Genomic DNA, 947,500 nt, shown 5'->3' with positions numbered 1-947,500 from the left:
ATAGGGGAAGACTATGGCTGCAGAGACATCAGAAAAGTGTCAGTCATGCCCACTATAACACCAAATGCAAACAGCTACAGCAGTTAACCAAGATGGGTGTTCGCCAATTTCCAACTAGCCCCTTCCTTGACCAGTAACTAAAGCAATTCATTCACACAAGTATTGAGCAAACTGTTATTTAAAACATACTTTGAAAAAAGTCTGAAGTTCAGAGTTTCTAAATCTTTACCAAGGTATCTAATGGGAAGAGCTGTTTCACTGCAAAACTATCCAAATAAGAGGCAGTGTAAACTTTTTTTTTTGTATGTAATGTTACACGTCTAGGGAAACTAATTAAATGGCCTTGTATCCCCTTGAGGGCATGAAACAGTGCTGCATTGTATGGAGGTGATTAACAGACACCTGAAGGGAAAAGATAATTTGCACTCTGTGGCTAGTACCTAATGAATCTATTAATAGAATAGCCCTGTTGTATAGCTCAACTCAGTAGGGAGTAGAGGGTGATGAGGATGGATCTGGCCCTGGGGTGTAAGGTTAATTTCATTAAATCTGCAGCGCCTACTCTAAAAGTTTATTAAGAATAATACAATCACTGCGGGTTAAATACTGTATGTACTGTACAGTGCATGCTTTTATGGTGTCTCTTTTAACACACATCCTTGCTATTGACCTAGCTTCTATTGCTGAAGTACATACAAACTAAGCATAGCGTATAAATGTAAAATAATAATAGTCGCTTGTGTTTTTTCAATAGATTTTTAAAAATGTTTTAAACATAGTTGCAAGTTGTAATTGTTGTAATATGTTGAATTTGTGCTTGACTGTGTCTAAGCTGCCTTGCCAAACTAATTGAAAACAGGGCTCACTGGTTATATAAAATACATTTTAAAATTGTTTAGCAGTGCTATATAAAACAAATATAATTTACCTGCCCTAAAATGGAATTCCCTTGAACCTAATGAACACATAATGAAGTCATGTTTGACTTCCGTCCACTGCTGAGACGGTTGGGCAATCTCCTTAAAACAGAGGAACAGTTTAATTCTGACATGTTTGTTCTGCAGTTATTGCTCTCAGTCTTTAATGCCAGGATTAAAACGGTCCTGTTAACTTGGGTCAGTTAGCTTTTACACAGAGCATCAGCAGAGGTGTGCCAACTGCCCTTGGACTGCAATAGCTCTTGGAATTCTAGAATGTAATTGCTAATTTTTAACAGCTTTATATTCCTTTCACAAAAAAATGGTGCAAATTGCGTTTTGGCACACAGACCTTGATAAATCTGGTTCTTAGTACATTAAAAGTTAAAAAACAGAACAATGAACTAATTCTAGAATTCTTGGCAATCCAGGAGAATCCAGTCATAGAAGTAAAACCGTAACCATGGCAAACTGTATAAACAGGATATGCAGATATTGCCTCATTGCCATTCTTTCAGCATTGTAAAACTGCTTTGTTTTTATTGCAAATCCTATTACAATCTAGTATTATTAAGACAGTATGGAATACATCCTAATAAATGGTAACTAACAGGTTCAAGTGTTCACTTTCAGTGAGACACATTTACAGCTACTAGAATTACTTATTCCCTGTCCACACTACATAACCGATCTCGAGAACCGTACTCGGAACCGTTCTAATTAATCCAGCTCAAAGCGTCCACACTGAAGTATCGTTTCATGTTTAGTCAGGCTTAATGCGTCCACACACTATTAGAATAGTTCAGTTACAGTTCCCAGCAGCGCAATGAACAGTGGAAATGAATACGATAGTATCCCACCATGCACTGTATTTTATTTTAAAATAATGTGTTATGCCCCATATTAATAGAGGTCCATATTTGGAAAAAGTAAATGCCAACAAACACACACACACACACACACATACACACCCACCCACACAGGCACACACACACACACACACACACACACGTAGGGCTCGTAAGTTTTCAGGTTTTATTTTTAATCAGGTGATGTCCCTTTAAAAAAACTGAGCTGATTCTATTTCATAATTAAACTCAGAAAAAGCTGTTAATTACAAAACAATCTTTGTTTTTACCTTCATATCTTGCCTGAGCCTAATTCTGGCCCCCTTAATTTTATTTCAAACAGAGCTGACAAATGACATGAATTGTTCAGAGTGTACACTGATAGCAAGTCCTTCAGGCGCATGCTCTGAGTATTTTGCCAAACATATCACAAAGCATTTGGGGATATTGGAATATACACAAAAAATGTTGTTTGGTATTACAGCGTCCACATTTCTGACAAACCTGTTGCGATGTAATTAGAACCAGACTCGAGACTACCCCCCCGAGGTGGTCTCGAGTACGGTATTAAACACTGCGTAGTGTGGAAGCAAACCTTATTTTGCACTTTTAAGCCGGTTTAAAACCAACTAATATGGCAACAACTCTCACCACTCTTTAATAGCTTATTTATTACAGGGAAAATTTGGTGTAAGTAACTACATTTTAACAAGCTAATAACAAGCATGCTGTTAAATAGGTTGTGCCTCATTACATAATATAAATGTACCTTTGAATGTCATGAGTGATTGCATTCTGCTTCAAACAAGCTAGATGTGAGCCAGGGTCAACTGGGTTAAGTTAAAGCAGATTAGATCCAGGTTTGTGCAGGGCTATAAACATTTAAATGTATGCTATAATTTGATGCAAAGGCTTTTTTTCCCCCCAGGTTTGAGAATGTGATTAGTATGAATAATAGAAACTGACTTTAGTGGATATAAAAATCACTTAAGTAAGAAATACCACATAGAGCAAATGTGATATTTCTTACATTTGCTGGACATTTAAGGCCACATGGGTGATGACTGAAGCAGAAAAAAATACACAAAGTGCATCTAAACAAGAACACTACTTTAGTTAAGATATTTAAATCAGTACCAAGTTGTGATTTAAGTGCTCCATTGCATTATCTTTTCAGACGGTGTTTGAGAGGAACTGCCTATCAGACGACTGTGCTGCAGATCTGAGGCTCCGTGGACGGTTATTGCTGCCTGGGTAAGTTCATTTTATAGCAGATGGATGTCACCACATTGTGCCACATATGCATTACAGCAGGGATGTCCAAAGTCAGTCCTTCCATTCCTGGTCTTTGTTCCAACCCTGTTCTAAATTGTTTAATTGAACCAATTAAACCTCCATCCAGACCTTAAAGCAGTTCATTATTACATTAAACCTGGAGTGGAATGGCCCTCCCGGACCACAACTTCCCACCCCTACAACACACAGCTTTATTTACAATAACCCTTGGTTTACGTTACTTCACTATTCTGTCAAAGAATGTGTCTGAAATACTGATTGAATAGTTTCATAAAGCAGTGAACCTGGAAGCTTAAATCATTATACAATGAAAGTCTTATCTGTTACCATGTCCAAATTCCTCCTCCTTTGCTTATCAGTGTAACACATACTGTTGCCACCTAGTGGTGAGTCCAAGGTATGAACAGCCGTCTGTTAGGGGCCGTTTTGTTTACCGTTGTCTGGTGCTAACAATTACAGTCAGTTTGGCACCTTCTTAAGTCTGGGCCAAATCCAAACTGAAAACATGAGCTAATACAAATAATTAAATTCTAAATAAGGATAAAAAACATATTATTTTCAGAGAATGTAAACTGAGGCAGATATCTGTTACAAGAAAAAAGAAACTCTGATTTGCTTTTGTATGTTTAATTATAATAAAGTTAGAATGTTAATCACTAGAAAAAATTAATTACATCCTGTATGTTTAACAACCAGTATAATTCACCTAAATGCATAATATTATCCACAGCGTGGGATGTGTATCCCCTGGTGATGGGGCTATATAGGAAACTTGCCTTTATCACACTACAACAGGTGGGAGAATTCTCTGAGCAGCAGATTTTGAAGCATCAGACTTAAATCAAAAGTCTGACATCAGAAACCCAGTCCAAAATACAGTTTGTTTGTCAGTATTATAAAGCACAGCAAAGCAAACCTTCACAAACAGCGTTTTTCTCCTCTGTATCCCTCTCACCCAACAATACATCGAACTGCCCTTTTATCCCTTCCCGAGTTAAAAGTAATTGGCTTCATCTGCACTCTATAGTCTGGCTGATTGGCAGCCATCTTGGTAGCCCAGTGGGTACCTTTTCCGGTCAGGATCTCCAGGATTCAGTCTCTTGAGTGAGGGTCCCGGTGTCGGCTGGTCAATGTCTCACAGTGGAAAGAATCAGCCATCTCAATCACATCGTCAAGGGTGTATTTGTGATGCTGACGAATCCAGGTTTGCATATGTCGAGGCACACCATTAATGAAGTGCTCTATGAACACTAACTCTGCAACTTCTGCATTTCTCCGGCTGCAGCCATCTCCAACAGATACCGGAGCTGATAGTATAGTGCATGCTGGGTCTCGCCCTTTTGGAGCTTCCTCATTGATGCCCAGTCTCTCCATGATAGCCCACGACACCTCAGGAAGGCTTGACAGTGATGCTAGCACCACTCCCCCTCCATCCCCCACCCAACCCAGTCCAGCCCAGTTTACTTACCTTAGCCATCCATTCTTTTTGATTGATGTTAACCTTCTCCATCACTTGCCTTAGCGATCCATTCCTTTTCATTGATGTTAACTGCATCCATTCCCCTATTGGCCTAATTTCTCCTCAAACAAAGCCATTTGCTACTCTCTGCCTTCTCGGATAGAGCCCACTGAATCTAATATCTCTGTGAAGCCATGTCATGGAGTGCGCAACGAATCCCTGATAACCCACCTTCACTTGATAAACCCAGACTCTCCACCCCTGCTGTTCCACCACAACGGCTATCTCAGTATACCAGAGTTTCTTCCTCTCGTATGCCTCATCCATGGAATCCTCCAATGACACTGTTAGCTCCACGAAGAGAACAAGGCATGCTAAGACTGACCACAGGAGAATGTCAGGTCGAAGGGTAGTTGTCGCAATCTTAGTTGGGAAAATAAGGCAGATCTCACTTCTAATAACCTTTCCTGTTGGATGCTCCTGGACAGAGGAGTGTCGCTGTGTGCCAGGTATTGCTGATATTGTCGGTGAGCTGTTGATATTATTACACTGTTCTTCCAGTGCTAATGCCAAGCATCGCATCACATGGTCATGACTAAGTGAATCAGAGACACCTTGAATCCTGTAACAATGTGCTTCAGGGTAGCCAGTGATGAACACAAAGGACATGCAGAGTTCTCTCCTACCCTCACATTCAGGTTCTGCGGTGATGGAACGTCATATGTGGACCTGATTAGGAAGCTGATCCTCTTCTGTTCCATTGTCCACAGGTCTCGCCAGCCAATCCTACGCTGTTCCACATTCTCCCATCTCATTCTTTCTCCCTGCTTAGCGTGGGATACAGCCTGACACACCTCATCCTCTCCTCCTGCTTTTGTACTTCAGTGACTACCAACTTTCTCTTTCAGCTGGAGCTGCTTTGTGCCATCTCCTCCTTTTCCCTGTTGTACTTGCCCCATGAGATCACTGATACGAAGGGCAGCCTTTGCATTTTCCACTGTGTCCTTTGCTGCCCACTTTCTCCCAGATCTCACTACAGGTGCTACCTCACTTACACACTCATCACAAGACCTTACCTTTAATTTCCTGAGGTCACCACCCTGCAGAACAATCGATAGAGTAGACTAAACAATTTGGTTGGCTCATGATCCCAGCATCAAGGAAATCAGAACAATAAACGAAAAACTTCTCTATCAACAAATACAGTACTGGTTGCAATGGGTTTGTATTATATTATAAATTGACCATTTTGTTCAAAGACAAAAATTAAATGCGATAGGGAGATTATGTATTCACATGCTAATAGTAAAACACACGTCTTATTCATTCCTGAAACATTTGGTGAACTACAGTGAGCTACAGTATGTTGTGCCTTTGGTCTATATATATATATACACACATATATATTTGTATAGTGTAATATTTCTATACATATACATTAGAATTTTTGATACAATTCTATGTTTAATTACATTTCCATTTAAAAGCATATTTTATGACATACCTGTGCTGAATTTAAAATGATGCCAAAACCTACAGACTGGGGAAAACTAACATGAAATATTATGGAGAGATTGAAGATATTCTTCCGAGAGGTTTTGGAAGATTTGTTTTCCTTTAGAAATGACCGTTACCTTCTGAAAGGAGGCCTTGTGGTTTCTTTTTAAACCTTCATTCAATTTCAACCAGATTTTGACCCGGTGCCCAGAATCAAGCAGTGGAGCATAATGCTTGAATAAATAACATCTCTGCATGGGTAAAAGGATTTTCCTGGTCATGGTCGATGTAGTTTGTCTCTATAACCCAGAAAAACAGAGGGTACAACTTCAGATGCTGTTTTCATTATTCTGTAAGATTTATTTTCACTCGGTCTTCATAATGCATTTTTTCTTTGGATGCAGTATGTCTGGACAAGTCCCTCACTGAATTCAGTATGTTTTCCATACCAAGTGAATGAAAGCAGTAGGCAGTGCAGAAAAATACAGTAAAGTTAAGGTGCAGTTTTTTGTGGAAGTTGTGTTTTTTCGGTGTTGGACCAGTCAGTCAAAGCCAAACTCAATTCTAGTATGCACATTTTCATTGACTGTAAAAGTAGACTTCCGCTTGTTCCAATATCGTCGGGTTCCAACTGCAGTCTCTTAAACTTTTTTTATGCATTATTTAGATGTTGTCACAGGTTGCTTTTTTTAACACAGCAGACTCAACGAAAACCAGTTTCTGTCCACCCACAATTGCAATAATGGGACTGAAAGAATCTTGTTTGAAATATGTTTGGGTAACTGCACACTCAGCTCTACCCATACCAATTTTTTTTTTTTTAATAAGACCGAGGCAGATGGGGACATCTTTCAATCCTTTTGTTTCTTGTTTCCCGCCTTCCTCCCAACAGCATGGACCCCAAGCCTTACCTGGCACTAGGGTCCGTGAAGAACATCTCTCTCAATGTATCCATCTCCAACGCTGGGGACGATGCCTATGACACCAACGTCTACTTCAACTTCTCCAGAGAGCTCTACTTCATCAAGATGTGGCAGAAGGTAGGGGAAAAGAAGAACTGGCTCGCTTAGTTCATATATGCATCTAGCACTGAATTTTGGAACTCTACCAAAACAACTTACTGAGCCACTAACACCACTTACTAAACACTTTTCCAAGTACTTACCCTGCTTCTCTTTGAGAACTGACAAGATCAGTTCCCAGTCACAGTTGATTCACAGGCTTATGCACGTAACAACTGTTGATAACAGCTCAGTCCCAATATTGGTAAGCCCTTGGCAGTAATAAAGAATAAATTGGCGTGGAAACACAATAAGGTTTTTCTAGATAATTTCCTCTGTTTATTATGGAACTATCTCTATTCAGTCATGTAAGAAGATATGCTGATAAATATGGGCTTGGCCAGCCAATATCTACCATGGTTAACTTTTCTTAGAAATGTGGTATGTAATTATAACAGTGTGGATATTTTGGTACCTGCTCTACCTTCTGGCTCATGGAGAGTACTGTATAGGCGATCTTTCTACTGTAACCAGTTCTGTAATTCAGACTGGAATACATATTTGAACACTATAACAAAAAAGATGTGTCAAAAGCTTTTCAGGCTGCTTTGTAGGGCTGCCGTTTGCCCTAATCATATGTATATTGATAGACCAATGTCAAAAGTCATCTTCATCTTGAAGCCTTCATCCCTGCAGGGTCAATACTCAGGCAAGACATTGCTATTAAAACTGGGTGATGTCCACGGAGATACCAAATCCAATACTGTCCTACACAGCATCTGTTGGCTTCTAGATATAGTAGTCCATATTAGATGTTCAGTGTATTGTAGTCTTTCATAAAAGGGCTAACCCACCCTGTTGGAAAGAACTGGAGCTAGGTTTAACATACCCAGTAAGGCAGAGGAGAAGGGTAACTTGATTTGAAGCCATATTCTAAAGGATGAAATAGAAGGGTAAACATACAGAGGACAAAGGTGAATAGACTCCTGTTAGCCTTGTCGGGTTAAAGCTTATGTACAATATGTGTGAAACTGGAAGTTCGGAAGAGCTAATACATTTGAATGTTTGTATAAGTCTACATCCACAATATAGTATCAAAACCTTATACCTTTGAACTTACAATGCACAGATAGGGAGTCCAAACCAAATAGTAGCTGAAAACCTGTCGGATGCGAAATATCTTAATCCAAGCATGGTGTTTATTGGGGTATTGACTGTTATCGGCAGCTCTATTGTATTGTCTTGTATTGTATTAATATATGGGTACTCAGATTATGCCTGAGCGTATTTTTCATGCAACTCTGTATAGATTGGCCTTTGCTGTGGGGTCTTTAATTAGATATCTGCACACTAAAGACCAGCTAATACGAAGGCTCCCTAATCTACTGATCTGAATCCAGCCCCATAGTCACAACAATGTAGGGTTCTTAGATATATGGTTTGACCTTTTCCTTTTGAAACAAAGGCCAACTATAAGGTCACCTTGGGGCCCACTGTATTGCCCATTTAAGTATTAGATGACATCTACTGCTTTCAACTCCTTGTGCTTTATAGCAGGGAGATAGTGTTATCGCACATTGTTCCAAGTTTGTTTTCCTTGTAACCTAAAGCGGCAAAAACTGTCAGGATCTGGATTCATTTCCGGGAAATTAGAAATGCAACTGCAACCATCAGTACTTGTACTACAGGACACAAGCAAGTGTTTGGGCAGTAATACAAGTGACTTTGCTTAACTCACAAAGCAGGGCAATATGCTGTATCCAGCATCCAACCCTGCTAATACAAATATAACTGCTGATTTCTGTGCAATACTTGGGTAACTTACAGATGCAGCGTTCTTCAATTCTGTATGGTTTTAATGCTGAAATACTGGTCTTGATTACCCGTTGTGTGTTAAAAACAAAGCTTTAAAATCAGTTTTCATGTCTTGTATGACTTGGTACTGTAATATGTAAACCATTTGTTTAGAAATATGTGAAAGTTTCTGCTTTGATATTATACAACGTTCACAACTGTTTTCTTGCAGCAGTTGAGTTAAGAGGATATGACTGTACATGTAAACTTCAAAAGCCACTTGCAAATGTACAGATTCTCAATATAATCGAAAAGAGCTCTATTGCATTCTTTTGACCTTCTGTAGTTTATTAATGTCACTTGGCTCAATGTTTATGAGGAATCACTATCTCGTTTTACACTAGGTTTTGAAAATAGATAACACTTGCATTGCTAGGAATTGCAGCAGCTGTTGACTTATAGTGGTTTTGAATTACTGGTATCTACTGATTTCTTGCTGGTTATTAAAACCTAGCACATGTTTACAGCAGCGTGAATCAATACAGCAATGAAGAGAATGGCAATCGTGTAACTGTAGTGGCTTAAACCCTCAAATGACATTGAGATGATATCTAATTTTTTTCTGATGTTTAAAGCTAACCTTCTACAGAAAGTTATCTGGAAAGAAAGACAAGGGCTTATTTTGGTTGATATCATAACATTTTAAATTCGCTGTTTTTTATTTTTTAAATCTTGTAAAGCAGCATGAATTAACGTGAAAACATGACACAACAAGTAGATCTTGCTGAAAATTTACTCTTAAATGAATGTGTTGTGTGTAGGGAGATCTCATGGAGTTTGAGCAAGAGGGCTGTAAAGAGAAGCATACTTAAAGAAGTCTTATTATCTTTCAATTAGTTCATTTCTAAATTGTACTGAGAAGTGATTTGAGGAAGCTCTGGCAAAGAAAGAGTTAAAATTAAGCCAACATTGAAGTCAACCCAGAATTATCCATCATATGCAGATGTATATGTCTTAATGGCAAGGAAAAGGTACCAACATGCACATATTGTATTCTATCACTCTCATTTCACAATCCCCCCCCTGCACATGTAAATAGTGTGGGGTTTGTGTTACATAAATAAAGATGTATTGTTTTGAATTAAAGTTTGGCAGGGATGGGGCTAATCCCTAATTAGGTAATTGAGTGCTAATTGAGGAATGGCCACATGTATATAAAGGTGAGACGGTCCTGTGAAGGCCCGGCTCAGCCTGGACAAATAGAAACATTTATTGCAACACAAGTATTGTATTGTTTTGTTCAAATTGTTATTTCGAATAAACGTGAGTCTCCTTCCTGATGCTGTCCTGTTACATGTGGTATGTGTGTGAGATAACGCACCCTAGATACTCAGCGCAGAACTGTAGTGGGAAAAAAGAGGAGTTGGGTTGCAGAGCCTGTGGAGAGGATGGGCACCTCCGAGACGTTTGCCTGTACGAAGACCCTACATTTATGGAGGCCTTCGTGAGAGACGAGGTGGAGTCAACCGATGTATGACTCTGAAGGTCATGTTGGTGCCTCGGCTGCGGGGAGTTTGGGCACTCGGTGGTATGCTGCCCCTTCCTATATTAGGAGGAGGAGCTATATGCTTGAACACCCGAGAAGGAGGACCGACCTGCCTGCAAGTCCCAAGGGTCCAGCGTCAGCATGTCAAGAAGGTCCGATGTCGCAGTTGCCAGCGTCAATCCTGGCCAGTGCCTCGCGCCATGGCCAGTGCAGCCACCCCCTGAGTGCCCGGCACAACCACCACTGTCTGAGTGCCCAGCGCAGCCACCACTGACGGAGTGCCCAGTGTATTGTTTTGTTTAACCTTTTATTTTGGCCCTGTGCCTTTTGTTTCTTTGTAAATAAACATGCACAACAGTGCTTTCTGCAGCTTCCTGACTCTAAGTCTCCTTCCTGATGCTATCCTGTTACACCATTACTTAGAGTTGTGACAATGGGTAACGGCTATCACTTTAGTAAAGTGGATAGTCTTACGCCAGTAAGAACAGTATTGGTTTAGGCTGAGGGAAGCGAGGTTCCTGAGAAGAGGTCACCTTTCATTTCCTTTACAACCCAGTCAGTAAATGGCTTAGATTGTGTGCAACCAAAACTACAGGCAACCAAAATTACAGTCAATCAATCTGTGCCACAGGCTCACGCTAGAGTAGCAGTGTAGCTCAACCCTGATCAGTGACAGAAAAGGGTTCTATGATCTCCCTCCAACATCTGCTTTTTGTTAGAAGAATGTGCTCTGTTACTGCCTTTTGGTTTTAGATTGCTGTTCTATGCATCCTTGTATGTTTTTCATTGCCTGTAATTTGCAAATTGTGTGGCCAAACTGAAGAGAGATTTTTGTTAATTCATACTACAGTAGGATCAGTGGTGGCTGGTGGCCAAAAAAATTGGGGAGGCAGAAAAAAGGGTTTAGGGTCCCCTTAAGCTCCCAGCAGCAGTAGCATCTTATTGTTGAATTCGGACTGACAACACTTTCCATATTATTATTATTATTATTATTATTATTATTATTATTATTATTATTATTATTATTATTCAAGGCGACTTACAGGTGTTACAGGGCAGTACAGGGTTATATCTACAATGACATAATACTAGTGTAATAGTGCAAGGATAGTGCATTAGCTGAGGATTCAGTAACATGATGTGTAGATCAGGGAATTCCAGTGCATAGTAGGAGGGGTAGATCAAGAGATCTACAAGTGCAGTCTAAACAGGGTTTACCCCAATTCGGCTGTTAAACGCATTTTTTCCACTAGCCAAAAGAGAAAAGAAAACAGTAGTCCATCATAGTTTATTCTAATATACCTAATTGTTACACACTGCCAGCATATGTTTAAAAATGCACTACATACAGCATTGATATAGCATTTCGATGTCAAGACCGTCACTAACATACCTTGCATAAAATATTTTCTAAACAAAGTTGTTATGGCAGGAGAAAGGTAGACAAAAATCAAGCACATCATACAGGCTTAATCTGCTCAACTTAAATAAATGACCAACAAAATAATTATATACTGTACAAGTTGGAAAATAAACAAACACTGCTGGGGAAGGGCAAAGATAATATAAATACAACTTCCAACAAACACTAACAGAGAAAAAATCAACAATAACAACTAGATTTGTTCCTAGAGACAGGAAGTGGTATGATAATGTGAAACTTTGAACTTTTCGGGTCACTTTTAAAAATCTTCACAGAATTGAATACGAAGTAGAATTATGCAATTTCCATTATTCAACACTTCACTTATAGTCGAGCACACAGTAGCAGTGCTTCGGCAGGGGGTGGGAGGGTATGAGTTGCTCCTCCAATTAAAACCAGGGCTCAGACTACATCATCTGCCATTGCTAGTACTGTGGTTATAGAGATAGGAGTTTATAACGGAGGCTTGTCTCCTCTGATGAAAAAACTCTGGACCCCTCCAATTAAAACCCATGCTCAGATCACGTGATCTGCTACTGCTCGTACTGTGGTTAATAGCAGATAGGAGTTTATAATGGAGACTTGCCTCCTCTGAGGAGCCAGTACTGCTGTTAATATAGGAATGTTGAATTGGTTAAAATGTAATTTTTCTTGCATTTTAGACAATATTTAGTTTTTTGTTTTATTGAACATTATTATATTATAATACTAAACAATAATATATCATCATCATCATCATCATCATCCTCTTCAGCCTTTTTCAATCCACTGCTGGATGAAGGCCTCCCCAAGATTCTTCCACAAAAGCCTGTCTGCTGTGTCCCTCGTCCATGTTGCTCCAGCGTGTTTCCTAATTTCATCTTGCCATCTTCCTGGAGGTCGTCTTCTTGGTCGCTTTATATCTCTTGGGATCCAGTCTAGTATCTCCTTGGTCCAGCGATGGTCTTTTCTTCTTGCTACATGTCAGGCCCACTGCCATTTCAGTTTTTTCGTTCTTATAATAACATCACATACTTGTGTGTGTGCTCTTATCCATTGCTTCTCTTGTTATTCCCAGCATGCATCTTTCCATACTCCATTGAGTTGTTTGTAATGTTTGAGTCATTTTTGCATTGAGGGTCCAGGTCTTGCATCCGTAAGTTAGCACTGGCAGCACGCATTGGTCGAAGACTTTCCTCTTGAGGCATAAGGGTAGTCTGCTTTTCAGAAACATGCTTAATCTTCAAAAAGGCATTCCAACCCATTTTTGCTCTTCTGTTGATTTCACACATTTGGTTCTCCGTTTCTGAAACGAACTGTCCTAAGTGTCCGTAGTTATTGACTTCTTCAAGCTTGATCCCATTGACTGCAATTGCCTGTGGAGTGGTATATTTATTGAACATGACTTGAGTCTTCTTCGTGTTCATTTTCAAACCCGCTTTGATGCTAGTCTTGTGATGTTCTTATATTCTTGTTTGTAATTCTTCTGGGCACGTTGTAAATGTGAAGATGTTGTCAGCAAGTCATAGGTGATTCAAGTGGGCTCCATTGATCTTCAGCCCCTTATTTTCCCAATTCAGTCTTTTGAAAATGTCTTCTAGGGTGGCCGTGAAGAGCTTTGGGGAAATTGTATCTCCTTGATGAACTCCTTTATTTAATCTAAGGTAATAAGTCTGTAGTTCTTGATGTCTTCTTTATCTCTTTTCTTGCGTAGAAGTATCACAGTGCGTTGTTCCAGTTGTTTGGCACTTTCTTTTGCTTAATACAATCTGTAAAAATATGCAACAGTATTTTTTTCACTTCTTCACTGTCTTCTTTCACAAAGTCAATCATTATGCCGTCTTCTCCGGGTGCCTTACCTGTCTTCATATGTTTGACAGCATGTTTCACTTCTTCCGGTAGAACATCTGGAACTTCTTCCTTGGGTTGCATTTTTTCCGTCTCGTCTTCATCATCTGCTACGTTGCTCTTTTCATCTTGATATAATTTTCTGTAAAAGTCTTCGACTCTCTTCAAAATCAATTTGCGTTTCTTGATGACAGTACCGTCCTCTTGTTTGATTGCTAAAGCCTGTTTTTTCCCCAACGTCTTTGTTTTGCTTGCTTCATGTTTCGGTTGTTTTCAATAGTTTTCGCTACCAACCTGCAGTTGAACGACCGTGTATCCTAAATAATGTGCTTTCTTACTGTCTTGCAGAGCTCAATGTATTCAGTCTTTGACTTAAGAGCTGCTGTTTGTTTCCCTTCTTTTCTTCATGAGGTCTTTTGTCTCTTGCGTGATCTTATAGTCGCATTTTGTACTCTGTGCCAGCAATGTTTTTTGCTGTTTCTGCAACTACTTGCGTCACTTTCTCATAGATTTTGTTTACCTCGATTGTTTCATCTTTTTGCAGATGTTCCAGTTGAAACAGCAGGCTTTGCTTCTGAAGCATTTCTACGTTGATTGTGTTGGGTTTCGTCATTGAGTTTCGTGCTCTCCAGTGCTGTGTTTAGGTGTATTTTGCATCTTACAAGTCTGTGGTCACTTCCTGTGTTAAAATTGTTTAGTACTGAGACATCTTGTATGTAGTCAATTTCATTCTTCACTTCGTTGGGTCGTCTCTATGTCCATTTCATTCCTCTCGCCATGTCCAAATTTGCCGACCGAATACTCATCTTCTTGCTGGGCTCCTATTTTGGCGTTGAAGTCACCGATGATGAACTTATAGTGGCTCTTCCCATTTTTGTGTAGTTCTTGTACTTCTTCATAAAAATCTTCCCCTTCTTCATCCGAATAGCTTGTTGTTGGTGCATATACTTGGATGACCTGAAGTTCATACTTCCTTAAAACTTTCACTATCAGTCTTGCAGACCTCTCTGACACGCTGTCAATCTCTACTATGTTATTCTTGATTCTCTTGTGGACAATGAACCCAACGCCTCCTGTTCGTCCATCTGTAGTGCCTCGTAGAAGAGAAGATGTCCACTCATGAGTTCTAGTAGTCCTTCATCTTTTTGCCGTACTTCGCTTAGACCTACGATGTCCCACTTGATTCTTCCAAGTTCTCCTTCCAACATTTGAAGTCTTGCTTCACCTGAAAGAACTGCAGTTGTAAGTGGCCAGGGTCACTGTTTTTTGGCAGCTAAAATCATAACCCGGTGATTCTTAGCAGACCTCTGCCTTCATGCCAAACCAGCCGCTGCTTTGGTCGGCAGCAATCCAGCCTCCAGGGATTGAGGGCCAATATTTTTGTCTGTGCTTTCATCATGGGGGGGTTGGCCATAACTCACCACGCTGGCCAGGCGGGTTGGTAAGTGCCCCTTCCACAGCATGGTTGAACCTGTCAGAGTCAGAGGACCCCACTGTACTTCATCTTGAGAACCCATTGTTACCCTCCTGCCACTCTGAGGCAGTGGAAGTTGGACTTTAGGAGGGATACAATTGTGGCAGATTAGGGGAAGGAGAGGTAGTGGGGACACGAGAGAGAGAGAGAGAGAGAGAGAGAGAGAGAGAGAGAGAGAGAGAGAGAGAGAGAGAGAGAGAGAGAGAGAGAGAGTAAAAATACCTGTGTGGTATCCAGACCAAAGGTAGTGTGTAAAACATTTTTGTGTTGTGTGTGATTGAAAATGGTTTTGTTCTAATCGGTACACGGCTTAGCAGTCTGATTTTAGTTAGGGACCGAAAGAAAAAAGTTTAGTAAGTACTCCATGTGTGAGTTTAGAGTACTGGTCCCTGGAGGACAAGGGCCAGCCATGCAGGTCACTGCCTTAGGTCTTAGGTCACTGGGCATCTGACCAGTAGGGGGCGTTGTAGCGCAGTTAGGTGACTCATGCCTTGTTTCCACTGCCTGTTGCTACAGGCTTTGGCTGCCCATTGCTAGCCACCAAAATGAAAGAGCTTTTTTCCAAATTTTTCAAACCTTGGAAAATCTTGCCATCGTCAAAGGTTACTAGGAGATTGTGCAATCGTATTGTGTTTTGTTTTAAAAGAAACCACTGGTAACAAATATATTTAAGCATAGGTTTATATCAAATAAAAATAAACCTAGTTAAGAAGGAGAGCACAACCAAACAAGCTGCCAGGTTTTGTCGTTGTGTTTGTCATGAATTTTAAAAAAAAAAGCAATGCGAATTCGGACTTTTTTTCTTGTGTGCCGAAGCAGGAGTATGAGACAAAAAGCCTGACCAGATAGCCTCGCTCAGCCGCTGGGGCGGGCAGCGGAAACATCCTGTTTTATTGCAACGGGCAGCTGTAGCCGGGAGGGCCAGGCAGTGGAAATGGGGCACCAGGTTTGTCATCCCTGACCATATAACTCAACCGATAGTTTTACATAAACACATCTAAAAAACAGGAAAAACAGCCCAGCTGTTTCCTGCACACCTATATCAGTATTACAATAATAGTATTTTGTATGAAAATCTGGGGCTGTGATTAAGACCAACTATTAGTAACACACAGGGCAAATGATTTCAGGGCTTGTGTTACTGATGGTGAGTTTAAAATGAAAAATCCAACATGAAAGATGACTCCCTGTAAAAGTCCTGGTAAGTCTGTCATCAATTCTTGGGTAATTCACAATGGATTGGAGATGATTATTTGAGAGATGTTCAAAGACACAAATCAAGGCATTGCTGGGAGGTATGAGTTTCCTGTTCAGGCCAGAGCCAATGATGTCAGTCCCTATAAATAGAGAAGCTAATGGAGAATGCATTGAGGGAATAAACATAGAAAACTGATTTATAATAAAAGTCAGACTCACAGACACGGAGAGAGGCTTGTTGCTGTTTCTGGGTGGGATGAGAATCATGCTGCTAGCATGCAGGATGGCAGGAAATATACATCCAGTCTAAATACTCTTTATTGTTTAGTTGGTAGTGTAATGAAGGCAGTAATGCAGGCACTTGACAAAGTACTTATGGCAGTTCGATGCATAAAATGTTTCTTCCTCGTCACAGCCAAGCCTAGATATAAGTTATGACCAAGATTTTAGTTGAATTTTAGAAAAACCTACCTTTTTTCTGTGTTATATGTTACCTTGTTTAACTGCTCTTTTGTTATTTTGATACTGTGAATTACATCACAAGCACATTAATAGATTTATATATATATATATATATATATATATATATATATATATATATATATATATAGTGGCAAAGTAGGGGGAGGATACTTCCTATGCAGTTGATCACATGGTTTGATTGTAGCTAGATCATTAGAGTGAAACTGCAGTATAGCACAGGAAGTGATTTCATATCAAAGTATAAATTACAAGCAAAGAACCAAAAGATCATCAACACAAAAAAGAGGTAATGCTGCTAATGTTTATAAGATGTAAGAAAATTGATTTAAAAGTTAAACTCCCTTATAAATAATTTACGTAGGACTATAATACACTGTTTATGTTAATGGTTGTTCAAGGCTTCATTTTATTTAGGTTTTTTTTGTGTGCTATTTTCAGAACGTGATGTTACAACAGTCGTAAAATGGAATTACATTTTATTCAACACACTTATAGAGATGGTATTTCCAGCACAAGCGTGTAACAAAACAACTTTCTAAATATTTGTTTACAAATATAATGGCACTACAGTACTTTAAATATGAGTATATTTACTTTACCATTTACCAGGAATAGCTATTTGTAACAGCTTGTGTACTTGAGAGGTACACTGAGCCATTAGTTCATAAGGACATCACATCATATTATTGTGACAGAAGAGGACAGAGGGAAAGTAAACAGGAAAATGGAGATAAGAAAAACAAAGAAAAGGGAGAGACTGGCTTGCTGAAATTCTAGTGATTCATTCCTGTTCCTGTGACCCATGGCAGTTGTGAAGATAAAAGTGTAGTGACTGACCTCTACGCTAAGATGAGGTGATGGCTGACTCGCTGTGCATTGATTAAATCGCTCGCTTGGGGAACGGAGGGATGCCTTGTGTGCAAACAATCAACAAAACAGTCCTCTTTTTTTAAGAGTGGTTGGATCAGATATAGCCCTTCTTTTCTTTTATAAAAGTATAAATAAATTATTATAATTAATATAATCATGTGCAGATTTAGTTGAATTAAAACAGAATTCAACGTGCCATGGTTTTGCTCGTTATGGGTAAACACCATAGACCAAGTAGTTGTGAAGAGCTTTGCATGCCAAAGATATAAGTTTGACCCGCATCAGAGCTAAGGCTGTTCTCTTGCTTAAATAAAAGAAGACTGTAAGAAAGTTGCACAATATAAGTAGTCTAGTGTATCCCTCGGAATGTCTGATAATCCCAGAATGATCTGTTTTGTGTAAATAGCAGACAGATGAGTAAACATACCGTTTTCCTTTGCTGCACAGAGAACAGGGGATTGTAAAGCGCTACAGTTACGCCGTTGGACAGCGGATGATATTATCTAATGCAGAGTTTGATAACGTTTCTCCAAGGGCTTTTTAATCAGAATCACCCTTGTGCCCGTTGGCTCGCTGTCATTGTTTATTGTTTGTTTAATGAGACAAGATAGCTCTTGATGGAAAAGTGCAATGTACAAGACAAAGTGCTGAACCAGGCATACAAATTTTAGGATTATACATATCGAACACTTCAGGTTACTGATATTAAAAGAATGCGGTTTTCGAGCAGAAGGTTACTACATGACCCAATTACCTTCTTTTTATCATTTAATTAACGGCATTAAGAAATAAAGGCGTGATCATTTTTTGTGTACAGAAAATTCTGATAAAAAAATCGCTATTAAAAAAAAACACTGACAATATTTGGTGGTATAGTTTATTATGCAGAAGTTAATTTGCAATTGAATGCCTAATAATATTGGACATCCTTATGAATAGTATTGTCACTATATGTGTTTTGGTTCTATTTTAGCTACTAATTATTATACTGTTTTTCTGAAATATGCATGTTACACACATCATGTGGGTAACTTTTCTGACACTGTACAGCTATGGCCAAAAGTTTTGCATCATCCATCCTATAGAATTAACTAATTTTGCTTCATAAAGTCAAATGAAACCTGCTGAATAATGTTACGTTATAACATATTGAATTACATAGCGCTTTGTAGTTGTCCATATATTTAATGAAAAACTGACAACAATTGAAAAATTTCGACATTTCGAAATCTAACATGAAATACAGAACTACTATTGTGGCTTCTGGTAGACGTTTGCGATATAATTTGGTAGTTTCTTGGATTACATGATGTTAAATAAATTATCTAATTTATGGTCATATAGATTTGTTTTAATCAATCCTAAAATTCTAAAGCTTTTGGCCATAGCTGTACAACACACCAGGAGTTGATTGACAGCATTGTGACTAAATGATCGGTCCTTCAACAGCACATGGGACATGCCATTTAAAATAGATTTTATTAGGTTAACACAGGGCAGATATGCTGTTCCAGTTACATCCTACTAGTAGTTCAGGTGGAAGTAAAAATAATTGACCATAGTTTACCCTGGTTTGTCTTGTTTTTTTAATATGATGTACCATACCTTTCTGTGCTTTGCAATGCTTACCTGTGCTTTCATTGTGCTTTAATATGAGAACATTCTATAATGGTAGTAACAGGCTTGTCTAATTATACTCACAGTGAAAGCTTGGAATGGATCAAACTGATATGAAAATGTAGTCTTGCTCTGTCACTGCAGTGGCACACAAGGATGCAGTGGTCTCCCTTAACATAACATTTCATGTTAAAGTCAAGGCCCAGTTGTTTGGATAGCCCAGCTGGTGAGCCAGGCAGTGCTTGGACAAGTCACCACATGGGCATAAATCTCGGGATTTCTTATTCCGCTGCTTTCGAGTTTGAATGGTTGCGCCGAAAGACAAGGAAAAGCCAAGCCCCAATTCCTTGGGAGATATTGTCTTTGTCAGCTTCTCTTTTGATAAGAAGATACATTTTCTGTGCTACATTTCTTCTTTTTTTACACAGGAAGAAAAGGGCATTTCCTGTGAACTCTTGGAGTTGGACTTCCTGAAGTGTAGCGTGGGATTTCCTTTCATGAGAGCACAGTCCAAGGTAGGACACACAAACACACACATTTCTATACAGACACACACACACACGCACACACACACACACACACCCAAATGGTCAAAGAGAAGGAGAAAATCCAGTTTGTGTCTGAGGGGTCTTTCTTTTAATCTACCAATGCTTAGGCACACTGCTGGTTGTTATATTTATGAAGTATTGAAAGTGATTCACACAGCCAGCGTCACAGCTGTAACATATGGTTCACATTATTGTCGTCCGTTCTTTATTAATGTGACCCAGCTGTATGCTGGTCCCTTGAGACACTGGCATTGGGTGGGAGGAGGGGAGAGGTTATTGATAACTCATTTACCAAAGATTATCTTGACCCCAAGACTAGTTTCCATTATAGTTCTTGAAGAAGCCATTCTTTGTTTCCAGGCTTCTCGGATTGTGTTTTTTGCGTTTCCCTAAGGTGACCAGTGGAGTCCTACATAGTATCCCCATTATTCCCAAGCACAAGATCATTTGAGAAACCGAAACACAGGCTGCCTCATCTGATAATGTGTCATTCTTTTACCGAGTTCAACAGAAACTCATGAACAAGTTTAGAGTGGCATTTGATTTGCTAAAAAAAAAAAACAACACATTCCCCAAATACACATTCATTGTGCTGTTCTTCTGAAAGGATGACATGAACTCCATGATTGTTTATTTAAATTTCCATACCTTGTGCTGACATACTAAAATAAGTGACCATGGCAAAGTTATAACACAGCATAAATGGAGGACACTTTCTTCAACTCCAAGGTATACGCGTGTTTGACCTGTCCTTCATGACATATGCCTGCTACAGTAGCAGTACTGACAATGCTACTGAAAGTTAGTTACTAAAATGCCATAACGAATTCAGTTTCCCATCGAAAATCTTTGTTTTGTTGTTGCAGTACCACCTTGGAGTTATTTTTGACACCAGTCATCTATCCGGAGATGAGGAGAATCTGAAATTCCTTGTCAGCACACAAAGGTAAAGAACACTTCAGGTTGCTGATATTAAAAGCATGCGGTTTTCAAGCAGAAGGTTACTTACATTCACCCAATGACCTTGGCTGCAAACTGATTTTTAGCATTTAATTAACGGCATTAAGAAATGAAGGCATGGTAGTTTTTTTGTGTGCAGAAAATTCAGATGTAAGTTTTCACAGTTACAATCTTACCAAGTCTTTGGCACTGTTTGCTAAGTTAAAATCCCTATAAAAAAAATAAAATAAACGTAGTTACCAAAAGTCAAAATCTATTTTAGTTGAGAATCTTCTATCACAAGCTACTCATTTTTATTTATTTTAATATTTATCATTAATATACATGCCTAAACCACACGTCATTTTCAGAAGTCGTAACACTAAGCACAATTCCGGAGTAGATATCCAAAGCTGGCGTACTGAGAAATGTATATAATAGTGCTGCCTGCTGTCCGTGGGGAGGTAGGCCATGATGGCTTTTTACAACAAAATTCCAATTACGCCAAAAGCATGTGTTACTGAAACCACTTCAAGCACATACAATGTTGTTTAAATGTATTTTATCATGTTCTGACTTATTTTGTGGCTGAGCTGAAAAAGGCGAAACACATCTCGAGGATCAAGCTAAAAACTACCAAACGTGTCAATATTATTAATTCATATACATCACTATTGATTTGCGTAAAGACCACTGATTTTCATTTTATTTAAGTTTTTTTAGCCCTGTGGAATCATAAATTAACATTATATGCGTCTAATACGTGTACATACTACTACTACTATGGTCTAAGAGCTTCAGTTTCACTTAAGTTGATCGGTCCATGCTGATGGATACTAAGCGAGTTTGTGGACCAGAGGAATCCCAGTCGCCCTGGCTGTTCATGCAGCAGAGCCTGGGGCAACCGACCCGGGTCCCCCAGACAACTGAGTTGGAAAGACGGGCGGACGGTAGGCGGCGGGGCCAGGTGGATGCAAGGCCGATGTTTGCTCGCTGCCAAGGGCTCTGCCTATATCAAGGCTGGGAACACGAAGCTGATCTACTCAGTGTACGGACCCCGCGAGACGGAGAGGAAAGACGAGCTGGACATGAAGGCGGGCAGGCTGGTGTACGCTTTCCGACTCGCTCCCTTCTCTTGCGCGAAACGGAGCCCATGGATCCAGGGCAGTCAGGAGAAAGACCTAACCCTGAGCCTGCAGCCTGTGGTTTGCCTGCACAAGTACCCGCAGTCCCAGATCGAGGTGAACGTGCTGGTTTTGGAGAATGACGGCTCTGATGCACAACTTGGTCCTCGGATGCTCGCTAAGACAAGACGGTGCTGTGTATTTGCTCGACCCGACCTGCTGCGAGGAAAACGGGGACGAGTCGACTGAGAACCAAGGGAGCTTGACAGTGGCGCTGCTACCCACCCTAAACCAGATCTCAGGGCTGCTCTCCACCGGGGAGATGAAGGAGGAGACCATGGTGGGAGCTGTCAGAGCCTGCGCCGAGGGCTGCCAGCAACTGTACCCTGCAGTCGAGCAGTGCTTGCTGAAATCGGTGCTGTGGAAGGTTCCTGCCCCACAGAACTGATGCGGTCCAGGGGGCGCTGAAAGGCACGACGATGACTGAAAAACTATCTGGCAGCAGAAATCCACAGTCCGCAGTGAATTCATGTACTTTTGTTTTTGTCATTGTCAAAAAATCTAATCTTTGTGCATTTGTTATTAAAAGTGCTTTTGTTTTTTTATAAAGATAATTCTAACAGCAAAACTTTCAAGAATACGGCCCCAGGTCCCCTTACCACCTAAACATAACAAATATGTATTGCTTCTAAAGCCTGGTGTTAAATATATCTATATGTACATATTGTCTTTCTTTTGTTTTCTTTTTCTTAACTTTAAAAGAAAGGCTTTACAGAGAGCGACTCTGAAGTTTAAAAGAGTCCCATTGGATGAAACATAATTGCTCTACTTGACTACTTGACCTTTTCAAGTTAAATTTCCCATCTGGAGAAATAGGATATTTGCTTCCTAAACATTTTGGGAAACACTTTTGGAAAGGCGTTTTATTCTTTGCTCATTCTTTTGACAGCTTTAAATGTGATGAAAATGGACATTTGACGCCCCTACATTGGTGCAGTCCTCTCTGTCTGCTCCCATGTGCTATACCATCTTCATCTGGAGCTATGAGGTTGCAGCATTTTAGAAAGGTGGCTTACATGCCCCCAAACTCTCAATTTAAACATGCAGCTATGGTCAGAAATTTTGCATCACTTAGAATATTTGGGATTGAGACATCATTAAAAAAAAAGCTATATGAACATAATTTAAATATTTTATTTAACATCGTGTAATCAAATAAAGTACAAAATGATATTGCAAAAGTCTACTGGAAGCCATAATAATATTTCATGTCAGATTTCAATTTGTCAGTTTTTCATTAAGTATATGGAAAACTACAACGCAGTATGTAATTTAATATGTTAAAGTAACATTATTCAGCAGGTTTCATTCGACTTTATGAAGCAAAATTAATTAATTCTATAGGGTGATGGACTACTTTTGGCCACAGCTGTACACTAGGGTCAAATGAGATTACCTTTGTTCTTATAACTTTTGCCATAGGCACTGGAGATTTACATATCAACCCAAAAAAACTATCAATATCAGTATTTCACTGCTTATAGTTGATCCAGCAGGGAATCAATATACTTACTGTACCAGGTCTGACCAGCTGAAATGCAGTTCTGGCTTTTGCAGGGACACTTATAAAAATGGCCTCCGTAGGGATGTTCAGTGAGTAATGTTATTCTGTATGAGTTTTAGTGATTTTCTTTCAGTAGAAGACAAAAACATAAACCTAATTTTTGTTTGTATTTAATTATGTAATATTTGTGTGTTTATTTATTTATTTATTTACTGCTTCTAGTGCCAACCCAGAACACGAGGACACATTATCAGACAACACCCTTCACCTGTCTGTCCCTCTGATCCATGAAGTGGACACAACAATCACAGGGTATGTGGAGCACAGTCCGTTCATTTCTTTACATACATGCTGAATATGAAAGAGGTAGCTATTTATATTGAGCTCCCAAGTTCAATTCTTTACAAATGTTGCTCAGCCTTTTCCCATTGACAGTCTCTTCCAATATGGATTTTATTTTTTGTTTATTTCATTTTCTTTTTCACTTTTGAAGCCAGAAGACGTGACATCAGTAAGCTGTTTGAGTGTTTACTGTATATTGTTTTAAATTTGTGGAATTGAAATCCATTCCCTAGTCTGTTTCTGACCCCAAGATTGAAATCCTGCATTTTTTCCAATGCAATCTCATACTTCATTGTGCACAAATGGTCTTTTTTTTAACTTTGACGAGAACCGTGAAGGATCCCCATAGGATTCTGGTTATAAACTTCATCTAATCCCTTGGGATGCAGATCAAAGTTCCTTTCAATACAAAATTCTTTAGATATGTATCTGACTTCATGTTTGATGTTTATACTCTTAAAAAAATGACTGTTTTTATTCTTAAATAAACTCCTCCAGGGACACATAGGGTTGTATTCATAAAAAAAATAGTTCAGTCACATGTTTTGCAACTATTTGTATAAACTGCTGAATCAAAGAGAAAGAACCCTGCAAAAAATCTGAACATCGCTATAAAACACTTAGCTGTAAACAAATGTATGTTTTAATGTTACAAAACAAGTAACAAAATACTCAGAAGGTTCATTTAGGGACTAGGTTGTGTTTGTTGCTTGTTATGTAACATTAAAACTTATTTTTTTTCTCAAAAAATGTATTGATTCATTTTTCTCACCGTATATGAATTACTTGAATGTTTACTTCTAATGCCTATTTATTTCTTATTATTTAAAGAGACAGCTGCCCTATTCAATACACCGTAGCATATTAGTATATTTTTCCATATATATATATATATATATATATATATATATATATATATATATATATATATATATATATATACACACACACTGCTGTACAAAAGTCTTAGACTTGTTGTATTTTTCTACTCTGATGCATTATGAGCATCAGCAATTTACTCAAAGCCTCCGCTAGTGTTTTTTACTATTATAACAACCTTGACTTGCATACAGAAGGAAAAACATTGAGTGAAATAGCTCGCATCACTCCGTTTTTAAGGTGTGGTATCCGAAGCATAATCAACAAGTACAGAGAAACACCATCTGTAATTGACAAACCCAGGACTGGAAAACCCACAAAGTTGTCTAACAAGGATGAGCAATACTTGAAGATAATATCCTTAAGGAAGATAAAGAAGACAAGGGTTGAATTGAACTGGCAGAAGGCACAGGTGTCGTTGTCCATCAAATCAAAAGTACGAGAGTCAGTCTTGAAATCAGGACTTAAAGGATGTTTTGCAGTAAGAATACCTCTGTTAAGAAAGGGGAACAAGACTAAAAGGCTAAAATATGCACAAGAACACAGAAATTGGACTATAGAACAATGGCCAAAGGTGCTTTGTACTGTTGATGGATGGACAACGACACCTGTGCCTTCTGCCAGTTCTGTTGTCAATTCAACACTTTTCAATATATATACACAAGCAGCAACGTGAATTACTACTAAGAAAAGACAAACCAAAACATTACTGCCCAATCCCGAATCATCCATGACATACAGGCAGCCATTTTCAAAGAAGAGTCATTAGCTTCCTGATGAATGTAAAGAGAAGCTTTTACAATTTCAGTGTTTCTAAAAAACAGTACCAGCTTGGACAAATTGGAAATGCTGATCAGACCCTCGTAATTTTTGACATGCCAAGCAATACCACAGTTTACAAATTGGGAAAAAAACAGGTGTGAGTAATCTCCATGTGCCTATGTTATGTTATGTTGGTATTATTCATACCGTTCTGACTTTTGTGGTTGCTGGGTTAGATGTTGCCTGATGTAGTGGAGTGTTGTGTTGTGCTTGCTGTTGCCAGAATGCGTGATACCTTAAGTGAGTGAGGGGTGTGTGTACGACAGAGACTCCATCTTAAGTCCTATAGTACGCAGCACAATAAAAGAGCTTTCAGGTCAGTTTTGTACGATACAATAGCATAATTGAGGTTGTGTCTTTGTAAATGCATACTTATTTGATGTTTAATTTTTTTTCTCAAATTGAGAGTGATAAATTTGGGCTGCATCGAGGGTGTCTTAAATTCGAAAGAATACGATACTGTACAAACAATATTTCCCCCCACATTTCCTGGTGATATCAATGGCCTCAGGATGTCATGACAAATGGTGTTATGTATGATTAGCTATTGTTTCTGCTTATATAATTATTTGCCATACTAACACTGCTTCTGAAAAGAATCCTTAGGGCACTGCACACTGAAGCTCATAGGTGAAGCAGTGTGTGCTTCCTCGTCTTACTTCCCCAGACCTGAGGAATCTTGTTGGAACCTTTATTTGCTAGAGCAGTCAGTAATCATAGCAAATAATTATTTATTGAGAGACTCATGCAGCACACACATAATAGGATATTAAACAGGTATAACATAGAAATTTACGAAAATGTAGATAAAGTATACTAGAGGCCAGTTTTTACAGTGATGGATGAGCACTTGTATTCTTAACAGAGCCACGGGTGTCTGGAGTGTGTTTGAGGTCTGCCCTTAACGGCGTATAGCATCCAAGCTCTGAGTCAATGCGGGCAGGGTTCCTAGAGGGGGGAAGGCCACTGATTCATTACCTTTATCCTTGAAAGTGCAAGAGCGAGAGACAGGTTTCAGTTTGCCAAGTAGCTTATCCATTTAGAAATGTTCCAAATTGTACAGAGTTGCCATATTTCTGTTGACTGCTACAGCCACCGCAAACAGATCTTGAAGATGACGTTTTTTGAAAAAAAAAAGTACTTTGAAGTACTTTGTTGCACATTTCATTGCGCCACGCAAGTGGTGCAAGTCCTATTTTAACTTTTGTGATTAAGCTGGTGCTACAGTGTGTTAGTCAAGTTGTCCTGTTTTAGTAAGACAATGCTATTTTCCTGAAAGGAAGTGACATCTATTCCATAACCGTAACCCTCAGATGCTGCAGAAATAAGATTCTCCTAGTAAAACAGTCAATCCAATAGGTTCAGTAGTTGAGGACAATTTGAACCTATTTGACTACAGACATGAGCACAATCACGTCCTTTTCTTTTTTAAACACTGCTAATAAGAACGAACTTTGTACCCTTAAAGGAGCATTTTAATTATGTTACACTTTGCAGAACTCTAAACATCAGGTCAGTTGTTTGTTGTCCAGAGGTTCACCAGGACAATTCTTTTTCCTCCCTTAACTATGAAACACGCAATGGTGGTACATGTAGTAATATTTCCTGTCTTTCTCAGGGTGGTTTCCCCTACCTCCTTTGTGTATGGAGACTCAGTGGATGCTGCCCGATTCGTTCAGATGGACAACATGCAGTGTTTCTTCCAGCCTCTCAACTACACCTTCCAGGTAAAAGTGCTTCTGGTATTCTCAAGTCCACATTTCTCATGCTGGGTCTGTTCTTGCACAGATATGATTAGCATTTTATTCTTGCATTCATTGATTCTACTCCCATGTATCCCCATTGAAACAATACAGCCATTAATATGTAACTAAACAACAGCACTAATCCAACCTAAACCATATAAATATGCCTTCATGCAGTTATGTTGCTAAACATGTAATTATAGCCATACAGTAATACAACAGCACCAAATGAATCATATTTGAATTAGACGCAATATAGCACCACCGTGCAATACTGGTGATGGTATGGTGTGCTAGTTATAATGGTAATACAATGGTTATTTTCAGACTCGCTTGTAAGGGGTTCAGTACTATGAAAGACATTGAGAAAGACATCTAGTTGAATTTTTTGTCATATAAGTTTTCTTTTATGAGTGTATTATGCTGTAGTTATGCATTTACCAGTGTGCTCTTTCTTTATGAATACGACTCATGATCCAGACATGGAGGGAACCTCTTTATGTCTTTCAGTTAGCGTAAGCAATTTCAAGATTATCTTTTACATTGTGCATTGAGGTTTTGATGGATGCATGCATTAACGCTGGGTGTGTGAGTGAGTACATTTATAGTGACTGAACTGATGGCGACCATCCAGACACACAGCTCACTGAATGCTCTTCAGACCCACTTGATGTGCATTTGAATGAATCTCATATCCAAGTTGTTACCGTTAATTGCTCAGCAAATGTTTCCAGACATCTCATTAATAATGTACTGAGTGTTTGAACAGAGTTGTAGAATGTATTATAAAGGAGTAGAACAGAACAGCATTAGGTTTGTGGAAAACAGAACCTTGCTTTTAATTTTCTTTGGCAGCGTACACACTGTCCCCTCCTGTATTCCAAGGCTGCTGGCATGTCTCGCCTTTGTGCAGAAATCTGTATTGGTTGTGGATTCCTTAAAGGTACAGCCTTCTGAGGTTCTGCTCAGGTCCTAATTAAACTTTATACAGTGGTGGCTGTTACCTCACCACAGGGAGGAGGAGCAGGCACTAATTAATTCTTGTCTAAAGGAATTAAGTGTAAATGTGGTTGTGCAATGTACTTTGAAGGACTTTGATACCATATACTGTATAGTGCCATTGATTTAACTGATTTAACTTAATACAAACCTGTATTTTGTTTTCTGATGTGGGTTATATTTAAGCAATTGAACCCGGATAAGAGGGCATTACCGACAACAGCATTCTGTACAGTACAGACAAGGTCTTACACACCAAGCTTAACAGTTTTCTCAGTCTTTTAACTATTCATTCTCTAGACTGTTTTTCTTTTGCTTTAACTCTGATGCAGTTCATTTAACCAGTCAAAACACTATACCTGACTCTACATGCAAGTCTTTGTGCAGCACAGCCAGTCAGTGTGAAAGGGTCGCTCGCCTGGTAAAGACAACGCGTCACCTTGGCTCTGTCGCTCACGCAAGTTAGGGAGACAAAACCATCAGGGACTGCTTCTCCTCACCACACTACAGCAGACTCTACTGGCCAGATGCCCAGTGAGCTCAAGTGGACACCTGCAGGGCTAGCCTTTGTCTTCCAGAGAACAGTTTCCTGCCGACATCTACTTTAGAACTCCTGGATGTAAAGAGGCAATTGACTTGGTCATTGGATCAGAGGACGCTCACTGACCCTGAGTTATCCTGAACTATTGCTGCAGCGAGGGAACGTAATTGGACATTCTAAACTGGGGATAAAAACAAGAACAAATGTGCACCCTAAATTAAGTAAGAGGCTCAGGTGGGGTCTTCAACTCTGCTGCAGAGGACGTGAACGAATGGGTGTTGTGGATAAATTAGCTTCTCTCAAGTCAAAGTTAAAAAATAAACCAACTAAGAAAAATGAAAAAGAACTCATGAGAAAGCTGTGGTTTGCTAATAACAAGACAATTGTATACCTATACAGTACGTGGCAATTTTTAAAACCTGCAATTGATTATTTTCCCCTTCGTGTGCCTCAGTGTGTTTAGTGCCAATAATGTGTGGTTTCTGTGATCTAACTTTCTGTACCAGGAATAATGGGCCTTTTTCTCTCCAGGTTATTAACAATGGGCCAAGCCGTTTGCCCGGCTCAACAGTACACATTCTGCTTCCGAATCGACTCGGAAGCAGCGGAGCAGAGATGCTGCATGTTCAAGAGACAGTGGTACGTGTTATTTATTTACCATGTTCCAGTTAAAGATCCCTTATACAAGTTATCTGTAGTAATATTGCCCAGTAATTCTGCAGCGTACCATGCTTATACTGTCCTTTGTATATATGACTGTCCCCTTTTCATGATGTTTGCAGTCATTCCGAGTGGCTTCTATTGCAGTTATTTGAATATTATGGTTTACCAGACTTTTCTGTGCATTACCATACTTGCCCGTGATTTAGTTTGGTGTTGTTTTTACTATAATTTACTAACATGTACTATGATTTTACTATTGTATGTCACAGTAAACATATATCCTACACACATTTAGTTTAGCATACAATTAAAGAACTTGTAGTATTCAAGAGATTCCATCCATTTTACCATATATGTAAATAATATACCAACATGTGCCCTGTGGGTAGTCAGTCTGGGGAAAACAAACATTTATGTCTGTGTCTGTCTGTCTGTCTACATTCATATCCTCCAGGATAGTCCTGTCCTATTGAAAAGTGCACATGCAAACATTTCAGGAAAGGGAGACAGAAGTTATAAAACAAGGGGCACTGATACCCAGTGAAGAAAGGATTTCCTTTTCTCAGAAGACAAACAGTTATCTGTTGTGTATTTTGGCAATTCGTGTAACTTGAAATGCTTTGGATCAGCATTTGCAGTTTCATTTTAACTATTGGTAGGCAGAGGTCTGAACTCAAATTCTAATGTGGTTTAAGCATTCCTCTGGATATCTGGTTTAATTTCAATAATACCCATTTTATGGACCCCCAATTGCTTTATTTATATGAAATTAGAGCCTCCAGGACCCCTGCAGACTAACATTTGTCTATGTGACTTGACTATGTTTTACCTCAGAATTTATTAATGACTGTTTGAAGACATGTAGGTATCTCAGTAATGTTAGTTACATGAAATATAAATACTATCAACATGACAATAGTTAAAGCAACCGTGATTATGGTATTACCAGTTACATGGCAGCAGTTAGTCCTCAAAAGTTTACCTGTCTCAGAAGCTTAAAGCACCCCTGTGGCCTCAAAATGGCTCTCAAAATTTGCTCCACAGCTGGTACAGTGGCTGTAAGAAATACAGCATAGAACAAATGTGTTTTTTTCATACTCCCACTTGGGGCAGAGTGTTGCAGGGAGACAGGTGAATGGTTATACTCAGGTGTACCAGCTGTACATGGAGAGAATATATATATCTGAGAACCCTTTTGAGAAGGTCTCTGTTCTGCCTTTTTCTGAAGACAGCTCTCTGTTCTACTTTTAAATACTCTGTATAAACTGCACTCCTATTCCCCGCGTTTTAAAAACCCTAGAGTCACTTTCTTGTGTATGCAATGGCCTGCAAATGCAATGTAACAAATACATCCTACTAACCAAAGTGCAGAGTCTAAAACAAAAAAAAAAAAAACAGACTGGTTGCTAAGCAACTCAACCTTTAGACCCAAATCTAACCACCCATATTTACTTGGAGATTTTTTATTTAAAACTGAGTAGTACACTGGCTTGCCATGCACTTGTAGTTTAAAAATACGTTCTCCACCCAATACTTTCTTTGCTAGAAAGAGAGTCCCATTCTATTGATATCTCTATTTATCTCTCTATCTATTGATATATCTATACTGTACGTGTGCCCTCTTTGTGCTGCTGTTACATGTTGCCTCAGAGAGGGACACTTTCAAGCACAGAGACCATTTGGAGATTCTAATACCTGTAGACCAACATGGTGGACTGCTCTATAGTGATGTTTCAGAAAACTTTAAGAAGTATTATTTATGTAGTATTGTGGGCTATGGAAATAGTTTGGAAGGGTTAAATTACATTTCCACATGTTCAAAGCTCTCTTACTTTTGTTTTCAATCATTCCGAGTGATTCTTATTGTGATTACTTGAATACTGTTTTATTATTATTATTATTATTATTATTATTATTATTATGACTGTTTTATAGTTTGTGGTAAGGTGCATTGATCTGAGTTCAGAAGTTGCTCTTCTTGTTGCCAGCCAGTAGATAAACCAAAGTGTATTTAAAGTAATAGGAGCTAGCACCATCTATTGAACACCTACTGCAACTCAACAGGAAACGTGATCCACAGTTTGTGTCATTAGATGGTGCTCTTTGGCTGATGTTACATATGTCTGTGGGGGGCAACTGGAATTAAAGAGCAGCATGTGAACTCAGGCCAATAACATCTAAGCACAGACTAATGTTAAAAAAACACATGGGTACCAGCAATGGTAATCTGGGAGGCCCTCAGGGATGCTACCAGCAATAATAATCCATAATCCATAATCAAATAAGAAATCAAAACAGAAAAAAAACACTGTAAGCAGGGTCTCACCACCTCCGCTAATCTGCAAAGCACGAGATTAATTGACGGTCTCCTATTCCCGCATCCCTTGAATGGGGTTGCCAGGCACAGGTAGCCTTTTCTTTTAGTCAGTCCGTACACTTTCGTTCTCTCTGATTATTCCAGGTCTCTGGCCAGAGCTTCTGCTCTGTTGTATCTTGCAAGGGCTATCCCAAGGAATAGGAGAGCGTAATTTGTATGGGATCACACATCTCAAGAGTAAGCCATTTAAAGAAGCACTACACATGCAAGCATTGCATCTACTATGAGCCCATTTCTGAAAACTATCCTGTAATGAAAGTGAAATTTTTTTTTTTTTTAATTTATTTGTTTATTTATTTATTTTTTATAAATTTAGTCATCACCAATGGTTTTTACCCCCGTTTTCTCCCCAATTTGGAATGCCCAATTATTATTTTTATCCCGGTTCACCCCCCAGCGATTTGGGAAACGGAGACTGAAACACGTGTGCTCCGAAACATGTTCCTGCCAATCCGTCATTTTTTGCACTGCAGATCCACAGCAAAGCCACCAGACCTATAGTGCTGGAGGACAACACAGATCTGAATGGCTCCACTGCAGACCCACAGGCTCCATGTCAGCCACAGGGGTCGCTGGTGCGCGGTGAACCGTGGATTGCCCTGCCGACCTAAGCCCTCCCAACCCGGGCGGCGCTCGGCCAATTGTGCGCCACCCCCTAGGAACCCCCAATCACGGTCGGCAATGACATAGCCTGGATTCGAACCTGCGATCTCCAGGCTATAGTGTACATCCTGCACTCCATGTGGAGCGCCTTTACTGGATGTGCCACTTAGGAGCGCCTTGAAAATGAGTTCTTGATACAGGCTGGAGCAGCTGCACGAAAAACATGACACCCGGGAGGGCCAGCATAAATTCTTATCGTTGGATCGGATGAGATACAGGGACCTTGTTGGGAGTGTGCAGACAGTCCCAATTTCAAACCTATAGCAATAGAATGTCTTATTTTTCACTATTAGTTATCTGTATCACCAAAAAGTGGTTCATATTGTGCCAAATGTTCACGTTACAGAAATTCCTAGTTATTAATGTTTGACAGTTATTTCAATTTCTTATAAAAGACACATATAAAGAAATCACAGAATAGTTTCATAGCATGCGATGCAACAGTAGTTTTATACGCATCTTAATATGGGGGTTAAAAAGACAGATCCCGTAGTTCTAGGTACAGATGTATGTCCGGTAGTTCGTGTTAAATATGCGATTAAAACCAAGATTTTTTTTTTTTTTTAATTGCTTGACAGCCTAGTAATAATTTATAAAAATGTTTCTGCAAGTAAAAATTAACAACACCCCAAACCTGCAACGAACCGTCATGTTTCACCTCATAATCACATTTAGAAACACTACTATGTGTCACAGGCAGTAATATATATATATATATATATATATATATATATATATATATATATATATATATAGTGACAGATTGCCTTCTGTTCACAGGTTTTCCTTCTTCAAATAAACACACGACAACCAGGATGCGAGAAAGTACTGTAGCATGTATTTATTATTTACAATATCAAAAGAAATAAAGAAAACAAAACCTAACCCCATCTCGGGTCCTAGCTAAACAGATGCTTTCCCTAACTAATAACGAGGCAGGCTAAGCCTGTTACCTCATCTCCAAAACCAAATCACAGTCCAAATCGTAGTCCAAATACCTTTTCCAATAATAGTCCTTTGTCCCGTTTCACAGTAATAATCCTTTCGCTCGCTTTCTCACCACCTCTCCAACCAAACTCCTACCATCACCCTCAACCAAACACTCACAAACACAGACTTTTTAAATGCTAACCAATTACATCATTAAACAATTGACAAATCATTAAATTAAATAATTAATTTGAACTGGAGCCAACCCTGACTCCAGTAGCTTCCACATGGTCCTAATGCCCCTATGTGTTGTCTCTGCACAATAGTAAATACGGTATTTATTTTAAACCAAACTTTTTACTTTCCCTTATTTAACACAGTTAATAAACCCAACTTCATTTCTGATCCCAAACTCTTTACATTAAACTATTTGTTAATCATTTAAACATTTAGTGGATGTGCAAAAAAAACTTTTTTTCAATATATATATATATATATATATATATATATATATATATATATATATATATATATATATACACACTAATAAAAAAAAAAAAAACTACAAGATCATAAGACATTTTATGACGGGAATAAGCTACTCATCCAATCAGAGCTGACAATTTTCCTGTAAACTAACTAATGAGGCTAGCAGTTAGAAATATCACAAGATATTATCTCTAATTTATTCAACGCATTGATATTAAATAATGGTAGCTAAGTGTTGCTAGTTTTCTGGGATTTCAAACAAAAAATACAATTGTATTCTAAATAAGCCTGCTGTGTAATTTAAACTTGATTTGAACAAAATACGTACCAGCAGAATTATTTTTTTGTAACAGCTTTTTTAAACAATTCACTGCTGCAAGTCGTTCTTTTGAACCTTGACAAAGTCCATAATATTATTTTGTTTCAGTGAGGCAAAATATGTTTGCTTGGCTTCACTAAGTAACTGCCTCAGGATAACTAATTTTACAGAATCCTTCTGCTGTTCGTACCAAGACATGAATTCTGGCATCTGTAGCGCTGCTGTCTTGGTGTCGACTCCACGGGTTACACTGACGCATGTGTCGTTGTGTGTGTGTGTGTGTGTGCACGCCGCGGGCATTAAGTCTACATTGACAGTAATGTACTGTATTTCACAGATAAAGTTCATCATTATATGAAAAATGAACTTAAACATACTTACTCTTTAAATTTGACCATTGGTGGCCCCATAATTGTTTGTCAGTACCTCGGCATATAGTTATTTAATAGCACCAGACAGGACAGGCAACAGCCCAAGTGTTGTGCTTTGCTGCTGTAAAGAAAGCCTGACTCAGCCAGGCTTGACCTTTTCCCAGCAGATATTTTGAATTATGAGAAACTACTTTGGGGGGGCCTGATTACAGCCTGAGGGGGTGCTTAGTCTTCCCGCACGACACTACTAGCATGCAGAGGAAGTCTGTTATCAGTAAAGAAAAATAAATTTAAAAAGCATATTCACATGACCTGCAGTTAAGCCTGGTAATAAAAACATGCTGAAAATGCAGACCTCCGGACAGATATATAGGCTCGAGTAATTATCCTGAAATTCCTGAGTTTCCACCCAAAGGGACCATGAAATAAGCCACTGGAAAGGTGGAGGCAGAAAGGGAAAAAAAGCAAGTGCGCTCCAGAGACCCGCACTCAAAACGCTAGTATGAGAACCGACATAATGAATCATTCTTCCAGAGTCTGCTGTGAAAGACGTTGCTGCTTTCCCCCCCTTTTTTAATGCTGAGTTGGATTGTAAATAAACCTGGTTATTTACACTGTAGATCCCATTGAATGCAACTTCCTTTAACCCTTTCCTTTTGACAAAGACCTTGACGTCAACACGCAGTAAAGCGATAAATAAGTACATAATGGCTCGCCTGGGGCCAGTAGGCCTTGGGTGGTCGCACGCCCAAGGTGTGCAGTTATGAGAGCAATAATGAAGTTGTTGCCATTTCTCATTGTTTTTATACAAATATTTGAAAAACAGACTAATAATTCAACTTAAGACAGCTATGTACTGTAATGCAGCTGATGTTTGTATTATGTTCTGAAGCATTAGCAAGTTTGAAGAGATGCTGGACCATTTTTGAAGCATTGAGGGTGAAGGCAAAACATTACAGTATACCATGTTTCCATCTGCACCATGAAACCAGTCTGTAAAACTGGTTAAGCATGGGAAATGGTGGTCTTAGCTAAAACAATTATACGGAACACACACAGTTAGATGTTGAACAGGTAAGAAATTCATTATAAGGAAAATGTACAAGATATTAAGTCCCTTTAACTGGTTCGTTTAGCTGAGTTTCAGTGTTTAATTCTGGTTATATTCTGGTATTGCAGGTTATCTACACACTGAACTGATGTGGGAATTACCCTGTTTTTTTCAGGTGGGTCAGGAAAAAGGGAACTGCACATACCACAGAAACCCTACACCATGCACAATTCCCCAGGATCAGGAGAGCATCTTCCATACCATCTTCGCATTCTTCACTAAGTCGGGCAGGAAAGTCGTGGTAAGCAAGTTTAGAAGTTAGGTACAGCCCTAAAAAATAAAAAAAAGATTCAGTAGAAATTTGCATTTATCAACTCCATCTGGCATCCCTTGAAGTAATTCACCTATTACATAAACTTTTTGAGATGCCAAATCTTATTTCAGCATTGATTTTACTAAAAAGTAAGACTGACTTTTTGTTTTTCTATTATTTTCAGGACTGCGAGAGGCCAGGCAGGTCCTGTCTAATCATCACCTGCCTCCTGTCTTCGTTGGCAAAAGAAGAATCGAGAAGTATAGATGTGAGGATTTTGCTCAATACGGAGATACTAAAGAAGGTGAGGACTCACTGACCCACATTTTTTGTTTATTTAAGTATTTATTGTTTATTTAAGTAAATAGCTTCAGTGTTTTTTTTTTTTGTTTTGTTTTTTTTTTGGATCCAACATTATGATTTTTCTCTAAACCTTTGAGGTGAAAGGAAGGCTGTTTAGTCTCGGCACTTAGGGTTGTCCAGACAAGCTCAAAACAGCTCAAGGAGAAGGATTGCACCACAATGTTAAATGCATTGCAGGCACAGCTCCATATGTGCAATGAATGTCACAAAGGCTGGCTGGTGTTATTGCTTCTGCACTGCCTAGAGTAAGTAAAATGTACATTTAAATCCTCGCCGTGGGTTTCTATACCTACCCCAGTCAGGAATGATGCTCCTGGGTTATACATGTCATTTAATTCACTCCCTCTGGCTCGTTCACAGGACACCTCGTCAGTAATACAGTTTGTGACGAGGGGCAGTGTGATGGTGGATACCAATCTCCGGGCGGTGGAGGTCTCCAATGGGCTCTCTGAACATACCACTGTAAGTGTGCCTTCCTGGCCGGTTTCCTGTGCTTAACCAATAGATATTATGCACTGTTGTTGTGTGGGATGAACTACAGATCAGTCCTGTTTGATTCTCCCTTTAAAGTATCAAGTGTTCAATAGGATCAAGAGATCCATGTTTTGTACATTTTGCTGCATTAAGTATTTGTAAAGTATGGATCAGTATGATATAATTTCAGAGAGGTTAAAGATTGTTGAGTACTGTGTTTTCATGTTTTCTATACCAGTTGTAGACATGATGGAAAATATGGTGGTCATATTGTAATTTAATACTTAAATTGTTTGCCTGCAAAAAAAAAAAAAAAAAAAATCATTACATTTACAGTAAGAAAGTTTTTTTACTTTATGGAAATATTACATTAATTACTGATGGCCTGTAAACTAAAAACACAAAAGACAAGCAAGTCCTGATTGGTTATCTCTGGAAGCCATCTGCCTCACTACCATTGGCTTCCTTGTGTTAAGGGTTGATGGGATTTGAACAATTCTCTCATAACACCGGTTCACTTAAGAGATGAATGACCGCAATTATCCTAATGTTAACTGTGTGTGTGTAGTCCTCTGTGTTTAGATGCTAGGGTTGATCCTGTTTGATCCTACTTTCCCCAGTGGATTAAACTGGGTATTAGATTATGGGACTCAGGCTCACGCAAGTGTGACCTTGCCTCTAACCCCTCTTTTCAGAAAGGGTGCTGCTAATGCAGGGTCCTGCGTTTCTCCTTTTATAACTAGGTTTGTTCATTCCCTTAATTCTCTCTGCTTCTGCTAGTCCCGTAACACATTGACACATGAGGTTTGCTGTCCTTCATGTCCTTCAACTTCCATCCCTTTTTTGTAATAAGCAAGCTCAGCGCTTGGATAAGAAAGAAAAGCACAGCCTCAGTGAATGAGAATAGGATCGTAATCTGTTTCCATGGTGAGAATGATAAAATACCCACTAATGGGGGCTCCAAAGTGGCACCCCCAGGCTCTCAGTGTGGAGTGCAGGATGCGTCCTATAGTCTGGACATCGCCGGTTCGAGTCCAGGCTATTCCTTTGCCGACCAAGGACAGGAGCTCCCTGGGGGGGCGCTCAATTGGCTGATGTGGCTAGGTTGGCCAGGGTGTCCTCGGCTCACCGGGCACCAGCGACCCCTGTGGTCTGGCCGGGCACCTGGGGACTTGCCTGTAAGCTGCCCAGGGCTGCGTTGTTCTCCAACGCTGTAGCTCTGGGTGGCTGCATGGTGGGTCTGCAGTGTGTAAAGAAGCGGGTGGCTGATGGCGTGTGTTCATCTTCGCCCCTCCCAAGTCAGGGCAGGGGTGGTAGCGGTGGGCTGAGTCTAAAAAATTATTGGACATTACTAAATTGGGGAGAAAACAATAAAAATAATTGAAGACCACTAAATTTTAAAAATAAATAAAAAATACCCACTAATGAATAAAAAGTCATGCCATATACTTACTGTAACAAAGTTATGAGCGCTCCTTGATAATCTTTCAGAAGCTGTCATTAATAGGCTGGCATTCTATGTTATCATCTTTATTGTTACTCGGACAATGTGGATTCATCTGAATCACCTGCACAGAAAGGAATAAGACACCAGTGGAAATTTCAGAGAAACTCATATATATTCTTCAAGTAATAGGATTCTTCTTTGTCAGCATCAGATTACCAGTAGAAGGAAATCTTCTGTTTGATTTTCTACTTGAATTTACTGCACTAAAATGCCCAGTATTCACAGGCCTGCACTATCCAGTTGAAAATCTGTTGATTATTGCACCAAAGTAATTAAGTAACCAAGAGATTTCCATGCAGGGCAACAAACAAAAGAAGCACTTTTCATTGGCCAATATGGAACTGGAGATTTTGGTATAAGGTCGAAGTACATCACCAGGACAAATGAATAAAATATGTAATCTGTGGTGGCTTCTTAATAAACAAATGTACCACTTCAGAGTTTGTAGTAGGTTGCTTACACATTATGACGCATCATCCAGTTACTGTGCTTCGCATATTAGTTCAACTTCTTATTTCGTATAGAATAATTCCAGGCATATAGACTTTTCAGACTTCAGAAATAAGAAGTTTTATTTACATCCATGGCAGTCAAACAGGTGGATAATCCTTCCATTGTTGTACAGCAATATGTTCAGCAACAATACAGCTGCATACAAACAGTCTTCAGTTTAACTACGACTTATATCGTCTTAAAGTCTTATGCAGTTACAACTCTCCTATTTCTTATGTTTGTCTGTATTTCTTACTTTATGTATGATTTTAAAGCATATCTGTATGGTATATATGGTCGAAAAACTGTACTTGCTCTAGCTACAAACTAACTGCGTCATCTGTCCCTCTGTCCTTTTTTTTACCGTTTTCTTTACCTGAACCAGTATTGTTAAATACCAGAATGCCATATTACAAAAAATATATATTCTGTAGGCATTACTAAAATAATGGTGGAGAATGAGCCCTCATTGTATATGCATACTTTTTCTTTCGTGTGCCTTGGAATATCGTTCCATCTTTTCTTAATCTCCTCCACCTTTTAATAATGCCTACTCTCTAAGAAGTAAAGGCTCTCATTAGAACCTTGCTTTGCCACTGTGGGGAGACCTTTTTAGGTGCTTCTAAGAACCTTTTTTCTATATTTTCTATTTGCAGACTTTTTGTTTTGTCATATAAGCTATGAAACATGTATTGAAAATTGGAGTTTGCAAAACAATACGTTACCGGTATTATAAACCGTAATTTACAAACTGGCTTGATCAGAAGGGTTAAAAAATGAGCTCTTTGCAAAATGTTATTAAATGTTTCTTTGTCCTTGAAAACTATGTCTCCTTCTTGCTGCAGACAAGTTTCCCACATCACCTTGCCTTTTATATAGCCTACTGTCTGACTGCGGCAAATTAACACCTGCTTTTCAGAGTTCTTAAAATAATCACGCAAATACGAGGCCCGCAATTACCGGCAGCTTTAATAAATTAGACTGAATATTTAATATTTAATATTTAATTTTGCAAAATCCCCTCCCAATTTTAGCGGTTTTGTTCAAAAACTCCCCAGAATTACATATGCATCAAGGGCTAAAGCACACAGAGACATTGCCCCAGCAAATCACATCTTAATTGTGTGTTTATGCCATTGTGTGAGTTTTACAAATCCCATCCAAGAGTTCAGAACACTCAGCGCCCGTTTTACGGTCATAAAACATGCGCAATCCTTTTATAAATCTGGGCCTCAGTGTTGTAGAGCTGTAGACAAGCGTATAATTATGACTTTCTATAAAGGGCAATTGTCAACTCATATTTAAAATTCAATTTAATTCATTGATGTTATTTTCAAACCAGCCCCATTTGAGGCAAATAGAAGTGCCATATTGACACTCATTGCCTTTTAATATCACAGGGCTTTACATGTGCATGGAAACTTTGGGGAGTTCTTTGTGGACACAAATTTCCCTCTGCAACTGTGAAGTCAGAATTCTTTAAACTACAGAAACTTGAAGGTGCAGATTTTCTGTACAGGACAGTTAATCTGGGGGTCCCAAGACTGCTGGAGTTAGCACTGGCCTTTTGATCTAGGAGCACAGAGAATGTGAGTGATTTTGGCCCTTGACACTGTTGCGTTTGTCACTGCCTTTATTGGTGACCCCAGCCCCATAACCTCCAGGTCCCACAGAGACTGCATTGTTCAACTGTGGTGCATGTGCACCTGTTCCAAATATAATGTTTTTCAAATTTCTCTGCTTCATTACCGGATGTATTATTTTATTTTCCATACTTCTAAATTTGATGACGCTCTCCTCTGTGATTGTAAGGCATTGGAAATGTGTTAGGCGCATGTTATACGATCCCTGTCGGTGAGTACAGAGGGAGTGTTGGGCTTATTGTGTTACAGTAGGAGACGGCATGTTCTCTTTCATCTACTAAGATTGGAACATGTGTCGGAAAAGGACGCCAGTAAGGCCTGAAGTGACCGGCTCTTGTGTCACACGTGTGAACATGTATCTTACTCACTGCTTTGCATGATCTTTCTTATACAATCGCAGATAAAGAACCACAAAGTGAATTCTATTATTTCTAATTGTTCTATTGAAGGATATAATTTAAAGTCGAGATTCAGCTTTATAATAAAACAACACGTGTATAAAATTAAAAATAACATGCAAAAAAACAAATTTTGTGTGCCCACCTTTTGCTTCCTTTACAGCCTGCAGTCTTCTTTTGTATTTTGAAACCAGTTCCTGGCATCTTTCTGGAGATATTTTTGCCCATTCTTCAACAAATACAGCTTTGAGTTGCAATCAATTTTGGTTTCCTTTTTGCAACAGCAGCCTTCAAGTCAATCCACAACATCTTGATGGGATTCAGGTCTGGGGACAGAGATGGCCAATCCATAACTGTAATCTTCCTTTTTTTTCAGAAAATTCTTTGTAGACTTCGCAGAATGCTTAGGGTCATTATCCTGCTGGAATACAAACTTCCGTCCAATAAGTGTTCTAGCACTGGGTAACAAATGAGAGTGCAAAATTTCTTGATATTTTGCAGCATTCATTGATCCTTCTACAATACAAAGGTCGCCAATGCCTGAGGAAGAAAAACAAGCCCATACCATCACTCAACCTCCACCATGTTTAAAACTGGGCATGATTAACTTTTCTTTAAATTCTTCTCCTCTCTTCCTCCAAACATATTGTTGCTTTCTTGGTGAAAAAAGTTATAATTTGGTTGAAGAAATCATCAGGCTTCTTTAAGTATTCAATGGAAAACTCCAATCGCTTTCTTTTGTGATTGTTTTTAATAAAGGTTTGCATCTTGGTTTTCGCCCATGGACATTCATATTGTTAAGGTACCGTTGAATTGTTCCCTCGTGAATTTCTTGACCATCTTCTCTCATTTCTTGTGTCAAATCTTTTGCAGTAATCCAAGGATTTTGCCAGGCTGCTCGCACGATTCTTCCAGATTTTGCAGAAATCTTTCTTGGTCTTCCACAGCTGGAGATAGTTGCAGTAGTTCCTGTTCTCCTGTGTTTGTCAATAAAAGTCTTTCTGCTATTTTTCTGATAGTTTCTCTTTTTTCATTTAGTTGTATCACTGCCATTTTGAGATTGTTGCGGTACTCTTTAGTTTTAACCATTTTTGTTGCTTGTTTGTTTTATTTTATTTTTCTGATTTTCTCCCCAATTTGAAATGCCCAATTATTTTTATTTCAACCCGGCCCACAGATACCACCCCCGCGCTGACTCGGGAGAGATGAAGACGGACACTGCGTCCTCCGAAACGTGTGCCGTCAGCCGTCCGCTTCTTTTCAGTCTGCAGGCTCGCCCTGCAGCCACCTCAGAGCTACAGCGTCGGAGGACCATGTAGCTCTGGGCAGCTTACAGGCAGGCCTGCAGACGCCGGGCCAGTCGCTGGTGCGCGGTGAGCCGAGGACACCCTGGCCAACCTAATCCCTCCCCCACCCGGGCGGTGCTCGGCCAATTGTGCACCGCCACCTGGGAACTCCCATCCATGGTCGGCAGTGGAATAGCCTGGACTCGAACCGGGGACCTCCAGGCTATTGGGGCGCATCCTGCACTCCACGCGGAGTGCCTTTACCGGATGCGCCACTCAGGGGCCCCTTTGTTGCTATTTTGAATCACAAATTTCCAATTTATTTTTCAGAACTTGATGATTATCTATTTATGTATTCTATAATTATCATCAGGTGTTGGTTTTCAATCATGATAATTGTCAATAATTAGCAACGTATGGGTTTCATGTGAAATATGTTGATTGCCCAAATACAGAAAAGATTTTGCATGTTATTTTTCATTTTATGCATGTTATGTAACGACTGTATATATTGAGGCTCACAATAGCTGTCTTTCAATAACTTCTCTGTGTTTGATTCCATTTTCTGATTTGTTTGTACAAGTCATGCTCAAAGATGTTCAGTAGAATGGATGCAGTTCTTTTTTTTTCAACCTTATCCTTCTTCAAAGAGTCCTAACCAAGGCTTTAAAATGTCAGCTTTTTTACTTCTTACTGGTCCTTTTTTGTACTGAAAATCTTTTGGCTGACATATTGTGGTCATAAAGACCTAACTCTTCAAGTTATTGGCTTCATTCTCTGTACACATCTGTATTCCATGACTGTAGGTCAAGGTCGATTGTGGGTGTTGTACAAGAGAAAATTGTGTAATTTTACAAAGCTACCACCGCCACAGTGTCTAAGCCTCACTTCACAGACCCCATTTGAGGTCATGACTTCATATCTCTGTCAAATTCCATTGCCAGGGTTGTCCTGTAAAAATGAACTGTTTCAATGCTGCATTCTTTTAATCCCATATCCATTTTACTGTTTAAAAACTATTCCATCAAGATGCCATTCCCTTACATTAAGCACCTTTTAAAATTAAGCATAGCACAAAATGTTTTGACCAGTCATGTTTAAAAATCAAATATAATTTATATTTGAACTATAAGCCATTTACAAGATTCCTTCACAAGTTTTTGTTTTCAACTCCATGAGAAAGCGTTCCAAAGTGACACTTAAGAGATGTATCAACTTTTCTTTTTCAGCCTAAACTGGCTTTCATGCTACATTTGGATCAAATGTTAATGGAGAGGTTGTATGCTCTGGGAACGTGATCCCAGTTCAGATTGGGTTACATAAAAGGGTCAGACTGTACAAACCTACTAGTGGTTGTTTTGCTAATTTGAAAATGATTGCAGCCTGTTTTTAAACCTCTAAACCTGATGTGGAATGGCCCTTCATTGAGTTGCCAACAACTGCTGTAAACACTGTGCTTGACTGTAACCTGTCAACAAACTGTAGTGCCAGCTCCTCTAGAAGAACCTGTCTGTATATGTGCTTTAATGGCTGCTGTGTCTCATGTCTGTTTCAGGTGGTGTTTGAAGCCCTGCACAATATGGAGCCTCGTGGCTACGTGGTCGGTTGGATCATCGCCATCAGCCTCTTAGTGGGGATTCTCATTTTCCTGCTGCTTGCAGTTCTGCTCTGGAAGGTAAGCGTGTGTAGAGGACCGAGATGAAACGGAAAGTCTGCAGTGGACTGTGGAATCTGTAACGCTTCAAAGTGTTGCTAACCTGTGTCAGCTGCTTTTAATAGCCAATAATTCCGATTCACAAAGGGAAAACTTGAAACACAAATTTTACAGGGCTTTTGCCACTTGGGCTTAGGCTGTTTTTTTAAAAATACAAGTAAACAACTCAAGACATTGTATTCAGGGTTAGAATTAACCATGGTACCGTTGTTAAACAGGATTGCTTCATGGTTGCTCTGTAAATGTAATGCAGATATCTGGTAAGTTTTTTTTTCTGCTGTACTTTTAACCCTTCAAGGTACAAGGGACATATGTGTCACACAAATAAAATGATTCTAACTTTTTTATTTTGCAATGAGGTGCACGGAACAGGGTTTAAAATGTACTGACGGGTTGGATCTGGTCATCCAAATTGTCAGTTTCCTCGCGATACTCGAGTCACTCTTAAATGTACAACCGCTCAATTCTTGTGTACCTTAAAGGATTAACAACTATACTATACAGATTCTAAATCTGTAATGACATGAAATGCAATAATACCAGATTACTTGCAAAGAAATATCATCTCAGCTGCAACAATAAAGGTACCAGACTACTTCAGACTAATATTGAAATATTGGCATTAGGTAAAGGTTTTATTTATTTATTTATTTTTTTTACCTTTTTCTGATTATGCAAGAGTACATTTTCTTACTTTTAATTACAAGCTACAGTATTTACATTAGCTATCTTAACTGTTTGGGAAATCAGATAAATGAACTCTCCCATGTTTAACTTGCAATTAAAAACACACATGCTAGTACTTTTTGTTTGCTTTTAGGACTTGCACTAATTGCCACATTACATCTAATGAAAGACCATTTGTTCGAATGTATATGTTACGGGCAAACCTCAAAATGCGGGCAATTTGAGGATTGCCCAGGTGATTCACGATTTGCTTGCTTACTTTGGTCAAAGCTCAAAATTAAAATTAAAATAACTTATTTCGGGCTTTGACCGTGCAAACCACGGTCTGCCCACTGCTTCTCGGACAGAGTCCAAATCACTCTCTGTTCTTTCATTCCTGTTCTGCGTGACAGGCAGACCTTCCCTCTATTCTTGCTGATGGTACTGCGCAAGTGTCATTGGGGTTTCTCAATTTTTTTTCCGATGTACCCACATAGATTGCACAATTTCGTGCTGTGTGAATAGGCATTTTTAAAGAATCTTTGAAACGGCTCTGAAACAGCTCATTAGGGCCATTTGTGTGTGAAAGTGGCTTTAGTTTTGAAGTTATGGATCTTTCTGGTGGACAGCTTTCCATCCGCTTAACTATCAGCTGTACTTTCTAATGTCACGCTTAGGTAAACCAGTAGCTCCAGATGTTAGAATGCAATGCTATTCAGAGGCCCTGTCCCTGTACCCACGTATACACATTTAGTGAGGCCAGCTAATAACAAGCATATAAGTGTCACAAACAGAGCTGGTGGTAATTTACACTTTATCCACAGCGATTAAAACAACATGCCTATACCCACCTCAAAGGGGACTTTGAAATAGGAAGCACACTGATGTCTGTGACTCTAAAGACCCTTTGCAAAATCCATTCTTTTTTGTGGGCTCTGCCAAAATAACTCTGTTTAGCAAAAGTATATTCTTGTAACATGTTTGTGCGTGTGTCCCCTTACAGTACACTTACATTTTTATTATGTTTGCAATCATGCTGAGTGGTTCTTATTGCAATTACTCAAATACATTTTACAAAAAACTTTTTTTCTTTGGATAGTTTTAAGGTGCAGCTGGTAGTACTAAAGGGAGTTCATAGAAACTCTTCTCTTTTAGTTGCCTGTAATAGATACATGCAGGTGCTGACTCTTACTGGAATAAAGACACTTTTGCTGATCTAACCTATCCAGCTGGTCTGTATAATACCTATCTGGTTCTCGAGCTTTTTCTGATAATTTGGAATCATAGTTTAGGACCATCAAACATTCAAACCTGACCCCTGACCTCTCAGCTGGACCCCTGTCAATCGACTTCCAGGGCATACCTTATTTATAAATCCTATCTTCCGTTTGGTCCAGTTACATCATCTACTATCTTATTACCAGTGGTTTGAAACTCAAGAGTGGCCCATAAATTTGGACTCAAAATATATAATATATAAGCTTATTAAAGGCAAAGTGCTGTCTCTAGAACGTGCATCAACCAGATGGTTCACTGTAGTCCTTTCTACCATCTATGTGCTGTTTTTATATTATACACAATATTATACATGTATATAATACAGTAATGTACAGTAACCCTAAAGATGACATAACTGTTTTATATTCACAATAAGAATAAAACAAATGTATATTGATACAGCTGCTTGTGATTATAGGCCTAAACTACTACTGTAAATACAATTACAGTTGGTCATATTCATCCACTCCAAAAATATGTTGTATCAGCATTACCTATTCGTAATTTCACAATGCAGAGTGGGAACGGAATACTGTGACTTGAACTTCAGAAGGAAAATCAGCACTTTACTCAACATTATGTGTGTTAGGAGACTTTCCTTGTTTCCCTTGTTGGCTTAAGCACTTAGGCCTGGTCCTCCAGCACTTCCCTGAAATGAAAGGTACAGCTCATTAAAGAGGCTTTGTTTATTTACACAAGCAGCCACAGCACAGTCTCCAATCCATAGCTACATTTGACTACGTTGATGTTTTGGTGTTGTAATACCATACAGTTTTGTTTTTTTAAGTGATTGTCAACTGGCCAAAATAAAACTGGATACGGATGTTTTAAGAGGCTGGCATGGCAATCCCAGTCTCTGGATCTCTTTCTCATCCTCTCTTCTCTCACTCTTTCTCTGTCAACAGATAGGCTTCTTTCGTCGGAGGTACAAAGAGATTATCGAGGCAGAGAAGAACAGGAAGGACAGTGATGAGAGCTGGGACTGGGTCCAGAAGAGTCAATGAACGGACACTCGTGTCACGTGACACCTATATGTCGTCCTATTGGTTCTCAATCATGAATCTTCCATATGTGGAAGAAAAGAATCTTCTCCAGATTTTTCGGAGACTTGATAATTATAATTTTTTTGTTTTAAATCTGCGTGGAGTTGACAGTTGGGAACTATTCCTGCGGCAATCATGTGACCCAATTGGAGGAATTTGTACTTCCTGTTGGAGTTTAACTTTGAACTCTGAAAAGAGAAGAACTGCTAAGGGGGTGGATGGTATGAAGACATATGCGGTAAAAACCCTCAGGGTATTGAACTCTTGTTAGCAAAAGATTTTTTTATACAGATATGTCTTTTTTTTTACTGAATGTGTCTGTCAGGAAAATATATCAACAATGTATTTTTTTTCTGTTGGACATATCTATATATATATATTTCTTTCAAAGCACTGAAGACTGGTTAGAGCCTTGGTAACGTAAAAAAAAATATTTACTATTTTAGACTAGAGAAATAGAAACGAGAGGACATGTTTTTAAAACAAAAATTGAAATATCTACTGGTATCTTGTTGGTATTTCAACAAAATAAGCATAAACAAAATAAGCATCATGTTACAAAATATTTGGACAAACTTTATAATAAATACCTCCTCTCTGTCAAGATTAAGGATCAAACTTTAAAATAAGTGGTTAAAACTGTAAGAAACAATAAGCCAAAAGACAAAAGCTTCGGCTAAGACCTTCGTTGGTGTAATCACATATTACATGACTTTGGACTGTATTCTAATTTTGTTTTAAAGGAACATTTTGTTAATGAGTGTTTTTAAAGCCTATTTTGGTTAATGAAATCAAGTTTGCAGTTCACAAAATCAACTGACTTAGAAGTTTATTCTCAGCTTTCAAAGAACTGTTTAAACTAAGAGAATGTTTATAAACACATCACTTCAAAAATGTTTTGTGAATAGAAACCTTGTTTCTTATAGTTCAAAATTATGGAGTGTTTCAATTGATAAATTATATAAAAAGATAAAAGTGCCTGTTCCTGACTAATTCATAATAGGGTTACAATGTAGTATATTGACCAAATGTGGGGAATGTAATAAGAATGTATGTTTACAGCATTCAATAAGACTTTAATGCTAGTTCATACAGTACATACTTCCATCATTATAGTAGGCTTAAAGTTTTCTATATCGGGAAAACCTCTTAGGATATGCAGCCTGTAAAGGTGTTTAGGATATAGTATTGTCAAGTATTTTGTCCCCCACTCCCTCCATCTGTTTTCTTTTAGCTCACAGGAAATAGCTACTGTGCTCTACAGTGACCCCAACTGGGTGAGTTTGAAGCAGACTGGCAACCAGACTCTCTTCTGGTTACAGCTTACCAGTGCCATCTACTGATCAATGACAGTGGTACATTAGCAGAGGCAAATCTGAGATTGATTGTCCTACCCTAAAGGCAACAGATGACCCATTACGACACAATACAAATAGGATAGGGATGTGTATAATTTTAAGCTCACATCTGGTGGCCTAATGTTAAGTGACTTGAATTAGAAATACACATACCTTGCTCTTGTGGGTGTTTTTCTCATTTCCCAGCCTTGTATAGTATTGGAAACTTTGAGAAAACTAATTTTAACCAACTCGCTACTGGAATTTAAAAGCAGAGAGATGACAAGTAACAGTTAAAAATGAATAACTGTGAGAAAAGGTCTGGTTACAGTGGCTGTGTATATGAGCTTTTGGGTACTTGTGCCCACCTTCTTAAATTGTAAGAAGAATTGTATTGAGCAGAATTTCTGCTGCCCACTCAGGAGATAAATGTTGAAGATTTTTTTTCTGGCAACAACAATGTGTTGGAATGTTTATTAATGGAGCATTTTGATTTGCTTTGTGAGGGCTTGATGGTTTATAATTTAACGTCAGTGTGACATGTAGGATTTTTAGAAACATAGAATCGGATATATTATTTTCGGGTAACATATTTCCACAGCGGGTTGCAGGTTGGTTTTCAGTGGACCTCCTTCGTCTCCATTTGGACCTATTGGACTGATCTGCAAACTGAAATCTCACTTAATTAACCACTAACTGGTGTCTAGACAGACTTCGTAACGTGTAGCAACACAATCAGTTGAGTTCTTTGTCAAGCACTTTATCATTCAACGAACTGGTATATGGAAAACAGTCAAGCAGCAGTGATAGAAATGAATCAAAGAGACTGAAGAAGAATTTTGCTGACACCTGCCTGAACTAATTGGCATTTAATTTGATTGCAAATCAACTTGCCAAGTCTTGTGGTCTGAGGGATTTTCACCATTGTGTATGAAAAGCATTCAGATAACAGGGAGTTGGATTTAAAAGTGATGTTTTTATGAGCTTGTGTACAGAATGTGGGGGCAGGGATATTTTATCATTCAGAAAAAAAGGTGGATACATGGTTAATTGCGAACACTAGTTGAAGGCCTTACAGATTGAACCAATTGTATTAAGATTTTTTGTGTCACACCAGCTACAGTACTGATATATATGTTTTTTTTAAAGATTTTTAAAAGAAAAATAAATACCTATCATTAGCTACCTTCTCAAGCATCTCTTTTTGTTTTACTGTAGATCTGTGTTTTCCAGACTGTATTTTAACCTCAGATAAAGACCCATTTTCCCTGTCTCAATAATGTTTGTTTGGATTTTATTGCTTTCACCAGTCACTTCTTGTGTGGCACACAGGTTCCTATTCCCTGTAACACAGGAAAAGGAACTATAGTATTGTGGCGATAAAAATAAAGCGAAAGTGAAAATAAATCCTGGAAAACAAAATTAACAATAGCAGCAACAACAAATCAAAAAGGGGCTTGTGAAAAAGATGTTCTGCCAATGTGCTAAGAAATAGTTTTAAAGCACTGGCTATGACACATTAAGGAGTTGATAGCTGTATTTCTACAAAAACAGTCTTGAGGTTTAGATGTGCAGCGTTTTAGTGTGCCAGAGAAGGTTTCTCCTTTTTTTTCCTGATAGTCAATGTCAGTTTATCAAAGAAATACTGTTCCTGTATGACATTCATCCTTCCGTCTTTAATAAGATCTTTGTAAAACTACGGTGCTGTAAGCAAGATGTATATGTTTTCTTGAAAAATAAAGTATATGAATAGGTAAAGCTAGCTCATTGGAAAGTAACTATGCTAATAATTTACCACAAATGTGTTATGAAGATATTTCTGTTTGTGGTGTAGGTCACTTTGTAAAATTTAAACAGAGAAGAAGATTAAGTTTTCATGTTTACAGAATTTCTCATGAATTGTTTTTTTTTTTTTTTTTTTTTTTAAACAAATTGGTATACATATTTTCTGATGTTATCCAGGAGTGGCTTCTCACACTTCCTGCAGTTTTCTTTATGGATGATAAGTATTTCACAGTGTTGCGTTTTACACAAGGCTTTTCCAGTATTACTTTAACAGTGATCTAGTTTCCTAGTATTTACTGACACCATCTCCTTTACTAAAATGCCAAACCCACACAGAGTACAGTGCATGAAGGGAAAAACAAACAAAACAAAAAAACCTTACATGATGTACAAATAATAAAATCCTGTTTGCATCATAATTATGTTTATACAGTTGTTTATAGTTTTATCAGCCTGCCTTGTTCTGTATGTTTTCATTTTAAGGTATAGATGGGATGAGCCTTGATGGGCCAAAAGGCTTCTTTTCTTTTTTCTAGTAAGTTTTCTTCATTTTTCTGTAATCCAAGTTTAAAATCTGTCGAACATGTGTTTCGATCTTTTTGTATTGAACAAACTTAAAAGGCAAACAAAACCACAAAATAAATTAAAAAAAAAAAAAAAACTTGTTAACAGGTTCTAGTCTGAATGGATAAATGAATCCAGCATGTATAGGGTGTCTTTTTTTATAAAGAGATGTTTTCTTGTGCAGTTTTGGGTTTTGGGTTATGGCTTCTAAAACTGTGCAAAGTGATTTATGTTATAATACCAGACATCCTATAATAACATCACAAAAACAAAGATTGTACTTAGGAACTACTGTTAAACATATTTTTTTAAATATTTTTTTAAAACTTTACCCATCTACTGTGTTTTGTGGGATGGGATGACATCAGTACACAGGATAAGATAAAATACAGCTCATTTTTATCCTTTGACACTTGAAACTGCAATTCAACGGCATATAATTTAAGCCACATTCTTCCGAGGGAAGATAACCCAAAATAACATGTACTTGAGGACAGTGAGTTTACTAATTGTCTAATACCGTTATAAATATTATTGTTAAAACTGATTCCATTACTTTGTATGCACAGAGCCTTATAGACCAGCACCAGAAAAAGCAAAGTTCATGGAAGGTTCAGGGGGTTTATTTAAATAATCTAATCATTGGTAGATCTATAGATGTACCTTTTAAATCACTAAATAGGATCATCTCTGCCATTTTACACATACACTTACAGACTGAGATGCATTAAAGGAGACCCACACCCTCTGTTTTAATAACATACGTACATTTTCTTTGTTTTGTTTTTTAACCCTGTTGCTGTTTAGATCAATTGAATAGACTCCCACATATTTTATAAAAATGTAAATACAGCAAAAAAAACCTAGGGGGAACACTGCATACTTGTATTTTACTAAGCATTGTTTTGTTTTTTTAAATATATATTTTAAAGCATCTGTATTATTTTTGGAAACAATCCAATGTAGATACTTGCTGGCATGGGATTGCATTTACAGTTATTACTATCTATCAATATGCATTACAAAATGCTTTAATGAAGGCTTTTTTGAATGAAGGCAGTGGCTTTAAAGAACATGGTTACAGGGGTCCTATGGTGATCCAATAAACCAGGTTTTTTTTTTTTTTTTTTTTTTTTTAACCAAAATCACTAATTCTAAGAAACATTTAGCTTATGCAGGAAGAAATGAGACAGCTTACTTTTGAAGACATTGGTTTTGTAGTAAGTATTACATAATCAGGTTTTAAATGCAGGCTTTACCTATTATTAGTGGCTTCATAGCATAGCTTTGGAGCTTTTAAGTAATTTGGAACTCTTGTGAGAACTATTGGTTACGCATTCCCGAACGCAAGCCATTTTGTGAGTTCTTGGAGTATGTCGGGGAAGGGAAGAACATGTTCAATTATTTCAGTCAGTCCACAATCAGGTCATCTGAGGTAAAAAGATCGACTGGTCTGTGCTAAAAGCAATCCACACTGTCATTATATTGGGACTGTTCTCTTCTTTTTGTAATTTGTTAGCATTTTCATAACAGTGTTACTCATAATGCTGTAAGATAAAGCTTTCATTAATGTTCTGTTCAGCTTCTGAATGTATTGAAAGTAAAACTTGACCTTTAAGACATGAAGACACACCACTGAATGGAAAACGCTGCCAGGATTTACAGTATTATCTTCTATCACGTGACATTCACCTGAATTTGCACGGCATCAAACACCGCCTCGGATTTGTAAAATAAATAAATAAATAAATAAAACTACTGTTACTAAATAATTATCCTTTTATATAAGAGTATCTATATATGATGATGTACAAGCTAAAGTTCAAGCTGTATTTATAATTATTGAAGTTGTCATTTTCAAATAAAGCAATAGTTTCACACTGTTTCAGGTGACGATGTTTCTTGCTTCTGGGTTTTTATATGCACTGTTAGCATTTAATAATTTAACTTGCATAGCTGGTTTTCAAATACCCCGGTTAGCACTAATCTTGGACTACTGAATGTTACCTGAATGTTAGATTGCTGTTAATAGGAAAAAAAATACTGCTTCACTAGATGGCAGTGTCTCCTACTTCTGTAAAGACACTTTGGTGATCAAGCTGTGGGTTACACAGGGGCATGGTAGGCAGCTTGAACAGAAGGAAAGCTCCTGGACAAATGTCAAAGCACCTTATGGCATAACATATAAATATCAAAAAACACAATATAATCAGAATTATTGCAAACATCAAAAGCAAAGGGATAGTAAAAAAATAAATAAATTCTAAAAAGTCATTTGAAGCTACTTGCTCTTCAATTTCTAACCTTTTTTTGTATATTTCTTAATTGCTGTTTCTGCTTAGATCATTGTTTCCCAGCCTTTACAACCCCGGCAACTGCTTCTGAAAAGACTCCTAAAAGCTGTATTTTTATTTATTTTATTTTTTTTTAATCAAGCGGTTTTAAAAATAATTATTAAGGTGAGGGTAAGCTATTGTAATTTCTGCAATTGTGAAATAAAACCTCAATTCAGAAATTCGAGTTTTTGAAAAAGTGAAAGAAAACTCAATGGTGTGTTCAGGTAAGCTTGCATGGTCCCCTCTCCTTTAATGCCCCGTTGTCACATGAAATTTCATAGATCAGCCTATGGGGGAACAATTTTTCATAGGATAGTCTGTGAAAAATAGTCGGGGCGGGGCCTTAGCATATTTTTTGGGGGACCAAATTTCGTGCAATATGAAATTTAGTCCTGGGGGACCATATTTCATAGCTCATCTATTACATTTAGTCTGGGGGGACCATATTTCGCGTGACACTACATTTGACAAATGACATACATATAAATCCCAATTGAGGACATCTTGCTGTATTGTGTTTAAGGATACACAAAAGCAATACTGCCCCATTGAGGCAAAACAACTGTCCACTGATATGAAAATTTAGGGGAAGCAAATAATTGAATATAAAAAATGTAATTAAGATCCTCTTTACATCTTGAAGCTGGAGATACAATTTATTTCATAACAGAAGCCCTTATCCAGGGTGACTTACAATTGTTACAAGATATCACATTATTTTTACATACAATTACCCATTTATGCAGTTGAGTTTTTACTGGAGCAATCTAGGTAAAATACCTTGCTCAAGGGTATAGCAGCAGTGTCCTCCACCTGGGATTGAACCCACAACCCTCTGGTCAAGAGTCCAGAGCCTTAACCACTACTCTACGCTACTGCCTCCTACTCCATAATATACTGCCATACCTAATTGCAGCTGATTCTATTTCTGGAATTAAAAAATGTGTTTACTTCCATCTCATTGTGTAGCATTAACCATGTGTTTTATTTCTTTAATAAAAACAGGAGTACATTTCTGATTGAAGTAAACACTTTGAAAAGCTGGCCTTCAGGTTTACAGTGATTCCAGTACCGCTCCCAAACTGATTAAATTCCTGCTTGGGGGATACACCAGGAACACAGATGAGGCCGGAAATATTCCTTTACACATTTCAGTGCTTGTTTATTATCTAAAGGGGCCTTTGACTGTCCTGCCCGAAGATAGTATTCCTTACATGCAGAGGAGCAGGAAATATGTTGAAGAGGTATTCACAAGTGGGGCAACTCTCAGAAGAGTAACATACTTTTAGAGATCACCCTTACAACAAGTTTCATACAATAAAAGCATAGACGTGTGTAATTAAGCATATAAGTAGTGAAAGCATGGTAAACCAAAGGTAAGCATTGTAAAAGCACAGACAGTTATGGAAAAGGCATTGGAAAACTGGAACATTACTGTGCAAATATATCATGGTAAACTGTATTAATGGTGCTTGTGATATATAGGGCCTCATTCACTAAACAGCGGTAACGTGCTTTGCACGGAGTAAGCCCCTTTACTGTGTGTTTTGTACAGCTGCTGTATTCACTAACCTTTTATGTAGGGCGCCGCAAAATTCACGATATCACGAATTTCACAGAAATCATGTATTTGACTGCCTACGGTGAAAAATAGGCATTTCATTTTACAGTATTTTACATTACGCTTCACCTCCCCTGTTCATTTCATACTTTTATCAAGTAGAAGCAGCGCTACAGTAGCTGTACACGGTCCGGCGTTAATGCCGTGCATTTGGTTACTACGGCAACGGGGTCAAACAAATACCGGCTTCATGATTGGTGAATTCCTCATACTGTACAATGAGTAACATGCGGGTCAGAGGAGGGAAGTATAAAATGGTTGTTTAGATAGTGTTGATTTATTAGCTTACAGTGTATGATTAAAAATGCAGACAGCTGACACATCAGAAAAAAGCTTAATTAATTTCAACAGAAGATCATGTTCAGAGCTAACAAAAGGTGACGTTGCATGCAGATGGTGGAATTCTGTTTTGCTCAACTTGTAATGTGTCTTTGGATCATCTAAGAAAAGGTACTATTGACAAGCATCTTGACAGCGCAGTACACAAAAACAAGAAAATCAAACTTCAGAATTTCAGGCTAAACAATTACCGAACAAGCAGGTCACAATCACAGGACTGTTTAAAAATAACACAGAACGTGGAGAAACACGCAATATCAATATCATTCTAATTAGCGGAAGCCTTCAGTGAGGAGTAGTGGTTAGGGCTCTGGACTCTTGACCAGAGGGTCGTGGGTTCAATCCCAGGTGGGGGACACTGCTGCTGTACCCTTGTGCAAGGTACTTTACCTAGAATGCTTAAGTAAAAACCCAACTGTATAAATAGGTAATTGTATGTAAAAATAATAATACTATTTTAAAACACAGTCCTTTCAGATATGTATTTTTGATATTTTTTTTTTGTTCCCTGAAAAACGTACAAGGGTTGAACGGCCAAAATGAAATAATCAGATATGCGTCACACGCTTACAACCTTCACTAAAGTCAAAAAGTTAAAGGGTCGGATATGTGAGTGCTGGCGGTAACTGCAGTATAAATTATTTTTTTTTATTTTTTTTTTTTAAACACAATTATTTATTTAATGACATGTCAACCAAAGGTATGTGGGTGAAAAACAACAGTGACTGAGGCAAGGTCAAGTTGTAAAAATAAAAACGGTTCATTTATGAAATACAATAATATACCAAATGCACGATTTATTCAGTATGATAGTAGCATTATTTGGCAGATTGCCTTGCAGCAATTATTACGTGAATATTAATAATAATAATAATAATAATAATAATAATAATAATAATAATAATAATAATAATAATAATAATAATAATACAAACACAATTCAATTTGTACAATAAATAATTTAAACACACAAACGTGATACAAATGAATAAAATGGACCAAACTCAAGTGACAAAAAAAGAAAAACAGACAAGCGCCTCCTTCTCACTAGATAAAAACTATCTAAAAGAAACCCGCCAGGGCCCTGTTTCAGAAAGCAGGTTTAACAAACTCTGAGTTTAAACCTGAACTCTGGGTTGACTAACTCTGAGTTGTCAAACTCAGAGTTTTTGGTTTCAGAACAGGTGATAACAATGAGTTCAATCAACTCTGAGTTAAGTTAACCCTGAGTAAAGCACGTGCATGAGGAGATAAGCCCTCATCAAAGGAACGCAGATAACCTGATTCGTCATGGCAACAGGAGAAAAAAGGGCTTGAACCTCCTACTTCTCCCCAGAGAAGATAGAAATATTAATGAATGCGTATGCAGAATAAGAGTATATAATTAAGAAAAAAAGCAATACCGTAGCAGCAGCAAAAGAACGTGAGCCGGCGTGGCAGGAAATTGCTGATCGAGTTATTGCGTGAGTATTAATTGAAAAAAAAGAAAAGTTTTATCTCGAGTGTTCCACTTATTCAACATTATATATATATATATATATATATATATATATATATATATATATATATATATATATATATATATGTGTGTGTGCGTGTGTGTGTGTGTGTGCGTGCGCGTGTGTTTAATATTTATGCAGGTGCATCCCAACCGGCACAAAACGTACTTGGCAGCAACTGAAGATGAATCATAAAAATATATTTCAAACAGGTAAGGTATAACTTAATTACAAGCAATTGTTATGCTACCCTATCTAATTAAACCGCATTCAGTGGCTACATTCAACATGTGATATATTTAAGTAGTGAAATTTTCTAAGCAAAAAAAAAAGTACATTTTTCAGCCATCCCAACACTGCCAGTATTTAATATTGTCTATTTGAAAGTAACACCTAAATGCCTTTATACATACAAGTCTCCAAATTTGTGCTTACTGGACATGTTCAAATTTGACCTCCATAGCCAATAGAAAAAAGGCTGAGGGCTGAAAAACAGGTGGGGGGTCCACCACCACCACCACTCAAGAGGCTGAAGAGGTGGCCCTCAGTCAAAACAGTGGGCGACCTATTGCTGAAGGCATCTCTGGAGGAAGCTCATCTGACCCAACCACCCCCCAGGACACAAGGGCCTACATAAGAGGTTAGATATTCAAATTAATGATATGTACATTCATCCTTTTGCTAGTGTTAGCTCAGTGACACCCACCCATCCATTTTAGACAACTTGGCACACTGATTTTCTTGTAGTGGTACAATTCTTTGCAATTGACTGCTGTTACTCCTTCAGACATCATAATCTATTTTAAGGTGACTCGAGAGTTATATATTTGAAAAATTGTGATGTGGCCTGCACACTGTTGTAAAAACAAAATTCAAATTAGGTGGGGCACTTTTCTGGGTAAAGTTATAATTTAACTGTCTAATCTTCTTCATCATCTACCAGTTACTGATGGTGTAATCTGTCTGGTGGAGCCTTCTGCCATAACAGACCTCCATACAGTTGTAAGTACTCTTAATACTCCACAGATGTTTCATAATGGGTTAAAGTAGAACACAAAAATTGTTAATTCATTACAGGAGGATGATGATGATGATGATGAAGACACCTTGTCAGCTGCCACAGAGAGGGAAGATACAGAGAGACCTATTGAGGTTCACACCTTAAAAGTAACATCTAACAGTTGATAGTGTTGTACCATAATAAAACGTGCACATTCTTTTTCTCTAAGAGCTTAAAAGATGCTGGAAATTACAATGAGGAAGTGTCCATCCACCTCCACAGCACAACTTACCTCAGTAAGATGTTGTTCAGCATTGGGCCATGACTTACAATGAAACTAAGCAGACCTGGCACTGTGAAATTCAATGTCATTTTTTTGTGTTCCTATAGCTCCCTGTGAAACAGCTGTACAAGGTGTACTTAAATAAAAAAATTGAAAAATGTAATTTAGAAATGGACCACATAAGGCTGCAGATGCGAAAGGCAAAACTAGAAATACAAGTGCTGGAACATCAGTTAAAGGTGGGTGAGGTGCCCACAGGTAGATGATGTTACTTGTTTGAACAACATAAAAAATATCAACTACTGTACTGCATTTGTACTTGCAGGAAATAAAGAAAACTTAATAAAAAGAAAGGCATATTGTCTTTATTTGACACTGGGGAGGTGATGGGTCAATCAGAAATGATGGTAGCATATTGTGTCTCTGACTGCTCTTCCATCTCGTGCGTCAGCGGGGTGGTCAGGATCGTTCACTGGCTGAGTAGGACATTGTTGTTCTCTAATTTTGGCAATGTTGCGGAGAATCATACATGCCACAATAATGTCACATGCCCTTTCTGGGGTGACCCTGAGCCTACGAAGGCACTGGAACCGGGCCTTGAGCATCCCAATGGTCATCTCTGCCCTGGCTCGTGTCCTGCAGTGAGCCAAGTTATAACGTTGCTGCGGGCCGGGCTCAGGATCAGAGTAAGGGGGCAGCAAATAGGGCTGGCAGGGGTACCCTGTCACCAAGCAGGTAACCATCGAACTCTCCTATGATAATATGAGGATACAGTTTAAATTTTCAGTTGCAATAGGAGGAAACAAAATATTGATTATAATAGGATATAGCTATATATATATAAACTCACCACAGGCAAATCTAGCGCTCATTGTACACTCACGAAACATTCGCGATTCCTGCACAGACCCAGGCCACTTTGCTTCCACGTTGCTGATGATGTGGGCTGCATCACATATGATCTTCATAGTGCAGAACAGTAATGAGCTGCAGTAGATGTATTGTGAAGTATCTTTCATTTGGAATGCTAAAGGCTACTATTTACGCCTACCTGCACATTAAAGGGTCTGATCACCCTCTCCCGACGGAGATTTCTGCGGAGTATTTGTGCTTCAATATCAACTGGCTCTTCAAGAAAAGGACACGCCATGTCTGACACCTCCTTCAGTCTGCAGGCTTCAGCTAAAGAGGAGGAGAAACTCAGGGTTAGTTGAAGAAAACCTGCTAGCGAGCAGGTTAGCTTCACGGAGTATGTTGTCTTAGTAACTGACTCAGAGTTAAGCTGAACTGGCTTCGTGAAACTGAAAACCCAGAGTTTCCTTCAACTCTGAGTCAACTAACTCTGAGTTTTCACTAAACCCGCTTTCTGAAACAGGGCCCAGATCCCCAAATCACGGAAACAAATCACAGCAATACAAAGCCATCGCCTACCTGCCCACATGTTTAAATAATGAGGCTAAACGCAGCTTTAACACGTTTCAACTTCCCATTTTATAGAGTTGCAGTACAGAGTGTCTGATATTATTGACAGGCTTTAGTTTTAGCTGTGTTTGGATTCGGATTCTAGTTTTATGAAAGCGGGAGAAGGCAGATGAAAAAGTCAAAACCCCATTCAATTTCCCAAAGTAATTAACTACAGACCTAAATAACTCACCTGGAATGTCCATCCCCAAAGCGATGAGTCTCCAAACATTTTCACTGTTTTTTGTATCCTTGCAGCTGGCACAGGATGGGTTGTATAATACAGGACATTTTTGTACTTCAGTAATTAATATTTCCAACATTCTTCTTTTTGGCAGTTTTTCATTTCTGGTGACGTCACTCACTAGTTGACTGCTACTGGTCGAGTGCAGACGTGCTGGTGTGTCCATTCCTTTCGGCGGACAGCAAAGCAAACAGCTCACGGGTCAGAGCTTATTTGGGATGGGGGTTTACAGTGTCGCAGGGTGGTGACATTATTTTTCTCTTTCTTTCTTTTCTTTTATTTTCTTTTCTCTCTCTCTCTCTCTCTCTCTCTCTCTCTCTCTCTCTCTCTCTAAATGGTATAGTTAACTTGAAATGTGCATCTGTTAAGAGCTGTAAACAATTAAAAAGGTCTATTCAGCAAATCATCAATTCAATTAAGGGTCTAGTTAAGTAATTGAGAGCTCAGTTGGAATGAAAACCAGCAGACTCAGTGGGTCTCCAGGATCGGTTTGAGAACCACTGGTAAGAGGTTGTGAGGAAATAACGTCTTCCAGGGGAGCACACTATCTCTGGGACTATGTGTTTTATCGACTTGAAACTTGAAAGGTATAACAGCCGATGTTTTTTCTCGATGTGAGAACTGGCTGAATGAATTATTTTCAATTTTTGAGTAAAGACTCTTCATATAAATCTGTGCTGGTTACATTTTTGGAGATGATCTGAAAGGCGATTGACTGGTGGCTATCCTTGGTTTAATCATTTTTTACATTACAGTATGTATTACATTTATTTTTCTCCTTACGTTCGAAAATAGCCACAATAGAATAAAGGGATCAGTTATTGTTAGGTTATAAGTTATTGCAACAGCAACTACTATCAAGATATTTTAAACACGCCTTAATGCAATATTTAACATTCGGGATGAAAAAATAAAGCATGGTCTGCCTAAAGTTTAAGGTGATCGACAGCTATCTGTAAACTAGTACAGTGTCTCAATGAAAATTGCTTGCTTTTGTATTTACCTGTTCCACCGATAGGGAGAGCAGTAGTTTTCAAGTAGTAAAAATGCATTTTTCTACATTAAACTGGAGGAGTAGCAGTCGAAAAGGGTTAATAAAATAAGCAGCTGGAACGTATATCAAATGTGGATTTCTATAGTTTAGGTCCATGATATATAGTTTATTGTTCAATGTGTGGAATTATATATATATATATATATATATATATATATATATATATATATATATATATAATTCCAATGGTTTCTTAAGGCTTTCTATGTCTACCACTGAGAGTCGCTGTTGCACTGTTTTTAAGTTACACATAGTCTCCTCCTCCTTGTTTGGTTTGCGCGCACAGTGAGTGGTACAGCCGGCGGGAGCTTTGTGTACGGTAAGGAAACTCAGAGTAACTAAACGTATAAAGTAGCTCTCATTTTATATATTGTTGTTTTAAAAATGGAAAAGTTCATATTACAGGTGTTATGCGAATAAGCCAACAACATTCTGTGATTGCTGTGACCGTGAGGAAGTGTGAGAATGGTTGGTTTTCAGATTGAACTTAAAAGTACAACTAGTCGAAAAGTCCCGAATAGTACTGTACAGATACAACTAGCAGCAGTTCATTAGGGTACTGACAACAATAATAATCTACTCTCATTCGAGCTACACTACAGGCAGAAGTGTGCCAGTTGTACCTACGTGGTTTTTAACACAGCTGGTGTCTGTGTAATTTTCGACAGTGGCAAAAGTAGCACACTATACTATAGAAAATAATGTGTATTTTTTTTTACAGAATACTGGTTGGACAATCATTTAGAATAACTTCACTGTATTCATTCAGTGTATACAAATTGAGTTACTCGAACAAGTAAAAAAAAAAAAAATCTTCTAGAACTGTACCAGCGGCTTTTTGGTGTTAAATATAGTACCGTACACATTATACTGTCAGTAACCCCCAAAATACTGCGGCATAGTTTAACATCAGCGCTAAAGTCACGATAAATATTAGTTTATTGGCTTTACCCTACGTTTAGAGTAAGGACAATTGGCAGTTATATTACAAATTATTTGTTAAGCTGTATGCAGTAGCGGCTGCTTTACAGTCGATGCCAGTAAAAATCATACTGGTAGACATCAGCCTCAAAATAAACACCCTTTTTTTTTTTTTTAAATATAATTTTTCTGTTTTTACAAGTGAAATGTTTAACTTATTTTAGGTAGTGTGTAAGATACATTTCTGTTTTTGGCGCGCAGTTAACATAAATGTAAATTCGTGACTGAATTACAAACAAAGAAAATAATGAAACGCACGTGTAGGCTTTGGGTACTCTCAGAAACTCAACGTGATGTGGTGCAATATGTATACAGTGCAGTAAATTACATTACAGGGCGTAGGATTGGAAATTATTATTATTCATATTTTTTAAATACATTTTTAAAAAATCTTTACAATAAAAATAGGCTTCCCAATTTTATTTATTTATTTATTTATTTATTTATGTGTTTATTATTAGGCTTCTAAGCTGTCTTGGGAAGCCTATTGTTATTGTAAGTATTATTATTATTATTATTATTATTATTATTATTATTATTATTATTAGGCTTCCAAACACCATCTGCTTCTGTTTGCAAACCGTTTTCTTCAGTTGAACAGGGTTTAGTTGATTAACTCCAAAGTTGACAAGCATTATCCCTGTGTCAATACAATTGACTTTTTCAAAAATGGTGTTTGTGCATGAACCAATATGGCCAGCTGTTGCATTTCTTTAAAAACCTTTCCAAATCTTCAGTCAAATGTAAAACTAGCTTATAACTACTTACAAAGTGCAGATAGGGTAATGGTTACTATGTACCACATACAGGAAACCATATGTGCTCTATCCAATGACCTTTGACCTGTCCTTAAGTTAAAATGTAAAACTAGCTTGTAACTCCTTAGAGTGTATATAGGTTTATGGTTACTATAGAACACAGATAGGAACCCATATGTTCTCTATCCAAAAATCACCTTGCCTCAGTTGCCTGTGACCTTTGACCTCTCTAAGGTCAAATGTAAAACTAGCTTACAACTCTTTACAGTGCACATAGTTATGGTTACTATACAACACATTTAGGAACCCATATATGCTCATTCAAAAATTACCTTGATTGTGACCGCTGACCTCTCCTTAAGGTTAAATGTAAAATTAGCTTATAACTCCTTACAGTGTGTAGATAGGGTCATGGTTGCTCTGGTGTTTAAAGTTCTAAAGCATCCTGAGATAATGAACTAATGCAGTATTTTGAATTGAAACTTCTCCATAAAACTGATCTGTTGCTGACACTTGTGCTGCAATGCTACAGCTTGCCAAAATCTCCAACTGGTACTGAGCTTGGAAGCCGTAAAACTGCCTGGCAGTTCTAGTTGTTGTTGTTGTTGTGGTTGTTTTTATTATTGTACAGTAATAATCTATTTCTTTAGTAAAGCGAACAGTCTCAACATCATTCCCAGCATCAAAAAAATAGTTGCAACAGTAATCGTTCGTTTAAAAGAAAACCGTCTTTTACTTTCCATTTCTTAAAGAATTAATAGTCGATCAAGGGAGGGTACCAACAACATTATTGACCATATAAATCCTCAGGATGAAGCTGACCGATTGGTTTAATAATTATTGCCACCAAAGCTGCTAAATAACTTCTCATGATCTTGTTGCCAAGAACTAAGGTAATTAAATCCTCCCTTTCCATTGGCTCATTTTAGGGGTGCACTGATAAGATTTTCTTGGCCGATACCGATAGCCGATGGTTATCTACCCATATTGACCAATACCATAGGATACCGTTAATAACAGATAGTGCAGGTAAGCTATTGTAAACTACTAGAACAAGACATAGGACCTATATTTAAACTGTTTTATAATTATGAATGTTAAAAATTAACAGGTACGGTTTACTTGTATTTACTTCAGAAAATGAATACAAAGAATAACGTAGTAGTATATTGTGTGCTTGACAGCAATTTATACATTTGTCATACAAAAATAACATTTTGCATTTGTACTAGTAAAAACACTTCTGTAGGAAAAAATATATAATGTGACATTAACTTTTATAGCTACTTCCTGTCAAACATTATAACTTCAACCTATATTGTAATAGAAAATAAATGTAGCCTACGCAATGTCAACAACGTTAGTTCAATTCTTATTTTAAGCATACGCTGCTTAAAAATGCAGCACAACTTAAAATGTTCACTTAATCAAAAACAAAGATGTCATGAAAATATACTGTTACAAAATTCAGTCAAACTTGAATTTGTTACAAAACAAGACAGCACAGTAAAAAATTCCAGCTTCAAAATGCAGCCGAATACATCCATAACCAATGTAGATTAAGCAAGATAAACAAACATTACAAAAGGTAATTTTGAAGTACATTGTGTAATACTACTACTACCACTACTACTACTAATAATAATAATAATAATAATAATAATAATAATAATAATAATAATAATAATAATAATAATAAATAATAAATAATAGTAGTAGTAATAATAATAACTTAATCCATCAATGTTATTTAGGATTCAGCCTTTTTTTTTTTTTTTAAAGCATCATAATAATATTCTACTCGTTCATTGTTGGATTTAATGTAGCATCAAGTCTGTTCTGTTGCACACAGAACAGACTTCACGTTATACAGCACTGGGAAAATTACTGTTTTAATGTTCTTGCGTCATTAGTAAGACTGATTTCCCACATCGGAGCGATGATTCACGGAACAGCCACTGCACTGGCACTTGGAGCCGATGTTGAGGGAGGAGCTTCTGAATGTGAGGCTGTGGATGGAAGAACCGTCTTTGCGTAAGAGACGGTGACCAATAATTCAAAGGCTGTTTTCACACAGATGAACAGTAACCAACATGATTTCCCTGGACTGTAAACCTGCACTGAGCAGTATGTGGACAGCAGTGCTGCAGATCGAGTGGTTTGTGTATTGTACTGAAAGTCCAGCTTGGTCTGAAATGCGAGACATCAAGTTTCCGAATTAACACCAACAGGTTAATGGGAATATCAAATTGAACTACAGCTATTGCCAAACGTTTAGCATCGCCCTGTAGAGGTAACTAATTTTGCTTCATAAAGTCAAATGAAACCTGCTGAATAATGATACATTAATATATTGATTGACATACCGTTTTGTAGTTTTCCATCTACTTAACGAAAAATTGACAAATTGAAAAAATGATATTTCAAAACCTAAAATGAAATATTGTACTACTGTTATGGCTTTTGGTAGACTTTTGCAATATCAATTTGTAGTTTCTTGGATTACATTATGTTGAATAAAATACCTAAATTATGATCATATACTGTTTATTTATTTATTTATTTATTTATTCATTTATTCTAGGTGATGCAAAACTTTTGGCCATAGCTGTATATATGTGGCTCATAGGGTCAGGAAGTTTGCACCCTATAAAAAGGCTCTTGGGGCATGCGTGGTTTATTGGGAATCTCAGGTTTACAGTTGTCTGTGTCCCCGGGACTCGTGTCCGTCTGTCTGACAAGTGCAGCCCCCACCGCTGATTTAGTATTATTATTAATTTTTAATCATGCAGGTAATGCAGCTACACCGTGTGAGGCTGCTGACCAGAAATAAATGGCTCACAAGTTACTGTATTCCTTCGAATTTAAGACGCCCTTGAATTTAAGATGCAGTCCAAATTTACCTCCCTCAATTTGAGGAAAAAATAAAACATCAAATAAATATGCATTTACAAAGGTACAACTTCAGTTACGCTATTGTATCGTACAAAACAGTGTTGTTGTAGATTAACCACAGAGCTTGTTTATTGTGCTGCGTACTGTAGTACTTAAGATGATCAGCATTTTCCGATCTATGTAAGCTGGTGGATACATTGAAATTGTAAAAGCTTCTCATGGAATTCCTCAGGAAGCTAATGACGTTTCTTTGAAAATGGCTGCCTGTGTCATGAATGATTCGAGATTGGGCTGTAACGTTTTCTCAACAGTATGTCACGTTGCTGCTTGTGTATTCGGGCAGGCGTCTTTGTTTGGCTTTTCTCTTTAGTCAGTCACGTTGCAACTCAGGTGCAACTCCAAAGAGTGCAGCAATTGGTGAGGGATCAATGGGTGTGTCCAACACTTGAGAAAAAGTTTAAAAAATGGAAGACCAGAAAGGTGTCCGCTCGGGACAGGATCAAAACATATGGAATAGAGAGGCAGGTTCTTGTTTGTATCCGTCACAGGTCGGGTCCAATCCAGGGTAGATTCTGTCTAAATTAGTTTTAGAAAAGTGAAGACAGTGTAAAACTTTAAATTGGATTAGCCCATGACGTGCACAGAATGAAGAAGAATGCCCTCTGGACAGAATAGATTTCGAGATGCCGTCCGAGATGTCAGACCCAATGTCCGGTTCCCATGAGGATTTTAATATATTTAGTGAAGGACAACTTGGTATTAAAATATGGCTGTAGATAGTAGAAATAATGCCTTTAGATGAAGGATTTAGTGCTAGAATAGAATCAACAGGGGATGAAGGGGTCAGAGAGGGAAACTGCACAACTATATTACATACGTAAATACGAATTTCCAAGTATCGAAAGAAATGTATTCGAGGTAATCCGAATTTTTCTGACAGCTGTTCAAATAAGGCAAAATTGTCATCAATATATGTCTTTAAGATTCGAAATGCCATTATTGCGTCAAATACGGAAAGCAGAGATAGGGTGAAATATTGAATAAGCAAGTTAGTTAATTTTGGGAACTCGGTAAAACAGTGTAGACAGTCTTTAGTGAGACTGTCACCCAGATGGCTTGTGGGTGACATCAGACAAGGAAATGGACACACACAAGACAGCAAGGTGAAGCACGCACATTGGCCAAAACAAACAGACAGGAGTAGCAATTGTTATTTATATATTTTTAGTTCTCTTTCACGTTCCATCTCTGAATACCCAACCATGATGAGCGGCTGATCCGCTGTTTTGTACATCTGTGCCTGAGCGCGATTGCTTGTTTATAATTCAATCAAGCTCAGACACAATCTGCACATGAAGTGATTTAGCAGGGAAGGTACTTAACCCTTCCCTGCCGACCTAAAACAACATTGCCCAAATACATACATTTTAAATAATAACAATACGCTACAAATACAAAATAATATATGTAAATGCAGGGGTGGGGTTTACAGGGTACAAAAAATGTGTTATGAGTTATTAATTTAAAAACCTGATAGGCTCTGAACTTCTGGAGCATTTGGTCTCCTTTTAAGCGCAGTGGAGGATGCCTGGTTGAGTAGAATGGTTGGGTGTCCTTTGAGCTTTATGGAATTTTGCTTTTGTGGATTCTATTGCTATGCCTTCATTGTTTTGGACAGAAAATCTGTTTGTGTCTTTTAGTGTTTCTTATTGCTAAATTGTCAAAACTTTAATAAATGAAGAAAAAAAGGATTTTGTTTTACCATAACATTAAGACACTGTACTTTATTGGGACCACCAACATTTTCACTGGGACCCGCAAAATTTCCTCTGGGACCTTCAGTCCTGGACCCTCAAATGAGAAAAAAGTTTTAGAGCCCTGCTTTGTCATTTTAAATGCCATTGATTCATATAAAGTCTTTTGGTAGACCCTGATAAGCACGAGGTAAGGAAGGTCATGAAACCAGGTGTTTATATCAAATGGTTTCTGAGAAGAAAAAATTGTTTTTTTTTATGTTTACCAGAGCCTACATGTGACGGGGTACGCCCGCCCTTGTATTATTTGTGTATTATGATTTAAATGTATTGTTTTGTGTTTATTTAAAGAAAGTTAAAAATATTGGTTCAAATTCCCCCATCCAGCTAAACCTGTGCATAATGTGGCCCTCTCCAAATTAATTAAGTGATTACCAATTTGTGTGTTGATGTCTCAGAGGGGGTGGTGGAAGGAAGGAGAAAGAACGAGAGAGAAAAGGAGGTAAGGATTTAAAACAACTGCTACTCGTGCTCGATTTGGACCAGCATGGTATTTGTTTTGTGTAGTGTTTTGATTCTGTTTAAATATTTTGTTTGTTTAAATAAATAAGAGCGCATTGGCGACTCACCCTGCAGTCGATGTGAGAGTCTGTGTATTTCCTGGTCTGATGACGTGACCCACCCAGCCACTCGCACTTCATAATCTATATAAAGCAGAAATTTATATTGTGTACAAATGTCAACATTTAGCCTGAATTTTGTGAAATTATTCTGCTTTATGTAGCTGTTCGTACAAAATGCAAGTAACCAACATTTGCCATTTTCAAATACAGTTAGTTCTGATTTTTCTGTGTTGATGTCTTTGTATTTATTTATTTATTTATTATTATTATTATTGATTATTATTTATTATTAGTAGTAGTCATAGTAGTTAGTATTATACTGAATAACCTTAATTCCCAGATGTGTATATACTGCACATATTTAATCATTCTCAAATGTTTTAGTTTGAGTTTTAAAAAAAAAATTGTCAAGTTTGCCGAATTTCATATTTTAGTAAATGTAAATTCTGAGTTTATAAAAGCATGCAACTCCAAAAAGCCTATGAGTTTTCAGGGCTAATTTATGCAGTGTACTTTTTTTTTTTTTAATATGATTTTGTTAAACTAGATTTTGTTTGTGTATCACTGAAACTTTGTTTTTAAAATACAGTATGTATAAATAATTTGTTCCGTATAAACTTTACTCTTTTTTTTTTTCTTTTTTTCCCCCATATTCCATTTAGGCGCTACAGGCAAGTTCAGCTAACATGAGTTCAGTACACCTGAATGAATGGCAAAAACGGTCCTTTGACATTACATCTGGCACCTGCACACCTGAACAGAAGGCTGATGCCTACCGCGCACATATTCTAGACATTCAGTATGCATGGGCGAACTCTGACCTCTCCGAGGCCTGCACTGGGAGCTTGTTCAGGAAGTACACAGAGAAATACTCTGCCATTATTGACTCTGACAGTGCTGAGACCGGGTTGAATAACTACGCAGATAGCATCTTACATCTGGCCAGGTGTCAGAGGAATGACAGCGACAAGTGGGAGTCGTCCCTTACAGCAGAGAGCGTATTAAAGTTAAAATGCGTTCAAGGGATGATTGAAGCTGGTACAAAAAGTAGGAATGCTCTGGTTGCCCCGGCTGACATGAATGTAGTAGTCGGTGATGAAGTCTGTGGTAATGCAGATGATGGTCATCCTAAATTTGCTGGCTCCTCGTCAACCAATAGGCCATCTACAATTACTAGTGCAATACCATTAGGTACTCGCACTGGTATTGCCAATATGTCCTCCTTGTTTAATGACGGACCACCAAAGACTGGGGTTTCTGCAACTTCAGTGTTTGGAAACCTGGAAATGCCTGGTATGAGTTCTGCCAAGCCGACAATTGGTCCCCTTCTAGCAGTGAGTCATTGTGGTGCAGGATCAAGTAATCTCTATGCGGCCAACCAGCCCACCTTTTTCTCATATTCCAACTCCACGAAAAGAAATGCTTTCTATGGCATCGCCAATGAGGAAGACATTGACTCATTTCAAACCCACGGGCAACGACCGCAAGGATGCTCTGCCCCTCCTGACGCAAGAAGCTACTCTGGGAATGGGAGACGAGCAGAGGAAAGTAGCCTCACCAGCTTTAAAACTGCCAAGGAGCAAATGCTTGTGGAACAGCAAAAAAAGTATGGCAACCAGCCTCAGCGGACACCCGCCATGTCATCCTATGGTGGAGCAAAAAAGTCATTGGGAGCCAGCAGGTCTCGAGGTGCGTTTGGAAAATTTGTCCCACCTGTGGCAAAACAAGATGAGGACGAATATGGGAGGATGTTGACAAGAGCCTCAGGAGGTCCTTCGTCTGAACCCAAGCTGCCCGTAGACGAGCGCTTGAAAAACTTTGAGCCCAAAATTATTGAGCTGATCATGAGTGAGATCATGGACCACGGCTCCCCTGTTAGCTGGGATGATATTGCTGGGCTAGAGTTTGCCAAGGCCACCATCAAGGAAATTGTGGTCTGGCCAATGCTGAGGCCAGACATCTTCACTGGACTGAGAGGACCTCCTAAGGGGATCCTCCTTTTTGGACCCCCAGGTACTGGGAAGACTCTTATCGGTAAGTGCATTGCGTGCCAGTCGGGGGCGACCTTCTTCAGCATCAGCGCCTCCTCTCTTACCTCCAAATGGGTAGGGGAGGGGGAGAAGATGGTACGCGCTCTGTTCGCTATAGCGCGCTGCCACCAGCCTGCAGTGATCTTCATTGATGAGATTGACTCCCTCTTGTCTCAGAGGGTGGATGGGGAGCATGACTCCTCCCGCAGGATTAAGACTGAATTTCTGGTGCAGCTGGATGGGGCCACCACCTCTGCTGATGACCGGATTCTTGTTGTTGGGGCCACCAATCGCCCCCAAGAGATTGACGAGGCTGCACGCAGGAGGCTGGCCAAAAGGCTCTACATCCCCCTGCCTGAAGCTTTGGCAAGGAAGCAGATAGTTGTGAATCTGATGTCTCAGGAGAACTGTCGGCTTGGGGATGAGGAATTCGATCTGATCATCCAGCAGTCGGAGGGTTTCTCCGGGGCGGACATGACGCAGCTGTGCCGGGAGGCTGCCCTGGGCCCCATCCGTAGCATCCAGATCACCGACATCTCCACCATCGCTCCGGACCAAGTGCGGGCCATTGTCTACACGGACTTCAAGGACGCTCTCCAGACCGTGCGCCCCAGCGTGTCTTCCAAGGACTTGAAGTTGTACGAGGACTGGAACAAAACATTTGGCTGCAGCCGTTAAGAGAAACAAACCTGAAATCAACATTTTTTCTTCCATATATACCATATGTTTCTAGATTATTGTTTTGCAGTCAGTTTTTTTGAGATTTTTCAAATTGACCTTCCGGAAGTTTAAGCTTTTTTAGAGTATGACTACAGTAGTACACTAGTAGTTCCTTGTTTTTATCTGCAGTTTAGTTCATGCTGTCCCAACCCAAAGCTGAAATATCCAGCACCATATTAACCCGTGGCAGAGTCTGCTCCTTGATGCTTGAATCACTTGTATGCTAAAAAGTATTCTGTACTGTTTAATTCAAGTTGTGGAATACTGTAAATAGAAACATAGGAGAAACCAGAAACATACTTATTTTTTTTTATAGAACTAGCACAATATATCTGGACCTACATTTCAGTTCTTAATATAACAAGCTATTGGTTGTTTATCTGATGTATGAGTAAATAAATGTAATAAAGACATTTTAAATGTGTATTTCCAGAAATATGAGGACCATGCAGCCTTACTTTTTGGTTGTGCACTGTTTGTTTTGTTTTGCACAGAAAATAAACGTCTGTGTGTTGTTTGCAACTGTGCTCGATTCACTTCTGTTCTTCAAGGCTTTTGGGAGGAAAATGATTTCTTTGTCTCCGATTCTGGGTGGATTGTATTGTGGTGAAGGGCAGTGCCTCTGCGATGCTGAGGGTGAGAGAGTAAGACTCACCATGTGCTGGTTAACTGCTGCCTATTGCTGCTGAACCAAGAACAGTCATGCCTTCCACGACTGTCTACTGTAGTTTGGTGCATGTGAAGCTAAACATTTTTAATTGGTGCCATATTAGAGAAATCTCTCAAGTAAAATAAGCACTGCTCTCCTGTACATCAAATAAAATTACTTTTGGCTATGTTCATTAAACACGAGCATGTTGTTCAATGCATAGAACACCTATAGGTATAGCAGAACTCAACAGACTAGATGCCACCTATGTCAGCAAACAATTGTATTACAAAATTGGCACATATAAGTACTCGGTGTAGACAATTAACCAGAATTAAAAACTGGCTTTTCACTATGCTAAGTTCAAACATATAATACCACCAAATAGATTTGAAACATTTACATTTTCACTACAAGTTCAGGTCTTTTTTTCAGTATTTCCTAAACAGTAGGTTTGCTACTTTTCTAATTATGTTTTAGTATATTGTATTTGTGCAGTCCTGATGATGGAAGCACCTGCCATCCAAGCACATACTATAAATCCTCTAGCAAAATGTCAGCTCTGCTGTCTTGATCTTACAAATAATTCTAAAGAGGGATATGCTGTTTTTTTTTTTTATTTTGCAGAAAACATATCTAGGCTGTGCATAACAAATGAACCATTCAAATACATCATGTTTTTGAACAGCCTAATGGGTGCATGCTCCCCAGTTTTCATGTGGTATTCACTGTTTTGTTTCCTGTTTGGCAGTTTGGAAGCGATTGCTTGTCTCGTGGTGTGTTCACACAAACCACAAGGTGGAGTTATTTACTCATTCAGCTTCATCTTAATTGCTACTAATGCCCCTCCTTAGAAATGTGGGTTTCCGTTCCAACAGATAGTCGAAAGTTGATGGTTATCAGTAAGGAGCCCATATTGTTTTCAGTAATGAATCTGCAAGCTGGTCCCCATCCATATTCCATAAAAATGGAGGTAAAACATACCGTCAGTTAATTTGCAGAAAAGGTAACGGCGCTTTGTGTTAGGTAACAATTTTCTCAGAACAGTTATTTTGAAATATTTTATCTGAGATTACCATTAAACAGAAGTTCAGTTGCTTTTCTAAAGGAACCCCACATTTGCCATATTAGTTCAGTAGTACAACTAATATATAGACAAATTTAATCATCCACAATATATAAAAGAAATATACACAAGTTGTAATTTATTAAGATCATATTGCACCCTGAGTGACTGACTGCCACCAACCGTGAATGTGTTAACCTGGCTTTCAGGACACAATTAATTCATGTGGTTGTGCTTCTTTAAAATGCCATATGGGAGGTGCTGGGTTTTTATTTGGAGTAGAACATATAATAAATAACAAGATGTGACCAAAACCACCAGTAAAAGCTATTTTTTTTTTTTTTTTAAATGTACTTATTATATTAGGGTTAATCCAATAAGATTTTTCAGTTTATGGAGAAGGCGAAATCAGGTTTAAGTAACAGCTGTGATCATAACCATAAATTACGAGCCAGAACTGGAAATTGGTTATTTTTCTTTTTTTTTTTTTTGTGTGTCCTCGGTGTGGGCAGCAGAGGCTAAACTTATGGTATCTACATTTAATTGAAAAACATGTTCACCTTCTTTCATGTCAGGAACATCTGAATGCAATGGTTATTCATTTGAGGTCATACCGAGTGCTAGGGAACAATTTGCATTGTTTATTTTAAAATCAGAGTGTAAAGTGGTATCATTTTTACCCCTCTTCATGCCTTTAAAAATAATGCATTGCCAATACTAATTAAAGAATGAGTTTCTCAACATTATAACAAGGGTGACAATTTGCTGAGCATGAAACTCAATGAGTTGTATTAGAGTATGTTGGGGAGGAATTATTTGAATGCCCATGGGAAAATGTTACTAGAAGCTTCAGCTGTGTGCATTTGCTTAGAACAGATGAGTGGGGTATTCTACCGATACCTGGGTCTTGTTTCTGAAATAAGAAATTCTCAAGAATATGATGCCGAGTAATTTTAAATTTAACTACAATTGCTTTCCACACCACAACACAACATACGTTTAATATGGTGGGAAAGCTGCATAAAGAGACCTTTGCTGTAGGGAAATCAATCATTATAAAATGGCTTGGATAACTTATTGGCTGAACCAGATCCTACGGCCATGCATTAAAAAAAAACAAAAAACTGGCAGTTAAGGACTCCTGGCCACTTAAATATTCAGTATTTGTATCCTTTTTATAGTCATACACTAACAGAAATTAAATAGAATTGTATGAAATTAAAATGATTAATTTGATTAATTTCCTTGGATTTTTTTAAATATAAAAACTCACCATCTCTTTGGCCATGGCAATAGTTCCTGTAAAGCCCCGGGCTGAAGTACAAAATTCGGCCGATCTGCAGGATCTGAAATCTGGGTGGAGACCGCATATGACACAAAATAGGTTCTTATTTTCAAGAATATGGTATGAAGAGTTAAATATATTACTGTAATTGTAGGCAGCAGTGTGTATTATAATACAGTGAGCAGTTTTGTTCAGGTTTACCGATATGAGTGACATTTTGCATGACTGCCTCACTGAACAGTTGCGTTAAATGCTGAATATTGGCAGTATTTGCCATTACAACATAAAACAGTATGTATGATACAGAATGGTATATGTGCAAGTGGTTATAGTATATATTTCTGATACATCTCAAATATACTCAAAATATGGCATGCCATGTACATACTAGCATTATATTTCTAGTATAACAATGTATGCATGCATACCCGTATAAAATATTTCGCCACAATTTGCATTTCTGTTTTAAATCCTCTGAAACAGTAATACAGCTTTAAATCCCCCAAACAAGCCTCCATTCCTAACTGTAATCTTGTTTTAAATCTTGCAAGCGGAGTCTCCAATAGAAATGTAGGGATTTGCTGCCCCTCAGTAGTTGGGGTGGGTTTAAAGTATTCAAAACAATTCAATGATACAAGTCAGGAAGGACAACATTACCCAATTGCACTGGCAAAGGTTTTATTTTTAAATGGGAAAGGGGTTAAGTCAACGTGAATTGAGTAACTATATCCAGTGTTATTCCAGTGTTTATTGGTTATACACCAATTTTTATTTTATTTTATTTATTTATTTATTTATTTATTTATTTGATTTTGTTTTTTATCGGTTAAAATAAAAAATCAGAAGCCCTAATTATAATGCAATATACCAATTTTCCAGTAATTTGTAAATAGGGAATATATTGCAAAATATATTGATACATGGAAAATATAATGCAATGCATTTTGAGAATGTAATTTTATATAAGGCAATATATTTTTTGAAAATATCTGTATGTATGTGTGTGTGTGTATATATATATATATATATATATATATATATATATATATATATATATATGTATAATTTATTTATTTATTTATATGCACAAGGTGTTGTATGTAAAATTACAGGTTTTAGGTTTTAAATAGTCTTAGGAGGAATTGTATTGCTCCATTCACAACTAAATAGTGCAGGTTTGGATTTTACATTCATTTGAAAAGTTTTTGCCAAAAAAACAAAACAAAACAAACTGGGTAATGTTGCAACTTTATATCCCTCTCGACTATGCTTCGCTGCAGATTGGCCATGTAATGCATTTACTATAGAGGGGGCAGTTTGCCTATAGTTCCTAAATCTTCTCTAGTGGGTTTTAGCTGTAACTGGAAGAAGAAATGTGGAAAGTTGTTTGTGTGGGACTCTCGCCCTGTCATGAGACCTGGGTACAGCAGCTGTATTAAGTAACTTCCCTTGTAAAAAGAACAGCAGCTAATCCTGAATCCTTGCAACACATCCTTGTAAATTAACAACAGAAAAACAAACAGCAAAGTTATGCAGTGTTAACTGCTACACATGACATTGGAGGCTGATTTTAAAACATTGTTGCTGTCTTAAGATAAAGTTGTTTTTGGTAAGGTGTAGACTCAAATTCCAGCTAAAGCACAGATGAACTGGGCCTCATTTAACAAGCTGCTACACTATGCAAGCTGAAAAACCACAATACATAACAAAACCGATAACACCGAATAAGCAAAATTAAACAAATAAACACCAGACCAAAAATGAAAAGGTACTAGCCCTGTTAAGCAAAACGAGTTTTGCAAACGTCACCCAAATCGCTAGCTAGCTCGGTGACAAAACAAATGCAGACATGCACTCTCCTTTATCCTCCTAGATTAGGACTAGTCTTGGACTACCTTACCAAAGTTTACATTTACATTAAGTAGTATTACATTGGTTTTATTCAAGGACTGTGGACCCAGATTTTAAATTGTAGAAGTAACCCTATAGGTCAATATTTTTGCTTAAATACGGAAACACCTTTCCAGAATTTGTTTCACTGATGCTGGAATAACCGAAATAGATGTTTCCGATCAGATTGCTCCGGTAAACCTATTAATTTTTTTTGCAATATCTCATATTTAAATACATAGGCAGGAGAAGGGAAAATCCAAAAATAGGGAAGGACCTGTTGCACCCCTGCTGTCATTCTTTTTCTGGATTGATTGTGTTTTTCTGGGGAAAAAAGGGAAGAAAACAGCAGACCATTTTCCTTTTATGCTTCTGCTTCTCCTTATTAAAAAAAAGCTTGCCTAATTTCCTCTGCAAATAAAGCAAAATAAGCCATTCTGAGAACAAGCATGCTTCCCAAAGTGCTCACTTATATGGCAGCACTGACAACATAGGAGGACAGGAGGTCTTCTAGAAACCCAGATACTCAATTGCCACACCAAGTATACAATATGTCAGTACACATACACACACATATATATATATATATATATATATATATATATATATATATATAAATTTAATAAATCTTTATAATTCTATAGATACTAGCCAGTATTACCACAAATGACATTTTAAAGCCACCCTCATATTTCTTGGGAATTAAAATTTATCATTTAGTGAATTTCCAAGTAACCTGCATTATCAGAGCTGTTGCAAAACTTCCCGGTTCCACAAGTGACTCAAAGTTGAATACATTCCAACAATAGTTTATTGTGTCTTTTATAGTTCAACCACTTAAGTATGGAGTGTGATATGTTCCAACCACATTCATACCACAGTATTGTCTATACTGCCTATAGGGGAATGCAAACTTTTGTGACAGTTTTGTAACTGTATGTTCGACTGTCACTGTCACAACTGTTCTGGATTCTCACTCTGCACAGAAAGTATTGCTTTTAAATGAGATTCATGAATAATATCTAAACCTATTTTAATTTGGAAGCAGGAGAACAGAAGTCTTAACAAAAATCTAGTAAACTGTATCAGACCCATTCGCTAGCTTTACAAATCCATGTTTAATATCATATCAATAACTGCAGTACAGTACAGCATATCAATCAGGACCAGATGAGATTTGTTTTGCCATTTCCACTGGATTGTTCACACAAAATAAACAATGGAAACCAAACAATTGAAATGTTAGATGTATTATCCCCTTCAGTCACATTTTTTGACTTTTAATTTTTAGAATATTAAAATAGTTTATGTGAACTCCATGGGGTACAACGAGTTACCCTGCATTATAAACTATAGAATAAGATACAGGTACAATCATACTTGCAGTGACCGAAGGGGATAGTGAGTGTAATACATTGAACTAAATAGTGTTGCTCTGCTGTTATTGAATCTAATAACCTAGTGACTCGCAGTCAACAAAGAATATGTTAATTGCAGCTTTATTCAAATGTATTACAGTAACTAGTGTTTTGCTCACCTTACAGTGCACACATGTTATATTATACATACTAATAGATGGTCTGTGTCGTTCTCTTCTTATATAAATAATATGTATCTGTTATTTATTTCGATTTTTTTTTAGAGCAGTAATGATGTTTAAGAGGACCCTAAGGAGGTTAACATTTGCTTTATTTACTGGGCCGACGAAACAAGAAGTGAAATCAGAAGCTTTGCCCAGATCCAAGCCAAGATTTTTAACAGGGACAGTTTGTATACTAGATTATCCCTGCTATGCAAATTTCCTCGCTCACTGGCTGTCTCCCAGTGATGCATGAGGGAGAAGCAGCGACCACATCTGCTTCCCGTTTTTGCAGAATCAGAGATCAACCATCTGCTTGCCCTCATCCCGACTACCCTGCTCAGTGCTGATTTTCCTCAGCCGCAACCACTCTAGCCTTGTGTCCAACAGCCTGTGAACCATAACCTTCCAAGCACACCCCAAAAGAGCACAGAAATGAGTTTGACAGGCAGAGACCAGCAGCCTACTGATGCCTTGGACTGGTCTAACATATTTCATGTGTGGTTTTCATGCATTTGGTTTGCACCATCGTGCTAGTCATTATGATGAAAGGATTGGGTTATTACGCAGTTTACCTTGTTTTTCTTTCTTTATATATCTTGATGAGTTGACATATCTTGATTACACCACAGTTTAGACGCCATAAAATGAAATGCTGTTGGCTTAAATGTAATTTTACCGTCTCCCTAACCAGTTTTCTTGCTCCAATATTGCATGGTAATCATTATATCCACCTGGCATTATCTGCACAGACAGAATCCCAGTTGCTGGCTCATTTATTTCTGGTTCCAAATTAATCACATCATGCCGTAATCTTTCACCTCCACTGGTCCCACCTTCATGCTATGACTATGGGGCCAGCAGAGTTGAAATGTCACCCTATCGTGTGTATGTATATAAAAGTTGAAATAAATAAATAAAACTGACTTTTACAGTTAAATGCAGTAAAAGTTGGGAATTTTTATTACTATTTAATATATTCCATCTTTCATCAACCTTTAATTTGCTTAACTTCCTATTTGTTACTGAGGAGGAATAATGCTGCCAGTCATTTTTTCTGACAGCCCTCTCACTTGCCAGTGCAATAGGTGATCTTTTTGACAGATTGACTGGCCTTATTTTTTGCCCAAACATTAGTCATGGCAACATGGTTCTATGCAGCAGGACATGCTTATTATGTATTTGGAGATTTACAGTATACAAGATGTACTATACCATTACGTTTAGTGAATTTATGACTTTTGAATTAAATTAGCAAGAGCATTATTTTTTTATATACATTATTGAAATTCAGCACCCAAAGAGGCCCTTCATTTAAACCAAAAAAAAAAAAAAAACTTAAGGGGCTCCCGAGTGGCGCATCCAGTAAAGGCGCTCCACGTGGAGTGCAGGATGCGCCCTATAGTCTGGACATCGTGAGTTCGAGTCCAGGCTATTCCTTTGCCGACCGAGGACGGGAGCTCCCAGGGGGCGGCGCTCAATTGGCCGAGCGCCGCCTGGGGGGAGGGAGGGCTAGGTCGGCCAGGGTGTCCTCGGCTCACCGCGCACCAGCGACCCCTGTAGTCTGGCCGGGCGCCTGCGGGCTTGCCTGTAAGCTGCCCGAGAGCTGCGTTGTCCTCCGACGCTGTAGCTCTTGGGTGGCTGCATGGTGAGTCCGCAGTGTGAAAAAAAGCGGTCGGCTGACGGCACACGCTTCGGAGGACAGCGTGTGTTCGTCTTCGCCCTCCTGAGTCAGCGCAGGGGTGGTAGCGGTGAGCTGAGCATAATAAAATAATTGGCCATTCCAAATTGGGAGAAAATAATAAAAAAATAATTGGCAATGACTAAATTTATATATATAAAAAAAACACTTAATAGTGTAATAAAATGTAAACATGAAAGACCTTTTTAATATGTTTAGTTTTCTAAAACTGAAAAGCTGACTAAATAGGAGCAAAGAATTTTTAAAAAGGATTTTTAAAAATTCCAAAAGATTCTAAGCTGGCAAAAAAGATCCTGAGAACTAAGAATAGATTGAGACTGTAGAGAAGGTTTCCAGCATGCTAAGCCAGGGAATGGGATAGGGATTTCAGCTGCTTTCCTTTGCTGTAACTGGGACACACAAGAAGAAAGTTCAGCCTTCCTGACCATGGTTGAAATATTTGGGAAGAACCCTGACACCACAAAATATCTTGTTTTTGAAAATCCACCCAATGTTTTTTTTTTTTTTTTCTTGGGCTGAGGATTCACACAACCTTTATTATAAGGGTTCAGAAGAAACCTTTTATTAAACCTTACACAGTAGTTGCAGTCTTTTCTGTTAATTATACCATAGAGCAGGGATGTAAAACTCGGTTCCTACAAGGCTGCAGTATCTTCTGTTTTCCGTTCCACCCAAGCTCTCAATTACTTAATTGGTCTAATGATTTGATTAATTGGACACATTTAATACTTCTCTTTAGGTCTCAAAATGTTTCATAGGTCATGTACCTTGAATCAAGTGCATTTTTAAAATCATCAAACCTACAAGTAACCAGAGGAGCACATACAATTGATACCACAAATATATCCATAGGGTGTCACAGAACCTATGGTCCCCCTCAGACAGTGTGACACATAAAGAGAGTGTAGCTTGTATTTGCCGATAATATTTGGTTGACGGTTTTGAGTCATTCCTGATGAATTTGCAGCTGAATTTCATTTCAGTTTTCATTTCCTCTAATGTGGCACTTCCTTTTTTCAGGATCTGTGCCTGTTTTCTGTTAAAAAAAAAACAACAAAAAAAAAACAACAAGTAGACAAGATGTACAATATTGACTCACTTTTAGGTGTGACTTATAGATGGAACTGCTAGGTCAAAGCCACACAGTTACTTTCATAGTGCTGTTTAGAAATAACTCCACCCAATGGCAGCTCTTGGGAAGCAAGGCAAGAACTGAGATTGTTCTTTGACCTAAAGTTTAACCAACTGTCATGTTTGCTTACTTTCTTTCAAAACTGCACATTTGAAACCTACATAGTGAATAAAAATGCAAGATAGGTAAGATTCATGAAATTATTGTGTTAGCTACCACCACTTTAGCCCTTATAGGACTACCTGACTGATTTTAGGGATAACCAGTCACACTAGTACCTGTTATTCAGGCACACCTGGTCTGCAGAGAGAAAGAAAGTTGGAAAGGTTCTCAGAACTTGTATAATTGTGGAAGAAGGGGAGCTTGCTAAATGTATCCCTGTGGTTTGCATTGAATTGAGTCACTCGCCTGTTGGCACATGTGGGGAGAGATTTAAGGGCTGCATGCCATTGGTGGCTGGGCCATGATGCAAGAAAGCATAAATTATGAAGCCATATGAGACTGATTGGAGTGGGCAATGGTGACGGCACAAAGACTAATCTATCTCTGGTCTAGGGATGGTCATAATGGGGTATAGGGATCTTGGCTTGTGCTCCAGTGTGTGTAACCTTTTTCCTGTCTCCGTGCAGCCGTGTCCTGGGCGGCTAATTGTTTTGAGCAGACTAGAACAACATTCTACAATCTTATTTCCAAAGGAATTTCCGTGAACTCATGATGAATTGTATTGATATTCATATGACTAGCATTGCAATCATATTGCAGTTTCAGAGAAAGATTTACGTACTATACATTTCTCTGTGTGTGTGTGGTGCAGCATTTTGGCTTTAGGGGTGTGATATGACTGTCCCATTTTGTACCATAATGTGTTTCCAAAATGACTATTAATAAAGACTGGAGCCAAAAGGAGGTGAGGCTCTGAACGGTGTGGGAGATGTGTGAAATTAAGAAATTAAGTTTTCTAGAGTCAGAGGTGTGGGATTCACTGCAACGTAGTGAATTAGGACCTTTGAGCGTACCCCTGCATTGCTTTTCAAATCCATCTTCCCAATGCAGAATTGCAATGCAGGTCTTTACCACCTGATCTATAAAGCGCTGAACAGCGTAATTCAAATATAACAATTTGTAGGGTTAAGAAGGCTTCACACCACCCTACAATAGTCCCTACAGGCCAGGCACCCTGTTGGCTCAAACTGATACCCACAGGGCTGTTTCTAAAGGGGCGGTTTGCTTGTTAACCTTCACTGTCAAGCTTCTGGGTGTGAAGAGGTGATTGGATTGGTGGTGAGATCAGAGGGTGCACACTGACCTTCAGTTCTTCTGATCTGTTGTGTGAAGTTGCCTGGTGAGGGAACATAATTGAACTTTCTAAATTGGGAAAAAATGGGGGTTAAATGATTTGTCACTATATTTATAAAATGATATTTTTTATTAGACTTTTTGCAGGCATATTTTTTCAACATCCTATAAGGCAAAAACACAACATAAAATCATTTCCTGAACATAAACAAACAAAAAAAAATAACAAACTAGTGCCCTAAGTCATTATACAACAGCAGATTGAGATGTCTTCAGTAAGGAGGCTGTGTGGTCCAGTGGTTAAAGAAAAGGGCTTGTAACCAGGAGGTCCCCGGTTCAAATCCCACCTCAGCCACTGACTCATTGTGTGACCCTGAGCAAGTCACTTAACCTCCTTGTGCTCTGTCTTTTGGGTGAGACGTAATTGTAAGTGACTCTACATCTGATGCACACCCTAGTCTCTGTAAGTCGCCTTGGATAAAGGCGTCTGCTAAATAAACAAATAATAATAATAATTCACCATGAATGCTGAAAGAAAAAAAAAAAACAACAACTTTTGAACATTCACACATTTTTTTTTGCTGTAAACAAAACTCAGACTGTACAGAAGAAATACAGTATGTATGAATGTACTCATAAAATGTATGCAAGTGGAAAGCATCTTATCATAAATAAAAAAAAAAAAACATGAAATACATTATGCAAAATAGCATAAATACTTTACATAAAAATAATGTCACTGATGGTTCTGCATTATAGAACCACGCATACAATGATTGCCTTAATTCTTCATTTCGATACTAAATATTGTACAACTTGAACCCTTTTATTACAAACTAACAGTACCCTAATGAATTCAAAAGTTGAAACAGCTACTTTATATGCCACCACACATTTAATACAGACTTAATTACGCACAGATTTGTAAATTAATCTCAAACATTGACTGCAAAATAAAAATGTCAATATACAAGTGTCTCACTTGAGATCTAGTTTGCATAATCACTTCTGTAATGAGTGCACTTCTGTATGTACTGTGCTGTTTCATCTGTTGCATTTTTGCTCCACGTAACTGTAACATGCATAATTATAATCCTGTCTATATGGAAATTTGAATTGGAAACGTAGAAATAAAAACAGCTATTTTTCTATTGTAATACTAAGTATCAGGGTTTTAATCAATTAAAATATTAATTTATTAGTTGCACAGTAAAAAAAAAAAAAAAAGTAAGATAGAGCTTCATTCACTGTAATGTAAAATGTGTTTTGGCAGGCAGACTAACGTTTATTATCATAACCCTGGTTCCCTGAAATAGAAATGAACCATTAACCCACTCTGTAATGGTTACATTTCATACTTGAAAGGGAACTACTAGTCACTGAATGTCACCTTGGTGTCACCTGGATAGAACACTGCTTGTAGATTTAAACTACATGGAACTGTAACCATGAAGAGTAGCCCAAAATGTGTATTTCAAGTACGGTCACCAAGGGTGGTGCAGTGAAATTTTGGAATAAAATGTTTCAGCTGTAGAAAGAAAGCAAGCTCTTGTTTACTCTTTCAAAGCTTTTGTATTACAAAGCTGACGCACAGTTTTACAACCATATATCATCATCAAATACTTGTAAGAACCCTTCTGTTGTTGTGTATGTAGGATAATACCAGTTTAGTTATTTGTCCAAATATGGAATACTTTGAACAAACAACCCAACCACGACATTTTAAAATACATATTATAAATGTTTCATTTTGGCAAATACAGTAGTTTTTTCTTTAATTTATTAGTATTTTCAGGATTTCCACATATGCTACATCAAATGTCACCTTTCTGTAGTTTGCACTTTTGCACTTTTTCTTATCTGAAACAGAAAAAAAGCAGTTCAAGCTAAATAGCAAGTTCTATTGCATTCTTTATATTCTCTTCACAAGATGTGTCCGTGTATAAAACAGTAAGCCTCTCAACTAAACCCTCTTCTGTTTTCTAAAAGGATGTTGGCACAAACACATGGGGAAAATAGTGGGCATGATTCCTTTTAAGCATGTGAATTAATTTGTTTAATGAAAATAAAACCAAAAAAGTTAATTTGCTGTTCCATTTTGCTTTTTAGCATTATAAAATGTTGTCTAAAACGTGCTGGGTTTTTTTTTGTTTTTTTTTCACCCATGCAGTATGGAAATATTATATATACATAAATCCACATCAATGGTCCCTCAGATTTTCCCAGTGTGTGTGCATTAAAAGCGGTGCTCCCCTCGGGTCATGTGGGAGGAGAACTCATACCTGTCCTGGCTGCGGTAGCCACACAAGTTGCACTCAAAGGGGTCTCGGAAACCGTGGCAACCCATGTGGATAGTATACATGACGTGGTCCAGGAAGAGAACTCTGCAGTGTTCGCAGTAATACGCCTTGACCTGCTCGCCCTCGTTAGTGACCACCCTGAATTCCGCTACGGCCCTCAGGAGATCGTACTGCCTGCCATGCTCCTCCTTGACGGCGGATATGCCATTCCGAGCCTGCGGCGCGATGTGATTGGTCAGGTAGATGAGACCGCCGGCCCCAGCCCGCTCCTCGTTGTTGCTCTCAGTGTCGGTGGAATCTTGACAGCTGTTGCTAGGTGACACATCCCTCTCTGTGGAAACTGACTTGGCCTTGGAGAGCAGAAGCAGATTCTCGGCGGCACTGTCATGGACTGAGTGGCTGTGGTTGTTGCCATTGTTTGGTTTATGAAGAGGATATATGGGGCTGATAACCACATCAGAGGAGGCAGGGGGAGTCTGGACCAGGGGACGCAGGGACTCGGCCCCCAGGTAACTGATGGCACTGTTTATGGCCTGGTCCATGACATGAGGCTGCATTATCTCGCTGTCCTTGTCGTAGCTGTTCGAGTTGCCATCATAGGAGAGGTCCGACAGCCTCTTCTCTCCTGTTTTCACAAAAAGACAATGGTTAGCCAAACAGAATAAAAAAAACACATTATAAAAATCTTAATGTACATTGTTAAAGAATACACTGCAATATAAGTATATTTCTTTTTCATTTTCATAGAGGGGGTTTTATTTCTAAACACTGCATTGTATAAGGGGTAGCATAGCAGTCCAAATCTGCAGAAAACGAAATTCCTCGGAAATCGCGGAAATTCAGTCTTCCACAGATTCACCAAATTCTGCAGCTACATAATCATAATTATAATTATCATAAACAGACTGCTAAAGTGACCTGAAATATAGAACTTAAGTTGTTTGTTTCTAGTTTTGTTAAATGAACAGATGTTTTGTCTCCTTCAAAAACTAGGAGGTAATTAAAGACTGGAGTTAAAGCTTTGAAAAGGTGTCCCAATAAGAAGTCTCATGTGATGTGATGCTATTGTTTGACAGTTTCTAAAGATTTTACTGACAAAAATGCTTGATGTATTAAATTGGAAGTTGCTACAACTGTTTAAATGACATATCTGTCATTTTTCTTTTCATTGTTAACATCCTGACAACTTTTTACACTTATAACTTTAAAGTCTGTTTCAAAGCTTTTTTAAAAAAAAATGGCCGCTCTAGTGCACTGGGTTTTGAGATCTGTCCTCTAAATCAGTGGTTTCCCAATCCTGGTCCTGGGGACCCACTGTGTCTGCTGGTTTTCTTTCTGGGTTCTCAGTTACTTAATTAAACCTTTAATTGAATTGATAATTTGCTTAATTAGACCTTTTACCTGTTTTCAGCTCACAGTTGCAGATTTCAAGTTGTAATATTTTATAAGTAACTTGAACTCTGCAACTGTTTAAGAGCTGAAAACACTTAAAAAGGTCCTATTAAGCAAATTGCCAGTTCAAGTAAGGGTCTAGGATTGGAAAACCCTGCTCCAAATCACTGCAGGAAGAGCGATACAATAGAAAAAAACACAGTGCTCTGGCTTTTCTGTTCCGTACCACATCATGGATCGTTATTGCTGTGTTACCTGTTTGATAATGTGGGCAGTAATCCTGAAACTATCAGTGCAGTAGAGCGGGCATTTTAAAAAGAGCTTTGAAGTTGTCAGGATGTTAACAATGAAAATACAAATTACAGGTACGTTATTTAAACAGTTGTAGCAACATGTGGGGGCGTGTAACGCTATTTTTTCAGAACCCTGCTACTTACTCTTTAACACTTAAATTGTTTGATCTGATTGTTTACTTGTTAACAATGTTTATAAGCCATTATTAATACAAATACTAATAATGACTGCCTCTAGCAATGGGTTTGATCCCTGGTTGCATAGTCTACAACAAGTATAAAATCAATACTGGCTGCCATTTACATTACCCTCCAACTCAAAGGGCTTGATTCTCAAAGTTATTTACTCCAAATCGTTATTAGCACACTTTCTTTTGAAATGCTCACAATAAAGTTATCAAACCATAAATAAACAACACATTATTGTAATATATATATATATATATATATAGGGCAGCTGGCTCTTTGAGCTTATATATATATATATATATATATATATATTTTTTTTTTTTTTTTTTTTTAAATAGCGTATACCACAGCCATTGTTCTGTCCCTAGAATATTGCAGACTATTTTTGTATTGGTATGTTAAAGACTGGATTGTTTTCTGAGCTGTTGCAATTATAAAAAACCCTGGCAGACAAATGGTTTTAAATATAAGTGATGATAAAGACTCTGAAATGTCTTGCTGACCACTACAGACAGGACCTTTTTTAGTTTAAAATACATTCAAAGATGCTTTGCACTGTGTGGGTGTGTTAGGAGTTGATTGAAAATTGGCATAATTCACATTGCCTAGTTTTTATCCAGAGGGGAAAGACATACTGTAAACGCATTTGTCCATTTTCACATCCCAGTGTCCTACACTTGAATCCCTATGATTCTTACTGCTACAGATACAATTACTTTCTAGATCAGTGACACTACTCAACTAAAGGTATATACAAAAACACATACAATGGTTTCCATTGTCCTGGTTGATGTTGATGAATAAGTTAAGTTGAAATAAATCCATTACAAACTAAACAAGTACTATAATACAACGGAAATACTGTTCTTCTGTACTAGCTAATTAAAGATGGCTGTTGTGGATTGAGAGACTGAACCTCTCATCTCCTCACACATTATACACCAGTGTTTCCTCAGTTGGAGTTTGGCCTAGTCGTAATGGTTCTTTTGTGGTGGTGATAACCCTACAGTATTTGTGAAGGAAATCCAGAAAGCAAAACTATACTTCCACAGACTGGGACACCCACTTGACTGGACTTTCAACAAAAAAAAAAAAGATGTAACCCTTACGGAACTTCCTGAAGTACTCGTTTGGTTGTCTGCAAATGCATAGTCTCGCACCATTTCATTTAAGTATGGGGTTCTTCAATAAGCTAGTTTCAAAATTATTCGTGGTAGGACAGTGATGTTTGGGCTTGATGTTTTTATTTATTTTTTCATTTATTTATTTATTTATTTATTTATTTATTTATTTACTCCACATTTTTTATTTGGAGTAAAGAGCTTTAAGAGTCACTGGTGTAGGAAGCAAACACTAAAAGTAACTAATGGGGTGTTGATAATACATCACAGGTTTTAAGATACCATGCAGTAGGAACTCCAACTGTAGCCACTCCTTATTTGCCTCCCATTATGTCCTGGTTCAGCACACCAAATGTCACTGTCCGGCCAAGTACCAATACGTTCAATACTACAGTTTGCAGAACTGCTTTGTTTTTTAGTTGACTTGTACTTCTAGTTTTTAAAATGTTAAAAGGAATGAGACAAATACAAACTCCTATGATTTAATGTAGATATACTAAAAAAAGCAGACTTTTAACCCTTACCCACAAACTTCTGAGGCATAGAACTCTTACGCTTAGCTACGTTACTAGCTAGTCTGTCTAGCACCAGGGCTCTTTTTGATCCCATCTTGCTTAAGTCTTCACTCATCTCATTGTGGTTGCTTTCTTCCTTTACTACTGGAAAGCAAAATAGAAATGTGCAGTTTAGAATTAAAATAATAAGAAAACTTCACAAATTGCTTAGCTGTGCTCCCTCTCCATGAACTGCTAACACAATTCTCCACAAAGATCTAATAGTTCTCAGTTGCAAAACAGCAAAATAGCCATCAGAAGTCTGTTTGATAAACTAATAAAAAATAGATGTGCTTGCCAGGAACCAGGTGCTTCACATTCTGGGAGTACATTACCTACAAATCTAGTAGTTGCAATGGTTCTGCTCTGTAAAAGAAGACGCTGGTGTTGCAAAATCTTTATCCATATCTCTGTAAGTGCTTATTCTCTAATCAAAGATTATTTCAACAAATGCAAATTGAATTAAATAAATCTTGGAACTCTATTCATCCAATTTATAAAATATAATGTTACTCACATGTATCTAGTTCACGCACGCAATAACTCAATTGTACCGAGATATACAGGGGCAGCAGTGTGGAGTAGTGGTTAGGGCTCTGGACTCTTGACTAGAGGGTCGTGGGTTCAATCCCAGGTGGGGGACACTGCTGCTGTACCCTTGAGCAAGGTACTTTACCTAGATTGCTCCAGTAAAAACCCAACTGTATAAATGGGTAACTGTGTGTAAAAAAATAATGTGATATCTGTATAATGTGAAATAATGTTATAATGTAAAATAATATCTTGTAACAATTGTAAGTCGCCCTAGATAAGGGCATCTGCTAAGAAATAAATAATACTACAGTTCAGAGGCTTCAACCAGCCACAATGGAGTGTGTTGTTTTGCTTATAAAATTGCTTTTCATTTAGGATTTAAAAAAACATATATACCAGAACATGTATATTTGTACTATGAGTTAATACATTTTTTTATAAGAAATGTAGTTCTGGGGAGCAAAATTATTTCTGTTCTAATAAGACACCATACACACAACTTAAATATATTATACAGAAAATATACTGCAGCCAATAATGATTGATCTTAATTATCACAGTCTTATAGTGTCACTTTTTGTAATACTGATGTTTTTCTTTTTAATGCAGTTTTCTTTTAAAATGTACATGAGCTCATTGAAATCTTAAAACATCTTGCAAATAGGGACAACCAGAGTTTGCAAGAAGGACATTCAACCTAGAAACAGACTAATAATACAACTTCAAAGGGAAAAACAAAACAAACCAAGCCTAAATAAAGACATGCAACATGTGAACACAGGCTGGCAACAGCTGCAAGACAACCGTTGACTGCTCATGCGTCTCCTTTTCCAACAACCTCGGCTGCGAGTTACTGTGTTATGTTAGAAGCTGCTGTGTGTAGAGTGTTTTATTGTTATAAGAGATGTCATCTTTTGCGTTTAGGGCTCTTATTGGTTGCTCAAACTGAACAAAATTATTTCTGTTATAATATAGACACCCTACAAACAGCGTATTAACTTATTTTTAATCACAAAAGACGAAGACTGTACACATTAAACATAAAAAGTGTTGTTTTTTAACTTCATAACTTCCTATGTTCTATGCACAGGATGACATTTATACACGAGATAGGATTTTGACAAATCCATAACGATTGAATTCTCATACGTGATTAATAATGAACAGTGTTAGAAACCTTGTACAATAGGAAAGGCGTTTAAACAAAGAAAAACTGTCCAATCAGAAACTCACAATTTTCGAGCAGGTATTTAGCGCTGCACGATTCCCTTCTGTGAATTTTAAGCCGTATTTAAAATGCTCAGCCTGATGCATTGACAGTAATCTGTCCATCACATTCTATATTGTGAACAAGATATCTCCCTAAAATTTGAATCTCCTGACATCATACTTCAGCTGCAGTTGGATTTTTTTTGAGCATTTCAAAGCACCAGGGAATCATCCTGGATTTAATTAACAACCTATCCTCTGTGTCCCAGGATAACCCATTAAAAAAGGTGTTTGATGCAATCCTGGGTGATTGGCCAGTGCTGTAAAATGCACCCCTGTCATCCTATAGATCTTCGTTCAGCTACAGAAAGGCACAAGTAAACCGCATGTCTCATGGCCACTGTTTACTGTGAAGAAACAGCAATGGCAAGGATTAAAAAAAAAAAGTAAACAAAATAAACATAATTCGGGAGAGGTCGCGCTAGCCTTTAAAAATGTGCATTTGTAAAAAGTCATCTCCAATACCATCTCAAAATCTGCATTTTCAAACAAACCCCTGCGTTTTTACATATTGCATCAACATAGTTATTATTTTCCAGTGTAACTATTTTAGATTAGATTAACAAAGTAAACATGCAAAACAGTACACAGTATAAATAACGGTAGTAGAAATAGACAAAGACAAGATTACCATGAAACATTTTCTTTTGAAAATCCCCCATTCAACATAGAAATCAGTGTTGTAGAACATGCACCAATGTCTCTGCTGCTAGCTGTCAACATCATAACTATTTAGTTTTGCGGTTTAAAAATTCTTTACATTTTCCTTTTAGCACCCAAGTCAAAAAAAGACTTGTGCTCTTTCCAAATCAAAGTCTTAATAATTCTCAGGAGCTTCCATTGAAATTGACATGTTTTAGATGATCCTCACATCAACGAGAGTGTTTGCTGGTCTGCACTCTGTTCTGACAGCTAAAACCCTGTTCTGCTGGTACACAACATACAGGTATCGTAATTGCAATTGCTGCAAGTTTTGTGAAAGCAGGAAAGATGTTGGAATAGTTCTCAATAAAAACCCTGCAGGCCTCATCCATGGTCTTAAAACCATGATTTTTGAGCATGTGTTTTACTTGTCCAAATTCTTGGCTGAGGTAAAAGGTAAGGTGCTCTGATACAGATTACTGAGTCGCTCTAAGGGACGTGCAAGTCCGCTTATAATAAGCAGAACTGGGCCTGTTGTTTAAAAAAGTCACTTTCAATTTTTGACAGTCGCAGGTTGCATGGGAATGTACGTTAGGCCAGTTTACATGTTGGTTTGTTTAATGTGAATGGGCAATGCACGTGAAACTTGGCAGGGAAAACTCATGAAAACATCCCAAGAAATGGTCTCAGTATTTTACAGTGAAAGTCTCATTTCCTTGTGAGATTCCAGGAAATGCTCGTGAAATCAATGCCCACTTACATATATAAACACGAGTTTCTCGTGAAAATGTTGATTAGCTCGTTCAAGTCCTTTCCTAAAGCTGCTATAAAAGTCACATGGGAATACGTAAGTTACCATGGTCCAAAGATGGCAGCAGAGAAATTAATGTTTTGTTTGCAGTATTTCCTTTTGTCAGATTGATGTTGAAGATAACCCCACTTTTTTCTCTGTCTTCCCTAGAACTTTGCATAATGCTAATCAAACACGGATCTAAATGTGTTTGTAAAGTATCATAAAGATTGTATTTACCAAGTTTCTGTTTAAAACTATTACTAGAAATGTTTGATAAACTGCATTGTGGGTTTGTGAATTCAGGTGGTTACAGCTACTGTACAGTACTTCAGAATACACTTGCAAATAGCTTCCCAAACAACTGTCAAAACAACTTTATTGTAAAGTACTATGTTTAAATGTGTATAATTATACTCCAGTGCAGTTTCTCCTAGTTACTTATGTCTGAGCAAAACCCGTGTCCATCCTCCACTTACGTCCGTTGGAGTGAAGAAGAGACTCGGGTGTAAATATCCATAAGGGAAGAGGATATGATGAGGCAATTATGAGTGAATATCCAAACATGAAAATGCTGTGTTCATCCCAGATTCAATATATCTTATTAACAGCAGCCATTTATTCAACTAGCCCGTCAGAGCACAGTTGTCTGCAGGGGTTCTTGCACAGGTGTTGAAGGTGAGACTATCAATTAAATTAGACTGACTCTATCTTCCTTAAGACCACTAGAAATACTTGGCCGAGCGCCGCCTGGGTGGGTAGGGCTCAGGTTGGCAGGGTAATCTGCGGTTCACCGCATACCAGTGACTCCTGTGGAGAAGCTGTAGAAGCCACTCAGATCTGTGCTTCCTACAGTGTGAAAAAACACGGCTTGGCGGGACACGTTTTAGAGGACACATGTGTCTGCTGCCGTTTCCCGAGTCGGTGTGGGAGTTGCAGCGGTGAGCCGGAATAAAAATAATAATTGGGCATTCCAAATTGGGGAGAAAACTGGGGTAAAGATCATTGGCGATGATTAAATACAAATTTTAAAAAATAATAATAGATGGGCTTCAGTGAGTTACAGGAAAATAATTCCATCTAGGGTTTATGTGACATCATAAACTACAAGACCGTTAGGTCCAGTAGTTTATAAACTGTCACAGAAACCTGAGGAGTCAAATATGGGTCTATATATTCTTCTAGAGGAATATGCCATTTTGACATCACAACTGCGGTATTATGCCTTTTTTTTCGAATGACTCAGGATGCAAATATATCCATTATCCTATATATTTACAGTGTATCTACAGCTCTGGCCAAAGGTTTTGCATCACCCTGTAGAATTAACACATTTTGCTTCATAAAGTGGAATGAAACCTGCTGAATAATGTTACGTTAACTTGTTGAATTACATACCACTTTGTAGTTTTCCATATACTTAACAAAAAACTGACAAACTGACTTGTGCATGATGTTAAATAAAATATCTAAATTATGTTCATATAGTTGTTTAATTATGTCTTAATTCTAAAATTCTAGGTGATGCAAAACTTTTGGCCATAGCTGTATATATTGAAAATGTGGAGTAACTGATAAACACATTTGTTTAATAACTAGCTACCGCATTTTGGCTTTCGCCTTCTTCACATAGTATGGATGGAAATCTATAATACACACAGTATTACAGTCAAGTAAAAAAAGAGCATCTAATAAACTAATGAGAGGTAGGACTACTGTTATTATAGTACATTGTATACTACTGTATACAATAATACCAAACAAGAATTACAGAGTCATAATCAGCATGGTGATTACCTGCCATTTTCTGTTTCGAATCTGTTTAGAATGGGAAAGGGTACATTTATTATTGAACGTTCACATGACCAATTCATTATTAAAATACGTGGTACCCCATTTAATTTAAAAAAAAAAATATTTGTTTTACATATTGGAGAAGGTTACTTGATAAGTTCATGTTAACAGCATTTAGCGCTGTATGTGTCTCTCCCTGTAAAATCAACATAGCACCTTTTAGAAAAAAAGGTGACCGCATTTCTAATGCAGACATGCCTGTGGGATTCTGCAGCATGCCCTGGCCTGCTACATCTCCGACCCCTTATAATTTCCTAGCAACACTCTTACCTGAGTAGACTGTGTTTGGCAGCCCCATGCTTTGCAAGTAGTTGTGACAGCGCTCTTTGTGTTCTTCTAATGAGCTGCGCTGTTTGTAGCTCCGGCCACAGTATCCACATTTGTGAGGTTTCCCAACTGCCGAGAATAGAAATGAGCATTAAAGTAATTAAAAGGGCATACTTTTTTTTTTTTTTTTACGGCTCAACTTTCTGGGTCCTCTTGAAAGTTCCAAACTCAGTGGTGCCCTGCTCATGTCTGTTCCTTGCCATTCTTTGTGATATCTGTGTGTGTGAATAATTAAGATATACAGTATAAGTGCAAACTGTATTTTGTTTGCCTGAAATATATCTTCTCATTTTCCCAAATCCCCATTTTCCAGTGAACACAAACAAATGTGTACACAAATGATTGTAAATTAAGTTCTTTGTGTCTACTCAGTTAACTTGGAAGTAGTTTAAATGAACTGCTGTCAGTCTTTATATGATGAAAGAATTGTTTAAATAGGGTTCATTCTGGAAATCACTCTGTTACTGCAATGTTGAAATCTATTCATTTGTCATGAAACTCTGTCACCTGTCAACAACTGTATCGTATAGAGTTGATAGAGTTCAAAGGTCTAAGCATCACGACAATATCATAATGGGGATTTGAAAGACTGGCCGATCAAATACAGTCCACAGCCAGCTGTGATTTTAGATCAAAGTATAGTGGAGCCGCTCAAACATCAAAAAATTACTATGGGGATTTTAGGTGAATCGAGATCAAGTGTAACAAAAGCAAAAACCCAAATAATTGTTTAAAGTCAAATATTGGTAAAATGTAGAAAAGTTCTAACTTCTAGGACACTGCTGCCAGGATCACTGCATTGTCTTACTTGAAAATAAAATTCATCAGTTTCACTGCTTCAGCAAAGCAGTTTTGAACCTAGGTAAGTTTTTATTTTATTTTTTAATCCACATATGGTAATTTAAAACAATTGAGAAGGGTTCTACTTAAATACACATAGCCTTACTCTGTTCAGACAGAGTAAAACCACAGACAAACTACATCACTGACCAGCATGTAAAGCACAACTTCTGATGTTGCAAACTTGTGACTAAAAATAACTCTAGCCTTTACAACATTAAAAATACCACACAAAGAAGAGGCATTTTTCAGCAGCTTCAATTGAAACTTAATTCCGGATCAATTTCCACTGCTACCACTGAGGTACTATTATAATACATGTGTATTCACATTGAAGAAAGCCAAGCAGAACCATTAACAGGCGACCGCATCGTCAGCAATGCCTACACAATACTGGGCAGAGGTACTGTACGGTAGAACCCAGGTACTGACAATTTAACATATTCTACTCCATGTCCAGTGTGTATTGGTTCTACCTCTGGAGCTAACTATTGGACTGCCACCTTCATACAGAACCATTGCACTGCCAGTGTGTGTGCATTTTCAATAAAAATAACTTCGGAGATACTGCTTGAAATACTGTACTCTGAATTAGAAACAGGTCGTAAACACTAATAAATTGTGGACTACATCTTTGCTTGTTTTGTTTGCTTACTTTTGTGTAATCATTTTTTGTTTTGTTATATCTTTGAAATGTTATGTTTGTATTTGACCTACCGGAGTGAGTGCGCAAGTGACCCGTGAGGGCGTCTCTACGGCGACAGGCATAGTTACATAGGTGGCACTTGAACGGCTTTTCACCCGAGTGCAGCTTTATGTGGCGTAGTAGGTTGCCCTTCTGTGTGAAGGAGGCGCCGCACTGATTACACTGAAATGGCCGTTCACCTGTGAAAAACAAAGAACACATCCGAGCTTCATTAGCAAAGGGGGTGTTGGGGGTGGGGGTGAAAAGTTCAGGCAGTGACTGACGCCTTTCGCCTCAGGAGGCCTACAGTGAGTTTGTACTGGGCTCTGGTCACAAGTAAGTTTGGTGGTCTCAGCTTCTCCTTCACAAAACCACAACTTAGTTGTTGACAGTCTCTATTTGAGAGGTTCATGACTGAATTGCAGGGCTGTTCCTCTGGTTATTGAGCTCTTTGTTATCTTAGATCTGCATTAGAGACTTGTAACTATGCTTATGGACAGATCTAACGAGGGGCCTGCTTTTGAAATCCCTATATTGTTTTGTTGTACAGATGTTTAACCTGTACAGTAGTTTATTGAGTCATTTGTTTGTTTCTTTGATTGTATATGTGTACGTAATTTTCTGCATGTTTCAAGGCTTTGTATCTTGGTTAAATAAATTTGAATTTGACATTTGTGTGGAAGCTCCTGTAGGTTCTGACTGAACTGTGCCAGAAGCCATTGTCCCTTACCTTTCATGAGAAATCACTAGCCCCGAAATTAGAAAAAAAGAAGCTTAATTAAACCTAATAACCATGAAGATTTCAGCAAGAAAAGTTCACTTCCCTATTGTAGTGTGTGACTTGTGGAAGCAGGCTGGTGTGATAGAACAAGAGGCTTTCAGACTAAACCTGCCAGTTTCTTAATGCTTCACTGCCTTGGGTCAATTTGATCTGAAAATCTAATTTTTTTCTCTAAAATCAGAATGGCACATCACAATGCAAATTCAAACTCATTTAAATAAAGTGAGAGCAACATTTTGTGTTGAAAAGCCACTCTTCCTGATCAGCAGTTTTGGAATAAACCAATATCCACTTCTGTGTGTTGTGGCATTTTGGGGGAAGATTTAAATGTGTCTTTTTTTTTTTCTTTTTTCAAAGGCTCTATAAAATAAGAACCGCCAGTGAAGCAGTAAAATAATATATATATATATAGTAGAAACTCATTAAAAATGCATTTCAGGATCATAGTTTCACCTCACCACATTTTTATATTTAAATGAGAGCCACTTCATTATAGATGTTATAATAACTTCTTTACATTTACATTTTCATGTTTTTTTTTTGGTTCTATTAGCTTCTGACCTACCAACAGTCAAACTCCAATACATGAGTAAAAAAAAAACACCTTTATCATTAGTTACAAACCTTTACAAATTAAAAAATACATACTATATACATCACTACATTATAAAACAGTGGATTACCCAAACAATTCTAAAGGTGAACATACAGTACATGCATATTCAATACAGTCTCGATTATCTGCACAGGAGTTTGTGCTTAGAGTTTATTTTGAAAGGTTTTTGAACTCTTCATAGAAACACCGAGCTATCTGTATTTTGTACTATCAAAATTACCCATGAATAGTAATTAATACCTATCTGATAACACTTGATTGTATTTAATATACATATCCTCATTCTTCCAAGTGAAACACGGTACAAAGCGGGAGTGGATCAATCTGAAACAGGACTGCTGTTATACAAGAAGGCAAACCAGATCAAGAGCTTAAATCAAAAAGCCATTCAAGTCTTATTGGCATGATGTGGTTTATAGATACTCAGTTAACTGTTTAACAATAAGTTATACTCAAATATAAAAATGTGTAGATACCCGCACATCCAATATAGTCATTTTCAACAAAATCTGCCATTTTGACAAGTTTTATCCCCATTAATAGATAATGACGTTCTCTGCTTGAAACCAAACCGATTTCTATTTTCAGAGGATAACCTTACTTATTCCAGGCAGCGAGACACCAGTGTAAAATACAGCATCAAATGCAGACTTGGACAAAAATTATTCAGTTTGACCCCATGTGTCTATGACAAGTCACCTACATTTTTTGGAAATATGTTTCCATTGATACATGACCTCCTCTAGATATGTGTGACAGCGTTTTGAAGATGTGTGGGAACTGTATATCTGTGTGTGTTTTTTCCCCTTTATCTCAGATAATATCACAGTCAGCACATTTTGCATATAGTGTTCATATAACCCTGAAAATAAGTTTGAGTATGGTGGCGAAAGATATGCAATTTTACTGCCACAAAAGGGTACATTCTTCTTGTATGATGCCCATGACTAAACTAGACAGAGAATCGTAAAATACAGTTGTGTACCGAGTATGTATTCCCTTGACCACACTTTGTTAGCCATCTTAGTTCACAGGTCAAAGTGAAGGGTGCCATTATATTGTACCCAAGGAGCTTCCATAACATTGCAAAATAAGGAGCTGGCATTTCAATGGTTTATGAAATTTTAGCAGTTGACATTGCAGTGGCCATGGGGGTCAGGAAGATGCTTTATTACATAATACAAACTCACTGACTAAGGAATATATGAATGTGCCCTGCAGTTGGAAGGCTTACCAATTCAATAATACCAATTATAATTATAAGTACCCTGACAAATTAGAAAGTAGAAATGTACAGTATTAAACTAAAGCAGAACTGTATTGGTCATAAACAAATGACACAAGGGCATAGACAGCAATAGATAAAGAAATAGAGATAGGGCTTCTCAAATTACAGACAAATTCAGCTGTTAACCACTCATCCCAGCAGAACACATGACTACCCTGAGCTTCTTTACCAATTCCATGTATGTACCTGGGTGAGAATGACCACTGGAAATCCTGTATCCTTAAGATTCAGCCAGTAAGCACACTATTATTTATTGGCATAGGTTTAAGATACTTAAAAAGTGCTAAATAGTACAGGATACAGAGTTTACAACAATATTAAAACATCTATTTTACATATGCATTTAAATGTGGGGACCATACATGGGCAATCGTTATTGAGGCATTTTATATTTAGCTGATTTTCTACTAAATAAGTAGACAAACTAGGTATATAATATAGAAAAACCATAGATGTTATACAACCCCCAATCCCAAAACAATGGTAATAAATGTAGCCAGGTCTTACCGGTGTGGCTTCGTTTGTGTACCATGAGAACATTTGGACCGATGCAAACGATTCCACAGATATCACACTTTAGCTTCCCATTGGGGAGACGAATGCCACCGACTGAAGAGTAGGCTTTGCTGCCTTGGCCTGCGTGGGAGCCATTCAATTTCACTCCCGAAGCATCAAGCACTCGCAAATCCTCTGCACATTCTTCCCCATTCACCTCACAGGCACGCCCATTCTCTTCATCATTCTGATTCTCTACTTTAATATTACTGGCTGAAAGAAATCGCAGTAGTATACCGTTTAGTATTAGCATGTCCTTCTACAGCTTGCTCTCATTTTACATGAAGTGACCATACCTTTAAGAATATACTGCCTTACAAATTACTCATTTTCAGTTTAAAGGTTTTATTTCTTGTAGTGTCCAAATAAAGTTGCCGAACAAAAAACAATGTCACTATATTGGTCTCAACTGTGCAGTTTTGAATAAACACATGTTATAACAAACATGATATTAGGTACTGAACTAGACAAAGAAATCTCTGTTTGCAAGCCATGCTTGGTTATTTCACTTGGACAGTGAAATTGACCCCATCTCTTTCTTGTCATAAACCACTCAAAATTTAAATACACAATTATTACAACATAGATGCCTTTGAAAAACTGTAGGATACTATGAGGAGTTAATAGGGATATATATATAGGGCTGTGTCTTTTTCTTTTCATTTCAAAATAGCAGAGAGAAGATGGAGTTACAGGTTCTGAATTATAATCTATTTACACACTAGTCCACAGACTGCCCAAACAAAAATGACGAATTACATCCTTTTTGTTTTTAAATATGGATTAAAGTATGTTTAAAAACTCGAAGTAGCTGTTTTAATTCAAATATCAGCATTCATCTTAGTCTTAAAAATATTATTATTAATGAAGCAATAACAAACAATGCAATCATAGTTCTGATATAATGTCATTTGTGAGATGCAATGAATCCTTGGCCAATGTGAGGTAGAATAGGAAAAGATAAGTGAATGACAATGGAAGTGAAGAAGCTTTTGCAGCACCATATTAACAAAACATGCTTTAGCATGCAGTGCTGTACCAAGGGTGCTCCGGGCCCAGATTGGAGACTCAAGTCCCGCCCCCTGCCCCCAAAAAATAAAAAAAATCAACACTAATCACTTTTAAATAGGGAGCTTACAAGCCTTTTCTTAAGCAATGTCCTCAATTAGCTAATCCCAGTCTAACCACCTTGCTACAGAGTTAGCCAGAAGGCATATACATACAGATACAACATTATCTGTCTGTATTCATTATTTGGCAAAAGGGATATCTGTTACAGATACAAATAGCTGTAGCCTAGGGCCACACAACAGAAGAAAAGAGCGAGAAGTATTTTTTTTTTTTTAAAAGCCAGCCCGGTTTCACTGGAACCGTTGGAACCCCAGTTGCAAAAGCCATGGGTGGCTTGGAGTCCACTTTAAGATAGGAAAAGATAGCAAGGGCTTGTCATAACTCATGAGAGCAGGTCTTAAGCAATTTATAGTCGTTCAAAAACCCAGAGCTGTCTTTTACCAGCTTAAAAAGAGAAGCTGTATTTTCATATTTAAAATATATTCTGTAACTATATCAACCAAAAATTTTAAAATGTATTTTAAAACTGAAAGTTGATTGCCGTGAGAATGCAGGTGTTTTAAAAGTGTTTCATCCTGTCTGCTGTCCCAGAAGAGGCTCTTGTTCATTTACAGAAGCAGTAAATGTTTTGGTCTTTTTGAATTTTGAAAAGATGGTTATAGGATTGTTTTCAATGTGCAGGTGAGGACTTTATGTACTAAGTATTCTAGACTAGCATCATTATCGATAATTAGATATAAATTATATATTACAAGGGCATTATACAAGAAAACCATGTGCCAATATCATAATAATAATAATAATAATAATAATAATAATAATAATAATTCCTACATATTGTCCATGTGGCAAATTCCATCTTATGTGACGAACAACACTTCCTTATTTTCATTAGGTCTTTTGTCTTTTATTTATTTTTTATTATTTTTTTTGCACTTTCTTGGCAATACAACACATTGCAGGAGTGTCTCAATGCCTAGGAGAGTAGGCCTACACCAGTTACTTGTATTACGTGTTTCTTGTGTTAAAAAAACTAAAAACTAAACTACTTACCACAAAGTAAACACTACTGAGAGCAATATCTACTTCTCTGGCTTCATAGAGAATAGAAGAAAATATCTAACAATTGCTGGTATGCTGGTGAGCAGCAAGACAGAGAATGGTATACATACTGGGTTATTACTGTATATTGAGCAGATATCTAAAATTGGTACACAAGTAGGTGTATCTATGAATGTGACCAACAATTAATTGACTAATTTTCAGTATATAAACCAGCTTAATCGCTATATAGGACTCTTTAAGCAGCATGGCCAGCTGGAAACCAGTAACTCACCAGCCCATACCAGGATATACCAGTGTGGGCCATTGCTGGGATTACAGGGAGCCAAATATAGCGTGTGCGGTGTGTGGGGCAGAGCTCAAATGAAGATGCAGTGTTTTTTTTTTGTAACAAGTGCCATTAAATCTATAGCGTCCATGTGGCAGAGCAGACTTCCATCTCATGTAACGGACGACACTTCCTTTTTTTCATTAGGTCTTTGTTTTGTTTTGTTTTATAAATTCAGGAATAGGGAATTTCCAATGAACTGTAAAGAGTCTGCCCACCTCACATTTGTGTAGAACACAAAGATAAACAGGAAACAAACTGAAACTGAAGAGGATGTACTGTAAATAAAACCAAACAGAAAAAACAAGCCCAGCTTTAACATCAGTTAACAGCAAGCTCACTAATCTGCTTTCTCCAAAAGTAAGCAAGGAAGGTAAATATATGACACATTCTCCTGCTTTTTCATTCTCATTTAGCAGAAAAAAACACTTCCTATAACACTATCAGTAAAGGATTTTGTATTATATTTTAGTACATACATTCTTGTTACACCTGTTTTAGATAATATGAACTTGATTTAATGAGCTTTTACCCCACTACAAATCAACATGTTTGTTAAAATAGCTATATATGTTAATTAGTTCTACATATATTGTATTTGAGATGGTGTTCTGAACTGTACAGTAATTACAAGATGCAGCCACCAGGTGGCACAGTGCACAATCATATAATGAATGGCTTGTTAAAGAAGAATAAAAGTAATTTCTTAGATAGGAAATCTGGGTTTTTTGTCTCCGAGCTAGCCATTCCTCTGAATTACTGCACAGTGTAACCAACGCCCCAGTAGAACATTAAACAAGAAGTGCTGTTCTTCAAATGAGACCCTTTCTCCTCTGTGTACACTAAACATCCCAGGCACAGCATGGATGTACAACTGAGTAAACAAGATGCTGTGTCTCAGTGGAACTCTCCAACATGAACAATTCTGTCACTGTGCTGCTTTCAGACCTGTCAGAACAAGGTAGCTGGAAGGATTCACATTGGTGTCACAAGGCATGACATGATTCCTGCAGCTTAAACGGTGGAGAACGTACAGCAGAGTGCACGGAAAGCTAAACTATGTAATAACATAGTAAACAGATTCCAAGATTTGCAAATGATTGTGGAACATATTCCTAGTGTCTTGCTTTAGGTGTATCCTTAGTGTTTGAATGTTAAAGCACTCTGGTCAGTCCAATGGAATTTTCCTTGGTGCAAGGCCTGCCTGTTAATGCTCGCATCTGCTTATCTACACTCCTCAGGTACAGAACTGCACAAACATCCCAGCAATGATGACACTGTGGTTTACTTGTCATAGTGTAAGCAGGTTTCCACATCGCCATACAGGCTCACGAAGAGGAACAAGAAGAAATATTGAAATATAGGAATCCAAGGAAAAAAGAGGAAGCTTCAACAAGCAGGTCAGCTCAACTGACACACTAAGAATTTAGGAGAAGTGACAGAAAGGGAAGCGCTGACAAGGAATTATACAAATCAGCAGCTGAAGCAAGCCTTTTGTAGTCCTGTAGTTTTTCTGATTACAGAAACAGGGATAATAACAGTATCTTTAACCCTGTTACTCTTGGTTTTAAAGCCTAAACTCAGTCTACTGGCAGAGTTTATAACAATTGCTATTTTAGCTTTTTATAACAGCAGTTAACTCTGGTGCATTTTAAGGTTAGAGATGATTCTGAGAGCTGTCACCAGGAGTTTTTATTGTATTTAGTCCATTACAGTCACTGTCCTTTTTGCATAATCTTTGTTCGTGCTCTTTACAATGATGTGATTGGTTGGGGTGTGATGTGATGATGTATTGTAGGTAACTGTATTGTGATTGTCAAAGGGCTGTAATTAAAAAAAAAAAAAAACCAATTTGGTTGAAAGAGAAACAGCACCCACATAGCTAACTTTCCTTAAAGGACACTAAGGAACAAATACAAACTGTGTGCAGCATTTTATTTTCTGCTAACTTTGTCTGATTCACATCAAGGCTGGCGATCTGAGAATACAGCAAAACCACAGAACATTTTGTGCAAATGCAAACAACTGTCTGGATTGGGTCAATTCCTTGCAGGTATAGGTCAAAGGAAAAAAATGCTCTGCTGCCTGTGAGGTCTGTATGGTTCTGCATTGCATTATGAGTATATGATTGCTTTTGTTTTTTTGAGATAGAAAGACATACAACAGGAAACTGCTCTTCATACCCTCGACCCTACCGCTGCTGAGTTTCTGAAGAGCTAATTCACTCTCCCCCTATACCCTAACCACACTATCATGCTTCCATTCGCTCGCCTGACTGAGAATTGCATTTCTGACATATTTAGCTCAAACACTAATTAAACACATGTGCATAAGAAAAAGCTATGAAACGCATTTTGCACCAAGTGTCACAAATGATGGCATCTGATCCATTTCCTGAAATAAGCAATGCTTGCAATATCATACAATTATAATAATTTGTATTTGTAAAGCACCTTTCATGCAAAGATCCAAAGGTGCTGTGCAATTACCTACATTCAGGCAGATCATATGATATCAGATATACTGTACTTTGGAATATCAGAGGGGACCCTTGGTGCGGCTCCTGTGAATGAAGTTGTCTTGAAGGCAGTGCTGATTTTAATTGATTTTAGTTGCAAATATAACATTGCAATTTCTCAATGTATTCATGCAAGCATATATAGGGTATGTTTTAAATCTTCTAAAAACAACTTGTTTCCAGAAGAACACTTTATACTGTAACTATGGGTCAACACTGTAAATCATGTGTTTAATAATTAAACATAAATGTTAGTATGTTCCATAAGATTTAACTTGAATTACATTTGTAAAGTTACATTATTCAGGTGATTTTATAAATCATTTAGAAAAAAGCAATAAAAAAACAAACTATAGTCCAGCTGTATACACTACTACTTCAACCTGCTGAGTCCCATGGGTGAATTGGATTTCTGTTGTTCAGGTGCATTACTGGTAGTTAAAGAGTTAATATGCGTTATTAAAAAAAGGACAATAAAAAGTTTAACAGAATTTTGCTGACTCTGTTTTATAATCTCCTAATCATCTATAGTCAGTTAACTTTGAATGCTTTAACATTACTGGGTTAGCTCAATATTATTATTTATTTCTTAGCAGACGCCCTTATCCAGGGCAACAATTGTTTTTTTTTACTGGAGCAATCTAGGTAAAGTACCTTGCTCAAGGGTACAGGAGCAGTGACCCCCACCTGGGATTGAACCCACAACCCTCTGGTCAAGAGTCCATAGCCCTAACCACTACTCCACACTGCTGCCAATATCATAATCCTGGATTTTTCATACTGTATTAGATAGCAATGTTCTCAGAACAAGATCTCTCAGCCACAAGGGTACCAGCAGGGTTGTGGATCCTGCTGCACCCAGATATTGGGACTTGGTGATCCCAATGTTTCCCCAGATAAGATCACCTTAAGCCAGAGAAGGGATGCAATAATTAGGCCAGCACCAGGGGTGTAGTGCTGCGGGGTGGGCAGGGAGCACCGACCCCTCACCTCTTGGGCAGGGAGAGCACCACTTTGTACTTAACGTGTAGAATATTTAACTGTTTTTCTCCTACTACACAAAACTTTTTTTGCAAACGGATGCACTTCCGTTTCAAAACCTCAGTCTCATTTGCTCTTAAGCAGCTGCAATAGGACAGTGAGACAAGCTGATTCTGGACCAAACCATTCAATATACGGGGGGGGGGGGGGGGGGGGGGGTGTTACGCATAATAATAATAATAATAATAATAATAATAATAATAATTTCAAGATTGAACCCTTTTTTATGTTTAAGTTAATAAGTTGCATGAAGGTCGTGTATAATTGTATAAGTGATGTTATTTCGCTTTGTAGTGCCCAACACAAACAGCGTGTTGGGCACTACAAATTTAGCTAAAGTTAGAGATAGAACCCATTTACATTCACCGTTATGTAACTACTGTAGCGTGATAAACTGCAGTTCTGTTGAGTGTATGGGGAAACAGGGACGGCAGGGGGCGTGGTAGATAATAGCGACCCCTCACTTCTAAATATAGCACTACACCCCTGGCCAGCACTTAGGAGTCTGTCTTTTAGTAAAATGGCAAAAGAGAGAACCAAAGATTAATTCTGACTATGAAGAAGACTACAGCAGTGGTTCCCAACCTGGTCCTCAAGTTATTTCCAGGTGATCCGCAAACAACTCACAAAATTTGGTTAAGCAGTTCTTTCAAAAACCCATTCTACACAATCACATACTGTACTAATACAATATATGTTGTCTGCATTTTACCCCTTTATCTGTTTTCTTTTATTACTTATTAAAACTGCATTAGTAAGACCTCATCTAGAATATTGTGTTCAGTTCTGGTCAAAAAAGGATATTGCTGCTCTAGAAAGAGTGCAAAGAAGAGCAACCAGAATTATTCCGGGTTTAAAAGGCATGTCATATGCAGACAGGCTTAAAGAATTTAATCTATTCAGTCTTGAACAAAGAAGACTATGCGGCGATCTGATTCAAACATTCAAATTTCTAAAAGGTATTGACAATGTCGACCCAAGTGTCTTTTTCGACCTGAAAAAAGAAACAAGGACCAGGGGTCATAAATGGAGATTACATAAAGGGGCATTCAGAACAGAAAATAGGAGGCACTTTTTTACACAGAGAATTGTGAGGTTCTGGAACCAACTCCCCAGTAATGTTGTTAAAGCTGACACCCTGGGATCCTTCAAGAAGCTGCTTGATGAGATTCTGGGATCAATAAGCTGCTAACAACCAAACGAGCAAGATGAGCCGAATGGCCTCCTCTCGTTTGTAAACTTTTTTATGTTCTTATGACCCAGCCCTTTCGCTCTGCATAAAACTAAGTATCGCACTGCATTCAATATTCTTAACTCATTGGAATGACTAAGTTAAAACACATTAAAACAACAGTTTTAGTACTTTTCATTTTCAACAATATAAAACGTGTGCTCCAGTGTTGCCAGGGACATAGGAATATCCCTATTATTTCCATTATTATACGTTTTTGGAGAGGTTAGCTGCATATAGTAACAGAAGTTAATGTGAAACAAAAAGAGGCTATATTTGTAGCTTCACTTGTGAACTCCACCATAGTCTGAATGATCGATTTCAGCTCCCTGTTATTATATGGGTTTATCAGCCAGGTTTAATATCTCACAAGACTATATGCCACAGTAGAGGCACTGGAACAATTTTTGTAGTGGGGGTGCTGAAAGCCATTGAACAAAACTGTAACCCCTGTATATGATGGAAGCCATGCACTCCTAGTTCCAGCACCCCTGCATCACAGCCCACCAGAAGAAGTGGTATGTAACATCCTGTACACTCGCCAATCATTCTTTAATTTTTCAAATTGCTTTGCACCCACCTCATTGCAAGTTGCATTAGAAATTGATAGATTTGCTACAGGAGGTAACGGCTGCAGGTACCAGCACTGGGATTTACATCCAGACCCCAGTGCATTATTTGTCAGGAGGTTTTGCCAAACTAAACTCTTAAGCCTGCAAAATTGAGATGCCATTTATCTACAAAGCATTCAGAATGTGAAAAAAATAACTTTTTTCAAACAAAAGGCAACTTTGCCATCAGCAACTTTCAATGTGTAAAATGACAACACTGCTTGATGAACTGGTAGCAAAGCCCAAGAATCTCATTAAGTTAGGGTGATATAAATACTTTACTTTATTTTTTTTTTTTATTTAGTCGTCGCGAATTGTTTTTTACCCCGGTTTTCTCCCTAATTTGGAATGCCCAATTATTATTTTTATCCCGCTTCACCACTGCAACCCCCCGGTGACTCGGGGAACGGAGGCTGAAACACACGTCCTCCGAAACGTGTTCCTGCCAAGCCGTAATTTTTCGCACTGTGGATCAACAGCAAAGGCACCAGACCTTGAATGGCTCCACTGCAGACCCGCAGGCGCCCTATCAGCCACAGTGGTCGTTGGTGTGCAGTGAAACCGTGGATTGCCCTGCCAACCTAAGCCCTCACTACCTGGGCGGCGCTCGGCTAATTGTGCGCTGCCCCCTAGGAACCCCCGGTCACGGTCGGCAATGACATAGCCTGGATTTGAACCTGCGATCTCCAGGCTATAGGGCGCATCCTGCACTCCACGAGGCGCGCCTTTAAGGGATGCACCACTTGGGAGCCCCCAATACTCTACTTTCTATATGTACTTACATATCATATACACATAAACATTTGTTTCAAAATGCTACTGTGAAAAATGCATGGCAAGTGGTCTACGGGAAAAATCCAAACACCAAGGTGGTCCCTAAAAAAGGTTGGGAACCACTGCAGTATATGGTATCAAAGTCACTGCTCTAAAGCTTTGCATATGTTTACACAGACTGAAAACACAAGCGCTCTAAAAAAAGTGCCAAGTTAACCAGGGCAGCAGAATTCCCCTTTAAAGAAGTGTAATCCTTGAATATCCTCATCTACCAGTGGAAGGAATGCAGTGAGAAAAACATCCAGTATAACTGTAAGGCCTAAATGATGGGGACCTTTGCAGACCCAATATTAGTAGCTGAAACACAATGTACCAGTGGACACCTCTGCAGCTTTTAAGACAACTGCCATCAGTGATATCATCCACAGCCTTCAGTGCAGAAACACTGTGCTTGTGCAACGCAATGGCTTTCGGTTGCCTCTTGTTGCTATGGAAATATTTTAAAGAGATAATAGCTAGTGAAAGTCAAAACATAATTTGACTTGTCCTGATAAGAGATCTTCAGTTTCAGTCAGGCTGCCAGTGATCATGTTGTGCTACTAAGAGGTAAGGGAATGGCTTAATAAGCCTTGGCTAGTATTGTTTATTATGGTATACCTCAGTAAAATCAGTTCAATATTTAATTCTTCAAACTTTCTTTTCAATTTGAATCGAGTGAAGCCTGTTATAGATTCACTCCCTGTCAAACAGCTGTTGGGATCCCCTACTCTGGAGAGTAAACCATCAACAGAATAATGCTAATTGCCAGTAAGCTGATATGCTGTACTAATGAGAGGTAAGAAGCAAGTTTAACTGTTGGTCAATATCCCTTTAAGCGGTATTGAGAACTGCACCTTGTTTTTATGCATTTTGGGATCATATCCTTGGTGGGTTAAGAAAGATAGTGACGATTTTGCACACCTAACACTGAGTTATTATAGTTTTTCTCTACATCTTCCTTTACCTGGCTTTGATCTTGCCAGAAATGAACCTCTTTCATTATTCCATTCAAATCACGTGACAATGTGAGATTTCAACTCTGAGCCCCACTTGCTGTCTGTCTATATATATATATATATATATATATATATATATATATATATATATATATATATATATATATATATATATAAATACAAGTAGGTGGGACTTGCAAAGTTGCTCATATTGTTACATGATTTGAATTAAATGTGGAAGGCTGTTCAGACCTCGCACTTAGGGTTCTCTAGACAAGCTAAAATTTAGAGAAAAATGATGATAACTCAACACCAGAGCAAAAGAATCCAAAGCTACTTGAAACAGAAAGTGAAATGCAAAAAGCAATACAAATGACATACTGTATGAAGCTGTAATTACATGATTGGTAAGTTTGTCTTCAGCTTGAATAATTTAGGCACTGAGTATATCTTTTGCAGCAATGGAATAAAAAGTCAGAAATAAAAGCATTGACAGTTCCTGTTTGCGTGCACATCACATGTACTAAATATACCCCAGCAAAGCTTGCTTGCAGAGCTGAGCCCAGCAGTGCAGTTCAAAGCTAGTAGATGTGACAGTTATCTCTGGTTTTCTGAAAAGAGCAACGCTGCGATAAGGAATGTTCAGATTAGGACTTGGGGTTACAAACCACACGAAGGCAGGAACTTCCACGCTTTCTTTTTCTTTCTACATTTGGCAGTTTTGGAAACTTAAGTTCAAATCGCTCCCTAATAATACCTGAAAATAGGGGCTTTATCACAGTAATCACAATAACTTTTGACATGGAATTCACATCAAATATGAGGTACATTAAGCCTATTAGGCATTATTTTCTTCAGTGTCACGTAAGGTATGGATGTTAAATCATAGAAAATTGCTGAAATTCTCATTCAATTATGATTCGGCTTATAGATATACAGTCTTCTTAAAAAATAAAAGTTAAAGTTTGATGATATGTATTATGAATACAAGAACAGTGATTAGGGCCAGTCCAGGAACCAACCAATACAATGGCCTTAAATAAAAAGGTATTAGTTTAGTTAATCTATGAAATTGGTTATCTCTTCATGCTATGGTGTAATCATTCTTCATTTATTTCAGAAGTTTTTTTTTCTAAATAAAAAGTCACTTCATGTTGTATCCAAGAGGTTTTTCTTTTTCCTTTTGGTAGTTTACAGCATGACTTTAGGGACAGAAGATGGTGGCCTTAATAAGTTAGTGCAGTTTATTTTTCTCTTAAAGCAAAACAAGCCTGCCATTATTCTCATAACTACTCCATGGGAATTTGAACGTTGTACCCGATGGTTTGTGAATTGTAGTTACTCACATTTTCCTGTTGTTGATTAGATTACAAAATAACAACACAATTTTACAGCAATTAGATATATTTCACAGTAAATCACAAACCAGCAAAAATGACCATAAATGTTTTTTTTTATTTTTTTTTATAGATGTATATTATCCCTTAAACCATAATTAAAATCCTTTGTATCAGCATGTCCAGAAACAGCACAAGCAGTTCAAACTCTAGAACTAGCGTGGACCATTGAGTAGTCCAGTGGTTCCAATTGATATAGCCGTTTAAAAAAAAAAAAACTGCTCCATACTGATTACTTGAATAGCACCAATAAACACATGTTCAGTCTAGTTAATAATATCCAATGTCCACATCTCCAAGTTATAATTATGTTTTCTCATACATAGCCCTTTATGTAAGCGTTAACAAAATACTGCTTTTAGCCTGTACGTGCATGATCTATTTGCTGATTCAAGGACTAAAGCGAACCTCTCACACTTAAAAAGTCACACAGACACACGCAAAATGAATACAAATACTGTACAAACACCCTGAGGCTGAGCATTTGCCACTACTGAGCCTTGCGCATGCCCCACATACAAGAAAAAAGAATCTAGAGCCCCAGCCATGTACATATGATCCATTTCTGCAGCCATGGCTAGATCCTGTGAGATAACTATAATTCCCCCTGATACATTTGGGGTTTATCAGAGCACAGGAGATGCAGCTCACAGATAAAACAGCAACTTCCTCAAGGCTGCCGATTAAATCAGCAGGCTCAGAAACTGCTAAAACAACACAAACACACACATGCACTACACACAGACAGACACACACATACTGAGCTCCTCCATACCCGTTTTCCTGCATGCCAGTAGAGTTCTACCAGCTGACACCTGCATAGCCAAAAGCAATGCTCCATTGAGCTCAATAAAAACAAATTTGGTTCTGTCAATAACAGGAGAACTTAGAAAAATTTACTGCAGGTGTGTAGTGATGCAAGGGGAAAGCATGGTAAAGCAATGGAAAAAAATGCAGTGTATAGTAACTACTGTGACTGCATAGTACTGTACATCCATGGAAGTGAATGGTCAAATGTATCTTCAAATGAAGCATATGCATATGCTTTTAGATTATACAGCCCTCTTCAAACACACGTTGCTGCTTCCTTATAGAACACCTAGGGGCAGCTAGTTACACATTTGTACTTTGTTGATCTATTGTAGTTTGTATAGTGAGCTCCAGGAAAGATGGACCGCCTGACTGCAACTTCTGGCTTTGCCTACAAGTTTACAATACTGCTGAATTCCTATGCTTTCCTGTACATGCTAGACATATTTTAGTTAATGGTGAAGAAAACCTATTTCTATGGTTTTAATTATTAAACCTCATTAAAACTAACATTAAACTTTATTAAAACTAGTGCTATCTTACAGAACCATTTTAACAGCTAACAGCTGTTTAAGTTGCAATTTCTAAAAAGTTCCACATTTAAAGATAAACAATACACCATTGTGCAAACCTGGCTCCCCTAGCTTCATTCATAAATCCAAAACTGGCAGCTCTTCGAAATCTGTAGGTGAGCTCCTCTCCACCAAAAACACAGAGCCAAGTTATCCCGAATGTTCATCTTTTCTTATGTAACTTTACAGATGTACGACAATGATCTGTGTTCTTATGAAGGCATTAGCTGTAGCGTTTGTTTCTTCAAAGTTCTATCACTGTATATGGCTTTTACATCAGAGTGCGTGGTGTTAGTATAAGGTTTAAGGCTGTCGTAAGGGTTAGTTCTTTCACATAAGACGGTAGAGGTGTTAGGCTAGGTTCTTCCTATTAAAACCACCAGGTGCGTGGGTAGGTATCGCCCTTTAAATTATATAGTTCCATATAAGTTTGAAAATGTGTCTTTCATCCATTCCTGAGCCATGTACTCTTGGTCTAACATTTACAATTTAAAAGTGTGGTAAAACACTGAGATGTATAGTATTCTCAAAGTTGTGATTCAGTTAATTTGCAGTACCTCCTCCTTTCCTTTATAACTGGGAACTAGAACACACTTGACAGCACATGTAAATTAAGGCTGTTAGTTTCAGTTCAGTTTCATCAGTGTTTAAGCCAGCATAAGCAGCCCTCTGTCACTTTTTATAAATTACTGCAATATGTATTTGTGTATAACACTGTATAAATTTATATAGAAAAAAATACATTGACAAGTTATAAACTCTGAACTATTACCATTGATCTGCATGAATACAGATATAAATCACAGTAAAATGTTCCCCAGCCTTGATGATATTACGCCCCGAATTGAACCTAGAATTCGTTATTGTAGCCTGCTACAAAGTTAAAAGATTACTTTCACTATGTATATGCTATAGCACAGATGGCTTATACCAGGGGTGTCAAACTCCAGACCTCGAGGGCCGCAGGGTCTTCTGGTTTTCATTCCAACTTAAGCTCTCAATGAAGTTAAATGATCGAATTATTTGTTCAATTGGACATATTTCATATTTTTCAAAGTCTTTTAGAGTTGATGATTTTAAAAATGCACTTGATTCAAGGTACACAACCTATAAAACATTTTGAGACCTGGAGAGAAGTGTTAAATGTGTCCAATTAATCAAATCATTAGACCAATTAAGTAACTGAGAGCTCGGGTGGAACAAAAGCCAGAAGACACTGCGGCCCTCCAGGAAGTGTGTTTGACACCCCTGGCTTATACAGTAAGTATGTGATACAAAGTCAATGAAGTATGTTCATTTAGTATAATTCATACCTGAAAACTGTTACAAAAAAACCTAGGATAGCAGTACACAAGTTGTCTTAAGGTAGTATGGTGTACTTCTACAGCTAAATTCACTTCCTATTAACATTTTAATGGCACGAATACTCCCCCTGGTGATTAAATATTATAATTGTGTTGTGTCGCCCCCCCCCCCCCCCCCCAGCTAACAATGATATTGAGAAAAGCAGGTTTGTAAAATGTATTTAAATAATGATCTAATTCTGTATTGCCTGTGCATTGCGTGTCAGGTTTGGGAATGTTCTGATAAATCTTCACCCTTCAAACCAAGGCGCAACGATTATGACTGAGCCCAGCTGCCCTATTATAAAACTCACTTAACGGAATTACACCACTGTCTCTATGTACAGTCATAGGGAAAGTAAGTTTTCAGTTTATTCGCTCCAGTGGTTTATGACTTAACTCATAGCCATACCATGCAACTGCAACTTTTCTAGATGAGTAGTTCTCATAAAGGGGCAGAAATAAGGAATAAGAATTCTTGATAACCGACATGACAAGAAGATACTGTAGAGGTGTAACAGAGGAAACTGTGTGATGTGCAGCAATTTCCTAACTAAAAACCCTGTCATATGAAGGGTTTCAACAATCCAGTGAACAAGAACTGCCTTTTAAAAGAGCACTTCAGAAATGTTGTGAGTTGAGCCCATTTCGTTTCATTTTTGTTTGTGCCACATGAAATCAATTTTAAATTCCAGAACCTGGATTGGGACAGTTTCAACAATTCTACCCAGACTGGACCTTACACATACACAATCTGCTAGCTGAACCCAAACACTGCTTTATTAGCAGGCAGGCAAGCCCTGGCACGCATTGTAGCTCCTGTCTATTATACAGTAAGATAGAACGACAATGGAACATTATTAGCTATTGTTTATTGGTTGAAAATGAACACGATCATCACACTTGTCTAAATCATATTGGTGACATGAACATGATGAATCCCAGAGAGCCCCCTCCCCTAGTTGGGAGTATAAAACAATGACCCCTTATTCAGAAAAGAATAAGGGAGATCAATCTGGTTTGTGTAGGATACTAACAAGCTTAGTAAGTACCATACATGCCTGCTAGGCCAAATATAGAATTTGCTTATTCGCGTACAAATTTCGCAGTCGCTTATTGTAAATTACTTCTTACAATACAAACTCATCACAAAGTTCCTGTTTGTGCAAATTATTTTGGAGCCTCGCCAGGGAAGAAAAATTTGAAAAAAACATTCTGAAAAACCAGAATGCAATAATTCAGGCCTATGAACAGCAAAACTGTGGGTGCAAGTCGTCAGCTTTTACGATTTGCTCAATACCCTGATGTTGAGGACGCCGTACAATACGTTTCAATGTACTGCAATTGAAATTTGATTTGTGTAATTGTACCCTCAATAAAAACTGACAGTATGCATTTGACTTAGACTCCTGATAATAAGAATAACAGAAAGACTTTTTTTCCGCCTGGTTCCTTGAAATTCGTATTAACTCGTATAAAAGTAGCTTTCCAGTTAGGGAGAGTAAAAGCAGTAGCTATAGAATTGTGAATAATTGGGATATGCAAATTTCAGCATTACAAGAGCCAATCGAATCCGTAAAACAACAACATCTACAGTATGTGCGAAATTATAAACTAGAAAAGAAAGTGCTATGCAGATATAATTTAATTTGTGTTAAAAACAGTACAGCGTACAAATGTTTTTTGCTATTAGTGGTGCACTGAGTGTTGTTTATATGGTAAGATGTGAGGCAGTGGTGACAGTGGTGTCGTTGAGTTCATCCTTTGGTATAAAACATATATGGTTTGATGACACTGATAAGACTTCAAGTTGAGTTCTGCTGTAAACCTGCCCAGATACTCACCTAACACTTTCTCATTCTTGGGGGTCTGTTGCTGTCCAGAGGTCGCAGAGAGGTCTTCAGGGACAGGCATTGGCTCATCTGTCTCTTCAGGGACATCGTTTGCAGTGGGGCTTTCCTGTCCTGCAGACACAGGGAGTGATAATGGCACAGGGCTACGGGCAGTGTGCTATTATTAGTCTAATCTCCCTGCTATTCACTTTCACTGGGATTCCAAACCATGATGTCCTTTGATCACATGACACGGTACAGTTTGAATAAACAAACATCACAAAGGTTCCCACTGACAGAATAGTGACACTTGACAAATAACTGCCTCAGTTGAAGTAAAAATCAAAGTGGAACAGAAAAAAAAGGATCTTAATAAAGGAAAGACCAAAGTCAACAAAACTGTTATTAGAAGAGGACGCATTGAGTGTACTTGATGACAACTGTCCCCCTTGCTAGTATAAAAACCTCCATGAGAATACATGTTAATTTTATTTCCCTATGTATGACGTGAATATGGATTTGAATACCACACTTAGCCATGTTAAATTAAGGAATTGACCAGGCACTTAGGTTTAGTGTGACTGAATATTTGTAACAAATGAAACCAAACATTACTCATACAGAAGTCAAGGTCATGTTACCAGTACTCAAGGAGAACAGCCATGGTTTCAAGTTAGCTAATGCTCACAGAAGAAGCTCCTTAATTTCAGTATTTAAGGGAAACCTAACAATATAATACAGTAGCAGTTAACATTTTAAGTCAAAACACATGGAACCGAAGCCTGAATGTGTAATGCACATTCATTAAACATTCAATAAAAAACAACATATTTCTTTAAAGTTTCTGTATGTGTTGAAGGAATATCATGTATATGTCCCTAATATTGTGTCTGTTTAGATCAAGACTAGAATGTTTACCATTTATTGCTTTTTCAACAACCGGTCTGTTTCTAGAAATTTGGTTTGGTGGTATTAAAAATGACCACCATAAGTATGCAGCTGTAATTCCTGCCCCCTCTATGATTTTGTATAGAGAGATTTCCATTTACTAACTCACAATTGCCATTGTTCAATCTATTTTAGGAGTCACTTCAGAAACAGTCCACATGGTTGCAAAAGGAGATTAGTCAGTAAGCCTAGCGAAAACAATAATTAAGAAGAAACATCAGTAAAGAATAATATAAATCTAATAGGTTATTAAACAGGTAAGGCATTAAATATTCAAAAGATGTAGGTAGCACAATGGCGGTCTGCTGAGATCGCCCCATATACCATTACCTGTTAAAACCGAATGTATTATCAGTTTTAGATTAAAAAGATATTCATTATGATTGGTAATTATAATACTAGAACTAACAGAAGAAACATTTCCTTTAACATTACTTTCAAACTTCTGCTAAAGGCATCTTGATTTTTTTGCATTGGAGGTCTCGCTCATGTTTTTTTTTTTTTAAGTGCAAATTTGAGCTGAAAGCTCCATGTTAGACAGGAAGACGTCTGCCAGTTAGCAGTACAGATAAGAATCTCTAGTTTAACATACTTTTGTACCGGATATTGTTTGACTGAACATGTGTCAGTTCTTTTATGGTTTTTCACAGCTACATAAATGCAGCGCTAAAATAAAAAAACGAGCTTTGAACCTGGCTCTGCAAGGTTCTGTGGTTAACAGTGCATGCTATTCCCAAAAAGAAGAAAAATAAGACAGGGTTCCAGTAACTGCATGTATCTCACACAGGAAGAGGCAGAAGCACAATTTGAGGGACACTTATAAAGTCAGTAGTCTTGTGATTCACTTTCTTTCGAACTCGGGAAACTACAATTTTACCATCACACCAAAGTCATTACTTTTGACGAGCATTCTAGGTTAAAAGGCAAAGAAGCAATTACTCTACAGTTGGGGTTAAAAAACAAAACAGAAAACTGAACTGTCAGATTTAAGGCAAAGAATCGTATTTTGTTTTTTAAATGGAGTCTTGTCATTTGACTGTTTTTTGGTTAGCAACTCAATTATTATGAACTGTACAATGTCGTACAGATGGTTTACAGGCCTCACTTGCACTGCTGTTGTAAAAAAAGTAAAAAAAAACAAAACAGATAAAGTGCTACCCTTCAACTCTCAGCACACTGACAATTAGGGATGTCACGCTATTAACTTTTACATTGTCGCGATATTAGTCCAGAAATTATCCAGATATACTGTGTATCGCGATATTACATGTCCAATTATGAAGTAATTGCAAAGTTTCCCCCCATTTTCTTCTGAAAGGAAAAAACATCAGTATAATGCGACTATCAAGAAACAAATTTGTTGCTGGTTGGAGCAATCAGATCTTTCTTCTGACTTGTTTCTCACTAGTTTTACAATCTTAAAACGGTTTTATTCTTTTCAGAAAAAGGCCTGCCTCAAATAAAAGCAAGCAGTTCTAATGATATTAGGCATACACAAATAAGAAACAGAATCATCAATCTGGGTCTGTTTAATTGTTTCAAAAATATACCCACAATTTTATTTTTCATGTTTATGCTACTAAAATACCCAACCTAATGTCTTATTCAGCTATTCACACTCAAGCATCATTCTTACAGTAGCTACATAGGACTTAATACCCTTGAAAAATTCACATTTTCACTAACAATCTGGACACTTAAAAAGGCATATTTAAAGTTATTGCATTTAAAAAAGACCTTAAAAAATATGTATTAACCCCCAAAAATGAATGAAACAAACACGATATCCAGATTTCTACCGTATTGCTCAAATGTGCATTATCTGATCCTTGTGCTCCTGAATATTTAAACATAGCAAATTAACGTATCCAGTATTATGAAATCCTAATATTTTGTAGTACTAGCAGTCTGACACGTTGCTTTGCAAAGCCGTATAAGGCTTTAAAATAAAATAAATAAATAAATAAATAAATAAAAACTCTTAGTAGACTTTCACTTCATTGGCAGATGCAGTTCCCACTGTCTCTCTGTAAAATACATCCAATCATGTTGGATGTATTTTGATTTTTTGCAGTAATTTTTCTCTTGCAGGTCCGGCACACTGGAAAGCAATCCTCGATTACCACGCCGTCTGCATTCTTTTTGAAGCCAAAAAACATCCACACTGATGTAAATAACACCAGTGAGTCTCATCATCTAAATCTGATTAGTTTGCGCTGCTTGCCCGATTGCCAAAGCTACAGGCTTTATTTTTTAATTCTCTTTTTTTTTTTTTTACGTGGTATGTTGATTGTATTTATTTTGCAGCACTTCTTTGACGTTGCTTTTTCAGGTATGCTTTTACATGTGCATCATGTTTCATATCTACAGTACGCAGGCGCACATGCTTCCACAATGTTTAAATCATGGCCAACAAATATGCATTAATGAGTTTAGTAAACTATTGGTAAGGAAAAGTTAAATATTAGCTGTTAAATCCAAAAATGTATATTTGATTCAAATTTCAAACATTTAGTTTCAAAGTTTTCTTTTTTTTTTTTTTTTTTCGTTTTTTACAGCTGGCCCTGTAGTTAAATTATTATTTTTATAATCGTCCAAGCAGTGGTGAGCTTCTGATATTTTAGTGAATTACATTATTTCACTTGAATCTAGCGACTGAATTAAGGGCTATTTGTAGCTTTTCTATCTATTTTTAGACCCAGTTTAGACTATTCCATGGATATTATACTTGCTTAATGATGCATTTGATCCGAACCTGTACAATGAAGCAGTGGTTTTAAGCAGTGTAAATCCATACTACAAGTTAGAACACTGCCTCAGTTATAAAATTCAACAGAGCATAACACATACCGGTGGAGTGGAGACGCTGCAGACTACTTTAAATCGGTATACTGACCAGCCAAAGCCACGAAGCGAACGTCTAATTTAAAAAAGGACTTGTTTTGTTTAACTTTTAAACAGTTGTATCTTTTTTAATTGAACTACGTTCTAAAGATTGTTTCTTTCCCTTATTACTAGTCAAGCCATCTAGCAGTGCAATACCAGTGAATTCTGTATTAAAGCTTCCAGACTCCTGACTTATTTATAATACCGTGATCCCACGATTATCGCGATAATATTTTTTGCTACGGTATTAATACTGTGATGAGTTAATATCGCGGTACCCTGTCATACCGTCATACCATGACACATCTTATCATAATGCTGTTCCACGTCATGCTTCTCTTCGTTTTCTAGATTTATTTTTGAAGGGGAGCCTATGAAATATTTCTCAATTGTCTGGATATCCTCCATTGAATATTGGTTTCTCTGAAGAAATTCAATGACAAGCCTAGGATGCCCCACCATCCACAACATGAAAATCCATCTGGATAAATGATGCTATGATCTAGTTTGAGAGTTAATTGATGACAGAACTATGAAGGGTATTATAAAGTAGACCATTATGAATAACACCAACAGGCAACAGCAATGCTTTCTTATAAGAATGTGTGACTCAGGCATTTTAAAGAAAATTACAGCTTTATATTGGTAATGTGTCATTTATATGGTCAGTTATTGAAATTTACCAAAAAGACCATAACATTTGTGGAAGTATGTTAGTAACACATATGCCCCTTAAAGCCTTTAGTGTCACAAAATGAAATCCCCTGTAACCTAACTTCCCAGTTACGTTTGGCTTGTATGTAAGAATGTAAGTGTGATACTGTGTACGTACGGATGAACAGACGTGTATCTTCCTTATTACATTCCCATGTTCAGATACTCTTCACATCTTGTGGTAAATACTGTGATATTTTTGTTGTTTGGTCTTGTTTGGGGTTTTTTTTTTGGTCTTTTTCAGCTGCCCAGCTCACAGTGCACAGAGCTTTAGTGGTAGCAGTGTGCATATTGTATTCTTCATCCTGCTTTTTGAAAACCATTCAAAAACATCCTGTTGCATGCTTTACTGTTAATTTAGCTAAACTAGGACACAAAGGGGTAACTCTGTTTGAGACGTGAACCAACCCTTATGTTTTTATATTTTTAAAGTATTGTACAGACTACTGAGGATCTTTCCGATATTCCCTCAAACACTGACCTTTGCCATCTTTCCTCCCTATAATTAGTTAAAAATGTGGACACATCCACGACTCACTCACTTGGCAATATGGGTATATCAATTACTTTTCCTTTAAAATGTTACTGAATCTTTCAAGTCCCTTGAATCAAAATGAATCTGTCCCTAAGTATGACACCATATACTGCACAGTAAAATTATATTATTAGTTTATAGTTTAGTTTAGGTGTTCATAAAATGGAATTGTTTGAATAACCAGATTATTACTGTAAAATTGTTCATATGACTTTCTCAATCAGGAAACCTCCCGTTCCTTTATTTACTGTACTGTAAATACCAGGGATGGCTAGCTCATTTTCTGTGACAAGAGGGTAGAAAATTGTTGCACACAACTGGAGAGACTACCAGGGGGCTGTTTGGAAAATCTAAATTGGGATCATTTAATCTCTACTGGAACCTTGATTTTATAGGATGGAGATGCTTTAGAAAAAAAATAAAACATGTGATACATTTTCTTCACTTTATTTTTAAGTAAGTATTTTGAACCTTTAGCTAGGACAGGAGCCAGATTGAAACAACATCTGAACAAATTGATTCCTGGTGCATCAGCACAAAGCTGGCTTGTGCTTCCATCTCCCAGCGCTGTCCAGAGACAGGAAACTGTCAGCTCTCTTGCCGCAATCAATCTGATGGACCAGGAGCCTCCCACTAGATGTGAAAATGGATCTCACCTGAACCCTGGGACATGTCCTGGGCCTCCTCTGTCTCCATTCTTTGCAGGTATTCTAGTGGAAAGAAAGTGGTTTAATTAAATTGAGATTGAAATGCAATAATGTAAAGACGACTGTTTATTAAGTGGGGTGGCCTTTTCCTTTACAGTTTTCTAACCTCCATAATATGATTGGCAGAGACCATGATCCTTAAAACATGCTTTACAATGGGGATGAGGAGTTGAGTCAGTGTTGGAGGGGAGGTTATTAACTCTTCTGATTATATATATTTTAAATAAATAAAGAAATGTATATAACCACATTTGTTATTTATTGTTAATTTCCCACCGCATAATAATCCAAAAAATGCAAACTGACTGCCGAAGATTAAGCAGAAAATTAAATGGCCCTGGGTCGCCTCAGACACTGAAATTCATTCCCCTAGCTGATCCATAGTTATGTTCTTTCTAATTTACTGAACATGCTTCGATGAACTTTGGAGTTGTAACAATGCATTACAATCGTGGCAATCAAAAAAAAAAAAAAACGAGAGAGGTAAGAAAAGAAGCAGAAGAAGCAATTTACTAAAGAATGTCTCATTAAGCCAAGCAGGACTGCATATATGAGTAGCCACCAGTGAGTTCTGGTTCCATTAATAATGGATACACCTTTATCGTATGACAGATGGGCACAACAGCAGCTCCAAGCTTTAGACCTTCACTTTAAGAAGCCCTGGTACAGAACTTGTCCAGCTCTCCGTGCCACGCAGAGAGAAATGAAGCTCCCTAAAATAACATAAACAAGCCCAGGAGAGAAAGGGAACCTAGGCCTTCCTGTTTTGCTGACAGATGGCTCCACAGATTTGGAACAAATAGTGGGAAGCGGCTAGCCCTTCTGTTGCAACACATAGTGCTCTAAAGGGTATCTTTAGAAGTTAAACCACAAACGCCCGGGAGTCGAGCGGGAGGTTAGTGGTGCACAATTATAGAAAATAAAAGTTGTGTGCTGTATGTATCAGTTGTGTGTGTTTTCTCTAGCGAGGAATTACAGTAGGAGGCAAAAGACAAAGTCTCAGGTGACCCTTGCCGTGCAGCCGGCAAATCATTTTAAAAGGGGGAGTGGGGGTTGCATAAGGGGGGAGAAAATAGACAAAGATTTAAAAAAGGCTGAGGGTGAGTCACCTAACACAGAATGGGACTCTCTCTCTCTCTCTCTCTCTCTCTCTCTCTCTCTCTCTCTCTCTCTCTCTCTCTCTCTCTACCTGTTGTATCCCAGGTATAACACCAACCTCATTGTTTGTGGACCCACCAAGGGGAATTGGAAACAAAAGGTGATGCCAAAACTATGAACAGATTCTTATCTCAGATAACCCCAGAAACAGTGGTATCCAGGGTAAAAAAAATGAAATTCAATAAATCATGTGGAATTATATTTGTATTCCTATTGTAAAGTGTTACCAAGACCTGTACTATTCTAAAGGCTGGAGTTTAAAATGAGTGGCTTCCTTACACTAATGGAGGTGAGGTGATAAAGGGCAGAAAAAGCAGGTTGTGAGAAAGAGAGACACGAAACTGTAGGTTAACTTGCAGTTGCACCAGTCCCACCACTGGCGTCGCTGTTGTTGCAAGGCAAAAAGCCTGAGGAATCAATGCAGAACAGGGAGTAAGACAGAGTGGTGAGGACATTTCTCAAACAGTGTAAAACAATATACTGTATACTACAGCAAGTGGAAATCTGTGGCTAATTTGGCTTAAACTAAAAACAAAGTATGATGTAGCGTTTGTAGACTGATGTATAAAGTGCAGTATCTGTCTGGCAAGATGTTGTTTTTTAAGTAAAACACAAGACTGGGTGGTGCTATGGAACAACATAGCATTGACGGGCTTTCTACAACCCAGCCGATCTGAACAGAATGAACCGACTGAAGGGAACGCTATCAAGGATCTTATGGGCCGAAAGGTCTCTATCAAGGATATTTAAAAAAGATCAGTACTACAGGTTTTGTCGATGTGCATACATGTCGATGTGCAAACTTACAAGCACATAATTAATAAGGATAACATCAGTATTTAAAGTGTGTAAAAAGATAAATGTTGTTTTCATACAGCTTCAAATGAATCGTTATCAATAATATTGACATGCAATTAACGTTATAAGGTCCTTACTGGTATATACAGCTGGACCAAGTGGAAACAGTACCAAACATTTTTTTTATTATTATTATTATTGTTATTATTATTATTAATACTGTGCAGACTCAACATTCCAACAAGTAATAGAATATTTGTTGGATAGTATTGGGTATTTGGATAGTAGGCTATTAATAATATGGTCCCAATTTCATAATGATTACCACATACATTAACAGCTCTTACTTTGTATTATACAGTACTGCAGCAGTGTTTTATTTGGGTATGTTATAAATGGGAATGTTAAATACAAGCATAAAGATATTTTGCTGGATAAAAAACATGAGTGCATCTGTATGGGACAGTGTAATCTAATAATGACACACATACAGTACGTTTACAGCAGTAAAATAGGTCTGAGCTCCTGTTGTTGCAATGTAATGTTGCATCCCACCTATCTGTACTTATGCTCATTTTGATATATCACCAGCAGCTGATGGGTTTGTGTGAGGCAGTATTACATACTATAGTATACAATTGTTGTTATTATTATTATTATTATTATTATTATTATTATTATTATTATTATTATTATTATTGTCATATATAATCGCTATTAATAATGTTTGTATAGGGGAAACGTGTGATTCTGACATCTTCATTATACAGTACTTTTAGACATGTGGTAAATACTGGCCAAAATACTGTACACTGCAAATGCACGCAGGTCTGTTTATATATGTCTCTCTATATATCTATTGATAGATATATTTAAAGATAGCTTGCGAGAAGAAACTGACTCGTTTTGCTGACAAGTTACTATCAGATTGTTCAGACCTTACAAAGAAAGTTATTATTTACATTTAATGTGCAATGCAAAATAAAAGTTAAAAGCATAACTTTACACAGACAAGTTTGCATGTATGATGAACAACTTAGGGGATGTGCAGTGAGAGCTAATTCTATAAAAAAGTGTTTAAGTACCCTACACACCAGCACCCAACCATCAGGTTTCAACATTATTAAAACGATTGTATAGTTTAGTCATTCAGGACTTAGAAAAGATGTTGGTGTTTTAAGCATATAGCCTACACCAGATCCTAAAATTAGTCTTTGTGAATAACACGCTTGTTTGTGGATGGCCTGCGTACTTAACTAGTCAGTAAGTCCCTTCCCTTCACGACCACTGACTCAAAACGTGCAAGCAATGCCCCCGCCGCAGATAGCAAATGTTATAAATCGTTTTTGAATGTGTTTACTGAAACTTACAAAAAGGGAAATGCGCTTGTTTAAGTTAGTGTAGAAAAAACGAAACAAAAAAAAAAGCTTTTTCAAAGTTTTACTTATTTTAAAAAGTAATATTCCTGAAAAGAAGATGCAATATCGGTACCTGCAGTAAAGACGTAAGTGAAAAATAAATACAAAAATAGTAATCTATCTCTCTGTGTAGCTATCTAAACTCTATATTGATGCAATTTACAAATTATTTGTAAATGCTAAAATGATGGCCAAAATTTGCTTTAAAAAAAGTTTAGAGGTATTAAAATAAATTAAAAAAAGCTTAAAGTGTGTCGAAGTTATGTAATGAGCCAAATCGTTAATGCAGTAGAAACAGTCCGTATTATTAGTTAAGCGTGGTATGTGGTTCCTTATCAAGTCTATATTAGAACATCCATAGGCCTACATCATTTTTGTTTTCATTATTGAGGCATTTATCTAATTAACATGTATTTATTATACGTAAACTGATCAACCAATGTTTAAACTTGTGTTTTTTTTTTTTTTTTTAAGTACTTCCCTATCTGTTGTTCCGTTTTCAAACTACAACGGTAACTCCTGTCGCATTTCTAAAATATACAATTCAGGAGGCTTCTACTCATTTTTTTTTTAATTACCTTATGCATTTTCGAATATTCTGAGATATCTTTTGTAGTCCAAAAATTTATTCAAAGAAATGTTCCTGAAAAAAACATAATTATTTTCATTTCTAAAAAAAATAAAAATAGTAAAGTAAAAGTAGTTTATGCCAAAATATGTCACGAAAACATATTCTTAAATTATAAATTCTATCAACTGCTCACAGAAAATAAATTAAACCTATCCAAGGTTACGCGGCAGTATACACTTGTGACACGGGCTCAACAGGTGTCTTCCTAGTTAAAAGAGAAACTAATGCAATCCTTGCTTTAACTTTCTGTAATTTACAGTAATGGTAATTAGATGTTTTTCTCTTGTTTTTGTTTATGCATAGCACCTTGATCAATTAAAAAACTAACAAATAGGCAAAAGATGGAAAATCTACCGAATTCCAAACGAAGTCCATTTGGAAAAAAAAAAAAAAAAAAAAACTAGGACAGTATTCCTGTAATTTTCAACAATACCCTTCTAATGAAATATTTATATTTATTGATAACGTAACTAATTCCCTTTAACTAGTAACCCATTTAAACACGACAGTTAACATTTATGGATAACTAATACAAGACGAAGTAGCGGTCCCGGCTTACACTTCTCGTCACGCCTGGATATATTAGAAGTCCTGTCTTAAATTCCGCGACCCTCAGCCTTGCAATGGAACTCTGAACATATTGTTTCAATAGTTTTGCTAGTGAACCTGTTTAGAAGTTAATGAAAGTCGCTGTGTACTTAAAAAGTGCGTGAATGTTACTCTACCTGCTATTCCCTGAGTTTGCAATATGAAGGTCTTCCAGCTCTCCCCAGCTCCATGTGCTGCTGTTCTCAGCGCCGCGGCTGCAGGATGGAGCTCAGCCCTCAGTCCCTCCCCTCTCCTCTCCACTTCCTCGTTCCAGCCTAACATTGCTTAGTTTTCTGCACTGACACAAGGCATTTTGCAACCTTTTTATCCAGCGCCCGACTTTATTGCAGACAGTGGCACATGTTTCGTGCCGTGCCAATAGATGATGCGCTGCAGACCATCACTGCCAGTAGCCAGCCATGGGGATTCGAGGACGCTGGACTTTTAATTGATTCGGGGTGGTCTCTTAGTGTTGCACACTGCAGGTGCTTACTTCTGTATTGGAAAGCCCTTTTACTAGAATAAAGTAAAATGCAAATGCCTGGTCTGTCTGGTTTACAAGGCACATTCAGCAACATTTACAATCTTCTGTACTGCTTATGAAATTCCATTGACAGCCGTGTTTTCTATATCATTTATCCGTATCCATTTGCCATTATTCCTGACCCTACATTTTTTTAAACATCATTTTAAATAAGTTTTGCCATCCCCTTATCTACAGTAATTCTGTAACAAACTGCACCTTCAGATATATTCTTTATCCCTGAATTCAAGTTTTGGACATATCAGATGTTAACAAAGCAATCATTTGTAATCCAAGAGTACACTTGCTTGGTAATCAAGCACCACTACTGCTTTATAGGAAACCTGTTAATACTTATGTCTGTTTTATTTACCCTAACTCTAACCCGAACCTTTACCCTACAAAAACCCACTTCATAGCTGACTTGTAAATCCTTATTACAATAACATTTACCATTATACGGTATAGTGTATACTACAAGTGTGTGTAAATCTCTGTTTTGGGAAATAGGAGAACAAAATATATTTCATTTTTAATTTCAATATTCTGCTTCTCTATTTATATTAAGCATCCACAGTTATATGGTTCAAATTGCGTAGACCACAATTCATTCATCCCTAACTTTAAATCTTAGGACACTTTTCCTTCGTGCTGTACAGCAGACGAGCTGCTTTTCATTGTATTGTTTTATCATTTCAAAGTTCTGTGGTTTTGAAAGGTTCTGATGCATGACAGCAAAACTCTGGTATTATTCAGAAGTTATACAGAAGCCTTGGAGGAATCTAAAAGCTCAATTTCTGAATGACTGTCTGGAAATATTCTAACCCTCCAACTTACCTCACTGGAGCTTTCTCAGGTCCAATGTCAGAATATCATATACTGTCAGATTCTAGCAAGTGCCAAAACTTGACGTGTATAAACATCAGAATTTGCTTTGTGTCATATTTTAACCTATACACTAAATGCAACAATGTGCAGCAATGTACAACCATGTACCAAATCTTAAAGTGTACCAGGATTGGACACGGCAATGATAGACACATCCCCTAAGACAAGTCTGTTTCTCTGATATAGTGACTTTCTTCTATTGTATAACCTGATGGATTTGATGGCGCAAAATGATCTGGGGTTAAATTCTCAGCTCATCTCAGCCACTCACACACATAGTGTGTGGATACATCACTTGACCTAAATGTGGGTAAGCTCCATGCAGATATAATGTAGGTCCAGGGCCGACGTAACCATATATGCTGAACAGGCGGCCGCCTAGGGCGGCAAATTGAAGGGGGCGGCAAAAACGGTACATAATTACATTTTACACTTCACATTTCTTTAGTCATAAAATGTTCAACATCTTAGATCACTGTTTCTTGTTCTGCAAAACCTATTGCTGATGTTACGGAACCATATCATGAGCAGTGGTGTAGTCCTAAATCTGGAAGTACGGGAACGCTGGAGGGGCGGGGTGATCACGCCGGCGCGGTGTCAAGCGAAATCTGGTCTCCCCGTGGAACAGGCTCATGGTTGTTGAGCCCGTTGCTAAGCAAAGGATGCATTGAAGTTCCTTGCATATTCAAATGAGATGGGGCATTATTGGATTTCATTTAATTACCCTGACAATGATTCTTATAAAAGGACGTTGCTAATACAGGATAATCGAAACGTTTTACCGATTTTATAGCTCTGAAATTATCTGATGACTGTCCTGGAAATCTCTAGATTTGTAGCTAGTTGCTTTTGACCACAAATCTCGCCAAGTCAGCCTTTAAAGTCACTAGATTTGACGAGAAATTTGCTAAATTGGCAACACTGCTTGAAGGTGCAGAAAAAAATATTTGATTTCTGCACTGGCCCATTATTGTCTTTACACAACAAGGAAAAGAGATCGCATCATTGGTGCCCAGGCACTGAAATTAAAGTGGTTGTTGCCATTTAAGCATTTTCATAACACATCGGTAAAGATTCTTTAATTCTTTAAAATTAATTCTAAAGTCAAGGATCTGCCTATAGAAAAAAGTACCAGAGGATTTGCTGTGCAAGATTATATGATCACTAACCTACACGTTAGCTACTAGTTTTATAGTAGTTAAGGAACGCAATACAGTACTGTACAAATAAGGTACAATGAAAATACAATGTGTTTGAAGTAACCTGCCTATCCTATATCAATTGCTATTTAAAACTCTAAGATCATGCATGGTGGTAGAATCCATTGATCATAAATATTGTCATTGTAGTGCTGACAGTAGATGTCACTACCATTTGTAACCAGAGTGATGATTGTATATAGCTGTATATAGTTTGTGATGATGTAAAAAAAAAAAGAAAACATAATCTGGTGTACAATAATTTGTTTATACGTTGATTATATATACTGTATATAAATTTAAAAAGGGAGGGCGACAAAATTTTGTTTGCCTAGGGTGGCAAAAATCCTTGCGCTGGCCCTGTGTAGATCATAAGACATCCCATTGATAACAGGACAATGCATCTGAATTGGTGTCTTCTTGGAAATCTGTATTGATAAGGGGCTGAACATCATGGTTATTTTATGCATTCTTTTCCTTGTTCTAGTTTTATATACAATGTGAATATAAACAATAATGTAACATAACTGTGAGACAGTATTTTAAACTCATACAAATTGCTCTTTATTAAAGTTTACAGTTTTGTTTGGCTAGTGCCTATCCATGGTTATTCCAGGATTACCCCTGGAGCAATAATCAATTATCATAATATTATCTATAATTTGTTTAGTCATGATTACTGAAAAAAATAGCAATAATCCTATTATAGGTGCTAATTGTTTTCTGATAGTAATCTAAATGATCACCACCACTGCTACCAAAATGTTTTGTTTCTCTCTTTTTTTTCCTGTAGACAACCAATTGTTCATAAAGATATGCTGGGGTGCAGGGACATCAGAACATGCATTCAGTCTTCCTCTATTTAGGGAAATTTTAGCTGAAATATTGAGTGTCAATGAGGCCAGACCACAATGCTTGTCTATAGCTCTATCATGTAGCATTGTTCTTGAAACTTATTAATAAGATGACTATTGGTTTTATAGGGAAAATCAGTAGGCCTCCTTGAGTAATACATATTATTTTGTGTGTGCAGAAGTCTGTTAGAACAGGAACAGTTCACAATGAAGGGCAACTGCTAAACTTATGTCATTGTCCCATAGACAAATAATCCGGATTGCCAAGCCTAGTTTGTTATGTGACAGAACAGTGAAAAAATTAACTTTATTCCCTGAGCTGTTTGAGTTTTTACATTGTGTTGGGGAATTGGACTTGGACTATAAGCACAGGCATTAACAATAAAACATTAAGAACTTTAAAGACCTACAGTATTCAAATAAAACACCCGTGTTAATTACTGGTGCACTTTGTAACAATGTCATGATGCAGTCTGGAGTGGTTACTGAATATTGCTTCTGCCTTACCTTGGCTTTGAACAAGTTCTACTGAGAGTTAAACTCAGTCTTGAGTCCTGAGCACTTAAGACTTGCATCTCTGATTCAGTGTAGAAATGACACAAGAGAACTGAACAGTTAAAATATTTTTTGCTTACTTCTTTAAAAGTACAGTAAGTACAGGTGTCAAAACTTGACATGTATAAACATCAGAATTTGGCATGCGTCATATTTTTTAACCCTCTAAATTAGCCCAATGGAACAATGTGCAGCAATGTACAGCAGTGTAACATGGGTGCTCAACTTTATTGTAAAGGATTTTTAAATCTTGAAAACCAGGAAATTAAGTGGAGATTGATGTTGATGATAAATTGTGGGATCCTTCACCACAAAGTCTTGAGAATGACCATGTCATATGTTTTCTTATGATCTTATGATGATAGATACAATTTGTTTGTGTTTTCATGTTTTTTGCACTTTCAAAAAGCATTTTTTCACTGGGCTTCACTGGGGTTCAGTCATTTTTCATTCAAAATAGCTCTAAAATTGTAAAAAACAAACAGTAAAACTATTATGTGGTTCTGATTGGGAAGTTTAATCTGTGGGATTTATCATACAGCCATAGCTACCTATAGACCTTTATACTGCCTTTGGGTACATATTTACTACAGCTGACTGTGAGGATCCTTGGTAATTTTACCTTTAGAAAAGAAAATACACAAACTTAGTACATTTGTAATACACAGGGGCTGACACAAAAATAAAATAGCTGACTTGTGCCACCCTCGATAGTTTCACAATGAATTACTGGTTAACTTGACTAGTGTTTTTCACACCCTGTCTTGTGCAGCTGTGTTCTCAGCCCTCCCCCTGTTTGTGTGCCATTGCACTTGCTTTTTCTCCAGACACTCAATAACCCAGTCAGAGTCCTATTAACATATTCCTTTTACACCCTGTCTGCGAATGTAAAACAAAACCTGGAAAATTAAACTTGCTAATAGAATATTCTAGTATTGCCTAAAATGGGCCTTGTGTTGAACCAAGACTAAGAGCAAAAGAAAGACACATTTTATTTAAAATAATGTACACAATAATGATTTGAATACAAGTATATTTAGAGGGAATTAACCCACCCAAAGGTGCCCATATGGAAAAATAATGTATTGCAGTATATGTCAAAGCAATAGAAATATATTTAATATACATGGTGATATATTATCATCTCTTTCCTAAGTATATGCTGTATAGTGCAATATATTTTTAATATATTCTCATACATTTCAGAAAACATTCAAAATATATTGCAGTACATCCCTACAAGAATACAAAATATATTTTGTAGATAGCAGAATTCTAAAATATGTTTTGGATTTCATCAAAATATATTGCAATACATTCTAAAAAAAAAAGGCTACTTTGCATGCGGTGGCATGCCCACACTGTTTCTGTAACATTCAATTTTTCTTTAGAGCATTTGAACAACTCTTAAAATTAAAATGTTATCCCAGGTCTAAATTTAATTCCTTACCAGACATTATATTTTACTAATATAGGAAAGCAAAGGAACACTCGTATATTACAGTTTTCATTCATTATTAATTTGTATTTATCCTTTCCTGAAGAAGTTTAACACTTTATATTATCACACACAAGTCATTATTGTCTTGACACAAAATAACTTTATAAATGACATTAACTCACACTACAAGGAATCAGGGACCTAATTAGCATACGGGTGGGACAGAGCGATTGGACTTTCTATTGGCTCCGAAGGACAAGTGGACTGTTCTGTTCCCCTGTTTGGACGTTAACCCTTGTGTTATTGTTTCCCCTTGTGTGTACCACTGTCCTGTCCTGTCTGGGTTAAGAGTGATGTGTTACCATATAGTGTGTGTGAGTCATTTGTTATGACCCCCCTGTCTCTCCCTACTCTGTGTTGAATTCCCGAACCTGTGTTATGCCCTGCAGATGTATGAGTTGGATGAATAAAACGTGGTTGAGTTAACTCTGTTGAATGTGTCATCAATTCTGGGTAGAAAGGATGTGTAACAGTAATGTTATGATATGTTAGAAAATATTAAAATAGTCAAAATGTTGTAAAAATAGATGGAAGCATGCTTTGAAATATATTCCCTTATATTTTGTTTTATGGACATTTTATGTATTTTAATATATTTTTGACATATATTCCCAACATGTTTCAAAGTATATGGAAGCATATGTCCCCTTATATTTCATGCTATATGTTAGGATATATTTTAAAAATTATGTCAATATATGTCTAAAATAGATTTAAATATATACAATTATATATTTTTACAATTTATTTCAATATATTTTGCAGCCATGTTTTAATATTTCACTATATATATATATTTCACTATATATATATATATATATATATATATATATATATATATATATATATATATATATATATATAGGTCCTATTGTAATTTTCATAGGACTTGGAATTGAAGTACTTGTAACTCCATTTTAATAAAAAAAAAAAAAACTATAGGCCTAACCAATGTTTTTGAACACATGACACATTTTAAAATATATATTGTAGTGTATGAGTTGAACATTTGAATTATAGTAGACAGTAATAGTGCTGTGAATATAAGTAAAAGTTATCATGTTTTTTGTGAGTTTAACCTTTTTTAGTGTCCTTGTTCAAAATGTGGACCCTTATACACTGCTCCTGTGTCGGTCTGTCTGTCTGTCACCCTACATGTGTGAACAGCATGATAACTGCCTTGAATTTTCACAAATCTTCTCTAGATTTTTATTATAGACTATGTCAGATTTCAACTGTTTATTTCATTCCAATATCAAGCTATAGATTAATGTAGACCAAGAATATGATGACCCTCCATATGGGTTTGCACTGGTGGGTAACTGCAGTTGAAAAGCAAACCAATAGCTTGCAAGGCAAGCTGCTATGAAGAAATACAAGTATTTAAAATATGTAGTTCTTTAAAAGAAATACATTTGCACCATATCACTGTATGGTTATTTTGACTAATGGTAAAACAAAAAAAAAATGTTTTTGATGTAGCAGAAAGCTGAGTGATTCATTGCACATCCACTTATGGGAAAATTAGTCAAATAGAGAGACATTTCAGCTAATGCCTTCATCAGTTGCATTAGGCCATACTGTAGATGGTTACTGGAACGCAGAGCTTGTCCATTCCACTGTGACAGTGGAGGATGGGTGTAAAACCTACAACCACACAACCTTACAATCCCTACTCGTTTGCACAATTATCACAATTCAGTCATCAGTTACATTTTAAAATACGTTGTTTTGGCCGTGTGCGACGCCCAACTAAGTGTAGTCTGGCTGGTTTCTTTCTTCCTAATTTAGTCCCGCTTCTCACCGGCTCTCCTTGGCTGTTCTCTCCATTTCAATCTCTTGTCTCTGCAGCTCTTTTACTCAGCATGCACGGCTTACCGCTTTTGGCCTCTAGTTTCCCACTCTCAATCACTTTTTTGTAACAATTTACCCCTGGTTTGTGACAACAATGTTGCAACTGGATCCCACTCTCACTGCAAACCGAGCTCCGAGCTCCGATTTTGGAAATGAGTTTTTGGTGGGAACGTTTTTCTTTACATAGATTTGTTTAGAGATACATTATTCCAGATGATTAGAAAGCCGACTTTGTTGCTGTCCCAGCTTTTGTACATTCACTGACAGCTGAGCTGTATGCTTAAAATCATATGATACAGTGGGATATGTGGAAAAGGTTTATGTTTGTTAATAGTTACTGATTCATTTAACCAGAAGTCAACGAAAACATACATGCTCTTAATTTAATATTCTTGGTTTGTAAAAATGATTTCAATACTAACATGTACGCTACTTACATTTGACACGTACATTTTTATCAGTATATAACAAGCATATGGAAAAAAATGTTTTTTTGCTTCACAATGAACTTTACAACAAAGTTTGCAGATGGCATTCATAAGCACCTGTTTGACCTGTTTAGCTTGAATGACTGTTAAAAAGAATTGTTTTTATATATCTGCAGCTTAATTTATTGTAAGTGTACCCAAACTCGAACGGCAACATTGTTTTGTATACAATTGAGCGTTTTGCTGCTTTAATTTAAAGACGTGATTAGCCTTCATATCAAACATTTGTATTGCTTTACCACAATCTCTTCTTAGGGATCAAGTGTTTTTTGTGTATTAATGCAAACAAATAAATAAGCAAGTCCGCTCTCCCTTGATATTACTTCTTAAAACGAGTACAGTCTGTGCAAGCCTCGATCAATATGTTAAAGAAGGTGGCTTGTAATATAGTTTTCAGCACCACTGCCTCCAAATGCAAAAAAAAAAAAAAAATGTATTCTTTGCCTAAAATTACGCGGTCTATAAACTCTCCCTTCTCCTTGGATTTTCTTGTGTTTCCTCAATGATAATAGCAGCTGTTACTAACACAGGATCCACCATGAGTCAGGGTGACTGGCGGATCGTAGCGGAGTGTCCCGCCCCTTTCTTTATTATTTATTATTTATTTATATTATGATTTTTATATGTTTATATGACGGCGAAAGCCGATATTATTTGTTACTGTTTTTTTTTTTAATATATATATATATATATATATATATATATATATATATATATATATATATATATATATAAAAATATAAATATAACATAAGAACATAACAACATAAGAAAGTTTACAAATGAGAGGAGGCCATTCAGCCCATCTTGCTCGTTTGGTTGTTAGTAGCTTATTGATCCCAGAATCTCATCAAGCAGCTTCTTGAAGGATCCCAGGGTGTCAGCTTCAACAACATAACAAATCATATCGGCTTTCGCCGTCATATAAACATATAAAAATCATAATATAAATAAATAATAAGCAAAGGGGCGGGACCCATACACGGATATACTTATTAACCATTCTAAGCAGGCGAAAAGCAAACTGGTGAAAGTTTTTAAAGTATCCACCACTTTGGTCTTTGGAAGATAGATACGGATTCTTAGATCATTATATATTCTGCCAAAAAGAAAGCTTTTGAATAACGAATGAACCAAATTAGTGGATATATTCCCGCTGTGTTTTCGCAGCTTTAGAAAATACTCAATCGGTGGGAAAAGCAGAGGTGCAGAAAAAACGGGCGAAATAATAGCGTATAGTATTATCCTCCATCAGATCTCCTTTGAAAAATAACCACCTATTTGCGTAAACTGTATTTTGGGCGAGTAAAATGCAACATTCCCTCGAAGTCACGAGTTCTTCCAATAAATACAGTACATAGGCTACTTCAATGCTAACTTATGGGGTATGCATTCACTGCAGCCTTACATTTTAACTGTAATGTCAATTTGAACTGCTGTACAAAAATGTGGTCTTATTTAGTTCTCATTTAGTGGTGCCTTAATCATGTTAATAATATTATAGTCCAAGAAGTTGCTACTCTCAATGACATTAGCTATTGCATTCACAGAGTCTCCTTTACAGTTTTTTTTTGTTTTCTGCAAATCTTCCTTTCTCAATCTTCGCTTGTGTGTTCTCCCTTTCTAATTCGTCAGAATAATATTGTAAAGGATAATATTGTATTCCTTACTGATGGCCTTGCTATAGCAATATAAAGCATCCCGACTCTCTCCAAACACAGAATATTATATAGATTTACCTTCCAAAAATTTGGTTGACAGACAGGTAAATTGGTAGGTTAGGTTGAGGGGGCTAAGACGGTGCTGTGAAATTGTATCAAGAATCCGGCACACTCCACTGAAACTGCTCTTCTCTCCGTCACTAACTCTCTATTCTCTGCCCCTGCCTCCTCCCTCTCATCTGTTTTAATTCTCCTCGACCTCTCTGCTGCCTTTGACACAGTTGACCACTCTATTCTTCTGTCCTCCCTCATTGACCAGGAACTCTGGTACTTCTCTTGCCTGGTTCTCCTCCTACCTCTCCGACCGCACGTACCGGGTGTCCTGGTGTGGCTCACCCTCTGCCTCTTATTCTCTTTCGACAGATGTCCCTCAAGGCTCGGGACCTCGGCTCTTGGGACCCCTCCTGTTTTCTCTCTACACCTGCTCCCTGGGTCCCCTCATCTCCTCCCATGGCTTCTCGTATAATTTCTATGCTGACGTTGCCCAGGTCTTCCTCTTCTCCCTCCCCTCTTACTCCAACATTTCATCCCGTATCTCTACCTGCCTCGCAGCCATCTCCTCCTGGATGCACTCACATCATCTCATACTCAACCTCTCCAAGTCAGACCTCCTTTTCTTCCCCCCTTCCTCCCCCACCACTGACCTCTCTATCTCTGTTCCTCTTGAGTCCACTGACCCATCTCCCTCCTCATCCACCAAGAACCTTGTGTCACCCTCGACCCCTCTCTCCTATTCTCAGGCACGCTCGTTGCTTCTTCCTCAGCAACATACGCATAATTTGCCCCTTCCTCATCGACTACTCCAAACAGCTCCTAGTTCAGGCCCTGGTACTGTCCCGCCTTGACTACTACAACTCCCTCCTCGCTGGCCTCCTGTCTCTGCTATCTGTTTGCTCCAGCTCATCCAAAACTCTGCTGCTCGCCTTGTCTTTTCCCTTCCTCATTTCTCCCACTCTGCACCGCTACTCTGCTCCCCCTCTGCTTCTCCACCACGGGCAGATTAGCTGTACCCCCACTCTGCTCCTCTGCTTCCAGAGCCCGCTCCTTCTCCACCCTTGCCCCTCAGTGGTGGAACGACCTACCCACGGATATCAGGACTGCTCAGTCCCTGAACACCTTTCGGCACCTCCTCAATACACACCTGTTCAGACAGAATCTGTAAACCTCACAACTCTCGACTATACTGGACTATATGGCACCCAGTTGTTCCAGTACTTGCATCAGCTTGTACTTGTACTGCTCCATACCTTGCCATATACGACTGCTCTTAATTATAAGTACTTCCTATATCTGGTACTTGATTTTACTCTTATAGGTATCCGTATTCACGTTTTTTGTAATTGCTCTTATTTGAAATTGTTCTCATCCATCTATCGTACTTACTACGTGCTCTTACTGGACTTTACTCGTATAAGCAAATATTTTTACTATAAATTAACTGCTCTTAGTTGAACTCACTCTTAACTGTAATTAATTACTGTATTCTTTACTTTGCTCTTATTTGAATTTGATCTTATGTTCTACTGATTTTTGCTTTACCTTATAACTGCTCTTATCTGTAATGTGATATTTTATAATGTTGTATTTTGTAATGTGATACTTTGTACTGTGATATTGTGTAACAATTGTAAGTCAGCCTGGATAAGGACATCTGCGAAGAAATAAATAATAAATAATAATAATAATAATACAGTCCTTTATTCACCAGTTACAAAGACGCATTGCAAGTGTGTGGATTTAACCAACGTTTTATTTTATTTTATTGAAAACCTGGACTTATTGGTCACATGTTTCTGCCCATTCCCAGGCAGGCTACAATTAGCTCCCCAGGTATTTCTGTGATCCAGTCAATTAACCACTGAGATGCCAGGAACCAACAAAGTACCAGAAGTTTGATAACGTGCAAACTCATTGTTTGCAGCAAAATTGCTATGCATGTTCTTTACGCATTAAATGTACATTTTATACGTCATTCATATTTTTTCAATGCGTAAAACAACCAGCACACAACTTATCTGGAGCGCTGATGTCATCTCCATTTTTCAGAATATTTAATTAATTTCCTATTATGTGTGTCATTGTTTACCAGACTTCTTACCTAATGTCCTTTTTTAAACCACATGGACTGCTTCTGGATAGACTCCTTAAAGGTAATCTTCTGAAGAGATGTGCTTTTTAGGAATGACCACTAGGGGTGTAATTTCTGCCCCCTCAACTGTGGCAAATCCCTATACAAAATCATCACAGAAAATACATCTGTACACCGCTATTGGTCATTACTCAAACCACCTCACTTAAGTAATTCTTTAAAGAGTCTTTTCAGAAGCAGATACACTAAAGAATAGAGAATGCATTCCAAAGAATTATATATTAACCAGATAAGAAATGAAATGTGAAAATGTAGATGACGTAAAGAATCTCTTGAACCTTATCTCACCTGCAGCGGTCCGAATCTGTAACAAGAGTGCATCACACAGCACTGCCTGTTTGACCAGTTCACTTGGCTCCCTGCTCTTCCAGCCCTACTCAGTTCACTAGCCTTTCCCTATCAGTCATTCTTAATCTTCCATACCCAGATCCACGCCTTTGATGATCCACTGCTGGGTTGGTCCTATCAGTATCATCAAATACCTGCTCAAACAAACAGACTGCCTTCTTTACACTAGACTACCTGTTACACTAAACCTAGGTTTGGGAGGATAGCCTGCCCCCTTAACCCAGTGCATAATCAGCCCCTCTGCATTTGATTCATTAGCATCAAACCCCCATCTCCCCTTTGTCAATGTCATGTTTTTATGGCGGGGTCTTCTGCCTCGTCCAACCTGGCAGGTAAATAATGTTCTTTCTGTCATGTCACATAATCATCAATACAAAATAATTATATTTCAGATGCCTGTATTGTGAGGGTTTGAACTACTGAATATATTTCCAGAACATAATTTACCGGGTAGGTATTCCAGTCAGTTTTATACCCAGGAGCGATGCTAGAAATCATATGACTTACAGTGAGCTTCCTACAAAGAACAATTCACCCACCAAATGACTTGCTTTACCCAGAAACTGGAACAGATTGTGTCATTCTTATAGCAGGTGGCAAAAGAGTGGAAATACCTTACTGATAGCATACACTTTTTGATAGCTGTTTTAGTTCAATATTTTTCAAACAGTTATAAATCATGTGTTCAAAGAAGAGACCCATCCATCCATATACATTCCCAAAGCATTTGTTGTTCCATACAATTACTACAACAATGGTGGCATTGATTGTGAGGTCACTGCATGCTGCATATACCCTGTTTTATTTGAACAAACTTAAAGAGTTAAACTGTTTACTGTACTGTACATAGCCTTAGTTGGTTGCTTACTATGCATTGTTTAAAGTAGAACCCCAAAGTAACTCCATAACTATTACATTCAATAGTGCGGAATTTAGATATTATAATTTCATAATATTAAAAAATAATAATAGCAATATTTAACAAATGATGAAACCAATCTCGATATTACAGGCAACTAACTACCCAAATCATTTTTTCCATTTGTTTTAGTATTTTGTCGTTGTTGTTTTTCATGCATATAATTTCCAGTCACCTGGCTGCTGCTCTCACTATTAATGACTTTATTAGTAATAAAGGTACTGACTACTAATGTTTTTCCCTGCTCCCTTTTGAAGCTGGGTGATGCAATATTATCTCGGGATGCTGTGTGCGCTGGATTGCTGAGTCATGGTTGACGCCTGTAAGGAGAACACTGTCTTATCTCTTTACGCCCTTTGAGTCAGAATATTGGAGCTTGTGGAAAATATGTCTATGGTTTCTTTATAACACTGCAGACCTCCGCTCATTATCCTTCTGCCTAAAGAGTTAATTTACCATAAATAAGTGAGGCTGCAAAGCGAAGGTTATGATTACACATACAACATATAGGTGACTTTAGAGGTGCAATTTAAATGAGAAGAATGAACACTTCAGTAATGCCATGCAGGGGGGAATGCTGGAGTTAAAAGGTGACTCAGCAATGTGTTGAGCCAAATCATGTTGTGCAGGGTTTAGTACGCCTCCCTGGAGCTGTGATACAGCTCCATCTCCTAACAGTGACTTAGCATATGCTACATTCAATACTGTCATATTTCATTACAGCAGTAAAGCTCTCCGAAGTAGGGATGTTAGATTCCACTAATTTCCTTAGTGTTTAAACTTTTGGATAAAACGTGTTTAACCTTTTGGATAAAACTAGTTTAAACTTTAGAATATTGCAAAATTATTGTAACCAATCAAAAAGGCATCATGATATACCCATGTGCACAACACTTGAATTAATCACACATCCTACTGTATCAACAATGCAGCTGAACTCTATTTTTGCAAATGCACTAACAAAAAAATTCTTAACGTTTACCACTTGGAAAGCATTTAAATGTTTAAACATTAAAGTATTAACACCCTGTCATGGATGGCTAGAGTGATGCGTGTGGGTGGTGATGACCAGGAAATGAAACATAAACATAGGATGGTACGGGCTAAACGGCGCTGCTGTGCTCGTCTTTAATAAATAAACAAAATACATATTTAAACAAAAGACTTTACATGAAACAAAAAGTGCATGAGGGCCAAAACAAAATGAACCCAAACAATAATGATACATTTACAAAAACAAGTACCTTTGTTCGCTGGCTTGGTAGCATTCGCTCTTAGTATCCTTCACTCTCCTCACAACTCTCAACTCTCTGAGCCCGGAGTGGGTCTTTTATAATGTGGCTGGAGTCTTAATCACCTTATTAAGGCTCCAGCCATATTCCCACGAGCTCCTTAGGATGGGGGATTCAACCCCATCCATGCCAACCACATTGTACGAGATCGGCTTTTTGCCGTTCTCAAATAATAAATAATACTGTCGGGCTTTCGTCCGTCCGCACACAAACATAATATATAATAATGATGATGATAATTTTAATAATAATACAACACACATAATAATCATACATAAATAAAAAGGGGCGGGCACCTTGCCACACATACTTAATTCAAAGACCCACACTGTGATCCAAAGTAGGACACACCGCCAGCGCTCTAAGCCTTTATGACTCAACCAGGAAACCCGTTTGGATGATTATTCCTCTTTTATTGAGTAATTATAGTAATGTATGAGACAACAAAAAGAATCAGGGGGAATATAATGGAGTTTAATACCAATACAATGGGGGGCATAACAGATTTGATCTTAACCAATGTGGCTTTCGAAATGAGATGCAGTGACTGTTAATGTAGTAAAACATGTGGGCTCCACCATGGTACTGCTTTTTAAAACTGCTGGAACGATGACTGGGATGAAGGACTGATGAAGCTATTGCTTTAGCTGTAACCATTGAGAAGACGTAATGATGTATAAGATTCCCAGTTCCCATTCTTACAGTATGTTGATTGCTTGACTCAGATTCTCATGGCTGATCGCAGGTTGAAGAAGTGTTGATGTTCCTAGAGCAATTGAACCAAGACAAATTGACAACGTCCAATCTGATCGCCAAGGTGTCAAAAGTATGAAGAATACACAAACCCTTCTGTTACAGATAACGGTAAGCCCCGCTGGTAACATGAGGTAATATGGTATGAACTAGTGGTAAAAATGCTGTCTTAACCACTACAGCAATAACTGCCAGTATTAGACCTTCTCCGGACTTTCTATCCAGGGCTACTATGGGTATTTTTTATGATCTTTTACAGAAACTGTGAAAATGACTTCCAATTTACTACAGGGTGCTTCTTAGGTTAGTTTTAGGATTGTCATTTAAACTCCCAGAAGCCTCAGGTTTTGGCTTTCCTTCTCAGTAACTAATAACTGTTTTCCCAAGCCTCACGTGTGCGGCTGAATTGCAGCATTAAAATTGGATGGAGCTATCAGTAAATTTTGTTCATTAGTAGCTTGAAACAAAAAATACATGGCTACTGTATATGCTTGTCTTTTATGTAGGACAATTCCTTAAAATATGAGTATGACATACAGACATCAGCCTTCATATTCCCAAGATTATGATACACTTAATAATTGTGCTAAAGAATATCCTTAGGAAGTTTCAACACATTTGGACAAGCTGTTTTCCAGCAACATCCACACATTAAAAATGACATGAAGAATAACAATCAAACAGACAAACAGCCTCCATATAACCTGAGAAGATGATACATTATATAACTTGTGATGAGATTCTTAACACATTTCATGACAATCGGACAAGTGGTTCTCTAGGTAGGCAAACTCTAAAAAACAATACCCACAGACTGACTAATCTGGGACTTTAAATAGTATGGAACTATAGCTAGAAATACCTTTACAGTCAGTGAAAATGCAGTCTCCACATTCAGGATGTCTGCTGCCCCAGCAGCCACTGAGACATGCAGTTTGGCTTTGGGACAAGAGAAAGTACAGAATTTACTGTAAAACCTGTCTGCTGTTCCTGAAGGTCAGAGCTATAACAAAGAATGATCTTTCCAGCTCTGCTGGATCCTCACAGAAAAGTGTTCCTGGTAGCGGGAATAAAAACAAGAAAATACCCTCCATTGCAATTTTTTAGGGGTAGTAGATTGTCGATTACAATGCTTGCATTTCAAAGGACAACATGGACATTTTGCCTACAAGTGATGACCAAAAATGAAATGTTTGCTATGGAAGTTGTTCCACCTTTAATGGAAATACCAGAAGGCATATTTGGAGAAATTAACTTGTCTATTGCCACACTTATATTTTCCATGTGTATCAAATTTTTAAACAACTTCAGTGTTCAGTATGTAAAGTAAATGAGTGCATGTACAGATTAAAAATATTCATATAAAATTGAAAGCAACTTCGATGAGGACTCAAGTCAGTTCAGTTATTGTGTTTATCATAACAGATGGCAAGACAGACAGACAGATGGACAAACATGATCAGCATATAAGGGCCCCATTTCTAGAAAAAGAAATGTGAAGTAAAAAAAAGAATTCAAGGTGGGAAAAATACACTTGTGGGCATACTTATGATTTGACACAACAAACATTATGAAAAAAATAAGAATTAGTAATAAACAAGTTCATTTCTGGAAATATACCCCATGGTAAAGGTGAAACAACTTCCATAGTAAACATTTCATTTTTTCATTTGTGACCCCTCTTCTTTTTTCTCCTATGTGATTGATATGTTTGTCAGCATTCTATTTTAGTCTTACTTTGTGTTCTATTTTATAGGTCAGATATTCAGTAATATTCATGGTGGTATATTCAGTCAGGACAATCTTGCGTTAAATAATTACCTTTATTATAATACAAAATCTTACAGATTTCCAAAACATTGAACCCAAACAATGGTTGAAGAAAACAAAAAAAACGTAGAATAAAAATACTGGAGTTGGAGCACAGCCTCATCCTTCGGAGCATTACGGTGCCACCTGCTAAAAAGAACAAAGAATAACATAAAAAAATCTATGCGACTTGTTCATCTCGGTGAACAAGAAATATTAAGCATAGGAGCATCATATACCTCCCCCTGGCAGGACTGTGTTTGCGATGTAGGTTTATATACTTAATAGGTGGATGGCAACTTGCCGGTAATTGGCTTGTAGATTGACCAATGAATAAATGCGATGTACTAGGAACTGTATTAATGATACTATAGATTTGTGCCTGAAAACCTTGCAAGCTTTATATTAATGGAAAATAAAACTCCTAAATGCATGTATTGAGATAACCAAAAGTACCAAGAATTATTCATCATAACATATATAATATATTTTAATGTTGTATATAGTATAGGTGAGCCATAAAAGTACTTACAATTTTAAGCCTTAAAAACAGGTTTAAAACAGGTAAAGATTTTCTGTACATCTGCAGAAACCCACTCCTTGCTGAATACCGTGCTAGAGAACTGTATGACTAGATAGATACAAATTAAATGCATTTCCACATCACAGCACTAAGAGTTGCAGAAGGGAGTCTGGGAGTTTCCAAATCTCCACCACATATTGCAGGTAACTTCCTTTCCCTGGCAGTGGGCTGAACATCTGCTGTGGTGGTATGGGTGAGCAGGGAAGAGAATAGCCTGCCCCTCAGAAAGAAAGGAACTGGATTTTCAATTTAGAGGACAAACAATTGCACAGGAGCCATTCTAGATCTATATTCTAGATTTCCAGAGTGAAAATCGGGATATATATATATATTGTGAGACAGCAGCGAGGGGGTTAAAACCTCCCTGCGCAGAAAACAGGTGAAAATGCACACTGGTTTTAGTTTAATTGTATTTGTTTATTGATAATTTAAATTGGTTAATTGTTTTATTGTTTAATTATCCCCTGCACCTGGTGGTTGTTATTAAATTAGGACCAGGTGCAGGGTATTTAAGGAGTGAAGCCAGAATGCTCCGGGCTGCTGAGTAGAAGGAAGCAGGAGAGGTGCTCTGCTTCTGAGCAGTCAGGAGAAAAAGGTACAGTTTAAACCTGTGAAGGTTTGGGGCAGGTAAACGGATTAGCCGTCCTGCGAGTGAGTCAGGTTCCAGTGTGTATAGTAAGCGCTCCAAAAACGGAGTTAGGTTTTGTTTTGTGTTTATTTTGTTTCTGTTTAATAAAAATAGCGCAACCGCGCTTTGAAAATCCATTTCTGTATGCTGGGTCTCAGTTTAATAAAAATAGCGCAACCGCGCTTTGAAAATCCATTTCTGTATGCTGGGTCTCAGTTCTTAAAGGGGCACGAACCTGAGTGAGTGGCAAGCTTGCTCACAAGTGGTACCAGAAGTGGGGTAGCGCCCCAAGAGACTCAGAGCAGAAGTGCAGGTTTAAAAAAAAAAAAAAAAATGGACAAGAAGAGCAAGCAGAAGCTGCAACAGCAACTGCTGGAGGACCCAGCCAGCTTGTTCCCGTGGTGCTCCTGGTGCGGGAACGAGGACCATCGCTGGCGGGCATGCCCAGAGGGGCTACCGGATGACTGGTGTGGTCGCTGCGAGGAGTATGGGCACAACTGGGCCGGATGTCCCTATGCGCCGGCCCAAACGTCAGCAGCAACACCGGTAGCTCCAGTGCCACTGGGTTCACCTACATCCAGGGAGATGGGGTTGGCTCCATTGAAAAGAAGGGAGCCAACAGAATTGGAGCTGCTGCTCCAAGAAGGGGAGCAGGCTAGCGGAGCGCAGTCGCCTCCCGAGGGTCCGCTGCCGCCGCCTCCCGAGGGTCCGCTGCCGCCGCCTCCCGAGGGTCCGCTGCCGCCGCCTCCCGAGGGTCCGCTGCCGCCGCCTCCCGAGGGTCCGCTGCCGCCGCCTCCCGAGGGTCCGCTGCCGCCGCCTCCCGAGGGTCCGCTGCCGTTGCCTCCCGAGGGTCCGCTGCCGTCGCCCAGAGGGGAGGAGCCGTCGCCCAGAGGGGAGGAGCCGCCGCTGCCGTCGCCCAGAGGGGAGGAGCCGCCGCTGCCGTCGCCCAGAGGGGAGGAGCCGCCGCTGCCGTCGCCCAGAGGGGAGGAGCCGCCGCTTCCGAAGCCCAGAGGGGAGGAGGTGAAAAGCATACCTCCACCACAGCCCCGACCACCACCCATACAGTCCAGTTCGGCGCCGCTGCGTCCAGTCCCTCAACCCTTGCTCCTGGAAACCCTGCCGGTTTTCCTGGACCTCCCTGTGCTGGGCCTAGAGCCCAGGAGTCTGCAACACTGGCCACAGCTCTGCCCCTGGTTCCCTGCTCTGCTCTCCCCAAGCACCCAGACGTCGCTGGGCTGCTGCCAGACGTCGCTGTCGCTCCCCCTGTTCGCTGCTTCGCTTCCCCTGGGTGATCGGACATCGCTGCGCCGGTTCCCAGGGGAAGATCTCTGTCCACTGCTGCGTCCTCCAGTGCCCTGGCCTACGCTCTGGTCGCCCCTGTCGAACCGTTGGGTCCCCTTGTCGCCGGTGCGCGGTCCTTACCTGGCGGGGCCAGGATGTGGACAGATCCACCCTCAAGTCTGCCCGTGGAAAAGGGAGGAAAAGGACTTTGATGGACTTGAGGTTGGGTGGTTGGGTTTTAAGGGAGGAGGTGGCCGTCTCGTGGCCTGTGTCTTGAAAAGACAAGAGGAGGGGTATGTGAGACAGCAGCGAGGGGGTTAAAACCTCCCTGCGCAGAAAACAGGTGAAAATGCACACTGGTTTTAGTTTAATTGTATTTGTTTATTGATAATTTAAATTGGTTAATTGTTTTATTGTTTAATTATCCCCTGCACCTGGTGGTTGTTATTAAATTAGGACCAGGTGCAGGGTATTTAAGGAGTGAAGCCAGAATGCTCCGGGCTGCTGAGTAGAAGGAAGCAGGAGAGGTGCTCTGCTTCTGAGCAGTCAGGAGAAAAAGGTACAGTTTAAACCTGTGAAGGTTTGGGGCAGGTAAACGGATTAGCCGTCCTGCGAGTGAGTCAGGTTCCAGTGTGTATAGTAAGCGCTCCAAAAACGGAGTTAGGTTTTGTTTTGTGTTTATTTTGTTTCTGTTTAATAAAAATAGCGCAACCGCGCTTTGAAAATCCATTTCTGTATGCTGGGTCTCAGTTCTTAAAGGGGCACGAACCTGAGTGAGTGGCAAGCTTGCTCACAATATATATATATATATATATATATATATATATATATATATATATATATATATATATATATTTCAATTCAGTGACTCTGTGGCAGCTCTGAAGCAGTTAAAATTACTGTATATAACCTAATCGTAATTTAAAAGTTAAACATTGGGGTGTAATTATTGCAGATCATAACAATTCATTGTTTTCTTTCTGTTGTCATCTGACCAAAACATGTTAAATCTACAAAAAACAGGCTGGAAAATGTGGATCAGTTATTATTACCATTCATATATGTCAGTATTAATCAAGTCACAAACTAGGACTAACTTAAAAGGCTAACTTGGCTGGTGGTGTTATGCCGAATTTTGCACCCTGTTGAATTGTGCATTACTTTGATATATGTGCATGCATGAGTGTTTCATTGCATTTTGTCTGTGTGATTACTTATGCTATTCATTTATTCATCACCGTGGTTTAACTGTGAACTTTCTGTATTACAAATTAAATGTACATTTTAGACATTAAAACAGTACAAAAACATCAAACCACAAAATAGCTTGTGATTGGCCATTTCCTCACATTATGTTTCTTTGAAACTGATCATATGAAATTGTTATTTTAATATTTTACACTAAATCGTTGAATAGTTTTATATATATATTCTTCAAAAAAAGAAATGCATAGGTGTTTTGAATGTACTTTTTATAGCATTATTATGGCAGTTTGCATAGTAAAATAGACAGTTCCAAATAACCTTAACCTGTAGAGAAATCATTAAGACATTCAATAAAGTCACTTTCAAAGGTCAAACAAAGTTCAAGGTCAACAGAAATCAGTAACGGGTATGCCCACCATTGGCATCGATGACGGCCTGACATCTCCTGCCCATGGATCGAATCAGAGCCTGGATAACATGCCGGGGAATGGCAACCCACTCTTGCTCAAGTGCCTGGAAAAGTGCTTGTAACATCTGTGGCTCGGGGTGACGTCATCGCACACGTCGATCAAGCTCGTCCCACAAATGCTCAATGGGGTTCCGATCTGGTGATCAAGATGGCCAGGGAAGCACTTGAACATTGTTCTGAGTGAAGAACGCTGTGGTGGCCCGGGCAGTGTGCGGTCGTGCATTGTCATGCTGGAAAATGACATTACAATGGTTCATGAATGGGATCACATGAGGCCGTATGTTCTCATGACAATAGCGCTGAGCTGTCAGGTTGCCTTGAACATGAACAAGGTTGGTTCTGCCACTGTCTGGGATTGCCACCCACACCATGACACTCCCACCACCAAATCTGTCAACCTGTCGCACACAGTTGGCTGCAAAATGATCATGACGTCGCCTGTATACCCGGGCTCTTCCATCTGCACGTCGAAGCAGAAATCTGGATTCATCACTGAACACGTTTCTCCATCTTTGTATGGGCCATACTCTGTGATTATGACACCACTGAAGTCGTAGTCGACGATGTTGAGGCATAAGAATCACTCCTCTAACTGGCCTTCTTGCTCGGATACCTGCCTCCTTTAGGCGGTTTCTGACAGTCTGGTTGGAAATTCTACGCATTCCTGGTACTGCAGATGTTGTAGAGGTTGCAGTGGTGAACCTGTCACGTAAATGACGTAGGCGTATAAATCTGTTCTGGATTGCCGTTGTCACATGTGGTCTACCGGATCTTGGGCGGTCAAGTGTTCCATGTTGCTGGTATCAATGCCAAAGTCGTCCTATAGTGCTCTGGGAAACATTCAGACGCCGTGTCACGGTGGACTGAGATTCACCAGCTTCCAAATTCCCAATAGCATTATTCCGTTGAGCCTTGGTAAGTCTAGGCATAATTTCAAATGTGTCTATAGTGAACACCAATAAGACATGCAAGCTGAGAACCCTCCACTTTTACAGCCACATCCCGGCATGTTGCACGTGCAGTGAAAGCATGTGAATATTGCAAGTCTGAAGCAAATGGTGTTCATTTTGGTAATATTCATGTGTTTTGTCGTTTTGGTGACAATGTGACACTTTTTCAATCCTGACAATGTGACACTGTCAGCAAAATGTGTTTAAATAAAATACAATTCTTTTGATCAAGTTTTGTTGCAATTTTTAAGAGATTGAAGAAAAAATAGCTGTAATGCGTTTCTTTTTTTGAAGGGTATATATATATATATATATATATATAGACTCCCCTTGAATTACGATGCTTCGACCTACGACTCACGGCACTTACTTTTGCATTAGTACCCTGCTTCGACTTTACGATATCGATACGGCATTTACGACACGGCGATACGAGCCATGCGTCATGTGTGCATGCTCGGTGTCTTGCAAACTCTGCCAAGGAAATATTTCATTCAAAGGAAGAAGCACACTTATTTATTTTTAAATACAGGCTACTTACTTTTTGTTAGGAAACTGTATCTGTGCAATAACTGTAGATAAAGCATTGGAAGCCACACGGTTATTATTAATGGATCACAGATTTATCACTGACTGTGACAGAGAAAGAATGAATCTTGGTTATAAATCTCCCTCCCGACCTGTGAGGGTGCTGTATAAAGGGAACAGAGTGCCCCGGACTAGATGGCCTGACAATTCATTCCCAGGGTTAGGTGGAAGTCAGCCATCAAGAAAGGGGGTGGAACTACAGTACACCAAGTCATGGACTTGGAAGGGAAGTGATGTGGCAACCTCGGATTGGAGGAGAAGCGGTTGCACTTGCTAACCAAGGGGGCATGACTCGCAGTACTTAAGGGGATGTAGCGAGGTGATCTGCTCCTTTTGTTATGGTTATGGACGAACCGCTGAAGGACCGTGTATGTACTGTGAGTGTTTCATGTTTGTTTTGTTTGCTGTGTTAATTGTACTGTTTGTCATTTATAGACGGCTAACACATCTGGGAGCTGTCGCTTAAGGCCAGCACTCAACCCAGACTTCACTGCATTCGTACTCACTGAATAACTTGTATTTCACCACTTGCACTGCAGCACCCACTCTGGACTTGTGATCGTGTTTGTGTTCTGTGTGTGTTTAAAATACTGTGTCTATTATTTCGGGACTGAACCCTGTGTTTATTTAACTGTGCAATACACATGTATTGCCAGTCCTCCGTTTATTTACTGTTGTCAAGTGACATTGGAATTATAAATAAAGCACCATTTCACCAGTACTTGTTTGTCATTGTCTTGAGCACTGCATTACCTCTACGCCTGTGCACTGCAAACCACTTTGCCACACTGACATAAACCAACAGGATGTTGTTATGTTGTTTTCTTTCCGATTTAGTTCTTGAGATGAATAGTCGCCACAGTTATTATTATTGAGGTGTACTTGCCGCTCGCTGTGTGTTATTGTTTTCTGTAAAACATTGATATCCTGAAAAGGCTTAATGCAAAGCTTGTTTTTGACATTGTCTTTATTACACTGGACAGATACCCTCGCTTACAACTGTAACTTCATATATTCTACATTTTCTTTAAATTCTCAAATTAATAAATCGATATCCGGGTAGTAAAAAGAGACCCTGGTAATGCCGGGTAATTTAAAACCAGACGGGTATCCGGGTACCCATGCCGACCTCATATACATACACACAAGCTCTAAGAAGTGCATTTAAATTGTAATACCGAAAGTTCACAGTATACCATGGTGATGAATACATCAATAGCGTAAGTAATCGTACAAACAAAACAAACACCGACGCATGCATATATCTCAAAATAATGTAAAATTCAGCAGGGTGCAAAATTCGGGACAGTGGCACAGCACTACAAAGATAAAAAAAAAAGTAAAAAAAAATTAAAAAATAGATATGATCCAGGAAATTAAACATATTGTGAAACACATAATCCATTGTTTTTTTCTTTCTTTTTTTTATTTTTAAATTTTTTAATGACTTAAAAAATGACAACCTAAGAAATGACTCTGCTGTTAACTTGCTGATCACACTTCTATAGTTTTGTATGGTACTTTAAAAAAAATGTGAGTACAATAGCAACACTGGGAAAATTGAACAATTTTAATGTTTCTGACTAGGACAAAAAATCTGGGCTGAAAACTGACAATCCTAGTTTTCATGAGACACCTGGTAACCCTAGATCGACAGCACTCAGCAAATCTATATTTGCACCATAGAAGAACATCTTTTGCTGGCATACTTTTTTTTTAAAGTATGTTATCCCAAAGGTGATTGGCTAGGTACTACCAAGAGTATATCGCTGCAGAACGCAGACTCGCACAGCGTAGCTCTATGAACTCACATAGGGTAGTGCTGCGTGCACAACTCGTAATTTATGTCATCCTCCTGCAGCCAAACTGTACAAGAGTGTGCTTCATTCGCAGCACAAAGGAATATCCGCTACAAACTGTCCTCAGGGCATCAGATGATTCTTAATGGTTAGGTTTTGCAAAATTATTAGCAATGCACAAACATGGAAACAAAAAAAAAAAACACTCCAAGTTTTAAAACTACATCGACTGTTTATTATTGTTAGTCAGGATAAATGCACTATGCTGCCTTTTGCCACAGCATTCGCTACACTCTGGTTACAATAATGTACATGATAAGCTTTAAAGACACATGCTTGGCAGTCATTTAAATCATCGTAACTAAACATTCCAGTTTCAAATACACATATCAGTAGCACAATATCAGCAATCCTTGCACAAAACAAGACAATAATTATGATTTATTTATCTTTAACCCTTTTTATACGAGCTTAAAACCAGTGCCATACCATAACCTGGTCTCCAGCAGAGAGGACAAGCTTTCAATCAGTACTTCCCTAAATAGAAGTACGCATTTTCTCTCTCTACCCAGAATGCACTGTCTTAAAGGCACAGTCTGGTAACACTAGTCATGCCAACGTAATTATACAGTAGTAACGAGAGGGGTATTGCTGCAGAACGCAGGCTCGCACAGCGTAGCTCTCACAGGCAGCTCACACAGGGTAGTGCTGCGTGCACAACTCGTAATACACTACAAGGGTGAATGAAGCACAGCGGAAAGGAATATCCACTGAAACTGTCCTCAGGGCATCTGATGATTCTAGGGCATTTGCCAAGCACTCCCACCTTTCACTTCCCGAGCTCATCACCTCTCCGACATCAACGCACCCTGACCCTAACCCAACCCTAACCTTAAGCAACCCCAGCCCTAAAACCTAACCCTAACCCAATGCCTAACCCTAAACCTAAGATAACACTAGGTACTACTGTAAAATGACCAGCCTCTACGTAGAAAATACATACAGTAGTTGAATTACATTTATTTAGAACACGTTCTATTTAATGTATTCTGATTGGTCCAAATCAATATGTGTACTAAATATTTGAAACATGTACTAAATAACAAGTTTTTTGACCCAGGTGGCCTTCCATACCACCCTGCTACAGTTTAAAAATCTCAACTATGGCTCGCAGTTTTACCCACAAAGTAGCAGTTTGTCAAAACCCTTGCACTCTTCCAAACCTTCTACTGCCACTGTTACTTCTCAGCCCGGCATCCATGCTCACAGGAGCAGCTTGTTATCTTGAACGTCCTCCCATGCTCACTCTCATTCTTCTTAATCAAGCTTTATAAAGTATCCTACTACACACAATTGGACTAATTGGTTAATTACACTACAATTTCCTTCTACAAATTCACACGTGCTTTCAAAACATACCAATATAAAATATTCAAAGTGCAGTGAAAAAAATGGAAAATCTTAAATTATTTTAAATAGAATAAATAAATAAAAGTGCAAAAAAACTTTACCTGATTTTGGGTTGGGCCACCGTTTGTCCTGATCACAGCCTTGACACAAACTTGCATAGACTCTATAAGATGCTGGGAGTTACAGTATCTTGATGGATGTTAATCCATTCACTATTTAATATTTCATGCAAGTAGTACATAGAGTTAGGCAGAGGATTGTGATCACAAATAAGTCCTTCAAGTTCATTCCATGCTCAATTAGCTTGAGATCCAGGCATCTGGTAGCAATGGGGGATGTCTGAAGTCTCTCATCTTCATCAAGACATTCATACAGAATTCTAGCCCAGAGGATGAGTGCATTATCACATTAAAAACAGCCATTGCCACCAGTGCATGCAGAATTCTTGGATGGACAACATAGGTAAGAGCGGCAGGCAGGCAGAGACTTGTTTAAACTCGATTTTGAGCGGTATGTTTCCTTAGCCGTTTCAAAATCGGTACGGTATTTCATATGCTTCGTGTCCGTGTGACAGATAATTTTTCTGTCCAAGTTTCATGAAAATCCGTGCGGTAGTTTTTAAGTTAAAAAATTAGTGTTGACAAATTTTTTTGTGCAAAAATAACCCAAAAATGGCTGCGTGTTTGAACACCATATCTGGCAGGCGGATAGTACTCATTGACTAGTAGTGCCTTTTTTTGGACAAGAAAAAATTGATACAGTATTCAGTGAGTTATTTCAATTTTTCTTCGTGCATGCTCGGTTTATTTTTGTAAAATACAAAATACAGGAAGTAGTTACAATTAAGAGCAGTAGTAGAATACGGCAAGGTATGGAGGTTCACTGCAAGTACTGGTGCAATTAGGTGCCAAGACAGTGCTAGGAGAGTACAAGTTTTGAATTGGATGTGAGCAGCGATAGGGAGCCAGTGCAGAGAGCGGAGCAGCGGTGGAGCGTGGGAGAAACGAGGAAGGGAAAAGACAAGGTATGCAGCAGAGTTTTGGATGAGCTGAAATGGACGGATAGCAGAGGCAGGGAGGCCAGCCAGGAGGGAGCTGCAGTAGTCAAGACTGGACAGTACCAGGGCCTGAACTAGGAGCTGTGTGGAGTAGTCAGTGAGGAAGGGGCGAAATCAATGTATGTTTCCTGAGGAAGAAGCGACAGGAGCATGCCAGAGTAGAGATGTGCTGAGAGTAGGAGAGGGAGACAAGGTTCTTGGTGGATGAGGAGGGAGAGAGGGTGGTGGATTCAAGAGGAAAAGAGATAGAGAGATCAGCGGTGGGGAGGAAGAGGAGGTTTGATTTGGAGAGGTTGAGTTTGAGATGATGCGAGTGCATCCAGGGGGAGATGGCCGTGAGGCAGATAGAGATACAGGAGGAAATGTCGGAGTCAGAGGGGGGAAAGGAGAGGAATATCTGGGCAATGTCAGCATAGAAATTATACGAGAAGCCATGGGAGTAGATAAGGGGACCTAGGGAGCGGGTGTAGAGAGAAAACAGGAGGGGTCCCAAGACTGAGCCTTGAGGGACATCTGTCGAAAGAGAGCAAGAGGCAGAGGGTGAGCCACACCAGGACACCCGGTACGTGCGGTCGGAGTGGTAGGAGGAGAACCAGGCAAGAGAAGTACTGGAGAGTTCCTGGTCAATGAGGGAGGACAGGAGAATAGAGTGGTCAACTGTGTCAAAGGCAGCAGGGAGGTCGAGGAGAATTAGGGCAGAGGAGAGAGTTAGTGATAGAGAGAAGAGCAGTTTCAGTGGAGTATGCCGGGTGAAAACCAGATTGGAGGGAGTTGAGCAGAGAATGTGTTGACAGGAAAGCAGAGATCTGGCGATGTACTGCTCGCTCGAGGGTTTTAGAGAGGAATGGGAGAAGGGAGACAGGACGGTAGTTCTGTAGGGTTAAGATGGGGGTGATGCAGGCCTGTTTGAAGGCAGAGGGGAAGGGGGGGCGAGAGACAGAAGGTGAAGTAGTGAAGAAGGGAAAGAAATCCAGCAGATTAGGGTTAGAGTTGGAGGTGGATGTTGAAGTCACCTAATAGAACAACAGGGGTGGAGGGAGAGGGGAGCGTGAAACTGAATGGTGCTAACAGAGAGAGGAGGGGGGACAGAAAAGAGCAGGGAGGGAGAGAGCAGAAGTCCTGTTCCTCCACCCCATCCAGAGGGGCAAGGAGAGTGGGAGAGGACATAGAGAGAGTAAAGGGTGGCCGGAGTGGTAGTGTTATCAGGGGAGATCCAGGTTTCAGTGAGAGCTAAGAACTCAATTTTCCGATTGCAAGGAAATGTGCCGTTCTCCTCCTAATGGCGCCATTTGAATCCAAGTACATTTTTAAACAAGGTATACATATAAATATAAATACATTAATGAATATATTCATGTTAGTAATAATAAATCAGATAGCTAGCCTAATATAAACATAACTAAAGTATTCATGTTTTTAAAAAATGTCATAGCCAAATAATAAAGCTTGTTTTATGTATGAGAAGTCTATGTAATATGTGTATAAGGTATATGAAATGTGGTCCTACTTGGGAATGTTTGTTATAATAGCAAACCAAAAACTTCCTTTAAGATATATAGCGAGGACTACAATCTAAATGCAAGGATCTACTTTCCATTGCTTATAAATATCATGTTTTAAAATCAGCCTTCCAGTGAAAAAAGAATGGATATAAAACACAAATAACTTTGTTTTACTTGACAGTAAGAGCTGACAAATCCGAAAGAGATGTGAAATTGTCAGGTAAGGCCGCCACTGCGAGATGTACGAGATATTATAGTATGTTGTGCGGACAAGATAGTAGCCTCCCATTTAAATTTTTACACCATGTATCTTTAAGGGTTCCGTACATTACTATGCCACACATACATCAAATTTGTTTTTCAGCGTATCAAACACGTGTTTTTGTGTCCTTCATAAACCAAAATAAAATCCAAAAAAAGAAAGAAAAAAAGAAATGGTTATGACAGTTGTAAGTACACAATAAATAATGGTCTCACTCCAGATGTGTATTCTAATTAGCTTTTCCAATTCACATATAACGGGCTTGTAACCAGGAGGTCCCCGGTTCAAATCCCAGCTCAGCCACTGACTCATTGTGTGACCCTGAGCAAGTCACTTAACCTAGGGTTACCATATGGCACCGGGCTTTCAAAATTCCCCCTAAACTGAAAGTAATTCACGTATAAATGAGCTCCACCTTTGCTGAGATTAATCCTGCTGTGGTGGAATTGGTTGGGTGCAGCAAACAAGTCACACTGATCAGCTGCTTCTGATCAGATCTTAATGAACGGATAGCTAATCTATCAATAGAGCAACGAGATGATGATGCTTTGATTGTATTTGCAGAATAATACGGGCGATTGAATTTTAACAAACAGAAAAAAATAGCGACTGGCTGCAATTCATTCTTAGTATAATACAATTATTTGACATGCATGTGGGTATTTAAGCACCATTATTAATTGTAGCTAAGGATGGTTCATTTACACATTCATTTATTTCAATTTAGGGGCAAGTTTGAAATCCCGTTCTGTCTCACAGCGTCCGGTTAATCGGAGCCACATGGTAACCCTACTTAACCTCCTTGTGCTCCGTCTTTCGGGTCAGACGTTGTTGTAAGTGACTCTGCAGCTGATGCATAGTTCACACACTCTAGTCTCGTATCTTGTAAAGCTCTTTGTGATGGTGGTCCACTACGAAAGGCGCTATATAAAATAAAGATTATTATAATTCTATGACAACATAAAAACAACCACAGTTGTTCTGGTTTTAGACCTGAACTCATCTTCCCACTGGTGACTACACATGTTGTCTGAAGTGAACCCACCTACTGTATCTGTTAAGCAGTGTGTGCTGGAAAGCCTTGTCAGAACATGGGTCAGGTAGGGCACAGAGGTGGCCTTAACTGACCATTTCCTATCTTTTTCAGAATTGTCAACTCTTACCGTCAAGTACAATGTCGTTTTTTGTGTTTATTTTTATATAACTCTGTGGTACAACTATAATGTAGAAAACAATTCACAGATAATGAATGAATTAATGTAATGAAGACAAACACTACCTGACAGGCATTTATTATTGGGTTTATTAAGGATTATGGTATGTATTGAACATTCTTCAATTACTACTACGTCATGTGGCAATGTCATTTTAAAAAGCTGAATTATGAAAAACACTTAGAACAATAGCCTTTCAGTTTTTAGTTTAAAAATCAGAGCCCTTAGGGGTCTTCACATTTAACACAGGCTGCAGTCTACATTGAAGACGGGTACTGTAATTAAAAGCTCTTGGTAAATTGGCTTTATTCATATCAGTACTGAGCAAAAGAATATAGGCAGATGAACAAAGGGCCCTGCCTGTTTCCTATTTCATGCATCTTTAAGCAGCATTCAAATATGACTTAGGAGCTTAAACAACACGTAGGCCATAATTAGATTAAACACTTAAATAAGCTGAAGTCGTTCAACACTGGTAATCACGTTAAATAGTAAAAAAAATTCTGAGAATCCAAATCCCACTTTCTTTTGGAATGCATTATTATGCGGAATGTCAGAGTAAATTACATTTTCCCTTGCACACTAAAGCATCAATTTCCTTATGGTAATTATCTGCTGGAATGGAAGTGTCACTAGCTGGAAGTCAGGCATGCCTGACATTTACCCTCATTATAGAAAAGTTATGACAAAAAATTAAGACGAGTGAGTAAAATTAAACCTAAGCCTGGTACGCTGTATTGAAAAGCACACAAAGATCTTTTGCACATACATCATTGTGTTAGATCACCAGCCTTTAAATAGAGATGGTCCAGTTACGAGATGCAGCCCATTACAGAGAATAGAGATCCATGTGGAGAACGGTATGACTTTTTTTGTTCATTTTAAAGTCATTAATCGTACACAAAAAAAAAAACTAATTAAAATGAAATAAACGATGATACCTTTTTGACATTTTTGAAGACGGAGCGGCATTAAAATGTAATAAAATGTTCAGTTAACTTAATTTTCAGGGGAAATAAGGCATTATTGGTAATAGTGGAAATGTTTATTTAGTTACATCCAAAAACCATAGAAATATATTTAAAGATAAGTAGCCTGAATATTTTGACACACAGTATGAACTTAAATATCAATTAAGAAGAAAGGATAATAATGTCCATATTTCAGTTCAAATGAACAGGAGCAAGGTGTGCAAGGAATAAGCTCTGGGACTTGGAAATAGGAACTATGTGTTTGTGACTTTAGGGAGATAATGTGCTTTCCCCTTGGGACGTGGAGAGACGCCCTCGTTGAGGTGAGGCCGAAATCGATCGGCCTCCAAGGCTGGGAAGCCAGCTTTGCTTTCCCCCCCAAGAAGAGAAGGATATATTTGGATATATTTGAAAAGACTAGACTAATATTGACTAATAAGGAATGCCTACGCGGGGTGACAGGAATTCTTAAAGAGAAAATGAAAAGTATGTACGGTGTTTTGATATTTTAAAAGTACATCTAATTTATAATACCGAAAGTTCACATTTTTAAAATACATTAATAATAGCTTAAGTAATGAACTGCTGACACATGTGCATATCTCAAAATAATGCTAAATGGATGGCCAATGGTGCTTATGCAGCATGCAAATAGCATTTGGTCGCTAAATGCCAATCAATGCTATAAAATGGTTAAATAGTGGTGTTTGCCTACTAGACTGACAATGATTGGTAAGTATAGGGTTTGTTGTATATTAATAAAAAAAAATTTAATCACACGATATCGCAATATGGAAATTATTATCGCTATCTAACGATATAGATGTCATATCAAAATATTGATATTGCCCATCCCTAGTATAAAGACACTTTGGCTGATCTAGCCTATGTAACAAATGTATGTGACAGACAATTACAATTTAATTCGTGTCCAGGCTGTACAAAGAGATCAAACTTTGCTGGGGACCCCGAGGGGGCCGTCACATAGGCTCCGATGATCCCGGGGGGGGGGGGATGGGAAACCGGCAGGGATTGCTTCTCATCGCGCAAGAGCGAACCCTACTGGCCAGACACCAAACATAACATAACTGGACATTCCAAATTGGGGGAAAATAAATAAAAATATAAATTGGTCACTCAAAAAAAAAGTTTTTTTTAAAAGCGCTTTTAACTCAGGTAAAATTAGTTAACAGACTATACAAAAAAGTATAAAAACAAACTCAATATTTGAGTATTTGCAATTAGAACCACTTACAATGGTTGCAAATAATAATTATGCAAGGGTGACAAATTATGAAAATCTATTTAGAAGCTATTTACTCTTTAACATATTTATTTAACATTCACTAAAGCGTGTTTATACATTTATTGGAGGCTGATGAGGCATACAAGGAGTTTGCTTTTAAAGCATCCTTTTAATTAACCACAGTTTCATGAACTGTAGTCCAGTTTTGTTTGAGTAGCACTTCCAGGTAAGTCAGCAAGATGCCATCACCGCGACTGTAAAACATGCTATTTTGCATTTTGATTCATGTTTCTGTTCGAGTGGATTTTTCTCCTGTATTCCATCGTATTCTTCAAATAAACCTTAATATCCACTAACACTGCATGATGCCACAGGCCAGTGGCTTTGCAATTTTCATCAACATGCCTTCAGCTATTTTAAATCAAGAATCTCTTTTGCTATTAGTTACTGGTGGGGTATTTAAATGAAATTAATTCAAACACTGTGACCGGCAATACAATAGGTGCTGACTGGAAATTTAAACTTTAAGGAAATTAAACTCGGAGCAGCCAATGCAGAGAGAAAAGCGGTTATGTTTGGCGACTCTGCAGCATCAATCCAGAGCTTTTTTTAAATGCAGCCATCTTTGAAAGCAATCTGTTTTCACTGCAAGGCTTTTTGGATATGCACAACCAAATGATCGCAGTATTGCCAATGAGTTCATAACAGTGTGCATTCCTTTAAAACGTTTTTTTAAGGGCCAATTTGCCACAATGGGATTTTCACACTTCAGGCTTCAGTGTGTTTATTTCTAAATAATTAAAAAGTCAGCCAAATGCACGCTGAAACTTTTGTGCATGACTCCTGACATGGTGTAGCGGAGTACAACGAAAACCAATTAAGATCATCTCAGTTACTGTAATATCAAATCCCAGTCACTTTGGTATTAGTGTTTCCCTGTTTAGATAAACAGAAACCCAGTTAAGATCTGTATGTTATTCTGCATTGTTGTATTCTATTTCAGTCACTTGTTGTGAACTTGCATTACCTTAGTACATTACAGTACTAAAATTCACATCAAGCATTACAAGAGGGCGCTATAAAATTTACAACTGATAGTTACACAATCTTTACTGTGTAACTACTTTAAAAGTTCCACTTTTTAAAGATCCAACTAGGAGGTCAAAATGACTTCTCAGCAAGGAAGTGTACCATAATGATTGACACATGAAACTTCAGTTTAGTGCCTACCATTTTAAAGTATGTACAGATAAAAAAAACTTATTCTGGTAAATCTTCTTCAGTACATCATACATAGGTCTCACATTTTCCTATATTGAGTCCCTGCTTTCTACAGGAGGACACTTTAAGGAACACAGAGAGACTGAAAACATGTGAGTCATTTGAAAAGCAGCCATTGGTAACTAAGAGGGAGAGCCAAAGTGTGAGACCTCAAGAAGAGTGACTTCTTGTAAAACCAGGCTCTTCCGGTACAAATAGTTGCTCTTTCAGTAACTTGAAACAGTTAAAAGGAATGATCTGTAAATGTAGTTCAGTAGTAGCACAATAAAAAAGACTATTAAAAAACAAATACATTATGTGTGTGTCTTTTACACAGGAACATGAGAAGTACACAATTATTGTAATTCATATTAGGTAGGATTTACCGGAGTTACTTTGCTATCTCTATGTACTTTAAGACACTTACTTGCAAGATTTAGACAATTATGGGTTTGGACTAGTATACATGTATTTTACATGGTTAATACAGTACTAATATGGCATATAATCTTTTTTTCACATTTTGATTTTTCTGTAGATAATCTTGATTGTGTATATTTCAATCTTACAAGGACTATCGCTATAAAATATATACAGTTTAAATCAAGCAATGATCTTGTTCTGCATGCATAGCTGTAGTAATGATACTGTATGTACCCCATCAAATACAATGCTAGTTCATCCATGCCACCCATCATCAAAAGATCTGCCTAGCTTATGCTGCAGGTAACATATTAGTGACATGCTAAACATTGTAACCCTGCTCTGCTGCAGCCCTACATAGGAATCACCATTGAAGGAAAGACAAGTGGGGTTAATACAGGACTAAAGGCAGCAGTATTAAGATCCCACTCTTTTACTGATTGGTCGTCGTCTCTGACATGCTGTGTCTTGCTTTACCATGGATTTTTCAATCCTTTACCACGATCACCTGTGTTACCATGTTTTCCATGCTGCTTTTATACTACACTGTGCTTTTCTACAGTATGTTACACTTTCATAAGGCTTGTAATGTTAACAGTGATTAAACTGTTTTTAAAGGTCCAGGGTTAATAAACAATACTAAACTGAAAACAAAAAAACAAAACAAAACAAACAAACAAACAAAAAAACACATATTTGTGGAACTACAATTAGTGATTAGTTTGCTATTATTTTCTGTTTAATTGCAAAGTGCAGGTTGTATTTGAGTACTTTTTTCTTTTGAGACCCCTTGCTACACCCCTTGGTGTTTTGATCGTTACTGCCGTTGAAATTTCCTTTCACAAATTACTCAGCGAGCTTGGGCTGCTTCCTCTTTGCTTTTCAGATGTCTTAAGAAATTCAGTAAAATTCATGCTGGAAAACTCTCTCCTTGGTTGCAGTCCGTGGTCTGTGGATTCTTATCAGATGCCTGTATCTCTGCTGAAAGAAGAACAGTGGTCTGGCTGAGTTCAGTTTTTAATTAAAAGGGCACAGAAATGACTCATAACATCTGCAATGTTAGAAAAATAAACAAACCATTAACACATTAAAGTGCTGTAGCTTCCACAATCATTTCTTAAACCTATCATGAACTTGTATTCACTATGTAGATTTCAAATGTGTAGTTTTAAATGAAGTGTTACAGCAAACAGCCTTCCAGGAAGTCTGTTGCTGCTTTACTTCCTAGGCCATTCAACCCAGCATCTTACTGGCTGCTAGGCATTTCAGTTAGGGGAAGGTCCTGAAAGGTGGAGACAAGTTCACTGTCCAGGTAAAATAACCCAAGAAGTACATCTTAAAGTAGGTATTGTAAACAGATATTTCTTTAACCTAATGTAGTACCAGATACGTTTTTCAAGCTGATATATACATTTACTATAAATCACCAAAAAGAAGATTGTACTCATGAACTGTTAACAGTTTTATTGATTAACTTCTCGTAATTTAAATTTAAAGATGTTCTAAATTTATGCTGTAGAACAGCTGCTGCTGGGATTCCAAATAGAAAAAAAGTTTGACTTTCCCCTATAAAATGTAATTATTATTGGAACAACTCATGTGAGTTGCAGAATCTCAGTATATAAAATACACCACCTTGCATCTTCTTTGGAGACACAGCGCTGCAGCTGGGGATCAACATTCCATGATTTTGTCAATATTTACATTCTTTATCAGTTCTATTATTATTATTATTATTATTATTATTATTATTATTATTATTATTATTATTATTATTATTATTTATTTATTTATTTATTTATTTATTTATTTATTTATTTATTTATTTATTTCTTAGCAGACACCCTTATCCAGGGCGACTTACAGTCTAAACAAAAAAAAAAGTTACTCTTTATATCTACTCCCCATCCCACCAAATCTTTTTTTTTTTTTTTTAATATTCTAACACATATGGGCGGGTGGGAGGGAACATTGGAGCCCAGCCAGCCGCAATCAACCACCAGACAGCTAACTGGCTCCAATGTTAATCATCACAATTATAACTATACTTTATCATTCACTATTATTTACCATTATCATTTAACAATATTCCCATCACCATAAGTATTACTTTAATGTCACCATAATCATCCTTATTATCATTACCATCACCACACACATCACTAGTTTACTATTATCATTCACCATTAAAAAAAAAATCCTTTTGAAAGTATAAATCATATCAATCATCTGATTTCAATATACTGTACAGTGATTGGCAAAACTCACTATTGTTAAAATGTATAAACCCTTGTATAAAAATATTCATTAACAATGATTTAAGAATCCCTCCCCCACCATCACCAATACAGCAGAATAACCACTAAACTGTAACAACATGTAGGTAGAATAAAAATGACTGCTTGGGATATATCAGCATGTCAATTTTGCCATACAATCCTGGCACAATTTGTGCTGTTTAGCATGGCATTGAAATGCATTTCATGAATTAAATTGCAACAATGTTTTGCAATTTGTACTTAAATAGACTATTGTGGGTTAATCTACATCAATATTTGTTAAAAGTTACAATAAGAAACGGAAGATCTGTCATCTTTGGTGTTGCTTTGAGCTGACATTACACTTTTTTAAAATCAATGTAAAACAACACCGGTTCTTGATTTGTTTAACAGTTCCACCGCAAGTTTATTGCCTAAAGAATAAGTAAACTTTAGCATTCCATTACAGCAAGTGTTAGGAAACACTTTCTGCCAGAATGTGGATGGGACTGTAGTGCAGGCCCTGCTTTACACCAGTTCTCTGATTTACCAGTGCACATGAAGAGGATATGGTTTTCTGCTGACATTTCTAATCTTCGTATTAAAGTAAAGTAGGTACGTGTTTATAATTTTTTAATTGTTGTCTATAATTTCAAGCTATTCTAAAATATATAAGCAGCACCCTGGTCAGATACAATTGTTGACCCCAGTGCTATTTATACATTTGGCAAACCTTTACATTTGGCAAACCTCTACTAACCTTGGCATACAGCAGTAAACTCTTATAATGGGCATAAAGTAAAATACTGTGCTAGATCAATGACGGCGTGCAAACATGGAACCGTAATAATAAGCTCACAGCTGGAGCCTCAGGCCACACTTCAACGCAGCAGAAGGAAATTTGCTCTCAGTGTTGCTCCTGTTCAGTGTTACAGCATGCATAATTACTGGGAACTAAGAATGGCACTGGTGTCACACAGCCTTGTGGAAGCACAGAATTAAACACAAACACCGACTCGGGGAAATTATGCTAATGCAGCAACTCATTATTCACAAGCATTCAGAAATCAACCATTTACATCACACTGTTTATATATATATATAGACAAACACACACACACACACACACACACACACACACACACACACACACACACACACACACACAGCGGTAACCGTTGTGGAGTGCTTCCACAGATTGGTATGTACCTGCAAAAAAAAAAAAGATAAAGAGATTAAAGTGTATGAAATAAAAAGTGATCCAGGTTTCACATTTCTATTTCCAGATTACTACTGATATGATAAATAGCTGCAGTTTAACTGTACTGTAAACAACTGCTTAGGCTTTACTATAATAGCGCTGAACATGGTCATTTTGATCAGGTGGAATTGTAGACTATTTATACAGAACAGATCCACTGAGCTACAACATCTTATTTTCAGTTATGTCCTGTCTTTGCATGCTGTAGGTGTTTTCTAATTAAATACCTCCATTAAATCATACAGGACTTGGAATGTGTCCTTGACACTGTGGTTAACACAAACTTGGGCAATGAAATCTTCCACATTGTTGACAGGACATAAGTTACAATGTCTGTGGAATTACCTAAGATAGATCTACCATCTAGATATTGACCAGGCCCAACCTTGCTGCATTCAAAATCCTAAAAGGTATAGACAATGTCGACCCAGGGGACTTCTTTGACCTGAAAAAAGAAACAAGGACCAGGGGTCCCAAATGAAGATTAGATAAAGGGGCATTCAGAACAGAAAATAGGAGGCACTTTTTTACACAGAGAATTGTGAGGGTCTGGAACCAACTCCCCAGTAATGTTGTTGAAGCTGACACCCTGGGATCCTTCAAGAAGCTGCTTGATGAGACTCTGGGAACAATAAGCTACTAACAACCAAACGAGCAAGATGGGCTGAATGGCCTCCTCTCGTTTGTAAACGTTCTTTTGTTCTTATGTTCTTATGTAAGAATCAAGAGCGCTCTAAGCAACTGTGCATAATGTTACATTACTAACATGCAAACAGTGTGGGGCAGCAGTGTGGAGTAGTGGTTAGGGGCTCAGGGCTCTGGACTCTTGACCAGAGGGTTGTGGGTTCAATCCCCAGTGGGGGGACACTGCTGTTGTATCCTTGAGCAAGGTGGCCTAGATTGCTCCAGTAAAAACCCAACTGTATAAATGGGTAATTGTATTTAAAAATAATATGATATCTGTATAATGTGAAATAATGTATAATGTGGTATTTGTAACAATTGTAAGTCACCCTGGATAAGGGCGTCTGCTAAGAAATAAATAATAATGCAAACATACTAACAGCTAACCTAAATTGAAGTTCATTTAGATTGCTGGTATGTTTTCCTTTATTAAAACAATGCACTCTAGACTAAATTCAAAGGCCCAAACCTTACCACCCAAAACAAGAAAAATTACTTATTTTAAGTCCAGAATGTACCAGCAGTAACTTTGTAGTAACAGTTAATGAATTTTAAATATGCATGCTTCTCTTTTATCCATGCTTATCCTTTTTTTTTTTAGTGTCCCAGAATAAACTCTAGCACCTCTGCTGCAATGCATTTAGTGATAATTCCCTAGGTTGTTTTCTTTTTCCATCATAGAAGAAGTTAACTCTTTACAATTTGTGGCAGTTCATATGAGCAGTATCTGAAAGCAGCTGTTATTATGAATTTGTATGGAATTATTATCATTAATTGATGGTTACTTAATTGGAATTCAATAGAAGAAAAATATTCTCGACACTTTCTGTTATCTGTAAGAGACAAATTTCTATTAATAACTTCAAAGTTTTTAGAGTTATTATATTATTTTCACTATGTCCCATAGGTTAATGCCATGTTTAATTCATGTAAATTAATACTTATTTCAGTATAATGCCCACCTGTAAGGGTGAGAGGTGTGTTAAGTGGTATTAAGAATCAAAGGTAAACCTGGACAGTGAATATTGAACGAGTAATATTCAAAAGTCTACATCAAAATGTGTTTCTGGCTTGCAATGTGGTCTTTTCTGCATTGTGTACAATCCAATTTAAGGTGCAACAGAAACATCATAAAATCATTTGAAAACAACACAACGTTTTGACAAAACACACAAAAAAGTTTGGACAGATGTTGAATTGAATCTAATGATTTATAATACATGTTTTTTTTTTTAGTCCCTAAATAAATGAAGAGGAAACACATTTAATAGCTGTGGGTACCAGGCTCCAGGAAAATGGAACACGGTAAAGAAAACCACTTTTACCACGATTAGTACAAACACAATAAACAGGAGACCATCTGGAATGCTTCAGAGGCTGTGCATTTCGAAACTGCCTGTTACATGACATTCTATGGAGAAATCTTTATAAAAGTTTACCATGGTATATTTGCATAGTACTCTGCATTTAACCATGTTATGTTTTTTCCCCATGCTTATACTGTGCATTTACTGTGCTTTCAATAAGCTTTACTACACTTTGCTATGCTTTTACCACTGTTTACCTCAGTAAACTTTTAGAAGGGCATTTACATCAAAATGAGCGGATATTTTTCATTTACCTAAACATATACATAGTTCAATAGAAAAATACAAATATATTTCCTACAAGAACAAAATTTAGTTTCAATAAATAGAAAAGATGCACCATATGCAGATGAGCTTCTTTATGAATCCTGAATTATGAATTTTGTGTCACAATCCTTTTAGATAAAATCTATCCATTATACTGATTAGGGAAAAGTCTGGTTTAATAGCACATGTAGGGGGTTGCAATGTATATATGAAATTGAAAAGCAGGAAAATGAGAAGAAAAACGAGTGGACCATAGAAATGAAGGCTACTTCTGTTATTATTTTGTGGTTTAAGTTCTGCTTCCTTAAAGTATTTTTTTTTTCACACAGCTGGGGCAGCTCAGCAGTGTGTACTTACTGCTAGTGTATAGTGTATCAGTGAAACAATACAGGTCAAGTTTCAAACTTAGCACTCCATATATTACTTGTACCTCCTGATGCAACAGACTTCAATGGCAGATTAAAAGATTTAGATTTATCAAAGCCTTTTTTTATATATATATATATATATATATATATATATATATATATATATATATATATATATATATATATATATATATATATGGTATAAACCACGATGGGCCGTGCAGTTCCCATGATATACACCACCCCAGAAGTGGTATATATCATCGGAACCGCACGGCCCGAAGTGTTTTATATCGCTTATAACACGGCTAACTGTCATTTGTGGGATGAAAAATAATTAAAATAATTAAAACACATTTTAAATTAAGACAAAACCAGAAACTTTTATTGTGTATACATCCACAGTGTAACATTGTCCCAAATTTAATTACATTTATTGATCTCTTATTAAAAATAAATCGCACATGTCCGTTTATTGTGAATTTCTGCACCGAATGTGGCATCGCACTGAATAATTAAACAATTAAAAACAATTAGTATCAATTCAAAAAGGTATCAGGTCAAAAAAATATCAGTTAAAAAAAGTATCAATTAAAAATAATTACAATTCAGAACAAGTTAATGGAGCCAATTAAAGGAAAGGGGCAAAGGATAATTCCTCATTCAATCCCCCAGAGGCTTCAGTACGCAACCTATGGATCCATGAAGCCTCTCTTTGTAAGAGAAACCGATCTCTATCCCCTCCTTTCCTAGAGGTATGTACAATTTCTATGCCCCCAAAACACAGAGAACAAACATCATGGTTGAAGTCATTAAAATGTCTAACAAAAGAAGATTTCATATCTTTGTTGTGTATAGCGCTTTTATGTTCATGTATTCTCAATCTAAGTTCTCTTATTGTTTTCCCTACATAACACAAACTACACAGATATTTCAACAAATACACAACATATCTGGTTCTATAGGTGATTATGCCTTTTACAAAAATGTGTTTTCCCGTGTGCGGATGTGTAAAGTATTTCCCTTTAATTTGAACAATTCTGACAAGGATAATTGCCAGATTTGGCAGTTGTTAAAAAATGACCTGCAGGGGGCATATATATATATATATATATATATATATATATATATATATATATATATATAGTTGTATTATTATTGTTATTGTTATTGTTATTGTAATGATTTATTATGTTTAAACATTAAAATGATATGTTACTACCCACCAGCACAGTGTCTCCAGCTCAGTAAATGAATACTAAGTTGTGGTACATACTGCATTTTCTACTTCTGACGTAACTTTTGTTTGACAGTCTCCGACAGCGCCCCACTCTATAGAGTGTCACAATGGAAATTGCTTGTCACAGAGCTGGACTTAAATTGAATATTAAACTGATAATTAGAGCAGTGCTGTCTGGAATACAGCCACCCCCCACACACTGACTCAGTAATCAGCAGTATTAGATTTCAGCTCAATTTATGTATTTTCCAATTTTCCAATAAAGATGCTAGATATCAATGACATTTTCAAATTGTTATCAGCTGGAATATCACTGTTCTTTGAGGAATTAAGATGACAGTGTGAAATCACAGGCTACACTATTTCTTAACTAAAAGACTTGCCTAACACTTCCTGGGAACTGGTTTGCCAACTAAAAGATAAAATGAAATGGTCACACAGAATAGTGTAATAAACTAATAACTCTCTAACAGTGAACGTGAGCTTCTTTTGTGAATTATTGTTGTTTTATAATACATACTTCAGAGTAGCTTTTTTTTTTGATGTTGCTTAGAATGGCAGTGCTATTAAGATGTACCATTGTTAAGACAATTTTATAGACCCCTACCAGTTACCAATTTAGCTTAGGTGTAAAATGGGGGGCACAAGTAAACTGAAGTGTTAAGTAAATTTCTTGAATAAAATTATAGATCCTGACAGTACTGTAAGCATGTCACTGGTTAACCCCAAAATACTGTAATAAGCACTGAATACTTCTGTGGTGGTGTGTGTTTAGAATCTATATGGACTGCCCAGTCATTTTCCAATATAAAAAGTACTATACATACCAAAAATAACCAATGTAGACCGAAAATAAAGAATTTAAAAAAGGCCCTCTTGAAATGTTTAATATGAAGCAATTGTTTTTAGGTTGTAGTTTTTCCACCGCCTACTTCCCCATTTCTTAACGCTCCTCTTCTTTTCCCTTCCACACCATACTCTCACCCTCAAACTATAAATGACAAACTTTCAAATTCACAGGCCAGGCCCCAGTGTTTATACCAGGTCAATTTAGCTGGGTCACTAAAGACAAGCATGAACACACTGATACAAAACAATTATACCTAACTTTATAAAGTGACAAAAAGTGACAAAGTTATACAAGCTCTGTATTGACTTTGGTTCCATTTGTGTAGGATGAATGTTTGCATACAATGAGTAATCTATTCTTTACCAAGAAATAAAGAAAACTACTTACAGTATGCAATTCAGCATTATATTTTTAAAAAAACTGATACGTTATTGCTCAAAAGAGCCAACTTCCAAATGTTTTGGCACGTAAAAAAAAACAACTGAGAGTTACCAACAAAAGTTACTTGCAGGACATTTCTCCTCTAGGTCTTGGGGTCCTGATTAATATGAATCGTTATTTGAGACTGCGAGTACAGAGATAAAAAAGCTGCAAAATACAAAATTGTAGTTCAGCAACCAATAGATTACCCTAGGTTTATTTTACCTTGTTTCCATCTTCCACTGGGTGTCAGCTGAACAACTAAATAACGGGATGTCAACTCAGTCAGTGTTCATATTCAGACAACCATTGTTTCTACTGGGACGGTAGTATACAATCTGGCACGGGTATCAGCAAAGGTATTATGAAGGATCTTGAGTAGGTCTTGCAATATTGTACTAGGACCTCCAGATGTCTGTATAACCAAGTAAGCGCTCAACTGATAATTACATTATTAACACATCAAATGTTGGCTAATGAGTAATTATGGACAATGAATTGGAGGAGATAAAATTATACATCGTGAAATCAAGGCTTCTGGGTCTCGATTTCCGGTCTCAAGCTCACAATTTATATGTTCAATTTCATGATTTAAGTTACGTATGCTGACGGTAATACCACATTTTGCATAATCAGCTATTTATTCTCCTATCATGCCAGAAAGGATTCAGTAGATAGACACAATTCCAAACCATGACACAGCTGTTATTTCAAAGAAGACATAATAAACGGAATGGTTCTGTTTAATTTAGAAACAGAAGCACATACTGCACACACCAATGGAAACAAATGGTACTGATTGCATGGCATTTGACATGTGAGTTCTGCTGTCCACCTTATTCAGAACTGCCGCTAGGTACCTCCATTGAAATTTTCTATGGGGAGACCAAGCAGTTCATCAAGGTTTCCGATTTGCTCTCTAATTTGCTCAAAGAAAAACTGTGCCTGACTTTGTACTTAGTTGCCAGTTCTTGAATTTTCAATTGCTGTTTTCAACATATTCTTCATTAGACTGTTTTTTAATATAATGGTCTAACTGTTGGCAGTTTTGCGTATGTGACACGCCTGGGGATCCCAAACGTATTTTATTGTGATGTTATAAGCTTTGTATTGTACAGTGCTTTGAGATACTTTTGTATGAAAGGCGCTATATAAATACAATTTTATTTTATTTTATTTTCAGCTATATCAGCATTTAATTCATATTGTTTTATACCTCACTGCTCTGTGATACTGAAACATGCTTACCTATGCACTTGAACTGTAGTAGGAGGTGTTTAATGGATGGATGGCTGTAAAGTGTACGCTGCCTTTGTAACCAGGAATATTTGGACAGCTAAAATAAAAAATAAACAGTATCATGGTTGAAAAACAGGAAGAAAACATTTTGCATAAGGAAAACCACACTTAGTTATTTTTCACTTTTCATTGTGTTTATATTCAGATATCATTAAGATTAAGGCCTTGACTGAAATATTTCAATGGAGATACATGTTGCTTATTTTGTGTGAAAGTAGTATTCATGTCAGTTTAACTAGAAATTGAGGTTATAACCTACATGAAGAACATGAACTTGTTGCTGTATTGGCAGCTTTAGATAATACCTTCAAAATTTTTACTTTCTACTGCCTTCCTGTAAGTGTCACTTTTTCTAAACTGGTTGTCAAATGACATCTCCTGGCCACTATGAGTATAAACATTTTCTCAGGTAAAAAGGAAGATTGCATGCTATCATTAACAAGGTACAATGCAGAATACATACTAAGCTGTTTCTGTGTATTGGGGCTGTGGAGTTCTGAGCACTGTAAAGCGCACAAACTGTTTGGAATTATCCATGTTTTCTAAATTCTCAGCACCAATAGAACCACTTGTCAAAGGAAAAATAGGGGGGGGGGGGGGGGTTACGACATTAAACATGTGATGCCAGCACAAAAACAAAAATAGATTTAAGTTCTGTACAAGAAAACTGGAATTTACCTGTACAGCGGGATGTGGTGAATTCTTGACAAAGGGTTTGTGCTCTGAATGACAACATAAGTAAGACTAACTTATTTTAAAATGAAAAAGTTGTGTATTCACTTTTTACATCGCAGCATATTTATCACTGAATAAGGTAGTTTACTATATCATTTTTAGGTGTCCAAGAATATTTCAGAATAGAGTATTCATTTAAAACTAGCATAAAACAGATCTAATTTTGTGTGCAAATTATTACCCATTTGATGTCATTTCAATGCTACTACACTACACTATTACACTATAGTACACTAATGAAGTCACAAAAACTAAAAGTTTTATACTACAGGCACCATGTATTATAAAAATGTGATTTTCTTTTTAAATTAAGGTTAATACAGAAGGTACAAGTTATGCATTTTTTAACAGTGTGTGTACTGAAAAACATGAGTACAAGTTAACAGTACAACAAAACCCTACAATGTTTTATGAATACTGTGTTATCATGAAATCAGAATTAATTGTCAGAAAGTTTATCCATTCAATTTCTCTAAATGTTGTCATTCAAGTAAAAAATAAGGCACTGGTGTTTCATAAACTCTAAACTACAAACTATATATACATGTAGGTCCTAATAATGTATTATTTCTTTTAGACGAAATGGTAGAAGCTTAATAATTTGTCCTATTGTTTCAGATGCTGTATAATTACAAAAGTACTGGTGCATTTACAGACCCTCCAGGTTCTCACAACATGATTGGTTGTCTTACTTCATTAGGTGTTCTCATTTGGAATCTGTCCCAAAGTCCACCAAACACCTAGGGAGGTGATTTAAAAAATAAAAAAGACAGGTATGGAAAACAATCTACAAAAAAGCACAGCACCGAGTTAACTAACAAACCCAACTGTGTCTGGTAGAATAAGTGTGAGGCTTTGTAAATACAAACACAGCTCAGTATCCTTCATTGTATGTCTGGTTTTCAATCCAGTGTTTATGAATGGCAAGTGACTGCCCTCTTCTGGCATGAGGAAGTATTTTTATTGATTCAATTCAAACACAGCTTTAAGATAACTTATGGCTATTTTTTAACTTCAGTTTGGGAGGAAGGACCGCACACACACACACACATTTTGTTAATTTTTACTCAGTTGTAAATAATATAAATGGATCTGTCAGTTACTGCTCTTTTCGTTCAATCGATTCATACCCCTCCACCTCCCCTGAATCCCACATTTTTTTTCAATCACCCCATGGTCAACCACAGAGGGTCTATCGTCTCTGTGAAGTGGCCAGGGGATGGACCCTTAACTAAGTGAGTTTGAGGACAAATGTTTAATCTTTTTAAGCATAAAAAAATACCATTCATTACAAATACTGTGTCATGGGGGAGTTGTCCTGAGCTACTGAAAAGAAACCTTCTCATAGTTTTAATGACACTGTAATGGGGTACTCCCCATCCTATGTGTATTTGTATTGTTTTTGTATTATTATTATTATTTAAATGTATTGTTTTGCGTTTGTTAAATACAGTGCTTTATTTTTGTTTTGCAGTGTGGATGGGGTTAAATCCCCACCCATCTAAACTTGTGCGTAATGTGGCCATCTCCAAATTGATTAATTGAGAGAGAGTGAGAGAGACACACACATCAAAAGATCACGCAAACATACATTTTTGTGTGACAAACTAATATTTTATATATATATATATATACAGGTTTTAGGCAGGTGTGAAAAAATGCTGTAAAGTAAGAATGCTTTCAAAAATAGACATGTTAATAGATTATATTTATCAATTAACTAAATGCAAAGTGAGTGAACAGAAGAAAAATCTAAATCAAATCCATATTTGGTGTGACCACCCTTTGCCTTCAAAACAGCATCAATCCTTCTAGGTACACTTACACAAAGTCAGGGATTTTGTAGGCATATAGTCAGGTGTATGATTAAACAATTATACCAAACAGGTGCTAATGATCATCAATTCAATATGTAGGTTGAAACACAATCATTAACTGAAACAGAAACAGCTGTGTAGGAGGAATAAAACTTTAGTAACCCTGGCGGTAAGCAATGCCGACGAAAAACTCTCCGTCATTACAAGTTTTTAACCTTATTAAAAATCAAGGGTTCCTCTAAAAACCAATACCAATTAAAATACTCCTCTCCACGCTCCACTTTGACCATTCCATACCTCAAAAATACTCTTATAAAAAGCAGGCAAACATGACAGATCCAAGTGCTCACTATTCAGTAAAAATGTTTATCATATTGCAACCTATTAACCTGACTAAAAAATGCTAAACATATCCAAGGTGCTGGCTGATCAGAGTACAGTATCCTCTGCAGAGATCGCAGCCGAAATGCTGCCACTCTGCTGACCATATCAATAAGACCCTGTCCCCCTTCCTCTAACGGCAGATAAAGCACCCCCTGCCGTACCCAATGTAGCCCATCCCAAAAAAACTAGCAATACAGAACCTCCCTCAGCAGTGACACAGGAGGGTCTAAACACACCATCCTGTGCCACAACATTGATGCCACCAAGTTATTTATAACTAGCACTCTGCCTCTATAGAAAAGCTAATGTCGCAGCCAAAACAACTTCTTTAGCCTACACTTTACTTTTTCTAACAGACCTTCCCATTTTTTATTTTCCTCTTTGTCGTCCCCTAAAAACACTCACAAAATCTTAACCCCTCCCCTACTTCATCTTAATCCAGCTGGTAATACAGGAGGCTTAACATTCCCCCAGTCTCCTATTAATAAGGCCTGACTCTTTGCCCAATTTATCTTTGCAGAAGACACTCGTTCAAAAACTTGTTGGCAATCGACAATTGTATCCACATCTTGAGCATTCAAAATGAAAACTGATCATCTGCAGAGACCTTGACAGACAGAGAAGCATAGAGAGAGAGAGAGAGATCACAAAATTAAACAATTGCTACTTGTGCTGGGGATAGACTGGCACGATACTTGTTTGTATATTTGTTTTGGCTATCATGTCTTGTTTTGTGTAAAGTGTTTTTGCTTCTGTTTATTTTATTTAATAAACACATGCACAGTGCTTCACCCTGCAGTACTGTGCTTCTGTTTACTCCCTGGTCTGTGATGTCACCACTCAGCCATCCTGTCCAGACACTAACAAATATTATCTATTTAGTAAAATATTGCATGATTAAGCGTTTCAAATTAGGACATGGATGAACAACATATGCTGAAGCATATGGTTTAACTTTATTTTATTGCTTATGACATTGAATATAACATGTTCTACTTGCATTCATTATAAAATGTACTTAGATGACAATTGATATTTGCTTGTGTTGTCTTGCCAGAATTCCCTTTCATCAATTCATTTTTAAGAGCTTTTGCAAACTTTTTAAAAAGTTATAGAGAAGTCATGGGAATAGACTCTCAAAAAAAAAGAAGTATACTAGATAGTACTTATATGTGGTCCATGGTCTTCAGATTAATGTATTTAACTCAGCTTGGATCGTTTACTGCACGTCTAAGGCCCCTTTCACACTGACATGCTCTAGCCAGGTCAGGACCCGGTGTCATGCGGGTCAGCTACGTGATTTTTTCACACTGCTTTTGATAAAGCAGGGTTGACCTGGGTGACAGACACAAATACACAATGCACGTATCAATGCCCTGGAAGCAGCTTGTTATGGACGCTTCCATCCAAGCTTCTCTGGATTGAACCGTCAGCCCAAATGTTGATTAGAGCAAATTTCTACATCCCTGCTTCAATCTGGCTAATGCTGTGTCTCAACCAATAAAAATATAGCTAAACAGAATAAACAGAAATGTTCCTTGCGGAAGTGAAACCTTCATGCAGGCGTGGCTGTTTGTTATTGCATAGGCTCACGAACGGCCGTCATGCATTTTGTCTCGCTCAACCGGGGTCAAAGCGTGTCGACCCACATCCTGAGGTGGGTAGCTGGGACCCGGGTACGACCCAGGTACGTGGTTTCACACTACGCAGGATTGTGACCCAGGTAGCCAGGACCAGGTAGGAGTGCCAGTGTGAAAGGGGCTTAAGAGTTTTTAAATTTTAAACTATTTTCCATAAATTGATAACCACCAGGTGAAGAAAAAATCCCCTCACAATCTAGTTTCTGAATAGGCAAATCAAATCAGAACAGTACAGTTTGTCAGCTAGTGCCATTGACATGTATTGATTAAAACAGGCAAATAATGTACTGATGTATTGAGTAGATTAAACATTTGCTCCTTTGCTCTTTAGGTATTATGTTGGCATTAGCCACTTAAAACCATTATGTAACCTCTATGTCTAGTTTACAATATGAACGGCGGTTGTTTACACACACTGTCCAACATCTGACAATATACCTGTTTTGTTAATTATTCCCACTGTCCGCTAGGAACTTACCAAAATGATAACTAGTGCTTGAAATGGGGTGGTACTCACCAGTACGGAGTACTGCCACTTTTCAATTTCAAATATTTGAGTCCCACCACTTCTTAATTTAAAACATTTGAGCAGCACTTTGGAAGTTAAGTGTAAAGTGTACAGTCTGTTGACAGAAAAACTAACACGTGCCAATTGCAAGTGTCACTGGATATGTCATCGAACAAAACAATTATGTTTCCAAATAATCGGAATACAGTCAGCACTCGGATATACGATACCCAGATACAAGTCAGTCGCGTTTTCGTCCTTGTATTAAGAATAAGATAAATTCCCATTATACATGTAATAAATGAATGCACTTACCCCGTTACACGCGATTTCCGACTCAAAGCCCATGTGCTCCAGGGCTGCAAAGATTCTCTGTTTGTTACACAGAGATTCTGTGAGTTTTACCTGACAAAAATGCAGCAACAAATAAACAAACGAGAACAGCAATTCCAGCTACAGTAATGTGAAACAGATAATCATTAAATAGTTTTTGATACTCTGAATCAAAATAGCTTTAGTGCATTATCTTGACGTAAAGTTATTTGTTGTAGCTGAATCTTATTATTATTATTATTATTATTATTATTATTATTATTATTATTATTATTATTATTATTATGTTTATGGTATACATCTATAGCCTAATACTTGGCACCCCCTGTCTTTAAGGGTTAACATTCAATGAGACTCTAATTCAACTTTTCACTGAAATTTTTTTTTGTGCATAGTGATATTTACTGTTATTGGAAAGATTGTTTTAAATTTGCTGTGTTAATTAAAAAAAAAGTAAATAAATATAATCTTTGTATAATTGTTTTATAATAGCATTAAGGCACGACAGGGGATGGGTTGACATGATGTAACCGCACACTTAAGGGTTAAAGGCACTCAGCTTTGCGCCTTATAATGCCTTAAGTGTGCGGTTATATCATGTCAACCCATCCCCTGTCGTGCCTTAATGCTTCATGGTCCTATTGTAAGTGACTATGCATATAATGCACAGTTCACAGCCTACCTCTGTAAAGCGCTTTGTGATGGTGGTCCACTGTGAAAGGCGCTATATAAAAATAAACATATTATTATTATTATTATTATTATTATTATTATTATTATTATTATTATTAATAACCAACTTTATTAAGATTGTAACCATAGTATTATGTTTTTAATGAATTGATTATGTATTTCTTTCTTTTTTTAATTTGTTTTTGTTTTGTACTGAACAAGTTATACAATAAACGTGTTTTCATTTTTTTTGTTGTTGTGGGGTTTGTTATCAATAAATTATTGTTTGACTTTACTGTGCTCTATTAATTTACACTATAACCTGTTGGAAATTCAAGCAGAAAGTTTAGCTGTTGAAACAGCATGACAGAGTGAGAGATCAAGTGGTAGAATTAGAAAATACATTGCAGATTTCCTGTAACCTGATTGGTCAATATGGGGTCCCTAATCTCTGGTAGAGGTCCTCTGTGACAGGATAGCCAGGTCTCTAAGGTCCAAGGAGACTCAGAGCTGTAACTGCAAATCTTTATTTCTCAAATAAAAATGACAGACAAAAGGACAGCTCACAGAGCCAAAAATAAAAAGGTTAAACAAAACAGTCATGCACCACAAATAATGAAACAGAAAATCCCACCCAAGTTCCCTCTCCCCATCCAGGAAATATCGAGAACAGTTGTTTGCTGTCAATGGCTAGTCTCCGATTTGAACTACAAGTTGTAGAAATCTAACAACTGGATGCAGACTGATTAATTTCAGCAACTTTATTTAGCATATCATAACAACACAGACACAGTGCTCTCTTCTCTAACAAAGCCAGGAGGCTTTGATAAGCCTGATGAACACACTGAACAAGTTACTGAACAAAGAGCATGATCAACATTAACACATGTAAGCTACAATATATTTTTAATCATTCAAATTTTAATTTTGCTAATAACATTTTAGGACGTAACGATGACTTAAATACTGAAACTTACAGAAATATATGAACGTGCACTCAAATCCTAATCAAAAAAATTGAAAGTTACTGGTACTTTTATTGTTTTACGTAGATAAAAACTAACAATTCACAAGCCATGGAATATGAAGGAAAACGTTTGTCTTTATTAGCAACAAAAACTAGTGTGACATAAAATCACGACAAAAACAGAAAAACTTTTTTTTTTTTTTTTTTTTTTTTTTTTAAACACAGCCATTTTCCAAATATCAATAGAACCCTCCAAAGAGGGCTTTACCATCCGTCTTTGACTTGGGCCTAACCAGACAGTAAAGCCCTCTTTGGGTTCTATTGCTTAATTAAGACTACCTTCAAATACTTTAACTGACAATAAATGTAAATCCAAAAACAAAATAAGCAAGCAAAAAATGCACATGTAAGCATACATTTATAAATATATTATTACAACACTGCGTTCAGCAATATTTTCTTCAGAACTGCAGGTTCACAAGTTCACTTCAGCTTTTCTTCTTAGTTCTCTTTTGGCAGGGAACTTATCTGCTCCTAACAGTACAGTGTGTATCTGTTGATGGAAATATAATAAAATATAAAATGTCCTCTACCAAAAGATGGTGCTCTTGTGATGCTCCAAAAAATGTGAAACGAAGGCATGTTCATGAAAACTGTATGACCCTGCACAACACGACAGTACCTCTTTGACACAATCTAAACGCGGTGTGCAGTAGGCAGCTTTTGTTTTTGTTGAACTTGAAGCTAAAACCCATCCTTCCATCTATAGCGCCTGACAATTCTGTAAAGAACTTACATCCTAACAACTTTTTACACTTATTTTAAAGTCTGTTTCGAAGCTCTTTTTGAAATATCCGCTCCAGTGCACTGATATTGTAACGATTATTGCCCACATTGTCAAAAAAGTAAAACAGCACTAACGATCCATGATGTGGTACGGAACAGAAAAACCAGAGCACTTGTTTGTTTTCGTTTTCTTTACATCACTCTTTCTGCAGTGATTTAGAGGACAGATCTCAAACCCCAGTGCACTAAAGCAGACATTTTTGAAAAACGCTTTGAAACAGAATTTTGCCAAGACTCCCAATAACATATTTGAAGAAGCTGGTGGCAAGTGGTGCATTTTAGAACCATTTTCTAAAATCTGCAGCAAGACAAGCATAGGGATTTACTAACTGAAACTCAGAAAGTTTTTCAACTTTCAACTGATAGTCAGCTTTTCTCCAGCTGATTGCATCCACTTCAGAAGGCTGTCCTTGTCTTCTAGATTCCAGTTATTAGAATATTGGCATTTATATCCCATCCCTGAATTTTTTTTGCAAATAAGGCTTTTCAGGGCCCGACACACAAAACAGCTGTTTTAGTGAGGGTTAATTAGTTATCATTTTTTTAAAACATTGTTTATAAACACTATTTAAAAACATTCCTTAAAACTTTATTCCATAAAGTTTGTGATACTTCAGTCTAGATTCTCCAAGCTCTATACTCCAAATTGACATTAGAATAAGACAGGAAAATACACCTAATAAAGTTACCAAACCAGAGAAAAAACAACTAATCTAATTTAACCTATTTGTATTTTATCCCTTCTAACTCCTGTTCTGTAAGGATTACAAGCATGTAACACACGTCAAATGAAAGGCCACACAATTCTCTTTCTTCACTGACAAACACACAGTTATTGATATATATTATAAAACTACCCCCAAAACAAAAATGCATAACAAAAAATTATCATTTATTTTGTTACTCACTGAGAACAAAGACCTCAAGGACAAAATTATAGTGCAAAATGAAACTTTTATTGCTTCTGCACATAAGTGCCAAATTTAGTAAGAAACAGACAAACAATAACAAAGTTATGGCATTGGGAACCTTGACACATATTTTCATTTTCGTTTCCAAACAAAAACAACAATTTATAAAAAAATAAACAGAACTATGTACATTTTAGTAAAAAAAGTGTCCCACAAGTAAAAAGGACCTCAGTTATTGTCATGCCAATATTGTCATCAGTTGAGGGTTTGTTTGGAGAATGGTGATCCATACATGTCAGACTGAGTTGACCAATAGTCTTGTAGATTTGGCATGTTAACCAGCCCCATGCAAATGACCACTGCCACAAAAGCATAAAACTCTCCCAATCCAACAGGCTTCCATGGATATTTTTTTCCTTTAGGTTTTTGCTTTTCTCCCTGCTTGTTTGTGTGCTCACATAGCCCCTTCACTGTGTTTTTGGAAAATTACAGTTTGAAGAGATCTGACACACTGTAGTTATCTGCTGGCTCAATCTGAATTCCTGGCCTTCTAACAGGTGAAAACATAGGGTGAGGGGGGACTAGGGTGTGTGTTTCAGTTTCATCTTTCCAGGCCACATCACTGCTGCAGGTGTTGTTTGTAGGAGACTGGGAGGCGTTTCTCTGCTTTCTGCCTGTCTGCCTTCTACCTCTCTCATTACTCCTGTTGTGCTGTGAGACAGCGTGCTGTGGCATCTCTGTGTCTGATTCAGAGTCACCAAAACACATAGAATTATAGAATTAGAAACTATCAAAACACACACAGCTAAAAATAAAAAGGACAAACATAATTATAATTGTGTTTATTATTTTACACATACATTGTACACACCATGCTAGCAGCAGAACGCAATCGTACTATGTGAAGTCAACGGCACAGATTTTTTTTTTTGTAAAACTACTAACTAAAGTAAAAATATAAAACAACGAAATAAAAATAAATAACTAAAATAACAAAATACAAATAAATAATACTTACCGATCCAAAACTGGATCAATCCCCTTTGTGATCGGCAATTCTTCATCCGAAGGAAGAAATTCTTCACCTGAACTTTCTCCCTCTGAACTTTCCAATAAAATGTCATGGAGCTCCTGGGCAGTAAGTTTCTTTTCCTCTCCTCTCGGTCACTCTATGATGCACTGTTTTCTGGGTACTGTACTTATTGACACTAAGAAGGCTAGATGTAATTTGAAATGCGAGACAAACAGGTGCCGGTGCCAGTCAAGGTAGTTCACATTACATTGGTAAAGAGACTTCAGTACTTACTTACCTCTGATGGCTCCACTGCAGAACTGTGGGCACCCTATCGGCCACAGGGGTTGATGGTGTGCAGTGAACCGTGGATTCCCCTGCCAACCTAAGCCCTCCCTACCTGGGCGGCGCTCCGCCAATTGTGAGCCGCCCCCTAGGAACCCCCGGTCATGGTCAGCAGTGACACAGTGAATCAAACCTGCAATCTCCAGGCTATAGGGCGCATCCTGCACTCCACGTGGAGGGCCTTTACTGGATGCGCCACTCGGGAGCCCTAGTACTTAACTTTCTGAAGTACTTCTGGTCCTCCAGCAATTGCATCGCCAAGTTAGCCTGCAGAGTTCTCATTGCTGAAATAGCCTAACAAACACTTGTCCATGTCTCATTTTTTTTGTAATCCTTACTTTGTGCCTTTCCTTTACTTTTGGAAATTGTATTATAATGTTATTTATGCTAAGCAAAATGAACAAGACGCACTGTCACCAATGCACACTGCTGTCTCCTGACAAGTGAATGCGTCACTGTATTCTAGACCTTGTAGTTTATTCTAGGAACAACTGATCCTGGTATATGAGGTATCATTGGAAAGCCCAAAGCCTCTGCTTTCTTATGGTATATTGAATGTGTTTCCACCTATTTTTAGTTAGAGGCACTTGAACACACCTACCGATTTGATGTGCAATACAGCATTGCACTATTGAATGTACTGGATGGTGAGTTTCTGTAACTACATATCTGGGCATGTGTGATGTCTTTGGAAAGCCCAAAGCCTACACTTTCGAATGACGTTGGAATCAGAATGCCATCTCTTGAAGCCACCGAGTAATAGGCAAGAAACAAAACTTAGGGATCTGACAGGTCACATGACTCAAGCCTGAGTTGCGCTTTGCTGTAGTTTAATTTTAGAACGTCTGATACGGACATGTTATACATCATCGGAAAGCTCTAAAGCTGCACTTTCCAGCAAGCCTTGAGGTAGGTATCTATTATGGTTCCAGAGATATTCTCTCGAGAATGTCGGCCCGCGGGCAGGCGAGTTTAAGGGGCTATGGGCTTGTAGCTTGTAGTCACTTCACAAGGCAAAAGGGACTGCGTAAAGGGACTACTAGAATAAAGTATTTCTGACTTTAGCAACAGAATAGGGGTTTCCCCTTGACTAGGGGAAACTAAGGATAGAGGACGAACTAAGGTCTCCCTGGCTTACTGAGACATGTAACTGAGAGAGGTCAGACTCGGCTAACGCTCCGAGGCCACATGGAGAGCCTCGCAATCTGTGCAGGGAGAACAAAAGCGCTGGAAAAGAGAATAAAATAAATAAACAGATAAAGAGGGCCAGGGGTCTAAAGTTTTGCTTTGCTCTCTGAAAGGGGAGACTGGCACGGGTGCAAATGAATAGATTTAAGAAGGAGAATGGAAAACTAAATGTAGTTTAAGTTTTTGGCCGGCGGTCCCCATGACCTACCTTCATCACGTTGTCGGCCTCTAAGGTGGGGAAGTGAGCTTCACAAAGTGGAGAAGGAAGAAAGGATGGAGGAACCTGAAAAGCAAGACGAGAATTAGGAAGCTGGCTAGAGTTTAAATAGGGTGACTGACAGGTAATTAAAGGGTGAGTGACAGATATTTTAGCGGGATGACACGAGGGAGGAGCCCCAGCTCCAGCCCCCCGAAATACACAAAGGTTCTACAAGTTGATTCATATTCATTTTAGAATTGTGGTTGTGCTAATGATGGTTTTATAGCAAATACCTTTGGGAATCTAGTCTGATGTCTCAGAACAACATTTTAGTTGATATTTTCTATATAAAATATTGTTAAATATCTATTGAATGCTAAAAATTGTAATGCAATTTAGCAAAACATGATTGTCCTAATGTAGTGTTTATTGAGAACAGAGACCATTTGTTCCACCCACTCAGAATATGTGGTTGTTGTTGATCAGAGAGGTCCAGTTGTTTTATCCCCTTTAGGGACTACTGTAGAATTCTAAGGGATCGTTATGACTATTTTCTAATATTACAAATGTATTTCAAATGAATTACATTGTGCCCGTGTAAACTCAGGTCCAAGACCTAATTTTGGCTCATTTGAAAAAAAGATCCAACCCCTTTGAAGTTCCTTCCCAACACCAAGGTGATGCTCTATATAACACTTTGATTTACATATACATGTAGGTGGGTTTCCTAAATGCTAATTTCTGCAAGAGGTCTAATATTTTATTTCTGGATACAAAGTGTTAACATGGTATTTTCCTGTTTCCAATTTCTATCATTGCTTTTTGTAACGTGTACAGGTAAATAATGCAGGGATGATCTTTATCTCTCTGCCTTCTTTCTACTATAGTTCCTAGTCACAGAAGAAACTAGTAAACCAAAAGGTTAGGGCAATGTACAAAATACATATTCTACCTGATGAGATAAAGCACTACGAAGGTTTTAAACAATTCACTGGTGGAAAACCATACAGACAAGGGAAGCCCCCTTAATCCTCCATCAGATGGGCTCACTTTTCCAAACAAACAGACAAGGAATCAACCTGAATTCTAAGTGCAGGACCAGACTTGTTGCAGGAAACCATTTCATTATATATTTTTGTTCTTTGTCAGGAATCAACACTTTCATATGTAGCATAGATCCAAACCTGTGGATTAACAATATATGTAATTCAGTACGGAGAATCCACAACGTGGATGATTTAAATTGCAGTTGAACAGACGATTTAATGATGATAATGAATTTGGCTGGAGACTTTGTCCGTGGGTGCTGACAGCTATCAAATAATAAATTCAAATAATGAAATTGCACATCTGAACTTTTAAAGTGTTTTTTAAAATGCTTACAGTATACATATTAAATGCTGAAGAAAGGTAAACACGCATGCACCAATCAGCAGCTACACTCACATCTGTTTCATCCAATGGAAGCACTGACAGTTTTTTTGCTCTTGTTTGATTGGGTGATTCAGACGACTCCGTCCAACCCCTCACTCTACCAGAAAAAAAAAACAAAACTTGAGGAGGACTGATGCCTGACGATTGACTTGAGGAGGGTTGACGACTGACTTGAGGAGGGGTGAGGATTGACTTGAGGGGTGACGACTGTGAAAATGTATTGCAGGGGTAATTTACCGACCCACTCAGGTTCTTTATATTTGGCACTGGAGTATGATTTCCATTACATGAGAGTAGATGTTAAAACGTCATGCTGTTCTTGCAGAGACAGGACACAAAGAGTAGGCTCAAGTTAACCATTTTTAACGTAGGGTACAGAAGATCAGCAGAGGTGGGGAAGGCACAAACACACCAAGGGAGCAAAGAATATAAAAAAGCTAAAAAAACAATACAAATAAAACAGACACAGAAAACACACTCAAAGAGATAAGACATGCTCTCCCCTCCCCCTCTAAACTCTGATAAGAGAATCAAATAAAATATTTAATTTCAACAAAAGAAAACAAGAAACAGGCATTTAACTTCTGTCACATTCCCAAAAGTCCATGCATTGACTATAGAGTCTATTTACAAGTCCCAGTACACAGATATGAGCGAGCTTCAGAAAGATCGGTGCAGACAATCAAGGGGAGTCAAGCTGTAAGCTTGCACGAGAGTCAAGTCTCTCGTGCAAGCTTACAATACTCAAATCAATCGGCCCTTAAAAACAAAGCGACAGCCGCATCAGATCCGCAACACAAAGCAGTCTGCTCGCTAGCTGTATCGTGAGCCTTTTAAACCTACTTGGAGATTAATATCAATTGATATTCATTAAAAGCATGTGAAATCAATTACTGACTGATTAGATGAAGGGTGTTTTAGCAGTGACAATCAGTGCAAAAGACAACCAATTTATATTAACAAACAAAGCACACAACAAAAGGAACATGATAAATAACATTTGAATAATACAATTAAGTGAAATTAACATATAACTACAATAACACATAAACTAAGTTAATAATAAATGTGCAAATTACATCTAAAGAAATAAACAATCACCAGGGTAAAGTGCCGCTTTACATCTCCCTTGAAGAGATTTTAATCTCAATGGGACTTTCCTGGTTAAATAAAGGTTACATTTAAATAAATAACTATGTATAAGGGATAATAAACACCCTTGACATCCCTGTGGGTAAATGTTTAATCAATATCATTTACAGCAGGCTAGTCAGGTTAATGATATCCCAAATGGAAGAACCATATATTTAAAATATATGTGTAAGCTATTTTAAATGGTCTGTTTAAATATGGTAAAACATATAAAATATATTTTAAATACAACAAAATTGGCTCTTTTATACTGAAATATATATTAAAAATGGATGGCCATATGAAAATTAATATAACAAATATACGTAATTATTCACAGTGTGTATTTTGTGCATGAAAAAATATATGTACATAATGAACACAGTAGAAGGAATTAGTCCTGTTTTAGGTACCTGCAGTACAATATTAAAAACTGCTCACCATAAGAAGCCACCCAGGACAAGCTAAAATCAGAAAAAAACAGCACAATTGTGCTGGAGATTAAATAAAATAAACATTGCATGGCACCACCCCCCAACCAAATGACTCTCTCGTCAGCATACCGACCCCCTTCTGCCACATGATCAAGTAAGTGCAAGACTATAAAAAAAACATGGATTAAACAGAGATTTCTTTAACCTAGTGTTGTACCGATATGTTTTAAAATAAAAATCAATGTTTGATAAATGTTAGTTTCTTTCAAAACTAAACAGTTGAGGGCTATATAACAAATGGGTGTGCATCACATCAATCATTTATTTGGTGGTAGGACTTGTCCCTAAGGTGCCACCAATAGTGAATTCATAAATAAACCTGTGAAGGAAAGTTGAGGCGGAAGAATATGAAAACAAGTAACTTGTGGTAGATTCCATTGGTCTGAAACCTCTGTACATTGAGCCTTGCATTTTGACTTGCTTGGTTTTGATGCTTACCTTTTGGGTGCTGCTTTGAAATCTTCATTGTCATCTCCCAACCAGCGCTGAGAGATAGGCAGGGAGGCAGTTTGACCACCAATACCTCCCCAGTAATGTTGTTGAAGCTGACACCCTGGGATCCTTCAAGAAGCTGCTTGATGAGATTCTGGGATCAATAAGCTACTAACAACCAAACGAGCAAGATGGGCCGAATGGCCTCCTCTCGTTTGTAAACTTTCTTATGTTCTTATGGTAATGTGGAAGATCTGATTTAGGTTGGGGAGCAGGAGGTAAACTCACAGCAGACCGGAAAGAGCGGTAGGCTTAAATGTACAATAAGTAGCTGCCACTATTTGTAGGTTGACAAGGATGTGGGAGTTATCTCATGAATCCAATGTCTGCTTGACTTTTGATACGAATCAAATGATCATTTTTGCAGGAGTATTTAGAGTTTTCCTGCCTGAAACTTTTCTTAGCTTTACATTCTTATTTTAGGGGGAATGAGTAGAAGGGATGTAAGGTATCAGTGAATCAATTAAAAGTAAATAAAAACAGCAATGTAAAAATGTTTAATAGTCAAACATATGTTCTTACACACTATAAGGTTTATCAAGAAAAGTTATTGCTGTTCCTTTGTATACAATCAGAGCTGCTGGCCCCAACGCAGTTAGTGATGGAGCTGGTAATAGTACTGTGCTGCTGAGCTTTGCTGCCCTGTGTGCTGGAGGAGACCAGTGACTATTCAGAATCCCTAGAGACCGAAGGAAATATTACAGTCCCTAATTGGATTGAGTAGTTTGAACTTGGAAAGCATTTTGTCCTATATTCTCCAAATGTACAACAAATTGTGATTAGCGCATACTTTTCAGAAAGGAAAATCACACCCAATACATTTTCCAAACCAGAAAGAAACAGCTCAGACATTGGGGTTTGCAAGTAGTCTGAATGTTTTTAATATTTATTTTTGAATTTTATTCAGTGTTTTTTACTTCATAAAAATACAATTTGTATTACACAGCTTTGAGAATCTAACCCTTTTCACATAACCTTGAATTCATGTTGATTAAATTTATTTGAACAATAAATATAGATTTGTGGCAGAGCGAAAGCTCTGCAGATGTAAATAGTGTGTGTGGGAATGTAAGGTTGGCAGGGATGGGGTTAAATCTGTGCCTGGCAACAATTGGGTGCTAATTGGGGGATGGCCACATGTAGAAAAAGGGGAGACAGCCTGGGTCAATTGGAGCATACCAAATTTAGTCCACTTGATGGGTCTAATAGTGGATTAAGCAGGTTTAGTCCACTTGATTGGACTTAATTTAGTACACCTGCTAATCCTGATTGCAGCATACCAGAAGTTAATCATCACAGGTGGATCATCTGCTAAATCAAACTAAATAAGATCCTGATTGCAGCGTACCAAATCAGATTCATGATGATCCTGTTCAAGTGGATTCATGTAGTACTGTGAAGGATAAGACTAACTTAGTATGCTTGCTCATCTTAAGCATTTACTGCTTAAAATGTTTTGCAGAGACAGCTGCATTTTTCCCCCGAAATGACTAGTACATCTGAAACTTTATTCCGTACATTTCTTATGCCGGTCACTTTCAGGCAGTCAGATCCATGAGAATACAGTATTGCACAATAAGGTAATATATTTTCAGTTTAACGCAATACAATTTCAGTTAATATGCTTTAACTATAAACAACTAATGGTCCATTATCACGCAAGTAAACATTTCTGTGTCTATGCAGTAATGTCGGCAGCTTAAAATGCAAGTGATCTGCCAGTTTGAAATGTGTACAAAAATACATGACATTTATTTTTGCTTTAATATGTTTGATGTAATAAAATGTGTCTTTCTTTTTGTACAGGGATCCCTTTATATATTTATCTTTTTTTTTTTTTTTATTTAGTCGTTGCCAATCAGTTTTTATTATTTTCTCCCCAATTTGAAATGCCCAATTATTTTTAGGCTCAGCTCACCGCTACCACCCCTGCGCTGACTCGGGAGGGGCGAAGATGAACACACGCTGTCCTCCGAAGCGTGTGCCGTCAGCCACCCGCTTCTTTACACTCTGCAGACTCACTGTGCAGCCGCCTCAGAGCTACAGCGTCGGAGGACAACGCAGCTCTGGGCAGCTTGCAGGCAAGCCCGCAGGCGCCGGGCCAGACTACAGGGGTCGCTGGTACGCGGTGAGCCGAGGACACCCTGGCCGACCTAACCCTCCCTCCCCCCGGACGACGCTCGGCCAATTGAGCGCCGCCCCCTCAGAGCTCCCGTCCACGGTCGGCTGTGGAATAGCCTGGACTCGAACCGGCGACGTCCAGGCTATAGAGCGCATCCTGCACTCTAGCGAGTGCTTTTACTGGATGCGCCACTCGGGAGCCCCTCTTTATATATTTATCTGACACTCAATTCCACATATCAGATTAGTAAAGAAGGGTTTATACAGCTATGGGCAAAAGTATTGCATCACCTTAGAATTTTAGGATTGAGACATCATTAAAAAAAACTATATGAACATTTATTTAACATCATGTAATCAAAGAAACTACAAAAGGATATCACAAAAGTCTACCGGAAGCCATAATAGTAGTACAGTATTTCATATTGGATTTTAAAATGCCACATTTTTTGATTTGTCAGTTTTTCCTTAAGCATATGGAAAATTACAAAGCGGTATGTAATTTAATATATTAGCATAACATAATTCAGTAGGTTTCAATCGGCTTTATGAAGCAAAATGTGTTAATTCTATAGGGTGATGCAAAACATTTGGCCATAGCTGTAGGTTAGTCCCCATTATCGGTTTAACATATTCCGCTTGTTCCGATTAGGTAATTCAATTACCGGGATCACCTGTTTGGTACGCTGCAATCAGGATGAAGTTAGTACAGATTTACAGGATTTACCGGGATCACCTGTTTGGTACGCTGCAATCAGGATGAAGTTAGTACAGATTTACAGGATTTACCGGGATCACCTGTTTGGTACGCTGCAATCAGGATGAAGTTAGTACAGATTTACAGGATTTACCGGGATCACCTGTTTGGTACGCTGCAATCAGGATTAAGTTAGTACAGATTTACAGGATTTACCGGGATCACCTGTTTGGTACGCTGCAATCAGGATGAAGTTAGTACAGATTTACAGGATTTACCGGGATCACCTGTTTGGTACGCTGCAATCAGGATTAAGTTAGTACAGATTTACAGGATTTACCGGGATCACCTGTTTGGTACGCTGCAATCAGGATGAAGTTAGTACAGATTTACAGGATTTACCGGGATCACCTGTTTGGTACGCTGCAATCAGGATTAAGTTAGTACAGATTTACAGGATTTTCTAGTCCACATTTTAAATCACTGGTATGCTACTATTAACCCCCTTTGTTTGGGGGAGGGAGTGTAGGTAGGCGAGTTTGTAAACTGTGTTTTGGGGGAACTTCGTAGTTTGGCCCTTGTTTCTTTGTGTCTTTTGTATAAAAGACATCCACAACAGTGCTTAAACGGCAGCTTCTGTCTCTGAGTCTTTCATTCCTGGGCCGTGACGCTATCCTGCCACAAGATTAAAATGGACAATATACATTTCTGGCAGATTTATAGTGGCCAGAAATACTTGATTAAACACTTTTGATTAAAGCATTTGTTAAGGTCCACCCATTGAAGAAAAAAAAAAAACAATACGCACTTCCATTTATAAAACATTGCCTTGTGATGCATTTTTAGACCAGAAGAGTAGCAAACTGTAAGATAACATGTGAACATTTTTAATTTACAGTAATGAGGGTAAACAATTCCTTAACCTGAGTAAATAATGTGCCGTACAGCAATCTGTGTCGGCATGACTCTCTTAGTCTGTTTACTCCAGACCCTGTTTTTTTTTTTTTTTAAACTTTGAGAACTGTACAGTTATTAAACAGAGCAGCCCTTCATTTTTCAGTAGCTGAAATTATATCTTTTGTTGCATACTGATAAGAAATGACTACGACGGAATTGTTGATGGCTGTTAACACAGAGCATGTTATGGATTTGTAATTCATAAGTATGTTGTTTATATAGTTTCCCTTCAGGTTATTTTTTTGTTATGTTTGATTAATTAATTAGATAGCAGACTGGGGACTGTTACTGAAATAACCACTGCCTAAGGATTAATACAAAAAACGTCCATAATCAAATAACACAGATTTTATTTGTGACAAAACAGAGTGCACATGTTTTATTGTTGAGTTTAATTAAAATAATCCAGATAGCTACATTTAGCATTATGTACAAAATAGCGTTTGTTTTGTTTTTTACTTATTAATATGTAGCATCAAATAAGCAACAGAGAAACAGTTCTGCCAATTAAACCAACACCAAGAAAGCAATCTGTTCCACCACTTGATTTCTCACTAGGAGCAGGACAATACATCAAACAAGACATATACCAATGATTACCTCTCCGTCTCAAGTATGGAAAATATTCAATTTCAGTAGCACATTTAATATTCTAATGACATCTAATGTTGGCCGTGTGCAGGTACAGCAAACTTGGTTTGCATCTATGCTATGGTGGAACACAATATAATTGTACCCCCTCTTTCACTGAATTTGAATTTAATACAGGGTTCTTTTTTCCTTTTCATATCATTTTGCAAAATGTAATGAGTTATTAATATGCTAATGTTGTACCAGGAAATCAAACAAGAGGATATTGGATTTTTGTAGCACAATAAATGTTAGCTTGCGAGGTTCGGGGGGCGTGAAGCTGGGGGGGCTGCTAATCTCTAATCTTTCAATTTTCTAATCTCCAGTTAATTAGTTCTATTTACTATTTAAGACCTGATCACCTGCACCTTTTCTGTCTAGTGTTTCGTTTTTAGCAAACGCTCAGACGCCGTCGTTTCGTGCTTCACCTCTAATATCTAAACTTCGTTGCCTCGCTCACGCAGGTCGTTTCTCTGCACATCGCTGCCAAGATATTATCAATCATTTTTTTTACCTGCTCAGGTGATCTTTCTTTTCAGTCAGCTTCTCTTTTCGGCTCCAAGAGCTCCAACGTTACTCTTTCCTGTTCCATCCGGTCTCCACCTCGGCTTCATAGCCGTCCAAACCGCAGCTTCAATACTCAACTTGTCTGCAACTTTATCAGAAAGTCTGGTCCTCCGTTAAACTTCCAAGCTCCTTCGACATGACATCGACATTCCCGTTGTCTGCGATTGCCTTACCTTAGCTCTATTTAATTCTACCACGAAGTTTTGTCGGCTTAATCCTTCTTTACTCCTCGCTTGCAATCCGACGCCCCTCCCCCCGCTCCCACTGAGCCAGCACAATTACCGTTTCATCAGAAGATCCTGCCCTGGACCTCCATCAGCTACGTTCAACATTTTAAAGACGTATCCAGCCCATTCTAAACTCAATTTGTAACTAGTGGCGGCTCGTGACTCGACTGGTCACAACATTCTCCAACTACACTATTGTACTGTAACTTTTCCACCGGCGCCTCACAGACTATGGTTACCACGGCAACGCCCTTATTGAGTGACTGCGGGGAGTGGTAAGTTGTCATGGTGACCAGGCAGCTTCATCAGGCTCTGCGTGCTCTGCGCCTCAGCACCGCAATCTTCCGGCTTCCTGTTGCTGCACTTTCACAACTGGCAGAGACGAATTCAACGCGCCGAACCATAACATCTAAATATTGCGTTAACTTATTTCCATTCATGACTATCTGTCCTAAACATGTCTAGAATATTTATTATACAAATCTAAAGGAATAAGCAAATGTTGTTCTTCATAGACAAGGATTTTAATCGTAATAACTTCTTGGATTATACCCTGATTCACTCAGGTCAATGATGTAATTCCAATCATAACCTCTGGATGGCAGTATAATACCACAAGCTCTCTCTCTATACATTAAACCAGTTTGGTTTCGCTGCGAAGCTCGGACACTACAGCTTTTCTATCTATTCCCGCAGTTCTCACTCGGATGGATTCTCGGGAGTTCCCCTCCTGCCTCATCCTCTGTCTATCTATATCAAATGACATTCTTCAATTTCAACTCTTACCCCCCTCCCCTTTTGAGGCGGACTGCTCCTGACCAAATCTATAGATATTTCAACAGCCTCAGAGCAGTGGATTCTTCATCCTCTTAGGTTCTACAGCAGCCTCAGCTCTATGTATTCTCCATCTCTGGCTTCATCTAAATCAGTTTAACTCACAGTCCAATATCCACCGCATTCAGCAGATGTCTGTGCTCTACAGCAGATCATCACACTACCGATGGCAATCCACCATTCACTATTACAGATCCCTGCTTCAGCAGATATCGGCGTTCTGCAGCAGACCACCACGCTCTACCAATGGCAGTCCACCATTCACAATAACAGATCACTGCTTCAGCAGATCTCTCTCTACAGCAGACCACCGCTCATTATTGACAGCACTTCTTTGTTTACTTCCTCAGATCTCTGCACCATCCAGCAGATCCCATCCTCTACTGTTAATTGCTCCTCCCTGCAGCAGATCTCTGCTCCCTCTTCAGATCTACTCACTGTTCTAGCATGCAAGTTGCTTTAGTTAAGTTTAAATCTGGACCTGCACTACTCCAGATCTTCCAACGCTTCCGCTTTCCTCCAATACGCAGATCGTGGAAGCATTCCGCAGTCAAGGCTAATGCTAATCCCCATCTAATCAAAAATACGAGGTGCTTGTCTTTCTTAGCAATCTATTCATATGTCCACACATCCTCTCAAATATTACAGCATTAATACATGGTGAGAGACGTGGTGAGACTGGAAATCTGTCTTGTTTATGAGTTAAGGAGTTCCACTCTAGGAGAATAACTGGAGTTGTGAAACCCAGTCTCTCAATGTGAGTTCACCTTTTCCATTTCAAGCAGACATGATAGTAGCAGACCACAGATTGATCCCGTATTCACTGACACATAGGATAGTCAACATCTCATCTCTGCCCTCCATTCCAGTAAATGGAGCACAAAGCGTGCTGAGCTTCCCCAGCAGTTGATTTACACACGTTCGTTCAGATCCAGCTGCTACCTCAACTGTCAGTTCCAGCTCCCCTTCGGCCTCCACTTTTAGTGTTCAAGTTCCGTCGACTGGTCCCGTCTGCTGCGTGCCCCCCCCCCCCCCCCCGATTCACCAGCTGTCATTTGACTGAATCATCCTCTCAGTAACCTCCTTCAATCTGCTCAGCATTTCGTATCTGCAGCTCTCTCCCTCCTTCGACAGCTTCATATTGTACAGCCTGGTCAGTGTTTTAAACATTCTGTGCCAGAATCTGATTCATCCTATTCCTTCAAATCAAACCAGATCATGGCTTTCATCGTCCAGCTAGGGATTTTTCTTCCCACCATTCTCTCCATACCAGTAGTTTGTCTGACTCTTTCCGGAATCTTCAAAGTTTCCCCCCCCCCCCGCTGCACCTTCCAGCCTGCCTATATCAACAGACATTCTCCATTCATTTATCTCTACTCCTTGGAAAGTTTGCTTGTCCCCTTACGAAGATCTCCTCATGGAGACCATCTGCCTAACAGCTGATTCTTAAGAGCCTTCCCTTCTGCCTCACCTTCCCGCTGTCCGCATCAATGACCATTCTCAGTTTGCTCATTCTACTCTTCTGAAACGCCGCTTCTCCCCATACAAGGATCTACCTATGGAGATCATCTGCATCTGAGCCCTCTTCGGTCTCCTTAGGAGCTCAGAATTCACAGTTCTAATTTACGCCATCATTCAGTTGTGTACCTCCAGACGGATCAATTTCAGCGCCGTCAGTTAATTCAGCTGTCAAGCAGATTCCCCTATCTGCCCCTTATTTTCAACGTCAAGGTATCTCATCTGCTTCTCGGCCGCCTTCGGCTTCCTCAGAAGCTCAGACTTCACAGTTCCCTCAGCTTCAAGCTTCCCTGCAGCGACGAAGATCTCCTAATCAGCCAACCTCTCCACCCTCCTTTCTAGAGCAGGCCTCCTTCCTCAGCTGTATTCTCCCCATTCATTTCGTATAGGTGCAGCTACCTCCGCTGCGAGAGCCAACATCAACCACAGTCTGATCAAGACCATGGGCCGCTGGTCCTCTTCCGCAGTAGATTTTTACGTTCAGAACTCGCAGTTTCTTCTGCTTCTGATTTACTTCACCATTCGGTCATACCCCCAAGAGGGATCAATTTCAACGTGGTTAGTCCATTCAGCTGTCAAGTAGAGTCCCCTATCTGCCCCTTTTCATCATCAAGGTATCTCCCCAGCAAGAACCCCCCCCCCCCCCCCCCAGGACCCTCGGTTCATTGATTCCTCTCGCTCCTATCATCACTCATCGCCCCTCCTTCCACCCTCCAGAGCAAGCCTCCCTCCTCTACTTCACCCCCTCATTGATTTCTCTCACTCCTAGGATCACTCATCACTGGATTCCAACCTACCTTGCCTCCAGAGCGGGCCTCCAGAGCGGGCCTCCAGAGCGGGCCTCCCCCCCCCCCCCCCCAATCATTCCGTAGGCACAGCCCCCTCTGCTGCGAGGGCCAACATCACTCACAGCCTTCTTCGGCTTCCTCGGAAGCTCAGAATACACAGTTTCTTCAGCTTCAAGCTTCCCTGCAGCGACGAAAATCTCCTAATCAGCCCAGCTCTCCTCCCTCCTTTCTAGAACAGGCCTCCCTTCTCAGCTGTATTCTCCCCATTCATTTCATATAGGTGCAGCTACCTCCGCTGCAAGAGCCAGCATCAATCACAGTCTGATCAAGACCATGGGCCGCTGGTCCTCTTCCGCAGTAGACTATTACGTCCATTCATCTCCCTTCGTTATAGCAGCAGCCCATTTTAAAATTGCTAGCATGCCCGGAGTGGGGGCTACCTGTTCGCCGGGGCCACCTGAGGTTTTCCCCTAAATTCGCTTAGAGGGGTTTTTTCCTCTCCACTGAGCGGCAGGTATACACATAGTCAAGTATACACAGTCACATCCCATTAACAAATTTACTAATCCCCCTTTGTTCGTCCTTCTGGTCTTTTGTTTGTTTGTTTATGTTATGCGTTGGCATGTTCTGTCTTGTTTGTCTCACGGTGTGGGAATTTTCGTAGGTGCCGGGGGTCCATCCTTTGGGGGGCAAGTGAGGCTCACTTCCCCGACCTCAGGGCTAGGCAGCCGCCTCCCTTACCTTCAGGGGTTCTCACCGCGTGAGTCAGAGCGGACCCCCGGCCAAACTCTGTCCTGTCGCAGCTCCTGCGCTCATCTCACTCGAGGCTCTCTTCTATTCTGCCTCTCTTCAGGACGTGGTCACTCGTGCCGAGTCCTATACTAACCTCAATGCTCTGTCCTTATTTTCAGGTCCCAGGCAGCGTGATGTCTCGGCCAATCAGGGGTTTTACGAGCGCCCCTTACATAAGCCTCAAATGCTGGGTACCTCTCTCATCTCCTCCCGAGGGGTGGCTTTTCAAGTCTAACCCTCATATGTGTTTTCAGGTTGCCGGGTCTTCCGCCCCTGGGATGTCGACAGCGTCGGCCCCAGTCGACGACCTCTTTTCTATCCCGTTTCCGGTTGCCGGGTCCTCCGCCCCTGGGATGTCGACAGCGTCGGCCCCAGTCGACGACCTCTTTTCTATCCTTTCCGGTTGCCGGGTCCTCCGCCCCTGGGATGTCGACAGCGTCGGCCCCAGTCGGTGACCACATTCTGTCCTACTAACTGCTCCTTGCTGCTTCTTCTGCCTTATCTTTCCCCCCCAGCTCACGCCCAGTGAAATGTTAGCTTGCGAGGTTCGGGGGGCGTGAAGCTGGGGGGGCTGCTAATCTCTAATCTTTCAATTTTCTAATCTCCAGTTAATTAGTTCTATTTACTATTTAAGACCTGATCACCTGCACCTTTTCTGTCTAGTGTTTCGTTTTTCCTCCTCCTCCCCTCCTCCACCTTCTACATGCCTTCGCATCGGTCATCTCTGGGGGGCAAGTGAGGCTCACTTCCCCGACCTCAGGGCTAGGCAGCCGCCTCCCTTACCTTCAGGGGTTCTCACCGCGTGAGTCAGAGCGGACCCCCGGCCAAACTCTGTCCTGTCGCAGCTCCTGCGCTCATCTCACTCGAGGCTCTCTTCTATTCTGCCTCTCTTCAGGACGTGGTCACTCGTGCCGAGTCCTATACTAACCTCAATGCTCTGTCCTTATTTTCAGGTCCCAGGCAGCGTGATGTCTCGGCCAATCAGGGGTTTTACGAGCGCCCCTTACATAAGCCTCAAATGCTGGGTACCTCTCTCATCTCCTCCCGAGGGGTGGCTTTTCAAGTCTAACCCTCATATGTGTTTTCAGGTTGCCGGGTCTTCCGCCCCTGGGATGTCGACAGCGTCGGCCCCAGTCGACGACCTCTTTTCTATCCCGTTTCCGGTGGCCGGGTCCTCCGCCCCTGGGATGTCGACAGCGTCGGCCCCAGTCGACGACCTCTTTTCTATCCTTTCCGGTTGCCGGGTCCTCCGCCCCTGGGATGTCGACAGCGTCGGCCCCAGTCGGTGACCACATTCTGTCCTACTAACTGCTCCTTGCTGCTGCTTCTGCCTTATCTTTCCCCCCCAGCTCACGCCCAGTGAAATAAATAAATAAATAAATAAATAAATAAATAAATAAATAAATAAATAAAAGCATGTATGCAAAATTGTTGGCACTTAATGGATTCTGTTGCGGCATTACCATTGGAGCCCATCACTTCATGCCACAATAAAGCAGGCTTAGTTCAGATCACAGTGATTTGAATGCATTTGAAACCCTTGGTTGTCATTCTTATATACTCATAATAAAAAGCTAGTAAAAAGAAACCCTATGATTCTCAAAGTTAAATAAACTGAGAGGGGGTGGAATTCACAAAGGAATTTACTACAATGTCATTATCACCATTTCTGAAAGGCAGAAAAACACTGGCATTACCAAACTTCAAATAAACAACCCAGTTATTTCATTCAATGACAAGCATTTGCTTACGTTGTGACAAAAAAATATGCTTAAAACACATTAGTGACAAGCTTAGTGAATTCCCCCCATTGAGAAAGACTTTTAGTCGAAACTTGTCATTGAATTTTTTAAACATCAACTACTATTCAGTGTTTTATAGTTCTCAAAGTAATCAATAGACTTATACACAACCGTTAATGTACGTGTAAAACTATTCTCAACGTTTCCATTCCAAATAGGAAATTAACATTGTTATTACTGAAAACATATTTACATTCTTTTAACATTATTTAATTTTATTGAGTCCCAAAAGTCAAGAGGCTCAAGCTCAAATGGTTTTCCAAACCTTTGAAAGATGATCATTTTTTGTCTGTATCTGAATGAGTTACATTTAGCCATTAGTTATTTTGCAGCACTGTACCAAGTGTGTGTTTTGTAACAACCATTTGTATACAATTTTTTCACATTCAATAAAAAAGGGAATCTACATTGCTGATTATAGAGCCCTATTTACAAAGCTTTAATTCATGAATTATTAAAAGAATTTGGACTTGATTATTTTTCTTCTGCCATAGTGCCAATTACAATTCTAAAATGAGTATATAAAATAAAAATAAAATTTTTATTATTATCTTGATGATTTGGAATAAATGGCATTGAAAAGGTAGAGCCTTGTTTCCAACATCTGTTTTTTTTTATTAATAAAATACAGCTTGATAGTCACAAATCTATTGTTATTTTTAAATGAAGCCAACAACAGCCTTTATATCAGGCTTTATTTTATTCATAAGAAACACACTGAAAAAAGCCCATGAAAAAAGACAGTGAGTCCAATGATAATAAAATAAATATTGATAAACAAAAACTTTACAACATACAACTAAAATGCACACCCTTGCTTATTCAATAATATCACATACATGTACAGGTAACAACAATGACACAGCTAATTGTTATACAGACACCACATACTTTGGCACAACTGTCCTTAACCAAAATATTTAAAAAAACATTTCTTAAACGAAATATTCTTTAAAACGATCCTAAAGTTTTGTGAATAGGGACCTTGTTTGTCTATTTTAGAAAAGGTTTATTAGTCTGTTTTCTTTATTCCCAGCACTGTTTAAGGTTCAAAAACAGTCATAAAAAACATTCCTTAAAATAGTCCATTAAGTTTTGTGAACAAGGCTCATGTACTCTTAAATATTTGTTTTAACAAATTTCTTTCAACACTGTAGTGACGCGTATTCTGATGGAACCGAGGTATCAAGTTTGTTTCCAAGCAAACTGAACTTGATTCATTTGGAAAAGAACAATGCAAAAAGCATTAGGGGTGTGCAGATAATGCAGACTAGACTTTCCCTTGACTCCTTATCTGTCTTGTGTGGCGTCTATAAGGTAAAGCTTACTACACACAGACCTTTCATCTTTTGTGCAAAATAATTTCTACATTCCATCAAAATCTTGAGAAATCTGAACAGCATCCTGGAATGTAGTGAAAAATAAACAGCACCACCACATGGATACATTAACTTATAGTTAATACAGATACTGCAGGAATGATCTGGCTCAAAGGCAAAGCTTACTGTACCATTCACCCAAACAACTCAGCATAGCAGGCTATTAAGAAATGAAAAAAACAAAACAAAATAAAACAAAAAAACAATGCAGTTGTCTTTAAAACGATTCATGTAATTACAAGATTGAAAAGTCAAAATCAATTAGGACAAGGTAAGCCATACAACCTTAAAGGTGAAGTGATGTAGGACAAACTACTGTATTTTTCCTGCACATCCCAAATAGTCAAGCAGAACTTTTTTGTGTGTACTTGTACTAAATACTTATGGTTACTGAAATTCAGTCTGGCAGCTTTCACAAGCTTTCTCCAAATCATCATAAGTACATTTATTTTTCTGAAGGAAAAACACCAATTACAATGCTAAAGCAAGTAAGAAACAACTTAAGACTACTTACCCCTACATTAAATGTCTGAGTTATCTATTTCTGTTTTTTTCTTTATGAAAAAGTAATGCAAACAATGATAAGGAGTAAATAGCATTAAGAATCTAGCTCACTGATTATAAATATAAGTGGTGCTAATTCAAATACAGGGCCCGGTTTGGTAATTTCGTAAAAGTAATTCATTCCTAACATTCTAAAGGGTGTTTTTGGAACTTTCCCTAACATCACAGTGTATTAAAATAGTTTCTGATCCTATAAAAAAAAAGGTTTTGGTTCTATACCAGCTCTACTAACAGTCCATTAAAATCCCTTACATGGGATTTAAAAATTCATAGAAAGTTTAGGTGATTACAATTTTAAGATAAACATTATTAGATCACTAGGCATTGCTGTTGCTACTTAGTATGCAGAGTGATTCAGGCCATCAAACTCCTGCAGAGCATTTGGAATGGGTCAGACCATGGCTGGGAATACATTTGAATAATGGCGTCACTACCCCTGCAGTGTTACGTATCTGAAGATGATATCTAGCTTAGCTTGCATTCGTGTTTGCTGCAAGTGGCTTGTCGTTCAATCCTCCAAGTGCCTTCTTCATACGTGCAGTAGCATATTGTGCAATCATCGATCTTCACTTCCCGGCCAGCTGGTATTACTGCGTTATCAGCAAAGCAGTTTGGCCCTAATAAAAAACAAAAAGCCAAACATCACTGATAAATACAATTACCTACACCACACTTATATATACTGTAACATAGACACCTTGAGGTATATAAAACAAAAGTGAAAGTGAACTATATTGATGAGTAACCTTATTCAGGTCTGAAGTATCATGCTTATCTTAACCAATATATTATTATTTTTTTGCCCCACATTTGTTCTATGCGGTATTTGTTACATCCACTGGGTGCAGCATGTTGCAGAGGGCCTGCTTAATGGCTACAGTCTAGTGTACATTGTTGTTGTTTAAATTCACCAGAATTTAAACAACAACAATAACCCATACCAAGCTGTGATACTTCATATCGAGTTGCACTGTAATCAGTAAATACTTTCTTTAGGCCCACTGGTTTGTAGTTTAAAGCACTGAAAATATCCCCATGGCACACATTCTTAAATGTCTTAACAGGGTTCATTTTGGAAACTTTCCAGGCAAATTCAAATTACCAGCTGTTGGCACTGATCTGTGGTTTGTAATTTGTACTTATTTTTCCACCATTTTGTTAGGTATTTACAAGTCAATTTGCACAAAGGACATTCATTCGTTAACTTGGTCAATTTTTCAAATTCATGCAATTACCTCTTGGTGCAAAGATGGGGAATTAAAAAACATGCAAACTGGTACATGTATATTGTAAATACAGCAGACCCTCAACTAAAATGGTGTCACACATTTTTCCATGTGCAATGTATCTATTTGGTTACCATGCATGTGCTCTCCTTTCATTTATTGCCTCTTGTTTATTATTTTATTGCTCACATTCATACAGTAAAAATAATCCACAGATTATGTTTTCAATAAAACATGCCCCACCACTCTTGTTGCATATGTACTAATGATTTTGATCTGGGGTGACACAAGGATAGATGCTGATTTACAGGTTCAGAAACAAATGATAAAACATCAGTGTTGTTTGTTATCCAGTTGTGGTCCGCTATCTGGTAATTACGGAAATGGTCTACAGGTTGTATTTTTCTTCGGAAATTATACAATTATTTGACATTACTTTATTGTATGCTCCTTAATCTCGCCTATTGAAAACTGAGGAGAATATTAAATTACACAAAAAATAGGTTCCAGCATGCACTGCAGGACTTACACCCAACCTGTTGACCAGCTTCCCCCAAACAAGTCTGCTGATCTGAAAAATTTATCTAAAATATAGAACTTACTGACAAAACTGGGTCACTTATACTTATAGTACATATGGAATAAGTTGTAGCGGCTGATTACCAAAGAAACATTTACACAGAGCTGGCCAAGGGTAATCACTCCCAAGCAAACCAGGTTATGCTGCTCGATTATTGAATTTATGCAACTTTGGAAATTAAAGTTTACACTTTCTACTGGTAGGGAACTTGTGCTGTGTTTGAACGAACCAGTGTCTAATTCAGTATAACCTGTAGTATAACCACATGGTTATAACTAAAGGTTTAAGTAGAATAAGTGCATGGTTAGGGCATACTTACATTGATTGAATTGTGCTGTTGATTTGAGACTTTGAGCATTGCATAAACAGGTTCAACTAACAATTTCCAGGTGAGATTCATTAACTGGGGAGTAAACCAAGGTGTTTTTGGACCGTTTAAACCAGCATAGCTAAAAGACCTAGTTTTTTTCATACAAACTACAAGCAGAAGGTTAAAAATGATTACAAAAAAACATTCACAATCACTAATAATGCACAGAACCCAATAATGGCCACCCTGTACATATTTCAACTGCTTGATCCGTTTTTCAGGGGAGAGAGACAGGTTTCAATGTTTACCTTTCCTCAGGAATTGCTTTTCTGAGAAAATAAAAAAAGAAATAAAAGTCGCTGTATTTAATGCAAGCTGGCAGGGGTGGCTTAACAGCTTGTAAAATAGGAAGTGATTTGTAACTGACTCATTACAGCTCGAGCACTATATCAATTAGTTTTGGCTTGGTCTTGCAACTAAATCATTAATGACAATAGACAACTCAGGAGATGGAATTGCGAGAGTGTTGTGTTCTCCATGCTTTGTTACATGTGTACTGCCATCAAAGTGAAAGGTCTCTTCAAGTTCAAAAAGAATATGACTGTTCACCTCATTTACTATTCTGAATTGGATTTTAATTTGAAAATAGTTGTATACTTGATCTTCCGACAAAATCATTCAAAATAGTACTTCAACTAAAAGCGTCACCTTTATCACCCTTGGGTAAAACGTTTTTATAATCTGCTGGTTTCTTATGAATTATTTTAGAAAGTAAGATACATAGGGCTAGATTCTCAGAGCTCCATACGCATTTTATTAGCATTATTTCTTCAGAAAGGAACAACGCACCCAATACATTTACCAAGCCAGAAATAAAGAATCCAGGAGCTTGTAAGTAGTCTAAAGGTATGTCTATTTCGTGTTACAAAAAATAAAATTGTCCTAACAACGATATGGAGACAATAGCTTTGAGAATCTAGCCGATAGTTAGCAACTGATTTTAATTCCTATTCATTATTATTGTTGCATGCATGTCTTCTAAAATTTTAAACAAGTCATGATAATAAAACCCTTCTTGTGATTGACAAATTTTGCAGGTACAGTCCATGACACAGTACAGTTATGTGGACACAAGGAACTGTTGCACACGGACACTTGTGTTTCTATTTACAGTAAATGTATGTCAATCTTTTCCGCCAGTGTTATCATAAAGTATCACTGCACTGTAATACACTGTTTCACAGTAAACTCTTATATCCACTCACTGTTATCACATAATGTCACAATTTCACTACAACAGCAACGACTGGAAAGTAAAAGCAAACAATGATCATGGTGATACCTAGTGACATCATTTCATAAATCAGACCTGTTCTTCACTTACATTAGCTACAGTAGGTCTCAGTTTTGGAAGAAGCATGTGTTATAGCCAACATATATTTAAATTAAAAAATGACACCTAGTGGTATTATATTATTTAGAATGAAGCTCTTTTTGATGTCTTACTTTTAGGTAGTCTTGGACTTCCTAGGTCATTTCACCTGAAGAGTGATTGACCCCACCCCAATGCTTTTTTTGTTGTCATAAATTAACCTGATTCTTCCCCTATTGTCTGTCATGCAAGCGCCATTGCTGACGTGAAAGGAAATACAAAGCAGTGACAGCATACTTGAAAGTAAGGTTTTCTTCAACCAAGCATAGTACCAGATATCAAAAAAAAAAGTTTGCTGTAACACATGCTTCTTTCAAAACTACACGTATCTACTTATCAAACAGAAGTCCACAACTAATAGCCAGCCTCCATAAACCCCAAAATCTGTGACTTCCATTCCTATCCAGGCCATTTAAACTGCACATGCCTTCCACTGCTTTGCCTGTGCAGGTACAATATTATTTATTATTTAGTCATTCAGCAGACGCTTTTATCCAAAGTGACTTACAGAGACCTGGGGGTGAACTATGCGTCACAACTGCTGCAGCAGAGTCACTTACAATAGGACCTCGGTTTTACATCTCATCCGAAGGACCATATGCATTTACTGTTCCAATAGCTACAATTTACCTTTTTGTGGAGCTTAAATAAACTTTATTGCATATTATCCAGTCTTCTATTCATACTAAAAGGGCAAAATATTCATTGGTTCCACTACATAATCTGCTTAGACCCGAGGCTTCTGAGGCTCAATGGCTTTATATTAGATCTGATGACGGGCAAGACATTGCTCTGGGGAAATGGCAGTGGCAACTCTAATGCAGTTTGAAAGATGCATCTCATTCCCTCTGGTTATACTACTGTTGCAGTACCTCGCAAATGTAAAATCACACTAGAAATGCACATTGATTTCTTTTGTGCGTGTATACTTTTCTGATGCCAGTGACGACGACACTGATTTCTAATCATAGGAAGTATATAAATAGCTGCAAATGGCAAGAAAAATGATTTGATAGAATGTTCACTGATGAAGGACAGAAGCCTCCGATGGGAGCCCTGGTTTTCATATTCTTTAGAGCCTTTCTTTACAGTGCACTGCTAATCAAGATTTCCATTCAGAATGGTGTAGCTTAAAATCAGATCATTTGTCATGCAGAATTAATTCATTCAATTAACTTTCTTATCATCAGGGACAAGCCTTTCTTGGTTACATATTTATAAGAACTAATTGTGTTTTTTAGGATTTGCATAATGTCTGCCAGTGCTCTTTGTATTTTCTTTCTTTCTTTATGTATTTCTTTATTTAAAGGGAGTTCTAATAGAGCCATACTAAAACGTTTAGCTTACTGAAAAGCAAACTAAATAGTATGTTTCTGCTCCATGGTGTTGCCTTTGATGTTAATGCTGTGGCCTGCTATTGGTTCTGTTAAGATTGCTGGTAATATAATGCTTGTCAAGGCTTGTCAATACACTGATATAGAAGGGTTACTGATATAGAGATGCCAGTTATTGTAACTAATGTATTTTTTTTAATCAATTTTGGGGACATTTAGGCCTAAGTTCTGAGTTTTAAAAAGTTCCCATGATGACTGAAACTGAAAATGATATACAAGTGATCCTAAACAGGAAGAATAAAACATTAGTTAAAAATAACACTGATATTTCAGGCCCTGTCCAGGCTGCTTTTCAAAGTTTTCTGTCTGATGCACTGTGGCATCAAACATCTTGAAAAACGTGAGTTATACATTAGTCTGTATGAGTTTTTAGTTATTGATATGCAATAATACTCAGTCAGTAGTCTGCAAATATCTCAAGTCCCTTGCTGCCTATTGCTCCATCTTACAGTTTCTTCTTTAATTAGAATCTGCCTCTGAGCAGTTCTCGTCTCCCTGGTATTCTGTTCCATTACGCTGCTTGCATACTCTATATTGAATCTCCTAATGTGCTTCTGGCTCAGTCAGCCTGTTTATCACAAATTATTCCTCAGAAGATAATTTTCAAAACTCATGTTTGGAGCCAATTCTCCTACAGTACTGCTGCTGCTAAAAACAAAATAAAACATGCTGGGCTTGGTTTGGGAGCTGTCAAGAGATCTGAAGAGTTTCTGCACTTGTAACAGAATTTGCCTTCTTTCCGATTATAAAGATTTTCCATGGTAAATTTGCACAGCTAATTTTGCAGTTTTCCCATGCTTTTCAGTACAAAGAATCTGCAATGTGATGATTTATTGATTTGCAATTGACTGGTGATTTAATGATTTAATGTGATGACTGTGATGGGCGCTCAGGGCCCAAGTGAATGATAAATTTGGCTGGAGGCCTCGTCCGTGGGTGCTCGACAGCTACCTGCGGAGGCCGGCTAGGAAAAACATGAACGATATCATGTATCCCAGTGCCGCAGATTGGAAGTAGCTATGGGCCACCTGCCCCCAAAATACGAGGCCATCAAACCATGAATGGAAAAATAATAATAAATGAATAACGCACCCCACAATGGCGAACTGCCACCTACCTCCAAAAATATGGAAACATTTATGAAAATGAGCAGCTGAGACACGGCCTGTCGCCCAGAGCATGACTGCGCTGAGGGAAAGAGCAAACACAAACCCTGCAGAACTAAATACGAATCGCTTAGCACTCAGGTAAGGAAAAAAACCCTACTCACATATTTCTAATTTTCAATTTAGGGGGAAACCTCAGGGAATCCATGGCTGAGGGTAGCCCTTCCTCTAGGCTCTAAGATGGTCATTTCCCGTTTCAGCCTCTCCGTGTGTGACTGAGAGGCCGAAACAAAAGAAACGACATGGGTGAATAACACACACAAAGCCTTTAAGTGAGTGCTGATGACGTATCGGTTGGGGGGCGGATTCTCCTTCCAGAAAAGCAACTGAGTTTACAATTCCTAGGTTTATACTATACAATTACCTTAGTTTACCATGGTTTGCCATGTTTTTTTATGTGCTTTTCCAGATCTCTCTGGGCTGCTGCGTTTTTACTTTAGTAAACTTGTATAAGGGTCATACCAGCTACTTGCTTTAGCATTTATTCTCTCCTCAAACCATCAAAATTCTAGCACAGTGGCTGGTTGCATTATCCTTTTGAAAGTACCCATTGACATTTGGATACAAGTAGATGCCACTGAAAACCTGTCACCAAGGTGTTTTCTGCTTTTCAAAGGAGGACAAGGCAGCATTTAACCATACGGTTCTAGTTTGGGCAGAAATAGATTTTCTCTGCATGATTGCATTGAGGAAGGAGGGCCAATAATGACTCTTCTTTTTTAATAGCCCCGGGTGAAATTCAATTGTTGGGGTTATTAACAATAAATGGTACATTAACCTTGTTACACATGCAGAGCACAACCAAGCTCGCAGTGCAGTTTGTCCTCCTAACAGTTCCTGTAAAGCTTTTTCTCAACAGCAATGCAACACTGACTAAAAATATTAACATCAGCTGCCACAATGACCTGCTGCATTCATACCATCAGCAGGGCCGGTATAACCATATAGGCTGAACAGGCGGCCGCCTAGGACGGCAAATTGAAGGGGGCGGAAAAAACGGTACATAATTACATTTTATACTTCACATTTCTTTAGTAGTAAAATCTTCACATCTTAGATCACTGCTTCTTGTTCTGCAAAACTTATTGCTGATGTTACGGAACCCTATCATGAGCAGTGGTGTAGTCCTAAATCTGGAAGCACGGGAACGCTGGGGGGGCGGGGTGATCACACCGACGCGGTGTCAAGCGAAATCTGGTCTCCCCGTGGAACAGGCTCGTGGTTGTTGAGCCCGTTGCTAAGCAAAGGATGCATTGAAGTTCCTTGCATATTCAAATGAGATGGGGCATTATTGGATTTCATTTAATTATCCTGACAATGATTCTTATAAAAGGACGTTGCTAATACAGGATAATCGAAACGTTTTACCGATTTTATAGCTCTGAAATTATCTGATGACTGTCCTGGAAATCTCTAGATTTGTAGCTAGTTGCTTTTGACAACAAATCTCACCAAGTCAGCCCTTAAAGTCACTAGATTTGGCGAGAAATTTGCTAAATTGGCAACACTGCTTGAAGGTGCAGAAAAAAATATTTGATTTCTGCATGGCCCATTATTGTCTTTACACAACAAGGAAAAGAGATCGCTTCATCGGTGCCAGGCACTGAAATTAAAGTGGTTGTTGCCATTTAAGCATTTTCATAACACATCGGTAAAGATTCTTTAATTCTTTAAAATTAATTCTAAAGTCAAGGATCTGCCTATAGAAAAAAGTACCAGAGGATTTGCTGTGCAAGATTATATGATCACTAACCTACACGTTAGCTACTAGTTTTATAGTAGTTAAGGAACGCAATACAGTACTGTACAAATAAGGTACAATGAAAATACAATGTGTTTGAAGTAACCTGCGTATCCTGATCATAAATATTGTCATTGTAGAGCTGACAGTAGATGTCACTGCATTTGTAACCAGAGTGATGATTGTATATAGTTTTGTGATGATGTAAAAAAAAAAAAAAAGAAAACATAATCTGGTGTACAATAATTTGTTTATACATTGATTACACTATGTAACACAATTTTTGTTCCTGGGTAGTACGTGTTATTTCCTAATTGCTTATGCCTCAAAAGTATAGAAAATGGCTATTATTCCCCACAAACTTTGCTTTTGTGACCAGGACAGTGATATTTTGAAATTTACCTATTTCCAATGAGAAAACGGGCGAATTTGTGTCTTTTCGTTCACATAAAGTCAGAAAAAAACAACATGAATCCAAATTAACATGTATTTATACTAAAGTAATACAAAAATGACTACAAAAGATTTAGAAGCGAGTAGTTTTTCGAGATTTACGATTATACTGTAAATCACTTTCACGAATCAGCCCCCAAATGTAGTCTCCCATCATGTTCTCGTTATACTGTCCTTGGTAGCGGCGTTCAAAGTCCAGTATATCCTGGTGGAAGCGCTCGCCTTGCTCCTCCGAGTACGCTCCCATGTTCTCCTTGAATTTATCAAGATGAGCATCAAGGATATGGACTTTGAGGGACATCCTACAGCCCATTGTGCCGTAGTTCTTCACCAGAGTCTCAACCAGCTCCACATAGTTTTCGGCCTTGTGATTGCCCAGGAAGCCCCGAACCACTGCGACAAAGCTGTTCCAAGCCGCTTTCTCCTTACTAGTGAGCTTCTTGGGGAATTCATTGCACTCCAGGATCTTCTTTATCTGTGGTCCGACGAAGACACTGGCTTTGACCTTTGCCTCAGACAGCTTAGGGAAGAAGTCTTGAAGGTACTTGAAGGCTGCCGACTCCTTATCTAGAGCTCTGACAAATTGTTTCATAAGGCCCAATTTGATGTGCAGTGGTGGCATCAGCACCTTCCGGGGGTCCACCAGTGGCTCCCACTTGACGTTGTTCCTTCCCACAGAGAACTCGGTCCGCTGTGGCCAGTCCCGCCTGTGGTAGTGCACCTTGGTGTCCCTGCTGTCCCAAAGGCAAAGATAGCAGGGAAACTTAGTAAAACCGCCTTGGAGACCCATCAGGAATGCCACCATTTTGAAGTCTCCTATGACCTTGATGCCATCTCAGAAAAATGCAGATATTTATCCACTTAGGCAGCTGGAACTAAACTGAACTGGTGGGCTTAAGGCCCCTGTATTTATACTACTATATATATTACTGGAAAGTTCTAGAAAGTTCTAGAAGTTACTCCAAGTTTACTCAGCCATTTTCTATACTTTTGAGGCATAGGCAATCAGGAAATAACACTTACTACCCAGGAACCAAAAAATATATATATTATATATATATATATATATATATATATATATATATATATATATAAATAAATGTTGAAAAAGAGTGAAAAGGGAGGGCAGCAAAATTTTGTTTGCCTAGGGCGGAAAAAATCCTTGCGCCAGCCTTGACCATCAGCTGCTTCTGCTCAGGGCTGCTGAAGATTTATCCCTCCGTCCTGGCACAAGTTTTTTGACTTTCGGGATCTGAAGGAGATTTGATTCAGTTATATTTACTTTAGATCCCCTGTGGCAAAGTGACTGATTGTGTACAGGTGCAGGAGTGATGCAGTGCGCAATGAACAGACAGAGAATTGTAATCCAGCGGGAAACAGGTTTTTAATGATTATAATCCTGGTCTGGGGACCAAACAATAACTCCAGGCGATACACAACAACGTGTACTGCACTGGAATAAATCAACGGGTTACAGTCCCAAATAATAAATACACGTATCTCTCCCACAATGTACAAAACACGGTCACCAGTCCTGGGTGCGTGCTGTAGTGCTTGTGGTGGGTGATACAGTTTATTTCATGACAGTGGTGAAGTGCTGTTCCGGCTTTGTGCTGCCCCAAGGCGGCAGCTCCGGAATCGTGTTAGCTGTCTGGTGATTTACAAACAAGACAATTACTAACAGACAGAACAAACAAACAAAAAAAACACTCACAATACCGTTGCAATCTTTTGGGGTATCTCACCGTCCTTCTAGGTTTAAAAACCACAAACCAAGCGAAGGAACAGATTGCGATTCTCCGCCCCCTTTTATGTTGTCAGACATGACCCCTTGGTAAAAGAGTGCAACCGCCTCACCAACCTGCGGCTGCCATGTCGTTTCCTTTCCGGGTCAATCCGTTCAATCCGTCTCGCCTTCATCCAGACTGGCCGACTTCCCGACCCGAGGAAAGAATTGTCAGACCAGCCCGCCCAAAGAAATCTGTTCTCGCTGGTTAGCGCCCTCACAGGTCGGGAGGGAGATTTACAACCAAAACTCATTGTATTTCTGCCACACCCCCATTACTGTTTTGTTTTTGTTTTTGTTTTTTTAAGCTAAAGGTTGTTACCACTCAGAATAACAGTCAACGGCATTGTTTCAAAAGTATTGTCTATTGTATCATTCAGATTTTCTGTGTTTAATCCTGACTTTTATTCTCTCCTTTAGCAATTCAATTGATACCTGTTAAGCCATTTGTCTATCTCAATCACATTTATGTTTCTTTCTGTGAAAAAGGTTGCAGTTAAAAAAAGTGTGATTGCACTCTGTCCAAAATCTATTCTCAGGTGTCATTTACACAGCACATTTAAATTCACCCCCTCCCAGCACACACTTGTGTGTGCTCCAGTACCCAATTCGACTGTGTGTGTGTGTGTATTCTACAGTTGATTTGTTTTGGTAAATTACATTACTAATGCTAACTAAGATATTAAAAAAACAAACAAAACAAAAAAACAACAACATTATGAAACAAACAAAAAAAGCATCACTCAGAACGAGAGGCATATTTTACATTTTTCCAATAATCAAAAGAGAAATAAGTGTTTGTTTTAAAACAGTGCTGTGTCTAAGATATCCTCTTTACAACCCATAATAATGCTCACAAAGTGAAACCAGCTTGGGACAAAAAAAAAAGGCTTCAAATGCCTTTTAATTTAATGATGTATTCCACCTCAGGGATGGAAATAAGACTCTATTGCATAGCAGCATTCCCAACATAGGAGGCTTGTTGCTAGGGAAGTGACATCACTGCCCTGTGCTGCATTGCTGCATTGCTGCCTGCTACAACTGAACAACTAGATGGCTAAAATAAAAAACGCTTCAGCAAGTAGATATTTAATTTGCTTTGTGTTATTGTGCAATGCATGTGTATATGATTGTGCAATGCATGTGTATATGATTGTGCAATGCGTGTGTATATGATTGTGCAATGCGTGTGTATGCAATGCGTGTGTATATGGTATGACAGTACGATGTTAATGCTTTGTTTTTAATTGTTTTTGTATATTTCTGGTTGTGTTGTGTATCGTGCAGTACGAAACCAAATTAACAGTAATTCTAAGGTAAATTGCCTATATGTATATGCTTATGTATATTGCAGCTAAGGGTTAAACTCTGATTATTCTTTAGTAATATAGGGCCCGCTATACACACTAGGTTAAACTAGTTTTCTGGATATGCGGCCCGTGATAAAAGTTTGATTGCGCACCTTTGATGTACAGTATTCTTGTGTCTCATACTTTATAAGAGATCTTGTGCAGTTTCGGCAAAAGGTTCAAAGTGTACAAAATGATGTCTCTTATAAAAAGAGACATCTTACACCAAACAGATTCACTTATTATAAACCACAAAAAATCAGAACTACTGTACTATCAAACAAACAAAAAAGGGGTGCTGTTTTTTTTTTTGTTTTTTTTTAAACTTCGGAATTGTACCCATGCATGATAACATTTGTACACAGGAAAAGACGTACTGGGATATTTACAAATCCATAACAGTGATTTCTTAAAGTTTGTCATTTCTTTCCCCCAACAGTTATGTAACATACATGGTATTTTTTATTGTAAGTTTTTAGAAAGAGTGAGTTCTAGTGAGACTATTATTATTATTTGTTTATTTAGCAGACGCCTTTATCCAAGGCGACTTACAGAGGCTAGGGTGTGTGAGCTATGCATCAGCTGCAGAGTCACTTACAATTACGTCTCACCCGAAAGACAGAGCACAAGGAGGTTAAGTGACTTGCTCAGGTTCACACAATGAGTCAGTGGCTGAGGTGGGATTTGAACAGGGTACCTCCTGGTTACAAGCCCTTTTCTTTAACCACTGGACCTCACAGCCTCCTTATTAAATGGTATATAAACAGTACTTTTCTGGTGTAAGTGGCTTTGAGCTTATCTAGAGAATCCTAAATTCCAGTACTGAACGCTCTTCCTAATTCCATACAAATCATGTTAAAATAAGACCTTTCAACTCTGCCAGCCCCACGGATGTCCAGACAAGCTCAAAGCCAGGTAAAGGCAGATTTGGAGAAAAATTATAATAAATCAATCCTGAAGCAACAGAACCCAGAACCATTCAGAATAATTGCAAACACCATAAAATAGCAAAGGAAATGCAAAACCATTTAAAATGACATTTGAAGCTGCTTACTCTTTATAGTTATTGTGTCAAGCATACATAGGAAACAAATGTTTTCTGCTCTGTGCATCAAACAGTGCCACACTAATGAGAAGCAGCACTGAAGAGAAATAGCCTCCAGGGCCTCCCACCTCCTTCAGAAGAGAAAGGGAGCACTGTCCTTTTCTTTGTAGAACATTAGCACATTACTTACCTGAGCGCAGAAACAAAACAGGCCCAAAACATATCTTAAAAAAAAGATCTTCAATTGAACAGTCACGTCAGTTTTACTGTCTTCTACTTTTTGTGGCATTTTCAATCGGTAACATTCTGCTTCTTTAGCTGCAGCCGAAAATAAACAATTTAAGTATAAACCAGCAACAACACACACTGCAGATTTGATCCGAGTTTTCCTTTTATGTTAATAAAAACATTCAAATTGCTTCTCCACAGTAAATCTGACTTACACCTCCTAAACCATCATCTGTGAAAGAAAGGCCTTTATTAACAAGTGATGCATAAAAACCAAAAAACAAACAAAAACCTAACTGCAGTTACAAAGTACCCATTCAAGAAGACAGGAGCTGTCTTACTACTAACTATTATGTACGAATACTATACAGTAACTGTTAAGGTTTATACTAGTAAATAATATGACACACTTACGCAGTGGCTGCATGTTCAAATTTTCTTTGAGCGCTGGATGCAGAAGCAGCTATCTTGTTTGTTTATGTCCATGTTATGTCTGTGGAAAAGGGACTATTATTATGTGTTTATTTAGCAGATGCCTTTATCCAAGGCGACTTACAGAGACTAGGGTGTGTGAACTATGCATCAGCTGCAGGGTCACTTACAATTACATCTCACCTGAAGGACAGAGCACAAGGAGGGTAAGTAACTTGCTCAGAATGAGTCCATGGCTGAGCTGGGATTTGAACCGGGGACCTCCTGGTTACAAGCCCTTTTCTTTAACCACTGGACCACACAGCCACACAGACTATGCGGGACTATTGCACCTCCATTTGTTTTCCGGCTTCTCTCGGCCATTGAAAGCTTTTCTTGACTTTTTCCGGAGAAAAATGGGACCTGTGATTGACGCCTTTTTGATGATGTTGGACAGGGTCCGACATCGGACCGTAAAGGGTTAACTACCGAATGTCCTATGAATTTAAGCAGTCAGGAAGTTTCGGGATTCGGGATGGATAGCGTCTCTCTGTAGCAACAGTTGGCATGGTACCTCTCTTTGGGGCATCAGGCAGTGGTTGTACAGTCTCATCAATGCTCTTTTCCACCACCTCTTCAGTCATAGTAGTACGTCCATGAGCTACTGAGGATGGAATTGAAGCGTCCATCGACTGCGATGTTTCCAGATGTTCTCCATTGAAGATTTCCCAGTTAGTATGTTTCAGACAATCCAATAGCTGGTCAACATGATGTTTCCATTTCTCTTCCGCTCCCACATCACCTGTATATGAAACTGGACCTGTATGGATATCACAACTCCAGGAGTACACTTCTCCCCCTTCCGGTAATCTTGAGCAAGTACAGCTTGACCAACCACAAACTGCCTGTCCTTTGACTGTGCTTGTCTGCGTAGCATCTGAGATTCCTGATTCTTCAAAACCATAGATGCCACATCTGGCTTCAGCAAATCAAGGCGGGAGCGAAGCTTGTGGTTGAGAAACAACAAAGCTGGGGATTCCTTCGTTGTTGCATGGGGGGTGTTCCAGTAGGTCAGCAGGAAGCTGTCCAACCTCTGATGTAGAGTAGCATGTCCCAAAGCAGATTTCAGAGCATGTTTCATGGTTTGCACAAAGCGCTCCGCCAGACCATTAGTGGTGGGGTGGTACAGAGCACTACAGATATGCCTTATGCCATTGGACTTCAAAAATGCTGCAAAGTCAATGGAAATGAACTGCGGTCCATAATCACTGACAAGCTGCTTAGGAATCTCGTAACGGCTGAACAGTCCTCGCAGCACTTGAATGGTTTTTCTGGCAGTGTAGTGTCTATTACTTGGATTTCTGGCCACTGAGTGGGCATCGACAATAACCAAGTACATGTGTCCCTCAAATGGTCCTGCAAAATCAACATGGATGCGCTGCTATGGACTGCTACGCCACATCCAGGGATGAAGAGGTGAAAGACATGGTGATTTCTGAACACGCTGACAGGAAGTGCATGTCTTTGCCTGTTGTTCAATTTGGGAATCAATTCCTGGCCAGCAAATATAGCTTCTAGCCACAGCTTTCATTCTTACAATGCCAGAATGTCCCACATGTAACTCTTCCAAGACACGGCTGCACAGTTTTGAAGGGACTATCACACGGATGCCCCACATCAAGCAACCTTGTTGTACAGAAAGTTCACTTCTGGCATAGAATGGTGATAACTCACTCTTGATATCCTCTTTTGCAGCAGGACTTCCCATCAGTTTGATCTCCAAGACTTGAGACAATATGGGATCAACTTTGGTTTCCCTTTTTATTTCAGTACTGTTGACGGGCAATTTCTCAATCTGGCTAATGTAGAAGACATCAACTGTGTCAGCTTTTTCATTGTGAGCTACTTGTAGAGGCAATCTTGAGAGCCCATCTGCATTACCATGAAGAGCCACCTTCTTGTACTCGATGTGATAGTTGTGAGCTGACAGCAAACGTGCCCACCATTGCATTCTGGCTGCTGCTAGTGAAGGAAAACCTTTATGAGGTTTCAAGATTGTGGTGAGAGGACGGTGGTCAGCAAGGAGGGTAGAACTTGCGAACCCCAAACACCCACCCCAAGGCTTCCCTCTCAATTTGGGCATAGTTTTGTTCAACTTTGCTGAGAGTCCTGAATGCATAGGCAATTGGCTTTTCATCACCATTTGGTAAAACATGGGAAATGACTGCACCCACACCATAGGGTGATGCATCACAAGCCAGTCTGATGCATAGCTGTGGATTGTAGTGGGTGAGCACGTCCTGTGAAACAAGCTGCTCTTTGGCCTTTTTGAATGCCGTCTCACAGTCCTTTGTCCAAGACCATGACTTACCTTTACACAGCAAAGCATTGAAGGGGTTCAGAATTGTAGCAAGATTGGGTTTAAATCTGCCATAATAATTTAACAGGCCTAAGAATGAGCGTAACAGACTCACGTTTTCCGGAGCTGGGGCGTCCACAATTGCTTTTACTTTCTCTGGCGATTTGTGCAAACCTGCAGCATCAATGGTGTGACCCAGGTACTCCAAATAAAAAAAATCACACTTCCCCTTCTGTACATGCAAGCCGAAATCTTCCAGGCACTGTAGAACCGCATCCAGGTTCTTGAGGTGCTCTGCATCGTTGCTTTCAGTCACCAGTATATCATCCAGGTAACAGTGCACATTGGGAAGGCCCTGTAAAACCTGGTCCATTGCCTTCTGGAACATGGCTGGGGCTGAGGCAATGCCAAAAGGTAAGCGATTGTAGCAGAAGAGGCCCTTTTACGTGGTGATTGTGAGGTACTTCCTTGAATTTGCTTTTACTTTCATTTGTAGGTAAACATGTGACAAGTCCAGCTTGCTGAAGAGCTGACCTTGCACTAAGGAAGCAAACAGATCTTCAATGCATGGAATTGGATAATGTTCCACACAGAGAACAGGATTAATAGTCAATTTAAAGTCCCCACATATTCTCACATAGCCGTCTTTCTTCACTACTGCTACCACTGGCATGGCCCAATCGCTACACTTTACGTACAAGGGGAACAATGCTGTTTGTTCATTCATTTTTATCTTCACTTTGATGACACCCTCAGGTGAAACTGCCTCCTCAGTGTAAGTCTGCAGCACAATGTCATTGGTTTGCAAAGGTAAGTCTTTTAACATTGCTTCATACATTTCTGTTGAAATCAATGAAACCGCAGCCTGTGTCCAATTCCATTTTCAGTGTTTTTCCCTCTATTTCAGGTGTTACACAAAGAGTTGCCATTTCTTCTTTAAGACTGAGCACATGTAATGCTAATTCAGAGTATGTGTCATCACTGGACATTCCCTGTGCTTCTATGTGATGCACTACTCTCTTTTTGTTTCCCTTACGTGCTGTTCCGTCTTCTTTCTTTTACCCTCTGCAAACGTGCCCGATACGGCCTTTCTTGCCACAGTTGTGACAGGTCTGTCTAAACCAGCAATCATTATCACTGTGATTAGCCTTCCCACAACATCCACATTTACTAGGCTTTTCAGCAGATAAGACAGATAAAGCATTTACCTTCAGAGAACCGATGAGGTGCTGAAGACTTATTTTTTTGTATTCTGCTCCAGCTCTTCCAAGAATGCCCTCTTTTTAAACCAGATTTCAATGCGATACTCCAGATCAAAGGTCTTTTAAAACTAATAATGAGACCTGATCTGCTATTCACTTAAATTAGTGGCACAGGTTGAATACATTCCTAAAAATAAGTGGTTATATTCCAGATGTTTCACTGCCAATAATAATGCATTGATTATTGAAACATACCTATCCAATCCTTCTTTTTTTTTTAGACTGTCTGCTGAGAGGAGCTAAACTTGGTGGAGATTTTTATGATCCTGCTAGTGCAAACGGCTAGTGCTAAAACTAGCGCAACACAAATCTTGTTTGATACACTGACATTTTAGTTATAATGAGTCTTCGACACAAAACCTCCTGTTACTCAATATTCTTATCAATTCAACAATACAACTCTTCATTAAATAGTAATAAACCACTGATGGATAACACTCACAGCCATACATAATACATGGGAGAAAGCACTACGTTTATAGCAACTGTTACCCATTTCAGCTTACTGAAAAATGGATAAGGGAGCTCTTCCTCTTTAAGGAAATAGGACTTACAATATTTTCCATTTAGCTATAATCACTCAGGCCCCGAAGCTTGTCATTTCATATTATTTAGGGTTTTCATTTCAATCAATCTGTTCAAAGGAATGATTTGAAATGAAGATCAGATGTCTCTGCTTTTAGAAGAAAAAAAATCTAATTCAGTGTGAAGAACTGATCAGTCATATTCCCACGAGGCATTCACAAAGAGCCAGAGAAGAGTAAAACATGCTGACAGAATGGATTGCAGAGAAATAATGTTGGTTAGATCTGCATCTGTGTGATGCTCACATTGGGCAATATATGAAACCAAAAGAGTAGCCATATCTATTAGGGGTGTGCCAGAGTCTGAGCAGAAATGAATATTTGTAACAAGTATGGCCATTTTTTCCATGTACGAGTAATACACAAGTCATTTTGCTATTACTCGTTATTCAGAGTAAAAAAGTTATACCTACAAATGTATTGAATTTGCTCCTGGCTCCAACAGGGCAATGACATGATTGTCAATCAAGTTTAGAGCTAGAGCACCAATCCAGTGGGGACGGAGGCGGGACCAGTGTAACAAAGTGGAGCGAAGCATCATTCTCTGTTGTGCGAGTGAGGAGATCAGGCAGATGGGACGTTCAGTTCAGAATCAAACTCTTCTCAGGGATATATTACTTTCACGTTGAAAAAGGGATTTCCTTAACAACTTTTCTAAAAGAATACAATTTATTTAAATGTACTGTTTTTTGGGATCTTTGTCTCACAAGAACATCCAATTTTGTGTGTCTTTGTGTGTTTTTCTTCTTCCTGTGCTGCAGTGTCTTTCAATTTAGTCTTCTTGTCCAAAGTAATCTAATCCTTTTTTAGTCCTTCTTCGTGGGGGTGTTTTTTTTTTTTTAATTTTCCTTGGTGATTTAATTTTGTTCTACAGTAAAACCTGTACAGTCTGGGGTCGTTACTGTAAAAAATCTAAAACTACTATATTTTCATGTATTTCAATTTAGTTTTTGATCAAGCTAGGTACTACTCCCAGCACTTGCCACAATAATCGGACTGATTGACCACTGGCCAACAGAATCAGGTGATAATGTGTTTGAAAAGCAGCAGAGAGCCAATCACGTGTGACGTTTGAACGTTATTTTATCCTCTGACGTCTAAATATACCTGCTGTACCCTAGGTCAGTGTAGGGTTGCTTATTACAATGTTGGAGTCAAAATAAAACAGCATTTTTTTATCCAAATATTGTGTATTTCCTAGAAAACAGTACCAGGAAAATACTGAATAGTAGACTAAAAATCGTGTATAAATCAGTAAAAACCGAGGTTCAATTAAAAAAAATAAAAAAACTGTAATTGTTCAGTAAGATTCTGAATAAAATGGAAATGCAGAACACTACATATATATAGCCTACCACAACCAGCTCCTGTTTACTAGCAGAATAGAGTTCTGAGAGTTACAGGGGAGCTGGGGCAGATGTAGAAAAGATTTACCGCTTCTAAAATTATTGATTTGGCCCTAGAGATAATCTTTTTTTTTGTTTTTTCACCGTATGTCAATTTCCTATCTTAGAATGAGAGTCTCTGTGTATCACATACGTTTCTAGCACTGTATTTGGTTACTGCATTCTTTACAGTAGCCTGATTATGACCTCCTACAGTACATTATTGAAAATATATATGATTTTATCTTGCAAGTTTCATATACTAGGCCAGCACTATTGTGCAGCCTGTTGACTTGTAGAATTGATGCCTGAGTGAGACGACAGGCAATTTGGAGTAAACGTGCCTCCATTTACACGACTTTGAAACTCTAATAACGTCGCTATTTGGATTCTCTTCTTTATTTTTTTCGAGGGATGGAGCCTATCTTTCTTTTTTAGCTCTCTTTGTGAACAGTTTTTTTTTTCAACAAAATTTTTTTTTAGTGCAATGCAACTTCATATTGAAGCACAGGTATTGGTTGACAAAATGTTTATTTTTTTACAAGATTTTGTACATGTTAAATATCCAAGTATAACATAATATAATACTTATTTTTGTTGTTTATACTTGTTTGTAGCATTTTAAAGGCATTTACTGTTGATCGCAATTCTTTTAAAATAAATAAATAAAGTATTAAAGGTGGTGTGCAATGACATGGTTTGTTGTAGTCTGTCGATGGTAGAGTAGCACTTGAGAGGTTTTTTTTGTGTGCCAGAGTTTCAGGTTTTTAAATTTGTTTTTTGGCAGTATTTTCACGCCTCCTTTTAGTGAAAAGCTTGTGCCAAGCATCCTTATTCAGATGGTGAATTTATTTTGAAGAATATCGCTTGATTGTGACATCTATGCATCCTTGCTGTAGCGTGTTACTGGAATTTAGTTATCAATCAAACAAGAGGTTAAATTATCAATTGTATGTTTCGACTACGCCACTCTCAATAAAGGTGAGGGGCCTCTAATTATCTCCCGCACAGGTATTTAACTGGGCAGAACATCAGTGACTGATAGAAAGTATACAAAACAACAAGGAGGCAGATTGCAAAAAAATGAGTGTTTATTATTCAGGTTCACAGTAAAAACAAGACACAGACCCTGAAGTATTATGAAAGTTTTAGTTATTGTTACATTCTTTTTTTATAATAAGATGTTCAATAGTGATAGGATTTACTTGAGGTAACACCAGTCTTTACATAATAGTATAGTCAATCACACAGCGTCAGACACGCACAACCTGATAATCTTCACTGTCTATGTAGGCTATGTCTCACTGCAAAGGTTCTTAGTCACTCGGTCGACTGACACCCTTTAAACATAAACAAATAAGCAAAAAATAATACAGACTCTACCGTCTTTGTTTCAAGACACAAAGAACAAAAAAAGGTGCGTTCTCCCAGCTCAGGAACTCCGTACAAAATAGCCAGTCTCTCGTTTCTTCACTGTAGGGTTTTTAGAAGCCGAGCAATAGACACAGAGTGCGTTGGATCTCCGTGGCAACAGATAGGCCGCAATTTAACATGCAAAACAAGCACAGTAATACCTGTCAACTTATGAAAACACAAGAACCAGAGGTCTCCTTTTTCAGACTTACTGCACAACTTTCTCTGAACAAATCAATATAATAATTCTTACATATACAGTAAATAATACTTCATTCTTAACTTGTAGCCTATTAGAATCTGATATAGCCTATAGCGAGAGGGTTTGGCGAGTGGTAATGCAGGTTTTGCTGTGCACCAGAGCACACTTAAAACCAAGTCATCTTTGCAATGTGACCAAAGGCTTTATAGCAAGAAAAGGGATTTTTTCCACACAATTACCTTTATTTTTTGTTTCAACAACATTTTTTTCCTTTTTGCTTGAACAACTGGTGAAGTGACATTGAAGTGATTAACTTGTTTTCCTATAATTGTCATATTAAGAAAATAAGAACAGAAAATCTAAGGCAGAAATAAAAAATGTGACAAGGATTATTTTTGTATTTATTTATATATTTATTTTAAATGATCTATTATGACCCATCACAACTTTTACAATAGACTTCCTAAATGGCCATGAGTCTTGGACTACACAATATAAGCACACACAATACTGTAACTATCTGCAGGGCAAAGAACAGCTTAATATTTATATAATCTCCATTTGTGACCCCTGGTCCGTGTTTCTTTATTCAGGTCAAAAAGGTCCCCTGGGTCGACATTTGTCTATACCTTTTAGGATTTTGAATGCTTGAATCAGATCACCGCGTAGTCTTCTTTGTTCAAGACTGAATAGATTCAATTCTTTTAGCCTGTCTGCATACGACATGCCTTTTAAACCCGGGATAATTCTGGTTACTCTTCTTTGCACTCTTTCTAGAGCAGCAATATCCTTTTTGTAACGAGGTGACCAGAACTGAACACAATATTCTAGGTGAGGTCTTACTAATGCATTGTAAAGTTTAAACATTACTTCCCTTGATTTAAATTCAACACTTTTCACAATATAGCTGAGCATCTTGTTGGCCTTTTTATAGCTTCCCCACATTGTCTAGATGAAGACATTTCTGAGTCAGCATAAACTCCTAGGTCTTTTTCATAGATTCCTTCTTCAATTTCAGTATCTCCCTTGTGATATTTATAATGCACATTTTTATTGCCTGCGTGCAATACTTTACACTTTCCTCTACTAAATGTAATTTCCCTGCAAATGTCTGTGATGTTCTTTGAGCGCTGAATGCGGGTCTATCAGTATTCATGAGATACACCCTTTTTTTCGGCTTCTCTCGGCTCCTCTCGGTCTCACTCGGCCATTGAATGGTTTTCTCGGCTAGAGACCTGTTTTTTGCGTCTTTTTGATGATGTCGGACAGCGTACGACATTGGACCGGAAAGGGAAAATTGCGATGTCGGACCAGGTCCGACATAGGACCGCAGAGGGTTAATGTAGATTAGGAATAGCAGAGGACCTAATACTGATCTCTGTGGTACACCACTGGTTACGTTGCTCCATTTTGAGGTTTCTCCTCTAATCATTACTTTCTGTTTTCTACTTGTTAACCACTCCCTAATCCATGTGCATGCATTTCCTTGAATCCCTACTGCGTTCAGTTTGAGAATTAATCTTTTTGTTTTGGTAGCTCATTGCTAGCTTCTCAACTTCTATATATGTTTATTAGGGGAGTGAGTGTTTGAAATAAAATATTGGTTATATGGTTTCTGATGCTATGACAAATATATGCAGTTGTGCGATATCATACGTTTTTTAATTTTTTTTTTATTATGTATTACGTAACAACATTATTATAGATCAAGTAGAAATTAGGAAACGTTTTAACTCCCATCTTAGTGCACTAAAGAATATAAAGTGGTTTATGATCAGCATTTGCTGATCATTAAGTTTATACTACATTTAACATTTTTTTTGTGTTCAAAGTTATGTAAGAATTAACAACAGAATTGTATTTATTTCAGTACAGAGAATCTGCAATGTGATGATGTATTAATTTGCAATTGACAGATGATTTAATGATTTAATGTGATGGACGCTCAGGGCCCAATGACTGTGATGGGCGCTCAGGGCCCGACTGAATGATAAATTTGGCCGGAGGCCTCGTCTGTGGGTGCTCAACACCTACCTGCGCGAGGCAGGCTAGGAAAAACATGAACGATATCATGCATCCCAGTGCTGCAGATTGGAAGTGGCTATGTGCCACCTCCCCCCTGGGACGAGGCACGCTGCAAGGTGGTGGCTGGGGAGGAGGAGGCCAAAACAAAAGAAACGATATGGAAGAATAACACATGGAGCCATTACCATAGATGAAGTACCCTCTAATATTTATTTGTTCTCTCTGCCCAACTTTCCCATTAAAGCTGGAATGTGTAAATTCTTCCAAGAGTGCTGGTCTGAATGGATAACCCTTAGTAACAGCCTAACAAGTAACCTGCTGAATACTGGAATGCTATATATTGTTATTATTTTATTATTATTTGTTTATTTAGCAGACGACTTTATCCAAGGCGACTTACAGAGACTAGGGTGTGTGAACTATGCATCAGCTGCAGAGTCACTTACAATTATGTCTCACCCGAATGACGGAGCACAAGGAGGTTAAGTGACTTGCTCAGGGTCACACAATGAGTCGGTGGCTGAGGTGGGATTTGAACGGGGGACCTCCGGTTACAAGCCTTTTTCTTCAACCACTGGACCACACAGCCTCCTCCTTGTTGCTATCTAGGAAGAATTGACTATTGAACCAAAGCACTGACTAGTGTTTAAAAAAGCTCTGCGCTGCTTGTATGCTACATATATCTATTTTTAAGTAGCAAATTTCACAGTTTCTAGGCAAGCTTTCTATTCAGAGCACTGAATTCATCCCAGTTTCAACTGCTGTCAAATATTAATCCCTTCATTAATGTTTTATTAAGTCTAGAGCTGTCGGAGAGCAAATCAATGCTCATAGTAAGTTTGGCCTTGGCTGCTGTTGCTCCATTGTTAAGATGATTCTCTGATTGGTAATGTTTTTTTAACCAGATAGAAATTATTTACCAGAGATGCATGTAGCATCTAATAATGTGAAATCTTGTTTGTTTTTTTTATACCACCAGCACACAGGTTTCACAAAAGCTAATGGGACAAAGAGATGAAGAAATAACTTCACTGAAAGACAGGTAACTGGGTACATAGCAATTCAAGTTTTATCCCATGCCATAATGGGGATAGAAGGAGGTGCTGTCTGTATGTACTAAATATGACAAACTTGCCTATGTATGTGCATCTAGAGAACCACTTGTCCAATGGAGATTACACATTCTTTTGCACAAGTTATTGAGAGTACCAGCATTTTAAATGTACATATTGTGCATGTAGGTCAAAGGGATATATACCTTTTCATGGGCTTTTTTGCATTCATGGTTTTAGAGCTTTTAACCTCATCTCATCTGTGGTAAGGATGATGTCACAGCCCAGGCTGGTGAATATCAGGAAGAGTCTCAGGAGGCAGAGAATGCAGGTTTGTACGTGCAAAACAAAACTGAACAAACACTAGCAGAAAACACTAAATGAAACAAGTATTGTGCTGGTTCAAATCCAGCATGAGTAGCAATTGTTCACTTTCAGTATTGGTTCTTACTTGTCTCTTTTCTCCTCTGAACAACCCACCCCGATCAGCCAAAGCTGCGGGTTTATATACATGTGACTGTCTCCAAATTAATAATAAATTAGTCAATCAATCAATCTGGAGACGGTCACATTCTGCACGGGTTTAGCATGGATGGGGAAGTTTAACCCCATCCATGTTGCAAAAATAACAATAACAAAATTGCGTGCTTTATACAAATTAAACAATACGTTTGAAATAATAATAACAAATATAAAATAACACGAATACGCACAGGGGCGGGTGTACCCCGTCACATCATCTCACCTATATGTGACCGAATCTGTAACGGCAGTGTATTTCACAACAATGACTGTTACACTAGCCATGTTGTTGATACTGAAACATTGTGATTCTTTAAGACCCGACTTGACACATTTTGATGCCAACCTGCCACTAGGAACCGGACGAGCATTGGTGGACAGAATGGTCTTCTCTCATTCATTCATTTTCTAATGTTCTTATACAGAAAATCCCAAGATTCAGGTATATGTACATACAAAACTGAATTTTTTCTTTTTTTAAAGTAACATTAAAAAAGAAAATAACTCAATTCCCATTATGTAACGTGAAGTGAATGTGTTTTCAGGGTAACAGACATCAAAGTAGCACCTGAAGTAGCACAATCCACACAGATGTAACGCTTCTCAACTTTTCCTGTGCATTTAACACACACTGCTCTTTCACATTGGGCACAGATATCAGAAGTTTTATTTTTATTGCATTTAGCTACCTGGCATTGTTTTCTCTTGCGTGTGTCACTGGGTGCAGCACTGAATCCAGGTTGAGCTGCATTTGCCTGCTGCTTTGCAGTTTTCTGATCGAAATGTTTCTGCTGAACCTCTGTGGCTAGCTTCAAGATGAACTCTCTCCTACTGATATTTTCCCTGGTGCATTCCTTGTACAAAACGAAGGAATTGATGGCTGCCAGGTCCAGTACATTGTAAAATACAGCAACTGGCCACCGGCGAGAACCGGCTTTCACTGAGTACTGACGTGACATCTGGTCTAAAATGTCCACTCCGTACTTTGTGTCAATGTAGAAATCCAGTCTCCAGTTTTCTTGTCAACAGTTCCGATGGCAACTGAAGTAGAATAATTACATTCATTCTCGGCTTGCACTTGTAAACAGTTAGCGTTTCAAAACTGTACTGGAGTACAGCTGTGGTTGCAAGTTTTTCGCAGATGGTAGAAGCACTCTTCTTGGTTTAACTGTTCCAACCAGGCTGTTTTTTTTTCTTCAACTCTTTTGCCAATCATCATTTTGTATCCAATTGCCTTTCCTATAGTACAGCGATCAACAAATGAAAAGCACTGAGAGTGCTATCGATGTTGCGATAATTTCACAAATAGTACCATCCTTCCCATTCTCCTGAATGCCTGTTCGTGCTGGCGATGCAGTTGGAGTCGCTGTCCTTGGTACTGCTGTGGGTGAAGCGGTTGGCATGGCTGGCACGCCTGCAGCTGCTGCATGAGACGATACAGGCAAAGCGGCTGGCACTGCAGAGGTAAGCTCAGTGGGGGTAGAGATAACAACAGGCTTGTATATAAAAAAATGGAATATTGTAGGTTATATTCAAAATAAAAATGTGTATTGTAAAAGGCAGTCTAGGTGGGCGGGATTATAACATCCTTATTTTCACGATCCTGCCTTTCAAACACTGTCAGGGTATTTAATATTTGTATTTAGGAAAAGTCATAAACGTACAACCACAACTTTCACACACACAGAGTAATTTAAATTTGAAAACCTCAAACTGTCAAAATGCCGTGGCGGTTCTAGTGTAGCGTAAGCGTAGGTAGCAGGGTTCCGAAAAATGTAGCGTTATATGTCTCCACGTGTTGCTACAACTGTTCAAATAAAGTACCTGTAATTTTTCTTTTCCGCTGTAGTGCACTGTGGTTTGAGATCTGTCCTCTAAATCCCTGCAGGAAGAGCGATTGAAAAACATAAGAAGTGCTCTGGCTTTTCTGTTCCGTACCACAGATGATAAGCATGGGCGCTTATCAACCTTGTGCCAGTAAAACTGGCCACTTATATGAATGAGGGTGTACAGTTGAGACTGGGCACTAATCCGAGCATATACTGAATTTTTTGCTATATATTAAATTAATGTAACCTATTTTGTTTAAGGCTACATAGTAAAAACACAATAACAGAGCTCAAGGTAGACTTATGGTATGTAAATTAAGTGCTTTGAAATGTTTACCATCTTTGATTTTTAGTTACCAGTAGCGCTAGTGTATTAATTCAATTAAATGAAATCATTCACCACATAAATACAGCATATTTCCAAATGGTCTCTTTCCCAGATAAAAGGTAATTAAATCAAGCTGTGAAAATCACTCAAACGTGACCATGAATAGTTAATTTTGAAAAATGTTTTTTTTTTTTATATCGAAAAATAAATGAATAAATAAATCAATGAATAAAACATACCGCTTTTACACATAGGGCAGCACTGGTCAGGTTCGTATTCTGGGTCAACACATTCAGTCTGTGGACACGCTGCGAGTGTGCACAGCACCTCCCCGCTCGACTCACAATGGCACTGTTCACACGGGGAAACCTGAAACACACAAACCCACATTACAATACCAATAAAATATTAATATTTCAAGTTCTTCAGACCTAATGTTAATTGGTAAAACCCCAGCTACAAAATATGAAAAAAAAATCATAATCTTAAACTTTTTTCTCAATAAGAATTAATATAAAAGAGCAAACTAAAAATCATTAAGGAGGCCACCACATGAATTGTTGATTAAGCTTGGACTGAAATACTTTCACTTTACTATTATTTTCAAAAGAGGGTATTTGCAACTACTTTAACTGTGGGAATCTGACAGAAAACAAAGGGCTGTAAGTCTGTTTGTGGTAATAACGAGTTACATTTAGATTAAACAGATGTATCAGTAAGGTTTACTGTTTCATAGTTGTATCATTCATTTTACACTAAGAGCATGTTGTAGGTTTTTATAATTGTATGGGGTGACTTGGTGTTTGAGCTAAGAAGACTATAAAACAAAAATGTATGTATTGTACCCTGTGGCAACCCTGTAAACAAATCACAAAAAGAATGTCTCCCCTATTTTCATTTTCTTTTCTTCTTCATCACCTTTAACTACTATATAGCTTATATAGCTAAGCTACACTGACTGTCAAAAACATTTGACCTGTAAAGTATGCACATTTACATATCAAAATGATGTATCATGTGATCCCTTTAATACCATTATTAATGGAATTTTTTTTCTTATTTACTTAAAAGTAGTTTTTTTGCAAATAAAGCCCAGAATGTACTACAGTGGAGAACTAAACATGCTGCTGTTAGACAGAATCGTGAGATGTATTTTAAAAACACCTGAAGGTCCAGGGGATCTCTGTATCTCGGCAACAGTGTGGAGTAGTGGTTAGGGCTCTGGACTCTTGACCGGAGGGTTGTGGGTTCAATCCCCAGTGGAGGACACTGCTGTTGTACCCTTGAGCAAGGTACTTTACCTAGATTGCTCCAGTAAAAACCCAACTGTATAAATGGGTAATTGTATGTAAAAATAATGTGATATCTGTATAATGTGAAATAATGTATAATGTGATATCTTGTAACAATTGTAAGTCGCCCTGGATAAGGGCGTCTGCTAAGAAATAAATAATAATAATAAAAATAATAGCTCGTGGATCCCAGTGGAACCAACTAAAACAGCTGCTAGTGCTCCGGTTATGTATTATTGAAGCTTCCTCACTGCAGTATTCAAGGGATCCTTCTGGTACCTGCTAATTTAGTTTGTAGTACAGAACATAGTGCTTGTTTAATGGACTTATTGAAACACAAGATAAATATTTCTTTAAAATAAGCATTGTAATTAACTTAACCCTGCACATCAGCAGCTTCAGTCTAAAGTGTTAAATTTATTAAGGATTCAAGCAATCTAGAAGCAAAATGAAAAAAGCTCAGTTCTCATCCCATTAATAATACATACAGGTTTCCAATCTCAACATGTCTGTGGTTATTTTTTAATGCAATTTTTAAAAATTGTATGATTTACTAAAAAGACCAAACTGAGAGTTGCTGAGCACAACATGACAAAAAATATGAAGGAACTTTTTACTTTCTGATAAAGCTTTTAAAAAAAAAAAAAAAAAAAAAAAATTATATATATATCTATATATATATATATATATATATATATATATATATATATATATATAATTTGGGTTATATAACTAGCATGTGAGTAACATTATTAATGCACTGCCTGGCCGCTTTATTAGGACCTGTCTACGTGACTGGATTTCTCATCTCCCTGAATGTGATGTGATGTGAAGTTCTCACCTTAAACTCCTCGAGAGACTTGTAGGTCTTGCCCCTGAATTCACAGTAGTTTTTCCTTTCCTTACACTGCGGGCAGCACTGACTGGTATCCACGCGGCTGCAGCGAGGGTGGACCTTCGGGCACTCTGGTTTGTTACAGAGGGGTCCTTCCTCAGTACAAAGACAAGGGCAGGTAGAAGGCCCCGGAGTGAACTTCTCCCCAATGGCAAACACAAAGCCACTCTCATCCACACAGCCCTTCCCACGGTAGTCTGGGTAGGCATATTCATCCAGGGTGTCAGGAGTGAAACTGGCCCCGGGGGTGGGCCCCTCATCTATCTGCTCTGGTGCCTCTTCATCTCGTTGCACCTGGTCCCCTGGGGGCCTCTCGCTCTTGCCCCCCAGGTCCTGACTCCAGCCTGGCCTCTGTTTACCCCAGCTGGGTTTGTTCCCCTTATTTTTCCCATCCTTTGCCACCTCCTCTCTGCTAATTCTGGTGATCTCTTTGAGTTGATCCTGCATGGCCTGGCTCAGGCCACTCTTAGACGCTTGGTCATCTTTGCTCTGGGTCAAGGCACGCTCCAGCCTCTCCTGGCTCATCGGAAGGGGGATTGTCGGGTTGCAGAAGATGCCCATCAGGCAGCAGGCAATGAGAAGAGATCTTGAGAGAACTCCAATCGTCATGGCAAGAGAGTGCCGCATGACTCACTGACACACCCAAGGGGTGCGAGATTTTAAACTCCCATCACAATCACAACCTGCCTGCAAGGAAAATACATACAAATAAAACCTGAAGATTACTTATCTTATATGATGATTACTGTCAGTAGCCACAACAAGAACATTGAAAAACCATAAAAGAGAAACAAATAGTTCTGGTTAGTGCCTGTGTGCACCGAAAAGAAACAGCTGGGTTATTTTTACTGTTGTTTGTATTATTTACACTACAGCTATATAAACCAGACAATCAACACAGTATACTAGAATACATTATACTGAACAGAGACATTGTGGCTGTTCATAGGATTACATGAAGATCTAGTCTCCATGTATTACAGTGGCTATTTAACCAGTGCTTAATTTGCCATAACAGGATCCGACACCTCTCAGATTTGACTTTTTTCATTCCGGCACCTAATTTGCTCAGATCCGGTACCTCTTGTGGCATGATTTATTATTTTTTCCACTGTTTGCACTGTAAACATTCTAATAAAAGCGATCAGTTAAAGTTGCCTCTGCCTCCTCGTTATTTCTCCCGCCCCCCCGTAAAAGCGCATCCTATCCTGCCACACCGATTCCAGACCTGCGCTCTTATTTGTACATAGAGGTTATGGGGCGGGCCGGCAAGGTAAGTAACTGATCTTGAAACAGTGGTGGTCAGCTAGCAAGAAGTCCCTACGTAATCACATCACGTAGCCTAGGCTAGTCATCGCTACTGAATTTGAAACGTGTCGAGGGAAAGGAAAGCCAAATCAAAAATGAGGGGCAAGCTGCTCCTGATGGCGATGCCTTAGATAGCAGCGCTGCTAATCCCGCCAGTTCAGCATCACCACCGGCACGTCCTCCACTAGCTAGTAGGCCACTAGTGAGTCAGACTCAGCGGGAGAAGGGGGCGGGGTCGGGGAGGACAAGTGATGGGCAGTTCGATTCTTTTTAGGTGACTCGATTCATTTGATTCAGTTCAGTTTGGTGAATCAATTCATTTTGTTCATTTGATTCACTGATTCAAGGACACAAAACCAATCAATGTAGACCGCATTAAGACTGTTTACATATGTTTATTTGAACCGGAAATAACGAGTCGTTCACAAACTGCACATCACAAAAGCTAGGGAGAATCTATATTTGGTTGACTGGGTTCATAAACATTAAATTAAATATAGTTTGACAAAAAATAATATAAATTTAGAATCCTGGGGATAACATAACAGTTTGAACCATTGGCATTGTTTAGCCATCAGTATCAATCTAATTTAATTTAATCTTTAAAAAAAAATAGTCAATTGCATTTCTTACGTGTTTTTTTTCTATACATTTGGAGTCACCCATTGTTTTTTACAACAACAAAAAAGAGAGGCTCGACTGAGTGGTATTTGTGGAACTAATCCGTGGTATTTATTCAACACATAGCAAAACACTGTTTCGCCAATTCCTCTTCTATCCAGTAAACCTTTGAGATTAGTCATGTGATCAATCACACGTTGAAGCACACCCATAACCGCAACATGTACATTTTATATAAACAAAGTTTAAATGTGTATATATTTAGTATTTTTTAGTGTTTAACACAGTAGAATAACATTTAGAAAATGTACTGTATATTTAATGTGCGTATAAAATATAATAGACGTTTAAGAACGTCATCCGTTAGAATGTGCAATATCCTCCTAAAAGGTTGTTGTATCGTAGCTGATACTACGTTTCACCTTGTGAACTAGGTGAATCGCCGTCATTATTAAATTATAAAATATTTAACCGTAGTTGTAAATTGTCATGTATAAAATACATTCATTCCTCAAGGTCAAATATGTAATCACAAGTTATATAATTAAGCCTTGGGTACAATAATGTGACAATACCAGTAGATGTTTGTATTTATTTATTTTGGAAATGAGGTGTATATCTCAATTATTGTTAATATTATTTAGTAATTTGGCTGACTTTACTTAAGATGATTTAGAAGTATTAAACATAATTTGTGCAAAATAGTTAACAATAGACATGATTAATTTTGTATGTGTATAAAAAATAACAAACACACATAGGCTACAACTAGTAGTGATTAATTTTATTATTTATTTGTTTGGCAGACTTACACAAGGTTACGTACATAGTAAACTAAGAAGAACTGTAAGAAAAATAATAATTCTGGTGCACAAACTTATAATCTGAGTTTCTGACAGCATGAAGCAGCACTCTAGAAAGTACACACCGTCTGGATCATAGATATATAGCTATGGTCTGGAGGATGTAACTGACGCCATTTTGGCTCACAGAGTTCTTATCATGCATTAAGTAAGCGGGAATTTGGATCCAACATGGCACATACGTAAAAAAAACAACAAAGAGCCCTCAGAAAAAAAGGTTTTTGAACATGCCCGAACCAAGGCCCATTTAGTGGCAGCAAGCATTGTAGCCAAGGCTAAAGTTGACACCTTAACACAGGTTATAGTTACATTGTCTGGCTACATTGTGTTTGTCACTTTTTTTCTCATGCGTTCCGGTACCTCAGAGCCCCCCGGAACACCCCCCCCCCCCTCGCGCTCACTATGTGTTCCGGGACCTCCCGATTTACAAATTAAGCACTGCATTTAACATGCTATAAATACCGCTATACTGAAATAAAAAGGGTACCCGACTGACTTATCTTATTGACAGAGGACTGATGTTTAAATTTATTATTATTTGTGTATTTTAGCATGCTTATTATAATGTACATGTACCTTTAATAATTACACAGGGGAAAAGGGTTGGGCAAGCAGCATAGAACTGGGAGAAACCTGGAGGGAGGGGGCAGTCTGCTTTGTGTGAGATCGGAGCAGGACGAGATCACTAACTATGTAAATGATAAGGGGGTTTAAGAGAAGGTACTAATCCTGTGCTATTGATGTTACCAGCTTGGAAAATCTCTTTGATATCTTTTTCTAAGAACACTGCAAAAAAAAAGATTGCACTAAAAGTTGGCTGATTATTTCATGAAGTTAATAAAACTGTATTCTTAATTACCACTACAAAGTTGTTTCCCATTTTACTACGTGTCACGAGGGACCTATAATCGCTTGGAGAAATAAATGAAATCAATAACCACGTCTCTTTGTGCATTACACTGTTGAATAATGAACAGGCTACACAGTTTCACAGTTTAATCACGGGTTCAAAAGGAAAGTTGCTGGATAGAACTACAAAAGAAAGTTACTTTATTGTAGTTGTGTGTCAGCAGTGTGTTACTGCTGTGCTGTAAGACAGACCTACCTCGGTGCAGTAAACAAACATTTGCACCCCAAATCTTTACAAAATAAGAGAAATGGCAACATCGTAGGCACAAGGACCTATTTTCCAATAAATATACAGTATATATATTTGTTTTTCTTGTTTATGGATCAGATGGACGAAACAAGAGCTGTTTAGGGTTATGTTGCCATGGTCATCACCGTGCTGGCCATTCAAGCCACTGTGAACAGCCCCATCTTGCCACATGATCAGGGTCCCTGGGATGAATAATTTGAATGCATTTTTTTCTTTGTTTTCTTTTGCACATTTTCAATTAATCCGTTTTTTGGGGTGCATTTGGTCACTTTTGTATATATGGCCATAATTCCTTTATTTATTATCCAATTTGTTTAAAAAAAAAAAAAATTGCTCCCTACATGTTGAAGTTTCATTGTACGCTGTCAAATTTGAGCTGGACATTTTTTACTTTTTCTTCAAAAAGGCATCTCTCTTTTTCTGTGTTTTTTGGTATCTGTATTGAACAGGGTGAGTTTCAGACTATTTCACTCTTTTTTTTTATGGAAGCCTAGTGTGTGCACATTGATTTCATGTATGACATGTACCTGTAACCTTTAAAAGAGTCATAGCCACAAATCTAACAACAGTAAAAAAAAAGAGACGAAAATAGCTTGGACCCTGTATCCTGCAGATTTTTTCAATTAAAATTAAAATTTCAATTCTTGAATTGAATTGGAGTTTACCAACACATTCGGAATTGACCCCAACCCTGATAGATTTAATTTTATATTCATTACATTGGAACAAATAGAGTGGTTAAATAAAACACTGGACAAAATAAGGAATTATGATTTAAAACAACCTCCTCCACTAGAATTTCTAATTCCTCTGCAGTTTTTGTTTGCGTTTTCTGTTATTAATAAATTTTGATTTATGGTGCACGCTCACTACTTAATGTGCACGTTACATTTAGTGCCCTTTCGTAAAGTAGTGAGCCTAACGTGCTGCCCATTTACTAACAGAGAATGCATTCATTATATGCACACTATCTGGCTCATTTACATGCCATAGCATGCACTAAATTTAGTGCGCGCAATAATTTAATGCGCACGATAATGTCCGAGACTACACGTGACCACCTTCATATTAAAAGCCCCAGCAGTCCAGGCGTATACCTTGGTCAGTAGCTTATTGTGAAAGGTGGAGGTAGCGTACATTGACCGAAAATGAGCGATCAACAGACACAGCACTCAGCAGCAGGACAGGAGCACGTAAAGTAAAACTGCACTGCTTACCTTTGAATTTTAACATGTATTGCTTGCCTGATGTAAAAAAAAAAACAAAAAAAAAAAACTTTCCTTTCTCCTGTTATTTATTTATTTATTTACTTAATAATTAAATTTAGTAGTCGCCAATTAGTTTTTTGTTTTAAAATGTAGTATTTTTTATTTTTATTTCACAACTACCTAGAGTAAATACGGCAATCATGAACGTTCACATTAATTGCAATTATTCCACACCATAAAGTTTAGCGTCCTTTAGTAAATGAGGCCCTTAGTAGGTTACTTAAATTAATTAGAAAAAGTAATTGGAGATGTAAAGTGAAGCTGCACTGCTTACCTTTTAATTTTAACATGTATTCCTTGACTGATATAAAAAAATAAAAAAAAAACTTTTTCCTTTCTCCATTAACGCATATACAATAAAAGTCATGTTGTGCAATGGCATATTTTTCTTTTTGTTCCGCTTACTCGAGGAATACTGATTGATGAGACATCGCCTCAATTCTCTTCCTTGTCGGCATTGCCGCCCTGCAGAGCATGACCTTTGAAGTTACTGCTGCATAGAGACAGTACAGTTTATGTTTGGTACACATCTGTATTTTCTTAGTTCCATTACCAGTACTGTCCACACAAACTTAACCCATTCACTGCTCCATGCCTTAATCTAGTTGGTGCACAACTGTATTAATTGATTCTCTCATTAGTTTCATTATAAGTGGTGTCCAGTTAACATTAAACTTTTCAGTGCCACATTCTTTTAACTATATTATCGATACATACCATTGGCTTTATCTTTACGAGGCGTATTACACGATTCTCTCAATAAAGTTTTAGTACAGGTGGTGTCTAGTAGAAGTTACCCTTTTCACCACTGCATTGTCTTTAACCTCTGGGCATATCAATGATACAATTTTTTTTCACATTTACATATTGCTTATGTCATGGATATTCTCCACCATTGGGAGAAAGTTGACCCAGACCACACTTCATGACCTGGCAGGTTTAGGGCTGGTCATAAACAGGGTCATTTTTACTTTGAAAGCAACCACTCTTTAATCAACAAACTATTGTGGTATCTATTTATGATAAAGTTATTGTAAGCACAACTCATTAAGCTATCACTGTCTTCATTACTGGACAGCAGGACGTGCAGAATCTGCACCACTGTCAAAAGGCCTCTGAGAGAGCATCTTTGGCCAGATCAACTAGGCCAAGAGCAGCGCCACTCTGGTGGGCCGCTGGCAGGGATGGGAGCCTCCTGTAATGCCGGGGGGACTGCAGTGGTGGCGTGGGGCAGTGAAGTGTCTGGGTGTGTTCGTGGGGACAGAGAGAGCAACATCCCTGATGAACTGGGAGGGGGTAGTGGAGCAGGTGGCGCTGGTTGCTCCCCCAACTCTCCGACACAGGTAGAACATTCATTAATAACACCCTGGTGGCCTCCGTGCTGTGGCACGGTATGGCCTGTGTAGAGCCAACAGCGGCGCTGCTCAGGGAGTTACACAGTGAGTTGGTGTGGTTCTTTTGGGATGGGCTGCACTGGCTCCAGCAGGGTGTACTGTACTGTAGGAGGGGGGGCAGGGCCTGATTGATCTGGCCAGCATGGTGGCAGTTTTCCGGCTGCAGGCCCTGCAGAAGTTACTGTACTCCACAGAGTCGCTGAGTTGGAGGCCCTCGGCCTTTGCTTTTTTGAGACAAGTGGGGGGGCTGGGGTATGACAGACACATGTTCCTGCTGAACACTGCAAAACTGGATTACTCCCAGCTCCCACAGTTCTACTGTGGCTTGCTGCGTGCCTGGATCCTGTTTAAGGTGGAGGTGGACAGTGTGTATTGGTGCTTGGAAGAACCCCTGGTTAATATCCTTGTCCTTTTTGTGGGGTGAGGGAGACGGTGTTCTATGCCTATATGGCCTTTATTTCAAAGACTTTCCCTGAATTTCAGTGAAGCAATTTTTATTATGGGAGTGCAGTACAGGCAGAGCAGGAGAGGTGCATGTCAGCTTGCAAATTTTATTTTGGGACAGGCCAAATTGTCAAGTTTAAAGAGCAGAAAAAGGATAGTGACTGGCAATGATAACATCAATCTGCTCAGTAGTTTTAGATTATCGCTGGCCAATAGGATTAGGCTGGAACACAGTTTCTTTAAAATGATGAACAATACAGACACATTTGAATGTGTGTGGTGTGTCGACAATGCTCTGTGTGAGCTGCAAAATAATGAGCTAGTCCTGCTTTTTAATGGTTTTAAATTGCAGTTTTGCATTTTCTTGTGGTTTAGAACATAAGAACATAAGAAAGCTTACAAATGAGAGGAGGCCATTCAGCCCATCTTGCTCGTTTGGTTGTTAGCAGCTTATTGATCCCAGAATCTCATCAAGCAGCTTCTTGAAGGATCCCAGTCAGCTTCAACAACATTACTGGGGAGTTGGTTCCAGACCCTCATAATTCTCTGTGTAAAAAAGTGCTTGCTATTTTCTGTTCTGAATGCCCCTTTATCTAATCTCCATTTGTGACCCCTGGTCCTTGTTTCTGGGAAAATGAATGGAGCAAAGTACAGAGAAGTCCTTGAGGAAAACCTGCTGCCCTCTGCAAGAAAGCTGAAACTGGGTCGGAAGTTCACCTTTCAGCATGACAACGACCCAAAGCACACAGCCAAAGCTACACTGGAGTGGCTAAGGAACAAAAAGGTAAATGTCCTTGAGTGGCCCAGTCAGAGCCCCGACCTAAATCCAATCGAAAATTTGTGGCATGACTTGAAGATTGCTGTCCATCAATGCTCCCCAAGGAATTTGACAGAGCTTGAACAATTTTGTCAAGAACAATGGTCAAATATTGCCAAATCTAGGTGTGCAAAGTTGGTAGAGACCTATCCCAACAGACTCACAGCTGTAATTGCTGCCAAAGGTGCTTCCACCAAGTATTAACTCAGTGGGGGTGGGGGGTGTGGGGGGAGGGGGGGGGGGTGTGGAGACTTATCCAATTATGATCTTTCAGTTTTGTATTTTTAATATATAATTTTTTTCTCAATAAAAACTTTTTTCCCCTTAACAGTGTGGAGTATGGTGTGTAGATAAGTGGAAAAAAATCCTCATTTAAATGCATGAAACTCTGAGGCACTGACACAACAAAATGTGAACAAAGTTCAAGGGGATGTAGACTTTCTATAGGCATGGTATATCGTGTCAAGTGCAAGGGCAGTCGCAGCATATTGAAACTAAATGCAGAGTGTTCCGTACTGCGTACAAACAGGCTAAACAAAATCAGAACCTCCACTGTTTATTTGATTCGTCTGGGACGCCCTGCCTCCAGTGTGTTTATTTGATTCGTCGGGGACGCTCTGACTCCAGTATGTTTATTTGATTCGTCGGGGACGCCCTGCCTCCAGTGTGTTTATTTGATTCGTCGGGGATGCTCTGCCTCCAGTGTGTTTATTTGATTCTTGGGGGACGCTCTGCCTCCAGTATGTTTATTTGATTCGTCTGGGACGCCCTGCCTCCAGTATGTTTATTTGATTCGTCGGGGACGCTCTGCCTCCAGTATGTTTATTTGATTCGTTGGGACGCCCTGCCTCCAGTATATTTATTTGATTCGTCGGGGACGCCCTGCCTACAGTATGTTTATTTGATTCTTGGGGGACGCTCTGCCTCCAGTGTGTTTATTTGATTCGTCGGGGACGCCCTGCCTCCAGTATGTTTATTTGATTCTTGGGGGACGCTCTGCCTCCAGTGTGTTTATTTGATTCTTGGGGGACGCTCTGCCTCCAGTATATTTATTTGATTCGTCGGGGACGCCCTGCCTCCAGTATGTTTATTTGATTCTTGGGGGACGCCCTGCCTCCAGTGTGTTTATTTGATTCTTGGGGGACGCTCTGCCTCCAGTATGTTTATTTGATTCGTCTGGGACGCCCTGCCTCCAGTATGTTTATTTGATTCGTCGGGGACGCTCTGCCTCCAGTGTGTTTATTTGATTTGTCGGGGACGCTCTGCCTCCAGTATGTTTATTTGATTCTTGGGGGACGCTCTGCCTCCAGTGTGTTTATTTGATTCGTCGGGGATGCCCTGCCTCCAGTATGTTTATTTGATTCTTGGGGGACGCTCTGCCTCCAGTATATTTATTTGATTCGTCTGGGACGCCCTGCCTCCAGTATGTTTATTTGATTCTTGGGGGACGCTCTGCCTCCAGTATGTTTACTTGATTCATCTGGGACGCCCTGCCTCCAGTATGTTTATTTGATTCGTCTGGGACGCCCTGCCTCCAGTATGTTTATTTGATTTTTGGGGGACGCCCTGCCTCCAGTGTGTTTATTTGATTCGTCGGGGACACTCTGCCTCCAGTGTGTTTATTTGATTTGTTGGGGACGCCCTGCCTCCAGTATGTTTATTTGATTCTTGGGGGACGCACTGCCTCCAGTGTGTTTATTTGATTCGTCTGGGACGCCCTGCCTCCAGTATGTTTATTTGATTCTTGGGGGACGCCCTGCCTCCAGTATGTTTATTTGATTCGTCGGGGACGCTCTGCCTCCAGTGTGTTTATTTGATTCGTCTGGGACGCCCTGCCTCCAGTATGTTTATTTGATTTTTGGGGGACGCCCTGCCTCCAGTGTGTTTATTTGATTCGTCTGGGACGCCCTGCCTCCAGTATGTTTATTTGATTTTTGGGGGACGCCCTGCCTCCAGTATGTTTATTTGATTCTTGGGGGACGCTCTGCCTCCAGTGTGTTTATTTGATTTGTCTGGGACGCCCTGCCTCCAGTATGTTTATTTGATTTTTGGGGGACGCCCTGCCTCCAGTATGTTTATTTGATTCTTGGGGGACGCTCTGCCTCCAGTGTGTTTATTTGATTCGTCGGGGATGCCCTGCCTCCAGTATGTTTATTTGATTCTTGGGGGACGCTCTGCCTCCAGTATATTTATTTCATTCGTCGGGGACGCCCTGCCTCCAGTGTGTTTATTTGATTCGTCTGGGACGCCCTGCCTCCAGTATGTTTATTTGATTCTTGGGGGACGCTCTGCCTCCAGTATGTTTACTTGATTCATCTGGGACGCCCTGCCTCCAGTATGTTTATTTGATTCGTCTGGGACGCCCTGCCTCCAGTATGTTTATTTGATTTTTGGGGGACGCCCTGCCTCCAGTGTGTTTATTTGATTCGTCGGGGACACTCTGCCTCCAGTGTGTTTATTTGATTTGTTGGGGACGCCCTGCCTCCAGTATGTTTATTTGATTCGTCGGGGACACTCTGCCTCCAGTGTGTTTATTTGATTTGTTGGGGACGCCCTGCCTCCAGTATGTTTATTTGATTCTTGGGGGACGCACTGCCTCCAGTGTGTTTATTTGATTCGTCTGGGACGCCCTGCCTCCAGTATGTTTATTTGATTCTTGGGGGACGCCCTGCCTCCAGTATGTTTATTTGATTCGTCGGGGACGCTCTGCCTCCAGTGTGTTTATTTGATTCGTCTGGGACGCCCTGCCTCCAGTATGTTTATTTGATTTTTGGGGGACGCCCTGCCTCCAGTGTGTTTATTTGATTCGTCTGGGACGCCCTGCCTCCAGTATGTTTATTTGATTTTTGGGGGACGCCCTGCCTCCAGTATGTTTATTTGATTCTTGGGGGACGCTCTGCCTCCAGTGTGTTTATTTGATTTGTCTGGGACGCCCTGCCTCCAGTATGTTTATTTGATTCTTGGGGGACGCCCTGCCTCCAGTATGTTTATTTGATTTGTCGGGGACGCTCTGCCTCCAGTACGTTTATTTGATTCGTCGGGGACGCCCTGCCTCCAGTGTGTTTATTTGATTCGTCGGGGACGCTCTGCCTCCAGTGTGTTTATTTGATTCTTGGGGGACGCCCTGCCTCCAGTGTGTTTATTTGATTCTTGGGGGACGCTCTGACTCCAGTATGTTTATTTGATTCTTGGGGGACGCCCTGCCTCCAGTATGTTTATTTGATTTGTCGGGGACGCTCTGCCTCCAGTACGTTTATTTGATTCGTCGGGGACGCTCTGCCTCCAGTGTGTTTATTTGATTTGTCGGGGACGCTCTGCCTCCAGTGTGTTTATTTGATTCGTCGGGGACGCCCTGCCTCCAGTGTGTTTATTTGATTAATTTAATAATCACATTACTGAGGCCTGTATTGAATTCTAGATAATGCACTATATAGAAAAATAGACAGATAAAACACACACACATGCACACGCACACACAAAGATAGAAGTGGAATCTTGGAAGAAGGTTTTATGTCCCGCTTCACAGAACAGCTTAAGTAACTTGTATAACGCTTCACAAGACATTTCACTTAACTAGTGCATTAACTGGAGTCTATTAAGTTGTTTTTGCAACTTAAGAAGCAATTAAGGAGAGCATTAAATGGAAATTTAACTAAAGGTGCTTTTTGCAACTGGCCACTGGGTTGTATATTCTATGCTAAAGGTCAGTAATTGTATAACTTCGTTTCTACAGTAACCAAATCAAATTCAGCTTGGCACTACATCTGAAATTAAATGTCTAGTCATAAACTACGAATGTGGAAATTGTTATGCTTCTAGGATAAAGCGCACAGTTTTTGGATTTACCTGCTCCACTACAGTATGTTTGACCAACTCTATTTTATGATCATTAAAAATATGCAGAATAACTGACTGATATATGTAATCTTTTTGTTTTAACTTTTGTTTACTTCAGTGAAACCTCAACAAAATGTGGCCCTAATACAGGTGTGGCCTTAATACTGAAGGTCTATTAAGATTGAAGTCAGTGTAATTCGGACTATAAAAATATGGCCTTATTTGCCGGATGGCCTTTACTGAGGTGACCATTAAGCCAGGTTTCACTGCATTTTAAAATAACATAAAATACGACAAGGATTATACAAAAAAAAGATAGGAAGCATCAGAGATGCAGTGCCTGTTGAGTCTTTCTAGAGCAGTTAACCTGATTTTCTTGTATGTATGTTACTTCTCTTCAACACTGATGAAAAGTGACATGGGTTATTCATAGTCACAGCACTCTGACGTAATAACAAACTGAAGGTCAATCTGATGACTCAGCCTGTTCGCACAAGCAAAATGTTACTAATTTTTCTAGAAGTGTCTTTTTTTTTTGTTTACTTCACCAGCTAGAAGTTAAGCCTGCTTACAATTAACCCCTACTGGTCTTGAAGTTAATAAACCTGAAGGGGCAAAACCTTCAACCCAACAATCTGATGTCGTATATAAAATTAGGTAACTTTTTTTTTTTTTTTAATAAAATTAGACTCCGATTATTTTACCCCCGATTTTCCCCCAATTTGGAATGCCCAGTTATTATTATTATTATTATTATTATTATTATTATTATTATTATTATTATTATTATTACTTCACCACAGCGATTCCCCACACAGCTCAGGGACCCGAGGCTCAGTGGGCGTTCTCCGATCCCATGGGCCAATCGGCGTCTTTTTACACCCAGGAACTCGGGAATGGATGTCTGCAGCCTACCGGCCTCTGGAGGACAAAGACCAGCCCAGCAAATCTCCACCCCCAAGCCCACTCAGCACCTGGCCTGTAGGGGTTGCTGCAGAGCGGTGAAGAGAAACCGTCTAAGCCGGATCCCACCTCCCCAACCCTGGGAGCGCCAAAGCCAATGCGGCGCCCCCACTGAATCCCCAGCGAAGTCCGGCTGCATTGCACAACCAGGATTTGAACTTACGATCTCTGGTTGTATTACTCACCCTGCATGCCACACGGCAGTGCTTTTATGGGGTGAGCCATTCGGGGACCCCCTAAAATCAGGTAACTTTAAAAGACACTTTGGTAAAATTGTAGTAACATTTTGCAAGTGACAGCACACTGGATAAGGAAATAGAATGGCCAGGTAAAATTATATCTTCTAACTTCAGAACAAAATACTTTTTTATTTCTTCAAAATGTAGGTATTTGACTTGGGGATCTTAAACAGACTAAATGAATAGTACACCTAAAATGAATTAGAAAAGGAAGTTATATAGGTAGATCAGCCTCTTTATTTATATATTTATTTCTGTAGTTTATAGGCTTCACATCATCATTTGTCTTTTACATGTGAACATATTTTTAAAAAGGAATACTACCCTTTTAAATGAGGATTTTAACTAAATGCATACAATTTTACTCCCATTCTAAGTTTGACTATACATGAATCAAGATCTCAAGACCAAATCACACAAACCATAAATGTAATTCTACACACATATTGAGTTTCCATATCCAAAGGTTCAAATAAATACAGTAGACTTTCACTAGTCCAAAACAGTAGGGACAACCATCTGTTTTAATGAGAGATCTGTTCCAGATTTGTGATCTGTGATCTGTCCAATACTGAAATGCATGGTCTTTGTTTTGTATCTTGGCCCTTACATTTGATCAAAAATCAGTAATAACCATTTAAAAATACAGAGTAACCTATGAATGTTTATACATTCATCTCGGAACTGTGATATTTTAAAGTTTGGTGTTTACGGCTATGCGCATGCATCTCATTATGATAGCATGGTTTAGATAAAACTTAAATTCAGACTACCGGCCAAGAGTTTACTGTAATCCCCACATTAATTGGTACTGGGGCTTAATTGTAAACGTGATGTCTATTGTTCTACCTGTAGAAAAGTGTTTTTATTATACTGTGTATATTCACGGAAGTCAATGCAATAACAATTTAGCATTTTGGGACATTTCAGCTATTGCAATACTTAATCTAATATGAATCTAATATTTAATAAACACATCTAACGTAATAAATAGATCTGATATTTAATCTAGTAGTTAATCAGTAACTAATATTTTGGTTATGTGTGACAAAGTAGGCTATTTCACTTGTTTTGAACATTGGATTACCTTTAAAAAAAAAGGCGCTGTGCTGCCTTGAGGGATTATATAACCGTTTGTTACTAATTTGATGGAGAAATTCCTTTCTCATATAGGGTAAAGGCTTTGAAGTGAGAAAGAGCCAAAGAGTTTTTAAAAAATGTGACTGTGAAAAGGCTGAACACTATTTTAGAAGCAACCAGAAGCCTATTTTTGCTTAAATGCCAGGATATATAATACATATTCAGAGAACTCATTCTATTAAGTCTATAACCGTTTTCTGGTTTGCCAAATGAATATAGCAAGAGAATGTGATTAATCACTGTTTTAGCATCAAAATGTAAGACTTTGTGATGTCAGAGCACTGAATTATTGCTTTTTTATTGCACTGATCATTTACAGTTACAGTTCAGGTTTTATACTGCTTACTAATCCTATTCTGCACTAAATATAGCTTAGTGGTATTTCACATTGAACTGGTCAGAAGGAGGGTGTCTCAATTATACAAATTATACAAATAACGGATTTCTGTATACTGTATATGTTTAGTTAGCGCTGCACAGTCTCTATTGCTAAATTGTGAAAATGACTTAATTTGACCCCCAGGTATTAAGCTAATATTTTTTGTTTCTACTCCCAAGCTGCACAATTGCAATGATAATATCAAACCAAAAGCATCAGCTGCTTAATTGCAATGGACCCTACAAAAGTGACACTTCTTACATTTAACTGAACCAGGGACCAGTTAGTATTAAAATAACTTCAATTAAAAAGTATGTTAAGATGCAAAGCCACATTCTCAAAGCAATAACCACAAAGGAAAAGCAAATGTTGATGTTAAAAAGCTTCAAATAAATTACCCAGGAGATTGATTTACGAGAGCCAACGTTTACCTTTTAGTTTATTGCTAGTTCTGCAACATTGCCAGTGCCAATGTTTTTCCTTTCACAAGAAATGGTTCAAACACGTCACTAGGCTAAATGATTTGTGAATACCAGTATTTTAACTGTAAGACTTAGACCAAGAAAACAGTTTATCAAATATGTACTACTGCCATGGGATCTCAATAATAAACATTATAATAATAAGCATTATTAGTAAAACCTAAAATATAGTACAGTATATATATATATATATATATATATATATATATATATATATATATATATATATATATATATATATATATATATATACAGCAAAATGCCATAAAGCAAGTTGTTAAACTCGCTTGGCACTTTGTTAAACAAGTTGTGCTCAATTATATGTGCTTGTTTACTATCCTTTCATAGTTCAGCCTTGACATTCTTACGGAGAAAACAAGACAGTCCAATTTGTTGACTGTCCAGCTTGTTCGCACAGGGCATGACAGTCAAGCTCCTAACAGTCTCATAAGAAACTGTGTAAGGTGGCTAACAGCTATAGATTAATAGTCAAAGAAGCAAACTGAAGTTAACATAAGGCCTTTGAAATACTGCTAATATTTAACAAACATACAACAAAAATAAAATAATGAATAAATGAAAAAATCGTTTTGGGACGCTAATAAACAAAGAAATGTAATTCCTGAAACAAATAACTACTGCATCTATTAACTTGTTGAATCATGCTTTACTTTAGAAACATTATTTAGTATTTTCTAAGTCATTAAAAAAAATGATAGTAAATGAACAATACGCTTATTTTTTTAATTTATAAAATGTTTAAACCCATCGCTTTTCAAACAAACAAACATTCAAGTTAAAAAAAAAAAAAGTTACCTGCACTGTAGTCGTTTTTGGGTCGCAATCCACTTTAATAAATTGTTCGCAGCCAGCAATATTAAACTTAGTTCCGCGTGCGATTGTAATCAAAACACACTGAATTCCGCAAAAACCCTGCAGTCACTGGCAGATCTCCCCTCTGTTGCTGCCACCTCTCAGTTTCACTTGGCTGTCTAGTTTATCTCATTGATTCCAAAGCCTGGCGACCTGAAGCGCAACTCCTTTTCGAGTGCGGCTGGAACGAACTGGATACAGACAAGCAAGGTGTTCAACCAACTGGGGTAGAGACACGGGCCACTACGTTCGGAGGAGGAGCTCTCGACTCTATGCAAGGAGGCACACTTCATGAATCCATGAATTATACAGAAAAATAGGAATTACTGTAAGCATGCAATAAACTCCACGTTCCATTAGAGGCGCTACATATATTGAAATAAATCATGAAATGTGCCGTTTTATAAAGAGGACGCTCACGTTGGGCAGTATTAGCTACTAGTACTGTTATTGTAGGCTACATAAATCGGCAATTCTGGTAATTAAACAAAAAAGAATAAAACAATGCAGAACAAAATGGTCCGTTTTTTCAGCTAGATACACAGCAGATGTATAACAAAGGTGTATAAAAATTTAGAAAACTATAGACTTTAGAAGGGACTTTTCTTTAAACTACACATATAAAAAAATTGAAAAAAAAAAACAACATTTTTAAGCACTACGTTTACTTTGTAGTGTTCAGATGCAGCTACCCCAGTGTATTCACAACTATACTGTATGTATTGTGTGTCAGTCCACACGGAAGGAGGGTTCTGAATATAAATGATCAGTCAAATGCTGCAAATCCATAATTGTTTGTGAGCAATTTTTACGTGATTGTTGTGTTCGGAAACGAACATTTGGTAATCATGCACATTATATATTATATTGTTTGTAATACGTTATCATACACAATATATTAGTCTTTTATGCTCATGTTTTAAAGTGTATAAATGCATATAAAATAAATACATACTGACTAATCTCTTGGCTGTAAATATTTAAAAGGGGTACAATTTCATTTGTTGCTACTGTAGAAATGTCTTTCTGCATAAGATATTGATTATGTAATTGATTGGTTATAAGTTTTTCTTTCCATTATAAAGTTATATATGTTTTGTAGTTTTATATTTTTATACGAAGCTAAAGCACGTGCGTAGCAGGATAAGTAAACTCTGAGGTCTCTCTCTCTCTCTCTCTCTCTCTCTCTCTCTCTCTCTCTCTCTCTCCAGAACTAGACATATGGGGTAGATTTTCAAAGGCGACTGAGGACTTTAGACGGATGTAACTCAGCTTTTTAGACGTTTGGACGGGGGTCTAGTGTAAGAGCGATTTTCTAAAGCGTCTAAATTCCCACGTTCATGTCCTTAGACGCCCTGCCCCGTCTATCGGCATCTATTACCATATTTACGTGTGATTTTCAAACATTTAGACTCTGTCTAAACAGTCATTTAGGCGTCTAAAGTTAGACCTGGTCCAATGGCGTGTAGAGCACGTCTACAAAAAGGTGCCTGTTGCTGTCACTTGCAAGAACACAGTGGAAAGAGATGAGAGTGGAAAGAGATGAGAGTTGACGAGAGGGAGACAGGTGTGTTGTAATGGTTGTGAACATTATTTACATTTATCTTAAACAAATATCGAGTCAGAATCATGTATTGATTGCTGAAAAATAATTAGGTTCGTGTATATATAGTTCATCCCTTACGAAAAAAATCTGTAGTATTACAGTAAAGTCTGAGCAATAACAGACATTCAAAAGGTTTTAAGTAAATTATCAAGCAGTATTTCTGTATTGCTACGGGGTACAGCATGCCAAAAGGTTTTCATTCAAATTAAGTTGCACTATAACACAAATGTATTTTCTCTGTCCCTTTTGCATGGGGGAAAAAAATACTGTACTTTAAAAATTCAATAGTGTTCCAGTGCAAGGTTTGATGAATACATGGAGAGCATCATAAATGAAAAGGTGCGATATTTATGTAATAAAAAAGTCGTCTCAATTAAGAGAGTCATTACTAAATGAAAAACAAATGCCATATTTATTTTGTTTTTCTGAGCATCTGGCTACCTTTTGAGCAGAGCATTTGCCTTTCTCATCGGACGCTTTTATTTCGACTGTAGTGGGCTTGTCCGCTCCCTTTCCTTCTGCAGCAGGAGAGGTGGACACTGCACTTTGAGTTGCAACGTCTAAAACCTAGACGGAACGTATCACTTCCCGTTGATCTGCATACATTGTAATATGCAAAAGTAATGCACATAGACGGCTAGCTGACTAATGTCTAAATATTTGAAAATCACTCCCTTCTCTTGACGTCTAACTCCGATGCTAACCTATGAGAGAGGCTGGGAGTCGATGCCACGAATAGTAAACTTAGATGTCGACAAAAATGTAGTTGTCTAAGAAGACGTGTAACTTTGGATGTTTGACTAAAATTTAGTCACCTTTGAAAATCTACCCCATGCAGTTTGTCACAGACTTAAAGTCACAAACGGTGTCTGGGCAGACAGCCAAAGCAACAGGTGTTTAGCAAATATGTGCAGAGAGAAGGAAACAGGGCTGGGTGTGGGTATAGAATGTAAGAGAGATAACCACAACGAGAAAACTAGTTTAAACTAGGTTTTTCAGCAAGAATAAGTTCATAAGTGTATAACTGTGATGTGCTTTAGAATGTTCTAGAAGTTTTGGGCAGATTACACCCCCGAAATGGAGGTGTGTGTTAACAGGATGGAAACCCCATTCATTGGACAGGAGCCAAGGAAATGGGAGGGGGGAACATCGGTTGCTTGCAGACATAAAATATGGAAGTTTTGTCACTTTGAATTGATTCCACTGATAGCATATGCATTGAGCCAGACAGAGAATTGTGTCAAAGTCAGGTTGTAACCAATGCTTACATAATTGTATTGGGGTGTGAACTGGGTGGCTGCAGCGGGTGACGTCAGACCAGGGAAATGAAACCACAACAAGGCAGTATTACGGGGCAAAACTGAGACGCTACGGCGCTCAGTGCTTTTATTAAACAAACAATACAAAAGACTTAAACAAACAAAACCGTTTTATAAAGCAAAAGGGCACGTTGGCCAAACAAATAGACATACAAAATAACAACTATAACAAGTATCGTGCTGGGTTTTGGAGCCAGCACATCTAGCAATTGTTATTATTTTTCCTACTTTCTCTCTCGTTTACGTACCTCTTTCCAAATACTCTCCACCCACTATTGGCAAACTTTTATATTATGGCCAAGGGGTTAACTAGCTAGTAATTATTACCCCTCGGCTATAGTCTGCACGAGTTTAATTAAGTCTGCGTGACTGTCAGCTAGTTAAAAAATCAGTAGCTGACAGTCACACATTCTCACGAGGAATTTAAAACAATAAATAATACAAAACAATACTATGGCGGATGACATCTCGCTCGTCCAGCCAAACAATAAAACACAAACACAGCTTTTCGCCATCATATATATTTACACAAATCATAACACAATAAAAACGTCGCACAAATATACATCAGGGTGGGACACTCTGCCATACCTTTTCTTAATATAAAAGTGTTTTTTTCCTGCACTACATCAACTTGTGGAGACCCCACTGGAGATAGCGCTGTCAATCATGGTACTGTATTGGGTGTTTAGCTTCACAGACTTAGTTAAGGTCGGAAGCATTTAAAAAAAAAAAAAAGTTGTAAAAAATTAAATGGATAAAGTCATGATCCACAAGAACCACAAGACGTAAGTGACCTAAATTAAATTACCCACAGAGAATTATTAAAGTGACGAATACCCACTAACTTACTGTTGGTGGTGGAGCCTGACTGTGCAAGCGTAACTTTTGAGTTAACAAAAAATAAACGTGCATGCACGAAGAAAAATTTTAATAACTTGCTAAATACTTCTAAAAAAAGGCACGCAATGAATACTATCCGCCTGCTAGATATGGTGTTTAAACATGTAGCCATTTTTTCAGTTATTTTAGCGCAAAAAACCTAATTTTTTATCGTATCTGTAACTTGAAAACTACTGCACGGATTTTCACGAACCTTGGACAAAAAACTTCCATTTTCAAATGGTTGAGAAAACATACCCCTCAAAATTAAGTTTAAAACAAGCCTCTGCCAGCCGCTCTTACCTGTGTGTGTGTCTCTGTATATATATATATATATAGTAACATGGCTGCTCTCACTTGCGTTCGTTTGCCCGTATAAAAACATAGGCCCGACACAAAATTTGAGGTTTTAAGTGCTTACTCGCACTTTTAATAATACAAAAATAAACTAAACGAAAACAAAACCTAACTCCTTCGGAGCGCTTACTAAACATACAGGAACTTCCTAGCTAACAACCGGACAGCTAGGCTGTTTACAAGCATAAAACAAAACACACAGGTTATATTTTAAACAGAACAGGTTTCACACTCTACCTTTTTCAATATGGCTGTATTATTATTATTATCATCATTTCTTAGCAGATGCCCTTATCCAGGGCGACTTACAATTGTTACAAGTTATCGCATTATTTTTACATATAATTACACATTTACACAGTTTGGTTTTTACTGGAGCAATCTGGGTAAAGTACCTTGCTCAAGGGTACAGCAGCAGTGTCCCCCCACCTGGAATTGAACCAACGACCCTCCGGTCAGGAGTCCAGAGCCCTAACCACTACTCCACACTGCTGCCCTGTACACACACTGCTGGGCTGTACACACACACATGCACACCCACAGTCGGGCTTCTTCACTCTGCAGTCCCGAGCAGACTGACTGCTGTCCTTAAATATTGGCAGTTGACTCTAATTTACAATGACGAGCCAACTGCCAAAACAATAAAACAATTAACAAATTAAATAAGCATGCATATGCAAGTGTATTTTGGCAGGGAGGATTTTCACCCCTCTCCCTGTTCCGTTGCTAAATATATATATATACACATTCAATGGCAAAAACTTTGTTAAAGTAACGTTAAGGTTTGTTTGCAAATGTCCAAAAGGTTAGGAAATTGCAAGTTAAGGTGGCCACGCAACCTTAACGCTGCACCCTTATGTGTATGTTTCCTGTCACACTTGACATCACATATGACATCATAAATGACATGGGCAATGACATCACTAAGCACATGACAAATTCTCCACAAAGACTGGCCATACAAATTACATTTAATAGAGCAAAGTGTAAGGTACTGCACGCAGGCAGTAAACAATACACCAATGGGGTATACTTTCGGCTGCCATTCCATTCTGGGGAGGGGGGGGGGGGGGGGGGGGGGGGGCAGCTACATTATCCCTTTCATCCTCTAAAATAGCAGCAATCCCTAGCAGCACATTGGGCACCATCACCATTAGTACAGTCAAAGAGCCACCACCCACAGCAGACCTTTTTTTATTTTAGCACTTGAAGTTGTGTGAAAATTAAACCACCACAGTTATCATCACTAAATCCCCCAAAACCTGCCACCACACTGGTTGCGGTTGCATTTCTTACTGAGGAGTGGCCACTGTTACAGCCCATAAATTGCTCCTGTTTGCAATGTTCCAGGAGTTTGGATATGGACAAAAAAAAAGCATTTTAATTTCAGATTAACAGAAATCATCTACATTTTTTTCAAAATGAGCAGGTCACTTCAGACAGTGACCACATTTAGATATTGCTTCTTCAACTGTTTTAGTATCCTCTGAATCAAGATGTGTTGTTTTGCAGGGATCCTGGGTTGTTTTTAGTTATTTTTAGAAGATTCTATACTCAACTCAAGAGAAAAAAAAGACTAGATTTTTATAAAAAAAGAAAAAAACTGAACCATCCGAACCAATCCTTTAAAAAAAAAAAAGAAAAAAAGAAAATACACCTCAACTGTAAGCTTTTCTAAAACTTCTGCCCTTTCTGACACTCCTGTCTCCAGCTGCTGAAACCCTTTGTTTTGCAGTGTCTGTCTAACCCTGCAGCAGTCAGGATTCCCATCAACTCTGCGCTTTGAATAATAGAGGTGGGAAATCAAAAGCGCACTTTATTCAGGGATGCACAAAGGTGTCAGCTGAAACAACATAGCATATATAATGTGCATAACAATACAGACAGGATGTGTGAGGACTCTCATTCCCAATTAGTTCTTGGATGTCATTTGCCTTTTTTCTTTTGCAGTTCTTTTTTGCACAGCCAGTCACATTCAATTAGTTAACGCTGAGACTCCCACTTCTACTCCGCAGCTGTAAAAAAAAAAAAAAAAAAAAAAGTAAAGCTATGCACCGTTTCAGGCAGGAAACTCTAAACCTGCAAAGTTGATAATTTTATTGACAGCAAAATCCCTGAAACCATCACTAAAAGTGAAGCAACTCTCACATGTCAACCTTCATTCAGTGGCAGTTGCCAATAGATTCCATGGCAGGTAAATGTAAAACACATCTCTCTTTGCAGTCTGTGCCATGCCATTGAGGTTACCTCAAACTCCTTTTAGGCCTTGCCAAGTGTTTGGCAGTCTTGACTGCCTCCCTGCCTATCTCTCTTTTAAATATTGCAGAGTACATGTCAGGAATTACCTTCTGAATAACACAAGAATCAGACAGTCGAGTGTATAAAAGAAGTGTGAGCTATGGAGTATTTGTAATTTTAAGTCCAATGCCACCAGATTGATCACCAGCTGAGATTTTACTTTTTATTCCTCTGACTCACCGTCTCAACCTGTTTTGCTTTATATTTAATCTATTTTGTTTAGTGCTGTTTTCCCTTTTTCTTTGGGGTTTTTAAATTAAAAATAAATTATTCATAAGTTGCTCCTGCTAACTCAGTAACAAAACAGCAGCACATTTGATGGGGAAAGTGTTTTCAGTTCCACATCCAAGGAAAGGACTGTGGTTTGTCCAGGCTCAGCTTGCTATCCAATATTGAGTTACAGACAAAAGTACTTTTTGAGTCCTTGGATGCAAACATCTTTAACCCTTTATGGACCAAGAAATTGTCATATTTTAGGCATACACTGATTAAAAAAATATATTTCTGAAAGATGAAACCCTATATTCATGACAAGGGTTACAGAAAACCCTGCAGGATTTACAAGATTTCCGTTATTTTACCTTTGCAGTGCTACGGCAATATATTTTTCAATATAATCTTGATTGTATTTAAAAATCATCAACATTGGCAGATGTCAGTTTCCAGTTTATATATGTACTATCATTCCTTTGACAACAGAATGTAGCTCTCAGTGGGAAGAAGTCTGTACTAAACAACTGATAAGGAAGACCAGCACAGCATGAGAGAATCATTACAAGTATGGTGTTTGACAGACAAAGATACAATGACCAAGCCAGAACAGTTTACCGAAATAGATTTAACAGAACAAAATGTACTACCAAAAGGGGGTGTTACTTTACCAGTATGTCAAGAGTAATTAACTTCAAATTACACTTTCATTTTTTTTAATCTTGTGGTTCTAATTTCAATTACTCAAATAATGTTTTTTTTTTTTTTTTGATGTGTGTTTAAGCATTTTTGGTTCAGTTCAGAAGCTGCTCTTTAGTTTGTGACAAATACTAGATTACCCGAAGTGTCTTTAGATTACAGTGTCACAGACATCTAGTAAACATCTACTCTGCATTGCCAGTTGACTGTACACATTTGTATCCGCCCTCTCACAGTTGCTTTGCCTCACCAGTTTTGTTCTGGCCATTTTTGCATTCTCCATAATGTACAGTATAAATTACAAAGAGACAACATCAAATCCCATTGACCCTGACCACATCATAAACCTCTTTAGCTCCATACAAAAAAACAATGTTTACATTAATGAAACACCTTGATTTCTTAGAAGTTACTCTCTCTCTCTGACATACAAGTTTGTTCTAGGGATTCAAAACACATAATCTGTTTTATTTTTCTTTATCTTTGCGTTAACATGCTTGGAATAGAGTATTACCAATCTGTTTATTTGAACTACTTCCAACAGCCACTACTAAGAAAAATAGATACATTTTCATAACACTATATAATGTGTTTCTTTCATGCTTGATCAAAACTACAGTAATAAACATATTAGAAAAACTCTTGCATTCACTTCTGTTTGCTATGCCCATGTACTGTGAAAGGTAAAATGTATAGTATTTAGGCAGCTAAAGGGTTGGGGTTTACTCAGTACATTTGTGAAGTAGCCAGTTGAAACATACAGAGAAGAGTATTTTATTTATTTTCTACTCGTGTCTGCTTCACCTGGTGAGCGAATAGAATTTGCATAATATCTCTTTTGAAACACCTTGTGCAATGGGAGATAAGAGCTATTTAGGGAAGCGTCTCAGAACACATCTTTTATTTATGTAGAATGTTTCTCCAGGAAAAAACAATTTCAGAGCTAATAGTCTTAGATGCAAAAAATAATAATATAATGAAATGGCCAGTAGTACACAATCTACAAAAACATTTTAACATTTCTAATACAAAAAGCCCCTTTAGTTGAGAATCTAGCTCATTGCTGTTGTCCAGTCCCCGAAGTGCTTGATGTTTGTGCTCGGCTGAATCAAAAAAATAAATAGCAGCACAATGTGAAAGACTAAGTAGCTCAAAATGTCATTGTGACAGAGAAATTAATCTTTGTTATAAATCTCCCTCCCGAGATGAGGAAGGCTGGGACTGAACAGCCTTCCTCATCTCATTCAAATCATGTGACAATCAATTTGCCAGCCCTAGATAGCACAAAACAATATGACCTTTCAACTCCTTTAGTTTCACAACTGTCTGAATACAAATGAAGACTGGGCTGGCAGAGCTGAAAGTTCACATTGACAAACACTTCTTCAGACAAGTTCAAAGCCAGGTAAAGGCAGAGAGACCAAAAAAAAATCCCAATCCTATAGCAACAGGACTCAGAACCACTCATAATGATTGCAAACACTATAAAATAGTAGAGACATGTAAAAAACAAAACAATATATTAAATTGAGCAACATACAACTCAGCCTGGCAGTTATTCCTCAGATTCTGTTCTGTATCTCATTCATGTGTTTCCTCTCTTTCTGAATATTCCATTATCGAATTTATCACTTTCTGTTTCATCAAACAAAACCTGTCCCTCCCTACCATACGAGGCTACTTATCAGGATTGCAATTTTACTTTCTTTAATCAGAGTTTCATTTCACCCTCTAACTTCCTTCCCATGGGTCTTTGCATACTGCAGGTTCATCCAAGACTGACTAGGAAAAAAAGGGTACATATATTTATTTAAAACAAATGATGTAATCTGTCCTTTCTCTGCTCTTTCCAGCTACCTGTCGATGGGCCCAGCCGCCAGCTCATCTGAAACCCTCTTCCTTACCCCCAGAAGGATCAGTTGTTTCCAGGAATTGGTTCTGTGACCATCTACGCATATCTCTCCTACGCGCTGGATTTCCTCTCGATAATTACTCCGGACATTCCTTCAGAATCGACGCTGCCACTTCAGCTGCTTCGAGGAACATTTCTCCACACCTGATCAAAACATTGGGGCGATGGACTTCTGGGGCATATGAACTTTACAGCCATAAAATTTACTCTATATATATGTATTTCCTGTTCTGAACCCGGAGGAAGGGGTAACCCTCGGCCATGGATTCCCTAAGGTTCCTCCTGTCGCCTTTCGGTGAGTAGGGTTTTTTTTCTTTACCTGAGTGCTGGGCAGTTTAAGTGGGCCTGTCCTGGGGAAAGTGGTCTTGGTCTGCTTGTCCTGCCCACTTGCAAGATATGTTTTAATTTTTATTAGCTTTTTTTTTTTTTTTTTAGGTAGTTTGGCCAGAAAAAAGGGGTGGCCTTTTCCTTTTGGGGGAAGGTGGCCTGGAGTGCCACTTGTCCTGCCTGCTGGCACTAAGCTATCATCAAACAATATACATTGCATGATGATTCGGCCAGTTCACTATGGGCGGCTGTCGAGCTTCAATGGAAGGGCCACAGGCCAAATTATATTATGTTTCATATGGACATGGCCATCTGTCAAATCCAATAAAGAATTGTTAATTTCAATGTTGTGGATGTCTCCTTTCTGAATTGGAAACTATGTTGTATTAAAAAATGTTGAAGCTTACTCTTCCAGGGATAGGCTTTCTAAACAATTTAATTTATCTAGTAATGATAAAGCAATTCTGATAATCTAATAATAAGACAAACAGCTCAGGCATCAATATTGTTTGATACAATTGTTGCTAGTTTAATGTTTTTTCGTGTTCTATAGCAAGAACTCTTTCTCCTGTTACAGTAGCATGTCTTGCAATAGATGATGACAGCTTGCCGTTAGGCAGTCAAATTGGCCATTTAGAATGTAGTGTTAACAATTCTGGACAAGCGATGCTCTGTATGTTCAGTTTACCATTTTTCACAGGGATGTATTCCATATATCTGGAAAACAGTGAATACAATTTCAATATGATGAAATTGTATGTGTGCTACTAGTTTTATTTGTGTGGTTGTGTACTGTGTTTGAGAATCTCTCTCTCTCTCTCTCTCTCTCTCTCTCTCTCTCTCTCTGGTCTATTTCTGTTTATTCTGAATATTTCCATAACTTTATTTTTTAAATCAATATAATTCTAATGCAACACTATAGAAATCAATATTTGCTGAATATTTTAATATTGTTCTGTAGGTTTTTAACTTTGTTGAACATAGTGTGGCAAGGTGAGGGAATGTAGAGGTAAAAACGAATGTGTGTGTGCACTCGTTAGAGTTTTTGGTTAGCAGGGATTAACAGGTCCTTGCCTGGAATGTGGCTGGCATAATTTGGTAAATTGTCAATCAATTAAGCCTCAGCCACTTGGCATAAAAGATGGGCTTTGTTCTCAATGTGGGGAATGTGTGGGAGTTGGATGGCTGATCCTGTGTGGACGCTTTGAAGAATATTTACAACTGTGTATTGTATTGTGAGCAATGAACAACTGTGTGTTGTAAGTTTATCAACTGTATTGAAACTGGTAAACCGCTTAGCGGTCCCGTGCTAGTTCAGTTTTAGGTAAAAGTTAGTGCACCAAGTAGGAGCTAGGTTCTTGTGTTTTGTGTTGTGTATATTAAAAGTGTGCAAAAAGCACTTAACTACAGTTCTGTGTCTGGATCTAGCACCCAGGAAGGGCACTCGTTCTTTTAGATATGTAAGGCAACAAACATCATTTATTAAATACAGGTGGTTACCTATATTTAACATATGGGACAAGTCTAGAATGCAGTCACGGCATGGGGTTTGCACTATTCAATAAATAGTTAATTATAATTAAAGAACAAAGTGCAGTACTGTTCAATACGATCATGGAGATGGGGCTTACTAAAAACAACAATAAAACCAATACTTTAACGCTCCCCTTCTCCAGCACTCCTCCAAAATCCCCAGTTCCTTTTAAAAATACTAAATCTAAAACAGTTAAAAACACACACAACGGAGGGAGACAGGAAGCACAGCAGGAGCCTCACTCTAAATGTCAGCGGCTGTTTCATTAATTTTTTTCCCAACACACCGCCAAACACAAACAAGTCTAATTCCTTCTCTGCTCCTGTTGGCTGTGCATCCAACCTCCACTCCAGACAAACCTGGGATCACATCAATGACAAAATCCAATTTCTTGAATGGATGAAATCAGGAACGTTTATACCAGATGCTCAGAATCTTCAAAGTATCCAATTGACACTTATGGGAGCTGAGAACAGCAAAGCATCAATGTGCCAGTGGGATCTGTGCTTAAACTACAAAAGCAATGTGCACTGCAAAATAAACATGCTTTAAAACAAGGTGGTAAAGTCTAAAAGTTAAAAAAAAAGAAAATTCCCAAAATAAAACTGGGCACCCATGCATTGTTTCAAATAAAACCTTCTGTCTCCTGTGTGTGTCAGTGAATTGTCCACCACCCTTCCACATGTACGTACGCAGAATTCAAATAGGCTACAGTTGCATTGATAATTTCTTGGAAGTAATATTACACTGGGTGCAAATAACGGTATATCATTTTAGCAATACAACAAACGATCCGTAAGGTTACAGTCTCCCAAAGATGTTATGTAGATCAGCAGGAGGGAGACTCAGAAACAGAAAGCTGTAGTTAAAGCACCAAGGTGTGTCTTTATTTACAAATAAATGAAATAAACACAGGAACAAAGAAACAGGGTACAGGGACCAAAATAAAACAGCAAAACAAAACAAAACATCCTTATTCTGTAATTTCCAGGCTGGGCAGTGCCTTCATTGGACTCTCCTCAAACTCCTCCTTCAAACAAAGAATATGGCTCCCTTTATATACCATGTGACTGGGGCTTGATTGACCATCAATTAGTCAATAAAGACCCAGCCACGTTCCACACGTGAACCTTGCAGGGATGGAATTAACCCCATGTCTGCCAAATTTAAATTCAAAATAATAAAGCTTCTGCCCTGCCACATTACCACATACAAATATATTTGTACATCAATGTAAAGGACAGTATTATATATTTTTCATTTTTAAGTAAATAACAAAAACAAAACAATCACAAGTTTTTTTCTTTTCATAGATGATTTGTTTAACAATGCCCCACTCCCCTTATGCAATGGACTTAGTGGCAACCTCCAGGATTCTGGAAGAGGGGATTGGTTAATGTTTTGTTGGGTGGGTTTCTCTTGTGTATGGTTTTTCCTGGTAACTGAAGACATGGTATTCAGGGAGAAGTAGTTTTTAGTGAAGAATTTTGGGGAGGCAGTGGTTTTTTCGATGTTTTAAAATACAGCAGTTTAAATGTAGCTATCTAATTAAATAGTGAGGCTGTGACAGGCTACTCCCTGCCCCTCTGCTTATTATGTTTTGTGGTATTTTGTATCCATTGTATTATTATTTAAATGTACTGTTTTGTATAATTAAAACACACCGTTTTATTGTTATTGTTTGACAGCCTGGGTGGGGTTAGAATGCCCCATCGTGAGAATGCATGGTCAACAGCGAGTGCTTGTTGGTAAACTGGCTGTTGACCACGCATATGATAAAACCTGTGACGAACGTGGTTGAGGGGTAAATTAGGGCCGTTGACTCACTTGCAGCTTGCTTCCTTGTCTTGGGTCTGTTTTCAGGCAGAGTCCCGTCTTGATTCCGTTTTTAGGTCCTGGAGTTGCAGCTTTGCTTAGCAGAGTGACAGCACCTTGTTTAGCATTCGATGTGGAGCGCAAAATGTTCAGTTTTGCTTGGATATTTATAGTCTTTTTACTCTGCTGAGTAGCCACTTTCATGAGATCATTTGTGTATCTTGCCTTTTTGACTCACAAATCTTTGCGATTTGTCCTTTGTCTGCTTCCTTTCGTCCAGCAGCTTGTTGCAGTTGTGACTTGTTGATATCTATATTTTATGTCTTCCTTGCACCAAACTTCTTGTGGTTGCAGATGCAGTCTCTTCACTTTCTTTTCAGCCTCACCCAGTCCAGATGCCCCCCTCCTAGCCCTGGTCATCTTCAGTTCAGTATTCCTGCCAGGAACCAAGGGGCCCTTTTTCTTAAGACACAGCAATTTGCTTTTTTCCTAAGACACAGCAGTTTCATTAATTAGTCCAGTGATATCATCAATACACATTCAGGTATTACTATCATATTCAGGGAATATGTCCCTGTGACAGGATGACAGAGGTTTGAGGCTCAGAGACAGTGAAAAGGGCAAAATAACGATCTTTATTAAACAAAAATAATCAAATAAACAGGCACGAGGGCCAAACAAAAAGGTTTCAAACATAAAATAAACACAAAACAAAAAGCAAAACTTACAAAAATAAAGGTTTCCAGGCTGGGCGATGCCTTCACTGGATGAGAATTCACAAAAATACCAACACCAACACCAACACCAACACCAACACCAACACCAACACCAACACCAACACCAACACCAACACCAACACCAACTTGCTTCCTCAGCTCCCTCTTCCTAATGGGAAGCTGAGGCCTCCTTTTATGTCAGGTGGCTGGGTGCTGATTGATCGTTAATTACTCTAATTAACTAATCAACCCCAGCCACCTGAACACAATAAACCCAGGCAGGTAGGGGAATTTAACCCCATAACTGCCAATTTCTAAAGGGCAGAGCTCTGCTCTGCCACAGTCCCACAATTCATATCCCAGCACTGTTGTCTGTCTGCTTCCTTCCTGGACTGACATCACCACACGAGCCATCGTGTGACAAGGGCTTTTGTTGGAGGCCAATACAGTACTTGGTGGCAGTAGATGCAGAGGAAACATTTCATACGAAAGGCTTTTCAAATTGGAAAAACACAACTGAAAAATGTAGTGATCACCAAAAAAGCAGCTTTGAACCCAACCCTGCCCATGACAGGTTATTTAAGGGCCTATGTTACTACACTCCAGTGCTGCAGCTTGTTCTCATACCTCTTGCCAGATATCACATTCTCCCAATTTTTATCCCCAATTGGGTCTTAATTTAACTAGTATTTTTGTTGCTTTTATTTTGTGCTCTTTTGTAGATATAATGTTGTTATACAGTAAGGCTGGTATTCTTTCTAACTTAGCTGGTTTATTACATGTACAATATTTTGGTTAGAGGAAACACTAAAGGAAAACAGAACCAGAGCTGATTGCAGAATGAACAGCAATATCAAAAAGATTCATTTGCACAATGGTCCTAATACAGTAGCACTCTGTCAAGTACTGTCTAGTATGGATTACCAATGTGTATATACTAGGGGTTTTAATCTTTGCATTTTCTTTGAATTGATTAATCAACCCATCTGGACTATTAATTAATCGATTCATCACACCTGTTTGTTGTAATATGCAATTGTAGTGAAAGACAACTAAAAGTAACATCTGGTATTAATACCATTTTTTTGCAAGCATTTGCAAAAAACCTAACAGTTAACAGGCAACTTTAATTAAACAATTTGACAATAAATAAAAATGTTTACTTGCATGTAATCTGAAGATAGCCAAACCAAGTCTTTTTATATAATACATAAAATACTGTGCCATGCGTTACTGTAAATTAGCAGCGGTACTACGTACAACCAATACTGTGTTGAATATGTTGGCCTGTTTTTCATATAAACTTGGAACTAACAGGTAATTTATTTTAGTTTAATTTAGTTAGCTGAGTATGTCATAATTAAGACTTAGACTTAGGCTATAGCTATAAATGTACTGCCCTGGTACAGATTTAAACTAATGGAATACATTGTTTAAAAGAAAAATCAACTTACTTGCAACACAGATGAGAAGATAATACTGCCACGAAAGGAAAGCACCGAAGGGCAAATCTTGCAACTTGTTACAATCACTATTTGTAATTGTATTAACTCCATTACAAAAAACTAGTCACTTAAATGCTGCGCTCTCGTTTTCTCGTTCTTCATTCCACTTTTAAATGAGAAAGTAAGGACATGGATGATTTAAAAGCCCATTTAATTGTTTCACAGCAAAGCCCTGTAAATGAAACAGATTTTACTATTATTATTATTACAGTGTTGTTATTACAGTATACCTGTGACTAGTCTTTAAATAATGTTAATGCAATTACGAATAGTAATTGTAATGTTTGTCCAGCTTATTTTTTTTATTATAACTTTATTTAAGATTGTATTAAAGATTTGTTTAATAAAATGTTGCACCCGTTTGCTCGTTTTCTACATTCTGCATGCAGCAAATCCTGTTAATTTAAATTAAAAGCTAACCCCCCTCCCTATTTATAAACGGAAACTATATCTAAATCTAGACTTGTATTCTATTTTATTTGTGAACAAAATGTATCTGATATTAAAACAAGTTGCCACTACACTTTCAAATGAAGGAGGGCTGGGCGACAGAGGCGCCGAGCTACGATAGGTCTGGGGTTGGTCAGATTTAACAGGGGGTTGGTCAGATTAAACGTGATCCCTGCCTGGCTGGATAGTTGATCAAGTCAATCGTCCTGGAGACCCACCGAGTCTGCCATTTACTGTTGGGCTTTTACAATCACAAGGTAGTCAGAAAAAAAGTATTTTCCAGTCAGGTCTTGGCGCCCCCTTAATAACCTGAAAAACACTGTTCTGAGCTATGTCAAAATGTTGGGTATATCTCCCTGTAACCCGTTTGCCATCGTCAAGTACTCTCCGCCATCTTTCTAGATTTTTTTCTCACGCACTGCTTTTTGCTACAGCACTTGGGTAGACTAGATTAATCGATCAATGATTTTTTTAATCGATCAACACCCACAGGCATGATTAATCGATTAATCTATTAAAACCCCTAGTATATACCATGTGATAGTACTGTTGTAACTTTCTGCCAGTGTTTAATACCATTGTAACTGCCCTAGTGCTCTCATTGCTCTATACAGATCCATTGGATTGCCTTTTTATTGTCACTACATTGCTATTGAATGCTATTTGTAAAGAGTCAAGAATTGAGTTTCTCCAATGCCCAGGACCACTTGAAGTTTCTCTTGGCTTGTCCAGTGCGAGCCCTCTAGGTACCTAATGGTGCACACATCATTATAACAGCTTTTAAAAAGTACCAAATAACAAAGCAAATTAAATATTGTGATGAAACAATAATTTAAATAATCACCCAAAGCTATCATAGTTGTTATTATCTGGAACATTTTCTAGAAGCTAAGAGCTTCAATTGTAATTCTGATATATTTGTTTCACTTTTCCCTTGCCTTTTTATGATGTTTGCAATTTGTTTTTGTAGTTCTAGGTTCTGTTGATCCAATATTGAGAGCTTGTCATTTTATCTACACTTGTGTTAACCTGTCTGTGAGGTAACTGCCCAGGACTGAACAGACCTCCTCATTTTTGCTCATGAGATCAAAGCTTCCAGTATTGCTCCTTTTGAAGTATGCTAATTTACAGAAAAGATATACAAAATTTCAAAGGGTATCTCTCAAGTGTTTGCCAATCTAGTGGACATGTCTCTGAAGTCAACATCTCACCATTATTTTCTCTTGCTTCTCAAGACCAAAATAGGAATTGTGCATCTGACAGAAAACATTTTGCAACAAAGGTTTACGGGACATGTTGCTGCAAAGTGAAAGCAGATTGTTTTGCATTGGTACAGTGAGCAATGAAATGATAAACACATTTGCAGCCAGTGCTCGAATTATGGGGGGCCAAGAGAGGCCTGGCACCCTTACCTCTTTTAAGGGCCCCCTCACTTTTGTATATTCGAAGGTGCTGGGGGGGGGGGGCATGTTTTGGCCCCCTTCCTTCTAACCATTGATGTTAGAAATCTGTTGGCTGCGGGAGGATTTTCTATCTTGCTGGATGTTTTTTGTTTTTATATTTTGTGGGGAAAGTCCATTATAGAAGTGAACGCTGCTTTCTGCTGTGTACATGACAGCATACACATCCTCTTAATACCAACCAAATTACTGTTTCAACCGCACGCAGTATGAATGATTGGAAATGCTACCAATCAAACTGCTGCTTAGGCTCGCATTATGAGTGATTGGAGATGCTGGGATTGGCTCCCTTTTCAGCCTTTAATTTTTTTGTCCCGGTCGGAAACAGTAAAACTGTTAAATCGTTCCGGTTTTGCTACTGTATTCACTTTTTTTTTTTTAAAGTACAAAACTGTAGCAGTGTGCTCAGCAATGTAACAGCAGAATCATTGATCACATTGTGTTCGCCTCATTCAGAAATAAAATAAACAATCTTATGGATTATTTGTTTAATAATGTTGATTATGTGTTTATTAATAAATAATAATAATAACTATATGGAAAATTACAAAGCGGTATGTAATTCAATATGTTAATGTAAGATTATTCAGCAGGTTTCATTTGACTTTATGAAGCAAAATTATTAGTTCATTCTCTAGGGTGCTGCAAAACTTTCGGGGATTGGGGATGTGTAATGTAAATAGTTGTAATTGTGTGTGTGTGCAGGGGTTGCATGGTGCATGGTGTGTGTGTGCAGGGGTTGCATGGTGCATGGTGTGTGTGTGCAGGGGTTGCATGGTGCATGGTGTGTGTGTGCAGGGGTTGCATGGTGCATGGTGTGTGTGTAGTGGTTGCATGGTGCATGGTGTGTGTGTGCAGGGGTTGCATGGTGCATGGTGTGTGTGTGTAGGGGTTGCATGGTGCATGGTGTGTGTGTGCAGGGGTTGCATGGTGCATGGTGTGTGTGTGCAGGGGTTGCATGGTGCATGGTGTGTGTGTGCAGGGGTTGCATGGTGCATGGTGTGTGTGTGCAGGGGTTGCATGGTGCATGGTGTGTGTGTGCAGGGGTTGCATGGTGCATGGTGTGTGTGTGCAGGGGTTGCATGGTGCATGGTGTGTGTGTGCAGGGGTTGCATGGTGCATGGTGTGTGTGTGCAGGGGTTGCATGGTGCATGGTGTGTGTGTAGGGGAATGGGTTGCAGGGGTGGTATGAAAGACATGGGGAGTGGGGGTCTAGCGTAAGGGGCTGGGATCAAGGGGCTATAAGGGGGTGGTTGAAAATGACCGGGAGAGTGGGAGACAAGAGTGAGTAGAGAGAGAGACAGAGAGAACTAATTGTTTAGAGAAATTAACAAAAATAATCACTTTATTTTTTTTTTGTTTTTGACTCCCAGTTCCCTTCCCTTACTTTATGCTTTTATTTTTCTCGATTATTGTGTAAAAGTAAACAGCTTGAGCCTTTCGATTCAATCCAGCTTCATTCTAATGTACTGCCAGCAACTAGAGATGTAAAGTTTTATGTTTGTATGTTTTTTTTCTAATTTCTAAACCTTTCTCTCAATTGGGGTACACACACACACACACACACACACACACACTTTACTTTTATTTTTGTGAGTGTGCATTGAGAAACCTGGACTTTTCTTTTCCTCCATGTTTAATGTAGCTCACTCAGACCATGCACCAACACCGGCTGACATTTTTAACTATTTTACAATTCTCTTGTTATAGTATAAAGGAATAAATCTTTAATTTTTCTCCCCTGTAATCTCACATACTGCCAAAGGCCCTGTCTGTCTGGGGAAACAGGATAAGATCTGGTTACTATGAAGTTCAAAGTACCCTTTGAACTCTGGGAGAAGATCCTGGTTTTCAAGGTGCTATTTCCCCTATATAGAGCGGATTTGGGCATAGGTGTTAAAAACACGGTTACACCCGACAGAGTCAGGTTCCCACAGACAATGTGTTGGGGTTCAGCTGGGGGAAGGAGGGGGGCTGGTTTTGTTGGCTACTTTTCCTCTGTATTTTTCACTACTCTTTACTCTTTCATCAAGCGCACCTGACAGTGCTGAAGGGTCCTGTAGGGTTAAACCTACAGTACTGTTTTGTATGAAGATTTGTCCGTGCAGTTCGTATATGGTTACGAATTGTACTGTGTTTCATTGGTTTTTCCTCTTCCACAAACACAACAAAAAGGTTTCACACAGTACCTTTTGTATTTTACAGTTGAAAACACCATCAACCGGGCCCTCCACACAGCAGCAGCCCTGAAGGGACTGGCTGCTCTCTTTATATACCCTGCACCTGGCTCTGATCTACAATAATAGCCAGGTGTAGGGGATAATTAACTAATAAAACAATTAAATTAGGGCTTTTCAGCCCGTGTCCTTCTGGGAGGTGTAGTTCTGTGTTCTCCCCGGACTACACTTTCTTACTATATATATATATATACACTTCCTGATTTGTGTCCCTTGATTTAGCAACCACTGTGGTTTGTTCTCATGAACCTGGGGTCTTATTTATCCCCAGTCAGATAAATCAGGGTTTGCAAAGACAAGTCATGAAGTATGCTTTACAAAATAGGTTAGGATACTAGAGCTATTTCTGTAAATCTTTTAGTTTGATAATTTATGCATAGTTGAGGTTGCTTGTGTAACAAGTAATATAGTGTGATGCTCTGCCAGAGATATGGTTATAAGCTCTATAACCACACCTCATTTTTTATTCCATTACAATCATTTTGGATTTAAAGAACAATATCATTGTATACGATGAATTGCCTTGCAATATGACAATGCTCTTGTGCCAAGAGCAAGCTGATAAACTGTGAGAAATCCACATCTCATTGTGATGCAGTTATACTAAATAAAGCCATGGTTACAAAGAAGAAAATGCATACTGCTGAATCATCGGTAGAATGATCATGTTTAATGAAGCCCAGAAACAAACAGTGAGAAATAATAGACTCTAGATTATAACATTATGCAAAATATTCTGGCTCACTATAATGCTTAGAAAGTTGCATAAAAAGGATATAGGGAAGATGTGAAAATAAAATAAATAGTTCAGGCAGTTTTCTATGAGAAACTAAACTTGTTGAAAGAACTTGATGAACTTAATGAAAAGACAGCATTAAAGAGGGCACTAATAATAAGTACGAAGTAATAATAATATCATATGGTATGTGGCTCAGTAGAATCTTCACTATATAAATATCTGAATTTATAAAACTGTTGTCAACAAATATCATTGTATTCTAGGTAATGCTTTACTAAGAACTTCTATAAGCCCCTTAAATGATCTGGGTTGCAACACATGCCATACTAGATGCACTGTGTCAAAGTGATGGAAATTAGGAATTGTTACTGGAACAAACACAAAACCTGCAGCAGACTGACCTTCAGATTCATACCCAGCCTAATTGCAGCTCTCTGTAGCTGCTGTGCTGTGCCTGAAGCTCTCTCAAACACACTGTCTCTGACACCCTGTGGCAGGGCAAAAGCCCTTAATGTAAATAGTGTGTATGTGCGAATATAAGGTTGGGTATCACAGGTGTGGGCATTTCCCTATCAGGTAATTGGGGAGTGGACACATGTATACAAGGAAGGAGAAATCCTTTGTCTGGTGGAGGGAGTAGGTGAGTATTTTGGTGTGCTGGCAGGTATTACTATCAATGTGTGGACAAAATTTGATAAAATGTGCCCACAAAGATAGTAACTCCTTGTGGAAGGGTGGTGGGCAATTCACTGACACACAAGGGAGACAGAAGGTTTATTAGTAACACCGCACTGGTGCCCAGTTTTATTATTTTCTTTTATTTGGCTTTATTTTCTCTTTAGCCCACAGAAGGCATTGTTGTCTGTGGCATGAATACCGACAACGGTAGTCGGGTCCATAGTAATACCAATACAGGTACAGTCCACTATTTCGCACTCACAGGTGCTGAAAAGAATAATGAAAACAAAAAGCGAAAGAAAAAGGGAAAACAAAACAGTAATAAAACTACAAAATAAAAGGTGCTGCACTCGGCATTGTTACTCCGACCGTCGCGATTCCTTTTCTTTTTTTAATTCATTTGTTGTTGTGCTCATTCTTCTCCGGCCGTGCTTGGTCCAGCAGCAGAGCTTCCACCAGCTGGCTCGTATGGAGCGCCATTTGTGCCAAAATTATCCAGCCATTAATTTGTCAATTTGTTTGTCAATTCGTTTGTCAATTCATGAATTGGTCAATTTGTCCAGCAATTCATCCATAAATTCATCAATTCATACAGTAATTTGTTAATTCATTAATATGAAAGGTTGTACGGACCTGCAAATTTCTAATCAACCAGACGAACTTCCCTGCAAACTTCCCACCAAACAGACAAACTTCCAACTGTCAATCTCTCACTGTGCTGAAAACACTGCAACCTTTCTAGCCAATGGGAGCACACACTAATGTTTTAACCAATAAAATCCAGCCTCACTCAAAATTGCTTCCGCCAATATTAGATGGGCGTTTCAAAAGACGTTCTATTGAACAAGATACTCGACTCCACTGATTTTCAATGAAGACTTCCGTCTCACTGTGCGCAAAGCATTGTGGTATATATAGAGTTCGGCAAAAATAATTCTATGGAGAGTCAATGGAGGCGTAAGAAATGTTGTTGGTTTTCGCCATGTTAAAAAAAAAAGCATCAAACTTTTGAAGTATGTTTTCATATTTGCCGAAGGCATTTTGAAGAAAACAACAAAATTAGCAAATTATGACAATATGTAATTATTATGAAAAATGCTATTTTCTGAGCACACTTTGTAAATATTTTTTGTCACATTTTTTGTAATTAAGATGTTTATCCATACCAGATGTGCCTAATCTCAGCTTTAGTTTTTTAGACTTTTGCTGTCTCTGGATGTTTTTCTACTAAGTACTTTACTGCATATAATATAACCTTTTTGTCTACAGAACAAAGTAAAAAAAAGTATTTGGACAAAAGTACTACAGTATATAAAAGAAATCTCGCAAGCCATTCTTTCAGATAGTTTTGCCCTTCTTTGGTTACTTCACCTAGAACAGGGGTGCCCAATCCTGGTCCTGGAGGGCTGGTGCCCCTCCTGGCTTTTGTTCCAACTATCCCCTAAATTACTTAATTGGATCAATCAAGCACTCATTAGAAGCTTAATTTGTCCAATTAAGCAATTTAATATACCCCTGACCTAGAGAGTGAAATTGGTCCCATCCCTTCAACGCCGTATTTTCTGTCATTAACCAACCAACTGCTTTCTCTATTGACTGGCGTGGTTTTAGCCAATAACACACTTGTTCCCAGAAGACACTCTGAAATAAAATGAACTAGGTAATGCAAGTGTAACAGACTTCCCAGCGAGTAAGGCATGACAATGGAAAACTTTCTTTAACCTAATATTGTAGCAGATATCACGTTTGCTAAAATGAAAACACATGTTTCCTTTAACTTTCAAAACTGCACATTTGAGACCTATATAGCTAGTGAAAGTGTAAAACAGATAAGATTTATGTAATTATTGTATTACTTCAAGATTAAGATACGGTACATCATCAGAAACCATAGCCACATTGTAACAATCTCATTTCAGCACTTTAATACTCTCAAATCCATTTCGTCAGGTAAGTTCCAGAAAAAATGGTATCGCCTATTAGACATGCTGGTTTTTAATACAGGTTCCATAATTTGATAAGCTTGGCATCTAGTCTTTAGTTTATTTATTTGTCTTTGCAAACTTGAAAGAAGTGAAGCAAAAAATTAAAAAGATAAATGATTATTTGTGATAAATGATGTTGATTTGATCTTGTTTTAAAATTGTGAATAACACAGAATGAATAACCATTTTTTAATGTATTTAGTTTAAAAAATGTATTGTGATTTTCAACTGAACCTGTAATGTATTTGTATTGCAATTTACACCAGATGACCGATGTGTTTATAACATTGAAATACAGAATTATTGGGTACGTGAAATTATATTCTATAGCTTTCATTAATCTCCAATAAATAGGGTTACCATGTGGCTCCTGATTAACCGGACGCTGTGAGACAGAACGGGATTTCAAACTTGCCCCTAAATTGAAATAAATGAAGGTGTAAATGAACCATCCTTAGCTACAATTAATAATGGTGCTTAAATACCCGCATGCACGTCAAATAATTGTATTATACTAAGAATAAATTGCAGCCAGTCGCTATTTTTTTTATGTTTGTTAAAATTCAATCGCCCATATTATTCTGCAAATACAATCAAAGCATCATCATCTCGTTGCTCTATCGATAGATTAGCTATCCGTTCATTAAGATCTGATCAGAAGCAGCTGATCAGTGTGACTTGTTTGCTGCGCCCAAGCCATTCCACCACAGAAGGATTAATCTCAGCAAAGGTGGAGCTCATTTATACGTGAATTACTTTCAGTTTAGGGGGGATTTTGAAATCCCGGTCTGTCTCAAAGCGTCCGCTTAATCTGAAGCCATATGGTAACCCTACCAATAAATAATATCTACACAACAACTTTGGCAGTGTTGGATTAACTCTAATAGAGTTAAAATCCAACTAATAGAGTTACTAAAAAAGCTTGTTCCTCTGATTATGATATTGATGATTTTTTTTAAAAGCTGGCATATCAAAGCTGGTGCCACAACACACAAACCGACCTTTGTTATACTCTGTTCCATAACACTTCACTCACTTTGTTGTGAAAATATCAGAATATATCCTACATAAGCCTGATGTTTCTTTGCTGATGTTTTTGTGATGTTTTTGAAATTCTTGACTGTGTTTAAATATATATATATATATATATATATATATATATATATATATATATATATATATATATATATGTTTGGCTTCAAATCGCATACACCCCACATATGTAGCAATGGTCCTATCTTCTGAATGCACTGTGGACAGGGAATCATAATATGGTGTTTGGGTAGTAAGTTCCTATCTGGAAACAAATTAAATGCTTTAAATAATATGTCATACCATCAGTTATAATTGGGGAGAAAACAACATTAAAAACATCAAAAAAACGTCTGTTTTAATTCTCCAGGCTAGATATCCTGATCCACTATCTGCATCACAGTAATATTCCTAAGAAATTAAAAAAATGTTTTTTTAATTCTGATACCAAAATATTTAAAAATCAACAAAGATTTGATTAATTCTTACCAATAAGAAAAACAGGATGTCAATTTACACAAAATATGTCAGTTTTCATTCAAACAACAATTCCTGGGCTGAAGCTAACATTGCAGTGTTTAAGTATATTAGCTTTACTTGATCATTTTTTCTTTTATGACTACTTTTATCAAAGACAGCAAAGCAAATTTTACAATACATTACTTACTTATCCATTTTTTGAATATCAAGTATGGGAACAAGGTCACAATTCCTAAAGCATACATGACCGGTACATCTTGTGGTGGAATTCTCCTGTTAAAGGACGCATAAATGATGAGATGTCATACAAAAAGTAACTCCATGTGTTAAGGTATCCATCTGAGAAAAAAGATGATGTTGAGCCTTGGTTTTCCTCCAAAATGAGTGGCATCAGATGCAGCAGATGAAAATGATGAATGTAAAACTGGAGCACTGATAGCGAATTGTGACTGAAAGTTAAAACATATGATTACTATTTTAATTCAAAAGTGTACCTTTATTATTATTTATTTCTTAGCAGACGCCCTTATCCAGGGCGACTTACAATTGTTACAAGATATCACATTATTTTTACATACAATTACCCATTTATACAGTTGGGTTTTTACTGGAGCAATCTAGGTAAAGTACCTTGCTCAAGGGTACTGCAGCAGTGTTCTCCACCTGGGATTGAACCCACAACCCTCCGAAGCCCTAACCACTACTCCACACATAATTTGGTGAAGATATTCTGCACTTTTACAGACAGTAAAACATGTGTCTGAATTAGACTGTACAACTTCTGAAAAACTTCTGTGCTAGGCCCATCAAGTAGTATGACTTTTGTGGACAAAGGTAGGCTACATTTATGAAAAAAAAACAAAAACAAAAATAAGACTGGACATTAATATAATATTGCATGTAATTTAAATCTACAGTGGAATGTACAATGTGTAAACATTTGAGTATTATTATACAAGGATTGAAATATGACTCCCATTGCATAACAGTTAGAGCCATTTTAGATTTTATGAGCTGCAACCTGTTTTCTGCACCATTTGTACAATTAATACAAGTGCCTGCAGGTTGGAAAACCTAAAGTGGATCAAACTGCTAAGTAATAGAAGTCTTATTTCCATCTGATTGTTATAATTAGGCTTGCTACTTTTTGATTGTAATCGGTGAAGCTCGTTAAACATAAAATCTCCTAAAAATATGAGTTAGACTGAAATAAATTTTTATATGATGAATGTCGGTAAAACCACTCGCTATTTTTTTAATTTCTTACCAAAAATAATAATAGTCTGTGTAGTTTTTATACTTACTTGCTGTCTGTCCCGTCTCTGTTCTGCTCTGAATGGCTTAGGGCAGGGGTAGTCAATAGGCGGCCCGCAGGCCAAATCCGGACCGCCAGACGCTTTTGAACGGACCACGGAATCTTTTTATTTACTTATTATTATCATTATTGTAATTTTTTTAATTATTATTTTTACCCTCTCATCCCCTCACAATGCGATCTCTGATACAGTGTACTGTTAATTTGAACTATTGTAAGTATCCACGAATAAAAAAAACGAACGAGAGTTCCTTTTTTATTACACTTTCCACTGTATGCTCGTGCGCACTGTTGAACAATGTAGTCCCGCCTCCAGTGCTTTCGATGTCATTTAAAGAAGAGTGGACTGATGCTTGTTGTTTTGTTTTGCCACAGCGACCACATGCTCGACCGGTATGTTTAATATGTACAGAGGCTGGTGCTGTTATTAAAAGTGGGAACATCAAATGGCACTATGAAACGAAGCACATGGATTTTGACCACAAATATCCACTGGGCTCACGTTTAAGATCCGACAAGATCACTTCATTAAAAGATGGATATTCTCATAGCACAAATATTATTTCAAAGGCTACTTGTGCTCAGGAAAAGGGAACTGAAGCTTCACTGAGACGTGTGTGGGTTATGGCAAAACACAGGAAACTTTTTACAGATGCGGACATGGTTAAGCAATGTATGGTTACTACAGCTGAAACCCTTTTCGCGGAGAAGAAAGACGTTGTTGAAGCCTTCAGACAACAACCACTCTCAGATACAACAGCTATTAGGTGCGCTGAGATAATGGCACAAGACGTTTTTAAGCAGTTAAGTGAGAAACTGAAAACGGGAAAATTTTCCATGGCCATGGACGAATCCTGTGATATCAGGGACACAGCTCAGCTAGCACAGTATGTCCTTTTTTTGATGGAGAGAAATTTGTGGAGGATTTGTTGTCGCTTATACCGCATAAAAATCGCACGACAGGTGAGGATTTGTTTAATTCTGTTCAAACTTTTTTGTCTAATGAAGGTTTTGACGTGAATCAGATTGTGTCAATTACAACAGATGTCGCTCCTGCCATGATCGGTACTCACCGAGGGCTTGTGAAATGTCTGCAAGACCTGAACCCGAATTTGATTTCCTATAACTGTGCAATCCACCAAACCGCACTTTGTGCAAAGCTCAGCGATGAGTATTCTAATGTAATGTCAATGGTGATAAAACTTGTCAACTTCCTTTGGTCCAAGTCAGCACTGCAACTCAGGCAGTTCAAAAGCTTTCTTTCAGAAGTATCTGCCGATTACGATGACCTCTTGGTCCATAATGACATCCGCTGGCTGAGCAGAGGGCAAGTACTAAGGAGGCTGTGGGAAGTTCGAGTTCATGTGGAAGAATATCTACATACAATTCCAGGGAAAAGGAAGAACTATGCACATTTTTGAGAGATGCTGCAAGCATGAGCATCCTGGCATTCCTTGTTGATTTGACTGGCCACTTAAATGATTTCAACTTAAAGCTACAGGGGCGAAATCGCAGTGTAGTAGATCTCCATAGCAGTGTCGCTTCATTTAAAAACAAACTGAGTCTCTTCAAAAGTGATTTGGAAACTGGGGGGATCCTGCATTTCCCAACGCTGATAAGCTGCCGGGACGTTTTGGGCCCCCCCGCGGATCCTTAATAGGGGGTGAATTGTTTTCCTTGATTTCTGGAAGAGGGGAAAGGACAATTGATTGCCAAGTTCTATGCTAATTGTTTTTTCTGTATTGCTTACCTGTACTGGATGGCCCCATGCACCCCAGTTAGAGTGTGCTTGAGGCCTCCAGTGGTTTACCTACCTTGCTTTAGGTCTGCAGTCCAGCTTCCAGGTTGGATCCAGTGGCGGCAGACGGAATCGGGACGAGGTCCAATAATTGTCAGGGGTCTGAACACTTTTGCAAGGCACTGTATATATATATATATATATATATATATATATATATATATATATATATATATTATTCCAGGCACAAACTTTTCATTGTATGGATTTAAATGTGGCACAGCATGCTCCATTAAGGAAGTTCATAAAGCAGCCTGTCAGTTAGTATTGAATTGCTGTCTCCTGAGGGCTCTGGAGTGTGTAATGCCTTCTGATGGGCAGATTGATGTATTATTCCATAATACATTGTCATAATATGTATAACTAGGACATCTGGGTCAATACTTCATTGTGTTTGCTGAAGGGCCCATTCATCGTGTTTCTGATTACCCAGAACTAATAGCATGAGTCATATCCTTTTATTATTGGACCATCTCTTTATCCTCCCTCTAATATGTCCTTAAATAAACTTTTGTGTTTGTGGTACAGTGTAACCTTGAAATAAAAACTTAATTTGCATGTTTAAATGAGAAATAACTATATGTGTTAAGCATCGGAAATTCAAAAGTCGAATCAGTGGGCAAGAGGGTTTGTATGTTTAAAGCATTCGGTCCTGCTCCTTTCTACCCGCATTCACGTGATATCAACAGGATTTAGACTGAACTACCTACTCAGTCGATCTGATGGAGGAACTTACCTAAATGGCATCCGACACGATGGACAGCAGGCAGATTCAAAACCTTGAACTGCATGAAAAAGCAATGTTGGTAGAGTGGAGGGCTCGGAATGAATGATACTTTCAGGGAGATTTATAAAAATGTATACAAATGCATGACACTTGTACCATCTTTTGTAGACTGGATTGTAGACTACAGATGGAACCGTTGGAAGAAGACCCAATTTGATATTGCACGTTTTTACTGACTGGTTTCATGGTAAACTAAAAGGAAATCTGGCATTACACAGTTTGCCCCAGAATCTCCTTGTATTGAGTAGCCACCACTGCTGGGTAATTCAACAAGACGAAGTAAAGGAGGTGGTGGGCAGTGATATATAGATGCAGACTGTGGCTGAAGGTGCCCTGGGTTGCCTTACGTCTCGGTTTTGAATTTGAATGCTCGTTCGTACCACAACACTGTCTTGCACATGCTGGCCCATATTAGTGGATGCTACTGCTTTAAAATTTATAACCACAGGACTCCCAAGTGGCACATCCAGTAAAGGTGTTCCGAGTGGAGTGCAGGATGCGCCCTATAGCCTGGAGATCGCAGGTTCGAATCCAGGCTATGTCATTGCCGACCATGACCGGGGGTTCCTTGGGGAAGGCGCACAATTGGCCGTGTATTTAGCATGTGTATGCTTTGTTCATGGTGCATTAAATTTTAAAGCAGTAGCATCCACTAATATGGGCCAACATGTGCAAGACAGTGTTGTGGTACGAACGAACATTCAAATTCAAAACCGAGACGTAAAGCAACGCAGGGCACCTTCAGCCACGGGGCCCTATGCCGTTGCATAAGCTTTATAGGTTTAAGGCTGGCCCTGATCCCTCCAGACATTCCAACTGTGGTCTGAAAGGAACCAGAGGCTAAGTAGTGCAGAGAACACAGCACTTTCACATGTGCAGGGATAGCGGTCCCTAGATTGACGCTGGGGTCTAGCTCATCCCTCAATTCAACTATTAGGTCTAGGATGACCTGCGGAGTGAGACGATAACACTTTAGCACCGCATCCTCCGGAATCCCAAACAAAGTGACCCTGGGATTGAATATGCAGGGTTTTCTTCGTCTTGCCCTTCTCCTCCGAACGTGTTCCTGCCTCTCCTCAACAAGAGCCAAGTGTCGCCGCATCAGGAAGTGTACCACAGCAGCCATCCTGAAGCCAATGACAGGTCTCTGCAGGTGTGTGCTTTTATACAGCTTTAATTACTCGCTTCTACAATGGCTTGCACCTTGTAAGAAGAGGTGTGGCAGTCAAAAGAGGTTACCATGCAAGTTAGTCAGCAAGAGGGCGCTGCAGGCAGTACAAGAAGTAGCACATACAACCTCCACGCGGGGAAGAGGTAAATGGCAACATTCTAATGCAGAGAAACCAGAATATACTAAAAGAAAATGCGGTAGATGTGGCAAAAGGGAGCACAGAAAGCAAAAAATCTGCCCAGCAAGTAAATTAGGGGAAGTGTGCGCTGAGACAAAAAGAACTTCACTTTCTGGGACACCTGATACATGAGAAGGGTTTTAAACCTGATCCAGAGAAAGTAAAGGCAATAGAAGAATTACCTTCACCAGTGAATGTCCTGGAGCTGAAACGAGTCCTGGGCATGATTAACTACTTGGGCAAGTATATACCCAACCTCTCTACCATTGGTCAGCCACTCTATGAACTCTTGAAATCAGACACGGCATGGATGTGGGACCATGAACAAGAACAGGCCTTTAAATACCTGAAAATAAACTACTAAGCACCTCACCAGTGCTAACAGTCTATGATGTGTTAAAGCCCACGGCTGTCTCTGTAGATGCCAGCAGTTATGGGATTTGTGGAATATTACTTCAGCTGTCGGGAGAGGACTGGAAACCAGTAGCATATTGTTCCAGACAGCTCACAGACAAATTGAGAAATAGTGCCTTGCAAGCGTGTGGGCATGTGAGAGGTTCAATAAATACCTGCATGGTTTAGACAATTTCAAGCTAGTAACTGATCAATACCAGAGATATGGACAACGTTCCGCTGAGATGTAAAAGACTGCTCATACGTTTAATGCGCTTCAAACCTACAGCTGAGTTTGCACCGGGGAAGACACTGTTCGTTGCAGATGCTCTATCCAGCTGACCGTGTTGACACCCATGAAGATGTGGAAGCGCACAAAGAAATCATAGAAAGAGTACATGGCCATCAAGGTTTGAACAAATGCAGAAAGAGAGCCAAAATGTCTTTGGTGGCCGAACATAGCAACTGACATAAAAAACAAAGTAGGGGTGGAGTCCAAAGTTCATGTTCAAACAGCAAATGGTTTAGCTGAGAATATTTACAAAATTTACAATATGTACAAAACAAGGTTTTAGAGAGACAAGGGAGCGACATACGTCTGTCAGGGAAGTTAGCTGTACGATTGGTCAGCTTAGACGGCATAGAAAACAGAAACAAAAAAAAAACATACATTTTGTTTTTGCAGTCGAAGATCGTAGCTAGACTTTGGGGGTGAGGCGTGAGAGAGAAGCTAAGACTTGAGGCCTGCATGAAGGGACAGCTTAGAGGCGTTTCAAAATATAAGTTTAGTTTCAATTTTAGAAATAAAATCTGCTATAAATTGCATTGGGTTCTTTTTTTAAAAATAAATCCAATTTTGTGTTGCTTACCTATCTTTTTTGGAGTTAAAACAAAAGCAAATATGACAGTAAATGAGAAATAATGAAATATGTTACATTGCCTGGAATGTTAAATAGTTATCTTCCCTGGCATTTGATTAATATAGTTCTATTTCCTGGCATTTTATGTATATAGTTCCTTGTTATTTTATGCATGTACTTATGCATACAGCAAATTAATATAGTTCCCTGGTGTTTAATACCTATAGTTCTCTAGAATTGTATGTATTTAGTTCCCTGGTACATCAATTGTATATAATTCCCCTCCCACAATTTAAAGTTAATAAAAATGATGTATGTGTTATTTATTGCATGCAGAAATGTAGATTTAAAATTATATCTCTCTCCTCCGTATAAATCCCTGAACTTTTTGGTAAGTGCATTCCCAATTTAGCAACTGTCTATATGATGTTTAGAAGATTTTAATGTACCTGTTGTGTAGATGCAAGCAACATAGAATGAGTATCCAGAAGGAAAGTTAAATACATTTCAGAGCAAGGACTGTGATCTTCAGTGTTGATTATTTCGTCATCACATTTAACTCAGAACAAATGAACTGACTCAAATATAAGATGCACAGGTGACATGGCAATAACTCGATCACAGAACCATAACTGATTTGTTGTGACATCTCTTGTTCCTATTTTGGATGGTCATCATCTTGTAAGGAAGGCCTACAGCTATGGCTCTTTTAGAACATAGTCTTTGTGTATTAGAATATACAAATTAAAAGCTTTAAAAAAACATCTTGGCCTCTCTTATTGCTGAGATGCCCTTTTCCCTCTGTGCTGTGGGCTCTGTTGGGCGAATATGTGTTCTTTAACTGTTTTTCACATGACTTGGCATACAGCTAGTAAGAAGCGACTATTCCCCAGAGCACTGACCAACCTCATCTCATCATATTACATAATAAGACTATTTCAGATAGTCTGTCTTTCACAGTGTGCATCTTTTACCTTAGACGAGAGTTTTCATTCAGCTTTACTAAAATTGCTCTCCATCCCCGTACCTTCTTAAACTTTTATCTGAGCTTTATAAAATTTGCCAGCAATGCCAGATTATCCTTTAAACAAATCTTTTACTGAGTTCATATTTGTTTTGTTACCCTTAACCCTTTAAGGACGGTTATTGTTTATACACGATCATACAGAAATGTCTTTCTGGCCCTGAGATCGGGTAAACATGATAAAAAGCGCACTTCAATTTATTGACTTACTGGGCCACCATACTTTGCCATACATCATTGGATACGGGAGGGATTGAATTTCACTCTGATGGTTTATTTTTCATGTGACATCACTGAGACGATGTGAACAAGTGGGTTGCAGTGCGCAGGTGTATTGATGATGCAGTGCTCCGGAATAGACACACAGAAGACAGTTCACAATGAAAAACAGCTCTTTATTGAGGCTGGATTGCATGTCAATAACACTTGAAATAATACGCACGGGCTCTACGCACCATTGTGTATTGCGCCATGCAAAACAAGAGTTACAGTCCCGAAATAATAAGACACTTTTATAATTTACACGCAGCAGACACGGCCACGTCTCCGGACAGCGGGTGGTCTAGTGCGGGTGTATGGTGAAAAAACACAGTCAAGACAGTGCTGCAGTGTAATCCGGGGTTTGGTGCTGGTGTGCAGCCGTCTAGTGAGAACAAACAACGATAGTTAGACTGACAAACAAACAAAACACACACAGTATTTTTAGTTTCACTTTACGCTCCTTGCAGTTTAACCATAAACCAAGGAACAGATCGCCGGGGCCACTTCCACTAAATACCTTCCGTCATGCCCTCTTTCGATGGCGTGGCCAATCACGTATCCTCCAGTTCATGACTGACACATCACCTACCGCATTAAGACGATGACTTCTGGTATCGTGGTATAATTTTAAAGGCCGGAGAAAGTTTACAGCAGCACGCAGAAACAAAACATCACAGGAACTTGTTTAAAGATAAGAAAGAAACGTGAAAACATGTAAATGTAGGGTCCGTCAGGTAACAGAATAAAATGTTTTTGTACCTTTTATCTCTTTGAAATCTAAACCTAAATCTACTGAATAATAATGTATAAAAAATGTACATTTTTGACAAATATCTGATTTAATTTTCTTTTTACTTACTGGAGTGGAACATTTGTAAATTTACTTTTTATAATTCCTACAGTGTCCTGAAACAAAAAAAATACAATTTTCAAGTCTATACTACTAAAAATAGATTTTTTTATGAATGTCAAAAATAGAAAGGCAAAGTCAGCTCCAAATATGCACTCAGCTTAATTTGCCCAAACATCAATATTTTTCAACATAACATTCAGGAAGTATCGAAAGGTCTACCAGGCATGCCCAGGGGAAGGCCTAGGCAAACTAGGCAGCCACCTAGGGCGGCAAAAAAACAAAAAAGCATCCACACTAAAGTGCCGTTTCATGTTTAGTCAGTCTTGTGTAAAATTAAAATAGTTCAGTTACAGTTCCTAGCAGTGCAATGGACTGTGGGACTTAATACAACAGTATCCTACCATGCACTGTCTGTTTACAACCTTGCAAATATGGAGGCCTTGCCCACAGAAGACATAACGCTGCTTAGCATGAACATTATGGGTTTGTTTCTTAAAAACACAAGGTATCAGTGATGGAGAAGGCAGCAACAGTCTCGCCATAGACAAGCTTTGCATAGGCTCCGTATGCCATAAATATGACCACGTCGCTCCACGATCCACTATTTTACAACATAAGCCTAAAAATGGTACAGCAGTATTGATAGTCGTTCTCAACTCTTTCAGGCACCTGTTCTGAGTATTGTATTTGTAATGTCCACGCGCCAAAACTATCAGAATATCAGAAAGCATTTTGGGATATTGGAGGATACACAACAAATGTAGTGTGGTATTACAACATCCACACTTATGACAAACTGCACTACCTGAGGCGATCTAATTTAGAACAGGACTTGAGACTACCCCCTGAGGTGGTCTTGAGTCCAGTTCTCGAGTACAGTATTAAACGCTGTGTAGTGTAGATGCTAACCGTATTTAGCACTTTTAAGCTGGTTTAAAGGCAACTAATATGGTTTAAAGGCATAGTGTGGACAGGGCCTTTAATTACAGTGCTTTGTGTAATTCGACTGACAGCATTGGGGAAGGTAGTAGTTGGTGTGACAACGTCTGTGTTGCTTTTTCTGCTAAGTTTTTGTAGAAGTTTGTGTTTTCAAAATGTACAGCACATTGGGAGTGTGTTTTTTCTTTTTTTTAAAAATTTTTTTTTTTATAAATTTAGTTTTTATTATTTTCTCCCCAATTTGAAATGCCCAATTATTTTCAGGCTCAGCTCACTGCTACCACCCCTGCGCTGACTCGGGAGGGGCGAAGATGAACACACGCTGTCCTCCGAAGCGTGTGCTGTCAGCCGCCCGCTTCTTTACACTCTGCAGACTCACCGTGCAGTCGCCTCAGAGCTACAGCGTCGGAGGACAACGCAGCTCTGGGCAGCTTACAGGCAAGCCCGCAGGCGCCCAACCAGACTACAGGGGTCGCTGGTGCGTGGTGAGCCGAGGACACCATGGCCGACCTAACCCTCCCTCCCCCCGGGCTACGCTAGGCCAATTGAGCGCCGCCCCCTGGGAGCTCCCGTCCACGGTCGTCTGTGGAATAGCCTGGACTCAAACTCACGACGTCCAGGCTATAGAGCGCATCCTGCACTCTAGCGAGTGCTTTTACTGGATGCGCCACTCGGGAGACCCTAGGGAGTGTTTTTTTTATACTATTGTCATATAAATAGTTCTGTTTTCATCTTAGATAAACGTTTGTTTCCCAACGCATTACTAGATCATTTGATGGCATAGATTAATGTTAAATTGTGATCCATACTGTGTTCTACATAAAATTAAAAAGCTAAATCTGTTCGATCTGCTTAGCTTATTCTAACATTAGTATCTGCCCCACAACCTACCGTTTTAAAATGGTTGGATATTTCCCTAATGTTCTGTTCTTCTGTAGAATAATTGTTAAGCAAGAAGAAGCTAATTTGCAATATCATAGCAACGTTACTGCTTTTGACAAAACATTTTCAACCAGTAGATTTTGTTTCATATTACAGTATAAAATTATGAACTTATTGAAGTTATGAAACAGTCATTTCAAAATCCCATATACTGTGGGAAACCCAAATTTAAATCTGTACATGGTCTGTACAATTTTTCAAACAGAAACCGGTTATATAGGAACACACAAAGCGATTGCACAATACAAGCAGAATAAAAAACCTGTTGATTTTAAAAATCAATAAAATAATCATTACCAGACTGATATAAGAGTACCAGGTGGGCTTTGCCTAGAGCGGCATGTTGCCTAGCATCAGCCCTGCCCTCAGGTCATAGAGTAACACATTTTTATACATGTATCTATTTGAAAACACTAAGAAGAATACATAATAATAAAAAATACTTAAAAAAAACAAAAAAAAAAAAAAACATACTAAATATAGCGTGGGGAAAAAAAGACATGTTTTTATGGTTTATGAAGTACTTTATAATGTTCCCCAGTGTTCTGAAAAAAGGACACCAATTCCAATATGCTACTGTAAATAATAGACTTTTTGTGAATTTTTATATGAAGAGTCAAATGCAGCCAAAAAAAACCCCTGGTCCTTAAAGGGTTAAGTTACTGCAGCTGATTATTTTGAAGCTACTGCCACATGAGTGAATCTGGCTTGGGTTGTGCAAAGTGAAACTAATAGACATTGAGCATGCAGAGGCATGAAGCAATAACACCAATATTTCCTCTTCAAAATATCTGTGCCAGGCATAAATGATGTTCCCTCTCTGTACCGATTTCCAGGATATCAAACCAAAACAAGCAAGAGCCTATTGAATTCCCACCTACTATCCATATATTACATGGAGAATAGAGTAGCTATAGTAGCTATATTTACACTGTGGTCCATACAACAAAAAGTCATATTGCACTTTTGTGACCTCAACTAGATTAGCTCAAGCAAAAAAAAGTACAAAAAAAGCACAAAACTCAACATGATGTCCTGTTTTCAACATCCAGCCCACACAAGAAAATGTAAACATATCCAAGAAAACCTAATTTGACTTGGCTCTGATAAAATCTTACCTAACTGAGGTCAGAGAGCTCAGAAATCCAGAAGAAATACCTGTGTCCTTGCTTGACACACACTTGGCAGAGTTAATTTTCTGCATAACGAATAAAGACAACAGTGAGTATGAACCTGGCACAATATGGTCTGTTCAAGCACCAGCAACTTTGCTTCCCCTGAGACAACCAAACAGCATTAGCAAGCAAACAAACCTTCAGCTGCAACGAGAAAATAGGAGACAGTACCACCAGCTGGCTGGGATACTAATATGTAAACTGCATGCAAACCATCTTTGGTTCCAATTGTACTTTGAAGGTCTCCACACACCAGATGCAATGCGACAAGTGAATGTGTCGTGCGACACACCGCACCACGATAAAAACACATATTTTTGATACCAGACGTTCACACTGCCGACGGGCGACACTGAAGCGACACAAAAGCAATGTGAAAAAATTAAGATTGGTGTCTAAAGGTCCTTTCACACTGAGCGCGTCGTGTCAAGGCGTCAAAGTCTGGCATAATTTTTATTTTTTTTAGAATACAATACATCCTGTGGAGGCATTCACACTGGACGCGTCGAGTAAAACTATTTTTCTGTGTGCGTCAGGTGTAAATTTGTCTCTCTAAACAATCACACTCCAGCTCTCGCCCCCTCGTCAGCATGAGGTTGTAAAACTACAAAATGTGGAAAAGTCCAAGGGGGGTGAACACTTATGCAAGGCACTGTACCCCTTTCGTCTACACCCCCTTATCATTTTGTTTTGTTTGGTTCATAACCCTGCATTATGGGGTCGTGTCGTGCCTGTCTCTTACCTTTGCATTATGGATTTGTTAGACCCAGCTTGGCAGTCTGGCATCAGAGATCATCTAACACGAAATCCATTTTACAAGCGCTGCAATCCTTCATTCTACACGTTCTGGTTTAGACAGGAATGGAAGCTCGTTTGATCCAAGCACTTGACCTCTTCACGGCATTCTGCAACAGCGATTATCAATCCCAGTTGCTCTGTTGACTGTCCTTGACTGTCCGACTCTCAAATTCGGGAAGGCAGGAATGTAAATGTAGTAATTGTTCCTACTTTCTTCCTCGAAGTATATGACATCGAGTTTTGAACTGCGGTGAAGTTTCTACCATTTTGAATCCATGAGTCGTCAGGAATTAAACACCTGTCTCAGGTTCGTTACAGATTTGTCAATGAGATACGGAGGTACAACTTTCTGACTATCAAAGGTCATTTTCTACTAAAGGCTAACCAGACTGAGTTTCAATTCAAAAGACATTTATTGAACATGCACATGGTTGGCAGTTACAGTACATATATACTCCTGCTGTGCTGCGCTGGGCTGTGCGTGCTGTCACTACTGTGTAAATCGAACAGCAACAGTCATTTTCAATGCTTCATTTCACATTACACTGGCAAACTTCCTGTTTCTTTTCCAGAACAAACACTGTATTCTCTTATGTTTATTTTAGTATTAGTCAAATCCTCTATTCCAAGAAGTTGTGAAACCTTTCAGTATCTGAACTTAATCAAAAAGTTAATAAAAGTTAAAGCTGTTAAATAGGTAGTGTTTGCTGGTACAGCGTTCAATGCATATCTAATTCATCATTCTCTGTATGCTACAAAATGTGTTTAAGTTTTACACTAGAATGACCTTGCAAATAACTTTACTAGAAAAGCTATTCTGTGCCTTATGTCAGAATCATATTGCACTATATTCTTAGATGTACACCCGGATTGCACTGGGATTCAAAGTGCTGAACATGTTTAATTTAAATTTTAAAATATTAATTTTTTTTTGAGAATACATTGTAGACCCGCTTCAACGGGTCTTTGATGCTCTCCCTCTCCTCAGATCACATGCATATTATCGAAGCAGCAAGGTTAACTCCAACCAATACATATTCATCAAGCAAACCGTGCCATTTTCTTCACATATGCAGCTATTGCAGTGACAGTCATCCCCAAAAATCTAGCCTGACCAGTTTTCCCTTCATTATGCTAGAATTGTTGATGTCATCATTTCAATAAAACAGTGAGATATGGTGTGGCTTCTAAGGTTGATATCACAGATGCTTTAAAATCATGCCACTCACCCTCCCCAGTGGCACTTTTACAGGTTCAATATAAACTATATTCTGTTTCATAGTACGCCTTGCATACTGATGTAGGAGCTACACTCATATTTCCAACTCTCTCTGGAGCTTTGTGCTGGTTTTTGTCAAGCTATCTAATGTGACAATAATTAATGACGCTTCAGCCCGTCAGTACAGCTGAGCCTGCCCCAGCTAGAGACCCAATGTCTTAGGACCTCATCATGTACTGAAGCAACCACCTATTCCAGAAACACACATTTGTGATTCAGCATCCAGTCTAATGGCTAATTAGGTTTCTCAAAGCAGAGGAGCATCCTATAATACAGGGTGGCAACTGGTATCAGTTTCAGTACTCATCATGCTTCGTTCATGTCGCCTATTAAAAATTCTGCTATAGAATGTATTACTTTCGCTTTACTCAATGCAATTCACGTCTCTCTCTCTACAATACATCATTACTTATCAGGTTTACAATATCACCTTTGCTACTCACAGTTAATGTTCCCCCTTTATCCTCACTACCTTGGATACAAATGTTGCTGCAGGGCATTCAAAGGCTATAGGGCGCATCCTGCACTCCATGCGGTGTGCCTTTACTGGATGCGCCATTCGGGAGCCCGTATTCTTTACATTTAAAGTGTTTTAAAAACTGATCGGAAAAAATAAATAAAAAGCGGCTCCATGTTTATTTATATCGTACTAATCATATGTTGCTCTTTCTAGCTACCCATTGATGCACCCTGCTGCAAGTCCATACAAACCCTGTTTCTTCACCCCAGAGGGAACAAAACTCTCCAGGACCTGATTAATTAATTATCTTTGCCTGACTCTTCTCCATGCTGGATTCCTCCGGGAAACTACTCTGGACATCCATAAAGAATCGGCGCTGCTACTTCTGCAGAAATGGTTCTCCACATTTAATCAATGGACCTTGAGCTTACGAGTTTAAAAGACTGTAAGAAATAAAATCCTTCTCCAAAAATAATAATTCAGTCTTCTTCAGTTTGTAAAAGTAAAAAGTTAACTTTTATTGCTGCGATGTCTTACAGGCGTCAGTGGTAGTATTCTGAGCTCTCATCAGCGTAGATGTTATTTACTTTTGAGTTGAGCTGAGCTGAGCTTTCATGGCATCAGAGATGTTGGCTTTTTTGAGCCGGAATTGGCACAGAGATGTTAGTTTCTGAGCTGGCATCAGTGTAGATGTTATTGAGATGAGCAAAGAAATTACTTCATACAGTAAAGATATACAGCTAGCATAGGTTGTGGCTGTGTGGTCCAGTGGTTAAAGAAACAGGGTTATAACCAGGAGGTCCCTGGTTCAAATCCCATCTCAGCCACTGACTCATTGTGTGACCCTGAGCAAGTCACTTAACCTCCTTCTGCTCTGTCTTTCGGGTGAGACATATTTGTAAGTGACTCTGCAGCTGATGCATAGTTCACACACCCTAGTCTCTGTAAGTCGCCTTGGATAAAGGCGTCTGCTAAATAAACAAATAATAGGTAATTTCCTTGACCAAATTCGGCCTTATTTCCCTAGCATGATGCATAGTGTGAGACAAAGCACATTAATAGTTAACATCTGCGTTTCTTCTTCACTTCACCAATGTCAGCAGAAACCCAGATAACAAGAAGTTACATTTAAGAACAATGATATGAGTTTTGCTCAATTCTCACAGGCAGCAAAATGTTATACCCACGCATCACAAGGTCGAACCACAAGGCTGGTGATTGCAAACTGCTGAGCTGCACCAGCTATGTACAGCTTAATTTTAAGAGTGTTTTAACCCTTCTTTGATTCAGAGCTTACGTTAAACACAGGAAAATCACACAATGTTTAGACAGTTTCAATGATTTCTCACTTTTTGCACCATTTAAATGGGAAGCATAAGTAACGGGTTTATAATGAAAAGGAACAAAAGCTGATGAAACAATAAGAGCTTGTGCCATTTAACTGGCACAATGTGTACACTGCCCCACACAAGGTGTGTGTGTTTATCAGAAAAAGCCTACGTATTCCAAAAGTTATAGCATGTCACTTTTAATAAAAGTAAGTGATTTTAAACCAGTTTTAATTATGGTTTGTATATAGTCTCAAAACAGCTTTCTAAGCAGAAACAACTTATGCGAAAATAAAAATGTTTTCATCCGTCCAAGGTCTCTCCAAGGTCTCTCTGGCGGGACAACCAGAGGGGGCGGGGCGGGGGTGGGGTTCCTCTCCATTGATTAGTCTTTAATCCAGATTAGTCTTTAATTCCCAGGGAGCTTTTCATTCGGCTCTTTGGCTACCAGGGAGGAGTTGTTTTTCTCCCTCTCTGCGGTCCGGGAACATCAAAGTTCCAATCGCTCCCGCAATGACATCACCTCTAATCACAGTACTCTCGCACCGCTACTATCCTGTCCCTGATTCTCTCAAACTTTCAATTTTGTTGTGGGTGTCCAGCGGCTCCCGCAGTTTACACTGCTCAATCTCTCAATTCTGCTGCAGGTGTCCAGCAGACCCCTACAGATTCTACTGCTTCTTCTCTATCCCTCCACCTTTCCCTTTCCTATCATGCTGTTCTGTCTGTCAGACCATTCCGATCTGTCCTCTACGTTGTACAAAATGCATCCACGTAGCAGTACTCCTTTGGGGGTAAAATTTTTTTTTTTTACATCACTTAATAATTAAATTCGATGTTTCAGATTGATGCCAACATGGAGCTGGGGAACTATCCAAAATCCTTGATAATTTAGTTACACTGCTCTAGTTTTGGTGTCCAAGTATACAGGTGCACTCCACTTAACGGACTCCAAGGGACAATGGAAATCAGTACTTTATAAACAAAGTACGTAATAAACACAATTTAAAATGCTGTATGTAACTGCGAACATAAGCATTAACTGCCAAAGAATGGGGGTTTACTATTTATACAAAACACACCCCTGTGGGCCGTGTAATAACTAGTACCATTTTACGAATTTATGTTTTCGCTAAATGTAATTGAAAGTATATGGTATACATTTTAAACTGTACAATGGCTGTGCCAACAAAAACATAGAATACAAGTAAACTGATTTGTTTTTTTCTGCCCGATGTCACAAATGCCACCGTAACTGTCATTTACTGTTCCAGATTAAACTTATTTGAGCAAAATATCTACCTGTGGAACAGGAAAACGACCTAATAAAATGGTACTGTGTGTATTAAACTGTACTTATTAAACGCAAAACATCTGCCTGTGGAACAGGAAAACTGTACCCAGTAAAAAACTGTACTTTATATATTAAACTGCATATACAGTATTAGACGCAAAAGACAAACAAACAAACCTCTTACCGTACTTTTCTTTTTTTAACATTTACTGTGGTTTATAAAAGTCACTTATTTGAGACTGCGTCAAGCCTTTTTCAATTTAAACAAATCAACCCGTTCCATCAAGTTAAGCCATTTGTTTTTATCCATTAGAATGTCTCCAATTGTCCTTCGATTTTAACAGTATATGCCTCACTTAGGCGAGAAAACTTCTTCTGCTCTGGTGTTAAATGTAGGGTCGACTCGCCATTTTGTACTTTCTGTTTTGCTTTGGGAGCGGCAGTATTGATGATATTGGTATGAACGTTTAGTTAACAATGAATTAGGAAAGCAAATCAAAGGTTAACTGCATAACTTTGTTGTTTTAATTGACCATGATTATTTCGCTGGCGCTACAATGAGGGAAACTACAGTGCTTATATTTATGTTTGCTTGGCTTGGGAAGTTGGCGAGTAGCGGGGTGGTGATTTAACTGGCACAAATAGCACTGTTTTTATATTGGTGACATTTGTTCAAAGAGAATAGCTGGCGGTATGCGAGGGTGGCGTTATAAAGGGGGGCGGTATAACGCGGGACAACTGTAGTACTGGTGCAGCAAAGAGAAAACCTGGATTGGAATTTGCTTTCTACTAAAATACAGATCATTAGTCAGTAGTTCGAGACAAACCCCACAACACGAAAACTTTTATTGATGATTTAAACTTCCTGCTCTACTTGGTTGTGGTTTTTCTTTGCTCAGTATATTTATAATTGTTTCAAGTATGTTGATAAAGCACAATTTATGAGTGCTTTTTTCAACTTTTATTACAAAAGTTTATTACACGTTCCTTGTGTGGTTAAAATAATTATATAGATGTGGAGACAGCAGCTAATGTGTATTCTTAAATTGCCCTTACTGTGCAGCACAGTCTGTGCTCTTAAATTAAATAAAGGTAGACAAGTGGAAACGCAACCTGAAAACGATAAGGATCTCTGCTGCCATCCGGACCTATGCCGGTTTAACTCTGAGTTGTAAATGGAAATGAGGCTTAGAAGTGTAATAATTATTATGCAATACAAAACCACATTACCCCGACTGTTATTAAACACCTTGCCCCCCCTCCCCCCCGAGAATTAATTCTGCAGACGCCCACGGTTGTGTCTGGTCCTTTTATTCAAGTACAATGTTGTTGTTGAAATGTTTGTCTTTAGAGCATTATAGAAAGCCCAAACTAATAAGAGACCTGACAAGAATCCAGATAAAACATCAGAAGAGAAATAAATAAATAAATACATTAGCAACCGCTTGTCCTTTTTTCAGAATCCATGCACAAAGATGGCATTCTTGACATGGAAATAGGATTTTGAAGTGAGGTACAGATTAAACTGGCATGATTGATTTGGGCTGAATTAAGACCTCATGCATTTTAATGAGAGTGTGCCTTCATACACAAGTGCTTTTAAAAAAAAAGCAGGCAGAACATCTGAATGGTAAAGGAAGAGTTTTTCAAACAAATTGAAATTGTGTCTTGATTTTTTAAGGAGGCAAAGTAGTCTGGCTTGCGCACACATCAAGGTAATTACAGGGGTTTAAATTACAGCCGCTTGCAACTTTTCACTGCCTTTGGACATTGTGTGCATTGTTCTAAATTATAAAACAAAAAAACGTATACCTTTCTATGCCAAAAAAATAAATAAATAAATAAAATATTGGCACACCGGAAGTGTAAATTTCAAGTGTAATGTGCTCCGGTTGTATTTTTGTACTGGTCAAAAAAAAAGTGGTTGAAAGAGCAAATTTCCAGTAAACTCTTCCAGCTGTCAGTAAGCACCCTTATACAAGTTTACCATAGTAAAAGCACAGGTAAGGGTAATAAAGCATAGTGAAAGCCTGGTAAAGCACAGAGCGGTATAGTAAAGCATACGAAACGCATGACAAACCATGGTAAACTGTCCCCATTTTCCCACAATTTAGATGGCCAGGTGCCATTCTTACCACCAAGCAAATCGCTTATATACCTAGTAGCTTGACAATGGATGTCGGCGCATAGAGGACAAGAGCCAGCCCTGCAGCTGTCCACTGTAGCTGCTCGAGTCAGTCTAACCAATATGACAGAGCCAATGCAATGCACCCTTAACTAGAACCTTTGACATTTCTATGGGAGCACTTTGAGAGGAAGACTTTGCATGTCCTGATACTCAACTGGAAAATCTACAAAGCTACCAAACTATTTATGCAGATCTTCCATGGATGCTGAAAAAAAAAACATTTACAAAAGGAATAATTGTTTCCCACTGTGTACTATATGGTCTTGGTGGGATTGCACTCCAATGTTAACAAGTTCACACAATCATACGAGTTTTATTTTATATTTGCTCACCTTTCAGTGCGCCCTAATAATGTATTTATTTGGTTGAATAACCCTTAAACTTTGATTTGGTTAAATATGTTACTTTTTTTAAAGAAATGTGTTAATACTGATGTAAATTACTTATTTAGTACTAATTGTATCATTCATTTTAAACTAATAATTAAAATTATTTCTAACCACATTTTAAAACAGCACAGTGTAGAATAGTATACAAAATAAAATAATACATGCAACCTAATAATAATAATAATAATAATAATAATAATAATAATAATAATAATAATAATAATAATAATCTATTCAGTTAAAGTTAAGTATGATGCAAGCAAAAACGGTGATGTACTTTTAAAAATATTGAAATTGCTCTTGATTAGACATCACAACTTAATGCTGAAAAACTTCTTATCTAGATTTTTGTAAAGAAACACATGAACAAAGTTTGTACTTAAACACATTGCTGAGTATTTTTTTCCTTTCTCAGAAATTTGGTAATGAGATTTGGTTAATTCAGCTAAAATGGATATCCCAGGACCTCTAGCTGACTTACTGCTTTGTCTTTAAATTCAAACTAGTGGTTTACTACTTTGTGGGAAATAAATATAATTGATTTTGAACTGAATCTGTGTCTATAGAATTAAACATGTAATTATTTTCAAGTCCGTCAAGTAGAGATGAGTTTTTCATTTGTATCGTGATACGTATCGTATCGTGGCTTGTGTGTTGTGATTAATAGGGGCAGAGGCAGAGAGAACACCAGGCGGGCAACAGAGTTCTGGATGAGCTTGAGCGGACGGGTGGCGGACGCAGGGAGGCCAGCCAGGAGGGAGTTGCAGTAGTCTAGGCGGGAGAGTACCAGGGCCTGGACCAGGAGCTGGGAAGCGTAGTTGGTGAGGAAGGGTCAGATTCTTCGGATGTTGCTCAGGAAGAATCGGCAAGTGCGTGCCAGAGTGGAGATGTGCTGGGAATAAGAGAGGCAGGGGTCCAGGGTGACTCCAAGGTTCTTAGCGGAGGAAGAGGGAGAGAGTGTGGTAGATTCCAGAGGAACAGAGATAGAGAGATTAGAGGAGAGGGAGGAGGAGAGAAAGAAAAGGAGGTCAGATTTAGAGAGGTTGAGTTTGAGGTGATGCGAGTGCATCCAGGAGGAAATAGCAGACAGACAGGTAGAGATACGGGAGGAGATGGTGGAGTCAGAGGTGGGGAAGGAGAGGAAAATCTGAGCATCATCAGCATAGAAATGGTATGAGAAACCATAGGATGCGATGAGGGGGCCCAGGGAGCGGGTGTAGAGAGAGAACAGGAGAGGACCCAAGACTGACCCTTGGGGGACTCCTGTTAAGAGAGGGTGAGGTGTGGAGGTTGCTCCACGCCAGGTTACCTGGTAAGTGCGGTTGGAGAGGTAGGAGGAGAACCAGGCCAGAGCAGTGCCAGAGATCCCCAGGTCAGCGAGAGATGATAGTAGAATACAGTGATCAACAGTGTCAAAGGCAGCAGAGAGGTCGAGGAGAATTAGGACAGAGGAGAGAGAGGCAGCTCGGGCACATTTAAGTGAGTTGGTGACAGACAGGAGGGCGGTTTCAGTGGAGTGAGCAGAGCGGAAGCCAGATTGGAGAGGATCGAGCAGAGAGCGGTTGGACAGGAAAGCAGAGAGCTGGCGGTGTACAGTCCGCTCGAGGGTTTTGGAGAGGAAGGGTAGGAGGGAGACAGGACGACGGTAGCTCTGGAGGGAGGTGGGGTCGAGGGTAGGTTTTTTGAGGAGGGGAGTGATAGAGGCTTTTTTGAAGGCAGAGGGAAATAGACCAGAAAGTAGAGAGGTGTTGAGAAGGGAGGAGATGAAGGGGAGTAGAGCAGGAGCAGCAGCTTGAAAGAGGTGAGTGGGGAGGGGGTCCAAGGCACACATGGTGGGTTTGTGACCCTGGAGCAGGGAGGAGAGGTCAGAGTCTGAGAGGGGCAAGAAGGTGGAGAAGGAGGGCGAGTTAGTAGGGGATGCAGTGGGTATAGGGGTTGGAGCAGGAGGGGGTGCGGGGGAGGGAGAGGTGTTAAAGGGTTTGTGGATAACTGAGATTTTAGAAGAGAAGAAGGAGGCAAAGTCATCAGGGGAGATGGAGGAGGGGGGAGGGTTTAGGAGGGAGGAGAAGGTAGAGAATAGTTTACGTGGGTTGTTAGTGGAGGCTTGGATTACAGATTGGAAATAAGTACATTTAGCAGAGGAGAGTAGAGGAGAAGGAGGAGAGGAGAGTGCGGTAAAGGTCTAGGGCAGCAGGGAGTTTGGTTCTCTTCCATTTCTTTTCAGCAGATCGCAGTGTGATTCTTGCTGAGCGATGATACATATCGTATCGTGGTTGTGTATCGTAATACGTATCGTATCGTGGCTTGTGTATCGTGATACGTATCGTATCGTGGCTTGTGTATCGTGATACGTATCGTATCGTGGCTTGTGTATCGTGATACGTATCTTATCAAGGCTTGTGTATCGTGATACCTATCGTATCGTGGCTTGTGTATCGTGATACATATCTTATCAAGGCTTGTGTATCGTGATACCTATCGTATCGTGGCTTGTGTATCGTGATACATATCTTATCAAGGCTTGTGTATCGTGATACGTATCATATCGTGGCTTGTGTATCGTGATACATATCTTATCAAGGCTTGTGTATCGTGATACCTATCGTATCGTGGCTTGTGTATCGTGATATGTATCGTATCGTGGTTGTGTATCGTGATACGTATCTTATCGTGGCTTGTGTATCGTGATACGTACTGTATCGTGACCTTGGTGTATCGTCTCACCCCTAGTAGTAGACTAAGCGTAAATTTCAATTGTGATCTAGGCTTTATCGAACCCAGGACTCCTGAGTGAAATTAAAGGCTAGTGAATTAGCCTCTGTAATGCTAACAAAGTCGTCATAGTAACCTATTTACTAACTAATAAAATAGGCTTGCTAAATTATTTTGCAAACATTGGAGTCCAAATCAATATATAGTATGATTGTATCATTGAAATGGCACTTTTAAAGATTGTAGTAATGTTTTGCAAATTAGACCAGGGGCTCGTTTCTACATTAGAATAGCATACATTTACTAGGTCCAAAAAAAAAGAAACTTTGTAATTTCTATTGCTTCATAACAAGCAGGTCAGCACCAAAAGCGTCTTTCTGTAGAAATGATGCTCATACAGAGGTGATGAGTTTTCTAGATTGGTTAACCAGTGGTTTTCAAGCATGAATTTTAAAGAGCCACATTTGCAGCCCTGAAACATGACATGGGGCAGCAATGCAAGAATTTATAGAATGGCATCCCCTTCCAAGTTCTTTTCAGTTCACACAGCGCTCTGTGTATTTTTATATTACTTACTCAATGCATCATTTAAGATTGGGTAAAACACTGCACAGCTATAGATGGATGTTGTTAGTAATAAATGTACAATCTCAATAAAAAATGTACAATTACCTTGACTGATGACTCATGTGAACTTGCATGTCTCTAACCAGGGCCATAAAGTCTGCTTCCATATCTGTTACAGCATATGTCAGTTCAACTTCCAAATGTTCCTCTGTCAATTTTGAATGTTATTTGGATTAGATGTAGCCCATAGTGGTGTAGGTAGCCTCACACACATAGGAAAGGATCTATAGTCTCATAAGTAGCTTGATAGGTGAAAGTTATACCGGGCCGCGGTTTGGGAACCCCTGCTCTAAACCATAATCTTGTTGGCTTATTGAATTGTAAAATACTTCCTATGATTTACAGAGGGTCCCCAATTGCAAACTCACAATCTTGTTTTAAACAGACTCTTAAGCTTTTGGCAGTAAATCTGAGTCACCCACTAGCACAACCTCTGTGGAGTAACCTCAGTTTAAATGAAAAGGTAAGACATTGCACTGGGATATTTGGCATAGCTATGGTATAAATCTCTGAAACATATTGCCTCTGAACAAGTTTTTTTTTCTATTTTAAATTACTCCGGGCATACTATTCTCTTCCAATTTCAGAAACCTGTCATTTTAAACTTAAAAGAACAATAAAAACTCTCTGGGACATTTCCCCTTACAAAAAATTTGCGAAATGGTGGTTTGCTGCGGCTCCAGTGCTACCCTTTTTCAAGCTTCACTTTGTCTAAGCTTTCTCACTATATAGGCCCTTGATTGCAGGACATATAGAAAGGTGAATAAAACTTATTTATTTCCTTTACTCTGAGATTTGAAAATCTATACCAAGCAGGGCTGAAGTAAGATTTACGCCATTTGCTGTTTAAGGTGTCTATAATGTATCGCCATTTAAATCAAGAGGCTATCATAGTTGGCATTCTAGATATGTGGATGCAAATAGGATACGCACTTGGAGAATCTGCAAGTGTGTCATTTTACAACAGTGATTTAGAGTGGGGCGGAGCAAGCTTCACTCACTGTTGCCTGTATGAAACAGGGTTTTTTTTTTAACCTCAAAAATATATTTAAAAAAGGCTTTGATAATTGTGTTTTGATATATAGTAAACAAAACCCATGCTTTTAAAAGTGACACATAAGCATATATCTGCAGTAAGGTCTAAGTGCACTGGCAGAACTGCTATGCCCATGCCATCCCGTTCTTGCCAGTCTGCCAACAGTGAGAGGTGTGTTTTTGGGATGCTTGCTTGTGCACTAACTTCAAACTTTCAATTTAACGCTACCTTAGAAGAATTTTTTTATTGGTAAAGTGTTTATCTTTTTCTATACATGTTTTATTTTTTTTAATTATGAAGGCTCAAAGTCAATAGAGGGCAAATCCGAGATGGCCGCTGGGCAGAAAAAGTAGCTGAATTTGGTGTGTCAAAACACATTTTTACCTGATTAAAACACATGTTTTGGGCATTTTGATTACAGATATGTTTAAGTTAGTTACAATCAAAATGTAATAATCTATTTTGGATTAGTGCCGCTGCCAAATAGATAGACCTATAATAGACCTAAGATATATGAATGTTGAGATACTCAGAAACAGGTTCTTATACAAGAATTAAGGATGTGCTGAATACGTTCGGAGCAAAACAAATGAAATGCCACACTTTTTGGCAGACAAGATTCCAAGATGGCGGAAAAATTTAACTGAATTACTACAAACACTGCAACACTTTTCTTTCGATGACACTATTTGGCATAACACCGGCCCTGATGTTAATCTTATTAACTGTTAATTAAGGACATTTGTCTCAGTTAATAACAATAACCTATGTAATACATTATTGTATGTCATATTTCATGCTGTATGTTTTTCCATATATATTTCGTGAACTACATATATATTTTCATACATATGTTTTAAGAACATATCCTGATAATTAGGTGAGGATAACAAAACCTCAAAATTATTTTGTTACATCAGTCTGTTCAAAGACCTATACAAGTAAGCTTTTGTCCAGTTAGAGAAGCATATCTTAATTTGCTATACAGTTAGGTAACACAAATACCAGTTACATTATACCTTAGCAAAACTAAATAAGAACATTTGCTCTAATTGAAGTAACAGCTGTGCACGTAACACGCTTGTTATGACATTTTTATTCACCATTTCTTTCTTTTCTGTCAACAGCCCATTTTTTATTTGGGAGTTTTCAGAACACTAATTAAAATGAGTGCAAAGTAAGAGAAGCTTGAATAAGCAGATGTCCACATGTCACAGTTTTTTATGGCATTGATAAATTCTTAATATGTTTCAATATAGGGGAGTTGAAATTATCCATGAAGCTGTCTTGAAGGCATACAGCATACCATGGCTGATTGATGTAAGGAATATAGGTATAGCGGGTATATTATATTAAAAACTAGAATTATTTATAAATCATAAGCAGACTATTCTTTATAGTCGCTCAAGTATGTAGAAACACAGATGATCAAATCAAAATCATAACAATTTCCAAATGGTTATATAATCACTGTAGAGGGAGGCAGACATCAGAGGCATCATTATTTATGGATGTCATCACAGACATCATTATTCTTTTTTTGGTAAATCTAGACTAATTATTAATGCAATTCTACTGATTAACTTCTTCATCCTGTTTGTGATGTTGTTAGCTCTCATCCAGCAGAAGAGCCCATCTAAACAAAAGCCAGAGACTGTTGCATTTTACAATGCAACGAAGTACGGTGTGGATATACTGGATCAAATGGCACGGCTGTATTCTGTCAGAGGTGGTACTCGCAGGTGGCCTGTGGCTGTTTTTTTATAATGTTTTGGACCTGGCAGCTATCAAAGCTTTGGTTTTGTACAAGGAGTGCACCGGCAACACAATCACTCGGAGGGACATCATTTTGCAGCTAGCCCTGGAGCTACGGCAGAAACATTTTGATGAGAGACACTAAAGCCGGCTGGCAAATGCCCCTCAACCTTCAGCCAGCACTGCACCCACTGGCACACAGAATAAAAGACAATGCCAGGTTGCTAAATGCAATAAAAACAGAACTTTTGATGTCTGCACCTGTTGTGAAAAGGCAGTCTGTGGCAAAAGCACTGGTACAGTTGAAAAGTGTGTTTTCTGCATAGATTGTACTTAGAAAGCTGTAATAGAACTCTGAACAGACAGACAACCTTTGAACTCTGTTTCACTCAAAGCGCTTTCATGTTGCATAAGTTATTACAGTATTTCATATTTATGTATATGTGCTCTTTTTGAAAAAAATAAGAAAAAAATTTTAATTTTCAAAGTAAATACGGTGTTTCTGCTCTGAAAATGTTATGTATGATGTTAAATGATCAATAAAAATATTAAGTTGTATCTGATTGTTTGTTTTTCATTTTCATATCAAAGGCGTTTTAAAATGGAGCCGCACATTTTGAGGGGGCAGCGGTTGTATGTAGTCCGAAATCTTGACGGTTCTAGTGTTAAACCATAATAATCATATGATAACGTGCACACAAACTCAGTTTAAAGTGAATTTATTACGATTGATAGTGCAGTCAGAGGAACAGAGTTCCAACAACCAGAGTAAAACAATCTTCGGTAGCTTTGGTAAGGGTTAAGTCAGGCATTAAGCTAGGCATCGTAAGACCGTACACTAGTAAAAGAGCAAAAAAAGAAGAAATAAACAGACTGTCAAAAGAAGCAGTATACAATAAATACAGTTCAACAATGAAATAAAATACAAAACAACGGTAAGAGAAACAGTGGCTGTGTCAAGTTGGATGGGGACCGTTGGTGAACAGCAATTTTCAAGTCTTGCCACAGATTCTCAATCGGATTGAGGTCTGGGCTTTGACTGGGCCATTCTAAGGCATTCAGGTTCTTGTTTTCAAACCACTCCAGTGTAGCTTTGGCTGTGTGTTTAGGGTCATTGTCCTGCTGGAAGGTGAACCTCCGCCCCAGTCCCAGGTCTCTTGCAGACTGAAACAGGTTTTCCTCTAGAATTTCCCTGTATTTGACTCCATCCATCTTGCCCTCAATCCTGACCAGTTTTCCAGTCCCTGTCGATGAAAAACATCCCCATAACATGATGCTGCCACCACCATGCTTCACCGTGGGGATGGTGTTCTCAGGGTGATGAGCAGTGTTTGCTTTGCGCCACACATAGCGTTGTGCGCTAAGGCCAAAAAGTTCAATTTTGGTCTCATCAGACCAGAGAACCTTTTTCCACATGTTTGCTGTGTCTCCCACATGCCTTTTGTCAAAATCCAAACGGGATTTGATATGGTTTTTTTTCAGCAATGGCTTTCTTCTTGCCACTCTTCCATAAAGCCCAGCTTTGTGGAGTGTCCAGGTTATAGTTGTCCCATGGACGGTTTCTCCCATCTCAGCTGTGGATCTCTCCAGCTCCTTCAGAGTTACCATTGGCCTCTTGGTTGCTTCTCTGACTAATGCCCTCCTTACCTGGTCACTGAGTTTTGGTGGATGGCCTTCTCTAGGCAGAGTCGCGGTTGTGCCATATCCTTTCAAATTTTTTAATAATGGATTTAACGGTGTTCAAAGTTTGGGATATTTTTTTATAACCCAACCCTGATTGGTGCTTCTCCAGAACTTTATCCCGGACTTGTTTTGATAGCTCCTTGGTCTTCATGATGCTGTTTGTTTAGATATGCTCTCTAACAAACTCTGGGGCCTTCCAGAAACAGGTGTATTTAATCTGAGATCATGTGACACTTTAATTGCACACAGGTGGACTCCATTCAACTAATTATGTGACTTCTGAAGGCAATTGCTTGCACCAGAGTTTATTTAGGGGTGTGTGGCAATGTGCCCCGTCCCTGTGTGCATTTGTGTGTATGCGTGCGTGTGTAAATGTTGGTGTATAGATTGGTACACGGGATATAAACGGGTCTGTGTTTCACGTGTATTTAAAAAGTGTAGATTTGTATTTAGGCACGGGATTGCACATCACGCACGTGCATTTAAAATATAACATGTGAACACGGGGTTTCACGTAATGAATTCACGTGCTGGGATTCAAGTGAGTAATTAATTAGTAATTGAATCCCAGCACAACAGTATATATAGATGCACGTTTTAGTCACTTGTGGTTAGGTGTTCGGTGAGTGGAGAACGGGTTTGGAGACGGAGGTGAAGTAAAGTAATAATAATAGTAATAGTTAAATCTGCTCACCGTGTTTGTTCGTCTGTCCTGCACCGTCTGTTTCGTGTTTAGTCGTTTTGTATGTCTGTTTATTTTGGCGCAAGTGCCGTGTCCAGTGTTTTTGTCTGTTCCAACCTTTTATTTTCTGTTCTGTTTATTAAATGCTGAACGCGATCACGCGTTCAGCCTCACCAAAACCCCATCTCTCTGTCGTTTGTGTTCCTGTTTCTGGTCTGACGCCACCCACTCCGGCCGTCTTTGTGACAGGGTGTCACAGCAAAGGAGGTGAATACTTATGCAATCAAGACATTTCAGTATTTTATTTGTAACTAATTTTGAAAAATAAGTAGATTTTTTTCCCCACTTCGACATTATGGACTATTTTGTGTAGATCAGTGACAAAAAATCCTAATTAAATCAATTTTAATTCCAGGTTGTAACACTACAAAATGTGGAAGTGTCCAAGGGGGGTGAATACTTATGCAAGGCACTATATATATATATATATATATATATATATATATATATATATATATATATATATATATATATATATATATATATATCAGTGCCTATAGAAAGTCTACACCCCTTTTCAAAATGTTCACCTTTTGTTGCCTTATAGCCTGGAATAAAAAAGCATTACAATAGTTCTTTTTTTCATTTATCTACACATCCTACCCCACAACTTCCAAGTGAAAAAAAATGTTCTAGAAATTTGTAGAACATTAATTAAAAATAAAAACTGAAATAGCTTGGTTGGATAAGTGTCTTTGGTAGTGCATTTCAAAGCAGAGACTCAACCATGAGCATCCATTATTGTATAATTTTACAATATACTGTATGTCTCCATTACAGTACTAATTTATATTACACTAAAAGCAGAGCAGCCTAGGATTTACAATGCAATGAGAATAGATGGTGTTCTTATACAAATACAAATATTATTATTATTATTATTGTTGTTGTTGTTATTAGCTATGCTAATTGCAATTTGCAATGTATTTGTGCGGGTACATTTCCATGTTTAGCAGTTTCGAGGTCTTGAAACCTTGGTACTGTAAAGCAGAAACATATATATGTTTTACATTTTGCAGTTATTCAGAACATTGGTGGGCAAGTTGCTCCAGTATAGAGTTTTGTCAGAATAATTCAGTGCCAGGACTGAACAGACTAGAATTGCAGCAGTTTCTTTCTTTCTTTCTTTCTTTCTTTCTTTCTTTCTTTCTTTCTATATTTAATTTTGGTGACTACATCAGTTAACAAACTGGATGGAGTGGGTAATGTGTGTTTTTTGGTTGCTTTGAAAAAGCACCACAAGTAGTTACTATATCCCTTTGTCATATTGATGGAATATATCCATTGTCCTGTAGTTATTCTACTGGACCTGTTTTGTCTGTTTAATGCTCTTGCTCTGTTCTGTCGGTTTAAAGCATTACAAATGTTTTATTTTTTTATTTACACAAAAGCAAAGCAATCGCAGTAATTAATCCCACTGAGAGTTATTTACAAGGATCTGAGAAAAAATAAATAATAATAATAATAATAAACCTCAATATTGGACATATGTTGGTAGAGAACTGAAATGTACCTGGGGAGAGATAGATGCTGGAGGCATCTGTTAAGGACTGGAGAGGCTCTGCAAAACAAATACACTGACAAGATCATAAAAGTGAAAACAAAGAATAGAGAAACCTCAAGTCATAAAACATTTAAGTTGTTTATAATTCATATGCCTGTGAGATGGGACAGCTTAGAGTTCCTTTGTATAAAAAGCACCTTTTCTATACTACCCTAGCATAAACACCATAGTATAAAATACATTATAACTCGAGCCCCTTGAAATTCATTTTATATTTTATTATTTTGTTTTATTCTTCACATATATCATTTTACTACAGATACACATTAATAAAGTAACTCAAATGTATGTATATCAATAATAGCATAGTATGCATCATGTTTTAACTACATACATATTTTTTATTAAACATGATCCACTTTTTTAAAACATTCTGACATAAAAAGACCTTGTATAGAAAATTATTTAATTTCCATAACTTTTCATGAGCGGCAGTAACAATAATGTACAATCCCCCACTCTTTTGAATTAACTGCCTATTTACAGTAAATACCGCCCATGCCCTCTATAAAAATACAAGATAAAATAATTTATATATATATATATATATATATATATATATATATATATATATATATATATATATATATATTGGCTGGGTATTTTGAACTCCCAGGAGGCTGTGTGGTCCAGTGGTTAAAGAAAAGGGCTTGTAACTAGGACGTCTCCGATTCAAATCCCAGCTCAGCCACTGACTCATTGTGTGACCCTGAGCATGTCACTTAACCTCCTTGTGCTCTGTCTTTCGGATGAGATGTAATTGTAAGTGACTCTGCAGCTGATGCATAGCTCACACACCCTAGTCTCTGTAAGTCGCCTTGGATAAAGGCGTCTGCTAAATAAACAAATAATAAACAAATAACAATGCATACACACCAAAAACAATGCACCACATAAAGCATAAAATACTCACAGGGGCGGGGTGCCCCGCCACAAGCAGCAAGTACCGAAATCGGGTTTGAATCATACCTCAGAAATCGCATTAATACTACTATTTATAGCTACCCATAATCCCCATCCTGACCCTCATTTGAACCAATGCTGGCATGTTACAATAGCATACAGGGTGACAGGCAGTTAATTGTGCAATGTGTTTGCTCACTAGACGTCATGGAGCAGTATGAAGCCCTGTGTGCCAGACTTGCTATAATGGTTAATGGACAATTGCAGTGTTTTGGTTCTCCTCAGCACATCAAGAACAGGTAGGAGCATCTCATTGCAGTAAAGAGTGACATTTCATTAAGCATGGTTCAGGCTGCTTCAGGGGTTTCTGATATGAATCTGTTCATTATTCAGATTTTTCAATGACTCATTATAATAACTTCATGTTAAATTAAATATCACAGACTTTACTAATACACGATGATGTGCAACATGACTTCCGGTATGATGGCTGCATTGTACTCTATGGAGGAGCGTACGCGTCTGCCACCTGACTGTACCTGCATCCAGGAGGTGTGTTGTAAACACAGAAGCAGTTCCATTGAACACTATTGTGTAAACACGTGTAAACTGGTAAACGTGTAAAACCAAAATGTTTTTTTTTTCTAAAAGTAATATAAAAAAGAATATATAACATACGTTTCATATTAGGCACATAAGTTGTTATCCTACCTTGTCATTTCAGTTTGCTGTGTGCATCTGAGTGCAGCTTGCCGTATTCCAATAAAAAATGACTACTTTAAATATTTCCTTCTGATATATTCCCAGTTGCATTTCTGGAACAAATCGAAGGGTTGTTGTCTCCCAGGTACATTAAAAATAAGCAACTAGGCTTTCACTGAGTTGGCATCTTGACAAATCCACAATCATAGCAATCTCTGTCAGTCTATAAACAAAGAAAGGCTTGAAATAAAAAAAAACACATGTGCTAGGAAGAGGAGGCATGTCTTGTTTGCTGCATTTAATAATAATAATAATTTCTTTCTTAGCAGACGCCCTTATCCAGGGCGACTTACAAGATATCACATTATTTTTACATACAATTACCCATTTATACAGTTGGGTTTTTACTGGAGTAATCTAGGTAAAGTACCTTGCTCAAGGGTACAGCAGCAGTGTCCCCACCGGGGATTGAACCCACAACCCTCCGGTCAAGAGTCCAGAGCCCTAACCACTACTCCACACTGCTGCCCATTTACAAAAGAAAACAGAATATCAGGGGCTCCCGAGTGGCGCATCCAGTAAAGGCGCTCTGCGCGGAGTGCAGGATGTGCCCTATAGCCTGGAGATCGCAGGTTCGAATCCAGGCTATGTCACAGCTGACTGTGACCGGGAGTTCCTAGGGGGCGGCGCACAATTGGCTGAGCGCTGCCCGGGTAGGGAGGGCTTAGGTCGGCAGGGGAATCCATGGCTCACCGCACATCAGCGACCCCTGTGGTCGATAGGGCGCCTGTGGTTCTGCAGTGGAGCCGCCAGATCTGTGTTGTCCTCCGGCACTATAGGTCTGGTGGCATTGCTGTGGAACTGCAGTGCGAAAAATGACGGCTTGGTAGGAGCACGTTTCGGAGGACACGTGTTCCAGCCTCCATTTACCGAGTCGGCGGGGGGGGGGGGGTTGCGAGCGGTGAGCCGAGGATACAGATAATAATTGGGCATACTAAATTGGGGAGAAAACTGGGGTAAAAAAAATTGGCGACGACTAAATTTAAAAAAAAAAAAAAAAAAAGAAAAAAGAAAACAGAATATCTTGCGTTATATTAAAAAAAAGGCATGTATTGTAATGCATGGGTCACATTGACCCACGTGGCAGTTCTAGGTAAAACTGTTTATAACTTTATCATTTTTGCGATTCTGGCTATCAAACGCCGTCAGGATATTTAATTCATATATTTAGGAAAATTCAAAAACAGACACACATAAGATTTACAACAGGAGAGTAATTAACATTTTAAATGCAAAATGGGTCAAGCTGACCCACATGGTGGTTCTAGTGTTAAAATAATTTGTTAAACGTGCCTAAAAACCACGAATTGTGGGTGTTATCGAGTGACTTAAAACGAGACTGTAACAGGGCGAGGAGCCCTGTACATGATTATTTATTTATTTTCAGAACGGGGTACCCCTCCGTCCCTGTGCAATTTATTATTTTGTATTTGTTTTGTTGTATTATTATTATGATTTATTATTTGTATATATGACGGCATAGCCGTGTCATTTTGTTATTGTTTTATTAAATGTGACGGCAAAGAGCCGTATGTTTTGTATTGTTTTGTATTGTTTTGCAGCGTGGATGGGATGCACCATCCACATTAAAAACCTTGTGCAGAAGGTGACCATCTCCTGAGTTAATTGATTGTTTAATTGTTTAAATAAACGGCTCCGCAGCGCCTTTGCCCGGCAGTATATGCTTCTTTGTTTTCTTCCTGCATCTGGCCTGACGTCACCACATCACAACACGTCACCACATCACAACACGTGGTGGTTAGAAGTGGGATCACCAGTGCCTCCAGGACTCAGGCCAGAAAAGGTACTGCAGGTTTTTTTTTTTTTTACTTTGTGGAGGATGGGAGGAAAGAAGAGGATGGGAAGGAGACAGCTGCAGCAACAACAGCAGCAGCACAGGAGATGGTGGTCACGTGAACCCATCCGATTGGGACCCCCATACTGGGACACCGAACAGGAGCAGTGGAGGGCTGAAGGGGACCCCCTGTGCATCATGTGCAGAGAGTTTGGGCATGACCGGGAGGACTGCCCCTATGAAGACCCCTGCTTCACCTCCACAGCCCAAGAAGGGGGAGTCGGTGCGTCCACAACCCAAGAGGGAGGAGCCAGAACATCCTGCGCCTGAGTGGGAGGAGCCCGAACGTCCTGCGCCTGAGTGGGAGGCGCCTGAACGTCCACAGACCAAGAGGGGGGAGTCGGTGCGTCCACAGCCCAAGAGGGGAGAGCCGATGAGTCCACAGCCCAAGAGGGGGAAGTCGGTGTGTCCACAACCCAAGAGGGGGAAGGCCGAATGTCCACAGCCCAGGTACCCACCAGCAGAGGGAGAATACCTGATGGTTCCGCCTCCACCGCACTCCCACCTCCACCAGCAGAGAGTGAATACCTGCTGGTTCCGCCTCCATGGTGTCCGGAGCATCCGGATGGTATTGGCTGCTGGCTGATGTTGAATTAAGCGTAGATAGTGTTCTCTCAGATGTAATTTCTTAAAGATGACAGTTGAAATAGAATGAGACTAAAACTGCTGTCAAATACTGTGACAGAGATTGAATGATTCTTGGTGTTAAATCACCCTCCCGACCTGCGAGGCAGCTGCATAAAGGGAACAGAATACCCTGGACTAAATGGCACAACAGTTTATTCCCAAAGTTAGGTGGAAGTCGGCCATCTAGAAAGGGGGCAAAGGTAGAGTATACGAACTCAATGACCTGGACAGGAAACGGCGTAGCATCTGCGGATTGGAGGATCGGATGTGCTCGTTGACCAAGGGGTCATGGGTGACGTTATAAAAAGGGGACGTAGTGATGTGATCTGTTCCTTTGTGAATGGTTACGTTAAATGACCAGACGGAGAACCTGTGCTGTGAAACGTGAGTGTTTTGTTTGTTTTTGTTTGTTGTTAATAATACTGTTTGTAATTATTTGGACGGCTAACACTATCCAGAGCTGTCGCCAGAGGCCAGCAGTAAAGCCGGATCAACAACACTGCACTTTGTATCACTAAAGAACTGTATTCACCACGAGCACTAGAGCACGCACTGTGGACTGGTGTTTGTGTTTCTGTATGCGTTAAGTGTGGGTGAACTAAAAACGGGACTGTTATTATTTTGGGGCCAACCTGCGGATTACAAATAAGCGATACACGCCACTGTATTGTACATACATACACTAGCTTTCACGTGAGAAGTGGAAATTGAAGGCAAATACAATTCCTCTCACAGACAATTTTCTATTTTCACGTCTCATCGGTGATCTGATTCAAGCATTCAAAATCCTAAAAGGTACAGACAATGTCAACCCAGAGGACTTTTTTGACCTGAAAAAAGAAACAAGGACCAGGGGTCACAAATGGAGATTAGATAAAGGGGCATTCAGAACAGAAAATAGGAGGCACTTTTTTTACACAGAGAATTGTGAGGGTATGGAACCAACTCCCCAGTAATGTTGTTGAAGCTGACACCCTGGGATCCTTCAAGAAGCTGCTTGATGAGATTCTGGGATCAATAAGCTACTAACAACCAAACGAGCAAGATGGGCTGAATGGCCTCCTCTCGTTTGTAAACTTTCTTATGTTCTTAAGAGACTATTGTATTCTCGAAAGCAGGGGTGTGCAATTTTTGAAAAAAAAAAACATATTGTCCAAAGGACAAAATGCTAGAAAAATCTACTTAAAAATCTTACACGTTCCAGTATGAGACCTCAGACCCAGGCGAGGAGACAGATCAGTAATTCCGGGCAGCAGTGTGGAGTAGTGGTTAGGGCTCTGGACTCTTGACCGGAGGGTCGTGGGTTCAATCCCAGGTGGGGACACTACTGCTGTATCCTTGAGCAAGGTACTTTACCTAGATTGCTCCAGTAAAAACCCAACTGTATAAATGGGCAATTGTATGTAAAATAAATGTGTAAAAAATAATGTAATTGTATGTAAAAATAATGTGATATCTTGTAAAAATGTAAGTCGCCCTGGATAAGGGCTTCTGCTAAGAAATAAATAATTATAATAAGCAATAACTGGGAGTTATTCAAATATACAAATAGCTTCTGTCTGTTTTTTTCCCACTCTTTCTCTATAAGCTGAATCCAACTCCTGATGTACAGGTGTTTCAGTTTGTTGCATCACAGATACAAAATAATCACTAACTATTACTGCTGCTTTGTGGAATTTTGATTTTTCTTGACGTTCTTTTAGTTTTGTAAATGCTGAATCCCAGATTTTTAAAGGACTGTCAGGTTTTTCTGTATTTTGTACTGTTTTTCTACCAAAATCCGCACACTATTTACAATAGGCTCTATCAAATTCTGCAATGTCACAGATAAAAATAGGTTGATGTAGCACATATACAATACAATAATGGATTTGGCCACTGTTTGCCCTGATCACAACCCAAAATGTTGCATAGACTCCACAAAGTGCTAGAAGGTATCTCGCGGGATGCTAATCTGTTAACTCTATAAAATGTCATGCAAGAAACATGCTCAATGGGATTGAGATTCAGGCATTGTGGTGACCATGGAAGATACAATTGTGGCATGGTGGATGGGTACATCATCTTGAAAGTACTGTAGGTTGCAGGGTATACCAGGAGGGCATGCCCAAACCAGCTCATGTGACAGAATGATTGTGAAGCCAGAAACATATTGGGGGCATTACCATGGAATAACAGAACGTTTTTTTAATCCAAACTGGAACTTTATTTTGTAAACAGAAAAAATGAAAGAGGACGAAAACCAGGATCTGTGTTTTATCAAATATCTTAAAATGTACAATAACAGTCTCCCAAACATTACTCAAAATTTGACTACTTTGAAAACATACTGTATGTACTGTTCAGAAGATGAGCTGCTATTTGCCATTGCATGAGGTGGCAATATGAGTATTTATCACAAGTGATCTCAGTTAAACACATTTCTGTAATAAATACTGTTGCATATTCAATACAACTTCAAATAAAAATAGAGAGGATGTAGATTTTTAATGAAAGACAAATTAGCTGAACCTGTGCCTTTGTAATTGAAATATTCTCAATTCATAATGTACCTTAAAATGTCATCCAGTGTAGAGTTCTAACAGGGTTAAGAAAAAATCTCCACTGATTTTCAGAACATGAAAATGCTTTTATCCAAACATTTCCACTTAAAGGTCTATTTTAGTAAAGCTGTGTGTACAGTAGATTGAAATTGGTCCGAAACTGCCAACCTGGGATTCCAGCCAGCCTTTAATGGGGTATACTTTCCTGTCACAAAGACGGCCAGAGTGGGTGGCGTCAGACCAGAAAAGGAATACACAGAGAGATGTGGTTTGGTATAAGCTGGGCGCGTGATCGCGCTCAGCATTTAATAAACAGAAAATAAAAGGTTTTAAACACAACAAAAACACAGGACACGGCACTACACGCCAAAATAAAAAGACAAACGAAACGACTAAACGCTAAACAGACGGTGCAGGACAGACAGACGAACAAAACACGGTGAGTAAAGCAGTATTTACGTTCTTTCTTTCACTTTTTAGTTTCTCCTCTCTCTCCCGTTCTCCACTCACCGAACACCTAACCACGAGTGACTAAACGTGCATCTATTTATACTGTTTGTGCTGGGATTCAATTACTAATTAATTATTCACTTGAATCCCAGCACGTGAATTCATTACGTGAAACCCCGTGTTCACATATTATATTTTAAATGCACGTGCGTGATGTGCAATCCCGTGCCTAAATACAAATCTACACTTTAAACACACGTGAAACACAGACCCGTTTATATCCCGTGTACCAATGACTATACACCAACATTAACATACGCACGCATACATACATACACATAACACAAATGCACACAGGGGCGGGGCGCTTTGCCACATATACCCCCCCTTGTGCGCAGCACACATGGCCTCAACGGCCACCTCCCCCCTTAAAAACCCAGCAGTCCAGGACAAAGTCTCGGGCTGGGAAGGGAGGCTTCAGTGGGCCCATGGCTGGCCATGCTGTCAGCACCCCTGCCGGTAGTGGCACGGCTGACAGCCTGTTGGTCCCGTCCTGCAGCGAAAAAGCTGCGGGGGCAGGTGGTCCCCCGACCTCCCCCTTCTTCGTAGCCGGCAGCTCCCTCCTGTGGGGCTCCGGCCACAAGAACTCCTGCAGCGAAACTGCTGCTGGGGAAAGTGGTCTCCAGACCTCCTCCCCCTTCTTCGTGGCCGGCAGCTCCCCTTTCTGGGGCTCCGGCCACCGTACTCCCTGCGGAGGTACGGGCAGCAGAGGCAGCTCCTGCTCCTCTGCTCTGGGCGGTGGTGGAGGCAGAGGCAGCTCCAGCTCCTCTGCTCCTGGCGGTGGTGGAGGCAGAGGCAGCTCCAGCTCCTCTGCTCCTGGCGGTGGTGGAGGCAGAGGCAGCTCCTGCTCCTCTGCTCCTGGAGGGGGTGGAGGCAGAGGCAGCTCCTGCTCCTCTGCTCCTGGAAGTGGTGGAGGCAGAGGCAGCTCCTGCTCCTCTGCTCCTGGCGGTGGTGGAGGCAGAGGCAGCTCCTGCTCCTCTGCTCCTAGTGGAGGAAGCGGTGGAGGTGGCGGAGGCAGAGGCAGCTCCTGCTCCTCTGCTCCTGGTGGTGGTGGAGGCAGAGGCAGCTCCTGCTCCTCTGCTCCTAGTGGAGGAAGCGGTGGAGGTGGCGGAGGCAGAGACAGCTCCTCTGCTCCTGGCGGCGCTGGCTCCCTCCGCTGTGGCGGCTGGGCTGGTGCGCGCCGTGCTGCCTTCAGCAGCATGAATAGAGGCTGCTGGGGGACACCAGCCTCCTGCCCCTCTCCCCCCCAAAAATTTCCAGGGGGTTGGGCCTGTAACTCCTCCCCTTCCGGCCCTTGGGGCTGAACCAGCAGGCATTTTCCCTCTGCTGGTGGCTTGGGTCCCAGGGCTGTGGAAGCCCCGACTTGCCTCCCTTTGGGCTGTGGACGCACCGACTCCTCCCTTTTGGGCTGTGGACGCACCGACTCCTCCCTTTTGGGCTGTGGACGCACCGACTCCTCCCTTTTGGGCTGTGGACGCACCGACTCCCCCCTCTTGGGCTGTGGACGTTCGGGCTCCCCCCACTCAGGCGTAGGACGTTCGGGCTCCTCCCACTCAGGCGTAGGACGTTCGGGCTCCTCCCACTCAGGCGTAGGACGTTCGGGCTCCTCCCACTCAGGCGTAGGACGTTCGGGCTCCTCCCACTCAGGCGTAGGACGTTCAGGCTCCTCCCATTTGGGCTGTGGACGCTCAGGCTCCTCCCGCTTGGTCTGTGGACGCTCAGGCTCCTCCCATTTGGGCTGTGGACGCTCAGGCTCCTCCCGCTTGGGCTGTGGACGCTCAGGCTCCTCCCACTTGGGCTGTGGAGGCAAAACCAGCAGGCATTCACCCTCTACTGGTGGAGATGGGGACAGCAGGTACTCACCCTCTGCTGGTGGTCCTGCTACCTGGGCTGCTGTTCCGTTGATGGTTGCCTCCAGGTAGCTGAGGACAAACTCCACACCTTCCTCCAAGGTGTTTGGGGTGTGTTCCTCCTGAAAGGCCTCCCATCTCTCACTGTCCATCATCCACAGGGCCCGGACGACCATGGGCAGAGACTGGGCCTCCAGCCCAGCATTCTCCAGGAACCAGCCCCGCAGTTTGATGGCGTCTTCTGCCATTGATTTTTTGTTTTGTTTTGTTTTTTTCCCCCAAAACAATATTTGTAATTTTTTTTTTTTTTTTTTTTTTTTTTTTTTAATCCATACCCCTCCTGGTCTGACGCTTGGAGGCGCGGCTATCCTACTTCTGACACCACGTGTCACAAAGACGGCCAGAGTGGGTGGCGTCAGACCAGAAAAGGAATACACAGAGAGATGTGGTTTGGTATAAGCTGGGCGCGTGATCGCGCTCAGCATTTAATAAACAGAAAATAAAAGGTTTTAAACACAACAAAAACACAGGACACGGCACTACACGCCAAAATAAAAAGACAAACGAAACGACTAAACGCTAAACAGACGGTGCAGGACAGACAGACGAACAAAACACGGTGAGTAAAGCAGTATTTACGTTCTTTCTTTCACTTTTTAGTTTCTCCTCTCTCTCCCGTTCTCCACTCACCGAACACCTAACCACGAGTGACTAAACGTGCATCTATTTATACTGTTTGTGCTGGGATTCAATTACTAATTAATTATTCACTTGAATCCCAGCACGTGAATTCATTACGTGAAACCCCGTGTTCACATATTATATTTTAAATGCACGTGCGTGATGTGCAATCCCGTGCCTAAATACAAATCTACACTTTAAACACACGTGAAACACAGACCCGTTTATATCCCGTGTACCAATGACTATACACCAACATTAACATACGCACGCATACATACATACACATAACACAAATGCACACAGGGGCGGGGCGCTTTGCCACATTTCCCCAAACATGTGCTAGCGCAGCACGAAGTATAAATACTCGGACGCAACCCAATTATTGTCTGTGTATTTCTCTGCCTAGGAGAAGGGCTAATTATGTTATGCTGAAGTGTATGAGCAATAGCAGGGCTTTGTTAATACACTATTTGCATTTTTTCTACTTTTTTGTGGCCCTCTGAATCCTTAGAAACATTTAGGCCTGATACTTCATCTTTGATACATGATACTTCTTTTCTTTGGAAGGTTTTTATTAACTTTGTCCTTCAACAGAATGATGCCTCAGAACAAGAACATGAATCTACAAAGGAACACCAGGACACGCAGGAGGTCTGTTAGAGTCTGTTTAGCAACAACCAATCCCAACATCCTGGCATGAATGTCACAAGGCTTCTAAAGAAAGCTGATATTCATACAGAACCTCTGTGCATTCTTCATAGATTGTTCACTTTATGAAGTCTTGAAGTTGCTGTTGTGGTTATTATATTTTTACAAACAGCTGAGAACAATGTCATATTAATATGTTCTTGTTTAAATATAGGTTGCACAATACTTACACGTTTATAAATGAATCTTTATATGAGTGTGCCCCACCCCTGTGCATATCTTTGTGTTTCATGTTGTCTGTTATATGTGGATATAGTGGTACACGGGATATGAATGGGTCTGTGTAGCATGAGTGATTTAATATATATAGTTGTATTTAGGCACAGGGATTGCACAGTCACTTCACGTGCAGATAAAATGTTTATTAGTATGTGGGCACGGGGATTGCACAAATTAGTTTACGTGCTGGGATTCAAGCGAATAACTAATTAATAATTGAATCCCGGGACAGCTGTATATATAGATGCACGAGTCGCTCACTCAGGGTTGGGTATACAGTGAGGAGGTACGGGAGATAAGTTTAAGAATTAACAATCGCTACCGTGCTGGAGGGCCCGCACAATACTTGTTGTGTGTTTAGTGTTCGTCCCGTTTGTTTGTCTGTTCGATTGCTAATTGTGCTCTTGATGTCTGGATTTTTAAATTACAATTAATCTTGAACCAGGGGCATTGCTTATTAAAGAAAAGCTCCTAGGCTCAGACCCAAAAAGCCATCAATGGGTTACCTTTTGGATTTTAGGTGATTAAGGAACAAGGAAACACCTTTTTATAGTATTTTACTGCAATTGCTGTATGTTCATATCTAATTGCATAACATACTACAATGAAAAACAGAATATTTTTAACTTTTCAATACCCTTTCCCCTCTTATTGTACATGCAAGAAACAGCCTCCTCATTTTGAGTGTTTTGGTCTTTACAGTTGACACTTAACCTCACGCTAAAACATTTATTTACTTTCTCTTTTCAATCAGATGTTTTTTTTCCTTTATTTCTATTCAGTCTAATAATGTACAGTATCTAACTGATTCTTACTCTTTTGTTTTCAATACCCCCTGTGGTTTCCTTTCAGACCAGCACTACTGTTTTTGAACTTACTCACTCTTTGTGCTGTCCCAGACACTCCCCTTTTGTACGATAAAGCCCACCCTTTCTCCCTCTTGCAACACTGACTGGCTAAAGCAGCGTGTGGGATTGCTTCCTTTTCATATTTCTATAAACATGCAACCCATGCCATTCAGTAAGTGAAGTCATTTGAAAAAAGGACAAACCAACACAACACAACAGAAGGGCTAAGCAAAATAAATGGTGTGTTATGGTCTTGCTTTGTGCTCAAGTTTTTTGTTCAGGGCTCTATAGAAAGCCCCATGATGCCCCTGGCTTGAACATAGGTTATTGTGATAGGGGAGACCTGTGCTGGCTATCAGGCGCATGCATGACCCTGCAGGGGCTGGCTGGGAGCCCTGTGGAATCTGCCTGCAAATCATGGCAATGAAACAGAGGTTGGGTTAGGGTGTGTTGTGAGTGGTCGGGAGGCAGGTCTGGGGGGGGGGGGGGGGTCGACCAATAAAAATGACTCTTTGTTGGTCATTCACTCTTGCCCTTCTTGGAGAAACGACAGTGGGAGTTGGGTTCGTAAACCTGGAGTACACAAAATAAAACAAGATCACCAGTGTCTGGAACAAAAAAAAGAGGGCAAGCAAGCCCGACTGAGGATGACAGCCGCTTCAAAATCTTTAATAATTTATTACGTACCCGAGTGGGACATTGACAGTTTGGTTACTTAACCAAGAAGAACATCAGTGACTACATTTATACCATAATTGAGAAATTCCAAAATAAAAAAGTTGCATGTATCTTGCCATCTTATTAATAAAATACCAGAAAAAACTTTGGATTAATACTGAATTTTGACCATCTAGAAAAAGCCAGAGAATTTCTAAAAAAAATAAACACAGACCATCTGAAGCCCTAATTATATAATGTCATCAAACCTGGACATTTCTTACACTTACATATGCAGGGCACATATTACACAGTAATTACTGAATTAGGACACAACAAAGTATTCGTTAGGTAATTATAGTATTACTTGGTAACTAAATAACTAAGTACGTATTATTAAATCTGATATTCACCTTTAGGTATGGACTACTACTGCTAAATGGTAATGTATGCTGACAGTTTATATATTGCTGTACATTAATTAACACTAGAGTCACCAATTATTTACCTAGCAATGGCTATGTCCTAATGAAATGATGCCGGTGGTTTTTAAACCTGCTTTAAACTGGCTACACTTAAAAGTGTCAGAACTTCCAACGTAGTTATTTATGAACAAACTGTTTTTAATTCAAAGTAAAAGTAAACATACATGTTGGATGTTTCTATGCTTACTTGTATTAAATATGTGCTTATTCATGTTTAATTAATTTTATATTAATAAATGTGTTAGGGTTCAGTATGAATTGGTGTTATCTTAATTTGAATACAATAGTAAATCATGGGCAGCAGTGTGGAGTAGTGGTTAGGGCTCTGGACTCTTGACCAGAGGGTTGTGGGTTCAATCCCCAGTGGGGGACACTGCTGTTGTACCCTTGAGCAAGGTACTTTACCTAGATTGCTCCAATAAAAACCCAACTGTATAAATGGGTAATTGTATGTAAAAAAATAATGTGATATCTGTATAATGTGAAATAATGTATAATGTGATATCTTGTAACAATTGTAAGTCACCCTGGATAAGGGCGTCTGCTAAGAAATAAATAATAATAATATGCAATTAGTTGCATATTAGACACTTATTACAAAGGGTTACTTTTAAATACACCATTATGCCGATGCCTGAAATTTGTTGTGGTTTTTGGTATAGCCTTACTAAATAATACGCAAATGCCTTCTAAACGTGAATGACTTTGTGGAGCTTGAATACATTTCAATACATTTCTGTTGCATCATTGGCAGCTGAGCCACAATAGAGGTAAGATAAGGAGAGATTGCTTGAAGACAGTCACTGTTATGTTGACAGACTTATATTTTCAATACAAATCTAACACAACATGTGTCAAAGAGACACATTTCATGATTGATCATTGTGACAGAGAAGGAATCTGAGATGCAAGTCTCCCTTCCGACCAGACAGGGGTGCTGTGTAAGGTTGCTTGTATGCTTTCCCATAGACGGGGCAACTCAATGGTAGGTGGGAACTGGAAGTCATCCATTTTGGAGAAAGCGAGTAGTTGCGAGTTTGCTAAAAAAAACCCCATTGTGATCAGCTGTGGGGCATGCAGTGATTGGATAGACCGTGGCGCTGGGTTGATCACAGGGAGGAGTTTGGTGGTACAAAGAGGACTCAGCTATGTGAGTACGGCCCCTTATGCTGAATGAGTAACAAGCTGGAGCACTGTTTGTGTTTTTGTTATGCCGTGTTTTTGCAGATGGGTAGGAGCCAGAGAGTCAGCACTACCACCCCAAGCACCAACTGCACTGCACAGGACAGCACAGCGAGTACCACAGGGAGAGCACTTTGCCATGCACCAACATGGATTATTGTACTTGTTTATTATTATTATTTAGGGACTGCAATCCTGCCATATACTCCCTGATACCATTGCTGGTAGAAGGGCAGATTTATTATTTAATTAAATAAATAAGGACAGTTTTGAGAACTGAACTATTGTCTGGATATTGTATTTTCACCCACACCACTCACCTCCTGACAATCATACAAAATATTTGAATTGTATGATCTGGCTTTTCTGTTCTGTGCCACATCATGGATTGTTATTGCTGTGTTACCTTTTTGACAATGTGGTCAATAATCCTTACGCTATCAGTGCACCTGAGCGGCCATTTTGAAAAAAAAAAAAAAGCTTTGAAACAGACATTAAAGTTATACATCTAAAAAGCTGTCAGGATGTTAACAATTAAAAGAAAAAACACAGGTACATTATTTAAACAGTTGTAGCAACACCTGGGGACACAGCAGAGTGGAGATCGACACCCAGGCTGGCTGCACATCAATTATTATTATTATTATTTATTTCATAGCAGACGCCCTTATCCAGGGCGATTTACAATCGTAAGCAAATACATTTCAAGTGTTACAAGTAATACAATAAGAGCAAGATAAATACAATGACTTTTGTTCAAGCAAAGTACAAGTGTGACAAAATACAATTCAATAATACAGCAGATAACAGTGATAGTTACATCAGGATATGATTAAATACAAAATACTACAGATTAAACACTTGGCAGATTACAGTATTCTGAAGTACAGGATTAAATGCAGTAAAATAGGGGGCAGATAAGAGCAAAATAAAGCACATTTAAATGAAGGGTGATAGTGTCCCAGGATACAAACAGAGGAGTTCTACAGGTGCTGTTTGAAGAGGTGAGTCTTAAGGAGGCGCCAGAATGTGGTCAGGGACTGGGCAGTCCTGACATCTGTAGGAAGGTCATTCCACCACTGCGGAGCAAGGGTGGAGAAGGAGCGGGCTCTGGAGGCAGGGGAGCGTAGCGGAGGTAGAGCCAGTCTTCTAGTGCAGAGAGGTCGAGTGGGGGTGTAGGGAGAGATGAGGGTCTGGAGGTAGCTGGGTGCAGTCTGGTCAAGGCATCTGTAGGCTAGTACAAGAGTCTTGAACTGGATGCGAGCGGTGATCAGGAGCCAGTGGAGCGAGCGGAGTAGTGGAGTAGCGTGGGCGAAGCGAGGCAGAGAGAACACCAGGCGGGCAGCAGAGTTCTGGATGAGCTTGAGCGGACGGGTGGCGGACGCAGGGAGGCCAGCCAGGAGGGAGTTGCAGTAGTCTAGGCGGGAGAGTACCAGGGCCTGGACCAGGAGCTGGGTAGCGTAGTTGGTGAGGAAGGGTCGGATTCTTCGGATGTTGCTCAGGAAGAATCGGCAAGTGCGTGCCAGAGTGGAGATGTGCTGGGAATAAGAGAGGCAGGGGTCCAGGGTGACTCCAAGGTTCTTAGCGGAGGAAGAGGGAGAGAGTGTGGTAGATTCCAGAGGAACAGAGATAGAGAGATTAGAGGAGAGGGAGGAGGAGAGAAAGAAAAGGAGGTCAGATTTAGAGAGGTTGAGTTTGAGGTGATGCGAGTGCATCCAGGAGGAAATAGCAGACAGACAGGTAGAGATACGGGAGGAGATGGTGGAGTCAGAGGTGGGGAAGGAGAGGAAAATCTGAGCATCATCAGCATAGAAATGGTATGAGAAACCATAGGATGCGATGAGGGGGCCCAGGGAGCGGGTGTAGAGAGAGAACAGGAGAGGACCCAAGACTGACCCTTGGGGGACTCCTGTTAAGAGAGGGTGAGGTGTGGAGGTTGCTCCGCGCCAGGTTACCTGGTAAGTGCGGTTGGAGAGGTAGGAGGAGAACCAGGCCAGAGCAGTGCCAGAGATCCCCAGGTCAGAGAGAGATGATAGTAGAATACAGTGATCAACAGTGTCAAAGGCAGCAGAGAGGTCGAGGAGAATTAGGACAGAGGAGAGAGAGGCAGCTCGGGCACATTTAAGTGAGTTGGTGACAGACAGGAGGGCGGTTTCAGTGGAGTGAGCAGAGCGGAAGCCAGATTGGAGAGGATCGAGCAGAGAGCGGTTGGACAGGAAAGCAGAGAGCTGGCGGTGTACAGTCCGCTCTAGGGTTTTGGAGAGGAAGGGTAGGAGGGAGACAGGACGACGGTAGCTCTGGAGGGAGGTGGGGTCGAGGGTAGGTTTTTTGAGGAGGGGAGTGATAGAGGCTTTTTTGAAGGCAGAGGGAAAGAGACCAGAAAGTAGAGAGGTGTTGAGAAGGGAGGAGATGAAGGGGAGTAGAGCAGGAGCAGCAGCTTGAAAGAGGTGAGTGGGAAGGGGGTCCAAGGCACACATGGTGGGTTTGTGACCCTGGAGCAGGGAGGAGAGGTCAGAGTCTGAGAGGGGCAAGAAGGTGGAGAAGGAGGGCGAGTTAGTAGGGGATGCAGTGGGTATAGGGGTTGGAGCAGGAGGGGATGCGGGGGAGGGAGAGGTGTTAAAGAGTTTGTGGATAACTGAGATTTTAGAAGAGAAGAAGGAGGCAAAGTCATCAGGGGAGATGGAGGAGGGGGGAGGGTTTAGGAGGGAGGAGAAGGTAGAGAATAGTTTACGTGGGTTGTTAGTGGAGGCTTGGATTACAGATTGGAAATAAGTACATTTAGCAGAGGAGAGTAGAGGAGAAGGAGGAGAGGAGAGTGCGGTAAAGGTCTAGGGCAGCAGGGAGTTTGGTTGTCTTCCATTTCTTTTCAGCAGATCGCAGTGTGATACTTGCCGAGCGGAGCACAGAGGAGAGCCAGGGATGGGGAGTGGAGGGGCGAGCAGGTCGGGAGGTGAGGGGACAGAGGGAGTCGAGGGAGGAGGTGAGGGAGGAGAAGAGGGTGGAGGTAGCAGAGTCTACGGAGAGTTGTGAAAAGGAGTCGATAGGAGGGAGGTGAGAGAGAGCAGTGGAGGCAAGGACAGAGGGGGAGAGAGAGCAGAGGTTATGGCGAGAGGTGACAGTGGGGGTAGGAGGAGCAGGGAGATGGGGGAGAGACAGAGAAAAAGAGATGAAATAGTGATCAGAGAGCTCCAGGGGGGTGACAGAGAGGGTGGAGGGGCAGCAGGCCCTGGAGAAGGTGAGGTCCAGTTGACGGCCAGCTTTGTGGGTAGGAGGGGATGGAGAGAGACAGAAGTCAAAGGAGTGAAAGAGAGGGAGGAATCCAGCAGAGTGGCTGGGGTTGGAGAGATGGATGTTGAAGTCACCCAACAGGACAGTCGGGGTAGACAGAGAGGGGAGGGAGGAGAGTAGATAGTCGAGTTCATCCAGAAAGTGAGCGAGAGGCCCAGGGGGGTGGTACAGAACAATGAGCAGGAGTTGACAGGGAGAGGTTAGTTGGACTACATGAAATTCAAAGGTATTAACAGAGAGTGAGGAGAGATCGGAGGGGACAGAAAAGAGTAAGGAGGGAGAGAGGAGAAGACCAGTCCCACCTCCCCGTCCAGTGAGACGCGGGGTATGGGACAGGACGTAGAGAGAGGACAGGGCAGCAGGAGTAACAGTGTTATCAGGGGACAGCCAGGTTTCAGTGAGAGCAAGGAAATCGAGAGAGAGGTGGGAGGCAAAGGCAGAGATGAAATCAGCTTTGTTAGCAGAAGAGTGACAATTCCAGAGTGCACCAGAGAGTGTGCGGGAGGGGGGGAGAGGCAGAGAAATGAGGTTAGAGAGGTTGGAGGAGCAGCAGCGGAGGGAGGGCAGAGGACGAGGACGGGAGGACAGAACAGGGATGTGAGAGACAGTCATAGCAGGACAGGCAAGACAAAAGGCACAGTAGGAGCAGTGGGGTGGAGGGTACAGACCTGACTAGTAGATGGCTTCTTCCAGAGCGCCGTTAGGTTCGGATCTAATCGAACAGCGTCTCAGTGCAGGCCTCCCCTGGCTGGACTCCCACAGCTAGACTCCCGGCTCTTTTGTTGAGGCTCTTCAGTTTGCTGGCGCTTCTTGCTGGCGCCGAAATAAGCTGCTTGATTAAATGTTACAACTGCTTGGCAAAAGAACCAACTAAACTGTGTGGAAACCAATCAAATAGCAAAATCAACTTCTAATCAATTTAGCCACTCACCTGGTACTAATCACACACTAACTAAGATAATTCAAACACCACCTTACAATGTCACCAAATGTAGTTAGTTTAAAATTACTTGAAGCAGGAACTTACCTATCTGCCTCGGTCCCTGGTTGCCTGTAGACTGAACTAATTACTAGATGCCCACCCTTAAATAAGTTCCACCTCACTTTGCAAGGGAACTGGCACAGCTGCTAACTGCTCTGGAGACAATAGTTTCACATACTTCAATGGGATCACACAACTACAGGAGCTGTGTGGAGACCAATCCAAATGCAAACTACTCTATTCAAGTTAATTAAACCACCCTCCCTATTAATTAAGGAAAGTTATAGTTAACTTATAGTTTTGTTTTTCTTTTTATCACATTGTGGGTATTGGGCTACAGGACTGTGAACTACCTATTGCTGTTTTTGTACTCACAAAATCCCCATAATCGGAAAGTAGGACTGAGAGACTCAGTGTTTTTTTTTGTGTGTGTGAAGAATATTATGACTATAAAACTGTGTATAAAAAAAGAAGCGAGGATCGTTTGCAACTGCGGCTGCAGTATAGCTGCAATTAGTAAACTGCATTTTGTTGAAGTTCTCCCTCACTATTTTAATAATTAGCTTCTTATGTAATATAATTAACTATTCATTAAATTGAGAGTTCACTGTTCATCAGTATATATTCATACATGCAAGGGTGTGTGTTGTCAAAAAGATTTTAAAAGTTTTTAAGGGTTATCGTTGTCATGCTGCCTTCCATAAATTCTCCTTATTTGACTAATGTTCCTCCACAAAGATTAGAGTACACCTGACTGGATTTCAATGCAGTTGGCATGTGCACACCAGAGAAAGTCAATTTCTGCCTTTTAAAACTCAGGTGCCGGTGTATCTCGAATGCTAGGCGAGGTATGATAAGCAGTCTCATACAGTGTATACAAACGTCAGACATCACCGGAGTGCTGCAGAGTGGAATATGGGCATGGATGTTGTTTTTGCAGGCAGACTGCTTGGGTGTATTTGAATCAGGATGGCTAATGATGCAGGTAACCATGACATTTTGCTTTGAACCCTAATAGGATGTACCAGGCACACAGCCAGACTGCCTCTGAGTGCTTTCTTTACTCAAGCACAGTCTGAGTCACCCACAGATGACAAATTAACTGATGCCCTGCAAGTTCTAAGACAACAATTGTAAGCACTTTGGCGTTGTGTTGCCATTTAGTAAGGTCTGTATGGCTACACTAGTCCCTCTCTAAATCGGACGTGTCAGCAGAGAGACAGGTTCTCCATAACATCGAGGTGTCAGATTTAAAAAATAAATAAATAAATCGCACACACACATTTATAGTGCTATTTTGTATCAATTTAATAAATATGATGCTTAATCGTGAAATATCTTGAAATGCCTATTTTTAGACTGCGCAATGCTGTGAAATGAGCCGTTTTTTTACAGTGGAAAAAAATACAGCCCTAATAATGAAATAATGGATCTGTACAATATACTTATTATGCCGCTCCATTAGCCCTGGAATATAAATAGTTGTCTATGACTCAACATCTTATTAGGACTCTCAAGGCTTAAGAGCTGTCAGTGTTGTATCTTTTCAATTCTAATTAGTAACATCATCTGCTGGTGTTGTTGTGCCTATTCTATGGAAGGATGTTGCCATATGGAACACTATAGTAGCTTTATGACAGCTCAATAAAGTGATGTTTTTTTGGGGGGCAGGGGCTTGATAATGGATGGCTGTGAACAAAAGCACTTAACAGTTTCAAATATTTGTTCATGACAAAAGTATTGGCACCTTTTCATTAAAAGTCTGTAAAAAATGTATATCCATTGATTGAAACCCATTATACAGTAACTACGCTGCATTATAAAGTCAATAGCCAGAAAAAGAGCTAATTATTTCCAACATCTGTTGAAGAAGAACGTTTTGGCAACACAGGATTCACATTTCAGAAAGACACTTGTAGCAAACTACAACAAAGTAAATGGCTACAGAACAGTATAAATATGGAATACCAAAATCCACAATCAGAGCAATAATCAAAAATATCAGAACAAATTCATCTGAAACGCTCAAAAGAAGTGGACGTCCAAAGACAATTACGGGTACAGCAGGTTGGAGAATCGTCAAAAGAAGCTAAAAAAAATCCAAGATTAACAGACAAGGACTTAAAGAAAGATTAGGAAGCATCAGGCATAATAGAGCACGAAAGAACAGTGAAAAAAAAAACTATAGTCTTCTGCAATCAGAAAATCTGTGGTGAGCCACACTGACTGCGACATGTGTCCGACTTCCTGGTAAGTCACGCTTTTGTGAACTTCGCAGTCTTATGGGAATTGTAGTTCAGCGCGGTGATGTCGTAGCGCTGTTACGTACAGTCGCTGTAATGGTCTGCGCTGTAATGTCCGTTGCGGTAATGTCAGCGTGGTTTTGGACTCACTGTTATGTCATGTAACCAGTAAATCCTCTATCTTGTAACGTGTCAATTAAATATTGTTCTTACAGTTTGCTTGTTATCTTTCTTTCTAAGATGTTACTTAATAGCTGGCCGTTATCATAACACAGCTGCGTTTGGAAAATAAACTTGCTTGAATTGTATGCACTGAGCAACAAAAAAAACATCCACATTCTCTAAAAAGGGGAACAAAATAATTTGAAAACTATTTTTTGCGTGACAAATATTTAATTGAAATTAATTTACCTACATATGTTCATTCAGTAACATGTTCATAAGTAGGGGTCTACCTAAATCATGGTAAATTTATGTATTTTCTGGGGGTAGGTTATGGAATAAAATTAGGATTTTGTGGACCTGTTTAAACATTAAATAAACCTAAGTAGACAATATTTCAGAGCACTATAAAATCCTAAAAAATAGTGGTACTTGCTTCCTTGCTAGAACAGAGTGCTGTCATTTGATAAAGGCAAGCATGCAACATCCCCCAGCAGTTGCTGCCGAAATTTTCTGTCTGGTGTGGACTTGCCCATACATTGAGACTGCACGTTTGCATCCACTGAATTGGTTGGAAGTGTAAGGAAAAGCTTTGTCAAGTTATACAGATGTGGAAATCGATTAGAAACAGTCCCAAAACTCAGTTACCCAAGGGCATCTGGCATTCTTTAATAAAGGCAATATATTCAGCACGTTCGTTGTCATGTTATTTGTCCAATCAAATAATTAATTTTATTAGTACTGAGTCAAAACAAAGAAAACTTTTATTCTGGTCTAATATTCTAACTGCATTTAAAAAGTAAGCAGCAGATTGTTTGAAGTGAGGTGGCTGTGCTAGATCGTACCTGTAGTACTGATTTAACTTGGCTACAACTTACAAGAATACTTTTTGTCTGTGCTGACATACCAGTTTGTTTTCTGAAAGCTGTTTATTTTACATTCTGCTCAGCAGCCTCTGTAGTAGCCTTTCGTTTAATGTTTGATTCTGAAGCTAAATAGCAATCGATCATATTTTCTCCAAAGACACATTACAAGATGTGCATAACAATTACCTCCATCTGCATGTAGATTTTCTTTGGGAAATATCTTGACATGATCATCAGCCGAAATATACTTTGCTTTTTTTGCTTTGTCGTCCATTTCTGGTATTTTACCTCTAATGCTGCACTGACTTTGTCCCACCCCCTGACAGGCTGATTAAAACATCATTGTCATTTGAACAGTAAATAAGAACGTCAACTGCTTTGGAGTATTTTTTTGTAAATGTTATTTGTCTAAGGAGGTTTTTTTCTTTGGCGAAGGATTAAAAAAAAGCCTATCTACAGAAGGAAGACACGTAGTTTGCGTCGCTTGTGTTGTGCAGTAGTTCATGTAAACAAGGTTTCTTTTTTTTCTCTCCGTACTTGTCCGGTATGCATTGGCCCCTAAAAGAGAGGAATTTCACGGTGACCCCTCAATTTCCCAATTTCCACGAAATCTGCGAAATCGCGATTTAGGTAGACCCCTATTCATAAGCAATCAAAAGACAGGCAATAGGGGTGCTTGACTGCTAGGACATATTCCATATCAGAGCTTGTGAATGGAGTGGAGCATGAGCATGAGCACAGCAGGGAGTGGAGCAGGACCAATTTGCTCGAAGCTGGAGCTGAGTGGATAAAGTGGTGAGCAGAGTGGGAATGAGAAAAACTCTGGCCCTGCTCCAGCTCCCACCCCGTTCCAACTTTTCAATCAGCGAGTGAGTGATGTAAAGGCTGTCTCTCCTTTCCTCTTTATGCTGCATGTAGCGCGAGTGCTGAGACCTTGCAAAAGACGAGGATGTGAACTCCTGGTCTCCATGTTGCTTGGTTAGGAGGATTAAACTGATCTCTTACCCAGAGATCATTGATATAATCTTTTTCGGCACCAAAGCCCATGTCACTTCCTCTATAAAAGCCTACGTCACTACCAATTTTGAAAATAAGAACAGTAAAGAGGGGAAAATAGGGTGTTCATCATCCTATGAAGAAAGCATACTACAAGTAATCTTTGTCTTCTTACCTCGTCTGATGAACTCCACACAGTGTGAACCTATACCAAAGCATTTTGCAGTAGGGTGGTTGGTAGAAGTAAGTAGAGGCTGAAAATAAGACTTATTAAAGTTGTAACACTAAAAAAAAGGTCTCAGAGGCCCAGGTAGCAGCGTGGCAGATGTCCTGAATTGGGCATATTTTAGTTTTGCTAAATTATTAAGTTTTGCAATAATTAATATATTAACCCTACCTTATCCTGTGGGTTTTAATGGATACTGAAAATGGTTTCCTTCCAATGCTGCAACAGAACTTGATGCTGGATGAAATGCACATTAAATGTGTCTGTTTGGAGACAGATGTGTCCTGGTTTTGTGATCCCACTACTGAGATCACAGTCACTAGAAATGCAGTGCCATTTTCCTTCCTGTGCCAGGATCTGAACTGTGGTAACCTGAATAGTTAAATGCAGGCTGAGGCTCCCCTGAGGCACAATGTGTTTCTTTGTGATCTTAGATGGTAGCCCCACCAAACACTCTAGCCACCCTAGGGTGGGACCAACAGAGTGACATTCCAAGCTATGTAGCGTTCTGGAGATTGCAGCAATGTGAACATTGATGGAGGGTAGGTACAGCCCCTCTGAAACAGATAACTGAGGTATTATAACAAATGTAGATAAAAAGACTCCAAGTCATGCAATGATTTTGAATCAAAGTTGAATATTGTCTAAACCTTAAATCATATGCCAAATGAATCAATCATATTTATAGCCAGAATTCTATGATTTACTGTGAAATAAATATTCATATGTTTAAGTAACTTTTGATTGCACTTGGATATAAATGTAGTTTTGATTGTGATATAGAAGGGTATAGTGGTAAAACCCTAGATCATTATAGTAAGGTATTGCTTATACCTAGATAAAAGTGTCTTAAGAAGGTATCCAAATACATGTTTAGGATTTATCTTACAATTACTTTATCATAACTTTTATCACCACACCCTCCCACAGCGGCAGCCCTGGTACATACACAATTGTCTTTTTCAACGTGTTGTCTTCAAGGGAGGAGTCAGTGATGTCATCCAAACCATCCACTGCAGGCAGAGAGTACCACTGATCGCCTGTGTTTACTGCGGTCCACCATCTCCAAGTTACATGCTCCAGACCACCTCGTAAAAGGGGAACCCTTCAGAGGTTTGCTTATCCTCTGCAGCAGTATATGCTACAGGAATAGTCCCCTCAGGACTCTTTGACGTTCAGGAGAGGGTGAAACCCTCCCACAGCATCAGCATGGTACAGCACAGTGTCTTAGAGCGCGGCCTTGTCCGGACAGGAGTCAGTGACGTCATCCAGACCGACCGCTGCATGCAAGTACAGCTGATCGTCTGTTACTGTGTTTTCTACCGGTTACCATACCTGTGAATAGATAAAACCTTCATACCTTAACACACTGCAAGCAGCCGCTGAACAGTGTAGGCAGGAAATCCTTTTATTTATTTATTTATTTATTTATTTATTTATTTATTTATTTTTCCACTGTGTAGGGAAGCTTACTGAACCACTCCCCCAGGGATAGATGGCAGCGCCCTTGTCAGCGCATTGAAATAGTCGGTCAACTATTTGCCATCTAGTGTTTCAGTTCTGTTCTTGTGTTATTGAGGATGACTGTCCTTGTATGGTCATGCCGGACCATGGAGCCCTCATCTTCTGTGTAGATGATCTTGATTTTTTTTATTTAATTGTATCACACAAACACAAATTCCTGCTACAAAGAGCAAGGCGACACACTAACCACTGGAGTAGAGGGGGCTGTTACACAAAAGAAGCATAACTAACTGAAAGCTAGAAGGGCAAATCTATCTATCTATCTATCTACTGTATATATATACACACACAGTCAGCACTTGGTTATCTGTTACCCAGATACACGTCAGTCGCGTTTTACTGCCCTTGTATTAAGAATAAAATCACTCCCCATTATTATTATTATTATTATTATTATTTATTTCTTAGCAGACGCCCTTATCCAGGGCGACTTACAATTGTTACAAGATATCACATTATACATTATTTCACATTATACAGATATATGTAACAAATTATATATATATGTAACAAATTAATGCACTTATCCATTACACGCAATTTCTGACTCTGTCACCAGTTTTCTGATACAAAGCCCATCTCTTCAATATCACAATTTATCTGAATATCCATCACAGCCCATGTTTTAAAAAAAAAAAACATCTCTAATGCCAAATCACTCTGTCTTATATTGTGCAGCTACACAGCGTTTCCTTCAGTTTCACCTGACAAAAATGCAGCCAAAACAAAGCAAACGAGACAAGCTAGGTTAATGTAACAGTTAATCATTAACAGTCCTAGATACTGTGATGTATTTTTTTGTTTTTAGCTGTGATATTTAGTTGTTTTTGTGAATCTTTATTTGCAAGTGAACTGTGATATTAGGGCCTTATCGAGCATTATATTCTGCAATTTTGAATATTGACTTTGGACACTGTTTTAATTCAGGAAACTGTGTTGTTTTTATTTTTTTTAATCTTTTGGTTTTGCTAAATTGCGTTGCCTTTTACGTTTTACGCAGCTCTGTGCATGGATAACATTTAGATTCCATTTTGCTGTTAGGTCATTAATGGGAAATTTTACATACTGCTACAATACTGTGATAAAGAGAGAAAGAATCGATGCTGTAAATCTCCCTCCCGATTGGAAAGGGCGCTGGGTAAGGTTGGTAATACACTTCCCCCTTGACGGGTTGACTTGACGGTGGGCGGAAACCAGAAGTCGGCCATCTTGGGGAAAGTGCGTAACTGCAAGTACTCTAAACAACTCCATTGCGATCAGATACGGGTCAGGCAGCGATTGGATAAACCATGGCAACGGGCTGATTGCAGGGAGGAGTTTGGTGGTACAAAGGGGATGCAGCTGCGTGAGTACGGCCTCTTGTGCTGAAATGTAACATACTGTGTCTCGCAGAGAAGGATGGAGCCAGCGGCTGCAGCCATGGAGCCAGCGCAACCAATTGAGCACTACCCTCACCTCACGACACAAGCACCCTCACCTCACGACACAAGCACCCTCACCTCACGACACAAGCACCCTCACGACACAAGCACCCTCACCTCACGACACAAGCACCCTCACCTCACGATACAAGCACGCACCACCACCCCGAGGACCAGATTTTCGTGTATGCGACTGCATTGTTGTTATTGTTATTGTTTTGTTTTGGCCTGCAAGCCAGCCGTGTTCCCCTCGATACCATTGCTGGTAGAGGGGTGGTTCTTTTTGTTTGTATTAAATAAACTCAGACGTTTTGGGAGTTTACTACTGTTTGGACCTTACCTTTGTCACCACACCACACTCACCTGATGACAAATATGTACCGGATTTAAAAGTATGTACTGTATTGCATTTAACGTGTGAGCTCTTTAGTTTTGGCAAGGGATATTTTACTTCTGAATTAAAATACTTATTCCATTGAAAATATAGTACTGTACCAACAAAACCAATGCAGTACATCTAAACAGAAGCCTACTTATTTTAAAACAGTCTTTTCAGCTATGTATTTTTGATATTGTATTTTTTATGTTTCCTGAAAAACGGACAAGGGTTGGAACAGGCCAAAATTAAATAATCAGATATGTGTCACACGCGTTTAACCGTCACTGAAGTCAAAATTTTATAGGGTCGTATATGTGAGTGCTGGCTGTATATATATATATATATATATATATATATATATATATATATATATATATATATATATATATATTTAAAATACTTTGATAAAACAAAATAATGAACAAAAACACACGTGCCTATACTGCCTCCATACCCAAGCAAATGCAGGAGAATTTGGGCAATGATTGGTAAGGACGTAGGCTTTCATAGAGGAAGTGACATGGGCTTTGGCGCCGAAAAATATCAATCATCTCTGGGTAAGACATCAGTTTATTCCTCCTGATTAAGCAACATGGAGACCAGGAATTCACACTGTTTTGCGTTAAGAAACTGTTTTTTTTCTAAGGGTTAACCCAGATTTAATTACATTTCATTTTGCGTTTTTTGTGGTTTGGTTTCATATAAAGCAGAGATTAATAAAGATAGTTAAGCTTTTCTTTAATCTTGTCTTTAATTACAGTATTGCTTTTAAATTTTAGATAATACATAAGTAAAGGGAGTCGCTCTCTGTGTGTGACACTGTGTCAGCGTCACAGAGAGCGAGTGAGTCCCTCCCTTTACTGATTACTGAAATTTACTGACATTGACTCCCCCCCTCAGTGACACACAATAAAACGTGTAATAGTCCAGGTTAAAAAAATAAACAGAAACAGGAAAGGAAGAGAGAAAAGTGTGAGAGACTCCACAATCAATTGAGAGCGAGATATAATTTTTGGAAGGTCACCCAAGCCAGGTAAATTGATATTAGCATCTGAGACGGAGTAGGAGATGAGCGGGCCACAAAATTATAAACAGTGGACTGGGTATTTAAAAAGTAGCGGAGTGGAGCAAACTGCGGAATTAAAAGTTGTGACTAGTTTCTAGTAGGTCTACAACATAAATTAAAGACAGCAATGTAAAACATTGGTGTGACAGGCTTAAGACCCTGTCCATGGGAAATTATGTGTAGATAAATTATTACTGTGATTGGGCAGTTTTGGCAGAAAAAGGGTTAAAACCTGTGGCTCAGTTCTCCTTCAATCAGACAGACCAGCCAGCCATGTGCATGTGTAGCTGTATTAGGCTGGGCCTGATCTGATTGGAGGGAAAACTTAAACATGTGAATATTTGATCAAGCTAAATTGCCTAATTGGATTGGCAATTTAGCCTGGCCCAGCTGTATTTAAGCAAAACCCTTTTTGCTGGCAGTTCGTTCTGCTTCAGGGAGAGGCTACTGAGCAGCCTGTTAAGCAACTTTTCTTTTGTATTTTTAAGAACAGTTTGTATTGATTTAATTCGTTAAAGTGTGCAGCCTGTGCTTGAGCCTCATACCCTGACTCCTGCTCATGCAGCTTTTGACCAGCCTGTCACCCTTCCACAATTGGTTATGCTTTGGAATTATAATGATATTTTCAATACATATCTTGCACATTTTTTTTTTACTTTGCATTAATATATAACTAAACCTCAATAAATTGATTATATATCAATTAATGAACTATTTATGGCTCACTAAACAAAAAAAATCCTAACTGTTTTAACAATATAAAACTAACAAAATACCCCTAAGAAAGTTTTTAAACTTTTTTTTTTTTTTTTCCATTTTAGTTTTCAACCATTAGAATTTTTTCTGGGTTCCCTGAATTGCTCACCTGGTAGAAGCACAGCCACATGGTGCGCAGGGTGAATCATACAGCACAGGCGGACACCTGCAGGGTCCTCCAGAGGTCGGTAGCATGCTGATATCTGCTCTCAAGTTTTTGGGTGAAAAAGGAAGCTGGTTTGGTTGTGGGATCGGGGCATGCCCACTGAACCTTAGGGTCTTCTGAGTAGGGGGGATTGCTGCATGAAGGGAAAAGTAATTGGGGGAAAAATAATAATTGGACACACTTAATAAAAAGAAAAGTGTATACATAGTTGTCATAATACTGGAGTCGATGTATTACTATAACCCTGTTCTATTCGCTGTGTCACACAGACATTATTTATTTATTATTTATAAAAAAAAACAAAATGGATGTAACTCTCAGTGAAAACTGTATACTAATTACAGCAATTATCAGTCATGTACAGTTTAAAAAACATTTGTCTTGCTGTTTACTATGGCATAATTACACTGACATTGCTTTAATCAGTTACCAGTTTATCTTTTTGTCAGCCCATCAAAAGACAACTATGATTGGGAGAAACATGGAGATAGAGCCCTCTGAGGATAAAAATGTGATAGCTTATTCTCCCATCTGATAGGAAAAAACTCAATAATCAAATGAAAGAACAGGATCAACTTTGAAGAAATGATTCATGAAATACCACAAGAGGAACGCCATAGGGGATTCACAGGATGACTCAGAAATACAAACATTAAAATTTAAGTAAAAGAAGTAATGATCTTGAATTGATTTTTTTTTTTAACGGTATTATATATTAACACTAAACCACTTTGCATAAATAAAACCCCACGACTTAATATAGACGTTTGCTGTTTTGTTTTGTTAGGGTTAATAAAAAAAAAAAATCTTATATATATATATATATATATATATATATACAGTGCCTATAGAAAGTCTACACCCCCTTTCACAATTTTCACCTTTTGTTGCCTTATAGCCTGGAATTAAAATGCATTAAAATAGTTTTTTTCATTTATCTACACATCCTACAGCACAACTTCCAAGTGAAAAAAATATTATAGAAATTTGTAGAAAATTAATTACAAATAAAAACTGAAACAGCTTGGTTGGATAAGTGTCCACCCCCTTGTAATAGCAATTCTAAATTAGCTCAGGTGTAACCAATCGCCTTCAAAATCACACACCAAGTTAAGTGGCCTCCACCTGTGTTAAATTGTAGTGATTCACATGATTTCAGGATAAATTCAGCAGTTACTGTAGGTTCCCTGTGCTGGGTAGTGCATTTCAAAGCAAAGACTCAACCATGAGCACCAAGGCACTTTCAAAAGAACTCTGCGACAAAGTTGTTGAAAGGCACAGATCAGGAGATGGGTATAAAACAAATATCAAAGGCCTTGAATATCCCTTGGAGCACGGTCAAGACGATTATTAAGAAGTGGACGGTGTATGGCACCTCCAAGACCCTGCCTAGATCAGGCCGTCCCTCCAAACTGGATGACTGAGCAAGAAGGAGACTGATCAGAGAGGCTACCAAGAGGCCAATGGCAACTTTACAAGAGCTACAGGCTTTTATGGCCAAGACTGGTCAAAGTGTGCATGTGACAACAATATCCCAAGCACTCCACAGATCTGGCCCGTATGGTAGGGTGGCAAGAAGGAAGCCATTACTGAAGAAAGCCCACCTTGAATCCCGTTTGAAGTATTCAAAAAACCACTCAGGGGATTCTGTAGCCATGTGGCAAAATAGTTTTGTGGTCTGACAAAACTGAAATGGAACTTTTTGACCTAAATGTAAAGCGTTATGTTTTGCGCAAACCCAACACAGCGCATCACCCAAAGAACACCATCCTTACTGTGAAGCTTGGTGGTGGTAGGATCATGTTATGGGGATGTTTCTCATTGGCAGGGACTGGGGCACTTGTCAGGATAGAAGGGAAAATGAATGGAGCAAAGTACAGAGAAGTCCTTGAGGAAAACCTGCTGCCCTCTGCAAGAAAGCTGAAACTGGGACAGAAGTTCACCTTTTATTATTATTATTATTATTATTTATTTCTTAGCAGAAGCCCTTATCCAGGGCGACTTACAATTGTTACAAGATATCACATTATACATTATTTCACATTATACAGATATCACATTATTTTTACATACAATTACCCATTTATACAGTTGGGTTTTTACTGGAGCAATCTAGGTAAAGTACCTTGCTCAAGGGTACAACAGCAGTGTCCCCCAAATCTAGGTGTGGAAAGTTGGTAGAGACCTATCCCAGCAGACTCACAGCTGTAATTGCTGCCAAAGGTGCTTCCACCAAGTATTAACTCAGGGGGGTGGAGACTTATCCAATTATGATCTTTCAGTTTTGTATTTTTAATATATAATTTTTTTCTCAATAAAAACTTTTTTTCCCCTTAAGTCTCCTTAAAATCCTCATTTAAATGCATGAAACTCTGAGGCACTGACACAACAAAATGTGAAAAAAGTTCAAGGGGGTGTAGACTTTCTATAGGCACTGTCTATATATATATATATATATATATATATATATATATATATATATATATATATATATATATTAATTATTATTATTATTATTATTATTATTATTATTATTATTATTTATTTCTTAGCAGATGCCCTTATCCAGGGCGACTTACAATCGCAAGCAAATACATTCAAGTGTTATATATGATAGATAGATAGATAGATATCTATATCTATATATAGATATACTTTCCTTCCTCCTTCTAACTATCGGCTAGTTATCACTTTTTTCCCTGTTACGTTGCTGTCCTCCCCATGCCTTCTGTGTGTTCTCAGTGTGGTTCCTCACTTTCACCGTCCTGTAATAAGAATTTATGTTTAATGTGTGTTGACATGTCAGGCACACCGACACAAAGGGGGACGGGGGGCTCCTTCGCCCCCACAGCAATCTGTCAAGACCCGCTCTACATCCTCATCAAGATCAACAAATAAAAGACCGAGCAGCCCCAAGGAAGCAGTCTAGTAAATCAAGACATTCCCGTGGCAGCAGGGAGAAAGACGCGCCTGCAAAAACAGCTGCCACCATTGCATGAATTACAGCCTGTGCTGCTCAGCCGACTCCTGCACCGGTAGTGATGCCCCAGATAACCAAAGACATTTTCTTTCAGTAGCTAAAGGAGTCGGAGCACTCAAAACAGGTTCTGCCCCTCAGCCTGTAGCCCCTGTGGCGGTTTCTGGTATGGTAACACCCTTGAGTGCACAGGAGCAATAATACTCAGTGGAGGCACCAGGCCTGGGAGATTATTAAGTAATTAACTCCACCCATGATGATGATGCTACAGTAAGTGTAGAAGGTCCTCCACGTTTTTATACTCAAATGCAGATGCTGTTCTGAATAGGATTTCATCCTCTCTCAATGTTAACACCCAGACCTGTACCAAGAAGGTCAATTTCCTGAGCATCATACAGGCAAAGGATATAAATCTGCTTTCTCTGCACAAAATCTCCGGGGTAGATCAATTCTACAGGGTGCCAGCACGCCACACAGATAATCTTTTTAAACAGCCCAAGATGGATACCATCATGGCGACACCAGCTGCGTGTGCAACCTACAAATCATCCACACTGGAGCAGGCAGATAAGAAGATTGATACCTTCCTGAAGAAGGACTACTCCGCCTGCAGCATGGACATCAGCAATTATCAGGTATGGACATGCAGCTTGCAAAAGAGGGCAAGAATCCTTCAAAGATCCAGCGGCGTGCGATACCATTGACACCAATGCTAGGTCTGTGGCAAATGTTGTCTCCAGGCCATATAGATCCTCCCATGGCTATAATAAAGAAAGATGTGTGCCCACTACTTCTTCCTGACATTTCATGTTAACAATTTCTGTCTTCCCCCCTCTGCTAGTGTTTCTCATTTCCTAGCAAGCTGGCAGACGATAACATCAGATCACTGGTTCCTGGGGCTCAAAGTATGGCTACAAGATAACAATCAACCACCATCAAAAGGCTTATCCGGACACTGTTGGACTGGTCAAACTGAGTTAATTAATAACAATAATTACTAACAACTGCCTTTCATTGCATGTGACGTCAGTAGCACGCCTAGGCTCTGCAGTGGAAAACAACCCAGGCTCTCCTTAATTTCAATGGGACCCAAACATTATGAATTAAACAGTACATTTGTATTTGTATTTCTGTTTTTATTTTTAACTGACCAGCTAAGCTACTGTCACATTTCAAATATTCCTACTTTATAAGTTGCTCTTACTTGGGTGACTAGGGTGACCAGGCGGTTCTGTGTTCACTGGGCAGGCTGAAACAGTTCAGGTTTACAGACTCCCATCATCACCAATGCATTTAACAGACAGTTGTGTAGGGTTTCTGGTTTTTGGTGTTTCCCTACGATGAGAAATGTATTCATAATAAAATTGGTTTAATGTATGGGTTTTGCTGAGTAACAACTAAATTGTCTTTTTAAAATTGGCCAAGACTCACTTAACAACTTCAACTCCACATGTAAAAATGAAACCCCTTCCCTATAATAACTATAATAATAATAATAATAATAATAATAATAATAATAATAATAATAATAAATAATAATAATGTTTTCAAACCTGTAATCGCTGCTAATAACAATAATAATTAGTAAACAGTAATTATCAAATAAAAATCAAACAACATCAAAACGTGTGCCATTATCGACTTGCTCTGTGCCATTTATTGAAATGTTCAATACAACAGAACCCGGGGTTGCCTTCGCAACCACTGCACATTTTTCTTGTGTCTTTTGTTTTCATTTTCGTAACAGACCATGCACCTTTGTTGCGGTCTCTGCTTCCCTTGTGTTGGAGGGATAGTCACAAATGCATGTACACAGCTACTTTGCACAGGCATTGTGATGGATCTGGCTGCCGCATTGCCTGTACCCAATGTTGTGTTTTGATACTGCCATTTCAAACCAACCAGCTTCCTGTTTGCAGCTGGCTTACCTGTAAAGTAGCTGCAAGCTCTTTTGTTTGTACAGTTTGTACTGTTCTTGGCTCCACATCCTCTTCATCATCATCGCTGAATGATAAGACATCGATGCAATGGAACTCTGTAATGAGCTACAAGTACTTTATCGAAGTCAATAGAAAAACAGTGCCAGCTGTGAAAAAATTGGGAGTTGCAGTTTCAGCGAGCGTGCTGAAACCAAGGATAGAGGAGAACCAACCGAGTCGTGACGATAATGTAAACACAGAGCACTGCGGGAGTGGCAGACGCTGTTGTGGCAGATGTGTGTGTGAGGGGACAGATTCTAAGCGAGAATTCCTGGTTTCGAAACGTGTTCAGGCAGTTGAAGGCTGAAGAAACGGCGGGTGCGCAGTACATGGAGGATAATAATAGCTTCAGAAGCCTGAAGCCAGTTAAAAAACAACAAAAAAATAATTCAGGACCATGAAACAGGTAAACATCAGTTAAAACAACTCTCCTACCCATGTTCCACAATACAAACTAGTAAAAATTGGTATACATATACAACTTGAACATTAATGTAATATTAACAGTGCTAACAACAATAAAACAAAACATTATAGTCGCAGTTTGTAACACTAGTAAAAGACATTTACTCGTCTGAAACCATGCCAAGCCAAATGAAGGAATCACAAAAAATAAATGCTGCACTGCACTGTCAACTCCATTGAAATGAACTTTGTACATCCAACTTAAACATACAAACTCCCTTTTCACCAACACAGTTTTAAAATTAATAAAGTCTGCTTGTGTGTGTGTGTGTGTGTGGCAACAACAAACCAGATCTGAACTGACACGGGAAGCCTTCTTGTGCACATTCTTTCTCAGCAGGGGATGTTGGGAAATTATTATTATTATTATTATTCTTCGTTCATTTAGCAGACGCCTTTATCCAAGGTGACTTACAGAGACTAGGGTGTGTGAACAATGCATCAGCTGCAGAGTCACTTACAATTACGTCTCACCCGAAAGACGGAGCACAAGGAGGTTAAGTGACTTGCTCGGGGTCACACAATGAGTCAGTGGCTGAGGTGGGATTTGAATCGGAGACGTCCTAGTTACAAGCCCTTTTCTTTAACCACTGGACCACACAGCCTCCTATAGTTTCCATTAAAGTGTTATGAGGCACATGCACGATGGTCCTGTTGGGGTACATATTGGTGTGGAACAGACCCTGTCTTGTGTATAGACCCGATACTACTGGTACAAGATGCATGAAGACATCACATATGGTGTCAGACCTGTGCCAGCTGTGCAGTCAGAGCTAGGCCTCCTAAAACTCCACAAGCACCAGTGGGGGCTATTTGAGTTGGAGCTCCAGTGGACTTAATGGGCCCACTTAATGAGACAGATAGATACAACTGCTACATATTAGTGGTGGAGGTACAAAGTTGGTGGAGGCATATCCCCTTCCCGATGTCAGAGCTGTAACTGTAGCTGACACTCTGGCCTATGAGTGGGTCAGCAGGTATGGCACACCTTATACACGGCACAGTGACCAAGGATCCAATTTCGAGTCCGATGTTTTACAGAGGATGTGTGAACTACTGGGAAATGAGAAGATGTGGATCACACCCTTTGACCGCAATCCAACGGCCAAATGGAAAGATTTAATGGCACCCTGTAGAAGATCCTGGCCACTACAGCTGAACGCTGCCACTCGGACTGGGATATCATGATTCCTTTTGCCTATTGGCCACCAAACACAGCTCTACGGGCATGACACCTAACATGATGTTCCCAGGACGTGAAATCACAGAGCCCATTGATTTGGTGGCAGACCGCCCACCAGATGATGAGTCTTCCATGACTGAACCTGAGTATGTTATACAGCTATGGGAGCAAATGGAACAAGCACACCGGACTGGAGAGGAGGGCTATAGTAGAAAATGATTGACCCGAGGGATGACTATTGTTACAGACAGGGGGCTATAATGCCTGAAGCCACACCCTGGAGGTAACAATAGTCTTCCCGAGGGGCATTTAGCCCTTTTCTTTTCTTTAACCACTGGACCACACAGCCTCCATTGGTGCACAGGATATAATTTGGGTTGTGTAGCACGGATGATTTGAAATGTGTATTGTTTGGCATAGGTGTTTCACAATTAGTTCATGTGCAGACTGTGCCGGGATTCAAGTGAATGATTAATTAGTAATCGAGTCCTGGCACAGCTGTAGATAAAAGCAGTCACGAATCACTCACTGGGGGTAGTGTGTTCACAGCCTGACACCTCATTGAGTGGATGTCACACCAAAGACATTAAAAAATCTTCTAAAACATATCAGCAATGAACACTTCAACACTGCAGCAGTCGTGAATGGGGTGAAATTAGAATGGAAGGGTAATCTATTTTTCAAATACTGTCTAGTATAGTAAACCCTTGGAATCACTTCACTGCTAACACTAACAGGGATGCATGTTTTGAACTGGTTTGTGGTTTTCATTAGGGTGAATGTTTTCTGAGGCTTAATTGGAAATGTCTTGCTGCACTCAGGGATTACTACTGTGTGGGTGTGTGTGTGTAATTATATATATTCTTTGATGGACCCAAATTCAGTTAAAATGTGTTTGCCCACTGAGGTTGGGAATGGGAAAGTAGAGATGGGAGCCCAGCTAACAAGAGAGAGAGAGAGCAAAGTTTAGACACAAAACATACAACAAACTGACTCTCGCTCCCGACGGGTCAGGCAGCATCCTCTGGCTGCTGGGCGTTTAGTGGAGCAAGAGACAGGAAGGGGACGAACAGGACAAAAGGACAGATCCTTCACAACTCAGTGCAGCATCCTCAGGCAGCTAAGCTGGCAGCTGGGCGGCGTGGAGAGCTTAGGAAAAAGTGTCTCGGGTCCGTTTAGGAGAGACGAAAACAGAGAACCTCCTCCTCCCCTCGGTCGGGGCCCGCTCGGCAGGTGGAGGCACGGCCTACTGCATGAGGGGGCTGAAATGGTCATGGACCTGAAATGGAAGAGAGGAGATGGGACAGCAAGGTTGAGGCCTGGAAGGCTTAGCACATAAGCAGCAGAAGAATAGGATGTGGCTGGGGGTCGCCTCAGGCAGGCGAGGAACAGCCGGGCGGCAGTGGTTGAGACGAGAGGCCGACCCGGGCAGCCGGGGGAGTGAGACTCACTTCCCCCCAAAAGAGGACCCCCGGCTCCCCGCAAGAACCACACCATGGGATAGAAAAGAGATCGCAGAGCCGCACACATAGACAAAAGCTAGAAGAAAAGAGAAAAGACAAGAGATGTTAGTAGACAACCTATGCCTATAAGCCGTCCGCACTGTGGAGAGGAACCCCCCCTGCAGGGAGGAAACCTCTGGTGGGCCTGGCGGAGAGGGCACCCCCCCACCCCTGGCAAGCTAACGAGTGCTTGGTGAGCTGTGGCTATGTCTGCAGAGGATGATCTAATATAAAGTTCAACAGCTGAAGAGATCCAGCGCCCCATAGACTTAATCAAGTGTTAATTGATTCCCGCCCTGCCCGCGGAGGCAGCTGCTCCGATCCAGAATGAATGGGGGGAGAAATAGTTTGAAGAAAGCCCGATCCGTGACAAGAGGGTGCATAAACGGGATGAGAACCAGTGTCTCGTAAGTATAGATCTGGAGCTGTCGATGAAGAGGGGATCCGACGGAAGACACTGAATCCTTGGCTTAATTGGACCGTTTTTGAAGATCTGATGTGGAGGATAAAGTGGTTTCTGGGGATTTGAGAGAGATCGAAGCGCTTGAGGCCTAGAGCTGGGAAGCTGGAAGTTGATGGACTTGAGAATTCTGCACAGCGGAGAAATCCAAAGGCGGCGGTCAGGCACAGGGTTTCCATGACGATGTCGTTGAATAGGTTGAAGCATCCTTGCCGGAGAGCAGTGATGAGACAAAGGAGAAGGTCTGTAGAGATTGGTTAACTTGATGGAGAGGAGGGGAGCAGGCTTTTCTCCATACCTCTGAGAGTTCTCTCTAGAGATCCGCCATCTCTAGAACGGATGAGAGGAGAATAAGAAGAGCGAGTGGAAGGGGCGAAGGCAATTCTCCCTGAAGCTGCAGGCCGACTGGGGGAGGCTGGAGAGTGTGGAGTTTAGTGGAACACCAGCTGATTGAAAGGAGGAACTTGTCGCGGGTTGGGGTCTGCTTCTGGGACCGGGCTGTGAAACTTGCGGACCATCACACAACCTCCACCATGTTTAACACTGGGCATGGTTAACTTTTTTTTTTTTACTGCAAGGTGTAGTATTTTGTAGTAAAATTACTACAGCTGGCCAAAGTCCAGTATCTGGATGCACGGAATGGTTCACAAGACCTCATGGTTGAAATGGCATAACGCTCCGAGTCTATCCATTGTATTCCCCTTGATGTCCTGGTAACTCTTGCTTTTTTTTTAAAAAAAAACAGTAAATCACTGGTGTTGTCACGCTAAGTTCACAGGGTGCACTCTGTTCCTTCAGGAATCCTGCAGAGGAAGTGCTTCACAAGAGCAGTTAGACATATTACTTCCAAGGTCAGGTCATTGAATAGACAGAGCAGCTTATTCTGAGGGTAGAGATTAAAGAGTGAAGGATGTCTATTGATATAAGGAGCCAGGAGGGAGCAGCGGGGGGTGGGGGGTGGGGGGGGGCTCTTGAGGATCTCTCCGAGTGTCAAGCAAACTGATGGGATGGATAGGAGTGTTGGAGAAGGGATGGAGATGAGGCGGCAGAAATACTGAATTCCAGAGATGTAGGCTTTAACGGTAGTGGGGGCTAAGCGAAGAGAATCCCTTGCATGGGCGATGGAAGCTAGAATCCGTTGCTCATTAAATCGGAATGGGATGTATTTTGTTTTGAGTGCAGAAAGTTGTAAATGTTTTCCATCCAGTGCTAAATGAAGATTTGGTCGCTGGGGCTAAGAGTGTGGCCATGTAGTGATGAGCAGATTGCAGAAGGTTGGAGAGTGTTGTATTTAGTTGAACGGCAGATGTTGGTGTTGCAGAGTTTGATGAGGGCTGAAGTGGCAGCTGGACCTGAACAAATATATGAAATCGAATGCTGAGTTGTTTCTAAAAACGAAGGCAGAGAGATGAGATGCCGACCATCCTGTGTTAGTTAATACGGGATTGATCAGCGGTTTGCTACCATGTCTGTTTGGAATGGAAAAGGTGAACTCATAAATCAGAGATTTGGGTTTCACAACTCCAGTCATTCTCCAAATAGTGGAACTCCTTAATTCATAAATCAAACAGATTTCCAGTCTTGTACCATATATTAAAGCTTGTAGTATCTGAGAGGATGAGTGGACATATGACTAAATTGTCGAAGTCAAAGGAGTGAAAGAGAGGGAGGAATCCAGCAGAGTGGCTGGGGTTGGAGAGATGGATGTTGAAGTCACCCAACAGGACAGTCGGGGTAGACAGAGAGGGGAGGGAGGAGAGTAGATAGTCTAGTTCATCCAGAAAGTGAGTGAGAGGCCCAGGGGGCGGTACAGAACAATGAGCAGGAGTTGACAGGGAGAGGTTAGTTGGACTGCATGAAATTCAAAGGTATTGACAGAGAGTGAGGTGAGATCGGAGGGGACAGAAAAGAGTAAGGAGGGAGAGAGAAGAAGACCCGTCCCACCTCCCCGTCCAGTGAGATGCGGGGTATGGGACAGGACGTAGAGAGAGGACAGGGCAGCAGGAGTAACAGTGTTATCAGGGGACAGCCAGGTTTCAGTGAGAGCAAGGAAATCGAGCGAGAGGTGGGAGGCAAAGGCAGATATGAAATCAGCTTTGTTAGCAGAAGAGTGACAGTTCCAGAGTGCACCAGAGAGTGTGCGGGAGGGGGGGAGAGGCAGAGAAATGAGGTTAGAGGGGTTGGAGGAGCAGCAGCGGATGGAGAGCAGAGGAAGAGGACGGGAGGACAGAACAGGGATGTGAGAGACAGTCATAGCAGGACAAGCAAGACAAAAGGCACAGTAGGAGCAGTAGGGTGGAGGGTACAGACCTGACTAGTAGATAGCTTCTTCTAGAGGCCCGTTAGGTTCGGATCTAGTCGAACAGCGTCTCAGCGCAGGCCTCCCCTCGCTGGACTCCCACAGCTAGACTCCCGGCTCTTTTGTTGAGGCTCTTCTGTTTGCTGGTGCCGAAATAAGCTATCTTGCTTCAGACGCTGGTTACCTGTAGACTCCCACAGCTAGACCCCGGCTCTTTTGTTGAGGCTCTTCTGTTTGCTGGCGCTTCGTGCTGGCGCCGAAATAAGCTGCTTGATTAAATGTTACACCTGCTTGGCAAAAGAACCAACTAAACTGTGTGGAAACCAGTCAAATAGCAAAATCAACTGCTAATCAATTTAGCCACTCACCTGGTACTACTCACACACTAACTCAGCCAATTCAAACACCACCTTACTATTGGCTTCAGTGGCTTCAGTGAAGCAGGATAGCATATATTTGGTTAATGTGATTAAAATCCTCGTCTATGTATAAAACATTTGCTTTAGAACAGTTAGTGATGATATTAGTAAGTTATCATAGGTATAGAAGAGGAGCCTGCAGTATTTAGATGTCACAATTTGGCGAGTTGAAGCTCTCATGTTGCAAAAGCGCAGCAGCAGGAACCAGAAGATTGCAGTAGTGAGGCACAGGCTCGCATTGCCTGTTAAAGCTGCCTGGTCGCCATGGCAACTTACCACTCCCAGCAGTCACTCGATGAGGCGTTGCCGTGGTAACCATGGTCTGTGAGGCGCCGGTGGGAAAGAGTTGCAGTACAGCAGTGATAATGGAACAGTCTTTCTGATGAAAACGCAGACCAAGTTGAGAATGTCACTGTGCTTTTAACGGCGCAGACTGAAGAAAAATAGTAGATACTATCTTGCGAGCGCTGAGCAGAGAAATGGCCTGCAGTGAAAGGAGCGAACAACAAAAAACAAACACAGACAAGGAAGCAGAAATAGTGCTGGGTTAAAGTAGAAAAAGAGAGAGAGATAGACAGGAGGGTCAGCCAATAACATACGTGGAGCAGCGCTGGCCATGCCCTAATAATTGACGAGGCGAGCGTTGCATTGTGTGATTGGCTGGAAATACTAAATGAGGCTGAACTGGGATCAGCTTCCACCCGGAAGAGATTGCGGACGCTACCGGGCAGGACAACATGGAGGGAAGGTAAGACAGGCTCTACGTCATCCCCCGAATTACGCATAAAGGCTAACATTTGGGGGGGGGGTCTGGCCTTGTCTTTACCTGCTTTTCTAAGTTTTTCTAAGTTTTCCTGACTGACAGGAATACATTATTGCTGGTTTTAAACTTGCTGTCAGCAGAGATGTTAAAACTTCTACTGTTAAACTATGTATTTAGTCCAGCTCAGCTTTATAAAACTGGAGACCGAATACTGGTTCCCAGCTGAACTTCTTGCACTGGCATAAAATTCCCCTAATGTTGTTGAGTTTTTTTTTACTTATTTCCATAAAATTAATGTCCATATTTTTTTCTTTAAGAACATTAACCCGCCCATGTTGTATTTTTTTGTGTATTTTTCAATCTTTGTTTTCTTCTATTTCATTTAGCTGTTCCTCATCTACTGTTATGTGTCTACTCTTGCTGGTGCACTTATTTTATTTATTTAGTTTTTTCAGATGGACTGCTGTCTTCACTCAGTAAGCTGGTGTTGTACCAGTTATGTGGAGTTTCATCCCCAAATATATTAAAGGAAATAGGTCAAATGCCACTCATTTTTGGCTGTTGTTGTAACTAATAATAACAAATAGAATGGCAGTTTGTCATGGAAATTAGAATGCGGTGGTGCATAGTGATTTATTCAGTGTGAAGCAGCTCATTAGTGTGCAAGCCATGCTATACGCTATATATACGCACGGTCATGTGATGCTGTTTAACCAGTCAGAGGTTGTTATTTTTCCAAGCCCAGATTGCTTATTACTTGGGATTTACGGTGGTCTGCGCAACCAACCAATCCACTTTTTAAAGCATTTAACAAACCGAAAGGGCACTACTACTGCTCTGATTCATTAAAACTTCAAATTAAATGAGTCTGTGTGATTTTCTTGATTATTAAAAAGTTGTCTGGACATATAGCATGCCCAGTGCACAAACAAAACCACTTACAGGAGTTTAAAACATCTCTATCCTTCTTAAACATCTCCCCTGAGTTTAAGAGTGTGCTCAGAGCATAAATAGAAAAAAGAAAATTCTGCAATAATCTGACTTAATATATATATATATATATATATATATATATATATATATATATATATATATATATATAAACACATACCGCTGCATATGTACAAGACCATAGATCAAACAACCAGAAAGAACTAATAACCAATACTGTAACCGGCCTTCCTGCATTAGGTCCCCTTGTCTTGGAAACCCTTTCAGCTCATTATCCTTTCACTTTGAAGTAACTAAGACAATTTGTAAAATAAAAAAATAAAAAATGTAGTTATTTCTGGTTCAATGAATACATCATAAATGGAAAGTAACAGACCATGCCTCCTTGGTCTCTTGGCTTTTGTTGGAGTGTCTCATTAGAGGGGACCCCTTTCAAAAATATATATATACTGTAATAGGTTTGGACAGAAAAATCACAAACACAAGCACTATGTAGCACAGACTTATGTTTAAAGGGGCCATCTACTGCATTCTCTTGCATGACTGATCCATTTGTTTTGTACATTTACATTTGTTTTGTAACATATATAAGTGGCATTTCCCTGTTGTAAGTCAGTTTCAATCACAGTGGGTGAGACAGCTGATCTGACCAATGATAATGGTGAGTAGAATGTGTTTGGTTGGCAGGTACTTTGGTATCCAAGACTGCACAAGTGTGACCCATTTTTCCATGCTCAGGTGTGTGCTAAGATACATTATTGGTTCTTGTGAGGCACAGACTGGTAATTAATTAGAAACTTGTGCTGGGAATTGGAAATTACATGTGATACTGATGGGTCAGTGTTCATTTCATTTACCTGTGTCAGATGATTCATTAAAAAGAAAATATATCTTTAATCCTTAGTGCCTGTGATGTTTTTTCCTGTTTTGAGCCATGTGTGCGCACTCAACCTGAGAATGCTTTAACTATTCTCCACAACGAGACCTGAATAAACCTGCTGGCAGAGGGAGAATTATTGGAACAGCATACTCATTGAGTCTTGACGATTTCAACAACTGACTTTATTAAGGAGTGAGTCCATATCTTCAAATATATATATATATACATGTTAGGTTATATATCATAACTTTGGTTCCCTGAAATAGAAATGTTATCCATTACCAATTGGGATATACCTCCCTGTGTAGCCCGTTTTATCTGAGCATGTATGTCAAAGCTGCTCCAGAGAGCCCCCTTTGCATCAGGCACTGAGACCCCGACCCCAAGGGAATAAAAGTACCGCGAGCAGATGGGATCAGCACATGACATATGATCTACAGGACCTAAAAAAGGTGTGGGGAGATCCTGCACCTTAGTGTGTGTGCTGTAAACCCAAGGATTTGGGAGAATCTATGACATCTAGTGTATAGAAACTAGATAAAAAAAAAAGTGTAGGGTAAACCCACACTGGTATATGTGTGTCAAAGAGTATCTAGACCAGTGATTCAATGGAAGCCTCAACAGGCGGGAAGTGGTCAAGGCCCAACTTCTCTGCATCATGCACCCCATAAAGGTTGTCAATCGCCTGGCAGACAGGCGCGGTTGCCGAGTGGCCCCAGGAGGACTGATCCTCCTGCAAAAAGTCTGTCAGTACCAGGGGGAGCGAGCACTGTGGCATTGCAGTGTGACCCTATCAAAGAGGGAACATCCGAAACCCATGCCTCTTTTCGATATACTGGTACCGGCTTGGAACCCGATGCAATCAATCAATGTCCATGCAGGACTGGTTCGGTGGCGATTGGTACATAACGGTGACTGGTCTCGGTACCGAACAGGGTTTCTCAGTACCGATTGGTGACTGGACTTGGTACCGACCGGGGTGCTCTTGGTACCAAGCGTAAAAACACTGGTTCCAAGAGCTTGGTGCTCAACATGGACTGGGGCAGACCGAGGGGCTCAGAGCCGATCGGTACGGGCTCGGTATCAAGCCGTGCAGGTGGCGGTGTGCAGAAAAGTGAATATTCTGAGGACTTGGCAAGGATGCATAGCTTGCACCAGCTATTTGATGCAGGGGCCGGGATTTGACAGCTGTTCCTTACTAGTTGCCTTCGCTAAAGTAATGCTGATCAGCTGGTCACTAAGACACTCAGGGGGGATGTCGGGGAAACCCGCCGGCTTCGAGCTGTGCACAAGACCGCGGTGTGAAGTAACCAGAACCAAGTGCTAAAGGTCCAGAAAATACGCAAAAGTATGATATATACTAGGATGAAGAGAAAATGACGCTGATCCCTTCTGCTCACGGCACTTTATTTCCTCGGGGGTGGGGTCTCTTGCCTGACGCAAAAGGGGCTCTTCGAGCAGCTTTGACATATGTACTCAGGTAAAAACGGGCTGCACAGAGGTATATTCCATTCGGTATTGGGATAACATTTCATACTTGAAAGGGAAACAATTTTATTGAGCAATGCATCTCACATGTACCCTCAAAATTATGAATTTACTACTAACGACTTACTGGAACTTCTTTTCTACATTTTACCCCAAATAATGGATTTCTGTAATAGTGACTGACATGACTGGAGCCAAGAGTGATAGATTGCTCATTAAAGTGTTCTGCATGTATTTGAAGATGGAATGGTAATATATTCAGGGATACCAAATTATTTAGTGAGCAAGAGGGCCTGTGTAGGGTAAAACTGTCATTAAATGTCACCAGTCTTTTTAAGAAAGCTATTCTGCCAAAAAGCTTTCTCTTAACCCATTCTTTATTTTCAGGTTTTCAACGTGCAATATAAACTGGTTGTCTTTGCATTTTACATGCTTAAACATGTCAAATGTCATTATTACAGCTGAATATCAGGACAACCGGCCCTTTCTGTTACTATGATAACCTAAATCTTTGATAGCTTTATAGAAAGTGAACTAATTTCATATTTGGACATGCAGCATTGTCTCCTTTTTTGTTAAAGATCCTTTGGTTCATATTGTTTTTATATTTTCATTCAGTACATCTACAGTACAGTACAATGGAGTAGATACATAAAAACTTGTTTCTTCATGGTGTATTATCACTTCATTTGTGGAAAGTCACATGACCTGCTTGTAGCTGGACTACTGGAATGAACCAGATCTACAGCATTGGAAGGGATTTTGTAAGAAGTAGCATTGTCTATGAAGTAACAGCACATTTCAAATAGAAGGGAACAAAATCAAACAAAGAACAAAAAGGATCAGAAGAAAAGGAGGGGTCAGTAATAATGCTGCCAGTGCTTATAAGAGGTAAGAAAATAGATTTTAAAATCTTGGTTCGCACTCCTTTAAAGGGTTGTACTCAGGGAAAGCGGATTGAACTGCAATACCTGTGTGAAGTCAATACCGCTGTACATCCATCCTGCACTTCCCTCATTATCGTCTTCCAAAGACACCGTTTTGATACAGGATCCATGCCTGAGCTGGGCTCATCCTACAAGGAACAAATTGTAAAGCTTATCTATCTTTTTTATTTAAAAATGCGCACCTATGCATTTTCATCACTAGCTCGCTTACCCCTGCAAACAAAACTGTAAACCGAAAACCACAAGCACTGATGAGCATTGCCCTTTAGTTTCAAATTCCCAGTGCATGCATTGGCAAGAGCTTTGCCTGCAGGAGTTGCTGCAGGTTGAAGCCATCTCTGAAAACAAAGGGGAACGATTAAGGATACATTTAGCAATTACATGTTGTAGCCTGTCAGATTTTTACAGTTGTGTGTGGGCTGCCCATACTAAAAAAATATATATTTTAAATATATTTTTGTAAACATATTATTCATATAAAACTCATAGTCTTTGGGAATGATAAAATATATGGAAAAATATATGTATTATGTATGTAACGTTATATAAAATATATTTAACATATTACAAAATTGGCCCGTTTTCATCATATGGAAAATATATTTACAATGTATTTGCTTAAACATATTTTAAATATATTTAAAATATAATTTCAGGTAACAATATATCAATTATATTGTCCATGTATTTTTAGAAATGTATTATTCAATATATTTACTAAACATGTGTTATATAATGTATTCACAATATATTACATAATGTAAAGTGCCTGGACACACACCATATTTTGCATGTGTTCCACCAAACAGATATGAAGCAAATAAATAAGAAAGGAATGGAATTCCGCAATTTCACTTAAAAATAACTATTATCTTTAAACATAACGGAATATATCAACATTTTGTAAAAATTCAGTGTATATAAAACTCTCAAGTACAAAAATGAAAAGCTTTCAACATATGCTAAAAGGCTGTTTGCATTACAACAGGTGTTTGGGCTGCTTCTCTGTAGACCTGCTAACATTGTTCTTCTGAAACTATGAGACGTTACAAAAAACTGCTGCTTCCAATTAAAAATTCATTAATAGCTATGGAATTGTTGCTGTAAATAGAGCTATGAAAGTAAAAAAAAGAAAAATCCACTAATAAACTGGAAATACATTTTTACAATTTCATTCTTTTTTTCATATTGGTGGGCATACAGTTTAAATATAAGGTGACTTAAAATATGAACAGCCTATTGTGTCCTTGATTGTTATTGACCTCTCTTTTTTTTCTCTTCTAAATACTAGGCTTAGCCCAGTTATTTTTTATGAGGTATCTGCAGAAAGATTGATTAACGACCATATTTGTTCCGTCAAGAATAAACTTATTTACCGAATTAAAATCACAGTGTCTGTGTTTTTATCTGCTGTACATGGATAAACTCATGAAGCCTTGCTGTTTTAAATTTAGCGCTGCCTGACCGTCGCATTGTTTGAATTATTAATTAATGTGAATATATTTATTTACAACATATTTTACAATATATTTTGAATATAATTTAGAAAAATAAAATGTATAAATGTGAATATGTTGATTTACAAAATACATTTATAGTATATTATAAATATATTTAAGCAACATGTCATGTTTAAGAAAATATATTATAAATACATTTCAGGTTTAAAAATATGTAATTCCATATATTAAAAATACATTTATTTTCCGTATGGGTGCGTGGCTGTTGAAGAGTCTCAGTGGGGAACTAGAGTTACGCCAGCCAGAATGGAACCTCATCACCATGTTAGTAATAATTGTGATGGGCTGCCATGCTTAGTTAGTCACTGTTTTTATGGGGTTGTTTTGCTGTCACTTTGGTTGGTTGTTATGACAGGTGGCTCAGGGGTTTGGGTTGGCATCCCGTCTGTGAAGCAGGCAATAGTGGTAGGTAGGCTTAGGCAGAGTTAGTTGTAGAGGAGATTCGAGTGTGAAGCAAGCAGACGAAGATTTAGCCTTTAGCTAAAAGTACAGTACCTTAGATATTGTGAACACTATCTGGTTTCTAATATAAGTTTATGTGTGCATTATTTGACTAGAACACAAATAAATAAATGATACTAATATATCAGGACCAGGATAAAAAATAAATGTAATATCATCCACTGCAGTTAACCCAAAATGATCTATCAGTGTGGTTTATTCCAGGTGATTGAAGTCTCACAAGCACATGCTATAAAGTCAACTGTGCACAAAATTGTCTAATTTTGGAGATGAACATTATTTTGGAGATGAACATTATTTACAACTAAGAACTAGAAACAGTCCAACTTGTTGTTTTTTTTTTTGTTTTTTTTTTCAAAATGTGTTTGAAATTACAAAACTTTATTTATTTTTTAACATTGAGCCAACTTTGAAATTTGGTGCATCACAACATGTCTGATTAACACATTTTGGCATCTGGACTCTGGAGCACATGATGCTGCTGCCTTAAGAAAAGAATATGTGGTGCTCAAAATCTCTGAGCTGGTGAGGAGTGATGGTCTAGGATGATGTTTAACTGCTACCCCTTCCTGATAAGGGTGAGGAACAGCAAACTCAAACAGACTACAGAGATTCAACCATGAAAAAGTGATCTTTGGTCTTGATTATTCCTGAGTGATTTTTGAACTGTTGTGGATTGACAGATGTGCATAGCTTAGTTCAGTATATTGTTATGCATTATTTGTGTAGTGGCCTGTCAGTTGTGCTTTACCTCAAACATTCAACAGTATGATGATTACCTGACCTTTATTATATGTGTTGTTTATATTTTGTTACCGTTATTTATTCTGTAAAAAAAAAAGAAGATAGCTTGCTCTTTTTGCAAGGATGACTTGCCCAAATATATTGCACATAAAGAAGTAAATAACTGTATGTACACTAGTAAATAGTATTTACTTTTTTTATTTGTTTGGCAGGGATGGGGTTAATTGTATCGCTACCGAATACACCTGTGGAATGTGGCTGAGTCTTCATTCATTGATTGAATGACTGACCATCACTCAAGTCTCAGCCACATGGTATAAAAGCAAGGAGGAATCCTTTGTTGGGTAGTAGGGTGTAAGTAGCAGGGTGTGGTCACAGCTAAAGCACTGATATACCAAGGTAGCTTGGGTGCACGTTCCTTTTGTTTGTATAGTTGTTTTGGTTGTTCAAACCTTTTGTTTTTGTTATGCGCTCTTGTGCTTATATTGCACAATTCCTGTTTCTGAGTCTGCTTCCTGAGGGTAACCAGCCTGGGCCGTGATGCTACCCTTTCACACAATATAATAAAGAACACAGTATACACCCCAGTGCGATCCTAACAGCAGCATATCCAGAGGAAGGGGCAAGGTCTCTGGTGAGTATCCGAAAGTTGTTTTCTTTCCAGCCCCATTGACACCCAACAGCCCAAAGCACCAGACAGGAAAGATGAGATGACAAGTATACATTGAGAAGGCTATTTACAAAGGAACTAACGAGAAGCACCTTTATTCTCACCATTTACCCAAGCATTCCCCTATTGACTAGCATTCTTTGCAGCCAGTAGCATGCATTGACCCTGGAGACAAAGTTGAAATGACCTTGGAAGTGAAACAGTAACAGACTTCCTGTAAGTAAGGCAGATAAACTGATAGCTTCCTGCTGTACCAGATACCATAGTTTAAAATTGTAAGATTATTTTCTAATCTTTATTAAATCTTATACTACACAATAAACGGTTTATATAAAAACCCTTAAGAGTGTAGGATTTTTGTATCAATTTCTGTATTTTTTTATTCTTGTGTGTCCGGGGTAAGTGCTGTTTTGACAATGTCTATTCTGAGCTTACTGTCGGGGGCATAAGATAAGCATAGACAGAATTCCACAGAATCTCACAGAAACCTATAACACCAGCGAAAACAACTGGAGTCATGCCTCCTGTCTTCCATTCCCACGTTATATTATCTGCTTAATAATAACATATTTCTGAGAGCTACACATGTAGAAATTATCAACAGCCATATATGGAAATTAGTGACAAGCACACACACAGCCATATATGGAAATTGTTTGTATTTCAAATGCTGCACATGTCTTGTGCTTGAGAATTAAACTCTTTTAATTATAAAGGATGAAGCTACCCAGCGTCGGGAGCTCAGGTGTAGTTCCTACTGAGACCAGAACTAGCTACTTTGTATGTATTCTATTACTACAATAAACTATACCTTATTTTTACTACCTTTACACATTAGTAGTGTGTGATGTTTTTTTTTGTTTTGTTTTTTGACAAAATCAAAATAAATGTTTGCTAAATGTTTTTCAAACCAGCACATCTGAGACCTATGTACGAATAGAAGTGCATGACAGGTATGATTTTTGGAATTATTTAGAAAACAGAGGTTAATTAAAACTGGAGTGTTTAAAAATTAAACAAGTAAACAAACATATGTACATATATACTAATAGCAGACCAGGCTGGTTTACTGCAAATCCACATCCTGTGAAGAGCAGCGGATGAAGGGCATTTTTCCATTTTGATTCTCTAACAGAAATGTGATTGATCAGATGTACCGCGGAGGGGGTGGGGGAGAAGGGGTGTAGCCATGGTAACTGCAGTACTGAAGCATCCAATGTGATGCACTTCTGAGGGTTGATTGCAAGCAATGTGATTGAAGCATGTCAAAAACTAGCAGAGGGTCACATTAGTCTTCATTATACTTTTTTTCTTTACATGACCCCATTTTGATTCTGATCATGTAAACCTAGCTTGACCTAAGGCTTTTCAGAGCTGTCTCCAAACACCTTTAAATGTTTGGCTTTGTGGAGATATACCTCCAGGCTAATGCCGTTGCTTACAGCAGTGATTCTGTTGATGCATTGCTGGTAATATTTTCGCAGGTTGTGGAGCACGAGAACATCATTACCAGTCTTTCCACTGAGGACCCTCTTTCTGTCAGCTTCAACATCCTAACCTACACTCCTGGTATAAGATCAGCCAAAGTGATTATATTAGTACAGCAGAAAAATGTTAGAGGACTGTAAAAACACTGAACATTTTTTTATTTGGTGGTGACGTCACAGACCAGGAAATACAGGCACACACAAGGACTGAGTCGCTTATGCTCTCGTATTGATAAATTAGCATTACCCTTTCATAAACATTTAATAAACATGAACTATTTATCCTGTATATTATGCAAGGGAGTGTTTTCCATCCAAAATAGGAAAAGATGATATTTTATCTTTGCTGAAATGCCAAAACACCAAAATGACCAAAATGCCATGAATTCTAATAAATACGGTAAAGATTCAAGAAAATAATAATAATGCAAATGACACAAATGGCAGCACTTGGCTTATGGCAAAAATAGGTGAGTTTAGCATATCACCCACACACTGTCAGCTGTAACTACCTGCCCCATGCGGCCCAACAAAATACTATTGTTGTTGCCTTACTGCTTGATAATCAGTGTCTGCAGTGACATTCTGAGTTGGACTATGAATTCTGCATACTGCCTTCTTCCTTTGCATGCTGACATACCGTGCAGGACACTGTTTGAAACTACATGCCAGCCTGCAGTAGTAACCAACTTATATTTGATGTCAGAGTAAGTGATATGTCTGACACAGGTAATGGTGATCGGTACAAGATAGCACTTCTTATTTTTGTTCGGTCGTATCATCTTCTAATGTTGTTGATTGTTGCACATAAACAAATCCCAACTGGAGGCATGGAGTTAGTGGCCTCGTTTTACCACCCACTTAATCAGCTGTCAGAAGGTGAGTGCATGACAAACGTGTCTCAGGGGCATGGGAAAATACAGTCTACAGTGAGGTAATAGAGTGGAGCGCACTGGTCAATAAAGAGAGTGTCTCAGCTTGATTGAAGGCAATCACATCTACAGGAGATGTGGCAAAGCAGGCATAGCAAAAGCAATGCTTTCTAATGAATATGTTAAGGACAAATGAGTTACAGTGCTGTTTAACTAGCAACAGGAGAAGCCAGGACAGCTCTGATGGACAGAAACCAGAAGCTCACAGTTTCTGAAAATTCAAAGATGTCACAGGCCTACCTTTCCATATTCTTTGAGAAGATGAGTTACAAATCTTCTGATTTCCTGAAATCCAAACTGAACCACAGAGGTATTTTTTGCTGTTGTGCTTTTCTTAAATGTAGTTTATACTTACTGTATAAACTAAATGATTAGTTTAAATAGGATATAAAACTGAGTTGCAAAAAACATTAGCATAACAATCATGGGAAAGAACTCCAGTTGCAAGAGGCTCATGACGAATCAAGCCCGCAGACAGGTACAACCTACTGTTAAGACATACCTGTTTCTACTTAAACTATACACAGAGAGCAATGCATTGTAGACTATTTGTGTTGGCCAATGACTGTACTTTTAGGTCTAACAATTAAAATGATTAGCAGTTATAGTCAAATATTTATTTAGTTTTGTTTAAGTGAAACATTATTATTGTTAATAATAGTGGTAGTGAGTGGTAGTGGTAGTAATCATCCAGGGCTTTGTTGTATCCAGCTTGTCATCACCTAGGGCTTTGTTGTATCCAGCAGCAGCAGTTGCACTGCCGGAAATTCTGGGGCCATAGCACAAGAGAAGGGAGCTGCCGGCTATAGAAAAGGGGGGAGAGGTGAGGAGACCATCTCCGTCCACAGTAGTTGCACTGCTTGAGTATGCAGCACCACCGCCACGGCCGGTTTCCTGCACTGAGGGCAGCATTACCACTGCCAGCGCTACAACCACTGCCGGAGTGCACCACAACGCTGTCAGCCTTTCCGCTGCCAGTAGTGCTATGTGAGGACCTCGCTCCACTGTCAGCATTTGTGCTTACAGCATTGCTGCTGTCAGCGTTGCCAGGAGCAGCATTTCCGCTGCCAGGATTGCCCTGGCTGGAGGAGCCAGCCTTGCCTCTGTCAGCATTGCCGCTGACAGCATTGCCACTGGCAACATTGCCAGCCGTGGGCCCATTGATGCCTCCGCTCCTGGCCCAGGACTATGACCAAGACTGTTGGGCTTTTAAGGGGGGAGGAGACTATGTATGCTATGCACAAGGGGGGGGGAAGTGTGACGGGCTACACCCTGCCCCTGTGTGTATTGTATGGTTTTGTATTATTGTTATTTGAATGTATTGTTTATGTATGTAAAAACACATTATTTTATTAATTGTTTTACAGCATGGATGGGGTTAAACTTCCCCATCCATGCTAAACACGTGCAGAATGTGAGTCTCCAGATTGCTTAATTTATTACTAATTTGGAGATGGTCACATGTATAAAAACCCACAGCTTTGGCTGATCGAGGTTAGTGTGTTCAGAGGTGCAATGAGAGAGAGAAATGAGTCGTGAGAGAAATCAAAGTGAAACTAAAAGAGGCAATTGCTACTCGTGCTAGTTGTAGACTAGCATGATACTTATTTGGTTCTGTGTCTGTTTGTATTGGCCACTGTGCCATTTGTGTTGTACCAGTGTTTTGTATTTTGTTCAAACGTTTTATTTGTTTACTTATTATTAAACGCGCAGCAGTACTGACTGCGTGTCCATTCTCTTCAGGGTCTGACGTCACCACATAAGCCATCCTGGTGACAAGAACACACCCTTGATTTCATGAAATCGAGGTCAAATCCCTCAATCTAAATCCCCCTATATAAGACGTCTCTTAAAAGCTTTAAGGTTAACACCCTGGATTTCCAGCACCTACCCAAAGTAGAGCAGCTGCGTTCAGGTTCTCTCTGAATGTAAAGACTGTCAGCTGGAAGGCTGCACATACTCCAGTACACAGGCTGAATGGGACGAGGTAGAACACCTAGACGAAACCCAAGCTACACAATTCTAGTTTACAGGAAAATGGTACATAGCTTTTGAGTTGTTCTTTTTTTTAATCATTATTAGCACTTTTTATTAAAAGGAAGAAACAACAAACGCAATTCTAAAACTTAAAAGAAACCACTTAAGACTAATGACAAGCCCCTAAATGGTTTATTTCTGGTTTTGTAAATACTGAGTGTACTGGTGCTAATGACAGTTTGTGGTACACAGCTTTGAGAATATAGCCCATTGTGCTTTTTCATCATTGCTTTTATATGAGACATGATACATACACTTATCTCCATTTTGATCTATGTGATTGTTCTGACTAGGGTTGCCAACTTTCAATTTTTTCAAAACCTTACAACATCTTAAAATAATTGAATGGCAGCAATTATGTACCTATCAAAAACTGCAATTGTGCTGTTCATCGGGGTGACGTCAGTCTATCCAGCTCTTGTTGTTTTAGCAACAGCAATTGATAATTAAAGGCACAGCAGTCTGTCACAAATTTGCACTACTGGCACAGAGCTGGAGGTCGCCTTTCAGCAACATTGGCACTGAAGGTTGTTAACAGGCAATGAGTGTCCGGTTTTCAGTGTACTAGAAAACCGGACTGTCCGGTCTAAAACCAGACAGTTGGTAACCCTAGTTGTGACAGATCTTTATTAGGTAATTACCGTGAAACCAAGACATTTACATATAATAATTACACTATAATCTTTGTGAATTTATGCCTGGTTAATATAAAGCATGACCAACAATATATGTCAGCTTACTTTTTTAACTGATATTTTGTAACTGCGAGTTCATCAGTTGGTTGTCAGAAGTATTCTTTATTAAACAGTGTTTGCAGTTTAACAATAATGGGAAAGAGTTTAAGACTTTATTAAAATGTATTTTTAAATTTCAATTGAACATCCTTAACAATCTCAGTTACTTCAGTGTCATTAAAGTGGCTAACCAAGAGATCTTTCTGTAAAAAACAGTGGAATGTGTGGCTCACCAGGTCAGAGGAAATTAGCAAACCAGTAGGTTGTGTAGGAGAGCCCCGAGATGTGCTGCAGCCACTTCCCCCCCGGACACCCTGTCCTTTACCACTGAGTTGTCAATGCACACACCCTAGTCTCTGTAAAATAAAGATAAAGGCGTCTGCTAAATAAACAAATAATAATAATAATAATAATAGAGAAAGAGAGAGAGATAATAATAATAATATATATATATATATATATATATATATATATATATATATATATATATATAGAGAGAGAGAGAGAGAGAGAGAGAGAGAGAGAGAGAGAGAGAGAGAGAGAGAGAGAGAGAGAGAGATAACTATATATAGAGATAGATATAGAAATATATATAAAACAAGTAGCTTTTGTGTTAAGGGGAATGAAGCAATGAATAAAGAACAATGGGTAATCGGGAAATATGCACATTTCAGCATTACAAGAGCCAATCAAAACGTGTGAAAGTCGCCTAAAGCCTTCTACATTCATAGCATTTTAAAAGTCAAAGCACAGTATCTGCAGACATGTTTCGCCCTGTTTGGGGCTCATCCAGTACAGTGCAACTGTACGGTTGTATATGTATTTGTCAGGGATAGCGTACAATTTGTGACATTTATGACATGTCATAACATGCATTGCACCCAAAGTAATATTTACAGAAGGGAATATGATCGAGCATCAGATAAATGTATAAGAAAAGCAAATATAAATAAATAAATAAATAAATAAAGATACAGAGAGAGAGAAATGACAGATGAAAAGACACAGACTAACTAATAAAACAGCACCAACACAGAAACACCCCAGAACAGCCCCAAAACAGCCAGTGTCCTTTCCCAATGTCCTTACACAATTGCTGCACACGCTGGCGCACACACTGCCGGGGAAGATGAATGTGTAGCAATCCTTAATTAGAGGCAGCAGAAACAGGTGTGTGATGGACACAGGTGAAAACAACAAAGTCCAGTGATGAGCTATGACGCGCAGAGAACACTTGCAATGATGAGCACTTGCAAAAAGTGACACTGGCATATACATCTATTCTGTGCACAATCAATATGTTGCTTATGTTATTGTACTTACCAAGAATCTTGTATCCAATGCTCAACTTACCAAGAACAGTAAACAACCGCAGTGCAACCAAAGTTCCAGAGCAAAAATCAATTTGAAGAACACAAATATTCAAAACATTCTCTTTCAGTCAGTTGCCATTGGTCATCGTGTAGCTCAAGGGTTCGAACATCTGCCTGTTTCGCTGACTTAAACCACGGGAGACTCCAGCTCCTTCAAGAGTTTAACATGGTTTACACAAGTGTGAACTGGATAGCTAGTGGGTACAGACCAAGTGCAGAGACACAGTACTGTGGTTGAATGAGCTGGTGCGCAGGTTTAATTATAAATAAAAGATTTAAACAAAACACTGAACAAACAAAATGGCACAGTGGCCATAATAAACAGACACAACAGACACGGAACAAACAGCTATCGTGCTGGTGTGAAACCAACACGTGTAGCAATTGTTTTCTCTCTTTCAGTTCTCTTTACTCACGACTCACGTCACTCATTCCACCTCTGAACACACTCACTCTGTTTAGCTGACAGTGCACTGGCGGGCTCCTCCAGCCGTGGCAATCCTGGCAGCGGAAATGCTGCCATTTGCAATGCTGGCAGCTGCAATGCTGACAGCGTTAAGGCTGGCTCCTCCAGCACAGGCGGTTCTGGCAGCAGGAATGTAATGCAGAGTTATATCAGCTGCTTACATTAGGAGTGCAGGATGCTAAGGAGTCACCATAGAGTTTTCTTAGCCGTGCCCTAGACCTGCGGCAAAATATTTTGTTTGCTTCCCAGGAGTCAGACTCAGGACTCAAATACGATCCATTGCTAGTTCAGAGCATGTTTTTGCATTCTGTTCTAACCGGACTGCAAAACGACAATATAAACAGCAACTTGCAGTCTTATCTGCAAGACACCAGCATAGCAGATAAAATCTTACTGAAAAAATTGAATGTTGCATCCTATAATGAAGTGGAGCGCCAGAGTAAGAGAAAGCCTATCACCCAGCCACGACCAGTTAAAGTTAATACAGTGCAGCCAGAAGAAACTTAGGACAGTGATTTTTCAAAACAGAGAAAACAGACTGCTCTACCAAATCTGTTATCTGAAATTAAAGAGCGCATAATAAAAGGCACAGCGCCGCAGATCATGATTGATGTGGAAAATGTGACCGAACACAACATTTAAACAGATTTAAAGGCAAGAACCATGCTTGGCATATTATAGTCAAATACAGCAGTTCTCCCACCTGGTTTGGTGGATGATAACAACGATACAAATTTTGCTTTACATCTTGGTGTTAATGTAAAAAGTATCCAAAGGAATGGTCTTGACAGAGGTGGATCAAATGGAAGGACTGAGCAAGACAATGACCCGTGGGATCCACTGGTTGATCTGAGCCACTTGAGCGAACAGCAACAGGAAGTCGTCCGTCAAATCCTGAGAGAAGAAACAAGCATCTTTTCCTAACTGAAATCGGGTGCATTGACCAATTAGAATTAAGCCTTTGCTTACAGGACAAAGAGCGTTGCATGAATACTTGCATGATATAATTGCCTGTGGCCAAGTCTCCATACTCATCGCCCATTGTATGTGTAAGGAAAAAAGACCTTAAAAAAAGACCCTAACAGAAAGACCACTCCTGATCACCAACCAATCCCTAGAGTGCAAGACATTCTTGATAATTTGGGCAGAAATACCTAGTTTTCTGCTATTAGATCAGGGTAAAGCATTTGTGATGCTGTGGGGATTATACCATTGTTTACAGCCAGAGTTTCAAACAGCATATTGAAGAAATCAAGAAAATAAAGCCTGCATAGTGTAACCTGTTAAAGCCAGAAGTCAGATATTTGGGAAGTATTGAAGGACAAAAAGCCAGGTACAGTAGGAGACCTTCGTAGAGTGTTAGGTTTGCTCAGTTATTATACATTAACGTATTTCATTTATTGCAAAATCATTGTACAATCTCTTGAAAGCCATACCTGATACAACTGCCACCACAACAGTTAGTCATGGAAAACCATGGGACACAGCCACCAGAAAGGGGAAAAAGCAAAAAATCACTGTGTCTCCTCTTCAAAGCCTATTAACACTAGAACTGCCATGGCAGTCATTTTGACGGTTTTCACTTTTAAAATTTTAATTACTTTGCGTGTGTGAAAGATACAAGGTTGTCAATTCTTGACTTTTCCTAACTACATGTATTAAATACCCTGATGGTGTTTGAAAGGCAGGATTGCAAAAATAAAAAATGTTTAAGCCTTCAATTCTTTTGTTTTGTACAAGGAATGCACCAGGGAAAATATCAGTAGGAGAGATTTCATCTTGAAGCTAGCCACAGCGCTTCGGCAGAAACATTTTGATCAGAAAACGTTAGGTTACTTACCGTAACCCTGGTTCCCTGAAAGAGAAGATGACCAACAACATACTTATGGGATATGCCTGCCTATTGGTAGGTATTACTAAGCTCTTTATATCAGAGCTGCCGATAGGCCCCTTCCTGGGGTGACGTCCTCGGTCCCGCCTACCGAGGGATCAAAACAGTCAACCCACGGAAGCTATTCCTCTTTTTGCATCGAACCTGTGAGGACGACTGTGACAGGATTGAAAGGAGTCCCTGTTGTAATTCGCCCTCCCGACCACCGGCAGCGCTGTGTAGGGTTGACCGTGATTGGGTCAGGAGGCTGAACTCTGACCATACAGGAAGTTCAGGGTCAGGCGGCCATCTTGGCCCAAGGTGGGACCATGCGGCCGTCAGGTCCCATCATTGCAATCAGCTGTGCTGTTCTCATCGATTGGCTGACGTGAGGCAGCGTGCTGATTGCAGGGGTGGGACTTGGCAGTATTTAAGCAGTATGGTTTTGCCATTCGGCCCCCTGTCCTGAACTGAAAACACGTGCTGTGCTTTGTTGTTGTTTTGTTTTATCAAACTGCTGTAATTCGCAGAAGCTTGAAACTTAAGGGACTTTGGTGGATTGCCGCAGTGGAAGAAACCCAGGACAAGCCAGTAATCCGTGGAAGGGGGCCAGGAGGCGGTGAGAGGAAACCCACTGCAGGAGCACAGAGAAACCCAGTGCTTCCTTTATTGTTGTGTGTAACGGGACGTTTTTGTTTATTCTTTTTATTTGAAACCTGAGTTTACCATCGCTGGTATTCCAGGTGGTTTTCTTGTTTATTTTCTGGAATACTGGACTGTTCTATTTTTGTTTGTTAAAATAAAATCCTGCCTGTACCATTGAAGGTACAGGGCTCCAAGGACTAAACGACACTTCCGGCTCCTGTGTGCTGTCATTTCTGGTCCTTCCCTAAAGCTCCACCCACTACCCTCCCACAACGACCGATGAGACCTTGCAAGGTTTGTTGGTCGTCTTCTCTTTCAGGGAACCAGGGTTACAGTAAGTAACCTAACGTTCCCTTTTAATTCATAGACGACCAACAACATACTTATGAAAAAGTATACCAGAGCAGTTGCGAGGGAGACAGAATGGCAGCATATGAGGGACGTGTTAGAACAGCATAACCCAACGTTAGCGACGCAAGCGTGCAAACTCAAGGAGCCCTGTGCCTAATGAAGGCAAGGAAAGACCAATCACATTAAGGTGATAGAACCTGGAGAAACTATGCGATGTAGCCCAGCTAGCCATGGTACAGATATCGGACAGTGAGGCCACTCTGAAGAGGGCCCTAGGTATAGCCAACCCTCTGATAAAATGGGGGCAAGCCGGCACTATCATACGCAGTCGAGACTGTGTCCACAATCCACTGCGACAGTCGCTGCTTCGCTAGGGTCTGTATACCTGGTCAGAATGACACAGAGCTCTTGTCCTATCCATGTAACACATCAATGCCCGCACCGGGCAGAGGAAGTTCAATCTCCTGTTCTCCTCCGAAGAAAACGGAGACGGATGGAAAGACTCCAATTCCACAGACTAATTCATGTGGAAGGCTGTGATCACCTTAGGGAGGGAAGCAGGGCTTGTACATAGTGACACCCTGCTGCCATCTTCCCAAATACACATGCGGGAGCTGTGTACCGACAGTGCCTGTAGCTCACTGACCCACTTTGCGGAGGTGATAGCCAAGAGGAAGGCTGTCTTCATAGACAGATGCTTCAACTCTGGAGTGTATGGGCTCAAACAGGGTCTTCGTGAGAGCTGCCAGTACAGTATCAAGGCTCCATTCAGGGAGAACGACGCGTCTATTTTTAATTATATACATTTTATTATTTTTTTATTTGTTTTTGCAAACTTTTCTCCTCAGGAGATAGAGGCCGGCAATATCCCCTGCAACTGATGCCTCAACAGCTGTTGAGTCATTTTTATTATTAGCTATGTCATTTATTATTACTTGTTTACTTTTTCTATGTTTTCATATTTTCTGTGTGTGTGTAAAAGGGTGGATGGTCATTATTATAATTATTATTATTATTATTATTATTATTATTATTATTATTGCATGCTTTCTCTTTCACCGTTCTACCCTACTGACATCACACTAAAAAGACCAACTATAAAATAAAACAACTATAAAATGTTCAGAAAATATAGCACCTCAGCAAACCAAAACATCTCTTGGTGCTTGTGACAGAAATACAATGATTCTTGGTTGTAAATCTCCCTCCCGACCTGTGAGGGCGCTAAGCAGTGAGAACAGTGAGTTCTTTGGACGGGCTGGTCTGACAGTTCTTTCCCAGGGTCGGGAAGATGGCCAGTCTGGATGAAGGTGAGACTGCTGCAAGAACGCATTGACCCGGAAGGTAAACGATGTGGCAGCCGCAGATTGGAGAGGCGGTTGCATTCGTTTACCAAGGGGTCATGTGTGACAGCATAAAAGGAGATGGAGAATTGCAATCTGTTCCTTCGCTTTGGTTTGTATTTGAAACCTGAAAGGAAACGAGAAGAGAGCAGTGAATATACGTTTTGTGAGTGTTTTGTTTGTTTGGCTATAATTGTCTTGTTTGTTATTATTAGACAGCTAACACGTTCCGGAGCTGTCGCCAAGGGCCAGCACAAAAACCGGAACAGCACTGCACTATTGTCACTGTTATAAACTTGTATCACCCACCACGAGCACTACTGCATGCACCCAGGACTGGTGACCATGTTAGTATATTGTGGGATGGATATTTGTGTTTATTATTTGGGAACACCGTTGTTATATACTCCATGCTCTACACATTGTTGTGTATTGCCGGGGATTATTATTTGGTCACCAGACCTGGATATAAAAATAAAAACTGTTTCCAAACCGGATTTAAAACCTCTGTCTGCTAAATTACACACTGCATCACTCCTGTACCTGTACCCAATCAACCACTTTGCCACAGTGCTTCACTAAGAAAAATCAGAATGATTCAATTATACAACATGCTTTACAGCAGTGTTAGCAAAATGTTTTCTCTGTGGTTCACATGTAGCGAATTTGCATTCTGAAACTGTGTTGGTATTAGGAATGTAATAGGCTGCTTAGTTATAGTTTAAATGGTAAAAGAAAAGTAGCAAAAAAGTGTTTCATTAAAAGGCATCCTTCTGCTTTAAATACCGTGTTGTTTATTAAAAAAAATAACCAGGTTTACAATTGGATATGATAAATAAACTAGTTAAGGCAGGCTTGCTGTTCAGAGAGTTTGGTCTTACTTCCTTAAATGATAACTCCAGGGAATTTGTCTATTATCAGGAAACAAAATGCTAACTACCTCATTTGAAAACCACTTGCCAGCAGCAAGAACACAAATACGATATTCATGGCTTCAGTGAATAACACTTCACTCTTTAAAGCACCACATTTATTCTACACTAAAATCAACCGTAAATTGCATAATAATAAAACAAATATGCTTGCATGCATTTGCTTTAAGAACAAATCTTTTAATTTGCTTTAAAAAAACATAATGTTAATTAAGACTGTAAACAACCTGCAGTAAACTGAATGGCAACATTTAAACGATAGACAGAAAAATATGAAATTAAAAGAATAAACCATGATCTTACAACTGTATAATAAACAGTACCAATGTATTGTCTATCATGGGTTGCATTGCTTACACCAGTAATCCTCGTTCAAAGACAGTGCAATATATATATATATATATATATATATATATATATATATATATATATATATCATTTCTACCCAACACAAAGTCAAATAGAATAATGTTTGTTCCATACAAAAGTATTTTACTACCAGGGTGCTGCAATAACATACTTCATGCAAGAGGTTACAGTTTAAAGGGATGACTCCTTCTACTGCTCTTTGATACATGCTGGTAGGTATAATGGTGTGTTGTGAAATTAATGGCTTTACTGACCAGGTACTTATTAGATGAAAAAAGAAGTTTTTCTGAAGGAAGGATTGTGTGGGAGAAGTTAGACAACAAGCAGTGGAAGGGTTGAAGAGCATAGACAGCAGCGCTTTACCAGGCAAACTAAAACTCTGGTGCTTTCAGTTTGGTCTACTGCCGTGGCTGCTGTGGCCACTGACTGTGTACGAGGTTTCTTTGACAACAGTAGAGAAGCTGGAAGCTTTAATCAGTTCATACATCAGGAAATGGTTGGGAGTTCCACGCTGCCTCAGCAGAGTGGGACTTTATGGTAAAGGAATACTGCAGCTACCAGCCTCCGCTCTAACCGAGGAGTTTAAGTGTGCCAAGGTCCAACTGGAAATTACATTAGTAGAGTCACGAGACAAATGCGTAAGGGAGGCAGCACCTGTGTTGAAAACTGGAAGAAAGTGGGTGGCAAAGAAAGCCGTGGAAGATGCAAAGGCTGCCCTTCGAATCGGTGATATCATGGGGCAAGTTCAGCTCCTCCTACATGGCACAAGGCAGCCCCAGCTCAATGAAGGAAACTGGTAGTCAACGAGGTGCTGCGATGTTTGGCCTTAGCATTGGAAGACAAGCGTAACATGACCAACAACTTGCCACCAGTTCCATCAAAACATTACACACATTACACACAAAAGACAACATCTCCTCCGTCCAGGAGAGCAACCGCCAAGAAAAGGTGTTAAATCCAAGCCTTGCCCAGGACAACTGGAAGCTGCTAGATACTGGAAGATGCTGGCAGATGTTGGTCAACGGCTTATTTTTCCACCTGAGATTGCCACCAGTAACCTTCGACCAGATATTGTCTTGTGGTCTGGATCAACATGCCTTGTTCACCTGGTAGAGTTAACAGTGCCATGGGAGGATGCTGTAGATGAGGCATTTGATAGGAAGAAACTGCGGAATGCTCAACTAGCTGCTGAAGCGGAATAGCGAGGATGGAGAGTCCGGGTTTACCCAGTGGAGGTGGGTTGTCGAGGATTTGTGGCACACTCTACAGCCCGGTTTCTCAGAGACGTCGGACTCAGTGGCCAAGAGTTGCGTCGCACAGTGAAGAACTTATCTGAAGCAGCAGAGAGGAGCAGCAACTGGCTTCAGTTGAAACGGAAAGATTCTGGTTGGGGATCTCAAGCACAATAGAAAGAAAGAAACGCTGATGTATGGGTAAGTAAACTGAGCTGAGTTGAGTGGGGGGCGGAGGGGGGTGATGCTGGGACGCCAGATTCACCATCGAGCCTTCTTGAGGTGTTGTGGGCTAGTTGATGAAACACCAAGGATGGAAGGTGCCCACTTGAAGACCCCAGAGATGTACCCTACTTAGCTCAATCCAGATGGTTGTCATGCTGATGCACTGGTGAGACCGCACTGTGATTGATCCCCGAAGCCAGCATCACAGCCGTTGTGTGTGCTGATGCGCTAGGGAGGCAAATAAGCTGATCCCTGGAGCCAGCATTACACTTCAGCCATCAACACCAGGCAGAAGGATATCTACATCATCATATGGAAGGAAACACAAATGGATGGAGGCGCAGATGGATCACATTAGTTTACTATAAAGCTACATCTTAGTTGGTGCTTATCTTGGCGAGAGCCGAGTTCAAATCAGCATGAAGTTTTAACATCTAATCTCATGTAATGGAAATCATCTTAATTACTAGAAATATAAATTCTTTATTATTCAATAAAAATGTAGCCCTGCCGAGACTCAAAAATGAAGATTAGATCTTGATAACCTCACATACACTCTGCTCAAAGTTTGTTTTTTCTCTCTCTCACTTTTTAAAGGGTTTTTTTTTTTTCGTGAGTTAAGTCAGTGATGATAGGCACAGTGTAACAAGGGGGCCGGCACGAAGCGGAGCCCGTCCTGCTACCAAAAGATGACACACATACTACCTAACAGCAGGTAATAATTGTAGTCCTGACTATGTCACTCTGTTTAGTTTTTATATAGAGGTAAGAGATCCTCTAGAATGTTTTAATTAATCCCCCCCCAACCAACTATAATAAAGTAGTTCCACGCAAAAATGTTATTTTATTTGGAAGAGCAGATGGACGCTCACCACACCCGTAGAAAGGAGTTCACCACACCCAAAGGTTTGTTTAAAATGAAACAATTTATTGTTGCCACAGTACCACCATATTTAAAAAAGTAAGCTAGTTCTAATGGTCAATGTTTCTGAGTAATTATACACAGAAAGGGGGGTATATGAACAGGTCATGATTAGCAGTCTTAAATAATACTTCAACAGGTATCAGCAATTAACAAATAGTATTTCAAGAGATATCAATAATCATTAATAACATTTCAATAGATATCAGTAACACTATGTAACACAATTTTTGTTCCTGGGTAGTAAGTGTTATTTCCAAATTGCTTATGCCTCAAAAGTATAGAAAATGGCTATTATTCCCCACAAACTTTGCTTTTGTGACCAGGACAGTGATATTTTGAAATTTACCTATTTCCAATGAGAAAACGGGCGAATTTGTGTCTTTTCGTTCACATAAAGTCAGAAAAAAACAACATATGAATCCAAATTAACATGTATTTATACTAAAGTAATACAAAAATGACTACAAAAGATTTAGAAGCGAGTTGTTTTTCGAGATTTATGATTATACTGTAAATCACTTTCACGAATCAGCCCCCAAATGTAGTCTCCCATCATGTTCTCGTTATACTGTCCTTGGTAGCGGCGTTCAAAGTCCAAACATCTCAAAGGTCCGTCCCTACCTTTCCCTCCCAGATGCAGAGATACTCTGTCATGCATTCATCTACTGTCTACTCGACTACTGCAACTCTCTCTACGCCATAAACCGATTGCAGCTGGTTCAAAATACTGCTGCTAGGATCCTTACCAGATGTAAAAAACATGATCACATTACCCCCTGTCTTGCCCAGCTGCACTGGCTACCTTTAAAGTTCAGGATTAGTTTCAAAATTATTTTGCTTGCCTACAAGGCCCTTCATCACACAGATCCAGAGTATCTCTCTAACCTGCTGACCTGCTATGTCCCTGCACGCAAGCTGAGGTCCTCTGACTCTGGCTTGCTTGTTATACCCAAGCAAAAGTGCACCACACTCAGAGAGTGCTCTTTTAGCTTCAACACCCTGACTCTCTGGAACTCTCTCCCAGCTTTAGTGCGTATTTAATGTAATATGCCTGTATTTAATGTATTTGCATTGTTTTTTACTTTGTATTTAATGTACTATGCTCTGTATTTCCACTGCAGAACCACAGGCGCCCTATCGGCCACGGGGGTCGCTGATGCGCGGTGAGCCGTGGATTCCCCTGCCGACCTAAGCCCTCCCCACCCGGGCAGCGCTCAGCCAATTGTGCGCCGCCCCCCAGGAACTCCCGGTCACGGTCAGCTGTGACATAGCCTGGATTCGAACCTGCGATCTCCAGGCTATAGGGCACATCCTGCACTCTGCGCGGAGCGCCTTTACTGGATGCGCCACTCGGGAGCCCCCTGGAAAAAAAATACTTTTAAACAGCGCGTCTAAAATTAACTGTGCGTGTGAAAATAAATTGGACCGGACGTGCCTGACACGCACTTAATAAATGGACTGCAAAGGGTTAAGGCTCCAGCCACATTCCCACAAGGGTACTAGGGAAGGGGTTTTAACCCCATCCCCACCGACTACACATTATTTTTTTCTGCCGGTCTCAAACAGTAAATAAGACGGATGGCTTCGTCCGGCTGCACACAAATACAGTATAATAATAATAATAATAATAATAATAATAATAATAATAATAATAATAATAATAATAATAATACAAAACATACATAAATAAATACAAATGGGTGGGACATACGCCCCCCACTTGTGCGCAGCACACATGGCCTCAACAGTCCCAAAAGTCTTCCCCATGCTCCAGGGGTGGGGACGGAGGCTTCCATTGGCCCACAACGGGCAAGGCAGTCAGCCCTCCTGCTGGCAGTGGCAAGGCTCCACCGACCAAGGCAATCTTGCGGCTGCCCGGTTGCCTGTGGGAGTGGTCTCCTGACCTTCCCTCCCTTCTTTATAGCCGGCATTTCCCTCTTCCGGGGCTCTGGCCACAGTATCTCCAGCAGTGAAAGTGCTGCAGGGGGAGGTGGTCTCCTGACCTCCTCCCCCCTCTTCGCAACCAGCGGCTCCCTAGCTGACAGCAGAAAGGCTGTCAGCTTACTGACTGGCAGCAGAGCCATTAATGGCTTCTGGGCTGGCTCCTCCAGCCCCAGCACATCCCTAGAGGTCAGCAACAAACCACCTCCAGGCAACAGCGAGGCAGATCTGGCGGCGACCCCTGGCGAAGCAGAGCTGGCGGCGACCCCCGGCGAAGCAGAGCCGGCGACCCCAGGCAACGGCAGCAGCAGACCCTCGGGAGGCGACAGCAGCAGCGGATCCTCGGAAGGCGAGCCCCTGGCCATAGAGGCAGCAGCGGGAGCTCCACTTCTCCCTCGTACCCTGTAACTGGTGGCTCCACAGGCGATGCGGAGCAGCAAGCAACCCCAGGTGATGCAGAGCAGCAGGCAACCCTAGCCTAGCCTAGCACTACTGCCTGAGAAGAGTCACCAGAAAGCTCCGCTCCACAACCGCTGTCTGAGAGAGAGTGTCCTGCGCTGCCCAGGAGAGAGTGTCTAGCGCCACCCAGGAGAAAGTGTCCTGTGCTACCAGACAGAGAGTACCCTGCGCCGCCAGAGCCCCAGAGAGAGAACCCAGAATCGCCAGAACCCCAAGGAGAGAGTCCAGCGGCACCGCCCGAAGAGACAAAGTGCCCCACGCCGTGGCTGCAGCACCCAGCCCTTGCCAAACAACAGCTGGGTTTCGAGATTCCTGTTGGGGCTGTGCTAGCTAGCCTCTACCCTGCTGTGTGGAGGGGGGCAGCGGTCCAAGGAAGCCCAGACCCAGGAGGGACTGTCGTCCAGTACTGGCACGGGGGTCTGGGATTGGTGGCCGCCCTGGAGCCCTGTGATGCAGCCCAGCCCCTGAAGTGGTCATCACATTGCGTTGCCCTCAAACGTGCCGCCAGGACCCGTCCATTGTTGTCCTCCACCCCAGCAACCACACAGGCTGCCACACTGGGACCAGGAGTGGAGGGCAGTGTAACGGCAGGTCAATTTGAGACTGCTTGGGACTGGAAGCTGGGGGGGGGGGTGCTGGCGCGCTGCCTGGGGTGTCACGTGCACAGTGCAGCTGTATGTAGATGGGGTCTGTGTTGGCTGCACTGTGATTTGTGTTCGGTTCCACCAGTCAGCTGTTTGTGCAGGACCGAGGGTCTGAGCGATTGGACCGTGTGTATGTAAATGTACCCCTGTATGTGTGAGCCAATAAGGTTTGGGGGGAAATCACTATTTAGGAGCTGCCTGCGTGCAGCTCGGGGTCGTGTTGCGGAGTGTTCCTGTTGTTGTTGCTGGGGAGTGTAAAGGAGCTAAATCCATTTTCTGAATGAGCAAATATTAAAATGGCACTTTTAAGAGCCAAAAAGAATTCCTAGTAGCGTACACGTCGCCACCACAATATGTATATATTATTATTTATTTCTTAGCAGACACCTTATCCAGGGCGACTTACAATTGATACAAGATATCACATTATTTTTATATACAATTACTATTTTTTTTTTTTACACATTATTATTTTATTTACATACAATTACCCATTTATACAGTTGGGTTTTTACTGGAGCAATCTAGGTAAAGTACCTTGCTCAAGAGTACAGCAGCAGTGCCCCCCATCTGGTATTGAACCCACAACCCTCCAGTCAAGAGTCCAGAGCCCTAACCACTACTCCACACTGCTGCCCATATATATATATATATATATATATATATATATATATATATATATATATATATATATATATATATATATATATATATAATAAAATAACATGGTAAAGACACCCACACATAGACAGACACTTAGGCCACAGGTAATGGAGATCTGTTAAATTGGAACACCTGAAAAACAATCCCTTGGTGTCGTTGTATAACTGGAGAGTCAGCTTGAGTGATGGATAATCAATGACCAGCAGTTTTCAGTGAAAAGAGCCATCGCCATGGTGACAAAAAGAACTGGCAGAATTCATTTAGCTAAGGCTCCTTTCCATTTTCTTCTGCAGCGGTGGAAACGCTTGATCAGCAGTGCAATGATCTGTTGGAGAAGCAGGCTGGCTCCAGTCTCCCTCCGGAGTCCTGTCAGTGCTGCATCTAACACATTCGACATCAGGGAATAAAGGGAGACTAATGATAAATTATATCTCATTCATATTCAGAGGAAGCCACCCCACCATAGGCATCTTTGTCTGCCATTTAAAATTAAATAACTCAATAACTTCATTACTGTTAAACATTGTGTATAAGGCGTTATTCAAATATGTTTTTATATAGCATTGCAGCTAACTATTGCTTATATGTTGATTTGCCTTAGAGTTCGACAGAATGCTGTGACGGCAGCAAGTTTCCATCAAATGTTTTTTTTTTATGATTATTTTAAATGAACTTGCTGGAATTAAACTTATTTTACTATAGCATGAATGAAGAAGAATCTACAACAGATCCACATTTATAACATAGAAATATGTATATTTCAAAATTTACCCAAACCCAAAAGTGATTGATTGGGCTATTTTTATGGTAGTTTTTAGGTATTTTTTATTCTTCAAAGCTTCACACAGAGATAGTTTAGAGGGTTGCCCCCAGTAAAGAGCTGTGAAAAGCTGCTATACAGTCCTGAATTCACGAAAGGGATATAACAAGCAATGTCTTCTCACACTTTTAAACTGTATTTAAAGATTCAGCACAAGACTGAAGTAGGTACCTGTACTTTCTGTCCAAGTGATAGCTTTCAGCTTGGGTGACTGTTGCAAACGCCTGACTCCGCTTAGTTTATTTTTGAAGCAGTACTCTTAATTATATGTTTTTCTGTAATTTTATGTCCTTCTAAACCTTGCTTCGTTCCCTTCACTCTCGTCAGTACTAGCATCCAACGTCATCAATGTGGGAGCTAAAGCATCATAACTACAGAGACAAGAGCACGTCTGTCTCCTCCGACCGTAGAGCAGTGACTGTGGATGGCTGCTTCCACGTAAAGTATGACTTCACAAGCTAACATTGGGTTGCAGATGGGATTGGAAACTGCAGATGGAACTGGTGGCATCCCCAGTTTGATACTGGTTTCAGACGAGACAGAGGGGTTTGGTCTGGGTAATTTAAATGGTGTACAGCTTTGATAGGATTACATTTTTAAAAGCAATTACATTGTTCTTACATTTTCAAATAGCAGAACATTTTTTGCATTTTGGATCTTTTTGTGCATCAAAAAAAAGAACTGAAAATATCAAAAGGTTTATAAAAACAGCATACAGTAATTAATAACTTTTTAAATAATTCATATGAAAAAAGGATATCTTCTGGGTAATACACTGACCCCCTGGTGGGCGCATGGTACGAAGATCTTGCAATAAAAAAAAATATGTTGTGGCTAAGGATTAGCATACTGGAAATAATATATTAGCTTTGTAGAAGAACATTCATTTAAATCACACTTAAAATGCATGTTTTTTTTATAAGAACAGTTGGGGTTTTCAGCTGCCTAGTAATCTGATAAATGACTGTGTAATGCAGGCAGTATATCTCCTTGTTCTTCTGGATAAACAAATAGGATTGGGAAAGTAGTCCAATGCATACAGAAACACGCTGCAAAGACTATCATTGGTTTCCCCCATTCTTTCCAGGGAACGGGCCACTGCCTGGCCCACTGGGAACTTTATTTCTAGAGGTGCAGCAATTAAATCGATTAATTGATTATTGATTGGTATGGCTTATATTTTCTAAACCTCAATTAAACATTCAATAATTGATACCCCAAAATATACGCGTTCCAAGCACATTACACTACAGCTCTTACATTTGTATTTGTGATGAGAAATAGCAGAATATAAAGACAACATGTGATGTACACACAAGTTATTTTTTTTCTATTTGGTAAAAAATGTGGATTTGACCACAAACACCTTATAAAACAAGAAATGGGTTCTCTCACATCTAACTTAATTATCCAAGTAACATGTACCGTATGTAATCATTACTTATGCAACTGGCACATGGTGGGGAAGTGATATATCTTTATGATATATGGATATCCTGAAAGGTGACGTGTATGATAGGGACATGGCCTACAGACAGAAGGCAAGATCTGTTATTTTAACAAAATGCCTGGGCCTTTCAGCATCATTTCAGTAAATGTCTAGCCGTTTTGGCAAATGCCATTTGCCTGCTACATACAGTTTGTCCAAACGTATTGGGACACAGCTGCTGGTTTATGTTGCTTGGTGGAAGGACATGTGTTGCCTGTTTTACCCCACTCAGACAACGTGCATCCGCTCTTTAAATAACTTGCTAATGATTGTATTGAGCAACCCCAGTGGTAACCCAGAATGGCTCGGGGGTGGGAAATCCATTGCCTATTAACACCACTCACACCACTTGTTTACTAAATATCTTGGTATCCCATGAATATATAATTGTATCAATCACCTATGAGCTCTGTACTTGAGCAGAATGTCCCAGATGCTTCTCCATGCACAGGGGTCCACCCCGCTGGTGCGCTCGTCCAGGATGATGATGTTGGAGTTGCCAATGAAAGCAACGGCAATGGACAGCTTTCTCCTGGTTTCTAAAGACATAGCCCCCACTTTTCTGTGGCGGTATCTCTTCAGTCCAATGCCATCCAGAGCTCTGCCAAAAAAAGTTAATATATGCTGGTTTGCAAAGCACACACCTGCAGGTACTGTCCACCATTCTGCAAATGTTGTCATTCCAGGAACGCCAGGGAGACTGTGCTGATGGACACACTGGTCAGAGCAGCCACTGCGTTGAAGGATGAGCATCCCACAGCTATCATTCTCAGTATGATGTCACTGAGATCCTTCTGCTTTCCCATTATTGTTGCAGAATAGTTGTATACAACCAGGGGTTAATTTGTAAACAAAAATGTACCAGATCTTATAATTAAGGAAGAGGGATAGCATTTGAGTTTCTAGACCTAATGCACTGAACTTTATTTGCAGTAGCTTCCATATATGTTTCAAATTATCATCTGCTTGTTGGTTTCATGCCTTATTATGGGTGTTGGTAGCTGTATGCTGATAATTGCCCAGCTATGTTTTAACATAATCTTCAGGTTTGAACAATACCAGTGACAATAGTACTTTTCTTACTCATAGATGTCGCATACTAAAATGTATCATTACAGAACAGGAAAGTGTTTTTTTTATTATTATTTTTTTTTATTGTACATGTTATGTACATAGAGTTATTTTTTGCAACAAAAAAATAAGCCCCCCCGCTCCCCCCCCCCATACGGTTCATCATATGCAAACTGTTTAATTAATTCATTAATCTGTCAGACAAAAAGGTACTCGATCTGGGATCCAGTGTGATCCATCACAAATTAACCCCTATATACCACTGCTAACACAGCTTATATACAGAAGATCACATGTCACAACCACCAGCCACATACATTTGAATAGGAAATTTTCTTGTTTTTTCTGTATATTGTTTGCCAGTGTATTAACAAAGAATGGCATATACACCACATATATCAGTCTTTGGATCTCACAAGCCAGAGATCAGTGAAGCATTACTTGTTCACTTCTTGACACAGTTGGCCTCTTCTCCACTGAGGTGCTTTGATAGATCAGTACAGTGGGAGATGCTCTCTAACAGCTAGACCCTGGAACTGCACATCATACTGCAGACACACTCCCGTCATTTCTGACAGCAGAGAGGTCTGTGTACATGTTCCTCCCATTCACATACACTGCGCCTGTTCTGGGCTGGAGCTGAAATTGTCAGGTAATTAAAATATTTTTTTACTTACTTTACTTTCCCTGTTGTTCTGCATGCTGTCAGCCCTTGTTAAGGCTATAAAATAATGTACCCGATCCGAAGTGCAAAACTTGCCCCAAAATTTAAAGTAAACAAGATAACTATTTTAAAACTAGCAAGAGATGACTAGCAGGAGTTACATTATTGTTTTAAGTTATTTTATTATGGGTAAACTTTGCCCTTTAACTCAATGGACCATATTTAGAAGCAAGCACAAAGGCAAAGACACCATTTCTTAGAGGAATAAGACAATTTTAATGGTATAAAACAACTCGTGACTGGTCCTTCCTGAAATTAAAAGGTGTAATTAAGAACAATTAAAAGGTGTAATTAAGCAAATTATTAGTTAATTTAAGAGTCTAGTTAAGTAATTGAAAGCTCAGTTGGAATGAAAACCAAAAGGGTTGGGAAGCCCTGGTATAGGGGCAACACTGGAGCCTACCTCTTGGAACTTTAGGATATCCTGCAATTCCAGGCTTTTCAAAGAACCCAGCAGCTCCAGAAGGCAGCAAATGATTGGCCGAGCTATAAATGTAAACTCAGTGATACTGGAAAACACATCATCTGTTTGACCTCTTGTGGCATTACTATATTTTTCTGTATTGCTTCTACTGTAGGAAGCTGTGTAAAATTTTTGGTATGGGTAATGCTGACCTCTGCTGGTACAATGAGGTAAAATAAACTACAAGTTTTAAACACTTAATTGTGATGGCGTTACTCAGTGTTCCTGTGATTGCGTTACACTATTATTGTAAAGTAACTGTATTTTAAGAGTGGTCCACACTACTAGAGTTATTACCATTTTTTCGTAACCATTACTGCTGTACCTGATAGATGATGGTCCTTATATTAACATATTGACTGACTTAAAAAAAAGCTCATATAGGTTCTCTGGAGACAGAGAACAGATCTCTTCATCTGCCTCCGAGATGTCTCTGTCTTGCGGGAAAGATATCTACAGTTTGAGAGATTCTTCATGACAGGTAATCTGAAATTGGACAAGAGATACATGGATACAACAGAGCTCGCTTTTCATTCCAAAGCTGGTGATTCAATCCTAACAACCCATGCATCTGGCCTACCAACTGATTTCCAGCGAAAAACAAAACTGTACATCCCAAACTGCCTAAAGGCCACATTCAAACATTTGCAAGGCAGGTTGCACTGTGATTTTCCTATGGTTATACTCTGTATCATTCTCTTTAAAAATAGTAAAGGGATGTAGGTTATGAAACCATTTAGATCAATTTATCCAAAACGAAATTTCTGGGCAGCCAAGGAGCTTCGAGTTTTTGAATTACAATGAACTGTATTAAATCAACACTCTGGATTCACGGTTAAGAGTATGTGTTCAGTTTATTTATTTATTTATTTATTTATTTTATTGTGTGCAAGTGATATGATAAAATTGAAGTAAATTCCTCGATACCTCTTACCTCTACCCAAGCCTGTAGTATAAGGACAATATTCCAATTACAATTTGTTGTACAACTGTGCAATTTGAAGGTGCCTCTTCCAATCTGTGATCTGTAACACTTTTGGTACACAAGAGAAAACTATTAAGAACAATTTGTTAGTTTTTGTAGGCAAAGTCTAAGAGATAAGAGACATAGACACAGGCTAAACTGTGGATTTGAACTAGGAAACTAAAATGAGGCTATTATAAAATGTTACATTTTCTTCAATATGCTAATGCTGGTGTATACGTTTCTATGGAAGAAGCTGTGCTTTGGAATACCTTTGGATTAACTGCAGGAACCTGGAGACGTGCCAGTATCAATTTAACTTTATACATTGAAGTCACTTTCTGTGCCAGGCTTGTTAATCTGTTATGTGGCTGGTTGTCCAAACTTTCTGCTGATTCTTTTCCAAAGATTAAATCAATGGGAAGATGAAATCAACTCTTATTTAGATCAATGTCCTCTTACAAAACCATGTCATCCTCAATTTATTTAAATTCAGTCTTGGCTAGTGTTTTTCTATTCGGGTTGAAACCCTGTGGCAGATTTGGTTGTTGACCAGTTCATGGTGTGAGGAGAGTGGGAAAGAGGTCTTGACACTAGAAAATCATGTCACCAGTTTTACACATAGCAAGCTACTGGTACATTAAAAGCACAGTGCATTTGTGCACTTGCTTGCTACATTCTATGCTAGCATAGAAAAACAATGTTATATTTAAAAACGCTATCCTTGTATTCTGCATGCTCATAGACAGGAACATGAAACTGCAGCCATTTGTATCTCTCACTTCAAGCATCGTACAGCAGAGAAAAACATGTATATTGAAAGTGTTATGCCAAACAAGGACTTTAAATCTAAAACAACGAGGTTCTGGCCAATCACAGAATAATTTAAGGAAACTGATTTGAACCTCACAAATTTGCATTCAGTGGGAGCAACAAAAGAAGTTTTCCAGATACACGGAAATGATTTAAACACCTTTGTTTTTTTTTTTTTTTTTTTGTGGTGTGTTTTTTTATCGTTTTCATCAATGACGTGTCCATTGTATTTCTTAATGATTTGTTTTGGTGCCCATCACCCTGGAGTTTTAAACAGGAACTGGTTAGAGTATAGAAGGGGGGCATTGCCCCACCTCCTGCACTTCACAAATGTTATGTCAGTATACAATACATAGAGACAGGGGGGTTGCCTTACAACAGTACGTTTTTGCACTGTACATTTGAAGTTATTTTACATACGCATACTGTTATTATCAAATCCCCTCCAAAAAGGAGATATAGGGGAGGCGTTCGTCACACTTCATTCATATATTTCTATACATCTGGAAACCGCTTATCCAACTGTCATTACATGTGGTATTAACTATTATTTATTGAGAGTATCAGATTCCGGGATATTTGGTGTCTGTCTGTTCCTTCATCCATCCTGCTGTATTGTATTTTTTGCAAACATCTGGAGAATTGCTTTTCAAATTCTGATACAACATTTCATTGCAAATTCTAATTCCATAATATATCATGGTCATCGACTTTTTTTATCTTACCAATGTATGTTGCTGGCATACTTGTTATGTTAGCAGATTACTTCATTTGTTAAGCAGACTCAAAACATATATTGCTATATATTTCCATTACTCTACTGCAATATTCCTAAAGGAAAGAACTGAACCTGGAAACCCCAAAGAATGGAAAAAAATTACAACACAGACCCTTTACTAATCAATATTATATCACATGGCACATCACTGTTTTATGTAATATATAATATTAATATTAGTAAAAATAAATGGTAACAGCTGTATATACAGTATGCCCATTTGTCAGGTTTAACAAAATAAAATAAAATTCTATTTTATAAAGAGCAATTTAATTAGTTCCATAATATAACTTAACAGAATCACATAACTCTACTTAATATAATGTATTTTAGATAAAGTATTATACTAGAGAATGTCATATTATTCATAGCATCTATTAATATTGATTTAAACTATTTTTTTTAAATATAAACCAAAGTTTGAGATTCAATTTCAGACTATTTTGATAAAAAAAATAATAATAAAAACAAAAAATAGTTAAATGACTATCAAAGTTCGGTTAATTAATAAAAATAGACTTTAAACAAAACATTGGTAAATAAGGCACTATAATTATGGTGCATAGGGAGGATAAAACCATTACTTTTGTATGTGGAGTTCTATGCACATGGTCAGGCTACTAAAGTGGAGTACAAGCTACTCCAGGGCTCTTGTAAAGTGCATAGTGGTGTTAACCAGGCTTTCACAATGTACATTCACAGAACCAGACCACTGTCAATGCCTAGAGAAACAGGGAACTAAGAAGGAATAGTTTATAATTTTTTCTCAGAAATAAGTTAATTGAATCAGATTACATTCAAGCAAACTGCTCATAATGGTTTCACATGCCTGTTCATCCCAGGAAAGGGCCTATCAGCAGCTCTGGTATAGAGAGCTCAGAAAATACCTACCAATAGGCAGGCATATACCATACGTTGTTGGTGGTCGTCTTCAAATTGAAAAGGAACATGTCATTACTGTATCAACCTTGTAAATGTCAACTGCTTGATCAATACATTCAAAGACTGAGTAGATAAGATGGCTTGCAAAAGCTTCAGCACAGTTTACAGTTGTACCCAAAATGGCCTCAATCACAAAGTAACAAAGAAGAAAACAAATTATTTTGTAGAACATGAATACTAGTGTCATTATTTCTGAGAATCAAAGAAAGATGTGTAATAAACCTCTTACATGGTCTACAGCTTGGCTTTGAAAAAAAAGAAATTATTGGCAGTTCAAATTTGTCCTTTTTAGTGTATCTTATATTATAGTATTTTAGTGTATTTTATAATGTATGGAACTTATTTTGTGCAGTTTCAGCTTCCCAGCTCAACACAATAGCCTCTGCACAAACTGTCCCAGCACTTACAGTGGCTCAATACTTCACTAAAGTGCCTTAGCTCTTTTATCCCAGTTTCGTAATTCTCAACTGTGTCTATGATACAGTTAAAGCATACCTGTTAAAGTACTAATGTGCAAAATAATCATCTGGATTTTCTGCCAGTGTTCATCTTCTATTGGCTTTATGTCATTCAAAATTTTCTGACACATCATTGCACTTGAAAAATAACAACTTTTAAAAAGGACAATTTCAAAATCAGGATGTAAAATATTATATTATATTTGAATTGAAATTGAATTGAAACCATTATTGAAATCAAATTTTCAGAAGTTCAATATGTTCTTCAACTGTACTAACTTCAAATAGACAATCACTTTACTCTGCTGTGATATCATATCCTAAAGTGGACATGGTCTGTGCAATAGTAGACAGGACCGAAATCTGAACACGTGCTATTGGTCAAAAAAGCATTTTGTCACAAGATCTGTCCATTTCTGACTTACATGTCCACTTCTGGTTGCCTCCACTTACTTCATATTTGCCCTTGGCCAACATAATCTCAATCCTCAACTGTATTTGCAGTTTTATTTCCTGCAAGGAAAAAATAATATGCTAAAGACATCTTGGAGTAGCTTTGAGAATCTGGCCCATTGTTTTAAATGTCAGTGGTTATATACTGCTGATTGTAAACCACTTTGAGAGTAAACTGATGACTATGATGACATTTTCAACAAGCACGCAACTCAGTAAAACTCATAACAGTAAAACAGTAAATCAACAAGACTCATAGCATGTATGCAAAAAAACAGAAATAAACATTTACCTTGTAGTGCTGGATATCTCTTCTAATGGCTCTTGATTCAAGAGCAAAAGCTGCATCACCAGTACAAAAATACAGACGCATTCTTTACCAGAGGCAGAGCCACTAGTAATGCCATAAAACATTTCAAACTTTTATAAGTGTATTGTTCTTCAACTGACTGATGTTTTCATACTAATATTCTCAATCTGAGCAGCTTCATTCAATAAATCCACAAGGGACTGCATGGAATTGATTGCCTGGGTACTGTTAGTTTCAAACACTTCATCAACTGATGTACTGTTTTCCAGGGCAGCAGTGTGTATTATTTCTTGCAATATAAAGGTAAGTGTTGGATGCTTTTCATTGCCATATACTGCGGTGATAAGTGATGGGATGTCTTCGAGTGCCTCTGACATGTTGCACATCAATTCAACTAACTCAACAGCGCTTGCAGGCAATTCAGCAAAGTAACCGGTATCACAAACATTAGGCAATGAATGTATTAAGTTTGACATTTCCATTAGGTCTTTGATAAGGTCATCATGTAACAATTGTATGTTTACTTTAGAGACGTTTCCTAGATCCTCAATAACTGTGGTCTCCTTTCTTGACAGTTCCTCCTTCCCTGTGTTAAACAAACTGTATTTAGTCACAGAGTCCAGAGTAAACTCCTGGGTGATCCTAGTCATTTCTTTCATGACTACATTCAGGGTTTCCTTCACACCATTCTCATTTCTTAGTACTTTTGATAAAGTCGTACTTTTTCCAAGAGCTTGATTCCAATCCCTTAACTTCCAAGTCAGTGGCTTTAAAGAAGATACAAATGAAGATAGACTAAATAAAGACTCAGAGGTTAAATAAGAAATAAAATATTGGAAGTGGTCTTTAGCACTGTTTGTAATTATCATATCAATGTCATTACACAATTTAATAAGAGAATTAAGGTCAGAAAACAAGTGTTCCAAATCTTCCTCAGATGTCAAATTGCTTACAGAGCCCAACAACCTGTAATTGATGACATATTTTCAAATGAAAGCTTATATTGATTGATAGCTGATAAAACAACTGAACATGTATTTAATATTCCCTGTGAGTTTGATATTCGTGCAATTAGGGTTTGCAATTTTACTGATGACAAAGAATAATTGTATCAACACCTCATTAGTTGTCAAATTGCTTACTATTTCAAGCATCCTGTAGTTTCTGGAATATTTATGAATGGCATATAGCAAATTGATTGCACTATTAGTCATTTCTTGGCTTTAAAAAAAAAAAGATCAATTCAATTCTCAGCCAAAGAGACTGCTTGACTGGCTTTTAAATAACGTTCAGCTAACAGAGGATCTTTAAAAAAAGGTTTCATAGCTTTGTTGTAAATATTTTGACATTTCCTATGATCTAATGCACTCTCACATTCATGCAACAAAGACTATAAAGGTTCAAGTTGATCTACTGAATTAATAGTTTTATTTAACTGGTCTAATAACACCTTAAATGTTGCATTTCAGTCACCTGATTCAGGTATTACGTGCATTTCCCGTATCATATTTCTCAAGTAAAGAATATGTTTTGTAACATGGTCCAGTGCTGTAACATTATTACAGAAAAGATATATAATATTGCTGATATTAGTAAATTGATGCATTAACTCTTTTGTACACAAAGCCTTTAGAGACACCACATTGTTGGAAAGATATTTAAAAACTTGAAGACATTGCACAACCTCACCAAAGTCAGCAAATTATGAAGTTGCATTAAATTACCAGCATCTGTTCCAAAAGAATTGGAAATTTTTAACAGTAATAAACTGCCTTCGACTAGCTGCTGAACAAAACATGCACACTGTTATGGACGATATCTCTGTGGACACTAATGCAGCCTGTCTCCACTAGGTGTGCACCACTAAGAGGCTGCTTTAGGCACTGTTCTTTGACAATAAAATTTCTCCAATCCTGATTGAGATCGGACTCTACCTCTGAGATGATCTCACACAACACTCCAGAGATGCACCCTGAAATGTTCTCTGTGATGCTAAAATGGCATTTTAAGAGATTGTAAGCCACCTCCAGTATCTTTCAAATCTTTTCTTCAAACCCATCAAGGTAGTTCCTAGTTTTAAAATGAAAACCATACATAGGATGCGGCAATGAGAACATAAGAACATAAGAACATAAGAACATTTACAAACGAGAGGAGGCCATTCGGCCCATCTTGCTTGTTTGGTTGTTAGTAGCTTATTGATTCCAGAATCTCATCAAGCAGCTTCTTGAAGGATCCCAGGGTGTCAGCTTCAACAACATTACTGGGGAGTTGGTTCCAGACCCTCACAATTCTCTGTGTAAAAAAGTGCCTCCTATTTTCTGTTATGAATGCCACTTTATCTAATCTCCATTTGTGACCCCTGGTCCTTGTTTCGTTTTTCAGGTCGAAAAAGTCCCCTGGTTGACATTGTCAATACCTTTTAGAATTTTGAATGCTTGAATCAGATCACTGCGTAGTCTTCTTTGTTCAGGACTGAACAGATTCAATTATTTTAGCCTGTCTGCATACAACATGACTGAAGTTTTCATTGGTACCAAGGTTTTGTGTTTTTTGGTCACCTGACCAGACAATACAGCTATTATTGTAAATAAAATGCTACTTTTTCATAAAATATATACCATTTAGGGCTGTATTCTGATCACAGCGCAAATGCGATTTCAAGCACGAGCACTGCGTTAAGACCTGCTGAATCTAGGTTCATTTAGTACTGCAATCTGGCAATTATTACAAATGAAAATATTTACGTACTGTATATGGAGAGCAGCATAACAGGAGCACCAGTTTTAGACAAAAGAATGGGTAGTGTGAAATTATGTGTTTACCTGCCGCACAGTCATTACTTTTGGGGTTTTAAAAATCACTTCAAATAAGACCATTTATATCGGTAAATACTTTGATTGGAATGCTTTCTGTGTCTTTCAGACTACGTGTCTGTTGTTTCTATAAAAAGTGGTCTCATAGATGTACATGGAGCCAAACAAGCTATAGATTTCCCAATCATGGATATTTTCACACATGATTCACCCCAATATCCACAATTTAAAAGATAAATCGAAAGAGAAACTGATAAATCCATGATTTCCCCACTCTCTGTCCTCAACGGTTCACTATTGCATTTCTGGCACAATCAAATTGCTGATCCCAGGATGATCCTTGTCAGTATATGTATAGTGAAATTGTTTGTTCGTGTTTTTAAATTAAGTAAATTAATCCTAAATTAGTGAAACTAAAAACAGTACAAATCTTCGATACATTTTTCATTGTAAGGTTGTTGGAAGTAAAATGTAATCGAGGTATAGCAAATTAAACTGTAAACCTAATCTGGGATTATGATGGCAGTGACCCTGACCTAAATACAGCCAATGTAAATAGTCAACCTGCCAGCCAACCAAACACTTGAAATCTGAGTCTGCATGCACAACACTTATGATTGGACCTGCTTTGAACTGCCATTTTTTCCTGCATAATAAATGGGAATTAGTAACATACATTTGAAAATGTAATTTTTTATTGAGTATGTATTTAGCAAAGAAATATATTGTGCATGTACGTAACAAACAAATGCTTTGCAAAGGTAATTCCATACCATCTGTCCACAACTGTGTGTAGCTGTTATTTGTCCTCAAACTTTTAATATATATTTTATTTTCAGTTATGGAGCAGTACTGTTACATATAAAATATTGTACTGGCATGACCCAAAAGACTTAAATCCGAAAAGGCTTTCTTTTGTCAAAACCTCTGGTGTGTGATTTTGGGAACAGCAATATAGTGGAGGTGCCTGTATGTATCCTTACATTTCAGTTTAAGAACTGTCTAATTGTCATGAAAATTGGAATGGATATTTGGTTGGGGTAATGAAGGCTATAATATCTACAAATTTGCAATTTACCATTTGCCCAATTGTTATGAAACTAGGCATAGAATTTCTTATGAGATACAATTCTACAGTACATTTTATGTATGTAGGTCATGGAGATGGTCACTGACAACTGTAATGTAACTGTGTCTCCTGTTTGTATGTTCCTCACATACCTTGTTCTGATTTGTATTGTAGATTTTTTTGATGGCAGAATTCGACCTGCTCCTGCAGTGTCTCATTCTGGATCTATTCAAAAAGCTGATGAGCCAGAAACGCCAGTGGAAAGGTAAGGCTTGGGACTGAACCTTTTGTAATCTATACAGCAGGTATTCAGAGCAGCCAAAAACCAAATTCTAACACTAATGTGTATTTAAATTTAGTCATAATGTTATCTGTTGAGCAGTTTACTGTTTCATCCATTCACAAATACATTATTGTTTATCTGTATTTTCAAAGCTAGAATGCTGCTATATTACAGCATTGTTTTAAAGAATGTTATAATAAAAAAAATTATAAGTAAATATTGATGTGAGCGTATGTATGTTGTTTTCATAGCCTGTTACACACAACCTTATTTAAAAAATAAATATATTAGCATATGTGTATTTGTCTGCATTGAGAATTTTCATATTTAATTCTGGATTTAATCAATAGTTAATTAAATATCATTTAATTTGCAATAGCTCTTATTCCTATTATGTGTGAATGTGTAATGATTCTGTTCAAAATACAGAACATAAGGAGCTAGAATATCAAAACGTTTAACTGCAAATTGAAATAAACAACCCATTTAGCAGCTGTCTTAACTTGTTTTGTTTTTAGAATTGTAATTGGTATTTTCTGCCCCTAATAACTAATGATAGTACTAATAAGAAATTGGTTTTGACAGTTGAAGTGCCTTTCATTTGCAGGAAAGATAACACAGCAGAAGCTCTGCCAGAGGGATTTTTTGATGATCCAGTAAAAGATGCCAAGGCAAATGATGCACATTTTTGTAATAATCGTGTTCTGATTATTATTATTATTATTTTTTTTTTTATTACGACAGAACAAAATGCATATATTCAGTGTTATATCAGCTCCCCTTGCTTCACTCTCTGCTGCCAGGATTCAAGTGCTTTGAACTGGTAAAATTCTAATGGCATGAACTAGTAAAATCCATTTCTACATGTATAGTTCGTATTACTTATTTATTATTTTTGTTCAATGTTTTTAAAAGTAGCATGACCGTGTTGGTAATATTTTAATATGAAAATCAGATTCCACGAAAGAAGATTTAATCAGTTTTCAAGGAATCATTAACTTTAATTTATAATTAAAGTCATTGATATAATAACACTTGTAATCCCCCACTGAGATGCATGCCACTGGGAGACCAGATTATAGTAGAGGCGCTTGTACTAATGCATTAGTATTCATTTGCGATTATGTAACTCCCCTTTACACTTCTAGGTGCTAAAAGCAGATGCACCAAGAGACCAAACTGACAAAGAGTGGGGCAAATTCCAGGAAATGTGACATCTCTTAAAGCTCAGACATCTCCCTGGCCGGTTCCATTATATACAGTCGCAGACAAAAGTAATCAAATCATCTTTATCAAAAAGCAAACAAACTTATTTCATTTAAAGTATTTGTTCATGCTTCGGTGTTTCGTGTGTCCTCCTTTTGCTTTTATTACGGCTTTCATGAGAAATTCTTAACCAGTATGTTACATCTTGTTGCAGAAATCTGACCCCATTTTTTTCCTTCAGCTCAGACAGATTGGATATACAATGCTTGGCTACAGCTTTTTGCAGTTTAGTCCAAAGCATTTCTATTGGATTGAGATCTGGCGATCACAAAGGCCATTCCAGAAGTATCTTCTTTTTCTTCAAGAACTCCAGAGTTAGCTGTGTGCTTTGGGTCATTGTCATATTCGAAGTTGCCAATAAGCCTACTAGGAGATGGTATCATTGTACTTTGTAGAATGTTTTGATACATGGCGGCATTCTTCAATCATTAATCACATGAATGTCTCCAGTCTCTGAACTGCTAAAACACCCCAATATCATGATCAAACCACCTCCATATTTAACTGTAGGTACAAAGTTTTCATTGAAGTCTTTCCGCTTTTTTTCTCCAAGCATACTGTATTCCATTTCTGGGGTTATGTTTCAGTTTCATCTGAGAATTTTGTTGAAGAATGCTTCAGATTCCTGTTCATGTTTCATGGCTTATTTAAGACGGTTTGTTTTATGATTTTTTTTTGCAGTAATATCTACATGCATACAACTCTTCTGTGTTCAGGTGCCTTTGTACAGTTCTGTCGTGCACTAGTATGTCTGATACTTCTAAATCTGTATTTAATCCTTAGCTGTTAATCTTGGATTTTTGTCAGCTGCTCGGACGATTCTCCTACCTACTATATGAGTAATTTTCTTTGGACGTCCACTTCTTTCAAGCGTTTCTGTTGAATGTTTTCTGTGGAACTTCTTGATTATTCCTGTGATTGTGCATTTTGATATTCCATATATCTTTGATACTACTCTGTAGTAGAGGTCTTCACAGGTCCAAATTAATCAACCCGATCCGACCACGAACCGACAATTATTTACTCGACACGATGTAAAATTCTTGTTATTAGATCCAGATTCGACCCGGCCCTGAAAAAACAGTGGAACGCTTTTCCTTTCCCCAGCTTGGTATTTGCACTGACTAGATACAGTATTAAAGCATTTCTTTCCCAGTCAACCTGGAAATCGGGCTGAACTACAGACAGTGTTTATTCCATCATGAACCTACACAGAGGACTGTAAAATTAAATATATAATATGTTTGTGTAAAAGATAAAAAGATAAATACATGATCTGAAAATCAAATGAACTGAAGCATGATCTCGTAAATGCGTGATTTTATTACAAACTTAACACAAGAGCAAATGCAATTGAGATGTAAACATTTGTGTTCTGCAAAACAAATAACAAGAATACTAAATGTATTATTTAAGAACATGATTTCCATTACACGAGAGTAGATGTTAAAACTTCATGCTGATTTGAACTCGGCTCTCGCCAAGATAAGCACCAACTAAGACGTAGCTTTACAGTAAACTAATGTGATCCATATGCGTCTCCATCCATTTACGTTTCCTTCCATATGATGATGTAGATATCCTTCTGTCTGGTGTTAATGGCTGAAGTGTAATGCTGGCTCCAGGGATCAGCTTAATTTGCCTCCCTGGCGCATCAGCACACACAACGGCTGCGATGCTGGCTCCGGGGATCAACCAAAGTGCGGCCTCCCCAGCGCATCAGCATGACAACCGTCTGGATTGAGCTAAGTAGGGTACATCTCTGGGGTTTTCAAGTGGGCACCTTCCATCCTCAGTGTTTCGTCGACTAGCCCACGACACCTCAAGAGGGCTCGACGGTGATTCTGGCGTCCCAGCATCACCCCCCTCCGTCCCCCACTCAACTCAGCCCAGCTTACTTACCTGTCCCCAGCCAGAATCTTTCCGTCTCAACCACAGCCAGTTGCTGCTCCTCTCTGCTGCTTCAGATAAGTTCTTCACTGTGCGACGCAACTCTTGGCCACTGAATCCGACGTCTCTGAGAAACCGGGTTGTAGAGTGTGCCACAAATCCTCGACAACCCACTTCCACTGGGTAAACCCGAACTCTCCATCCTCGCTGTTCCGCTTCAGTGGCTAGTTGAGCATACCGCAGTTTCTTCCTCTCATACGCCTCATCTACAGCATCCTCCCATGGCACTGTTAACTCTACCAGGTGAACAAGGCGTGCTGATCCAGACCACAAGACAATATCTGGTCGAAGGTTAGTGGTGGCAATCTCAGGTGGAAAAATAAGCCGTTGACCAACATCTGCCAGCATATTCCAGTCTCTAGCAGCTTCCAGTTGTCCTGGGCGAGGATTGGTTTTAACACCTTTTCTTGGTGGTTGCTCTCCTGGGCGGAGGAATGTTGTCTTTTGTGTGTAATGTTTTGATGGAACAGGTGGCAACTTATTGGTCATGTTACGCTTGTCTTCCAATGCTAAGGCCAAACATCGCAGCACCTGGTCCTATATACAGTCCACAAAGGGGCAAATGCAATTCAAGTAAAATGTAACATTTCTGTTTTGAAAAAACAAACAACAAAAAATACTAAATGTACACAACACGTCTTCAGTTCCAGCAATGTCTACTCTAAAAGCTTAATTTTACTTTTTCAAACTTACATTGATAGACTGTGGCAAACTTGTGAGTTTTTGTCAAGGGGTGTTTAAAAGCAATGTAACCTATGACTGAAAATGAAGTTTACAAACCTCAGAACTTTCAACCAACAATCATGAGGCTCCAATCCAGGGCACTACCACATGACAGAAGGCCATGGAACATTCAAATAGAATATCTAGTTTACAAAATAAAATGAAACAGAAGGAAAGTATAACATTGAAAATGCAAATAAATCTGTAATTCTAAAGGTTTTTAATAAAAAAATAAAGCCACTGTTTTATGGGTTTTTTAATCACAATAAATCCCTCTTGCCTTCCCACTGGGATCAACTACCAGATGTTGATGCCACCAGAGTTCTACACAGCTTTGATCAAAATGAAAGACTGACTTACTGGGCCATATGTGGATATCTGGTTATTTGTGGGAAATTAAATGTCTACTCAAGCTTGAATAGCTTGCTACAAGGATTAAAGTGTCACTGCTTTGCAATGTCATATAACAAAAACAATTAAAAGACACTTGTCTTGGCTACAGTCACTGACTGGAATGATAAGCACTTAATTTAAAGCCCCATTATTTGAATCGTTTGGATAAAGAACCATATATGTGCACTCCAAGTAGCTTTGAGCTATTCAATCTTTTATATTTAAAGTGCTAAAGACAATGTCCTGAGATGCATTACCTGAATCATATTTATCCTTCTGTAGGCCTATTTCCTTAAATTATTTTTTCAGTGGGATTTATTATTTAGGTTTTACAGACTTTTTTTTAAAAATGTAATGCGGAAGAACGGTATATCTCCAGCTATTTATGATTTTGTGGAAGAACAGTATATATCACATGACAAGGAATGTTTAATTAAAAAGTTCAATATTTTTCCAGAATACATTCCAATTTTAATTAAATTCATTAGGGCAACATTAAGTATAGTTTTACAAAATATTTTACAATAAAACAAAATAAGTACCACCATCCATTAATCCACTGTCAAATGTAAGATGGGCCACCATGAACAGTGATAGAGATCAGCTTGTACTGTTTAGTGGTCTGATTTTAATCCCTCATAGAATACACGGGCAGATGTGGGCAAAAAAATCCAGCATTCTGAGAAGATCCTGCATCTTCTCTTTCTTTACTGGGATGGGACCTTCATATGCTCTAGGGTATTATTATTATTTATTTCTTAGCAGATGCCCTTATCCAGGTCGACTTACAATTGTTACAAGATATCACATTATTTTTACATACAATTACATTATTTATGCCTGTATGCCTGGAGAAACATAGGGGCTTGCAATCTGGATGTAGATCCTCGTTTCCATCCCATGACCCATTTCTGCCAGGTCTCTAACTGGCTATGGCTCTTTCTGGCATAAAGGTGCCATGGATCCTCAGCTGAAGATAAAAATCAATGAACAGAGAAGAAACATAAAACACCAAAACATTTTTTTCTGTACTTTTATTTATTTAAGATGTTTAAAATGTGGTAACTTGAACTCGTTTTCATGGAGTAACATGATAGCAAACTATCTGGATTACTTTCTATCTGAGATACTAAACCACATGATGTCTACCTCTGGAGTATTTTATGCATACCTGAGACTCTGAGCCACATGATGGTAGTGATGTGCAGAGTTGGAGGGGGCTTTAGAAAAGAGTCAGGAAGCTTCCTGAAGTCTTCAGTCTTCATGTCTTGAAGCTTGAATGGATCATCAGGAAGATGTAGCATGGCAACCTTGCATCGCTTTTCTATTAGAGCAAATGAACGATCAGTAGAAAGGAATGTCCAGATACCATAAACTTATGTTCAACTTGTGTGAATTAATGCATAAAAACAAGAAGAGAAATTTAGCAACCTCCAGTTGTTGTTCTGCCCACCACATCGGTCACTGTAAATTATGAGTTTTCACTCCATTGCTTTGGCCAAGGGATTTAATTTTGCCTGGACCCATTTTAAGATGCAGCTTGCCACTTCCATGCTAGACACACATTGTTGCAGGTTCATCAGTACCAAGCTCCTGAATGTACACATTGCAGTTTGACAGCTGGCGTTGATAGTACACATTAGAATGTGTAAGATTGGGAGTATAGATTACAGACTGCAGATCAACACATATAACATGGCCATCCTGATTGGCTCTAGCCCACTCTGCATCATCATGTAGCTGTGTGTAGGCCTTTTCAGCTTTCCTGTAGGGCAGTTCACTCTCTGTGGAGTTTTCTTTCTGCTTCAGAAGAAGCCGTAATTAATTGATTGTACAGTTTGTAACACTTTGAGCATGTTATTATTATTATTATTATTATTTATTTCTTAGCAGACGCCCTTATCCAGGGCGACTTACAATTGTTACAAGATATCACATTATACATTATTTCACATTATACAGATATCATATTATTTTACATACAATTACCCATTTATACAGTTGGGTTTTTACTGGGTAAAGTAGGTAAAGTACCTTGCTTAAGGGTACAACAGCAGTGTCCCCCACTGGGGATTGAACCCACAACCCTTCGGTCAAGAGTCCAGAGCCCTAACCACTACTCCACACTGCTGCCCAGTCACTTCGGTCACACTGCATGTGTCACTTCGGGGTTGTCCGAAGCGAAGGTTTAACTGCTGAAATGTGTCTCTGTAAATCCCAAATTTTGCAGTTGAGTACGGAAACTATTCCTTATACAGCCTACATCCTTAGCAAGTTTAAATCTGGGTTGAGGTAAGACCTGTCAGCATTACCTTTTGCTCTTGAATAGTGATTAGGCTGCTGAGGAAAAGAAAGAATATGTTCTTTGATACTGTTCTTTGTTGAGTCTGGAATCCAAAGAGGTCTGAAAATAAACTTGAAAGGGAAATATCATTCTACCAATAGAATGATATGTTTCAGAGACAGTAAGATTTTTTTCCTGAATTTAATACCATTTATATGTGCAAACTATATATTAAACCAGTAAACTCTTACTAAACACTCCAGATAGTGTGTTATAGGACTGTGCTAGCTTTAAGCTAACTTAAGTGAATAGAATGTATAGAAATCTATAACAGTCTTCATGAATGTCACCTATGAAACATACCTGGCTACTAATATTCAAATACCTATTACTATGCTTTCCTCTTCCATCCTCTAATGGTGACTTAGCCTGAGCACTGCCTGAAGACCCTGTTTCCTTCAACTCAGCCTGAGCGCTTAGCTTTTCCTGAAGAACCTATTAGAAGAAGCTATTAACTAAACAGAGAATAGCATGTCCATGTTTTAAAGAGAATACCTTTATCTGATATTTTTAACATTACAGGGGATTCCTATAAAGTATTACCAGTAAATAAAAGCACCTTTTGAAAAAAAAAGGTTATCCTCTTTTTAATTTGTTTTACTCCTGAGTTACAAGACAATTTAGAGATTAAATTAATAACTCCCTGCAGCTGAAAGCAGAAGTTATTATACCTGGACCAGACAAACAGCCACCAACATGATTCTGGGAAGCTGCAGCTTTAAGTAACTACAGGCTCATGTGTTTTTTCATCTAGATTAGATGGTAGAGAATGTTAACCTTTATGAGAAATAATATACTTTAAACCTAAAATATTTTACATAGAAAAACAACTCACCTGTTTGTCAACTGGTATATGTTCATATAACTGACTTTGCAGATGTTTAATGTATGGCCTGCCATCTGGATATGATACTTATAAGTGTACGTCCTTTTTGGCTTTGAAGGAATTACACTGGACGACCGGCCTTCTTTTCACACTATACTGTTGGAAATGAAAAAGCACAGTAGAACTACATAAAAATAAGTAATTATGCACTAAAAGTTGGATGTTTTCCTGTACTATGTAAAAGTAAAAAACCTGTTCGATTCCAGACAAAAGAATAGCCTGTTGTTTGTCATATGGAATGTCAATATAGAATGTGCGAAAAAATTCCATTTTACAGGCTTCTGTAATTTTTTCACAATCTCTATTGCAGGTGTCATGGCATACCTTTCCCTTAAGAATAAAAATAATGGAGACCATAATCAATGTCGTAATCAATTTATTTATATACACATGTAATAAAATATGAATGTCAAAAAATAAAATAAGCCTGTGCAGATCACAGTAATAATCAAAACAGAGCCGCTTGTGTACGTTATATTAGGTGTGTTTACACTGTTGTTCCGGAACCCTTCCGATATGATTCCGGTACAAAATACTCCGAAACAGCGCATTTACACTTGCATAAAACAGGAAGGGTCACTTCTCTCAGGACAGAAGTGTGAGCATGCGTACTTTGGAAGCTGAAGAGGCGGTGACGTTGTGCCGTAATGACCAAATCATCGAGCGCCATATTTTGAATATCATCAATGAAAGCCACGGACGGTGGGTGACCTCCTGGTTACAAGCCCTTTTCTTTAACCACTGGACCACACTGCCTCCTTGAGATATCTTGAAATGGCTTCCTGTTCATTTGAAGATATCTTCAAATGATTTAGAGATATCTTTAAATGAACAGGACTTTATTTAGAGATATCTCTAAATGGTAATGTTGAGATATCTCTAAATGTATTTTAGATATCTTAAAATGATTTAGAGATATCTTTAAATATTTAAAGATATCTTCAAATATTTAGAGATATCTATAAATGAATTTGAGATATCTATAAATGAATTTGAGATATCTCTAAATGATAATTTGGCTTGCCATAGTCGTGAGAGTAAAAATAACGTGTCCGTCCGCCATCTTCATTCTTGCATATATACGGTTATCCCAGCTAACACAAAACGTTCTGGGCACTTAAAATTGTTAGCTGGGATTCCACTACACAGATATTTTGTTGCTATGTAGGAAGCTGCAATTGCACCAGAAAACTACAAGATGACATATATGGGTAAAGAGACTCCCTGACAATCAGAATATATCCCTAACTGATTTTTTTTTAAAACTGGAGATGTACTTTTTTTCGTCGCAACGATTCATTTGTCCTTTAACACATTGTACAATTATTCATTCTTTTAAGGATTTTGTTTGAGAACAGTTACTTAACTTAATGTTGTACAGGTTTTGGAAGCAATAGTAGCAATAGAACAGGTTCTTTTTTCGTTTTTCAGCTTTTGAATAACGAAAAACGACGTGGTTTTTTTTTTCATTTTTCAGATCTTTAATGAGGAAACATGAACACGGTGCCAGTTTGTTGTTATTCAGCTTTTGGGGCTCTGGCGGTGCGGGAAGTCCCTCCTCTGGCAGCGTGGGCCACTCTCTCGCTGGCGACTGGGGAGTGGAGACATCTGCCGGTAGCTGTGAGCTCTCTGGTGGGGCACAGGACACTCTCTCGCTGGTTGCTGAGGAGCGGAGATCTCTGCACAGCGCCTGCAGAGGGAAGAGTACTCCACACTGCTGACAGAGAACCCGCAGCTGCCGCCAGATATCTCCACCCCTCAGCAGCCAGCGAGAGTGTCCTGCGCCGCCCCAGAGAGCTTTTGAATGAGGAGACATGAACAAGGTGCCAATTTGTTATTCAGCTTTTTTATTCATGCTTCCTCATTCAAAAGCTGAAAAAACAAAAACAGAACCAGTTTGTTTTTTGTTTTTCAAAAGCTGAATAACAAACTGGCACCTTGTTCATGTCTCCTCATTCAAAAGCTGAAAAAACAAAAACAGAACCAGTTATTGCAGATATTAAAACCTTTATACCATGTCAAATACCTTTATATAAGTAAGCATTTGATATTGAAGTCTCTGCATGTTGCCTGTTTTTCCCCACTGGCGTTTTGTCTGAATAATGAACATTATGTTAGAACATTTTACAAATTATTTTGACAGCGAAAATCAATGATGTGTTAAGAATTCAGTGTTGATTATACCCCTAGCCTTGCACTCATCTGCACTGTGTAGTGTGATAAAAACAAAATAGAAACCATGTATTTTGTAAAACCACTGTGGAGGGCTTGGCAACATGATTAATTTCGAAGGTACTTTTTGTTTGACCATATAAGCCTAAATGCTGAAATATTTTGACCCCTGTTTGGATTTTCAGTATAAATCATAAACTAGGTTTTTAGGTGCTGGAACCTGATTCAAATGGATATCTTGACCCCAAAAAAGTGAATGTAGAAATTTAGTGACACTCATCTTTCAACTCTCCTACATGTTAAGGTCAAGGAAATAGCACTTATTGCAAAAAACTAATAAATAAATAATGGGACCCTCTGGTCTGGGGATAGATGTAGAGTAGGTGGAACTGGTAGAGTTGAAAGGTCACATTGTTGAATGGTTTGAATGAAATGGGGAAACATGAATGAGATGCACCTATTTTATGATGCTACTAACTTTGAAATACCTACAAATCATTTTGCCCAAAATATTTTGTATTTACGGATAGTACTGTGCTTCAAGTGTCCTAGCTTTTGCTCAACCAGCTCTATCATTGCTAAATTGGTAGATCTAACTATTATCATTGTTAAATCATTAAAATGAAGGGAAATCTCAGTGTAAAAACAAAAAAACAGTGTAGTTGGGTCTCTTAAATGTATTTTTGTCTTTTAAAAGAAAGTAAAATGAATTATTTGATATGTAAATGGTATTTTGATCCTCCACTGTTTAGATTAATTAAATAGACCTTCTCGTACTTAATTATTTAAATGATGCTGTGGCAGTTCAATACCCAGTGGGCTGTTTGGATCATGGTCCTAGGCTGGAGACCCCTGTTATATTTGGCCTAACTATAATGGACTTAACAGTCACAGTGCTTAAGAAGGTATGATTTAATTTGATTCCGCACACTATACACTGATGCAAAATGAAGAAAAGCCCTGTGGTGCTAAAGGAATGAGAGGAGTGGTGCTGTTGTTTCCAGCTGTCTCTCGTCTACTTCAGAAGCCATGTACTGCACATGCTGGTCTCTGCATGGGCTGACTGTTATTCGGTGCTGTTTTTTTTTTTTTTTTTGGTAAACGGGAATGAAACCACTGAGTTGAAACAAGATGGCTTTAATGAAACCCACCTCGGTCATAGCTAGGCAGTAACCTTGCTCTGCATAATTCATAAGCATCAAATTCAATAAAGATATTGTTAGTTATTTAATTAATATCATCCTCAGTCTGTGTTCATTTAAAGTGATGTTTTCTTTTTTGTTTATTGTTTCATTTACATAGTATTTAATAACAACAACAACTTACACTTATATAGTCCCCACAAAAAAAAGAATAAAACAATGTGATGATAGAACCTATCAAAATGCTTTACAATGAAATGGAATTTATTACGTCTTGCTGCAGTGAGCCTTACCTTGGTTGGGTTCCCATTCTACTGTAAACTAGATGTCAAATGTATGCAGTTGAGTTGAAACAAGTCTAAGGTAATCTGCCTCCCAGTTTAGAGAGATTCATACAGAAGAACGTTTTCTTGTGATAGAATACAATGATCATATTTCCAAAGCATTTACTCACTTATTTGTTTGAAAGAAAAAAAACCTGTAGTTTAAATATGTCTCAGTTCCAAACAGACAAATTATATAGATTATCACAGCTTTCAAGTTTGATTTGAACTTTTGTTGTAGAGGCCACCATAATTTACATGCCAGCTACCTTTACACACATGTGATTGCCACATGTGAAAGTCATGCCATTTGTCCTGTCAGAAACAACATAAAAATATGTCAAATGTAGTGTAACCCTAATTGAAGATACTATTAATAGGGGTCTACTTAAATCGCAATTTCGCGGAAATCGGGAAATTGAGGGGTCACCACGAAATTCAACTCTTTTAGGGGCCATTGCATACCGGACAAGTACGGAGAGAACAAAAAGACATCTTGCAGACAAGCCCAGTTCTTCTGCATTGTGGTGAAGATGCCCACTAAAAGCCTGATTTAATTTGCTAAACATTACTACAGTAACAATTTGAACAACTTTAAAATATATTATCGACTGGGAATTGATAATCCACGGGGCTCTGATGCAGCTGGCATATTATATTGCAGCGAAAATCAAGTCGCTACGAAGTTTTAACATACCTGTGCTTACCAGGGTTATTATTATTATTATTATTATTATTATTATTATTATTATTATCATTATTATTATTATCATTATTATTATTATTATTATTTATTTCTTAGCAGACGCACTTACCCAGAGCAACTTAGTTGTATACAAAAAATACATATCAAGAATTACAGTACAATTAAGAGCAAGATACAAAATACAATGACTTCAGTCCTAATAAGAGCAAATACAAAACACAGTACAATTTGATATCGTGGCAGTTCAAGAGCAGATAATAGTGTTGATAGTTACATCAGGATTAGATATGAGTGCAGGTGAAACATACAGTACTACAGATTGGGTTAAGTGCAGGATTAAATACAGTAAAATATGGAGCAGATAAGTGCAAGTTAAAGTGCATTAAAGGCAGCGTGCTATATTGACCAGAAGGGGAGAGTTGAGTTTTACAGGTTTTGTCTGAAGAGGTGTGTCTTGAGGAGGTGCCGGAAGGTGGTCAGGGACTGGGCAGTCCTGACATCTGTAGGAAGGTCATTCCACCACTGCGGGGCGAGGAGGAGGAAGATGAGGAAGGGAAGAAAAGGAGGTCAGATTTAGAGAGGTTGAGTTTGAGGTGATGCAAGTGCATCCAGGAGGAGATAGCAGACAGACAGGTAGAGATACTGGAGGGGATGGTGGGTTCAGAGGGGGGAAGGAGAGGAAAAGCTGAGCATCAGCATAGACATGGTAATAGAAACCATAGGATGTGATGAGGGGGGCCAGGGAGCGGGTGTAGAGAGAGAACAGATGAGGACCCAAGACTGATCCTTGGGGGACGGCTGTTGAGAGAGGGGAACCAGGGTTGCGGAGGGGAAGGGCGAGAAGGGAAGGTCGGGAAGTGAGGGGACAGAGGAAGTCGAGGGAAGAGGTGAAGGAGGAGAAGAGGGTGGAGGTCGCAGAGTCTACAGAGAGTTGGGAGAAGGTGTCGATAGGAGGGAGGTCAGAGAGCTGTGGAGGCAAGGACAGAAGGGGAGAGAGAGTGGAGGTTACGGCGGGAGGTGACAGTGGGGGTAGGTGGAGTAGGGAGAGAGGGGAGAGACAGAGAAAAAGAGATGAAATAGTGATCAGACAGGTCCAGAGGGGCGACAGAGAGAGTGGAGGGGCAGCAGGCCCTGGAGAAGGTGAGGTCCAGTTGACGGACAGCTCTGTGGGTAGGAGGGGATGGAGAGAGAGAGAGAGAAGTTAAAGGAGTAGAGGAAGGAATCTGGCAGAGTGGGTGGGGTTGGAGAGATGGATATTGAAATCACCTAACAGGATAGTTGGGGTAGACAGAGAGGGGAGGGAGGAGAGGAGATAGTCGAGTTCATCGAGAAAGTGAGTGAGAGGTCCAAGGGGACGGTACAGTACAATTAGCAGGAGTTGACAGGGAGAGGTTAGTTGGACAGCGTGAAATTCAAAGGTGTTAACAGAGAGTGAGGAGAGGTCAGAGGGGAAAGAAAAGAGTAAGGAGGGAGAGAGGAGAAGACCAGTCCCACCTCCCCATCCAGTGAGATGTGGAGTATGGGACAGGGCAGCAGGAGGCGAGAGGTGGGAGGCAAAGGCAGAGATGAAATCAGCTTTGTTAGCAGGAGTGACAGTTCCAGGGGGCACCAGAAAGAGTGCAGGAGGAGAAAGTGTGGGAGTGTGGGAGAGGCAGAGGGATGAGGTCAGAGGAGTTAGGGGAGCGGCAGAGGAGAGAGGACAGAGGACAGGAGTAAGAGGACAGAATAACAGGTATGTGAGAGACAGTCATAACAGGACAGGTGAGACAAATAGGTACAGTAGTAGTGGGAGCAGGAGCGGTGGGGGGAGGGTACAGACCTGTCTAGTAGTTGGCATCTTCCAGAGCATTGCTAGGTTCGGATTTTCTCCAACAGCCTCTCCTCGCAGGTCTCTCCTCGCTTGACTCCCACAGCTAGACTATTAGATTAACACCACAAACAGGGTTGCGCATGAGGAGATGGTTTTTATTATTTTTTAAATTTGCTAACATTCAAGAGAGCACGGTTGGACTGGGAGAGAGGCGGTTGAAGCAGGGAAAGAACTCTGGGTGAGCTTGTCAGGTCGGCAATATTATTGTTTAAAATAGCAGCTAAAACTGAGTCAGCTGGTTGTCAATATAAATTGTAACAGGGTACAGTAACTAGCAGCGGTAGTAGTGGTCTGCTGAACTGGTTTGATAAGGATTGGAAGTCGATTGTCCCCTTTCCAGTCCGTGTACTAGTTTAGAAATCCTCTCCTATCGTTACAAAACCGGGACTAAAGTTCCTGATACCTTTTTCTTTTCTTTTTCTTTTCGTTTTCTTTTCGGTTGTCTATTCCGGGGAGGGCCTTCTACACTGACGGTAGCAACGAGCACCCCTAGAGTACCAAGACTCAACGCTGGAGGACTGATGTCATTGGGTCTGTTTCTCTCCTGTGATCCTCTGGGGCCATAGGGACTACGTGGGATAGAAGCAGGACAATGAACGCCTTCCCAAACTGGAGCTAACGGTACTGTTTCCACACTCACCATCTGTTAAACCATCAATATTTCTGGAACTGTACGCGGCAGCGCAAGTAAAACCGTCTGGGCCATCCTTGGAGGACTGTGAGATGTGTGACAGCGGCAAGGGCAGTATAATGTGCACCTAGATGTGTGTGTGGAGTGTGCTACCACCTGCTGGCTAAAGCAAGAACCTTCCTTTTAGGGACAAAAAGAAAGACTGCTTGTATAATTGTAAATAATTGAGATCAGGTCACTTTTCGATAATTTCATAGTTTAAGAGTTTATTTAGTGGGTAGAATATTTAGGTTTATTTAAAGGCTAGGGATATACATTTTCTATTTTCTAGAAAACAATTATTCTTTCCTTTTCTATTGTTAATTTATAGATGTTTCTTTCTACAGGTAGTATAGGTGTGTGTGTGTGTGTTTGAGTAAGTGGTTTTTCTCCATATTACTCTGTCGTTATTCTAGATAAGGACCCCAACCTGGTGCCCCCCCTTTTTCCTACTCCCTTCATTTTATTTATTTTATTTCCCCTCCCCAGAATAAGTCTTGGTGACTGGCATTAATAATTTAGGTTTTGATTCCCCCCCCCCCCTCATTTTTATATAACAATCTATCCTGCTCTATTCATTCCTTTGTCTCTTCATAAGTTTTATTTATTTTCAATCCGTTCCAAGAAGAAGGGGTGCAGCCTATTTTGTGGTGGTTTTGTGTTTTTTGTATTCTTTAAAGTGGATTTGAGTGAGTTTGGGGTGTGGTTCAGTGAGTGAGTTTGTGTGAGGAATGTGTGGAATGTGCCTGGGCTAATGAGGTGCGAATTGCCCAATTAGCCCAGGCACCTGTATAAAACGGAGTGGTTGGGTATGTTGAGAGTGAGTAGATCTGTGTGAGAGAGTGAGTGGTTCTTTTTGGTATAGTTTGTTTAAAGCCTGTTTTTGTGTTTGTCTTTTTGGTTGGCCATCGTGCCTTTTGTTTTGTGTATTTTGTTTAATTAAAAGTCTTTTATTTTCCCTGCACATCCTGACTCTGAGTCTCCTTACCCCGGTCAGCCTGTCACAGTTGGTGTCAGAGAAGTGGGATAGCGCCTCTGGAGACTCGGAGCAGGAGTGCAGAATTTTTTTGTTTGTTTTGTTTAAAAAAAGAAAAAAAAAAAAAAAAGAAAATGGAGCTGGCCCAGGAGGAGGCAGATGACAACTGGGAGCTGTTTTTAAAAGGGCTCGTCGCAGAGTTGTGCCCCGGCTGTGGGGCATAGGGGCACACGGTGGCCATCTGTCCCACCCAGTATGAGGAGGAGGAGCTGCCGCTGCAAGAGCCGGAAGGGGAGGAGCCAGTGTGTCCTGTGTCCGGAGGGGAGGAGCCAGTGTGTCCTGTGTCTGGAGGGGAGGAGCCAGTGCGTCCTGTGTCCGGAGGGGAGGAGCCAGTGCGTCCTGTGTCCGGAGGGGAGGAGCCAGTGCGTCCTGTGTCCAGAGGGGAGGAGCCAGTGCGTCCTGTGTCTGGAGGGGAGGAGCCAGTGCGTCCTGTGTCCAGAGGGGAGGAGCCAGTGCGTCCTGTGTCCGGAGGGGAGAAGCTGAAGGCCCAAACCCCAATTTTTTTTTGGGGGGGGGGGGGCGTGAAGCTCAGGCTCCACAGCAGCCGCTGTTTTTGCTGCTGAAGGGAGCCCAGCGGAGACGCCCGCCACCAGCTCTAACCCCTCTGTCGGAGGAGCCGGCAGCGCCACCAGCTCTAACCCCGCTGTCGGAGGAGCCGGCAGCACCACCAGCTCTAAGCCCGCTGTCGGAGGAGCCGGCAGCGCCACCAGAGGGAGACTGACTGCTGTTCCCGCCTCCGCCACCAGAGGGAGACAAGCTGCTGTTCTCACCTCCGCCACCAGAGGGAGACGAGCTGCTGTTTCCGCCTCCGCCACCAGAGAGAGACAAGCTGCTGTTCCCGCTTCCGCCATCAGAGGAGCTGGAGCGGGCTCTACCTCCTGTTGCCAACAGGGAAGAGGAACTCTGGCCGCTGCCACCCTGGCCGGAGGTTCCTGCACTGTTGGCCAAGGATGCCTGCCTCGCACCGCCCAAGGATGCCTGCCTCACACCACCCAAGGATGCCTGCCTCGCACCGCCCAAGGATGCCACAGCCACTCCGCTCAGGGATACCACGTCTGGATCGCCTGGGGTTGCCTGCTGCTCCGCATCGCCTAGGGTTGCCTGCTGCACTGCTTTTGTTTCTCCTAGGGTTGCTGCCTGTCCTGCTTCGCCTGGGGATGCCGAGGGTCCTGCTTCGCCTGGGGAGCCAACAGTTACAAAGTACAAGGGAGAAGTGGAGCTCCCGCTGCCGCCTTCATGGCCAGGGGCTCCCCTCCCGAGGGTCCTCTGCCGCCGTCGCCTCCCGGGGGTCTGCTGTTATGGCCCTGGGCTGCCGGACTATCTTTGCTTGGGACCACCAGACTGCTTGTGGGCCAGGGGAAGCCTCTGCCCTCTCCCCAGCACCAGAAGAGACGATTTTGGGACTTTAAGGGGGGAGGTGGCCATTTAGGCCACGTTGTTGGTATAGTTTGTTTAAAGCCTGTTTTTGTGTTTGTCTTTTTGGTTGGCCATTGTGCCTTTTGTTTTGTGTATTTTGTTTAATTAAAAGTCTTTTATTTTCCCTGCACATCCTAACTCTGAGTCTCCTTACCCCGGTCAGCCTGTCACACTGAGTTATTTCAATATTCTCATTTTAATTTATAATTTGTGTTGTTAATAAATACACTGTTCTTTTATACTCCCTATCTTACCCTTTCCCCATACTTCTACATTTTGTTAAATAAATCATTGTTCTGCCCCCATACTTTGTGGTCTGTGTGAAGTCCATCTTCATTTAGTCAGTACTCATCTAGGCTACCGGGTGCAGGTGCATCCAGCATTATAATATATTAAGTAACAATTAACAGGAAAATAAATAAAGCATATCAACATGTTTATTATCGGGTTGTTAATAGTTGGTAGGTGACCTTTAAAATAAAGGATGACCCAGGTAACTTTTCTTCAAAAACATTAAAAGGTAAAATCCAAGTATACTTTTACACATTTCTGTGTCATTTCCTCTCTTTATCAATGCTTCTATTATGATTACCACAATTATCGCTGTCTCCCCTTTCTTTTGTTGAATCACTTCCTGTGCAAACAGGTCATTTACTACTCCTGAAGTGATTAGATACCAAGAAGAAACAATTTCATTTCAATAGGTTTTTAACACAAGAAATTCACGGGACCAGTGCTGATGCTACTAATGCTCACATCATGCTCACAAATACTTTCTTTTTTTCCTGTACTGTATATCATGTTGTACCCAGACTTTATTTTGCCCACCATTATCATGGTAGCAGTTTGTGGTTTCCTCCCCACATTCACTTCCTGTGTTACAGGTAAAAGGACCCCAACAGACCGTGCATAGATTTATATATGCAGAACGCTTCACGGGTCAGCTGGAGCCCACATATTTTTAACACAGGAAATACAACATTCAAGCTTAAATTGTTGTGGCAAGAAACAATGTTTTTTCACCCCAGACAAAGGGAAATAAATAGTGTATGGAAAACAAAACAGATGAGCAACAAAACAATAAAGGGCTTGTGTAAGTGATGTTATGTTAATGAGAGGTAAGGACATTTTTAAAAAGCTTGGTTATTACCAATTTAATGAGGCGCCCTTGACTTGAATTGCATACAAGAACTAAATCTCATAGGATGGATTCTTTGAAGTTCAAGGCTCTTCTCTTTAATTATAATTAGCCCCAACAAAGAAAGCATGATACCCACTGAAATGCCTTATATAACGAGAGAAGCTAATAAAACCAAAGGTTTCTCAACTAGCAAAACATGCCATTTTATCCCAGACTCTCAACCTTTATTGAAGTACAGAAAAGATTTTGCTGCTCCATGGTGTTACGGAAGCAAAAAATTGTTAGGGACAGCTCACTATGCTACAGCGCCCCCTCCTGATAGACACCTGCAAGGGATAGGCTTTGTCTTTGGCATCCCCATGTTTCTGGTTTGAAAAAAATCACATTAACAATAGAGGGTCATCATATTACAGTACTGCACTTTTGTGTTTCTTCATCATAATGGTTTCCATCACAGACATTTTGTAATATCTTTTTTAGCTCAGTTTGTTACCTGAACCTTTTGTCGGCTGACAAGTTTTAGTTTCCTGCCTGCTTGACTCTTTAGAAGAAGCCCTTCAGGTGATATACTTGTACTTCTGAGGTCCATTCACCTCAACAATGCCTTCCCAGGATAATCTGGATAATGTACTCCAGCTCTGTTGGGAGAAGGACCTCAAAGATCTAAAAGAAACAATTAGAGGAGGAAGTGCCCTCTTTTCTGTCAGAAAACAACCAGCTTCTTCCCCTAATGACTGACATGCTTTGCAGCCACTGACGCTGCTTTCTCTCTAACCTAGGAACTGTGTGACAGACTACCTGGAAGGCCTGCAAATTGAGAGCATCCTGTTAAAAAGAATGGCACCAAAGATATTTATATTCAAAATACATACAATGCCTAGCCACATTTTTAGGACCTATCAACCAGACTGGCTCTGGCATGCCCTGGTGTGGGGTGTGTTCTTCTGGTATAGCCTGGATCCCTTGGTTACTCAGGAAGGCTTGATGAATTTATTTGACTTAATTGCAGATTAAGTCTCCCCCACAATGCTGCACTTGTTCCCTGATGGTGATGGTTACTTTCAAGATGGTAATGCACCCATCCATGTGTCTGAATTGCGTGCAAAAACAGGTCTAAGGAACATGACAGAGACAAGGCTCATCTTTCGCGGCCACCAAATCTCTGGATCTCAAGCCAGTTGAGCATGTTTGATATTACCGTAAACAAATAATGTGTCATAATGATCCTCTGACTAACTCTCTGCACCAATTCCATGAAATGATTGAATCCATCAAGACACCTTCCAGCACCTTATGGAATCTGTGCCATGTCATATAAAGTCTATAGTTAAGGCAAACAGTGGCCCAGCCCAATATTAGGTACAGGTGAGGGCCTAATAAGGTGGACAGCAGTGTATTTACCAAAACAAATGCCTCTTCAAGACTGAACCTGTAAGACCTCAGAAAAATAGTAAGGTTTATGGAATAATTTATTATAATTTGTTGCAAATGTTGCACTACAGTAAATATGGCCTTTTTTCCATTGGTTTTAACACCGGTTGTACTGCATTTTTTTATACATGTTCAAATTTAAAATATGTTTTGATGCAACTGGGAGAAACAAAAATGACTAACACCTTCAAAGTGAGGTACATAACACTGGTTTATGATTTATTAGGCTCATCAATTTTTACAGCACAGCTGTACGAGTACCTGAAAGATCCCTGAAACTTATTAAATTACAAATAACAATACAGATTAGATACAAAGTTGTGTTGGTATTCCTCCATAGCGTCAACTGCAGCTCAAGGAGTTTTCCTGGGTGTACATGTCTATATAAATGTAACATAATAAATAAGACTTTAATGTTGACATTAACAAAAACAAAGAAAGGAAGGAGACTGCAAACATTTCATCAGTAATCCTTTACTTATAAAAAGCTATCATTATTTAATTTACCTCAGTAAAGTAGATATATTTGAATACAATGAATTGAAACACTGAGAGCTCATGCCTTTACATAGACAAGCCTGAGCATGAACATCAACTAAACAGAAGAAACGAAAATTAAACAAGAATCTTTGTTTAACCAGGTCTGAGCCACAAACAATGTTAAAATGGTACAGTAATGAGAGCAACACATGAGTTAGGAAGCACAATGGTTAAATTATTAGAGTATTTTTTTTTTCTAGTATTATAGAAAGATTTCTTTAAAATATAAATGGCAGGAGTTCCTCTGTAGTTTACAGTCCATAAGAATCATTGTCACAAAAGGCCTTTGGAAATGTCCTGTCAGGTGACTAATGCATTACTGCATGATGGGAAGCATTACAGTGCCCCCAGGCCAGTGACTTCTGAAGAGAGCCTAAATGTAGGAACAAATCAGGAAGAAAGAAAAAAAGCAGAACACTTCTTACCATTAAAAATATCACTTAAATAACTACAAAGTACATCATTTTTGCAGACAAATTAGTTACAATAATATTAATTTAAAATGATTTAAAATGATAGTTAACAACGTTCCAGGAATAATTCTTAAGCTGTTTATATATTATTTCCAGTTTCATTTATGTGCCTTCCATTATATACAAACAAAACACTTCTATAAGTGCAATACTGTATGAATGGCAGTTCTACAAACATGTTAACAGTGGCAAATTTTGTACAAATTCACTAAAGTAGTCATGGTGGATAAATCCTTATAGAACATAGAGCAAGGGCGACTAGAATACTGAACTGGTACTTAGCCCTATACATTGTAACATACTTTAAAATTGTCTTTAATTTATTGTATTTTTTTTTTTAGAAAGTATTGCATTTGCATTCTGTGTTTTAGTTAAAAACCTTTCAAAAAATGTACTGGATACTAACCACAGTTCATTAAGTTAAAGCCTTTGTGTCCAAGGAGTGCAAAGTGAATGGAGATGTATGGGGGAGCTTTGCATTCAAATGGAGTGAGTAAACCAATATCACATATGCAAAATATATATTTTTAAAGTGAATGAAAATAATAATAAAAAAGAAAAACAGAAAAATGTACTTTAAAACTACTTCCAACAGCCAGTGACCCAAGTTTGTTTGTGTTTTATCAGAATTAGAGGTCAGTTATTTTGAAGGTTGAAGTTAATTACCCCTATTTAATAACTTTGAAAGTTCATGAGTGCAAACAATATGAAGGTCCCCATACTGTATTATGCAAATATTGACTGGAGTTCAGACTTGTGGAAAAACTGTTGTGTAGAGGGTTCAAAAAGTTCACCACAGTATTTTAATGAATCCTTGCAGAAATTATACACAGTGTTTCCCCTTTATAAGGCGGCCCTTTATACTGCGGAACAGGATATAAGGCGGTAAGGTCATGGCTCCCATTTGCCCCATAATGCCATTACACTAACACTGTCTCTTAACTATGGCTCCTGACTACAGCGTTATAAAGGGGGAGCACTGTATTTGTTTGTAACCATAAACTTCAAATCTTGAGGGTACTTCTAGCATTACTGCAAGCAAAAATGACAACAAAATGAATTAATAGTGATGATAGTCCAGGGCATTTACCGGATTTGCTTACAGGGGAAGTTACCTTTCAAATGGGGGAAGTTCACTTTTTCAACCCAAAGGGAACAGTTAGTATGTGTTTTATTAAACTGTTCTTAAAAATTCTTCATCCAGAGACATCTGTGATGCTGTGGATGGTGCACAATTTCTTTATTTTGGGTGGCATCAGAGGGTACTGTTTACTGCTCAACTACACTTTTTTGCACAACAGCAAACCATAGTCATGTGACTCAGCATTAGCCAACTGAGATGCAAATTTCAATTTCAGGGTTTAATTATATTTACTTTACACATAAAAAAACAAAACAAAAACAAAACAAATCAAAATATAAAACAGTACAATAGTAATGCTTTGGTTTTAATTGTTTTGTATATATATATATATATATATATATATATATATATATATATATATATATATATATATATATATACAAAACAATTAAAAACAAAGCATTACTATTGTACTGTTATACAATATACACACGCATTGCACAATAATACAAAGCAAATTAAATATCTACTTGATGAAGCAGTTTTTATTTTAGCAGACGAGTTGTTCAGTTGTAGCAGGCAGCAATGTAGCAAAAGTCACAGGGCAGTGACGTCACTTCCCTAGCAACAAGCATCCTTATGTTGGTTTGCGGGTTTGTGCATTTATGAAAGGAGAGGAAGACTCATAAAAATAGTTGGAGACAAGCTGATGAGAAACAATTACCCTCCGCAGTACGAATTAAAATGGTGTGCTGCTTTTTATGCGAAAAATTTGAAAAAGCAAGTCAACAAAGTTAAAAAAAATCTTTACGATATATTCATAAGGGAAATGGAATTGATACACTGGGCCGCACTCAGACGATAAACGGGCCGCGGGTTGCGGGTCCCTGCCCTAGACTATCATCATTATTCATTCATTTTAACACAAAAACATTGTTGTAATTTTTGCTTGCAGTAATGCTAGAAGTAGCCTCAAGGTTTGAAGTTTATGGTTACAAATATATAATTTCACTCTCTGCAAGGATTCATTAAAATACTGTGGCCTGTTTTTAAACAGGGGAAGTTACTTTTAACTTTAATTATAATAATTATTATAAAAAATATATTTTAAAAAAATGTATGTAGCTGATAACCTATGTGTCAATTGTTATACTTTCTAACAAGATACATTTACAATATGTTCAAATTTTATCCATAATCGCTATTTTCTGATTTAAAAAAAATAGCTGTACTTCAGCCAGGACCTAAAACAATTCAGTGAAAAACCTGAGGATTTTGAGTACTGGAGTGCAAAAAAATAAAATAAAAAACAACTCAGAAACACTGAACTAGACCAATGGTCCAATCACAAAATAGCTCTCTAACATGTCTTCTTTCTAAGTTCAGCTTGGCAACAGCTGAATTTAGAGATACAAAGTGTTTGAGAGCTCTTCTGAGGCCACAGGGGGCTTTAAACTTTTTAAAAAGTCTTCAGGATGTGATGATCAAAACAAGAAGAATACATTTGTTAAAATAAGTGTGATATTTCAGAGCCATACTAAGTTGTTGTTTAAGTTTAAATTTCTAATTCACAAGTTATGACAATGATAAGTGTGAGCCATGTTCTCAACTCAGATCATTACTAAGATTAAGTAAAGGAGCAAACATGAGGAGGAAACTGAGATTTGGCTAGGCTTGACAATGCACATATTAGCCAAGGGAGTTTATTAACACTGGAATAGTATTGATTTTGATGTGCAATACTATTTGTTTTCAAGCTTGTGTAATTATAAGAAATACACAAATGAATATGTAAATAAATGCATCAATAAGGATTTTGAATTTGTGAATCCATGATTCCTAATCCACCATTGATTGGCATAACACCAAGTAAATGTATCCTGCAGTTAAAAAAGTACCAAATAGGGTGCATACCACCACTGTCTTACATTGGAGTGGGGGATATGTCACCTTCCTCAAATGGGTCTATTTAAATAAACGCCACCCTGACATGTATAAATCCGTGAACCTCATTTCACTGTATTTATGTTAATAGTTGGGTCAATAAATCAACCCGAGGGGAAAACACCAGCAGGATTAATATAAAATCTAGAGCACTCAAATAGACCCCAAAGAGTGTTATGGGTCTTTTAAGACATTTGATAGTCAGACAAGTGTTTCGGCTAGTTGAATGAATTGATTTGATGATTGATTGATATGACCAGTAAAATACTTCGCTTAGTATTATATAGGGGACTTTTTTTAAATCTATATATCAAAGAATTGTATTTCAGACTACTTAACAAAACACCAAAAATTAACTTTTTTTTTCATTGTATGTGGTGCTTTATAGAAAAACCCATGTCAAATATGATGTTTTATAATATCAAATCTGTCATTTATGCTGTTGGAAGTAGCTGTTTGAGATTTTGTTCAGGTCACAATGAAGAATGGAAGACAATTTGAGGTGCTAACATTTAGAAACTAGCATGATATGCCTCTTTTGGTCTTGTTTGTTTTTTTGTAAAAAAAAAAGAAAAACTATATTTGTTTGTTTTCTTGGTTACTGTAATACTGTATAATCTACCATAGAATCTTGGTTGAAAGCATGAGGGGGAGTGGGGGGACTTGCATTCTCTCATCCCTTCTCAATACGGAGCAAACTTCTGTCGGTCGGATTTCTTAACCCCGCTGGTGGATGGGATTTTAGTGGTATAAGCAGATAAACTCCCCGTGGCCCCCACTGCGGCCGCGGCGTTTAGCGCCAGGAATGGGACAGTTTTCATGCCAAGCAGACTGGAGACAGGAACAGCATAGTGGGTGGTTGGTAAGGGAGGAGGGGAATTGACGTTGACCGCGGCGGAAGCAGCGGCCGCCGCTGCCAGAACAGCCATTGAGGTGGGAGTGGAGGTAGGGGTGGCAGACTGAGAGAGGTTCATGTTGAGGTCAACAGGGTTCGTGACCGAAGCAGTCTGGGTGCTGATTTTAGCCATCTCTAAGCTGCGAACGAAGAGAGGAACAGGAACAGAAGATTGGGTTTAGGGGTACAGCCAGGGAGAGAGGGAGGGAGGGAGGCAGGGAGAAAAAGGAGGCAGGATAAAGGAGTGAACACAGGGATTATATTGGTCAACACGAGGGTCACACAAGCAGAGGGAGAGAGAAAAAGAGAAAGAGAAAAAAGGGAAAAATGAGGGTCAAGGGGGAACATGTTATGTGTTAAAGAAGATAAATAACAAAAGGGAATTTCATGATTTGATGAAGAAAACATTAACATCATACTACATAGTTGTTTTAAAAATAAAAATGATTTTTTTTTTAAATTCATGAAAGAAAGAAATCTAAGGAATGCAGATCATGGCAAGATGAAGGGCAAGCAAACTGAAAATAGGAACTTAGAAAGAAATAATGATGTTAACTCCCCAGCACTAATCAACATCTTCAGCAGGCTTGTTTTTTGTTTGTTTTTTGGCTGGTCTGTTTTTCTTCTCCTGGCTTTAGTACAACCAAACTCAAATGCAAACCAAATGTTCACTGGAATTCTTTCTTTTATTCAAGAATAATCATCAGAGCATACAAAGCATCATATATTGTGAAATGATAAGAGCAGTTAGTGGTGTGTTATGTTACATTTTTGTCATCGTGTAGCTTGTATGTGTAATGATACATTGGCCTCCACAGCTGACCCTGGGACTTACAGTATTTTTGGACCTACCTGTATAACTGTTTTGATAATTTAAAAAAATGTAAATGTCAAGTAGTAGTAGAAGTTGAACAAAAATAAAATCAACATTTTTTGTGAAACATGTTTTGTTGTATGTGCAAACCAGTTCAAAACAGTATGATGTATATAACCAAACACCAACACACCACAGCAAAAGGCAGACCTCAGCATACAGAAGAATCATGTTGGTTTAGTCAGACTGTCAGTACTTTGGTTGAACCATGGATTTTCAACCTGTTCACTATAATCAGCCACATACAGTATGTCATGTGGGCCCCAGACTGCCCCGGTGCCCATCTAACCGCCTAATTTTATAAAGAACCCTTCATGACAGGATCAGCACAATACATTACAGAAATGCAAATTGAATAACTCTTCATATTTTTACCCCATGACATACATTTGGGGCTGATTTTTCTCAAAAAAAGTGAAATCTTAAATTTGGGGCTGATTTTTCTCAAAAAAAGTGGAATCTTTTTTTGTGTGAAGAAGAACAAACCATTACAGTTATAAAACTGGTAAAATAAAATCATTTTTCTATCGCAGAAATGATGCACAATTCAGCATTAGGAGAGGGGTACTGTTTTAACAGGCTCTCTGAGTATTGTTTTTTTTATTTATTAATTTATTTTTATGCCCCAAAAGTCAAAAAATCTGTCTGTTTAATGCAGTACTTGGTGTTCCAGGAATACACATCACACTTTGTACTGATTTCCCTAATGCTTCACTCATTACCATATTAATGTCTTTGGGTATGAAGTTTGATTTCTTTCCTAGGCACTGGGTTGTCTATACTGTCTATAGTTTAGTTGTGAATCTCACTCAGTTTTGAATCCAACACCAAAATCAAAATATGTACAATACTATTTTCACCTCAAGAAGAAAAGGCAAAAATGGCACTAGTATGTGTGTCCTTAACATACCAGTTATTTGGCCTCTTATACTCCCATTGAAAACATGTACAACCTATAAAAAAAGAAATGGTGTCACATCTAATTTTGAAACTGAAACACAAAATTATTGCAGTTTTGGTGTTAAACCTATAGGAGCTTCTAGAGACTGTGTTCCTGTTAAATAAAATTAGCATTAGATCATTTTCTATGTTTAAAACCTTTTTGTTTGTTGCTTGATTTTTACACTTTATTTGGGATATACAGATATTTCAAAACAATGCTATAGAAGTAATAGTGGTTGCTACTTTCTAGTAAGAAATCATAGAGGGCTAGATTGTCAAAGCTAATGCAAGGTAAAGAAATTGATTTTAAATGTGCGGTTAGCACTCCTTTAGAGTGATTGTAGCTGATAAAATAATACCATACATTTCATCTGTTGAGCACTTTCATTCTTAATATATGCCTCAAATATCCAGTTTTGAAAAAAGCATGTTATTGTAAATATGTTTTTTTTATTTTATTTTTTTTATTTAAAACACAATATCTGTACTACACTTTCAGACAGTGATGCACTTGCTTGGCCATTGTACCTGGAGTGTGGAATTGTCCCCACCCCTTCAAAGGCTTCTTTCCTCTCAATAACCAATCAGCTGTTTCCCCTTACTAACTGACATGTTTTCCGTCACATGCTATAACCCAGAAGACACTGCTGAAGTGAAATGATCCATGAAGTGCAAGTATAACATATTTCCAGCGAAAAAGGAATAGAGGAATAGAACATTCTAGTAGTAGTAGTAGTCGTAGTAACAGATATGTTGTATTAAAATGAAAATACATGTTTGCTATGAGATGTGTTTCATTAAAAACTGCACATTTGAGACCTACAGGTATCCAGAAAATGAGCTAGGATTTATGTAATTGTTTAGTTAGCTACAATTACTTTAATACAGGGGTTCCCAACCTTTTTTTAATCACATGCCACCTCAGCATTTTTTGAGAATTATAAATCACATATCAGAAATCAACAAATCACAGTGAAGTATTTGCCACAATTCCAGTACTTATCCTGTGTACAGATGCTATCCTATGAATAGAACACCTAATTCAATGTTAAAAATGAAAAAAAATAATAATAAAAAAAATGTACCTGGTACCTTTTGTAAACTGGGTCATCCTACTAACTTAATTCTTTCTTTAAATTTGAGTGAACTTGACACTAGTTTCTCTGAAGAATTTATTACCGACAGTTAGACTTTTAAAAACACACATTTCTCCGGCTGCACTTTTCTTAACTAGCCTGTCGTTAGCTAGTACATCACTACAGATGACACACTGAGGACAAGGTTTATCTGCCTTGTCAACAAAGGTAAATCCAATTTCTAAGCAACTTTCTTCATATTTCTGAACTCTGTTTTTTAAATGATGACGCACCTGCACAATCGCACTCTTTATCATGCGTCACAAACTGATCCATGTTATGTACTGAGCAAGGGTACAATGCAGAGGAAACAGAACTGTCACTGATTTCTTAAACATAAAATGTGCCTGTGATTGGGTCTCTGCTTTAATAACAGCGGTTTTCCAGACTGAATATTGTTGAAGTTGCAGTAAAATTCACATTTAGACTTATGTGCAAAACTGTATTTTTCATTTTTGTATTACTATTATAATTACCGTTTTATTAGAATTCTCACCGTGCTCCCTAAGGAGGTGCGGCTCACTGGTTGAGAGTTGCTGCCTTAACAGATGTAATTAACTACCATTTGAGGCAGAAAGGAAGTGGGCAAATTAGGAAAGAACTGCATAGGCTGTGATATATATAGCGTATGAATGATGTCTTCCTGTTATAACTGTTATATTACTGTAAATTAAAAGGTTAATACTTTGGATAACGGATTAGACCTGAGTTAATATCTATCAATTTTTAATGAGTAACTTACACAGTGTATGACCAGTTGCTTATTAAAAAGGTATTTCATTTAGCATTTGAGCACCTGTTTATCACAGGTGCTTTACCTTATGGTGTGACTCCAATCACTGTTTGTGACAGAATAACACTACTAAGATGTAATGTTATAATAATTGCCTCAGGTTAACTTCTGAGTTGCTATTTCCTTGTTTTGTAACTCTGGGTTTGATAGTAAGAGTAAAACCCACTGATGTCTTCATTACTGTATTTTAGTCAAATAGCTGTGGTTTTAACATTTATTTTTCCCCAAAAGATGCTGAGTGATTTAAAAATGTACGTCATCTAATTTTGGAATGTATCCTTTTTTATTATTCAATCAAATCCAGTGAAAGAATGACCTGATGAATCGCACTGTTCCAAATCACTCTTGAGCTAAGGAAAGTAAAGCTCTCAAGTCAGCTGTTTAATTCAGGTTTAACTTACGTCCTTTTCATTCGTTATACTTATTATATAAACAGAATGCTCCAGGAACGTCAGTGGAGTGCTGTGGTTATTTCAACGTCTGTTTTGTACTGTGGTTATTTCACTCCTGAGAATTCTTGGAATAACTACAGCACTGCATAAACATGTATAGTGTATTTTGACATGACATGACAGCTAATTTGGCAATGGGAGAAAGCATTAGGGAAATGGTTTAGGCATGACTAGGACATTTTATTTCAGCGTTTTCATCCATTGTGTCCATCATTTTATTGTGGCCTTTGATTTTAATTGTGTGAATTAAACATGAATGCATTTTCTTAATTGCTAAATACCGGCATATTACAGGTTTCATAAAAAAAAAAAAATAATAATTATCATCCTAATGTGAAACTGTTGATTTTACAGACTTGCAAAATAGCCCTTTACTGCAAAGACTGCAAGATGCTGCATGGATTTCTATGTAGCAATAGGTATAATCTACCATACTTGAGATTACTGTGGGGGTTATCAAGTGTCTACAGCATTAATCCTAGCTATACGCCGCACTAGTACAAAAGTGGGAAACTTACCTTGCATTGATGAGGTACTGTGCTAAACTGATGTTTGCAGGGGATCCTGTGATTGTGACCTGTCGCTCTGCTGAACCTTCTATGGCATTGGCGATCTTGATCTGTGCCCCTGACATCTGCCTGATTTCATTGATCTTGCTTCCTTGTCTGCCAATAATGCAGCCTATTAACTGGAGTGAGGAAGAACAGGCTTTCAGATGCCACAGTGGAGTGAGAGCAGTAACAACGTCAGTGGCTTCATTTGACTTTATTACAAAAGTAGACACCAGTTGACAAAAAAAAAAGTAATTTGTGGTAAATAGTTCAGTAACGTCAGTAGTCTGACATATTCAGTCAGATTCCCAACTTTGACCTATAGGATGGTGTTAGAGTATTTTAATAAAGATCTTCAGCACCACAGTGATGGGGCAAAGGAGCTAGTGGATTTTAAAGCACTCAAATATTACATAACATTTTGACATTACTCGTATGGTTTAATCTAACCCATGTTTACTTGATTGATTGTAAGGTTTCTTAGTGTATTGCTGCATTGCTGTGACTGTTATTGTGGATAACTCTACTGGAGGGCAGAGTTATAGATGCATTATTGAGTGTTCATAACTGGTCCTTAAATGGAAGTGTCAGTTTTCAAGTGATGCACAAATCCAGTCCTCAAGTTTTTTTTTTTTTTCGTTTTATTAAATAATTAACTCATTAAGACCAGGAAGAAGGTTACATTGATTCAGTAATTTAGGAGGACCAGAATTGTACACCATGGCATGTGCTTCTGAACAGGGGAAGAAACTATTATGTATTTGGTTTAGTATTAAGATTAGTTGGCTACTGCCACCTACTGGTAAGATTTGCATAGCTCACGGAGTGTGCTCAGTTTTACAGTCTTATTCTGAAGAGCTCAATAAAGAAGCTAGTTGTTAGTTCTCAGCACAGTGTCCATTTATGTTTTATTAACTGCTTAGTCACGGTAAATGTTATCAAGATATAACATAAACAATAAGGTATACTTACATCATTTGGAATTGAGAGCTCGTGGGAACTGGTAGGAGTTGTGGCATCAAGACCTGAGGCAGGAAAACGGACGGAGAACTGTTAGCAACCACTGATTTAGTCTTCAAGAGGCACACAAAAGACGCTAGGCCTCATTTTAAAGCACAAAGGCACATTTTATGAAAGGGATAAAGTAATTACAATGGTAGAAAATTAGCAAGAAATAACACTAAGAAATTGGTAGTTTCAAGCAAGTTTTGTATTGCTCCTCTTTCAAAATGTGCCTTTTGCCTTTTAAACTTGCTTCAAAATGTTGTTCATTATATTACACATTTGAGAGGTGAGAGATATGGCAGGGAGGAGTGGGGGTGGATGGGTGTATAGAAGAATGTTAAGAGAGAGTTCAGGGGCTAGAGAATGGGGGAGGACAGGATATTCTATGGAACAAAATCAAAGCGTGGGTATATTTAATGGTGAGGTATTGGAAATTAAGGAAATGAAGGAAGGTGAGTGGGTTGATTAAGGATATGTTAGTTAAGTTTAAAACAAAAATAAAAGTACATTCTAGAAACATAAGGAATAATTTCAGTTATAGAACTGTTTGCAGAGAATGAAAGGACTGGCCATGTCAAATCTGACAGTATTTTACCAAAGGAACAGTTAAATGTATCGCTATGCAAACAAAGATGTAGCATAGCAATAGGTAAGACAAGGAGAATTCAACATAAATCTTGATATATACAGAAGACCACACATCACAGGAAAATGATGCTACAGATGCAACATTATTTATTTAACCCTTAACTCCTGGCCACAGATGGATAATGTGACCAATGAGTTCCAAGGCCAGGTAGCTGCAGTGTAAAGTTTATGCCACTTTTTCTTTCAATAAGAAATGTAATGTGGGCCCTATTCTCAAAGCTTTATTTCCTGAGTTGGACCATGATATTCATGAAACTGTTCTAGACTGTTGCAAACAAGTTTAATGACTATCAAACTTAATTTTATTTAAACAACTAATTAAATAATGTGTTAAAGCTTTTTAAATATGCCTCAATGTTACATAACTAGGAATAAACTACTCAAATATAAAAAGATGTGCTAGCTACTGGTTTATAATCAATTGTCTTACCTCTTGTTAGCTAGCCCACCACCACCACTTTATTATAAGGTTTTCTTTATTCAGTATATGCAAATATTCAATACAAAACTATAGATGTTGCCTCCTGATACATTTGCTGCAGGTCACTTAGTCTGGTTGCATCTAGACCTTTGGACCCAGTTTGAATTACAACCTTTCACCTATAGCGTTACATTTCAAATATCTGCATATCCTAAATGAAAATGTTGCTGAGAAAATGTATTTATAATATGTAGCACTCCATAAAGGTTGCTATGTGCAAGTAGTTTCTTACTAGTTTTGTACCATTAAAATGTAACAACTATGGCTTTAAAAACAGCTCAGACCACTCATTAGCACAACAACTTATTCTTATCAATTGCTGTAGATTGCTAAGTTTTACAGACTTGACTTTCACATTGGTGAAGCCTATGTATACTGCCACCACACTAGCGACATAGGAAACAAAACTATAGTGTGGTGTCAGGAGAAATGGACATCACCAGAGTCATTTAAAAGAAAGTTAAACTATAAGTCTAGGAAACTGAATCTACAAAAAAAATACAAGGCATGTGAAAAAAAAAGTTGTTATAGGAATGTGAGATGAGAAAATGTTTTATACATGCTTGGTAATTACCGCTTGTTTTATATTCCAGTTTTTAAAAATCATGGGGTCTATCCACAAAGGGTTAACCCAATGGAGTAATTTTGAGACGTACATCTGTTTAATTGAATTACATAAGTGTGATATTCATAACACTTTTCTAAACGGTTCATAAAGAAATCAACATCAGTTTAGAACAGTTTCATGAATACCAAATTTAATAGAAGTCACGAAAACAGATTGTGTATAGGGCCCAATTGAGAAAAACTCACCACTGGAGACCCTTGGGTTAAATGATTAGGATGGCAGTGAGATTTAGCAAAGCGTTACCAGGATAAATACAAACACACATACAAACAAAAATAAAGGAAAACAAAAAACGTAAGTCTTGTTAAGTTTTGAAAGAAAAGGAATCTTGGTCATTGAGTACATTTAATAAAATGAAGTAATGACCACGGGAAACAAAAGGAGTTAAGAAGGACATCCCCAGGGAGTCATGGGTACGTACCAGGGAAACCAGGGTTGGTCTGCCCAAGGGGAGTAAAGGGGGAATGCTGCATAGCCAACTGGTGAAGCTTGGTCAACTGCAGGGCAGGATGGGAAATTAGAACTAACTAACCAAATGGAATTATTTCAGAATACAGAAAACCATAGTTTTTTTTTTCAAGAGCAAAAATCAACAATTCAAAAAATTTAAAAAAAAAAAGAAACCAAGTTGTTAGAGTTTTGTGTTATTCGGTCTGTTTTTTTTTTCTTTGTTTACAATTATTACAATATTATTATAAGTATTTATTAAACAGACATAAAAAATCTGGGCTGCTGTAGAGTATTTTCTAGTTGCATCAAGTACAGATTACAGTCCACATTCTTTTTTTTATGATTATTGTTTTTATGATGTTGCTATTTAAAGTCTAAAAGATAAGGCAGATAGTAAATTCTGCCAAGATGGAATATGGAGGAATAGGAATGTGATGTACATGCACGTGACTCACGTCTGGATGAATGGCATACTGTCCCTGGATTGCAAAGGTCTGTAAAACACAAAGGAAAGTCAGGTTAGTCATATCATCTCTGAATTATAGATCATTAAACCTTCTATTAGACAATCAAAACCTCAGACCCACAGACATTCAAGTAAGCTTATGTTGGCCCTTAAGTTTTGTTGCGTGTAAATTCGATGATAGGTGAAAAATATTTTTTAAATACAGGGGTGACAGCAGTGGTGTTGTCATATTTTTCAGTAAGGGTTATACCAAAATGACCAAAAATAATTTGGTGTGGGAAAACAAACAAAGGGTTACACTTTACATTAAGTGTCTAACTACACTGTCATAACACATATGGTTGTGTAAATAAAATGCAATTGCAAAATGAAAAATATTGCCAGTTGCTCTTTTGTATTTACACAGTATCCACACTTGCGTATGTGTATTTTCAGTCTAATTACTATGTCACCACATGTGCAACTGCAGTATAATTTTCCAGTAAAGTTTTGTAATACTTTTACTATTCTCACAACAAACGGGAGGGTGTGTAGATAATGGTAATACAAAGAAAAAATGTCATGACGGAGACACACACTGTTCAATAATGTTAACATTTAAGTAGAACTGAAAACAATGCAAATCAACAATGTTGTGCAAATTATACATCACCCTGTCTGTATAGCACCAATGGTCAGAGAGAATTCATCATTGCATAGACCTGAATGAGTGTTGTGCAAAACAGATGTGGCATACACAGTACAAAATATATAGTATGTAACAAAAAAAACAAACAAAAAAAATACCCTAAACATTTACCCTAGGATTTACTCTAGATTACCCTGGGATTTTAGGATTTCAATCACGGCACATTTTTCCTTGTAGTAGCTTTTTAAAAAGAACCTAATAACAACAACTTTGATAACACTGTGCTGAATTGTTTGATGCTAACACACTGCATAACATGGCAATTCTAGTCTAATTCATTTGTATGTTACAGCCTCAGAATTTTGTCCTTAAATTCCCTACTTTGTATTTTATTTATTTTGCACAAATTCCCTATATTTACCAGCAGAGGGCATTCTAATAATGTTTTGTTATACAAACAGCTACTTACATGGATTAGCAGTTAGCATTAGTCTGTGTTAAAAATTGCTTAACCTGAGGCATACTGATTCTATACCACGGTCAGCTGCAGTGGTGACTCTGTCTATACATATCACACTGAATGCTCCCTTTAGTTTGTATCAAAAAATCCCACATTCATGAAGACATGAATTTCTCCACCTGTGGTCCAGGGGCCACTTGCAAGTACAGATGGAACCAGAAAATCTATTTCCATACACCCATATATATATATTTTTCAACTACACTAAAAATACATGTACAGTAAAACAGAATATCATTAAAACAAACAAACAAACAAACAAACAAACAAACAAACAAAAAACCTCTGTGCCAGCTTAAAGATGCCTAACAGCCACAGCTACCTAGTTGTCCATTTACCAAATATTTCTCATGCTGTCAATCACTGCTAATACATAATCCTATTTTCCTGTAACCATTAACAACATGCAGTGCAGTACTGGGTCTGCCCTCATACCAAATCATCTGCCTGGGTTAGCCCTTGAAGAGGTAACCTCTAGCTCCACTCTCTTGCTTATTCAAAGCAGTTGACCATGAATGTCTAATATGAGAAGGTCATGCAAGTGAAACTAGATACCGCAGTGGAATCTGAATACAATAAGAACTAACACAGCAACACAGTGTAAAATAAACTATACACCTCAAATACATGCTCTCACAACACAGACTGAAGGGAATGTCACAAACAAGCCAGCAACTCAAAAAGGTACGGTGCTGTATAAAAAAAGGTACGGTGCTGTATAAAAAAAGGTACGGTGCTGTATAAAGCCTTTTTTGTATTTGTTAAAAAACTGTGGGTTTTTAAACAAAGGCTTTACACATTACCCCCTTTTTTATTTTTATTTTTATTTTTATTTACTTTTCTTTCTACGATTGAGCACACCTTCAATCGGGCTCCTACACACACCAGCAGCCTCTCTATAAATACCCTGCAGCTGGCTCTAATTTACAATGGTAACCAGGTGCAGGTGATAATGAAACAATAAATCATAATTAAACAATTAAACAAATACGTTTCTGGCAGGGAGGATATTAACCCCCTACCTGTCTTGTTACTATATATATATATATATATATATATATATATATATATATATATATATATATATATATATATTAAAACACACTGGAAAAAGATGAAAGAGCAGGGCTACAGACTTTAAGGCGCAATGATCTGCCACTGTTTAGATTATTAAAACAGACTCCAGCCACTTTAAAACATCAGCTTGCAATACCACCTTAAAACTCCTTCATGTCTACATCGGATGCCATGGTGCGTAATGCTGTGATTATAAATCTAAAATGAGTACCTTGGGGCAGGCTGACCAGAGGACAGGTATATCCTGGTGGTTTAAAAGAAAATACAAATTAGAAAATACATTCTTCTATATCAGTATCTTTAATAGTATTACCATGGGAAAGCCTATTAGCCAAATCATTAACTTTTTTATTACCGTATTTCCAAGGTTTATTTCTCCAAAATATGTGGCTTATGCTAACTGCAACTCGGTTTCTTTTGCCAGTAGCAAGCTTTAACTGGGCTCAAAATCAATAAACTATTAAGTTTAGTAAAAATTCACCAAAAAAATCACCTGTTTCAGCAGGCATTTCAAATCTCATGCACTGAGCATGAGACTCACATATTTGCATATTATCTCACGCATAAAAAATAATTTAAAACAAAACATAATACATTTTATTTACAAGGAAAATGTGTCATACTTATCTCACTGTACAATATGAAGATAACTGAGTGATCCTAACACAAAGATGAATAAGTACTGTACTAACACAAAAGGCAAGTACTGTACTTGTATATATGTGTTTTATACGAAATCCAATTTTGGCGTGCATGAGTATTCAAAAACCTGTGTAACTGAACACAATACGATAAAAATCAAATTGCCTTGGGTAGCAGCAAGTGCTACTTCTGCTGGCGTTGCCCAGTGTCACTTCATAAAAAACAACTTGTGGAGCTTATTATTAGTTTAGCAGTGCTTCCAAGAATAAATTCTAATTCAACTCGGAGCCCAGAGTGAACCCTGTGTATTAATGTCTGAGCTGTACCGTTCCTGGTAACTGTGTACATGACACATCTGTGTCACCACAACTTTAGTTACCTCTTTACTAGTTTTGGGCTTCGTTACTGATAAGGTATGTGAACTGAATTTGAGTTTGTTTTTTATGCTTTCTATGATGATTATTAGTGACGCATGTTACATTGGCAATACAGGGCTGATATGTCTGCAGCCAAATATCAACAAAACCCTGCTGCTTCCATTGTTCCAAATCACCCAAGAAAGCTTTAGAAACTGAGAATTAAGAATGGATATGTTAATACATTTACTAAATAAATGTGTACAAAACAGACTGAAACTTGCACATACAGATATGTGCTTCCTTCTCTCCATCCACAAGCTGAATTAGTTTGACTTGCCTCCGTAATCCTTGCATTTAGGGTTTTCCAGGCAAGCTCTCAACAAGCTCAAAGCCAGATAAAGGCAGCTTTAGAGAAACATTACATTGGAGAAACAGAACCCAGAACCATGATAGCAAACACCATGAAATATTATGGGGGGGGGGGGGGGCGTAAAAAAGCAATTAAAAAGACAATTGAAGCTACTTTCTACCTATTAATCTGTATACGCTCCAAAATAAATACCACAGCATTAAATATTGTTAATAGTGCCCTTTTATCAGGTATTGTTCCTAACTCTTTCAAGACTGCAATAATAAAACCACTGCTCAAGAAATCTACCCTAGATCACAATGTTCTTAATAACTACAGGCCTATTTCAAATCTTCTGTTTCTGTCTAAAGTTTTAGAAAATGTAGTTGCCGAGCAACTTAACACATTTCGATTTGTTAAAATAGAGGAGGAGACCTCTTTTCTGTCAAAGGTTACATGCAGGGTCCCACAGGGCTCAATTATTGGCCACACTCTGTTTTCTTTGTATATGCTGCCTATGGGCAATATTATGCATAGCTATGGGGTTAATTTTCACCACAGCTGTAAATAGTTTGATCACCTGTCTTGCTGACATAAAAAAATAGATGCTTGAAAATTGTTTAATGCTAAACTCAGATAAATCAGAAGTGATGATTTTGGGATCTCAGAAGAAACAACGTAATATGTCTGATTTACTCCTTGGTGGCTTCTCTTATGAACATGCAGACAAAATGAGAAATTTGGCTGTGATCTTCAACCCAAATCTTTCTTTTGAGTAATAGCAGAAAAATTACTAAAATGTATTTTTATCATCTAAAAATGTATTTTTATCAGCTAAACTGAGAAGTATTTTTTCACACTCAGATACTGAGACACTGATGCATGCTTTTGTATCTTCTAGAATTTTAACCGGGACTAGGAGACAAGATCACATTACTCCTATGCTAGCATCTTTGCACTGGCTTCCGATCATAGATTTTAAGGTGTTGCTTTTAACTTATAAAGCATTAAATGGCCTTGCACCATCAAATTTAAATGATCTTTTAATACCATATATTTCTAGATGCCCACTCAGATCACAGAATACCAGGTTGCTTATTGTCCCACAAATTTAAAAAAAAAGGTTTTCTGTGACACAGAGTGGACTGTGTTACGTGATTTTAGTTTTAGTCCGATGCAAATTAAGCTGTATTGTCTTGCTGTCAGTTACTTTATACCTAGTTTATAGGAACATGATGTCATATGTAATTCTATGCAATGATGATTCCAATTATTAATACTTTTACTCTGTGTAATTCCGCACTTGAGATTTCTCCATAAGTACTGACAAATATTAAATAAGTCATCAAATGTAAAATAGCTCATTATTAGTTAAAAATAGCTCATATTATTTTTTTTTTATCATACCAGCATATCACTGGTCTGTCACTCAGTTTTCAGTTGAAGTCACCTTTTTTTTTAGGTAAAAGTAACCCTTTTCACCCATCCTCGTAGAAGTTAAATACAGTGCCTTGCGAAAGTATTCGGCCCCCTTGAACTTTGCGACCTTTTGCCACATTTCAGGCTTCAAACATAAAGATATGAAACTGTAATTTTTTGTGAAGAATCAACAACAAGTGGGACACAATCATAAAGTGGAACGAAATTTATTGGATATTTAAAACTTTTTTAACAAATAAAAAACTGAAAAATTGGGCGTGCAAAATTATTCAGCCCCTTTACTTTCAGTGCAGCAAACTCTCTCCAGAAGTTCAGTGAGGATCTCTGAATGATCCAATGTTGACCTAAATGACTAATGATGATAAATAGAATCCACCTGTGTGTAATCAAGTCTCCGTATAAATGCACCTGCACTGTGATAGTCTCAGAGGTCCGTTTAAAGCGCAGAGAGCATCATGAAGAACAAGGAACACACCAGGCAGGTCCGAGATACTGTTGTGGAAAAGTTTAAAGCCGGATTTGGATTCAAAAAGATTTCCCAAGCTTTAAACATCCCAAGGAGCACTGTGCAAGCGATAATATTGAAATGGAAGGAGTATCAGACCACTGCAAATCTACCAAGACCTGGCCGTCCCTCTAAACTTTCAGCTCATACAAGGAGAAGACTGATCAGAGATGCAGCCAAGAGGCCCATGATCACTCTGGATGAACTGCAGAGATCTACAGCTGAGGTGGGAGACTCTGTCCATAGGACAACAATCAGTCGTATACTGCACAAATCTGGCCTTTATGGAAGAGTGGCAAGAAGAAAGCCATTTCTTAAAGATATCCATAAAAAGTGTCGTTTACAGTTTGCCACAAGCCACCTGGGAGACACACCAAACATGTGGAAGAAGGTGCTCTGGTCAGATGAAACCAAAATCGAACTTTTTGGCAACAATGCAAAACGTTATGTTTGGCGTAAAAGCAATACAGCTCATCACCCTGAACACACCATCCCCACTGTCAAACATGGTGGTGGCAGCATCATGGTTTGGGCCTGCTTTTCTTCAGCAGGGACAGGGAAGATGGTTAAAATTGATGGGAAGATGGATGGAGCCAAATACAGGACCATTCTGGAAGAAAACCTGATGGAGTCTGCAAAAGACCTGAGACTGGGACGGAGATTTGTCTTCCAACAAGACAATGATCCAAAACATAAAGCACAATCTACAATGGAATGGTTCACAAATAAACATATCCAGGTGTTAGAATGGCCAAGTCAAAGTCCAGACCTGAATCCAATCGAGAATCTGTGGAAAGAACTGAAAACTGCTGTTCACAAATGCTCTCCATCCAACCTCACTGAGCTCGAGCTGTTTTGCAAGGAGGAATGGGCAAAAATTGCAGTCTCTCGATGTGCAAAACTGATAGAGACATACCCCAAGCGACTTACAGCTGTAATCGCAGCAAAAGGTGGCGCTACAAACTATTAACTTAAGGGGGCTGAATAATTTTGCACGCCCAATTTTTCAGTTTTTTATTTGTTAAAAAAGTTTGAAATATCCAATAAATTTCGTTCCACTTCATGATTGTGTCCCACTTGTTGTTGATTCTTCACAAAAAATTACAGTTTCATATCTTTATGTTTGAAGCCTGAAATGTGGCAAAAGGTCGCAAAGTTCAAGGGGGCCGAATACTTTCGCAAGGCACTGTAGAGGCTCCTATACTAATAATTGAAACAAAAGGTCAAATTTATAGAAGACAGTGAGGTCAATCCAATAGATCTAAATGGTGATGAAACTAAATTATGTTACTGTTTTGTATTAAGAACGAAATACTATAAATAAACTGAAGAGACCCACAGAAACTGAAGAAGTGGGTTTTTGAACAACCATTATCTGCAACATTTGTATGCGTGTTTTCAAAGCATTTACAAAACTCTTTTGGATTTAGCCTTGCAGTTAGAGTTATAATGCCAACTTTGAGGCTATCCTCTTTTTCAAAATGGTCTGCAAGAACAAAAGTAAACCATACCTTATCTGATGAATTTTAAATAGACAACAGATTGATGATTAACAAACAATGGAGAATATTTCCATATTACTGGAGAATATTGGAGCTGCACTCTTCTTTAAGCCAGGGAAAACATTTTAATCAAGAGAAAGGACTAATACTGTACTGAAGCTCACACAGTTGACACTTTAAATATGTTGGCATCGAATACTTATCTTTAAAACTTACTTCAAATCAAAGTTGATATTAATCTGTCAGCATGAAACATTTACATTAACATATCAGTAGCACACACACACACACACACAGGTCTAAAGAAGACAGTAAAAGTTCACTAACAGGTGCTTGTTGTGGCTGTGCCAGGATGGTGTGGTTTCCTCCTGAAGCCAAGATGGTGTCTGCTCTGACCTGGCCACCCGCGAATATGATGGGTGCAGAGGCAGATTTGGGGCGGTAAGGGATAGTGGCACCTTTGGGTGGGGACTGGATACAAGGGACATAAAGCAACAGAACACAAAGATTAACCTCTTCGTTCTCACAACCCACATAGAGTGCAACCCTGTTTATTACAGCCCCCTTTGATCTGTGGCTTGATTTACCATGGCTGGCTGCTACTAATGAATACCTATTGCATTGCAAGGATTGTTCTGCAGTGGGGTCAAACGCCACTGCCACCCACCACAATGTTATCAATATTTTATTAAGCCTTTATAGGTGAAATATATTAATATGTCATTGTATAGCAAGTTATAACAAGTTGTAACAACTTTTATAAATGCAATAATAAAAGTACAAGTTTTTACTGCAATTCTTCAAACCCCATTACTAAAAGCATCTCTGCTTAAAACAGAAAATGCCTGTGCATTTTTTCTTAGTAAAACTTATTTTGTTACATTCAAGAGAAAGACATGCTGAATTTGGCTGATGCAATGACAAAATAAACAGGGTCACAAAAAGATTAGCAATATGACAGGAAGTGAGAGGCAACCAGGCACACATGAAGATTTACTACATCAAATAGGCTTGTCTGATATCCCTGGGTGGGGAGGGGTAAGCAATGGGTGCACTTCTGTCCTACCTCTAGCATCACCACACATATCTGCTTTACGCACTGGATGATGGCGTCTGGAGTGCCTGAGATAGTTACAGCTCTCTCTGTGGAGTTTGGCAGCATGTCCCCTGCTACTTGTACCTGAGCGCCTGTGGTCTGAAAAATACAAAAATAACAGTGTAGGAAAAATAATTCAAGAACTGTAGAATTCTGTAATAATGAAACAAATAATAACCATTCTATTCTAAAGCTCTAAGCTCAGGTTTGGATCCCTACAAGCAGCAAATTCCTTTTTCTCAGCACCTTTAGAAGCCCAAGTTATCCCCTTATTGACGTTTACGATGTATGTATTTAAATCAGGTCTTCCTGACACTGGGGAGCTATGTTTCAAGTAACTGTTTTTACCAGTAACCAACACTGATTACATATCAAAGTGTGACCAAGAGGTAATTACATTAACTTTTAACAAACTGTTGAGGCTCAACAAACTGTCCAAGGTCAGCATTGAGCCTGTCTGTGATAATGTACCTCAAATTACATGGTTCACAAGCAAAGCACTTCTAGTAATTTCAGGTCCATTGTCACACAGTAATGGACATGGGGTCAGCTATTTGAGCAATAAAGCTCTTAGTGTTCTCAAATGTCTGTTACTTCTGTAACCCTGAATATTCTGCTATTACCCTCAATATGGGCTTTTATGTATTGATAAGATGATTAAATAATTGTAATAGTTTGTACAAGTCTGTTAAGGCATTTGCTATGTTTCACCACAGCCCCAGGGTGTACTACAGTAGCATTCTAAGCAGATGTCAAATTGAGTTTCCTGAGTGGAGGCCTCTGGGGCACAGGCTAACCAGATACACTGTAGTACTCCATCTGTCAGTGGAGTGACTCAGCTGGCTTGGGGGGCGGGGGGCGGGGGGCGGGGGGCGGGGGGGGGGCAGTCAACTAGGTTTTCATATCACAAAAGTTATGTAAAACATTTATAAGATCTATAGAATGAGTCAGATGTCTAAAAATAGGCATTTCAATATTTCACGATTAAACATACTGTAGCGTGCAAGGGGGGAGGCAGCAGCAGGGCTGGTAGGTGACGTAATCACACACGAAGACATAAGCCCGATACACGCTCTTTTGTACAGCGGTATCGACGCTATGCTTTCGTGCGAGAGGTCCCGGGTTCGCGCCCGCCCGCTGCCTGTGTGTGGATTGCCTCGCCCTGTGTGATGTGCCTGCCTGCGCTAACCGAAATTTATTTTTAAGTGATAACAAAATGAACACACGCTAATTACTAAACCATATTAGATATGACTACTTCCCAACTTCTAAATTACAATCCTAGTTGTTCATTTGACAGGGCATTACCAGGCATTATGTTTTTTAAGGTTTTTTTTTTTATGTATCCTTTCACATCAGCACTCTTCAATGAACGTTCTATAAAATATAGTCCTCCGTTATAACCACGTTGCCTATAAGCTTCTCTATAAAATTAATGTACAAAACAGTATTTTTAAAGCTGTATACTTTTATTTGAACTGAGAATAAAGATCAGAAAATAAGATTGTGCAAATGTTAATTATTATTATTATTATTATTATTATTATTATTATTATTATTATTATTATTATTATTATTATTAGTCTTTTCCTTGGTAATTTATTTGAATATATCCAGCTATTGAGCAGTTATTAAAAACGCTTTGGGGAAAGTTGCCTTATGATTGGACAGTAGAAGGAGCGTGACCTTTGGAAGTGGTGCTACTTGCTAAAGATGGTGATTGAAGTGAGTCTCCTGCGGCAGAGAGAGTGCGTGGCCAGGTTTTCCATTGCTCTTCGTTGACGGTCCAGCAACATAAGGTTACTTTTACATCGATGACCAGTCATGGACATAATTTCCCTGCTTTGTAAACCAGTGTTGGACAATAACTGGACTGTTGTGGACCTAACTGAATGATTTGTGTAGCGACGGCTCAAACCTGCAGCAATAAAACATATTGCCATCATGATGAATTTTTTTCCTAATGGCCTGCAAGTATAAAGACAGAAAGCTGGTGGATTCTTCTAATATTGTATTATATATTTCTCCAGTGATTTGGTAGGCAGTTTGGATCATACATTCTCCCTCAGTAGTTGGATTTTAAGGTGTCCATGGGGTTGTTAAGGTTTATTGCAGCTTCACTGAAATACAGACTTGCAAACCATTTTCATTGGTTTTGTTTCGGAAAGCATTATAAGGTAATTATCTTGAGCCTTCTCTGCCCCTCCCTCCTAATTGATAAAAAGAAACCGGTAGAGTGGTATTGTTTGATTTGTTTTTGTGATGTAGTTACAAACAAACATCTAAGGGCATAGGAATTAGATGCCTCTAGGTCAGCTAATGAGTGCAGGAACTATTTCCATTGGAGTATATATATATATATATATATATATATATATATATATATATATATATATAAATATATATATATATATATATATATATATATATATATATATATATAGTTTGTTTGTTTGTTTGTTTGTTTTGTTTTGTCGACTGGAATTGATGGAACTTTGATTTACCTCTCTAATTTCCTTGATCTTGGACCCTCCTTTTCCTATTAATGAGCCACACTGGCTTCCAGGAACCACCAATCTCAGCGTCACAGGCGGTTTACTTGTCACTGTACTGTTTGTCATTGAAGCATTTATGTCCTGTAAGAAAGAAGTCAATAAGAATTAACAAAGGATTTGTCACTCCAGTTAACACCCTAATCCCCTGTACAGTGATCCAGGATCAAAGCAAATAACCCAGTCGGGTCTGCATGAAGAAGTTAGGCCCAGAACTTAATCAAGTTTGTACAGCAAACAAAACACTGTCACTTTCTTTTCCCAGCCTGGGACATCTTTGGAGTTTTTTTTTTTCCATTTCACCTGTGATCTTCAATAGCAATGCAGTGGCACTACAATGGCATTGTGGCTGTTCTGTAATAGAGAAAGAGGCTAAGCTAGCACAAGGGCACTGGCAATGGTATCATAGCTGCCACAGTGGGAAGGTTTTTTCATGTTTTGGCATACAAATTGTTTTGCATTGTATGAACCAATACACACCGGTATTTCACTGCAGTGCCATGGTACTGCAAGGCTCCTAAAACCCTAAAGTCCCAGACCTTCAATGGCATTCGATCCTTTTCAAAAAGAGTCACTGGGGACCCAGGTGTAATAATAATAAAGTCCACTTTATTCTTGGGTTAATACAGACATAACAATTCACAATTGTTGCAAATACATTCTGAATATTAGAACATTGTAAAAATGAATCGCTAATGACAGATGTGAAGGACCTTAACTAACAGATGTGGGGATGGATGTACAGGAAGCTTGATGGTTCCACAACTTTGTAATCCAAAATCCTTGCTTTGATTTTTAAATAGCTTTAGGCTAGAGTTGTAGCATACCAATACATTGAATCAAAATTATGATGTTTTGTGCTTACAGGCCTTTACTGGTGGATAATGACAAGGAATGCTGCATGCTGATTGGCTGAGGCAGTGTTCAGCGTACTATTAGGTTTAAAATAATCCCTTAGACTTCAACATGTCCCAAAAAAGGAGAAAATAGCAGGAGAAAATATACAAAATATGCTGTCTCTCTATCTCTGTGAACACGGAGTGGGTAAATACATCAGAACTGTCAGATATAACATCATGCTTTCAAAAAGATAAACATGTGTTTTTCATTATGTGATTTTGCACTGGAAACTGCAGCTTTAAAGTTTAATGTTTGTTTTGTGAAAATATTTGAAATGACAAAATAGTGGACATACTGCAGCAGCTTTGAATTGTATTTCACCAGTCATTAGATATGTTAACTGCACTTCTTGATTCTTTAGTGTGACTGTGTGCTGTGCTCTACCTTTGATTTATAAGCATGTCTAATTGTCAATGTAATCTACCTAATGTCAAAAATACACTCTGCCTGAGTCAACGCCCCCGCCCCCCCCCCCCCCCCCCCCCCCGGGCGTTGACTAGGCAGATTCCGATACATATATTAGGAGTTTTAATCTTTACATTTTCTATTGATCGATTAATCATCCGATTTATTAAACACCTGTTTGCTAGTGATATGAAATTGTATTGAAAGACAAGTAATACAAAGTATTAACATAATACTATTGTTGCTGGCCGATCAGTGAAAGAAAACCACTTCCAGACAGATGTTTGTCAAACCAATCCAGGCAACATTTATTTTGGTGTTTCCCGTTTATACAGTAACTTGGTTATGCCTTTTCCAATTATACAAACAGGAATATGGAACGCATTGACTACACACTTGTATTATTATTATTATTTATTTCTTAGCAGACGCCCTTATCCAGGGCGACTTACAATTGTTACAAGATGTCACATTATTTTTACATACAATTACCCATTTATAAAGTTGGGTTTTTACTGAAGCAATCTAGGTAAAGTACCTTGCTCAAAGATACAGCAGCAGTTTTCCCCACCTGGGATTGAACCCACGACCCTCCGGTCAAGGGTCCAGAGCCCTAATCACTACTCCACACTGCTGCAACACTTGTAGTACAACAAGGACTTCCCCATTACTCCTCCACCATCCCTGCCAGGGTTGGCAACTACTTTAACCCCCCCCCCCCCCCCCCCCCCCCGCCCACTCCAATCAGGAGCGTAAGTTGTGACATCACAATCACCTCTGATGTTCTTCCCCATTGTAACAAATATTTGCAATTGTAACTTTTTTTTATTCTGTTTTATGTGCTTAACCAGGGATCCAAGAAATCAATTTGCTGCGGAAAAACACTGATTTGCTATGCTGTCGGAGAATTTTTAGTTTTACACTTTGGGCGGGTCAAAAAACATGAAGGGCTTTTTTTGATTGTTTGATAACAAAATCAATACACTTATTTATTTTTTTATTGCAGAATTTTAGTGTCGCCCTGGGTAAGAAATAAATAATAATATAATCATCAACTCAGTCAATTGTGCTTTAAATTTAGTAAACATACTTGTTCAATGAAACTGCTTCTGTTGCACAGAAGGAATGAATGAGGCGCAGTCAGAGTCACATTCGTGTTGAAACATAGCTGCGTTTTTACTACTCAACAAGCTGTTTGAAGATGCTGAACATGATAAAAATCACCCCTAAAGATCAGGTCAATGAGTTTGGCAATAGCCATCCAGATGACAAAGACTAACTTGAGATAAACTAATATAAATACTAAATGGTACGTTTGTTTATATCATTGATTGATGGCACTCTGGTGAGCTTGCAACTTAGAATTTGAAAGTTTACCAATAAATACTTCCTGCGTCAAGTGTTACTAAATAGTACTTTGTGGATCTAATAATATGTGACGGGGGGGGGGGGGGGGGGGGCAATTTTAGCCTTTTATTTTAAGTGCAGAATACGCAATTTTTAAATTTTGTATTGCAGAATTTTTTTTTTTTTTTTACTGCGGAAAACTAGGATTCATGTTAATTACGAAACATTCACCTGAAATATGAATCAACCAATCATTCGTTTTCTTTAATCAAGTAAAACCCTTGAGAACAAATTATCAGTTGCAATAACGCCTTGTTACCAAAGCCTTTTCTTCACACACAATACAAGCCCAAATGGGCGTGAACCCTGCCCAATCTGGCAATACTGATCCCTGCAAGCACTGCGGCACATAGCATCACTCTTAAAGCTACAGCAGCTCAATTACAAATCCATTATACAACTATAATACAAACAGTGTTTTATGAATACATTTTTAATTTAGCTTACACTATTTACTGCAAATGTTTCATAATGTGAGCTAATGTTTAAAGGAGGCTGTGTGGTCCAGTGGTTCAAGAAAAGGGCTTGTAACCAGGAGGTCCCCGGTTCAAATCCCACGTCAGCCACTGACTCATTGTGTGACCCTGAGCAAGTCACTTAACCTCCTTGTGCTCAGTCTTTCGGGTGAGACGTAATTGTAAGTGACTCTGCAGCTGATGCATAGTTCACACACCCTAGTCTCTGTAAGTCGCCTTGGATAAAGGCGTCTGTTAAATAAACAAATAATAATTTACGTACATATCATTTGACAATTGGAAGTTAGCCAAAGTGAGTCATTTAAAATATGAACTTAGTTTTGAACCCCTGTTTGTGGTGTTTTATGGGTTAAGAGAGCTCCCATCTGGCTCTTTTTAATTTTAACGTTTCATTGGAAGGGGAGGGAGGGATAACTAAAAATGGAGGGTCTGATAAATATCCTTAAGGAATAGAAATAAGACAAGTGTTGAATTGACAACAGAACTGGTAGAAGGCACAGGTGTCGTTGTCCATCCATCAACAGTCCAAAGCACCTTTGGCCATTGTGCCATAGTCCGATTTCTGTGTTCCTGTGCATATTTTAGCCTTTTAGTCTTGTTCACCTTTCTCAACATCCTTTAAGTCCTGATTTCAAGAGTGACCTTCGTACTGTTGATTTGATGGACAATGACACCTGTGCTTTCTGCCACTTCTATTGTCAGTTCAATGCTTGTCTTCTTTCTATTCCTTAAGGATATTATCTTCAACTATTGGTCATCCTTGTTAGACAGCATTTTGGGTCTTCCAGTCCTAGGTTTGTCAATTACAGATGATCATCTCCCAAATATTGATTTCTGCTTATCAATGTAATGCGTTTGCATTTTCTGTCACTGACACTCACAAACTGAACGTATTTCCTCATAACGCACAGTTATGGACGCTCGTGTACTCGGTTTGCACACATTCCCCCATAACGTGCAGTTAAGGACTGGCACGTGTGTCCCCTTAATGTTTGAGTCCAGCTGCAGTAGTACAATTAATGGAAAAACGCACATTTTTTTAAATGATGGTGTTTTATGCTAAACTGAAAACCTGAAAACTGTTAATATACTAAAGGGAAAGCACTTGTGAAGCTGAATCAAGAATTTCAATGCAGAGTTCCTGAAATTCAGTACGATTTATTTGTACACCACATTGAGCCTATTTTAACGCTCGGGAATCGGACAGTACAATGTATTTGCCAGAACTCATGAAGCTCTGTAAATAACACGACCTGGGACTTCTGTATCCTGATGTATTCAACCTATTGTTGCTTAGCCGCACTACTTGTTACAGTTGTAACTGCAGAAAGATGTTTCAGTGTTAAAAAGCTCCACAGCGTATGGACTTTCATTGAAATAGCGAGTGAGTGTAATGCTATTTATTTATCAACACATGCACACCCACATATATATTGTTTAACGTGCCCCCCCAGTAGCGGTCACATTTGTATTCCTGCGCACACACCCCTACAGATGATGTTTCTCTGTACTTGTTGATTATGCTTCGGATACCACACCTTGAAAATAGAGTGATCGGAGCTATTTCACTCAACGTTTTTCCTTCTTTATGCAAGTCAAGGTTGTTATAATAGTAGAAAACACTAGTGGAGGCTCTGAATAAATTGTTGATGCTCATAGTGAATCAGAGTAGAAAATGCAACATGTCTAAGACTTTTGCACAGCCATGTGTATATTGTTTTGTAGCATTATAATATAATAATGTTCAATAAAACAAAAACAAAAATATTGTCTAAAATGCAAGAAAAAATGACATTTTAACCAAAACCCTAGATTCAACATTCCTATATTAACAGTAGTTCTGGCTCCTCAGAGGAGGCAAGTCTCTGTTATAAACTCCTATCTGCTATTAACCACAGTACTAGCAATAGCAGATCATGTGATCTAAGCATGGGCTTTAATTGGAGGAGCCCAGAGAGTTTTTTTTTTTTTTTTTTACCAGAGACAAGCCTCTGCTACAAACTCCTATCTGCTATAACCACACACAGTACAGTACTGTAATAGCAACGGCAGACGATGTAGTCTGATCCATGTTTTTAATTTGAAGGAGCAACTCAAATCCTCCCGCGCCCTGCTGAAGCAATGGTATAGGCCTGCTATGCAGGATTATGAGTGAATTGTTGAATAATGGAAATTGCATCATTCGGTTTCGAGATTTTAAAAAGTGACCAGAAAAAAAAAAGAAATCCATCATAAAGGTAAGAAAATTTTAAAAAACACTAAATATCTTTAAAAAAAAAATACAGTAAGTCATTGCAAAATATTATATTGAAATATAATGACCTACGAATTTGTGCTAGCATTACAGTAGTCTCTGCATATAGGAACACCTCCTAGGAGAACACTTCACCTAAGAGAACACCCTTGTGGTGAAACAGATTTTTCCCATTGTAAATGTAAACAAAAGAATGACAAAAGTCAGCTGGTCTAAGGTCATCCCTATTTTGATGTGAATAAAATTAAAAACATTATGACCTGAAAAACATTGTAACACAGTTAACGCAGTTAACGTAGGCAGGTGCATCACACAGGGCGAGGCATCCACACACAGGCGGACCTGGGACCTCTCGTATTAAAGCATAGCGCAGATACCGCTGTACAAAAGAGCCGGCTCCCTTGCAAGGAGCGTATACTGGGCTTATGTCTTTGTGTGTGATTATGTCACCTACCAGCCCTGCTGCTGCCTTCCCACATGCACGCTACACTCTCCCCTGCCAGCCTCAAGTCCACCCCGGACTTGCTCACCAGGCTACAGTCCGACGATTGCGTACCGGGGTACCTGCATCCACTTCTGATCCCATTGTAGAGGTCCCGGGTTCGCGCCTGCCCTCCGCCTGTGTGTGGATTGCCTGTGTGATGCACCTGCCTGCGTTAACCAAGATCGCTACACTTCTATCCCAACTTACTGGCATTGCCTACTTGGTGGTTTTTACAACGTGATGACAGTGAAAACTTTCCAGAATGCAATAGGAAGAAAGCAACATTAACCAACTAGTTTCTTCCCTTATTGACTGGTAGGTTTTCAGCCAGCAGTTGCTTTTACCCAGAAGACAGTGCTGAGGTCAAATGAGCCAGGAAGTGCAAGCCTAACATATTTCTTGAGAGAAAGGCATGGAAACTTAAAACTTTCTTTAACCTAGTGTAGTACCAGATGTTTTAAAATGCTTTAAGATTTTTTAAAATGCTAAAAGTGTTTCTTTCAAAACTGTACACTTAAGACCTATGTAGATAATAGACTTGCAAAGCAGATAAGAAGGTTATTTTATTAGCTGCCACTGCTTTAATACTAAAATGTAATTCTGAATATCATTAAGAGATGCAGATGTAGGTTTCATTCTGTTACTCGCAAAACAACCAACAGAATAAATCTCTTTAAACTCAGATGTGTCTTAAGACAGCATTCTGTGGGTATTGTTATATCAGAAACATGCAGAATAATTATTCTGCTGTGCATCTCAAATTAAGAAATACTCTTAGGAAAACCAAAGCTGGCTTAACAGCAGAACTTAGCCACTTACAAAACAAGTCTCCAAACTATAACTAAATTGTCTATTAGTGTCAGTGCTACAAGCATTATGCAGGATAAAAGTCATTTACTTGTAGTTTGGGAAACATTAGGTCAGAACAGCAAGGCATAACTGTCTGTTTTATGTACCATTTATTTTACAAACAACAGAAATATTCAAATGATGTCACTCTGGGGGAAAAAAAGGTTTGATTTACTGTACCTCTTCAAACTTAAGTGCAATCATGGAAAAGGCTTTGAAAATGGCATCTGTGGGGCCGGTAATTGTGACAATCCTCTCTGGGCAGGATCCTTCTGAAATGTTGATTCGAGCACCACTCTGGTAATTTGAGAGGTTTAGTCAAGTTTTATTACATTTGCATTTCAACAAGTATAGGGCACGTATGAGTGATGTTGATGGGATCGGATTGCAGCGATAACATATTTTTCAGTATAACACTGAGCCACATTTTCAAAGCTATTTACTCTAATACATCATTAGTTCAATTTCTTTTCAGGAAGGAAAAAATGCTGAATTCACAAGCAAATAAAAACAACATACTTATATTTGCTCATGTTTCTGTATGTTAATATGTGCTCATGTTCCTGTATTTTAATTGTAGGAGTGTATTTGTTTTAATCACCCTGGCAATCTGAATTTTTTAAATCCTGTTATCTCTACAATTGCAGAACACACAATTAAAATGACTTACCTCTTCTCTCATCTTTTTAACTGTTTCCCCTTTCTGAGAAAAAAAACACATCAAAGTTAGAAAGAAAGTTGTCCCTTACTAAAATAAATGAGAGATACCAAATAAAAAGTATACCTACTTTTCCAATAATGCTTCCGACTTCCTAAAAAAAAGAAAAAAGTAAATCGCAATATTATTAAAAAAATGGTTTAACTCTGAGAATGCAGTTATTGTAAGAACCTTAAGGTTTTGTTTGGGGGCGGGGTTGTGCTGTGCTGTACTGTGCTGTGCTGTGCTGTGCTGTGCCAGTAATGCACTATTAACACAGTGTCCCCCTTGTCTATCTCTGAAACCAGAATTATTGTTTGAGTAACACTTCTATAGGCATTTTGTCGCCTGAACTCTGAAGTTGATTTATTTTTTTTTTTTTACAATTTTATCATGAAATTGGTTACTGCATTTTCACAATAACAATGAATGGAAGTTTAAGGGTGCGTAAAGGAAAGGGGAAAGTTAACCAGAGTGCCTGTACCTCCTATATTTTATTACTGGTTTTACAGTAATGTGAAAGCCAGGCTGTGAAAGCCCATGTAACTGCATCCCATAGATACTGCATCCCCTATCTTAAATGTTAGTGTCAGAAGGGTTGTAACAGATTTCATAGGCTTATAGCTTTTTCACACTTGCACACCCGAGCCGAGCCCTCACGCCACGGTACGGCTAATTTCACACTTGTCATTTTGTCGAGCCGAGCCGAGCTGGAACCATGAAAATCTGACCTCACAAGATATCTGGTACTGGCTCGGTGCTGAGCAAGGCTGGGGGCGGGGTTAACTTGTACTGTCCGAAACGATAAAGTCTACCAAAAGATTTCACAGGAATTGAGAAATACAGGGCTAAACCACAGTGCAAAACAGTGCTGTGAAAAAAAATAATAATAATAATAAAACAGGATTATCGGAAAAAAACAAAATACCATAACAATAAAGCAGGTCAGACCGCAAAAAAAGTAAATATTATAATTTAATGGACGCAGTTCTTGGTCACAGACCTGCAACCACCAGAGCCAATATGTTGAATTCGGAGAATTCCCAAACGGAATGTTACAACATTCTTTAAGCTTTGCCACTTTTTATTATTATTTTTTTTTTTAAGTATTTCTCCTTTAAATTGTTTAACGCTGACAGGTATCATTTAAAACAGAGCCAAAAAAAAAAAAAAAAAAAAAAACTTAGTGTGTTAACTGCAAGATCTACTGCTGTTTCATTAATTGTATTCCATATATTTTTTCTAATAAATAAAGTGATTAGTAATTGTGCATATTATTTTCTGGTTCCTTTATAAACCAGTCCGTAACAGAAAAAAGAAAAGAAAAAAAAGATACATATATTGGAAATGTGCAAAGTACTGTATCTGAAAATTGTAGTATATTGAATAAGTGCATTCCTAATAGGGTAAAAAGGCACAAGTTCTGTGTTCCATATATGGTAAGAAGAGCATCAAGAGAATATATATATATATATATATATATATATATATATATATATATATATATATATATATATATATATATATATTCAGTCACCTGAATAGACAACAAAAATCACATTCAATATGGTCATTTTTTAAAAATACCATATATTAACATTGCACGTATAAAAACAAGTTGTAAAGAAAAATATCTTTAAATGTTGCATTTAGATTTTGTTTTTAATAGGCCTACTTTAAATCTATTTTTCTGAAGTGTTTACGAAGCGTTGTAAATCGAAGCACGTGTTCCCATAGGAACAATGTTATAAATTGGAGTTACGTTCCTGACTCTTTGGCCAGATAATATATTTTTACAAAAATGACCCGTTATATTCTACTCATGCAAATATTTATTAAACTCTTTACACTCAGCCCGTTGATTTCGGGGCGCTGGCGCCCCGGTGGTTACGCGCATATTACACAGGCACCTACCTGGCTTTTTTAAGTCGTAAGTGCCGTGCATTGTAAGTTGAAGCGTTGTAAGTCAAGGAGCGTCTGTAGTAGTTAATCTAACTAATAATATGAAATGAAATTATTCGGTTTGTATTTGCATTCAGCAACAAGTGATATACAAACAAGAAGTTTTTTTATTTTTTCACAACACTGTTTTGCGCTGCGGTTTAGTCCCATATTTCTCAATTCCTGTGAAATCTTTTGGTAGACTATCGTTTCGGACAATACGACCTCGGGAACCATTCTCAAAACAAATCCACACCACTCCTCTGTGCGCCTGTGTCCACTGACGTCATGTTCCACAGTGCAGCTTCTACTTTGAACAGTAGCGTGAACACACCCGAGCCATGCTGGGTGGGCTCGGCTTGGTCCCGACTTGGCTCAGCTCGGCTCGGGTGTGCAAGTATGAAAAGGCTATTAATAAACCAAGCTTTCCTATCTGTGCACACACATATAATATGTTGCATTGTATTATTAGTGAGCTGGATGATGGAATATCATAACAATTATTATAATATATATCTGAGGCAAACTACCTTTACATAAACATGATATGGTCTATTTGCATGCTTTGAAAATAAACTTATGGTGCTTTTGCAATGGTGTATAGCACTAAATATAAGAAAACACCAATGCTAACCTATGTGTATCTCACCGATCCCAAGCATACTCCCCCACACACAACACAAGCATACACTAAAGCAAAGGCAACCAGGCTCAGGTGGAATGGTGTTGGAAATGAGAGGAGTGACATAGCTTTGTTTTATAAAGTTATATAAAAATGAAAAATGTTTTTGACTGGAAGTCTTTTTCAATGCCTTCATGCCATATAAAGTAGTGACAAAGCAGTTTGATTGAAGAGAACTCTGTAAATACATTTTGGATAACAAGCATTGCAAAGTCAGATTCCCTTCTTCTGACTGTTTCATTGTATTGTTTAGTGGTCAAGTACAGTGCAGTCTTTTTAAGTCTTTTCACAGCTGCACCAAAGCTATTAACAATGGGATTCAAATTGCAGTAGAAAAACACACTGTCATGTATAAAGCTGTAGTTAAGATAATAAATCATGTGAACCTTACATAAAGCTCCTAATCCCAGGCTACTGGGATAAACCTGTGTGCTTCAGTGGCTGCCCTTGCTAGTGTGAGATGTGACAGGTTATATATAATAGGTCAACTAAGATTCTGAGAAACAAGCGCCACATTTAAGCTTGTTCCCGAAATAGAAGTTGATTCTCCATCAAAGAAAGAAAGGGTGTAGTTTACTCAAAGAAGGACCCTGGGCTTGCTGAATGTCTATTTTTCTTTTGTTTTATTAGTATCAACAACAATGTAATGTATGTATGTATGTACATTATGTAAGTCTGTATGTATTTATTGAGCATATCTATGGTAGCAGTGCACCTGAACAGGTCAGCACAACCAGCTGAAAGAATAAATGATTTTATCCTAATGGATAATTTTAGATGCCGAGTATTACCTGAAAGATTTCTTGAATGTTAATTTCTGAGTAAATAAAGTGACAAGTAATATTTCCTTATTCATGAAACAGATGGATAATGTGCCTTCTAAAGTATACATCTACTGTTATAACTGCTGTAACCCACACAGGCAACACAGCACACTTAACAGTCTGCTGATTAAAGTGTTTATACTTTATTATCCTAACCATGGCCCTTGACCTAAATTGTCCCAGGAAAAGATCCAAGCTTGAACATTTATTCACTTTCCAAAGCTACATGTTAAAATACTGATACTGTATTAAAAATCCAAAGGATACTTCAATGAAAGCAATGATTATCTAAAATCATAAACATTTTGGATCTAAGCAGAGCAGTCTAACAGTAAATGTCATGTTAAGCACCCAGCCAGTTCAAAAGAAACTCAAGCAAATACACAAAACTTTTCATTATAGCAACAATATCCTCTGCAGCAGATATTGGCTGATAGATAACTGACCTTGTATTTCATTAAGGGCTTTAACTGTTTCTGTTGTCAATTACCTAACAGATAATAGTGTGTCATCCATTATTTTCATAACATAATTCTATTCACAAGCATTAGCTCTCTAAGTGTTTACTGATTAGTTGTCATGCGTGAACTATGGCACGTCGTATTAAGATCCCCTTCATGGCAATTGGTGATACGACACATTTTTGGGATTCCTTAAAAAATATTGTGCATCAGATATGCTTCAAACAGCTTGCAATAAAGAGTTATGACATGAATGTTATTGTAAACTCTAACTACACCTGTGGAGTAATTTACCTTTCCATGCATTAGTAGCCGGATAGTCAATGTGACATTGAGTCCCCCGTCGGACACATTCCCCTCCTTCATGTTTATATTTATCGGCATGCTCATGTTCATATTCATGCTGGCTGTGGCTTCTCGATACCAGTGATCCTTATTTTCACACAGAAACACCCTGTGGAAACAAAGGTACAGTTTAGTTTACCTCCAGTAACACGCCGATATCCGTTGGGGATGTCTGATTGCAAAGAGCATTCTTTCTTGATTAATTCAAGTACAACTAAGGTCAGACTGTTGAATTGGAATACAAAATGTTTTAAGGGCATTTCTGTCTACTTGCTGCGATCCTAATAAAATACTAGGGCACTTCTAGACTTCTAAGATAAACAATTGTTGTCCTTGATGCCATATTATCTTAGAGTCTCTTTGGATCCCAGACGCTGCGAAGCTTGGCATGGTCATTAATTGGAAAGGGATACTAGGTACTGCAGAAAGCTGAATATAGGCCCAGAATGCCACCAGCATGAGGTTAGGGAACAAGGTACTGATGGAGATGTTGTCTTTAAGATGAAGTCTTATGTACATTCATACATAAATACATAAATACATACATATATACATACATACATAATCCAATATTATATCCCAGTAATCAATGGCTACGATGGCCAGGACTATAGGATAATAAAAATACAGAGCTTAAAATTAATCCCCAAAAGACCAGAGAACAATGAGGAAGGAATGGTATAGTCTCCAGGCCATGTTAAAGACTTCAGCCTTGGTGTGGCATATGGCTGTGCTCAATCAACACAGCCATGTAAACAGCATTCCTGGCAAAGCAAGGACATGATAAGCAATGCTAGAAAGGTCAGGCGATGGCTTCTGTATAGCAGTGAACAGTAAACACACACATCTGTCACAGAGCATTTCTCAACACCTCCCATTTAGTTAACAATTTCTGCAGTCACTCATAGGGTTAATTGTTGCTTTTCCATCACTACTCCTAATTTTTTCACAGATAGCTCATGTGGAAAGCTGTAAAAGACTATGAACCCTCTAGACACTGTAATCTTGCTGAAAAGGCAACTAATGAGGGGTCAACGCTTATCAAATTTTACTGTGGTAAATGTTAAGGTGAGTCGAGTAATGAATATAAACGAGTATCCATTATGAGTATACCAAATAGCACAATGATATTCAAACAATTACTTTAAATTACTTTCAGGTCACTTTCTGACAGTCACAAAATGGCATTGGCAACGTGACTGACTGCTGAGAAAAGACAACAAAGACGTCTGCCCAAATACACAAGCAGCAACGTGACTTACTGCTGAGAAAAAATAAACCAAGCTTCCTGAGGAATTTAAAGAGAAATGTTTACAATTTCAGCATTTCTAACAAACAGTACCAGCTTGGACAGATCGGAAATGCTGATCAAACCCACATATTTTCCAACATGCCAAGCAATGGTGTTGTGGTTTCTGGGTTACATGTTGCCTGATGCAGGTGGAGTGTTGAGTCGTGCTTGCTGTTGCGAGGGCGTGTGATGCTGTAAGCGAGTGGTGGTATGTGTACGACAGAGACACCATCTTAAGTATTATGCAATGCGCAGCACAATAAACAAGATCTGTGGTTAGTCTACAACAACACTGTTTTGTGTCAGTTTTGTACTATACAACAGGGTAATTGAGGTTGTATCTTTGTAAATGCATATTTATTTGATGTTTTATTTTTTCTTCAAATTGAGGGCGGTAAATTTGGGCTGTGTCTTAAATTTGAGGGCATCTTAAATTCAAAGGAACACGATATGTGTATTCGGTCTTCTGCACCCTTCTAGGTAAACACACAGTAAAGAGTAGCAAGTCATAGTTAAAGTTTGGTATAAGTAAACCATGATAAATCCATGGCATGGGCATAGGACAAGTATGGACAAACTATTGTTGCACTAATGTGCCATGGTACATTTTTTAAGCATTTTTCTAATATAAACAAAGTATTATCAAATCTGACAAAGCACTATCAGGGAATAAGCTAAGGTTTTGTGTGACTGCATTTTATAATCATCTACCCGTGGCAGCTGGTGTCCAAAAAAAAGGGGAGGCAGAAAAAGGTAGAGGGCTAGCAGTTCCCTTAAGCCCCCAGCAGCAGTAGAATCTTATTATTGTATTCTGGCTGACAACACTTTTCATATTTTCTTCACGTTTTACACCAATTCAGCTGTTAAATGCATTTTCTTCACTAGCCAGCAGAGAAAAGAAAACAGTAGCCCATTATAGTTTATTCTAATAAACGTAACTGTTACACACATTTTTACACACTGCCAGCATATGTGTAAAAATGTACTGAAAATACAAAATGAATATAGCATTTCAATTTTCAAGTCACTAACATACTTTGCATAACATTTTTTCTAAACAAATTTAAGGCAGGAGAAAGGCAGACAAAAATCAAACACATTCTATCGCCTTAATTTGCTCAGCGTAAATAAATTACCAACACACTAATTATATACCGTTCTGTACATAATGAAACGTATCTATTAAATAAAAAGGAAGCAATTAAGCCAAATGTTAATTTCTGAGCAAGGTAGATTACAATTTGAAAAAACAAACAGAAACAGTACTCTTAATTATAATTTTTAAACATTAATTTAAATGAATCTATCTACAATCATCCGCTACGTCCTTCTCCTGCACTTTGTTCCTTTCACTCTCATCAGTATTCGCATCCAAGGTCATCAATGTGGGAGGGCAAATGTCCGGTGATTAGAGGGCTTTACTTAGCATTCCCTGCAAGCCAGCTGAACAAGTGGAAGAATATGATAGGCTAATAGACATGCTAATCATAACTATAGAGGATGCAAGAGTGCATCTTGTCTTAAGTTCCTGATTTTTTTATTTTAAAAAGTCTGGTAAGTGCCACTTCTGTACAGAGTTTGACTTCCAAACAAATCATTCATACTCAGCTCTGTGACAGGCTGTTGTTGACATTGGTCTCTATTACGTTTTATTTTCATAACTGCCCTATTATTTTATCGCAGGACAAAACCAACATCCCCCCCCCATCCCCCACAACATTGTGTTTGTTCCCTATAACATTACAGTTCATCATTCAAACACCAAAGCAGTACATATTCTTTACAGTGTACATTTTGTTTTAATCTATGCATATTCCTTCTTTCATTTTTTCTATTCTATTAGCAGTTGTTTTGTAACAAACTCATTAATTAATAAAATATAGCAGACTCCTACTCTTTCTTTTTTTGGCACATTTTCAAATATTAAAATATTATTAAACTTAATAATATGTTATTTAAATTGCATAACATGCTGGAAACTAAATTTATAGAGGTGGAACAACACATGGGTAAATATAACGTTACATATTCTAACTCTTACCAACTTTCTCTTGAACTGGAAGTCACCAGCTGTAACCAGATCTGAACTTAGAGCAGTGTGCTGCAGAGTGGAAGGTTGTGGGTTAAGGCTAAAGCACCATCCTCAACTGACAAAGCTGTAAAGTAGAACTTGTATAACTAGGGAAGTCTAGGGCCATCTGGTCTGTCACAGAATACACTGGAGCAAAAAAAAAGCCTCAGAATCATCAACACTCACAAATGTTGGTCTAGCTGTGAGCTGACATGGACCCTGCAGGGATATTTTCTAGAATGTTTTCTTAAAAGAACATAATACCTGTAATTACTGATTTGAAAAAAAAGATAAAAAAAAACATTTCCCAAAGGTACTTCTTACCTTTGCTATATTTTATTTTAAATGAATATGCTTGTAATGTGTATACTTTGTGTTTGTAATTCTCAGTGGCTAGTTATTTATTGTGATGAATAAACAAATCAATTCCAAAAGCAACAAAAAATGTACTTTTATTGTGTCTAGTTCAAATAATTTTATTTGAACTAGACACAATACCATCAGGATAACATTACTAGGGCTGTAATTTTATCATGATAAAAATGGCTTTTTGCATGGCAGGTCACGGTGTAAAAATATTGTTTAATCGTGTAAAAAATGTCAAACATTTAAATTACACAATATTTATTAAAGCAGAAAAAAGGTTGCGTTGTCATATTCAACACTGATCATTTTCTCTAGTTATTAAACAACAAATGTTCCTTAATATTTAAATGTTTACATGAAAAACAAGAAATGCTAAATTGTAGAATATTTCTTTTTTATGACCACCATCAGTGAATTATCAAACAAAATAAAAGCATAAATAAATGTAAAAATAACAACAGCCACGTGAAATGAGTGTTCCCTCTAAGCATTTTTCACAACAACTGGCAACAGCCATTGCACTTGGTTTACTAACTTTCACAAGTTATCATAAATATCAACCTCAAAATCAAAACTCCAACATCTCGAGGTAAACCTATCATTTTGAGAGCATTCTTGCAAAGCGTTAACATAAGCATAGTTGTGCTGTCTTGCGGCTGATTCGCAGATTTCCCTCTGTAAAAATGCACGTCACGTTCAGGCAGAGCTTACACAGGCGCCAGCGATTCTACCAAGCTCCGAGTCTGCATGAACGTAACCTGCAGGTTAAGTGTCAATTGCGAGAATTTGCTGGGCATGCACGTACTTGTAGCTTTTTTATTTCCACCTGTTGCAATGGTGCAACGTTTGATTGCTGGTTTATTTTCTCACAAAAAAACTGGCAGAAAATTTCATTATTATTATTATTATTGGTAGTAGTACTTTTTGTAGCACTCATGAGCATATTATTAACAGATGCAACATAACTGCCGGATTTTAGTGAAAATACTAGCACTGCTGCACCTGCTGTTGCTTGTCAAGAATGTTTTAAAATTGTGGATAAAACATCTGACAACCCTCCTTCCGTAAAATATCTGTCCGAAGTTTACATTTAACTTGTACTCCCTGTCTTACATATTTATTAATTGTAAAAATATATTATCTATTAAAAATTAACACTATGGCAGCAGCAACTCGCTGGTAAATACAGAAATCATATGCACAGAAGGATTGTTGTAATGTAGCTCCTGAAAAATCGGGTTTCCTTACAACGAGATGTATATTTACATCAATTCGATATTTCAGTTAGGCCATACTTTTAATGCGATCATGTGAAAACTCAAAAGCTAGTAATAGCTAATAAATAATAAGGATCAGCCTGTGTGGGTTTATTATGTGGTTATGTTTTATCATCATAGTTCTATATCGCAGCATTTTTTTTCTTCTTATTTAAGTACGGTATAATAATAAATTCAACTATGTAAATATATATCCAACTAAAGTAGATTTTAGTTGGATATATTACACTTTTGAGTATTCTATTGTGTGGTGTTATTTGATTTCTATGCTTTTTAGTCAAAACTTAAGGTTAAGTTTCTCAAGATGGTTACAATTGAAGGCAGTGTAGACACCAGTGTTTTACAATAGTACAAAGCAATTCAATGCAGAACAGCAGTTCAGCATGCAGTCTATATCTATGATAACAACTGCAGCCCGACTCAAGCCATCCCAACTCATCTCATCTGAGTTTGCACAGATTCTGGGATCAGTTGTGCTCAGTTTTGGTTTGAAGTCACAACTGAGTTTTTCCTGACTGGGTGTCGCACACTGCTAAGACTGAATTAGGCGGACCACACCTAGATACTGGTGATTACTATGTATGCAAATGTAATTAATACTGCCCTGTACACATTTTTGTATTAACTTAGCCCAACATAGCGACCCTCATATTATGCATGGCATCGTATGCTAATTAGATGGCGGAGACAGCGCTGCGAGGCAACCAAAAGAAGCGCTTGGCCTATTAATTAATTGACCATTTACACCGTGCAAACGTTTCAGGCAGTGTTTAACTTTTTGTATAGCTTGTCTACTACACTTTAGCCTGTGGTAAATAAAATCCAACCTGTTGATTTTTTATTTGACTTTGCCATTTTTCTCTCAGCGTGTGGATCTAGGGGCTTGTGATTTGTGACCTATTGGAGATTGACACACCGGTTACTTCTGTTTTAGCGCAGTAAGAAAATATAGGCTGCCAGTAGATTGATAATAAAAAGGTAAATTGATAATTTACCTTTGATTAGTAAACGCCTAAAAAAACTATTCAAATGTGCACATATCTGGTATTTTTGAATTCAGGACACTCGGAGCAAGTCAAGACTAATGTATTTTTACCTGTGGAACTAAAGTTGTCAATATTCCACCATCTTGTATGACAAGTTACATGACAAGCTATGTCACTTAAACCTGCTTCACCATTGGTTGACACCCTTATGACTAATCGGTCTCAGTCAGTCTTGGTCGGCAACCGCTGCACACAGACAGACTGATCACATCTGAACAAAACATGTTCAATCTTCAAATCTGACGAAATTCCGACTGAAATCTGCATAATCTTGGTTTTAAGGGCGCGCACACTGATACGATTCATCCAAACTCTGTACGGCCAGTTGAGATGAGATGAGTCGGGACGGCTTGAGTCGGGCTGTGTGCGGCGGGCTTTAAAGGTAAATACACTCTTCATAAAAATTCTATATTTATTTTATTTTATATGAGGATTATTCAGAATCAGAGGCAGAGCCAGAATAAATGTCTTGTTTATGTTTAAATTTAAAGCAAATTGTAAAATTGTTGAGATACTTGTGTTGGAATGTTGTTTCAAAATGTTATAATGTAACAAAAATAATAAATTCAACAGTTAATGGGTGGCTGAAAGTTTCTCACTGATAATTTACCCTTTCTCAGTCAAAACAGCAAATTTCTCAGGCTCTAAAAAGCTTAGAGGGAACGCTGTGTGAAATGTCCCATTCTTGTACTGGACAGAGTGATCTTTAGCAGAAATATTTCTGATCTTTGATGCAGCTGGTGTCTTTTTTCGATGATGACATTTTAAAGAAATTGTGCAGCTATATGCAGTGTTCAATCATTTACCACAAGCAAATTAAATTGGCTGACAGGTTCCTAAATGCAATGTAACAGGTAGTCCGTCAGTAAGGCAAAAACACTTGCTGTAGTTATTTTTAAGTGATATAAAATATGAATATTCTTCAATTAATTTTCAGCAGGAACTACATATTACACGGCAATGCGTACATTTGATGGAAATTATGAAATCTGTGAAAAAAATACAGCCTTAAGTATTACACTACCAGCATATTGGTAGTGGCAATGCAATGGATAGGAAACACATATTGCACTATGGTCCTGATAATGTAGCATTCTGTTATGGTCGCATGGCACAACCAGTCTATATTAGTTCCAACCAATGAGATGCCATTCTTGTGTTAAAATATGAGACTGTTCCTATTGTGGTATCTTTCTTTTGCACTCCCATTTACTATATTTCCAGAAAGTGGATTTGGATTTCATGTTGTACTTTCTCAAATAGCTAGTGGTGAGTGGATGTTATTCTCATAGCTACTATGTGTGAGAACATATTGGATGTTTTTTGTTTATTGTTGTATATTACCACACACTACATATACTGTATGATAATGTCAGCAAAATATATGATCATTGCTAAAAATGCCTCCAAACCCACCCAATGCTGCTCATAGTGATGACTGCTGCTCAAGCGCAGACACTTTCTTCACAATCAGTTCAGTTGTAAGCCATTTATTCCAGCTAAAAAGGAACAAAAAGGAGTTATGTTTTCCAGAGGGCTGCGAATCAAGTGATGTCTGTGTGACCGTTGCTAATAAGACCCCCATCAGCATCAAACAGGACGAGCACAAAGCTTTGCTGTTTCATGTTTCAGTCATATTCCTTCACTGCCCTGCATAATTAATGTCTGAGACAAACCACTAACAAGGGCGCTTTGTACAGGGCATAGATGATTATTCATTTTTTTTCACCTTTTGTTCCTGCAGAAGCAATTGCATTCGACACAGCAGTGTATCCATTCATTCATCTACAGTATTTTGCATTGGAATTTCTCTGCACTGTACTATGACAGCTACAAGTAAGCACAGTTTAGTTTTGGTGCATAGGAAGAAGAGGGTGTCAAAGCTATAGTTTCAACAGCTAAGTTTGAATACTGGGTGATTTTTTACCACATTCTTCCATTGCTACAGGTACTTCCATCGTAAAACAATGTTGGCGTAGTAGTATTTCTAAAAGGTAGTTTCAGCAGCAGGTGCCCACTCATCCTCAGTTTAAGGAAAGATAGACTCACTGTGCTAGACTGAACTGACATTGAGTGTAAACACCATATACTGTATGCTGTTACTCCCTCACACACAGATGTTTACTGTCCTATAAGCCTGTTATTAAGGTAATAATTATAGCTCTCCAACTGGGCTAAAAAAAAAAAAGATGGATGTTATGTTGTGGTCATGTTTCTGCTATCCAGCCCCTTCCATCAAACCTGTCTGTACAAACACAGGTTTAATGAGCTCCACTTGTTCCATCTCAAGCTTGCTTACTCCCAGTGATTGCTTGATTAAGGATTTACTATGTTTTGTGACCCTGGTAAGTACAGCAATCAGTCAGACTAATACCTGAATCTCCTTGCCTGGATACTGGCACACTTCCTTAGCTCACAGGCCAGGCCAGAGCACACTGGATAGCTGGATCATGATAGAAGGATCGGTCTGGTGTTAAAAAAATAAATAAAAAGAAAATCAGTTTATTTACTCTAATCGACTGCACGCTGTCCAAGCTTTCCACTGTCCACTGGGAACACCACATGTACATAGAACACAGCAGCTGTCTAAACTCTGCTCTAACAGGTTTTCTGCCAGCTCCAGGCTTACATCAGGTCAGCTGCTGTTTAGACGCTCTTTAGTTTATTCAGCCCTGTGACATATGACGGACGCTAGACCATGAGGTCTATTTTAGTATCCTAAACATTGGTGGATCTAAATCACTCACCTCCACTCAGTCATAAAGGAGTGATCACCAAGTCATTCAAAAGTTCTTTATGTCTTATTAGCGTTTATTACATTATCCACTTTTTTAATTGAGTTAAAAGTATTATGGCTTTTCTCACTTTTTTGTGCTAATTGTGTTACTTTCTTTAGCGTGGGTGTAATGGAGGGCACAACCAGGAATTTTAATCAATGCATGAAAATAAAGTGTACAGAACAGGTGAAGTTACAGATTACTCCTAAACAATTTGTAGACTGGTAATAATACTAAAAACAGTAGCCTGTTCATATCCAGTTGTTACCACGCATCGTGGGCAAGCATAACTGACATTGTTTAAACAGTTTTAATATTTACATTGGAGCTTAATATTAACCACTTTGCAAGGTTTTACAAAAAAAAAAAAAAAACGCACTAACCTCTGTTTGAATTGGAAGTACAGTATCGTTGTCACTCTCATTGTGTTAACATTCTGAACTTGAGAAGAGACAGGTTCAGTTTCTGATGGGCCTACAAGGCGATTTAGTGTAGAAAAAGTCAAAAACTTAATTGTCTTTTCACCATTGTACATAGCTAATAAAGGCCTACTTTATAAAATTAACTCAGTTTTTAGGCTACGACTACTACTAGCAATGAGATCGTGAATTAAGTAGAATTATACCACGTACAGTACCTATTGTGGCATGCTGCTGCATCCAGTAGGCCTATGCTGCCTTTTCCAGTTAGTATCAGCAAAATCAACAACATTTCAGTTTTGTTTTAATTGCAAATGTTCATTTACTTCTTGGTACTTTTTTTTTTTTTTTTTAAATGGTTGCATTATAGAAGCTGTAGGAGCCAACATCAACCTCAGTTTCGTGACACTTCCGTCTCAGCGCATACGTATCACACTGAGTAAAAAAAAATACATACACATTCTTTTTAAATCAGTAAAGTACGTGTTGTAGATGGGATCCAGGAATCAGCTTTGTTATAATGGAAGGGTCCTAATAATTGGGATTTATAGCGAGAGTGTACTGCATTTCATCGGACTACATTGTGCTAATGTCCTTGCAGCATGTTTTCTGAACTTCGGGCAATTCCGTTTCTTGGCTAAAAAATGGGTTGCAGGTAGTATATATATATATATACTTTTTTTTAAAGAAAGGAAACCATACCTGCAAATATCATTAAGTAAAGTAACAACTGTGAAATGTTCAAATTCCTTTGCCTATCAGCTTTAATACATTGTTGTAGCCAAAAGTGGCTTGGCTAGTTAATCATCCATTGCTTTTATTGGTGAGAGACAGTCTGCTTGCTTACAGCAGAGGTTGCCCGGAGCCTTGAATTATGCTCAAGCAGCCACTCTTGGTTCTACATTCCTCTACAACAAGGTGTCTTATTAAACCTAGTTCCCAGCATCAACCCATCAAGGATGGCTGTTTTTTAAAAATGTAGTACTAGGGGCGCAAAACAATTACATCCCAAAAGTAGACAAATCTAAATCTAAAACAAAATGGCCAAAATGGTTTAATAGATCAATTTTTAAAAAAATTCAGCGAAAAAAGGCACTTTACAGAGCATTTAAAAGGGACCAAAAACAAAGTACACAGAAAGAGTACTTGGAACTGCAAACACAAGTCAAAAAGGAAGTTAGAAAGGCCAAGAGAGAGATAGAAATCAATATTGCTAAGGGGGCTAAAACCAATTCCAAAATGTTTTTCCAATATTATAACAGCAAGAGAAAATTCAAAGAGGAGGTTAAATGTCTAAGAGACACAAATGGCAAAATCATAAATGAAGAAAAAAAAAATAGCAAATATATTAAATGATTACTTTTCACAGGTTTTTAAAAAGGAGGATACAGACAACATAACCCACATGTTGACCTGTTCCTATCCAGTTTTAAATAACTTCAGCATAACAGAGGCAGAAGTGTTAAAGGAACTAGGAGCTCTTAAAATAAACAAATCCCCTGGGCCAGATGAGATCCTCCCAGTAGTACTCAAAGAAATGAAAGAAGTTATTTACAAACCGCTAACCAAGATCATGCAACAGTCTCTTGACACAGGGGTTGTACCGACAGACTAGAAAATTGCAAACGTAATACCGATCCACAAAAAGAGAGACAAAACCGAACCAGGTAACTACAGACCAATAAGCCTGACTTCTATTATTATTATTATTATTATTATTATTATTATTATTATTTATTTATTTATTTATTTCTTAGCAGACGCCCTTATCCAGGGCGACTTACAATCGTAAGCAAATACATTATAATGGCAAAAAAACATTATATGGAAACTGGAAACTACAATAAGATCTAAAATGGAAAATTACCTATATGGTAACAATATCCTGGGAGAGAGTCAGCATGGTTTTAGGAAAGGGGGATCGTGTCTAACTAACCTGCTTGATTTTTTTTTTGAGGATGCAACATCGACAATGGATAATTGCAAAGCATATGACATGGTTTGTTTAGATTTCCAGAAAGCTTTTGACAAAGTCATGCATAAAAGATTAATTCTCAAACTGAACGCAGTAGGGATTCAAGGAAATGCATGCACATGGATTAGGGAGTGGTTAACATGTAGAAAACAGAAAGTACTGATTAGAGGAGAAACCTCAAAATGGAGCGAGGTAACCAGTGGTGTACCACAGGGATCAGTATTAGGTCCTCTGCTTTTCCTAATCTACATTAATGATTTAGATTCTGGTATAGTAAGCAAACTTGTTAAATTTGCAGACGACACAAAAATAGGAGGAGTGGCAAACACTGTTGCAGCAGCAAAGGTCATTCAAAATGATCTAGACAACATTCAGAACTGGGCAGACACATGGCAGATGACATTTAATAATGATTTCCATTACACGAGAGTAGATGTTAAAACTTCATGCTGATTTGAACTCGGCTCTCGCCAAGATAAGCACCAACTAAGACGTAGCTTGACAGTAAACTAATGTGATCCATCTGTGTCTCCATCCATTTGTGCTTCCTTCCATATGATGATGTAGATATCCTTCTGTCTGGTGTTGATGGCTGAAGTGTAATGCTGGCTCCAGGGATCAGCTTATTGCCTCCCTAGCGCATCAGCACGCACAACGGCTGCGATGCTGGCTCCGGAAAAGTGTAAAGTATTGCATGCAGGCAATAAAAATGTGCATTATAAATATCATATGGGAGATACTGAAATTGAAGAAGGGAACTATGAAAAAGACCTAGGAGTTTATGTTTACTCAGAAATGTCTTCTTCTAGACAATGTGGGGAAGCTATGAAAAAAGGCCAACAAGATGCTCGGATATATTGTGAGAAGTGTTGAATTTAAATCAAGGGAAGTAATGTTAAAACTGTACAATGCATTAGTAAGACTTCACCTAGAATATTGTGTTCAGTTCTGGTCACCTTGTTACAAAAAGGATATTGCTGCTCTAGAAAGAGTGCAAAGAAGAACAACCAGAATTATCCCAGCTTTAAAAGACATGTTGTATGCAGACAGGCTAAAAGAATTGAATCTATTCAGACTTGAACAAAGAAGACTACGCGATGATCTGATTCAAGCATTCAAAATCCTAAAAGGTATAGACAATGTCAACCCAGGGGACTTTTTTAACCTGAAAAAAGAAACAAGGACCAGGGGTCACAAATGGAGATTAGATAAAGGGGCATTCAGAACAGAAAATAGGAGGCACTTTTTTACACAGAGAATTGTGAGGGTATGGAACCAACTCCCCAGTAATGTTGTTGAAGCTGAAACCCTGGGATCCTTCAAGAAGCTGCTTGATGAGATTCTGGGATCAATAAGCTACAAACAACCAAACGAGCAAGATGGGCTGAATGGCCTCCTCTCGTTTGTAAACTTTCTTATGTTCTTATGATCTTATGTTCTAACCCTGTGGACCTGCAGTGCTTTGACCTGAGGCAGCATCAGAAACATTCAGGCCATACAGAACATGTGCATTCCAATTGTTTTTTAGTTTTAATTTGTTATACTGCACGTGCAGGTGTTCCACATTTTAGTGGCTAGCTCAGTGACATCACAAAAATGGCAAACTTTGAATTGACAAACTTTGAATTCAGAGCTCCTCATAGCAATAAATGACTTAATTAAATCTATCATCCTAAGTAAATGTTTAATCACCTGTGGGATAAACAGAAAACATGATGGCAGTTCGTGCGGAACAATGAAACATCTGAAAATGTGCATTGATGTGGGACATAAACCCAGTGAATGTGTTACATAAAACCACTGTAGCAGATCAAACACTATTAAAATTCCTAAAGCACTGTTCTGTATTTTGGGGGAAAAAAACTCAGAAATAACTTCTAGGTGAAGAGAGGAGACGCTGTGCTGTCAGACTCAAGGAAGGCTGCCTCACGTCAGGGTTTACACAATGGAAGAGGTGCTGAAACCAGTCTCATGTGAGCTGCCGTTTTGTTTCTCAGGTTATGTCAGGTAACAGTGCACTGCAGGTGGCTGACATAATTAACCAAGAGTTTACCTGGCAGTAGGTAGGTACTATGCCAGTAAGGTAGACTATGCTGGCTATTCAGTACACTCCATGTAAATTGGTTCCTTGGAGCTACAGCATTTGACTGTAGCATAATATAGCTCGTATTGTAGACTATGGAGAGACAAATGCAGGGATGAAGAAAAAAAACCTCCCATTGCATATTTTCTATTAGCTTATTATTAAAGGTTGCTATGACTGCCTGTACATGCTTCCTAATCTTTTGTAAATTTTACCTTTTAACAAAATATTGCAACAGTCAAATATATCATGATATGCACTGAATCCAGACCTACTTATCAGAATAGCATATGTCCATAGGTACTATTTTAACTGTACTGTTTACTTACACATGAATAGTGGTGGGGTAGATATGTACATACCATATATACTGTACCGTAGAGCATTTTTTCTACATCCTCACATACTTTTCAAACAGAGTGTAGGTTAATAGACAAAGCCTTCTCATCAAACCTTTGCCTAATTGTTTAACTAATTTTTTTTTTTAGTACAGCTTTTCAATTTAATTGAAGATTTTCCTCCTCTTTTAAGGCAACTTTTGTTAGCTTAAAATAGGCTTGTTTTTTTTTCTTTTCTAAAAGGACGTCTGTTCCACCCTGCAGCTTGCACAGCTACAATTTGCTTTCAGACAATGAATTATATTCTCATCGGACTCAGTCAGGCTTGTCATATTCGCTTGTAGCCAGTAATTTCCACATGAACAACATGGAGTCTCTAAATAAGTACAGTAAATTAGAGGATATCAGACCTAGAAATGCCTGAGAAGTGAATTTCTCCTCCTGGATGCATTTCAGGTGCCATATACCCTAAATACCCCTCCAATAAATCAACTGAAAGCCTGGTTTGATAGATAGATTGTCAATGGCATTTTGGGTATGTGTTTCTTGTTTTCGAATGTCTTGTTTGTTCCCTTGGAGGAAAATACATTTGTTTTTGGGAAATGCTGCCTGACCACCAAAGCAAAGTACTGTAGTTTACTCATACAGTTTACTCATGTAAGCAGAATCTACCAACATTCATTTCTGCGAGAGATATCAAAAGATTTCTCACTTTGTCAATAATAATAATAAAAAACAAGATATTAAAGCTGCAGTGTCCTCAAACCATTTTAAATTTGACACTAATAAAATGTAGCGTTATCAGACAGAAAACACAGTTTGTCCAGTTGGTTTACATACCCCACAGACAATTTTGCCAAATGGCCAACAGGCATGTACCTGGCACCTCTTGCAACTCTATGAGGTTATACATTTGTACAAATTTTCATAAATTAAAAACCGCAAGGGACCCTTCAACATTAATAAGACCAATTTATTATCACAGTACCTACTGTACAGTATATGTATACTGGGCAGTGTTATTTGATGCACTGCCATTACAGATTCTGTCCCCTGTCAGTGAGATGAGATGAGGCACAAAAAGTACAAGGATCAAAGAGGCCTTGTTGGAAACAAATACTGCCGTGTATGAATATGGTCAATTAAATAAAAATAATAAAATAAAAAAAGAAAATGAAGGTTAACTTCAGAAAGGTCTAGGTCTAGGAGGTTTTTATCAGCCTGCAGAAACCTGGTGCAATGTAAGTGCATTATCTCACTTTCCAGCATAGACGACAAAAGAAATGTTGGTAGCACTTTTACTATTTATTTTTATTTCATAGCAGACGCCCTCATCCAGGGCGACTTACAATTGTTACAAGATATCAAATTATTTTTACATACAATTACCCATTTATACAGTTGGATTTTTCCTGGAGCAATCAAGGTAAAGTACCTTGCTCAAGGGTACAGCAGCAGTGTCCCCCACCTGGGATTGAACCCACGACCCTCCGGTCAAGAGTCCAGAGCCCTAACCACTACTCCTCACTGCTGCCCATGCCATACATAATCATGTAATATGGCATACATAATCATGTAATAACATGGTAAATGACAATAAAAATAAAGCAATGGATTATGATTTGCAATAAATAGACCCATTGTTTAATGTTACAAAAAATATTAATACACAAGAGATGTGGTATCCTTACTTCATTTTTATAAATACAGTACAGTAATTTGCAAATAAAGTTTCCATCGTCGATATTATACAATATTAATCAGAAAATAGTAACTACAAAGACTAATTTGAGATAAAGTTTTGCAGAATTGTCGGGAGAAGACGCCACCCTAAGCTCAGTCATTCTAAGAACAATGTGACAGTAATAGCGTCCTATGGTAGCTAGATACAACTTAAAAATATTAGCATTCCGATAACTGTTACCTTTGTAAGATTTCATACCAGAGTGTCTCAGTGATATTAATTTGTTTGAAATGTTGCGATTTTTCAAATTTCTCCCTGGTCTAAGTTTTTTGGTCTTTTTCATTGTACATCATGCATGAGCTGGATCCGATATTATCAAGACAACGATCAGTAATACAGGCAAGATAATTCATACATTAAATTAAGTCAATTTTAATTAGTATAAAAGTATTTCAGTGGAGGCTCCTTAGAGGAGGCAGAACCTCCTCAACTTTTCAAAGGAAAAAAAGAAAAAAAAATTATAAAATAAAATATAATTATTGGCTAAAATCAAGAAAAAAAATATTTTAACCTAAACTCTAGATTCAACACTCCTAAATTAACAGCAATTCTGGCTGCTGAGAAAGACATGCTTACAGTACTAGCAGTGCCAGGTGGTGTTTTGGTCCTGGAGGAGCTTTTTTTTTTTTTTTTACACAAAGGGAGGCAATCCTCCCTTCTCCCATTAAACACAGTGTTAGCAGTGACAGATCGCGTGATCTGAGCACAGGTTTTAATTGGAGGAGACCAGAGTTTTTTTTTTTTACCAGAGGCTTTGCCTCCGATGACGAACTGCTGTCTGTCTGAAAGTACTCCCACTAGTAGATCGGGTGATCTAAGCACAGGTTTTAAATGGAGGAGAGACCCACATCCTCCTGCCCCCTTTTAAAGCGCTGCTGTAAGCAGTTGTATGTGCTGTTAATATAGGAGTGAGGATTGAAATGGCTTCATTTCGTTTTGCATCACATCAGTGGTAAGAACCACACTGTATGTTATTGTTTTATTTTGGGGCTTGTCTTGTGAAGGGGTCAGATGTGAAATGCAGCGTAACGCTGTTGATCTTCTGATTAAGACTCAGTTAGCCACGCTAGATTATACTGAAAAGCTCTGAAGGGAAGCCATAACTAAAAATTGAAACTTCTAATAAGAACAGGCAATAGAGCATTACGTTTGAGATTACATATTTGAAGGGAAAATGTGAAACTTTAATAGTCACGCATACTAGAGTATAGGTAGTGTACCTCATTTCCGGTTTTCGGTTTTTTTCTGTAGTTTACCGAAAAATTACAGGATTTTTTTTTTTTTTTTTTTTAATGGACATCGGTTTTTACTGATTTATACCCAATTTTTATTCAATATTTTCCCGGTACTATTTTCTAGGAAATAACACAATAGTTTGATTAAAATGCTGTTTTATTTTCTGCATTGTAATAAGCAGCTCTACACTGTATCCTAGGATACAGCAGACGTTTAGACGTCAGATGATCAAGTAACGTTCAAACGTGGTTCTCTGTCACTTCACAAACACATTATCACCTGATTATATTGACCAAAGTCTGATTAGTATGGCAATTGCTGGACGTAGTAAAGCTTGATCAAAAACTAAATTGAAATACTTACACAAACATATAATATTTTTAGTGGATGAGGAATGGGGAGAAAACGTAAATCAGTTTATGAATATTCAGAAGAAAACTAATGTTTCAAAGAATATGAAAAGCAAAAATAGCAGAAGTGGGTCAGATGAGGCAGAGGATGCACAGCGCTGCAAATACTGCTGCATTGAGTTACATGTTCACACTGACAATAAAAGAACATACTGAAAAATAAGCGACACATTAAACTAAAACAAGAAAGTGAACTGAGAGACAAGCAATCAATTTATCCTGCATTTACACACGCTTTAATAAAGAGAGTGCAGAATGACTGTGTTAATGAGTGTGTCAGAGCGCTGTGCTTTTGCTGGACAGCCAGTGTTTATTGCAGAGAGGTATGTATCGGTGACTTTGTTCGACAGTACTGTCTGTAGTAAAACAACTCCTACAATCTTAATCGTACATATTTGACAGAAAATGGTGATGCTTTAGTTGTCAATGTTCTTTTTTTAATGATTTCAAGGCAAATAAACCTGGCTTGTTTTGTGCTGATGTCATGTTCATACCTTCTGTAGATACTATTTCCGTCAGCACAGCGATTGCCCAGACGTTCGCAAAGTACCAGCTAACTTGGGAAAATGTGACTTTGACTTGCACAGATTCTGGTTCATCATACATGCCAGGAACATTATTAATCAGAAACTAGAACTGCGACTAATCAAAGTGGTTTTTTTCTGAGATTCTCGAACCCCCCACCCCCCCGACTTTTACCGATGTTTCAATTAAAAACATTTTTTTACAGATGTTATCCCTATTTTAATATAAGTAAAATATACTCAGAAAAATTACCGGAAATATTTTTTGAAGATAAAAACCGAAAATGCGGAACACGAAATATAGGGCTAAAAAAAAAAACTTTGTTGGTTGTTGCTATGGTAACTTAAGACGAGATGCAACACGTGTTTTTTAAAGTTAACAATACTATTTTTTCAATACAGTTCAATAAAAAAAAATTACTCTAACTCCAATTCAGACGAGAAAATTAATAGAACCTATACTTTTAATAAGTATCTTTCACACCACAGGCGACATGACAGGTGAAATAAAGAGAATTGAATCCTATTTTTTTGCAATTTGTTGTGCGACATCTAGGGAATTGACCAATCAGAGAACAGCTTCAATGCACGTGGTCCAGCAGGGTGAAGCAGGATCCAGAATGACAGAGGGAAAAATAATATTTGCTGTGGAAAAATACCCAGAGTTTTATGACAAAGATCACAATTATAAGTATACAGATTCGAAAGGTAATATATGGGAGTCCATTTCGAAGGAACTGGATAAGTCTGGTATTTATGATTTATTGCCATACATGTTGAAATTCCATCAGAGAAGGCTCTCATAATTACCTCATCATGTTGATGAATATGTACCAGTCTTGATCACAGTTTTGTCAACAGCGATTTTTTTTTATAGTTTTATTGATCTGGCAAGTATGGTCATGTCGCTGCAAAGTATCTTGTTGCCAAATGAAAAACTGCATTGCGTCTGTGTGGCGGCCTCTTAAAAACAAGCATGTACCAATATTAGCTGAATAAAAAAACATTTTAAAAAATCAGTTCTTAGTTTAACCATAATTATATGTCAATATAATACACTTTTCTGGGTACATATAGAAGTACATATTGAAGGCAGAAGTACAGATTCTGAGTTGAAAGATGCTGATAACTTGCTTTGCTAGTACAAATAACTGCTAGGTTTGTGGCTTGGCAGGGTAAGGAATTCAGCAGTTGATGCTGTGTGTACTGGAGAAGATAAATGGAGGTAGCTCAATCTCACTAACTGCTCAGCACATTTTCCTGCTTGGTTCTGCCCACTAGGTTAATGGCTAGGCTTTTTGCAATGTGATGGGTGTGATGGCTGTATTGACAAAAACTAATGATGTAAAACAAGTTTGATACTGGGGTAAAATAATAAAAAGTTATTATGAGTGATTCTTTCTAGGACTGTTAATCAGATAAGGTGCCGCTAATGGAAGAGTTATCTGTGCACACATCTCTGTGGCACAAAAGTTTTAAATCACTATGTTAACGTAACATTATTCAGCAGGTTTTATTCAATTTGTTAATTCTATAGGGTGATGCGAAACTTTCAGCCATAACTGTAGTTTTCATTAGCCCAACCAATCAAAGGGTAGAACTGACCTAAAAGTAGGTAACATAAGAACATAAGAACATTATTAACGAGAGGAGGCCATTCAGCCCATCTTGCTCGTTTGGTTGTAAGTAACTTATTGATCCCAGAATCTCATCAAGCAGCTTCTTGAAGGATCCCAGGGTTTCAGCTTCAACAACATTACTGGGGAGTTGGTTCCATACCCTCACAATTCTCTGTGTAAAAAAGTGCCTCCTATTTTCTGTTCTGAATGCCCCTTTATAAGAACATAAGAAAGTTTACAAACGAGAGGAGGCCATTCAGCCCATCTTGCTCGTTTGGTTGTTAGTAGCTTATTGATCCCAGAATCTCATCAAGCAGCTTCTTGAAGGATCCCAGGGTGTCAGCTTCAACAACATTACTGGGGAGTTGGTTCCAGACCCTCACAATTCTCTGTGTAAAAAAGTGCCTCCTATTTTCTGTTCTGAATGCTCCTTTTTCTAATCTCCATTTATGACCCCTGGTCCTTGTTTCTTTTTTCAAGTCAAAGAAGTCCCCCGGGTTGACATTGTCTATACCTTTTAGGATTTTGAATGTTTGAATCAGATCGCCGCGTAGTCTTCTTTGTTCAAGACTGAATAGATTCAATTCTTTTAGCCTGTCTGCATACGACATGCCTTTTAAACACAGGATAATTCTGGTTGCTCTTCTATGATGCACTCTTTCTAGAGCAGCAATATCCTTTTTGTAACGAGGTGACCAGAACTGAACACAATATTCTAGGTGAGGTCTTACTAATGCATTGTAGAGTTTTAACATTACTTCCCTTGATTTAAATTCAACACTTCTCACAATATATCCAAGCATCTTGTTAGCCTTTTTTATAGCTTCCCCACATTGTCTAGATGAAGACATTTCTGAGTCAACATAAACTCCTAGGTCTTTTTCATAGTTCCCTTCTTCAATTTCACTATCTCCCATATGATATTTATAATGCACATTTTTATTGCCCGCATGCAATACTTTACACTTTTCTCTATTAAATTTCATTTGCCATGTGTCTGCCCAATTTTGAATGCTGTCTAGATCATTTTGAATGACCTTTGCTGCTTCAACAGTGTCTGCCACTCCTCCTATTTTTGTGTCGTCTGCAAATTTAACGAGTTTGCTTACTATATCAGAGTCTAATCTAAATCATTAATGTAGATTAGGAATAGCAGAGGACCTATTACTGATCCCTGTGGTACACCACTGGTTACCTCACTCCATTTTGAGGTTTCTCCTCTAATCAGTACTTTCTGTTTTCTACATGTTAACCACTCCCTAATCCATGTGCATGCATTTCCTTGAATCCCTACTGCGTTCAGTTTGAGAATTAATCTTTTATGCGGGACTTTGTCAAAAGCTTTATGGAAATCTAAATAAACCATGTCGCATGCTTTGCAATTATCCATTGTCGATGTTGCATCCTCAAAAAAATCAAGCAGGTTAGTTAGACACGATCTCCCTTTCCTAAAGCCATGCTGACTATCTCCCAGGATATTGTTACCATATAGGTAATTTTCCATTTTAGATCTTATTATAGTTTCCATAAGTTTTCATATAATAGAAGTCAGGCTTATTGGTCTGTAGTTACCTGGTTTGGTTTTGTCTCCATTTTTGTGAATCGGTATTACGTTTGCAATTTTCCAGTCTGTCGGTACAACCCCTGTGTCAAGAGACTGTTGCATGATCTTGGTTAACGATGGCCTAGATTCTTAAAGATAAAGAGTATGTCAACATGGTGGGAAACAACATGCTCTGGGGTGTCGTGAGGTGTTTCATTAAGTGTTCTGCTGCTGCATAAAGCCAGCTGATGGACAGAACATATCCTATCAGTACACAATACACACATGATTAGCTCTTCATGATTTTTTTTTTTTAACAAATTATCAACAAAAATGAGCCATTTCTGCCAACCCTTTTCTTTTTGGCTAGTCTGTTGGTCACAGGCCTGCTTTGGTGATGTGCTTTAAAACATACTAATTTTTAAATCTGTAAGTCCATACCTGGCAATGCTGCAGTTAGTAGTTAACATGTAATTATTTCCTACTGTTAAAATGCTGTAGGCACCATTAAAGTAATTAATTTTCACACATGCATAACAAGCACACCTACTGTATATAACACAATTCCAATACAACTGCAGCAACTTAAACAATATCTGCCAGACACTCAAAAGCTTCCTCTATGTCCCGGCATAGGCCACAATACATACTGTACCTGTTGTTTAATTTATTAACTGTATATGAACCGCTTGAGATGGCTATAGTCTCATTTTCAAGGTAGCACAGCAGGACAGAGAGCCACAGCATTCCGAAGACTTTACACATATAAGACACAACAAACATATGAACCAAACAGACATGTTGTACATGGAAATCCTGGACAGGTTTACTATTGTGGACATCATAAACACAGTCATGACAAATAGTTCACACTTAATGTCACTGGGAACTCAGGTCTGTAGCTCAGAGGATCTTTCTTTCTTTCTTTTGCAAAATCAGTTCTGTTATTTTTCTTTGATGTCAGTTGTTCCATATTTTTTGAGGGACATGGTGCCACGGAATTTCAGCCTATATGTTAAACTAATTGTGAACAACAGTACAGTATTCATAGAGACAACAGAGCAGCTATAGTTCACCAAGCTCAGCTGATGCCATTAAGCCTGTGTCATCACTTCCCTTTATACAAGTTTATCTTGAAGAATATGCACTCTTATGTTTATGTTTTTCCCATGTATATACTTTACAGCAACCATGTCCTTCATGATTTACTATGCTTTACCTCAATCACCTAAACTAAACATCGGGTGATTTATTTATTGCAGATCATAATAACTCATTATTTTCTTTATATTGTCATAAAGTCATCACTTGTTAAATGTACAAAAAGCCAGATTTAAAAAATAGATCAGCCACTCCTAATCAGAATGATTAAACAAATAATCCATATCATTGTTTATTTTATTTCTGAATGGCGCTAACATAAGCTAATACATTACTCTGCATAACTTGTAAAGCACACTAATAGCAAAACCGAAACAACTAACAATTTTACTGTTTCCGACCGGGACAACAAATTAAGGCTGAAACTGTGACAATCCCAGATAACCTAATGTAGTTCCGAGACATATTTTTGTTTTTTGCTCTACTTGTTTCTTCAGAATATGAACTAAACTATGCGCAAAATGTTTACTACCTTTCTAACCCTAACCCTAACCCTAGTTTGTTAGGGTTAGGGTTAGGGTTAGACCAACGTAAGTATCTTACAAGTAATGTGAACCCCTCTGGGAGTCAATGTAGTTTATTCAATACTTAAGTTATCACTAGAGTGTTGCCATAATGCTGTCCTCAACTATTGGTTTGACCTTGGTCATTTATTATTATTTTTTTAAATAAATGTAGTCGTTGCCAATTTTTTACCCCGTTTTTTCTCCCCAGTTATTATCTGTATCCTCGGCTCACTGCTCGCAAACCCCCTGCCGACTGAGGAAACGGTAGCTGGAACATGCATCCTCCGAAACGTGCTCCTGCCAATCCATCATTTTTTGCACTGCGGATCCACAGCGAGGCCACCAGACCTATAGTGCCGGAGGTGCGGCTCCACTGCAGAACCACAGACACCCTATCGGCCACAGGGGTCGCGGGTGCGCGGTGAACCATGAATTCCCCTGCCGACCTAAGCCCTCCCTACCCGGGGGGCGCTCGGCTAATTGTGCGCCACCCCCTAGGAACCCCCGGTGACGGTCGACTGTGACATAGCCTGGATTCGAACCTGCGATCTCCAGGCTAAGGGCGCATCCTGCACTCCACACGGAGCGCTTTTACTGGATGCGTCACTCAGGAGCCCCGACCTGGGTAATTTTAGCACACTGGTATTATAATGGTGTCCCAATGGTCATTTTTATATTTTTTATATGACTTCACATTAGGATCAAAAACATTATGGAAATTCAATTAAACATAATTCTTAAAACCTCAACCTCATAAACATACATTTAATAAACATTCTGGTCTTTAATGCCCATTGTGGTATAATACAGTGCACTGTGCTGTTACCCTCTCATCTCATACGATGTTTGTAAAAAGGTTTTTTGAAAGTATCTATAAATTCCAACGTTACATGATACACAGTAATACATGGCAAACAATACTGTTCATGTAAGCTCCAGTCAAAGGGGAGAACACTGGGATGACAAGGCTAAACTTACATGTATTGCCATTGGTTTTCTTTATTAGTTTTACAAAGTATTAAAAAGTGACATTTGGTTAATTATGCCTTCTTTCTATTTTACCACACAAAATAAGTTCCTTTTAGTGTTTTCTGTCGGATGTGAGGTAAATAAAAAGAATCCCACTATGATGCAGTGTGAAAAGCATACCGATTGAGAAGAAGCTTACAGCTGTCTCTTGACCTGTATACATCCTGCAATCCAAGCCACAGAGACTTATTCAAAGACACAGCAAAACAAGATGAGTAGACAAACTCAACAAGAACCAGAATTGTGAGGAGGAAGAGGGGGGCATACATTGATGTAGCAACATACAAACCACATCACCTATTCACTAAATGAAAACACTTTTTGGTAAAGATCAGAACTCACTTCAAAGCTGTTGCAGTGGATATTTTAACAGAATAAACATGTATTGCTTACCCCTGGAGAGAAAGCAAATGCACTTCAGCAGTGATATGCAGATAATAAAACAGGTTGTTATCCCCGTGCCTTCTCTCTTGCCCAAACAAAGATCCATTAATCTCAGACCTTATTTCATAGGTTCTCTAGCTTTACCTCACCATGGCTTTTGTATCTGAAGACCCACTGTAGTCCAGCTATTTCCTAATTTTCTATTTGTTCAGGTCCGAAATCCTCAGGCAGTCGGGGCATGTGGACGGACTGCCTGCAATCAATATATACTGTGATAGACCAGTTTATGATAGTCTCTCTGAGCTGCTCAGATAAGAGGTATAAAAATGCTCAGCTATTCTCCCTCTCTGACAATGTGACTAAAAGTAGCTTAGGTCCCTTGCAGTCCCTTCAGGACACTATCAACAATGATGTAAGTATCTATAAATAAAAGAAAGGAACACACATACTTCTGCATGATTGTCCACTTAGCCACAGCCAGATCTGACTTCACTGCATGTAATTACCTTATACTGGTCAGCACCTCTTCAATATTAAGCATTGTAGTGCACAAATGACTCTCTTGTTATAATTAGGGCTTCTGTTTTTCAGGTTTTATTAATTGTATTTTTCGGTGCTTATTTTTAGCTATTTTCGAGTTTTAAGTAAATCGTTTTTTTTTTTCGGGGCTTTCGTTTTTGATATACTGTATGAAATTAGTGTTTTCGGTTACTTTCCAAAATGCTTGCGCATTTTGTTTTTTTTTTCTATGTGAGTTTCAAAATATGGATAGTAACTCGACAGTACTTGCACGCTTAAGTTGTACGTTCTTTCCTTTACTGTCTTCCACAACGAAATCCCTATGGTCATGGGCACATTCTTCTGGGTTTTTTGTGTGTAGGCATTTTTGTACATTTCACCACAATTCTGTTTTAAATCCTCTGTGTCAACTGTAATACAGCTTCAAATCCTGCCTCCATCCTGATTGTAATCTCGTTTTAAATCTCGCAAGCGGAGTCTCCAATAGAAATGTAGGAATGTGCTGTCACTCAGTAGTTGGGGCGGGTTTAAAGTATTCAGAACTAATCAATGATAGATACAAGTCAGGAAGCGGGACATTGCCCAGCAGCACTGGGAAATGTATTTATTATTATTTTTGTAGTAGGTTTATTTTTTTAAATGTGAAAAGGTTAAAGTCAACGTGAATAGTTTAACCATTTCCACAGTTTTTCCGGTGTTTTCCGATGTTTATTGGCTATCCACCGATTTATTATTTTTTTGTATCGTGGGTGTTTTATCGGGTTTTAACGGTTAAAACCTAAAATCAGAAGCCCTAGTTATAATACATTTTATATATATAATATAATATATTATTCAAGCCATAAAATCATTTGACACTATCATATTTTAATGTTGGTCACATGTGATTAATAGCATGGCTGTACCATTAAAGCACGAAAACTCAACAATGTAATTGCTCCAAACACTCCTAAGCGAAGAGTTTCATGGTGCTCTAGTTGGCATATGATTGACAGAAAGCTTACTCACAGCATTTCTTTGTCAGCTCATTACAAGAAATATATTTGGAAATCAGTTCAGAAGTGCCTGCTCTCTGAATTGTGTGAGATCAGCTGGAACATATTCTCCTTTATTTCTAAAACCATTGCTGCAATTTACTTTTCCGTCTTTGAGTTGTAAAGACAAAAACATCAATACAAAATGCAGTATTTGGCCATTTATTATGAATGTTTAACAACTGAAGTAGGCACACCATTAGGCACATCAGAAACGAGTCAAATAATGTGCAAAGGAACCCAAAGATGTACAATATTTTATACATTACTGCTCTGCTGCATGGACCTCTCATTGCCCATGATTTAATTTAATTATTGCCTCTTATTTTGGGGTTTATGAATCTGCAAATACATCAGGGACCCTCTCAGGTGCACTGGATCCAAGCCAGCAATCACAACAGCATCCTAAGCTAACATTGTTCTCTAGAGCCCAAATCCCTCAATGATCACATAGAGTTCCAAACCAAAGCCAGTCACTTCTGCAGAAACCAATACGGCCAAAATATATATCATCAATTGAAACACGTATGTGTGTGTAAATTATGAAATGATTTAATAGATTATTTTAAAAAGGGAAAACCTGCCATGCACTGTCAATTAGCTGTAGAGTCACACTAGGCAGTCATGACAACGCTGATCTGCGGGTACTTAAAGAGCCACTTGGTACAGGTATGTTAACTAATGTAGTTTTTTTGTTTTTTTAATCACTTTGTGTATATTTTCTTTCAGTCATTATAACTCAACTCAGAATTGAAAAGCACAGCTCTCAAGTTCAGCTGGATGTTAGAAATATATCACATTTCTTCTGTGTCACATTTATTACTGAGGTATTTTGTGTATCCAGTAGGGGGAGAATAATGGTTAAACTTGTACTTAGAAATAAGGCATGCTCGAGAGCTACAATTCACCACAAAGGTTCATTTTTTAGTTTTAAAGTGTCACCAGGTTGTAATGACTGAAATAGAAAATAATAGTCAAAGTGAATCTAAAGTGGAGAAATACAATTATTAATTATGTCGTTATTATTATTATTTATTTCTTAGCAGACACCCTTATCCAGGGCGACTTATTTTTACATATAATTACCCATTTATACAGTTGGGTTTTTACTGGAGCAATCTAGGTAAAGTACCTTGCTCAAGGGTACAGGAGCAGTGTCCCCCACCTGGGATTGAACCCACAACCCTCCAGTCAGGAGTCCAGAGCCCTAACCACTACTCCACACTGCTGCCCTGTCATACCTGGACCAAGTTCTTTAAAATGGAGAGTGATCTCTGAAACTTCTTCAGAGGCATTAGGGGTGGAAAGCCTGTTCTCCAGAAGGGTTAAACTTCAGTGTGCAGTCTATGATACAGCACTGTTATACAGTATATATTGAAGAGTCTGTGTCAAAGATACAATATACTTTACAAATTGTTCTGTCATGTGAAGTATTGCCCATCTACTTTAGTTCATGTAACAATTCAAGCTGTCTTCTGTTCTACTTTATGCCTCGGGTACAGTATATCCTCCTTGACTTACTAAACCCAGGCACTCTTCAGTTTAGGTATTGGAAACCACTAATTGGACACCAGCACCATTTTATTGTTATGTTACCTACAAACTTTACTTATGTTGCCCAGTGCTGCAGAATTGAAAAGTCATGCACATTTTCCATTACAAATGGTAAATCTCACAAATGTGTGTATGTGTGTGTTCCTACGTTAAGCCTCCATACCCCATCAATGAAAACCACTCAAGGGCTTTTGACTTGATGCAGGTGCCACGTCAACTACAGCTTGCCAAATCTGGCTTTTCGGATGAAAGTCAGTTCCCTGGTCAATGGCCAAAGATCTGCATTCATTTATTGTGACTATCCCCATGCCTGCCAACAGTTAACCCCCTAGCCACTGAGATCTGGAACATTACCACATCTCTAGAGGCCACTTCCCAGGGAATTAGTTACTTTAGAAGTAACCTTTTTACAGTGAAAGCCCCTACTGTATGTTCAGTTCAAAAGTATAAGCAATGTTGGTGCATAGACGGATATCATTCAAATCAGTCGAGATCAAACAGTAGTCACTCTCAAAAAAAATTAGCACTGAGGAAGCCTGTTTGGCAAAACACGTCTGCCTAATTCGATGTGTTGAAACCAAATAAAATTGTAACTTTCTAAAAACACAAAATATATCAATCATTTGTTTCTTACATTCATGTTGATTTTCTGTCACTTGTTTTCAAATGCTGCATCGCCAAAGCACAACCAGTTTTGTTTTATTATTATTTTTAAGAGATTTGTGCAAACTAAAGTGTTACCCAGATACCAAGTATTGGTAATGTGTCATTGTGATCACATTCTATTCCAATAAGTTATTTTACACATTTGTAACTATTCACCAAATGTATATAGGCACTAAATTACACTTAACAAATACAACAAGGCCCCCACAACATCATAAACATCCAAGCTTTTGCCACGGAAAGCTGACAGAAAAAAAACAACAGAACTGGCACTTAGCACAACAGATGAAAAATTAAGCTGCACCTGATTCCCTGAAAACCTTTCTGTTTAAAAGTTACAAGTTCACTGTTCACTTTGGTTATAGTCGCATTATAACTAGGGCTTCTGTTTTTCGGTTTTTATTAATTAGTTTCATTTTTCTGTGCTTATTTTTAGCTATTTTTGAGATACCCCGAAATCGTTTGTTTTTTTTTGGTTTTTTTCCAGGGCTTTTTTTTTATATATACTGTATGAAATTATTATTTTTGGTTATTTTCCAAAACGCTTGGGCGGTTTTTCTTTCACAATATGTATAGTAACTTGATAGTACGTGCACATTTAAATTGTACCTTCTTTCCTTTGTGGTCTTCCTCAACAAAATCCTTATGGTCACAGGCACATTCTTCTGGAGTTTTTGTGTGTCTAGTAATTATGTTACATTTTGCCATAATTTGCAATTTTGTTTTAAATCCTCCCTATATTACTGTAATATAAACCCTGCAAGCGAGTCTCCGTTCCTAATTGTAATCTAGTTTTAAATCTTGCAAGCGTAGTCTCCAATAGAAATATAGAAAATTGCTGTCATTCAGTAGTTGGGGTGGGTTTAAAGTATTCAGATAGAATCAATGACAGATAATCAGGAAGGAGGGACATTGCCCAACTGCATTGGGAAAGGTACTATGTTTTTGTTTTTTTGTAGTTTTTTTTTTTTAAATGGGAAAGGGGTGAAGTCAACATGAATTGAGTACCATTTCTAGTGTTTTTCTGGTTTATTAGCTATACACCAATTTCATATATATATATATATATATATATATATATATATATATATATATTGTATCTGGGTGTTTTATCGTTTTTATCGGTTAAAAACGAAAATCAGAAGCTCTAGTTATAACTCATAGTACAGACCTTTACAATTGCCGTTTTCTCTGTACTGTCTCACATAATGCAAACCTTATTTACAATTTTGTTCAAATTATCAAAGTTGTTACTATTTTAAATAGAATAATTTATCCAGTTCACTCTCTGTCTAATACCTCACTGACATAAACTAAGTAGAGTAAGCACCCCCACAACAAGCAACACAGAACTTCAGAACTCTGTGTCAGAAACAAAATTTGCTGACTAGAGATTATAAAAATACTGCATAGGGTAGTGGGTGATAAATGAAAATATCCCACCCCTTTGGTGTGCATTAAATTCTCATATCACAGCCTACCCAATGCAGTATTCTATATGTATTTCTAAGCGATCAGGATTTGACAGAACTGTTTCTGAAACTGACACTACAACACATTTTTGATAGCCCATCCAAAATCTATCAATGTTTTTTTATAATAATATGTTGTTGTGTGGTAATTAAATTAATTAAACATGATGAACAATGTGAAGTTGGCATTTTTATTGTGGTGCAGCAGTAGAGGTAGTGTTCTGTTTAGCTTGGCAGCAAAAAGGTTAAAGAGTAACACTAACCATCAACACAAATCATACTTCTCATTAGAATAACAACATTCTCTGAAGTCCCTCATTGTTTTGTGTTTTTTTTTCCCCAGATTGTATCTTTCCTTCCTCATCTCTGCTGAGGTTCACCCTCAGCATTTCAACATTGGGAATGGGGTGCTCTCCCGCAGACCAGTACCAATTCTTACAAACAAAGGGTTGAATGTGAAATAAAATAAAATACAGTTGCTTTTTATTGAATGGGGGTGGGGAGTCCTGTTCTTTGAGCACATATGGCGAAGGTTCAGCTTTCAATATGCTGCTGTTTTATAAGCTGATCTTGGGCCCATCCATCTGCACGCTCAATTAATAGTTGTGGTATACTAATGGGACTCTAATTTGTCTTAAATAAAGGATATGCAGCAGCTGATGGGTTTATTTTATTTCTCTGTGCAATATTTATAATTGGGGGAGGGCAGGTTGCAGACTTCTCTATTGTGCAAGCAGCATGGGGGCTGCTGTGAATATGAGGTCAGAATAATTAGTAAGCCTGTATCTATTGCAGACTGCAATTTTAAAGCATGAATGCTGGATTAAAAATACTAATCCACTGCTGCAGTTTATCTTTTTTTCTTTTTCTTTCTTTTTTTTGTTAAATCCCTCATGCTTTCCACCTACAAATAGTGTGTGATTTAAGTCAGAAATGCTGTGTGACTTTAAATGGGCTACTATGAGATACAGCAGAAATATAATTATTGGTTCACTGATTAAAGCTTGTTATGCTGCAACGTCCTGTTTGTGAAACTTTAAAGAATCTTTGGTTGTTTTTTAAAAACAAAGAAAAAATGGCCTGTATATAATGAATACTTTGTAAACTATAGAACGAGGCAGTTCATCCATTAGGTTGACTCTCCATCAAGATGGTGCAGTAGACAAACAGTTTTTTCATGGCAAATGTCTAGATTTTGATCTAAAATATCACAGTTGTCTTATCTAATACACCATATTAAAGAACACACATTCCATGTGATATTTTAGTGATGTATTTCTTTCAAACACTAGGTACAACGTGTTGCACAGAAACAGGTTAATATTTCCACTCTGGGGTACCAGCTGTGAGAAAATACAAGTCTGAGAACTTGGTGATGCCAAAGGAGTAAAAAGTGACCGGGATGTGATAACTGAAACATAAAATTAAATACAACGTGAATGAATGCAAGAAGCAGCAATGTGGAGTAGTGGTTAGGGCTCTGGACCCTTGACTGGAGGGTCGTGGGTTCAATCCCAGGTGGGGGACACTGCTGCTGTACCCTTGAGCAAAGTACTTTACCTAGATTGATCCAGTAAAAACCCAACTGTATAAATTGGTAATTGTATGTAAAAAATAATGTGTAAAAAAATAATGTAATTGTATGTAAAAAGAATGTGGTATCTTGTAACAATTGTAAGTCACCCTGGATAAGGGCATCTGCTAAGAAATAAACAATTAGGGAGTGGTTAACATGTAGAAAACAGAAAGTGCTGATTAGAGGAGAAACCTCAAAATGGAGTGAGGTAACCAATGGAGTACTGCAGGGATCAGTATTAGGTCCTGTGCTCTTCCTAATCTACATTAATGATTTAGATTTTAGTATAGTAAGCAAACTTGTTAAATTTGCAGATGACACAAAAATAGTAGGAGTGGCAAACACCGTTGCAGCATCAAAGGTCATTCAAAATGATCTAGATAGCATTCAGAACTGGGCAGACACATGGCAAATGACATTTAATATAGAAAAGTGTAAAGTACTGCATGCAGACAATAAAAATGTGCATTATAAATACCATATGGGAGAAACTGAATTTGAAGAAGGAATCTATGAAAAAGATCTAGGAGTTTATGTAGAAATGTCTTCATCTAGACAATGCGGGGAAGCTATAAAAAAGGCCAACAAGATGCTTGGATATAAAGAGTTGAATTTAAATCAAGGGAAATAATAAGAGGGAGAATACATTAGTTAAGATAACTGTGAAGTTGCTGTTCACAGGCCTTCATTTACTGACATGTTATTTAAACAACTTGTTTTCTACCCTGGTCCCCAAGTACCCCAACTAGTCCAGCTTTTTATGTCAACAAGTACCTTTTATTTTATTTATATAACTTAATTTATATGGGTATAACTTGATACGTTTGTTTGTTTTTTGACTATTTTTAAAAAGCTTTAACATTTTTTTAAGTCTCACTGAAGCCTAATTTTTACATAAATGTACACAGGCACAGTACACACACACAGGCTTACCAAACGCGTATTGTAATTTAATTTCCTGAAAGGTGAGTCTCATTAACTAGAATTAGCAAACAGGCATGACATCAACCTGGAGTCTTTTTCTTGATTTAATCAGTACCATAATTACTCTCGTTCAGTAAAACTGAACAAAGTGGAATGAGTAGGCTGAAATAACTGCAGGTTATCAGATTTAAATCAGGTAGGATTATACAAAACAAACTCTACTGAAGGAGACTAGCTGCTCTACCAACCAGTGATGTAAGATACAGGGGTGGTGAAAAACACATGCAATATGATACACACACACTTTTTCATGTAAATGGGCCATGCCTCACTTGACTGATGATTAATGTGATGCAAATTAAATCCCCCTTATGTAATATAAAAAAAGCTGCATCTCCCTGTTGCAAGTATCTTTCAGTCACAAAGGGATCTGACATGTGTCTCCAGAACAATTTAAACAACACAGAAACCCAGTGTCACGGTTGGCTTTACAATTTGTGTCCATGCTCTGTGTTTGTTCTAATAGACTTTAAATAAACAGCCACTCAATTGCTGTACAAGTGAAGAGTAAAACAATATATTAATCAGTTAATATATAAGATAAATAACTTTATACTGCCAAGATTAAGACACATTTCAGAGGAAGGCAAAGTAACATTGTTGTAATAACAGGTAATGAAATAGCCTTCCACCAAGTGAAAAGAGACTGTGTTAAAACAGACCCCTGCTTGCAGCCCAACCAAAAGCACATTAAATGATGGACTAATATCCAGGTACAGTAGCTTCAGGTAAACAGTGGTTGAATCTTTGCCCTTCTATACTACCTAGAACTCAACCTTAGGCTGTATTCATAAATGATTAGTGTAATGCATAGGACTGTGAATGTTTAAAGAAAATGTCCCAGTACAATATCCTATGGTTTTTTATGTGCAGATCTCATGACAAGAGCATTTGTATTCAGCTGATACTTTATATCATCTACATCTTAATAATATGTAATGTTCTTATATGTGTGTTCTGTACCAATATCTATTACTATTATTGTGTCTGCGCTCATCATTATTTACCATGCTTACTTACTATTCCAGAAATAGTATGCTTTTTCAACCACTGGGTCTTCTGAAGTGAGTCAGTTTCACTAGGGGTGTACAACAGTGGAACCATACAGTATTTCTATGATAAGGTTAACATTCAATTCTAATGGAACCGCTCTCATTAGAGCACATAAAATGTCAGACTCAATCCTAGACTCACTATTTTAATTAACTGACAGTTAGGAGTCGTGCCCTTTATTCAGGTAGTACAGTAGAGTGTATATTTAGCTAAAGCCTGGTTTTGCCCGGTGAAGCCTGATTTAATCCACAATATAGACATGCTACAAGGGTCATCTTTTGTGAAGCCACCTCAATATAAGCCATGCACTACTGTCAATACAACTGGGCTGGTAAAGTGTAAATAACAAATATTTTCAAAAGGTATAAAAAAAATCATCCTTCAAGTTACAAAATGAGAAATAAATAACCTAACTTTCTTAAAATGCCTGGCGGGGTGTCCCCTGTCACACTAACATATTTGTATTACATGATTTAGTGTAAAATATTAGAATAACAAATTAAATAGCATATGGTCTGTTTCAAAGAAACTGAGTGTGAGGAAATGGCTATTCACTTGATCTATTTGGTATTTTGATGTTTTTATACTGTTTTGATATCTAAAAAGTATATTTATTTTATAATACTGAAAGTTCACCCTTAAACAACAGTGATCAATAAATCAGTCAGTCAAAACTCAAACAAACGCTGATGCATGCACATATCTCAAAATAATGCAAAATTCAGCACGACACCCTCTCAGGGAAGACATATTTGAATAAAACAAATCGCCCTAGTTTGAACAGCTGAGTGCAAAGAATATTGGAAAATATATTAACTTCAGATTAGCACCTCTGTTCTGTATTTTAGTGCTGTTTTGGGACTATTGATCCTATGCATTTCGAGTTGCCATAGGGCTCACGCATCAATGCCATTTCCATGAAGCAGCGCAAAAACGTGCACTATCCTTGCAAAACATTAGATGGAAGGTACTTTGTGGATGTTTTTGCTTAGTCCTGCAGAAAGCTGTAACCGAACACAAGTTAGATCAGAATCAGACAGAGGTGAACTGACTTCTGACACAAATTTGCTGCTACAATATTAACCTCAACATGTTGAGATCTTTGCCAGCATCTATGAGACATTAACATTTTATTTACAAGGCTGTCTCAGGAGGGAAACAGATGGTAACAACCAGACAAGCTTACAGATTACAGCATACATATACTGTAAATAGCAAAACAGTATCGCAATGCAACAAATCTAAAATAGCACAAGCTACAGATAATGACATGCTGTTGCTTAGCATTATAAGAAGTACAATTTCAAAAACCTGGGTTTACAAAGCCAACAAATTGCCCAAGTGCAGTCCTCGCTTTTCGGCATGTGAGCAACAGGGAGTCCTTTGATTCCCCTGAGTCAGCATGATCAGAGCCCCAGGATGTTTCCTAACTAGAGTTTTGAAATTAACAAGAGAACATCTAGTAAAGATGTTCTTCTGGATCTTAAAAGAAGCTATAACAATTCCTACACTATGTTACCTGCCATAAGCCTTTATAAGCACATGCACCATCCCCCCATGAATGCATTGCAAATGGGCCCGACAGATGAAAGGACAGCAATTGTATGTATACTTACACTATGTCAGATTTTAAATGGCCAGACATAGGGCATATGGATAGAGTATGTTATGCGAGTTTGATAATGCCTTTGTCCATTGTTATAAATGTATTATTTACAGTGCTGTACAGTTCACAGTACTGTCTTCTTTGGCCATCAGGAATAGAACTCTACAACTGTGGATCAGGGGTGTGACTCTCCAGTCCTAAGAGAGTAAAGTATATATATATATATATATATATATATATATATATATATATATATATATATATATATAATTTTTTTATGTTTTGAGACCTTGCTGAATAATGCTTTCTTTATTTTTTTTGGCCTCTCTTGTATTTTTTTTTTTTTTTAAATACTAAAAGAAATTCAATGACAAACATTCTCAATGCTTTCAAAAAATAAATTATTATTATCCTGATTTAAAAACTAGCAGCAGAGGCTCACATTAAAAAAAATAAAAAATAAAAAGTAAAAGTGTTACCCAGTTGTACATGCTACATTCATTCAAGATTCAGAATTCTGGGGTGGGGGTTGGTCTGGGGTGAACCCTCTATTGTGTATGGGAGATATCCAGCAAGGGGCAGACTCCTCTCTGGGTCACCACAAGGTCACAAGTTCAATTCCTTCATAGGGTGTAGACCAGGTTACATCTATCACATCCCAATAGCGTTTCATGATGTCTTTGGAAATGCGATATCAAAAACCCACCTTGTTTGATTTGTGGACAATAAAGCTCCACTAACACCAGTCAAAGCAGATATTCTGATCGCTGGAGTCTGCCAATATCCTTTAGTTTTTTTTATTTTTATTTGGGGACTTTGACACTACTTACTTTCATTGCTCTTCTTCTTACTCTATACTTCTGTAATTAAAACAGGTATATCAGTAACATACATTCCCCACCACAGCTGTAAATTCAAAATAATACAGTATAAGATATGTCCATTAATAGTTTAACGAGAATTTGATAAGTGGCTTTGCAGATGCAAAGAACATTTTAAAGTTAGACCTGCATATATGCAGCTGCCTCCAACATATCCCCAACACTGGGACTTCATGCACTGCAGGGGATAATAATATAGTATATGAACAAGCAGCAGTTAGATCAGTCTCCCAATGTCATAGACTGTTGTATACTATATTATTTACATGTAACTCAAATATCCACTTTTCACCTTGATATTGAATGGTGCCATTTGAAAAAAAGTGTAATATATAATCCAAATCAACTTGTTTAATTATTTTTCCCTGTATACCATGACAAGAAAACCTAGAACCATTCAACCACATTTATTCTAAATATAAGTGAGGATTCTTACAAAATAAGTCAAAAATCAACTAAAATATTGAAATGTGTAAACCTTCAGTAAGAGGCTACACATACCTAATTTGTTGGTAAAAATGGTATTGAAAATAGTGGTTGAAATAGAAGATAAGGGCAGATAGTAGGTGTGATTTCACACACACAAAAAAGAGACAAATAATGAATGAATTAATGGTTAGCAATATCATGCTTTTAAATCCCATTATAAAGCAACCACAAGAGCCACCGCAAATGTCTCTATGTGATGCAGTGCCTGGCCTTCTGTTGCTGTTTTAAATTGAAATCCTCCCCACTCAGCTCATTTTGTCCTGAAAAATATCTATCAATCAGGGAGAATTACGGCAGGATGTACCACCTAGCAGGAGGCCATTCTCCTGGTCCAGTTCATTAAGTAAATGCACTGAACAAACCTTAGCATCTTAGTTAAATCCTGTAGGCCAGGATTTGCTGCTTAATACTAAAACCCTTGCGACCTATTTAGTTCCTCCCTTATATATCAAATCCCACTTGGGGTTTTAAAAAAGGAGAACTACCGTAGAAAGAGAAGACTTTTTTTTTTTCTCAATGTGCATTTAAACAGATGGCTGTTTGATATCCAACACTGTTTGGTAAGTAATAACTAGTGTGTGCAGTAAGCACTGAAATGCATGCAATTATATTCTAAGCAGCACTTCCCTAATAAATCATGATAAAGTGCAGGCAAGCATGGGAAATTATTGGGAACTATGGTTAACCATAGAAAAACATTATAATGTATAGCATAAGCATAGGGAAAGCATGGTTAAATACAAAAGGACCACAGTAAACCATGGTTTTATGCCTGATACGAAATCTTGAAATGAAGTGATTAATATCTCATAATCGTGCCATTTTTTTTTTTTTTTTTTGGGATGCATTTTTTAACACACATCTGAATAACTATTACCTAATGGGATACACTTCAAAACACAAAAACATGTAATTTAGTAACACGGTATAGTATTTTCTAATATTTGCTACATTTGCTGCAGTTCTTTGATTTGTGGAGATAATCAAATGATGGAAATACATACAACAGCAACATTTATTTATAAACTGCTCATGTAATTTTTTTTTGTTGAAGGCATACAATTAATCACATGGGTTATCATTTTTGATGGCATCTTAATTGTTAAAATGGTGAGATTGCATTAAGTAACTATTAGAGCCATACTCATACACAATAATTAATTCATGAAAACTGGTGCATTTTTCTGCTTGAAAACACATTCAGGTCCAGGTTAACAGAATGACCATTACTTAAATCGAAAATATTTAGCTTGCCTTTAAAAGTGATTCATCGTTCTTGTCTGTAGACACTACAGGTGTTCTTAGTGCTGTCAAATTAATTTAAAAAGTCCTTGCTTATAAATTATAAGTCCTTGCTGGAGGTCAATTAACATCATTAGCACAGCAAAATTAGCATCACATTCAATAATATATAGACATATACTGCTTCAAACATGTCCACAATAAAACCAACAAAGCACACTACAAAACAACAAAATCTGTATTCAAACGTATTGAAAATACTCAACTAGAAAGAGGACAGAAACAAATGTGTCAGGTTTGTAATTATAAATGTTACCATAGGTTTAATTTAGATGCCGATACAGGAATGTATATTCAGCAATAATAACCAAGTGTTGACTAAAAACTGTAACAGAAAAACCGTTTCTCTGGCATAGTTTGTGACCAGCTTGAGGGTCAAGATACAAAAAAAGAATTGTCTTAAAAATAAACAACACCGTGTGTATATGCCAAAACTACAAAACCAATAAACAGAATAAAAAAATGTAATAAATAAATAAATAAGCCTGTGTTATTGTCAAGGATGGATTACATAAATATATATATGTTTTGTAAGCATTAAAATTGTCCTGCAGCTTTATTATGGCACGCAAACACAGACGTGAAAACATTCACAAAATATGACATTAGGTCAGGTGCAACCAGTTGTCCTAAATAAAATGACATTAAAACAAAATGGCAACACAGGCCTCTCAGATTTGAAGGCCAACATGGAGTAAAAGACTTTTTCTACAAATTCACCCTCAATAGATCCAGATGGATACTGGTGCGTGCAGTTGCTCTTCCTGGAAAGAATAATCGATAAATTATATTCAGAAGAAACAGGTCTGAACAACCTAAAGAACATACTGTACTTGAAAGACATTAATGTTTCATCTTCAGCTTAGTACCTCCCTCCCCTTATAAACTGAATGGATCCCACAGCAGCTCAGGGGAAACCAGTACAGTACAATACAACCTGCAACTGTGTTCGCTACACCAGCATTTGAGTTTTCATATTAATTGCCATTTTGACACAAAAACAGCAGCATTGCTTAACACAGCAGAAACACTTTCCTGCATTGAAAGAGGAACAGGTACAGCACTACACAGAGTACTATTATAGCAAATAAAAAAAAAACATGACAGTCCACACAATTTACCAAAGCACTTATCTACTATTCCTTGGTACAACTAAAGTAAATAATCTCTTCCTCTCAAACTCCTAATTCAGCTGCAGTATTACATGGAAAGTGGCATATTTCTTAATTTACTAATACAATAAAACACAATGCATGGCTATAAATACATTTGAAAAAAAATCCTTGCCTACTGTAAGCGGCCTCTCGTGAGTGCTCAGAAATGTACAAATTTGGAAATTGTTTTATTCCCTTAAGATGACAGAAGACGCAGCAAGTATATTCCTGGAGTTGTGATCGAAGCAGTCTCCGGAATCTTTAGTGACATTCCATGCCAATGCTGAATTGGCATTTCTTTGCCCTGTATTGATTTTTTTTCTTTTTTTCTTTTTAAACAAGAAAAGTGTCAAGAAGCTGCTGTAGTAGTACTGACCTGCTGAGCTGCTGTGCTGCTTCAACTCCCACTGGAAGTAGTCCTGCGTTGTCTGTGTTGTACTATTTGTTCTCTGCAGAATTCTTGTTCAGAGTGGTCCCCTTATTTGTCAGTTGATTCCTATGTGCGGACAGATGGCCAGAAGCCCTAAGCCCTGATGGAATGAGGCAAGCTTTGCTTTTTTTTCCCCCTCCCTAGCTTAGCCCTTGGCAGATAAGCCTGAATCAAGCAAAGTGAGCTCACAGCCCCCTCCACCAATCGTTTCAATTAGTGACACATGAGAGGAGCTTCTGCCCAAAAATCTGCTTAGGAGAAGGGCCAGAGGGCAGGGCAGCAGCATTCGCCTTTGCTTTGTTTGACAGTGACCAGGAGCTGCCATAACATAGAGATGAACAAAAGCCCTGCTGTGACAGTGGAAACAACATGACAGGGAACAAAAGTTTGGGAGCCCTAATGTCAACAGCGTATTTGGGATTAATAAGGCAGCCCTTATTGTCACTGTTAAAGAACTGTAGTGCTACTAACAATTACTAAGACAGATATGTGCGCACACATACAGTAAACATGCCATTGAACACTGTTCTGCATTCATTGTATTTCAATATTTAAACAACCTTTAAAAACTTGATATACTGTGGCATGCAATAAATACATGATATTTTATCTATCTAAAATATTACAGTTGGATCCACACTTAAAATTGTAGTGTGAATTCCCAACCCACAACATCTACATGTACCGTATCAGTAGTTTGTTTATTAATGTTAAGAACATCCTAACACAGGGGTTCCCAAACTTTTATTTTTACCTTAGGCCCACCTCTTCAGCAGCATTAGGCACTGCGGCCCACTAGCACTCCTTGGGAAAATGTCAAATTAAAAAACCTTTTTATATGTTTAAACCTGTAACAGTATAAATAAACCTAATCTAAACTGTCCTTTATTCATTTGAATAAATATTGTGAAAGAAGGAAATCACATAGACTGTGCACTGAGTGAAAAAAAAAATTGAAACATTTTAATTATTATTTTTTTTTTTTTTTCTTTTTTTTTAAATAATTTAGTCGTCGCCAATTATTTTTACCCCGGTTTTCAGCCCAATTTAGCATGCCCAATTATTATCTGTATCCCCGGCTCACCGCTCGCAACCCCCCCGCCGACTCAGGAAACGGAGGCTGGAACACGCGTCCTCCGAAACGTGCTCCTTCCAAGTCGTCATTTTTCGCACTGCAGATCCACAGCAATGCCACCAGACCTATAGTGCCGGAGGACAACACAGATCTGGCGGCTCCGCTGCAGAGCCACAGGCGCCCTATCGGCCACAGGGGTCGCTGATGCGCGGTGAGCCGTGGATTCCCCTGCCGACCTAAGCCCTCCCTACCCGGGCAGCGCTCAGCCAATTGTGCGCCGCCCCCTAGGAACTCTCGGTCACGGTCAGCTGTGACATAGCCTGGATTCGAACCAGCGATCTCCAGGCTATAGGGCACATCCTGCGAGGAGCGCCTTTACTGGATGCGCCACTCGGGAGCCCCGAAACATTTTAATTTTAGTAAATAAAATAAATTGCAAAAACTAAACAGACATTTTTTTATCAAACCTTTAAATTAGGTACCTTTGTATAATTGAAATTTTAGAAATGCAGATTTTTTTTTTGGTCATCAAACAATAAAAAAGTGCATGTCTCTTATTATTCCCATTCATAAATGCCTGAACAGGAATAACTTTTGAGTAAAACCAGTACAACGTGCACAAAAACATAACTCTTAAATCCTAATTTCTGAATACTGTGTAACTAAAACGTCCAGTGGTTGCCTCTGATGCTGAACTGTCATGAACAAAAAAGACGAATGCGCACAATACAGAAGGAAACGAGAGCCTTGCATAAGTTACTTTTTTCGCCACTACTCTGTACAACCAAATACAACTTGCAAAATCACATTCAGATGGCTTGCAACATTTTTTGTTATTATTATTATTATTATTATTATTATTATTATTATTATTATTATTGTAATGACCCTGGCGATAGCGGCATCCTGGACATTGTGTTTGTCTTGTTTGTTACATCTCGTTTAATGTGTATTGTACTGGTACGGCTCACGTCTTTAGTGTGTGTATGGGTGTGCGTGCGTTAGTGTGGGTGTGGGTGTGTGCGCGTGCGTATGGAGTGTGCGTGTAGTGGGCGGGTCCCCCGGAGGAAGTAGGAAAGGGGATAGCCATGAGTGGGAGCACGCATGTGGACTTTACTGGAGAAGGAACTGTGAGGGACAGAGGGAAAGGCTGAAAAGAGCACCCAACTGTGAAACAGTGAGATAACCCAGAGTGAGTCTGAAGAATGACAGTATGACAAGAAAACCAGTGAAAGTGTAGTGAGAGGGAGATTTAGCTTTTATAATTATTTTTTGGCGTGAACCCTGGCCCAAACAAGGATTCACTGTTTATTTATTTCATTTTAGTTCAGGATTAAAAAGCCTATTTCGAATCCCATCTGGTCTTCCTGAGTCTGTCTCACCTCCATAGCACAGAACGCTATATTATTATTATTATTATTATTATTATTATTATTATTATTATTATTTTCCAACAAAACATATTCTAGCGTTGTTTTAAGACGACTGTGAACAAGCCAGTAATCAATAAAATAGCAGTATATCCAAACATTTTAATAAATCAATTACCGGTATGTAACAAGATTTATCAGTTTGATTAATAACTTGATTTAGTTAATATTGAAACATATGTCAAAGTACTCAATATTTTAAATGTTAATAGCTAATTCATCACAAAAACGTATTTCATAGGCATCAATTGAATTTTTAAGTGAATGCCTTTTTTGTTCTTTACACTTTGCAAAGCGTATTCTTTGGTAGTGGATGCAACATATTTTAATTTTATTAATACTGAACACATTTTTTACATCTGCCAGCAGAGCAATCACATGACCTCAACACTGCCCTATTGTCTGTTGAGATGGGTATAATTCTAGGCTCGGAGACCTTGCCCCTGGTAGCCTGTGGTGGCTTAGCTGTGATGGCCTATGCACGCGCAGCTTCAAAATATGTCATGGGTTTCTGGCTCAATAGGCGTGACATTTGAGACGGAAATAAAAATCAACAGCAGCTTTCTACTTTTCAAATCTTAGTTGCACAACTTCAATCCTCATTGGCCAGGCAGGCTTTTTTTTTTGTTCTATTAATGTCTTCATTGCAGATGTAACATTTTAATAAGGGTTATGTTAATGAAAAATGTTGGTAGAAGCTGTAGCACTTCTTCATGTTGTATTTGTTTATAACTTGTACTTTTTTGCATAAATTACTTATTGCACACAAACTTATATTACCCTTTACACTTGTAAGTCGCCTTGGATAATAATAATAACTAATGTTTGGGATGTTTCTTTGAAATTTGGCAAGTATAAAAAAAGATATAGGGGCCTACTCGTTTGGGATGGTTGCGTAAAAAATATAACCAAGACATTTACAGTGATTGTTTCATTGTAAAGTATAACCATACATATAATAGTCATAGTATTTTAAGTATTTTAAAATGTACTTTAAATTCTTGAAGCATTATACCTCTTCGTTTCACAGTACAAGGAGTAAGCAAAGTGAGCAGAGCCAAAGATATTATATACAAAGATATTCGACACTGCCGATTTTCAGTGGAGACTTCTGTCACACTGCGCACAAAGGATTCTGGTATATATAGAGAGCTCGGGAGAATTCTTTCTATTGTCAATGAAGCCTTAAAAAAAAAATGCTGTTTTTTACAAATTTTCACTTTGTTAAAAAAATGCATCAACTTTTGAAGTAGATTTAACATTAGCGCAAGGTCTTTTGAAGAAAACGGCAGCACTAGCAAATTATGACTATTTTCTGAGCACTGTCCCGTTCTGATCTTTGATAATATCTTTGGCAGAGCAAAGTGAAATTGATTCCAGCCTTATTTTCCACTTGTCACATGATAGGGAGGTAACATATTCAGCAATGACGTATTTTGACACTAGAGGTCACCATGGGCAAAGTCTCCGAGCCTGCAATTATACATTCTTGAATCTGTTAGCTCTGATTTGTGAATTTCTGCTTTGATTGACAGTCTGCCAATACTGCCTTGCTATACTATATTTTTCTACACTTACAGCAGCTGCTGTTGGCGCCTGCTTTTCGTTATTAATAGAAAAAAAATACATAGAATGTTTTAATATGCAAAAAAGTTTATACTAACTACAAAGTAGGAGCAAAGAAAGTATTTTTAATATATTATGAATATTCGGTGGAATTATAAAACACTTGAAGGACATCTAACACAATTACTTATTTTTCCGCTTTATCACACTTGTAAGGAGACTGGGAGGAGACATGAGAGAAAAAATATAAATCTCGTGTGCACGTCTTACTATCTCGCACAAGATATTATCAAACCTCTGCATGCAGGGACACACGAAATACAAATCATTCCTTTTGTAACAAACACCAGTTTAGCTACAGTACAGGCACATGTGAATGCAATCTATATGGGAACTACTCATTAACATTGAAGGACTGTTTTAAAATATGTTTGTTTTTTTAAAGTCTACTATCAACCCTGTGTTGGAAAAAGTTTTCATAAACTGTAATTAATCAAAATGTTCTTTAAAAAAAAAACATTGCGTAACAAAACATTCCTTAAAACAGTCCTTTTAATTTTATAAATAGGTCCCTGCATATGTTAACCTAATAATAATAATAATAATAATAATAATAATAATAATAATAATAATAATAACTAAAGCTGCCAGGCTGTTTTACAGCTTCCAAGCTCAGTGCTTGTTGGACATTTTGGCAAGCTGTAGCACTGCAGCACAAGTGTCAGCAACAGATCAGTTTTATGGAGCAGTTTCAATTCAAAATACATGTACTGCATTAGTTCATTATCTCACAATACTTTATAACTTTAAACATAGTAACCATGACCCTATTTACACACTGTAAGGAGTTATAAGCTAGTTTTATGTTTGACCTTAGAGAGGTCAAAGGTCACAGGCAAGTTGATTTTTGGATAGAGCATATATGGGTTCCTATCTGTGTTCCATAGTAAACATGACCCTATCTGCACTTGTTACAAACCAGTTTTGCATTTGACTTTAAGGAGAGATCAAAGGTCGTGGTCAAGGCAATTTCTGAATAGAGCATATATGGATTCCTATATGTGTTCCATAGTAACCATTACACTATCTGCACTCTGTAAGGCATTATAAGCTAGTTTTGCATTTGACCAAAGAATTTGAAAGGTTTTTAAAGAAATGCGTCATGCGGCCATATTGGTTTATGCACAAACACCATTTCTGAAAAACATGAAGACATAAGCCTAATATCTGCTCCTGCAAGACAGCCTGGCTCTTTTGTACAGCGATATCGGTGCTATGTCTTCATGTTTAGATTGCGTCACCAGCCATCCCTGACCATTACCCCCGTGCACACTACAATATAAATACGTCTGTCAGTCAATTTAAACTGAAACGTTGACGGATTTACAGTGTTAAGAAAACTAACTGACTAAAAACAGAATTATACTTTATTGTATGAATAAAATGTTGCCATTCCAGAAAGAAGCATTCGGTCGAGCAATTAAGTGACTGAATAAAATGAATCAGTGGAGCAGAAGTGGCAGATTTAATTACAGCTCAGAGCTAGGAAGGGGAACTAATTATGGGGTCCATGAACCACATGTCACTCTTCCCCAAACCATGTGCTCTGATCTGTTTGGCTCCTCAGTTACTGTGTGTGTGTGTCTGTGTGTTGGTGAGGGGGGTGGATAAAGGGCTGTTCAGTTCAAACAACGGGGAGGGGGAGTTGACCCTTCAATAGTTCTGCACAAGGTTACAAGATAAGCCTCTGACTGCATTTAAAGAACTATATAGATTAACTGTTAATCCTCTTTTACATTTACAGCACTTTTATTCAAGAAAACTTGCTTTTATTTGCACAGCCCCAAAACTAAACAGTGTGTGTCTTCCACGAGCATTAGGTGTGCAGGCAAATAGGATGATGGTGAACCACTATGAATAACAATAGACATAAACTACAATAGAACACAATGTGGGCTCTATTTTAATGATTTAAAAAGGGATTTTCAACCAGGGATAAGCGTCTCCCTGGGGGTACTTCTAAGGGTCATATGGGGTGCGCAAAAATAAAACTAAAAGAAAATAATGATCTTGAATGTCATTGTTGTTTAGCAGCTCAAAGATTACAGTATAACTATAGTTTCAAAATTATCATCCACCTGTACGCATGCGTGATTTCGATTGAGTGGATTTCCACTCTGATATTAGGGTGGGTGAAGCGGGCGTCTGGTGATTCTCTGCCACTGGAAAGCTCTCTTTGCTGCTCATGAACTTTGAAGTTTTCATCTCGTCGTATAATTGAATACTAATCAGTGAAGCACAATCGTCCTGCATTTTTTAAATGCACAAATGCCCCAGTAAACATAAATAATAATCACAATACTCACAGTTTTTGTTTTATTTATGAGGCATTGCTGCATTTTAGTAACACAAATAGCGAATGTCAAGCAACTACAAAACAGGAACTTAATGGGTTTTTTTCCCCACACGTGCATGTAGTCTGTCGTGGCTGTCAGTGAAACGGTGAGTATTAAAAAAAAAAAAAATTGTGCAAACACACTTAATTTAATTTGACTTATTTTCAGTGCTTAATTTGTAAATCAGGAGGTGCCGGAACACATAGTGAGCGCGAGAGGGGGGGGGGGGGGGGTGGTGTTCCGGGGGCTCTGAGGTACCGGAACGCATGAGAAAAAAAGTGACAAACACAATGTAGCCAGACAATGTAACTATAACCTGTGTTAAGGTGTCATATTTAGCCTTGGCTACAATGCTTGCTGCCGCTAAATGGGCCTTGGTTCGGGCATGTTCAAAAACCTTTTTTCTGAGGGCTCTTTGTTGTTTTTTTTTACGTCAGAGGCAGAGGACGTTACTGTACATTCCACCCACTCTTTTGCTAGTTTCATCCCTCCAGTCTTTTCCGGACCCAAGCTTCCTACCTTTTTGCATGTTGTACAGCCCAGCTTTGAATTTTGCATGACAAGCCAGGGGTTGTACGTTTGCTTTTTCTTGAACTGAGCCTCCGTCCAAACTGCACCTGCTCCGGGCACTTCGTCGGTGGATGCACTGTCCTCCCTAGTGATGTGTAGTTCGCGAACGAATGGTTCTTTTTGAACGACTCACTAAGGTGAACGATGGGAATCGGATCAGAGTCCACATTGAATCGGTTCTTTTGATTCACCCTATGAACAAGCTGCGTGGCGCAGGAGTCGAGTTACCAGCCTATCAAAAGTCATGAAATGATTCCTTACCTCTCGAGTCTAGCTGATTTGTTTGTTGTAACAAGAAAACCTGGTTGTCTCTCAACTCATTGAGTGTTATGAAACTGAAGACTGTATGTGTCATGTTGGATCCAAATTCCCGCTTTCTTAGTGCATGATAAGAATTCTGTGTTAGCCAAAATGGCGTCAGTTACATCCTCCAGACCATAGCTATATGATCCAGACGGTGTGTACTTTCTAGAGTGCTGCTTCACGCTGTCAGAAACTCAGATTACAGGTTTGTGCACCATAATTTTATTTTTTATTTTTCTTACAGTTCTTCTTAGTTTACTATGTACGTAACCTTGTGTAAGTCTGCCAAACAAATAAATAATAAAATGAATCACTACTAGGCTTAATTATATAACTTATGATTAAATATTTGACCATGAGGAATGATATTGCACATTCTAATGGATGACGTTCTTAAACGTCTATTATATTTTACATGCACATTAAATATACATTTTCTAAATGTTATTTTACTGTGTTAAACACTAAAAATACTAAATATATACACATTTAAACTTTGTTTATATAAAATGTACATGTTGCGGTTATGGGTGTGCTTCAACGTGTGATTGATCACATGACTAATCCCAAAGGTTTACTGGATAGAAGAGGAATTGGCGAAACAGTGTTTTGCTATGTGCTGAATAAATACCACAGATTAGTTCCACAAATACCACTCGGTCGAGCCTCTCTTTTTTGTTGTTGTAAAAAACAATGGGTGACTCCAAATGTATAGAAAAAAACACGTAAGAAATGCAATTGACTCTTTTTTTTTAAAAGATTAAATTAAATTAGATTGATACTGATGGCTAAACAATGCTAATGGTTCAAACTGTTATGTTATCTCCAGTATTCTAAATATATATTATTATTTTTTGTCAAACTATATTTAATTTAATGTTTATGAACCCAGTCAACCAAATATAGATTCTCCCTAGCTTTTGTGATGTGCAGTTCGTGAACGACTCGTTCTTTCCGGTTCAAATAAACAATCTTAATGCGGTCTACATTGATTGGTTTTGTGTCATTGAATCAGTGAATCAAATGAATGAAATTAATCTATTCACCAAACTGAACTGAATCAAATTAATCGAGTCACTAAAAATCCATCACTAGTCCTCCCCGACCCCGTCCCCCTCTTCCGCCGAGTCTGACTCACTAGTGGCCTACTAGCTAGTGGAGGACGTGCCGGTGGTGATGCTGAACTGGCGGAATTAAGGCATCACCATCAGGCGCAGTTTCCCCCTCATTTTTGATTTGGCTTTCCTTTCCCACGACACGTTTCAAATTCAGTAGCGACAACTAGCCTAGGCTACGTGACGTGATTACGTAGGGACCTCTCACTAGCTGACCACCACTGTTTCAAGATCAGTTACTTACCTCGCCAGCCCACCCCATAACCTCTATGTACAAATAAGAGAGCAGGTCTGGAATCGGTGTGGCAGGATAGGATGCGCTTTTACGGGGTCGGGAGAAATAACGAGGAGGCAGAGGCAACTTTAACTCTGATTGTTTTTATTAAAATGTTTACAGTGCAAACAGTGGAAAAAATAATAAGTCATGCCTCGAGAGGTACCGGATCCGAGCAAATCAGGTGCCGGCACGAAAAAAGTCAAATCTGAGAGGTGCCGGATCCTGTTCCGCCAGGATCCGGCTCAAATTAAGCACTGCTTATTTTCCTTCAGACAGACTACATCGACGTGTGGAAAAATAAATCATTAAATTCCTGATCTGTAGTTGATTGACATTTGCGGTAGCCAATGAAATCGTAGAAAATGACGACTCTAAAATGGGATTGTCTGTTAAGTTATGTCCCAGGAAAAAAGCAGTATGAAACTTGATAGAGATTTTCCTTGACAGAAAATTTCCATGACTCGAAATATGAATGATACCTGATACCAAAAATGAGTGATACCTGATAGCAAAAACGAGTGATACCTGATAGCAAAAACAAGTGATACGGGAGGGGTGATAGAGGAAGTTATTGATGCATGAGACTTGAGTGGGGAATGCCTGATTCTTGACTCTAGTAAGGGTGATGTCTGAGGATGTCCTAAAATGGACACCGTACTTGTGGGGCTCAGGTCACAAGTGTAAACGGAAAGCAGAAAAAAATGGTTATTTTGCGAAACTAGAGAATACGATTTGATTGAAGCAAAGAGAGAAATTGATAATTTAGTAAAAATTGCTGTTAAATCCATTTAGTGCAGGAGATTATGCAACTAAAGAAGAAATCATAAGAAACGGACGACCAAACCTGAAGTTAGAGAGCATGTACAGTATTTCAGTGAAGCGTTGTACAGTGGGTCTGTGAATGTGGGGAGACAAACAAGATATTCTACTGGCCGTGTCTACTTTTCGTTAATGAGAAGACTGTGTAGAATTACGCTGGATACCATGATTTAAACAATTTGCACAATGCCTGCAAACGTCATGAAACTAGCCAGACACCTAACAGTGTGTATACAGTTACGGACATTTGGGCAAGTTCGCATTGATCTGTAGCTAAACAAACAACGGAGACTTGCTGTCAGACAACACAATGAAAAAGTCCATCAGAATCGTGAGATTTTGCAAACACTAATTAATGTTGTATGTCATCTCGGAGAACAGGAACTGGCATTTCCTTGGCGAACTGGATGACTCCCTGAATTGTGGAATTATGTCGAAACTACAGCTAGTTAGTGAGTTTGATCCTTACTGAAGCAGCATTTCAAAACTTTGACTGTTTTTTCTGGGACATCAAACAAGATTAAGAATGAAGCAGTGAGTAATGTCCAACTTAATGCCATTGCCAAAGAAATCGAGGAGGCACCATTTGTTGATATTCTACTTCATGAAACCTCAGATATATTTAACTGATGTTAGTGTCAGTCAGACTGCAGCTGCCCTTTTCCAGCATGTTGATGTGGTGTGCTAGGAGTTTAAATTTGGTGACAAGTTGGTTGCTCAAACATACGATGGTGCAGCAGTAATGGCAGGAGAAGTAAGTGGACTTCAGAAACGTGTGTGTGAAAAGTTCCTTTGTGCACTTTTTGTTCACTGCTATGCACATGTTTTAAATCGTGTCCTCACTTTTGCAGCAAAGAATATAGGGGATGCATGATTTTTTTTCAAAAATTTGGAAGTAAGCTGCGTTTTTCTCTCGATCTACAAAGCGGTCTGAGCTTCTTCGCAACATAGTTAAACGAAGACTGCCTTCTGTTTGTACCACAAGGTGATGTTTTCAATCAAGGCTTGGCAAACTGTTAAGCAGAGCAAAGAAGCTCTGATCAAACTCTTTGAAAGGGTGGTGTATAATCCAGCAGACTGGGAAGCTCCATCCTGGGGCTTTCTGACCATGCTTGACAATGCTAAGTTTGTATTTCTCCACTGCCTCTACAGTGATATTCGAAATGACAGAAGTGTTGTTTGACATGCTTCAAACAAATATGTGTGTGTGGCTGGATGACAGAGGTTTGAGGCTCAGTGGAAGGGGCAAAATAATGATCTTTATTCAACAAAAAATAATCAAATAAACAGGCACAAGGGCCAACAAAAAGGTTCAAACAAAATACAGAAATGTAGGCTGGGCATTAGCCGTCACTACAATTTCTTTCTCCAAAACTACACACCACACCACACCACACCACACCACACCACACCACACCACACCACACCACACCACACCACACCACACCACACCACCAAACAAACTCACCCAAAAACTCCTCTCCCACAAAGGGTTTCACCTGCCCTTTTATAGTCTGTGGCTGGAGCCCAATTAACTAATAATTAACAATTAAACACTTAAGGCTCCAGCCACATTCTCACGTGTATTTTACAGGGAGGAATTTAACCCCCTCCCTGCCAATCCAAAACAAACAAGAATCACAAAAACATAATGAAAATAGTAAAAATAACAACAATAACAAAACACAAATTATTGGAGCGAGCTGGCACCCCATCACAGTGTGATATTTGGTATTCAGCAAAACCAAGGCAAAAAAATGTAGGTGACCAAACAAGATATAAACGTCTTTTTTTTAGGTAATTGACAACAGACACATTTTTCGGTTGATGCTATGAAATCTCTGGAAGCATCCTATCCGAATGTTTTTGACAGCAGTTGGTTTCGTGCAACTGTGTGCTGTGTATAACTCAGATCAGCTGCAAAGGAAAGGTGCATTTGACCTGTATAAAACGATGAATACGCTCAGAATTATTGCAGACATAATGTAAGGGGTCAATAAAAATGAAGTCAGAGATCTGTAAGTATTGGCTGACTTCAGATCCCTGTGTAGGTGTCAGTGGTTCAAACTCCAGTAATAAGTTGATATTAATTGAACTGAGAATCTTTCCAAAGCCAGTAATCAGGCCAAGGAGCCAAGGAAATCTATAATTTAGTATCCTGATTGAGTAAATGCAGAGATCTGATCCTCTTTAGATGACATTTTCGTGTGCACCAAATACAAATTAAAAGCTTGGGATTGGATTTGCACGCAGTGATAGGATTTTAAACTTCAATCCATCACTTTGATTAACTCTTTTTGAATGCCTATGAGATTGATGCTTAATTTAACCCCCAAGGAATTAGACAGTTGAAGCCATGTTTGCAGGTTGTTCTGTTCATTTTACATGCAGAAATACACCGAAGAGACTAACATGCACAATTCTCTACAACAGATGTTTGCGAGCTACTGTCGTTAAAGCAGTAGAGACAATTTTACTTGAAACCGAGGAAGTGCAAAACTACCAAAAAGCAAGACTTACAAAGAGATGCATTTAACCTGGGGCCCATTTCACAAAAGCGATTGGCGACAATTGGCAATCGGAAGTACCTCGCAAATAAAAAATTGGGTCTCATAAAACTTTCGCAGGGCTGCGACTTCGCAGATTTTCACTGGAAACCTGCGACTACCAGACAGAGGCCGCAAGTAGCAATTTTCATTGCAGATCCTGTTTTAGGACATACTATGGCGCTCGTACTACTAGCTCGCTGTGGAACTGTACACTTTGAACGGATTTCTCAGGTACAACATTCTGATGTCAATATGAAATTGTCTCTGTATTTTATAACTTCTGATCTTGATCTCTTAAAAATGTTGGTTTCCTGATGGAAAACAAATACAAACTGAATTAAAGACTGGCTTCTTTACCCTGACACCGGTATTAACTTACATTATAAGATATAAGAATGCTTTACAATAAATCAGCATGATAACCCTATTAACTGGTGATTTGCAAGAAATGTTACAAAACTTCCCAGTTTGCCAAAAACCAAACAACATGTGCCTATCAAGTAATCAAGCCGATACAAAATTTGAAGAAGTACAGTGTCAACTAAATGCTTTAGTAAAATCAAAAAACATCCTTTCCATTTAACTTCAGATTCTAACCCAGGCCTTGAAGTGAAGGTTTATGAACACTGCAACTCTGCGGGCCTTCATATTTGCAGGAGCTGTTGGTACCTTATGCCCCTAGTCATACCCTGACATCAGTAAATGCTGGACTTTTGGTAACTCCTAGAAGTCGACTGAAATCAGGAGGGGCAAGGGTGTTTAGTTATGCTCCCTGCCTCTGGAACTCTATCCCAAATCATATCAGGAACGCACACAGTTTAAACTTTTAAATCAATTGATTTGAGCTGGATTGCTTGGCTGCTGGCTTTTATTTAATTTTTTGGTTTTTATTGTAAAGCACCCTGGGATGCTTTGCATGGCGAGCGCTATGTAAAAGTAAGTTGCATTATATTGTATTGATTTAAAGTTTAAAGTTTCAAGGGCCTAAAGTGGTTAGCTAAATAGGAAGCATACTGTTTGGAAAGAAATCCGTTATAGTACATGTTACAGCAAAGTATTTTCATTTTAAACCATGATATCTACATTAAGTTACGTTACTGGTTTCCATTCCATACATGGAGTACAAAATATATGTTTACCATAAAATGTGTTTCTCTACATTAGAGACCTTTGTAATGAATTGTACAACAGGTCAAATGTAATTATTCTGCTACAGCAATTTAACACTCTGAAGCTTTTCAGTATGCTTCTGCTTAGCCATGAATATAGCATCCCCTAACCCCCTCATTAAGGTTCACATGCATAGACGCCTATTGGGGATCGATGGCAATTCTGTATGATTGAAGGAAGGTTAGTACAAAGCCAAACCCACTTATGTTTATTTCACCAAAAAAACTGTATCCAACGACTTGGTTCACTGCAATCAGTGTTTTACAAATAATGGAAAATAAATGCCCCACAATAAAAGGCTAAGATCTGAGCTCTGCTTTGACACGTCCCTCCCTGTGGCAGGATATCACTGTGGCCCAAGATGGTATTGTGAGAAAAGAGACTCAGAGACAAGAAGCTGCAGTGCTGTTGCGCACGTTTACTAAACCAACGAACAAATCATCTGAACAAATAAACAAGGCACAGGGGCCAAAATGAAAGGTCCAAACAAAACAATTAGACGTAGGCTGGGCATTCACCTTCACTACCTGAAACACAACACAGTTACACAACATGGACAGATTAAACCCCATCCCTGCCAACCCCACACTGCCACACCCACACCCACACCCACACCAGCAGGGCCTTGAGTGTCACTGAGTAATAATTATAGTTTAACCACTAGGCTGAAGAGTAGAAGACAGAGGTTATATTCCAGTTTATGTTCCTGTTCATTGTGTGTTACTATCCATGTATGTAAGTGAAATTTCTGCAAAGTTCCACAAACAGCACAAGTAGTATAGTAAGACAGTCAATGCATTACATAACATGTGAGTTAAAATTCTACATAGCTGTATCAATCTTCAGTCTGGTGCTGTTTGTGAAAATGACTACATTTATACAACATCACAGCACACATTTCATAAGACTCAACAGGTACAGAGAAACATCATCTGTAACTGACAAACCCAGGACTGGAAGATTGTCTAAAACGGATGAGCAATACTTAAAGATATTATCCTTAAGGAATAGAAAGAAGATAAGTGTTGAATTGACAACAGAACTGGCATAAGGCACAGGTGTTGTTAGGGTTGATATTAAAACTACAAACGTAGGGAAATGCGATGTTAGGGTTTTTAACCCTAACTCTGCATTCCCTCCCACCCCCTTATGAGCAGTGGAAGGGGCAAGACAACACAAGCAACCACAGACTGCCATCATCAGTTAAGATGAACAACATACAACTCTGGAGTTTTTGCAAAGAATTTCCTTCCTGTTTGAGAATATATTTATAGCTGGAAAGCCTGTATATTATATTAAAGAGCACAAAAAAACTGACTATATTTGTAAACTTAATTCACACAAAGTGTTTAGCGATCTTAGCCCCACCCCCACCTCATGCCGTCGCTATGGTGCAAGGCAGTGAAGTAGGCCCCCCCAGTAGAACCTCAATTGGGTTTTTAAATTAATGTTATGAAGTACAAAAGTTAGTATGAAAACGTTTCTATAAAAAAAGCACACATGTGCATGTCAAAACCTAGCCCACAGTACAAATGCATTTGTTACACTCATAAGCAAAAACATCATTCTATGAAAAAACTTAACAAATGAATACCCCAAAAGCATGTATTTTTTAAAATACTGAATTTTGACTATCTGTTAGTAATATTCAAAGTTGATGGAATTTTTTACGCAGGAAGACTCCATCTTCTCAGAAGTTTAGAATTTTTATAGGAAGAGTATCAACTACAGCCAAAAAAAGCGTGGTCCTGGGGGAGCATCCCACTGAAAAATGCTTGGTCCTGAAAGGGTTAAATGATTAAAAAAAAAATTATTTCAGGACATTAAGGACAAAAGTTGTGTAGAAAGAAAAGTAAACACAGTGCAGTAAATTTTCAAGAATTCTGTTGATGATGTCATGATTGTGTCAGAATAGAATGTTAATTTCAAGAGGTTCCAAAGCTCCTGGTTTGAAGATAAACTCATGTTCCCTTTGTTTCCGAGCAGCTATTGTTCCACAGCACTGACTGATCCCAGAGATGGTGATGTCTTCAGCAGTGTGATTATCATTGCTGAAATGTCTGGCTACTGAAAATGCAGTGTTATTGATTCGAATGCTTCGTAAATGTTCCACAAAGCAGTCTGCTAACACCTTTTAGTTTCCCCAATGTAGTGTGTTGCATTTCTTGCAGTTAATGCAGTATACTATTTCTTTAGAGTTGCATATAAAAGGTTAATGTAAAAGGTTAATTGGTGTTGAATGATGATTTAGTGCCCTTGATCTCTGTTCGAGTGTTTAATATATTTACAGGTATTATATCATGGTCTATTGCATGGAAGTGTACCTTTTCAAAGTTCTCCAGCAGGACGAAGCTTGCTGTGGACTACATATACTCTTAGATTGTTGTCTCTTATATATATTACTGTAGAAAATGCGGATGCCGGCGCTACAAAAGTGTTCAGGAACAACTTTTAAAATCCGGGGTGCCTCGTCCTGGGATATATATATAAATAGAAGTCTCCTCCAGTGAGAAATCCCATCGAAGCAGAAATTAAGACGGCAACTCCCGTTTCAATTAAGCTCAAAGCCCCAAGGAATTCTCAATAAAAGCAATAGTCTTTATTTTAACATATTTAAAACCACGATAAGCATAATAATGACTTACACGTTTCGACCCGTAGGTCTTCCTCAAAGTATAATCTTCTAGACAAATATGCCATTTTGACGTCACTACTGCAGTATTATGCCTTTTTTTTTAATGGCTCAGGATGCAAATATAGTCTTCATCCATGTATTTTATATTTTGAGTTTGTAATCAAACGTTTACATACCCCAATGGAAATTTATAATTTCTGGAAATTTTGTAGCAAAAGTTTTGCTTTTGTAGATGAGGAGAAAAGTTACAAGAAATAGGTGTCTAAAATTATTTATTTCAAGAATTGTTTTGCAAAACACCAAAAATACTAATTCAAAAGTACTCATACCCTGACAAGCTTTTAGCATTATTCTTTAGTGATCTTTGACCATTCTTCAATGCAAAATTGTTCCAGTTAATTCTAATTCTAAGGACTTTTCTTGTGCACAGCCTTCTTCTTCAACTCAGACTAAAGATTCTCAATCGGATTTAGATTGAGACTTTGACAAGGCCATTCCAGAACCTTGATTTTATTCTTCTTTAACCATTCTGAAGTAGATTTTGATGTGTGCTTTGGATCATTGTTGTGTTGGAACGTCCAGTTGCACTTTAAACCAAGTTTTGTAGCGGAATGTTTCAGATGATTGGCCAATATCTTTTGGTATGCTATGGAATCCAGTAGCAATCCCTGCTTCAGTAGCGTTGGAAATTTTACTGTTGTCTGGTAGAAGCAGGCAGCTGACTAGAGTAAGGAGATGTGATGTTTGTACACCTAAGGCAGAATGTGCAGAAAGCAGAAAAATGTGCCAGTTATATGGCAAGCCAAATTATCATTTAGAGATATCTTAAATTGCATTTTAAGATATCTTGAAATATTTAAAGATATCTCTAAATCATTTCGAGATATCTCAAACTGAATTACAGATATCTTTAATTGTGCAGTTTTTGAGCTATCTAAAATTCATTTTAAGATATCTGTAAATCAATTAGAGATATCTAAAAATGAAATAAAGATATCTCAAATTTATTTACATATATCTTTAAATACTATGGAAACCATGTGGATTTTGCTAACATGGTAATAAAATTAAAACATTTTAAAGATATATCTAACTCATTTGCAGATATCTCTAAAGTACTTCATGTTCATTTAAATATATCTCTAAATAATTTGTAGATATCTCGAAATAACTTCCTGCTCATTTAGAGATATCTTTAAATCATTTTAAGATATCTTGAAATAACTTCCTTTTCATGTAGCGATATCTCTAAATAACTTCCTGTTCATTTAGAGATATCTCTACATCATTTAGAGATATCTCTAAATAACTTCCTGTTCATTTGGAGAGATATCTAAATGGACAGGAAGTCCATTCAAAACACAGAGCATTTTCACAGGAAGTCATTTTGAGATATCTTGAAATGGCTTGAAATGCTCAAAAACATTTAGAGATATCTTTAAAATTATCTCAAAATTAATTTTAAATATCTCATTTAAAGCTCTATTTAGAGATATCTGTAAATCAGTTTAAGATATCTCTAAATGTATTTTAGACATCTCAAAATGATTTAGAGCTATCTTCAAATATTTGAAGATATCTTCAAATATTTAGAGATATCTAGAAATGATTTAGAGATATCTTTAAATATTTAGAGATATCTCTAAATGATAATTCAGCTTGCCATACAGTTAGCTTATCAGGCACATAGCACACTTATTAATCTACTAAACTACCTCAGACAAGGAACAGAACAAACATAATACGAACCTTTCTCATTCAGAACTGCCAAGAGCCTGCTTAGACATTGAGCATATACAGCCAGGAGACATTGAACTTAATTTTAACAGCACAAGAAATATTAGTAGTAAGACGACCAAATTAAGGAGTAAAGGAAAACCGTTTATATGCATCTAATTGGATACAAGTTACGTGTTTGTTTACTCGATTACCATATCCTCAATATATTATGCATGTAAGCCAATGTGAGCTAGAATGTGCAGTATACTTAGTGTTCTGCATTTCTGGTTTATTCCAAATTTTACCGAAAAATTACAGGATTTTTTTTTAACTGGACGTCGGTTTTTACTGATTATATACCTGATTTATGTCTATTATTCAATATTATCCTGGTACTATTTTCTAGTACACAATAATTTGATTAAAATGCTGTTTTATTTTGACTCCCAACATTGTAATAAACAGCCACTGTATCCTAGGATACAGCAGATGTTTAGACGTCAGAGGATCAAATAATGTTCAAACGTCGTTCTCAATCACTTCACAAACACATTATCACCTGATTATGATGGCCAATCAAAATCTGATTATTGTGGCAATTGCTCTGCATAGTAACTACTACCGTAATCAAAAACAACATTGAAATACATGAAAATATAATATTTTTAGTGGATGAGGAATGGGGAGAAAACGTAAATCATTTCATGAATATTCAAAAGAAAACAAAAGTTTCGAAGTATACAAAAATAAAACATAGCAGAGGTGGGTCAGATGAGGCAGAGGATGCATTGAGGGACATGTTCGCGCTATATTTCAAACATAATTTTTAAGATAGAGCCAGATATAATCCTAGTTAGCATATCCATAATATCAAAGAAATGTGCTGAGGTGTGCCTGGAGAGATTCTGTACTTCAGAAAAGTAAAAGCCACATATTTAAAATAAAACTAGAGAGAAGCTATCAATGAACTGTATGCACACCCACAGCTGATAACTGAGATGCCTGAGGCTTTAATTTGCATCCTTTTCCAAGCAGGAACGAGACTAGAAGTGTATCGAAGCATAATGCTGTACCCTACAGGTTCCCTCCTGTCCCACTGTAATCACATTCTTTCTCATTTGCTTATCTGACTCTGTAAACTCTTATCTGTCTTTTGAAAAAGCTTTGCACTTAGTGTCAGAACACAGGACATGCACAGCACACGCTGATGCTGTGGACAAATACATACAGTAAACATTGACTTAATTCCACAATCCAGTCTTATGTCTTCTGCTAGTGTCCTATTGAACTTGAAGTGAAGTGAGTCATTTTCATTCAAGCAGTGCATACGGTCATTAATAGCCTACTTGGTTCTTTATCAGGGAAAAATCTTCTTCATACAGTACACACGGTACAGTAATTGTGATTCGGCTGAACCTGACCTGATCAGTCTAAGATCTCTTGAGATCTGGCGAGATGACCCATTAAATTACCACTAAGCAAAATGATATAGTTTTAGTACATCAAGGTATTTTCTTTTTTTAAATAAGCCCTATGTTAGCAGTCCTCCATTGGTTCCTGGTGTGGTCCAGGATCGACTTTAAGGTCCTTCTCATTACCTATAAAGCCCTAAATGGTTTGGCTCCAGCCTATTTGAAGGATCTTTTAGTCCTCTATGTTCCTGGGTGGCCTCTCCAATCCCAAGATGCAGGGTTGCTGACTCTCCCTAGGATTTTAAAGCAAAAGCATTCTGTTATAGGCCCCCGAACTCTGTAATGCTCTCCCTTCGCTCGTGAGGGACTGTGACGAAGTGCCCGCCCCTGTGTGTATTTTCTGTTATATGTTGCGTGTTGTGTGTTAATGTTGGTGTATAGTCATTGGTACACGGGATATAAATGGGTGTGTGCAGTATGAGTATTTAAAATGTATAATTGTAGTTAGGCACGAGGATTGCACATCACTTCACGTGCAGAGAAAATGTGTATAATGTGTGTCACGGGATTGCACTTAATTAATTCACGTGCAGTTGTACCGAGATTCCAATTGAATGATTGACTAGCAATCGAGTCTCGGTACAACTGCATAAAAGCAGCATGTTTTCACTCACTCGGGGTTGGGTGTTCGGTGAGTGGAGAACGGGAGAGAGAGAAGGAGAAGGAGAAAGTAAAGTAAAGTAAAATAAAGTAAATTAAATTAAATTGATAGTTGTTTTCACTCACCGTGTTTGTTCGTTTGTCTGTTTACTGTTTAGTCAGTTTTTGTTTATATATTTATTTTGGCATAAGTGCCGTGTCCTGTTTTGTGTTACAACCTTTTTATTTTCTGTGCTGTCTGTTAATTATTAAATGCTGAGTGCGATCACGCGCTCAGCTTCACCAAAACCCCAAGTCTCTGTGTGTGTTCCTGTTTTCTGGTCTGATTCACCCACTACAGCCGTCTTTGTCACAGGGACGTACTTACTTTGGCAATTTTTTAAAAGTAACTTTTATAAAATGTCTTTCACACTTTCAACCTGATCTTTTGTTCTGTTTTATTGTTATGTTTTATTCTCTTGTTTCACTGTTTTTATTGTACTTAATGTTTTACTGTACTGAAATATTTTTCTACATTTTGATTTGATTTGATGATTTAAATTCCCACTGCTTGGATGTAGATCTGTTTGATTTTCCTTGCTGAATTTAAGTTTCAATTACATTTAATTACATTGTAATAACATGTAAATTATAGATACTGTTGTGTAGTTAAAATACAACTTATAGTTACAACATTATAGGCACATATTTTGTAATTATATTGCATACGTTCTCTGGCACAGTTTTTTGTAATTACTATGTAACATTAATGTAACAGACACATACTGCAAGTGTTATAAAGATTTTTTTCATACCATACAGAACCACCAAACCAATAAATCTTGTAAATCTTATATCTAACCTTAATATCAAAAGGTTGTTATTTTAAGTTATAACGTGACAAATACCACTAATACCGATTGCAGGTTTAGGGCTAGGGTTTAGTCAAAAAGACATTTCTGTTTGTCAATATCTGTGGGAATTACTGTAATTTACTGCTGCAAATGTCCCTGGTCAATAATGACATAACTATCATCTGAATGTGTGTAACTGTGATAACAAGAAATCCTCTGTCACTTTTCAACCAGGATCTCACCTCAGCTAGAACATGGGATTTCCAATATATTTTGAATGTACCTTCAGTAGTAGAGTTACAACCTTTTAGGTCCAAAGCAAAAATGTTTTAGCGAGTAGCTAAAGATCCAGATTCTAGAAATGCCCTGTCCCCTTGCTTCTTCAGTTAGATTACTCAGATATTGTAAGATATTGCAGCTCTTTGGGTTTTTTAATCTTTCTTTCGCCATTCCAGGAAAATAATATGCATAGTGTGTTGCTAATCTGATGTACAGTGAACTGGGGGACATAAGTCGGGGTCTATTTAAATCGTGGTAAATTTACATATTTTTCATCGGTAGGTTGCGGAATAAAATTAGGATTTCGCGGATATTTCACGGACCTGTTTAAACATTAAATAAACTTAAGACAGTATTTAAGAACACTGCTTCCTTAGTAAAACAGAGTGCTGTCATTTGTTAACACTAGAACCGCCATGCGGGTCAATTTGGCACATTTTGCATTTAAAATGTTAATTACTCTTCCATTGTAAATCGTACATGTGTGTATCCATTTTTGATTTTTCCTAAATATATGAATTAAATATCCTGACGGCGTTTGATAGCCAGAATCGCAAAAATGATAGTTATAAACAGTTCTACCTAGAACTGCCACATGGGTCAATGTGACCCATGTATTATATAACGTAAGATACAGTATTCTATTTTTTATTTTGTACAAGACACGCCCCCTCCTCCTAGCACACTTGTTTTTTTTTATTTCAAGCCTTTCTTTGTTTGTAGACTGACTACGAGACAGAGATTGCTATGATTGTGGATTTGTCAAGATGCAAACTTAGTGAAAGCCTAGTTGCTTATTTTTCAATTTACCTGGAGACAGTTCATTTTGTTCCACAAATGCAACTGGGAATATATCAGAAGAAAATATTTAATCTTGAAAGTAGTCATTACTTTTTTTATACTACAAAACATTTTGGTTGTACAGGTTTGTATGTTGTTTACACAATAGTGTTCAATGGAACTGCATCTGTGTTTACAACACAGTAGTGTCATATTTTCTTTTCATGTAGTATTAGAAACAATGATTTTGGTTTTATAGTTTTGTGTACATGTAGCCGTTTACACCTGTACACGGGTATATGTACATACTCGTTTCTTTTGAAATGTATATTTTGTTATATTTTTTCACTGTTTGTAGTTGTGTTATATATGTGCTTATTTTAAAAATAAAGACTTATGTTTAATTTTCCACTTAAATTCGGTGTTTCCGCGATGCAAATGTTATACATGAATAAAACTTTTGAGTTGTATCTGATAGTATGTCTTTAATTTGCGAAAAAGTAAACAGTAGGTTGAAGCGAGGTGGCTGTGCTAGATCTGTAGTACTGATTTAACTTGCTGACAGGAATACTTTTTCTCTGCGCTGACTTTCTAGTTTGGTTTCTGAAAGCTGTTTATTTTACGTTCTGTTCAGCAGCCTATGTAGTAGCCTTATGTTTAATGTGTGATTCTGAAGCTAAATAGAGATCGATTGTATTTTTTGCTTTGTCGTCTATTTCTACTATTTTACCTCCAATGCTGAAAACTAGATTTTAGCAACCTAAATCAAAACAATGCAGCACTGACTTTGTCCCACCCCCTACTGCACAGTACAGGTCACATAATAGCAGTAAATATGCACTGTTTGTCATTTGAGTAGTAAACAAGAATGTTAACCCCTTTGGAGATTTTTTTTTGTAAATGTAATTGTGGACATTTTTTGTTTGTTTGTTTTTTGCTTAAGTGCAATGCACACAGGACAGCGAAGGAATAAAATAAGCCTATCTACAAATGGAAGATACGTTGTTTGCGTCGCTTGCATTGTGCAGTAGTTCGTTTAAACATGGTTTCTTTTTTTTTCCTCTCCGTACTTGTTCGGTATACATTGGCCCCTAAAAGAGATGAATTTCACGATTTCCGCGAAATCGCAATTTAGGTAATACAGCCCAGGCATTGATTATTCACACTGGAAATGAGTGCCAGTAATGCAATTCACTGTTATGCAGTAACACAATATATCAAATGGTGTCTGCACTATTATTCGATTAGAAAATATTTTCTGATTAATGCAAAAGTCATAAGTATTAAATAACATGTATTAATCATTGCAGCTCTATACCAAAATACCAAAAGCCGTTGACACTAACAGTAATTAAAAGCCCTCAGTTTTAAACCAGTGCATGGGAGTAATAGCAGACACTACCATTTATTTTCCCCAGCCTGTTCTGGGCCAATATTTAATTTCCATGCAAATCAAAATTAGACAAGGACATCCAGCATAATTTAATTGCATGGCAGCACAGGTTCATTAATCTACTTCAACCTGAATCCTCAAGCTGTCCTCGGAATACTACTGCAAAGAGGTCCACTGTCAGTAATATTTATCTTTACGATTAGTTCTGTTGCTTTGCTTTTTCCACACTTGTGTCTTTGCCCCACTTATGCCTGTCATATATTCTTTTTAAATGTGTCTGCTCTTGAATTTGACTGCCTATAAGTGGTATCCAAACGGCTCGTGGTGTGCTGGGAGCGCAGGTTTGTGTGCTGACTGTGTTCTTTTTTTTTTACATGACTGTAATAACCCAAGCTGACAGGATACTACGGAATAGGCCTAGGGCCATAGGAGAAAAAAAATAAAAACTCGAAATTTTGTCTTTAAAACTCGAAATTTCAACTTTAAAAACATGAAATTTTGACATTTTACAACCAGCTAGGTCATGGGAAAAGCCAGAGGAGGCGGAACTCAGAACTCTTGCTGACAGCATTGCTGCCTGAAGCGTCAAATTAAACTTCCCCCGGGAAGTTTCATTTGCATTTTCCCACATACAGTGTGCCTTGCAAAAGTATTCAGACCCTTCCTATGGTGTCCCATTTTGTGAAATTACAAAATGATGCATACACATTTTTTTAAACTTAATATTTTATTCAAAATTTGAATGCTCAAACTGAAGACTTCTAAGGGTAAGGTAAGTTATAGTAAATGTCAGCAAAAACTAAAGAGAAAAAACAGAAATATGTTCATTGCGTAAGTATTCAGACTCGTCAACTCAATATTTGGTGGAAGCACTTTGGCAGCAGTTACAGCCGCAAGTCTTTTTGGGTAAGTCTCTACCAGCTTTGCACACCGGCTTGGTGCAATTTTTGCCCATTCTTCTTGGCAGACTTGCTCAAGCTCTCTGAAGTTACTTGTGGACAGCAGTTTTCAAGTCTTTCCACAGATTCTCAATAGGATTCAAGTCAGTACTTTGACTGGGCCACTCAGGGACATTCACTTTCTTATTCTTAAGCCAGTCCATTGTAGCTTTGGCCTTGTGCTTTGGATCATTGTCCTGCTGAAAGGTGAATTTTCGCCCCAGTTTTAAGTCTTTAGCAGACTGAAACAGGTTTTCCTCTAGTATTTGCCTGTACTTTGCTGCATCCATTTTTCCTTCAATCCTAACAAGCTTTCCAGTCCCTGCTGAGGAGAAGCATCCCCATAGCATGATGCTGCCACCACCATGCTTGACTGTAGGGATGGTGTTGACTGGGAGCTGTGCTGTGTAGGGTCTGCGCCAAACATAACGCTTGGCATTTAGACCAAAAAGTTCCAATTTGGTCTCGTCTGACCACAACACCTTTTGCCACATTTTTGCAGGACCACTCAGGTGCTTTGTTGCAAACTCCATGCGGCCTTTGAGATGGCTCATATTTCTTATATTCTTGCCACCCTGCCATACAGGCTACTTTTGTGAAGTGTTCTGGATATTGTTGACTGATGCATATTTTTTCCCATCTCAGCCATTGAACTCTTTCAAAGTTTTTGTTGGCCTCACAGTGGCATCCCTCACCAGTTTCCGCCTTGCCCGGCTGCTCAGTTTGGAGGGACAGCCTGATCTAGGCAGTGTCTGGGTGGTACAATGCACCTTCCATTTCTTGATGATTGAATAGACTGTGCTCACAGGGATATTCAGAGAATTTTTTTGTACCCTTCTCCTGATCTGTGCTTTTCAATGACTTTATCCCTGACTTGCTTTGAAAGCTCCTTGGTCTTCATGGTTGAGTCTTTGCTTGAAATTCACTACCTGACCAAGGAACCTGACAGAGACAGGTGTTTTTTTTTATTCTGAAATCATGAGAACCACTAATATTGCACACAGACAGAGGCCATTCAACTTATTGTGTGGCTCGTTAAGGTCATTTTGTGCACCTGAATTAATTTAGGTTTACCACAGCAAAGGGTTTGAATACTTATGCAATCGTGACTTTTCCATTTTTATTTCATATTAATTATCTATTTACTTCTTTCTTGTTGTTTTTGCTTTGAATGTGTGGAGTAGGTTTTGTATATAACACATATTAATTCCTATTTCAAAGTGTCATGACTGCAAGCTTTAAAGCAACAAAATGTGAAAACTGTGAGAGGGTCTGAATACTTTTGCAAGGCACTGTATATTATAGAATCATATCTGTGTGAAAAAGTAGCTAAAGTTTGGAGTATGCATGTTTTACACGGGATTGATCAATAATTAATTTACGTTTCTTTAGGCAATATACACTTTTTAATTAAGACTGTTTTATCAATAAAGAGCATTGTGACCCATTGATAATTTTTACACTGCATAGACAAATGTCTCTTTAAAACAATACATAAGTTTGGAGCAATGCAAATTACGTATTTCTATTAAGTATTATAATAACATTGCCAGTGTCTATAGTCACTCAAGGTGTCATTCCTGTATGAAGAATGGATTGTCCCAAAGTAATTTCAAGTTTTTTATATAGTGTGCACACATATATCTTAGAAAAAATAAATACTGTTTTGGGGCAGTGAGTTCTGCACATCTGCATCCAACATGAAAACGCCCAAACTGTTTTATACATAAATTAAGGGTGCTTACAACCTAATTTGAATGAAGTTTGCCCGAGTTGGTGACGTTTTTTCAGTAACATGGCATGAAAGGGCACGCTACATGAAGCACACAGATCTAGAAGAGGAGGGTGAAAGCCGCACCAAGACAAAAGTGCACAGACGGGGCTCAAAAGCAATATATTCTGTCTAAGATTAAGGAGAGGATTGCTGTAAAATGAACAATTTGGGTTTATACAGGATAAGTTTCTTTTGGATATAATGGCCTACTGATGCTGCTAAATCATTGCTCATGCTCTTGGACCAAAGTAAATTGGTAGTGCACAAAGAAAATAATGTAATCTTTGTGCCAAACCCTGCAGCAATGTATCAAAAGGCTTCATTAGCCAGATCAAGGTCAGTCTTCAAGTGCTCTTGCCCGCCTGCCTGTCTGCCTACATGCCTGTCTCTAAATGTTCCTTGCTCCGGTGAACGTGCATTTCAGGTCCATTTGAAACCCCAAATCAAAGGACAAATACTTGCACATTGATTTAATTTAGTTATGTAGATTTATTTTTCCTTTACAAAAACAAGGGATGCTCAAGCAGAGCGCAAATGATGTACAGTCACTCTCATTGCAATGGCATTTCAGCCCACACTGTCCTTAGGTCACCATGGGACTTACAAATCAAATTAGACACTGTAAGATATGTAATTTATTAATATTAGTGTAGTGTCTGTCTTGAAGGGGAAACCAACTTATAAAACAGTAGAAAACCAAGTAAAGTCAGTTGCCAACACCAACTTACATAAGCCTAAAAAAGCTTAAATTAAGAACAAAAGATCCAATATGTGTTATTCATGTTGTGCTTTCTTCTGAAAATAATTTATTGTTGATACAGTATTTCTGTTATACATACTCTGACATAAATATCAAGAGTTTCTTTGTGTTTACATCTTCTATTTTCTGTAACTACAGTTTTTCAGTTTTTTTTGGGGGGGGGGGATTTGGAATTTTATAACAAACAAGAATAACCAGTGCACACACATAATGAGGGTAATCATCATTTGGTATTACAGCCAAATACAATCTGGAAAGTCTTTAGGCTAGAAATAGAAAATTCAAGACAGTTCCACCACGTAGTATGACAGACAGAAAGGCAGAGGGGTTTTGAATGGGGACTCAAAGTATATTGGTGACTATTTTAATAATCTAAACAGTGGCAGATCTAAATACTGACACTCTTTAACTTTATTAATCCTGATGGGATTTTCCCCCAGGTGTGATTTATAGACCCACTTGCTAACATTAAAATTAGGTGGCTTAGCGCCATTTTTTAACATTACCGTAACTGGGTAGATAAAAAGCACCAAATTTTGTTTTTGGGACTTTCAAGTCATTATAATCAAATTTAGGCTAGGAGCTCTTCTGAATTTTCCATAGTATTCAAGTATGACACTGATATCCAAGATGGATTGTAAAACAACACCAAGCTCTGTTTAAAGCAGTTCAGTATGCCTCTGCAGGTTACAGAAAAGGGGATTCTGAGATCCAGAGATATGATAACCTTTATTATATACATGCATAGAGTCAAATCATTGATTTAAAATTTATGAAAAGCGATGTTAATACACGTAATTCTAGATTTCATATGTTCATCGTCTTGTTCAATGTCCAATCAATCAATCAATCTTTATTTTATATAGTGCCTTTCATAGTGGACCACCATCACAAAGTGCTTTACAAGATGCAGTAACACCAATAAATCCATAATACTTTAAATACAGAAAAATGCATAATACATGATATACAGTATATAATAATACAATAAATACAATGTTCTTGATTTCAAACAGCTAAATTGTTAAGCTGTGTCCCCAGACTTGAATCTGTAGTGTTCTCAGTTTCTTTTTGCAGTCTCCTTACATTTGCACTTGCAAACGGTGTGCAGTCTAGGTTGGATTTCCCACAGTTACAGTTGGAACAGTTTCCCATGCAGGAACACTTGATCAGTTCTCTACATGCTTTAGAGACCTCTACAATTGTTATCCAAATTGGCTCCCATGATTTGTCCATTTTGGTTCAGCCAAAGCCCTCTGGAGAAAGAGCCGGCTGCTGCAACATGGTGCTTTTGACCCAAATTCCAGCCTGGTAGACAGCCCGTTGGGCATGCTGTAGTAGAGCATTCTGAGTGGGTGGCTATTTGTCCATAGCTCAATTCTTCTGACAGAAAAGATCGATTCTGGCCTCGTTCAAAGAACTCAGATGACTTGTTTTGTCATACATGATAACAGACAGTCTTCTGAGCTTTTGGAAGTGATAGGAGTCTAAATTGTAGCTGTTCAAAGGGGTGAGAGGCCAGGTGCACAAATGTCTCTGTAACATCTTTATATGACTGTCAGGCCGGCCTTTTGCCCTTGCCTAGAAAATGCATGGAACACTGGCAAATCTGTTGATCTAGTTCTCCATGGCTGAACATTTGCAATTGCTGTGGTAAAAGCAGAAATTCCTACCCATGCCAAAGGCGACCCAGATGTCTGCCAGTGGTTGGATTACAGTCAGGACATGGAATTTGCCAACGAGAATTGTTACCACATGTGTCCATTGTGCGTATCTGGACAGTTTTAGTACCATGCTCCAAAGCATGGCACACATGAACCACAATCCTAGTATCAGCTTTCCATTGATTGCAATTAGACATAGGGACATTAGAACCAATGCATTTCACAGACTTCACTTCTGTGATGTATATGGCTTTGTCTGGTTGATATGAGGCAGCTAAAACCTTGGAAGTCAAGAATATGAAAAGCTCCTGCTTGTTCAACGAGGCATGAAGGAAGCCCATCCACTTGCTTGGCAATTTTGTTTGACCTAGCACTTTCCTGCGCTCACTTCTCCAAGGTGGACTCTTTCAAACTGTCCAAAATATAAGTATCCTACACAATGTCCAGCTTCTTGGCATGCTATACTTCCTTATCCACGTAATGCAAAGTCATTAAATAATGCATATTCATTAAATGTGTATATGCCAGCAGTGGGCAGGCAATGCACAATGACAGCTCCATCTAGGACTTTAGAGTCATAGGTTGTATGTGACTCAGACTGATTATGCTGCTGAGACATTTCAGTAGCTCAGACTTCATGCTTGGCAAACGGAGCTTGCCATAGTCTGAAAGGGAAGGTGGCACTGTATCTTATGAGCAAAGAATTCCCTCAAGTCACCATCTCGGTTCTGCATGGAAATATATAGCTGGCCAAAAAGGGCGACATTATTCTGAAGCAGTTTGATCCTTTGACCCTGTTTTGACTTTGCCTTGGGTTGTAGGTTCCTAAAAAGAGCAAATGAGTTCTTCTTGATAGTATTGTGGATAGTTTTGGTGCGATTTTCAATTACATTCTTCTGGAAATCCTGGTACTGCTTCTTGCCTATATCTTCAGGTTTGCGAAGTAAAGCTGCAACTGATTCATCTGCACAGTTCTGGCTGTCAAGTGTTACTAACCCTGGGAAAATCGCCCAGGAATGGGTTTCCCATTCTTCCTATAGTCTGAAATAGGTTTCTGACTTGTCTTTGAAAGTTCATCTGCGTTTAGAGGCACTGTTCGTGATGTGGAAAGTTTTGGGGGATGTCCAGGTCATTGTCAGGATGGTGCTCTCCCTCAAACTGTTCCAACAATCTGGCTAGCTCTGGCCCAGAGAGCATCCAGCACCTGAAAGCTGTGGGGTTTTCTCTCAGCCCAACTGCACCACCTGATCCCTTGACAATCTTGTTTTCTTGCTCGTGAGCTTGATCAATTGGGATTGAGGAGAATTTGTTCCTGGTCTTACAAAGGACCCAGTGATGCTGATTCTCAAACGCGGGAAGTTTTTCTCTCTGTGTGCTCTGATGAAGATCAGAATGAGTGTTTCATACAGTGCAACAAGATCCCAGAACATGAAGGTGGGACTCTTCTGCTGCATGTCATACCCCTAGACTTCCAAGATGCCGGATTTGTCATGGAAACCCTCAGATAGCAAGAAGGCATTCTGCTGGAGGTTGTAAAGCGCCAGAAGAGTGACTTGGTGGAAATGCCTAGTTCTTGTGAGGTGAGTTGTCTTTATGAGTAAGTCTGCAACACCAGAGGATACCATCTAACTGTGAGGGCTGTGGTTCAGTCAGATCCTTCCAAGATGTCTCCTAGTGTCTTCCATAGGGCCATCTCGGTGTGCAAGCCACCCAGCATAAGCACATGCACAGACTTGCTATGAGTGTCTGGCCACTTCCCCTGTACAGACTTTGCTAAGGCAAACAGAGGGTGGTCTAGAGTAGTGACTGGGATTTGTGCTGGGTTGAGAAATTCAGTGGCTTGTCTTTTAACAGCCATACCATGCTTAATTATGGCCGGAGTAGCAGATTTCTCATAAAAAAGAGGTGCACTCAAAGCTGGAGGGTCTTCGACTGGAGGTTGCAGAGAGGAATAAAATCCAGCCCACACAATGGCATCACCACTTGTGAGCTGGTCTTTGTCAACAAGTTGCAATGCAGGATTCATCCAGCAGTCCTCCTGGACTTTGGCCTCTAATAAGCAGCTCTGGAATGGCCTAATTTCACACGCCTGTATGGCAACAGCAGTTGTCTTCAGAACCACAGCTGGGACAAGCATAACTGTCAGGAAGAGAGTGTCTTTTAGTTCCAAAAGGTGGTATAATCACAGGTGGTCTGCACTCACTGGGCTCTGTCTTGGTGGGAAATTGGAACAAACTGATATCTTGTCACCACTTGTTCCAGGGGTGTTTATAGGGCATTTCAAAGGCTCAGCAGTGTCTTGCTGGCAAATGACGCAACTATTCCAGTCTAAAACCATCTTGTGTGTTGACTTGCTGAAAACATTCACAGTTTATCTACAAACAAGAATATATGAACATGAAACAATGTTACAATTTCTGTCACTGAAAAAATAATTTTACAATGCAGCGTGACACACTATGTGTTTATGGATAAGTCTTGTGGATCTGGTTCACTTCTTAAAATTACTCTCAGGGTAGATTAAACTGCCTAATCTTGCTTGAGGCTCCTCACTGTCGTAATAAGCCATTTTTTGTTGCATGCACCATTTGGTCTGACTATGCAGGTTACTATTCAAAGAGCAACTGAGTGATCTACTTTATATTTACCATAGATATCGGCCATCTTGGATTTTAGTGTCATATTTGGATACTAGGCAAAATTCAGGAGGGCTCCTAGTCTACATTTGAAAATAAGGACCTGAAGGACCCACAAGCAAAGTTTGGCGCTTTTATTCACCCAGTAATGGTAATTCTGCTTAGCCACCTGACTATTACTACACACAATAAAAATACACTTGTTCATAATGTCTTTAACTACACAGTAATTACACTGCAATGGCATGTGCGGTAATGTAGTAATTACAATGCAGATACACTACTGCATGCCTAAATACAGTGTTACTACAAAAGATGCTGGCAATTGACAACATTGTTTTTCTTTAATTAAACGTGTTGATGTATTGTTAGAGACACTTCATGTAAAATGTTTTCCAGGTTTATTGTTTGTTTTGTTAATTGGTACCTTTTAAAAGCTGCAATAAGGATATTTGTGCTGTCATTAAGCTTGATTGAAATACATACAATCTTAAAAGGAGTTGACAAAGTTAACCCTAGCCAAAACTCAACACAGAAACCAGAACCAGAGCACACAGTTAAGAGAATTTAAGAGACAGATTTATTGTAGGACAGTAAGGCACGTTGTTGATGCTGAATCATTAGGATCATTTAGGACCCAACTAGGGCAACATTTTGGAATCTATCAGCTAACCTGACGAGAGCTGATGTGCCAAATAAACTCATCTTGTTTGCAAATTTTCTCAAGTTTCTTCAAATTAAAATGCAATCCTAGTCTATTAAAAAAGAGCAACTACATAACATACCTTAAGGGCATTCAAGAAAGCTAATGCTATCTATAAAGACCATAGACTTTAGAGGTATACTTACTTTGGGAGCATTGAACTAAGCTATAACAACCCATGGATCTGAGCCTGTCAAACCTACAATTTGGCTGGGATTAGCAGTCATGGTTGAGATCTCTATCTCACAAGCTTACTTGGTTGCACTTATTAACCCTTTGCGGTCCTATGTCGGACCTGGTCCGACATTGCAATTTTCTCTTTCAGGTCCAATGTCGGACCCTGTCCGACATCATCAAAAAGACGTAAAAAACAGGTCTCTAGTTGTTTTTTCTCTGGAAAAAGCCGAGAAAACCATTCAAGGGAAGCAGAGAGCCGAAAAAAAGGGGCGTATCTCATGAATAGATAGCCCTAACACCACATAGATAACACGGACATAAACAAACACGATAGCTGTTTCTGCATTCAGCACTCAAAGAATATCACAGACATTTGCAGAGCTTTTTTTAGATGTTATAGTAATAAAATAATGACTTGGATTGCATTATTGAGGAGTTTGGTGATAAAACGAGTGATCAGGAGATGATTTATCGGTATGCACTACTATGTAGAGGTATGTGAAAAATACAGCGAACAAGGGGTGGGATGGGGCTGGAGATGCAGTACTGAGTGTCCTGTTGATATGCAGTGCCTTTTAAACTTGTTTTACTGAGAAAAAAATATACTTTTAAACTGCGTGTCTAAAATAAACTGCGCGTGTGAAAATATATTGGACCTGACGTGCCTGAGACGTGCTGAATAAATGGACCGCTAAGGGTTAATCTACTTCAGTGTTTCATGATCCCAGGGTGGCTGACATGGAGCTTTAGATCTAAAAAGAAAATATGATGCATATCTGTGTGTGAGTGCAGGTCTCTCCAGTGAGCACTGCACTCCTCCTCGCTATATAGTATGAGCTCTTAGTACACTGTGCTGCGCGGTGAACTGCTACAGACAGCAGCCCCTCACCATTCATCTGGCCATTTTTTTCTCTCTTCCTTTTATTGTCTTCAGGTCTGACAGCTGGAAAATGTGATGCTCATTCCGCTTGCCTTGCCACTGTAGCTGGATATGTAACCTACAGTAACAGCTCAGCTGTTAGTGTCTCTACATGCCGTGTTTTATTTTAATAAAACCCAAGTAGCAACGTGTCTTCTTTAAAAGTCCATCGACAACCCAGAAAGTCTGTACGGTTCATTTTCTTCTTAATAATAACGCCGTGTAACAATTTTTTTTTTTTTTGTTCCTGGGTAGTAAGTGTTATTTCCTAATTGCTTATGCCTCAAAAGTATAGAAAATGGCTATTATTCCCCACAAACTTTGCTTTTGTGACCAGGACAGTGATATTTTGAAATTTACCTATTTTCCAGAACATTCCAGATAGATTCAGTGCTGAGTAAACTTGGAGTAACTTCTAGAAATTTCTAGAACTTTCCAGTAATATAAATAGTAGTATAAATACAGGGGCCTTAAGCCCACCAGTTCAGTTTAGTTCCAGCTGCCTAAGTGGATAAATATCTGCATTTTTCTGAGATGGCATCAAGAGGCTGCAAGCATCCGGCAGACGCATTTTGCTATGTCTGCGGCCAATTTATCAAGACAAGAGCGAAAAAGTACTCCGTGGAAGCATCTGCTAAGATGTGTGAGGCCTACAAGGCATATTTCAGCATGCCTGTCGAGGATCAAGACAAACCCTGGGCACCTCATTTCACCTGCGAGCACTGCAAAAAAACTCTGGAAGGTAAGATGGACAATTGTTGCTCGGAATTTTATGTTATAAAATTTGTTAACATTTTTAAAATTGTAAAAGTTTTTAATTTTAAATTGTTTTACAATTTTCAATGTTATTGAAAAAATATATCATATATGAAAAATGTTGCGAGAATCTCTTACACATTAGTCATGGGTGAAATAAATGTATTTTTGTAGGATGGTACAGAGGGGAAAAGAGAGCCATGAAGTTCGCTATCCCAAGAATTTGGCGGGAACCCACTGACCACTCAAGCAACTGCTACTTCTGCATGGTGGACCCTTCCAAACGTCGGACTGGCAAGAATGCACCTGCTATCACGTATCCGGACCTTTCTTAATCCATCGCCCCGGTGCCACACTGCCATGAGCTCCCCGTACCCACTCCTCCGGAGAGAGAGCAGTCGTCTTTAGAAGAGAGCAGCAAGTCAGAGAGCGAGGAAGACGTTGTAGATCCAGATGACAATTTCAGAGGTGGAGCTGAGGAGAAAAACCCATACTACCCCAACCAAAAAGACCTCAACGACTTGATTAGAGATCTTGGTCTCACCAAGTCCAATGCCGAGCTTTTGACGTCTAGGCTCAAGCAGTGGAACTTGTTGGATGAAAGTGTGCAAGTCGCAGATCAGAGGAAGCGTCACCAACCTTTTTCCAGCTTCTTCACCCGTCAAGATGGACTCTGCTTCTGCCACAATGTGACCAGTCTGTTCGAGGCAATCGGAATCGCCTGTAACCAGAATGAGTGGCGCCTCTTCATTGACAGCTCATCCAGGAACCTCAAAGCCGTGCTGCTCCATAATGGTAAAAAGTACCCGTCTCTTCCCCTGGCTCACTCTGTGCACCTCAAAGGATTACAACAGCATCAAGACCTTGTTGGATGCCTTGAAGTATGATGAGTACGGCTGGGAAGTCATAGGAGACTTCAAAATTGTGGCATTCCTGATGGGTCTCCAAGGCGGTTTTACCACGTTTCCCTGCTATCTTTGCCTTTGGGACAGCAGGGGCACCAAGGCGCACTACCACAGGCGGGACTGGCCACAGTGGACCGAGTTCTCTGTGGGGAGGAACAACGTCAAGTGGGAGCCACTGGTGGACCCCCGGAAGGTGCTGATGCCACCACTGCACATCAAATTGGGCCTTATGAAACAATTTGTCAGAGCTCTAGATAAGGAGTCGGCAGCCTTCAAGTACCTTCAAGACTTCTTCCCTAAGCTGTCTGAGGCAAAGGTCAAAGCCGGTGTTTTTGTCGGACCACAGATAAAGCAGATCCTGGAGTGCAATGAATTCCCCAAGAAGCTCACTAGTAAGGAGAAAGCGGCTTGGAACAGCTTTGTCGCAGTGGTTCGGGGCTTCCTGGGCAATCACAAGGCCGAAAACTCTGGTGAAGAACTACGGCACAATGGGCTGTAGGATGTCCCTCAAAGTCCATATCCTTGATGCTCATCTTGATAAATTCAAGGAGAACATGGGAGCGTACTCGGAGGAGCAAGGCGAGCGCTTCCACCAGGATATACTGGACTTTGAACGCCGCTACCAAGGACAGTATAACGAGAACATGATGGGAGACTACATTTGAGGGCTGATTCGTGAAAGTGATTTACAGTATAATCGTAAATCTCGAAAAACTACTCACTTCTAAATCTTTTGTAGTCATTTTTGTATTACTTTAGTATAAATGTTAATACATGTTAATTTGGATTCATATGTTGTTTTTTTCTGACTTTATGTGAACGAAAAGACACAAATTCGCCCGTTTTCTCATTGGAAATAGGTAAATTTCAAAATATCACTGTCCTGGTCACAAAAGCAAAGTTTGTGGGGAATAATAGCCATTTTCTATACTTTTGAGGCATAAGCAATTAGGAAATAACACTTACTACCCAGGAACAAAAATCGTGTTACATAGTGTAATCAGACAGTCTTCTTCAGGTAAGGTTTAACCAAAAAAGGTTTTATGCAGGAACAAAGCAAAGCCAAAGATAGTACAGGACACAATCACAACAGTACTGCAAGCAAACTTACAGGTCTAGACAGGTGGTATTCGAGCTGGTGTCAGTGTAGATTAGTTTTCTAAACAAAGAAATTACTTCATACAGCATAGATATACAGCTAGCTTACATAATTTCCCTAGTGTGATACATGGTGTGAGACAAAGCACATTGACAGTTAACATCTGCGTTTCTTCTTCACTTCACCAAGGTCAGCAGAAACCCAGATAACAAGAAGTTACACTTCGGCATTTATCATGAATTGCTATATTAAGGAGGTACAGACCAACTGAATCTTGTAAGGTTCCAAGCAGTTCAGCAAAAATAATTAACAACTTGATGTGATATGTGTTTTGCTCAATTCTCACAGACAGCAAAGTGCCATACCCACGCATCACAAGGTCGAATGACAAGGCTGGTGAATGCAAACTGCTGATGTAAACCAGTTATGTACAGCTTGATTTTAAGAGTTCATTGAACCTGCGTTGATTCAGAGCTTACATTAAACACAGGGAAATCACAGAATGTTCAGTGACAGTTTCAATGATTTCTCACTTCTTTACCATTTAAAGGGGCACATAAAATTATTACAATGTATATAAAACCTTACAAGTCTCCTTCATGAGTGGATATATGGATTGGTTTCAGTGTGAAAGATTTAGCAATCTTGGCTCTGCAGATGTGAAAAAACATGATGGGGGTGTGATTACTTACAACTAACTTATCTTGTTACATTATTTATTATTTAATCTCAATTCTGTTGGGCCAATCTGACCAGGACATGTAATTTTATGTGTTACTAGTGTTGAAGCCTGTAAAAAAAGCATCCTCTAACAGTAAAAGTCGAATAATATTCAGTATTATATTCAGCCCCTTGACTAACTTACCATGAGAAATGTTAGGTTACTTACCGTAACCCTGGTTCCCTGAAAGAGAAGACGACCACCAACAACATTAGGTATGGGATATGCCTGCCTATTGGTAGGTATTTTCTGAGCTCTCTATACCAGAGCTGCCGATAGGCCCCTTCCTGGGATGACGCCCTCTGTCCCGCCTACCGAGGGATTAAAACCGTCATACTGAGGAAGCCATTTTTCTTTTTGAATCAAACCCATGAGGGTGACCGATGCACTCTTTTGTTTGGTGGTCGTCAGGAAACCAGGGTTACGGTAAGTAACCTAACGTTCCCTTTCAATTCGAAGACGACCACCAACAACATTAGGTATGGGAAATTTATACCAGATCCATCGCGAGGGAGAAGGAACGGCAGCATACGAAGGACACATCAGAACCGTATAACCGAAGGAAGGATCTACCACATTCAAGCGGTTAAACCTGGAGAATGTATGCAGCGTAGCCCAGCTAGCTGCCGTACATATATATTGGACAGTGAGGCCCCTCTGAAGAGGGCCCAAGATGTAGCCAACCCTCTAGTAGAGTGCACCACGCCTGCACTCACTGACCCGCTTAGTGGAGGTGATAGCGAAGTGGAAGGCTGTCTTCACTTTGAAAATGTACAAGGAGCCAGGGAGAGGCCGAACGGCAGCACAGAGAACTCGTAGACACTTCCCTGAAAGACGAAGCGAAGGTACTTCCTGTGCTCTGGACGAATGGGAACGTGAAAGTACGCGTCCCGTAAGTCCACGGTGGTGAACCAGTCGCCCAGCCGGACTGACTGGAGAATGTGACAGTGAGTCAGCATTTGGAGCAGTGTACTGGAGAGGAGACGGAGCTCCGTGGCCACAGGCTCTGGGAGTGGGGTCCCCGTGAGCACGCCATCTAAATACGCGGTGAGAATAGCCGGCATGTCAGCCAGGCGGGTCACCTGTGCTTCCGCTGCGTAAGCCCTCCTCAAATGTGTTTCCGTAACCCTATATTGAGGGTTCGGGCACATAGGGTCCCTTGACAATCCACCGACCAGCGGGGCCTTAACCAAGGCCGCGATGGTGGCATCAAATGGGGGAAATCCTACCAAGCCCAGCTTCTCTTCGCCTTCCAATGAAGCAAGTCGGACGGCTTGCTTCAAAATACTGGGCGCTGATAGCGGTCGATCCCAAGAGGAGCATACCTCCTCCATAAAATCAGGGAATGGTGGGAATTCCTGCGCTGTTGGAGCTACTGCCTGCATTGGAAACACGGACCGACGGGGCTCTGCCGGTGTCGTCCAGGGGATCTGCAGAAAATTTGCAGCGCCCCATTAATGCCAGCATGGAGCTGGGCAATGGTGGCAAACTAGTCTCCGAGGCAATCTCAGAGCTAAGTCCCGCTACAGTTGACGGCACTGGCTCCTTTTCTTCCTCCATCTTCATGGGGAAGGAGTCCTCATCCCAGGAGGCCGCAAAAGACAATGTGTCCTCCTCTGCCATCAAGGGAGACCCAGGGGCCAAAACTGGTGCGGGTGGTAGCGGGTCCGGGGCCTCTACCGGTGCCGCAGGAGCTTGCTGCCTAGACAACAGCTCAAGGATCTGAGCCATCTGCTCCTTGAGGTATATGATGTCCCTTGCCTGCTTTGAGTGCATCACCCTTCTCACCTGGGGGGAGGGGGAGTGACTGTGAGGTCTTGTCACAGGAGTATGAGTGCAGGGGATCTCCTGTGAGGGGCTCTGTGAGAGCTGGTGGAGCGGTGATGGGGCCCAGAGGGCTGCTGACGGCTCTGCCATGGGAGACTGAGCATCTAGCCCCATGGACCTTCTGAGCCTATTGCGACACACCCTGGGTGAAAGGCCGCGCACAAGTCGCAGAAGTTCTCTCTGCCCATGGCCTCCATGGCATATTGTACCCCCAGGCACTGTACGTTGCTGGGTGGTATATTCGTCTTGCAGGATGTGCAGGCGTGGAATAGAACACTTGTAATGGTTGCACTACCGAGTGCGCCAAGCACTGTGTGCACCAGTTGGTTCGTGTGTACCGGAGTGCTATGCTCACCGAGTGCAACGAGCAGTGTACACCTTAAGCGCACCAAGCGCCGTGTGTACCGAGTACCACATGCATCGAGCAAAGGGTACTGTGCTCACTGGGGTGCTATCGTATCGAGAGCACCGAACACTGAGCACACCGAGTGCACTAAGCACCGTGCACACCTAGCACCGTGTGCACCGAGATGATCTGTACCGAGCACCATGCACCCTGAGTGTACTAAGCACCGAGCGCACTGTGTGCACCAAATGCACGAGGCGCTATGCACCGAGTATCGTGCTCATCAAGCGCACCGGGTGCACCGAGTACCATGCGCGTCGAGTGAACTAAGCACAGAGCGCACCGAATGCACTGAGGTGATATGCACCGCGAGGCACTATGCACCGAGTACCATGCTCGTCGAGTGCACTAAGCACCAAGCACTCCGTGTGCACCGAATGCACCAAGGCGCTATGCACCGAGTACCGTGCTCGTCGAGTACACTAAGCACCAAGCACACCGTGTGCACCGAGCACTGTGTGCACCGAATGCACAGAGGCGCTATGCACTGAGTACCGTGCTCGTCGAGTGCACGCACAGAGTGCATCGAGCACCGTGTGCAACAGGTGCACTAAGCAAAGCGTGCACTGAGCGCACCAAGCCACCAAAGTACCAAGGGCTGAGCGTTGACCGAGGTACCGAAGCACCAGGGGGCAGGTGAAGCAGCGGTGCCTACCCTAACCGCGTGTAATCACACGCCTGCTCAGCACGTAGTGTATACCAGGGGACACACAGGCCAAAGCGGCGGCAGGCGAATCTGTGGAAGGAGTACAATGCAATAATAACAGGTCTACTCTGCAGCGGGTCTGGAAAAATACAGCCCGTGGAGAACAAAGCCTGTGTGCACACTGCAGATGTGTCAGCAAGGGTATATATATATATATATATATACACCCTGTATATACAGTATATATATATACGAGTGAAAGGCTGTAAAAGACGACAACACTCACTCCTTTAAATCAATACTGCACAGGCAGTTGACTCACGCACCACAGATAGGAAAGCAGCAGCCTGCAACGCAACTGCACGCAGGTTGCTGAGGAAGAAAGAAAGAAAAAGGCTAAATCAGGAGTCACTGATTCTGTGAACGCGGCAAGCCAGCTTTCAGCCTGAAAGACAAGGGAACTGCAGTAGACTCAAAGCTCTTTTTCACAATACACTGAGATACCAACACAGAGGGTCTTACCTTACAGTCTTGAGAGGCAAAAAGAGAAATGGCTTCCTCAGTATGACGGTTTTAATCCCTTGGTAGGCGGGACCGAGTGCGTCATCCCAAGAAGGGGCCTATCAGCAGATCTCAGAAAATACCTACCAATAGGCAGGCATATCCCATATCTAATGTTGTTGGTGGTCGTCTTTGAATTGAAAGGGAACCTATATTTATTGTGACAAAGATGATACGGGTTACATCCTACTCCTGTTCAACATCAAATAGGTTTTATTAGCCAGGCTCAATATACTGTAAGACTATTAGAAATATAGAATTCCAAACTAAAGATAAGTCAAGCTCACAGGACACTGGTTGTGAAGCTCATCTAAGCGGTTTTGATAAATGAGGTAGTATTTTAAAACCTTTTAAAAGATGCTCTGTGCTTGTACCTCCAATCCATTTTCTGGACTATCTATACTGCCTGGATTAATGTCGAATCAGCCTTCTCATGGTAATACAATGCTATTTAATAGCCAATCATGCTGTGTAAACATGCTTTGGCGTTTTTGTGGCCTACACTGCCCCCTTCTGAACAGTGGTATTATAATCAGACGAGTCCAACATATTTCTCACAGGCAGACAGTATTCCAGCATCAGGCAGTAGCAGGATGTGTGGACAGATTTTTAATATGGTGATATTCAGAGTGGAATCTTTTACTTTCAAAAACTATTTTTCTTGTGAATACATTATCTTTATTCTTAATACACAACAAGTATAGTTATTACATTACACTGTAGCAATTCAATAATATTAAATTCTGAGATTATATTTTATTGCTGATTACTGCTGTAAATCTAGTCCTTTTTCTGTCTTGGAAACTACATCTTCTCTCTCTGATTTCCACTTTCCAGCTGGCTCTATCTCCTATGCTATCTTTCAGTGTCCAATCTGCAAACCAGGACCATCCTCTATGACAACATTGCATATCTCAGTATTTCTATTTATTAAATGGTTACTTCATAAAATCTATTTTTTTTCAAAATATTGAATTTCTTACCGTTTAATATGACATGGCATTTGTTCTGTATATTTTTTTCTGTTGCAGTTTCTGCTTGGATCATTTTAAATCGTATTCCTTGTCTGATCATATGAAATGTTGTCACTTCTTTACTTACGAAAGGAATACTATTTAATCTTCCTTAATATAAGCACATGCATTAGCCTATGTAAAATGTGCAGAGCATAGAAACTTTCAGATTGTCAGGAGATGCTTTCTCATTATCACTGATTGGTACTGAAAAAAGTATCATTGATTGGTACTGAAAAACTAGGCATAAACAAGGCAGGAAATGTCATCATACAATCAATACATTTTTAACAGGTTCCTTTCTGTTTTAAGTCATACCTGTCAGCTTAAAACATGTAAAAATGGAAATTTGGAAATAAAACTATTTGGAGAAACTTAAAGGGATCGATCCCACCCCCAGAAATTCCAGCCCTGACAGTGGCTTCTTTTGCTGAAGGAAAAACATATGTTCTTATCAATGTGTTGTTTTTCTTCAATTAAACTAAAAGCTGTGAAAGTAAAATACTTATAAAATACCTTATATAGCTATCACACGTATGGAACAGATACATTAATCTTAAATATAAATACTCCATTGTCTCAATTTAATTCTTAAACTTTGCAGGATAAACTATAATTTTTCTATAATTTAAACAAGTAAAATAAAAACAAGGTTTCACCAAATTAAAAAGCCTCTAAGGTAGCTTTATTTAGATATTTTTTAATGAGTAAAGGTAAATTGAAACGTGATTATTTTTTTGTAATTGTTTTAAACTATTTGTATCATACAGAACTCAACTATCAATGTACATTTTTTTAAATAAATTAAATTGGCACCTGGAGACCTGAAACTATTGTATTTCGTTATTGCTAAAAACAACATAAAATGTATAACGAAAAAAAAGAAGTTCTGAAACTTGTAAAATAGTTTTACAACATGAATTTCACAAATGTGAAAATAACTAGTTCATCAATTATTTTGTATTATTCACTAACATATGTTTCTTAGAGGGTAACCTGTGGTGAACTAAAAGCAAATATAGATTTATTTTAATGGAAAATATGTTTTCCAAATACATTTGTCATCTTTTACAGTCCCTCTTATTGCACAAAGCATTCAAACCACGACAAGCTTGTGCACTGCATTGTAAACATGGCACAGTGATGTGACACGACAGCGTTGATTTCCGAAATTGTCGCCTATAGCTACACACGAAACAAAGCTGTTTTCACCCAGATATACAAATATCATGGATGAAGAGAATAGTTCCAACACAATACAAATGGTACCTGAATGAGCCGTTATTGTTAGACTACAGTAGTCTAACCTCTTCAGGCAGCGAGACTGATGATTCAGACAAGGATAGCCGGCAGTTCATTTTAGAAAGCAAGGAGGGGGAGATAAACTTTATCTGACAAGGATTCATATTGATATAAGATCTGACAAAGAAAAATTACCAGTCAGCATAGATGATAACTGGCTTTTACATCCCAAAAGAAAATGCTTTTCTCTCCGGGATGGTATGACCCTTGAAGGAAGAGCGGTGTATGTATTAATACACTGCATCTGGACAAAAATAAATACTGACCATAAGACAGAACATTTAAGTAACGTTGGCAGGTTTTTCACAATATTTTATTCATGTGTGTACACCAAAGTGAGTATTTTCCGAGCAGAATTACATTCAGAATCAGTCTGCCTTCCCAGACACTAGGAATTTTTAAACAGTTAAATTCTGATCTTGTTACTTATTTGTTGTTTGCGGATTACTGTTCCCCAAGTTAAAGGCTTGGACCTGTTTATTAATTGAATGCACAAATAATAAACCATTGACAATATTGATGCGTTTGTATCTTTCTATTATACTTGATTCACTTAAAGAATAGATCGTAATTTTCAATCATATGCAAACTCTTATGACATCCCTGGTGAAAAATAAAAATCACAGAATGAACGGCCACATTAGCACTGAAGCGCATTGTTGTAGTTACGAAACTTTTAAAGTAGTGTCTACTTGGTGTTATTGGTGTCGCCTTTCATGAAGAGGTTCAAGCATTGCCACTAGAAATGGAGCTTCCGATAAGATCGATGGAACAGCTCTGAGACATAGAGAGGCATTTGAGGGATGAAGGCACACACACACAAAAAAATGGTAATTTTACAAGTTGTTCAGATATTAGGTCTCTTGGTGATGTTTTCAAAAGAAAACACACACACATAGGAAATTTATATAAGTGTGTTTTAATATATTTTAATATTTGTATATGTTTTTAAAAATACTTTTAATCTCAACATCTCTTTTTAGCAACAAAGTCCAGAGGACCAAGTCAGTCATTTGCATTGTCATATGTACTTCATCTGTCTTTTTTGATAGAAAAAAATATATTTAGAATTTTTAATAGCTTTGGCTGCCAAATTTGTCATTTAGATAAAAAGGGCAAGGTCAACCTATTCCACGGAGCTGACTTTTTGCAAGCCTTTTACAAGTCGCTTTCATACAGTTAAGTGGCATTCAGAAAACGTTTTGTTTGAGTCAGTCACCTACAGGGACATCTGTAGGTTTGCGACTGAATTGCAATGTAAAAAAACAATTTGTGAAAAACGCATGGCCCTATGTATAACATATGTCCAAATTAAAGTGCATGTGGATGTACAAATATCTTGGAATGTTTCTTTGTTAATATCCAGTCAGTAGTCTTTGCATTAAAACGAAGGTGGCTCACTTATCACAGATTGGCAGTACCTCTGTAGATGATGCGGTCAATGTTCACCAACAGAGTTGCCTGTGATCTAAATTGGGCAGGTCGTGAAACAAATGAAGTTTTAACAACACCAGGCTTCAGGAAGTGATTTTTCGTAAGTTATCACGTTTTTCTACATGGATATAATTTTCTGTTTATATTTCCCATTTACAGTTTGTTTAAAATGAGGCCTTCATGCTATGTCTGTCCTTTTATCTATCTCCTATATTAGTGAATATTAGTGAAGGTTTTACTCCACTAACAGGATGCTCCATTTCTAGTGGCAATGCTTTAACCTCATCCACACAAAAGAACACAGAGGGAATTAAAATCTGTTTCTACACGTGTCCAAAATATAAAATATGAATACATATGAATACAATCTTTGTGGATTACTCTGGTTTTTGGCATTAATGGCTATTGTGATTTCTGTTCTTTTGTGTTACATTATTTACAATGCAAGCATTGCCTTTTTTTATTTTCAGGTGCTTTGAGGAGGAACCCATCTGGGAAGAAGGCCACACACCATATGTTTGCTGATGTGGTTAAAACATGGCTGCAAGACTAAACCAAGCGATCAATCAGCATATCTTTTTAGCACAATGTTATTCCTTCAGGTCTTTGAATGCATACAATGGGTTATTGAGAAAAAAAGCAATAAAGTAAAAAGGAAGAGAAAAAAATATCAGTCTAAATATTGAAAGATCTTTATTTCCTTTCACCTAATTTTCCATTACAGTACTGTCATTCACTGCAAATGACAACACTCAAATTTTGAAAGTAAACAACTTTCCTATTTTATCAATTTTTGACAAAAGGGTGATATCTTTAATCTCCGGTGTATTTTAGCCTTTAAATTAAATCCCAGTCTGGAAGGTTTGCCAGCCCTCTTTAGTTATGCTGAGTCAACTTACTGTAAATAAACGTAATGCTTTCTCTCTATCAGTATGTTTACATGCTTATTGAATTCTGTTTGCATTTGGTACAATGGGTTTGTGAAAAACGTGTTCTATTCTTATGCACATGAAAAAGACTGCAGCATCAAGCAAACTGCTTTACTAGTGTTCTTAGTGGTTCTTTTATTTAAAAACGTGGTTGAACCAAAACCAAACTGCAAATTGTGATGTGATTCAGGCAGATGTTTAACGGGCAATATATATTTTTTCAAAACAATCTGTTACTACGATGGGTTGAACCGAGAAATATTAATATCATGACGTCAATGCTGTATATTTCCCAATCTGAATACTAGTGTTTCAAATAGTCCAGCATCCAGAGAAAGAACCATTAGCATAAACGTGTGTTGTCTGAAAGATCCATAAATTGCCAGCTGAAGGTTTTCTGTAATTTATGTGGAACCCATTTGTCTATTATACCCAACAGAACACCTTTAAAGTGAGACAATGCACCTGGGAGGCAAATCGTAGTCAATAAATTGAAAAAAAAAAAAAAAAACAGAAACCGGTGAACTCCCTACCCAAGGTAACTAGTCCACTTCTAAAATTAATATGAGATGGATGCGTTTAGGGCTTGAATGCGAGAGGAACCATATTGAAGCCCTTTAATACCAATAGATAATGCAATACGCTGAAATCTCTTGACTTCTTTACTGTTAGACCAAAAGCTAGAACATTACTCTTTATTGTAATGAAAACATTTTTCTTCTTTAAAGTGAGCGAAAGGTGACAGGCTCAATCAATCAGGTTTAAAAGCATCTTTCTAAAGGTCATAAACAGAATGTCTATATACTTTCCATGTTATAACCTTCAACTATAGGCTCACTGGTGACCAGCACAAAATAAAAAGGATTGAAACATCCCCTTATTCTTCTAAAGTGAACTAACCAGGTCAATTATAAATAAAACAAGCACCGGTCTACAGTAACTAGTTCAAAATAGAAAATTAACTGTATCCTACTGGGTTTGTTTTTGCAGGAACGTAAACTTACATACGACTGTGGTGCTCAAGCTCAGACAGGGCTGTTAATGCTGCAGATCTCTGGTAGGGAAGTTATCTTCGTGAAGGAGAAAGGTAAGGAGGAGGAAAGGTAAGAACACCAAAAGAAATGCAGGCGGACAGAGTGTTCCTGGAATGTTTAGAGATAAAAGGGAACAAGTAACTAGAGAAGTGGGGGCTGCCATCCCGCCTGATGAATATTGTCAAGACTTGGAACCGTCTTGGTGAAGGGCTTCTTAGCCTTATGATTAACAGAAATTAGAAATTTTGCCGCTTACTGCCCATGACAAATACTGTAACTCATTTTTTTTTTAAATGCCATATCTTGTTTATACCACAAATGCTTACATCAATAAGCACATACTGTACATACATACAGTATGTAATGTTGTTTTGAACACGTCATTGCACTAATTAGTTTGTGAAGGACTATATTACAATAGACTGTATTTTACATTGTAATGCAGCTTATGACTTCACTGCACTGAAGACATTCATTCTATCAGGGCAGAGCAGAGCAGTGGAACCTGAAGAGGATTTACTACTGGTAGCCGACTGATGTTTTTAATTACTAGTATTGTAAAGGCTTACTAGTTGATAATTAATAAATACATTTAAAAATGAATATATTGCTTACTTTATCTAGTTATTTATTCAATGCTATGTTAATGCTGTATGTCATGGTTGTTCATGACATACTGGTATCTTGTTTATGCCACAAATGTTTATATTTTCTATTAAATATATCAGTAAGAATACTGTAGTTCCCCAAACTCATTGTAAGTCTCCTATCCTTCTGTTTGTCTCACCTTGTAATTGATAACAGCATATCCAATTGTCATATTGACAACTGATTAACCTTTTTATTGTGCTAACACTTGATTGGCATCTGGCTAATTAAAGGCTAAGTTATTAAATACCAGCATTCATTAAATATTGACAGTAGAATCTGTTGCCCTGGCCCCATCCTCCAAAAAAGGTTCATTAAGTAACTGGTATGCTATTTATGGTTTCCATTCATCTTTTTATCTTATTTGAGCTGATCCTCCTCCCCCTGCTCCATTGCATTCTGGGTAAGGATTTAGACTCTCGCTGTGCACAGGATTATCCCTGGGTGCAACATCAAAGAGAACTTCAAACAACCTGCGCTTCCTCCTTTACTGTCAGATGAACAAACATTCAGCTGAATTATTCTAGCGCTACAGTCAAAAAATAGAATCTCAAGTGCTATTTTTTGATTTTTTTTTCTTATCAGAGTTTAAAGCTGTAGAGTAGAACTGATAACGAAAAAGTCTTTACCCCCCCCCCCCCCCCAAAAAAAAAAAAAAAAACACTGGAGGAAAACAAACAGAACAAACAATTTTACAGCATCTGTCATGGTCACCAGAAACACTAATTCCCAGTCCATTTTTTTTACCTTGACTGCATTTGCAAACATGACAAATGGAAAGCTGCACGTTCTAACTGTTTTTTTGTTTTTTTTTTTACGGTGAAAGACTGATATAAATATATACGCTTCTAAGTGTGCTTTGAAGATATCCCCGGGTTTTTAGATGATTTACCTTATACTTGTTGAAAGCAAACATGATATAATGTGGGACAGTGCATTCTTTTCTGTCATGATGTTCATACATACCACATACACTCATGGATTATTTTCTTTATTGCTCATGAGTTGTTTAGCCTTTCCTGTTAAAAATGGAAATGTGTGGGTGGTTAAACATCCACATTAATTAGTCATTTTAGCAGATGCTTTTATTCAAAGTGACTTACAGAGACTAGGGGGTGAACTATGTATCACACTGCTAAGAAATAAATAATAATAAGCGCTGTGTTAGTGGGGGCAAAGGGGCATTTAACCCCTCCGATGTTTATTTTCAGGGGGCACATCCCTCCAATGTACAGGGAGTACATGTTAGTAATAGTTGTATAAACACAGTGGTACAATAAACTCTTACGAAGGCATGCAACAGCGTGATCATGTGATTATTTCAAATGAAAAATGTTAACTTGTGAAGAACCATATACAGGGAGTAGGCTACAACATAGCTTTAGCAATTAATTTTTTTAAAAGTTAGGTTCATGTTTCCTTAATTAAGTTATTTATTTAGGTTTTATTAAAATAATTGTTATACAGAAGATATGTTTAAGTGGATAATTCGTGAACCACGGCAAAAACTTTAACCTAACCAGTATCGTGAAACCGGACATAACTGCAACATTTGCAAACTGTAGTGTTTCCCAAACACTATCGTAACTCCAGTCACTCTTGAGCCAATACTTGAGTTGACAAGTGATCTGGGGTAATCTTGACATGTTAGTGGAGGATGCAATGCACTGTGTGAACGTAAAGAAGAACTTAGCAAGCGCTGCTTGTTGCTGTGAATCGTCAGCAACACTGTAGATGCTCTCCTATTCGACTCGCTGCAATAAACTTTAACTTACGCGGAAACCTGCCATTTCTTGCAAACCTCTTTGTGGTAAGTTTTGATAACTGGAGAAAGGCAACTGAGCGATTTCGAAATCAAGAAAAAAACATGTGCCACAGGGACGCAACATCAAAAATGAGCAGCAGTTGTGATGCATACTTCACTCCCAAGTCTTAAGTCTGCTAAATGATAAAATAATAAACAATAATTTACATTTAAGTTACTGATGTTTTTTTGTCAGCATAACTTTAAGGAATGCTGTGTATTCTAGTTGTTTTAAAGTTGACCTTTTTAAATTTGGTATGTTATATTAATGTAGTATTTACGTTATGCTAAGGATAAAGAAAGTTAAAGACCCCTTTCACTCCTAAAGTTCATAACTAGACCACCAAGCCTCCATTAGGGCTAATACAAAGTTTCAGTAGATTAAAAAACCTTATAGGCAAGCAGAACTCCCTGAAGCTGGGTCCCTTGAACGTTTCTGAATCTGCAAATTCAAAATAGCTGAATATATTTGTAAGTTAGTTTTTATAGATTTTCCTCCCTTCTCATCACAACACAGGGACTAGAAAACAATCACTGTGTGTGATTTTCTAACATACAACAAATGGTGAACACAAGAGACAGGAGTTTAAAAAAAATTACCACCATGAAAGAGACTGGATGAAAACAGTTGAGCCTCTGGAAAACACTGTCCTGTAGAAAACATGTCATTTTATATCATGGGGCAGTGTGTGTCAACCACAACAAGATTAGCGACTAACTCTGACAGTACGGGAGACGTGAGCAAAAAAGCTTCTTGTGCTCGGCGGAGGGCATATTTTATACCTATACCAACTCATTTGCGCTTTAAGTATCCTTCAGATAAAAAGGTGAAACCAGTGAATGTTTAACTTGCACTCAATAAAAGCTCTCTGTTAAAATTAACACCATGGCTAATGAATATTTGCAAAAATAATTAAGATGTTAATGCATATTGAAAGTACTGCCTGAAGGTCATGTGCTGTACAGTGCAGTCGCCACTCTGCACTTGTTACACATGCCATAAGCTGCATCCCTGGGGCGCTTATGCTATTTATGATTACTTTCTCTTCAAAAACGTTTAAGGAAACAAATTCATCTGCATTCAGTTGGGTACTCTGCACAGGCCATATGGCTGCTCAGCTCTTTTGAATGGTGTGAATAATGTTCAGTATGTATGGTCTTAGCCATTTTCTTTTTTTTAATCTCCCAGAATTTTATTCCTGCTATACTGGAAAAAAAGAAAGTGATGGGGATAGTCCAATCTATACTTCAAGAACTTTACAAAGCTCTTCAGCATCCCCATGATACATAACGATATTGGAAAGTTAAATCAGTACTACAGGTACAATCTAGCACAGCCACCTTGCTTCAAACAACCTGCTGCTTACTTTTTAAATGCAGTTAGAATTTTAGACCCGAATAGGAACGTTTCCTTTGTTTTGACTCGGTACTAATAAAATAAATGATTGAATGAGACAAATAACATGACAACGAATGTGCTGCATATATTGCCTTTATTAAAGTATACCAGATGCCCTTGGGTGACCGAGTTTTGGGACTGTTTCTAATCGATTTCCACATCTGAATAACTTGGCAAAGCTTTGCCTTACACTTCCAACCAATTCAGTGGACGCAGAACGTGCAGTCTCAATGTATGGGCAAGTCCACACCAGACAGAGAATGTCAGCAGCAACTGCTGGGGGATGTTGCATGCTTGCCTTTAACAAATAACAGCACTCTGGTAAGTAAGCACAGAGCAAGTTCCAAAAATTGGCATAACACTAAACACACCAAGGACAGGTGCAAAATCAAGTCATTTACATCTTCTGTTAAGCATTACAAAACTTACTTTCACTATTACACACACACACACACACACACACACACACACACACTATACTCTTGGTCTGTCATACCTCTGTGTGTGGTTTTCTAGTTGGTTTGCTCCAGACTAACATTTACAGAATGCGTGTTATGTTGCTTTAATTGGTGTGTGTTACATAAATATCCTACCCAATTAGTTGTATGCATCCACTAGGATTAAATACATTTAGAATTAAATCAGAAATAATGAAAGGCATATTCTTGGCGTTCAGCAGATTTACTCAGCTGTCTTTATTGCATCAGTTCCCCTTCTATTTGTTCTATTATTTATTAGATCTTCTGGATCAGGTTGAACTCCAGTCTGGCCACAGCAGAAAATCTTTCAGATACAGGCACAATTATATTGAATACAGTTTCAGGCAGGGATCAGAAAAATCAATCACTTGTCATTTGAAAACTTCTGAAGCAAATTCACTTAAAGCAGCATATGTTAACAAAAAACCAAGCTGATTCATGATTACTTTCTCATCAAATACCTTTTAAGGAAACAAATTCCTCTGCATTCAGTTGGGTGCTTTACACAGGCCATATGGTTGCTCAGCTCTTTTGCATGGTGTGATTAATGTTTAGTATGTATGGTCTAACCCATTTTATTTATTTATTTTTATCTCCCAGTATTTTATTCCTGCTATACTGGAAAAAAAAGAAAGGGATACTTTAAGAACTTTACAAAGTTCTTCAACAGCCCCATGATACAAATGATAATGATAACAGAAAACATGATTCTTCAATCACAGGTCAAGTTAGAGCTAATGGGGTGTGCATGAATATGAAACCCCAAACCAAACCGAATTCAGGTTTGTTTAATAGAATGATGTCTTTGGCTGTTGTCATTATGGCTTAGCGGTATTACAATGGTTATATGCTACCCACATTTATCAGCTTTGTTGCATTATGATTAACAACAACAAGTAGTGTGAGGCACATATACCCTGACCGGCCACTTTATTAAGACCTTTCTAACTGATGGGATTTGGTATCGCCCTGGTGTGAGGCATATTCTCCTGGTATGCCCTTGGTCCCTTGATTACTCTGGACGGTCAAACAAATGCCATAGCCCCCTGATGGCGATGTCTAGTGTGGGTGATACTAGCATGAGTTACTGATCATTGATCACAAACACTACTGATTAATTGCCAGGTGCTACTTGATCTTGTTAAGGTAATCAAGTGATCAGGTAATATACACCTTGTTAAAAGCCACGTAGTACACTACACATTCAAGCGCACACGTCTGGTAGCTGTCTTCCTAGGAGTCGGTCCCATACTGCTGAACAAACGTATACCAGTTGCACTTTCCTTTTCTCCAGTGTGTTTTAATGTGTTTTATTGAACCCTTTTTTTGTTAACTGTTGTAATTTCTAGTATTTACAGGGCAAGCCGCATGAAAAGAAAGAGAATTGCATTTTTTGCACGGACTCGTCTGAGGTAATTTTAAAAGGTTGTTATGGTAATGGTAGGGTGAACTGCATTGGCTTTGTTTTAGCTCACCCGAGGTAACTGTACAACGGTTTTTAGTGCACAGTTTTTAAATGTATTTGTGGAAGCGCTGCTAACTTTTGTGTTCTTTTTTTTATAGGATTAAGAGCGCCTCCACTGTTTTTCGTATATAGTTTTTTTTTTTGGTACTGTTTTCTTATTGAGCTTTTATATGTTTCTATGTATTAATCCACAAGAGAATTGTGATAGCGTTTAGTGACCATTATTTTAAATCTCCACTGTTTCATGTTTAAATGCAGTCACCCTCGTGATTTGTTAGTGGAGGTTCACTTCCAATCTCTTGGGCAGTGACATAGTTACGGGGTGTTTTGTTTGGATTTGAATATTGGTTGAGCACTGTATGATATTTTTATTATTTTGGTCACGTTTGATTAAATTACAATCTCATCTATGTTTGGCACTTTGTTTTTTTATGACACTGGTATTGTTTTATTTTACTGCACGAACAAAAGAAATATATATATATATATATATATATATATATATATATATATATATATATATATAAAAAATTTATATTTGAGTTTATTTATTTGAACCCACATACAGATCTGGGTCACAGCACCAGATGTAAGACCACTTTGATAGCCCTACTATGACTACACACACTAACTCTGCCTGTGGTAAAACAAACAAACAAACAAACAAACAAAAAAAATACAGTACTATACCAATAACAGCAAAACTCTTAAAATAATATTTAGACCCTACAGTGGTTATTATAGGTTAGTGACTTTGCGTTGTGTTATTTTCTTATTTCTTAATTTAGTTTTAAAACAAAAATAATTCAACCATTTGATTTTGCGGGTGATCAAACAGTTTGATGGTTTTTCTTTCTTTTTTTTCGTGCAGTCACATCCAGTCATCCAGTCTTCACAACAGAAAAACACATTGCTTATGCAACAGATATAAAAAACTAAAATGTATTTAAAAGAGATCTTCCAAAATAAAATACAAATGCCCACCCTTCCTGTATAACCATAAATCAAAACTACCTTCAGACACAAATCACCGCATCACGACCCAAGTGTTTTTTTTAAAGATTCACAATACAAGCATACTAATATTAACATTCAGTAATTACACCTATAATGTATTAATGCATTTAATTCATGTATTTTATATTGATGCGGAGCTAACATTATACTGTGTGTATACATACGTGTGCATGAAGATTGTTTTGACAACCAATATAAATCAAAGGGGGTGTAACAGGTACTTATTAATTAATATCAAATGATAATAACAATGGATGGCATTTGTTAAGTAACATGTTTTAACTTCACAAGAGAAAACAAAAACATTGACCTCTGACATGCGGGAGGTCACAATAGAATAGAGGGTAAAGTAAGACATTTCCCCAGGTGGTCTCAATTAAACCAGCTCCCCCTGGTGGTAAGAAACAGAAACTGTTCTCTAGGATATATACTGTATGTATATATAATAAGCAAGGCATCAGAATTAAATAATTATTTAAGTGAAAGATAGCATAAGTGTGTCCCAGGATCTCACCTTTGGACTGGGAAGGAGCCATCTTCCAAAGATGTGAGAACTTTGACAGCAGAGGGCAGCCCACATAGTTCAAAGAAACAGGATTTTAAGACTAGGATTAATTATGTATTGGTTCACAATGTTTTCAAGACAGATCCCTTGAATATTCACCACAATTCCAAATAACAGCTTTGATCATATATAAATAATTAACACTGCCTGTTAAGCCTGATGTTGGTTGTGCTGCCTAAATCAACAATATTAATTCAAGGCTGTTGACAATTGTATTTGGGTGATAAAAAAAAGTATTCAGCATTTCCTAAGGGCTTAATTAAGTACTAACTCCTGTAGCTACGTAAGCATGCTCCTTTTATTTTATTTTTATCTATTTTACCTCTGAATAACATTAATGCAGTGTGTATGCTGCATATAGGCAAGTAGGCACATGCATTCATAATCCTACTCTAACAACGTTATCATCTGTATTTTATTGTATGCACAAGTCTTGCTTAGGGGATCATATATCACCTCAGGGGATTGAATTAAACTGTGGTGGTCCATTGCTATTCAGATCATTTAAATAGACCTAATGGAGTTATATTATTATCTGCTTTTAAATGTAAGAATATCTTTGATTTTTATTACACAAGTGTGGCTGTGTTTTACTTCCTACTAATATATGACTTGGCTTTCGGCAAGATAAAATTGGATAGTAGTGGTGGGGACCAACCAAGATGAAGATTCGATGTAATATATTAGCTTTTCCTCCACCAGTTTCCTGTTGGCCTGGTTTCTATGGGTGAAGTGCAATTCTGGCTCCAGGGATCAACCTATTTGTGGCCTCTTTGAGGCATCAGCACAGACAACACTGAGGATGCTGGCTTCAGGGATCAAACAAACTGCAGCCTCCCAAGAGCCTCTGCATGACAATGTTTGCAATGGACTGGGTGGGGCACTTCGCAGGGGGTATCAGGTGGGCACCTCCCGTCTTTGGTGTTTTGTTGACTATCCCACAACACCTCGAAGGCTCGACAGTGGAGCTGGCGTCCCAGCACCACTCCCCTCCACCCCCAAACTGCAATGTTAAATTTCCAACATAGTGCTATCAAGCAAGATAACATGTTTCCACAGATCTATTCCTTTTCTACAGGAAATAAGAAGTTTGCTTGGACAGGTAGGGGGTCATACCAAGAATTCACCAGTTACTGATGAAGAGGGCTATGACCTATGCGTCCTGTCTCAGTTTCAAAGAACATTCAAATCAGTGTCACAAACCTGAGAAAATCTATATTCGGTATTTATGAGGTTCAGGGTTTATCTTCATGCACACGTATGTATACACACAGTATAATGTTAGCTCCACATCAATATAAAATACATTAATTAAATGCTTTAATACATTATAAGTGTAATTACTGAATGTTAATATTAGTACACCTGTATTGTGAAGCGTCCAGCAATATGAGATTTTCTGTGGTAGAAAGGTCAATCCACTTGTAATCACTGGCCCGTATTAAACTGGATAGTGCCATTGGAACCGTGATTCGACCTGCTGTAGAAACATACTTCGGAGTGAAGAGCTTCGAACAAAGCTTTATACAAACCTCCAAGCAATCAAAACAGAGAGCTCAGCCATCCATGGCTTTATCTACTTATTTTAATTACCTTTAAAAAACTCATTATAGTTAAGCATCCTGTGTTGTTACTGTAATAAAGTTTTGATCAGATTAATATTAAAATGTCTAAATTACTGCACTGTTACTTAACACTAGCACCGCCATAGCTGCTTTTTGAACGGCTTTTGCAATTCAAATTTAAATATCTCCGCGTATGTGAATATCTCGTGCATGTCCATTCTTAAGTGTTACTAAATATTTGAATTAAATACCCATACGGTGTTTCAGCTGCAGAGTCGTAAAAATGAATAAGTTATGAGCACTTGCTTCTTCAACCACCTGACCCCCAGTTTAGGCGCCATATTAAAATCAATACAATATTAGCAGTTTACAAATATACAATCAGTCACAAAATATACACGTTGAATCACAATACAGTGTGATATTGCTACACTGTGAAAAAATAAGAAAAATGTGCGTATTCTAAGCTCTCTGCACAAATCAGTGACCATCGGGACTAATGCTAAATGAAAGCCAGAGACTGTTGCTTTTACAACGCAACGAAGTGCGGTGTGGATATACTGGATCAAATGGCACGGCTGTATTCTGTAAAGGTGGTACTCGCAGGTGGTCTGTGTCTGTTTTTTATAATGTTTTGGACCTGGCAGCTATCAACGCTTTGGTTTTGTACAAGGAGTGCACCGGCAACACAATCACTTGGAGGGACATCATTTTGCAGCAAGCCCTGGAGCTACGGCAGAAACATTTTGATAAGAGACACAAAAGCCGTCTGGCAAAAGCCCCTCAACCTTCAGCCAATGCTGCGCCCACTGGCACATGGAATAAAAGACAATGCCAGGTTGCTAAATGCAATAAAAACAGAACTTTTGATGTCTGCGCCCGTTGTGAAAAGGCAGTCTGTGGCAAATGCACTGGTATAGTTGAAAAACATGTTTTCTGCATAGATTGTACTTATAAAGCTGCAATATAACTCTGAACAGACAGACAGCCTTTGAACTCAGACAACCTTTGTTTCACTCAGAGCGCTTTCACGTTGCATAAGCTATGTTATATTTTAGTTTTATGCTATTTTTATAAGTAGTTATGTATGTTTTATAATTTTATATGTGCATACAGCTTTCTACACCTGTTTACATAGAAGTTTATTGCGTAAAGTTTATTTTATTACAGTTTTTCATATTTATGTATTTTTTGAAAAAAATAAGAAAAAAGTTTCAATTTCAATGTAAATACGGTGTTTCTGCTCTGAAAATGTTATGTCTGATGTTCATAAATAAAAATATTAAGTTGTATCTGATTGTTTGTTTTTCATTTTCATATCAAAGCCGTTTTAAAATAGAGCCGCACATTTACCGTGTGCGGTGGTTGTATGTAGTATGTGTTTAAACTGCAGCTTCTTGACTCTGAGGGGTAGATGTACCAAAGTCGCAAATGAATCAGAAGTCGAGTGCGAAATGTACTAAACAAGCACAATGCTGTTAGCGACCTTTTAGGGAATGCTTTGTGGCAGCAGTTTTTCTTTGCGGTTCAGCCTTAGATGAATATGTAATTATGGTCATTCCTGCATAAATTTGCAAAAATGGGGTGGAGATGAATATTATAATGAGATGTTCTAAAGCTGACGGCAATTGTGACACTTACAATTGCATCAATTTGTTAAGAACTTTTGAAAGCACGTTTTAAACAGTTGCAATTAGCGAACCTTTAAAAGGCAGTATGAAAAACACTATCTCTATAGATAGTCCAAGAGCAGTGCTTATATGATACGATAGTTCAACCAGTTTAAGGGAAAAGCGGGATATTTCTAGGATAAAAATCTGAAAACATACCCTCCAAATATTACATTTATCATTATATTCTAATACATCATTCATATGCTTTTCAGCCAATCTTCTTTTCCAAGTCCTAGTTTAAAATCTGTAACATAAAACACATATCCCCAGCAGTGCGTGTATGAGTTTGAGGGGATAAGCAGAAACTCATTTTTTCTCCTGATCTACACTTGCTAGTCCCATTATGCATGCTGTAGCACCCTGCATTTGTCATAAATATCGTTATATTACTGGTATCAATAGAAAACGTTAAGATCATTTGAATATGCATATTGTGTATACAGTAACAAAGATATGTGTTTTTATTACTTATCATTTTATGGCTCCCAATAGAATGATGGCTCTGCTTTTTAATGCTTTCTGCTGCTAAATTTATTTCAAGGAAGCGACTGGTGGAAAGAAAAGGTCAACATTACACTTGCAAATGCTGCAGAGTCGTTCTACATGGAATCATTTTAATGGATTTATTTATTTATTTATTTATTTTAAAAAAAGGAATATAATATAAAGTAGACTGCAAGAAGGGTCTGGTACTTGCAGTACCATTCGACTGCTAAGTGCAAATGAAATCAGGGAATAATCCCAAAGGAGGAGCCATAAAATTGGTTTTGGCCTGCCTGTACATTTCCGTGCTATTTACTTCAGCTAAATACATGAACCATTCTCCAGCTCGCCAGCTCCACTTCCTGAACTCATGTATTAATGATATGTCAAAACCTAAAGCTCCCAGAGGAAAGAGAGGTTGCTATGGGATACTGAGCTCAGAGAGAGAGAGAGAGCAGATCGGTGAAAAATGCTCCGTGGACCTCACTCTGTCAGTCTGAATTGGTTTCTATCTGACTATCAAAGACACAATTGTCATTCGTGTCTTAACATTTTCAAGGGCGGCAACTTTCTTCAAGCCCCCAGTTAAAAGAACCTGGGTGAGTGAGTAATTAAATTGGAAAAGTAACAGCAATTGCTGATTATTTGTAGGAGATGTTTCAAACAGTGGTGTTCTGGATTGATGGATGACCATTCATCTTTGATTACTGTCTCTAATTCCTCAGGGAAGTCTAAGATGTTCTCCAGAATGACCCGTAAAGTCATCACGAGTACCTTTAAAAAAATTAATAAATGGGAAACACGTTCCAACCAAGCACCTACTATCAACGTTTTATAAACATCTATCTGCTTATTGTGGCTAAAACTGACTTACAAGAAGGAGATGCAGCTTTTATATATAATACATGTTAGGGACTCCATTGGCTTGACACAACAATCAGTAATGTGAGGGACAGCTCATTTACACACATATTGCATATGATGTTGTGTAGAACGCGCATTATTTGCAGCCTCTGAAAGTGCTCCAAATAATGCATGTTCCTTAACCATATTTTGGTGTGTTTTATTTCTAGAATTCTGTTTTTTGACGATGTAGATAATAATAGAGTGGAATAAGACAGTTTTAGTTTCCTTTTTGTGCCCACACATCACTGCACGGCCGTATGACTATTTATTTTCTCTTTTGTCTCTGGGGCATAAGCAAAATGAAACCTTAAAAATAAATCTTAAAAGTCTTTAGATGACTGTAGAGTATGGCACTTTGATGCTGAACTGAAAAGTTAATTACCATCAGCTACCACAAGTTACCCTAACCCTAACCCTACCACAAGTTCACATATAATTATTTTTGGAGCTTCACCACATAAAAATCAATAACAATTTACGGTATATGGATAAGAGGCAAAACTGTAGACCTTGAGTGCAATGAATGTGGTGCATATTGGGAGATATTTCATTACATCTCACTGCAATTACCTCACTTTCCAACAATCCCAAATTATTGTTAGTGGTTTGTTAACGGATTGCACTATCAGTGAAGACTGATAGTTACATTTTTGTGCTTTATTATTATTATTATTATTATTATTATTATTATTTGTTTATTTAGCAGACGCCTTTATCCAAGGCGACTTACAGAGACTAGGGTGTGTGAAGTATGCATCAGCTGCAGAGTCACTTACAACTACGTCTCACCCGAAAGACGGAGCACAAGGAGGTTAAATGACTTGCTCAGGGTCACACAATGAGTCAGTGGCTGAGGTGGGATTTGAACCGGGGACCTCTTGGTTACAAGCCCTTTTCTTTAACCACTGGACCACACAGGATTTTTATTATTATTTTTTTTTCCTTCCACCAAAATTACAAATGCCTAAAACTTTTAAACACATGACATTTGGCATGGATGAAGAGGGCTATGGGATGTTGTGCCATGGTCAATATGGCGGCCTTTGGTCACATGGTGCGGCAGCCATCTTGAATTTAATGAAAATTTTGGACAACATTCAAAAGTCTTCTTCTCATGAACGGTAAATAGTACAGCTGTGAATTTTTGTACATAGTCCGCTCATGTCCACAATTGATTCTACCTAAGGAAAAATGGATAGGTCACATGATGTGGCGGCCATGTTTGATTTTGCATGAAACACTTAAACGACAACTCCTCATGAACTCTTTGGCCGATTGACGTGAATCTCGGGTATATGTTATCTTTGTACTGTCCTCTAAAAAAATTTTCAGGAAAAATTCCTACATGAACAAACATGGCCACCATGTGCCAATCAATGTGGTTGACATACCAGTTTTGCCCATTTTTCACCCTGAAATGACACATTCCCACCACTGGGGACAGCTGTTGCCATGGAAAACTGAAATATTTTTTGAGGCAGCCATTGCTCGCTGCTGTCTGGTAGCAGCAACAGCCTTCACTAACTCGTAACTTAAAACACAGTAATACAGTGGAAAAGCTGATATTTTACACACACAGTACAGTACACAAAGACACATACTGTAAACTGAGATATATTTTTTGTGAAGCACTGTTGCAGCTGAATGAAGCCACTCAGAAAAAAATAAACCTGCCCTATGCTTTTTGAACCAGAAGACAATCGAAACAATAAAATGTATAATACATGAGCGTTACAAGTCACACGAATACAGTTAAATCTTTCCTGAGGTGGTGTTATTTTTATAGTTATTTTTTATAAAGTTTTGAGGTTGAATATTTCAGTCCAGGTTTGATAGCACTTACTCTTCATTTCTAATAAAAAATGAGGTCATTGGCTTGCCAGACCCTAAGAATCTTTTATTATTAGGGCTAGCAGATTGACCTAGAAATAATGAACATTTCAGTATAATTGGAGCTGTATGAGCAGCTTTTCTGTCGGAATGTTTTTTGTCTACTTAAAATAACCTTGTGGTCATGCAGGCATATACAGAACTGTACACATACACATCTAATAGTAAATCATATAATGGTAAAAATTTTTTAAAAAATAGTGTGCCCACTTTATTTTTTTAAGAGTGTTATTTTTATATATATATATATATATATATATATATATATATATATATATATATATATATATATATATATATATATATATTATTTGCCATTTTTTCATAACATTACTGTGATCTCTGGCTGTACAGAAATTTGACAGCCGGGGTATCTAAAATATGCACCTGAAAGTTCTAACCGTTATCCTACAAAAAACACACGCTATAAAATGATGCTTTCCAATTACCAAAATGTTTGTATGATTTCCATTTTCTCAAGCCTGAAACCATGTCTTTTTCTGCTGTAAATGCCTAGAAGCCTAGTTATTATTATTATTATTATTATTATTATTATTATTATTATTATTATTATTATTATTATTTCCTAAAAAATCAACCCAGCATAAAAACCCTTGTTTGCCTATTTCTGGATTCATATTTTCTGGCCTGTCTTTATAGCTTTGCATTTATTTATACTGAATTATTAAGAACACCTCTAGCATTTGCTCCATATATATATATATATATATATATATATATATATATATATATATATATATATATATATATATATATATATTAAATCAGAATTGGTTATACTGTCATATTTAGATTTATTCAAGGGCTTGCAGCGTTCTTAAATTTCTAAAAAGAGGACTCTGACGAAATTGACAGTCCTCAGTTGTTGTTTTGTTTTTCCAGTAATAGTCATTTTGAGAACTAAAGGCATGTTGAGCAAGCAGGTGGTTCTGCAGACTAGATGTACTTCTATGATAGTGGAACTCAGCTTTACAGTAGATACAAATAACTGTCTTTCTATCCACTGAATCATCATTAAGTTTCTTAAAATTAAACTGTCCATTCACAAGTCCTTCAATTTTTTAGCACGTTGCTCCATAATGCAAACCCATTTTTCTTCCATTTACATTTGCTGATGCATAGAAAATTTTTTTACTTAAGTTGAGCCACAGAGAATGAACTACTGTATGCTAAGAGGGTCAAGACAAGCACGATTAACCTGTGTTAAAAAAAATAACTCTCTAATCGCGTAAGTTAACTGCTATTAACAGCCCTAGTCTTAACCATGCATATTTTAACGGCACATGGGAGCTGGAGCTTGCAAGAGTTGCAAGAGACTTCCTCATAGACTTACATTGATGCAATCTTGCACCAGCGGTGGCCCCCCACTAGCGCACGAAGGAGGTACACAGGACTGTGATTGGTTGTGGTTATTACAATGTTGCAAAATGTTAGCGGGCTAAGGGCTATTTAAAGAGAGCCTGCAAGCTTCTCGGGGTTGGTGTTAGGAAGGAGTGCTGAGGGTTCTGTTGAACAGCTGTCTAAGGTATGACTACTGCACTTGCTGAATAAAAGAATTGCCATTTGGATCTGAATCTCGTCTCATCTCTTCTCATCTCCTCTATACCTTCTTCTGTACAAATATCTGGTACGCTACACTGGTGATCAGAAGTGGTATGGAACCAGGGAAAGTGGATGTGAAGGAGGGTGCGACTGGACACAATCGTAGCACCCGCTCTGGCTCCGCTCTCTGCCTCCAGCTTGGCCAATTGTACTTGCCGCCAGTGGAGGCAGAGCGGGTGCTACAAAAAAGCCACCGACGAACACCGAGACTCTGACAGACAGCGGAGAGCAGCGGAGGGCACTGTGGAGCAGCAGTGGGAAAACCATCAGCAAACCCCAAAATATAGTGGACGTAGCACCAGTGAAGCTGCGGCCTCTCCGGCTACCACTGGCCTGGCAAGAAGCAGTAGAGGTGTTGGAGCCTTCTCCACCAGTTTAAGGTAATGCCATTCAGGCTGTGTAATGCACCTGCCACATTCGAGAGGCTGATGGAGAAGGCATTGAACAGGGTATAACCACAGCACTGCTTGGTGTAACTGGACAATCTACTGGTACACGGGCCAACATTTGAAGAGGCTCTACGCTCCCTGCTGCGGCACCTATAGGCAGCCGACCTGAAGCTACACCCAGGCAAGTGTTGTCTGATGCAGCAGGAGGTCAGCTTCTTGGGGCATCGAGTGGGCAAAGAAGGCAGAAAGCACAGAGCCAGAAAAGATCAGCACTGTCCTAGAATAGGACATATTAGGGGCTTTCTCCCGCGTCCCGACTGAGAAACACCATTTGTCCCAATTTTTAGAGTAAACGTTGAAAACCCAGGCATAAAATGTGAATTTTTCTTTTATTTTTGTATTTTTTATTTTCTCGTTTAGGAAATTTCGTATATGTGGCTGCTGTACTGTCTCGCAGTGCTACAACATACTCTACTGGTTTAGGGCGTATTGTTTGAGTGAGTTGTTTGCATTGCATCTATGTGGCCATCCAATCACGTTAACCTGCAGTCATATGATGCGGGATGCGACATGTGTTTTTCTTGGTGCACTGTGCGTCTGGTTTTACTGACATAAGTGTCATGATGGCTGGTGTTGTTGACGAGCCTATCACTAAAAAGCAAAAAAGATTTGCCAATACATTGAGACTGCACGTCTGCATCCACTGAATTGGTTGGAAGTGTAAGGCAAAGCTTTGCCAAGTTATACAGATGTGGAAATCGATTAGAAACAGTCCCAAAACTCGGTCACCCAAAGGTTTCTGGCATTCTTTAATAAAGTTAATATATGCAGCACGTTCGTTGTCATGTTATTTGTCACATAAAGGAATTTACTTTTTTTCGTACCGACTCAAAAGAAAGAAAACGTGCCTATTCAGGTCTAAAATTCTAACTGCGTTTAAAAAGTAAACAGCAGATTGTTTGAACTGAGGTAGTTGTGCTTGATTGTACCTGTAGTGGTGATTTAACTTGGGTACAACCAACAAAGAAATACTTTGTCTGTGCTGACTTTGCAGTTTGTTTTCTGAAAACTGTTGTTTGTTTTACATTCTGTTCAGCAGCCTCTATAGTAGCCTTTTGTTTAATGTGTGATTCTGAAGTTATAGCGATCGTATTTTCTTTAAGTCACATTACAAGATGTGAAATACAATTACCTCCATCTGCATGTACAGTTTCTTCGGGAAATGTCTTGACACGATCCTCACCCGAAATATACTTTGCTTGTTTTGCTTTGTCATCCATTTCTGGTATTTTACGTCTAATGCTGAAAACGATAGGTTGCGGATGCAACCCCAGTTCCCTGAAAGAGAAAATAACCATCAAGGTATGGGATATTGCCGTCAGGCAGTAGCGATTGGCTGAGCTTTATAGCAAAGCTGCCAATAGGCCTCCGCGCAAGCTGCCGTGTAAGCCCGCAACCCTGGGAGCTTACTACACGCAGCGCGCGGAGACTCTCTTCCTCTTTTACTCTTCAGGCCGTGAAGGCTTCCAGAGCGACCTCACGGCTTGATGGTTATTTTCTCTTTCAGGGAACCGGGGTTGCATCCGCAACCTATTGTTCCCTTTCAAGTTGAAAATAACCATCAAGGTATGGGAACAGTGTACCCAAGCCGTCGCGAGGGAGGATTCTCTGCAGTAGGACAGACTTACGTCATAACGCAACTGCGTAGGCAGTACATCTACGCATATGCAGAGCTGCGCCTCAGCGTCTATGCTCACAATGACACCTGTCCTAAGGTGGAATAGTCAACACCATCTCATCAACCACTCTATATGTCCGCACCCTGAGGCGTCATAGAGTGTAACACAGATGCTCCAAATGACAGAGCAGAGGATTCCAGTACATTCAACCGGTAGAACCTCATAAAAGTATGCGGTGTAACCCAACTGGCTGCAGCGCAAATGTCAGACACCGGCACCCCTCTAAAGAGGGCCCAGGATGTTGCCATACCCCTAGTAGAATGTGCCTTCAACTGCCCTGGTGGCGGAAGGCCCATAGAATCATATGCTAACTTAATAGCATCCACTATCCAATGGGAAAGGTGTTGCTTAGACAACGGCTGGCCCAAAGTCTTAGAACCATGGCATATGAACAGCTGTTCTGTTTGCCTCACAGTCTTTGTGCGGTCAATATAACACCTCAATGCCCGCACAGGGCAGAGCATGTGTAACCGGATGCGGCGTGCTCTGGTCCCAGACACATCACACAATCCTCGTGCGGATCACTGGCAGGCAGCTTTGCCTGACAGGTCACGCAGCGATGAAAGCCCGACATCTCCATCAAGCGTGGTTCAACGAACGCCGATGGTGCGTCGAGCACCGAGCGTCGAGTGCCGAAGCACCGAGCGTCGAGCACCGAGTGTCAAAGCGTCGAGCGCCGAGCGTCAAGCACCGAGCATCGAGCGCCGAGCATCGAGCGCCGAGCGTCAAGCACCGAGCATCGAGCGCCGAGCGTCGAGCACCGAGCGTCGAGCACCGAGCGTCGAGCGCCGAAGCGCCGAGCACCGAGCGTCGAGCGCCGAGGCGTCGAACACCGAGCGTCGAAGTGCCGAGCACCAAGCGTTGAAGCGCCGAAGCGTCGAGCGCCGAAGCGTCGAGCGCCGAAGCGTCGAGCGCCTAAGCGTCGAGCACCAAGCGTCGAAGGTGAGTGCGTCGAGCGCCTAAGCGTTGAGCGCCTAAGCGTTGAAGGTGAGTGCGTCGAGCGCCGAAGCGTCGAGCACCAAGCGTCGATGCGTCTAGCACTGAGCGTCGAGCGCCTAAGCACAGACGCGCTAGCACCAAGCGCCGCACCAAGCGACAAGCGCTGACACCAAAGCACCGAAGCGCAGCAGGCCGGAGCGTGAGTACCGAGCGTAGAACGCTAGCACAGACGCCTAAGCGTCAGCTGACCCGCAGAGCGGAGACGCTAAGTGCTGGTACAGTGTCTGATGCTGTGCACTACTTACCTGTTGGTGCTGGTGCTTTGTGGTTGTCTTCCTTTGTGTAGTGAATGGGAAATGTTTTTATTTTTTTGGGGGGGGACGCTGCAGCTGCACTATATGCTAGTGATCTGTGACTGGACAATGACTGTGGGCACAGTACAGCTACCATGCGGTTGGTGAAACACACCGCAGAGGTAGTATGTGAGACTGCAGTGCAGGCTCCACACACGCGGTCTAGCCAAGGCAAGACTACACAATTATATAAACCGAATACAAAATAATAATGAATACAACTGAAATAAACTCGGAGAAGGGGCAAAAAACCAGCTTCTCAAGCCTAAGCTTAGTGAGTACAATCAGTCGACAAGCTCTAATACCTACCGCTACCAATGCTGAAGACAAAAGAGGAAGAGAGTCTCCGCACGCTGCGTGTAGTAAGCTCCCAGGGGGGCGGGCTTACACGGCAGCTTGCGCTGAGGCCTATCGGCAGCTTTGCTATAAAGCTCAGCCAATCGCTACTGCCTGACGGCAATATCCCATACCTTGATGGTTATTTTCGACTTGAAAGGGAACTAGATTTAAGCAACCTAAATCAAAACAATGCAGCACTGACTTTGTCCCACCTGCTACGTACAGTAGAGCAGGTCACAGAAAAGCCAGTACAGACGCACTGATAGGCTGATTAAAACATCGTTGTCATCTGAACAGTAAACAAGAAAGTTAACCGCTTTGTTTTTTTTTTGTTTGTTTTTTTTTAAATTACATTTCTCTAAATTTTTGCCTAAGTGCTATGCACACAGGAAGGCAAAGGAATAAAAAAAGCCTATCTACAGAAGAAAGAAAAGTAGTTTGCGTCTCTTGTGTTGTGCAGTAGTTCACATGGTTTCTTTCCTCCTCTTAACAACAAAGTGTCCCGATTTTTCACTCTTGATATCTGGTCACCCTATCCTAGAATGGCCCGTTCCTTCAAATCAACAGCAGCTGCTGGGGTTCCTGGGGCTCGCCTCATACTACCGCCGCTTCGTCACCCTCTTCGCCACCATTGCTGCCCCCCTGCACCAAGACCGCACCAATCCACTGCCCCCCCCCCAGAGTGATGGGCTGGTGGAGAGGGTCAACCGAATCCTCTCTGCCTTGCTCGCCATCATCACTGCCGACCACCAGTGAGATTGGTGGAGTCCAAGGGCAGCTGGACATCCCAACTGCACCCCCGCTCTACTAATGCTTAGCCGGGAGCTCTAGACCCCGGCTGAGCTGTTATTTGGCCGGTTACCAGATGACCTGGGAGAGGCAACCAGCCCAGAATACGCCAGGCACTGTCGACTCTGGGAATTTCCAACCCTTCTTGGGGATGAGAAGGACTAAGACTTACATCGGTGCAATCTTCCACCAGCAGTGGCACCTCGCCAGCGAGGGAAGGGGGTACATGGGACTGAGGGGTACACCTGGCCAGAGAAGGGATGAGGAACTGTGATTGGTTGTGGTTATTACAATATTGCTAAATGTTAGAGGGCTAGGGTTATTTAAAGAGAGCCTGCGACCTGTGTGTTAGGAAGGACTGCTAAGGGTCCTGTTGAACAGCTGTCTGCAGCTGTCTGAGCTATAACTACTGTGCTTGCTGAATAAAAGAATTACCATTTGGACTTGAATGTCATCTTATCCCTTCAATTTTATATAACAATTAGTTATTCAACCCACTCCATTGAATTATTTACACAATATACACATGGACCACATGAATTTAAAAGCTGTCTATCCATGTTTGGGGCATTAGTGTATTGTGTATTTTTTAGGATACATTTGTACAGTTGTTAAACATTCAAATAGTGAGGATACTGATTCAGAAGTAACCTGAATGCTAAATCGTTTCTGGATATTCGTTCTCACTTTAAAGACACCATGTCTGGGTATGTGTGTACCATTGAACCAATGGGGTCTGCACCAAGCATGGTGTTAATAAAGGCAGCATTTGAGAAGAATCTTTACTGTCAGCCATGGCAAAGCTGTTCCTCATCAAATTTATGACCGTAAATGAGGTAAGAAACATCATACAGCTGTGCCCCTACAGCTAAATGTACTGGGCAAATTGTTCAGCAGTTTGTTGATAGACTTTCAGCAACAGTGCAGCTTTAAATCATTATTATCTTATCTTACCAATGTCTCTCCAAGGTACCACAAAGACATTGTCCTTTTTGACAGATGCCACTGTTGAGCCTGACACTGTAGTAACTGCTAGTGTTTGTTCTGACTGTCAGTAAAGATAAAGTTACTAAGAAAACGAGGAGAGAAAGCAGAGCAGCATGCTTTAATTGGAACTGAAATGTTGTGCAAACTGATGTTAAGTGAGTTTGAAAAAAGGAATCAATCTATCTATCTATCTACCTATCTATATACACACACACACACTTGTAGTCAAAAGTTTACATACCCCAATGGAAATTTATAATTTCTAGAAATTTCTCAAAAACAAAATTATAGGAAAAATCTTTTGTAGCAAAGGTTTTGCTTTTGTGGATGAGGAAAAAAAAAAGTACAAGAAATAGATGTCTACAACTATTTATTTCAGCAATTTTTTTGCAAAACTCCAAAAATGCTAATTCAAAAGTATTCATACCTTTAGCAATAATAACCTCATTTAAACAATCAGAATATTTGTCAATGAGCTTTTGGCTTGATTCTTTTGTGATTTTTGACCATTCTTCAACGCAAAATTGTTCTAGTTCATTCAAATTCCAAGGACTTCTCTTGTGCACAGCCTTCTTCAACTCATATCAAAGATTCTCAATCGGATTTAGATCGGGACTTTGACTAGGCCATTCCAGAACCTTGATTTTATTCTTTAACCATTCTGAAGTAGATTTTGATGTGTGCTTTGGATCGTTGTGTTGGATCATCCAGTTGCGCTTTAAACCAAGTTTTGTAGCGGAGGGTTTCAGATGATTAGCCAATATCGTTTGGTATGTATTGGAACTACATTTCCTGTGCCATTAGAGGAAAAACAGCCCCATAGAAGGATATTACCACCTACATGCTTGACAGTAGGTATGGTGTTCTTTTCTTTGTATGCCTCACTAGATTTTCCCCAAAGTTACGACTATTAGCATAACCAAATAGCTTAATTTTTGTTTCATCACTCTACAAAATCTTTGAACAGAACTCATATCCATCATTCAAATGCCATTTTGCAAACTTTAAGTGATTGATGTTTTCCTAAGAGTGGCTTTTTCCTTGGAAAAAAGGCTTGAATACAGTACATTTACTGACAGTTAACGAGAGCCTATTAGGTGGGAGTTGGAAGGTCAGGGGAGTACTGTACCAGCGAATCAGGAGTGTGTATTGGTTGCTATGGGGCGGGACAAGAAGAGGAGAGAGAACGGTAGTTGAGTGCAATGCAGTTGTTTTTCTTAACAAAAAATATTTGATTTCTGTTAAAACTAATATATTCTACTCGGTTATTTATTTATTTTTCTCACTGTAATTTACCTGCTTTTTTGTAATTTCTCTGTAATTGAAACTGAAACTAAAATCTTCTCATAGATAGTAAGCAAGTTTTATATATACAGTATATACAGTATATATATATATAAATATAAATTTGTATAGGACTGAGTAAAATTCCAATTGAATAAAAAGCAAAAACAACTAAACCCCCTACAAGAAGATATCTTCAGCCAGCTTTCGGATAGCGGTTAGAGTGACCGGCAAAGCTCTAAGTTCCTCTGAGTTTAAGTTTTCACCATCCAAGCTGAGGACGAGGTAAACAGACAACCCTTGTTTTATCCACTGCTGTAAGCAAAAAAACAAACCAAAAAAAAACGACTGCTGTGCTGTAAGTAGTTCATCTTGGGTTGTCTTTCAGGACTGTACTATAAAATACAATTTGCTTACTAAGGTGTGCGTACATTCGTTTGTAATACATGCTGGATTGAGGCTGCAGTCTCTTAGTGGCATCACATGTATATTGCCAGTTTTGCGCATTTCTTTATTTTTTGAGCAGGGGTAGAAAAAAAAATACCTTTACTTTTCTTTATTAAGAGCTGCGTTTATTCGAGGGCGGTGTCTATTAAAAAGCTAATATCTCAGTGAGGCATTATTTCGAAGTAATACAGTTTATAAAATGGTTTGGATACATTAAGTGCTGTGATTGGCTTTGCAAGATCACATGCCCGTGCGGTAATAATTGTCTTACCACACAGCTATGACATCATAGACCAACTTACTTATCTGATCTATTAATATTACTACACCTTAATAGTAACAATTATCTAAACAGTGTTTCTGTAGGTAAAAATGTCAACATACAACTGAAATAGCATTTAGATCACTCAACAATCTGTTTTTTTTCTTCATCTCTGTCACTAAGAATCACAGAAAAATTGGCAAATATACTGTGGTATTTATTTAGTCAGAGAACAGAACAAGCAGTAGCATTAACACTATTCAAAAGCCATCTGAGAAATCACCACGCAAGTCTCACTCAGCATGTAATATATATATATATATATATATATATATATATATATATATAGCAGCGGCATCTACTTATTAAACTAAATATCACTTTATAAAACTGACTAGTGAGTATGCAATGTTTAAACTAGACACAACAGATACATCTCACCACTACCCTCCAATTTCAGAAACATATTTAAAACAAAATTAAAATCTCTACTGCTTTCTGTTAACACAACCGTTGGGCTTTTAAACAAGGTTGGGTTCAGCATAGAATTCTGTTGTGCTCGCCGTGGACGGGAAGGACTGCGCAAACTGACACGGAAGTCATTTAGTCCACATACCATCTAATGCTGGTTTATTATCTAGTGAAATTATACCGGTTACCGGCCATCAGTGTGAAAACAGCCTCAGAAATTACTGGTCAGCTTCTCTTGAAGACCGCAAAGCCTGAGAAGATCATTTCCTTCAAAAACTTGGAAGCCCCTCTCTCGAGTGCCAGTGCAGTGCAGTGTTTAGCTGTTCCATTAATCCTCCCTCAGATGTGGGAAATCAGTCTGCTTTCAATTCCCAAATGCCATTTCATCTCGAAAATTTTACTATAAATGGCAATGTTCAATATAATGTTTATGGCAAATAAAACAAGTACAAAATATATGTTACAATCAAACAATCTTCAGGGACTATTTTTTCTCAGTGGAAGGATAAATAATATATTTCTAAATTTTTTTCCTTAAAAAAGCTAGTTTGTGTAATTATTTGCAAAAAAACAAATGTAGCCATTTAATAAGCAAAATAACCCACTCCAGGGTGTGCGGTAAGACAATTCTTACCGTACACCTTGTCGTGGGTTATTTCTTACATATCTAAGACACATGATAGATCACATTAGGGCACGGGTTCCCAAACTGTGGTCCGCGACAGTCCCTGGTGGGCCGCAGGAGCAATAACATTCTATGTACTGTATGTTTTTCTATTAATAGCGAAAAGCAGGCACCGGAGGTAGCTGTAACTGTAGAAAAATAAAATGTAGGAAGGGAGTCTTAGTGGACTGTCAATCAAAGCAGAGCTAACAGATTGCCTACCTGTAGGCGGGATGTAAAGTGAGAGCGATGACAATAGGGCAGTGTTAAGGTCTTGTGATCGCCCTGCTGGCAGATGTAAACAGTGTGTTCAGTATTTACAAAATTACAATAAGTCGAATCCGCTACCAAAGAATACGTTTTGCAAAGTATAAAGAACAAAAAAGGCAGCTACAGGAGTTTGAATGTAATTTGTACCGTGGGCTCAGTTTTGAGGTGTTGGAATGGTTTATTTCATTTGTAGAAACATTTTCATACTATAACTTTTGTACTTGAAAACATTAATTTAAAAATGAAATTGATGCCTATGATGAATACGTTTTTGTGTCTAATTAGCTAGTAACATTTAAAATATTAAGTAATTTGATATATGTTTCAATAGTAACTAAATCAAGTTCTTAATCAAACTCATAAGTCTTGTTACATACCGGTAATTGATTTTTTAAAATGTTTGGATATACTGCTATTTTATTGATTACTGGCTCGTTCACATAACGCTAGAATATGTTTTGTTGGAAAATAATAATAATAATAAAAAAAAGTTTTTTGACGGATTCAAATTTTGCTGCAGATGGATTTATTTTCATAAGTTTTCTTTTTGTTAAGTGGCGCAGCTGTGCTCAATTTTTCTTTGGGGGGGGGGGGGGGGGGTTGTTGCAAGCCAACTGGATGTAATTTTGCAAGTTGTATTTGGTTGCACGCAGTAGTGGCGAAAACTGACTTCTGCAAGGCTCTCATTTCCCTCTGTATTGTACGCATTCATTTTTTTTGTGCATGACAGTTCAGCGTGAGAGGTAACGGTTGGACGTTTTAGTTACACAGTGTTCAGAAATTAGGATTTTATGTTTTGTATGAATGGGAATAATAAAAGACCTGCACTTGTTTCTTGTTTGATGACCAAGAAAAATAACTGCATTTCTAAAATGTTCAATTATACCAAAGTTTCCTAATTTAAAGGTTTTGTAAAAAAAAAAAAAAAAAAAAACGTCTGTTTAGTTTTTGCAATTTATTTTATTTACTAAAATTAAAGTGTTTCAATTTTTTTAAATTTTCTCTCAGTGCATAGTCTATGTGATTTCCATATTTCATGATTATTTATTCAAATGAATAAAGCACAGTTTAGATTAGATTTATTTATAATGTTACAGGTTTAAACATATACAATATCTTTTATTTGACATTTTCCCCAATGAGTGCTATTAGTGGGCTACAGTGCCTAATGGAGCTGAACAGGTGGGCCTCAGGTAAAAATGTTTGGGTGCAATACGTATACCACACATAATATCCTATCGGGGGCCAAATCAGCTCAATGGAAATTTCCTTTGACAGATCAGTCACTGCTGCCAGTACCTGTGGGGATCGGTGATGCTGCTGTCATTAAAAGCAGTCGCAGTAAAGAATTGCGTGTAAGATAAGATAAGATGCATGTGCTGCTCTGTTCACATTGTAACTAATACTAAAGTGGGACTGCATCCAGTAGGAAAATGGCTTTGGACTGTGAGCCAAAGGGTTTTTACCTTTTATTAACATTTCTAGTGCTGAAGATCTTCTGGCTCTTTCTTTGTTTTGTGTACTTCATTTTGGTATATGCAACACCTGCAGCTGCTTGCTGTTCTGAAACCACTGCCTGTGGTCAGTTTCACTTCGATGGAAGCAGTCTTCAACAGAAAATAAATCAATCATAAACCCACAGAAGAGCTCATTTGTATCAGTTGTGTATTTTAGGGCTACCCAGAGTAAGGCACAATCTAAAAATCAATAAAGTAAATCAAAAAGTAGCAAAACTATTATCATAATAAACTAACGACACAAACCAGAGGTACTTTCCAGCAATGAAAAAAAAACAAAAAAAAAAAACTATTTTAAATCCTGTCGCATTGCTCTTAATGCCGAGATCAATGTTAGACTCCTCAATTCTCATTCTCTAAAAATCAAACCTAGAACTTTATACAGATGTTTTGATATGAAGCTTAAGGCTTTGTGGAAAGTGATATTTCCCCAGAGACCAGAGCTACAGCTTTGGCTTTTGGTTAAGAAATTCTGCAATGCTGTAATCCAATAAGATATTTAAAGTATTTAATTGCAATATAATTGATTTGGTTTGGAGCCTTAATTAATTCATGGTTTAACAGGTGGGCTGGGTCTGCTGAAGAATTGGCTTACACCTGATCAGGAAGCTAAATGGGTTAATGAGGAATCAAGCTACCTCTCTTGCTCTGACTGGTCATGTAGCATTTATAGGACTGGTTCAACTAACTGTCATAACTGTCTGTCAAAATGGCATCACAGAGTGGTTCTGAACATGGTACCACCAATTAAAAATTTTATGATTTCCATTACACGAGAGTAGATGTTAAAACTTCATGCTGATTTGAACTCGGCTCTCGCTAAGATAAGCACCAACTAAGACGTAGCTTTACAGTAAACTAATGTGATCCATCTGTGTCTCCATCCATTTGCGCTTCCTTCCATATGATGATGTAGATATCCTCCTGTCTGGTGTTGATGGCTGAAGTGTAATGCTGGCTCCAGGGATCAGCTTATTGCCTCCCTAGCACATGCAACGGCTGCGATGCTGGCTCCGGGGATCAACCACAGTGCGGTCTCCCCAGCGCATCAGCATGACAACCGTCTGGATTGAGCTAAGTAGGGTACATCTCTGGGGTCTTCAAGTGGGCACCTTCCATCCTCGGTGTTTCGTCGACTAGCCCACGACACCTCAAGAGGGCTCGATGGTGAATCTGGCGTCCCAGCATCACCCCCCTCCATCCCCCACTCAACTTAGCCCAGCTTACTTACCCGTACATCAGCATTTCTTTCTTTCTATTGTGCTTGAGATCCCCAGCCAGAATCTTTCCGTCTCAACCACAGGCAGTTGCTGCTCCTCTCTGTGCTTCAGATAAGTTGTTCACTGTGCGACGCAACTCTTGTCCACTGAATCCTCCCATGGCACTGTTAACTCTACCAGGTGAACAAGGTGTGCTGATCCAGACCACAAGACAAGATCTGGTCGAAGGTTAGTGGTGGCAATCTCAGGTGGAAAAATAAGCCGTTGACCAACATTTTCCAGTCTCTAGCAGCTTCCAGTTGTCCTGGGCGAGGATTGGTTTTAACACTTTTTCTTGGAGGTTGCTCTCCTGGGCGGAGGAATGTTGTCTTCTGTGTGTAATGTTTTGATGGAACAGGTGGCAGCTTATTGGTCATGTTATGCTTGTCTTCCAATGCTAAGGCCAAGCAGTAAGTACAAATACAAATGATGAGGTGCAAAATAACCTTTGGAATGTGTAAGAAAATGCTGTCTTTGTGAAAGAATTCTAGTCATATGTTTGTCACAGGATAAAAAAGTTCTTAAGTCAAAATTATAACAGAAATAATTGTGCACAGCTTCATCAGCCCCAAACTACATGGGATAACATAGCCTATAACAATAAAAGAATCACTCTACACTAGATGTATTATCGTATAGTAGTGCTACATAATGGATCTGACTATTATTCTGGTAGAAATGGGGAGAAATGTAAGTGTTCCTGTCATCTGGTTAACAGAACGAAACAGAAACAGTAACTCACTCACTCATTCAAAGCTTTGTAATATTTCTTTAAGATAAAGTTGTGCACTTAGTAAAATGTTTTTGTAAATACTGTAGTCCATTGCCTGTGTTCTCAAGGACTGTGGACAGTATAGGTGTTTTGCACACACAACTTGATGGCTTTGTGGACTTTTTTTTCAGCCTCGGGGCTTTAGAGTACATTTTAGAATATTAATGGGGAATATTTATCCATTAGCCTGTGGATTAATCACAGACAAGCAGTGAGGATACACTTCTGCCTCAGCACCATGCTTTCTGTGCAATAAATAATATCAATCACAGGATACAATACACCGTGTGACCCACAAGCAACTCAACCCAATTACCCAATAACTTGTTACAGTGGAATGGATGTCAGGAGAGCACTTTCACTGACCAAACTAATGAAAGAAAACACAGAAACTGCAGTCCTTTTTAGCAATGTTGTTTCTGATTTTCAACTGTTTCATGCCTTCTGAAAACACTCCTCAAGGCTGAGGGAAGTATCAGCATTGCACAGGCTTCATTGCACTTTCAAATGCTTCACTTATGGGTTTCAGTGTACAGGTAATCATTTTAAAATACAGCAAAACTCCAATCACTAAGTCACATGGATAGGGTTTTTATTTTAATTTATTTAAATTTAATTTAATCTAAGAGAAAAGAAATGGTATAATCCATACTGATGTGTTAAGTATTACTGACAGAGTTTGGAAGGCCTGTTTATTATCACAGTAAACTATTTTGTGTAATTCAATTCTGTTTGATCCCGTGAATAAGAGTAGACTTAAGCTTAGATTAACATCTTTATTTAACTGTGGTTATTTTAGTTAGAGATATAAAATGTACTTTTCAAACCATTTTTTGCTTCTCAAAAACAGCCTGCGTCTTAAATTCGAGTACAGTATAGTGATGCATGTATTAAAATCACCAACAAAAGACATGACTACCCAAGTACTCAAGCAGCAACGTGACTTACTGCCGAGAAAAGACCAACCAAAACGTTACTGCCCGATCTCGAATCATCCATGACATACAGGCAGCCATTTTCAAAGAAGCGTCATTAGCTTCCTGAGGAATTCAAAAAGAAGCTTTTACAATTTCAGCGTTTCTAACAAACAGTACAAACTTGGACAGATCGGAAATGCTGATCAGACCCCCATATTTTTTGACATGCCAAGCTATACCACAGTTCACAAATTGGGAGAAAAACAGGTGTGAGTAATCTCCATATGCATATGTCATGTTCTGTTGGTATTGTGCATACTGTTCTGACTGTTGTGTTTCCAATGCTGTTGTGTTTGCTGGGTTACATGTTGCCTAATGTTGTGGAGTGTTGTGTCGTGCTTGCTGTTGCCGGGATGCGTGATGCGATAAGTGAGTGAGCGGTGTGTGTATGACAGAGACACCATCTTAAGTACTATAGTACGCAGCACAATAAAACAAGCTCTGTGGTTAACCCTTTATGGTCCTATGTCGGACCAGGTCCGACATTACAATTTTCCCTTTCCGGTCCGATGTCGGACCCTGTCCGACATCATCAAAAAGACGTAAAAAACAGGTCTCTAGTCCTTTTTTCTCCGGAAATAGCAGAGAAAACCATTCAATGGCCAAGTGAGACCGATAGTAGCTAAGAGAAGCCGAAAAAAACGGGGCGCATCTGAGCAATACAGATAGCCCCGGCACCACAGAGATAACAAGGACATAAACAAACAAGATAGCTGCTTCTGCATCCAGCGCTCAAAGAATATCAGACATTTGCAGAGCTTTTTGAGATGTTATAGTAATAAATTAATGACTTGAATCGCATTATTGAGGAGTTTGGTGATAAAACGAGTGATCAGGAGATGATTTATCGGTATGCATGACTATGAAGAGGTATGTGAAAAATACAGTGAACAAGGGGTGGGGCGGGGCTGGAGATGCAGTACTGAGTGTCCTGTTGATATGCAGTGCCTTTTAAACCTGTTTTACTGTGAAAAAAATACTTTTAAACAGCGTGTGTAAAATAAACTGCGCGTGTGAAAATAAATTGGACCTGACGCACCTGAGACGCACTGAATAAATGGACCGCAAAGGGTTACATCTACAACACTTTTGTGTCTGTTTTGTACGATACAATAGGGTAATTGAGGTTGTATCTTTGAAAATGCATATTTATTTGAGGTTTTATTTTTCCCTCAAATTGAGGGTGGGAAATTTAGGCTGTGTATTAAAGTCAAAGGAATACGGAATGCTGTTTTGCCCTTGTGGCAAAGTGGTTTCTAGTGCGCAGGTGTAGAGGTGATGCAGTGCTCAGGAATGATTTGAAACACAGTTCACCATTAACAGCTCTTTATTTGGCTGAGTTGCTTGTTTTGCAACTTGAAATAATACCTGGCTCTACACAACACTGTGTATCGTGCAGGTAAACCACGGGGTTCAGTGCCAAAATAATAAGACACTAAACAAGACACACAAAAACACAACATGGTCACAAGTCTAGAATGAGTGCTCTTAGTGAAAGTGGCGATTTACAGTTTTTTTCATGCACAATGGTGAAGTATAGTCCGGGTTTAATTGCTGGCTGTTTAGCTACAGCTCCCGGATATTAGCCTCAGTCACGCCCCTTTCGGTAGCGAGTGCGATCACGTATCCTCCAATCCATGACTGACACATCGCCTACCGCATTAAGGCGATGACTTCTGGTATTGTGACAACACCTCCTTTCTGGATGGCTGACTTCCGACTGACCCTGGAATGAACTGCCAAACCATCCAGTCCGGGGCACACTGTTCCTGTTATACAGTGCCCTCACAGGTTGGGAGGGAGATTGTTGACTAGGATTAATTCGCTCTCTGTCACATCCCACCGCTCAGAGTGGAGGCGAAGGAACACTTGGCTGAATCTACTTTCCCCATTACACCCCCCTCCCGGGAAAAGTAATCAGCATTTTGGTGATCTTTCCCTGCACGGTGTGTCATAAAATACATGAAGGGTTGCAGCACCAGATACCAAACAGTTAATCTTCGGTCAAAACTGGCCAACCCAAAGAGAGACCTCACCTGGGACTTGGTTTTCGGGATTGCCGCGTCCATCAAAGCCTGGACTTTTGTGGCGACGGGTTTCACCTGCCCATGTCCCATAATAAATCCCAAATATTTTGTTTTTAATTTGGCAAATGCACATTTACCCAAGTTGGCTGTCAGCCGGGCTACCCTCAGAGACTGCAGGACGGCCGTGAGCCTAGCCATATGCTCTCGCCAGATGGAGCTGTAAATAACCACATCGTCCATATACGCTGCTGCATACTCACAATGTGGGTGTAAGACCTGGTCCATTAGTCTCTGAAAGGCAGCAGGCACACTATGTAGCCCAAACGGCATGGTTATGAAATGGAACAGACCATCAGGGGTAGAAAATGCAGTTAGTTCCCCTGTGAACTGCGGGTTAAGGGGATCTGCCAGTATCCCTTCGTCAGGTCCAAAATTGAGATGAACCTTGCCGTTCAAAGTCTGTCGAGAAGCTCGTCAACTCAAGGCATGGGGTAGGCATCGAACTTGGCAATAGCATTTACCTTATGGAAATCAAAGCAGAAGCGATTGTGATAGTCGCTAAAAATGATAGCACCAATCGGACTGCACCACTCGCTCCTGGAAGGCTCAATCATCCCAAGTTCGAGCATCGCCCGCACCTCTTCGCTAATGCCACTTCGTCGACTTTCCGGGATCCGTTAAGGTCTCTCTTGAACCATGATACCTGGGGTTAGTTTAGTTAGATCTGCCATGCACATCAGAAAAAACATCCTTGAACCCTTAAGTTAACTCACACAGATCTTGTTTCTGATCTGGAAGTAACTCTTCCCCATCGAATTGCACTGAGTGCTAGGTGCCTCTATACAGGGTCCAAAATCATCCTCTACCTCACCTGGGGCTATAAATAAGGCCTCCCTTGGTAGGGAGGTTAGGCTGCCCATTGGGGTCGGTGGTCTGGGAGGTCTGGATCCCAGCACGGTGAGATGTGGTGGAGATAGAGCCAGTCCCAAGCTGCTCGGTGGTGAGGGAGAGGTCAGGGAGTCCTCGAAGTCCTCCACCAGTTTGACCGCGGCTTCCAGGGTGGCCGGATTGTGGCACCGTATCCATGCCTGGGTCGTGGCGCCGACCACATAACAGAACTGTTCCAGTGCTAAGGCTTCCCCTATTTGTACCCCCGTTTTCCTGAGTGGGCAAAGCCAGTGCACCATGTGGTCACACAATCGCTGGGCCACCACCCTGGGGCAGGTCTCCGGCGTCCGCTGGTATTCCCTGAAGCGCACCCGATGTGTTTCCCCCATGATGTTAAGTCGCCAGAGGATGGCCTGCTTGACCAGCACATCTTCAAGCCAATCGGTGAGGCAGTGGAAGTGTGATGATGTGGGGAGGAATCTCCTTTAACACAAGAATGCCTTTGGTGCAGATTGTGGGCAACCTTACTGCTCAGCGATACATTGATGAAGTCCTTGAGGCAACAGTTTTTCCGTTCCTGCATGCCAGTCTGGAAGTGTCGATTTTCCAGCAGGACAATGCAAGACCACACAGTGTTTATGATTCTTTGATCTATATTTTTGTTCACATTTTCTCTGATTTTGTTTGCTATCTATGTTTAAAATATTTGATTAAATCCATTAGACCTGAGTGTTGCGTTTCTATTGTGCATCAGTACAATACAATACAGTACAAACAAAACGATGGTACCGCAATAGGATCTAAATTAGGAATGCATTTTGCCAGTACATACATGGGGAAATGGGAAGAACAATTACTTAGAAAATCAGAAAGAGAACCTTTAGAATACATTCGGTTTGTAGATGATATTTTTGGGGTTTGGACACATGGAGAAGAATCTCTTTTCCAGTTTCATAAAATGGCAAATGAAATACACAGTAATATTAAGGTGGACCTTCGATGGACAAGGAAAGAAATAGAATTTTTAGATACCATAGTAAAACTTGAAGAAGGTTCAATTGAGACTGACCTCTTCTGTAAACCTACTGACATGCACCAGTATTTACACATGTCCTCTGCACATCCGATACACACTAAAAGGGCAATCCCAAAGGGTCTAGGAATAAGAATACGAAGAATATGCTCAAAAGAAAGTGACTATGTAAAACAAAGAAATGTATTAAAAACAAATCTTAAAAAAAGAGGATACAAAGAAAGAATTATAGAGACGGAGTTAAGAAAAGTGGATAAACTAAAAAGAGATGATCTACTAGATTATAAAAATAGAGATAAAAAGGTCAAAAGAGTCCCATTAATAATGACTTACTCTAAACTTTTGCCCAATATTTCTAAGATAGTTTGGAAACACTTGCGGATTCTACATAATTCAGAAAAATTAAAAAAAGTATTTCTTAAGGCCCCAGTTGTAGCATTCAAAAGAGAAGCTAATTTAGGTGATATTTTAGTTCACAGTAAACATAAAAGAATAATTGACAAAATAGGTTCTACTAACATATGCACTAGTAGATGTAAGGTGTGTAAACACATAGACAAACGTAAAAATATAATTAAACATAAGAACACCACATATCCACTAAAAACTAATACCTACTGTAAAAATAGCAATGTTGTTTATGGAATAGCCTGTGAAAAATGTGATGAAATCAAATATGTTGGAGAGACTGGAACTACTTTATATAAAAGAATTCAGAACCACCTTTCATTAATTAGAAATAAAAAAATGAATGAACCAATAGTACAGCACTTCACCAGTCAGGGACATGACATAAATGATGTAAAGTTTGTAGTATTAGAACAGCTCAAATTAGACAATGCAACATATCGAAGAATAAAAGAAAGTAAATGGATAAATAGACTGAACACGATTATGCCAGCGGGACTCAACAGAAAAGAATGAACTAATTAACTTCAATAAATATATAACATTTAAATAAATAAACAAAATTCATTCAAAAGTTGTGCATGCTGATGCGCTGGGGAGGCCAAATCTAGACTGATCCTCAGAGCCAGCATTGCATGACATAATAAAAATATAAGTTTATGTAAAGTAGTGTTAATTGGAATTAATACAGATTCAAAGATAGAAGTAAAAATGATGTCACAATATATAGAACACCATTACATCATGTAAGAATAAATCATGAATTTGAATGTAAACAATAACAAGTAGTTGTCATGCCGTCAAAAACCTATAAATACCTCCAATGTTTGGATTCAAACACAGGCTCCCTTGAGAAAGATATGTACAACATATCGAAACGTTGGGCAGCTGGCTCTTTGAGCTAAAATATATATATATATATATATATATATATATATATATATATATATATATATATAATGAAAATAGAGTCTCTATGGCAATTCATAAGTTCAAAACTTTTTTGGCAAACTTTCAGTTTAGATGGCTTACCAAAAGAGTTTCTGTAGAGACATTCATGGTCGCACTCTTGTCATCTTGCTTCAAAAGGATTAATTATTTAACTCCTGCCATTTATTTTCTTCAAAAAATATCTATTAATTTAAAAACATTATCAAAAAAAAAACTACGCACTTCGACACTACCATGTCTTCATCAGGTTCACATTAATGTGTAGTTGGTTTGTTTACAGTTTTTCATGTTACTGTCTTGTATTTAATGTGACATATATGTATAAGAAGTTCTGTTGTAAGTCTGATATACAGTATTTTTGAACAAATTACCTATGCTGTGTTTTTCAAGAAAAATATAACTTGAAAGTGACCCAAAATGCACGTATATATAGACTGATAGTATCTTGTTAATCCATGGTAACATACAGTTTTTAATGACAAATCATCCAAACTTATTGGGTATTGGTACAATGTATTAAACATTTCTATAACTATTAATTGTTATTACTACTGTAGGTCCTGGATAATCTTTGATTTAATTTAATTTTGTTTCAAGTGTTTGTGTTGCAGATATATTTAGTATTATTTTTGTTTTCTCTGCCATGACAAAGTGAATAGTAAGGCATGTAGTTTATCAAGCCAAAATGGCCAGGCATCCCTCTTTTTATCACGCACTTCATAAAAAAATAAATTAAGTGCATGACAAAATATTGCATTATGGAAAGTCAACGTACTGTTCTGGCTTGCTAAAAGTTGTTGTAAACATTGCAATGGTCTCTGGCAATGCAAAAATGAAAGAGCAAAACCATGTTGTGAAATGTTGTAAACAAAGAAAAGTATACTGGTATACATTTTTCATCCTTGTCCAGAACAGCAAAAAAAAATATTTATGATCTGTTTAGATCTTGATGAAAGTATGTATATTTCATAACCTAGTCACACAGCCACTAGATAGTTAGTCTATGATGAATTCTACTAGGTGTTATGCATCTTTATGAGTAAATACAATCTTCTGTGCTGCTCTTCTAGAAGAAAATTAGTTGTTCAGACATTCGAGGGATTAGGTCTGTATTTCAGAGACTCCCTAGTACAGCATTTTATCATAATTAAAGGCACAATGCTGCATATCAATAATGCTGTAAACCAAAGGTGCGCAACCAAACTTATCATAGATGCCGCATATCCAGAAAACTAGTTTAACCTAATGTGTATAGCGGGCCGCACATTACTAAAGAATAATCAGAGTTTAACCCTTAGCTGCAATATACATAGGTATATGCATATAGGCAATTCCCCTTAGAATTACTGTTTATTTTATTATGTACTGTACGATACACAACCAGAAATATACAAAACAATTAAAAACAAAGCATTAACATCGTACTGTTATCATATACACACGCATTGCACAATAACACAAAGCAAATTAAATCTACTTGCTGAAGCGGTTTTTATTTTAGCTGTTGAGTTGTTCAGTTGTTGCAGGCAGCAATGTAGCAAAAGACACAAGGCAGTGATGTCACTTTCCTAGCAACAAGCCTCCTATGTTGGGAATGGGTTCTTTCAATGTAGCGGGTTTGTGCATTTGAGAAGACTTGTGAAATTAATTGGAGACAAGCTGATGAGAAGCAATTACATCTGCAGTACGAATTTAAATGGTGCGCTGCTTTTTATGCAAAAAATTTGAAAAAGCAAGTCGACAAAGTTTTAAAAAATATTTATGATATATTCATAAGTGAAATGGAATTGATACACTGGGCCTCAATCAGACAATAAACGGGCCACGTGTCCCTGCTGTAAACCATTTCATTACAACAGATCAAAATATTTGAAGTCAAAGATTTTAAAAAAAGAACTAATGAACACGTTAGACTCTGTCCAGTGAAAGCCATTTTCAATCTTGTTACTAATCCCCTCATGATGAACTCTTTCAAACCCCAACCTGTAAGCAATAACTGCTTAGCCCTGGAGCAAAACTCTAGATAGGAAACTCTTTAAACTGAAGTACAAAAAACATCTTATTCTTTATAGAATGTGGACCAGAATATGCCCTCCCCCCCACCCAATCTTCCCTTATAAATATTTACCACAGTCATTTTGCAGTTTTCCCATGCTTTTCCCAGTTACACTACACATTTACCACGGTTTTCCATGTTTTGCCATGTTTTTAGCAGAATCGGATCTATTGTTGTGTGTACCACAATTGTGTGTGTGTGTGTGTGTGTGTGTGTGTGTGTGTGTGTGTGTGTGTGTGTGTGTATACTGTATATACAGTACTGTGCAAAAGTTTTAGGCAGGTGTGAAAAAATGCTGTAAAGTAAGAATTCTTTCAAAAATAGACATGTTAATAGTTTATATTTATCAATTAACAAAATGCAAAGTGAGTGAACAGAAGAAAAATCTACATCAAATCAATATTTGGTGTGACCACCCTTTGCCTTCAAAACAGCATCAATTCTTCTAGGTACACTTGCACACAGTTTTTGAAGGAACTCGGCAGGTAGGTTGGCCCAAACATCTTGGAGAACTAACCACAGTTCTTCTGTGGATTTAGGCAGCCTCAGTTGCTTCTCTCTCTTCATGTAATCCCAGGCAGACTCGATGATGTTGAGATCAGAGCTCTGTGGGGGCCATACCATCACTTCCAGGACTCTGTGTTCTTCTTTACGCTGAAGATAGTTCTTAATGACTTTCGCTGTATGTTTGGGGTCGTTGTCATGCTGCAGAATAAATTTGGGGCCAATCAGATGCCTCCCTGATGGTATTGCATGATGGATAAGTATCTGCCTGTACTTCTCAGCATTGAGGAGACCATTAATTCTGACCAAATCCCCAACTCCATTTGCAGAAATGCAGCCCCAAACTTGCAAGGAACCTCCACCATGCTTCACTGTTGCCTGCAGACACTCATTCGTGTACCGCTGTCCAGCCCTTCGGCAAACAAACTGCCTTCTGCTACAGCCAAATATTTCAAATTTTGACTCATCAGTCCAGAGCACCTGCTGCCATTTTTCTGCACCCCAGTTCCTGTGTTTTCGTGCATAGTTGAGTCGCTTGGCCTTGTTTCCACGTCGGAAGTATGGCTTTTTGGCCGCAAGTCTTCCATGAAGGCCACGTCTGACCAGACTTCTCCGGACAGTAGATAGGTGTACCAGGGTCCCACTGTTTTCTGCCAATTCTGAGCTGATGGCACTGCTGGACATCTTCCGATTGCGAAGGGAAGTAAGCATGATGTGTCTTTCATCTGCTGCAGTAAGTTTCCTTGGCCGACCACTGCGTCTACGGTCCTCAACGTTGCCCGTTTCTTTGTGCTTCTTCAGAAGAGCTTGGACAGCACATCTGGAAACCCCTGTCTGCCTTGAAATTTCTGCCTGGGAGAGACCTTGCTGATGCAGTATAACTACCTTGTGTCTTGTTGCTGTGCTCAGTCTTGCCATGGTGTATGACTTTTGACAGTAAACTGTCTTCAGCAACCTCACCTTGTTAGCTGAGTTTGGCTGTTCCTCACCTAGTTTTATTCCTCCTACACAGCTGTTTCTGTTTCAGTTAATGATTGTGTTTCAACCTACATATTGAATTGATGATCATTAGCACCTGTTTGGTATAATTGTTTAATCATACACCTGACTATATGCCTACAAAATCCCTGACTTTGTGCAAGTGTACCTAGAAGAATTGATGCTGTTTTGAAGGCAAAGGGTGGTCACACCAAATATGGATTTGATTTAGATTTTTCTTCAGTTCACTCACTTTGCATTTAGTTAATTGATAAATATAATCTATTAACATGTCTATTTTTGAAAGCATACTTTACAGCATTTTTTCACACCTGCCTAAAACTTTTGCACAGTACTGTGTATATATATATATATATATATATATATATATATATATATATATATATATATATATCATGTAATGTAATTGATACCATTCATTTAACATTTATAGCAGAAAATAATCTCAAAAGTGATTTACAATTCAGTGTTTTCATTTCAGTAACACTTTAGTTTAGTTATTACTGTTATTCATTATAAGTGGTTATAAGACTATTTAATGCATTATGTTATAGGTGAAAATGATGTGTATTGCTATTCAGTGTTATTAGTTCTAATCATAATATAGGCCTGTACCGTGACAGCATGACTGATAACATGTTTATTTATTGTACACAACCACTTATAATAGAACCCTGAACTCATTTTAAAAAATCCTTAATACTTGTGACATTAATGTCTTCATCAAATGGAAATCCAATATAATATTGGAAGGTAAGTGAAATCCAATATAATATTGGAAGGTAAGTAAAACCGAGGGACATATTATGGGGTTTGTCGTACGATGACTCATTTAATGCAAATTAACTGGAAACTGATTTCAGCCGAATCAGCTCTTTAATAGGAAGTGTACAGACTAGGTAAATCCCCTACTGTTGGAAACTAATTTGCAAGTATGGATATGGGACCATGCTGACAGGACATGTACAGTATTAGACATGCAATTTGGAACTGTGTAAAGATGTATGACCTACATGTCCCCACAGTACTAGGTTTGGTCATACCAGCTTTATGAGTCACCCTAATCACAGTACAGTCCAAACATGCAATCTATTCTTGGAAGTTGTTGGTCCTTCCTAGAAAATAGATAACATGTGGGGTAACACTGCTATTGTAAGGTGGCTTGTTGTCTAAACCATTTGTATCTGAAGAGCAGATAATTATCTAGTCAAGGAAACCATTAGTAAGCAAGCAGTGGTCGAGTACTTTTTTGGGTCGCTATATTGTACATAGTTACTGGCAGAGTAACGTCTTTTTATTTTCAATACTATGTTATTCAAAGTAATATAATTTCACTTAAAAAGCCAGGATTTGTTTTATCCACTGTGTAATTCTGTGTTTTGTCATCTTGAAGGGTAAAACCCCATGGGGCCATTCCATGGAAGTGGAAATGTTTGTTACATTGGATAAATCATCCCAATCTAATTACTGGCAAACTTCTGTCTATTAGGAGAGATACATCAACACAAATTAGTCTAGTATCAATGATTAATGTGCCATTTCCATGTAATGTTCCCATATATTATTAAAAATGCAATATAAATTGGTAAAAACACTATTAAACTAATTTAGATCTAAAAAGGTATGCTCTCAGTATACTACGCTATCTATCCTCCAGTCAGGTTAGAATGGACAGTCAAACTATACAGGACCAAACTTGGGGAAACTAAGATGTGGTCACAGCTATTCCAAATGTTAGAATGCTTTTATTGTTCTGTTTCTGTAGAAATCACCTCCATAACATTTTGTTAATGTGTTATGTGCACCTGTGACAGAGAAAGTATGAATATTGGTTATACATCTCCCTCCCGACTTGTGAGGGCCCTCTGTAAAGGGAACAGTGTGCCCCAGACTGGATGGTCTGGCAATTCATTCCAAGGAAATGTGGAAGTTGGCCATCTAGAAAGGGGGCGGAGCCACAGTACACCAAGTCATTGCCCCAGACAGTAGGCGATGTGGCAATCACGGATTGGAGGAAAAGTGATTGCACTCGCTAACCAAAGGGGCGTGGCTGAAGGTACAAAAGGGGATGTGGCCACGTGAACTGCTCCTTGGTTATGGTTGCGAGGGAACCACTGAAGGACTGTAGAGTTACCGTGAGTGTTTCGTTTGTTTGCCAATCTAATTGTACATATTTGTCATTATTAGACAGTTAACACATTCCGGGAACTGTCACTAAAGACCAGCACTACCCTACTGTTCACGAATAAATTGTATTTCACCACTTGCACCAAAGCACTCTCTCGTCTGTATAATCTTTTACTTGTATGTTAATAAAACCTGATTACTGTGACTTGAAATTGCTTGTCGTGCCTGGTGCTTCTACGCTCAGTGTCTCAATAGATATTAAGGAAACAGTAGGCCTTGTTTTCTTACAGAAACTTGTGGCAAATTACTAATTGGCTGTTATATGTATCTATGGAATGCAACTACAACTGAAGAGCAACTCATGAACTCAGATGAAAGCACTTGAACACAGACCAAAACAACAATTGTTTGAGTGATTGCAATAAGAAACATAAGGGGAAGGTAAAAAAAAAATCTAATTGGAAGCTGCTTACTCTTGAAACAAATATTTTCATTTTACAAGGAACTGTATTTACTACTGCAGCAAAAAAAAATGTTAAACAGCAACAGTCTAGTTTCTATATCTATGTCCATAAGTGAACAGCTAATGGGGTTTTGCTTATTGGTTATATCAGACTACATTTGTCTTCCTGTCATACAGGTTCTTTGTGGTCTCATAGGTACTCTACACATCCATCTACAGCTTTAAAACCCAGAAAAGCTTGAAGGCAATAACACAACTGAAAAATCAAATATAAAGAAAACACATTTCTGTAGACCCACAGCAAGTAAAATTAAATAATAATTCCATATATACAGTAACTTAAGACACATTTTTAATCAGCTCTTACATTTCAGCAATAAAAGTAACACCTAGTTGCGTGAATCTCAGCCTGACTGCAGCATTTTAATTAGTTTTCCTTAATTAAGGGTGATAAATCATTCTGTACACTTTGTTCAAAGTGTCATTGGTGTTAGATGATTGTCTTTGGATCACACTATTGGCAATTGCTAGCATCTCTCATATCTGCAATACTGAAACGTCCAATTTAAGGTGTGTTTTCTATTATAGGCAAGCATTGTAAAGCCCAGAGAGGTATGGTAAAGCATGTTAAATATGACCATCGTAAATAAGCATTGAAAAATGTGCTAAATTATTTTGAAGCATGCTGTGCAGTACCGCGTGACTGGGCAGGCCTGTCTGTTTTGCCACACATGGATTGCTGAAGGCAGTGGATTGACTGGAGTGATTACTGCAGTCATATCCCACGGGCAGTAGCAGTCCCCTCATTATGTCACACTGCCCATATTAAAATGTAATTTTGCAGTGGATGAGTCACGCTGTGGACTCCGTGGTGCAAACGCATGAATGCAAAATTATTAAATACAAATCCCACTAAATTCTTATTGTAAAATATCTGCGTCATTCAAAGAGATGCTGGGGTCTATTCTCTTGTGAAGAACATACTTTGAAAATCACTAAAGGTTTTTTAAATTGAAGATAAAAGGACACTTACTGGTTCATACATATGAACGTATGTTATGTAACTGTACAGGGCACATGGTTAAAGTGCATTCAATTGGCAGTTTCTGTCAAAATAGTGAACATTTGTATAATATAGTTAACCACTTTGCGATATGTGGTGTCAGAACATGGGATTATGGAGGTCATGAGGCTGGCGCATGATATCCCTTTTGCGGGGCACCTTGGAGCCGACAAGACAAGGGAACGAATATTGGCTTGAATCTGTTGGGTAGGACTTCATACTGATGTGTCGAAATATGTAGCCACATGCCCAGACTGCCAGCGAGTAGCGCCGGGTCAAGTGCGCCCTGCCCCTTTGGTTCCACTGCCAATTATTTCCACCCCCTTTGAATGCATTGCAATGGACATAGTGGGTCCTTTGCTACCTTCTGATTCCAGGTATACGCATATATTAGAGGTGGTAGATTATGCAACGCGATACCCGGAAGCAGTTCCATCGAGGTCCACTAGTGCCGTTGCGATAGCCACAAAATTAGTACAGATTATGGCCAGAGTAGGGATGCCCAAGGAGATTTTGACTGATCATGGAACCAACTTTTTTGTCTACTACATTACAGCAAGTGTATAACATATAAAAAATACGTCCCATCAGGACATCTGTTTATCATCCACAAACAGCCTCGCGGCATCCTCGATCTGCTGAGAGAGGGGTGGGAGGAGCACAAAGGTTTGTCCAAAAATGTAGTGAAACATGTGCTCCTACTAAGAGATCGTCTGGATTTGGTCGGTCGTTTGGTCCAGGACAACCTCAGATTGGCTCAGCACCGGCAACAGCAGCATTACAATAAAAATGCACTAATTCGAACCTTTCGACCGGGAGTCAAGGTAATGCTGCTGTTTCCCTCCTCAGAATCGAAATGTTGTGCTAAATGGCAGGGGCCATATGAAGTGATTCGGGCTATAGGAAAGGTGAATTATGAAATTAGACAGCCCGACCCCTAGCACCAAATTCATTCAGATGGGGGAACAATTGATTCCAGATCAGCAACGAGAACTGCGTAAACTTATTGAGGAGTTCAGCAATGTTTTTTCTGACTTGCCTGGCAGAACTAACCTTGTTGAATATGACATTATCTCTCCCTCAGGTGTCACAGTATGAGAGAGACCTTACCGGATCCCAGAAAGTCGACGAAGTGGCATTCACAAAGAGGTATGGGCGATGCTCGAACTTGGAGTGATTGAGCCTTCCAGGAGCGAGTGGTGCAGTCCAATTGTGATAGTGGCCAAAAAGGACGGCACCAACCGCTTCTGCGTTGATTTCCGTAGGTAAACGCTATTGCCAAGTTCGACGCGTACCCCATGCCTCGGGTCGATGAGCTTCTAGATAGACTGGGAAAGGCAAGGTTTATCTCTACTCTGGACCTGACAAAGGGATACTGGCAGATCCCCTTAACCTGCAGTTCTAGAGAGGAAACCGCATTTTCAACCCCTGAAGGGCTGATTCATTTCAAAACCATGCCGTTTGGGCTACATGGTGCGCCTGCTGCCTTTCAGAGACTGATGGACCAGGTTTTACGCCCACATCATGAATATACAGCAGCGTATATTGATGATGTGGTTATTTACAGCTCCACCTGGTGAGAGCATTTGGCTAGGGTTATGGCCGTCCTTCAGTCTCTAAGGGTAGCCCAGCTGACAGCTAACTTGGGAAAATGTGCGTTTGCCAAAACAGAGACTCAATATTTAGGATTTTTAATGGGGAATGGAAGGGTGAAACCCGTTGTCACCAAAACCCAGGCTTTGGTAGATGCGGCGATCCCCAAAACCAAGATTCAGATAAGGCCGCTACAGGAATTAGCTGGTTATTACCACCGCTTTATCCCAGAGTATGCCACAGTGGTTAACCCTTTAGTCGACCTCACCAAAAAGAGTGCACCAAATTTAATTAAATGATCACTAGAGTGTCAGGGGGTGTTTGATTCTATTAAGCAAAGACTTTGCCAGGACCCCACTCTCAGCACACCTGATTTCACCAAGAGATTCATCCTCCACACTGATGCGTCAGATGTGGTAGAACACCTGATATTGTACATCAGTAAAAAGATGTTCCCTTGGGAACGCAACTACTCCATGGTCGAAAAGGAGTGTTTGGCCATTAAATGGGCTACTCACTCTTTACGATACTACCTGGTGGGACATAAATTTGATCTTGTCAATGACCATGCCCCACTAAAGTGGTTAAGCACAATGAAGGACAGCAATGCCCGGATAACTCGGTGGTATCTGGCGGAGCGGCTGCAATCGTTTACTAAGGGGTCATGTGTGACGGTATAAACAGGGGACAAAGCGACGTAATCTGTTCCTTCATTTTGGTTGGAGAACAACCTGGAAGAACCTGTGATTTGTGTAAAAAAAAGTATCGTGAGTGTTTGTTTGTTTTGTCTCTAATTGTTTCTTGTTATTAGTAGACGGCTAACACGTTCCAGAGCTGTCGCCAAGGGCCAGCACAAACCCGGAACAGCACTGCACTTGTATCACGAATAAACTGTACTTGCACCACGAGCACTAATTCACTCACTAACGGACTTGTGTATGTGTTTTGTGTTTCGTGTGGGTGTATAAAGAACAGGACTATTATTTTGGGACAAACCCAGGGATTACAATTTAAGTAATACATGCCACTGTATTACTTGGCTTCATTTATTGTTTACGGTTTGTTTTGCCATCAGGCACTGGATTTACAAACCCATTAAACAACATTGCACCTGGATTATAATTGTCTGTTTCTTGATCACCTGCACCTGTACACTGTTAACCACTTTGCCACACCCCCAGATACAAAAAAATGAAAATTGGTGGATAGCCAATAAACACCGGAAAAACTGTAGAAATGCTTAATCTATTCACGTTGACATTACCCTTTTCCCATTCAAAAATAAAACCTACGACAAAAATAATAATAAATACATTTCCCAGTGCTGCTGGGCAATGTCCTGCCTTCCTGACTTGTATCTATCATTGATTTGTTCTGAATACTTTAAACCCGCCCCAACTACTGAGTGACAGCACATTCCTACATTTCTATTGGAGACTCTGCTCGCGTGATTTAAAAACAAGATTACAGTCAGGAATGAGGATTTACAGAGGATTTAAAACAGAATTGTGGCTAAATGTAAAAAATGCCTACAAACAAAAACCCCAGAAGAATGTGCCCGTGACCATAGGAAAGACAGCAAAGGAAAGAAGGTACAACTTAAGTGTGCAAGTACTGTCGAGTTACTATACATATTTTGACAGAAAAAAAACAAAAAACAAATGCTCAAGCATTTTGAAAAGTAACCGAAAATACATACAATATATCAAAAACGAAAGCCCCGAAAAAAAACGATTTACATAAAACTCGAAAATAGCTAAAAATAAGCACCAAAAAATACAATTAATAAAACCTGAAAAACAGAAGCCCCATTTATATTATACTTCGGTAACTACACAACAGAACTACACCTTTCAACTGACTAGCCATTTGGTTTCTGACTGAACTAATCACAGATCTGAAACATCTTCACAGCAAGTGGCTTCGCACAGGGCTTTGTAGCTTAGAGCCAGTCCACAGAGTGCAATTACTTTAAGAACACCACCACTGTTCAGAATTATGACACACCTACAACAGTGGTCAGACCTTTGCAGAGGCGCCCCACCTTTTTATATATGTTAGGACCCCAAATAGAAACATCACCCCATGGCAAATTAATTAGTCTAACCCTGTTTATAACCTTAATCCCTGATCGATGGAGTCATAGCTGCTTGGGATGCTAGCCTATTAAAATATGCAAGCTTCTTTTTTGGATCATCAGTAGATCAAAACAAACATTTTAATAGCATCCAATTTACCAGTAAAATATGCTTTTAGTCTCCCGTAATAACTGAAAAGGCAGGAGAAGTTAATCACATGGCAGCATAGGTAGTAGTTACTATAGAAATGATGCTCTGACAACCTATGATAATATTAATTTTAAAAAAATGAACAGATTTTAAACCCAATATAAATTAAACCTTAAAGACAGCAGTACAGCAATGTGTTAAAAAATAACCCAGTTTCACTCCATTTTGTGTCGAATATATTTTTAAAAACATCTTGCAATGCTGTCTTATATTTAGTATCTGGATAAACTGGAATTTACATGGAATTTCACTGAAGGGAAGGTGCGTTAGGTTTTTAATTCTGAGAGAGTGAGTTAGTATACCAGTGTAGGGCCAGAAAGTGGTACATCATCAGAATGTGGTACAAGTACCAAAATGTGACCCGTGTAAGGTCAGAAAATGATACGTTGCCAAAAAGTAGTACATTTGTATTTCATGTTATTGATGTATGTACCAGTTTTTTTTTCACTGATACTGCTATAGACTACAGTACAATGTGAAGCAAGAAAGCATTTAATAGTCTACTGATGTATGTTTGCTTTAAATATATACATTTCAGAACCATTAGTTGTGTTCATAAGTTGCTACAAACCTTAACATTGTGTTAAAACAATATGCAGATTTAATCTTGTGGAATCTGCATTATTTTCAATTTTTTACATGCGATTGTGTTCCCTCATTTAAAACAGATGGATAGAATATATAATAATTGTATTAGATAAGTTGTGTATATGCATGCTGCCTGTGTGTACTATATACCAACAACTCAACATTGGATATATTTTGTTGGCTATAGCTAGAGAATAAAATTTGGAGGTAAAATAGTGTGTGTAGTATACCTATTCACTCTATATAGGAATGTTACCATGGAAATGTAAGCAACGTTAATATGTACAGTTGATCCTGGCTCTAATGGTCTAAGAGTGCCATTCGTTTATCAGGGAAGTCTAGTACAGGGATATTCAATAGGAGGACTCTGGTCCGAATCCAGACCGCAAGTACATTTTGACCGGACCACCAAGTCACATGCCAATTTTACCTCCATTCACATTAGAAATACTGTGAATTTCTGAGTCAACATAGTTCTTATGAGAGTGTGGTATGCAAGGGTACAGTAGGTGTGTCACTGTGATAGTAAGTAGCAGATACTCAATGCAAGCTATTAATGAAACAAAATGTACAACAAGTCAACAGTATTAGCAGCTCAAATGCGTTGGCTGCTGTGGCCTGTTTTGTACGTGTCAACATATCCCTACTTTATGGCTAATAAAACAACCAGCATTAATATATATTTTTTTTAAATACACAATCAAGATACAATGTTTATACCTTATGGTACGAGTTCAGAAATCACACTTCAAATATCCATTTAGTGCAAGAGACTTTGCAACAAAAATATAAATTATAAAAAATGGAAGGCCAAAACCAAAATAGTTTTTCAGCGAAGCGGTGTACAATTGTGACTGGGTCTGTGGTACTTGGTTAATTGAATCGCTATTAGTAGCCTACATTATAAGAAAATGTTTTTATCTGTCATCTAAATGTTATTGTATGCTTTGCTAAAAAGTCATTGCACGCCACTGGTTAAACCCCATATATATACAGTATATATATATATATATATATATATATATATATATATATATATATATATATATATATATATGCATACATGCGGGAACTCAAGACATCCAGTGGTCAACCCATTACACTGCAGGGAACAAAGATCTTTCTCAAACAAACATATTGATTCTGCACCATTTCACCACAGTAATCATACTGGCCTACTTTTAAGAATCAATCACTTATAAGAATCAAATCTTCTGGGACGGATGTGATTCTTATAAACTGAGTGCACCGAATTAAATATTTTAATGGTTATCGTAAAATTAAACGTCCTTACTTGAAAACTATTACATAAATATGTTTTTACATATTTATTTTTTTGCTGAGAGATGGTACAGCTATGGCTACAGCTTTTGCATCTAAATATTTTTTATTTGGATTGAGACAATAAAAGAAAATAAAGCCTAAATTTAACACATTTCCATTCACCTTACAAATCCCACATTATCCAATGGGACAGATGCATGTTTGACTTCATCTTACCTGTGTATTTAATTTGAAAGCAACATTTTATTACTATGGCTCTGAATGGGACCAAAAAACACGAATAGCCCACATAGCTCTACCAGCTTCCAGAACCTTCGAATACAGATACAGTAGACAAAACAATGGGTCAGTTACATATGAATTTCTTATACCGAATAACAACAAAACATGGAAGTAATACATTATACATTCCCTCAAATTACACAGTCTAACATCTTTAATAGTTTATTATAAACTTGAAAGGTGTTTATAGTTGTTTTTTATTTTTATTTTGGGGGGGAGGGGGGGTCTCTTGCTATCAAAGTGCCTGCTGAGAGTAGAGGAGCTTTAAAATGGCATCATGGTGAGAGTTTGATGACTAGCGAAAGATGAGACACACAACACATGGATGAACAAAGCAACTCAGCAATCAGCTCTACACAATTCATAAACAACAACACTAGAGACATTTTCAACACAAAAAAGAAACAGCAGGTGATAAGCATAGGAGGTGTTTGGCACTGTAAATAAAAACCTTTAGAAGGGAATCGCAAAAGGTCCTTTTTTCCCTTTCTACTGTGACGGGGTCTTACATCTGCATTTATTATCCTACCCAGAAAAAAACATCTCTCTGAAAATGTATGTCTCGTAACCTGTCTCGGCTGGATTTTGTATGAACAAAGAACAGGGTCAAGCCTAGTTCAGTCATTATAAAAAATATAAGAGTCGAATGCAGTTATACTGGCCTGTATTTGGATTTAAATCTTAGAGGGAATCACCAAAGAAATAAAGTGATATTATAAATTCTAGGAGCAACTGTTAAACTGAAGTAAATTAATTGAAAGTTTATCATTATAATACCACATTTATAGGTTCAGTGCTAATTGACACTGTTTATAGTTTATAGTGATCAAAGAATAGGAATTAGACACGAAGGTATTATAAATTAATAAAATAAATGATCAACCCCTTTTTAGACAGCATGATATTTGAAACTAAAACTAATTATTTGATTTCATAAGATTAATAGTATGTTTTAAGTATTTGCTATAATAAGAAAACATATTATTTAAAAACTGACAAGTATTATTGCTTGTTCATGACTTTACTGTATTAATAAGAAGATTAAAAGCTGGAGCAGTATTTTATTTTATTGAACAACAAGACCTCTAGACATTATGATATCCATTGAATTATAGAATATAAAAGATGTTGTGTTATGTTTTGTGTTAAGTTTGTAATAATATACTATAATGTACCTTGTTGTTGATCCACTATACTATTGTCTAATGATGGTAGATGGAGTCCTTATAATGTGGTTCTTTGAAACTGCTGCAGTGAAAACGGTGCTGTAGAGAAAGGAGGGGGTCTTCTTACATTCCACGCCAGTAAAAGCTGCACGTCTTATAGATTTGGAGTGTTAAGGTTTATGGCTTAACAGACAGGTCATATATCTAAAAAGTGTTTGCACAGACTCTGGCTTTGGAAAAAACAAGAGACTGTGGAAATTGATGGCAATAGCATATACTCAAGAGTCAGTTACAGGTCAGAGCCTGGTTAGTGCATCTTTTAAGGGATAAATAATTCTAATGAAAACTATTACCACTTAAACTTAGTGAAACTAATTGACTTAAATACTGCATGAGACAATCTTTTTGTCAAATACTCTGTTAGACAATGGTATATGGAATTAAAACTGACTCATTAACAAAATGATGAAACAATATGAGGTTAAAAGAAACATACCTTTAATTTAGCAAAATATAATCAATTAGAAGATGATGTCACATATTAAGAACATCTCTTATATATAACACATATAAAAATAGTGTTTTGCATGCACCTATAACAGTAGTGTTTTTATATTATATTATAAACCAAGATCCAGGGAACTTTGGTTCACTTAACTTTTCAGATAAAGGAGGGGCTCGGAGGAAAGCAAGGAGTGAGATCATAAAGTTTGGAGTTAGACAAATATGAAGTTTTGAATTTATTGAGTATATGACACCTATTAATTCTGAAAAGTTAGTCCGGATCTTTTGAAAACTATTATTTGTAAAAGAGAAAGGAGCTGTCTCACCAGATTAATGACTGGATTTAATTGAGGCGTCCCATGTATTCCAATGATACGAAAAACCTATTTAACTCCAAAGTAATTACAATGGAGTACCACACTCATCCCAGACAGGGTAAGGTGGTCCATCTTCTGCCAACCAACACAATTGAGCTGATTTAACTCAGTTTCATTTGCCTGGTGAAAACAGTCATATTCCTTTATGATTTATATTAAAGGGAAGCATTAATCAATTACTATTTTATCTCACATGTCTTGCATGTATTGCTATAAGGGACTCACACTATGTTTAGAAGATAGGAGAACATTTGTTGAATGTGCTGAAATAGGCTGCTGGGTGTTTTTTAGTGTCGTGGTCGTGGCCAGGCCTGCAGGCTGCACGAATATATAAAGATGTATTAAAGTCTTAACGTTAATATCTGTTAAGACACTGGACTGCCCAGAACGCCTGTCAGCTGGAGATATGAAGTAGCCTGTAGCTACTCAATCCAATATTTAACCGTTAATAAACCGAAGGAGTACTGATCATACTCTGATTTGTAAAAAACACTTTAGATACATGAGTTTGTCAATTTCTTGAGTACTATATTAGTCATCTGGATATATTGCGGGTCCAGTGCATGAACAATACCCCACTAGGAGTAATACCATCTCTGTCCTCCTAACGTCTCCCCTGAGATAAGAGTGTGTGCTGAGCAAATAAAAAGAGTACGTAAGGAAATCTGAACCCGCGGATTTCGTGACAAATTAAATACGCGCATCAGCGCTTCAACCCACAGAGCCTGTGTTATTTTCTGGTCTGACGTCACCACCAAGCCAATATTGAGTTATAACCTTTTTTCTCTGAATCTGCCTTTGCCTTGCTTTGAACTTGTCTGAAGAATCATCATGCCATTCAAATAATATAACCTTTCAACTCTATTATCCTCACCCACTCTCTCTCTCTCTGTCTAAATATACTGTATGTAGAGTAGGTGGGACTAGCAGAGTTGACAAATCACTCACATGATTTGAATGGACTGAGGAAGACTGTCCCAAAACTGTCACGATACTCCAGACAAGGTCAAAGCCAGGTAAAGGCAGATTTAGAGAACATTATAATAGCCAAATATGGAAGCCGCAGAACCACTCAGAAAACACCATTTGAAGTGGCTAACTCTAAGTTTCATTCCCTTTTTCAACTGTTTATGTTAACTGACCTGAAGTGGTTCCAAATTACTCTGCATTGTTAAGTAGATTTGCAGCTTCATCTAAGGAAGTTTATTTGCTAAATTAAGCTTTTTCAACATACACTTTCTTTTTCCATAAATTGAACTTTTTATATAAACATAATAATCCATTAACGTTTGTGGGGTGCTTTGTTTATTTCACTCATGAGGATAGCCATAAACAACCCATATTTGTCCATCCTCCTTTGTGGAATAACTACAATACTTAAATCTTAGTGGGTTATTCTGGTTTAATGAATGGAAAATAAAGTGTATCTTGAAGCCTAAATTAAACTGCTGAATATGGTGAAATCAGTTTGCACCATTTTTAAAAGTAAAATTAAAATGTTATGGCTACATTTTTAAAGCTCTTTTGCAAATCAAATTTTTAGCACACACTAGTCACCAAACCTGCAACAATAAACTATTCTATAATTACAATTGGTGTTTTTTTAGAACGAAAGAAAGAAAGAAAGAAAGAAAGAAAGAAATCACACTCATGACGACTTGACTGCCTTTGAGAATAAAGGCCATACTGTTATAAAGCGAGAAACAGGCTCAAACTAAATATTGTATGCATATATTTATGTGTTTTATAAGAATCACAAAGTTTTATTTTCTTCACATTGAAGTTATAGACCATACTGGAAATGGAAAGTTATTCTACATAAAGACCAGGATATCTGCTACTGATAAAAGGTAAATCCATATTAAAACCTGAGAAAACATACTTTTTAAACAAACAAATAAACCCACACATGTTACTAAGAGAATGGGGACATACTTCAGAAAACCCAAGGTCTTCATGGAAACATGCATTCTGTCCTTCCCAAATAGACAGCTCCATCACTGCAAGAACAAGTCATGTGTGAAAAAGGAATGCTGCCAGCTTCCAAACTCACACTTGGGAGTTAGGCAGCTCACTGCAGCATATGAACAAGGCTGTTTCTTAAGTACAATTTTAAAACCCAAGATACTGGCTGTGCCACAGCAGTCCTACGTGGAGCAGTGACACTGAGGACACACACAGAATTGTGTGCATTTTAAGACAGTACAGCCATGTACTGTCTCCATTTAATAGGAACAGTATAAAATTACACAAAATGGACTTTGCAGGATATACCAGTTGGGGAATCATCCAAAAACACTATAGTTTCCTACAGCATACTGCAGAATATACTAAAGTCATTAGAGGAAACAATAGTGTTTTTGGACAACACTATAGTATTTTTTTATATGAGAATACACAAAAGCCCAATGAAAATTGTACTTACATCCATTTACTTACATGTATTTTACTGGAGAAGTGAGATGGTGGTAGAATATTCTCTTGCCACCTTAGCAAAGAAGGAGCTGTGCATCGTTTCCTTTCTAATCTCAATGGGCTTCACTGCTGGCAGTGCATGTCTACTTCACAAGATGTATGGGTCTAAACAGAACTGGAATCCCCTTGGCAATTGTGATTTTACAAAGAAGGATCTCACTGGCATCCAGCAAAATTGTTTCAGACATTAATCTAGTATGACATAATTTCATCTGGAGCATACAGTACATCCATGACCTCTTAATCTGTCCTCAACATAAGACTTGATTATCTAGTCTTTGTCTTTTTTGCAAAATAATAATAATAATAATAATAATAATAATAATAATAATAATAATAATAATAATATTAATAATAATAATAATAAGCCTGTGTTTGTTATTTTGTGTATGTACAACCAAGACCAGTTAGCATTGATCTGGTGGGCCTGTGTATTGCATAAGTTCTGTCCGTCTCCTCTTGAGCTGACTAATAGCCTGAATAATGCACCATAGGCACCTAAAACGTAATTAATGATGTCTAGTGTGTTATTGCATACCCAGTACCTTAACTTATCAGCATATACAGGATTTATTTATATTTCATTGTACTGTTTGTACAACACAATATAATTGCAGACAAAAGAAAATCACAAACATTTAATACATCTATATTCGAATCTGCTATATATATTTTTTTATCTTGTATTCAATCACTTCCCTCCCCTTTCTGCTGGCAAGCTTTAAGCAGTGGTTCCTTTCCACCTCCCTTTTCATCTCCCACAGCTAGACCAGGTCTGTCAAATCAGATCAAACTCTCCCACCGTTTGTTCGGTTGAGCGGCAGTGCAGACATCCCAGGAGAATCACCGACGTTCGCTTTGACGCTAATTATTTTAACAGCAGATGACACTACTGCAAAACGGTTCCTAGTACCCTGGGCTGAGTCCCTTCAGTTAAAATGTATTAATCCAGTTTATTAACACATTCTTATTTGGATTATATTTATTTAAGATACGCCATTTGTGGACACATGCAGTAGGCCCTGGTGCCTGTAGTGTCTTGCGTTGCCTCTGATGAAGCTATTGACTTAATACAGTAAATATGCTGTCCTTCCTTCCTTTTGAGTAAGCTGTGGAAATCACTGTAATACCACTTGGTGCTACATGTAAATTGTGTGTTTTTGTTGTATTTAAATAAAGTTGAATTATTCTGAATTTAAGTTTGGAAGGGGTGGGGTTAATTCTACGTGGGGAATGTGGCTGGGTCTTGATTGAATAATAGATCACCAATCAAGTCCCAGCCACATGGCATGAAAGAGAGGCCAAACCCTTTGTTGGAGGAGTTTGAAAAGAGAGGGTTCAGTGAAGGCAAACGTCCAGCCTACTAGTACGGAGTGTTTTGTTCAGATGTTTTGTTTTGTTTAAACTGTTTATCCGGTCCAGTGTTTGTTTTGTTTTTGTAAACATAGGTGCGCCTCCACACTTTAACTGCAGCTCTCTGTTTCTGAGTCTCCCTCCTGCCGGTAACCAGCCTGCCAACAACGCTACCCTTTCACAGTGTTACATTTGAACATCTCAACCAAACCACAGAAAATTCATAATAGGTACATGTTGGCTTGTTACTTCTTGATATCAAGGGACTCCTTTCTTTCTAAATGTTTCTCCTCCTTCTGATTATTATTTGAGGGTTTGCTGTCAGGCTCCAAAGGCACTGTGGTCACCAACTCATTTCTTTTAATGGTTAGTGGCAAAGAAAATCAATACCAGTATAAAGCCTGCATGCTGTTGCCTCAAGGCAACATAATATAACTTTGTCACTATCACCCCCCGGTATAAAAATATTTAAGTTTCAATGCATAATGCTGCTTGTAGGCAACATATTTTACAATCCCATAAAACCATGGATCAGTATGATGCAATGTGAGGAAGTGGGACATCCTTTCAGGAAGCTGGACCCCAAAAGCACATGGTGTGTTAATGAAGTGAGAAACTTAACATTTTAATGTCTTTTTTGATGGCTTGATACATACAACACATATTTTTTATGTTTATGAAACACCAAAGACACACATAGTTGTGTTTTGATATATTGTTAATTTCTGCCTGTATTTTAATTTGATTTTGTTGCCTCAAAGCTACACTGTGAAGTTTACTGGAAAGTAGATGCTGACTATATGTTGCTTGAAAGCTACATTGTGCAATGGGAGTAAACTTAAAACCAATGTAAAACATTATATAGATAAATATTTTCAGTCAATTATGTCAATTACGTCAATTATATTGTTGTTGATGCCTATCAGTCTGGAAAAGGGTTACAAAGCCATTTCTAAGGCTCTGGGGCTCCACCGAACCACAGTCAGAGCTATATTGTCCAAATGGAGAAAGTTTGGGACAGTAGTGAATCTTCCCAGGAGTGGCCATCCTGCCAAAATCTCTCCAAGAGCAAGGAGGAAAATCGTCCAGGAAGTCACAAAGAACCCTAGAACAACATCAAGGGATCTGCAGGCCTCTCTCGCCTCGGCTAAGGTCAGTGTTCATGACTCCACCATCAGAAAGACACTGGGCAAAAATGGGATTCATGGCAGAGTAGCAAGGCGGAAACCATTGCTCACTAAGAAGAACATGAATGCTCATCTCAAGTTTGCCAAAAAGCACCTGGATGATCCTCAAGAGTTCTGGAACAATGTTCTATGGACAGATGAGTCAAAAGTTGAACTTTTTGGCCGACATGGGCCCCGTTATGTCTGGCGAAAACCAAACACTGCATTCCACAGTAAGAACCTCATACCAACGGTCAAGCATGGTGGTGGTAGTGTCATGGTTTGGGGATGCTTTGCTGCATCAGGACCTGGACGCCTTGCCATCATTGAAGGAACCATGAATTCTGCTCTGTATCAGAGAATTCTACAGGAGAATGTCAGGCCATCCGTCTGTGAGCTGAAGCGCAGCTGGGTCATGCAGCAAGACAATGATCCGAAACACACAAGCAAGTCTACATCAGAACGGTTGAAGAACAAAACAGTTTAAGTTTTGGAATGGCCTAGTCAAAGTCCAGACCTAAACCCCATTGAGATGTTGTGGCAGGGGGCATTGGGTGTTGCATAACTTTCTTTAATAAATAAATTAAATATGTATAAACTTTTTGTGTTATTTGTTCACTCAGGGTCCCTTTTATCTAATGTTAGGTTTTGGTTGAAGATCTGATAACATTCAGTGTCAAAAATATGCAAAAATGCAGAAAATCTGACAAATACTTTTTCACGGCACTGTATATATATAGTTTCAGAAAGCCCTAAATAACAGGAAACAAGAGGAATACACTTTTTATAAAAAGGCATGCAATAGAGGGTTAACTATTTAAAAAGAGTAAGTGTTGCCACAAATAACGTACCTGTCATTGTTCTTTTCATTGTTAACATTCTGAAAACTTTTTACACTGATAACTTTAAAATCTGTTTCAAAGCTCTTTTCAAAATGTCTGTTCTAGTGCACTGATAGTGTAAGGATTATTGCCCACATTGTCAAACAGGTAACACAGCAATAATGATCCATGTTGTGGTACGGAACAGAAAAGCCAGAGCACTTTTTTTTTTTTTAAATCGCTCTTCCTGCAGTGATTTAGAGAACAGATCTCAAACCCCAGTGCACTCGAGCGGACACTTTGAAAAGAGCTTTGAAACAGACTTTAAAGTTATATTAAGTCTAAAAAATTGTCAGGATGTTAACAATGAAAAAAAATGATAGGTATGTTATTTAAACAGTTGTTGCAACATGTGGGGACGTATAACGCTATATTTTTCTGAAACCCCCCTACTTACTCTTTAAAGAAATTATATACAGTTTGGTATTCATAAAACTGGTCTAGACTGTTGATAAACTGCAAAAAGTCTGGGAAAGTTTCATGAAAACATTATTCAGTTAATCAAACAAGTATATAACAGTCCCTCCTCCTAGTCTATACATTTGTGTCATAGACTTTTCACGATTAATTGATTAATCAAATATCGATACCATAGTTTTTATTTTGGAATCCTCAAACATTCATTGTTCTGGTGCCTTATTTTGAGCCTCAATAATATGCACATGCATGTTTTTTTGCATTTGAAGGCTTTTGTGAAGAGAATACTTGTAATATTTTTTTTTTTTGCTATAAATAATAAATTATTCTCAATGCATCAATTATTGTCGCTAATAATTTCACAGCTACAGTTTTGCATTACTTTCTTATTATCTGCATGCTTTCGCACATTGAATTAAACTAATTATCTACTGCAAAAACCAGGAGAGCATCACTTTATTTTACCCAAGCAAACTGAATTTTAGTGAATGGTAATTAGTTTGATAATTGACAATATTATGGTTTCTTTATTTTTTGTTAGTTTGTCCAAATGTCTTTACAGTTCCAGCAGTAGATAATTTTTAAGCCTGTCTTGCTATTACTCAGGCTGAGACCAAGAGTAAATCAATCACTGGTTGCACAAGTGTTTTCATTACATCTGAATGTCTCTATGAGTTATCCAGTCTGTTTAGTTTTGTGAAAGACTGTTATGTGAAAAAAGGAAGCAGCAATTGATTAATACATTATTTCACAGGCCACTGGCTATGCGAACACTGCTTGCTTTTCAGCACGGACCTTCACATTATTCACAATTGTTGAATTTGCATGGGTTTGTGTACAACAAGAATACAAGCTAACAATTTCTGTTATCTGATTTGTTGTCTTTAACCTGATGACAAATTGTTCATATTTCTAACATTAAACACACCCCAAGTCAATTCAGTGTAGTTAGAACAGCTGTACTAAACAGTATAAACCGGTACAGATGTGTTTCAAAAAGTGTATGTTTTAATTGGTTCAAATTATGAGAAGCAGTTTGAGCCTTCAATAGTGCAACCAACCAGGTGTATTACAACAACATACAATCGTGGTGGTAGCACTTTAGATAACAAGGTATAAATAGACGTGGGTAATTATCAAGGATTCCTGCCCTTACACTTGTGTACAAGCTAACAGTAACTACTCTATAATTACCTAAAACAGGCCTTGCTGTTACCTAATGCAATAACATGGTAACACCATGACACAGACCATTGTCATGCAATTACACACTTTTACATGCTAGTTACCATGTAAGAGCATGAACCACCGATAGTTACACTGTTATTACCATGTTATTACATGGTTGTGTTTACCCTGTAATCCAACAATGCTACTGCAATTGCATTTCACATAATCTTATCCACCCTGGACAGCTAGCTCTTAATAAAAAGAATAGTTTTCACTGCATAAACGCACTCTCATTGGTGGAGGGAGGGGTACACAAGGTCTACAAGCAATGGGGGCAGCAGGTTCATTTTTACTGGCTGCACGAGAAAACCAGCTGGGAGCTCCCACTCTTAGCATAGCAGACAGCACAATTGTCTGAACCAGGACAATTTGGTCAGATCCTCGCTACCTCTATGTAATACCATTTCTTCATTACCCCTGTACTAGATCATCCAAATACATTGCATTTTCATTTCTGGAAATACTGGGGGCTGTTAATGGTTGGTAGGCCGAAGTTAATTTTCTGTAAGGCTAGATCTCTTGTAATGAGCATACCTTTGTAGAAAAAGTTCAAATTCAGTGAAAAAGTTCAAATTCAGTATATATCTAAATATAGATATATATCTATATATCTATATATCTATGTAATGCTTACATACAACTATGATTCTTTTGTTGTTGTGCCTCACATTTTCAATTGCAAAAAAAAAAGTTTAAGTTACATTAATACAAAAAAAGACTGAAACATTTGGTAACATTTTTCAAAGAATGATGTTAATCTGAAAAACTGGTAAAAATAGGGACCTAATGTGACTGGAGCTCAATAAACCAGTACAGGTACTACATTCAACTGACGAATAAGCTAGGACCTCCCATGCCTTTTCTCTTATGAAATGCCAGATTCTGATCCAGGTGTCACCGTGGGTAGTATACTGACCTAACTATGTAAATATTTAAACATGGAACGCTGTACTTTTGTACTGTGGACAGCCAGAGTATTACAAACATTACAGTACAAACATGAAGGCAATACAATGCAAGAAACAACAGTGACGAGATACAGCATTGTGTTCATACTGAACAGTGGCTTTACCGCATGATGCACTGTTTGGTTAATGCAAAAAAAAACCAAAAAACACTGTGCTACACAATCAGAACACTTGAAATGCCCCAGCCACGTTTTTACCTCCATTTATAATAATAATAATAATAATAATAATAATAATAATAATAATAAACTTTATTTTGTATAGCGCCCTTAAAAGCAATCATCTCAAAGCGCTTCACAATTAATAGTACAGAAATAAAATACAAAGATTATACATAAAAAGCACAAGGAAATAAAACAATCATAAAAATAATAAAATCGCCTTTCTAAAAAAGTAAGTCTTTAAATTAGCTTTAAAAGCACTCAAAGAAGCTGAGTCCTTGATCTCTAGTTGAATTGAGTTCCATAATTTGGGGGCATAACAACAGAAGGCCCTGTCACCCATAGAGCGCAGGCGAACAGGCGGGACACACAGCAGTCTGAGATCAGCAGAGCGGAGGTTGCGAGTGGGAGTGTAAAAAGATAAAAGATCTGACAGATAAGTCGGAGCTAGCCCATGAAGAGCCTTATATGTCAGCATTAAAATTTTAAAATCAATTCTGAACCTGATAGGCAGCCAGTGCAAGGCCTCCAAGACAGGAGTAATGTGATCTCTTGAGCGGGACCGAGACAAAATTCTGGCTGCAGAGTTTTGGACAAATTGAATTTTAGTGAGGCTGCTATTAGACACCCCAGCGAGCAGGGCGTAGTATTTATTAGAATAAGCTTTCCCTTTCCATCAAAATTTGAATAAACTTCAAATGGATACATTTGAAAGACCTCATATCAAATAAGCACTCAGCACGTCTTCCTAAGCAGCAACAACAGAACCAGGTACGTCAGGAAAGTGCTGCTAAAATTGACCTTTAAAGTACTAAGTGTCAATAAACAAACCAGAATATGTATAGAAGTGACATCAGTGAATTGGATACAAATAACTTTCAAAATGAGTTACATAATCATGCACGGATTGGTAGGTTCTGATAACTTTAAATTTCATTACAGTTGGCTTGACAGGTTAAAAAATAAATCACAAACACAGCACAAGATCCTCCACTGTATTGCCAATACCGGAGATATGCATCTTCGCTGCCAACAACTAATACCAATCCAGAATATCACAATATAAATTCTGCTGCCAGTTATGCAAAGTTTATTGTCATGCCCAAGATCATTTGAGAAACGTGATCTGGATTCACACACCTGAAGCAGAACTCCGTGCAGATCTTCATACAGTGAACTTTCTCTGCTGGCCAACAGATAACGCTGCAAGATCTGAAAGATAAACAAGAAATAGATTTAATTTAAGATAGCCACAGATCAAAGACAGAACCGTCAACTAGTTGCTTTTTAAAAAATTAAAAATAAACTGAATGTGTACTGGATTTTACTGTGGAGAAGGGTGGTTATAAGGGTACTATATGCCCATACTAAGAATCTCTAGACCTGGCACATGCCATCTGACAAATAAACAAGCTATTAAACAAGACAAGTGCAGCCAAGAGCTAACACGCATGTAAACACACTTTCAGGCCCATTGGTTTCATGGACCTTAACATTGAATCTGCCCGCCTCTGTGACCCAGTTGCAAACACCATTTATATTTTACAGGAATGATTTGGGTTCCTGCTTGTACCACATTTTACAGGCAGATGGAAGTGCCCACCGACATACGGATGCTCAGTGGCAGAGTTGGGATTTGAACCCACAATCCCCTGGGCCCCATTCCTTATCTCTACTCACTCACTTAAACAGACTCCTTTGCTCCACTGGAGCACCGTAGCTTGTTTTTTTCCCTTTATGACAATCACACTGTGACAGGCGTTCTGTTACTGTGTGGGTATCCACTGATAGACGAGAGAGACACAGATGGTTTGACGCTGAAACGCCACACAGGCGTGCAGGTTTTATTAACAATTACATATATTGCAGGCAGTTGCAGTGGTACGTGGCCGCCACTAGGGTACCAGCAACGTACACACAGCCAGTGATGTGCACAGGAGGGAGGGGCTGGGTAGGCTTATGCCCCTGCCTTTATGCCCCAACAGTACCCTTTTTCTTAATCATAAAAATATTGCGATGCTTGAAAAAAGAGCCAATTTTTCTCAATGAGCACCTGCCCTTTTAATGTCCGCTGCATGTTACTGCACACAACTGTACATAATCACAAAATACAAAACAAAACACAGTTAAAAAATAGCTAAGAAATAAAAGGTGGCCAATCTCAGGCCGTGCGCTACTCCCGCTACACAGGGAGGTCCTGCACCAGGAACCTTCTTCCTAACAAACTAAACTATACTGTGGTGGGTTTAAAATCCCTTTTATTAATCCCTACATTAACATTGGAGTTATCCTGGCATACACATGGTGATAACCTCCAAACACACACAGAACCCCAGTATACACATGGTGATAACTTCCAAACACACACAGAACCCCCATATACACACGTGATAACCTCCAAACACAAACAGAACCCCAGTATACACACGGTGATAACCCCCAAACACAAACAGAACCCCGGTATACACACGTGATAACCTCCAAACACAAACAGAACCCCGGTATACACACGGTGATAACCCCCAAACACAAACAGAACCCCCGTATACACACGGTGATAACCTCCAAACACACACAGAACCCCCGTATACACACGGTGATAACCTCCAGACACACACAGAACCCCGGTATACACACGGTGATAACCTCCAAACACACACAGAACCCCCATATGCACACGTGATAACCTCCAGACACACACAGAACCCCGGTATACACACGGTGATAACCTCCAAACACAAACAGAACCCCGGTATACACACGGTGATAACCTCCAAACACACACAGAACCCCGGTATACACACGGTGACAACCTCCAGACACACACAGAACCCCGGTATACACACGGTGATAACCTCCAGACACACACAGAACCCCGGTATACACACGGTGACAACCTCCAAACACACACAGAACCCCGGTATACACACGGTGACAACCTCCAGACACACACAGAACCCCGGTATACACACGGTGATAACCTCCAGACACACACAGAACCCCGCTATACACACGGTGATAACCTCCAAACACACACAGAACCCCCATATGCACACGTGATAACCTCCAAACACACACAGAACCCCGGTATACACACGGTGATAACCTCCAAACACACACAGAACCCCCATATACACACGGTGATAACCTCCAGACACACACAGAACCTCGGTATACACACGCTGATAACCTCCAAACACACACAGAACCCCCATATACACACGGTGATAACCTCCAGACACACACAGAACCCCCATATACACACGGTGATAACCTCCAAACACACACAGAACCCCGGTATACACGCAGCATTCTTTTGGTTGCTCACCCTAGATATACATGTGGCCTTGAGCTTGTAAACAAAGCACAGATTAAATGGAGAACAAAGGATTGGCTTTCTGGGCCCTTTTTAACACTAGAACCGCAGAGATTTTGGACTACATACAACCGCCACACCCGCAAAATTTTAAAACGGCTTCGATATGAAAATGAAAAACAAACAATCGGAAACAACTTAATATTTTTATTTATGAACATCATACATAACATTTTCAGAGCAGAAACACCGTATTTTCATTGAAAATTTAACTTTTTTCTTATTTTTTCAAAAAGAGCACATATACATAAACATGAAAAACTGAAATAAAATTAACTTTACGCAATAAACTTCTGTGTAGACAGGTGTAGAAAGCTGTATGCACATATAAAATTATAAAACATAAATAACTAGTTATAAAAATAGCATAAAACAAAAATATAACATAACTTATGCAACGTGAAAGCGCTTTGAGTGAAACAGAGTTTCAAAGGCTGTCTGTCTGTTCAGAGTTCTATTACAGCTTTCTAAGCACAATCTATGCTGAAAACACACTTTTCAACTGCAAGTGAATGCATAGGACCCCTATAGTCAAATCCCAATCAAGGGAAAGATCCTCTGAGTCTCCTTGTGTTCCATTTAAAAACTTTTGGACAGCTCTGTCTCCGCACCATGAGTGTTCCAGTATACATAACTAAAAATCCCAGAGAGAGCCATGGGCACACATTGCATTATAAAACAATCTAATTATGATTGGTGTAATTGGAGGCCATCGAGCTGGCAATCCTCTCTTTTGCCACTGACTTGCCACAGACTTGCCTTTTCACAATGGGCGCAGACATCAAAAGTTCTGTTTTTATTGCATTTAGCAACCTGGCATTGTCTTTTATTCCGTGTGCGTGGGTGCAGGGCTGGCTGAAGGTTGAGGGGCATTTGCCAGCCGGCTTTCGTGTCTCTCATCAAAATGTTTCTGCCGTAGCTCCAGGGCTAGCTGCAAAGTGATGTCCCTCCGAGTGATTGTGTTGCCGGTGCACTCCTTGTACAAAACCAAAGCTTTGATAGCTGCCAGGTCGAAAATATTAACACAGAAACAGCCACAGGCCACCTGCGAGTACCACCTTTGACAGAATATACAGCCGTGCCATTTGATCCAGTATATCCACACCGTACTTTATTGCATTGTAAAATGCAACAGTCTCTGGCTTTTGTTTAGCATCAGTCCCAATGGTCACTGATTTGTGCAGAGCTTAGAATATGCACATTTTTAAAATTGTTTTGGGTGGCACAGTCGTTCTGCCTGAGAAATATAGTGTTGATAATAATAATAATATATGATGTGTAGAATGACTTTGATAAGTGTTTCAAGCACTCTACAGGATTATAATACGTTATTTCACAATGACGTTGATTTTATTACAAAGCCCAGACTAAATTGTCGGCTATATTGTATTGATTTTAATATGCTGCATAAACTGCGGGTGTGGCGGTTGAAGAAGCAAGTGTTTATAACTTATTTAAAATTGAATTGCAAAAGCCGTTAAAAAAGCGTCTATGGCGGTGCAAATGTTAAAGGCCAGGGTTAATTAACAATCAATCAGTCGATTAACATCTGGCCACATGCTGCCACTAGATTTCAATTAGGCAGGGAGAGAAGTCTAACCTCCCAGCCCTACCATATCTAGCACACACTTTGTTTGCAAAATTAAACAATTTTTAATTATAAGTCAAACAAAACCCTATTTTCTTTATAAACCCAAAACAAATATACATTATTTACAGGGCCAGGCCTCAGCCCTGCCCCATACACCCTTATCCTACAATGCATTTATTAAAAAGGTGTGGCCACTTCATGTTCATTAATCATCACTTATCCTGAAAAGAAGAGCGAGAGACAAATGTCACTTCATATACTGTTTTACTCGAGCAAAGCTTTTATTTTGTGTATAAATTTGTATTTAATGAGGCTTGAAAGAGATGATTGCCAGCTCGATGGCCTCCAATTACACCAATCATAATTAGATTGTTTTATAATGCAATGTGTGCCTATGGCTCTCTCTGGGAGTTTTAGTTATGTGTACTGGAACACTCATGATGCGGAGACAGAGCTGTCCAAAAGTTTTTAAATGGAACACAAGGAGACACAAAGGTTCTTTCCCTTGATTGGGATTTGACTTGCATTCTGATGCTTAATAAACACAGAGTCTTACCTACAGTCAATGGGCCTTAGAGGGAGTGGGTTCTAAGTTGTTTACTTCTTACACTATAACTGATCAGGGTTACTGCTTTACAGGAAATTATAGTTTTGAGGTTGCTTAAAATTATATTCGTTAGGATCAACATGAATTCTCTCATTTGGTTATCCATTATTCAGGAGAAATCTCTCTTAGAGATGGATTTCCTCAGGTGACCCAGTCCCAATGACATGCAGAAGGGCACGCAGGTTTTTTTCCCAGCCATGTGTAAGGTATATTGGTCCTCAAATATCTGGACTTTGCCTGCACCTTAAAAAAATTAAGTAGACTTCAAATATGTTGGTAATCTTGCTGTACATCTTTAAAAAAAAACAACATGTTGAGTTTGATAAAGTTGATGCAGCATTGTATTTAAATTTAAAGTCTGAAGACAAATTACTTCCTGCTGATTGGTTGTCTTGGGTGGTGTTTAAAACTGGAGCCGCCTTTCTCTGCCTTTTGTGTTTCATCACCTCTGCCCCATCATAGAGCAATTGTAGCTTTGTGTTCAAACCACTAGCCTGTGACCTTAGATACAATAACAATCTCACAGATTGCTGCTAGTGATTGCAGTTGGAAAAAGTGAAAATACAGAGATGCACAGACAACCTTACCACTCTTCTTTTCTTCACTATTAAAGGACCTAATCCTCAATCAACTCATAGGACACTGGTTTGATGAGTGAAAACAGGTTCACGTACTGTAACATTACCATAGACAGACATTAAGACATTAATTGATTGTTTGATTTAACCCTTCGATTATTTTCACTAATTGATGACATTCAATGACATTGTGAAGAGCATAACTGAGTCCCTTTATTCATCTGTCTATTCTGTATTCAATATACTGCTTTACTTTACCAGAGTTCTTATATATAGTTACTGACAAACCTTCGTCATATATTTGAACTTTTGAAGTTACCCAAGTAATTTGAGACTACCATACTCCTTAGGTCAAACCTAGGGGATGATGCTCTTAACTTATTTAACACCCTGAATCTTCACGACACAAGTAAGACCACATACAGTAGATCTTGCACTGTCTCGGTATCAGCAGATCAAGTTCTATTACATTACCAGATCTCTTGAGGACCCTCTGTGCTTACATGACTGGCAGTTTTAGGATTTTTTTCTGCCTCCATACCAGCAAGAAGCTATCCTGCCACTATCTGCTTGGTGAAGGTAAATAATTACGCAACTACACAGTGTTATGTTATGAACTAAATACTTACTACTGTACCTCTAAATAACATTTACACTTTCCAGTTAATTTATTTGAAATGTACCGATAGATCCAACATACTTTCATAAAGGGGTGATGATAGCACAAAACAAGTACCAGAGGGTCGTTATACAGTAGTCTCCGGCATAGAGAACACCCCTCTGGAAGTAAGCAAAGTGTTCTCTTAGCCGAAGTGTTCTCTAAAGAGTTGACCACCAGACACAATAAATATTTATTACTTGTCATGACGCACATGCATCAACATGCATCAATGTTAATAAACTTTAATAATAAAGTAACAGACAAACTAACGTTAATAAACTAACTGTCAAACTAAATTAGCACAACACCCATACACATGTTAAAAAATGCAGCAGCAGCTCTAGATGAATTATGAATAACTGTGCAGGAGCAATATTCAACACATGCACAAAATTATTTAACAGAATGGTGAAGCAACTCTCCAGAACAGAAAACACCAAATTGCTTGGGGTCATGTGTCTGATTCAGGCTTTTTTCAGAGCTCGAACAATTTCCAACTTTTTGTAGCAAGAGAAACTGTGGCGCATTTCCTCATTTGCTTACATGCCATTGTCTAGCGATGAGGTGTACTCTTGGAAATCAGAATACAAAACGAGGCAATAATATGACGCCGGTTCTGGAAAGATTGAATAAACCAATCAGTCTACCTCAAGACACTCTCGCGATGATAAGTCACTTTTGAAAAGATTGAATAAACCATTTGAATTTAAGTGTGATGATGATGATGATGATGATGAGTTACCAGGTTAAGTATACAAACTGTCAGCAACTGTTTAAATCAATATAGGTCTAAAATTAAGAAAATGAAGGTGTCCTTTTGCATTAGCATTTGTTTTTTTTTAATAATGTTGGCTAAAACAATATGCCCATTTTTTAAGCTTCATAATGTAGCATGTGTTGGTGTTGCTCTAGTGTAGCCAATTAGGCTAGGGCTGGCTTTTTTATTTTATTTTATTTTTTTTAGCTTTTTTAGCTTTTTAATGATATTAACAGATTAATCACCACCTACAGTCAATGAGGTGTTCTTTATTAAACAGTATGCTGATGGATGACACTGAAGGGTAAAGCACTGAATGAACCGCATAGAGTAGAATGAAGGGGGAGGTGCACTTGCCAGTTCTCTTCCCACCTGCCCTTTTTATATGACTCCCCTATGAAATGGCAGAGGCTCCTATTTAGAATTGACAGCTGTATACGAAGACATGATAGCAAGAAGATACAAATGTTGGTGCTTGCTTTGAACAGCTATCAAAAGGAGCTCTTGCAAAATGAACCCAAAATAGCGAAAGGATATATAAGCCTATATCTTCTATTTTTATTCTAATCTTAGCTGTGTTTCTGTAGGACCTTAGGAGTGATTAAAGGGTTAAACTTGTGTATAATTGCACAGTACCTACAAATTGTAACATGAAGATGAAAAAGGGAGTAGGACTGGGATCGTAACCATAGCAACAAAAGGTGATATATTAATAGACTGGCCTGGTCCCCATAACAACGTAGATAACATGAGGCCTAAAGTGACTCCAGAAACTGGTCTCCTGTTTTGTAATTGGAAGCAACTGATATCAGTATAGGTTTGTAAAGAGGCCTCAAAGTCAGGGGCAGCTGTGTGTTTGGACAAAATTGCCTTAGACAAAGGGAAGAGCAGCGAAGAACAACTGAAAATACCAGCTGCAAGTACCACCCAGCAAACACCCTAAATAATTAAATAACTTGGAAGAAAAATCTAATATTGTTCAACTGACTTAAAAAGGAACTATATTAACCAGAATCACATTGAGGAAAGGAAAGTTAATAATGAATGAATTCATTAATGAACTGGGTTGTCTGACCGGGAAAGGTCAGCTACACATAAAGAAATAATGTCCTTATAAATAAAGCCAAATGATGGACCTCGCTCTCATCTTGCTTCTGGACCAATTCTGTGAAATAAATTGAGCATTCTCCAATTAAACTAAAGAATAGAAAAGATTTACAGAAACTATACTTGTGGAATGTAATAAATGTGTATTTTCAGAAAGGTTGATGTTCATGAAATGTAAAACAAATGTGGTCATAAGCTGCTTCATAACAAAAGCGGCTAGTTTAATATTTCATGAAAGTAATTTAATAACAGATTGAGAATAATAGCGATCTCAGAAATTGAGTAAAAGGTCCTGAAATGAATATAAACACGTGAAATGGGCGCCAAGTTAGTGTACCGTTGGTTCTAGTTAACAGAGATATATTTTTAGCAACTGATTGATAAAGAATTAATTATGATTTTCTAATGTCTAATTAACTGGAATTTACTAAGATTTTATTTGACATTTACTGACTCATATTTACTCAAACCTTTATCCTGTTTGCATATTCACATTATTATATTTGGTATTAGTCTTATAGAAAAGACAAATTATAGACCGTTGATGAATGCACTCCATGTAATTGATATTTACACTGAAGCTGAGCTATCATCTGAATATTATTGCTTGCTGAGATTAATGTACTGACTATACTGATATTCTTTTCTTTTCTATTTTTGTACCGTGTTATTTTACTAACTTTTTGATAAAATTCATAAAAGATAAAATTATTGTCAATTGTTTTTCCCTGCAATCTTTGAATTTGTTTGAGAGAAATGTATAACTGGGAGTGTAAAGTAAACCATAACACTTATTAGTATAAGTATCTATAATTGAGTATTTAAGCACCAATTATCCCTACATTTCTAACATTGTGCTGTGCAATGACAATCCACTAGAGGCTGATCTTTGACCACCATGTTAACTGCACTAGGGAAACACTTCTGATTCAACAGCAGCTCCAGGGCTAGTTGACACGAAGGGCTCTAGAAGCTCTCTACCATGTGCACGGTTTCCTGAGATTGCAGAAATCAATGCAAAATTCACACACGGGTATCCTCCTTTATGAAATTCTATGAGAGGAAAACAAAACCGAAAATACTGCAAAGACACTCAGCCATACTCATTAAGCATAATGTTGCATTGGAGTCCTATATAGGTTCATTTACTGACATGTTAATATTTTATGAATACTCCCCCACTGTCTTTATGGCTGCCTAATGCATCCTGTATGCCAAACATCAGTGGATATCATCTGAAAACCCTGCTGATACATCTTGCACAACATCTTATTAAAGCCATTAAAAGGCATCCAAGCATGCTCAAGGTAGGTATGTGTATTGTTTCAGAACTGTAGGTTACTTAACTGATCCACAGAGGACCGAAGGGTAGGGGTTACATGGCATATATGTTGTTATGATGTATATGTATTATGATATTCAATCCTGAATATAGAATAATATGGAATAATTAAATCTATGTGCATTGCCTATTGGTGGTGATTAGTTTGAAATGTCAGAGTTGCAAGTGGTAGGTTATAGGATCCAGCTATGTAGGTGTGGAGTGTATTAAGAACAGCTACATCTCTGATAAGAGGTCAAACCCCCCCCCTGTACTGCGAGGCACTGCATCTCCAATTTGAAACTCTTTCTCAAGGCAACTTTTCTTTGTTAATTTTGTGCTCACACTGGACATTTCCATCAATGCGTTCCATAAGTTTACCAACTAAAGCATCATCATTTTCTGTCAAATATTTACGATTAAGATTGTCGGCATTAAGCAGTGTTTTAACTGATTGACAATACTGTCGCACGAAGTCACCAATACACGCATCTCTGCAATAAACAGTGGCTGTCCAGCAAAGCAAACTCATTAACACAGTCATTCTGCGCTCTCTTTATTAAAGTGCATGTAAAAGCCGCAGCAATGGATTGCTTGTCTCTCAGTTCACTTTCTTGCTTAAGCTTAATTTGTCGCTTACTTTATTGTCAGCGCGAACATGTATTTGCAGCATTTGCAACGCTATGCATCCTCTGCCTCATCTGGCACACTTTTGCTATTTGGCTTTTTGTGTATTTGAAAACATTTGTTTTCTTTTGAATATTAATCAACTGATTTACGCTTTCTCCCCCATTAATCCACTCAAAATATTATATTTTCATGTAAGTATTTCAATTTAGTTTTTGATCAAGCTGGTTACTACACCCATCACTTGCCACAAAAATCAGACTTGATTGGCCAACAGAATCAAGTGATAATGTGTTTGTGAACAGAGAACTCATGTGCAACATTTTAACATCATTTGATCTTCTGATGTCTAAATGTACCTGCTGTATCCTAGGATGCAATGTAAGGTTACTTATGTCGGAGTCAAAATAAAACAGCATTTGAATCAAAATATTGTGTATTTCCTAGAAAATAGTACTGGGAAATTGAATAGTAGACAAAAAATCGGATATAAATCACTAAAGAACAAGGTTCAAGTAAAAAAACAAATCCTGTAAAATTCAGATTAAACCGGAAATGCGGAACACTACATATACTGTACACTGTCTAAAAAACTAGAGCGCCTACAATTCATCTGTTGCTTTTCGTGATACATTGCACACGTCTGCTGGCTTGATTCATCATGGATCACTTGTAACTTGAGCTTTCCACCAACTGGAGCTCTCCAGTGGTAGTTTTCTGCACATGTTGCCATTATAGGAACACTCGGAAGACTGTGTTGATGTACACGGTAGTCAATGCACCCACTACTATGCCCCTTTGTGAAATCATGGTGATCCTTCTGCTTTTCCTTGATTGTTGATGAATAATTGCACACAACTCTCATATGGCTTTTATAGATCTATAGTATTGGTTTTCATCTTTTTCATCTCCAGTAATGGTACAACGGGACTATCAGGTGTACCAGGAACTACAGTCAAACCCATTTACAATTTACCTGGGATATAACGTACACACTGATATAAAGAACCAGTATCATGGAACCGAATAAAATCACATTAACTCCTGTTTAAATTCTCCTTTTAGTACGTACTCTGATAGTGCATACTTCCTGTTATTACGCACGCACCGCGATGGCACGAAGTGGTCTGTGCTGCTCATATTGCGTGCTCGTAGGCTTACTTCTTGCGGTTTGAACTTGACCTTGCTCTCGATTACTGTAATGTATGCAGTATTACCATGGCCAGTGCTAAACGATCATCAGTTTCGCTTAAGGACAAACTGTACATTATTGGATACATCTTAAAGGGATGAAAGCAGTCAGAATTATGTTGTCAAAGAGCTCAAGTTTAAAAAACAGCAGTCACTGAGGCAGTCGTCTAAGGCCCTGTCCACATTAGAGCACAGAAATTGACAACATAGATCAAACCCGGTTTACCTGAACCCTAGCCCAACAGTGTTAGAGCGTCCAGATTGCCATAATGAAACCGAGTTAGTTTAACCCAGCTGTTGTTGAAAAAACACTTTGCTGGATGACTGTATCCCAGAAACCACTGTAATGTATACATGTTCTTCTTTCTTTTTTTCCCCCTCATAAATGTTGTTGTTTATTTTCATTGAACACGGGAGCAGAACGGAGGAGCTATGAGAAAGTGTCTAAGTAATCACAAGGGGAATAATTCGTATGGGGGAAAAAATGCCCACGCCATAGTAAATAAATTAGATGGGCATTTGCACAAAGGGAAAATCTGGGGCGGATAAGATGTTCTTTAATTTAATTAAATGTCGAAATAAAGACCTTTAACTTTCTAATATGTGATGTGATCTAAGATAAGTGTTATGGACCCATTTTTAGTTTTGTGTACTACAGTACATTAGCATATCTGACTGTACCAATGGAATATGACAAGAATAAATCCTCCTGTATTTTGATTCAGGCTTTTCTTTATTCTCATCTCATGTAACCAGGGGGATTATGGCAACGTACTACCGCAAAGCAGTAGGGGATATTGGAGGATACTGTGTAACCAGACTCAAACACGGTTCACATCCAGATTACAGTTAAACCAGTTTATCTAACCCAGTTATACCGACAACCGAGTTCGAGACTACCCCCTGAGTAGGTTTCAAACTCGGTTGTTGAACTCAGTTATGAACAGTGTTTAGTGTGGATGCAAATCGTTTTAAGCACTGTTAAACAGGTTTTGAACCCTTAACTTGGTTCTAAAACGCTAATGTGGCCAGGGCCTAAAAGACGACTTAAAATAGCGTACAGGCAATGATTACTGTACTATACCTGAACTGACAGTTTGTATGGTAATGTTTATTGACTTGTATATTATTTTTATTATTACTATCAGTTTTATTATTTCTAGAAATAATAAAACTGATAGTAATAATAATTATTTTTTTGTATTATCAGTTTTTGTATTATTTTTTGTATTAGTTTGTTTTACTAATTAGAGTACAGTATTATTCAGTACATTAATTACATGTTTTTTGTTATTTTGTATAATTCATTTAGCTGACCATCTTTATCCAAGAAAACATAGAATTACTGTATTAAATCATTAAAATACAGAATGTTACACACTGTATAGTAATGCACAGTACTAGTTACATGTTACATTATTTTATATTGTTTCTTCTGTAATAAACCTTTTATACTACATACATTGTATATGTACATTAATCAATTAGTACTGTACTAGGTTTGGATTTTTGTTCTGCTTTGGCAGGGATTTGCATGTACTTGGTTATTACATACCTTGGTTATAACATACTGTTTTTACGGTTCCAAGGCAGTACTTTATATCAGAGTTTCACTGTATGTGCAATCTTAAATGGCTATTATAATAATAATAATAATAATAATCTTTATTTATAGAGCGCCTTTCATACCACAAGGTTCAAGGCGCTGCACAAAAAACAAAAAAGAAGGTAACAGAACACAAAGATTAAAATCAAAGTTAAAAAACGGCATAAATTGATGAGTAAGTTAAACAGTTACAGTTAAAAAAAAACAAAAAGAGAAAAGACACAATTTAAAACAACTAAAAACAACAATATATAAAATCAAAAAGCTAAATTATAAAAATAGGTCTTAAGCCTAGATTTAAAAGTAGCTACTGTAGGTGAACCTCTGACATGGTCAGGGAGAGTTCCACAGCTGCGGAGCACGAACACAAAAAGCAACCTCTCCTTTCCTCCTGAGCCTCACCCTCGGAATACAGAGGAGGCCACTATTAGTCGACCTCAATGCACACCGAGGCTGATAAAGAGACAGCAACTCTGAGAGGTAATCTGGTGCCATTCCATTTAGTGCTTTAAATGTAAGCAATAGAATTTTAAAATCAATTCGATATTTCACTGGAAGCCAGTGCAGAGAAGCAAGTACAGGAGTTATATGTGCTCTCCTTTTGGTTTTGGTAAGGACCCTTGCAGCTGCATTTTGCACAAGCTGCAGCCTTAATAAAGCTTGGCTAGTAAGTCCAGAAAAAAGAGCATTACAGTAGTCCAGTCTACATGAAATAAAAGCATGGATTACTTTTTCAGCATCAGATAAAACAGACCTTCCCCATTACAACCAGTTTTCAGTATTACTGAAGATGTGATGGCTTCATCTAATTATTTGACAAGAGTTTACCACAAACAAAACAGAGTGAGCTGCTTTGGTTCCCCGTCATTAACTTTGAAACCTCAGACTTTGATTTCTCAGACTTGCTCCGAGTACTTTTCTTTGTCAATGGTTCAGTGGAACAAGCAGATTGATACATTACGATAGCGCGATTAAGTGAATCTTGTGGGTCCAGGCTATTCCACTGCCGACCGTGGATAGGAGCTCCCAGAGGTGGCGCACAATTATCCGAGCGCCGCAGGGGGGGGGGGGGGGGGAGGGCTTACATCGGCCAGGGTGTCCTCGGCTCACCACGCACCAGCGACCCCTGTAGTCTGGCCGAGCACCTGCGGGCTTGCCTGTAAGCTGCCCAGAGCTGCATTGTCCTCCGACGCTGTAGCTCTCAGGTGGCTGCATGGTGGGTCTGCAGTGTGAAAAGAAGCAGTCGGCTGATGGCACACGCTTCGGAGAACAGCGTGTGTTCGTCTTCACCGCTCCCGAGTCAGCGCGGGGGTGGTAGCGGTGAGCCGAGCCTAAAAATAATTGGCTATTCCAAATTGGGGAGAAAATTATAAAAACAATCTTGTGGAAGGGGAATCACATTGTCATAAAGACAACTGCCACTGCATACCAGTTGGAAGCCTGTCACGTACCAGTACAAGTTAAAAACCATCTGATCTAGAGGATCACAATACATGCCATGTGACCACATATATTTGCACACAGTGCATATTTTACTGACATTTTTTGGTCAAGCAAAAAAGTACAAGAAAATTAAACACAGTTACAGTTTCGATAAAATGCACTGGTAATGATCTATGGTTTTTGGAAAAAATGTTATTTTCTTATTAACTGCATTTGTTACACACGTAGTCATAAAGGTAAAATAATGTACGTCATGTGGACAAACATTCTGTTTATTTGTTAACTCTATGATGTACTGCTGTTCCACATTTAGAGAATTTGAGCTCAGACAGGCTGCCCTATAAGCTCCACCGTGACTGTAGACTTGCATAACTAACAGGACAGATTTAGTATTTATGGTGGGTGTTGACAGAGATCAGATCGTTTTTCTCTGAAAAACTATTTTAATTTTTTTTTTGGGGGGGGGGGGTTCTTCCATGAGCACAGTTCTACAAATTGTACTCAAACTATTACCCAACCATAGCCATAACCATGGACTCTTGTAATGATCAGATTTTGGCCCTGTAACTACAGCTGAATCAAGAACCGGTGACCAATCAAGAGGCGCATTCGCAAACTTTCAAAAAATTTCCAGCTGCAGTTACAGCAAACAACATCAATGGAGAAATATGCCTTTTATGTTATGAGCTTGCTAAAAAAAAATACAATAGGTTCCTAAGAACATTTTTGAAAAAGTTTTGTAACTTTTATGAACAAGGATATAGTAATTTTGATCTGGTTCCTGATTATCTGGATTAATATAGCCTTTTTTAATTTAGGTTCAGTCACAAAGGAATATAATCATAGATCATCACTGACACAGATGAGTTTTCAAAGCTATGCACTGTCGTGATGTAATGTAATTACCTAGTAATTGCTCACAGGTTATGGTACAGATAGCTGTACACTTTTAATTAATATGGAAGCAACATCTTTTACTGAGCAGAGCAGAAAAACAAAGAATAGCCCAAAGACCTGCAGGAAGATTAGTTAAACTAACTAGATCAGACTGCATGCAGCTGTTTATGAAACCCCCTGGAGGCTGCCAAAGCATTCAGACAATGAAAAAACAATATATCAAGTTAAATATACCACCACAATCAAATATCACGCCATTACTGATACACGGCCTGGACTGACTGCAGCAGCTGGGCAAGGCAACAATGCATGCCTGACGCATACTGTGAAAAAGGAATTAGTCCTTGACCCTGAGTCCACTAACAGGAATAGTAGATAATGTAAATTGCAGGTTGCTATACAGGGTAGTGCGAGCCAATGTGATTCCCAATTAGGATCAGTCAGACACACTGTGCCAACCACTTGTCTCGATGCTGCCAACAGGTTGTTGGCTGCTTTATTCAAGAGTAAGTGGCTTTAAATTACACACTTAACCCTTTGACACCTAGGTAGAATGACCATATTTGGGCTAGAATATGACCACTGAGTTTAGTGCTTGTAGTTTGGCAACCTTACATCAGAAATTATAACCCACTATATCTATAGAAACACCTTTAGTAGTTGTTTCAAATGATATAATGTATTTTATAGTGAAATGTATTATATGTTTATTATATAAACTGCACCGCCCAAAAAATAATTGAAAAATGTATAATAATAATAATATTTTTAAAAACTGCCAATTTCGACCCCTTTCCAAGTTAGATATAAAAAAAAAATGATCAGCATTGAAATGTTATGCGGTTTTCAAATAAAAAATCAGATTTCAAATATCTTCTACTTTTGAGCAGCTACGAGATTTTGTCCAAGCCATGGTCTGTATGCCAAAATTCCCCAAAACTGCCCTATTTTCAGAACTATCAGCTGTTTTACGAAAGTAGTCCAGACTAAGCAAATTATCACAAAGTACACTGCCAAATCTTATTATGTAAAATCTTTTATCATAACAATGGTAAATGAAGTTGTTTTTTTTTATTAAAAGAAGTTTTTATTTAAAATTATAAGATGTGTGCGTACCATCAACAGCACAAGCCTCTTCTCGTCCTTTTCAAGCGTCTGAAGAAAAAAAAAAAATCGAAATACTATTCAAGTTCTTATTTTAGATATTGGATCTAAATGTGTATTCAATTATAATTTCAGAGATAATTACCTTCAAAAAGAGCCGTAGATCAGGTGTCTGTTCTGTTGTGGCCACTGACAGTTCTGGAACATTCTGAGTTGTGTGACTCAATAAAAACATCAAAATATGCACTAGTAGACATGCTTCCTGTGCGTCAATTTGTTGACGTGCATCATCTAAATTTGCACCTTTTTTTTTTTTCCTAGTACCTAGCCTTATTCAATCAGAAACACAGATTTGTTTCCCACACTGCTTATTTTTGCTGTGAGACATCTCGGAAGAGACAACGCGTCATCAGTGCTTAACCACCGAAATTAGAATGGCTCAGTGCCAAAGGGTTAAGCCCCTTTCACACTGGCATGCTCTACCCAGGTCAGAACCTACCCGGGTCAGGACCTGGTGTCATGCGGGTAGGGTACACGATTTCACACTGCTTTTGATAAAGCAGGGCTGACCTGGGTGACAGACGCAAGTACGCAATGTGCATATCAATGCCCCGGAAGCAGCTTGTTACTGACGCTTCCATCCAAGCTTCTCTAGATTGAACCGTTGGCCCAAATGTTGTAGAGCAAATGTTTCTACATCCCTGCTGCAATCTGTCTCATGCTGTGTCTAAATCAACAAATATATGGCTAAACAGAATAAACAGAAATGTTCCTTGCAGAAGTGAAACCTTCACGCAGGTGTGGCTGTTTGTTATTGCGTCGGCTCACGAACGGCCGTCAAGCATTTTGTCTTGCTCAACCCGGGTCAAAGTGTGTTGACCCACATCCTGAACTGGGTTGCTGGGACCCGGGTTAACCCGGGTACAACCCAGGTATGTGGTTTCACACTACGCAGGATTGTGACCCGGGTAGCCAGGACCCAGGTAGGAGTGCCAGTGTGAAAGGGGCATTAGTTTCTTACATTTGTATGATATTTTCAATCATTGGGGACGTTTATTTGAAACCCAGGCAGTGTTGATCCCATTATGAAAAGGGAACAGCAAGTAGTGAAGGAGCAAGTGAGAGAGAAAACACACTTTTTCCAAACAATTTTCTGTCCTATATTTCTTCTATTTTAAAATAAACAATACATAATGTAGCTGTGGGAATTGTGATGTGGAATATGTCTTTGTTAACTTTAGGGCTGCTCTGAAAAATATAGGTTTATATGAAGAAAATGAAAAAGCATATATGACTGGAAGTAATTTATTCCAAAGTGTTGTCATTTTAATATACACAAAATCACCGGCTATATAAGCCGGTAAAACACGACTTAAGTGTATCTGGGTAACGGATATCCAAGTACTGACTGTATTGTTTACTTAGACACTTATGTAAATTGGCAGTGTATACTGAATGCAGACAGATCTTGTGAATACCATCACAAGTGTAATGTAATGTAGCTCATGTAACATTTTCTGTATTACTTAAAAGTGTTTTAACCTTTTGGAAAGCATCCAAGTCCCAGATGCCCTGAGCTCATACGTACTTAACCCTTTATAAGAGCCTGCAAGAAAGTTCTGACATATAAAGGGTTAAACCTGTGCCCAACACACAGTACATACAGTGAGTTTATTAAAGATTTGAAACAGAAGATCTCTGACAAACTAGTGAATCACCTTGGACTCCATACAGATGTCAGGACTGCCCAGTCCCTGACCACATTCCGGCGCCTCCTTAAGACTCACCTCTTCAAACAGCACCTGTAGAACTCCTCTGTTGTATCCTGGGACACTATCACCCTTCATTTAAATATGCTTTATTTTGCTCTTATCTGCCCCCTATTTTACTGCATTTAATCCTGTACCTCAGAATATTGTAATCTGCCAAGTGTTTAATCTGTAGTATTTTGTACTTAATCATATCCTGATGTAACTATCACTATTTAATCATATCCTGATGTAACTTTCACTATTATCTGCTGTATTATTGAATTGTGGTTTGTCACACTTGAGAATTATTGTATTTCTTGTTCTTATTGTATGACTTATATTGTAACACTTGAATGCATTTGTATTTGCTTGCGATTGTAAGTCGCCCTGGATAAGGGTGTCTGCTAAGAAATAAATAAATAAATAATAATAATAATATTTGCAGTGTTAATTCCAGGATAACCTTGCATTGATGAAATTCAGGGTCATTATTCCACAGTTCTATAAAATGGTCCAGTAAACCCCAATGGGGTACACTTTGATTGAACCAACCACTGAGCTTATATGTTATACCCCCCCCCCCCCCCCAAAAGCTTTATACTCACCCTTTGCACAGATGGGATCCTAATACCTGCTGAATGGGAATTTGTAATGTGTTTCAGGATAATTGGCATTTACCCAGGTCAAAGAGAAAATAAAAGCACAGCAGGTTATTGCTTTATAGACAGACAGTTTTGCCTGAGAGCATTGTTAATTTTTGCTTCCGTAATACATTATGAAAATATGCTGATTGTTAACATGTAAAGCGTCATGAATTGATTTACTTGAGTTAAAAGTTGAAAGCCTACACTTTCCAGTAGACTAACCCTCATCTGCAGCCTTTAAGATCTAGTCTGGCAATGCAATGGGTTATATTTAATATACTTGACAGACGGTTTGTTTATTAAGCATTATGACATACAGAGCCTACATCATTTGGAGACCAGGTACTTCAACACTGCATACTTCTTTCAAATAAATAATACATTGGTTTGGAAGGCGAGATGAAGCACTGAGTTAAGTAATCTAATCTACCTATCTTTATACAATGAAGCCATGTCATTATTTTCAACAGCTCAACTGAGCATGCAACCCAATGTAGGTAGACAGTTCCCATAAACAATCTACATGCTTAATCGCTGAACAGATGAATAGAGCTTCCTTTAACATAGTATAAGCAGGCTGTTACAGTGTTTCCTCTTTATTTTTCTTGATTTGATAATAAATTTGGATAGGTCAATTTGACTGTAAATTGTACATGTACAGTACAGTGCAATGACTTGGGGTTTGTAGAAGTACTTGCATTTATAGATATTGTAATCTTTTGGGTACTCAGATGACATCACCAAATATGGGCTGGCTTAAAATGTTTATTTAACAAAGACTGTGATACTAAAGACCTAATGTGTATACCTTTTTTTATTTCTAAATGATGCATTTATAAAATGCAAACCCCTCTTCGCATGGATTAAATGCATTCTTTTTCACATTGTAATGGATACCAATATGATCTGAGTACTCGTAACCTCCATAGTAATGACCCCTCACAGAAATATCCTAAATAACCAATTTGTGCAAGTTTTAATATTTTAAACTATAAAGTGTTGCCAAATATGTGAACACAAAAATATAAAGTGAACACTTTAATGTTATTGGCAAAGAAATACATTTTAAATAAAAAATGAATCTCCTGTGACTTATCTTTATGACATACTGGGTAAAACATTTACATAGATTTGTGACCTGGTATGTGCAGCAACTGTTCAATCACTGCTGGTGACCATTTCAGGTGTATTTTCAATTACATTCAAGCCTGTACCCAAGATTATAGCTATTATTACTGTTGGATCATGTAGTTATTGCTTGTGTGACATGCTTGTGTTATCACAGCTTGTTCTTTCTTTAATAGGCAATCATTCTAGAACACGATTCTTCACATTAATGATTGATATGATGGGACATTGTACATTGAACCCAAGGCAGTGGGATATAGATTATCTATTCACAGATTGCAGCATGCACTATGAGTACTAAATAAATATTTTAAAAAAAATAAACTGAGAGCTAGATAGATTATAGAAAGTAGCATTTGCAAATGCATAATTTGCAATTCATTTTACAGGGACATGCAAGGTGGTTATACAGTATAATATATATATAATCAGTTTTAAAGGCACAGGATTTTCAATCAAAATAATTATAACAATATCATGCAGATACACTGTACACACTCTCTCACTCAGCCAGTGATTTTAACTTGTAAAATAGTTAATCAATACAGTTTGCTACATAGTACTTTATATATTCCCTTAACACACAGGCTGAGGCTGTGGTGCAAACTCTGTCCCTACAGATGTGTATTTTTTTAGTTTTTCAAACCAGAATGTACTGTGGTATTATCCTCAATTTAGATAGGTGTCCAAACTCTGTGTGAACTATTAATGGAAGTCTAGTTCACCCACAGTATTTATGCACTAAATTGCCTCTTTCCATGGGAGGAGTTTGACAAGGGCTAAGGGGAGGGGGAGGGGGCTAAGCCAAGGAAAGAGACATATGAAACTCCATTTAATTAGTCAGTTCTACACTCCTAGACATGTGAGTATTCCCTCCTTTTCTACTCACATTTATTACTGTAGTTGAATCCAAGATTCTGCTATGCGTATAACATTATCAAATTAGGATAGTTCTTAGCAAGGCCATAAAGGGCTATGAATAAGCCTCATTTTCTGTTTTACAAGCTTAAAATCTATATAGCTTTGGCCTGTCCCCCCCCCCCCGTCCCCCCCACCAGGGTCCCTAAACCTCTGGACTCCAACCATACATTATGTTACCTCCCCTAATGCCCCCCTAAATGTACAAGTCCAACTGCGCTAATGCCACTGTCTACTTACTGGTGCTCTTTATCCTGCCTCCCTGCTAATAAAGCTGTTTTGGGATTCAGAAAGCAGCTTGTGTAGCTTGTCTCTATTATACAAGTTCCAGCCTGATAAGAAGGAAGCAAAGTTTCTTGGTTACAGTGTTTGCTAGCATTATTCCTTGCTATTTTATATAAGTTTGCATTGCAATAAAGTTGTTTATTTATTCAATTTCTATACATTGATTTCATCCCAAATTGATGTTGGTGGGTACTGCTTCCAAACAAGTGTCAAAAGTGCAAAAATTAGAATTTAAACGGAATCCTGCATCAGAATAACATTGAGTTTAGATTATTTGTATTATTCCTAAGTTTCTCTGAATCAGGCTATTCAATAAGACTGTCAGTCACCGGCTGACAAAATGCCATTTCACTAGCAAATCTGAGAGTCGTCAGTCAAAATGACTGACAAATGTACTCTTTGCCACTAATTGCAGGCAAAATGTATAAAGTGGAAAATCACAGTTCACACAACAAAGGTTCATTGAACATATTCACTGTGCAGGACCAGAGATGCATCACCCAAACAATGTACAGACTGAAACAATGAAATCTTAAAATACAAAGACACTAGAGATATTCTGTTGATGCAACTGAGTGCGGTAAGCACCATCGATCACTGATCTTTAACATTATCAGGAGGCTTTGACCTCCACTGTGTAGAGACATTTATTAAACTGCTCAGTGTACATTATTAACACAAGAAAGCTAAATAAAATAACCAGTCTCACTCCGTGGAGCGCACACTTCAGCATGGCCAACAGCTGAGAACAAGGGATGCACTTTGCTTCTCTGGGTGCATACTGAGAAAAGTACAGAAATAGTAAGATTTGAAGCACAGGTGATTTATCCTGGATTGTAAAGCCATTTACTGTAAAAAAAATAAATAAAAAAAAGAAAAGAAAACATTGTATAAGTTGATTTTCTAGGCATATTTGGGGGCCCCTAAAAAGGGGGGTGTCACCAATACACCGGTGCGACGCATGTGTCTAATATTAAACTACTGTACCAGCGCCACAATGGGATTACTACAGCCACGGTTATTATGGCTCACACAAACCTAACTGTCAACAACCTGATTTATGTTTTTCAGGATCTACGGCATTCAGGTCATGTTGCTAGGTTGAAACACAAAACCACTGTTCTAATTAAAAGTTTTAATTAGTTATCTCAATACCCTTAGTCATTCTGAATGTTAATCGCAAGCTTTCAGACTCTTGACTGACCTCCTATCGAAAACGTCACAGTTATACTGCTTCAATGTTAACACAATAGCTGTCCATCTCTATGAATTTCCTTTTTCCCACCCTCCCGAACCATTGATTTGTCAACATTCAGACTGAACCCGTCCCTCTGATCCATAGCAAACAACTATTGGTTCGAAAGCCGAGTAAACTTATCAAGTCTTCCGTTCGTTGTAACTGCAATGCAATAGTTTAATGCAGGTGTCTTTGAGATTGGAAAGAGTAGGACAGTCAGACAAAAAACAAAAATGCTACACAACAGGTTTGAAATTGCGCGTTGTTGAATTTGCTGAAAAGCATGGCAATCGCAATGCTGAAAAAACAATATGTGACTGGAGACGAAACATAAACAAATTTAAATACGGTGGAAGAAAATAGTTTAATACAGATGTGATGTACGATGTATAACTTGATTTTACTTACTGGTGCACTGTTAGTTATTACTTAAATCCATTCAAGTACCATTTGGCAGTGGTTTGCACTACTGGAATTTATAGTAGTAGTGTTATATCTATATGTTGATGTATTTTGATATTGAAGTACGTATTTCTTTCAAATGGTGTCAGAAAATGTATATTGAAAAATTTGTTTGACTGAAACAATGGCTGGCTTAGTAATTTAACGACAGTAAACAACGTTCATTTCTGTTACCGTGGGTTCCTCTGGCATGGCGAAATCACTTCCTTGATCCATCATCGGACCCCCGCATCGAAGACCTTAAATGTCAATCTCAGGGTCATGTATTCCGTACATTTAAAGCATGTAAATATTGTACTAGCTGTATTTGCCCTTTTCTGCACCTTCTAGCTACCCACTGAGGTCCTGCTGCAGTTTAAGGGATGTCTTCTGTCTTTTTTAAACAAAATAAATCTGATACCTAAAGGGAAGGAGTAACTGTTCACATTGCTTCACATTCATCACATTACACATACATACATACAGTCACCTCCAAAATTATTGGCACCCTTGATAAAGATGAGCAAAAAAGACTGTATAAAATAAATAATACCAGTACTGAGCTATATTGTAATTTTCCAACATGTGGAATATATTTGATGAGTAATGATTCAATGGAATCAACCAAAATTACACATTTCTCAAATTATAAATTTATAAAAAATAAAAAAATGAAGTGTCACAATTATTGGCACCCTTGTTTTCAGTACTTTGTGCACCCTCCCCTTGCAAGGATAACTTTTTCTATAATGTTTAATGAGATTGGAGAACACATTGGGAGGGATCTTAGACCATTCCTCCATACAGAATCTTTCCAGATCTTTGATATCTTTCAGTCTGCGCTTATGGACTGCCCTCTTCAATTGAAACCACAGATTTTCAATGGGGTTCAAGTCCGGAGACTGAGATGGCCATTGCAAAATGTTGATTTTGTGGTCAATTAACCATTTCTTTGTGAATTCTGATGTGTGCTTGGGGTCATTGTCTTGCTGGAAGATCCACTTGTGGCCAAGTTTCAGCCTCCTGACAGAGGCAACCAGGTTTTTGGCTAAAATGTCCTGGTACTGGGTTGAGTTCATGATGCCGTTGACCTTAACAAGGGCCCCAGGACCAGTGGAAGCAAAACAGCCCCATAACATCAAAGATCCACCACCATATTTTACAGTAGGTATGAGGTGCTTTTCTGCACACGAATCCTTCTATCGATGCCAAACCCACCACTGGTGTGCGTGGCCAAAGAGCTCTTTTTTCGTCTCATCTGACCATAGCACCCGGTTCCAATCGAAGTGCCAATGCCGTTTAGCAATCTCCAGGCGCTTACGTTTGTTGGTTGTTCTCAATAAAGGCTTTTTTCTGGCAAGCCTTCCAAATAGCCTATTGGCATGGAGGTGGCGTCTAATTGTAGATTTGGAGACTTGGTGACCCCAAGATGCAACCAAGTTCTGTAATTCTCCAACTGTGGCCCTTGGATTTCCCTTTGCCTCCGGAACCATCTGCCTCACTGTGCGTGGGGGCAAGATACACATGCGTCCTCTACCAGGCAAGTTCTTAATTATTGCCCTAATAGTGGTAAGTGGTATATTTAGTTTTTTAGCTATTGTTTTGTACCCATTGCCTGATTTATGAAGGTCAACAACCATTTGTCTCTTTTCATTTGTGAGTTCTTTGCCTTTCCCCATGGTGATGGATGACAAATGGATTCCACATGCGTGTTACCTCATTTTTATACCCCAGTGAAACAGGGAGCCATGGAAGGCCACAATACAGTTCCTTAAGACTGAGATGAACTTAAAGAAGTAGAATGTTGATGCAGATTTAATTTTGTTTGATTTTATTTAGAAGAATCTTTAGGGGTGCCAATAATTCTGACACCTATCTTTTTGAGAAAATGTTTTATTGCTTGTTAATAAAAAACTTTTTCTCTGAGCATAAAATATAGCTCATTACCTGTGTTGTTTTTTGCTCATCTTTATCAAGGGTGCCAATAATTTTGGAGGTGACTGTGTGTGTGTGTGTGTATATATATATATATATATATGTGTGTGTGTATTGACAACTTTTTGTTCACCGGGATGAATATGTTGCACAGATTTATTATTTTATTCTTTGTTTTTTAGCAGGCAACACCAGGATGCTCCGAAGGATGAGGCTGTGCTCCAACTATAGGAGCCCGTGCTCCACCAATATTCTAGAATGTGGGCCCAGCACCACCGATGTTTGAGCTTATATATAATACATTTATTCTGATGTAAATGCTATCTTTATACAGGATAGGTTTCCACCTCATAATGGTAAAAAAACGTGAGAAACAGCATACCTATCGAATAACATTTCACATCAGATTAGTTTTAGAGGAAAATCAAAATTTCACTCTCCTTCTTTAGAAGTGAAATTTTTGAGCCCTAGTCATTGGCGCAAGCCTTTCACAGACTACCGGCTCACACACAAGTGACAAAACCAGGGTCAGATTCTATAAGGGTCCACATTGTTTTGTCATTTCCATATTTAATATTATGTTTGTGTATTTTATGTTTTATTCAGTAATATGGTAGTGTGCTGTTAGTCTGCCTACCACGACAAAAAATGACTTGTGAACCACTATGGATGAGCCAAGAACGACTGAATCACTTGGCAGTTATGCACGTTCAAAATGTCCTTCATTTTGCCAAATAGATTTTACTCTTTACTAAGCAGTAAGTTGTCTATGCACTAATCAATACTTAGTTGTATCTTTGTATAAACACGAGTGTATAATTAAGTTGACTAGTATAAATGCTTTGTTATGCACCAATTTTGTTTCTCCTGGTTTGCCACAGAAAATGGCAAATGACACAGAAAATGACACAGAAAAAAATCAGAGGTTATCCCTGAACTCTGAGCTTACTGTTTATGAACTCAAGTATAAATACAATGACAAAAACATACACTCTGCTAATAAAGACAGTGATTTTAAGACAAGAAGCATACCAATCTTCATCATAGCCTTGTCAGTATCTTAAAATGCAAGATCTGTGCCTCTTGCCCATTTCCATACAAGCACACTGACAGTATTGCAGTAGCAATGTACTCTGTTGATAAACAAAGAATAGTTGTAGTGCATTTTTCAAGGGCATTTCTGCCGAATCTCTAGTGTAATGGTAAAGCTCTACAATGAGACTTCAGCAGTTAGGATTAGGGAAGTAAAGCTATGGACATGCCTGTTGCGAGAGGTAATGGGCTAACTGGTTGGCTCTGTCTGTTATGTTTAAAATCATGAATACATACAGGAATAAATGTGTTTGCCTCACTGCGGCAATTTGAAATCTAAATCTATCTGTCTACCGCCACTGGAAACACCAACTAGTGGGTGTAGCGGATCAGTGCCGCAGTGAATCAATGCAATAAATCGCAACACTGGATAATAAATTACTGATGATGAATAGCATTCGACTGGCTAATAAAGGAAGTCCGGGGCCGTCGAATTTTCAACCTCCGTTGTGGTTACAAGCGGATTAACTCAAGATCTTTATTTCATTCACCCTCAGTATCAGGAGCAACTTATGCAGGGATTGATGTGTGATTCTAGAAGGAAAAATAGGCCCTATTGTTAAGTGGCTCACTGGTGTGAGTCTTTGTGACGGGTTACCTAGAATGACTCACTCAACATATCAATTAGTCAGTTTAATACTAATACTTTATTAAACTTAATTAACAGCTTGCAAAATACAGAATGAGGCAATATTCTGGGGAGACAGGCCTGCAGTCCTTACTTCATTCTTCCTGCTCCAACAAAGCTCTAAATAAGGCTGTTTTATACAGTACTTAATGTTTACATCTTTCATAACAACTTGTTTATCAATAGTCCACATTGTCCTGGTTACATCATTCTGTTGGCTTCAAGTCTTTATCACTTATGCTTTGACTATAGATTAATAGCAGGGTCGAGGTCACATGCTAAAACTAACGAATAACAAAAGGGCAAAGCTAACTTCTAGTAAACTATTTTGTGTGAAGCAATCGCCCAAAATAAATAAACTGTACAGTAGCATATATCAATAAGTTAAAGCATGCTTTTTCTTTAGAATTGGATACATGTATTAAGCATGTGAAGGTAGTTTTACATTTTCCTAGTTATTATAAAAAGTAAGTTGTCGTTTTTTTTTTTTTAAGAAAACAAAAATATACGGTAAGCTACTAAAACAAATATTTGCTTATATCCGTAATAGCTAATAAAACAAAACTCAGGGTAGCCTACCATTTGACACGTGAACACAGAATTTGATTTATATTTTCCCAGGACATTTGGCAGCTTTAACTTAAAATAAACATGACAAGAAGGGTTTGCACATACTGTTTATAAGCCACTTCTCTAGTGCAATTTTTGAAAGAACATATTCTGTGGTAGAAAGGTAATCCTTATGCAGCAGTGTTTTCTTTATGATGCAGTAGTAATATTACGACTTTGGCCAATCCGAACATGTAACACAATTGTTCTGTTTTTACACATTGCAGACAACAAATACAAAATAATCATTTGGATCTAATTTGGGGATCTCGCGTCATTTACAGTTTGCTGCTATCACGTGTACATCCAAAGATATTAAACTTTAAAGTTGACAGTTGAGCTTTTATTTGAAATACAAAGCAGCGCTTGGTGATTGCGTCATTTAGTACATTAAATACCCTGATGTTTTTGTTTTTAAACACATTCTTACACATTTTTTATATTTCCACATTAAAACGTTCCATTATGACTCATTAGTTGGCTAATCTTCTATCTAAAACTGTCATTGCGACTGTAAAGAGATATTCAGGGTAAAAACAAGAACATGTTTAAAGAAAATAACACGTTGATGAATCCATCCCTTAGACTTTCTTCTCACACGGTGGTGATAAGTTTGCCCTTGTGTCCTACATTGGATATGAACCGAATAAGACTGACATCATCTTGACTAAAGATATTGTTGGAACATTGAAGCAGGGCAGCAACGTGGTTCTCCGAAAGAAGGGAAAAGAGAAGGAAACTTTTCCAGTAAAAATTATGAAGCTTGGTGGTAAACGTTTTTTTTTCTGCTCACAAATGATATTTTATTGTTGAATAATACTGGGAAGCTCTCATTTTTTATTATGAACTGCCGCAACCGCCCGACCACAATTCACCTATGAAGCAGCGAACCCACATTGTACCTGCTCACCCGGCAAATAACTCTTTTCTCTAAAAGCTTGTGCTGCAGAACGAAAAACAACGGAGAAGCATTAACAGCCTGAAGCGGCAAATTGTACATTTGCACGAAGCAGTCGTATCTGTTACCAAAGTTGCGAGAGAACTTCTTGAACGCATGGAGAGTCACTATGAGAATGAACCACTGGAGAGTACACAGATGTGCGAAGCAATACCAGAAGAGCGTGGTGCATACCCTGGGCATGACAGTACTTTCTTGCAAGAGGACACAGTGCATTTACCCAAGGTCCCATTTTGGTTGCCATACTTGCCCCTTTAACGGACGCCGTGCAAAACCAGGTACTAAGCCACCGTTCTTCCAGACATTGTCATCAGCATAATTAGCCTGGAAAAGGAAGTAGAAATCCATGTCTTGAGCCGAGGAAGAGTGGAAAAATATGCTGCATTGTTGTTCAGGGAGCTCAGTACAACTGAACAGTATCACACGTGGGCAAACAATGTAAATTATGATGGTTTTAGAGGCAAAAAAGGGTCTGCCTACGAACCTGAAGCACATTCTATAGGGATACTTGCACAGGTGGTTCAGAGTGGAACCACAGCACAACAAACTTGTAAGGGATTGAATAAACAAACAGCTCCGAATGCCTAGAAGATCAGACATCATGAAGTGATGTTGTTAAACACTGTGGTGTTTATTGTGTAAAAAATGTGTTCAAATAAACATTGTATTCACAGTACATTTTTGTGTATTTATTCAGTTTACAAAATAATCCTTACACACCCCAACGTAACGTAGAACACATTTCTTAACACCCCTCCCCACAACACATTGAATAAGCGTTGATCTGCCTCCACCCATTCGACAGCATGTGAATCACTTAAATTCCCTTCCCCAGCGTGAAGATTTATTTTTGGTGATTACTGGCGCACATCAGTAAATAACAAAATATCAAAAGAAAACAACATGCTGACGAATTAATCCCTTTGTCTAAAAAATCTAAATAAAAATGAGAAACACTCTTCACAATCTCTTAAATAAACTTATTAAATAAAAAAAAATAAAAAAAATTATTTTACACAAAATAATACAAACGTGTTAACTGTAAACATGTAGAAAAAAATACATGGAGGCTACGTAGCCTACATTAAAAAGAAAAGCTACTGAAACTGGTTTCTGCCGCAAGCTGGAATAGCAAAAAACATTGTCCTTAATTTAAAAAATATATATATATATTGTGTTAAAAAATAATATTCAACACAAACTATACCGCAAATTAATAGGAATCACAGGGCTGATTTCGGGACTGTGCCAGTTTAAAGCGGACAGGCAATATAGCCTATAACCTATCAGAAGATTAAAAAAGAAAAATCTTGCAGTGTCAAGGGAATTCAATGATAGCTTCTAAAGAAAATGGCAGGCATTTTTATTAAAGTACATGTGTTTATTCGATTAGTCAAATCCTTGTTCTTAAAAAGTTCCACATGGGGTTTGTGTCTGTCTGTGCAGGAGTGGGAACACAGCATTTGGAGCTTGGAACGATGAGTAAGAGAGAGTGAAACGGATCAGTAAATGGAGCATTCTGAATAAAAGAACCTAAAGGTACTCTATAATTTGTTCTGTGCCTTATTGCACTGAACTGGCGTAGTCGTTCTACATTCTGTGATATTTTGGAATTAAAGGCAGGTGTTTGCTGTTTCTGTATGCTCCCTTGACCAGTTTTAATTATAAGAATGGAAATAAATACTGCTGTTATTGTAGTAATAAAGTAATATAATAATATGAACATGATAAAATAGCATGTCTGCACACAAATCGCATTGTTTATTTTGTCGGGATCTGCAATACAGGAAATCAAACTGCAGCTTTCTCTTTCTCAGAAAGTTTCTGAATGGTGTTTGCGGCAAAACACTAGACCATGCTGTTTACTCTTAAAAAAAAAAAAAATTACAGAGGTTTTAAAATGCATCGATTACTTTGGCCATATAGATTAGCCTGCTAGTTGATGTCACACTAAAGAGGCACATTTTATATTTATTTTGTACCCTTGCGCCATCTGGCAGTTGACTAGCGTAGTGATCTTTTTTTGTATTCTTGTCAGAAAAAAGGTGGTTTTAACCCTTTGCGGGTTTCTAGTCGTTTTTTCTCCAGAAAAATCAGAGAAAACCATTCAATGGCCGAGTGGGAGCGACAGGAGCCGAGACAAGCCGATAAAAAAAACAAAAAAAAAATAAAAAGGTGTATCATGAATAGTCATACTTGCCCCTGGCATCCCATATGGGCGGTCATAAATAAACAAGCTGGCTGTTACTGTATCAGCGCACAGAGACTATCACGGACATTTGCAGAGCTTTTTTGAGATGTTATAGTAATAAAATAATGACTTGGATCGCATTATTGAGGAGTTTGGTGATAAAACGAGTGATCAGGAGATGATTGATCGGTATGTACGACTATTATTATTATTATTATTATTTATTTCTCAGCATATGTGAAAGCGATAGCGAACGAAAGGGTGGGGCGGGGCTGGAGATGCCTAGTGAGTGCTTGGTTGATATGCAGGGCCTTTTAAACCCGTTTGACTGTGGAAAAAAAAATACTTTTAAACAGCGCGTCTAAAATTAACTGCGCGTGTGAAAATAAATTGGACCTGACGCACCTGACGCGCACTTAATAAATGGACTGCAAAGGGTTAAGCCGCGGTATGTTTGCGACGTCGTACCGGGTCAGTATCGTGATGTCGGGCGACCACAATCTGCCTCCCACTGTATTAAAAGGTCCCAAGCATACACCTCAGGGCTGCTGCAAAGCCATAAATGTCAGGATTGAGATTGTCCACGCCACCAAACCATCTGGCTGAAATCTTCCGATCACTGCGAGGGTGAACCCAGATCAGAGCTTTGTCGAGAAGAAACTGAAACTGGTGACAGCTGGTTGTGTAACCAGAGTCGGGGTGTGTTTTATTTGTTTATAAATAATAATTAGTTCATGGATTGTGGATCCCATAAAAAGTACAGGGGAGTAGCACACGCCGTCTTCTCGACAACTTTTATTTGTAATTTTTGTACAGTTTTTTTATTTAGCTTCTCGTTCACTTTGTTGCATATCCTCCATGCGCTATCATTGTTGGTAGCATCACGTGAGCTGTCTGTGTGTTTTGGGTTGTAAATAAAACCTGTGCACCTGCGGGGTGTACAAGGTTATATATAAATTAAAAATATTTGTTTGCCCTTTTAAATGGTAAGAAATGAAATTGAAACTCTCAGACAAGGCTTGCATACAGCTAGTTCTAATCAGCATGAATTCAGCACATGCCCTGGAATGTAACACAGGTCATAAAATTGGGTTGTGTGTGTGTGTAAAAGGGGGGTGAATGAATGTGTTTGAATTATATGACACTCAGCTCGTAATGGAGATAGTAAAGTAGATAGTGAGGAGACAGTGGAGGAGGGGAGCAGAGTGAAGTAATTTAAGTGTGTTTATTTTTAAAAGAGCTGAGATAGGAGAAAAGGGAGGTTTTATGGTTTTGCGTGTAACTCTTATGTGATTTTCTGCACGTAGGCTTATAATGTGTTTGTAAAGCTGGTACATTATATATATATATATATATATATATATATATATATATATATATATATATATATATATATATATATATAATTCTGTATGTTGCTATGACTCTGTGCTCAGACATACCATTTCTGATGGCAGAGGAGTGCTCAAAGAAACATTTACTCTGACGCAATTAGCTGAGATCATAACATCTACTCTGAAGCCATTGAAGAGATGCTACCCGTTTCTGTATTCAAGACTATTTTGTTCTCTGCTGTTTCCACAGTAATGACTTTGTTAGTTTTTACTATTTTATTGCTAAGCAGGCTTGTCAACTCCAACCTCCGTCTCAATCTCCTGCCTGTCAATCAGCAGCGAATACGCACCCACACACCTCTACACTGTTACACCCTCTTTTAATCATGTACTTCATTTTAGCAATTTAGTGGGCAACTTGGATCAGCAGTAATTTTTTATTTTTTTTTAGTATTACCTAAGGACTACTCTAATTTCCAGGAGCAGTAATGCCTTATATATTCTATGCAACGTGAAGGGTACATTCTCAAGAAATTATTTTAATTGTCTCGTTCCTGCTCCTGCTCCTGCTACTCTTTATCGGTGTACGTTGAAGCTTCACCTGTGACTGGCTGTTTGGGATTAGAAACTGGGACAAAATCAAGTTTTTTGCAAATGCTTCGAGACACTGGTGCAGCTTTTCTGGAACTGAGACGGTCCTGTCCAAACCAGGATGTTTGGTATCTTTAGCTACAGCACAAACAGTTTTTTGACAGGTACCAAAACTGTCTATGTCCAGTACAATTTCTTATTTTTCTGTACCTCTCATGGAAGGTAAAGAACATTCAACAGAAAGTACAGAACAACTCCATCAAAACTGAAAAGAACTAATTTTAATGGGTCCTGGTGTTACACACACACACACAAACACATGTATATATATATATATATATATATATATATATATATATATATATATATATATATATATATATACAGACATGCTCAAATTTGTTGGTACCCTTACAGCTCATTGAAATAATGCTTCATTCCTCCTGAAAAGTGATTAAATTAAAAGCTATTTTATCATGTATACTTGCATGCCTTTGGTATGTCATAGAATAAAGCAAAGAAGCTGTGAAAAGTGATGAATTATTGTTTATTCTACAAAGATATTCTAAAATGGCCTGGACACATTTGTTGGTACCCCTTAGAAAAGATAATAAATAATTGGATTATAGTGATATTTCAAACTAATTAGTTTCTTTAATTAGTATCACACATGTCTCCAATCTTGTAATCAGTCATTCAGCCTATTTAAATGGAGAAAAGTAGTCATTGTGTGCACCACACTGAACATGGACCAGAGAAAGCAAAGGAGAGAGTTGTCTGAGGAGATCAGAAAGAAAATAATAGACAAGCATGGTAAAGGTAAAGGCTACAAGACCATCTCCAAGCAGCTTGATGTTCCTGTGACAACAGTTGCAAATATTATTAAGAAGTTTAAGGTCCATGGAACTGTAGCCAACCTCCCTGGGCGTGGACGCAAGAGGAAAATCGACCCCAGAGTGAACAGAAGGATAGTGCGAATGGTAGAAAAAGAACCAAGGATAACTGCCAAAGAGATACAAGCTGAACTCCAAGGTGAAGGTACGTCAGTTTCTGATCGCACCATCCGTCGCTTTTTGAGCGAAAGTGGGCTCCATGGAAGAAGACCCAGGAGGACTCCACTTTTGAAAGAAAAACATAAAAAAGCCAGACTGGAATTTGCTAAAATGCATATTGACAAGCCACAATCCTTCTGGGAGAATGTCCTTTGGGCAGATGAGTCAAAACTGGAGCTTTTTGGCAAGTCACATCAGCTCTATGTTCACAGGCGAAAAAATGAAGCTTTCAAAGAAAAGAACACCATACCTACAGTGAAACATGGAGGAGGCTCAGTTATGTTTTGGGGCTGCTTTGCTGCGCCTGGCACAGGGTGCCTTGAATCTGTGCAGGGCACAATGAAATCTCAAGACTATCAAGGCATTCTGGAGCGAAACGTACTGCCCAGTGTCAGAAAGCTCTGTCTCAGTTGCAGGTCATGGGTCTTCCAACAGGATAATGACCCAAAACACACAGCTAAAAGCACCCAAGAATGGATAAGAACAAAACATTGGACTATTCTGAAGTGGCCTTCTATGAGTCCTGATCTGAATCCTATCGAACATCTATGGAAAGAGCTGAAACATGCAGTCTGGAGAAGGCACCCATCAAACCTGAGACAGCTGGAGCAGTTTGCTCAGGAAGAGTGGGCCAAACTACCTGTTAACAGGTGCAGAAGTCTCATTGAGAGCTACAGAAAAAGTTTGATTGCAGTGATTGCCTCTAAAGGTTGTGCAACAAAATATTAGGTTAGCGGTCCCATCATTTTTGTCCATGCCATTTTCATTTGTTTTCTTATTTACAATATTATGTATTTATAAAAAATCAAAAGCAAAGTCTGATTTCTATTAAATATGGAATAAACAATGGTGGATGCCAATTACTTTTGTCAGTTTCAAGTTATTTCAGAGAAAATTGTGCATTCTTCGTTTTTTGTGGAGGGGTACCAACAAATTTGAGCACGTCTGTATATATATATATATATATATATATATATATATATATATATATATATATATATATATATGCAGTATATACTGTATATATTATACATGGTATCACAGTTGCAATAATTCAACACCAAAAGACAGTAATGTTCAAAGTATACAAGTTACCCAGCTAAGTGATTTTATATTTTCTCTCAGTGAGCATCTAATGTTCCTTACAATGTGAAACTCATCTGTAATCCAAGACTGATACGACAATCTCTTGAGAAAAATCAATGCAGACTGCCACTCAACAATGCACACTTGGGTATGGAGGAGGACTGGAGATTAATTGCAGAATGAGTGCTTAAAGGCAACATTGTGGCTGCAGCATCATGTTCTGGAGTACGACTCGGTACAGTGGAAAGACCAAGTTAGTGTTCATCGAGGGATGTCTCAGTTCTGCACATTACATCGCTATCTTTCAGAACCATCTCATAGCATCGTAATAAAAATGGGTTTTACAGTTTACAGCACACCACCTGCAGGAAGACCACGCCACATGGCATGCATCCAGACTCACCAGTACCTGAACAAGACAAGAGAGGCTGTAGCTGCTTCCCTGGGATCCTCAGAATACCAACATGTGTGGGAACACCTTAACTGACAATTGTGGAAAATCTCGACCGCTACCTTCCAACGTGAATGAATTCCTGTCAAAAGTCATCGAACCATGGCAAGATCTGTACCAGAGTGTAATACAGAATATCATGATGGGTTCAGGACCTAGGCATTTAATGGGCAGTTGCAGTAGCCTAATAATAATAACTCAGTACTAAAAAAAAATCCTCTACTTACATGGAGCTGTTCTTCAATTCAGGTACCTCGCACACAAAAGTTTGTAAACTGTTTGTTTTTATTTATCTCTTAAAAAAAATGTAAAGCATGTAAAAGAATAAAAGTACCGGTAACTTTTTTTTTTTTTTTTAATTGGGATTTAATTAGACATTTGTGTATTTGTGTTAGTCTTTCAGTATTTAAGTTACCATTAGGTCCTAAATGTATTTGCAAAGAAGTTTTTTTTTTTTTTTTTAGTAATTAAAAAAATCTAGTAGCCTACGTGTGTTAATGTAGATTGTGTTGTTTGTTCAGTAACTTGTTTACAGTGTGTTCATAAAGTTTATTCAAAACCTCCTGGCTTAGAGAATAGAGCACCATGCTTGTGTTATATGCTGAAATAAAGTTGCTGAAAGTAATCAGTCTGCACCCGGTTGTTTGATTTCTACAACTTGTCATTCAAGGTGGAGACTAGTTGCCATTGCTGATGTGGTTACTGTATTGCCACTGAGAGCAAACACTATTCTCGATTTTTTTTTTTTTAAACTTTATTTGTCAATGTAGCAGTAGATCAAGGAAGCAGACTTGATCAAGGAAGCAGACTTGATCTACATTGACAGACTACATTCAGAGGGCAGGTACTAGAATGGAGATTTTCTTTCTTTAAGCAGAAAACAGATAACATACATAAGCGAATAATCTGTTTAAGTATTTTCAGGTGGATTGATTTGGAACAGAGATTAAATAAGGTCAACAAGATGCTCGGATATATTGTGATAAGTGTTGAATTTAAATCAAGGGAAGTAATGTTAAAACTTTACAATGCATTAGTAAGACCTCACCTAGAATATTGTGTTCAGTTCTGGTCACCTAGTTACAAAAAGAATATTGCTGCTCTAGAAAGAGTGCAAAGAAGAGCAACCAGAATTATCCCGGGTTTAAAAGGCATGTCATATGCAGACAGGCTAAAAGAATTGAATCTATTCAGTCTTGAACAAAGAAGACTACGTGGCGATCTGATTCAAACATTCAAAATCCTAAAAGGTATAGACAATGTCAACCCAGGGAACTTTTTTAATCTGAAAAAAGAAACAAGGACTAGGGGTCACAAATGAAGATTAGATAAAGGGGCATTCAGGGGGTAAAGGGGGTCTGGAACCAATTCCCCAGTAATGTTGTTGAAGCTGACACCCTGGGATCCTTCAAGAAGCTGCTTGATGAGATTCTGGGATCAATAAGCTACTAACAACTAAACAAGCAAGATGGGCTGAATGGCCTCCTCTCATTTGTAAACTTTCTTATGTTCTTATGTTCTAACTGCTGTCCATAAAATCCTTGCTGTGCTATATAGAGAGCTAGAGACAGCCCTAACCTAAGAGGAAGCACTAGACCTTCCCAGCTGAAAAGTCTAATCACACATACAGTGTCTGGCTTAAGTCCTTCTTATCACAGACAAGTCTTGATCCTCACGATCCCCGACTGCAATGAGAATGTCTGAGGGCCGACTGCTGTTTTATTTAATATGGGCTCGATATATTGCTGTGCTAATATTCCCCTGTTTAATACAGGGAGTATTTTTCATAGCTCTCTCAGGGGGAAACAGGGCTGTTTGCATTGACTATAAATTACATTCTGACAGCCTGCATCACAAAACAACATTTCGGTCACAAATAATGAATAATATACCTATGCATCTGTGATATATTTCCTATAGTGAGTTAGCTTATTCGTCACAACTGGTCTGGTGTTGTCATAAAATATCAAGTGGAGCTCTGTGCTTCCTTGACATTGGCTTTGTCTTAATTGCAACTCAAAACTCTATATTGTTTTCCTTTCCCTTTACTGCTACAGTGGGAAATATATTGAATATTAGTCATTTTTAGGCCAAACGTTTTTTATTGAAGATATAGTTTTGACTGGACATAGCTGTCCAGTCGTGACAGATGTAGGTTTTGGTAACACTTTATTTTGCTTTGCATATTGTACATTAGTATTTAATTGATATGCAATCATCCTTTTATTGAAGTTCATTTAAATGTTAATAATGCAACCATATGAAAATGATAAGATATCAGTATTAATCCAAAACATAATAAGGAGTGTTTACATACCTGTCTTCTTTTTATGTCTTATATTGGAGCAGGAAAATACCTGCATACATATTAAAATATAAGCATAACACTGTAATGGCAGTCAAATGGTGGATAAACCCTACTGAATGTTTATCAGTTGCTTGTAAACATGTGACGGAACGTGAGTAAATGGATAATTGACTATCAATGCAATACTTGAAATATGTTAGCAATGATTTATTACCTTGTCACAAAGACGGCCGGAGTGGGTGGCGTCAGACCAGAAGCAGGAAATAAACAGACAGAGAGGTGTGGTTTGGTGAAGCTGAGCGAATGCTTTCGCTCAGCATTTAATAAACAGAACAGAAAATAAAAGGTTTGAAACAAAAACACAAAACAGGACACGGCGCTTGAGGCCAAAATAAACAGACAAACAAAACGGACTACACAGACAAAACACGGTGAGCAGATTTCACTACTATTATTTTAACAATTACTACCTCCGTCTCCAATCCCGTTCTCCACTCACCGAACACCCAACCTCGAGTGAATGCTACGTGTCTCTATATATACTGTTGTGCTGGGATTCAATTACTAATTAATTATTCACTTGAATCCCAGCACGTGAATTAATTCTGTGCAACCCCGTGCTCACATATTACATTTAACCATCACGTGAAGTGATTTGTGCCCTCCTCGTGCCTAAATACAAATCTACCTTTTTAAATCACACGTGAAACACAGACCCGTTTATATCCCGTGTACCAATCTATACACCAACATTAACACACGCACGCAACATACAACACATAATATGCACACAGGGGCGGGGCACATTGCCACATACCTGTATATATTTATGTACTGTTCTGCAGCAGTCTGCAGCATCGTTTTAACACCATGTTGTTGGTACCATCACATGACAACATGAAATTACATATCACGCCGTACCAAGCAACCTCAGCACTGCAATACTCACACATAATAAAGTGAAGCTTGCTTTTCCTCAAGTCCACCTTTACATTAAAAATATTTAACAAACTCATATCCCTAAATCCACATATCACTGCAAATTGAAAGCCTAATTCTCACAAGAAGCTGCAAATAAATTGAAGTTCTGTCTCTATAGCAACACCTTGATCAGTCATTTTTTTCATTTTCCAAAAAAAAAAAAAAAAAACGTCAGTAGGTGACCTGTTTTTTAGGGCTCATTATTTATTATACAGTACAGATGGGGGTTTGTGCAATTTTAAAACAGCAAATCTGAATGCCGCTAACCAATTTAGATTTTCATGTTGCCAAGCGTAGTTCATTATTTTGTAAGTTCAATACAGATGCTTCCTTGTATAATACATACACTTGATGTGTGTTTGCTCTGTTTATGCACATGGACAGGAAAAGAAAACATGAGAAGACAATATTGTTATTAAAAGCAATGAAAACCAATGAGGCAGAATCTTGTCTTCTTTTTTTATTATTTTAAATTTGTAGCACATAAATTGGAAAATGTACCCAACATTTTCATGACCTACTGTTGTTAAATCTTGTTCCTTTTGTATAGTCAGCGCTGCAGATAAGGTTTTGGGTCATTGAGTAATCTATTCTCCAATGTAGACACTATGGGCCTGATTTTCAGAAGGGCATTTTAATGAGGAAATAGCGATCGCAATGCATTTTCACCGCAAGTTTTTTTGCCAGCTAATTATACATCTTTATTTTCAACATGGGCAGGTTAATTTCTCCTATTCGCAAAGCCTTTTGCGACTTCTGCTTATGACTGATTCAATTGAAACGGCAGTTGATTTTCCGGTTCCCTTACAAGCCAATTAGTTACAATTTCAATAGTCTGGACTTCCATTCAACTGGAAAACAACGAGACAGCACACATGCTTTTGCTCGATGATATTTTAGCACATAAAACTGTTCTTTTTGGCAAAAGGTCCGGAGCCACTGCTAAATGTAAAATACGGAAGGATATAACTGAAAAAATAAAGACAACCATAAAAAGGTCAAATCAAGAAGTCCAAATAATAATAATACAGTGTGCCTATAGAAAAGAAAAAAAAATCCTTAATTTATTTCAATATCACAATGTATTCTCTGATACAATATTAATACTCATATTCTTTACATGCAATATCTGAATGTGTATGTATGTATGTTTATGAAAAATCATAAAAAAAAAGTTAAACATTCATATGTGTTTGTTACATATATTTTTTCGAATGGTTATATGTTAATTTTGTGTTTAATATATTCTAAAATTAGCCAGCCTCCACCTATAAGCCCCTGTTTGAATGTTCTGTACAAGGCACTGTTCTCCACGATAAATGAGTCATGGCATGAGCCAGGGTACTTAGCAACTACATCATACACATGGGAGGGGTCATACACAAAAAACATGCATTACCATATAATAGACGTATCCCCCCAACTCAACGCTACACAACCATCATGACAGTAAAAATAGACATAACGAAGTGTTCTTACCAGTGTATAAGTTAGTGATCAGCAGATGCACAGTGTGTGGTTTTCACTAACTCTACTGTGCAGAATCATTTTTTTTTTCTATGGGTAAATATTGGGACTTTCTTCCTATGCATTGGGACGTGGGACATTTGCTAGGAAATCGGGACTGTCCCAAACATATAGGGACTGTTGGCATGTATGAGCTTGCCACCTATTTTGTGTCGCAAAGGTGTATTGCAACCTGTTTTTCACTTTGCCCTTTCTGAAAATCAGGCTGTATGTGAGCAAAATGAAACATTACCTTGAAGTCATGAGTACTTTAAAAAATATTGCAAACTTATGGGGTATGCATTAACTACAACCTTACATTTTAACTGTAATGTTACTTCTTTGAACTACTGTACAAAAACAAATTGCTTTATTGACCACAAAAAATATGTCTGTGAAGCAAATAAACACAAAACGAATGCAATATTATCTTGTAATAACACAATAATTATTGCAAAGTAACACAATATTATCTCGTAATAAAGCAATAAATTGTGGCGTAAATGAGCTTCCATATGAAATCTCTCTGAGTGTATTTTATTTTTTGTGTTAAGGAGCAGCTTCTGAACCCATACGTTTCATAACGGTATGGTTTAAAAATATATATATAAATAAATAAACACTGAGCAAAAAAAGCTACTTATGACTTTAAATAGACCAATGTTGGCTATTTTTAAAATGTACAAAATAATAATAAAAAAAAATTAAAAAAAACATCTGGAGAATTCATATAGTCGCAGTAGTAACCATAATAATTAGAGATCATCATAATTTATAGCCATGATATTGAATTTGTGACTCAGATGCAAATTTGTATCTGTATTCTATACACTACGAAACCAAACACAGATGTGCAGGTTGGGGGAAAAAATGGCAGCAATGAGACTGGAGGCCGCGTACTACCTGTGGTCTACTCCAACACCACATGTATTAAACTGCCCTAGGAGTCCAAAACCTATGCCACAGCACTATTAAATACCCATTATCCTTTGTACATATCAATATCATGCCCCTCTGTAAATGAGATGATACCTTTAATTTTTCCTGAATTTCCCATTCATTTGACATTTAAACTAATAGAAAGTCCCTGGCACAACTGTTTACCATACCAATACTGCCATAACACTTTTCTACTGAAATAATACAATTATATTTTCAATATTTGCTAAATTCAGAGATTCACATTTTCCCAGTTTGTAAATCTCTCTGATGTCCTTTACTCTGATTAGATTGAGTGTGAGATACTGTAGCTGGAATTTTACTTTGATGCTTCTCGTTAATTAAAGTGCATTTTACACCTCTTATTTATCATCTTTACACCTCTTGACTGTTAAGCATCATTGCTGTTAATCATATTCTAATAATTCATCGTTCAACGCACATTGCTCCAAAGAATTGTTCGGCCTTTGAGAGTAGCAAACATCAGATACATATTTAAACAATTGGCAAAACAACTGCCCCAAAACTCTGTTTATGAGGGAACTGATAGCTCTCACAGGCAAAATATATCTTTCTTATTTAAAGATGAGCTGCCATATAAATGATCTATTTTCACCGTTTACATTTTTACAAATTGTGACAGGTCAGAAACCCTGTCCATATAAGCAATGTTTTTGTATGAATAAAGTGTATATATTTTGAATTTAGTTTGGTAGGGATGGGGTTCAGATCTCATCCCTGCCAAAGCTATGTGCAGAATGTGGCTGGGGCTTGATTGATTAATTGATGATCAATTAAGCCCAGACACATGCTTTAAAAGAAGAGTCAGTGCCTTTGTTTGAGGGAGGTTAGTTTAGGGAGAAGACTGGGAGCAGCAGGTTGTGCTCCATCGCTGTGCCATGATAGCTGTGCTTGGGTGATATTGTGTATTTGTTTGTTACAGATAGAGAACATTTTACAGGAAACCCTTGTTCTGGAAAGATGATGATCAAGTATATATGCACATTCCAGTGCACACATAGTGTCACACATTTAGAGTGCTCTTCAGTAAAATAATGTAGTGCTCCATAATTACACATTTATTTATACATATACAAATATAATTGGCTGCAATGGAACTGAGCACCCCTTTCCCATCACCAGAATGTGTGCAGTTCCAGACAGTTCCTTGTCTTTTTGATGGTCACAATTTTTATAGCTTCATGTTTTTTTAGTAGCTTGCAAATGTTGGTCTTTTCTCCCGTTTGGTAACTGACTGACCCATTCCACTCTCTTTTTTGTAAGTGTAGTAACTTTAACTTGTAGTAACTTTTTGTTATCCCCTGTGCAAAATGTTGCTCACCAGCTTGCCTTTAGGTGTGTTGAGGATACTGAAGGACATGGGCTGTTGCCAGTCAGCTTTGGATACATGTGTGATGTGTGGTGCTGGTACTGAGTGTCATTGCCACATTCTAGGCCCCAGTCACAGCAAAATTAAACTGCCACCATATGTGGTAGAGTAGCGTTGCGGTCAAGGCTGGCCAGCAGCAGAAATAGCAGAAGCGGAAGACTGCAGTTCAGCGCTTTTTGCACACTTTTATTAAATGACAAGAACAGACAAATCTATTTCGTATTGTGCTGTTCCAGGGGATTAGATCAAAAACTGACTCAGTTCCATTTTTGTATAACTAGTATATCAATGACATACATCCCCTCCGAATAAAAAATGATAGCTATCAGAAAAAAAAACTAGATTGCCATGATATAAAAACCATGTGAACGTTTTAGTTTTACAGAGAGACAGACAGATCCCAGCTTCTGATCATAACTTATGGTTGTTAAATCCTGTACCTCTACACAAGTTGTTTTGCACAAAGTACTGTCTATACAACCATCTCCACTATACAGTATCCCCATTGCTGTAGCAATAAAGCTCATGGAACGCGCCTTGGCTGTCTTTTCTGGTGGTTCTAAAGACTCGTCTTGGGACTCAACCAGCTTGTTTAATCTAGCATAAAGCCTGTACATAATCTTAGGCAATATCCCCAAACGAGAGTTTCTCAGAAGGCTTTCTAAAATAACACTTGCAGAAGACAACAGATGACCCCCCTGAGGGTAATCTGATAACTTCTAGTAAACATTAGTCATGCCAAAGAAAACCATCTTGCCTTTCTCCAGCTGTATGATGTGTGCCTTGTATATCTCCTTTAAACAATTCCTGTAATTTTATTTTGAAAACTAAATGGCTCTTCCAGAAGCCTCAAAATCAAATAAAACAAGACAGGGCTATGGATCATCTCTCAGATTCTGCACTCGAAGAGCATCAGCTCTTATTAGTATGGTCAAATATCCCATCAAACACATCATTCCATTTCACTGTTTCTTTGGTAGTCCTACAGTATCTAAGGAGCCTTGTCATTTTAAAGGAATAGAGTTAAAAAGGTAGACTGCAGACGAACAAAGTTTGAAGAGCATTGATATGTTTGAATGGACTTGTCTTAACCCCCATGTTTTACCAGCACTAATATCTATATATCTGTGAACAATACTTTTAAGTATATTCTAACATTACATGTCATTTTAAATATATTCAAACATAACAGCAATTACTATATCTGATGATGTTGTCAAATGTAAACACATATAAACAATTGTTATTCTGCTAAGGTGTTATAAGTGTGGGCCGTGACATGTGGGCTTAAACCATTTCAATTACATAAACAAAGATACTTTGCAAAAGACCCATTTGCAGCACTAGTTAGTAGTGGTTTAACCCATTAGGTTGTCTTTCCTGAATGGTGTACAATGCCTTACAGGGCATTTCATTTCTTTGAACTTGTATACTAAACAGCGCTAGATCTGGAAGTGGTTAGTGGCCCATATAGGGAGCGCTCTGTCCACTGGGGCAAAACTCTATTACCTATGTGTACAGTATATCACAGATCACCCTGTTTCAAAATAGCCCCTTTCTCCTCACCCACAGCTGTTGGCTAAATAAAATCATACATCCTCCTTTTTCTTCCCCAGCACATACTTGAGCCCCTGGCAATATTATTTTAATTTTAGCTGGTATTCATAAGTAACTTCAATTAGTAAATATAGCTATTCACATGCGGCATAGTACCCCATTGGCCTCTACTAGTCTTTGTACTATATTCTACCATGCTGAAATATGATTTGCTCGTGGCCTTCATGTTTTTTGATGCAGCAACTTTACTTTTAACAAACTTCACAGACAACCTCCCTGAGGTAAGTATGCAAAGTTTCACTTCAGTTGGCAAAATGGTTTCAGAGAAGATGTTTCAATATTTTGGCAAATCCAATATGGCCAGTAATGCAGTTGGATAGAGCCCATATAGCTTCCTATATATGTTCCTTAGTCACCATGACCCTATCTGTACTCTATAAGCAGTTATAAACCAGTTTTGCATTTGACCTTTAGGAGAAGTTAAAGGTTACTAGCAAGGGCATTTTTGGACAGAGCGCATATGGTTTCCTATATGGGTTCCATAGTAACCATGACTCTATCTACACTCTGTAAGGAGTTAAAAGATAGTTCTACATTTGACCTTAATGAGAGGTCAAAGGTCAAAACCAAGGTATTTTTTTAAATAGAGCATACATTAATTCCCATTTATAAAATGGCTTGGATAAATTAAGTGCTGTGATTGGCTGAACAAGATCACATGACCGTACAGTAATAATTGTCTTACCGCACGGCTATGACATCATAGACCAACTTACTTAATATTACTACGCCTTAATAGTAACAATTATCTAAACAGTGTTTCTGTAGGTAGAAATGTCAACATACAACTGAAATAGCATTTAAATCACTCAACAATCTGGCAAATATACTGTGGTATTTATTTAGTCAGAGAACAGAACAAAGAAAACTTTGAGGCAAGCAGTAGCAGTAACACTATTCAAAAGCCATCTGAGAAATCACCACGCAAGTCTCACTCAGCATGAAATATACTGTATATGCAGCAGCGGCATCTACTTATTAAACTAAATATCACCTTATAAAACTGACTAGCTATGCATTTTTTTAAATTCGACACAACAGATACATCTCATCACCTCCCTCTGATTTCAGAAACATATTTAAAACAAAATTAAAATCTCTCCTGCTCGCTGCTGACACAACCGTTGGGCTTTTAAACAAGTTTGGGTTTGGCATAGAATTCTATTGTGCTCACTGTGAGTCTGTTCATCCCAAGCGCTTTGATCTACACTTTGTGTATGAGTTGTGTCGCTGTGTGTAAATTAAATTAGCTGTTAGTGGTTGGCTAGAGTTTTATCAAGCTGAAAATAAATAAGTCAAAAAGACAAACTAAGTTCTTTTTTTCCATTAATTTCCAAATGTAGTTTTTTTTCAATGAAAATGTAAATGTTACAACACAATACAATTAGTCATAGATGCATTCTGAAGGTGGAAATCACAAATAAATAAGTCAGAAGGTTAAATGAGCAAATGTTTTAGGGTTTTTCCAAATAAAATAACTTTGTAGTCAATGCAGTCATGTGGAGGGATCCAGTATTACAGACCTACCTATTCACCTGAACCCTTATCATTTAAGTAATCATATGCAGTTTTTTTTAATAAAAGTTCCTTTCACACCCTCTGCAGTAAAAATGTGCTTATATTTTACAAAACAAAACTCCAAAATCCTTATTGGGGGAATAAAACTGTAGGAAACTGGCATGACTTTGGATGGCACTTTACTCTGAAAATGTAAACCAATTGATGAGATGATGATAAACAAAAATAGAATGGTTTTCGAGAAAGTGGCTCCAGCGGTTGTCAGATTTTAATCACAGCAAGGAATGTGTCAAAAAATGATGTGCCAATAAAAATGTAAACCTCGAAAACAAACATCAAACATTAAAGGGTGCACGCAGTTTTGTCCAGCCCAAGACGCTAATCAGAATCTCTTTATTTCAGGGCAGCTTCTAAACTTTTTTTCAGAGTGAGTGTATAGTTTGGAATGCAGTATGAGGTTCTTTGCTTGTAGCCTTACAATACAAGTGCCCCAGACATCCTAAGGGACAATCCCTTCTGTCTGCAGTTGTATGAAAAACGCCTCCACATAACCACTGGCAATGGGTTTTTTTTTTTTTGTTTTTTTTTTCCAGAACAGGAACATAGCTCACCACTCAATTAATGATTTTTTTTTTTAAATTATTTTTTATCAGTTATTTGCACAACCTTGAGCAGAATAACATTAAATAAAGACCTCTGGGGCCTGGCATGTTCTCCCTGCAAAGCTCATCCTACAATAATATTTATTAAAAAATGTCTCAAATGTTTATTCTTAGAAGGCAGCATTAACACAGTCAATGTGTAGGTGCTAAAACACTCACACGGCCAGAAAAGCTGTGACGATGAAAACCAAGCTTTATTTTTGGCAACAGTTTTTGTGATTTTTGGATGTCTGTCTTTGCTAACTTCACATATCAGGATAGTAGGGAAAGTGCCACAGTTTAGGAGAGAGTACAGTGTTTAATGGAGATGTGACTGAAAAGGGGGAAGTTTTAGAGTGTTGCATGCTAGCAATCATTGCTCATCAAATCCTCTAAAACTTACATTGTCCCTAAGTTTTCTGTAATTAGATTAATTATATGGTTGTCTAATTATGATGCAACAGTGCAAAAAACACAAAAAGAGTCTACAGAAAGTGTAAAGTGACAGAAAATTATACTGAGTCATTTTGGATCATTTTTATGTTGGCTTTAATAAAAAGTTTATCATTGTTATTACAGTTTTATCTTAAGGTTATTTTTTTGATGTTGTAAACATTTTAAGAAGTACACACAATTATGCTGAGAATGAATTGAGTATGTATGGTATATATAATAACAGAGCATGCAAGGCTGAAGATTGGGAAGGCAGTGGGTGTCTGGGGTTGAATCTGCAGGTTACTGGTAAATTAGGAGAGATTGCTGTGTTGTGAGATATCACAATAATACTCCAGACACAACTACTCAACTACTGTAGATATGACAAGTTTAACAACATCCGGCACAACAGAAGCATCATTCTACATCATTGTTATCGTTCATTTTTATGGCCTGTGTCACCTGGCTGGCTGACCATGAAACCAAGAGCATTGGTCTCTTCTGGAGACAAGGGCACTTGGAGTTTAGGAGTTTTTAGCTCACTGCCTAACAAATGCTATTGGAGCACTGTAGTACTATCCTAAAGAAAACCGAGGAGAACATCTTGAGAGCAACTTGTCTGATTGTGATGAAACTTGCTAAGGACATTATTTAGCACAAGTTATCAATAGTACCAAAATCTGGAGGTATGTGGAGATTGTTTGTCTGTCTGTCCGTCTGTATATCACACTAATAGTTTTTACTCATTTATAGTGCTTATTCAATAGGGTTTTGTTAAGACACCGTACAAGGTAGTGAGAATCTGTTAATGATGGGGTATATGGAGGCATCTCTTCATCTGTCTGTTTGTCAAACTTTAATTTTTACATGTGCATAGACAACAGTGTATGTAAGTCATGATAAACTACTTTTTCATGCTACTGATAGTTCTAATTTATATTTACAGCTGTGGTTGGGATGAATATCATTGATAAACTTGTTTATCCTGTAGCACTCAGCTACCCTCGTTATATATCTACCACATGTTGGCTTATATACCCTTACTTAATCAATTCAAAGTGTCCGTCATCATAATACACTTTGCATTATGACACTTAAATTTCATGAGAAAACTAAGCCCATCAGGGATACTCTCCTCCAAAGGTCATCATTTAATCATTATATTATAGAAGGCAACCTGGTTTTATATTTGTTTTTGTGTTATATATGTTAGGACCCCAAACATATTTGTTAGTACAATGTCATAACTAAAATAAAAACATGATTACAAACATTATAAAAACAAGTTACATAAAATAAAAAATAAAAATAAAACAAATTCTCCCTATTACCAAAAGCTAGGAAAAACCAGTGTGTTTTTAGCAGTGCTTTACATTTAAGAGAATGAGAGCCTCCCACAACTAGTGGCAACAAGTTCCAAAGTGTAGGAGCACTGGTGGAGAAACTCCAACCTCCCACAGTGGCACACCTGGTCAAGGGAACAGCCAGCAGCTCTGAGCTTGAAGAGTGCAGCTGACACCTAGGGATGTAGGGATGCAGCAAGTCCAATTAAAATTTAGGGCCAGTCTGTGGACAGCCTTGAAGGTCAACAGAAGAATCTTAAAAATAACACGATATTTGAAAGGTATCCAATGCAAAGTTTCCAAGACAGATGTAGAGTCTAGAGTTAGTGATTGCTTCTTATCACAAATGGCAAATGCCCTGACTAGATACAATCCATGTATAGATTTTGTATTAACAAACAATGAAGCAATTATATACAATTTACAGGTAATAGGACTACTAGGAATAAGTGACCATAATATGATAGAGTTTGTGACTAATAAATCAAGGTCCGTACATAAATCAAAGACAATGGTATACAAGTTCAGGAGAGCAGATTACCAAGGAATGCAACAGGAGCTTACAAACATAGACTGGGATAGAATACTAATAGATAATTAAATTCAAAACAGTTGCATTAAATTTAGGGATATAATGTTAGAAATGCAGGATAAATGTATCCCAAAAGTAAGAAAATGTAAATTTAAGAAAAAGAAACCATGATGGGTAAATCGGTGTATTAAGATGGGTATTAAATAAAAGAAAATTATATCTTTCTATTAAATCAAAGGGAGCAGCCTCACAAACAGAATACAGATAGGCCTGTAGAGACCTTAAAAAGCAGACTAGGAGAGCGAAAACAGAATTAGAGAGACAAGTAGCAGTAGATTGTAAACTTAATCCAAAAGGTTTTTTTTTTAATGTGGTAATGCTAAAAAGAAACTGAAAGAGGAAGTCAGTAGTTTACATGACAGCAGTGGTAATTTAGTGACTAAAGACAACCAAATCGCAGATGTATTTAATCAATACTTTGTACAAGTATTTACAAAGGAGGATTCATACAATATACAGTACCAAGGTTAACAGAATGTACACAAACATCATTACCAGAGTTTCTTATAAAAGAGAATGAAGTACTAAGGGAGCTAGCAGCACTTAAAATAAACAAATCCCCTGGGAACTACAGACCTATACATTTAACATCAATCATATGTAAACTATAAGAAGGACCAAAATGGAGGAGTATTTATATAGTAACAATATTAGTTAACAACATAGATTTTTTTCAGGAGATGACTACTAGAGTGGACAAGGATAGTCCGTATGATATCATCTACTTAGATTTTCAAAAAGCATTTGACAAAGTACCGCACAAAAGACTATATCTAAAGATTAAATCAGTAGGAATAAATGGTAAAGTAGCAGCATGGATTCATAACTGGTTACAAGATAGAAAGCAGAGAGTTATAATTAGAGGCCAGGCATCAAACTGGAGTAACGTGCCAAGTGGGGTACCACAGGGATCAGTATTGGGACCATTGCTATTCTTAATCTATATAAATGACTTGGACTAAGACGACACAACACTGGGAGGGGGTAGCCAACGTCCAATCAGCAACTTTAATAATACAAAGAGATTTATACAAGAGTCAAGCTTGGGTTGACACATGGCAGATGAAATTTAATGTGAATAAATGCAAAGTCCTGCACATAAGGCGCAAAAAACATTAAAGGCAAGTGCAGCATGAATAGAAACGAAATAGAGGAGGCTATGTTTGAAAATGACTTGGGGGTAGTAGTGGATGAATCTCTTAAGCCAACTAGAAGCTATAAAAAAAAGCAAATAGAATGTTAGATTAAATAACCAAGACAGTTTAATTCAAATCAAGAGAAGTTATATTAAAATTATACAATGCACTGGTATGACCACACCTAGAATATTCTGTCCAGTTCTGGTCCCCATATCATAAGAAAGACATTGAGGCATTGGAGAGTACAGAGGACAGCAACACAATTAATTCCAGGTTTGAAGGGTATGTCATATGAAGACAGTCTGAAAGAGCTGAATCTGTATAGCCTAGAGGTATTTAAAATTATCAAGGGGTTTAACAAAGAAACTGCTGAGAATTATTTTTCACAGGTCACAGAGAACAGAACCAGGGGCTATAGGTGGAAGATGAAGAAGGGCATTAAGAACCGAGGGGAGAAGCAGCTTTTTATTTGATAGAATTAAACAAATGTAGAATATTTAGGTTGCTATTTGATGTGTTATTTTATTCTGAATACAGTAACGATGATGGAGGTGTATTTTGGCTTGGGGTCCTATTTATGTATGTATGTACATCTCATTCTACCATGTGAATGCACACTGGCTAGCACTTGGTCATTTTGATATAGTGATTGATAGTAATTGCTCCACCTTATCTTAGGTGCAGAATCCCACAATGCCAAAAATAGGATCAGATTGTTTTTTTTCCACATCTATGGGTTTTTATTATACTGTTAACATGCAGGGAACACCAACAGAGCTGACGGTAACAACTTTCTTAAATACTGGTATGTAAATTAAGTTCTCAAGGGAAGATGTCTATCTCACAAGAAGATAAGAGAAGTATCCACATGTATAAGTTTAGAAGTGGTTAGTACATCTTGAATCACCCAGTGACAAACACTTTGCATGGAAAGCATGTTACACAGGTTGGGATGTAACATACTAAATGGGTAAAGTGCTATTATATTAGAGGTCGGCATGGGTACCCGAAAACCCAGGTACCCGTCAGGTTTTAAATTGCCCGACCCATACCAGGTCTCTTTTTTACTACCCGGGTATCGATTATTAATTTGAGAATTTAAAGAAAATGTAATGATTGAAAGAGACCTGTGCGATTCTCTTGAGTATGACTATAATTGCAATATTCAACAGCAAGCCCAACACCTTATCTTGTAAGGTGGAGCGGAGACGAGAGGATACTAACTAGGCAATGGTAAGTCATTTACTAACTTTCATTTTATTTAATAATTGCTTAAAATGTAATGTTAGTGTGTTCTCACTGGTTTGGCTTTTTAAAAAGTGCATTCACTGCTGATATATGTACATATATTTTTTGTCTACTTCAAACATTTTAAATGGATTTACTGGAGAACTATTTGATGTATTCAGCGTTTTAATTGATTTAAATCATTTTTTAAACGTAAACTATTTCTTATGATTTTGGTCATTGCCTGTCCAAGATAATAACAGCATAAGTAATAAAACAAATTTAAATTAGATGGATGTAGTAATTGTATCAATTTAACATGCGATTAAAACCGAGATTAACTAAGATAATTTTTTCACTTGACAGCTGCAACATATATACATATTCACACATACATACCTACCTACATACACACACACACACACACACACATACAAGGTATTCCATTGGAGTGTATACAATGTCCATGCCGATAACTTTTGAAAACAAGCCCTGACAGCTTGTGGCAAAGTGGTGAGTGAATACAGGTGCATGCAGTGCAGAGCGGATACAAAACAGACAGACAATGATTTCCAGGTGCAAGGGTGTTTATTGGTTTATTGAACAATGTCCAGAGCCTTATGGCGAACAACTGTAAATAATAATGATGGAGTGATACAGCGGTGTGTATCACTCGGTATTTGTAAATCCCCGGGTTTGACCCATAATCAAAAGTCCAGTTTTACACACCAACACTAAACACAAAACACAAACACAGTTATTATTGACAGTGAATAAGTGCTAGTGGTATATTGCAGTTCTCCGTGAAATGCAGGGGTGAAAGTGATGTCCGGGTTTATGCTGGCTTTTGCTACAGCTCTGGATCGTGCTACTGGTAGTCTATTAAAAAAACAGACAACAGTTACCAAACACTAACAAACACAAGACAAAACTCATGGTTCACGATACTGCAACACAGACTCCTTGTAGGTTTGAAAACTAACCATTTACCAAGGAACACATAACTTACACTACGACCCCTATTTATACCCTCGCTCATGACCCCTAGGTTAACGAGCGCATCCGCTCCTCCAATCTTCGGATGCCATGCCGTTTCCCATCCGAGTCATTGAGTTTGGGTACCATAGCTCCGCCCCCTTCTTAAATGACCGACTTCCACCTACCCTAAGGAAGAAATTGTCATGCCATTTAGTTAAGGGTACTCTGTTCCTTTTATACAATGCCCTCACAGGTCAGGAGGGAGATCTAACATCAAGAATCATTCGATCTCTGTCACACAGCACCATAAGCATTGTACTTTTTAACTATTAGAAGAAATATTTACAGAATACTTCTAGATCCATGATTTCCATTACACGAGACCAGATGTTAAAACTTCATGCTGATTTGAACTCGGCTCTCACCAAGATAAGCACCAACTAAGACGTAGCTTTACAGTAAACTAATGTGATCCATATGTGTCTCCATCCATTTGCGTTTCCTTCCATATGATGTAGATATACTTCTGTCTGGTGTTAATGGCTGAAGTGTAATGCTGGCTTCAGGGATCAGCTTATTGCCTCCCTAGCGCATCAGCACACACAACGGCTGTGATGCTGGCTCCGGGGATCAACCGTGTTATATTTAAATTATACCAAATCATTTTTTTTTATTTACAATGAAGGGAACATATACTGTGTCACCCAAATGCTTTATAATGTCAGCAAGAACATGTATTATGTTTTCCTTTCATTGTAAATAAAAAAACATGATTTAGTATAATTGAATTATAACTATTAATAATAAATGAATCATTCAGCATGGTTCTAGCAGCACTTTTTAAGTATTTGTAAATATTTTGTATCATAGTTAAAAAGTACAATGCTTATGGGGCTGTCAGGATGTCTCTTGTGTTATCTGCAGAGAGTTGTATGTTGTTCCTCTTAACTGATGATGGCTGTCTGTGGTTGCTTGTGTTGCCTTGCCCCTTCCACTGCTCATAAGGGGGTGGGAGGGAATGCAGAGTTAGGGTTAAAATCCCTAACATCGCATGTCCCTACTTTTGTCATTTTAATATCAACCCTAACTGATGCAGTAACAAAGTTTTTTGCAAAGAATTTCCTTCCTTTTTGAGAATATATGTAAAGGTAGAAAGCATGTATATTCTATTATAGAGCACTAAAAGTAAAAGTGGTTATATTTGTAAACTTGATCAACGTTCGCCAGAACAAATTATTTTTCGTGAGAAAAATTATTTTTTCGTTAGATGAGTGGCGAAAAAAGATTTAAAAAGATAAAATAAAAAGGGGGCTATAATGCTCAAAGCCACAGGCACCTTGGAGGTAACAATAGTCTTCTGGAGGGGCATTTAACTTTCCACTATGAGCTGAGTCTGCAGTATATATTTAACACTAGAAGCCCAGCAGCAGTCATTTAGGCGGTTTTTGGTTTTAAAATGTAATTTTCTCCAGTCGTGTAACACATATGGGGCTGTGCGTTCGTGTACCTTTCTGTCCGTATGCATTAAATATTCTCACAAAGCATGAAACACGGGAGTGCAGAAATAAAGGAGATCTATTACATTATACCTAAAAGCCCCGGGAGCAGTCACATTGACGGCCACACAAAAAACAATTGTATTGTGATTATACAGAACGGTATTCTACTTTATTATTTTTATTTACCAGTCCGCATTGTGTTTAGCTGTAAAGATTAGTCTATACTCTCTGCCTGAGTGAATGACTGACAGTTTTTTTTTTTTCATTCAGCCTTTTGAAAGGCTGGCACCTGCTTGCCAGCTGTGCTGCTTTGGTCAGTCAATTAGCATCAAGACTAGTGAAAAAAATACCAGAGACCATGGAGTTTTACAGCGCAAAAAAATATGGAGTTGATGTTTTGGATCAGATGGCACGGAAGTGTTCCGTGAAAGCTGGCTCCCGACGGTGGCCTGTTCAGGTGTTTTACAATGTATTGGAACTAGCAGCCATCAGCTCCTGGATACTTTACAAAGAATGCACGGAGAATAATTTACCAAGGAGAGAATATATTTTACAGTTAGCACAGGAACTTCGCAAGAAGCATTTGGAACAGAGGGAGACTGCCAAGCACGTACCAACAGCTGAAGCTGGCAACCCCGTTGAGAGCCACAAGAGACGCCAATGCCAGGTTGCAAGTGCAATAAAAACAAAACTTTGGACAGCCCTGTGCAGAAAGGCGGCGTGGAGAAGCACATTATCTGTGTTGATTGTGAACAGCCTTAGTCTCAAGGTAAAGGTTTGTCGAATATAACTCCTTATGCTGTGCGCTTCTGTAAAATGTGCTCTTCTAAGTTTATTTATCTACATTGTTCAGTTGCTTTTGCTCATAATAATAATAAACCGATTGCTGTTGAAAAGTAAAAAAGGTATTGCTATCGTTTCAGTTTTATAAATATGTATGTTGTAAACCGATGTCTGTTCAGATGTTTATTTATTTACATTTTCTTGTTTTGTAAAATAAATGTTTATATATTGTAACACAGCAGGGAGGGGGTTAATATCCTCCCTGCAGAAAACATGTGCAAATGCACATTGGTTGATGTAATTGTTGTGTTTTATTATTTAATTATCCCCTGCACCTGGTGATCATTGTAAATTAGAGCCAGATGCAGGGTATTTAAAGAGAGCAGTCAGTCTGTTCTAGGCTGCTGAGTAGAAGGAGGCAGGAAGAGGTACTCTGCTTCCCAGCAGACGTAAGGTAAAAGTACGTTGTATGAAACCTGTGTGGTGTTTATTGTGTAGTGGGGAAACAGCCTAGCTGTCCCACTGGTAGTCAGGGTGTTCCTGTGGTGTAGTTAGTGCTCGTACAGAGCTAGGTGTTTGTTTTGTATTTTGTTTATTTTGGTTTTGTGACTATTAAAAAATTAGCGCAACAGCACTGTTAAAAATCAAGTTTTGTGTGTGGCTGGGTCATTTAAAGTGCTGGAAAAGAACCCGAAGGACTAAAACCCTTCACATATGGTGTCAGAAGTAAACAGCACTACTGACCCGAGGAAAATAAAAATGGAGACAGAAGACTTTTTAGATGCGATTAAAGTGCTTAAACAGATGGTTGCGGAACAAGAAGAGGCCAACCGCAGGCAACGAGAAGAGAATGAGAGGCGAAGGCGAGAGCGAGGGTTTCCCCCACAAAAACCAACAGAACAGACAGAGTTGGAACTGCTGATCCAGAAGACGGACTGGGCTGCGCTGAAATGGGAGTGGCCTGCGGCACAACCAGAACCGTCTGCAACAGAGCAAGAGCTGGGTGAGGAAACACCGGTAGTGGAACCAGAGCTGCTTCCGGAGCCCAGAGGGGAGGAGCTGCCGCTTCCGGAGCCCACAGGGGAGGAGCTGCCGCTTCCGGAGCCCACAGGGGAGGAGCCGCCGCTTCCGGAGCCCACAGGGGAAGCGAAAAGCATACCTCCACCACAGCCCCGACCACCACCCCTACGGTCTAGTCCGGCGTCGCTGCGTCCGGTCCCTCGCCCCTTGCTCCTGGACACCCTGCCGGCCTTCATACTTTTAAATCTGATACGTATTGTAGAAGTGTGATGAGTCAAAGGGGTTTCGGTCTGTAATTCAGCCTCCCGACAGTAGAAGGCATCAAACCAACTCGGGACTTCCCTTACCAAGATCTCGTGACCATGACGAAAGTCATCTTTATGAGGGGCGGCACCTTGGTGAGGGGCGGAAGTACGAGTATGTAAATTCCAGCCACTGAAGTTAAGTGAGGTTCAAGGACACTTGTTAGTTTGGAATTGGTGTTCCACTGACTACCGGGGCGGGGCTTTGCATACTAAAGGGAACGTGCTACTGTGTTCGGGGTTGGTCCCACAAAGTATAGGCGGAGGAAAGGCTGGAGGGAGAGAAGCAGCGCCGGGTTCGCTTTATTTTTATTATCACGGACGGAAGCTTTACTAACGTTGTTCTTTTTGTTCTGATCCCTTTCTTTTGTTCAGCATATCAAGAAGAGGACTAAGAAGCTTCCGTTCCTTTCGTTTTGTTTCTCCAGCACTCCCTCCCTCACATCCTTCTTTTGTTTGTTTGTTTTTGCGTGTAAATATTAATAAGTAAAATTTTTATTTTACACGTAAATTACTGTCTGGAAATTCCATTATTACTCACACGCCTCACACGTGGTGTCATTGTGGGAGATGGATCCAGCTACAGTCTTGGCAATGTTTAGGGAGCAGGAGGAGAAGCAAAAGGAGAGGGAAACGCGGCGCCAGGAACAGCTCGCCCAGTTCTTTGGACAGCTGGTGGAAATAATTTCGACGCCAGCATCGGAAACAGCGGTTGCCCGGATGTTCGCAACACAAGTGAAGTTACAAAAGATGACTCCGGAAGATGATCCCAAGGCTTTCCTAGTCACCTTCGAGAGAGTGGCAGAAGCAGCAGGGTGGCCCAAGGAACATTGGGCCATGAAGTTGGCACCCTGTTTGACAGGAGAAGCTCAAGCAGCTTATAGGGCATTAATGGCCACAGAGGCAGCGGATTATGCCAAAGTAAAAGAAGCCATTCTCTCACGCCTCGGGATCACAGAAGAAACATACCGGCGCTGCTTCCGGGAATACCAGCTGTCCAAGGGGGTGCGGCCCCGGGTTGCGGGACAGTATCTCTTAGATCAATGCACCTGGTGGCTGCAGCCGGAAGAACACACCCCCCAAGAACTGGTGCAGAAGATCGCAATAGAACAGTTCGCGTCTGTATTACCGCCAGGAAACCGGGAGTGGGTTAAATGGAATCAACCTACCACTCTCGAGAAGGCCATCATCTTGGCGGAGGCATATGAAGACGCGAACGAGGGCGCCATCCCTGACCCCACTCCTGCCCCTAAACTAACCCGGACCAACCAATCAGTGAAGCCCAGAGGAGGTAACCAGACCTTTAGACCATGGAGGCTAAGGTTAGCCCCATCTTGGGCGAGAGAAAAAAACCCTAACCTGTCGGTCACTGACACACAGTACAAACAAACTCCGTTGGTGCCTTTTACCCCACTGTGTTACAGGTGTAATGAGCCCGGACATATTGCCAGGGATTGTCCGATGATGGAGGTGGACCTGGCAAAAAGATCCTGGTCAGCAGTAACAGGTAAGAACATTGGGGAATGTCGAGAGGGCCCTTATCAATTAAGAGTACAGGTCAGGGACAAGAGTACTTACGCATTTGCGGACTCTGGGTGTGCACAAACATTGATTCGACAAGCTCTCTTGGAGGGGGTAACCTGGGAGCCACAGGGTAAAGTGGCTATCTCCTGTATCCATGGAGAAACTCGGGTTTATCCCACCACTAAAGTTAGACTTACTGTTGATGGTTATTCAGCTTACGTTAAAGTGGCTGTAGCGCAATGTTTACCATACCCTGTTCTCCTGGGAAGAGACTGGCCGTTTTTTGATCGTATTTTAGGTCGGGAAATGGTCTTAGTTTCTACCAAGGGATAATCTAAGCAATGGGAGAAAACAATTGGCGAGATTTTCCCGTTGCAAACTGACCTGTTTAACCCTAAAATCCGCCCAAGAAAAACAAAAAGAGAGCGCCGGGTGGAAAGATATGAGGGAACTCTGAGACGACAAGGTCTGACTCTCAGGTAAATCAATCTCGTAAACGGCAGGGTAAGGGAGTAGGTGTTCAGTGTGACCGGGGCTGCGAGGTTACTGATGTGGAAGGTCACATAATAAAAGACACTCCTCTCAGTGTACCTAACCATTGGGACCGAGATATTGACCTGGGATATGAACAACAAAATGATCCCACATTACAATACGCTTGGAAACAGGTTAGGTATGTTGAGGGGAAGGATATGCAGGAAGGACAACCAGTGGTATTTCCGCATTTTTCTGTATCTGGGCACTTATTATATAGAATAACCCGGGCTCCCGGGACGGGACAGCTCGTAAAACAGTTATTGGTTCCTGGGCCTTTTCAGTCGGAAGTCATGAGATTAGCGCATGACATTCCATTTTCAGGTCATTTAGGAACTGAAAAGACCCAGGAACGAATTCTGGCCCGGTTTTTTTGCCAGGGGTTTATGGTCTTGTCCGGAAGTATGTATCTGAGTGTCCAGAATGTCAATTAGCTGCCCCTAAGTTAGTTCGCCCCGCACCTCTGGTCCCACTGCCAATAATTGGAGTACCGTTTGAGAGGATTGGTGTAGATTTAGTAGGCCCTCTGGAGGGAGCAGAGTCAGGATATCGGTATATTTTGGTAGTAGTGGACTACGCAACACGATATCCAGAAGCTGTTCCCTTACGCTCTATGAATGCAGAAGTAGTAGCAAATGAATTGGTAAAAATATTCTCTAGGGTGGGAATCCCGAAAGAAATTCTCACTGATCAGGGCACTAATTTTATTTCTGGCTGTATTCAGCAATTATACAAATTATTAAAAATTCGTTCAATTCGAACCTCAGTTTTTCATCCTCAAACGGATGGGCTTGTTGAACGATTTAATCAGACTTTAAAAAGTATGTTGCGCCGCTTTGTAGATCAAGAAAAACGCAATTGGGCCAAACTGCTTCCCTACTTGCTTTTTGCAGTTCGTGAGGTACCACAATCTTCAACGGGATTTTCCCCGTTTGAGCTCTTGTACGGTCGGCAGCCGCGGGGTATCTTGGATCTCATAAAAGAAGGTTGGGAAGAACAGTCAAAAGAGTCTAAAAATGTAGTAAAATATGTGTTAAGGTTACGCGATCGCTTAGAATTAGTCGGTCGATTGGCACATGACAATCTCAAAGCGGCACAGCAGAAGCAGCAGCAAAGCTACAATAAAAATGCAAGAATCAGGAACTTTCGGCCTGGAGACAAAGTGTTGTTGTTGCTTCCTTCATCGGAATCTAAGTTGTTTGCTAAATGGCAGGGTCCATTTGAGGTTATTCAAGCGATTGGAAAAGTCAATTATGAGATCCGACAACCTGGGCGTCGGAAAGAAAATCAAATTTATCATGTTAATCTCCTCAAACCGTGGAAAGAACGGGAGGTCCATTTTATATCTCACGCACAGGAGGGAGAGGACTTTGGACCCTCAATTGAGCCAGTGTCAGCAATTGAGGTCCCGATGGGGGAACAATTAACTCCTGATCAGCGCAAAGAGGTAAGCAATCTAATTAATATGTTCGCTGATGTGTTTTCTAATGTGCCTGGAAGAACGCATTTGATTGAACATGCTATTATCACTCCGCCAGGTCTAAGAGTCAGACAGAGACCGTATCGCATTCCAGAGAGTCAGAGAGATTCTGTTCGGAGGGAGGTGGAGTGTATGTTGAAACTTGGGGTAATTGAACCTTCCCGAAGCGAGTGGTGTAGCCCAATTGTACCAATAGACAAGCCAGGGGTCACTACGGTTATGTATAGACTTTAGGAGAGTGAATGCTATCTCTAAGTTTGATGCATATCCCATGCCTCGAGTAGATGAACTCTTAGACAAGCTGGGGCGAGCCCGGTTTATTTCAACCCTGGATCTGACGAAAGGATACTGGCAGATTCCATTAACTAAAGCCTCTCGTGAGAAAACGGCATTTTCAACCCCAGAGGGTCTTTTTCAATTTTGCACTATGCCGTTCGGACTTCATGGAGCTCCTGCTACCTTCCAGAGACTGATGGACAGGGTATTACAACCTCATCAAGAGTACGCAGCTGTGTATATCGATGATGTAGTCATTTATAGTTCTTCCTGGAGAGAACATTTGAATAGATTAGAAGCCGTCTTACAGTCTCTGAGGAGGGCGGGGCTCACAGCGAACATGGCAAAGTGCGCTATTGGAAAAGAAGAAACTAAATATTTAGGTTTCATAATGGGTAAGGGTAGAGTGAAACTGCTGGTTTCAAAAGTCCAGGCTCTGTTGGATTCACCGGTGCCTACCACGAAAACGCAGGTGAGATCATTGTTAGGGTTGGCCGGTTATTACCGCCGCTTTATTCCACACTGTCACAAAGACGGCCAGAGTGGGTGGCGTCAGGCCGGAAGCAGGAAGGAATTCAAACAAAGACAGTGGTTGTGATGATGAGCTGAGTGCAATGGCTGCACTCAGCGTTTATTAACAAAATAAAAAGGTTTAACAGTACAAAAACAGGACACGGCACTTGACGCCAAAATAAACAGACAGACAAAACGACTAGACACTAACACACAGGTGAAACGGAGACGAACAAACACGGTGAGAATACACTTATTATATTTATACTTAACGATTTAACTCTCCTCTCTCTCTCCCGTTCTCCACTCTCTGAACACCTAACCACCACTGAGTGAAAATGTGCATCTATATATACTGTTGTGCTGGGATTCAATTACTAATTAATCATTCACTTGAATCCCAGCACGTGAATTAATTCTGTGCAACCCCGTGCTCACATATTACATTTAACCAGCACGTGAAGTGATTTGTGCTCTCCTCGTGCCTAAATACAAATCTACACTTTAAATATACGTGAAACACAGACCCGTTTATATCCCGTGTACCAATCTATACACCAACATTAACACACACACGCACGCAACATACAACACAGATCACACAAATGCACACAGGGGCGGGGCACTTTGCCACATATACCCCCCCTTGTGCGCAGCACACATGGCCTCAACGGCCACCTCCCCCCTTAAAAACCCAGCAGTCCAGAACAAAGTCTCGGGCTGGGAAGGGAGGCTTCAGTGGGCCCTTGGCTGGCAATGCTGTCAGCACCCCTGCCGGTAGTGGCACGGCTGACAGCCTGTTGGTCCCATCCTGCAGCGAAAAAGCTGCGGGGGCAGGTGGTCCCCCGACCTCCCCCTTCTTCGTAGCCGGCAGCTCCCTCCTGTGGGGCTCCGGCCACAAGAACTCCTGCAGCGAAACTGCTGCTGGGGAAAGTGGTCTCCAGACCTCGTCCCCCTTCTTCGTGGCCGGCAGCTCCCCTTTCTGGGGCTCCGGCCACCGTACTCCCTGCGGAGGTACGGGCAGCAGAGGCAGCTCCTGCTCCTCTGCTCCTGGCGGAGGCAGAGATAGCTCCAGCTCCTCTGCTCCTGGCGGTGGTGGAGGCAGAGGCAGCTCCAGCTCCTCTGCTCCTGGAGGTGGTGGAGGCAGAGGCAGCTCCTGCTCCTCTGCTCCTGGAGGTGGTGGAGGCAGAGGCAGCTCCTGCTCCTCTGCTCCTGGAGGTGGTGGAGGCAGAGGCAGCTCCTGCTCCTCTGCTCCTGGAAGTGGTGGAGGCAGAGGCAGCTCCTGCTCCTCTGCTCCTGGCGGTGGTGGAGGCAGAGGCAGCTCCAGCTCCTCTGCTCCTGGAGGTGGTGGAGGCAGAGGCAGCTCCAGCTCCTCTGCTCCTGGCGGTGGTGGAGGCAGAGGCAGCTCCTGCTCCTCTGCTCCTGGAGGTGGTGGAGGCAGAGGCAGCTCCTGCTCCTCTGCTCCTGGAGGTGGTGGAGGCAGAGGCAGCTCCTGCTCCTCTGCTCCTGGAAGTGGTGGAGGCAGAGGCAGCTCCTGCTCCTCTGCTCCTGGCGGTGGTGGAGGCAGAGGCAGCTCCTGCTCCTCTGCTCCTAGTGGAGGAAGCGGTGGAGGTGGCGGAGGCAGAGGCAGCTCCTGCTCCTCTGCTCCTGGTGGTGGTGGAGGCAGAGGCAGCTCCTGCTCCTCTGCTCCTAGTGGAGGAAGCGGTGGAGGTGGCGGAGGCAGAGGCAGCTCCTCTGCTCCTGGCGGCGCTGGCTCCCTCCGCTGTGGCGGCTGGGCTGGTGCGCGCCGTGCTGCCTTCAGCAGCATGAATAGAGGCTGCTGGGGGACACCAGCCTCCTGCCCCTCTCCCCCCCAAAAATTTCCAGGGGGTTGGGCCTGTAACTCCTCCCCTTCCGGCCCTTGGGGCTGAACCAGCAGGCATTTTCCCTCTGCTGGTGGCTTGGGTCCCAGGGCTGTGGAAGCCCCGACTTGCCTCCCTTTGGGCTGTGGACGCACCGACTCCTCCCTTTTGGGCTGTGGACGCACCGACTCCTCCCTTTTGGGCTGTGGACGCACCGACTCCTCCCTTTTGGGCTGTGGACGCACCGACTCCCCCCTCTTGGGCTGTGGACGTTCGGGCTCCCCCCACTCAGGCGTAGGACGTTCGGGCTCCTCCCACTCAGGCGTAGGACGTTCGGGCTCCTCCCACTCAGGCGTAGGACGTTCGGGCTCCTCCCACTCAGGCGTAGGACGTTCGGGCTCCTCCCACTCAGGCGTAGGACGTTCAGGCTCCTCCCATTTGGGCTGTGGACGCTCAGGCTCCTCCCCATAGCTGCGGAAGGGACAGTGGGCGAACAGGTGATCCTGGTCGCAGAGGAGGCACCCCGGCGATGGCTTGTTACATCGCCGTGGATGCCTGGCCCTTAGGCGGCACTCCTCCTCCCTGTCCTTCACCTCTTTATCCGGTTCCTCCTCCTCCTCACCTTGGAAGGGGCAGATCGCCACCGTGTGTCCGTAGACTCCACAGGCCATGCACCAGCCTTGGTCCTCGAGGCCCCCGAGGAGGTCCTCCAGGTCCCGGCAGCCGTCTCTCCAGCCTTCCATTTTCACTTTTTTTTTTTTGAAACCAGTCCTGTGGTTTTTTTTTTTTTTTTTTTTTTTTTTTTTTTTTAAACACAAAACCCCCTCTCCTGGTCTGACGCTTGGAGGCGCTGTTACCCCACGATGACACCACGTGTCACAAAGACGGCCAGAGTGGGTGGCGTCAGGCCGGAAGCAGGAAGGAATTCAAACAAAGACAGTGGTTGTGATGATGAGCTGAGTGCAATGGCTGCACTCAGCGTTTATTAACAAAATAAAAAGGTTTAACAGTACAAAAACAGGACACGGCACTTGACGCCAAAATAAACAGACAGACAAAACGACTAGACACTAACACACAGGTGAAACGGAGACGAACAAACACGGTGAGAATACACTTATTATATTTATACTTAACGATTTAACTCTCCTCTCTCTCTCCCGTTCTCCACTCTCTGAACACCTAACCACCACTGAGTGAAAATGTGCATCTATATATACTGTTGTGCTGGGATTCAATTACTAATTAATCATTCACTTGAATCCCAGCACGTGAATTAATTCTGTGCAACCCCGTGCTCACATATTACATTTAACCAGCACGTGAAGTGATTTGTGCTCTCCTCGTGCCTAAATACAAATCTACACTTTAAATATACGTGAAACACAGACCCGTTTATATCCCGTGTACCAATCTATACACCAACATTAACACACACACGTACGCAACATACAACACAGATCACACAAATGCACACAGGGGCGGGGCACTTTGCCACACACACGTTTCCACTGTAGCCGCCCCTCTCACTGATCTCACTAAAAATAACGCTCCAAATAAAATTAAGTGGAGTGCAGAGTGTCAGACAGCCTTTGAATCTATTAAAACTAATTTGAGTCAGGCCCCAGCATTAGTAAGCCCGGATTTCAGCCGAGAGTTCATCCTTCAGACAGATGCATCGCAGACTGGTCTGGGGGCGGTTCTGTCTCAGGAGAAAGACAGTATAGAACACCCGATATTAAATATCAGTCGGAAGTTACTGCCCAGGGAACAGAGGTATTCGGTAGCGGAGAAAGAATGCCTGGCAGTAAAGTGGGCTATGGAGTCCTTAAAATACTATCTTCTGGGACGACCCTTTGTACTCATCACAGATCACGCACCTTTAAAGTGGTTAGACACAATGAAGGATTCAAACGCTAGGATTATGCGGTGGTACCTGGCGCTGCAACCCTTCGCCTTTCAAATAAGGCATCGTGCGGGTAAGTTACACCAAAACGCTGATTTTTTTCCCGGGAGGGAGGGAAAAAGGAGGGGTTAGAGGTTTCCGAGTGTTCCTTCGGCTCCACTCTGAGGGGTGGGATATGTGATGAGTCAAAGGGGTTTCGGTCTGTAATTCAGCCTCCCGACAGTAGAAGGCATCAAACCAACTCGGGACTTCCCTTACCAAGATCTCGTGACCATGACGAAAGTCATCTTTATGAGGGGCGGCACCTTGGTGAGGGGCGGAAGTACGAGTATGTAAATTCCAGCCACTGGAGTCAAGTGAGGTTCAAGGACACTTGTTAGTTTGGAATTCGGAATTACCGGGGCGGGGCTTTGCATACTAAAGGGAACGTGCTACTGTGTTCGGGGTTGGTCCCACAAAGTATAGGCAGAGAAAAGGCTGGAGGGAGAGAAGCAGCGCCGGGTTCTCTTTGTTTTTATTATCACGGACGGAAGTTTTACTAACGTTGTTCTTTTTGTTCTGATCCCTTTTTTTTGTTCAGCATATCAAGAAGAGGACTAAGAAGCTTCCATTCCTTTCGTTTTGTTTCTCCAGCACTCCCTCCCTCACATCCTTCTTTTGTTTGTTTGTTTTTGCGTGTAAATATTAATAAAGTAAAATTTTTATTTTACACGTAAATTACTGTCTGGAAATTCCATTATTACTCACACGCCTCACAAGCAGTATGTAAAATTCCCCATTAACGACCCAACAGCAAAATTAAATCAAAATATTACCCACAGAACTGCGCAAAAACGTAAAAGGCAATGCAATTTAACAAAAGTTAAAAAAAACACCAGTTTACAGAATTAAAACAGTATCCAAAGTCAGTATTCAAAATTGCAGAATATAGTGCTCGATAAGGATCTAATGTCACAGATCACTTGCAAATGAAAATGCACAAAAGCATCTAAAGATCACACTTTTTAAAAAAAAAAAAATGCATTGCAGTATCTAAAACTGTTTAATGATTAAATGCCGTAGCTTGTCTCTTTCTCTTTGTTTTGGCTTCATTTTCATCAGGTGATAACTGGAGGAAGCTCTGTGTAAATGCACAATAAAGACAGACTGATTTGCATATGCAATAAAAAAAAGAAACGTGCACTGTGACGGATAATTAAATTAATTGTAGCATTGAAGAGATGAGCTTTGTATCAGAAAACTGGTGACGGAGTCGGAAATCACGTGTGCATTAATTTGTTACATTATATATATATATATATATATATATATATATATATATATATATATATATATATATATATATACAATGGGGATTGATTTTATTCTTATTATCCGAGTGCTGACTGTATATACATATAAATAGAGAGAGAATACATGGATGGCTGTCTTCAGTCATATGTTCTAACACTGTGAATTAATTGGTTGCTGACTTTGAGACTTGCGAGTGGGTATAACACAATAGCCGATGTGATGGAATCGCATCACAAAATATTAAACATGTTTAAACTTTGCTAGCCGACTTAAATCAATCGGCCAATCCTGTAAAATCTACGGTGGCCCTGAAGTGCAAAACACAGACACAAAAAGAAAAGCACAAACACAAAAAGAAAAACACAACAACATTAAGGAAAACGCTGTAACATTAAGAAAAACACTGCAACATTAAAAACGCTGCAACATTAAGAAAAACACTGCAACATTAAGGAAAACGCTGCAACATTAAAAACGCTGCAACATTAAGAAAAACGCTGCAACATTAAGGAAAACGCTGCAACATTTAAAACGCTGCAACATTAAGAAAAACGCTGCAACATTAAGAAAAACGCTGCAACATTAAGAAAAACGCTGCAACATTAAAGAAAACGCTGCAACATTAACTTCAAACTGGAATGGGTAGGTACATACGAAAAGGGGTTCCACATCACTGATTGGAGAAACAACCTGTCAATCACTGTGCTGTGGAATTGTGTGACTTTTGGATTGGGTAAAAGCCGGACCAAGATAAACCTTAAAGGCTAGTTTTATTATTATTATTATTATTATTATTATTATTATTATTATTATTATTAATAATTAAAATACATCCAGATCATGCTGGAATTAAAACTTGGGTCAGAGTTGTTCTTTCAGAATATGCTGAAGAGTTTTACCTTGTCATTTTAAAGTCTGTCTGTCATGAAGATGGTTATTGTTTCTTTGTGGGCTGTAGACAAGGAGGAATTGATTGGTGTGGCAGTCCGGATGCATTTTAATTAATAATAATAATAATAATAATAATAATAATAATAATAATAATAAACAACTATAAGTGCTATGAAGATGGTTCTTGTTTCTAAGCTGACAAGGAGGAACTGATTGATGCCTGTTTAAAGATGATCAGAGCAGGTTAAAGGCTTTTACCCATTCCCGAGTAGCCTATATATATATATATATATATATATATATATATATATATATATATATATATATAGATGCACTACATGAGATCAAGGACAAAGCCCTGGGAAATTAAATACTGTACTGTGGCAAAGTGGTGATTGATTACAGGTGCGTGCAGTGCAGAGTGGATACAAGAATACACAGGCAATGATTTTTCAGGTGCAAGGGTGTTTATTGATTTATTATACAATGTCCAGAGCCTTATGGCGAACACCTGTAAATAATGACTGATGGAAGTGACACAACTTTGTTTGTAATCCTCGGGTTTGACACAAAACCAAATAACAAAAAGTCTAAGTTCTTTCCTCACCTACACGTAACGCAGAACACAAAACACAGTTTTATTTAGTGCGTGAAACTAGTGCTCGTAGTGAAAAGACATTGTGAAACAGGGAAGTGCTGGAGTCCGGGTTTGTTGCTGGCCTGTGGCTGCAGCTCCGGATAGTGTTTAGTAGTCTTGAAAAACAAAACAAAAACAGCTTTTACTCGACAGTACAAAACAAACACAACACTCACGTTATTTCCCACAGCGGTTTCCTTCAAGGTTGTTCTAACCATTTACAAAGGAACAGATCACTTACATTATGTCCCCTATGTGTACCCTCGCTCATGACCCCTAGGTTAACGAGCGCATCCACTCCGCCAATCCTCAGATGCCACGCCATTTACCATCTGGGTCATTGAGTTTGGGTACCGTAGCTCTGCCCCTTTCCTAAATGACCGACTTCCACCTACCCTAAGGAATAAATTGTCGTGCCATTTAGTTAAGGGTACTCTGTTCCTTTTACACAGTGCCCTCACAGGCTGAGAGGGAGATCTAACACCAAGAGTCATTCGATCTCTGTCACATGTATTAATACCAGTTCCACAGCACAGTGATTGACAGGTAGTTTCTCTAATCAGTGATGTGGAACCCCTTTTCCTATGTACCTACCCATTCCGGTTTGAAGTTAATGTTGCAGCGTTTTCTTTAATGTTGTTGTGTTTTTCTTAAAGTCGTTGTGTTTTCTTTAATGTCGTTGTGTTTTTCTTTTTGTGTTTGTGTTTTGCACTTCAGGGCCACCGTAAAAATCGCATCGTAAAGCATAACACACTGCCCGATGCGACTGGAAAATCGACTAGCTATTTACTCTTTAGAACGGTTTAATTAATTCTACATCTTTTTTAATTGATCAGATCAAACTTTAAATAGGTTTGTGAATATAGACTCCATGGCTCAAACACCATGACTTTACCACTTTGTCGAAAAAAACAAATCATTTTTCAAAGCATGAATTCTTCTTTTCATAAATGAAAATACCTCGGCATAACCTCCAGTTGCTGACTGACCCTGTTTTTTATTTTTTTGTTTATCACAGCTCAGACTTCAATGGCAGCTATGACAGCAGAATGAAAGTGAAACCTAACCTTCACCATTTCTGTTGCAGGGATTTATTTAAAACTAAGTCTGTATGTGTTGCAGTGACTCAAATGTAATACTGAGGCCATATAATCTATCATGTTTGTGCTCTTCAAAGGAACACTGGCATACCTAGAACCACAGAAATTAGTGCACAAGGAAAATCTAATCAGGGAATTGCACATTTATAAAGCATGTAATGGTGTGCATAAAAAGAAAATGTAATGTTCAACTGTGTCATGCTTGTAAGAGAAGGTGAACCTGCTCTGAAGCACCATAAAATGTGTTACAGAATGTCAAATTGTCCTTTCCTTGTGCAGTAATTGTTTTCTGGAAGCTATTCTCAAACAATGCGACGTCCTAAACGTGATTGATTTCCAATGCAAACCATCATTAATTTGTGTAATACTAGGTGCAGTTCATGACATATTGCTTTGCTCAAGACCACTTCAAACAAGATTCAGAGGTTAAAGACATCAATTTGTGGTCTTTTCTCTGCTGTCATTCTCAGAGTTAAGTGAAAAGGCAAATAAGACACAAGAGAAAAATTGCTTTACACTGTCCCTATACACAGTTAGTATATTTATTTTCCCATATGACTATATTGTGTTAATCATTTTTCAATTTTTTCTTCATTGTCTTTCGGTTTGAAGTAGTAAGTGAATTTGCAGAAGGAGCAGAGCATTCTAAGGGCCTCATTTACAAAGCAAAACATGATTACTGTACGCAGTTCTGTTTATTTGGTTTGATGTTTCATCTATTTTGCACCATGAGACATTTTTTCTTCAAATTGATTTGCATGCTTTTATAGTTTTTATATTTTCTGTGGGTTGTGTACAGTATGTGTTCATTTTGAACTAGGAATAAAAAAAATCTGCATTAAAAACTGAATCACAATTTATAAGCTGAACAAAAAAATCAAATGTTTTTTTTTTTAAGCCAGGAGAAATACTACCTTTCCATTGTTCATGCAGTCAACGCCGCTTAATCGGAATACTGATAATCGGAATGTCTGCTTAACTGGGATACAACTCTGGGAGATGTTATTTATGCTGTTTAATTGGGACATCACTTCATTTAATTGGGATACAGTATTTTCAAATGATAAACGGAGATCGCTTTTCAGAGCAAGGCAGGCTCACATAGCACAGTGCAGTGAGTATGTGATTAAGCTGTGACTTGCGTAAATTGCGTAAACCACAAACTCTTGAAGAAGCTAGTGTCACAAACCCCAACAAAACGTGGGACTTTATATTGAAATAGCCTTATTGCTGATGGCGAAGAAAGATTTTTAACAGATACAGTATACTACTAATAGAGAGTGAATTACCTCTGTTGCCTTTAAGCGCAAAAGTGCACCACCATCAAGCCACCCATTGCCATGTTTATTTAAATAACTTAAATACTATCAGCAAGAGACTAATAAGCCCAGTTTAAACATGTAAAAGCCACCCAGTTAAATATAGTTACATGAAACTCAGGAAGAACGCAGTGCCAAACAACTCATTTATCATAGCAATATTAATCGTATTTTGGGAATACAACTGGAATACAGAGGAAGTTCTGCACGAATGAATGAAAGATGTCACCAGTGAAGTTTGACCAGGACACGGCTTCGTGGAAATTAAAGTTTAAAAGCGTGATGTGGTAGATATGAACCCCTTTCTACATAACTGAGCTTCTGTATCTTTGCCTGTTTTATGATCTCTCATTCAAACAAAGCAACTCTGCACTGAGATCTGTATGCATTACTGCAATGAGAATACAATACAACATTGCTGCATTTTATTCTGACCCCCCACCCCGTATCTAATCTATGATATAACCTGTGGATTGATATTTTGTTAAGTTCCATTGCTCTAAACTGCATTGTCAGAAAGCATCTAAGCGGTGCACTTTTGCCAGAGGTAATTCACTCTCTATTGGTAGTATACTGTATCTGTTAAAAATCTTTCTTCTCCATCAGTCCAGGTGGCTGTGGGCAGTTGACGAACTGCCCGGGCATTTCGGCAACTGTCAGATTTCGGCATTGGTCCAACATATATATATATAAAACACATAGATCTTGCTACCACCTTTCTTTTATTTTTGTATTTATATTGAATAACAGTTTATTTCACACAACGTAAACATTTCTAGACCAACTGCATTCATACCAACCGCATCCTCAGAATGTCACTAATGTAAGTTATCATAACCCTGGTTCCCTGAAATAGAAATGGGTATTTACCCATTAAATGCGTATTTACCACCTAAAGACCCGAATCCTGAATACTGTATATCAAAGCTGCTCTCTGAGCCTGTGACGCAGTCGAGACGCAGTCGTGACCCCACCCCCAAGAGATCAAAAGGGCTGCAGTCACAGATCTCATTGTAATTTTCCCACACCACCGCATTGCATATGTCCTTGACAGATGCACTCTGGAATAAAGCCCACAAACTTGCAAGGCCCCTGATGGAATGGGCAGTGAGCTTTCTGGAGGGGGCAAGTTGACCAGCTCATAGGCAGTCCTGACCGTATCTACTATCCATTACCTGCTTAGACAGGGCTTGACCATGGGACTTTTCCCCATAGCAGACAAAAAATTGTTCAGACTGCCGCCAACTTCTTGTCCTGTCAACGTAATACACCAGGGCCTGTACTGGGCAGAGCGTATGACGCTGTCGCTCTCTGTCAGACTGGAAAGGATGTAGAGGGAAATCCTCCAATTCCACAGACTGGTTGACATGGAACGTCGAGATAGTCTTCGTCAAGAAAGCAGGATTGATGCGAAGTGTGACCTTTGTCCTGGCCTCTGTAAAAATTAAGCAGGCTTTTGCAAAAGAGAGTGCCTGCATCTCACTCACCCGCTTTGCCTAGGTGATTGCAAGCAAGAAAGCCGCTTTAAATGATAAAAGTTTCAGCTCATCTGAATGCAGGGGCTCAAATGGAGGCTTCATGAGTGCATTAAGCACCACGTTTAACTTCCAGTGAGGGACAATGTCCTTCATAGGTGACCAAAGCCGCCGAGCCCCTTTCAAAAATTGAGTCAATTTTGACATGGCAAGCTGAGATAGCTGCCAGATTGACCTTTAATGTCGATGGGAATTTTCCCTCGTCAAATAGGTCCTGCGAAAATTGCAGCATGACTGCCATGGGACAAGTCATGGGGTCAAACCCACGAAGCAGACACCACGTCTGGAAGATGCCCCGCTTGTATCCGTACTGGGATCGCGTGGTATCAATAACCCTTTTGGAAAGTCCCAGATGGCTGAAATGTAGCCGTTCAAGGGCTAGACTCAGAGCTGCAGGCTTAATGGGTTGGGATGTGTTGGCAGTCTCCACGGCTGGCCGCTCAAGAGCTGCATCAGGGTTGAAAACCAGATTCTCCTAGGCCAATATGGGGATACTAGGAGCACCTTGGCCTGGTCCTGCCTGATTTTCTCCAGACACAGCGGGAGAAGCACAAGCAGTGGGAAGGCATGTAACATCTGCCTCAGCCACTGGTGTGCCAAGGCATCTATTCCAAGTGGTTCCCCGCCTCCTATTATGGAGAACCAGAGGGGACAGTATATTGATTCCTGGGAGGCTAAGAGGTATCTCTGCTCTCCCAAATCTCTCTTAGATGAGGCTCACCACCTCAGGATGAAGCCTCCACTGAGCTGCTGGGGATTGCCCTCGAGAGGAGGTCCGCCGCACAGTTCGGCACCCCGGGCTGCCCGCAGAAAGAGGATGTTCTCGTGGGCCTACAGCAAAGGCTTGCAGGCTATACGATGGAGACGGGGCAACCGCAGGCCACCCTGGTGGTTGATGTAGGCCACTACTGTCATGTTGTCTGTCCGGACAAGCACATGTCTCCCTTGAACCTCCTGCAAAAAATTCTGCAAGGCCAGATAAACTGCCTGCACAATGATGTGGAGACCCTTCCATGGGGGGTTCCACACAGCGCCCCAGCCCACGTGTCTGGACGTGTCTGGTGACTTCTGGTAGATGTGACCACTGTTTCCACCAAGAGATTGCCTAGACAAAGGTTAAACATGTGCTGGAAGACCCAGAAGTGTCTGGTACATCACTACTGTTAGTGCTCTTTTGAGCTGAAAGATCTCCAAGTAGGCGGCTATTTTCTACACTATGCGATCCGACTGGGAAGGTGTCAGCTGGCTCGTCGCATGATTCACCGTAAGGCCCACCCACTGGAGGTGGCCAGTGACAAGTAGGAGGTACCTGGAGTAGAACCCTTCCTGCAACTCAAGGGGGTCTATCATGCGAATAGCCCATTTTTGCAGCAGAGTTGCTACCTCCAGAGGCACCACAGCAGCGTCCTGTGGGCCAGTGACTGATGTTGTAGTCACACCCCAAAAGGGAGGGGGACCATGCTTACATAGAAGAGAATAGCCTGTCTGAACAGTAGTAAGCACCCAGATGTCTGTGGTGCACTGATGGCAATTGTCCAAATTCCCATGGCTTGGCCTGCATCTTCTGTCTCTGTGCAGGGCGGCGGAACCCATTATGGTCTCCGCGGTGAGCAGCCACGGGCCGGTCCCGAAAAATGCCTCTGGCAGTGGGTGCAGCCAGCTGTGCCGGTCTTTGAGGCTGCTGGGCCCTAGGGCGGCAGTTTGCTGCTGGTTTACATATGGAAGGTGGTCGCTTGGGAGTGATCTGGGCATCCAACAGCAGTGCTTTGTCCCCGTAAGGCAAACGTGCCTGGGAAAGCCAAAGCTGCTTGTGGGCAGCTACCAGCGCAGCCAAGTTTCTGCCTTTCCATTGAGCTTAGACAACTGGAGCAGGTTTTTTTCACCAGGCGCAGTTCGTCCAGATGTTATGGCGAAGGCCTGTGGCTTGTGGAAAGGGACCACATCAACTGCGACTGGTAGGCTGGACCAGGATACTGTTGTAGTTCCCTAATCTTGAGGTGAATGCCCAGGCTGAGTAGGCCTTCTTGAAGATCACCTCGGAAACGCGGCATTGCTTGTTAGGGCAGGCAGCGTCCTTGGACAGCAGAGCCAAATTAGGTGTCTGGACCAAGGCAGCAACAGACGGCTCAATGCTCCTGCAGCAACTGCGTGAAGATTGCTCCCTGCTGGGAAACAGCTGCGCATATTTTCTCCATCTGCTCTGAGTCTGGCGACTGCCTGGAACAGCGACTCTTATTCCTCTTCTGGGGGAGGGGAAGGAGAGGCAGAGCTCGAGGAGGATGATGAAGACCATGATGACAGTTTTGAGCCTGGGCTACATTCGTAGATGCGTCGTCCGCTCTCCCTTGGCGCAGAGCCATGGGATGAGGACGCAGCAACCTCTCTACAAGAGGGTGATGGAGAAGAGCACTGTGCAGGAGTTAGATATGCAGAGCACTCTTTAGAGCTGCAGGACAACCTCATCTCCAGCGTGCATGGAGAAAGGAGCACAAAACGTGCAGAATGCGGTTAACTAGTGTCTCCTTGGCATGCTCTGGGCCCAGGCAGGGAGAGCACCTGTCGTGCTTGTCCTCCTTAGGCAGATTGGCCTTGCATGTCTCACAGGGATTGAACCCAGGCATGAGCAAGTGACGGCACCAGGTCGGTTGGTACCGGTTTGATGGCTTTGGCACTGTTCTGAACCGGGTCGGTTCAGTACTGGTTCGGTGACTTTAGCACCGGGTCGGTTCTGTACCGGTTCGGTGACTTTAGCACCGGGTCGGTACCGGTGTGGTAATCTCGGTTCCGGTTCTGTACCGGTGCAGTACCAGGTCGGGATCGGAAGCAGCCACCTGGTCGCAGTTACCGCGGGTGGCAATGTACAGGCAATGTACAGTAAAAGCCACTGGCAAAACCACTCAGTCAGTACCAAAACGAGATTGAAGGAAGCCTGCTTGTCAAAATAAACTAAGCTAGAATCTTGTTCCAGCACAGAGATGCTGAGATATATATATATAACCGTCTCGTATTGGCAAAAGCAACAAAATCGAGAAATAATAAGCTCCAGCCAGAGCTATGCAGCCTGGGGGGAGAGCACAAAGTCAACCGACTTAAGGCGCTGGGTCGTCACATTAAAAAAACATTTGAATAACTCGGCTTGTTCATAGGCTTCATTAAAAACCTATAACATCATTCAAAGGAATGTATTCTGTGATGTAGTAGAAGGAAAGCTCTGATGAATTTTGTTCAGAAAGAGACAACACTAAAGGTTGAATTCTTTTTACACTTTTTTTACATCATATGATATTGTATTTTTGTGAACTCTGAGTAACATTGGCATGCCTGACTCAACTTTTACTCCGAGAATAAATAGCATCCATACTAATGTGGATCTCTATTCAAAAGGAATTCCAAATGCAAGCCATAGTACATTTTCTTTTTCTTTTCTGGCATCTTTCAGCGGCAAGAAGAGTTATTGCTGTTTGTGGTCATACATTTGAATGTTTGTGTGTCTAGCTTAGCTAAGTAGAGAGCACAATACTTGTACACGTTTTTAAAAAAGAAAGCACATATAGATAATGCAGATATAGTTCCTATCAAGTAAAAAAGTAAAGACTTACACTAAATTAAATGTAACATCCTAATGAGTGAAATATGAAAATATTTGCAGTGAGACCAAATGTGAGGAAGGGGTAACTGATAATGTAAATGAACTGAGGCCTCTTTGGAAAATGGAATATACAATGAAATAATATTTGTTCAGTACAGTTTTTTGGCATAACTGGAATTACATTCTTTAACTAAACGGGTAGGCCAGAATTGTATTGACCCTTTTAAAAAGGTTTCACATACCCCATTAAAAGGGTAAGGTAAGATCCAATAGCCATGTTAATTGGGGTCTGTGAAGTCAGACAGTAAAAACCTGTATTAAAATAAATGGTTTGATCTTAGTTACACTACAGTGCCTCTTTTAGGAATGTAAGACAGACCAGACTAATCCTTTATTCTACTTCCACATACCGTATATGAAAATAACCAAAAGCTGACAAAACATTCAATACACTCAGACTTGAAACTACAAAAGCACTGTAACCTTTCAGTTTAAGGATATATTTATTTATACAACCTGTCACACCATATGTATTAATTTATACTCTGCTGAAATATGTATTCTTCTCCAGGCTTAAATTCTCCTTCTATTAAAAAGAACTTTATTTTCACCTAGAGAGCTACATACAAAATACTTTTAAAATGCAGCTACTATTAATATTTTTAATATTATGACTATTGTAAGGATATTTTTGTACTATTTGAATTATTATAGACTATGCTTTGCAGTCATATAGCCAGACTGTATTTTGGGGGGTTGTATGAACCGGCATAATGTGGTTCTTAGGAGAGTGATTAACATGTCTTCAGTGGTACACACCCACTCTTGATTTCCTTTTATTTAAATCAATCAGCACAGTGTTTGCTAGACATGTCGTCCCTCTCATTACCATTGTTGCCCGATACACAAGTTGCCACCACTATTTGTAAAGAGTCTGACTGCCCTCTTTTAGTCTTGTCTAGCAAGACAGCCACACCACTTGTCCCAAAAATATATATACCTGCATGTATCTGCATGCTGGACTCACTCACAACCAACATTTGAGTCCTGGAGAGAGCATGCTGTTCTTCAGTGGGATGTAACCTGCCCAATATATTCCAGTATATTAATGTCTGTAACTAATGTTTCAGGGCTCCGAAAAACTAAATCTACACTGACACCAGCTCAGAAACAAACTCTCTGATGCCATGAGGGTGCAGACATACCATCTCTGTCGCCTTGGCAGCTCAGATAACATCTTGAGGCCAGGGTGGGGTGCTCGAATACCACTTGTTGAAACCTGTACGTTTACCTGCAGCTTTGTTGCTCAAGAATTCACCTGCTGAGACCTGTAACTTCACTTACAGTATTTCTGTGATTGCGTCCTGTACTGTCTTTGGATTTGCTGTGTTCCTGAATAAAACTCTTTTGATTGAAGTTACATAAAGAAGACTTATTATGGTTAAGAAAACAAACCTTACACTATGTTGATTATTCATTTGAATTAGCTATGCACTTGCTTTTCTGTTTCCCCTGCTGTGTAGTAGTTACTTGCCTGTCCCAGATATTGAAATGCAGTATTGTACTTGCCGATATCATATGCATATTCAATGTATTGTTTCTGTAACAGATATTGTTGTGTGATGCACTGCCATTATGAATTCTGTCCCTTTTGTGAGCTCTATAGCCAGGAATGCAGTTGAGCCTGACTCTTTTGTATAATGGTTGAGAGGTTTGCTCGCAGTGTGTTACAGTTCACACCCAGCTTCTTCCCTGTTACATTTTCATTCACCTTTCTAACAGGCATTTAGGATTTGGATTTAGAAATGTGCAGTTTACATCAACATGGATATCATATCATATGGACAAGGCCAGGTAAGTTACATTATTTTGAATTCTAATACTGGTAAGCAGTTGCATATGGTTTCTTTCTAAATGAATTAATTTATATTGAATGTACATTTAAGTTTAACACATCTTTTGGGACCCAGAATGGAACATTCTTTTGTCTAGAATTGTTAAGGCATTACACTATCATTGTACTATATTTTTGTAGAATTACAGAATTAAAGCACGTTACACCCATTTTGGCTTGATTGAACATTGTACCTTTTAATGTGTCAATTTCCAGGGACGAATCAAAGAATCATCAACCTACTGAGACAATAATTCACTTCCTGATCTTCTGTAATTGCATTGCAAATCTCAAGTTAGGAAATGTTTATCTTGAGACACATCACTAGTCCCGAGAAAAATACATTACAGTGCTACTACTCTTTTGCCCTGAGGAGATGTGACTGTAAAATGAATCATACACTACACAACATGCACAGAAACAAACATGAGGACTTACTGTAACTGAGCCATCAGCCCAGGCCTTTAAAGTAAAAGCACACTGGCATGCTTTAAATTGTGTAGGAATATGAATCGATTATGAGCCCACCACCAAAAAGTCCTTAACTGCCTAGATTGTAAAGACATCTAAACATTTCTGATTATAAGATAAAGCAAACATTCCAAATATATGTATGTGACAGAGAAAGAATGAATCTTGGTTATAAATCTCCCTCCCGACCTGTGAGGGTGCTGTGTAAAGGGAACAGTGTGCCCCGGACTAGATGGCCTGACAGTTAATTCCAGGGTCACTCGGAAGTCAGCCTTCCAGGAAAGGGGCAGAGCCACAGTACACCAAGTCATCGCCCCAGATGGGAAGCAATGTGGCAATCGCAGATTGGAGGAAAAATGACTGCGCTCACTAACCAAGGGGGCATGGCTTAAGGTACAAAAGGGGATGTGGCCGAGTGAACTGCTCCTTTGTTATGGTTACAGACGAACCGCTGAAGGACTGTGATATGCCGTGAGTGTTTAGTGTTTGTTTGTTTTGTCGTACCAATTGTAAACGTTTGTTCTTGTTAGATGGCTAACACGTACCAGGAGCTGTCGCTAAAGGCCAGCACCAACCTGGACAACACTGCACTACTGTTCACAAATAAATGTATTTCACCACTCGCACTTAAAAAGCACTCACTTTGGACTTGTGACCGTGTCTGTGTTCTGTGTGTGTATTTACTATATTATTTCAGGACTGAACCCTGTGGGTTTTACTGAGCAGTACACATAGCTGGTATTGCCAGTTATTATTATTTACAGTTGTCAAGTGACTTTGGATTATAAATAAAACATCATTGCACCGTGAACGTTGTTGTTTGTCACCGCATCACCTCTACACCTGTGCACTGCAAACTACTTTGCCACATGGTAGGAATCTTAATTTTCCATTTTTATTGCAGAAAAAGTACAACAGAGATTTCAGCATTATGGGGAACATACTGTAACAGTTTAACCCCTCTTGCGAGATCAGGGTGTCCACAGCAAGGTGTTCACAACACTTTTGCCATAGAACCCAGGGTACAGTCGCCCCTGTGAAAATATAAATTGTCCGACCCAGTTTTATTATTACTTAAAGTGTTGATGACAAGTACTATATTCATAATGCTATTAAAATAAAGCTGGGTCTGCAAAGGATAATACTTGAGCACTATTATAACTTTTTGAAATCATGTTTCTGTCTTTCAAGGGTTAAATCTGTAATTATTTGATTCAAACCCTTAGGAAATGCTGTTCAGAATTACTGAAGAAACTCTGAAATGATATATTCAATTAATGTCTTTTGATGTGGTAGCATTTATGAGTGATGAGCTTTTCTGTGATCCTTTCATATGCAAATGTAAGGAATTCATAGGAAGAAAAAAAGCTCCCTTTAAAATGCAAGACAACTTGACAAACTATCCAGACTACCATGGCAAAAAACCTGCAAATAAAAACCTTCACAAGCATTGCGAGGACTGGTTTAATTTTAGTTGTGTCTGTTTTGGGTTCCTTTCAGCAGCTACTGTTCTCTACTACTCAAATTTGCTCTAAATACTCTGAGATTACAATCCAGATGAGTTAATATGCTGGTTGTCATTTAGTAATTCAAAACACACACTTCTTCACAGCAGTGCAGACTTAATGCTCCTCTGCAGACTTACAGCTATTCTAATTATTGGGTTACATTTATAATAATAATAATAAAAATAATAATAATAATAATATATAACAAGTGATGAGCGATTAATCGAAAATACGGTTAATTTCCGATTATTAAATTAAACACTGAATCCGACTTTGAACGATTAATAAACTGCACAATTTCGATCGATTATTATACTATAAAACTTCACGTTTTATTTATGGTCACTCATCATAAAAGTTACTTCCGCATCTCAGCCATTTCCAGTTCCAGCGGTTCGCTTCAGGCAACCACTGAAGCTGCTCTCACTCTGGGATCTGCAGGGCAAGAACCTCGAGACCCGCCCTCCTGGTTACAAGCCATTTTCTTTAACCACTGGACCACACAGCCTGTTATGTGTTGGTGTAAAAGGAACGGGACTTTTGGTTGCATGTCAAACCCTGGGATTACAGATAACTGATACACACTGCTGTATCACTTTTCATCATCATTATTTACAGTTGTTTTGCCATCAGGCTCTGGACAATTATAATCAATAAACACATTTGCACCTGGATAGCGTTGTCTGTCCGTTTCTTCTGCCCTGCTGTATTACCTTCACCTGCACAGAATTATACACGTCACAAAACACCAGTTGGATTAATATAGTTATTTATAATACCAGCTGTTAAGATCATTAATGTAGCCCCCCCCCCCACACACACACACACACCTGATGCCATGAATGTAAGCAATTAGCAGCCACTTGAATCTCCTCGAAACCGATCAGCACCGGTTGATAATACAGTAAATGCAGTTGTGAGCTGTAGTACCTACTGTATGCCTGGTCTGTTGAATAATATAACTAAACAATGGCAAGCTATTTTTACTTTATAACCCTGGTTGATCTATAAAGTGCTCAGTTGTGGATTGTATACATAGTTGCCAATGTTACTTGAAGCATTTTCCTAATACTATAAAATAACAATGATTTACACTGCCAGCACTTATTAGTTATACTGATCTTGCTGTACCCAGGAAATTTAAGTTAATACAGTACATCCCAGGTCATTTCCATGAATCCCCTGAGAGAGAATCCTATTATGAAACCATAATGCTTTGTGGTACCTCCTTCCCTGTGCAGAAACAATACACTCCCCCCACCCTGCCCCCCTATTTGGCTGAAGAAGAACCCAGTGAATTAAAGACATTTTTAAATGGGCACTAAAGAGGGCTCTCATGTACATCCTAATAATATTGGCTCAGACTGTATCATTTATAAAACTTACTTTGGAAAGAGAAGCAAGCTGCTGTGTGAACTGTCAAGCCACGGTGTAATTTTGATTTGCACAATCTATTTAATAAAGTGTCTTAACTACATGTATTTTCCTAACTAAGATATTGCATCTTTATATTGCATATGTCATTGCAGAGGTATTATTGCCTTTGGTCTAACCGCAGTATCAAACCTCTACAGATTACAGATTAAGACAAATACCATTGTAGACCTCATAGTAAAGGAAAGCTTGATATAGCATATTAGTAGACACAAGTTTAGAATCGGAAAATGCACTGTAAACAGCTGACAGTCTTATGAGAAAAGATTGAAAAGACATTGACTAAGCTGTGCTTTCAGAGTTAGTTCAGATATGCTGTAGAGGAGTCACAGTGGCTGGGTTTTTATGTAACAATGCTTTCCACCATTTGCTGATACAGGGTTATAAAAGGTCTTATGCATCCACATATAATAAATTAACTCTCCTCCCTGATTCCAATAAGACATTTATATTTACATACCCTCAAAACCCTACCTTTAAATGTCCCCGATTTCTAGTGCCATTCCTGAATGCAACATAAAAAATATTAAAGATCAGATGAGAAAGAAAAATATAGCACATGTACAGTATCTTGTGAAACAAAACATGCTGGTGCTGCCGAACCTGAAGCTGGAGCTTGATCCTGTGACAAACCAAGACAAGCATGAAGGGATGAACTGTAACAGTGCTGATACAGCTTTAAAAATGATTGAGGACAGAAACTGAATGGCTGATGCAGTGAATATTGCAGTTTTGAAAACCAGAGGATACTCAGAAGGATAGGAGGAACACATTCACAATGTTTCAGGCGATGGAATGGCAATTGGAGGGATCTTTTTTTTTGCAAATTACTATTGGATGCAAATGAAATAAACCCGATTTTACAGTACAGTTCGCACATTACAACTAGTCCACAGGATCCCATGTGGGATGCCAAGAACAATACTGCGGCAAAAGTACTGTAGTGATCCTGGGGAGGGGGGGTTCACTATAAAACTGCATGACTGATTTTAGGGATGTCAAGATAGCCCCCTTAATTTAGATCAGAAATCGTATGTTATTATAACTATCAGAACACAAAAATATGTAAGAGTAATGCTTCAGAGGAAGGGAATTAAATAAATAAATAGATCAAATATAATGCTTCAAGTATTGATAAAAGCATGTATTTGTGCCTGGCAGACCATATCCACTGTACAGTGACTGTGCTATCCACTCCCAGGAGCAATTTAAATGTATCTCACTGATCATCATACAAACATGAAAAGCCTCACTTGCCATTTATACAGAAACACTATAAATACTGAGATACAGTTTTGTAGCGTATCTCAAAGAAAAAATACTCAGAGGGTTCAGCTCTATTTTAAGCACATTAGTGCTTTACTGCAACTGAGCAACTGAGCTGCCCAGAACTTATTTAACATTGGCTGTGTGAGAGCATTACCCCATGACGAACACAAACATTACAAACAACTCCTCCCCCACTGGCAGACCTGCATGACTCGAGTCGCACCCTCAAAACACCCCATAAGCCCTCTAAGACCCCCCCAATTTAACATTTACATCTCCCCTAATTTGCATGGAAACCTGCCATCACTCAATCAGCACTTTCCCTCACTTCCCATTGACTAGAGTGGGGTGCTCAGCATCGGCATCTGTCATTTTCTCACAGTATTAGATGCTGAGATTAGATATTGCCTATTTAACCATCAATGAGGTGAGCCTTTTTAGTCTGATGACACCCTCCGTTTACTACTAAAGTATCCCATTCTGTGTCACATTTGCCTGATTCATAAGTATTTACAGGCATTTGTGTATAAAACTAGGACTGTATATACTGTACTGATGGGAACGGTAGTTCCTCGCGCCAAGTCATCAGTGCTACATGATTAGTTGAGAAAACAAGCAGTATTTTGAAAGATGAAGTCAGCCAGCTGAGAATTCATTTTGGAGATTTTTTTTTTTTAGTCATCTCATCATCATTTTGAGATTCTGATATTGATGTCTGAAAAATGTTGGTTTCCTGTCAGTGTAACGCTTATTGTGGTCCCTATTGGCGCAAGGAAGTACGGTTTCCTCTCGATACTGGTTGATCAGAGAACGGTATTTGTGGTCCCCACTGGACAAAAAGGAACGCTAATTTCTGAGAATTAGCTATGCTGAAGGATAGCCTGTATATTTGGTAAAATAAATATTGAAATAATTGAATACATAAATCAATATATAGCCATTTATTTATGTCTTTATCTATCTTGATATGGATTTATTTATTTTTCACTATCAGATATAAACACTGCCATTTAATATTGTATGAAATGAAAATAAATATTCAACAGGTCTTGTTCAATTGTATATTGGTGAAAATTTTTGTACATAAAGATTGTCATACTTTCATATATTTTTACTTTCAAATTAAAAAATATATTGTAACGACCCAGACAATAATATACTAAATGAAAAGATCAAGCTTATTATGATAGTTTGCAAAATCAGGTGAAAGCTTTCAATACAATCGGGATAATACATATTCATTATTTACAAAATCTTGTTCGTCTCTGTGGTCGAGCGGCTGTTGAGTGGCGTGTGTGGTGACGTCACAGACCAGGAAGTACCAGAAACAAAACAATGGATGGGCGGGTGAAGCTGAACGCTACTGCGCTCAGCGTATTTATTAAATAATAAAACAAAACAAAAGATTTAAACAAACAACAAAACCAAAGGGCACGTTGGCCAAACAAATAATCAAACAAATAAGCGTGCTGGTTTTAGCACCAGCACGATACTTAGCAGTTGTTTTTAAATGTGTTTTCTCTCTCCTCGTGCTCTCCGCTCCCCGTACTCTCCTCTGTACACTCTCCTCCGAGCACTGACAGCTGCAGGTTCTTATATTCTGGCCGAGGGGTTAACTAACTGTTAATTATCTTATTACCCCTCGGCCACAGTCTGCACGAGTTTAGTAAGGATGCGTGACTGTCAGCTAGTTAAATAATCAGTAGCTGATCAGCCACGCATCCTCACAGGATTTTTAAATTATAAAAACAACAATAAATACGCGGCACTTTGATCTGCGCTGCAAACAAAAATACAAATAATAATAAATATACATATAGGGGCGGGACAATCCGCCACAGTCTCGTTACTTGTTAAAAAAACTGTAATTTTACTGCTATACTACTTGCAAATGTTGTAAAATGCAAGGACAAACTTTGTGGCGTGAAAGCTAAGGCGTCCGCATTGCAAGCTGCATTGGAAGCATGGCTTGGGTTTGATTCCCACGCAGGGTTTATATTGCAAAAAATTACATTTTTTTCATTTATGTGTAACAAACACATTTTTTATGTGAAAATGTTTTAGTTGATATGACCCCCACCGCTTTTACAGTTGTGCCTATTTGCTTGGTGCTGGCCAAGGTTGCCCCAATTGTGTCTTCTAACTTAGCTTGTGTTTTTTATATCTCCACTTTAAATGGCTGGGCACTTTTGATAACTTGCCATTTTTTCATATTTCCAATGTGTTTTTGTTTCAGATGTACCAAACCACAGAGGTGCAAAATAAGAATATGTGTTGATCTTACACATCTAAATGAGAGTGTTTGCCAATAAAGACACATTCTTCCTACAGTTGATTAGCCATTGGCCTAGTTAGCAGGAGCCAACATTTTTACGAAGCTGGTAGTGAATTAAAGAATTAAATACATCAGATATAATGCTTCAAGTGGGACTGATAAAACATGTATTTGTGACTGGCAGACCATGTCCACTGTACAGTGACTGTGCTATCCTCTCCCAGAAGCTCAGTGGTTTCAAGACAGTGAAGCAAAACTGTGCTCTGTAATTTAGAAATGATTATTTACATTTTTGACAGTAATTGCATTTCTGTGTTGAAGTGAGAATCAGATTGCAGTGGAACGTTAGCTATTCTCAATAAGTCCTTGATTTTACATGGGAGAATGGACTTATATCAGGCAATAACAGCCTGTTCAATAAGGGAGTTCATCTTTTAATTGTTACTAATAAGCCATTCATTGTAATTAGTTGGTATTGTTTCCTTCTGAGTTGATTGAAATATTAGAAATGTTGCTAACTTGTTTGGTTGCCTTTGCTACACAAAGCGATTATTACATCTATAGCAGCAAGTTTAAAAACATGCTATACTGTTTTAGCACACCAGACAGCGCATATGGTTTCTTTGTTTTTTATCATTTAATTCAGGATGTACAGATTTTTACAATGACGTAGATTTAAAATCAGTTTGGTATCTAATCACATTCTGTGCGTTTGGTAGGTAACTATGCCTTTAACCTGTATTAGTTGCATTTAAACCAGCTTAAAAGTGCTAAATACGGTATGTGTCCACACTGCACAGCGTTTAATACCGTACTCGAGAACCAGACTCGAGACCACCTCAGGAGGTAGTCTCGAGTCTGGTTCTAATTAGATCGTATCTGAAGTGTCAGAAATGTGAACGCTGTAATACCAAACAAAATGTTTTGTGTATCCTCCAATATCCCAAAATGCTCTGTGGTATGTTTGGCAAAATACTCAGAGCAGGCACCTGAAGGACCTGCTGTCAGTGTGCAGCACAAAGGAATATCTAGTAGAAAGTGTCCTGAGGGCATCAGATGATTTTTAATGGTTAGGTTTAGTGTTCGGTTAGGGTTAGGTTTTAGGGCTGGGGTTGCTTAAGGTTAGGGTTGGGGTTGGGATAGGGTCAGGGTCAGGGTGGCTTGATTTTGTAGAGTTGCTGAGCTCAGGAAGTGAACGGTGGGAGTGCTTGGCAAATGCCCTAGAATCATCTGATGCCCTCAGGACACTTTCTAGTGGATATTCCTTTACGCTGCTGTCAGTGTACTCTCTGCACTATGTATTCATTTTTATGCTTAAAAAAATCTGTCAGGACATCTCTCTGTTGAACTAGTTGGGAAAATAACAAAAGCACAACATTAAATTATAGGCGACTGCAAAAATGAAATGTGAGTTAAAAGTAGGATCGGGGGTGAACAATTCAGGTAATTTGTCAGCTCTGTTTGAAATAAATTTACGGGCACCAGAATTAGGCTCAGGCAAGATATGAAGGTAAAACAAAGATTGTTTTAATTAACAGCTTTTTTTCTGAGTTTAATCATGAAAACAGAATCAGCTCAATTTGTTTAAAGGGATGTAACCTGATTAAAAATATAACCCAAAAACTTCAAGCCCTATTTGTGTGTGTGTGTGTCTGTGTGTGGTGTGTGTGTGTGTGTGTGTCTGTGTGTGTGTGTGTGTGTGTGTGTGTGTGTGTGTGTGTGTGTGTGTGTGTTCGCATTTACTTTTTTCCAAAATACTTGTTTTATTTATTTTTAGTGATAAGCACTTCTATTAATAAGAAGCATAACACATTATTTTAAAATAAAATACAGTGCATGGTGGGATACTATTGTATTCATTTCCACTGTTCATTGCGCTGCTAGGAACTGTAACTATTCTAATAGTGTGTGAACGCATTAAGCCCGACATGAAACGGTACTTCAGTGTGGACGCTTTGAGCTGGATTAATTAAACCGTTTTTGAGTACGGTTCACGAGTTCAGTTATGTAGTGTGGACAGGGCCTTTGTATCAGGAAGCAGCAGCAACTTTGAGTTCTTTAATGCCTTTGAATGTATAAAATACAAGCAAAGAACTTAGTGATTATACATCAAGTGTTAATAAGAGGTTGGGCTGGCTCAAGACTACTTGAAAAAGCAATTTTATTCAGAGCACAATTCTTGTGAGACCTTGTCCTTTACGTGCTTGGATATAAAAAAGGTAATTCTAATAAGAAAGAAAAATATATTTTACACTACACTGGTTGTACACAATACATGATCTACTGTATGCTGTATGAGTTACACTGTCTTTATAATTGGTCTTCAGCTTTTTCAAGGAACATCATTGTCATGGTGACAAAAGTCATCTTTAATTTCGGAATCCATAACCTATAAATTGCACCTGTAATGTCACCATTATGATAGTAATCAATGTTACAGTATCAATGGGGTTAGAAAGATGCAGCAATATTAATATACTGTATTAGCAACTATATTAAGAGAAAATTGATTATATTCAGAAAAAAAAGGTTGAACTGTACTCGCACAACTTGCCACCTAGCATGTTAATTTCGCAAAGATATTGATGTGCATGAACATTATCCTTGAACTTGGGCGGAGCTCATTGATTTGACTTTGACCTGTGCCGCTTAACGCCTATATTAAAATCAAGGTGCTTTGATATACAATATTCAGAGTATATATACAGCATGTACAATTTATTTAAACAGGAACTTGGTACAGATATGAAATAGAAAAGTCACTATACCGTTGCTGTTGTTTTCTTTTTCTTGTTTAGATTCACTTTGTCTATCATTTTCTGTCATCATAGCCTGGTGACTTTTTTAAAACTTGGAAGTTTAAAGCACCCCTGTGGTTTCAACATATGTCTAAACTCAAGTACATTTGGTATACCAGAGAAAAATCATTAACTTGTCAAAAATGACATGCAAAATTAATCTAAACAACAAGAACAATAGTTAACACAACTGTGATATTTCAGTATATGCTTCTGCTTCACTCCCTAACCCTGATCCTGATAACGACATCACTATCCCTACATGGAGCTGCTGTTTTCCATTGCCACTTATGAGAAACATTCATTCTAGTGAGATTGGGATATTTTATCTAGGATATCAGGAGCGGGAGGAATACATGCTGGGAATGCTGATGTGCTCAATACACACAGAGAATGAACTGGACTTGCTGAGGGTAATGCATTCTCTACATTAGTGTCTTGCACCGAGCTGCGTGGTGGCTAGGAAGCATGGAGAATATATAGACATAAACACAAATTAAAACCAACAGCTAAAAAATTCAAGATACTGACGATTTCATGTAGAGATTTTGCCAATACATGAGAGGATATTGTTATAGGATACGCAGGGCATCTCATAAGCCTTTCACAATAATGAAATGGAATGTAAGGAATTTCTGAAGTTGTGTGCGGATCACATTTTACTGTAAACTAAAAGTAAAGGCCATTGCACACCAGTTTAGTTTCTTTATCTGAAGTATTAAATGATTGTATGAAAATGAAGTTAACAATTTAACAAACATGCATATTTCCTACTGTACCTTAGACACTGATTTGATCTAATTTCAACTCTGCTGTCCACTATAATAGACACCAGAAAATCACACATCACGCAATATGACCTGGAGTTCTTATCCAAGAGGCAAAACATGAGTTTAGAAAATCGAATTAATTGCTGTGGATTTGGAATTGAATGGTATGCATAATATAACAATAAATTATAATTCCATGTGAATGTATACAAATACAGAATGCACTATATGTGATAATACCAATAAGTATTATATACAAGTGTTATACTTTAAATGAGAATAAAGACTCAAGTTCAGACATCTTTGTTCTGAAAGCTCATGGTACGAACGACCTTAAGGGTAACAGCTGATAAATGACAGATCTGATCCGGTGTGAAATGGCCTTAAATATACTGTATCCTAGAAATAAAAATGAACTTCAGTTATGTCAAACAACAGAGTTGGGATGATTTTTAAGCAACATTTTGCAGTAGAAAATGAATACTCACACCCAGATCTGACTCTTCTGCAGCTTACTCCACACCTGATGTGCGATATGTAGAAGAGTAGATTTGTCTACTAACTGAGCTCCCAGCCTATTTTGTTATTGATATAGGCTTTCTGGGCACATCATTAAATACCTAAGATGGAACAGAAACATCATAGGTATGTAGGATTAGGCTCTGCATCGGAGAGCTCTGTTTAGTGCAGTCGACAGCATGTACTGGTCGTTGAATACCCTTTGAGACGTTGCCATTTAACCTGTTTTATAAACATTTTAATATATTTTGGTGTCTGAATTATTTTGGATTTCTTTTTTAAGAATGTGAATTACAATTGGTTATGTTGTTGAGTATTGGGAGTATTCTAATACTACAGCAATTGATTTCCGACAGAATGTATACTTCAATCCAGTTTTAAATATGATTTGTTTATTAGCTGAGGATATATGTCTTTGTTGTTTTCATTAAAAGGACTTTTCATATAATGGCATAAAAACCTGCACAATGACAATAGGGGAAATTAGCCCAAAACGTCTCAAGCATCAGTTAAAACCCATAGAAGCACCAGAACACAGGTATCTATATTTTCTATAACTTTATATTGCAGTAGCTATGTGTGTATTTGTGCCAGTTTCAGCTTTAAAAATGCACAATACCAGGACTGTTGAACCTTTTACTTTAATCTGTTTTCAGTTTGTAGAACCCCTTCACCAGGGTGTCACTGGTGCGGAATCCAAGTCCTTTGTTTTGACCATCATCTGCAGTGCTGCCAAAATGTTCTTCGTCAAGAGATGTTGGAAATAATTACCTCTTTTTCTGGCTATTGACTTTATAATGCAGCTTAGTTACTGTGTAATGAGTTTCAATCAATAAATATATTTTGAATTAGTTTGATTACATTTTTACAGACTTTTAATGTAAAGGTGCCAATACTTTTGTCATGAACAAATATTTGAAATGCTTAAGTGCTTTTTTTTTTTTCAAATAAAAATGGTTTGTTAAACTACCAGAAATTGTGTATTTTGGTCTTTGTCATTAATTAATGGATAATGTCCACTAAATGCTTGTATTTATGGTTCGGGTTTTGCATCTATAAAAAATGGGATCACTTCATTAAGTCTACCATTGATGGGTTTGAATAACTGACATCTTTCCAGGTGTCCAAAAACTAAAAATATGTCAGGCAACATTCTAATTTAAGGATCTGTCCTAAGTGGTTATGTGCAACCTAAAAACATGTTATTAATTATGTTATTAACAGTTATAAATTATGATACAAGGTAATATGTAATGTGTAGGGTATCTTTACACGTGTGAAATAATATTGTTTGCTGTAGATAGATAGATAGATAGATAGATAGATAGATAGATAGATATAACCCACAATAACCTTTAGCTATTGCATTGCAGCTATTCCATAAACATCATTTAAAACTGTATCAATATAATTTGCATTATTTTCTTAATGGGCTTAGCACCCAAAATGTAATCCGTTTGTTAAAACATAAAAGAGGACCGTACCAAGCACAGCAAGTTCACAAACTGTAACCGTACCACTGTTTCTAACTTATTTAATGGCTGATTGTTTCCTCTAGCAGTTACAACTTAAAACAAACATAACATTACATTCAAAACACAAATGGTGTTTGTTTTTTTTTTGTAATAGGTTTCACGACAAATGACATGCACACGTCTTTAATTGAAAAAAGAAAACATTACTGTTCAGTTTAAGCAAGGAAAAAGAAACAGAAAAAGAAACTCCTGCTTCATTTGCTTGACAGTAAAGGGTTTGTATATTTGTGTGGATAAGCTTCCACATCTCCATTAATCTCTGTTAATCTGCAACAGCAATGAGAGAAGCGCTGAAGGATTGTACCATCTGTTCTTTTGTCTTAGTGGCCCGGGGAGAGTTGGCCCTTTTGTAGTGAGTTGAATACAGTACTCTGCAGTGCTGACATTCACAGAGACAGTAGGTAACAATGCAAACCATCCAGCAAGCTGCAGACAGCTCCTGGACCATATATATATATATATATATATATATATATATATATATATATATATATATATATATATACACACACACACACAGTCACAGACAAAAGTATTGGCACCCTATGCTTAGTGTCTTTAATCTATTTAGTACACTTTAACCAATTTTTACTAAAACAAAAAGCATACAAAATTCTAGTAATTTAACAAATAAACTTTATCAAAAAACAAAAGCACTTAAAAAGTAGCACGGTTCTGAAAAATATTGTGTCACACATCCCCAGTTGCTACAACCGTTTTAATAACGTACCTGTAATTTTTCTTTTCACTGTTAACATCCTGACAACTTTTTACACTTATAACTTTAAATCTGTTCCAAAGCTCTTTTCAAAAACGTCCGCTAGTGCAAAACAGAAAAAGTTGTCGGATGTTAACAATGAAAAGACAAATTACAGGTATGTTATTAGTGGCATATTTTTTCAGAACCCCACTACATACTCTTTAAGCAAATGTTCTTTCATGTATTGGCCCCCCTGCTTTAGTATTTTACGTGTCCTTCTTTTGCTTTTATTACGGCTTTCAGACATTTATGACAATTCTTAACCCATATGATACATCATCTTGGTGAAATTAATTCTGTGTAGCAGATTTCCTTCAGCTCAGACAGATTGGATACACAACGCCTGGCTTGGCCATATCATGATTGAACCCGCTCCATGTTTAACTATAGGTACAAGGTTTTCTTCATAGAAAGCGTTCTCTTTTTTTATCCAAACATACTGTGGTCCGTTTTTGGGGAAAAGTTCTATTTTAGACTCAATGGACCAGAGACTTCAGATTCCTATTCATATTTCTTGGCAAATTTTAGACAGGTTTGTTTTATGAGTTTTCTTTAAAAGTGGTCTGCAACGAGGTCTACATGCATACAACTCTTCTGTGCTGTGTCCTTTGTATAGTTATTTCATGCACTGTTATGCCTGGTGCTTCTAAAGCTTTCTTTAAGCTGCTCGGACAATTCTACTACCTGCTGTTCCTGTAATTTTCTTTGGAGGTCCACTTCTTGCTGTTTTTAAGCAGTGTATGTTTTAAATAAAAAATTCTTCTTTTCTAAAACATAGAGTTTGTAACTTCAGAGAAAGCTATGGGAAAGAGCTGTACCTCCACGCAAACTCTCAGCCATCATTGCACTACACTTCAGGGCAGCAGTGTGGGGTAGTGCTTAGGACTCTGGACTCTTGACTGGAGGGTCGTGGGTTCAATCCCAGGTGGGGGACACTGCAGCTGTACCCTTGAGCAAGGTACTTTACCTAGATTGCTCCAGTAAAAACCCAACTGTATAAATGGGTAACTGTATGTAAAAATAATGTGATATCTTGTAAGAATTGTAAGTCGCCCTGGATAAGGGTGTCTGCTAAGAAATAAATAATAATAATAATAATAATAATAATAATAATAATAATAATAATAGTAATAATAATAATAATAATAATAATAATAATAATAAGGAAGGTTTTATCAGTCATCAGATAGCCAACAGAGGCTATGCCAGCCAAAGCACAGCATCTAGGATCATCCAGAAATATAAGAAGACTGGAAGCTGTAAGGATAGGCGAGTGTCCTTTCTTCACTTTCTTCAGAGAAAAGCTATGTAAATCTTCGGAAGAGCTGGTCATATAGGATTTGTTCAGTCTAACCTTCACATGTTGTCATATTTAGTGAACCCCTCCCCAACTCATAACCATGTGTGAAGCTGCTGCAGGGAATGCAGTTTCTTTTGTCAAATATCTGCTGTGTAGGTCTGCATAACAACAGAGAGATGCTATAAGTCATTATTATTATTTATGAGGCCAATACTGAAGAGCCATCAGAAGTTTATGTGGTGTGATTGGAAGGTCACAACTTACTGCTTCTTCATGGTTATTTATTTTTTATCAGAGATTAATGAGTTAAAGATCCATGGATTGATTTACAAAGCATGATACAACAGGCATTACATATCCAATTATGTTGCCTTTTTATAGCACCATGCAGGAACACAGTCTGAAATGGGTCTGTCTTTGTTAAAGCCATGTTAACAACCTTGAAACATATTTGCCCCCTCTCCCCCCCAAAAAAAAGGCATGGAAACAGAAAAATCAGTTATATTTATTTTTATTGATAAAGTGATTCTACTGGGAAACCATCCAACCTTAAAATAGATTAACGGGAAGACTGCAATTCTGTAGATCAGCATGTCCTCCTCGTGACTCAGAGTCACATGCAGCCAGCTTCTGTTCCCTTGGGAGCTGAGCGTTCACTATTTCATATGTCCAACTCCATTGTCATTGTGTAGAGTATTAATTAGAAAGAAAGTGTGGAGCGGGGTAGTTGAGTATATTAGGGGTTGAATGAGAGGGCCATGGGGAGACCAGGTCTGGTTTCGAAACACATGCCATGAGAGCTCAGGGTCGTACACTGGTGAGGATTTGTATTCAGCTGGCCACTAATGAAGCATTAGTGGCTAATGGATGGCAGGACAGGACTGAATCCAAATGGCAATGGCATTGGTGGTAAGGAGGGAGAGAGAGGGGGGAGGGAGGATTTGTAAAGGTATAGGGAGGTGGGGTAGTAACATTATTACAGCCATCAGGAAAGAGAAGTAATTTTCTCCAGACTCACAACGCATGGTTTAACGGCATTAAAGTAGGATCAGCTACTGTAGCATATGTCATCCTACCCTTCCTTACAATATATATTCCACCAGGACATTTCTACAGGGGAGAAATTAAATTGCCACATTCACCTTCAGGCTAGCTCATCTTCATTCATATACATGCACCTGCTGTATGCTGTGTGTTAGTGCTGAACTATACACCGAGAATGGAACAATTGCTGTTTCACACAGTGAAAAAAACGTTCCAAATTAATTAATAAGTAGCACATTTGACGATCCAGTAAAGTCATAATTTGTTCACTTCTGAAGCTTGTTGTTTCAGTAAATACTTTATTTGAATGGTACATTTTAAAATCTACAGTATACCATTACTTGCAGGTATTTACATCAATTTGAAACATGCAGGTGTCTCAAACACCAAAGGTTTCTTGACTTCATGTGTTGTAGTCCAAACTCACTCCAATCAGACCTACTTCAGTTTATTTATATTGAGTTGAATATAGTGTATATGCATATCCTTAAAAAACAAGTGAAGAACCAAAAGGCTCTCAACATGATAATCAGTAATCATGTTAATAAAGCTAATAAGAGTTAAGAAAAATGATTTGCATGGTTCAAGATCTCAGCAATTGGCATAAAAAGACAACAGACTACAAATACAGTAACTGTGCACCCAACCATATGGAAAAGTTCCCAATGGTACAATGCTATCTGCATTTTCTAAATATTTAATGTCTGACCTGTTAAAATATCCTTTTATGTGTGTTCTTAAAAGCTGAATTACTGAAGTGTTTTTACAAGTGAATACTAGGGGTGTGCAACTGTCATTTCTGCCCCTGTTGCAAGAACATTACAGCTGCACACCCCATAGTGGTAACACCTGGTAAATAATTATCTTAGCAGCATAAACAACAATAATAGAGAATATAACACTTTTTATACCCAGCAATAAACCAGCCAATGTGCATTCAATTCCCAACTACTGTACTCTATTGCTGCTCACAAAAAAAAACTAGGGATGGTTGGTATGAATTCTGTTGTGTAGCTTAAAAAAGAAAAAAAAAAATCTGTCAAATAAAACCAGAACTTCAAAGTCCACTAGAACTAACTGTATATTTCCTACTGCCTCTTTAGACGGTTTACCCCTTTGTCTCCATTCAGAAACCTGCTGGTTTGTGTCATTCATTCACTCAGCAGTATCTATTCTGGATCAATGTCTGCAAAACAGTGTGAAGGCATGTCTGCTATTTCCACCTTTACTTCATAGCAAATGCTAACACTTCAGAGATCAAGATTTCTGGTTCTGACTAAATCCTTCAGAGTTCAAATGATTTCTGGAGCTCGTTAAAATGTATGCAGACTTGCTGATGCAAACACGCTTGATCTGCTTGAGATCAGAGAGTCTGGAGCTCGTTAAAATGTATGCAGACTTGCTGATGCAAACACACTTGATCTGCTTGAGATCAGAGAGTCTGGAGCTTGTTAAAACGTATGCAGACTCGCTGATGCAAACACGCTTGATCTGCTTGAGAGCAAAGAGCCTGCCACACGATGGAGTTTTTTGTTCCAAGCTTTTATCTGGGTAATAAAAACATAAATAAACATCTAGACTGATTTAGGTCACGGAAGGAAAATAATTTTAAGATGCATACATTTCTGGGTTTGATAACAATACTTTTGAATTGTTAAAAGAAACTGCCTAAAAAGTATCTCAGATAATATATAATACTCTTGCCATCAATAAAGAATCTAATTTCAATACGTTTGGGGAGGGAGGAATATATTAAAACAGATTGGGTTGATCCGCAGGTGCCCAAATTAAACTGGACAGTTGAATGAGTAATTGTAAACGTGACGTGATGTGTGCCAGGTCCTCTTTCTCTCCTTCAGGCACATGAGGACATAAGTGCATACAATACTGTAATAAAAAACAGTCCCCACAAACAGAAGCCATTGGAAACTAATGTAAAGGTCTGAGCTTATTGTGGTTGGAAGGTCTGTTGAGAATGACAATGCACGGTTTCTATAAATCAGGGGTGCAAAATCCCAGTCCACAAGGTCCAGAGCCCTCCTGGTCTTTGTTCCCCCTTGTGGCAAAGTGCCCCGCCCCTGTGTGCATTTGTGTGTTCTGTGTTGTGTATATGCGTGCGTATGTTAATGTTGGTGTATAGATTGGTACACGGGATATAAACGGGTCTGTGTTTCACGTGTGTTTAAAAAGTGTATAATTATATTTAGGCACGAGGATGGCACATCACTTCACGTGCAGATAAAATGTGTATAATGTGTGGCACGGGGTTGCACGTAATGAATTCACGTGCTGGGATTCAAGTGAGTAATTAATTAGTAATTGAATCCCAGCACAACAGTATATATAGATGCACATTTTCACTCAGTCGTGGTTGGGTGTTCGGTGAGTGGAGAACGGGAGAGAGAAGGAGAAATAAAGTAAAAGAACGTAACGTAAAAATAGTGTTTTCACTCACCGTGTTTGTTTGTTTGTCTGTGCATCCACCGTTTGTGTGTTAGTACGTTTTGTTTGTCCTTTTATTTTGGCGTGTAGTGCCGTGTCCAGTGTTTTTGTCTGTTCCAACCTTTTATTTTCTGTTCTGTTTATTAAATGCTGAACGCGATCACGCGTTCAGCCTCACCAAAACCCCATCTCTCTGTCGTTTGTGTTCCTGTCTCTGGTCTGACGCCACCCACTCCGGCCGTCTTTGTGACACCCCTCTACCCAATTTAACCTCCTTCCAGGTCTTGATCAATGTATTATTTAATGAAACTTTTAAAACCTGGAGACTCCTGACCTCAAGGATTTGTGATGCCACTGTTTTATTGGAAGGTGTAAACATATATGGACTGACGCCTCCAAGCGTCAGACCAGGAGAGGGGGTTTTGTGTTTTAAAAAAAAAAAAAAAAAAAAAAAAAAGTGAAAATGGAAGGCTGGAGAGACGGCTGCCGGGACCTGGAGGACCTCCTCGGGGGCCTCGAGGACCAAGGCTGGTGCATGGCCTGTGGAGTCTACGGACACACGGTGGCGATCTGCCCCTTCCAAGGTGAGGAGGAGGAGGAACCGGCCCAGGAGAGGAAGGTGGGGAGGAGGAGTAAGAAGAGAAGGGGGAAAGGAAAGCTGCAGCAGCAACAGCAACCACAACACCAGCCGGAGGAACAGCAGCCCGGGTGTTACTGCTGTGCTGAGCCTGGGCATTCCCGCACCAACTGCCCCTGGTACCCCCTCGGACAGCTACCCCAACTATGCCCCATCTGCAGAGGTGAGCACTTCGTGGCCCACTGCCCTGTCCATCAGGAGAGGGAGGAGCAGGGGTCGCCTCAGTCTCCACGACCAGCAGGGGGGGGTAGACTGCTGCTCCCACCGCCCCAACCACAACTGCAACAGCGGCCAGAGGAGCCAGAGAACCTGTTCCCCTGGTGCACCTGGTGCGGAGAGGTGGATCACCGCTGGAGGGACTGCTCCGAGGTGCCACCGAGCTGGTGCGGGCGATGTGAGGAAGGGGGACATGACTGGTCAGGATGCCCCTATGCCAGCTCGCCAGTGCCCAAGCGGAAGGAGCCTGAACGTCCTACACCTGAGTGGGAGGAGCCCGAACATCCTACGCCTGAGTGGGAGGAGCCCGAACATCCTACGCCTGAGTGGGAGGAGCCCGAATGTCCTACGCCTGAGTGGGAGGAGCCCGAACGTCCTACGCCTGAGTGGGGGGAGCCCGAACGTCCTACGCCTGAGTGGGGGGAGCCCGAGCGTCCACAGCCCAAGAGGGGGGAGTCAGTGCGTCCACAGCCCAAAAGGGAGGAGTCGGTGCGTCCACAGCCCAAAAGGGAGGAGTCGGTGCCTCCACAGCCCAAAAGGGAGGAGTCGGTGCGTCCACCGCCCAAAAGGGAGGAGTCGGTGCGTCCACAACCCAAAGGGAGGCAAGTCGGGGCTTCCACAACTCTGGGACCCAAGCCACCAGCAGAGGGAAAATGCCTGCTGGTTCAGCGCCAAGAGCCGGAAGGGGAGGAGTTACAGGCCCAACCCCCTGGAAATTTTTGGGGGGGAGAGGGGCAGGCGGCTGGTGTCCCCCAGCAGCCTCTATTCATGCTGCTGAAGGCAGCACGGCGCGCACCAGCCCAGCCGCCACAGCGGAGGGAGCCAGCGCCGCCAGGAGCAGAGGAGCTGCCTCTACCTCCACCACCTCCAGGAGCAGAGGAGCAGGAGCTGCCTCTGCCTCCACCACCTCCAGGAGCAGAGGAGCAGGAGCTGCCTCTGCCTCCGCCACCACCACCGCAAGGAGCAGAGGAGCAGGAGCTGCCTCTGCCTCCATCACCTCCAGGAGCAGAGGAGCAGGAGCTGCCTCTGCCTCCGCCACCACCACCGCAAGGAGCAGAGCAGCAGGAGCTGCCTCTGCCTCCGCCACCTCCAGGAGCAGAGGAGCAGGAGCTGCCTCTGCCTCCGCCACCACCACCGCAAGGAGCAGAGGAGCAGGAGCTGCCTCTGCCTCCGCCACCACCACCGCAAGGAGCAGAGGAGCAGGAGCTGCCTCTGCCTCCGCCACCACCACCGCAAGGAGCAGAGGAGCTGGAGCTGCCTCTGCCTCCGCCACCACCACCGCAAGGAGCAGAGGAGCTGGAGCTGCCTCTGCCTCCACCACCGCCAGGAGCAGAGGAGCTGGAGCTGCCTCTGCCTCCACCACCGCCCGGAGCAGAGGAGCAGGAGCTGCCTCTGCTGCCCGTACCTCCGCAGGGAGTACGGTGGCCGGAGCCCCAGAAAAGGGAGCTGCCGGCCACGAAGAAGGGGGAGGAGGTCTGGAGACCACTTTCCCCAGCAGCAGTTTCGCTGCAGGAGTTCTTGTGGCCGGAGCCCCACAGGAGGGAGCTGCCGGCTACGAAGAAGGGGGAGGTCGGGGGACCACCTGCCCCCGCAGCTTTTTCGCTGCAGTACGGGACCAACAGGCTGTCAGCCGTGCCACTACCGGCAGGGGTGCTGACAGCATTGCCAGCCAAGGGCCCACTGAAGCCTCCCTTCCCAGCCCGAGACTTTGTTCTGGACTGCTGGGTTTTTAAGGGGGGAGGTGGCCGTTGAGGCCATGTGTGCTGCGCACAAGGGGGGGTATATGTGGCAAAGTGCCCCGCCCCTGTGTGCATTTGTGTGTTCTGTGTTGTGTATATGCGTGCGTATGTTAATGTTGGTGTATAGATTGGTACACGGGATATAAACGGGTCTGTGTTTCACGTGTGTTTAAAAAGTGTATAATTATATTTAGGCACGAGGATGGCACATCACTTCACGTGCAGATAAAATGTGTATAATGTGTGGCACGGGGTTGCACGTAATGAATTCACGTGCTGGGATTCAAGTGAGTAATTAATTAGTAATTGAATCCCAGCACAACAGTATATATAGATGCACATTTTCACTCAGTCGTGGTTGGGTGTTCGGTGAGTGGAGAACGGGAGAGAGAAGGAGAAATAAAGTAAAAGAACGTAACGTAAAAATAGTGTTTTCACTCACCGTGTTTGTTTGTTTGTCTGTGCATCCACCGTTTGTGTGTTAGTACGTTTTGTTTGTCCTTTTATTTTGGCGTGTAGTGCCGTGTCCAGTGTTTTTGTCTGTTCCAACCTTTTATTTTCTGTTCTGTTTATTAAATGCTGAACGCGATCACGCGTTCAGCCTCACCAAAACCCCATCTCTCTGTCGTTTGTGTTCCTGTCTCTGGTCTGACGCCACCCACTCCGGCCGTCTTTGTGACACCCCTCTACCCAATTTAACCTCCTTCCAGGTCTTGATCAATGTATTATTTAATGAAACTTTTAAAACCTGGAGACTCCTGACCTCAAGGATTTGTGATGCCACTGTTTTATTGGAAGGTGTAAACATATATGGACTGCATTTGAGTTTTTTCAATTCAACATTAAGCATTGCAAACACACCGACAACAGTCAAGTTGTGCAGTTTTTTGCAAAATGCATTGTAACCAGGTAGGATACATTCATCTCCTTCTCTGAGACAGCGACTGAATTCTTAAGAACGTCTTGCTGTGTAGCTAACTGATCAGAAGACTGGTGATAAAACAATACTTTGTTTACATAATTACTGCTAATGATTTGTATGCAAATTATATTTATTTTGAATACAGCACAAGAAGTTGTATAGTGAAACAAAATCTTAACAGTGTGCACTGAACATATTTTTTCGATTTTTGGTGACCCATCAGAAACCTTACCTCGACCCATATTTGGGTTGTGACCCCCACTTTGGGAAACATTGCCCTAGAGGACACTATATCAACACAAGGGAAAAATGGTTTTCCATAAAACCCAAAATATCCAGTCCATATATGTTTTATTAAACCTTGAAAGACCGACCACTTTCGGTTTTTGGATGGCAGCATAGAAATCTTGCAGAAGGCGGTTCAGGTCTGGGGGCTTAGATTTCTCTATGGCTTTTAAGTCTGTGTTTTTGGATTGGAGATATTGCTGAATAAAGGCGATAGATGTTTTTAACACAACTTTTGTATTTTTAGCTTTGTTTTCATTTCGATTTATTTAAACTCATCTTCAGAAAGCTGAGGAAAATGCACTTCCCCCATATTGTTTCTTTGTGATGTGAAAGGTGACCATGTCAGTCTAGGTCAGAGTGGTTTCAATGAGAATATGTACCGTTGATATCAATATAGACCGTTGTTAAGAGCTTTGGGGGCTATAGTGCAAACTATAACCTGTCACATGATGGTGTTTTAACGAATCACAAGACAGATTTTAAAATCAATGTTTAATAATAAATACTTCCTCCATCAGTGATGTTGTTTGAAGGAGCAGTATAACAGCATATTGCCAGTACAGTGTGCAACTTGTCAACAACAGACTAGACAGAAAGCTGAACATTTGCATTCTGGACTAAGAAAAAAATCCTTGTTTAACAAAGGAAGGGTCAGTCAGCAAAGGTCGCCTATCACATTTTAAAGAAAATCAATCATCATTTGTACAATTCATGTAAAATGTACCTTTTCTCCTGCATTGTGGAGCTCTAAACCTACATTCCCCTTTCTTTTCTTTGTTCCCACTTGTCATCTTTTGAATCCTTTGAAAATGCTACAACACAATTGGCTATATCCATCTCTGTATATTTGGTTTACTGTAGATAAATATAAAATGTAAGCCAGGTCTAATGCAGAAGTCTGTTTTCAGTTATGTATCCTTGGATTCCTATGTGGTCCAAACTTGGTAGGAATAGCTTTAAGGGACATAAGATCATGAAGGTAGCGATGCTGGTGGTTTTGTAAAAAGTACTCTTTTCTCCAAGACTTAACGTAACCAATACCTAAATTGCAATTACAAAACCATTCATATCAGGCAAAGTTCCCCTCCCTGGCTAATTTAATTTAAAAAATCTTCGCCAAATGTTATAAATGAAGTCATGATATTCCTGAAAATGGAATGCATTCCGGAAGAACTACCTAATACTGTACATCTGCAATTTATACTACTGCTACTGCAGAACATATATACTGCAGAACAGGTTATGGTCATGGCTACCAAGTATCCCATTATATCATTACACTTGCACTTGTATTTTTTTTACCTCACCCAGACCCTCTACCTGTATGGTGTTTCAAGGAGCTGTTGAAATATTTTAACCTGAATAAAGGTGTGGTGCTGCAACAAATGGCACAGAACTGCAGGGGACCTTCAAAGGTTTATTTGGTACCATGTGGCATGCTAAAGCATCAGCTATTTAGGGCATTAGTCAGCGTAATGAAATGTGCATTGTTTATTTAAATGTTTCAATGATAATTAACTACATGGCTTTTGGAAGAACAGACTTCATAAGCATATACATGTGTTTGTGTGCTAATCCAGCTTTTTGCCACAGGGACCGACTTAAAATCAATTTTAAATCAGTCCCATCACAAGCAGATCAAGATAAAAAAAATTTCAACTGGGAGTCAGTCAGCACCAGTTAGGATTGTAGGCTATCAGAACTTGATCTCTCCAACTCACACAGATAGAGGAAATTACCTATTGGGTGTTCAGTATGAATGAAATCAGAGGTGGGTTTTAAACCATGTAGGGAGTTTATTATTTATATTATTGGGGAAACACTGGGAGTTAGGTAATTATTTTATGAATTGCAATATAATAGGATATACTGGTTCTAAACTGGCATTTTTTTTAGTGTGCATGCACTTCCCGTATGCTTACAGTACATTCTGTTATTTGTTTATTTAGTAGATGCCTTTATCCAAGGTGACTTACAGAGACTAGGGTGTGTGAGCTATGCATCAGCTGCAAAGTCACTTACATCTAGGTCTCACCCGAAAGACAGAGCACAAGGAGGTTAAATGACTTGCTTAGGGTCACACAATGAGTCAGTGGCTGAGGTGGGATTTGAACCGGGGACCTCCTGGTTACAAGCCTGTTTCTTTAACCAGTGGACCACACAGCCACAGTTCTGTGGTATAGGAATATTCAAGCCAGTCTGTTTTTAGTACTTTTTACTATTTTTTATTTTAAAACACCAGCATAATTCTGTGACCGGACAATTCACTGAATATTGCTAAAATACGTCTTTCTATGGAGCAAGTTATAAATCTCGCTCTTCCCAAGAGAATCCAGGTAATCATGGTATATGTGTTATTGATTTATTGATTTGTCATCCACGGGACTGTAATCCCCTGGAAATTACAGCTCTGCTCAGGCAGCATGGAACTCCTAACCATTTCCTGACGTATGGACTTATTCTCTACTGTTGTTAAGGAAACCTCATACACAGTGAGTGGCCACAGAAGTCTTGGCAGTAGACTAAACTGAAAGCACCAGAGTTTTAGTTTGCCCAGTAAAGCGCTGCTGTCTATGTTCTTCAACCCTTGCACTGCTTTTTGTCTCACTTCTCCCATACAAACTGTGTCCTTTAGGTCCCCGTCATACCGTCTCCCAAGACTTTTCGCAGGCTTCTCAGACACTGTTGGTATTGCCTCACCATTAATGTAAAACCTCTTATCCACTAATTTACCTTTAATTATAGAGATGCTCCTTGACTTAGTGGGCTTGAATTGCATTCGTGCCCATTCAGTGTTATTGATTAGTTCTACTGTTGTAGTCATGGTTGTCATGTCATCCATGTATGCTCTAATTGGTGGCTGTCGTTCCAGCAACCAAGCGTTCTCCTCCCACTACCCATTTTGATGCCCTAATAATTACTTCCATTGCCATGTTAAAAGCCAGTAGAGAAATGGTGTATCCTGCCATTATTCCAATTTCTAGACATTGCCATGTAGTGGTGAATTCTGAAGTTGAAAAACAATATTACAAATCTCCGAAGTAGGCTTTCATTAAGTTTGTTATTGTCCTTAAATGCTGTCCAAAGAAGCTCATGTGGTACTGGACCGTATGCATTAGCTAAATCCAGGAATGTCACATGGAGCTCCTTCCTCTCATTTTCAGCTATTTGAATTTGCTGTGCTCTAAGCACCTGGGGAAACCTGGAATACCGGCTTTCTGTACTGAAGTGTCAATGAAGCAGTTCTTCAATAGGTAAGCTGACAATCTCTGAGCAACAATGCTGAAGAAAATCGTGCCTTCCACTTTAACAGGGAAATAGGGTGAAACTGACCGATACTCGTAGAATCTTTTTCTTTGGGTATAAAGACTCCACCTGCTCGGTGCCATGCTCTTGGTACAACCTGTTTTTTCCCAGACTACTTTCATCAATTTCCACAGGATTCATAGAACACCAGGGGTACTCTTTTTCACAGCCTGCTCTACTTTTTTCCACTTAGGTGAGCAGTCCTCCATTTGGTATTCTGGTGGATTGATAAGTGGGATGTCTGAAGGAATCGACATAGGCTCCTGCCTTTTTGAATCTGTGTGCGTTTTATCGAGATATCTCTCCAGCTCAGACTTAGTTGCTTTTAGTGTGCCATTTTTTTCCCTGGTGAATAACTTTTTTGCAAATTTGAATTGGTCTTTATAAAAGTTATTTCTCGCATGCTTTCTTTTCTGTAGGCGCTCAGCTCTACGTAATGTTGCAATCTTATCATTTATGACCCTTTGTAAGAGATTGAGTCCCTCCTTCTGACTTTATTCTGCTCTCCTCCATTGCTTCCTCAGATGCCTCCTTTCTCTAACTAAGCGTTCAATCTCCTGCTGCCATCTATACTTTACAGGAATAGTTTGTACTTTCTCCTTTCTTTTTTCAACTCCAAACCTCTCGCTTTGACTGTTCCATCTAACCTTTCCAATGCAAAACAGAGATCAGTGTTTACTGTGTCCCACGCTGTTTTCTCAGAAGATCTCGGCCATTTAACTCCAGGTTTGTGCCCATTGAGGTTCTTTTCTCTCTTATGCTGGTTAATCTGACCGGGTTCACAAGGATCATTAGGTTTATGCAAGTCCACCTCTCATCTATGACAGGGGTGCTGATATCCTGCGAACTGTGGTTTGCTTTCTGACGCTGGATTTCATTCGACTGACTTGACTGACTTCAAAAAAAGTACTGATCAATATGAGGCCCTTTCCCTTCTCCCTCAAGAATTTCATTTTCCCTTGATGAATCTTCAAACCCCTAACTGTTGTCCCTTTCTCCAGCCACAGACACAAACCTGGAGCTCCATGTCTTTGCTAACTGCAGATCTTGAGCTATTCCTTTGCAAAGTACTCACTGTTCTCATATCCGTTTCCTTTCCTAAGTAACATATTATCAATAATGAAAACAACTGAAAATAGTGCCACATTTGTATCAGAATATTGTGTGCATTTGTATTCTCCTGAAACCCCATTTCCTAGCTAAAATGTATTGAGTTGGATTCAAAGGAGCTTTGAATAAAGTTGATACATTAATGTTATTTAATCAGTATTTTGGAATTAAATGATACACTCGCAATCCAATCTAACATGCATTGCATAGTAACATTTTACATTTTTTATCTTTTTTCAATTTTTACAGATTAAGGTTACATCTGTCTTGAAAAAAGAGAGACCTATTTCAAAGAGACATACATATAAGAAATAAAATACATTCTTAGAATTTTATTTTGTCTTAAACACACCCAAAAACATAATTTTGCATTCAATTTTTTTACACAATAAAATGTGGATAACAACATCCACAATCCCACCTACTGTAGGTCTAATTCCCTTCACAATTATGTAAAACCTCAACTCTACCTGTCACTCTAGTATGTGTGCTAATTCCGTCAAAATCAATTTCAAATCAATTCTCATTGACTTAACAAGATGCAACATAAGTTATTACCTCTGAAGTAATCCAGAAACAAGAATGTCAAAATAGGGCTTGTTAATAAAGACTATAAAATATTCTTAATTTGATTGTGCAATGTATGTGTTTGTTTCTTTTAACCCAATCATTAATTTGCCTATTAACATGGAGCATTACCTCCAGCTTTTATTTTTTTTGAAAGGAGAAAAAAAATCATGCAAATGTTACAAATTAAGAAACAACAAAAAAAAAAAACGAGAGTGCGTAAGAGAACTTGAAATGCTTTAAAATTAACAGAAGTTTTACCGTCTTTTATTTTTATAGTTTATGTAAAATTAGCAGACATTTTAAATTCTGAGCTCCCCCAATCCTTCCTCATTAATGCCTTATATGCACTCTCCCACCTGTGAAGGCACAGCTACTGCTTTTTATTTATTAATACCAGCCTAATTTTGACTCTGTCAAGATGGAACACCTGCTGTATCACAGTAAACAGACAGTAGGCTCAGCCAGGGTAACAAAGATGATACTGATTCAGTGTGATAGCAAGTCTGCAAGGTGGCTAAATTGTGTTAGACAGATAAGTATCTACTCTAGCCTCTAGGTTTATCAGGAAAGTTAGGAGTGGAAATTTGCAGTGAAGTCAAAATGGTGCATAGATTTGTGGCTTTTGCCTATGTTCCTTGTAAAACATCGATCATTTACAGAAGCACCTGTCGACAGAGCACTAGTCAGATCTGCAGCCTTGAAAGGTAATGCAGCTTTGACATATTACAAAATACATGCACTATGATTACCTTAAGGAACAGCCGGTTTACATAAAAAAAAGCATGTGCTACACATTAATCAGTTCCATTGATTAAAGTGGAACGCCGTGTTTTAGTGGGAAGGTTGATGACCAAGAATGGAATTTGTATTCTAAAGTCAGTAAAAAAAAAAAACCCTGCAATATAGGCTGTGTTTTGTGTTTGCATCTTACTTCATCCATTAAACACAAGAGCCACAAAAAGCCAAAGGAAGCCTGACTGCATTTTTGTTGAATGTTTAATTTAAATTTAACCTAATGACAGTAACATACTTTAGATCTTTAGATGTCTGTTTGAGTGGCATACAGTTCAGCAATACCATGCTATCTAGACTGAAAAGAACAAACAATTGTCTTTTTTACTTGGATAGCACATACAGGTTCAAACAATTCACAAAGTACAGATTGAGTGTAAATGTTTATGCAATAACTACCCAAATGAACAACACCTCACTTCAAATATCAAGTGCAGTAGAACTTGGGCAACAAGCAATGTGTTCTTTACAACAGGACTATTAAAACTATTATAAGATAGAAATTGTGATTCCAATTTTCATAGGAGGGCTGTAGTTATTATGTTTTATATGAAGAAGCAGAGTAGCAGTCATTTGTATTAGTATTACATTACAGTTTACTATGCTTTTGTGTTCTGCCTTATAAGGAGAATGCAAGTGCTAGTGGAGGTATTATGTGGCAAATGGGGGCCATGAACACATGACCTTTAACACCAGTTCTGCCACATAAAGGACCTCCTTGTAACAAGGGAGCACTACTAACAAAAACAGCAGAACAAACTGAAGCACAGAATATCTGAGAAATAAAATCATAGACAATAAAATCACAGAACACATAACAAATGAGAACTTGCAGTCTAATTTTTCAACAACCAAAGAGAGGGCATTGGCAAGAACATGCAACCAATACATATATTTTAGCTAACGCTTGAGAGCGGGAGTCTGGATCAAAGAGCCAAAACTTGTTTTGGGAAATGATACATACTGTATTCTTTTTTTTTATCTTCTTGACATCACCGCTGCAGTAGAGTTTGCAGACTGCTGCAATCTTGTATGTACAGGTAAGTCATTTGTCATAAAGATGACAAAGTCAAAGCTGTCTCTTTGAGGGAGGTTAACAAAGAGTGAGTGGTGTTATGGTCCCTTGGTTCATACTGCAGAGATTGCAGCCGATTAGGGAAAAGTTGCAGGCGACCCGAGAGCCAGCTCCCCTAACATGATTCCAAGCAGAGACAAAGCCAGGGCTGTATTAGTGGTGACAAGGGTTCTTCTGGAGCACCAAAAAAGAAATAATCAGGAAAACAAGAAAAACCACTGGTTTAAAAAGCTGGTTTAAACAGCTCTCAGTTCTGTGAAAGCTGGCATAGACTTTATATTTATCATGCATTCCAAGCAGTGGTGTTACTGTGATGTCTGTTTTGGCTATTTAGCACTGATAAGATGTTATCAAGTGAAGAACTTCTGTTTAGCTTTTAGGTATTGTTTATAAAACCACTCTGCAACTTTGGTCCAGATGTATTAAGGTTTTTATATCAAAATTAAATTTGAACCAAGGGAACAATGAAACATTCAGTAAAACAAAGCAAGCAGAAATTAGTACCCAGTTTTAAGTCACCTGTTGCCGGTTTGCATTAAAACGTTGATTGTGAGTGCGCTGCTTCTAGTACTAGTATGGCAGATTTGCGTGTTGCTAGGATACCCGTTTTTTTTTTTTATCTATTAAATCTACCAATCACATTTTGTTTCAAAGCATGTTGTGTTTGGATTATATGGCAATATTATAAAAAGAAGAAGCTGAATTTAGTATGATAGTTACATTAGTCAGGGTTTGTGAGATTAATTCAAATGCTTTGTTTTTGGACATAAAATGTAAACAGTATTGAACAACCATAGTTCAGAAATTACTTCTGTTAAAATATAGTATTTGTTATTATTATTACAATGTTAAAGCAAGGGCTTCATCATCTCCAGGGCCTAATGGAGTTCCGTACAGAGTGTACAAGAGTGCTTCAGGAGTTCTACGAATTCTGTGGAAATTGATGAAAGTGGCATGGGAAAAACAGGTTGTACCAAGAGCATGGCGCCGAGCAGGTGGAGTCTTTATACCTAAAGAAAAAGATTCTACAAGCATCAGTCAGTTTCGTCCCATTTCCCTATTAAACGTAGAAGGCAAGATTTTCTTCAGCATTATTGCTCAGAGATTGTCAGCTTACCTATTAAAGAACTGCTTCATTGACACTTCAATACAAAAAGCGGGCATTCCAGGTTTCCCAGGTTGCTTAGAACACATCAATGTGATCTGGCAACAAATTCAATCAGCTAAAAAGGAGAGGAAGGAGCTCCATGTGACATTCCTGGATTTGGCTAATGCATATGGTTCAGTGCCACATGAACTACTTTGGGCAGCATTTGATTTTTTCAGTGTACCGATGACAATAACAAATTTAGTGAAAGCCTATTTTGGAGATTTGCAATTTAGTTTTTCAACTTCAGAATTCAGCACTACATGGCAATGCCTAGAGGTTGGAATAATGGCAGGATGCACCATTTCTCCACTGGCTTTTACCATGGCAATGGAAGTAATCATTAGGGCATCAAAATGGGTAGTAGGAGGAGAGCGCTTGGCTTCTGGAATGCGACTACCACCAATTCGAGCATACATGGATGACATGACAACCATGACTACAACAGTAGCCTGCACTAATCGATTATTGGGCAAATTAACCAATAACATTGAATGGGCACGAATGCAATTCAAGCCCACTAAATCAAGGAGCATCTCTATAATTAAAGGCAAAGTAGTAGATAAAACATTCTTCATTAATGGTGAGGCAATACCAACAGTGTCTGAGAAGCCAGTGAAGAGTCTTGGGAGATGGTACGACGGGGATCTAAAGGACACAGTTCGTGTGGGAGAAGTTAGACAACAAGCAGTGGAAGGGTTGAAGAGCATAGACAGCTGCGCTCTACCAGGTAAACTAAAACTCTGGTGCTTTCAGTTTGGTCTACTGCCGAGGTTGCTGTGGCCACTGACTGTGTACGAGGTTTCTTTGACAACAGTAGAGAAGCTGGAAGCTTTAATCAGTTCATACATCAGGAAATGGTTGGGAGTTCCACGCTGCCTCAGCAGAGTGGGACTTTATGGTAAAGGAATACTGCAGCTACCAGTCTCTGCTCTAACCGAGGAGTTTAAGTGTGCCAAGGTCAGACTGGAAATGACATTAGTAGAGTCACGCGATAAATGCGTAAGGGAGGCAGCACCTGTGTTGAAAACTGGAAGAAAGTGGGCGGCAAAGAAAGCTGTGGAAGATGCAAAGGCTGCCCTTCGAATTGGTGATATCATGGGGCAAGTTCAGCATGGAAGAGGGGGTCTTGGTTTTAGTTCAACTCCTCCTACATGGCACAAGGCGGCCCCAGCTCAAAGAAGGAAGCTGGTAGTCAACGAGGTGCAAAAGCAGGAGGAGAGGATGAGGTGTATAAAGGCCATTTCCCAGGCCAAACAGGGAGAATGGATGAGATGGGAGAGTGTGGAAAAACGCAAGATTGGCTGGCAAGACCTATGGTCAATGGAACAGAGCAGGATCAGTTTCCTCATCAGGTCAACATATGATGTTCTCCCATCACCACAGAACCTAAACCTCTGGGTAGGAGAGGATCCCTCATGTCCTTTGTGTTCATCACCTGCAACATTAAGGCACATTTTGACAGGATGTAAGGTGGCTCTTAGCCAAGGACGGTTTACTTGGCGACATGACCAGGTGCTGCGATGTTTGGCCTTAGCATTGGAAGACAAGCGTAACATGACCAATAAGTTGCCACCTGTTCCATCAAAACATTACACACAAAAGACAACATTCCTCCGCCCAGGAGAGCAACCACCAAGAAAGGGTGTTAAAACCAATCCTCGCCCAGGACAACTGGAAGCTGCTAGAGACTGGAATATGCTGGCAGATGTTGGTCAACGGCTTATTTTTCCACCTGAGATTGCCACCACTAACCTTCGACCAGATATTGTCTTGTGGTCTGGATCAGCACGCCTTGTTCACCTGGTAGAGTTAACAGTGCCATGGGAGGACGCTGTAGATGAGGCGTATGAGAGGAAGAAACTGCGGTATGCTCAACTAGCCACTGAAGCGGAACAGCGAGGATGGAGAGTTCGGGTTTACCCAGTGGAAGTGGGTTGTCGAGGATTTGTGGCACACTCTACAACCCGGTTTCTCAGAGACGTCGGATTCAGTGGCCAAGAGTTGCGTCGCACAGTGAAGAACTTATCTGAAGCAGCAGAGAGGAGCAGCAACTGGCTGTGGTTGAGACGGAAAGATTCTGGCTGGGGACAGGTAAGTAAGCTGGGCTGAGTTGAGTGGGGGACGGAGGGGGGTGATGCTGGGACGCCAGAATCACCGTCGAGCCCTCTTGAGGTGTCGTGGGCTAGTCGACGAAACACTGAGGATGGAGGGTGCCCACTTGAAAACCCCAGAGATGTACCCTACTTAGCTCAATCCAGACGGTTGTCATGCTGATGCGCTGGGGAGGCCGCACTTTGGTTGATCCCCGGAGCCAGCATCGCAGCCGTTGTGTGTGCTGATGCGCCAGGGAGGCAAAATAAGCTGATCCCTGGAGCCAGCATTACACTTCAGCCATTAACACCAGACAGAAGGATATCTACATCATCATATGGAAGGAAACGTAAATGGATGGAGACGCATATGGATCACATTAGTTTACTGTAAAGCTACGTCTTAGTTGGTGCTTATCTTGGCGAGAGCCGAGTTCAAATCAGCACTCTCGTGTAATGGAAATCCTGATGCGGACGCATGCATATTCTTTTCAGTTGTTAAAAGTAAGTCCTTTGCATTTCTTTTTTTTACAAGGAAGTGGCGGAAGTTTTCTAATTTGAAGTCATGCCTTTTTGTTTAACTATTATGCACAACAGTGTTTTTAGTTATTAGATCTTGTTAAAAAAATAATAACTAACGTCTGTTTACTTTGAAAAATAAAACATCAATGCATCGATTATCGTTGATAAACGTCTATACGATAATCGAATACGAAATTAGGGTGCCGATTGCACCTCTGCTCATAAGTGTGCTCAAGTTGTTTGTTACATCTATTTTGTAGCATTAACCAGTTTCCCAATAATTCTGAATTACTTCAGAGGTACACCAGTATTTCTACAAGAGCTGTAGGTGGAAAGGAAAACTGAATTAGGTCTTTATATCCACCCAACAGTTTCCCTTGTTGTAGGTCAAATAGAGTTTTAGCTATTCTAAGATACAATATCACAGAGATAGGAGATGCCGAAGACACATCCTTAACAGGCTTTGTTCTGCAGTATGACAGCGCATGCCACCACTTTTTTTCCGCTCCTTTCAAGATCTTCACCATAGGCAACCTCTATAATTAGCACAGCAGATGGATGCAATTCCTGGTCTCTCTGCAGCCACTTCACCTGCACCCAAATTTTGTCATCAGCAAGCCAGTCACCCAGCTATCTCTATTAGGTCTGAATGTAGTCACATCAATTATTAAAGCAGCGCTGAGCGCCTGTCTGCTTTAAAGAGCTGCTGTGTAAAGTGCAGTAGCTGCAGAAATCTGTTGCCCTCAGCCAGGCAATGCAAAATGTTGTCTTAAAAAAAGGAAAGTACTGAATCATTAATTAATACTTGGTGCATTAAGGTAATGGTTTTAGCTGATACATACTTTCAGTTTGGAATTGTGGTTGTTCAGATTTGTGATTTTTAGTTCTTGTCCTGTATTTCCATTAAGCACTGCATATTGGTATACAAAACACTGTACTTATTCAAGAAAGAAACGAAAATACAGTATTGCACATTTAAACACTATTACGTAAACTAATGTTATTCAGGGGCATGAACGAAGGCTCCTCCCCCTACTTCCTCCTATCAATAACATCTGCTAATCCCCTATTTAAACCCAAAGCCTTGAGTTTGCTCTCTGTCTTGCATTTTTGTTTTTTTTGTTTTTGCTTTTTGCTTGTCGCAGCACAGCTGACAAACGTTGCTGACCATTCTACCCTCAGTACTGCTGGACAAAGCTGTCTCGCCTGTTTTCGGTCATGTATTACTACACAGCCCAGCACGTTCCCACCTCCCGGGCATACAGGCTTCTGAAGCTATTATTCTTTCTGCACGTACTGCCCTACACACATCGACTTGAAAACCCTACTGAGAAAAGCTTCTTGCCGAACGTAAACAGAAACGGCTCCTTCAAAAGCTCAGAAAATTCCATGGTTTGGTAGTGAGAAAATTTATATTGGTCATCAGATTTCTTACAGGAAAGGTTTGTCTGATGTTTGTTTACCTGTGCTCTGCAGCAGTGCTCTGTGTTTACATTACCGTCACATCTCCGTTGCTTCCACAACTCTGAGCGGGCTCCAATAATGGCGGCTGTAGGGATACACCCATTGAATCATGGGTACGTGCATTGACTCATGGGATTGATTGTCCTATCCTGGCTTTCGCCATGCCTACCGGCACTGTAGCTCTCAAATTTTCCACAGCTGCCTATATTTCACGTTCAGTTTCCACTTGCTGTGTGTTTCAGCACCTCCTCAGTAGTCTGTGTTCTGCAGCAGTGCTCTGTGTTTATTATTATTATTAGTGGCTTTATTCCAAACCCATGTATTATAGGCTCTTCTACCACTCACCCTTCATGTATAGTTACAGCTAATCTTAATGTGCAGTCATTACCCTGTCATACAAACAATGTGATATCAATAACATTTCTATTAAATGGACAGCCTGTATAAAGCATTACATCCCCTACTGGTGATGATGTGTACGTCATCAGCAATCAGAAGGATAGTGGAGAACTGCTTGTCCAATTGTTATGAAACTTGCATAGGACTTTCTGTAGCACAACTTATTGACTGTATCACAACCTGGGGGTATATGGAGGCTGTCTGTCTATCCATTTTAGAACAATAATAGTAACCCCTGACTACCTGCCTTTTGTAGTTTTGCAATATTTGTGTTGCTTAAAACATTCATAAGCCCTGGTGCAGTGTACCCTTTATAAATTAAATGCACTACAGCAATACTTTCTGAGATTGCGTCTTATACCGCACTCACATAATTTCATGGACTTTCTGGAACACAGCATGCTCTGGGGGCATTCCACTGTTTCTCTATGATACCAAATAATGAAAGGTCTATTATATTTCGTGAAAAAAAAAGGAAGCCGCCCCTTCATTCCAAGACACATCCCCGCTTCAAGAACCACCTCTTTGAAACATTCTCTATCCATTCATCAGCCCTCCGGCTACTTCCACTGCCAAGGATATAACGGAATGCCCAATTAAATAATCAGGCGGCATACAGATATGTAATAATTTCAATGCTACATTTTGTGCAGCCAAACAATACCAATTCCTGCACATGTGCAGTGTCTGAGGTGACGCGCACTCCATATCCATCGTTCTCCTACAAATGTCAATCATCTCTAATCACTGATTCCGCATCCATCAACATCCCAGTCTCACCCCAATCGCAAAAGAATTTCCTACCTCATCTCTGGACTTTCCAATGGATTCTCTACCGGACTAAAATACATTCCATCATCCCCTGTTCATTGTAAAAAAATAAAAAAATCTACAACTTGCACAAACGGAACCAGAAATTGTTGACTCACATAGCTTCAGAGATTGCAAAATGCTTCATGTAGGGCCCCTTCCTTGTGCCCTTCCCTCAATTCAAAATCAGTCCTATCAGGGTTGCCACAAGAGAAATAATTTCTCGCAAGAAGCGACCTCTCCTCCCCTCACGGTGCGCAAATCAGTAGCATTAACTCACTCATTCCCTCAAACTAGCTATCTCTTTAGTATTGAAAGGGGCAATTATTATTGTCATTATTTTTTCTTTCTTTCTTGTACTACTCTGTTAACATTTGGCTGCCACAGCAGCCCCAAGATTTTGCTCAACACATAGTGTACTCTTCCTACTGCACCTACTATATGACTTTCTCCCCCCCAGAAGTGGCATTTACAAGATCACTCTTCGCTACAGTCAGAGTTCCCCTCTCTCAGTAGGTCCCATCCACTCACTAGAATTCCTCGGAATAACATTAAACACCCGCCGCTTCGAAGCAAATCTCCCAGCCGATAAACCGGAACGTATTCATTCACTCAATCAATCCTTTCAAATCAGTCGCACTATTTCAAAATGGAATTCCTTGCACACTTATTTCATGTCTTCTCGCTCTCTCTACATCAGCAAAGATCTCAACTCCAATATTAATATTTCTTCAGAAGCAAGGAAATATATCAGGATGCGGACTTCCCTCCTGTAGCACTAGAATGGCCCCTCTATGTTCTACAATGATTTCACATCTGCCCCCACGATCTCACTTTACATACTGACAGCTTTAGCGGTATTTTCACAATCAATGGTTCTCCAGTGCATGGCCTCGGAAATCCAAAATCTCTCCCCTCGGTCTAAATCCTCAGCCCTCCTTGTATTTCCTATTGTCGTTGCAGCCTCCCTCTGGTCCCTCTATTATCAATCAACCTGTTTTCCAACTGTATTCTCCACGCTGCAATCTCTGCTCATCAGCTCAAGAATACAGGGCCACCGCCCTTGCTCCTTCTACACAACTGGCTGGTTAGCCTACTCTGCCTTCTGCATTCCAATTACTACAGACATTATATTTCCCAAATCACAATTAGGTTATTTCTCTCCTTTCAACAATCTAGTCAGCAAATCTCTTTGTCTTGCTGCCTTATTTGGTTCTCTCCGCTATTCTGAATTCTCTGTCCTTCTCCCTTCATAGTATTACTAGTATGCCCAGAGTGGGGTCCATCTCTCCAACAGGACCAGAGGTTTCCTCCCAAAAAGGTTTTTATTTTCTTCTCCACTGAGTTTAAAAAAATAAATCTGTTTTGCATTGGTGGCGCAGTTGCGGGGTGCCAAGGGTCTCTTTTGGGGGCATGTGAAGCTCACTTCCCAACCTAGAAGCCCAGCCGGCGCTGGATTCATCCTCCGCAAGGAAGATTCTCTGCGAGTCAAGGGGAACCCCTGGCCAAATTTAACTATCACTGTCACCTTTCCATTCTCTCCTCTAGATCCCCCTTGGTGGAAGTATCGGTTGGTTCCCAGCCTTGGAGACTCGGTCTCACCTCCGCGAGGGCAGCTCTCCGCGAGCCAAGGGGAATCTCCTTACTCTTCTCTAAGTCATAAGCACATATCTCCTATTATCAAGTCCTGAGGTCTCTTCCTCTATGCAGCCCTTGATCGTGTCCAGTTAATATAAATTTAAAACAACAATATGATTTAGTACACAGTACAGGAAAAAAAACAGTACTGAAATAGTTTATAGTAGCAGGCTGCATCACTCTCAGAAGAAAAGAAAAAAAGACTGCCTAATATACATTACAGTACGCTAGAAAAACAACACTACGGTACAATACCTCATAACTTCATAACATAAATTTTTCACAGAAAGAATCAATTCCCGATATGTCAGCAGACAGTTGCTCACCTTCGATGTCTAGATCCCTAATACTGTGTTCTTTAAAATGCTTTAGCCAGCCTGTGCTTCCAGTAAAATTCTCAGCATCAAAATTGTGTTTGTTTCCATGCAGCTTTTCATAATAAATCCTTGCTTGTTCACAAAGAATTACACCAGACAGTGAAGTGCCATGGGATCGTTCTTGCACAAACCAGGACGTTGCATTATCCAAAGGTTTGTCATCTGCTGTAACTAATCTCTGATTGGCTGAAACTATGTATTGGGCCTACACAGTACTACAAAATCTCGGGGGACATTAATGTTGTTTGGATTTTTGAACAGTCTGGATTACTGACGTTTGGATTTGCGATGTTTTATATAACTGTATTTCATCTTATCCTGTCATGCTTGTTATACTGCACAATTTATAACACGTATGCACTGCTGCAGTACTGGAGGATCTTTGTGCAGTAATTGGAATTTCTTCTTCATGTGTAAATAGCACATAAGTTCAAGTCATGAAAACGTATGTTTCCAGTTTTTAAATAACTCTAGTTCAATTTGGATATGTTACACAATGCCTTCGCACACAATGCTGGTATCAAGGACAGGGAATGGCTTTACTCTTTTCATCCCGAGTAGTGTCATAAATCACTCTAATGGACGAGTAGAACTGAAGAGCCAAATTAACGAGCCAAGTGTCCTAAAAGGCACAGGAAATGAATTATAATGCTTTAAAAAGACAGTATGTAACTCCTTCCATTCACTGTCTGCTTGTTACAATTGAACGACTGCTACTAAGGACCACTACTGTTAAGTTTTGCATCACCCTATAGAATGAACTAATTTTGCTTCATAAAGTCGAATGAAACCTGCAGAATAATGTTACGTTAAAAACTGACAATTGAAAAATATGACATTTTGAAATCTAACATGAAATACTATATTATTATTATTATTATTATTATTATTATTATTATTATTATTATTATTATTATTATTATTATTATTATTTATTTCTTAGCAGACACCCTTACCCAGGGGGGACTTACAGTAATATACAAAATAAAATACATATTAAGAATTAAGAGGAAGATACAAAATACAATCACTTCAGTCCTAATAAGAGCAAATACAAAACACAGTACGATTTGATATCGGGGCAGTTCAAAAGCAGATAACAGTGTTGATAGTTACATCAGGATTAGATATGAGTGCATGTGATATACAAAATACTACAGATTGGATTAAGTGCAGGATTAAATACAGTAAAATAGGGAGCAGATAAATGCAAGTTAAAGTGCATTAAAGGCAGAGTGCTATATTGTCCGGAAGGGAAGAGTTGAGTTTTACAGATGGCTTCCAGTAGACTTTTGCAATATCCTAGTTTCTTTGATTACAAGATTTTAAATAAAAGATCTAAATTATTTTCATGTAGTATATGTCTCAATACTAAAATTGTAGGTGATGCAAAACTTTTGGCCATAGCTCATAACTTCTACTACGGCTAATAGGCCAATATTATAGGCCAATATTATTAAAGCAGACATATTCAATTTTAATATTTTCAGAAGCATTTATATTTTAGATTGCATTTGGTTATAATAATATATGGATCACAGTAAAAACAAAATACTTAACAAACATAATCTTTCATTACTTCAACCCATTTCCTTGGGGCTGTTTCTTGTATACAGGAGCCCAAAGAATGATTTATTAGCCTTAGTGATAACTTGTATGTGATATTGTACATCGACTGATTGGCTGTATATCTAGTTATTTTTTTCTTTCTTATTTGTTTTACTATTAAATCTGTGAACTGAACAATCAGACCTCCTTGCACAAGTAGCAAACCATTTTAAAATGCTTTATTACCATTGCAAATGGTTTATCAAAGAAAATTGCATTTCTAATATAAGGCAAAACAAAACAGAATAAATACCTGATTTATGTTATGTTCCTATGAACAGCTCATTGTTTATGGTCAGTGATGAAACACACAAAATCTAACATTCTGTATTCACCAATTACACTGGGAGCCTGCGATGTTCTGTTTTCAGTGCACAGAGAATTTTTTTTTAATTATAAGCACCATTAGCTCATTAAAAACACCACTAGTACAGAATGATAAACTACCAAATAATTTCACTGCACCACATCTCCCTGCAAATATTTAAGCAAAAACGCTTTATGTCTATTCTTACAGTGCAGCATACTTACAGCACTAAACCAACAAATGAGGTCACATTCAGAATCCCTTATGTTCAGTTTCACAGACAGGAGTCATCCCTTAGCTTTTAAAACTATCTGCAGAGGGAGGTGCGTTTAGCTCTAAGAAATTATGACTTCTATTATTTAATCTAATTCTGCAAATGTCATTCCATTAAAAGCATTTTAATGGAATGGCATTTGTCTTTACCTATAAAAATAGTCAAAGCACTAAAAGAAAGTAGTACAAATGTCTCGATTAATAAAAACTTCTAGACCAGACATTCCACTGATAAAGACTTTTAGTCAAAATGTTTATTAGTTACTTTTAGCAGTTATACATGCCTTACAATTGCGTATTTTATAGTTATTGACGTGATACAAATATAGTATATATTTTTTGCTTGGCAATCCAGTACAAGACCGAGGAAACAACTTGCTTCCTGAATGCATACTGCTTTTAATGCCTATTGAGTGTAAACTGTTTGTAGTTAACCTATAATAAGAATTCAAGGAAACTACATGCACAGATAATAAGTTAATAGTCTGACATACTGCTCCAACCAGCATTGCAGCAGTGAAAGTCGACAGCAGTGTTGTAAACAAAATATGTCTTCTGGCATTGCAATGCTGCACGGATGTCTTTTTTCTTTATCAAGTTAAATAATGTACAAGAACCAAAAAAGAGCAACCAGACTAATCCCACAGCCAAAAGGTACAGTATGAGTTACAAGAGACTCTGTTGGAAGCTGAATGGCCTCCTCTTGTCTGTAATGTTCCCTATGTTTCTTATGAACCATTGGAGTACCCTGTGTACAAATGCCTTATCAACTGAGTAGATGAACAAAGTGTTTGATAATAAGTCGGACATACTGTTGTGGTTTTATCGATATGCATGTCAGTTCATTGAAATCATTTTTTCCATTATTTCCAATATTAAAACATTGGTAGTTGCCTTCCAAAGGCTGTGTTTATTTCCTATTCTTGCCTGTAAAAAAAGTAATGTCATCTTTTGCCGGTGCGTCTTCAATCTATCAAATAAACAGTTTTGCAGCTTTAGCATAAAACGTCAAATTGAAGTCTCATTCTTGAATGGCCTCGACTATGACTAGAACACATCTTTATCCTTTATCATGTCATCTATAAGCAGTACAGTAATTCTCATCAGCAGCTGACAGAACTGACAGCAACCCAGCACACTGAACATCCTCAACACACACTTTTAAAGTCAATCAGTGTACTGTACCAGGCAATGAAACTTGTATTAGTTCTGCACCTAGTCCTGGGTTTCAGAACTTCCCTGGTCTGAACTGATGGTATTTCTCATCACAGAGTGAAAAAGTCACACCAGAGTCTGTTTGTTTACTAATAGGGGCTGCACATGTAAGATGAACCCCTGGCTCCTGATTATTTAATATAGTATACTTAATTGAAGGTAGTTCTAAAAAGCCAAGACTGGATGCACGGCTAGTTAGTTTCAATCCATGCTGTACATGTTTTCAGGGAACTTGCACTGCCTCCACCTACAGTAAATGTACTCTAATAGACATACCCTGAATGACTTATAATGAATATTCTAACATTCACATAAACAACAAAGGGACAGAAGAAAACAATATGCTTAGCCCAAAAAATCGCAAAAACTAGTTTAACGTCTTGTACAGTAAATATCCAGATAGTTGTTCTGTGGCAAGTCTGCAGACACCCTGCTGTCACAGTATTGCCGCCTACATCTTTGGAAGCCTACATATGACTGGTGGCATAGTACAGTAATACTAGCAATATTACTTGCTCTTGGTGCCATAGTACTGTCAGCAGCTTCTACTAATATCCAGTTCCTGTCAAAAACAGGTGTCAGACAATCGCTACAGAACCTATCGAGATACATACCTTCTGACCTGTCTTGTCTTAGTGGCTTAGTCCCATGTGTATTGTGACTACTTTTAGGATTTTACTCTGCTCAAGTCTTCGAAGTACAGGTAAAGGTTATGGCAAGGTATATCCAAAACCAAAGCAGTTTATTTTCTTATTGTTACTTTTTGGAGAAAATAATATCTGTAATTTTTGTCAGCATATCATGATGACGAATATGTACCAGTATTGATCATAATTTTGTCAATAACAGTTTTTTATAGTTGTGTTATCTGGCAGTTTTCCAAACTGTCGCATCGCTTTTGTGTCGCTTCTGTATCTGCGTGGTCATGTCGCTGCGAAAATATCTTGTTGACCAATGAAAAATCATATCGCGTCTGGTGTGTGGCAACCTTAACTCTTTCAACTGATACATCTGCATTGACATAGGACATATTTAATTAGTGTACATTAATGTACATTTATTTTGAGACCAAATCCAGTCTTTTTTTTTTTTTTTGAAAAATTGCAAAAAACAAAGCAGATGAATATCCATTTTTATTTGGATTCATCATTGATGATGTGTTCATAAAATAAAAATATAAATTGAACCACATTTATTGCATGGATTTATTTCCCAGCTCTTGAATTGGGCGCTGTAAGAATTCAGGTCTTGTACTGCAAAAACAAGAGTAAACCAAACCTATTTACTTATATGGATGTCATTCAGGAAGGCACACATTACAATACCTAGAACTTGTCACAAGTGGTCGTGGTGCTGTGGTTTATCCAATGGGACAATACACAGTACAAAGTGGCCCACTGCCAATAAGAACATAAGAGAACATAAGAACATAAGAAAGTTTACAAACGAGAGGAGGCCATTCAGCCCATCTTGCTCGTTTGGTTGTTAGTAGCTTATTGATCCCAGAATCTCATCAAGCAGCTTCTTGAAGGATCCCAGGGTGTCAGCTTCAACAACATTACTGGGGAGTTGGTTCCAGACCCTCACAATTCTCTGTGTAAAAAAGTGCCTCCTATTTTCTGTTCTGAATGCCCCTTTATCTAATCTCCATTTATGACCCCTGGTCCTTTTTTCTTTTTTCAAGTCAAAGAAGTCCCCCGGGTTGACATTGTCTATACCTTTTAGGATTTTGTATGTTTGAATCAGATCGCCGCGTAGTCTTCTTTGTTCAAGACTGAATAGATTCAATTCTTTTAGCCTGTCTGCATACGACATGCCTTTTAAACCCGGGATAATTCTGGTTGCTCTTCTTTGCACTCTTTCTAGAGCAGCAATATCCTTTTTGTAACGAGGTGACCAGAACTGAACACAATATTCTAGGTGAGGTCTTACTAATGCATTGTAGAGTTTTAACATTACTTCCCTTGATTTAAATTCAACACTTCTCACAATATATCCGAGCATCTTGTTAGCCTTTTTTATAGCTTCCCCACATTGTCTAGATGAAGACATTTCTGAGTCAACATAAACTCCTAGGTCTTTTTCATAGTTCCCTTCTTCAATTTCACTATCTCCCATATGATATTTATAATGCACATTTTTATTGCCCGCATGCAATACTTTACACTTTTCTCTATTAAATTTCATTTGCCATGTGTCTGCCCAATTTTGAATGCTGTCTAGATCATTTTGAATGACCTTTGCTGCTTCAACAGTGTCTGCCACTCCTCCTATTTTTGTGTCGTCTGCAAATTTAACGAGTTTGCTTACTATATCAGAGTCTAAATCATTAATGTAGATTAGGAATAGCAGAGGACCTAATACTGATCCCTGTGGTACACCACTGGTTACCTCACTCCATTTCGAGGTTTCTCCTCTAATCAGTACTTTCTGTTTTCTACCTGTTAACCACTCCCTAATCCATGTGCATGCATTTCCTTGAATCCCTACTGCGTTCAGTTTGAGAATTAATCTTTTATGCGGGACTTTGTCAAAAGCTTTCTGGAAATCTAAATAAACCATGTCGTATGCTTTGCAGTTATCCATTTTCAATGTTGCATCCTCAAAAAAGTCAAGTAGGTTAGTTAGACATGATCTCCCTTTCCTAAAACCATGCTGGCTGTCTCCCAGGATATTGTTACCATATAAGTAATTTTCCATTTTGGATCTTATTATAGTTTCCATAAGTTTACATATAATAGAAGTCAGGCTTATTGGTCTGTAGTTACCTGGTTCGGTTTTGTCTCCCTTTTTGTGGATTGGTATTACATTTGCTATTTTCCAGTCTGTTGGTACAACCCCTGTGTCAAGAGACTGTTGCATGATCTTGGTTAGCGGTTTGTAAATAACTTCTTTCATTTCTTTGAGTACTATTGGGAGGATCTCATCCGGCCCAGGGGATTTGTTTATTTTAAGAGCTCCTAGTCCCTTTAACACTTCTGCCTCTGTTATGCTAAAGTTATTTAAAACTGGATAGGAACAGGTCGACACGTGGGGCATGTTGTCCGTGTCCTCCTTTGTAAAAACCTGTGAAAAGTAATCATTTAATATATTTGCTATTTTTTTTTCTTCATCTATGATTTTGCCATTTGTGTCTCTTAGACATTTAACCTCCTCTTTGAATGTTCTCTTGCTGTTATAATATTGGAAAAACATTTTGGAATTGGTTTTAGCCCCCTTAGCAATATTGATTTCTATCTCTCTCTTGGCCTTTCTAACTTCCTTTTTGACTTGTGTTTGCAGTTCCAAGTACTCTTTCTGTGTGCTTTGTTTTTGGTCCCTTTTAAACGCTCTGTAAAGTGCCTTTTTTCGCTGAATATTTTTTTTAATTGATCTATTAAACCATTTTGGCCATTTTGTTTTAGATTTAGATTTGTCTACTTTTGGGATGTAATTGTTTTGTGCCTCTAGTACTACATTTTTAAAAAACAGCCACCCTTTTTCTGTGGATGTTTTCTCTATTTTACTCCAATCTACTTCTGTTAGTCTCTGTTTCATACCTTCGTAGTTTGCTTTTCTAAAATTGTAAACCTTAGCTTTAGTCATTACTTTTTGGGTTTTAAAAAATATTTCAAATGAGACCATGTTGTGGTCTGAGTTTGCCAATGGCTCTCTGACCTCTGTTTTAGTTATTCTGTCTTCATTATTTGAAAAGACTAAGTCAAGGCATGCCTCCCCTCTAGTCGGTGCCTTGACAAATTGCGTTAGGAAGCAGTCATTTGTCATTTCCACCATTTCAATTTCGTCCGTCGTGCCCCCCATTGGGTTTTCCCATTTTATACAGGGGAAGTTGAAATCCCCCATTAGTATGGCTTCTCCTTTTCTACACGCATTTCGAATGTCATTGTATAACAGATTATTTTGCTCAGCGTCTGAATTTGGCGGTCTATAGCATGCTCCTATTATTATGCCCTTTGAATTTGTGTCCATTATTCTGACCCATATTGATTCTGCATTGTTTTCTTTGTCCTGATTTAACACCTGGGCTTCAAGGCTATTTCTTAGGTATAGCGCTACCCCTCCGCCTCTTCTGTCCTGCCTGTCTTTCCTATACAGTGTGTACCCACTAATATTATATTCGTCTCCATCACTCTCAGACAACCAAGTTTCTGTAACACCTATCACATCGTAGTTGCTTGTTAGTGCTGTAGCTTCAAGTTCTAACATTTTGTTTCTGAGACTTCTAGCATTAAGATAAATACATTTAATAGTGGTCTTACCTGAGTTGTTGCTCTTGTTTTGATGTAGTCTCCCTTCTGTTTTTTTTGTTTTCTCCCCCCTTCCTTTCTAGTTTAAATGCTTCTGTACCGCCTGAAGGATCCTTTCTCCGAGTAGATTGGTTCCCTTTCTGTTTAAGTGCAGTCCGTCCCACCTGTATAGATAGTCCTTGTTGTAGAATGTGCTCCAATGTTCAAGAAAGGTGAAGCCTTCCTGTGTGCACCACGATTTCAGCCATGCATTTTGATTTTGTATTTCCAGCTGTCCATATGGTCCTTTGCAAGGCGCCGGCAGTATCCCAGAAAAGACCACAGTTTTGGTCTTGTCTTTTAATTTCCTTCCAATGTTGTTCAATGGTTACTTATTGTTTATGGTTACTAAATTTGCCAGCGTGGCTTTTACAAATAAGAAATAGCGTTGCCACATTCTGTTAAGGGGAAGATATCTAGTTTATTTATTTAAAAAAACTACAACAATGGTATTTACATGTCTTTCTTGATGTACAGACCCTTTTCAATTTGAGACTCACAATGCTTAAACAAAGTTATAATATGACAGATTAAGAAAGACAGTAACTAATAATTCAGTAATAATTCAAAAGATGTATTTTTTTCCAACATGATTTAAAGTTTATTGTGCCAATAACCCACAAATAAAAGTACAAATGTTTCAGCTTAAGTTATAAAGGTAGAACCTACACTGTACTAATTCGTAGAAAAAGGACATATCTATAATTTGAGTCATTAAGCTAACAATCCTCCTTCCTCTGTCTGAAACTGATCAAGCTTCAAAAGCTACTCAGAAAGCAACTTAAAACCTGCTAAATGTCAACACTTATCTTTGGCTATGTTTACACAGGGTCTGTTTAGAGCGTTTGGTCCGCACTCTGTACGGTTCGGTACGCTTGGTGTGTAATGTGAACAACAAAGTCTGTTTGGGAAACGAACCATACAGAGTGCACCTAAAGAGCTGGTTCGCTTGCTAAACGTCAATGTGAACAACTGCTGGACTCGGTCCTTTTGCACGTAGGAAACAAACTATACAAGGTAACCTGAAAAACATTTAGTGATTTAGTTCATATTCTGAGGAAACAAGTAGAGCAAAAAACAAAAAATGTCTTGAGGAACTACATTAAGATTACCAGATATCCCAGGAAAACTGGAATTATCAGTTTTCAGCCTTCATTTTTTGTTCCGGTCAGAAACAGTAACATTAGGCCAGTTTACATGTGTGATTATTTTACGTGAGATGTGAAACTTGGCAGGGAAAAGTGTCCCAAAAAATGGTCTCAGTATTTTACCGTGAAAGTCTCCATTTCTTGTGAGATTCCAGGAAAAGCTTGTGAAATCAACATTCCACTTACAAGTAAACATGAGTGTCTCATGAAAATGTTAATTGGCTCGTTCAAGTTCTTTCCTAAAGCTGCTATAAAAGTCACATTGGAAACAAGCTAATGAAACAAAAATGTGACGCAAAAATAAAAGTACACCATTACCCTATCCCTCTCTTTGGCCAATTTTTTTGGCCACCAACCCGATTTACACGAGCAATTTTCCCAAACGTGCACGCGCATCGCCATTTCATGTGTAAATTACCCCGCATGGAAACCCCATGCCTGTCTCCTGAAACTTCTGTTTTGTTTTTCTTTACTACCTTTCCCACCTGTCCATTGTACATAAAAGTCATTAATATAGCAGAGGTGGCCAAACCCTGGCTCTAGAGCCACATGCGTCTGCTGGGCACTCCCAGTAAAATGCTGGGTGACACACTTTTTGGCTCGAATGAACTGAAGAAAGAGCCTGCATGTTCACTGCAAGGACATTTTGTCACTTGATGACTTTCGACACCGCTAGCTGGCGCATGCGTATTTCGATCACCTCGACTGAAAGCTGGGTGTGCAGTTGAAAGTGAATTTCATAATTTTGAATTAAGTGCTTGTTCATTTCTTGGAGACAATGGCATTGAGCAAACCCTCCACGAGTAATAAACCAAAGTATGTGGCTTTAAGCCACAATGGGAGGAAGAGTTTGCTTTCACTGAAAACAGTGGTAAACCTGTGTCTCATCTGCAACAAATCGCTTACGCTGTCGTCTGTACAAGGCGAGTGACCTCAAACATCATTATGAAACAAATCACAGCACATTTTTATCTGAATATCCTCCTGGATCAGACCTAAAGAAAAACAAGCTGGCCTCTTTAAAAGGTCACCTCAGCAATCAGCAGATGCTCCTTTCTGCGTTCAGTAAAGAAGCGGATTTGACAACTCAAGCGGGTTTTGTATGGCATGGAATATCACTCATACCCATGTCCTTATTCAGATGAATGAATCTTTTATAAAATTGGAGTGTTAGCACTAGACTAGAGAGTGCATGTTTAAATGTTACATTGCAGGTCTAAAATTAATATTATATTTACATACATTACAACTCGTCATGAGCAGGTAGTGTAATCCCTTTTAAAATAAATACAGTGCATCTTTTATCCACAAAGCTCTCAAAAGACTTCATGCAGCACTCATTAAAAAAAAAAAACAGCATTCAGATCTTCAAGCTTGTCTTTTATGTGGTGTTTTTGGTGAAATCAGGGCAGTAATCATATTTTGCTTCATAATAAATGAATAAGTTTTATTTAAAGTGTGTAACACATACAGCATAAACAGAAATAATGGGAAGACACCAGTGTTACATTTAAAGTTTAATACACTGTTCTTGTGTATTTTGCTGCCATTAAGAGATAACAACTATTGCACAGAGTAAGTGCAATACTTCGTTATAATGTTCGAGAGAAAAAAATGCTAATATTAAAAATATCTTGCTCGCAAACATTTCACGTTTTAGAGTATGTGTCTTGCGGCTCTCGGCCATATGAAAAGTGTTTAATTTTATGATGGAAACCACGTTAGTGATAAGAGTCGGGTTAAAACAGACAGAGACAGCGACAGTCGGAAGACACTTTTGATATTCAGGGCCATTGTTTCAAACAAAACGAACCAAACCAAGTCCATTTGAAACGGACCCTGTGTGAATACAGCCTTTGTGTAAGATCCCTATATGAACTCCACGTTAATGTAAATTGACTTTTAGAAAGATACACAGAACTGCCTCATCATGTAGACAATCTTATCCGGTTAATTATCCAGGTACGATTGACTCGACTTTTCATATGGTGCTTCTATACAGTACAAGATATAATTACAATATATTAATGCCTGATTCAATTCTTAATTTAAAAATAGCGCAGATTCAAATAATATAAGATTCGTTGGGGCATGTGGTTATTCATAGGGTATTATAATCCTGCGATAAAATGTACAACTACAAAACTGTTTTAGTCATTTGCTCTTTTTAATATAACATGATTAGCATTTAATCCTGTACTTCAGAGTACTGTAATCTGCCAAGTGTTTAATCTGTAGTATTTAATCATATCCTGATGTAACTATCACTGACACTGTAATCTGCTGTATTATTGAATTGTATTTTGTGACACTTGTACTTGCTTGAACCAAAGTCATTGTATTTATCTTGCTCTTAATTGTATTATTACATGTACTGTGATACTTGAAATGTATTTGCTTACGATTGTAAATCGCCCTGGATAAGGGCGTCTGCTATAAATAATAATAATAATAATAATAATAATAATAATAATAATAATAATAATAATAATAATAATAATAATAATGAAATCGTAACACCTGCATAAGATGAAAGGCGCTTACATGTGATCGCTGCAAAGAGTACATTTTACACCTGCATCAACTTTGCTACAAAAAAACAAAATAAAAACGTCACTCTTTCTATTATGGTCCCCATTATTAAAAACTTTTCGCTGTTTTATGCAAAATACAACAAAAAGAAAACACAGGTTGAGCTTAGAATAACTGCTGAAACATCTGCTGAAACATCAATACACTGTAAATATCACACCTTCAGTATAGCCTACTCAAGGCTTTCACATTAATGAAAAAAACTACCTTTGAGGGTGATGGAGCTGAACTGAATGATGCTGCTGAGGCTGCAAAGAAAAGGGAAGGCTAGCAAAAGACATGAACGTGAATTCGAATTGAAAACATCTTCTGAAAAAATGCCGCTCTACAACACACAAGGAAAAAAAGTGATGAAAAGACAAACTCACCTTACAGGGGGTGTTGGATGGGGTCAGAGAAGGAAGGGTTTAGCGGAGGTGTGATATTGTTAAACACACAGACAAGGGTTTGGAAGCGGGAGGGAAAAACGGGGAAGATAAAAAATTTCAAAAGGGAAGAAGTCACTCAGTAGAAAATGTTCAGTGTTAATGGATCTAAGAATAAACAAAAATATATGTATAACAAAAGAACAAAAAACACGAAGTTTATAATATAAGATTATTCCAGTTGCGTCTTCTTCTCTTCTTAGTAAATATCCAACAGTCCTTCCTGCTGCTGTCAGATGATAATTATACAATAAAAAATAAAAAACATAACAGTAATATCAGAATAAAAAAGTACAGTAAATTGAGCTGCTTTTCAGCTAAAGCTTGATTGTATGTGTTGCTTAATCCAGGATCTGCGTTTACTGTAGCTTTCTTCTACCCTCTCACAAACTGAACCAAAGCACCCAGCTGCATCTCGACAGCACTACACTACACGATGACGTCACGGGGGCCGAAGCGCAGCCCACTGTCAGCTACATTACGCTACGGTACACAGACTGTGCCCAACGATGCATTTATAAAGCCTTTGTTTATTAATGCGACTTTGGGACGAGTGAAAGTAGGAGTACGGGGCCAAAAACTAATGAGGGAACCGCAAGGTTGAACAGAACAGACTGTTATTTATCAATAATTGGCCACTGTACTTTTTCTCTATGCCATTCTCTTTTTTGCTTCCTCTGATGTGAATAAACACTGTTTAATGATACATTGCCCATATAATTGTAAGGTATTGAATACTACCTACCACAGAGTCATTAAATCTAAAAGTTGTAAAATATGGATGGAGGGGGCGCTATTTCACAGACGATTGAATTATTTAGGCAAGTCGTTATTTGGTTATCTTACTACAGTAATGCGTTTAAGATTTATTTATGTGTCTGTTTTTCTTTATTCACAATTATTTAAATCGTTTTAACCATGTAAGTAAATAAATAATTTGTATTTTATATAAATAAAACTTTGTTTACTAACATAATGAAAGATTAAATTGTTTTTGATTAACAAACTGTAAACTCGTTTACAATATACATATAAAGCAATATGCCCACAGCCCACAAGAAAAAGTATTTTTTCTTTTATTTAATTGGTATTTTTAATTTGCATTAATTAGTAACATGACCAATAAGTTGCACCAGTTCCATCAAAACATTACACACAAAAGACAACATTCCTCCGCCCAGGAGAGCAACCACCAAGAAAAAGTGTTAAAACCAACAACTGGATGCTGTTAGAGAGTGGAAAATGCTGGCAGATGTTGGTCAGTGGTTTGTTTTTCCACCTGAGATTGCCACCACAAACCTTTGACCAGATACTGTCTTGTGGTCCTTGTTCTCCTAGTAGAGTTAACAGTGCCATGGAAGGATGCTGTAGATGAGGCGTATGAAAGGAAGAAACTGCAGTATGCTCAACTAGCCGCTGAAGCAGAACAGCGAGGATGGAGAGTCCGGGTTTACCCAGTGGAGGTGGGCTGCCGAGGATTTGTGGCACACTCTACAACCCGGTTTCTCAAAGACATTGGATTCAGTGGCCAAGAGTTGCGTCACACAGTGAAGAACTTATCTGAAGCAGCAGAGAGGAGCAGCAACTGGCTGTGGTTGAGACGTAAAGATTCTGGTTGGGGATCTCAAGCACAATAGAAAGAAAGAAACGCTGATGTACAGGTAAGTAAGCTGGGTTGAGTTGAGTGGGGGATGGAGGGGGGTGATGTTGGGACGCCAGAATCACAGTCGGGCCCTCTTGAGGTGTCGTGGCCTATTCGACGAAACACAGAGGATGGAAGGTGTCCACTTGAAGACCCCAGAGAAGTACCCTACTTAGCTCAATCCAGATGGTTGTCATTCTGATGTGCTGGGGACACCGCATTGTGGTTGATCTCCAGAGCCAGCATCGCAGCTGTTGTGTGTGAGCCAGCATTACACTTCAGACATCAACACCAGGCAGAAGGATATCTACGTCATCAGATAGAAGGAAACGCCAATGGTTGGAGACACAGATGGATCACATTAGTTTACTGTAAAGCTAAGTCTTAATTGGTCCTTATCTTGGCGAGAGCCAAGTTCAAATCACCATGAAGTTTTAACATCAACTCTCATGTAATGGAAATCAGTTGACTCACAAACTTAAATACTAATAAATACTACTATTCCTGTGAAATCACATGTTAGAAGTATTTTAGTTTGCAATAGAATATAACAAGATAATAAAACTATGATAGAACACCCTCAAACATCTATTAAATATTAATGCTCACTAAAAATGTGCCCACTGGCTGTAGTCAGGCCCAGGACCAGCAGGAAGTACGAGCCGTCCTCACACTGAAGCTCTGAAAGTGCACCTCAATCCTGACCTGTGAAATCCCTCTTCCACTGCTGCAACACTCTCAGGCAGTGACTATGAATTGTGCCGAGTAAAAGGTGTACATAATTTTATCAGCAATATCCGAATAATAAAAAAAAAATCCATCCACTTACAATGCGTAACAATGCTTAACTGAAAACAGAGAGAGTCAAAAACGAGCTGAGGTTCAGTCCCTGAGTGGCTCACCTGGTAGAAGCGCAGCACAGGTTTGGTTACTGGTTGTGCAAAGTAGGCCGTCTTCGCTGGGGACTACAAATGGAGCGTCCCATTGATTCTGGCGCTCCCAATGGTTAGGGAGGCAAAACCGGCAGTGACTGTTTCTCCTCATCGTACTATTGTGAACCCTGCTGGCCAGGTGCACAGTGAGCTCAGAACGGACAGGCATTTGTTCTCCAAAGATCGGTAGCTCGCTGACATGTGCTCTTGAGTTCCTGGTATATAAAAGGAAGCTAGTTTGGTTGTGGGATCGGAGGACACCCACTGAACCTTCGGGTCACCTGAACCATGTTTATAGTTTAAAAACTGCTATTTAGAATGATCCATGAGAGGGAATGTTACCCTTTTTTTGTTTGTTTGTTTTTTTTTGTAAAAAATATAGCGCTGATTATCTGGTGCTTTATGCATGGTTAATTCACAGAAAGTTACATTTTTGCTTCTTTTTTTACGATAGTAATTTCTATTTCCCTTTCATTCAGGCAATACAGCATATATGGGATCAGGGTGTGCTCTTATATCTAGTCGGTGATGCTGCGTACCACCTACTTCCCTGGCTTATGAAACCCTACCTGTCTGGATGGCTAACAGCTGCTGAGGAAGCATTCAACTCCACGCTTGGGCAAATACGGGTAGTGGTTGAACAGGCATTTGGGCACTTGAAAGGGAGGTGGCGGATACTGCTGAAATGGACTGAAGTGCAACATGAGTTTGTTCCCAAAATTTCCACTGCCTGCTGTATCCTGCACAACCTGTGTCAACAACAAAATGAGGTGTTCAGGAATCAGTGGCTGCCTGTGAGACCGACGGGGAAGGTTACCTCAGCCGCCAGTTTCAATTGGACACCAGTGATCTGAGGAGGCTTGTGCTGTCAGAGACTCTCTCCTTTCTTTATTTTAAGTTTTGTTGGATTTACCGTTGTGTTAAATATTAATGATGTAAACAAAAAAAAACACTATCAATATGTTCATTTACAATTTTATTTTGACCTTATTTATTTATACATATTGCTGTCGTGGGGTACGTCCTCATCCCCTGGTACGGACGCCTCTCTTTGGAGGGCGACCTGGACGGCGCATAGATTATCCCATGATGGAGGGGCATCTTGGCTTCTGCCAGGAGAGGTAACAACTGGGGAAGTTGTATACTACTGGATGATGTTGTGGCTGCTGACTGTGTAGCACTGTTGGAGCGGTCTTAAAGTAATAAAATAAAAAGTAGCACAATTACTTTTAAGTAACAGTAATGCAAGTTATTGAATGTACATGTACACGCAACAAGATGTTACCTTCTTCAGATGCAGCGCGCTGGGAGGTGTAAATTAAGTGGGCAGCTGCAACTGCCACTGGGCGTTACCCCAATAAACATTCCATGTCTTCCAGAACCGAAACCAGGACCATCGTGCTTCTCCCAAATGGCACCGGCTTGCTCATTCCTGCAGGTAGGGCTGTTTAAATTTTAAAAATCTGTCCCTAGCTTGTGGGACTGCACGCTCTATTCCCCTTTCTGAGAGGGCATCTACCACTTGTTGGTACACATGCTTGTTACTCTGTTTTGGGCGATCGAGCTGGCTCAACACATCCAAGTCACTACTTATATTTATTATTGCCTGGGTTTCCTCCTCGCTCCAGTGATTTTGAGTGGAGAGCAGACACGCGTTGTCTTTGGACATAGTTGGGATCAAAAGCAAGGCAATTCAGTTACAGACATTTAGTAAACAGCTCACTTACTCTTTGTGTTTAACTTTAGCGTAGTTTTTACAGCAAGGTTATTCTCAAACAGCTGCTTTAATACTATAGCAAGGGCATAACGCAGTTCATGGTAAGTGGTTTTATGCAGAACTGTAAACCCACAAGAGATATACAACATAACAGGCCAGACATAGCAAAAAATAAGAATAAAAAAAAAGTTGACTGTATTATCATTGGTGAACTACACCACTGCTAACCATAAAACTGCCCCTTACTTTCTGCCGTCTTGGAATCCACAGTAACAACTGACCTGCTCCCTTGCAATATTTATAGTGATGTCACTTAAGGATAAACAAGCTCATTAACATTTACAAGTGAAATGCAAGTTTTCATGCAACTGGGCATGGATTTTCCCATGATTTTCCCATGATTTTCATCATTTACACGTGTAAATGAGATTCACCCTATCCCTCTCTTTCATCCACAAACCTGATTAACATGAGTAATTCTCCCAAACGTGCACGCGCATCGCCATTTCACATGTTACTTGCCCCGCATGGAAACCCCATAATTGTCTGTCTCAAGAAGTTGGCATAGGGCTACCAGATTTCCACTTTTTTTTTTTTTTTTTTTTTAAATAACTGTATATAACATAATCGTAATTTAAAAATTAAACATTGGGTGTAATTATTGCAGTTCGTTACAATTCATTGTTTTCTTTTTATTGTCATCTGACTAAAATAATAATTTAAAAAAAATAGATTGTGAATCACATAATCCATAAAATTCACACTGCTATAGTTTTGTATGGCACTCTAAAAAAATGTACAATAGCAAAACCGGGAACATTTTAAAATTGTTAACTCATGATATCTACTCTTTAAAATAGGCGTAACTTTAGCTATTATTCTACGTTTATCTGGTAAATTTTGGCTACAAATTAGAGGCACAATCATATCCTTAATATTTTTGTCCAACAGATTCCATTCCATAGACGCATTATAGCTGAAGGCTGTTTGACCAACACAAGACCTTCTTCCCATTACTTGATAATTAAGTGGAAGGCTAGATCTTAAATTATACTTGGCTATATTTGCCTGAAGCATCAAACCTAGATACCCTGGTGACAAGCCTATTACAGTTTTATACACCAATAGTATCCAGTGAAGCTGTCTTCTGTAATCTAATGAAATCCACTTTAAGGATGTAAGTAACTGACAGTGATGAGTCTGGGGATGACACCCTAATACAAATCTGGCTGCTTTATTCATTAGCCGATCCAACTTTTTTAATTGTTCAACAGAGTAAGTACAAGGTATCACCATCATCAAACTAAGCAAAAATACAGCTCTTTTTTGCTGTCGATAAAGAAACCCAAGTTTTGTGCAATTTTCTTTGAAGTAGTAGAAATATGCAAATCAAACTTTAGCAATGGATCTAACCGTATTCCCAAATATTTATAACTGTCCACCACCTCAAGAGGCTCCCCAGTCAGTGATTGAATACTTAATTCTTGTTTCAGACTTTTGAATTTAGATCCAAAGACCATTACCTTAGTCTTTGTTTGTATTAAGCAGTAGCAGTAGCAATATTAAATGCCTCTTGAAGTTGTTCTACTGCATCTGTGAGTGTCCAAATGCATAAAGCACTGTGTCATCTGCATAGAGATGACAATGAACTCCAATCCCCTGACAGACATTATCAATATATATTGAGAATAATGTTGGGCCCAAATAGAGCCTGAGGAACACCTTTTTCAGTCTCTAAAATTGAAGATAATTTACCTCCTCCCTTTACTTGTTGTTTCCTAATATTGAAGTAACCATGGAACCAATTTACGTTAGAAATGTCATAACGATAGATCTCACTATTTCTGATCATCTTTCCATTGTTTTCGATGTTAATCTGCCAGTATATACAAAGATTGTGAACCATACAATTAAAACTTGGGTTATTAATTCTTCAACTGCTGTAAAGTTTTCTGATGAATTGAGCTCATTGCCACTCCCTGACTCCTTATCAGTAGATGAGCTGGTTAATACCTACAACACCTCCTCGACTGTTATCTTAGATACTATAGCGCCAGTTAAAACTGTGAGAGTGTCTTTTAAAAAAAGCCCACCGTGGTTTAATGATATAACGAAATATGAGGGTCGTAAATTAGAATGGAGATGCAGGGAATCTAAATTGCATGTCCATTGCATTGCATGGAAGGTCCATCTGGTATAGGAAGGCTCTGGCGTTGGCTAGATCATTATATTATTCTAATTTAATTGAAACAAATAAAAATAATCCTAGATTTCTTTTTGCTACCCTAGACAAATTAATGAATCCCCCCATTAATAGTTCCACCCTTGACATTGGCTCTTAGCTGTGACTTGTTAAACTTTTGTAAAAATAAAATACTGGACATCAGAAATCACATTACACAGACACCTTCTATTAAGGAGGATTGCAGCACAATATTACCAATTAGAACTGTTAAGGCTACTATGGAGGCTTTTTCTTTGATTAATTTACAAGAACTGACTGCTCTGGCTAGTTCAGCTTTTGAGAGCTACCACATGCTCTCTTGATCCTATTCCTATAAAACATTTAAAAGATGTTTCTGGTGCTATTAATACCCACATTTTAAAAACAATAAATGGTTCACTTTCCTCCGGTATAGTTCCCTCAGCACTTAAGGTAGCTGTGGTAAAGCCTATGCTTAAGAAAAACAATTTGGACCCTAAAGTCCTCAATAACTATAGGCCAATCTCCAACCTACCATTCTTAGATAAGGTTCTAGAAAAAGTTGTTGCAAATCATTTACAAAAATGTCAAAGTACAGCCCTTGTCAGAGTTGTAAATGATCTGCTGATAAGCTCTGACTTGGGCTTTCCATCAGTTTTAATTCTTTTAGATCTAAGTGCCGCCTTTGATACTGTAGACCACTCCATCTTATTAAATCGTCTTGAAAACAAAGTGGGACTGTCTGGCATTGGCCTATCCTGGCTCAGATCTCATCTTTCCAATAGATCTCAGTTTGTCTCTATTGGGGAGGCAAAATCTAAAAGGTCTGAAGTTGTCTGCGGTGTTCCACAGGGCTCTCTATTCTAGGTCCTTTGTTATTTTCATTATATATGCTACCGTTAGGTGACATTATCCGCACACACTATGTGATTCTCTACAGTATCCCAAAAGGTGTGGTGTCTCACTTACATGTCATCACACTCTTGGCTCACAGGATGTGGGTCTACTGGTTATTCCTAGGGCCAACAAAATTAACACGGGAGGAAGGCTTTTTCATGCAGAGCCCCTAAATTATGGGAAGACTGAAAACATACTTTTAGAAAATGGCTTTGTTATCTTAGTGGGTTTTAATGTAACTTTTATTATTATTATTTTTTTAATGTATATACTGTTATTTAAATATGCTATTTAAGATGTAGCAGTTGTGTTTGTGACGTGCCTTTAGACGAAGTTATTGTGTTGTGTAAATGTAAATGCTTTTTGCAATGTACTGTACAGTGCTTTGCGATGCTTTTACATGAAAAGCGCTATATAAATGCAATAAATAAATGCAATAAATAAAAATACAATATAGGCTACACAGTCATAATGTGAAACCATCTTATTATTATTATTATTATTATTATTATTATTATTATAAGCATGCTTATATCTTATTCATTTATGACTAATGGGTTTTACTATATCTGGTGATATTTGCCCTGACTAGCATTTCATGTTCTCCAAATTGAGACAGATTGCGTGGTTGTTTGTTTTACAGAAAAAGTACATTTTGTTAAGATATGCTGCCATTCTGTCTAAATTTAAACCACGTCCAAGGAAGATTTAAATGTAATCCACCTTTCACATTTAAACCTGAATTAGTGGTGCAGTTGACTATATTGTAATCTTGGATTAAGAAATGTTTAACCTTAGATTAATTTTAAACAAGGATTAAATATAAAAACCTGGTTTAAGGTTTTGTGTAACAAGATTAAAATATAATCCTTGATTTAATCTGGGTTAGTGGTTAATCCACGTTGGTGCAATCGACTGACATTTACTTATTTATTTAGATATTTATTTATTCATGTATTTATTTAGTTAGTCTTTTCCCAGTTCTTTTTGCATTTTATTTTGGACGTTTACATTTCTGCTTCAACATTTACATTCCTCCCTCCCCTTTTCTTTTTCTGCTTTTCTTTTTACATTTCGTAGCTGCAAAAACACCCAAGTCAATCAAAGCGAGGGGGCGGTATAATTGGGCTAGTTTCCGTGCAGGGCTATTTACACATGAAGTGGCGATGCGCGTGCACGTTTGGGAGAATTACTCGTGAGAATCAGGTTTGGGGCCAAAAAAAAAACTGCCAAAGAGAGGGATAGGGTAAATCTCTTTTACTCGTGTAAATGACGAAAGACACAGGAAAACCACGCCCATTTTCACATGGAAAATCATGTGAAAATGTAAATGAGCTTGTTTGACATCACTATAAATATTGAAAGGGAACAGGTCAGTTGTTACTGTGGGTTCCAAGACGGCAGAAAGTAAGTGGCTGATGGGCGGTTTTATAGTTAGCAGTGGTGTAGTTCATCCTAATGATAATGTGGGCAGCTTTTTATTATTGTTTGTTGCTCTGCCTGTCATGCTGTATATCTCAAGTGGGTTTACAGTTCTGTATAACACTTACAAATGTACCATGAACTGCGTTCTGCACTTGTTATAGTATTAAAGCAACTGTTTGAGAATACCCTTGCTGTACACTAAAGTTAAACACGAAGAGCAAGTGAGCTGCTTAACACTAGAAGGACCAGAGATATACTCATACCGAGAAGCCCCTCAGCAGTCTTTCTGATGACTGTATTCAAAACACTGTAAATAGTGTAACGAAAGGAGAAACAGTCGGACATAATTATTATTTTTTTTTTTTTTATTGAGTATGTCACATAAACATCTGAACAACCGAAGCATCCATATATATATATATATATATATATATATATATATATATATATATATAGTCTCCTCAGATCGCTGGTGTCCAGTTGAAACTGGCGATCTGAGGTAACCTTCTCCCTGTTTGTCTCACAGGTGTCAGCCACTGACTCCTGAACACCTCGTTTTGTTCTTGACACAGGTTGTGCAGGATACAGCAGGCAGTGGCAATTCTGGGAATTAACTCATGCTGCATTTCAGACCGTTTCAGCAGCATCTGCCACCTCCCTTTCAAGTGCCCAAAAGCCTGTTCAACCACTACCCGTACTCGCCCAAACGTGGTGTTGAATGCTTCCTCCGCAGCTGTTCGCAGTCTGGACAGGTAGGGTTTCATAAGCCAGGGAAGTAGGGGGTACGCAGCATCACCGACTAGATATAAGGGCACACCCTGATCCCCTATATGCTGTATTGCCTGAATGAAAGGGGAATATAGATTACTATTGTAAAAAGGATGTGAAATGTATGCAAAAGTCAATCTATTCTATTTTGAGCCATTACTGACATCTTAAAGTATTAATATTGAGCGCTTAATTTGACACTACAGCATTAAACACAAATGCTGTTAAATGAGGAATACATGAGGAAAATGTAAAATCTTAACACCGTCTTTCATTATGCATATAACTGAATAGCCTATTTTCATTAAGAATACATGAATCCCTTAGAAATATTAACCTGCGGAAGTGTGTGTTGACGTGTATACAATCACCGGAACGCCGCAGCATCATGCGCAGATCCTGGCATGCCACACGAGATGTCTCTAAACCTTTGAAATAAAGGAACAAGACATGTCAAAAAGATTTAAATAAACTGTATTTTAACACATTATGGATTTGTGACTTTATAAGGTACTTTACATGAAAAGTCATAATATATTCCTTACAGAGAAGTTGTCAAGACCTATGTAAACACAATATGTAATACATAAATAAAGTAATATTCATTAAATTTGCCAGTGTCATCCACTACTGCTTGGAGAATGAAAGATGCCCAGTACTTTCTGTTGAGGTAATCTCTCAGACAGTGCTGTGGTGCTTTGATGGGAATGTGGGTAGCATCATACCCATTACTTGGGGCAACCCGTGCTTTTCACCGACATGCAGAGCAATGCTTTTTTGCTTCAGTTACATCTGGCATAGCTATGTACGTATTGCAGTGCCTCTGAACAAGGGAGTTGACAAACTTGTAAATACAGGGATGAACTGTGGTTTTATGTACCCCAAACACATTGCCAACTACCCTGTACTCAGCTGAGTAACCCTAACCCTGTACTCAGCTGAGGATGCCAGCCTATACAGAGCAATCGCCACTCTTTTTTTCCACTGGCTGCTTTACCAGTTTCACTATAATGCTGAATGTTGCTCTGGTGATGTGAAAGGACTCTATCAACTGCAGATCTGTGAAAGTGATGCAGCACAACCTCTTCCCACCAGCAAGATGGACAAGTATGTGTCCAAACCGTCCTTTTGCTAGCCATTGGCATTAAATAACAAGGCACAAGGATTTGCTGGTAGAGGATGTTTGCTGATTCAAGCTCCCAAAACAAAGGGAAAACATCCACTGTGCCCTTGGGAGCATATATGGAAGATGGCACAGAGCTTTAGAATCCTACGTCTCTGCCGGTTTTCAGCCATGGTGAGCTGCAATACCTGTGTTGGTCAGTTTCATTTTATACCTCCCAGTTAATTTTTAATGAATGAGTCGTAAGATAAATTAGTTGAAACCAGATTCAATACTAACGACATGCCACCCCGCCAATGACATTTAAAAAAACAATTTAGGCAAGAGCAGTAAAACACATTATTAACCAACCAGGCAATAGGTATTTTGCTGTATTACAGCAGCTTAGATTCACTCATGTATCAGTTCTTTATTACACATACTATTTTCTTTAAATTCTTTGGCTCTTATTTCATTTTCAGTGATCTGGTTTTATCCAAATTAGTAAGTGTAATAATTTTGAATTACAACACATACTAAATTCAAATTAGTACGTGTACTAAATATTTGAAAAGTGTACTGAATAATGAGTTTTTGACCCGTACGGCCTTTCATATAGCACACTACAGCTGAGTTTGAAAGTGTGTGATTCCAAAGAGGAATCAGTCAAATGTTGATATTTTATGTAATAAATTATTCTAACACTAAAATGGCATCCTTTTTTCCTCAAAGTTTATAATCACATTGCCAAGACTGAATTAGAAAAATATATGTATAAGGTATGAATAGACAAGTGGGTTACTATTATAGTGATAAAGGGGTAGTAAAAATGATGATGAAGTTTAGGTTGATATATTATACTTTATATGTATGATATGATATTTTTTTGTGACCTGTTTTTTTAATATTTATTTAACAGAAAATTGTGATTTTTATCTTTGTATCTTTGCATTACTTTGCATATATGCATTTATTGTTACACTGGAACATTTTTTTATTGTTGTACTTACAATGTGTAGAATATACATATAAAAAATATTTTACAAAAATAGTTCACAAAAGTCATGAAATTACAGATGTAGTTATGCTTTACTTTTGCCCAATGATGACAAATTAAATCATTCATAAACTTTGCTTAGAAAATATTTTATGCAAAGTATGTTAAAGTGATGTGGTCTTGAAATCTAAATGCTACATTAATATTGTATTTTAAACATACGTTAGCAGTGTGTAACAGTTACGTTTATTAGAATAAATTACGGTGGACTACTGTTTTCTTTTTTCTGCTGGATGGTGGAGAAAATGCGTTTAACAGCTTTGAATTGGGGCAAAATGCTAAGAAGATATAAAGTGTTGTCAGTCTACAATAATAATTCTACTGCTGGTGGCTTAGAGGACCCTGTGGCAGGGCGACCCAGTCGCTGGTTCTGGAGTGCATGTGTGCCTTTATAGAAGCAGCTGGAACGCGCAACAGGAGCTGCGTTGCTAGGCAACAAATTGAGCACGTAGGCTTGCCCGGCGCTGAGCTGAGCTGATCTGGGGGTCCGGATTGGCTGGGGGGCGTGCCCGGTGAGGTTGCATGGCGCTCAAAAAGCATCTGTGGTACAGCTCGAGGCTACTGCCCGGGCATAGCCATACAGACGGGTATATGCGTACAGATGGGCACTGTGTGAAGATTGCTGTGTTTTGTTTGTTGTGTTGCAGGCTCGTATCAACCAGGGAGCTGAAGCTATGGAGCCAGCACTAAGCCCGGGAGGAGCTATCCAGTATCCCTGCACACGATCAGAACCCTGGGGTACGTCCGCTCTACATGATTAACTACTACAGAACCCTTGAACTGCAAAATGGTGCTCGTGGAGGAAATGCCTAGCCGAGGACGTATGAAGAGGCAACAGTCGCCATGAAAAGGCTGGGACTCCGGGAGCCCAATAATATTTTATGATGGATGCAACGTTGGGGATAAGAGTCGAGTTAAAACAGCGAGTTTCAGGGCCCGTGTGACGTTCAAAACTGCACAAAATGACATCTTTACAAAGATCCTACACATTACCCAAAGTTATTGTATCCAGTGACCATTTTTCCCTTGTTCCAATTTATTTAACACCAGGAGCATATCCAAGTTACAAATGTAACTACTGACTGTGCCATTTGTGAAACATTAGGATATACTTTAATATGTATTGATTGCATGCAGACAGACTTAACTGAAAAACGTACTGTTATTAAAGTGTATACTAAAAGGCAATCAAATATGAATTACAAAAAAAGACCCTAACACGATGTATTCATTATGGTACAGAATATTTTGTCTGTTCTCTCGCTGTCTCTAGCTGCTGTGTCGGCAGGGGTACTGTGTGTCCTTTAAAGACTGGAGGCGATCGACAAATATGCAATCTGTATTATGCTTGAGTAGAATGCCACCACTGTATTCTATTGACAGATTAGAGAATGCATGTTAGTCTAATTTCTGTACTTCCTGGTGTGCAGTGCGCAGGCTTCAGATATCAACAGTTTCTACAGTTTTCAGAAGCACAGCAAGTCCGGCTTTGGTTTACAAATGCGCAAAAACTGAAACCGTCGCTGTCCTGCAAACAATCCACGTGCTGACTTCAACTAATCCAAGCTAATACGGGTTATTTTGTTGGTCTAAATAAAGGTAGTGAAATCCAACAAATTGTCAATTATGGTGGAGAAGAAAGCTTCTAGTTTGGAAGAGTTGTGCACTTTCGAGGGTTTCAAAAAAGTTTGGAAACATTACGGCTATGACAGTGACATACAGGAAATGAGAGACGGGGAATTCAGCAGAATTAAAGGTACAGTGCTATACATTATACACAACTCAAAGTGGAAAGTTATGTGCGGTTTTTTTGTGGTTTCTGTTTGTTTGTTTGTTTGTTTGTTTCTACTGGAGCAATTTTAGACCAAAATGGAATGCTTTATTGTCACAACAAACATAACTATATGATAATACAACCATACTTCTAATAAAACATGGTTATATGCTACCTATTATTATTATTATTATTATTATTATTATTATTATTATTATTATTATTATTAATACACGCAACAAATGAATATACCTATATTAATATTTATATGTACAGTAGTCTAAATGCTTATGTATTTCCTATATTTTTAAGGAAATTAACAAGTTTTATACTCTATGATATATGCATTCATTTGGATGTTTAATTAAAGCAGCGCTACCCAGTCATTTTTGTTGCCTTCATGCTTTTCCACATGTGACTAGTTTGACACAGCCATTCATAATTGTTTATTTACACCACGCTTATTAACGCGTATCTTGTAGGTCATCATTATTCACAGTTGTTTCACAGTATCAGCACCATCCATGAATCACTTATTATTATTATTTATTTATTAGTAGACGCCCTTATCCAGGGCGACTTACAATTGTTACAAGATATCACATTATTTTTACATACAATTACATTATTTTTTTACACATTATTTTTACATACAATTACCCATTTATACAGTTGGGTTTTTACTAGAGCAATCTAGGTGAAGTACCTTGCTCAAGGGTATAGCAGCAGTGTCCCCAACCTGGAATTGAACCCACGACTCTCCGGTCAAGAGTCCAAAGCCCTACCACTACTCCACACTGCGGTTATTTTTCAGGTTAATACAGCCATATTCCATGAGATCAATTTTTTTAAATGTATTTTTTATTGATTCATTATTTTTCCTCCATAAGCAATATACAAATAAACAGTTTATTTAATTTTTATTAGTTGTACACGTGTGTTTCTCGTATTCTTTAAGGTTCCAGTTTTTTTTTAAATTGTTATTTTCTAGTTTAGTCAATAATGTGTCACAGCTATATCATCACGACAGAGTGAGAATGCCAGTAGTAGAGTGGCATAACATTGGATTTGGTTTTCTTAATAAAGAACCTTGGTTTAGTGTGTACATTTACCAGGGCTGACTGTGTGGACTGTGAGACTGAATTTATGGATTTTTTACTTTGCGAAAGTGGGGGATGGTAGCGCTGGTGCTTTATGCAAACTGATGGTTAATCAGTATACTTAACGTTATGTGTAACCTGACAGCTATAGTTAGCAGAAAATATGAAATGTTGCGCACCGTATTGAACATTTATTATTATTATTATTATTATTATTATTATTAGTCGTAGTAGTCGTAGTTGTAGTAGTAATAATAATAATAATAATAATAATAATAATAATAATAATAATAATAAAAGAGAAAACTAAAAATAACAAAACCCAAACTTGGCCACTCCCCAGACATCAAGGCCATTAGGAAACACTATAAGCCAAGAGTAAACAAGTGTGTTTTTAATGAATTCCAATTTCTTTAGGCAGGAGTTTTTAAGCATAACATTTCTTTAAACTGCAACCCATATAAAGCCCACCTCAGTTCACACTACCCAGTTGATTGGGTTTCATTAAATGCCTCTACAGGTACAGTAGGTGAGTTACACTGAAGGACAAAGCATTAGTGGCACAGACTTTTTGCAATTTGGCTGCCCCTCACATGACTGCAGATGGCATCCTTGTACTGTATTGTTCTATGTGTGAAATGTTTTTAACCAGACAGCAGATCATTTATTGCAATTTGATATTCTTCTGAAGGAAATAGATTCTCAAGAAAGATTCTGGGACTTGAGCCTTTGCCTCCAAGAGAGAACAGCTTTCTGCAGTGTTTATGTTCCCCACATTTTGTGTTTTATCCAAACTTGGCTTGAGTGACTAATTTGGATAATTAAAAATTCTAGCTCTTTATCGAAACATGCAGTAAGTAGTTTGGTCCTATGTAGTCACGGTAGTTAGTCCATTATTCAGTTTGTTACTTTGTTGATTTTAGATTCCCTGTGACTCTCAATCAACAAACTGTGCAGATCAGCTTCAGTTGCGGAAGGGCTGATAGTAGCTGCTCTTCTGGTAAGTGGCTTTGTTCTGCCACCACATTTAACCCATACAGTTTCCTCCCCTTCATTTGAAGGCTTTGCATCATTTACCTTAAACCTTAGGCCAGGTATAAGAAGTTCAATCTTTTGCTTGTTTTCACTTTGTTTCCTCTTTAACCTAATTTTTGCAGAACATTTTCGGCTTCTTCTCAGCAATTCTGCGAGGAATAAATCCTTCATCCTGAAGGTATATATAGCTATATGAAAAGTTTACATTTTGAGTGTGGGTGACTGTACCAGTCAGGAGATTTCCATTTTTCTCTAGGATCAAACAAGCTCTTGAACTTTTTTCATTTATTTCACTGCAGCTATTTAATATTATACATTTCAGAATCTTAGGCATTGCATAACAGAATGCAGTTAGCTACCCCATCACCCCAAATACAGTAGGTTAGATGTATGTTTGCAGCAATTACTGTTATCTTTTACATTATAACCTGACAGATTGTTTTACCACCTGCCACATTAATATACTGGTTTAGTCCAACATGGAGATTAGCACAGAAAGCAGCTGAACTGTAAAGACACAGAATTGGAAAACAAATCTAATCTAACCTTTGCATCATTCTGAGTGTTTGGACCTCTAGACAGAAAATTATTTACTGTAACCGCCTCTTTGTCAAGAACCACCGCCTTTAACCAAACTGATCCCACTTTATCAAAAACCTCCCCAAGCAATCTTGAAAACCATGTAGCTGCCCTTTGTCAAAAAACTCCTTCTAGGTGGCAGCACTGAAAACAGCACCTGCCAAGAGTCAGAAAAGAGAAACTATGCGACTTAAAACAGGCAAACCACCAAATGTTTTTTTTTTTTTTTTCTTAAAGTGGTCATCACATGTTATCCCAATTTAAACCTTTACCATGTAAAAAAATAAATAAGACCTTGCTCTTCACAATGTCAGTACACCAAGCGGCTCTACATTTTTGAGACATTGATTGTCAGAATTGAAGACTTGTCAGTTTAATATAATTCAAGGATATCCGCTCTAGTGAGCGTTTGGTGTACTAAGGTTTGGTGATTTAGTGCTTATATGGGGCTGGACGAAGTAGCACTGCACAGTGCAATTTGGATTGGAGCTGTTTGGTGTAAAATCAAACACATATAACATCATCACTACTTGACTTAATTGCGACCGTACTTAACATGCTTGAGCACATTGGGGAGCTGTGAATTGTAATGTTCTTAACAATATTGTTTTTATTGTTGGTTATAATGTGCTCACCAGTCTTTTTTTATTTCCATTCTGTATCAGCACATAGAAAACTGAAGCTAGTGTTCTGCCCACTGTGTTCTATCTCAGTTTCTTATTTATTTAATTGTTTATTTATGATTGTATTAATGTTTTGCCTTTGTATAGTGTCTTAAAGTCACATTTTGTGAAAGGCAGTATATGTGTGTTTATTGTATTTTATTGTAATATGCTGAGGGAATCTGAACTGGGGGATTAGCTAGCTGCAAAAAAAAAAGAAAAAATTAGGCGGCAGTTTGGTCCAGTGGTCAAAGTCCAGGGCTTGTAACCAGGTCACCGGTTCAAACCCCACCTCTGCCACTGACTGACTCACTGGGTGACCCCGAGCAAGTCGCTTAACCTCCTTGTGCTCCATCCTGTGGATGAGATGTTAAATCAATGTCGTATTGTAAGTGACCTTGCATATAATGCACAGTTCACAGCTTGCCTCTGTAAAGCGCTTTGTGATGGTGGTCCACTGTGAAAGGTGCTATATAAAAATAAAAAAAGAGTGCTTATAGGTTAGTCATGTCATGTCTAAAAGTGTATGCTGGAAAAAAAATGAATACTGAATTGATAAATAAAGAAAATGCATTCAGGAGCTGCTAAACTCGATGCTTGTAAAAGTATATGACTAATACTTGCCTAGAGCAAGCCAAAAAAGAGGTAAAAACATTATATCAAAAAAGGTGCCTGCTGTACTAGCTTTTTGAATAAATAACTTTTCTGTACGATCTTGCAAGTGAACTAACCAAGAAAAAATTATATCGATTTAAAAAACAAACAAAAAAAAAAACGAAGGATGCAAAGATCAATGGAAATCACTCTGCAATTTTTATGTGCTTTTGAAGTAGAATTAAGAAAAGCCAAACCATGTAAGTCATGCACTAGAAAGAGTGACGAAAATTAATTAACATTATTGTTTCCTTGGTAAATAGACATGAGCCCCTACATTCTTGTACTGTGATGTAGTTTTCTCTGTCCCTGCTGTCAAGATGTTATGAACCATTGGGAGAAAATGACCACTGTGGTACCAAGAGATACAAGAATTAACCAATGCATTGACTATTGAATAGCATGGCTTTTGTGAACCTCAGTTTAACATTAATTGATCCAATAAACACCCTGGTGCTTTATTTGGAGCCTAAAGCTCTTCTGTTTGTATTGATTTTGTGACAAGTTAATTGGTTTCCTGAATGCATAGATTGCATTACTATGTATAATGGAATGCACTGTTTTCAGTTCTAGTTGAAGCCTTTTGTGAAGAGTCCACACATTTGTTTTGCATTTTGCTTTTGAATAATAAATTGTTCTCCGTGCATTAACAGTTGTTGATTATTGCCTATCCGATATTTGATTAGGACATTGGTTGGTGATTTTATCTCTATTAACTATGGTTAACGATGAACTGTGTCTTCTCAGAAATAAGGAACAAACATTCTTACATTCCACTGACAAGTACCTTATTTAAGGTTATTTTGTTTTGAGATGTTGTTACTGAAAAGAGCTGAAGAGGTGTCTTGTGGTGCTTCTTGAAGATCCAGTATAAGCGGACGTGTTCTAGAAATGACATATGGGTGTGAGATTTCATATCAGAAGGCTGAAGATTACGAGCTTGGTCTTTCTTGTAATAGCTGGTCTGACATTTAAGCATTTGAGCCAACCAGACCACTACATTTTACTGAATATCTGTGCAAGTACTGATCTGATTGTGTCTGACTAACAGGTGTTAGTATTTTATATTGCTTTATCAGATCTCGAATTCCTACTCGAGATGGCAAAGTTTACTTGAACTTGTTCTTTTTTTGGCAGGAATTACCTATCTTGATCACGCAGGCACTACACTCTTTTCACAGTCGCAGATTGAGGGATTCTCTCGAGATCTTGCTGAAAATGTTTACGGTGAGTAGTTCTACCGCATTTCAGTTTTGCAAATTGGTTTAACCACTCCTTCCTGTACTATGTTGCTTCATGCACATTTTATATTGGTATTCCTTGCATTTGCACATGCTTCAGAATAGGGGAGTGTGTTTTAACACAATTGTGTATTTTTTTCCCATTAGTAAACTCTACAGTGCTACACAGTTAATATGCCAGATGTACTCCTACCTCCCACAAGGCAACATCAAACATCCTGCTTCCCTCTACTAGACCTATGGCTCATTTGCCAGGGACATTATCACCGGTCACATGAGCTGTTTGTATTTACATGTGTAAGGATATGAGACTATATTCAAACAAGTTCCATGTTTCTAAACTTAACAATATATTCAGGAACTCAAATATACTATAATAAACTATAAATTCCTTTTTACCTAGAATCTCTCTCTCTCTCTCTCTCTCTCTCTCTATATATATATATATATATATATATATATATATATATTAGGGCTGTCAATTAATCGCAGTTAACTTCTGCGATTAACGCGTAAATGTTTTTAGAGATTAATTATTTTAACGCGCGTTAATCGCATTGCTGTGTCTTGAGCCTTTCTGCACACCGTACTTCAATCCCGGCCACGGCAACATTGTATTGAGTGTCTGAGTGCAGTTATTGTTTAAATAGAAAGTTAGTCACTGAACCGCTTAATGGAGCAAAGCACTAAAAATGAATGGGATTTTTTTTTTTTGACGGGCTCACTGGACAGTAAGACGCTTACTTGTCTACTGTCAAAGTGAGTTCCAGTATCAAACATGAGTACATTACATCCATTCTGCTGCGTGTTCAGTCTTTATCTCTCAAAATACACTAGCAGCTCTTTTGCTACAGACAATAACAACAACAAATTAAACCCACCAGTTTCGACAGAAATGCAGGATCGCTGCAAGCCCATATCAAGCTAAGTATGATCATGATGATAAATGAGTTAGGCTGCGTTGCTCCTAACAATTGCGTGTAGTATGTAAAGCCTAACAATTGTTAGTTTGCAGTTTTTGGATATGATGACAGTTTTTTTTTGTATGTTCTCTTCACAATTAACAGTTCATTTACTATAGCTACATATTTATAATTTTATTAAAAAAATAATAATAATTTATTTCAGTTCACAATCACATTTAAAAATAGATATCCTATGTATTATGTTTTCTGATCTCTATGCTGCTGATCAAGCTTGAACTGCATGTTTTATTGTGTTGGTTGTATTTGTCATTTCTAAATTATTGCCCTTTGTAAATTTTGGTGGTGGTCTCAATGGGTACATTTCCTGGTTAAATTATTATTATTTCTTAGCAGACGCCCTTATCCATGGCGACTTACAATTGTTACAAGATATCACATTATTTTTACATACAATTACCCATTTATACAGTTGGGTTTTTTTACTGGAGCAATCTAGGTAAAGTACCTTGCTCAGGGATACAGCAGCAGTGTCCCCCAGCTGGGATTGAACCCACAACCTTCCGGTCAAGAGTCCAGAGCCCTAACCACTACTCCACACCACTGCCCTAAATAAATACATAAATGTAGATTCTTCCTGAGCAACATCCGAAGAATCCGACCCTTCCTCACCAACTATGCTACCCAGCTCCTGGTCCAGGCCCTGGTACTCTCCCGCCTAGACTACTGCAACTCCCTCCTGGCTGGCCTCCCTGCGTCTGCCACCCGTCCGCTCCAGCTCATCCAGAACTCTGCTGCTCGCCTGGTGTTCTCTCTACCTCGCTTCGCCCACGCTACTCCACTACTCCGCTCGCTCCACTGGCTCCCGATCACCGCTCGCATCCAGTTCAAGACTCTTGTACTAGCCTACAGATGCCTTGATCAGACTGCACCCAGCTACCTCCAGACCCTCATCTCTCCCTACACCCCCACTCGATCTCTCCGCTCCGCCTGCACTAGAAGACTGGCTCTACCTCCGCTACGCTCCCCTGCCTCCCGAGCCCGCTCCTTCTCCACCCTTGCTCCGCAGTGGTGGAACGACCTTCCTACAGATGTCAGGACTGCCCAGTCCCTGACCACATTCCGGCGCCTCCTTAAGACTCACCTCTTCAGACAGCACCTGTAGAACTCCTCTGTTTTTCCCCTGGGACACTATCACCCTTCATTTAAATATGCTTTATTTTGCTCTTATCTGCCCCCTATTTTACTGCATTTAATCCTGTACCTCAGAATATTGTAATCTCCCAAGTGTTTAATCTGTAGTATTTTGTACTTAATCATATCCTGATGTAACTATCACTACTTAATCATATCCTGATGTAACTTTCACTATTATCTGCTGTATTATTGAATTGTGGTTTGTCACACTTGAGAATTATTGTATTTCTTGTTCTATTGTATGACTTATATTGTAACACTTGAATGTATTTGTATTTGCTTGCGATTGTAAGTCGCCCTGGATAAGGGCGTCTGCTAAGAAATAAATAATAATAATAAAGTGTGGTGTGGGTATTCACTGACACGGGAGACAGAAATTATTGTTGAAACACCACACAGGTGCTCGGTTTTATTTTTACTCCGTGCTACTGTAGGCTGTTCCTCAGCTAACTTTACAACAGTATCAGGGGCTGCCCAGGGATTCCCCACTTTCTCTCTCTTTCTTTAGATTATTTTCTGTCCGGAAGTTTTTCTCCCGTCCGTCTATAGTCAAACGAGACCGCTGGCTCGTTGTTCCGGTCTAAAGGGGCAGATCTGAGGAAACAGCAGAGTATTAATTTATAGGTTCAGCAATCCCACTAAAACCCGCATCCCAGCCACTCAGAGAGGGGGAAAGCGCACACAGCCTCTTCCCCACCTCTCTGTGTCACCGCCATGACTGGCAGGCAGATCCCACGGGACCCACCAGATCTCTCCCTGTTACAAGGATAATAAAAACAATAGCATCAGTAATAAAACAAATTTAAATTCAATGGATGTAGTAATTGTAACAATTTTATATGCGATTAAAACCGAGATTAACTAAGATTCATTTTTTTAATCGCTTGACAGCCCTAATATATATATAATATTATAGGTACTTAAAAAGGTGGAATAATTGATTACAAATCAATTATCAGAAATATATATATATATATATTTATATTAAGGGTGTAAATCGTTTAAACCAGTAAAATGTCGAAAGTTTTTAATTTTGCTTAATCTTTTAGACTTTGTCAAAAATGTGCAGGTCAAACATTAAGAAGCGGCTGACTGCAAATAACGGCTACTCAGTTATTTTTTTTATTATTATTTCCTAATGTGTCACATGGCATCACTGTCATTGGATATACACCTCCCAATGTCCAGCATGCTTTTGGTCACGTGACTAGTCTGCTTCTATGAAGCTGGTTCTTTTTGAGACGATCGCAAATGGCATGCAACCAATTTCAATTGTGGAGGATACCGGATTCAACTTTAATGTCTTTTGTTAAGATTACAGAAGGCTGTGTTGATTTTTTTTTTTTTTTTGGTGCTATTTAAGGACTGAGACTCAGTGATGTTAATTGTTTTTTTTTTGTTTTTAAACAGAAGATTGCTTCCATTTTATGTTTACATTTTGGTCTTCATTTTTCGGTTAAGTACAAACTATTGCTATTAGTAAATTATTATTATTTATTTTAAACAGAATATTGATTCTTTGAATGTATGTGATACTGTACTTGGAATAAAGTCAGTTTGGTGTGAACATAACTAGTTCTTGTAATAATGCAATTAATGCTCACCCTCTAATGAAAACAGATCATTATCATACTGCCGATGCTATTATTTTTTCATATTGGTTCACTGTTTTTATACATTTATTTATATATATGGCTTAATTTAGTAATTTGATTTAATGTAGTTATTTTTTTCTGTCAAACAACTTAATGGGCTTTTAAATAAGCCTTCATTTTACATGTACAAGTAGAACGTACAAAAGAGATCACAACATGTTAATAAGCGACTAATATTTATTAAAGCTATAATGAAAAATAAAGTGTTTTGCTGGACACACTCTTACAATCGTTATGACGAGTAACTGTATTTAAATTAATAAAGATGAGTCGCTTCGGCATTTAAATGAAAAAGTAAGACTTACGATTTAAAAGCCCATTTAGTGGTTTCACAGAAGAAAAAAAAACGTAAATTAAACCAATTTTACTATTAACACGTTTCTCAGTTGTGATTGAGATACACGAATGGATTAACAGGTATCAATTGCATTTCAGGATCGTAGAAAAGTCAGTGTAAAAGACCCATTTATAGACATATATGCGGTAATTTATAGCAAATTTATTTTAAAATGCTCAGAGCCCTTGCAGCTACGCTCTTCCCCCAAGATGGCCGACTTCTGGTTCTTCTGCTGTCGGGACCGCACATCGAGGGGGCCGCATACTACCCCCTTACACAGCATCTTTTCAAAATGTATTTATTTTAACGTTTAAACTATATTTTAAATAAAAACTTAAGTTTAAATTTTTAGTAAATTAAACGGAATCTAGCACCCCTACTATATATGTATACAGTTGTAGTCAAAAGTTTGTATACCCCAATGGAAATGTATAATTTCTCAAAATTTCTCAAAAACAGAATTTTAGGAAACATCTTTTGGATCAAAAGTTTTGCTTTTGTGGATCAGGGGAAAAAAGTAACAAGAAATTGATGTCTACAATTATTTATTTCAGTATTTTTTTTTTTTTGCAAAACTCCAAAAATGGTAATTCAAAAGTGTTCATACCCTGTAATGCTATGATAGTATTGTGTACAAGGTGCTAGAAATTTCAGTATGATAATGCAGAACCTAATTCTTGTCTAGAAAATGCTGGATTGTAGGTGAACATTCTTAGAGAGTATAAAAGGGTTAGGCATTGGATGATTGCTGTCACTACCAAGAAGTCAATATGGGAAAAAGTAAAGATCTATCTGAAGACCTTAGGCAGAACATTATTTATTGTCATAAAGCTGGAGAAGGATACAATAAGATTTCCAAGCATTTGAGAATCCCAATTTCAACTATTGTTTCTATTATCAAGAAGTACAAAACTCACAATGCTGCCTCGGTCTGGAAGAAAGAAGGTTATTTCACCAAGAACAAGTAGAAGAATTGTGAGGAATGTTAATAACAATCCAAGATTGACTCCCAAAGATATTCAAAGTGAACTGGGTGCAAGTGGGACTGGGGTTTCCATTTCAACCATAGGTCGAGTATTGCATGGTGAAGGTCTCAATGTTCGCTGGCCAAGGAAAAAGCTAATCAGTAAAACGTCACAAGGACAATTACTTAAAGTCTGCAAAACGACATTTGAATAATGGATATGGTCAAAGGTTTTGTGGAGTGATGAAACAAAAATCGAGCTATTTGGTCACGCTGAGTCGTTACGTTTGGAGAAAGTCTGGTGAGGCGTACAAAGAAAAGAACCCCATACTGTGACAGGGTGCTCCCCGCCCCTGTGCATATCATGTTTTGTATTATTTTGTAGTCATTATATTATTATTTCAAACATGCCATTTTATTATTATTGTTTACAGCCTAGATGGGGTTAAAATGTGAGAATGCGTGGTCAACAGCGAGTGTTTATTGATAAACTGGCTGTTGACCACGCATATGATAAAACTCGTGCCGAATGTGGTTGAGGGGTAAATTAGGTAACTAATAGCCAGTTGACCCCTCGGCCACAATATAAAAGACCTGCAGCTTTGGCTGAACGGGGTGGGTTGTCCAGAGGAGGAAAGAGACAAGTAAGAACAGATACTGAAAGTAAACAATTGCTGCTCGTGCTGGCTAGAGTCAGGCCAACTGTGGGACTGGATTATGGCAAATCCTGGACTAGAGTACCAGACCATCCCAATGACAATTAATACCCTGTGACAGAGCGTTGGGGACCGACGGGAGGCCTGGCAGCAAGGACACAGCCCAGGGTCGCTGGAGGAAATTTCAGAGATGGTCCTCTGCTACTTAGAAGCAGACCTGGATAGAACAGCAGCCCAAGTACCAGTGTCTTCAGCACCCAGGAGGGGGGAGCCCGAGCATCCACAGCCCAAGAAGGTGAAGCCTGCGTGTCCAGAGCCCAATAAAGGGAAGCCCAAGTCTCCAGTGACCAAGGGAGAGCCGCACCAGTCTCCAGTGACCGAGGGAGAGCTGCACCAGTCTACAGAGATAGAAGGAGACTACCTGCTGCTCCCGCCTCCACCACTAGTGGGAGACTACCTGCTGCTCCCAACTCTGCTGCTAGAGGGAGATTACCTGCTGCTGCTCTTGCCTGCACCGCTAGAGGGAGACTACCTGCTGCTCCAACCCGCACCACCAGGGGGATACTACCTGCAGCTCCCACCTCAACCCGCAGAGACTACCTGTTACTCCAACCTCCACCACCCAAGGAGCTGAAGCTTTTTTATGGACCAATACATTGCTATGGTACTATGTTTGTGTTGAATTCCACTTAGAATACACGTACAGGTTAAAAGATTGTCTGTTTTCATATCACATAGCTGTTCTCAAAATAATTAAAATTAACAAAAAAACAAAAAAAAAATCCCTGGAAGATCATCCAATGTATTGGCTTTTATATTAAGATGTGATCAAAACATTATTATTTCTAATACTGTAATATTCAAGAAACCATTGTATTTAAATAACTGTATTACACTTCTTCTGTCATGTGACCGTTTTTATTTTATTAAGGCTTGCAAAACAATGTCGCAACAATCAGTCATGTTTACACAGCTGTATCTTAGTTCATACGGATATAATCAAACTTTATTGAAATTAAATATAAACTTTGACAATGTTGATTTATTTCCTGTTAAGTTTTTAAAAGGTACCTGTAGCCAAAAATAACAAAGCTGTCTCAGGGAGCTGACATATTGGAGCCTTTCAGGCAGCGACATGACATCAAGTCATTGATTTCTGTGATAGGCCAAAAGCTGCACGCATGGGTTTATGGGATACAGCGGTGAAAACTCATAGCGTGCGACACGGGGAGTGCAAAGCTTTCAGGTGCTTGAGTAATAAGCGTAAAAACAAGACGAAAAAGTTATTTCGTATGCCAAAGCCTATTAATTCAGAACGAGCGATCACAGCAGAAAAAATGACTACATAAATTTGAGAACAGGGCATACAATGAAAACCTTTCCATTTGGTCAAAATTCGTGTATGAGGACCACTTTGAACCTGAATGCTACAACAGGAACATGCAGGCAGAGCTTCTGGGGTATGAATGCAAGGCGAGGCTAAAACCTGATGTGATGCCAACAATATTTGCGCACCACAAGAAGAAAACGTCACACAGCAAAGGCCGGCATCATCATTTAGCACAATGAAATCATCAAAAGGGAGGTCATTGTATGTAACTCAATTGCATTTTATTAACAATAAGGAATAAACTACATTAATGTGGACAAGATACGGAAGGCCTGTTTGTGTGTTTCCTCCTTTCTGTTTCAGGCTGGTACCTCTCCGTTTCTCTTACAGTTTCAGGATAATCTTACTAAGTAGCCTACATAATAAGGCTGTCAACTCCGGGAGTTCTAATAGAATGTATAAACGGCTACTACTGTTAATAATAATAATAATAATAATAATAATAATAATAATAATAATAATACATGTCTCTGACAATTCGACCAGTTGCGGTACAGAGTGCTTTGTTATGTGATTTTACTTTAAATGTGCATGGTATGGAGGTTTTGTATGAAAATAATTGAAAATTGAAAATAATTTATTGCTACAAGTGCACCAAGTATTTTCCCAGATTAGGCTGGTTGCAGACTCCTCGTTATCCTCCTCTGAATATTCACTATCGCTGCCTGACAAAGTTAAACTGGGACAGCCGGACCTCAACGGTTCATATAAGTACCCTTCTATTTCACTTTTTCATCCATAATAATCAGATAAATGTTGTCGCAAAGCATTGTTAGCTGCAGTTATAGACAAGCAGTGTATGGAAATAGGGGAATCAATGACCCAACGTCATATCCTGTGTGCCACATGAGAGCCCCAATGCATATAAGTGTAACATTGTTTTAATGCTTTTATATCATAAATTGGCCGAGCAGCGGCTTTAGATTGTGTCAGACGTTTTCAGCCACATGTACCCTTTAAATAAATTTGTCTCACTAATTGTTATGAATAACACTAATTCTTTTAACCTTTAAGACTGCAAATAAATAAATACAATCCAAACATATGTGTGTTCAAACCATGTTTCTATTCTATTTGTACCATAATAAACACAGGAATGCAATTTCCTATCTTTTTTTCTGTTCCGTACCACATCATGGATCGTTATTGCTGTGTTATCTCTTTGACAATGTGGGCAATAATCCTTGCATTATCAGTGCACTAGAGCGGACATTTTGAATGGTTTAAGTTATTGTGGCATTTTGATCCATCACTGTATAGATCATTGGAATAGACCCAGGCCATAGAGCAGTGCTGTATTTGTGATGGAGTCCACCGCTTACTCATGGAATCTAGGATGAGACAGTGAGATGTGAGGTGTTCCCTGTCTATTTATGTTTTTATTTTTTGTGACCGATTCACAAATCTTAATCTCATTAGTTATTTAAAGAAAGTCTATTTTTATGAATAAATATAATGTTCCCTAGATTGTTCTACACTGTTATTGGCTTCTTTAACAACAGCCAAAAACAGTTTCAGAACTATCAAACATAATTGCATTTATAAAAACTAAAACTTTGAAATAACTCGTTTTGAATAGGACCCCATTTCAATGTGTTATTTTCAAATATGATTAATCAAAATTGCCTTGAAATTGTCTTGTAGGTAATCCTCACAGCCACAACCTCAGCAGCCGACTGACACACGACACAGTGGAGCACGTCCGATTCAGGTAAACCTGTGACTGCTTATCCTTATTGACAATTGTAATCTGCTCCTCCTCTCGGCCCATTGAAATGTCGGATTATCATTCCATTGCCCTGGAGCTGTAATTGGTATTTGAATATAGGTGCAGAGTAGCGCTTTGAACTCTCCAGGAAACAAACAGTAACTAGATTGCTGTTTTCTGTTCTGTAGCTGTGCAGCATCAAACTGTTCTTGGAAGCTAAAAACAGGGTTACGTAAAATGTTTTATGACAGTGCTTGCTAAAGTAATCTAGATTGAAATTGTATGTACCCTTACCCCAATTATATACCATAAAATGTACAGTGTCTATAGAAAGTCTACCCCCTTGAACTTTTTTCACATTTTGTTGTCAGTGCCTCAGAGTTTCATGCATTTAAATGAGGATTTATTCCCACTTATCTACACACCATACTCCACACTGTTAAGGGGAAAAAGTTTTTATTGAGAAAAAAAATTATATATTAAAAATACAAAACTGAAAGATCATAATTGGATAAGTCTCCACCCCCCTGAGTTAATACTTGGTGGAAGCACCTTTGGCAGCAATTACAGCTGTGAGTCTGTTGGGATAGGTCTCTACCAAATTTGCACACCTAGATTTGGCAATATTTGACCATTCTTCTTTACAAAACTGTTCAAGCTCTGTCAAGTTCCTTGGGAGCGTTGATGGACAGCAATCTTCAAGTCATTCCACAAATTTTCGATTGGATTAGGTCGGGGCTCTGACTGGGTCACTCAACGACATTTACCTTTTTGTTCCTTAGCCACTCCAGTGTAGTATTTGGCTGTGTGCTTTGGGTCGTTGTCATGCTGAAAGGTGAACTTCCGTCCCAGTTTCAGCTTTCTTGCAAAGGGCAGCAGGTTTTCCTCAAGGACTTCTTTGTACTTTACTCCATTCATTTTCCCTTGTTTCCTGACAAGTGCCCCAGTCCCTGCCGATGAGAAACATTCCCATAACATGATGCTGCCACCACCATGCTTCACAGTAGGGATGGTGTTCTTTGGGTGATGTGCTGTGTTGGGTTTGCACCAAACATAACGCTTTGCATTTAGGTCAAAAGTTCCATTTTAGTTTCGTCAGACCACAAAACTTTTTGCCACATGGCTACACATCTGCTGAGTGTTTTTTTACATACTTCAAATGGGATTCAAGGTGGGCTTTCTTGAGTAGTGGCTTCCTTCTTGCCACCCTACCATACAGGCCAGATTTGTGGAGTGCTTGGGATATTGTTGTCACATGCACACTTTGACCAGTCTTGGCCATAAAAGCCTGTAGCTTTTGCAAAGTTGCTATTGGCCTCTTGGTAGCCTCCCTGATCAGTCTCCTTCTTGCTCGGTCATCCAGTTTGGAGGGACGGTCTGATCTAGGCAGGGTCTTGGTGGTGCCATACACCTTCCACTTCTTATTAATTGTCTTGACCGTGCCCCAAGGGATATTCAAGGCCTTTGATATTTTTTTATACCCTTCCCCTGATCTGTGCCTTTCAACAACTTTGTCCCGGAGTTCTTTTGAAAGTGCCTTGGTGCTCATGGTTGAGTCTTTGCTTTGAAATCCCAGCAGAGGGAACCTACAGGAACTGCTGAATTTATTCTGAAATCATGTGAATCACTACAATTTAACACAGGTGGAGGCCACTTAACTTGGTGTGTGATTTTGAAGGCGATTGGTTACACCTGAGCTAATTTAGGATTGCTATTACAAAGGGGGGTGGACACTTATGCAACCAAGCTATTTCAGTTTTTATTTTTAATTAATTTTCTACGAATTTCTAGAATATTGTTTTCACTTGGAAGTTGTGGGGTAGGACGTGTAGATAAATGAAAAAAAAAATATTCTAATGCATTTTAATTCCAGGCTATAAGGCAACAAAAGGTGAACATTTTGAAAGGGGGTGTAGACTTTCTATAGGCACTGTACATAAAAATATCAACATTAAGATACCTTAATTCTTTACCATTAAAACATTGCAGGGTGCTTACATTTTTCAGGTGCAGTAACGTTTAACCTAGTTATAACCCAACCCAACCCCCCACCCCCAGATATTGTGGGGTTGGGTGTGTGAATGTCACCTATACCTAGAGAACTGCTTATCCAGTTAGGATGAAACTTGGTTTGGACATTCTTTTGCACAAGGTATTGAGAATATCAGACAAACTTACATTTTTTACATGTGCATACAGGTGGATGCAGGTCATGGTGAAATGCTTGTACTATTTTTTGTTACCGATAGCCCTGGTTTTGTATTTACAGCTGTGGTGGGGGATGAATATCAATGTTATTTAATAATAATAACAATAAATATAATAATAATAATATGTATGTATTTGTATTCATTTATTGTTATTATCCCCTGCAGGGAATGGATATTCCAGGTGATAGGGTTATATTAGAGAAACCTGGAGAATTGGTCACCCAATTTTCATGTGTTGGGCTGATGAAGGCTAGGTACTGTCTTTCTAAATTGATGAAAGTTTGAGTGAACATTTATTATATGAAGTTTTTCTACAATGTATTCTAGGTCACTGCATCCAGGGCAGCATGCCCCGGTGCCAGTATGCTTTGTCTTCCTGTGGTAAGCACTATTGGGTTCTCTATCATCAGAAAAAAACACTCAGGGCCATGGGCAAAGTGGGTGGAGGAAAGATTGCCAAGTTTCCTCTTTGCTGATTAGAAACACTTTTGAATTTATGGTGTGTTTCCATGCTGGCTGGAAGGATCTTTTTATTCCTGGCTGGGGATGCATCTCACTGGTGACGGGATGTATTAGAGGCAGTCTGTACATCTTTACTTAGGTATGTCACGCCTTAAACCAGTATCTCGAACAGTCGTTCTCAAAATCTTTTGTAAAAGCAAAGTGGTTAGTGTCCCTGACTGAGCCACCGACATCACTTCCTTCATTAACAAACCTGTCCGAGTACAAACCCAGCCCAACATTTAGCTTCTGCGTTCTGATGAGGCAGGGCTCCTAGGTGGGATTACAGCTGCAAGTATATATGATATATTTATATATTTATTGCATTCATATAGTGCTTTTTATAGAATAGTATTGCAAAGCACTATACAGTACATAGCAGAAAAAAAAGAACAAACCATAATACATTTGTATAGCATGGCACACATACAACTGCCACAGTCAGACCATTTAAATAATAGTATACACCTAATACAAAAGCAGTAATTTTAAAGTTATATTAAAACCCACTAAGATAAGAAAGCCATTTTATAAAAGTGCATTTTAGTCTTGACTTGAAAACTGTAATGGTCCCAGCTTCCCTGACAAAGGCAGAGCCTTCCATATTTTAGGAGCTCTACAAGAAAAAGCCCTACCTCCTGTGTTGCTTTTGTTGACCCTAGGAATAACCAGCAGCCCTGCATCCTGTGATCTCAGAGTGTGGTTTGGAAGATACTCCTACAAATAACTAGGTGCTAATCCATTCAGGGCCTTGTAGGTTAACAGCAAAATCTTAAAATCAATTCTATACTGCACAGGGAGCCAATGTGAAGAGGCCAAAACATGGGGTAATATATTAGCTTTTCCTGGTTTTAGTCAGAATTCTAGCGGCGGTATTCTGAACAAGCTGCAAGCGGCATACCACAGGTTTTGGGACACCAGAAAAAAGTGCATTACAATAATCAATTCTAGATGAAACAAAGGCATGCATTAGTCTCTCTGCATCAGATACAGAAATAATTGGTCTAAGTTTGGCTATATTTCTCAAATAGTAAAAAGATACTTTATTAACTTCCCTAATATGAGTCTCATATGATAGATCAGAATCAAAGATGACCCCCAAACTCTTAATTACTAGTTTAAGTTTTGATGGGAGACTGCAAGGGTCGAGCTCATGTAATCCCACATTTCCTTTTAGTTGGTTCTGTGATTCCACTAGCACAACCTTTGTTTTATCTGAATTCAACATTAGGAAATTCTGTGACATCCAGTAGTACATATAATTAAAACAGCAAGGGACCTAGAATGGAGCCCTGTGGAACACCTCAGACAACTACCGATAATGCCGATTTTACCTCCCCAATAGAGACAAACTTAAACCTATCAGAAAGATAAGATTTGAACCAGGATAGGACAAGGCCAGACAGTCCTACTGTGCTTTCAAGACTATTCAGTAGGATGGAATGGTCTACAGTATCAAAGGCAGCACTTGGATCAAGAAGAATTAATACTGATGGAAAGCCGAGTCAGAGCTTATCAGCAGATCGTTCACAACTCTGACAAGGGCCGTCTCAGTGCTATGTGCAGCACGAAAACCAGACTGAAACTACTTGAATATACCATTAATAGTTCCGATTTTTTGTAATTGAATTGCAGTGACTGTTGTAGAACCTTATCTAAGAATGGTAGGTTGGAGATTGGCCTATAGTTATTGAGGACTTTAGGGTCCAAATTGTGTTTCTTAAGCATAGGCTTTACCACAGCTACCTTAAGTGCTGAGGGAACTATACCGGAGGAAAGAGTGAACCATTTATAATTTTTAAAATGTGGGTATTAATAACACCAAGAACATATTTTAATAGTTTTGTAGGAATAGGATCAAGAGAATATGTAGTAGCTCTCATATGTCGAATTAGCTCTGTCAGTTCCTGTAAGGTAATCAAAGAAAAAGCTCCCATAGTAGCTCCCATAGTAGCCTTAATAGGTGTAGTTGGTAAAATTCTGCCAGAGTCCTCCTTAATAGAAGGTGTCTGTGGAATCTCATTTCTGATGACTAGTATTTTATTTTTCAAGAAATGTAAGAAGTGATTGCAGCTGTGATAGGAGCCAATGTCAAGGGTAGGACAAAAGGAAATCCAAGCTTATTTTAATTTCTTTAAAATGCATTTATTTATTTATCTCAAATTTTGCTCTAGGACAGCAGGATTCATTGAGGTGTAAACACTCATCCCAGATGGAGACAGTCAGGCAGGGAGGCAACAGTGTTCCAGCATGAATATATCTCTGCATTCTTAAATTGAGAGATGCTGCTGTTTTCGTTTTGGGCTCCCTGTCACAGAACTGGAAATGGAATACTAAGACTTTACACAGTAGACTCTGAGACACTTGACCTTTCTTGAAGGAGCTTCAGCTACTGTACTGTATCTCTTTAGTATTGATTTGTTCTTTTGGCTGTAGCTTTAAATTGAAACATAATATCCACAGAACAAAAGATAACTTTGCATCAGGATGTACTCATTACAGATCCATGGAACAAAAGGATATATATATATATATATATATATATATATATATATATATATATATATATATATATATATATATATATATATATATATGTAATGTTTCTTCACATACAAATAATGGAGTTGCACTGGATGGATAAAAATCTGTTTTGATTTCAAGCAAGACATAGGTGTAACCTTGGGGATTCTAGTGTAATGACAGGTGTGATGACAAGACCATGGAATCTGAGACTTTAAGCAATTTGTAGCTTCTCCAATTCAGTTTACATTTCAGCTTAAAATCTAAAAGGTAATAGGAATGCCCCAAAATAGTTTGAAATGCCAAGTAAAGTCCAAATGGGCCAAGTTATCAGAAACTTAGTATGTCAAGCTTGGGCCAAATAAAAATAATATGTGTGGTTACCCGACCGTCCCTATTTTTTTTCCACCCGACCCTAAAATATTGTGTTTCAGTTCTGTACTCATGAAAAGCCGTTACAGGAGCAGCGTATCACCAGTCCTCTCATTCTACCACCAACTAATACCGTGGAATAGTTGCATGCCTTTGTGTTATGTAGGTATTAACTTAAAATCAGGCCACTAGATTTCAATTTACAAAAACTCCCTTATTTTGAAAACTAAACCTTGACAGGTATGCAAACCCACTTTTGCAGTCAGCTATGCTCGCTGGAAGAGTTTCCACTGCGAGTATTTTTTGGTTTAGTTTTTCAGCATCTTCATGCACCGAATTAAGAATTATAATCCTTGCACCGAATAAAGCTAATGTTAAGGAACAATCACCCCTAATGTTTCCATGGCGACCACCCCTAAGTCATGTGAACGGGACCTAAATTATGTTCCGAGTTATTTGGTTTAAAAATCAATATTTGTAACCGGACAACCAAGAAGAAGCTGGAAGGTGGGAAAGTAATTTAAAATACAGAAAATATGTAGCTAAAAATTGTTTTTAAAATCAAATATACAATTACCTTGACAAACTGTTTTCTTGGTACTACATACAAATGTTTACCAGTACACAGAAATATCATTAAAATATGTCATTTCACCGTTTGCAGGAAATTAAATCACTGTGAACACATTTTCAGAAACTCGCTCATATCACTAACACGCCGATATGTAGACATTATTCTTGAAAATGTTTCTTTGTTATGGCTTATCCCAGAAGGTTGAGATGAAATTTTGGGTCGAATTACAAAGATACATTTTCAATACAGAACACAGCAAAACATTGCAATCCAAACGTGGGAAGCAGCGTCTTCGGGAACAGGAGCCATTTATTAAATATCAGCATCCAAGTTAGTACTGCCTGCAACGGACGTGTTTTGCAGAATGCTTTAATTCAGCTCTACAGGCAGGTGTTCTGCAGTGCCCAGTGCTGTAATGGGAAATCACGGGGGGGTTTCAGTTTATTGACTCGGATTTGCAATGTTTTTTAATGTGTACTGTATGAATACTAGTTCACTTTGACCTGGTTAATCCAAAATTCTTCATTTGTCAAAATTGAAATATGACAGATTTCAGATATTAATGTTGCATATACATAATTGCAATTCATGTTTGTTTAATATAAATAAGGATGCATTCTTTAAAAAAAAGCTGTTTAGTACCTAAACACATGTACCATGATAATATTAACAATGCACAAAAAACTCTGGCTTGTTTCACTTAACTGTTAATTAATTGCCACATTTATTTTGTTATTTTCTGAATTCCATCAAGATTACAATTATTGCAGATTTGTTATTTTTAATAGGAGACTCATCTCTTTTTCCCTCTACTACAAAAATGACTTTATTTGCAGCAGACTTTTTATGGCAACATTTTTCACAGTGTAGAAAAGAATGTACTGACAGTCATTAAGTGTTGCAGTAATGATGCTGCTATACAGTGTAACTATGTCATCAGTTGCAAGTGGTGTGATGCAATTAAATGACTGTCCAGACGGTATGCCCCCCAAAACAATCCATGTTTATTTTAAATGTAAATGAAAACAATCGGCCCCTCTACCATCAGTGGTATTGGGGGGTACACGGCGGGCTTTGCAAACCCAAAATAATATTTATAAAACAAATAATCCAATGGATCGCGTTGTTCCGGATTCCTCAGTGCACGCAAGGATGAAAGCAGGACGTGGTGATAATGCAGGGAAGTGCTCCAGTGTGTCTGTGGGTTCCTTAGCCCCAGCTCCGCCGGTGCTCAATCCTCCTCTGCAAAACACAGAACACAAACGTAACAAAACAACAAACGCTACAGACTCCGGCCATCTGTTTATGTTCGTCTGCACAAGATGGCATACTGACATAGCTGCTTCCCCTTTGTACCCACAAAGTCATCCCTGCAATCAACCTGTCGCCATGGATTCTCTAATAGAGGGCCTTTCCGCAGCTGACTGCAATAGAGTCTTTCCGGGTACGTGCAATTATGCACTCCCACTAATATGGTCATCTTCCGGTTTCCACCTACCATCAATGCGGTCCATCTGGGATGCAGCATACCACCATCCTTATACAGCGGCCTTTCTGGTTGGAAGGGAGATTTACAACATCGATCCTTTCTCACTTTATCACAAGGGGTTATTAACAATGTACTGTAAAATAGCATGTGCCACTTTTACTGTGCTCACACTGCTTGAAAATAAAATAAAGTAAAAAGTTTTACCTACCTACCTACCCTATGTTTTTTTTTCTAGCGTAACCACAACCACACATTTTTTTTTTATTTGGCCTTAGTAAAGTTTCACAACCAAAACTGCATGTTGGCCAAACAAAATCCACAATGGTTCCTGCTGAATTAAATTAATTGTTGAAGTGGCACTGTATGTACATCAGGGGTAGTATATTATTTTATGTGAAGGTATAAAATTCCTAGTTACAGAAAGGTCAAGGTCTGAAGCACATTTTCTCTCTGACTCCTATCCCCATATCCACATAATGTAGTTTCACAAATATAATTATTACACATGCTGTTAGTTTCAGAGTTCTTCACTAGGTTTAACCCTTTCCTCCCTAATTAGAATGACCATATATGGACATGAATATGACCACTTTGGGCCCTATTTAGCAACTTTTGCAAACCCCTAAGGCAATCGCAAAACACTTTTGCGGACAGCGCACCAAAACCAGACGCACGTGTGAGCAAACAGACTTTGACCACCTATGTGATTTAGCAACCGTGTTTTAGAGTCCTTTCGGAAAATGAAATTTATAATTAAAGTTCGGGAGGAGGGTCAGACACCAATCTCCGCATCACCAAATTGAATTATTCAATTTACACATTAGCTAATTTAAATTGTTAGCACTATAAATACCCTCTTCACTTATCTCTCAGTTGCGTTTTGATTTCATCGTACATGCACGCATCATGGTCTGCAGTCTGGATTATTCCGTTTCGACGGATGACGATCTGTTTGCTGTTTTCCCGGAGCCGAGATCCACGCAACCAGTTCAACCAGCCCTTCCCGGGCCAACTCCACCACAACTTCGGTCGGCGGTATTACCACTCCAAACTTCTCTGCCCAGATGTCAGCTTCTCCTGTCTGCTGTGGCTCCCGCCTGGCCACTCGTTCCTCCGCAACTCCTGACATCAGAGACTGGACGATCTCCCGGCTCCAGCTTTATTTTCGTAGCAACAACATCCCATTCAAATCTACAGCACGTAAGGAGAATTTGTTTACTTTATTTCATCCTTCCCGTCGCAGGCGCTATGACGTCATCACTGATCGTTGCTTTACCCAGTGTTGCCAAGTATCACAAAACAAGCCCAACCCATGTCAGTATGGGTGTTTTTACAAATTCCAACCCGCGACTCAAGAAGAAAGCCCAATTTCCGCGTATTATAAGCGGACTTGAAACACCTCCCCCGCACCGACTGCATCTCCACGAAGCGCTTCTACTACCGGAAAAATCCGAAAGCAGGACCATCGCACCTGTCAATCAAAGGCTCATTTAGCAGTTCCTGAGCATTCTGGCTCCAACTATAACCTTTCAGGTTACCTCCCCTCACTGCAGGCCCCTGCAGTGACCTCTTTTTCCACTATGGGCGTCCAGCAGGCCCTCATAGTGATCCTTTCTCTGTGAAATGCTTTTCTTTCTGTGCTTCAGCAGTTTTGAGCATTTGTATCCAGAGATTGTTATTACAGTTAGGAGCGGCTGCTCCCGCGATCTATCCTGGGGTTTCGACACCCGCCACTGTTGTATAATATGCATCTGTAACCTTCTGGTTACACCCCCTCATCACTGCAGGCGTCCAGCAGGCCCCTGCAGTGATCTCTTTGGCCACTATGGGCGTCCAGCAGGCCCCCATAGTGCTCCCTTCACCTCCAAATATAACCTTTCTGGCTCCCTTCCCTCACTGCAGGCGTCCAGCAGGCCCCTGCAATGACCTCTTTGACCACTATGGGCGTCCAGCAGGCCCCCATAGTGCTCCCTTCACCTCCAACTATAACCTTTCTGGCTCCCTTCCCTCACTGCAGGCGTCCAGCAGGCCCCTGCAATGACCTCTTTGGCCACTATGGGCGTCCAGCAGGCCCCCATAGTGCTCCCTTCACCTCTAACTATAACCTTTCTGGTTCCCTTCCCTCACTGCAGGCGTCCAGCAGGCCCCTGCAATGACCTCTTTGGCCACTATGGGCGTCCAGCAGGCCCCCATAGTGCTCCCTTCACCTCTAACTATAACCTTTCTGGTTCCCTTCTCTCACTGCAAGTTCCCTAACCTTTCTGGTTCCCTTCCCTAACCTTTCTGGTTCCCTTCCCTCACTGCTCATCGGCAGTTTTGAGCATTTGTATCCAGAGATTGTTTTGCCAGATTTGTAATAACTTCATTGAAGGAACCTGTGCTATTCTGCCTGTAACTTCCTTCATTTCCGCTCACCGTAACTCCACCACACCCAGCATCAACAGTCCCTCACGAAGATTGCTCCCTGCAATATGCAAATCGACCACGCCATATTCTTAATCAAAATTGCTGGGAAAAACGCATGACTGGCTAAAGCCAATATATCAAACACATTTAAAATCATGCCCATTGAGCCTGTCCTCAGGGGATTGTATTTTTTTTATATTTCCACTTTTCTGTCCGGTCCGGCCCCCCCCCCCCTACTAAACGCAATCTTCTGTCCCTCCTAGGCCATTTAAACTACATGGGAGCATGGGAGGATTTGCAAACAAGAGGATGCCATTCAGCCCATCTTGCTCGTTTGGTTGTTAGTAGCTTATTGATCTCAGAGTATCATCAAGAAGGATCAAGAAGGATCCCAGGGTGTCGGCTTCAACATTACTAAGTTGGTTCCAGACCCTCACAATTTTCTATGTAAAAAAAAAAAAAAGTGCCTCCTATTTTCTGTTCTGAATGCCCCTTTGTCTAATTTCCATTTGTGACTCCTGGTTCAAAAAGTCTCCTGGGTTGAAGTTGTCAATACCTTTTAGGATTTTGAAAGCTTGAATCAGATCACCGCGTAGTCTTTGTTCAAGTCTGAATAGCTTCTTTTCTTTTGGCCTGTCTGCATACGACATGTGTTTTAAATCCGGGACAGTTCTGGTCGCTGTTCTTTGCACTCTTTCTGGAGCAGCAATATCCTTTTTCTTTTAATGAAGTGTCCAGAACTGAACACAGTATTCTAGGTGAGGTCTTACTAATGCATTGTACATTTTTAGCATTACTTCCCTTGATTTTAAATTCAAAACTTTTCGCAATATATCCGAGCATCTTGTTGGCCTTTTTACAGCTTCCCCACATTGTCTAGATGAAGACATATCTGAGTCAACATAAACTCCTAGGTCTTTTTCAAAGATTCCTTCAATTTCAGTATCTTCCATATGATATTTATAATGCACATTTTTCTTGCCTGTGTGCAGTACTTTACACTTCTCTATTAAATGTCATTTGCCATGTGCTTGCCCAGTTCTGAATGCTGTCTAGATCATTTTGAATGACCTTCGCTGCTGCAACAGTGTTTGCCACTCCACCTATTTTTGTGTTGTGTGCAAATTTAACAAGTCTGCTTACTATGCCATAATCTAAATCATTATGTAGATTAGGAATAGCAGAGGACCTAATACTGATCCCTGTAATACACCACTGGTAATTACAGTTGGGTGCGGCTGCTCCCGCATTCCCCACCCCCCATCACTGCAGGCCCCTGCAGTGACCTCGCTGGCCACTATGGGCGTCCAGCAGGCCCCCATAGTGCTCCCTTCTCTGTCAAACGTTTTTCTACCAGCTGCGAGCTTCAACAGGGCCCCACTGCCCCCTTCTATTCCTTACCTCCGCGGTCTTCCAAATGTAACCTTTTAGGCTACCCTCCCCTCACTACAGGCATTCAGCAGGCCCCTGCAGTGACCTCCCTGGCCGCCATGGGTGTCCAGCACGACCCCATAGTGGTCTCTTCTCTGTGAGATGCTTTTCTTCTTTCAGCTTACCGGCAGTTTATTCAAACACTTTCAAAACCATTCCCATTTCTTTGAATATCAGTCAGGGCCGCAATACTGCATACTCTGGAGGCCTTCTGTTTTCTACATGTTAACTACTCCCTAATCCACGTGCATGCATTTCATTGAATCCCTACTGCGTTCAATATGAGAAATTAATCTTTTATGTGGGACTTTGTCAAAAGCTTTCTCGAAATTTAAATAAACCATGTCATATGCTTTGCAATTTGTACGCAATGAGGATAAATCCTCGAGGCAGAGCTTTTATCTCCTACCTTCTCTCTATTTGATCCTTTCTGTAGATTCCCTCAATGATGTCATACTTATGGTTTGGTTCCTTTTTTTTCGCAAGGAACTCCGCCTGTGGGAGCTCCTACTAAAAGAAAGGAATGGCAGTACTTTCTTTTACGACAACTGTCTCCTGCTGCACAAAGACATTCAGCCGTTCAAAGATGCAGCTCCCTCTCTTGGCTTTGGAGGATACTACAAGGGAAAATTGGTTTTCTGCTCCATGGCCCAACGAATTCAGCATTATTCCTATAACCGATCACTCCTCGTCATTGCGCAAAGTGTGTCCATTTGCTGTAGCCGCACTCCTTTTGGGGGTCTTCCTGGGCTCAAAATCCATTCTTCTCCACTCACAATTCACCTTCAGTCTAAATCTTTAACAAGATCGTTCATTATAATGAGAATATTCAGAAGGATTACCTGTTTATCTGTTACTCATCAGTTCATTTTCAGAGCTCAACACATTCTCTGCCACCTGAATATAATTGATTCTTTCTCGTTTCCAAACGCAGGGATTCAGAGCATTGGCTTCCGAAGACGACCTCCTGCAAACTCAGATTCCTCTTTTCAGACCTGACATTCATGTGAGCCACCTGCTGCATTCCCTGATTTCTGCAGGCTCAAGAAACAACTCTTCTCGGCATCACTCCCCGCTCACTGCAAATGTACCGGTCATCCTGGAATTGCTTTAAAATTTCACTTTGCATTCAACATTCCTTTCCATCATTTTCAGTGCCCGTAGTGTCATCCTGTTTTATGTCCCTTAAGAACAGAGCGATAAGATTTGAATTTCCGGCATCAAGTTTTTCTACAAACTCAACTCAATTTCAGTGTCCCAGCTCTACACTCTGCAACTCACAAATTTCACTAATCCTGAAAGGGCTTCAACTATCAGAATCTCTTTCTCCTCCTGCTTGCCTACCTATTGCCATCAACGTACTCTCTTGATGCCTCTCATCTGCTCCAGCTACTCCTGCCTGTTTTAGATAAAACCTTACAGCTCTTTCTCTTAGCCTTCTTGGGTTCCCATAGGTGCTGGGAGTCTACATCGCTCTCAAATTCAACCCCCAGATTCACCCCTTAATCTCTGACCTAGCAATCCCCTCATCTGATACCCTTTCCTTCCTGCTCAAAAGAAGTAAAACGGACAAGGAAGATTAGAGAAAGCTTTTCAATTTTGTTTATAAATTAAACTCCCATGTTGGCCCATATGACCCCTTTCTCTCTTGTCCATCTCCATCTTTCTCAGGGCGCATCACCCTCAGGCCCGCTGTTTATTAACAAAAACTGAACAATCGTCACCCAACATTTGTTCTTCTTTCACCTGATTTATTTCCAGGTCCGGATTCGCAGCTGAGCAGTTTTCCGGTCCTTCCTTCAGAATCGTAGCAGCTTTTTCCCACGGGGTTCCAGACTCTCTTATCAAACGGTTAGGTCGTTGATCCTCCAGTGCTTACCAAGTTTACATTATAACAAATATTATGGAGCCTAAAATTGCTTTTACAGAAATGTACTCTTAAGTGTTAGTAGCCTGCCTGGAGGAAGGGCAATCGAATCAGCCATGGATTCCCAGAGGTTTATTTCCCAAAAATGGGTTTTGTTTTCCTCTCCTGCGTGCTGATGATCATTTGTTAAAGGTTGGCTAAACCTTCAAGTGGGCTATATTCAATTCTAATTGTGGCATTGAGACCGGCTTGTTCTTTTTGGGGGTCTCAGCCTCGTCCAGTTGGCCAGGCAGCGAACCCTCAAACCAAGTTTAGGTTTGATGCCAAATGAATGTGTATATACAGCATACTTTTCTGTTAAATCGCATACTCCGCATTCTCTACAATAAATATTTGTACTAAAACATTTTGTGATTGGTGTTTGTCCCGAACTACTGAAATGAAATTTATAATTAAAGTTCGGGAGGAGGGTCAGACACCAATCTCCGCATCACCAAATTGAATTATTCAATTTACACATTAGCTAATTTAAATTGTTAGCACTATAAATACCCTCTTCACTTATCTCTCAGTTGCGTTTTGATTTCATCGTAACCCACCACCTCCCCATCTCCACCTTTCTTAACAGTTTTTATGTTTTATCAAATGGGGGTCTCAGCCTCGTCCAGTTGGCCAGGCAGCGAACCCTCAAACCAAGTTTAGGTTTGATGCCAAATGAATGTGTATATACAGCATACTTTTCTGTTAAATCGCATACTCCGCATTCTCTACAATAAATATTTGTACTAAAACATTTTGTGATTGGTGTTTGTCCCGAACTACTGAAGTCAGTGTTAGCACTTGACAAGGGCTGAACTTTAGGGGAGTATACTCATTTACATACAAATGTAGCGATTTAGCAAACCATCAACAGTGTTATCGTTTGCATTTCAGTTGACATGTGAAAACCAGATCTAAACTGTGTGCAAATTACATGGTCAACTATAAATACCGGTGAAACTACCAGGGAAGCAAGAAAAGAAAAGAGAGAGAGAAAAAATGAGAAATACAAGAAATATGGAGTGCGCACTGGATTAATGTGATACTTTGTAATGTGATACATTGTACTGTGATATTTTGTAACAATTGTAAGTCACCCTGTATAAGGGCGTCTGCTAAGAAAGAAATAATAATAATAATTTCTGCGTGGCCAGACAAAGAGAGAGGAGGAGGAGGAGACGTCCCCAAATATTTAGAAGTCATCTGTCTTTTCTGAGCCTATCTGACACACAATGTATGCAGCAATTTCGCCTCAACAGACAAACAATCACTGACATCTGCCAGCTGCTTCAGGCTGACCTGGAAGGAGACATGCGGAGAGCACACTGTTTATCTGTAGCACTAAGGGTATCCACTAGGCATCTCTACGTAAATCGTAAGAGGACCTATTCTGTCAAAGTGATCTGTGATGCCAACAACTACATCACAAATGTATATGCAAACTATCGTTGCTCCGCTCAAGACTTGTTTATCCTCCTGATTCCAGGTGGCATCTGCATTTCAGTGGGATGACAGTCTGAGAGGCTGGTTGATAGGGGACAGCGGGTATCCATTATAAGCCGCACCCCCCAAAAAAATCATTACAAAATCTATAATAATAAAATATTTTTTAAAAACTGCCAATTTTTACCCCTTTCTAAGTTAGATGTAAAAAAATATTAGGACGTACAGTTGCGAAGTTTCAAATAAAAAATCAACAGGTCACTTGTAATTACCAAAGAACATTTGGGGCTAAGTTAATGCGTTTTGGCTACGCTACTCTGAAATATCATATATTATGCTGTATAGATACGGTATGTGTTCCATATGATGGCCTTGAAGGTTGTGCATGCTGTAACAGGGACACTGGCTTCCCAGGTGCATGCATGCATCTGCAGGAAACAGCCAGACACTGCCTGTGACACACTGCCAGCTGAGTGTTGCTTATAGAGAGGATTGGCGAGCTTTGGATCCCTGACCAGCTGATAACTTGGCATGGAATGAGCCAGCTGCCCCATTCTTGTCCCTGGGAGAACAGGCTCAAAATACACATACAATATTATAATAAACTAATATCGTGGGGAGGAAGAAAATTGTTTTATAGCTAATGAAATGTACAAGTCTTTCCCAGCAAGTACAAGTTAAACTGTTATTTTACAACATCTGTTACTAAATAGCTGTATCATCCTTCACCTCTATTAGAAGCTAATAAATTCATCTGCAATTCATATTTTTACCCTGCATTTTAAGTGGCAGTCCAATTAGTCGCAGTCAAACGTATTGGCACCTTACACGTAGTATAAGATAATTCAAGAAAACATGTTATTATTATTATTATTATTATTATTTTTTTTTTTATTATTATTTGTTTATTTAGCAGACGCCTTTATCCAAGGCGACTTACAGAGACTAGGGTGTGTGAACTATGCATCAGCTGCAGAGTCACTTACAATTACGTCTCACCCGAAAGACGGAGCACAAGGAGGTTAAGTGACTTGCTCAGGGTCACACAAGGAGTCAGTGGCTGAGGTGGGATTTGAACCGGGGACCTCCTGGTTACAAGCCCTTTTCTTTAACCACTGGACCACACAGCCATTTAGTGAACATTAGCCACTAAAATACACAAAGAACAAAATACACAATTTCTGGTAGTTTAACAATCTTTTATAGAAAGAAAAAAAACACATCACAGAGCTTTAAGAACAACTTGGTACAGGTCTGAAGTATCATCGTTATCTAATATATTCTTCTTGTTTAGAATCACCCTTGTACATAATTTTCTGTTTCAGTTTAAAGCACCCATGTGGCTTCAAATGGGGGTTTGCACCAGATTGTAACCTATAACCTGAATACAAGAAATAAATCATTTAGAAATACCACATAGCATAAATGTGGTATATTTTACATTCACTGTAGTTTTTCAGCGGGACAGGATAATGGTCTACACTCTGGTGTAGCAGCTGAACGTAGAGAGAGAAGACTTATTTGAGAGTCTGAGGCCACAGGGTAGTGCTGTAGATAACTTTCATAGATAAATTTCATAGCTTGCTCTTTAAATCATACCTTATTAACTATTCTAGGCCTATATGCACAGTTAAATATAGGCCTATGTCACTGTACACAAGTCAGTACATTCCATCTCAGAAATGGAGACGCTAAGCGTGAACTCAACATTAGCTGGTGTGAGATAAAGCTCACTCATTGTGCGAATCCAGTATACCTTGGTGTACTCTCTGTCATAAACAAAGGTCAACACCCATAACAACATCCTTAGCAAGCTGGCCACATCAAGGTGGGGTGCAAACCAGTCCATGCTACGATTAGCTGAATTGGCGCTTTGCTACTGTGCTGCTGAATTTGCTTGTGCAGCATGGGAATGATCTCCACAATCAAGGAAACTGAGCCCTGAACTAAACACTAGCTCCCGACATGTCACAGGATGCCTAAAACCTACAAATGTCAAAAACCAGGAGGTTGCAAGTGGAGTTGAAGGTACGAGGCAATGCATAGACGCAAGACATCCGCTGTACAACAAAACTCCAACTCCAAAGTTTTCTTGCCAGTGTGAAACCACTTGAATCGTGACCTGAACAGACAAAGGTGCAGAAAACGATCCATCAACCTGTGCGCTTTAATTAAGGAGTCTGTTCCTTTAAGAGAATCCCAACAGATTGCCCAGGTGCACTAATTATGACTTGCAGGGACAAAAGGACTGAATTTTGTTTTGGCGAGAGTGGTGAGTGTGCTTGTGACTAAGTAACCACTGTAAATTAAAACAATAATTAAACCCTTCTTAAAAATAAGAAGGGTTTAATTTACTTTGGTTGGACAATTGATTGTATTTGAAGACTGGGAAGGGATGAATGCTCAATGTATCTGTTGGAATTGGCCAACATGACATAAAGAGCAAGCTGACCCTAGTCCAATTATTTGTTAGAACGTGATCCGTTATAGGACGGCAAACGTCTGTGTATGTGGGTAATATCGACACGAGCAGAAGTAACCCATACACAGATGCTCACAGTCCTATATCTATTATGCACTGCTTTATTATTAATATACAAGGTACAAATCTGGCTATATTTGTTTTCTAATCATTGCCAACTTTTATTTAGTCCATTGTCAATTTCATTGAAAAGAGAGAAAGGTTGAAGAAGGGAGTATTTGAACATTGCATGGTTGATGTCATGAGAAGGATTTCTCAGTGATGTGTCATGGAATACAGAAGGCAAAATGGGCGCTCTGATGACCAGACTGACGACAAGAAAAAAACTCATGCATTTTGGATCACACTGCAGGCACGTTGAACCCTTACTCTTCTAATGGTTCTGATTATTAAGCTCTGCTTCAGTTGAGTTTTAAACACTTCCCATTTAAAGATGATGAGGAATGCTAAGGATGAAAAAACAGCTAAACTATATGTCCTCACCAGGGGTGCGAACTGAAAATCATTTTCTTGAGGGAAAAAAGAAATAAAGAAATATTTTCTATCATGTGGCAGAGTGAGAGCTCTGCCTGTAAATAATTGGTGTTTAGTTTGTATTTTGGTGGTGGTTGGCAGGGATGGAGTTAATTCCTGTCCCTGACAAACACGTGAGAATGTGGCTGCTCACATAAATGGAGAGCCCAGGACTCCATTAGGAAAGAGGCATTGGCCTGTGTTGTTTCTGGGTATCTGCATTTTGTGTTTTGTTAGTAGTGAAGGCGAATGCCCAGCCTATATTTTTGTATTTTGTTAAACCTTTTGTTTTGGCCCTTGTGCCTTTTGATTTCTGTTTGTGATTATTGTTTTGTTAATTAAAAATGTGCATCAATGCTTAAACCTAGTTTTTCCTGTGTCTGAGTCTCCTTCTCTGCCAGTAACACCTGGGCCCACAGTGCTATCCTGTCACACTTGGAAAAGAACATACATTTTGTATATAATTGCTGTACAGAAAATGGGACATACAAAAGATGGTGCAGTTTTACAAGCATATGCTACACCCTTTTTATCTATCTATCTATCTATCTATCTATCTATCTATCTATCTATATATATATATATATTCATTCTATAGCAAAGATGTAAGTCTACATGTGCAACATGTAGAACTTATATTTCGTAATAGGAAGCATTACCACTCAATTTATGTACAAATAGTGTGTGATCACCATCCTGGCGCAGCACACGACTAGTACATCCTCAGACAGTCTGGGATATATGAAGATTACGAGGCAGGTGTATATGGAGCTGGCTGGCTTCTTGGTAAGTAATTTATATTACGTGTTTCATAGGGCGCTGATAGTAAGCATGGACAATTTGCTAATATTGTTAATGCTTGTCATGGGTGATGCTGGTTATGGTATCAGACCACTCGGAACCATACTAACCTTTTCTTTCAAGCGACCTTATATACTATAATATAGCGTGTGTAAACCTTGTGTATAATTCTGCATGAAGTGACAACTTGCAAATGAATCATTTAGCTCGCTTTATTTGTGCATATAATTAGCTTAGTGTATAGTGCGGCCACTGCTTATTTTTGCGCGCGGTGTGGCTTCCCCCTGCCACTCAGTAATTCTGCTCATTTACCGCCGTTTAGTGAATGAGGCCTTTTATTACCAGTTTGTACAAGTTGCTAAACATGATTAGCTGATTCCTGTGTTGATACTGTACTTGGAAGATAATTAAAGCCAAAGAAAACACAGCTTTTATTGATTTTCTGATGTCCAGGAAATGCCAAAAAGAAACAAAACCATCAATATTTTGAAATCCACCCTAGCATTTGTCGGGTGAATGAAATTCAAAATTAGCATCTATACCTTTTTTAAATCACCCTAAAATGTTTTCAAATACATATATATTTAAGTGGTACTTATTCTTAACCCTTTGCGGTCCATTTATTCAGTGCGTCAGGTCCAATTTATTTTCACACCCGCAGTTTATTGTAGACGTGCTGTTTAAAAGTATTTTTTTCACAGTAAAACAGGTTTAAAAGGCACTGCATATCAACAGGACACTCAGTACTGCATCTCCAACCCTGCCCCAACCCTTGTTTGCTGTATTTTTCACATACCTCTTCATAGTCGTGCATACCGATAAATCATCTCCTGATCACTCGCTTTATCACCAAACTCCTCAATAATGCGATCCAAGTCATTGTTTTATTACTATTAACATCTCAAAAAGCTCTGCAAATGTCTGTGATATTCTTTGTGCACTGGATGCAGAAGCAGCTATCTTGTTTGTTTATGTCCGTGTTATCTCTGTGGTGCCGGGGCTATGTGTATTGCTCAGATCCGCCCCTTTTTTTTTGTCGGCTTCTTTTGGATCCTATCGGTCTTACTCGGCCATTGAATGGTTTTTTCGGCTTTTTCCGTAGAAAAAACGACTAGAGACCTGTGTTTTACGTCTTTTTGATGATGTCGGACCGGCAAGGGAAAATTGTAATGTCGGACCTGGTCTGACATAGGACCGCAATGGGTTAATATTACTTGCATTTGGAGTTGTCTTTTGTTTCTGATGATGAGGATGCAAGTGGATTCTAGTGAGTGATGGCTCGGATTGCACTGCGATCGGTGTGGCGCTGTCTGTGGATAATGAATCAGAAGCGGTGCTAGACTCTTTATGACTCTAGCTGCTGTTCTATTTCTGAGTGCAAAGAGTACCAGATGCCTGTCTTAATTGCTCCTGTAATTTACACAACCAATTATCAAGAAAGTTAATGTTTTAGTAATAGTGTACAGTATTGAACTGCCAGAGATTTCTCTGTAAGTGGAAGCAAGAATAATTGTGCGTCATTTACTAGATTTTGAAGAATACATAAATAAATAAATCCAGAAATCATGTTACCGCACTGCCACTAGCGAGGCAGATCCATATCTGTTTAAATGCAACTTTACGAAATAAGTCAATATAGTGCACACCACCACATAGTTAGGAGATTACTGTATGAATGGATGTGTTCTGTTTTGTCACCAACATTTATTCTGGTAACGCTTCCACCTGGGTCCACGGGATGGTCCTAGGTGAAGAGAAGTGGGAGCCAGCCCGGGGCGGCGGGAGCTGGGTCCACGGGATGGTCCTAGGTGAAGAGAAGTGGGAGCCAGCCCGGGGCGGCGGGAGCTGGGTCCACCTGCAACATTGTTTTTTAAATATCTGTATATAAAATCTTGGTCTGTACTCCTTTAAGGCTGGTTCTTTTTTTAATCTGTTCATCCTTAAACTGTCAGAATCAGGTTGAGGAGGGCAGTTGGTGTTTTAATCTATTGCGCATCTAGGAGACAAGATGCAAAATAAATCTCCAGGACCTCTGCACTTTGAAAAATTATAAATATCCCTGCTGTTTTTGGTCTCCGTTAGCCTTCTCTGCAATGCTGTCTGAGGTAGAAAGAAAATAGTTGACCTTTTATATATGCACCGTTTTAGTTTATCTCTACACATTTAAGCAATGGAAGGTTTTAAGCTTATCCATTACGTTTACCTACACTGGAGGTGACAGAAGGCCCTTTTATACATATTAATGGCTTTAGGTCAGACATCACATTTTCCATTAAGAGTTGTTTAGCATGTGTTGCACATGTTTCCCTGTGAGAACTCTGAGTAACGCTGTCTTAGCATTTCGGCCATTATCTTTCTTATCCGAATGTGAAATGGCCATCTGGTTTCTAGGATTGTAATGAATCATTGTGTATTCATTTTCACATCGTAAAAGAGGTGTGGTGAAACTTGAACAAACATATTACATATCTGCTTGTAGTGAACCAAATGGCTATTGAGTGAATAATAAGTCCACAGAGACCCCCAGAAGTCCACTACCTCCACCCCCCAACTTCTGGTGGAGACAACGCCACCCACCCACCCACCCCTTTTTTTCAGTAAAGCTGTGCTACTCACTAGGCATGTTCAGATTCTGGGAAAAGCAAGATTGTTCCCTCAAACATGTTTTAAAGTTCTCTTCACTTTCCTTCCTTTCTCTTCACTCTCCTTCCTCCCATGCTCGCTCCTTCTCTTCCCTTGTCTGCCTGTGGTGGAACCAGCTACTGGTTATCCTCAGGACTGCTTTCCGCCATCTCAAAACTCTATTCAATCTTTATTTGTAAATTCCTATTTATATATCTGTTTGTATTAAACTATTTTATCTAATTAAACTTCTTCATACAAAGTATCCCAAGAGGACCATACTATGTATTGTGATGAATGTTAGTATTGTTGCCTGCATATCATGATATGTATTGAAGCATTACATTTACTCCCCTAATGTGCACACTAACTGGTTTCACAGTTAGCACTAGTTGGCACTAATCATGGTATATACCTTAACTTAACATAGGTAATCCAAGAATGATGCTTTTAGTGGTCTGCAAAACCACCCAGTTATGTATATAAAGAATAATGTTGCTTGCAGGCAACGATGAGTGGTGTTTTTTTGACTGTAAATGGTTAATACTGTCATGTTAAACACTATTACTGGCACGATAAAGGAGACGGTGAGTTTTATGCATATGGGCTTCTGGGAAATCCCCACAAGGATATACCATTCAGGATTTACTACCAAACTTCAAAGAGACAGACTTCACACATTTGTAAAGATCATTTAAAGGTCCATTAATATCTGGTGGAAAATAAAAGTTGTTTTCAACTAAAAACTTACAATGAAGGATTCAATCGGAAAATACAAACTGTGAAATTAACAAAGTTAAGAATATTCATGTGAACTCCTAAATTTAAAAACATTCTGAACTTAAATATGAGAATTGTACTATTATATTCACCGACTTTATTCAATTAAATTATCTTCAATAAAACTACTAGGTTTTAAAGAAAATTGTTTAAACTTCAAGATGAGAACACAGTGTCATACATTTAGTATGTAAAGATTGGAAATCTCTTAAGAAAAATGTAACTAACATTCCCAATAAATTGGGCATGACGAAAGGACAAGTGAATTCCCAGGTCCGCCTTTCTTTAAAACTAATCATTTGAGAATATGGTAATAAGCCTGCCACCAGGGTTTGGGAGAACATGCCCTGTAATACAATGGACTTATCATAAGTGACTGTGGCAGGGTGATTTAAAATGTATATCTGTGTTTAGGCACAGGGATTGCATAATCACTTCACATGCAGATAAAATGTGTATTATTATGTGGGCACGGGGATTGCACAAATTAGTTCACGTGCTGGGATTCAAGCGAATGATTAATTAGTAATTGAATCCCAGCACAGCTGTATATATAGATGCAGGAGTCACTCACTTGGGGTTGGGTGTTCGGTGAGTGGAGAACCGGAGAGAGAGAGGAGGTAAATTATAAAAAAAGGAAGCAATTGGTACGCGTGCTAGTTTAAACTAGCACAATACTTGTTTGTTTGTTTTGGCCCTCGTGCCTTCTGTTTTGTGTAGTTTGGTGTTTAAACTTTTTATTTAATTTAATAAATACTCATAAGCGCGTTTCATACCCCAGTGCTGTCTGTGTCTGTCTCCTTCCGGGTCTGTGATGTCACCACACAAGCCATCCTTGCCACAGTGACATTTAAACAAAACTGTGGTTATTCTAGCTGCCTTCTTGTGTACTGTGACCTTTCTGCTCTCTGTTTCTTTTTGTAGACAAGGGGCAGTCCTGCTGTAGCCTAGTCAGAAACAACCATTTACAATCTAAATGTCTTGTTCTTATTATTGAGGAAAAACATATATATGATTTCATTTTGAACACAGTAATAAAAACAATTATTTGCCATAGTGATGTTTATTTTTTATAAATATATTGGTTTGCCCACAGAGAAATAGGAACAGTCTATTTCAGACACCGTCCATTTACGCTTATTGAGTCGATGAGGTCGTTATGAACACATTTCTTGTTAAAAAGTTTAATTGTTGCAGGTCATATACACCACTTCATGTCTCAACAACTTGATAAAGGGAACTCGTTAATCAAAATGCATGTTAACAAGATCAAGAAAAATGAATGGAAGCATAATTCGCTGTTATGGAAACTACTAGCGTACAGGGAGACGGCTCTCCCACCAGCGAGCAGCAGCCAAATGGAAATAAAAAATAATGGGAATATCTATTTTGTGTATAATTTTAAAACTTTATTTAAAATTGTGCATTTTGTCATGCAGAATGTACATTTATTTAGGACAGTTCACATATAAAATGCTGATTTACGATTATCTGGTGTTTGAGTAAAAATCAGATGGCACGGATTAAAAAAAAATAATAATAAATAAATAAATGAAACCCCATTAGTCATTTACCCTCATTCGGGGGGATATTTTGCCACAACTTACTATATACAACTCTTTTAATGTGCATTTTGCAATCTTTTTTTTGCATGCATTTTCTGTTACTCTTTGGCCTCCTCAATAATAAGCTCAACATGATTAGCCACAAACACTTACAGTACTATAAGAACATTTTATATTCATACAAACATGTGAAGGTGAAAGTGTACATTGTACATAAAGTGTGGGGGGAGTCTGACAACATTACAAATACGTCTAGTCAATGATCTCGACATTCCTAGTGCATCGCTGTGTGTCCATGACGCCTGTTCTTCGTTCCTGTGTGGATAAGACACAGGTGTTAAAAGCAAATCTGCAAACACCTAAGGAAACTTTATTGTAATATCTAATATGCCATTTTCTATACCAAGATTTCAGTTGTATAATTCAAATAAAATCTACAGTAGATGTCAGCTGTCATATAATGTACGTATGCAGAATTCAAATAGGCTACAGTTGCATTTATTATTTCTTGGTAGTCACTGGGTGCAAATAACGGTATATCATTTTAGCAATACAACAAACATTCTGTAATTTAATTTTTTAAAATTGTAATGTCTTATGTCTCTTTTATTGAACTGTACAGTGCTTTGAGATGCTTGTACATGAAAGGCGCTATATAAAATAAAGATTTATTATTTCCGCTTTGCGCAAGCTAAACAGCACCGCAGAGTAAACCACTAGAAATGAAAATCAGTTATAATACTGAATGTATAGTTATAATACCCCCTGTAGCAAATCTTGTGTATTTCATTAAGTAACATTGAAGTACATAGATTTATTATTTCAGCAGTTTATCTCAATTTCATTACAATTGAGAATCATTCTGATTCATGCAGACGATGTGACTTCATTTATATTTACCTGCTTGTCTTTTGCTAACTGCTGATCCTCTTTGACATTGCCCTGCTATTTTGGGCTGCAGAGGGATGCATCATTGATAACCCAGGCTTGCAGAGTACTTCACAACTGCACTTTAGCTATCACGCTAGAAAGCATATTTGAGGTGGTTTATTTAGACAAGGCTCGGTCGTGCATATGCTGCCCCTTTGAAACGAGAGTTGGCATTGAGATTTCAGAACATTGCTTTTTTATTTTTAGAGAATATGAATTAATAATGGAAAACAACATGAATTTGGGGATTTGCTCTTAAAAACTAAAAATATCACCGAATACCTCATAACCACCAAAGAGACTCAATAGAGAGGGATCTTTATGTCAAAGTGAAAGGGACTGCGTCAGATCTAAATATACCGCCACTGAGATAATATAAATTTAAAACATCTAGCCGCATATATGAGTGTCTGCAGTGCACTTCTGTCTGAATATTCAAAATGACAGAGAGGACGCTTTTTAGGGATTTAAGGGATGGTGTTATTTAGAAATGCCACTCTTTACAACACCCCATTACGTGCAGGCCACCTTATCAGTAATATTTCAATTTCCTGTGTTTGAAATCCAGTCTCTGCTGTCAGCATGCATTTTTGTTTGGACACAGTGTATTATATGTCAATTCAGACTGTCAGGGTTCATTCTATTATAAGTGTCACTCTTTTTACCACTGTGCCACACTACACTTACATGGTTTTGTTTTATGAAGCACCCCTATAAGGGGAGCTTAACCTAATAAAAGTTTACTACAGTAAAAGCATAGCAAAGTGTAATAAAGCAAAGTGAAAGCATGGTAAAGCATAGGTAAGCATTGTAAAGCCCACAGCAGTATGGTAAAGCATATTAAAAAGCATGCCAAAACATAGCAAACTGTAGTAAATGCATAGTATAACCACAGGAAAAGCATGGAAAAAGTGATGATATTAAACAGGCTGATGTAGATAATCTAAAGTATCCCTTTAACATTTAAGATTTCATGACACTCCAGTGTCCTGGATACATCCCAATGCAGGACTTGATAATTTTACAATTTTTCAAACACAAAACTCAGTTTTTAACACAGAAATGCTTTACATCGACAGCAGAACCTCAACCACTCTGAACCGACCAGTCAACTAGACACATCTCCCTGAAAATAGAAAGAGGGCTCTTGCCTAGTGTAAAATACATGAAGATCAGATGCTGACAAGTTAAAGACAGCTGCTCCGTTGGCATATTTTTTGGTTTTCTTCTTTTTATTCCTCATTTTAAAGATGCAGACATTATTGCAGCACATATGTGTTCCCTATATGTTTGTAACTTTGGCTTTCTACTGTTCAGTGTCTATAACACTGGTTTGATGCTGCTATTTTGCAAACTCTTCACATTTACTTTGATGACTAACAAAGCCTTATATCCATATCATAGTACTGCCATATCCAGACTATAAGAATCAGGCAGAGAACCAAAAGCTGTTTAACACAGGTGGGTAGTGATAATGTTGGTAAGAGATAGGAAAATTGATTTTAAAGCTTGAATTATAATCACTTCTTTCACTGCTTACTTATTAGATGACAACAGAGAATAAGGTGTGGAGCTCCTTTGCAATTCAATGATTCTCAAATTCAGTGAATTAATGGTCAGGCCTTGTTGACACTTTCCTGTACTTTACTGTATATAGCCTTTCACTAATTAACTGCCTAAAGTATTTCAGATCCCTGTTTAAAGCTTTTTACATTAATTTCCTTCTAAGAAATTAATTGAAAACTCGAATTACAGAAGACATCACTTCTGCAACTCTGCAACAGTGCATCTCTGCAATCAAGATTACCATTAAGTCACTGTTTATTATCTAAGTCGCAGAAGCTGGATTTTAAAAGAAATTCAAAAAATAAAAAGTTGTTTGAAATTACAAGTCTGTGCAGCTGAAGAGTAGAAGATTGAACAATGTACTTCTTTTAAGTCAATGCCGTTTAATCTGTTTTTCGGGAAATCACTTCAGAGGAAGGGTGTTTTAAGTGACTATGCCAGTGTCTTCTGAAGTCTGCCTAATATTGAGATAGCTGTGGTTTTAAAAAAATGAGATTTCTCCAGATCAGTGTTGAATGTTAAGACGTTCGTCTTTGAACCCTACGGTTTGCGGTTCACGTCCAGTGCTTGTCTTTCCATTCAATTCAATGGGCTGAGATACCAATTCATGACAGTGGTCCCCTAAGGGGAAGAATCCTTACCCATGTTGTTGAAATTGATAATGAAATATCTGTGTTCTTTGCATTATTGTAGCTATAGCATGTATGCTGGCTTGCAAGGCATGATTGTAAAGTTGTTCCTTGTGGACAGCTAGTGGTTGTGGTTACGAGCCCAGCATTGAAACTCCCTCCCTGAGCCTAGGTGGATGCGTACTTGTGTTTATGCTCGAGGACAAGATTTCATTAAGTGAGGGGCGAATGTGGTCAATCTCCTCCTAGAGGCTGATGAGTAAATAATACTGACATCACCATAAGAGACGTACTTCTCTCCTGACTACAGAGCTTGCTCTTTAAGACGTTAATCTTGGAGGACCTTTTAAGACGTTAATCTTGGAGGACCTTTGTATGACACACTCACTTTGTGAATTCACCTGAGATTATGACTACGGAGAACACAAATCTGTAACATGAAGTGACAGCTTAACAACGTAACATGTATTTGATCCATATAAGAGTAGGGGTAGGCATGTTGCATACTTGCACAGTTTGATGGATGTGGATGTATATTCCAAGAGAAAATGGTTTAAAGATTTGGTAGCTTTATTTTGTTATAGTTTTTACAATTGCTTTTTCCTGTAATACGATGATGTCACCTACATTCAACAGCTGTTCTTCAGCTGTTCTTCAGCTCCATAGATTTACAAATAATGTAGGCTACAACTAAGAGCCAGCTCCATCCAGTGAAATGCTACTTTAGGTCAATTCTCCTTGTTGCTTTTCGGGCAATACATTGCTGTGAATCAGATGGTGCTGGTGCTTACGAATATAAAGACACGTTTGATAACCTAGCCTACATTACACATTTATACTGTATAGGCAACTAGAACTGAAGAGCCAATCCTACTCATAAACACAAAAAACAGTATTTGAGTAAATGCAATAAGACCCACTCAGAATGATTTCAAACATCATAAAAAGGTTTAAAAAATTAAATTAGTGATGTAGTGATAACAGGGACATGTTTGGTGTGGTAAAGAAACCAATATAGCAGGAATGATTGTCCAGGCACAAGTTACTTTTTTGATGCCCCAGGCTTTTTGCAAAATCTGTATTTTTACAGATTTAAAATGCTGAAGTGTTATTGGGGTACAGTATATTCAATTGATCTAAATGTAAAATCTTTACAAGCAGGGGACCTTGTGAAAATCTCTCAACTGTGTGTGTGAGTCCTATTTTTAATATTGAAAAGGTGGCAGTACTTAGACCCGCCACTGTTTAGATCAATTGAATAGACAGCATTATTTAACTCAGATTTGTAAGTTAGAAGTTTGTGAGGTTTTAGCGGGTATCCCTGGAAAGTGGAATCACGGTTATTGCATGTCTTGTCAGATTATTCCAAAATACGAATTGTGTCAGTTTTGAAGAAAAAGGCATTACAATAGCATTTGTAGTTACTAAGTATATGCCCTTGTGATGTTTTACCTTAAATTTAAAACTAAGTTCCCTCTCTCCAGAATGAGTGATTGACAGTGACAGCAAGCATATGATAGTATACATTTAATATAATTATGTCATGGTTTTGTTGCACAATCTAGACATATAGCACTTTTGTTGTTTTAATTTTCTTGAAAATAACGTGACAGATTAAATTTGTTAACATTGGTAGAATAAGTGTCAACCATAACTGATTTTCCGTTCTGGGGAATAGCAAATTCCGTTTCTCAAAAATGACCAATTCCTTTTGTTCTACTTTTTTTTTAATCAATTTATTGATAATTAAACATGACATTTAAACATAAATGTAATGTTGACAAGTAATGTTGATAATTTAACAAGAGGTGTGTCTCCAGACAGAATGTCTTATGAAACAAGTGGTGTGTAGTGTAGTGACTACATCCTTTACACAGTAAAGCGATCAATTTCCTTTAAGGAATGTATAGCTATAAAAATAGCATTGAGCTTGTTTCTTCATCGTCAGATTAATATAATTTAATTAAGAAACAGTCATGGTTTAACATTGCTAATTGTAGCTTTATTAAATTCAGGTAGAGTGGAAAGAAATAAACTAAACAACAATGAAATACACAACTAATTTAGCTTACTTACTTCGGGAAAGCCCCGCCTTGAGAGCAGTACCTTGGATCTAAGTTTTTCAGCATAGAAGAATGCAAGGCTTTGCCATTTTTTGTCTTTTTTGCTTTCTTGTTCTCTACGCGTTTCTTACTGGCAATATGATCTTTAATGGTATTGACTCATACGTGATCAATTGAATAACTGCAAAACCTGCAGAATAGTATCCCACCATCCTCATGTAGATAATCTGAAAATGTTTTAGCTCTGTCTTTTGCTGAAACATTGCTTTTTTTTTTCTTCGTTGGTGCAGGTGCCATGTTAAGTTTCAGCAGAGTGAAGTCACATGATGGCTGGCTGTAGTGCAGAAAAAAAAAAAAAAAACACAATGGTGACGACTGAAATTGCAAGGTGAAAACCCAACACTGCAACATTCCATTCTGAAAAAATGCCTAATTTTGTTCCCAATGCTTAATTCTGTGATTCCCGTCCACGATTCCGCGATCACGGAAAATGAGTAGCCCTATATAATTGTGCAATTACTAGTGTACTGTCACAGCCAAGTATAATATTGTAGCGTCGTATTCCTAGTGTGGAAACAAGTGTGCAAGCTACAGTTACAGATGCTTGATTCTGTAGATTTAATGTATTTTATGAAACTACAGTCTTTTTTGCAGTATTTCAATGCTTTTCCCCATGGTAATACTATACATGTACCATAGTTTACTCTCCCGCCTAGACTACTGCAACTCTGCAACTCCCTCCTGGCTGGCCTCCCTGCGTCCGCCACCCGTCCGCTCCAGCTCATCCAGAACTCCTCGCTTCGCCCACGCTACTCCACTACTCCGCTCGCTCCACTGGCTCCCGATCACCGCTCGCATCCAGTTCAAGACTCTTGTACTAGCCTACAGATGCCTTGACCAGACTGCACCCAGCTACCTCCAGACCCTCATCTCTCCCTACACCCCCACTCGACCTCTCCGCTCCGCCTGCACTAGAAGACTGGCTCTAACTCCGCTACGCTCCCCTGCCTCCCGAGCCCGCTCCTTCTCCACCCTTGCTCCGCAGTGGTGGAACGACCTTCCTACAGATGTCAGGACTGCCCAGTCCCTGACCACATTCCGGCACCTCCTTAAGACTCACCTCTTCAAACAGCACCTGTAGAACTCCTCTGTTGTATCCTGGGACACTATCACCCTTCATTTAAATGTGCTTTATTTAAGACATAATATCCAACACATGTCACATTAATGAGTACATGCATTAATGTTCCTATCTTACCGGGTTTAAATATCATGATTTAATTCTCTACAATCAGATAAGTGTGGTTCTCTCCATGTTTCCCTGATTTTTGTGCAGTGATGATTGCATAGCCACATTGTGTACTTTGAGATCAGTCATCCACGTCTTGTTACTGTAGTGCTGCCCTTTGTAAAGATTGCTTCTGCTTACGATACTCCCTGAATAAATTAATTGCTTCAAAGAGAATCTGAAAAAATGGGAAATCCTTGTATGACCTGTGTATGATTAGGTGCAGCTTTGTATTTGATAAATCTGTTTTATTGATGGAGTCACTTAATATATCTGTAGCTCTTGTAACATTATTGATTTAATGTGCTTGGCACTAAAATGAATAAATGTTTAGACTTTATTAGAATACAAACGAAATACAAATAATTCTGTGATTTATGGTGTGTGAAGTCTAACAAAAAAAATGATAGCTGAACTGCTCCATTCAAGCAAGAATTGCATCTGTACTTAGAGTCTGTTTCGAAGCTTTTTTCCAAAATATCTGCTCTAGTGCACTGATAGTGTAAGGATTACTGCCCACATTGTCAAACAGGTAACACAGCAATAACGATGCATGATGTGGTACGGAACAGAAAAGCCAGAGAGCTTGTTGTTATGTTTTTTTTTTTTTTTTTTTAAATCACTCTTCCTGTATTGATTTAGGCCCTGTCCACATTATGCCTTTAAATGAAATTTATAATTAAAGTTCGGGAGGAGGGTCACACACCAATCTCCGCGTCACCAAATTGAATCATTCAATTTACACATTAGCTAATTAAATTGTTAGCACTATAAATACCCTCTTCACTTATCTCTCAGTTGCGTTTTGATTTTATCGTAACCCACCACCTCCCCATCTCCACCTTTCTTAATTTTTATGTTTTATCAATGGGGGTCTCAGCCTCGTCCAGTCGGCCAGGCAGCGAACCCTCAAACCAAGTTAGGTTTGATGCCAAATGAATGTGTATATACAGCATACTTTTCTGTAAAATCGCATACTCCGCATTCTCTACAATAAATATTTGTACTAAAACATTTTGTGATTGGTGTTTGTCCCGAACTACTGAAACTGTATTAGTTGCCTTTAAACCGGCTTGAAAGTGCTAAATACGATTAGCATCGACGCTACACAGCGTTTAATACCGCACTAGAGAACCGGACTGAAGACCACCTCAGGGGGTAGTCTCGAGTCCTGTTCTAAATTAGATCACATCAGCTAGTGCGGCTTGTCAGAAGTGTGGACGCTGTAATACCGATTTACATTTTTTGTGTATCCTCCAATATCCCTGAAGGAGTTGAGAATGACTATCAATACTGCTGTACTGTATACAATTTCTGAGGCTTCTTATAAAATGCTAGATCATGCGTGACGTGATCAGGTGCCGAAATCAAGTAACATTGATATATGGAGCAATGAAATCGGTGAAAGAGAACTTCAGAGTTCAAAACGAAACGCATACATTATGATAAAATGTACCTAGTGTTTTACAGAAACAAATCCATAACATTCATGCTAAGAAGCGCTATGTCTTCCGTGGGCATAGGCTCCATATTTTCTGGGTTGTAAACATAAAATACAGTGCATGGTGGGATAATGTCATATTAAGTCCCACAGTCCATTGCGTTGCTAGGAGCTGTAGCCGGACTATTTTAATAGTGTTTGTACGCATTAAGCCCGACCTAAACATGAAACGGTACTTTAGTGTGGACGCTTTGAGCTGGATTAATTAAAACGTTTTTGAGTACAGTTCTCGAGATTGGTTATGTAGTGTGGACAGGGCCCTAGAGGACAGGTACGTTATTTAAACAGTTGCGGCAACTAGTGGGGACGTGTTATGCTATATTTTTCGGAACCCCACTACTTACTCTTTATAACCTAATGTAAAACTAATTTTAACTCCTTGCATGACAAAGGAATGTCACCGAATCAACAAATGACAAGTCCTTAAAACATGTTCTGTAATACAAAATGGAGGGAAAGCCAGGTACTTAAGAAACCAACACAAAAATGAGTGACAGGAATAAGGTTAGATTAAAAAAATCAATTATAATCTGCAACCTGTTCCTAAACCACTAGTCCATTACAAGTTATCTATATGTAAAGTTAATCTTTAAAACAAATTATACAGTGTTGGTTGTGTTGCCTGGATGTTGAATAATACATTGTTCTTATGCGGCTGACGCAGGACAGTCTTGTAAATATTTGTGATTCAATGTGCTAACCTATTGTATTTACTGAACTTATTTTAAGCTTGCTGTAAGTTAAAATGAGTTGTTTCAGGGTGTTATTGTTCTTCAGGTGAAAAAGAGTGGCATTATGACTGATACATGAGAAAGGTGGAAATAGTAAGAACATGTTTTTTTTTTTTGGCAGGATATTACAGCACTTTAATGTTAGCCCCGAAGAATACACAGTCATTTTCACCTCCGGATGCACTGCAGCTGTCAAAATGGTAGCTGAAAGCTTTCCTTGGAGGCCTGCAACCCTGGAAGAGCCTGGGAGCCGGTTTTGTTACCTGACAGACAACCATACCTCTATTGTGGGCATCAGAGGGGTTACATCTCAGCTTGGAGTAACAAACATTGCAGTTAAACCAGATGAGTTGTCTGCCTCAACACAAAGTACCGAAAGCAATAGTGGACCATCATTTGAAGAGACGCCTCATCTGTTCTCCTATCCTGCACAGAGCAACTTCTCAGGAACGAAATACCCACTGAGGTGGATACACCAAATCCAAACCCGGAAGCTGTACCCCTCACATGGAACTACAGGCAGGTGGTTCGTGCTTCTGGATGCTGCCTGCTTTGTGGGATGCTCCCTGCTGGATCTCCAAGCCTACCCTGCGGACTTTGTCCCCATTTCCTTTTACAAAATCTTTGGCTTCCCTACAGGTTTAGGAGCATTGCTGGTACGCAATGATAGTTCTAGTATCATGAGGAAGAACTACTTTGGAGGAGGAACAGCAGCTGCCTACCTGGTTGGAGAACACTTCTTTGTCTCAAGAACGTCCATATCGAGCAGGTATTTGTTTATCCTTTGGGGGGAAAAAAAAACATTTATGTCGCTTGTTATGTGCATGGTTGCTAGTTCATGTGTCTGTAACTGGGAGGAGTTTTTCAAACTTGTTATCTGTCTATCTTAAAAGATGTATGCACATTATTTAATTGCATTTATCTATAATCTGATAAACTTTTTATGTAATTTAATTAATTTTTTTACACATTTTCACAAATGTTTACAATACACGATTATGAGGGCCCTTTTGTATGCGAGTGCCTTGGTTGTATTGCACACTTGGAAACTTTTGTTGGCAATATTGCCGGCTCACACCTGCCATGCAAGCACATGTGTATCTTGACTACAATATGCTATAGCGCAGTCTTTGTCTCAATATTGGCTATGCAAACATTCAGAGTTACCTTCTTTTCCCTATCAAGCTCAGTTGGATTGACTTCCTTGCAATTTCTCAATTCGGATAGAAGTGTTGTGGTATAGTATAACCAAGTAGTCACAAATTTGCTTTCCGGTTGCAAATCTATACTAATGCAGGGCCTTTTCTAATACAAATTTCAGTATGGGAAAAATAGTTTTGCATTGTATTGGTTCCCTGGAAAAAGGCAGTGAAAATGCCAGACATCTTGATACAGATTCCCTTGTTACCATTTTAAGCTCAGCAATGGCTGGCATTACCTTGTGTATCAACATAGATTTGAAAAATCAATAAATGCACTCTTATGAAATATAATAAATATAATATTTTGAACTTTGCTTAAAAAGTTTATTCACAGTTGCTGTTATCTGAAAGGAAAATGTAATTTTGCAATGCGTTATGACATGTATTTTCATTGTAACTGTCAATTTAAAAAGATGTTATGGGCATTTCACCCACTTTTTTTGGGGGGGGGGGGAGTTGGTAGTTTACTGTAAAATCCAGTTTTGCAAAAATCTAATTTTCCTGCTGTTTGTTTCAAATACTCTTACCATGAGAAAATAAGAGGCAGAATCCACCTTGGTATTCTGATTAAATTGCCCTGCATCTACTGATGTCTCTTTGTGTTCTGGCTTGCACAGATATAGCATATTTGTTGACATCACACTGATGACATGATTGCATTGAGTGAAAATATATCAGCAGGCATCAGTCAAAATAGTCATACAGTTAGGTTTGCAAAATGTGATCCAAAAAGACTGAAACCAGACACCCTACAAAAGCCAATAACCTAACCTTATACAACACAATCGGCTACTGTGTGTTACGTACCTGATTTAATAAAGCACCCTGAATGGTTTGTAACTGTTCTTGTCTGCATGTCTAAAATATCCATAGAGAAAGACTGAAGCACTACAGCCAGCTGAGGCTAAAGGGAGGACATGTGCAGGGTAATGATGGCAGGCATGCTCAGCAGAGACACAGCATGCAAGTGGCTAATAGAATTTATAACAAGAGCCGACATTCAGCTGCATTATTGAAAGATAATTCAAGACAGCAACCTTTAACAGTACAGGAATACTAATGGAAATAAAAAGAGAACATGAGTTATTCATTTGTTGAGTTGTATGTAGGAAGCTTAAGCATTAGGTAAATACCGTATTACTTCAATTTGGCGCCATGGCATTTATTTTAAATTGATCAAAATGACTGCGGCCCTTAAACGAGGGCGGCCTTTATTAATAATACTATGCTTTACAAATGCTGCAGTATTTTATTAAATGATTTAAGGCATTTTAGAAACGACGCCATTAGAGGCTCCGATCTGCAGCACTATACTCTTCTGTGTTTTTGGGGCTTGAATACAGTACATTTACTGACGGTTAACGAGAGCCTATTAGGTGGGAGTTGGGAGGTCAGGGGAGTACTGTACCAGCGAATCAGGAGTGTGTATTGGTTGCTATGGGGCGGGACAAGAAGAGGAGAGAGAACGGTAGTTGAGTGTGATGTAGTTGTTTTTCTTAACGAAAAATATTACCTCTGAATATCGGTTTGATTTCTGTTAAAACTAAAGTATATCCTACTGTTTTTTTTTGTTTTTTTCTTACTGTAATTTACCTGCTTGTTTGTAATTTCTCTGTAAGAGAAACCGAAACAAAATCTTCTCATAGATAGTAAGCACTTAAGAGCGACCAGCAAAGCTCTAAGTTTCTCTAAGTTTAAGTTTTCACCATCCAAGCTGACGACGAGGTAAACAGACAGCCCTTGTTTTATCCCCTGCTGTGGTGGCACTGAACTCTGCTGGGAAAAAAAGGGACGTGAAGGACTGCTGTGCTGTAAGTAGTTCATCTTGGGTTGTCTGTTGGGATTGTACTATAAAATAACATTTGCTTACTAAGGTGGGTGTACATTAGTTTGTATTACATGCTGGATTGAGGTTGCAGTCTCTTCAGGGGTGTCATGTACATAGGCAAAGTTGCATGTTTGTTTCTTTATTTTTTGAGCAGGGGTAGAAAAATAATACCTTTATGTTTCTTTATTGAGAGCGGCGTTTATTCGAGGGCGACGTCTATTAAAAATATGATATCTGAGTGAGGCGTTAATTCGAGGGTGGCATTAATTCGAAGTAATACGGTAACTATTTTTTTTTTGTGAATGATAAAATTGACACAAATCTATTTGTTTTGGCAAATTGTGACTAAAATGAGTTAATCCCAGTATTATTATTATTATTGTGTATATTCAGATACTCATGTAGATGTTATATAAATAGAGATAGAGTATGGATTGAAAATTGGACCTCAGCACTGATATAATCTGATGCTTTGGAGCAGCGGAGCGAGTGATTCCTCCAAGTTAAAAAAGATTTTTGAAAATAGTAAATCGCTAAAAAAGCTAAGCAGTGCAAAATTAGCTCACAAGCAAAGCAATTGAAAATCAAACTGGAAGACTGTCGCCTATAAACGTAAAATCTTGTCCATTTAGTTAACTACTGTACTATTAAGCATTTAGAAAATGCATAAACTATTAACCAGCATTCAAATGAAATCTTTGGAAAGAGTTAATGATTTCAGCAGGAGAATTTTTTTTGTTGATCATTAATTTGAAATATCTGTATCTGTTTTTACGCTTGGTTAACACTCTAGGCAATAACAAATCCCCATCTAAAAGTAATCTTAGTATCTTAGTATCTTTTTGTTTCAAAACATAGTTCCCCATCTGTTACTTGTCTTACAACTTCAAACTCAAATCCAACCAGCTTTTATCCTTATTAACAGACATGCTGTGCAACCACTCCGATGAGGCTTGGATGCTCCCTTTGTTCCAACTGCAATGTACTCACAGCCAGGGCAACGCATAGGCAAACTAAGTTTTCACCAGCCCAAGGTCCGAACTCAAGGGGGGGGCCAAAACGGTTATGTATTTTTTACTTACATATACAGATTTGCGCCTAAACTGGTATAAAACTCACTGACCTTTGAACCGAGGCATGTATCTCAAAATCAGATTGTTCTGATAGATTTCTGTACTCTATAGAATTCTGTATGGACGCACGATATTTCTGAGCGCTGTGTTCTCAAGCACTACCATTTGGTTCTGCTGCAGATTGCAACAAATATTGTAAACAAGACAAAACGAATTGCGTGGCAAAATAAAACATAACATAACACCACTGGTTGTCTAGATACCCTTGATTTAAAGTAACCTTATAAAACATAATTATTATTTTAAAACACATATTTATTTTTTACATGCAAGTACTGTTCAGAAACATCAAGCGTTCACATCCAGCGATCTTTGACAAATTCGGCGTGGAAACAAAGGTACAGAATTCTATAATGTACAGAAACCAACCATATGTAACACCTGAACTAGTATGCCAAAACTTTGCCGATTTCTCTGCTCTTCTGGAGAAAAGGTCATTTTATTTAATGAAGCGAGTCAAAACCCACTGGTTCAAAAAAAAAAACACATTATTGACGATTTTGCATGCAGTAAACTGTAACGTATTTGACTACACAACAATATACAGGTATGTTTGTTTTTTGCTATTTATTTTCGTGGACTATTATGGAGCTACCGTTAGTGAACAAGTTTGAGCACATTTCTATATATTACCTTTTTCAATTTCATATGGTGTTCCTTGTTTGTTTGAACGGTTGCCTTTTTATTCACTAAATCAGGAAACGTCATTAGCGAGCTGTGATACATGATTTAACGTAACTTCCGTTTTTTTTTCCGTTTTTATTCTCAAATGTATTTAGCACATCCCCTACAGGTTAATTTTTTGTCCGATTCATTCATAATAACACTGACAATTATAACTGTTGTAAAAGGGTGGAGCTAGGGTTGCCACTTGTCCCGGTCCAGGTTTGACATAGACAGTCCGGGAATTAGCATCTGTGTCCGGGTGGCAGGAATTAACAAGCCCGGATGCCCTAGTGTCCGGTTTTTAATTGAAACGCATAAGAAACACCAACCTTCCTATAATATTTCCATTGACATACATAAGTTGCTTAACGATTGCCACGATCTTATTATAAATATACTGTTTAGTACTGAGCTGTACATTCTACTTTTTGTCCCCAGTATTTGAATAATGCTAAAGACAACGAACATATCCACGTAATGTAAACAACCCAAGTGAGGGAGTTGCAGTCACGTGACCCCAACAGGTACTGGCGGTCAAAACAAAAATGTCAGCTAATACAACAACGGTATATTCCACAGCAAAATGTAATATATATAATAATAATATATATAACGATTTCTGTTCAGTTTTCAAGTAGCCTAAAATTACAGGTAGATTAATACAGTTTGCAATTGTTGTGCATTTAAATATGTTATAAATGATGATGTTTCCGTGATTTCATATTGAAGTTCAGTAAAATAATTAATGTAGCATAATGTATTCTGTTAACGGTAAAGGCATATTTTATGTAAGGACTGTGAATCACCAACCCGCTTAATTGTGTTAAACTGTATTACAGTGTTCTGCAGTTTTGATAGGAAGGCTGACTGAGAAATATGTCCGGGTTTGGTCTGTGGAAAAGGTGTCAACCCTAGGAGGAGCGCTAGTTATAAAGGCTATAGTGTATAGAGGTGTGGGTGTGGGTGTGTGTGTGTGTATGTATGTTTGTATGTATATGTGTGTATGGCTTTTTGTTCAGGGTTAGGGGGCCCACAAGTGTATGCTTGCCTAGGGCCCAGTGATGGGTTAATCCGGCCCTGCTCACAGCAGCGTACTAACTGGAGATCATCGCATAGTGAGTACGGAGGACAGGGCTAACAACAGTCTGCAATGAAATAAACCTCTCCAGATAGTCTGCCGCTGATCTCAATTACAATGAACACAATGCAACAGCCGTCTGCCCTCTAGAGGTGTGTAACACAGGTTTAAAGTTAGTCCAGCAATTCTTTAGACTAGGTTCAGTACTAAGTCACATGTAATGACTATAACTGTCTATTAAAAGTCAAGGAGTTTTCATTACTTCATAATTTTATCTTATAAATTCAATGAAGGAATTTGTAAATTATTGATGTATATGTATTTCAAAGACATACTGCTGTAAGCTCAGTGGGGGTAGAGATAACAACCGGCTTCTACGTATTTCATTCTACATGTACTGATGAGATTTTATTTAACTCATAAAATATGTGTGACAATGCTATAATCGCCACACCTGAAATAATAGTATGGAGATGGAATCGCTGTGGGTGACATCCACGTTGAAACGCAATCCACCAAGCATGTAATTAAGTTTCCAGAGCAACATGCTCAGCGACATTACATTAGGTTTTGATAATTCTGTCATAATTCTGTCCTTCTCTACTAATCTCTAATTCAGCTTGTCTCACTGAATTTAAGACCCAGATATGCAGCAATGTATTTTGCTGCTGAATTCTGGCAGCGACATCTCGTCGTTTAGTTAGAATGTCCACTTTTAGGGCCACCAACTTCAACCCTCTTCAGTTTAAGAAAGAATGTAGTCATTTTTAGAGTTCTTATTTGATGTTTACTCTGAGGTCTGCTGTTTATCATCTGAGAAATTCTGGCCATTGATCTAATTTCCATCAGAACATAACCTGCACTTAAGTAAACATATTACTGGCTCCCTGTTGAGCACAACATTGATTTTAAAGCTTTATTGAAAACCTAGTTTCAAAATGTCTGGCCCCGATTTATCCTGGTGATTTGATTTCTGTTTACCTGCTTCCCCAACCTTCGAGAGTGTTGTGATCTTGTAGAGCTTTAGCCATAATGCATCCATGCTATGCTGTGTTCAACACAATACATTCTGTCATTGTAAGAAATATAATCTGTGCCTCTTGCCTCTCCACACTCGGGTGTTCCTCTGTATACTCTTCTTTACAGTATATCCACTAGCGGTATATATAAAGTATCTCTGGTTTAGAATTGTTTAAGTCAACTCCATGTTTTGGGCAACATCAAAAAATACAAGGTCCTCTGTATGCTACCTGTAGTATTTTACTTCAAAAGAAAATGGGAACAGGCAGTATTTTTAAAATATAACTTTCAATTCAATAAACAAGTGCATGCTAATTCAGATCTAAAATTGCATTCAGATGATATCAGGGTTGTTTTTTGATAACACGTAATTGTTTTTGTTTTTTTGAAGAGATTAGAATGAGCCATATGACAGTTAATTCAAAGTTGTATTGCATTTAAACTGTACACTGCATAACAATTATGCTGATATTGGTTTGAAGTCTCTTCTTTTCTAGGCATACCCATAGAGCACAACTCCTGGTTCCTCTGATCATTTCATTATAATGCAGGAGATTAAATCAGTTAGAAAACATGGAGCTATGATAGCAATTATGAGAATGGGTTTTCTTGTCATTTGAAGATAACATACTTTATTTCTAACTTTAAAACAAGGTGGTATTAATTAAACAAGCTTGTTTATCTTTCTTCTTTTTCAGTGCCTTATTGTTTGTCTTTTCCATCTGTAACAAATATAAAATCAAGCAGGTGTCTTTGAAAAACACTGTAATGCCTCAATTGCTTTTTAAATGTATTATAACATCGTCACAGCAAGCATTATGTGGATGTTTATCAAGGTACAAAACAAAACATCTAGCTGTGTCAGATCATAGAGGATAATTGTTCCTAAATGAACAAGTTAATAAGTCATGTTTAGGTTGAATCTTAATGTACAACAGAAATCATTTCACACACTTTCAATCAATGAGCTGCATATCCGATGTCGGACGTTGCCGCCCTCACAAGCTGTCTTCATTCTATTTCTTGCCCGATGGCTTGCCTCGTTGAGTCCCATCCCCCCCCCCCCCCCCCCCCCCCCGAAGCTTCCTGATTCTGTCTTCCCGTCACGTTCTTGGGCATCCCCTTTTTCTTTTTCCTTCTATGTTACATTCCAGGATCATTCATTCCAAGGTTTTGTGCCGTTTCAGATGTCCGAAGTCTTAGCTTTTGTCTCCCAGGAGCCTTCCAACTGGAGTTCCTCCAGGAACAACTGGTTTGTTTGCTTGATCGTCCACGGTATTCTCAGGATGTGCCTGTAGCATTGCGTCTCAAATGCCTGGATCCAATTTTTGTCTCCGTTGGTTAGTGCCTACATTTTGTAGCCGTAGGTTGCTATTGAGAAGAAGTTAGTTGTCAACAGTTTCAGCTTTGTTTGTTTATCGATGTGACGATCAGACGAGATTGGCTTCATTCTAGCAACAGCGGTGTTTGCAATCGCTAGTCTGCGCCTGACCTCTTTCAAGCTTCCGTCTTTGTTGTATGTGCCGGATGTGAGGCAAGTAAAGTTTCCGACCCGTTTTAATTCTATCTCCGTCAAATACAAAATCTTGTCCGTTGAACTCTCTGTCTTCCACTAGTATCTTGGTTTTCTTGATGTTCAGAAATATACCTTTCTTCTCACTCTCAATTTTCACGTCTTTTATATTCTTTAATAGTATCTCTCTGCTTCCATCCAAGAGGGTAGTGTCGTCCGTCATCTCAGGTTGTTAAGCATCCTCCCGTCGATCCTTATTGTTTCTCTCCTTGTCTATTCCTCATCATCTTGTCCTGGTAGTGCATTCCGGATGATTTCTTCCACATACATGTTGAACAGCATCGGCGACATGACACATCCCTGTCCTCTTCCTACTGGGAACCATTCCGTTGATCGACTTTCTGTCACGACTGCGGATTCTTGATTGTCATACAGCGACTTGATGAGGTTGATACTTTCTTCAGAAAGACCATTCTCTGCATTGTCTTCCACAAAATGTTATGGCTGACGCAGTTTAAGGCTTTTGCGTAGTCTATGAAGCCCAGGTAGAGTGGTTGGTTATATTCTTTACATTTCTGTATGATTTTTCTCAAAATGAAGATGTGGTCTCTTGTTCCCCTTCCCTTATGGAATCCAGCTTGTTCTATGCCTAGTTTGGTTTGTATTCTTCTCGTGAGGATTTTCAGCATGATTTGACTTGTATGGTTGATCAGAATCTTAAAATGCTATATTTGCTTTTCTGCACTACTGATTGTGTGTTACATTTAGAATATTATGCAGTGAGTCTCCAGATCTTGTCCAGAAAATTGGGCTTGCCTCAATGGTGAAGGTTGTATAAACACACCTGCAGCACAGAAATTCAAGTTGCCACTTAATCCCAGGTCATGGTCCTTCACTGTTGGATGGGTGATCCGAGTCCTGAATACCAGCATCCAAGAAATCAGAGGAACAGGCAGCACCTGGATGCTGCCGCAGGTTCACTGTTTTGCCTTGAAAGAGGGCTGATGTCACTAAGATTAAAAATAGAGCTCACTGTCATTGTACATCCGATATTAACCACTAAAGAGGCTTTCTTAAGCCTTCTGGGAAAACCACTTTGAGTCATAAGGATTCACATTGAGAATCCTTATTCCTTATTCAGGAAAGGGCCCTGAGGGGCAGGTTGAATATTATACATTATATCGTAACACACATTATGATTATCCTATATGTTCCACTGACAATGGGCCCAAAGCTTATATGATTATGGAACTGTGGCAATGATATTGTAGCGATCTTGGTTCCCGCAGGCAGGTGCATCACACAGGGCGAGGCAATCCACACACAGACGGAGGGCGGGTGCGAACCCGGGACCTCTCGCACTGCAGCATAGCGCCGATGCCGCTGTACAAAAGAGCCGGCTCCTTTGCAAGGAGCGTATATCGGGCTTATCCCTTTTGTGTGTGATTACGTCACCTGCCAGCCCTACTGTTGCCTTTCCCCGTGCACGCCACACTATTATGATGTTGGAGGTGGGTTGGGATTTAATATAACAACTTAAATATAACTATGGTCAATAAATGTAAGGGTAGTACATATACATATGTATGCAGAGGTTACTCAAGCATTGATTTTACAATCAATAAAACCATGTTCTGTAAAACTGAAAATACAGTACAATGCCGTCCTGAGAATATTTGTTTTAATTTCCTCCCCCCTACCCTTAAATATTTAATTCCGTTAAGGACCTTAAGTAATTTAATCATGTTGACCTGTCATTTCCTACCTAGCTATATACCTTAATGTTTCTGTTACATTTTTACAAGCACTATTTAGAAAGCAGAATATCATTGTAAACTAGTATATCAATGTTAAATGTATACTAAATGTAGGCACTGTAGGAACAATTCAATAATTGATCATTTAATGTTTATCTGGGTTGATTATTTCTCTTATTAATATTTAATTGACGTGTTACAAAAATCAAGGATTTACTATGAACACACATTCACGCGCAGACACAAGGAATGGTTAATCAGTAGTATTTTATTAAGTACAAAAATAATAATAAGAAATCAGAAAAGTCAGAAAGCAAATGTCTTAGTCTCTAAGCACAAAACACAATTAAAAAAACTCACTGCCTTAATTTGAGTAGCAGGCAATTGAAATATGACACACATCAGCACTCGAGCAAACAAGCAGGCTGTGACGTAGTAGCTTGCTCACACACACACACACACACACACACACACACACCCACATCCAAGCACACAGCCTCAATGATGTTCCTGAATAAAACTACGACTTATATTCAATTGTTTGTCCTTTCATTTATAATATTTATGTTGTTTTTTAATACGCCGGTCAAATCGACCGCTCATGGTTGTTCTAGGTACAGACGTGCTCAAATTTGTTGGTACCCTTACAGCTCACTGAAATAATGCTTCATTCCTCCTGAAAAGTGATGAAATTGAAAGCTATTTTATCATGTATACTTGCATGCCTTTGGTATGTCATAGAATAAAGCAAAGAAGCTGTGAAAAGAGATGAATTATTGCTTATTCTACAAAGATATTCTAAAATGGCCTGGACACATTTGTTGGTACCCCTTAGAAAAGATAATAAATAACTGGATTATAGTGATATTTCAAACTAATTAGTTTCTTTAATTAGTATCACACATGTCTCCAATCTTGTAATCAGTCATTCAGCCTATTTAAATGGAGAAAAGTAGTCACTGTGCTGTTTGGTATCATTGTGTGCACCACACTGAACATGGACCAGAGAAAGCAAAGGAGAGAGTTGTCTGAGGAGATCAGAAAGAAAATAATAGACAAGCATGGTAAAGGTAAAGGCTACAAGACAATCTCCAAGCAGCTTGATGTTCCTGTGACAACAGTTGCAAATATCATTAAGAAGTTTAAGGTCCATGGAACTGTAGCCAACCTCCCTGGGCGCGGCCGCAAGAGGAAAATCGACCCCAGATTGAACAGAAGGATAGTGCAAATGATAGAAAAAGAACCAAGGATAACTGCCAAAGAGATACAAGCTGAACTCCAAGGTGAAGGTATGTCAGTTTCTGATCGCACCATCCGTCGCTTTTTGAGCGAAAGTGGGCTCCATGGAAGAAGACCCAGGAGGACTCCACTTTTGACAGAAAAACATAAAAAAGCCAGACTGGAATTTGCTAAAATGCATATTGACAAGCCACAATCCTTCTGGGAGAATGTCCTTTGGACAGATGAGTCAAAACTGGAGCTTTTTGGCAAGTCACATCAGCTCTATGTTCACAGACGAAAAAATGAAGCTTTCAAAGACAAGAATACCTACTGTGAAACATGGAGGAGGCTCGGTTATGTTTAGGGGCTGCTTTGCTGCGCCTGGTACAGGGTGCCTTGAATCTGTGCAGGGCACAATGAAATCTCAAGACTATCAAGGCATTCTGGAGCGAAACGTACTGCCCAGTGTCAGAAAGCTCTGTCTCAGTCGCAGGTCATGGGTCCTCCAACAGGATAATGACCTAAAACACACTGCTAAAAGCACCCAAGAATGGATCAGAACAAAACATTGGACTATTCTGAAGTGGCCTTCTATGAGTCCTGATCTGAATCCTATCGAACATCTATGGAAAGAGCTGAAACTTGCAGTCTGGAGAAGGCAGCCATCAAACCTGAGACAGCTGGAGCAGTTTGCTCAGGAAGAGTGGGCCAAACTACCTGTTAACAGGTGCAGAAGTCTCATTGAGAGCTACAGAAAACGTTTGATTGCAGTGATTGCCTCTAAAGGTTGTGCAACAAAATATTAGGTTAGCGGTCCCATCATTTTTGTCCATGCCATTTTCATTTGTTTTATTATTTACAATATTATGTTGAATAAAAAATCAAAAGCAAAGTCTGATTTCTATTAAATATGGAATAAACAATGGTGTCAGTTTCAAGTTATTTCAGAGAAAATTGTGCATTCTTCGTTTTTTGTGGAGGGGTACCAACAAATTTGAGCACGTCTGTATGTGTATAAAGGCGGTCGTTCTGGTGTTAAATAGTAACTGGGGTTAACTTCTATCGACTCCTTTTAGGATTTTAAAAACTTCAATCAAGTCTCCCCGAACACCTTCTTTGTTCTGGCTAAATAGATTCTGATCCCCCAATTTTCATAACTCCTTTTAGCCCAATAGTCTAGTCTCTGTTTACAGGATCAAATGAGGAGACCAGAACTGAACACAGTATTCTAAGAGCGATCTCACCAGTTACCCTTTTTTTTTTTTTTTCTTATTTGTTTATTTAGCAGATGCCTTTATCCAAGGCGACTTACAGAGACTAGGGTGTGTGAACTATGCATCAGCTGCAGAGTCACTTACAATTACGTCTCACCCGAAAGTCGGAGCACAAGGAGGTTAAGTGACTTGCTCAGGGTCACACGATGAGTCAGTGGCTGAGGTGGGATTTTAACCGGGGACCACCTGGTTACAAGCCCTTTTCTTTAACCACTGGACCACACAGCCTCCAAAGCATTCTGTTAGATTTTTTTAATTTCCTCCCCAGCCTGGTTGTCTTTCTCGTAGCAGGTCCCTCCATTTTGGATTTGTGGCTGGTGTACAACCCTCTACATTTATTAACATTACATTTCATTTACAATTCTGTAAACCGTTACAATCTCATTGGATTTCCTGGACCCCTTTGCAAGGCACACAAGTGTAAATGGAAGGACAGTGAACCCAAGGCATTGACTGAATTAGAGGTAGATAATGAAGTATGTTGTCTTAGAAAAAAATACTTTAAATAGCTTGTGAATTATTCATATGGTGAATTTAAATTGGTGTTCTCATCGTCTCTTAAAATAATCTTAATATGCATGGACTTTGTAAGATATTGCAACAGATGGAAAAGGAGCTTAACATCTCATTTAGATTACTGTTGTTGGTGGCTTGAATGTAGTGACTGCTGCAGGAGTAAGAATGTTTAGTGCAGTATAATTTTAATGAAGTGTCAGCTAATCAACCTTAGCGGTACTATGATAAATGATGCAGTAGTGCTTTGACACATTTATTACAAATGACATCCACTGTTTTAATCAGCTCTCTAATTTTTTTTACTGTAATTTAATCTTTTCGGGCAAACATTTACATTTTTTTTTTTATATGAGCGTCTGTCATCATGTATCAAATATAGTTCTCTCGCTCTTTCTATGCCATGTTTAGTCGAGTATTTGCAGCCACAATATAATTTCTTAGAGAAAGGACTGTGAGCAGTAATTGAGAATGAGAGAACGGCCCTTCATTACTGAGACAGGTCATGCTAAAATAAACAGGGCAATTTGAAACATGCTAATAAAGTGAAACTTTGATTTTTTAATATATATACAGTACTGTGCAAACGTTTTAGGCAGGTGTGAAAAAATGCTGTAAAGTAAGAATGCTTTCAAAAATAGACATGTTAATATTTTATATTTATCAATTAACAAAATGCAAAGTGAGTGAACAGAAGAAAAATTTGGTGTGACCACCCTTTGCCTTCAAAACAGCATCAATTCTTCTAGGTACACTTGCACACAGTTTTTGAAGGAACTCGACAGGTAGGTTGGCCCAAACATCTTGGAGAACTAACCACAGTTCTTCTGTGGATTTAGGCAGCCTCAGTTGCTTCTCTCTCTTCATGTAATCCCAGACAGACTCGATGATGTTGAGATCAGGGCTCTGTAGGGGCCATACCATCACTTCCAGGACTCCTTGTTCTTCTTTACACTGAAGATAGTTCTTAATGACTTTCGCTGTATGTTTGGGGTCGTTGTCATGCTGCAGAATAAATTTGGGGCCAATCAGATGCCTCCCTGATGGTATTGCATGATGGATAAGTATCTGCCTGTACTTCTCAGCATTGAGGAGACCATTAATTCTGACCAAATCCCCAACTCCATTTGCAGAAATGCAGCCCCAAACTTGCAAGGAACCTCCACCATGCTTCACTGTTGCCTGCAGACACTCATTCGTGTACCGCTCTCCAGCCCTTCGGCGAACAAACTGCCTTCTGCTACAGCCAAATATTTCAAATTTTGACTCATCAGTCCAGAGCACCTGCTGCCATTTTTCTGCACCCCAGTTCCTGTGTTTTCGTGCATAGTTGAGTCGCTTGGCCTTGTTTCCACGTCGGAGGTATGGCTTTTTGGCCGCAAGTCTTCCATGAAGTCCACTTCTGACCAGACTTCTCCAGACAGTAGATGGGTGTACCAGGGTCCCACTTCTGAGCTGATGGCACTGCTGGACATCTTCCGATTGCGAAGGGAAGTAAGCATGATGTGTCTTTCATCTGCTGCAGTAAGTTTCCTTGGCCGACCACTGCGTCTACGGTCCTCAACGTTGCCCGTTTCTTTGTGCTTCTTCAAAAGAGCTTGGACAGCACATCTGGAAACCCCTGTCTGCCTTGAAATTTCTGCCTGGGAGAGACCTTGCTGATGCAGTATAACTACCTTGTGTCTTGTTGCTATGCTCAGTCTTGCCATGGTGTATGACTTTTGACAGTAAACTGTCTTCAGCAACCTCACCTTGTTAGTTGAGTTTGGCTGTTCCTCACCCAGTTTTATTCCTCCTACACAGCTGTTTCTGTTTCAGTTAATGATTGTGTTTCAACCTACATATTGAATTGATGATCATTAGCACCTGTTTGGTATAATTGTTTAATCATACACCTGACTATATGCCTACAAAACCCCTGAATTTGTGCAAGTGTACCTAGAAGAATTGATGCTGTTTTGAAGGCAAAGGGTGGTCACACCAAATATGGATTTGATTTAGATTTTTCTTCTGTTCACTCACTTTGCATTTAGTTAATTGATAAATATAATTGTAGCAGGGCGGTAGAAAAGCCCTGCTGTTTAATCATATTGTTTGTTTATTTTTAGAACGGGGGCTCCCCCTCCGCCCCTGTGTTATTTTGTATTGTTTATTTATTTTTATTGTATTTAAATGTATGATGGCGAGCGCCGTATGTTTTGGTATTGTTTTGTACGTTTGTTCATGTGACAGGGTGGCTGGGTGGTGACGTCACGGCAGAAGCAGGAACTCAAGAACACTGACACCAGGGAAGTACTGCAGTTCAAAAGGCTTGCACGTTTTAATTAAATAATCCAAAAATAAATACATATTTTAAACACAAAAACACTTGCTCGCAGAGCAAAATAAAAAGGTTAAACAGAAACAAATCTCGAACACAAAATCAATACGGTCAGGCTGGGCAACAGCCTTCACTGATCCGTTATCTTTTTTCTTTCTTTTTGTTTCTCTCCTCTCGTTCTCTCCTCTCGCTCCAAACACCCACACCGAGTTGGAGAGCTGCAGGCTTTTTATAACAGGTGACCATCTCTCGATTAGCAACAAATTAAATCACTTAATTAATTCGGGAGATGGCCACCTTCTCCACAAGTTTTTAAAATAACATGTGGATGGGGCTTCCCATCCACGTTACTAAATAATAACAAATGGCTACGCCGTCAAAATACAAAACAATACCAAAACACACGGCGCTCGCCGTCATACATTTAAATACAATAAAAATAAATAAACAATACAAAATAACACAGGGGCGGAGGGGGAGCCCCCGTTCTAAAAATAAACAAACAATATGATTAAACAGCAGGGCTTTTCTACCGCCCTGCTACAATAATCTATTAACATGTCTATTTTTGAAAGCATGCTTACTTTACAGCATTTTTTCACACCTGCCTAAAACTTTTGCACAGTACTGTGTGTGTGTGTATATATATATATATATATATATATATATATATATATACACACACACAGTGCCTATAGAAAGTCTACACCCCCTTGAACTTTTTTCACATTTTGTTGTGTCAGTGCGTTTCGTACATTTAAATGAAACCATACCATACTCCACACTTAAGGGGAAAAAAGTTTTTATTGAGAAAAAAATTATATATTAAAAATACAAAACTGAAAGATCATAATTGGATAAGTCTCAATACTTGGTGGAAGCACCTTTGGCAGCAATTACAGCTGTGAGTCTGTTGGGATAGGTCTCTACCAAATTTGCACACCTAGATTTGGTAATATTTCACCTTTCTTCTTTACAAAACTGTTCAAGCTCTGTCAAGTTCCTTGGGGAGAATTGATGGACAGCAATCTTCAAGTCATGCCACAAATTATCGATTGGATTTAGGTCGGGGCTCTGACTGGGCCACTCAACGACATTTGCCTTTTTGTTCCTTAGCCACTCCAGTGTAGCTTTGGCTGTGTGCTTTGGGTCGTTGTTATGCTGAAAGGTGAACTTCCGTCCCAGTTTCAGCTTTCTTGCAGAGGGCAGCAGGTTTTCCTCAAGGACTTCTCTGTACTTTGCTCCATTAATTTTCCCTTCTATCCTGACAAGTGCCCCAGTCCCTGCTGATGAGAAACATCCCCATAACATGATGCTGCCACCACCATTCTTTACAGTAGGGATGGTGTTCTCTGGGTGATGCACTGTGTTGGGTTTGCGCCAAACATAACGCTTTGCATTTAGGCCAAAAAGTTACATTTTAGTTTCGTCAGACCACAAAACGTTTTGCCACATGGCTACAGAATCTCCTGGGTGTTTCTTTTGCATACTTCAAATGGGATTCAACGTGGGCTTTCTTGAGTAATGGCTCCCTTCTTGCCATCATACCATACAGGCCAGATTTGTGGAGTGCTTGGGATATTGTTGTCACATGCACACTTTGACCAGTCTTGGCCATAAAAGCCTGTAGCTCTTGTAAACCCACTGACAACTACAACCACTTTTTTAAAGCATGGATCCTTCTCTGAAAGCTTTGTATTCCCTTGTATGCTTTGTCTTTCTGTTCTCTGTTATAAAAATGTAAGTGGTGGTCGATGTAAAAACTGCTGCTGATGTAGACCAATAGAGTCGGAGTATATAAAAAACTGTTGTCTATATAAATTATATTATAATTTATTACAGGGGGATTTATTGTTATTTTCAGCAACATTGTTGTTTTGCATTGTTTTCAATAAGACTTAAATTGACATTATTATTCAAACGATGTGTTACAACATGCAATCATCCTCCACGTACCCTACAGTTATTGTGATCCTCCAAAAACATTGTGCTTATTATGAATCACCGAGCAAAGTAAAAACATGTTTTAATACCTGCAGAAAAATTGCATTTGCTACGATTAAGAATAATTCAGGACATAAAAAGCATGTTTCCCTTAATCAAATGCCCTATTTTGAAGCAAGTGCAAAAGCAAATTGTCTGAGAGGAATAAAACCATATTAAAAAAGGCTATAAAAACAACAAGCAATGTATTCTAGGATTACATTTCAATTATGGCACTGCTATCCTTATTTCCTTTTAAACTTGACCAAATAACGCACACAGCTAATTAAAACATAACCATCAGTTATTTTGTGTATCGGTGGAACAAATGGATAGTAAGGTACTGTTTCTTTTTTTAATTAAATCTCTCTCTCTCTCTCTCTCTCTCTCTCTCTCTCTCTCTCTCTCTCTCTCTCTCTCTCCACTGTATATATAAATATTGTGTTGTATTTGAATGGTATTTCCAGTAGTGAAAAACGTATTAAAACAGAAACAACAAACCTTCATCTTGCAAGACTGAAAGCTACAGTAATGATAAAAAAACACAAAGATGATACAGTCGGCGCCGCCTTATCGGGATACTGATAATCCGGATTTCTGCTTAAATGGGATACAACTCTGGGAGACGGTTCTTCCCAATGCTATTTGTGTCATTTAATTGGTATGTCACTTTGTTTAATTGGGATACAGTATTTTCAAATGAACAGAGATCGCTTTTCAGAGCAAGACAGGTTGCATAGCACAGTGCAGTGAGTACGTGATTACGCTGTGACTTGCGTAAACCAGGTTGAACTCTTGAAGGAGCTGAAGTCTCCTGTGGTTTCTCAGGCTGCTGTTGCAAAGAAAGTTGGCGTGTCAACATCGCAGGTGCGGCACCTTGTGATAAGATGTGAATTTTATTTAGGAATAAATAAAAAAAAATTAACTCATATTTTAAATGAACATATTTAACATTTAATCCTAATGTGATGTGATTTCATTGTTTTTCTTTTCATTTTGAAACAAAAATGTGTGATTAAGGTCATCTCAAATGCCTCTCGTTTAATTGGGACAGCTACTTATTCTTGATATTTTTACTTCTCCCAAGGCGTCCCAATAAAGCGGCACTGACTGTCTTATACTGACTGACAGGGATGGCAGAGTGGTGACGTCAGGCCAGAAGCGGGAAGGAAAACAAACAAATACTGCGATGCAAAGACGCTGCGGTGCCGTTTATTTAAACAAAAATAAAATTAAATATTTTAACAAAAAAACAACACTGCTCACAGAGCAACATAAAGGTTTTAAATAAAACAAATCTCAAACACAAAACATAGGTCAGACTGGGCAGATTGCTTTCACTGATCCTATGTTTATTTTAATCTCCGTTTCTTTCTCCTCTCATACACTCTGTTCCTCCTCTTGAACACCCACCCCGAGTGCAAAGAGCTGCAAGCTTTTATGTAGGTGACCATCTCCCGATTAGCAACACATTAATCATCTAATTCGGGAGATGGCCACCTTCTACATGTGGTTTTTAAATTGTGAATGGGGCTTCCCATCCACGCTGCCAAACAAAACCTACAGCTGCTCGACATCATATATACAAATAATAAATCATTAATAATAATAATAAAACAACAAAACAAATACAAAATAATAAATTGCACAGGGGCGGTGGGGTACCCAGTTCTAAAATAAAAACAAAACAATAAAGTTTCGGACGGCACCTCGCTTGTCCTCCACATACAAACAAACACATTTTATGGCCGGGCTTTGCCCTGCCCCCTTTTCATGTACAGGGCTCCTGTCCCTGTTATACTGACCATTAGGGATGTACCCGAGTCTGAGCATAAATGAGTATTCATAATAAGTATGGTCATTTTTTTCCAAGTATAAGTAATACACGATTCATTTTGCTATTGCTCGTTAAAATATTCTTTTTTTTTTTTTTAAGGTTTTTTTTTTTGTTGTTGATTTTGGGTAACCTGGAACCTGGCCTTTTTCAAGGCTAGTCCTTCAGTTTGTGTGTGTGTGCTCGACCGTGCAAATAAAATATATCTACTAGTGTATTATTTATTTAAAGGTGTTCTTGTGTTGGATTTCTGACTTTTTGTGTTTTGGGTGATCTTATCTTTGTCTAACAAGGACAGCCATATGTGTCTTTGTATGTGTGTGTGTTGTTTTTTTTGTTTTTTTTCTTGTGCAGCAGTGTTTTATTTAATCCAAAGTAATTTACTGGTAATCCTTTTCAAGGAGGTGTTTTTTGTGCCGTTGTTTTTAATTGTCCTGCACTGCCAAAATATGTGTTGACAAAATGTGTTTGTTTTTTTTTGTTTGTTTTTTAGTAGACTTTTGGTTTCCAAGTATGAGTAATGGATTCTCTGCACAACCAAACTTACAATATAAACTCTGCATGAAATTCGGGGTAGATTGACAAAATGTTTTACTCCGAATCGCTATTAGCACTATTTATTAATAATTGGAATCTATCTGAAACAAAGATTTTTAATATAAAGATCTATGAGAATCATCTAGCCCATGTCTCATTTAATTGCAGTTAGGAATTAGGCATTCATTAACACAGTAGTAAAGAAAATAACATAATTTGATAGTAATAGCATAGGAGTGGGAGCAGTAGAAAATGCAATTTGTTTTATTTAAAATAACTATGCATTGCTGAAGGATGGGGGTGCAAGGGGATACTAACCTAAATGTAAGCCTAATCGTATCATATCAATAAAAAAAAATGGCTTGTGTATATTTGTATTTTATTAAACAAACTATTGACAATGACATGTGGAACTGATCGGAGATCAGCAGTCGGTGGAACAATCTACCTCCAGTAAGAAATGAATGGCTGGTCTGGTAGTATTTTCAATGTGATGATGACGGTGAGAACACCTTTCAAATGGGAATTAAAAGCTTTTTTTTCATCATTGCTTAACAAGGTAGGGATATATTTATATAATGTATGTTGAAATAATATAGAAATATACAAATTTGTGGATGGTTGATAGTTTTTTGCGGAATCCGCAAAAGTACATTTCAATGTATTTGCTGACTCCAACATTCATGCACAAAAACATTTGGATGAACAATACTCTATTAGCAGCTACGTCTGCTTTTTAAATTTTTTTTTTTTTTATCCTCCCACTGTGGGATGGAATAATAGTGTGACAGTCATAGCGTGCTTCCTCTATATTTCTTGTAAATGTATCCACTGTTGACCAATCAATACAGTAATGGCCGGATTAACGCTGGGGCATTAGCGGCTGTAGCCCAGTGCCTCAGATTTGGATGGGTCCCAATATATATATATAATTTAGAATACAATATGTAAAATAAATAAGCAGTGTGTGACTGTATGGATCGGAACAGAGCTGTTTGACTATATTCCATTGGAGGAGCAACGACAGCCTGATCACATGACTTGAAATACAATCAAATCACATGCCACTTGTATCGTGACGCAGATCAGAACCGATATAAAAAATGTCTGACAGAGCAGCCCCTAGTAAGTATGAGATTGGCGCTAAAAAGCAGAAAGCACAACAACTAAAATGTCATCACAAGGAAGATATGTTAAACAAAACACCAAAGCTGACCAAAGCTTTCTTATACCGGGTTTCCATTAAGTTTTTAGGTTGTCTTAAAACACAGCCTGCAAAATGTTTAGTACAGTAAATGTTTTAAATATCGGTAGTATATCTACAATAGGCTACCTACACGCCCGCATTTCCCACTTACAAAGATGTTATTATAATAATAATAATAATAATAATAATAATAATAATAATAATAATAATAATACATAACAACATTAGTTGGACATGATCGAGGGCTGCCTAGAGGAAGAGATCCCAGGACTTGATAATGGTAACCAACCGATACTAGAGGAGAGAAATGAGACGATAACGGTGATGGTCAAATATGGCCGGGGGTCCCCCTTGACTCGCAGAGAACCTTCCTCACGGAGGACGAAGCCAGTTGCGGCTGGGCTTCTAAGGTTGGGAAGTGAGCTTCACTTACCCCCAAGAGGGAGACTGTTGCAGAGGTGGAGTAGCCGAATACAAGAGGAAAGCGTAGTGGGGGAGAAGGGAAGGATGGTGGAAAACAAAAAATGCAAGACAGAGCAAACTCAAGGCTTGGAGTTTAAATAGGCGATTAGCAGATGTTATTGGTAGGAAGGAAGTAAGGGGAGGAGCCCTCATTCATGCCCCCCCCGAATAACACACAAGTTTACAAATAAATACGGGAATTCAAATTCCACAGGGACGGTGAAAATTCATGAAACTACAGTTAGTGTACCATGGATTGTATCTTATTGCTAAGGGACAGTAAAGTCTAGGCTAAAGCAATCAGATTTCCGATGACCAATCACAAAGATAACAAAAAGTAAGTGTAAGGGCTCTGTTATTTATTCATGCATTTATTGCAAAGGTTTTCTTTTTATTATTATTTGTAGTAAACCTTGCTTATAAAACAGCTTCACTATATAAAGCAGTTTTTATGAGTCAAATGGCAATAATCTGAAACACTGAATAAATGGTGTCACGTAAAAAAAAATAAAAAAAAACACTAAGCCCCACGGACTGTATGCTTATTTTTTTCCTATTTGGTCAAAAAAGTTTGCCAATAGGATTGCTTGGTATGGCCTTTAGTTATAGTAGAAAGTTGTGCGAGGTTATGTCGCAAATGGGATTTTCACTGCTTAAGTCTCGTAAGCATAATGTATGAGTTTTTGGCCATTTGTATACGGCTTTTTAGTGTGAAAAGGCAATTTACCCTGCCTTTTGAAGTCATACAGTGTTTTAAAGCGCACTTCCTATAACGTGTGGTATGTGCGTGGTACGTGCTGCTACGTCACAAAATTAATGACTGTAGAGAGAGAGTGACGACTTTCTAAACTGTGTGGAAACCCAGCTAATGTGAGTTAGTGGAATGTCCTAACTTTCTAATTAACAGGATTCGTAAGAGATAAGGACAATACATTTCCACATAACTTGCTTTTACAAAGAGTCTTTGTTTTATTTGACACTGCCAGTAACTAACACTGTAGGCGAACACTCATTTTCAAAACTGGCGCCAATTCAAACATCGAATCAGGTCAAATATGGATCAGCAAAGACTGAATAATTTGACATTAATATTAATCGAGTGTGGTGGTAGTAAAACAGTAAAGGGAAGGAAGTTTTATGCAAATTGGAAAAAGCCGTTCACATGTTTAAATAGGTGTGAATTATTTTACTTGAATAAGAAAACACATAGCCATCAGTTTATAATGTATTTTATGCAAATGTATAGTAAATGGTAAACAATGCACAGTGATGCACATTCACAAAATCCCCCTTTCAAGTATTAAATGGAAATAATTTGTACTTAAATGGTGTATGTACCGCACAGACAATCTACCATATTAATTCTGAAAACGATGTTCATTCATAGTCTCTTCACAAACCTACATCTAATTTTAGCATACTTGGAAATTAAACAAAAATCATTACCAACATACCTTTAACAAATGCTGTGTTCATTTTAGCACATCATAGTCCCCTACAGTCTCTTAATGAAAAGTGTTTCACTTTCCTTTTTTGCAGCCATTTTAGTTCTGGAATGTACTGAAAGCATTCACATCCCTGACACCGTGTCCGTGCCTGCTTAGGTCAGTGCACAATGCACATGCTCAGTTAACTGTATGCAAAGTGTCACCACTATACAGTAAAACAGGAATATACACTCACAATATTACACTTTAATGATTTAATGATGCAGCATGGATAATGGTTTTGGAATTTGGAATTGAATACACTTAGGTGGGATACACTTAAACGATATACGCTTAAGTGGGGTAGACTGTAATGTATTTTCTTTGCCTCCAATTTCTTTTTAGGTTTGAAGATGGTACCATACCCTTCCTAGATATTATAGCCCTTAATCATGGATTCCATGCTTTGGAACGCCTCACAAGTAAGTAAACCACAGTGATTCGAAGAAATAAAAATAAAGGACAGTACCTAAAACACTGTGACGAAGGACCACAGTGCAATTCGGTTTTCTTTCTGTAGGACTAGTCAGGGGAAATCAGGGGGTCAATAATGTGTTTGTTTTTTATGTTAGAACAGAACAGATAACTCAGAATTTTTTCTTAACCACCCAGCTGCCCATTTTATTTTGTCAATATCCATGTAATTTATTTATTTATTTATTTTTTGCTGATTTTTCATTCTTAGCCCTCAAATAGCAATTTGGACAGTTTTCAAAACAATTTTTAAAAATACACACTTTTTTATTGTTATGAGAAACGGAAATATATTAATTCAGAACTTTAATAACAAAATAACAATTTGTTTGCAATTGTAGCATTATATTATTATGTGTTTATTTAGCAGACGCCTTTATCCAAAGCGACTTACAGAGACTAGGGTGTGTGAACTATGCATCAGCTGCAGAGTCACTTACAATTACATCTCACCCTAAAGACGGAGCACAAGGAGGTTAAGTGACTTGCTCAGGGTCACACGATGAGTCAGTGGCTGAGGTGGGATTTGAACCGGGGACCTCCTGGTTACAAGCCCTTTTCTTTAACCACTGGACCACACAGCCTCCAAAGCATTCTGTTAGATATTTTTCATTTCCTCCCCAGCCTGGTTGTCTTTCTTGTAGCAGGTTTGTTCTAGTTTGGTCCTTCCATTTTGGATTTGTGGCTGGTGTACAACTCTCTACATTTATTAACATTACATTTCATTTACAATTCTGTAAACCGTTACAATCTCATTGGGTTACCACCTCCTGCTTACAAGCCCTTTTCTTTAACCACTGGACCACACAGCCTCCTATAACAATAGAAATAACAAAATAACATACTTATTTTTTTTCCAATGGCAGCAGCATATCACTTTTTAAAAATTATTTTTTGTGCTATAGATTTCAAAGCAGATGCCCTTCAAACTCTCATCAATGCTGACGTCTTTATCTAGTACATCTATATCCGAAAACTTGCGTCGCAAATTTTCAATCACGTCATACAGGGTGCTTGATGTGGTAAACTTGGTTTCTATCTTGCACTGTTTTGGGTACTGGTTTGTATAGCTGTTATATGCATTATTATCTGTGAAGTGTACTTCATCAGCAGAATAAATCAGTTCCTTACAACCCCTTGTAACATCAACAAAGAAATAAATACCCTCATCTCATTCTCTGCAGCTAGCTGGTGTCCATTTTTTACACCCAGCTGTCCTATCTATGGATGGGCTGGTCTGTCAAGCACATTTCTTAGGGACTGCATATAGTCTGCTCATTTATTTACTGGAGCACGTCGAAAAGACGTTAAACTTTGCAGATGCACATATAACCCCCTGCACTCTATTCTCATGGGAGTGACAAATTTGGACTTACTTGCGTTCCACGTGGAAATCGCGGGATAAGCAGCTGGGTGGTTAGAATAAATCAAACGGTGGTGCCTTGTGGCTCACCTGATAAAAGCACTATTATATGGAGAGAGGGAGAAATTTAATCCAGAGCTTGCTAGTTCAATTGTTTGTTTTGACTTTGCAGAAACACTGTACCAGTTGATTGCATGTATGTAAAAGGTTACGATGATCAGGGTGGGGCTAGACTAGACAACTGTGTTAGTGCTGTTGGATGTTACTGAGGAGTCGTTTCTGAATGATTTCAGTCATGGCAGCATTAACATCTGACTCCTGTTTAGAGCAATTTAATATTTTTAAATTACTGATTTAATTAGAACTTCCTTAATTAAATAAGATTGGTTTCTTGCAGCCATATAATAGGGAAGACACAAGGTAGAGACACGATTCTGTTTAGCATGTGACTGGCCTTAGACAGCAAGTTTAGCATGTGACTGTGGCAAATAGACAGTGCGTGAGATGTAGAAGAGTATTAAATGTGAAAAATACAAACTGAAAATGAATTAATCAAGAACAACTCAAAACAGCTGGAAATGTATAACTTGGTCATTAAGCTTTATTTTATAATGGTCAAGACATTAAAGATGGCTACAGTTTTATACAGAGGCGAAAAATAAATATGGACACTGGACTGTCAAAATATTTAATATGGTGGGTTTTTTTAAAGTTTTTCTCCCTTGGGTAATTTCTTTTTTTTTATGTGAGTAGTTGTATGTTCACATGTACAGGATGGCAGAATTCATGACAGAAAAACCAGCTGCAGCATTATTTTCCTGAAGTTACAACAACAAATAGCATTTGAAAAATATGCTGTTAAAAATGTAGTCTTTCCCCCAGCAGTACAGGACAAGCTTGTGGATTTATCATGCGATAATACCCTAGCTCACTTTTCCAAAACAATTAATTTGTGATTTTTGGTCATCTCTACGCATGGGATACTCAGAACTAGTATGCAAAGCCATGAAAGTGCCTGTGACTTTTGCATCGACATACCTTTGTGAGTCAGCATTTTCGAATCTGGTTGCAATCAAAAGCAAATACCGTAACCGTCTCAATGTTGAAGATGATCTGTGAAACGTGTATTACCAGCCTCATCTGAAAAGCAGGTGCACCCATCACACTGAAAAGGGAGGATATAGTGTGCATTTTAATGTGTTTTGCTTTTTTGAAACTAAAAATGTGTAGTTTACTAAATTAGTCTTTGACTGCCAATGCGCCGTTTAAAGTGTGTGATTTAAATGTCTTGAAATGATGCATTTGTTTAAAAATATAGCTGTGTATATTTAAATTTTACTTACATGCGAAATTTGGGGTCGCAAGTTGTTCACCCTCAGAAAAAGGGGTTTCCAGACTGAAAAAGTTTGAGAACCCCTGTCTTAAGCTAATATTAATCCTTAATGGACTGTATTGAAAGCTTTAAAAATGACACTGGTGTTTCCTTGATACATTTATACTCCGGTTGTTTTTTCAAGTGGACGACCTAAAAAAAAGGTAATTCAGCAAGTGAACTAATCAAGCAAGCATTTTTTACCAGGTTAAATATATTCAATGCATTAGTTGTATATCTTCATTCTTAACACAGTCTCCTCAGCTGTAACTGCTTTTCCTTGGTGCTGTATTCTAGTGACACTAATTAACAGCAACAGAAAATCTAGTTGTTTTATCTTGTTGTGTGAATGGGTAATCATGTAGTCTGATTTCCCTTTTTATTTACTTTCTTATAATAATTTAAAACAATTCTGATGTAAAAAAAGAAGTCAACAAATGTTCAGGTGATTTGTTTATTAGTGTTTCTATAGTGGTATAACTCATAACACTGATTTACAGTTGTGAGAGGGAGCAGTAAGTGACAGAATAACCACACAAGTCTCTTGAGTTCAGTGTAACAAACACTGTATTATTATTAACTAAACATGTCCTTGTGACACTCCACACACACACACATACACACACACACACACACACGCTATTTACAAATATATACAGTAACAACAATCTCAACAATCAACAAAATATGTAAGCAATAAGGCACAACAGGGTGTGTGTTGTACTCTCATATCACTACTTGGTTGGTGCTTCACCTTATGACTTAAAACACACCTGGGAAGTGGTGATATTAGAGAACATCACACCCTGAAGTGCCTCGTTGCGCTTGTAAATAGTGTTTTGTGGTGGTTGGCAGGGATGGGGTTAATTCCTGTCCCTGCCAAAAACATGTGAGAATGTGGCTGCTCCTAATTAAACAATTGGTGCTAATTGGGAGCAGCCACATCCTATCAATGGAGAGCACAGGGCTCTATTTGGTATATATGTATAGTGATCAGTGAAGGTGAATGCCTAGCCTGATGTTAGTGTTTTTGTTTAACTGTTTATTTTGGTTCTTGTGCCCTTTTGTTTCTGTTTGGTTTGGGTTATTTTTGTGTAAACTTTTTATTTTGTTTATTTGTAAATTAAACTCGTGCATCAGCGCTTAAACTGCAGCTTCTCTGTGTCCTAGTCTCTTTCCCTGCCAGTAACACCTGGGCCCACAGCGCTATCCTGTCACACGCTTATAAAATGGGTTAACTAACTAAATAGAACAAAAAAATGTTAAATTTATTTTATAATTTTTTTCTTTTTTAAATTTAGTCGTCGACCATGTTTTTTTACTCTGGTTTTCTCCCTAATTTGGAATGCCCAATTATTATTATCCCGCTTCACCGCTACAACCCCCCGGCAACTCGGGGAACGGAGGCTGAAACACGCGTCCTCCGAAACGTGTTCCTGCCAAGCCGTAATTTTTCGCACTGTGGATCCACAGCAAAGGCACCAGACCTATAGTGCCGGAGGACAACACAGATCTGAATGGCTCCACTGCAGAGCCACAGGTGCTCTATCAGCCACAGCAGTCGCTGGTGCGCAGTTAACCGTGGATTGCCCTGCCGACCTAAGCCAGGTTAGACTGTGACATGCAAGAGCATTAGACTGTGACATGCAAGTTTTCTTATTTTTGGCATCATAGTGGACAAATAATTTATTTCCATAGGCTCCCTTGTATGTCTAGAATGTAAATAAAAACTTAGGGAGATAAATACATTGTTTCTACTCTGGAATACTGTGTCACTTATCAAATGGACTTTGCGGTCTAGTATGGCTGGCCGCTGGTCTATTTAAAAAGCGGTTTAGACTGGCTTGTAGGTTCACTTAGCTTGGCACTGAATACCCCATCTCTCTAAACTACAGACACTGGCATAAAATTCCTGTAGCAGATTATTTAGGTCAGACAGAGGAAATACTTCAAAATCAGTGTGTAACAATTTTTGTTTTAACCAGTTAAATAGGATACCCAGTTCCCAGGCAGTGTTCCTTTAGAGTATTCTTTTCTTCTTTTCCTTTTTCGATGTCAGCAGGTTCAAGATATCCACTTACTTTTAGGTTTTTTATTTCAACACTTGAATTGATGTCTGATTCATACTTGTCGAAAATCTCTTCTAGTTTGATTACTCAAAAGGCCAAATTGTACATAAATCAGGTCAGTGATGTTTATTGCGATAAATTTGTATATGGCTACTTTTTTTTCTTCAAAATTCTATGGCGTGTGGATATCTACCAGTTATTTGCCGCTTTTTGAAAAAAAGTGCTGACTCATCGTGATAGTGTAATATCAAAACCCCCATGTGACCTATTTTGATCAATCAGGATAGAGTATTTAATACCCATTTTATAAAGAGAGTTCAGATGGATTTTGGCTACAAGCACAGAGCACATTTATTTTAGTAGTCAGATTCTCCAGACCATACGTAGCCTAGTTCCATAGTTCCCTCCTATAACATACATGTTGTGAGAGAAAAACAATTTCAAATATATTTGAATATAAAAATTAGACTTCAATAAAGTTAAAATCCTTTAACCAGAATGCTTATTGCAAAGTCTGCTGTGATTCCAAAAGACAAATGGTTTACAAGTTATCTGAAAGCCAGAAATGCTACTGTACAGCAAAGCATTCCAAAGAAAGAAAAAATAAACTTTACCATTGAAAGAATTAAAAAAGATGGTTATCTGTTTACAGGCATTCCTGGTGACCTCACCAGAGCCATTAATTAAAGGCTTAAAGGGCTAAATCATTCCATTGTTCATGTACTGAAACAAACCGACACTGAAGGGTGATTACTATTCAACCATAGATACAGAGATTTAAATTCACCAAACTCAAAAATGTTGTGTCAACTCAAACCCTGCAATTAAATGGACCTCTCATAATGGCATGTAAACAGCACTGCTGTTATTCATTAGAAGTTCATTTTTATTTGTGGGATTGCCTCTAGTCCAGTTACATCCTACTTTTATTAAATAATAAAGCTTGTTTCTACAGAAAAATATGCTCTCTAAAACATTTTTAAAAACTCTGTAAGCTGGAATCGACCCTCCTAAGAATCAACACTTTTTATCCTGTTAAGATTGCTGAAATGAAGTTTTAAAATAAACTTCACTGCACGGCAAGCACCAAGCTAAGTATGTTGTAATCCAGCTGTGCAAACCTTAAGAGATATAAACAGAGATAATAATAAGAGGTCAGAGTATGTGTAAAAGGCAGTGAGTTATGGAATTGTAGACGTGGCATAGCTTAGTCATTTTATAAATATTAGGAAATAAAACTAGACTTAACTGTGTTTTTATAATGCATAGCACAGGAGTGAGTACCGTAATTCTATATAAGGCCTAGAAAACAGTCTATTAAAGTATGCCTATATAAACTAAAGTGTCTGGACAAAACCAGTGAATTCTCAGAACTGACTTGCATCTCCAGGTTTTTCCACAGTCTCTGGTAATATTGATATATTATTTTGAAACTGTTAAAACTAGATGATTAATATATTTTGTCTAAAAATACATGTTGCAATAATTGTTTGTTGTTGTGATATTAAAACCAATGGATAATATCGATTATTCTAAATCCACTGTTGTTATTGTCTCTGTTCACTATTAATTCATACAAGGCTTAGGAGATTTGATATAACTATAAATAAATAAAACCACAACCTTACAGAAGATTACCAAATAAGTTATATTTTAAAAATGCTGAGTTACATTCATCAAAACAGCTAAGTCGTAGCTAGGAAAAAATAAATAAATAAATAACATCGCTACAGGAGTCCCTCTTCTTCAAATTAATTTCTATCTGGACAACGATCATCTCGTTATTGTTTTCGTCTAAACTACAGGTGTGGCTAAAAGTTTTGCATCATCCTAGAATTTTAGGATTGAGACATCTCCTTTTTTTCTTTTTATTTTTTTATTAAAGTATATGATCATAATTTTGAACTTTTATTTAACATGATATCACAAAAGTCGACCGGAAGTTATATTAGTAGTACTTTGCAGTGCATTCCATTGTGTTTTAAGACTTCTGTAATCCTCTCAGGCATGGACTCAATGAGGCACTGAAGGGTTGTTATCCTTTTGATTCTTCCATGCGGCCTTTACACTTGATTCCAGTCATTTCGGTTGATTGGTTGACTTTTCCCCAATTTCCTTTCCTATCAGACCCCAAACATTCTCAATAGGATTAAGATCTGGTGAATTTCCAGGTTGAAATTGAAGTGGCGTGATGCTGTCGTCTTCTAACCATTTCTTCGCTTGTTTGGCTTGATGGCAAAGGGCTCTGTAATCTTGGAAGTAGAAATCACTGTTGGGAAAATGGTTCTGAGCTGTTCATAGCAGTCCCCTTGGTTAAAATGTGTAAGGATCCTGTGCATAGCAGTCCCCTTGGGTAAACCCTGTAGGGATCCTGTGCCTTTTGCAGAAAAGCATCCCCAAATATGCACAGTTTCTGGATGATTCGTCGTTGGGATTGCTTAGAAGGGGTTTCTTAGCAGGTCTCCCTGACACTAGGCCATTCTCTAAGAGACGCCTTCTCCCAGTGCACGCAGATGCAGATGCGCAGATGAATATTAGGAATGAAGCCCTTTTCCACCCCTTATTCAGCCTTTAAACAATAAGGACTGGAAAAAGCAGCTGCTGCATACCACAAAATCTACACCTTTGAGATTTAGTTTTGTGTTATCAAGCTGAAAACAAAACATATGGGCATAGCTGGTGTAATGAGCATTTAAGTGAACAGTTATTTAATTGAGCTTGGTTTCCTGTATAATTTATTTGAATATATTGAAGCAGGGTACTGTAGATTCTCTGAGATGGAATATTTCAAGGGAAATTAAGAATTGTTTGTGCAAATTAGGCTAGGCAATTTAGCAATGCAAGAAATCAGGCCTGTAATGGAATTTAGCCAGGGCAATACGGTTGAGAATGCTCTTCAAGAGAGCTACCATGGGGTATTAATTACCGTCAGAGTAGCCAGATACTTATTTCATTGCCTTCTCTGATAGACTCATCTCTCCTAACACCATGCTGGGGCATTGGTTTCCCAGTTTTTTTTCCCCTTCGGTTTAATGGAGAGGTCCTTGCAGCTAGAAAGACTAAAGTTGTAGTCAGACCAATATCCTATACACTTGGGTGTATTCCACACGGACATCCAGCGAGTGGTGCTGAAACTGCTCAAGCAATGTTCTGAACGGCTGCTGTCCAAGGTGCTGAACAAGCCAATTGACGCATAAGAGATCCTGTCTCGATTTCTTGAGAGTGGCTTATTTCTCTCCTGCTTTTTATAATGAGTTTTACAGTGTAGTGAAAATGTTTGTTGAGGAGAAAGAACTACTGTGATTAAATAAACACAGCAAATATGGCTTGCTTTCTCATTTTCATTCTTTGCTACAAGTTGTGCTATACAACTTTATAGACTGCTGACAAGTATTTGACATATTCTCTACCCAATTTTGAAATGCCGGACTTGAATGCCATCCCACCACTGCAACACACTTTCCTACCAGGAGGAACGAAGATCAACAATGGCCTCTGCTTGTGCTGTCAAACTAAATACATCTTTTCACCCATCGAACTCTGAACTCGTGGGGCACCTGACCAATAAGCCGAGAGTTATGAGGTGAACAAACCCCAGACAATTTTCCTCCCCAATCCATGGTAGCACAAAGTAGCTCTTCCTGTGGGATCCCAGATAAGACTAGAAACAACACAGCCAGGATTCGAACAAGGGAGCTTCAGATCATATGACTCGGCTTGCACTTCCTTAACTATGTAGAGAAAATCTGCGATCAGCACCACTACTGTATCCATAACCTAAATGTGTATGCCAGCCACTATCAAAATCATACATACATCCCCGCTGAACACAGACCGATGCAGTAATACACAATGCATAGAGATAATAAATCACATATTACAGGACAACAAAGAGAATTCAGTTCATCATTCATCTCTAGATACCGTTTGAACAATCCATAATTCAACGTACATTTGTCAGCTGGATATATGAAATGTGCTTATTTTATGCTTTTACTTCAAAGACTAACTGGTGAACCAAAAGCACTGATCTATAATAAAATAATCAGTTTCGATACTTAAGTCTTGCAGCCATAACACCAGATATCAGAAACAAAGGATCTGATCTGTTGTCGTGTTGAAGATTTCCAAGTAAAATGCCTGCTCTGCATGCTGTGTAGTTGGTGGCCTCATAATGGACAGTCACTCCTGGTTACAACCAGTGTCCTATAATACTGCAAGATTTAGGCACTGTGTTGCTAGAAAATGTCAATTGACTCAATGAAACACGTTTGTAGACATCAGGTTACCCCCCTGTCCTGTCTTCAGTGTGAAAAAAGGTATCTCTAGAAATTAGATATTGTCACCAAGATCTTGCTGGATCAATCACATTTAAGGTGCATTTGCACTTTCATTGCTTCTTGGTTAGGAATCTGGAAGATTGTCCTGCGTTTCAGTGTTTTTTTCAGTTGATAAAGCAGCAGGGTATTACAATACAGACACTTTGGCTGTGAGGCAGCTGTTAGTCACTGATGTAGCTTGTCAGTACAGGCAAAAATAACTCGGCAACAAGTAATTTATTGATATGTGTGGTTTTAAACTGAAAAGCGAATGTGCTGCTAATCAACACAGCCTAAATTCCTGTTGGTGGATTTTATAAACAATAACATCAAAGCCAGGCTCCAAGCAGAAATACATATATGGTTGTCTCCGTTTAATTATTATGCCTTCTTTTGTGGCTTTACATGGAGTCTTTGTTGTTAAATACATTTTTTTCATTTTTTTTATTTTGTTGTGTCACGATCAGCACACAGGGTTCTTTCAGATGGAAAAGGTCTACACTCATTTCAGTAGCTACTGGCCATGTGCCCAGCAAGCTCCTTGATGTGAAGAAACAGTTAACTTGTTCTTGGGACCTGGTGCTACTGTCCTTCAGTTCACCTGAGCTGTTATGGGGAGTTGCTATGGAGAACGAATACAGGAGGTAAAAACTAAATGTGTAATATAATTGGCCACACTACATTACAAAATAAATAAGAGTACAGTATGTGAAACAAAGCACAGCCCTAAAGGTTTACTCTAGTGATCTCTTTCCTTCATGTCTTCTTCTCCACTCAAAAGATCAAAGACATGTTTGACATTGAACTGACTATGTTTCTTTTAGTATGGCTAAATACAGAATACAAGTGTAAATGCACCTCTATAAATAAATACATCTAACTTATAGTCTACTCATTAGCCTCCGGTGTTGCAGGCACCACCCCCGGAGTGGAAACATCTGTTAGTTGTCCCAAAAGTATTATTACTGCAGTGTGTAGATGCTTATCCTGACACGTGCTGGTAGAACGATTTATGCACCACTGGAATGCATGGCTTATGGATAGCTCTGACACTACTGCAATCTCAGTGTGGTGCATTCCTTAGCTACAAGCTCCTTGAGACCTCTCGGGTGCCTTCTGTTTACTCTTTATGAGTCTGATCTAAACCTTCGCTGATCTGTGACCTTGACCATTTTTTTATTTATTAATAATGAGACTCCTTTAAAAAGACAAATAACATGAGTTGTATTGTATAATTATTTTACTATTTGTGTCTTCATTTGATGTTTTGAATCATCATTATTTAAATAAACAAGGAAAACAGGAGGCGAGAAGAGATGACAATGGATAAAATCTGAGACATAGTCAAGGTTTTTTATACTAGAAAATGGTTGCACTTGATGTGTCCTCAAGTTATATCTATTAAATTACTGGTGCTTTGGTTTTTCCATTTTTAAGGGCCACGCTGCAACCACTCTGAGTCGAACTTTAACCGAATCAGTCACCCGGAGACAGGGTGCTGTGATGTGCTATCAATGGGAACATTTGTGATGTTTCTTTATTGACACTGTGCAGCTTTTTATTATCGCAGGATTTGGAATCACAGTGTAAGTGAGAGATTCTGCTCGTAGAAGTAGTGTTCTGCACATTTGTATTAGTAGTTTATTTTATTTTATGAGTATCCCCCAGGACATAGGTTAGGAAGTTGTATGAGACAGACTGGTATAATGCAACCTTCAGGTTTGTTGGTGGGTCAATACACTCATTCATTATGCACTGTATACAATATAATACAATGCAATTCACATTTCTATAGCATCTTCCATCACAAGGATCTCAAACCACTTCACAAAAAAATAACAATTAAGCAATTCAATTAAAAACAGTCTGGTACAAAATGTAATAAAACAGAAATAAGAGACAAGAATGTGGTTTTAATTGATAGATTAGATAGATTAAGATAAAAAGATAGTTTGTAAAAATAGAACAATTAAAAACAATAATAAAAAATACATAAAATTGGAATTTTAAAAAAAGGACAAAAAGAAAATGCAGTTTTGATTGTAAAATTGGAAAACTAAGTGTGACAGGAATGGCTGAGTGGTCTGACGTCAGGCAGAAGCAGGAACAAAAATACTGACACCAGGGCAGTACTGCAGTTCAAAAAGGCTTGCGCCGTTTTTATTAAGCAAACAAAAATAAATAAAATATTCAAACACAAAACACTGCTCACCGAGCAAAATAAAAGAGTAAACAAACACAAATCTCGAACACAAACTCAACAATAAATAATAAATAAACCATACAGGTCAGGCTGGGCAGTCGCTGTCACTGTTCCTGTACGTTATAATTTAGTTTCGGTTTCACACGATCGCTCTTGCTCTCTCCGCTCCTACAACACCCACCACCAGCTAGAGAGCTGCAGGCTTTTTATAACAGGTGACCATCTCCCGATTAGCAACAAATTAAATCACCTAATTAATTCGGGAGATGGCCACCTTCTGCACGAGTTTTAATTATGTTGTGGATGGGCTACCCATCCACGCTAAACAAAACAAATCGGCTACGCTGTCAAAATACAAACAATAAAACATACGGCGCTCGCCGACATAAATACAATAAATCATAATAAACAAAAAACAATAATCTGCACAGGGGCGGAGGGGACTCCGTTCTAAAAATAAACAAAACAATGTACAGGGCTGCTCGCCCTGTTACACTAAGATAAAAAAAAAGCTGTTTTTAAAAATATACACAGCTAAGCAAGTTTCATCAAACATTTGTTATAGGAAGTCCTAAAGACTCAAAATCAAAGAGAAATAGTATTGCAGCCTGAAGCTAAATATGAAATGTTCTTGCCATGAAAAGATACCCCATGTTTTATTAAGTGCCAGGGCTTCATTACAAGACCTTTTGGTTTCCAAATGTATGTGTGTATCTGCATTGCACATACTGTACACTGTATGAGATTGAGAGTACATGTGAAAATACAGCATCAATCAATTAGTTACACAATATATCGGTATTTGTTGTTTAGTCGTAAAAAAAAATATATATATTTATAACTACCGGTACAACTGTACTATAAACACATTGTCTTACATTTTGCCACACACTATGCAATGAAACATAAAAGGAGTTTACAGAAACGAACTCCAGCCAATACTTTAAGCGCAGCACAGCAAACAGTACCAGAGGACACAGTAGTAAATTAAGTGGTGACAGACTTCGGGTAGGAGACACTTGAGTAGTATGGGTATGTTATGGATTACCTAGCCATATTGTTGGTGCTGAGTCATTGGGCTCCATTAAGACACAACTTGACAGAGTTTGGAAATTAATCAGCTACTAGGAATGGGATGAGCACTGATAGGCTGAATGGCCTCCTCCTGTTCTCAAATGGTCTTATGTTCATTTGCTCTTACATAAACAAAGCACTGAAAAAGGGGACATGCCATGATGGGGAGTTAATTAGTGCTCTGGCATTTTACAATTCAAGGCATGGGGTGAATTTAGGTTACCTGATATTGGCATTTCTATTAAAGGGTGTGCTTGGGCTCTGTGTGGTTTGATTGACTTGTGCTACTGAACAGCACAATACCACAGTTTAAAGTAACACTGTTTTCATTTTATTGAATCTACCCCTAATTGGTGCAAGAAATTACACAATGGCTTTAGTTTAGTTGCCTTTTCTAACCAAACTATTTCCCTTTATCAACAAGTAAGAAATTAAGAAAATGACATGACAGAAAAAAGAAAGTTAGTTTCAAGTGCAAGCCTTAGGCGACTGTCAACTGATCAGACGTTGACACACTTTCTACTTTTAGTATTTTCATTACACACTGCTAATTCCCCAGAGAATTACAGCTCGGTGGAGCATGTATGAAATCAGAAATGACAGCTCTTGGATTAAATGGATATTATCTCAGCAGAATGGTGTTTCACATGTCCTCAATGAGTTTCTTTTAAAGAGGCAGCTGGCTCTGCACTGTTGATTAATAACTTGCTCCTTTCGTAAGGTTCCTGAAATGTTCTCAGCCAGTGACACATAAGGTTACACAGATGTAAGAGACAAACCTTGACAAAAGTGTCTTCCCCTGTCATCAAAAACCTGTCCATGTGGATTAAGGATTTTTTGTTTGTCTTGCACTTGGTTATTAAAAGAAAAAAAAAAGTAATTATGTTTGGTTTCCTGCTTCAAAGTGCTAGGTCTGTCAGATTAAGTAGAGATGCTGAATTAAGTCTTCAGGATTCAGCTACAGCCATTTAGTGAGAGGCATTAGTTTTCAATGGTGTCTGACTAGAATTAACTGTATCCTACAGTACAACATCATAAATATAGATTCCTCTGGTTCTGGTGTTATGAAACCATAATATGTTTATTTTACGTAATAATGCCCTGAGTATGAAGCTAATGGCGCAGTTAAACTACAGTGCCCAGGAAACAAAGACAAGATGATGATGTTGTTGTTGTTGTTGTTATTGTTGTTGTTGTTGTTGTTATAGTTATTCTATTTCTAAATGTTTATGATCTTAAAATCATGTGATCTGTTTACATGACATGGCAAATTCACTAAATACTGCTTATCCAAATGTGATGGAACTTGGTAAGTACATTCTCCAACGCAAGTTGTAGAGAATATAAGAATCTTTGCCTACCAGTTATCGTTTTCACAGCTGTTTGTTTTGTTGCTTTTTAAAAACTGCTATACAGTACAGGAGAATTTAAATTTTGCTTGATCTAACCTCCTTGTCTAGCACAGGAGAGCTTGCGCTATCTGAACAAATGAAATGACTAAAGAAAGGCAGTCTGTCGGAATACATTTCTTTGTGTAAGGATAGTGCCGCCATAATTACAATTGAATACCAGAGTAGACACTGTAAAGGCTGCTTTGAGGGAGTTGTTACCTTGAATAATGAAACTGCAGTGCTATGCCTACTGTTGCAGCCACTTAGCTGCAAGACTGAAAACTCAAGACTACCTGTAAGATCAGATGGCTTTAATTGATTATCAGTATTTCAGAAGGAGCTTCCAATATTTAAAAAATCACATTTGTGTGACATGTGACTGTCTAGCACTGAAGGGGCAGGATATATTTGTTGCATTATTGTCTTATATACTGTATGTGCAACTAGTTTCAGCAGCAATAAAAGGTTGTTCACCTGTATCATGGTTTCTTCAACCCTGGTATTAAGGCTATGTAAAAGGCGCTTAATACCTGTGATAAGCCACAGCCAGTTGAGGCTCATAGAAAGTGACACTTGACACCTCATTGACACAGAAGTTAGGTGAAATGTTCCAGATGAACAGGAATCTTATTTACCAGCGGCAGGGCTGAATTCAGTGATTCAAACTGTTTTTTCAGCTGACGCTTTCTGAAATCTACAGCCATGCTTTTTTTTTTTTTTTTTGTCTTGTCTTGACTCGAACTTCTCTGACTGCCATAGGGGAGTGTGCACTACCTGGATGAAATGAAGCATTTAAAGAAAGGCTTTTTGTTTGTTAACTACATATATATATATATATATATATATATATATATATATATAGTACATGTACATGACACTGATGCACAGTGTGTCAGGACCACAGTAGTTTTCAGTAACTCCCCAGTCTTATAATGATCCCTGTATCCCTCCAGCTGTCTACATGTTTAAATTATCTATAACATAAGGTCACGTGTTCAAGAGCTGCTGCTCACAAGTTAACCAAAACATTTGAGGAAACAGGTTGCACTTGTGACAAGCCTTGTAGCGGCAGACCACCGACACCAAGAGACGTTGTCGCTGAGATCAGCCATGCCGTAGCAGAACAACCCAGCACAAGCGCACGTGCTGTCATCCGCCGCCTGGACTTGCCCAATTCAACTATTCGTAAGGCTCTTCGTTCAACTCTGAGGATGTTTCCATACAAGCTGCATCACGTGTAAGCATTGGAGGAGGCGGATTTCAACAGACGTGTCGATTTTGCATTGCAGTTCTTGGCACAACTGGAATTGGATGACAAGTGGCCTGCTAATATCCTGTGGACAGATGAAGCGCACTTCACCCTGTCTGGAAATGTGAACACGCGCAACTGTCTGATCTGGTTGGAGACTAATCTTCATGCAACATTTGAAAGACCCCAACATGATGTTAAAGTGACAGCGTGGTGTGACTTTATGATTAACTATTATAGGACTGTTCTTTTTTGAAGAGCCATCAGCAAGGGGACCTCAAACGTGTGCAGTCACTGCTGCACGATACCACACCATGCTGACTGCCCATGTATTTCTTTTGCTGCAGCATCGAAATGTAATAAACACTGCAGTGTTCATGCAGGATCGTGCCCCTCCGCATATTGTTAACCAGGTGAAACGCGTCTTGCAGGAGCACTTTCAGGGCAGAATCATTTCACGTCACTTTCCTTGTGAATGGCCACCTCGTTCACCGGACCTTACACCAGTGGATTTCTAGTTATAGGGGTACCTGAAGTCATGCATGTACCGAGGGAACCCTCGCACAATTCCAGACCTCAAGGATGCCATTGTCCACAGGTGACCAGCATACCTGATGAGATGTGTAATGCTGCCGTAATGTCCAATGTCACACGATTGCAATTCATTCTGGATCATGGAGGCGCACATATTGAACACTTATTATCAGAGGTAGGTCATAGTGGTGCCCCCTAGTGACAAAAATTAATAACTGTGGCATTTGCGTCCCCATGGTTCCCTTAACAACCGTATGCCATTTCACCTTCCTATGCCCTACCGTTTGGGAGATATGGTGTGTTGATGTGGTAAACTTACTTTCTAGTCATCCTGTACAAATGCTTCAGTGCAGAGAGAGGTGCTGTATTAACACCAGCAGAATACAGTATCATGCAACAGTTGTGAAAGTGACCAAACGTGTGTGAGTACTGTTGTGTAAAAAAATTGCTTAAAATGAACAGTTGCATTCAAGAAATTTAGAACAAGAACAGCGAAAAATCTAAAATAAAAATACACTTAATGTGTGTGTGTGTTGCACACGTCGTGCCATTAAAAAAATGCTCCAAAAGAATTAACGTAAAGAAAATGAAGGGCTGTCAGCTGTTGCAGAGACTTTATTTCTAAAAATGAAATTAGGAAGTGTACTGCTTAGAAAAAAAAATAAAAAAATTAGGGAATTAAAAATGAAATGTACTGCAGCAAAATAAACTGCCATTCACTGAAACAGCTCTCCGATTGTGCTCATGAAAATATCTACAATATATGACACATGCTATGGTGTATTTGATATCGGAAATAGCAGAACTAACACACTGCAATTTCAACTTGCTTTTTACTGAAAAATAAACGGCATCATGTAATCATAAGAGCTGTATGTTAGATGCTGTTAGATCAGTACTTGACATAACACTGAGAACAGGAGTGTCCCACACTGTACACAATTAAAGGGGCGGTCACCAATTCCACACGCATTTCCTGTATTGCAGGCGTCTTGATGATCCTAGTCAATAGTTCTTGTTGATCTTTCCTTGCTGTGAGCAGTGCTGAAATAAAGCTCCTTTGTTGCACTAATGGAGTACTTTGTCAGACACTACAAGCAGACCACTACTAGTCGAGCACATGTCAGAATGCACCATTTGAATCCCTTTTCTCCCAGTGGGAGGAGACACTCTCCCTCATTAGCACTACGCGCCACAATGTCATCGGTGCCCTCTACTATACTGTAAGTGCCACATACCTGAAAACTAATTGAAAACCCTGATATTAGCATTCTGTTTTGACTGATGCATATCTTTGCGCCTCTGTGTTGCTCTTTCTGAGCTCACCTGTAACTCAAGGCCCTTGAGGACCTACCGTTTCTCCCACTTCAGTTACTGTGAGTATTAGCCGATGACAAATGTACTGAATGCAAAAGTACTATATATTGTTTTATATTTCTAAGCTTTTTATATTTTTATTTGAGAAACCACAGTCATTTTTCATTCAACTTGTTTGCTACAATAAGCTTTGTTTTTACAATGGTGAAACACAATGTTTGGGTCTGCTAACACAGAAACATACAAGAGTACAGTAGTTATACAGTTCTATAGTTTTGGCAGGGAAAGATCTCATGTAGAAACAAGTCAGCAAAAAAGGCAGGCTAGTGAAAAAGACAGTCGTCTTCATTACCAAAAAGCAAAAAACTCCTATAAACCAAGTGAAGAACTCTAAAACCAACATGTATAATCATTATATTTGTGTGGTTATGTGTTTGTTTTGGGGTACTGAGCTAGAGGTCAGAGTTAAAATGTGATCTGGACCTTCACCTTGCTGTAACTTTGAATTTTAGACCTTCACATAAAATAATTGACTACCCCTGCCATAAACTAACCTACTGCTGTTGCTCCCAAAGTCCCAGCCTCCCAGCGACTCCTGCTCGTTGCGACGGTGCTGGCTGGGCTGTAGTAGAAGGGTTCCTTAGTAGTTAATCCTGTGGAGCGGATGCTCTCCTCCTTGATGTCAGCAAAGCGACCCTCTGTGTAGCATGGAGATGCAGTCTCGCCTCGAGCTGTGTCGCCTTTTTCAGCCGAGCACGGCCCCAGCCAATCCGAACCTCCTGATTAGCTCAGCGCAAGACGAGCCTACCTGGTCAATTGGATGCCTAGCAACACGTCACAGCTACACACATCCGTGCAAGAACCAGCGACAGGGTTCTCCCTGTCACAAACCCCTTAATATATCTTAGAAATACAACAGTATTTCAGTAATTTCATTGCTTTTAATAAGATGAACTTTCACAACACCTCTCTGCAACATATTCACTGCAATTGACTGAGCAGGTATAAAACAAATAAATGAAGAACTTGAGTCTGTCTGCTTGTGATGTGGTTATTTCAGGAACCCCCTGAAACCATTCTGTGACCCTTAGCTTATACTATAGCGCCTTAGCTTATACTGTATACCAAAAATGCACTTTTTTTGTCTTAAAATGGGGGAGAATAATATCTCTAGGCTGACTCAGCTCTTGCATAGCTCAGGTATAATGAGTTACATGAAACATTTACGTTTGCATATATTGAAGATTTCATTCAAATTTGTTTTTGACCAGCCAGTGTAGGATACTGTTAGTTCTGAAATGTATTCATTTGAACTGAGTACTTATTAAAGTTATTGATGATTTGGGGTAAATAATACATGTTTTCTTTCACTTTTTATTCTGAAAGAGGGGATGAAGAATATCAGACTGCACACGTTTGGACTGGCACGCTACACCTACATGATCCTGTCCACTCTGCAGCACGCGAATGGGAAGCCAGTGGCCCGCATCTATAGTGATACTGAGTTCTGTGACCCCAGCACACAAGGGGCAATTATTAATTTCAATGTGCTGGACAACAATGGAGACATCATTGGGTATTCTCAGGTATGTACATCACAGTGTCTTATTACTTCATTTTTAACCCACTTGTATTGACGCAGTGCAACTATGAGGCCACAAAGAATTGCTTAAGTAACAAAAGCACCAGTGGTGTACATTCTCATAAAACTATTCTCTGTAAGTCCTTAAAGAAGTCGATAATCAAGATCTTGAAAACAAATGTTTACCTTCTATTACCATTTGCATCTGTCTCCGGTATCTTTGTGATTAATGTAATTTCTGTTCTTTGATTTTCTTTATTATTATTTTTGTACTTTAATTCGAGATGTGCAAAACAATTATATAGGTTGAAAGCTTGTACATTGTCTACCAGACTGTGGAAATGGACCTTTACCACATGAAGTGATATGGTACCAGGAAGATGGCAGTGTAGACTCTCTTTTGCTACAGCATGATGCTTGATAAGTCCCCAGTGAAAATTAAAAAAAAATATACCAAGCAAATATCCCCATCACAGCATATAGCAACCAGTGATAATGTTGCTGATACAAGAAAGTAATATAATTGTTTTTAAAGTCTTGGTTATTAAGCTGAATTTCATGTGTCCAGCAAAAATATTTGACAATTTTCCTGCTTGACTTTTAGTCTTGGAATATATATTTTATATATGACTAGAGGAAACTGAAAAACCTGTGGGCTGTATTTTAATTCCCAGATATAACAGAAAATGTAAAAGATTATAATAACATACATTTGTTGAAATAATTCTGTTACCGTGTTAAGTAATATAATTTTCCAATGTACAGGTCTGGTTATTAACTTCTTCCTGTCTAGTACTTAACGTTGGGTCATCTTTTTCAGAAGCTATGCAGAAATTATATAATTTATAGCCGTGCTGATGTAGAAATTTAGTTCTGCTGTGTGCATTAAAACCAAATATTGTTGTTATGGTATTCTCTGTTTTTTGTCAGTTCAACGAGTTTTCTTTTTTTTACTTGTCAGTGAAGGGCACGAAAACACCCTGAGCTCATTTGGCAAGTGCTCCTTGACTGGCTTTTATTATAAGAGTGAGTGCAATGACTCAGGCATAGCATGAGATTAATAGCTGGGCTAATGGGCTTTTTGGCCATATTCCCAACAGTAACCCCAAAGATTGCTTGAGCAGCATTTTCATATTGATCCAACAGTAAACGCCAAGGATCCAGATTATGTTTGCAAGACAGCACATTATATTTTACATTACAAGCACAGCTGGTTTGAATTTACTATATTTTTTACTTTGCAAGCAGAGTTGCAAGCATGAGAATAGTGGTGAAAGCATAAACTAAGATAAATAGCTCAATATAGAAAAAATGAACATTCAAACTATTATTTGTCTTTATAAATTATTAGGGCTGTCAGTTAATAACAGTTAACTTCTGCAATTAATGTGTTAATTTTTTGGGTGATTAATTCTTTTAATCGCATTCCTCTGTCTTGTCCCTCTTAGCATACCATAATTAATTTCCTGCAGCACCATTTTAATACACTCGAGTGCATGCCAGGATTGAATGAGTGTAAACATCATTTGAATATTAAATTAGTCACGGAACCGCATTATGTAGCAAAGCACACAAACTGAAGGACTTGTGAATGGGAAGTTTATTAAAAAAAAAACTTTCTGATGGTTCATTGGATAGAAAGGGGGTTAATTGTATCTACTGTCAAAGTGAGTTCCAGTATCACATTAGTGCATCTAGTCTTCTGTACCGCCTGTGTGTTATTATTATTATTATTATTATTATTATTTAAACAGCAATGCAAAACATCAGTTTATGAGTAAAGGAAACTGTAAAGGAAACTGATAATTGTAAATGCAGTAACATGAGTACTAAACTGACTCCATTGTGATGTAGCAGTTGGTTCAAACAGTTTAACAACAAATGCTGGATTAATCGCTTGACAGCCCTATAAATTATACATAGCATCAGCACTGTGCCTCTTGAAAGATGGCAGGCATGGCAAACTTCTACGGATCTCTTTTAAAATGAACCAAGTTTGCAAAAATGTGAAAAAATAAGCAATACAAAAACACAGACATAACAAATGAATGAAACTATGTTCAGTAACAAAGTCTTGATCATACTGCTTCACTCATGCTGTGTATCATCATTAGTTGACCTTGCAGAGTACAGTATGCAGGCATTTCAAAAATGCTTTTTTTATATTTCCATGGCTTCCTATTGTGTTCTATCAAGGCTTTATAGCAGATACATTGAATTGTAAAGCTGAAATATAACCAACAAACTCTTACCCTGAATTAAGCAGAAGCAAGGACAATAAAAACACTCAACCCACAAGGCCTTTTATCAGTACACTGACGACAACTCCAAAGTGATAGAACTGCAAGAACACACGACTGGAACAAACGACTGCAATCTCAGAAGCTGCAGAAACAATTCTCACTTATGTGGTCGTAAAGAATTGCACTTTTATTCTAGCTTGGTTCCCCCTTTGCATCTTGAGTGTTTGTGAACACCTATGTGGCTTCCTTTGCTTCATCTCTCCAAAGCTGTGAGATGTGAAAAGCATTAAATCTCTATATTTTGAGTACTGGCAGAATTCACAGGTAGGGAACTAAAACAGATGAAACAGGTTGGTTTGGTCACAGTTCAGACAGCCTTCCGGGTTTGTACAGCAGTCAGAACATACAAATAGCTGTAACAGACAAACACAGATTTTGCATTATTTTACATTACATTTACTTTTTCACGATTGTAACTAACTGGATATGCTTTACATGTTTAATTGATCCTAAAGGCAATTGCTCCTTTATAATTCTACCGTTTTGAACTATAAAGGAGCGGTAAAGACCCTTTGTGTTGACTGAAAAAAAGGGAGGGGAGGTGTCATCGTGTTTATTTTTGTGCTATGGGGCTTCAATAATTACAACTAAAAGTCAGTAGAGTAAAAATGTCAATGGGTCCCAATGCATTCCAGATGAAGATTTTGATGACTTTCAAACATCAATAACTTGTTTGTCTCACATTAAAATGGCTTCAAACTGAGCACACTGAAAGTACTTAGACTAATAAGGAGTTTAATAAAATAGAAAACCAGGCTTGATTGTCCACTAGGCTCTTTCTATTTTTAGGGTACAGCACATACAAAAAAATATATTTCAATTGGGTTTTCATGGCAAAATTCAAAAAGTGTTTGAAAAACTATTTTCTGATGTTTCCATGTTGTTCAAACTGAGCAAAATGAAAGTACACAGACTGATAATGAAAAAAATAAAATAGAAATGGGGAGGGGGGTGGGTGGGTCACTAGGTGTGATTGTCCTCTAAGATACTTCAAATAGGAACAACTTATTTTGGATTATATTAAGCATAGTCACATATTTTGGAATAAAGTATATTACACTGAATATAAAGCAACTCATACATTACTTTTAAGTGAACACGTTTTTTTCTAAACCAGGTATTCTCTAAATATAATAAACAAAGTTAGCCCTATGCAAAAAACCTATCCCATAAGCAAACCTATAATCTTAGACAAACATAGAAAAAATGTTACATTTTAGATGTATAAACTAATCGCATACATAATCAGAAAGATTGAAATCTTTCATTTTTAACTACAGGACTGCCATCATTTGTATATAGTCGCTTTAATAAAATGTCCTGTAATGCAGGTAGGTGTCCATTTATTTGCCAGACTGTGTTTACTATCAGATCTAGGTTTTTTTATTATCTCTTTTTTCCTTTTTCATGTCTACTTGTTTTTTGGTGTTATAGGCTACTCAAATGTGATTAAACATTTAATTAATATTAATAAAAAATGCTTTCTTTTGTGAAATGACGTTTTAGGTATAATGCCGAGAACTTTATTTCTGAAACTGTAGGCTATAATTTATTTATTTGGCTTGTAGCAGTGCAGTAAATGTACATTTCGGTATCCTTAGGTACCCTGCATTACATTTTTTCAGAGGCAAAACACACATGAGACACGCTTCAGCTAAACTGCAACTTTCATGAACTGGCAGAGTGTATTCATTTCTAGTATTCTAGCACACACCTGTTATGGTGCAACTGTACAATATGTTGATTTGAATTTGAACCTTAATGCATAATGCATTACATTAGTTCAGAGTAACTATCGTATCATTTTAGTTTGAGGTGAACACTTTTTTTAAATATGTGACTGTGACAGGGGCAGGCTTTGTCACTGGCTTCTCGGCGCATGCAAGCCTCTGGGACAGCAGCTTGGACACTCCAGGGGAGCCGCACTGTCAGTCAATTGCTGGAACAGGGGTCTCGGTCAGGGTTGGCTGACCGTGAATCCCTGATTGGCTGAGGGGTAGGCCCTGAGGAGCGTCTGACCAACACACGTGGGTTGCTTGAGGTTATGGCCGAAATGGTGTAGGATTAAAGAGGCAGTCCTTTATGCTCAGGAGAGTCAGCCAAAACAAATAAGAGAAAAATACCCTAATACTGCACTCGTCCTTGCCCTTGAGAAGGGTTAGTTTAGGGGGGTAGAGAGCGATCCCCATACAGTATAGTGAGGGGTGTGTAGCTCATGTACTTTGACAGCGGGACCCTCCTTATAGTGGAGGTAGCGCTCGGCCCCTGTATTGGCCACCTTTTATTTTATAGCTTTGTTTGAAAAGTGTTTTTGTAATTTTGTATGGCTGTTTTTCCCCACTCCTTGTTTACATTCCTGTTTGGGTATGTGCCCGGGGCCCTACCATTGCTGGTACCCTAGTGGCAACACCATGCAATAGCACCTGCCCTAATTGTGAAATGAATAAATCAGCGCGCCTGAGCAACGTTTCAAAGAAAATCTTTGTGTCCACCTCTTCAGTACAGTGAATACCCACACCTGTCACAACCTTCTGTTACAGTAACTTTAACTGATGAGCAACACATTGGGTTATCTAAAATTGTAAACATTGTAAGCAACGATTTTGTGGGTAAATTTACTGTTTGTCTTGTTCGTAGTGATGTGTGCAGTAGTCAATCACAGCATTGACCGCATACCATTTTCTGATGTTACACGGGTCAAGTTTTGTAAGTTTTGCATACCGCATTCTGACAATGTACCAATTTGTGGCCTGTCACAAAGACGGCCGGAGTGGGTGGCGTCAGACCAGAAACAGGAACACAAACGACAGAGAGATGGGGTTTTGGTGAGGCTGAACGCGTGATCGCGTTCAGCATTTAATAAACAGAACAGAAAATAAAAGGTTGGAACAGACAAAAACACGGGACACGGCACTGGTAGCCAAAAGAAACATATAAACAAAACGGACTAAACACTTAACAAACGGTGCACGGAGACAAACAAACACGGTGAGTACAAACACTTATATTTACGATCTTTCACTTTTAATTACTCCTTTCTCTCTCACCCGTTCTCCTCTTCCGAACACCCAACCCCAAGTGACAGAAACGTGCATCTATTTATACTGTTTGTGCTGGGATTCAATTACTAATTAATTACTCACTTGAATCCCAGCACGTGAATTCATTACGTGAAACCCCGTGTTCACATATTATATTTTAAATGCACGTGCGTGATGTGCAATCCCGTGCCTAAATACAAATATACCCTTTAAATACACGTGAAACACAGACCCGTTTATATCCCGTGTACCAATGACTATACACCAACATTTACACACGCACGCAACATACATACACAGAACACACAAATGCACACAGGGGCGGGGCACTTTGCCACATATACCCCCCCTTGTGCGCAGCACACATGGCCTCAACGGCCACCTCCCCCCTTAAAAACCCAGCAGTCCAGGACAAAGTCTCGGGCTGGGAAGGGAGGCTTCAGTGGGCCCATGGCTGGCCATGCTGTCAGCACCCCTGCCGGTAGTGGCACGGCTGACAGCCTGTTGGTCCCGTCCTGCAGCGAAAAAGCTGCGGGGGCAGGTGGTCCCCCGACCTCCCCCTTCTTCGTAGCCGGCAGCTCCCTCCTGTGGGGCTCCGGCCACAAGAACTCCTGCAGCGAAACTGCTGCTGGGGAAAGTGGTCTCCAGACCTCGTCCCCCTTCTTTGTAGCCGGTAGCTCCCTTTGGTGGGGCTCCGACCACAGTACTGCCGGCAGCGAAGAAGCTGCAGTGGGAGCAGGTCTCCGGACCTCCCCCACGATCTCCGGCAGCGAAACTGCTGCAGTGGGAGCAGGTCTCCTGACCTCCCCCACGATCTCCGGCAGCGAAACTGCTGCTGGGGTTGGTGGTCTCCAGACCTCCTCCCCCTTCTTCGTGGCCGGCAGCTCCCCTTTCTGGGGCTCCGGCCACCGTACTCCCTGCGGAGGTACGGGCAGCAGAGGCAGCTCCTGCTCCTCTGCTCCGGGCGGTGGCGGAGGCAGAGGCAGCTCCAGCTCCTCTGCTCCTGGTGGTGGTGGAGGCAGAGGCAGCTCCAGCTCCTCTGCTCCTGGCGGTGGTGGAGGCAGAGGCAGCTCCAGCTCCTCTGCTCCTGGCGGTGGTGGAACCAGCAGGTATTCACCCTCTGCTGGTGGAGGTGGGAGGGGCCAGCAGTCCTCCCACTGCGGTGAAGGTGGAACCAGCAGGTATTCACCCTCTGCTGGTGGAGGTGGGAGGGGCAAGCAGTCCTCCCACTGCGGTGGAGGTGGAACCAGCAGGCATTCACCCTCTGCTGGTGGAGGTGGGACCAGCAGGTATTCACCCTCTGCTGGCAGCTTGGGTCCTAGGGCTGTGGAAGCCCCGACTTCCCTCTCTTCGGGCTGTGGACGCACCGACTCCTCCCTGTTGGGCTGTGGACGCCCCGACTCCTCCCTGTTGGGCTGTGGACGCACCGACTCCTCCCTGTTGGGCTGTGGACGCACCGACTCCTCCCTGTTGGGCTGTGGACGCACCGACTCCTCCCTTTTGGGCTGTGGACGTTCGGGCTCCCCCCACTCAGGCGTAGGACGTTCGGGCTCCTCCCACTCAGGCGTAGGACGTTCGGGCTCCTCCCACTCAGGCGTAGGACGTTCGGGCTCCTCCCACTCAGGCGTAGGATGTTCGGGCTCCTCCCGCTTGGGCTGTGGAGGCAAAACCAGCAGGCATTCTTCCTCTGCTGGTGGAGACGGGGACAGCAGGCATTCTTCCTCTGCTGGTGGACCTGCTACCTGGGCTGCTGTTCCACTTATAACTGCTTCCAGGTAGCTGAGGACCAACCCCACACCTTCCTCCCAGGTGCTTACAGTCTGTTCCCTCGCATAAGCCTCCCATCGTTCCCTATCCATAAACTCCAGGAACTGGACGACTACTGGGATAGACTGGGCCTCCAGCCCAGCATTTTCCAGCATCCAGTCCCGCATTTTGATGGTGTCTTCTGCCATTTTTTTTTTTTTTTTAAATCCAAACTGCGGTTCCTGCTCTGGCCTGAGTCCTGGAGGCGCTGTCGATCCCACTTCTGACACCACGTGTCACAAAGACGGCCGGAGTGGGTGGCGTCAGACCAGAAACAGGAACACAAACGACAGAGAGGTGGGGTTTTGGTGAGGCTGAACGCGTGATCGCGTTCAGCATTTAATAAACAGAACAGAAAATAAAAGGTTGGAACAGACAAAAACACGGGACACGGCACTGGTAGCCAAAAGAAACATATAAACAAAACGGACTAAACACTTAACAAACGGTGCACGGAGACAAACAAACACGGTGAGTACAAACACTTATATTTACGATCTTTCACTTTTAATTACTCCTTTCTCTCTCACCCGTTCTCCTCTTCCGAACACCCAACCCCAAGTGACAGAAACGTGCATCTATTTATACTGTTTGTGCTGGGATTCAATTACTAATTAATTACTCACTTGAATCCCAGCACGTGAATTCATTACGTGAAACCCCGTGTTCACATATTATATTTTAAATGCACGTGCGTGATGTGCAATCCCGTGCCTAAATACAAATATACCCTTTAAATACACGTGAAACACAGACCCGTTTATATCCCGTGTACCAATGACTATACACCAACATTTACACACGCACGCAACATACATACACAGAACACACAAATGCACACAGGGGCGGGGCACTTTGCCACATGGCCCTACACCAGTTGTAGAACTATATATTTATATGAATAAAGTCTAAGACGATGTAGGTAATCTTAAATACAGAGTGAGTGTTACATTTCATTTGTGGAGTATTTACCGGTATACTTTTAAGATTTTTTTTATACAACCTGCTACTGGCATTTATTAGAACAACTCCTCCTGTTTCAACGAGCATGAACAATCGATTGATGTTAAAGCAGAACCCCAGACCACACCAACAGACCAAATGAGACTTCCCCTTTAACCCTTTTTATACTGGATTACTATGTAGATTCTCTATCCCTCCTCTCAAAAGACTAGGAAATATTTATCAAGATGAAGTTAACCCAGAAGAGTACCATTTTATCTTTAGCCTTGGTTGGTTTGGTTTCCGTTCTTTTCCCAGACAATGGCACTCATACTGTAGCTTGTTTGTTGAAAATAAATAAATTACAACTAGGGATGGGCTCATGTAATGATCATGTGTGTCTTATAATAGGATTTGCTTCATGAAATGTATGGCTATAGTACACAGTTCAGACATCTACATAGACTCCATCTCTGTTATGTGTTTGAGTCCTAAATAACACTTTTCTGGGTATGGCCAGTGACTTAATTTGGAGATGGAAAACATGGTAATGAGAGGAAAAGGCAACCGCTTCCAGCAAAAAAGAAAATGGAGGAAGAAAGGGTATATAGAAAAAGATCAGGTAAAGTGAAGAAAATTAAGAATGAGGAGCAGAGGAAGAAGAGAGGCAGTGGAATCCCAGAAGGGTAAAACAAATAGATAAAAAATAAATCACAAATGATGTAGACCACAATGCAAACTGACAGGTGAACAGAGGTAAGGGTTAGGGTTAGGGTGAACAGAGGAAGGCAAGGCTCAGAAATAGATCAAGAGAAGACTACCAAGCCACCTGTCACGATAAAGAAAGAATACAACATGACATCCTCACCTTTTATTTTAAAATAACTAGAACACCATTCTAAACACATCAAAGCGATCTAAAACAACCACCACACTTATTAATGGTATAGGAGTCTCTTCAACTGGTCTAAACCTTAGCAGATCTAAATACTTTCACCGTTTAAATAGGTCCAAACCTGGCATTCTACTTACTTAATGTACTTACAGACAAAAATACTCTAAAGAGACTCACACACAATAGACGCTGGCTTTCACTTCTTTTAATGGTTTACACAGTGACGTTATTTAGATAACTTAAATTTATCCCATAGAGTGTTACTCTTAAGCCCATATGGCTCACTTAAAAAAAATAAAAAAACACCACGCTTAGCTAATAATTGATTTTTGCTGGTTAAAATAGGCTTGTCAACTGGAATTTCTGAAGACTAAACCGACCAGTACAAATTAACTAAGAGTAGAGCCGCAGCGCCAGCCAGGCACAGTAATGAGTCTGCTGTGTAACAGAGAGACCCTAGTGCCACTGCTCTTTAATTACATGCAATACTCTTTATTTTATAATTGCATGACTATATATATTGTAAAAGATCAAGTGTCGGAGTACTGATTGACACTGGTTTCCCGCTCCCACCAACCGGCACAGACTTGTTATATTCTCAGGCAAGTATGTTTTATTTACAGTAGTTACACAAATAAACAGTTTCTACTATAGCCTAAGCCCTGTACGGGCCTCTGACTAACTCACTTCTTCGACCCTCTCTAAGCTACTTCAAGACTACTACAGGCCTACAAGTGTTGGCCTGTAACAGATCCAACTGGAAGAGTCCACCGGAGCGAACCTCACTGGCCAGAGTTGACATGTAGCCCGATGAGCAGTAAAGAGACTCCTTCTCCTGGAGGAAGTCAGTTGACACCGGTAAGCGCAGGACCAACTCCCTTTGCCAGAGTCGTTCTGTACTGCAGGACAGGTTCCCTCTCCTGGAGTGATCCTGTAACACAGGTAAGTAGAAAACGTGCTCCCTCTGCTGGGGTAATCCTGTAACACAGGTAAGTAGAAAACGTGCTCCCTCTGCTGGGGTAATCCTGTAACACAGGTAAGTAGAAAACGTGCTCCCTCTGCTGGGGTAATCCTGTAACACAGGTAAGTAGAAAACGTGCTCCCTCTGCTGGGGTAATTCTTAAACACAGGTAAGCACAGGTCAAGTCCCCTCCTTAAGAAGGGTTCCAGGAACACAAATGCAGTGACCCCGGACGTCCAGAGACAGGAATACAGAAGGCAATAAATTGTATCCAGACTGTGGGGAAGAACCCCGGCAGCCAACTCCCGGTTGTCCACGGATATAAGTTGGAAACAAACCAAAAACCACGTGTCCACCTTTCCTGTGCAAACTCTATGCAAAGTGTCTCCTACCAGTGTTCAAAATAAACAGCGTCTTATAAATCAAGTCTGACGACTCCCTTGTGTCTGATTTATTTTGCTGTCTCTGCCGTGTGTGAATAACCAACACACCTCCTGGTCCCGGGTTACAACACGTAAAAACAGACGCTGCTGTTGTGACGGCGCACAACTACACACCGCGGAACACCGCGGAATCCCTTAAAAATCGATCACTGAGAAGTAATATAAACTTCAAAAACAAAATGTTTCACAAGTAATAATCCACCTTTAACAAAACAAAAGGCTACCTCACCAAGAGGAAAAACGCACTTGCATTAACTGAATGCCAAACTATTTTTAAATACAAGCGTTCACTTTACCTTCCAATCTTCTACAGCACACTGAAGAATACAGGTTTCTTTCCACAGGACAATAAGGCGGAGTTCCCCACGATCACCTATTGCCCCGATTGTTCTGCCCTGCTTCCTTATAAACCCAGTAACCCCTCCCAATTAATTGGTACTCGGGATTCTGGGTTATGTAGTTTCCCCCACAGTGTCGCCATTCCTTAAAGGCGACACCGCTCTTTCCTCACAATATATATATATATATATTAAGAGAAGAATCTAGATTTTAGTAACACTCACTTAACATGTTCCCTGTGTGTGTGTGTGTGTGTGTGGTGTGGGGGGGGGGGGGGGGCTAAAAGGTTTCCAGTTCATTTTCACATTGGCTGCCAGGGGCATTGTAATATTGTCAACCAGCTCTGTATGAGAAGCCTGGTGTGCACAAACCTATCCCTCTTTGAACAAAGAAAGCACATTCATTTGATGCACAATTATAACAGAACCCCCTGGCTTTGTGATGGCATCTTTCTTCCCCTAGAAAGATAGTTTCAAGTTCGAGGTAAAACAGTCCTTTTTGTTTTACTGTGACAGGCAATTATAGCATGTTCAGTTTGGCAATGCATTCAGTAAGGCGGCTTTAGGAAGTACAGCTTTGTAAAAAGTATAATTAAACATACTATCACAACTTGAATACCGCACTGTGGCAATGTGGCAGTGTGGCAGGGAAAGCCCTGCCGGTGCATGGGTGTATGTGTTGGTGTGGGGAATAATGGATTGGCAGGGAGGGGGTTAAATTGCTCCCTGTCAAAACACATGGGAATGTGGCTGGAGCCGTGAATTGAATAAATCTTTCAATTTTTTCTCCAGCCACAGATGTATAAATAGGGTGATCACGGGTGTTAGAGAGGATAATAGTTAATGTTGGTGTGACAGGGTGGCTGTGCGGTGACGTCAGGTCAGAAGCAGGAAGGAAACTGACACCAGGGAAATACTGCAGTTCAAAATAAAGAGACGCTGCGTGCCATTTTATTTTTAAATAATAAAAATAAATAAAAAGTTCAAACACAAAACACTTGTTCACAGAGCAAAAATAAATAATTAAACAAAACAAATATAAACAATACTAAACAATACAGGTCAGGCTGGGCAGTAGCCTTCACTGTTCCTGTATTATTAATTTTAAATTTCGTTTCTCGCTCCTCTCGCTCTCCGCTCTCGCTCCTAACACCCGCCCTGAGTGCAGAGAGCTGCAGGCTTTTATGCAGGTGACCATCTCCCGATTTAGCAACAAATGAATCACTTAATTAATTCGGGAGATGGACACCTTCTGCACAAGGTTTTTTTAATTATTCCTGGCAGAGGACGAGTACCCACTCTCGCCTCTGCCAGAACACATTTTAAATAAAACAATAACAACGCACGGCTACGCCGTCAATACATAAATACAAATAAACAATAACAAAACATACAGCGCTTCACCGTCATATTTATAAAACCATAAACGAACAATAACACACTGTCAATTACAATAACAAAATCATAATGTACAAATACAAAATAACACAGGGGCGGAGGGGGAAACCTCATTCTAAAAATAAATAAATACATTTATACAGCAGGGCTTTCTACTGCCGTGCTACAGTTGGTGATAGTGGTGAGGGTGAGTTTTTGTGCGCTGTGCTGTTTAAATATGTGAGAAATTATCGTGGGTGTTGAGGGGAGTTTCATGAAGCTGTGTTTCCTTGAAAGCGACGGCTCAGCCTGAGGCCTGAAACCACGGGAGTTAGAAGTGTTTTTACCTGCAATGTCTGTGCCTGAGTCTCCCTTCCTGATGTAAACACCATCGCCAGTGACGCTGTCCTGTCACACGCACTCAGAATGCATCATCATGTGTTGGGTATGACAGTTGAGGGTAAATGTAAATTAAATTACAGGTGAAACAAAAGTAATCAAGCCAAATAAATGCAAAAATATACTGTATAGTACTTGTTGTGCATGATAGACTGTAACATAGGACCAAATGTAGAGGTACATGAACCTCCGGAGCACACCTTTCCCTGCTGCATTGCTTTAACCTCTGGCAATATCAATGATACACACACTTGGGGTCTTTATAGTTGGCACTAGATATATTCTGTGATTATCAATAAGGTTCCATTACAGATGATTGCCAGGAATAGTTTTTTTTAACCTCTGGACATATTATTAATACAAACTCACTTTCAGACAGTGTCTTTACAGGCTGTGTTCTATGATTCTCTCAATAAATTTCCATTACAGGTGATGTCCAGTAAAAATTCACTGGCACATTGTTCTTAACTTCTGGACATATTTTGTTTCATATTTCTATATTTATTTTTAAAAACCATTAGATCTGATAGGACATACCCCTTAGATTATGGTAACTTCATTCTTTGTTTTTATACAGAGTAACAACACAATAATCTGCACTTAATTTTGAATTCTGAATTATTGTCAGTTTTTATTAAGCTTCCTTAAAGATTTTCATGGGACTTTGAATTCTCTTGAAAATAAATGTGCTTCTTACCAGACTGTCTTCCACATCACTGTTTCCCCACTGATTTGTAACAGAAGACTGACAAACCGCTTTCCCTGTCACTCAGCAATGCTTTTATCTCTCCTGGCACCAGATCTCTAGGGGAGGTCATGGCCTATAAAATATCTTCCCCCAGTGCTTATTATGGATTATTTATTAATTTAATATTTATGCAGGTTAAAACACAGCCTCGGAGTCCCAGAGCTGCTCCCCTGGTAAAAGCACAGCTGTGTGTGCACAGGGTGAGTCATACAGCTCAGGTACGCGTCCTGGCTATGCGAAGGGTAAAACCGGCAGGGACTGTTTCTTCTCATTGTTCTACAGCGAACCCTGCTGGCGGGGCACCCAGTGACCTCAGAGTGGACACCTGCAGGGCTAGCCTTTGTCCTTCAGAGGCCGGTAGTTCCTGGGTGAAAAAGGAAGCTGGCTTGGTCGTGAAATCGGAGGACGCCCGCTGAACCTTCGGGTCTCCTGAGCCATGTGGGGGATTGCGGCGTGAGGAGAACAGTGATTGGGAATTCCAAATTGGGAGAAAATCGGGGGGAAAATTATAACTGGACTCACTAAAAATAAAATTAAAAAAAAACTCTTAGCCTCGGTTGCAGGGGTTTAGGAGGTTTATGACTCAAATACAATATTGTAAATACAATACATATGTATATCATAGAATTGAAGGTATATGTATATGTACACACAGACAAATGAAAGCATTAGATACATACAAATATAATGTACATTGTCATTGGTCAGCATTAATATGTGAGAATTAAATTATTAATTACATTTTTTTTCTCCATTTTAATTGTTACCATTTTTCTAAGAGTCTTTTTCGAGGCTTGGTTTGGGGAATAGTATTTTCCTTTCCCTTTACATATAATGCTATAATACTATATGGTGTTTTGTTTTGCCACTTTATCTTTCTGTTCAGAACCACAATGATTAAATCTTCATTTTCACATTAGCAAATACTGAGGATGAAACGAGTATTGTCTTTACATTTCTTTGGTTTATGTCTCATATTTTTAAAACATTCAAGTGCAGGGAGAACATTTAAAAACTGATTTCTAAAGTAGAACTTATTTGCGTTGAAATAAACTACACACAATATTGTTTCTTTTAACAATTATTTGTGAAAAAATTGTTTCATATTGTTTCAGTGATGAATGTAGACTGATCTAGAGATACAACACAGAATCGATTAATCATAGCTAGTTATCTAGAAACACATTCTTTCCTTGCATGATGCTAGGTTAAAGCTCTTCGATTTGTCTTTATTTTGTGATGAAATATGGTAGAATCCAATGAAAAAAGCTGATTTATTTTTGCTTTTTTAATTTTACATTTTTCTCATGTCTCATGTTCGATTCATAATTTGCACATCATTTTTGGAGCACCAGGAAAATAGAAGGGTACGTGGAGGATTACATGCAAAGAAAAAATGTCTCTGTGAAGCAATGTTTTGTCACTAGAGGGTTGTTCAATAATGCCAACATTTAAGTATAATGTATTACTATGCATAATAATGTGCACTTTTCAGAGTAGTTATTTATTCATTTTTTTGCTTATTGGGTTTGAATACTGATTACATAGATTACATACTGAATTTGCAAGGTTTCTAATGTCCGCCATCTAAGTTGTTTTGTCAACGTTTAATGAAAAAACCAAAAAAAATGCTGCAAATGCAGTAGAGCCTCGCAGTGAACCGTTTTCATTTGCATTTTGTTATACTTGTGTGTTTGTATTGACCCTGTGGTAAGTCAAAATGATTTGTGCGAGTGTCTGGAATTTTCTTTGCATCCCTCGAGAGATCTTTGAAAATAAGATGTATAATCTCAAAGAGCTACCCCTATATATTATGAGCCTACAAGAGGAGTCATCTCAATCTTAAAAAAATTATACTCCAAAAAAATGTTGGTTTTTTGGGGTTTTTTTGTGTAATTGGAGGTTAGAATCTGTTGTGTAATTGGAGGTTAGAAACAATGTATTAGCAGTGACCTTTTTTATATAAAAAAAAAAAAGTTGATGTAACATTTGTTTAACTTCAGAACTACACATAGTTCAGCATGTTTTTAGTAACGCACATGTAGCACATAAACCTAACAAGACTTGTTCCAATACAACTGTCTTGTTTTACCCTTATCGTTGCAATGCTTCTTTAAGCTCTCGCTCGATCGGACTGAGCCAGACTGTACCAGCAAGTCCAGAACAAACTAAAGGAGCAGAGCTTAATTACTGACATTTAATAAAGGCAGGTGTGCTGCACAGGTATTAAAGGGTTCATTACAAGCCTTTCACTATAACCTCCTGTGGCAGGGTGTCCCGCCCCTTTGTGTATTTATTTGTATTATGATTTCTGTAAATATATATGATGGCGAAAAGCCGTGTTTTGTATTTTATTATTGTATGGCAGGACGAGCAAGATGCCGTCCGCCATGTTATTGTTTTGTGTTTATTTAATTACCTTGTAAAGATGCGTGACTGATCAGCTACTAAGTGTACAATTAGCTGACAGTCACTCATCTTATTAAACCTGTGCAAAATGTGACAGAGGGATAATAAGATAATTGTTAGCTAGTTAATCTCTCGGTCACCAATATAAAAGACCTGCAGCTTTGGCTGCACGGGGTTGGGTTCAGAGTGGAGAACGGGTGTGGAGTTAGGAGGTAAAAATATAAAGAGAAATAACAATTGCTACAGCGTGCTACTTGTTAGTATTGTTTGTTTGTTTGTTTGTTTGTTTTGGCCAACGTGCCTTTTTCTTTTGTGTTTTGTATAAACCTTTTATTTTTGTTTATTTGTTTAATGAAAGCGTAAGCAGCGCGTTTCACACCACAGTTTTGTCTGAGTGTCTGTATCTTCCAGGTCTGTGAGACATCATCCACCAGCCATCCTTGTGACACCTCCTCATTCAGATTTAATTGTCCTCTTTCAGGTGGATAAACTGGCCAGTCTCTACAACATCCAGGTGCGCACAGGCTGTTTCTGTAACACTGGTGCCTGTCAGCACCACCTGGGCCTCAGCAATGAGGAGGTGAAGAGAAACTTGCAGGTGAGAGCATGGGGGGGGGGGGTTGTAAGGAGGGGGGGTTGTAAAGGGAGGACAGTAGTACTTGGGTGCAGCAGACAAAAAGGGTACCCATTCCCCTTTTTATTTGCTATCCAACTTTTCTCATGCAAGGGTGTGGCAAGGTGTGTTGCAGTGCGCAGGTGTAGAGGTGATGCAGTGTTCAAGATAATGACAGACAACAAAGTACTGGTGAAATGGTGGTTTTAATTTGTAATCCAATAGTCTGATGACAACAGTAAACAATACATGGAGGACTGGCACTACACAATGATGTGTACTGCTCAGCTAAATAAACACGGGGTTCAGTCCCGAAATAATAAGCACAGTATTTAAACACACACAATACACTAACACGAGTCCAAGTCCAGGGTGAATGCTGTTAGTGCTAGTGATGCAAATACAATTTATCTGTGAACAATAGTGCAGTGTTGTCTGGGTTTGTGCTGGCCTTAAGCGATAGCTCCGGATGGTGTTAGCCGTCTAATAAATAACATACAGTACAATTAGAACCGACAAAACAAGCAAACACTAAACACTCACGGTAATATTTCGCTCATCCTTTAGCGTTCTCTTAACCACAAACAAAGGAACAGATCACCTAGCCCCATCCCCTATTTGTACCTTCAGTCACGGTCCTTTGGTTAGTGAGTGCAACCATTTCTCCTCCAATCCGCGGTTGCCACATCACTTTCCCTCTGGGGCGATGATTTAATGTACCACAGCTGTGCCCCCTTTCTAGATGGCCGACTTCCACCTAACCCTGGGAATTAATTGTCAGGTCATCCAGTCCAGGGCACTCTATTCCCTTTACACTGTGTCTTCACAGGTCGGGAGGGAGATTTATCACCAAGAATCATTCTGTCTCTGTCACAAAGGGTTAAAAATTAAACCCTTTTAGACTGCATCCTGGCAATATGTTGGCAATATAAGCTCTTACTGCATGTATAACCTAGCATGCAATCTCGTGACAGGTGATATTTATGGTATAACTCACTAACACGCTGTCACAAAGACGGCCAGAGTGGGTGGCGTCAGACCAGACAGGAATTCAAACAAAGAGACGGTGGTTGTGATGAGCTGAGTGCAATGGCTGCACTCAGCGTTTATTTACAAATAAAAGGTTTTAAACAGTACACAAAACAGGACACGGCACTTGACGCCAAAATAAATAGACATACAAAACGGACTAACACTAAACAAACGGTGCACGGACAGACAGACAGACACGGTGAGTACAAACAAACTTATCTTTACGTTTAATGATTTTACTTATTTTTACTCTCCTCTCTCTCTCACCCGTTCTCCTCTTCCGAACACCCAACCCTTAGTGCAAGAAACGTGCATCTATATATACTGTTGTGCTGGGATTCAATTACTAATTAATTACTCACTTGAATCCCAGCACGTGAATTCATTACGTGAAACCCCGTGTTCACATATTATATTTTAAATGCACGTGCGTGATGTGCAATCCCGTGCCTAAATACAAATCTACACTTTAAATACACGTGAAACACAGACCCGTTTATATCCCGTGTACCAATCTATACACCAACATTAACACACACACGCAACATACACACAACACACAAATGCACACAGGGGCGGGGCACTTTGCCACATATACCCCCCCTTGTGCGCAGCACACATGGCCTCAACGGCCACCTCCCCCCTTAAAAACCCAGCAGTCCAGGACAAAGTCTCGGGCTGGGAAGGGAGGCTTCAGTGGGCCCATGGCTGGCCATGCTGTCAGCACCCCTGCCGGTAGTGGCACGGCTGACAGCCTGTTGGTCCCGTCCTGCAGCGAAAAAGCTGCGGGGGCAGGTGGTCCCCCGACCTCCCCCTTCTTCGTAGCCGGCAGCTCCCTCCTGTGGGGCTCCGGCCACAAGAACTCCTGCAGCGAAAAAGCTGCAATGGGAGCAGGTCTCCGGACCTCCCCCACGATCTCCGGCAGCGAAACTGCTGCTGGGGTTGGTGGTCTCCAGACCTCCTCCCCCTTCGTGGCCGGCAGCTCCCCTTTCTGGGGCTCCGGCCACCGTACTCCCTGCGGAGGTACGGGCAGCAGAGGCAGCTCCTGCTCCTCTGCTCCGGGCGGTGGTGGAGGCAGAGGCAGCTCCTGCTCCTCTGCTCCTTGCGGTGGTGGTGGCGGAGGCAGAGGCAGCTCCTGCTCCTCTGCTCCTTGCGGTGGTGGCGGAGGCAGAGGCAGCTCCTGCTCCTCTGCTCCTGGAGGTGGTGGAGGCAGAGGCAGCTCCAGCTCCTCTGCTCCTGGCGGTGGTGGTGGCGGAGGCAGAGGCAGCTCCTGCTCCTCTGCTCCTGGAGGTGGTGGAGGCAGAGGCAGCTCCAGCTCCTCTGCTCCTGGCGGTGCTGGCTCCCTCTGCTGTGGCGGCTGGGCATGTGCACGCCGTGCTGCCTTCAGCAGCATAGCGAGAGCCTGCTGGGGGACACCAGCATCCTGCCCTTCTCCCCCCCAAAAATTTTCAGGGGGTTGAGCCTGTAACCCCTCCCCTTCCGGCTCTTGGGGCTGAACCAGCAGGCATTTTCCCTCTGCTGGTGGCTTGGGTCCCAGGGCTGTGGAAACCCCGACTTGCCTCCCTTTGGGCTGTGGACGCACCGACTCCTCCCTTTTGGGCTGTGGACGCACCGACTCCTCCCTTTTGGGCTGTGGACGCACCGACTCCTCCCTTTTGGGCTGTGGACGCACCGACTCCTCCCTTTTGGGCTGTGGACGCACCGACTCCCCCCTCTTGGGCTGTGGACGTTCGGGCTCCCCCCACTCAGGCGTAGGACGTTCGGGCTCCTCCCACTCAGGCGTAGGACGTTCGGGCTCCTCCCACTCAGGCGTAGGACGTTCGGGCTCCTCCCACTCAGGCGTAGGACGTTCAGGCTCCTCCCGCTTGGGCTGTGGACGCTCAGGCTCCTCCCGCTTGGGCTGTGGACGCTCAGGCTCCTCCCATTTGGGCTGTGGACGCTCAGGCTCCTCCCATTTGGGCTGTGGAGGCAAAACCAGCAGGCATTCACCCTCTGCTGGTGGAGATGGGGACAGCAGGTACTCACCCTCTGCTGGTGGAGATGGGGACAGCAGGCATTCACCCTCTGCTGGTGGGCCTGCTACCTGGGCTGCTGTTCCTTTTATCGTTGCCTCCAGGTAGCTGAGGAGAAACTCCACACCTTCCTCCAAGGTGTTTGGGGTGTGTTCCTCCTGATAGGCCTCCCATCTCTCACTGTCCATCATCCACAGGGCCCGGACGATTATGGGCAGAGACTGGGCCTCCAGCCCAGCATTTTCTAGGAACCAGCCCCGCAGTTTGATGGCGTCTTCTGCCATTGACCTTTTTTTTTTTTTTTTTTTTTTTTTTTCCCAGACCCCTCCTGGTCTGACGCTTGGAGGCGCGGCTATCCCACGATGACACCACGTGTCACAAAGACGGCCAGAGTGGGTGGCGTCAGACCAGACAGGAATTCAAACAAAGAGACGGTGGTTGTGATGAGCTGAGTGCAATGGCTGCACTCAGCGTTTATTTACAAATAAAAGGTTTTAAACAGTACACAAAACAGGACACGGCACTTGACGCCAAAATAAATAGACATACAAAACGGACTAACACTAAACAAACGGTGCACGGACAGACAGACAGACACGGTGAGTACAAACAAACTTATCTTTACGTTTAATGATTTTACTTATTTTTACTCTCCTCTCTCTCTCACCCGTTCTCCTCTTCCGAACACCCAACCCTTAGTGCAAGAAACGTGCATCTATATATACTGTTGTGCTGGGATTCAATTACTAATTAATTACTCACTTGAATCCCAGCACGTGAATTCATTACGTGAAACCCCGTGTTCACATATTATATTTTAAATGCACGTGCGTGATGTGCAATCCCGTGCCTAAATACAAATCTACACTTTAAATACACGTGAAACACAGACCCGTTTATATCCCGTGTACCAATCTATACACCAACATTAACACACACACGCAACATACACACAACACACAAATGCACACAGGGGCGGGGCACTTTGCCACACACGCTTAAAGAATGGTCTGATAAAGGCTTAGGGCTGCTACTCACCAGACGCAATGCTATTTTTCATTGGGCAAAAAGATACTTCACAGCGACACAGACGGCAAGTATTCTTTTTTCTTCCGTCATTTTGGATACTGCTTCACCCTGCTGTACCACGTACATTGAAGCTGTTCTGTGATTGGTCCATTTGCATGACAAATCGCAAAAATAGGATTCAGTCCTATTTATTTCATGTCATCCTGATGTTGCTCCCGCGTCGCTTATCGTGTCACCTGTAGTGTGAAAGATACTTATCAAAAGTATAGGGTCTATTGATTTTGTCGCATTGCTGCACATTTTTGCTTGTTGCATCGCGCCTGGTGTGTAGCGGCCTTTGGTGTTGTTCCTCTGCACGGATACAATCTGTCTTTTGTTGTTTAAAAACTATTCAGGTGCACCTGTGCTGATCGCACATTGCACACATTTCATTAGAAAGTTAAATACCAGCACAGATACATCCGTAGAGATAAGAAAGAGAGATAGTATGCTGGCAGCTGTTGAGTTGACATCATAACAACACCAACATCAAAACACCAATAAAATGAGAAAATGACAAGTGAATACATCTCTCTGTTCATTGCCTGTCGAGCTCTAATCACAGTAGATAAAGACTCTTTTCACATGTGGTGTGTTGGACATCGCTGAGCTGATAAGTAGAACAAAGCCTTTGAACCCTATTGTGATGTGAAACTGTCACCCCCATCTTCCTCTCTTATCTCTTCCCCCATGTTCTTTGATATAGGCAGGGCATGTCTGCGGGGACAATATAGATATTATTGAAGGGCGGCCCACCGGATCAGTCAGGGTGTCCTTTGGCTACATGTCTACCTTTGAAGACACGCAGACCTTCTTGAAGTTCATCATTGATTCCTTTGTGAGAGCTCCGGCCCGGCTTGATGAATGTAGACTGGCCAGACTGAGAGAAAGCGCTGCTGCAGAAACGACAGAACCTCCCATTCCTCAGAGCGGTCAACTCGGGCCTGAACCGAACCTGGAGGACCAGGATCCAATCCATGGTGCTGACTTGAAGAAACCTGACTTTGACTCAGTGACGAATGGTCACTTTGATGCTGGGATTCAAAGCATGAAGAGCATTGATGTAGCTGGCACTCTAACCAACATCTTCCTTTATCCAATTAAGTCATGTGCTGCGTTTGAGGTATGTACTGTACTGTACTGGGTCATTTTGGGGTTTTTTGGTTGGTTTTATTCAGTAGAATGCATAATATGTTTCCTATAATAATAATGTCATTGTCGTTGTTGATTTAAAGATTAGTTAGTTAGTTAGTGTTCTTTTCTTCTTCCTGCATCCGTGAGTATAAAATTATTTTGATTCTGAACGCCGTTGTAGATTTCAGCAAAGATGTTTTATTAAATTCTGTACAGCAGTTGGGTATTCCATTTTCAGTAATCACAGGTCATAACGGAATCAACAAGACAATACAATATTGGGATTTAATATAGGTTCTCTTTGACATCACCCCATATTCCTTCACCTATCAGAAAAGACAATTACATACTGAATATCATTTACCACGTGGGTCCACTTTCGTTTTATTACCTTAAGTGATTGTAACATCAAAGCCTGTTCGACGTTCCGCTCAGGAAACCCTGATGTTATAAAGATAAGGAAGGATGGAGATTGTTTAAGCTTTTGAAGGTTTTAGCCCCCAAAATGTTATCTCTGACGAAGCACAGGGTCCCCTTTTAAATTGCCATTTGGTGCACTTTTAAAAGCTTTCCTCTTACCATCTGTCTTCCTGCTCCAATAATTAATATTAAACTCAAATTGTCTTTTACCCAGTAACTAACTAACTAACTAACTAAATGAAACCCAAATACTAACAACACATAAACACCAACACTATTTACAGGCAGGGCTCTTGCTCTGCCACAATTGCACACACAGGTGCTGGACACAAGTGAGAGGTTAGGGGCAGTGTACGCTTTCTGATTTAAAAAATGATTATATTTTTATATAGCTTACATGCACATGCCTTCCTGAAAAAGATAACCACCATTTGACTTTTGGATAAGAAAAAGCATCCTCTAATGTTAGCACATGAAAGTAGAAGACACTGGAGTGTCAGCAAGCTCTGGTTATTTGTTTAAAACTTTAGTTTGAATAAAAAATGGCATAGCAAGACAGCACACAGTTTTATTAAAATATCCAACAATTCATTGTTAAATGGCAAACAAATATAAGTTTTTATTTGTTACTGTAGATTTGCCAATAAAATATTACAACTTTTCATTGGAAAAATTCATTCCAAGCTAGGGTGTGATTTGAAATTGATTTTGATTTTGAAATATTTTTTTATTTTTTTTATTTTTTACGGTAGAACCTACCCCTAAAAGCACATCTGTCACGCTGCCAAGACTGTTAGGAGGGCGTGGCACCGAGACAGACACGCTGTATTGCATAAAATGCATCAGCGTCATTTTAAAATGCATGAGTTTTTGTTTATAATATACAGAAACATAACATGTTATAGCATGTTTTAAAGGGCATTTATTTGTATTACAAAATTATAATTATACCCATTATGCAATATTTTTTATAGTGTTTCTTAGGGGTCAAAAAGTCATAATAACAACATTTTTTCATATTAATAATTTGTAAAGAATATTATTGTACAACATTGTAAAAGCAGGTAATGTGACTATCTATATAAATATTTAATGTGAAGCATTTTTTTAAATGTTATAAATGTAATCCAATTTAAATTAAATCTGTGCATTGCAAAGTCATGTCTTCCACATGTTTTAACTTCCTTTCTATATTACAAATTAATGTATTTAAATGGTCTAGCATATTTGCAGAATCAGATCCACTGTGAACTGTATAGATGCTACTAGCCCTGTGAGTGTCTGAGCTGTCCTGTGACATTTGATCAATCATACCATCGTCACTGCTGTCAACCACTCGTCTGTTTGCAAATGTGCATCAGTGAGACGAAGCTGGGGTCTGGTGGGAGAATGCCCTGATGGCCGCAAACGCCAGTCAAAGGGGTCTGGAACGCAGTGTGACAGAGAGGGCAAGGTTACTGTGACATCTAGGGCAGAGGCTACTTCAGCCCCTCTCAATATACCAGACATGTGGAACTCGAGCGCGGACCTAGTGTGGGACCAGACAAATGATTCCACACTGGTGCACGCTTGGGGGCAGGTCCGGGCTATTGAAGGTAAGGATGTTGAAGGCACTAGGTGGCTAGTATTTGCACATTTCATTATAAAAGGGCAATTGTTATATAGGGTGAACCCTGCCACGGGCACAGGGCAGCCTGTAACACAATTAATGCTTCCCCAGTCTTATCGGTCCGAGGTAATGAGGCTTGCGCATGATATCCCTTTTTCGGGACACCTCGGAACCGATAAAACTAGAGAATGCATATTGGCTCGATTTTATTGGGTAGGAATTTATAATGATGTGTCAAAATATGTAGCCACATGCCCAGGTTGCCAGCTAGTAGCGCTGGGTCGAGTTTGCCCCACCCCTTTAGTTCCACTGCCGATTATCTCTACCCCCTTTGAATGCATTGCGATGGACATTGTAGGCCCTTTGCTGTCTTCTGATTCCGGGTATATGCATATATTAGTGGTGGTAGTGCAACGCGATACCCGGAAGCAGTTCCATTGAGGCCTACAAGTGCATCTGCAATTGCCAAAGAATGAGTGCAGAATATTGCTAGAGTAGGGATCCCCAAGGAGATTTTGACTGATCATGGAACAAACTTCTTGTCTCAGAGATTACAGCAAGTGTACAAAATTCTAAAAATACGTCCCATTCACACCTGTGTTTATCATCCAAAAACAGACGGTTTGGTGGTATGTTTTAATCAGACGCTTCAGTCGATGCTGAGACGTTTTGTGATTCAAGAGTAAAAACATTGGGCAACGCTTCTTCCCTACCTCCTTTTTGCAGTGAGAGAGGCGCCGCAGAGCCCTCACCCTCATTACAACACCGACGCTTCGGATGTTGGGCTGGGGCCGGTTTTGTCACAAAAGGTAGACGAAGTCGAACACTCCCATCATGTACCTCAGTAAGAAGATGCTTCCCCGGGAGAGCAACTACTCCATAGTCGAAAAGGAGTGTTTGGCCATTAAATGGGCTACTCACTCTTTACGATACTACCTGCTGGGACATTCATTCGATCTCATCACAGACCACGCCGCACTCAAGTGGTTAAGCACAATAAAGGACAGCAATGCCCGGGTAACTCGAAGGTATCTAGCATTGCAGCCCTTCAGGTATCATATGATTCACCGTGCAGGAAAAGACCACCAAAATGGGGATTATTTTTCCCATCGACATTGAGGCAGCCTAAAAAAACGAGGTGAAACAAGAAAGGGACGCAGCAACAGCTACACCCAGAGAATGGTCACCAGAAGCCAGCGGTAATAAATTTATCCAATTATGAACTCAATCAAACACAATTGTCAGTGCTAAATAAGGGTTTATCATTTGTTCCAACTAATGGGGTGTAACAGGGCGAGCAGACCTGTACATTGTTTATTTATTTTTAGATCGGGGTCTCCCCCTCCGCCCCTGTGCAGAGTGTTTTGTATTATTTATTTCGTTTTATTGTATTATATTTATGACGGCGTAGCGCCGTGTTTTGTTTATTTTTAAAACGTGTCCTGGCAGAGGCGAGATCGGTGCTCGTCCTCTGCCAGGAGTAATAATTAATAAACCCGTGCAGATTGTGGCCGAGGGGTAATAGGATGATTTACTAATTAGTTAAACCCCTCGGCCATGATATAAAAAGCCTGCAGCTCTCGGCACTCAGGGTGGGTGTCAGAAGGAGAGAGTGTGTGAGAGGAGACGGAGTTACTTAAAACGAAACTAAATCATAGCATACAGGAACAGTGACAGCGACTGCCCAGCCTGACCTGTATGGTTCATGGTTTGTTTATTTTGGATTTTGTGTTCGTGATTTGTTTTTGTTTACCCTTTTATTTTGCTCTGTGAGCAAGTGTTCTTTTGTTTAAATATTTATTTTATTTTTGGTTGCTTTAAATAAAACGGCGCCCGCGCCACTGCATCATACCTTTTTGTTTTTGTTGTCCCTTCTGCCGTGACGTCACCACTCGTCCATTCCTGTCACACGTGGTGTCAGAAGTGGGATAGCGCCCCCTGGAGACTCAGAGCGGAAGTGCAGTTTTTTTTGTTTTGTTTAAAAAATAAAATAAATATTTAAACAAAAGAACATATATCATGGCCGAGGGGTTTAACTAATTAGTAAATCATCCTATTACCCCTCGGCCACAATCTGCACGGGTTTATTAATTATTACTCCTGGCAGAGGACGAGCACCGATCTCGCCTCTGCCAGGACACGTTTTAAAAATAAACAAAACACGGCGCTACGCCGTCATAAATATAATACAATAAAACTAAATAAATAATACAAAACACTCTGCACAGGGGCGGAGGGGGAGACCCCGATCTAAAAATAAATAAACAATGTACTGGGCTGCTCGCCCTGTTACATGGGGTCAATGCATTTAATTTAAAAGGTGGATTATTATACATTTTTTAGACAATTCAATTTGAAACATTTTTTTCCAGCTAAAATACATATGGCAACAGATTGTACCCCACTGGATAAATTTGAGAAACAAATCTACTTTTTTTTCCAGTAGGTGTTTTGAATCCTACAATAAATACTTTCAGTAAATTAACATCATAACCAAACATCATAACCTTATCTTTAAGGAACTTAGATAATGACAATCTAATAATGAAATCAGCAGATAAAGGTGGGTCTATAGTCATCCAGAACTCTGAGGATTACATTTCTGAGGCATTAAGACAATTAAGAAGTATACTTTTATAGACTTTTGACTAATGATCCAATATTGGAACTTAAAATTGAGAGAAATGCAATTCTAGAGAGAGCAGAGGAAAACAATTTGATCACACATAATCGATTTTTGAACGTTGAATAGCCTATAACATCAGTTTTTTATATGCGACCCAAAATACACAGATTCTCAACACCCCCCCGGAAGACTTATGGTATCGGGGAATGGTTCCATTTCAGAACCACTAAGTCAATTCATAGATCATTTTATCGTTGATATTGCTAAAGAGTTACCATCTTATTTATCAGACACTAAACATGTGATCAAACTGCTTTCCCAATATGCAGTTCCTTCTGGAGCATTTTTGTCTCTTTTGATGTGGAAAGCTTATACACCAACATACCGCATGAAGGTGGTCTGGAGGCACTCTTGTTCTATTTTGAAACTAGGCAAAGTGAATTACCTATTGATTTTGTGTTAGTTTTTATTTTAAAATCAAATTATTTTTTCTTTAAAAATACGTACTATTTACAAACTCATGGGACTGCAATAGGTTTGTGTTTTGCTCCAAATTTTGCAAACTTATATATGGGATATTGGGAAAAGAAATATATTGATGACACTCCCTGTAGTCCACTTTTAAGGAATGTTTTATTTTGGAAAAGATACATAGATGTACTTTTAATCCTTTGCAGACTATAGACGTGCTCAAATTTGTTGGTACCCTTACAGTTCATTGAAATAATGCTTCATTCCTCCTGAAAAGTGATGACATTAAAAGCTATTTTATCATGTATACTTGCATGCCTTTGGTATGTCATAGAATAAAGCAAAGAAGCTGTGAAAAGAGATGAATTATTGCTTATTCTACAAAGATATTCTAAAATGGCCTGGACACATTTGTTGGTACCCCTTAGAAAAGATAATAAATAATTGGATTATAGTGATATTTCAAACTAATTAGTTTCTTTAATTAGTATCACACATGACTCCAATCTTGTAATCAGTCATTCACCCTATTTAAATGGAGAAAAGTAGTCACTGTGCTGTTTGGTATCATTGTGTGCACCACACTGAACATGGACCCCAGAGAAAGCAAAGGAGAGAGTTGTCTGAGGAGATCAGAAAGAAAATAATAGACAAGCATGGTAAAGATAAAGACTACAAGACCATCTCCAAGCAGCTTGATGTTCCTGTGACAACAGTTGCAAATATTATTAAGAAGTGTAAGGTCCATGGAACTGTAGCCAACCTCCCTGGGCGCGGCCGCAAGAGGAAAATCGACCCCAGATTGAACAGAAGGATAGTGCGAATGGTAGAAAAAGAACCAAGGATAACTGCCAAAGAGATGCAAGCTGAACTCCAAGGTGAAGGTACGTCAGTTTCTGATCCCACCATCCGTCGCTTTTTGAGCGAAAGTGGGCTCCATGGAAGAAGACCCAGGAGGACTCCACTTTTGAAAGAAAAACATAAAAAAGCCAGACTGGAATTTGCTAAAATGCATATTGACAAGCCACAATCCTTCTGGGAGAATGTCCTTTGGACAGATGAGTCAAAACTGGAGCTTTTTGGTAAGTCACATCAGCTCTATGTTCACAGACGAAAAAATGAAGCTTTCAAAGAAAAGAACACCATACCTGCAGTGAAACATGGAGGAGGCTCGGTTATGTTTAGGGGCTGCTTTGCTGCGCCTGGCACAGGGTGCCTTGAATCTGTGCAGGGCACAATGAAATCTCAAGACTATCAAGGCATTCTGGAGCAAAACGTACTGCCCAGTGTCAGAAAGCTCTGTCTCAGTCGCAGGTCATGGGTCCTCCAACAGGATAATGACCCAAAACACACAGCTGAAAGCACCCAAGAATGGATAAGAACAAAACATTGGACTATTCTGAAGTGGCCTTCTACGAGTCCTGCTCTGAATCCTATCGAACATCTATGGAAAGAGCTGAAACTTGCAGTCTGGAGAACGCACCCATCAAACCTGAGACAGCTGGAGCAGTTTGCTCAGGAAGAGTGGGCCAAACTACCTGTTAACAGGTGCAGAAGTCTCATTGAGAGCTACAGAAAACGTTTGATTGCAGTGATTGCCTCTAAAGGTTGTGCAACAAAATATTAGGTTAGCGGTCCCATCATTTTTGTCCATGCCATTTTCATTTGTTTTATTATTTACAATATTATGATGAATAAAAAATCAAAAGCAAAGTCTGATTTCTATTAAATATGGAATAAACAGTGGTGGATGCCAATTACTTTTGTCAGTTTCAAGTTATTTCAGAGAAAATTGTGCATTCTTCGTTTTTTGTGGAGGGGTACAAATTTGAGCACGTCTGTATATAATGTGTGTGTTTAAGGATCTTAAATCAATCATAAATGCTTACTTTAGTACTCATAGCAGGCATAAATAAACTCAACACATAAAAATGATTAAGGCTATTAAGGCTAACAAACGTAAGTAGAATATAGAAGTTAGAAATCATGGTACCAGAATTGTAGGTATAGACACAAGCAGGAATAAAACATTTAAACAAATATTTTCATAAGCACGCAGGCTTCAGTATGGTTAAGTACACGTGCAAGCAGGATTCACGCACATTACGTACAGTAACAGTGTTATGCAGCGTCTGTTGTGTTGTTCAGTTTGGAAACAGTTTCAATTGCATTTAGTATTGAGTTGTAATATTAGTTACTTCAAACTTGTAGACAAACTCAATCAATGTTGAAATGGTTCTGACTTTCATAGTTGTTGTTTTATACACACAATATCATCAGTTTAGTTCAAGTATTATCTTGTTTCAATTGTTCATCAAAGTAACATTGTTTGTCTTTTTTATCTTAGCAAAGTGCTACGCTGTATTAAACATTTTTACTTCTGGTTTGCATGTAGATATTTCTTATCCAAACAAATAGTATTTTACTTGAATCTTAAAGTCTTTGAAACGTAATACTTATTCTGGAAATGTGTTCGTTGTTGAAAAGCAAACTTGAAATGCAGTTGGTCTTCTCCGTAACACGCAGAGCTGCAGGGTGTAGCAGTGAGGAGTCTTCTTGAATGGGTCCCCATTACAAATGAAGGCTCCATGGTTACCTCATGCTGAGATGAGAGTGAGTCCTAGTCCAAGAATCCAAGTCCAAGAGAAGAGTCCAAGATTTCAAGAGAGCGAGTTCATTTTTGTTTCTCTTTAAATACAGCGCCCAAAGAGGATTTTACGTTGGTGATCCAATCACTTTCAGGTAAAACAGGAAGTTAATCCCTGACCAAAATCAGTCCTGTAATTGGCTTAAAGAATTTGAATGATGCTTCACTTTTACACAAGCAATGTGTGTCATCAACACTAGCAGTGTCCTGTCTCTATGGAGAGAATTCATTAAAACAGTAACCTTTATAGAACAAAACTTCATTTGGATATAACTTTAGTTATATTGATCATAGAAGGATACACATTTCAATGTCATTCTCCTAATTCAGTTACTGTTACAAGCATGTTAAACACATTATACAATAATTAAAGTAAAATAATTTAACATAATAATTCACTTTAAACTTCATTAAAACAAAATAAACATTTAAACAGATCTTTAACTTGCATCCACAACATTAGTTATTAAAATGATTCTGAAACCAATTTACTCAGTTAAATTGTTACTCATTTGTCAAACTTTCATGGAGAGAGTCATGCCACCTCGTATCCACCAGGGGTCGCTCTTCTTGACCCTTATAGGAAGTAAATTGTGTATTGTCTTCCAGACAGATGTTCTTAATTAAAATATAAGAATTAGCTTTGTTTCTTTGGACAAGACTGGCACTTCAGCACAGCAGGTATTCTAAACCATTCCCCAATTTAAATCTTTATGACCCTGTGACCAATATCTAGCCTTTTGAAGTAGATCAAGAATGTTTTGGGGGAAGATAAACTTAATTAACATCACAGTATCATAGGAAAAAGAATGTAAATGTCATTTTAACAAGTATATTCAATCATAACTAGGAATTTCTCCCACAGTACTACATTATATTATAATTTGATATCTTAATTGGTCTAAAAAATAAAAAAAGCTTTTACTGTTGACCATGAACTCGTGATTACCAAATTGCAGAATATTGGCTCTGAAAAGAAGTTGGTTTAAAAATGACCTACAAGATCAGACTCAAAGATTATTTATAGTAGTAAATTGACCTGGCCATAATCAAAAAGGGGGTTCCTCAAGGTTCAATTCTTAATCTATTGCTTTTTTGCATCTACATAAATGACATGTGTAATGTTCTTAAATATTCCACATGTCATTTATGTCATGTAAATTGGAATTGTTTTATTTTTTATGGTTTTATTTTGTATTCCTATGTTTGAGTGTTTCTGTCCTGTTTGAATGATTTGTCTCTTTTTATCACTGATTGTATAATGTTTTTTCTTGCTGCCTTCTCTTGCCAGGACCCCCTTGAAATGAGATGTATATCTCAAAGGTTCTAACCAGGTTAAATAAATAAATTTGAAATTTAAGAAAATTATTGGGAGTAAAAAAAAAAAGTCTCTACACACAGTAGATATCACTCAGAATTTGCACTGCTGTTTTGCATTGAATAATCAGCCGCCAGTCGTCCTTTTTGTTATTTATTATCAGCGCTCATCTGGGGCAGCAATCACTGAGTCTCGTTCAGCTTGCAGATTAAAGCATACCTAGATCGAACACGTTGTTATTGCTGTGTATAAATTAAAATAAAACAGAGCGAGAGAGGAGAGACACCTGCTGTTAGACTGGGGATAGATATTAAAATAAGAAAAAAGGATTTGCAGGGCTGGGATGTGTCTGCAATCTCGCAAACAGGTGTATAGAGTGCATGCCGTTCATGGCCAGATGCACTGAAGAATAGCGATAAAGCTACTGGCTCTCTTAAATCAAATTTTAATTAAACAATTAGTATGCTTGTAAAAAGAGAATTGGAGACAGGAGCAGTGTGAGCAAGAGGGAGAGGGAGAAAACAGAGAGGGATTGCATGTGATGGCATCTGGACCCTGACAGCTCTTCCATTATCGAGGAATAACAGGATGGAGACAAGGCTCAGAAAATATGCATTTGCATTAGAATGCAATGTTAGCATTAATAATACATTTGGTAGGGGAATATGATATTTAAGCAACATCAGATGCATTTCAAATGTCCTTGCTTGAAGATTTTAATTGCCCCCTGTCTTTTTAAATATGATCATTGAAGCATAGATTAAATAATGTATTAAAAAGAACATTTACAGTCTACAGACTAGCTTATATGTGTATTCCTCATAACTGTGGAGTAGTTTATTTTGCACTAACAACACTTGGCTCTAAATGTCTTGTTAATATGTAGAAATATATATAGTAAATCAAGATTTAATAAATGTCAGTGCTCCATTTATTTTGTTGAAGATCTTTAGGTATTTTCCTCGATTTTTTTCTGATTTAATTTGCCATTTACAAATCCAAGGTAGCACTGTTGATGCAGGTTGATGTGCTTCCTGGTTTCTAATCACTTCATGTGATGTAGTTCAAATTCAAACTCCACTGGTCTAGCAGACGACAGGTCAAGTGAGTCACAGTGCAGGAGACCAGCAATATTGTCACCACTTTCTAGGTACACCACAGGATCAACATTTGATAGAGGTATTTAAAATCCTTTGAAAATCAGCCCTATCTATCAGTTTGGTGTTTAAATCCTTCCTTGCTTATTGATATCTTGAAGTTACCAATTGTGCAGGTAATTTATTTATAATCTTTCGTTAACCTGGCAAAAATGATTAATCCTTCAGGAAAGATTGTGTGAGCTCCTGTTTCCCCATGATACTTGATTCATCTATAGGAAAATAACATGATATGTGTCTAAGTGATTTCTCCTAAGACTATAATTAATTATAATACAGTCCTGCAGTCTGGTGGATTGATTCAAGATGTGTGTGATTAGGACCTTGCACTCATTAAGGGAGTTAAATTGGGTTTCAGCTGTGGGTATCGTAGATACCTACAGCTAGGTAGCTGGCATCAAGAATCATTTAAACACGGAATATATTCCTACAGATCATTTTTTTCAAAAGCCCTTTAAAATGAGCCGACTGTGGGATCCATGTGATCAGTCAATACCCCACCAGGCTAAGACAGATGGATTTTGTATAGCATTTTACAGCACCAGGAATCCACCTGCATTGTATTTGCCACGAACAGTATCTCAAACATCTAGAACAAATATTGAAACACAATAGCATGGTAAGTTGTAGGGCCACCACCCGGTCAGAATTGATTCAGTGTTCAGTCTGTTCTGGCATCATTCTTCAGTGATCAGTGTGTACTGTAATTCCAACAGGGGTGTGATGGGAGGATATTTGCATGTTCTCCCAAATGGTCAATGAAGTCATTGCTGTTGAGACCTTCCTGGTGAAACCTCATTCATTTTTTGCAGACTTGGATATGGAAATATCGGCAAATCAAATGACTTTCAGCCCTCTCAAAGTTGTTCAGATCTGCTCTATTGCCCATCATGGCTGAAACTGGCAGCGGAATGCTGGTTTTATATATTAAAAGAATACATGTCAGGGATTCCATTTGTATAACAAATAAAGTAGTAATGTAAGCCAAATAGGATGAAATGAAAATCAAACTAAAGGAATGGGCCTTACTTTGAGGACTGTTTCAATGAATGTTTTTTAAGTGTTTATAAACATTCTCTTATAAAAATTAGAATACACTAATAAACCCCATTCAAATGGGTTTTAAACAACATTCCTCAACAGATTATTACTTTAAACAGTAATTTGTGAATAGGGCCAAATAAATTAGATACAAGTCTGATGGTAAATTAAAGAGGAAGAAAGAAAATCAATTAGATTTAAAAAGTTACTGTCTGTCATTTTTCTTCTCTGCCTTTCTTGTAGGCGATCTTGTTGGATATAGTTCTGGCATTGTTGCCTTACGTCTGAAATCGTGATGCCTTGATTAAAGAGTAACAAGACTGTAATTGGTCCTGAGAATCTCCTATACTGAATTGCCTGTTACAGTTGCACATGGCAGTGCTTTGTTTACTGTAGTTGTGATGGTGTCAGCTCCTATGTAACACAATTTTTGTTCCTGGGTAGTAAGTGTTATTTCCTAATTGCTTATGCCTCAAAAGTATAGAAAATGGCTATTATTCCCCACAAACTTTGCTTTTGTGACCAGGACAGTGATATTTTGAAATGTACCTATTTCCAATGAGAAAACGGGTGAATTTTGTTCACATAAAGTCAGAAAAAAACAACATATGAATCCAAATTAACATGTATTTAAAGTAATACAAATATGACTACAAAAGATTTAGAAGTGAGTAGTTTTTCGAGATTTACGATTATACTGTAAATCACTTTCACGAATCAGCCCCCAAATGTAGTCTCCCATCATGTTCTCATTATACTGTCCTTGGTAGCGGCGTTCAAAGTCCAGTATATCCTGGTGGAAGCGCTCGCCTTGCTCCTCCGAGTACGCTTCCATGTTCTCCTTGAATTTATCAAGATGAGCATCAAGGATATGGACTTTGAGGGACATCCTACAGCCCATTGTGCCGTAGTTCTTCACCAGAGTCTCAACCAGCTCCACATAGTTTTCGGCCTTGTGATTGCCCAGGAAGCCCCGAACCACTGCGACAAAGCTGTTCCAAGCCGCTTTCTCCTTACTAGTGAGCTTCTTGGGGAATTCATTGCACTCCAGGATCTTCTTTATCTGTGGTCCGACGAAGACACCGGCTTTGAACTTTGCCTCAGACAGCTTAGGGAAGAAGTCTTGAAGGTACTTGAAGGCTGCCGACTCCTTATCTGGAGCTCTGACAAATTGTTTCATAAGGCCCAATTTGATGTGCAGTGGTGGCATCAGCACCTTCCGGGGGTCCACCAGTGGCTCCCACTTGACGTTGTTCCTCCCCACAGAGAACTCGGTCCGCTGTGGCCAGTCCTGCCTGTGGTAGTGCGCCTTGATGTCCCTGCTGTCCCAAAGGCAAAGATAGCAGGGAAACCTGGTAAAACCGCCTTGGAGACCCATCAGGAATGCCACCATTTTGAAGTCTCCTATGACCTCCCAGCCGTACTCATCATACTTCAAGGCGTCCAGCAAGGTCTTGATGCTGTTGTAATCCTCTTTGAGGTGCACCGAGTGAGCCAGGGGAAGAGACGGGTACTTGTTACCATTATGGAGCAGCACAGCTTTGAGGCGCCACTCATTCTGGTTACAGGCAATTCCGATTGCCTCGAACAGACTGGTCACATTGTGGCAGAAGCAGAGCCCATCTTGACGGGTGAAGAAGCTGGAAAAAGGTTGGTGACGCTTCCTCTGATCTGACTCTTGCACACTTTCATCCAACAAGTTCCTCTGGATCTACAACGTCTTCCTCGCTCTCTGACTTGCTGCTCTCTTCTAAAGACGGCTGCTCTCTCTCCGGAGGAGTGGGTACGGGGAGCTCATGGCAGTCTGGCACCGGGGCGATGGAGGAAGGAAGGTCCGGACACCTGATAGCAGGTGCATTCTTGCCAGTCCGACGTTTGGAAGGGTCCACCATGCAGAAGTAGCAGTTGCTTGAGTGGTCAGTGGGTTCCCGCCAAATTCTTGGGATAGCGAACTTCATGGCTCTCTTTTCCCCTCTATACCATCCTACAAAAATACATTTATTTCACCCATGACTAATGTGTAAGAGATTCTCGCAACATTTTTCATATATGATATATTTTTTCAATAACATTGAAAATTGTAAAACATTTTAAAAATAAAAACTTTTACCATTTTAAAAATTTTAACAAATTTTATAACATAAAATTCCGAGCAACAATTGTCCATCTTACCTTCCAGAGTTTTTTTGCAGTGCTCGCAGGTGAAATGAGGTGCCCAGGGTTTGTCTTGATCCCCGACAGGCATGCTGAAATATGCCTTGTAGGCCTCACACATCTTAGCAGATGCTTCCACGGAGTGCTTTTTCGCTCTTGTCTTGATAAATTGGCCGCAGACATAGCAAAATGCGTCTGCCAGATGCTTGCAGCCTCTTGATGCCATCTCAGAAAAATGCAGATATGCATCCACTTAGGCAGCTGGAACTAAACTGAACTGGTGGGCTTAAGGCCCCTGTATTTATACTACTATTTATATTACTGGAAAGTTCTAGAAAGTTCTAGAAGTTACTCCAAGTTTACTCAGCACTGAATCTATCTGGAATGTTCTGGAAAATAGGTAAATTTCAAAATATCACTGTCCTGGTCACAAAAGCAAAGTTTGTGGGGAATAATAGCCATTTTCTATACTTTTGAGGCATAAGCAATTAGGAAACAACACTTACTACCCAGGAACCAAAAAAAAAAAAAATTTGTTACACGGTGTTCTTCCTCTGTTGTCTCCCTTTTTCAGAGGAAGTGACACAATCAGCGTGTCATTAGCTTGTATCACCAGAAACTGCTTTCTCTGGTTTTCTTTTTGTTTGTTTGTTTGTTTGTTTTTGTAATTCTGATGTTCAGGTTTTTTTTTTTTCAAGTTCATTGTTTGAGATGCTATTGTGCCAGACATATATTGTGGAAGGTAAACTACTGTCCTTCGCAAATTTGTTGGGCACAGGCATTCAGCACTTGTACTGTACTTCATCCAATCATCCACTTCTGTATCCAACTGTGTAGTGCGATTTCCGCTCCCATTGAAACCAAAGGCTTGGAGGTGTTTGTGAGAGTTATGTGCAACTGCATAAAGAACAATGGGGGAGATCACGTGACCCTATCACTGAGATGGCTGCTTGCTGTTGGAGCTCCTGCTACCACTTCTCTATTTTCATTTATAATTGAACAACTTGCGCTCCTTATTATTATTATTATCATTATTATTATTATTATTATTATTATTATTATTATTATTATTATTATACATATAAAAACTGTCTGCTTACCATCGGGATCTGTTGCTTCCACTCAATCCACACTGGAGGGAAAGCATATGAAGAAGTCACTGGGCCTCAATGACTGGGAGAGGTTGCATGCACTTTTCGTGTATCAGTTCAAGAAGCAATTGACACAGCCTTGCGATCTGTGATTCAGAAAGTAACTGAAACTGCTACTATCCTATCTTAAACAGGAGGTTGCTGATATTGCTTCCTCTATGAAACAGCTAACTGGCAGGCAGGATATCACCAGAGCTGATCTTCGCCAGCAGAAAGACGAAATTAATCAATGCAATGCTTGTATTGATGATGATTATTATTATTATTATTATTATTATTTAATTTTTTTAGCAGACGCCCTTATCCAGAGCGACTTACAATTGTTACAAGATATCACATTATACATACAGACGTGCTCAAATTTGTTGGTACCCCTCCACAAAAAACGAAGAATGCACAATTTTCTGTGAAATAACTTGAAACTGACAAAAGTAATTGGCATCCACCATTGTTTATTCCATATTTAATAGAAATCAGACTTTGCTTTTGATTTTTTATTCAACATAATATTGTAAATAAGAAAACAAATGAAAATGGCATGGACAAAAATGATGGGACCGCTAACCTAATATTTTGTTGCACAACCTTTAGAGGCAATCACTGCAATCAGACATTTTCTGTAGCTCTCAATGAGACTTCTGCACCTGTTAACAGGTAGTTTGGCCCACTCTTCCTGAGCAAACTGCTCCAGCTGTCTCAGGTTTGATGGGTGCCTTCTCCAGACTGCAAGTTTCAGCTCTTTCCATAGATGTTCGATAGGATTCAGATCAGGACTCATAGAAGGCCACTTCAGAATAGTCCAATGTTTTGTTCTTATCCATTCTTGGGTGCTTTTAGCTGTGTGTTTTGGGTCATTATCCTGTTGGAGGACCCATGACCTGCGACTGAGACAGAGCTTTCTGACACTGGGCAGTACGTTTCGCTCCAGAATGCCTTGATAGTCTTGAGATTTTATTGTGCCCTGCACAGATTCAAGGCACCCTGTGCCTTCTTTGAAAGCTTCATTTTTTCGTCTGTGAACATAGAGCTGATGTGACTTGCCAAAAAGCTCCAGTTTTGACTCATCTGTCCAAATGACATTCTCCCAGAAGGATTGTGGCTTGTCAATATGCATTTTAGCAAATTCCAGTCTGGCTTTTTAATGTTTTTCTGTCAAAAGTGGAGTCCTCCTGGGTCTTCTTCCATGGAGCCCACTTTTGCTCAAAAAGCGACGGATGGTGCGATCACAAACTGACGTACCTTCACCCTGGAGTTCAGCTTGTATCTCTTTGGCAGTTATCCTTGGTTCTTTTTCTACCATTCACACTATCCTTCTGTTCAATCTGGGGTCGATTTTCCTCTTGCGGCCGCGCCCAGGGAGGTTGGCTACAGTTCCATGGACCTTAAACTTCTTAATAATATTTGCAACTGTTGTCACAGGAACATCAAGCTGCTTGGAGAGGGTCTTGTAGCCTTTACCTTTACCATGCTTGTCTATTATTTTCTTTCTGATCTCCTCAGACAACTCTCTCCTTTGCTTTCTCTGGTCCATGTTCAGTGTGGTGCACACAATGATACCAAACAGCACAGTTACTTCTTTTCTCCATTTAAATAGGCTGAATGACTGATTACAAGATTGGAGACATGTGTGATACTAATTAAAGAAACTAAATTAGTTTGAAATATCACTATAATCCAATTATTTATTATCTTTTCTAAGGGGTACCAACAAATGTGTCTAGGCCATTTTAAAATATATTTGTAGAATAAGCAATAATTCATCTCTTTTCACAGCTTCTTTGCTTTATTCTATGACATACCAAAGGCATGCAAGTATACATGATAAAATAGCTTTTAATTTCATCACTTTTCAGGAGGAATGAAGCATTATTTCAATGAGCTGTAAGGGTACCAACAAATTTGAGCACGTCTGTATATCACATTATTTTTACATACAATTACCCATTTATACAGTTGGGTTTTTACTGGAGCAATCGAGGTAAAGTACCTTGCTCAAGGGTACAACAGCAGTGCCCCACCGGGGATTGAACCCACGACCCTCCGGTCAAGAGTCCAGAGCCCTAACCACTACTCCACACTGCTGCTCCACACTGCTGCCTGATGGTGTTGTACAAATCGTTGCTGTAACATCAGACTGGTGGGGCTTCCAGAAGGTGCTGAAGGCAATTACCCCATCCACTTTCTTCAGCAGAAGATTCCACAATGGTAACCAGCCCTGAAGCCCTCCAATACCAGCCTTTTCTGGGGTTAAATAAAGCACACGCCGGTGGCCCTCGGGATTCCGATAGACCCGAACTTTGATATTTTAAATGCCTTCGTTATACCGAACGACAGCGACTTCTCCAGGCTGCTCAAAAATCCGCTCAGGTCATCGTACAGGGACAAAAGCTCTCTTTGTATGTGGATTACTCTGCTATCACTGCCGCGAGGAGGAGGGCCTTTGGTGAAGTTAGAGCGAAGCTTCGCTCCCAGGGAGTGGATAACTGGGGGAGTGAATAATTGGTGTATCCAGCTGTATTGAAAATCAATCATGGAGGGGAGCGTCTGTCTTTCATACTCCTGAAGAGGTCGCTTCCTTCTTTGCTCATCGTTTTCAGGATACAGCGAGGGCTATTGATCCCTCTGGACACAGGGCCCTGCACTTCTCCTCTCTTAGTTCAGAGGAAACGTCAGTATAGAGGAGTTAACTTTGCTCCTGTTTACTATTTTTCGTACTTTCAGTGTATGGAAGTGGAAACGTCTCGCTTTTTCTATGATCTGTGACCCGTCAGGTTTGCACATTTTCACTTGTTGTTTCCTGTGCTTATTGCTAAGGCTGTAGCCTAATGTATTCAGCTCTTAAGTTTCATTTTTTATGGGTATATGGGAACTATTTCCCTTCAAGGTATACTTCTGTGTTCATTCAAAATTACCTTTTCTGATGGAACTGCTTTGATATGATATGGGGACTAGTCATATGTTTATCATTTTTCCTGGCATTATTAGTTTTACTGCTGCTACTTCGGTCATTTTGACATTGCCCCCTTGTATTACTGCCTGGTAATTGATGTATAACAGAATAACGTATGCTGTATTTCAGTGGTATTAATTCTTAATTGTCCCCTTTTTTATAGACATGTTGTTCAATTTGAAGTTCATTTTTCCTATTACCCTGCCCCCTCAGGGTAATTTGGTTCATGATGACAATTGTTGTATTGGTTGAGGGGGTGGGGAGGGAGGCTGGGGAGGTGGAAGTAGGGAAGGGTAGGTTGGGATTTTGGGATTTGGGATTTGAGATTTCTGATATGTAGTGTGCTCCCTCTGGCTCTCTTCTTTATCATTTTAATTTTTTTTAACTATGCTCCCATCTCAGTTTATTTTGCTGTGATTGTGTTATTACTATGCTACTGTCCTATAGGATATTGCTGTATGATGAGTGCCGAGTCGGTAGTCTTTCTCCATGTCATATTTCCTTGCTTTCTGAGTGCTACGTCTTTTACTCGTTCATTCGCCCTGATCTTTATTCCTATCTTTGACCATGAATAGTGTTGTCATTAGTTCCTGGAATTTGCGAGGGGCCTATCATCCTGTAAAGAGAGCACAGTACTTCTATAATCTCAAGAAAAAGGTAATTCCATATTCCTCTGCTCAGAATAAACATAGGGGTGTCCTTATACTTGCCAAGAGACAGCTGAACCTTAAAATTCGTCTCCAAGGTAATGATTCGGAGTGGAGATTCTGATATGTGACGACGCTGTTGAATAACCGAGGTCTGTATTGTCGTTCTCTATGCACCAAATAGCTTTGCACAGTTTTTTGACCAGGTGAAACATACATTGGCATCATTGGTGAATATGGCTGTTATATTGATGGAGCTATTCAATCCTGTATTAGACACTTCTCACCATTCAGCCACACATTCTCCTACAATTACTCAATTATTAAACAAATTTGCTAAAGATCTATCGATTTGTGACTCTCTACACGTGATTATACGTTTCTCGGGCAGGCATAAAACTTATAGCAGAATTTATGCTATTCTAGTATCCTGTAATATTTTGCGGTTTGTGAAGTCCACAGATTATCCAAAATATATGAATCTCGGACCATGCCCCTGTGTCACACACTTTCACACTGGTAAGACAGGCCAAGTGCTGGAGGTTTAATACTTTTCTGCTGCAGGATAAAGCTTTTGTTAAACATTTAACAGAGAGTTTAGAAGAATTCCTGGCACTTAATTTATCCTCAGAGGTGACCCCCCATGCTGTATGGGAGGTAACAAAATGTCATATTCGAAGTTGTATGATCTCATATGCTTTGCATTTGAACAAATCCAGACTACAGCAGATTACTAGGCTAGAAGAGGACATTAGACACATTGAATCGCAACTGAAGCTCAGCTTTTGTAGTTCCAAGATGGGCCGCTTGCGTGCGTTGAAAGACAGGCATAAACATCTGTCTACAAATAAAGCGGAATTTATTTTGCTTAAATCTAGACAGCTTTATTATGAACATGTTGAATGCCCAAGCAGATTATTGGCTTTGCTCTTAAAACAAGCAGAACAATTTGCCTCTATCGATGCAATCAAAGATACAATGGAAAGGGTGGTTTCTGGGCCGGAGCAAACAAGGTCCTAAAGATATTTTACTCTCGACTTTACACATCTGAGGCAACAGTAGACAGCGGTGTTATTGATGATTTTTTGAGCACCCTGGAATTACCCCAACTATCTCCTCATCAAGCTTCAGTGCTAGACACACCTTTGACGCTACAGGAGCTGGAGGATGCATGGTAGCAGATTGGCCCCCTCCTAGTCAATTAATTATTCATTAGAAATTGGCTCCTTTCACAGAGACCAGAAGTCTGCATTGATCTCTCTTTTGAAAAAGGAGAAGGATCCTTTAGAATTCACCACAACCAGACAGGGTTTATAAAAGGCAGGCTTGCTCTAAACACCACATATCACTGTATGCGGATGATGTATTGTTATATCTTGCGGATATATCAAATTCCCTCCCTAATGCTTTGCATTTGTTTGATTTCTTTGGTTCTTTTTCCGGTTACAAGATCAGTTGGTCTAAATCCGCTTTGCTGCCCTTGAATCTACCTGCTACAGATCCATTACTTATAACCTTGGTACCTATTCATACTTGCACAGATAGTTTTACATATCTGGGCATAAAAATTTACAGACGCTGCCATCAATTAGGGAAGGAAACTTTGGCAGTATGTTGACTAAAATGCAGTTATATTTGGATAGGTGGTCACCACTTCAGCTTACCCTATGGCGGAATATCTGTGAATGATGTTGCCGCATATCACTTTCTTGTTCTCCATGTTGCCTTTATCACTTCCCCCACTAATTTATTGATTAATTCACTGTGCTCAAAATTTATCTGTAATGGTAAGAACTCCGGAATTTGTTTAGCGACTTTGCAGCGCTCGAATTCCGCTGGGGGGCTCGTCCTACCGAATTTTCAATATTACTATTGGGCTTTCCAGCTTAGGGCTATGAAGATGCGGTTTCACCCAGAAACTCATGTTTCTTGGCGTCCCATTGAAGATATTTTTGTTCAACCGTACTGCTTGCAGGATCTCCCCTTTCCTGGTTTAAAGCATATTTTTTTTCGATTTGCATGGGCACCATTATTGCCAGTACTTTGCAAATTTGCAATAAAGTTAACATATTTTTCCGTACACATGTTGTACTGCACACACGATCCCCTCTGTGGTGTAAGGCCTTCCTATTAACTGGCTCACACCCGATTCCGGCTGCGTACTTCTCAGGATTTGCAAGAACAATACTCGTCCGGGCTTCTCTTTCTTTTTTTAATCTCGTGCTTATGGGGTTCCCTGGGGTGCCCCTTTACATCCTCATCCACTGGTAAATCTCTTTTACAGCTCTCCTCCCAATGTAGGGATTGTTTCATTCATATATGAGAAAGTTTTATCCTACAATGTTGAGACCCTTCCAATTACTTCCATTTGGGATAGGGAGTTGAGTAAGCTTGCTGTCACCCCTGACTGGAATACTATCTGGGAGAATATTTTTATATCGTCTAAAAATCTGGCACATCAGCTTATTCATTTTAAAATGGCTCACAGATTTTACACTACTCCACTTAGGAGGTTCCAGATGGAAATGGTAGTGGGAGTGACTGGCACATGCATATGTTCTGGGAGTGCCTGAAAATGGTTACCTTTTGGCAGTTTGTTGTATCTACTGTGGGCTCTCTAGTGGGGGTGGTTGTGCACCTCACTCCTGAAGTACTTTTGTTGGCTGATGACTCTCAGTTAGCATTGCCATTACAATCTAGGAGGCTTTTACGGCAACCAAGAAAACTATCCTGAAGGGTTGGGTGGAGCCATCTATCTCCTTTTCTTCTGTCTGGTTGGACTATTTACTTGACATTATTCTTTTGGAGAGATCTACGACTCGGCTACACTTAGCCACTGCTAATACGATGGCAGCACGGGATACTGCTGCAGATAAAGTGGCACAGTTGTTTGAGTAAGATCAAGTGCGTATTATGGCATTTCCCCCTAGGATAACTTTCATTCAATTAATTAAGGAATATTCTTTCCTTGATATTTTCAATAGTTTATTGTATCTTGTTGTTGTAATCTTGTTTTTGTATTTCTGTATTGCTGTGATACCAAGGGGTGGAGAAAAGAAAGAAAAAAAAATAAAAATAATTGTTCGTTAAAAAAAGAACAATGGGAAGGCAGAAGGATTTCTGTGACTTCATGGTAGTGATAGCTGGTGCCTATTGTGCAGTGGAGCTGACAGTTTAACAATCACATTGTCACATTTGAAAGGAATGAGGAAGTCTATTCATCCTGGAACTTGTACAGCTCAAGATAAGCTCATTTAGAAAATAAAATTACTCAATATTGGACCAACATAACCCAAAATCAAAAACACCATACAATTGTAAGGGAAATGTCAAATAAAAAAAAAAATAATACTAAATGACAAATGGCATTTGAAGCTATTTAACTGTTTTAGCATACAGGAATGAAACAAATATACAGAAGTCTCGTCCTTGGCATGTCTGTGCTGTGAAGCCGGGCTTTGTACCCCAGGAATTGAAAGCCACTCATGGCGTGTTTATAAGAACACAGATGAAAATGATAGTGAGACCAGAAATTAAAATTGTACACGTCCTAGTGATTCAGTTATCTTGCCACAGTTAATAAATAGGCATATATATTTCTTCTTGTTAGTAATCAAAGTATTCAGCGCTAACAGATTTATTCCTCTTCTCCTTACCTATAACTTATGAGGCTGTCTGGCATCTGGCAGTTTTGCAAAGCAGTCAGGAGATACAGTCCATCTGCTGCTGTTCATGCAAATGTGAACAGCTGTCAGTTCCATGGAGTTGACATAGATTATATTGCAAAAAAGGCTTTCTAGTTTTGTTTTTTGTCTTTCCAGGTGTTAAGCCTAAATATCTATGTTATCATTACCAGATCTGTGACACAACAATCATGTTCAGCTCTTCAACCCTAAGTAACTGTAGTTAAAGTGTTACTGAACACCCTGTACACGCAAACAGGGTATCGTGACAATATATTTTTTTGACTGTTGTGATATTTTCTTCACACATGCTGTATCCCAAATAAGCTGGGGACTTGTGTGATGTGTAACTCATCACACGCTCTCAGCTGCTCTAAATGTATCAGTGTTTATCTGATAAAAATCAAACAGAATCAGAATTGATTGGTTGTTATCAATAAGCTACTAACAACCAAATGAGCAAGATGGGCCAAATGAAAACCCCTGTTCTAATGTGATCTGGTACAATGAATATCCTCTACTCAGTGATACACCAGCGTCACTGTGACACATTTCCCAATACTTTCCCCAAAAGTGACAGTGAGTATTGTAGAGACACCTAGGTTGTATCTACAGCTTTACAGTTTTATTTTGTGTTCTTCAGAAACAAAAGGTCAGTAAACTCTGCTGGCATATTTAAGAACAAACAAAAATAAGAAATGGTGGTTGGTTCTGAATTATCAAACATATTGACCCTCTCACTGAAGAAAATGTCCCCCTAAAATTTAGAGTGGGGGCCACATTGACCCTCAGTCTGTAAGTCCTGGAGCAAACACTGTATTATGTTCTGTAACGAAAATGATATTCAAGATTCTCTTTATCGGTTAATAACGATTTTTTTTCGTTCCCTTTCAGCCTGTTCTCTCTGTCTCTCTCCATTGTTTCCAAACATACAATAATTTGAAAAAAGCGCTCTTCAATAGTCAACTACAAAGCATTACATCACAGCCAGCTAAAGAAATTCAACATTACATTTAGCTTGCTTTTTCAGAGCAGCCTGCCAGCGAATCAAATAGCATTATATTTGCCTTCAGTTCAGGCTTTCCACCTTGCGGTCAGCTACATGCTCCCACATTACATGATCAGTCTTGTATTCACTCAAAATAAACAGGTACTGTTATTAACTTATTATTAATTATTATTAAGTTTTAATAATTAAGTTATGTACACAGAAAACAAGCTGTAAAAGTATGTGTGGCAAGTGAAGCGCTTTGTTAATAATCAGAGGTTTGCTAGTTATATTCCTGGATATTAAGAGTTAAGACATTTTACCGTCAACTTGGAGACAACTGGGTTACTGGAACCCTCCATTCCGGGGTGTGACAAGAACATCTGTCACAGAACCCCAAGCTGACACTCAGGTGACACAGGAGGAAGCAGTCATGCTGCAGAAACGGGCCATTTGCATAGTAGACCCCTCCGACAGCAACGGGGGGTTCTATTCCAGGTATTTTCTAGTGCCAAAACGGGATGGCTGCCTCAGACCAATTCTCGATCTCAGACAGGTGAACCTGTACCTGAATTGGAGACGGTTCAAGATGCTGACTATGCAACGGCTGTTGCAGTCCATCAGGCCAGGCGATTGGTTCACCTTGGTGGACCTAAAGGATGCCTATTTCCACATCCCCATAAAACTAGCACACAGAAAATACCCGAGGTTCACTTTTCAGGGCATAGTGGTTTTCCAGAGGCTTCTGGGTTTGATGGTAGCAGCATCAAATACCCTCCCACTGGATCTTCTACATATGCGCCCTCTGCAATTCTGGTTCAACCACCCAGATTGCCAACAGGTGTTGTACCACAACAAGCTCTTGACAGTGTCTCAGATCGCTGTCTGCAGGCGCTCTCCTGGGGGAAACAGCTGACTCATCTACACCTAGGCATAGCGCTGGGCAGCATCACCAGGAGAGAAGTCATCACCACAGACGCATCCAACTCAGGTTGGGGCAGAGTGTGGGAGGGCCGGGGGTGTGCAAGGTGTGTGGCAACCCCCGTGGGAGGGTCGCCACATCAATGTTTTAGAACTGAGGGCAGTGTACCTGTACTAGCAGGAATTTTTAGAACAGGTTCAAGGGAGATACATGCTCCTCCGTATAGATAACACAGCTGTGGTGTCTTACATAAACCACCAAGGTGGTTTGCAGTCACCCAGTCTCCACCGTGTGGCACACAAGCTTCTGCTCCGGGCACAAGTGAACCTTCTATCTCTCTGTGCAGTCCACCTACCGGGAGTGACCAACTGGGATGTGGACCTTCTCTTGAGGGGGGTCCCCAGCAGTGCAGAGTGGAGATTCCATCCCGAGGTAGGCAGCCTCCTGTGGGAGAGATTCGAGAGGGCAGAGGTAGACCTCTTTGCCTCTCGGGAGTCAACACAGTCTTCTATGGTTCTCCATAAATGGAGAAGGGGGACCCCTGGGAATAGATGCACTGGCACACCCGTGGCCATCACGTCTGCTGAAGGTCAGACAAGACCGGACCAGGGTGCTCCAAATAGCCCCATTCTGGCCCAGGAGAGTCTGGTTCTCTTCTCTGATGCAGCTCCTGAGCGGCCAGCCGTTGGAACTGCCGATGTGTCACGACCTGCTCAGCCAGGCGCGGGGCACTCTATGGCACCCCAACCCATCGAGTCTGCAGCTCTGGTCTTGGCCACTAAGTGGTTGCATTTGCGCCGTCTGGAGTCAAACAGGGTGATTTACACCTTACAAAACGCTAGGGCAGCCTCTTCTTGTTCCCAATATGGGTACAAGTGGGGCTTGTTCCTGACGTGGTGTTTGGCTCGTGGGTTCGAACCCACGACATGCCCCATGGCAGTTATACTGCAATTTTTACAGGACCTATTTGATGAGGGGAAATCCCCCTCTACTCTAAAGGTCTATCTGGTAGCCATTTTGGTGTGCCATGTAAAAATCAACTCAGTCTCCCCAGGAGCACACTTCCTGGTGGGACCATTTTTGAAAGGCACCTTACGGCTTAGGCCACCGGTGAAGGATTTAGTTCCTCGCTGGAGGCTAAATGTGGTGGTTAATGCACTGACAAAACCTCCATTTGAGCCCATGCATTCAGCTGAGCAAAATTTTTTATCTTTCAAGACAGCTTTCTTGCTTGCCATCACCTCTGCTAAGCGGGTGAGTGAAATGCAAGCACTTTCTATTTCTAAAGCTTGTCTCATTTTTTCAGAGGCCAGAACGAAGGTCACCCTTCATACTTACCCAGCTTTCCTGCTGAAGACCATCTCGGCTTTCCACATTAATCAGTCAGTGCAATTGAGCTTTCCATCCCTCTCCTTTCCAATCTGACAAGGAGCGCCAGCTCCATATGTTTTGCCCAGTGCGGGCGTTAGCATATTATGTGGAGGAGACTAAAAGCTGGAGGCAGTCGGAGCAGCTGTTTGTTTGTTACGGGGTGAAGTCCCAGGGACAGGCTCTGTCTAAACAGCGTCTGTCCAAATGATTAACAGGCACGGTACAGACTGCTTATGAACTGGCCAATCTGCCCCCACCCGAGAAGCTCACTGGCCATTCCACCAGGGGTCAGGCGATTTCATGGGCGTTGTTCCAAGGTGCATCTATCCAGGACATGTGCTGTGCAGCGGTGTGGGCTTCCACCCATACGTTTGCTAGGTTCTATCAGTGGAATGTTGTGGACCCACAGAATTCTGGATTTGGCACAAGAGTACTGAGGGCGGCTTCTCAGTCCACCCTCACGATAGAACATTAGAGATGAGTCCATCTTAATTTTTTCAGTATGCAACATTATTGTGACACAAGTGGTTACTAGCTTGCATTTGGGATGTATGCCATGTCCTTGCGACAGCCTGGGTATACTCACCCATTGTAGTTAATATTCCCTACTTGAAAGGGAACTTTAGGTTATTATCATAACCCTGGTTCCCTGAAATAGGAATATTAACCATTCTTTTCGGGGTTGCGGCATTCATGGTCGCAATCTCTGAAGAAAATGTAAGAAGTAAAAGTTGTTGCTGCAATCACGTCCTTTGCTGCAGCTCAGTTTCACTCCAAAGCTGCAGCCATGCCATATGATGTACTACACAGGAAGTGATGAGATACCAAGAAGAAACAGAAATTGTATTTATTTAATTTACAGCGCTTTCTAAATCTGTAAATCATGCTAAAAGTATAAAAATGTAAACCCTTGGTGGAAGTTAGCTAATCAACGTCTAATGCAAAGCACATGAGAAGCAGGTTTTAAATCTACAGAAAAAAATACAAACATGAAGACTGTGAATATATTAAAATGTCACGGTAATATTGGAGGATGGTGAATTCATTTATATGTACCAAATATACAAAAAACACATTCAGGTGAACTTTGACTTGGGTATTGATTGTTGCAGATTGGGTTGTAGAATGTAGACTGCAGATGGAACCGGCTGTCGTCCCAGTTTGATTTTCAAACTAAATTAAGTTTCCTGGTGCAGATATGGTGTGAGTAATTCATATTTAGTTAAACATAGACAAAGTCCTGCTGCAGAGAACAGTATTACCACTGTAGCTGTGGGATCATAACAGCTGGACTGAATAGAGAAGGGCCTGCTGTACAGGAGGCATGTTTTTTTAATGGTGTGGAATAATGATATAGTTGTTCTTGGGTCATGTTTAATGTCTCCTCACACACCATTATTATCCATGGCAAGTGCAGTCTGAGAGTACAGCAATGTGAAGTCAGCCTTAATATATCATGGAAAAGTAAGGTCATTTATTTTTTGATTTTTTTTGTCTTTTTTTTCTGAAAATATATACAGTACATACAGAATGTTGTCACATATATTTTTACAAAGCTAAGAAAATATTTGGAAATATAAAAATATACATATATGCTCTTTTTTTATATATATATATATATATATATATCTATATATATATATATATATATATATATATATATATATATATATATATATATATATATACACTACCGGTCAAAAGTTTTAGAACACCCACATTTTTCCAGTTTTTATTGAAATTTAAGCAGTTCAAGTCCAGTGAATAACCTGAAGCGGTAAACTGCCAGAGGTTAAAAAAAAAGTGTAGGTTACCAAAACCTGAAAAATAATGTACATTTCAGAGTTATACAAAAAGGCCTTTTTCAGGGAACAAGTAATGGGTTAACAACTTACAGCTGTTCTGCAGCAATGGAAGTAAATTAAGCCTTGAAAGTTGATGCTAACAATTCCTACAGGTGTCCCAACTTTTGTTGATTACTTACAAACCCTCTGTCTGTATAAAAGCAGTGTTGGAACAGACTGTGTTACTACACCCTCTTAAGCATTATTTGGACAGTATTGTACTGCAGGAAGTAGTATATTGCTCTCATAATGGCAAGAAAAAGGCAATTAACAAAGGAAGACAGACAGACCATTATAACCCTTAAAAGTGTAGGTCTTTCCTTTAGAGGAATTGCAAAGAAAGCCAAGGTTTCAGTGAGTAGGGTATATATATATATATATATATATATATATATATATATATATATATATATATATATATATATAAGCAAATGTGTGCTGCATTGTTTTATAAAATAGCAAATCGCTGATTTGACTGTACAATATGTGCGTCTAAAAACACCATCTCTCACTATAAACCGACTGTCAAAAGTGGAAGGCACTGATTGAGCATACTGCAATAAAACACATTGGAGTCATTTTAAAAGGGTAATCTCAAATCAAAATAGGATCATTAAATGTATGAATGACCCAATTATCCAAAATGTCCTCATCAAGGCACTGGAGAAATATGTAATGAAATGATTTTTTTTTTTTTATTAAGAGTAAAAATTTGTTTTAAAAACGCTGTTTTCTACACTCATTTTATAGAGAACCTCATTGGTACCATTGGTATAATGGAGGACTTTATTTGGTAGAACATTCATTTTAGAGTGCTTATGTGAAAGGAAACTTCCTCGTATGATGTATGAATCACAGCTAAACTTACATTGGCGTTGCTGTCGTATTTGCAATCCTACCCTCCACCTCCCCAACCTCCACTTAATGCAGACAGTCCCCTTGTTGGGGCGGAAGGACGTGGCTTTGTCACGGCCCAACCTGCTGACCTGACATTGTCAGATCAGTTCCTCTTTCAGAGAGCGATGGCTTCTTCTTCTCCCCTTAACAGATGGGACCAGCAGCCAAATTGTCTATAATCTGCAACAGTGTGGAGTAGTAGGGGGCAGCAGTGTGGAATAGTGGTAAGGGGCTCTGGACTCTTGACTGGAGGGTTGTGGGTTCAATCCCTGGTGGGGGACACTGCTGCTGTACCCTTGAGCAAGGTACTTTACTTAGATTGCTACAGTAAAAACCCAACTGTATAAATGGGTAATTGTATGTAAAAAAAAAAAAAAACAGTGTAAAAAAATGTGATATCTTGTAACAATTATAAGTCGCCCTGGATAAGGGTGTCTGCTAAGAAATTAATAATAATAATAATCATCTCTCACCATACTCATATAAGCAGTCATGATCCCGACATTGAATGAAGTATAAAAGCAAAAAGCAATATATACGATAGATGTACAATATTGGAAAATTCTGTTTCCACCTTTTTATATTACCAAATGTTAGTTCGTTTTTACATGTTTCGTGTTGTTACAGCTTGTATGGTTCAATTTTTTTCTTTTTGGTCTGAACTCCAAAATAGTTATTTTTCACTGATGGTCAGGCATGTATTACTTTTCAAAGGGCATTGGGGTGGTTATCATAGGATAACAGCATTGTGAATTCCAATAAAACTTATTTATAATAAGTATAAATTGTTAAACAGGTAGACAGCATATCTCCTGAGAATCTGGATGAAAGAAAATAAATAATGTTTGTCAAAAAACATTTGCAAAGAAACATAAAAAAAATATGTTGATTTAAAACACAACTAAAGAAGATGCAGTATATATTGTGTTGGTATTCAGCACAGTAAACTACAGTTTTGAGATTAACCACCTACTATTAACTGGGCAAGGACTAATGGCATCCTCTCGTTTGTAAATTTCCTTTTGTTCTTACTGTATGTGCAGTGAATCAAAGGGGCTGCACATTTGTGGCTGCTCATTCGAGGTGACTCTCATTCACTTGCATTGAATATTTTTCCAGTTTAATGGCTGGTAAGAGAAGTTGTATTCTTACAACATATTAGGAGGTTGCTATTATTTAAGCATTTTAATACACCTCATTAGTTTCAACAAAAGCGTCTCATTATTAACATTAGCTGACACATACTAATTTGGACTACATAAATAATGCATGAAATATATTCTGTACATGACATTTAATGGATAAATCAGTAGGTCTTTACTGTAGAATATGGGGGGGGGGGGGGGTGCTGAAAACAACTATAATCCCATCTCTATATACTGGAGGACTATGTACATTTACATGTGATTGACTTTCAAGTATATTTATTGTGCATTGTTTGTGGCCAGTATGGCATTAGACATGGTAGACCTGTGTGCCTATTTGCATTGTGCTTGCTCTAATTACCATAAATACTGCTTGGATGGGTTTGATGCCAGATCTATGAGATAACATTGATAGATACATTGAGGCAACACTTGTGCTGATGGCTTCACTTATTGAAGGACCACTCCCCGTTTCAAGCCGTGTCTCTCATCACTCTACCCCAGGTGAAGCACTGGCCCATCGGGTCGAAGGGGCTGCTGTACGACCGGACCTGGATGGTCGTCAACCTTAACAATGTTTGCCTGACTCAGAAGCAGGAGCCCAGACTGTGCCTGATCCAGCCACAGATCGATCTAGAGCGGAACACCCTGACCATCGGGGCCGAAGGTCCTTCCTCAAACTACACTTGTCTCCTACTAGTTTTATACTATTGCAGTTGTTTTATTTCTCGCAGACATTTTTCCTTTGCTTCAGAATAGAACCCGAGCTCCTTTTCAACTGGAAGGACATTCTGTCCAAAATGTCCTGAACTCTGATAACAAATCAGTTTATGTACATTTTAAAATTCCCCTTTTTTTTTTCTTTTTGTACACAGCTGTTAAAACCATATTTTTTTTGTGCATAGATACACACACACACACACACACACACACACACATATTATATATATATATATATATATATATATATATATATATATATAAATATATATATATATATATATATATTAGGACCCCAAGCCAAAATAGGACCCCACCGGGATCGGGTAGCCTAGAGGTTATAAAAGTGTGACACAGCCTCTGTACATCCCTTTGATTTAAAAAGGTACATACACAGGTAATATTTCTGAGGTGATGAAAAGCAGACCTAACCACCAAAGAGATATGCTTTTCCAGTCAAAGACCACTATCCAGGGTAACCCCAAGGCTCCACACAGAAGATTATATAAAATCGCTTAACACAAAGATTGCTATATTAAGAAACCTAAGACGGCAGACCTGAGTAGCCCAAACGTTCAACATATTAACGAAACAATAGCTCAAGAATTCAGCTACACTGAATTGTATTAAAGGATTAGATTTACATTAGCTGCAGCAACTGATTTGATTTTAACATACATCCGTGATGTTATGAGTATGTTTTAATCAACAAAATGTGTTTATAAACTAGCAAAGCTTAATTTTCGCAGTAAAATGAAGAGGCTTGCGAACATGAAACATTATTTTACAATGTATTGTTACCTGTTAAGTTTACTGTTGCCCACATACCTTTTTAACTTTCTGAACAAAGATTTAACTGATTACTGTAAAAGTGTGTTGTGACATGTTTGCTACCGCTTTCCCACACGACACAAACCTTCTCTCCTGTGTATGTGGATGAGTGTGGGTGGGTCATCTGAGTAGTCCAGACCCAATAAGAAACTATCATCCTCTATGGTTGCTAAGGAATATATATACATAGTGCCACAATAGCGCCAAATTTGCACCCCTGTATAAACATACCGAAATGATGCTAAGTTGACTCTTTGGCTCTTTTGAGTAAAACCTTGATGGTTTAACAACAACTGTGCTCTTTACAGTCCTTTAAACCAAATCTAGTTGTTAGATGGCACCATCTGCTGGTGGAAGGTTAAAAGACAAGGAAGCAGAATGCCATTCAATGAAAATGTAATGCGTGTTAAATTGATAACATTTCTGTGTATTACGATAGACCCAGCACAAGAAAGCTCTTGGGCTTGCCATTAGTCGGTGTAGACTCCTGATCAGTGTAAGAAATGTACAATTTATATGGAATGACAACCCAGGAGTGGAATGAACTGCTGCAGAAAGAAGTCTACATTAAATAATAAGCAATTCATAAATAAAGGGTAGTCTCTTGACAGCAGGCTCAGTTAAGAACAGAACCAATGAGACTGGGATCCAGTAATATTAGTAATCCTGTGTGTATGATAGTGTGCAGCACAATGTCCGATCACACCAGTGTACCTCTCCCATTGCACAGGCATGAGCACTGTAACCATCCCTGTGGAGAGTGGAGGCGGGGAGCAGCAGACACGGACCCTCTGCCAGAGCAAAGTGTGTGGGGACAGGTGAGGCTGGAGAAGGACTGAACTAAGAAGCAGAACAGATTTATACTTTTTTGAAATTGATAAATTCAAACTTCCACCCACCAAATTTTTTAAATCACACCCTTGTTTATTTTAATATTATTTATGCCAGAGTATTTAATGATATAGAGGAATTGGTGTTGGCAGTTCTTAAATTTATTGGTAATAGTGTTGTATACCTCTCATAGCCTGTTCTTCTTGTCCCACTAGAGTAAAAACATTTGACTGTGGGGATGAGGTGGCTGATTGGATTTCAAAGTTTCTTGGAAGACACTGTCGTCTCATCAGACAGAGTTCAGATTTCACCAGAGATGTTAAGAAAAGATACTTACAAGGTAAGCAGTGCAGGGGAAGGAGGTCTTCGTGGTTAGAGCTGGAGGACAGATACAGTACTGCACTTATCAGTTGTGAACTTGGGGAAATGTAATTCTTAAAATATCTTATCCAAGACAAGAGTAAATTATAATGTAGGTGGATTTCATATATATATATATATATATATATATATATATATATATATATATATATATATATATATATATATATATATATTCCCTTTTTACTCAATTAAATTATATTCTTTATAGCCATGCATACAAGCAGAATCAATTATTATAAGTGAACTCGCATACCTGATGATGTTGTTTCATTTCCAGGTCAAGCGTGGGTCTCAGCCTCCTTGTCTCTGGTGAATGAAGCGCAGTACCTGATGGTTAACAGAACCAGCATTCTACACCTGCAAGAAGAAATACAGAAGAGGTGAGCAATGATGTACAAGCTTCCTTAGTAATAAATAAAATAGCAGTATTCTGGTACATTCAGAGCAAGAAACTCTTTGTTATGCTCACAGTCCATCAGAAGATTGTTTTTTTATTGGTTTAAAAAAGAAAATGGGACTTGCACTGATGGCATGTATTGTTAAACATTGGGACATACATTTTTTCACCATACTTTAACTCTAGAAATCACCTGGTAATTTTTCAAAACTAGAACCACACAGTAATGTCATCTAAAATCTTTTAAGCAGGTTGCTCCTTTTCATTAACTTGGAATTGTCTCCTTTAAAAAGTTAGCTAAATACTGAAATAAACGATCCATTTCGTCTTGGTGTAACCTTTACAGCAATAATTCTATGCAGTTGTTATCAAGTAGCACAAGATTAGTGCTGATCTGGGTCTGTGAAACCTGCAGTAAGTGTTGTTCCATCTAATCTAAAGTAATTAGTTTGCATCTTTGTGATACAGGAACGATGCTAGTACCCTGCACTTTAACACAGAGCAGCTGATAGGTCGTTTCCGTGCCAACCTTGTTGTTTGTGGGACACAGCCTTTTGAGGAAGATGGATGGACAGAACTGAAAATTGGACACACTTCTTTTCAGGTGAATGTTTTTATAAAACAAAAATACTAGATCAATCGATAGTTTGAAATACAGGTATATGAATAAATCAATAATGTGCTTGTGTGGTGATGTAAAGGTCGTGGGACAGTGCGGCAGGTGCCAGATGATTGGTATTGACCAGGACACTGGAACAAGAAGCAAGGAGCCACTCCAGACTCTGTCTGCCTGCCGACAAGGGAAGGTAAGAGCTGTTAAAGCACAATTAGTATTATTAATCTTGTTATGAGTCTTTATAATCACCATGGCCATTTTAGTGTTGGTTTGGAGAGTCTAAAGACCCCACTGTGATGTTTTGGCACTCTAAATTAAAAAAAGAAGTTCTGATTGTACAAAACCTTAAACACAGAAATCTCAGTAGTGCAAAAAGCTTTTTTCTATCTAAATTTCGGTTGACCTTTGAAAACCTGAAATGCTTGTCCTTGCATCATTGTTATAAGTTGCATTTGCTACAGTATGCATCTCATCATAGCAACCTCACAAATCAATGCGGTATGCATAGACTTCAAAGACTTATTACAGACAAGTCTTGAAAAGAAATCTGTAAGGATATGGGTACCATAAGTAAAAATGAATCCTAGGGCAAGATTGCCTTTAACATATATGTTCTACTTTATACTTGTTTGTATGTTGTAAGCAGTAAAACATTCATGAAGTTACAAGTACATCTACAGTATGTCCAGTATGTCCTGTAAAAAAAACCAGATTACCTTTGAGAACATTATCTAGGATAAAAAGAAATGTTTTATTAAAGCTTTGTTTTATTTCAATAACTACATTTATTTTAACCACCCAGCTGCTTATCCCGCAATTTCCACATGGGGTGCATGCAAGTCCAAATTTGTCACTCCCGTGAGAATAGCGTGCAGGCGCTTATATGTGCATCTGCAAAGTTTAACACGTCTTTTTAACGTGCTTCAATGAAAACAAGAAAACTGTATTGTAAAAGTGTATGCAGTTTTGTTTTATACTGGCAGGTGGCAGCAGTCCCTAAGAAATGTGCTTGACAGACCGGGTCATCTGTATTCACACAGCTGAGAGTGAAAAATGGATGCTTGTGTATCTACAGAGAATAAAACGAGATTTCTTTATTTATTTGTTGGTGTTACAGGTTGTAAGGAAGCCTTGTCAGGTTTGGTACGGGTCAAAATGACCTATTTATTTATTGTACCTACACTTCACAGATAATAATGCATATAAGAGTGCTATATACTGTGTATGACGTGATTGAAAATCTGCGACGCAAGTTATGTGCAAGATAAAGACGTTAGCATTTATGAGAGCTAAAGTTTCATGTCTGCACAACTATTATAATGCTACCATTGGAAAAAAATATGTTATGTTGTGATCTATATTGTAAATACATTGTTGTTATTTTGTTATTTAAGTTCTATTTAGTGTATTTTCGTGTATAATAATCACAATAAAAAAGTGTGTATTTAAAAATATATAGCAAAAATTTTTTGAAAACTGTCCAAATTGCTTATTTGAGGGCTAAGAATGAAAAATCTGCAAAAAAATTGCATTTTTAACATGGAAATTGCCAAAATAAATGGGCAGCTGGGTGGTTAAATTATATTATTTACAATTATGGAGGATATAACCATTACTCAGTGAATGTTTTGTTTTATTTAGGCAACTTCAAGTTATTAATAAAAGACAATTTAAAATTATTATTATTATTATTATTATTATTATTATTATTATTATTATTAAACAGCAATGAAAAACATCAGTTTGAGTAAAGGAAACTGATTATTTTAAATGCAGTAAGGTGAATAATAAACTGACTCCACTGTGATTTAGCAGTTGGTTTAAACAATTTTAACAACAAATGCTGGATTGTAAATTAATATAAAATTTTATGCCGTGTTGTTTTTTGGATGATAAGAAGAAGAAGAAGAGCATCAGTAATAAAACAAATTTAAATGAGATAATGCAGTAATTGTATAAATTAAATATCTGATTAAAACACACACATATATATATATATATATATATATATATATATATATATATATATATATATATATACAGAGAGTGCACTACGTTTATAAGAATCACATCCGTCCCGGATGATTTGATTCTTAAAAGCGGACCGATAACAAAAAAGCATGCCTCGATTACAATTAACAAAAGCGTGCCTCCGCGCATCAGCAGTTTACAGTATACAAATGTCAATGCTCAATCACTGAGTATAATACATCAAAACAAGTCCTCATGGGTCAGCAACTTGTTATATGATCATGATTATGTTTACTCAATGCTGCAGAATCCTATTTTACTACAGTATACTTGAGAAGCGATCGTCTCGTGAGGGTGCCCAGTTTACTTGCCGTGTGGTGTTACTTGTAATGGCCTTTGAATTAAAATGACATTACAGTATTTTATTGTCAGGACTACCACTACATTTATGAATCTGTGACTTGCTTATTTTCTGTTGCTATGCAAATCTCACAGTTTTTCACTAATGCAAAGCTAACGTTTGCAGTTAACATTTCTTTCGTGTTTAATATTTTGTGATTAAAGGCAGCAAAATAGGCTATGGGAATTAGTCTTTTTAATTAATGTGTCAACATAAGTTTTAAAGGTTTACAAAACTCAAAAATGTTGCTGAATTTGTCATTCAAGGTTGTTTTTAAAAAAAATCTATTTTGTCTGCCTATTACAGAGCGCATTTATTTTGTCCTTAATGTTTTGTTGAAGTTAATGTTCTCGCTGATTCAGCACCAAAAAGCCTTTCATAATTCCACACCACTTCTTCTGCTAATACATTTAGCTCCTGGTCTGTAAACTTTAGATTCCTCAATCTGTCCTCCTTGGTCGCTGTCATTATGATAAACTCAGAACCGTACTTACCTTTTCTTTCAAGCACCATTATATACAGGGTGATTATAAAGTAAGTTTACCACACCAACGCACCATAGTTGAGTGCCAGTCTCCCCCTTTGGAGAGCAAAGCTTGCTCCCAACTTTCAAGCTAGTCATCTGACTCAACTTATCAAAGGTGGCTCTTATAGATGAGGGGGAGACCCCTGGCTCTCTATCTGTTTATTTCTTATTCTCTTTTCCAGCGCTTTTGTTCTCCCTGCTTAGATCGCAAGGCTCTCCATGCGGCGACGGAGCATCAGCCGAGTCTGACCTCTCTCGTAAATATGACTCAGTAAGCCAGGGAGACCTTGGTTTGTACTCCTATCCTTCCTTAGTTTCCTCTTGGGGGAAGTTCGTCGCTTCCCGGTCTTGGAGGTCGATTGGTTCGGCCTCACCTGCGAGAGGGTGGTTCTCTGAGTAGTCAAGGGGAAACCCCTATTCTATTACTAAGTCACAAGCACTTTGTCTTTATTCTAGTAGTCCCTTTATGCTGGCCTGGCTCCTGTCTCATGAACTAGCTCAAAACCAATGAGTAATATATTCTAGACTAGACTAGACTTGCCCAAATAATTGGCATAGGCAAAACCAGATTGGCCCAGGATCAATGTTGAAGCTTTGGACGAAACTAGAATCACCCAAATTAATGGCATGAGCGACCCAGATTCGCCCAACATCGATTTTGAAACGTTGGACGAAACTAGTTAGCATACTTTCATCTCCTGCTAATCATTGGCTGTTACACAACTTAGAAGATTATTTGAATTTACTTGTATTGCTATGTTGCGTGTGTTTCAGAGACTTTGCTGTCTCTGTGATAGAGTTCAATGATTTTTTCATGCTAAAATGCTTCAGCTGACCTGGTTTTCTTCCAACAGAAACATGTTAGCTCTCAGTCGTTCTCCAAGATAATGACTTCCCCCTACTAAGAATATGATAATAAGTACAGTTAATGGATACTGTAAATAGAGATTGTTGGCTGTAGTGTTTAAACAGAATGTGTCAACACATGGCAGTGCAGTATCAACCTTTCCCTTGTTGGTGAATATAATAGCTAATCTACGAGCAAGAATGCAAACTGTTATATATGGGTTATATTTACTGTAACAGAAGGTTGTGACAGGTGTGGGTATTCACTGTACTGAAGAGCCAGACACACAAGATTTTCTATGAAACGCCGCTCAGCCGCGCTGATTTATTAATTTCACAATTAGGGCTGGTGCTATTGCGCAGTGTCTCCACTAGGGCAGAGTGAAATAAAGCAGGACAAACCGCGTGACCCGTACCAGCAATGTTAGGGCTCAGGGCACATACACGATCCCCCCGCTGTGGAAGTACATACGCTACACACCTCTCACTATGCTGTATGAGGTTCACTCTCGATCCCCCCGCTGTCGAAGTACATACGCTACACACCCCTCACTATGCTGTAAGAGGTTCGCTCTCGATCCCCCCGCTGTCGAAGTACATGAGCTACACACCCCTCACTATACTGTATGGGGATCGCTCTCGGCTGACTCTCCTGAGCATAAAGGGCTGCATCTTTGAGTGCTCTTTAGCCTGCTCTGTGTTTCTCTCTCTCTGCCAGAGTAATCATACACTATTTCGGCCATAACCTCAAGTAACCCAGGTATTCAGCTGTGATGGGGTACCCACCCCTTGTGTATATTCTATGTATATGGATTATTTTCATTTGTATTATCATCATCATTATTATTATTATTGGATTGTGTTTATATGCAGGCACGACTACAAGGTTGAAAGGTGCTTGTTTTAGTAACATTCAGTATTGTTTGTGTTTGTTTTGTTTTGGCCAATGTGGCCTTTTCTTTGTTTTGTAAAAGTGTTTGTTTTATTGTTGAATAATAAATATGAGCGCAGTGGCGCAGTTTTGCCCCGCAATATTGTCTGTCTGTGTACTGCTTCCTGGATGCCGATGTCACCGCCCACGCCCCTCAAAGTCATCCTTGCCACAGCAGCACAGCGTTTTTTTGTTTGGTTAGATGCTCCTCAGGGCTACATCATTTTCTAATAAAGATACATACAACGCAACAAATTGAACTGGAGAGTTTTGAAACAAGGAGCTACCAAACCAGACTTGTTTGAAGCAGAGAGTGAAATATAGACTGTGCTCTTTGCACATATGCTAGTACTGAAGCATGGAATTCTTTTGTTGTTGTTTTTCAATAAGGAGCAGGTGAGTCTTATTAGGCATGTTTACATTGATCTGTTGAGCCGGTTATTCTGATTGAGAAACGGTACAAGATAGTGCAGGTTTAATGGTGTATGCTGCTTTTAATTTGCTCAGACAAATGCTTTGAAGTAAAACTAGTAACATTTCCAATCTAAATAGTTCTCAAACAAATACTGTAATCAGCAGGCCCAACACAAATGGTTTGCAAATAGATGTGTTTAGAAATTGTGTGTTTTTAGACAAAGAAAAAAAGAGACAAGTTTTTGCCACTGTGGTTCACTCATTTATCAGTTTAAGATTTACTCAAACAGTTTACCCATTTTACCGCCTCTGTTACCTCATAGCAGCAGTATCACTGATGTTAACTTTGTTTAGTGCTTCTTTAGCAAGCAATTTGCTCTTTGAAGGTGAAACTATGCAGCCGCATTTACTGTCTCAATCACTCCAGCATGTCTAAACTAAACATTGTGTCCTTCAGCGTGTACTTTATCCCAGGAGGAAGCACTGTCAGGTTCTGTTGGAAATGAGACAAGAGATGGGTTTGTATATCCCTTGGGCAGCTTGTGTTGTCTCTTTTGTTTACCACATTAAACACATGTTCTCAACACCATGTATGAAAGACAGTTATGCAGATTTTAGTTTACATAATTTAGGTAATGCGTTTAATCAGGAAATGTCTTGAGCGCAGCAACTTTATTTTCATTCTCATTACCCTGCCTCTGAGGGGTCAGAATCGTTGTAAGCCCTGAAACATACTGTGGCAGGATAGTATCGCGGCCCAAGCTGTTGCCGGCAGGAATTAGAGACTCATAGACAGAAGCTGCAGTTTAAAGCGCAAAGCAAACATTTATTAAACAAAAAGGCACAACGGCCAAAACAAAAGGTTTACACCAAACAATATAATATAGGCTGGGCATTCCCCTTATCTATAAAGTTCACTAACACATACACACAGGTCAAAAACACTCACTAGGAGGTCACATGATGTAGTTTGAGAGGAGGACATGAATCTCAGGAGCTCCTGTCAATGTTTTTTATTTTTTACATTTAATTCTTTCAAATACCACCAACTCTTGTAAGAAGTCAAAGAAATATGTCTAAAATGTCTGGAAATCAAATAAAGAACAATACTGAAAAAAACACGGAAAATTAGCGGAATAAAAAGGCTGAAAAACAGCTCTTCTGGCAGTGACGAAAATGGCACCGACAGCACAGGGACTCAAAACGAAAGAATTCTAAAGGAGCTGAGAGAAATTTCAGATGTCCTGAAAAGCTTGGTAGAAACTCAGCAAGCCTTTAGTGAAACAGTTGGACTGCTTGACAAAAGAGTGTCTGTGGCAGAACACAGAATATCAAAATTAGAAGATCGAATAAACAAAACTGAAACTGAGATGGTGGACGTAAAAAATTAACTGAAACAGGGCGATGGAAAAAACTCAAGATTTAGAAAATCGCTCGAGACATCGGAATATAAGGATTACTGGGCTACCAGAGGGAGTGGAAGGAGTTAAAAGCACAGAGCTTATTCAACACTTGCTTGTACAGTTACTTGGAGCCGAGAAATTGGAAAACAAACACACCATTGGAAATAGAACGTGCTCACAAAACTCTAGTTCCAAAACCGAAAGGCGACATAAGACCACTTGCAGAAAGCCTGCCCAAATTTAAAATACCTGGACTACAACATCGGCATCTACCCTGATTTCTCAGCAGAACTTCAACAGAAGAGGAGACTGTAGACTTCAATACATCGATTTCTGAGCGGGGGAATATGCTACGGGCTGCTGTACCCTGCAACATTGATAGTTAGCTGATAAATTATGTCAATGGAACTCCATCCCTTTTGTTATAGGAGGAGATTTTAATACAGTTCTAAATGAACATCTTGATTGATCTTATACAAAAATAATAATAAAATCCATCTAAAGCATTGCAGAATTTGGTGAAAGAACTAGGTTTAGCTGATGTCTGGAGATTACTTAATCCATCTGAATTAGATTATACTTTTTTCTCACCTGTTCACAAATCCTTCTCTAGAATTGACATGATTTTTAGCCTCAAAATCTACCATTTAAAGAGGTACTAAATGCTAAAATTGATGTAATTCATATATCAATTGATGTAATTCATATATGCCCCAATATCTAATATTTTCACCATCCATAGCGCCATGTCAAAAACAATCGCATTGGAGATTTAACAGCTCTCTTATTAAAGACAAAGATTTCAAAGAAATTAAAGAATTTTTGACAGTCAATAAACCACCATCTACTTCCCCTAAATTATTATGGGAAAAAATGAAAGCTTTTCTAAGAGGGAGGTGCATTTATTATTCTTCTCTAAGGAAAAAGAAACAAATTGAAGAAATTAATAAATTAAAAGAACAAATAAAAATACTAGAAGACACATTTAGACAAGACCCCTCTTCAATTAATTACAGGAATTTAACTAAGACTACATTTTTGTTAAATAGTCTACTTACAGAAAAGAGTCATTCATAATTACTCGAATTAAAAGGAAATATCACAAACAAGGAGACCGTTCAGGTAAACTATTGGTTTATAAATTAAGGAAGCTTGAACAAATAAAATAATTCCTGATATTAAATCAGAATCCAATGTTATTACTACAGACCCTGCAAATATTAATGAAACTTTCAAGGCATTTTATAAAAATGTATATAGTTCATCTACTCAACTCACTACAGACCAATTTAAACCATTTAAATACAGAAGATAAAATGTCACTAGAAACCTATTACAATAGATGAAATTACGAATGCGATGGGTAAGACCCCAGGGAATGATGGCTTTCCATCCGAATTCTATAAAATGCAATTGATTCTCTCTCACCAATTTTAAAAGAAGCTTTTGATATTTAATGAAAAAAATCTACCCTCATCCATGCAGCAAGCACTAATAACCCTCATTCCCAAACCTAACAAAGACCTCTTAGAATGTCGGAATTACTGCCCAATTTCCTTAATTCGAACCGATTCTAAAATCCTAAGTAAAATTCTAGCTTTCAGATTACATAATGTTATTGATGAACGTATTCACACTGATCAAAAAGGCTTTATTAAAAGAGAGATTTTCCTCTGAAAATATAAGACAGTTATTAAACCTTATGTTTATTACCAGAGATACTTCTGATCCAGCAATAGCTATTTCTTTAGATGCAGAAAAAGCATTTGGTCAGGTAGAATGGGAATTTCTTTATTATACTTTAAAACAAATGGGTTTTGGGAATAATTTCATCACTTGGATTAAAACTTTATATGCAAATCATTATATATATATATATATATATATATATATATATATATATATATATATATATATATATATATACAGGACTGTATACATCAGAACTATTTAAACTTTCTTGTGGAACAAGACAAGTTTGTCCTCCTTCACCGCTGTTATTTAGTATAGTAATTGAACCACTTGTAGCTCAAATTCATCAGTCATTGAGTATAGAAGTTATAGGGAAAAACTCTAAACAGAAAATAATGCTTTATGCAGATGATATTTTAGTTACTGTGAGCAATCCTCATAATTCTCTTCTTTTAATAATTATTACAGAAAATGGGAATATTTCTGGTTACAGAGTAAACTGGGGACAATCTGAAGCAGTTCATTTATCTAAAAATTGTTTTCCAAGTTCTTATGCTGATTATCCCTTTAGGTATTCTCATTCCTTAATTCTCTGATAAAACGGTTCAAGCTCATTTAAATACCCTTCTAAACAAAATTAAGATTAAAAACCTTTGTGAAACAAATATTGGAGTTCTAAGGGAATCAACAGAATAGGAGATTTAATTAATAACACATTTTCTTCACTGCGCAATCTAAAAGACAAATTCAACATTGATATTAGTGAATTTATTTTCAGGTTAAAAAAGCTGTAACACACATACTTGGTTCTAATAAGATTAACTCTACACCTACTGATTTGGAATTATTTTTATTTAACCCTCTTAATCAAAACAAATTTGTAACTAAGCCAAAATAAGAGACTGCCATAACACTAAATTCATCATACTTATTTTAAATTCATCATATAACTATGGGAACTTGATATTAAAGATACACTTTCTGATGAGAGCTGGCATACAATCTGGAATGATATAAAATTGTCTTCTAATTCAAAACTTAGATCAATACAGTTAAAATTATTACATAGAATATATTATACCCCAATTAGATTGTATACATGTGGCTTAAAGGATTCAAATAGATGCTGGAGATGTGATAAGGATACAGGATCACTAATACATATGATGTGGAGATGTCCCAAATTAAAACCTTATTGGGAAAACATTTTACTCTGTTTATCTAAAATACTGGGTTATAATATCCCATTTTCAGCTCAAACTGTAATTCTTGGAGAAAACCTCAATACTTCCGATGAAAAAAACATTTCAAACGCCTACCCTTCTTTTTTTTTGAGGCAGGCAGTTCCGTTTTCTCCAGCCTACGGGCAGGCAGTTCCTCCTCCTTGCAGGGGGCAGCATACCACCTTGTGCTCGAACTCCCCTCAAGCAAGACACCAACCTTGGTCCTCAAGGCAACCGAGGAGAGTGCCTAATCCGCTGTCCTATGGGGCTTGCAAGGCAGAGGGGCCTGTCTCACACTGTCGAGTGGGTGGCTGGGGTTGGACCTTCCAGCAGAGCCATTCCTCGACCTACTTCACATGGTCTCTGTGGTACACCTACATAAATTGCGGGTCCTCGTAGTGGCCCACGTCTCAGAGGTGCCCAAACTTCTCACAAGAACCGCACCACGGAGCCCCTAATTGGGGAATGGCCACATCTGTGATTGTCGGCAGGGACAGAATTAACAAAATTGAATCCGCCCTGCCTCACAAGTCTATAAAGTCCACAACTGAAGAATAACGATGCGGCTGTTTGCACTGCTGAAACATAAATAATTTATCACAGTCATCTCAGACATCAAAAGGAGTGAGGAAACTTAAAGATATACCACCCAAAACTCCTGGGAGTCTGGAGACTCGTATGTTGTTTTATTGTTCATTGACACACTGTTTCTCACACACACACACACACACACACACACACACACACACACACACACACACACACACACACACACACACACACTCATAGTGGCATCTTTTGCTTTTGGATACTGTAATCATTTAGCAGATACTAGGTAATCGAAGACTTACCTGACTTTCAATGACTTAACTATTAACTATTAAGCCAGTATTATTAACTGTAACCTAGCAACCGCCAAGGTTTCTCATTCATTGATGGTCTGGAGTTGGGGAGAAAGAAAGTGCTAAAGTATACCAGGCATACAAATCAAAGTTTACATCCTGTGGTATTTTTCTTTTTAGTGGAAACAGAAAACAAATAATGTTAAAATAATTAGCAAGGTGAGCTAATCAGTGTTTTATTGCATGGTTTTCATTCTCTTTTATTAGATATGATTTTTAGATATTAAGTTATGAAGCATCGCAAGTGGTTTAAGACCTCCTTTGGATTCAGCTTCTATATGACTTGGCTAACATGCACAAACAGTTTGCACAAGTCTGGGGAATGTCTTTTGCCACTTTTCACCACAAATCACTTATAACTGTGCATGTACAATGAGATATACTTAAGTAAATAAATAAATAAATACTACTTTAATTAATTAATGTATCGATTTGTTAAAAAAAAACAAGGCCTCTTGCCTATAGACCATGACATCTTAGGCCTCAGGCACTGTATTTGGAACCAGTGAAAGTTGAGCTAATCATTCTTCAGGGTTGTTCTGGGTGACAGAGTATCTAGCATGTGTAACACAGATGTGCGATGCATGGTCGCTTGTGCAAATGGACAAGGCTCTTTTGCACAGCAGTTGGACATTTGCTTGGGTTTGGGCCCAGCCTTCGTCCTTTTACATGTGCTAGTCGTTTATGCATCTATTGCTAATGCATATTATTTAAACACATACCACCTGCATCATTTTAAAACATTGATCAAGGTTTCTTTGTGTTTTTAAAGGTTACCTTCGGTGCTTATCTGCTGCACCAGCCCTCAGAGACTTCATCGTATCCCATCACCATTTCAGCGGGGTCCTGGATATCTGCTATAGCAAAAAGAGAAGGCAGTGACCCATCTGCAGAAAATCAGTCAGGATAGCCCAACATGCTACCTGACTGCGTAGTGACATAGGGACTGTGTGTATCATGAGGGGTGTAAGTCTTGATACAATATATTTCATGAGACAAGATTATGATGCTCTGTATAACATGGAACAAGGTGCAGTGGTCATTTTTTGTCGTAAAGAAAAAATAATAATTGAGATTGTGATGTAAAAAGTACAATTTATATTTGTTAAAATGAGAATATACCCATTGAATCTTTATTCCTAAGACAACTCTGACAAGAGGTCTGGAAAAACTCCATCCTAAACAAGAGGACCATTTGGCAAGCTAGAATCCCTGTTGTGGCTCTCAATTTCAAACAGATTTAGTTTACACCTCACACCATACAACGGATAATAGGATGGTGCAAATTATTATCTTAGTCATAGACTAAATGTCTACGACTAAATGTCTATTGTATAAATGGGTAATTGTATGTAAAAAATAATGTGATATGTTGTAACAATTGTAAGTCGCCCTGGATAAGGGCATCTGCTAAGAAATAAATAATAATAATAATAATAATTCTGTACTGAATCTGTCCAAAATGAAGTCATACTGCCCTCTGGTGGACGATGGAGATGGTTCAGTTTAGTAAAATTAACATGAGCTTCACTCAAGATTTATGTTAAATGTTATAAGATCAATATTCTTGTGAACTCGTAAATGTACAAACAATGAAAATGTAGTATATTAAAAGCCTTACTTAAATCACTGAAGATTAAGTCATGTATCATTCAGAAAATAATTTAAATTCAATGAATTCATTAAAATGATAACTATTAGACATTTATGATTTATTTTGGTACTGCATTGTGTGAAATCAGGAGAATAGAACTGTAATTATCAAGTAAAAATGCATAATTTGGGAAAAGTTATTTCACACGAGTGGTTTTTGTCATTTTTTACCGATTACAATTACTGTATTTTTAGGTTGAAACTGCCTAATAATGATGATGATGATGATGATAATAAATGTGTCTCGACACGTTACAGTACACAGTGCTTTGTTTGTGTAGGCTAAGTACAAATCTAGATGCTTTTATATCATAAAAATCTATGCTTTTATATTGTAAATTGGCCGAGCAGGGGCTTTAGATTGTGTCAGAAGTTTTCAGCCATGTGTTTTCTATTGAAATGATTCTATATTCACTACCACTACAGATATCCTTTCATTTTTCTTAAACATACCTAGTATAATACTTTATTACATGTTGAAAATGAATTATTATAATATAATACAATCTACTTAATATTTTTGTAACTTTTAAAATAAAGGAAAGTATTTTTACTTTTAACAAGATTTGCTTGTTTTGTTTTTGCATGTTTTTTTTGCATAGTTGGATGCGTTGGATGGCCAATCCCATAAGAATGACGCTCTCCTATTCCTGTGTTGGCCCTAGCAAGATACAATCCAGCCAAGTTCTGGCCAGAGAACGGGAATAACCAAGAGGACAAGTGTACAGAGTAAAAGAAAAGGCAACAGAGATGGTTGAAGAAGACACATGTTCTATTTGGTGATTTACGTACCCATACTGGGACGTTATTTATTTTAGCTTAGGGGATCTGGGAAACCCCATTAAAAGTAGTGAGGGAATAGGAGAATGTCATTGAATCTCGGGCCTCGCCGACTAGTGGAGGCTGCCAGACCCTGCTTATAGCAGCACTTTTGTTTGTAGTTTTATGAACAGTGTTTATTTTCTCTTTTGGTTTTGACTATTATTTTGCAGCACCAGTGCGTGCAATAAGAACTGTGTACCTGAATACCATTGTTGCTAAATCCCCCTTGGAACTGTGTACAAAACCCTACTTACTGTTGTCGGTATTGAAGCTATGTCAAGGGGGCCCCCTAGTGTAATAATTATTATTATTATTTATTTCTTAGCAGACGCCCTTATCCAGGGCGACTTATAATTGTTACAAGTTATCACATTATTATTTTTTTATATATACAATTACACAGGTATACAGTTGGGTTTTTACTGGAGCACTCTAGGTAAAGTACCTTGCTAAAGGGTACAGCAGCAGTGCCCCCCACCTGGGACTGAACCAACGACCCTCCATTCAAGAGTCCAGAGCCCCAACCACTACTCCATACTGTGCACTGGTGAGTAAAATATTTGTCTGATATAACTAAAGGCGTGTCTTGAGATGGCATTCAAATGCTTGTATACTTGTCTCAAGATAGCGTAATGATTTATGCTTACAATTACTTTATCATAAATTTAACTCCACAAGATGCAATACCAAAGAAGAAAAAAAAAACGTAATAACTACTAAAATGTGGACTAATATATTCAAAACCCCAAATCACAGAGCTCAGATACGGTGGAATATGTTATTATGTAGGTGTTTTACCTTCTTGTAAGAATACTTCACAAAGTCTCTTACTTTAATTGTGTTTCAGCAGAGTAGATTTTATTCAAGCAGAAATCTTCATAGCATTACAATGCCGTTGCATTCAGCACATTGGGTAGCCCTCCACGGTACAGAGAACTACAAAGGAGCACCCTTTTCATGTAATATTTATAGCCACCAGCACACAGCCTCCTCCAATGGTTACCACACTTATTATCTGATAACATGGGATGTACCCAACAGAATGTTGAAGAACACAACCCAAGAATCTCCTGATCCAGCACAAACAAAACCAATTTCAACTGTCAGTGGAATTTTACCCACTATAGCAGTACATTTTCACACACATTCCCCCTTCTGCTGTTCCTTATATAGAGCTTACAAGCTACAGCAGTTAATACACCCCCCACATTTACTGCAACAGAACTATACAACTCGTTCGTTAAGCTTCATCTTAGTACAAGCTTTTTCTTATCAAGGCCAATTTCTGTCAGCATTTTTCCAACTTGTATACATAGAATTAATACAGTAAGTATTATTTCCAATAAAATATATCATTATGTTTTTCTGGCTCAATTGAATAAAGGCACTCAAAATTAGTTTGGTTAGTATCATCCTTCCATCCACATCGCAGATATGGTTTTAATCTATCATCCGGACACATAATACTTACTGTATTAAGCCTCCTGACAACAGAATCTCTTCATGGTAATTAATATACATCATTATTGCCTACATATAGTATGGAAAGTTTCGCCCTGAAGCCTGTCTGCAAACTGACATGTAGACACTTTATTGGTGAGTGAAAAAGCTATCATGCCACTTTTGACCTACAATTATATAACAACACAAAAATCTCACGTATTGATGTCAGCCAAGCTGCTCAGTGGACTAGTTGTACAATGTGTATTGTGCAATTAAGTACATGATGTGGTTGCTTTACTAAAAATAATTGATCTGTTGATAGAGCGTGATTGTCCTTGCAGTGCAGGGTTAACCCCTTTCAGAGGCCACACTTCATCAGGTTCTTCCAACAGTCAACAGTCCATTCTAAAATGAATGTCTTAGTTGTTCATGTCTGGTTTGGTAACACATCTGGTTGAGTTTTTCCTTTATGAAAAAAAATGTTCCAATGACAATTTGGAGTAAATAAATATGAGAATCTTGGATTTTTCAAAAAAATTGTGTGCCAAGTGTACCCCTTTGAATTTATATAGCAGGTGTGAAATGGATCAATGTCTAATTGATCCATTTAGGCAGCAGTGTGGAGTAGTGGTTAGGGCTCTGGACTCTTGACCGGAGGGTCGTGGGTTCAATCCCAGGTAGGGGACATTGCTGCTGTACCCTTGAGCAAGGTACTTTACCTAGATTGCTCCAGTAAAAACCCAACTGTATAAATGGGTAATTGTATGTAAAAATAATGTGATATCTTGTAACAATTGTAAGTCGCCCTGGATTAGGGCGTCTGCTAAAAAAAAAAATTAATAATAACCATTTTTTTAAGTTATGTATGGATATCACACATTGCAGTTTTTTGTATCTAGAGAACAGCTTATCCAATTGTCATGAGACTTAGGACATTTAATTGAGGGGTCCAAATAGATTATTGTTGACCATTACAAATTATTACAGCGTTTTTTCATCCCCGCATGGGAACCATTGACAGGGATATAGTGGAGGTACCCATATGTACAGTGCACACATAAGCCACGCTTTATTATTTTTTTTATCACTCTCTTCTCTAACAGATACTTTCTGAACACACTGTGCAAATAGCACAATCAGCATTGACACATGTAATACATTTTAGAACCTTAAAAATTACCAGTACTTTTATTCTTTTACATTTTTCATGAGGAAGTTAAACATTTAACAAACCATGTTAGTTTTTGTGTACGAGGTACCCAAACTGAAGAACAGCTCTGTGTAAGTAGAAGATTTTATTTTAGTATTGGGGTATTATTTAGGCTAATGGAAATATCCATGACGCAATATCGTCCACCGCTGGGATTCCATACGACACATTGGAAATCTGAGCAAAATGCATTACTCATTGAATATTGAGGAAAATGTTGTATTGATTAGTAAACAGATATTTTTTTTTCTAATAGCAATAAGGGGGCTTTAGCGCCTGGTAAGGCTCTTTTCGTTATGTCAAATTTAAGAGGCTGGCCTTGCTAGACAGCAAAGCCCTCTTCGGGTTCTGTTGCTTACCCTATTTAAATCTTCAAAGTATATTGTCTACTATACGTGTGCTTTTAAATGATTTTATTGTTGCAGCTGTTGTGTGACCTCTCTAAGGTCTCATTTTATACTGTTCTATTAACTTGTAAAATTAAAAATAGAACTCAATTAACAAATAATAAAATATATTTATGCAACATGTGTGAATAAATGTATGTTATTAGTACTAATTCTGAGGACCAGATATTACAGATAAGGTGCTCAAAACCTCCCTCAAAACCCCATAGTGACTGCATTTATGCTAACTGGACACATTTTACCTTTTCCCTTGCTGGAGAGGAAAAAGTATGAAAAGAAACCACAAGGAAATGAAGACCAGTGATAATGCTACCACTCCTTTAGCCCATGAATTATGAACATTGTCCCCCCAAATTGAAGTAAATATTTAATTAACAAAACGTCTCTTTTACAGTATTTACATGGTATGAGCCATTGATAGGAGTGTTCATAATGTGACAGTTACATCCAAAGTTTAACAACACATCCAGACAGTCAGAACCTTGGTGCAATATTTGTTCTAAATTCATTGTGTTGTCATTGCTGACAATGATTCTAATCATTCTGCTCCAGAAATACACTGGTATTTAAATATTATTATTATTATTTCATGTGACTTGCACAGTATTTTACTAGAAGGTGGTGACATTGATATTCTGTTGGTGGAAAACATATTTTTATGTCATATATTCTGTGTCAGGGACCCAGACAACCTGATTTGGGGTGACTTGGCTCGGTATGCCATATGTTGTATTTTTGCAGTATTCTCAACAAATATGATGACATCATTAAAATGGTGTAATTTCTCATATTGTGCTAGCTAGAGTTCATATCGAGCATGCCTCTAGTCATGCCCCTGAGGGGCTAAACTTTAAGAAGAAACTGACCTTCAAAGTATAGCAGACCCGCTTTCAATAACTCTCATCCCTGACAATGTGTTTTATTAAATATGTTTACTTCATGGGAAATACTACTACATAGAATTTCCCCATCACCATCCTGTACTGTAAATGCAGAAGTTGCCTATCGATTTATTTAATAATGCAGTTCTTCTGAACCAACACTTGGTGGTGCAATTTGACTATCTGAAAACTCTTGTCAAAGCACTCACTCAAAGCAAGTATTTTTCAATATCCTAGTGGAACCTAATATGCTTGTGAAGTCTCTGTAGAGCTGAGACTTATTTACATTACTTTAGAAAAATGACCACCCTGGAAACAGGTGTGAAGAGCTTGGTGTGCAGAAAACATGCAGCTATGCAACGCATGGGCAAGATCTATATTTTTCCATATCAGTTCTATTATCGAATACATGAGATTACAATTGCGGCCCCATGGTTCTGAGACAGTTGCACTGTGACTGGCTGGTGCATATACAGCCCTCTCCTCCATGTTGGTCCCCAAGTGCTCTCAATTGAACTATCTGGAGAATTATTTAACCTATTAACTTGTCTCTGCGCCATCTACCTGCCCTGCACATACCCACAGGCCAGCACACCACGTGTTAAAGAGATACTTTAACTATACCATCTGCATTTGTGTAGCCCTTTATCTGTTTAATATCCTATTATGTATTTTTTTTTTAATTGCTGTTTCTGCTTAAATCATTAACTTGCTAATTCCCCTTTGCAACCAATGGGAACTGCTTCTAAGTAATTTCAGAAGTGAAGTGGTTTTAGGACACATAAGTGTAAATTTTGGCCCCTCCACAACTGTTAGTAAATCAAAAATCTCTTTACAAAGTTACTGTTGTGGTGGAAGGGGTGGTAGGCATTATTTCAGGAGTCCTTTAAGTAAGGTTATCCAAGCAGAATGCAAATAATATATGTAGAAACCATATTATGGAAATGGTATACTGTATCTCCCTTATCTCTAATGAATGTTAAATAATAGAGTTTATTTTTGTATAAAATGATTCCAGGTGGAACGTTATTGAATAATTTATTAATTATTATTTAATGTTGTGTCTTTCCTGTTAGTCATTTGCAATCTGAGTGAAGTATCCATTACAAAAATAAATATTTATACCCGTGAACACTAGCAAGTTGCTGTTTCCTGCGTTCTAAATACCTCTGTGTTCTTGAGAGAATAATGTGATTGTGGGTGCGGGTAAGCTCGGACCGTCACCTCGTTACAGACCATAAGATCAAGTCAAAATAGTCAATAATATGTTTTTTGTTTTTTTTTAATACAGTGTATACCATAAAATTGCTACTGTGCTGCATTGAAAACAAATAATATACTGTATATATATATATATATATATATATATATATATATATATATATATATATATATATATATATATTAAAAAGAAGCATCTGCTACAAATCAAGGATTACTGTATTTCCCTGCAGCTCTTCCATTCTGAATGCAGGCTATTGTTCCATTAAAAAAAAAAAAGCAATATGCCACATTTTAGGCCTGCTATTCAGTCACATATGTGAACGTGCAAAGGCTCCCTAAACCACAAATGTGAACAGGGTTGCAGACCAAAATATGCAGCGACCCTGGGCCAGCACAGTAGTGTGAACGGGGTCTAAGTGGTGATCTAAGAGCTGAAGTTTCACATGTCAAGATATCCAAATCCAAAAAGAGTAAGAACCTGTTAACTGGTATTACTTGTACCTCTATTTCAACTGGTTTACTATCAGCTCAATAGTAAATCAATCACACTGAAGTCTTTTACAATAAATTATGTTGTTTAGTAAGCCACATTGAAAAGGTGTAAAACATCATGTTCCAAATATCTGATGCAGTAGACTCCTGTATGCTACAGGTATGAAGTACCATAAATCATGCTGTGACCACGGCCTGCGAATCCAGCAAATTCCAGGGGCTGAGAAAGAAATGGTGAATAATGCGAGCCGCATGCCATGACTAAGAAGTGTATCAGAGGGGTGCTTGTATCACAGTGGGATTGCAGGAGGCGTGGAGCACACTCATCATGTGTATTATTCATGGTAAAGTATACAATATGGGAAGCAAACATGGTTTACATTGATCCATATAACAGAGACCTTGCTTTAACAGATGTGTGTCTCACCAGAACACCTTGATAGAATTGTGGCATTATTATGTACAGTGGGGTGTACATTCTGACTTTTATTATTGGTAGTACTATTAATGGATCGGACTTCAGCATAAGACCCACACTTACCTCTCGAACTTAGAGCTTGCTCTTTAGTTGAACCAAATCGTCAAATGAAACTATGTGAAAGCCAACATTTTCTTGTATGGTGGTGATACTTAGATCTGTCACTGTTTAAATCATTTGAATATTTACTGCACAAATACAAAATGTAACAACAGAGTGGTTTTGATGGCAGGAGGGCCAATATGGCTCAGATTAACCCAGAAGAATGCCTCTCGACAATTTCCACCTCTCTGTAATCATGCAGGCATTATGACAGCCTCTTACTGCTGTCAGATTGGAAAATGGCCACTAGAGGCATGCAATTGTAATTGTGAGATGGAAATGGAAAAACCTCTATAGAAAATCAGTTTCAGAGGGGACAGAAATAACAGCTGCACACTATAGTAGTATATTTTAAAAACACATTGTTTCACAAATTCTTTTCAGAGTATATTAGTTAGTAAGCCTTAAAATAATGACCTGAAAATGATAGAAAACACACATACTAGGATATTAAATGTAAATGGCATATAGACTATCCCTTTAATGTTTTTTTTTTGGGGCGGGGGGAGCTTCTAAATGCAACAATAGACATTGCTTCCTTGGGCAACACTTAGGTGTGTGCAATGCTTGACAGGTATCCTCTCTCAGTCATTTAGGGAGGATACCTTTAATGGATTTCCCTGTCATTGTAACAAGTGCAAAGACCTGTTCCTCAGGTTTCCTTTCACTATACACCATGCTGTAAACACTGCTGTGTTCATTAGCTGGAACTTGTGAATTGTGAAACTGGATGGTAAATGAATTAAGGGATATAACATTACATATCAATGATGGTGGAAGACCATGCTCTAGAAAAACAGGCCTCATCCAGAGAGGAGAGTGGTGAGTACACATATTTAACAGTGTGGGTTGATAAAATGTGGTAGTCAAGGATTATATAATATGGAAGGTTTGTCAACTAAATGTCTGAGGAATACATCATGGGAAAACATATTTTACCCTAGGTCCTCATTCAAAATAGGCACACTTATTCACTGATCCTGTCTGTCTGTCTGTCTACATAGTGAACACATTTTTTAGTTTATTAGTTTACGAACTTACAAACCTATTACCAAATTTAGTCAATTTCGTGTTAATGGTTAGTTAATAGAGCAACCTATGTATTGTATAAACTAATAAAAAAGGCCAGCTAAAACAGGTATGCAAACATCAGACCCCTGTTTCTGATTTATCAAATTCAATTGCTGTTACTGTAATAGTGGTTAGAAAATTAGATCAGATTTTCTTTCATTACCTTTTTTTTAATGTATTAATCAACAACAGTTAATAAACTAAAAAAAAAGCGCCCTTTTAAATAAAATGTGACCTGTATTTTTAACACATATTATCCTCTTTACCCCTCAGGGGTAGTCTTAACTTTCTCAGCTGTCTTAAAAGGAATTTTGGAAATAACAAACATTTATAGAAACAGTTGTCCAAGTTTTTGCTTTAAAATGAATTTGTCTTTACTTTACCATGGATGTACCAGGTAACAATTTTAGTAAACTATGACAGGCTGTTTACTATAAAAAATGCAAAGAAATGAGTTTAGAGCTTATTTTGGCAGATGCCTGATTCAAGAGCACTTTATTTGGAAATGTCTAAAATATGTTTTCCCCAGAAACCGTCATACTTCACAGCTGTGAATGAATTAAAGAGTGTGTTTTGTGTGTGTGTGTGTGTATACAATCCGATTTGTGTACTTGTGTGTGTTAGCACTCAGTTACTTAGTGATGTTTTATGTTGATGAAAGCACTTATGATTCAAATGGAGAAAGTGATTGCTGAATTGTTCAAGCTCCACTTCTTTAATGTAGCGAAACACTACAACATTTTAAAAACCCGTGGCTTATAGCAATTCCAGCAACACTTCTGCAGTATAAAGCCTTTTCATAAACCATTAGAGCTGATAGCAATGAATATTAAAAGCATTCTCTTTAAGATGTACATACTGTATGTAAAAGTGGTGAGACAATGAGTTTCTAAAGCCTCACTTACAATATTAAATCAAGGCATCTTCCTAAAGGGTGAGTATCTTCAAATTTCATTTTGTTTATTTTTCCACCTCTCCTTTACCTTTTGATGTTTTTTGATTATTAATTGTTTTTCTCTGTCTGCCATTAGCTGAGCCAGCTCCTTTTAAATACAGGGTATTATTTAAGACTCCCTTTGCAGAGCAGTTTGAGCCATTCCAGCTTTTAATGTGAGCTTAATTAGACACACCTAGGTAAATAGAAATTAAGGCACACTGCAAAGCCAACAGGTATGCAATGGGAGTTTTAAATTATTACTGCCCTTTCAGCTCTGCTGACCCCACTTTCTTAATATTTTTTTACATACCAGTGTTAAAATATGTTAATCAGGGTGCCAGTACATACCGCAGCATGCCACTTCTGACCATTTATGGCAAATTGATGAGAAAGAGGTTGGCTAGGGACTAGAAAGGCGGTTAGCTGAGGAGTGCAGCAGCGTTCTTTCTTGTATTACAGTATACCAGGCATTCTATTTCCTACTTGTTCCTAATAAAGTGACCACACACTGCTTCATCTTTACAACACAAGCATTCATGCAAGAGGTGCTGCAGCAGTTAGCTGTATCTTGCCCACACCGGTTGTAACAGGCAGGTGACACTTGCCATTTGTTCATATTTACAGGCTCAGGTGAACTATCAGCTGAGTGGAGAGTTTTAAATAGGGGTGGGCAATGATATGAAAAGTGTATATTAATATCGTGCACATATTTCAATATCGATATCGATAATATCGAAGTCTTCCAAAACACAGAAAAATATAATAACACAACTGCAATTTGAAACATATATACATATATAGATGTTAACAGATATTTACATATGAAAAGCAATAACTTAGTTTGTGCTTTGCTTCACAATATCCATGGAGAAAAAACAAGATCTTGTTATATTGTTTTACTATTCCATCATCATCCACCTCAAAACCAAAATATTTTTATACTTCACTGCGCACAGACTAGCCAATCTGGAAGTAATTGAATCTTCTCCGCGTATAAATGCTGATTCACGACACCTCTAAAAGTATTAAGTAAGGTGTCATGCTGAATTTTGAATTATTTTGATATGTGTTTTAATGTTTTAAAAGTACATCTCAATCATAATACAGAAAGTTCACATTTAAAAAATACATTAATAATAAGAGTAATTAATCACATGGACAAAATGCAATGAACTACTGACGCATGCGCATATCTCATAATGCCAATAGTGGTTAACACAGCATGCAAATAGTGTTTGGTACCTTGTGGCAAGTACCACATAATGTGGAACCAAAAATGTTCTACCTGCTGTTTTTAATTTGAACAGCAGTATGCCTGGCCAGGCAAAACACGTTCTGGATGGAAGAAAAAAATAATATATATATATATATATCCCTTCAATTAGTTGATTTATCCCTTTAATTAGTTGATGGTTAGGACAGGTTGTGGATTTGTTGTTTTTCTTGATTTATAGCTATTGAATGTTTGAAATACATTTGTTAATCGGCAATCAATGGAATAAAATGGTTAAATAATACTTTAATGTGTGGTGTTTGCCTACTAGACTAACAAACATTGGTATGTATAGGGTTTGTTTAATGGCCCATGTCTATGGTCATCAGAAGCTCTGATGACAACTTTAGAAAACTTCACCAACAAAGCTTCTAACTGTTTTTCTGCAGAGGTCATGTTGGCCGTGGTGAAGTTAACTGGACGTATGGCAGGGGCTTCAACCGGCAAAGCTGCACAGCAAGCATTTTGTGTCTTAGGTGGTTGTAATTCCTGCATTGAAACTGCATTAAACTCTTCTAGGTGTAAACCTGCATCAAGTTCCAAGTCTTGATTAGTTGGATTCATGATGCAGACAGTGGTGAGGCCATTTTGAACTTCACTTAAGGGTGCATGCAACCACAAATTCAGCTCTGGTATGAGGCTCCAAGATTCCCACATAGTTGTCTGCTAATGGACTGCCTGCAGCTGCTGGGTTGACACTTGCTGCCATAAGAGATTCACTCATAGCAGGAACAGTGGGTGCAAGCACTGATGCATTACAGCAGACAGATGATTCAAACTGTTTTGGAAGTTATTGCACTTTCATATTCCACAATGAAAGCGTTTTGCCAACAAGCCTTTGCCAACATCCAATATGGCAAAAGAATACCCCAGCTTTGGATCACAGGCCGCTGAACACCCTGAACAACTTGTAATTATTGCTAGAGCAATTCCTTTTCCATGTGAACGCGTACTGTCATGGTCCCCAAGGTGTCCAGAAATTGGCCTCTAACGGAGCGAGCAAGGATGAAAGACTTTCTGATGACTTTTTAAGGAAGGATGTGATGCTCGGAGGTCCTCACTCACAATGGAGATGGCCAAACCAGTATCAGTTAAGTCCCTAACTTCAATACCCTCAACAATAGCTTGAAAACTGGCAGTAACGAGGTCAGTGGATGTTGAAGATGCAGCACACATAATGCTATCCGGATATTTTTCAGAAATTCCATTGAGGTCTTCCTTATTCTGAGCTGACGTTCACCCCACAACATTAGCTACTGGTAGCTTTCTGATGGTGAATATGGGTAGGAGTCAGAGGGTTGTTGTCATCATGGAGAGAGAAAGCGGACTCCACGCTTACAAGGTTCAGCTGGGCTAGTGTGTCTACTTCCCCAACGTGTTGGGCTTGGGCTCCAGCTTCACTGTAATCCTGTGAGGTCTGATTGTAGTCTCTAAAGATCATTGCATAATTAGGAGAGTGGTAACGAAAGCGTCCACGGTCAGAGTATTCAGCGTTTTCACACTCATGGTGGTGATCTGGAGAAGGTGGGTAATGTGGATTGGCATTATAACTACGATTATGAAATCTGTCTGGTACATGATAAAAATTGAAAAAAAGTAGAAAAACTGCGGTGATGCTGACAGGGCCCGGTTGTGGCAGGTAAATCACCATTCTTCCGCAACTCCATGTGCTAGGTTAAATAGTGATTTTTGTCCTTTAGTTGTCGAACATCACTTTGAAGATAATCAAAGGTTAAACTCTGCAACTATATGTGGTTATAAATAGCTGTGCACCGAACACCGCTTGCACTGGCTGTAACGTGTGCTCAAGCACTGATTATATAGTGCGGAGGGCACCGAAAACCATGCGCACCGTGTACACCGTGCGTACCGAGCACCGTGCGCAACGCGTGCATCGTGTACCGTGCAGCACCATGCATTCGTGCACTAGCGCTGTAGCAGTGATGACGTTTATAATCCCTCAGTGGGCGGGACCGAGTGCATCATCCCAGGAAGGTGCCTATCGGCAGCTCTGGTATAGAGAGCTCAGTGATACCTACCCAATGGGCAGGCATATCCCATACATAATGTCGTTGGTGGTCGTCTTCGACTTAAAAGGGAACTGGATTCATTAACGAAACCACAGTGATTCAGAACAATTCAACAGAAAAGTGCATTTTATTACGCAATAATTATTGCAACAATTAGCTAACTAGTATTACACATTTCAAATGTAACACTTATAAAAAAAAGGCTTACGATTGCAATTTAGCTTACTTGATGCCCGCTATAGCTGGAAGCTGATTGGCTGATGACACTGAAACGTTTTCTAATGGTGGTATACAGAGAGTAGTTTAAAAAGATTCTATAAATGATATAGCAGAACTAAAATATTGTTATATAATTAACATTACTTATTATATAGCAGAACTAAAATAATGTTATATCATTAACATTACTTATTATGGGGCAGCAGTGTGGAGTAGTGGTTAGGGCTCTGGACTCTGGACCAGAGGGTTGTGGGTTCAAGTACTTTACCTAGATTTCTCCAGTAAAAACCCAACTGTATAAATGGTTAATTGTATGTAAAAAATAATGTGATATCTTGTAACAATTGTAAGTCGCCCTGGATAAGGGTGACTGCTAAGAAATAAATAATAATAATATAGCAAAACTAAAATAATGTTATATAATTAACATTACTTACTTTCAAACTAATATCTACAACCTGACAAATACTATCAGAACTCACACCAAACAAACATATGTATTAATAACAATAATAATACCTTGCAAAACAATTTTACAAAGGTGTACTTCAGGTGATTTATAGTTTCGAGAAAAAGCTAAGCTTCAATGTAAAAGATTTGTAGTCAGCGGATAGGTATTTTTTTCTTTTTCTTTTTTATTTAACAAAATGTAACTCCCTCTGTAGAGTACTCTTTACCGTTCGTTAATAGCAGCTGTCTGTATGATATAATTAGTTAATTAGTTACATGTGGAATAATATGTAAGTTTACAAAACACGTACTTTCATATCCAAAGTGTCCTTGGTTTGCAAGGGGGGGAAAAAATGGCATAAGCAGTGCAAAAGTAAAATAGTCTGATCATGCGCAGTACGCAAAGTAGGAAAAGTTGACAGGTAGGATAAATTGACACGACACCTGTATATAGAAAATATAAACCACGGTCTTACGATTTTCTGTGCGTTGTAGTGAAACTATAATTAGACCACATTATTTGTCACCCCTGCCCTTCTTATTTATTTATTATATTACCTCAGCATTGTTTACACTGTAGGCCTCATTTTTAACATCGACAAAGACTAAAACTAATATCTGTCCTGTAAAAGGTAAGTGGAATCCACCGATCTACGCAATGAATAAAATAGTGTATATTTGCATGGCAATATACACATATGCTCTCCGTACAGTTAACGATGTATAGCCTGCTTGGTCAAGCTTATTTGATATTCATACTTTCAGTATTTGTAGTGCATTTATGTGGATATTTTAATATTAAAACACACACACACACACACACACACACACACACACACACACACACACACACACACACATTCAAACTGCAACTAATAAACTAAAATGTACAAAGAAATAAAATATAAATTCAAAATATGTTCTGTTTTATAACATGTATGGACAACACCGTTTATTGTTATAGGTTAACTATTATAAAGGTTAAAAACTTTTAAAAAACCATTCGTATTCTTTAAAATAAACTCTCCTCACAGTCTACCAAGAGAAACACAAGAATGGAAAATAAAAGTAGAAGTTAGCACACAGTAACATAGTATAAAACATGTGAAAGCATTTTAAAGCACTGTTGAGTATGTACTAAGAGGTATAAGCATCCTCCTCCTCCTCATCATCATGACAACAACAACAACAACGATAATAATAATAATAATAATAATAATAATAATAATAATAATAATAATAATAATAATAATAATAATAGATTAAATGGTAGCCGTATCAGTCCAGAGAGGATAGACAAAGATATGGAGATGCGATACCGGCTTTAGTCGGACTAACTAAACAATAATTAATCACAAGCTTTCAAGACCTCAAAGGTCTTTTCTTCAGGCAATCTCTTTTCAACTTTTACCTGAAGGTCTTAGAAGCTTGTGATTAATTATTGTTTATTTAGTCATTCTTTGTCTAATAATAATAATAATAATAATAATAATAATAATAATAATAATAATAATAATAATAATACACTGTACATGCACTATAGCATTGGGAAAGTATTTGAAAGTTTAATTTTAGCCTGTACGATTGCCATGGTATTTTTATAAGGACTGCAAGGTTGTATTAGTAGTTTAAAACGCTTATTAAAATTGTACATTATGTGCGATATTACATCCTGGGTGATGTAATACAGACATAAGGACGTAAAGTTGACATGTGCATGGCCCATATTAAACAGATTTTCAAGCAAATATTGAGAACAAGTGGATCAAAGCAAGCAGTGTATTCACAGACTAACTTAATCCACTAAACGCTATCTATTTTAACGGATGATCCAAATGATCTAATAACATATTTAAGAACGTTGCAATTGGGATTAGCGATGGTACGTAGTCCAAGCAAGTGGATCAAATTTATAATTTCCCTGTAGTCGCATGATCAAGAAGTGGACTAGTAAATTTGGTACACTGCAAAAGACTTAAATCTGTTTTGAATCTGTAAATTGCGTTTTGTATGTATATATTTTTTCAAAAACAGTTAGTATGCAAGACATTTGTCTTTAGCAGTCAAGTAAAAAGACCATTAAATAAAAATAAAAAAACAAAAAAAAAAACAACATAACTTGATAGAGTGTTTTTCGGCATATTTAAAAAAGAAATTGCAATATTACACTGGGCCACCGTAGTTTTAACACTGAAACCCGATTTCAGCTGGTGTAGTTCTGTTCTCAATTCCAATAGAGCCACACAACAACTCCGAGTCTAGCCGAAGTTTTCCAGGAGAGAATCGGGAGTGTTGTCCGATTGTAGCCGAAGATTGCCGATGAAAATTCCTGCTGCTTTTCGTACCAATTGGAGGAGAGTGAGAGGCGGAGATCGGCTCTTAGCGGCAGGGCAGTCCGGTATGAAAGGGTGAGTAAGGGAGCTCAAAGGAAGCGAGAGCAGGAGGAGGGGAGAAAGACAGCGCTTCCTAGTCTTCTGTCGTGCCAACACCTGCCTTTGTTTGCCAGGCGACCGTAAGGATACGCAAAGGGGATAGTGGAATACACATTTAAAGATAAAGAACAAACTGCGAGATTCTGGATGTTGCAGGTAAAAACGTTACGCCGCTGACGGGCTTTTTTAAAACTTAAAAACATGCAAGGTACTGGCTGCTTGTGGTGCTACTCCCAGTTTATGAAGGTGCGTGCACACAGACGACTGTGTTCTAGTAGCGTCAATATTTACAGTATCCGTATAGAACATTTCAACACACTTCGTAAACACAGCGTCTGGTTGTTATTTGTCATGTTTGGACTCTGGAGGTATTGCAAAATGCCTGCAATATTTTTAGAGCCTCAACTTTTATTGCTTGCGTGGGGTTGAAGAAATGCTTCTGTTTGAATTAATCATATCTTGCAGTACTACTTGTGCATAGCAAAACGACAACGGTCAGTAGTGTGACACTACTTGAATTCACCGCAACCCCAGAGTGAAATATTCCTTTCATGTGGTAAAAAAATAAAAATAAAACAAATAACGTTGGATTATTTAATGTCTGGCTAAAGCGGTTTTGGTGTTTCATGAATACATACAATGAAGTTGTCAGACATGTGTGCCTACCTAGGGTTGTATTGAGTTTTCTGATCTGAGGTGAGTGATTAAGCGTTCTGCTTTGATACTTAACTTATCCTAAGGTATTGTGGGACTGTCATGCATTGTCTGCAGTTTTTAAATGATGTTTCTACTTATTAAACTCCAAAGAAGTCTTACTAACCCGTGAGCTTAACTGTGTATATAAACACTGCTCTGCAAAGCTGTTCCTAAAGAGAATTGCTACTGTATAGATCACTTTCAAATACTATAGTTTGTATTTTATATAATATTTTAAGAAAATGTTACAAGATGTATAATTTATAATAGTGAAGCACACAAATATATCCGGAGCAGTGACCAAAACAATGAGATAGAATGCTTTATCTCTGTTTTTGAACAGCCTAAATAGTTTAATTTCAACACAGGATATCCAGGTGGCCTGTTAGCTACTACTTGTTGACCTAAATGCTTTTCACTGGCTAGTGGTCCTGTTTATTTATTTATTTTGCCCCAGTTGTAGTTTTCCTTGTAGTTGAACAATAGTAATGAAGAGTCTGTGGTAATGGGCTTACATTGCCTCTTATACCTCACTACAAAAACATAATGCACTTGAAGGTAAAGCGAAGTTGATCCCAAGTCTTAATGACACTAGTTATGAGGACAGGTTAAAATAATTAAATACATGAAAAAAAGAGGGAGACCTTAAGTCTTTAAAATCATGAATGGTTTAAAGTTAACCCAAGACACTACTTCAAATTTAGAACAGAAAGAAAGGGGAACATCTGTGCTAACAAGGGACAAGCCTTGATGGGTGAATGGCCTTTTCTCGTTCTCAAACTTTTCTTGTATTCTTACTTCAGTGTCAGATTGACACACACAGGAACTATGTAAGGAAGTGTTATCTGGTCTGTAACTGGGGTAGGAAGATATACCGGGAAAATAATTTCCTTCAGTGTCTGATGAAGCTTAGATGGTCCTTGCATTAAGGTCCAGTTGAAAATAATTGCCAAAAACAAAAATACATTTTAAAAAAGCACAACAAATAAATACATTTGTGCTCAGTTTTTATAGGGCTTGAGTTTTGCAAGTGTGCTAAACTGCGCTGTATTGTGCATATTTTAAGTTTTTATTCCTTGTATGTGTAGTCACATATATGTGAGTAGTGTTCATGTCAATTCTATATTGTAGTTTGGTAATATGAAGTTCTGTGAATGTAGCATATTTAATAATTAAACTAAGGGCTGATATGCTTGTTCAAGGCTTCACCACACTGGGTGGAGGGGGACTAATGTTCATACATTGAAATGAAATTATAGCTTTACAGGACAAATTACATTTAAGCACGCCTATTGTAAATAATGTACAACAGTTCAGCGGCTGCTTTTACAACACAAATAAATAGCCATGCCTTTGTCTCGTTGCCTAACCTTTTTTTTCCCTATACAATATTACTATCACTGAAAAACTACCAATTTTGTTTAACAAAAAAAAAAATTTAATGCGGTATTTTTATTGATAAATGCAATACATCAAATATTGAAGCAGATGATATATTTGTAATCTACTGCTTTTTAAAGTTTACAACAACAATACTGCTACCACTACTAATAAGATCATGTTATCTGAATGTTGGGTAGTGAGTCGTAGCTCACAAACTGTTAAATTTACTTTAAAAAAAAAAAAAAAAAGTGACCATGTACAGCATTTACATTGATAAAGTATTAAACCGCGGTCTGCAAAGTATTTGTTCAGCTTTATAGCCTACCTAAAGGCTAGCTGTTTAAGTTCTACAGTTATTTATTGCTTCAGACACAAATTACATGAAATGGTAACAAATGTTTCAACATGTTTCAACAGTGTTACAAGATGACGAATGTAGACACATTCGCTATCACACCCAAATCCGGCTTCTCTGCGCTCTTAACATGTCTATTTTTTTCCAGCGTTCACTGTGTTAGTTCTGTCTATGTATGCTTATCAAAGCCACTATTTTAAAGTTGTCAGCGTTTTTGCTTTGCTATAGAGAGTGGCAACTGCAGAAATAATTTAATGTGCTGCCTTATTTTATTTTTTGGTATTTATAACAATAAACAACATTTTGTTTATTTATCTTTATTTACAAGGTGGACATAAACAAACAAAATATTTTACAATTTACATTTTTTCAGGCTCATTGATTGTATAATTTTGAATGCGACAACACTATTTTTTTCTGTTTTAATAAACATTGTTTAATTGTAAAATATCTTGAAATACCTATTTTTAGACCATCAAATGCTGTGAAATAAGCAATTTTTTACTGTGAAAAAATACAGCCCGACTTATAAATGGGTACAGACGTGCAGTCTCCCAAAATGTAAAGTATGGATTGTTTTTCTAACGGGTTCTCTGCTCTGCTCCTGAAACACGCAACAACGATGACTAATAATAAGAAACGTTTACCCACGTTTGTGTGAGGCATGGCCTAGACGGATAATTCCTTAAAGTGACAGTAGCCTAATGTACATACAAAGCTTTGACAATGCTGTGGTGCGAGTGAGGATCCAAATTCAAGACCAAGGGAAGCAGTACGTGGGCCCTTTTGAGGTGTGGGGCCCTATGTGTTGGCATAGGCTTTACAGGCTTAAGGCCAGCCCTCCGTATTGGTGCTTTTTTTTCTGCTGTGCACATGTTTCATTTGTCAAAAGATGAGGGTGCATGCCCCCCCACACTTTTAAAAGTGTGTGGGAGGGCGTAGCTCCTCTGACCCCCCTGCCCCCGACTCTGGCGCCCCTGGTAGGAAAGATCCACACAAAACAGTTGACCATTAAAATTGAATTCCTGCCTATTTGTATTTCTTTTTCCAGTGTAACGTATATTTAATTAGTTAATTGTCCAATGGTTATCTTTTCTTTAAAGTTACTGTGTAGGGGTTGATTTTGATTAGCCTATACCCCATTGAGATATTTTAGTGGAATCCACGGTGTTGTAAAATGATCTAGGTTAAGCACTTGCAGCTGTGATGTATTGTATACTAGCAACGTATACATTAATCAAGTCGGCCACTTAGTACTGAAAGAGAACTGTGTTGTCATTGTGCTGAGATTGTCCCCAAATTGCGAAACGACTGACAGCTTAATCGTGGGCTGGCCTTGATCACATTTAGTCTTGTTGTCTTAAGTTTAACTTGCTTTTATTGTTTATAATTCTGTGCTTTTCCAGAAATAAGGCATTGTTGCATTTCCCCTGTTTAATTAAGTACTGTGGGGATGCAGGATTCTTTCCACCACTGTGCATTGCAACAAAATACACCATGTAAGTTTGCTGCTGCTAACTTGCTGCAAAAGAATGTTGCAGTTTAATGCTAAATCTAATAGCTCAGGAAACTAAAAGGCTGTGACATTCAAAGCAAGGTCACAACAATAATTTACATGAAGTGTTAGACTAAACGTAGACTTAGAAATCATTCACAGACAGTGTTAGTGTATGGCTCATAGTAACCTGTATAAAGGTCTAGGAAAGATCTCCTCAAAGTGTACAAGATAACAGTACTCGAAACAGCAGACCATTAAACTATTCTAACATGCATGTGTATGCCTCCTTTTTCAGTATGACACTTCTTTAGTTAGATATCCTAGTTATCTCTTTAACCCCTTTACTCACCGATAATCTGTCCTTAGAAACTTTCTTCTCAGGTTAAACAAATCAAAATTACACAAACAAATGTTTTTACAAACTACATAAATTGATTTATTTTGGGAAAATGACATTTTTAGCTATACATTTTTTTTGGGTTACTTTGTACCCCAAATGTCCTCACCAGCATTGGTCTCTTGCTCTTCAAATAACATTTCAAAGTGTCATTTTATATACATTAACATTATTTTTCTAATGACAAAACCATTCTTCAGAGAACAAAACAAGCTCATTATGAAATATTATTCTTTATTAATCTTGTTTTTTATTTCGAATGTTATTATAGCATTTTTAATATTGTCCCTTGATTTAGGACTAAAATGTCCTCACCGACCTTTGCTATAATTTTTATTTATTTAAATGTTGTTTAAATAATAATAATAATAATATTAATAATAAAAAAATGTATTGAGGTGAAAGCTCAGCGTTCCCTTGAGGAACAACAGCAGGTGCTGAGGTAAAGTCTGTCATGGTTTTCATGAAACTGTCACGTTGTGTTACCAACATGCATAGAAAACGAAGGAAATGAGACAGCAACAGGAGCTTGAGGAGCTGGCACACCCACAATTCATGGAAGTCTGCAGCCCTAGCAGACTGAAAGCCACCAGGGAGATAGAAGAGGATCAGAACAGCTGGGTTCAGGTAGGCAGAAGTAGGGGGAAAAAAAGAAACTTCATCAAACACAACCACCAGAAATCAAAACATCCAACAAATTTGAGCCACTTCAGAATCTACATGATCAAAACCAACATCAATAGAATGAAAGGAGCAACATCCAGGACCCTATAAACAGTGCTGGCCAGGCAGCAAAAAGAAGGGAGGTCATGATTGTTGGGGACTCCATATTGAGAAACACAGCAAGTTCAGTTTGCAGTCTGTACCCCCTTACTACAATAGTGTGCTGCCTTCCAGGAGCCTCTGTCATGCACATCAGTGAGAACATGGACAGGTTCCTAGAATGAACAGGAGATGACCCGGTAGTAGTTGTCCACATTGGTACAAACAACATTGGAAGAGACAGGCCAAGATCCCTGCAAAACAAATTCAGAGAGCTAGCAAGGAAATTAAAAGACAAGACCAAAACTGGTATTTTCTGGGATACTTTCGGGCACCTTGTAAAGGAGCATACGGACAGTTGGAAATACATAATCAAAGTGCATGGCTGAAATCGTGGTGCACACAGGAAGGCTTCACCTTTCTTGAACATTGGAGCACATTCTACAACAAGGACTATCTATATAGGTGGGACGGACTGCACTTAAACAAAAAGGGAACCAATTTACTTGGAGAAAGGATCCTTGAGGAGGTTCAGAAGCATTTAAACTAGAAAGGAAGGGGGGAGAAAACAAAAAAACATCAAAACAAGGACAACAACTCTGATAAGACAGCCATTAAATGTATTTATCTAATGCTAGAAGTCTCAGAAACAAACTGTTAGAACTTGAAGCTACTGCACTAACAAGTAACTACTATGTGATAGGTGTTACAGAAGCTTGGTTGTCTGAGAGTGATGGAATATAATATTAGTGGGTATACACTGTAGGAAAGACAGGCAGGACAGAAGAGGCGGAGGGGTAGCGCTATACATAAGAAATAGTCTTGAAGCCCAGGTGTTAAATCTGGATGAAGAAAACAATGCAGAATCAGTATGGGTCAGAATAATTGACAAAAATTCAAAGGGAATAATAGGAACATGCTATAGACTGCCAAATTCAGATGCCGAGCAAAATAATCTGTTATACAATGACATTAGAAATGCGTGTAGCAAAGGAGAAGCCATACTAATGGGGGATTTCAACTTCCCCCATATAAAATGGGAAAACCCGGTGGGGAGCACGACGGACGAAATTGAAATGGTGGAAATGACAAATGACTGCTTCCTAACACAATTTGTCATGGCACTGACTAGAGGGGAGGCATGCCTTGATTTAGTCTTTTCAAATAATGAAGACAGAATAATTATAACAGACATCAGAGAACCATTGGCAAACTCAGACCACAACATGGTCTCATTTGAAGTGATTTTTAAAACCCAAAAAGTAATGACTAAAGCTAAGGTTTACAATTTTAGAAAAGCAAGCTATGAAGGTATGAAAAAGAGACTAACGGAAGTAGATTGGAGTAAAATAGAGAAAACATAGGCGCAAAACAATTACATCCCAAAAGTAGACTAAATCTAAAACAAAATGGCCAAAATGGTTTAATAGATCAATTATAAAATATTCAGCGAAAAAAGGCACTTCACAGAGCATTTAGAAGGGACTAAAAACAAAGTCCGCAGAAAGAATACTTAGAACTGCAAACACAAGTCAAAAAGGAAGTTAGAAAGGCCAAGAGAGAGATAGAAATAAACATTCCTTAAGGGCGCTAAAACCAATTCCAAAATGTTTTTCCAATATTATAACAGCAATAGAACATTCAAAGAGGAGGTTAAATGTCTATGAGATACAAATGGCAAAATCATGGATGAAGAAAAAAAATATCAAATACATTAAATGATTACTTTTCACAAATTTTTACAAAGGAGGATACAGACAACATGACCCACATGTCGACCTGTTCCTATCCAGTTTTAAATAACTTTAGCATAACAGAGGCAGAAGTGTTAAAGGGACTAGGAGCTCTTAAAATAAACAAATCCCCTGGGCCGGATGAGATCCTCCCAATAGTACTCAAAGAAATAAAAAGTTATTTACAAACCTCTAACCAAGATCATGCAACAGTCTCTTGACATAAGGGTTGTACCGACAGACTGGAGAATTGCAAAACATAATACCGATCCACAAAAAGGGAGACAAAACCGAACCAGGTAACTACAGACCAATAAGCCTGACTTCTATTATATGTAAACTTATGGAAACTATAATAAGATCTAAAATGGAAAATTAGCTATATGATAACAGTATCCTGGGAGACAGTCAGCATGGTTTTAGGAAAGGGAGATCGTGTCTAACTAACCTGCTTGATTTTTTTTTTTGAGGATGCAACATCGATGGATGGATAATTGCAAAGCATATGACATGGTTTGTTTAGATTTCCAGAAAGCTTTTGACAAAGTCTTGCATAAAAGATTAATCCTCATACTGAACGCAGTAGGGATTCAAGGAAATGCATGCACATGGATTAGGGAGTGGTTAACAAGTAGAAAACAGAAAGTAATGATTAGAGGAGAAACCTCAAAATGGAGCAACGTAACCAGTGGTGTACCACAGGGATCAGTATTAGGTCCTCTGCTATTCCTAATCTACATTACTGATTTAGATTCTGGTATAGTAAGCAAACTTGTTAAATTTGCAGACAACACACAAATAGGAGTGGCAAACACTGTTGCAGCAGCAAAGGTCATTCAAAATGATCTAGACAGCATTCAGAACTGGGCAGACACATGGCAGGGGTGCGGCAGGGGGTGCGGGGGGGGAGGGGGGCGGGGTTGTCAGTGCCTTTCAATGGGGTCGCGAATACTTGTTCAATTAAAAAAAAAAAAAAAAAAAAAGTTTAATAAATGGGTATGTTCATTTGAGCACTGTCAGCTACTTGACCACACAAGTTTGCTGGTTGTTGCAGGGCAAGGTGCTCAATCGTTTGTTTGAGCTTGGAGAGGAAGTGAGAATATTTCTTTCTGACAACAATTCTCGACTGGCCGAAATGCTTGTAGATGCTAAATGGCTTGCTTTGCTAGCTTACCTGGCAGATATTTTCGATCACTTGAATATCCTTAACATGTCACTCCAAGGATGAGGTACATCAGTTCTTACTGTCATTGACAAAATTGAAAGCTGGATCAAGAAGCTGGCCTTGTGGTATGATCGTGTAAATCGTGGCAGTCTGGAAGCATTTTATTTATTAGATAACTTTTTTGATGAGAGCACCTTTTCAAAGTGACTTACAATCCATTATCACCAGCCACCTGGAAAGCCTTCAGCTACAGTTTTGAGAGTACTTCCTTGAAAAGGATCGGAAAGCAGAGGGGTGGATTAGAAACCCCTTTATTACTGAAGCGACTGCAAGTGCTAATTTGCAACTTGCATCAGAAGAAACATTGATGGACCTTTCTTGTGACGAGACATTGAAGCTCAGATTTTATCAGCAACCTCTTGCTAACTTTTGGATTTCTGTGTGACAAGAATACTGAGAGCTATCATCTGCAGCTCTGACAGCGCTCATGCCCTTCCCATCTATCTACCTTTTGTGAATCAGGTTTTTCTGCACTCACTTTACTAAAAACAAGTACAGGACTCGTCTCACTGTTGAAGATTCCCTTTGTCTTTACCTTAGCCACAACGAACCCTGTTTTCAAGCATTTGTGTTCATCCATGCAAGCTCACCCCTCCCATTAGGTAAGCAATGCAATTTTTTAAAAATGTATTATTTTTGTATACTGTTGACTGTAAAAATAAGCAATGGCTATATTTTAGTTTTGTTGATATTGCCTTGTAATGCATGTTTTACTTATCAATACTAACTATTCTGCAGCAATACAGGGCAGTGGGGTCACAAAGTAATCTTTATTGGTAGAAGGGGGTCGCAGTGCCACGAAGTTTGAGACCCGCTGATCTAGAGAGTGAAAAACGAAGTAGGAAGCGTTACATTAGCAAAATGATAGACAGGGAAATCGGGCATTTACAAAGGAAATGGGGGTTACAGAAGAGACAATACAGAGAAGCTTTCATTTTAAAACGACCTGTCAGTGAGGATTTTTCACTCACTTTGCCAGTTAAAAACTGCAAACAGGTATGGGAAAGTAGGGCTGTCACTCGATTCAGAATGGATTGGTTAATTTATGGGCAGTTAATTGATTAAATTGGTGCACATTTTTAATAAAGGAAATGATCTTATAACGGCTGTTTTGTACTGTAGCCACGGATACCTTTTCATAATTTGAATGTTGGAAGTAGTGAGTATATCCCTTTCCTTCCTGTGTTAGTTCGGGTATTTGTGGTGTATACCTCAATTTTTTTCAGAGAAAATTCTGCTTGAAAATTGATTCGTAACCAAATCGACTACCGTGTCTCCATTGTATGACGACATTTTTTTAATTAATTTGTAAAAGAAATTCTAAATATTGGCTTGAAGTTCTCAATATAATTCTCAATGACGGTCTCTATAATACCGTATTAGCAATACCGTATGAAATTCAGCTAGTCTTACACCACGCACCCTAGCATATTTATGTCCCGCCTCTGCTTGTTAATGATTAGACAGCTGCAAAACAAGGGGCAGATCTTTGACTCTCCCATTGGTTAAACTTACTCCAAGACTATCAACTGTTTGTCCCGCCTCCGCTCACTTATGATTGGACTGCCGCCGAGAAAATGCAGATCTCCCATCGGTTTATTTTATTTAATATAAAAATATTAATCTGTTAATCAGAGCAGCAAAGGTCCCTTTTTAAGAATATAACACTTAAGGTGATTTTATAAAAAGGTACTTATTTGAACAATTTTTGAACAAAAAAAGCTGAACTGTTGGTTGGCATGTTAAATGAAAAATGCCCTTGACAATGTTATTTAAGCAATGGTGCCTGTTGATGAAGGCTCTACCACATTGGTAGTTGGCTGCAACTGTAGTTATGCGTCCCAACCCGAAAGCAAGGGCCCTAACAAAAGTCAAGGTCAACTAACACATGGTAGGGCACTATTGCTGTTTAGAAACAACTTTTTTCATTATTTACTTAAAAAAACTTTACAACCTACATTTACCTTGAACTTGTTTGACTTTTTTTTTTTTTTAATTGATTACGGTATCTAGGGTTTTTAATTGTGCTTGGCTTGCAATGTAGAACTATTGGTTAATTGCCCCAATAGATCAGAGCTGTGTTCCCTCTGATACAGAAGCAGCTCACACTGTGTCAATTGTTTATGCTGGACTAGCCTATACTCCTGCCCCCCCCCCCCCCCCCCCCCCGACATATGAAGTGTACACACTGTATTGAAACCCATTTCGAGAAATGTTCTTGAACGTTAATAATATTGAAGGGTTATTTAATAGAGCTAATATGATTTCAGATTTTTCCAGGTTTGTACTGAAAAAAAAAAAAACATGCTGAAACACAGGACCATTGTTAAGCAGGCCTGCAACAGGGACCCATATGATTCATGGTCATAATCCCTTGATTTATCGCTGTAGTTATCTGGTTAACACTTGCCAGGGTAATTAAGTCAATAGGTTTTCTATCTACAGTACAGTAGTTCTAGCATTGCAAAGTTAGCCATTTAATAGTTATGAAAGGGATTTTCTTACAGACTACAAAACACTGCTTTTAAAAATTAATTTAAACTTTAAAAGCTGGGAAGTTTATCTGGGGGCAGAGATGTAATGGCTTTGCAGACAAGCAGCCTAGAGGAAGAAAGCTGGTGAGGTCTGGGGTGCAGAGCATCCTTCTTTTTTTGTGGTGCATTTCCAATTAGAAAGGGTTCATGCCTAGCCTGTTACAAAACTTGGTTTCCTTCAATGGCCCCTCTGGTGTGTGTGTGTGTGTGTGTGTGTGTTTTTTTTTTTTTTTTAGATAATGTTTCATATTTTACGATTTAAGCCTACTTTATTTGATTAGCAAAACTTGTTCCGTGTTTGTTTCAAAATTAGTTATTTTGCTCTGATAAATGAGTCAGGTTTTTATGTAACCCTCAGATGCTTGTCTGACAGATCTATATAGGCTATTTTATAGTTACTCTTGTCTAAGTGTGTCACTTAGGCAGGGCTCCACAATTGGGGATTTTTGTAGTTAAAAAAAAGTTGCAGTTTTTCATTGTCCAGCCATTGTATCGGTATGCTTGCTGCACTGAAGGCTTCCACTAATTCAAACGTGTTGACATGACATGCTTCTCTACTATCTGTGCTCTTTTTTAATAGCCCCTTAAACTGCTAGTTTTATTTTTTTTGTTTTTGTGTACTGTGCTGTCTAAATGCTTGTCAATAATGCCTTTTCTTAAAATGATCCAAAGAGACATTACATGTTGGGCAAAACGAAATACCACCATCTGCATGCAACGTCCCCTTTTCGTAGCTCTGAGCGTGATGTTCTGCTGAAATTAATTTAGTTTTTTTTTATTTATCAGCTGTCTGCATTTTTATTGTTAATTATACACTGTAAGCTAATACATCTGCACAATGTAAACAGCAAAAACTCCCGCTTCTGAATCGCATGTTATGTCATTGTACAGTATGAGGAATTCCTCCAATCATGAAGCTGGTATTTGTTTGACCCCGTTCCCATAGTAACAAAAAGCATGTCCTTGATGCCAGACAGCTACTGTCAGCGGACAGCTGTTTCTACCATGATAAATATAAGATCTATTATTAGTTGTAGTTGTATTATTGTTGCAGGCATTTCTATGTAGTTGTCTGGTTTCTGCATGATAAAAGCTGGTGAAGAGCAATGTACAAAAAAATAAAAAAAAGTTTCACGGTGGGCATTCAAATACACGATTTCCGTGAAATTGTGAATTTTCCGTGGCCCTAGTTATGAGGTACTCTTAGACCTAGCCTTCTTACTGGACTGCATTGTTTAGTTTTTTTATTTTATTTTTTTTGGTGTTGACATTCCTGACCTTACTTTTGACTGCAGTATGTTACTGCAAGGTCCCATAAGTTATTTTATTATTGGCCATTCAGCCCACAGCCTTGTGATCAAACGGGATGTTTACATCCCACTATAAAGAAACCGCTGTACACTGTAGTGCCCTTGAGCAGATACACTGAGGCATTGTAATGCCCTATACAGAAGTGGAAAGTGCCCAGTATGTTCTAAAATACTACACAGCAACTATCCAGCCTTTATGCTGACAGTCAGTGGACTCTTGGAGCTAAAAAGAAGAAAAAAAAAACACAAAGAGAAAAACCTCTTTTTACAGCCTTAAGTGGAGTACTCTACCAGACCTAGGGTCAATTATAATTACAATTAAAGCATAGTTGTTACAATTACACTAAAAAGTAACAAATAGCTACACACATTTAACATGTTTACTCTTTTTATTTTACCAAGCAGTAATAACAGGTACAAATACAGAAACATACTAATATCATGTTTTTTCAAACAAATTGGGTCACTAAAATTGGTTGAAAATACAAGAATGTTCGCTCAATGTAAAGCACAACATGGAACTGTGAATGATTAAGCTTGGAAAGATGTGTAATTGAACTGTAACTGATTAATGATATGGTAATTACAAATACAATTACGCAGGTGTGCCAAGGTTCAACTGAAATTACAATTACACTGTAATATGCAATGAATTACAAATTACACAATTATGATGGTAATTTACCCTGGGCCTGTACTCTTCTCTAGATAAAAAGAGCCATGTTTTGGATCTTGGTGAGCCATATTTTGCTCAAGATTCACTTTTTAGTCTTGAACCATCCTGTGGAAGCTATGGAATAAAATTGTGTCCAGACCCTTGTTCTCTTGACTGTACATGCAGTTGTTTTGTATGCACTGCAGCTGTGTTCCGCCCCAGTGAACAATGAAGTTGGAAATGTTCAGTACATTGTTCGCAGAGTAGTGTGCTGGGACCTGGCATCAATGCCAGAATCCACTTTGCACTTATATTTACTGAGTGTTCTTGCCCTGTTTGTGCAACCGCAGTGACAACTGTGCTTTTATAAAAGCATGTGCATTGTTTAAGTAATTTATTTGTATAAGCTAAAGCACTAAGCCTCAGTGTGATGATACATCACCTACAGTCTCCCCCTTTCTGCTGGTTTTAAGACTTGGTTATGGTCTGGCTGCTGCAGAAGGTAGTGTTGATTTTTTTAGTTTTCTGTTGCCTCTGGCTTGGAGGTTGTTTTCATTGTAACTTAGGCATTGGCTATCAACCATATGTATCTTGTTATCTTCCCTGTAAAAGCGAGCCACCGTACACAAGAATGATGCTGTATGTCTACCTCTCCATCAGTCATGTCACACAGATAAAACTGACATATGTGGATTATGGTTCCTGTTGCGTTTTAATAAATCTGTGAAGGTCACAGCAGCCTTTCTGAGAGTGGGAATAGAACGGATGATCTGATTTAGATAACATATTGCATAACACACAGTTAAATACAAACTTGGTTTCTATTGATTTCAGGTAAAGCCATTACAAACAAGTAGGTCATGCTCGTTCACAAAGGCTTCAGATTCCAGAAGACACTTTTCTAGTTCACTTGTAGCACACCTGCACAAGCAGCATAATAACAATTTAAGAAAGGCTAGGACATAAGGAGATGAGGAGGGATACAAAATGAATTCCCCTTTGTTGAATGAGGCTAATTTTTAGTTTTTAAATTGTAGATGACTTGATGACATTTAAGATTCATTGTGGAAATATTTGCTTGTCTTTTCACAGGGTCATCACCATTTGTCTTGCTCATGTTTTCTGAAGGACCCAATTCAAAACTTTTAGCTCCATAATAACCCTTTTTGGGATTAGGGTGGTTTTGAAGTTACTTGACTTGCCCATTACGTAGTGTATTGATCTGAGTATTGCACATCTAGTGATGATTTGCATGTTGGTTATAATGAAAGCTTACAGATGTATCACACTTCTCTAGAAAGTCAGACCTCTGTTGACAAAACAAGACAGAGCCACATCTGCAGTTCTAAAGGCATGAGAAACAACACTAGCAGTTCGTCTACAATGAAGACAAATCTCTCCTTACAAAATTACTTCTTTATAATTCTTTAGTCCATCCTGATTTGTTATTTTTCAACAAATGTTTGCAATGATTAGGAAGTATAGTATAATAGAAGTACTGTAATGTGCTTCCCTCAAGTGCACAGTAATGGGGTGCACTAACAATAGTGGCTATACTGCACATGTACACATTTGAAACAAAGGTTTGTTGTTTGCATCTATTTTTATGGTAAAATTGCTGTTCTTTTGCTGTGCGGGGTAATTGTATTTTTGCATGCCAAAAAAAAAATAAAAAAATAAAAAATTCTATAGTTTGCCAAATATCACAAAACACTCCTTTTCACCTTTTTTTTTTTTTCTTATACAGTGATCTGATTCAAAGATTGTTTGAGTACTTTAGTTGAAGTATAGTGCTGTATTAGATGTTAATACTGTAGATGTCTCAAAGCAGGGCTGGGGAAAACATTTGTCCTTCATGTAAAAATAATTGGACAAGGCTAGTGCCTAATACAATAGTCTCTGCGTAAAACAGGAGTGTCAAACTCGGTTCCTGAAGGGCCGCAGTGTCTTCTGGTTTTTGTTCCACCTGAGCTCTCAATTACTTAATTGGTCTAATGACTTGATTAATTGGACAAATGTAACACTTCTCTCCAGGTCTCAAAATGTTACATATGTCCTGAACCTTGAATCAAGTGCATTTAAGTCAAACTGTAAAAGACCTTGAAAAATATGAAATGTCCAATTGAACAAATAATTAGATCAATTAACTTCATTGAGAGTTTAAGTTGGAATGAAAACCAGAAGACCCTGCGGCCCTCGGACTGGAGTTTGACACCCCTGGCGTAAAAGAACACTTCACCTAAGGGAACACCCTTGTGCTGAAATGGATTTGTCCCATTGTAAATCCTCCGGCTAAAGGAACAGGAACTTCTATTAAAAGAACACCTTCTTGGCACGGATGGCGATTTCGTTCACCATGGATACAGTACTGTTTTGTAAAAAAAAAGTGACTTATCATTCCGAGAGTGTCTTGAGGGACAGTGATTGGTTTATTAAATCTTTCCAGAGCCGCCGTCCTATCATTGAATTATTTCGTATTCTGATTTCCAGGAGTGCACCTCATCATTACAAAATGACATGTAAGCAAACGGCAAAATGCTCTGCTGTTTAAGTTGGAAATTGTTCAAGCTCTTGTAAAAAACCTGAAATTAGACCCAAGTCTCAGAGCAATTTGGTATTTCCTATTCTGGTGAGTTGCTTCACCATTTTGTTAAATAATGTGCATGTCTTGTATATTGCTGCTGCATTTTGTAATGTGTGTAGGGGTGCTATGTTAATTTAGTTTGACAGTTACCATACCAGTCCAAAATGATGACTGTAGTGGAGGCTGAATTTGAAAGAATATTGTTATAGATTGAGAGATCATTTTAAAACTTCTACTAATGATTTCCATTACATGAGAGTAGGTGTTAAAGGTTCATGCTGATATTGGTCTCAGCTCTCGCCAAGATAAGCACCAACTAAGACATAGCTTATTTTACTGTAAGCTAATGTGATCCATCTGCGTTTCCTTTCATCTGATGATGTAGATATCCTTCTGCCTGGTGTTGACGGCTGAAGTGTAATGCTGGCTCCAGGGATCAGCCTATTTTGTCTCCCCAGCACATTAGCATAACAACTGTCTGGATTGAGCCGAGTAGGGTACTTCTCTGGGGTCTTCAAATGGGCACCTTCCATCCTTGGTGTTTCGTCGACTAGCCCACGACACCTTAAGAGGGCTCAACAGTGATTCTAGCATCTCAGCATCAACCCCCTCCATCCCCCACTCAGCTAAGCCCAACTTACTTACCTTTACATCGACGTTGCTATCTTTCTAATGTGCTTGAGGTCCCCAACCAGAATCTTTTCGTCTCACCCAGAGCCAGTTGCTGCACCTCTCTGCTGCTTCAGATAAGTTCTTCGCTATGCATCGCAGCTCTTGACCAGTGGATCCGATGTCTCCAGGTTGTGTACCACAATTCCTCGACAACCCACCTCCACTGGGTAAACCTGGACTCTCCAACCTCGCTGTTCAGCTTCAGCAGCTAGTTGAGCGTACAGATGTTTCTTCCTTTCGTGCGCCTCATCCATAGCAACTTCCCACGGCATGGTTACCTCTACCAGGTGAACAAGGCGTGCTGATCCAGATCACAAGACAATATCGGGTCGAAGGTTAGTGGTGGCAATCTCTGGTGGGGAAAATAAGCTGTTGTCAAACATCTACCAGCATTTTCCAGTCTCTAGCAGCTTCAAGTTGTCCTTTTCTTGGAGGTTGTGTTATGTTGCTGGCTGAGGGTAAGATGCTGTGATACAGATTAGTGAGTCACTACCAGGGACGTGCACAGTACTATATGGGATACTGAGACCTCCTCGGGTTTTTGTGTCGCATCCAGTAAAGATTTGAATCAAGGCTATGTCACTGCCGACCGTGACCAGGGGTTCCTAGGGGGCGGCGCACAATTGGCTGTCACTGACCCCTGTGGCTGATAGGGTGCCTGCAGATCTGCAGTGGAGCAATTCAGATCTGAGTTGTCCTCCGGCACTATGGGTCTGGTGGCTTCGCTGTGGATCCACATTGTGAAAAATGACGGATTGGCAAGAACACGTTTCAGAGGACGTGTGTTTCAGCCTCCGTTTCCTGAGTCGCCAGGGGGTTGCAGCGGTGAACCGGGATAAAAAATAATTGGGCATTCCAAATTGGGGAGAAAAACCAGGGTTTAAAAAATATAAAAAATAAAATGCAGGGAGCAGTGGAACCATTTTTACATATTTTCATTGTGTAAAACTACTTTGTAATATAAACCAAAATTATTGGATAGGGATGAAAAGGGGAAATGTTTTTCTTTTGCATCTGCTTTTTAGAAATGCACTGCTGTTATTGTTTGCGTTTTTATTAATGTCCTGCGTAGTAATTCTCTTGATTTGGTTGTTGCTCCGACTGGTTATGGATTAACCCCATCTCATGAATTTGACTGCAACATGCAACTGGGCAGCAGCGTGGAGTTGTGGTTAGGGCTCTGGACACTTGACTGAAGGGTCGTGGGTTCAATCCCAGTTGGGGGACACTGCTGCTGTACCTGAGCAAGGGACTTTACCTAGATTGCTCCAGTAAAAAAAAACAAAAAAAAAACTACTACTATTTAAATGGGTAATTCTATGTAAAAATAATGTGTAAAAATAATGTAATTGTATGTAAAAAATAATGTGATATCTTGTAACATTTGTAGGTCTGATAATAAATAAATAAATAATAATAAAATAAATAATTTAAACTACTTTTTGGGGGAGGGGGATTTTGCTTTGACACCCAACTGGTACAAATCAACACTAATAAGGGGTGTGTGTGTGTGTGTGTGTGTGTGTGTGTGTGTGTGTATATATATATCATTTATTTAATTACTACTGTATATGCATAAACGGATGTGATCAATTTAATATGCATACTAGTTTTTAAAGCGTTACTTGCAATATTACACAGTAATCCACAGCGCCACATGTATTGCATGTATTTTTTTTTTTACCCTTTTCATAACGTTGATGAATCGATGCATCGGCTTTTTTGGAGAACGATATCGATAGTGAAAAATTAGGCATCGCCCCAGCCTTTAGATATAGCTCTTATAGCCCGAATTACCTAAGCACTTTCCAAAGCTGCTCCTTGAGCCCTGTCCGCATCAGATATCGTCTCCGCCCCTAGGAGATGAACACGAATGACGCATAAGGCTCGGCGCCATTTTTGTTTAGACAGGGAAAGGAGTGAGCTCTGACTTCAGTCATATCTACAGAGAGAAGTTGATATATTCACTTTCTCCTTGAATTTCATATTTTGAAATAATTTGGCTTATCTTAAGCATATCATTCTTTCTTTAGCCTTAGGTTCTGATCAAGTCCCCTGCCTGCCCTTGTGTACTGAGTGAAGCCGGCCCTTCCCTGGGATTTGGTCCCTTGTTGCGGCTAAGTTTCACGATCTCTCTCCCTTGCTGAGCACCTGCTACTGAGCAATCCCAGCAGGACAATGAATTAGAATAGGCTGCTTACCACCGATGACTTTACTGTATATACACATACATACATACATACATACATACATACATACATACATACATACATACATACATACATACACAATAGATGCCGGTTATTAGCAACCCTGATTTAAAAAAAAAAAAAAAAAAAAAAAAAAAAAAACAACTTTCAGTTATTAACAACAACAAACATTTTCCCAGGAACCAATCCCATCCCATAGACTATAATGTTACTCTAATTCTGATATTTGCAACTACACACCACTTATTGACGGCTTTATTACTAGTTGCCAGTGCTGACTCCCTCTCCAAGGGGTTGTCTATCTCGGCGTAAGCCTCAATTCCGGAAACATGATTGCCAATCTGTCGGACGACAGAATCCAGATGATAACTACTTGGAGCTGTTTCAGCCCAACGCAGTGTGAGGGTACTGACCTTCTAGAGACTTCTAGGCCTGATGGCAACAACATCCCAGATCCTCTCCAAGCCTGGTTCAACCACACGGTCCGGCACCCTGTCTTAGAACTCCACTGCTTACTCACAGTGTCTCGTCACTGTATGGAGGAACATCTGTGTATGATCACAGCCTTGGGCTGTCATGGAGAGAGGTGGTGACTACAGACGCTTCTAACCTAGGTTGGGGTGCTATCTGGAACGGCTTTGGGGTACAGGGAGTGTGGGAAACCCAATGGGGGGGGGGGGTCTCCATATAAATGTTTTGGTGCTGTGGGCAGTTCATCTGGCCCTGCAGCATTTTTACCGAGAGATACAAGGGAGATGCATGTTGATCCGTACAGATAACACCACAGTCGTGGCTTACGCCAACCACCAGGGTGGTTTCCGTTCTCAGCCTCAGTCGTGTTGCCCGAGAGCTTTTGCTGTAGGCTCACAAGCACTTGCTTTCAATAAAGCAGTTCACCTGCCAGTGGTGAGGAACTAGGCGATGTAACTCCTCTCGAGAGGAGACCCCCACAGTTTGGAATGGTGACTTCACCCAGAGGTTGTGAACCTCATCTGGGACAGGTTCAGGTGCGCAGAGATAGATCTCTTTGTGACCCAGGAGTTCACCCATTGTCCCCACTAATATTCCCTAGTGGAGAGCGGTCTCCCACTCGCAGAGGGTGAGTAGTGCTGAGCGCAAGCGGAACGCACCAATTTGATATGAAGGGCGGTAGTTGCTGGAGCAGAGTGGACATTTCCAACCCGCTCTTTCACAGCCCTGAGAAGAACAGAGTACGGTTTTATTTATCTTAAATACATGTTTGGCCATGGAGGTTACACAATAGTTTAAGAAAAGATGACAAATACAGATGCAGTCACTTTACAGTGTTTTCCATCATGTCTGTGCATGTTAACCATTACATTTCCAGTTTCAAACCAAAATTAGGCACTTTTATGTTTTGCAGAATTGAATTGCATTTTATTTTTATTATTTTTTTTTATATTCAATGTGATTTGGTGTTGCACTTTTTAATTCATTATGGAGTGAAAAATATATATTCTCCTGATTTTTTTGTGGAGCTGCATATGTGCCATATAAAAATCTGCCTATTTTTTCTGGAGTGGGGGTACGGAGCAGGAATCGCAAGCAGTGAAGCGGAATGGAAGAAAGAGTGGAGCGGAGGATATTGTGAGCGGAATTTTGTCACCATTCATATTCTGTGCCTGCTTGGCATAGATGCGCTGGCCCACAAATGGTTTAGGACTGCTGTATGCTTTTCCACCTTTGTCACTGCTTCCACAGTGCATGGAGAAGGTCAGGCAAGAACGGGTTCGGGTGCTGTTAGAAGCCCCAAAGTGGCACAGGAGGACCTGGTTCTTGACATTGGCACAGCTCCTGTACAGACTGGACCCCACGACTTGCCCCATGGCAGATGTACTGCAATTTTTGCAGGACCTTTTTGATGAAGGGAAATCTCCCTCCATGCTTAAGGTCTACCTGGCAGCTATCTCAGCTTATATTGTTTTCCAAAAAAGCTGATGCATCGATCCCTCGACGTTATGACAGGGTAAAAACAAACTGTATATTACTGTGCACAATTGCTAGTAGAGATGTCAAAACTATTACATTGATTTTTAAATTACACCAGTTTTAGTGCATATAATAATAATAATAATAAATAATAATAATAATAATAATAATTATAATAATTATAATTTAATCATTTTCTTACCTTATCCATGTTAATTTGTGCCAGTTGGGGGTCAAAGCAAAATACATTTATTTTTAAAAAAAGAAAAAGTTTAAATCCATAACAAGCAACCAATTTAAAGCAAACCAGTTTAACAACCAATCCAACAACCAGAGAACATCATAACTAATTTTACAAAAAGTTAACAGTTCAGTAACAGTATTGTCCATGGCTTAGATTTAATTTTTGTTAAGGAACACGATAGCGTCCACTTTTTTTTTTTTTGCTTTCAGCGATGACTGGAGCTTGCTGACCACCTGCCCAGCCTTGCTGAATACACACTCACTCGGGACCGACGTTGCCGGGATGCTTAAGATGCTTCTGGCCAAGCATGCAACTTTAGGAAAGTGATCTTGATTGTTTTTCTACCACAGAAGTGGATCTTCGTTTATACTTCAGGGTAGTTCAGATGAATAACTGGTGATCTCCCATGTGATGTCACAGTCAGTCCTGCCAGGCTCTTGCGAGGTATATTTGCGTCCATGACACAACTCAAAAACCATCTCTGTTTTTTACTTCTTTTTAAGTGGCAAATCCTCATTGCTTTCACATGTGCTACCGCCACGTTTTTCACCAGCAAGGTTAGGTTCAGAAAACTTTGAAATTTCGACACTGCACAGCTTCTCTTAGACTTCCTAACAGAAAAGGCCAAAGCCAGTGTAAGACCTCATTCACACTTGAGATTTAAGGCGGCCCAGGGCCAAGACCAGAGCCGGCCTTTACATATGTATGAACACAAAGCAGACTTAGGCCGCCTTTTCATATCGCGTTATCGATTTTTAATTTTCTATGATAACACAGAAAAATGTGGATTTTCTATGATGTCGGAGATTTTTTTGTTTTACATTTGGGGAGGGGAAAAAAACATGCAATACACGTCACGTACCATATATAAACATTTAAACACGCAACTTTGCTTTAAATTTACGTAAACATACCTGTCTAATAAAACTGCTTCCGGTATTCAAGTTCCGTGTTGAATGAGGCTTCAGTTTACTTCAGTCAGTATCCAGAGCTGTTCAAAGATGTCAAACAATAAAAATCACCCCTAAAAATCGGGTCAACAAGTTTGGCAAGGACGAATTTCACGTCTATGGTAATGTGCTGTTTTGTACTTCATGCAGCAAGGCTGTAGATTACACTTGTAGGCATACGATTGTAGAACACATAGAAAGCACGAAACATAAATTGAATGAAAGGAAATATAAACAGCAAACATGGGATTCTTTTCTGTGCTCAATGCCAGTGTCTCGTGACAATCTGGAAACTATTTAAAATGAAAAAAAAAAAAAGTGTTTTATTGATTTAATGGCACTGGTAAGCTTGTAACTTGCTTAGCATTTGAACATGTAACAATTTGTATTTTCACTGTAATATTTCAATGCCTATTGATTTATTATTGTTAATGTTATTCTACTGGCAATAGATCTGTGGTTTATTCTGTGTCGTGCATGTTGAGCAAAGTGTATTTGATATGTGATGGTGTATTGCTGTATTTGGATTAGGGCGCTTCCCTTCATGAAGGTTTTGTTATAATATGATCTTCCAAGAGAAGGGGTAATGCTAATGTTTAGACTTTACTGTTAGTGAGGAATAGAGAATAATAATGACAATGATAACAATAACGAGTAAACAATGGAATAGTTTAATGATCGTGTTTGTAAAGACGGTAGTCATGCAGGTTAAACAAATACATATAAATGAGAAGAAGCATGTGTAATGTAAAATATATGAATGTTTATTGTAAATACTGGGATGTATAAAATGACTCCATGTGTAACTGGTTATTGTAGAATTCATTAATTAATTATTTAATGCCATGCCTTTCTTTAGGAGTGAGCAGTAGTATTAGGTGGTCAGTCGTGAGCTTGTCTTGTGAATATCAATTGTACGTACAACCCTTTAGTCGTATGCAATCTGAGTGAAGTATCCATTACGAAAATATTTATATCTGTGAACACTAGCAAGTTGCTGTTTCCTGCCTTTCATCCACCTCCTTTCCAGTTACAGGGAGAGAAGGTTCCATGCGCTGTGTCAAGTTAGGACACTGGTGTATTATGTTGACCGCACTCCAGAATTGGCGGCAATTGGAGCAATAGTTTATTTGCTTCGTGTCTAAGTTCCACGGACAAGCCCTGTCTAAACAGCGGCTGTCGAGGTGGATTGTAGACACGGTCAGGATTGCATATGATCCAGCCAACCTGCACCCACCAGAAAATGTCACTGGTCACTCCACAAGAGGCCTCCTGGGCGTTATTGCAGGGCGCATCTGTCTCAGACATTTGTAATGCTGCAATATGGGCCACTCCTCATACTTTTACTAGATTCTACCAACTGAATGTCGTAGATCAGAAGAACCCTGGTTTTGGGACCAGAGGGTTAACAGCAGCCACTCATTCTGCTTTTTAACATTATGCTCCACTTTAATAAAAACACCTATTTGGATTTTTGGTGGTAAATGCTGAGGTTACTTGGTGTAACCTTGCAGCATATACACTGCATGAGGGTCCTCCCTCACTGTACTGTGGACTATATGCCATGGACCCTTATCGGTCCTCTGCCAGAATGCTAAAGGCAGTTTTTCTTCCTCCTTACTATAAGAGATTATATCCCCATTGGTAATGGTTACATTTCTACTACAGAGAAACAGGGTTATGATATTAACCTAATGTTTTGTCTTCTAGTGGTGTGAAACTCCAGGAAAGAAAACAATGTACTGTACCCTTTGCTGATAAATTGTTACTGAGAGGAATACATTGAGAATGAGAAGAGTTGTCCAGCTTCCCATTCTGGGGCGGCTGGCGGAAAACTTAACAAAATTCTATTAATTTGAGTCCAATTTATTTTGGCATGATGGTTAAGAAAGACTAGTGTGCTGCTGACTGACTTCCAGACACTCGCTCAGCGTAGCATTACTGGGTCTGTACTTGCCTGGACATGCAGGGTTTTTGCATCTTAATTATTGCCAGCTCATGTATTGATTTGGGAGGAGGGAGGTAAGGGGGAGGCAACAGACTTTATAAAGGAATATCTGTAGCGAAAGAAGACACACAAATTGCATTCAGAAGAGCTCTCGCATAGAAACCATGGCAATTTAGAGAATGCTGGGAAAGGACATTACATTATGAGCCTGGGAGTGTAACCCTGTAAGTTTTTAGCTCCAGGTTACAACTGAGATACTGCTGTATCCAGTAATATATGTTGATTTTAAAATTAGTAATTCGCAGGGGTGAAATTTAGATTCTCATACATGAGTAATTCTCTGCAGCTGACATGGCTCAAAAGTAAACCATGAAGAACACATTGCGGGGCTAATTTATAGAGAAACTTGGATTGGGCCTGAAATATTACAGGTACATGAACAGCAACCTTGTGGTCTCCTAATGACAGCAGTGTGGAGTAGTGGTTAGGGCTCTGGACTCTTGACCGAAGGGTTGTGGGTTCAATCCCCAGTGGAGGACACTGCTGCTGTACCCTTGAGCAAGGTACTTTACCTAGATTGCTCCAGTAAAAACCCAACTGTATAAATGGGTAATTGTATGTAAAAATATTGTGATATCTTGTAACAATTGTAAGTCGCCCTGGATAAGGGCGTCTGCTAAGAAATAAATAATAATAATGAGCTCTCAAACATGCTGTCCAGGTTGATTGGTCACCCTAAATTGCCCTCTGTGTGTGTGTGTGTGTGTGTGTGTGTGTGTGTGTGTGTGTGGTGCCCTGTGACGGACTGGCGTCCTGTCCAGGGTGTAGTCTCGCCTTGCACCCTGTGTATGCCTGGTTAGGCTCCGGCTCACTGCGACCCTGTAAAGGAGTTTGTTTTTTTTTGCAGGGGAAGAAAGGAAATGTACACTTGCTTACACCCGCTACCAAAATAAAGGTATAGGAACTGAGCTGCAGTACACTGTAGCACTACAATGCCCAAAACATTGTGGCCAGTTAAGTACAGTAATGGCAATGGAGTTTGCTGGAGTAATTGGTAAGGAGGAAGTGAGAGAAAGTCAGAAGATGATTACTGAGGACCTCAGGGGCTGAGGAAATTGTCATTTTACATTATGCAGTTTAGTAGTACAAAGTTTCGGTCAGGCATGGCCTCATACAAATTCAAGTACAGTACATCTTTCAATAAACCTATTGCCTAGAAGTCTTTCAAAATGTGTTCAAGAAAGATTTTAGTGTGTATGTGTATGTATGTATGTATGTGTGTGTGTGTGTGTGTGTGTATATATATATATATATATATATATATATATATATATATATATATATTGTAAATACTAGCTTACATAAACTTCATTAAGTTTTTGTTATGGATGTAGTGTAGTACTGTACATCATAAGATAATATAATGTTTTAGCCAGTAAATGGATGGAACTCACCTTATTCAAGTACTAGTATAGAATTAAAATAGTTCCAGTCATTCATTCCAATATGGAGTATTTTTTGCTATTAACACTAGAACCGCTGCGGTTATGCTCATACCTAAAACTGCTGCCAGCAGTCATTATTAAGGTTACATTTTAAACAACATCAATATTAAAATGAAAGACAAACTATCAGATACAACTCAAAAGTTTTATTCAAGCATGGCCAATCAAAACAGCCGAAAGGCCGTATTTAAATGAACAATTAAACAAGTGTTAAACAAGTGTTTTTTGTTTTTTTTCTAACTTGCCACATATACAGCACTACTTCAAAAAAAGAAAAACTATAAGAAAATAAACATTTCAAAATAAACTAGTGTGTAAACAGGTATATGTACATACAAAACTGTAAACTATTTTTTAAATTTAACACTAGAACGGCCATGCAGGTCAGTGCGACCCATTTTGTATTTAAAATGTTAATTACTCTTCCATTGTAAATCGTACATGTGTGTGTCCGTTTTTGACTTTTCCTAAATATATGAATTAAATATCCTGATGGCGTTTGATAGTCAGAATCGCAAAAATGATAAAGTTATAAACAGTTCTACCTAGAAATGGGTCAATGTGACCCATGCATTACAATACATGTGTGTTTTAAAAAAAAAAAAATTATGTAAGGTAAGATGGTCCTATTATTTTTGTAAATGCAGCAAACAAGACACGCCTCCTCCTCCTAGCACACTGTTGTTTTTTTATTTTTATTTCAAGCCTTTGTTTATAAACTGACTACAAGACAGAGATTGCGATGATTGTCGATTTGTCAAGATCCCAACTCAGTGAAAACCTAGTTGATTTATTTTTCAATGTACCTGGGAGACAACAATCCTTTGTTTTGTTCCACAAATACAAATGGGAATATATCACTTGAAAGTCATTTTGATTGGAATACGGCAAGCTGCACTCGGATGCATCCAGCAAACTGAAGTGACAGGTAGGATAACAACTTATGTGCCTAATATGAAACGGATTTTATATGTTCATTTTGTTATATTACTTTTAGAGAAAAAAATCGGTTTTACAGGTTTCTATGTACTAGTTTACACAATAGTGTTCAATGGAACTGCGTCTGTGTTTACAACACAGCTCCTGGATGCAGGCACAGTCCGCTGGCAGACGTGTACGTTCCTCCATAGAGTACAATGCAGCCGTCATACCGGAAGTAGTGTTCTATTTTATTTTTATGTAGTATTAGAAACAATGATTTTGGTTTTATGTGTACATATACCCGTTTGCACCTGTACATGGGTATATGTACATGCCCGTTTCTTTTTTGGAATGTGTATTATATTTTTTCACTGTTTGTAGTCGTGCTGTATATGCGCTCATTTTAAAAAATAATGCCTTTTATGTTTCATTTTCCATTTAAACACTGTGTTTCTGCGATGCAAATGTTAGCTATGATGTTCATGAATATAAAACTTTTCAGTTGTATCCGATAGTATGTCTTTCATTTTCCATAACGAAGCAGTTTAAAAATGTATGGGTCAAAGTGACCCACGTGGCGGTTCTATGTAGTTCGAAAATCCGGCGGTTCTAGTTTTAAAATGAAAGTAACATGTTTTCTCTTACGTGCACTGAATCCAGATTGAGCTGCAGCAGTCTGCTGCTTTTGCAGTTTTCTGATCGAAATGTTTCTGCCAAAGTGCTGTGGCTAGCTTCAAGATGAAATCTCTCCTAATGATATTTTCCCCGGTGCTTTCCTTGTACAAAACGAAGGAATTGATGGCTGCCAGACGCAGTAGAGATAACAACAGGCCTGTATATAAAAATAGAATATTGTTGAATAATCTATTCAAAATAAACATGTATTGTTTGGCGGTTCTAGGTGGGCGGGATTAACTTCCTTATTTTCGTGATCCTGCCTTTCAAACGCCGTCAGGGTTTTTATTACATGTATTTAGGAAAAGTCATAAATGGACAACCGCATAACTCAGACATGCAGAGCAATTTAAATTTGAAACCGTCAAACCGTCAAATGACTGCCGTGGCAGTTCTAGTTTAATACACAGTACAGTACAATGATGTATTTTACTATCCAATTTTACTTTTTATTTTTTTTTTTTAAAAATGCAAAAAAAAAAATTCACACACACCAGGCAAACCCAGATAAATTTACACAGTCGACTGTTTTCCGAGAAGGACTCATTCATTTATACTATATACGTTTTGTAATATTTTAGGCTGGGGTGGATCAAAAGTTCCCATGATTAATTAAACAAAGATGGTTTGTTTGTAGGTTACGGGATTTAAAGAAGGGTTTCTGGTCATAATGATTTGGGTGGATTTAGAGGCTCATTCAGGTGATGTGGATACCACTGTAGATCAGAGGGGTTGTTGTTGTTAACGTAAAACCTGCAAAGTATTTTTAGATTTGGCGTCTGCCTCTTTAAGCTTGGTAAAGACTCCAGCTGCTATTCTGTGCCCTCAATGCAGCAGAGTGGAGTAGTCCTCACACAGACACAGTGCAGACTGACAGGTGCTGTTTTGTTGAGTCTTGGCTGTGAGTTGGAATATGCTTAATCTCTCATCTGTATGGACAGTTAGTAACCTTCTCCCGTCTGACGGACCGTTCTCTAAAGCCAGTTCTCTAAGGACACACGGCACTCCTACAGGGATGTTTTGTTCCTTTCTCTCCCTGTAAACAACCTACTGTTCTTGTCACATTTGTTCATAAAGAGATTTGGGGGGATGCAGGAGAAAAATAATATACAGTAACTAGGGAGAAAGTTTAATTAATTGAAGCAAGAAGTTGTTGTCTAACCCCAAAGGAAATGATAAGGACTGTACCAACACAAAAATAGGTACTGCTATTACGAGCTACAGCACCATTTTTAATGATTTCGATGTACTGCACCGTGTAACTGCATTTTAAACAGCTGGTCTGAGACTGTCAAAAGTATGAAACCTGTTCAAAATTCCAATTGGAGGATGAAATGGTTAAATTCTTATATTTTTGGAACACATAGATGTTGTACAGATATGGATAGTGTAGGTACTGTATTCTCCTGCTGATACTGGTGTTAAAATAACCAGATGAATACATTTTGAAAAGTAAAGATTTGAAAACCAATAATGTTAGCATTAAAAAATAAAATTGAAGCCAAGTCTGAAAGTGAAGCTCTTTCCAGGAATCCCTTTATTGGCGATTTTCAGGAGGCACTGCTGGGACATTTATTGATGTTTTCAATCCTAATGGTGCAGTGGACTGACTGTGAAGTGGGAAGGGAGGATGGTTGGGGTTTACACTACAACAGGAGGGGGAGGGGGGTGGTGAAACCTTCTGCTGCTGAAGCACATCCTGCTTTCATAGTTTTATATTTAGGTGTGATTTGGATAGGGAATATTTCGGATTCTTATCATTCCACTTAAGAAAAAAAAAAATTATAGACAAGCACAGGCTCAACCTTTGGAAAGCACCGCCTTAAAGCAAATAGAACATCCTTTGTTTGTTTGGATTGTCTTCATGTGTGTCTTAAAAAAAAAAATCGAGAGATTCTTGAAGACCAAAATTGGTTATATTTAGTCACGCAACACTAAAACCTGCATTTTATAAATCTGTGTTTTTTCAAGCTTGAAATGTTTATAAATTGTACTGTATTATTCATATTGTATTTCTTGTTTAACATTTCAAACTCAATACAACGTAGTTAACATAAAAACTTGTGTACTGCTTAGTACAATAGTACAAGCATTAAATGTTTTTATTTTTTCATATAATAGTAGGAGGCTATGTGGTCCAGTGGTTAAAGAAAAGGGCTTGTAACCAGGAGGTCCCCGGTTCAAAACCCACCTCAGCCACTGACTCATTGTGTGACCCTGAGCAAGTCACTTAACCTCCTTGTGCTCCGTCTTTCGGGTGAGACGTAATTGTAAGTGATTCTGCAGCTGATGCATAGTTTACACACCCTAGTCTCTGTAAGTCGCCTGGATAAAGGCGTCTGCTAAATAAACAAATAATAATAATAAATAATAATGTGCATCAAACATTACTCGTGTCAGACACATGCAACAGAAAACACAGACAATGTGTTTCTATTCTGAATAATTTCTTCCCAAGAATTGCAGATGATGAACTGTGTGAAAATAACTGGAAAACCTTAAGCAAGTGTTGGTTATACATTTATTTATTTTATTTATTTCTTAGACTCCCTTATCCAGGGCGACTTACAATTGTTACAAGATATCACATTATTTTTACATACAATTACCCATTTATACAGTTGGGTTTTTACTGGAGCAATCTAGGTAAAGTACCTTGCTCAAGGGTACAGCAGCAGTGTCCCCCACCTGGGATTGAACCCACGACCCTCCGGCCAAGAGACCAGAGCCCTAACCACTACTCCACACTGCTGCCCACATTGCTAATAGATGTTATTAACATACCATCTATTATTATACAGTGTTAACATGACTAAAAGTTTGAAACAACAAATACAAGTTATAAATAAGATTGCACTTTTTATACCGTGAGCCACCACACCCAGAACACATCCCAGTGCCGAGTTTGCTTGGTTGATGGGGAGACCCACAGGCAATTTGTATAGAGCCTGGATTGGATTTGACCCCCATGTTAAACGTTAAAGTAATAATAAATAAATAATAATAGGTGATAATGACAGTGAAACCGGCGATTTACAGATGATGGTATTTTATTAATAATCGTGCCGATTTCAGATTCCATGATTGGTGTATGCCTAGTTTAATGGGTTTGTGCTGCACACGGGGTGCTTGGGTTGGCCAGGGTGTCCTCAGCTCACTGCTCATCACGCACCAGTGACCCCTGTAGTCTTGCCGGGTGCCTGCGGGCTTGCCTGTAAGCTGCCCAGAGCTGCGTTGTTCTCAGACGCTGTAGCTCTGAGAACAACACAATTAAAAAAAAAAAAAAAAAATGGTGGGTCTGCAATATGAAAAGAAGTAGTCGGCTGACGGCACACGCTTCGGAGGACAGCATGTGTACATCTTTGACCTCCCGAAGACGAACAGTGCGGGGGTGGTAGCGGTGAGCTGAGCCTAAAAATAATTGGCCATTCTAATTTGGGGAAAAAATGATAAACAATTGGCGACCTACTAAATGTATAAAAAAAATAACTAAATAAATAAAAAAAAAATATTCATCAAGCACTTGTCCTATGGACCACAGAGTACATTGGAAGCACTTGTCCGTCCTACATTTTTGCCTGCCCTGGGGAAAACAGACAAGCATTAAAATCAAACCCTGTCTTCTTTAATTCAACAACAGGTTGAGAATGGACGGTAAAGTTAGCAACATGTGATCCCTTTTGTCTATTCATAATTTTCAGAACCCACAATGAGGAAGGACCACCTACTGTAGTGCTCCTGATATGATCAGTGCTACAGGCTAATAAACATACTATGTTGATGTTGTTACATTGCACATTTTTTAAATATCTACTTGGAACTTAACAGGGAAAATGAGTCTTCTGCAATAATAGTTCCTAAAGAACACCAATTCTATCACATACCATACACCTAGAGCAATGTCCTGTTGTAGGCTGTGTGGTCTGGTGGTTAAAGAAATTAGCACGTAACCAGGAGGTCCCTGGTTCAAATCCCATCTCACTCACTGAGTCACTGTGTGACCTTGAGCAAGTCATTTAACCTGTTTGTGCTCCGTCTTTCGGGTGAGACGTTGTTGTGACTGCAGCTGATGCATAGTTCACACACCCTAGTCTCTGTAAGTCGCCTTGGATAAAGGTGTCTGCTAAATAAACAGATAGTAATTGTAGGACTTGTGTCTAGGTTCGGCCCAGGCCCAACCCTGCTTCTCCTCTCTCTCTCTCTTTCTCTCTCTCTCTCTCTCTCTCTCCTTTGTCTATCTATAGATCTGTCTATCTTTAGTACTGTAACAGTAGCTGTTTTTCCTAGATGACTGCTGGATTAATGAGGTCTGCTGTTCATTTGATTTTACACTGGTTTTACAAGTGGAAGTAAGTTATAAAGGAAGCTGTAGAGTTTCCTCAATTTACACAACACAGGAAGCTTGTGCCTGGCTCAGAGCTGAAATGCTGAACTCAAGTACAACAGTGCCGGGTTTTCAATACAGGAGGCATGCCAGCTCTAAAGATCTCCATTGGTGTGCTGCGGTCTAGGTGAACAAAGGCTCCTGCAGCAGCTTCATTGTATAGCAGTAGCCCCCTGTTAGCTCTTTGTTTTTCCAAGTCCTTCATTTTTTTAAAGGAAGCATTACACCAGACTGTGCCCTAAACCTAATGGTGGAATTAACATGTGGTGAGCTTTGAAAGTGAAAACAGTTGGTCCATAAAAACCTGTCCACTTTTTGGTTTTCCTTTTTGTTTTTGAAGACCAGAAAAAGGTTAGATTGTAAGCTGTATTTTTACAGTAGGGTTTGTATATTTTCCCCATACCCCTATATAGTACAGTAATTCAATATCTGTGGTGGTATGGGTTTTGTTACATTACACATCCCCTCAAACAAACAAGTTTAACGTTAGCCACTGTAGTCTGAGATGTGCCAGTTCTTCTACAGTATTTCAGCCGATATTGCTCACATAGAGTAAAAATAGTTAATGGGTAAATAGCCTTAAATGCCTAATGTGTTTTTATATATATATATATATATATATATATATATATATATATATATATATATATATAATATATATATATATATATAATGTGTGTGTATATATATATATATATATATATATATATATATATATATATATATATATATATATATATATATATATATATATATAATATATATATATATATATATATATACTGTATGTTGTATTACATCCATGGTCCCTTTTTTGTTTGTTTTGTTCATATGTTAGCTAAATTAACCTATTTTGTAAGCTTGTTTCACTTTTGTTTATTCCAAAAAAGTCAGGTGATGTTGTGACCTTCTAACTCCCTTGGCTTCACCTGCTGAGAAGCTGTGACCCTTTGACTTAATGCATACTATATTAGAGCAGCTGGCACCAATGCAGTTGAAAGGGCTTACAATTGAATGGCAATTTTGAATGATGAAACAAGCATGCAGTATTCTAAAATAGGTGAATTGAATTTAGACAGTTACTTTATACTGTACTGTAGGGGAATTATTAATTATTATTGGATGGTCAAAGCAAGTGTCTTGGCTGGGATTTGAAAAAATTTGCCTGACTCCCAGTTCTGTGCTTTAACCATTTAAAGAAAGGATTATTATATTGAATTGTAGCATTAGTAGTCATACCCTGAAACTGACTTGTTGGTCTACAGTATTCGCAATTGAAAAAGGGAAAAAAAAAATCCCCTAAGGATAACTGGGAAATGAAGCAAGTATGGCGCAAAGGACATTTTTCACATCTGGTACCTGATTTTGTGTTTCTCAAAGGTTTCTAGTTTGAACAGCCGCTATAATGTACTGTAGCGTGTAATACTGTTGATGGCGACATTTCGTTAGTGCAGTTTTGTGTTGTTGGTTTTTTTTTTATAATAACTGGTGAGCAATTTTTTCAGTGGACTCATCATGTTAATATTTCCCATATTAGCCGTCTGGTTGATAAAGGAAACACGTACTCATTCACCAGCAACAGAGCACGACCCCAACGCCAGCTGTCAAACTGAAAGGAATTCCAACCGTACCTCACATACAGTAGCTGCTGTCTTCTCTCGCTTCTCGGTCAGGAAATCTTCTTGATGTGTAGCAAATACAAAAATAATCTTAAACCCAGTCTTTTAATTGGTAGTTTTCTCTTTTATTAGGATGCAGTGACAGCTTAACAACTACTAATTTAACATTTAAAGGGAGGTAGAGATTTAGAAAATAAAAACCGTAAAGTTCAGGCCCTATGTACAACCCTAGTACTCAACAGGTCAAATGCTGATGAACTTCTGAGATATGACTTTCAGAATCCAGGGAGTCTGGCAGCTGGCCATTTTCTACTAATTTGGATTGGCATTGATACCTTCAAGGCAATAACCTGGTCTGATATTTGAGTCCCTGTCGGATGATAATGAAATGTATTCACTGTCCAATCTTTTATTTTATTTTTTTCTCTTCTCTTTCATGTGGCAGTGTTTCAGTATAGAAAAATGTAATACCGATGCATATCATCTAATTGAAAAAAGAACTGATCTGCTTGTTGCAGCCTATGAATTTTCTTCAAAGCAATGAGACCTTTCTGTATCAGTACATAACAGTATTAACAGTAAATTAATTCAGTTTGATCCTCACTTTAATGCTGACCTCATGCATGTAATCTGCCCTAAAGACAACTGACCTAATGGGCTTGAATGTGTTGACATGTTGCCATGGATGGGATGAACATGATTAAATCTCATACCCAGGAGAATGAGGAAGACAATTGGGGTTCATGAAATGCTCACAATCTATAAAACCACAAGAAGCCACAGGAGCTTAATAAAATAAAATACTATAATTATAATTTTTTTTTTTCATGTTTCCTTGTGTGTGTGTGTGTGTGTGTGTGTGTGTGTGTGTGTGTGTGTGTGTGTGTGTATGTGTATATATATATATATATATATATATATATATATATATATATATATATATATATATATATATATATATATAGATATATATATATATATATATATAGATATTTATTTATTTACTGTTTTGTAAATCTAGAGTGAAAGATATACAATAAATGTCACATACTTTATTGTACATCCCTACACCGCACCACGTGATTCGTGAATGGCCTCAGTGAGATCGCAGTGTGTTTTGTGTAATTCACAATTGCTTTTCGGACCATACACAATGTGTGATGTAGATAGCATGTTGTCCCCCCATACCTCCCTCCCCAAGCAGTTTGCTTGCCTCTATTCCCACCTTTTCCAAAAAAAATAAATAAAATAAGCCACATTTCTGATAAGTCCAATCCATGTACGTCCTTTGACAGATTTTCAGTTGTTGTATCAAGAAAGAAGCATCTATCTTGACTTATCAGCTGTTGCATCTTCAACTTGCAGTAAAATGAGAAGGAGTGGACAGTGCAGATTTGTTTGTTTGTTTGTTTGTTTGTTTGTTTGTTTTTAAAGAACATGTATATCAAAATGACCTTGGTACTTCGTACTAATCATTAACAGTAAAACCAAGAAGGCCAGTCCCTGCAAATTATGTTAAATATTTTATTTATTTATTTATTTATTTATTTATTTTTTACCAGGACATTTAAATCATGTATTTTTCAAGATCATCCTTTTGTACAGTTACCTTCCTTTCTTAATCTAAAAAGACTCCAGCTACTGGTCACAAAATCATTAATACATGCCAAGTGAAATTTGATGACTGATATGGGTGTTCTCAACAATAAAGAAATTGATGAAATTCCTGCTAGAGGAAGCTCGTTTAGACTGCCAATTCTGGCAGGAAACACCACTTGTGAAATAAAATCAGTGCCCCAGTATAAAAAGGGCATTGACTAAAAATGTTAGCATTTGCAAAGTGAAATAACTGCTAGGATTAAAATCAAAATTGTAGTAGTAGTAGCTTAAATTATTTATTTTTAGTTTGTATTTATCCAGCTTGACAATCACAGGTTGCTATCTCGTCCTTTAATATACTTCTTACTCCTTGCCAATAAAATGGATATAGTGTCAAAATAGGATAGAATGAAGTACAAATGTCCCACCCAGTTATTCTGCATCGATTGTAAATGGATAATGTTTTAGGTGCCACTACACTAAGAGGTAACAATGGTGATTGAATACTTGTCACTTCACCATACAGTACTGTATTTTAACATTTACAGTATAAGGACTTGGATAAATAATTAGACGCACAAATAATGTCGTAGGGGTTTATTAAGTCAATTGGTTTCTGTCTGACAGAAATGACTACTGTGGCGGTTGTTCTTTGTGCTGTGCAATGGTTACCTGCAACAGCTCTACCACCTTGGATTCTCAAGCTAAGCAGAGTGAGTGCAACTAGGACAGAAAAGAATGTCATCTAGTGCACAAAGCGATTTATTCCGTTCAAGCTCTTCACAGGTGAGGGTCATTGATGTTAATTGGGCTAATTTTACCATTCCAAGTGAAACAACTAAAGAAACAGTAGCTTGGATTTGAGTCTAAGAAAAGCAGCGATCATCACAAATCTAGCAGCTGTTTCTTCACTTGTTCACATGGAATGATAATTTCACCCAATTAACGTGACCCTCACCTGATTGTCCGCACCTGATTTCTGTGAAGCGCTCCATCCAAATCATTGAATAATCGGTTTGTGCCGCACTATCAGCTACACTGCCAAAATCCCAGATCAACAACCCCATTGGAGATTCTTAATTATAAACATCAAATAAATAACATACTGAAGCAGTTTCTAATGCCCATTACAGAGAAGTCTTCTGTGAAACTTTGATTTGGGACATTGCAAACAACTGCTCCTAAGCTTAAGTTCTACACTAAAATCGTTGTCTTTTTCAAAACTGATGCATTGCATTGGCTTTTTTCAGTCCCCCACCCCATACCTCTGAAATGTGTGGGATGATGGGGTAATAATACATTTCAGCTCAAGACAAAAAGCTGAGTTGGTTACGCAAGTAATAAGTCATTGCATTGCACTGCACTGCCCTCACTTAATTAATGTTCCTAGGAAGTAGATCTCAGTAATGACATGAAATTAAATGCCCACTTCCTCGTGGATCTGCTTGTACTTGCAGATGTACAGCACACACAGCTCTGTTTTGTCTAACTTTAACTGTAAACAAACGTCTGGGTATTTATAGCGTTCCGGGACGACTGTATTATTAACAACTAATACACTGTTCTTGGCAACCATGAAAACAACTAAGAAAGCTTCTAAAAATACAGTAACTTTATCTGTGCCAGTGTCAGGAGCTTTATGAAACTAATGAAAGACTTTAATATTCTTTTAGGGGCTGCTGTACTGAAAGTGAAACAAATCTAAAATCTAGTGAAACACAGTACAGCGTCTCATATTTCTGCAATTTTAGTTTGAGCTTGTCCCATTCCTAGATCTACACTAGCCAGTAACCTTATGGAACAACTGTTCTGGTAAATTAAGACTGCCATATACTACAATACATGTGTGCAATGTAACTGTTTTTCAGTCTACCATGAAAGATGGATGTGTTATGTCTGCAAGCTTGCAGCACACAGTATTTTATTTTTTAGTTTGTTTTGCCCAAAGCTGGACATCTTTAAAGGAGGTCTAACTTTATTTACCAAATAGCATGGCAAGTGAAAGTGATAAAGAAGTTAATAAGATGTCATATTAAATGCAGTCATCCTGTGGACAGGCAAGCTGTACATAAAAGCAGGGAGTTAAAGCTGGGGTTAGCCTTTGACCAAACCACCTACAGTAGATCAATAAAATTGACCTCTAAAAGTTATAGGTGAGCCCAAATTGTAATGACATTACCACAGTCGAGCAATGTAGCTGCATTCTTTCTCTTTCACTGGCATAGCATGTTTTATTGCCTTTTTACACTTGGAAACACTCCTTTGCTACTATACTGTATAGTACTGTTTAATTCCTAGCACACTGAAACATTGCAGGGATGGGCATACACAAAACCAATAATGCCTTGTATAAGAATGACGTGTTGCAGAGTCCAGCCTGCCATGTAAGAGCAATATTGCTAAATGTTCTCAGGATTTTTTTTTAAAAATGTTTTAAAAGCAGTTTGTCACAATATGTTACACTGTCTTTTAATATGCAGAATTATTATTAAATGACTTAACTGCTACAACACCCTTTATCAACACTTGAGGATTTGTGTTTTTTGTTTTAGGTGAATTTTGATGGCTAAGTAGTAATCCATCTTTTTTTGTAATATTCCTGCATCTGTGCTGATATTCATAGATGCTTTAGATGAACTGATGCGGTGCTGTTTTTAGGTAGCAAGAGAAATCACACGTCTCCATGAGGGAAAAGATTGCAGTGATAACATATTCGATGCAATTTTCAAAATAGTGTTTAGACTAACTTCCTTTACTTTCTCCTCATTTCAGTATATGTTCACACAGATGTACTACATTGTAGGGAAAAGTATGATTAAAAAAATGAAATACAGTACTGTAGTGTAAACACTACTGTAAAGCAAGGCACAAACACGAGAAAGCAAGGTAAATTGTAGCTATGTGTGTGCGCTGGCTTATGGTTTCGCCAAGAGGGCAAATTGTAAAACCAAATAAAAATAAGTATGTTGAAGAACAAAGTCTTCTCTTTAATGAATAAGAGATATTAGAAAGAAAATACGTTGAAATAAAATGTTGAGCCTGTGATTTCTTATTTTTTCATATTTCTTTAATAGTAAAGAGGTCACGGGGCAATACTGTTTGTATACTGTGCCTGCAGTTCACAGTACAATTCAATCTGCAACCAGAAGTTAAACAAAAATGATATGATGCCTTGTGTGCTTTTCTGACAATCTCCTCAATGGGTCCTTTTGTTTCCGTATGTTTTGCATGTTTAGTTTCAACAGCTGCACATGATGAAAGAGATGTGAGGCCCCGCCCCACTGTAATTGTTTGTTTAATACATGGACCTGGATCAGGTATAGCAAATAATTACAATGTTTCTGGAATGTGCCAAATAGTCTAAACACCTACAAAGGAATGTATTCATAGAGCCAAGAATGGTACAAATGCAGGCACTATATATACAGACTGAATGGGTGTTGATTTTGTTTTGGTAAATAAATGCACAGTGCACAAAGTAGATTACCAAAGACATTAATAAATAGAGTAGTCTCCATGTCTGCAAATACACTGCATGGCTAAAGCATTTGAAAATGGAAGTCAAATTTGAAAAAAACCCTAGACGGCAATGTATGCAAATGTTTGTGGACATGTTATATAATATGCTAGACCTATATAAGCTGTGAGAATTGCAATTTTTCCTGCGGTATTATAGTAGAGTAATACTTAATTAAAATCTAATTTACTGTCTAGTTTGCATTGTACTTCTCAGATGAGTTGCAGGAATAACTGACAGAATCTGGTCAAGAGGCCGTACTGACTGGTAGCCATAGAGAAATTTGGGCAATTTTGATAAGAAACTGGGCTTTTTGAAATGCTTTCCCAGGTCAAACGATTTTTTTTTCTAAATCTCTTAATGTCACTTGCTCTTTAAAAACCAGACCAAAGTTCTGCAGGTTGAGCAAACCACATTTCCATTTCCAAGTATCTTTCTACTGTAGTGGGTGTAGTGCAGTGTTTTCATTTGAGTATACTGTACACTTAATGGCTTGACATTTTCTGCTTTAAATTATTTATGGTTGTTTTTACTACCATGCTGTTTAAAGATGCTGTACTTAAACTAACTAACAGCTTTGAAAAATTGTATAGGATAAGATTTCCTAACTGTAGAGGTAGACTGAAAATGCTTGCCATTTACAGTACCGGTTAGACACATTTTAATGAGGTTGTCAGATAAATAGTTTTTATAATAAGTGTTATATACAGACTGGTGCCAGATAAACAGTATAATATCTCAGAAAAGTTATACTGTTGTTTCTAAGCAGCAGCTGAGACACATTCACCTTTGAACTGTACTGTACATTAAACATTATCTTTTAAAAACTGTGACTGGGCTTTGTGCTGCAGCAGTTTGTACATTACAGCACTAAACACCTTGCTTTTTTGATATTGCCCTGAATGAACTACTGTAAAAGTGAACTGCTGACCTGGTTCTGAATGCTGTATGAAGCATCACCGTGACAGGTTGGTTGCATGTGCTTGCACTGTGTGACCCTTTACAGTAGTCTTGGTGGTTTTAGTGGAATTTTTCATGCGTTAAACCCTGTGGGAGATGCATGCTGTGCTGTGCTATGCTGCAGTGTCTCTCAACGACTGATCTGTAAGAGCCTCCTTGACAGTCCCTGAGGATTTTTTAATTTTTTTTATTTTTTATTTTTTTACACAGTAATGCTTTTTCATTTTGGTTGTACTGTATTTTCTGAAAGGGGAAAAATGTCTGCAAATATTTTAAAAAAAGAAACTATTAGAAACAATGTGGTGCTCCTTAAATTACCTAGAATGTTTATTTCTCAAAATTAGCATATAAGAAATATGTTTTAGTTAGCTTTTTATTTGGCTTGGAGAAAACAGCTCCAGTGTTTGTACAACTGATGGCAATAGTAAAAGTTCTGTAGGTGAATTAGTGATGTCATCAATATTGTCCTGGAACATAGCTGAGCAGTATAACCTTTTTTAAAGGTCATCTATTTCTTGATTCATGTATGGCTAACTTTATTATTATTATTATTATTATTATTATTATTGTTATTATTATTATTATTTATTTCTTGGCAGATGCCCATACCCAGGGCGACTTAGTCGTAAACAAAAAATACATTTCAAGAATCACAGTAGTGTATTTCAACTCCACAAGTGTATTTTTATATTGATTATTATTACAGTGCTACCCCAAATAAAAAGCTAACTAAAACATATTTCTTATATGCTAATTTTGAGAAATAAAGCTACTAATAAGTGCTTGATTGGTTCAATTAAGTAATTTAGGGGGCAGTTGGAACAAAAGCCAGGAGGACACCGGCCCTCCAGGACCAAGATTGGGCACCCCTGGTCTACGGTGTCAAAAGCAGCATTTGTTTAAAGTCAAATTAGTGCACGTTTCAAATATTGAGTACACATTCTAAAGAATGTGTTTTTTGACCCTAATGGCCCTCCATACAAGCCTGACACGTAGCAGAACTGGTACGTGTACCACAGGTTGAAAAACACTGTCTTAGAGTAAAATATAGGGAAATGAATCACACAAGTACCGGCTTTTTCATTTTGACTTGCTGTATTGGTCCAAATTAGTTTTTATGATCTACCGAAACCAGCCAATCAATACTTTGCAACTACAGTACCCACAACTCAGCCAATCACAACCTGTCAGGTCGACCTGTAGCTCAGCATCTTTCAACAACGTACCAAGACACAGACAGTTAAGTAATATTGCTCCATTCAGATATATGGCATATCGCATTCAGGGTTTCATGAAGGTAATGCAGCTGCGTTGTGCGAGGTGCAAACTTCAGAATGTTAGCAAGCTCATACTCTGTGTTGTAGTTCCTGCTGTGGAGAACTGGAAAACGTGGACCTGGTAATCATTGGATCGGAGAGGACTGAACCTGTTGAGTTGCATCGCTTTCACGTGACTCTGCGTACGGTTGCTTGTTTTACAGACATTTCAGGCTTTCTTGCTGACTGCTTCCAAACAATTGTGCTTGAAAGATGTTTGCAGCTGCTGACAATTAAAGGGCCCAGAAGTTTAATGGATTTTTCTCACTGTTTATTTAGCTGTACTGTAGTAATAGTGATACGTTTAAGGGTCTACTGCAGTGGTACACCTCTGGCCCTTGAGCTCTATTCCAGTAGTGGTCTTTATTCCAACCAGGTCCTAAATTAGTTAATTACCTCTTAGCAGCTTCACTAACTACATTAGAACCTGCTTGGAGTGAAAACCTGGACTGGATTAGATCTGGTTTGCTTGCCAATTCTTGGCAGAATTAATAGTAGTTCTGATGTTGTGTACAGGTATTTTGACCATTGTGACCATAGCTATAGAGTAAAAGAAAGAAATGCTGGAATTTAGCTTTTGTGGATTCCTTTGTTATGCCTTTTTGTGGCTTTTAGTGTTAGTTTTATTGTTGTTAAAAATGGTCCAAACTTTAATAAATGGAAAAAGAAAAAAAAAAATGTCTGTACCATAGCATTAAGACTTTTTTGGGTCCGTCAACATTTTCACTGGGACCTTCAGTTTGTTTAGTTGAGAGTCCTGGACCCTCGATGGGCAAACGTCTTGGAGAGCCTGGTCTTATGCCTGATGCTACTATATTTCTTTAAGACCATGGCTGTTAATCTTGGATTTTTGTTCGCTGCTCAGACAGTTCTCCTACTGCTGTTCCCATAATTTTCTTTGGACGTCTGCTGCTTTCAAGCATTTCAGTTGAATTTGTTTTGTGGCACTTCTTGATTTATTGCTCTGATTGTGAATTTTAATATTCCATATTTCCTTTGCGTTTCTGTAACCATTTCCTTTGTTGTAGTTTTGCTGCGAGTGCTTTGCTTAAGTGTGAATCCAGCACATTTGTCTTAACCATCATCTGCTGTGTATCCAAACTGTTCTTCAACAAATGTTTGAAATAATGACCTATTTTTCTGGCTGGACTTAATTAATTAATTAACAGTCAATTAAGCCCAGCCACAGGTGTATAAAAGGAACAGTCTCTCCACTTGTGGGGAGACAAACCCAGGCCAAGGAGCAGAGCACAGTAGGCAAACCAAAAGGAAGGATTAGAATTCTCCTTTATATCTTCCTGGAATGACGGCAGGTAACTAACTACCTGCAGAATGACCAGACGTTACAGCTGTGCCTGTTAACAAGTATACCATTTGTTTATATACATGCTTGTATTTAGCATGTTTTCTGGAAGTATCGTATATTACTGTAAGTGTAGAGTGCCAATACCTTTGTCCTCTGTGTGTGTGTGTTAAACATGTCAAGGGTCTCTGTGGCACTGCTAATTACTGTAGTTGGTAAGAGAATTCCAGAGATGCTAACCATAGCAGCTGGAATCACAGCCCTCTCGTGACCTTATCTCTGTTGAGCGGAGGGGAGAGAGTCCCAGTGGCTGAACTGGGCAGGAAAGCAATGCTTGTCGGGGGGGGGGGGGGGGGGGTTGTTGTTGCCAAGGTGTTGGACTCATTACACATTATTCTTGCTTTTGTTGTCCTAGGCCTTGGGGAATTTTAACAGGCTTCAGTGTGGATAGGACCTTAGTTCAAGGTCTGTTCTGAAAATGGGCACTTCATCAAAGGACAAAGCGCTCACTACGCAAGTAGTTTTCAGTCTGGTGAGCTGGGGATTTTTTTGTGCTGATATTGGTGTTGAAAAATGTGTTAACAATTTTAGTCTGTACAAGAATGGAGGGGTGATTAGTTGATTAACTATTTGGCTGATTTCATGATACAGGGATTCAAAGGTATTCAACCACTCCTGCTTGTGTGTGGTGCTTGGGGTTGGAACAGCTTATGTATTTGAAAAGGGGATGCGCCAGGATTTTTAGTAAAAGGAAAAGAAGCTGTCTAAGTAGTGAGGCCAAATGAGCAAAAAATTACATTTATTTCACAAATGCATTTTTGTAACTTTCACCTTTTCATAACAACAAAAGCCTGGCTTATCTCTCTTTATCAGCTGGGCACTTGGTACTGCTGCAGGAATCTGACTATTCAGTAACTCTTCGTAAATGATGTAGCACCCTAGCCTAGGGGGAAACCTATTTCTAGGTACGGAAATGTTTGAGCTCATTTTGACAACTTCCACTGAAAGCCTTGCTGTCAAGTCCAAGCTCTGTCTCTGCTTACAATATTTCTTTTCTTGGTAATATTTACTTATGCTGACCTAATTGTCACAGGGAACGCCACACTGCTGATATGTCTGTTAAACAGAGAAAGCATGACTGTTTTATTCCAGAAAGGGTTGCTCTTTTAATACTCCACAGTTACTGTGGTGTATAAAGTGCAAAGTCTGTACCATTTCAATGTGTCATCCCCCACCCCCCCCAACTTCATGGAATATGTATGTGTATCCAGAATTATCAAACATTACTTGTTCAGCAAAGCACAGCCATTAAGCTCACCTTCCAACCTCAGAATTAAATAGTGAGGTTGCATTATGTAGAATTTTTCTGTTCTATTACTTACTGTAGTTGGTGATAGAATGGTACAGTAGCGAGGTCAATGCAGTGTGGCGGCATGAAGATTTATCGCTGTTTTTGAATCATTAAAATAGACTCCAATGTGTTTTTTGGTTGCTGGTGGAGTTACTGCATGTCTACAGTAGAAGGGGTGTGTGTGATAAAATGAAGTACAAAAAATTGCAGTGATCTACAGTACAGTACTGCTCTATTGCTTTTTGAATTGTATGCTGGGTTTCACCAAGAGCTACATTTTTATGTAATCTTTTGGTGTGGGAACAGAAAATGCATACTGTACGTATAAAACAGACCTGTGTAATTGCAGATGTAAGTTTTTATTATATATATATATATATGTGTGTGTGTGTGTGTGTATGTATATATATATATATATATATATATATATATATAATGTGTGTGTGTGTGTATGTATGTATGTGTATATATATATATATATATATATATATAATGTGTGTGTGTGTGTAATTGCATATATATAATATGCAATTACACAGGTATTTTTTATATTATATATATTTTTATTATATATACATCTGCAATTACACAGGTATATATATTTTTTGTGGTTGGGATTGGGTTAACTTTAAACATCATTGAGTAGGAGTAACATGACTGTTTCAATCCATTTGTAATGTCATACTTGGTTATATATGTATATTATATATTTATAATCTAACCTTGTTGGCTAAAGTTCTAAAAATATACAACATGAAGATATTTATTTTACAAACTTGCGTACAGTAAAAACATATAATGAAAACTGTCTGTTAGCCAGTGGCCTATTAAAAATGTTGCCGAAATCTGTAAGGTTTTATAAAAGCCAGTTATTCACGGCAATCCCTGACTGCATAAGAAAATGCACACAACCTGTGTCTTAAATGCAAATCCAGCAGATGGCCCCCCAACATAATGTCTGAAGAAACTAATTTTATTTTGATTTGTCACCTGAAAAAAAGGTAACAGACCAAAGAATCTGTAATTCTTCTTATAAAGTAATTTATAAATATGTTTTCTTTTCTGTTGTAGACTATTCATCTTTAGTAATGAACTCCAGGCTTCGTGTGTTGGGTGGGAGAATAAGCAACATACGAGTATCAGAGCTGCCAAAGGACAAGAACAGGTCGGAGGTCGTCTGCAATGTGCACTTCCTGGATGGCACAGTGCAGAGCTTCAAAGTCAATGTAGGTGCCTACAATTATCCCTGTACTTCTTCCTTTTTTTAATATCTAACACCATTTTCCAAAAGGGAAAAACTGCACTGCAAGTGCGTTATTACAGTGAGTGTCCAAAAATCGGATGCAGAGAAGCTGAATCACTTTAATATTGCTTCCTAGAATCAATTAAAGGGATGGAATGCATATACGGTGGATCCTGGGGGATTCATTAATGTATGTTGCAGAGAGATTAATTATATAAATTAAATGGTTACAGTTCAGCTATAATCTGAAAGCACAGTGCTTCAAGCCATGCACAATGGTTTGCTAGAACACAGACAGAATGGTTAGTGATTTTGCTTTTTAACCATCCTTTTAAATCACATTTTATTTTTACACCATTGTGTATTTCTGGAATTGTAGAAAAAAAAAAGAAACAATCTGAACTACCAGATCATCGCTAGACTACTGTAGCCTATACTATATTCCTTAAAATGGTGGCAGTGGTTTAAGGTGGACTGTTTCGGGTGTTTTGCAAGCCAAGTATAATGCAGGCCTGTATTACAGATGTGGGTTTTGTTTTTTCTGACTGGTGTTATCACTGAACAGGTGGACAGCATTTTGGAAATTGTGTTGCAGTACATGTAGAGCAATAACTACCACGTCCACTTGTACCAGGAAATACTGTAACAGGTGAACAATACCCCTTTTGTTAAATTCCATTTAAGGTTGGCAGGTCAGGGTCAATCAAAGGTCTTTCACTTGAAATGAGAAATAGAAGTATTGCTTTGCACAGTACGTTGACTGCTCTCTTTCTGTTGTGGCATCATATTCTCATAAATAAACTAGAATGTTCCTGTTTAACCATTTTCCATAAAACATGCCATTTTATATGTAGTGTAGTGTGCACGGGGGAAGGCAGCAGCAGGGCTGGTAGGTGACGTAATCACAGTCTAAGACATAAGCCCGATATACGCTCCTTGCAAGGGAGCCACCTCTTTTATACAGCGGTATCGGCGCTTTGCTTTAGTGCGAGAGGTTCACAGCCGCCCTCTGCCTGTGTGTGGATTGCCTCGCCTTGTGTGATGCGCCTGCCTGGGGGAACTGAGGTACGCTACATTGGTGTCACCCTAACCCATCCCCTGGAGTGCTATTATAAAACGATTTATACAATTAGATTTATTTACATTTTTAATTAACACAGCAAATTTAAAACAACCTTTCCAATAACAGTTTATCATTACGCACAAGAAAATAGTTCCAGTGAAAACATTTGTAGGTGTTTTATTTTAATAGATTTACATCTGTTTATTCATAAGTATACTAAAAATTAATGTGTATTGCGTAATTTCTGTATAACCTATTACATGCTGATTTTACATTTTCATCATTGGACATTGTGACAGGATGAATGGTGCAGTGCAAAAGATGTGGAATGTCCGGACTGTTGTCTCCCAAAGAATAATCCTTTTAATGGTTAACACAAATATCACAAAAATAATCCAAATTAAAAATAATAATCCACCCCGCTATCAACGATGATATCGGGGTAAAACAAAAACAAACTCAGTCTCCAAAAAGTAAATGAGTCACTCCGCAACCACAATCCTCCGTGCACGAAACTGTGCTCTTCTCCTTCGGGGATCGTGGTGCGTGCTTGCTGTGTGGTGAGGGGCGTGCTCTGGGGTCCGTGCTGGCTCTGTGGCTACAGCCTCCAGTCCTCCTGCTTCTCTACGAGAAAACACAAACACACATAATAAAATAGAAAACAAAACACCAGCTCCGGCCGGTCGTCTCTCAGTTTCTCAGCCCAAGGGGAGATACTGACATAGCTGCTTCCCCTTTATACCCAGAAAACTCCTCCCTGCAATCAACGCGTCGCCATGGTTTCTCCAGTAGAGGGCTGCCCCGCAGCTGGCTGCAATGGAATCGTCCTGAGTACTTGCAGCTATGCGCCCCTCCTAATATGGTTACCTTCCGGTTTCCACCTACCACCGAGGTGGCAGATCTAGGAGGCAGCATACCTTCCCCCTTACACAGCGCCCTTTCTAGTTGGGAGGGAGATTTACAGCATTGACCCTTTCTTTCTTTCTATCACAGACATACATATTTAAACTTCATAAATCTGATAAAAACCTAACTTTCATTATTGATCACTGATGTTTGGACATTTGAGAGAGAGAGTTAAATTAATTAATATAATGGACTGTATTGTGTAATTTATTATTTAATAATAGTGGTTAACTTTACCTACCCTGTTTACAATAAGGTAAAGTTACATGTTTAAATGCCAGGAACTGTATTTTCCGTAGGACAAATATTAAAATATATATATGACATATAAATTTCTGCTAAAAACACATTTAATTAATTATTTAAATACAGCCGTTTGTTAAAGAATGGGGAGGGGGGGGAACCCAACATATTTGAACAGTGCGATCGATCTCAAGAAAAATAAATTAAACTTAAATTTACTTTACACCTAGATAGATAAGATGACAAATGTCCCATTTTTATTTTAATCTTCATTGAATTTCCAAATAACCCTCCCTTTTTAAGTTCAGAATTTCGGTCATGCATGTATTTTTTTCACAGTCTACCAACTTCCTTTTTTGTAGGATAGTCACAGCCCATTTAGAAGCCTATTTGGTTTTGTTTTTTCGTTTTCAGTCAACTTCGAATTGATTCAGTTCTGGTTCCATTATTTCACTGTGCCGTTTTTCTTTTAAAGAAATTTGAATTACTGATACTTTTGTCCGATTTCAGGTTTTCCATTAAGATCAACATTTGATTCTGGGTCATTATTATGATTATTATTTTTTTAAGTTAGTGGTTACTTATATATTAATGTTATAGAATTAGAACAGTCGTGGAGGAAACTGAATCAGAGGTGATGTGTCTGTTGAAAGGTTGTGTGGGATTAACGTATGGCTGATAGAACGCAGCTAACCAATCAGGAGAGCTGGATTTTTCCAAACAGATTTATAATACTATAGTCAATTGTGATATTATCTAATGTTTTTTCATTCATTCTATTTTATTGTGTTGAAAAATTATTGATAAGCATATTATTGTTCATTACCCAATATGATACGTTTGTGTGTAACAGTAGCCCTACATTGAAGTAGCAAGCGGCTGTGAGCTGTCGTGTGAGGATCAAAAGGCCTTTTGACAGCAAGAGCATCGCGTCAAAGTGTCGGCGTAACATTTTTTCTTTTTTTTTAGAATACTGTACATCTTACGGATGCTTTCACACCGGCCACATGGAGGAAAATGGACGGCATCAATATGGCAAACCAATTGTTTTAATTACCGTATTAAATTAAACTTTTTTTTTTTTTTTTCTCAATAAGAACGAGAATAAAAATGGCTGTTCTAAGCTGAAAAGTCACACGGCACACAGGCACCTACAATGTCCAAGAAAGCTAGAAGACAGAAATAAAGACTAGAAGTAATAAAGCATTTTTGTGTTAAATTTAGCAAGTGCAGTATGTATGGAGATCACCATTGGGGGTTACAGTAATAGGGCATGAAGTTAAGGTCATAAAGGGCAAGGCAATGTTGCCTTTGGGCATGAAGTTTCAAAGGCACCAAGGCAATTCTAATGGGGGAAAGAAAGGCAAAATATAAATCCAACCCAAGGGCACCAAGGTGATTTATAATACTCATCCACAAAACAACAAAAAAGAAATACAGAGAGCTTATTATGTTAATGAAATTAATTCAGATAAACACAAATCAGTGTTTTCTGATTGATTCACACACTAATTGTTACAAAAATAAAATAGTTCAATTTTCAATTGTAAAAATAAAATGGTACAAAAAAATCCAATTTAAAAACCACAAACTTTCATAATGCAAAAATACAATGGGTCTTTTTGCAAAAAATACATATGGATATTTTTACTAAACTCTGTCACACACCACCGACCCTAATACTAGAACAGAGACTTGGAAACAGCCTTAGTGATACAACAGCACAAATAAGCGATGTCAGTGAAGGGAAAGTTAGACTTATTGTTGTATTTTAACTTTTTTTGTAAACAAGTTCGCAAAAACACTTTTGTGACAACCCCAGTAAAGAAACTGCATGCAGTGTTACTGTGAAAGTTACAGATCTACATGTTGGTGAACAATGCAGTAGCTTTGAATGCATTGCCATGCACATTTTTTTTTATTATTTATTTATTTTTCAATCAGACTTGGGTCCAGCAATGATCTCTGTCATGAGAGTAGCTGTGTTATTTACATCATGCTAATATTGGACTCTGCTTTCGCCAAAATAACATGAGATAGTAGTGGTGGGAACCAACCAGACCAGGGGACATTTATTGTTGTGTAATTTGTAATTGCAATGCAGTTGAATCAGGCACACCTGTGTAATTTGTAATTGCCATATCATTGATCAATTACAGTTCAATTACAGATCTTTCCAAGCGTAATCATTCACAGTTCCGTGTTGTGCTTTACATTGAGCGAACATTCTTCTTGTGTTTTTAACCCCATTTGTTTGAAAAATGGTTACCTTTCAACACTAGAGCAGTAACTCGAACATTTTCATTCCAAGATGCTGATGGCTGGTTTCACAGACCCCGATTGGCACTAATTGGACTACCTGACCTAAGGTACAATAACATTACTGTAGCTAGTTGAAGATTTATTACTATTTTGGGTCTGTGAAACCAGCTGTGTAAAATTAGGTTACCTAAGGTTATGTTTCTGTAAAGGTACTTGGTGTTGAAAGTTAAGCAGAAACTATCTGAACACTAGGTAATAAAGCTGTTAACAGCAGAGAATAGGTATCCACATTACTGGTATTTGATTTATTTTATTTATTTACTTGTTCTTTCACAGAACAGCACAATTTGCTTTTAACATGGTGATCTCTTATCAAATTTGATCTTGGTTTTCCAGCACTTCTTGTTAATACAAACCTGTGTAATTCTGATCAATGCTGTTTTATTGACCTCTGTATTTGAATGAGATTTGTACTTCTCACCAGGCTCCACCTGGTGCCCAAATACTGTAATTGATCTATTTACTTTCAAGAGGGTGTAGTTAGGATCACCATGGGCAGCCAAAGCTGCACCGATTTTTGATGTGACAAGTCTGCAGTGTTTAAATTGGTCTGGATAGATACAATAGTCTATATTTTAACAATATGTTAAGAGAACTCTCTCCATTCTTGAATTAGGAGCGACATTAATCTCTCGTCAAAGGTGCTGATGAGATTAATAAACTGCTGTGACTGTTTCAGCAGTGTTGAGTTTAATTGCAGTTCTAAATGTTAATTTTACCATTACATCTCTACATTATATTGTGCTTTGTGAACTTGGTACAGTTTAGTTATAGTTGGTGTTCAAGCTTCTGTACATTTGTAAAGGCAGTGCATGCAAAGTGTGGGGTCTTAAAGGTTTGACAAATATCAGTGTTTTTAAAAAAATAAATAAATAAAAAATAAGCCTTACCGGTACATTAAGTGTTTTGAGTGAAAGTTGGGAGCTGGCTAGCAAATCCCATTGTTCCTCTGTTCTGCTGAGATTAGTGTGTGTGTTATGCTCCACTGCAGGACACTGTAGGCTGGGTATGGGTATCATGTTTCATGTTAATAATCTTGATGGCTGTATTTAGATCAGTTGAATTGATGCCACTGTGTGTACAGTAAGTCACTGAGGTTACTACTGTAATGTGACTTCTTGACCTCTTCAGTGGACAACAAACTAAAAAAAGATGCTACAGTCAGTGCTCCAGATACAGTAGGTTTTTTGGGTCTGTGACAGTCTGGCTCGCAGTGGTGTGGTGGATGACGTCACGGACCAGGAAGTAACTGACTCCAAAACAGTGGATGGGCGGGTGAAACCGAGTGCAAAAGCACTCGGCGTATTTAATAATAAACAAACAGATTTAAACAAAATACAAACAAAAGGGCACGAGGGCCAAACGAATAAATAAACAAACAAGTAAGTGCCGTGCTGGATAATCCAGCACGTATTAGCAATTGTTTTTAAATGTTATACCTTCTCTCCGCTCCCCGTACTCTCTACTCCAACACCCCAACATCAAGTGCAGAGAGCTGCAGGTTTATATACTCTGGCCGAGGGATTAACTAGTTAGTAATTATCTTATTATCCCCCGGCCAGAGTCTGCACGCGTTTGGTAAGGATGCATGACTGTCAGCTATTTAAAGTAATCAGTAGCTGATCAGCCATGCATCCTCACGGGGTTTTTAAATAATAATAAACGACGCGGCGCTTTTACCCGCGCCGCAAACAAAAATACAAATAATAATAAATAGGGGCGGGACACTCCGCCACACATGCCCCCCCTTGTGCGCAGCACACATGGCCCCAACGGCCACCTCCCCCCTCAGTCTTAAAGTCCCGGAAGAGGGGGAAGCAAGTTACTTCTGGGGGGTGGCCATGGTGGAATCTCTGGCACCCCCCCATTCTTCGTGGCCGGCAGCTCCCTCTTCCGGGGCTCCCGCCACACTCTATCCTGCCGCGAAAGTGCGGCTGGGGAAGCTGGTCTCCTGACCTCTCCCCCCTTCTTCATGGCCGGCAGTTCCCCTCCGTGGGGCTCCGACCACATGATCTCCAGCCGCGAAAGTGCGGCTGGGGGAGCTGGTCTCCTGACCTCCCCCCCTTTCTTCATTTCTGGCAGCTCCCTTTCATGGAGCTCCGGCCATCGTGTAGCGACCCCAGGCGAAGCAGGATCCCTGGCGACCCCAGGTGAAGCCGGACCCTCGACGACCCCAGGCGAAGCAGGATCCCTGGCGACCCCAGGCAAAGCCGGACCCTCGACGACCCCAGGCGAAGCAGGATCCCCGGTGACCCTAGGCGAAGCCGGACCCTCGACGACCCCAGGCGAAGCAGGATCCCTGGCGACCCCAGGCGACGGCAGCAGCAGCGGACCCTCGGAAGGCGACGGCAGCAGCAGCGGACCCTCGGAAGGCGACGGCAGCAGCAGCGGACCCTCGGAAGGCGACGGCAGCAGCAGCGGACCCTCGGAAGGCGACGGCAGCAGCAGCGGACCCTCGGAAGGCGACGGCAGCAGCAGCGGACCCCCGGAAGGCGAACTCGGGAGGGGAGCCCCTGGCCATGGAGGCGGCAGCAGGAGCTCCACTTCTCCCTCGTACCCTGTGTCCTGTGGAGAACAAAAGGCAGCCCCAGGCGATGCAGAACAGCCATCCCCAGGCAATGGCGATGGTGGGAGGGGAAAGCAGTCCTCCCACAGCGGCTGAGACGGAACCAGCAGGTATTTACCCTCTGCTGGTGGAGCTGGGAGTGGCAAGCAGTCCTCCCACGGCGGCTGAGGCGGAACCAGCAGGTATTCACCCTCTGCTGGTGGAGGTGGGAGGGGCAAGCAGTCCTCCCACGACGGTTGAGGCAGAACCAGCAGGCATTCACCCTCTGCTGGTGGAGGTGGGAGGGGCAAGCAGTCCTCCCACGACGGTGGAGGCGGAACCAGCAGGCATTCACCCTCTGCTGGTGGAGGTGGGAGGGGCAAGCAGTCCTCCCACGACGGTGGATGTGGAACCAGCAGGCATTCACCCTCTGCTGGTGGAGGTGGCGGAGGCAGAGGCAGCTCTTGCTGCTCTGCTCCTGGTGATGGTGGAGACAGAAGCAGCTCCTGCTGCTCTGCTCCTGGTGGTGGTGGAGACAGAGGCAGCTCCTGCTGCTCTGCTCCTGGTGGTGGTGGAGGCAGAGGCGATGGGGCGGATGCTGGCCACTCAGAGGGAGGCTGTGGCGGTGCTGGCTCCCTCTGCTGTGGCGGCTGGGCTGGTGTGTGCCGTGCTCCCTTCAGCAGCATAAATAGAGGCTGCTGGGGAACACCAGCATCCTGCCCTTCTCCCCCCCAGAAAAATTCAGGGGGTTGAGCCTGTAACTCCTCCCCTTCTGGCTCTTGGGACTGCAGCTTGGGTCCTAAGGCTGTGGAAGCGCAGACTTCCACCTCTTGGGCTATGGACGCACCGACTCCCCCCTCTTTGGGCTGTGGACGCGCCGACTCCTCCCTCTTTGGCTGTGGACGCACCGACTCCTCCCTCTTGGGCTGTGGACGCACCGACTCCCCCCTCTTGGGCGTAGGACGTTCGGGCTCCTCCCACTCGGGCGTAGGATGTTCGGGCTCCTCCCACTCGGGCGTAGGACGTTCGGGCTCCTCCCACTCGGGCGTAGGACGTTCGGGCTCCTCCCCAGGCTGTGGAGGCGAAACCAGCAGGCATTCTCCCTCTGCTGGTGGAGACGGTAGCGATGGCTCCTCTCCCTCTGATGCTGGAGATGGCAGCGATGGCTCCTCTCCCTCTGATGCTGGAGACGGCAGCGATGGCTCCTCTCCCTCTGATGCTGGAGATGGCAGCGATGGCTCCTCTCCCTCTGATGCTGGAGACGGCAGCGATGGCTCCTCTCCCTCTGGCGCTGGAGACGGCAGCGATGGCTCCTCTCCCTCTGGCGCTGGAGACGGCAGCGATGGCTCCTCTCCCTCTGGCGCTGGAGACGGCAGCGATGGCTCCTCTCCCTCTGGCGCTGGAGACGGCAGCGATGGCTCCTCTCCCTCTGGCGCTGGAGACGGCAGCGATGGCTCCTCTCCCTCTGCTGGTGGAGACGGTAGCGATGGCTCCTCTCCCTTTTGTGCTGGAGATGGCAGCAGCAGGGTCTCTCCCATATCCGCAGCCAGGTAGTTGAACACCATGGCTGCGATGTCTGGGAGGGAAGCTGGGTGGTGTTGCTGTTCCCAGGCCTCCCAGCGCTCCCCATCTCTTGCCCACAGGAGGTTGATCACTGCAGGGAGGGCTTCCTCATAATCCCTCCCCGGCTCCACCAGCCAGTCCCAGACTCTCTCAGAGGAGAGTGCATTCGTCCTCTTTGGAGGATGCAGGTCCTCCCTCACTGGACGCTCTGGCTCCTCTTTCTCCTGCCATGGAGGGGGTTGGTCGGGTGCTATGTGACCCACCTCCCCAACAGCGAAGCACCACTCCTCACCTTTCAAGCAGATGGGACAGACGTCCAGCATGGTTGAGCTACAGTGGGACCTGCGACCGGCCCCACGCTGCTGTAGCTGCTGCTTCCTCCGTCCGCTTCTTCCCATTTTTTTTTTTTTTTTTTTTTTTTTTTTTTTCCCAAAAAACACACAAAACACTTTGAAAAAAAAAACGAACAAAAAAACGAGCTTTTCTTTCCTGGTCCGGCTATTGGAGGCGTTTGTTTTATCCCACCGCTGCCACCATATGTGACAGTCTGGCTCGCAGTGGTGTGGTGGATGACGTCACGGACCAGGAAGTAACTGACTCCAAAACAGTGGATGGGCGGGTGAAACCGAGTGCAAAAGCACTCGGCGTATTTAATAATAAACAAACAGATTTAAACAAAATACAAACAAAAGGGCACGAGGGCCAAACGAATAAATAAACAAACAAGTAAGTGCCGTGCTGGATAATCCAGCACGTATTAGCAATTGTTTTTAAATGTTATACCTTCTCTCCGCTCCCCGTACTCTCTACTCCAACACCCCAACATCAAGTGCAGAGAGCTGCAGGTTTATATACTCTGGCCGAGGGATTAACTAGTTAGTAATTATCTTATTATCCCCCGGCCAGAGTCTGCACGCGTTTGGTAAGGATGCATGACTGTCAGCTATTTAAAGTAATCAGTAGCTGATCAGCCATGCATCCTCACGGGGTTTTTAAATAATAATAAACGACGCGGCGCTTTTACCCGCGCCGCAAACAAAAATACAAATAATAATAAATAGGGGCGGGACACTCTGCCACAGGGTCATTGAGTGATTTACTATCCAATTTAGACACTGAGTAAAATGCAACATTACCTTGAAGTACGAGTACTTTCAATAAATACCGTACATACTTTTAATACTAACTGATGGTGTGTGCTTTAACTACAGCCTTACATTTAATAAACACAGAAACAGAACACTGCAGATGGACAAAAGGCTTGCATGCACATATATTTATAAAGTAACGATAATATTGTATTCCTTTTTGATCGCCTTGCTATAGCAATATAAAGCATCCTGACTCCTCTCTCCAAACACACAATATTATATAGATTTACCTTCCAAAAATTCGATTGACAGATATTTGGTTGAGGGGGACTAAGATGGCGCTGAGAAATCTAGAATCCAGATGCTTCTTCACCAGTCACAAACAACACGCATTGCAAGCGAGTAGATTCAACCGTACTTTTTGTTTTAAAATATTTTCTATTGAAAACCAGGACTTAATGCTCATGTGTTTTTGGCAATTCCCAGGCAGGCTACAATTAGCTGTCCCAGTATTCTCTAGCTACGGCATGCAGTATTTTTTTTCAATTGACCATTGAGATGCCAGGAACCAACAAAGTACAAGAAGCTTAACATGCAAACTCAAGCTGTGCAGCAAAATTGCTATGCGTATTACTTTTTCAATGCGTAGAACACCCTTTGCACAGCTTATCTGGAGCACTTGCTACAAAATATACAGTTACTTGTAGTCAGTGTTATTTTGCTGGAAACATCTGGGTGGATTTAGATTACATACTGATTTTGTAAAGTAGTAACTTGCATTGCCCAAACATCCGTTTCAACAGGCATGGTTTGAAAACAAGTAGGACAAGTGGGATTATTCCCTAGTCCCCAGGAGCAGTTTTTTTTTTCTGATTTAGATAACAGAACACATCCACCACCACATCATTAAATACTGTTTACACGTTGCATGTATGCTGCTACTGTATGGCTGTTATTACTGAAGGGTAACTTTAGAATATGATCTATATTCCCACAGCATGATACATATTTTTGTATTCCCCTGCCCCTATGTTTGTACAAATCTGTACAATGGGGTGTGAGGTGTGCTAGAAGGGCCTTGCTTTATAATTGTCATGTCACTTTCTGACTCGTGCTGAACATTGGTCAGGGAGCTGAAACGGGTGCACAAGAAATGTCTTGGGTTACTGTAACATTTGTTGCTGCATGAAAATGGAAAGCAACACACTGAAGCAAACTTGCTTTAAAGGGACAGGTTTACTTGGAGGCGGGGCCAAACAGCAGAAATACTTAAACAATAAGATTAAGAAGAAATGTTACCGAATGATGCCAGGTTATTTTAAAGCAATAATCAAGGATAAAAAGGGGGGAAAAAAACTAACACAGGAGTACTAAATGTACAGTTGATTTCTGTATCAATGAATGGAGCCAATTAATTACAATAAGTGATGGGCTTTGTTGCATTACTGAATCGCCTGTTTGGAAAGATACAGTAAGTACGTGTGTCTGAACAAAGCCATGTTTTTTGTTTTTTTTGGTTACTTTTTGAGGCAACTTCAGCCAGCTGTTGGTTCAAAAGGTATGGTTACAGCACAAGGTATGGTGTATGTGTATTTTGGAAGTATTTGTGCATATTGCCACTGCCCTTGATTCATATCACTGTTGAATGCATTTCACACCGTTGGGTGTGAAACGAACACACCCTAGTACAGGACTGTTACATCATGGGTAAGAAACAAGTTAGGCGGACTTCACAATTTATTTTAATTAAGCTTCTTTCTAGTCTTGTATCATTGCACGATATGAATTGCACAGTGGGTTGAAAACATTTATCAAGGACATTAAAGTGCAAGTAATCTGTGGTAATATATTATATTTAGGCCATAAAATAATATTGTAAAATTAACCCAAAATAACTCTTTTAAAAAGCAAGCCTTAAATCTGCACTCACTCATCCAATCACTGAAGTGAAATGCAGGCGCTTTCCGAGGTAGTACAGCAATCTATATAATGATTATATTCAAAAGAACGATTGTGATAGCAGCATCACTAATTTTTAATACATGTTAAAATTATAAACAGGGAAGCTGCAATCATGATTGTTCTTTCAGACCAAAAGAAAACTAATCACTTCCCCAAGCACGCTTTCTTGGTGCTGAAAGAATAACTCCCAAAACAGAATCACGAGTACAGCACGGTATCATAGTGCATACCGTCGGTATGTAACATAGACCGAGCCGGCAGATACTGAACAACTACCTGTATAATGCAGGAACGCTTTACTTTAGTAGACACATATAGCAGTATATATGCAGTGTGTAGTAGTGGTTAGGGCTCTGGTCTCTTGACCGGAGGGTCGTTGGTTCAATCCCAGGTGGGGGATACTGGTGCTGTACCCTTGCGCAAGGTACTTTACCTAGATTGCTCCAGTAAAAACCCAACTGAATAAATGTGTAATTGTATGTAAAAATAATGTGATTTTAACAATTGTAAGTCGCCCTGGATAAGGGCGTCTGCTAAGAAATTATTAATAATAATAATAGTAATAATAATAATAATAATAATAACCACCCTAGATTGAGCAAGTAACAGTTTGGATCCACAGTGCGAAAAATGATGGATTTGCAGAAACACGTTTTGGAGGACGCGTGTTTCAGCCTTCATTTCCCGAGTCGCCGGGGGGTTGCAGTGGTGAACCGGGGAAAAAAATAGTAATTGGGCATTCCAAATTGGGGAGAAAACCGGGGTAAAAACCACTGGCGATGACTAAATTTTATATAAAAAAAAAAAAAGTGATCAAATGAGTTTGTCTGCAGTGTCTAATCAACTGTAGTTTGCTAACCACCGTTACAAAACCTGTACAAACAACACAGCTTTAAAAAAACAAAACAAAAAAAACAAAGAAATTGAAATAGATACTTTGTCAGGCAATGGAGACTGCGCTGCATCACAATGATGAATAGCTGGATGTACATAATGTTAGATGTTTACATTTGAGAGGCTTTATATAGTTTCTACTACGTAAGGTAGTGAGAATGTATTACACAAAAATAAATGAAAACAGAAATCGATGCACTTCTCAAGATTGTGTTTTGTTCACTTATGTTATCTCTCCTACTCGTTCCATAACACAGGGAGCTGAGCATTTGGACCATATCATACATAGCTACTTGCTCCTTTTTGTGTGTGTGTGTGTGTGTGAGAGAGAGAATTTGAGCAAAACTAATAATGATCTGCCTATTGTTTATGTGGAGAATGTAACATAGATTATACTCGGCAGTCCCGGGCAACACTGACTCATTCACCACCTTGTTGTGGAACTTGGATCGATGAATTATTCTATAAAGTCCGGTCTGTGATGATTCTTTGTGGCAAGATGGTTTGTAGTGCAGTGGTGGTGCGGTGCTCAGGAATGATACACAAGACAGTTCACGGCGAAAAAGCAGCTCTCTTTGCTGACAAATAATAATACCTGGCTCTACACAACGATGTGTATCGCTCAGGTAAACCACAGGGTTCAGTCCCAAAATAATACACTAAACCAGACACACAAACACAACACGGTCACAAGTCCAGAGTGAGTGCTCTTGGTGATTTGCTGGCGGTTGAGCTACAGCTTCTGGAGTTTAGCCTTCTATAATGACAAATAACAATTTAAATAGACAGGCAAAAACACAAAACTCACGGTTTCTTTAAAAACACAGTTCGTCCTTTTATAGGTCTTTCTGTAACCATACCCAAGGAACAGATTGCTTGGCCACATCCCCTGATATACCTTCAGTCACGCCCCCTTCGGTAGCAAGTTCAATCATGTGTCTTTCAATCCATGGCCTGACACATCGCCTACCACATTAAGGCGATGACTTCTATTATTGTGACACCGCCCCCTTTCTGGATGGCTGACTTCCGACTGACCCTGGAATGAACTGCCAAACCATCCAGTACGGTGCACACTGTTCCTGTTGTACAGCACCCTCACAGGTTGGGAAGGAGATTTGTGACAGAGAGAGCAAATTAATTGGAGTCAACATTCTTTAATCCCCAACGGGATCAACACAGTCCATATGCGTTGTCCTCTTTTAATTCTTTAACCACGAATGTGGCCCAACACAGTATTTTGGATCCTTTGTAATGCAATAGATTTAGACTTGTTTGTGTGAACAGTCCTTTTTAATACATGGCAGGTATATTTCTCACCCTGACACAGTCTCTCGGTTTCTCTCCTCATGGTCCTCGTCTTTCAGGCTGTCACCACTTCTCCCCAGTATAGCATCTTCTACGAGTAGGGGTCTGTGGTCCACTCTCTATATAAGGTAATAATTCAAATTCTAATGGTTTTTAGGCATTTTGGGTATAACGGCCTTTTCCCCAATATGGTTTGGATTTTTAGAAAGAAGTCCTGTTTTCATAATCACTTTTGTGGTTAGAAACTGCCTTCACTTCTTTGAGAAGTTTCCTGTCCTTTCTGTGACCTCTTGTACTTGCAGCAAACAAACTCCTAAATGGTGAAACACTTGCACAACCATTTCATTACAGAGCCAGGTTGCCCATACGTATTCCTCCTTACATAATTAGTCAGGTTGCCAATAATTAACCAGTTTACCAGGATACCTCCTACAATTTTAAATCTGCAAAATGAAATGTTATACATAATAATCGGTGTCTGTTATACAACAGGTGAAACGACAATATTTAAGCCCCCAATGTCATTGGCCATACTACATTGCTGCACGGTAACTAAAAATAAATGATGAAGAACATTTTTGTACACCATTTACTGATAGGAGAGACATGTATTTATATGAACAGAATCAATGTTCTATAAAGTACAGGATATAATATGGCTAAGGTTAAATATTACTAAAATTTGAATTGTGCATTTCATTTAACTACCTGTTTGTTTGTCACACTCCGCATGGTAAACACTAAGTGTATTGATTTTGTAGCAATCTTCACAAAACTTCATTTACACTCCTACCCTCCTATAGAAATTTCACAATGCATTTCACCATGACCTTCCATTTATTAAGAGATTATGAAGACCCTCTGCACTGATTCAAACTACAGTGGGCAACAGCCTTGGTATGTATTTATATAGCGTCAAAAAAAGGAGCAAAAGAAAACTGACAAGGGAAGTAAATCATGTTCTGTAATGTGTCATGTTTGATTTACCTGCCTTACAAATTGTCCCCAAACCAAACTAAAAGCCACATATTATATAACCGCTACAATTTTAAATCCTATAAATGAAAAGTATATAAAAAGCTTCCCATTTGAGCTTCCAGACAATTGTTTAATTCTAGCACTCACTCCTTCAGACTGACAGAAGGAAAATAAAATCTCCATATTAGTTGTGGTTACGGCTTCTGCGTTCCTTTCAACTGACAAATAAAATAATTCATTTCACCCGCTCACCTAAGGTATTTATTACACCTGAAGCGCCCAACATCTCAACCATATGTGACAAACCAGGGTATGCTTGCCACATGCAGGACTGTCTTCACTTTCCTTTTTGTGTAAAAAGGAACAGCACTCCAAAAGCACAGCTAGGGTTTTAAACAGGGCAGGCCTGTAATGTTTATTTTAAACACTAACCAAAACCTAACTCCATCAAGGAGTGCTAACTAAACATTTCAGTTCTAAACTATACCAGACAGCTAAGATGTTTACCGGTCACAAAAACCCATATACTTTTAAAGCAGATCACAACCATGTACCTTCTCTTTGTTCCAGCTCTCTGGTAGTCTCTTTTAATGAAGCTTTGGTTCTCTTTTTATAGGATGTGGCTGTTCCCAATTAACACCAATTATTCAATTTAGGAACAGCCACATTCTCACATCTTTTTGGCAGGGACACGAATTAACCCCACCTGTGCCAACCATCACCAAAACACACAAACACCAACACTATTTACAGCCAGGGCTGTTGCTTTGCCACACCATAGTATCTGTGCTTCATCTTCTTGGAGGATGGTTTAAAACTTGTACTTCACTATAATTGTGTGTAATTCTTGTAATCTTGAGTTCTGGAAATTCAACTTAAGCATTCAACAGTCCTTGTAAGTGACTTTCAATTAAAGACAAAGTTTATGTTCCCCAGTCAGGGCCTTGCTAAGGCTACACTTCACCTCACGTAACATGTTTTTATATGGTTAATTCACACCAAGGGCAGGGCAAATGCGTTGAAACGTGATATGAAAATCATTTGGGTATGGTTTAGTGGAGCAGATACAGGAAAACAGCGAAAGGCTGACGGATAGAGTTTTTACGTGTGCAGGAACAAAGACTGACGTTTCTTTGCAAAACCCTGCAGGAACTGTTTAGACTACTTTTGTTGCATTTTGTAAGATCATTTGAAATAATGCTGTGACTAATGGAATAATATTTTGCAGGAATTCAAAAAGAAAGCTGTTCTTGGTGTGAGAAAGAAGGACTAAAGGCATATGGAAAGCAGCGCTATACCATGAATAGTATTGTCACGGTCTTATTGAATCAGATAGGCATGTATGAATAAAATATACTGTAAAGGAGCAGATACAGTAAATAAGGGTTAGGGTTGCTCTCTGCAGAGTGTATCGCACCCTATAGCGATACACTGCCACTTTTAGATGTATGTCTGGCAGTATGCCTTTTAAAGTCAAAATATACAGTGTGCAGTGAGGAATGTCAGTTAATACAAATAATAATAATAAAATAATTGAGTTCAGTCCCAAATTGCTGCCTTCCTTATTTGGATGGACTGTGCGACATGTTGTTGTGGTGGTGTCAGAGCTTTGTTGTCAGAGTTATTTTGCAGCAATTGCTGCACAGTAGTTAATAAAAGTGAATTGACAATAAGGTGATTGCTGTACTAAATAGCTAAATATCAGGTAGTGCTAGTGTTTTAATTGCTTGTGAATGCCATTCAGCCCAAGGTATTGTATGTTTTCCCCTGGTATAGAGCTGATTAAGGCAGGGGACCTAGGGGCAATTCATTAACGTTTATGGTCTGAAGATATTGAACCATTGTAATGGTTTGTGTGATAACTAAAGCTTTTGACCTGGCAGCTACAGTGAAAGTTATTTATTTTTAAATATAAAAAAAGCCTCAATGTAAACCCTTATCCTTAGTTTTTGTGAGCCAGTACTTCACAGCACATGACACATGAGGACGAGGATCATCCTCGACACCAATGTAAGAAAAACTGAAGTTAATATAAGATGGTAATTGCAAGGTTTCTTTTTCTGTTTCTTTGAACTGCCATGGCCTGCTGCCAAAAGGACTGCGCTTACAGATTTCGGCCTCATTTTTCCTTCAAGCCTGCTGCAATCATGGACACCGCGACCTTGAAGGTTAATGGTTACATTTCTGTTTCAGGGAACCAGGGTTATGATAATAACCTAGCATTCCCTTTCAAGTACGAAATGCAACCATTACTAAATGGGTGAGTGTACCAAAGCCGTCGCAAGGGCATGATTGCAGAACGACTGGAATGCTGCAAGGCTAAGCCGAAGTCTGTCGTGTGCATTACCATTCGGAAGCCACTCTTTACAATAGTTCCAAAACCAGGGTCTGCAGTCTGCAGAACCTGGTGAAGGTATGGGGAGAGGCCCACACCTGTCCATTGCAAATGTCTCCGACCAGATACACTCTGGAATAAGCCCACAAAGTTGCCATGCCTCTGGTGGAATGGGCAGTGAGCTTTTCTGGAGGGGGCAAGGCCTCCAATTCCACAGACTGGTTGACATGGAATGTCGAGATCGTCTTCTTCAAAAAGACAGGATTGGTACATTGGTATTGCTATTGAGAATGCCTGCATCTCACTCACTTGCTTTGCGGAGGTGATTAACAAACAAGAAAGCCACTTTAAATGATAAAAACTTTCATCTTGGCGGAATGCATGGGTTCAAATAGAGGCAAGGAACAATGTCCTTCATAGGCGGCCGAAGTTGCCACACCCCTTTCAAAAATTGCCCCGCCAGGAAGTGAGCTCCTGGGGAGACAGTCAATCTTTAACGTAGATGGGGATTTCACCTTGTCAAACAGGTCCTGCAAAAATTGCAGTATTACTGCCATGGGACAAGTCCTGGGGTCGAACCCACGAGGCAGATACCACGTCTGAAAGATGCCCCACTTGTACCCATAACGGAAACACTTGGACGCTGCCCTGGCATTTTGTAGGGTGTCAATAACCCTGTTGGACAGGTGCCAGACCCAGAGCTGCAGGCTCAATAGGTTGGGATGCCATAAGGTCCCCCATGCCTGACTGAGCAGGTTGCGGTGCTTTGGTAGTCTCCACTGCTGGCTGCCCAGGAGCTGCATCAGGGTCAAGGGTCTCCTGGGCCAATAAGGGGCTAATAGGAGCACCTTGGCCCAGTCCTGCCTGATTTTCTAAAGACACAGTAGGAGCAGGGCTAGCGATGGGAAGGTGTATAACAGATGACTCGGCAACTGGTGGACCAAGGCATCTATTGCGAGCGTGTCACTGTCTCCTATTATGGAGAACCAGAGGGGACAGTGGGCTAATTCCTGGGAGGCAAAGAAATCCATCTCCTTGCACACCCTGGCCATTTCACACAGTGCCCCAACCCAGACTGGACACGTTCATGGTGACGACCTCCCTTTCGGTGACACTGCCTGGCGCTACACCTAGGCGTAGATGGGTCAGCTGTTTCCACCAAGAGGGTGCCTTTAGACAGTGGTGGGACACTGGCAATAGGCAGTCACGGATCAATGTGGGATGAAAAACCCTGCTGTTGAACTAGGCCTGCAGAGGGCGCATGTGCAGGAGGCCCAATGGAAGGGTCTGCGAAGCTGCTGCCATCAGGCCCAGAAGTTTCTGGGACATTACTTGAACTTCACTTACCAACACAATCAAAGTTTCTGGGCCAAGATAGCTTCCATGCACTTTGAGAAGGCATCGGGAACTAGGGAGAGGCCAAATGGCAAGACACAGAACATTTCCCTGAAAGGCGAACCCAGGTGGTACTTGTGCACTGGTGTTATGGGGATGTGGAAATTGGCATCTTTTGAGGTCCACCTTGGTGAACCAGTTGCCTGGCCTGATTTGACTGCAACACTTGTTGCATTGTCAACATTTTGAACCTCCTTCGGCTCAGATACATGTTGACCTGTCTGAGGTAGAGGATCGGTCACCATCCTGCTTGAACACTAAGAAGTACATGGAATAGAACCCTTCCTCCAACAGGAGGGGGTTTATCATGCAAATAGCCTGTTTTTGCAGGAGAGCTGCTACCTCCTGAGACCCCACAGCTGCGTCCTGTGGGTTTGTGACTGATTGTTGGAGTCACGCCCTGAAATGGAGGGGGACTGTGCTTGAACTGCAGCCAATAGCTGGTCTGAACGGAAGTAAGCACCCAGATGTCTGTGGCGCACTGATGCCAATAGTCCAGTTGGCACCCTGAGAAAGTGCCCAGGGCTGCTGCTTAGCCTGTCACTTGGCCTCCAGCTTCTGTCTCTGCGCAGGGCAGCTACCAGAGCAGCCAGGTTTCTACCTACAATTACATAAATAATAATAAAGGTATTGTCTCGTATGGTGCAAAAACGAGAAATAAAATGAACTCCAGCCGGAGCTATGCAGCCTCTGGGGAAGAGCACAAAGTCAGCCGACTTCTGTTGCTGGATCCCTGGGGAGGAGCGACTTGAGCTGCTGGCTTCACGTGGGGCACACGTAATTAGTTAAAACTATTACAGCGATTAGATTAAATATCACAAATTTTGTGCAAAAACACAATAAATGCAATATATATATATATATATATATATATATATACAGATATCAGCAACAATGTACTTATCTGAACAAGGCTCTACGATCAGGTCAGTCTTGAAAGGAAAAATGGCGCTGAGATCTCTGAGCGCAGTCCTTTTGTGCCCTCGGAGGAGGGGCCATGACTGCATCACAGGCTCAAAGAGCAGCTTTGTCATACATTATTCAGAATTCGAGACTTCAGGAGGTAAATACTCAATCGGTAATGGTTACATTTCATAGTTGAAAGGGAACTACTTTTATTCATTTTTAAATTGTGTTGGTGAAAAGGGAGTTGTTTTTAAGTCATGTGTACAAAGTTCATTTAAAAGGACATGGGGAAACTGCCTGTGCAGTGCAGCATTTTCTTTTGTTTTGGATGAGCTAATGCCTTTAACTAGTGTCACAAGCTACATTATTGATGTCAGCGCTGTTAAATACTGTAAGTTGTTTGTGTACTGACTTTTACCTGTATGTTGTGGAATTGGAGGTGGGGTTTTTTAAAACATGATTTTTACCTGTTTCATGGTCCTCAAAATAAGTGCTGATAAATGCCTGCTGAATTCTGTAAATATATATATATATATATATATATATATATATATATATATATATATATATATATATATATATATATATATATATATATATAACTGGAAGCCCTGAAATATACTGTATCATGATCCTATTGTGTTTCTGATTATTCATGGATTTTATGTTTTTGTTTGTTTTGTGTTTTATTTTATTTTTTTCCCCTCAAGAAACAAGATGCTGGTCAGGTTTTGCTCGATATGGTCTACAACCACCTGGGCCTGATAGAGAGAGAATATTTCAGCTTGCAACACAATGAAGATTCAGTAGACTCTCCCATTGGTAGCAAATTGGTACATCATTTTCCCTATACTACAGTATGAATTCAAGGTGTTCTCAACCAACTTTCCTAGCTAATCTTTACCTTTTACTTTGTTTAATATTACAGAGGTGGCTTGAGCCTACAAAACCAATCAGGAAACAGCTGAAAGGTAATAAAAACATACAAATGGATATTGTTTGCTTTTGGAGTTTCAGTGGAGAGATGATGACAGGGTAACTTCCCATTATACAATGACCATGAGCCTTATTGGAAAATACAGACTGACTGACATGGAAATTCAATACTTTACTGTACTGGCTATAGAAACACTCTTATTTCCACAGCTTCATTGTTAAAATACAGATTCCCAAATGAGAGTGTAAGAATGGGTTCCTAAGCTACAGGAATGCATCTGGCTGTGTCCTAAATGCACAATGTTGACAAAATATGTTCTGCAAAACAATAACAAACAGTAAACAGTTATTCCAATCCTATTTAAAATGGACAGTTCATTTTTAAATGTGTATGTACAGTAGCACATTATTATTATTATTATTATTATTATTATTATTATTATTATTATTATTATTATTATATATTTTATTTTATTTTTTTACTTTCCTAGGGAGTTTTCCCTGTTCGCTACGATTTCTGGTGAGGTTTTTCATCCCAGACCCCAATATGCTACAGCAAGAACAAACTAAGTAAGTGTTTGATATAGTCTCTCATTCATATATATATATATGTAAGTATGTATGTATGTATGTATGTGTATGTGTGTGTGTATATATATATATATATATATATATATATATATATATATATATATATATATATATATATATATATATATATATATATATATATATATGAGTATATATATATATGTATATGTATGTATGTATATATATAAAAAATAGCTCAGAGTTAGTCAAAAGTAGTAGTCAATGGAAATTTTATAATTTCTCAGATAACTTTAGGAAATCTTTTGTAGCAAAAGTTTTGCTTTTGTGGATGTGGGAAAAAAGTTACAAGAAATAGAAATAGCATTTGCAAAAATGCTAATTCAAAAGTATTCATACCCATTGATGCTATGATAGTATTGTCTACAAGGTGCTAGAAATGTCAATATGATAATGCAGAACCTAATTCTAGAAAAGTCTAGAAAATGCTGGATTGTAGGTGAACATTCTTGGGAAAATATAAAAGGGTTAGGCATAGGATGATTGCTGTCATTACCAATAAGTTAATGAGTTAATGGAGAAAAAGTAATAAGTTACCAATAAGTTAATGGGAAAAAGTAAAGAGCTACGTGAAGACTTTAGGCAAAACCATTATTTATTGTCATAAAGCTGGAGAAGGATACAAGAAGATTTCCAAGCATTTGAGTATCCCAATTTAAACCTATTGTTTCTATTATCAAGAAGGACAAGACTCATGGTCACAACGCTCCCTCGGTCCGGAAGAAAGAAGGTTCTTTCACTAAGAAAAAGTAACAGAATTGTGAGGAAGGTTAATAACAATCTGAAATTGACTGCCACAGATATTCAAAGTGAATTGGCTGCAAGTGGGACTTGTTTCCATTTCAACCATAGGTCAAGTTTTGATGGAGAAGATCTCAATGGTCTCAGGCCAAGGAAAAAGCCACTTTTAGGAAAACGTCACAAGAACAATAGCTTAAAATTAGCAAAAAGGCATTTGAATGATGGATATGACTTCTGGTCATAGGTTTTGTGGAGTGATGAAACAAAAATCGAACTATTTGGTCACTCTGATAGTCATTACATTTGGAGAAAGTCTGGCGAGGCATACAAATAAAAGAACACCATAGCTACTGTCAAGCATGGGGGTATTCATATCCTTCTATGGGGCTGTTTTTCCTCTAATGACACAGGACATTTAGTTCCAATAAATGGTAAAATGGATTCCACAGCATACCAAAAGATATTGGCCAATCATCTGAAACCTTCCGCTACAAGACTTGGTCTAAAGCGCAACTGGACGTTCCAACATGACGGCGATCCAAAGCACACATCAAAATCTACTTCAGAACGGTTAAAGAAGAATAAAATCAAGGTTCTAGAATGGCCTAGTCGAAGTCCCGATCTAAATCCGATTGAGAATCTTTGCTATGCGTTGAAGGCTATGCACAAGAGAAGTCCTCGGAATTTGAATGAACTGGAACAATTTGGCGTTTGAAGAATGGTCAATAATCACTAAAGAATCCTGCCAAAAGGTCATTGACAAACATCCTAATCATTTAAAAGAGGTTATTACTGCTAAAGGTGCCTTAACTAGCTGTTAATTTCATTTTCTTTGTCGGGGTATGAATACTTTTGAATTAGCATTTTTGGAGTTTTGCAAAAAAAAAAAATGCTGAAATAAATAATTTTAGACCTCTATTTCTAGTATTTTTATATTTTTTCCTAATCCACAAAAGCAAAACTTTTGCTTCAAACTAATTTTCCTAGAATTATTTGTTTTTGATTTAAAATTAGATTGGTTAATTTATGGGCATTAGTTGATTAATCCGTGCACAATATCAATAAAGGTAACCATATTATAGCGGCTGTTCTGCATAGTAATACTAAAAAATAAAAAAATAAATAAGTCGATGGGGAATTTTGGCTTCCTTGTACTTCTGAATCTAGCAGAATCTGATTAATTAGAGCAGCCCTAATTATTATATAATATATAATATATATAATGGTGTGTGTGTGTGTGCATGTATCTCTCTCTCTCTCTCTCTCTCTCTCTCTCTCTCTCTCTCTCTCTCTCTCTCTCTCTCTCTCTCTCTCTCTCTCTCTCTCTCTCTCTCTCTCTCTATATATATATATATATATATATATATATATATATATATATATATATATATATATTTTATAATATAATATAAATTTCTTAGCAGATGCCCTTTTCCAGGGCGACTTACAGTTGTTACAAGATATCGCATTATTTTTACATACAATTACATTATTTTTTTTTACACATTTATTTTTTACATACAATTACCCATTTTATACACTTGGGTTTTACTGGCGCAATCTAGGTAAAGTACCTTGCTCAAGGGTACAGCAGCAGTGTCCCCCACCTGGGATTGAACCCACGACCCTCAGGTCAAGAGTCCAAAGCCCTAACCACTACTACTGTGTGTGTGTGTGTGTGGGTGGGTGTACAAAGTGTTAAGAAGAAAAAATATTAAAAAAATAAAAACAAAATTGTACACAAGTTTACATGATTAAAAAAACATTTATTTCAGGATGTTACGGGCAAAAGCCCTTCTTCAGCTGTGTAGAAAGAAAAGTAAACAGTGCAATAAACTTGTTGATTTTCAAATATTCTGAGGATGATGTTAAGATGATGTCAGAATAGAATGTTCATTCCAAGAGGCTCCAAAGTTCCAGGTTTGAAGATAAGCTCACGTTCTCTTTGCTTCTGAGTAGAATTTGTATCAAAACACTGACTCATTCCACAGATGGCAATGTCTTCAGCAATGTGATTATTGCTGTTGAAGTGTCAGGCTACTGGAAATGTCAAGGTGTTGATTCGAATGCTTCGTAAATGTTCCACAAAACGATCTGTTAAACGTGTTTTAGTTTTCCCAATGTATAATTTGTTGCGTTTTGTGCAAATGATGCATGTGGAAGGGTGTGGGTATTCACTGACACGGGAGACAGAAGTGTATTTGACAACACCACACAGGTGCCCAGTTTTATTTATTACTTTGGTTTTTTCCTTAGTTTAGCCCACAGAGGGCGCTGTTGTCCATGGCCTGAATACCAGCAATGGTAGACAGGACTACAGAAATACCCACAGGTAAACAGACCTGCTGGCACACTCACAGGTGCTCCCAAAAAATAAATAACAAAAGGAGAGGGAAAGCCAACACCCCCCTCTTCCCCACCTCTCTGTGTCACTGCCATGACTGACAGGTGCATCTTCCTGCAGTACCCTGCATGCGCCAGACAGTCAGCACAGACCTCCCCTGTTACATTGCACTACACTACTCCTTTTAGAAGTACATGTAAAGGGCTGGTGGATGTGGAGTGATGATTTTAGGGCCCCTGATCTCAGTTTGGGAGTTTAATATATTTGCATGTCTTACGTCGTGTTACTTTTCTTTCTACACAGTTGAAGAAGGGCTTTTGAAATAAGCGTCCTGAAATAAAATGTTTTTTTTTTTTAATCATTTCAACTTTTTGTGTACATCAATTTTAATTTTATTTATTATTTGTTATATATAAATAAATTAGCAAATGGATAAATAATTGTCTTTTTTTATGATGTCTTTTTCAGGCATTTATATTTTTTACAACTGAAGAACGATATCCTAGAAGGAAGGTAAGGATTTCATTTTTCATTAAATGGCTGTGTAACCAGCCATTTAATTTAGGAAACTGTTCGCTCCCTGGCACAGTCAACTTCATGAGACAAATACTGAAAATATTCTGATAATTTATTTAATTTATTTTAAATTATGTAATTTTATTATTTCAAAGCTATGTGACGAAGGTCCGCACACATAAGGAAAAAAAAAATCATTCCAAAAAATAAACAGATTAAAAGTCTAATCCACAAGGAAATTCACAAACATGTTTCACCCAAAAAGCCTTCATCAGTGTGTATACACAACTTCAGTACCTCGATTTAAATACACTGAGTTAACAGGTAATTACAATTAAGTGAAGTGTTATTTCATGGGCGCACAACACAGATTACGAATGGATTTACCACACCTGGTATATCACAGATATTTTTTCATCAATCGTCACCTAGATTCCAAAACTGCCATCTACATGCAATACTATACAAAACAAACCAAACCATTCTTCAATTGAACCACAGGCATCAACCAACCATCCAGCATCAATCCCCCAAATACCCCGCAAACCAGTTATATAGATTCACTAATAAACCAATTTCCTAACCTATTTTAAGTATTAATCAAGCTTAAATAAGTCGTCCTTCCTAAAACAAAAATTAGGTGTAGTTTATAAAGACTTAAGTGTAATTCTTCATTTTAGTCTATTAGGTACCACAGTATAAGTTAAAAATCCAAAACGATTCTCTCTAACAATTTATTATTAAGATTGCCACCCCTCTTATTTTGACTTACTTTTTCTATTCCAATACACCTTAAAGTATCAATGTCATGGTTTTCTTCCAAAAAATGTTTTGCAATTGGTGAAGTTATATCTTGTCTCCGAATGGAGCTTCTCTGTTCACTAAGTCTAGTTTTTAATTGTGGTTTTACCCACATACCCCTTTCCACATGGACAAGTCAGTAGATACACTACATGTGTGGTATTACATGTGATACAAGATTTAATCTTTTGTTTTTTACCAGTTATAGGACAATTAAAAAAAATAGACTTTATAAGATTCTTACAAGCGACATGGAAAGCATCCCATTATAAAAGCTCTTTCACGCTTTGATTTATGTACATCTGCTTTCACCAACATAGTTTTAAGATTAGGTGCTCTTTTGTAAGTAAAAAGAGGGGGAGTTTGAAAACCAGAACCCAAAGACCTGTCAGAAGACAATATATATGTTTAGTCACTATTGATTTGATCTTGTGACCAAGAGAGCTGAATGTTAATGCATAATTAACTAAAAATTGTTCTTGTTTTGATTTTTCTAACAAACTGTGACGCTTGACACTTTTGACTTCATGAAATGCATCCTTAAGCCATTTTTCTATATATCCCCATGACCGAAAACAGTCCAACAGGTGTTTTAGACTGTCTCTCAAATTCCTCCTCTGTATCACAAATCCTGCGCAATCTATGTAATTGGCTAATTGGAAGTCCTCTCTTTAGGGAGCTAGGATGATAACTGTCAGCTGATAACAAAGTATTTATCTGTTGGTTTTCTATATACAGTGGTACTTAAATGATTTACGTTCTTAAATAAATAAACATCCCAAAAAATGTATCTGATTTTAAACTTTTTTCTACAATGAAAGTGATGTAAAGGGTTGTTGTTATAAATGTAATCATCCTCAAATGTTCCCATCAATTTGCATAATTTGGTGCTAATGGAGTCCCCATTGCTGTTCAATGTATCTGTAAATAATAATTG

The 947,500-nt window shown here is 38.9% G+C and overlaps 7 protein-coding genes, 1 long non-coding RNA gene and 1 pseudogene across 44 annotated transcripts in view; 5 read left to right on the top strand and 4 right to left on the bottom strand.

Annotated features, from left to right (window-relative positions):
• LOC117400459 (integrin alpha-9-like) overlaps positions 1–52,361 on the top strand; it is a 143,174-nt gene extending 90,813 nt beyond the window's left edge. For both annotated transcript variants that reach the window (XM_034000472.3, XM_034000473.3), the window contains 12 exons: positions 2,943–3,019; positions 6,910–7,057; positions 19,678–19,764; positions 20,664–20,743; positions 23,647–23,736; positions 27,086–27,194; positions 29,284–29,391; positions 35,791–35,916; positions 36,113–36,232; positions 36,652–36,753; positions 43,647–43,766; positions 46,655–52,361. In XM_034000472.3, coding sequence (XP_033856363.1) covers positions 2,943–3,019; positions 6,910–7,057; positions 19,678–19,764; positions 20,664–20,743; positions 23,647–23,736; positions 27,086–27,194; positions 29,284–29,391; positions 35,791–35,916; positions 36,113–36,232; positions 36,652–36,753; positions 43,647–43,766; positions 46,655–46,753 — 1,266 coding nt within the window. In that variant the 3' untranslated portion in view covers positions 46,754–52,361. The remainder of the gene's footprint in view (positions 1–2,942; positions 3,020–6,909; positions 7,058–19,677; positions 19,765–20,663; positions 20,744–23,646; positions 23,737–27,085; positions 27,195–29,283; positions 29,392–35,790; positions 35,917–36,112; positions 36,233–36,651; positions 36,754–43,646; positions 43,767–46,654) is intronic.
• On the top strand, positions 21,011–22,497 carry LOC131736945 (exosome complex component MTR3-like; annotated as a pseudogene).
• A 7,079-nt stretch (positions 52,362–59,440) lies between the features above and the next one.
• LOC117399905 (fidgetin-like protein 1) lies at positions 59,441–70,387 on the top strand. 7 transcript variants are annotated; one of them, XM_059022807.1, is made up of 3 exons: positions 59,700–59,848; positions 67,164–67,253; positions 67,989–70,387. In XM_059022807.1, exons 2-3 carry the CDS (start codon positions 67,251–67,253, stop codon positions 70,032–70,034), a joined length of 2,049 nt encoding a protein of 682 aa, XP_058878790.1. In that variant the 5' UTR covers positions 59,700–59,848; positions 67,164–67,250; the 3' UTR covers positions 70,035–70,387. The 7 variants fall into 7 exon arrangements, with proteins under 7 accessions (XP_058878796.1, XP_058878790.1, XP_058878792.1 ...); XM_059022808.1 differs by lacking the exon at positions 59,700–59,848 and adding an exon at positions 60,557–60,634; XM_059022813.1 differs by lacking the exons at positions 59,700–59,848; positions 67,164–67,253 and adding an exon at positions 59,441–59,462.
• Positions 70,388–80,786: 10,399 nt separating this feature from the next.
• On the bottom strand, positions 80,787–123,149 carry LOC117400449 (DNA-binding protein Ikaros-like). Of its 11 annotated transcripts, none has more exons than XM_034000444.3 (8): positions 122,811–123,149; positions 118,030–118,083; positions 112,303–112,422; positions 96,658–96,918; positions 93,498–93,665; positions 91,884–92,009; positions 86,495–86,626; positions 80,787–83,600 (listed from the first exon to the last, which is right to left on the bottom strand). In XM_034000444.3, the coding sequence occupies exons 1-8, from the start codon at positions 122,953–122,955 to the stop codon at positions 82,912–82,914; spliced, it is 1,695 nt and encodes a 564-aa protein (XP_033856335.2). In that variant the 5' UTR covers positions 122,956–123,149; the 3' UTR covers positions 80,787–82,911. The 11 variants fall into 11 exon arrangements, with proteins under 11 accessions (XP_033856335.2, XP_033856324.2, XP_033856325.2 ...); XM_034000433.3 differs by having other exon boundaries at positions 86,495–86,629; positions 122,811–123,148; XM_034000434.3 differs by lacking the exon at positions 112,303–112,422 and having other exon boundaries at positions 86,495–86,629.
• Positions 123,150–173,703: 50,554 nt separating this feature from the next.
• Positions 173,704–183,803, bottom strand: LOC131736944 (uncharacterized). Its single transcript, XR_009328534.1, has 3 exons — positions 179,393–183,803; positions 176,221–178,030; positions 173,704–175,945 (listed from the first exon to the last, which is right to left on the bottom strand). It is a non-coding gene; the product is annotated as an uncharacterized LOC131736944 (long non-coding RNA).
• A 9,308-nt stretch (positions 183,804–193,111) lies between these two features.
• vwc2 (von Willebrand factor C domain containing 2) lies at positions 193,112–238,685 on the bottom strand. 3 transcript variants are annotated; one of them, XR_009328533.1, is made up of 5 exons: positions 238,373–238,685; positions 222,589–223,329; positions 220,695–220,824; positions 217,983–220,180; positions 194,880–194,990 (listed from the first exon to the last, which is right to left on the bottom strand). XR_009328533.1 is itself a non-coding variant. In XM_033999188.3 (4 exons), exons 2-4 carry the CDS (start codon positions 223,267–223,269, stop codon positions 194,839–194,841), a joined length of 963 nt encoding a protein of 320 aa, XP_033855079.3. In that variant the 5' UTR covers positions 223,270–223,329; positions 238,373–238,684; the 3' UTR covers positions 193,112–194,838. The 3 variants fall into 3 exon arrangements, 2 of the variants coding, with proteins under 2 accessions (XP_033855079.3, XP_058878788.1); XM_033999188.3 differs by lacking the exon at positions 217,983–220,180 and having other exon boundaries at positions 193,112–194,990; positions 238,373–238,684; XM_059022805.1 differs by lacking the exon at positions 194,880–194,990 and having other exon boundaries at positions 216,116–220,180.
• Positions 238,686–382,906: 144,221 nt separating this feature from the next.
• Positions 382,907–694,282, bottom strand: LOC117400384 (poly(rC)-binding protein 3-like). 12 transcript variants are annotated; one of them, XM_059022799.1, is made up of 17 exons: positions 465,611–465,861; positions 435,571–435,663; positions 434,613–434,695; positions 427,095–427,254; positions 422,984–423,007; positions 422,866–422,898; positions 422,376–422,492; positions 415,373–415,504; positions 412,839–412,967; positions 412,100–412,243; positions 407,187–407,219; positions 404,740–404,778; positions 404,256–404,331; positions 402,045–402,097; positions 401,040–401,209; positions 396,052–396,464; positions 387,464–392,301 (listed from the first exon to the last, which is right to left on the bottom strand). In XM_059022799.1, the coding sequence occupies exons 3-16, from the start codon at positions 434,624–434,626 to the stop codon at positions 396,113–396,115; spliced, it is 1,476 nt and encodes a 491-aa protein (XP_058878782.1). In that variant the 5' UTR covers positions 434,627–434,695; positions 435,571–435,663; positions 465,611–465,861; the 3' UTR covers positions 387,464–392,301; positions 396,052–396,112. The 12 variants fall into 12 exon arrangements, with proteins under 12 accessions (XP_058878785.1, XP_058878782.1, XP_058878786.1 ...); XM_059022802.1 differs by lacking the exons at positions 387,464–392,301; positions 396,052–396,464; positions 434,613–434,695; positions 435,571–435,663; positions 465,611–465,861 and adding exons at positions 382,907–384,346; positions 385,644–385,742; positions 570,217–570,288; positions 693,851–694,282; XM_059022803.1 differs by lacking the exons at positions 396,052–396,464; positions 434,613–434,695; positions 435,571–435,663; positions 465,611–465,861 and adding exons at positions 398,109–398,151; positions 570,217–570,288; positions 693,851–694,282.
• A 12,582-nt stretch (positions 694,283–706,864) lies between these two features.
• On the top strand, positions 706,865–862,688 carry mocos (molybdenum cofactor sulfurase). The gene is made up of 15 exons (XM_033999581.3): positions 706,865–707,406; positions 712,592–712,681; positions 721,462–721,528; positions 753,973–754,620; positions 777,232–777,308; positions 795,638–795,837; positions 811,977–812,093; positions 816,927–817,343; positions 846,900–847,062; positions 848,677–848,764; positions 848,993–849,117; positions 849,439–849,541; positions 850,027–850,162; positions 850,260–850,364; positions 861,255–862,688. Exons 1-15 carry the CDS (start codon positions 707,277–707,279, stop codon positions 861,390–861,392), a joined length of 2,604 nt encoding a protein of 867 aa, XP_033855472.3. The 5' UTR covers positions 706,865–707,276; the 3' UTR covers positions 861,393–862,688.
• Positions 862,689–869,916: 7,228 nt separating this feature from the next.
• Positions 869,917–947,500, top strand: part of LOC117400475 (tyrosine-protein phosphatase non-receptor type 3-like) — a 141,159-nt gene continuing 63,575 nt past the window's right edge. The window contains exons 1-6 of one of the 7 annotated variants that reach the window (XM_034000509.3): positions 869,917–870,016; positions 920,934–921,088; positions 941,327–941,449; positions 941,545–941,587; positions 942,044–942,122; positions 945,715–945,759. In XM_034000509.3, coding sequence (XP_033856400.1) covers positions 869,962–870,016; positions 920,934–921,088; positions 941,327–941,449; positions 941,545–941,587; positions 942,044–942,122; positions 945,715–945,759 — 500 coding nt within the window. In that variant the 5' untranslated portion in view covers positions 869,917–869,961. The other 6 variants (XM_059022798.1, XM_059022795.1, XM_059022794.1 and 3 more) reach the window with 6 other exon arrangements.

The sequence above is a fragment of the Acipenser ruthenus genome, chromosome 4 (genome assembly GCF_902713425.1).
Source record: "Acipenser ruthenus chromosome 4, fAciRut3.2 maternal haplotype, whole genome shotgun sequence".
Lineage (NCBI taxonomy): Eukaryota > Metazoa > Chordata > Actinopteri > Acipenseriformes > Acipenseridae > Acipenser > Acipenser ruthenus.
The sequence above is the reverse complement of the archived record's forward strand: the minus strand, read 5'-3'. Positions and strand labels throughout refer to the sequence as shown.

Coding starts and splice junctions, on each gene's coding strand:
- LOC117400449 (XM_034000433.3), bottom strand. CDS start 122,955: ATGTTAGGCTGGAACGAGGAAGTGGAGAGGAGAGGGGAGGGACTGAGG. Junction 93,666..96,657: donor ACACAAACGAAGCCACACCG/GTAAGACCTGGC, acceptor TGTTTTTCACAG/GTGAACGGCCATTTCAGTGT. Junction 86,630..91,883: donor GCCAAACACAGTCTACTCAG/GTAAGAGTGTTG, acceptor TTTGCTTTCCAG/TAGTAAAGGAAGAAAGCAAC.
- mocos (XM_033999581.3), top strand. CDS start 707,277: ATGGTGGAGAAGAAAGCTTCTAGTTTGGAAGAGTTGTGCACTTTCGAG. Junction 721,529..753,972: donor GTGGAGCACGTCCGATTCAG/GTAAACCTGTGA, acceptor TTTTTTTGGCAG/GATATTACAGCACTTTAATG. Junction 812,094..816,926: donor AGGTGAAGAGAAACTTGCAG/GTGAGAGCATGG, acceptor TCTTTGATATAG/GCAGGGCATGTCTGCGGGGA.
- LOC117400384 (XM_034000260.3), bottom strand. CDS start 570,245: ATGAAGATCTGCACGGAGTTCTGCTTCAG. Junction 423,008..427,094: donor GGCTACTAATGCATGGAAAG/GTAAATTACTCC, acceptor TCTTTTTTTTAG/GAAGTCGGAAGCATTATTGG. Junction 412,244..412,838: donor TATGTGTGGTGATGCTAGAG/GTAGGACAGAAG, acceptor CCTTGTATCCAG/TCCCCACCCAAAGGTGCCAC.
- vwc2 (XM_033999188.3), bottom strand. CDS start 223,269: ATGCGGCACTCTCTTGCCATGACGATTGGAGTTCTCTCAAGATCTCTT. Junction 220,825..222,588: donor AGTCTCTCGAGGAGTTTAAG/GTGAGAACTTCA, acceptor TGTGTGTTTCAG/GTTTCCCCGTGTGAACAGTG. Junction 194,991..220,694: donor CTGCCCTATGTGTAAAAGCG/GTATGTTTTATT, acceptor GTTTTTTATTAG/GGCCAAACTGCTTTGCTGAT.